Below are 1,153,433 nucleotides of genomic sequence, written 5' to 3'. Positions count from 1 at the left end.
CTTTTCAATTAGAGCGAAATAGGTTCTTTGGGCGCCATCTAGTGACTATAATGAGAAAAGCAGCTAGAAGAGTGTTTTAAGAGCTTTACTACAAATTAGTTTGAAACTTATTCAGGAAATATAAATTTATCTGAATAAATAAGGTGTATTTGGAGACGTCAGGGACTTTTGCTTCTCAATTTTTGTTTAATCTCCAGCATCTAGAATGACATCTGGCATTATTACAGAAACGTGTGAATTTTCTGAAACAAAGTGAATAAAATGGAGACAAAAAATAGAGCCCTTCAGAACTATGTCTTTTTATATATATGTACTACATCTACCTATATTTTTAAAAGGATAGTGCAACTTTTGAAAACCATTTTAAAATAGCAAAATTGGAATTCTTTATACTAAAGGATTGCCCGTCCCGTGGATTCTTAAAAATAGCGTTAGGAGTTACTTGCAGAGTTTAAAAATGAGTATCAGAAAACCTAGGATATCTAATCTCTAAAGTTGGTTTTATTTGTTGTTAACTACTCATTTATTTATTTTGCACATTTGCAGAGAAAGAGGGAAGGCTGTTAACAGTATGCTCATCTAATAGCTACGTGCACAATTTAAGCATTAATTTATGTGATCTTTTTTTTTTAAGGCAATTAGATGAATAAAAACAAACTGATGCTCAGAGGTTTAGTTTATATAGTCATAAAAACCACCCAAGCTTTCTGGCTTGAAAGCCCCTAATACTTTGGCAGATGTTTGTGTGTGTGTGTGTGTGTGTGTGTGTGTGTGTGTGTGTGGCTTTTCCACAGCCTAACATTGTCCATCTCATTCACCTTCGCAAGGCTCCTTTGTCTAAGCTTGTCATTTTGGTACCACTGCCTGGGACCAAGGGATTGGTAAATGCAACCCACTTACGACCAACAAGACAGAAAAGAGAGGTCTTTTAGCAAATTTTTGTAACCTGGTTAAAAAGGAATTTAAGGAAGAAACATTCCTTTTCTGCCTCTCAACATTGTTCTGTGAAAATGTGATGCCTGGAGCGACTGCAGCCGTTTTGTGACCATGAGGGGATTGAGCTCACACATCGAGGATGCCAGAGTAAAAAGGTGGGGAGATGAGCATTTATGCCATTATTGAGCCACCAAATTAACCAACCAGAGGTTGCCCTACCTTGAACTTCTTGTTATATGGGTAATAAACTCCCTCACTTAAAAAGCTATTTAGAAATGGTTTTTCTGTTATTTGCAGAGAAAAATGTCATAACTAAAACATGTAAGTGGAGCATAAAAAATAAGTAATCTGAAATATTTTGTTGACAAACTACTGGAAAAGGTAATGTGAAAACAGGTTTTTTTTTTTTTTAAGAATAAGAGGTGTAATTCTGCATTTTTTAAAGTCAACAAATGGCATATGGGTAAAAGGTGAAACAATATGAATTTGGTGAACTTTAAATTGAGATGAGAAGGAGCTGGATTTCATAGAAAGAACAATAAAAACAACACGAAAACTGAAACTGCTTACTACTTTGTTGGTGCCACTATCTAGTAGTTAAACCAGTTAGAAACTAAGCTGTAATGAAGTTCTCAAATGCTCTATCACGCAAATGGAAAAACAGGTAAGTCAGACCCTGACATACAAAGTCTATGTTGTAATAAGCTTGCTGGCTCCTTAGAAGAGATGGAAGTGGCGCTCTCATATTTTTATACACTGGTACAAGCTTTAATCTAAATTTACATCGCTTTTCCTGCCTTCAGGTAGGTCAGTTCCTGTCAAAGGTGAGTTTTACACACTGAGTTGCAAATTCCAATTACAGCATGTATTCCGCCATAAGATGGATGAATCTTCTTTTCAGCTCTCTACCATGTCCTCTGGAAACCAAATCAAGATAAGTAAAAACAACGCAGCTTCAAATTGAAATGGAAATTAAAAATGAAAAAAATTTTTTTAATTGAAATAAAAAGTGAAAATAAGACATTTTCAAAGTTAATTGGGTTGTTGATTTTACTAAATATAAAGTTATTTGAATTAAATCTATATACCAAGACATGGAAGTTTTAGCTATTTGCATGGTATTCTTTCTCAACAAGAAGAACACACACACACAAGAACAAAACAGAAATGGACACAGTAAAGGTGCATTTAGGCTGCTGTGTCCGCTCTGGGATCAAACAGCTCGTTTTAGGGTACAACTCTGATCACTATCATTTTCTGTAAAATGATTTCTTTTTTTGATACACGATTTTTAAAAATGACCACTTTATTGTTCTCCTCGCCTTTCTTTAGAAGTAGTAGCTGGTGACAAGGAGGAATTGATGCCCTCATCACCTAAGCACCTGACCACTGGAGCCATCTTGTTTCTCATCCAATCAACTCTCAGCAAACTGAGGTTTTTCATGCCTTGGGCTTCTGAATGAATGGCCCACAATTTGGTATAACCCTGCAGGACAAGCTCTGCCAATCTTCTACCATTTCATCCAAGTTACCAAATAACTATTTCTGCCACTATTTCACCATTAATAATGCAGTACATTTCAAGTCTGAAAGGATTTATGCGATGACAACCATCTTTATATCACGGCTTAGAGACGGTCACAGAATCTTCTTCTTAAACACGCATTGTCAAAGTGGCAGGATAAAGTGCACGGTGTTGTCTCATTAGCCTTCTATATACCTCTTTTTGGAAACTCTGGTGGCATAGTGGTGAAGTGCTACCACTGCTAACCAAAATGTTGGCAGTTCGAATCCACCAGCTGCTCCTTGGAAACTCTATGGGGCAGTTCTGCTCTGACCTATAGGGTCTCTATGGGTTGGAATCAACTCAACGGCAATGGGTTTGGTTTGGGTTATACCTCTTTTTACCTGTTTACAATTGCCATAAATATTAGCAACAAATAAAATATCTATTATTATACCTGTACAACACTCCTGTGGGTATGTGTATTATTATTTCTATTCTACAGGTGGAGAAACTAAGGCCTGAGTGGAAGAATTACTTATCTGAGCTCATAGCTACCATATAGCAGAGCCCAGATTTGAACTCAGGCAGACTGAGCATTATAATCTTATCCTGGCAAGTAAACAAACAGCCTTGATTTCTTTGTTCAGGTGAGACAATATTTATTTTAATTAGCTTGTTAAAATTTTAATCAGCTAATTTAATTAACTTATTTCGGAAAGATCCTTCATATATTGTTGGTGGAAACGTAAAATGGCAGAGTCGCTCTTGAAAACGTTTTGACGGTTTCTTATAAAACTCAACCCCCAATTTCTATATGAGCCAGCAATTGCACTCTTGATTCCAGAGAATCAAAAACTTACATTTACACAAAAACCTGTTCATGAATGCTCAGAGCAGCTTTATTTGAAATAGCCACAAACTGGAAACCATCCAGATGGCCTTCAACAGGTGAATGGCTAAACAAACGGTGGAACATCCTTTATGATGACCCCGTGTGTGTCAGGGCAGAACTGTGCTCCATAGGGTTTTCGATGGGTGATTTTTCAGAAATGGATCACCAGGCCTTTCTTCCAAGGTGCCTTGGGGGGACTCAAACCTCCAATCTTCCCATTAGCAGCTGAGCTCATTAATCTTTTGGACCACCCAGGGACACATCAATAAAAATGAATGGACTGTTGATCTATGCAACCACTTGGATGAAATTCAAACAAATCATGCTGAGTGGAAAAAGCTGATCCCAAAAGGTTACATACTGATATTACTTATGTAACATTTTTGAAATGACAAAATTATAAAAATGGAGAACAGATTAATGATTGCTAGTGGTATGAACAAGAGGAACGGGAAGGCGGTAGACGTGGTTGTCAAAGGGCAGCACCAGCAACCCTGTGGTGATGGAGCTGTCCTGCGTCATCACTGTGGGGCGATATACACAAACCTACACGTGTGATACAATTGCATAGAAGTAAATACATGCACATGAGCACCAGTGAACTGGGGGAATCTGAATAGGATTGTTGGATTGTATCAGGGTCAATATTCTGCCTGTGATATTGTATGAGAGTTTTGTAAGATGTTATTTTGCGGAGAAAACTGGGCAAATGGCACCAAAAATTAAAAATAAAAAAGCCCACTGCCATTGAGTTAATTCTGACTCACAGCTACCCCGTAGGGTCTGTTGTTGTTGTTTTTAGGTATGGCTGAGTTAGTTCTGACTCATAGTGACCTTATGCACAACAAAAGGAAATACTGTGGGGTCCTGCACCATCGTGATTGTCGTTATGCATGAACCCACTGTTGCAGCCATTGTCTTTGCAGCCACTCTTTTTCGTTGACACTCTACTTTACCAAGCATGATGTCCTTCTTCAGGGACTGGTCCCTCCTGATAACACGTCCAAAGTATGTGAGACAAAGTCTCGCCATCCTCAGTTCTAAGGAGCATTCTGGCTATACTTCTTCCAAGACGGATTTGTTCACTCTTTTGCTAGTCCATGGTATATTCGATATTCTTCGCCAGGACCATAATTCAAAGGTGTCAATTCACCTTCGGTCTTCCTTTTTCATTGTCCAGCTCTCGCGTGCAGCTGAGGTGAAACCAGGCTGTAAACTCCTAAGGAAGCAGACCGCCACATTTTTCTCCCATGGAGCTGCCGGTGGTTTTGAACCGCCAAAGTTTCTATCAGTAGTCCATCACTTTAACCACTGTGCCACCGGGGATCCTGGGCAAAAGGCACACCAATCTCTACGTCATTTCTTACATCTGTATGTGAATCCTCTATTATCTCAAAATAAAAAGATGATTTAAAAATTATTGTAGAAGATCTTATCAACCTGGCTAATCATAGTTAGCATTATTTTTTATATACCCAAGAAAAGTGTACCCAAAAATTCTATTCATATTTTTATCCACAAAGAAAAATTAAAAAAAAAAAAAGATTTCATTCAGCAAATAGAGCAACCAGCCCTCCGTTGGCGCACTGCTTTTCCCTACTAACAAGTGACTCAGGAACACAGGGTCTTTGTGTTCCGGGGACATGCATTATACAGTGTTTTCCTGAAGCGTGAAAAGAAGTCCCTTGACGGTACAGCTTTCCTCTTACATTAATTCAAATCTGAGCCTGGGCGTGCAGGTCTGCTTTTCCTTTTCTTTGTGTGGCTCTTGTCAAAGACATTGGTTTTCAAAATAAGTCCCTAATTGTCAAAGCCTACTGATTTAAAAAAATATATTTAATTAAAGTCATCTATTTTTCCTTAAAAAAAAAAAATGGCATAATAACATCTCCCACCTTTGATTTGAACAGGATGAAGGGGAAGCATCCTTAAAAAAGAGAAAGAAAAATAGATTTGAAACTCTGATTTCTTCAAAGGCAGGATCAATGACTCAAGGCTGAAGGTACACGGCTTCTGGTTTGGGCTGTCGTTGTCTTTATTCACTCTCTAAATTCCTTCACCTTCTGCTCCCTGGCCATTTTTCTTCAACCTGTCCTAGCCGTCATTGGTGTTGATTTAATACATACAAAGAGCAGTTTACTTTTATGGTTACCATGGAGATACTGCTTATTTAAAAAAAAAACCTTTTTTCTGAAAAGAGTGATCACATTCACCCAGCCCTGTAAGAAAGTTTTCTACCTTCTGAACTTAGATATTTAGCAAAGAGCTGTTGTTGTTCTTAGGTGCCATTGAGTCAGTTATGACTCACAGTGACCCCATGTACAACAGAATAAAACAGTCTGGTCCTGTGCCATCCTCACAATCATTGCTATGTTTGAGCCCATTGCTGCAGCCACGGTGTCAATCCATCTCATTAAGGGTCTTCCTCTTTTTCGCTGACCGTCCACTTTACCAAGCATGATGTCCTTCTCCGGGGACTAGGTCCCTCCTGATAACATGTCTAAAGTACGTGAGATGTAGTCTCACCATCCTAGGTTCTAACGAGCATTCTGGCTGTACTTCTTCCGAGACAGACTTGTTCATTCTTCTGGCAGTCCATGGTATATTCAGTATTCTTCACCAACATCATAATTCAAAGGTGTCAATTATTAACACCTGACATTGACTGTTCGCTCCTGTGAGCTTGCACATTTTCACAGATACACATCCCCAAAGTTGTCACCACATCTTCTGGCCATAGTTCGTTCATTAGTTAAGTGCCACTGAGCCGACTCAGACTCATAGCGACCCCATGTGGCACAGTAGAACTGGCTGTAGGGTTTTCTAGGCTGTAATCTTCACAGGGGAAACCCTGGTTGCGTAGTGGTTAAGAGCTACAGCTGCTAACCAAAAGGTCGGCAGTTCAAATCCACCAGGCACTCCTTGGAAACTCTATGGGGGCAGTTCTGCTCTGTCCTATAGGGTCGCTATGAGTCAGAATCGACTTGATGGCACTGGGTTTGGTTTTCAGTTAATCTTCACAGGAGCAGATTGACTGGGCTTTCTCCTGCGGAGTCGCTGGGTGGGTTTGAATAGCCAACCTTTTTGTTAGCTGCCAAACTCTTTAACCATTATACCACCAGGGCTCCTCTGGCCACAGGAAACTAAAAATAAAAAATAAAACAGCTAATAATCACTCCCCTCACTACCCCACACCCTCCTACCCTATGTAAAAATCTGCAGCAATTATTCACATTTCAGGGCTCACATCTCCATTCAAATTTATGGCTAGATAGACATTGTAAATTTATTAAGTGCCATGGCACTCACAGTTGTATGATCTAGTTGGAAAATTTCTTCCGTGGTGTCTTGTACTGTATGTTGTGTCATGTATATTAACAACACCACTTCAGCTAGACTATGAGCTAATCAAAGACAACTTCACCCTCCCCCCTTCCTTTCTTCTTCCTTGCTCCACTAACTCAGGGCTGGACAGAAAAGCACTCAATTGACAAATGTTTATGAAGCACCTACTGTGAGCCTAGCACGATTCTAGGAGCTGGAGATACAGGGGTGAATAAGACAAGTCCCTGGATTTAATCGTATTTGGATAAAAGTGCAGGAGCCCTGGTGGCACAGTGGTTAAGCGCTCGGCTGCTAACGGGAAGGTCGGCAGTTTGAACCCTTCAACCACTCTGAGGTAGAAAGGTGCGGCACTCTGCCTGCAGTTAATGAGGCAAGGTTAGGTTATGTTAAAGAGGATTAGGTGGGATGCAACACCCTTACTCAGGTCACAGGAAGGAGAGTTTCCTTGTGGTGTGGCCTGCATCACCTCTTATCTTACAAGAGATAAAAGGAGAGAGAAGCAAGAGACAGAGGGACCTCACCACCAAGAAAGAAGAGATAGGAGTGAAATGCGTCCTTTGGACCCTGGAGTCCCTGCCCTGAAAAGCTCCTAGACCCAGGGAAAGACTGATGCCCAGACACATGGAGATTTCCGAGGAACGCCAGGCCCACCAAGCAAAGAACATGGGAGATACATACACCCACTCAAAGTAATCTTGAAAATCAATATTCCAAGGTACATCAGAAATATTATAACTGATAGCCAAGAAAATGAATGGTTGGAAAATATACTCACTGTTGATGAAATGAAAATAATAGAGTAACCTGAAAAAAATGAAAGCAAGTGTATTTAGGATTTTAATAAGATTTTGCAGAGAGATCAAAGAATAACAATTCTAAAGACATAAAGATCATGAAAAACAAAAGCAGTAGCATACGAGTAAGACTAAAACCTTATTTAGTAAAAACCTTAAAAATACAATTGAAGAGAAAATTTTAAAATATTAAAAAATTATTAGAAAAATTTTAAAATATTAGAGAGAATATACTGAGGATATACATAGAATCCAGTAGGAGGTAAGAAATTAAAGATATATATATATATATATATATATGAAATAGCAGTTAAGAGACATGGATAAGCTATAAAGAATCCCCAGAATCTGTTTAGTAGTTTTACAAAACAAGAAATACTAGGCAATATTTAAAGGCCTTTTGGTTGAGAATTATTCAGAACTGAAAAGAATAAAAATTTCATATTGAAATACCACATTTAATGCACCACAGGTTGTGTTTAAAATTAGATGTATTGTTTATTCCAGTGAGAAGATCCCCCAAATCAGCCTTTTGTCTGTTCTGAAAATATAAACTCCGAAGGAAGTGGACGAAATGGTGAATTGTCTGCTTAAAGAATTTAGTTTATTACTTTAGTCATACACACTTAAATTATATATTACCTAAATAAAGCAATAGAGAAATATTTCTTTTTTTTTCCAGTCACATTTTTAAAAAGTTATTCAAGCTCTTCAGATGCATCTTAAACATCGGAGCTATTTTCAAGTCATCTGACGCATTTTTTTAGAGCAGAGCAGCATGATTTCTTTCTAAGTTGTTGGAGACACAGCACTTTGTGATTTCACATGGGACGCTGACAGCAGAGGTTACCATTCACATACATTCCCAAAAAACATCCATTGCCGACCAGTTGATTTTGACTCATAGTGACCTTACAGGACAGAGTAGAACTGCCCCACAGGGTTTCCAAGGCTGTAATCCTTACAGAAGCAGACTGCCACATCTTTCTTCCACTCACATGCACTGTTGTTGTTGTTAGGTACCGTTGAGTCAGTTCTGACTCATAGCTACCCTATGCACAACAGAACAAACTAGTGCCTGGTCCTGCGCCATCCTCACAATCGCTGTTATGCTTGAGCCCATTGTTGTAGCCACTGTGCCAATCCATCTCATTGAGGGTCTTCCTCTTTTTTACTGACCCTCTACTTTACCAAGCATGATGTCCTTCTCTAGGGACTGATTCCTCCTGATAACATGTCCAAAGTATGAAGTCTTACCATCCTTGCTTCTAAGGAGCGTTCTGGTTGTACTTCTTCCAAGACAGATTTGTTCGTTCTTTTGTCAGTCTATAGTATATTGAATATTCTTCACCAACACCATAATTCAAAGGCATCAATTCTTCTTCGGTCTTCCTTATTTGGTCCAGCTTTCACATGCATATAAGGTGACTGAAAACACCATGGCTTGGGTCAGGCGCACCTTAGTCTTCAAGGTGATGTCTTTGCTTTTCAACACTTTAAAGAAGTCCTTTGTAGCAGGTTTGTCCAATGCAATGCATCTTTTGATTCTTGACTGCTGCTTCTATGGGTGTTGATTGTGGATCTAAGTAAAATGAAATCCTTCATAACTTCAATCTTTTCTCTGTTTATCATGATGTTGCTCATTGGTCCAGTTGTGAGGATTTTTCTTTTCTTTATGTTGAGGTGTAGTCCATGCTGAAGGCTGTGTCTTTGATCTTCATCAGTAAGTGCTTCAAGTCCTCTTCACTTTCAGCAAGCAAGGTTGTATCGTCGACATATCACGGGTTGTTAATGAGTCTTCCTCCAATCCTGATGCCTGGTTCTTCTTCATATAGTCCATCTCCTTGGATTATTTGCTCAGCGTACAGGTTGACTAGGTATGGTGAAAGGATAAAGTCGAATGCCTTAGCATAGTCAATAAAACGCAGTTAAACATCTTTCTGATATTCTCTGCTTTCAGCCAGGATTCATCTGACATCAGCAATGATATCCCCGGTTCCACGTCCTCTTCTAAATCCAGCTTGAATTTCTGGCAGTTCCCTGTTGATATACTGCTGCAGCCGCTTTTGAATGATCTTCAGCAAAATGTTGCTTTTGTGCTATATTAATGATATTGTTTGATAATTTCTTAATTCAGTTGGATCATCTTTCTTAGGAAGAGGCATAAATATGGATCTCTTCCAGTAGGTTGGCCAGACTTCCAAATTTCTTGGCATAGACGAGTGAGCACTTCCAGCACAGCATACATTTGTTGCAACATCTTAATTGGTATTCTGTCAATTCCTGGAGCTTTGTTTTTCCCCAATGCTTTCAGTGCCACTTAGACTTCTTCCTTCAGTACCATCGGTTCCTGATCATATGCTACCTCCTGAAATGGTTCAACTTGACCAATTCTTTTTGTTATAGTGACCCTGCGTATTCCTTCCATCTTCTTTTGATGCTTCCTGCATCGTTTACTATTTTCTCCATAGAATCCTTCAGTATTGCAACTCGAGGCTTGAATTTTTTCTTTAGTTCTTTCAGCTTGAGAAATGCTGAGTGTGTTCTTCCTTTTTGGTTTTCTATCTCCAGCTCTTTGCACATGTCATCGTAATACTTTGTCTTCTTGAGCTGCCCTTTGAAATCTTCTGTTCAGCTCTTTTACTTCATTTTTTTCCTTTTGCTTTAGCTACTCGACATTCAGGAGCAAGTTTCAGAGTCTCGTCTGACATCCATTTAGATCTTTTCTTTCTCTCCTGCCTTTTCAAACACCTCTTGTTTTCTTCATATGATGTCCTTGATGTCATTCTACAACTCATCTGGTCTTCGGTCATTAGGGTCAGAAGTGTCACATCTATTCTTGAGATGGTCTCTAAATTCTGGCGGGATATACTTAAGGTCTTTGGCTTTCATGGGCTTGTTCTAATTTTCTTCAGTTTCAGCTCAAACTTGCATATGAGTGACTGATGGTCTGATCCGAAGTCAGCCCCTGGCCTTGTTCTGACTGATGATGTTGAACTTTTCCATTGTCTTCACAGATGTAGTCGCTTTGATTCCTGTGTATTCTGTCTGGAGAGGTCCATATGTATAGTCGCCATTTATGTTGTGAAAAAAGGTATTTGCAGTGAAGAAGTCCTTCCTCTGGTTTATATTCCTAATCCTCCTAAAGTAATAACCATTATTGCTTTTTTAAAAGTCTTGTTTTTAATGGCCTCCCACTTGCAAATGTGGTGTCAAACTCAGAATTATTAAAATTATTAACTTTTATTGCTTTCTTTTATACTGATTTTAACAGATAATCTTTTTTTTTAATTTTTATTGTGCTTTAAGTGAAAGTTTACAAGTCAAGTCGGACTCTTATACAAAAATTTATAAACACCTTGCTGTATACTCCTAATTGCTCTCCCCCTAATGAGACAGCACACTCCTTCCCTCCACTCTCTCTTTTCGTGTCCTTTTGGCCAGCTTAACAGATAACCTTTGTAAACACCAAAACTAGCATTAATTGTAGAAAAAGGGATTGTACTATGTTTCCAGCTAACATTTTTATCCTAAACAGTATTTTAGGGCTTATAAAAGTGCCCTAAAACAAAAGACTTTGTAAGGAGTCAAATACATGTGGTTATTTTCTTTTCTAGGAATTTTTTTTTTTTCAGGGGGTGGACAAACAAAAACTTCACCATGTATTTAGTTTGTGGCACAGTGGTTAGAAACTTGGCTGCTAACCAAAGCATCAGCAGTTCGAAGCCACCAGCCACTTCTTGGAAACCCTGTGGGGCAGTTCTAGTCTGTCCATAGGGTGGTTTTGAGTCAGAATCCAAGGCAATGGGTTTAGTTTTAGTTTATACAGGATTTTTATTAGCCTATAAAAATCAGGTGTTTGTGCTGGGCATGTATCAGTGAACAAGACAGATAATGGCCCTAAACTCCTGGAGCCCACATTCTAGCGTGGTGATGCAGAGAGTAAGCAGAGAAGTAAGAAAATACAAGGGATTGATGAATGTGTATTGATAGAGAGGAGCCATGGTGGCATAGTCGTTAATAGCTCAGCTGCTAACCAAAAGGTTGGCAGTTCAAATCCACCAGCCGCTCTTTGGGAACCCTACGGGGCAGTTCTGCTCTGTTGCTGTGAGTTGGAATCAACTTGATGGCAGTGGGCTTATATTGATACTGCATATTATATAGACTTTTTATATAGAAAACTAAAAATAGTTTCAAGAAATTGGATCAAGTTTATAAAAGGCTCAGGGGTTTTTCAAGGAATCGGAGTTAAGGATCTGTGGAATCAGGCTGTGCTTAAGTCTCATTACAAACCGAGCCAGGTCGAGAATTCCCATACTCTGATGCCAAATCCAGTCATTTTCCTTTATGCCATTCACCTTCTCATTTTTAAAATTATTGACCTCACATTTAAAAAACAACAAAATTGTATGATACAGAAAGACATTACAAATCTAGAAGCAGTAAAAAGGAGAAGAAAATTATAGACTATGAAGAGTGAAGAAAAACCTTTGATTTACAAATAGGCAGAGAAATATAATTACCGAGACATACACGAGTCTTCGCTGTGTTTAGAATGTCCATGCCATTTCAAACCTGCCCAGTGGGGATACGGGTTCTTTCTTTCCTATTTTCTCTCTCTTTCTTTCTTTTTCCTCTCTCTTTTGCCCCAACCTTCCCTCCTTCCTTCCCTCTCTCCTTTCTTTCTTTATTTTTTAAATTTCTATATTAATCGCTATGAGTCGGAATCTACTCAACGGCAGTGGGTTATATTAATATTCTATGTGAATGTTTACATATTTCTAAAATAGGCATGTACTGCTTACACAAACTGGAAAAAACTCATATTATTTTTAATTGGTACTGTTAAATTGAAGTCACTTAATATTTCAAAATGTTTTCCTATTTCCTTTGAAGTGATTAAAGTAATATTTTTAAACCTCAAATCTGAACTTTCTTAAAAATATATTCTAATGGAGATGCTGCTTTGTCAATTTTGTTTGTGTCAATCAGCACACAACAATACAAGAAATAACTATAGTGAATATAATTTAAAAATACTGATTTTAAATGGTCTGGTGGCTCTCTGATAGAAAGATAGTTTGCCTACCTGCAAATGGGGTGGTAAGTTTCTTAAGGTGATAAAGTATATTCTGTTACTTTTAATTGAATGAAACCCAAGCCCTTAACCACCAGCTGCTACCTTAAAAAAAAAAACTACCTTACGGTATATTTTATATTATCAGGTTGATTTCAGTATGTCAAATTACTAATATTATGAGATAGTCCCTGGGTCCTAGAAAAAGATACTTGCTCCTTCACCAGCTCCTTTGATATAGAAAATGTATATCATCCTCCTAACATCATTGCCTTCAAGTACCTAAAAGAAGGCTATTTGAAAATGTGGCCAGATCATGGGTTCAGAATCATGGCAGATATAAAACTTTGCTTTATTTCCTTGTGCTTACATTTTCCTGTTTCAGATAACAGAGTTCCATTCTTTACGGCGTCAGAGTGTTTTTTGTTTGGGCTTTGGGCGTTTTTTTTTTTTTTTTTTTTTCCCTGACATACCTGACTCATTAAGTTCTTAATTTTTCCTTTAGAGTCAAATCGAATTAGGTTCTAGAACTGTCATTTCTGTCCCCTACTTCTTGCCTCTGAGATGATGCTGTGTATCAGATCCTTTCACTCTAATTTCATTTATCACCGTGTCTTGCGAGCTTTCACGTATTTACACATAATTGAATTATTAAGGTCATTTGAAAATATCTCATAATACTTCTGGTAAAATTTCATTTTGTCATCAAATGCAATTTTTGTAAGTATAATAAAATCAGGAGGGTAAGATAGGAGCTTGCTAAGTTTTCTTCCAGCTCTAATATTATATAATTCAGTGAAATCATCTTTTTAGTTCTTTGAAAAAGTTTTTTTCATTACTGGAACATTGGACTGCATTAGCACCAAACAACTGCTAACCAAAAAAACCAAACCTGTTGCCATCAAGTAGATTCTGACTCATAGCGACCCTATAGGACAGAGTAGAACTGCCCCATAGGGTTCCCAAGGAGGAGCTGGTGGATTCGAACTGCCAACATTCTGGTTGGCAGCCATAACTCTTAACCACTGCGAAACAATGATAGGTATTCTGAATTGCTTTTGTGAAGTATAAGCCAGCCACCATCCAAGTATACCAGTAAGGATACATCCTAAAGAGACTTTATGGAAAATTGTCTGAAGAACAGCTTGGGTCATGCCAAGTGTTGAAAGCATTTCTCTAGTACACACAACACACTCACGTCTTTTGTGTGCTGCCTGGAGCAGGCCCAAGCAGCTGCTGGGTGGGGGGGATAAGACAGCTGAAGTTGCCTTTCTGTCTTACAAAACAGCTGGTGGTGGAAGGAGACGTGTTGTCAATGGTGCAGGTGAGAGACGCACTTCATCCTGACAGGTTTCTCCTGCACACAGTGGCAGCAGCACCAAATACGTCCCACTTGAACTTCATGAAAAAGATGAATACGGAAAGAAAATCCATGCAGCTTGGGGCAGGACTAGGGCGAGCCAAGTGAGGTGCCTAGGATGAAAAATGAAAGGTGGCGCTCGCTGTCAGAGGCTGACCCTGTATTTGAACAATCTTTAGAGTGAGCACCACCTTAAATTTTGTGCCCTGAGTGCCTCACTTGCCTCAACCTACACTGCCGACTGTGTTCTCCAATTTTTAGCCTCCCCGTATTATAAGCCACCTGTGAACAGGTATAAATCAGGTGACAGGAAAATCCCATCAAGGTAGCAAGTGTAGTTTTCTCGCATTTGAAGTAGCTGGGAGATATTAGATACGGGGCTTAGACAAGAATAAAGCTGAGAGTTCTATCAGGTCTCTTGTAGGTTAACTCACTTAGGCATGTTTTTAAAATGTATTTTATGTACACACAAGCCCACCCCCATGAAAAAAGAGAAATGTTTACCTTGATCGAATGTTATATTCTGCCCTTTCATTCCTTTTTGTCCTGGATTTATATCCTCATCTGATTCCAACTAGGCTGCTTCTTTTTTTATGTCTCTGACTTCATCACTAACCAAAAGGAATCCTTGCCAGGGCTTCAAAGCAGTTCTGGGTTCAACGCCCTGCCGAGAATTTGCATATCTAACAAGCTCCCAGGTGATTCGAATGCCCCTGGTTAGGACCAGTTCTGAGAACCACTAGTAGAGCAGTGGTTCTCAAAATTTATTGTACGTAAGAATCACCTGGGGATCTTGTTAAAATGCAGATTCTGATTCAGTGTATCTGGGATGGAAATGCAAATTCTCAGCAGGGCCTCAAACTGAAGCAAACAGGTTCAAAGCCCTGATTCTTGCTCTCCAGGAGCAATTCCTCAGTGAGGCTTGAAGTAAGGTGTGTCTGACTGCAGCTACCTGTGCTGAGTTACAGGAAGCTTAACGAAGTTCTTCCTGCTTCCAGCTGTCTTAACAGCATGGTTGCCCCAGCAACTTAGTCTTCTGAAATGAAGTCTACTTTTGTGCAGTCCTCCAGGTCTCTGATAGGCCCCTCCCTGAGAATGTCAGACCCTGTTCTGGATTTCAGCAGAACAACTTCCAGGTTTGTTGTAACCTGGGCAACTCCCCCACCTCACAGGAATAATTGTGCTTCCTGTTTCTCCCTGTGGTGTTCTGTGGAAAGGCCTTGCTACCTGTTCCAGAGTCAGGTTCTAATATTGAACCGTTTTATATTCATTATGTTGCTGTTGTTTTTGTTAGGTGTCACCAAGTCAGTTCTGACTCATAGTGACCCTATGCACAACAGAATGAAACACCGTCCGGTCCTGGGCCATGCTCACAATCGCTGTTATGCTTTAGCCCATTGTTGCAGCCACTGTGTTAATCCATCTTGTCGAGGGTCTTCCTCTTTCTGTTGACCCTGTACTTTCCCAAGCATGATGTTCTTCTCCAGGGAAGAATGGGAATTCCAGAACACTTAATCATGCTCATGATCCCACGTAACAACATGTCCAAAGTATGAGAGACGCAGTTTTGCCATCCTTGCTTCTAAGGAGCACTCTGTACTTCTTCCAAGACAGATTCGTTCGTTCTTTTGGCAGTCCATGGTATTTTCAATATTCTTCACCAACACCACAATTCAAAGCTATCAATTCTTCTTCGGTCTTCCTTATTCACTATCCAGCTTTCACATGCATATGATGCAGTTGAAAACACCGGCACCTTAGTCCTCAAAGTGACATCTTTGCTTTTCAATACTTCAAAGAGATCTTTTAGAGCAGATTTGCCCAATGCAATGTGTCTTTCAATTTCTTGACTGCTGCTTCCGTCGATGTTGATTGTGGATCCAAGTAAAACGAAATGGATCCTGGCTGAACACAGAGAAAACCTGTGTTTTATTGACTACACAAAGGCATTCGACTGTGTAGATCATAGCAAATTATGGATAACATTTTGAAGAATGGGAATTCCAGAACACTTAATCGTGCTCATGAGAAACCTGTACACAGATCAAGAGGCAGTTGTTTGGATGGAACAAGGGACTACTGCGTGGTTTAAAGTCAGGAAAGGTGTGCATCAGGGTTGTATTCTTTCACCATACCTATTCAATCTGTATTCTGAGCAAATAATACGAGAAGCTAGACTATATAAAGAAGAAAGGGGCATCAGGACTGGAGGAAGACTCATTAACAACCTGCGTTATGCTGATGACACAACCTTGCTTGCTGAAAGTGAAGAGGACTTGAAGCACTTACTGATGATCAAAGACCACAGCCTTCAGTATGGATTACACCTCAACATAAAGAAAACGAAAATCCTCACAACTGGACCGATAAGCAACATCATTATCATGTAGGCTTCCCGTATTACACACACCTTTCCCTGGTCTAAATTCTATAAGAAATGCGTGGAGTAGTCACAGAAACACAAAACAAGGGAATTCTGTTAACTACGCTTCTAACATGGGATTCTAGAGTCACGTTTAATGCCTGTGGAGCCAAACTAGCCCCCAACTTACAAATTAATTATCCATTCATGAGGACAAACGCTCACCTCTCTTTTCCCCTAAATACACTTGCTCTTCCTGCCTGACTCAGAAGCCCCAGGACTGGGTCATAGCCTCAAATGTACAAGACAGTCCAAAAAACCAAAAATAAATAAATTAAATTAAAAAAACCTCACTACCACCGAGTGCATTCTGACTCATAGTCAACCCTATAGCACAGAGTAGAACTGCCTCATAGGGTTTCCACGTCTGTCATCTTTATAGAAACAGACTGCCATATTCTTCTCCACGTGGGGCAGCTAGTGGGTCCGAACCGCTGATTCTTTGATTACACTGAGCCACCCGGGCTCCTTACAGACAGTCCAGTCACAATATCTACAAGATTGAAGGCCAGAGGTAAAAGAGAAGAGGGCGGAATTGCGGGAAGTTGGGAGACCAGGCCCTCTCCGCGCAGAGGTTCCTCAGCAGAATAAGGAGGCCTGTTCCTAGGTGCAAAATAGAAAAGCCACGAAGGCTTCGCATTGCGTCTGTGTGTGCGTGTATGTGTGTCTGTGTGCCGACTGTCCCACTCGGAAGGGGGCTTTGTGTATGCAAAACCATTGCTTATTACAGAATTTGAATGCGTCGCAGAAATCTCTTAATAAAGCCAATTAAAAATGAAAATTTGGGGCCAGAAAGAACATTTTGGGGTTTGATCTAGAAGCTCATTCTGGAGGTAAGCTAAGTGTAAGCCAGCAGTCCTCCGAGGGAGAGAAAGCAGCAGAACTTCAAATTCTAGGAGAAACAAAATGCTAAAAATAACCTCGCCGCAGTAAGCCTACCAAAAAAAAAAAAAAAAAGCCTACCAGGCGGGTTTAACAGCAGTGGCTGGGTTAGCAGGGACTCAGGCTTTCAGGGGAGATCCGTGAGGAAGTATCTTCTCCCACAATTAATGGCCTTAGCATTTCAAGCAGGAAATACTTCAGGGGAAACAGAAGGAGCGCTGAGGTGGTCCTGAGACCGAATGAAGGGGTGATTCCGCCGTATCTGCACCCTCCCACGTGAATTCTTAGATACACTCATCTAAACCACATGGAATCCTGAACTATGAAAGCAAATACCGTAAAAAACATCATAGAAAGCCCCATAACATTCATCTATTTTGGAAAGTAAAATGCAGAAACTGAGGTGTCTTGAACTCAGTGTTCTAAATATAAACTTCAAAAAGATCAGCCCTTCACTTTGATATTTCCCAGTAACTAGATTTTTGGTATCATTTACAAAAACACTAGATCGTGTACAAAATTGAATGAACCAGGACCCAGAGTGTAATTTCAGACGGTAAAAAAAAAAAAAAAAAAAAAAAATTTTTTTTTTTTTTTAATAGCAATAGAACAAGATCCTATCAGTCAATGCTTAGATCAGCCAGGATTAAAAAATCTATAAGTTTAGGGCTATGTCTGGATACATTATTTAATAAAAATTACCTTTGACAAGGAATCAGAAAGAAAAATAGAAAATTGTGAAGAATTAGTTTTATAGTGTCATATTTCTTTGTAAAACAAACAAAAAACTTAGTTGTTTTCACAGAATTTCTTGAAAAAAAAAACTGAAAAGTGATTTAATCCTTGTGGAGTAATGGGAGTGGTAGGGAGCCACCTAGTGGAAGTCACTTGTAATTGGCTGTGGTTAGAAAACAAAACGCTGTGTTCTAGAATGAAATATTTATAGCTGAAAAATGATTTCTTTTAGAACTCCAACCTTCCAAGAATAAACAACATATTTATGTGGCAAAAGTGGTGAACAAAAATGCACCTGTCCTGGAGAGTAATAATAATGATGTTGTTGTTATTAGGTGCCCTTGAGTCGGTCCCGACTCATCGCAACTCAGAGCAGAACGAAACACTGCCCGGTTCTGCGCAGTCCTCACAATCCTTGCTATGTTTGAGCCGATTGCTGCAGCCAGTGTGTCAGTGCATCTCACTGAGGATCTTCCTGCTTTTCGCTGACCCTCTACCATGCATGATGGCCTTCTCCATCATAGTCATAATGATAGTAATAATAACTTATTCTGTGCTTCTTGTGTGTCCTGCAGTGGGCTGTGGGTTTTGTCTACATAACTTACTGTATCTCTACAACCGCCATGATGGGGAAATTCTGGGGAAAACAAACCGAACCAAACCCATTGCCTTTCAGTCAATTCCAACTCATAGAAACCCTATCCAACAGAGTAGAATTGCCCAGTAGGGTTTCCAACGCTGTACTCTTTAGGGAAGCAGACTGCCACATCTTTCTCCACCAGAGTGGTTGGTGGGTTGAACAGTCAACCTTTTGGTTAGCAGCTGAGCACATAACCACTGTGCCACCAGGGCTCCTTCTGGGGGATATAGACTAATTCTGTTTCTACCCAAGGCTACAAAGGTTTAGTAAGTGGTGCGGCCGGAATTTGAAAGCCAGGTCTAACACCAGAGCCTTAGTAACTACTACACTTTTTTTTTTTTTTAACGCCTACTATATAATATATATTAAAAAATATATATAATATATATTATATAATATTATATGCCATGCACCATGGAAAGTACGTTCTATTGTTATCTAATTGTGACATTTTTATAATATAAGATTACTATATTGTGGTGTAGTGATTAAGAGCTTGGCTGCTAGTGAAAAAGTGGGTGGTTCAAATCCACCAGCCACTCCTTGGAAGTCCTGTGGGGCAGCTCTACTCTGTCCTATAGGGTCGCTGTGAGTCAGAACTGACTCAGTGGCACCTAACGACAACAACCTATTATATAAATGAAGAGATTCAGAAAGTTTATCCCACATTCCCTGCAGTCACTTAGTAACTGACAAAGCTGTGGGAACTTGTTTTATTGCCATAGTTGCAGTTACTTCAGCCACTAGCTGGCACAGCCACCAACCACTTCCAAAGTATGAGAAATATGTTGTAGTGGACTTCTGACTCGGGCCAATGCCAGGGCTTTCTTTATTCCTCCATCACTGTTGGAAAGGAGCATCTCAGTCATACCTGGCTTTGTAGCTGCAGATCCCCATGAAGACAGTGCAAGCATTTCTTCCTCGGCCTCACCTACATGACTCACACCTCAATGTCATCACGCCAAGCTGGAGCTAGCAGGAAGCTTTTTGGGGCACCAAATTTTATTATCCTCTTTCCTGTATCTGCAGGCTCCGAATGGTTACCATTAGCATCCTTATTTGCCTCTCGCTTCCTGTCTCTGGGAAACGGTGGATGTTTGTGATTGTTCAGTGCGGTCGAGTCAGTTTAGACTCATAAAGACCCCATGTGACAGAGTAGAATGGCCCCCTAGGGTTTTCTAGGGTCTAATCTTTGTGGGAGCAGATCACCAGGAATAAGGTATTTTGTTCTCTGGATATTATAGTTTGAGCATGACAAATTTTTCTTTTTTTTAGTTGTACTGTAGATGAAGGTTTACGAACAAACTAGTTTCTCATCAAACAGTACACACATTGTTCTATGACATTGGTTAACAACCCCACGACATGTCAACGCTCTCCCTTCTCAACTCTGGGTTCCCTATTACCAGCTTTCCTGTTCCCTCCTACCTTCCAGTCCCTGCCCCAGGGTTGGTGCACCCCTTTAGTCTTGTTTTGTTCCGTAGGCCTGTTCAATCTTTGGCTGAAGGGTGAACCTCAGGAGTGGCCTCATTACTGAGCTGAAAGGGTGTCCGGGGGCCATACTCTCAGAGTTTCTCCAGTCTCTGTCAAGCCAGCAAGTCTGGTCTTTCTTTTTGAGTTACAATTTTGTTCTACATTTTTCTCCATCTCTGCCTGGGACCCTCTGTTGTGATCCCTGGGGCATGGCAAATTTTAAGTATCACAAACTTAAGACTTTCCTCCTAAAAACAAGCAACACTTATGCCTCATGGCCACTCTGTCTAGCCCAGAGTTTGAATGATCATCGACTAGCACACAACATGGAATGACATGGAACGACACACAACAAAAACGTTTTATCATTAGCAAGTCAAACACACATGTCAACTCCTGGAGAATGCTCTACCAGTGTGTTATATTAGGGTCAAGGAATATGTAATAACTCATTCTGAGTTCTCCTGGTGGCAAAGAATCAGGACTGGCCTCTTTATTCTATTCAACTTGCTCTGGGCATAGGTCTTTAGACCTGGATTCTTAGAACACCCCTCATTAACTACCCTCCACCTGTAGGTCAGCTGAGAGCATCTCTCCAGGACCCTCTACCTCATTATTTCCTTCTTTTTCTTCATGCTGCCCAAGCTCCTCCCCAGCCCCTTTCCCTGTTTCCCAGAGTTGCATCTTCCGATTCTCCCTGGGCAGGGCAGGACTCATGGGAGCTCCATCTAGAGAACTATTTGTTATCCTTGCCTCTGTGGGTTGGTGTCAATGTCCCAGGGTAGGGTACACCCTCTTCATACAAGCAATCCTTCCTTCCAGTTGTACTTTATAAATTGGTTAAAATCCTCCCTAATCCAACACCACATACCGTGTCCTCGTTATAGCCATCTTATGACTTCATACAACGCACACATTCCAAAGAAAGACCTCATGGTTGGTCTGGAGGTTCTGGCTCTGCACCGATTTTCTGTCTCAGGATATTATGCCAAAGGCACACAATAGCCAAAGGGGAAATCCACATTGAGTTTTTCTTTCAGGTTACTTTGACGGGAAGTGAGGGCCATTTTTGCCTCCTTGTAACCAAAACGGAGAAGGGCAGCTGAGGCTCCTTCTCAAACATCAAGAAATGAGAGTAAGAAGAGTCATTGATTTTAAGGCCTAGGATTTATCTACTCCCTTAGCTCTATTGTCTTTTCAGTTCTGGGGGTAGAGTTTCTAGCAAGTTCTACTAAATCACTTTGATAGGTGGCCCCCTAGGAATATTTAGTCCTAGATGTTTTGTTCCTTGATTGAAACACACCTTTGAGAAAACAGGTCCCAAGATTCTTCCCTTGTTTGGAAAGCTCAGCTTTCTGGTCCACATGGAAGACACTTTGAAGTCGCACCTAGACTGAACCATCACCTTAGACAGGTTGTTTAGATGGAGGCTATCTGGTTCTATTTTGATTCTAAGCTTTGGTGATTTCTATCAACTTTTGCGGGGTCACCGCTATAGGTTTGCCTCTGAATATCCTATTCATAGGTAGATAATGGAAGGGTAAAGGGGGGGGCGGGGCTGGGGTAGTTCTCACTGCTTCCCTGGCTTTGAATCACACGGCCTATTCATTGTGCAGTAAATTAGCATACCTCCTATTTTTCTAGATTTCTTTTCTACCACCATGATACATAGTCTGAAAAGTAAATATATTGCCAATGATAAAAAACAAAAAAATTCCAAACTATAGTCCCTTGAATCATTAAGTTCTCTTAGAGCCAATTTTCTAGAATGCGTCCATAAAGGTCAGAGTTCTGAAACCCCATTCAGTGCTACTTTTCTTTTGTCCGGTCCTTGTCCCTTCTTATGGCAAAAAGAACAAACACCTTCTCCTAGTCTGCAGCATTTCATTTTGCCTTTCCTTCGACCTTCCACACCATCCAGCAGGGGCAAGTCAACCACCTCCTGGTTTCCCTTCTGGGTTCTCACTGATGGAGACCAGTCACTACAGGACCTGCCCTGGGAGCCTGCAATTGACAAGCAATTCAAAGCTTAGAAGAGATAGAATGTGATGCTGCTCAATATCACTACCCCAGTCAGACATTCGTAGTCTGAGCTGATGTCCACGGCACTGCCCACAACCTCACGAGTCCGCAGCCTCCCCCAGAAATTCCTGACTTAACACAGTTCAGGGTTCTCCCAGCATTCAAGACCAATAGGCCTAAGCTGTGAGGCCTTGTATCTTGCCTTTCATAGATTTAAATGAAAGCCACCTTCCACCACCTTCCAGCATAGCTCTCTGTCTATTTGTACTCACATCTCAGCCTGTCAGACCACTGGCCTCAGAGGAAATAGCCTGTGCCAATTCATGGCTAGTCTCAAGGGAGGAATCTGGAGAAGTCAGCAAGTTGAGCTGATAATAATGAGCAAGGTCTACTAACTCAGTCCTGCGGCCCATAGGGTTTTCTTTCTCTGGAATGTAGCACTTTTTGTCCTACAATAAGAGTATCGATAGCTAAAGCTTATAGTGTTTACCTGTTCCTGATCCTGCTGTAAGTTTTTCATATACATTGACTCAATCCTCTTAGCTCCAGCACTAAGGAGGGATGTGTGAAGGGGAGAAATTACAATTTCATAATTTCATCCATGTATCACTTGAAGTGTAGTCCAATTTTTTTTTTCCCCTTTCTTTCTAATTTTGTATCAAATGATGCAGGCTGCCATACTGTTCTCTATTGTTTATCTTCCTTGGCATCTCTAAAGGACGACTCATGTTCCAACTGGCCCTAGTCCTGACTGTGGATGAATGTGGACTCAGCTGCAGCTCTGGCTGCCACCACCGTGTCCCTCCCCCTTGGAGGGTGCCCCGTGTGCCTTTGCCATTCAGGGCGTTCGTGTGACCACCCGTTCCACAGCACACTCAGTTATGCTTGGCCAGTATCTTAGAAAAACCATTACTTCTGATCAATGGGATGATATATTTAGTTATAGCAGAGCAGTATCAAAAATAAATAAATAAATGAAAAGCTCAGTAGTCCCAGATAGTAACTCTCTTATATGTTACTCCAATATATATCTCCTATATTTCATTACTAAAAATAAAAAAGCAAGGAAAATTAAAAAATGGTCTGCCTCTTTTCCCACCCTTGAGTGATGTATCAATTTCCTTAGAACTCCTCCTTAAAGCTTTTCTTTCAATTCAAATAAATCTGTGACCATATACTGCAGGAAGTCATCTGTCCTGCACAGCCAGCAGTCTGGATGTCATTTTAGGCTCAGCTGGGATCCTCCATTCACAGAAGTATTTGCCTGAGCTCCAGGTAAGGCTTGTTCCAGCAGCTCAACCATGTTAATGTGACTTGGCTTCCTCTTCATCCCAAGATGTCACTGATGACTTGACGGCTACCTGTGGCCATATTCACAACTAGCAGTAAGACAGAATTCCTCTGTGGAGTTCTGGTAAAGACAAATAAGTTATTTCCCTCAAACCCCCAACACACATTTTCTTGTATCTCCATATAGACAAACGGACCACACGCCTATCTTTATGCAATCAGTTTTCACTAGTAGATGGTATATATTGATTAGCTTAAACTAATCAGGGCCCACCTCTAGAGATTGGGTTGGAGTCAGTTTTCACCAAGCACAGAGGCTGATCAACCCAAAACCCATTGCCATGAAGTCAATTCCGACTCATAGTGACCCTATAGGACAGAGTAGAACCGCCCCACAGGGATTCCAAGGAATGATTGGTGGATTTGAACTGCTGACCTTTTGATTAGCAGCCACAGCTCTTAACCACTGTGCCACCAGGGCTCCATCAAGGAAGGTACTTTTTCTGAGAGGAAGGAGGGTTGGATTCAACATACTATCCTATAATTACTACATGTTCATCATAACTTACTGATGAAGATCAAAGACCACAGCCTTCAGTATGGATTATGCCTCAACATAAAGAAGACAAAAGTCCTCACAACTGGACCAATAAGCAAACTTATGATCAATGGATAAAAGACTGAAGTTGTCAAGGATTTTATTTTACTTGAATCCACAATCAACACCCATGGAGCAGCAGTCAAGAAATCAAAAGTCGCATTGCATTGGGAAAATCAGCCATGAAAGACCTCTTTAAAGTGTTGAAAAGCAAAGATGTCACCTTGAAGACTAAGTTGTGACTGACCCAGCCACCTCATATGCATGGGACAGCTGGCCAGAATAAGGAGGACCAAAAAAGAATTGATGTCTTTGAATCATGGTGCTGGTGAAGAATATCGAATATACCATGGACTGCCAAAAGAACAAATAAATCTGTCTTGGAAAAAGTATAACCAGAATGCTCCTTAGAAGCAAGGATGGTGAGACTATGTCTCACATACTTTGGACATGTTATCAGGAGGGATCAGTCCCTAGAGAAGGGCATCATGTTTGGTAAAGTAGAGGGTCAGCGGAAAAGAGGAAGACCCTCAATGAGAAGGATTGACACAGTGGCTGCAACAATGGGCTCAAGTATAACAACGATTGTGAGAATGGCGCAGGACTGGGCGGTGTTTCATTCTGTTTTACATAAGGTTGATATGAGTCAGAACCCACCCGACAGCACCTAACAGCAACCATCACAAATCAAATTCCACCAATACTCAAGGAAACCTGTGAAATGTAATTTATCCATTTTTACCAGTTCCTGTTTCCAATGCACTTTGCTCATTTTCCACGCTCTTTGCGTTGGCATGGACAGATACCTGAGGCCTTAAATGCCCTTTGTGGAACACTTCCCAGCTATCTTCTTGCGTGATTTGCTGGATCCCGAGCTAAGTTTTGGTTTGAGCTAAGTGAATTTCCATGTTTTCATATTTGAATTTCACAACAAGCCTGTGCAGCTGATTCCATCAACTTCATCTTTGCAGATGAGGGAACATGCATTAACTAATTTGCTCAATGTTACACAACTCACCAGCGAAGGACCCAGGATTTAAACTGAGGCTGTCTCTAAAACCTGTAGTCTTGTGAGTGCGTGATTTTGTGACATTTGTGCCATGCCATCTACAGTCTGCTTAATGAGCTGAGGCTTAACGAACCTGCTAGGTACAGCAGAATGGACTGTTTCAGTTATATTCAGAAAAAGCAAGAGAATAAGGAAGTTATAAACTCTTGGTGCTAATGATTCAGCGTTAAGAAATGATAAAGAGAAAGTAGAGCTCTTTTACTCCCACTCTCTTATGTCAAGAAGAACACTCTTTGACCGGTAGTGCAGCTCAGATGCTGGCAATAGGAAGAGACGTGATGGGTGAAGACATTACCGAAGAGCACCCAGCTACTTACATGAGTCCAGGTTCTGTTGCTTAAAACCCACACTGCTGCTGAGTTGGTTCTGACTCATAGTGACCCCATGGGGTTTCCGAGGCTGTAAATCTCTACGGAAGCAGAGCTCCTGGTGATTTGAATCGCTGGCCTTTGGGTTAGCAGTCGCTTTAACTACTGTGCCACCAGGGCTGTATTGCCTAGACAAATTAAATATCCAGAACAGAGAGAACCCATGGCTGACTCAGACTGCTGAAGCAATGACAACGATCTATGACAATGGAACTACTCTTGAAGACTAAGGATTGGGAAAGGTAGTTGAAAAAAAATGCAGTTTCAAAAACAAACAAAAATTAAACAAATAAACTAGAGATTCTTCACACCAAAGATGGAGGAACCTGCTGTTGATTATGCCCAAGCTTCTAAGTAGCCTACTCAAAGCATAATGTATTAGGTTTAGAAAAGGAAGTAGGCTGTCCAGGTAAAACTAGCAGATTGACCATAGATGTTTAGTTTTCTTTCTTTCTTAAGACTAAACAATCATAATAAAGGATTTTAAAATGCATAAACCGAAGGGCATATAGTAGCAGATGAGAGGGGCACACAGTATTTTCGAAGCTAAAAATTAAATGCGTCATGGTTACTGACCTTTACAGAAAGTGAAACCTTAGCCTGCAACGGAGTAAAGCAAGAAAGTCAACAAGAAGTAAATCTGTCCACCAAAGGCTAAGGAAAAAGAGGCACTGGGTACTTCTCAAGGAATGGAGGAAGGAAGAAAGGAAAGAAGGAAGGAAGGAAAGCAGAAAGGAAGGAGCTGCAAATTCATCTCACTAATAAGTAATAATATAAAAATCTTGGATAAAGCATCGAGCCCTGGAGGCGCAGTGGTTAAGAGCTCAGCTGCTAACCAAAAAGTCAGCAGGTTGAATCCACCAGTCGCTCCTTGGAAACCCTATAGAGCAGTTCTACTCTGTCCTACAGGGTCGCTATGACTTGAAATTGACTAGACAGCATCATTTTTTTTCTTTTTTGGTTAAATAAAATATTACAAACTGGAATCCACCAGCTCAGTAAAGAAAAATATATTTTGTCCAAAAGTTTATTATAGAAGTGCAAGTGTTTTAATATTAGAAAATTTCTTAATTCTCCATATTATTATATCAAAGGACAAAAATACCATACATATCTCCATTGCCACTGAAAAGTCATTTTTATAAAATCTTACATCTATTCCTGATAAAAACAGATAGTGAAATATGGATAAATATGAATAATATGAATAGATATAAACAGATAATATTGATCTTTACTTAGAAGCTATCACCACTCTTAAAGGGGAAGCATCCAGTCAGGTATGTCTTCAATCACAATCACTTAACATTGTCCTCAAAACACACCCATGTAATTAGAAAAGTAAAGAAGTTAGAGGTATAAATATTGGAAAGTAGAGGAAATACTACCACTATTTACTGATAACATAACTGAGTTCTTAGATAGCCCAAGAGATTTACTGGCTTCGAGGGCTTAGGACCATAGCCTTGTAGGATAACTTGGTCAATTGGCACAATATAGTTCATAAAGATAATGTTCTATATCCTAGTTTGGTGAATAGCATCTGGGGTCTTAAAAGCTAGTGAGTGGCTTTCTAAGATACCACTCTTGGTCTCTACTCATCTGGAGCAAAAGAGAAAGAATGAAACCAAAGACTCAGACAGGAAACTAGTCTACAGGACTAATAATCTACATAAAAAACAGCCTCACCTACTGTTACGGATTGAATTGCATTTCCCAAAGATGTGTACCAACTGGGCTAGGCCACGATTCCCAGTACTGTGTGATTGTCTGCCATTTTGTGATCTGATATGATTATTGTAAATCCTAACCTCTATGATGTTAATGAGGCAGGATTAGTGGTGGTTACATTAATGAGGCAAGACTCAAACTACAGGATTAGGTTGTATGTTGAGTCAATCTCTTTTGAGATATAAAAGAAACAATCGAACAGAGAGGAAAGGGACCTCAGGCTACCAAGAAAGAAGTGCCAGGAGCATAGTGTTTCCTTTGGATCCCGGGTCTCTGCACTGAGAAACTCCTAGACCAGGGGAAGATTGACGACAAGGACCTTCCCCCAGAATTGACAGAGAAAGCCTTTCCCTGGAGCCAGCACCCTGAATTCAGATTTCTAACCTCCTAGGCTGTGAGAGCATAAATTTCTGCTTGTTAAAGCCATCCACGTGTGGTATTTCTGTTACAGCAGCACTAGATAACTAAGACACATACCTTGAGATCAGGAGAACTAGATGGTGCCCAGCTAACACTACTGACCTTTCCAACCAGGGACACAACAGATGGTCCTGGATAGGATGGGAGAAAAATGTAAAACAAAACTCAAATTCCTGAAAAAACACCAGATTTACTGGACTGGTAGAGACTAGAGGAACCCCTGAGACTACCGCCCTCAGATATCCTTTAAATTTAGAACTCAAACCACTCCTGGACCACATTTCAGCCAAATGATAAAGATCAAAGACTACAGCTTCAGTATGGATTATGCCTCAACATAAAGAAAACAAAAATCCTCACAACTGGACCAATGAGCAACATCAAGATAAATAGAAAAAAAGATTGAAGTTGTCAAGGATTTCATGTTACTTGGATCCACAATCAACTCCCATGGAAGCAGCAGTCAAGAAATCAAACAATGTATTGCATTGGGCAAATCTGCTGCAAAAGGCCTCTTTAGAGTGTTGGAAAGCAAAGATGTCGTTTTAAGGACTAAGGTGCACCTGACCCAAGCCACAGTCTTTTCAATCACCTCATTTGCATGTGGAAGTTGAAGAGTGAAAGTGGAAGAACAGAGAATTGATACATTTAGATTATAGTTTGGTGAAAATATTGAACATACCATGGGCTTCCAGAAGAATGAACAAATCTGTCTTGGAAGAAGTACAGCCAGAATTTTCCTTAGAAGCCAGGATGAGGCTTTGTCTGGCTTGTTTGGGGCAAGTTATCAGGAAGGGTGAGTCCCTGGAGAAGGATCAGTGAAAGGGGAAGACCCTCACTGAGATGGATTGACAGTGTCTGCTGTAATGAGCTCAAATATACCTATTTTGAGGCTGGCACAGGACCAAGCAATGTTTCATTTTGTTATACACACTGTAGATATGAGTCAGAAATGACTCAATGGCACCTAACAATAACAATACGGACACATAGGGATATAAACCAAAAACAAACTGGCTGCCTTACAGTTGATTTTGATTCATGGTGACCCCATGTGAGTCAGAGTAGAACTGGACTCCAGAGGATTTTCAGTGGATGATTTTTGGGAAGTAGATTGGCAGGCCTTTCTTCTGAGGCATCTCTGGGTGGACTCGAACCTCCAATCTTTTGGCTAGCAGCTATACACTGAACCATTTGTGGCACCAGGAGCTCCTTCAGGAAAATAACACCCAAGCTCATTGCCAAGGAGTCGATTCCAACTCACGACGACCCTGTAGGACACAGTAGAACTGCTCTATAGGGTTTCCAAGGCTGTAATCTTTGTGGAAGCAGATTGCCACATCTTTCTCCCATAGAGTGGCTGGTGGACTTGAACCACCAACTTTTTGGTTCGTAGCCGAGCACTTAACCACTGTGTATGAATTATGGGATCAAAACCTGCCTATCCTTTGCCCTCCTGAGTCACCTTGACCAAGCCCTATATACTGCCTTTGCTCTTAGAACACTTCTCTGAAAGGTCACTTTTCCCAAGGTTGCCTCTTGGGAAAGAAAAAGCAACCTAAAGGAAATGAGTACTTCATGCAGGCATAGAATCAACACATACAATTGAATAATCAGATTGAAACTCATTGCTACGGGCTGCATTCAATACCAGCACGTAAGTACAGCCTTTCATATTTTATCACTTTTTCTCCCCCTTCAAGAGCTGTGTATGCTTCAAGTTCATCTTCTGTATAATCAATCAATTCTCAGGAAAACTGGCTGTCAAACCTACAGCTTGAAGAAATAAAAAGAGAAGAATATCAATAAGCTTCCTGCTGTTTTGTCCTTTATAAATGGTCAGATTTATGCCTCAAATGCTTCTTACCTATTTTTTCTGAAGCTAAGCAGGTGGCCTCCAGAGGAGAAGAAAGCCCACGAACCATTCACTTGAAAGATGTTGGCATTTACCTCCTGGACTAGTTAATTAGCTTTTGGGGTTTTCTTATTTGAATTAAAGACCAATTAGAACAGAGAGGAATAATTACATTCAATGGCATTATATTTCTGATTTTATTCTTGCTTAAGTCTTGCTTCATGTGGTTGGCTTCAAGTCTGACAGTCAGAAAGCAGGACCCACAGTTGAGATGATAGAGTGACTATGAGAAGTATAATTACTTCATAATTGGGTTTTTATATTCACTACTAATTATCATGTACCAGGATGGTTACAGTTCAAAAGTAATAAAAATAATGTCCATAGCTACAAACTTTTCAGTTAAATGGGTATATAAATTTCTAATGATGGCAGTTCTGAGGTGTTTCCAGCCACAATGAAGTTAGTGGTAATTAAAATAATTTTGCATTGCAGTCCAACAATTGCCTTTGGAATCTGTTGTATAAACCCATAATCCCCTTGATTTTTGCCACAGTCATGGTCTAAGTAAAAGCTTCTCTTTGACTTAGAAAACATGCTTTGAAACCAAGAAATTTAGTATCCTTGAGAGATCAAAATTTTGAGGCTTCAGAAAGCATATGGTTTGGGTCAACACCTAATCTGAAAATAAATGGAATTCTTTTGAATTTTCAAGTTTGAGAAGACTGAAAACGTGAACTCCATGAAGTGACTAATTTCCCTCTAAATTGAATTCAAGAAGGTGGGGGATGCTGTGACTGGTTTATGTTCACCCTCAGGCAGAGGCACTCCTTGCCTTCACCCTCAGGCAGAGGCACTCCTTACCTTCACCCTCAGGTAGAGGTACTCCTTACCTAAATCTGATCCTTCCATGGCAGCTGGTTGCTTTTGTGGATGAACCATTCAAAAAGTTATGAAATATGCATAACCATACATTGAGAGAGCTCAATACAGCGTCATCTTTAAAGGCTTTCGAAAACCAGATATACCTTTCACAAATATTCATATTTACTAAGAAAAGCTATAATACTCTAAAAAGGTAGGTTCTGAGTAGGAAGAACAATGAAACCCATATGACTACTTCTCTGAAGTCCTCACTCAGGTCTTCCATTTGCTTAAAACCTATCTCACCTTGAATAAATAGTTTCATGTTCCAAGACTGAATATATCTTTACGCGTAACAGGAGATAACAGTGCTTAAGTACAGGAGTAAACCTGGGGGAGAGCGGATGGTTCAGAAGAAGGCTGCTGTGTGTGAACGTGAACGCAAGCTGAAGGTTTCATTACTGGGCCCCTATGACGCAGAAGCAAGTGGTCACTTTCTGTCCTCAGTGTAAGTCTTAATCATTCATATTTTAGTTCCGCCACCTTGTGCTTAGGTGGCTGTCGTTACTTTTCTTTTTAACTTTACATCTAGGCCAAGATGCTTGGTTTTCACAGTTGATTTGAATGTTAACAACAATGACTCCTCTCTGCAGGGGTTGACAAACTACAGCTCAAGGGGCCTATCTGGCCTGAAACTATTTTATAGTTTTAAAGGATTGCAAACAAACAGACAAATAAGTAAAATAAAATAAAGCCCCAAGGGATGTGCAGTTTCCACACTAATTATACAGCCATGCTATTACCTTCCAAAATGTTATGCCTTTTAAATGAGAAATCATAGTTAAAAGAATCTGGCCCAGTTTATAGTGTGTAGGCTCTCAAAAGAGGTTAGTAGACTCTGATTCTGAGATCAGACTGGAATTCATAGACTTAACACCATGTTGGACCACATAATAATAATATACTGTTGACACGGTAAGAAATTCTTTTTTTTAATTTTGTTACTCTTTATGCTTCTCCTTATATCTTTATATCCTTTCTATTGACTGATTTTTTAGACTTGCCAAATTTTATGACTTACAGGTGAGTATCTTTGTTCGATACTAATAACATCTTTACCGTAAAAATGTTATTATTAAATGAGCTAGCTAAAAAAAAAAAAAATTTTTTTCTTTTTTATTATCAGGCATGGAAACCCTGGTGGCATAGTGGTTAAGTGCTACGGCTGCTAACCAAAGGGTCGGCAGTTCGAATCCACCAGGCACTCCTTGGAAACTCTATGGGGCAATTCTACTCTGTCCTATAGGGTCGCTAGGAATTAAAATCAACTCAATGGCACTGGATTTTGTTCTTGATTATCAGGCACATTGCTTTTAACTAAGAAACAACTTTATGAAGGTCAATCATTAAATGGACAGACACACTGATGAATATTTTTGCAAATATAATGTGTTGCAGGGTTACTGTCTTTGTTGTTGTTGGGTGCCATTGAGTCAGTTCTGACTCATAGTGACCCTATAGGACAGAGTAGAACTGTCCCATAGGGTTTCCAAGGAGCAGCTGGTGGAATTGAACCGCTGACCTTTTGGTTAGCAGCGGAGCTCTTAATCACTACACCACCAGGGCTCTTTAGTGTCTTTAGGAGGAGCTTTTTTTATTTCCAGATTAAAAAAAAATATGGCTTTATTTGAGAGCATGTCCAGTGCACTGTAGCAGTGATTACTAGTGGCTTCCCAATATCTATTCTCTTTTTCTCTAGTAACAGAATCTTTATTTACGTGTTGACATGTTACTGTCTAGGAAAAGACTATAGTTCCATATTTCCCTTGCAGCTAGATATGGCTGTATGATTAAGTTCTAATCAATAAGATGTTTGCAGAAATGTGTGGGGATGCCTGGGTAATCTCCTACAAGAGAATGGCCGCCCCCTTCTTTCTTTCTTCCATCTCACTGCCTGGAATGCAGAAAAGGATAGCTGGAGCTCTGGCAGCCATATGGGATCATGAGGATGAATGTAGCACCCTAGTGAAGAGAGATCAGAAAACTGCAAGGAGCCTATAGGCTTCTGAGGCTTCGAAGAGTTTTCATATACCCTGTCGTACCTTCCTCTAAACTTACTTTATAAGAGATGGAAGTAAACTTATATCTTGCTTTTAATTGCTATTTTTTTCCAGCCATAGATGGTAGAATCTAGTTTTATGTAGTATAGATATAAAAAAAAAATTTGGCTTATTCATTAAAAAAAAATTTTTTTTAATATGCATTTATAAAAAAAGGGAGCATATTGATTCTCTAGCAAGGATTATGAAATATGATTTAAATTCTCATTTCAAAATGATCTTCAAACATATCATGCATAATACTAATAAAATTGTAATACTTTAAAAATGAAATTGTGTGTACGCATATGTATGCGTGCATACACGTGCACACACACACACACACACACACGTCCCTGGGTGGTGTAGATGGTTTGTGCTTGATTACTAACTTAAAGGTTGGCAGTTCAAACCCACCCCGCAGGCCACAGAAGAAAGGCCTGGCCATCTCCTTCCCAAAAGCTTATAGCCAAGAAAATCCTACGGAGTTGTTCTGTGACACATGGGGTTGCCACGAATCGGAATCAATTTGACTGCACTGGGCTTTTTTTTTGGTTATACACACACACACCTTTACATATATATTAACTAAGATGACTTGGATACCAGAAACGTCTCTAGACCATTGTACTGAACAACTTGAGGCTTCAGTGATGTGTCAGGTGTTGGTAGAATTCATCAGCCAACCTGTGAAGCAAAACTAAACATCATTCGAGCACATTTTTTTGCACAAACCAACTTTATCACCTGGAGAGATGAGAAATTCTGCCAAAAATGTGTGGATTATGTTATTTTGAAAGAAAAGTTATGTTTTCATTTCAAATGTCTCTTGTTTCTTAATCTACAACAGTCCTTGGCAGAATGGTACTGATTCGGTAACTGCTATCAGAGAATGAAAGTGCCTTTAACGATCCCAGAATACATCTTCTACGAGTTATATAACTTGTGTCTCTGCAAATAAAACGCCTTCACTGATCGTGTTGTAATATTAAATATTTGTCATCTGTGAGCTTTCATAATCTGGTTGGGTAGAAAGATGTCAGACCCTGTATGTGAGATAAGGAAAAAATACACTTGTAGAATAATGCCCAGCAAGGACAAATTATTTAAAAAAAATTTTTTTGTAAGGACCAGTAGATGCGAGGACGAAATGCTAATTACTTGTAAAAATATTAAAATAACCAACTTCCCTACACTTAACTGCAAGTATAAGCATTAGTCTCATAAAATAGTAAGCAACTCTTCTTTAAATATAAGGAAGCTGAAGCTCAGAAAATTTGAAAGTCACATTAAGAAGATGCCAGAAGTGGAATTGGAATCTGTATTTTTTCATTTCCAAGCTAACGCTCTCTTGGATGTGCCGTGAGGGTTTTTAGAAACGGTGAATTATTGATGGGTGGCATGCTGCTGTTGACTCTTCTGAGCAAGAGATTTAAAATTCAATTCTAACTTGTACAGACGCTTTGGAATTAGTTGTTGGCACCTGTCAATTTCCTTGCTCTGTCCTCTACCTGAGGAGATGCTGCCTAACCCTCTGTCATTGCTGTTCCCATCACGCTCTGCCCCGACTGGGTCCCAGTGGTCACTCTTCAGAGTAAACTCATAATCCTTCGACAGCCCAGAGGTTGAAAATGATATGGGGTCAAATCACTGTCAGGGAAAGAGGAACCCTGAAGTTTTAATGATCTAGCTGGTTTCGGTATTTTAAATTCCCTGGTTCATTAGTAAAAACCTTGTATTGCTGCTACTATCCTAAAGCCTATAAATATTGGAAAAGATCAAACGCTTCTCAGAAATATCAATATTATCTACTAAGTAAATTATTTACAGACTAATCTATGAGATGAAGCCACAGAATACGGAAAGAGAGAGAAGCTACAGAATAAAAAGCAGCCACAGTGGAAGTATTTTGGCACGTTGGATAGGGGCATGCTCAGAGGAAAATAGTTAGTAGGTGATTTTATAAAAAGGAATGATGACCTGGACAATTCCTGGGTGTCTTGTTTCTAGTAGTAAAACTTTCTAGAATAAAGTCACATGGTACGTGGGTATCTAACGGGAGATTGCAGCCAGAGGGGAGCTGATTACACGTATGAGAGTGATCGTCCGGAAAAGACACGCTAACGAGGTTGGGCAGAAGGCCAGGCTTTGGTTCTCCCTTTACAGCATCCCCCCATCTTACCACACACACACAATTCTTGACTCTGGTTTCGCTGTCACTATTTCTGTGTCTCTAAGAAATATGTTTTCTCTCTTCAATGCGAATGAGAACTATATTAGCCTTCTTGTTATCAGGTGGCCAATGCTGTAAGAGGCTTTGTGGGTTATTGATTAGTGAAAGAGGAAGATCAAACAAGCCAACAGACTGATACCTGGGAAGTCTGCCAGGATCTGACTCCATGGAGTGGCATACAAACAAAAGCTGGTAGGAGTTCACAGGTGAACAGGGTACGGGAGCAACAATTTGACATAAACGAGGTCAATGGGTAGAGAAATTGAAAGGACTGCTCCAACAGGAAGAGGAGTTTTACCATTATGTGTTTATCAGGCAATCAGGAAGGGCTGTACCATAGACATAATGTAATCCACGGGTGTTACGAGTGAGGTCTTTGTGTGCTCACGTCAGTCTCGGGAAGACATCGTGGGCAGACTGTGAGAGGGGGAATATGAGCCAAGTTTTATGACAGAGTTCCAGAGAGGGGAATTTGCTAATGCCTTCTGGGAAGAGTTGAAGGGGTCAGAATGAATAGTGTTCCTTAAGGGAGAACTCAGAAAGGAACTGAGTGACAACTCCACTACCCTGGTCTACAGAAATTACTGGCAGCTTTTGACCTCAGGATACCAGAGGAAGCAAAACTTAGAGCTGGGAGAGCAAGGTCAGGAGTAAGACTCAGAGCATTTAGAAGAAAACTGGCCAAAGACAGGCAGGAAGTCTGGAGAGCTGAAAGAATGAATATCACTGTGCTGAGAACAGGGCACATGGAGAAAAGCCTGGCCCCAACTGGGAGCAATAGGGCATCTGAACATTTGAGAGCGGAGGGAATTTTGTTCTTCTGGGTCATTTACGTAAGGAATGTTTTTACGTGCTTAGATTCCTGCAGTTAAAACATCTTCACCTGTGGAATGGCAACAATCCATGGTAATACTTCTTTAGAGATTGCCTGCGTGGGGTCTGAATTCGGTAAAGCACGGGCTTCCCAGCACCATAACTCAGAGTTATGGGTGACATCAACGCAGTAGTTAGTATCATGAAGTATGAATAACTCTCGGTCTACAAACTCAGGTATATAAGGAATATAATATTTTTTCTTTTCTATAGCTTGCCTTGATTGATTTCAATTGCCACTTGTGTCTGGCTGGCAGGAGATGAAAAAGAAACAAATGTCAAATTATAACCTCAGTCCTGCACATGGATTTTTAGATTTGGTGAAATCCACGTGAGATTGTCCACTACAGATTAGTAAGTAAGCGCAAGGAAGCCAGTGCTTACCTTGCTTGATGGGTCATTTGCCTCTGTCAGGGATTGTAAATTTGAAAGGAGGCTTTGATTCTGTAGGGAGGTAGTGTGGGGTTGGGAGAGAGACAGATGTCAGCCATACCTAGAAGGAGAATCTCTGATGTGGTGAAAAAATGTGAAATTGTTCACTACAGGTATCTGGTAAGCAAGGTAAGCACTGTGCTTACCTTGCCTACAGGATAATCTGCCCTTGTTCACAAATCTGTGATATACGCAATACTTAGGTGGGTGGGGGCTACGAGAATCTGTGGTCCTTGGTCATCTCACCCCATCCTTGGTTACCTACACTGTCATTAGCTACCCTGTCTCATCCTTGATTATGTTGCCCATGCAGGATCTTCAGGGTCTCAGTCCCCTGCTGTTTCTGGACCACTCCCGGGGCAGGGCATCTTTACCAAGGATGTCTTTTATTATTTTTAATAATAATAAAAGAAAAATAATAAAAGACATCCCTGGTAAAGATGTCTATAGCTGCCTAAATGAGTACGTAAAGATCCCTCTCTCAATCACTTTACCTTCAGTTGACATTCAATAAACGGCCCCAGGCCCGTTCGGTCCGAGTAGCCACCAGATTCTTATATCTCATCCTTTTTTCTTGTCCACTCTAGACTCTTCTGGATTTTCCAGACAACTGCTAACTCTTTTAAAAGTCCTAGGGGGCAAATAGCAGGGTCTCCTGAATGGTTTATGCTCCAGGTACAAGGAAGCCTAAAGGCAGCTAACAGCTAAATGGAGGAGAGGTGGGAATATAAGGAGAAAGAGAGTAAATTTATCCTGTAAAATATCATTTAGCTGCATGTTTATTTTTTACATATCGCACAGCCCAATAAGAAGCCTGATTTATGTTGGCCTAAGTTATCGTGATTATGTAAACATCACCAGGCCAACAGCTTAATGACTTCCTTCTCTCGCAGATGCCAACGCTAAATATACTTTTAAACACCCCGTTTGAGTAAGTGGTTGTTACTGACCACATTAGCATTGCTTTAAAACTGTTATACACTGAACTAAGTAGCTTGAAATTTAAAAGAGAAGGAAGGATAAACTTGTTCTAGAGTTCCTTCAGGGTTTACTGTTTTTCATTCAACTTGGGGACCAATAGGGTGATAGATTTAACGTATCAATACTTGACTGGGTGACTTGATATATGAGGATTTTTTTTTTCCTCTGTGAACTAGCAAGTTTGTATTTTTAAGGGGAAAAAATTGAATGTAGATTGCCCATTCTTGCTCACCTAGAATCCATCAAAATGGGACATTATTTATCTTCCTGATCACCTTTAAACTATTTCTTGGAGTATTCTTGTTTATGAAAGCTCCACTCTATTTAAGAGCCTCACACCTTTTGAAAATGTGAAATCTTAGATATGCAAAGAGACATGTTCAAAATATAATGATAAAAATTTAAAAATAATTTATAGAGCCATCAATAGAAGAGACAAATAAAATATGATATCCAAATATTTGAATATTGTACAGCAGTTAGCAAAATTAACTAAAGCTATATATCATCAAGGAAACCCTGGTGGCATGGTGGTTAAAAGCTATAGTTGCTGAACAAAAGGTCAGCAGTTCGAATTCACCAGGCACTCCTTGGAAATTCTATGGGGCAGTTCTATTCTGTCCTATAGGGTCGCTATGAGTCAGAATTGACTTGACAACAATTTTTTTTTTTTAATATGATGATCAATTTGAACCTCAGTGAAAACATAATACATCTCAGATGGCAGAAGGAGAATATGACTCAAGAGACACTGACGAAGAGACTAGTTACAAGGGTGTGGTCAAGACCAGGGGAAGTGACAAGGAATATTGAGACACCCAGTGACATGAAGAAGCAAAGGGAAGAAATGGAATTACTGGAGCCTGGAGAGAGCTGGAGTCTTGGAAGAGGAAGGCACCCAAGAGGCGATTTAGTCATACAGGGACCCAGCCACTCCCAGAAAGGGAGGAAGTGGCGAAGAAATAATTCAGCTTGTACCTCACATACCCCAACTCAACTGGAAGCCAGCTGGCAAGGGAGCCTGGGTGCTATTCGTGGGACTACCTTTATAGGCAAGGAATGGTTTTGGGTAAGGGGGCAAAGAGAGAATAACCAGCACACAATATATAATTTACAGCTTTATTATTTATTTATAATAAATATGTTAAACCCACCCACCAATATATTATATATATATAATACATATGTATATATTTTTGTTTTGGGGGGTTATATATATAATATATATATTATATATTTATCATTTATTGTCTGTCTCCCACAGCTAGAATTTAGGTTCCAAGAGGCTAAGATCTTTTGTTTTGTTCACTGATGTATTCCCAAGTGCCTTGAAAACTGCCTGGTATAAAAGAGATAACCAATGAATAATTGTTAAATAAATGATGTGCTACTAATCAATGAATATGATCAATGTTATTCTTTGAACCAGAGATGTAAAAAGGTACAAACACTTCCTCTGAAACTAGAATATAGTCATTTTTATAATTAAAGAGATTTTTCTGGTTTGAATCAATTAATTTTTAACTTTTCAGTCAGATACAGTACAAATAGAATTAATTTTAAGATTTCGTCCGATTAAGAGCTCAGCTGCTAAACAAAAGGTCAGCAGTTTGAATCCACCAGCTGGTCCTTGGAAACTATGGGGCAGTTCCACACTCTAAGGTTTCCATAGGTCGGAATCAACTCGATGGTAGTAGGTTACGGGTTATGGTTATTTTACCTAAATCTTACAATTACAAATACGTGTATAATTTAGCTTCCCACGTATTTAGAGCCTGTTTCCTGGGACACAACCATTTATAATGAATAGTCATTGGAAGAAGCTTCTGCCAATGATTCCAGTGGTCACAGTGACTGAACCCCCAAGTGGTTCTCTGCCTTCTCTGAAAACATGTAAAGGATAGTACTGCAGGAAAACACATCAAAATCATTCTCCCATATTTTGAGGTCAGATAGCAATATCCCTTCAGTCCACTGGCCAGTCCTCAGGTCTCTTCCTTTCTTAGCTAGTCAACAGGCATCCATGGTAATTTTCGAAATTCTGAGGAAAGTGGACCCACCAAAATTTATTTTAGGGTATGTTTCCAAAACAAGTCTCCTATGAAAGGCTTCTCTTATGAATTTCCATCCCAAGAATAAATGAGGTCCAAACACTTTATAATCTGACCTTTATGGTTACTATAAGGTACCTTGGTGGCACAGTGGTTAAAGTGCTCAGCTGCTAACTGAAATGTTGATGGTTCGAATCCATGAGACACCCCTAGGGAGAGAAAGATGTGGCAGTCTGCTCCCATAAAGATTACAGCTTTGGAAACCCTGTGGGGTAGTTCTATGGGTCAAAATCAATGCCATGGCAAAAGACAGGAAAGAGAGAAAAGACCAAAATGGATGATGGAAGAGACTCTGAAACTTGCTCTTAATGTCGAGCAGCTAAAGCAAAAGGAAGAAATGATGAAGTCAAAAAGCTGAACAGAAGATTCCAAAGGGCAGCTCGAGATGACAAAGTAAAGTATTATAATGACTTGTGCAAAGATGTGGGGATAGAAAACAAAAAGGGAAGAACACAGTCGGCATTTCTCAAGCTGAAAGAAATGAATAAAAAATACAAGCCACGAGTTGCAATATTGAAAGACTGTACAGGGAAAATATTAAATGATGCAGGAAGCATCAAAAGAAGAAGGACAGGATACACAGAGTGACTATACCAAAAAGAATTGGTCGATGTTCAGCCACTTCAGGAGGTGGCATACGATCAGGAACCAATGGTACTGAAGGAAGAAGTCCAAGCTGCACTGAAGGCATTGGCAAAAAACAAGTCTCCAGGAATTGACGGAATATCAGCTGAGATGTTTCAACAAATAGGTACAGTGCTGGAAGTGCTCACTCGTCTGTGCCAAGAAATTTGGAAGACAGCTACCTGTCTGTTTATGCCTATTCCCAAGAAAGGTGATCTAACCGAATGTGGAAATTATTCAACAATATCATTAATATTTTCACACACAAGTAAAATTTTGCTGAAGATCATTCAAAAGCAGCTGCAGCAGTGTATCAACAGGGAACTGCCAGAAATTCAAGCTGGATTCAGAAGAGGACGCAGAACCAGGGATCTCATAGCTGATGTCAGATGGATCCTGGTTGAAAGTAGAGAATACCAGAAAGATGTTTACCTATGTTTTATTGACTGCAAAGGTAGTCAACTGTGCGGATCATAACAAATTATGGATAACATTGCAAAAAATAGGAATTCCAGAACACTTAAATGTGCTTACGAGGAATCTGTACATAGGTCAAGAGGCAGTTGTTCGAATAGAACAAGTGGATACTGCGTGGCTTAAAGTCAGGAAAGTGTGCGTCAGGATTGTATTCTTTTACCATACATATTTAATCTGTACACTGAGTAAATGATCTGAGAAACTGGACTATATGAAGAAGGACAGGGCATCAAGATTGGAGGAAGACTCATTAACAACCTGTGTTATACAGATGACACCACCTTGCTTGCTAAAAGTAAAGAGGACTTGAAACACTGATGAAGATCAAAGACCACAGCCTTCAGTATGGGTTACACCTCAACTTAAAGAAAACGAAACTCCTCACAACTGGACCAATAAGCAACATCATGGTAAACTGAGAAAAGATTGAAGTTGTCAAGGATTTCATTTTACTTGGATCCACAATCAACACCCATGGAAGCAGCAGTCAAGAAATCAAAAGATGCATTGCATTGGGTAAATCTGCTGCAAAAGACCTCTTTAAAGTATTGAAGAGCAAAGATGTCACCTTGAAGACTGAGGTGCACCTGACCCAAGCCATGATGTTTTCAGCTGCCTCCTAGGCATGCGAAAGCTGGACAGTGAATAAGGAAGACCGAAGAATTGACACCTTTGAATTGTGGTGTTGGTGAAGAATATCAAATATATCATGGACTGCCAAAGAACGAGCAAATCAGTCTTGTAAGAAGTACAGCCAGAATGCTCCTTAGAAGCAAGGATGGCAAGACTACGTCTCACATATTTTGGACATGTTATCAGGAGGGATTAGTCCCTGAAGGACATCATGCTTGGTAAAGTAGAGGGCCCGCAGAAAAGAGGAAGACCCTCAACTAGATGGACTGACACAGTGGTTGCAACAATGGGCTTAAGCATAATGATTGTGAGGGTGGTGCAGGACAGTGCAATGTTTCATTCCGTTGTACATAGGGTGCTGTGAGTCAGAACCAACTTGACGATACCTAATAACACGTACTTATTGCACCTGGAAGAAAACGTTGAATATGTGATTCCATGCTGAATAATTTTCATTTGATAGCATTTATATTTTTATATGTTTGTAGTATTAAAGAAACACTCATTTAAGTAAATTACATAAATCATTTGCATGTTATATTCTCTTTAAAGAATTAGTTTCTTTTTAAAAAAATCACAAAATACATCTTGTAGAAAGTCCATATAATAAGTAAAAATATTTTAACAGAAAATGTGATTTTAATAGAAAATTTCTCCTGTTCTTCTTCTCGCTCCTCATCTCAATCCATGAAACTTTTTCCAATCTGTTATTCCTGTCTGGTGCCCAGGGAAACAGCTGTCAAATTAATTGTTCACTGTAGAAAATTTTATGAATTCTTTTTACATTGTCCATTTGACATTCCCTAATAAAATAAACATGGCAGAAATTTCCAATCAATTTGAAAAAGTTTATTTGACAATTACAAACTTTGTAATTTATAAGGTTAACAGTCATCTCTGGAATTGGGATTCAGTCTTGTCTCCTTCCTAATGTAAATGACAACAGAATGACATTTTCCCATTTGTTTTGCAGTAAGTGTGAGTATATTTTAAAATATAAATGATACCCTTATATTACTATCACTGTTAATTTATTTCAAAGAAACAAGCACTGCCGTTTTATATGTAATAAACAGGGACCCCCAAAACTCGAGCAAATCTCACAGAAATGCATGTAAAAAGCAGACACAGCAGGAACCCAGGGCTTCCTTGCTCCCTTCACAAGCCTGCATCACAAGCTGACAGCAATGAAGTGGAAGTTATCATTGGAGAATTCAGGTAACTTCAGTGTAAATAACTTTGCTCCCATTCTGTCAGTTGTAATTAAATGCTGCTTGTTATTCACAGAGTAAAATCTCTCTGCTATTGAACTCTTTTCCCACGGAGATAAGAGACAAAGAAGGAAAGCCTAAATTCACATTTTGTCACAAATAGCTTCTGCTGTAATTAAACCCTTGGGCTTATATTTCAGAGTTTCCCATAGGTGATATAGATGTTAAAAGAAAAGAAAATGAGCAGAATAATGTTTTTATCACTATTGAAACTTGACGTGACCTGCCATAGTTTTGTCAGGTATTAGAGCACCTCTTGTTTCTGGTGGACGTGTAAGCCATCTCATGAGGAAAGGCACTCAACCATAGCCTGTTGTACTTGTTCACTCAGCAAACATGTCCTGAGCACTAATTATGTGCCAGGCACTGTTCTAGGCACTGGGGTGCAGCAGAGAACAAACCATGCCTAGTCTTAGCCCTCACGGAGCTTATCTTAACCACACTGTCACTGGGGCTCCATCAAATACCCTTATTTTATGACCCTTATTTTACGACCCCTATTTTATGAAAATATGCTCAAGAAAGAGCACTTAGTCATAAAAAGAGGAATAACAAATCTGCACTGAAATCCTGTTTTCGTCCATCGAATTGCCAAAAATCCACAAGTTTGAGAACATGTTCTTTTGGTCAGGTTGTGACAAAAGTGACCCTCTCACATATTGCTTGTGGAAATGCAAAATGGTATGATCTTCACGGAAAGGAAACTAACTGTATCTACTAGACCCAGTAGCCCTGCTCTGAAAACCTATTCCACAAGCATAACTGCAAATGGATGAATTGAGGTGTTGAAAAGCAAAGATGTCACTCAGAGGACTAGGGTGTGCCTGACCCAAGCCATGGTGTTTTCAATCATCTCATATGCATGCAAAAGCTGGACAATGAATATGGAAGACTGAGGAAGAATTGACATCTTTGAATTATGAAATTGTTGAAGAATATTGACTGTATCATGGGCTGCCATAAGATGAACAAATGTCTTGGAAGAAGTACAGCCAGAATGCTCCTTAGAAGCAAGGATGGTGAGACTTCATCACACATACTTTGGACATGTTATCAGGAGGGATTAGTCCCTGGAGAAGGACATCATGCTTGGTAGAGGGTCAGCAAAAAAGAGGAAGACCCTCAAGAAGATAGATTAGCACAGTGGCTACAACAATGGGCTTAAGCATAACAAGGATTGTGAGGATGGTGCAAGGACCAGGTGGTGTTTCATTCTGTTGTACACAGGATCACTATGAATCAGAACCGACTCGACACACCTAACAAAGACAACAACAACAATAAGGTTATTAAGAACCCTGGTGGTGCAGTGATTGAAACACTGGGCTTCTATCTAAAAGGTCAGAGGTTTGAACCCACTAACTGCTCCATGGGAGAAAGATGTGGCAATCTGCTTCTGTGAAGATTTACAGCCTTGGAAACCCTACGGGTCAGGCCTACTCTGTCCTATAGGGTTGCTATGAGTCAGAATCGACTCGATGGCACTGGGTTTTGTTTTTTTTTTAAGATTATTAACTGTGACATTGTTTTTAATAGGAAAAGATTGGAACAATATCCAATTGTTTATTAGTAGAGCACTAGTTACACTATGGCATATCCACACAATGGAATGTTACATAGCTATAAGGAAGAATGAGGAGGACCTCTGGTGACTGGTACGGGCGTCCAGGATAGATTGCCAAGTGAAAAGAGTAAGGTGCTGATCAGCATAGATAGTGTAAGAGGGAGGACAGGCCTATGTATTTGTATTTGACAGTGTTTACATAAAGAATCACAGAAGGACTAGCAGGAAACTAACTCTTACCTAGAATGGGCAAGGAAAAAATGAGGGGCAGTGGCAGGGGTGGAGACAAGACTTCTCTGTGTGCCTTATTGTTAGAATTATGAATGATGTAAATGTAACTATTAAAAATTATTTGTAGAAAAAAAACACTGCCTTAAAAGAATAGGCCTGGGAATATTAGCTATGTATATACACTTCATATTTATTTTTCATGTTCATTTTTATTCAGATAAGATCAAAGTTACATATGCACTACATAGAAAACCAAAAAAAAAAAAAAAAAAATCAATTCCAACTCATAGTGACCCTATAGGACAGAGTAGAGCTGCGCCATAGGGTTTCCAAGGAGTACCTGGTGAATTCGAACAGCCAGCCTTTTGGTTAGCAGCTGTAGCTCTTATAAAACCCAAAAACCAAACCCAGTGCCATCAAGTCGATTCTGACTCATAGTGACCCTATAGCACAGAATAGAACTGCCCCACTGAGTTTCCAAGGAGTGCCTGGCGGATTCGAACTGCTGACCCTTCGGTTAGCAGCCGTAGTATTTAACCACTACGCCACCAGGGTTTCCATAGCTCTTATATATATATTTAAATGTCACAACATCTGAGTGTGCAAAGAAGAGAGGTTGACATAGTGGGAAAATTTTCAGAACCAGAGAGAGATCTGGGTTCAAACTATAGCTTTTTCATAAAATTAGGGATTTGACTTTGATTTCTTTCATTCTTTATTTTCCACTTTTATAAAATGAGGCTAATAACATCAGCCTTCTAAGGTTCATGTAAGGGTCAGATAAAGAAAGTATTTAAGATTCCTAGTATATCATCTAGCTCTTCACTCACAAGACCAACAGAAGCAGAGTTTGGAATGGGACCCCGGGCACCCTGCTTTCTAGAAGCTATATGTGCAGCGCACACACACATAGGCTGTGACAATCCTGACATCAGGAATAGCCATTTTCTTCCCTTCTGGTCACCCTACAACTTTTTGAGATTTAGCCAAGGCCTTACTTCCTCCATAAAGACCTCTTTCCTATGGATTCTATTTCATTTATGGTTAGTGGGACAAATGGTTTGTTACTACCAACCTAAAGGTTGGTGGTTCAAACCCACCTAACAGCACTATGGATGAAAGGCTTGGCAATCTGCTTCCATAGCTATTGTAGCCAAGAAAACCCTATGGAGCAGTTCTACTCTGTAACACATGAGGTTGCTATGGGTCAGAATCAACTCTATGGCAATGGATATTTTTTACTACAAACTTCAGAACTTTTGGAGCCCTGGTGGTGCAGTGGTTAAGAGGTTGGCTGCCATCATGGATTGAATTGTGTCTCCCAAAAAATGTGTGTCAACTTGGCTAGGCCATGATTCCCGTATTGTGTGATTGTCCATCATTCTGTCATCTGGTATGATTTTCCTATGTGTTGTAAATTGTACCTCTATGATGTTAATGTTTTTTTTAATGATGTTAATGAGACAAGACTCAATCTATTAAGATTAGGTTGCATCCTGAGTCAATCTCTTTTGAGATATAAAACACAGAAGTAAGCAGAGAGACATGGGGACCTGCTACCACCAGGAAAGCAGACCTGGGAGCAGAGAAGCTGGGTCCCTGTGCTGGGGAGCTCCTAGACAAGGGAAAGATTGATGACAAGGACCTTCCCCCACAGCTGACAGAGAGAGAAAGCCTTTCCCTGGAGCTGGCATCCTGAATTCAGACTTCTAGCCTTCTAGACTGTGAGAGGATAAAATTCTCTTTGTTAAAGCCATCCACTTGTGGTATGTCTGTTATGGCAGCACTAGATGACTAAGACAGCTGCTAGCCAAAAAGTTGGCAGCTGGAGTCCACCAGCTGCTTCTCGGAAACCCTACAGGCAGTTCTACTCTATCCTATAGGATTGGAATCCACTCAATGGCAAAAGGTTTCTTTTTTTGGTTTTAAAACTTTTATGTTTTATACATTACTTTTTATTTTCTAAGAACCACAAAGTTCTTTTTATTTTTCCCCACATTCTGAAACCAAAACTAAGCATGTAATAAATGCTCGATACATTTCATTTTTCTATTTTGCTTCTAATAGTGATAAAAAAAAAAAATAGTGATAGAATCCCTAAATATTAAATAGCGAAGCCTAATGTTGGAAACCCTGGTGGCGTAGTGGTTAAGTGTTACGGCTGCTAACCATAGAGGTCAGCAGTTCAAATCCACTAGGTGCTCCTTGGAAACTCTATGAGGCAGTTCTACTTTGCCGTATAAGTCGGAATCGACTTGACGGCAGTGGGTGGAGTGGTTACCGTTAGCCTAGAAAAAAAAAAAGCCTAGAGTACCAATTATTTCATTTTTTGTTTTGTAGACCTTTCAACTAATGTCCTTTTGTAATCTGCTAAATGTAATTAAGTTTCTTTATATATAAGTCTCGCAATTATTAAGATGATTTTTAACAACAAAAAAGTAATGTGCTCAGGACTTAGTAAAATGCTCATATTTTGAACACAATGTCACTTGAATATTTTCCATTCTGATGTTTTCTAATATACCAGAATCCAGGTAACATTACTACCAAAACGGAGATTTAATTACGAAATGGCAATCTTTCACCACTTTTCATTTGATGGCTTTATAACATGCATCTGTTATGTTTTAGCACTTGTCATTCTAATTCACCTGAAGAAATACTCAGTCATCTTTCTGCAACTAGGATATAGTTAAAACTATGAGTCAGAGGGTTGGGTGGACCCTTTTTGGCTACGAAGTTTTTACATTGTTCTCGGTCTCACTGTTGCATTTTTGTTTGTTTTTTGATTGGCAATTCATTACTATTGTAATTTCTTCTTTCCTACACTGGCAAAATTGGATCTTTGCTGTTGTTCCTGATAACATTAAATTATACTGCCTAAGAAAATTTAAAATATAAAATGAATACTAATTTTGTATAGAAATTAATATATTTATTTTTGCCTGACTGATGGAGCCCAAGATCAAGGTGGCAGCTGGCAGATGGCTGTGTGACCCAGACTTACAGCTACTCCACCAAAAAAAGAAACAAACGAAAAACACACTTTGTGGTTGAGCCGATTCTGACTCATGGTAACTCTATAGGACAGAGCAGAAATTCCCAGAGAGTTTCCACGGAGTGCCTGCTGGAACCGAACTGCTGACCTTTTGGTTAGCAGCAGAGCTCTTAACCACTGCACCACCAGGGATCCTAGTGTTTTGTTCTGTTGTACATAGGGTTGCTATGAGTCAGAACCAACCTGAGGGTACCTAACAACAACAACAACAACAAGTAGTAACACTTATTTTGGGGTTAAAAATACCAAGATCCCTTCTTGTGTTTTCAGTGGCGAGGAAAATGATATTGGCGTATGAGAATTTTTTTTCCTGAATCTGGTGCTTCACAGTATTCAGTTTTCTGTGAACCAAAGCAGAAATATAGTCGATCAAATGTAAAGACATTGGGATCCATAAGGTGATGTATCTGTCTATATACATAGCGCAGCGGGAGCCCTGGTGGTTGAGAGCTATGGCTGCTAACCAAAAGTTGGCAGTTCGAATCCACCAGGCGCTCCTTGGAAACCCTATGGGGCAGTTCTACTCTGTTCTATAGGGTCCCTATGAGTCAGAACGACTGGACAGCAGCAGGTTTGGGTTTTGGTTTTATGTATATAGTACTGACTCACTGAAATTGTTTTCTGTAGATTCAATAGTATAATAACAGAACAAAAATCATGAAATTTCACTACACAAATAATTAAATAGGGCTTAAACCTATTGAATGAATTAATATTCCTTCCAGTTAGAAGGATCACTGTTCTTCTTTCTTTTCAATCAAAAAAATTTCATAGAAAGTTTTGATCAAAGTAGAATGGGCATGTTTTTTCATGTATAATTTGAATACGAAATTTGCCACAAATAATTTTATTGCAGTAATATTATATCTGTCTCCCTAAATCCAAGTCAATGTTATTTCTAGGAGCAGTCTGAACTTGAATGCTTCCTAAAGTATACATATTGTGCAATTATTAGGAATCTGGAATTTAAGACTATTTTGAATTTAGTTTTCTTTTTTTAATTGTAAAGGTTTTCAAAAGAAGTGGTGGATGTGAAGTAAAGGAATAAGCAATCATTAGGCTTATCAAGGTGCTTCCAAAGGAATATTTATACTCACAAATAAATGAGTGGATTGCAAGTTAGTACAAGACTTAATCAGTTATACCCACTCTGTGCTCAGCGTACTTCTAGCCTGGGAGACATTACGGCCTACAGGTCAAGCAATGCCCTTGCTTTCATGGAACTTACTTTTTTATTGGTAGTAGGTGATCAGGTACTTATTTATAGGTAAATAAATAACTAGTCAATTAGTATAAGATCCAGTTGAATGTGATAGGATGGAGAGTGATAGACTCATTGCCCTGGGATGGGTGCCTAGAGACCATTTCTCTGAAAAGGAGATATTTAAACTGAGATCTAAGTGATAGGAAGGAGCCAGCCGTATGATGCTTTGGGAGGAGAGTGTGCTGACAGAGGAAATTCTAAGGTTCAAGGACCAAAGGAAGGCAGGAGTGGCTGAGGTCTGATAAAAAATGACATGAGCTGAGGTTGGATTCCTGAGCAGAGGTCAGATGATACAGAGCTGGGAAGCCAGGGAGAGGAAAGGATCTGATTTTAAGTGTAATAGAAGGTCACTGGAGAGTATGAATCATAGAACTGAAGTGATCGGATACACATTTTGAAAAGATAACACTGGCTGCTTGTTGGAAGATGGATTTAGGAGTTAGGGGCAAATGAAGGGAGGACAGTTAGGAGGTTACCACGGTTGTCCAGGCAACTGATGGGTGGTTTGGGCTGGGATGGTCATTGTGGAGGTAGAAAGGACTGGTTGGGTCAGAGTGTGTTTTAGAAGTAGAGACCACAGCTTTTACTGTCAGATTGTAACAGTGGTGAGGAAGAGAAAACCAAACAAAACCCACTGCCATGGAGTTGATTCTAACTCATGTGTGTCGGAGTAGAACTCTGCTCCATAGGGTTTTCAATAGTTTGATCTCATGGAAGTAGGCCTTTCTTCCTCGGTGCTGCTGGGTGGACTTTGAACTGCCAACCTCTTGGTTAGTAGCCTGGTGCAAACTGTTTGCACCACCCAGAGACCTTGAGAAAGAGAAAGGGACTGTAAATTTTTGGGTTCAGTACCTTGGTAAAGTTGGGAAGGTTTAAGAAGGAGCAGGCTTCGGGGAAACCCAAAAGTTCAGTAGTATGTGTGTGTTGCTTTTCGAGATCTCAAACAGGCAGCTGGAAATACGAGCCTGAACTTCTGGAGTGCATCAGGGCTGGTGACACGAAGCTGGAAGTCATCAGTCATCAGTATAGAGTCAGTATTTATAGCCTGGGGATTGGGTGAGCTCAGCCAGAGAGAACGTGTAAAGAAGAGAACATGTCTTGTCTCACCAGGGAACAGTCGCCTGGCATCGTCATTGTGGACAGGACTCAGCGTAGGGCTTGATGTATTTTTTCAAAATAAACGGTACTTGTGGGGGCTTGGGTGAACAATAAGTCAGATCTAGGTAGGAGAGTGTATTGTGCTTGGTGGTCTCCTCCCAGGCCCTCAGTGAGTTGTAGACAAACAGCCACATTAAAAAACAGACAGCCTAGGATACTTCTCTTTTCCTCTTCTATACATATGTTTTTATTCCAGACTCTCTCAGTACCCCGAGAACGCAGGTCTGAGAGCTTTCCCGCTGCTTCCTGTGCCCACCACTCATACGACATTTCACAAGACCTTCGAGGAAATGAAATTCAGACCTCCGAAGTTAAAAAATACTGGATCCTCTTAATATCATCCAGCCCAGCTCAGCTTCTTGCCTTCTTGAAGAGGATAATCAGAGGCAGAAATAAAATGGAGTTAGTTATAATGATCCACTAAATTGGGGACAAAATAAAAGATCTATAACTCAGGTAAATGTCAGAAAAAAAAAAAAATCAGAATGTAGTCTTGACATCCAGAAGTGGCTCCAGCAAAAGATATTTTTTATGACTACAAATCGAACAACTTCATTCATTCATTCACTAATATGTTCATTCATTAATTCATTCAACAAACATGTGAGGCTCAACTATGTTTCAAACACTGTCTTGGCAGCCAAGGTAGCATGGGAACATGACAAAGCCTGCCAATCAGATGCTTTTACCTGGGACATTGAATCTGGAGCAAACGAAGGTGCTGGCTTCTTGTTCAAACGGTTTCTCTTCCTTACTCTTCTTAATTATTTGATACCATCCTGATTCTTATTCAGTTTCCAAATCTTGCCGCTGACTCCATGAGTCTTTTCTATACTTCTTATAAGTGCTTTTCTCCTTCACAGAGCCAGAGCGAATTTCTGTCATTTGCAAAGAAGACCCTCGGTTGCTATATGTTGTGATTGGAGAACTACAAAGGGTTAAATCAGATTTTCAAAGACTAAAAGGTTGGCAGTTCAAATCCACCAGGTGCTCCTTGGAAACTCTATGGGGCAGTTCCGCTCTATCCTAGAGGGTTGCTCTGAGTCAGAATTGACTCGACGGCAATGAGTTTGGTTGGCTGGTTTTGGTTTCTAAAAGTATATACAACTCTGATGAATAGTAAAGAATTACTGTCCAAGGTCACCTTTCAGCCAAATAATAGACTGGCTTATAACACCCGTGATTAACATTCTCCCTTTCTTTTCTTAAACAATCAACTACATGAGACCAAACGGTCAACATTTACCCAAAAGCATCGATGAGAAGGCAAGGAGGGGAAGGGAAGCTAGATTAACAGAAACAGAACAAACAGAAGGGAAATAATCAGAATGCAAACACATCGTGAAAATTGTAACCAATGTCACGGAACAATTTGTATAAAAATTGTTAAATGGGAACCTAATTTGCTGTGTAAATGTTCACCTAAAACACAATCAAATATTCGTTAAAAAAAAAAGAATTATTGTCCAAGTCTTAGGTGTCTTGTTGAACAAAGGCTCATTCCCTTCATGCACCTTTTACTGATTCAAGAAGAGGTAGACGGCGAACTGCTTACTCGCCAGGTATTTCTTAGGTTAGTTCTCATTTACTAAATCCTAGAATAGCAAACTACCTCTTGCTGTCCATCTGGTCACAGTTGAAGGATGGGACTTTGGGCTGAGGGATGGGGGACAAGTAGAACTAATTGCCAGCTCAAGCAAATTAAATTAGATGCAAAGTCTACGTGCTATTAATAGAAACTCTCCCCAGAACCTTGCGGTTTTGGAGCTAAGTGCCAAAGAGGATAAAACATAGAACCGACCCAATCATATCCAATTTGATGACCAAGAAATGAAAACGCTCGGGGGAATCTTCCACAAGCTGAGCGTTTTTCTAAGTTTTCTTTCTTTGTCAGGTCTTCAGGGTAGTCTTGGGTTTTAAATGCCAGAAGTGGCAGCAAGTCATTCTAAAGACAGCGGAAATGGAAGCATGATGAAGCCCGAGCACCCGGTTTTCTCGTTAGCCTTCTGGCTGGAAAAGATAAAGAAAACCAGGAAAAAATAGGACAGTATCTTTTTTTCTGGCAGCCCTAGGCACCTTAGTCTTTCTGCTCTTAAAAGAAATGCCTCCAGAAAACATTTTTTTTAGGAGGCAAAGAGAACTGTACTTTGAAACTTTCCCTGGAAGTTAGAAATGAGATCTGCTTTGCAGCTTGTCTTGGATGTTAGAAACAACTCCAAGCACCGCACACATTGTGGCCAATGAAAGTCTGACGCTGATGGATCATTTCATAGCTTTTAACACCCTATTACAACTGCAATCAAATTTGAAACATCAGGCAACTCTCAGGGGATTCAGTAAAGTTAATATCATCTCCATTTTGCAGATGAAGACACTGTGGCTCAGAAAAATCTACTTGCCCCAGGTCACGTATCTGGATTTCTGGAGCCCAGATCAGACGCTGAGTCTTCACGGTCATTACAATTGCACAACAGAGTTTTTGTCTGCTTTATCTGAGATACAGTATTTGGATGAGGTATAACAATAACTCCAGAAGAGAACAAATGCAGCATTGTCAACAGGGCCCACACCATAATCCCGGCATTTGAGGTCTATGACAAATACTCGTGGCCTGATACTTAATTGAGCACAAGGTTATTTACTTTTCCTCGCTGGCTGTCTTTTTCACAGGCAATTGTTTCATGACATTTCCCAGGAGTCCACACAATCTCTACCCTTTGAACCGAGCTCCTAGCAGCAATAGCCATCTTTATTTACATAAGCAGTGATCCTGCTGAGCCAAAGCAAGACCCTGTAGCCCATCAGAGATTAAATCCTGTTTCTGGCCTGAACAGCCACCTGGGTTAATTACGGTGCATGGCGTGGAGTCATGATAAAATGGGATGTCACAGTGCTGGTAGGCCCCCAAATAATTCCTCAAAGGCCTGTTGTTTGGAGATGATTATAGGCAGATTGAAAATTATAGAAAGAGCCATTTGGGGAAGGCCAGCATCTTTACCTGGTTTCCATTGTTCTTATGTTTTCAAGAACTCTCTAAGTTTGTTTCTTAAGGGAGATACGATTTTGGAAGTGATTAACTGAAATTGAAAAATAGATTTTTACGTTATTTTGAATTACGCATTATAGATTAATAAACATCAATCAAAAATATGAATAGACTCTAAGTACGTCACACTGTGACGGGTCTTGACTGACCAAGAGAAGAATACATGGGGTGAAAAATTTAAAGAAAACTGGTAGGAGAGATGCTACAGCTACTACTGTAATAACAATAACAATAGCAAATGTTCGAGATGAACTACAGCATTTAATCCCTAAAACAACCTATGAGGCTGTGCTATTATTACTTTCATTTTATACTTGAGAGAACTAAGTCCCAGATAATTTCAGTAAATTGTCCAAGGTTATGCACTTTGTAAATAGCTGAGCAGAGATTCAAACCCAGTCAGCTGGACTCCGTCAGCTGTGCACTTGATCCTTTTTGCTTTTCACTAGATTAAAAAGTGTATCAGTGAAGGCATACTCCATTTAGTGGGTGAAAAAAAGCCAGCCAGTTGTTATCGAATCATCCAGATTCATGGTGACCCCATGTGTGTCAGGGTAGAACTGTGCTCCACAGGGTTTCCAAAGGCTGATTTTTTGGAAGAAGATCACCAGGGTTTTCTTCTGAGGGACCTCTGGGGGGACTCAAGCCGCCAACCTTTTGGTTAGCAGCTGAGCTCATTAACCCTTTGCATGACCCAGGGACTCCATCACTAGGTAAGAGGGATCAATTTTAACAAGCCATTTTTTTTATTTAAGATAATGTAATCCAAAAGGTTTGTAGGTAATTTTCGCACCGCCATGTGCTGGTGCACAGAAAATAATCACATACTCTAATCTCAGAAGGCTTGAATTTCATTTTCTAAATCTTCACTTAGGTGGGTGGACAAGGGCAAGTCACAAGTTGTTGTTGTGTAAAATAAATATAGTATTTAACCATCATCATTCCCCAATTTCTCATAAGGCAGTGTAAGAGCATATTTTTCAAACTATGAAATATCATACCATCCTTTTAAAATTAACATTTAAATATTACTGTTAAGGAAAACATGGCTCAAGGACAGGAATGTGAGAAGCAACATGGCTGAATAAGAGAAGCATATTCTTAAAGTCATTTCTTTTCAAAGATTCCAACTTGCCTCTTGACAATGTTGTCTTCTCACTGTAAGATTTACAAGAGTTATTTACATTAGAAATGGCATTCATTGAACCATTTGTTATCTGTGCCCCAGAGTCAACGAAAAAAAAATAAAAACAACTGAGGAGGTTACAAGTGTTTAGTGTCTTATCAGTGATATCTTTAAATAATGGAGCCCAATTGCAATGTGGAGGTGGCCCACGTCGCTGAGAAAATGACCTGCTGTATTTCCTGGTTAATATTTACATATTTAATAAAGGGGCGGGAGGTTTGAGGTAAAAGCAGAAAAGGTGAGAAAGATACAGAAGTAATTTTATAGAAATCAGAAGTAGAGAGCCTAGAAAAAGGGCTGATGAGCCAGATAGAAAAGGTGTTCCATGTTGCTGAGAAACAGAGAAGAAACCCTGCTGGTGCAGTGGTTAAAGTGCTCAGCTGCTAACCGAAAGGTCAGTGCTTCAAACCCACCACCCGCTCTGCGGGAGAAAGACCTGGCAGTCTGCTTCCATAAAGATTTATAGCCTTGGAAACCTTATGGGGCTGGCAGTTCTACTCTGTCCTGTAGGAGCGTGATGAGTCAGAATCTGCTCGATGGCAGTGGATTTGGTTTGGTTTTTGGAGGAACAGAGAAGGGGGCAGATTGGGTGGCAGGACCAGGAAAGCAGGAGGGCAAAGTTGACATATAAATTTGAAAACTAAAACGGAAATTGCGTGGTTAGTAAAGACCCCAGAAGTGATGTAGTGTCATAAATAACACGAGTGGAGCTTCTAGCCTCCCCATAAAACAGAGTGGTTATTGAGCTGGGGGAAAATGTCAGCTTTGACATTTGAGATTAGGGGGGTGGAGGCGTGCATAGAGTGTTGAGGGAAGAAAATATGATGACTCAGTGACTTTTTGGTTGGCACTGTAAAACTCCAAAAATGTTTTCTGCATGTGAGGTACTTACAGCCCATTTTCCTTCCTCCCACTTTATCCTAAAATATACTTTCTCTCAGCTTCAAAAAGCACATGGACACACACATGTATATGTATGTATGTAAACACAGGCTCATCTAAGGTTTCCCTGGACTCATTTGATTGCATCTTCACCTAGAGCTGTGCTTTGTACAGTAGAGGGTGTAAGCCCCATGAGAACAGAAACAGGTCGTCTCTCATTCACTGCTATTACGGGCGAACTGTGTCCTCAAAAAAGAAATATTGAAGTCCTAGCCCCCAGTGCCTATGAATGTGACTTTATCTGGAGATAGGCTGCTTACAGACATCATCAAGTTAAGATGAGGTCACCCTGGAGTAGGCTGGGTCCTAATCCAAGAGAGGTGTCCTTACAGGAGGAGTGTTTGGACACACGGCACCGTCACACAGGAAGGACGGCCATATAAAGGGGAAGGCAGAGACTAGAGGTACACTCCCACCAGCCAAGGGCTGCTGCAACACCTCCAGAGACTAGGAGAGAGGCATGACGTGGATTCTCCCCCATCAAAGACGTATGTTGTTGTACGTCACCCAGCTAGTGGTAATTTGTCACAGAGGCCCTCGGGAACGAGCAGAACTGCTCTGTGCCAGTGTCAGGGAAAGAGTCTTGTGAGAAGATGCTCTGTCAGCGTTGGCTGAGTGGGTGAATGCCACTCACTCTTGGCTTCTCAGCAAACCCTCTTGTTTTTTGAGGTGAAGAGCAAAATTTCAATTTTAGTACATGAAAGAGAGTATTTTGAACTGTAACCTTTAAAAAAAACCCAAAAAACCTATTGCCCCAGTGGACTCCAACTCACAGCGATCCTAGGGGCAGAGTAGAACTGCCTCACAGGGTTTCCAAGGAGTGGCTGGTGGATTCAAACTCCTCACCTTTTGGTTAGCAGCCGTAGCTCTTAACCGCTGTGCCACCAGGGCGCCAATAATCTTCTTAAAGACTAATGAAAAACAAATGCACATTTTAATTTAAGAAGGGAAAAATCTCAATAAGCAATACAACTCTTTACCCACGTAAATAGATGATGGTGTTATTATGATCTATAGGATACAACGTCAGAGCATTCAGTAACTGGAAAAACATATCTGTTCAGAATATGTAGGGGTTGATGGGTTAGTTTTGAAACAAAAATCTTTGTGAACTAAAGAATGACTGAATGCCACTGTCTTTTACAAATTCGCAAGACTCAAAGCTCAGTTAAATAAGGATACAAATGAAAAGCAAGTTTTAGAAACTAATATCGAAATGTCACTGATGTCAGTTCTATACTGGTGCAAGATATTAAAAGCTTTTCAAAACTGACATTTTCAATCAAAGTAATATTTTTAATAATAATTCCCCTGTGATCATGGCAATCACTTGTGTTATTTGAAATCTATTTTTTGATACATGTACATAGGTACAGCTCTACATGGGGGTGGTGTAGGCAGCACGTAGACGGTGTGATCTGAAGGTCACGCAAAGGTCTGTGTCCCCCAAATCCATCCACATAGTTAATAACCTGAAGCTGGATTTGTAGAGCACTCGACAGTGTTATTTCAATATATTATTTTGTTATTATTATTTGATCCCCACAGTAGGTTAGACACTTGTACTTATCTTTCGTCAATTCAGAGCTGCTTCTCCCTGGTTCCAAAGGCTTCAGTAGACTCTCTGCCACTTGGTTTCTCCCATGTGGAAACTGAGTCCCGAGCACCATGTGTGCCGGCCAATCCAGCCTGCAGGGTGCTGGCCAAGTCAAGTCTGGCAAATGCTCGGTGCCTCTCCCTCCTGTCTCTCCCTCGCCCTGCTCTTGTCCGGCTCCTCAACTTTGTTTTTGATGTTCAGGGCTCCTAGCTCGTCATATATAATACATTCACTTGTCTTTTTCAGGTCTTTGTGGTAAGAGGGACCACAGGAAGCATCTGATGACTCCGCCATCTTGGCCCCACTTCAACACTTATGTATCTTTTTTAATGGAAATTACTCACATATATTTTTATCAAGAGAAGTTATTTGTATTAAAAAGTGACACTTTGTCCTCAGGAAGTGGAAGAGTTTTCTAAAAGTTCTAATTTTCAGGTATTAGATATATTTTTTAAAACTAAGTTGTTTTAACTATCTTCTAGACTGTTGAACCCTTCCACCAAAGTCATATGATAGGGAGTAAAAAGGAGAGACCACTGTCTTAGTCGTCTAGTGCTGCTATAACAGAAATACCACAAGTGTATTGTTTTAACAACGAAAAATTTATCCTCTCACAGTCTGGGAGGCTAGAAGTTCAAATTCAGGGTGCTGGCTCCAGGTCAATGCTTTCTTTCTCTGTCAGCTCTGGGGGAAGGTCCTCATCATCAATCTTCTCCTGGACTAGATGTTTCTCAGTGCAGGGACTCTGGTCCAAAGGATGTGCTCTGCTCCCCCACTGCTTTCTTAGTGGTATGAGGTCCCCCTGTCTCTCTGTTCACTTCTGTCTTTTATGTCTCAAAAGAGATTGACTTAAGACAACCTAATATTGTAGATTGAGTCCTGCCTCATTACCAAAATTGCCTCTAATCCTGCCTCATTAACATCATAGAGGTAGGATTTACAACACATAGGAAAATCACATCAGATGACAAAATGGTGGACAATCACACAATACTGGGAATCATGGCCTAGCCAAGTTGACACATATTTCGGGGGGACCCAATTCAATCCATGATAACCACTACAAATATGCATTACTACCTTGTTCCTCAGCCCCCAACACACACAGACCTGGACACTGAAGATGAATATACTCTTTGGTGGAGAAAATCTCAAACTGGGACAAACCCAGAGCCCGTGTTCCTTTCCTCCCTTATGACTTCAAGTGGCCTGCCATGGGCTCTACACTGGAGGGCTGTGTTTACTGATCTGGACAGCAGTGGAAAGGACAACAGTCTGTGCTTGGAGGTGACTGAATTTTACAAATATATTCCATACTGGAGCATGTATCTGTATTCCAATATCAGAATACAAATTTCTGTTTCAGGAATCTATTGCTATTAATAAGTCATCCCAAAGCTCAAAGCACTAAAATCACAATAATCTTATTATCTTTGTGATTCTCTTGGGTTCAACCATGTGCTTGGCTGTGCTCAGCTGAGTGGTTCTTCCATTTCATATGATGTCACCTAGGGCTGCAGTTGTCAGGGTACTTGACTGTGCTGGAGTATAAGCTGGCTCACTCACATGGCTGGAGGCTGATACAGGTTCTCGACTGGGAGTTCATCTGAGGCTATCACCTGTGTGCCTTGGTTCCTCCACATGGTCCCTCCATGTGTTCTGGGATTTCTACAGCAAGGCAGCTGGGTTCCAAGAGGCAGAAAGTGGAAACTGACCATGCTCTTAAGATCTGGGCCCAGAAACTCAAGGATGTCATTTCTATCACATTCTACTGGTCAAAGCTAGGAACAAGCCAATCCATATTCAAATGAACAGGAAATAAGCTCTATATCTTGCTATAAGGAATGACAAATACATCCGAGGAACAGAGAAATTGCTAAGGACCATTTTTGGAAACTAGCTACCACAGTCTACCCTCTGGCCCCCAAACAGGCAAAATACCCTTATTCCTCCCTAAACCCTCAAAGCCTCATCCTAATATGACATAGCTCAAAGCTCAGGATGTTGTCATCTAAATCAGTTTCAGATATGGAGGTGGCTCCTCAGATGTAGTTCCTCAGGTGCAGAGACCGGTAAACTAAAAAGACAAACGATCTGTCTTCCATACCCTTAACTTACAATGATGACATGGGTTAGGATAACTGCCACCTCTAATTTACAATGATGACATGGGATAGGCTAACCACAATACATACTCCAGTTCAAAAACAGGAGAAGTAGAAGGCCCATAGAAGACATCAGTCCATAGCAATTCTGAAATCCAGCTGGGCACATGTTACCATTTTCTCCCACTCCAGGGGCAGAGAACGTTCCCTGATTAGGGATAGTTCTTCTTTGTGGGAATGATCTTCGTGGTTCTTGGATCTTCTCTGGTCCCTGGACCCTTCACTCTGCCTTCTGAATCATCCTTCCTTTTCCATAAGAAATGGCTTACATTTAGATATGAGTAGTTTTCTCAGCCTTCTTCTTACCCACGGAGTTTGGGGATCCAGAGGGCTTTTTAAATTTTGAGCGACCTCTGTTCCTTTTCTTCCAAGATAGCATAATTCTATTAAAAATATGGAATTTCTGTGTATCAAATTATAATCTACTTCATTATACAAAAAATGGCAGCTGCAAATTTCTTTCAGGTAAGCCCCTCTGGACCTTGGGCTGTGGGACACCTCAAAGACTCTTAGAAGCCCTTTTTGTGCGAGAACCATGCCATTACAATTCTTGGAAGCCTAGATTTTTAACAGAAAGAGTCTATGAGGCATGCCCGTATGATTCTTAACTCTATTGTCTAGCGAAGAAAGCCTACAAAGGACTCCACTAAATTTTTATTAAAATGAGGTCCCAACAAAGGGTCTTACAATCACATCCTCAAATGGATCTTTAGCCTGAGGCCATGTTTGACTTCTAGTGCCCTAGATGTGATCATTGCCTCCAGGTTGTAATTTGCTTTGAGTGTCTTTTGTGAGGTGTGAAGTTGGGGATGACAAAGAGTTCTATTTTCCACTAAGCTTGGGGTTGGCAATGTTTTCTCTATATTCTACCTGAAAGCTGAACAATTGTTTCTTAAGTTCGTCTTTTTTTTTTTATCCTACCATACACGGTTGAAAATTTTTTTTTGGAACTTTCAAAATACTGCCTGGAAATGTCCTTAGGCATATCTACAATTTTATCAAGTATGCTTTCCATCATCCATTTTATTGCAAGCAAGAAATGTTGCCAAAATTTCTGCTACTACATAACAGGGGCAATCTTTTCTCCAGGCTTCAATAACAATATCCTCACTCTTATGATCTTTTTAAGACCTCCAGTCCTATACTAGGAAACCCTGGTGGTGTAGTGGTTAAGTGCTACAGCAGCTAACCAAAAAGTTGGCAGTTGGTATCCACCAGGTGCTTCTTGGAAAATCTATGGGGGCAGTTCTACTCTGTCCTATAGGGTTGCTATGAGTAGGAATCCACACAATGGCAATGGGTTAGTTTTTTGTTGTTGTTGTCATTGTTCCTATACTAATACTAGTCCTAAAGCCAATACCACATGGTTTAGTGTTTTGTTATGGCAACACTCCACTTCCAGGTACCAGTTTTAACCTCAGTTATCATGGTACTACTAATAAAATTCAGGACATTTAGAGAAGAAAAAAATTAACCTTAAAAATATAGTGCCAAGAAAACCAAGATTCATAACTTTATTAATAGTTCTCCACAGTTATCTATATTAGAGTTTCTTTTAGCAACAACACACATATTGGCAATATAAACCATCTTATCTACTTCTTGGCTTTTACTTTACCTCAAATTCAGGGTTCTTTGTCTCTCACCTGGGTAGTTAAATAGCCGTCTCACTGGTCTCCGTATTTCCAGTGCATGACTACCTGTCTCCTCTTCTCACCATTCCTCCAATAACTTACAAGAAGTGCAATGAAATATATCAAGTATGATAGGCTGTAGGCTCTCGTAGATTGATTTAACAAAGCCCCTTCCCTTGAGGAATTCAATTCCATTGACAAGCGAGTTGTCCTTAAGTACAGATTGAATCACTTGATTCCCAACGGGAAAAGGAGCAGAAAAAAAGCATAGCAAAACAAAGCAGCAGCACAAAGAAAACCTAACAATTAAACTCAAAAAATAAGTCTTTGATTAAGTAGACATCATGATTGAAGTTGAATAGTCACCCTAAGTCTCTGATACAACATCATCAATCACTGGCATCACCACTATGGCCCATATTAATTGAGTACTTACTACACGCCTGCCATTACGCTGAACGCTGAGCAGTTTATCTGCATTTTCTCTTTTAATCCTCCTGTGAGTTCTATAAGATAGGTGTAATTTTTCCACCCATTAAAGAAAAGGAAGACATTTGAGGTTAAACAACTTGTCAAGGTCACACAGTTTGGAAACAGCAAAGCCAGGAGTTGAAATTGTCCCCAGTAGCTCATTTACTGTTCTCTAAAACTTACTCAGCAACTTAGCAGGAGAAGGACCTAGTGATCTGCTCCTATAAAGATTACAGCCTAGAAAACCCTATGGGGCAGTTCTGCTTTGTCACCTGGGGTCATTACGAGTCAAAATCTAGGCGATAGCATCCAACAACAACACCAGTGGTCGGCAAGTAAGTTTGGATAATAGTCCTGCAACTGGTCTTTGTTGTAGGCAAATGAATATTACCCTATCCCTGATAGCATTGTACTTCAGGTTAGATCTTGAAATGGTTTTTTTTTGATGATGAATGCAATGCCACTCCTCTTCAACTTGTCATTTCTGGCACAGTAGATCATATGATTATCTGATTCAAAATGGCCAGCACCAGTCCATTTCAGCTCACTAATGCCTAGGATATTGATGTTTATGCATTCCAACCTGATGGGCTTAACTTCCTGCACTGTATTAGACAATGTTCCGCAGCTATTTATATGAGTTTCACTGGTCACCTTTTTTCAGAAATAGATGGCCAGATCCTTCTTCCTGGTCTGTCTTAGTCTGGAAGCGCTACAGAACCCTGTCCACCATAGGCGACCCTGCTGGTATTTGAATACCGGTGGCATAGCTTCCAGCAACACACAAGCCACCACCGTAGGATGAACTGACAGAGTGGTTGGTGGGTATGGGGATTACATAATACTAATCTTCTCTTCTTTCTACAGCAGAAAGTAGATAATGTTTTATATAACACTAGTGGGCACATCTCACATTTTGTGATTCCTTGGAGACTGGAGGAAGACGCATATAAATGGCTGTAGTACAAAGTAAATATTATGTATTATGAGACTGAGAGTCACAATGAATTACTCTGGGAGATAAGAGAAGTGGAATGTGTCCATCTGGACAAAGTGGAAAAGTGTTATGGAGGAGGAAGCATTAGAAGATCTGATCTGTACGTGCAGAGATGAGCACGAGACAGGGCGTTCTAAACTTGAGGAAGAAAGCCATCAGTGTGTGAGAAGCAGCAAGGTGGTAATTTTTGCTGGCATGCATGTTGTATGAATGGGAGTCCTGGAAAATGAAGGGGAATAGTGTGGGGCGGAAAGCATCATAGGAGCTTCTGTTTGATAACATTGTACTGTGTAAAGAACAGTAAACCAGGCATCTGGACAAGTGCTCAAAAACCTAGAAATGTATTCCCCAAAAGGTTTTGAGTTTGGCAACATGTTTTCTATGTGTCGGCTGAAAGGTGTGTTGATCAAGGGACATATTCAAACACTCAAGAAAATTCAACCTGGAATTTGGGTAAACTACCACCAGGTGGTAGCAGATATGCTGATTTCGTGGTTCAGATGACCTGATTGAAGCTACAAACATACATTATGAAAGCCAGTTCAGAATTCTAAATTTAGTCTCTTTTTATGAGTGTGTAAGTTTGCTTGTATAGCACATAACCGCTTCACGGTCCATATTTGTGTAAAATGATTTACTTCAAACAACTCAGCAGCGCCCCTGCTTACAGAAAGAATACATGTTTCTTTGTCAGTATTTTATTCCTAGGAGTACAACGCACAGCAATATACTCTAATCTAGTGAGGAGGTGGGAACTTTCTATTCCAAATATCTTTTCACTTGAATTAGAACATGTAATATGTCTTTCCGGAAATATTGCGATTGAAGGGGTGAGGCTAAAATTCGTGTTAAGATTGAGAGATTGGGGAAAGACCCAAACTTGATTTATTCACACATGGTGGGTGGAGTTTAAAGGGTCTCAGACTTGGGCAGATCTCTTTCCAAGACACTGCTAAAGTTTTGTCTGTTTATCATCTAATTTCATACTCCCAACAACCATTTGAAATAAAAATTATTGTCCCCATTTAAATATAATGAGACTGAGGCTCGAAGAGCCTAAGCAATTATCTAATTTATTTACACAAATGAATAACAGATTTGGAATTTGAACCCAAATCAGGCTGCAAATTCAGTGCCCTTTCTTCTTGGTCTCAAGAGATGCCCTATCCACCTTCTTCAGGTCCTCATTGGTTTTTGCCCTCACCAAAGCAGGAGATGAGGCCATGACAATTTTTTTTTTTTCAGTTAATCTTTGAATTTCTCAACATTTTATCATGAAAAATTTCAAACATACAAAAAGTTGAAAGAATTTCTCAGTGTACCCTTCGTATATATTTGGCCTGGATTCTACAATTAGCATTTAGCCCTACTTGCTTTATCACATATCTATCCATCTAATTATTACCCCATTTTTATAAGCATTTCAGAAGAAATTGCAGACACTAGCATACTTCATCCCTAATCTTTTCAGCATGCATATCATGAATTGGATTTCAATATTGGTTCATAGATTTTTTTTTTTCATTTGAGGTAAACTTTACATACAATAAAAAGCACCAATGCTAAGTGTGTCATGCAATAGTTTCAGATAAACATTTGTGCAACCCCAGTGCCTAGAATATTTCCATCCCACCAGAAAGCTCTCTTACATCCCTTCCCAGTCAGTCTTCACCCCCTCCCCCTCCCAGGACACCATTTTTTAACCACAGATAATTAGCATTGCCTGTTCCAGAATTTCATGTCAATGGAATGATACAGTCTGACAGTGTATACTCTTTGGAGAAAGGCTTCTTCTGTCATTCAGCATGCTGTTTTTGAGAGTTATTAGTTATTCATATCGTTCTATGTATCAGTTTATTCTTTTTATTTTTGTTGATGGACATCTGAACTGTTTGGGGTTTTATCTATTACAGAATAAAGTAGCTGTAGATATTCTTGTACCAATTTTCGATTTCTCTTGGGTAAATACCTAGGAGTGTAATTAACCCATAAGGTAAGTATAGGTTTAATTTTTATGAGAAACTGTCAGAACTTTTCCAAAATAGTTATACCATTTTACATTCTCACTAACAATGTATAAGAGGTCTGGTAGCTCCACATCCTTGCCAACACTTGATGCTGTCAATTTTCTGATTTTGTCATTCTGGAGGGTTTGTATTGGGCTCCCACTGGGGAAGAGGGCCATGCACAGTTCAGCCTTAGCTGAACCCTCTGCTCCACTTGGGCCCACTTCCACTACAGCCTTACCCCACATTTTTTATCTCAATATGTATTTGATCTCCACGTTTCTCATTCATATTCAGTCAGTTTCCCCTTAAGAGTTTGTTTTTCCTAAATTTGTTAACTTCAACACATTCTGTTTCTGCTAACTAAGCTCTGATAATAGGAGCCCTGGTGGCACAGTGGAGCCCTAGTGGTGGAGTGGTTAAGAGCTTGGCTGCTAACCAACGAGTTGATTCCGACTCATAGAGACCCTGCAGAAAGGAGTAGAACTGCCGCATAGGGTTTCCAAGGAGCTGCTGGTTGATTTGAACTGCTAACCATTTGGTTAGCAGCCAAGCTCTGAACCACTGCGCCACCAAGGCTCCAGCCAAAAGGTAGGCAGTTGGAATCCACCAGCCACTCCTTGGAAACCCTACGGGGCAGCTCTACCCTGCCCTATAGGGTCACTGTGAGTCTGGAAATGCCTCCTTTTCAGTGCAATAGACTTTCCCTTCTGATCAATATGACACACTTAATTGTAATTGTTGTAGTGTTTCTTATTGATAGCAATCAGAAAAAAAAGGCTGGTTTATGCAAGCTCTTTGCAGCCCAAATTGGACCATATTTGAGTTAGGAATTCTGCCAGACATTTCAGAGGGCTTTTTAAGTTGTATGGGCAGGAACAGCTTTTAGGGGCATGAACTTCTTGTGCCTGCATAAAAGTCAAGACTGTTCTGTGGTGAAGTTGGGATTGGCTGTTCCTTGATTAGACGCGTTTGGTACAATGAGGATGACAAGTAAATGAAAGTATAAAAGGTGAAAAGCAGCAGAGCTGCTTCTTTCTTTCTTCTTTTGGGCAAGACTCCATTGAGCAGAAAAGCACAACCTGGTGATTGCCTACATTAAGCCTGGTATTTGTTAATCCCACCGTATCTTTCATTTGCTGTGAAGGACCGGGGTTCTTTGCTTCTGACTTGGCTGATACTTTCGAGAGGGGAAAATCTGCTGCAAGGCATAGTAAGAGGATATTACTGAAATATAATTTTACTTTTCTTAAAAGTCGCTGCCGATAACTTGAAATTTTTACCCTCTGCCAGTGATTAAAACAGTTTTAACTGATTCGAAAAGTGCATGTACCCTTGCTAGGATAAGGATTTTTAAATGACGTTTGGATTTAGCAATGCTAAAAGAAGGGCATAGCATAAATACATTTCTATTTTCATTTGGGGTCATTTCTCAATAATTAATGCACATTTCCACAATCATTTGAAGAGAGAAAAAAAAAAAAAAGAAAGAAAGAAAAACAAAAGCTTTCCAGTGTGAGGTCCTGCTTGAAGTTAGGAGAAAATCTTACTTGCAAAAGAAAAGAAAAAAAGATTAGTATACAAGGCAGAGAGGTCACAGAAAAATGCTTTGGATATTACAGTGGTCTCGTTTTTTAGGTGTGTGAACTTGGGTAAGATTTTTAAATTCTCTGAGCCTCATAAAGTGGTTGGCAAAAATTAAATAAGATAACAGTATACAAAGATTTTTTTTTCTGATTCTGCCAACAACCCGGTTAAGTACCCTCTCCCCCGATTTTACAGAAAAGTGAAGAACCTGATGTTAATTACTTACTCAAGAGGACACAGCTTATTATAAAGAAGCTGAAGTCACTGAAGCTGAGGGTATCATGAATCTGGTTTGAACACAGATGCACTGTTGTTAGGTGCTCTCAAGTCGGATCCAACAAATAGCAACCCTACGTACAGCAGAATGAAAGCTGCCCTGTCTCGCACCATCTTCACAATCATTGCTATGTTTGAGGCCGTTGTTGCAGCAACCGTGTCAAACCATCTTGTTGAGGGTCTTCCTCTTTTTCGCTGACCTTCTGTTTTAGCTGATGGAGGTAGCAGCAGGATCCCATCAGGAGAATAGATGACATAGGACTGTCTGCAGTGCCCTTATAAGTTCTCCCCCTGAGCTCTAGCACCACTTAATGTTTTCACTAGCTTATGTTTGGAAACCTTGGTGGTACAGTGGTTAAGTGCTATGGCTGCAAACCAAAAGGTCAGCAGTTTGAATCTACCAAGATGCTCCTTGGAAACAATATGGGGCAGTTCTACTCTGTCCTATATGGTCACTATGAGTCAGAATTGACTTGATGGCAACAGATTTGGTTTTTCGGTTTTTGGCGGTGCAGTGGTTAAGTGTTCGGCTGCTAACCAAAACATCGGCAGTTCAAATCCACCAGAGCTCCTTGGAAACCCTATAGGGCAGTTCTACTCTGTCCTATAGGGGTGTTATGAGTCAGAGTTGATGTGACGGCAATGGGTATGGTACACAGTGAATATTTTACAGGTTGTTATAGTGTTGTTTAGTATTGCTATAATGAATATTCAGATAATGTTAGAGTTTGGATAATCCACCAGTCGCTCCTTGGAAACCCAATGGGGCAGTTCTACTCTGCCCTATAGGGTCGCTATGAGTTAGAATTGACTTGATGGCAATGGTTATACACACACATACACACACACGCGTACACTTCCATCTCTGAATTTATACTTGGTTTGCTACTTACAGTATTGGAAATAGAGAGTGGTATTTAGTAATAAATTTCAAATTTATTCTGTTAATGTGGCTTTGGTGGAAACTGTGAATACAAGCCTACACAACCCAAAACAGTAATGAATGTAGTTAGCCATTTCATGCACCAGTGCCTACAGCTAAACATGTAGGAAGGAAAGTAAATGATAGTGCAACTTCCTGTCTACTGTGTCATTTCCAGTTGGGGAATGTAATTACGTTTAATTGAGTTGAAGCACATTGTTACAATCATACATGCCTCTCTTGATTATAAATAATAAATCAATGGTATTTTAAAATAGTGGAAAAATGCTTCCAATCTGAATGGAGTAAAAATTAAAACTGCAGTCAGTATATGTTTAGTCCAAATTCTAGACAGTTAGGAAGGATCTCTGGTATTGTTCAAAAGCACTTTTGACAATTGCTTCAAGTATTGTTGTGGTTGTTGTTATTAGGTGCAGTTCAGTCAGTTCCGACTCATAGCTACCCTATGTACAATAGAATGAAACACTACCTGGTCCTGTACGATCCTCACAAATCATTGTTAAGCTTGAGCTCATTGTTGCTGTCACTGTACCAATTCATCTTGTTGAGGGTCTCCCTTTTTTCACTGACCCTCTACTTTACCAAGCATGATGTCCTTCTCCAGGAACTGGCCCTTCCTGATAACATGTCCAAACTACATAAGATGAAGTCTTAACCATGCTTGCTTCTAAGGAGCATTCTGGCTGTACCTATTCCAAGACAGATTTGTTCATTCTTCTGGCAGTCCATGGTGTACACAATATTCTTCACCAAGCCCATAATTTAAAGGCATCAGTTCTTCTTTGGTCTTCCTTATTCATTGTCCAGCTTTCCTACACATATGAGGTGATTGAAAACACCATGGCTTGGGTCAGGTGTGCTTTAGTCCCCAAAGTGACATCTTTGCTTTTTAATCCTTTAAAGAGGTTTTTGCAGCAAATTTGCCCAATACAATGTGTCATTTGATTTCTTAACTGCTGCTTCCATGGGCGTTGATTGTGGATCCAAGTAAAATGAAATCCTTGACAATTTCAGTATTTTCTCCATTTATCATGTTGCTTCTTATTGGTTTAGTTGTGAGGATCTTTTTCTTTATGTTGAGGTATAATCCATGCTGAAGGCTGTGGTCTTCGATTTTCATCAGTAAGTGTTTCAGATCCTCTTCACTTTCAGCAAGCAAGGTTGTGTCATGTGCACATTGTAGATTGTTAATGAGTCTTTCTCTAGTCCTAGTGCTCTGTTCTTCATATAGTTCAGCTTCTTGGATTATTTGCTCAACATACAGATTGAGTAAGTACGGTAAAAGGGTACAACCCTGACACACACCTTTCCTGACTTTAAAACAAGCAGTATCCCCTTGTTCTGCTGGAATGATTAACTCTTGATCTACGTACAGGTTCCTCATGAGTACAATTAAGTGTTCTACAATTCCCATTCTTCAAAATGTTATCCATAATTTGTTATGATCCACACAGTCGAATGCCTTTGCATAGTCGCTAAAACACAGGTAAACACCTTTCTGGTATTCTCTGCTTTCAGTCAAGGTCCATCTGAAATCAGCAATGATAACCCTCCTTCCATGTCTTCTTCTGAAACCGGCTTCAATTCCTGACTGTTCCCTGTTGATGTGCCACTGCAACTGCTTTTGAATGATCTTCAGCAAAATTTTACTTGCTTATAATATTAATGATATTGTTGGATAATTTACATATTCTGTTGGACAACTTTTCTTTGGAATGGGCACAGTCAATTGGCCACGAAGCTGTCTCCCAAATTTCTTGACATAGATGAGTGAGTACCTTCAGTGCTGCATCTATTTTCAACAAATAGATCATCTCAGTTGATATTTAGTCAATTCCTGGAGGCTTATTTTTCACCATTACCTTTAGTGTAGCTTGGATTTCTTCCTTCAGTACTGTCCTTTCTTGATCATATGCTACCTCCTGAAATGGCTGAACATTGACCAATTCTTTTTGGTACCGTGTGACTCTATGTATTCTCTCCTTCTTCTTTTGATGCTTCCTGCATCGTTCAGAATTTTCCCTGTACAGTCTTTCAACATTGCAACTTCAGGCTTGAATTTTTTCTTCAATTCTTTCAGCTTGAGAAATGCTGAGTGTGTTCTTTCTTTTTGGTTTTCTAACTCTGAATCTTTGCACATTTTATTATAATATTTTACTTTGTCTTCTCGAGTCACCTTTTGAAATCTTCTGTTCAGCTCTTTTACTTTATCATTTCTTTCATTCACTTTATCTACTCCACATTCATGAGCGAGTTTCAGAGTCTGTCCTGAACTCCATTGCTAACTGAAAGATGGGCAGTTTGAACCCATCGGAAAGATGTCGCAGTCTGCTTCCATAAAGATTACAACCTTGGAAACTCTATGGCCCTACAGTGTCGCTATGAGTCAGGATCAACTGGACAGCAGTGGGTTTGATGTTTTTTTTGGCTTACTTGGAAGGGTACAGAATACACAATCAAGCACAAATGCTTAACTCTTGGGAAAGGTACTGAGAAGGAAGAGGACAGGATGTTATGAGAAAATAAAGAGGGGTGTATTTGAGACCGTGTGGTGAGGACAGTTTTTCTACTAAGGTAACATAGATTGATACGTTAAAAAAAAATCAGAGGGATCCAGCCATGAAAAAGTGGAAGGAAAGGATTTCCAGCAGAAGGAAGAATGTGGTAAAAGATCCTTAATTGAGACCTACCCTGTATTTCAGGACATGAGAGAAGGTCACTGTGTCTGAGACAGAGGGAGTGAGTATCCTTGGCAGCGTAGTATAAAGCAAGACTCCGTGGTATATAGCTTGGTTAAGAAGGCAGATACTAGGATAAAAAACTGCTGTTGTTAGGTACCATGGAGTTGGTTCCAACTCATAGTGACCCTGTGTACAACAGAGTGAAAAGCTGCTTGATCATGTACCACCCTCGGAATCGTTGCTATGTTTGAGCTCATTGTGGCGGCCACTGTGTCAATCCATCTTGTTGAGGGTTTCCCACTTTTTCGGTGACCCTGTACTTTACCAAACGTGATGTTCTTCTCCAGGGATCGATCCCTCCTGATTACATGTCCAAAGCACGTGACATGAAGTCTCGCCATCCTTGTTTCTAAGGAGCATTCTGGCTGTACCTCCTCCAAGATGAGTGAGTGAGTGAGTGAGTGAGTGAGTGAGTGAGTGAGTGAGTGAGTGAGTGAATGAGTAAATGGTTGGAGAGATAGGCAGAAACCACATTTGTACATCTTTCTATGTCATGTCCAGAGTTTTGGCTTCTATTCCAAGTGTCATTGTAATTTTAGAGGTCTTAATCAAAGGAGTGAAGTGATCCAATTTACATTTTAAAAAGACCACTCTGGTTGCTGTATGAAGAATGGATTGATGGCTGCATTGTCTGGAGACACAAAGAATAAGAGGCTATTCCAGAAGTTTGGGTAAAAAGAACTATAATTTGTAATTGTGTGGTGATAGTAGGTTCTGAACAAGAGGGCAGATTTGAGATATGTTTTGGAAGGAGAATTAAAGGGACTTAAAAAAAATTTTTTTTTTTTTTAATGGTGGGTAGTACATGGGAGTTGATAGGTAATACAGAGTGAGGCCTAAAGAATGACCCCAGATTTCTGACTTGAGGAATAGAGTGGATAGTAATTCTATTTAAAGTGTACACAAAACACTTGGACCAGTATTTGGCATATTTTAAATGCTCAGTAAGTATTAGCTTGAAAAGGTAGTTAATGGTAATGTGTCTTGAGAAACAAACCAATTCTGACAAATCTTGCTCTACCTGGCAAGGTAGTACAATGGCCTAGAGTCATGCTACTTAAAGTGAGGTCCGTGGACCAGCAGCATCAGCATCACCTGGTTGTTCATAAGAGATGCAGAATCTCAGGCCATTTCCTAGTTGTACTGAATTAGATTCTCTACTTTCACAAGATCTCCAGGTGATTCTTATGACATTCAGGTTTAAGAAGTACTGGTCTAGCCCAAGGATCAGAAACAATGATTCACCGGCCAAATCTGGTTCACTGCTTATTTTTGTAAATAAAGTTTTATTGGAACACAGGTATGACCATTCATTTACTTACTGTATATGGCTGCTTTTGCACTACAAAATAGTTGCTACAGAGACTATACGGCCTACAAAGGCTAAAATATTTACTATCTGGGTTTTTACAGAAAAAGTTTGCCAACCCCTGGTCTAGCGATAGCTTCTAGAGTAACATGGATTTTAATACTAGCTTTTTCACTTACTAGATGTATGATATTGAACATATTATGAAACTATTCTGTGCCTTAGTTTATTTTTAAAATGAGGATGGTAGTACATACCTTGTAAGATGGCTATTGTAAGGAGTAAATAATATAACTCAAGTAAATTGCCTGGTAAAGAAAACACTCAACAAATGCTATTTATTTCTATTTTTACCTGGTATACAATTTAACATACACAAAGGAGTGCTGTAATATTTAACGGCAAAGAGGTCTGAATGAAACCGGTGGTTGTCATAGTGGCAAGTGTTTCTTGGAGGATATTGGTGACTTAAATGTAGCTGACAATAACTGAACCCACAATCTTTTCAAGATACTCACAGGCATTTCAATGAGAGTCTACAGGGGCTCACACGGACATCAGTCATCTCTTCTCTGAAGGCTTTGTGGTTTTCGAGGGCACTCTATCAGTAATGATACCCATGGCTGATTTCATATATCAGTTGATTTTTAACAACTATCTCCAAATTTGGAAAGAACAACTTGTAAAGAAACATATTTTCTGAGATACAACTTTTGATGAATATCCTGTATTATAAATTACACGGGCTTCCTGAACTATACTCCAAATATCTCAATGAATGATGACATTTGGCAAATGAGTCTTAGATTTCCAAATGGTCTTTTAATCAGATAAATAAAAAGCTTATCTAAAAATTTTTCTGTTTCATTCTTTACAAATTGTTCAATAATGAATGTAAGTTGAAGATAGCGTTTTGTTCCAGAGGACAATAGTAGCAATAATGGATAAAGTGGGAGGGGGGAGATTTTGGACTACGGAAAAGAACATCTATAACTGCATTGTCTGACATGGTAGCCATTATTCACATGTGGCTATTTGGTGCTTGAATGTGCTTAGTGAGACTGAGGAACTTAATTTTTAAAATTTTACTTTTGGTGAATATATATACAGCAAAACATATACCAACTCAACAATTTCTACATGTACAGGTCAGTGACATTGATTACATTCGTCCAGTCGTGTCATCTTTCTCGATCATACACAGATAATTCTTTAATTAAAAGAACACAATGCTCAAGGCAGACACTTTTCTTTTTTTATTTTTATTATTTTTTTAATAATTTTTATTGAGCTTTAAGTGAACGTTTACAAATCAAGTCAGTCTGTCACATATAAGCTTATATACACCTTACTCCATACTCCCACTTACTCTCCCCCTAATGAGTCAGCCCTTCCAGTCTCCCCTTTCATGACAATTTTGCCAGCTTCCAACCCTCTCCACCCTCCTATCTCCCCTCCAGACAGGAGATGCCAACACAGTCTCAAGCGTCCACCTGATACAAGTAGCTCACTCTTCACCAGCACCTCTCTCCAACCCTTTGTCCTGTCCTTTCCATGTCTGATGAGTCAGACATTCTTTTCTAATTGAGCAAACTACTGTTTGATTTAAAGATGACTTTAAGAGATAGTTTCTGTCTAAGGTTTAAAGATTTCTTCAGGGCAATAGTGTTGGGGGGGGGTTCACCCTGCCTCAATCGCTCCAGAAAGTCTGGATTCCATAAGAATTTAAAGTTCTTTTCCTCATTTCCCCCTTTTTGATCAGGATTCTTCTATAGAATCTTTGATCAAAATGTTCAGGAATGGTAGCCAGGCACCATCCAGTTCTTCTGGTCTCATGGCAAAGGAGGCAGTTGTTCATGGAGGCAATTCGACTTCTATTCCAGTTCCTCCTCTGATTCCTGAGCTTCCTTTTTTGAGAAACTTAGTTTTTAATTTTATAGAATTGTAAGTATTTTAAATTTTAAAACAGCTACTCAGATATTGGAACACTTTTAAGAATGTTTGGAACAACTTTGGTATGGGAATCTATTTTTCAACTGTAAATTTTATGAAATCAAAATATAGATCAAATATCTCCCATAAAATGTTAGCTGCCCAAATTGAGACGGGCTGGAAGGTAGAACTACACACTGGATTTTGAAAGTTTAGTACAAAAGAAAAAAAAGTAAATATCTTACAATGCTTTTTTGTATTGATTTTCATCTTGGAATTACATTATTTTGGATATGTTAAGTTTAAATAAAATATATTAAAACTAATTTTTAAAAAAATTTTAATAACATGGTTAACAGAAATTTAAAATGAAGTATGTGAATTGTATTATATTTCTATTATACTGCACTTGTCTATAACAATTCAAAATGAGAGAAGAGCTCCAAAGGCAATGTTGGACATATTGAAACTATTTACTGGAAAGCTGAGCCAGCTGACTTTTCAGGTGCTTCTCAATTCTACCTCAATCGTCTCAATCCTATGTTCCATTCACTCAATCATTCATTCATTTATTCTTTAAGCCTGCATTTGTTGAACATCTACTATATGCCAGGCACTTTTCTAAGCTTTGGTTCCAGACATCAAGAAGGAAATGCAAACTATTTAAATGTAATTAATAAATATTACAATAGGTAGATGTATACTGTGGCATTGGGAATGCCAGAGAAGAAGCACCAAGTTCTTCTAGATGAGTTGTCATTTGAGATGGTACTTGTAGGATAGGTAGTTTTTTAGGTGAACAGTGGGGAAGAGATGATTCTAAAAGAAGAAAAGGAAATGTGAAAAGGCAGGAAGGGACCCGGAATGTTTGTGGAACCCCATGTTCTGTGTTGTAGGCACATAGACCAGAGAGGGGCAAGAGACAAAGCTGAATAGAGAGAAAGGAATCGCATCATGAAGAGCCTTAAACGCCGTTTAAAGGAGTTAAGGTTTCACTTTGTACGTAGTGAGGAGTCATTGACGATTCTAAACAGGATAATTTGATTATAAGGATTATATTTCAGAAAGACCATTTTCTTAGTTTCCTAGGATTGCCATACAAAATACCACAAACTAAGTGGCATCAAAGAATAGAAACTTGCCTCGCAGTTCTGAAGGCTAGAAATTAGAACTCAGAGCAACAGCAGGGCCATAATATCTCTTTCTGCTCTAGGAGATACCAGCTTCTGGTACCCCCAGGGGTTTCTTGGTGTTCTGTGGCCTTTAGATACATCGTCACATGGTATCTGTCATCTTCCTGTATGAATCGCTCTCCCTGTCTGTTCTCCCCTTTTATAAGACACCACTCACAAGGGATATTCAGGTATGTCTTAGTCATCTGGTGCTGCTACAGGAGAAACACCACAGGTGGATGGCTTTAACAAAGAGATATTTATTCTCTCACAGTCTAGGATGCTAGAAGTCCAAATTCAGGGCTTCAGCTCTGGGGGAAGGCTTTCTCTGTCAGCTCTGGAGGAAGGTCATTTTCATCAATCTTCCCTCTGGACTAGGAGATTCTCCACTCTGGAACCCTGGGTCCAAAGGACTCACTCTGCTCCCAGAATTGCCTTCTTGGTGGTATGAGGTCCCCCACTCTCTGCTCACTTTCCTTTCCTTTTGTCTCTTATGAGATAAAAGGTTGTGCAGGCCACACCCCAGGGAAACTCCCTTTACATTGGATCAGGGATATGCCTTGAGTAAGGGTGTTATATCCCTCCCTAATCCTCTTTAACATAATCTTAACTTGCCTCATTAACCACAGGTGGAGATTAGGATTTACAACACATACGGAAATTATATCAATCACAAAATGGAGGACAACCACACAATACTGGGAATCATGGCCTAACCAACTTGACACACGTTTTGGGGGACACAATTCAATCCTTGACAAGGTATAACCTGGTTAACATAGTAACATCATCAAAGAAGGATTTCCAAATAAGGTCACATTCAAAACTACAGGGGTTAGGACTTCAACATAGGTTTTTTTGAGGAACAAAATCGAATTCATAACAATCATTTGTTGATTCTGAGGAGAATAAACCAGAAACATTTCAAGCTAGAGAGTCAGGCAAACTATTGCACTGCTTCTGGCAAGAAATGATAAGAGCCCACAGAGGGGGTTGGATAACTACTAACCAAACAAGGGCCCAATGGATGAGCCCAGGTTCCATCTTGGAAAGTGGATATACGAAGACACCATTTACAGGGAAATACGAGGGTGGGAGAGATTAGGAGGAATGATAGTTCAGTTTTGGACATTTGAGCTTGAAATACCCGTGGAACATCCAGTTAGAAAACTCTGCCAGATGATTCTCTGTATATTATCCAGTCAGCCCAATAAATACGCAGGAGAAAACGCGTAACTTGGAAACATTTACCATCCAAAGAAGAAAATACATATTTCTTTTTATATTCGTTTTCATTTTAACTTGAAACAAATGGCTTTAAAAGCACAGTGTGTACCTGGTTTTGTAATCCAAGAAAATCAGGTGGAGATTTACTCTAATTAATGTTCTGTACAAGCTAGTGCAGAGGAAGTTATATCACAGGAAAGCATGGGCAGCACCCGAAATGTGCAATATTAAGGCAGGGGTTAAGTAGATGGCAACATGCACCTACTCTGAAACATTACCTAGATATTGAAAGCTGTATTTTGAAGATTATTTAACCAGGAAAAAATGATATGATGTTAAATGGAAAAAAAAAAAAACAAAACATATTACACTGCACAAATAGGACTATTCCAATTTTGCAAAAAGGTATGTACTTATTATAGAGAAAAACAGGCAAGAATCCTCTCTAGGGAGTAGGGTTACAGATAATTTGGGTCTTCTCCTTGATTTTGCTTTTATTAAATGTACTGCATGGAAAATGTATTACTTTTATCATCAGAAAATTATTTAAAAAGACAAAAGGTCCATTCCTAAAAACTGATTATGCAAATTTTCAAGCAGAAAAAAAGAATTTAAATATCTTTCTTTAATCCATGACTATGAATATTATTACTTAACTTCATTGGAGGATTTTTATGCTTTCTTTGACCCTCATGGTTTTATGATATATTAATTAAGATTGCATTTGGCTGAGAATGAAGAAACTAAAATTAAAACTGGTTCAAATAGAGAAAGTCTGATTTTTTTTTCATGTAAAGGTGTGTAGAGATAAGAGTCCAGTATTGGTACAACGGCTCATGGATGGATGTCTTCAAAGAGCCAATTTCTACTGCTTTGTCTTCATCATTCTTAGCATGTATATTTCATTCTCATAATCACAAAATGGCTGCTGTACCTCCAAGCTGGGTATTTGTTTTTCTGGGGTCACGTGGTCACCCCTAGCTGCAAGGGATTCTAGGAAGGAAGTATTTTAAGCTGGTTCGGTTGCCAGTTGTAAAATCAAGGTCCTAGTAGTATAGTATGAAAGGTGAGGAGAAAGAATGTTGTGTAGGCAACTGGCAGTGTTTATTATAAACAATACTCTTTATAGTAATAAAATAACAATGTGTATTTTTCTCATTAGGTAAAAGACTACATAGCCTTCAGTATGCATTACACCTGAACATGAAGAAAATGAAAATTCTCACAACTGGCCCAATAAACAAGATCGTGATTAATGCCGAAAAATTGAAGTTGTCAAGGATTTCAATCTACTTGGGTCAGCAATTAACATCCATGAAAGCAAGAGTCAAGAAATCAAATGACATATATTGCATTGGGCAAATCTGCTGCAAAAGACCTTATTAAAAATCTTAAAAAGCAAAGATATCACCTTGATGACTAAGTTTGCCTGACCCAAGCCCTGGTCCTTCAATCGCCTTACATGCATGAGAAAGCTGAACAACGGAAAAGGGAGGCCAGAGAAGAACTGACACATTCGAATTGTGGTTTCAGTAGAGAATACTGAAGACCACGGACTGCTTGAAGAACAAACCTGTCTTGGAGGAAGTACAGCCAGAACGCTCCTTAGAAGCAAGGATGGCGAGACTTCGTCTCACATACTTTGGACACATCAACAGGAGGTTTCAGTCCCTGGAGAAGGACATCATGCTTGGTAGTGTAGAGGGTCAGTGAAAAAGAGCAAGACCCTCAATGAGATGAACTGACACAGTGGCTGCAACAATGGGCTCAAACATAGCAACTATTGTGAGGATGGTGCAGGACTGGGCAGTGTTTCGTTCTGTTATACTCAGGGTTGCTATGAGTCAGAGCCAACTTGATGGCACTTAACAACAACAACAACAGTGTACACCTTGAAGAAGTTAGACCATGGGTGGTCTTAGCTTCTTGCTTTAGTAACAGAGGAGATTCATGCCCTCTTTGCTGAACATGTAAGAGATACTTACTTTTTTCACAGCTGCCAATGTAGAGTTCAAGGACTCCCTATAGCAAGACCAGGGACCGTAACGCTCCTTCTCATTTCCTGCTTAGGGTTTATCTATGGCTATTTCCTTAAGTTTCTGGGATTTCTCCCTCATCCAGATCGGGTCTGTTTCTGAAGGCCTTGTGTATATAGACATAAACAAACAGGGAGTAGTTACTGATGTTCATATCATGGGTCCAATCGAGGACCCTAGAGGATAAATGGTTTATCTAAAAAGAAGTATTCAACTCCACTGAATTTTAAAAAATTATATTATTGCACAACAGACAAAAATAACACTGAAATCCATTCAATGACCTCTTTATGGAGATGACTATTACATACTCTCACTTCCTGTCACTATTGTCTTGGAAGCACAAGAGTTTATGTCTTTTCCAAAATTAATATATGTATTATTAGGTATTAGGCTAATTATCAAAAATTAGGATGACTGTATAATTTATCATTCAAACTAGGAAAATGTTGAAAATGAAAAGCCCCCGATAATAATGACTCTGGGAAAACAGGTATAAACCTGGACATAGTAGTCACTCTTCAAGAATAGATACACATACTCACCTGGGTTAAGATATAAAGATTTAAAGTGTGGAGGAGAAGTTAGCCTTTTGCCATACTTCATTCCCCCTTTTGTACGATTAAACGTTTTGGGGCAGCATGTATGAATGAGCAGAATCACACAGTAGCAGACGCAGGCAACTCTTTTTGTCAATAATTTGCTAAATCGCTAGATTTACAAAGTTCAGGTTTGTAACCAATTCCTTCATCTCTGATGCGCTGATGTAACAGGAGGAGAAAGGAAGCAGAAGAAAAAAAATGATCTGTTTCAAGAATGATTTATGCCATGTAGGCTTCTCTGGAGACTGTAAGGCTCCATCTGAAAGACAGGGTGGAGTCCATCTGACCCCGTGACACATGTTATATACGGGCTGACCTTCTAAATGCTAAAATTGAAAGTTTGAGAAATGATTTTGAACCTTTTATTGATAATTATTTGCAAATGTTACTATCTGATACCCTAGCGTTCCTATATTACAGATGACACCAAAGATTCTTTAGAAGTGATTCGACTAAATAAAATTTTTTAGTCATTTAAACAGTTCAGATTTACATCAACTTCTGTAGTTATTGAAAAGTAAAAGTCTAAGAACGGAAAACAATTTCATATGTGTATATGCTTGTGGCTGCTAACCTCAAGACCTTGGAGCAGCTGGTGGACTCGAACTGCTGGCCTTTTGGTTGGCAGCCGAGCTCTTAAGCACTCTGCCACCATGGCTGCTCCGTAAAGATTACAGCCTTGGAAACCTCTGCGGTAGTCCTACTCGATCCTGCAGTGTTGCTATGAGTTGGAATCAACTTGACCGCATTGGACAATCTTTACGGAAGCAGACTGCCACACCTTTATCCGGAGGAGCTGCTGGCGAGTTGGTATCACTGGCCTTTCGGTTAGCAGCCGAGCCTTAACCACTCGCCACTGGGCTCCTCTTTGTTAATTGACTCTGTTATAAAGAGGTGGCAAAGGAAAGGAAAATGGAACAATCCATAAAATTATACACTTAAATTTATGCGGAGTACTCTTGGTCCTTGAATAGAACTGAAATCAGAAGCTTCTTAGCAGCTTTCATAGTTGCATGCAGCCAGTAATATATTGAGTAAATTTTATAATTTATTTTCACCAAAATATCCTGAACATTATGGCAAACATGTCTGTGAAAAATTGCTTTAATTTTAGAAAGAAATTTCGGGGGTGCTTGGATTAATGGGGGGAGGAAGACTATTCCTCATTCAACTTCGGTGCCATGCCATGAAGGCAGCTAGGCTCTAAAAAGCCTTATTGCATTAAAACCAAAATATGAACCCATTGCGGTAGAATGATTCTGACTCGTAGAGACCCTACAAGGAGCAGCTGGAGGATTCAAACCGCCAACCTTTTGGTTAGCAGCTGAGCTCTTAACCACTGCACCACCAGGGCTCCTTACTGCTGTTGGACTTCACAAAAACCTGAGAGGCAGCTTTACATATAAGAAACCTGAGAATTAAGGCATTTAAGTATTATCGCTCAGGACTGCAACCAAGTATTTTAAACCCAAGTATGTTGTTGTTGTTGTTAGATTGCTGTTGGTTTGGCTCCAATTCATGGCAACCTGATGTACAGCAGAAAGACATGTGGCCCAGTCCTGTGCCAAAAACCGAGGTATACAAGTGCTTAGAAAAACATCATATTCTCAGTTACACTAAAGTGTGCATAAATCATTTGTAGAATAAACATAATTCACCTTTTAAATGTCTTATGGGTGTATGCACTCCTAAACTCTGTAATGAACATCGGGCAGTCAAAAGGCTAGAATAATTTTCTCATTTTAATTCTAGAAATAAGAAGAGTATGGAGAGCTTTGAGAACACACTATTCCATCTAGTTAGATAATTAGGTTTCTAAGAAATTAGACGTTTCTAAACAATGCCTGTGAAGAATTAAACAGACTTAAATAACACAACCAGGCATGAAAACCAATTTTGTGCTGTTTCCGCTAATTCATTTCTGAAGGTGTACTGGAATGGAAACAGAGAGACACCTCATGTGGCAAGGACAGCAAGATGGACAGTTAGAGGTGCTTTATGGTGTGGCCATCCAGGAGGGCCAGCTGGGCAAAGGGCCAGGAGGGGCAAGAAAGGATGGATTCCTGGTTCTCAATCCGCATCTTGCCTTAATCAATTTTCTGACTTTGAATGAACACTGGGATCTAGACAGGCCCCCTTCCTTCCTCCCGATGATGTCTAACTCCCCAGATCCATCAAAGTCTAAAGTTCTAAGGAAGGAGCTTGCAAATTAAAATTATCACGAACTGCATTGCAAAGCCTTTTAGAGACAGAATGAGAGTAGTGATAATATTATAATAACCTCTGAGGTTCACCTGAGCTTTGAAAACACGTTATTCTACAGGTTGTTTCCAGGTTTGTTATTAGAAACTAACTAGTACCTTATTAAGCTGACTTGTGACTCTGCCCACCAGAGCAGTCGTAAATGTGTACAACCAAACCAAAAACCCAAACCCACTGCCGTCCAGTCGATTCTGACTCATGGTGACCCTGTAGGACAGAGCAGAACTGCCTCATAGGGTCTCCAAGGCTGTAATCTTCATGGAAGCAGACTGCCACATCCTTCCCTCTCGGAGCAGCTGGTGGGTTCAAACTGTGACCTTTCCGTCAGCAGCCACCACAAAACCCATTGCCATCAAGTCTATTCCTACTCATAGCGACCCTATACAACAGAGTAGAGCTGCCCCCTAGAGTTTCCGAGGAGTGCCTGGCCTGGGGGATTCGAACTGCTGACCTTTTGGTTAGCAGCTAAAGCACTTAACCACTAGGCCACCAGAGTTTTCAGCAGCCACCAGGGCTGGAACACATTCAATGTTTTCAAGCAGGTATTTGCATTTTTCATTCCTACCATTGGAATTCCTAACACTTTTCATTTCTAACTATGGAATTAAGTGGGGGTTCCCTCCCTGTGTTTATGAAGGAAGAAGCGGCGGAGACTTCAGAAAGTGCCCTGGCTTCCCCTTCTTGACCCTGAAGAAAGATCTTTCTGTCTTCTTTTCTGAGATGGGGGGTAGACTGGTCCAAGCTTTCTTGCTGTCCACCACATTTTCTGCCTCTCTGTCAAACCTGATGAAGATTCCAGAGGTCTTGTTCTAGGTCCTGCTCAGGCTGCATAGCTAGGTGGGAACCTCCCCTCTGAATGTGTTCAGCTCTCTGATCTTAGAGACTGTCACCGTGCTGTCAGTGTAACAAAACCGGAAAAGCTTCAATGGGAAGTGAAGGACTGTTTTGCCACTTCTCAGCTTTTATTTATTTATTTATTTTGGCAAATCACTTAGTCTCTCACAGACTCTGTTGGTGGTAATGGTGAGTATTCAAGAATTTCTTTGTTGTTGTTGTTGTTGGGTGCTGTGGAGCTGGTTCCGACTCATAGCGACCCTGTGCACAACAGAACGAAACACTGCCCGGTCCTGCGCCATCCTCAAAATTGTTGTTATGCTTGAGCTCATTGTTGCAGCCACTGTGTCAATCCACCTTGTTGAGGGTCTTCCTCTTTTCCGCTGACCCTGTACTCTGCCAGGCATGATGTCCTTCTCCAGGGATCCCTCCTGACAACATGTCCAAAGTATGTAAGACGCAGTCTCACCATCCTTGCTTCTAAGGAGCATTCTGGCTGCACTTCTTCCAAGACAGATTTGTTCGTTCTTTTGGCAGTCCATGGTGTATTCAATATTCTTCGCCAACTACACGATTCAAAGGCGTCAACTCTTCTTCGGTCTTCCTTATTCATTGTCCAGCTTTCACGTGCATATGATGTGATTGAAAATACCATGGCTTGGGTCGGGTGCACCTTAGTCTTCAAGGTGACATCTTTGTTCTTCAACACTTTAAAGAGGTCCTTTGCAGCAGATTTGCCCAATGCAATGCGTCTTTTGATTTCTTGACTGCTGCTTCCATGGGTGTTGATTGTGGATCCAAGTAAAATGAGATCCTTGACAACTTCAGTCTTTTCTCTGTTTATCATGATGTTGCTCATTGGTCCAGTTGTGAGAATTTTTGTTTTCTTTATGTTGAGGTGTAATCCACACTGAAGGCTGTGGTCTTTGATCTTCATTAGTAAGTGCTTCAAGACCTCTTCACTTTCAGCAAGCAAGGTTGTGTCATCTGCATAGCGCAGGTTATTAATGAGTCTTCCTTCAATCCTGATGCCCCGTTCTTCTTCATATAGTCCAGCTTCTCGGATTATTTGTTCAGCATACAGATTGAATAGGTATGATGAAAGAATACAATCCTGATGCACACCTTTCCTGACTTTAAACCAATCAGTATTCCCTTGTTCTGTCTTAGTCTGGAAGCTCAGCTGAAACCTGTCCTCCATGGGTGACCCTGCTGGTATCTGAATACTGGTGGCATAGCTTCCAGCATCACAGCAACACACAAGCCCCCACAGTACGACAAACTGACAGACACATGGGGGCAAGAATTTTTAGGGCTCCCTTATTATCGTCCTAAGTTATATATTAATCATTCTCACCTTTCCAGACATTTATTTTATCTATTTTCTTACCACTCTTCCCTGCCTGAGAACAGGTCAGGACTTCTTGCTATGCTTCTTAACACATTTTCATCCCAAATCATTTCTTTCTCTAATAAGAAGCATCTGTAATGGTAAAGGAAATAGTATAATGGCAGGTGGCACAACAGTAAGAGCGACAGCTGCTAACCAAAAGGTCAGCAATTTGAATCCACCAGCCGCTCCTTGAAACCTTATGGGGCAGTTCTACTCTGTCCTATAGAGTCACTATGAGTCAGAATCGACTCAATGGCAACTATTTTAGGGTGTTTTTGTTGTTGTTATACTGCCTAAGTGTATACATATGAGTAAATTTCTTAACCTTTCTTAGGCTCGTTTTCTTGAATGGTCAATGAGAATGCTATCTAAGAGTGTTGTTCAAGGTAGGAGATGAAATGTAATATTTAAAGCATCTAACACAGGCAAGACTCTGGGCTAATTTCTAACAAATACTGGCTCTGTCCTCTCTCTGGGGTGGGTCCAATATTCTGTGGCTGCATTATCTTCTTTTCATTTTCAGGCAGGGATTTTTTTTTTTTAGCTATCTAGTGCTACTATAAAGAAATATTACAAGCAGGTGGCTTTAACAAACAGAAATATATTTTCTCACAGTTTAGGAGGCTGGAAATCTGAATTGAGGGTGCTGGCTCTAGGGGAAGGCTTTCTCTCTCTGTCAGCTATGGCGGAAGGCCCTCGTTCCTTTGTTCTTTGGTGATCTTCATGTAGTGTGGTGTCTTAGTCATCTAGTGCTGCTATAACAGAAATACCACAAGTGGATGGCTTTAACAAAGAGAAATTTATTCTCTCACAGTCTAGTAGGTTACAAGTCCCAATTCAGGGTATCGGCTCCAGGGGAAGGCTTTCTCTCTCTGTAGGCTCTGGAGGAAGATTCCGTGTCATCAATCTTCCCCTGGTCGAGGAGCTCCTCAGGTACAGGGACCCCAGGTCCAAAGGACGCGCTCTGCTTCTGGTGCTGCTTTCCTGGTGGTATGAGGTCTCCAACTCTCTGCTTGCTTCCCTTTCCTTTTATCTCTTGAGAGACAAAAGGTGGTACAGGCCACACCCCAGGCAAACTCCCTTTATATTGGATCTGAGTAAGGGTGGTGTTACAATCCCACCCTAATCCTCTCAACATAAAATTACAACCACAGAGGACAACCACAGAATACTGGGAATCATGGCCTAACCAAGTTAATACACACGTTTTTGGGGGGACATAATTCAACCCATGACATGTGGCATCTATCTTCCCCCATCTCTTCCCTGTTGACATCAAGTCGATTCCAACTCATAGCAACTCTATAGGACAGAGTAGAAGCACCTCATAGGGTTTCCAAGGAGCGGCTGGTGGTTTCAAATTGCCAATCTTTGGTTAGCTGTGGAGCTCTTAGCTACTGTACCACCAGGGCTCCATTTACAACACATATTTTTGAGGGACACAATTAAATCCATAACAATGGGGAGCCCTGTTAAAATAGGCTGTTTTGAGTGTATGGTGGGTTATATTATGTTCTTTATAATGTAACTACTAAATATTATTGTTGTTAGGTGCCGTAGAGTCCATTCCGACTCAGTGACCCCATGTACAACAGAACAAAACACTGCCCGTTCCTGCGCCAGCCTCACAATCGTTGTTATCCTCGAGCCCATTGTTGCAGTCACTGTGTCAATTCATCTCTTTGAGGGTCTTCCTCTTTTTTGCTGACCCTCTACTTTACCAAGTATGATGTCCTTTTCCAGGGGCTGATCCCTCCTGATAACACGTCCAAAGTATGTGAGACGAAGTCTCACCATCCTTGCATCTAAGGAACATTCTGGTTGTACTTCCTCCAAGACAGGTTTGTTCGCTCTTTTGGCAGTCGGTGGTATATTCAATATTCTTCGCCAACACCATAATTCAAAGGCATCGATTCTTCTGTCTTCCTTATTCATCGCCCAGCTTTCACACGCTTACAAGGCAACCGAAGACGCTATGGCTTGGGTCAGGCACGCGTTAGTCTTCGAGGTGACATCTTTGCCTTTTAAGACTTTAAAGGGATCTTTTGCAGCAGATTTGCCCGATGCAATATGTCGTTTGATTTCTTTTCTGTTGCTTCCATGGGTGTTAATTGTGGACGCAAGTAAATCGAAATCGTTGACAACTTCAATCTTTTCTCTGTTTGTTTATCACGATGTTGCTTATTGCTACAGTTGTGAGGATTTTTGTTTTCTTTATGTTGAGGTGCAATCCATACTGAAGGCTGTGGTCTTTGATCTTCATTAGTAAGTGCTTCAAGCCCTCTTCCCTTTCAGCAAGCAAGGTTGTGTCATCTGCATAATGCAGGTTGTTGATGAGTCTTCCTCCAATCCTGATGCCCCGTTCTTCTTCATATAGTCCAGCTTCTCAGATTATTTGTTCAGCATACAGATTGAATAGGTATGATGAAAGGATATAATTCTGACGCACGCCTTTCCAGGCTTTAAACCACGCAGTATCCCTTTGTTCTGTTTGAAGCGCTGCCTCTTGCTCTATGTACAGGTTTCTCAACAGCACAATTATGTCTTAATATCATTAGGATATATAGTAAACAGTAACTTTCCTCCCCTCCAAAATTATTACAGTAGGATTTTAAATATTCTTAAATAACGTTAATAAATCCGTATGTATCCTGTGTACTGACCGGACTTGAGTGAAAAAATTTTTATTGATGTATTTGTAATGCAATTACGAGTTTTTATCATACGTGATAGAAAGAAACTCTTCACTTCATAAACTACTCAGTCGCCCTGTAATTTCACCCACATTTAAATGCTCATTTTGTTGGAATTAGCATGTGTTGTCATCTTGACTCCCACCGTGATGAGATGGAAAAAAGCTCTAGGGTCTGAATCATTTATCCAGAAGTGACAGTGAAATAAACCCACAGCTGAAATAGAATTAAGAAATTAAGTGCTTTAATTCCAACAAAAACAAAATGACAGATGGGTTTTAGAATCGCCATTGACAAGGCATAGATATAATGCCTGTGACCAGCACAGACATGGCATTTTCTTTGATTATTTTCTGGCTTTATAAGTAAGTGGGCGTGTGAAAAATGCCAATTTTTCTTGCTCTATTGAGGAGAAATAAAGAGATGACTGGACAGCTTCTTTCTGCTGATTCCTGGTTTCTGTAGAAAGAACCAAAAAGTGCCAACAGGCCTGGAAGACCCACGAAAGAGGGCACTCATTCAAAGTGTATAAACACAGAGTTTTGTTTTGTTCTGTTTTGGAGAGGAAAGAGCAGAGTCAACTGGTGGAGAAAATTTATCCAAACACCTCCGTTCCTGTAGGACTTTTCTTTATTCCGAAGGTTCCCCGTTTCCTAGGCTCCCTCTCCTTCTCACTTTTATTCATGTCTGCTCTCAAGATTTAATCTAAGAAACTCACTTCTTCTTAGGCATAAAGGACTGATACAGGATTGTTTTAATCCTTTGGGTAATGCAGTCATACCGTAATAGAGGACACAGACTGGGTCTGACTTGAGCCAAAGAAATGAGCTTCCCTAGCTGCTTGGATGCAAACCAGGCAGGTAAACCAAACATGCTACACCACATCCATAGATTTTTTTGAGGCACTCAAAATACATACTAAAAACCAAAAAAACCAAACCCAGTGCCGTCCGGTCAATTCCGACTCATAGAAACCCTATCTGAGAAAATACATACTAGACACTGAAAAACCAAGACATGAATGCAAGAAAGAATAAGAACATCTTTCTCATAAGGGGGGTAGAATCATAAAGAATCTTTAAAATTAAAGACATGGCTCTTCTCTTGACAATTCTCTAATGACTTTCAGGGCCAAAATAATTTATTGCTTGGTCTATGGGCACTTTACAGTTATGCCCTAGCCAATCTTTCCAACTTCATCCCTGCCGCTGATGGTATCCCTCCGTACCCTTCGTCCCACCCCCATCAACTAGTCACCATTTCTCCAGACTTCCTTCCTTGAGCCTTTGTGTGGCAGCTTCCTCTGGCTGCCTGGAATATCCTTTCTCCATTTCTGGTGAACTGTGACTCAGCCCTCAAGGCCAGCTCCAATGTCAACTCTGAAATTAACAGCTTCTGGGAACCTCTTCATCCCACCCCCAAATGGAATTTAGTTCTTCCCTCCTGTGTAGTCCCATAACCTTCGTTACGGCATGGGGCACATTGTATTAGTGCAAAGTATGTATGGTCATTGCAAGTGCCTTTGTATTACACGTTCTTGCATGTGTCCACCTCCTCTACTAGCTGGTGAGTTCTTTGTTTCTCCACCCCCACAGTCCAGGGCCTGGACTTTATCCATTAAAACAAACAAACAAACCCACTGCTGTCAAATCAACTTTTACTCATAGCGACCCTATAGGAGACAGTAGAATTGCCCCATAGGGTCTCCAAGGAGTGGCTGGTGGATTCAAACTGCCAGCCTTTTGGTTAGCAGCCTGAGCTCTTAAACACTGCACCACCAAGGCTCCAGCCTGGACCATAGAAGCCCTTAAAGAACAACACGGGGACAGTGGTGGTTCAGGGGTAGGATTCTCGCCTTCATGAGGGAGGCCCAATGCACTTCATATGCAGATACCACCCATCTATCAGTGGGGGCTGGTGTGTTGCTATGATGCCGAATACGTTTCAGTGAAGCTGCCAAACTGAGACAGGCTAGGAGCAGGGCCTGGTAATCTACTTCCAAAAATCAGCCCGTGAAAACTCTGTGGAGTACAGTGGTTCAGTCTGCAACATCATGAGGATGGCGCAGGATTGGGCAGCATTTTGTTTGATTTTTATGGGGTCCCCATGAGTCGGGAACTGACTCAACAGCAGTTAAAAAGGATGACAAAGTAACCATGCGCATAATTAAATATCCTCAACATTTATTAAAATCCTTACCAGTCAAGGGTACAAAAGTCTAAAGACTACATGTGCAAATAGAGTGGTCTCTGTTAAGCTGTAAAAGGAGAGAGAACTGTCACCTTTGCAGATGTTTGTTCCCTGAGTATTTCTTTATTTACTGATGAATCATTAAGGTGCTTTTAGCATATCAAAATTGAGTTTATGGAATTTGGCAGAGATAAATTCATTTCTTTCCTCCTATTCCCCACCCCAGTTCTTGTTTGTTTTATTTTGAAACCCCTTTTTAAAGACTATAGACATTTAAACACACAGTTTGCTGAATAACAGGTGTTACTTGGGTTTAGGTTCAGACACACAGCCGTGGAGAATTACTGGAGGTAAACAGTACAGAGGCATATGGGCACAAGGGAAGCATATATGTTAGCCTTAGAAGTCTGCATTTTATTAGTAGATGTTTAGATTCATACGTGTTGTAAAGTGACATAATTTAATGGTAGAAAATTAATATAATTTTGTCTCCCTAATTAGAATAACTTGGCAGAGGGTTGAATTAAACCATAAATTTGTTGCTGTCATTTCCAACTCAGCAACCCTACGAGACAGAGTAGAACTGCCCAATAGGGTCTCCAAGGAGCAGCTGGTGGATTTGAACTGCTGACCTTTTGATTAGCAGCCAAGCTTGTAACCTCTGTGCCACCCAGGCTCAAGGGCTGAATTGGGGAATACATAAAACAAAAGAAATGAGGATAAGATTGTTGGACCTTTGGACCTGGGATTCTTGCACTGAGAAGCTCCTATACCTGGGGAAGATTGATGACAAGGACCTTCCCCCAGAGCTGAAGGGGAGAGAGAGACTGCCTCTGGAGCTGGCACCCTGAATTCAGACTTCTAGCCTCTTAGACTGTGAGTTTTTCTCTTTGTTAAAGCTATCCACTGGTGGTATTTCTGTTACAGAACACTAGATAACCAAGACGGGTAGTAACTACACAGACTGGTATTACTAACATGGCCCACGGAGAAGAGAAATGGCTGAGTTATGGACATGCATTTTCTTTTCCAAAAGAAGCTACGCATCATTTTCTCGGTTTCTCAAGGTGTTAAAACTTCAGAAAGAGATAAATTGCCCGGAAACATTATACCTCTGCTCACATAAAATGTTTACGAAAATCTATCCAGCAGTGTTTCATGTCTCCCAGTGTGAGTATACCACAGAGAGTTCTTGGCCAATTGTAAGAAGCTGTGCCACATTTGCAATGAGGAGGGAGTGGTTTGTAGGGCAAGCAGAGTTACTTCCAAGAAAGAAAAGTCTGATCAACAGGTTCAGACACAGTCTTAGCCACACAAACGCCTAGATATGCTTGGTTATGACAGGTACAAAGAGTCATTCTAAGTCAGCAAAGTCTGCCAACGTCAGTGTAGGAAAGGCGGGGTCAGTTTTAACCATTGGCTATTATGGTTACAAAACACAACTCAGTCTTGTGTAGAATGCTAGCTTTTCCTCATGCTGATGTTACTCAAGTAACCTGAGAGAATATGGGATACCATTTCTTCCAGTAGCTCGGGTTCGGGTTTTCTGTAATAACAGGTTTCTACTACAACAACGAGGGTAACCACGTTTGCTGGCCAAAGCCTCCTTCACCACAAACTCTTATGAGCATAAAAGCTATAGACAGCAAAAGCAAGATATTTTAATCCACAGATCTATTATCTGGTCATAGTTTCTTTTGTCCTTCGTTCAGCTCTTATAAGTAAAAACATAGATATAGAGCCTCAATTTCTCTACTCCTTTCTCCTTCCTACCCTGCATGCACACACGTGCATGCAGACATGCACACACGCATACACATGCCCACACGCACACACATGCCCACACATGCCCACACATGCACACACACAGGCACATACAGACACGCAAATGCACACATATAAAGATGGAGGAAATAGTTCTCCCAGAAATACTTCTGATGACATATTAAAAAGGGAGTGTCTTTGTCTTTTAGGTAAACATATCTATTCTAGATAGTAGACTCTCCCCAGACAGGTTGAGACACAAAAACTCAGCCACCAACTGATTACAGTAGGCAAAATTAGGGCCCTGATTGTAGAGAGTTCACTGCTATCTTGGAGTTTGATTTTTTTTAACCTTAGATATGGTTTTATTATATAATTAATTTGGTAGAGTGACAAATTTTAATAAAGATTATACGGAAGCATTAGGTAGTCGTATAGTGAAATGCAGTCTAAGGTAATAGTAATTAGTAGCACGTGTTTCACATCTTTAGTGTGTACACGTCCACAAAGACAAAAGCTTGGCATGGGCTGTTATTAATTCCCAGGATGGTTCATATGTCTTACTTCATCCTTGTAAAAGCAAATCTTTGTAACCATGGAAATGCCCTGGTTCTCCATCCAAAGGGAAAGTGAGGAGATGGCTCAGCTAACTATAAAGAACAACCTTAGCTCATTGGTACTCTTCATTCCCTGTCATGCTCACTGTGACAACAATCAATGTTGCTAGGACAGCAGCCACTCCCAGGGCTTCCTGCTCACTTTGTGGCCCAGTGATTGAGTGTTTGGCTGCTAACCAAAAGTTTGGCAGTTTGAATCTACAAGCAGCTCCTTGGAAACCCTGTAGGGCAGTTCTACTCTGTCCTACAGGGTCGCTAAGAGACAGAATTGCCTCGATGGCAATGGGTTTGGTTTTTGGCAGCTTAAAATAGATGGTGTATTGGGCTTGTAATTGGATAAGTGGTCAGATGCCATATTGATATAGAACTGTCAATTTTGCAGAAATTATAAAACCAAAACAAGAAAAGAAACTAGTGGTTACCAAGTCTATGATCCTGTTTAAATACTCATTTATCTTCTGATACAACACACTTGTTGACAGGGAAACACTCTATCCTACATTTCAGGCCATGGGTGGTTTGGGTGGGGTTTTCTTTGTCCTCAGCTTCAGGCATGGGCTTAGATTAGTCTAAGCCAATCGGTATATCCCATACTTTTGGCAAGAGTGGTAGATTTAGAGATTCACTGGTAACAACATTTGGACAATGAGAGCAGCTCCAGTAGTTTTGTTTATCTCTTGGCAGAGAAAAGTTCAATTTTCTGTATTTGAGGCTGAAAAGTATAAATTCTGGAGCTGCATACTCCTTCTAGAAACCACGAGTGGAAAGCTTACCTAAGAACGAAGAAAATGCATAGAGGAGAGCCAAGGTAAGAGATGCAGAGAATCAGGCCTTGATGACTTCATTGAAGCCGCTGAATTAAGACCCATCTAAAGCCAGACCTATGGTTAAATAAATCAATAGATTCCTTCTGCGTTTAGGCCAGGTTGGCTGGGTTTTCAGGGACTTGTTGAACGCTGTCTAATACAACATTATCACCTCATTACTGAAGCACCAGCTTTTACGTCTAGCTTTTAGGTTGCAACCTCATTGGGAGGATGATGACAAGTAAAACAACAACCAGGAAGATACCAATTATGTCAAAGGCTGGGGTCTCATCTCTACTGATGTTCATCATAATTCAATAAAAAGAACAGGTTTCTTTTTCGCGAATTAGCAAGCATCTTATTGTTTAAGCAATAGAAGGTTAGGACTGCTATTTTTGCTTTCAGCAATCCGTAAAGCATGAAAATATATCCAGGTGGCTTGAATGGGGAGGAGAAGCCATAGAAAGATCTGGGTCTAAAATCTTAAGGATCGAGCAGGTGCTAGGAGAGGAAGTCTAGGCTGATCAATGGAGACCCCCTCTAGTGGCCATAAACAGGTACACTGATAAATCAAGATCGTATTTTCTCATCTGCACTCCTTAAGCATTTTGCAGCTGAAGTTGTCTCACTGTGTCCAAATAAGTTCAATTGAAGTTAGATGATGAAAAGATGGAAGCCTATGGGCACACGGTAGTCTTGTGTACTGGAGTGTAGTTTGGAAACTGATGGGCTTAACACAGCTCATTGTATACCAGAAAAGAGGTGGGTCAGCTCTTTACTGTGTAATATTCAATGGCACCATGAGAAATCTGCTAAAGGAAAAGTGACACCTCGTTAAGTCCCAGCAGCAGAGGCTGGGAGAGCCAGTGTCAGGTATGCAATGTTTTACCACATGAACACGAAGTTTACTTCAAAGATCCCCTTTGTACCTAGTAACCAAAATGCAGAGTGCAAGAATCATGTGAGCTTTTAATCCATGTTTGGACTCAAAGAACGTTCTAATATACCTACTACAAAAATGCAGCAATTTGACCTAGAGAGTGAAAAGCAATAATAAAGCTAATAATGAAAAACAGATAACGATGGATTTCAGTATTTTTCCCCTTGTCATATTTTGTGACAAAAAGAAAAATGTCATCTAAGAGTAGTCTGGTAGCCTTGGAAAACAGCAATTCATTATAATAATTTCAACTTTCAGAATAGAAATTGGGGTGGGATGAAAAAAATAAGAAGTGAATAGTAAAAATGTTTACACGAATTTATTTTACAGATGATCTTGAGTTTCTGAAAGTGGAATAAATATGTATCAATCAGAAACAAAAATAAATTTGAGGCAGGTTCAAGACAATCCAAGTGTAATGATTTTAAAGTTTCATTTGATGGAAATTGTTCAAAATGTATTTGGCTACATAGTGTGGTTCTGATACCGGGTCACAGACTCGGCCTTTTCGGGATCTGGGTGAATGGGTAGAAGACAAGCACATGTATAACCCGCAGAACCTTCAAAGAGTTTAATTCACATTCCTTACGGTCCTCCTGCATAGCTCAAAGGACGCACGCTTTGACAAAGATTGATTTAAATCACTCTAACTACCCTCTGCACAGCACCATTTCACAGCCTTCTCACAATCTAATGGCTTCCATCATCAAAGGTGTTATGGGGCAAGGTGTCAGCTTGCCAACTGTAACCTTTCCTTAGAAATATTTTCTCTTGGGTGTCTCCTTCTACCTGCTTATTGTGAGGTATTGGCAACTTATAACATTTAACATCTGCCCATAAAAACTGGGGCACCAGCGTTACTAGACAAGTTGTTACAAAGGATATTATTTAGATCTTCTCAACGCCAAGATCAAAAAATAGTAACATTGCAAAATTCTATATGTAGGTCATTGGAAATAGAGACAATATTAACCAAAGACATACATGTTATCTTTGGGAGCTTCTAATAGATAAGAAAGCTCAAGATTGCAAAAGCTGTAGTATCGCTTAATGAGAGAGAATAAATAAGGTAAGATCAGAACAAAAGCCACTGCTTAAATGAGAAGTCCAGATTAATCAAATGAAAAACTGAGAAGTAGAGGTTGTACCAAACTGCCCAAGTCACAGATATAAGAAATGGAGGAGTCAGGATCCCAACTCCAGAGATCTTTAACTACTGTTTCCTGGACCAGCAGTGCACAAACCACAATTGTGTGTTGACGTGACACTTTAACTCAAGGAATACAAAGTAGCATAGAAGAAGGAGTCTATTAGCAAAACTACTGACAAAAAAATTTAAATAATTAGATTTGAAGTTTCTGAAAAAACTTACAACATGGGTTTTCACTTCAGAATCATTCTCTGTTCTCAGTTAACGTCATACTCTCTTTAGAAGATTTTTCATGTTATTTAAATTCACACATCAAGAATGTACTCATTTGACATCATATTTTCTTCAGTACACCATTCATTCATTCAATGAATAGTTATGGAGTACCTTCAGTGTGGCCAGGCAGTGTACTGTGAATACATCATAAAACAAAACAGTAAGGACAATATCCTGGTCCTCATGGTGCTTACCTCCTAATGTGAAGAGACAGAAAATAAACACAGTGAATAGTATGGTATATAGGATAGCTAGAAGATGTTAAGTGCTATAAAGAATAGAGCAAGTTAAGTAAGGTTGAGTGGCCGGGGTAGGAGTTTCAATTTAAATAGAGTGGACAGTGTACGTGTCCCTGAGAAGGTGGCATTTGAGCAAAGACTTGAAAGAGTTAAGTAAAGGAGCCATATGGATATCTGAGGGAAGAGACAGAAGGTAGGAGAAATGGTCAGTGCAAAGCACCTGAAGTAGAAATGTGCCCAGTGTGTTCAAGGACGAGGGAGAAGTTCTGAGTGTCAGAGGCAGTGAAAAGGGGCACAATAGTAGTGAGGAAGGTCAGAGAAGTGTCAGATCACACAGCGTCTTGGAGGTCCTTGAAAGGACTTGAGTTTGAGATAAGCCACCAGAGGGTTTTTCACAGAAGACTGACATGACCTAACTTAGTGTTTTAACAGCATCACTCTGGCTGTATTGAAAAAAGATGGTAAAGCGGAAGAGGTGGAAGCAGGGATACCACTTATTGCAATAATCCTGGTGAGACTTGATGCTGAATTGGAGTGTGGCGCTAACACGCTGAGGTGGTGACAAGTGGTATGCTTCTAGATACATTTAGCAGGTAGAACAACAGGGATGCTGATGCATTAGATGAGGGTGGATATTTATTTCAGACCAATTTATTGAGGCACTTGCTTTTGTGCGTGTGTGTGTGTTGTCACAGTTGAATATCTGGCAGTGTTTCATTCTATTGTACACGGGGTCACTATGAGTTGGAGTTGGTGCCGACTCCGTGGCACCTAACAACAACAACAACAGTTGAGTGCTTAGGCTCTGAAAACAAACAAACCAACCAACAAACCAACCAACCAACCAACAAACAAACATACGAAAGGGCAGCCAAACAACAAAACAACTAATGTTCTTAGAGATGGGAGTGTGGATTCAGCTCCTCCTTGACCTGTCACTATCCCTGGCTTTCAGTCAATTTCCTGCATCATGGAAAAAGAGAGACGTGAAGCACAGCAGTTCCTCACAAGGAGGAAAAAAGCAGGTCTCCCTAGCCTCTGTAGTTGTTGCTAGGTGTCATCAAGTCAGTTTCAACACATAGCAACCCCATGTAACAAAGTATAACTTTCCCATAGTATTTTCTAGGCTGTAAACTTTATTTTTAATCTTTGTGGACTTTGAGGACTAAGGTACACCTGACCCAAGCCATGGTATTTTCAATTGCCTCATGTGCATGGGAAAGCTGGAGAATGAATAAGGAAGACCAGAAAAGAATTGATGCACTTGAATTATGGTGTTGGCAAAGAATATTGAACATACCACGGACTGCCAGAAGAAGGAACAAATCTGTCTTGGAAGAAATACAGCCAGAATGCTCCGTAGAAGTGAGAATGGTGAGACTTTGTCTCATGTACTTTGGACATGTTATAAGGAGGGACCAGTAGAGGGTCAGCAAAAGAAAAGAAGACCCTCAATAAGATGGACTGACACAGTGACTGCAACAGTGGGCTCAAACAGCAAGGATTGTGAGGATGGCACAGTGTTTTGTTCTGTTGTACACAGGGTCACAATGAGTCAGAACTCACTCCATAGCACCTAAGAACAAAAAACAACAATCTTTATGGGATCGGAAGCCAAGTCTTTTCTTCCGTGCAGCTGCTGGATGAGTTCAAACTGCCAACCTTCAGTTAGCAGGAGTCTTTTTGGCACAAGTTAAGTGCTTGGCTGTTAACCTCAATGTTGTTGGTTAAAACCCATCCCGGCACTCTGTGGAAGAAAGACCTGGTGACCTGCTTTGGTAAAGATTACAGCCAAGAAAATCCTATAGGGTAGCTCTACTCTGTCACTTGGGGTTGCTATGGGTCGGAATTGACTCAGTGGTGCCTAATGACAACTAGCCTCTGTGGTAATCGAAAACTGATTAAACTGAGTATAATCTAGAACAGCTATTTGAAAACAGATTATGAGCCAAATTCATCCACTCCAAGGTGCTGGAGATTGTTAAAGGTTATCAGGTAATGCTTTTCAAAAGTTGGGTTACTGCTGTATCTGATGAGAAAATGGCATACTCTGATACCTCTTCCAGCTCTGGGCAAAGTCAATCCCAAGGGCTAGTCTTCAAACCTGAAAAATGTTTTCAGGGAGACTCCATTATGGTTTTATTTAAGAACTGAATCTCCCAAGCCTAAAATTAAAAAGTAGCAACGATAAAACTAAAAGAAGACGTAAGCCTGAATATGTACTCATGAGCCATTTATTCTGAATGCATAACTTGATGGGTTTTGCCAAATGTATAGCTCTTCAGTGCTCCTTGGAAACTCTATGGGGCAGTTCTACTCTGCCTATAGGGTTGCTATGAGTCGGAATCGACTCGATGGCAGTGGGGTTTTTTTGGTTTATAGCTCTTCAACAAACCTACAGGCAACGATGCTCCATTTTATCCAGTGCTGCCAGGAAAGTGGTTCTTAGAGATGAATTTTCGAGATAACTGAAGCGTGCCCTTTTGCATCAAGGCTATTTTCTAAAATACAGGACATACCACACTGCTTTGCCAGTAAAGGATGCTGAATGAAATTGTCCCCTCCCTCCTCAGAGGATGACTCAGAACCATGAGAAGAAGGCTTTGTCCTTGGTGATGCTCTGGGGCACTATAGAGGTGTAAAAGGACTAAACGATTTCCCTAGACTAAACGGACCCAACATACTCTGTTTCTGTAGTTCTAGCAAACTTTTAGAATCATCTTGTTTTATTCCCTTAGTGTTTGCTTCTCTTCTACAGCCTTGTGCCTAACTTGTTGAGTTCTTCCACAGGGAGTCTTCTTTGAGAGCATCATCTCTTCTTCAGATTAAATATTTTGGCTGTATGATAACTGTTTGCTTTGTAATGATATCTGTCACTCAAAGGCATTTCGTTTGTTGTTGTTGTTTAATTCCAGATTTGACACTGGGTTCTAAATAGCTGAAGATGTGTGGATCCTGACATCTGTATTAGTCACGTTATTCCTTTACAGTGAGTCATTTAAAAAACAAACTTCTGTGCTATTTCAAGCTTATCATGTAGAAATTCAAGACAAAGAACAAAAGTATGCAATCTAGAGAGATAATGGGTTGGAATAATCCACAAACAAATAAATACAATCTGCCAAACAAACAGATACAATCTCATATTTCCACCAGGCTATTGGCACAGTGTAAAGCTACAGCAGTTCTCTACTTTCCCTACACCCTCCTATATGTTTTCCTTTTCTGAAAAATTTTGTTATTCTGAAGCTGTTATTGAATATATTCCATTATAGCAGGGAAGCTGAATATCCATGGAAAGTCATTACACATTGTGCACTTGACTAAACTAAAATGCTATAAAAGATTCAGAACTGATTAATCTCGCCATAAAATTAACTTTAAAAACAATTTGTTGTTGTTGTTAGGTGTGGTCGAGTTGGTTCTAACTCATAGTAACACTATGCACAATGGAAATACTGCCCGGTCCTGCACCATCCCCACAATTGTTATGATTGAGCTCATTGTTGCAGCCACTGCGCCAATTCTATCGTTGAGGGTCTTGCTCTTTTTTGCTGACCCGCTACTTTACCAAGCATGATGTCCTTCTCCAGGGACTGATCCCTCCTGATGACATGCCCAAAGTACGTGAGATGAAGTCCTTGCTTCTAAGGCACATTCTGATTGTGCTTCTTTCAAGACAGATTTGTTTGTTCTCTTGGCAAAAAAACAGTCCTTGGCTTATTCAATATTCTTCACCAAGACCACAATTCAAAGGCTTCATTTCTTCTTTGGTCTTCCTTATCCACTGTCCAGCTTTTCCATGCGTATGAGGTGATTGAAAACACCATGGCTTGGATCAGGAGCACCTAAGTCCTCAAGGTGACATCTTTGCTTTTTAACACTTTAAAGAGATCTTATTGTAGCAGATTTGCCTAATGCCATGTGACCTTTGATTTCTTGACTGTTGCTTCCATGGGTGTTGATTGTGGATGCAAATAAAATAAAATCCTTGACAACTTCAATCTTCTCTCCATTTATCATGATCTTGTGTATTGGTTCAGTTGTGAGGATTTTTGTTTTCTTTACGCATACTGAAGGCTGCAGTTTTTATAATTTATTTTTCTAGACAGTTTTTGGTTTTGTTTCTCTCTCACTTGCATAATTCTAGTGTGGAATCTGTTCTTTCAAGGAATATGGAGAGAAAAGCCACAGAGAGATATGAGTATCCTAATGCTAGAGACTCCCAGACTGCCTCCACAGTATAAAGCCTCAGTTAGGAGAAAGACTATGTTATGAAAAACAAATTTCATCCAAACTCTGAGCTATCAGCAACTCCCTGGAGTCAGCCTGGAAAATTATGTAACCGTGGGAGAGCTAATTCTTCTGTATTCCTAGTTGACCTTCTCTGAGGGTTTCACCCTTCTTGTATCCTATGTGTTTATCACCCCATCTGTCTTTTTCATTGCTTTCCCTCTTTTCAATCTTATTATATAATCAAATCTTCTAAATACGAACTGTGCCCTTATAAGTAATCTTTTTTTCCAAAAAGAACTGGAGTGCTACAAAGATTTCTTTGGGAGAAAGTTCTAATACTTATATTTATCAGTAATCTTTCCCAAGTTCCTGAGGACTAGATAACAGGCAGGTGGGAACTGAAGCAAAGTGCGTCATTTCCTTTATTTTCATCTCCTTTCATCAGTCTGCAGACGTACCCAGAAGAGGAAATGATTACACATCTTTAATTTTATATACTTTCCAAAAGGTACTCAAAAGTCACATTTCCTTAGATAAAGCTGCTTAAAACTTAGAAATAAAAAGGAAAAGCAAAGATATATTAGTACCAACTTTACCACTTGCCTATCTATGAAACCAGGTATCTGGCAAAACACCAGTTGAAAACATAACCAGTTGCCATCAAGTTGATTTCAACTCATGGAGACCCCATGTGCGTCGAGAGTAGACCTGTGTTCCATAGGGTTTTCGATGGCTGAATTTTCGGAAGTAGACCGTCAGGGCTTTCTTCTAAGGTCCGTTTGGGTGGGCTCAAGATGCCAACTTTTAGGTCAACAGCTGAGCGTGTTAACTATTTGCGGTATTCAGGGGCTCCAGGAGGGAACGCGGTAGAGAAATATGAAATGTATGAGAAAGGCTTCCGGGGAATCTGTGGTACTTCTGCTTTTATTTTTTTCTCATTGACTGATTTGACTATTTTATGTATTAGGGATATAAATAGACCCTTTTCTTATCATACATTTCAAATATTTTCTCCTGTTTGTATTTAATTTGTTTGGAAGTTTTTTTTTTTTTTTTTCCATTACAGAAGTTGTATATACTTTCACATTGTTAAAACTACCTATTTTTATTTTACATTTTCTGCTTTGGGTGTAGAGATTTGAAACAGTAACCCTTGGCCAATTTTACATAACTGCTGTCCTAAATACATTCTCCTCTTTCGTTTATGGACTTATTGTTTACATTTAGCTTTTAAATCCATCTGAATTTTAGTTTAGTACATAGGATGATACAGGCTTCTAAGCTGATTAAAAAAAAAAAAAGTTCATCAAACAGGCCAGCATCGTTTACCAAGTATTCCATTCCTTTCTTCCTGATTTGATGAGCCAACTTTCCCATATATCGAACAAGCACACACACAAACACAAACAAATGTTCTTAGAGAATGCTGTGTCCTCATGGTTTAAATTTTAGGATTAATCCTTGCAGAGTGACTCAGGAGGTGAAAAAGCTGTCGAAGGATAAATAACCTTTCTTTTAAAGTCAGGAAGTCTTTCTCTAATGTCATGTCATTGTTCTTGTGAATTTAAGCATTTGTTTATTAAAATTCTTATTGAATGCCAGTTATGACCAGGAACCAGGTGCTATAGATAACCGGATTATGAAGCTGAAGTTTCTACTTTCCAGGAGCTTATGGTCTAGTTGGAGATGCCCTGTATTTAGGCAGGCACCTCCAGAGCACAAGGGAAGGACTATACCATACAGCTATGCCTAAGTTACATTTGCAGCTGTTAGGGTTCCTGGAGGAAGAGATACTTGAGCTGTGTCTTAAAGGATGAAATAGAAAGTCAGAGGCATCAAGGCATTCCAGATCAAGAAAGTAGCAACTGGCAAAGCATGAATGTGAATCATCCCAGCCCACTGATAAAATGATAAGCTTGCTGTAACTCAAGTAAATGTGCCAGACAAGACCTTGTGCTTGGTAGGATCAATCTCGTGGCTGTACAGAGGAAGCATTAGAAGAGGGAGAAAGTGGAGATTATGGATTGAGGGTCATCTTAATAGTACAGGTGAGATATGCTGGGGTCTGAACTAAAATCAGAGCAATGGGGATGAAGGAGGGAGGTGAATACAAAACAGAAGTAGTTAGAAAGTAGACTCCCAGGTTTCTTGTTTCAGAAACAGGGTGGGTTGTGGCACTAGAGCCGAGAAATAAATTATAGAAGGCGCAGCAAGTTTGGAAGCTCATTTACTGCTGTGGATACTGAGTTCCAGTCACCTAAAGACCGTCCAACAAATAGCTGGCTACTGATACCTGGAGTACAAGAGACACCTCTCCGCTGAAGTTCAATATTTAGGAGTCATTGATCTACAAATGGAGAATCACAAAATCAAATGTCCATGGGGTGCGGTTGTCGGGCAGAGAAGGTAAATGAATGAAGTGGGTAATAAACAACGATGGAGACTGTGGTGACCTGAGGAAGGTACAGCTGGCACTCAGCTTCAATGGATTGTTGACGTGGGACGGCGGACCCAGTGTTTTTGAATTATTTAAGAGATACCAGAAACTTTGACTCGAATATGAACTGTCCTGATTTGTAACTAGTTCAAGATTTTAAAAAACACTTTGCGAGCCCAAACAAATTCATCTGCTGGCCACACCAAGCCAACGCGCCTCTATTGTAGATGGTGACACAAATTGTAAACCTGAATGAAATGCCTAGAAAAAATGTAGTTTGAACTGAAAATAGAAGAATCTTAGGATGGAACTCATAAAAACTTGAGACCGGAGAGCCTTGAACCAGATACTGCACAATATAACACAGTTACTTTTAGGAGTGGGAGAGTGACAACAACATTTTCTTTTGCACTGTGAAGACATGTCCCTTTATAAATTCATGAATGTTGCCGTTGCTGTTAGTTGCCATTGAGTTGATTCCAACTCATGGCAACCTAATGTGTGCAGAGTAGTTTTCAAGGCTGTGCCCTTGCAGAAGCAGGTCACCAGGCCTGTCTTCCAAGGTGCCTCTGGGTGGGTTTGAACCATCAACCTTTCAGTTAGTAGTTGAGTGCTTCACTGTTTGAGCCACCCAGGGACCCCAAATTCATGAATATCAGTTTCAAATAATTTCTTAGTTGTGGGAAACCCTACTACATTTCTTTCATCAACTCACACTCACTCCACCTAGCTATCATTTCAAATCTGCTCCTCTTTCTTTGTGCCTCTGACCCTCACCACCACCTCCATCCACCGCTTCCCTTAGCAGACGACCGTATCTCATGCTTTATATAGAAAATGGAAGGTGTCAGACAGCAATTTCTCAGAGCCCTGATACTAAACACATGACCCTGCCAGCTTCTGCCCTATCCCACTCACTAAGAATACAGGGAGGGACATTTTCTCCCTCCTTCTCACGCATCTCGGCCTCTCAGTGTCTTCTCTCTATTATAGATTCAGGCACTCCCTGTTAAACTTTACCTAGACCTTTAAGCAAGCTCAAACCTCTTTTGTTAACAAAAATTAAAAAAAAAACACTCCCGGCTCCACAAGTTCCTCCAGCTTATCCACCTTTCTTTCCTTTTGCAACCAAGCTTCTTCAAAGAATTGCATATCCACCCTGTCTCCAGTTTCATTCCTCCACTCACTCCTCAGACTATCTCATCTAGCTTTTCTTTTAAGACTCCACCAGACTCTTCTTGTCAAGGCCCCACATCACTCAGTCCACTGACCATTTTCAGTTCTCACCTTTCTTGTCCTCTTAGCAGCATCTGACCTTGTGGGCCACTCCCCTCTTTGTAACCCACAGCCTTCCCTGGCTTCTGAGATACCAAGCACTCCTGGGCTTCCTCCTACTCATCCTTTAGATGACATCTCAATCTTCACTTCCCCTGGGAACCTCACCCTACTGGCTCAAATCTCACTATTATTTGCTCTCAGAGGGACATTAAACTTGCCTTTGTAACATTTTTCACTGGGTAATTTTATATTTGTCTGTGTGCTTATTTGTCAGTGTCTTCTCTCCATGTGTAAGCTCCAGAAAGGCAAGACACTTAAAAAAAATTTTTTTTTTACTTTCTCATCATGATATGCATTGTACTTAGCCCAAGGCCTGGGTGCTCAATAACTGTCTGTTTAGTGGATGAATGACTACATAAGCGACAATGAAGGAATTTTACACCTACAGCTACCAAGAATAGAGGCTACCTCACTTGCCTAATGCATGAAGAAATAATTGGAAAACACGTTTGCTTCAACTGTTTCACATTTGAATCATTTTTTATTTTTATTAATTAAATGCACACCAAATACAGAGTTTCAATTTCAAGGATAAAAGTGCATAAATCTATTTCATTTTGGGGTCATTTTTACTTTTTACTTAACCCACACTTATTCTTTTTCAGGCACTCCTAAGCACAGTGACATAGAAATGAATAAGACCTTATTGCTACTCTTAAGGGCATTATTTACTCCCCCTTCTCTATATTAAAACAAATTGAAAACAAAATTTAAATGCTGTTATGGATTGAATGTGTCCCCTGAAAATATGTGCCAACTTAGCGAGACCATGATTTCCAGTATTGTGTGGTTGTCCTCTATTTTGTGAGCTGATGTAATTATCCTCCATTTTGTGATGTGCTGTAAATCTTAACTTCTATATGCTAATAAGGCAGGATCAAGGTGGAGCGTATGTCGTTGCTGCCTTATAAGAGAGTGTGACTCAAGTCATGCCCTTACTCAAGTCACACCCTTGCTTGCGTCACACCTTTTATCTTACAAGAGATAAAAGGAGAGAGAAGCAAGCAGAGACAGGGGACCTCACCACCACCAAGAAAGAAGAGCCTTTTGACCTGGGGTCCCTGTGCAGGGAACTTCTTAAACCCAGGAGACAAAGAGCTGTAATGCCAGGGATGGCACAAGATGGCAATAAGTGGCAGTAGAGAACTGACGGCAGCAGAACCAGCAGGAGACAGTAGACATGGCAGGCACAGTGAACAAGAGAGCTGAGTGCCTTTAGGCGGGAGGCTTGCTGGAGGAATAGGATGCTCCAGGCACTTGTTGGAAAGCTAGGTTTGCTGACCCACAGAGCTAGAGACCTGAGTGCTTTCATGCCAAGGCTTACTGGAGGAGTGGCGTACCTCTGGGCACTTATCAGTGGAGTTCAAGGGCAGTGGCTGGGCTGGGCAGAGGGGCTGAGGGCTGAGAGAGAGAGTGGTGTGCCTGTGGGCACAACTGAGAAGCTGTCCTGGCCGATGAACTGTATCCTGAGTCGTTTCTGATCCTGAATTGTAACTTCTTACGGCAAGACACATGGAGCTCTCCAAGGGACACCTGGCCAACAGATGCTGAAAGGAGACAAGGACCTTCCACCAGAGCCAACAGAGAGAGAAAGCCTTCCCCAAGAGCTGGCACCCTGAATTCAGACTTCCAGCTGCCTAATCTGTGAGAGAATAAATTTCTGTTTGTTAAAGCCTTCCACTTGTGGTATTTCTATTATAGCAGCCCTAGATAACTAAGACAAAAACCTATTTAGAAGAGTTGTTGTAAATGCAGAGAGAATAACTATAAGAACAATGAAGAACAAAAAAGAGGGAAGCTGTAAAAAGCTTATTGAAATTACGAAAAAATTTTTTCCTATCAAAAATATTTTTACATCATAAAACATGTAAATGTAAAGAGCCTATGTCTATATCTAGAGAGAGTGCAATGGATAGGTATGAGCAAACACATTCTGTATGAGAAATAGACCACACAGTATTCCTCATGATTATCAGCTACATTCACTCAACAAGCATTTATCGAGCACTTTCCATTAACCAGGTTAAGCTAGGCTAAGTCTTAATGGCCAACAGGATGTGGGGTTGAGCATAAGGGAGAGCAGGAGATCAAAGGGCATGAAGATTTCTAGATGTGTTAACCGGAGGAACAATGAACAGAAATTACTTTTGGAAGTTCTGAATTCAGACCTTCCATGAGTCCTGGTGGGGTAGTGGTTAAGAGCCTGGCTGTTAACCAAAACGTCAGCGGTTCAAATCCACCAGTCACTCTGCAGAGAAAGATGTGGCAGTTGTAAAGATTACTGACTTGGAAAGTCTATGGGGAAGTTCTACTCTGTCCTATAGGGTTGCTATGAGTCGGAATTGACGCTGAAATGCCTTATAAGTGGTTGAAAATAAGCCTGTGGTGAGAAGCGAAGAACTCTTGCTTGTAAATATCACTTTGGGAGCAACTGGCATTTAAGTCATGGCTGAAGGCAGGGGAGTAGTCAACAGAGTTGGATACCATGGAGAGGTCAAGTCAAATAGTCAACAAAAAGGGTCATTGGATTTTCTCATTAAATATGTCTTAAAAAGTAGCCTAGTAGACATATCTGGAGATTATAAAACAGAAGAGATTTTCTGGGAACTGAACGTGTCCAGTCAACTCAATCCATGCCAGACAGCCCTGTGTTCAAAGCCTAGCTTTGTCACTGTTGACATATGACATTGGCCAAATCACTTAACCTCTCAAAACCTTAGAGTTTCTCATCTGTAAAGCAGGGGTAACAACACACCTCTTCCAAAGTTTTAGGAAGGATGAAATAAGATGCTTAGTACAGTGTCTTTCACATAGTAAGTAACAGGTAGATGGTATTGACGATGATGAGAAGGACAAGATAACAACCACCCTCTGTTTATGACAGAGCCAGGACAAAAAGAAGGGAAAGAAGGAAGGAGACTGATTCAACATAGGGATGAGATTTTGAAAGACCAAGTTGTCTTGATGGACTGATATACTGCAGGAAGTAACGGTTCCCGCTATTGGAAGGACGGACGAGATGTTGAGGGCAGAGTTTGAAGCATGAGATGAGGAATGGATATTCTACCTCTGTGATTCTCTTAGTTGTGCCATGGAACAGGTAGGATAAGATGTAGTGGGGCGTACTTTTGGCAGGAGGGGGTTGAGAGCTTTAAAAGTTATAAGATTAGTAGAAACTTTGGTATATTATTTCATGACAAAACCCAATGTCTCCCAACTGGACCATGACCACTTCTGGCCACATGCAGCTGCTGTCATACTCAAACACATCTCCACACCAATTCTGCCCACTCATTAATTTTACGGGCAGCAGTCTCATTTCTTTTACTGTAATATCAAAGCTTTAAGAATATCCTCCTCAGAGAGCCCTGACTCATGGAAATAACAGTAATGTCCTCTTTTACTTTTTTTTCCTCTTTTAAGAAAAACTGGATTTTGAACACAATTTGGTGAGCATTACTCACTTAAGAAGATAATTCACTACAGAATTCTTTGAAATGGCAGCCCTATGTAAACATTTCATTTGACATTCAATTTTTGAAGTCCACATAAGATGAGGTACTTATTAATGTAGTAATTTCTGGAGAATATGTGCTTTTTCTTGTTTTTAGGGCAGGGGTGACAAGTGACTGGAGCCGTCCCTGCTTCTTCTTGTAGCAACTGGCACATACTCTTGAGATGACTGACTAGAATTAAAAGCACAAATTCTGGCCCTAAGTCTAAATGACATTCACAATCCTGTTCTCATCTCCACCAACTCCAACAAGAGCCAAGGGGTTCTAAGCATCAGGGCATGAGTCAGCGTGAAATGACTGTTCTGGGGAAAAAGCTGCAGGTAAACCTTCCTAGTTTCTTGATAAAGGAGCCCTGGTGGACAGTGGTTAAGTGCTCAGCTGCTAACTGAAAGGTTAGTAGTTCGAACCCACCAGCCGCTCCATAGGAGAAAGATGTGGCAGCCTGCTCCTGTAAAGATCACGGCCTTGGAAACCCTACGGGGTAGTTCTACTCTGTCCTATAGGGTCGCTATGAGTTGGAATCTACTTGGCAGCAATGAGTTTTGGAGTCTTTTGATGTAGGGATATGAAAAATTAGGAGAGGAATTGGATGCCTTGTGCAATAATTGGAGCCCTGGTGGCACAGCGGTTAAGGGCTCAGGCTGCTAACCAAAAGGTTGGCAGTTCGAATCTACCAGCTGCTCCTTGGAAACGCTACGGGCCAGCTCTACTCTATCCAATGGTCGCTATGAGTCAGAATAGAGTCGAAGGCAACGAGTTTGGTGCAAAAATTACTCAAAAGAGAAACCTTGAAGAAGCCTATTTTCCCTCACAGCATATAACACCTGAGCATATGAAATCTTCCTTATATTCACATCAGCTTTAGATTGCTCTGGGAAGAATATATTCACAAACTTCCTACTGACACCTGTTCTGTATCTGATTGTCTCTCAGGCTAATAGACTCAGAAAGTTGATTTGGGCTTCCCTCACATACATCCTGAGCACGGTGTTGACTATAGATCTCCAGGAACAATCCTCCAAGTGTCCTGAATGGGAAATAAAATCATTGTACTAGTAGGGACTTGTAGAGCTAGCTGAATCCCACTCACATCTTGAGTTGTAACTCTGAGAGGTGCACGCAGCTAACTCCTCATCTGTATAAGGCTGAAGCATAGGGATATGTCCCGTTTAACCTCACAGAGTAAATAAGGGACGTATGTTAGCACATTAGTAACTTGGCATTCCTGAATTTAATAGGAACAGTTCTAAGCACAGGTATGTGCCGTGTAACCTCCACTTTGGCAACGTCCCACCGCACATACGTTCGTGGTCCCATAACGTTATAATAGAGTTCAGAAATCCCTCCTGGGGAACAGGATGTATTGGACGCACTTTGCCAAGTCCTGTATATCCTATCTGTTGCTCTCTAGCTCTCTGGGTCCCACATCCGCCCGCCCTGGGACAGGAAGTGTGATTGAGCTCTAATCTGAATTTTGTCCAGAATTTTTCCATATCTGTAAACTTGGGGATTTCCTGAAGTCTCCAGGAATCTCTCTCGTGGGCACAAAGAGTCAACTGTATCTCCTAAAAGAAGACATGTCGGGCACATGGAGAGACTGTGAGTAAGGAATATAATTTCTCTTCTGACTTCAAGGCAGAGTCTTCAAGGCAATCTCTCATTTTTCCACTGTTGATTGGATATTTTATTAAAACATTGGTTTGAAGGATATCAACGTTATAAAAAGTTATCGTCTGTGTGATTCATCTTAACTGTTTCCGTACTGAGGGAATATCTAATATATTTTGCCATTTCAGTCAATAAAACTTAATCATTGTCTCTAGCGATGGCATCAACTGTCATTCTGAAAATCAATTCCTGACCAAAAAAAAAAAAAAAAGGTTTAGCATAAAATCATGGTTGAAACCACTCGATCAAGAATTATACACCATTTCATAATGCAAAAATGTAATGAATTTTTCCCATCAAAGACATTTCTCGTTTGATGTAAAATACTTCAGAGGCTCCCTGTTGCCTTCAGGCTAAAGCCCATAGTCTGCCTGTGGCCTATAAGACTCTTCACAGACTTCATTCCAGCCTTACCTTAGACGACCCACCCCACCTCACGCTTCTCCACGCTCCAGTCATACTGAACCACTTCCAGGTCCCAGACCTTCCAGGCCTTTGTTGATGTCCTCTCCGCCTGAGCTCTAAGCCCAATTCTGTTTTCAAGTGCCCTAATCTTCTGATCTTTACAACTCACCTCAGAAACATGCCCTCTAAAGGGTCCTCCTGAACTTCCCCGGTCTGGGCTAGGCGCCCATCCAGGTCCTTTCCCAAGCACCTGAGCTTCCACTCACACAGCATTTTAGACACTGTACCACAGTGGTCTACTTGTCAAGTTCCCTCATTCATTCATTCAAGCATTACGGGATAATTTATTGAACATCTGCTACATGACAGTCCCTGTTCTCAGGCGCTGAGGATATAAAAAAAAAAAAAGGCGCTGAGGATATAGCAAGGAACAAATCAGGGTCCTAGTCATCATGGAGCTTAGCTTCTGGTGGGCAAGAAGACAAAAACCCAGCAAACTATAAACCTGCAATAAGATGTCAGATAATCCCAAGCACCATGAAGAAAATAAAGTGGGATAAGGTAAACAGGTAACACGTCAGTGTTGATGGGGGAAAGTGGTTGTTATGTTTTGAGGGGTCATCCTGGGGGATCTTTTAATTATATGACAGTTTTGAGTTTTGTGGGTTTTTTTTTTTTTTTTTTAACAGATACAAAGGAAGCACAGAAGCAAGCAATACTGATAGCTAAGTGTCGTTGGGCTCTATGCGGCCAGAAGAGTCGATGCAAAGAGTGTGGCGTATCTGTGGCTTAACAAGGAGAACAGGGTGGCCGTAGACCACCTCCAGGGGTCTACCCCAGGTTCTCAGAACATCCTCCTACTCCATTCCGATGGGCCGGATATTGTTTTTCCCTCCGGATCTGTTTTCCAGCCTGCTCTGCGCCTGGGTGGCTGTCTTATGCAGACTATGTCAGGACGGTGGCCTTGGGGAGACTATCACAGGAGATCTTAGGGTGGGAGGAGAAGGATGGCAGGGTATGAATCCCCCAGCCTCCTCCCTGCCTGACGTCTGGCTGACATTGGCAGTGTTTTTCTAGGAAAGCCCTCTGCCCTGGCAAGCTGCCCTTTCTACATTACAGCTCTCTTCCCACTTCCAGTACGCACTCTCTTTCCTTATCCCTTAAGGCCACGCGAGCGATAAGGGATCTCCCCTATTGCTAGTCCAAGGCCCTGTTCTTTTTTTACATCCTTGCTCAGGCTCTGATAAATGGACCCTTTATTCGGCTCTTCAATCAGCTAGTTGAGTGTGTATCTATTTCCTGTTGGATTCCTGACTAAAACCCCCAGAATTCTGACCGAAACTCTTATTCCCATTTTGCAGACAACACTAAGCCTTTGAAAAACTCTACACGTTATAATAAAAACAGCAGGGGCTTAAAGCTAGATAGGTGTGGATTCGAATCCTGTGTAAGTAGGAGGGAATCATCTAAGTTCCTTTCTAGCTGTATGACTGACGTAACTCATTTCTAGCTGTCTGAGTTTGGGCAAGTTACCTAAATTCTCTAGGCTCAGTTTTCCCTCCTTTCAGCACCTGGGATTTTTGTATTGTAAGTAACAATGCATTGAAGGTAATCCTCATAGAACCAGGTAGAGTACATAACGACTAATAAAAATGCTATTTGCATGTCCCCAAAAGTTTCCCGTACCATAGTTTTTGGTAAAATCTTGGATATAGTTTGGCAATTCCTGGCTCAATATCACTGGCCTCTTCACAGGCTAATTTTTCTCACTTTTATTATTTTAAGGGCCTCTTTCTATACATTATTACCAAATAACTTTTTGGTAGGCTTTCTTCTGTTGTTTTAGTTTGTTTCATTTCTACAAATTGAGCTACGGAATTGGGCTATAACTTCCAGGGGCTACTTCTATTTTAAATTTCACAGAAGAAAACAAAGCTATGAAAACAGAATCTTTTTAGCTTTCTAATTTAATTTAAGTAGTCTTTTGGCAGGTTGGCCTAGTGTAGAATTTTTTTCATCAGAATGATTTTTGGTGATGCCTACAGCCATCATCCATTCTAAATCTCCCTTTTTGGTATCTTTTTCTTATTGGCATATTTGATGCTGGCTTATCATATACAGAGTAACAGGCTTGACTCAAAGCTATTTCTAAAAGCTTCTCAGAAGCTAGAGAACGACTTCTTTTCTGCATAGCATTTGTCATGAAATAACTGTTTCCACTTTGGGGATTTTCAGTCTTTATCAGGGATCGTTTATAAACCAATTGGCAATGGAAGTGGCATTGGAACGCTTTATTGAATCCGACATTTTGTACAACAATTCTGTTGATCAGAAAGTGTCAGCTGTAGGTGTATTACAGTTTTGTCACATTTAACATAACTGTCACTTGGAAATTTTATCACAGACTGGTGCACTGGGCCTGATCCTACAGGAAAGAAATCAATCGTTTATTTTTTGAAAAACATTTTAGGCTGTCAGACTGACAACTCAAAAAGAATGATTTGTTTCTATGTTTAAGGATTCAGAACCAAGGATTTTATAATTGGAAAAGAGGGTGGAAAGAGAGCTAATATTAATTGATTGCCCAAATGTGCCAGGCACTCTTCATACTTTATTTAAACTTCTCAAGCTTTCCTCAAGGCAGGAGTTACCTCAATTCCCTGAGGTTTAGAGAAGTTAAATATCTGTCCATAAGTCACTCAGGTTGGAAGTAATTGGATTTAAGTCTCCAGTCCAGTTCTCTCTGATCTCAAGGTCCAAGCTCACATCCCACATCTGACCACAAGTTCTATGTCATCGGTGCAGCAAGCCGTTAGAGAACAGCTTTTTTAAAAATTTCCAAAGAAACCTCATTTTACTTGATAATTTGGGAAATTAATTTTCTCTGCTCCTCAATGGTCTAAATTATTCTCTCTCAGTCCACAGTGGTCTGTTCTCAATGTAAGCCCCACGATCTTTTACCTAGATTGTTGCAGTAACATTTAATTTGTCTTCCTGAGCCTCCTTTTGTCTACTCCAATACGTTAACCATCTGACTATTTTAAACATGAAGATTTGCTCAGCAATCCCTACTCAAAACTCTTTTTACGGCTCCTCATCACCAACAGGACCAATTCAGAAGTCCTTGGTACTGTCCATGTTCAAGGCTTCCACAATCTAGCCCCTGTTTACACAGTTAGCAATTAAGTAATTTTGTGTGTCCTCTGCTCCATCCATATGACATTCTTTGAATCCCCCTGCTTGCACCATGCTCCTCCATACCTCCAAGGCTGGGTCTGCTTCCTTCATATCTGCCTCAACTCTCATCGGTTTGCCAAACTTTTCCTTATCTTTTAAGATGATGGTTAAAAGCCACCCTTTCAATGTAGCCTTCCTTATCCTTTCTGGATAATTTTGTTCCAAAGTTATACTTTTTTTTGGTAGGAATAATACTGTACTGAAGCTATTCCTTTGTATTTTACTTCCTCACAGATTTTTTTTTAAATTGTGTTTTAGGTGAAAGATTACATAGCAAATTAGTTTCTCATTAAACAGTTGATATACAAATTATTTTGTGAAATTGGTTGCCAACTCTGCAATATGTCAACGCTCTCCCCTTCTCCACCCAGGGTTCCTTGTTGCCATTCGTCCAGCTTTCCTATTCCTTCCTGCCTTCTCATCTTTGCTTTTGGGCTGGTGTGCCCATTTAGTCTCGTGTACATGACTGAACTATGATTCACGTTCCTCACACATGTTATTGTTTGCCCTACCAAAAAAAAAAAAAAAAAAAACCCCGTTGCGGTCACGTCCATTCAGACTCACAGCGACCCTATAGGACAGAGTGATACTGCCCCATAGAGTTTCCAGGACAGAGTGATACTGCCCCATAGACTTTCCAGGACAGAGTGATACTGCCCCATAGACTTTCCAGGACAGAGTGATACTGCCCCCTAGACTTTCCAGGACAGAGTGATACTGCCCCATAGAGTTTCCAGGACAGAGTGATACTGTCCCATAGAGTTTCCAAGGAGCAGCTAATAGATTCAAACTGACAACCTTCTGGTTAGTTGCTGAGCTCTTAACCACTGTACCACCAGGGCTCCAGAATCTAAGTAAGAAGTACATGTTAAGCTTCAGAGAGACCTAGAAATGGGATTTGATTTCTGGAGCATGGAGTAATTGAGGGACGGTCATAGACTAAGAAGAGGGGTACAAAAGATGGATTAATGAAGCCAGAGCAAAACATATAGCCTGCCGGGGCTCACAGCTGTGTGTTCATTTTCTTTCCAATATTAGAATATATGCTACACAAATCCCACTAATAATAATCAAGGGCATGACACTCAATCTCTTCTGTCACTGCTGTCACTAAATGGATTATTCATGAAGAAAAAGGTCAATGAGTTTTGAGAGCAACAGACATTTGAAATTGGCCGAACATCCCCAAATGTAAATTTCATGCAAACAATAGTGTCCCCATCCCTTTTTTTTTTTTTTTTTTTTACCAGTTAGATCCTTTGCAGTTGTGTTTCATGGTTTCTATTAACCCTCTGGCAAGTGATGTTGACAAGCCAAGTGATATAAACGGCAAAATGGAAATGAAAGAGTAGCAATGGGCAGAAGCACTAGATAAGCGCTAGACTGGATAATCAGATTTTTATAACTGAAAGATGATTACAATCACAATTAAAAGTCAGTCACTAATTCATTCATTCATTTCTTTACTCAACAGAAAATTGGATTACCTGCTTTTTTCTGAACACCTATAAAAATGGTGTGAGAACTAACACTTGATACCTTATTTCTTTCGTTATCATTGGGTTAATGGTATGCCAGCCACTTTTTATGCCTCTGGACCTCAGAGATAAGGCATTAACTTGGGGTCCTAACACATTTAATGTCAAAGTGGGTCCCTTTTGAAATGCGCGAGGCTCAGGTGAAGGGAGTAGGAGCCTCACTGTTGTATAGGTTGAGCATTCTATTACGTGATGCTTCCCTGGATGTGTTAGTTTTGTAAGCTTTTGCCTTTTTTCCCTTTATTTCTGTCAGATAAGGCTTGCAAGCATAATTACGGCTTTCCTGTGTGATAGCTAGGGAGCCCTGATGGGTTTGTTTTCATTTTTCTGTGTCATATTTGGAAAACCAGAGGTTCTCATGTAACCTAATGGAAAACCAAACTCGTTGCTGTCAAATTCCCACAATTAATTATTCATATTGCTCTCATTGGTATACTGTCACACCATAAACTGGTGACATCACAGTGCCATTCACCTCATTGGTGGCTTGTATTACCAGATTATATTTCTCAAAATCCATATTACCAACCAAAAATTTAAAATATTCAATTAGTAAGTGTGCATTCCAGTACTGAAACCACTTGCCATAAAAACTTCAATAAAATAAAAAATTCATATTCTCAGTCACTCTAACCACATTTTAAGTGTTCAATAGTCACATATGGGAGGTGGCTACCGCACTGAACAGCTCATATGTAGAACATTTATTTCCATCATTCCAGAAATATCCATCGAAAAGCTCTGCAAGTCTTCCAATTTTCCCTATATATACCTCCTAAGGTAAGCCTGCTCAAGCATTAATTTTTATCATACCACTTCCTTGCTCAGAAATGCCCCCATAGGTTTCTTACTGCCACCAGGACCAAAACCAAACCAAACCCACTGCTGTTGAATCGATTCTGACTCATAGTGACCCTACAGACAGAGTAGAACTGCCCCATAGAGTTTCCAAGGCTGTAAATCTTTACAGCAGCAGACTGACATCTTTCTACCATGGAGCAGCTGGTGGGTTCCAACCGCCGACCTTCTGCTTAGTAGCTTAGTGCTTTAACTACTGTGCCACCAGGACTCCTTCCCAGCAGGCCAGTACTTTTCAAAATTATTTGTGCACTTAAACTACCTGGGGATCTTGTGAAAATGCAGTTACTGATTTGATAGGTCTGGGTTGGTGCCTGAGATTTTGAAGTGCTCCTAAGCTTTCAGGTGATGTTGATGTTTCTCCTCCAACCGCTTACCACCTGGCATTCAGAGCTCTCCACACTTTCTTACCAGTCCCTCCTGATTTTCATCAGTTTCCAGGAAGGACCCTCCTTTGTGCCAGTGGCTAAGTTTCTTGACAGTTTCAACTGATGCCATTATTCAAGCATGTTCTCTTCTTCAAACCACAACCAAACCCATTGCCATCAAGTTGATTTTGACTCATAGCAACCCTGTAGGACAGAGTAGAACTGCCCCATAGGGTTTCCAAGGAGCAGCTGGTGGATTGGAACTGCTGACCTTTTGGTTAGCAGCCCAACTCTTATCCACTGTGCCACCAGAGCTCCAGTTTTCTTACCTTAGTTGAATTCCCTTATTTTCAGGGATGTCTCCAGGGGCACAAGCCTGCTCAATCAATCACCCTTATACAGATAGCTTTTAAATCTTAGTGGACATAGGGTCACCTCAGGAGCTAGATAACTTGCACTGCTCAGGGCCCACCCTAGGAGTTTCTGGCCTTTAGGTTTAAGATGGTGCCTAGGAATCTATTAGGAGACTTCAGGTAATTCTTAAAGTTGATATTTCCTTAACTACACTTTAAGAAATACTGTCTTGGGAACACAACAGAGAATCCCTGAGGGCACAGAAGAGCGGTGGGATGCAGACCCCAAATTCTCATAAAAAGACCAGACTTAACGGTCTGACTGAGACTAGAAGGACCCCGGTGGTCACGGCCCCCAGACCTTCTGTTGCCCCAGGACAGGAACCATTCCGGAAGCCAACTCTTCAGACATGGATTGGACTGGCCAATGGGTTGGAGGGGGATGCTGGTGAGGAGTGAGCTTCTTGGATCAGGTGGACACTTGAGACTATGTTGGCATCTCCTGCCTGGAGGGGAGATGAGAGGGTGGAGGGGGTTAGAAGCTGGTGAAATGGACACAAAAAAGAGAGTGGAGGGAGAGAATAATTGGGAGTATGTAGCAAGGTGTATATGGGTTTTTGTGCGAGAGACTGACTTGATTTGTAAACTTTCACTTAAAGCACAATAAAAATTATATAAAAAAAGATACTGTCTTACCACGTTTATAGGGTCAAAAATAACCACATGAGGGATGTGCTTCATAGTTTAATCATGTATATAAGACTAATGGGTACACCAGCCCAAAAGCTAAGAATAGAAGGCAGAAAGGGACATGAAAACAGGGACCTGGGGTAGAGAAGGGGAGAGTGTTGCCTTATCACAAAGTTGGCAACCAGTGTCACAAAACAATCTGTGTATTAACTGTTTAATGAAAAACTAATTTGCTATGTAAACTTTCACCTAAATCACAATAAAAATATATATATATATATACTGTCTTGCTATACTTCTGATCTATATCACTGATTTTGATACATGTAAAACTTATAGATAACCTTACACTGATATTCAACTACTTATAGTGTTTTTGGCTTATTGCAAAAAAAAAAAAAAAAGTATAGTCAGGAAATTTGTCTGAATTTGTGGATATTAACCCTAACTACATTTTTTTAATCCATTGAGGGAGATTTTTTTTTTTTAATTTCCATGCAAAGGCCCCACTGCCAGAGATTCTGACTTAGTTGGTCAAGTAAAAGGCATTGCTATTCTTTTAAAAACTCCCCTAGTGATACTAACATGCCGCCCAGTTTGAGAACGAGTGATTCTCAAACTTGAGTATGTATGAATCAGCATGACCTGGAGGACTTAGCAACACATGAATTTCTGGATCCCATTCCCAAATTCAGTAGGTCTGGAGTGGGCCCAAGAATCTGCGTTTTTCTAACAAGTTTGAAAACTTCTGGTCTAGGGGAAAGGGAAATGAAACTAAGGTATATCTCCTAAAAGCTTATTAGAAATGCAGAATCTTGGGCCCACCCCAGACCTACTGAATCAGAAACTGCATTGTATCAATATTTCCAGGGAATTTGAATGTTTGTTACATTTTGAGAAGCACTGTTGTGTGCCATTCAAAATAAAATTGTTCTTAAAAGGCTGATTGAATGAGTTAGTGAGGGAATGGATGAATAAAGGAATAAATGGATGAATAATGAAGTAGATTCCCCAATGATCTATCTCCCAGAAGGCAAAAAGTGGATCTCCCAAATCCAACAACTAAGAAGTTGTCATAGTAACCGGGAGGACAGTAGCTTGTCACCGCAGTGGCTAAAAGGAACCTGCCTGTCGGTTCTTGAACTCTTGAGCATTCTCTTCTCTGGCTCTAACCCAGAAGTTTCAGACTTTTCCTTCCCCTCCTCATCTCAACATTCTGTGGCTTCATTTTCAGTGCTCTGTTATTTGTGCCAAAATTTGAAATCGGAGGCAAGCTGGAGTCCAGAGAAACCCAACACGTGGGGAATTTAGTGATGAACCGGCTCTGGGCCAAAGTGGTAGCAGGTAAGTTTCAGAGTTTTCAGCTGAAGAAGAAAGAAAAGCTTTCAGAAAGCTTACAGCCAAGTTAAAACGTGCCACATGTAATTTTCTTTTGGCAGATATGCTGTAAAATAAGAGTAGACCAAAATCCCCAGGTAGCAGTAAGTGACCTATAAATGTCATTATTGATAGATTGTGTTTCTGGAAACCGTGTTCTAGACCTAAAGTGCTCACGTGAATCTCAGAAAGGAATTTAGAATCAAGCTTTGAAAGTTCCTTTTTTTTTGCTCTTTCTGCTGCTTATTTTAAGTTCCCTTTCAAAGGGTTGAACTTTTATTTTCCTTCCAGCCAAGAAGTCACAAACGGTTCTCTTCTAGAAGGACCCAAGTTTCCTTGGATAAGGCCATGTGCTCTCCTTTCTTCACGGAGCTATCTCACATCCACGTTGAATCACTTGATAGAAAGACTGATAGAATTCACATGGAGGTTTGCTTTTTTGAAGAAGAAGAGTTGATATTACATCTTAATAAACCGGGGATTGTGTGGAGAGGGGCAGTCCGATTTCAGGAAGCAATGTCGTTCAGCTGCTGCATCCTATTACATGGTTTCGGGAACATTCCTTTAATGTTCTCTTGCCTTCTCTTTCTCTTCTGGAAACTAGGATTAACAAAATTGTCCATCTGTCTTTCCCACACGTCTATCTGATTTAAATACATCCCCTAATGCAAAAAAAAAAAAAAAAAAAAAAAACTCCCATCTCATTAGCCATGTAACATACTTTCATTCAATTGCTATTTTATTTTACTTTTTTGCATGAGGTTATGGCATCAGTTTTCTTATTCTCAGTGGTCAGTTAAGGCAGATGAGATTTTTGCCTGCGATCAGCTAGTTACGCATGTTAGTAGCTTTAGAATAAAGGACAAAAATAACAGCCCTAGTTATCTCTTTGTTTGTGCACAATGAGAAATGTGCCTTACCCAAGCCCAGGCTGGAAAATCCACCTTCTCTCTCTCACACTCTCTGTTGATAAATTGCTGAATCACTGTGTGTGACAGCCAAGTTCAACTCTACTGGGCATGCCTCTCTGAGAATTGTCAGGGGCACCCAGTGTTCCTGCAGCTATTTCTAGATAACAGGAATAGAGAGAAGCTTGACAGCATACTCTCAACAGCTGTGTGTTCGTGTGTGTGTGTGTGTGCACGTGTGTGTGTATGTAAGTTTATTATTTCCTTTCCCTGTACCAAAGCTGGCAGAGACTCTCTCTCTAGGCTTACGCAAATTACAGGTTGTACAATTTGGGGAATAATGAAGGGAGCTTGAGAAATCATGCAGATTGACCCTAAATCATGGCATGGAAAAACAGAGACAGCCCTGGCCAGGGATCAGAGGGATGGGTGCCAGTTCACTCGCTCACTGAGTTATATTGGTAAGTCACTTCCGAAGGCTAGTGTGAGGAAAACATCTGACAACTAAGGTTTCCTTTCTCTCACATTTCAAGCAAGCCACAGGCTGCAGATTCACTCAACTTTCTTTTGTTCTTACTGGGAATAGTCACAACGTTCTGGTAATAATGCTTTATTGATTTCCAGTGCTATTACCTGGCAACCGTCTTTCTCTTCCCCAAATTAGAAACAAGTCCCTTTAATCCATCCTTGAGAAAGCCTTTTTTAACCTCTTAATTGTTACTCATTAGAACTAAGCATAATAACGTAATAAAAGGCTGATGAACACTCAACAAAATTGCCGATTATCTTATAGGCCAAGAGTGTTAGAGCTTCTAGAGGGAGGAACCAGCTTAGGCTCTGGAAATGGCCTGCTGTGATTTTGCCGAATACTAACAATGTGATACCGAGCATGTTCTACAAACTCTCTGAGGATCAGCTTCTTCAGCTGTAAACAAAATAATGATAGTATCTATGCTATAAGGTGATTGTGAGGATGAAATGATATAAAACACATAAAGCTTTTAACGTGGTACCTGGTATGCAGTAAGTCATCAGTGTTTGTGAATTTCAGCTGTAGTGCAGACTGTAAACTGTTCAATTTATTTACTTACATGAAAATATTGTCTGACACAATGTCTTAAAATGCATTACAGCTGGGTCTTAAAGTCTTTTGATTATGCAGGAAGTTATTTTTTAAATATATTTTGTTATAAGAGATTTTAAATGACACCCCTACTCAAGCCTACAATATTGGGCTTCATTTACTTTGTGTTTCTCACTGACTGATCTTTTCAAATTATCTGTTATAATCTTTAAACCTTCTCTGTTCCTTTAATAAAGAGTCAGACTTTCTCAAGCTTCCCATTCTTAGTCGGAAGTATGACTACTTTCTAAAACAACGAACTCAGAATAAGGTACGATTTTCAACAAGGGAACCTTTTCTCCTGCTACCCAAACCCACTGTCAATGCATCAATTCCGACTCATAGAGACCCCATAGGGTTTCCGAGGCTGCAAATCTCTAGCAAAGCAGGTTACCATGTCTTTCTCCCATGGAGTCACTTTGAACTGTCGACATTTCAGTTAACAGTTGATCGCTTTAACCACTGTGCCACCTGGGCTGCCTTTTCTCCTAGTAACTCAATGAATTTCAGAACTTATGTCTACAAAATGCATTTTTTTTAAAAAAGGAAGGTAATAGAGTGTTATAAGAAAACTTTCACAAGAAGGAGACAATTGAGTGATTTTCTGAATAATTTAGGAAGAAAATCCACTTCTGTTTAAGTTACATGAAGACTGTGAGTTTAAGTGTTTCTTAACTGCTTTGAATATCCACTTAACATATTGAAGTAAAAAAAATGCTTGGTGTTGGGGAAATTTTGCAGATATTAGCGTGACGAAATTGTGTGTGTTTACTACTTCCATTTACTTCAACTCTCCTTATGGGGTGCAAATCACAAGATATGACTAGTGAAGTACCTAGAAAATGTCATAAATCTCTTAAAATTTCTGGAGACCGTTGTAAACAGTAAGCTGATCATGTGTTGCTAAAACTGGTAGGTGTTATACCCTTGAAAATGATCACATTCATTACTGTTATCTGAACCTCAAAGCACATTCAGTGAGCTGGTATCTATATTCTGGGACTGAATGAAAATATATTACTCTCATCGTTACAGTAAAACTCAAGAACAATAGATGTAGACAAAATAATCAGGTTTTCAACTGTGGAATTTCAGAGCATTTGTTGAAATAAGAAACAATTTTTCGTACCTGTAATGGATTGAATTGTATCCCCCAAAAATATGCGTCAACTCGGTTAGGCTGTGTGGAGTTGTCCTCCATTTTGTAATTTTACCATGTGTTATAAATCATAATCTCTGCCTGCGGTTAAAAGGATTATTCAGGTCACCTCCTTGATCCAAAAGGGAGTTTCCCTGGGGTGTGGCCTGCACCACCTTTTATCTCTCAGGAGATAAAAGGAAAGGGAAGCAAGCAGAGAGTTGGGGGCCGCGTACCACCAAGAAAGCAGCACCAGGAACAGGGCACGTCCTTTAGACACGGGGTCCCTGTACCTGAGGAGCTCCTCGACCAGGGGAAGATTGATGACAAGGACTCCTCCTCCAGAGCCGACGGAGACGGAAAGCCTTCCCCTGGAGCCAACGCCCTGAATATGGACTTGTAACCTACTAGACTGTGAGAAAATAAATTTCTCTTTGTTAAAGCCATCCACTTGTGGTATTTCCATTATGACAGCACTAGATGACTAAGACAATACCCAGGAATTTTACTAAAATAAATCATCGTGTACCTGATTCAAGCTATAGCCACAAGGATACTCAGGATAGTGTGATGGTTATAAATAAAAACTGGAAAGAATGGAAATGTCCACAATAGGAAGCTACTGTGTCATAAAATATCACAGAAGAATGCCTAATGACATAACATTTTAAGGGGGAAATGTAGCTCATAAAACAGCATGGACAGTGTAAAACCATCCAAAGATATAGCTATTTCAATCAATGGAGTCGAACTGGTGACCTTTTGGTTAGCAGCTGTAGCTCTTAACCACTACGCTACCAGGGTTTCCAGATAAAAATATACACCTAGAAAAAAAAGATTGTAAGAATAAATCTGAAAATGTAATAAATTGTACTTAGGTGTTAAGATTGAGAATGACTTTTTAGTGCTTAGCTGCATTTAAAAAATTATCTAAATAACTTATACTGCTTTTTAAAATAAAGTTACTTCGTAGTTTCCCAGCTGGATAAGGAGACATCCAGATTGCAATCTAGATACATTTTTACTTTTGTCTCCCAATGTTCTTTGAACCTTTTTCAGCTGATGGAATTTTTACCAGCCTAGGACATCGCTGCTCACTTTTTTCATAATAGATGGCCTTGAAGTCATTTTAAATCACAGACACATTTCATTTTAGAAAATAGAACGTCCAATCACAAGTGTTTTAGTTTCCTGGTACTTCTGTTATACAAATATCACAAGCGGGTAGCATTAAAAAACAGAAATTTACATTTTCACACTTCTAGAGACTAAAAGTTCAAATTAGCATCTCAGCCATGTCGATACCTTCTTTGTCGGTATCCCAGGGCATTTCTTGGCACTCGGTCCTTGTCAGTAGCCCTGGGCATTCCTTGGTACCTGGTCCTTGGCTTGTAGACGACCCTCACATGGCACTGTCTTCCCCACTGTGTGTGTCTCTGTGTCTGTTCTGGTCCTTTTATAACTCAGAAAGATTTGCCCAACACTGGTATGACTTCATTAACCTAACAAAAGAAAATCTGTATTTCCCAACAGGATCACATCTACAGGTACAAGGACCAGGATTTTAACAAATATTTTGGGGGGAGGGGGTCACAATTCAATCCATAATGCCAGGTAATATTCAAAACTTGAACTCAGAATTAACTCCACCCCCTTTCTCCAGCTCAGACTGGCTTCAGGATGAATCAGCAGTGGGGAAATAGGTCTGGTCCTTCTGCTCTTTATCCTCTCCCTCATCCCCGTCTTCCCAACTTGCCAACTATTCTTTTCTATCCCTGTCACATAAGGAGCAGCAAAGGAACCTGCCCTGGCAGTTAAAGCTGATTCTTTTGTGAGAGATTTCATGGGCTTCTAGAGGTTTCCTACTAGACCCTTGCCTCCCATCCTTCCCTGGATACAGGCAGATATACCTAACTTCGAGCCAATCAATTGAAGTTGTTTCCCTGGGTATCCACTGGTAAACTTTTAGCCTTTTCCCACTGCCTGGAGACGTGAGGAGACCTATTGCATGAGACTCAAGAAAACCCTGTATCTGCTGTCTCTCCTGCATGGTCTGTCTCTAGTTCTCAGGACACCTGTCTTAGGCTGGGTTCTCTAGAGAAGCAAAGCCAATAAGGCATATAAATATATATATAGAGAGATTTATATCAAAGAAATAGCTCATGTGGTCATAGAGGCTGTAACGTCCCAAGTCCCTGGGTCAGGATAGAGTCTTCTTCTGATTTAAGCAGCCACAAAAGGCTGGTGAATCCAAGATCAGCAGGCCAGAGAGCAGGGCTTTGGCTCCCAGTCTGCAAAGATCTATGAATCCCAAGACCACAGGTAAGCTGCTAGCTCAAGTCCCAAGAACCAGAGGTCAGATGAGCAGGAGCCAGCTGCAGGAGCCACAGCAAGCAAGAACCCACAAGCCTTGCCAGAATGTCCATTTATATTCAGTGCAGGCCAAGGAAACCCTCTTTCAACTGATTGGCTACTCACAGCAAATCCCATCGTGGAAGTGATCACAACATCATACAACTGCCAAACTACATCCTAACTGCCAAACCACTGAGAATCATGGCCGAGCCAAGTTGACACGCAACCTTAACCATCACAAAACCCTTATCCCTCCCTTATACCAACAAACCCTGGGATTCAGGCAGACCCTAACCCGGCATCCCTACTCTGCTTTTCTACCAGAGTGGTTTTCTCTCGCCCTCTAGATTTCCTAAGCAGGATCCAATCTATGTTTTCCCAGGTATGAGTCAAGTAGTAGCTTTCTGTGCCTTCGACTGCAGAGAGTACCTTCCAGAGCATGTGATGGGGTAGCCTTGAAACCTCCTTCACCATGCTTTAGGTCAGAAGGTAGTAACTCCTCAACCTCTGCCCAGCTGTCTCCAAAATAATATCTTCCCCAATCTCTTCTCCACATCCTTTCTACTCTGTCCATTCTTTTATTCTTGGGAAGTGGGGGGTAGGAAAAGAATTTGAGAGTCAGGGAGCAAGTTCTCCTTCATTCTTATTGAAAATCCAGTATATGGAATCTATCTATCACATTGGCGCACTGTGGACCAGGCAAGAATAGTTCCATTCTAATTGATTCTAACATTAGGTGGATAAATGGTAGATAGTTGATGATAGATAGATATAGATAGATAGATAGATATAGATAGATAGACAGACAGACAGATGATATATGATAGACAGATAGTTGGATGGATGCATTGCTTAAGGAGTCTATCTGGCTGATTTCTGATTTACTCCAGTATAGTCAGAAAATGTGCTCTTTATGATTTCATTTTTTTTTAATTAGTTGAGGTTTGTTTTATGACCCAGAATATGGTCTATGTTAATTAGTGCTCCATGGGCATTTTAAGAGAATATGCATTCTGTTGTTTTAAGGTGGAGTGTTCCATTCGTGTCAACTAGAGCCTATTAGTTGATGATGGTGTCCAGTTTGTCTATATCTGTGTTAAATTTTTGCCTAGTTGTTCTATCAAATGCTGAGAGTGGGGTGCTGAAGTCTCCAACTATAATTACAGATTTGTCTATTTCTCATTTCAATTCTAACAGTTTATTCCATGTCCTCAAATTACTGATTCTTTCTGCTGTCCTCATCATGCTATCATTGACCCTATTTAGCAAAGTTTTTTTTCCCTTAAATTTCAGTTATTGTATTTTTCCATTCTATAATTTCTATTTGGTTCTCTTTTTTACAACTTTTACTTCTGTGTTGAGGTTTTCTATTTTCTAATTTGTTTCAATGAAATCTATAATTACTTGTTGAAGCAATTTTATGGTGGTGCTGTAATGTCTTTGTCAGATCAAACATCTGATTCCCCTTACTACTGGCCTCAGAGATGGAAAGCATCTCTCCTGGCATTTTCTTCAGTTCCATGATGTTGGCAGGATTTTCACTCTATCCTTGGTACCGCTGGGAGAGAGAGAAGCACCTACCTGGGCTGCCTTCTGCCACTGGGTGGAGGACCAGAAGCTTCCTGGAGCTGTAGGTTCTGGGTTACCTTCTGCCTCTAGATGGAGATCCAGGAGACACTGTACCTGGTGGTGTCACCAACATGAGTGGAGGGGTCTAGCTGCTAGCAGGCGCAGAACATGGGGGTGGCACACATATTTTAATTCCACTAATTGGGTACTTTTTCCTAGTTGATCAATCCTAGACTTATTTTTTTAGCGCTATTCTTCCTGGCTTGACCTAAGGGACAGTTTACTTATTAAGGTGATTTCTGTTGAGTCTAATCTCCACTCAGTATTGAATCTACTAGTTCATTAGTCTCACTTTGATGGTGTTTTACATAGACATCATCTCCCACCAACAATGTTGGCACTATAAGAAAAGATTATGGAAGAATGCAACTTTTGCTAAATATTAAACTGACAGATTAATATGAAAGGGAATATTATTTGCTTTGGACTTCTTACAAGAATAATAGACTTCCAAAACCAAACCAAATTCATTGCCATTGAGTCGAAGTCTGACCCTAGCAACCTTATTGGATGGAGCAGAATTGCCCCCATAGGGTTTCCAACGTTGTAAATCTTTATGGAGGCAGACTGCCACATCTTTCTCCTTTGGAATGGCTGGTGGGTTTAAACCACCAATCTTTTGGTTAGCAGGTGAGTGCTTAACCACTGCATCACTTAAGTGACTAGATTTTTTTTGTTAAGCTGAAAACCAGAAAAATAATTGTTCCAATGAAATAGCTCTACCAACATTTGAGAGGTGAACATGGTCCCTCAAAACAGTTTAGAAAAAATTTCCTGTTCTAGAAACTTAAACTTGACCAAAGGTCAAACGGTTTTTCAGTAAATATTAATACAACAAATATTGATAGATTGCCTGCCATTTTATAGGCGCTAATCTTCTTTTTTAAAAAAAATAGGTCTTCCTTTCAATGGAATGAGTTTTACTCTCGGTTCTATTTTACTCTGATTCACCCCTTCATCTTGTTCATTGGATAGAGTAAAAATAGACCCTGAATAGATTATGACATCTTAGTTTCTTTCCCAGCAGAAAATGGTGTCTAGTGACACAGCATTGGTGCCAAAGTGGCAGGTGGCTGGAAGTGCCCATGGAGGCTCACGACAGCTGGAAAGGCTAATAAATGCAGCCAAGCCAGTCCTCTCAAGATCCATGAATTAGGGAAGATGGAGGGTGTATTACAGCAAATATCTGGCACACCCAGTATCTGCACGCTGTCATTTCGTTACCACACCTTTGATTTCTTGAATTTTACCTGAAGCAAATGTTCTTTAATCTGAACTATCACTTATAAAACAGATAAGATTTTATTTTTGAAAAGCAGCATCCACACTTGCACGTAAGTGAAAGTTTTGAGGGCGGCTTTAAAACACCACACATTTCTTTTAACACTGGGGAACTGCTTCTCAATTGAAATACTGTTATCTTTAATGTATTAAATAGCCCAGATTCTTACATCTTATTGATATGGGCTTACTATAGGTGTTATATGGAGCCCTGGTGGTGCAGTGGTTAAGAGCACAGCTGTTAACCAAAAGGTCGGCAGTTTGAATCTACCAGCTACTCCTTGGAACCCTATAGGGCAGTTCTACTTTGTCCTATAGGGTTGCCAGGACTCAGAATTGACTCGATAGCCATGGGTTTATACAGTACTTATATTAAAAAACTGGTTAAATGGAGGAAAGCCACTGCCCAGTCAAGACAGAGAGCTGAAGCTTCCATGAATCTCTTGGACTACCGGGAGCTGAATGTTTCCAGAACACTAAAATGCTATCTCATTTTGTTCTCTTCTGGCTCATAAGTGAAGGCTGCCCTCTTCCTGGGCAGATTCAGGATCACTGTGGAATCAGGTGTTCACCAACTGCAACAACACCCTGAGCTCAGACCACGGTAGCCTCACCACAATTGCTAGTGTCCTGTCTCCAGCCGATTCTTCAGGCTCAGACTTCCAAAGGAAAGCTTGGTCCAATTGCTGCGTCTGTGTCTCTCATTTCTTTCTCACTGTCCCCAGATTCACCCGGTTGAGTTATATACCTATAGATTCCAACCACTATAGGGAGCCTGAGGCTGATCTCTATCTAGGTCTATCCTAAATAAGATAGGGATGTGATGTGGGTTGGGAATCAAGATAATCCATTATTGAGCTTGGACCTTAGAGTATAATGAATGAGTGGGATAAAGAGCACTCATCCTTTATAAGCATTTGCCTACATGGATTTCTTCTCTCTCTGCTCTCTCCTAAGATTAAGTAAGTCAGTGACCTCCCTATTGGGAGGTAATTCCATTCCAGAAAAATCACAGAGTGGGAGGATTAAACCAGCTGTTCATTGGCCTTAATTCTGATAGGCAAAATCTGGAAAACTTAGAGACCTACAGATGCCAGCAAGATGGTTAACAACTATGGTGAAACACAGAGTACATTGTGTCAGCCTAAAGAAACGGGCTGTTGCTACTGTGTTCAACTGTCCCTGCTTGCCTGTGACTGTGGGGGTTTCCAGGACACGGGGTTCTCAATACTAAAATTAGAAAAACGTCCTGGGAAAACTGGGAAGAGTTGGCCACCCTAGTTTGAACATCCTTCCTTCCTTCCTACCATTCTTCCTTATGCAAACATTTTTAAATATTGGCAATTAGTTCAAACTAAAAAAAAAAATCTGTGGATCAAAGCACATATATTCAGGCTAGTTTTGCCCCTGAGCCTCTGAGATTGTGACTTTTTCCTAAGGGATGAAAGTGTGGATGTAGGTGAAAAGAATCAAGTAGATGACCTTGGTCTCTTTCGTGTGAGTCTTAAACCAGAGTCAAGAATGAACCATGTAGTTCATTTACCCATCTTAGCTCACTAACACAAAGGTTCCACATGAGATTTAGAGCCCAAACCTAGTAAATTATAAACAGTGTCATTTTGTTGGTCCTTGTTATTGGTATGCAGGCAGTCCCCGAGTTATGAACATCTGACATGTGCACAACCTGTAGTTATGAACCAACCCCTGTAAAGCCTATCAGGAAAAACTGGGTGTTTGGCCCCAGCGGCTCCCATCATGGCCACACTTCTCCACATGCACAGGTGTCTTCTGAGAACCCACATGCCCAGGCCTCCAAGGTACCCCATTACCTAGCTCTGCCCCACCCTGTGCAGTCCAGGGCCATCGCAACATCCCTCTGGGCTTCTGTTTCTCCTACCTTACACTCGTGGGATTTCATCATTGCAGTGGTTCTTGGCTGGACGGCAGGGGGTTGGGGGGGCAATCGTAGATTCCTGACCTCTGTAGGTCCCTATAGTTTCCGAGTGTCCATGGAGAACTTACAGGCTTGGTTTTCCCAACCCTTGGTTCCAGGCTTGCTCTTAGCAAATCCTGAGTGGCACCTTCTCCTTTGTACCCTGAGGCAGGGGCCTCAGAGCTGCTACCTGGGGTTGACAGGTCTGTGAAGAGGTGATGGTGGAATGATCTCTCTGGCCCCAGCACCATTCTACCTATGCCTCAAACCCTCTCTGCCTCTGCTGAGCAGGGTTCGAAATCCAGCAGAGATGCACCAGGTGGTACAACGTAAATTTTTTAGTTCAGAGTCTACAATAAAGTGGTCTCAAAGATTTTACAGGGCAGAATCTTCTGAGTATTTTGGGTAACAATTTGCCCTGTAGGTATCTCTTCAAATGTGGAAAAGGTACATACAAAGGTTCGTAATAACAAATGGGCGCTACTTTGTGACAAATATCAAAACATTATTATTATTATTACTGTATTATTATACAGGTGTTTTAGTGTATCTTGAAGTGTTTCTTAATTTTTTTTTTTATGCACGGAAAGATACACTATATACTATATATTAAGACAAACATTTAACTAACTGACACTAGATACAAACCAGACACTAATTATTCTGACTTAGGTACAAATTCGATTTAAAGACAGACTTAGGAACACAACTTGTTCGTAACCCAGGGATTTCCTGTATACGCTCGTTGAAGGTCCCTCAAAGGTGTCTGATAACACAGGATTCAGAGACCCTGTTCATGGCCGGATTTTCAACACAGCTAATAGTCCAGTTAGCCCAGAGCTCTGCATGTTCCTCTGTCTTTCATGCTGACCTTGTCCTCTTTCTATTGTTCCTCTAGAACCTGTATTTCATCAAAAACAGATGCCTTTACGTTGCCAGCTTCTTCCCAGATCATCCCCTCTACCCGCTTGCCTTAAATAAGTTACCAGATACAAAAATTCTTGGAGCAGTGCCTAGAATGTAATAACGTCAAGGAATGTTATTATTACCACTCTAATCGTTATTGACTGAGACCTGGCTCTCTCCACAGGACACAGCCTTCTCGTGATCCTTTCAAGGGAAGGCTTCCCAGTTATCTGTAGTGCCGGTTCTGCTCACCAGGATGGGGACAAAAGGATTGCATTCCTCCTGTTAACCGCTGCCTTTGGTAGACCATTAGTTTTACATCCTCTTGGAGAAACTCATCCTGTTTTGAGATTCATACCAACAGTCTAAACCTAGTTTTACTTTTGTTGCCCATATCATGATCCCACTATCACTGAGGACTTTGGAGCTGCCTGGAAGTTTTCTCCACCCTGTTTTCTGTCATAATCCTGAATAGATTTCATGTCCATGTGAACAAGCCATTCATTCTAGCCTCCTGTTTCCTTCATCTCCTGCTTGACTGTGCCTTCTTATTCTCATCACTTGGTGGACTCTGAAATCCTAAGCTTTTATAACCACTCTCAGAACACAACCTTCTTTTCAAAAGGCACTTGAGCCTTTTCTCCTTTGGTAGCACCTCCTCTCTCAGCATTGTCTTTTGGAGAGAAAAATGAAGCTATCATGTGGAAACAGCCTTACCTTCCTGCCATTGTACCTTGAAACCTACATATCTATGTGTATTGCCACCTGGCTCAGTAAAAGCGGACCTACGGCCTCCTTGGAAACCCTGGTGGCGTAGTAATTAAGAGCTATGGCTTCTAACCAAAAGGTTGGCAGTTTCAATCCACCAGGAGCTCCTTGGAAACTCTATGGGGCAGTTCTACTCTGTCCTATAGGGTTGCTATGAGTCAGAATCGACTTGACGGCAATGGGTTTGGTTTGGTTTAGTTTTATGGCCTCCTTGCTCAAGGTTAACCCTACCACTTGTGCACTTAATCTAATGCCCTTCTGTCTTTCCATGGCAATCCCAAATCATCTATCTCTGTCTCTCATTCTAAGTTCTGGCTCCTTGCTGCTTGCCTGCTAACCCACACAAGTCTCTTCCATGTTGGTAAGAATGGGAGATGCTTCTTTGGACCCCAGCATCCTATCTCTGCTTTCATTCCTTCCCACCACAGCTTTTTAAGGGTCTGAATTCATTGTCTTATTTCTTTACCTCTTATTCCCTCTTAAACATTGGGTACTTGTTGGGCATTTTCCAAAATAGCTCTACCTAAACAACTCCTACTTAGCTTACCTAGCACACTTGATGCTAAGAGAATCATTTTATTTCTTCATATACCTGGCCTCAGCAGCATTTGGCTGATATTCTTTGTGTGTGTGTGTGCTTTAGATGAAGGTATACAGAGCAAATTAGTTTCTCATTAAACAATTAATACACATGTTGTTTCATGACATTTGGTTGCCAACCCCAGGACATGTCAACACTATCCCCTTTTTGACCTTGTGTTCTCCATTGCCAGCTTTCCTGTCCCTTCCTGCTTTCTCATCCTTGCCCTTGGACTGGTGTGCCCAGTTAGTCTCATTTTGTTTTATAGGCCCGCCTAATCTTTGTCTGAAGAGTGAATCTCAGGAGTGACTTCATTACTGAGCCAAAAGGGTGTCCAGGGGCCATATTCTCAGGGTTTCTCCAGTCTCTGTCAGACCAGTAAGTCTGGTCTTTTTTTGTGAGTTAGAATTTTGTTCTGTATTTTTCTCCAGCTCTGTCTGGGACCCTCTATTGTGATTCCTGTCAGAGCAGTCAGTGGTGGTAGCTGGGCACCATCTAGTTGTGCTGGACTCAGTTTGGTGGAGACTGTGGTAGTTGTTGTCCATTAGTCCTTTGGACTAATCTCACTTGTGCTTTTGGTTTTCTTCATTCTCCCTTGCTCCAGAGGGGGTGGACCAGTGGAGTATCTTAGATGGCCACTCACAAGCTTTTAAGACCCCAGATGCTACTCACCAAAGTAGAACGTAGAACATTTTCTTTATAAACTATGTTATGCCAGTCAAGCTAAGTGTCCCCCCAGAGGATGGTCCCCAGCTGTCACTGGCTGATACTCCTTAGTCACACTGTTTTCTTCATTGTTTTATGAAGCAAAGAAAGTTTCATTGTGTGTGTGTGTGTGTGTGTGTGTGTGTGTGTCTGCCCCATATTTCTAGTCATTTCTTAACCTTCCTCATTGCATCCTCCAAAGCTTTTCTCAGTTTTATACTTGACCTCCTCCTTGGTGTTCTCACTCATGTCCACAGCACAAGCTACCACTAATGTATTGATGACTTTCAAATTTATACCTGCATCTCTGACCTCGCTTCTGAGTTCCTGATTCATAAGTTCCCTATGAGAAATAGATACCTGAACATCCTAGAATCCTGAAAAGACAACATGTATAAACAGACCATGTCTTTCCTAACCTCTTGTTATATATTCCTTGTAATTGTTACCAGAACTATTAAGAGTTAGGGTGACCCACCCAGGTCATTGCCCTGAGTTCTATTTTGAATTTTATTCTATTTAAATTCATTTTTTCTGGCTAGATATCTGAGAATCCTCCTAGGATCTTCCTGTCCTTACTGCCCCACATCCAACTAGTACTGTGTTAGTTTGGATCTTCCAAGAAGCAGAAGCCAAGACAGGATAAGACTGCAAGAGGTTAGTGGAGGAAGTGCCTGAGAACAACGAAAGGAAGATGCTATGTATAGAATTATGTCCCCCTAAAATAAGTGTTGAATTCCTGGCCCCTGTACCTGTGGCTGTGATCCTGTTTGGAGATGGTGGTTTTCAAGGATTTCAAAGCTCAGATGCCATGGTCTCCCTCACAATCCACCACCATGTATCTCTTTCTGTTTCTGGATAGTTACCCTCTATTTTCCTCTTTGATTCAAAAACAAAACCTGTTTTTTTTTTTTTTTTTTTTAACCTATGTGGCGTAGTGGTTAAGAGCTATGGCTGCTAACCAAAAGGTTGGCAGTTTGAATCCACCAGGTGCTCCTTGGAAACTCTATGGGACAGTTCTAATCTGTCCTATAGGGTCGCTACGAGTTGAAATCGACTCCATGGCAACAGGTTTGGTTTTTTATAAACTTATGGTTTTGGACCCAGGTACACAAAAGCTGGTGAAGGGGAACAGAACATAAAAGCTCATTTTGGTCTATTTGAAAAGTTGTTGCTGGTAGCTGCTGGCACATCAGCCCCAACTCATGACGACCCATGCACAATGGAAAAAGACTCTGCCCAGTCCTGCACCATCTCCATGATCAGTTGTAGAACGAATCATTGAAGCAGGGAGGGAAAAAAAAATACTTTCCAATCTTTCAGAAATGAGAAACACAATGGAAATTAATATCACAAAAAAAAAATCCTGACTTGCATATATCATAAACAAACCAAACCCATTGCCATCGAGTTGATTCTGACTCCTAGAGACCCTATAGAACAGGTTAGAACTGCCACATAGGGTTTCCAAGACTGTAAGTCTTTATGGAAGCAGACTGCCACACCCTTCTCCAGCAGAGTAGCTGGTGGGTTCGAACTGCCAACCTTTTGGTTAGCAGCCAAGCGCTTTAACCACTGCACCACCAGGACTCAGGCATGTATCATACTATTTAAAAATTTGATTAGTTTGTTTTTCTGATGGAGACTGAGGAAGAGGGCAGGAACCCTATATCACCATGTTTGAATGCCCCAATCATACCCAGTCCAATGGCTTGCACACAGTAGGGCTCAGTAAGTTATAGTTTACCATCTCCTCATCTATTATTTTCCACACTGTGCATTGTTTTTAAAACACACAGAAAAACTGTCATTTTCTTTACATTCCTAAATAAATTTTATTCTGAATCAGATTACCTATCATCTTTGCTATTCGGAAATAATTATAATTAACTCTGAACCCCATTACAAAATACTATGTAGAGTAGCTATGTAAATATCAACAAAACAAAATAAAACCCATTCCCATTTAGTCGATTCTGACTCATGGCGACCCTACAGGGCAGAATAGAAACCGCCCCGTATGGTTTCCAAGGAGCGCCAGGTGGATTCGAACTGCCGACCTTTTGGTTAACAGCGGTAGTTCTTAATCACTACGCTAACAGGATTTCCAGCTGTGTAAATAGTTATGCTTAAAAGAAAAAGCAGAAGGCCGAGTGTTCATAAAGTAATTGAGCTAAAAATCATTGACGAGCAAAGCAGACTGAAAATTAAACACAGCTCCTTCCTTCTTTCCCTGTCATCAGTATTTGGTAGGCTAAACATTGAATTCCCTAGTGGGTAGTATCTACATTATTTTCCTTGTAGTCTTGTCACTACTGAAACCATGTATTAAAAAAAATTCTGCTTTTATATTTGTTATCTTTCTTCATAAAACCAAAATGAAAGCTCCATAAACAAAACAACCGCTTCTCTTTATCACCGCTCACTCAACACTCAAAGGTTGGAGGTTTGAACCCACCCAGCGGTGCCATGAAAGACAGGTCTGGTGATCTGCTTCCATAAAGATTACAGCCCAGAAAGCCTTATGGAGCAGTTCTATTCTGTAACATACGGGGTCACCATGAGTCGAAATCGATTCGATGGCAAACGGGTTTGGTTTTCTATAACTCACTCACAGGTAGCTTGTTTATAAAAACAAAGCAATTTATGAAATTTATATATTTTCTTAATTCACTACTTTGATGCTTACAGAGCAGATTACTAAAATATCTTAAAGTGTTGCAACCAGAAGGAAGCTCCAAAGATCACACTAAGTTTTCCAAGAATGAACCATAACTGACAGTGAATATTTAAATTGTGTTCACATAGAATTAGACATAATAATATATTCTATAGTATTGCTTGTCAGGTTGGGCGGGGAGGGGATGGGGAATGCCATCCTGCCTCTCTAATGTGAGAGTGTGTGTCCTTTAGGACTCATATATTAGGGCAGCTGTCTCTGTCACTGTCTCCCTTTCCCAAACAGATTAAGTCCCATTTCAAGAGTGTTAATCAGGGGTTGGTTCCCAGTTATTTTTTAAAAATAATTTTGTTTCTTATATTTTTTGAAAGAAAATTATACATTTCACCTTCTCTCCTTGCTGGCCTCTCATTTATAGATGTTGAAACAGAATGGAAATGAAATTTTCCATTGAGAAGTCCCAGAACTCAAAGTTAATCTAAATAAACTAACACACAGAAAGTGAAACGAACTAAGTTAAAGCACCTTATCTATGTGACTCGAAGGAGTCCTGGAACATCAGGCTTTTAATCTAGGAGATCTGGTTGTGCCTTTGGACAAACTCAGCTGTGCTGGCACATTAAACTTTATGTCTAGACATTGATGTCAACAAATCTAAAGGAAGGGCCTCCTCAGTGTAGAGACCAGTTAACAGAATGTAGAGATAGGGGACAGAGATGCAGAATCTGGTCAGCATATATATCCATCGGTCACACAACTGAGCCAAAGATGGCCTCTGTGAATTAATTCCAGGTTGTTCACGTCTTCATAACAAGCTGAGGCTCGTTAGCCCCAAAAGTCTGTTGGCACCAAATTCAAATTTTACGATCTAATTGCTTTAAAAATAGCTCAAATAAGCATATTTTTAGTTACTTAGAGCCTGCCTCATTTACAAATCCTGTGAAACTGTACCCAACACGTGATACCCATGTTGTTAGGTGCCGTAGAGTCAGTTCTGACCCATAGCTACCCTGTGTACAACAGAATGAAACACTGCCTGGTCCAGAGCCAACCTCACAACCTTTGTTACGCTTGAGTGCATGATGTCCATCTCCAGGACCGGTCCCTCCTGATAACGTGTCCAGAGTCAGTGAGATGAAGTCTCACCATTCTTGTTTCTAATGAGCATTCTGGCTATAGTTCTTCCAAGACAGACTTGTTTGTTTTTCTGGAACTCCATGGTATAGTCAACATTCTTCACCAACACCGTAATTCTTCTTCACTCTTCCTTATTCATTGTCTAGCTTTCACATGCATATGAGGCGAATGAAAATACCATGACTTAGGCCAGGTGCACCTTAGTCCTCAAAGTGACTACTTTAATTTTCAACACTTTAAACAGGTCTTTTGCAGCACATTTGCCCAGTGCAATGCGGCGTTTGATTTCTTAACTGCTGCATCCAAGGGCATTGATTGTAGATCCAAGTAAAATGAAATCCTTGACAACTTCAATCTTTTCTCCATTTATCATGATGCTGCTTATTGGTCCAGTTATGATGACATTTGTTTTCTTTATGTTGAGGTGTAATCCATACTGAAGGCTATGGTCTTTGATCTTCCTCAGTAAGTGCTTCAAATCCTCTTTCAGCATGCAAAGTTGTGTAATCTGCATATCACAGGTTGTTAACGAGTCTTCCTCCAATCCTGATGCCTCATTCTTCTTCATATAGTCTAGATTCTTGGATATTTGATCAGCATACAGATTGAGTACGTATGGTGAAAGGATACAACCCTGACACACATCTTTCCTGATTTTATACCACCCAGTGTCCCTTGTCTATGTACAGATGCCTCATGAGCACCATTAGGTGTTCTGGAATTCCCATTCTTCTCAATGTTATCCATAATTTGCTATGATCCACATAGCTGAATGCCTTTGCATAATCAATAAAATACAGGTAAACACATTTCTGGTATTCTCTGCTTTCAGCCAAGATCCACTGACATCGGCAAAGATATTCCTTGTTCCACATCCTCTTCTGGATCTGGCTTGAATTTCTGACAGTTCCCTGTCCATGTACTGCTGTATCTGTTTTTGATTTATATTTAGCAAAATTTTCCTTGTGTGTGGTATTAATGATATTGTTCAATAATTTCTGCATTCTTTTGGATCATCTTTCTTTAGGATGGGCACAAATATGAGATCTCTTCCAGTTGGTTGGCCAGGAAGCTGTCTGCAAATTTCTTGGCATAGATGAGTGAGTGCTTCCAGCGTTGCATACATTTGTTGAAACATCTCAGTTGGTATTCTGTCAGTTTCTGGAGCTTTGTTTTTCACCAATGCCTCCAGTGCCACTTGGATTTCTTCCTTTAGTTCTTGATCATATACTACCTACTGAAATGGTTGAATGTAGACAAATTCTTTTTGGTACAGTGACTCTATATATTCCTTCCTTCTTCTTTTGATGCTTCGTGTGTTGTTCAATATTTTGCCCATAGAATCTCCCAGTATTACAACTTGAGGCTTGAATTTTTTTCTTCAGTTCTTTCAGCTTGAGAAATGCTTAGTGTGTTCTTCCCTTTGGTTTTCTAACTCCAGGTCTTCACATATTTCATTATAATACTTTACTTTGTCTTCTTGAGACACCCTTTGAAATCTTCTGTTGAGCTCTTTTATTTCATCATTTCTTCCATTCACTTTAGCTACTTTACGTTCAAGAGTGAGTTTCAGAGTATCTTCTGTCATCCATTTTGGTCTTTTCTTCCTTTCCTGTCTTTTTAATGACCTTTTTCTTTCTTCAAGAATGATGTCCTTGATGTCATCCCACAACTCATTTGGTTTTGGTCATTAGTGTTTAAGAGATTCCCCACCTTGTTGCAGAGGGCCATCACTTAGACATACATAAGCTCTCCACTTCTCTCTGCTGAGAGTTCCCTTTCTCTCTTTCCCTTCTTGTGGTTCCCTGCTCTGCTTGCTCTGGAGACCTTCCTGCTATGGGGGTCACCCCCTGCATGTGAGTACTCAAAGTGTTGGCCCCACTAAATAGCTCATTGTGCAATATTACTATCTCTTGGTCATATTTTTTTCCTTGATTAGCTCCAAACTTCTTTGAACTCACTATACCATCTCTGTCATGGATTGAATTGTGTCTCCCAAAAATACATGTACCAATTCAGCTAGACCATGATTACCAGTATTGTGTGATTGTCCACCATTTTGTCATCTGATGTGATTTTCCTATGTGTTGTAATCCTACCTCTATGATGTTAATAGAATGGGACAGGCGGCAGTTATGTTAATGAGGCAGGACTCAGTCTACAAGACTGGATTTTGTCTTTAGCCAATCTCTTTTGAGTTATAAAAGAGAGAAGCGAGCAGAGAGACGGGGGACTCATACCACCAACAAAGCAGCACCAGAAGTATAGCACGTCCTTTGGACCCAAAGTTCCTGCAAGGAGAAGCTCCTAGTCCAGGGGAAGATTGATAACAAAGACCTTCCTCCACAGCTAACAGAGAGAGAAAGCCTTCCCCTGGAGCTGACACTCTGAGTTTGGACTTCTAGCCTACTAGTCTGTGAGAAAATAAACTTCTGTTTGTTAAAGCCACCCACTTGTGGTATTGCTACTACAGCATCACTAGATGATTAAGACAATCTCTGTACCAAAAATCAGGTAGTTTTGGCCAATGGTCTTTGAAGATAATGCTCCTTTTAAGCTTCATTTCAATGAATGCTCCCCAAGCCCTATGAAAGTTACACACACTAACCAAAGTTCACAAGACGCTAATGTATAAAATGTGATCCTGGAGAGATTGGGGAAAGCCTCCTAGAGGAGATGACACTTGAAGTGAATGGAAAAGAATAATTAAGAGTTACCAGTTGCAAGAAGAGAAAAAGAACAGAGGAGACATTCATCCCTTCATTTATTTAACAAATATTCGCTGAAAAAATACTATATGCCAGGCTCTGTTCTAGGCATTGGAGATACAGTGAACATAACAGGTAATAATCCCTGCCCTCACAGATAAACAACTATGCTATGTTGTATGTCAGATGCCAGTAAATACTGTGGAAAAAAGAAATGACATCAAGAAGGGGTAGAGCAAATACTAGTATAAAAAAAAGTTTAGGATAAAGGGTGTTATCTCACAGTCCACTGAATCTTTTCGAGTTTAGAATCTAGAGATAAATGGTGAGCCAGAACTCCAGGGCTTATTGTTGTTACAGATGTAAACAGAGATACAAACATAATGAGATTAGTTCTGCTGGAAGGGAAAGATGGAGGGACTGCCAGGAACATGCAGATCTCGTGTTACTTTTATCAAAAATCCAAGAAGCTGGACTATAAGAAGAAGTGCTCGGCATCAGGATTGGAGGAAGACTCATTGACAACCTGTGTTATACAGATGACACAATCTTGCTTGCTGAGAGTGAAGAGGACTTGAAGCACTTACTGATGAAGATCAAAGCCCAGGGCCTTCAGTAAGAATTATACCTCAACATAAAGAAAACGAAAATCCTCACAAGTGGACCAATAAGCAACATCATGATAAGTGGAGAAAAGATTGAAGTTGTCAAGGATTTCATTTTACTTAGATCCACAATCAATGCCCATGGAAACAGCAGTCAAGAAATCAAATGGCATATTGCATTGGCCAAATCTGCTGCGACTGACCTGTTTAAAGTGTTGAAAAGCAATGATGTCACTTTGAGGACTAAGGTGAGCCTAACTCAAGCCAGAGTATTTCCAATCGCCTCATATGCATTTGAAAGTTGGACAATGAATAAGGAAGACCAAAGAAGAACTGACCCATGTGAATTATGGAGTCAGTGAAGAATATTGACGATATCATGGTCTACCAGAACGAATAAATCTGTCCTGGAGAAAATACAACCAGTACACTCCTTAGAAACGACGATGGCGAGACTTACTTTGGCCATATTATCAGAAGGCACAAATCCCTGGAGAAAGACACCATGCATGGCAAAGTAGAGGGTCAACAAAAAAGACCCTAAATGAGATGGGTTGACACAGTGGATGCAACAATGGGTTCATCAAACATATCTACTCTTGTAAGAATGGCGCAGGGTCGAGCAAGGTTTTATTTTGTTATACGTGAGCTGGAACCTACTCAATGGCCCCTAACAACAACAACAGTAGCAAAGGTGATGTGGAGGCCAGGGGAGAGTGGTCTTCCCAGGAACACAAGGGGTTCAGGGCTTCACCTTATCTCTTGCCATGGGAAACACAGAGGCTAAAAACACCAAGAACGAGGTGCAGAGTTCGGAAGCAGCATGTCATGCTTATGCTCACATTCACGCACTTGAAATAAGTGGAGAAAGATGTGTAAGGCAAGATGGGGTGTGAGATATGCAAGCATCCAATCACAAGGGATACAGAGAGTATGGGACCTAATACAGCTATTGCTTAAATGAACTTGCCACAGCCAGCCTGCACTACCAGCTTCCCTGGATGAGGCCATCCCTCCCTCAGACCCTTAAAATCTCTACTCCAAGAAGGAGGGTGCAACAACCTTTTCTGTTTTTCCAGATGGTTAATTTAAATGCTGCCTGTCAAACTGCTCATGACAATATGTTTAAATCTGCTTCAGTGTTCCTTACTTTCCACTTAATTCCTTACATCGAGTGCCTCTGGAAAGACATTCAAAGATTGTTCCTAAATTTTTAGATCACAAAATCTCCAGAGAATATTAAAATTCCATTAATTTAGAAATTTAGAAAACAATCACTTCCCCCCCCCCATCTCAATTGGTTTCAGAGTTTAATAAAGGTCTAATTTAAAAAAAAAATTTTTTTCCTGCTCCACTGGTTGTAATTTTTATTTATTTTTTGACTATGGCACTTGAAATCATTATACTAACCAGTGTTCATGTTTACCTGGGAGAATACAGTAATCATTTGCGCAGATTGAATTAAACTTTATGGCTGTAAACTAATTAATTTGAATAGTGTCTTAGTTATCTAGTGCTCCTATAACAGAAATACCACGAATGGGTGGCTTTAACAAATAGAAATTTATTTTCTCACAATATAGGAGGCTAGTAGAAGTCTGAATTCAGGGTGCCAGCTCCAGGGGAAGTCTTTCTCTGTCAGTTCCAGAGGAAGATCTTGTCTCCTTGAGCTTCTGCTCCTGGGCTATCTTCACGTGTCTTGGCATCTCTCTTCCCCCACCTTTCTTCTGCTCGCTTGTTTAGTCTATTATATATCTCAAAAGAGACTGACTCAAGATACATCCTGCCTCATTGACATAACAGACAACCCATTCCCAAATGGGATTGTAACCACAAGTATAGAGGTTAGGATTTATAACACATTATTTTAGGGGAACATATGCAGTCCATAACAAATAGCTTGTCTTGACTCTGAGATAAGTGGTCTGGTTTTTGTGGGTTGATGTTAAAGGCTGACTGCTAGCTCTGGTCGAATTAAGCTGCACACTATGTACAAAACATGCTTAATAGATGTGATTATTACAACTTCAAGTCAGAAGCAGAAACCCTGATCCTAATTGACAAGGCGTATGGTCTACTGAATAGCTGGAATATTTCAGAATAGATACATCGGCATCATAAGCAAGCAAACTATGATATAAATCATAGAGGTGCCAGAGAGAGTAATAAAATAAACAAATAGCACGGACTTAAATTCTATCAGTAACCAGCTGTTCGACCCCGATAACATCGTTGCATACACTCACTAACTCAGATTTCTGTGTGACGTGGAAGTTAGAAGACTGATCTTTCAGAATGATTGTGAGGTTTAAATAATACTCTATCTGAACTATGTGCCTAACTACATTCCTTTGTTTATTGTTGATTTTTAATAATTATTAATTCCCTATAAGGGTAAAGTCCCTCAGGGAATGAGGGTGAAGGTTTAAGCAACTTGCCTATATCCAAGTCTAAAATAATAACAATAATAATAATAATAACAGAACAATATTTATTATAATTATCCATAAGGAACATTATAACTATGTAACACAGGTACTATGATTACTGCTACTTTTCAGAAAAGAAAACAAGGTATAGATCTGTTAAATAAACTGCCAAAGGGTAAAGGGCAGAGACAAGCCTGGAACCCAGGCAGTCTGGTTCAAGAGTACACAATTTTAACTCCTAATTTTAGCACTATTCTGAGTCAAAGAAGGGTGGGCGGAAAGTCTTGGTGAGCAATATTTCAGCTCCATTTGAATGTAAAGTGGCTTAGGGCCCCAAACCTGTTGCCGTCAATTTGACTCCGAAAACACAGACCCTATAGGACAGAGTAGAACTGCCCCACAGGGTTTCCAAAGACCAGCTGGTGGATTTGAACCGCCAACCTTTTGATTAGCAGCCATAGCTCTTAACCACTGAGCCACCAGGGCTCCAGCTTGGGACAGGCGTAGTATGGAATCTTCCAGCGCCACTCTGAATCTGACAAGGATGAGATGGAAAAATGTAACCAGTTTGAACACTTTCAGTGAGCACATGGTAATGGACAGAGTAAAACTTTAAAAAGACAAAGAAATGGAACTGAAGAATGCGGAAGACAGATGCAAGTGTGTTTAATGGACCTGGAGGGAAAATAAAAATTTTGGATTTGACCACTCTGCAAAGAAAAACAATTATAGACCCTGAGAAGAAAAAAATTAGCTCAAAATAACAATAACTAAGGCAAGTTAAGTATGGGGAGGGGTTGTTCCCAGAAACAAGAGACTGAACAGTGTTGGCATGCAGTTGGTATCCCATAAGTATTTACTGAAAAATTATTGGAACGTATCTGATGAAGAGAGTGTTGCATGAGCACACCCTGGAGCAGTTACAGGACTGGTGTAGTAGGCTAGGTTCACATTCAGCAAATATTTACTCAGTGCCCAACCCTGTGACCTCCACAGGAGGAGTATTTACCCTGCTCTGATTAAGGATAAACAGGAGCCCTAGTGGTGCAGTGGTTAAGAGCTATGGCTGCTAACCAAAAGGTTGGCAGTTCGAATCTACTAGCTTCTCTTTGGAAACCCTATGGGGCAGTTCTACTCTGTCCTGTAGGATTGCTATGAATCAGAATCCACTTGAAAGCAATGGGATTAAGGATAGGCTTGGCTATGTGGCTTGCTTGGGCCAATGGACTGTTGGTGATATGATGTCTTGTTGTTGTTGTTAGGTGTCACTGAGTTGTCCCATAGGGTTTCCTAGACTGTAATCTTTATGTGAGCAGATAGCCAGGTCTTTTCTCTCTCGGAGCCACTAGTGGGTTTGAACTACTGACCTTTTGGTTAGTAGTAGAACACTTAACCATTGGGCCACCAGGGCTCCTTGACATGATGTTAGCAGAGGCTTGAAATGTACTTGTGCAATTGGATGTAGTCTTTGCCCTTTTGCCATGAGAATAACATGCCTCAGGTAGCCAGCCCACGGGGAATGGGAGACTTAGAGAGTAGAATTAGGCCTATTCTGCAGTTTGGCACTAAGCACAGTCAAGCCCAGTCTAGATCATCCAAATTCCAGTCAACTTGCAGATATATGGAGACCTGGTGGTGCAGTGGTTAAGAACTTGGCCTCTAACCAAAAGGCTGGCAGTTCAAATCTACCAGCCGCTCCTTGGAAATCCTATGGGGCAGTTCTCCTCTATCCTATAGGGTCGCTATGAGATGGAATCGACTCCATAGCAATGCGTTTCGTTTTGGTATGGTTTACAGATAATGTGAGCAAGAAATAAATGCTTGTTGCCATAGGCCACCCAGTCTTGGGATGGTTTCTTACATGGCATTACTGAGGCAGTAGCTGATACTGATTTAGCTCAAAACTGGAACACAAAGCAGTGAATGTAAGAAATATTGTGCATTTGAATACAAATACAAGTGAATATAAGCTATATTTGTATTTAAAAAATTCAGTGTAGTAAATGGAAGAATGCAATGTTATTGTTTAAAAAAAAAAAAACAAAACACTAAGAGTAGATAGATAGCCTGGTAAGTCAAATTCATCAGAGAGTAAACTCAAGGGATAAGAAATAGGGAAAATCAAACAAAGACTATTCAGAAAATCTCAAGACCATCAGCAGTTGAGGGGTTAAGCTTGTAACAAAACCCTCTCAGAGTGGGGAAGGACATAGAAGTTCTACTCTGTCCATAGGGTAGCGATGAGTCGGAATCCACTTGATGGTCTGTATTTTTATCAGGTTTCTTTGTATGTGTGGGCCTCAGCTAGGGACCTAAATAATGGGAAAGTCCCTCAGGAAACAAGAATGAAGATTTAAGCAACTTGTCTACACCCAAGCCTAAAATAATAATAATAGGAATAACAAAATAATACCAAAAATAGTTATTATAAATATTTATGGGGAATTATGCTAAGAGAAGTATGTAAATTAGCTTACTAATCTCCATCACAACTCTGTAAGATGGATACTATTTATTGCTATTACTATTTGTCTAAGGGTAAAAGGCAAAGGGAAGACTGGAGCCCAGTCTAGTCCTAGGCTACAAAGTTTGAATGCCTAACTTTAGAAGTATCCTGAGCCAAAGAAGGGTGCATGTGAAGTGTTGCACTGAGCCATGTTTCAGCTCAATTTGAATGAAATATCTTTCACTCCCGCTCATCCTAGGTCAAAGGGGGTGGGGGCAGGACTCCATTAACTCTTTTAGTATTAAACCCCTGTAAGACTTTAAGATAATTTTAACCCTATTTAAGAAACTAAGTTTAGAAAAGAATGCAGGAATAAATGGGGACCACAAATCAAAGACATCAGAGATATTAAGAAATCAAAGTTCCATTATCATTGGTAAGTCCGGCTTCTTATAATCATTCTGTATTCAAAGTTACTAAAAAGGGACATTCATGAATATTATTCAATAACAAATCAATTCAATAAGTGTAAGATTCTGGCTATCTCCTCTGTAGCCCTAGTAGTGCAGTGGTTAAGAACTACGGCTGCTAACTAAAAGACCAGCAGTTGGAATTAACCAGCCGCTTCTTGGAAACCCTATGGGGGCAGTTCTACTCTGTCCATAGGGTAGCTATGAGTCGGAATCCTCTTGATGGTAACAGGTTTTAACAACCTACCCTACAGTCGATTTTGACTCATAGAGACCCTATAAGACAGAGTAGAACTGCCTCACAGGGTTTCCAAGGAGCGGCTGGTGGATTCGAACTGCCAACCTTTTGGTCAGCAGCCTGAGATCTTAGCCACTGTACCACCAGGTTGAAACAGATTAAGAGTGTTTGAGTTAGGTATAATTGATAAAATTTCACCCATTTCCTTTTAATTCACTACCCTGCAATCTTTTAAAATATCCATTGCATGGTTCTAGTTTCCAATGTCAAAGAAACGAGTTGTCTTTCAACATTCCCTGGGTAAACATGTGCCCCTTAAAACAGTTTAATTTAAAAAAAAAAAAAAAAAATCATAAAAGCTGCCGAGAAACAGAAAGGTCTGCCAGTTTTTACCCAAATGATCACTAAATGACTTTTATTGTTGTTGTTAATTTTAGGCTATTACACAACTAACGGCTTAGAGGTTATAACGATTCTAACAGATTCTGGAAATTCTCCTAGTTGATAATACTGAAACCATCCAATCTTTTGGAGAGTACTATAACTATAAGCTTAAGAATTTATAACACAACACAAATCATACGTATTCCAGCAAATACGACGAGAGTGTCTTGCATTTCAAGAGCAATTTGCTTTAGAACGGCCACCTGATTGATAGTTTTCTTAAAAAAAAAAAACAAAACCCACTGCTGTCGGGTCGATTCCGACTCATAGCATGTAGTTATCTTCTGTGAAGGATACCTATGAAAAGTGCAAAGCTTCAGTAAGACAGGTCCATGGCCCACTAACTGGCTTTTACAAAAGCACTAGGGATTTATTATGGTGATGTATTAAATTCTACCCCGTTTAAAACTTATTTAGCAAAGCTAAACGATTTCAAGAATTTAAATATTTCCCAAGTCTCAAGCTAAATTCCTTACTTGGTGCTTACATGGATTTTTTATGTGCTTCTAACTCACAGGGAGCCTTAGAAAAGAAATTTAGCTCATCCAGTTATGCTTTATCCATAACTTCAGTCATATTCATAATCGTTCAGTTCATTTATTTTGCTCACTGTAAGCATAAGAACCATGGCTTTCATTTTTTATTTTTATAGGTCTTCACTTCTCAAAATGTTTAGTTAATCTCATTTCCCCTTTTATATTTAAAGAGATTTAAGAAGTTACAAACACAAGTTGGTTGTTGTTATATTTCACAACTTACTAACAGTTCTTAGATGGAAAGTCGGGGATAGCTTTTAATCACAAATTAGAAAAAAAAAAGTTTGCTTTAACAGAGTGCCATTATTCCGAAGCAGCTGGTATTTTAAAGAGTAATAAAAATGGCTTTGATATGGGTGATAAAGACTTTTGAGATCTATGTATCCAAATAACAGATGTTATAATTGTAAAATAAAATTTAGGAAAAAAAAGAAAAAAAACACCTATGACCAGGCACATCACTCCATCTCACTGAAAATCTTTCCGCGAGTAAATTTTATAATGGACATAAACTAGAATATTTTTGGTCATTATATAGAAAAACTATATAAAGAACACATAAAACTATATAAAGAACACTATTCTCAATTCTTAGCAACTCAAAGTTTTAGCAACATTGTGGGACAATTGCTATCAACAGGAATCTAAAATGATATGCCACATCTTAGCAATCTTCAGATGTTATTTTTGAAAAACTTATTATTATTATTGTTTTTTGTTCTCAACTGTGCAAGGGATATTCCCAAAGTAAGGGACATCCCAAAGTAAGCACTGCGTAGGAACAGCTGAAGTCAAGTCTTGTTTAACTCTTACACAGGTTAAATGTGCAGAAAATAATAGAAGTTCTGGTTTTAACTTCTTGACACATCTGTTGAGCTTTAAATTCTAGTACAATATTTTTTTCAAAAAAAGGAAGAAATGCATTATTGAGCTACTGAGGTATGCAAAGAATCTATGATAAAAATATCAAAAGCAATAAGATAGACACTGTCTTTAAATGTATATTGATTAGTGTTTGAGAAGTAGAAGGAGGAAGGATAAGATGTGCACACAAATACCTACAATAGAAGACTGAGTAAAACAAATGCCTTTGAAGAAGTTCAAATTATAGCTGTCTTAAAAGGAAAGGAAGAGAGGGAGAGAGATTGACATTCATTGAGCATGCGTTTACTGGTAGTCTCCTAGTACCAGATGATGTACAAGACTGTACCAGGACCATAAAGATGAAGAAAACACAATGTCTACCCTTCAGGGGTTCAAGATCCAGAAGAAGAGATAAGATATAGACATCCTGGACTAGTTTGTGAATTCAGGAATGGCAAGGCCAGTATTTCATTTATCTTTGCATCCTGGATGACAAGTACATGTTCAATAGATGCTGAATCCATAATTCTAAGGAGTCAGTGATTTGCACACAAATTCTTATAATAAAATAAAACTAAATATCTTCCCCCTTTTTTTTTGTTTAATTCTCATGACAACTCTTCAAAATAGCTACTATCAAATGATGAAGCGGAGACTTGGAGAAGCGAAGTAAACTTCTCCAACACAAAACTACACAGCTAGTGTATCGCAGTGAGCATCCACAGTGTACGTATCTAATCACTTTGTGTGTGTGTGTTACTGTTTTCAATAATATACCCAAAAAAGCCAAACGCACTGCCGTCGAGTCGATTCCGACTCATAGCGACCCTATATAAGCTGTGAAAAACATACAGTTAAGTGCTGTAAAAGTCAAAGAAGGAACTATTTCAATGAGGAGAACCAGTGGGGGCAATAAAGTACAAGTGGTGTTAAGCTGGGCTTTGTAGGATGAAGGAAATTCTGAGAGATGGAAGTAGGATTTAGACTGGAGCTGCCCAGTGGCCACCAGCCATATGTGACAATTTAAATTTAATTAAAATCAAATAAAATTAAAAATTCAATTCCCCAGTTGCAGTAGTCATATGTCAAGGGCTCAATAACCATATGTGGTTTGTGGCCACCATATTGAATAGCACAGAACTGTAGCACACTTCCATTCTACAGAAAGTAGAATTAGAGAGCTCTGCTCAAGACAGAAGCAACTATGAACACTTGTGATGAGAAAACAGCAAAGGCACGAGGAAAGCAAAATTCAAGGTCTGTTCAGAGAAGACTAAAATTTGTTATTGAATGAATTGTGTCTTCAAAGAAGATATTTTGAAATTCTAATCCGTGTACCTGTGGATGTAACCTTGTTTGCAGAAACAGGGTCTTTGGGGGCAGATATTATCAATTAAGTCGTACTGGAGTAAGGTGGTTCTTAGTTTTAACCACTTCTGTGTGGTGTCTTATAAAGGGGAGAACAGACGCAGAAACAGAGCCACACACAGGGAAAGGCCATGTGAGAATCTGTCTACAAACCAAGAACACCAAGAAATGCTCAGGACTGCCATGAGCTGAAAGACACAAGGAAGGATCTTCCCCAAGAGCAGAGAAAGACAGAGAGAGAGAGAGACAGAAAAAGAGAATAACCCTGTCTACAAGCTAAATTCAGATTTCTAGCCTTTAGAGTTGAGACTTTGGTTAGCAGCCGTATCTGCACTGGGTACTGGGTAGAGTTGAGACAGTAGATTTCTGTTCTTTGAAAGCCACTCATTTTGTGGCATTTTGTTTTGGCACACCTAGGAAATTAAGAAAGAATGTCTAGCTTGGTGAAAGTTTAAAGTCCACATCAGTGCTTGCTGTTGTTTTTAGTTGCTGTCAAGTTGGTTCCAACTCATGGTGACCTTACGTATAACACAACAAAACATTGACCAGTCCTGTGTCATCTTTGTGATAACTGGTATGTTTCGGTCCATTTTGGGGGCTATTGTGTAGTGCCTTTCAACCTAGGGGGCTCATCTTTCAGCACTATATCAGACAATATTTTGTTGTAATTCATAAGATTTTTATTGGTTAATTTTCGAAAGTAGATTGCCAGACCTTTTTCCTAATCTGTCTTAGTCTGGAAACTCTGCTGAAGCCTGTCCACTATGGGTATTTGAAATACTGGTGGCATAGTTTCCAGCATCACAGTGCATGTAAGCTACCACGGTATGACAAACTGACAGATACCTGGATATCAGCGTATAGGACAGGAAAAGTAAGTGCCAGATATATTTTTGGTTGACCTTGAATGCCAAAAAAGACAATTTATGTTAATTTGGTAGGCAATGAGAAACACTAAAAATTGCTGGTTAAGGAAGTAAGATTATCAGACCTGTTCTTTAGAATAATTAATTAAGATCTGGTTCATAGAAATGACTAACACTGTGAGAGCTGGTGGTTGGGGAGATGGTTACTGAGCTAGGATAGGGTCATGTGAAATGGAGAAGCTGAAGAGGATGTGAAACATATGACATAAAACCTAAATGACTTGACATTATAAAGAGAAAGCGGACAAAAAAAAACCGTGAGTAACTGGAAGAATGGTGAAAGTATGGTCAGAAATACAGAAGTCAGGAGAATGATGTGGTTTGTTTGAACAGAAGGACATTCGATTTTGAACATATTGAAACCAAGGATATCTTAAGAATCATTTATTTGGCGATGCCCATGAAGCACTAGGGAAATTTTCTAAATCCTCTCCTCATTTTCACGGAAAAGCCAGCAGCTGGCCTGTGAGAATGAGAGATAATGAGATCGAAGAAGTCATTCCCTGCAGAGGAAACAATGTCCAAAAGGGCAAGAGTGGGGTTAAAAAAAAAAAAAAGTGCCAAATTCAAGAGGTACAGAGGCAGGTATAAAAGTTGAAGTAGAAGATGGAGGACTAGGTGGACGCTGCCACGGATCCCTCTTGCAACAAAGACTCGGAAAAACAAGGGAATCGATCACATACATAACAATCTACGAACTCTGAACAACAAGCACAGACTTAGAGACGGAAAACGAACAAATATGGGCAGACAGCGACCGTTTTCAGAACTAGGAGCCAGCGTACCAGGCATGTGACCTTCGGAGGCTGATCTGGGGCAGAGCCCAGGGGGGCAGACGGCACAGACGGGGGGCCCAGCCCTTCCCCCCCGAACCCATCCCGGGAGGAAGTCTAGCTGGTTGGCGCAGGTGGGTAGTGGCACAGGCGGAGGGAGAAGCACCCGGGAGCTAGTGACTGACATTGGAGTGGGGAGAACAGCGTCCCAGCTGGGGACCCGTCCCGCAGGGAGTTTGGCAGGAAGCGGGCGGGGCGCGAGCGGGGGGGAGGTCAGCTATATTTCCCTAAAGCGACCCCGGGGCGGGGCCCACACGTTCGTGCGGGAGGACGCCCACCCAGTCCGCACGTGCGGCGCAGCGAACCGGAGGGAGAAATCCCTGGAAGTGACTGGTCTCAGAGCAGGGAAAACAGCGTCCCAGACGGGGAGCCATTCCGCTGGGATCTGGGCGCGTGCGCGGGCGGGCGTGAGCGCGGGGTCCAATTATATTCCCCTGAATTGACCCAGGGGGCGGGCCCACCTGGTCGTGCGGCTGACGCCCACCCAGATCGCGCATGTGGCGCGGCGCACCGGACGTAGAAACCCCCGGAAGTGACTGGTCTCGGACCGGGGAAAGCAGCAAAGCAGCGTCCCAGCCGGCGAGCGGTCCCCCTGGGATTTGGGCGCACGCGCGGGCGGGGCGCGAGCACGGGGCCCAATTATATTCTCCTGAATAGACCCTGGGGGTGGGACCACCCGTTCGTGCGGGAGACGCCCACTCAGTGCATGCGAGCGGTGCCGCGCACCAGAGGGAGAAGTCCCCGGGAGGAAGTGACTGGTCTCCGAGCAGGGAAAGCAGTGTCCTAGCCGGGAAGCCGTCCCGCCCGGATTTTGGCAGACGGGGGCGGAGTGTGAATGCAGTGTTCAGCTCTATATTCTGTGGTGCTACACTTCCAGCTCTCTGATCCCTCCCCCACCCTCTCCAGGTGGCTCCATTAACATCCGAATACCCGGAGCCAGAGGGAGAATTCAGATAGGGATCTGACGGCATTTTTTTTTTAGCTGATTACCTGGAAAATCTAGTTTCCCAGTGATGGCTCGAAGACAGGAGTCCATATCAAACCACATAAAGAAACAGACCATGACAGCTTCTCCAACCCCCCAAACAAAAGAATCAAAATCCTTCCCAAATGAAGATACAATCCTGGAATTATCAGATACAGAATATAAAAAACTAATTTACAGAATGCTTAAAGATATCACAAATGAAATTAGGATAAATGCAGAAAAAGCCAAGGAACACACTGATAAAACTGTTGAAGAACTCAAAAAGATTATTCAAGAACATAGTGGAAAAATTAATAAGTTGCAAGAATCCATAGAGAGACAGCATGTAGAAATCCAAAAGATTAACAATAAAATTACAGAATTTGACAACACAATAGAAAGTCAGAGGAGCAGACTCGAGCAATTAGAATGTAGACTGGGACTACTGGAGGACCAGGGAATCAACACCAACATAGCTGAAAAAAAATCAGATAAAAGAATTAAAAAAAATGAAGAAACCCTAAGAATCATGTGGGACTCTATCAAGAAGGATAACTTGTGAGTGATTGGAGTCCCAGAACAGGGAGGGGGACAGAAAACACAGAGAAAATAGTTGAAGAACTCCTGACACAAAACTTCCCTGACATCATGAAAGATGAAAGGATATCTATCCAAGATGCTCATCGAACCCCATTTAAGATTGATCCAAAAAGAAAAACAGCAAGACATATTATCATCAAACTTGCCAAAACCAAAGACAAACAGAAAATTTTAAAAGCAGCCAGGGAGAAAAGAAAGGTATCCTTCAAGGGAGAATCAATAAGAATAAGTTCAGACTACTCAGCAGAAACGATGCAGGCAAGAAGGGAATGGGACGACATATACAGAGCACTGAAAGAGAAAAACTGCCAACCAAGTATCATATATACAGCAAAACTCTCTCTGAAATATGAAGGAGAAATTAAGATATTTACAGATAAACACAAGTTTAGAGAATTTGCAAAAACTAAACCAAGACTGCAAGAAGTGCTAAAGGAGATTGTTTGGCCTGATGACCAATAATATCAGGTACCAGCACAATACAAGGTCACAAAACAGAACGTCCTGATATCAACGCAACTCAAATAGAGAAAGCACAAAAACAAACAAATTAAGACTAATTCTAAAAAACAAATAAATAAACAAAATAATACACATAACAGGAAATCATGGAAATCAATAGATAAACGATCACAATAATCAAAAAGAGGGACTAAATATAGGAGGCATTGAACTGCCAGATGGAGAGGGATACAAGGCGATATAGAAGGATACAAGTTAGGTTTTTAATTAGAAAAATAGGGGTAGATAATAAGGTAACCACAAAAAGGAATATCAATTCCATAACTCAAGAAAAAAGCCAAGAAAAACGTAACGACTCAACAAACACAAAGTTAAACATTATGAAAATGAGGATCTCACAAGCTACTAAGAAAAACGCCTCTGCACAAAAAAGCATGTGGAAAAATGAGATGGCCAACAACACACATGAAAAGGCATCAAAATGACAGCACTAAAAACTTATTTATCTATAATTACGCTGAATGTAAATGGACTAAATGCACCAATAAAGACACAGAGAGTCACGGACTGGATAAAGAAACACGATCCATCTGTATGCTGCCTACAAGAGACACACCTTAGACTTAGAGACACAAAGAAACTAAAACTCAAAGGATGGAAAAAAATATATCAAGCAAACAATAAGCAAAAAAGAAGAGGAGTAGCAATATTAATTTCTGACAAAATAGACTTTAGACTTAAATCCGCCACAAAAGATAAAGAAGGACACTATATAATGATAAAAGGGACAATTGATCAGGAAGACATAACCATATTAAATATTTACGCACCGAATGACAGGGCTGCAAGATACATAAATCAAATTTTAACAGAATTGAAAAGTGAGATAGACACCTCCACATTTATACTAGGAGACTTCAACACACCACTTTCGGAGAAGGACAGGACATCCAGTAAGAAGCTCAATAGAGACACAGAAGACCTACTTACAACAATCAACCACCTTGACCTCATTGACTTATACAGAACTCTCCACCCAACTGCTGCAAAATATACTTTTTTTTCTAGTGCACATGGAACATTCTCTAGAATAGACCACATATTAGGGCATAAAACAAATCTTTCCAGAATCCAAAACATTGGAATATTACAAAGCATCTTCTCAGACCACAAGGCAATGAAGCTAGAAATCAATAACAGAAAAACTAGGGAAAAGAAATCAAATACTTGGAAAATGAACAATACCCTCCTGAAAAAAGACTGGGTTATAGAAGACATCAAGGAGGGAATAAGGAAATTCTTAGAAAGCAACGAGAATGAAAATACTTCCTATCAAAACCTCTGGGACACAGCAAAAGCAGTGCTCAGAGGCCAATTTATATCGACAAATGCACACATACAAAAAGAAGAAAGAACCAAAATCAGAGAACTGTCCCAACAACTTGAACAAATAGAAATTGAGCAACGAAAGAACCCATCAGGCACCAGATGAAAACAAATAATAAAAATTAGAGCTGAACTAAATGAATTAGAGAACAGAAAAACAATTGAAAGAATTAACAAAGCCAAAAGCTGGTTTTTTGAAAAAATTAACAAAATTGATAAACCATTGGCTAGACTGACTAAAGAAAAACAGGAAAGGAAACAAATAACCCGAATAAGAAACGAGAAGGACCACATCACAACAGAACCAAATGAAATTAAAAGAATCATTTCAGATTACTACATTAAATTGTACTCTAACAAATTTGAAAACCTAGAAGAAATGAATAAATTCTTGGAACAATACTACCTACCTAAACTAACACATTCAGAAGTAGAACAACTAAATAGACCCATAACAAAAAAAGAGATTGAAACGGTAATCAAAAAACTTCCAACAAAAAAAAGTCCTGGCCCAGGCGGCTACACTGCAGAGTTCTACCAAACCTTCAGAGAAGACTTAACACCATTACTATTGAAGGTATTTCAAAGCATAGAAAAAGACAGAATACTACCCAACTCATTCTATGAAGCTACCATCTCCCTGATACCAAAACCAGGTAACGACATTACAGAAAAAGAAAATTTTAGACCTATATCCCTCATGAACATTGATGCAAAAATCCTTAACAAAATTCTAGCCAATAGAATCCAACAACACATCAAAAAAATAATTCACCCTGATCAAGTGGGATTTATACCAGGTATGCAAGGCTGGTTTAATATCAGAAAAACCATTAATGTAATCCATCACATAAATAAAACAAAAGATAAAAACCACATGATCTTATCAATAGATGCAGAAAAGGCATTTGACAAAGTTCAACACCCATTTATGATAAAAACTCTTACCAAAATAGGAATAGAAGGAAAATTCCTCAACATAATAAAGGGCATCTATGCAAAGCCAACAGCCAATATCACTCTAAATGGAGAGAACCTGAAAGCATTTCCCTTGAGAACGGGAACCAGACAAGGATGCCCTTTATCACCGCTCTTATTCAACATCGTACTTGAAGTCCTAGCCAGGGCAATTAGGCTAGACAAAGAAATAAAGGGTATCCAGATTGGTAAGGAGGAAGTAAAGCTATCACTATTTGCAGATGACATGATCGTATACATGGAAAACCCTAAGGAATCCTCCAGAAAACTACTGAAACTAATAGAAGAGTTTGGAAGTGTCTCAGGATATAAAATAAACATACAAAAATCACTTGGATTCCTCTATATCAACAAAAAGAATACCGAAGAGGAAATAACCAAATCAATACCATTCACAGGAGCCCCCAAGAAGATAAAATACTTAGGAATAAATCTTACCAAGGATGTAAAAGACCTATACAAAGAAAACTATAAAACTCTGATACAAGAAATTGAAAAGGACATACTTAAGTGGAAGAACATACCCTGCTCATGGATAGGAAGACTTAACATAGTAAAAATGTCTATTCTACCAAAAGCCATCTATACATATAACGCACTTCCAATCCAAATACCAATGTCATACTTTAAGGGGATAGAGAAACAAATCACTAATTTCATATGGAAGGGAAAGAACCCCCGGATAAGCAAAACATTACTGAAAAAGAAGAAGAAAGTGGGAGGCCTCACTCTACCTGATTTCAGAACCTATTATATAGCTACAGTAGTCAAAACAGCCTGGTACTGGTACAACAACAGGCACATAGACCAACGGAACAGAATTGAGAACCCAGATATAAATCCATCCACGTATGAGCAGCTGATATTTGATAAAGGACCAGGGTCAGTCAATTGGGGAAATGATAGCCTTTTTAACAAATGGTGCTGGCATACCTAGATATCCATTTGCAAAAGAATGAAACAGGACCCATACCTCACACCATGCACAAAAACTAACTCCAAGTGGATCAAAGACCTAAACATAAAGGCTAAAACGATAAAGATCATGGAAGAAAAAATAGGATCAACCCTAGGAGCCCTAATACAGGGCATAAACAGAATACAAAACATTACCAAAAATGATGAAGAGAAACCAGATAACTGGGAGCTCCTAATAATCAAACACCTATGCTCATCTAAAGACTTCACCAAAAGAGTAAAAAGACCACCTACAGACTGGGAAAGAATATTCAGCTATGACATCTCCGACCAGCGCCTGATCTCTAAAATCTATATGATTCTGTCAAAACTCAACCACAAAAAGACAAACAACCCAATCAAGAAGTGGGCAAAGGATATGAACACACACTTCACTAAAGAAGATATTCAGGCAGCCAACAGATACATGAGAAAATGCTTTCGATCATTAGCCATTAGAGAAATGCAAATTAAAACTACGATGAGATTCCATCTCACACCAACTAGACTGGCATTAATCCAAAAAACACAAAATAATAAATGTTGGAGAGGCTGCGGAGAGATTGGAACTCTCATACACTGCTGGTGGGATTGTAAAATGGTACAACCACTTTGGAAATCCATCTGGCGTTATCTTAAACAGTTAGAAATAGAACTACCATACAATCCAGAAATCCCACTCCTCGGAATATACCCTAGAGATACAAGAGCCTTCACACAAACAGATATATGCACACCCATGTTTATTGCAGCTCTGTTTACAATAGCAAAAAGCTGGAAGCAACCAAGATGTCCGTCAACGGATGAATGGGTAAATAAATTGTGGTATAGTCACACAATGGAATACTACGCATCGATAAAGAACAGTGACGAATCTCTGAAACATTTCATAACATGGAGGAATCTGGAAGGCATTATGCTGAGCGAAATGAGTCAGTTGCAAAAGGACAAATATTGTATAAGACCACTATTATAAGATCTTGAGAAACAGAAATAATGGAGAAGAATACATACTTTTGTGGTTACAAAGCGGGGAGGGAGGGAGGGAGGGAGGGAGAGAGAGGGCTTTTTATTGATCAATCCGTAGATAAGAACTGCTTTGGGTGAAGGGAAAGACAATACTCAATACAAGGAAGGTCAGCCTAATTGGACTGGACTAAAAGCAAAGAGGTTTCCGGGATAAAATGAAAGCTTCAAAGGTCAGCGGAGCAGGGGCTGGGGTCTGGGGAACTTGGTTTGACGGGACTTCTAAGTCAATGGGCAAAATAATTCTATTATGAAAACATTCTGCACCCCACTTTGAATTGTGGCGCCTGGGGTCCTAAATGCCAACAAGCGGCCATCTAAGATACATCAATTGGTTTCAACCCACCTGGAGCAAAGGCAAAGGAAGAACACCAAGGTCACACGACAACTAAGAACCCAAGAGACAGAAAGGGCCACATGAACCAGAGACCTACATTATCCTGAGACCAGAAGAACTAGTTGGTGCCCGGCCACAATCGATGTCTGCCCTGTCAGGGAACACAACAGACAACTCCTGAGGGAGCAGGAGACCAGTGGGATACAGACCCCAAATTCTCATGAAAAGAACATACCTAATGGTATGATTGAGACTAGAGGAATCCCAGAGACAATGCTCCCCAGAACGTCTGATGACACAGGACAGGAACCATCCCCGAAGACAAATCATCAGGCATGAAAAGGACTGGTCAGTGGGGGGGAGAGAGATGCCGATGAAGAGAGAGCTAATTAAATCAGGTGGACACTGGAGAGTGTGTTGGCAACTCTTGACTGGAGGGGGGATGGGAAGATAGAGAGAGAGGGAAGATGGCAAAATTGGCACGAAACGAGAGACTGTAAGGGCTGACTCAATAGGGGGAGAGCAAGTGGGAGAAGGGAGTAAGATGTTTGTAAACCTACATGTGACAGACTGATTGGAATGGTAAATGTTCACTTGAAGCTTAATAAAAATTAATTAAAAAAAAAAAAAAGTTGAAGTAAAGAGCCAAGAGTTGGGGCTAAGATTGGAGAAATCTTACTTATCTCTCAAAGGTTTGGAGCATTGTACACTTCCTTTATAACCTTGTTGGTCTGAGGAGCCCTTGTGGCACAGTGGCTAAGAAGAGCTTGGCTTCTAACCAAAAGGCTGGCAGTTCGAATCTCCCAGCTGCTCCTTGGAAACCCTATGGGGCAGTTCTACTCTGTCCTATAGGGTCGCTATGACACTATGAGTTGGAATTGACTTGACGGCCACAGGTTTTGTCAGTCTGATGTCCTTTCTGAAGTAGGGATTAGGGAAGTCCCTAACAATATCAAGTGCATATTCTTTTCTGATGTTTTAAATGCTTATGATAATGGAACAATGCCCTTGGCAGCATGTATGAAGAATTATCAGAAATCCATATATGATTTTCATAAGTCCCACTATGGACTTTCATACATGATCCAAACTATTGATATATTTTAATAAAGCAGAAAGACTGCAGTACCGCCTATAAACTATAAATCCCATTGCGTCTAGTAACACAGAGAACTGTGGGGTTCTCTTCACCTTGCTAGCAGTAGATTCCAAGACCTCTGGAGTGATTCTCATTCACAGGGACTCTTCTGTTCACCTTTAGATTCCTTCTGTGTAGTTGGAAGTGGAGGGAAAGAACCAGTGATGTAATTTAAAAGAGAAAGCATAACCCACAGATGATAAGATAGAGTTCTATGTGTTTGTCCAACTTGGTGAGTGAAAACAGGAAGAGGCATAGATTCTATCTTTCAGGATATACTTCAGTCTTTGTCACAAACTACGACAAGGTGCTTTTGACAACCAGGCTTTCAGAGAAAAAAAGAAAAATTAAGATAAAAGAATTGGTACCAACTCAGAATTTTGAGGTTTTACAAAGTGGGTTCCTGGGCCCAAGGCAAGCTTCTACCAGACTGCACTCTGTACTACTGGACTTATAAATACTGAATTTGCTCAGTGATTCAGTTGTTTTAAAAGATTAAATGTTTGTAATTTACACACTCCCCAAACCCCCATAATTACAACTCATTGCTAGAGAATTTCTAATGAATTGATTCAAGGTCCTCCTGTGAGGTAACAGTTTGAATTCAAAGGGAAGGAAGCAGGTGCAAACAACAGGAGAGAGCCCAGCTGAGAAATCTGTAGAAGGATCAGGATCGAAATGTATATCTCCCAAATCTCAGTGGCAGTTTATAGTACTCAGAAAAAGTAGAGTGGACTTGACGGCAAGTGGAAGAGAATTAATATGAAGACGCTACCTTGATGATGTCAAGAAGGTAGTCATCAGCTCTAGCAATTAACTGCCACTGCCAATACTCACAAAAAGGTAAGATGTTTTGCTCACGCAGCTATGACTCAATAAAAGGTGATTCATTTTAGTGATTATGGTTATGTGACAGGCAAGCTCCAGATCAGCTAAGATAAAGTAAAAGTGAGTAATTGTCTCAGCAGCTGTGTTTCATATCTTCTACCACAAGTCTTTAGTTAATGTTGATAATATGCTGTTGTTGTTTGGTTCCATGGAGTTGATTCCGACTCATAGTGACCCTATAGGACAGAGTAGAACTTCCCCATAGGGTTTCCAAGGCTGTAATCTTTATGGAAGCAGACTGCCACATCCTTCCCCCGAGGAGCAGCTGTTGGGTTTGAAATGCTGACCTTTTTGGTTAGCAGCCCAGAGCTTTAACCACTGAGCTACCAGGGCTCCCTTGTTATTACTAATAGGCCTGGTTTTATAAAAGGCTCTTTTGTGTGTGGTTAAGAACAAGAACCCTGGGAGAAGACTGCCTGGGTTTGAATTCCTGCACATCTACTTACTAGCAGTGAAACCTTGGTCAAGTTACTTAATGATGCTACAGTTTTTGCAACTGTGAAGTAAGAATAATAAAAGCACTTAACTTACAGGACTGTTGTATCAAATTAGTTAATATATGTACAGCCCTTAGAATAGTGCCTATTACATGCTAAGAGTCACCGAAGTCTGACCTTATATTGTGATAACTCTGCCTTGTCTTATGCATAACTAGAAGCCAAAGTGTGGGCAACAAATGTAGGAGAAAACATTACAAGAGATGAAAGTTTGATAATTATCTAATAAACATCTTGTTGGTTGTTGTGAGCACCCATGGAGTCAGCCCCCGACTCGTGGTGACCCCATGTGTTACAGAGTAAAACCGTTCTGTAGGGCTTTCTTGGCTGTAATCTTGATGGAAGCAGATTGCCAGGCTATTTCTCCTGCGGAACCATTGGGTGGAGTTAGAACGCCAGCCTTTTGGTTAGCAGCCAATTGCAAAGCTCTTGCACCACCCAGACTCCTAATAAAAAACCCATCAGACATAATTTTTGTATAACATGAAGATTTCAAGAAAATTACCCTATATTGAAAGGAGCACCATAGCTAATCATTCAAATAATGTATTGAGACTATCAACTCCTTCCCTTAATTGCATATTCACTGAAAAGTTTTTCTTTATGTCTTTAAGATATTTAAATTTAAAATATCTGAATACTAAGAGTTAAGCTGAATTAGTTAGGAGCTGCTATGATATTATAAAGCCAGTCAGATGAAGTCTATAAAGGACTGTAGTGAATAAAGCAGCAGATAATATCCAAACAATTTTAATCAGCTGTGATAATTAGGAAAATATATGCTGGGTAATCAAAGTTCACAGAAAGCCCTAAAAGCTTGTTTTATTTAAGTCTCTATTGTCTCCAAGTTTTTAATTTAATTTTGGTTAGAGCCGCAAATGAAAAACAAAGCTACTCGTTGCTTCTCTGTTTTGTACTTTTCTTCCACATCCTTCATTAGTGAACACAGAAAAATGGCCAAAATCAGGAAATGAAGCAATGGTGGAGTGTGAGGTTCAAATGGTCTGTTACAATTGAATGATCTCTGAAATAATTTCAAGTCGGTTTCTGAGAACATGAACTGGGATCAAGGTTTCAGTTTGAGTCTCGGCTATGCCAATTATCAGCTGTTACATTTGCACAAGTTACTTAAATGCTTTAAGCCTCAATTTGCTCTCATGCCAAATAAAGATAAAAACAACAACAACAACAAAAAAACGTTGCTGTCAAGTCAATTCCAGCTCATAGCGACCCTATAGGACAGAGTAGAACTGCCCCATAGGGTTCCCAAGGAGTGAGCGGTGGATTCAAACTCCAAAATTTTGGTTAGCACCACGAGCTCTTAACCACTGTGCCACCAGGGCTGCAAAGATAATAGTAGTACATATTTACTTCACATGATTTTTTGTGAGAATTAAATTCGATAATTCATGAAAACATGTAGTACATTTCTTGGTATATAATAGTTGTTCAATAAATAGGGGCTGCTTTGATGATGATGAATGATGATGGTTATTGTTTCTGTTTCATTAACAATTTTGTCTTTTATCACTGAGGCAGCTTTCTCTATTGTAGAGGTTCTTCTGCTTCTAGAAGCACTCTTCTTCTCTCTCCTTTTTCAGGGTTCTTCTCAATCTGTCCATTTTAAGTAACTATTTCTTTATTCCTCCAGGATCTACCTGGTTTCTGTCCCATTTCTCACAGTGTAGTCTCTTCCAAGGAATCTAAAATTCTTTAGATCTTCAGATGTTTTCTTCTGACTGATGGTTCCAAGTTCTTGTCTCTGGCCCTGGCTTGTCTCCTGAGAGCCTGGTCTGATTGGCAAATGTCACAGAGGTGAAACTACCAGCCTGACATCACTGGACGTGGATTTGGGAGATGTGCCTGGAGCCTCCAACACAGAGCTGAGTTTTCCCTAATTCACATCACTCCAAGTGAAAATTCCTTACCTTTGCTCCAATCTTAGCAAATGGCACTATTATTTACCAAATTATTTAGCATTTTTGTTTCTTTCTATTCTTCTGGAGAAAGCAAATTAGAATGAAGTGGACTATCCAAAACACACAATAGTTCACTGATGGGAACCATCATAACTTTTAGCCTTTCTTTGTCCTAGAAACAATGGAGTCAGTCTTAATGTCATGTGAAATATTCCTCAACTGGTATTTTTCATTCTCCTGTGCCCTACCTACAGGTCCCTGAGTGGCACAATCGGTTTGTGCTTGACAACTAAGCTAAAGGTTGACAGTTCAAAGCTAGCCAACTACTGCCACAGAAGAAAGGCTTCACAATCTACTTCCATAAAGACAACAGCCTAGAAAGCCCCAGGAAGCAGTTCAACTCTGACATACATGGGGTTGCCATGAGTTGAATCGACTCAACAGAAATGGGTTTGGTTTTTGTTTTGTTTTTTTGGTGCCTTACCTGGGATTGACACAGTGGCTGCGACAATGGGCTCATGCCTAAAAACAATTATGAAGATGGTGCGTGATGAGACAGTGTTTTGTTCTGCTACGAGTAAGCACTGACTCAATGGCACCTAACAGCAACAACCTGGTGTTGCTGCCTCAGCCTGGAAGACTGTCTCTTCTACATTCTCATTTGTGGAAATTCTTCTTGAAGCCTGAACTCAAATGTTGAATCTTTTAGTAATCTCTCCTCACTCAACTCTCCAATTAGAAGGAATTCCTTCTTCCTTTGTACTCACTCTATGTATTTTAATAAAAATCCTGTAGTTGTTTCACTAATAGCATTAATAGCAAACCCAGATTCCTCAAGGCGATGAAGGAAGAACCCACTGGAGGACAAGATCGTGGATTTGATGGTTCTGAGGTCCATTCCATAGTCCTTGGCCTTCCTCTCGAAGGATTTTCCTGGGGTACAGAGAACAGCGTGAAGGCCTCAAAACAACACTTTCCTTTCACATTTTGGCCTAAGAATGAAGTTTTCACCTTATGCCTTAATTCCGGCAACGCAACCACGTAACAACCGGAACTTTAAAACGAGACATTCGAATAAGTGCAAGAGAAACAAGAAGGAAACAGACAGCAGAGCATTGGAGGTGATCAGATGGTGTGGCTCACTCCAGCTTAAAGGTTTGAGTTTATTAATAGAGCTGATCTTTCCAAAAAAGAAAAAAAATTCTTTGCCATCGAGCCAATTCCTAATCATAGTGACCCTATAGTGCAGAGTAGAACTGCCCCATATGGTTTCCAGGGAGCACCTGGTGGATATGAACTGCCAACCTTTTGGTTAGCAGCCGGAGCTCTTAAGCACTACGCTGCCTAGGTAGGTTTCTGATCTTTCAAATAGCATTTCTTTTTTTTGAATTTTTTTTTGTTATGGTAACTATATTCTTCACCAAATACAACATAAACTCCTTGTCTGAAGGGATGTTATTTTTTATTCCTCTCTAAACTGCCTGTACTGACTACCACTCTATTACATACACAGCGTACAATTTCACAATTTGTAAGCAGAGTTAATTCATGGATGCATGACAAAAGAACTTTGATTTCAAAGGTTAGTTTGAAAGGATTTTGACAGGCAACAAAATGGAAAAGGCATAATATGGAACTATCATTGTGTGGTGCCCTTCTGTATGTGAACTCTTGTGACTTTGTTTGACCCTAAATATCATATAATAAAGTGATTTCATTTTTCTTTCTATGTCTCTTCTGAAAAAAAAAAAAATTAGACCAAAGTGGACTATCCAAAACACACAATAGTTCCCTGATGGGAGCCATCATAACTTTCAGCCTTTCAGTGTCCTTCAGAAACACTCATCGAGGGCTGTGACTTTGTTTTCAGATCTTAAATTTTCAGGCAATTACTTCTGGAGAGTCTGGCCTTGGAATAATTTAGGATTGTGGAAGAAGTGTCAGTCTTTAGAACTTTATTTTGAAACTTCTGAAAGTTTTAATGACGCTTTTCTTTTTTCTTCCTTAGCTGTAGAGCTTGAAACTACTGGGCCAAAAGAGGAAGAGGATTTGTGGCAAGTACTGCAAGTAAACGAGAAACTGGCCAGACATGGATGGATGTGCTTAGCCCTGTTCAGACTTGCTACTCTTTGTGTAAATGCTCTCATTAGTCCACCAGACCCACCCATTTCCCTTCAGTAGAAATCAATGAATCATGTTGAATCATGAGTAGGCGATCATGATCTCTGCCTGGGTAAGCTCTACCTATTGCTTTTGCCTCTGATCACCTCTTCCTTGCCCCCTGCCTGTTTGCTATCGACCTCACGTCTCTGTCTATCGGGTATCTGGATGGGGAAAGAGGCCCAGGAGGAAATCTGAAATGAAGAGATATTTTGGAAATAATTGAGCTAGGATTCAGGAGACCAGTTTTTATCCTAGTCCTTGTTGTTGTTGTTAGCTGCCATCCAGTCGATTTTGATTCAGAACAACCCCGTGTGACAGAGTAGAGCTGCCCCCTAGGGTTTTCTCAGATGTCATCTTTACAGGAGCAGATCTCCAGGTCTTTCTCCTGCAGAGCTGCTAGGTGGGTTTGAACGTTCAACCTCTCAGTTAATAGCTAAGTGCTTAACCATCGTGCCACCAGGACTCCTTGGTCCTAGTCCTAGTTGCTTTTAACTAGCTGTTTGACCTTAAACAAATCTAATTATGTTTCTGGATATAATTTATAAAATTACTGAATTAGAATAAACAGTATTCATGAGTTTTATGGTTCTATGTAGGTAGCTTATTAGTATTATTTATTATTAGGAAATAGACTTTGTTGATACAGAATGTCCTCTCTAAGCACAGAAGTAAATGTGATAGTACGATGATGTCACTGTACAGTGCCAAGAGATGAACAAGATCAAAGGAGCTGACAGGACAAGAGAGAAAAAGAGGGAAGAAGATATAGTCCTGAGTACACTCGTGTTGAAAAGCAAAGATGTCACTTTGAGGACTAAGGAGTGCTTGACTCAAGCCATGATATTTTCAATTGCCTTGTATGCATGCAAAAGCTGGACAACGAATAAGGAAGACCAAAGAGGAATTGACGCCTTTGAATTATGGTGTTGGCAAAGAATATTCATTATACCATGGATGCCAGAAGAACGAACAAATCTGTCTTGAAATAAGTATAGCCAGAGTGCTTGCTCCTTGGAATTGAGGATGGCGAGACTTTGTTTCATGTATTTTGGACATGTTATCAGGAGAAACCAGCCCCTGAAAAGGACATCATGCTTGGTAAGGCAGAGGGTTAGCAAAAAAGAGGAAGACCCTCAACGAAATGGATTGATACAGTGGCTGCAACAACGTGCTCAAGTATAATAACGATTGTGAGGACGGCGCAGGACTGGGCAGTGTTTTATTCTGTTTCACACAGGGTCACTATGAGTCGGAGCTGACTCGACGGCACCTAAGAACAACAATACTGGTGGGTGACATCAATTCCCAGACTCTAGTCATAGAAGATTTACACAGTGCCAAGAAAATGATTTTAAGGGGCAGGATGAGCTAATAACTTCTAGGGTTGCTTAGTTATGGACAATGATTTCTATTTTATACTATATCTGCTCCATGAGTCTCTGGGTGTTGCAAAGCTGCTAACCAAAAGGTTGGAGGTTTGAATGCACCTGGAGGTACCCTGGAAGAAAGCATTTTACTCCATTCTGTATCTTTTGCTTCAATCTTTCTTTATGAGATTTTCTTTATACTGGGAAATAAAATAAAGTGAAGAAAGAGTATAAAATGACAATGATATTGATTGTCCAGAATCATTTTGAAATTCCAGTGTTTATTATTTTCATTATCATATGTATATTACTTGTACATATTGTATATCTTAGTTTGGTTTCTTCTACAGGCAGATGTTAAGACAAAGACGAGTGCAAGTAGTGTATTTGAGATGTGTAGGGGACACCAGCAGAGCAGTGGGACAATGAGACAGATAAGGGAAGGTAGTCAAAAAAAGTACATTAGTTCACTCAGTGGGTAACTGGAGTTAATCCCATAGAGAAACTCTGGGAAATGGTACCAAACACATGTGTTAACCCACCTGAGGCTCAGTGGGGCTGGATTTAGTGTTCCGGGCATGGGTGTTAATCTCCCAGCACCTCTGGACCACTGTGTAGGGAGTGGAGGAGAGAGTGGCCTTCCATGGCTGGGAGAGGAAAGCTTTGGGTTCGGAAATGTGAACAAAGGCAGATGGAAGTCAGCTGGCACACACAGAGGATTGGGGTGATATGGGCAGAGTACTGACAATGTCCAAATTAATACGTTACCTATTATTATAGGTAAATCAATTTTTGTAAAAAATGAAACATCTTTACCATAATGTAAAAAATTTAGGAAAAAAAAGTGAAAACGACATAACCCTCCGAAAAAAATAACTGCAAATTTGACCATTTGGTTGTAGTCATTGTTTCTTTAGGTCGACACCATTCCAGGTAAGTGTGTGTGTGTGTGTCTGTGTGCATGTGTGTGTGGATTTAGTGATATCTGTCTTATATTGTATCTTTCAGGAAAATCTACTTTCCTTTTGTCAGAGTCTTTATTTCAGGATGGCTATATACGCTTTTTTTTCTTATATATATACGCTTAGGAGCCCTGGTGGCTCGGTGGTTAAGAGCTCATCTGCTAACCAAAAGGTCAGTGGTTCGAGCTCACCAGCAGCTGCTCAGGAGAAACGTGGTAGAATGCTTCCGTAAAGATAACAGCCTTGGAAACCCTATGGGTTTGTTTTTTACTTTAACCAACCCAGCGCTGTCGAGTCGATTCTGGCTCATAGCGACCCTATAGGACAGAGTAGAACTGCCCCAATTTTTTACTTTATATATCTTTAAACTCGTTGTCATCAAGTCAATTCTAACTCATAGCCACCCTATACATCCTTGGAGCCCTTGTGGCAGGGTGGTTAAGAGCTTGGCTGATAACCAAAAGGTTGGCAGTTAGAATCCACCAGCCGCTTCTTGGAAACCCTATGGGGGTAGTTCTACTGTGCCCTTACAGGGCCGCTATGGGTCAGAATCGACTTGATGCCAATGTTTTTTTTTTTTTTTTTTTTTTGATACATCCTTGTGTTGCATTTTCTTTGTCCTATCTATCAGCTGTTCTGTGATTGCTTTAATTATTATTATTTTTCTCCTTCATATACATTTACTGAAACGACCTCAACACTTTCTTCTAGATTAGTATTTCAATTTTAAGTGATGTTTATTTTATACTTTACCTTATTTATTTATTTCTGTAATTATGTTTACATCACTTTTGTTTCCTTAAATCCAAAATTCCTATTTCCTCTATTTGTATTGTTCATTGCCTTAACTTTGAACTCCTGAATTCATGCTTTAAGTTATTCTCTAAGGTGAGATGATTGTGATAAATTTTTTTGTGCTTTCAAGTATGTTTTCTTCTACACAGGAATATGTAGCTTTTCTTTGAAAGCTACATTTCTTTCTTTCTTCCTCTTATCTACTCATACTTGAATAGTTGCATTCAGGCTTTTTTTTTTTTGCTGGTGCAATGTGGGTAGATTCTCGAGTCTTCCTACCATTGCTGAACCACATTTGCTTTGCCTTATGGCAGCTGGAATCCATCAGGCGCTCCTTGGAAACTCTATGGGGCAGTTCTACTCCGTCCTATAGGGTCGCTATGAGTCAGAATCGACTCGAGGGCACTGGGACTGGGTTTTACTAGCTACTGTTCGAGAAATGGTTTTTCTATTCATTTTCAGTAGACTGATAGAATGGCAAGCGAGAGATGAGAACTCACCACATGGCATGCAGCCATTTTAATACCATTGCTCTGTTCTTTCTTCTAGTGAGATTTTGTTAAATGTCCTTTGCAAGAATTCAGATCATCTAATTTACAGGTGAGTCACATTCTCTTTGGCCTAGACTTGATCTTAATACTATCTCTTCAAGTCAGTGTATTTTTCTCACTTTTCTAAGACAATAATAATTCAACTTTTGGGCTTCAGGATAGAAGAAAAAGCTAGCCTACCATTTTACTATCTTTTAAAACAAAAAACTCTTGGATATTGATGTTTTTCCAAACTACATTTTAAGATGGCAGATTACCCAAGAATCTAGTGTGCTAACTTATAATAAAATGAGATTATGGATCTGTGGGTTACATGCCATTGATGATGGGGTCAACAATTATGGATGATACAGTTCTTTTTTGGATTATTTTTTTAACCTTCATGACAGGGCAAAAGAGTTTGTTATGCTCCCAGTTTTAGACTTTGTTACCAAAACTTTTGCTTGTGTTTCTGGCATTCTGTTTTAGGGCTGTTAGAACTGACCTTTATTCAGTCAGTATTCAGCCCCATAAAAAAAAAAAAAATTTGTATATGTGTATATATATATATATATATATATATATATAGCTGTTAATGTTGAGACTATACAGAGTTAAAAAAAAAAAAATTTGGAGCCCTGGTGGTGCAGTGGTTAAGAGCTTGGCTGCTAACAAAAAAAGGTCGGCAGTTCAAATTCACCAGCTGCTCCTTGGAAACCTTATGGAGCAGTTCCACTCTGTCCTATACAGTCGCTATGAATCTGGATGACTAGACAGCAACGGGTTTGGGGTGTTCTTGGTTTCACAAGCTTGTGTGTCATCCTTGTGCAGGGGCCATGCCAGCCTTCTCTAGGTTGTCCCAATTGTAGTGTGTGTACTGCCGAAGCGAGCATTAAGCCCCATTTTTGAGTGGTACTAATAAATTAGATAACTATGATATTTTTAAAATGCTTAAAATACAAAGAACACTTCTGTACTGGAACAGATTAACCTATCTGGGTACTATTCTAATTTCCAATTAATGTATTTTATGATTCCAGATAGGTATACCGGGATCTAAAATATGGAACTTAAAACCAGGACAATTTAAGGACCCCTAAATGTATCAAATCTGAAAAGCATAAGCAAACTCAAGGCATCTGTATCAGCCAAAGTTCTGGCGGGAAATGGACGGCAGACGGAAAAAAAACTCACAGAATAGCGTTTAATAAAGTAACGAGGGAGGATGTAGAGAAATTAGAATCCTTGTATACTGCTGATGGCAGTGTAAAATGGTTCAGCTGCTACGAAAAACAGTTTGGGGTTCCTCAAAAAGTGAAATTTACCATAAAACAAACAAATAAACAAAAAAAACCGCTGCGGTCAAGTCGATTCTGACTCATAGCGACCCTACACGACAGAGTAGAACTGCCCCATAGAGTTTCCAAGGAGCGGCTGGCGGATTGGAACTGCCGACCTCTTGGTTAGCAGCCGTAGCACTTAACCACTACGCCACCAGGGTTTCCCATATGACCCAGCAATTCCACTTCTAGGCATATACCTGAAAGAATTGAAAACATGTACTCAAACAAATACATGTGCATGTGTGCACCTGCTCACAGCAGCACTAGTCACAATAACCCAGAATGGAAGCAACCCCAGATGAATGGATAAATAAAAATGTGGTACATACTTAAAAGGCATAATTTTCTGCATTTACATACACTTACAGAAGCCAGTCACGTATTGTCTGCAAAGCAAAATCGTTCTGCGCAAATTACACGTGTGTGGCAACCACAAGCAGACTTGGTCCTACTCTTTCATAGCTATCACTTATAGAGGACTACACCCAAGGAACTTTTCCAGGGCTTTTTTTTTATGTGGATTTACTCATATAATCCTTAGTGGTAGGTACTATCATCCTCCGCATTTTGCAGATGAAGAACTAAAGCTTGGAGAGGTTGACTCAGTCAAACCAAGTGAAAGAGCTGGGGTTCTAACTCAGGCATCTGGCTCCAGAGTGCTTGTCTTTAACTAGTATCCCCATACGAGGCCATGTATTAGCATACAGATGTTGTCAATTGCTAAATTTTGGAGTCTCATGAGTTTTTAGTGTCACTTTTATTATACTTGAGTAATAATTCCCCAAATGACAAAATAACTTGTTCTGAAAGAAACGACCTACTTCCCAAACCCTGCACAACATGTAAGAATCATAATCCAAGATGTTCTGTGTTGGAAGGGAATTTAGCCAACCCTCCTGGCTCGACTGGCCAGTTACGCGCCCCTCTAATCTCATTAGCATCTTGCTGATTCACTTACCAGATCAGAAGTAACTCACATTTTGTAAGCTTCCCAACCATCCTTCTGAAATACAGCAGAGCTCCTTAATTTAACCGTGGCTCTAGGAAGATATGATTCTAAAAGCAATGCCATCTGTAAGAACTCTTTCAAAGGAAAGAAAAAAAAAAAATCTAAATTTCTTCTTATGCAATAGAAAAAAGAATATGAAGCTTTAGTAAAAGATGTGGAGATTTCAGTAGCTTTTCCAAGTCAAAGCAGGAATTACAGTCTCAGAGAATTTGTCTCTTTTAGTTGAAGGTGAAATTGGGGAATACTTTTTCAGGTTTGTCTAAGAGTAATAAACACTTACGCTGTTAAAGTCAAACAAGGAGATTTATTGTAGGTTCCATAACAGTTTGGACTGGGGAAAACGTCTGATTTTACAGACAGAACAAGCGCTTCCAAAATGGCAGCTCTGTGGAGACCTTTCAAAGGGTGAGAACAAAGGACTTGAGCTGGACTGTTTTGATTGGACAAACTTAAGATTAATGCAAAGCAGTTTACTGGAAGTGGGCAAGGAAGGGGGAAGGTTACAGGACATTTCTCTCTTAGAAACAGCTTGCTCAAGTCCAATTTTTCTTGTCAGCAGTTGTCTAGGAGACCTAGATGAGAGTCAGCATCAAAGTCTTCTTTCTGAGACATCATTTCAGGAAGGGCCTTGACAGCTCCTGTGAAACAGTTTATATATATATACATATAAACAAACAAACAAATATACGTATATAAAGAAAGGCAAGATGGAGTAGGGGCCCAGACTCTAGAGCAGCCACATTACCCAACAAGTGCCTCAGTTTACTTGCTCTTACTCTCAGATTAGGTTAGTAAAATAAAACTACTCTGAACTTTACTGCATTCAAGAATATTTAATCGCAGCAATTTTATATCTAAAATAAGAATAATAATCCAAGAAAATTGACTGAAAACAATAAGCCAACAATTACAGATATGCCAATTTCTAAATACCAAAAAAAAAAACCCAAACCCAAACCCGTTGCTGTCTAGTCGATTCCGACTCATAACGACCCTACAGAACAGGGCAGAACTGCCCCATAGGGTTTCCAAGGCTGTGATCTTCATGGAAGCGGGCTGCCACATGTTTCTCCCTCGGAGTGGCTGGTGGGTTCGAACTGCTGACCTTTTGGTTAGCAGCTGAGCACTTAAAATGGAGTCATATTAGGATTGTTAGCTTATTTCAAGTTAAATTGGTATCATACAGTTTCTAAGACAGATTGGACTTAAAATTCAAAGATAATCAAGATTTCTCTTAATTGCTGCCCCTTTCCTCAATCTGCCAGAAATGAGATGACTATGGTATTTGGGGAAACTCTGGTGGCACAACGGTTAAGAGCTACAGCTGCTAACCAAAAGGTCGGCAGTTCAAATCTACCAGGTGCTCCTTGGAAACTCTACGAGGCAGTTCTACTCTGTCCTATACGGTTGCTATGAGGTGGGATCAACCTGATGGCAAGGGTTTGGTTTTTGGTTTTTGGTATATGTATGTGCATACAGGAAACCCTGGTGGCGTAGAGGTTAAGTGCCACGGCTGCTAACCAAAGGGTCAGCAGTTCGAATTGGCCAGGCGCTCCTTGGAAACTCTATGGGGCAGTTCTACTCTGTCCTATAGGGTTGCTATGAGTTGGAATTGACTCGACAGCACTGGGTTTGGTTTGGTTTTTGGATGTGCATATACATAAGTAGGTATGTATGTTTGTATCTCTACAGAAAAAGATCTCACATGTGACTACTTAATATTGATAAAAAAAAATTCTTTTTTTTTTTTTTTTAATCTGATTAGCCTCTGATTTGGGGTTAATATTCCTGTTTTCCTTTGGCTAGCCATTTTCAGCACAGATACAAATTAGCTAAATTTCTATGTGTTTTTAAAGAATGAGACCAAGGATAGTTATTGGGGAAATTCCAAAAGTTAACTTATAAAATTGCATTGGGCAGGTAAATCAGCCAAGGTTTTAATATATCTTTCTTACGTGGCACTGATTTCTTTAGCGAGTAAAATGACTCCACTTTTGAACTGTGATACTGTTATCTATTGTTCTGCTGCTGGGAAAGAAAAAAGAAATCACATGCTTTGGACCTGAATACCAAAAACAAATTTAGAATACTAAAATAAATCGTCCTGTTTTCTATCTAACAAAGCACTAGGTCTCCAAGCTGTATCCCATTCCCCTTTTTTAAAATAGAAAAAGAATATTCCACACGACCCTACGAATTTTTTTTTTTTTTTAATAACAATGACACTCCAATGACAGTTTTTACTGTGGTCATCTGTCAAATGATCAGACAAAATGGATGATGAATCCCGGATTATCTAATTTAATGAAATAATATATACGACAACAACGTGCTTAAACAATGCTGCGGGATTACCACCGGTTGTATCAGCAAATTCAAAATTATGTATCTTTTAAACAACTACAAACTTACAGACAAGTTGGAAGGAACAATACGATATCTTTTTTTTTTTTTCCTGAACCACTGGTAACCTGACCCCGTTAACTCCAGAACACTTCGGTGCATATTTCCTACAAGCAAAGACATTCTCTTACAACCGCAACGCGACCATCGGTATCAGAAAATTCAGACAGATACATCACTCCTATTTAATCCTCAGATGTCATTCAAATGTCACTCACTGTCCTATGAACGTACTCTATAACAGGAGGTTCCACATGCTGAATTTACAGATAAAGAAACTGAATAGCTCTATGCAAATGTAGTATTTTCACGTATAAATTTGTACATTAGCATGCATAGACTGGGGGTGCACAGGGAGCATTGAGTTGTCATGGCCCTTTAGTCTCTTTAGGCTGCAACAATCTGTCTCCCCAGTCTTTGACTACGGCGTCCTTGAGGCTTTTGAGATTTGAAGGCCAGCTACTTTGTAGCATTTCCTTAACCTGGGTTTGTCTGACATTTTCCTGTGATTAGATACGTGATACGCATCCTTGGCAGGATTATCACGAAAGCGATGTTGTGCTCTTTGCAGCCTGTCAGGGGGCATACAGTTTTGATTAGCTCCAACTCCAAAGGCATTCACTTTGATGGCTAAATTCAGGCGCTGTCTACAGGGCTTCTTCACTGTAAGATTGCTCTTCCCCTTGTAATTAATAAGTGTTTTGTGCGGTGGTACTTTGGAACCATGTAATTGTTCCATTCCTCATCAAACTGTCAATTTATTCATGTATTTGTTTATATCTGAAGGAACATGCAGTTTCTTCTGTTATTCGATAGGTCTAGAATCCATTCTTATCATTATTTATTTGGATCCCTGTATTGTCCCTGATTGGGTCATGCAGAGCCAGCCACCCCGTGAACACCCTCCTCTACCCCTTGAGGCTCTGGCACCCTGATCTGAGCCACTGGAACTCTTCCAGGCTGGCGCAGATGTCATCCTTGCTCTGCTTCACCTAATGGCTTTAGGACCAAATTGTTCAGGAAAGGAAGGGGAGGAAAAGAAAGAGGAGAGAGGCAAAGGAGGAAAGGAAAGAAAGAAAGGGGAGGGAGGGAAGGGGGAGGAAAAAGAATGGATAGGAAAGGAAAAAGAAGAGCCCAAATTACAGTTTTGCAATAAATTGTATTGCTTTGAAACTCTGTAACTTAAAAAATCAATTTTTCTCTTACATTTTCTCAATTTCATATAAGGAAACCATCAAGATATTCTTAGGTAATTCATATTTCTGATTGAGCATGTTGTTGTCGTGTGCCATCGAGTTAATTCCAACCCAAAGTGACCCTGTGCGACAAGAGTAGAACTGCCCACAGGGTTTCCTAGGCTGTAATTTTTATGGGAGCAGATCACCAGGTCTTTTCTTCTGTGGAGTCGCTGGGTGGGTTGGAATTGCCAACCTTTTGTAGCAGCCCGGCATTTAACCATTGTATTACACCACCAGGGCTCTTAATAAAAAAAAAAAAACAAATAGAGCCATCTTTGGAAATTAGTGCAATGCTGGGGGGGAAAAAAAAAGATACTGGGTTTGATTTTGTGATCTTTCAGGCTTTCTTATTATCCCAACCCAAGGTGATCAAGCAGTTTGAATATAGGGACCAATCTGCCCTGATTACATTTTCATGGGGATTTCTGCCAAATGACTAGTAAGAAAAATACGTCCAGTAACATGAGCAGTGAGAAAGCATACTTCGTGGGATGTTTTTAGGTCTCTGTGTGCACTGGTGGGTTTGAACAGCTGGCCTTTCAGTTAGCAGCTGAGCACTTAAACATTGCACCACCACATCTCCTTGTTAATTGAGCATAAACCAAAACCAAACCCATTGCTGTCAAGTTGATTCTGTCTCATAAGCACCCTGTAGGACAGGGTAGAACTGCCCCTTTTACAGGAACAGACTGATACCTCTTTCTCCCACAGGGCAGCTGGTGGGTTCGAACTGCCAACCTTTTGATTAGCAGCCGAGTGCTTAACCACTGTGTAACCAGGGCTCCCTAACTGAGCATACCCATACTCATACCCATTGCTGTCCAGTTGATTCCGACTCATTCCAACTTTGACCACTACTGAGCATAATGGTCAAAAATTGCTTTCAAAATTATTTTAAATAAATCTTCTCGATCTTCTCTCTAAGGGCACCTGCTGAGTCTGCAGCAGAAACACTGAGGGAGGATCTAGTCATGCTAAGAGGACTCATGACGGATTTCTGAAAGGCTTCTTTCAGAAGCTTTCCAAGTATGCAATTTAAAGTGTCTGTTCACTAAAGATAAAATAATAGCGCATAGAATAAATGAAAGTTCTTCTTCATTATGGGGGAGAAAACATTCCCTTTTATGGTAATAGAATTGCTATGGCAAAACTGACTTGGGAACTATATATTTTCTGTGGCTGAAGTGTCAGCTTTAACCCTGACCTGACCTCAGTGAGGTTTATGCTATTGAAGAAACGTGTCTACCTACTGTGAGAAAATGTCCAGGCAGGAAGGAACTCCACCCAGCAAACTCAGCATCCTCAAAGCTCCCACCACCCAGAATGATCTGCAGTGCCAACCTGGCATTTAAAACCCTCTACTGCTTGTGACATAGTTTCTACTGCTGTCTCGTATAAATTCTTATGCTCGTAAATATTTTATGTTTCTGCTTTGCATCATCAACTAGACTGTAAGCAATTTGATTATACAGACCATCCACTTAATTACTGTTTTGTTCTTGTTTTTCTGTGTAGCATCCAAAACAGTGGTAGGTGTGTAATTGCTCATAGAATGAATGAATGAACTCAAGTACTTGACATTAACCCCACTTTTAACATCTTTTTACTCTAAAAGACCATGGGTTTTGATGTTTCAAGAGAGAAAAAATTTCTTTCAGTGACTGCGTTTTCCCTTGTTAAGGATTCTGAAATTTAAATCCGTTTTTCTCTTACATTTTCCCAATTTTATGTAAACGAAACAACCATGAAATTCTTAGGCAATTCATACCTCTATTTGCACATACTAATCCGAAATTCCTGGAACCAATGAGACCAACAAACCCACTGCCATCGAGTCGTGGGAAATCTCCCTTTATTTGTAAAATCAAGGAAGGGTTTAAAAATCTAATATTCCTATTTTGCTCCTGCCAAAAATACTTCAGCTCCAGAAATTTTGCATCATTGATGGGAAAGAATTACCAAAGACTGAGGCAGATACGTATCTTCAGCAAACAAAGATCAGAATTCCATCCAGCCTCAGCTATACCAATTATCCCAGTTGAGAAGGGGTTTAACACATCTCAAGAGTATTATTATTGTTATTTAGATGACAAGCAGATCATTTCTTCAGGGCATGAATTAAACTACAGCATTTAGCTTCGACCAATGTCGTTTTGAGACTGTGTATTTTTCTTTCTGAAGACTAGCTCATCACACACATTTTGAAGATGCTAACGTTGTTAGGTGCTGTCGGGTCAATTCTGACTCACAGCGACTCTGCACAATAGAACAGAAGATGCTAATGACGAACAGTAAGTAGTAAGGGATACCTGACTTAGATACAGCCTGAGGAAGGAGAGTATTTTACAAGAAAACATTGAAAGTTTGCCAGCAATTATTGTGCCTCTTTCTTTTTCTTTCTCGTTCTTTCTTTTTTTTCTTCTCTTCCTCCCTCCCTCCCTTTCTTTCTTTCTTTTGGGTACTGCTTTTCTATCAGTGACCACTAATAACAGTATTGCGCCAAACATTTGCAGTTTTAATACATAAAGACAGAAAAAATTCCCCATCCTTTCTTTGCTGAAAGCCCTCCATTCCCTTTACTGTGGTCTACCTGACCTGGCATGATGTGACCCAACTCTCTCTCTGAGCTCATCTCTTACCACTCACTTTTCTTAACTGTGTTCCCATCCTACTGGCACTCTGCCTGCCCCTTGGGAGAGTCAAGCTAGTTCCTGCCTGTTGTTTAGCCTACTTTCATTACTCCCTCCACCTGGAACTGCTAATCACCCAAAAGGTGGCTTGGTGGGTATGAAGAAGGTGCACTCAGCCACCTGTTATTTTTCAACCTCAAATAAACGCACGCTGTAAGTAAACGGAGTGGGCTTTCTATACAAATATCTCTTCGTGACCGGTCCCTTCACTCTTCTTCCAAGCAGATTGCTGGCCCGATGTCGAGAGCCTGGAGGGCCATGTCTAACAGGTTTTCCCCTAGGTCTCCACACAGCTCCTTTTCATCTCACAGCGCTCAGATCAAATGCCACCTCTACAGGCAGGCATAATGTCATGGTTGTCTTTGCCAACCCGTTATTCTGTCCTTCTGATGTTTTATTTTCTCATAGCACTTATTAATAACTTACCTTCATCACTGGCTACTCCTCATTTCTATTCCCTCAGTAGAGTGTAAATACTACAAGAACAGGAATGTGTCTTGTTTCCTACCGTATCTGTAGCTCTTAGTACAGTGCCTGATACACAGTAGGCACTCAGAATTCATCTGCTGAAAGCATAAAACATGATTCTATGGCTTATCAAAGTTAGATACATGGCCCATGTCACTTCCTCATCCTGTTTCCCAGGTAGGGGGGATGGCTCCACCACTCACCGAATCCACCGCTCAAGCTGGTAACGTGTAAGTCACCTGAAGCCTAGGCTGCTGCTTCTCCCTCATTTTCTCCACATCCAGTCACCCTATGTGTGAGTCCTAAATATCTTCTCTTGTCATTCACAATGGGAACCACTCAAGTTCCAATCCCACCATGTCTCACCTAGCATGCAATCAATACATTTAGTTGAATTTGGAATGTCCCCTATTTTGGCTGTTAAAACAATTTTTTTCTTACTTTAAAATAGAGTTAAACTTTCTCATCTTTTTTCAATATTTCTTAAAGAGAAGTCATGCTGAAAAAATGTTAAAGGCAATTCTCCATGTTATATTCAGAATGTACAAATCTTTGGGTGATTAGATGCCAAGTATAACTTTTAATTCTTAAAAAAATATATATTTTACTCACCCCTAAAAGTCAAAAAGAAACCTGAGATTAACGTTCAGAGAACTTGATTCTTCCAAATAGCATCGAACCTAATTGCAAAAAAGTTAAAAATACAATTCAGCGTTTACGTTAATAGATTTGGAAACAGAAGTTTTTCAGTTTGGAATTACAATTTGTACTGACGAAAACGCTCTGCTGCTGTTGGGCTACAATGCAGTATTTTAAGAGTCATTATCAAGTATTTGTAAAACAACAGCTGGAAAGAGAAAATGATCTTTCATGGCAAAAGCAGACTAAATATTAAGGAGTACTGGAAGGCATCACAGTAGCGACATGGAGCAGAATGCATTGTGGGAAATTCACTTTGTTCAAAATGGTGTAATTAGGCCGTTTCATGGTGCTGCATATTACATATAGGCACTTGCGTATACATAGGATCAAGTCTGGTTCTTCCCCAAATTACTTGCTTTTATGGAAAGACAGAAATATTTTGAGACTTCCAGATATTTGTGGAATTATACCTTATGATTATTTTCACTCACTTGCTCCTCTGGCAGATCAAAAGGGATGTTGAAATATTCCTGACACAAAGTAAATATATAGAAAACACCGGACTAGCCAAAACACTATAAATTTACATGCAAAGGAGTTAGAAAAAAAATCCACTCTTGTTATTTCAATTGTTTCTGAAATGTACAAGGAAGGTTTATTATTTAAAGCATGAAATATCTAAAAAGGGTAATTTTTTTTATTATGGAGGAAAAACTCCAATATAAGAATTAAAAAAAAAAGTTACTGTTATTTGCAGCACTCAATTTTTGAAGCTGAGTTCATGTAAAAAGAAAGAAATACTACAATCTGCAAGTGAAGATTTGTTGTGCCCCTAGAATGGAATTGGACAAGCCTGAAAAGATTTCAAGTCCTAATGAGCACTGTGTGAATGCTAACGGGAAACCATGGGGAATGGCTGAGCTTGCCAGAATTGGATTTGGAAGCAGCAGGGGTAATATGTCCTGGCGGCCAGAGGCAGCTTGTTCTTTTAGAGTTTGAGGCTTGAACAAAAACAACAACAGAAACAAAGACTCACACACAACAACATCATACTTCAGAGTTAATACATTTTGCTATTTGGCCTTTCTTGAGCAACTGGCTTCCTTGATGTTCACCTGAGAACACAGTGTTCCTTAATACTTCCTTCTTAGTCCTCTGCCCGTTGGCCTCCTTCCCCTCCACTCCAATCATCCTGTTGCCAGGTCTGCTGCTCTTGAATCCCTCCTTGTTCATTCTCTTTCCTCATTCAACCCTGTTGACCACTATTTTGCTTCTGGGTTTGTTAACCAGTTGTCATTGAGTCAAGTCCTACTTATGGTGGCCTCACGTATGTCACAGTAAGACTGTGCTCCCTCAGGTTTTCAGTGGTTGATTTCTGGGAAGTAGACTACTAGGAGCCTTTCTTCTGAGGTTCCTCTTGGAGGACTTGAACCTCCAAACTTACAGTTAACAGCCAACCACGTTAACCATTTACATCCTGGGACTACCCTTGGTTTCTTAGACACCATATTTTTCCCTTTCTATCTTTGCCTTTCTGGGTATTCTCTCCTGTCTTCCTCAGCTAAGTCTTTTTAGTTTAGCCTTGCTTGACTCCAAGCCATCCAAGTTTCCCCCTCCCTACAAGAAGTTTGGAGCCTCTGCCCAACTCTATTTCTTAGGTCCTCGGCCTTGCATTCCAGCATTCACCATTAATAGCAATGACTGATTGAGTACTTACTGTTAGGCAGTTGTACAAAGTGCTTCATACAAATGATCTCATTTACACCTCACAAGAACCCAATAAGGTACATATTATCAACCCTAGAAAACTGAGGCTCAGAAAGGGTAAGTATCTTGCCAAATTTCTCATGGTTAATAATTATCTGTGCTGGAATTTGAATCCAATTTGGTCTGACTCTTAAACACCATACAATATTTACCCTTCTCCCCCCTCCCCCCTTATTATTAAGCATCCATATGAGAAGAATTACTCTGACCTTATGGTGTGACTTTTAAATTTCTTCCTCATTCATAAGACTTAGTTTTCATCTTATAATGCTCATCTACTTTATAACTCAATTATTCCACTTTTGATTGGTCCAGCCAAAGGAGACCAGGAAAAGTCAGGCAGGAGAAGGACAGGCAAAGTCTAGCCCTTCTTTGTACCTTCCAGGCATCTTGGTGAGCAGAGTCCTGTCCCATAATGACATGGACCATCTGGAGAGCCAATTATGGACTGATAGATAAAAAAAAAAAGTGGCTTACAAACCAACCTAATAAAGTGGACAGACTATCTACTATAAAACAGAATGGTCATACTGGGGAGAGGTTGGTCTTGGACTGTCAAGAGGAACCAGCTTCACTCTCAACACATTTTACCATTGGGCTTCTTGACAGAATCTGGCACCACGAATTTTGTTACCACCTCTTCTAACCTGACCTTTCTTAGCTTTCTCCTGACCTTGTTCGACTGTGTGTCAATAGCCAGATTTCTCCTCCACTGTGCTGCCTTGGTTTTGACCTTAGCCACATTACTGACCAGCATCCTCTCTCTGGTTTCCTTGACCACTGAACACTTGACTTTGACGTTCTTGTTCCATCCGCCACTGTCTACCTTCACAGGTTCCATGAGTTACAACCTGGCCTTCCCACAGGTAGTTTATCCACTCTTGTGAACATCAATCTCTCTGGGTCTCCCGCTTGCCCTGCCCTCTTACATCTTCTCTGCCAAATGGGCGACTGCTTTTAACCCTTAGTCTCTCTCAGTCTTTCTTCCAATCTGAGGTTAACAGGCCAAGCTGATCTCAGAAGGAGACAGGCCTCTTTCCATCAGCCCTTGAAATTTGTGTATTCGCCAGAAGTTTACCTTCTGCTCTTCTCCTTTACACAAAATCCCAAAGGAGAAGTGACTGTGTATATTTAAGGGAATGGACTGAGAGAGCTACAGGGCATCCGATGGCTGCCCTTTGTCCCAACAGTAAGATGCTGTGAGCTCAACAGGGTCATGGAATTGGCTGAGAGAGGCATAAAGGAAGGGCTTTTGTGAATGGTAAAGGAATGACAAAGCAGGGCATTGCATAGACAAGGCCATCTCATGAGTTGCCGGTGTCGAGGGATAATAACCTTGACCAGATAGATGGCTTTCTCTCAACAACTCAACTCCTTTATGGACTTAAGCTGCAGCTTCAAAGAGAAAAACAGAGAATTGTTGTTGTTAGGTGCTGTCATATCAGTTCCTACTCATAGAAACCCTATGTACAACAGAACAAAACTCTTCCTGCGCCATCCTCATAATCGTTGTTATGTTTGAGCCCATTGTTGCAGCCACTATGCCAATCCATATCATTTAAGGCCTTCCTCTTTTTCACTGACCTCTACATTACCAAGCATGATGTCTTTCTCCAGGGACTGGTCCCTCCTGATAACATGTCCGAAGTACACGAGATGAAGTCCTGCCATCCTCACTTCTAAGGAATATTCTGGCTGTACTTCTTCCAGGACAGGCTTGTTCATTCTTCTGGCAGTCCCTGGTATATTCAATCTTTTTTGCCAGCACCATAATTCCAAGGCGCCAATTCTTCTTTGGTCTTCCTTATTCAGTGTCCAGCTTTTGCATGTTTATGAGGTGACTGAAAACACGATGGCTTGGGTCAGGCACACCTTAGTCCTTAAAGTGGCATCTTGCTTTTTAACACTTGAAAGAGATCTTCTGCAGCAGATTTGCCTACTGTAATACGTCATTTGATTTCTTCACTGCTGCTTCCATGGGTGTTGACTGTGGATCCAAGTAAAATGAAATCCTTGGCAACTTCAATATTCTCTCGATTTATCATGATGTTATTCATTGGTCCAGCTGTAAGGATTTCTGCTTTTTTTATGTTGTGGTACAATTCATATTGATGGCTGTGGTTTTTGATCTTCATCAGCGCTTCAAGTCCTCTTCACTTCCAGCAAGCAAGGTTATGTCATCCACATTATTTCAGGTTGTTAATGAACCTCCTCCGATACTGAGGCCAAGTTCTTCATATAGTCCAGCTTCTCAGGTTATTTGCTCAGCATACAGATTGAATAAGGATGGTAAAAGGAGACAGCACATCTTTCTTGATTTTAAACCATGCGGTATCCCTTTGTTCTGTTTGAAGGACTGCTTCTTGGTTAATGTACAGGTTCCATCTGAGCACAATTAAATGTTCTGGAATTCCCATTTTTGCAACGTTATCCATAATTTGTTTTGATCCACAGGGTCAAATGCCTTTGTGTAGTCAATACAACACAGGGAAGCAACTTTCTGGTGTTCTCTGTTTTCAGCCAAGACCCATCTGACATCAACAATGATATTCCTCGTTCCTCGTCCTCTTCTGAATCCAGCTTGAATTTCTGGCAGTTCCTTGTCAATGTACTGCTGCAACCATTTTTGAATAATCTTCAGCATAATTTTACTTGCATGTGATGTTAATGATACTGTTCAATAATATCTGTACTCTGTTGGATTGCCTTTCTTTGGAATAGGCACATATGTGGATCTCTTCCAGTCGGTTGCCCAGGTAGCTGTCTCTTCAATTTCTTGGCATAGATGAGTGAATGCTTCCAGTGTTGAAACATCTCAATCAGTATTCCACCCATCCCTGGAGCCTTGTTTTTCACCAATGCCATCAGTGCAACTTGGACTTCTTCCTTCAGTACCATCGGTTCTTGATCTTTTGCTACCTCATGAAATGGTTGAATTTCAACCACTTCTTTTTGGTACTGTGACTCTATATTCCTTCCATCTTCTTTTGATGCTTCCTCTGTCGTTCAATTTTTGCCCATAGAATCCTTCAATATTGCAACTCAAGGCTTGAGTTTTTTTCTTCGGTTCTTTCAGCTTAAGAAATACCAAGGGTGTTCTTCCCTTTTGGTTTTCTAACTCTGGTTGTTGTACATGTCATTATAATAGTTTAATTTGTCTTCTCAATCCACCCTTTGAAACTAAACAAAGTGAATTTGAATTTCTGCCAGCTTAGTAGAAGAGAGCCTCAAAATAATTAATCGAGTTACAGCAAAATAGTCATATTTCTTGCCCAGAGGCCTGAGAGTCTCGCACACTCTTTTCGTGCTTTCTTATAGTCTCCTACTCCCTTTATATGCTATATAGTAGAATTACTACTATTACTACTGTTATTCCTGTTTCTCCGGATAGAACTCCAGCCGTCTTTGACTATTTCTTTCCTTTTCTCCACTTTATTCAGACACCACTGCTGACAATTCCTTCCTTCAAAATATTTTGTGTCTGTGCCCCTTGAGTTTATTACCACCACCATCTTCTTGGAATGTCTTGCTTAGAACAACAATGTCTCTCAGCAGATCTCCTTGCCCTTCTTGTCAGATCCTCTACATCATTCCCCGGAGGTAGAGCTTTTCAGTGCTCTCTCTTGCTTATTGCGATAAATGCAAACTTCTCGGCTTATTTCCTTCATAGGTTATATTCTGCTCAGCTAACCTTAATTTCTCCTATCCACTGAGCCTCAGTGAATCTCTTTTCTCCCTCTCCTCCACCCAAGTCCATCTCTTTCCAGTTTACTGTTTCTCATTCTTTTCTCCTTACCCCCACCTCAAATAAAAAGCAAGCCTGAAATACCTTCCCTTTTTCCCCCTGAATATTAAACTCCATCCTACTTTTAAAACCAGACAACCAAACCTATTGCCATCGAGTGGAATTCCAACTCGTCGCAAACCTATAGGACAGAGTAGAACTGCCCCAGAGTGTTTCCAAGGCTGTAATCTTGATGGCAGCATTCTGCCACATCTTTCTCCTAAGGAGCTGCTGGTGGGTTCAAGCCTCTGACCTTTTGGTTAGCAGCCAAGCACCTAACCACTACACTACCAGGGCTCCTTCTTAATCCATCTTCCTCTATGAATAAACTTCCCCAGTCTATTCTAGTTCAACAACAACGCCCTCCTCTGTGAAACCCTCTTACACTCTAAATTTCTCAATACTATTTACCTCTTAATTATTCTCCATTTGCAAAATGTTTTGTGCTAATTTGAGTGCCTTCAAGATCCCTCACACTGTTTTAGAGGCAGAGGTTATATTAGAAATATTTAACCATGTGTAGTTTTTTTTTTTTTTTTTTTTAGGCACTAAGTTGGAGCCCCGGTGGTGCAGTGGTTAAGAGCTATGGCTGCTAACCAAAAGGCTAGCAGTTTGAATCCACCAGCCGCTCCTTGGAAACCCTATGGGGCAGTTCTACTCTGTTATATAGGGTCTCTATGACTTGGAATCAACTCAACAGCAATGGGTTTAGTTTTTTTTGTTTTTAGGCACTAAATTTAACCAATCTGAACAGATGCTGGACCAGTCATCCGGGACTCTCTCTGTCTCTGTGTATGTGCTTGAATATCATCCTTGGTCAGGGGTATGCCATATATTTCCAAAACAATCCCACCTCAGCCCCAGTCACACCTTTCTAAGGCAAAAGGGGTAACTGTATTAGGGTTCTCTAGAACAACAGAACAATAACGTATGTTCTGGAGAGAGAGTGACAGATTGATTTTCAGGAACTGGCTCACACGGTTGTTGGGCCTGGGAAGTTCAAAATCTGTACATCAGGTGACAGAATGGCAGCTGCACAGTCTGGTGTGTGCGAACTGGTAGATCTGGCAGCAGGGGAACTAGAAGAATTCTGGGAAGACGTCTGTTTATAGTCTGGAAGCAAAAATCCTCTCTCAGGAAACTTCTGGAGTTGCTCTTAAGGCCTTCATGTGAATGGACGAGGCCCGCCCACATTATGGAGGCTAATCTGCTTTCCTTCAGGGCAACTGACTTCATCCTATGTAAATACTTCATAACAACATCTAGACTAGTGTTTGAGGAAACAACTGGGTACCAGAGTTTAGACAGTTTCACACATAAAATTAACCATCACAGTAACTACGATATCTAACATCGTACCTTTCGGTTCCAACTTAGGCTAGTCCAGTTATATACTGCTGTGTAACAAACTACTCCAAAACTCAGTGGCATAAAACAACCATAATTTTATTTTCCTCAGAGATTTTGTGGGTGGAGAATTCAGATAAGTCGTAGCAAAGATGGCCTATCTTTACTACACAACGCCTGAGGTGTCACCTGAAGTGATTCAAGGAGTTGGGGGTGACTAGAACTGGGTGCTGAGATCAGAGCCTTCTTTGTGTACAAGTCAGGTGACTAGGCTGGTCCGGTTAGGAGCTCGAAGGGCAACTCTCTGTCTTTCACTTGCCCTTCCCCCAGAGCCTTTGCAAGTAATCTGTGTGACAACTGGAGCATTTGTTCTCAGGGTGGCTGGCTTCTTATATGGTAGCTCGGAGCTCCAAGAGACAATATGCTAACAATGCGAATGCCATATAGCCCTTATGACCCAGGCTCAGAAGCTACAAAGTATCCCCTCTGTCATATTCTGTTGGACAAAATGGTAACATACCTTCTCAGCCTCAAGGAAAAGGACAATTGACCCCAATTTTTGATGGCGAGAATGCCAATGAATTTGCAGCTATGTTTCAAACTACCACCCAAGCTGTCAATCACTGCTGCACCCAATCCTCCTCCCTCTCCCTGGACTCCATCCATCTGAGGGCAGACAATCTGTCTACTGGAGGAAACCGTATCGCCAACGTTTCTACTGAAATCTCAGTTATTTCCACCCTGGGATCTTTGTACAGCTTGCCTTTTCTTATCTCCATGACTGACTTAATTTGGTCAGCATTATGTTTTCAAGGTTCACGTATATTGCGGCATGTATCACGACTTCTTTTCTCTTGGTGGTTGAGTAATATTCCTTTGTACGTACATAGCACATTTGGCTTATCCATTCATCTGCTGGTGAACACTTAGCTTGTTCCTACCTTTCGGCTATTGTGAAAAGTGTTGCAATGAACGTGGGGTTACAGGTTTCTATTTGTGTGCCTGCTTTCACTTCTCTTGGGTATACGCCTAAGATTGAGGCTGCTGAGTCATCTGGTAATTCTATGTTCAACTTTTTAAGGAATTGCCAAACTGCTTTCCATAGCAGCTGTATCATTTTACATTCCCCTCAGCAACGGATGAGGGTTCCAGTTTCTCTGCAACCTTGTTGACATCTGTTGTTTTCCTTTTTTTAAATTTTTTTATTTCATTTTATTATTGTCATTCTAACAGAAGTGAGGTGGTACCAGCAGTCCCTGGGTTATGAACATCCGACTTACAGACAACTTGTATTTGCCCTTTAATATAAATTTGTTCTCACATTGAAACGATTGAACCAGCCCCTACTTGGAACAAAGTCTTCATCACAGTCACCGTCACTTGCCGCACATGCAGCTTTCAGATCCCTGAAAAGGCTTCGGGCCTTTTCTTGCACTAAGGTAAGGCTAAATAAGAACCGTATGCACCTCTTACGACTCACCTACAAATCTGACTTAAAGATACAGTTGGGAACAGGAAAGGCTCTCCTTTGTAACCAGGGACTGACTGTATCTCCTAGTGCTTTTGATTTGCATCTTCATAATGGGCAGAAACCCTGGTGGCTTAGTGATTAAGTGCTATGGCTGCTAACCAAAAGGTTGGCAGTTCAAATCCACCAGGTGCTCTTTGGAAACTCTATGGGGCGGTTCTACTCTGTCCTATGGGGTCACTATGAGTCAGGATTGACTTGATGGCAATGGGCTTGATTTGGTTTTGGTAATGGCTAATGGGGGCACTGGTGGCACGGTGGTTAAGTGCACAGCTCCTAAATAAAAGGTCGGCAGTTTGAATCCACCAGCTGCTCCTTGAGAACCCTATGGGACAGCTCTACCCTGTTCTATAGGGTCACTATGAGTCAGAGTTGACTCGATGACAATGGGTTTGGTTTTCTTTTTTATTTTTTTAATGGCTAATGACATTGAGTATCTCTTCATGTGCTTGTTGGCCATTTTAATATCCCCTTTGGTGAAATGCCTGTTAAAGTCCTTTGCTCATTGTTTTTTGTTTTTTAGATTGGGCTGTTCTTTTTCTTAAACTGCAGAAGTTCTTAAAATTTATTTTGGATATGAGACCCTTATCAGATACATGGTCCTAGAAAATTTTCTCCCAGTCTGTAGGTTGTCGCTTCACTTTTTTGATAAAGTCCCAGCTATACATCCTTTAAGAAGCCCTGGTGGTGTGGTGGTTTAATCAATCGACTGCTAACCAAAAGGTTGGCAGTTCGAAACCACAAGCAGCTCCATGGGAGAAAGATGTAGCAGTCTGCTTTCATAGAGATTTACAGCCGCGGAAACTCTGTGGGTTGGTATCGACCCCATGGTAGTGAATTTGTTTATTTTTGGTTATATGCCTTTTGAGTATGTACAATTTAGCAAGCATTGCAGGTCCACTCTGCCACCTATCCCTCCACTTTCACCAGTGGAAGACGTTACTAAAACACAGTTTGCATCAAAGAAGTGGATGGTGGTGACTGATTTTAGAAAAGAATATACAAAAAAGACATTTTCAGTCCATGTGCAGCTGAGATCCCCCAGGTAGGCAGAGATTTTTCAAACATAGGATAGATGACGATTATCGAGACTAGTATCTCTGGGGTAGGCAATTCTTTAGGCTGACCTATTTTATTGAAAATGCCTTTCAAGAACATCACCTCTCTTTGGTCTTATTTTAAGCTCTGTAGGCAACTTCCTCATCCACAGTGAGACTACCCCTTGAACAAAAAGGTACCTGTTATTATTCTGGTATCAGACTGTTGTATATGCAAAAACTGGCATTCTAGTTGGTAAATGATTCTTTTGTCAGTTTACTTGGTGTGAGTCAGTTCCCCAGAGTCTGAACTCTAATTGAACTGTTGCGATCAAGTTTCTGGGTCTGCAAAACTGAAAATCAGACTTTGCTCTATGTTGACTCTGAAAATAGACCATCAACCTGAGAGGGGAGGCCCCAAGTACAGAGGCCAGCAGACACTTCTTGTTGATATATTTTTATCTGTACACACTTTGTCTTATGTGCCTTTGCCCCCACACTGCACACCACAGTGCAAAGCATGGAAAAGTTGAATACTTTCTTAATGTCTCATCTCAGAGAGTCAATGGAGTGTCCAAAAAGGCAATATTAAACGCACACAAAACCAGAAAACCACCATGGCATGAAAGAAGGCAATACAAATTTAGAACAACAACAATGACAAAACAGCACATTGAGTGGCAAAATCCTTAGCAGCTTCAAGAGTATACCTACTTATGGATTAGAAGACTTAACATTGTGAAAACATCAACATTTCTCAAAGTGATCTGTATATATCACGCAATCCCTATCGAAATCCCAATGACATTCTTTAATGAAATGGAAAAACTAATCTCCAAATTTATATGGAAAGGAAAGAGGCCCCAAATAGCTAAAGCAATATTGAAGAAGAACAAAGCAGGAGGCCTCTCACTTTCCAATCTCAAACCTTACCATACGGTCACAGTAATGAAAACAGCCTGGTACTGGTTCAACAACAGACACATAGATCAATGGAACAGAATTAAGAACCCAGAGCTAAATCCATCCGTCTACAGGTAGCTGATCTTCAACAAACGGTTGAAGTCCATTCAATGGGGAAGAAACAGTCTCTTTAACAAATGACAATAGCAAAACTGACATCCATTTGCAGAAAAATGAAATGGAATTCATGCCTCACACCATACACAAAAACTATTTCAAAATGGATCACAGACCTAAATTTTAAAGCTAAAACCATAAAGTACCTGGAAGATAACATAGTGATAAAACTAGGGACTTAGTTTTTGGCATAGACACTCTATCAAACACAACTAAAAATGCACAAACAATAGGAGATAAATTAGATACTGGGACCTCCTAAAAATTAAATACTTATTCTCATCAAAAGACTTTCCCAAAAGAGTAAGAAGAGAATCTACAGGCTGGGAAAAAAATGTTCAGCAACAACATATCTGATACGGGTCTAATCTCCAAACTATTTAGAAAACTTCAATGACTCCACAACAAAAAGACAAGCAATCCAATTGAAAAATGGGCAAAGGACATGAACAGATATGTTACTGGACATTCAGGCGGCCAACAAACACATGAAAAGATGCTCGTGATCCTTAGCCATCAAAGCTGTTGCTGTTAATAGTGACCCATGAGCCATTAAAAAAGGAAAAAACAAAACAAAAACACTGCTGTTGAGTTGATTCCAAATCATAGCAACCCCATAGGGTTGCCAAGGCTTAAATCTTTACAGAAGCAGGCTACCACATCTTTCTCCCACGGAGCCGCTGGTGGTTTCAAACTGCCAACTTTTTGGTTAGCAACCAGTTGTTTTAACCACTGTACCACCAGGGCTCCTTCATCAGCCATCAGAGAGACGCAAATCAAAACTACAATCATCTCACCCCTGAAAAAATGGCCCCAATCAAAAAAACCAGAAAAGAAATGCTGGTGAGGTTGTGGGGAGATTGGAACTCTTAGACATTGCCGGTGGGACTGTAAAATGGTACAACCACTATGGAAAATGATATGGCACTTCCTCCAAAAGCTAGAAACAGAAATGTCTTATGATCCAGCAATCCCACTCAAAGGTGTATATCCAAGAGACAGAATAGCAGTGACAGGAATAGACATGCACACCTATGTTCATGGCAGCATTATTCACAATAGCAAAAAAAAGATGGAATCGACCTAAGTGCCCATCATTGGATGAATGGAAATAAAAATGGTGGTACATACAGACAATGGGATATTACACAAGTATAAAGAATGAGGAGTCCACAAAACATCTTATAACATGGATGACTCTGGGGACATTATGCTGAGTGAAATAAGTCAATCACAAAAGGACGAGTATTGTACGGTCTCATTTTTATAAAAAGTCAGGAATAGGTACACACAGAGAAAGCAACATTCTTTGATGGTTACTAGGGATGGGAGGGGGAGGGAGGGGGTGACTTTCTAGATAGTATACACTTGTTATTTTGAGTGAGAGGAAAGGCAATACCAAACACGGGTGAAGTCTGCACAACTTTACCAAGGTCAACAAAGACACTAGGAAGTAACCAAGAATAAGGGACAATTTCAGTAGATGATACAATTTTTCAACAAAAGCAGTAACAGCCAAACAATATGTGTATGGTTGCATAGGTAGATATGTACTCATATATGTGTATGGCAAGTCATATGTGAGTGCATGCACATGAACGTATAGGTATATCTGTAGGCATATGTATATCCATGTTTGTGTGTGCTGCATATATATTCACATATATATAACAAAGCACATAGGGGGCAGAGTTTTGGAGGCTTCCTAGACATATCCAAATGGCTCGTGGGACTGGCTTACTGCGTTAAATGGCTTAGAACCGTAGTCTCACGGGACAACTCAGTCAACTGGCATAACTTAGTTCATAGAGGTAATGTTTCACACCCTAGTTTGATGAGTAGTGTCTGGGGTTTTAAAAGCTTCGGAGCAGCTGTCTAAGATAAACTATTGGTCTCTACTTGTCTGGAGCAAAAGACAATGTAGTAAATCAAATACTCAAAGAAGAAACTAGTCCAAAGGACTAGTATCCCACACAAACCATGGCCCCTTCTAGGCTGAGATCAGAAGAACTAGACAGTGCCTAGCTACCGCTATCAACCATTCTGACCAGGAACACCACAGAATGTCCCAGATGGAACGGAGAAAAGTGTAGAACCAAATTCAAATTCTTAAAAAAGGCCAAACTTACTGGACTGATAGAGACTAGAGGAACCCTGAAAATTATGGCCCTAAGATATCCTTTGAACTTGAAACTGAAGCTACTCCTGGAGGTCACTTTTCAGCCAAACAATACACTGGCTTAATATGCTCCATTAAACAATCAACTGTATGAGACCAAATGGTCGACATTTACCCAAAAGCAAAATTAGAAGGCAAAGAGGGGAAGGGGAGCTGGAGAAGCAGAAATGGCACAAACAGAACGGAAATAATCAGAATGTTGACACATTGTGAAAACTGTAACCAATGTCAGGAACAATTTGAATAAAAATCGTTAAATGGGAACCTAACCCAAGGTCGAGAAGGGACAGTGTTAACATGTTGTGGGGCTGATAACCAATGTCACAAGACAATACATGTACTAATTGTTTATTGAGAAACTAGTTTGTTCTGTAAACCTTCATCTTTAGACACTTTAGTATAATAATATAAATAAAAATTAATGGGAACCTAATTTGCTGTGTAAACTTTTCCCTAAAACACAAAAAAATATTTAATAATAATATATACCTACTGATGGCACTAGTTTTTTTTATGGAAACCCCTGTGACAGGGTGGTTACCAAAATGTCAGCAGTTCGAATCCACCAGGCGCTCCTTGGAAACTCTATGGAGCAGGTCTACTCTGTTCTATAGGATTGCTATGAGTCGGAATCAACTCAACGGCAACAGGTTTGGTTTTTCTGGGTTTAGTGAGTGTGTACTGTGTGGCAGGCACCGTGCATATCCCATTTCATTTAATTATCCCAACATCCTCTGAGCTGCATATTACAATAACTATTTTACAGTTGAGGAACACAAAGCTGAGAGAATTTAAATAATTTGCCCAGGGCACACAGATGGTTGCCCAGCAGAGCTGGGCTCAAACCTAAGACTTTTGACTGCAAGCTGATAACCTTAAAGACAGCTGAGATTTGCTATTTGGCTGTTAAGTGTTCAAACCAGAGGGAACAGTGTGAAGAGTTAAGCTATCAAAGTTTACATAAATCCAGTTTCAATTATTCTACTTCTAATTGCAAATAGCCATCTTTAAGTGTAGTCTAAGCAGCTTTAAACTTGCTTTGGGAATTATGAATGGAACCTCCAGAGGAAAATAACAACAACAAAAAAAAAAAAAAAAAACCAGAATGAATGCCTATAATAAAATTAACGACTAAGGATTTTTGTGTTTATTTAAGAACAGTTTTGAAAAACGATCTCTCATTCTGTTTTCTTTTCACTACATACCTCCTTTTACTGAGTAAGTTGTGGAGAACTTTCAAAATTTTTGACCATGTATGCCCAGAAATAAAATTTCTACTCTGACTCAGGATACAAATACATGTAAATATATATGTGTTGTGGTGTGTGTGTGAGAAATTAAAATCCCAAATCCTTACTCACTGAGCTATGAACACTGATATTTTCTCTTCTATTTCATTTTGTTAAAAGAGTTCCGGTCATAACCCACCATACTGATTTCGTGATCCACTAATGGGTCAAGACCCACTACAGGAAGAGCCCTGGGATGTGGAAGGAACGTCTGACCAAGGTCGAGAACCCTGATTCTTTGCTAGCCCCACCTTTGGCTGAATGTGAAAACTTTGCCTTCACCTGCAAGCCGAGGTGATGGAACTGGAATTAGATCATCTCTGAGGCCTCTTTCTGTTTCAGTCTATCATCAGAGATTTTCTACCTTCATGCAGGTAATTTCTCTCCATCAGGTAATCAAGAAAGGTAAGGCCTTGTTTTCCTTTATGCCGCACTGGCAGCCCCCACCCCCACTCACCTCCCAGCCCCCTACTCCTCTACCTCATCCATTCCCAAGAGGCTGAAGTACTGTCAGCTGCTCGGCCCAGGGGCCTGACTCCATCCACAGCTGTTATTTGAAGGTGGGTCCCAGCAACCAGGCTGGCTGAGGACGAAGGTCCTCAGAGCCCACCCTGAAGCAACCTAGCCTCGCAGGGTTAGTCAGTAAGGTCAGTATTCACATTCGCATGGATTCCAGTGACATCTGCAGTGTCTATAATGCCCGATCCCATCAGACTGCTAAGCCATAACAGATCTACTTTGAATTTAGGATATCCTACTTGTATTTGAAAATGAAAGCTCTGATTATATAAAAAAAAAAAATGAAAGCTCTGATTATATAAAAAAAATATACAGGGGCAAAATTCTAAATCTTCTAAAAAAAACCCTAAATCTTCTGAAAAGAGAAAACAAACTTTCAAGTTCATTTTAGTAAAACAGGGGATTAAAATGCAGTATATTTACGTGCGGAGATGTTTCTCTAACTCCAGTCCCAAGGTGATTGATTTTATGGTAGATTTCTTTTAAATCAGAAAGACAATTACCGGTATTGTGTGTATGCGCGCACTGAAATACGCATATACATACGTGCACAAAGTGCTATGAAAGCTGCTGTTAACACGTGAGGATTCCCAAATGGTGACGTCTGGATAGTAAAGCGAATTAAGGAGTTAATACTGACGACAGATAAATGCCGCCAGAGATTCCGTTCTTCTACCCACAGGCTTCTATGACAGGGCGCCTGTCTCAGGAGACAATCAGAAAACCCCAAGGCAGGAGCACCGTGCCCTTAACTTCTCCACTCCGGGGGAAAAAAAGACAATGCTTTGAGCAGGTTTCCATTCTAGCGTAGCTGCTGCACTGTGTAGCACTTTTTTTTTTTTTAAATAAACCTGGGAGAAGGGAGAAGTGAGCAGTGCAGGCTAATAGATAAACAGAAACCACAAAGGGTTATTAGTATAATTCTCTCTATGGACTAAAAATTAGAGAAAAGATGAGAGCCAACATTTTCAGCATAGGACAGGAGTGTGAGCTGTACTGAGGCAGCATTCAGTATTTTGCTTAAAAGATTCAGGTCCTATCCCCATGGATGATTAAATATTCAATAATGAAAATATTATTAATCAGCACGCACCAGGATTCTTTCTCTGAAACTTTAATTTTATAGCGCAGGCTGCTCCTTAAGAAATGCCTGAGTTAGTTCAATACATCCGGCAGGATTTGCCAGCCTGTACACGAATACGGGTTAAAATGTGAGGAAACTCGTATCAATCTATTGGAATAACAGAGAAGCCATCAAACCATGTTGCATACATTTATTGAGTTTTTTTCAGCTTTGATTATCTAGGGTAGGTACAAGCCTATGACCATGATTATGCCGAAACTCTGCTGTTACTCTAAAGCAGATACACAGTTGCTTGTCATGCCTTGGACACACACACACACACACACACGTCCACACACACAGGATTCTGCACACTCCCGCATGCAAACACTATGCTATCAGAGGAAATGTACATTCCTTTTATTAAAAACACAGTGAAGCACAATAGTCTGGATTTTGTGAAGCTACTACCGATACAGATAAACCTGAGAAAGCTCAAATGTCAAGTAACACTGTTTCCATACCGCTCATCCGATGCACTATTAATCACAGAGAAATCTAGTTTACTTTTCTATATTAAAATCACAGATAATATAAAAATAAACATTTTTGCAAAAGCACTAAAACATACTGTAATTCAAATTCACACATTTTGATATATGATCTATATTCCCCTTCATATTAAGTTTTGATGATGTGTATAATACACTGTACAAAAGAATAAAAAAAACTGTAACAGAATTCAGCAGCCAAATAATACATCGTTGTCACAATAAAACTTGGAATTAAAATTACTAAAATTATCAATAGCAGTGCTGAACTTGCTAGTAGTGTGTTACTTAAAAATCCCATCGCAAAGCAATGAAGATTATATACTATTTCACCTGAAGAGGAAACACAATACAAACATTTAAGCAGAACTGAGCAGCCACAGACCGGTTGCGCCAGCTGCCTTTCTATTCCTACCTCTTTAAAGCTTTTTTCTTAAATTCTGATGTATCTATAATGCCCACTCCACCAGACTTCCAAAACCTAATAGAACTCTTTTCAATTTAAGACAGGCCTTTTGCATCTGGAAATGGAAGCTCTGCCACACTGGGGACAAAATTTTAAACCCCCTGGGTTGGTGACAGAAGAATATAAACTTTTCTATAATATCACATAAAATGCAGACAATACGGACCCAGTCTGCCTAAGATACTTTGTTACTAATGATTTTGTGATGATCTGACACCTAATTGTGTCCTTACAGAAAGACCCCTAACCAAAAAGGTAAACATGCAAAAGGATTTCAAAGGAAAACTCATCACTTGTGTCACAAAAGATTTTCATACTTTAGATCAAAAAAAAAAAAAATCTAAGGACTTAAACATGTCAAGATACTGATTTTTAAAAGCATCATAATATACAACTCTCATTTTATCTCTGCATCATGTATCACGTGAAATACAACGTGACGCATTAACATTCTACATTTAATAAATATTAATTTACATCACTATGTTGGATCTCTCAAGAAAATTTTTCAATCTGTACAACTGAAGGACCGTGAGCTTCATCAATAAATACTATCAGGATAGTTACAATCCGACCAGGAAAGTTAAAGCCTCAAAAGATCTCAAGCTGGTATCACACCTTGAAGCGCTGTCACTGGCGTAATTACAGCTGCTGTAAGCGCTGGGCATCTCTTGTATCCACCTGCAGTCCAGTTCCTGTCTGAGGTGTCCAAGGAGACAGGAGATGATAGGTCATAGGTCCACACTGCAGCTGCTGACCTTGCAAGAATTTTCAGCCAAGGATTGGGACTGAAGAGTTCTGGATAATAACAGTGACAGATTTCACACATCTCAAGCTGTCTCCACTTTTCATGCTTTACCATAACCCCTAAAGCCCAGCAGATAGATGGCATCCAACCTTCTTAATCCATGCGGAGTGGTCTTGAAAGAGTCAAGAGTCCCACAGCTGAGTGGCAATGTCAATGGCAACTCTGAACCCTGACTCTCATGCCATATTTCGTCTTTTTAAAATCATTTCAGTGTAAACTCGAATTGATGTTCAAAGATGCTAATTTGTGAGCCATAGAACACCTTGGACTTTGCATTAAATATTTTTGTAGTGTGAAATTTAGTTAACTGATAAGCTCTAGAGTTTGAGCTGTTCTTTCATCCAAAGGTCAGCAGATTTTTGCCTTTACTATTAAAATACTTATTCATATCATTATATGGCATAAATCAGCATTTCAACCCAAAGATCCCCATTTCATCCTGACCCTCTGTATATTTTCGTCATTAGCACAGACTCTTTCCAGAGACCTCTTTTGGCTTGGAAGGAGCTGGCCAGATCATTCTTGTTTCTATTTGGTATGCATACGTATGTCATTGCTGTCCAGCATGGTGGATGCATGAAGCTAAAGAAGAAACACTTTGGAAAAAACATGCCAAGTAGCACAAGGACATTTCTAATCACTGTTCACCTCCTCACTGGATCCACACTCAGAGAGAAAGTTTTCTGGAAGCTGAAACAATGTATTAACACATACTCTAAACCAGGCTGAGCATCCTGAGACCTAAAAGGAAGAAAACGAAAGTTAAGTGTGAAGAAATACAGACGTGGATACCATTAGCCTTTGAATTCAAGGGTAGCACAGGCTCTGGAATTTCCATCTTGATCTTATCTCACCCAGCAGGATGTTTGACAGGGTCGGTGGAATAATGACATAGTTCAGACTTTGTCTTTCAGGATTTCACAACACACAGAGCTGTTCCATCTCAAGCAAGTGAGAACCTGGCTAACTTCTTTCCTCCAAAGGAGGAGGTGTAGCTGGACATCTCCAAGGTTTCCTCTCAATTTGGTTTCTGTTGGTTCTATGCATCAAGAATGAACATTTTAAAAAGAACTTCTGCTTAGGAAAGCTAAATACAGCTCTTCTTCATTGATCTTAGTGGCTGGAGATTGGGTAAACTGAGGCAGCGCTAGGCATTAAGTGAAGATCTCACAGCTATTCCATCCATTCAGGCATTGCAAGGACTGAAATCAAATCCTGGCTTTGCTGTCACTTTATTTCACGGGGCGTTAAGGTCCTTGCCTTAGCACATTGCCCCGTGCCACTTTCCTTACCAAGTGCTTTCAAACAACGTAGGGTGTAAGTTACCCCACCATCAGTTCCAGACACTGCCATTGGATAGCCTTCACAACTAAAAATTCCTTCCACACTGGAATTACTTGTTTGGGGCTGTAAATTACGTTTTGCCCTACCTCAGCATTCTGCATGATATAAAATTGGTTCATGTCAAGGGCTAGATGGGCAGCCATTCCATATTCATTGAAAATTGCAGTTAAAGTTGTTGAAGTATTTTACAGATTTTTTTTTTTCTCTTATTACTGCCTGGCAGAGAGAAAATACAAAAGAAAACACTGACCAAGAGTTAGTAGTTTTGATTAGTAGTTTCTTAATTTTCACTGTAAGCTTTCCTCAGGTACTCAGATTTAGTTCTTCATATTTTTCTTTACCACATAATATTTGTCTTTTTTTCTTCAAACATGAGATGTAAAATCCATTAAAGGATTATAGCTTTTCTTTCTCTCAGCATCACCTATACAAATTCAGCCTGTTTCTTCATCTTCTTCTTACATATTGCATTGAACGCTCTCAAACAGAGCAAAACAGAGACTTTTACATACTGATTTCAATTTAAACTAAAGTCCTCACTCTAGAATGTCTTTGCCCATCCCCAGTTGCCTCTTACAGGTTTGCGAACACGCTTGCAGGCTCTGCATTATGGATACTGTCAGCCACCTCCCCCTCTGATACTACTATCCTCCTGCTGAAAATCCTCTCAACTTGCTAACAGTCATTCCACTTCATTTCAACTCTGGCCTGTAACTTAGCTGCGATTTTTCAAACTGTTTTTACAGATGTGAGTGCCCTGGAACACAAATCAACTCCTAAGGACTGCACAGCGGTGGTACAAGTCAACGCTCTTTATCATAGGAAGTCTCAGAGGTCGTGCCGTTCACAAGGAAAGTACGTACACTCGGATTATTCTGAAGGCATTTTTCCCTGAAGATAATTGATGTGGGCTTCCACCATCAAACATTTAGGACCCAAAGTATCGTGAGCAGCTTTCCAGAAATAACTAGGAAGCAATCACCTTCCAGGCTGTTAAATTAATTAACACTGACCTTTGTATTCACTTCTCCAAAGCTCACCAGCTACTACCTATGTTTGTAAGACCCCCAAACAGACAGCCAGCTAGAGATCTTTCCATGGGATACTGAGTGAGCTGAGTTTAGTATTTTGCTATACTGTACTAAATATGGAGGCGACTGGCCTAGTAGCACAGTGGTTAACTGCTTGGCTGCAGTTAAGGCCTTGGCTGCCAACTGCTCTGCTGCTAACCAAAAGGTTGGAGGTTCGAAGCCACCAGCTGCTCTGTGGGAGAAAAATGTGGCAGTCTGCAGCAGTCTGCTTCTGTAATGCTTTACAGCCTGGGAAACCCTATGGAGGAGGTCCACTCTGCCCTATAGGATCGCTATGAGTTAGGATTCACTAGACGGCAATAGGTTTCGGTTATTTATTTATTTATTTGGTGTACTACATAGTTTTGAAAATGTAGAGTTCCGACCTGTTCCTAGCATGGGCTGTTAAAAAAAATAAATAAATAAAGGTTAGAGGAACCACAAACTCAAGTTTCAAGCACTCAGGTTGTTTTCTGAGAAATTATTAATATCAAAATTGCTCCAAGACTCCTGTGCACACACACTTTAAATGTTTATGTGGAGATCCAGAGAGAAGGTTGTAAGTTTTAAAGGAAGAAAAAAAGGTAAATGTTTAACTGGGGTAGTATAATTTACTACACATACTTCTAGTCAGAAAGAAGGGAGACTCTGAAAGGAAGCCCAAGCATGGACGTGGGCATTTCTCTACTTTTGTTGAACTTGTTTGGTCTGAATGTTCTCTAATCTCACTAGAAACTTAAAGGCGGGGGGGGGGGGGGGGGGGGGGACACTTGGCTCTATTTTAGCATCCTACCATGTAACAAAAGTGAGGTTATGGGGGGGCGCGGTTCTTTTGCCTTCACAAGCTTGTATCTCCATTCTGCTTGAACTCGGATAAAATATTGAGGGTCATGTCTTCACTCTTGGACTGCAAATTTGCCTCACTTCTTCTGGAAGCCTTCCTGGTTGCTCGGGAGAGTCTCCTTCTGAAAGTATCTCCGGCCAAGAAATAGAGAATAGGGTCCACACAGCTGTTCAGACTCGCCAGGCCTCTTGTCACCTGGTAAGTGGCATACACCTGGTCATTGAAAGCACACATTTCTGGGGTCTGAAAATCCAGCCGGGCCCTCAAGTTCATCGTTTTCATCACATGGAAAGGGATGTAAGACACAGCAAAAACCGTCAGTACAATAATCACCAGGTAAATTGATTTCCTCCTGAGAGGCGAGTTGTCCAGGTCATTGTAAATCAAAGCTTTCACAATTAATCCGTAACAGCCCAAAATCAGCACCAGCGGGACGCAGAACATGGCCACGGTCGTGCACATGCTGTAGATGAAATAACTTCTCAGGTAGTCGTCTGAGGTGGTGTCATAGCAGGTGGTTTTGTTTTTCCGGAGCCCGGTGCCCGAGTAGAAGAGGATGGGGGAGATGCCCACCACCACGGTGAGCCACACCAGCCCGCTGATGTAGACGGCGTTCTTCTTCTTGAGCCTGCCCAGCGACTTCAGCGGGTACACCACGCCGCTGTACCGGTGCGCGCTGATGCAGGTCAGGAACAAGATGCTGCCGTAAAGGTTGACGTGGAAGATGAACCTCTGCAGCTTGCACATGGCGTCCCCGAAGATCCAGTCCGTCTTATTGAAGTAGTAGAAGATCAGGGCGGGCAGAGTCAGCACGTAGAGAAAGTCCGCCAGCGCCAAGTTGAACATGTACACGGAGATGCCGCTCCAGGGCTTCATGTGGAAGACGAACATCCAGATGGCCACGCTGTTGCCCAGGAAGCCGATGATGAACACCAAGATGTAGACAGCCGGCAGGTAGTAGAACTGGAAGCCGGTCTTGGTCAGGGAACATCGGAACGAAGCGGCGGCGGCGGCGGCGGTGGAGACGGCCGTGCTGTTCCCCCACGTGCTGTTCCCCCAGGGCGAGCCCGGGCCGGCCAGGAAGGCGGCGTCCGTCCCGTTGGGGACAGCCGGCCACAGCACCTCGGTCATTCTCTCCTCCCCGACTTAGGCGGCGGCTCCCAGAGGCAAGCGGCGGCGAGAGGGCGGCGGCGGCGAGGGGCGCAGCGAGCATCGGAAAACCGGGCGGGCGGAAGGGAGCGGGCGCGGCGAGTCCTCCCCGAAAGGGCTGCGCGGGGGCTCGCCCAAGCTGGCTCCGGCCCCGCGCTCGCCGCGGGCCATGAAATCCGCCCGGGGCCGCGGCCGCGCCGGGCTGGCGGCCGGGCCAGCAACTTCCCCGCGCGGCTGGCAGCGCCGAGGTTACACAACAGGGCGCTCAGGGCACTGCTGCTGACAACTTTCCGACTGCGCCTTCCCGAAGGCCGGCGGATCCGCGCCGGAGAGCGCGCCCGGGGCGCAGCGAGGTCAAGCCAAACTCGCCCCGAGGCGCTCAGGCTTGGGAAGGGCGCGCCCCAGCCTCCTTCCCCCAGAGATCAACTTCGTGTGGGCATCGTCCTTTCCCTACCTTAGAAGCAGGCAGCTCGGCTTCGGGCCCCGCGCCCCTTTCTCCGCCCTCCCGCCTCCGCGCTCAGCCTCTAGGGGCCATCGGGGCGCGCGTGGCCGCAGACTCGTGCGCCTCTGGATCGCGTCCCATTCACTGTCTGTGCAGTTCGGGGCCTTTTCCCAGGCCGCCTCGGTCCGGAGTGCAGGGGGCGGGCAGGAGCGCTAGGCTCCCCGCGGGGGTGGGCGGAGTTTGGGCACCCGGGCGAGTCCGCGCTCCGCCGAGCTCCGAGGGGCGTGCCTCCGCCGGGCCCGCCTGGCAGCCCGCCCGCGCGCTCCGGGGCGCCGCCGGCAGTTGGGGCCGTCTTCGGGGGAGCCGATCTCCGCCTTGGCCGGGCGCGCTCAGCCGCTGCCCCGCCGCTGCTCGCGAGTCTGGTGAGGGCGAGGGGTGCGCGCGGTCTGGGCTGCCTGCCTGCGAGCGATTGGCCACCAGAGCTCCTTCGCTCTTCCGTCGGCTATCTCGGCAAAGTGAAGTTGCTGACATACAGGAAACCCTTAAGACAGCTCCGAGCCTTCTGCCTGAAGCCCCGAAGCCCACCGGTCCGCGCGACGGAAGTCTCCAGGGCCCTCAGAGTCTACACCAGGTGTTTGCAGGCTCCGAGCAGCCAGCAGTGCCCGGCCGGGAACGCCCTGGCATTGCAGAGCGCCTCGCATCGCCGGGGCGGAATTGCGGGCACATGCGGGAACCTTCTAGTTTCAGAGTTTTCCCAAGGGTGGCGGTTGGGGAATCCCTTTCTGCTCTTCCAGTCTGTTTTTTCTTTCTTTTTTTTCCCCCCCTTCTTATTCCAATATTGTTTTTTGTAATTAACCAGTTTTTTAACAGAGTGACATAATTAGCAACATCAATGTGCGCATTTCCAAAGGTGCTTTGTCAAAAGATTGTCAGTCAATACTGCACGTTGTTTCAGCGCAATTTAACTTAATAGATACCTACCACCTACAAGACAGGCTCTCCAGATCCTCCCGTCCAGTACTTTTAATTAAACAAAAGAGGTTGCAATGAAAATATAATTTCAAAATCGTTTTGGGAACACGTTGAAAAATAAATACGGTTCTGTGTAGACAGATATAAAAGACAACGATGGCCCCAAAGTGATTATGGCATGTTTTTTGGGATTTATTACCAATCCTTATTTCTTTCAGTTAAAGAGATTAGTCACAATTACCTCTAGAAAGAACCTTAAAAATATAGACTGGGGACTTCCTTAATTACTATACTTATTGAAATCCTTTTTTGATACCTTGAATGTATCAAATTTTTAAGCGGTTCACTTCAAAATTTGAGTAAGTTTAATTTGAAAATAAATGGTTAGTTGTTCTCGGACACAGTTAAATGAAACCACGCAGGAATGGAATCTACTTCCTGACAATAATTAACAATATATTTTCTGTGACTATTAACAAAGGAGTTCTCTTAGAGGAAAAAGAAATTCCGAAAAGATAATGTCTCTATAATGTATGCTATAAAGATTTTCCTGTGGTCCCAAATGTTATATGATGATGTCCCCTTAAAAAATACCCCAAGGAAAACCTTGAGCTTTGAAAACACAAAGGAAAATACCCTGGAAGATCCAGACAGATCCTTTAGAGGAACACAGAAAGGACCATATCCGTACACATGGCTTCCTGAGTACTCTGGTATTTTGTCTTCTGGCCAGTTGAACAGCTTGACAAGCTACCATACAATTAAATAACTCAGATAAAAGGCCTGAGTGTTGGTTGCTATCTTGAAAACAGTCTTAATTGGAATGAATACAGCAGGCCTCGGTTTTTTCATCTACTGATATAAGAGAGTTAGACTGGATTCCTTCTAGTCCCCAACTTCTCTGAGTCTCTAATTCAGAGCCCTCGCAGCAGGCAACATCTTCATGTTGGTTGATTAGGATGGCATTAGCTGGTATTACGAGAGAGAAAGAAGCAAAGAAAACCGTTAAGAGTTCCGTGAATACTCAACAGGAACCAACTCCTCTCTCCTTTGCATTTTTCATTTGCAACCTAAGCAGTAGGTAACCCCACTGAGCAGCCTGTGGCAAGTGCGTTGCCCCACAGTGTGGATGCTTTGAAATGTACACTTAGTCCAGATACCTTGAGCGCTTTCGGAAAACTGACACTTTACTAAGAATTTGGGGGTGGTAGTTGTGTCAAGTGCACCATAGACTTTTTTTTTAATGATGTAAAAAGGTAAACTTTGTAAATACTTTTGTCACATTCTGCACATTAAATAGATTTAACTACATCTCTATATTTTTTTAATGTATTTTTTCTATGTTTAAATTATGTTTCAAATCAAAATTGTGCCTTGTGGATATTACATGTATTTAAAAATCATATGTGGATTACTTTTCTATTTGGAAAACACTTAGACTAGGTTTAATGAGAAAAAAAAAACTTATTTAACACCCCAAAACATATCAGCATTTATTGATGTTTGAACACCAATCATAAGTGCCTTAAAACCAAACCCACCGAGTCAATTCCGACTCATAGCCATCCTACAGGGGAGAGTAGAACTGCCCCATAGAGTTTCCAAGGCTGTAATCTTTACAGAAGCAGCCTGCCGTATCCTTTTCCCAAGGAGTGGCTGGTAGGTTTGAACTACCAACCTTTCGGTTAGCAGCCAAGCACTTTACTACTGCACTACCAGAGCTCCTTGTAAGTGCCTTAAAGGTATGAAAAGAATATACTCCATATATTGAAGTGACTTGCCTCAACCATTCTGTGTTAATCTGTATTTGATTAATAATGTAAACTCCTGACTTGAAGGCGTTTACGGTTTAGTCGGAAAAGCAAAGGATGTACATAGCTAACAATAATACCAACATATAATAATATTCAACAATAATATACCTTTCCTATGCACTGTTCACAAGTAACAAAGATGATCTCCTTTAATTCTTAAAAATATTCTAGGATGGTAGTTGGCTATTGTATCCCCATCTTATGTGATGAAACTGAGGCACAGAGCAGTTAAGTAACTTGCCCATAGTAACACAGTAGAAACTGGAATTTAAACTAGATCATCTATGCCTAAAGCCCGTGTACTTAACCGTCACCCTGTGGTGAAATACAAACAGTGCAGGGCACGGATAGGCAGTCATCTTTTAGAGACTCGGACAGACTGAGCACAGAAAGGGTCATTCCTAGCAGCCTTCTATAAGAGAAATATTTGAGTCAGATTTTTAAGCTGCTATTGGTCAAAGAATATTTTAGAAGCTTCCCAAATATTCTACTTATCTTTTTCTAAAAATAGCCAACATTTAATATGCAATCAGAGGATAGACAATTCTGAGGAAGTCAGAGATCTTTGGCCTTCTCAAACTCATAAACAAAAAAGCTGCTTTTCTCATGTCTGTGCAGATTCTCATCACCATCTTCAGAAAAATCTCTTCTTTGCTCCTCCTTTAAAGTCACAGGAAATACAGCAATCACCGAAGATGGAAAGGTCATAGGGAAATAGTCTAATCGAGACCACAAACAGAAAAAAAATTCCGATAAACATAAAATATTCCAATTGTGAGGATTAAGAATTGTGTGTCAACTTGGCTGGGCCATGATTCTAGTGTTTATATGTGATCATTCCCATGATTAAATCTGCTGTGAGTAGCCAATCAGTTGAAAGGGCGTTTCCTTGGGGGTGTGGCCTGCATCCAAATATAAGTAGACATTATGGTTCTTTGTTCTTTCTGGATCCTGCGCTGCCTCCTGTTCGTCTGACCTCTGGTTCTTGGGACTTGAGCTATCAGCTTATCTTCGGGTCTTGGGATTTGGATCCTGTAGCTGCCTCCTGTTCGTCTGACCTCTAACTCTTGGAACTTGAGCTATCAGCTTATCTGTAGATCTTGAAATTCATCAATCTTCACAGCCTGAGAGCGGGAGCCCCACTCTCCGACCTGCCAATCTTGGGTTTGCCAGCCCCTGCAGCTACATGAATTGAGAGAAGCCTCTATCCTGATCCATGGACTTTGGACATTTCCACCTCTACAATCACGTAAGCCATTTCCTTGATATAAATCTCTTTCTATATATATATTTATATGCTTTACTGGTTTTTCCTCTCTAGAGAATCCAGCCTAAGACACCAACTTTAAAGTTGAGTTGAAGAAACATAAGATTTGATTAACTAAATCACCGGTTCCCATTGAGTCAATTTCAACTCATCGCAACTCCTAAATCTAACTCTGGTGGCAGCATGAAAGAAGAAAAAGCCAATGGGCAGGACAGCTGTTAGGAATTTTCAGATGAGAGAGAATGAGACCCTGATTTAGGAGATAAGGGAATCATTTGAGAGACTCTTTTAAGTTTATCAACTAAGATGTGACAACTTCTGAGATGCATCTGTTGAAAGTAAGGAGGCCCCTCCTTCCCCCAAGATGAAAATAGGAAAAGGAGGAAGTCTGAGGAATTCATAGCTGAGTCCTTCAATGAAGGAGAAGGAGAGAGGGCTAGGGTGGAGTGGAATTGGAGAGGGAGTGTACTGAGTAAGAATAAAAGGACTGTCCCATGATGTGGAGGGCCCAGCTGTTCTATAAATTAAGACACTTGTCATGGATCCAATCAGTAGGCTTCTGGAAATTTATTTCATTAAGAATCACAGCAGGGGTATAGGACACAGAATACAGGCAGCAGGGTTGACCCAAGGTTGGGGTGAGAAGAGGTGAGGAGAGCAGGGCAGGGCAGGGCAGAGGTAAGAGAGAAGGGAGAGGAAAAGAGGGGAGGAGAGGAAGAAGAGGGAAAGGGAGGAGGGGAAGAAAAGGGAACTGCAGGAGAGGAAACACTCAAGTGCGGAAAGAAGGGAAGGCAGGATATTTGCACGGTAAGGGGAGGGGGAGACCTTTGGAAATCTCAGTTCTTGATAAATCTCTGCACAGAGCTTTTCAGTCATCAACGTTTAAATCTCCATGTTTGTACGGAGATCTGGTAGGTGAGATGACAAAGGCTACACAGTCCTGTTCCTATTGAGTACTTGCCCCTTGGAAGGCAACAATAAGCCACCAGCTAAAGAGCCTTCTTTAGGTTTTCCATCTGTGCCGCCAAATCACTTGCAAGAGCCTGTAAAATCCCAGGCCACTTACGTTTGCTTCCATCCTTCAGAAAGTTTCTTGCTCCCAGAAGTTGAGTATCTAAAGGAACCACTTTTCTGTATTCCGTTTCTTAATATTTGGTTCACTTAGCCCTCTCTACATGAAGTCCTGGTCTTGGAATATTTTTAAAAGAATGTTTGCTAAATCCAGAATAAATCCTAGCACATGCGTTTAAACACTCCAGTCATGGCTTGTAGCCTCAGCCTTTCTCTAAGCATCCTTGCCTGATAAATATTCCTTTTCCTCCCTTGTCTCTGACCTCGCAGGCTTTCCAAAGACATGTCTTAGAACATTCGCTGATAACAGATTAGAAATTCTATATTGCATACCAGTTATCTTACAATTTCTCTATGCACTTAGCTTTTTAAAAAGACAGAGAGATAAATGCTCATAAAGCCTGTGGGTGCACAAATACTTCAGAGCTAGTTACTCAAATCTGAGGTCTGGTACCTTAATTGTGAACCCTTAGAGGGTTTCCATGGTACCACACAGGATGAGAATATGGCATTATTTGAGAGTTACTTTCCATCGTTATCATATTCATCATAAATAAATTATTAACTTTTGGTACATCTACATTTTGAGTACTTAACCTAAATTCCAAAGAGGCAAATGAAACTCAGGAGTAAAAATAAAGAAATAGCCCTGTTTTCTTATGTAAGTCACATCCTTCCATCAGTTCATTTCTGGGTGTTGATCTCAATTATGCCCCAAGTGTTCCACATTTTTCAAGATCAAATTTAATAGCTGTTGGTGTCACTCATGTTTCAGGTTTTGGAATCCAGCTCTGTAAAGAGTTGGTAACAGGTTTCCACCAGTAGTATCCAAAATGGAACCAACTTTAAAGAGGAGAACATTGTATCGTTTATTATAAATACTTCTGGTACTTTTTTAGTTTAGACTCTTGTCTAAAGGCTGGCTGAATGGGCTGATTACAGAGAATCTTCCTAAAACAAGCCAAATTTTAGACACTTCTGGAAAGAAATCTGGGTAGCCGAAGTGAGTACCCAATGAGTCAACCTACAAAGATGGAACACTCTTGCTTATTAAAAAAAAGAAAAAAAGTAAAATCAAATAAAAACCAATATAGAAGTGGTTATTTGTAGTTGGAAAAGAAACCAAATAGAGACTAGGTAATACTTCAGGCAAGAAAACAGTCAGTAGCTTCTTGATAAATTCTTGTGTTTTCAATAATAGGGTTTTGCTAAACCCCAGAGCCTTACATTAGCTCTGGTTTTCTTCATCTTTCAGCCTTTGTTCTAGACACCTGATACCACAGCTAGATATTTATCTTGGACACTACGTCATAATGATGATAACCACCGAGTAAGTAAAACACGATCTTCCTCATTGGCACCATCTTTGAGTCTCTTACTGAAGGCTTTCACAAACTCGAAGGTGCATACACATCACCTGGGGATCTTGCTAACATGCAGGTTCTGATCCAGTAGAGGCTGGGTACACTCCAAGACTCTGTTTCTAACAAGTATCCAGTTGATGTTCAAGCTGCTCACCCAGCCACTAAGCTCTCAGTAGCAAGGTTTTACCTGATCCTGCCTGACGAGGCTGTGCTGTGCAATTTAAAAATGTGGTAACTGTTCCTGTCCGAGGACTAAGTCATACATGTTCAGGAATCTGGAATTGTGATGCATGTACTTCACATGGATTAGCTCACAGCACACAGGTAAACACAGGCTTGGAGAGAAAGACAGAAATTGGTACAAAGGTCAGTTTGGGCCACTTACCAGCTGTAATAGATACACTTGGGTAATCACCACACCTGTCTTGTGCCGGTGTTATTATTTAATAACCCCTATATCAGAAGATTGCTGTGCGTGTATGCCCAGCACAGAGTATGTGCACAACTAATGATAGTGATCATTATTATGGTTATTATTATCATCATTGCTTGTAATTTTCTCTGAATGGATATGTCTTGATAAGGGGGCATTTGGATGTAAGACGCCAAATCCCTTGAAACCAGCTTGATCAAATAAAGTGACTCTTTATTTGCTTTTGGTATAACCTGACCCTATGAATGCCAGTACATTTCCATTAGTCCCTAAACTAGCCCAAGCCAAATTTGGCCTGCCCTGCATGTGCAGAAGGGCCAGCTGTGACCGCTAATTGACCTCAACAGAGGACGCAGCAATAGGAGGAACCAATCAGAAGGAAAGTCATCACACAGACCCTACTCCAAAGCAAGAGGTTCCAATAAGAACCAGTCACCCCCTGTTTCCTGGCCGCCTTCTAGAATGTTTCCTCCCAGGACACCTCAGTGGCCACCATCTTGCTGCCCAAATCGCATATAAGCTCTGCTTCCCCATAGCTCTGGGAGCCAGATCTGAGGAGCTTCCTCCCAGCTCCTTGCTCTGCGCATTGCAATAAAGTTACTTTCTCTTTCTCAAAGACCGGTGTCCAGATAATTGGCAAGTCTGAGCGTACCAGACATGGAACCACCTTCTAGGATTCAGTAACATTGGCAAGGTACAACAGTATGAGTGTCATAAGGAAGTAGGTATGGGAATTTGAAAATCAGAGATTTTATCTACTCTACTTCTCCAAAGACCCTTTCTTTATTCAACTGTTTGCTTTTCTCTCCTTCCTTCTCTTCCCCTCACTCCTTCCCCCACCCCACCCTCGCACCCCCCTCCCCATCTCTCTCACTGTTGATCAGTTTTTTCTCTTTTCGCATGGGCATAGCTTGACATGGGCACTCAATACCTGGCTTTATTTTCAATGATAAATTCCTGGGGAAAAAATCTGAATGACATGGTCCAGTTCACTTTGGCCTGAAGGAGTAGAGAATAGGCTGACCATTGGAGCCCTCACCCAGGGCTGAACAACAGACTCTAATGGGAGAGAAAAGAAGGGTGGGCTACTTCTCTTAGAAGGGGAAATGGGAGCAGGAAGGATGTGATCAAGCAATGAAATTGTTATCATCTCTGGGGTAGAAGGCAGTGTGGCCATGGGTGTGATTGGTGGGTGGGGAGGAGACAGGAGGAGAAGAAGGATTTCAGGAAAAGCAATTGTCACAAGCAAACCCACAGTCAGGGGGGTGGAGGATGGATGGTGCTTGCAGCCATACAGAGGCTGGTGGGGGAAACACTGCTCTGATAGTGATGAGAGCAGACCCTGGGAGCCGACTGCATTCTTCTGCCTGGCTTTGGTGGACGGTCTGGTGAGAATTTATGACCAACAGAGCAGCCAAGTATAGATGTCCAGGGAAAACGGAAGGACTGAGCAGAATGAATGAACTGAGAAGGAAGAAGGCAGAAAAATACTGTTGTCTCATCTATTTTGTCTGCAAGGGCATTAGGAGGCAACTGTGAAAAAAAGAAAGGAATTATTGCATTCTTGCTAGGATGATGGAAGGCTTCCTTTGATAAAAGATAAGTTATAAGGTTCTGCTTCGTTCATGGAGACCCGTTTCAGGGCATGTAATCACTATTGGGACCCTAATTATTAATTCATTTGGAACTCAATGGACATATTTACAGTAATTTGAGTCGCTGGAAATAAAGAGTTTGACGTGATCTTCAGAGCGGCAGAGAAATGGAATTTGATTTGGAGGATGAGTGGCTCAGAACAAAGTGGAAAGCAAGGCTGGAAAACCTTTGTGGTGATTGCATTAGCCAGCCATGGCTAGAGGATCTGTTCATTCTCCTTAGACGTGAAATCTTAGTTGTACGAGACATCGCCATTTCCTTTAGGAAGATACCATGAGAGAGTACCATCACCAATGAAAGTGGTAGGCTGGTAAGTGTTTGGATGAGAAAACATATGTGTGAAGGACAGCTGTGGCAAGGAGAGATGAGGTTAAATACTGATCAAATACTTTTCATTCAGAAACAAAGATAACTACCAGCACGCAGACACTCAGAAATGTACCAAAGATAGGCTTCACAAAATTATGGAATTAGTGTGAAGTTAGTAAGGAAAAGTGGTTTGGAATGGAGGATAAGGTTGTTGCTTTTGGTTAAAAAAAAAAATACTGTAAAGAATTGTGCTGGGGAGGAAGGTCACTTTATAGTATACACCCAAGAGCATGTTATAATCAACGAAAGGGGAAATGAAAAAAAGTAGGCTGGTAACATCTGCTCAGAATGAACACAGGAGAAGGATGTAGGACTCTAAAAGAGAGGAAAGATATAGAAGAGGCATTTTAAGTGCAGAGGGGAGAAACAAAGCAGTTGCAGCTCAGCTCTGGAAGGGAAAACGCACAGGGAAACAGACACAGTAGTGATCACGAACGAGAGGCACTTCCATAAAACAGATGGGACGCGAGAAAAGGAGGCCAAGTCTCCTTACCTCAGAAAAGACTATTTTATTTACAAGTACATAGAGGTAAGTATAAAGAAGGGAAGGGGGCTCATTTCCCTTTCCTCATGGAAGGAAAGACTGAGGAAAATGAATGTAAAATCTGAAGATTAAATAAACAAAAACAAAAACCCCAAACCCATTGCCATCAAGTCAATTCCGACTCATAGCAACCCTATAGGACAGAGTAAAACTGCCCCATAGGGTTTCCAAGGAGCGGCTGGTAGGTTCAAACTGCCGACCTTTTGGTTAGCAGCCAAATGCTTAACCACTGCACCACCAGGATTAAATATACAATATTAAATATTATATTAAATATATTAAGTATGAATAGACTATATGAGGAAATTGATATAAATTCTCAAAGAGGAGAGGCAAAAGGAAGAAAGGAAAGAAGAAAAAGGAGTCCACAGTAAAAGAAAACTTGCCCATCAAAGAAATCTTTAAGTCCTGATAAGCTTCTTACAGTTTATCAGTCTAGAAAAAGCAGAATTTAAAGTTACATATAATACGAATAACGTCAGGTCTCAGAAGGCTGATTACAGCCCCTTGAGATGACAAACGTGTATGTGAGTGTTTATGTTGTAAAGGAAGCAGGACAGAGGATGCAGGAAGGGGACCTGTCCTGGCTCTTCAGGACAGGAAGCTGGAGAAGGGCTATTGATTACCAGGTGGATGTTCTAAAACGTTGCTGGGAAAGATGTGGCCAGATGCCAAAGTGACAATGCCAAAGAAAGAAAGAAATGAATTCCTATCAGGCTTGGCCATTCCAGAAGTGAAGAGTGTGAGGACATTTTTAGAGGGAAGAAAAGTGTTCTTGTTTTAACAGCCTTAGCTGAATTCTTTCTGTAGACCGTCTGAGCAGACTTCGTTTTCTATACTTGCTGGCTTATGGTAGGCTATTTGAATGACAAATGTGATAAAATAAAGAGGTTAAACAATAATTTTTCAAACACAGTCATTTCTAATAAAAATGACTCAACTAATTACCCAGGAGCACAATTATTATGGGAGGAAATAAATACTGCAGATAAATCACACACACACACACACACACACACTCTCACTCACACACCACACACAAGCACACACACAAACAGAAAAAAACAGATGGAAAATTCTATACCCTGGGGTGGCCAATGTTAACATCTGCTCATCCAGAGACTTTTTCCCCTTTCAATTATATTCATATGAATATGTATATATATATACATACATGTATATATATATATATATTTTGAAACCTTGGTGGCGCAGTGGTTAAGAGGTATGGGTGCTAATCAAAAGGTCAGCAGTTCAAATCCACTAGGTGCTCCTTGGGAACCCTATGGGGTAGTTCTCTGTCCTATAGGGTCACTATGAGTTGGAACCGACTCGACCGTGACAGGTTTGGTTTTTTTTTAAATATACTTACATTTTAAATTGGGGTCATACCATATATGTTTACATATATACATAACATATATGTTAGTATATGTACATATCTTACCACTTTCTTAATGGTGTGTAATATTGCCACCATGCCAGTAATATTGTTGAAAAGGTAAAGGAAAGAAAACTGAACAGCTAGAATTGCTAAACAGGAACTGCTCCACAACGGCGAGGGCTTGATACCAAAACACAGAGAAGCACTATCTGTCTTAGTCATCTAGCGCTGCTTTAACAGAAATACCACAAGTGGATGGCTACAACAAAGAGAAATTTATTTTCTCGCAGTCTAGTGTATTACAAGTCCAAATTCAGGGCATCGGCTCCAGGGGAAGGCTTTCTCTCTCTGTAGGCTCTGGAGGAAGGTCCTTGTCCTCAATCTTCCTCTGGTCGAGGAGCTTCTCAGGCGCAGGGACCCCGTGTCCAAGGACACGCTCTGCTCCTGGTGCTGCTTTCTTGTTGGTATGAGGTCCCCCTGTCTCTCTGCTTGCTTCTCTCTTTTATATCTCAAAAGAGATTGGCTTCAGACACAACCTAATCTTGTAGACCTCATCAGTATAACTGCTGCTAATCCATTTTATGACATCATAGAGACAGGATTTACAACACATGGAGAAATCGCATCGGAAGATAGAACAGCAGACAGTAGTAATACAATCATACAAGGGAATCACGACCTAGTCAAGCTGACAGATATTTTGGGGACATAATTAAATCCATGCACAATAAATGCATGAAGGGAGCTGGTTTCCTTAAGAGATATCATGGTGCATCATTTAAGCTTAGATCAAGAATTTGAATCAGGCAAATCAAAATTTTCTCTCCAAGAACAGACAAGAATAAGGCTCTTACCTATTAAGTTACTGCAAAAAATAAAAGCATTAAGTCAAGGACAAAGACCATAAATCTAAAAAGGAATATAAGGCAAGTTAAATACAAAGAAATGTCAAAGGAAATCAATACTCACAAAAAGGACACTGCTGGATTTGATGACAAGGATATGAAAAAACATCAAAAAGCTACAGGAAACAAAACTAGGGCACAGAAGAGCCATCATGCAGAATGTTTTGTAGAAAACCAAGAACTTCTAATTAAAACCAATATAGGAAAACATGGCAGTTCTCCAAAAGAAGCATGTAAATATAAAGTCCCTCCCAGTAATAGGATGCCTTATAGAAAAAGATCTGGGAGCCAGATGGCTGAGATTATTGGATGAGAAGGCACAGGAAAGGAACTGGGAGATGTAAGCAAGATGGAGGCTTAAATAAAAATTCATTGGGTATTATTAAAAGGAAAAGAAAGAATTCCAAAGTCTTAATCACAGAGTTAAAATCCTGGGAAAGCAGAAATGCTGATGCCTCCATATGAGCAAAGGAGACAGAAGGATGTGCCAACTGGAAAAGCCACATTATAGAAAAGATGGGAAAACCACATCACAGAAAAGAGGAGGAAGAAGAAGTGGAAGGGGAACGAGAAATCTAAGAAATTGGTTTTCAAAGTCATGCAAATTGTTGGTTAGGGAAAAGTGGTAAATGCCTATGTAAGTAGAACTTTTAAAGGCCATATATAACAGTAGATATATAAAGATAAAATATTACATATAAAAAATAAACATCAAAACACAAATACTATTACCTTTGCTAAGCTCTGGATTATGAGTAAATGGAATCCATTAGGTCCATTGTATTGAAGATACAAGGGTCACTCCAATGCTTTCTCTATAATGGTTTCAAATTAAGAAGGCTAGACAGGGACTCACAGATTGGTTGGCTCTAGTTTATTCTTCTTGCAGACAAAGTCATCTAAAATGGGGCGACTGCCTCCAGTTCTAGCTAGTGTAAGCAACCCAGTGCTTCCAATAGGACACGTGCTCTTTCTTAACAATGAAATGTCAACATTACATTTGTATGTGTGTGGTAGGGGAGAGGAGAGGAGCTTTATAGCAGCTAAAGACATAGGGGCATCACAGTGTAAACCCCAGTGAAAATGGCTGGAGTTTCCTTGTATCCTTAATGGAGGGAGTGGGCCAATAATTACCTAGTCATTCTCCACTCTTACTCTAACCCTTTAAACTTTGCTTTTCCAAACTCAACAATGTGAACTCCCAGTATAGTTCATAACTCTTGTGTTTCTTCTCTGCGAATTTTTTTTTTTTTTAAATAGAGACAACTGACAAAATGTCTTAGTCATCTAGTGCTGCCATAACAGAAATACCACAAGTGGATGGGTTTAACAAGGAAAAATTTATTTTCTAACAGTCTAGTAGGCTAGAAGTCCAAATTCAGGGCGTCAGCTTCAGGGGAAGTCTTCTCTCTGTCAGCTCTGGAAGAAGGTCTTTGTCGTCAGTCTTCCCCTGGACTAGGAGCTTCTCTGCACTGGAACCTGGGGTCCAAAGGACAAGCTCTGTGCCCAGTGCTTTTTTCTTGGTGATATTGGATCCCAGCTCTCTGCTTGCTTCCCTTTCCTTTTATCTCTTGTAAGATAAAAGGTGGTGCAGGCTACACCCCAGGGAAACTCCCTTTACATGGGATCAGGGAGGTGACCTGCGAAAGAGTGTTACATCCCACCGTAGTCCTTCTAACCACTGGCAGAGATTATGATTTATAACACACGGGAAAATCACAAAATGGAGGACAACTACACGTGGCCTAACCAAGTTGACACATATTTTGGGGGGACACAATTCAATCCATTACACAAGATGAGGTATTTTCAAATTTGTAGATTTGGATTACTATCCAGGAATGAAAATAAAAAAGATACTATCTAAACCCTGGGACTCAAAAATATCACAGGCTGTAAAAAAGTAGACTAAATAGTAGATTTAAGCTGTAGCGCTCCCACTGTCTGACAATGGACGCTCAGCTTCCTTGTGCACAGTTTCTTCGTCTGTAAATTGGGAACATTACTTTCTGTATGTATCCATTTCTTGGGATATTTTGAGAATTAGATAATAGACTTGCACTCTGAGCTATCTGAAAAAGCCAATGCTACAAGAATTAAAGGGAGTGTTGTTTTCAAACCTTGTGCTTTGCAACAGAACAGTTTGGGTATTTGATCTTCTATACCCAGCCAATTATGTACTCTTTAAAGAGCATCTATTATAAAAGTCTTCCCTAGGAACTGTTTTCACTCTTTACTGCATCAATACTTAATAACATGGGACCTGGACTCTTACTTGATTGCGGGATACTTCTTTCGAAACACCACAACAAGGAAGTGGGTAATATGAGTCTGTTTGCAGCAAAATATTTTTCATTCTCTTTCTATTTCCTAAAATAGGACTTTCATCAAGTTTTGGGTTCTCAAAGGACTTGTATTTTCTCTCCTATTTCATTGACATTTTTCAAGGCTTTTTATAGCAGGCCCAAATCTCCCTTTCCAAGCTCTATCCTCCCATCAAGGCAATATCCTCTGTTCCCCATGCAGTCTGATGATTCTGGCCTCTGAACTTTTCTTCATGACATTCATCCTCCCAACACGGTCCTCCCTGCCTTTTCAATTTTATTCACCCTTCGATGCCCTTGAAAGACCGATGCAGTGAAAGACTCTCTCTCTTTTGATATGTGTATAAATATAAATTTATATATATATATATGGGAGCCCTGGTGGTGCAGTGGTTAAGAGCTATGGCTGCTAACCAAAAGGATTGCAGTTCTAATCTACTAGCCACTCCCTGGAAACTCTATGGGGCAATTCTAATTTCTCCTGTAGGGTGGCTGTGAGATGGAATCAACTTGAACGGGTTTGTTTTTTGTTTTTTTTTTAGTTACCCAAAGATGCCTCTGAAGAAAACCCTGGTGATCTAATTCCGAAAGGTCACAGCCTTGAAAACCCTATGGAGCAGAGTTGTACCCTGACACACGTGAAGTCACCATGAGTCAGAATTGACGTGACAACAAATGTTTATATGTGTGTGTGTGTGTGCGTGCATGCATGCACGTACATGTGTGTATAGGTTTATATGATATTTTGTATTCAAAGCTAATAATAAAATGTTTATTTGTAATTTATTTTAACTCCCTGTAATATTCAAGGGGAAACCCTGGTGTTGTAGTGGTTAAGTGGCACAGCTGCTAATCAAGAGGTCAGCAGTTCAAAGCTACCAGCCACTCCTTGGAAACCCAATGGGGCAGTTCTACTCTGTCCTATAGGGTCACTGTGAGTTGGAATCAACTCGACAGCAATGGGTTTTGTGATGTTAAAAGCTTTTATGAGATTGTTTTATTAAGCGCTCAAACTCTCTCCCCTCTCTCTTTGCCTGATGTGAAGCCCGCTGCTTTACAACCAACGCCCTGGGGGAACTACTAGGGTGAGGAAGAAGAAGAGAAAAATGATAGATTTAATACCTACTAGCTTGTATTACTTTGCATGCTAAAAGACAACTCTTGCAAATATTTTCTTCCCCAGCATCTTAGAGTAAAAATATGTTTCTAAGGGTGGAATTACTGTTTTTTGCATAGATTGTGTCTACTTTTTCCCTTAAAAAAATTATAGAATTTTTTTTTAAACTCTGTTCTGCAGTTGATGCCAATCATTAAAAAAAAAAAAAAGATGGAGTTTATGATGAGAACAAAGTAAAAATGGTATGTTTCTTGTACGTAACATCTTCATTTTGCTATGAGAAAACTGTTTAATTTGTTCAATATTTATTGAATATAGGTAATGTGTAAGTCATTATATATATATTTTGAACCTTCAATAATATACATTAATTTCATTAGCTACATGTCCATTACATAATTGATTCTTTATCAATTAAGTAAAAATTATTAATTTTATTTTTATTAAAATGTTAATGTTCATTTTAAAATGAAAATCGACTCTTCAACTATCTTCAAAAAAGTATCTAATGAAAGTAGAGAAGAACCCTAAGTAACAGTGTATGCGGAATAGTAGTATTTAAAACATACTCTGTAAGAGTTAATCATAACATAATTTCTGAGGATTTGCTTTAGTTATTGTGGGTATCTCTCTCCCTTTCTAATACACTGTTAAAATATAAATAAAGGATAAAAAATGCATCAGTCCACAAAGGATAAAGAGAATGCAGATGAGACATTAGGGAATGAGAGATTTAAATGAATTTTTGGGAGTAATGTTAATGAATTTAACAGAGAAAAGAAATCTATACTCCGAAGTGGAGAACTTCCCTAGGAAGTTGACAAATTTATCACTAAAAGGGTCACCATTTGAAACACCAAGTACTAACGGAAGGGGAGAAAGGGGGTTTGGTTAAAAACCTGTACAGGGTGGAGGAGGGGAAGCTTAGGTTTGGGACTCCGGGTCTCTTCTCTCGCTCTGCACTCTTCCCATACGCCCTCACTGCACCTCTCCTCAGTGCTCCTCTCCTTCCCATCAACCCCCAACTCTGAAACTCTGAACTAGGAGTCCTGAGGCTCAATGGAGGACTGTGGTGACATCAGGCCTGCTCCCGGGAAGATCAGTTAAGAAGCTGTACTATAAACTGGTGAGCTTCCCGCGATTTTGCAAGCAACTAGCAGGCAGGATCCCTCACACATCCAAGCCCCAGTCCAGGCAGATGATTCGTTGATGCCCCTCTAGTGATTCAAAAGTCCCTCCCTCCAACCCTACTCCTTACCCAAAATAAAGATTTGCTGGATACTAACATCCCTCAATTTAAAATTTAAATATACAGCCAAGGGTCTCTGATTGCTTGAGGAAGGCCTTCAGTCTGAAAGGAATGGACCAAAACAAACGAACATAAAAAGGAGCAAAGACAGTGAAGGAATCAAAAGAAAAATTTAAAAGAAAACTATAATATCTTCAGAGAGTTAAGAGGTATCTGTCCATAAAAAGGAATATAATACCATGAAAAGAATGATCTAACAAAAAAGATCTCTTGGATTAAGTCAGAGACATATCCCTAGATAGGAAAAAAAAGAGACAGAGTTACTAAATAGAAAAGAGAATTAATAGCTCAATCCAGGAGGTCCAGTATTCAAACGATAAGTGGTCAAGAAAGAGACAACAGGGAAAATGGAGAGGAGGAAATGAAACCGCACGTGTTCCCAGAAGAAAAGGGAATAATGAATGATAAGCACAAAGCATTAAAAAAAAAAATCAAGGCACATTCTTGTAAAAATTCAGAAAACAAGGTACAAAGGGGAGTTCCTAAGAGTTTTCGGAGGTGGGAAAAATGATACATGCAGAGAAATAAATTTAGAGTGTCACTAGCATCTTCAATACCCATCGCCATGGAGTCCAACCCAACAGGACAGAGTAGAACTGCCCCCATACAGTTTCCAAGGAACACCTGGTGGATTCGAACTGCTGACCTTTTGGTGGGCAGCCAAGCTCTTTACCACTGCACCACCAGGGCTCCTGTATTTTCAATAGCAGCACTAATTGCTAGAAGAAAGAGAAGCAGTTCCCTAAAATTCTGAGGGAGGATAATTTCCAACCTAAAATTCTCAGCCTAGCTAAACTATCATACAAGTATGAAGGGAGAATAAGGACATTTTCAGAAATGCAGCGTCTCAACAATCAACCTCCCTTGACCTTTTTCTTAGAAGGTACTGAAGGATGTATTTGAGCAAAATGAGATAGTAAAACAAGACCTAGGATGACATAGGTCCGAGAAAGACATGATCTAACACACGAAAATTGTAAATAAAGTCCCAGGATTACAGATCTGTACCAGATTCAGAAAGAAATCAGTCTAATTTAGAGTAGGAAAGATAAATGCATTCAGAAAACAATCCCTATGAAAAATACCAATGGAACTAATACGTTATGTGATGAGCCACTGTTTGGAAAAATCAGTAAGTATTTGACAAATGTGTTGAAGAAGTTAGGAAAAATAATTTGCCACAGGAGCAAAGAAAGTTTAGCAAATAAAAAGATAAGTCTGTTATTAACTATGGAAACCCCGGTGGCATAGTGGTTAAAAGCTGCAGCTGCTAAACAAAAGGTCGGCAGTTTGAATCCACCAGGCGCTCCTTGAAAAATCCTAAGAGTCAGAACGGACTGGACGGCAATGGGTTTGGTTTTTTTGGTTTTATTATTAATTACAAGGAGGACGTTTGTACAAGATAGGGTTGATAACACAGTGAGCAATAATTGTATATTTACAGAAAATCAACACTATAAGCGTCACTGAATATTGAGATAAATGCCCAAAGAAAAAGTTTAAAAAATGAAAGTTTTTTTTTTTCTTGGAGAGAAAGATTTTGGGTTCAATAAATTTGACCAAAGGATTGCTGTTTATTATTATTATTTTAAGCTTCTTACCACTACGAGTTTCTTGCGCCTGTTTGCATCTTAGTTACCTAGTACTGCCATAACAGAAATACCACAAGTGGGTGGCTTTAAAGAACAGACATTTATTTTGTCGCCGTCGAGGAGGCTAGAAGTCCGAATTCAGGGTACGTCTCTAGGGGGAGGTCTTTCCTGGTCTATTTCAGATTCTAGCAGCTGAGGACCATCCTAGGTGTTCCTGGGCTTGGGAATGTATCTGTCTCTGTCATTTACCTTCCTCTTCCCCCAGTGTGTGTCTTGTCCTCTATTCTGGTATTTTTATAACTCAAAGGTGCCACCCTATGCTGGCAACACTTCATTAACATAACAAAAGAAAAGGGGTTAGGATTTAAACACATATTTTTTGGAGGGGTGGGCAGGAGCGGGGAGATGCAATTCAATTCATAACATGTGGCTTTGGTAAAAAATAATAATAATAACAACAATAAAATATAATCAAGAGTACAGATTGCATTTTTAAAATCCAGTCTTTGGTGCCACTTTTAAAGCAACATAAGCACAGCGTGTCAAGGAAGTAATTTTATTTCTGATGATTCAATACTCAACAGAGATCCAGGGTCAGTCATTACGGATGTCAACTTTAGTTGTATAAATAGAAACTGTAAAAGAGACTGTAATTGATATGTAGCTAATCTAGGACGTAAGTAAAAAAACAAAATCCTGTTTTCTTTCCTTTGATAAGTGATTGAACTATTTTTATTTTCTCAGGTTGCAGGAAAGTTAATTAGTGAAATACGATTTTGAGTTAATGTAGCTAGAGAGAATCTAAATTAAATGAGGCTTACTTTTATATTTCTTGAGGAGGGAGTTACTTTTATTATTATGACAGTGCAGTGCTACTGATTCTTTATTGATTTCCCAAAACATAGTTTTTAAGATTGTGTCTACAACTGCCGAATATATTTCACTGATATGTGGCTGACTGCTATTTTAATCATATCCTACGGTTTTTTTTTAATTATTATTATTCGCCCATTTAATTCATGAAGAGTTTTATACTTTGTTGTATTTAGGTCAAATGGTAATTAAGTTTTACAGGCTATGTCTTTATGAATTCTTTGGTGATTTAGAGATTCTACACCTATCATTTGAAGTTTTTATTTATAATATGCAGACTCACATCAGAGGAAGAAAGAATAATGAAACTGCCCTCATAAATTCTAAGTGAAAAAGTGTTTAATTGCTAAACTTAGACGATGTCTCTTGGAACTGGCAAGTTAATGTATCAAGAGCGAAGCTGGTATCTGATAGTCTCTGGTATCTGATAGTCCTGCGGTTGCCGTTATAGAGGACAATATATTGTTTCTCTGTGTTTAATGAAAGCAGTTGAGATCTGTCAGCTAGAGATAGGAGTGGTGGAGAAAGAGAGAGAGAGAGAATCACTAAAGGATATGGAGGCAAAAACAAGGTAGCTTTAATTTTTCGAGGATATAAGATAATTCTGAGTTGATAGACAATTCCTAACTATTTTGGGTCTCATCCTTCCACCAGAGTAATTTACACCAATAAAAGCATACCCTTCTACCTTTACAAAGGAATTGGAACCATTAGAATGAAGCCAACCACTCTCAACTATGAATCCTTGACTAGCCATGGGTCTGTGCTGCCTGCCTCGTCTCTCTTTTCAAATGATGGCTCCGAGTAGTCACCAGCATTAATTGTTCATTTAGCTATTACTTTCAATCAATATGGAGTTATATTTTGACTGAAAAATATAGATTGCCACCTTATTAATATTTTATCGATAAGGCATAGTCTCAACAACTGGAAGACTTAGAAAACTTCTTATACTTTGGGGGGAAGGGATACATATTGCCGTATACTGACAAAACAAAACAAAAGCAAACCCATCGACATCTACTTGATTCTGACTCATGCTGACCCCACGTGTTACAGAGGAGAACTGCCCCGTAGGTTTTTCTTGGCTGTAATCTTTATGGAAACAGGTCACCAGGCATTTCTTCTGCCTCTAGGTGCATTTGTACCACCAGCCTTTAGGTTTGTAGCCCAGTGCAAACCACTTGTACCACCCAAGGACCTATTTGTGTGTCTTTATTGATAAGAGCCGTTAAATACATACTGCAAAGCAGTTACCACCCCTGAAAGTTAAATAAAAATGATCAGCCATCTATGAGTGACCCGTTTATATAACACTCACATTTACAATCAAACTTTTAAGAAAGAGATATTTATATCCTGGCAATTTCTACCACCCCAAAGGCCTACGGTTCCAACCCACCAGCTACGGGAGAGAGACGTGGCGGTCTGCTTCTGTAAAGATCACAGCTTCGGAAACCCTGTGGGGCAGTTCTACTCTGTCCTGTAGGGTCGCTGTGAGTCGGAATCGACTCAATGGCAATGGGTTTGGTTTTTCATTTTTTTTTATTCCTACTTAGAACAAACATCTCTTGAAGATAACAAAGAAATGATCCCTAACAAGACTGTGCCCTACAAAACCTGCAGCTACAGTCTGTGAATTCTCCTTCCTGTCACTTAGCTAACGCAGAGCATCACCACTGCTTTTACATCAAGCAATTTACTTCACCACAGTGACGTCACAGACACCGAAGCCTACATCAAGCTGCGGACTTTTAATTTTTTAATGCAACACTGGTTCTTTTCACAGGAGAAAAATGTTCTATGCTGCTGAGAAGTAGGAAAAAAAGAAAGAGGATGATCTTCTCTATTCACTCTGGGATTGAGAGTGATAACTAAGCAGTACCAAGAGCAATTCCTAAACAGATGTTTAATATCAGAAGAAAGGTAGGACCAGTTAATGCAGTATTTTATTCATAAGTTAAAAAAAAAAAGGTTTAGAGCTGAATACTTGGTGTGGACACTTGTGGTATGAGAAACCCACAGCAAAATCTGACAACAGGGCCCCCAACGAAATAGGACCGAAATTCCGCCCAAGTGAATTAATCACCGCCCTTTGGATTTCTCCTCCCAGCTCTCTCTCTAAGGATAATTTGGCCAACTCTAATATTTATTGCTTACGATCTTATCTTTTAAACACACAAGGTGTGACTGCTGAGCATGCCTTTGACTATGTTTACATAGTGAAGAACACGTTACCTGCCATACAATTGTACTGAACTTTGTCACTTCATGAGTCAGAATCGACTCAACAGCAATGGGTTCTATGGGTTGTCACTTAAAAAAAAAAAAAAAACACTAAAAATCCAAACCTAAAAGATGTATTCAATGGAGCACTTTCATTTGCAAATGGCAGAAAAATCCAACCCAATCTGGCTTAAGAAGAGGGAGTTTATTCACTCACCGAACTGGGAAGTAGAAGGAAGGGCTGGCTTGAGATACAGCTTGAGGTACTTGAGTTATCAAACATCATAAGCACCAGTTTTATTTTTTTTTTCTCTCTCTCTCTCTCTCTCCTCTGTTCTCTTCACGTCTTCCCTCTCTTCTCCTCTTTGCTCCCCTGACTCTCACATCTCCTCCACGCCTCCACCTGGCTTCACACACACAGGTTTTTCCCCTTGTGAGCAGTAGGCTCCTTGAAGTTTCATAGATGGCACATCCTTGACGATTCAGTCAGGTGGGAGAAACCGCCTGTCTCTTCCCAGCATTCCAGGCCAATGCTTGTTTTCACTTCTGATTGGATAATATAATCCATTGCCGAACTAGCCGCCATTGTAGATAGTAAAACGGGGTACACGGATCGGCTTAGGGCTAGACCACTTGTTCCACCCGCCTGCGTTCATCTATATTAGCTTCCTGGGACTGCTCTATCAAATTACCACACACTTCATGGCTTAAAACAACACACATTCATTCTCTTACAGTTCTGGGGGTCACAAGTGCAAAACCCATTTCACCAGGTCAAAGTCAAGATGTCAGCAGGGCCAGGCTCCCTTTGGAGGCTCCAGGGGAGGATCTGTTTCCTTGTCTTTCCCAGCATCTAGAGTGGCACGTCTTGGAGGCCTTGGCTCTTGACTCTTTCCGCCATCTTCAAATGCAGCACCATAGCAGCTGCTTCAGTCTTTATGTCCTCTAGTTAAATCTCTCTTGTATAAGGACTCTTGTGATTATGTTTAGGGTTCACCCACAATTCAGGATAATATTCCCATCTCAAAATCCTTAAGTACCTCTGCAATGTCCCTTTTGGCATATAAGGTGGTATTCACCAGTTCCAGGGAGTGTCATGAAATATCTTTGAGGGCCATCATTCAGCTTACCACGCCACCCCAATTTATAAACTGAGAGAAGGGGTGATGGAAACCCAGCAAAAATTGAGGCTGTATCCTGAAGAAGGAGAGATTGCATTTATGGAGGTGGGGAGGATAAATAACACTTCTCCGCTACGGATGTGTGTTAGAGACTGTTTTATTTTTTGTTTGTTTGCTTCTTTGTCATTTGTAATCATATTTTCAGAGCAAAGGCCTCACTGGTACTTTTAATTATAATTTACCTTCAGTGGCCAAATTATCAAGTGTCGTATAGAAGATATGAGTGCATAATAGAAAAACGGGGATTCAATTTTTACTTTAACTTTGCATGGGATAAAATGGTCTATTCTAAAGTGAGTTTGGCCAGTAGAAGTCTCTTAGAATTATAATATTAATAACTTTCTGTGGCTTGAAGATGGAAATGCGCCTTGTTGATGTCTAAAGAAAATGCATAGAGTCACTATGAGTGGGAATTGACTCAGCAGCACCCAACAACAAAAACAACAAAGGAAATGAAGCAAATAATTGGTTTTTTTAGTCAAGAAAAATAAAATAACTGTAAAATAAAAAACAATAAAATAACTGTGAGATAAGTGGTTCTCATGAGTGGGTTTACCACTCCAAAATATACATGAGAGACTAAACGAACATCAACTAGAACCTGTTATTAAATAGCAGATATTTTTATAAAATACTTTACACTGCCCAACTGCTATACTTTGTTTGTATGGAAAAACTTTTCTTAAATTGATTGCTTAGTGTGTCCCTTTTTTTGGTGATTGAATTAATTGCTTTCCCCTCATGCTTCATTCTCTCAGTGCAGTCAAATTATAATATTTTTTCCTGGCTTTCAAACTCTTGGAGGCAGATGGGACAGGTTTGTTTGGCTTGAGATGAAAACTACTGTTAAGCTGGAAACCCTGGTGACATAGTAGTTAAGTGCTACGGCTGCTAACCAAAAGGTCAGCAGTTCAAATCCACCAGACCCTCCTTGGAAACTCTATGAGGCAGTTCAACTCTATCCTATAGGGTCACTATGAGTTGGAATTCACTCTTTGGCAATGGGATTAACCCCTAAGCTTCCATGGTCTCTGACTGAGCAGCCTAAGCAATCAATTTAAATTATGAGGGAAGTAGAGCTGTGTTGTGGGTGAGCACTGGGAAAGCTGAATTTAAATCTTAACCTGCCTAGTATTAGCTGGGAGTCCATGATCAAACTATTGCACCTCCCTGACCCTCAGTCTCCTTCTCTAGACAATGGGGGGTAATTGTTACTATCCAGGTTTATTGCAAGGATTGACTGTGTAAAACACAGTGTATGGTGCCCAATATGGTGGGTATCTTTTTATTATTGCATTTGTTCTATCACTTAAACCTTGTTTAATGTGTTATTTTACTCAAGTGCCTTGAAGAAACAGCTAGGAGTTTTGTTCAGGGCAACTTAATAGTTACTCTGCATGCTGCCCTCAGGGAGCCTTCAATCTGGCAACGTACAGTTTCTAGCAGAAGAATGGAGTACTACACATCCATGAAGAGCTGTTTAATATTATCTAACACATATAATATACTTCTGAAATAAATTTGGCCACGATTTTAAATAGCTGAATATATCTGAAAGCATTAGATAGTAATTTTCAGTAACCGAGAAAACCTTAAACTTTTGAACATGATTGAAGAGTACTTTAGGTATAAAGCAAGAAACTAGACAATAAAGGCTATTTTAGGGAGTAATGAGGCAGATGATTTTAGCAAACTAGACCAGATGCTGAAACTGGTAATATTTTGAAGACTTCTGCATCCCTATGGCCCATATATTTGCATATTTTTATCAGTCTTAGGAAGCCCTGGCGGCTTAGTGGTTAAGAGCTATGGGTGCTAACCAAAAGGCTGGCAGTTCAAATCTACCAGGCACTCTTGGAAAGCCTATGGGGCAGCTCTACCCTGTTCTGTAGGGTTGCTAGGAGTCAGAATTGACTTGATGGCAATGGGTTTGGTTTTTGGTTTTTATCAGTCTTAAGTATCTTCAAGTATGATGAAGTTATGCAAAAACAGCCGCACAAAGAGTAGGTTTAAAAAGAAATGAAATTAGGGTTTCATTGTCATATTAACAATTGACTATGTCCGTTTATTGTGGTTTGGCGTATGTTGTTAATTCTGTAATTAAAATCAGATGTATTTAAATAGATTTAAAATATAAATTTCTAATATTCTTTTTTTTCCTTCTCCCTTCTCACTTTGTGGCTAGAAATAGAGGAAGAGTAAAACTCTTTATACTGGTAAACAGAATATTTCCAATTATCACAGAAGTATCAAAAAAAAAAATCTTTCTTTACACTAACATAGAGAATACAAAGCTTTAAGAGATTAATTTTAAAAAATTCATGTGGTCAATTTTTCAGGCTTTTATTTATTTATTTTGCATTTACTGAAAAGATTGTGAAGAGGCTAATTTTGGTTAACAGCTCTAATATACCAAAGTTACCTGAATTTAGAACCCAAGACTCACAATGAAGTAATACGGTATTCAGAGATCCATCTCTTGGAGTCCCAGGATAGTGCTTATTCTACTACTTCATAAAGTGCCCCAAGCCTTTAGTGAATAAAGATGTGCCTTTCTAAAGTAAGTAACACCTTTAATTTTAAAATAAAAATGAAAACAACTTGCTGGCATTTTCCCATAAAGAGTACAATGTCCCAAAATTACATAAAGAATAAAGAAGCCCAAGTTATTAGCCCCTGGGGAAAACTTAATGAAACCTACACAGGTTAACACCTATTTTAGAAATATAATTTTTTACTTAATGGTCTGTTTTTCCTAAGGCTGGTAATTATTTGAACAGTTTTTGAAAAAGAAACACTTTTATGGGAAAATGCTGAGATTTAGACAAAGAGATTTTTTGGGTTTTTTTTTATCAGCAGAAGTGAGAGAGATTTATATTATCCAAAAGAGAAGGAAAATAGGCAAGCAAAATCACCTGTCTCCCATAATCATGCCCTTCAAATTCTTATCAGCCACGGGGGAGGTTGGACATCAATCCGTAAGTTGAATTTTGTCTACTTAGTGGCATAAGGGTGAATCAGAACTCTTATTTAATTTTGGCCTATTAAGGTTTTTTTTGTTTGTTTGTTTTTTAAATGCTCAGCAACATTAAATCAATACAGTTAGGTATCGATTTTCCTAACCAAAACTGGAGGCATAAATTGTATGTCATGCCAAAATTCTTCCTCAAGATATCAATACTCTTCCTATAAGGCCGTCTGTGGTTAAATATTCTGATCATTGAGGAGGGAGAATAGAGCCAACCAAGAAGAGGGTGGGGCTAGGCATATCTAGTGGAAATTCTGAACTGCTCAACTAGATTTCTGTTATACTGTTAGTTCAGGAAATATGTCTTAGGACATGTTCATTATACCGTATAACACACAGCTGCTATCCTGAACACAAAGATGTATGAACACTGTAGGTTACCAGATGGCTATTCCAATATAGGAGGTCCTGGGTTCTGCAAATGGTTAACATACTTTGCTGCCAATCAAAAGGTTGATGGTTGAGGCGGGGGCCAAGATGGCGGACTAGGTGGGCGCTACCGCGGATCCCTCTTGCAACAAAGACTCGGAAAAACAAGGGAATCGATCACATACATAACAATCTACGAACTCTGAACAACAAGCACAGACTTAGAGACGGAAAACGAACAAATACGGGCAGACAGCGACTGTTTTCAGAACTAGGAGCCAGCGCACCAGGCAGGTGACCTTCGGAGCTCGATCTGGGGCAGAGCCCAGGGGGGCAGATGGCACAGAAAGGGGGCCCACCCTTTCCCCCCGAACCCATCCCGGGAGGAAGTCTAGCAGGTTGGCGCGGGCGGCGTAGGGGCGCAGTCGGAGGGAGAAGCACCCGGGAGGCAGTGACTGATCTGGGAGGGGGGAGAACAGCGTCCCAGCTGGGGTGCTGTACCACCCGGAGTTAGGCGAGAAGCCGACGGGGCGCGAGCGGGGGGGGGGTCAACTATATTTCCCTAAAGTGACCCCAGGGCGGGGCCCACACGTTCGTGCGGGAGGACGCACACCGAGTCTGCGCGTGTGGCACGGCACACCAGAGGGAGAAATCCCCGGAAGTGTCTGGTCTCAAAACAGGGAAAGCAGCATCCCAGACGGGGAGCCATTCCGCTGGGATCTGGGCGCGCGTGCGTGCGCGCGCGGGCGGGGCATGAGCGCGGGGTCCATTTTTATTACCCTGAATTGACCCAGGGGGCGGGACCACCTGGTTGTGCGAGTGACGCCCTCCCAGTTTGCGCGAGAGGTGTGGCACACCAGAAGGAGAAGTCCCCGGGAGGAAGTGATTGGTCCCAAAGTGCAGAAAGTAGCGTCCCAGATGGGGTGCCGTCCTGCCGGGGCTTGGGCACGTGCATGAGCGGGGCGTGAGCGCGGAGTCCATTTTTATTGCCCTGAATTGACCCAGGGGGCGGGCCCACCTGGCCGTGCAGGTGACGCCAAACCAGTTCGCGCGAGAGGTGTGGCGCTCCGGAAGGAGAAGTCCCCGGGAGGAAGTGACTGGTTCCGGAACGGGGAAAGCAGCGTCTCAACCCGGAAGTCATCCCGCTGGGATTTGGGCGCGCGCACAGGCGGGGCGTGACCGCGGGACCTAATTATAATCGCCTGAATAGACCCTGGGGGCGGGCCCACCCGTTCGTGCGGGAAACGCCCACCCAGTGCCCACCAGCGGTGCCGCGCACCGGAGGAAGTCCCCAGGAGGAAGTGACTGGTTTCCGAGCAAGGAAAGCAGTGTCCTAGCCAGGGACCCGTCCAGCCCGGATTTTGGCGAACGGGGGCGGAGCGTGAACGTGGTGTTCAGCTCTATATTCTGTGGTGCTACACTCCTAGCTCTCAGATCCCTTCCCCACCCTCCCCAGGCGACCCCATTAACATCCGAATACCCGGAGCCAGAGAGAGAATTCAGATAGGGATCTGACTGCATTTTTTTTTAGCTGACTACTTGGAAAATCTAGTTTCCCAGTGATGGCTCGGAGACAGCAGTCCATATCAAACCACATAAAGAAACAGACCATGACAGCTTCTCCAACCCCCCAAACAAAAGAATCAAAATCTTTCCCAAATGAAGATACAATCCTGGAATTATCAGATACAGAATATAAAAAACTAATTTACAGAATGCTTAAAGATATCACAAATGAAATTAGGATAAATGCAGAAAAAGCCAAGGAACACACTGATAAAACTGTTGAAGAACTCAAAAAGATTATTCAAGAACATAGTGGAAAAATTAACAAGTTGCAAGAATCCATAGAGAGTCAGCATGTAGAAATCCAAAAGATTAACAATAAAATTACAGAATTTGACAACGCAATAGAAAGTCAGAGGAGCAGACTCGAGCAATTAGAATGTAGACTGGGACTTCTGGAGGACCAGGGAAACAACACCAACATAGCTGAAAAAAAATCAGATAAAAGAATTAAAAAAAATGAAGAAACCCTAAGAATCATGTGGGACTCTATCAAGAAGGATAACTTGCGAGTGATTGGAGTCCCAGAACAGGGAGGGGGGACAGAAAACACAGAGAAAATAGTTGAAGAACTCCTGACACAAAACTTCCCTGACATCATGAAAGAAGAAAGGATATCTATCCAAGATGCTCATCGAACCCCATTTAAGACTGATCGAAAAAGAAAAACACCAAGACATATCATCATCAAACTTGCCAAAACCAAAGACAAACAGAAAATTTTAAAAGCAGCCAGGGAGAAAAGAAAGGTTTCCTTCAAGGGAGAATCAATAAGAATAAGTTCAGACTACTCAGCAGAAACCATGCAGGCAAGAAGGGAATGGGACGACATATACAGAGCACTAAACGAGAAAAACTGCCAACCAAGGATCATATATCCAGCAAAACTCTCTCTGAAATATGAAGGAGAAATTAAGATATTTACAGATAAACACAAGTTTAGAGAATTTGCAAAAACTAAACCAAGACTGCAAGAAATGCTAAAGGAGATTGTTTGGCCGGATGACCAATAATATCAGGTACCAGCACAATACAAGGTCACAAAACAGAACGTCCTGATATCAACGCAACTCAAACAGGGAAAGCACAAAAACAAACAAATTAAGACTAATTCTAAAAAATAAATAAATAAACAAAATAATACACACAACTGGAAATCAATAGATAAATGATCAAAATAATCAAAAAGAGGGACTAAATATAGGAGGAATTGAACTGCCAGATGGAGAGTGATACAAGGCGAAATAGAAGGATACAAGTTAGGTTTTTAATTAGAAAAATAGGGGTAAATAAAAAGGTAACCACAAAAAGGAATATCAATTCCATAACTCAAGAAAAAAGCCAAGAAAAATGTAACGACTCAATAAACACAAAGTTAAACATTATGAAAATGAGGATCTCACAAGCTACTAAGAAAAATGTCTCAGCACAAAAAAGCATGTGGAAAAATGAAATGGCCAACAACACACATGAAAAGGCATCAAAATGACAGCACTAAAAACTTACTTATCTATAATTACGCTGAATGTAAATGGACTAAAAGCACCAATAAAGAGACAGAGAGTCACGGACTGGATAAAAAAACACGATCCATCTATATGCTGCCTACAAGAGACACACCTTAGACTTAGAGACACAAAGAAACTAAAACTCAAAGGATGGAAAAAAATATATCAAGCAAACAATAAGCAAAAAAGAAGAGGAGTAGCAATATTAATTTCTGACAAAACAGACTGTAGACTTAAATCCGCCACAAAGGATAAAGAAGGACACTATATAATGATAAAAGGGACAATTGATCAGGAAGACATAACCATATTAAATATTTACGCACCTAATGACAGGGCTGCAAGATACATAAATCAAATTTTAACAGAATTGAAAAGTGAGATAGACACCTCCACATATATAGTAGGAGACTTCAACACACCACTTTCGGAGAAGGACAGGACATCCAGTAAGAAGCTCAATAGAGACATGGAAGACCTACTTACAACAATCAACCACCTTGACCTCATTGACTTATACAGAACTCTCCACCCAACTGCTGCAAAATATACTTTTTTTTCTAGCGCACATGGAACATTCTCTAGAATAGACCACATATTAGGGCATAAAACAAATCTTTCCAGAATCCAAAACATCAAAATATTACAAAGCATCTTCTCAGACCACAAGGCAATGAAGCTAGAAATCAATAACAGAAAAACTAGGGAAAAGAAATCAAATACTTGGAAAATGAACAATACCCTCCTGAAAAAAGACTGGGTTATAGAAGACATCAAGGAGGGAATAAGGAAATTCTTAGAAAGCAACGAGAATGAAAATACTTCCTATCAAAACCTCTGGGACACAGCAAAAGCAGTGCTCAGAGGCCAATTTATATCGATAAATGCACACATACAAAAAGAAGAAAGAGCCAAAATCAGAGAACTGTCCCGACAACTTGAACAAATAGAAAGTGAGCAACAAAAGAATCCATCAGGCACCCGAAGAAAACAAATAATAAAAATTAGAGCTGAACTAAATGAATTAGAGAACTGAAAAACAATTGAAAGAATTAACAAAGCCAAAAGCTGGTTCTTTGAAAAAATTAACAAAATTGATAAACCATTGGCTAGACTGACTAAAGAAAAACAGGAAAGGAAACAAATAACCCGAATAAGAAACGAGAAGGACCACATCACAACAGAACCAAATGAAATCAAAAGAATCATATCAGATTACTACATAAAATTGTACTCTAACAAATTTGAAAACCTAGAAGAAATGGATAAATTCTTGGAACAATACTACTTACCTAAACTAACACATTCAGAAGTAGAACAACTAAATAGACCCATAACAAAAAAAGAGATTGAAACGGTAATCAAAAAACTCCCAACAAAAAAAAGTCCTGGCCCAGATGGCTTCACTGCAGAGTTCTACCAAACCTTCAGAGAAGACTTAACACCATTACTATTGAAGGTATTTCAAAGTATAGAAAAAGACGGAATACTACCCAACTCATTCTATGAAGCTACCATCTCCCTGATACCAAAACCAGGTAAAGACATTACAAAAAAAGAAAATTTTAGACCTATATCCCTCATGAACATAGATGCAAAAATCCTCAACAAAATTCTAGCCAATAGAATCCAACAACACATCAAAAAAATAATTCACCCTGATCAAGTGGGATTTATACCAGGTATGCAAGGCTGGTTTAATATCAGAAAAACCATTAATGTAATCCATCACATAAATAAAACAAAAGACAAAAACCACATGATCTTATCAATTGATGCAGAAAAGGCATTTGACAAAGTCCAACACCCATTTATGATAAAAACTCTCACCAAAATAGGAATAGAAGGAAAATTCCTCAACATAATAAAGGGCATCTATGCAAAGCCAACAGCCAATATCACTCTAAATGGAGAGAACCTGAAAGCATTTCCCTTGAGAACGGGAACCAGACAAGGATGCCCTTTATCACCGCTCTTATTCAACATCGTACTTGAAGTCCTAGCCAGGGCAATTAGGCTAGACAAAGAAATAAAGGGTATCCAGATTGGTAAGGAGGAAGTAAAGCTATCACTATTTGCAGATGACATGATCGTATACATGGAAAACCCTAAGGAATCCTCCAGAAAACTACTGAAACTAATAGAAGAGTTTGGAAGAGTCTCAGGATATAAAATAAACATACAAAAATCACTTGGATTCCTCTACATCAACAAAAAGAACACCGAAGAGGAAATAACCAAATCAATACCATTCACAGTAGCCCCCAAGAAGATAAAATACTTAGGAATAAATCTTACCAAGGATGTAAAAGACCTATACAAAGAAAACTATAAAACTCTGCTACAAGAAATTCAAAAGGACACACTTAAATGGAAAAACATACCCTGCTCATGGATAGGAAGACTTAACATAGTAAAAATGTCTATTCTACCAAAAGCCATTTATACATACAACGCACTTCCAATCCAAATACCAATGTCATACTTTAAGGGAATAGAGAAACAAATCACTAATTTCATATGGAAAGGAAAGAACCCCCGGATAAGCAAAACATTACTGAAAAAGAAGAAGAAAGCGGGAGGCCTCACCCTACCTGATTTCAGAACCTATTATATAGCTACAGTAGTCAAAAGAGCCTGGTACTGGTACAACAACAGGCACATAGACCAATGGAACAGAATTGAGAATCCAGATATAAGTCCATCCACGTATGAGCAGCTGATATTTGACAAAGGACCAGTGTCAGTCAATTGGGGAAATAATAGTCTTTTTAACAAATGGTGCTGGCATACCTGGATATCCATTTGCAAAAGAATGAAACAGGTCCCATACCTCACACCATGCACAAAAACTAACTCCAAGTGGATCAAAGACCTAAACATAAAGACTAAAACGATAAAAATCATGGAAGAAAAAATAGGATCTACCCTAGGAGCCCTAATACAGGGCATAAACAGAATACAAAACATTACCAAAAATGATGAAGAGAAACCAGATAACCGGGAGCTCCTAAAAATCAAACACCTATGCTCATCTAAAGACTTCACCAAAAGAGTAAAAAGACCACCTACAGACTGGGAAAGAATATTCAGCTATGACATCTCAGACCAGCGCCTGATCTCTAAAATCTACATGATTCTGTCAAAACTCAACCACAAAAAGACAAACAACCCAATCAAGAAGTGGGCAAAGGAGATGAACACACATTTCACTAAGGAAGATATTCAGGCAGCCAACAGATACACGAGAAAATGCTCTCGATCATTAGCCATTAGAGAAATGCAAATTAAAACTATGATGAGATTCCATCTGACACCAACTAGACTGGCATTAATTCAAAAAACACAAAATAATAAATGTTGGAGAGGCTGCGGAGAGACTGGAACTCTCATACACTGCTGGTGGGATTGTAAAATGGTACAACCACTTTGGAAATCCATCTGGCGTTATCTTAAAGAGTTAGAAATAGAACTACCATACAACCCAGAAATCCCACTCCTCAGAATATACCCTAAAAATACAAGACCCTTCACACAAACAGATATATGCACACCCATGTTTATTGCAGCTCTGTTTACAATAGCAAAAAGCTGGAAGCAACCAAGATGTCCATCAACGGACGAATGGGTAAATAAATTGTGGTATATTCACACAATGGAATACTACGCATCGATAAAGAACAGTGACGAATCTCTGAAACATTTCATAACATGGAGGAATCTGGAAGGCATTATGCTGAGCGAAATGAGTCAGTTGCAAAAGGACAAATATTGTATAAGACCACTATTATAAGATCTTGAGAAATAGAAAAAACGGAAAAGAACACATACTTTTGTGGTTACAAAGGGGGGAGGGAGGGAGGGAGGGAGGGAGGGAGGGAGGGAGAGGGCTTTTTATTGATCAATCTGTAGATGGGAACTGCTTTAGGTGAAGGGAAAGACAACACTCAAAACAAGGAAGGTCAGCCTAATTGGACAGGATTAAAAGTAAAGAGGTTTCTGAGGTAAAACGAAAGCTTCAAAGGATAGCGAAGCAGGGGCTGGGGTCTGGGGAACTTGGTTTGAGAGGACTTCTAAATCAATGGGCAAAACAATTCTATTATGAAAACACTCTGCATCCCACTTTGAATTGTGGCACCTGGGGTCCTAAATGCCAACAAGCAGCCATCTAAAATACATTAATTGGTCTCAACCCATCGGGAGCAAAGGCAAAGGAAGAACACCAAGGTCACACGACAACTAAGAACCCAAGAGACAGAAAGGGCCACTTGAACCAGAGACCTACAATATCCTGAGACCAGAAGAACTAGTTGGTGCCCGGCCACAATCGATGTCTGCCCTGTCAGGGAACACAACAGACAACTCCTGAGGGAGCAGGAGACCAATGGGATGCAGACCCCAAATTCTCATTAAAAGACCACACCTAATGGTATGATTGCGACTAGAGGAATCCCAGAGACAATGCTCCCCAGAACTTCTGATGGCACAGGACAGGAACCATCCCCGAAGACAAATCATCAGGCATGAAAAGGACTGGTCAGTGGGGGGGAGAGAGATACTGATGAAGAGTGAGCTAATTAAATCAGGTGGACACGGGAGAGTGTGTTGGCAACTCTTGACTGGAGGGGGGATGGGAAGATAGAGAGAGAGGGAAGAAGGTAAAATTGGCATGAAACGAGAGACTGTAAGGGCTGACTCAATAGGGGGAGAGCAAGTGGGAGAAGGGAGTAAGATGTATGTAAACCTACATGTGACAGACTGATTGGAATGGTAAATGTTCACTTGAAGCTTAATAAAAATTTAAAAAAAAAAAAAAAGTCCATATGAAGGGAAATAAAAAATAAAATACATTTATATAGTTTAAAAAAAAAAAAAAAGGTTGATGGTTGAAGTCCACCCAAAGGCCTGGTGATCTACTTCCAAAAAACTCACCCACTGAAAACTGTATGGAGCACAATTCTACTCTGACATTCATAGGGTCACCATGAGTTAGAGTTGACTCGATGGCAACTGGTTACTGACCACTCCAATGTAAGGGAGCAGATTTAAGTACAATAAAATAAAACATATCTGAGAGTGCTTTGAAGATAACCATTTAATCTGAACACATTTTTATTGTTTGTACCAACAATTCTTCTATAACTTTGCTCTAATTGTTTTATTTTTTATTCGGTCATGCTCCAATATTTTTGACTATTTGCCTTGGGCTGAGTATGCAGGGATGAATAAGACAGATGAGGTCCTTGTCCCCGTAGAGAAAAATAAAAAATATATATAAACAAATAAATAAAATGATTCAAGTTGTCATAATCTCTACAAAGGAAATAATAAGAGTTAGAGTGCTTGGATGGAGAGTAGTTGAAGAAGACTCCTTTAGAAGGGATGGTCAGGAAAGAGCTCCAACGCTGTAGTGCCAGCATCCGAGCTGGGACTTTGCTGAGGGTGAGCATAAATGAAGAACTGGGGAAACTGTTCTCTTAACTAAGGGAATAAGAATGTCCTCAAATAGGAAACTTCTTGGCAAGGATAAAGAATTGCAAAGAGGCAAGTATATCTAGAAAGTTTGAGAATGAGCAAAAATGGCAGTAAATCCTAGAAGGGTATTCAGAATTCAAAACCTGAAGGGTCTTATAGACCTAGTTAAGGGGTTTGGATTTTATTACAAGAGCATTTATGATGGAGTTGTCGTGGTATATTTTCGGACAGTATTCTGCTTGGAGGTAGCAAATGGCAAATTTAAAATAAAATAAATGCTTCAGAAATTACCGTTCCAGAAGTAGTTGCAAAATGGAGTTGCTTGATCTAAATTTGTTTTATTTTTAAGAGCCTTAAAAATTAAATCGCTAAATAAACCTCAGAGCCCTGGTGGCTCAGTGTTTAAGAGCTGGCTGCTGACCAAAAAATCAGCAGTTCAAATCCCAAAGCCACTCTTTGGAAACCCTGTGGGGCAACTTGACTTGACGGCAATGGGTTTGGAAATAAGCCTCAGAGATAGTATTTGTAAGGACAATTCAGGAGATCTTTGGAATTCCTGGGGACACATTCTGGTACTTCTCCCAAAAGAAGAGGGTAGTTGGTGGAGGAGTGAAAGGGAGAAAGTTGATAATGCAAACAGTAGGGCATGTATTTCCCATGGTCCTCCACTTCCTTTCTATCCTTTTGCACATTTCACAATTAAGATTCTTTGGCTGAACTTGAGTCAGAGTTTGCAACACGATGGGCATTATATTTTAAAAGATTCTTGTGAATTTTATCAGTAATAAATAGGAACTTGTTAACAACTCAGGATATTCAAGTAATAGGCTCTATAACGCTCCCCAGAGTGCATGCTCCCAAACACACCCTCTCACACTTTTTCCACCATGGCATACTATACGTGGCTTCAGGAAGCTCTTAGTAACGTGCAGGCATACACCAGTCAGTTGCGCATCACTACACCAGGCGGGCAGTATTCCCTCTTTGGACAGGATGGCAGACATGGACAGCACTAGGATGCAGGTGTGGAGGGCAGGCAGGGAGGGAACTGGTCCAGAAAAATTTCAGAACAGGGAATGCAGAGTCAGCGGATAGAGATACATATTTTTTTTTCCTACAGGCATTAAGGAAACTATGGAGGAGAGAATATAGTTTCAGTTTCTTATTGAAATGTTAGTATGCTTTTTAAGAGTAATAATGTATCATAATGCCTTATCAGCTGGAGATATCAAAGTGGTTTTATATAGGCGTTCACGTTGGTTGGGGCATTTTTATCTAAACTAAGGAAGAGCAGAGAACGAAACCTTGTCTACATTTGAGGTACTAATTAGTTTCTGTTTCAGCTTGTTAGAAAATTATCCCAATGATGTGTTTTTCTTAGAAAATCACCTAATTTTCTTCTATGTTTAATTTCTTGAAGAGCAGTGAATATACTTGGACTAAGAGAGTATTTTCCACTTTCATAATTGCATTAAAAGGTAATATTTGAAAATAAGTTGAACATTGGAAGAAAAGTGCTCATTCTTTTGTATTAACAGGTGTCTAAAACAAACACGGAACTCCGGTGGCACAACGGTTAAGCAAGTGATGGAGTTATCAACATTTACATTAAAAGTAAATGATATCGGTAATTTTCTTTACTCCTTTGTTATTTTTCTATACTGTTTATCTATCACTTGTGATAAAAAGTTTCTTCACTTCTGGGAAAAACGACTAGCATTGTGTTCTTACCCCAATAGAGGAAACAAGTGATCCAATGAAGTTGTCTTCACCTGGTACTTGTACAGCCATAGGGGAGCCCTGGTGGTACAGTAGTTAAGAGCTCGGCTGCTAACCAAAATGTCGCCGGTTCGAATCCACCAGTTGCTCCTTGGAAACCCTATGGGGTAATTCTACTCTGTCCTATAGGGTTGCTACAGTCAGAATTGACTTGACAACAACGGAGTAGAGGTACATAAGTTTCGCCAGGGGCTAGGCAAGCACATGGATAATTTAAGAGAAATTAATCTCCAAATATTCAATTTCTATGTAAACCCTTGTTTTAAATTGGATCTGTCTACAAACATGCCTAAAGTCTGAGAGTTCTCCTTCCCCTTTTCTCCTTTTAGGATTATCTTTCTCCCATTTGAACTGACCTTCTTATAATTGCTTTTCCTACCCATAATGAATCTTACTAGAGTGTATTTTCCCAAGGAAGAAAAATCTCAGACACACCAAACAAAGGAATAGTTTAATATATTGGTGTTGGTGTTGAGAAAATGAATTATTCTAAAGTCTTGGTTAAAAAAAAAATTATTTTTGCTCTCAAAAAACTAGAAATAGAACTATCCAGCAATCCCACTCCTAGGTATATACCCTAAAAAACCAAAAAAAAAAACAACAAACCCGTTGCTGTCAAGTTGATTCTGACTCATATCAACCCTATAGGACAGAGTAGAACTACCCCATACAGTTTCCAAAGGAGTGCCTGGTGGATTTGAACTACCAACCTTCTGGTTAGCAGCTGTAGCTCTTAACCACTACATCACCAGGGTTTCCAGGTATATACCCTAAACAAACAAACAACAAAAAAAAAACAAACCTAGTGCCATTGAGTCGATTCCGACTCATAGCGACCCTATAGGACAGAGTAAAACTGCCCCGTAGAGTTTCCAAGGAGCACCTGGCAGATTCAAACTGCCGAACCTTTGGTTAGCAGCCGTAGCACTTAACCACTACCTAAAAATAATGACATGAACAGATATATGAACTCCTGTGTTCATTGCTGTTTTATTCACAATAGCAAGTAATTGGAAACAATTGAAGTGCTCATCAATGGATGAATGTATAAGTGTTATGGATTGAATTGTGTCCCCCCCCCAAAAATGTGTGTCAGCTTGGCTAGTCCATGATTCCCAGTATTGTGTGATTGTCCACCATTTTGTCATCTGATGTGATTTTCCTAAGTGTTGTAAATCCTACCTCTATGACGTTAATGAGGTGGGATTAGTGGCAGGTATGTTAATGAGGCAGGACTCAATCTACAAGATTAGATTGTGTCTTAAATCAATCTCTTCTGAGATATAAAAGAGGAAAGTGAGCCGAGAGACATGGGGATCTCACGCCACCAAGAAACAAGAACCAGGAGAATAGCGCATCCTCTGGACCCGGGGTCCCTGCACTGAGAAGCTCCTTAACTGGGAATGACTGATACAAGGACTTTCTCCCAGAGTGGACAGAGTGAGAAAGCCTTCCCCTGGAGCTGGCACCCTCAATTTGGACTTCTAGCTTCCTAGACTGTGAGGTAATAAATTTCTCTTTCCTAAAGCCTTACGGTGTTTCTGTTATAGAAGCACTAGATACCTAAGGCAATAAGCAAAATGTGGTACATACATACAATGGAATTCCATGCAACCCTATAGAACAATGATGAGTTCATGAAACATAACATGGATAGAACTGGAGGGCATAATGCTAAGTGCAATGAGTCAAGCATATAAGGACAAATATTGTATGACCCCTCCTTTATAAGAAGACAAGAGTAGATAAATATAGAAAGACAAGTGTTCATTGGTGATTACCAGGGAGAGGACGGGCAGGGGAAAGTACACTTTAGATTGTAGACTTGTTATTTTTGGTGATGGGAAAAGTGGCACTGTATGTGGGTGCAGTGAACGCAGCACAACCAAAGTAAATGATGTTGCTGACAAGTGCTGAGAAGTGTCTGTACTAAAGAACTGGACATACATAAGATGGCAACAACTCCAATAAAGACCAAAAAAACAAGTGCTTGAGCACACGTGGATGGGTATAGGCATACAGGTATATGGGCAGGTAAAAGAATGGATAAAAGTACCTATACCAAAACAAAAAACGACAACAAAGAAAAATGCCCGTTGCTGTTGCTTCTGACTCATAGTGACCCCATAGGACAGAGTAGAACTGTCCCATAGCATTTCCAAGGAGCGCCTGGTGGATTTGAACTGCCAGCCTTTTGGTTAGCAGCTGAACTCTTCACCACTACACCACCAGGGTTTCCAAAATATCTATTAAAAAAAGAAAAAAAAACCCATTGCTATTGATTCAATTTTGACTCATAGGGACCCTATAGGATAGAGTAGAACTTCCCCACAGAGTTTCCAAGGAGCATCTGCTGGATTTAAACTGCTGACCCTTTGGTTAGCAGCTGTAGCACTTAACCACTACACCCCCAGGGTTTCCAAAATATCTATAGGTATGTATAAATACAAATACGTGGATGTAGAAACATATATTCTTTGAAGATACAAATACAGATACTCCTCAGACATAACCAAACACCTTCCGAGACTGGTTATCTGGATTTGAAAGCTTAGGGCCATAGTCTCATGGGACAACACAGTCAATAGGTATAACATAGTTCACAAAAATCATGTTCTGCATTCTAGTGAAGTAAATAGTGTCTGGGGTTTTAAAAGCTTGCAAGCAGCCATCTACTTGCCAGGAGCAAAAGAGTAAGAAGGTAACCAAAAGGTCAGAGAAGAAATAAGTTTCCATAAGCCATGACCTCAACTACCGCGAGGCCAGAAGAACTAGATGGTACCCAGCTACCACCACTGACTCTTCTGACCAAGCCCACAACAAATGGTCCTGGATAGAATGGGAGAAAAAAAAAAGTAGAGAACTCAAATTCTTATTAAAAAAAAAAAAAGAAGAAAAGGCTAGACAAACTGCAACAGTAGAGAACAGAGAATGCCCTGAGACTATCGCCCTGAGACACTCTTTAAACGTAGAACTGAGCTTATCTGAGACCACCTTTCAGTGAAGTAGCAGAGTGGCACACAAAATAAAGGATATTACTGGTAAGATCTGTGCTTTACTTAAAAACTATCTGTATGAGACCAAAAGGTCAACACTTACTTAACAGCAAAGATGAGAAGATAACGGCCAGGGAAACCTAGAGTACTGGGAATGGAACAAACAGAACACAATAAAAGAGAATGTTGACGCATTGTGATAAACGTAACTAATGTCACTGAACAATCTGTGTGGAAATCGCCAAATGGGAATCTAGCTTGTTGTGTAAACTTTCAACAGAAATTCAATAAAATGTTATTTAAAAAAATCATTTTGCAATGGGAGTTGTTACTAATCATCTGTTTTCAACAAATTTGAAGAAGGATCCAAATAAAATGCCAGTTAATAGATCATTAGGCACGTTTATGATACGACACTTAGGCGATTTTGGCATATAATTCTGAAGGAGTTTCCAAAACTGAGGAGCACCTCTCTAAAAAACTCATGATTACATGTACTTAATTTATATAAATAAATTTCTCAGTCCTTGCTTCCCCCTCCAAAAAAAAATTGAAAAGGAACAATAGGAATGAAGTTGAAGCTGAATCTGTCTCATTTTAGCAGTAAGCAACTCACCTATCTTATTAGAATCATTTTTAGTAAAATTATACATTAAATATTACTCTATGTTGGATGATCAGTTATATAAATTTTACTGTTGTAAATGTAAATTCAGGCCCGTTTCAGAAGAGGATGTGGAACCAGGGATATCATTGCTAATGGCAGATGGATCCTCGCTGAAAGCAGAGAATACCAGAAGGATGTTTACCTGTGTTTTATTGATTATGCAAAGGCATTCGACTGTGTGGATCATAACAAACTATGGATAACACTGCGAAGAATGGGAATTCCAGAACACTTAATTGTGCTCATGAGGAACCTTTACATAGATCAAGAGGCAGTTGTTCGGACAGAACAAGGGGATACTGATTGGTTTAAAGTCAGGAAAGGTGTGCATCAGGGTTGTATTCTTTCACCATACCTATTTAATCTCTATGCTGAACAAATAATACGAGAAGCTGGACTATATGAAGAAGAACGGAGCATCAGAATTAGAAGAAGACTCATTAACAACCTGCATTATGCAGATGACACAACCTTCCTTGCTGAACGTGAAGAGGACTTGAAGCACTTACCAATGAAGATCAAAGACCACAGCCTTCAGTGTGGATACACCTCAACATAAAGAAAACAAAAATCCTCACAACTGGACCAATGAGCAACATCATGATAAACGGAGAAAAGATTGAAGTTGTCAAGGATTTCATTTTACTGGGATCCACAATCAACAGCCATGGAACCAGCAGTCAAGAAATCAAAAGATGCATTGCATTGGGCAAATCTGCTGCAAAGGACCTCTTCAAAGTGTTGAAGAGCAAAGATGTCACCTTGAAGACTAAGGTGCGCCTGACCCAACCCATGGTATTTTCAGTCGCATCATATGCATGTGAAAGCTGGACAATGAATAAGGAAGACTGAAGAAAAGTTGATGCCTTTGAATTGTGGTGTTGGCGAAGAATATTGAATATGCCGTGGACTGCCGAAAGAATGAACAAATCTGTCTTGGAAGCAGTGCGGCCAGAATGCTCCTTAGAGGCAAGGATGGCGAGACCGCGTCTTACATACTTTGGACATGTTGTCAGGAGGGATCAGTCCCTGGAGAAGGACATCATGCTTGGCAGAGTACAGGGTCAGTGGAAAAGAGGAAGACCCTCAACAAGGTGTATTGACACAGTGGCTGCAACAATGAGCTCAGGCATAACAACGATTGTAAGGACGGCGCAGGACCAGGCAGTGTTTCGTTCTGTTGTGCATAGGGTCGCTATGAGTTGGAACTGACTTGACAGCACCTAACAACAACAACAAATGTAACTCAATCTTAAAAATATTTTAAGACTGTGGTCACAAGAAACAGTTATAAAAACTCTAAATTTCAGTTTACATATATCTTTTTGATGTAGAAAAATATGCTAAGGTGATCAATAAGAGATTTGAAGCATAAGTATATATTATATAAAAGTAAAACTCTGCAGGGGATATGGAATGAAACAGAAATTCAAAGAGATAAAGAAATCATAAAGTTTTCAATTGTTAAATATGAACTTGTTCAGGCATCATTTAAAGGTATGATGATAGTCGCAAATTGCTAGGGAATTCAGGTCTTCGCTACATTTGAAATAGTAATGTAACAGTTGATTTTAAATATTTACAACATACTATGAGTCATGTCCTTTGCAAATACTTAAAATAATCGTAGATCATTTTGGAAGTCAACTTAAAACACAATTTTTCTTATTTCTCTTAGAGATTATGTTAGCAAACGTTTTTGAAAAGACAGTGATCTATTGAACAAAGACTATGAAACCTCCTTTAGAAAAACAGTGTTCTTGTAGAAACAATTTTCACTGGAAGACATGTTTCTGCAGACCTGGAAGCGAAAGCCAAAGTCCTCACAATGGCCTAGGAAGCCCCATGCCTGCCCCGCATGCTCCCCTCCCTGCTTTTCCTCCCTGAATCACTCCACCTCATTTATCCTGGGCTCCTTGTTATTCTTCAGACACAGTTGAGAAGGTCCTGCCTTCAATCTTTGGATTGCTTGCTCCCTCTCCCTGAAGCAGTCTTCCCTCAGATGTCTCTGTGTTTTGCTGTCACCTCCTTTGAGTCATTGTCACCTGCTATTGAGGTCTATCCTTAAAAGAAAAAAAATTTTTTCTTACATAAAATGGCAAACCTCCCACCACCAACCTCCCACCACCAACTCTCCTCCTTTCTCAATTTTTTTCCTATGGAATACGGTACTCCCAACACATGATGCATTTAGTTATTATATTCTTAGTCTCTACCTATTCTAGAATGCAAACCTCATGAAAGCAGAGATTTTTGTTCCTTTTGTTCACTGCTACATCTCCAGTGCCTGTAAAGTTGCCTACAATTTAGTAGGTAGTCAACAAAGTGTGTTGAATGGATGAATATACAACATGTTTCTAAGATCCATGCCCAGTACGCCAAATGCTTCTCTAAGAGGAAATGACAAAACCTCTGGTAAATTTATTATTTTTTTAAGTATCCTCTAGTCACTGTCTACAGGAATAATGGACTATCCAATGGGGACAATGGGTATCTAGGAAACCTGGGCAGCCCTGGTAGCACAGTGGTTAAGAGCTTGGCTGCTAACCAAAAGGTTGGCAGTTCAAATCCACCAGCCGTTCCTTGGAAACCCTATGGGGCAATTCTACTCTGTCCTATAGAGTCGGACTGGACTTCAGGGCAATTGGTTTGGTTTTATTTATCTATTTTTAGGAGACCTGGTTCCACAGTGGTTAAAGCGTGGGCGGTTTGAACTCACTAGCTTCCCTGCAGGGGAATGATACGGCAGTCTCATTCTGTAAAGATTTACAGCCTTGGAAATCCTATGGGGCAGTACTACTCTGTCCTATAGGGTCGAAATTGACTCAACGGTAATGGGTTCAGTGGGTACCCCCATTCATCTAAAAAATCAATGTAATCACAATTTTATTCAATTTGATAATCTACTTATGGAATGACATAAAAGAATAAAAGCCCAAGAATAGTAATATCTTTTGGAAGAGAAAGATGAATCTATGTCAATAAACCCTATATCAAATATCAAGGGTTATTACAAAGCTATAGTAATTAAAACAGTGTGGTACGGTGGTGTGATAGACAAATATAACAAGGAAATGTATAGTAATTAAAACAGTGTGGTATGGTGGTGTGATAGACAAATATAACAAGGAGAGCCTGGAATATAAGAAAGTTTGTAATAGGACAGAAGCAACATCACAGGTTAGTGGAGAGATGATGGATTATTCAATACATGGCTGTGTTTTTCAAATATTATTCAAAACGTATTCATACTTTGAAAAAAAATTCTACCCACACTCAAGGAAATTTTACAGGGTCTAAAGACCCAAGTATAAAAGCAACATAGAATATTTAGAAAAAATTAAAAATATTTATGACCTTGTGGTACAGAAGAGATTTAAATAGGACTCAAAAAAGCAGTAATAGAGAAGGAAATATTGATTATTAATTTGTCAAAGGTACCATAAATAAAAGATAAGCACAGAATGGAAAGTTATACTTGTTTGATATATAAAAAACCCAAAATTATTATTTATAATATATCAAGAGTTTATGTCAATCACTAAAATACAAACTCACAAATAAATCAATGGAAGACGTGTATAAAATTCAAAGACTAAGGTATCTAAGTGACCAATAAACAGATGAAGCAGTGCTTCATTCAAATTCATTAGACTGGCAAAAATTTACAAGTCTGACAACACCATTATGTTGGCAGAACAACACATTATGTTGGCAGAAGGATAATTCGGTCAATTTAGGGAAACTTGGAATTATATAATAAGTTAAAGACATTCAAATGATTTGATGTAGCAACTTCTGAGACTATATCTTGGATAACTCTTGCACAGGAACACAAGAAGCCATGACCAGGCATGCTCATTACAGCTGCTTAATACAAGTAACATAGTGCAACAACCTAAATGTCCACCAACAAGAGACTGGATGAATGGTGCTATATTTTCACCCGGGATACTATAAAGTAGTTAAATAAATGAATTAGATCCATATATGGCAAAGTGGTTAAATCAGCGAGGAAAACACGAGCCTCAGCATAGTAAGGACAGCATCGTACCATTTTTAAAAAGTCTAAAACACACTATTCAATGTGTATGTTGCTCACAGTTACATATGTATGTAATAAAGGTATTAAATATGGCTGAGAACTACTCGCCAATTTCTCCTGTTTCTAGAAGCCCATAATACCCCATGTACCAAAAAAAAAAAAAAACCAGTTCTTGCATTTGCATTTTCTGGGTAGTTTTTACCAAATTATAATAATTTGATCCAAAAGACAGAAACAGCTATCTTCTCCCTGGAAAATCCCCACTGTGTCATGAATTTAATTAACATCCATAGACTAATCCCCTTCCCCCACATCCATCTCCCCATGCCAGATTGCTCCTTTGGGTATCAGAGTGGCCAGTGCATTATAATAGTTTCCTAGACATTTTCACTTGGGTCCCTACCAAGAACCAAAAACTTAACATGTTACTGACTAGACTCATCTTCCTTCTCCATCCTTGCTCCTCGTTCCTGGTTCCTCTCTCAGAGAATAACACCTTGCTCTTCCTCAGTCCCCACACCCAGTCAACAAAGGACTCTCAGTCCCACTCCTCGAATGTCCATTGCACCCTTCCTTTTTTCTCCATTCCAAACGTGAAATCATGCCCAGGTCCCTTCATCTTTAGGCCGGATTATTGCCAGAGCCTCCTAACTACTCTGTCTAATCTCATCTATTCACCTCCAGGCAGCTAAAAAGCAAATCTAACATGAAAATTGCAAAATGTAATGCCTCTAATATGCAAATATGCCCCTTATATGTCCCTGGATTAAACTCTGACAATGGTTGCCAATTGTCTTTAGGATAAAGGTCAGACTGTAAAATATGGTGATGTTGTTGGTTGTCACCAAATTTTCTTCACTTGCTGGCAACCTTATGGATAACAGAACAAAATGTTACCTGTGCCATCTTCATGATACTTGATACGTTTGAGTCCATTCTTGTGGCTATCGTGTCAATCCATCTCATCGAAGATTTCCCTTGTTTTCGTTGACCCTCTGCTTTACCAAACATGGGGTCCTTTCCCAGCAATTGATCTTTCCTAATTTTTTTTTTTTTAATGATGTGTCCAAAGTAAACACATCGAAGTCTCATCATTCTTGTTTGTAGGGAATATTCTGGTTGTATTTCTTCTGAGACTGATTTGTTCATTCTTCTGGCAGTCCATGGTATATCCAATATCCTTCACCAACACCACAGATAAAACACATCAAATTTTTTTTTTTTTTTTTTTTTTTTTTGGTCTTCCTTGTTTACCATCCAGCTTTCATAAGCTTATGAGGCAATTACAAAGATCATGGCTTGGGTCAGGCACACCTTAGTCATCAAAGTGATGTTTTTGCTTTTTAAAACTGTAAAGAGGTCTTTTGCAACAGGTTTTCCCAATGAAATCTATTGTTTGATTTCTTGACTGCTGCTTCCATGGATGTTGATTGTTGATCCAAGTAGAATCACTGACAACTTCAATGTCTTGTCCACTTATCAAGATGTTGTTTATCAGTCCAGTGTGAAGATTTTCATTTCTTCAGGTTCAGGTGTAATCCATACTGAAAGCTGCGTGTTTGACTTCCATTAACAAGTGCTTCAAGTTGTCTTCATTGTCTTTTCTGCTGACAGAGTTCTTTGTGATATGGTTTGTCTCCTCCTCCCCTCCCACTTCTCATTATTTTTTCCTCTCTCACTCAGCACTCCAGCTGAAGTGAACTCCTTTAATTCCTTCATAAATCATGTTTCTCTGATCTCTGGGCCTTTATTCATTGTATCTTTATTTACCAATAACTGACTCTCTTCCACCTTTGTCTAAATAATTTCTGCTCATGCCTTAGAGCTCATCATGTATGTTCTTCCTCTAATTCCCGAGACTGAATCACATGCCTCGCCTTTGTACCGTTCTCAGGGCTGCCAAATCCAAAGCCTTGTTGTGTGCTGCATGCACAACCCCAGGGATCCCTATTCACTCCATGGTCTAAGTAAATGGTGTCTCTGGAGCTGTAGCATGTCTACCCCAGCACTAACCAGACGACACTGTAATGCAGTTGCCTGCTTACCTCTCTGTCTCACTCCCGTTTTGACTAAGTAGACAATGGACATCACTTCGAAGATCAGAAGCCAACACAGACACTCATACAGAATCTTCACCTCCGTCATGAGGCCAGACGAGCATACCCCATCCATTCTGTTTTATACACCAGGGTATCATCTTATGGAAAGAAGCAGAGAAGGGGAAGATTATCTGAGAAACTGAATATTTTTATTCAAGAGAGAATTGATAATTCCTTAAACGTATAAAAGTAAGCATCTGACCAATGAAATATGAGCAACATGGTAGGCATTTCCTTTTTGGTTCCTTGCTGATTCCTCTGCACCTAGGAGAACATCTCACATATAGTAGTTCCCAAAGGAAGATTTTGTTGAATGCGTGAGTGAGCAAAGTTGTCTTAGGATTACTGTAGAGAATTATACTTAAACTGGATTGAGGGCCACAGGAAGACTAGAATGGAGCTAGACATGCGTGCATGTTGTTGTTTTCATTCTGTTAGTGTCTTCTCCACGTGCATTATTGCATTAATACTATGAAGTTGCAACTCTTTAGTGTCAGCAAGCCTTGTAAGTTTCTTTAATCTATTCGGGGATAAGGCAGGGGAAAGAAGAAAAGAAATGAAATTCATGGGGTCTACGATCACAAAAACGAAAACAAAAAACCTCTATGGATTGCCTGGCTCTTTAACAAGTAACATCTCTACAGCCTTTTACAGACCCACAGAACTTCCACATACCTTATCTCCTTGGCTACTCACCAAGCAAGTTGGAGACTGAGCAGCCATTTCCTTCCCGTCAAGATAAGAGAATAACTTTACCCTAAATAGAGTTCCTTTTGAAAGTTTCTTTTACAACAGAAAGGTCATAAATTAAGTTACCCATCATAGGTTTTTTGTTATCTCTCAATTGCGTTTTATTTTCAAGGAAGTTTTCCGTGTGTACAGAAAAAAAAGAAAAAAGAACTTTTATGGAACCGGGTGGCTAAGTTGGAGGTTTCTTAAATTCTTTTCCACATAACTCCAGGATTCCACAAAAATGTGCAGTGGTTCATGGATCTAGTAGCCAAGAATGGTTACCTTGAAGCATTTTACTGACAGTTATGTTAGATTTCATATTTTCTATTCTCATCCAAAAGCAAAGAAAATATCGCCGAATTTAGTTTTTACCCCTTTTCCAGCTCCAGACTACATATTTAAATTTACCCTATATTGACGCATTTGTTGGCAAGTACAACTGAACCCACACCAAAAAGATAGCAGAAGAGCTGTTCTTAAGCATTTTTAAATTATGTCCCTTCAGACATTGGAAAACACCTGGGCTAGTTCTTCCTTTGCTAACTTTCATAATAGTGTCACTTACCTCTAACTAGGTTTTTTGTAATGTTCAGAACTGAAGAATGAATTTCTTTTAAGTGGAGTGCCCAGCACGTAACAGTTCAGTGATGGGTTACGTGTGTAAGGAAATAGGATCATACTTGTTATACCATAATTCAGTTCATATTCAATAGTATTCTATTTGGTTTGTTTGATCTTGGCACTGTTTGTGGAGAAAAATGAGGTAAATACATGTTGCCATGCCAGCTTAAACAATTCTATTGATATCTATCTGCTCCCTCTGGTGAAATGTTTCCTGTGGCTAGATGACAGAATGTCACAGTGTCGGTCTAGTTTTTATTGGCTTTTCAATTGTGCTACGCCAGACCCACTGGTGCCTTACGTCTGGAGTCCTTTCTCAAAGCACGAGCGGTAGCCCATCCATTCTTAATGAGACGGGGCAATGCAGCCATTTACTGACTGATGCAAGTAGATAGATGCGTTCTTCACTATGGCCTGCCACTGAGATAAATGAAAATGTTTATTTTTCCTAGCCTTCATTCAAAAATTGCATAATGTTGTTTCAGTTGACCTTTGTCTCTTTAATCCGTCTACTTCTATGATACATCTGAATGAGTTATTTCTAATGCTTTCACCTGGCTAAAACCCCACATGTTTTCACTGACAGAGATTTTTATGCCAAATCCAGTATCTGATCTTAAATTTCTATACAGTACACCTCCCTGAAAGGTGAATTTTGTCATCAACATAGTTAAGCTCAAATTAATTATCCCAGCTCAATGTCGTAACAGTTATTGGAAGTAGAATACAATTATTGATGGTAAGTTGACATCACATAACAGGTATCCCTGATGGCAGTTGAAGGAGTGACTAACCCTCCTCCAACTCAGAACTTGCCTTTAGTCTGGCTCTTCTCCCATCCCTCCTCCCAGTTTTCCTCCTCTAGTGTAAACACCTACAGAGAAGGAGATGATCCCAAGGTCCAGCCCCTGGTGTGGAGGATGAGAAGCTGCAGGGCCCATGGAGATTCCTCATGCCTCCAGCTCTGGTGAGCAGACTGGGAAAAGTGAAGGGAAAGACAGAAGAGAATGTCTTAGGACTCGTTGCCATCAGCTGCTCCCTATTCCCCCCAAATACCACACACATGGAAGGAGTGCATCTGTTGTTATTGATCACTGTCTGTTTTCCTGCTAGCTCCGACACTTTGTTGGGGAAGAAAGGACAGCTAGAGAGCTTCAGAGATAAACAATAAAGGAACTGGATTCTTTGCTTGTTTTCCATTCCTAAATCAGTTGCATTAAAAGGCAAAATTGTGCTGAGTGAAATAATGAGTTACAAAAGGACAAATTGTTTGATCCCACTTGTATGAAGTAGCTAGAATAGGCAAGTGTATAGAGATCAAAGTTCCTTACTAATTACTGAAGGTAAGCGGCAGGGAGGAGGAAGGGGCTCAATGCTTGTTGTTGTTGTTGTCAGGTGCCGTCGAGTCAGCTGCAACTCATAGCAACCCCGTGCACAACAGAGTGAAACACCGCCCGCTCCTGCACCTTCCTTACAATTGTTGTTATGCTTGAGCCCATTGTTGAAGCCACTGTGTCAATCCACCTCGTTGAGGGTCTTCCTCTTTTCCACTGACCCAGTACTCTGCCAAGCATGATGTCCTTCTCCAGGGACTGATCCCTCCTGACAACATGTCCACAGTATGTAAGATGCAGCCTCGCCATCCTTGCTTCTATTCTGGTTGCACTTCTTCCAAGACATTTCTTCATTCTTTTGGCAGCCCATGGTATATTCAACGCTTAGCTTCTCTTAAGGGTGATGGAAAACTTGGGCAATGGACAAGCGTGATAGGTGAACAACCTGATGAGTATAATTAACGTCGCTGAGCTGTACGTATGAGGATTGTTGGAATGGCACACGTTTTGCTACAAATACGTTTACTACATTAAAAATAAAACAAAACGAAAGGCAATATTTATTCAACTAATTTCATGGTGCAAAGCGTCAAATGTGTGCGGGTGAGTAACTTCCTCCAGTCACTCACTGTTGACTGGAAACCGTCCATCCCACAGCACAAGTGTCTTGGTTGTTAATGAGTTGGTATCTAATGTGGAAAAGGTCAAACTTAAAAAAATAAAATAAAACCAGAATCTCATTGTGAAGCCTCTGCTTAAAGACACACATTCACGAAGGATTTTTTTTGTATAGATAATTTGTACTCTGACGTATGCTCTTTGATAAGTCGGAATTGACTCGACAGCAGTGGGTTTTTTGGTTTTGTATGCTCTTTTAAAAGCGCCATGAATTTTCCTGAAATATTTTTCATGGATTAAACTCCAAAGCAAAACATTTCGGTTTTGGTTTTGTAAGTTAAATTGTAGTAAAATCAAATACACGATTGAATGGCTGAAAATTAATGTGTTAAAAAGTTCCTAACTGCTTAGACATCTGCAGATATGATTACTCCAGTAATTCCAAAAGCTCCAACAAATAAGAGAAAATATTAGAATAATTTCCTGCAGAATCTTTTGCCTTGTATCCTTCTTCCCATGAAGAAGAGACGTGAAAAGAAAATCCTCCAATGTTAGTTATCTCCAGATGACTGATTCTCGACATGTAACTCACCAGTTGCCCTTGAGTTGATTCCAACTCATGGCGACCCCATGTCTGTCAGAGTAGAGTTTTCAACGACTGGTTTTTTGGAAGTAGATTGACAGGTCTTTCTTCTGAGGCACCTCTGGGGTGGGGGGACTCAAACCTCTAACGTTTTGGTTAGCAGCTGAGTGCACTAACCGTTTGTACCACACAGGAACTCCATCCATCCTGTACCTACCCCTAAAAAATCTCATTCCCTCTTACGTTATCTTCAGAGAATAAGCATTCAGAATCTGGATGGTCTTTTCTACAAATCACTGTAACTGTTGATTAGGTTTTGATTCCAGCTGGTCACTGCAAAGTCATTGATTTATTCACTAAGCACACTCTGAATTACCTGCTGTCTAATTTGTTCCAGGAACTATGATGACAGACAAAGAGAACAGTCCTGTCCTTTAAGCCAATAGATAAGTCAGGAAGGCTGATGTATAAGCCGTAATTATATTGCCAGATAGACAAGGGGAGGGGGTGAGCAAATTAAACTGGACAAAGGATTGCATAAGCAAGTGGATTTATAACGAATATGCAAATTCTGACAATTACAAGTCTTACATTTTGGTTTGGAAAAAGGTTTTGAGGAGAGATAGATTTTGTATGAGTTAAAGTTGGAAAGGGAAGCAGGGACCAGATGCTATTTGGCCTTGAATACAAGAGAAGGAGTTGGCACTGGATCCTACAAATCAGTGTGTCTCAAAGAGGGCTCCACAAACCATCAGTGGTCCCTACTGAGTGATCAAGGTGTCTGCAGATGGTGGGGTTATTACAGAAGGTGAACTGATACACAATTTTATTCATATACCTTTCACGAATTTGGAATATAAAAGTAATTGTGATCTTTTAAAGAAAACATGTTTATTATAATAATTACATTCTTAAACAAGTGTGTATGTGTTACAGTGAATTAAAATAAAATCTCCTAAAACATCCAGGCAAGTTATGTGTATCAGTGAAGCAAGTTGCCTGTAATCTATTTTTCCGTGGCAGGGGGAAATAGGGATGGAAGCAAACTCTGAAGACCTGGAGGGCATACCCTTCCTCAAAAGGGATGATGCTAAGCAGGTCAGCTAATTGTTGCAACGTGGGAATTCAAGATTATAATATATAGTCTCACGTCATAATCCTGTACATTTTAATACAGAAATATATATTTGTTATATATATTATACTATGCACATATTTGATTACATTTTACTATATATACTTTTTTTTTTTTAAAGAAAACTCATAAATCTGGATTTCTAGGCAAGTTCTTTTCATGTACATGTTGGCTAATAATTCTAATTTAAAATGCTGTGTGGTATTGGTGAAGAATATTGACTATACCATAGGCTGCCAAAAGAACGAACAAATGTGTCTTGGAAGAAGTACAACCAGAATGCTCCTTAGAAGCAAGGATGGTGAGACTACATCTCACACACTTTGGACATGACATCAGGAGGGATCAGTCCCTGGAGAAGGACATCTTGCTTGGTAAAGTAGAGGGTCAGCGAAAAAGAGGAAGACCCTCAACTAGATGGATTGACACAGTGGCTACAACAATGGGCTCCAGCATAACAACGATTGTGAGGATGGTGCTGGAGCGGACAGTGTTTCGTTCTGTTCTACACAGGATCATTATGGGTTGAAACTGACTCAACGGCATCTAACAACGATAACAACAAAATTCTATGTGAGCCAAAACTATGCACACCAAAGATCACACATCTGTGAGCCAGGTTTGACCCCATCTCCACACGACATGGAATATATTCATTCATTTCTCTCTTTTAATACCTGGCTGGGCAAGGGATGCAGGAGCTAAACTATTTTCATGTCTCTTGCCTATTAGTGTTTGTATATTTTTAAAATGTTTTATATATTTATATTTTTTAAATATACATTTTATTACTACTGTTCTGTTTCATTATATCAAAATTCACAATAAACAGATCAATTGCTCAAAAGTGGTCTGTTGAAAAATGAAACAAGCAGGTAAAAGTAGACACGTGAGTCCTCCAATGCAAGTATGGAACATAAATACATCTGTGTGTTCTGGGAAAAATGAGTTGTCCAAAATTACATAATAAGAAAAAGTCAATGGCCTTTTTACTATTTTATACGACTTTCTAATGTTACATTCAGAGCCCTGGTGGCACAGTGGTTAACAGCTCGGCTGCTAACCAAAAGGTCAGCAGGTCGAATCCACCAGCCGCTCCTCAGAAACCCTGTAGGGCAGTTCTATTCTGTCCTATAGGGTCATTATGAGTCAGAATCGACTCAATGGTGACAGTTTTAATGTTACATTATCATCATTAACCAATATTTTCAGATCCTAAAAAGTGACTGGCACTATTCTAATCATCAGATAGTGCTGAAGTTAAAGCATAAAAAGTCCTTCCTAATGTCAAAATAACTATACTGGTCTGTGAGTGCTACAAATGGTTATCACACTCAGCTGCTAACCAAAAGGTTGGTGGTTCAAGTCCAAAGAGAAGTACCTTGGAAGAAAGGCCTGGTGATCTACTTCTGAAAAGTCAGCCACTGAAAACCCTGCAGAGCACGGTCCTACTCTGACATACATGGCGGAGCCATGAGTCACGATGAACTGAAGGCAGCTGGCATGGTAAGGTATTTATAAAGCTTTTGCTTATTAAAGAAAGGAAGACTGGAAAAGTTAACAGGTAAATAAATGTTGAGAAACATGCCTGTTCATTGGTATTTGATAACAATGACCTAATATAACAAAAGCCATTAATTGAATACCATGTACTCTACCAGATCTTTCAAATTTATGTATGACGTCTTGTTTGTAGAATAACTCTTTAAGGAAATTATTACTATTAAAATTTCTCACAAAATGAGAAAACCAAATTCAGTCCTTATTATGTGTTTAGTCAGTGGAAGTTCTTATAATTATTTCATATAATTGACGATGCTGTACAGAAAAGGCAAAGCCAGAATTCATCTCGGTTTTGTTGGGTTCTAAACCCATGCTCTTTCCATCTGATTATGCTACCCTTCTACACTACAGCACGTAGAACTTCACCAACAGCATAACGAACAGCGTGTAGGGTTAGTGAAACTGTTTTTAAAACAAATCAACTCTTAACAAGTTTTTTCAGAGTTTTCCCTTTCCTTTTTTCACCCCTACATTGTTTAAAAAATTGGAAATGTATTTTTTTAATTGCCCTTTAGAGCAAATTAGTTTCTCCTTCAACAATTAATACACATATTGTTTTGTGACAGTGGTTGCCAACCCCGCGACATGTCAATATGCTTTCTTTCTGAACCTCAGGTTCTACATTTTTAACCAAACAAGAAGCTTTAAACATTCTTAAATAAAGAGATGAAACAAGCCTGCAGTACTAATAAACTCTAGGAGAAAATATTTCCAAAATGTCAGGCTTAATATTGATTATATATGTCACCAGTGAAAAATTTCTTACCATCATTTCTCCTGGAAGTAACCTGTATATTTAAATGCATTCTTTATAAAAGGTCAAGTCCTACCAGCTAAAGAAAAATTCCCTAGAAATCAAACTTTTCCAGTGATGCCTTACAACTGAAAACAACCCCAGCAATTTCAAAAAATACATTTGAATCTAATTGTGTTGTTCTTTAAATAATACACCAATAAGTCATATCTTAGATGAATGACTTAATATGGCACCCAAACCAACAAGATTACCTTGACAAACGCATTCAGCTGCAAATAAGTAAATGTAACTGGAGATAATGAACTAAGGAGGAAGGAAAAAGAGAGGAGGCTGCAAGCAGAAGTATGGCAAAGGTAAGTGTAGTTACTCAGTGTTTTCATCAAGAGGCAAAGAAAAACGGTTAATATGTCAATCATTCCATTGTTTCACAGTCATTACAAGGGCTAATTAAAAAAAACCAAACTATTACCATCAAGTCAATTCGACTTATAGTGACCCTGTAGGACAGAGTAGAACTTCTCCACAAGGTTTCCATGGAGTAGCTGGTGGATTCGAACTGCCGACTTTTTGATTAGTAGTCGAGCTCTTAATCACGGCGCCACCAGGGCCCCACAAGGGCTAACACAGAGCAAAAAAAAAAAAATAATAATAATAATTTCAATTGCAATGAGATACAGAATTGCAATCCCTATCAGTCCACAGTATTCCTTCTAAAATAAACTCCTTCTATAGCCAGGGTGGAAACCCTGGTGGCGTAGTGGTTAAGTGCTATAGCTGCTAACCAAAGGGTTGGCAGTTCGAATGTGCCAGGTGCTCCTTGGAAACTCTATGGGGCAGTTCTACTCTGTTCTCTAGGGTCGCTATGAGTCGGAATCCACTTGATGGCACTGGGTTTGGTTTTGGGTTTACAGCCAGGGCAAGTAAGCAAACTGTACAAAGTTGATAAACTTGACTTACAAACCATTACCAGTTACATTCTTTAGTAAATTATAAAGCCATGAATCTCTCTAAACTCCAAACTCCTTCCCAAAAGAGAAACCCTTTCTCAATTTCCCATTTAAGGTAATAAAACCACTGTTCATTCTTCTGTCCGTATAACTTCTTGGTGGTGGTTTTTATGCTTTTTTATAGTGTTAAAAATTTTTTTCCAACTAGATTTAAATTAAATTACCAAAATAAATGTATTATATTAAAATGAACAGTGATCAATCGAATTTAATTAGTAAGAGGATTGGGAGACCCTGGTGGCATAGTGGTTAAGTGCTACGGCTGCTAACCAAGAGGTTGGCAGTTCAAATCCGCCAGGCGCTCCTTGGAAATTCTATCGGGCAGTTCTACTCTGTCCTATAGGGTCGCTATGAGTTGGAATCAACTCGACGGCAGTGGGTTTTATATATACATATAAAATCTTTTTCCTAAAAATTCCTAATAAAATATAAGACATCATTTCTATGCTATAGGCTGGTGAAACCTCAACCACACAGGGCAATTGGTTTGTTCAAGTTACCAGAATAAATGAATAAATAAAAATTATCTATCTATGAGAGAAGAAAAGATTGACTGTGATAAAAAGTCAACAATAAAATTCAGAATTCCTCGCTTGAGCTCTATATCCTCATTATTAAACCTTTTGCTGTCGAGCCAATTCCAACTCATAGTGACCCTATAGGACAGAGTAGAGCTACCCCATAGGGTTTCCAAGGAGCTGCTGGTGGATTTGAATTGTCGACCTTTTGGTTTTCAGCCAAACGTTTAACCGCTGTTCTGCCAGGGCTCCATATCCTCACCATTAACCCAATCCATTGCCATAGAGTCACTTCCAACTCATAGCGACCCTATGCCCCATAGAGTTTCCAAGGAATGCCTGTTGGATTTGAACTGCCGGCCTTTTGGTTAGCAGCCATAAATAGCCTTTAGCCACTATGCCACTCACCATTAGACCACATAAAAGGTGTTCAAAAAGTATGTCATCGACCCTGCAAAGAAATTTCCTGAATTTGGGGAGTATCATTGCTTCTTCAGGATGAAAAGTGTCAGCAAAAAAGCTAAATTACATGTGACACAAAGTTGGCAATTCTCTCTTTACAATTTTTCAGTCAGCGAGGTAGCCTGAAAACTATAAAGCAAAAATATGAAGAGATTTTTTTCCCAAATTAAAAGCAAGTGTTTTGAGACAGGAAATACTTGCATTTACTTCCTCTCTAATTAACAAGAGAAAAACAAAGACAACATTTGGGAAATGACCACATTAGTACAACACTGCCATCTAAATACAGCTATTCAACTGTTATCAAGATTCAGGGCAACACACTTTCAAATATTCACTTTGGCGTTACTCCTGAGTTGGAATTTCATGGTATTATTCTAAACGCATTTAATGATTAACTGAAGAGGCTCTGAGTAGATCCAGAATCATTGTGTCTAAGGATCTCCCAGGTTATCAATGCCTTTAGAGTGACCAGAATTGTCTAAGATCAGTTGTCTTTTTGTCTCCTTAGTCACCTAGTGCTGTTATAACAGAAATACCACAGGTGGATGGCTTTAACAAAGAGAAATTTATTTTCTCACAGTCTAATAGGCTAGAAGTCCAAATTCAGGGTGTCAGCTCCAGGGGAAGTCTTTCTCTCTCTGTCAGCTCTGCGGGGAGGTCCTTCTTGCCAATCTTTCCCTAGACTAGGAGCTTCTCCTCACAGGAACCCCAGATCCAAAAGACACGCTCTGCTCCTGGTGCTGCCTTCTTGGTGGATGAGGTCCCACTCTCTGCTTGCTTCCCTTTCATCTCTTGTAAGATAAAAGGTGGTATAGGCCACACTCTAGGGAAAATCCCTGTACATTGGATCAGGGATGTGACCTTAGTAAGGGTGTTACAATGTTACCCTAACTCACTTTAACCTAAAATTACAATCACAACATGGAAGACAACCACACAATACTGGGAATCATGGCCTAACCAAGTTGACACATATTTTGGGGGGACATGATTCAATCTATGACATCGCTGTATAGCTCACATGTGGCCGTTGGATGGGGGATGCAGTATGTTATGTAATCAATTATATTAGAACCTAAGACATAGGCATGGAACATTTGAATGTGCCTCTCTTTCAGGGGATAGTCTAATCAACTCCATTAGGGGAATCAAAGCTTATCCAGAGGAAAGTGATTCTTATAGAAATGTGGCAGTTGAAGGATTCACTATTTTAACATTTATGTATTAATTGTTGTTTATATGGCAGAATTGTGCTAGGCAAAGTACATACAAGACGTTGTTTCAGTTCCCCAATGGTTCACAATTCAGAGGGGAAGTTAAGATGTGTACACAAATAAATGAAATAACAGGCAGTAGAAATTGCAACCTGGACTCTTCCAGAAGAAAGTGTTCCGGAACTCACTTTGGACATATCATTTGCAGCTGGGACACTGGGACAGCTCCCTGTGGGAGTCAAAGCCAAAAAGGGAACGTGGCATTTTGTCAAATGGATCTGTAGGCGTAGCACTGCTGGATGAGGACATTGTGTAAACCAAAACATTAGCCGTGATAGGAACCTTACTAACATCACATAAGACTGTATGAAACAAGATCACCACCAAGTGGGGTTTTGAGACAATTCATGGAAATGGTATCAAAAGAAACAACAGTTGTTGTCACTGTTGTTAGGTGCATTGAGTCAGTTCTGACTCATAGCAACCCCATGTACAACAGGACAGAACACTGCCCGGTCCTGTGCCATCTTCAGAATTGTTGCTGTTTGAGAACATTGTTGTGGCCACTGTGTCAATCCATCTCATTGAGGGTCTTCCTTTTTTTTGATGACCCTTTACTTTATCAAGTATGATGTCCTTTTCCAGGGACAAGTTCCTCCTGATAACATGTCCAAAGTACAAGAGACAAAGTCTCTCCATCCTCTCTTTGAAGGAGTATTCTGGCTGTACTTCTTCCACGGCTGATTTGTTCATTCTTCTGGCACTCTATGGTGTATTCAATATTTTCACCAACGCCATAATTCAAAGGTATCAATTCTTCTTCGGTCTTCATTATTCACTGTCAAGTTTTCACATGCATATGAGGCAATCGAAAATACCATGGTCAGTAACTCTTTAGTCCTAAAAGTGACATTTTTGCTTTGTAATACTTTAAAGAGGTCTTTTGCAGCAGATTTGCTCAACAGAATGTTTGATTCCTTGACTGCTGCTTCCTTGGGCATTGATTGTAGATCCAAGTAAAATGAAACCCCTGACAATTTCAATATTTTCTTTGTTTATCATGATGTTACTTATTGGTCCAGTTGTGAGGATTTTGCCTTCTTTGATCCTCATCTGTAAGTAGTCTTTGATACTCATTAGTAAGTGTTTCAAGTCCTTTTTGCTTTCAGCAAAGTTGTGTCATCTGCATATCTCATATTGTTAGTAAGCCTTCCTCCAACCCTGATGCTGCATTCTTCGTATGGCCCAGCTTCTCGAATTATTTGCTCAGCATACAGATTGAATAAGTGAAAGGATACAACCCTGACACACAGCTTTCCTGATTTTAAACCATGCAATATCCCCTTGTTCTGTTAGAATGGCTGCCTATGGCCTACGTACAGGTTCCTCATGAGCACAATGAAGTGTTCTGGAATTCCCATTCTCTGCAATGTTATTCATAAATGCCATGATCCACACAGTTGGATGCCTTTGTGTAGTCAATAAAACACAGGTAAACATCTTCCTGGTATTCTCTCCTTTCAGCCAAGGTTCATCTGACATCAGCAATAGTATCTCTCCTTCCAAGTCTGCTTCTGAATCCAGCTTGCATTTCTGGCAGTTCCTGTTGATGCACTGCTGCAATCATTTTTGAATGATTTCAACAGTTTTACTTGCATGTGATATTAATGATGTTCTTTGATAATTTCTGCATTATGTTTGATAATTTCTTTGGAATGGGAATAAATATGGATCTCTCCCAGTCGGTTGGCCATGTAGCTTTCTTCCAAATTTCTTGGTATAGGCAAGCAAGCACTTCCAGCGTTGCATCTACTTTTGAAATATCTCCATTGGTATCCCATCAATTCCTGAAGCCTTGTTTTTTGCCAATGACTTCAGTGCAGCTTAGACTTCTTCCTTCAATAGCAACAGTTCTTGATCATATGCCACCTCCTGAAATGGTTGAACGTTGACCAATTCTTTTTGGTACCGTGATTTTGTGTCTTCCTTCCATCTTCTTTTGATGATTCCTGCATCATTCAATATTTTCCCCATAGAATCCTTCAATATTGCAACTCGAGGCTTGAATTTTTTCTTCAGTTCTTTGAGCTTGAGAAGTGCCAAGGGTATTCCTTTCTTTTGGTTTCTAACTCCAGGTATTTGCACATTTTACTATAGTACTTTAGTTTGTCTTCTGGAGCCGGCCTTTGAAATCTTCAGTTCAGCTCTTTTACTTCATCATTTCTTCCATTTGTTTTAGCTACTTGATGTCCAAGAGCAAGTTTCAGAGTCTCTTCTGACATCCATTTTGGTCTTTTCTTTCTTTCCTGTTTCTTTAATAACCTCTTGCTTTCTTCATGTATGATGTCCTTGATGTCATCCCACAACTCACCTGGTCTTCAATCATTAGTGTTCAGTGTGTCAAATCTATACTTGAGATGGTCTCTAGAGTCAGGTGGAATATACTCAAGGTAGTATTTTGGCTCTCGTGGACTTGTTTTAATTTGTTTCAGTTTCTGCTTGAACTTGAATATGAAAAATTGATGGTCTGTTCCACAGTCAGCCCCTGGCCTTGTTCTCACTGATGACACTGAGTGTCTTTTTCCACAGATGCAGTTGATTTGATTCCCGTGTATTCCATCTGGTGAGGTCCATGTGTATAGTTGCCGTTTATGTTGTTGAAAAAAAAAAAAACATTTGCAATGGATAAGTCATTGGCTTTGAAAATTCTATCATGCGATCTCTGGCATTGTTTCTATCACCAAGGTCATATTTTCCAATTTTCTACTTTGTTTCCACCTTTCGCATTCCAATCACCAATAATTATCAATGCATCTTGATTGCAGAAATTTGTAAAAATCTTCAATTTCTTCATCTTTGGCCTTAGTGGTTGGTACATACATTTTAATAATTGTAGTAACTGGTCTTTCTTGTAGGCATATGGATATTATCCTATAACTGACAGTGTTCCACTTCAGAATAGATCTTGAAATAACGCCATTCCTCTTCAATTTGTCATTCCTAGTATAGTAGACCATATGATTGTCCTATTTAAAATGGCCAATACCAGTCCATTTTAGCTCATTAATGTCTAGGATATCAATCTTTATGAGTTCATTTCATTTTTTACAACATCCAGTTTTCCTAGTTTCATACTTAGTACATTCCACCTTCTGATTACTAATGAATGTTTGCAGCTGTTTCTTCTCATTTTGAGTTGTGCTACATCAGCCAATGAAGATTCCCGAAAGCTTTACTCCATCTACATCATTAATGCCAGCTCCACTTTGAGGAGGCAGTTCTTCCTCAGTCGTATTTTGAGTGCCTTCCAACCTGAGGGGCTCACTTTATGACCCTAATTCAGACAGTGTTCTGCTGCTAGTCTTAAGGTTTTCCCTGGCCAATTTATTTAGAGGTGGATCTTCAGGTCCTTCTTCCTAGTCTGTCTCAGTCTGGAACCTCTGCCCAAAACCTCTCCCACATGGGTGACCCTACTGATATTTGAAACACCCCTGGCATAGCTTCCAGCATCACAGCAACTCACAAGCCACCACATTATGACAAAATGAGCAACGAACGGTAGAAAGAACTGAGAGGTTGGACTAATTAGTGAAGAGACAATCTGGAATTGAGAGGATGGATAGGGCCTAGTGAGATACCAAATGTAACATATCCAGCACACTGTCAGGGGTCACTGCCGCCTTGTAGACTGGCTAGGAGGGTGTATGCTCTTGTGGCCAGCCCCAGAGCATCATCTGCCCTGCTGAAGTGGTCTCGAGTCCATTCTCAAGAAGTCTGGAAACCAACTGGGTTTAAATTAAATTGTTACAATGAATTTATAATACGTGAACAGTGGTTAATGGGATTTAATAAGCAAGGGAATTGGAAAATATTATTTCCATTGTAGAAAATAATTCAGTCATTCATAAATAATGACTTTTTTGTACTGAATCAGTAAACTGTAAAATTCCTAAATTAGTTTGTTTTTGCTCTCTCTGCTACAGTAGTGTTGAGCATCGTGTCTCTTTTCGGCATGTCTTCCCAGGAAAATGCACAGGTCTGAGTAGTTTCTTGCTAAGAAGGTGAAAAAAAAAAAAAAAAAAGCCCCATAATCCACTGTATTTGCTTGGAAATTTGCAATCTCACCAAGTGCAATTTCAAGAGGACACCCTGAAACACCAAGCCAGTTTTTTTTTCTTATAATTTTTATTGTGCTTTAAGTGAAAGTTTACAAATCAAGTCAGTCTCTCACACAAAAACCCATATACACCTTGCTACACACTCCCAATTACTCTCCCCCTAATGAGACAGTCCGCTTTCTCCCTCCACTCTCTCTCTTCGTGTCCATTTCGCCAGCTTCTAACCCCCTCCACCTTCTCATCTCCCCGCCAGGCAGGAGATGCCAACATAGTCTCGAGGTTCCACCTGATCCAAGAAGCTCACTCCTCACCAGCATCCCTCTCCAACCCATTGTCCAGTCCAATACCAAGCCGGTTTTTAAGGAGCAACATGTGCGATGGTGCACATTTTCTCCCTGCATCAAGTCTCAGCCACTTACCAAGCCAACACCAAGCACCAAAAGTTGCCATTTTCCCATGTGGAAGCAACATGGGAAGATGTAAATGCAAAGAAATATGTATCACCAGGCTTTTCAGTTTGTTTTTATCTATTTGTTTTATTAGAGTTACTAAAAATTATATGAGAAAACTTTTGGGAAAAATTATTAAGCAAAACCCTTGCCTATTTCCTCTCCAGCTGTAGGAATGTTTTCTATACTGAATTATTCCATTTTAATGAGGTTATTTAGTCTTTATCTCATTAGTAAAGATGAATACTAGAAATATCATTTATGTTAAAATGATGCACTCACATTTAAACTACTTTCAAATCCCAGTGTGCAAAAATATAAATGTACTTTTTAATAATTTTGTAATTGTTAATTTCTTGTTCATTAATTATACTCATATCATGAGTTCCCTATGTAGCGCAAATGGTTTGTGCACAATTGCTAACCTAACGGTTGATGGTTCAAACCCACCCAGCGGTACTGTGGAAGAAAAGACCTGGAGATTTGATCCTGTTAAGATTACAGTTGAGAAAACCCTATGGAGCAGTTCTACTCTGTAACACATGGGGTCACCATGAGTCGGAATCAACTCAACAGCAACTAACACAATGACAACATACGTATCATATTGTGGTATCACCTGCTAAGGGCTTTTATTGACTACTGTCCTAGTGCTTTTACATGTACTACCACTAAGGCTTGAAACAACACTGCAGGCTAGCTATTTTCAACTCATTTTACAGGTGAGAAGACTAAATACAGAAAGAAGTAATTTGCTCAAGTTTATAACACTAGCATGAGGTAGAATTAAGATTTTGAGAGGTCTGTAGCTGTACAGTGCATGCTTTTTAAATATTATTTAAAAGGTATTAACAGAATTCTTAATATGTCCCAGTTTTAAGACCTTATATGGATTTCAGGAGTAGCTCTGGTGGTGTAATGGTTAAGAGCTCAGCTGCTAACCAAAAGGTCAGCAGTTCGAATCCACCAACCACTCCTTGGAAACTCTATGGGGCAGTTCTACTCTGTCCTATAGGGTCTCTATAGGTCAGAATCGACTCGACGGCAATGGGTTTATTTTTTTGGTGTTGTGGCATAGTGGTTAAGCTTTGGCTTCTAATCAAAAGATCAGCAGCTGCTCCATGGGAGAAAGATCTAGCAGTCTTCTTCCATAAAGATCACAGCCTTGGAGCCCTATGGGGCAGTTCTACTCCGTCCTATAGGGTCGCTAAGTCAGAATCGACTGGATGGCAATGGTTTGTTTTTTTTCTTCAATGTTGACTTTAATCCTCAAAAAAAATCTCTATTTGATCCATCATATTATGAAACTTGTTCCACAAAAGTGGGAACTGAGGCATAGAAACACTAAATAATCCACATTTACAGCTAGTAAGTAGTGGTATCTATCTGTAAAAATGTAGAACAGCATTTGTTTCCTGAATTAATTTAACTCAACACTATTACTAAGATGATGATGTGATCTTTAATACTTTGGGGTCCAAGTATTATCATGGCCTCCAATCCATAGATCTTCAATGGTTTTTTTTTTTTTTCAGTTTGTATTCTTTTCTGTATCTATTTTGAAAAATCCTTTTAAAGTCTATGGTTCACTGGAATAGACTCTAATAGAGAAATGTCCTAGTAGAGGTCAATTATTAAACTAGGACAGGATAAATATAGTGCAAGACTTGCCAACCGGCATGTGGTTTGTAATTCCACATTTTATAAACATCTATTCTCTATTCATTCTAAAAATATAAAAACACCTAAGCTTCACTCATTGTATTTGAGGAAATCAAATAGATAACTCAATGCAAAAATGCCTCGTTCTGTTCAAAAACAATGCATGTTTGTCAACCACATTGTTCTTGATTAGCCATGCCTTGTAAATCAGATGCATTGATTATTATCTCTCCCTCCCTCCCCTGCCCCCGCTGCAGCTCATTGAAAAGGGAAGAAAAAACATGCTTGGGTGCATTCGACTTTGTTCTTCTCAATAAAACTTTGAAGCTAGATGTTTTAAGCTAGACACTAGCACCATGCTGCTTTGTCCTTGCTTATTTTGAAAAATGTAAAATATAATAGCTGAGTAGATCCTGCAGAATGCAGTGATTGGCTGAGGGCTCACCAGAGGACACACACAGTTAAGCTTCCTTCTCTCTGCATGGTGTCCCCTCCACTACTATTAGTTTGACGAAGAAAATTCTTCTTTGTCTGTGCCCGAGAATGTGAGTGCCTTGCCTGTGCTTAGCCCTCTCAGAAACAATCAGGGAAGCCACCCAACTGGATATTCTATCTAGAGCGACTTTTATTTTTACGAGTCCAAAAAATATTTCTACTCTCCCAGCTTGTTCCTAATCTTCCCTTATACATAATATACATGATAAATTCTTCTTCAGATCAATTGATGTTACACTGCATTGTCAACTTTTGGCTAGCCTGAGAGAGAACCAGCTAAGCTTGTTTTGCTCCTGTATAAAGTTCAACCTTGCTGGGATTGTTACAAGAGCCGAAGCTAGCCGAAGTACCCAAGATGCTGAATTTCTACATATTGGTGATAAGAGACACTCAGGAATTTAGACTTGTGATAGAATCTTATACTTCATGGTGACTGACTCCTTCATGTCTCAGGGAGAAAAACTTAACCCCTGATAAGTGGACTGACTTCTCTAACACCAGCAATTATTGAGGAGCAATGGTGGGGCTGGAGTCAAGTTTTTTGACTAAGAGCGTCCTTTCCTCTTAGTTCCAGCTGCCTCTCATTCTCTGCATGATGTCACGAGGGAAGAATGCACAGAGCTGGCAGCCACCACTTTCTCATCCTTCCCCATGCACTGGGACAGTTCTTGGGGACCACTGGGAGAGTGAGACGTGGGCCATTCTGACTCCCAGTTCTTGAGTCATGCTAATATAGGCCTTTTCCATTTTGGGGGTGCTCTTTCCTCCATATTCAACACTTCGCAGTTATACTAGTGCATTGCCTTCCTCGGGTCAAGAACTGACTGAAATGCAAGTCAGGAGCCGGTTGGTATTTCTGTCTGTTTGTCCTTGCTCTAAGGTTTAGGCTACGTAGGGGTCATCCTGAATTTGAGCAGATTTTAGAGTGAAAAGTGAGAGTGGAGAATGCTTTTCCAGATGAATCTGTGTTTAATTAGGCAGTCAAGCCAATCTAATTCTGACATTTGACAGCTTAACTCTCTGATAGTGAGAGGCAATTTTTGAGGTAAAGATTTTATTAAAAATAAACACAAAGGAAAACTGAGACTTTTCAGATGATGGACAGCAGTACTCTGGCATCTATCCCATTAGCATTACAATTAGCATACAGTTACACCAACTTTATCACCTTATCTTTCCTCAGTACTAAGAAAACTGTGGCCTACTAGAAAGTTCCATGGATGACTTTTAAATAAAAGGAAGTTATACCCCAAAATACAATCTCTTTAAGCTCTACTAGAAAATTGCATAAGAAAAATGTTAAATATAAGGACAAGTTCTAAGCAAAAGAAAATCATATACATAATTTTATAATATTTATTTATTCGCTATTATGATGGCTTTAACATGCATTTAATTCTGTTTAGTACTTCGCCTTTTATATCAGAACTTCTGTAGTGAAATCTATGCTACGTATAGAAGGAAACCAATATTTATTAACACACTAGGAGATAATAAATAGAAATTGAAACAATGAGAAATTAACATGAGAATTGTACTCAATTTGTAAAAACAATTCTGGTTAGTATACTTTGAAATTGACATAGTTAAAAATTGATGGTTTCATCATAAAATCATTTACAGAATAGCTTGAGCCATAAAAAACTAGCACTCTTTAATCCAGTGATAACTTCCCCTTCAATATCCTCTAAAATATATATATATGAAAGTTTTTATTACGAGGTTCATAATAATATTTTTAAAAAACTGGAAATTGCTAAATACCTACCAATTTTGGAATCAGCTAATTATATTAAAGAAACTGTGGCATACTATATAGCCATTAAGAACATGACTGTAAAGACAAGGCTGTTGCTGCTGTTGTTAGGTGCTGTCAAGCTGGTTCCTGTTCTTAGGGACTCTACATAAAACAGAATGAAACACTGCAGGGTCCTGCATCACCCTCAAAATCCTTGCTACATTTGAGCCCATTGTTGCAGCCACTGCATCAATACATCTCAAAGGTCTTCCTCTTTTTCGCTGACCCTCTACTTTACCAAGCGTGATGTCCTTCTCCAGGGCCTGGTCCCTTCTGATAACATGTTCCAGATATGTAAGATGAAGCCTCATCTTCCTCCCTTCTAAGGAACATTCTGGCTATACTTCTTCCAAGACAGACTTTCTCATTCTTTTGGCAGGCCATGGTATATTCATTATCTGCCTAACAGCACAATTCGAAGGCATCAGTTCTTCTTCAGACTTCCTTATCATTGTCTCGGTATTGCACGCAGATGAGGTGATAAAAAATACCATGACTTGGGTCAGATGCACAGTTCTCAAGGTGACATCTTTGCTTTTTAAAACTTTAAAGAGGTCTTTTGCAGTGAATTTGCCCAATCCAATTTGTCGTTTGATATCTTGACTGCTGCTTCCATGGGTGTTGATTGTGGATACAAGTAAAATGAAATCCTTGACAACTTCAATCTTTTCTCTGTGTATCATGATGTTGCATATTGGTCCAGTTGTGAGGATTTTTGTTTTCTTTATGTGGAGGTGTAATCTATACTGAAGGCTGTGGTCTTTGATCTTCATCAGCAAGTGCTTCAAGTCCTCTTTGCTTTCAGCAAGCAAGGTTGTGTCATCTGCATATCACAGGTTGTTAGTGAGTCTTCCTCCAATCCCGATGCCCCATTCTTCTTCACATAGTCCAGCTTCTCAGATTTTTTGGTCAGTGTACCAACTGAATAAGTATGGTAAAATGATACAATCCTGACGCACACCTTTCCTGACTTTAAACCACGTAGCATGCCCTTGTTCTGTTTGAACAACTGCCTCTTGGTCTAAGCACAAGTTCCTCGTGTGCATGATTAAGCATTCTGGGATTCCTATTATTCCCAATGTTATCCATAATTTGTTATGAGCCAGGCAGTCCAATGCCTTTGCACCATCAATAAAACACAGGTAAACATCTCTCTGGTATTCTCTGCTTTCAGCCAAGATCCATCTGACATCAGTAATGATATCCTTTGTTCCACGTCCCCTTCTGAGTTTGGCTTGAATTTCTGGCAGTTCCTTGTTGAGGTACTGCTGCAACTGTTTTTTTAATTATCTTCAGCAAACTTTTACTTGTGTGTGACATTAACGATATTATTTGATAGTTTCTGTATTCTGCTGGATCACCTTTCTTTGAAATGGGCACAAATATGAATCTCTTCCAGTTTGTTGGCTAGGTAGCTGCCTTCCAAATTTCTTGACGTTCCCGTAGTTGCATCTATTTGTTGAAACATCTCAATTGGTATTCTGTCAATTCCAAGGTAGTAATATAAAAAAGTGTTTATGTTATAATATTATGTTAAAAAAAGAATACATAACTGCAGCAATGCTGTTGGTAGAAGTATTTTTATTCAAGCATGTGGAAAAAAACTGATGAAAACAGTTGATTCTATGGCCTTTTGCTGCTCTTGTTATGTGTTCTTTAGTTCAGTTGAAAAGATGATATCTCTGACATTATAAACAAGATGTAGGATATACAAGAAAAGTTTTCATTTCAAGAAAAAAGATATAAGAGATTTCTCTAAGAATAATAAATAGCTTCCAAAATAATGGAAGACAGAATGAATCCCAAAAAGAAGAAAAATAACATTAAGTAAAGTCATAAATTTTAAAAGTAAAATATAAACCATGGAACAAGTGATGCAAGAGTTTGATTTTTTCAGAATGCTACTGACGTTTTTATAGGTGGGAGATGGTAATATTTACATGGTTACTTATCTAACACCTGTATATTTAATTTGTGTGTGAAATTCATTTTTCTATGCCGAAGCCATTTCAGAAAAATACTTTGAACTAAACCAACTTTTAAATTCTTAGATTTCTATACCCACAGCATGTATTATCATATTTGTTGTTGTTGTTGTTAGGTGCCATCGAGTTGGTTCCAACTCACAGCAACCCTATCTACTACAGGATGAAACACCGACTAATCCTGCACCATCCTCACAATTGTTGTTATGCTTGAGCCCGTTGTTACAGCTACTGTGTCAACCCATCTTGTTGAAGGTCTTCCTCTTTTTCTCTGACCTTCTACTTTACCAAGCATGATGTCCTTCTTCAGGGACTGATTCCTCCTGATAACATGTCCAAAGTATGTAAGACGTAGTCTCATCATCCTTGCTTCTAAGGAGCATTCTGGTTGTACTTCTTCCAAGAAATATTTGTTCATTCTTTTGGCAGTCCATGGAATATTCAACATTCTTCACCAACACCACAATTCAAAGGCATCAATTCGTCTTCAGTCTTCCTAGTGCATTGTCCAACTTTCACATGCATATGATGCAACTGAAAACACCATGGCTTGGGTCAGTCGCACCTCACTCTTCAAGGTGACATCTTTGCTTTTCAATACTTCGAAGAGGTCTTTTGCAGCAGATTTGCCCAACGCAATGCGTCTTTTGATTTCTTGACTGCTACTTCCACAGGTGTTGATTGTGTATCCAAGTAAAATGAAATCCTTGACAACTTCAATCTTTTCTCCGTTTATCATGATGTTGCTTATTGGTCCAGTTGTGAGGATTTTTGTTTTCTTTATGTTGAGGCACAAACCATACTGAAAGCTGTGGTCTTTGATTTTCATCAGTAAGTGCTTCAAGTCCTCTTCACTTTCAGGAAGCAAGGTTGTGTCATCTGTAGAACGCAGGTTGTTAATGAGTCCTCCTTCAATCCTGATGCCCTGCTCTTCTTCATACAGCTTCATACAGCTTCTGGGATTATTTGCTCAGCATACAGATTGAATAGGTATGGTGAAAGGATACAACCCTGACTCACACCTTTCCTGACTTTAAACCATGGAGTATCCTCTCGTTCTGTTTGAACAACTGCCTCTTGATCTATGTACAGTTTCCTCATGAGCACAATTAAGTGTTCTGAAATTCCCATTCTAACATTTAGCCATCTTTAAACTATGATGAAATCATTATTTAGGACAAAACTTTAGAGAGTCTATTTAATAAATTAGCAATTCTAGTTCATGTGGGAACAAATATTTAGTTAATAATTTTAAAAAATAGTTACTGAAATAGTATTTATTGCAATTAAGATTTAGATAGATACAACTATGTACTTATGTCCACCATGTATAACAAATAAGGGTTAGTGTAACACATTGCATTTATACTTTAGGTAGGTTGCATTTAAGACTGATGGTAAATGCAATATAAAATTCTAAGTTAGACTTTTTATAAAATCACAGATGATTTTGCGGGGTCTGAGAAAACAAGACTTTGTGTATTACTTCTGGTGTAGATACTCAGGAAGAGGGCAAGATACCAGAGAAAAAATGGCCATAGGTTATGTCTAGTCACATGGAGCCTTAGACAAGTTCACAGAGATTTCCTGAGCCCCAGGAGCTGCAGAAGGATCTCTCCGCTCCCAGGAGTGACAGAGGAGAAATAAGGAAAGCAGCCAGCCTTGAGGGAAGCCATGATACCAAGAATAAATGACATCTTATTAGTAACATTTGAGGACTGATGGCTAACTCCCATATTAGATAATAGGTACCACTGAGGATGTTAATTTGGAGAGCTGTTTTAGGGAAAATACAGGGGACCCCAGATTGACTGACATTAAGTTTTGTCACCTTGTCAGCCACAACAAGTGTTTGCCAAGTGAAGAAAGAATGTTGATGACCTGCTTTGAGAAGTTAATTCAGCCTTTTTAGGGGGAAATTTCTGGCAGAGGCTCATAGGAAATGTGTAATACAACTTTGAAGAAAGATTGTAGTATCACTTTTAGACATTTATAATGACAAAGGATCAGCTTTTCAAAGCCAGCATTTAAGGAAAAAACTCTCCTTGCTAACAACAGAAAAAAGAAAAATTTAAAAACACCCAAAATTAGAAATAAATTCACCCAGAAAAGGAAACATAAGAGAAGACATGGAGCTGATAAGATAAAGTCTCACTTCTAACAATTCAATATTATAAAATCATTTTTAATATTTCACAGAAAATGTTATATCCAACATCATTCAACATTATCTTTGTTTTAAAGAAAGAGCCTACTTTTCTTCCTGCTAGCATATCCACTCCTAACCCCATAGCTTCGGTTCAAACATTTTACTGTCAAAAACAGAATAAGAGAGTCATAGAATTTCAAGATAGAATGGATGTTAGAAATATTCACCTCACTGGTTCCCATATTTGCCAGTGACGGAAATCACCTGGAGGTCCCGACAGATGCAGCGCTTCCAGGCCCCTCTCCTGGAGATTCTGATTTAGTGGGCCTGGAAGGAGTCTGGGAATTCGTATTTTAACGAGTACAAGTACCCCAGGTGATCCTTATCATTAGCAAATTTGGTGAAATATGGAAACTTTTAGCCCAGCTCCATTTCCTTAGAGAGGAAGAGAATGAATCCAAAGACCACATGACAGTGAGTCCCAGATAAGTGGCTCCCACTGCTCCAGGCTGTGATCTCTCTCTCATGTTTCCTAACTTCTCACTGGCTTTCCAACTATCATCTGAGTAGGAGCTCTAGATGGTACCAGTAAAGGTATCAGACACACTTGACAAAAATATGTAGGAAAAGTAGATGGATTGTTCATTGAAAACAATTTATATTAAATATAAATGCTTAAAAAAATTTTTTTTACATGACTATAATTAATTATATAATTGTGAAATTACTTAATTTTAAAAAAGGATATAAAAACTAATTGCTGTTGAGTTGATTCCAACTCACGGTGACCCCAAGTATTTCAGAGTAGAACTGTGCTCCATAGGGTTTTCAATGGCTGACTTTTCAGAAGTAGATTGTGAGGACTTTCTTCCAAGAACTCCTCTGGGTGGAATCAAACCTCCAACCTTTCAGATAGCAGCCGAGTGCATTAACTGTTTGTACCATCCCAGGACTCCTAAAATGGTATGTGTATATATACACATCGCATAAACCCATTGCTGTCCAGTTGATTCCAACTCATAGTGACCCTACAGGACAGGGTAGAACTGCCCTATAGAGTTTCCAAGGTTGTAATCTTTACAGGTGCAGACTGCCACATCTTCCTCCCACAGAGCAGCTGGTGGGTTTAAACAGCCGAACTTTCGGTACTTTAACCACCGTGCCACCACGACTCCTCTGTAAAGATTACAGCTTAGGAAACCCTGTGGGATAGCTCTACTCTGTCCTGTAGGGTCGCTGAGAGTTGGAATTGACTCGACAGCACACAACAACAACAACAACGTGACAAATCGGTCAGAAACCATTTCATTACAGCTAGGTTTACCCTACTGAGATAGATATCTCCATCTTCTATAGTTAAATGAAAATCAATTCATTACACAATGAACTAGGAGATAGAACAGAAGCACTATACACGTTATTAGGCCAATTAAATAGGATGTCCTATGAAACCATGACCCTAAACCTTCAAACCCTATGAGGTGTTTGGTTGCACATAGCAGCCTCAGCAGCTACTCTTTTTTTTTTTTTGTCATTGTTGTAAATGTATCTATCACACAAATTTTTTCAGTTCAGTTTTTTACAGATGTACACCTTATTTTAAGCAATTACAATAATCGGCTGTGCAATCCTACCCTTAATGTGATTTTGCCATCATTGTTAATCCCTCTTTTCCCCCTCCTTCACGCCCCTGGTAATCACTGATAAACTTTGGTCTCTCTCTCTGTTTGCGTTTTCTTGTATTTTTATGTAAATACAGTATTTGTCCTTTTGCAGCTGACTTACTTTGCTCTGCATAATGTCTCCAAGCTCCGTCCATTCTGTATCATGGATGACGACTTCAGTTTTACTACTGGTTGAATGGTATTCAGTTATGTGCCACATTTTGTTTATCCCTTCGCCTGTCGATGGGCATTTAGGTTGTTTCCACCATTTGGCTATAGTGAATAGTGCTGCAGTGAACACTGGTGTACAAGTCTCTTTTTGAGTCTCTGCTTTTAGGTCTTTTGGGTGTATTCCTAGGAGTGGAATTGCTGGATGATATACTAGTTCTATTTTTAATTTGGAGGGAAATTGCCATACTGTTTTCTACAACAGTTGTACCATTTTGCATTCCCACCAGCAATGGATTCCAAGTTCCCCACATCCTCACCAACATTTTCTCTTTTCTGTTTTTTTATCTTGGCCATCTTAGTGGGAGTCAAATGGTATCTCGTTGTGGTTTTGATTGCACCTCTCTGATGGCTAATGATGCTGAGCGTCTTTCATGTGTTTGGTGGTATTTTGAATGTCCTTTTTGGTGAAAGGTCTAGTCAAGCCCTTTGCCCATTTTATGATTGGGTTATTCGTCTTTTTGTTGTTAAGTGGTTGAAGTTTTATATATGTATTTTGGTTATTAGATTGTTGTCTGATATATGATTTCCAAAGATATTCTCCCAGTCGATAGCTTGTCTTTTCACTATTTTGGTAAAGTCTTGATGAACAAAATTTTTTAATTTTTATGAGGTCCAGTGTATTTATTTTGTTTTTTGCTTTTGTTGTAATATTAGATAATCCATTGTCGAATGCACATTTAGGTCCTTAACCCATTTCGAATTTGTTTTTGTGTATGGTGTGAGGCTTAGATCCTGTCTCATTTTTCTGCATGTGGAAATCCAATTTTCCCAGCACCATTTATTGAAGAGATACTTCCTTTCCCCATCAAATGTACTTAGCACTTTTGTCAAAAATCAGTTGACCATAAATTTGTAGGTTTATTTCTGGACTCTTAGTTCTATTCCATTGATCTATATGTCTATTGGCATACCAATACCAGGCTGTTTTGATTACTGTAGCTATAAATTATGTTTTAAAATCAGGAAGTGTGCGTCCTACTTCGTTCTTCTCTTTCAGCACTGTTTTAGCTATTCAGGGCCTCTTGCCATTCTGTATAAAGTTGAGGATTGGTTTTTTATATTTCTGTAAAGAGGGCTGTTGGAATTTTTATCAGGATTATGTTGAATCTATAAAGCACTTTGGTAAATGTTGATATCTTAACAACATTAAGTCTTCCGATCCATGAACATGGAATCTCTTTCCATGTATTTAAGTCTTCTTTAATTTCTTTCAGCAGTATTTGACAGTTTTCATTGTCTAAGTCCTTCACATTCCTGGTTAGATTTATTCCTAGGTATTTTATTCTCCTGGATTCCATTGGAAATGGATTTTTTTTCCTAATTTCCCTTTCAGATTTTTCGTTGCTTGTGTATGGAAACCCAAATGATTTTTATTGGTTGACTGTGTAGCCTGCAAATTTGCTAAATTCCTCCCTTAGAAATAAAAGGTATCCAGACTGGAAAAAAAGAGGTATAATTATCTCTATTCACAGATGATATGATCCTATATATAGAAAACCCCAAAGAGTCCACAAAAAAACTTCTAGTGCACTCTGAGATTTTCTATATATAGGATCATATCCTCCTAGGCTGGGGTTAACGAGAGTGTAAAAACATGTAGTGCACTACTGAGAGCATGATCTTAGCATCTCCTGATCACGGCACAAATGAGATGGCTCCACTCTCACATGACCTAATAGAGAGAAAGTTGAGAACATTGGTGTTCTTCCTGTTAGTAGCGTTCCTGAGAAACTAGTACACCTGAGTCTTTACACTTACAGATTTCCCAATCAGGCATCAAGGAGATAGTCAGTCTGCACTGAGATACAGTCTATAAGAAAGTCATGTACGGAGCCTTGTTCCTTTTGTCATACATTCATGTGGCATTTCAAGGTGTTTTTCCTCAAACTAGCAAGGTGACATGACTCTCTGTGAAAACTTATACCTTAAAAGCACCAGCTTTTGTTTTGAGCAGATGAAAAGAGTACAGAACATAAAGAAATAATAACTGACCACAAAAAAATGATAGCCAAAGCACTACTGAGAAGAGAAAAAAGTTTTCAAAGATGTTGTCACTAGGTTCTCCATGTTGGCTAATTGAATTGCTGCTCCCAGCAGCATCAGCTTTAAAATACTGCACAAAGCCAGTCAGATGCGTAGGACTCAAGAGATTGTTGAAGTATGTTGGCTAAATAGGACTGATCAGCTTTTCAAGGAATTACGATCCATATTTTGATAAATGATGCCCTTCAGTGATATTTTGGACTTTAAATTTCCTCATCAATTTTGATCAATACATCTATTACTCAAGAATTCATACACTGCTTAAGTAACAAGAACGAAGCCCAGCCTCTCCATCCTGACCTTCTTTTATTTAATTTCATTCTTTTCATTCTGACATTGGTTTAGGACAGACAAATAAAAATGAAGAGATGAGATACCACAGCTAGGCCTGAAGGCAATTCCAATTTTGGAAATCTGGATCAGCTATTTTAATTCATTAATTGGAGAGATTATTTTTACTCATGATTATGTCACTGGTATAAATTCGTCAGTTTTGGGAAAGTTTTAGAAGAAGTATTGAGTTGAAAATTTTATGTTGAAATTATTTCTCACTTATTTAAACTACTATCTTTACTTGCAAGGGACGTGAGTTCCCACTGATGGTACCTACATGTGAAAGCTTCTGGATCTCTGATATTGCACAGTTAACTGTTTGGCTGTGTTTACCATAAAAATTATTTACGGTGATAATAGTTTACAATTATTGAATATAAACTCACATGACTAACCTTTTACTTGCTAAGCCCTTTACTTATATTATTTCATTTAATAATCTTTACAAACTACTTTATGAGAAGGGTGTTATTATTATTGTCTCCATTTCAAAGATAAGAAGAGCTGATGTTTGGTAGTTTAAGTAAATTTCCCAAGGTCACAGAGTAAATAAACCTTAGTGTGCTAGACTTCTTGGTCTGTGTTCTTAATGGCTATGATAGACATATATACAGAAGGGCTACAGGAAATAGCATTTATCTCTGCTATTTCAGACCTCAGAATACACTACTATAGAAAAAAAAATTTTTTTTGGACAGTTTTATTTAGGATATGTCATTAATATCTTCATGCATTTTTTTTTCTCATAAATTTCTCCATGCCTTGACCTCTGCAGCAGGACAAGAGTCTTCCAGCAGCTTGGTAAATCACTGATCATTTATCCCATAATATAAACTGTTCTAACTAGTTTTTAATAAATGAAGTCTGGTAGTTCAACGCACGTCTCGAAATAATCTTATTAGCTTGAGTCATGCGTCAAATCTTAGAGTACACTCTAATTAAGCTACTTTTAGAACATACAAACACATCTTCGTTGTCATTGGAACTGCTGATTAGTGGCAAATCACTCTTTACATAATGAAACTTGGGTTTCTGTGCTGAGCTGAGAGAATTTGAAAGAAGCTCATGGAAATCTCAGCCCGCAGAAGTGCCTTAGTGCCTTTATTTCTACTAAATTCTACATTCATTTGTATATGAAAAAAAGCCTTTTATCTGTGGGTTTTATGAAGGAGCCAATTTCTAGCAAAAAGAGCATTAGATATTTGATAATTTTCCAATCTGCTAACTTTATTTTTCTGAGCTTATTCAAAATTTATTCCAAGCATCTGGAGAAACCTAGAGAATAACATGCACCAAACTCGATTTCAGTTCAACAGCTCAAGTCAGGACGAATAAAAAGAGGAGACGTATACGCGGCACATCCCCTGGTTGCCTAAAATCCCAATCTGCCAGGGACTGTTTTCCAAACTTTCTGATTGCTCATTCCATTTTTAAACAGATTTTAAGCATGCGCCCTTATTATATGTAGTCATCAAATTTATGTATAAATTTTAGACAAGCTGCATCCTATTGGTTTTGTATATTATAAAACAGACACAAATATCAAATTTAAAAAAGATGAGAGAAACCTATCTAAAATAATTATTTTAATTTTTAATCGTGCAAAAAAAAAGCCTTTTGGTTGTCAGTAAAAGTAATTTCTGGATGCGTAGGTTTCAAATGTTTTGTCAATCAAGTTGTCCACTTACTATTGTTGGCTGAAGTATCTAGACAATGCAGACACTTGGGATGAGCTTTATCATGAACAATGGGTGATCAAAATTCCTATTTCTATGGTCTTCTTGATAATCCTAACTTTTTCTGCTAACACCTTGACACCTATCATTAGGTCATCATTGTTACTTTACAATGTGGTTGACAAGGAACTTGTATAAGGAGGAGAAGAAATATTTGCTCTGCCATTTTCTTGTATTTTGCTTTTAATTTCATTATTGGTAATACCTTAGAACTACAGCTTCCTTGAAGGAAGCTTTTTAAGCCTCTTGTCTATTTTGTGAGAGGTAGTTTAATCTAAACTAGAAAATACAACCTGTAAGTTAATGTTACCAGGCACACAAACACCAATTCATTATCGCAGGCAGACAGAGAGCAGGTGGGAGCACCACTTTCCAACCTTGGCGTGGTGATCGCTACCTTCTGAAATAAGGAGCTAGTGAGGATATCGGGTCCCTCAGTATTCTACATGCTAGTAAACCCTAATTAACTTCTTGTCTTTAAAGAAAGCTGAGAACTGAGCTAAATTCCTCATATTTTCTTCCAGGACCCCAATAAGTCCCCAGTTCTAGATAACAGAGATCTCTTTCAATAACATGCACAGTGACCTAGGTCACCTGTAACACAAACTAACGTATATTTTCAGGAAATAGTACAATGTAACAGGAGGTGGTGATGCAGAAAATTTGGTACAACTGTGAATTCCATAGCAAGACCATCTGACTTTAGACCCTGGCTTCCCCACTTTAGACCCTGGCTTCCCCATCTTTAATATGGGATAATGGTTGTGGGGAGGTTTAAATGAGATATTCCATGTAAAGTGCTGAGCGTGACATATGGCAATGTTCACTTACTGATACTTGTAATATTATGACATATAAGCGACTCTTGATTTTCAAGGAGCCCTGGTGATGTAGTGGTTAATAGCTCAGCTGCTAACTGAAAGGTCGGCAGTTCGAATCTACCAGCTGCTTCCTTTACACGCTATGGGGTAGTCCTACTCTGCCCTACTGGGTCACTATGAGTTGGAATCGACTTGACAGCAATGGGTTTGGTTTTCAATGGATCTGATTTTCAAAGGTCAAATTTTGAGCAATACACCCTTGCATTCCTGCACACTGAGATTCCTAAATTATCATTTTATGTCATAATCAGATTTTTGTACCTGCTCAGACATATAACTATTTTAAGCTAATGTATTGTGTACAGCCAGTCAACCAACAGCTCTGTTTAATATGGTCATCAATTGCATACGGCTGTGGTTAAGCAACTGTTTAAATGTCTTATTACCAACTGACCTTACTATGTTATTAAAATCAGTGGATAAAATGAAAGAACTGGTACTATTGTCAAGTAGTACAATTCTCCTTAGATTACAATTTAGACCAACATAAAAAAAAAGTATGTCGAAACTGACAAATCTTTATAGCTAGTGTATAGGACCCTTTGGTATAGGTCTGTGTGTCCTTAATTTCCCTTTTTTATCATTTTTCTTATTTTATTTATTTATTTTTGGCTTAATTACTCTTCTTTATTTTTTTATTTATTATTGTACTTTAGATGAAGGTTTACAGAACAAACTAGCTTCTCATTAAACAAGTAGTACACATATTATCTTGCGACATTGGTTACCAACCCCACAACAAGGCAACAATCTCCCTTCTCGACCTTGGGTTCCCTATTACCAGCTCTCCTGTCCCCTCCTGCCTTCTAGTCCTTGCCTCTGGGCTGGTGTGCCTATTTATTTTATTTTATCATGCTAAATCTTATATTTGTAAGCCATGTTAAATTTCTCTTAAAGAGTTATAAATCATTGTATATACATGGCCTGTCTGGTAAGGCTCCTGGTGTTTGGCTAATGAGACCAGATTAGAAGATGTAACAGACTTTGCACGGTTATTTAGGATTAGGTCTCTTTCTTTGGCTTTAAATATACACATGTCAAGCATCTTTTAGGTTGTTTTCTTGGAGAAGAGCATATTTTGGGATTCAGCTGATGATTAACCTATGTACCGTTATGACAAAGGAAGAGCAAGATGACCTCTTTAAGTCCTTTATATACATCTGCAAATTCTTAGCCATTTATTATTTACACATATATAGAGAGAGTGTGTCACTGAGTACCAGGCACTGTTCTAGGCTCTGGAGATACAGCATTAAACAAATCACGCACAATCCCCAGCTCTCATGAAGTTTAAAATCGAGAGGAGCAGAGAGCCTATAAACAAAATGTTGCTGTTGTCGCTAGTTGCCATTGAGTAGACTCCAACTCATGGCAACTCCATGTGTGCAGAATAGAACTGCTCCTTAGGGTTTTCAAGGCCGTGACTTTGTGGAAGCAGATGGCCAGGCCTATCTTCTGAGGCACCTGTGGGTAGGTCTGAACTGCCAACTTTCCATTAGTAGTCAAGTGCTTAATGCCTTGCAGGAACCAGGGACTCCTCAGGAACAAAACAGGGAAGTAAAACATATGGTATGCTGGGTAGTGATGAGTGGCAGTGGGAAAAAATAAAGCAGTGAAGAGGAATAAGATGTGTCAGGATTGGGGGCTGTTATAATGATATAAATACAGGTACAAATGTGTTAAGTGTGCTTCATTTAAAATTGCTCACCCGGTGACAGTAAAGTATGGTGTGGGAACTCTCCCTTAAATAGAACAATAAATGTGATGGCTTTACTCTTCAGACAACTGCAGTGAATTATGAGGCTAACAATAGAAAACCCACAAAGCATTTGGGCATCCCCATTTATGTTTTACATTGAACGAACATTTGAGAATAAAATGAACATGTTTTATTTTTGTTTCTTCAATATTTTTAGAGTAAGGAAAAAAAAAAAAAAAAGATACTAGGGGTACGACTCCAGAATAGCAGATTAAAGACACTGAAAAGTCAATCAAATGTTAAAAAAAAATCCTTCAAATTAAAAAATTAAAAAGCCGATAAAACAAACAAACTAAAAAAAAAACCTGTTGCTGCCAAGTCGATTCCAACTCATAGTGACCCTAGAAGACAGAGTAGAACTGTACCGTAGGGTTTCCAGGGAGCGGCTGGTGGATTCCGGCTGCCGACCTTTTGCTTAGCAGCAGAGCTCTTAACCACTGCACCACCAGGGCCTCTAAAAAGCCAACAGAAGCAATAAAACTCACGTAACAGTTTTGTTAATACTTAGCAGATTTATAATATTGTAACTGGTGCACCAAAACGAAGTCGATTTCAGTATTTTGGTGTGTGTGTTATACGTGTGTGCAGACTGACAATATATCCAAGTGCCATTACCAAAGCAAAGGATTTCATCACACTATTACAATTATTCTAGTTCCTGTATTCAATTAAATTCAATAAATACATATTAACCCTTACCTACGTGTATCTGCTAGTCATTCATCTACAAGGATTTAGGTACTAGAATGCCTTTCCCTACACAACACCACTTGTCCTTATCCCACTCATTCTTCACGGTCCTTCACTTTCAGGCCTCCTTTCCGAAATCTTCTAAGTGAAGGTGATACCCTCCAGCTCCTCATGAGCTGAAGCTTTTGAAAGTGCTCTATTCTGAGCATCTGAAACAGTGACTGGCACAGAGCATGCGAATATTTATTGTACGGGTGAATAAACAAATGAATTAAAAACCCAACCACAGTCTACCCTCCCCTTGCAACATCATACGATGCATATTTTCATATTAAATGCCCTGGGAAGTCCTGTAGTAAGGGCATCCATTTAACTTTGCCTTTCCCAAGCTTATTTGCCCTCTACAGCCTTTCCTGTCTTAACTGACTAACAAAGATCTCTTTTTCAATGAAGCATGCTTCGGGAAATGGGAAAAATGGACGATGGGCTACAGTGCTGCTGTGATGCTGGAAGCTATGTCGCCAGTATTTCAAATACCAGCAGGGTCACCCATGGTGGACAGGTTTCAGCAGAGCTTCCAGACTGAGACAGACCAGGAAGAAGGACCTGCTGTCTACCTCAGGAAGAATTGGCCAGTGAAAACTTTGTGAATAGCAGCGAAACAGCGTCTGATGTATTAAGACTGGGCAGCGTTTCATTCTGTCGTACAAAGGGTCGCTATGAGCCGGGACCGGCTCGATGGCTCCTAACAACAACAACAAACATTTGTCTCTTTCTTTATGCACTTGATGCAAGAGTGGTGTAAGATAAGAAGAAAACACGCCTTTATCTGTGCTGGATTGGAAGTAAATTCCTGGTATGATAAATCACTGGTCATTGGGAGTGATTAAAAAAGGCCAAATAAGAATTGATTTGGAGTTACATAACCACGCAAGACAATCACTACAAACTCTCATTCAATTATGTCCAGAGTGTAAAGGCAGCAGGAATTAAGATGTCTCAAGATGCCCATGATTCATTGCTTCCAGCTTTTTAAGTAAAATTTCCTCGCTAAGTATTAAACCGAAAGTTTGAATTGCTCTATTCTACAATTCAAGAAAAAAGAAGTTAAAAAAAAAGAAAAGGAAAAGAAGTAGAAATAAGACAGAAGATTTGTCACAATTTTTAATGGCATCATTCCTATAGAGCAGGGTTGACGAATTTTCCAGTAAAGGGCCAGATAATAAATATTTCAGGCTTTGCGCACCATATGGTCTTTGTTGCAACTACTAAACTCTGCCATCGAAGCACGAAAGCAGACAACACATAAAATACCGACGTGACTGTGCTCTTAAAGAACGTTATCTGCAACAGAAAGCATCAGGCTAGATCCTGCTATAAAAGACGGCAGGCTCTCACGCTACAGTGCTAACCATATGTGATAGTGAGCGTGACCCCTAGGATGTGCGTATTCAAAACGTTCCTCAAAGTCAAATGTTTTCTTTCATTTGATCAACCTTAGTGTTTTAAATTTTCATTAGAGTCTTATTTTAGCCTGCTTCTTTGATTTAACACACTGTCACAGAGACTCTTCTTAAACAGAGTAACAGATTAACACACAATAACTTTCATTGATTCAGCGGTATCACGGAGATCATTAGTAGATAGCCTTTAGGTGATCTGGAAAAGAACCAAGTGCAGGAAGAGGTCAAAAGAAAAGAAACTGAGGGCTTGCCACCTTTAGACTTCATAGTCTCACAGCTTCCCTCAGGCTGTCCCTGGGCTTTCAGCTCAATTTGATTTGGGTTCAGTTCTATTTCTGTACCCAGAGATATGGAACGTTGCTCATGAAGTATGTTTGGGGGGAGGAGGCCAGAAGAAAGTAGGGATTGATACTACGTTTTGACACTTGGAGGCTTTTCTTGTTTGTCTCTTATATATACTCAGTGCCCAGAGCCATCCAGTCGTAGTGACCCTATAATAAGTCTCTTATATATGGAAGACACTTAAAAAATTCTTGGTGCATTGAATTATTTCCTCTCTACTTCTAAAGGGGTGAACATTGCTCCAAGTTATTTCCAAGCCTTTCCTCTCTCCATCTACTCCTCTTTTATTGCTTTGTTTTTTAGTCTTGCCGCGTTCTAATGATCAAAATGACAGAAGGGTAGGAAAGAGGGGAAAGAGGAAGGTGGTAGGACAAGGGATTAGGTTTGAGAGATGAGAGCAAGAAGTAAGATAATTATCATTCCTCATTTCTCAGCTTTCTTGAACATGTATCGAAACACATACATTAATACTCTCCCCTGACATGAAACATAATAATTTCAGTGTACAGAAATAAGCAACATATTTACACTGAAATATTTTAGCAAAGACTATCTTAAATTTTGAAAAATAATACTGTTTCGGATTTATTTAACTGGAAGAAAGGATAGGAGCACTCTGACATAAGGTTAGAGGGACTCTATTTTTTTTTTTAATCTTATGAAACGATATGAAACCCTGTCTATGCTTTACCACAAATAGTTTTCAGCTTCTCAACTTAAATTTCATCGTTATGCAACTGAATCTGTAAGTTTCTCTGTTAAAAGGTACTGTATTTTTGTGACCAAAGTAAACTAAATATAGATCCAGACCCTCATGAACCACGTATCTCAATTCGTTCACATTTCTGGCCTAAAATTCATGCCTTAGCAGTAAAAATTGATCTTGCCTGACAAGCACAAGCATATAGAGTACCAAAGAGATTGAATGATAAATTAAAATTCTGTTTTGCTCACTAATGGAGATGGAATATGCACTTCATGGCTATGTCTACACAAACTCAAATCAGTTTGCAAAATTAACAGTTGAAGTCAGTTAATAAAATTTCTCGTAAAAAAACATGATTTAAAAATGATCTAACTTTATGAAACATAGTCATCTATTTATAGATACTTGGAAAATGAATTTTCTTTTTTGCTCAGCATTGCATATAGAAAATGCATTACAGTCAACGAGAGTATTATTTATAATGTAAATGAAACATGAAAGGTTACCCTAGAATGCCAATGAAATATGATTCATGACTATCCCATTGTTCTTGGTTTCAAGTTTCTTTCTGATCTGTCATCAACTCTAAGTCGTAATACCTAGAACTAGGAACAATACAATTCAGCCCTGAAAATTAATAATAAGCCCAACTATTCATCATTAACTATAGATCGCTTTTCATTTGCGTGCACATGTTTCTGTTTTATTTTTAATATTTTTCTCCAGATTGAATTTTGGACTTCCCCTTCCCCATTCTTACACAGTGTAACACTTAGTAATGAGCTGAAAGGATCCAGGTACTATAACTACAATAACAGATCCAAGTTATTCTCTAATGCTCTTGACCTGGCTAACGTGATCTGAAGAAATGTGTTTTCACTTGTTGCAAACTGTTGCCCTGGTTGCTCAGATGGTAGTACAGGGGGAGTTTTAAGATGAGAGACTTCACCTTCTCTTTAATTAGCCAAGACTTTGTAAGTGGACAGAAGGGATATAACCAGGCCATCTTGCCATAACGGCACATGGGTTAATCATCAGATGAATCCTGAAAGATTCTCTTCTCCAAGAAAACAATCTAAAAGATGCTGGGTATGTGTATATTTAAATACAGAGACTTCATTCTGAATAACCACGTGAAATCTATTACCACTTCTAATCTGGTCTCATTAGCCAGACCTCAAAAGCCTTACCAGACAGGTCATGAACTTACTGCTCTAATGACTTGGTTGACCACTGTCCGCAAAGATGACATTGAAATCAGAAAGCATTTCTGTATCCTAACACCAGTAGTAAAGAAGGTACTCTTCTTCTACAGTGATCTGTCTGAATACATAACATGGCTTCACTAGCACCAGGCTCTGAGTTTTCCTGCTCTCATATCACTCACAAGTTCCTTGCATCACTCTGTTTGACCAACACTCACAATATTCTAAAGATTGTCACAAATCCTCCTTTATTCATGAGATTGCCCTACCCAGAAGTTTCTCAATCTTCCTGGATTATATATTGTAACACACACATTAATACTTGGAAAAAATCACGTATTTTTTTTCTGAATGTTTCACCAGTATAAATCTTATCTTTCCAGGTAATGGAGATTATTTTTTGATTCAAGTTTCTATTTTGAAATATATATGGGTTTTGAAGTAAATTATTTTAGTAGTCACAAAGTGATGTTTTAAACAGGCATTTTGAAGGAGAAAAGGGAAGAGGAAATGTTTGTTCTAATTCCTTGAAAAGTATTTGACATCAGGTAGACCCAGGCTTAATGATGGAATGGATGGAATATCAATATACTTAGAGTTGTACAAAGAGGCAAATGCTGAAGAATTCTCAAAACAACTTCCTGTCTCTGCAAGTGTTCAGGGGTTTTGTTTTTCTTCTTGTACTTCATATTTAATTTGTATTAAGTTCCAATCTTTGTTGCTTAACATAAATATTTTGAACATTATTTATATTGGTAACTTTGTAAAGAGAGACTTAATTTGAAGTTCAATCAAACCTCTAATTCTTACTTCCCCATTTCTGCTCCAAAACCCCACTGACTAAAATGATCAGCCATAATTTTTAACGGCACGGCCATCTTCGTTATGGTGAAAAACACTGGCAAAGGCACTGTTATCACAGATCCACCAATAGAGAGAGCAATCAATGGCCTGGCCTTAGCTTGACCTCTCAGGTTTCCGATTTGTAGATTCTGGGAACAAAGGCTTCCTGGGAATGCCTAAATTTAATAAGCATGCTCTTAAAGTTGTTTATAGTTAAGCCCTGGCTTACAAATATATCAATCTGCTTTACAAAGATTTGACCTCATAGGCATTGCCAGTCCTGTCATTCAGATGCAACATCTTTCCTGGAAGTAAGAATACACTTTTCTCCAGAGAGAAGAAATTGGTAAAATTGCCAGGCCAGTCATCCATCACCCTGTGCTTTAGGCATTTATGGGGCATTTGTATTCTTGGCACAAAAAATAAAATTGTACTTGACTGGCTTCTGTAATCTGCAAACATGAATAGTATGCCATTGAAGAGCTTGCCTTCAGAAGAGGGCTGGAGATTCCACTATAGAACTCAGTTCATCAATTTTCAAATATTTATTGAGAATCCATGCCATTCAAGGTTATGTCAGATGTGTTGAAGACGCAACGTTGAACAAAAGAACACCCATCCTTGCCTTTTCTAAACTTAAATTCTATTGTGATGGAGGGTGCACACTACACCTGATTAACAGCAGCTAGGCAAGCAAAGACGGCAGGACAGGGCACTGCTGGCAAGGGAAGAGTCAGTGCTCAGTAAGGTGGGAAAGACCTCAGTGTGTTTGAAACCAGACCAGTGTGTCATAAGCCTAGGAAACAATCAAAAGAGTATATTCTGTTTAGATTGTAGCAGGTGAACAAATGGGGGTGGTAGGCTGAGGAGAGGTTGGGACAGGCAAGTTGTCATAGAAGAATCCTCATTAAATAGTAAAACCTCATCAAACGAAGGATGACTAGAGGTTCACAGGGTAAGGGCAGGGATCCAGGTAGAAGATGCTGCTAAACCCAGGCAGAGTGTCATGAGACAGCAAGATGCATCTTGGGAAATGCAAGTTGATACATGGCTTGAGTGGAGGGTGGTGGCAAGCATAGCAGAATATGACGGTTAAGGTTCTAGGTCAACTTGGCTAGGCCATTACTCTCAGCGGTTTCCAGATATAATCATCCTCCATTTTATGATCTAATGTACACAGCCAATCAGTTGAAAGGGGAGTTTCCTTGGGGGTACGGCCTGCATCCAATATATATGAATGTTCTGGCAGAGCTGTATCCAGCCCATCATTCTTCAGCTCTGGTTCTTGGGACATAAGCCAGCAGCCTGTCATATGACCCAGGGGCTTATCTAGGGAAAATAGTACCTAGGGCAATTAGTGTTAAATTGCTGAATGATCTCTCACAGCTGGTGATAGAAATTGCAATGACCAATAGAAACTGTGCATTGGCACCCTCCTTCAAGTGGCGCCCAGGCCACACGCCCTATCTGCTACACCTTAGCTGTGCCTCTGCTCTGACCTGCAGATTTGGGGATTCGTCAGCTCCCGCAGATGTATGAGCCTGAAGTCTGCTGCTTGACCTGCCGATTTTGGGTTCATGTGAGTCAGGGAAAGCCTCCAGCCTGACACCTGACCCACAGATTTGGTACTTGCCAGCCTCTCTTTCTGTGTGTGTGTGTGTGTGTGTGTACACAAAAATGTCGGAACAGGGGATTGCTGGCAATATACATACACTTCAGTGGTTTTGCTCCTCTAGAGAACCCAGCCTAAGACATAGGGCAAGGTGGCAAAGAATGCGAGGCAGGCATATCAGTCAGGATTGCTACTTGCTGCAAATAGCAGAAACATAAACAACTATGGCTTAAATAATTATGAACCTATTTTTCTAAAAAGAAGTTTTGTAATAAGCAGTTTCTGACTTTGATCCAACAACTTAATTATATCACAGCTAAAGGTCAACCTCTTGGGTTACCCCTCATGGGACCAACATGTCTGCAGCAGTTCCAAGCATGTCATCCAGACCCCATGTCCAATGCAAGAAGCAAGGGGTTGGGTGGCACAGAAAAGAGCATCTTGGAGTGCTTCTTCCTTATCAGGGAGAAAAATTCATGCCCAGAAATTCTCTAGAAGACTTCCCTCTAGACCTGGGGAACATGCTCACCTAGATGAGGAATCAGTTTTCCTAAGGGAATAGAATCTGACAAATCAAGTTTTTCTTAGCAAGAAAGGAGAGGAAATACCTGTTAGAGTGGCAGTAGAAACTGGTGATACAGGGATTTAGATTTTTTGTGCTAACGAATAGACTTCCCTTTACAGACAGAGAGAGGGTCTCTGGCTGAAACATCAGCTTAGGATAACTTGATGATCGTTACATTTCTTATCCCCTTTAAAATATTTTTGCTGTCATATGTACAAGACTTGGTTTTTTCCCTACTTTTGCCCTCTTTCTTTCCCTGGGTTTTGTAGATGAGACAAGTATTGCCTTCATTTATTCATTTTCAACTTATATATTCAAATCCGATAAATGAAATCCACCAGGATTGTATTCTTTCCAAGCAGCTTTATCATACAGCTTCCTAACAGACTTTTCCTTTGTGCCACAAATGTGGAGACAAATGTCATTACTACTACTGTACTTATCAATATGTGAACAACGAATCATACATATTTATTTTTCTTTCAGGAGGAGTAAAAATGGTTCTGGTAGGAAGGAGAATGTGGAAAAATAGAAAGATTGATATCTTGCTTTTGTAAGCAAAATAACAAATGACCTAAATTTCTTACTCAACCAAAAAGATAGAAGAATAACAAGTTCACTGATGACGAAAAGCATTCCCCGCGCTTCATTAGCTTTGCTTTTTTTACGCTACATTAAATAAAGGAGTCTAAATAAATTCCTACCTGTTCAGAAAGATCCTTCAATTTTTGTTACAGCCAATTTAGTTTGGTGTTTACATCTTCTACCTTAATGAAGAAAAAAAGATGATAAATTTTTACTACAAAGAACCAGCTATAGTCGAATGTGTTATCATTTGTTATTTGTAGCAGTTCAGATAATATTTTTTGAAGTATAGACTACAGAGAAAAAGACACTATCCTTCATAGCTGACACCTATTATCTATGAGCAAACAAGTCTCTGAATAATGCTCATTGGGAAGTTCTAGCTTGTGGCAGAATCTACAAAAAAAAAAAAAAAAAAGGTTTTGTCATAGTGAGAGACCAGGGATTTGCCAGTTTAATTCCTTTACAATCTGGATCCTACCCAAGAGTTCTGGATTTGCCTTAGTGTCTCCTCCTCACTCAGCATCCACATGATGAGGGCTTTATAAACCTTTCTTGTATGAAGGACTTTTTCATCAGAACACTATATGGTTTCATCAAAACACTACATGGTGTTCATTTTACATCAGTGTTCACTTAGTGTATACGGTTATGAAAATACGGAATGATAAGCTAATGTATAACCTAACAATATTTTTTAACGTATTTGCTGATTTGGGGTTAAATGTAAAAGGTTGACCATGGGTGATTATCTCCTCCTCCTCCCAAACATGACAAAAAATGGCTTAAAGAATGAAAAATATTTTCATGGATTGAATTGTGTCCCCTCAAAATATCTATCAACTTGCTAGGTCATGATTCCCAGTGCTCTATGATTGTTGGCCACTTTGTCATCTGATGTGATTTTCCCACGTGTTGTAAAGCCTATCACTATGATGTTAATGAGATGGATTGTGGCAGTTATATTGATGAGATCTACAAGATTAAATAGCGTCTTCAGCCAATCTTTTTTTGAGATATGAAAGAGAGGAGCAAGCAGAGAGACATGGGGACCTCATACCACCAAGAAAGCAGCACTAGGAGAAGAGCTGGTCCTTTAGACCCAGGGTCCCTGCATCTGAGAAGCTTCTTGACCAGGGGAAGATTGAAGAAAAGGACCTTTCTCCAGAGCCAACAGAGAGAGAAAGCCTTCCCCTGGAGCTGACGTCCTGAATTTGGACTTTTAGCCTATTTCACTGTGAGGAGGAAACCCTGGTGGCACAGTGGCTAAGTGCTATGGCTGCTAACCAATGGATCGGCAGTTTGAATCCACCAGGTGCTCCTTGGAAACTCTACGGGGTGGTTCTACTCTGTCCTATGGGGTTACTTTGAGTCAGAATCGACTCCACGGCAATGGGTATTTTTTCGGTTTTACTGTGAGGAAATCAATTTCTCTTTGTTAAAGCCATTCACATGTGGTTTTCTGTTATAGCAGCACTAGATGGCTAAGACGAATATTTTAACTTAAGAGGACAAAGAGAATAGTAGAAGATAAAACATCAGAAAAGCTATTATAGTCATTTTTTTTCTAGAAAGTAGAATCCGATAGAGGGGGGATAATGGATATAGCAGAAACATTAGAAAAGCTCACTGACCACACAAAGGGGATTCTGATGGGAATTGAGCTTCTTCACCTCACGAATTCCCTGAAAGGCTCATCACAAGGGCAGCCGGTGGCATGGAGAACAGGAGCCACTCTTACTCCCTACTCCTTCACAAATGCGCACGGGGAGAAAAAAGGTTTAATCTCTGGAGAAGTTGATTCAGGTACCAGGGCACACCACGAAACGTGGAGATTCAGGTTGAAAATGGGGTGATCAAACTGGTCTAAACACTCTAAATGAAGTCGGCTCATTGAATCGTCCCCCTGCCCCCTACCACCCACAAACCAAAACCCACTGCCATCAAGTTGATTCCAACACATAGCAACCCTATAGGACACAGTAGAACTGCCTCCTAGGGTTTCCAAGGCTGTAATCTTTACGGAGGCAGACTGTCACATCTTTCTCCTGTGGAGGGGCTGGTGGGTTGGAACCACCAACCTTTCAGTTATCAGCTGAGCCCTTAACCACTGCAACACTAGGGCTCCTCTCCACCTCCCAGAGCTTCTAATAAGCATTTGGTGCTTCAATTGTGTATACAAATGTTCAGTGAAGGAATAACACACCTGAGAGAAAATACTCTCCCAGAATTGAATGTAAAGCAAACAAACAAACACTTAGAAAATAAAGACCCAGTTAGAACACACACCAAAACAGAAACCAAAAAAAACAAACCAGTTGACTTTGAGTCAATTCCGACTTACGGTAACCCCAGGTGTTACAGAGTAGAACTGAGCTCCACAAGGTTTTCTTGGCTGCCATCTTTAAGGTAGCCTATTAACAGGCCTTTCTTCCATGGGACCACTGGGTGAGTTAGAACCACCAACCTTTTGATTAGTAGCCAAGAGCAAGCCATTTGTGTCACCCACAGAAGTCTTTTTTTAAAACACATCCAGAAAAGAATAACGGGATTCTCTCTCCTTCTCTCTCTCTCAAAAAATAAAAACAAATTAATGTAAATTACACCCAAAAAAGAAAAAAAAATCTGTAGACATTAGAAAAATCTATAAGTAGACCAAAACAGGAAACAGTAGAAGATAAGAATGAATATAAATGAAAATTAAAGGATTAATTTAGGTGATCCAACATCTAATTAGTAGAAATTCCAGACAGAAGAAAAAAAAAAGACAAGAAATGATATGATCAAAGAAATAAAATAATTCCAAAACTGAAGGAGCCCTTGAGTGCCCAGCAAAATTAACTAGATAAAGTAGTCACACCAAGTAATATCACCATGAAGATTCAGATCACCTCCTGTTAAAGGGCAGATTATAAAAAAACTCATGAAATAAATATGAATCAAAATGATAAAATTGAAATCCAAAAGATTGTAGAAAAGTAGGACTAAAAATTCTGATGAAAAATTATTTTCAGCCTATAATTTTGTACCCAGCCGAGGTATCAATCGAAAGTGAGGATTGAATAAAGACATTTATGTTGTCCAGTAATTAAAAAAAAAAAAAAACTTACCTCCCACACACCCTCTCTTAGGTAGGGTGCTACCAAAGTATACGATTCAAGAAAGTGAGGTAGTAAAGCAGGAAAAATAGACAGAAAATTCAGGAAACTGTGTCTTCAGTACCAAAAAAATAAATAAAAATAAGCCCACTGCCGTTGAGTGCAATTCGTAATGACCCCATAGGTTTTCCAAAGCTGTAAACCTTTACAGATACAGATTGCCACATCTTTCTCCCACTCTAACAGAGCTGCTCCTGGTTTTCAACAGCCGACTTAAGGGTTGGTAGTCAAAAACATTAACCACTGCACCATCCCGGCTCTTCAGTAAAAAAAAAAAAAAAAAAACCTGTTGCCATCGCATTGATTCCAACTCATAGTGACCCTATAGGACAGAGTAGAGCTGCCCTATAGGGTTTCCAAGGAGTGAATGGAGGATTCGAACTGCTGACCTTTTGGTTAGCAGCTGAGCTCTTAACCACTGTGCCACCAGAGCTCCTTGGAAACCCTAAAAACAAACAAATAACCCATTGCTGTGGAGTCAATTCCAACTCTTAGTCAACCGTATTGAAACTGCCTTCTAGGGTTTCCAGTGAGCAGCTGGTGGATTCAAACTGGCAACATTTTGGTTAGCAGACGAGCGCTTAACCACTGTGCCACCAGGGCTCCATTTGGAAACCCTATGGGGTAGTTAAACTCTGTCCTATAGGGTTGCTATAGGACAGAGGAATCGCTATAGGAATTGAATCCACGACAACACGTTCAAAGGGTTAGTGGCTTCTTATACCTTCACCAAATTCCCTGTTTTGAGTACTACTGCTCTCCTATTTCCAGAAGTGTCTGGTGCTATCAATCCCTGAGATTGGTGGGAGGCAGTGGGTAGGATTCTGCAGTATAATAATGTTGCCATTCTGTAAGCTAAATTTTTAGTTCTATTAAAGACACTCTTGAGTCATCTCATTCTCAACTTCTAAAATTGTTGTGATCATCTTCAGTCTTTTTTGCTATGTTCTTAAAGTCTTCTTTAATTTATAAATAATTATAAATTAATGGAAGGTTGCAAAGAAATGTACAATGAAGTCCTGTGCAAACTTCCTCCAGCTTTCCCCACTGTCCACATCTTACGTGACTATAGTACAATATCAAAACTAAGAAATTGACATTGACTTAATCCACACAGTTCAGATTCCACCAGTTATACATGCACTTGTGTGTGTGTGTGTGTGTGTGTGTGAGTTTGTATCTCTATGTAATATATAGGCTTCATCATGTTTATATGCTTGTGTAATCACCACAGCAAACAAGATACTCAACTGGACCATCACCACAATACTCCCTCCCCTTAGCCCCTTATAACTACAACCATGCCCTCTCCCCCCATCCCTAAATCCTGGTCACAGCTAATTTGTTATCCACCTCCATAATTATATTATTTCATGAATGTTCTATAAATAGAATTATGTAGTGTATATTCTTTTGAGTTTTTTTTTTTTTTATATATACTTGGTCTAATTTCCTTGGGGGTCATTCAAGTTGTTGTGTGTATTAATAGTTTCTTTTTATTGCTGAGTAGTAGTCCCTAGACACTACCTATTTGTCAGTTTGCTGTACTATGGTGGCTTGCATGTTGCTATGATGCTGAAAACTATGGCACTGGTATTTCAAATTCCAGCAGAGTTATTCCTGGTGGACAGGTTTCAGTAGAGCTTCCAAACTAAGATAGACTTGAAAGAAAGGGCTAGTGATCTACTTCTGAAAATAAGCCAATGAAAACTTAACTAATCATAACAGAATGTTGTCTGATACGGTGTTGGAAGACGAGCCCTCTAGGTTGGACCAAAACTCAACTAAGCCCATTGCCGTTGAGCTGATTCCAACTCATAGCAACACTATGGGACAGAGTAGAACAGCCCCATAAGGTCTGGAATTGCTGACCTTTTGGTTAATAGCTGAACTCTTAACCACTGTGCCACCAGGGGTCTTCTGGGTTGGAATCCAAATACTCAGAGTCCGCAACAATGGACTCAACATACCAACAATCATGAAGATGATGCTGGACAGGGCAATGATTTATTCTGTTGTACATGGGGTTGCCATGAGTCATAGCTGACTTGATGGCAACTAACGACAACGACAGTAGGGTGTACCACAGTAACCATTCATCCACTGAAGAACATTTGGGTAGTTTCCAGTTTGGGGCTATTACCAATAAAGCAGCTGTGAAAATTTCTGTACATATTTCAGCATAAAAATAAGGCTTCATTTCTCTGGGGGTAAATGCCCAAGAGTGCAGTTCCTGGGTCAGATGGTAAGTCCATCTGCAGTTTTGAAGGAAGCTGCCAGAACTATTTTCCGGAATGGCTGTACCACTGCACATTCCCACCAGCACCGGATGAGCAATCCGTTTGCTCTGCATCCTCCCAGCATTTGGTAGAGCTGTCACGTTGTAGTTTGAATTTGCGTTTCTCCAATTGCTAATGACGCTGAATCTGTTTCCCTGTGTTTATTTACCATGTATTCTCTTTGGTAAAATGTACTTGCATGTCTTTTGGCTATTTCTAATTGGCTTACTTGTTTTTTGTTTTTTTTTTTAACGTTGAATGTTGAGAGTTCTTTATATATTCTAGATACAGGGTCTTTTTCGGAGAGGTGCCATACAAATATTTTCTCTCAGTCTATAATTTGTCTTTTCATCTTTTTAGCGGAGTCTTTGCAAGTGCATTTTTTTTTTTTAATTTGATGAGGTCCTATTTATCAATTTTTCCTTTTATGGGTGATGGTTTTAGTGTCAAGTCTAAGAACTCTTTGTCAGTCCTAGATTTCAGAGGTTTTTCTCCTATATTCTTTTCTAGAAATTTTAAAGTTTTATGTTTTACAATAAAGTCCATGATGAACTACTTTTGCTCCTTTGTCGAAAATTAATTGGGTATATTTTTGCCCATGCATTTCTGGGTTCTCTATTCTGTTTCATTGATCTATGTGTCTAACCCTTTGTCAGTACCATACTGTCATGATTATCTTCAAAAAAAAACTGTTTTTTATTGTTTTCATTTTTTTTTAGCAGGGATTCAGGAGATATTAGAAGTAAATACAAATGTTTGATCTTCCATCTTTCACTAAAGATTATCTGTGTGTTTTTAAAAAACATCTTTTTTAAATTTTTTTACTAGCCATGGTAAAAATTCTTAGTTTTATATATTTAAAAAAATTTATATTTCAGTTAACAGAAACTGCCTGGGATCTATATATATTTGAAAAATAACACACAGGTATATGACAAATGTTCAAATAGATACAAGGATATAATATCGCCAAATCAGAGAAGGAACAATAAATTCTGCCAAAGGTGAGGTAGGGGGTTCAAATGAATCAAAGAAAGTTAACCAGAAAAGGTGACAATTGAGCTGGATTTCCCTAAACCTTTTTTTTTTAGAGAGGGTATTCACAGTGGTATTAGCAGTCCACCCAGAAGACTAATTTCAAAATACAGTATCTAAGGACTTCCGCTTCTAGTCAAGACAGATTAAGAGAGATTGAATTCACACTCCTGCTGGAAATAATTTAAAAACTGGACAAAATGTATGAAACAATGGTATACGAGACACAGGACAGCAAGCAACAAAGGAAAGTGAGCTTTCAGAGTGGAGAAACAAACAAGTGAGCCCTATACTTGGCCCAGCCTACTGGTGACATAGTGGCATAGTGGTTAAGAGCTACAGCTGCTAACCAAGAGGTTGGCAGTTCAAATCAACCGGGCATTCCTTAGAAACTCTAAGGGACAGTTCTACTCTGTTCTGTAGGATCACTATCAGTCAGAATCAACTTGATGGCAAAAGGTTTGTTTGTTTTGTTTTGTTTTGTTTTTGGTTTTTACTACCTGGGGTGTAAGCAGTAATGGAGTGAAGATCCAGGCAGATGTGGGGTATGCCTAAACTAAGCAGATGGAACTGAATATCTAGGGAAGCCTAGAGAGCTACAGCTGACAAGGCAGAGTACCAGAGAAGAGCTGCAAGGAGAGAAAATTCCAAAGATCTGCCCAGGGTCCCCTCCAGGGTTTAAGAGAGTACTGATCAGTACATGCCTACGAGCAAGCTACGTCAGCTCGGGAAAGGAACCACGCAAAAGGATTAGCAGGAGCGGTGCCTCTATCCAGCAGCCAAAGTAGAAAACCTCATAAATGAGGAGGCATGGGCTAGAGCTATAAAGATATTTTGCCTCAATCTTGGGGAAATATTAACTTCAGTGCTGATCCTGCCCAATAAAGCTTAAAAGCAAGACTCAGAAGGAACAAATAACAACAACAACAAAAAAAAACACCAAACCCAGTGCTGTTGAGTCGATTCTGACTCATAGCTCGGGATGTTGGTTTTCCCACTATACAATGAGAAGGAGTTGGGAGCAAACGTATTAAAATGTTGAAGCATAAGGTAGCCAGAATTGTAATAACTACTGGAGAACTTAAGTATGCCAGCAGCTGACTTTTGGGTTAAACTAGCATAAATAATACCACTTGTAGAATGGGGAGTACTTAATTGTGGCTGGAGAAATAGCTCTCAGCTTCTGTACTAAGGACCCCTGGGGTTATTTAGAATTATTTCAGGAGTCCTGGGAGCCCTGGTGGTGCAGTGGTTAAGAGCTCAGCTGCTAACCAAAATATCAGCAGTTTGAATCCTCCAACTGCTCCTTGGAAACCCTATGGGAGTTCTACGCTGTCCCATATGTCGCTATGAGTTGGAACTGATTCGACAGCAAAGGGTTTGGTTTTGAGATACCTTCTGGGCCCTAATTAATACTGGACACAATGACATGGAACTAGTAGGTATTCAAGTAAGGCTCTTCCCCTCTTTTTTTCTACCTTTCCCTCCCATTAAGAAATAAAAAGATAAAGTGGGCAATTCTATCAGATCTAGTCCTTGCTCTTTACAAGACAGACATAGACACTAACCCATTGCTTTGAAACTAAGCGATATCCCAACATCTCCCACCACCACCACCCAGCCCTACTCTGTTGGAAATGGTGGCATTGAAGCTCAAAAAAATGTGGCTCCTGAGTTACTGAGATTTGCACAGATCATCCCTTGCTGTCCCATTGCCTGGGCTAGCTCTGCTGGTATCTGTGAAGGCTCTAACTCTGTAGCTGTCATCACTGCCTTGGTCTTTGTGCACCTATCGGCGTCGACTTTCTGCGGATCCCTTGGCACGGCTCACACCCTTGAATAAAGCTCCTCGGCAGCTACTCCCACAGCCGGTTAAAACTTGCCCAGGAAAGTAAATTAAATGCAAAGCAAATAAACCAACCACAATAGAATCTGGGCGATTCATTTATTATCAAAGAAAGTCTTAGTTAAACAATCGTTTTTCATTTTACATGTTAGTTAAGATTTGGGTAAAAGCTGTTTCCATTTTTCATTTTTGAGGCTTGATTTCTATTCATGATAATAATAAAAACTGCTGTTATTTTGAAGAACTTAGTAAATGAACAAAGTTGAAAAAATGGGGTTTAATTGATTAAAGCTAATTTTTTTTTTTTAAACCAATTTTAGGCAAGGACAAAAACCTTCTTCCTTTTTCCCAAATAATAGCACTAGAGCTGTAAGATCTTGATCAAGCCTGGATTAAGGGATTAGCCGGTGGACCCCTTGCTCAGGGAATCCTTCTATGAGGGCGAAGGACAGTCACTGTCACTAACTGGGGAAAAATATATTCATTTATAGAAAGCCTCTATGGGAGAATATAATATCAGAGTATATGGACTATGTTTTAAAGATACTTGGGATGGGACAAGTGAGATCCCAAAATGTGTTGCACGGTAAAAAGTAAAAGGAGAACATTTATTTTGCCCAGTGGATGGTGCAAGTTAGGAAACTGAACGGAATTTCACAATACAAAGGAAGAGACGCCGAGCCTCCCCACAGCTGTCTTTTCTTGCTTTCTTTTCCTATATGGCGCTCAGCCTCTTGCTTTCAAATATTGTTAAACAAATATTTAAAGAAAATCAATGTGAGGAGATGGTATAATATTTATCTGCTTGGTGCAAAATATTATTAAGCCCTCACATATCTTGGCCTCACACTGGACTTCAGGAACTCCAACCTTACACGTCCAGCCTAGTAGCCCTGAAGACAGAAAGACAGAGAAAGCCATATTTATACTACTAGCTCAGCAACTCAATGAATAATACAAAACCTCATTTTAGAATAAATAACACATATGGATATGTTGTGAAGAAAGAGTCCATATAATTTGTTGATGGCTTATACGTGAGATTAGAGAGAAAAGTGAGAAGTGAAAGGAAAGTCCAAACAGCAGAGAAAGGAAGACATCTTGTCCTCATTTAATGTTTCCAAACATGGCGACTACCATTTTATTGAAAGCCTTCTCTGCAGAAAAACATACATTTCTGGGACAAGGTCTCCTTCAGAAAGCTCCAGAGATACTAGTAAGATATTGTTGGAAGAAAATGAATTTGAGATAAGTTTTCCCAAAACACTTAATTTACATCAGCAGTTTAATGCCTACAAAACTTGAAGTAGCTTTGTTGTTGTTGTGTGTGTGCCGTCAAGTCAGTTTTGACTTATAGCAACCCAAACCCAACTGCACCATAGGGTTTCCTAAGCTGTAACCTTTTCAGGAGCAGATCACCATGGCTTTTCTCCTGAGGAAACTCTGGTGGGTTCAAACTGCCAACCTTTTGGTTAGCAGCCAAATGCTTAACCACTAAGCCACCATGGCTCCTGAAGCAGCTTTAGAAATTATCATTTATATGATTTCAGTAATGTGCAATCATAAGTAATGGTTTCACTAAAGGGATATCAACCTAAGAGAGTACAAATATAGAAAATAAAATTGATTTTTTACAGATTCAGTTAAAAATATGTGCTGTTGTTGTTGTTAGGTGCCATCAAGTCGGTTCCAACTCGTAGGGACTGTATGTACAACAGAATGAAATGTTGTCCAGCTCTGCACTGTCCTCACAATTGTTGCTATGTCTGAGGCCACTGTTGCAGCTACTGTGTCAATCCATCCTGTTGAGGGTCTTCTTTTTTGTTGACCCTCTACTTTACCAACCATGATGTAATACCTTCCAACCTGAGGGGCTCATCTTCCAGCACTGTATCAGGCAGTGTTTCACTGCTCTCCATAAGGTTTTCACTGGCCAATTTTTTTTTGGAAGTAGATTGCCAGGTCCTTCAGACAAAGTCTGTCTTAGCCTGAAAGCTCCACTGAAACCTGTCCACCATGGGTGACCCTGCTGGTATTTGAAATGCCAGTTGCATAGCTTCCAGCATCACAATAACATGCAAGGCACCACGGTATGACAAACTGACAGATAAGTGGTGGGAAAATATGTACAAATAAGGTAAAAACAAAATAGTTAAAAAAAAACTCTAAATTTAAAGTTGTTGAGAAATAAATCTGTATGCTGACTACACTCAATGCTCAAATGTATGTCTTAAAGGTTTGTTTTATTATATTTAGTTCTTTATGCACAGTGAGAACTGACCACGAATACCAAAAAAGGCAATATTTAGGTAGGACTCCGCAACCAGTTAGAAATTCTGATAACACCCAAGATAAATGAGAGATTTTGCTTTTTTTCAAAAAAATTTTTTAAAATAACTTGAAAACAATCCCAATGATGTTGAAGAGAACCAAAAACTAAAAGGAAAATAATAAATAGGGTCTTCATAGACGCCAAAAGAACATGCGTTGGGCAGTGTTAATAGAGAAAAGATGGTGGTCAGTTCAAGGTTAAGTTGCCAATTGTTCTTTCTCTTGCCAGGAAAGAGACATAAGTAGAGGTCATCAATATTGGCCTTCACCAGAAGAAGGGAGGGGCAGAACAGAAACCCAGGCATTGTGAGCAAAGAATACCTTCTTGGATATAAAAAGTTAATTTGCAGAAGCAAAATGATTAGCAAAACCCAGTTGAAGGTTTGTGGAAAAAGCTCAAGACTAAATCCAGAAAGTAGATTGGATGAATACTGAATTCCAAAGAGAAGAGAGCCAGGTGTCCATGTTTATTCTACCAAATTATTGCTGGAACCTAAATTTCAAGACAATTAGACAGCCCAGATTTAATAGATGCTAATATGTGTCTATGATTTGTTGGCCCAAGGGGTAAAAATTAAACAAGCAATACGTCAATCTAGGAAATGTTCAACTTTCATTGACCATTATGTGCTAAGCATGTTACGACCTTATCACATTAGGTTTTCAGTAACTGAATAGAATATTACTTTTATTTCACTGCCAAGGACACTGAAGCTCAGAGAATCCAAACATTTGAACAAGGAGTAAGTGCTTCATCTGGTACTGGAGTACCACGCTTTTTCCTCTAACACGGTGCTTCTTGCTACAACAGACAACAGACAAAAGACAATGGACAACAGACAACAGACAGTCAATATAGCTTATATTTTTTAGGACCAAAATGCTTTAAAAAATAAATCACATAAAGGCTGGTATGCATTTTTACCTTTCATTCTCTGTACCCTACTGTCTTCCTTTCCATAGTTCCAATTAATGTAGCAATTATAGAAAAATAAAAACAAACAAACAAAAAAACCTCAGATTCTAATTAGTGTCCTCTCCCTTCATATTTAGCTGGGTTTCACTACTACTTGGAAAATCCTTTATTGACTAATTTTTGTAGTCACAACAAATAGTTGCCCTATGTTTTCCCCCTTTCTCCTGATTCCTTTTCCCTAGCATTCTCAATAAGCAATGTCATGATAAATGGAGAAAAGATTGAAGTTGTCAAGGATTTCGTTTTATTCGGATCCACAATCAATACCCATGAAAGCAGCAGTCGAAAAACCAAAAGATGCATCACATTGGGCAAACCTGCTGCAAAAGATCTCTTTAAAGTTTTGAAAAGCAAAGATGTCACCTTGAGGACTACGGTGCACCTGACCCAAGCCTTAGTGTTTTCAATCTCTTCATATGCATGAGAAAGTTGAATGATGAATAAGGAAAACCAAAAAAGAACTGATGCCTTTGAACTGTGGTATTGGCAAAGAATATTGAATATACCATGGACTGCCAAAAAAGTGAACAAATCTGTCTTGGAAGAAGACAGGATGGCGAGACTTTTTCATCTCAAGTACTTTAGTCAAGTTATCAGGAGGGATCAATCAGTGGAGAAGGACATCATGCTTGGTAAAGTGGAGAGACTGTAAAAAAAAGGAAGACCCTCAACGAGATGGATTGACACAGTCGCTGCAACAATGGGCTCAAGCATAACAACGATTGTGAGGACGGCATAGAACCAGGCAGTGTTTTGTTCTGTCATACATAGGGTCGCTATGAGTCAGAACTGACTTGAGGGCACCTAGCAACAAAAACAGCATTCTCAGAGGTAATTTTTCTTCATTGTTGGATGAAAACATTGAGCCTGAAGGAAATTACTTACATTTGCCTTTTCTCTACTTCAAAACTTCTGTGTCATTAGCCTCCCCACTCTGTTCCTTCAAAACCTTTCCTAAGAGAAGCTCCCTATCCTCTTTGAGAATCCACCTTGTCCTCTCAAGGACTCATCTGGTTTCTGGAATAATCTCCTCACACTCACCCAAGACTCTCTGGATACCTCCTACCGCACACCCTGGCATGTTGCATCTTTCTTTCCCCCAGCACTCATAAATATGATCCTTCTCCCCAGTAACCTTACATTAAGGGCCTTTTTTCTGCCTTTCCCAGCGAATGTCCAAAGCATAGCTACAATTTTTCTTTCTACTCCCTCTCATCTGATTGCAATCTGCCTTCTGCCTCCGCTTTACTGAAAATGCCGGGTTGAATGTGATTGGGACCTTCCTAAACACCAACTCTAGCTGCCTTTTGAGGAGTCCTCTGATCTTCTGCAGTGAATGGATCAGTTGACCACAATGCCAGTTTTAAAACCCTCTTTTCTGGCATTTTGTGGTAGTGAATTCTCCTTTCCTTCTTGGGCCATGCCTCTGTATCTTGTCTTGATGTCCCATCCCCTAAGTGTAGTCTCTTCAGTGTTCTATTTCAACCTTCTTTGTGTTGAAATTCTTTCCTTCGTAATATCATTCACTCGCATGATATCAACTTACACCTTTAAAGTTTCTGAAATCCCAGTTCAATTTATCCTTTTAGATGTTGATATCCAGTAGGTTAGTTTATTTCATTTACTCACCCATGTATTGATTTATTCAAAGATATATTGGGTGCCCACTAATATTGAGTAATAATATCAATGAGCTCTGGTTTCAACTTTTAGCTCATTAAATAACTCACAGTAAAACACAGACTTATATCATAGATTAACAGAACCAATAGAACAAGAGTAAAATGATAGCATCAAAGTAATGAAAGAAGCAAGACATGTAGAATGAGCATACAAAATCTAGGATGAGGGAAATACTGAGCTTTCTAGTACACACAGTCAAAAAGTAAACACACTATAGTGTGTAATTATCTAATAAAAGACAAACACAAGATAAGTAGGATAAGCACATTTGAATTGAATGTATTCAAGAATAATATCCATACACCTACAAAGAAGACCAGTTAATACAACTGTTATTCCAATTTACCCACCAAACACTAATGCCAAAGATGAAGAAATTAAAGATTTTAACCAACTTCTGCAGTCTGAAATTGATCAAACATGGAATCCAGATGCACTGATAATTACTGGTGATTGGAATCCAAAAGTTGGAAACAAAAGAGAAGGATCAATAGCTGGAAAATATGGCCTTGGTGATAGAAACAATGCCAGAGATTACATCATAGAATTTTGTAAGACCAATGACTTCTTCATTGCAAATACCTTTTTTCACCAACATAAATGGCAACTACACATGTGAACCTCACCAGATGGAAAACACAGAAATCAAATCAACTGCATCTGTGGAAAGGTATGATGGAAAATCTCAATATAATCAGTCAGAACAAGGCTAAGGGCTGACTGTGGAACAGACCATCAATTCCTCATGTGCCATTTCAAGTTGAAGAAAATTAAAACAAGTCCACGAGAACCAAATATGACCTTGAGTATATCACACCTGAATTTGGAGACCATCTCAAGAATAGGTTTGATGTCTTGAACACTAATGACTGAAGATCAGGTGAGTTGTGGAATGACATCAGCGACATTATACATTAAGAAAGCAAAGGTCATTAAAAAGACAGGAAAGAAAGAAAAGACCAAATTGGATGTCAGAAGAGACTCTGAAACTTGCTCTTGAATGTAGAGTAGCTAAAGCGAATGGAAGAAATGATGAAGTAAAAGAGCTGAACAGAAGATTTAAAGGGTGGCTTGAGAAGACAAAGTAAACTATCATAATGAAATGTGCAAAGAACTGGAGTTAGAAAACCGAAAGGGATGAACATCCTTGGCAATTCTGAAGCTGAAAGAACTGAAGAAAAAAATCAAGCCTCAAGTTGCAATTTTGGAAAATTCTATGGACAAAAAAAATTGAATGACTCAGGAAGCATCAAAAGAAGATGGAAGGAATACAGAGTCACTGTACCAAAAATAATTAGTCAACGTTCAACCATTTCAGGAAGTAGCCTATGATGAAGTCAGAAGTCCAGAAGTCCAAGCTGTACTGAAGTCATTGGTGAAACAAGGCTCCAGGAATTGATGGAATACCAATTGAGATGTTTCAACAAACAGCTGCAGCACAGGAAGTGCTCACTGTCTATGCCCAGAAATTTGGAAGACAGCTATCTGGCCAACTGACTGGAAGAGATCCATATTTATCCTGTTCTAAAGAAAGGTGATCCAACAGAATGCAGAAATTATCAACCAATATCATTAATATCACAGGCAGGTAAAATTTTGCTGAAGACAACTCAAAAGCATTGGCAGCAGTACATCAGCAGGGAACTGCCAGAAATTCAAGCCAGATTCAGAAGAGGACATGGAACGAGGGATACCACCGCTGATGTCAGATTGACCTTGGCTGGAGGCAGAGAATACCGGAGACATGTTTTCCTGTGTTTTATTGATTATGCAAAGGCATTTGACTGTGTGGGTCATAAGAAATTATGAATAACATTGTGAAGAATGAGAATTCCAGAACACTTAGTTGTGCTCATGTGGAACCTGTACATAGGCCAAGAGGCCATTGTTCAAACAGAACAAGACGATGATGCATGGTTTAAAATCAAGAAAGATGTGTGTCAGGGTTGTATCCTTTTATCATACTTATTCAAACTGTATGCTGTGCAAATAATCCCAGAAGCTGGACTACATATGAAGAAGAAATTGGAGGAAGACTCATTAACAACCTGCGTTATGCAGATGACACAACCTTGCTTGCTGAAAGTGAAGAGGACTTGAAGCACTTACTGATGAAGATCAAAGACTATAGCCTTCAGTATGGATTACACCTCAACATAAAGAAAACAAAAATCCTCACGACTGGACCAATAAGCAACATCATGATAAATGGAGAAAAGATTGACGTTGTCAAGGATTTCATTATTCTTGGATCCACAATCAACACTCATGGAAGCAGCAGTCAAGAAATCAAAGTGTCACGTACTTTGGACATGTTACCAGGAAGGACCAGTCCGTGGAGAAGGACATCATTCTTGGTAAAGTGGAGGGTCAGCAAAAAAAAAAAAAAAAAGGATTGCCCTCAAAGAGATGGACTAACACAGTGGCTGCAACGATGGGCTCAAACATAGCTATGATTGTGAGGATGGTGCAGGACCAGGCAGTGTTTCATTCTGTTATACAGGGGGTCTCTATGATACGGAGCCAACTTGAGGGCACCTAACAACAACAACATTCTCCAAGAAGAATTTGTAGCATGAAAGACGTGTTTCATGTCATGATAAACAATTTAAGAAGTACACGTATTGACACACCAAACAGCAAATAATGTTTGTCTTAGAAAAAATAGGAAAATAGGTACGTCAGTAAGCCCACCAGGCAGATGTTTTCCTCTAAATACGTAACTTGTCAACAGGAAGTAACTGTCAGGTGTCACATGACTAGCCCTGTGTGGAATGCCTTTTGAGAATCGCTGGAAGACACTCTATGATTCTATGGCTGAAGTTTCAAAAAGTAATATTCCTTTTTGTGAACTTCACATTTTGCTCCTGAAGTAAAGGAGCAACTTCAGCTAAATTTCAGTAATCAATAGTTGTAAACACACGGGTCAAATTTTGCAAAAATTAGAATGGCTGCAATGGTAGGAAAATAAATGCATTCGCACAGACACCCATCCTTATAGAATTTCACTTGAGGCTCTGCAGGGCAAAGACCTGGCATCGCTGTGTATACCACCAGCTTAGGGCTGAAACCTGAACTTTGTGTTCTGGCTAGAAGAAATCACTTCAAGCTTTTACCCACAACCTCAACATACATCTGGGCTGCTGGCGGCACAGACGGGTGATTTAGTCCAATTCGTATCATTCCTTGAAGTCTTTTGTTACCAAATTATGTTTTGTCCGACAGTGAGTGCAGATTGCAAAGAGATTTCAAACCAAAGTGAAGCCCACACATCTGAGCCTTTTTGCCGGTTCCTCTGCATGCAAAAATTGAATTTTGCACTGTTTCACAGGAAAAGCAAGATTTGTCCCAGTGAGCTGCTCTTTCCTGCAATGACTACCACACTGAATAACTAATTTCTCAGGGGGCATCACTGTATCCTTCAAGTACAAACAGACTTTTTGAACACTTTGGTTCTCAGTAGGAGAGTCATCTATTTCTTCCATATTACTGGATTTGAGCCTCAACAAAACAAGAGATTATAGAGATGATGAAATTATTCATTGTTCTTTGTGAAAAGTACTACCCAAACACATTATGAGAAAAAAAAGAAAATATTAGGAAAGAAATAATTTTGCTTGTGGAAAAAAATTATAACTGAGCCCTGACTTATATTTCAACCTTCTGTTTAATACAGCTATAGCCTTAATATAACCGCATATGTTAAATAGCTGGCAGGAAAAAAAAAAAATTAGATTCGAATGCTTTCTTTAAATTTCAAAAGATTTTCTTTAAGAACTAATAAAACCAGTCTCTAAATTGATACATGGAAGCTTATTGAGGAGAACTTATACGAATGGCCTTGTCCACAGAAGTAGGTGCTGTCATTTCTTTTTAAAAGCTTTATAATATTGAAACAGTGAGCATGCAGAAACTCAGGACTGTTCAGCATCGCATATAGAGTAGGTAACCCAAGAACATTGTGGGGAGAATGTACATATCTTTTAAAAGATGATTTATATATAAATACATAATAATACTGCTAATTAACTAAAGTCTTTCGGGAGCCACAAGCAAAGTATTCTATCACAATTTTATTTAGTCTTCTTGATGACCCTGTGAAGTAGGTATTTTGTAAAAAATAAAAAAAAAAGAGGAATTACAGCACAGAAACAGAAACAAAACGCACAATTAATGCAATTTCTCCTTAATACTGAAGCTTGACTGTCCTTAGAGAAGGGCAGTTTCTTCATATTTCCAAGTCTTTTGAAAGGTAAGATTATTTCTCTTGCCCTATACCTGGGCACTCAGGGTAGAAAGGAAGGCTTGTTACAGATGGAAACCACTGGGAAGGATTTGAAAACCGAGAGAACCAACTGCAGCGCTGAGTTACTGGTAAGAGAGACAGGGCCACTCTTTCTCCAGACATGTAAAACTTCTAGGTCTGGCTGAAGCCATTCACATTAAGAACGACAAGAGGATTAGTGGATATTCCTTGCCAATCAAATCAAGATGTCAGCAGAAGCAGATGGGGAAACTGGACAGTTAATTAGCAGCATAATAATTAACATAAAACAATGTCGGGGGAAGAAAAAAAAAAACAAATTTATGGCGTATATATTAAGGCCATCAGGTTTTTTTGTTTGTTTTTTTTGTGGATATTAAGGCCATTAAAAAAATCACTAATAAGGGTCTAGAGATCTACATTGTGTGGCAAGATGCTTAACCACGTCCAATTATTTGTCAAATTTGCCAATTTCTTTCTAGAAATTACACAATCAGGTATACTAAATAAAAAATAGACTTGTTGAAATTAATATTCTAACCAACAATTATGTAGGGTGGTAGTTTTCAACAGGAGTCTATTTTATTCCCCAGGGGACATCTGGCAGTGTCTGGAAATATTTTTAGTCACCGTAACTGGAGTGTGCGTGGGAGGAGGGGGCTCTCCTGGAATCTAACTGGTAGAGACCCGGGTGCTGCTAAACATCCTACAGTGTACAAAACAACTCCCACAACAAAAAATATTGGGTCCAAAATGTTAACAGCACACAACTGAGAACCCCTGGGTTAGGATTAGGAAAGGAAGACTGGTTCCTCCTTCATTTTTACAAAAGTGAGATTTGATGGCTTTTCCCGGACAATATTTGGGATGGCTTTCACCCCGGCCCTTTCCAAACTCTTTGGCATCTCAACCTCTTAAATACACCAAAGGAGTAGGTAGGATTTATCTTGAGTGAGGTTCAATGTAGACAATAAAAAGCATTGGATTATTTTCTAATGGGACTCAGAAATCTGTTTTCATGCAAGTACTCCATTTTGTGTAACTACTTTTAAAGGATAGAGGGAGAGGATTTGCGGACTTAAGTTTTCCCAGAGAGAGATAAAGAGTTGAGTGTTCTGCACATAGTCCATGTCTTTGCTTGTAAAAATCAAGTGCACAGGTCAGACCACTTCAAAGGCACACGTCCATGAGTGAATGGCCTCTCAAACCCTCATCTCCCCATCTGTAAAACTTGGTAGATAGTTACTGTTTCAGGGGACTATTAGGAGCAATACATGCATATGAAAATTTAGCACAATGATTGGCATTAAATGCTCTTATATATGGTGTTGGTGATGATGATAGTGGTTGCCTCAGTCATCTAGTGCTGCTATAGCAGAAATATCACAAGTGGAGGGCTTTAACAAAAAGAAGTTTATTCTCTCACAGTTTAGGAGGCCAGAGGTCTGAATTCAGGGTGCCAGCTCCAGGGAACGGCTTTCTCTCCCTGTTGGTTCTGGGGGAAGGTCCTTGTCATCAATCTTCCCTGGTCGAGGAGCTTCTCACTGCAGGGACCCCGGGTCCAAAGGATGTGCTATTCTCCTGGCTCCTGTTTCTTGATGGTATGAGTTCCACCATGTCTCTCTGCTCACTTCCCTCTTTTATATCTCAAAAGAGATTGGCTTAAGACAAAACCTAATCTTGTACATTGAGTCCTAATCCCACCTCATTAACATCATATAGGTAGGATTTATAACACATACGAAAGTCACACCAGATGACAAAATAGTGGACCATCACACAGTACCAGGAATCATGGCCTAGCCAAGCTGGCAGGTATTTTGGAGGAACACAATTCAATCCATGACAGTGGTGATGGTGATGATGATGATGAAGCACTCTTTTAATGTTGATATGCCAACTTTATCAGAAACGAATGCTATTTTTTAATCAATTGATTTTCTGTATTGAGATGATTGTATGATTTTTTCCCTTTTTTTTGACTGTTGATGTTATCTTATATGAACGAAATTAAAAAAAAAATAGCATTAAATAATCTTATTCCTATAATAGACATTTTACTTTTCCAACATATTTCTGTGTTTAATTTACTAATATATTATTTTTCGTATCTGTATCTATATTTGTAAATGGCATTTGTCAGTTGTGTGTGTGTGTACGTGTGTGTTACACCCAACATGCTTATTTTTTTTTGTATTTCTCTTCCCAGCCTGAGTGCCCTTCCCAAATTATCCAGTGTTAAAAAACATCCTTCCAGGGCCAGTTCAAATTTAATTTCTCCAAATCATTCTTATCTTCCCAAGCCTGAGTTAATTACCTTTTTTAATATCCTGGTATTAGTTGTCTGTTGCTGTACAGCATATTAGCAAGAACTTTGTGCCTTAAAACAACACTCAATTATTAGTTCATCATTCTGTAGGGCAGAAATCCAGGCATGGCATGGCCAGCTTCTCTGCGCAGGATGTCAAAGGCTTAAATCAAAGTGTCAGCGGAAAAATCTGTTTGAGAACTTATTCAGGCTATTGGCGAAATTTGGTTCCTTGTGGTTGTTCAACTGAGATCCCTGTTTCCTTGATGGCTGTCATTCAAGGACCACTCTCAGCTTCTAGATGCTGCTTGTTTTCCTTGCCATACGGTCCCTTCCATCTTCAAAACCAGCAATGGCAAATTTCTCCCCTTTTAAGCCCCTACCACGCTTTGAATTTTTCTGAATCCCCAGCAGTACCCTAGGTTAGTGGTATAGAATACTCTGGAGCAGTGGAGGATCATTGTTCCACAGGGAAGCCAAAACTGTCTTCAACAATATGGCAGCCCACTTACAAACATATACATTCAACATACAGACTACTTTTTAACAAACAGACTTTACGGCATACATACCACTTACTTTTAGCTCAATCCAGCTTTAGACAATCAAGATAATCAAAAGTGAGAAAGAAATCATTAAAAATGGTTGGAGATAAAGTCAGAATACCGGATGATGTTAAGAACACCATAGGAATCCAAATATTTTCCAGTTAACACTGAATGACAGAGGTAGCCACCGTGAAATATTAGACATTCAGAAGAGCTTGTAAGAGATGGCAAGGCTGGTTCCATGAGGTGGTGAGAAAGGAGTCCATGAATTGCTGTACGCTGGCCTAAAAGTAAACAGTGTTCATATTTTCAGGGACCTTTTTGTGGGCCCGAGCCATGCCAAGCTATCTCAGGTCTCAGAGTCGGGCATGCTCTCTGTCTCCTCAGGACTTTTGCATATGTTCTCCCTTTTGTCTGGAAAACTCTGTCTGCCACAGGTCCCTAATTTATTATTCCTTATACTAGACAACGACTCGATAGGACTAATACTAGACAAGGTGGTGGTTCTCTGAGTTCCTCTTTACCTGACTGGTACATTCCTCTAACAACTGCTGCAAATGCTGGTTTTTATGGGCTCACAGATGACCATTGTCAGGAGAGTTGTTCTCAGCTAATGGGAGCTGCCTCCTTCTCTGGGTTATCCCACAAATAGTCACTGACTCAAACAAAGATACAATAGATCAGCCCCTTTACTTAAAGACTGACACCACCGTGTTGTGGTTTAGGCTTCAGACCCTCCCTTTGTGGATCAGTGTAAGGCTGGGTTTTACCTGAAACCACATCCTTGCTCTGTTCTTTCCCCTCCTTATCCTGTCTCACTTCCTCCCTGATAGGTTTTCTTAAGAGCACACCCTCAATCTAGCACTTAACTCCCTGCATCAGCCTCTGCTGCTGGGGAATCCGATCTAGACATTCATATTTTAGCTGAGATATCTTTAGGTCGTCTGTTAAATATTAAGTTTCTAAAAGGCAGGGACCTAACATTGTTCAACCCCATAGTCTCAGTAATTACCATGGTTCTTGGCACGTGTGTGCTTTCATATTTACTTGAGGTAAATATTATCCTTGGTATAAAAAGATTGATCAGCTACAATTTTTACTTATTACCGTTTTTATCCTCCTTCATCCTTTCCTTAAGTCTTTGTAACATAGCAATTTACATGGCATTAAGTTCTTTTGGGGGGCCCTAGTGGCACGATGGTTAAACATTTGGCTGCTAACGAAAAGGTTGGCAGTTCAAACCCACCAGCCGCTCTTTGGAAACCCTATGGGGCAGTTCTACTCTGTCCTATTGGGTCACTATGAGTTGGAATTGACTCGACAGCAACAGGTTTGGTTTTCGGGAGGCATTTTAAGTGCTTTTTTGAAGAACAAGCTGATAAATAGATAACATCAAAAATACCAATTTACCAATAATAAATCTGCATTGTACCTTTATTTAACCTCAATCATTACTCTCTAGAGATAGATAGTTGGCCACTTAAAACTTTTATTTACCTAGCTATTTCATTATAAATTGATAGAGGCTTGAAGGATATACTTCAAGAGAAAATCTTAAGCAAAGAAATTATTTAAAAATTCTTCCAGTTTTGTTAGTATTTACAACGTGCATAAGTTTTAACCCACCAATTCTATTTCTAGGAAATTTTGAAGATATACGCTTTCCAATGTTCATGAAAATGCATGTACAAATGAGTTCATTGCAGCACTGTCTAAATCATGGGAAGATCCCCAAGATATTTTTTCTACTGAAAGATGTAAGACGCAGAACATTGCAGTAGAAAATAGTAATTAAATTGTATAAAATAAGGATTCATAGATATATAATTGAATGCTTACACACACATACACACATGTGTTAAATGTATAGAGAAAGGTTTCAGTAAAAGACACACCGATTTATTAAAAGTAGTTATCTTTGATGAGGAGAGTGGAATTTTGGGAAAATTTTCTATTTTCCATGCTGGTGTATTGCTTGGAAACCCTGGCAGCATAGTGGTTAAAAACTACGGCTGCTACCCAAAAGGTCAGCAGTCCAAATTCACCAGGCGCTCCTTGGAAACTCTATAGGGCAGTTCTAGTCTGTCCTATAGGGTTGCAATGAATCGGAATCAACTCGATAGCAATGAGTTTGGTTTTTTGTTTTTTTATGTATCGCTTGAGCATTTTCTTACAAAGAGAAAATATTTCTATAATACCTGTTTTTCAAAAATAAAAAAACTTGGATAAGCTGTAAGAAAAAGTGAAAATAGAGGATAAAAGAAATTAACTGTCTTTATTGTCCCTTCAAAAATACTACCTATTCTAAAAGCCTTCTCCTTCCCCTAAATTCCTCTGCACTTGACTAGTATTGTTCTTATGGTACTTATTCAATCTGACAATATTTATTATAGTCCTACTGGGATCCTCTGTCCTTGAGTATGTATCATTATTATGGTACTTATCCAATTTGATAATATTTACTATAGCCCTACTGGGATTCAGTTATGAAAAAGACACCTCTATCCTCAAGAAACTCACGAAGAACAGAAAGAAAGAAATGAATTAACCATAAAGCAAGGATGGAATGACTAATGTATGGCAAACATGATCAAAGTGTTAGAGACTGTGGTAGGCAGAATTCTGATGATCCCCAAGGTTTTCCACTGGCTTGTCACTGGCGTTGACCAATAGGAAGCACAGGCAGGAAGTGAGAGACTGAAACTAAAGAGTATTTCTTTCCCATATCCTCTGCTTGGCCACTTGCTATTGAACGCATATTAAATGCCAGGCAGTCTCCAAAATGTATTACGTATTTTACCTCATTTATTCCTCATAAATCCTTTGAGGTAGAAATTATTATTATCTCTATTTTTAAAATAAGGATAGGCAAATTGTCCCGGGTCACAGAGAGTAAATGGTGGACCCAAAATTTTAACCCGGGCAATCTGACACCAGGGCCAGACACTAACCACTGTCGTATAGCATAGGCTCATCATCTAGATAACCTGAATCTATCACTTCAGGCAGGAAACATAGAGTATTACTCTTAAGTATACTCATTAAAGTGTCTTCCAAAAAAAAAAAAAAAAAGCAAATATCTCCATCATTAATGTCTGATTCTTTTCCACCCTTGAAAAATTTCTACACTTGTCACAGAAAGAGATGATATTATTAAGTATATATTAAAACCTTACACACTGCTGCAATACAATGTTAAAAAATAATTTTCAGAGTTGACTATAATCAAAGAGAGGATGAGGAGTCTATCAGCCTCTATTTCAAACATTCTTGAATGGGAGATATTTGTGTCCTAGCTTCTAACATAACAAAAAGTAGTGTATGATGAGAAATCTGAGTAAAACGTCTTATGATCCAACCGTCTAGAACCACATTAGTGATTAACCAAACAAATGCTGCCTTTTCTGATACATTACCATTATGACTTAACCAAAACCAAATGCGTTGCTGTTGAGTAGATTTCAGCTCATCATGTAGGACAGACTAGCACTGCCCCACAGGTTTTCCGAGGCTATATATCTTTGTGGAAGCAGACTGCCACATCTTTCTCCCATGGAACGGCTGGTGGGTTCATAAGACTGACCTTTTGGTTAGCAACCAAGAGCTTAACCACTATACCACCAGGGCTCCTTTCATTATGACTCAGGAAACTGATGATGTAGAAGTTGGCTCTCAGTGCAAGCTCTTCATCTTCAAGATTTATAGCTATTTTACCGCAAGGTTGCCTATAGTACTCTCCCACTCACTGAAGTTGTTTTATAATCTGTGTAATCATTGATGCTAATTTCTAAAATATTATGCTTTAATATTTGAAATTGTGATATGTCTTTGAAAAATGTATCCAAATTTTGTGGTTTGGATGTGTGTCAAAAACCCATTAAATTATCTATGAATGCCAAAAGTTTGAACACCTCTGCTATAGGCCAACTGATGGTAAAAAAAAAAAAAAAAGCATTTCTATAAGTAAGCTATAATTTGGTCATTGTCCAGAAGCTAGCTCTGATGATATTAAAAGTAACTTCTCTGACTTAAGAACTTATTATATGCCATCTAGCATGCTAGAAAATGGAAATAAAATGAGAAAGTAAGTATCACATCAGAAAATCCCCAGATTAGTGGGAGTTAGACAATTAAATGGATTATTAGAGTACAGAGTATGCTAGAATATACACATACACACACACACACATATCTACACTATATATATTTTATACATTTTCACTGAGTGAGAGTTAGCAAGCCATAGGATGAACATCTAACAACAACAAAAAACTAACACACTTGTGGTATCTTGAAGGAAATTGGGAGTTTGACAGGAAAAGAAGGAAGTTTCTGTTTTGTGCAAAGGAACAGTGTATGCACAACCACAGAGATGTATGGGAGAATACGGTGCTTCTGTGAAAGAGCAAGGAGTTCTGTATGACTGGCCTGTGGATTGTAAGTTCAGATGTGGTGACTGATATGAGTGGCCAGACTTGGGTCATAATGGGAAGGACTCTTGCATTAAGAAGCTTAGAGTTTATCCTGGAAGCACTTGGAAACACATGGGGACTATTAAGTAGCAAAATAATATAATCATGTATATGATTCCAAGGTACTCTTTTACTGACAGCTTGTAACTTGTGCACACCATTTCATGATAAAAATGCTCAACAAACTAGAAGTAGAAGGGAACTTCCTCAACCTGATAAAGGGTACCTAAGAAAAACCCACAGCAAACATTATACTTAATAGTGAAAGATTGAAAACATGTTCCCTAAGATCAGGAACAGGACCAAGATGTTCACTCTCACTACTTTATTCAATGTCATTCTGGAGGTTTTAGCCAGAGAAATTGTACAATAAAAAGAATTAAAAGGAACCTAGATTGGAAAAGAAGAAGTAAAATTATCTCTATTCGTAGATGAGACAATTGCTTATGTAGAAAATCCTACGCAATCAACAATAACAATAACAAAAAAAAACTATTAAATCTAATACAAGATTTCAGCAAGGCTGCAGTATACAGATTCATGTACAAAAATCACTTATATTACTATACTGTAGCAATGAATAATCCAAAAGTGAAATGAAGAAAACAATTGCATTTACAATAACATACATTAAAATAAATAGGAATAAATTTAACAAAAGAAGTAACAGATTTGTACACTGAAAACTATAAATACCATTGAAAGAAATTAAAAATCTAAATAAATGGAGAAATACTCTATGTTCATAGACCAGAAGATTTAATATTGTTAAGATGACAACACTCCCCAAGCTGGTTTATCAATTTAATGCAATCCTTAACCACTACACCTCCAGGGTTTCATTGAAATCCCGGCTGTCATTATTTCAGAAATTGACAAGCTGTCCCTAAAATTCATAGAGAAGTCCAAAAGATGCAGGATATCCAAAACGATCTTGAAAAAGAACCAAGTTGGAGGACTCACAGTTCCTGATTTCATAACTTACTACAAAGCTACGATAATCAAAACTATTTAGTACTAGCATTAGGATAGACACATAGATCAGTGGGATGGAGTTGAGACAAGAAATAAATACATATACTTATGGGCAACTTATTTTTCTTTTTTTTTTTACAAGGGCGCCAAAACAATTTAATGAGAGAAAGAATGGTCTTTTCAACTAATGGTGCTGGAACAACTGGATATCCACATGAAAAACAATGAAGCTGGATCCCTACCTCACACCATATACAAAAATTAACTCGAAATGGTTCAAAGATGTAAACGTAAGATCTGAATCTATAGAACTCACAGAAGAAACCATAAGAAGAAATCTTGGTGGCTTTGGACTAGGTCATGGTTCCTTAGACATGACACCTAAAGCATAAGCAACAAAAGAAAAAATAGATAAACTGGACATCATCATTTTTTTTTTAAATTGTGCTTCGAAGGACATTATCAAAAAGTGAAAAGACTACCCAAAGAATGGGAGAAAATATATGTGAAGCATATACCAAATAATGGTCTATAATCCAAAATATATAAAGAACTCTTACAAATCAGTAATTAAAAGACAAGCAACCCAATTTAAAAAATGGGCAAATGATTTAAATAGACATTTACCCAAAGAAGATATAAAAATGGCCAGTAAGCACATGAAAAGATGCTCACTATGATTAATCATTCGGAAAATGCAAATGAAAACCATAATGAGATATCACTTGTCACTCACTGTGGTGCACGTAACAAAACCAAAAAAAAAAGGGCAGACAACACTTAAGTGTTGATAAAGATGCAGAGAATTTGGAATTACCATACGTGGCTAATGGGAATGTAAAATGACGCAGCTGCTTTGGGAAACAGTCAAGGAGTTCCTCAAATAGTTAAACACAGAGTTACCTTATGACGCAGCAAGTCCACACCTAGGTATATATACAGGAGAATTAAAAACATATATTCACATAAAAGCTTGTACATGAATGCCCATAGGAGCATTATTCACGATATCCAAAAAGTAGGGACAATCCAAAAGCCTATAACTGATGAACTGATAAATGAATTGGGGTACATCTATACATAGAAATATTATTCAGCCATAAAAGGAATGTGGTACTAAAAAATGCTACAATAGGGATGAGCTCTGAAAATATTATGCTACGTGAAAGAAGCAGGACACACAAGGCCACAGATTACATGATCAGATTTATATAAAACATCCAGAATAGGAAAATCCCTAAAGATGGAAAGTAGATTATTGTTTGTTATGAACTAGGGGTGATGGGGAAATAAGAAGCAACTGCTAATCGATACGAGGTTTCTGAAATTAGATAGTGGTATTGTTGCCCCCACTACCCCACTGCTGTTGAGTCAATTCTGACTCATAGCGACCCTATAGGACAGAGTAGAACTGCCCCATAGAGTTTTCCAAGGAGCACCTAGCGGATTCGAACTGCGGACCTTTTGGTTAGCAGAGGTAGCACTTATCCACTATGCCACCAGGGTTTCCGGTGTTGTTGCATGACCTCATAAATATAGGAAAGCCATTGAATTATAAACTTTAAATGGGTGAATATCTATTAAATGGGTAATAGATTTCTCAATTAAAAAAATATACTATGTAAATTATATAGAAATAAAATGCATTTGTAAACGAGTGATTTGAAGTAGATATTGTTGAAAAATGAATGTATAGTAACTGATTAATAATAGAGATTATAGAAAAATATAATATACTAAGTATCATACACTTGGTATTACATGCCTTATATAAATGTTATATGCTCATTAGAAGCAAGGACTCAAGACTTTGTCTCACATACTTTGGACGTGTTATTGGGGGTGGGGTGGGGGCACCAGTCCCTGGAGAAGGACACCATGCTTGGTAAAGTAAAGGGCCAGCGAAAAAGAGGAAGATCCTCAACAAGATGGATTGACACAGGGGCTGCAACAACGGGCTCAAGCACAACAATGATTGTGAGGGTGGTGCAGGACCAGGCAGCATTTAGTTCTGTTGTACACAGGGTCACTATGAGTTGGAATCAACTGGATGGCACCTAACAACTGCAACAACAATAATTAAAAATTTAAACTAATCATAATAAATCAAGAAGTTCAGAAGGCTGAAAATAAAAAATTTTTTTGAGAATGGCAAGTCTTACAGACTTTTGAACCATTTTCCCTATCTAAAAAATGTTTTTCTGAGTAACTCAATGTAGAATTACTAAGATCTAAATACAGTCTTGCCAAACCCTTCCTACGGGTCATTCAGAAAGGACATCAGGTAGGTCCATTAGAAGCCCACATAAGAATAATGATTTAGCAGTGGTTTCAGATTAATAGGGAATTTTAGAAGAAATTAATCGACTTTGACTTTTAACAAAAGACTGTAATTATGCTAATCCATGAATTGTTCTCAGGCACATTTTGTACCTAATATTAACAAAAAGACTTCTGTCTCTCACTGCTCAGTTAGAATGCATATTTTAAAAGGATGATTATATTTCATTTTAATTTATTTAGCTAAAGACAGTGATCAATTTTGACTTCATTTGAGATGAATAAGACAGAAAAGGGAAGTTTGGTAAAGATGTTTTTAAAATATTTAATTCCTAAGCTCTTTAGTTTCTTATTTGGCAGAAATATACATATACATATACATATACATATACATATACATATACATATACATATACATATACATATACATATACATATACATATACATATACATATACATATACATATACATATACATATACATATACATATATATAATATGTATTTATATATTTTCCCAAATAAGAGCATATATATATATATATATATATAAACTCACTGTTGTTGATTGTGACTCATAGCAACCCTGTAGGACAGAGTAGAACTGGTCCATAGTGTTTCCAAGGCTGTAAATCTTTACAGGAGACCGCCACATCTTTCTCCCGAGGAGTGGCTGCTGGGTTTGAACCTCCAAAATTTTGGTCAACAGCCAAGTGCTTTAACCAGCGCACCACCAGAGCTCTGGAGATATATATATATATATATATATATATATATATATATACATATCTCCCATAGGTAAGCATTTGTCAAATGTATATCTATGTACACATATATGAATTGTCAGGTATGTATGTATTGGTATATAGTCAGGCAACTGACAACAGGTGAAAGTTATCTGTTAGCATATATTGCAAAGAAGAAAGAGAACAAAATTTTGACTATAAATTGCATGTTATAAGTTTTAAAAGACACATTTTTTTAGGCTGTAATGCTGTTAGTTAAGTCTGAGAATATTCCTGTACTGAAATTGTCAGTCAACTTGACTCAGAAAGTGAATATATATTCTAATTAATCCTAATACCCTTGGTGGTGAAAGCTGCCTTTTGTTGATGTTAAATAGTGCCGCAGTGCCGTTGATTACTTCTGTGTGGCCTTTCTAGCCATGGTCTTGTAACTCCCACTCAGGAGATTAGGCAGGACTGTGAAAAGGTCAGTTTTACCTTAAAAGAGAGCCAATTCCTGAGCAGACAGGAGGAGCCCTTCCTCCCCGCACCCTCCCCCCCCCCCCCCCCCCCCCCCCCCCCCCGCCACCAAGGAAGGAGAGACCAGCAGCAGAGAGATTCCGCAGCAGGAGACAGCCTGGTGGACTTCACGGCCCAAGGAGAGAGTAAGCCGAGGGCCTCAGGGCAGAGACTGAGGGCCAGGGAGAGGCGTGCCTGTGCGCACGGCTGGGGAGAGGCTACCTGATGGAAGGACTGCATTGTAAGCACCTATTTCTTGGCCTGATTTACAAGCATCTCCTAGCTTTTTTTTTCCTAGCTATTTTGAAGCTCCTAATATGGACATTTGCTCTTTCAGTTGGGGTGTTGTTTTCCCTAGGTGGAGTTCTCAAGAGTCCGGGATCACAATCATTTCACTGCTTAACAGACATCTTCCCCCAGTCTTCATACTTTCTGATAAAAATAAAATAAAAAGAAAGAAAGAATATAACAATGCTGCCATGAGAGGACTGCTGTTGTTAATTGCCATCCAGTCAGCTCCTATTCAAGGTGACCTTAGATCCTTGGTATGTTGGGGTCCATTGTTATGGTTAGTGTGTCAATCCTTCTCATTGAGGGTTTCCCTTATTTTCATTGGCCCTCCACCTTATCAAGCATGATGTCCTTTTCTAGCAGGTACTCTTTTCTGATAACGAGCCCAACATAACTGAGCTGAATTCCCACAATCTTTGCTTCAAAAAGAGGAAACCTATACCATAAACAAATATTATATATACACAGAATAATCTGAATGAGCAAGTACGTCCAACCGTCTCAGTTTTTCAAACAACTGAAGCCCAGGGAGGCACGCCCAAGTTCACACATGTCGTAGATGGAGCAATGAGAACAGTGCTCAAGCTCCAGGATCCCACCCCTTGCCCAATCCATTACACCTGGATCTAAGATGCACATCATTTCTGTAGCAATTCTCCTCTTGAGTTAGATGAGGGAAGCACCAGGAAGTTTCCCTCCTCTCTTTTTCTTGAAGGTATCTATGCTGTTTCATTCCATTTTAATAATATTGTTGGAGCCCTGGTGGCACGGTGGTTAAGCGCTTGGCTGCTAACCAAGAGGTCAGCAGATTGAATCCACCAGTTGCTCCTTGGAAACACCATGGGGCAGTTCTATTCTGCCCTATATGGTCACTATGAGTTGGGATCGACCTGAGGGCAATGAGAATACAAGCGACATTAACGTAACTCCAACGAAAGATATTTCTCTCACAGCCATAGCAACTCGCAAAATAAAAGTGTTCTTATCTCTCCAACAAACGATTCTAAGTTCTGGCAGTAGGGAGGCTTTATATTCTCCTACTTGCCGTCTCAACGTGGCCACAGTTTGACCTCTCCTGTTCTTACTTACCACCATGGCACATAGCTACTCTGTTTCTACATAAATATCAATTTCCCATCTTAAGAAAACCACTTAATATTTTAATACACTGATATGCCATAATTAACTTAGCAATTTCTAGAGATGGACATTGCAGTTGCTTAAATTTTCCCATTATTTTAGATAATGTTGCAGTGAATATCTCACTGAATTTTTTTTCTCCAAACTTTATTTTATTCCTTTAGTTTCACTACTCAGATATGAAATTGGTCTGGCAAAGAGCTGTTCTTGATTCTTGTTATCATATTATTCCCCAACAGGACTCTATCCATTAAAATGCTGCTAGAGTGAATGGACCAGGCAGTGTTTCGTTCTGTTGTACATAGGGTCACTATGAGTCAGAACCGACTCGACAGCACCTAACAAGACCAAGTAATATATAAGGATATCATCCATTGCATCCTACCTGCAATTTTTATTTTGAAACAATGATTGATAAAACTTTTTTTCAAATAACCCAAACGCTATTTCCCATTAACTTATTTTCTATTTTCTAAATTAAACCGACTCCTTTTCTCTATGCTTTTATGTATTTGTGGATTTAGTACCTCTTGAATACCAATGGCCTTCTTCCTTGCTCCATTAATCTTCATATTTATTTTACTATTAAGTTAGATTTTCTTTAAAATTTCATTTATTAATCATTTATGCATTGGAACAATTGCTAAATGCCTACTGCATATAACTGGCTCTGTGCTCAGCCCTGAGATTTTGCGACCGCTACCCTCAAAGAGGTCACAGTCTGCCTAGAGGAACAGTCAGATAAAGCAAATAGTAAAGTACAAAGGACAGAGGTCTGCAAAGGAGCTCCGTAGCTGCTTTTTATGTTGGCGTTTGCCAGTTGGAGCCACATTCATTCTATGAAAAGCCTTGACTCTGCAGCTCTGTTGCTTTTAGGGGTCCTGTATTTAAGCATAGCCTAAGCTACCCTATGAGTCAGAATTCCCCAAACCAATTGTATAAATGAGATTCCCTTAGAAAAGTGTTATGGGTTGAATTGTGTCCCCCATAAAGATTTGTTGAAGTCTTAACCTCTGGAACCTAGGAATGTGACTTTATTTGGAAATAGGATCTTTGCAGATGTAATTAGTAAAGTCAACATGAGGTCATACTGGAATAGGGTGGATCCTAATCCAAAGGTACTAGTGTATTTATAAGAAAAGAAACACAGAGCAAACACAGAAGGGAGATGGCTGTGAGAAGACAGAGGCATAAATTAGAGTTACGCTGCTGCAAGCCAAGGAATGCGAAGAATTGCTGGTAACCCCCAGGAAGCAGGAGAGAGATATGGGACAGACCCTCCCTCAGAGCACTCCAGAAGGAAATCAACCTTACTGACACCTCAGTTTTGGACTTGTAGCCTCCAGAACCGTGAAAGGATATATTTCTATTTTTTCAACCTACCCAATTTGTGCCACTGAAACAGCAGACCTAGGAAACCAATGGAGAAAGTATGAAAACATTAGGCCTTACAAACTATCAGCATAGCTCATCGTCTTATTCCACTTCTCCCAAGATGACTATTCACAGGCATATTCTTGTCTCTATGTAACACCAGCCATGCAAGACTAGGGCTATGTGCTGTATGTTAAATAGGTTGAAGATGTAAATATGGTCCTGTGACCAAGTGTGTTGAACACTGATATGCATTTTATACACTTTAGTTTTTAAGTCTTTTTGCCTTATATCTCATAGAAGTAATGGGTTGCACTCAACCACTTATACATTCTCCTTTTTCATAGGCCCATGAGAAATAAGAGCTTGGCTGCTAACCAAAAGGTCAGTAATTCGAATCCATTAGCTGCTCCTTGGAAACCCTGTGCGGGCAGTTCTACTCTGTCGTATAGGGTTGATATGGGTTGGAATCGACTCAGCTGCAATGGGTTTGGTTTGGTTTATGGAAACACAACCCGTTGAGAGCAGCTGACACCACGGCTGCGGAAACTGAGATTGAGTTAGGGAGAGGCTAGTTATACATGGCAACTGTATTTGTTTTCATTCATTTTTAGTGAGCAACGTAAAATGACTGCTAACTGGGAATGTGTTTACGACATCCTCAAGTATTTAGAAGATCTGGCTCACATCTGGGGTGGCAATACATAATATGAGAGGAAACAGTGGTTATTTCTTGAGGAGCATGTCCTAAATTAAAATTTCATTTTCTAAGCTTGGATAATGAGGCAAGTTCTTGGAAAGTGGAATGGAACAAAGATGGCTTAATTATTAAACATCAACACCAAGAGAAAAAAAATCAGCAAATGCAGTAACTACTATATTTGGTTTATTTTAAGAAATAAATAGGGTGCAATTTTTAATTCTTAAAAAAATATATTATTCCATAATTGGAAATTCACATCAGAAGTGTGATAATAGCTCCAAACTCATTATTTTATGGTACTTTAAATTTTTAGGATTAAGGATTTAGATATTTGCTTTATATATTGAAGGATTGGAGGAAGACTCATTAACAACTTGCGTTATGCAGATGACACAACCTTGCTTGCTGAAAGTGAAGATGACCTGAAGCACTTACTGATGAAGATCAAAGACTATAGCCTTCAGTATGGATTACACCTCAACATAAAGAAAACAAAAATCCTCACAACTGGACCAATAAGCAACATCAGGATAAACGGAGAAAAGATTGGAGTTGTTAAGGATTTCATTTAACTTGGATCTACAATCAACACCCATGGAAACAGCAGTCAAGAAATCAAACAACAAATTGCATTGGACAAATCTACCGCAAGAGACCTCTATAAAGTGTTAAAAAGCAAAAATGGCACTTTGAGGTCTAAAGTGTTCCTCACCCAAGCCACAGTGTTTTCAGGTGCCTCATAAGCATGCAGAAATTGGGCAATGGATAAGGAAGACTGAAGAAGAATTGATGCCTTTGAATTATGGTGTTGGCTAAGAATATTGAATATACCATGAACTGCCAGAAAAATGAACAAATCTGTCTTGGAAGACAAGTACAGCCAGAATGCTCCTTAGAAGCAAGGATGGCGAGATTTCATCTCAGGTACTTTGGACATGCTATCAGGAAGGAGCAGTTCCTGGAGAAGGACATCACACTTGGTAAAGTACAGGGTCAGCGAAAAAAAGGAAAACCCTCAAGGAGGTGGGTTGACAAAGTGGCTGCAACAATGGGCTCAAACACAGCAATGACTGTGAGGATGGCACAGGACCTGGCAGCGTTTTGTTCTGTTGAACATAGGGTTGTTAAGAGTCAGAACCAACTCAGTGGTGCCTAACAACAACAACATACTTTAAGTAGACGTCCCTGGGTGGCACAGTTCAGCGTTCAACTGCTAACCGAAATATTGGTGGTTTGAACCTACCCAGAGGTGCCTTGGAAGACAGGTCTGGTGATCTGCTTCTGAAAGGTCACAGAAATGTTGAAAACCCTACAGAGTTGTTCTACTCTGATACACTAGAGTTACCGTGAGTTGGAATCAACTCCACAGCAACATGTTTGAGGGTTTATTTTTTGGTGTTTTTTAAGTAGTCTCTGAGATGGGTATTCTTATAGGGAAATGGGTCAAGTATCTTTAATATTAAACTTCTGGTGGTGTCTTTAGAACAAAAACATGTAAGAATGCACATTAAAAAGGATGCTTTGGAAGGTATTTAGAGGAGATATTGCATAAGTGCACTGGAATATTATTTTTGAGCATTGTGAAATACAGAACGTGGTAAGGAATCAAGGCAAGAAGATGTTAGCACTACATATAAGGAGCCCTATTGCAGGCAAATGGGCTGGATTTAAACTAAACGTGTACCATTCCACGTATCCAGTCACAAAATACCTGCATCTATAAAGTCTTCCACTTTGTGAAAGGAATGCTCCGCTTTATTAAGTCCCACAAATGAAAATTCAGGTGATGTAAATGACCTGAAAACTTTAACTGCAGACCCCTTTTAGCTCTACCATTATGGAGACTTCAGAGGGCAAGTGCGTTGTGAGAATGTAATGAATACCAGGAGCAGAGATAATCAGCCCTGTCATTCTCGACCTTACTTAAAGAACAGTTTATACAGTAACTTGAGCAGCAAGAAATCTCTTCCAGCTGGAATAGTCACGCTGAGCTGATGTGTTTAATAATTGTTGGCTAAATATTTACAACAACGAGTTGCTTTTATTTTAAAGCTCAAAGTCAAGATACTTAGAAACTATGATGGGTTTATTTCCAGCAGTAACAAATGGACATTCCTGACATTAGGAAAAGATAACTATATATGGTATAGCATTTTTATTCACGTTGGTATCATCTTAGCTCACAGGTTTTGATGAGTGTGAAATAGTGAGTTCTTCTCTGCCAAAGTCTACCATAAATTCAGTGATTGCTTTCATTGTTAATTTGTTTAATACTTAAACTGCTATTGTTCTCTCTAATCTGTACTGGAGATGATAAAACATGAACTAATTACTCAGCATGTAAAAGCAGCATTGTGGGTTTTTATCATCTGGTATTTTAATCAGATTTCACAGGAACGTGATTTTGTTCTATTCAATGCTCAGAAAAATGTAGAACTATATTTAAAAATGATGCATTAACTTCTTGTAATAAGCTTTTACAAAAGAAGCACATTCTGAAGAGAATATTAAGAATAAATAGATTGAGTTATTTAAAGATAATCTACCACACGTAAGCTAGATAGCACTGTGTGTTTCAGCAGTTTATATACCCTGCGAGGGCAGGGTCCTGCTGCCCTTCTGGTCTCAACTTTAGGGTGCCTCACCTCATTCTCTACGCTTCATCCACACTTCCCTTCCTGGTCTTCCATCATGCTGTCCCTTCCACTCCCAGGAGCACTGTAGGTCCTGTGTTGTCTCCTTACAACATCCCCCTCTACTGCCTGTCCAGGTGACTGCCAACCACCCTTCCAAGGTTTTAAATTTTGTGTGTGTGCAAGAGCATAAAACAAAACATGTATGTAGAAAAGTGTACACAAGAAAAATGCACACTGTAATGATTACTGATTTCACTGTCTTAATGGTTTCTTTTGATGAACTCAAGTTCTTTATTTTAACGTGCTCCAATTTATCGATCTTTTCCTTCATAGGGAGTGTTTTTTGAGCCCTGTTTAATGATTTTTTTTTCCCCTATCCAAGTGGGGAAGTCATTCTCTTATATTGTTTTTTTAACACTTCATCATCTTGCCTTTCACAATTCACCTGGAATTGTTTTCTTTGTATTTGTATTTGTTATAAGGTAGAATCCAATATTCCAGGCACAGGCACGGGGAATAGGAAGCACAAAGACTCTGAGGTTTCAGGAATATTTGAGTTTGACACTGAGGATGAAACTGGAGCCAGTGAATTGAGGGGAGAGGTGGGGGACGTGAGGTTGCAAAGGCAGCCATTGGCTAGGTGCTAAAGAGCCTATAGATCTTGGTAAGCATGTCAAGGTTTATTCTAAATATATGGGAGCTACCAGAAAGTTAGGACATTGGGAACAGGAGAGAGAGTGAAACAAAAAGATCTTAAGTTTTTAAGAGTCACCTGGCTACTGTGAGAATAATTAACAGAGATGCAGAAGTAACCGCAAGCGGACCAGTGTTATGGTTTGAATTGTGTCCCCCAAAGATGTGTGTCAACTTGGCTAAATCATAATTCCCAGTATTGTGTGGTTGTCTGCCATTTTGTGATCTCATGTAATTATCCTATGTATTGTAAATCCAAACCTCTGTGAGGTTGATGGGAGCCCTGGTGGTGCAGTGGTTAAGAACTTGGCTGATAAACAAAAGGTCAGCAGTTCAAATCTGCCAGCCGCTCGTTGGAAACCCTATGGGGCAGTTCTGCTCTGTCCTATAGGATCATTATTAGTTGGAATTGACTTGATGGCAATGAGTATGATGTTAACAAGGCAGGAATAGAGGCAGTTATGTTAATGAGGCAGGACACAATCTATAGGATTAGGTTGTATCTTGAGTAAATCTCTTTTGAGATATAAAAGAGAAAATCGAGCAGAGAGGAGAGGGACCTTATTATCACCAAGAAAAAAGAGCCAGGAGCAGAGTGCATCCTTTGGACCAGGGGTCCCTGCGCTGAGAAGCTCCTAGACCAGGGAAAGATTGATGACAAGGACTATCCCCCAGAGCCAACAGAGAGAGAAATCCTTCCTCTTGAGCCAGAAGCCTGGTTTCAGACTTCCAGGCCCCTAAACCATGAAAGAATAAATTTCTGTTTGCCAAAACCATCCACTTGTGCTATTTCTCTTATAGCAGCATTAGATAACTAAGTCAATCAGCAAGGAGCCTTCTGCACTTTGCCAGATGAGAGATTACAGACACTTGAACTAAGATCTTAACGGTGGAAGTGGTGATAAGACTGGAGGTTAATTTTGAACGTAAAGCTAACAAGATTTTCTGACGAATTGGATATGGGTTTGAGAGAAACAAAGGTATCAAATATGCTTCCACGGTGATGATATTTACTGAGATAGGAAAAACATCAACTAAAATCACTGGCTCCATGAACCCCTTTCTGGCAGCTGTGGCGCAGGCCAATTTCGGGTCATGAATGTTTCTAGCACTAGTCTACAGCACCAATTTTGCAATCGATGATAAAATGTTACCTTATATTTGCGAATGCATTCCTAGTTAATATATAAGTTTATCAATGCCCATATCTTAAAATGATTATAACAAATAACGTTTATATATTTACCAAGCATTCTCAGAGCCACTCTTTCATTGAAGTAGGCAGAACCGCTAGTCTCCCTAATTTTCAGCTGAGGAAACTTAAATGTACAGGCATACTTCTTTTTATGGTACTTTGCTTGATTGCACTTCACGGATACTGTGTTTTTTACAAATTGAAGGCTTGTAGCAACCCTGCGTCGGGCAAGTCTATTGGCACCATTTTTCCAACTGCATGTGCTCACTTCACGTCTCTGTATCACATTTTGGTAATTCTCTCAATATTTCAAATGTTTTCATTATTATTATATCTGCTGTGGTGATCTGTCATCAGTGATCTTTGATGTTATTATTGTAATTGTTTTGGGGCACCATGAACCACACCCATATAAAATGGTGAACTTAATCGATAAACATTGTGTATGACTTCTCCAACAACTGGCCATTCCCGTCTCTCTCCCTCTCCTCAGGCCTCCCTATACCCCAAGACACGATAATATTGAAATTAGGCCAATTGATAACCCTACAATGGCCTGTATGTGTTCAAGTGAAAGGAAGAATTGCACGTCTTTCACTTTAAATCAAAAGCTAGAAATGATTAAGCTTAGTGAGGAAGGCATGTCAAAAGTTGAGATAGGTCAAAAGCTAGGCCTCTTGTACCAAACAGTTAGCCAAGTAGTGAATGCAAAGGAAAAGTTCTTGACGGAAATTGAAAGCGCTATTCCAGTGAACACACAAATAAGAAAGTGACACAGCCTAATTGCTGGTACGGAGAAGGTTTTAGTGGTCTGGACAGAAGATCAAACCAGCCACAACAGTCCCTTAAGCCAAAGCCTAATCCAGAGCAAGGCCCTAGTTCTCTCTAATTCTGTGAAGGCTGAGAAAGGTGAGGAAGCTACAGAAGAAAAGTTTGAAGCTAGCAGAGCTTGATTCATGAGGTTTAGGAAAAGAAGCCATCTCCGTAACATAAAAGTGCAAGATGAAGTGCTGACGGAGAAGCTGCAGCACGTTATCCAGAAGATTTAGCTAAGATAACTGACGAAGGTGGCTACACTAAACAACAAACTTTCAGTGTAGACGAAACAGCCGTATATTGGAAGAAGATGCCATCTAGGACTTTCGTACTTAGAGAGAAGTCAACGTCAAGCTTCAAAGCTTCAAAGGACAGGCTGGCTCTTTTATTATGGACTAATGCAGCTGGTGACTTTAAGTTGAAGCCAATGCTCACTTACCATTCCAAAAACCCTAGTGCCCTTAAGAATTATGCTAGATCTGCCATAGATAGTGATTCCTCTGACGGATCTGGGCAAAGTAAACTGAAAACCTTCTGGAAAGGGTTCACCATTCTAGATGCCATTAAGAGCATTTGTGATTCATGGGAGGAGGTCAAAATATCAACATTAACAGGAGTTTGGAAGAAGCTGATTCTAACCCTTATGGATGACTTTGAGGCGGTCAAGACTTCAGTGGAGGGAGTAACTGCAGATGTGGTGGAAACAACAAGAGAAGTAGAACTGGAGCTTGAGGATATTACTGAATTGCTGCAATCTCATGACAAACCTTTAATGGATGAGGAGTGGCTTCTTGTGTACAAGCAAGGAATGTGGTTTCTTGAGGTGGAATCTACTCCTGGTGAAGACGCTGTGAACACTGCTGAAATGACAATAAAGGATTTAGAATATTGCATAAACTTAGTTGATAAAGCAGTGGCAGGATTTGAGAGAACTGATTCCAATTTCGAAAGAAGTTCTACTGTGGGTAAAATGATGTCAAATAGCGTCATGGGCTACAGAGAAATCTTTTGTGAAAGGAGGAGTCAATCGATGTGGCAAACTTTATCGTTGTCTTATTTTAAGAAATTGCCACACCCACCCCAGCCTTCAGCAACCACCGCCCTGATCAGTCAGGAGCCATCAACATCGAGGCAAGACCGTCCATCAGCAAAAAGATTCAATGAAGGCTCAGATGATGGTTAACATTTTTTAGCAATAAAGTGTTTTTTTAATTAAAGTTTGCACATTTTTTTAGACGTAATGCTATTGCACATTTAATAGGCTACAGTATAATATAAACATAATTTTCATATGTGCTTGGAAACTAAAAAATTCGTGTGACTCGCTTTCTTGTGATATTTGATTTATTGTGGTGGTCCGAACCCACAATATCTCCGAGGTATGCCTATAATAATGTTTGTCAGTGAAGCTGAATCTTCAACTAAGTGTTACCAAAAACCAAAACCAAACCCAGTGCCACTGAGTCGATTCCGACTCATAGCGACCCTATAGGACAGAGTAGAACTGCCCCACAGAGTTCCCAAGGAGCACCTGGCGGATTCAAACTGCCGACCCTTTGGTCAGTAGCTGTAGCACTTAACCACTGCGCCACCGGGGTTTCCAACTAAGTGTTAGGCTTCTTGTTTCTTTTGTCTTGTGGAACCTCCATAATTGCAATATCAATGGCTGAGCACCAAACACACAAAATATTTGCTAATTGGGTGATTGACTGGGACATGCCTGCTGTATTTGGGGAGGAAAGAGTATTAACCCATTGGCTGATTTTCCCATGAAGACTCAGACCTGGAAATCTCTGTTTCTCCTACATAATGGTTGTAATCAGCTTTAATGAAGTTTACTTAGAAATACTTAACTTTTAAGTCTAAACCTGTTTTCAAGTTAAAGCGTACGGCCATACCCTGCAATTCTGCCATCTGATTTTTCTTACTCTGTTTCCTTGAACTCTCCTTAGTAAGTTAGTGTGGACTAGAGCATGAATGATGAAAAACGAAATGCTGTCTCTACCTGAACTTAAAAATCCAACAGAAAGAGCAACTCACCAGCAGCAATTAGTGTCGAGACCCAGGTGGTCAGGTGAGACGGATCATCAGCTGATTTAGTTTGTTTTTTTTTTTTAAGGACATGTTTAACTTTGAAATGGAGTCTTCAGAAATGTACCTAAAATGCATTATTTTCCCAGAGCTAATTTAATTTTCCACCTGGATGAATTTGACCACATTACCATCATTTTTACCATCATTTATCTAAAGAGAAAGAACAGGTACAATAAGTTCTAATGCAGTGGAGTGAACATCTCAAGACTGGGTGCTTAAAATAATTAACAAGACTTCATGGGCAAGCACTTAAAATATGAACATGTCGAAGTGTTCCTTTTAGAGTAATAATTGTAATATACTAACATTTGTATACTGCTTTATGATTTTTCACCTAGCACCTCTAAGATATTGTTCTGATTTGATTTTCACCACTGTCCTTAATAAATATCAAAAGTTTACATTCATTGAATGCTTGCGTAGCGAACCATGCTAAATGATTTTCATACATTATTAGCTTCAATTTTTCATAATTACCTGCAATTTAAGTGAATCAATTAAGGGTTTTGGTGATGAGCAAGAGAAATGGGCTTTGGGAAACTTAAGCAAAATAAAGAATATGTTGAAATTGAAAACTGGAAACAAGGCAATTTTGGGCCCTGTCTTTGAAATCAGTCAGCTCCAATATTTTTACAGGCTTTATGAGATTCTGACCACAGGTCAGTCTTAGGAAAGCCTGTTTGGTCTGACTCAGGTCTTGTATCCAACCCCTTCTGAGGTGTTTCTGTCTTCTTAAGATTAATTTTTCAGCTTTCTGGGTGGAACTAAAAGAAGATTTCTGTTTTCTAGCCAAGTTGGCCTTTACATAGATAAGACAGTATACCAGATATAAGTTAAGAGAAAAAATCAACAGCAAAGCAAGACTTAATGCTAATCCCAGGTTTCCAGACCCAGCAGAGAAAAAAGGAGAGGAACCCCAGGCCATACACAGATGGTAAAGAAGGGGTCAGATGGCTCCTGCAATTTGCAGATCCTCAAGGAGCTGGATCAATCTCGGCTAGCTGGTAAGAAACAGAACTTCTGATAGTGGGTCCAGCAGGTTTTATAGTAAGGGGACAGCTAGGCATGTCCAGTCACACCAGGCTCTCCTGGAGAGATGGCCATAGGGCCCTTTCTTGTCTCATTGTAAGAAGGAAATACGGATTCTAAGACATAACGAATATGAGGGAAGACCTTGGAAACCAAACCATTGCCGTCAAGTGGATTCCAACTCATAGCGACCCTATAGGACAGAGTAGAGTTTTCAAGGAGTGCCTGGCAGATTTGAACTGCTGACCCTTTGGTTAGCAGCCGTAGCACTAAACGACTACACCACCAGGGTTTCTGAAGACCTTGGGGAGATGGATAAAACCCTGGGGACAAAGAAAACTATAAGAACTGATACGTATTGGCGGAGCAGGGAGATGGTGAGCCTGCAGCCAGGGTTAGAGGGTAGCTGGCAGCAGCAGCAGCAGTAGCAGGGCAAGGGATAATCGAATTAAGTTCTGCTCTTTCCCTTGCCCATTGTGTTCCTTTGGGACAATCTTGCTTTTTGTCAGAAATCTATGGCAACAACAGTGGTACTGGTGTCTTCAGGAGAAATCTCAGAGCAGCATGGAAGTCTGGTTGGAGGTAGGAGCTGATAAAAATGCATGATACTTACAGGTTGAGCATTCACCCCTTTGTCCGCCTCTCTAAACCCTCAGGGTGGGTGGATTACTGTCTGCGATAATAGCCTTCTATGAATTCTGCTTTTTCCTGAGCATTTAGCAGTACCTGGTCAGATTATGGCAAACACGAGTGACTCATTAACTGGTTTTCTGTTGGCTGGGCTGTTTCTCCTTAGGAAATAGCTCCTTTTCTCTCTCGCAGCTCATTGGCTGACATAGACTAGAGCCTGGCCTTTCAGACTTTCCCTGAAATTCATTTCAGACAGAGTAGTTCATACCCTTTGGGTAACCTATACTCACAAGTTAAAATAGCTAGGAACCTGATAAGTACAACTATGCAGAAAAACTGGAAAACATACACACACTATCGAAGACAAACACCATTACTATTATCCAATCACTGACGATCCACACACAGATCTGCACTTAAATTGAACTGCTGCATTACATGGTTGCTGTTGTTGTGCTTAGGTGCCATTGAGTCAGTTCTGACTCACAGCCACCCTATGTACAACACAACGAAACAATGCCGAGTCCTACACCATCCTTATGACGGTTGTTAGGCTTGAGCCCATTGTTGCAGCCACTGTGTCAATCCATCTCTTTGAGAGTCTTCCTCTTTTTTGCTGACCCTCTACTTTGCCAAGCATGATGTCCTTCTCCAGGGACCGGTGCCTCCTGACAACATACCCAAAGTATGTCAGATGAAGTCTCGCTATCCTTGCCTCTAAGGAGCATTCTGGCTGTACTTCTTCCAAGACAGATTTGTTCGTTCTTCTGATGGTCCATGGTACATTCAAAAGATAGCTGTTACAAGTTAATGCTCACACCAATATGAAAGCCGTCAGCCCACAGTAAGTGCTCCACAGATATATTTTATCATGCTTTAGGTCAAAGTTTACCAAGCAAATTAGCTTCTCATTAAACAGTTAATACACAAATTGTTTTCCAATATTGCTTGCCAACACTGTAATGTGTCAACACTCTACCCTTCTCCAACCGGATTCCCTATTTCCATTTGTCCAATTTTCCTGTCCCTTCCTGCCTTCTCTTCTTTGCTTTTGGGCTGGTGTGCCCACTTAGTCTTGTATACACGACTGAACTATGAAGCACATTCTTCACGTGTTGTTGTCGGCCCTATAGACCTTTCTAATCTTTGGCTGAAGGGTAAACCTCAGGAGTGACTTCAGTACTGAGTTAAAAGGGTGTCTGGGGGCAGTGCTCCACAAATATTTGTCGAGTAAAGTCTCTTGCCAAAGCCTCTTTCCACTGCCTTGCTGAGCTTCTGTGATGTGTATCATTGATAGAAGCACTCTGTCCTGTCCTCATATGCTCTATGTCTACTTTATCTGTACCTGTTTTATCTCCATTGTTCCTAGTGATTAACTACCCAAAGTGTTTTTATGCAACATGGTTGTAAAGAGATCATAGCCACATTAGACTGAAACCAGATGTTGGTTTTAGAATTTTGAGCTATGATGGGAAGTAGCTAGCAACAAGGGGATGGTTTTTTTAAAAACTATCATTTGCCAAGTCTACACAATTTTCTAGTCACTGTTCCAATCAGTGAGCAAGAAAAGCATTGAGAACATGTATAAATTGGAATAAGTTTGCCATCAAGAGGTCTAAGCAATAAGATCTAAATACGAGGGATGACCCCTGAATGATCCACAAGATAGTGGTTATTATAGCTGGAGAAAGAATGGGGTTATCAAAGGGGAGATATGGTGAGCAATAGAATATCTTAAACACATAAGGCATAAGTAGAAATGATTGGCGTCTCAGATGGAGGGGGTCGCAATGACAGGGGCAAGGGGTGAGGACATGCTATGCTTCCATGCTGTTTTAGAAGCCTGAGGTAGTTAGAGAACACATTATTGTGATGTTCCAATACTGAAGATAATTATTCACAAAGAGATAATGAACTTGTGATGGAGACAGAAGTAGCCCAGGGAATGTTATAGCCATAGCTCTCACCGTAAGTAAAAAAATATGAATTTCATGTCTTCTTTCACCATCTTCTGCTGATAATTCTGAATCCATCCATTGAGTCAAGAAATACTCACTGAGTACCTACCATATGTCTGGCACCTTGAAAGATCCTGGATATATAATGGGGAGCCAGATGGGTCTAGCTCATTGCCTTATACCTCTGTACTGGCAAATCACATTCTGCAAAATGTTCAAGAAGTAGATGGATAAGCAAAAACACGCCACCACCAGCAGCTACAACAACAAAAGCATCTTCATCGGATCCTTCAGAGTAAGACAAGTATAGTAGCACTGGGCCTGGTATCAATATTCATTCATTTATTTATTCACAAACAACCATAAATGGGCCACCCAATCCATGCCAGAATTCTGTTAGCCACTAATGGTACAAAAATGACTAATAAGATCATAATGGATATTCATTTAATTAATTAACTAATTCCAAAAACCCATTGCTGTTGAGTCAATTCTGACTCATAGCAAACTTATAGGACAGACAGAGTAGAACCTCCCCCATACGGTTTCCAAGGAGGGGCTGGTGGATTCGAACTTCCAACCTATTGTTTAGCAGCCTAGCTCTTAACCACTGCACCACCAGGGCCCCAACTAACTAATTAGGCCCTGAGAATCTTAAATTAAATATAAATATTGAATCAGCTAAGTAATATTATCTTGGTTATCAAAAGTGTGATAAAATAAGTAGAAGCGATTGAGTAATGCGGATAAATCAAGGGCAGCATAACCTCAAAACATTTATTACCAGAAAGGAAGTAAAAATGTAAGACAAAAAGCTTCATAGTTGACAGGCAACAGACTTCAGTACAGAACTATTTTCAAGTGACAAAGTTTGATCAATGAATCCATACAGGAAGTTCCCTTATCAAGAGACAATTAAAAAGGAGCTTCCAATTAATTTCTGCATCCAGCTACAGAATGTAAGCCAAAAAGCAGAAACTGTAAACGTATTGGAAAGAGCAATTAGGTTGCTATCTGGAGGAGAGCAGGTGAGACGCTTCTGGAAAGCTGGTGACTCAGAGAACTAACAGATTATGCAACATGCACTATACCTTTTGTTCCCTGCTGCTGGGAGTGGGGTAGAAAGGCCTTCAAACAGTGAACTCACTGAAGTACACATTCCTCAGCCCTACATCTTTATGTTCGAGTCACCCAAGATGGCACGATTTAATTGCAAACTGTCTCATTTAGCCTGTTGATAGAATCACAGCAACCTCAAATACCCTAACACAAAATCCTACAGGGAACGGAGCAACTCTCCTAGGTCCCACCAATTTATTTTTGTATGTAAACTTAAGGCTGCTCCTTCTACTTGGCCAGTTTCACTTGGTCTGTTGGTTTCGTCCAGGTGACTCTGCTACAGATGAAACAGGGTCAGAACTGCTAAAGGCATAGAAATGACAGCCAACAGTAAGAAGGAGCCCAAAGAAAGACCACGCAGAAACCCACAGTAGACCAAGGCAACAGGACGATGCTAGATTGCAGGACTAACCGTTCACAGGGAGGGGCCTGAGTCACCAGTAAATGTCAACCTATGTCCAAATGTTCCGTGTTGACTAAGACTCAGGAGTGTGTAATAAACTAATTTAAACTAAAAAGACCCCTTTGTCATTTCAGGGAGGGGCCAAGCTTCACTCTGACAATAACTTGGTTGAAACTATCATTTCCTTACAAAGCTGGTATTAAGCTCTTGACTATAAGTGCCTCACCAAGTTCTCTGAGAGAAAGTTCACATCTCTAGAGAGCTGCAATGGCATTTGATGAAATCCACAGTGCTCAATTCTCAAAGATAATGTTCAACCTAGGAAAGAATTTTTAAAATGAATTTATCATTTTAATTTATTAATAAATAAGAGCAATAATATCAGATAGCTCTAATTTTTTTTTTTTTTTTACACTTAACACAGTGTGTCAAGCTCTATATTTATGTCCTTAAAGAGGTTATTTGATTTAATCATTAAACAACACTTAAGAAGTAGTGGTATTGTAACCCCCAAGGTGCTGATAGGGAAACTCATCTTTCACTAGCTTGCCAGAGGTACCGCTGTAGGCAAGCAGCAGAAGCGAATTTGAATTCCATCCATCTGACTTGAGGGAGTGTGGAAATCTTTGATTCGGGTAGGTTTTTTTTGTTTGTTTTTTTGGTCATTGTCTCTGGTGTGAGTGACTCTGAAAATACCATTTCCATTTCAAAAAGTTGAATGTACTCTTTTGTAAATCTACACCATTTCAGAAAATGTGTTTCTGTGATTTCAATGTGAGGTTGAATTTCTTGACAAAAAATGCTTAGGGAATCACAAAAACTACAACAGAGACGTTGATTCAGAATTTTTAAGACATGCTTTTTAACTACTAGAAATCAAGTCAATCAACAACGTGTGGTTTTATCAGTTTCGGGAATACTGTCGCCAAACCAATAAAATCCTATATAACTTTTTAAGTTGCTTCATTCAATAAAAATTGCTTTAAAATAAGCGTGCTAACTGCTGGAAAGGAGAGTCTAAATTAGAAGTGTGAATTGTAGAAAAATTAAAACTTTCAGATTATTTTCAAATGAATATAAAAGAATAATTATCAATATACATAGTTACTATGACTATTTTTAATTAGGTGTTTTGATGTTATGGTTTAAAAAAAGACTCAATGGATATCACAGATACAAATTAGTTTACAGGAAGAGATAGAGGCTGTGAAAAGTCTAACATCTCAGGCACACTGCAATCCACCTTCTCCTACCCCTTTGCATATTGCGGGGGATTAATTACTTTCACGTGTGGCATTTCTAGCCATGGTCTCGTAACTTCCACCCAGGTGACTGGGCAGGACTGTGTGATACCGTATTGTGGCCTACCAAGGGGATTGGTCAGTTTTACCTTAAAAGAGGGCTAATTCCAGAGCAGAGAGGAGAAGCCCACCACCACCAAGGAAGGTGAGACCAGCAGGACAGACCAAGCAGCGGAAGACAGTGCCGTGTGCTTCACAGCCCACAAGAGAGAAAGCTGAGTGCCTTTGGGCAGAGACTGAGGGCCAGGGAGAGCCGTCCCTGCGAGCACAGCTGGGGAGAGGCTGTCCTGATGGAAGAACTGTACCCTGAGTGTTCTTGGGCCTGAATTATAACTGTTACTTCCCTAATAAACCCCATAATTATGAGTACAGTCTGTGAGTTCTGTGTGGCCACTGCAATGGATTATGGAACCCAGTAGAAAGTGCTGTGGGAGGAATGGTTGGTGCTAAAATTGGTAGAGATGGTGAAGAGGGAAGAAATGTCTGACCTCCGCCTCATGGGAACCAGCCTTGGGCTGTTGGTCTTGATGCTCCTTTCCCCTTGTGAAGTTAGAGGAGGTCAGACACCACCCCCATGCCACATTTACACACACCGAAGTCTTCTGCAGAGCGACTGTGAGGACATGCCCAGCCCAGATCAAGTCATCAGATTCCTAATTAGAGGAAGCCGAGATGTACATGAGTTCTAACTCACAAAATACCCTCACCTCCATGAGTGACTGCTTTGATATTGGGCTTTTGAATGTCAGAGGGGGCAAGGTCAGAGAAAGGATCCAGAACTATCCCTGCATTATTTGTTTATTTGAATGCCAAGGAAAACTTTAACGAACGTAACAGCAGCCAATCGCGCACTGATGATTCAGGCTCCTGTTTAGTATGGTATTTTCAGAAAAATACAGTTACCTTAGCAACTACCATATCACATGGGACATGCCGTAGCATGCCGAACATCTCCAAGCCAAAAGTGTGTCCCTCTGGAAGAGATCATACCAGGAAATGGGAAAATAAATAAACCAAATGTCTTCCACACGACGAGGGATGTTACTTATCTCCCTGACAGGTAGAACATAATTTATATTTCAATCAGCTTTTCTTTGCTGTTTCCTATCAAAATGGCAATGCCTATATTGCATGGATGAAGAAAAAGAAAAAGATAAACTACATTACTTAAGTGTACAAATTAAATTTTTTAATTGAATCCACTTCTGAATGTTATATTGACTGATTTATAAACCTATAAAACTAAATAATCTTTTTTCCACTACAGGGAAACAGAGGTCTTTGAAAAGATGGTTAATTCCAGGGCTAGGGCAGGGAAAATACAAGATGTGCCTGGAACAACTTATCGCACTGGAAGGCAAAAAAACACTTGGGAATGTGTTAAAAGAGAAAAGAAGTCAGCTTGAAAAGGTCCCAGCTTGCCAAACATAGGAGAATTTGAGCATCAAAATAAATCATGAAAGCAATGAAGTAAAGCCTACTGAATAAATAGGAAACCATTAGTTCATAATATATAAATAAACGAATGAAAACAAATTGGAAGTTTGACAAGGAAAGTGAGGCTTACGCAGTTACAAAGTACCTCCCCACAAAATAACTTAGAAATTCTAAAGGGAAATGAGTAACTTTATGATGAAGAGGGCTGGCAGACAGCACCTTAATCAAGTGATCAAAGTGAACATCACTTGTAAAGGGAGAACTAAAACTCACTTGCCACCCTCAGCAGACAGCACCGTTTCAGTGATATTCACCAATGATGCATAACTTACTCTAACCATAAGAAAATATCAGACAAACACAGGTTAAGGAACATACCACAAAGTAATCGGCCTGTAATCTTAAAGAAAGTCCCTGAGTGGCACAAACGCTTAAGTGCTTGGCTGCTAACCAAAAGGCTGTGGGTTCAAATTCTCTCAGAGGTGAAGAAGGCCTGGAGATCTTCTGAAAAAATTAGCCATTGAAAACCCTGTGGAGCACAGCTCTACTCTGACACACATGGGGTCACCATGAGTCAGAATCAACTTGATGGCAACCATTTTTTGTTTTATTTTTTTTTTGGTTTAGTGAAATCTTAAAGAATGTGGTCATCCAAGTCAAAGAAAGACTGAGACTATGCCAGACTGAAGAGACTAAGGACAGCTAAACGCTACACATGATTTCAAACGGGATCTTTTTGTTATAATAGATGCTATTGGGATGATATGAATAGGGTCAAATGATTAAATGGTAATAACATATTCACGTTAATTTACTGTATTGTGGTTATATAGGAGAATCCGTGTTTGTAGGAAATACCCACAAACTGGGGCATCATGTTAGCATCCACTCAAGTGGTTCAGGGAAAGTTTTTTTGTACTTTATTTCTACCTTTTTATAAGTCTTTGGTTGTTTCCAAATAAAAAAAGATTATATGGTAGAAGGTGGCTGTAGATGGGCAACGCCTTTAAATGAGTGTTGTCAGAAAAATGTTCTCTGAGGAGGTGACATTTAAAGCTGAGAGCTGAAAAACAAGAGTCATTCAAAGAAGTGGCCAAAGAGTGCTCCAGGCAGAGGGAACGGCTGGTGCAGGAGACCTAGACACAAAAGAGTTTGGTGAGTTACAAGAACAGGAAAATAACCTGTCCCCTGAAGATGGGACCTACTAGATAAGGAGGGATGAGGGAAGATGTGGGTTAAGAGGCAGAGAGGATCTTGTGGGGGGCTTCCTCAGAGATCATTAAGAAGTTCGGAATTTTATCCTAGGCGCTCAGGAAAACCATTGGAGGATTTTAGCAAGGATGCCATATGAAGCCATTCACATTTTTTAAAACCCTCAAAGAGAAAGGGGACAAGAGTGAAAGCAAAGAAGTAAATTATGAGACTACTTGCACTAGGAGTAAAAGATGGGGGAAAGTCAGATATGTTTGGGAGGTAGACATGATAGGATTTATGGATAGATGGAATAAGGACGCTGAAAAGAGAAAAATAAAGAATACTAAGAGCAGCTGATGCTTATTTAGAGCTTACTTTTTATGTGTCAGGTAGAGTCTCTGGGTGACACAAACAGTTAACGCCCTCAGCTACTAAGAAAAAAACAGGTTGGAGGTTCAAGTTCACCCAGAGGCACCTCGGAAGAAAGGCCTGGCAATCTCCTTCTGAAAAATCAACCACTGAAAACCCTGTGGAGCAGTTCTACTCTGACACACACGGGGTTGCTGTGAGTCAGAATCAACTGGACAGCAATGGGAATGTGCCTGACAGCCTCTGATCACTTCATATAAATGTATTTACTCATTTAAAACTCATAACAATTCCATCAGACAAGTACTATTTTAGTCCCATTTCACAGATCAAGATACTGAGCCACGAAGAAGTTCAGTGACAAGACTAAAGTCATGCAAACAGTAGGTGGCAGAGCTGCTGTTTGAATCCATAAGCTGTATATTTAATCACACAGTATTTTTTCTTTCTAAACCAAGTTTTTAAGGTATAATTTACATGCAGTTTTATAATGCCCCACTTTTAAGTGTACATTTCAATGAGTTCTGACTAACGTATGAAGCTGTGTATCTAAAAGCTGTGTATCTACCACCCTTAAAAAAACAAAACAAAACAAAACAGTTGCCATCGAGTCGATTCTGACTTATAGCAACCCTATAGGGCAGAGCAGAACTACCCCATAGGGTTTCCAAGGAGTGGCTGGTGGATTTGAACTGCCAACCTTTTAGTTAGCAGCCGTAGCTCTTAACCACTGCACCACTGTCATAACCCTTTAATTTTCCTACCCCACCCCTGGGTCCCCTTAGCTCCAGGTAAACACTAATCTGCTGTCCATCACCATAGTTTAATTTTGCCTGATCTCCAATTTTATTTAAATGAAATCATATGGTATATACTCTTTTGTGTCTGACTTCTTTCACTTAGCGTAAATGTTTTTAAGTTTCCACCACGTTGTTACATGGATCAAGAGGTTGTTTCTTTCGATTATAGAATAGTATTCCATTATATTCATAAAACACAATTTTGTATCCATTCACTAGTTGATAGAGCATTTGGTTTTTTCCTGGCATTTGGCTACTTTGAATAAAGCTGCTAGAAACATTTGTATACAAGTCCTTTTATAAACACATTTTTCTTCATTTCTCTTGAATACATAGCTAGGAATGGAATTGCTGGGCAATATGATTCATTTCTCAAGAAACTGCTAAATAGTTTTCCAAAGTGGTTGTGTTATTTTACATTCAGATCCATAATGTATGAGAATTCCACTCCATCCCCATCCTTGCCAACATTTGGTATTGTCGGTTTAATTTTAGCCATTCTAGTGTAGTTGGCATTTTCATGATGACTAATAATGTTGAGAATTTTTTGTCATTTCTTTATTGGCCATTCACATTTCATCTTTTTACCTTTCCCTATTAAAAAATTATTTTATTTGTGTCTTCTTACTGTAAGTCTTTTGTCATGATATATATAGATAGATATAGATTTAGACATAGACATAGACACAGATACAGATACACACATAGATACAGATCTCATGAATGTTTTTTCCCCACCTGTGCCTTGTCTTTTCATTTTCTTAACGGTATCTTTTGAAGATCAAAAGTTTTTAATTTTGGTTCAATTCATTTCATTTTTTCAATTCATTTTTTTTCTCTTATAGATAGTGCTTTTTCATCCTAAAAAAAAATTTGTTTGCCTCATGATTTTGAACATGTTCTCCAATGCTTTCTTTCGGAAGTTTTAGAGTTTAGCTTTTTTATATTTAAGTCTATGATCAATTTCTGGTTAATTTCTTTGCACGGTGTGAAGTACTAATAGAGGTTTATATATTTTTCTATTGGATATCCAGTTGTTCAGGCACCATTTGTGAAAAGACTATGTTCTCTCCATTACATTGACATCTTTGTCAAAAATCAATTGCCCATATACATATGGGTTAATGTTTGGACTCTCTTCTGTTCCACTGATTATTATGTCTATCCTTATAGCACTTGCATACTGCCTTGTTTATTATAATTGTATAATAAATCTTGAAATCACATAGTCTAAGTTCTCAACCGTGTATTTCTTTTTTAAAAATAGACTTTTATTTAAAAAACAGAACAATTTTAGATTTACAGAAAAATGAGAAGACAATAAAGAGAGTTCTCACGTACCCTGTACCGAATTTCCCTATTATTAATATCTGATATTAGCATGGTACTTTGCCACAATTAATGAGGCAATATTGATACAGTATCTGTTCCTTTCGAGTCGATTTTGACTGATAGCAACCTTGTAGGGCAGAGTAGAACTGCCCCATAGAGTTTCCAAGGAGCAGCTGGTAGATTCGAATTGCTGACATTTTGGTTAACAGCCAAGCTCTTAACCACTGGGTCACCAGGGGTCCATTGATATATTATTATTAACTAGAGTCCATATTTTATTCAGATTTCCTTAGTTTGCACCTGATGCATTTTTCTGCTGAGGATCCCATTCAGTATGCCACATTACCTTTAATTGCCAAGCCTCTTTAGGTCCCTCTTGGTATGATAGTTCCTCAGAATTTCCTTGTTTTTGATGACCTTGACAATTTTGAGATAGGAGCCCTGGCAGTGCAGTGGTTAAAGACCTCGGTTGCTAACCAAAAGGTCAGCAGTTCAAGATCACCAGCCACTCCGTGGGGGGAAAAAACCTGGCAATCTGCCCTGGTCAAAATTATGGCCTAGGAAACTCTATGGGCCAATCCTGCCCTGTCCTATAGGGTTGCTATTAGTTGGAATCCACTCAATGGCACACAACAACAGTCAAATATTTTACAGGACACCCCTCTACTGGAATTTATCTGATTTTTTCTTATAATTAAACTGGAGTTATGGATTTGGGGGGGAAGATTACAGAATAAAGTGCCATTTTCATGAAATTTCTTAAGGCAAAATTAGTTTTTGGGCTTTCTAGATGCTTTATCTTTCTACAGAAAAACCCACTGGGCTTTTTATATTGAATTCCATCTAAGTGTTTAGCTTCAGCATTAGGTAGATTAGGGCACCTTTTACTGAGGTAGGAAAACCTGGGAGACAATTAGATGGGGATGTGGAATCAAAAATTCAATTTAAACCCAAAAAACCAAACCTACTGCCGCCGAGTTGATTCTGACTCATAGCGACCCTATAGGACAGAGTAGAACTGCCCCATAGAGTTTCCAAGAAGCACCTGGTGGATTTGAACTGCCAACTTCTTGGTTAGCAGCTGTAGCACTTAACCACTACGTCACCAGGGTTTCCAAACTCCATTTAGTGCATGTTAAATCGAACATCCAAGTGTTCTAACTGAGTCTCTGGCTGCCCTCCCTGCTCTCAGGACAAGAAGATCATTAGTTCTTGTTGTTAGAGACAGGGGCAACATGGGCGTAAATCAGTTAATTAATGAAAGAGTGCCTTACAGTCCTGGATGGCAACCTCAGAATCATCCATTTATCTATTAGTGATTTCTATGCTTCTTGACATGAAAAATTGTAAAAAGTACAGCTGTTTCCATGTGGCTCCATGAAGTCTCAGAAAACGGGAGACTCCTAAGAACCTATCACGTTTTAGGTATTCTGCTAGGTCTTTTACATACCATAGAAATATATTTCCAGACTTACAACGACCTGAAAAATGGCAATTCTTTTCCCCTCATTTGCAAAGCTGGAGACAGAGGTCTGAGAGAATAGGTAACTCCTCAAAGTCACACAGCAGAGAATGGTGATGCTGGGATTTAGATCGGGGATATTGTTGCCCAATAAAATATTGTATGGGACATCCTTACACTAAAGCATTATTCTTTGTTGACTTGAAATTCAAATCTAACCGGACATCCCGTATTTCATTAGCTAAATCTGGCAACCCCAGTTCAGGCCCACCTGGCCACACAGGCAGTGGTCCTTCTGCCCCACGGTATACACACAATACATTAGGGGATGTGTTGGAATCCAGAACACAGTTCCCCATATTCTGTGAGTCAATTAATTTATATACATAAAATATATGTATGATTTATATGTATGTATTTATATCTACATATAGATATGAAGGTGGCCCATACTCCGCACTTTGAAAAAAAAAACTATAATATAGGTATGAAAATGAGGAAGGAGTTATTATTTATTTGGGGGGAGACAGTTGCATGAGCCTTAAATACTGTTAACCTTTTGCTTCAATCAACCACCACCAGATTGGAACTTGTTCCAACCCAATAATTCCATTATATGTTTAAACTGTTTTGTAGCACTTAAAGATGCAGTCTAAATATCTAGAAAAAAAAAAAAAAAGACACAATGTCTGGTCGCATTTGATGCTCTCAACCTCTGATTAAAAATATCATACCAGTAAGACTACTGATGAGATCATTCCCTCTCTGGAGGCAGAGAAACCTTGTCAGTACACTGGAAGAAATAATTGGTATCCTTACTCGCAATCAACCCTCGGTGTAAATTTAAATTCTTAATCATAAGCTTCAAGGTTTTATGATAACGTCTTTTCTCCTTCTAGCCTTGTCTTTAGTGCTCTAACATGTCCTGTGCTCTATTTTAATACGTAAGTGTATTCTTATTTCCTTTATTAGGAGGTTCAGGTGCTTTTTAGTTTTGTAAATAGTAGAAACAATAAAAGCTCCTAAAAATTTAGATAAATATTTTTTATAAATGTGGCATAAGAATGAGACTTTCTAAGAAGATACCAAAAGAAAAATAAATAAACCAAGGAAAAGATTGATAAATTTACTACACAAAAATGTAGAACTTCAGCATAGTTAAAAACAAAAAACTCAAATTCAAATGTCAAATTGGGCAAAATATTTGTATCTAGATTGCCAATAGTTCCCAAACTATTCATTGACTAATTTATTCTTTAGTTGTCCATTTTTGAAAACACACACCATTGTCTGTGTTATTATTTTTGCCAACATATTAAAAAGTTTCTCTTCTTTTCATCATTTCTTATATTCCAATTATTCCCTTGGGGTTCACTTTTCTTCCTCTTGAGTACATCCTTTATTAACTATTTCAGTAAAGGTCATGGATGGTAAAGTCTCTTGGTCTTTCTATGTCTGCATATCATCCTCACTTGAATGATGGTTATCTGTGTAAAGAGTCCAAGATTCAGGCTAATTGTTCTTTAAAATGAATTCCATCTTTTCCCTCTAAGGTCTTTTAATGTTTTCTCTTCAGCTTTGATGTTCTGTAGCTTCATTATGATGGATCTAGATGTGGATATATATGTGTCTATCCTGCCCTTTTTTTTTTTTTTACTTAAATTAGAGGAAATGAAGAAAGTATGCTATTTTATATCTGTTATCTTAATGTACAAGTATTGAAACAATATGTGGAGGTCAGAATACAAACCAAAAACCAAACCCATTGTCCAGTTGACTCTGACTCATAGCCACCCTATAGGACAGAGTAGAACTGCCCCATAGTGTTTCTAAGGAATGATGGGTGAATTTGAACTGCTGACCTTTTGGTTAGCAGGCTGAGCTCTTAACCACAGTGCCACTAGGGTTCTAGAGGTTAGAATACATAGAACTAAAACGGACCCAAATTTGGAAGCCATGTCATTTTGAGTTGAGGGTCACAATTCTGTGACAGCAGCCACACGCAGAAATAGATATGGGGTAACCAGCCGATAGAAGAGAGGGAGTGGCATAGAAAACAATTTTTTAGTTCCCTGGCTTGGATTTCAGACTTTTAAGGGACTGCACTTTTAAGTGACTTTTCAGAGAGAAATTCCAGCCTGTAGTAGCAGCTCAGGCTGATGCTCAGTGGTCCAGGGAGCATCTGAAGGCTGTTTAAGAAGAGGGGACTCTCTGAGTCAGAAAGAGAACCCACAGCGAGTGACATGGAAGCTATGGCCCACTGAAAAGACTACAAGAAAGACAAGGCGGTCCCTAGGCTCTACGTCTTCCTCTCTACTTCTTCGATCAGGTGTCTGAGGGCCAGAGGTTAGACACTGATGGCGGGGGTCATGGTGGAAGACTTGGGCTGGTGTTATCCAGCTGTCTTTCATCAGAGGCAATGCTTACTTCCTTCATTCCTAGTGTTATAAGACTTATCCAAGATTTATCTTAAGTTAGAGGAAACTTTAGGGGAAGGTGTGCACTTTTAGTTAAGTTCCCGAGTGGTCAAGGAGGCAGAGGGATGAGGAGGGAGCCAGGACTAGAACGAGGCTCAGCATTCTGGGGAAGGTGGTGGTGGTGGTAGTTCCCACTGAGTCAGCTTTGACTCATGGTGCTCTGCTGTACAACAGGACAAAAGGTCCTGAGCCATGTTCATGAAAGTTGGTATGCTCAAGTTCATTGTTGATGCTACTATGTATTCTGAGTGCCTTCCAACCTAGGGGCTCATCTTCCAGCACTATGTCAGACAGTATTCTGTTGTGATCCATTAGGGTTTCATTGGCTAATTTTCAGAAGTAGATCATCAGGCTCTTCTTCCTAACCTCCTAGTCTGTCTTAGTCTGGAAACTCCACTAAAACCTGTCAACCAAGGGTGGCCCTGCTGGTATCTGAAATACCGGTGACATGGCTTCCAACATCTAGAAACACGCAAGCTACCATAATATGACAAACTGACAGACGGGTGGTGGTGGTGAAGGGTATTAGAGAAAGCTAAGGACTTTACACTGTACCAAAGTTTACCAAGACTAACTTGAGGAGGCAAGCATAATAGAATCTAAGAAGATATCCTTCTGAATGGGAAGGTACATAGATGAGCAAAATACCCCTCGTGGGGATGCAAAATTTCCTAGAGGGAGTTTGTAAGAGGTAATATTTTTGATAGACTCAACGAATGTGTTTTTCTCATCAGTGAAACCTACTTCTTTGACTTCTCACAGCTGTAATAATAAAAGCCAAGTCTCGCTGACTCCAGTCACAGAGTTGCTTTGTAAGCTATAGAGAGAAAGAAGGATGTTAACTAAGTTAAGTTTCCCCAAGATAAGAAGAAAGGATGTTTTGTAAGTTTTCCAGGATCTGGGGGCGGGGGGCGGGAATTAATTTGGAAAGGGTGGGGTAGGAGAGGAAGGAAGGAAGGAAAGAAAGGAAAAAAGGCAGAAATCAGACTCAAATGTCTGTTCCCCAGAAACACAGTCCAGGGATATTTGCAAAGCAGAGGTGCTTGTGTCCTCCTGGTCTTTGGAACTTTCAGAAGATGCCAGCTTCACTGTGCTCCAGACTGCAGCCAAGGAACAGAAGTTATTGTAGGTGTTCGGGCAGAGACAGAGGGTCTGAGTCAGGGTCCCAGTTTTCTATGGATGTGCGCAGCTTGCAGGAAATACTGAAGTTCTCCCTAACGCACAGCTCCCCGCTTCATGCAAGGTGAACTGAAAGGTCCAAGAAGACTGGTGAGAAGAAGTAGAATCCAGACAAGAAATTGGCAAGAGCTGGCCCTTGTGACTCAGTCAATGGCAGGGTCCATAAGCATTGATAATGGATGTCAGCTTCTCAGAAAACAGGGAGAAGTTACAATAGAGGTGGGTGTAGGAACGGGGCTAGAGACCAATGGAACAAGGCAGCTCGTAGACAGGCTAGCCTGGCACAGACCCTCCTCCTAGGCGTATCATCCCCCTTCTTCAGCCTGAAAACGTTGTGGGGAGAAAAAGGGGGTGGGGAAGACTCCTTAAGAATGTAGAAATTGCCCTATCTTTGAACTGGCATATTAACTTAAAAAGATCCCTTACACCATGCAAAATTTAGCTGTGTTTACTTGGCAGTGTTTAACCTCACCCGACCCACAAAAAAATCGCAGTGGCCAATGAGTGGAATTAAGCATTCAAGAGCAAAGGAAAGCCAGTTAGAGAAAATAGTGATATTCTTGCATATCTGATTGGAAGTGATTTTCTGCCTATAGGGTTTAAGATCTGGGTCTTTAAAATTTTTTTTAAAGAAATAAATTCTGTTCATTGGGAGTTATTTATAATAATAAAAGCACATATTCATTTGGAACATTTATAATTCAACCCAAAGAAAAATACTATTGAATGTCTCATCAATTTTAGAATGTACCTCTTCACATATTCATTTAGTGAACATATACTGTACGTGGAAACCCTGGTGGCGTAGTGGTTAAGTGCTGTGGCTGCTAGATAAAAGGTTGGCAGTTCGAATCCACCAGCCGCTCCTTGGAAACCCTATGGGGTAGTTCTGCTCTGTCCTATAAGGTTGCTATGAGTTAGAATCGACTTGACGGCAATGGGTTATACTATAAATACTAGCTTTTAACACTTTTTTTAACAATATTTGTGATAATTTTTCCCTGTCATTAAACAGTCTTACTATTCATTTCTTAACTCATTTTTAACCAATCCCCTGTTGTTCTTTAGATTACTTCTAAAATTTCCTATTCTAAAGAATACTCTGGTAGATATCCATTTGCATAAAAATTTGTGAGCATCTGGGTTGGGCTGGGTTTGTGAGCATCTTATAATTTCTAATCTAGATAAAATCCTAGAAATAAAACAACTGAGTTCTATTGCCAAACCTCCTGTTCATGTGCACATTTTTATAGCTTTTTATTCAAATGACCATATTCTCTCTAGCTGTACCCATTTATACATTTAAGGAGCCCTGGTGGCACAACAATTAAGCACTTGGTTGCGAATGGAAAGGTTGGCGGTTTGAACCCACCCAGCAGCTGTGTGGGACAAATACCTGGCGATCTGCTCCCGTAAAGATTACAGCCTAGAAAACGCTATAGGGCAGTTCTACCCGTCACATGGGGACACTATGAGTGGATAACCGGCGCAACAGCACCCAACAACAACCAGCAGTGTATGAGAATGTCCATTTCTCCCTCCTCTCAACAGTTTTTTTTTTTAAATCTTTGCCAAATATGGCACTTTTAAAAAATTTTCTTTGACAATGGAATGAAAATGAGGATTTCTCCTATGTCTGCAGGCAATCTTCTTATTTAAATGGCTTTCCTACCTTTCCATGGGTATTTAGCTCTTCCCTATTGACTTCTGAACCTTTCTTCTGTTTTAAGGATCTTTTGTCATGTATGTGGTGATTTTTCTCCCCAGCTTGACATCAACGTCTAATTTTGTTTTACAAGCCTTTTCCTCACTTTGGCAAATATTGTATATATATGTACATATATCTGGGAGCCCCTGGAGGCTCAGTGGTTAAGAGCTTGGCTGCTAACCAAAAGGTCGGCAGTTCGAATCCACCAGCCACTCGTTGGTAACTGTACGGGGCAGTTCTACTCTATCCTACAGGGTCACTATGAGTCGGAATCAACTCCATGGCAACGGGTTTTGGTATATATATTTAAAGATCAAATAATGAGATGGTCTAATCCCCAGAAAATTGTCCTTTGATTCTCGACTGTTGGTAAAACTTGGAGACTCTGCCCTTACTGGCAGGGAGTGATGACTGGAGTAAACGAAGGAAACAAGTTTAAACAAATACGTGCTTACTCAGACTCTGCTTAGCAGAAGCTGCTCTCAGCCCACACAATCTTCACACCCACTGTGGGGAATTTCAACCTGCTACAATGTCCTGTTCTCTGGGCCTTGAGAAAACACTAGTAAGTATAATAACAACTGACAGTGTGTGTCTACAGTTTTGTAGTTCTTTCCCAGGGAGAATCTCATTTAACCCCAGGAGCTTGTTAATGTCGTTCTTGTCTTACATATGGCGAAACAGGCTTAGTGACGTGGTCCACGACACTCAGGTAGGTAGTGAATGTGCAGGCCTGACTAGTGTGCCCACGCGGTTCTTGCCCCATTCTGAATCCCACACTCTCGTTTGACAGGACTGCTTTCCCAGCGCCAGAAGAGTTTTGAAATACGTTTCAGAAGGTTAATAAAAGTGGTGAGATGTAAAGCCATAATCTCCTGGTAATACGTGAAAAGTGAAACATGTGCATACATACCGAAGCCTAATCTTATAAATAAATGCTATAGGAGCCCTGGTGGTGCAGTGGTTAAGAACTCGGCTGCTAACCGAAAGGTTGGCAGTTCGAATCCAACAGCTGGCTCCCTTGGAAACCCTATAAAACCCAAACCAAACCCCTTTGCCATTCAGTCGATTCCAACTCAAAGCAACTCTATGGAAATCCTATGGGGCAGCTATAGGGTGGCTATGAGTCAGAAGGGACTTCACAGCAATGGGTTTTGGTTTGGGTTTTTGTCCTTGGAAAATGTAAGTGCCAGTGTGTGCTCACCCATGAGTTGGCAGGAGCTGGGGACATTAAGGGCAATAAAACAACAACAAAAAACCCCATGGAGCCAAGTATATGGTCATTAGCAACTCTCCTTATTCCTGACTGAGGGCGGTCTCTGAATCATCACGCTCCTCCCCTCCACCCAGCAGGCACACACTCGCTTCTCCTCCACCTCTAAATCTTTAGTTTTTCATCTAACACTTATTGTCATGTTACATACCATGTACTTATCAGCTACTTGTTTATCATCTATATTGATTTTGTTACTTGTTTATGGATGATAAACAAGAGCGGTGTTATCTTCACACAAAGAAGTCCCAGGAGAGTTGAGATTTGTCTGTTTTCATCATTACACTATTGCCAGTCCCTAAAAGAGTGTCTCTAGCACAGTGGGCACCAGATAAATACCTGTGCTAGAATTAATAGGTAAGAACTGAGCAACACTGGATTTTCAGGTAGACCCCAAGGGGCCTCCTAGCTTTTCCTAAACTCTGTATAAGGATATCTAAAACGCAGCTTCCCTTCACCTGCCTCTCTCACGCTCGGGCAACCCTAGAGCACATCAATATTTTTCCCAACTTGGAAATTTTCTTGAAAATTACTATTTCAATGATAATAAACCAGTGTGACTCTTATGTTACTCATTATTTAAAATTATGAAACGTAATTCTGTTTTGTGTTTATGTTTTAGTTATTCAGAAAGTACAAATTGGCTCTAGAACATAAAAGAATATTTTGAACAAACACAATAGAACTTATTCACCTGCATCATAAAGGATGGGGTTCCTTTTGTGTAACTGAGACCCCAAATGATGGTGACTTAGACACACCCATCTAGCATAGAGACACACTATGTCTCTCCTACACAAAGTCTGGAAGCAGGCAGTCTATCACTTGTATAGGATTCAGTTCCATCTATTTTTCAGGTACATGGATTCTATCTCAATTGTTCTACTATTTATGTGGCCTCTAGTTTCGCCTCATGGTCCCAAAAAACTGCTTTAGCTCCAGTTATTTCATCTGTACTGCATCCTGTAGGAAGAACAAAGGGACAAAGAAAAATGCATGATAATTGTCTACCAATGAAGATTTAAGGCTGTCACAAAGCACTTCTGCTTACATTCCATTGGCCAGAACCAAGTGACATGGCCTCACTTTGCCTGAAGGGAGACAGGGAAGTATAGCCTTGTGGTCCATGTGGTCATGTACCCAGCTAAAATTGGCTGCTGTTATTACCATGTAAGGAAACCCTGGAGGCACAGTGGTTAAGTGCTACAGCTGTTAACCAAAAGGTTGGCAGTTCGAATCCATCAGGCGCTCCTTGGAAACTCTGGGGCAGCTCTACTCTGTCCTGTAGGGTAGCTATGAGTCGGAGGCAGTGGGTTTGGTTTTGGTTTATTACCATGTAAACGGAAAGGACTTAAGAGGACAGCTAGCAGTCTCTACCAACGTATCCAAATGGGTGTTTTACTCTTCAGAATAATCATCTCATCAGGCTAAGTATTTATGCCAATAACGCCATCATTGCCCTATTTTTGAACTGCCTTCAGGGCCTACAACACATATTATACATATCCTCAGAGGTGTCAGATCTTAATTTTAAAGAGTAAATTTGATTTTTGAAACATCAAAAAGACATCTCAGATGAAGTTTTATGAACATGTGATAAAATTAGTAATGTCATTTGAGGCCAAGAAGTTAAATATGACTTCAATCCTGTAAGTCCAGTGTCTCTCTGAAAAGATGGCCTTATACATATTTCCCATGACTGGCTCACCATCACTATGCCCCGCCCCCCACCCCGCCATCAGGGTCAGTACTACCACTTAGTAAAGGCTGCAGACTTATGAGAATGGTAAATCTTACATATGACATTCTCTACTTTATACATAAAAAAAAGTACCTGAATAAATCCATTTAATGCCACTTAAACTTTCAGACATATATCTCTTTGTCTGAATTACTTGCTCTAACAGCACATGGTGTTGCCGTTGTTGTTGTTGTTAGGTGCTGCCAAGTTGGATCTGACTCATAGCGGCCCTATGTACAACCTAACGAAACACCGCCTGGTCCTGCGACACCCTATGTACAACAGAACGAAACACTGCCTGGTCCTGCGACACCCTCACATTCACGGTTATGCTTGAGCCCATGGTTGCAGCCAATGTCTCACCAAGGCCATATTTTCCAACTACCTACCCTTGTTCTTTGTTTCCAGTTTTCGCACTCCAACTGCCAGTAATTATTGATGTGTCTTGACTGCACGTTTGATCAATTTCAGACTGTAGAAGTTGGTAAAATGCTTCAATTTCTTCATCTTTGGTCTTAGAGGTTGGTGAATACATCTGAATAGTAGTCATATTAACTGGTCTCCCTTGCAGGCATATGGATATTATCCTATGACTGACTGCGTTGTACTTCAGGATAGATCTTGAAATGTTCTTTTTGACGATGAATGCAACTCCATTCCTCTTCATGCTGTCACTCCCAGCATAGTAGACCGTATGACTGTCTGATTCAAAATGGCCAATACCAGTCCCTTCAGCTAACTACTGCCTAGGATGTCGATGTTTATGCACTCCATTTCATTTTTGATGATTTCTAATTTTCCTAGATTCATAGTTTGTACATCCCATGTTCAAATTATTAATGGATATTTGCAGCTGTTTCTCCTCATTTCGAGTCATACTACATCAGCAAATGAAGGTCCTGAAAGCTTGACTCCATCCAGTCATTAAGGCTGACTCTCCTTTGAGGAGGCAGCTCTTCCCCAGTCATATTCTGAGTGCCTTCCAACCTGAGGGGCTCATCTTCCAGCACTATATCAGACGGTGTTTGGTTGCTATTCATAACATTTTCACTAGCCAATTTTTCAGAAGTAGGCTGCCAGGTTCTTCTTCTTAGTCTGTCTTAGTCTGTCAGCTCCGTTGAAACCTGTCCACCAATGGTGACACTGCTGGTACTTGAAATACCAGTGACAAAGCTTCCAGTATCACAGCACTGTGCAAGCCACCACAGTATGACACACTGACAGACGTGGTGGTAGCAGATGGTATATTATTAAAAATACGCATTACACTTGGTGTGCTTCTTTTCTAGAATGGAGGAGATTCTAATTGTCAAATTTACATAAATATGCCTCAAAATTAGGATCTCCAAGTAGAAAGCCTACTTATGTTAAAGCTCATTTAAAATGTCATGTCATATTGTATTTCCAGCATTTAGCTCAGTGTTACACCCTCTGGGCAAAAAGTTTTAATTACCATGTACTTCATTTAAAAAGATGGTTCAAAATAGCAGATTTCATTCTTCCCAAAATGTGAAATTAATAAAAATAACAAGTATTGGTTATATAGTGAATCATTTCTAAAATTTTATATCCAACTTCTTTGAATCCATCGAGTGTGCCAAACCAGGAAAAGAGTTCTTTTTGTAGTCTTTCAGAACTCCACTAAATATTGTGCACTCGGTAATCTTCCCCAGAAGGACGTGTTCCTCCTTAGTACCCTTGTAGCATCCCATTGTAGACTATTGTAATTGCCTATTGCTCTTTTTGGAGCCCTGGTGGTGCAGTGGTTAAGAGCACGGCTGCTAACCAAAAGGTCAGTGGTTCGACTCCACCAGCCACTCCTTGGAAGCTCTGTGGGGCAGTTCTACTCTGTCCTGTCAAGTCCTTATGAATTGAAATCGACCGGACAGCCATGGGTTTGGTTTTTTGTTGTTGTTATTGCTCTTTCAGCAGACTTAAAACTCCTCTGAGTTTGAAACTAGGACATATTCATTATTTATGTTTTCAACAATATGCTTGGCATTTAGCATGCCTTCAATAAATCTTGACTTGTTTTGGACTCTCCTGTCTTAATTTCCACAGGCATATGTATATGACCTTTTAGCCAAATTTCACTGGGATTTAGTGGGTGAATACTCACTGTGTGTTATCTTGGCAGCTGAATTTTCGAATGATATCATACCAAGGGATATGATGTTTATTGAGTAGGGAAAGAGGTGAGGAGAGAAAGAAAAATAAAGAAATGAGAGATTGTAGACTAACAGTACTCAGAAAGTTAATTTGAAGCACATTAACTAAATCTTAAAATCAATTTGTCAGAATCAAAATAAACCTTATTCTCTAGATGAGTAAGACAATGAAAAAGACAAGATAGGGTTAAGAACAAAAGAGGAACGGAATATGACTGAAGTACCTGAAAATAACAGAAAGCAAGAGCGGTGCTCTAGAAATTCTTTTAAATTACACCATGATAACACACCAAAGAAGAAATACATGATTTTTTTCAAGTGATACCAAAACCTCATTTGACCAAATTCAAAATGTTTTTTTCAAAAATATCTTTGGTAGAATAAACATTGATACTATTAAAATAATAATTATTGTATACATGCACAGATGAAACCAAACGTCAACATCACTAAGCTTAATGGTGAACCACTGATAGAAGCGTTGACATCAAGGGCACAAACAAGACAAGGACGCTCACTAGGACCTCCATCATGTACATCCATTATGTACACTGTTCTGGATATATTAGCGAAAGCAAATACTCAAGAGAAAGAAATGAGGTATGAACACTGAAGGGGGAAAGAAAAACTACTCATTTTTGTATATACAGTAATTGCATAGTTAGAATACAGCTAGAAGAAACTAGAGAAATCAATAAGTTAGATGATAAGAAAATTAATACAAAAGTTATTAGACTTCCTATATGCAGCAGTAAATAGATGGAAAATATAGTGAAAGGAAAGACCTGTTTAGACTTTCATCCAGGGTCAGCTTTTGTTGTTTGCAGCTAAAAGCTCTGACTAAAAGAGTTGTCAAAAAAGAGATGTGAGCAATAAAAATTCATGAATTAGGGGGAACCTAGGACTGGATCAGACTGGTGCTGCTACTCTGAAATCTACCTACCATTCAGAACAGGACTTCGGTGGCCCATGGTTACAAGGGGAAAAAAAAAAGGCTGGTTGCTGTCAAGTCGATTCCAACTCATGGCAACCCCATGTGTATTAGAGTGGAACTGTGCTCTATAGGGTTTTCCACGGGCTGATTTTGTGGAGGTATATCACCAGGCCTTTCCTCCCAGGTTCTTCTGAGTGGACTTGAACCTCCAACCTTTTGGTTAGCAGTCAAGCACTTAACCATTTTTGCCCCCGGGGATGATGAAAAAAAAAAAAGATAATTCAGTTATCACATGAAATAACCTATAAGGAAGCCACAGCCTCATTAGGTCCCCTATGTAACATTAGGGCACTGATTGGGAATGAAAGGACCCCCAATCATTGACATGGAAGATTTTAGATAAGTCACTGTACCCAGAATTCACAAAGTCCACTGAGAATGCTTTGCCTGCAGAAGCAATCTTTTCTTCACAATTTGCTGTAGAATTTGTTCCTGCCTTGCTTGAAGACCCTGTAATGAAGTCATCGGAGGCAGTTACCTTGTAATGGGAAACTAAGTCTCTTTAGGCCTTACTACCGCTGTCCTGAGACTGTCTCCGGACCTCTAAGTAGAATGACACTCTGCATGCCCCAGGGCACAATCACAATATTGTATCTTAAAAAAGAAAGCTCACTACAAAAAGATTTGCAAAGCTTTGATAATCTTTATTGGCAAAAATTTGGAGAAAATCTGAGAGAATGAAATTCAGAAGTGCTAGACCAAGGAGGAAGGTACATGATTTTTTATCAGGCTGAATTTATCAATATGGACGAATTCACTCGTGAGTCATCATGGCGGCTAGGGCAACAGTCACGTTCAGTTGACTGAAAACTGCATTTAGTGTTGATCCACACCAAATGAAGGTGATATGAGAGAAAAAAACTGATATAGAAAGGAAGAAGCCCAAAGTCTTAGACCATATGTGGCTCACTTACCTTACCCCCACCGAGGGTTTGACAGACATTTCCGTCTCCATGATAAATGCACTGGTGAGAAAAGCACCACAGTCCTAAGTGTAGTGACAGGTCTTTCCAGGTAGGGGGAGCTAGACAGAAACACAGCAGTGGGGATGAAGGACTCTTGTGAGGGGACAAGTAGGTGTGTGTAGTTGCTGTAACATGCAATACAGCCAAAGTGATCTCAGGATGATCTTATCTACGGAGATCATTGGTGTTGGCTAATTGATCACAGCGTTCTTAGGACCACCTAGATCCCATCTGGGCTATGTACTCTGGTGAGCAGAGGACTGACTTGATCCACAATAATAGGTCTTCTTAGCCCCTCAGAAGATGTCTGGATGGGACAAACGGTTTGTGCTTGTCTTAGTTATCTGGTGCTGCTGTAACAGAAACACCACAAGTGGACAGCTTTAACAAGCAAATTCATTCTCTCACAGTCTAGGAGGCTAAAAGTCCAAATTCAGGGCGCCAGCTCCAGGGGAAGGCTTTCTCTCTGTGTCTGCTCTGGGGGAAAGTCCTTGTCATCAAACTTCTCCTGGGCTAGGAGATTCTCAGCACAGGGACCTGAGTCCAAAGGATGTGCTTGCTCCCAGACCTTCTTTCTAGGTTGTTTGAGGTCTGTATCTCTCGGCTTGCTTCTCTCTCATTTTTATCACTTATAAGATAAAGGTGATGCAGGCCACACCCCAGGGAAACTCCCCTTACATCAAATCAGGGCTGTGATCTGAGTAAGGGTGTTACACCCCACCCTAATCCTCCTTAATGTAACATAATCTTGCTTCATTAGCCACAGGCAGAGATTAGGATTTATAATACGTGGGGAAATTACAGAGCAATCACAAAATGAAGGATAATCACATAATACTTGGAATCACAGCCTAGCCAAGTTGACACACACTTTGGAGGGACATTATTCAACCCATGACAGCGCTCAACTAAAAACCAAAGAGTTGGTGGCTCGAATGCATACAGAGGTGCCACAGAAGAAAGGTCTCGAGTTCTATTTTCATAAGATCACAGCCACTGCAAACCCTATAAAGCACAGTTCTACTCTGAAACACGTGGGATCACCATGAGTCAGAAGCAACTCGACAGTAACAGGTTTTGTTATAGACCCTCAGTTACTAGGCCTGAGAAAATTCTGACTCAAAGTTCTATGAATGAATGGAAGGCCTAGACACCTTGTAGGAAAAAAAAAGAAAAATAGCATTAATAATATATTCCATATTCTCGTCCCTTTACCTTTCTCAAAAGGACAGGTGGTCATTTGCTAAAGTAAGTGCATGTTGGAGAAAAGGAAACGCCCAAGCCTCTCAGGGATTCTTAGCTAATCCAAAATATAACCACCAATAAGACTGAGCCTTTGGAGGCTGGTTGATAAATGGAATTTCGGCTTGGGTCCATCTCATAATGAGCTTGATGTTGTTGTTAGGTGCCATCGAGTTGCTTTCGACTCATGTAGACCCTATGCACAACAGAACGAAGCACTGCCTGGTCTTCCATCATCCTCACAATTGTTGCTATGCTTGAGCCCATTGTTGCAGCCACTGTGTCAATCCATCGTGTTGAGGGTCTTCCTCTTTTTTGATGACCCTCTATTTTACCAAGCATGGTATCCTTCTCCAGGGACTGCTTCCTCCTGATAACAAGTCCAAAGTATGTGAGATGCAGTCTCGCCATCCTTGCTTCTAAGAAGCATTCTGGCTGTATTTCTTCCAGGACTTATTTGTTTGTTCTTTTGGTAGTCCAGGGTATATTCAATATTCTTTGCCAACACCACAATTCAAAGGCATCAATTCTTTGGTCTTACTTATTTATTGTCCAGCTTTCTCATGCATATGGGGCAATTGAAAATACCATGGCTTGGGTCAGGCACGCCTTAGTCCTCAGGGTGACATTTTTGTTTTTTAATACTTTAAAGAGGTCTTTTGAAGCAGATTTGCCCAATGCAATGTGCCTTTTGATTTCTTAAACGCTGCTTCCATGGATGTTGACTTGGATCCAAGTAAAATGAAACCCTTGACAACCTCAATCTTTTCTCCAATTGTCATGATGTTGCTTATTGGTCCAGTTGTGAGGATTTTTGTTTTCTTTATGTTGAAGTGTAATCTATACTGAAGGCTGTAGTCTTTGATCTTCATCAGTAAGTGTTTCAAGTCCTCTTCACTTTCAGCAAGCAAGGTTGTGTCATCTGCACAATGCAGGTTGGTAATGAGTCTTCCTCCAATCCTGAGGTCGATGTATTCATCCTGTAGTTATTTTCCAAGTGTAGAGCACATTAACAAAATAAATACACTCTGCAGAATCACTGTCAGCTTCATCTGGCTCCATGTGTATATGTTTACCTAATAGTCACAGCAATTCATGAGGTAGGTGCTGTCACTATTCCATGTAAGAGATAAGGAAGCAAAGAACAGGATAGATAAGTAATTTGTCCAAGTTCCCATGGCCTAGATTCTGGCAGAAATGGTGTTTGATTACAGGCGGTCACGTTTCAGAATTTGTGCTTTAGTCATTGCACTGTAATACCAAGCAGAGTATAAAGTCAGTTCTGCCGAGGAAAAACATACATATATACACACAAAATGTGTGTGTGTGTGTGTGTGTCTGATGTAACCACACATCCACGCATGTGCATACGTACATACATTTTAGGAAAACACACAAAAGGCAAATGACATTGGATACTTTTGAGAACAGTGACGGGGTCAAAGTAAGAGGAAGTCTTTTGGTTTCTATTTTATGTACATTTTTTATAATGTGAAGTCTCTGACCGTGTGCATATTTTACTCTTGCTTTCATGTGAACAGATTATCTGGGTCATAGAATTTGGGTTTCTGAGTCATTTTTATTTTCTTTATACTTCCTGTATCAAATAAACAAAAAATGATAAAAAAAAAAACAAAAAAAAAACTGAACACATCATATAACCTTATCTGGTATTAAACAATTTTAGAAAATATAAATAAATTTTATCTCCAAGAGAGAAAAAAATCTAATTAATGAGGACTCAATAAACAATTTTCCAACAGAAGACAAAGTATGTGCAAAGGGCCTGAATTAAGAGAGATAATTCTTTAAAGGGGAAGAAAAAGAACTTTCCAAAATGGATGCATAGGGATAGATCCAGAAGAAGAGAGATAATGATGAGCTTGGAGAGGAAGGCAAGTCCTTGTAGGACATTTTAAATATTTGGCTATTGTCCTAAAAGTAATGGGAAATCATTTAGAGTTTTAAGCATGGGAGAAACATGATCAGATCAATTTTTTTTTAAAGGATCACTGGGTCAACGGTGTGAATAATAGATTGGAAAGAGGCAAAAGTGATGCCAGAAGCTATTGACAAGTGAATTAGTGGAGCGCAGAGAAAGTAATGGTGAACTAGGCTGTGGGGGTGGCAGAAGGGGAAGAAACAAGTGGATGGATGACAGTGAGGGCAAGGTCAACGTGATCTGATAATTGACAAGATGCTGAGAGAAGGAAGCCACAAGACAGACTCCCGGTGTTTTGACTTGCACATTCCATGTGCATTGATGCCATTTAATGAATAAAAAGGAGGAAATTAAGGAAGAACACATAAGTTAAGCTTGGAATATGTTGAACCAAAGGTAGAAGTTAGAAATCTAAGTAAAGAGGCAAATGGATATGAAGCATTGAAGCTCAGAAAAGAGGTCTCTGTTGGGCCAAAAAGATCACCGTGGGAGTTAACAGGAATACCTAGGGAGAGAGTGACCCATGAACACAGGGCCTGTGAGAAAGACCAGCTCTTAGAAGGGACTCAGGAAATAATTGTTGAATCAGTGATTGAGGCAGCCAAGGAGACAAAGAAAGTGTTTTGTGAAGAAATAGAAGGGAAGTGAGATTCACATCATAAAAGAAAGGGGGAAAAAGTGGTCAATTCTGTTAAGTGTGGCCAAGAAGCAAAAAGTTGATATAAGGGATTTATTTTAAAAGAAGTCCAGGGTTTTCTCTAAGGTTAGTAGCTGTCTAATCAAATTTCTAATACCTCATACAAATATCATATTGTATAAGTAATAATACTGATTATGATATGACTGGGATAGTATAAGATGCAGAATCAAAAAGAAAAAAACTTCCATTTTGCCCAACATGCTCTGTTGGTAAATATAGACTAGTGCATGATTTTGGCCAACTTTCATTTATCTAAATAATTAAATCACACAATTTTCAAACAGCTCATTTAATTACATGATTTTAAACTGAACCTCAAAGGTAATGGATATAATTAAGAGACGGTAACATGGTTTCAGGTAGGTTCAACGTGATTTATAAATGTGTCAGACCAGAATCACGCAAGGTATCTCAGAAATACTGACTCATAAGACTGACTGGCTTTGTGGTATTTTCATGCTTAATTTAATCCTCCTAGTTTTTTTAGACTGCATGTTATTCAATCCTATGAGTCCATTGTTTCTCTGATAAAATGGCCTTATACACATTTCCCGTGACCAGCCCACCATCACCTTGCCTACTCTCCCTCCACCCCCCACCCCACTATCAGGATCAGTACTACCATTTAGTAAATGCTGCAAACGTATGAGGATGGTAATTCTCATATATGACATTTCTACTTTATGTATCGTAACTGAGGAAATCCATTCAACGCCACTTAAATTGTAACTTTCAGACATATATCTCTTTATCTGAATTACATGCTGTAATAGCAGATGGTATATTATTAAAAATATGCATTACACTTGGTGCTCTCTTCTAGAATGGAGAAAATTCTGTTTCCAAAATATATATAAATATACCTTAAAATTAGGATCTCAGAGTAGAAACCCTACTTAAAGCTCATTTAAAATGCCATGTGATATTGTGCTTACATTGATTAGTTAAATAGCATTCACTCCCTGGACATAAAGTTCTAATTACAGTGCACTTCATTAAAAGATAGTTCAAAATATCAAAGAACAAATCAGTCTTAGAATTAATACAACCAGAATGTTCGTTAGAAGCAAGGATGGCAGGACTTCAACTCCCTTATGCTTTGATCTCATCATCAGGAAAGATCAATCACTATAAAATGACATCATGGCTGGTAAAGTTGAGGATCAGTGAAAATGAAGGAAACCCTCAATGAGGTGAATTGACACACAGCCACAACGACGCACTCAAACATACCAATGATTATGAAGATGGTACAGGACGGGGCAACATTGTAATACACAAGGTCTCCATAAGTCAGAGCTGACTTGTCAGCAACTAACAACGACAAAGAGTTGGGCTGAGGAAATAAAAATCAGGCATACCAGGCAAAAGGAAAGACCACCTGATCAGAGAAGCATAAATAAAGGAAGAGATAACTCTATTTGACAAAAACAAAAGCATTTTGATTTTACGAAGGAATAACATATAGGACCGGAAGTGAAAACAACAGGGGTTGGATTACCAGGTATGGAGCTAGGAATCATAGAAGCCATGAAAAGAATCTTAGGACCTTAAGCTGGTGAAGAATGGGACTGTGTGACTATCTCGTTATCCAACATTTTGCATTTATAACAATAGTTAAAAAATCTACTATCCGACTATTTCTCACATTAATGATGTACATTTGGCAGTAACGAACATCAAGGTACAAAGGAAGAGTAATGCTGGCTGTGATGATTCAGGTTATGTGTCAGCTCGGCTGGGCCATGATTCTCTGTGGTTTCACAGTCATGTAATGATGTAATTTGGCAGTTATATAATGATGTAGTCATCCTCCATTTCTGTGATTGGATGTGTTTGTCCTCCATTTTCACATAATGCCAATTTTCACGTAACAACCTGGTCTTTGGAATTGCTAAGTGAGGAGTGTATGTAGAAAATTAGATCTCTGTGTTGAAAATGGATTTGAAGAGAATATGATTTAGAGTCAGAGAGATAAAAAAAGGAGACTGTAGTGGTGATTTAGGAGAATAGAAAAGCAAAACAAGAAAGATTAGATTTGTAGTGGACATTTATTATTTTTGTCTGCACAGCACCCCTTTCTCCACTTCTTATGATAAAAGAAACTTCTTCATTCGATGGATGGGTGTCCCTTCCACCACTGTGGCAAATGGGCCCACTCCATGGATCAAATCAGTTAGTTCCTACCACCCCCATTACTGTAACTGGGCCATGTGGTAGACACATAACAAAAGATAGGCCAATAAAAATCACTCCTAGAACTGGAGTTATGAAAGGAAGGACCCTTTTCTCTCTGTATGAAGCTGTGAGTCTGGAGTTTCCGTGGAGAACATGGCCACCACAGAGAAAGAAGTAGAAATCACAGGGCAATACAAGAGAGAGAGTGAGAAAGTTAAGAGAGATATCTAGGTGCATTACTTTTCTAATTTCCTAGTTACACAGCTGTATTTCTACAACTCCAAGTAAACAAGTCTGTATAGTTTCCCTTTTGCCTAAAGGAAATTGAAGTTGATTTCTGTCACCTGCAAGTCAAAGTATCATCATTAATATAAAACTTACGTAACATTTAGGAGCTAAAATACTAAGGACTTGAAAAGCAACTCCATGTGGGGAGTGAGAAAAATAGAGAAAGCAAAAATATTGCTAATGTTCTAATTAGTCACGGATGGAAAAGCTTACCATCAACTGAGCTAGAGTACCCCGGAGGATGAGCAGTTTGGGGGAAAGATGATGAGTTGACACCGCATGTTATGTTAAATGTGCCTATCAGATATTCTCAGGATGCTCAGATAAGTGAAGAAAAATGTCTGAACCTCAGGGTAAGCTCTGGCAAGTTACAGACTGGAGAATTATCACATAAAGATGAGAGATAAAATAGTTTGAAACAATGGGATTAGACAGGGGAAATGTGCAGAGTGAGTAAAGCAGTGGGTTGAGTATGACAATCTGGAAAGTGTCAATTATTAAAGGTCCAAAAGTGGAAGAGCAGGTTAAGCTGATAAAGAAAGAAGTGTCATAGAAATACAGAAGAAACAAGGAGGTGCAGTGTTATTGCAGCTTAATGGCAGAAAGTATCTTGGAAGAAGTTGTCAAGTCTTTTAAAAAGCTATAATGAGGTCTAAAATGATAGTCCTAAAATGTCTCTGTATTAGTTTTTTATTGCTACTATTAAAAATTATCACAAACATGTTGTTAGAGGCCATCGTGTCGGTTCAGACTCATAGCAACCCTAGGTACAACAGGACAAAACACTGCCCGGTCCTGCACCACCCTCAAAATCATTGTTATACTTGAGCCCATTGTTGCAGCCACTGGGTCAATCCATCTCGTTAAGGGTCTTCCTCTTTTTCACTGACCCTCTACTTTATCAAGCATGATGTCCTTCTCCAGGGACTGGTCTCTCCTGTTAACATGTCTAAAGTACGTGAGACAAGTCTCGTCATCCTCACTTCTAAGGAGCATCCTGGCTATACTTCTTCCAAGACAGATTTGTTTGTTCTTCTGGTAGTTCATGGTATATTCAATATTCTTTGCCAACACCATAATTCAAAGGCGTCAATTCTTCTTCAGTCTTTCTTATTCATTGTCCAGCTTTCACATCACAAACTTAGTGGCTTGAAACAACACCAATTTATTAGCTTTCAGTTTTGGACGTCAGGAGTCCAAAATGATTCTCATGGGACTAAAATCAAGACATTAGCCCAGCTGGTTCCTTTTGAAGGCTCCAGGGAAGAATCTGTTCTTTGTCATTTCCAGCTCCTAGGAGTGGCTTGTATTTCTTAGTTTCTGGCTGCATCACTCCATTCGGCTTCTGTCATCAGATGGCCTTCTCCTTTTTAACCCATCTGCCTTCCTTGTATAAGGAAGCATATCTTTGCACTGAGGGGTCACCTGGATAATCTAGGATAATCTCTCCACCTCAAAATCCTTAATTTAATCACATCTGCAAATCTCTTTGCCATGTAAGGTAACATATTCACAGGTTCTGAGAATTAGAACATGGCCATCTTTGGGAGGCCATAATTCAGCTTACCCCAGTCTTCACAACAATTGGGAGGCTATTGGTATTCTTGTAAAGAACTACAGTAATAGAACAGTGAGAAGAAAACCTAGTTTCCAATAGACTGAGTTACACATGTGGAGGGAGGAAGGTAGCTCCAACCAGTGCAGTTCTTTACAAGTTTTTATAAACAGAGGATGAAAGAGTTGTATCACAGTTAGGGGGGGACATAAATAAGGTTTCACTACCCAGTGCCGTTGAGTCGATTCTAGGAAAAACACCAACGGGGAAATTATTTGTATACCCTGGTGGCACAGTGGTTAAGAGCTCAGCTGCTAACCAAAAAGACTGGCAGTTTGAATCCACCTTGGAAACCCTACGGGGCAATTCTACTCTGTCCTATAGGGTCTATAGGGTTGCTGTGAGTGGAACTGACTCAACAGCAATTTTTGGTGGGCGGGGATTTATCTATATATAGCATTACTCTGGACACCGAATTTCTGGGTTTGAATCTTACTAGCTTTTTGTCCCAGGACAATTTGTATAACTTCTCTATGCTTCCTCTCTCCTTTCTGTAAAACGGGGATAAAAAAAAAAAGACCAAACCTGTTGCCATCAAGTCAATTCTGACTCATAGCAATCCAACAGGACAGAGTAGAGCTGTTTCATAGGGTTTCCAGGGAGCAGCTGATGGATTCGAACCACGCACCTTTTGATTAGCAGCCGAGCTCTTAACCACTGTGCTACCAGGGCTCCAAAAATGAGGATAATAATGGAGATTATTTATTGGAATTATTGTGAGAATTGAATGAGTTAATAGGGAGAAAGAACACAGAGCAGATGCCGGCACACGGTAAGCACTCGGTAAATGTTAGCTATCTTACAGCAAAGATAACTCATGTTAGAGTGTTTTTATAGTTACCAAAAACTCACTTGAAAATCTCTTCCTTCAAGATTGCTCAAGCGTATAGGTAGAGAAGGATGCCACAGCATTCCATCTATTCCTCAATAATGGAGAGAACTCCCCATGCCAAAAATACCGCAAGCAAGCTGACAGGACATTAAGCATTGATTTCTCTGGCTTTCCCTGTCTGTCTTCTTCCTCCTAAGTCATTTCTTTTCCTCTCAAATCCAGGCCTTCCAAAGCCCATTTTTATTGACTTGCTCTGATGTGGTTCTCTTCGACTCCTGGAAGTGCTACTTTTCAGGGTTACAGGTAGCATGATCTCACTATCTTGGGGCCCGCGTGCTCCACTCTGCAGCCAGCTGCTCTTGATGATGCCTGCCCAGGACTCTCTATTTCTGTAACAGATCTATGGTCAATTCCTATGAATGCTGGATGCACAGTCTATAGAATATGTAGCAATTTAAATTAATGAAGAATTATAAAATGCTATGATAATTTTTTTTTTTTTTTATCAGAAGATAAAAAGAATTCCAAAAATACAGCCACAATATATTTCCAACTATGAGGATACATGCAGGGATGTGTGTGTGCGTGTTTGCTGTGCTTAAAAACACACAGAAAAACTAGAAGGAAAAACACCAATACCTTAAAACTGTATATCTCTCGGTGGTATGATTTTACTTTCTTCTCTATACTTTCCCAAATATTTACACAGATCTTTTATTAATATATAAAAACAAAACAAAAATTCTATTCTAAAAAACAAAACAAAACTCTTTTCTATAGGCTTGAGGCACTTACTGATGAAGATCAAAGACCACAGTCTTCGGTATGGATTGCACCTCAACATAAAGAAAACAAAAATCCTTAAAACTGGACCAATAAGCAACATCATGATAAAAGGAGAAAAGATTGAAGTGTTAAGGATTTCATTTTACTTGGATCCACAATCAGTGCCCATGGAAGCAGCAGTCAAGAAATCAAACCTATTGCATTGGGCAAATCTGGTGCAAAAGATCTCCTTAAAGTGTTGAAAAGCAAAAATGTCACCTTGAAGACTAAGGTGCACCTGACCCAAGCCACGGTGTTTTCAATCACCCCATATGCATGCAAAAGCTGGACAATGAATAAGAAGACTGAACAAGAATTGATGCCTTTGAATTGTGGTGTTGACAAAGAATATTGAATATACCATGGACTGGCAGAAGAATGAACAAATCTGTCTTGGAAGAAGTACGACCAGAATGCTCCCTAGAAGCAAGGATGGCAAGACTGCGTCTCACATACTTTGGACGTTTTATCGGGAGGGATCAGTCCCTGGAGAAGGGCATCATGCTGGATAAAGTTCAGGTTTCACGAAAAAGATGAAGATCCTCAATGAGGTGGATTGACACAGTTGCTATAACAATGGGCTCAGGCATAACAATGATTGTGAGGATGGCGCAGGACTGGGCAGTGTTTTGTTCTGTTGTACACAGGATTGCTATGAGTTGGAACTGACGGGCAACTAACAACAACAACGTATGCCTACAAAAGCTGAACAATGAATAAGGTAGACCAAAGAAGAACTGATGCGTTTGAATTACAGCGTTGGCAAAGAATATTGACCATACCAAGGACTACCAGAAGAATGAACAAACCTGTGTTGGAAGAAGTACAGCCAGAGTGCTCCTTGGGAGCAAAGATGGTGAGGCTTCATCTAACGTACTTTGGACATGTTATCAGGAGGGACTAGTTCCTGGAGAAGGACACCATGAATAAGGTAGCAGCATCAGCGAAAAAGGGAAGACCCTCGACAAGAAGGATTGACACAGTGACTGCAACAATGGGCTCAAACATAGCAATGATTGTGAGCATGGCCCAGACTCGGCAGTGTTTCATTCTGTTGTACATGGGGTCACTATGAGTCGGAATCAACTCGACAGTACCTAACAACAACAACATTCTATAGGCTGGATATACAAAAAACTTTTACTGACATTCAAAATCTTCCGCCATTATATTGTTCCCAGGCAACTTTGCAGAAAACTTTAATGCTTTCAGAGCCCAGCTTCTTTGTTAAAACTCATCTTGAAAACTGTCAGAGGCAATCTCAATCCTAACCCAAAAACCCAGTGCTGTCGAGTTGATTCCGACTCATAGCGACCCTATGGGATCTCGATCCTGAGTCATTTAAAAAGAATTTTACCCATCTCTTATAGTCTTAGAGCCCTTGTGGCAGTGGCTAACAGTTTGGCTGCTAACCAAAAGTTTGGCAGTTCAAAGCCACCAGCCACTCCTTGGAAATCTTATGGGGCAGTTCAGCTAGGTCTTATAGGGTCATATGCGTCAGAACCAACTTGACAGCACTGAGTTTGGTTTTTCTTATAGTCTTGCTTAGTGTGGTTGCATTTTTTGGTCTTAATATTTGGTCATATAATAAATACTTGTGTGCCCACTACGTGCCCGGCTTTATTCCCTGGTGATAGATCAGGAACTAAATAGACATAAATCCCTTTCCTCATGGAACATTTCATGCACAGTATATATCTATCTCTTAATTACCATCTCATAATAGAGTATTTATCACTTAACTAAGGCTAGATATTGCGATATAGGGGAATGCCCATGATGATGCCACCATTTTTCACCCTCTACTTGAGCCTGTCATCTACTTCCCTGTAAATTCTAGTCCTGGGCATACCAAAGTTCTTTCCCAGGGATCTGATGACTCCAATCACCAACTAGGGAGCTAGCTTGGGAAGTGTCTTGTAGTTCTTACCACGTAATGTGATAGGTAATGTTAACTTTTACTAAGGAATGAATTATGTCTCCCAAAAAACAGGTTGAAATCCACATCCCTGGTACCTGTGAACATGACATTGTTTCAAAATCTTTGAAGATGTTAATCAGTTAAGTTGACCTGAAGTCATACCAAAGTTGAATGGGTCCCAATCCCATCTGAGTGAAGTGCTTATGAAAAGAAGAGACACAGATACAGAGACGGGTGATGGCTAGATGGACAACAACGCTATTAACGAAAATAAGAAATAAATACAGGACAAAATATTCAGGTTTGAGGTGTCTAAGTTATCTAGTGTTGCTGTAACAGAAGTACAAGTGGATGGTTTTAACAAACAGAAATTTGTATTCTCACAGTTTAGGAGGCTAGAAGTCCAAATTCAGCACCAGGGATGTGAATCTGAAAGTCAGTATATATATGTATACACACACACAAAAAAACTATGAACCTAAGTTCACCTATGAAGTAAGAAGGCCGAGAACTATTCCCTGAGTCAGAGAAACAGATACAGATGATAAAGAAAAGGAAGGACCAATTAAGGTGCTGCGGGAAAATAAATCAGCCAGTGAAATAGGAGGAAAAACAAATAATGACTCCAGTTTTCACTACGTCCCATTTTCACATATGTGCCTTTGAAATTAGTATTATACATAGTTTATATATTCAGAGCATAGCAGTAACTCTAAGTAATTTCTCTGAAGGTAGAAATTCCAAGGACAGAACTTTAGGGCATTATCTATACCAATCTACAATCAACAGGAAATAGCTCAAGTCCTTAAGGAGTCTGTTCTCTATAGCAGACACTTCTTTCCCTCTGGCAATCTTGTTTAAAGTACTAATTTGCTTAGTATAGACTTTGCAAAAGTAAACCGGAGCAGGCTGGCCCTCATTGGCACCAACTTTAAACATCTTGTACAATATTGACAGATATTTTCCCGCTGACTTTTGCTTGCCCACCTAAATTTCCCTTGTTTCCCATTTTTTTCTCACTGAGTGTCCCCGTTCTGCAATACGAATCTGTTTCTTTCACGTTTCAAGCCTTTAATTACTCCCCCAGACACCCTGTCCCAGTTTGGCAGTGCGAAGAAACAGACTTCAGGGAAAGGTTTTCTAGAATTAAACAAATAGATTACATCAGTGTTTTCCTGTTCTTTTAAGAATTAGGACAAAATTATGTCTTTGTCATGTTACTCCATGTGAGGCTGGGCCAAAGAGAAGGTTGGTAATTTTTCCTTGGGAAAATGTTAAGTGGCCCTTCGTCATCATTCACAGCTGATGATGGTAATTCTGGGGGAAACAAAAATGAAATCTTTTTGGCTCCACTGTTAAGACCTTCATTTTCTTTCTGACATTGTTCTTGTTTGCCATTACCAGATTAATGCTGCTACTGGAGAGGACCTCTGACCTGTCCTTTGTCAGGTTTCTCCTCAATCCCTCCAATTTCTAAGGCCGTTATTCCCATTTTGTTTTTAAACACAATCTGCCTTTTGATTAGCAATCATATTTTCCAAATCTGTCCCAAATTTTCCTTTTCAAAGCACACACAAAAATGATTTTCTTTAAAAAATGCATACATATAATTTAGGCTTCCGTTTACTTCCTCTTAACGACAAGGCTGTTACAAAAACACATTCTCCAGTTCCTAATGGGGCCAAAATTTGGAGGGGTACTGACATTACTGAACACTATTCTAAACTAGGGGCACATTATAGATTAAATACAAAGTCAAGACAAACTTGGTCAGACAAATGAGGAAAACAAAGCCAAAACTCTGACTCACTTTTCTTATATTCCAGTCCCTCTCAGTTCCCCAACTTGTCTTGTTTTATTTTTTCCCTACTTCTTTCCCTCAAGACTCTCAAGCTCTCAGCTTGGGCACAGAATAAAGAGCGGCCATCTCCCTCACCCATGAGGCAGGTCCAAGTCCTGAAGCACCGAAGAGTCTCAGGCTTTCTTAACATGATGAGGTGGTGGAGCCAGAAAGAAGCAAAGCCTGAGGCAGATGGATGTGGTCCCAAGTATCAGGGGAGGAAGGCACCTGGGGGATCATGTCATGCAGAAGGTGTACACTCTGATGTCTCCAGGGCCAAGAACGTGGCATAAAAGGGAAAGCCAAGCAAAAAACGAGTGTGGCTCACTGCAGACAACATGCCTTCTGCCAGCGGAGTCACTGCTACTCACCTTCAGCCAAACATTATCATTCCAAACCGTGGGATCAGTGATGGTGTTGCCAGAGTTCCTGATCATTATTTTTTATATAAGCCAGAAATAAGTTGTTACTTGTTTGTTTATTTTGCTATGTGTTTGAGTTAACCCAATTTTATGAGTCGGTTAATTTTTCTTTAACACCGTGATGCTTAGGAATTAGCAATCTGAAACCTCTTGTTTTACAAGAAAACAGCATCCCAGTGGTCCCCCAAGGGCACATGCTGATTGGCAGGGAGAGCTCAGATCAATAGATAAATCCCCTTCCTTCTTCCTCCTGAATATTCCCCAGCTGCTAAAAGCTCAGCTGCTAACCAGAAAGGTCAGCAGTTCAATCCACCAATCACTCTTTGAAAACCCTATAGGGCAGTTCTACTCTGTCCTATAGGGTCTCTGTGAGTCGGAACTGACTTGAAAGCAATGAGTTTGGCTTTGTGGGATTATGGGGTTCAGTTTGCTAGTTTATCATATTCATTCTGAAAAAGAAAATGTAGGAGGTAAAGGTAATAAATAGAATTTCTTACAAAGAGACAACAACAAAAGGAAGAATAATGTTTTCCCTCTCCACCCATTAATTTAATATGCTTTTTAGTTTCATTCTGTGCCTTTTCAGAAAAATTGAGAAGTTCTCTTGGATAAAAAATTAACCTCTTTGGAGAGCTTTCCATGTGACAATTTCCTTAGGACTTTAAAAAAGAAAAAAAAAAAAGATGTGTTTTATCTTTTAATCGTATTTAATTAAGAAATTGGAGAGTAAGGTAGGCAAGTAGTAAATAAAATGAGGCCCCAAGGCATAAGTAATGTTTAAACTTGCTTCACATAAAAATAAAAAAAGAATTAAAGAATAAGAAAATAGCGTGTGAGCTTAGTTCCTTAAACATCTTGTAAGGCCAGGGTTGGGATCTGGGACAATTTTAAATTTGTACACATATTATCTAAAAGTTCTTTCTTTTTTTTTTTTTATCATTTTTATTGTGCTTTAAGTGAAAGTTTACAAATTAAGTCAGTCTCTCACACAAAAACTTATATACACCTTGCTACATACTCCCAATTACTCTCCCCCTAATGAGACAGCCTGCTCTCTCCCTCCACTCTCTCTTTTTGTGTCCATTTCCTCAGCTTCTAACCCCCTCCACCCTCGCATCTCCCCTCCAGGCAGGAGATACCAACATAGTCTCAAGTGTCCACCTGATCCAAGAAGCTCACTCCTCACCAGCAACCTTCTCCAACCCATTGTCCAGTCCAATCCATGTCTGAAGAGTTGGCTTCAAGAATGGTTCCTGTTCTGGGCCAACAGAGGGCCTGGGGGCCATGACCACCAGGGTCCTTCTAGTCTCAGTCAGGCCATTAAGTCTGGTCTTTTTATGAGAATTTGGGGTCTGCATCTCACTGATTTCCTGCTTCCTCAGGGGTTCTCTGTTGTGTTTCCTTTCAGGGCAGTCATTGATTGTAGCCAGGCACCATCTAGTTCTTCTGATCTCAGGGTGATGTAGTCTCTGGTACATGTGGCCTTTTCTGTCTCTTGGGCTCATAACTACATTGTGTCCTTGGTGTTCTTCATTCTCCTTTGATCCAGGTGGGTTGAGACTCATTGATGCATCTTAGATGGCTGCTTGCTAGCGTTTAAGACCCCAGGCACCGCTTTTCAAAGTGGGATGCAGAATGTTTTCTTAATAGATTTTATTATGCCAATTGACTTAGATGTCCCCTGAAACCATGGTCCCCAAACCCCTGCCCCTGCTATGCTGGACTTCGAAGCATTCAGTTTATTCAGGAAACTTCTTTGCTTTTGGTTTTAAAAAGTTATTTCTGATACAAGGGCAAGAGCCCTGATCCCTGAGCTTCCCACCTCCACTGGAGACAGTAAAGGTACTTCCCCAGGCAAAGGAGGCAAACAAGACTAAGATGTTATTGTTAATGTGCATTTGAACACAGCTCCACTAGGAGCAGGGGAAGAAAGGCTTACTGCTTACAGCTCACTAGTGGCTAAATCTGCTGTGTTAGTGGGAGCAGACTGGCAGAAAAGTAGAGGGTCTTGACAGCCTACAACTAGCAAGTCCAGTGTTTTTCATTTCTTCCTTCCTTCTTTTCTTTATACACTTATCCAAAAAATATTTATCGAATGCAGCACAGCTCAAAACCTAGGGGAAACATGGCAATGAACAAGCCAAAGAAGGTCCTTGCCTTCATGGAGTTTATATTCCATTCAGGGGAGACAGATAATAAACAAGAAAAAAGAAATAAATGAGCACTGTAATTTTAGATAATGCTAAGTGCTAAAAGAAAATAAAGCCAAGCTCTATAATGGAGAGTGGTAAATGGGATGGTTGCTGTCGTTGTTAGCTGCTGTCACGTTGGCTCCTGACTCATGGCAACCCTGTGAGTGTGACGGTAAACCAAAAAAACCAAACCCATTGCTGTCGAGTCAATTCCGACTCATAGCGACCCTAAAGGACAGAGTAGAACTGCTCCATAGGGTTTCCAAGGAGCGGTTGGTGGATTTGAACTGCCCCCATTTTGGTTAGTAGCTGAGCTCTTAACCACTGTGCCACTAGGGCTCCAGTGTGATGGTAGAGGGGCTTTATCTTAGATATTTATATCAGAATGATTATGATCCAGAAGTTAAGGTTTGAGAAAAGAGAAAGAAAGGCATGTGTGTGCAAAGGCCCTGAGGTAGGAATGAGCTTGAAAAGTTCAAGGGACAGAAAGAGGGATCTATGAGGCTGGAAGGTACTGAGTAAGGGTCAGGAATAGGTCAGAGAGGCCACGGGGTCATATGTTCCACCACATGCTCTGCAGCCTGGAGCAGAAGGAAAATTCCAGAAAAAAGAGGTGTTTCTGAACTCTGATGTAATCATGCAATCAGTGTACTATTGTTGGACCTTTATGCTTTCTCCGTATGTTCCTTTGATCACAGCATCTCTGATTGTAATCTCCTGTGGAGTTTCCTGGGCAAACAAACAAAAGGACTCCCTAGGTGACACAAATTGTTAAGTGCTCAGCTACTAACCAAGGGGTTGGCAGTTCCGATCCACCCGGAAGCAACCTCAGAAGAGAGGCCTAGCAGTCTACTTCCAAGAGATCACAGCCATTATAAACTCAGTGGAGTACAGTTCTACTCTGAAACACGTGGCGTCACCATGCTTTAAAACTGGCTGATGGCACCTGTTTCTTTTTGTTTGTTTGCTTGTTTTGTTTGGGGGCAAAGAAAAGAGGTTGACAGACAGAATAAATGTTGGCCAAAGCTGAAAGAACGCCCAGATCTTGCTTGTAAAATATCATTCAGAGCCCACTGAAAACAACCAATGTGCTTCATCGGAACACAGACTTCAAGACCACGGGTGAGGCAGAAACAGCCCTCTCTGAAGGCGGCAAGCCCACCGTGGGCTGCCCGTGAGGCTCTGCACTGCCGCGATTGCCTGTTCATCTCACCTGCTGGCCTTTTGTTCTCTTTTCCTCTTTAATATAACCCTTTAGTATTTGCACACCTTGTTAGTAGGACTATAAATTGGTACAATCTGTTCATTTGCATCAAGAATGATAAAAATGTGCGTTTGCTCTGACCCCCAAATTTTACTCCCATGAATTTATGTTAAGGAAACAATCAGAGATGCCGTGATCAAAGGAACATACGGAGAAAGCATAAAGGTCCAACAATAGTGCGCTGGTGAGGCAAATTACTGCAGCTACTGGATAGCATGTTTGAGGGAAACACTTAAAGACAGCCAAAAATTTCACAACATATTTTTAAGTAAAAACAGAGGTTACAGAATAATAGAGCTTACAGGATGATTCTAATTTTTAAAGCACGTACATTTATATGCACATATTTTATTAACAATATGTATTTTCATATGTTAAAGTGTTAACAGAGGTTACCTCTCAATGGTGAGACTCAAGACTGTCCATTTTTCTTTCATATTGAGTCTCTCTCTTCTGAATCTTTTCTAATGCACATAATTTAGTTTTGTAATATTAAAAAAATTATTAAAATGAACTAATACCTTCGTTGAATGTACTGTGTCCAGAATGCTTACTTGTGACATCCTGGAGGCTAGTCTTGTAAACTGTCTAGAGAATAGTGGGAGTTCTGAAAGGTAATCCAGGTCTTTTCAATGGCCGTCTGTCACAAGGATAGTACGGACAAATATTTCCATGGCCCATGTCATAAGATCAAAAAAAAAAAGTCCAGGCTCCTTGTAATTTGAAACAGTCTATCCTATTTTTATACTTGTTCTTTTTCCCCCCCTTATTTATGGACCTTATTAATTTTAAAGTTTCTGTACATTTGGAGGAGGTATTCTCCTTATCCTGCTTGAATGCAAGCTCCATTGGACAGACAAAAGCCTAATTTGTTCATCCTGTATTTCCAGTGCCTTGAACACTGTTGGGCAAATACTAGGAAAGAGGTGTTTATTGAATAAATGAACCAAGGAATGAATCCAAGCCCTACTATTGGGGATCCAGAGAACAACATCCCATAAAGACATTGGTAAATTTGGGGGCATTCAGGTCAGTGCTGAGTATAAACTTCAGTGGTATGTTTAGAAGGACTGAGTTAAACTTTTCGCAAAGGTTCACTATCTTCTACATGGAGCTGAAAAGTGCCTTTTGCTCCAGGGGTATTTTTTTAGAAGCTACCAATTTCTCATCTGGATGGCTTCAGACAGTGGTTTCTTTTCCACAACAAGCAAAAAGATTAAGGCCTATGGGAAAAAAAATTGATATTCATATACTAGCATTGCTGCCAACGTACCCATGAAGACATAGAATGAAAGAGGGGTAAAAAAAAAAAAAAAAAAAAAAAACCTCAAAGAGAAAACAGAAGTAAAAGGAATGAGATTATAAAAATTTTAAACATTCTAAATATTTTTTTTCTAAGCTACTCATATTTGAGAATCATCACTACACGGAGCATGCTACAAGGACCCACAGTATTTCATAAAACCTAAGTCTACATCAACGATCTTGAAAACGATCATATCTTTTGACACAGTGATTCTACTTGAAGGATATAAATGAGGGAAAAATAATAAATACAGACAAATATTTATGTACAAAACTGAACCCCAAATTCAAAGAAGAAGTTTCATTTTGTACATGGATCTCAGGCAAATCGAGCTGAAAGTGCCCTTTAGGCCAACTCAGGGACTCTCTGAGAAGGGAAGTACCCAAGCTTGTTGACAAATAAAGCACCTGGTTCTTGGTATAAATCTTTTCCTGAAGTTCACAAAATGCCTTTGAGATTCATATCTGGAACCAGAAAATATCATGACAATACCTTTTATTCTTTTATTTTAATTTCATGCATAGTGTTCCTTGTTCCAAAAGCGTGTCTAACGCATCTTTCAGGGACTTAGGTCTTCTCGCTAACTTGGCATCTCAGAGGCTTTCAGCACAATGTTTACCATATCATAAGCATCCGGTAGCTACTGGCTCAATCAAACTGAGCCTTGTGGAGCTCAATCAGAAAGTTATAGTGTCACATCACCTATCTCCTCTGATTTTCATTTCTCTCCTCTACAAAATAATAGGGTTTAACTAATAATTTCTAGTCAGATGAGTGGTAACTATACTGGAGCCCTGGTGGCTCCGTGATTAAGAACTATGGCTGCTAATCAAAAGATCAGCAGTTCAAATCCACCAGGCACTCCTTGGAAACCTTATGGAGCAGTTCTCCTCTATCCTATAGGGTTACTACGAGTCGTGGCAGCAATGGGTTTGGTTTGGTAACTAAGTCCATGCAAGTTTGGAGAGAGATAGCAAAGGATGGCTCTTCATGAATGAGGTGAGATTTGAAGGAGAGTATGGTGGCACAGTGGTTAAGAGCTACAGATGCTAACCAAAAGGTCAGCAGTTCAAATCCACCAGCTGCTCCTTGGAAACTGTATAGGGAAGTTCTACTCTGTCCTATAAGGTCACTATGAGTAGGAATAGACTCAATGGCAATGGGTTAATGATGAATATAGTCAGAGAGGAACGGAGAGTATTGTAGGGAAACAATACAGTGCATGAAAAGAAAACAGGTAAGAATGTGCAAGGGTGTTTGATGGACAGTGGGTTGAGGAGAAGGATGTCAAGAAGCTATGGGAGATGTGACTGAAGAAATACACGATGAACTTGAAGGCAACAACATAAATAGTTTATACTTTCAAAGGATCAAGGAGTTACTGACAGTTTTTGAACAGAGGAGTAACATGATCAAAGTGGTATTTTATGGAGAAAAAAACTATTCTGGCAACATTAACTTATCCTCTTTAAACTAATTGACTGCTTTTGTAATCATAGACAGACTAACCCAATTTCATGTATGAATTATACAATACTAAGCTCCAAATCCATGCAATACCAAAAGAAAATAATTTAGAAGTAATTTTGTCATAAAAATTATTCCAATGCAGTTGTCACAACTAATAGCTGTCATTGCATTTATACACTATTGCTTGTCAGAATAAAAATTTAAAAAGGAAAACGGGGGCTGCAGAGAGCCACATTAAAATGAACTATAATCTACTGAAAAGGGAAGAGCAGATTTCAAAGTTAAGAAAGAAGAGAGGCAAGCTGTAACCGGCTGTCACATTAAAGTTTTCCAGGGAGGAAGTAAAGATTGGTGGCCTGCAATTTATCTAAGGCAGTAAAGAACTGAAGCTTTCAATGTACCAGGCTGTGTGGCTGGCATCTGGAAAAGACAGAGTGTTGTACTGGAAGTAACAGGAGCTTTGGACTCTGAGCCCTGTCTTTGCTACTGACTATCCTGGTGACAGAGCAAATACTCTCACCTTTTAATCTACAGCTTCCTCCTCAGTGAATGGGCGTAACACTGTGCAAGAGAGGTAGCATACATAGCAAATTACCCCACATGTATAGGCAGTATATCTGCAGGGAACTGCCAGAAGTTCAGGCTGGTTTCAGAAGAGGACGTGGAACCAGGGATATCATTGCTGATGTCAGACGGATCCTGGCTGAAAGCAGAGAATACCAGAAGGATGTTTACCTGTGTTTTATTGACTGTGCAAAGGCATTCAACTGTGTGAATCATAATAAACTATGGATAACACTGCAAAGAATGGGAATTCTGGAACACTTAATTGTGCTCATGAGGAACCTTTACATAGATCAGGAGGCAGTTGTTTGGACAGAACAAGGGGACACTGATTGGTTTAAAGTCAGGAAAGGTGTGCGTCAGGGTTGTATTCTTTCACCATACCTATTTAATCTCTATGCTGAACAAATAATCCAAGAAGCTGGACTACATGAAGAAGAATGGGGCATCAGGATTGGAGGAAGACTCATTAACAACCTGTGTTGTGCAGATGACACCACCTTGCTTGCTGAACGTGAAGAGGACTTGAAGCACTTACTAAGGAAGATCAAAGACCACAGCCTTCAGTATGGATTACACCCCAACATAAAGAAAACAGAACTCCGCACAACTGGACCAATGAGCAACATCATGATAAACGGAGAAAAGATTGCAGTTGTCAAGGATTTCATTTTACTTGGATCCACAATCAACAGCCATGAAGCAGCAGTCAAGAAATCAAAAGACGCATTGCATTGGGCAAATCTGCTGCAAAGGACCTCTTCAAAGTATTGAAGAGCAAAGATGTCACCCTGAAGACTAAGGTGCACCTGACCCAAGCCATGGTATTTTCAATCACATCATATGCATATGAAAGCTGGACAATGAATAAGGAAGACCGAAGAAGAGTTGATGCCTTTGAATTGTGGCGTTGGTGAAGAATATTGAATATACCATGGACTGCCAAAAGAACGAACAAATCTGTCTTGGAAGAAGTACAACCAGAGTGCTCCTTAGAGGCATGGATGGCGAGGCTGCGTCTTACATTCTTTGGACATGTTGTCAGGAGAGATCAGTCCCTGGAGAAGGACATCATGCTTGGCAGAGTACAGGGTCAGCGGAAAAGAGGAAGACCCTCAATGAGGTGGATTGACACAGTGGCTGCAACAATGAGCTCAAGCATAACAACGATTGTAAGAATGGCACAGCAGCGGGCAGTGTTTCGCTCTGTTGTGCAGAGGGTCGCTATGAGTCAGAACCGACTCGACGACACCTAACAAAAACAATAACATAGGTCTCCTTAACAGTACAGTTCACTCTCATTTCACCTTCTCTACTCTGGCCATCATTGCCCTTAGTTGTAAAGTTGTAGACAACACCACCAACCTCACAGTGTTGCTGTAAGGAAGGAAACTGCCAGATTGTTTTCTATTTTACATCCCAACGATCAGTGTATGGAGGGTTCCATGCTTTTCAAATCCTCCCCTAATACTTGTTTTTTGTTTTTGTTTTTTTTTAACAGTTATCCTAATGCTTGAGGAGTGGTATCTCATTGTGGTTTTGATGTGCTATGACTAATGATGTCAAGCATATTTTCCTGTGTTTTTTGGCCATTTGTGAGTCTTCTTTGGAGAAACAGTTATTCAGATGCTCTGCCCTTTTTTTTAATTAGGTTCTTCATCTTTTTTACTATTGATTTGTAGCAGCTATTTATATATTGTAAATATAAGTCATTTGTTGGATATATGATTTGTAAATATTACCTTCCACTCTGTGGTTTTTCTTTTCACTTTCTTGATCATATCTTTTGAAACACAAAAGTTCTAACTTTGCTGAAGTCCAATTTATCATTTCTTTTCAATTTTTTTTTTCCTTTAGTGCTTATGCTGTTGTATCTAAGAAATTACTGCTTAATGCAAGATCATGAAGACATTGTGACCCCAACACTCCCCAGCATGTTTTCTCCTCATACCACCAAGAAAGCAGTGCCAGGAGCTGAATGCGCCCTTTGGACCTGGGGTCCCTGCACCCGAGAAGCTCCTTGACCAGGGGAAGATTGAGGACAAGGACATTCCTCCATAGCTGACGGAGAGAGAAAGCCTTTCCCTGGAGCTGACATCCTGAATTCGGACTTTTAGCCTACTTTACTGTGAAGAAATAAATTTCCCTTTGTTAAAGCCATCCACTTGTGGTATTTCTGTTATAGCAGTACTAGATAACTAAGACAACGTGTCTAATCCTTACTCAGACTGCAACTGAACAAACGGCGAAACTGGAGGACACACAGAAAGAACATCCAGAAGGGGTGAAATGTTGAACATGTTGAGCTAGAAACAGCAAACCACTTTGGAAACATACTGGGACACACCAGAGTCTAAAGAAAGTGATCTTAGCCTACCTTAATATTATGAATACAAAGGAATTAATCTGTGATTCTCTCCTTAACATGAAGTAGGGATATGATTGTATTCCTACCAGCAGGAATAAATATGTTTTACCGATCCACAAAAAGAATTCAACCAAGATACCTCACCTAGAATATATTCTCAATTTCCCTTTAAGGCTTTGTAATGAAGACTATTTCCGCTTCTGTTCAGTTGAATAACACTAATAACCTACTTGTTGCCAAATCCAGAATAGCCGCATATCCTTTCATGAGTAGGAAATGGTAATTTAATGAGAAATATGAGATAAATGTCTTGGGAGATTGTCAATTGAGAAGGCTGTTGAAGTTCAATGCATAAAAAAATGAAGACTATTTAAAGATATTAACTTCCAGCCTTTCACAGTCTGAAGAACATTCATCTAAAAACCTCTTTTTTATAGATGAGGGGTATGGAGAGGCTGTTTTATACACGAGGGGTATGAAGGGACTGTTTAAGCCAAGGCTGTACCACCAGTTTGGGATAGAAGAAAGATTAGAACCCACTTTGACAAGGTGCTTATGATACAATTTCCTATTCTAAATTTTATGATCCTGTGTTATTCAAGGGTTTTAGGTGCCATACATATGTCTTGGCGTCCTGATGATACAGTGGGTAAGAGCTTGGCTGCTAACAGAAGGCTGGCAATTCGAATCCACCAGTCACTCATTGGAAAGCCTATACAGTAGTTCTACTCTGTAAGCAAAGGTGTGCATCAGGGTTGTATCCTTCCACCATATCTATGGAAACCCTGGTGGTGTAGTGGTTAAGTACTACAGCTGCTAACCAAAAGGTCGAAGTTCGAATCCGCCAGGAGTTCCTTGGAAAATCTACAGGGCAATTCTACTGTCCTATAGGGTCGTTATGAGTTGGAATCGACCCGATGGCAGTTGGTTTGGTTTTTTTTTTTTTATTCAATCTGTATGCTGAGCAAATCTCAGACACTGGATTATACGAAGAAGAATGTGGCATCAGGATTGGCAGAAGACCCATTAACAACCTGCGTTATGCAGATGACACAACGTTACTTGCTGAAAGTGAAGAGGACTTGAAGCACTTACGGACGAAGATCAAAGACTACAGCCTTCATTCAGTATGGATTGCACCTCAACATAAAGAAAACAAAATTCCTCATAACTGGACCAATAAGCAACATCATGATAAATGGAGAAAAGAATGAAGTTGTCAAGGATTTCATTTTACTTGGATCCACAGTCAACAGCCATGGAAGCAGTAGTCAAGAAATCAAAAGACGCATTGCATTGGGCAAATCTACAGCAAAGGACCTCTTAGAAGTGTTGAAAAGCAAAGACGTCACCTTGAAGACTAAGGTGCACCTGACCCAAGCCATGGTATTTTCAATCACATCATATGCATGAGAAAGCTGGACAACAAACGAGGAAGACCAAAGAAGAGTTGATGCCTTTGAATCGTGGTGTTGGTGAAGAATATTGAATATAGCATGGACTACCAAAAGAACAAACAAATCTGTTTTGGAAGAAGTACAACCACAATGCTCCTTAGAAGCAAGGATGGTGAGACTGCACCTTACATACTTCAGATATGTTGTCAGGAGGGATCAGTCCCTGGAGAAGGACATCATGCTTGGTAAAGTAAAGGGTCAGCAAAAAAGAGGAAGACCTTCGATGAGATGGAGTGACACAGTGGCTGCAACAATGGGCTCAAGCATAACGATTGTGAGAATGGCACAGAACCGGGCTGTGTTTCATTCGGTGGTACATAAGGTCACTATGATTCAGAAGCCACTCGATGGCACCTAACAACAACATAACAACAACTCTGTCCTATAGGGCCGCTATGAGTCAGAATCAACTCGATGACAATGGGTTTGGTTTTTTGGGGTGTATCCTTTTAATAATATCATAAGCTTTTCAGCAGAGGGGTTTTCTTTTCTGATTCTCCAGCATCCAGCAGGGTGTTTGACTCAAAAAGCATTTGTTAATTATCATATTTTAAAAGGCATTCACCTGAATTTTGATTCATCATTTTAGCTACCCATGAAAGTGCAGCCCACTGTTTCCTTGGAAATGAAACTTCTATATGCAAAAATCTCACTGTTCGCTTTTAGATTTTTCAGCTTTTGTACTCTCTTAGCTCATGATCCGATACCTATTTGTTGCTCTCTTTTTTATTTTCAGGGACATGATAAAGAATTCTGAAACTAATTCGAAATTTAATTTTTTTCTTTTATAAAATTAGCGTATATTACACAGAAATAAAAGTGGTATCTTTCGAAGAATTCTCAAATAACTTTCCTGGTCAAAGGAAAACACACAAGAAAATAAAATAATCAAAGAATTCAATCCAGTTCCGTAAGCACTGATCGCACCTTGTGTTTTACGCACTGAAGATACAACTGCAAATACGGTACAGGTTCTACCTTCAAGAAACTCAGATTAGAAGAGAATAAATAATAATTGATCAGTTAATTGTAGTTTTAAAGAAGTTATACTATTTCATATGTATTATTATTATGTACCAGTACTTTCATGTGTAGTAACACATTTAACCCTCAAAACAACCCAGTGAGGTAATCACTATGATACCTTCATATTACAAACGAGGAAACAGGCACAGAGAGGTTAGAAGACCTTCTCAAGTTATGTGGCTAGTTTTTGGCTGAGGTAGTACTTGAACCAGGCAATGAGGACACAGAGCCTTCATTCATATGCCTCACTGTACTTCCTCTCAACAATTGCTTGTTTTGTATGAGATGATTTATTTCTTTTTATAAATATATCACCAAAATTAGAAATTAAGATATCCTAGTATAAAAAAAAAAAAATTTTTTTTTTTTTTTTTTTTAGTGTTATAGATTGAATTGTGTCCCCCTAAAATATGTGTTGAAATCCTAGCCCTGTGGATGTAATCAAACCTAATGTAATGTAACCACCTTCAGTAATGCAATGTAATATAATCAGTCGGTTGAAGTCATACGGTAGGGTGCACCCAAAACCTAACTACTTCTGAGTTATACAAACAGCAGCTTGTACACAGAGACATTCGAGCATGTACTGGGGAAGACATGCATTTGAGGATTGCCAAGACTACCACCAGGGTTACCAACAAGGAAGGAATCGACACAGCCAAGACTCTGACTTCGTCCTTTAGCCTCCAGAACTGTGAGACAATACATTTCTGTTCTTTAAAACCACACACTTGTGGTATTTGTGTTATAGTCACACTAAACAGGAGCCCTGGTGGCACAGTGGTTAAGAGTTTGGCTGCTAACCAAAAGGTCAGCAGTTTGAAATCACCAGCCTCTCCTTGGAGTCAGAATCAACTCCAAGGAAATTGTTTTTTGTTTTTTTTTTTTTGGTTTAGCACTCAATAAAGCACTAAACAGCAAAGACATCTGCTTGTTTTGCACCGACAAGGTAAACCCATTTTGACCTTTTGAAGACTTGTCATGCAGAAGCTGTCTGATGATTGTAAACCATTTACAAATATACGACTACGCTGATTTGATAAAAATGTGTATTTAGAAGTACAAGCATCTGCTATAGCACAGACGTACACATTCTGAAAACCTTGCAATACGCTATGTTGCAAACTAAAAGTTAAAGAGCTTATGGAAAACAATTGGATTAGTGCAGGTCATTCAAAACCTATGCATTAACCAAAAAACCAACAAAATTCAAATCAATTCATCACGGTTTTTAGTGTTCAGATCATAATAAGGAAAGTAAGGTGGTAGTCATCAGCACAGGACTTTTCTTTATCCTAGAATCCAACCAGCAGGGATATAAGGAAGTCTGCTGAGTGTGGAGATACACATATCCCCATCAGAGGTCGTAGGTGGGGACGAGATGACACGGACTGATGGTTTTGTATCACTGTGTTGCTCCTTTTGCACCAGGGCTTACTGAGTTCAGCTGTGATGGTGTACTTTGCATTCAGCTGCTGTGACCGGCAGTGCAAATCATCAAGGTAGACACAGGGGCAAACCACATAAGAACCTCCTGGCCTTCCAAGTTATATTGACATCATCTCCCTATTTACCAATCCCATATGAACTGATTCACGTTACAGAGCAAGTGCTGGGGCAGAAGACACCTACTTGGAGTGGATTACAACGAAGGAGAACATCAATTGTTTTTCCACTAGAAGCGCTTTTTAGGTTCCTTCTTTTTTTTTTTCCCTGTTAAACATACCTAAATGCTGAAAGTGTGTATGTTACTCACAGCAAAATATTTTTAAAAATCCAGCCCAATTACACTGAGTAGTATATGGGGTCATTATATAGAAAATACGACTGCGCTCCAGGCAAAAGGGCCCAAGAGGTCCTTCACACATTTCTCCTTGTAACTTCAGCATGAGTGCAAGTTTTCTTCTTCTTTAATCTCCCCTGCGTTAATACAATGCTGAAAATAGTTGCGGTAACTATCACAGCTCTTCATTCTCAACAGCCAGGTTTTAGGACTGAGGGGTTAACTGAAAGTCCAGTGTCATTTAATAAAATAAAACAAAAATAAAGAGAAAATGGCACTTCCAAACATTTATCACAGAGAAAAGTTTTTGTCCAATTTACAAGAAATTGCAGCTGATTAAAACTCACTAATTCAACCCTGGTTGATGTTGCTATCCAGCTGTTATTTGAGAAGCTGATTAACTTTCTCCAAAGCCCCACAACCAGAGAGATGGCTTTGTTTTCTGTAAAGTTGTCCTAATTTGGTCCTAACAAGGAGGCTAGCTTTTCTTGCAGCGTTTTCCTTGGATCTCTGAAGGCCTTATTACTCCTCCCACTAAAAGTCCCTGCTTGCTCACCTCCTTCTCCAAAGACTGATTTTCATAGGAACAGAGTTAACTAAGGCTTTCCCTTAGGCACAGGGCTAGCGTCAAGCCCGAGAAGTGGGTTGTGGTATTTATTTTTGTCATCTTTCATCAAAGAAATGTTTTCAAAAGGCAGCGAAGCAGTGATACCAAGTTGTTCTCTGCTTCCATGAAAAGGTTGATGGAAATGAATTTTAACAATTTCAGCAACAGACGTTAGCTAGCACATGAATCTGGATTTATAGCAATCAGAGAGGCACATTCTCCTAGAAAGGTTTATGAGTAGCCCCTCCCTCCTTGGTCGAGCAAGACCTGAACACTCATTGTTGTTTTTGGTTTCCCCCGTTACAGCTGATAGCATCAAACATTTAAAACTGAGCGTGAAGGCAGCGCCAAGCAGCTTCAGGTTGAGCGATGTTATCAACGGTTACAAGAGTAACAGAGGACTCCAGGGCCTGGACCTGGTCTTGGCTTGTAAAATGCCTTTCAGTTCCATCTCTAATATGTTTTTATGTGGAAAGTCTCACTCCTTTACTAACCCTCAGGAATTGTTTTGGAAGGCAACAAAGGATTCTGAAACATTGAAGATCGGGTGATAAGATGGAGACAGGCAAAATTTTATTTGCCTTTAGAAAATCACTCTAGCGCTGTGCTTGTACACAGGTTAACAACAAACTCCAGGCACTCCAGACAGTTCCTAAGGACAGGTTGTGAGCATTTTAAATGCTAGGGAATTCTTTATCCCGCCTATTAAGCCTTGTCTTGGGATTTACACATCACTTGGCACGGCCTGTGCGGCAGAAGGAACGCTGGTGGCACAGTGGTTAACAGGCTGACTGCTAAGCCCAAAAGGTCAGCAGTTTGACTCCACCAGCCGCTCCTTGGAAACCCTATGGGGCAGTTCTACTCTGTCCTATAGGGTCCCTAGGAGTTGGAATCGACTGCACGGCAACAGGTTTGGTTTTGGTTTTATAATACAAATATGTATACTAGATATAGTAATTCCTGTACTATACTCTAAATATATATACTATACATAATAGTTTATGTAGTGTACTGTAGATATATATACTATACTGTTAAGAGCTCGGCTACTAACCAAAAGGTGGGCAGTTCAAATCCACCAGGTGCTCCTTGAAAACCCTATGGGGCAGTTCTACTCTGTTCTATAGGGTCGCTATGAGTCAGAACTGACTAGAGAGCAACAGGTTTGGTTTGGTTTTGGATTTCGCTGCAAAAAACAGGTTTTTTCCAGAGTGCAGAGCAAATGAAAGGAGGGAATTGAGGAGGCTGAGGGCTTTCTCAGGAGAGGCTGGCTATTTTTTTCCTGAGGGTCTGTACCTGGAAGCTACAAGAAATACAAATGCCTGGGAGAAAAAGAGAACACACATCCTTGTGCTCTCAGTGCGTTCCCCCAGGCTCCCCCACCGGCCCTATCTCAGCCAGGGACCCGACTTTTTGCATCTGGACCAACAACAGACAACTGCTAGAGTGCTAGTTATGGGGCAGCCACACAGAGCCCAGGTTCAAGAGGAAACTGTGGGAAGTCCTTCTTTAAAACCTAGCTGTGTTTAACACAGATATTCCTCAGAAAAATGATTATCAAGTAATGATTAAATATATGGAAACCCTGGTGGGTGGCGTAGTTGTTAAGGGCTATGGCTGCTAACCAAAAGGTCAGCAGTTGGAATCCACCAGCTGCTCCTTGGAAACTCTATGGAGTGGTTCTACTCTGTCCAATAGGGTCACTATGAGTTGGAATTGACTCGACAGCAACGGGTTGTTTGTTGTTGATCAAATATATCAATTCAAGAGTGGTGTTAAAATATTTAAGTTTATATAACATTTGAATAATACAGGAGTACCAGGAAGGACAATAAATGAAAGGCAGAAGATGATAAAAGCTACCTTTTCTTGGTGCAGTTCTGAACCGGTACAGGGCTTAACCCTGATGGTTATCATGTACGCACACTGGAGACTAAATAGAAAAGGAAATAAAATATTTTTTCAAAAGAATGCCTCATTTTTAAAAATGTTTTCATTTAAAAATATTGTCAATGCTAATATATTTAGAAAGCTCTTAAATTCCACCTAACTTCCTTCAGCTCTGATATGACTTCCTCCATTTGTTTCTTTCTTTTCTTTCCCTTTGGGCCTGGATAGGGAAATATGTGACTAAAATTATATTGCTATGTAAAATTATATTGCTATGTAAAAATACTGAAGTGAAAATAATATCTATCAAAAGTTAACTTTTTTTTTACTTAAGCCAGTTAACTCTGAGCAAAGCACTAAGGAAATTCATCTGTGTAATGACCAAAGGCATTAGCATATCTCAAATCCCTGAAGACTTCCTTGCCTCTTGTAGCAAGGTACATTAGTCCACTAATAGAATTTCCAGAAAGAAAGATGGAAAGGAAAATGCTGAGCCTGACATAGAGAGAAGAGCCTGTGTACATACATTAGCCTCATGAATCGTAATTGATTTGCGAGCCACACTGCCAGCTCCATCCTTGAGAGCCCATCATTAACACTCTGACTCCCTAGCCTTCCCCCCTCAAATTATCTTACAGGCTTTCCAAGTAGATGTTTTAACTTACTATTTCCTCAAGGATGAAAGGTTTTAACCAGGTTCAAGACAAACTAACTAAATGTCTCATTTTCTTGGCCGATTCCAGCAAAAGTTCAGTTCAGGATTTGTTTTATTTATAGTGTCTAGATCCCTGTGGACACAGACAATCCACTAATATTGAGTCCTTAAGAAGCTTGAGAGGAAAACAAAGAAAATAAAGACCTCTCCCTGACCTTAAAAAAAAAAGTAGTGACAAATTCCTTTCAAATGCCTTCAAGTTTTCATGAGTTTTCAAACAATCAAGTTCAGTAACGGTAGGCTAAAATTGATCAAACACACAAAAATGCAAAAACTGGTGATACATTGGTTTCATTTAGTTACCAAAATTGCTCCCCTCTCACCCCCACCCCTTCTTATTTCCTGTATTCTAGCTACACTGGAAACAAGAGCTATGAGCAGAAATGAGGTGCTTTCTTCTACATGAATAGAAAGCTGCTAGTTTTTCCTGAGCCCTGATCAAGTCCAGCAATAAAATAGGTTATGGTCTCCCAAATTTAAACCCTGAGATTTATGTGGTATTTCTCATTCCTCTTTCACACTTTGAGTCAGAATCGGCTCGACGGCAATGAGTTTTTCACACTTTCAGGAAGTCTGTATAAAAACATCACCTGTGATAATTGTTTAAATGTGTTTTCTTTACAGTCCTTTTTCCTGTGAGCAGATGATTGCATTGTCACTAAACAAAGAGTATACAGGCGAAAATGACGTTAATTATTAGGAAAAGAAAAGGTAGTAGGCAGAGGCTTCTACAGACTTCTTACTCATACCTTCTTCATATCCTACTGCTATTACAGAAACAGCTGGAAGAGAAGTCTGTTTAAAATGGCTTCTATTAGGATGAGAGCTTAGTATTTAATAATTCATTGAATTTAACATTTTTAGAGTTGAGCCATGGAGGAATTTTTTCACTGTTTCAGACACCGTCTTGTGCATGCTCGCCTTGTCCTTTAGACGAAGTCTGAGCTAAGATGTATTTTCATTGCCCCTGTTCTTCCTCCTGTAGAAGCTGTCGTTACTAGGTTCTCCCCTTATTCTGCCAGCTCAGGACTCGAACCAGGCTCAATTCTTTTTATATCCACTAGACCACCCCCTGTCCTGCATCACTTTGGTCACTTTTGCCAGCATTGCCATGTCCTTATACCCCTGTCTTTCTCTACACCTCACCTACCCAGCCCTAATCTTAAATCGATCCAATATATTGGCACCCAAGCTCTGCTGGAGAAACCAGGCCACCATACAGACAAACACAGCTCCTGATGTCTAGTCCCAACTACCTGCAACCCGCCTGGCCAACCATTTCTACGTCCGTAGTAAGTAGTCTCTCCCATGCCTCACCGCGGCAAGTCAAAACCATTGGCAATCTCCTTCTCTTGTTCCTCCCCACACCCGCACCCTGCTCCCTATACCTCAGCAGGCCTCTTCTCACAGGAAAATTCTACTTCACAGGGAAATTAAAGCCTTCCGGGAATTTTCCCTCCTGACTTCCAAGGCTCACGCATCCATCGTCCCTTCAGATGGTCTTTTTACTTGTCGAAGGTGTTTTGGTGGCACAGTGGTTAAGAGCTCAGCTGCTAACCAAAAGGTCGGCAGCTCAAATCCACCAGCTGCTCCTCGGAAACCCTGTGGGGCAGTTCTACTCCATCCTAAAGGGTTACTATGAGTCAGAATCGACTCGACAGCAATGTGTTCGGCTTTTTTGGTTAAGGCGTCTTAAGAGAATTTTCACAAGGACCTCCTCCCACTCATGTGTTCTCAGTATCTCCTTCTCCTGTACCTTCATCTTCTATCTACCTTCAACAGACTATTCTCTGGTTGCTGAATCTGTATCTCTGCTAAATTTGCCAATAACCTCCTAATACTGCCCCCAATAATGCTTTTTAACTGTATTAGTTGATACCTTTATGCTATTTGCTACAGTCGAACATCCCATTCTCCAATTCTCTCCTTTCTTTCCTCTGTGACCATGTTCTTCCACAGCCCTCCTCTTGTATTCCAGAACTTTCCTTCTAGTCTTCTTCCCTGATCCTCCTTTCTTACTCATCTCTCATTCATGTCTGTGTTTCTAGAGGGAGCTGAAGTGGTGAAGTCAGGATTCAAAGCCATACAGTAGAACTCCAGATCCCAGCTACACAGGCTCCATGTTCTGTAACAGCTAAACCAGCTGGCTTCAGAGTTACTCAAAAAAGGGTTCATACTCTGCTCTACCACTTGCTGGAGAGATGCTCCGGGGCAAGTTATCTAGCCTTACTGAGCACTGGTTTTCTCATGTATAGAATACAGATAATAATGCCTTCACATAGGGTTGGTGTGAGGAATAAGTCTGGTAATGCGAAGTGCTCAGCACCAGTGTCTGCAACAGCAGCTTTCCGATAAATGGCACCCATTATTATTTTATTGGTTTGATGTTTCCTCAAATATTTATCTTTGTTTTCAGAGTTATATAAGGTAGAAAGCCATTTAGGGCAGCATTATATTACAGCAGGAGAGAGACATTCTTTCCACAATCCAATTGAACCTATTTAACAATTACCTGAGCTATTGATTTTTAGCCTAATTGTTCCTTACGTTTACAAGAACTTCATCCTTTTGGAGGCACGCTGAATTGAACATCTCACCAGCACTGTTAGCCAGTGGTTCCTAACGGTCCCCCTCAACTTAACCTAGATTCTGGGTGGACTGACAAGATAATTTTGTCTTTAAGACTATCTTGGGACAACAAAGACAGAAATATTTGATGACCTATTAAGCGAGTCAGAACACTTCAGAGTCTGTTGACTAAAAGCTCCTGATGAAGTATAAATTTTTAGAAAGATAAAATCATGACTACAGTACAAACAGAGCCCTGGTGGTGCAGTGGTTAAGCATTTGGCTGTTAACAGAAAGATTGGCAGTTCGAATTCACCAGGCACTCCTTGGAAACCCCATGGAGAAGTTCTGTTCTGTCTTTTAGGGTCACCATGAGTTGAAATCGACTCAACGGCAATGGGTTTGGTTTGGGTGTTTTGGTCATACAAATATAAAATAAGCACATGTCAAAGATTTTATTTAACTCATTAATTATTTAATGAAAGAATAAGATGTTACAACTAGGTCAAAGGAGAAGCTTGAGCACACACATATATAGGCTATCAGGAATGTGGAAATGAATTTACAGATAGAGGCAAAACTGTCAATATCTACAGGGCAATGGTTAACTTAGTTCCACCATCCACAATTCATTCTCATTTCTATGGACAGGAATTATTTCTATTATTATCCATTTTCTACAACTTACAGAGTTGTAAAATAGTTTGAAGACAATGAAAGGGAGAGATAAACCTGACAGGTATGCTAGATGGACTACTCCAGTTTTTGTTTTTTTCCCCCATTTCAAAGTTTTTCACATTTTTCCTGACAGTTTAACTCTTAAAACTAGGAAGAGTCCACCTGTACATTTTTCTATGGCTTGATATGGTATGCAGACATACAGCAAAACTCAACCGATGGTAAGACAGATTTAGAATGTGATAACGAGTGTCAGAACAATACACAGTGGTCAAAGTCTGAATAAGTTATAGAACCCCTACTTTCTATTTCTAGAACCAGCACTTTGAACAACGTGCTTCCTCATTTCCTCACATGTAAAATGACCTGTGGGTTTTTTCTAGTCTTGGGTTTTAGAGTAGATGGTATGGCAGACATTACAGAAGCAGGAAAAATAAGATCAACCACTTCAGGATGGAATAGAATCATAGAACAATGACTGTTCTGACTTACATGTCCCCTTCATTTTTCCTCCCTCCCCACCCTCTGGGCCACATTATAACATCTGTTATAGGACTTCTCTGGGAAGGTAGGGAGTGGGCACCAGTGCAAGGTAGGACCTCTCTGGGAAGGCGGGATTGGGCGCCAGAGCAACATAGGACCTCTCTGGGAAGTAGAGGAGTGGGCGCCAGGGCAATGTAGGACCTCTCTAGGGAGTAGAGGAGTGGGCGCCAGTGCAATGTAGGACCCCCCTGAGGAGTAGAGGAGTGGGTGCCAGTGCAACATAGGACCTCTCTGGGAAGGTGGGGAGTGAGCACAGTGCAATATAGGGCCTCTCTGGAAAAGTGCGGAGTGGGCACAGTGCAATGTAGGACCTCTCTGTGAAGGTTGGGTGTTGGCACCAGTGCAATGTAGGACCTCTCTAGGGAGTAGAGGAGTGGGCACCAGTGCAATGTAGGACCTCTCTGGGAAGGTTGGGAGTGGGCACCAGTGCAATGTAGGACCTCTCTGGGAAGGTTGGGAGTGGGCACCAGTGCAATGTAGGACCTCTCTGGGGAGTAGAGGAGTGGGCACCAGTGCAATGTAGGACCTCTCTGGGAAGGTTGGGAGTGGGCACCAGTGCAATGTAGGACCTCTCTGGGAAGGTTGGGAGTGGGCACCAGTGCAATGTAGGACCTCTCTGGGAAGGTTGGGAGTGGGCACCAGTGCAATGTAGGACCTCTCTAGGGAGTAGAGGAGTGGGCACCAGTGCAATGTAGGACCTCTCTGGGAAGGTTGGGAGTGGGCACCAGTGCAATGTAGGACCTCTCTGGGGAGTAGAGGAGTGGGCACCAGTGCAATGTAGGACCTCTCTGGGAAGGTTGGGAGTGGGCACCAGTGCAATGTAGGACCTCTCTGGGGAGTAGAGGAGTGGGCACCAGTGCAATGTAGGACCTCTCTGGGAAGGTTGGGAGTGGGCACCAGCGCAATGTGGGACCTCTCTAGGGAGTAGAGGAGTGGGCACCAGTGCAATGTAGGACCTCTCTGGGAAGGTTGGGAGTGGGCACCAGTGCAATGTAGGACCTCTCTGTGAAGGTTGGGTGTTGGCACCAGTGCAATGTAGGACCTCTCTGTGAAGGTTGGGTGTTGGCACCAGTGCAATGTAGGACCTCTCTAGGGAGTAGAGGAGTGGGCACCAGTGCAATGTAGGACCTCTCTAGGGAGTAGAGGAGTGGGCACCAGTGCAATGTAGGACCTCTCTAGGGAGTAGAGGAGTGGGCACCAGTGCAATGTAGGACCTCTCTGGGAAGGTTGGGAGTGGGCACCAGTGCAATGTAGGACCTCTCTGGGGAGTAGAGGAGTGGGCACCAGTGCAATGTAGGACCTCTCTGGGAAGGTTGGGAGTGGGCACCAGTGCAATGTAGGACCTCTCTGGGGAGTAGAGGAGTGGGCACCAGTGCAATGTAGGACCTCTCTGGGAAGGTTGGGAGTGGGCACCAGCGCAATGTGGGACCTCTCTAGGGAGTAGAGGAGTGGGCACCAGTGCAATGTAGGACCTCTCTGGGAAGGTTGGGAGTGGGCACCAGTGCAATGTAGGACCTCTCTGTGAAGGTTGGGTGTTGGCACCAGTGCAATGTAGGACCTCTCTGTGAAGGTTGGGTGTTGGCACCAGTGCAATGTAGGACCTCTCTAGGGAGTAGAGGAGTGGGCACCAGTGCAATGTAGGACCTCTCTAGGGAGTAGAGGAGTGGGCACCAGTGCAATGTAGGACCTCTCTAGGGAGTAGAGGAGTGGGCACCAGTGCAATGTAGGACCTCTCTAGGGAGTAGAGGAGTGGGCACCAGTGCAATGTAGGACCTCTCTGGGAAGGTTGGGAGTGGGCACCAGTGCAATGTAGGACCTCTCTGGGGAGTAGAGGAGTGGGCACCAGTGCAATGTAGGACCTCTCTGGGAAGGTTGGGAGTGGGCACCAGTGCAATGTAGGACCTCTCTGGGAAGGTTGGGTGTTGGCACCAGTGCAATGTAGGACCTCTCTGTGAAGGTTGGGTGTTGGCACCAGTGCAATGTAGGACCTCTCTGGGGAGTAGAGGAGTGGGCACCAGTGCAATGTAGGACCTCTCTGGGGAGTAGAGGAGTGGGCACCAGTGCAATGTAGGACCTCTCTGGGAAGGTTGGGTGTTGGCACCAGTGCAATGTAGGACCTCTCTGGGGAGTAGAGGAGTGGGCACCAGTGCAATGTAGGACCTCTCTGGGAAGGTTGGGAGTGGGCACCAGTGCAATGTAGGACCTCTCTGGGAAGGTTGGGAGTGGGCACCAGTGCAATCTAGGACCTCTCTGGGGAGTAGAGGAGTGGGCACCAGCGCAATGTGGGACCTCTCTAGGGAGTAGAGGAGTGGGCACCAGTGCAATGTAGGACCTCTCTGGGAAGGTTGGGAGTGGGCACCAGTGCAATGTAGGACCTCTCTGGGGAGTAGAGGAGTGGGCACCAGTGCAATCTAGGACCTCTCTGGGGAGTAGAGGAGTGGGCACCAGCGCAATGTGGGACCTCTCTAGGGAGTAGAGGAGTGGGCACCAGTGCAATGGACCTCTCTAGGGAGTAGAGGAGTGGGCACCAGTGCAATGTAGGACCTCTCTAGGGAGTAGAGGAGTGGGCACCAGTGCAATGTAGGACCTCTCTGGGAAGGTTGGGAGTGGGCACCAGTGCAATGTAGGACCTCTCTGGGAAGGTTCGGAGTGGGCACCAGTGCAATGTAGGACCTCTCTGGGGAGTAGAGGAGTGGGCACCAGTGCAATGTAGGACCTCTCTGGGAAGGTTGGGAGTGGGCACCAGTGCAATGTGGGACCTCTCTGGGGAGTAGAGGAGTGGGCACCAGTGCAATGTGGGACCTCTCTGGGGAGTAGAGGAGTGGGCACCAGTGCAATGTGGGACCTCTCTGGGGAGTAGAGGAGTGGGCACCAGTGCAATGTAGGACCTCTCTGGGAAGGTTGGGAGTGGGCACCAGTGCAATGTAGGACCTCTCTGGGGAGTAGAGGAGTGGGCACCAGTGCAACGTGCACCAAGCCTGAGCCTGCTAGAGAATTGTTGCCTTAGCTCCAGAATGAGGTCACAATGGAATCCTGTCAGAGCCCCCTTTGCTGTGACCCTGATGCTGAGCATGGACTTAGGGCACATGCCCCACCCACACTTCGTCCAGCTGCAGCCCTGTGTGAACAAAGACGGTGAGGTCAGCTTTGGCACTTGGTTTAAATACGATAAAGCCTGAGCCTGGTGTCTTCCATGAAGATGGATTGCAGCCCTCAGCTCTGTGTTTACGAAGTCGTCAGCAATAAACACATACACCTTTTAGTCAAAGAAAACAACAGCCGCTTTCATCACAGGGAGAAAAGAAGAATCGATTTTTTTTTTTTAAACCATAAGTAATTTAGAAAATACTATATAAATATAACATGAGACCCCTCTCTGCTAGTCAATATCACCAGAGCAGATGAAAAGGATTTGTTTGTTTGTTTGTTTTGCCTTTATTGTACATGAAGGGATGCTCCTGGTCACTTGTAGGTATTGATGTAAACATCAGTTAACACGTCCGCTTTGCAGGATTTTGCAACTTCCACTTTAATAATAACATCGAAAAGAACGAAATAAAGATTTCCATGCTCTGAAGAGACCATTCTTTCTCAAATTACAAAGTTTCTATTTTATTTTTTATTTCACCATGTCTACATAGCAAAACAGCGATTACATGGAATCGTTTCATTTCCTTTTACAAATAACTTTCAATTCTACCCTGCTCCTTGACAGAAATAGCTAACCCCAGCTTCTTTTACAATCAGACCCATTAGGGGTGGCTTTTAACATAAAGTAAAGATTTCAAGTGCATCATTGGAGAAGACTTTCAAGGTAAAACACAAGAAAGAGCTTACCTCAGGGACCTGAACTTTGGTGAAGTTGAAGCTCATTTAAATATTTGTAAGCTAATCCTTCTACCTTTCAAACAAAAAAAAAAAGTCCTATCATTCCAACGCACTGGGTTATCACTGGCTTGAGAGCACCACCATTAGATTTGGTACTACCTGTAAGATAAATAAATGTCTATGCATTTAATGGATGTCAGAAATACTTGTAGATATATCCTTTCCCTAAGCGCACGCACACATACACACACACAAAGAAATTCAAAGAAAAAGAAACTTGCACATTTTTGCTTGATTTTTACAGCAAAAACATGTTCAGAAGGAGCTGTAGCTGCCACCAGTGAACAAAAGCGGAAGTACTTCGTTCTAGACCATCCAGTCGACGGATGCAAAACCTGTACCCAATTTCAGTTCCAAGATAACCCAGGCAATTTTGAGATTTTTCTCACCAATTCTTGCTGTTTGTAAAAACAGGTAATAATAGTGCGCCAGTCCTGCCGGGCACTGTGCCAAGTCTAACTTTACGTGCGGTATTTCTAACCCTTACAACAATTTTATGAGCCAGGTACATTCTTTGCAGTCCTTTTTCACAGACAAGGAAATGGAGGCTTGGAGAGGTTAAGAATTTGTCCAGAGTCACAGAGCAAATAAAGAGGCAGAAATGGGTCTCACCCCTCAGCTAACTCCAAAACCCATACACGGATATCCCATATCCACTGCCCTGACTTTGCCTTAGGGATCCATGGCAGGCATTCCCTTTCCTATGTTTTGTCTGAAGTGGCTTAAAATTCAGGAGCCAGGCGTGCTGAGATTCAGAAACACATATAACCAGAACCTGGAGACACCGCTTAGTCTCTGTAGCGATCCGTCCACAACTTTCCCATTTCTCCTTAGGGTTAAAACCTGCCCAGTACTTTGATTTCATTGTCTAGATTGTTTTCAAGCTTCACCCAATTCTCTTTAGCCTGAAAAATTCCAATAAAATTTGCCTGCAAACGCCCTTTTCTGGGTCCTCTTTGTGTTTTTCTCTTATTCCTCCAACTACATTAAATTTTTTAATAACACTGACCTCAGTGACTACTACTCACAGAAGATCCTTCTGTGATCCTTTTGGTCCAGTTCAGCAGGAACTCAATTATACCATGTGGCAATAAGGCTTCCGAGAATCTGTTAAGACATCGTTTTGTCAAAGTATGTTACACTCGTCGCTGAGGCAATATCTTAAGTACTTAAGGTTTTAGGTAACAGGGGAGAAAATAATCATTATCCCAAACCGAAAAAAGAAAAATGAAAGTTTTATCTCAGAAGAACTAAAAACTCTTTATTTTCTCTCTTCAGGCTGTTATTTCTTGGGGGAAAATAAAGGCAGCAGATCTTTACCTCCTAGAAGCTGTTCAGTTGTCAGCTTCTTCTTTTTTTTTTTTTTTGAAAGATATGTGTACTTTGTGTATTAAAACGCAAGAATAAGGGCTGAAGCTTTATCCTTAACTTCTTAATTATCCAAGCTTCTCCGCTGTTATCGGGTAACAGCCTTCAGAACAAGGACAGGACAAGGGCTTTCAGCACGTAGAAGGTGGGTCTTTGGAGGTATGATGGTTACTGTTATGTGTCAGCTGGGCTAGGCCATGAGTCTCGGTGGCTTGGCAGGCATTGGACTGATTGCTCTGCCGTAATGAACTATAACGTAATCACCTCCATGATGCGATCTGCTGTGATGAATAAGTCGAAAGACAAGCTTTCTTAGCGGTGCAGCCTGCCTCCAGTATATAAGTGAATGGCCCAGTGAGGCTCTCATTCCCTCTCCCCCATTCTTGCTCTCTCTCTACTCTGCGCTCTCCTTGTTGCCTTAACACCGGTTCCTAGGACATAAACCTGCGGAAGTTTTCAGCCTACCACCTGACCTGCAGATTTCGGGTTCTCCAGCCCCCATCATCCTGTGAGCCAGCACACGCCTCCAACCTGCTGCCTGACCTGCAGATTTTGGATTCTCCAGCTCCCACCACCCTGTGAGCCAGCAGACGCCTCCAACCTGCTGCCTGACCTGCAGAATTTGGACTCTCCAGCCCCCACCACCCTGTGAGCCAGCAGACGCCTCCAACCTGCCACCTGACCTGCAGAATTTGGACTCTCCAGCCCCCACCACCCTGTGAGCCAGCAGACGCCTCCAACCTGCTGCCTGACCTGCAGAATTTGGACTCTCCAGCCCCCACCACCCTGTGAGCCAGCAGACGCCTCCAACCTGCCACCTGACCTGCAAATTTTGGGTTCGTCAGCCCCTGCCACCCTATGAGCCAGCAGAAGCCTCCAACCTGCTACCTGACCTGCAGAATTTGGATTCTCCAGCCCCCACCACCGTGTGAGCCAGCAGACGCCTCCAACCTGCCGCCTGACCTGCAGAATTTGGACTCTCCAGCCCCCACCACCCTGTGAGCCAGCAGACGCCTCCAACCTGCCGCCTGACCTGCAGAATTTGGACTCCCCAGCCCCCACCACCCTGTGAGCCAGCAGACGCCTCCAACCTGCCGCCTGACCTGCAGATTTTGGGTTCGTCAGCCCCTGCCACCCTATGAGCCAGCAGAAGCCTCCAACCTGCTACCTGACCTGCAGATTTTGGATTCTCCAGCCCCCACCACCCTGTGAGCCAGCAGACGCCTCCAACCTGCCACCTGACCTGCAGAATTTGGACTCTCCAGCCCCCACCACCCTGTGAGCCAGCAGACACCTCCAACCTGCCGCCTGACCTGCAGATTTTGGGTTCGTCAGCCCCTGCCATCCTATGAGCCAGCAGAAGCCTCAACCTGCCTCCTGACCTGCAGATTTTGGGTTCGTCAGCCCCTGCCACCCTATGCGCCAGCAAAGGCCTCCAACCTACCACCTGACCTGCAGATTTTGGGTTCGTCAGCCCCTGCCACCCTATGAGCCAGCAGAAGCCTCCAACTTGCTACCTGACCTGCAGAATTTGGATTCTCCAGCCCCCACCACCCTGTGAGCCAGCAGACGCCTCCAACCTGCCGCCTGACCTGCAGATTTTGGGTTCGTCAGCCCCTGCCATCCTATGAGCCAGCAGAAGCCTCAACCTGCCTCCTGACCTGCAGATTTTGGGTTCGTCAGCCCCTGCCACCCTATGCGCCAGCAAAGGCCTCCAACCTACCACCTGACCTGCAGATTTTGGGTTCGTCAGCCCCTGCCACCCTATGAGCCAGCAGAAGCCTCCAACCTGCTACCTGACCTGCAGAATTTGGATTCTCCAGCCCCCACCACCCTGTGAGCCAGCAGACGCCTCCAACCTGCCACCTGACCTGCAGAATTTGGACTCTCCAGCCCCCACCACCCTGTGAGCCAGCAGACACCTCCAACCTGCCGCCTGACCTGCAGATTTTGGGTTCGTCAGCCCCTGCCACCCTATGAGCCAGCAGAAGCCTCCAACCTGCTACCTGACCTGCAGAATTTGGATTCTCCAGCCCCCACCACCCTGTGAGCCAGCAGACGCCTCCAACCTGCCGCCTGACCTGCAGAATTTGGACTCTCCAGCCCCCACCACCCTGTGAGCCAGCAGACGCCTCCAACCTGCTGCCTGACCTGCAGATTTTGGATTCTCCAGCCCCCACCACCCTGTGAGCCAGCAGAGGCCTCCAACCTGCCGCCTGACCTGCAGATTTTGGACTCTCCAGCCCCCACCACCCTGTGAGCCAGCAGACGCCTCCAACCTGCCGCCTGACCTGCAGATTTTGGACTCTCCAGCCCCCACCACCCTGTGAGCCAGCAGACGCCTCCAATCTGCCGCCTGACCTGCAGAATTTGGACTCTCCAGCCCCCACCACCCTGTGAGCCAGCAGACGCCTCCAACCTGCCACCTGACCTGCAGAATTTGGACTCTCCAGCCCCCACCACCCTGTGAGCCAGCAGACGCCTCCAACCTGCCGCCTGACCTGCAGATTTTGGACTCTCCAGCCCCCACCACCCTGTGAGCCAGCAGACGCCTCCAACCTGCCGCCTGACCTGCAGAATTTGGACTCTCCAGCCCCCACCACCCTGTGAGCCAGCAGACGCCTCCAACCTGCTGCCTGACCTGCAGAATTTGGACTCTCCAGCCCCCACCACCCTGTGAGCCAGGAGACGCCTCCAACCTGCCACCTGACCTGCAGAATTTGGACTCTCCAGCCCCCACCACCCTGTGAGCCAGCAGACGCCTCCAACCTGCCACCTGACCTGCAGATTTTGGATTTTCCAGCCCCCACCACCCTGTGAGCCAGCAGACGCCTCCAACCTGCCGCCTGACCTGCAGATTTTGGGTTCGTCAGCCCCTGCCATCCTATGAGCCAGCAGAAGCCTCAACCTGCCTCCTGACCTGCAGATTTTGGGTTCGTCAGCCCCTGCCACCCTATGCGCCAGGAAAAGCCTCCAACCTACCACCTGACCTGCAGATTTTGGGTTCGTCATCCCCTACAACCACATAAGCCAGCATAAGCCTCAACCTGCCGCCTGACCTGCAGAATTTGGATTCTCCAGCCCCCACCACCCTGTGAGCCAGCAGACGCCTCCAACCTGCCACCTGACCTGCAGATTTCGGGTTCGTCAGCCCCTGTCACCCTATGAGCCAACAGAAGCCTCCAACCTGCCACCTGACCTGCAGATTTTGGGTTCGTCATCCCCTGCAACCACATAAGCCAGCAGAAGTCTTCAGCCTACCACCTGACTCACAGATTTGGGAACTGCCAGCCCCCACAATTGTGTAAGCCATTTCGTTGAAGTAGTCTTATAAATAAACACACAGTTCACTGGTTTTCCTCCTCTGGAGAACCCAGACTAAGACAGGAGGCTTCCACAGCTCTATCAACTCTTTGTAAGATCGCATACATTTTTCGTATCAGAAGACTCTCTGGTTGGCACAAACCGTAAAGACTCAGCTGATAAACCAAAGGTTGGAGGCTCAATCCACATAAAGGTGCCACAGAGGAAAGGTCTGGTGATCTACATTAGAAAAATAAGTCATTGAAAACCCCTTGGAGCACAGTTCTACTCGGACACAAATGAGGTTGCCATGAGTTTGAATCAACTTGGTGGCAACTTCTTTTTATTTTTTAATATCAGAAGCTATATGGCTTCTGTTAAAACAACACACAAACGCACACACATCTCAGCGAGGTCGTTTGCTGTTCTTACTCTTCTGTTATTCAATAAGCATTGATCAAGGGCCCATTATTTTGTCACCTTCGGGGTTTCTTACTTCATCAGAAAGATAATCTCCTGCTCATTAAGTGGAAGAAAGTGAAACTGACTAAAAAGAAACTTCTAAATATAATGCATAAAGTTGCTTTTGAAGTATCAAGTCATTTAGGAGCCCGCGGAATTCAGTCGACCTAATGGGGAATGAGAAAAAAATCATTCCATTTCTCACACCCCAGGCTCCTGCCTGGACCCCAATAATAGTACAGCTAGTTTCCTGTCAGCGCTGCCTAAATAATTTATGGGGCCCGGTGCAAAATGTGCCTTTAAAAGGTACTAAAGTATCATAAAATAAAAATCATTTCTCTCTCTTGCTTTCTCACTATCCTGATGGGTTATATTTGCTATTTCATGTCATGTTCCCTTGGCACAGGATTTAAAAGGTGCTGGAGCACCCACCCACAACTAGGTAAGTATGTGAGATGCAGCACCCCAAATCCGCATGGTAATCACAGGTGGCCCCCAATTTCTAGATAGCCAGGAGGCCATTAGAAAAAGGGAACTAATAACTAATATGGATTTCTCCATAAACATCGTGCCCTTCAGGTAGGAGCCTGGACACACATTAGCACATGGAAAGTATCTTTCATTACTTACAATAAGAAGCAGATGGTATACAACAGATGAGAAGCCCCCCTGGCTCATAAACTGTGGGGGTGAGATTGGAAAACTTCCGTGCACACCCCACTTTAAGTCGTGAGAGGGACTTAACTGGGACAGTTATATAGCACGCCCATTCCCCTGGCTTCTGGAAATTGTCCCAGTGAATACAAAGGACTCTTTTACTTAAGCCCTTCACTTGGCATCATGATTGCAGCACACAGTAGGAGCCTACCTTCTGCTGGTCTTGCCCTGGCTACGTAGGTCCACTTAGGTGACTGTAAGGCTAATGTTACATGTATCCCACGAGCACCATAGCCGAAGAGACAGAGAAAAATCTCTCCCTAGGCTATGTTATATCCCCAGCCTATGTGACCCATTACATGGAGAATTTTCTCACCTAGTCACCCTAGCAGGGGTTGTTCAGACATCTTGGAGCCTCACCCAGAATTATATCTCCTTTATCCTGCTGACATTTAGACAAACCATTAGGCCTGGAGGAGGTGTGAGACGGTTTGTTCCTGAAGCCCAAAGATGCGATCAGGGGGAGGTATAGGGAAGACCACAGCCGCAAGGCTTGCCTGAAGGACTACCTCCTCACAGTACTTATTTGCTGGTCCATCAGCTTCTGGGTTGCTCCTTCCACCAACTGCAGGGCCTGTGCCACATTGCAATAAGTATTGTGCTCTGGCCACGGGCAGGAATGTTGAGCTAGGCATCTCCCCTTCCTACAGGGCTGTCATCTCAACCTACGATGAATGGTGACCTTCAAGAGGTACAACCACCATTATGGGACCTGCTTGGTACCTGGAATGGGATAAAGGAGAGACTCAAGCCCACTGAGTTGCCCAGGATTCTGCCCTTTTCCCACCCTAAGATGCTGTGAGGTGTTCACACATGCCCCTCACCCGTCCTGTGTTCTTGCTCAGGTCACCACCTGACTGACTACAGCACCAACTGGGATAAGGATGGAGAAGGGAAGAGCTGGTGATACCCAAGGTGCCAGGAACCATGGAAGTAGGCAGCCTGGGGGAGGCAGAGAGGTGGCAGTAGTCCAATGCATGTGAGGCAAGTTTGCAGGCCCCCAGTACATGTCCTATTGTTCAAAGCTAAAATGATTATGAAGAATTACATTACAGCCACAGGAGGCCCTTCTGAGCACACAGTGCTGGGCCCTGGGTGACTGCACAGGCCACATGCCCATGTAGCCAGCCCTACTCCTCCCCACCAACCTCCCATCCTATCAGTCTACTCTCATCTGTTACTACCCTTAGCAAGAAATTTATCATGCACCCTTCTTAATTTTTCCTTAACAGCCATTACTCTAAGATAAAGTAAAAACATCTGAACCTGGCATAAAAGAGGCTTCAAAATGTGGCCGCACCTGCAGCTCCAGCCTTATCTCTTCCCATGGTTTCCCTGTGTTTCCCACATCTCACATGCCCTCTGCTACAGCTACTCTGAACTTCTTGTCACTTCCTTGCCTTCGTCTTCCTGTCTCCCTCACCGGAAAAGACCACGGTCTGCTTTAACACTAGCTCCACTTCGAAGCTAATATTGAAGGTTACATCTACCTAATTTCCCCAGATAGTTGACCACACTCCTCTCCCCTATGGTCATACCCTGCTCCTTGCTCTCCTTTGTCCCAATGTCTTGGTGTAGCTTCTACAGCACGCTTCCAATGATGAAGCCCAGGAAACTCTCAGATGATACCAATTCAAATATTTGATCCTGAATTGAAGTCATATACACCCCAACATTGCTGATACCCCTTCCACATAAAGAGAGTTGGGTGCTGGGGCAGCAGGAGAAAGAGAACTCAACAGGTTGCCAATGGTTTTGACTTGCCATTGTGAGGGACGGGAGCAACTAACTACAATAACTGGTTGGCCAGGTGGGCTGGAGGCAGCTGTGACTGGGCATGTGGAGCGGTGCCTGTCTGCATGGCAGTGTAGTTTCTCCAGTGGGACTTGGGCATCTAAGATAATTGGATTGATTTAAAATTAGGGACAGGTAGGTGAGGTATAGAGAAGGACAAGGGGTACAAGGGAAATGATGATGTTGCAAAATTGACTAAAGTAGTGAAGGAGAAGGGGGTAGTCTAGCTAGATATGAAAATAATTGAGCCTGGTTGGTATCCTAAGCTGAACGTATAAAGGGAGAACCGAGTAATGGGGTCTTTAATAGAAGGAAGAATGGGCGGTAAAAAGAAGAAAACTTGAAGAAATTTGACTCATTCTGAAGTATTCGATTGAAGGTTTGTTTTGTTTTTTTAAATCTGAGAGACTAAAATTGGTTAAAAATTTAAGAGAGACCTCAATGTGAATCTTCCTGATCCATCAAAAGCTTTTCTATCTGCAATAATGGGCAACTATACTAGAAATTTTCACAGAAGCACAAATTCTCAAAGTTATCAGCTACAATAGTTAATATATACTAATAACTTTGTTTGAAAAATAAAAAAGTGGGGCTTTAAAAGGTATGAACTCAGTCTGCTGGTTCCCAATGAATTGATTTGGGGTTTTAACTAATTTGTGGTAGATTCACTCACAAGCCACAATCTAGGAAATTGAAATAAAAATAAGCAACTTGGCACGGTATAATTTGTATTTTTCACCAACTGCTGGAAGTTTGAGAATGTTACACATATCCACTGCCTTCGAGTCGATTCCAAATCATAGTAACCCTATAGGACAGAGTAGACCTGCCCCATAGGGTTTCCAAGGAGTGGCTGGTGTACTCAAACTGCCAACCTTTTGATTAGTAGCCGAGCTCTTCACCACTGCACCACCAGGGCTCCATGTTACACATCCTGTCCCATTGCCATCGAGTTGATTCAGACTCATAGTAACCCTATAGGACGGAGTAGAACTGCCCCATAGGGTTTCCAAGGAGGAGCTGGTGGATTCAAACTGCTGACCGTTTGGTTAGCAGCCATAGTTATCAACCAGTCCACCACCAGGACTTCAACAGGTTACACATAGTAGGCACTAAATAAGTATATCAACTCAAAGACTTTTAAAGCCAAGTGGTTAGTCAATCAATATTTTAGAAATACACTCTGCCACAGATAATGGAGTGGAGGGTAGGCAACTGAATTCAGGAGGAGTGTATGTATGCAGGGATGAGTATAGGAAGCTCTCAATAGTTTTCTGTATTTTTCCCTTAGTTTTAGTGGTTGTACCACTTTACATACCCACCAGCAGTGCATTGAGAGAGAGTCCCAGTTACTTATATCCTCACCATTATTTGGCATAGTCATTCTTTTTAATTTTGGCTAGCTTTCCAGGTGTTCAGTGGTATCTCATTGAGGTCTTGGTTTGCATTTCCTAATGTTAAATGATGGTGAGCATCTCTTTGTGTGTTTATTTATCCTCCATAAATCAAATCTTCTTGGTGAAGTGACTGTCCAACTCTTTCACCCATTTTTCAAGTTGAGTTGTTTATTTTTTATTACTAGGTCTTTAACTTTATGTATATGTTCTGGATACAAGTATTTTTTATCAGATATATACTTTGCATATATTTTTTTCCAGTCTGTGTCTTATCTTTTCATTCACTTAACAATATCTTTGGAAGAGCAGAAGTCCAATTTATCCTTTTTTTTTTTTAGGATTGTACTTTTGGTGTTGTATCTAAGAAATCTTTGCCTAACCTAAAGTCACAAAGGTACTCAACTAGAACTTTTATACATTTATGTTTTACATTTAGATTTAATATCCAGTTCTAGTTCAATTTTTTACATGGTATAATATGTAGACCAAATATATGTATATATGTACATATACATAAATATAGATATGAGCCCTGGTGGCACGGAGGCTAAGAGCTCAGATGCTAACCAAAACTTCGGCAGTTCAAATCCACTGGAACCGCTCCTTGGAAACCCTATGGGGCAGTTCTATTCTGCCCTTTAGGGGTGCAATAAGTCTGAATCAACTTGACAGCAACGGTATACATGGAGAGATATATAGATTAAAAAAAAAAAAAAATTTTTTTTTTTTTTTTTTTTTTAGGTAGCTAATTTTTGGACACCATTTGTTGAAAAAGACTATCATTTTCCATTGAAAATTTCCTTTAAATTTTTATTGAAAACCAGTGTCCACCCATATATGGGTTTATTTCTGGACTCTATTCTTTTCTTTTGCCTTTTTGGCTATCTTGACATCAATGTCACATCATCTTAACTACTATAATAATCACTTAATTGTTATTATAATTAGTCCTGAAACCACATAGTGTTAATTTTCCAACTTTGTCCATTTTTTTTTTCAAAGTTGTTCTAACCTTTCTAAGTCTTTTGCATTTCCGTATTAAATTTAGAATCAGTTTGTCAATTGCTACAAATAGGCCTACTGGTATTTTGATAGGGACTGCATTGACTATTGATCTATTTGGAAAGAATTGATATCTTAACAATAATGAGTCCAACCAGTGAACAAAGAATATCCTTCAATTTATTTAGGTTTTCCTCAATTTCTCTGAGCAACGATTTGTAGTTTTAATGCACAGATCTTTTATATCTTTCATCCAATTCATCCCTGAGTATTTTATATTTTTGATGCTACTGTAAATATTACTTTTTTAATTTTAATTTCCAATGAAACCACTGTTTACGTTAGGACATGTTACTCATTGTATTTCTCTAGGGCACTATGTTTAAGTCCGTACAAATTCAAAGTCACGGCCTGAATTTTCAAGTCATCTTATGGATACGTTCTTCTTTTCCACTTAATCCACTGAAGAAAATCCCCCTGAAAAAAGTACCTGATCTTTTGATGGATATAGAATAGAAGTTTGGGAAAGGTACTTAGTAAGAAACTGGATGAAGTTATTTATTCAATTGTGTGGACAGCTTTAAGGAGAACTTTTTATAAACTTCTGAGTCTGATGCATCGGACAGTAAAACTCTAGATACCGAGATTAAGAGAAAAGCAACCATCGAGATAAAGCTTCTTGGGATCTATAATGGATGTGTGTTTACCTACCTGTATTATATTTACTGTTGGGAGACCAGAGCACCATTTAGTAAGTTACTTTTTCCAGAGCACTGGATGGTGTTTGGTTCTCTGTGGGATTAATTTAGCTAAGACAGTTCATTGAATCAATGCATTCCCCCAGAGGAGCTTCTACTCACCCTCATTTTCCACTGAATTAAGGAGAGGCAGCATTCCCCTTATTTTTTGTGTATCTTGATCTACCATTGCTCCTTTGATAACTTAACAGCATTTAAATTACAAAACAAATTAAGAAAAAGACTGCCGACAGGCTTCAGCAGAAGCTGTAAAGCTGTTGGGTACAAGCTAAGGACGTGACTGGTTTCTAAAATCCCAAATGATCGTGGTTTTTTCCTAAGGTCCACTGAATCATACTCTGGCATATGGGCCTTGAAAAGGCAGTCTCCACCCAAATTTAGTAACTATTTTGAAGTCATGTGACCTGGATATCTGAATAGAGACATAGCCATTTTTTATTTGTGAATATTAGTAAGCGATTTGTCATATTCCTGTGCTTTATGGATTGGTAAGCACACCTGGAAGCGTTGGTGGTATACGAGGCAGTCACCTTACTAACCAAAACACTGCCCAGAATCAAACCTATAATTCTCATAATACATATGACCCTAGTTTAATTCTACATTTATGAATCAGCATAAGCACTAGACTCGAACTCCTTAGAGCTGGGTTTGGGTCCAGGTTTTGCCGTGACTAACAGTATGATGTTGGGCGGCCAGCATTACCTCTTCAAGCTTCTGCTTCCTCATTCATGAAATGTAAAGAGTGGTTCACATTATTAGTGAAGACTGTGTGGGGTCTAAATGCTTGCTGTTATTTTGAAGAGATGACCACTGTCTGTTCCACAAATAAGTATTATGATTTTCAGTGTTCTTGGTTGCAGGCATCAGGAAAACAAAACAAAACAAAAAAAACTTTGACTCATTTAAGAAAAAGGGAATTTGCTGATTAAGTGTGGGGGTCAGGAGAGTAAGCAGCGGCCAGAGGCTTTGACTTTGTCAACAAGAAAGACCAGGGAGCTATGAAGAGCCAGGTGGCAGGAAGGGCCCTTAACTGTGCCATCTTCCTTGCACCTAGGCAAGGAGAGAGAAGACCTGGCACATTGAGGATCCATTGTGGGAGGCTGGCACCAAGTCCCACCAAGGTCACACACAAATGGGGGCAAGAGATGGAGCAAGATGGAGCAAGTCGAATTACCCTTCCATCCACAAAACGGCAGATGACCACTGGGAAAATCTTGCTTTATTTAACGACCATTAAGTTCGATACCCTTGTAAGTGTTGACAAAACAATAAAGCGAACCATCTCCTGATATTCTTAATGTCTCTTGACAATCACATTTTAACAATAAGTTTTCTAGCTAAAACTCAAACTAGAAGTGGAAGTGGAAAGCTGCCGCTAACTTCTTCTAGACTTTAGTGATCTCATCTGTTAACTGTGAACAAAGCTGCTTTGTTTGTTAAAAGCTGGACTTGGAAACAGATAAATTTTGAGGATTCCTCACTGCTGTAAGCTCTATAGTTACGTATTAAAGACGTGATAGATATTTTTTCTATACCTTCTATCATGCTTCCCTGTTCTCTCTCTCTTTTTTTTTTTTTTGGACTTTAGATGAAGGTTTATAAAACAAACTAGCTTCTCATTAAACAGTACACATATTGTTTTATGACATTGGTTACCAACCCTATGACATGTCAGTGCTCTCCCTTCTTGATCCTGGGTTGCCTATTACCAGCTTTCCTGTCCTCTCCCGTCCTCCGGTCCCCGCCACCGGGCCGGTATGTCCCTTCAGTCTCGTTTTGTTTAATGGGCCTGTCCAACCCTCCGCTGAAGGGCGAACCTCAGGAGTGACTTCATTACTCAGCTAAAATGTTGTCTGGGGGCCATACTCTTGGGGCTTCTCCAGTCTCAGGCCAGTCAGTCTGGTCTTTTTTTGTGAGTTAGAATTTTGTTCTACATTTTTTTTTCCAGCTCTGTCCAGGACCCTCTATTGTTATCCCTGTCACAGCAGTCAGTGATGGTAGCCTGGCACCATCTAGTTGTAATGGACTCAGTCTGGTGGAGGCTGTGATAGTTGTGGTCCATGAGCCCTTTGGGCTAATCTTTCCCTTGTGTCTTTGGTTTTCTTCATTCTCCCTTGTTTCAGATGGGGTGAGACCAGTGGAGTATCTTAGATGGCCACTCACAGGCTTTTAAGACCTCAGATGCTATTCACTAAAGCAGAATGTAGAACATTTTCTTTATAAACTCTGTTATGCCAATTGCCCTGCTCTCTTTTTGGAGAGGTTAATTCTCCTAAAGGGGGAAAAAATACTGCTTATAATAAATTGATGGTTTTATTGAGTTTCATTGCCTCAATTTATAGATATTCTCTGATGATTAATTCTGTTACATATTTTTTTTTTCTAATAGACTTCCTGGAAAATACTGTTTACATTATACTAAAATGCTAGCAATCATATTTCATTATTCCTCATTGTAGACACATCTCTTTTACTCAGGTCTACTCTGAAGTAAGAATTTTTCGAATTTTTATTATTTGAAAATAGATACCCAAAACTTCTCTTAGAGATGAATCTGTATCTCAGATATCCCAAGAATTTCAAGTTCTTACTGAACTTGCTTTGTTTCTTATTTCATATTTAAGTATTTTGAAACCTTTATATACTGATTCTTTTTGCTCATTTTCCATTAATAACATATCTCTAAAGTCTTGATCATTATGTATGTAGCTTTTCTTTTCCATTCCCACTAGAAATTAATATAGATGAAGGATCATTCATTCAACAAATGTTTACTTAGCAGATACTATCATTACTGTTCCAGACATATAATAACAAACTCATTGCTGTCCAGGCAATTCCAACAAATGGTGATTGTCACGGATCGAATTGTGCCCCCCCAAAAATATGTATCAACTTGGTTAGGCCACGATTCCCAGTATTGTGTGGTTGTCCTCCATTTTGTGATTCTAATTTTACACTCAAGAGGATTAGTGTAGGATTGTAACACCACCCTTACTCAGGTCACCTCCCTCATCCAATGTAAAGGGAGTTTCCCTGGGGTGTGGCCTGCACCACCTTTTATCCCTCAAGGGATAAAAGGAAAGGGAGGTGGGGACCTCATACCACCAAGAAAGCAGCACCAGAAGCAGAGCACATCCTTTGGACACGGGGTCCCTGTGCCTGAGAAGCTCCTTGACCAGGGGAAGATTGAGGACAAGGACCTTCTTCCAGAGCCAACAGAGAAAGTCTTCCCCTAAAGCCAGCACCCTGAATTTGGGCTTGTAACCTACTAGACTGTGAGAAAATTAATTTCTCTTTGTTAAAGCCATCCACTTGTGGTATTTCTGTTATGGCAGCACTAGATGACCAAGTCAGTGACTCACATATGTTAGAGGAGAACTGTACTCCATAGGGTTTTCAATGGCAATAATCTTTTGCAGCACCACGAGGTAGAGTTGAACTGCCAATCTTTTGGTTAGTAGCCAAGCACAAATCGACTTCGACTCATAGTGACCCTATAGGATGGAGAACTGCCCCATAGGGTTTCCAGGGAGCAGCTGGTGGATTCGAACAGCCAACCTTTTGGTTAGCAGCAGAGCTCTTAGCCACTGTGCCACCAGGGCTCCGACTGACAACATCCAACATCTTCTCATTCTCTTTCACGAAAATAAAAGTCAGACAAGAAGTTCGGCAAAACTGTCAGATAAAACCTGGTAAAAGAGTAAAAGATGTTATAGCTACTTGGTGTGCTACCCACTTGCTGGCTCTTGCATAAGTACTGCCAGGTGGCGATGAGTGCATGCGCAGAGCAGAGCAGAGCAGCGGTGGCCCACCTAAAGTCTAATTGGACTTGGCTTACATGTGCTTGGAGGTGTAGTCACTCAGATATTTTTATTTGAAAGAACAAGCAGAGACCTGCATTCCAAAAAGGAAAAGAAAACAGGCCTTCCTGATCTAGGCACATTCACAAGAAGTTTAAATATATACTAATAGATTGTAGGTCCTTTTTCCAAGGAGTGTGCTTGAACAAGTTAGCTTAGAACAACGTGCTGAATGAGTTAACTGTGCTTCAAGAGACACAATATGAAAAACCCTAAACTGGTCCAACGATTTCTCTCTATGGGTGAGAAACTTCAGCCATGTGAAGTCAAGCAAAACACACAAGACCTTCCTCTCCATTGCTTATGCTATTTCCTTGACTTGGAGTCCACCAAAACCAAAACCAAACCCATTGTCATCCAGTCGATTCCGACTCATAGTGACCCTACAGGGCAGAGTAGAACTGCCCCATAGGGTTTCCAAGGAGCGCCTGGTGAATTTGAACTGCCAACCTTTTGTTAGTAGACATAGCTCTTAACCACTACTCCACCAGGGTTTCCGACTTGGAGTCTATACCCCTTCAATTCCAACTGGCAAACCTTATTTTATACTTTCTCGCTCGTATATTGACTCCCAGGAGCTTTTCTTTTTTCCTCAAACAAACGTCATCTCTGTCTCTCTGTCTCTGTCTCTCTCCTTGTCTCTGTCTGTCTGTCTCTCTAGAACAGCAGAGCACTTGAAATTTCACATATTCCCTCGTTTCATCCTGTATCCAAGGGCAGAACCCTCTTGATCTCACCTTGATGCAACTCTTGCTGCATCTGACAACAGCCCTGCACACTGTGGACACTAATTAAATCGTGACATCACCGAAGTTTACCCCAAAACATATGATCTCCACTAGGTCATTCATGTCAAAATAGCTTGTATTTCGCTTGATTTAATTAAAATGTTCTCTGCAATTTCTTTCACATTCTTGGGATTCCGTATATTCCTTCCCAGTTTTTCATATTACAATATTTTTTCTGCTTCCTTTGGTAATTTTTAATCCAATGCTCTTAAAAAGCATAGCTGTTTAAATTGGCTAATTTGACAGTAAAAGGGGAGGTGTTACAAGAAAAGTGGGAAAGTATCAACAGTACCTAATTTGTCCGAGTGCTTTGACTGAGGGGTTGCTGAAAGATCCAACAATCAACGTGCGAGATTGCACACAATTATGATAAATAAATCTGTCTCTCTGTATTTGCTAATGCATTCTCTCTTAATTCTCTGCTTTTTTTTCCATTTTTTTTCATAACCCCCTCAAACTCACACAGAATAGCATAGATCTCAAAATGTCACTTCCACTCTTGTTGCAGGCCCGTTTCTCCAGAAGCTAACACTGAAATGGAGTTTGGCAGACAGAGTTTTTGTTGGACGCCAACACCTTTGGAAAGGGAAGAGCAGGAAGCAGGATTGGACAGAGGGACAAGTCCCATGGCGAGCTCTAGGGTCTATATGGCCCCTTAAAGGTGATCCATGCTGGGGATGCCTGACATGCCTGGGCCTTTGTAATCCTGCCTCATTCAGTGTCTGCTGCCCAGAAAAAGCATGCACTTGGGGAAGCTGGCTCTCCGCAGATGAATCAAACCCTGAAGAAGCTGGCAACTGCAGGAAGAAAGTCTTCCTTGGAGGGTGATTCAGATGACACATCTCAATGTCCACCACGTAGCTCTTCATATAGTACCCTCTCCCCAAAATGGGAACAGAGATTATTTTTTAAGTTTTTGAGACTGAAAAACAGAGGCAAGCAGCAAAATTGTCATCAGCATTCCCCAATAGGCATTCAGGTAAGGAGCCCCACGACTCCCTTGTCAGACATAAACCCATTGCTGTTGAATCGGTTCCGATTCATAGCGACCCTATATGACAGAGTAGAACTGCCCCATAGGGTTTCCAAGGAACAGGTGGTGGATTTCAACTGCCAACCTTTTGTTTAGCAGCCAAGTTCTTAACCACGTGCCACCAGAGCCTGCAGGGCTAAGTAAGTAATTTGACCAAAGTCATCCAGCTCCCCAAACCCAGGTCCCCTTGACTTGGAAGCTCATGTTCTTTTCACTTTATGACATGCCTCTCCATTACAGAAATAAAATCCGCCATGAAAAAAGTTAAAAAATCCTGATAGCTGACCACACAAGGAGTCCTGGTAGCACAACGGATAAGCGCTCATCTGCTAACGGAAAGGTCTGTAGTTCGAACCTACCCAGAGATCTGGTGATCTGCTCCCATAAAGATTACAGCCTAGGAAACCCTACGGGGGAGCTCTACTCTGTCACATGGAGTCAAATAGAATCGATGGCACCTAACAACAACAATCACAGCCCGACGACAGTGCCGTCACATCTGTTAGCATGTTTTTTTTAAGGTTTTTTTTTTTTTTTGAATTTTTATTGTGCTTTAAGTGAGTTTACAAATCAAGTCAGTCCCTCACACAAAAACTTACACACACCTTGCTACATACTCCCAATTGCTCTCCACCTAATAAGACAGCCTGCTCCCTCCCTCCACTCTCTCTTTTCGTGTCCATTTTGCCAGCTTCTAACCCCCTCTATGTTAGCACATTTTATATACACACATTAACTGCACACAGACAGACAGAAGTCACTGCTAAATGACGTGCCTCTTCTTTGCCTAAACAGCCTATTCATGTTTCAAATTTTGTGGGATTTTTTTATTTCTCAGAGAGAAGATTTTATAGTCACAGTATCCAAAAAGCAAATATTTTCAGACAAACTAAAACCCTGGATTTGTAAATTGCCAAGAATGTGGCAAATTCACAAAACCCAGATGGCCAGTGTATTCACACCCCGTTGCTTTCCCGGTGGTGTAAAACTGAACACAACTCTTGGTGTTCTTGGACCTGAGCTAAACTTTCAGGATGCTTCGGTGACAGCTGGCCAAAAAGGCATAATCCGAACTACGTGCACATCAACTTGGACATTATGGGATGTTTCTCACTAATTGAATTTTAACATAGAAAAGCAATAATACTGAATGAGTTGAAACACAGACTTCTACTCACTGATACAATCGGACTTTATTTCTGTAGCCTACCGAAAGTGTTCAATGGCACACAAGAGTTTAAAAATAAAGAAAAAGGGGGGAAAATAAGTAGCCAAAGGAAAAAAAAAAAAAAGCTATAGTGCAGACAGTGGACATGCCATTTACACAACTGACATTTATAAAAGTGAGAGAATTGTCTTCAGCAAGGTTAACTAAAGATGTGAACTGTAATGTCTGCCATAACGGAGAACGCCATGACGGGAATTGCATGCACAAATTGAGTGTGATTGTTTTCACAAGTAGAATTCCAGGGACCAGGTGGGGACATGCTATACCTCACCCTGGAATCATATTTACAGTGAGCCTCATCATTTCTTCATTTTTGTGATTAAAATTAGTGTCAAAGTCCAAAGAGAGCCCAAAACACCACAAGGAGGCAAACAGAAAGGAAATGGAACCTTTTTGTTCAGAAGGAGCTCTCATCTGGGAGCAGTAACCAGGCTGCCTGGAAACAATCCTCCTGTTGAAGAAAAGTCCCCAAAGGGGCACTGATCTAATACATTTTTACCCTACTGAGAGCAATCTTATCTCTTCAGGCTACTCTAATTGTATTTTTGAATTAAAAAAAAAATACAATTCAAATAATGCTTCTTGTGTTATCATATATTTGGACTCTTTGCAGGGAGGGTGGATAAAGAAATCTTTCAAAAAGCTCTGAGAGCAGTTACAGAAGTCCACAATTTAGGAAAGGACACAGTTACCCTTCCATATAACTTTTTATACTTTATTTTCTCTCCCAAAGTACAGAAGTATAGATTTCCCTAATGCCTTGTTTCTTGCGCTACTTCCCAGATCTGTTCTCTTGGCTGTCACTCAACCCTCAATTTGTATGGTCAGCAACATTTGAATGAACTTCTGTGTCTCTCTCATCCTAATTCTAGTTTTCAGGCACTTCTGTCATTTTAACAAAATAAGTGGCTAGCAAAAGATGGATATTAGGGCTTTTGGGTTCTGTCTCTGAAACCACAGGAAACTGGAGATGCTGTCCAAACATTCAATTTTCAGTACTTCATACATGAATTTGGTCAATCTTTTGATTGTTTCCTCCACCATTTGCAGTCATCCCAAACTTTTTTTATCTCACGATTTCCTGAAAGAACCGATGCAACGTGGTAGCCCGTCTCCACACACACAAAGCTTTGAGTAAGTCTTACAAAAGCCTAGGCTCTAGAGAAGATTTTCAATGGTAGCTTTTATCTTAGCAGTTCTGCACATCAGAAACGATAAAAAAGAAATGACTGTCATCACCAAAGGGCTGTGTAAAGTTAGTTAGTTGAGCAAGCCCTTCAGAAACTCCCCATCTCACCCATTCTCTCTAACATCCTTGCTTTTTACTACTCCCAGGGTCCCTATACCTTGCTTGTGAAAACAATAATTTCCATTTACTTTTTCTTACCTTTCGTGTTGTCTTGGATTTAAGTTGTGAATAATTACTATTTGTATGATTTTGCAACATTTTGTTCTCTGTGTTATTTTCCAGGTAGTTAGAAGCTTTTTTAAATCATCATGCAAGTCCTATAACTATAAAAATACAGTGGACAGAGAGAGATGACTTAGGAAGACGATGTTATTCGTTCACAAAGCAGTTGCACCAGCATACTCAAGAGGCCTCACACCTGTTCTCCCTAGGCCAGTGGATATGAATGGAACCAACAAGTGAAAGTTGCAGGGATGTAGGCTTGGTCTAAGGAATGAAATTTCTAATAATTAGATCTGACAGACTTATTTTTATTATTATGAACTCTGTCTATGAGTTCCTAGACAGGCACTGGGTGGGAGGTATAATAATAGCCAAGGCAGAGAAGGATCTGATGGGAATCTAAGATTCCTCCCAATCCTGAGATTCTATGGTTTTCTAATTCATCATGGGAACGACGTACAGAATATTTGTGCGAATCATTTATAGAAGTCATGGGGGAAATGCAGAGAGCTGGGTTTTCTGGGTACTCAGTAGCACTTGGACTTCATATGCTGTTTTCCCAGCCCTGGCTCTGTCCTGGCATGAAGTATGGGGACTTAATGCCTCTGTGCTTGTTAGTCATTTGGAAATGATAAGGTAGGAACTCTGAGGTCACAGTCCCTGGAAGAGTGAGCCCAGGGGTCTAGTTTGGCTCTGACCCAAGTTCATTCTCAGCAAGGCATTCTACCTATGTGCATCTCATTTTCCTCACAGGTAAAACAAACAGGATTAGGAGAACCTGTGAGGGTATTCCTGCAATAACACGTTTAAGTCCCGGACACCCAAATAGCTCAGTACTGAAGTCACTACTGAGGTTCACCCTTCAGCCAAAGATTGCTGTTGTTGTTGTTAGGTGCCATCAAGTCGATTCCAACTCATAGCATCCCTACATACAACAGAACGAAACACTGCCCGGCCCTGCACCACCCTCACAACCGTTTTTATGTTTGAGCCCATTGTTGCAGTCACTGTGTCATCCTTGTCACGGAGAATCTTCCTTTTTTTGCTGACCCTCTACCAGGCATAATGTCCTTCTCCAGGGACTGGTCCCTCCAGATAACATGTCCAAAGTAAGCAAGACAAAGTTTCGCCATCCTTGCTTCTAAGGAGCATGCTGGCTGTACTTCTTCCAAGACAGATTTTTCTATTCTTTTGGCAGCCTATGGTGTATTCAATATTCTTCAGCAACATTATAATTCAAAGGGGTCAATTCTTCTTCATTGTTCCTTATTCATTGTCCAGCTTTCACATGTGTATGAGGCAATTGAAAACACCATGGCTTGGGTCAGGCACACCTTAGTCTTCAAGGTGACATCTTTGCTTTTTAACACTTTAAAGAGGTCTTTAAAGCCAAAGATTAGACAGGCCCATAAAACAAAATGAGACTAAATGAACACAACAGCCCAGGGGCAAGGACAAGAAGGCAGGAGGGGACAGGAAAGCTGGAAATGGGAAATCCAAGATTGAGCACGTCCTGGGGTTGGCAACCAGTGTCACAAAACAATATGTGTTTAACGAGAAACTAATTTGCTCTGTAAATCTTCATCTAAAGTACAATTTTAAAAAATGTAAGAATACATCTCAGGATGGTTGATTAAAAAGCCCTGAGTGAATATGATAAGCACTTGGACTTACAAGTCCCAAACTATTGTTCATTAGACAATTGTTCTCGTACAATAATAATGACAAGAGATATCTTTCCTATCTGGCCTGGGGAAATAGTTGAAGTGTCAGTAGGAAAACAGGGATAAAAAAAAAAAAGGTATTTCCAACAAAAGGTTGTTAACTTCTGTTTAAGGGTCGCTATCTCGTTGCTTCTACGAGCAGGAGACATTTTCAAACATTCAGGCCCTCAGCAACAATTTATTGAGCACCTACAAAGTTCCAGACACTGAGAATAAAACAGTAGATCACACACAAGAAAACACACATTCCTTTCCTGGAGGAGTTCACTGTCTGGGGGGGAAGAACAAACATGCAATAGGCAATAAGAAGCTAATCAGAAGCCACTGCAGCATTAAGATTCAAGACTAAGGAGAAGACAAGTGCTTGGAAAACGTAAATGCCTTGTTCTGGGCCCTCCAAATCAAAAGGCTGGCTGCTGAGGTTTTCTCCTCCCAGTCGCTAGGAGTAAGGATTCAGCACACTGAGTCATCAAGGCTTGAAAGTCAAGGGCAGTGATGCCTTCATTCTCATGGTGCTAAAAGAGCACAGTTAGCTGTCACAGCTTGTCATGGAAACAGGCTGCTGCTCAGCCAGGTTCATCCACTTTGAACGTGATAAGCCATGAAGAGGTTGACACCCAATGACTTCCCTCCGCTCCGTTCCAATCCAGCCAAGAGCCCCAGAGCCACCCAGCATGCGTGCTGTTTGAACAAGACATCCTTCTGCCCGTGACTGGTATTTGCTTTAGCTTTGAGTTTGGAGAATCAGATAAATAGACATCAGTTTTCGGTTTCCCCTTCCTGCTGTCTTCTCTTCCATTCCACTCTCCCAGCCAGGACATGGTCTCTGTTCTTTTTGTGCGTGAGTTAAAGAGGATTAGACAAACTTTGAAAGGCTCCCTTATTTGAAGATTTCAGCTGGGGACTGATGTTCTCTGCCCAGTGGAGGACGCTTGCACAATGAATTGCCTCGTTGTTTTCAGACTGCAGCGACTCAGCAGTAAGTGAGGATAGGATGTCTAGCTGGAAGACTGCAGTCCTTCAGAGGCCCCCTGATGGTGAGGCTGGTCCCAATGAACAGAGTCGGTTTGTAATCTCATTCAAAAAGGCTGTTACGAATGCAAAAACAAAGCAGGCATTTCACATGTGCAAAAGGTCACTCATAAAAAGCCCTCGTGAAATTCATATTAATTTAGATTTGATCATTTTCCGTTTAGGACACCAGTATTCTAAGCCAGTACCCTGAAATAAATTAGGAATTAGGAGACTTTTGGAGCCCTGGTGGCGTAGTGGTTAAGAGCTCAGTTGCTAATCAAAAGGTCGGCAGTTCAAACCCACCAGCCGCTTCTTGGAAACTCCGTGCGATAGTTCTACTTTGTTCTATAGGGTTGATATGAGTCGGAATCGACTCGTCAGCAATGGGTTTGGGTTTTTTTTGTTTTTTTTCAGGAGACTATTTAGAACCAATCCTATGCTGTATCTATCATGATATAGCCAAGGCAGTTCTGAACTGTCTGTACTGAGAGACGCATTTTTTTTTTACTGTATTTATACCAACGTTGTTTCAGGAGTTACTCTACGTGGCTGAACTATCAGTAAGAAGCCCACCCAGCAACAAGCCTCATTTCTATTTGTGGACAGCATAGCCCACTTAAAATTTTAGTTGACTTGCTAATAATTACGCTGAAATAAAAGCCCCCAGCAGTGCCAGAAGGACTGCCATCAGATCCATGAAAGAGCAGGGCTCGATAGACATCTCAGCTGAAGCTGACTGGCAGATACTCTTGGCACCGTGTTTGAGCAATGATAGCACAACTGGGGCTAAAGCAGCGCCTTCACAGGCCCCACGATTGCTCAAGCCAGGAAGCCAAACAGAAAGACAAACCCGATGTTTATCCAGGTTTTTCTCTGGCTATCCTCAGAGAAATGGCCTCTACGAATCTGGCCCACGTCAGCCCTTCTCTTTCTGAGTGTATTTAGATGGTGGCAGTAGGCACTTCCAACTCAGACCTTTTCATCGCGTAGAATACTGCCCAAGACTTCAAATCACTTACTTCGGATGTGTCATCAGGAGGGACCGATCACTGAAGAAGGACATCACATTTGGTGCAGTTGAGGTCCAGTGAGGGTGAGGGAAATCCTCAGTGAGATGGAGTGATGCAATGGCCATAACAATGGACTCAAACATGAAGATGGCGCAGAACTGGGCGACATTTTCTTCTGTTACACATGGGGGCGCCATTCGTTGGAGCCAACTTCATGGCAACATACAACAGTTCTGTATAGTCCATTGTCTCCTGGAAATTACCAGATAGGTGCCCTATAGACTCTTCATACTAAATATATCCTGAATTAAACTCCTCCTCTCTCACTCCGGACCTGCTCCCCTTTTTTGTGTGTCCCATATCCCCTTAAATGTCTACACCTGAGGGTTAAATGAGGAATCATCATTGACTCTTCCCTTTTCATCACCCCCATATCTAATCCATCACCAGGCCTTGTCGAGCTGACTTTTTTAATGTCTCCCAAATCTGTCTTTTTTTTTTTTTTTTCCCAGCCTCAGCCAGCAGCTGACATCTGAATTGCTGATTTCCCATATCCACTCAGGGTCCCGTACACTCTAATATATTTCCCAGCTAGACTGATCATTTTAATAAATATTTACTTAAAACCAACAAATGGCTTCCTGTGGTCCTTGAGATAAATCCCCAAATCCTAAGAACGTCCCTTAAAGCTCAGTGGGGGCTTTTCTCTACCCTTATTTTGGGCCATGAATACTCCTTAGCTGTGATAAGCTCAGCTGGTTTCTTTTAGAGTACAGTCTTTCTAGTCTAAAGGTCTCTCACATGCTGTTCTCTCTTTCTGTCCTTAATGTTCTTTCAGTTTCCAACTGAATCTCACTCCCCTTCCAAAAACTCTCTCATCCCATATATTTCCCCTGTCATACCAGTCATCATATTTTATTATAATAGGTCTTCAAACAACTGTTTCTTGCCAATATTCTGTAAACTCCACAAGGGCAGGTTCTAATTTACCACAATTTCCTCTAGCAACTGGAGATATAGTAAAGCCTTAATAAATATTATTTAGAGCATAAACTAATGGGCTTCTTATGCATTTTCATATGCATTTTTATGAAATGAGGAATGTAAATTATAAACAGCTTTTGGAGACCTTACAGAACTTTTCGATTAGGAAATAAAATGTGCCCTTGTTATTATTTATAGAAGGAAATAGTGGCATTTATGTGTTGGGTGGTATTTAAAGGAGAAAATAATAAGGTCATATTTCTATCATCCCCTCAACAGAGGAGCCATCTCTCTGTAAAACACTTATTTGCAGAAAGGAATAACTAAACGAAAATAAGTTATGGCAAGATAAAATTTGGAAATTTTATGTCAGGTTTTTTTTTTTTCTTTTCTCCAAATTATCCATGTTGCTTTGCATCTTCCCTCCACTGGATCTAGAGGAAGAAGAGAATGACCTAAGGAAGTAGCAGATGCCCTAGGAGAAAAGGCCAAAATATGGAGCTACAGAAGAGTACAACTCCTGAGCAGAGGCCAGAGAGGACCAGGTAGAGATGCTCCTTCCCTCTGCCTTGGTGGTGGGAAGGTTTTATTACAGTGGTAGAGTTCTCACCTTTCGTATGGGAGACCTTGTTTGATTCCTGACCAACATGGCTCATGTGCAGCTACCGCTTGCTGTCAGTGGAGGCCTGAGTGTTGCTGTGACACCAAACAGGTTTCAGCAAAGCTTCCAAGCTAAGATGGACTAAGAAGAAAGGCCTGAAGGTCTACTTCCCAAAAAAAAAAAAATCAGCCAACGAAAGCCCTGTGGATCACAACCGTACAATCTACAACTGATCGTGGTGATGGCACAGGACTGGACAGCATTTCTTTTCATTGCGTTTGGGGTCTTATGGAGTCAGGGAGCTGGTTCAATGGCAGCTAACAACAACAACCCTGGGGAGAAGAAAGAGTCAGCCCTTGAGAAGGAAACAGCTCTGAGTGGAAGGTTGAACCTTAACCATCTATGTTAAACTCTGAATTGACTGAACAATTTACCTGGAAGAGACTGTTTTAAGCTAGGAGAGACCGAGTTTCCTGCAAGTGTGAAGACTGGTTGTCATTACAGAGCAGAAATAAGGATTTGAGCAAGTTGGGTCCAGTTTTGGGGAAACCAAAGAGCATTACATTTCTGCTCACCCGAGCCACAATGTAGAAGTGTAAACCTCATGCAGAGTGAAATCAAATCCTTAGTCTTCCTCAACACAATATTAGTGTACTGTCTCTCTTCTGGCTGAGTTATCTGAGTATAACAGCTAGTTCTCAGCCACCTAATTGGCTTAAGAAAGAAAAGTTTCAGTTTCAGCTGTGAATCCTTAACTTTTCCAAATGTCATTTTACTTAAAATATTATTAAGAATGGTCTAGCATTGCAAGGAAGCCCAATGAAACCCCCAAACAAAAGGTTAGCAGTTTTTTTCCTTACTCTTGATATAAGACATCTTTGTTTCCTTTTTCTTCCTTTCAGCTGTACGTCCATCTTCCTTCACAACCCATCTCTCTCAGTCTCCACTTTTAGCTGTCCTTCGTTAGAGGAAGAGGAAGAGGAAGGAAGAGGTAAAAGAGGAGAAGGAGGATGTGAAGAGGGACATGAAGGAGGAGGAGAAGGAGGACGTGAGGAGGAAGAGAAGGAGGAAAAAGAGAACCTGAAGGAGAAGGAGAAGGAGAGGAGGAGGAGAAAGAGAAGAAGGAGGACACGAAGAAGGAGGAGAAGAAGAAAAATTAAAACTGAAAGAAATTGAAAGTTTCAATCCCTTGATATTCTCTTCTAAAGGCAAGTGAGCTTTAAAAACATTGACTGGGCATATAAAACAGGGGTTGGAAAAGGAAGAATTAAGATAAAACAGGAATGATGGTATATAAAATGTGACTTGAGAAAAAAAATTTTTCCTTGCCTACATAGAACTGGCTGATGTAATGTTCTTTGGTCAGTATTTGAAATAGGTGTAATTAGAGGTATTGGTAACAGAATAGTAGCAACATATTAGTATTGCATTTCTCTAGAAAACTAAACTCAGGGTAGAAAGTAAAACTCTTGAAATCGGCACTCTTGAGTAAAATTTCTCAACGGAGTCACTTTACCACCTACGTAGTAAAGGGAGTTCCCCTCTCCTCCCCACATGCTACATTTGCTAGAATTTCCAAAGGCCTCTGTAAACTCAGCATTGTGAGAAACTTTTCTTAGAGAATCAGTAAACAATACCACATTGACACGAATGCATTAGAAAAATTGAACGTAACTAAGATCTCCTAATAAAGATAAGCATCATTATTTAGCATCATTTTCATGGCTACATTGTGTTCCACTACATGGAAGTGCCAGAATTTGTTTAATCAATCCCTATTGGATATTTCTACTGTCGAAGCATTCAGAAACTCAAACTACACTTCCTTTAATTAAGTACCCTTGATGTATTAATTTTACAGGGGGCTAAAATATGTATTTTTCTCCAGGGACCTAACAATGAAATAATTTTCAAGGGAAAATACTACATGCCATCCGTTGGTGATAGGGCCTTTGTAATTTTAGAACATTCTTTAAAACAATGAAGAACTTTATTGGGAAAAAGTTTACTATAAAAGTTTTAACTTGGTTAAAAATAGATTTTTATGCTGAAATGGAAGAAGAAAAATTGTTTCTTTAGCATTTAAAATATACAGAGTTCATCTTTTATAACCTCATTCATACCTCCAAATTTCAACTTCTAGAGATAATTTTGGAGTCAATAAATAGTAAAATGCCAGTTTCCAAAGAAACGTGGAATACCCATCCAAAATGAAAAATTATCTGCTATCAAGTGTATTAAACACTGATCAACACATTACAGGTTGAGTTTAATTTTTAAAACTAATTTATCAAGTCTATCTTTTTTCTCTCAGCTAGTAGTCCAGTGCTTAACTGTTTGCACTATCCAGGGACTCCCCAAAATTTCTGGCCCACCCAAAGGTACCTCGGAAGACAGGTCTGGCTATCTGCTTCCGAAAGATCTCAGACAAGCCTACAGAGAGGTTCTACTCTGCACACATGGGGTCCTCATGCAACTAGCAACAACAACGACATCCTTTTCCTTACTGTCAGGTTTATGTAAAGCATGGGTACTAATCACCAACATATTATACCGATTTCATGCACATGACAACTATTCCAGCTTTTTTAAAGCATCAAGATACCTATCTCTTTGATCGCATCAGTCACTGGAGAAGCATAATGAAATTATCTTTAAATGTAGAATGATTACACTTAAAAGACAATGAAAGTACAATTACAATCAAATAGGTTAATTTTCGTAGAGAGAAGAAAAATTACAGAATTGCCTTAGAAGCAAAATTACAAAATTTCCTTTTCGTAGCCATTTTGGATAAAAACTATTCTGTATAGTTTTTTTTATATACTTTATTCACATTTATTTTAGAATCGACATCCTATGTAATTCATAGTCAAAACCAACCAAACCAAACCCGTTGCCACTGAGTGGATTCCGACTCATAGTGACCCTACAGGACAGAGTAGAACTGCCCCATAGGGTTTCCAAAGAGCGGCTGGTGGATTCGAACTGCCCACCTTTTGGCTAGCAACCGTAGCTCTTAACCACTACTCCTCCAGGGTTTCCATAAGCCATAGTAGCTGTGTATAAACAGTCTAATTGATGGTTGATTAACTTTCAGCCTAAAGTCTTAAAGCTGTAATATCATTATAAAAAACCCAGGGCCGTCGAGTCGATTCCGACTCATAGCAACTCTATAGGACAGAGTAGAACCGCCCCATAGAGTTTCCAAGGAGCACCTGGCGGATTCGAACTGCCAACCCTTTGGTTCACAGCTGTAGCACTTAACCACTATGCCACCAGGGTTTCCAATATCATTATATGTGATGGCAAATATAGTCCAGTTACCCGCACAGCATGTAGAACAGAATGTATACTCATGTTACCACAAGCAAAATTATGAGACTGTACATTCTTCGAGGACAGACATGCGACCTGCCCATACCTGAAGGCCTTCAGCATCTCACAGAGTATCATGTATACACTGTGCCTGTAGAAAATCATATGGGAAATATCAGAGGAAAACGTGGCTCTCTGGTTCCATCAGGCAGATTATAGCAGCAACTGTGCTGCAGATCCTTCAGGTATCAACCACCAAGCCTGCCTTGGGGAATCATATGAAGCTGATCCCCACTAAGAAGGACCAGAGAGGGTGGTCATCATAAATGAGGCTGGAGTATTGAGAGCAAAGATGTATCAAGTGAATTTCAAAGTTCTAAATTTTTAAATGCATCATGCCTTTACCTGGAAAAGTAGGGTAAGAGTTACGGTTCTCGGAAGTTTATACTTTCTGAAAATTAAATAATGGCAAAGAAAAGTAAGATTCTGCTGTTGATCTTCTCTCTTCTGATATATTCTTAAAGCAGGACTCTAGAGCTTTAGGCTCATCTGGGATAGAACAATGAGTCCCTCAGTCTCCACAGCTTCCACATAAAGCCAGATTGGGAAGGCTTACAAAAGACCAGCTTCTTTGGGAGGCTCTCAGAACCTCCACGTCTGGCAGGGCCAAGAAACACAGCGCGGCAGCTCATCTTGTGATATTTTGGCTTCTCCACTCCGACCACCAGCCAGAAACTGGGGTGGGAAAAAGAATTGACATCAGTAGAAACATTTCCAATTTTTAAAAAATATGAGGTCCTACTTAACCAAAAACATGGTGGTGAGGTGAAGGGTGAGAAATAAATGTTACAAATTATATCTTGATTTTGGCAGCAAAATCACATAACAGACTTTATGTCCCATGAGAGCAATAGCCATGTCTGCTACTACTCCTATTTTTCCTCTAAAACCTGGTAGAGGGCTTGTACACTTACTATGTGCTCAGTAAATATTTGTGGAAAGAACGATTGGATACCAAAAAGACTAAACTATTTGCAGTGTGGCTGAATGCTAGAGATAGTCAAAGCCAGGCCTTTATCCTATTTATTTTTCTTCAAGTGAAAAGCATTACACACTGAATTTAATCAAAATAAGAGGTTTACAACAACTATTATTAGCAAGCTGCATCATTCAGGCATGGTATATGCTTTCCAGACGTGCATAAGGAGAAGAAACAGAGAAGATCCCTCACCGGCCAGTGTTGGCGACCATGGAATCCTGGCCTGCATTTCTACCATACAACACCACCAGGAAGATTTTCCCTTTGGGTTCAGCTTAGAAACTTCACCGACAGGCGACATAATGAAAGAGGATGGAAAATGACGTAGGAAAGATCCTCTTAGATGTGGTTAAAGAGGACAAAGAGGTTGGAATTTGGAGCAAGAATTTCGCAGCTTCACCCATTTGTTTGTGGGCATTCGCCATTTTTTGAGTACACCTTGTGCAAGTAGAGACTGCAAAGATATGCAGACACCAACTCTCTCCTTAAATATCTTTTATTCTGGCAACCACTTTACCAGCTCTCTGTTTCTTACTGTAATTTCTTCTGTTCGAAATACAATTTATTTTACTAAAAATGTTAACATTTCATTATGGTGTATATTTCTGTATATTGTTATACAATTTAATGATGTTACAGTTACCCACATTATAATGCTTAACACTTATTTTATGAAACGCCTTCTTTTCTATCCTGACTTCTATTTCAATTACTATTTTTATGGTCAAGTATTTTAAAGAAGATTACAATTATCAGGACATTCTACTCCTAAATATCCCTAAATTAAAAAGAAAAAAAAAACAATATTCTTCTTTAAAAAAGAGATTCCTCCACCATTTTCAAAATAATTATCACTTTTAACATACTTAAGAAGCATTCCCAATCCATATTCAAATTTCCCCATTTGGCCTCAAATATTCTTTACAACCAGCTATGTTTTCAATTGCCTGCCTTGAAACCCCCACCACATTCACACCTGGCTTCTCATGGCACGTGGACACACACATACACACAGACAAAAATTCCTGTCAATCTTTAGTCCCTGTCTTTCTTCAGGTTATAAATATAGCGATACTACGAAGTCTGTGTCTTTCCTGTCGTCTTCTCCCAGCCTTCTTCCTCCCAAACCCACCACTTCCTGCTCAGCCTCCCCAGGACAGCCTAAAAAGATGCAGGTGGTCAGTCTTAGAATTAAAAACACATTTCTGAACACACTGTTCCAGGGAAGCACTTTTCTGCTCCCAGCCCAGTCTTAGGATTTGGATTGCTTTAACTATTACAACAGCCCTCAAAGAAGCACTTGTACAATTCGGAAGAAAACTTCCCTTGATTTTTGGCTGTATTTTTGTACTCCAGGAAGCACACAGGAAGGGCAAACAGCCCTCACTAGCATCTGGCACAGATAACCAGAAGCTGGGTGAGTGTCCCCAGAAAGCCCAGGCCTGCTTTCATTTCCAACCTTCTGTAATCCCTTCCCGCCTAATTCTAGTTTCTAGAGCACCCTGCAGATACATTTGGCTCATACAGAAAATTTCCAGCCATTAAGGGTATGTACATGAAAGGAGAACTGATGTCTTTGAATTATGGTGCTGGCGAAGAATAGTGAATATACCATGGACTGCCAAAAGAATGAACAAATCTGTCTAGGAAGAAGTAAAACCAGAATGCTCCTTAGAAGCACTAATGGTGAGACCATCTCACTTACTTTGGACATGTTATCAGGAGGGTCCAGTCCCTAAAGGAGGACATCATACTTGGTAAAGTAGAGGGTCAGCAAAAAAGAGGAAGACCCTCAGCAAGATGGATTGACGCAGTGGCCGCAACAATAGGCTCAAGTATGACAACGATTGTGAGGATGACACAGGATGGGGCAGTGTTTCCTTCTGTCGTACACAGGGTCGCTATGAGTTGGAACCGACCCAGCAGCAACAACACCACCAACATATGAAAGCTGAGTCACAGGCCCACACAAGGACACACAGGACACACACACACTTTCTAAGGCAGAGGCAAACCCTGGTTCTGAACTCCAGGACTTTGACTGACACTGGAGAACCAAAAATTAGATAGGCAGAGGCAAGCATTTTTTCATTTCCTTTTCGCATTTATCAGAGGATGTTTTGTGCAACAATTTCAGTCATAAACAGCCGCACTTACTTTTAAAATTACCTATTAGTAGCAGAGAGTGCTTAATTCACAGGACCCAACCTGCAATCCTTTTATCCTTCAGAATATAATGCTGGGTGATTTCTCCAGGAAACTGCCCCAATTACAGCTATCCCTTATTATGGGAGCTGGAGGGCTGACAGAGGTGAGGGGACAAGGAAGGGCAAAGACGAGGCAGAAGGGGTTCCAAAGCACAGCATAGAAAAGGTCACTGACTCAGTGCTCCCTGTGAGCCCAGTCGCTATGGAGACATGTTCCAAACAGTCTGTGTTTTCAAGTCACTAGGTTTTTCTAAACGTTTCCTGAAGCAATCCTGTTTTCAGACTTGCTTTTTCTGCCAGGTGTGTGCATTTTCACATCACTGTTAGCCACATTCTCCTAGGTAGTGTCTTATGTTGTCCTAGATGATGTTTAAGGAATTCCAACAATTAGGGCCACTCTACTCTCTAGAAGAGTCCCTGGATAAGCAAACGGTTAAAGCGTCCGGCTGCTAACTGAATGATCTGCAGTTGGAGTCCACCTAGAGATGCCATGGAAGAAAGACCTGGCCATCTACTTTCTGAGCGATCAGCCATTAAAAACCCTGTGGAGCACAGTTCTACTCTGACACATATGGGGTCGCCATGAGTCAGAATCAACTTGATGGCAACTGGTTTGGTTTTTGTTTGTTACCCTATAGGGTACGTTTGTGAAATTAGAAAGAGGAGTTCTTTCTGGGGAGAAGAATTTTTTTTTTAAAGTGGGACCTCTGGGCATATGCAGTCCTTCCCAAGATGTGACCAGACATCAGAAGCACCTTTATGCAAAGAAAAAAGGCTTCTCTTCCGCCCAATGGAAGCAACCATTCCAGGACAAAAGACACGGTGAGCAAAGTGTGAGCTGTGCTCCAGTCCCAATTCTCTCAGTAGCTGAGTGCTGTACATGGGCTGCATGACCTTACTTCCTGACTTAGCAGTCTTGCACCAAATTCCTAATGGATCAAATTCCTACTGGTGCTGGGCTTTTGTATAAACCTGGGTTTCAGTATGCAGTATAATTCTCTCTTGGTACTTTTGTCACACCTATAGCACTACGGGAAACGCTGGTGGTGTAGTGGTTAAGTGCTACAACTGCTAACCACAGGGTCAGCAGCTGGAGTCTGCCAGGCGCTCCTTGGAAACTCTGTGGGGCAGTTCTACTCTGTCCTATAGGGTCGCTATGAGTCGGAATCGACTCAACCATACTGGGTTTGGTTTTTCTTGTTTTTATAGCACTACCGAGGTCCCTAGGTGGTGCAAAGAGTTTGCACTACTACTGACCTAAAAGGAGGGCAGTTCAAACCCACCCAGCAAGTGCTATGGAAGGAAGGCCTGGCAATCTGCTTCTATACAGATTTCAGCCAAGAAAACCCTATGGGACAGTTTTACTCCTCACACACAGGGTCACCATGAGTCAGAAGTGACTCAACCACAAGGGGCTTCGCTTTTTGGTTTTATAGCCCTACTGTTTATGCCTGTATCAGCAATTAGGCTTCCAAACTATTCACCGGTGGGTTCTTAAAAGCTTGTGAGTGGCCATCTAAGACACATCTATTGGTACCATCCTACTTGGAGCAAAGGAGAATGAAGAAAACCAAAGACACAAGGAAAATACTAGCCCAAAGGACTAAAGGACCAAATGAACCAGAGACTCCACCAGCCTAAAATTAGGAGAACTAGATGGTGCCCGGCTACCACCAATCACCACTCTGATAGGGAACAGAGCAGAGGGTCCTAGGCAGGGCAGGAGAAAAAAACGTAAAACAGAATTCAAATTCATATAAAAAGACCAGACTTAATAGACTAAGAGAGACTGGAGGAACCCCCAAAACTATGGCCCCCAGACATTGTGTTAACCCAGAACTGAAACCATTCCCGAAGGCTACGCTTCAGACCAAGATTAGACAGGACTATAAAACAAAAAATAATAACGTGAGGAGTGTGCTTCTTAGTTTGATCAGATATACTAGACCAAATGGGCGGCTCCTGTTCAAAAGCAGGATGAGAAGGCAGAAAAGGACAGGAACTGGTCGAATGGACACAGGGAACCTGGGGTGAAAAGGGGGAAAGGATGGTCACATTGTGGGGATTGTAACCTATGTCACAAAACAATATGTGTATAAATTTTTGAATGAGAAATTAATTTGAGACATAAAAAGAAAAAAAATATTAAAAAAAAACAAAAACTATTCAAATCAAAAAAAAAAAAAAAGAAAAGAAAATGAGAGCACAGGCAAGTTACAAAGGAGGTAGGAAAGCATGCCCAGGTGGATGGGGATGGAAGCTCCATGGAGCCTTCAGGAAAAACGGGACAGTGTTCACTCTACTGGTCTGGCTGATGGCCATGAGAGAAAAGATGCACTGTACATACAATTCACCACATAACCAGAGCTCTTTGCAAGTATATGCATTTCCGAGATGAAAAGCAATAATGCAAATTGCACTGTTTGAGAATAAAGAGTGCCAGAAGCACTACACCCAACCAGCCTCACATTTACATGCAGACCCCACCTCCTTCAGGAAATGAAAACTCACCTTGCAGGTCACACATCCTCTACTGTAAAACTGTATTGTCAACTCCTGGTTAATATGCTAACTCGCTACAATTCTAAGCAATTAGAAAGCAGATATCCAAGTCTAACTGTCCGGTGGGTGGAGTCAGCATAAATCTTACTTGAAAACTCTTTTCTGATATATAATGGAGAAGATTGCATGGGATATATTTCTACTTCAGGGTACAAAATGATAGCTAACGTACTATCGTCATTCCACCATTGTGAAAAAATATATTTAAAACTTTTGGATGATGTCAAGACAAGAGAATAACTGCTATTTTTATTTTTAAAAAATCCTATCTTAACAACTGAAATAGCATCTCATCCCACACTTTGGGGAGGTTTTTAGAAAAATTTTAGAGAAAGGAAGTCATTTGACCACACTGGCTCCCAGAACAGCAACTAACCTCAAATCTTTGCTGATGTGGAAATAGAAGGCCCTGTGTTGTTAATCCATCTTCTTACCTCTTAAGTCTAGTGCCCCATGCAAATGCTAAGGGCAGAAATAGAAAGTTGTTAACTCAACAAAATTTAAATTTACTTCCGAAGAATGAGTCAAAGACTTCACTGTTTGAAGCCTGTGTTATTTGGACTTGTAAGCCCTAAATCCATTAAAACGTAATGTGCGTTTCTGTAATTTGGGCTAAAAGAGACGAAGAGTAACATGAAGAAACCCAAAACCCTTTCAAAGTCCCTGAGTACTGGGTAAGGCCTGCCCCTGCCTCTGATGACATTCTACACCACTCAGACAACTTATCGCATGGTGGTCAGTCCAAGGCGCTCTGGGCATTTAAGGATAAAATACAACCTATGACACACCTCGCCCCAGGATTCGAAAAAACTTGGACGCCTACAGGGATCAGACAGAAACATGAGTGAAGCAAGCTGAGGGTTTGCCTATTAAAAATGCAGAAATAGTTTTTGTTTCCCTGAAGAAACACAGCCTCCTATTTCTCTTGATACAGTTGCATTGGCATGGCATGGTATTTGGTGTTCCGCTATTGGTACAGATACCAGCAGCAGAGAAATATTTCCAATGCTAAAAAAAAAAAACAAAGCAAAACAACACCTGGCTGTGCAGGTCTGATAACAATTGGTACTGTTACTCAGCCCCAGTGTGAGGGAGGCGAATGGAGCGATGACATTTCCGGTGTCCTAGAAAGCTCACGCCCCATCTCGTGGGGGCAGCTGCTTCTCCACCCAGGCTATCGCTGTTGAAAGGCGACGTGTCAATGCATTGCCCCCATCTTCGGATTTTTAATTAGAAGTTGGAAACCCAGATGTTTAGGTAAACCCTCCCAATTCCAAAATAATCGCTTAACTTCTCTAAAGTTAGAGCAGCGTTTAAAGCGCTCCCAAGGGTTCGTGATTCTCTGACTTATAGCTTGCGGTTGTTTTTCAGCATTCAATGTCTCTGTCACGGCCTCGGGATGGACGTGCCCTATTTTGGCTTTGTGTGTCTGTTCTGGGTATGTGTGGCCTCGGGACGGACGTGCCCTATTTTGGCTTTGTGTGTCTGTTCTGTGTAGGAACTTACACTCCAGATCACTGGGTGAAGGAGTTCCTTAGTGTTTCTCCACTGGAACAAAAAATTTGTCTACGCTGGTAATAGTTGCTACCGGAATTCCTGGAAGACAGAAGAGCCACATTTAAGGAAGAGGACCACGCAGATTGGCAGACAGGACAGTCGCCTGTTAAAGACATGGCTCAGGCCCAGAACCCACTGGGTGAGTACGGCGTAATGAGTTTCTCTTAAGTGGTCTCTCTGCTCCTGGGTTTGTGAGTCTCTTAAAATGACTAGTCTGATATCCACTTAAGTGGATAAGGATTATTGGTCAGTTTACAATCCACCTAAGGGATTGTCTCAGGGGACGCCCCCCCTGCAGTTGACCTTCACCTGGATTGGTTAGGGAGCCTGCCTTGTAACTGACAGAGTGTACCCCACTTCCGAGGCCACCCTGTGCTCTGGGTTTCCAGTGTATACAATACTCCAGGCAAACATACACAGTTTGAGCTTTAGGCACAAATCCACTCCTGGCCTCCTACCCTCAATAGGTGGGCGAGACATCCTGGGTAACTCAAGATTTCCCTTAGCAGGAGGCCTAGATTCCAGAGAGATTGCTCCAAGCTCTCCTGGACTTCCATTTTTTTTTTTCTTTCAAGGGAGAAATTCCTCCAGACCCCACCTAATTACCTCAGCTGTGTTAGAGCAGAGAGAAATGAAACAGATCAAAGAGGAAACCTTACTTCCTTAAGGCTTAGCTGGGTCCAAGGTGCACAATGAACTCTTCCTGCCCTTTAGGCAACCCCTTTGGTCCCACGTGGCTTTCCAAGGACGATGACATCTCTGAAATACAATATTGTACAAATTACAATTTTGGAACCTCTGCCAACTTTTCTTACTCTCTCTCCCCCTCCTCCCCCTCCCCCTTCCCCTCTTCCCGCTCCCCTCCTCCCCCTCCCCCTCCTCTTTTCCTCTAATTCACTCCTTTATGCCGTAGCCCACATTTGCCCAGAAGAAAATGGTAAGAATTCAGATTTCACTTATTTATCTTAAGTAACACAGCAAGCTCCCGAGAGTAAACTAATAGTACCCACATTTTCCAGCATTATTTTTTTCTTCTCCTTTAGCCGGATACATGGCTTCTCTAGATTTTCAAACGAGTAGCAATTTTTTTGAAACTTCAAATCAAGAAACAAGATGAACAAAAAACAGGAAAGAAAGAAAAAAAAAATCCAAAGATTTTCTTTTTTTGATCTATCTTTAAATTTAACCCAATGCTTCACATTTGGAAGAGTTTTTAGATGAAAATTCATCTCGAAGTTTCAATCTCTTAACCTACAGCCATAACTGCTCTTCAGGCAACTCCAGTGTGACCTCTTTCTATAGAAAAGACCTATTGCTCATTCCCTTTAAGGAATAGTCTCCAAGGTTCAAAGTGAATTCTTAATCGTATAAGCTGATCTTGCGGAAAACAAACCAAATCTAACAAAGAAATACACCAAACCAGTAATTGGGCAAGTATTAGGCCTTTGATAAGTCTTTAAGATATCCTTGAAATATACAGCTGCTCTTTAGGATCACTATGAGTCGGAATCGGCTCGATGGCACTGGGTTTGTTCCTGGCTTTAGAAAGGAAGAGACAGACGACAGAGGCTGACCCACCGCGCTGTTTACGTGCATGTCCAGAGAGCCGGTCAGGTTGTCAGGAAACCACACTCAGCTCTGTTCTAAGCAAGAGGCGGGTATTCCTTCTGAGTGAGAACATCTATGCTGGAGACAGGAAAGGGCAGTTCAAGGATGCTGCCCCATCTGTTGTTGGGAAGGAAGGGCAGACAGGTATGACATAAGGCACTTAATGTTAGCTAGTCAGTTCTGTCCCTCCCATGACGTTGCTCCCACGTGTCCGAGTGAAAGAACCAGCTCAGTCCACAGGTGAGCCTGGAACACAGCACACGTAGATCGTCCTCTACCAGCTGAGAGATAGACCCACTTCCATGACAGACAGACAGGACGATGATTGAGCTTATCAGAAACTAGTCCAGCCATTGGTATGGACGGAGCAGGAGGCATCATGCCAGTGAAACGTTCTTGCACAACCCAGCCACTCAGGACGGATGACTTGTAAGTCTTGGAGCCAGGCACGATATGTGCTTAAGATACTTGGAGTTGAGACATGAAAACAAAGGATGTGGTCTCTCTGTGGCTCCCTGGTCTCAGAGATCTGTGTGGTTTCCATGATTATAAATTATGTTAAAAAAAGGTTGAGTTTTCGGTCCGGAGAAGTTATTCTGAGCAGCAGGGATCCAGTGACTAAATTGCCGTGCCAGAACGTCAGATAGTTGCTCTGGTTCTGTTCATTTTGTGGTTGTTATGGTTATTCTCCCCCCAGCTCTTGGCTTGGCTAAAATGAACTCAGGATGGAGGAGATCAAGGAAGTGGGTCTGGTCTGCCAGCTGTGTAGCTGTAAACGATTTGATGATGGCACAAATGAGCTCCGCAGCCTATTTGGGCAGTGCAAAGTCCCCTCTCTGGGGTGGGGCCGTGGGCCAGGGACTCACTCTGGTTCAGCTGATAAGGAAGTGGGCTTCCTGTTTCTCTCTGAGCCCAAGAAACTTAAAGTCAAATTTCAGCGGACATCAGAGAACCGTGAAGCATTCATCGCCAAGGTGATGGCGAAGGGCTTGCCGGTGAAAGCTGCTTTGGCTTCTGTCGTCTGGCTGTGGAGAAGAGGAGAGAGATCGTTGACCTCTACACTCTCCCCTGACACCGGACTAAACAACCCCTTGATATGATCAGAACTAAAGCACATGTTACTTGAGTCACCTAACCCAAGATTACCAAGTGACTATATTTTATACCACGACATTGCTTTCACAAGGCTATTACTTTGTTGTTGTTATTGTTAGCTGCCATCGAGTTTATTCCAATTCGTGGTGACCCCATGAGTTACAGAGTGGAACTGCTCCAAAGGGTCTTCTTGGCTGTCATTTTTACGGAAGCAGATCGCCAGGTCTTTTCTTCTGCTGTACTGCTGGATGGGTATTGAACTGCCGACCTTTAGGTTAGCGGTCAAGCACAAGCCATTTGCGCCATCTGTTGTTGTTATTAGGTGCCATCGAGTAGATTTTCAATTCGTAGTGACCCCATGTGACAGAGTAAAACTGCCCCATAAGGTTTTCTTGGCCGTAATCTTTACGGAAGCAGGTCTCCAGGTCCTTCACCCATGGAGCTGCTAAGTGGATTCAAACCACCAACCTTTCAGTTAGCAGTCGAGTGCTTAATTCTTGCGCCGCCAGAGACCTTAGATAATCAATAAATAGAATATATTTTTCTTGTAATGAACATGTGTCCTTCTTTTTCGGTTGCCCAGCATCTGAATCCCCCTCTTATGTCTGGGGAATTCCCTATCTTATCACTAGTGGTGGAAGACAGAGGCTTCCTCCGAAAAATTGCTTCCTTGGTGTCCCGAGAAGCAAGGGCATAGGCTTGTATCTTAGACTCTGCCAATCAGGTGCTTTCTTTCTGAATGTTGACTTGGCAACTGATGATGCAAAGACATGCCCACCAGGCTAGGATAAAGGCCAGTAAGTCTGCGGCAGAATGGGTACCCGTGTACAAGCCTCGGGGTCTGTGTGTACAAGAAGTGACATTGGTGTCCAACTAGTTCTGCTTGGCCTCGTTTTAGGCAGTGCAAATTTAGCTGTCTGTCCCTGGCTGCGCCCTCCAAGCCAGGCTATATGGCCCACTTTGGGAAAAATTATATTTCTGCTTCAATAAACCAAATTGATTTCCATTCCTTCCAACTAAAAACCCTGACTGATATCAACACCTGATGTCCTAGGCTTTCCCTTCCCTCCCTCTCCTCTGTTCTCCTCCCCTCCCTTCTCCTGCTTCTTCCCTCCTCCTCTCCTCTCTCCCTGCTGTGATCTCTCTCCTTCTGTTCCCTCCCCTCAGCTTCCTGCTCCTCTTTCTCCCTTTTTCTTCTTCCTCCCACTCCCTCTTAGCCTGCTTTCTCCTCTTCTTTTCTCTCTCTTTCTCTCTCATTATTTTGGCTCTTATCCACAAGGCATCATAAAAAAACCAAAACCTGTTGCCATCGAGTCGATTCCTTCTCATAGCGACCCTATAGGACAGAGTAGAACTGCCCCATAGGGTTTTCAAGGAGCACCTGGTAGATTCAAACTGCCGACCTTTTGGTTAGCAGCTGTAGTAGATCTTACCCACTACACCACCAGGGTTTCCACAAGGCATTATAGACAGTCCTATCTTGTCACTATGAGTTGGAATCAACTAGACAGCAAAGGGTTTGGTTTTGGGTTTTGGATCCGGTGAATGGCAGAGATGAAAAAACACCCTCTGCACTCTCCAGTTGATAAAACTGAGCCCTAAAATGTTTTGATAAAACTGTTCCACTCAAACAGGTAGAATTCAAGGTGACTGCTTAGCTGCTAACCAAAAGGTGGCAGTTTGAATCCACCAGCTGCGCCTTGGGAACCCTATGGGAAGTTCTACTCTGTCCCGTAGGGTCGCTATGAGTCAGAATTGACTCAACGGCCACAGGTGTTGTTGGATCTCCTAATCTAATGCTCTTAGCAGTGTGTCATCGTGTTATCTAAAGAGCACACCTGATGTGTTCCCTGGAGATGAAGAGGTTGTTGATTTAATTCCACAGATATAAGAGAATAAGAGGAAACCTTTAGTAAAACGAAGTTTACAAATACAGTGAGACCCAGAATTTGACGGGACCACCTTGTTTTCCCAAGTCTCACATGCTTTCCGCCTTTGAAAGGGGCAGTCTTACCACTCCTCTCTCTCTCTATTAGTAGAAATTATTTGAGTTTTCCTTCTCTGACAGGTTTCCTCCTTACATAGATTCTAGTTTTCACAGGTTTTACTATATTATATATTTCTGTATGTTTTCCATTGTCTTTGAGATAGATAATAGTAGAAAAAGGTGTATTTGTACCCAGTCCATGGGACTTGTGTGGTTATGTGGCCATGTGAAAAGTTTTGGTGTGGAGACCTGGGAAATCACCTCAGTTTGCCCATTAAATTAAGAGCATCTGTCATCAGTATTGGAGCCCTGGTGGCGCAGTGGTTAAGAGTTCGCCTGCTAACCAAAAGGTCAGCAGTACAAATCCTCCAGCCACTCCTTGGAAACCCTATGGGGCAGTTTTACTCTGTTTTATAGGGTCACTATGAGTCAGAATTGACTCAGAGGCTATGGGTTTGGGTTTTGTTTGTTTCTGTCATCAGTATTAGTTTTATGAACACGAAAAAAATCATTTGATAATTCGCGTAAACACAGTGCTCTTTCAAAAGGTGAATCTTGTCTTTCTCTAGCTTAAAATCATTCCACAGGTCCCCCTTGCACTTGGAATAAAATCCAGACTCTAAATAGGGTGATTTTATTTTTCGTATTCCACTCTGAGACACTTGTGAAATGAAAGAGGCATTGTTAGTTGTCATGGATTGAATTATGTCCCCCCCAAAAATGTGTACATCAACTTGGTTAGGCCATGATTCCCGGTATTGTGTGGCTGTCCTCCATTTTGTGATTGTAATTTTATGTTGAGAGGATTAGGGTGCGATTGTAACACCACCCTCACTCAGGTCAGCTGCCTGATCCAAGGTAAAGAGAGTTTCCCTGGGGTGTGGTCTGTACTACCTTTTATCTCTCAGGAGATAAAAAGGAAAGGGAAGCAAGGAGAGTTGGGGGCCCTCACACCACCAAGAGGGCAGCACCAGGAGCAGAGTGCCTCCTTTGGACACGGGGCCCCTGCACCTGAGAAGCTCTTCAACCAGGGGAAGATTGAGGACAAGGACCTTCTTCCAGAGCCAACTGAGAGAGAAAGCCTTCCCCTGGAGTAGAAGCCCTGAATTTGGGCTTGTAACCTACTAGACTATGAGAAAATAAATTTCTCTTTGTTAAAGCCATCCACTTGTGGTATTTCTGTTATATCAGCACTAGGTGATGAAGACATTAATGACAACAGGACCAAAACCAACAAACCCAATGCCATCAAGTCGGTTCCGACTCATAGCGACCCTATAGGACAGAGTAGAACTGCCCCATAGAGTTTCCAAGGAGCGGCTGGCAGATTCGAACTACCGAGGCTTTGGTTAGCAGCCGTAGCACTTAACCACTACGCCACCAGGGTTTCCGGCAACATGACAGCAGGCACAAACTGAGACTTGACCAGCAAACCAAGATGCATGGTCACACTATTCACACCACCTGTCCTTTTTCCCTCTGGCTTCATGTTGCTCCACTGTCCCCCTGCTGTTTGCTTCAGGCATGCCAGCCGTCCTTCTTTTCCTTGGATTTCCTAAACTTGTCTTCTGCTCAGAGCCATCAATGATCGTTGCCTAAATCTTTTCTGTCACTAAAAAAAAAAAAAAAATTGCCATCGAGTCGATTCTGACTCATAGTGACCCTATCAAACAGAGTAGAACTGTCCCATAGAGTTTCCAAGGAGTGTCTGGTGGATTCAAACTGCCAATCTGTTGGTTAGCAGCCAAACTCTTAACCACTACGCCACCAGGGTTTCTTTTCACTAGGGATTGCAAAATGGGATTTTTAAAGCCTACCATTTCTCCTTCTTCTACCGAGGAGAAGTCTTCCTCACCTATTACCTGGTTGCCTTAAAATTTGATCCTTATAGGAAAGGCAGGATAAATGCTGGAGTCTTTTACTATGCTCATCAATTTTCAGGGGAAGGAGTTGGTATTCTAGCACACTCCAAAAGTGATGCTTGAGTTTTTCATTTTTAGTTATTTATTTATAAAGGAGCCCTGATGGTAGAGTGGTTAAGTGCTTGGCTGCTAACCAAAAGGTCAGTGGTTTGAACCCACCAGCTGCTGAACAGAAGAAAGATGTGGCAGGGTGCTTCCATAAAGATTTACAGCCTCGGGAATTCTACCAGGCAGTACTATTGTGTCTTACAGGCTGTCTATGAGTTGGAATTGACTCGATGGCAATGGGTTTTTTGGTTTATGTTTAAACAACAGAAATTTATTGTCTCGCAAATCTGGAGGAAACCCTGGTGGTATGGTGGTTAAGCACTACAACGGCTAACCAAAAAGGTTGGCAGTTCAAATCCACCAGGCACTCCTTGGAAACTCTATGGGGCAGTTCTATTCTGTTCTATAGGGTTGCTATGAGTCGAAATGGACTCAACGGCAACAGGTTTGGTTTTTTTTTTTTTGCAAGTCTGGAATCTAGAAGTCCAAATTCATGGTGTCACCATATTCCTTCCTGAGCCTCTAGGGGAAGACCCTTTCTTATCTCTCCAGGCTTCTGGTAGCCCCAGGAGTCCCTCAGCTTACAGCTGTCGTATGGCCATCATCCCCCTGTGTCTGTGTCTCTTCTCCTTTTTTATATGGGCACCATTGAGTTTTTATTTTTAAATAGCATCATAAATTCACAGATTTTTAAATGGTTTATTTAATGTGTTCAATTCATTGTATTTGTTTTTCTTTGATTTTCCTTTTTTTTTTTTTTATGCTTAAGTTCTCCCAATTTGGATCAATGGCAGCTCCCTCAGGTTTGCCCCTATGTCTTTTGACACCGCCTCAGTTTTTTCTGATAGTTTCTTTGCTTTCTGCACAACAAGATGTTCCAAATTCATCTTCCATATGTCTTCCTCCAGATGTGGAATCAGCAGTTTTCCACGAATCCTTAGTTCCTCTTAACGGGAAATAGATTTCTTTTTTTTTTCCAAACCACAGTCAGGGCACCGGGAGTGTTTGTTATTTCTTGGTGTTCATTGCTTCTAGGTCATTTTAGCAGAAAGTCCAGAAATATGTACATTTTGGAAAAGAAACATCATTACCAAAGTCATCCTGCTATTTGTACCAATTCAAATGACAGGTTTCAAATTAAATTAAATATTTCAATTCAAATTAAAGCATTTGTACTTGAGTCCTTTGGTTTTATATTTATATCTCTTTCCCTCTGAAAATATCTTGGTTCATGAAAATATTTATGAATAAAATTTATCTGTTTTATTCTAATATATATACTAGAGTTTCCAAACAATAATTAAAACACTTCCAGCAACAGCAAGCCTACCGAATGCATTTTAAAATTTCTTTGTAGTTTTTTGTTTTTGTTTTTTTTCCTTAGTATGTACAGTCAAATACTATTGTTAAAAGCCACTTGAAAAAACATTCCCATGTCACTGTCACCTACTTGATACACAGTTAGGTTCACTTGTTTGGGTTTCTTCATTATTTTTAGAGATTGGTTTTGATTAAATTTTTTTAAGGACATAATATGTAAGCATGATTCCGAGATTGAAACCATACAATAAGGTACATTCAGAAACGTCTAGTGTCCATCCTTGCCCTATTTTCTCTGTTCTCTCCCTCTTGCTGACATAGGTAATATGTTTATTAGGCTTTGCTTTAATTGTGTAATACATGTGTATGTATGTGAATAAAACATAATATTTATATTTTTATATATGTATATTTCCCCTCACTTTGTTGTACATAAGATAGCACACTATCCATATTCCTGTCCAACTTGATTTTTTCAATTTTCGACTAACTATGTATCTTGGCTGTAGGTCCATGAAATATACCAAAAACCAAACCCGGTGCCATAAAGTCAATTCGACTCATAGTGACCCTATAGGACAGAGGAGAACTGCCCCAAAGAGTTTCCAAGGAGCACCTGGTGGATTCAAACTGCCGACCCTTTGGTTAGCAGCCGTAGCACTTAACCACTACGCCACCAGGGTTTCCCCACAGAAATATACAGCAGTATTATTGTCTATGGTCATGTTTCTTTTCTCAGTCATGTTCCCTTCTGCTCCTCTTCTAAACCTCCAAGCTGCCCAGTGACCCAGTGCAACACCTATACTCCCTTACTGGTACCAGTGGTCTTGGCTTGAGGTTGACAATCAAACTCACAAGGCAAAGTGGGCTTCACCCAGCCATAAGTTTATTCAGCTTTAAGATAGGACAGGAAAAAGCCAAGTTTGGATGACAACAGCACAGTGGCAGTCTCACGACTCCCATCACAACTTCTGATGTCCCAGTCATTATTATTTGGGACACAGGTGCGGTCATGAGAGGTAGGCTGAGTATATGTGGACAATTTCAACTCAGGGAAGACAACTCCACGGTTGCTTCACCACTTACACCTAGTGACTTATAAGCCTACTCTACCCTCTTTCAGGCATGGCTGAGTCATCTCCATTCTCATCAACTCAGGTTACCCATTTCTCCATCTCAATGATGAGGTGCTTGGTCCTTAGGTTCTCATTTATCTTGGATACAACACAGGTAAACCTTAAACAAGTCCTTGAGGGAAGGTGGGTTGACCAAAGGTCAAATCCTGAGTGTCTCTGAAACTGAAGGTCCCAGGACCAGCTGTTAAACACTTGCCATCCCAAACATCTATGGGAGGTAATACAGTGGAATATGATCTTGGGTACTTTATGGACTAGGTTCAGTGTGAAATATTCTACAAAAATTACTTCATTCAAACCCTCCCATGACAACTTTAAGGAGCCCTGATGGCGCAGTGGTTAAGCACTTGGCTGCTAACTGAAAGTTTAGCAGTATGAATCCACTAACCACCCCGCAGTAAGATGTGGCAGTCTGCACCCATAAAGATTACAGCCTTGAAAATCCTATGGGGCAGTCCTACTCTGTCCTACAGGGTTGCTATGAGTTGGAATCAACTCTACAGCAACAAGTTTTATGACAACCTTATAACGTAAGCACATTTTATCCCACTTTATAGATGAAGAAGAAAATTACTAGTATGAAATCTAATGGGCCCAAGTTCTAATCCTGATTGCCTGATTTACTTGTTATCTGCTCTTAAAAAAGATACTTAGCGACTGAGCTCCCATTTCCTCGTCTAATAATATCTACTTCCAGAGCACTATGCACAGTTGTGAAGCTTGGGTACAAAAGTGTGGGTCACAGCTAAAATCCAGCCTGCATTCCCCTCACCAAGCCATGTCCCCTGTGACTTTGTCTTTCCAGGTTCAGGAGCCTTTTCTAATTTGTACAAAAGAATTCTACATGTGAGTGGCAGCTATTCCTGTATAGTACAGAGTTTTTGTAAAAACTAAGACAGATAAATGTAGACTGCCTAATACATAGAAAGCATGTAATTTATGTCTGTTCTCTCCATTCCATTCAATCTCTCATTGACAGATTTTTCCTTCTGTAAATGGCCAGTAGCAAATTATATTTAGGATTACTCTGATCAGCTGGCTATGCTCCTTTAACAGAAATATTCAAATTAACAGCTCATTCCAGCAGTGGAACTTAAAGCCAAAACCAAACTCATTGACTTCAAGTCTATTCTGACTCATTGTGACCCTATATGACCAAGTAGAACTGCCCCATAGGGTTTCCAAGGAGCAGCTGGTGGATTCGAACTACCGACCTTTTGATTAGCAGCTGAGCTCTTAACCGCTGTGCCATCAGGGCTCTAGAACTTAAGCCACATGTTATTATCAGAGGAGAGGCCCAAACATTGATCCCCTATCTTAGACTACATTGTCTACTCTGCTTGTTTGCAAGGGCAGCCTTTCCTGAGGAAAGTGATACCTTTACTTAAATCTGAAAACTACTGTTTCAGCTTATTTCCAAACTTCAGACTATCACTTTATATATAAAAGATCAGCTCCACTGACTATCTGCCAAGATAACAACTTCCAAGTCCATCCGACTCTCATCATTCCACTTGACATAGTCAGCATTAGCACAATCCAGAGTATTAATGGTATCATGATTTCCTTTGACTACTTTGTATACTTCGCAGTGTTATCCATAGTTTGTTATGATCCACACAGTTGAATGCCTTCGCATAGTCAATAAAAGACAGGTAAACATCCTTCTGGTATTCTCTGCTTTCAACCAGGATCCATCTGACATCAGCAATGATATCCCTGGTTCCACGTCCTCTTCTGAAACCAGCCTGAAATTCTGGCAGTTCCCTGTCGATATACCGCTGCACCTGTTTTTCAATGATCTTCAGCAAAATGTTGCTTGCGTGTGATATTAATGATATTGTTCTATAATTTCCACATTCGGTTGGATCACCTTTCTTGGAAATAGGCATAAATATGGATCTCTTCCAGTCAGTTGGCCAGGAAGCTGTCTTCCATATTTCTTGGCATAGACAAGTGAGCACCTCCAGCGTTGCATCTGTTTGTTGAAACATCTCAATTGATATTCCATCAATTCCTGGAGCCTTGTTTTTTGCCAATGCCTTCAGAGCAGCTTGGACCTCTTCCTTCAGTACCATCGGTTCCTGATCATATGCCACCTCTTGAAATGGTTGAATATCAAGTAATTCTTTTTGGTATAATGACTCTGTGTGTTCCTTCCATCTTCTTTTGACGCTTCCTGCGTCGTTTAATATTTTCCCCATGGAATCCTTCACTATTGCAACTCGAGGCTTGAATTTTTTCCTCAGTTCTTTCAGCTTGAGAAACGCAGAGCGTGTTCTTCCCTTTTGGTTTTCCATCTCCAGCTCTTTGCTGCGAAGAATAGGAATTCCAGAACACTTAATTGTGCTCATGAGGAGCCTTTACGTAGATCAAGAGGCAGTTGTTCGGACAGAACAAGGGGACACAGATTGGTTTAAAGTCAGGAAAGGTGTGCGTCAGAGTTATATTCTTTCACCATACCTATTTAATCTGTATGCTGAACAAATAATCCAAGAAGCTGGACTATATGAAGAAGAACGGGCATCAGGATTGGAGGAAGACTCATTAACAACCTGTGTTATGCAGATGACACAACCTTGCTTGCTGAAAGTGAAGAGGACTTGAAGTACTTACTAAGGAAGATCAAAGACCACAGCCTTCAGTATGGATTACACCCCAACATAAAGAAAACCAAAATCCTCACAACTGGACCAATGAGCAACATCATGATAAATGGAGAAAAGATTGCAGTTGTCAAGGATTTCATTTTACTTGGATCCACAATCAACAGCCATGGAAGCAGCAGTCATGAAATCAAAAGACGCATTGCATTGGGCAAATCTGCTGCAAAGGACCTCTTCAAAGTGTTGAAGAGCAAAGATGTCACCCTGAAGACTAAGGTGCACCTGACCCAAGCCATGGTATTTTCAATCACATCATATGCATGTGAAAACTGGACAATGAATAAGGAAGACCGAAGAAGAGTTGACGCCTTTGAATTGTGGTGTTGGCAAAGAATATTGAATATACCATAGACTGTCAAAAGAACAAACAAATCTGTCTTGGAAGCAGTGCAGCCAGAATGCTCCTTAGAGGCAAGGATGGCAAGACTGCGTCTTACATATTTTGGACATGTTGTCAGGAGGGATCAGTCCCTGGAGAAGGACATCATGCTTGCCAGAGTACAGGGTCAGCAGAAAAGAGGAAGACTCTCAACAAGGTGGATTGACACAGTGGCTGCAACAATGAGCTCAAGCATAACAACGATTGTAAGGATGGTGCAGGACTGGGCAGTGTCTCATTCTGTTGTGCATAGGGTCACTATGAGTCGGAACCAACTCGATGGCACCTAACAACAACAACAACACTTTGTATACTATCTCAGTAGATTTCACAGACTCAAGCAAATTTTTGTACATGCTCTTAAATAAGTCTTTTACCTAAAGATTCACAGAAAAAATGAATCCGATACCATGACAAAGACCACACAGGCAATATCTTGTGTCCTTTTCAATTAAGTATGCATTGTGCCCTTTTTTTTTAAGGTCTGGGTATGTAGTCAGTACTCATTTTTACGGTCATAGGAACTAAGAACCTCTAACATAACAATAACCACTGTGCAAAATATATTTTCTTACCTTCTAAGCAACAGGGTGGACAACGAAGCCACAAAACACAAACTTGTTGTGTTGAGAGAAACCAAGCCTTTACAGTAATGGTAGAAGCAATTGGGAGGTCAAAGAACTTTTGTCATGGGGTAAGGCAGGGTGAAGTCAGGAGCAGATTTCCCTCAAGAGATCAAGGCAAGGGGGCGACAGTGGTTGTGTCAAAAGTTAACGGACTCCAAACCAGAAAAAATGACTTGAGAGGCTGCCCTCTGCCAGCTTCTGGGAATGCCTGTCCCTGGCTAAGAACCTCTCATTTGAGGTTCTCTCAAATCAGCCCACAAATCCACAAATGCTTTCTCATTCTTTTCTATCTCCTTTGCATCTAGTTCATGTGATAGCATCATTTCTCAGAAGAGGCTCTCCTTCCTTAGATAGGACACTTCCTTTGCAATTCCTCCCAAAGGATAAATTCAAACAGGATTTTACCAATATCAGACCTCAGTTCAACTCAATGTTACAGCAATTTAAGCTCTGGCTATGTAGGCCACTCAGGTGTGCGAGGGGTTGTGGCTGATGTCTGTGACATACGACAGAGTTCCTATCCTCTAGAAGTTTATAAACTTCCCAAACCATATTGGAAATACCTATCAGCCTTTCTGTCCTCCCACAACTAGACTGTGAGTAAACTTGAGTGAAGAAATGGGACTTCTTTAGTCCTCAAGATTGTGTAAATGTCTGATGTTAAGTATACATACAATGAATATTTAATTATTGGATGAATGGGTTAATTAAAGCAAGTCAAGGACATGGCTTAATTGGGGTAGGAAATATTTTAGGTGGAAACGAAAATAGTAGGAAAACAGAAATGGGATGAGGGGTGACGTAGATACATGGAATCTGAGCAATTGGTTCCAGTGACCAGGCTCAGAAGCAGTGGGAGAGGAGATTGGAGGACCAGGGCCCACGCCTTTGAAACAGGAAAAGGGAGTTCAAGTTAAATTTCATCTGCAAGAAAAAGGTTGAGAACTGAAGCCACTCCTTAAGTCCACCTTTCAGCCAAAGATTAGACAGGCCTATAGAACAAACAATAACACACATGAGGAATGTGCTTCAAGCAAGTAAATAAGACCAATTGGGCAACTCCTGCCCAAAAGCAAGAGAGGGGCAGGAAAATTGGACAAATGACCATGAAGAACCCAGGGTGGAAAGGGAAAGAGGGAGAGTGCTGACACATTGCAAGGATTGAAACCAATGTTACAAAACGAACTGTGTATAAATTTTTTTAATGAAAACCTAATTTGCACTGTAAATGTTCACCTAAAACACAATAAAAAAAAGAAGAAGATGGTGAAGGGTAAGACAGTACACAATACTGGGGAAGTCAGCACAGCATTACTAAGGCAAACTCATAGAAGCTTCTCATAGACACAACCAAACTCCCTGAGGGACTGAACTACTGGGCTGAGGGCTGGGGACCATGATCGGGGCGGGGGGGGGGGGTGGACATCTAGCTCAACTGGCATAACACAGTTTATAAAGAAAATGTTCTACATTACATGGTGAGTAGTGTCTGGGGTCTGAAAAGCTTGTAAGCAGGCATCTAAGACACTCCATTGGTCCCACCTCACCTGGAGCAAGGGAAAATGAAGAAAACCAAAGACATAAGGGAAAGATTAGTCCAAAGGACTATAGGACCACAACTACCACAGCCTCCACCAGACTGAGTCCAGCACAACTAGATGGTGCCTGGCTACCACCACAGACTACTCTGACAGAGATCACAATAGAGGGTTCTGGACAGAGCTGGAATAAAATGTAGAGCAAAATTCAAACTCACAGAAGACCAGACTTACTGGTCTGACAGAGACTGGAAAAACCCTGAGTATGGCCCCCAGATACCCTTTATCTCAGTACTGAAGTCCTTCCTGAGGTTCACCATTCAGCCAAATATTAGACAGGCCCATAAAACAAACAATAATACTCGTAGCTCAACCATGTATATGAGACTAAATAGGCACACCAGCCCAGTGGCAAGGATGTGACAAGACAGGAGGTGACAGGAAAGCTGGATGAATGGAAATGGGGAACCAAGGTTGAGAAGGAGAGAGTGTTGTTGCATCACGCAGTTGGCAATCAATGTCATAAAACAACATGTGTATTAATAGTTTAATGAGAAACTAATTTTCTCTGTAAACCTTCATCTAAAGCACAATAAAAAGAAGAAGGTTGGAGGTTTTACATTCCTAAGCAGGGATATGACACTAGATTAATCTTGCAGTGGTGTGCAGAATGGAGAAAAGGAAGGGTGTTTCCTTTTATATATAATATGGTTAATGTGCTTAGCTGCTAACCAAAAGGTCGCAGGTTTGAGTCCCCAGAGGTGCCTCAGAAGAAAGGTTTGGTGATCTACTTCCAAAAAAAAAAAAAGCCATTAAAAACCCTATGGAGTACAGCTCTGCTCTGATACACATGGAGTCACCACGAGTCAAAACTGACTCAATGGCAACTGGTTTCTGTGTTCTTAGGGATCTGCAGCAGAACATGAAACAACAGTATCAAAATGAAATAACAAAAGTCTGATGACCATAGAGTAATGAGATTGGCCACCCTACAACTGAATGTATTCTGGGTACAAAATTTCATGGCATCTCTTTGAGAACTTTGCTTCAGGCTCTAAATTACTGCTGAGAGTAGTAGTTGCTGCATCTTTGGTTAATAGCCAGGGCCTGAACCAGGCCAAACTATGGTATTTCTACCTCTGTTACTGAGCTGAAAAACTCAAAGACTCTAAGTGCAATTTGTTGAAATAATGAGAACGTAAAAGGAAACTGCTCAGAGTTAGATGTTAAAATCACAAAAGTCTATCTCTACAAATGTTCAGTCTATCAGGATCTATGATTTACCCAAAATAGTTGTTTTGTGTAGAATTTAGTTAAGGCAAGTTAGATTTTAATAGAATTAATAGATGTAAAGTAAGTTGGAATAGAGCAGTTTTTGGGCTTGGAGCCTGTAAGATATCCTTTCTTGTCTACCTATAAAAGAAGAGTTCTCCATTGAGCAGAGTGCCTAGGTAGTGCACCTAGCTAATGCACTGGGCTGCTAAACAAAAGTTTGCAGTTCGAGTCTACCCAGAGGTACCTCAGAAAAAAGGCCTGGTTATCAACTTCTGAAAAATCAGCCATTAAAAACCCAATGGAGCACACCTGAGGTTGCCATGATTGGAGTCGACTCACAGCAACAGGTTTTCTAAATGACCACAGCAGAGAATTTAGTCTGACCCATGACAAACCCTAGCCTCCAAAACACAGACAGAAGTCCAGTCTCTGGCTTCCATGTAGAACTTTAGGCATAAAAGAGAGAATGGAACTATATTTTAATAATGGCCAACCTGTATCAGATGCTGGCTACGTATTTACTTTATTAAGTCATTACACTAACCCTGTAGATTAGGGATAATTAATATAGCATTAGGAGCCCCATTTTAAAGATACGAAAACTGAGTCTTAGATAAATCACAGCCAATGTCACGCAGCTAGGTTCAGACTCAGAATTCTTTGACCACCGTGCAAAATTCTGGCCACTCAGATTATGTCCTACTGGCTGCCCTTTGATGGTGTTCAAATGGACGAAAAGTCTCAGATTTATAGGTTCAGAAATGTTGTTTTTTTCCAGCAAACCTGAAATAATCAAATGTGGAGAGACTGTTAGTTATTTCCATTTACTCTGGAATAATCAAGTGTGGGAAACTATATAAACTCAGATAAACATGTAAGAAACAGCTTTGGCAATCACGTCATCCTCTGGTTCTCAATTTCCAGATCTATAAAAGAAAGTAATTGAAATACTCTGAAAGTTACTTACCCTCTTTAAACATCTGTGGCCTTTAATTTATAAGCCAAAATTCTATTGCCTTAACTTACACTGATAAATAACTGCCAAGGAGTCAGAATGTTCAGTATAATCTTTTTCCACAGGGAAAGTCTACATTGACACTGGAAATCATTGACATTGGAAACTTTTCTATCAGAAGGTTGTAGTTAGAAAAAAGGAAGTTACATTATTTTAATGTAAAAACATCTCCAGGCTAAGATTGTAGCCTGTTATTCCCATCTTCATCAAAAGAATAAAAAATCCTGTTGCCCTCAAGTCGATTCCAAAGTCATAGTGACCCTATAGAAGAGTAGAATTGACCCATAGGGTTTCCAAGGAGCGGCTGGTGGATTCAAACCACCAACCTTTTGGTTAGCAGCCCTAACTCTTAACTGTCGAACCAAGAATAGACATGGAAAAAAAATCATGGTACTTAAACTGAGCCTAGGATTCTGTTCAAGACTCTGAGTTTTCACTCATTTTTCCTCTTCACTGCTTTCTACAATGCCATTATAATAAAATGCATCTATTCTCTTTTTACATGAAAGCTACATTTTCTTCCTTGAAATTGAAGAGATACTGTTATCTCATAATCAGTAATACATACACACACATCTAGCGGCCGCACTGCTTCTCCCAATGATGAATTTCATTTCGCTTCAGTAGCAAAAGCTGACATTTTCTTGTACCTCATTGGCAATTTTTCAGGTGGCACCCTGTCTGGAAACTACAGACCATATGTACTGACAGACAACAAGGAGGCTTTGTGTAAAGAATCAAACTTTTTTTCCCCCGCTGGCTGTAGAGAACTGCACAGGAAGTCTATCTGTCCTACATCATGTTTATGAAGTGACTAGTCACTGCAAAAACAAATGTATAATTGGCGTCATGTGTGTGGGTGATGTCTGGTGCCCACTTTGGTGCTAATCATGAGCAACACTGGAATCCAGCATCATGAATTTGGAAAACCATGGCCTTGACGCATAGCCTTTCCCACGTAAAGAAACATCTTAGATATCTGTCTTTTCTTCATGCAATCTGATTTTCCCAACGTTGCAGCACCCAGGTACTGGGTTTGCGTGTAGGCAGACTTATCTCAGTGCTAAAGTTTTGAAGCAAGCACTTTTAACAATGTTATCCAAATTAAGTTCTGAGTAACAGTAGCTTTGCGGGATGCTAAAAGTTATTTTTCAAAACTATATTCCAAGGTCTGAGAAGTTTGTCAGTGCTTGAGAACTTATTGCCTAATTTTGTAGAAAATAACATAGTAACGTAACCCATTGCCATGGAGTGGACTGTGATTCATAGACACCCTATAGGACAGAGTAGAATTGCCCACACGGTTTCCAAGGCTATAGTCTTTATGGAAGCAGACTGCCATGTCTTTGTACCTGACTGTTCTACTTAGGTACAAATTCAACGTAAATATGGACTTCGGAATAGAACTCGTTCTTAATCTGGGGGCTGCCTGTATTGTGTCAAATTATGTAATTTATACACACACATGTGCACACACACACACATACACACACACACGGGAGTGTACATGGACTCACAGTTTTCTTTCATATTTTTGCCCTAAGGCTTATCTAGGAAAATTTAATGAGATCCACTACCATTCACAATGGCCTCCTTTAACTGAGATTCATGTTACCATCTACCTAAGAACATTAAGGATTTCAGAAATCTGTATTCTGGTTTGATTATAAAAGTTATTGGGCCTCTATTCTTCGACAATTCATTTACTAACCTGTAACTCAATTTTCTTATCTATAAAATGAGGCTAAGTAATGCTTTCCTGTGTTTTTAATGATTAGCATAAGAATCAAAGGGGAAGAAAGAAAGTCCTGGAGATTTGCTTCCAAAAGGTCACAGCCATAAAACCCTGTGGAGCACAGTTCCACTCTGCACACATCTGGTCACCATAAGTTGGAACTGACTTGACAGCAACTGGTTTGGTTATAAGGATCAAAGGGAAATCCACGTGGAAGGGTGCTTGCGTCTTTGTTCATGCTTTCCACTTCTCCCTTCATTATGCTTACTTTTTTTAAACTGCTTTTTCTCCTGGTTAGAAATCACATTTTCCTGCTTCTTGTCATGTCTAATAATTTTTGATTGAATGTTGGACATTATGGTTGTTACATTGTTGAGTGTATAGATTTTCTTGTCTTCCTTTAAAGAGTGTTTTGGCAGGCAGTCAAGCTGCAGATCAATTTGATCCCTTTGAGTATTCGTCAGGGAAGATCTTAAATAGCTTTCACTACAGAGATAATTTAGCCCTACTGTACGCATGGCAAAAGGTCCTTGGGGGGCACAGTTTGTGCTTGACTACTAAAGGTTGGTGGTTCAAACCTACCCAGCAGTGCTGCAGAAGAAAGGCCTGGCAATCTGCAGCCATTGAGATTACAGCTTACAGTCAGTAAAAAAAAAAAAAAACCCTATGGAGCAGTTCTACTCTGTAACACATGGGTTGCTATGAGTCGGGATTGTCTTGACAGCAACAGGTTTAGATTTTTTTGGTACTAGGCATGACCCTCTGGAGGCTTAACTGAATGCCCCCAAGTGGCTACTGATAACTCTCTATGCTCAGTCAGAACTCAAATGGCACCCTGGCATTTGTGAGCTCTAAGAATTATTTTGCTTACAGCTCCCAGGTTGCTCTGTGATCTCACAGAGTTTTAGTCTCACCTGTATGGAGCTCTGGTAGCACACTGGTTAAAAGCTCAGCTGCTAACCAAAAGGTCAGGAGTTCAAATCCATCTGTAGCTCCTTGGAAATCCTATGGTGCAGTTCTACTCTGCTCTATAGGATCGCCATGAGTCGGAATCAACTCGATGGTGCTGGGTTTGGGTTTTGGGTGGTTTTGTACTTGACAAAGACTCAAGGTGATCATGATAAGATATCTGAAACTATTTTTTTGCACAGTTTCCTCCTTTCCATAACTCTGCCCTACAGTTTTCAGTCACCTCAGGCTCTCTGAATCCTAATCTCACTTGAGACCAAGGACTTTGTTTGGGTTTCCCTTCCTTGTACTCCTGGTACAGAAATGGCCTCTAGGCAAGAAGCTAGGGAGAGGGTAGGGATCAAATCATTTGTTTTCTTTTCCTCAGGGATCACAACCCTAGGTTGTCTGTTGCCTAAAGTCTAAGATAGCTGTTTTATATATTTCATCCAGTTTTCTAGTTATTTACAGCAGGAGGTTAAGTTTGTCATTCCGTCATAGACAGGAGTAGAAGTTTCTATAGGAAGGTGCTTTTTTTGACTGCTTTAAAGTGCTATATTATTTACATTTCCCCTTCTTTGGACTATTTTTCCCCTGAATTCTTAGAGCAACGCATGTCATAGCTGATGTCATTACGTGTCACAGAGAGAGAGAGATGCTTGGCATATTGTGAAAAATCGCTATATTTATTTTCTTCCCTTGGACTTTCAGGTTTGGGCATTTAGTATGTTTAGTCTACAGCGGTGCTTCCTGAAGTACAGCAGCCAAGATGATTTTGAGCAGCAGACACTTCCTTATTGCAAGAGTCACATGCTTATATTTACGTGAGTAATAAAAGCTAACGTCAAATTGCAATTTTTGTAGAGTTTATTGCCTAGAATGAGGCTGAGTAGAAAAAATGGATTTAGAAAATTAATAGCCATAAAAAAAACAAATAAAGCAAAATTTGTGACCATGGTATGTGGCTGACTGATTTAAGGGCTCCTCCTTACTCTCCGTTACAGAATAGAAGGACTAGAGGGTGTAAGTGAAAAAGTAAAACATGCAGACATTTTTGTATTTGACTCAACCCCTTCTTTTTGTTTTCTTTGGGAATCCTGTCCCTCAAAGATATATTAATGTTATCTTATTGCTCTTTTCTGGAGTTCCTCTGTATTTGATTTGGCTAATGGAAGATACTGGGGTATCTGGAAATCAGCAGTCTGATGTTGCCACCAATGTCTGCTTCAGTCAGGAGTACGTGGGTGAGAGGGAGTCTAATCCCACACATCTCTTCTTCATCCACACTTTTCCTTCCTCTTGAAAATTACACACTTGTTCTATTAAGAAAGCTTTTATTTAAAAATAAAACAAGATTTGTGAAGAATGCCTCAGATAAAGCTATTAAAATACAGAAGTATAAAATAAATGAAAACCTTTTTGGCAGGTGGAAGTAAACAGTTCCATTAAAAATCTGTATCTTTTCTTTACATTTGCCTGTGCTGTGATTGTGTTAAATTGCCAGGGCTCAGAAGGCAGACACTGCCATTGAGAACTGATCGGATGAACCACTTGTCAGGGAGTACAAGAACTGAGTGTGAATTCCAAATATGTTACTGAACAATGCTAAATTTTGTTTGTACAACTGCCTCCCAGCACTTTAAATCAGGGGCACAGGGTTGATTGCTTGGGGAATAATCAGTTGTCCCAAACTTTTCTTCTAAGCCTGGTAATTTTACTCATTAACACTGTGAATGTAGGTACTACAATGGCAGTGACAAAGGTGGAAAAGCTAAAGGGAAAGTTGACTATAAACATCACCAGTGGATCTATAACCCACCGTATCATTGCTTCCAAGAAACCAACGCAAGAAAGACGTAAGTTCCAAGAAGCTCTCTGTTTTCCTTTTTTCCCTCTATGTCTTCCTTCCATCCCCTTCGATTTACTGTTTCCTCAGAGCTTGGGGCTATGAACCTTTTAGCAAACGGTAGCTGTGAGAAAAAACATCTGGTCAAATCATTCTGTGACAGGGAAAAAAAAGCAGAATTCTGCCAGGTGTTTGCTTAATATCTCATAAGAAAAAATGAGCACTTAACTTTCTATAAAGGGCTGAAGGTTCGATATGAGAATTAAAACATCAAACATGGACCCCTCCTTCTAAATAAGAAAAATAACACGATGTGTAACTCAAAGTACAAAAAACAATTCTTATGAAGTGAGCTAAGTACCTGCTGGTATGTGTAGGCTCCTACAAGTTGAAAAGACCTGGAAGAGAGTACAAACTAGAGGTCACCTGAGAAGCCATAGTAGTAACTTCACTGTTTTTTCATCTTAAAAAAAAAAAATGGTGGGACCCTGCCCCCCACCCCGAAAAAATAAGAACCTTTTAGAATTGAGGTTGATGGTGGCCACCAGGTGGCAGCGATACCTCAGTAGGATTGCTGGAACAAGAAGGGCATGGTTTGCCCTGAGTTCTCCCCGTTTCCACTTCCAGATTCGTAAACATTACTTATCCATATTTATAACTATTGCTAGGGAGTTCATGAACTCCATTTATCACTTCACTCATTTTCATCTCTCCCTCCTAAGAGAAAAACGCAACCCCCATTTAACCAAGTTTACACAGTGGATAAGTCTTTGGCTGCTAACCAAAAGGTCGGCACCTCTAATCCACCAGCCACTCCGTGGGAACCCTATGGGGGCAGTTCCACTCTGTCCTATAGGGTCGCTATGAGTCGGAATCGACTCCACAGACCTTCTTCGAGCTTTAATTTTTTTCTCTCTCTCACTCCATTTTCAGCCTCTTCCCTTCTATTTGCATCTTCGCTTGTGTCTGACAACATGCCCAGAATATTCCTAGAATTCTAGACAGATAAACATTGAGATCAATCTTGGATGTTTCTCTTGGTTTTTCCATCTCGTCTCACATTTCCTCCCGTACCATTGGAAGGCTGTCTCTGAGAAGAGAAGGTGAACTATTAGCCAGTTCCCCGTTCCTGGCTCTGATAAGTCATGTCCTCTAACCCCACAGAAGCAGAAAAAGAAAGCAAAGCGATTGAACACAAATCTTTTGTGATTCTGTCTTTTTCACAGAGGTTTCTTCCTATTTGTCTTTAGGGATATAGTGCTTTGAGAATTCCTTCATCTTCTTCCCTCATTTTGTTTCTCCTGGTGGGGGTAAATGGAGTCCATACCTAAGAGTACTTCTTAAGCGATGTGTTACTGTCAACATCTACTTCAAACATAAACTGTCTCAGTTAAATCAAGAGTGTCTCTATAGGGAATCAAGAATACAATCACAGAAATTTACAACTGGAGGTTAATTTAGAAATGACTTCACTCTACATTTAAAGCCATTTTAGGGGAAGGATCCATGTATATCTTCACCAGAGTCTAGGGGTTGAGAAGGAGGGCTTTAGCAGGACTTTGAACACAGAGTCTGATAACAGGGCAGGGGAAATGACACAACTGTTGATTAGATTGTCTTCCCAACAGGGAATCTACACAAAACAGACATGCTGTTTTACGGAGGACAGGGCTATGTGCAATGGCAATAACTTCTGGGGAATCACTCAGGTGTTTTAAGTTTTATAGGTGGAGGCTGTATTATTGATTAGAGAGTCATTAGCTAAATGCTCGTCTATCTAAAAAGATCGTTCTTGGAGGGATTACATGAGTTTCCAAGGTTACACACATGTCTACTTATGGGAAGAAAACTCAAATTTTTAGAACACAGATTTCCCACCTATAATTTCCCCCAAATTATTAAATACTTCTCTTGGGGTCATACTGTGGAGAGGAATAAATAATGTTTGCAATTCATCTTGCATGACATGTGATACATACCAGGGGATCGATACATGTAACTTCCCTTTCCTGTATACCAAGTAAAGAACAGTTATAAACTGAGGCTTAGAGTAAGGCCCATCTGCATTCAAATCCTCCTTGCTCTACCTACTACCTTTATGTTTTTGACTTTTTAACTTTTTAAGTTTTCTTCTCTGTAAAGTGGGAATATAATACCACCTACCTTTTCTGGAGGGTTCTTTTTAGAACTTATTGGCCATGCCTGCCACACAATAAATGCTCAATGAGTTTATTAATTAAAATTATTATAAAGTATTTTGAAGTAAAATGGATGGAACATATTTAAACAACTGGAAAAGGAGAATTAAGCTGGGCATTAGAAACATAAACAACTGATTATTAAATGCTCTAGAATACATTATCTATATACTATTCTCTAGAAAATTTGAGAAATAAATAGAATAACTTTCTTTTTTGGCAAGAGGAATGTAATTTAAAAGGATTAGGTTATAAAGGCAGCTGGATTTCATAGAATTACTTCATGTGTGTTCAACAAATATTTTTACATTATATTTTAAAATTCAGTGAGTTCCAGTCAAGAACTTGATTTTTTTTTTATTGTAATAACTCAGAATAAGACATTTGTTTTCCCTGGGAAAAAAACTTTTTTTTTTCAAGGTCAGTTGCTAATTTGATTTCTTATTCTTTAGTACCAAGTAGAGATGTCTTGTAAGGATACAAGAAACATAACCCATGTTTGCATTAATAAGGAAAACATCCAATTAACACAGCAATGCCTGAGCAGGACTACTGAATATCCAATCTGTATTCAGATTGTAGCTTAAATACTTTGGTTGTAAAGATAAATATTTACCTTACCAAAAATCAAACCCTTTGCCTTTGAGTCGATTCCAACTCACAGGGACCCTATAGGTCAGAGCAGAACGTCCCCACAGGGCTTCCAAAGAGCAGCTGGTGGATCCAACTGCCAGCCTTTTGGTGAGCAGCCCAATGCTTAACCACTGAGCCACGGGGGTTCCAATTTCCTTACAGGGATGACAGTTTAAGCAATAAAAATTGATCTGGAGACAGAAGAAGTGGCCAGAGCATTCCACAAACTTATCCAGTCTTAAAAAAAAATTCACAGAATGTCACTTTTTCTATTTAGAAAGAAAACACTAAAATGGCCTCGAACCTTAAGATTAATATGTTTATGTGCCTCTGCAAACTAAATTTATCTTTCTTGGTGTTTTGTTCATGTTCAGAATTCAGTTATAATTGATTCATTTCCTTGTTATTTTACCTTCTAGAGTACTGAGAAATGAAATGTTGCCCTTAGCTGACTTTACTATGATGAATCACTGCAGGGATAAAAACTTACTGCAGTCATGGTACCTCAAACTATACTGTCATGAAACAAATTAGGGAGGTATTATTGAACAGATGCATGTAAATTACAGGAGTTGATAGATATGTCTGTGGCAATAACAACTCTGAGAAAAAAAAAAAGAATGAATGATTTGTCATTTCTTTGCTAAGCTCCTAATTATGTATACATTTTAGATAATGTATAAAATGTTAAACAAGAAACATGCCTGAACATGGTATACATATTCTATTTCATGAGGAAACTAATTTTTGTCTATGTATACGTGCTTTGATCTTTAACAATAAAAGCTACTAAAAGCATTAATCTATTCTAGCATTGCAAGAGTCTTATCTGCTATGGAGGAGACTGAAAAACTCTCAAATTCAGCACAGTGAAAATAAAAAAGCAAATCAAACATAGCTATCTTATTCATAAAAAAACATACTAGATATGGATAAGAAGTTGCTTGTAATGGTGGACATATTTTTGGCCTCACCAAAAATAAATAAAGGAAGTACAATTTTCAGAGACGTGTAAGTGAACAATAGCGTGGCATCACACATACATTGTCTCTTTCACATTATTATTCTTAGCTAGCGCGTCATTGTTTCCAGAACAAAAACGTAACAGCTCTCTGAAACCTCAACTGTCAGATCAGATTGTCCTGGCTATATTCCATTAGGCATTTTCTATATTGAAAAATTAACAGCCAATGTAGAAGCAGTATTAGAAAATAATCACACAAAAATAACTTTCTAAGTAGGGTTTTGACCCAAGTCATGGTATTTTCAATAGCCTCATATGCATGTGAAAGCTGGACGATGAATAAGACAGACCGAAGAACTGACGCCTTTGAATTGCGGTGTTGGCACCTAACAACAACAACAACTATGAGTAAGAGACATAGTTCTGGGAATAACACAGTTAATAAAACTAATGTTTCCACTCTTCTGAAGCTTTCCATTCTGGTCGGAGGAGAGCAATAAACAAAAAGTATATTATATGATTTTTTTTTTTTATGATAGGTGGTGGTTACCAAGTGTGAAGGAAAATAATACCAGGGACCTCAACAAAGTGTTGGGAGGAGGAGGGTCCTGTTTTACATTGTATAGTTGAGAAAGGCTTCTCTAATAAAGTGGCAGAGAACTGAGGGAACTTTGGGGGCAAACCCAGTGGCTGTATCCAAGGAAAAGAATTACAGGCAGGGAATACAGCGATTCCAAGGTCACTGAGACAGGAGCATGTCTGGTGTGTCCGAGAGTGGCAGGAGTCAGAGACAAGTGGGAACATGGCAGGACATGATATCCAAAAGGTAGCCAGGGGCAAGATCGTGGGGAATCTGGGTTTATAATCTCACAAGATGGTGATTTTCATCATCTGACCTCTATTTTAAAAGGGAGAATAATTAAGCCTCAAACGTTTTCTGTCCCCACAAGCTGCAATCAGTGCAGCTGAGGGTTCAGCTGTGGCGCCGGCCTTCGCACCTGTGCTACACCTGGGCAGATGCAGAGGGAAGTCCCACTGGGGCAGTACGCAGCTCTGAGGACCTGCATCCTCACCTGGTTGCAGAGAAAACTGGTTATCTCATTTCATATGCCTTTAGAAGTATTTCATGGCAGTTTTCAACACTTTTATCACTGGTGTGTTTCTTTGCATTCCAAAGAAGCCCAACCAAATGTGATCTTTCAGTGATACAGCTGGCATTTTTAGGCTACAGATAGGTTTTCATCAAAATAAATGGGATCATTTGACATTTTGGGGGTTGGATTTTGAGGAGGCAATCAACAATACGCAAAAATGCAGTCTTTGTTATGACAAAATGAATCAAATATTATTACCAGTAATTGTTTTTGGTTTTTTTTTGGTCCGTTCTTTATAAGGGTCTTTTGTTTCATTGATGTCAAAGGTCAGTGAGACACTGTTGAAATTATAACACAAACAATGACTTAGGGAAATGAAGAAAGTTTTTATTTTTAAATTATAGAAGGAATCTCTCAAAACGGAGTAAAGAGAGTTTTAAATCTATGTCTCTCCCTCGGAACAGTGAAATGAGATTTCTCCCAGGGTGGCAGGCAGTAAGATGTATGTCCATTGTCACACCATCCTAAACGTACTTGTACATGTGAAATTGACTAAAGAAGCAAAAGAGGAAATAATCTATCCAGTGCTCCTGGAAGCAAACACACAGGTAATTGAACTTATGAATCACACCTTTCCTCCACTTCTTCCAACGGTAAGATTTTATAAAGCATGAGTTTAGAACTAAAATGTAAGCGCAGTTACTATGCTAGATCAACTTTTAGCATAAATTCTCAGGCTCTTCTACTTAAACTTTATTTTTTAAGTTTTAATAAGGCATGGTACAATGGCACTGTGAAGGTAATTTGTTAGAGTCAAAGAAATCAGAGAACGCACTTGTCCTTTGCTACTTAACGGTTCTGTGATTCTGAATAAATTTCTAATTCTGACTGAGCCTCCGTTTCTCCTGCCAACTACAGGAACGTAATGTCTCTATTTTAGCCTTGTTACGGGGATTAATTGAGTTACATCCTACCATGTAATCATTTTTAAATATCAGTCTCTGTATCTAAGAGAGCCCTGATGGTGCAGTGGTTAAGAGCTTGGCTGCTAACCAAAATGTCAGCAGTTCGAATCCACTAGCTGCTCCTTAGAAACCTCTGGGGTAGTTCTGCTCTGTCCTATAGGGTCACTATGAGTCGGAACAGACTCGACAGCAACGGGTTTGGTTTGGGTTTTATCTACGTCTAAGAGTGACCCTCAATTAATGGTTAACATTCTCATATAAAGGTGTAGGAAAAAGCGCAAATCACCCAAATATAAATATTAAAATAAGAACAATTTTAGTTTAAACATTTTTTTTTCTATAGCTACTAAAAACCTTCCTTAAGTTTATTAACCTCAAAAAGGAAGCAACGCTAAACATTTTTTTTAACTTAGGTGAGATAACACAGTTTATAAATAATTATTGTAATTATTAAATGGTTGTTGTTGTTGTTAGGTGCCGTCAAGTCAGTTCTAACTCATAGTGATTGTACATACAACAGGCTGAAACTCTGCCCAGCCCTGCGCCATCCTCATGGTCGTTGTCATGTTTGAGGCCATTGCTGTAGACACTGTGTCAATCCTTCTCGTCAAGGGTCTTCATTTCTGCCGCCTTATACATTTTAAGCAGTCTGATGACTGCTGGGCTAGGCTAGCCAGTGGTGCTAACAGCTGGCACTTACTGAAGCTTGTGGTTTGCTTTAACCAGGCTAATTCTCCGTGAGGTAATTCAGAGAGGCAAGAGCTGCCAAAAATAGGGCCAAAGGGTATCAAAGCCCAGTGGGAAGGAGACATCCCAAGCAGTAGCCATGAGGCGTGGATTCAGGGTTCTTGTTCCTGTCGCTAGTGGGGAAGCTGCTATGTGTGTCTTCCTGCTGCAATGATACCAAGTTCTGGTTGAGCTCAATATAAGCTCTAAGCCTCATCTGTGAACAAGGTGGGAAAGGGGAACTTGGATCTTGAGAGATACACTTCAATCATTCTGGGGGAAAAAAAAAAATCCCTAGATATAATGGAGAAAATATAAGTAAATTAAACTAGATAATCAAAGCTTATGAGGGATGGGCATAAATACACGCATTTTAATATAAATTTTATTAACTTCTCAATTTCTACAAAACAGCCTGCTGGGATTTCATAAAAAAAAATTAATTTGGGGGAAAATTGCCATATTAACAATATTGAGTCTTTCAAACCTTGATTATGGAACTTCTATTTAGTTTTACTTTAATTCCTCTCAGCAATATTTTATAATACTTCGCATACAATTATTGTACTTCTATTGCATTTATTGCTAGTAGATGCCCTTTATCAGGATAAAGAAATTCCTCTATATTTCTATTTTATTGAGAGTTTTTATTACAAAAAAAGTGTTAGATTTTGTCAAACGTTTCATCTGCACATTTAAGAAAATTACGTCTTGTTTTCCTTCATTCTATTAACATATTACTGCATCAGCTCATTTTTGATGTTAATCCAACCTTGCATTTCTGGAATAAATCCCACTTGGCCATGGTATAGGACCCTATTTATATGTTCATATGTTGCTGATTCAGTGTGCTAATAATTTGTTAAGAAATGCTGTATCTGTGTTCATGAAGGACTTTGTTTTCTTTCCTGGCGATGTCTTTGGCTTTGGTATCAGCGTAATGCTGACCTCGTAGGATGCTTTGGGAAGTGTTTCCTCCCACTCCACTTTCTGAAAGAGTTTGTGAAGAACTGGTATCAAGTCTTCTTTAAGTATTTGATAAGATTCACAGAGAAGCTATAGGGCCTGGGCTTTTCCTTGGGAGAAAATTTTTAATGACTAATTCAACATCTTATACGTATGTTCAGATATTCTATTTTTTCTTACTATGGTTTTGGTAATTTGTGCCTTTTAAGAATTTTTTCATTCTATATAAATTGATTTGTTTTCAGAGAAGTTTTTCATAATATTGTCCTATAATCCTTTTTCACCACTGCTCCATCATCCTGTTGTACCTGGGTGGGTTACATGTTGCCATGATGCTGAAAAGCAGCCTGGTGGCACAATGGTTTAGTGCTCAACTGCTAACCAAAAGGTCTATGGTTTGAACCCAACCAGTGGCTACGTGAAAGAAAGATTTGGAAGATGGCTTCTGTAAATAAAATCCTATGGAGCAGTTCTACTCTAGACTGCCCCCGACAACAACATGATGCTAGAAGCTACGCCACCAGTATTTCAAATACCAGCAGGGTCACCCAGGGAAGACAGGTTTCAGGAGAACTTCCAGACTAAAACAGACTAGGAAGAAAGGCCTGGCAATCTACTTCTAAAAATCACAACAGAATATTTTTCCATATAGTGCTGGAATTAGAAGGCACTCAAAATGCAGTGGCTACAACAATGGACTTGAGCATACCAACCATTATGAAGATGGTGCGGGATTGGGCCATGTTTTATTCTGTCATACGTGGAGTCACCATGAGTCAGAGCCAACAAACAGCAACTGACAACAACGTAATCCTTTTAATTCCTCTAGAACCATTAACGTTTTGTCAATTTTGTTGATATCTTCCAAGGATCACCTTTTGGTTTTATTAAATCTCATAATGTTTTCCATAATACTGTTCTATAATCCTTTTTCACTACCTGTCTGCCACTTTGTTGTCCCTTGGTGGGTTACATGTTGCCATGATGCCGGAAAGGAACCTTTTTTCTGATTTCTTTTTCACAGATTTCTGCTCTAATCTTTATTAGTCTTTTCCTTCTGCTTGGTTTGGGTTTATTTTGCTATTGTTTTTTCTGATTTCTTAAGGTGGAAGCTTGTTACTTTTGCTGCCCTCAAGTTGGCCGCCAACTCATGGCAACCCCGTATGTTACAGAGCAGGGCTGCTCCACAGCGTTTTCTTGGCCATAATCCTCATGGAAGCAGTTTACCAGGGCTTCCTTCCACAGAGCTGCTGGGTGGGTTCGAACTGCCAGCCTTTAGGTTAGCAGTCAGTCACAAACCACTTGCACCACTCAGGCTCCTTGGTGGAAAGAAGCTTATGTTATTGATTGAACACCTTTCTTCTTTTATTTTTTTCTTTTGTTCTTTTCCAATTTGTCCTTATAGCAATGAAATAATAGTGCTACTACCATGTGTTTTATAACCCTAACTCAATTGATACAGATACAAATTATTTGGTATATTAAAAAAGAAAAAAATTTCTCTTGGTTTACTATGTATCGGACTTAATCCAGTTAAGAGTTCAATTGTGAAGAAAAAAGAACACAGTGAGAGAGTATAAAACAAACACTGTGAATATTTCAATGAAGATTATCTCTGAAAGAAGAAATGAAATATGGCATTTTATGGTATATTTGACACACAGCAACGACAACAACATGGTATTTTATTACATCCTTGGGACAAGAGGAAACCCTGGTGGGGTAGTGGTTAAGTGCTACGGCTGCTAAACCAAGGGTCAGCAGTTCGAATCCACCAGGTGCTCCTTGGAAACTCTACGGGGCAGTTCTACTCTGTTCCATAGGGTCGCTATGAGTCAGAATACATTCGACGGCACTGAGTTTGGTTTTTTTGGGGGACAAGAAATTCTAGCCTGCCCCTAGATAAGTTTTTGGCTTTGACTCATTCAAATTTCATATACAAGAACCTGAATTGGCAAAAATAACAGATGCCCTTAATTATTTTAACTAAAATTTTCATTAGAAGAAAAAAATATTATTTTGAAGTTTAGAAATAATACTTACGTGCCACAGGCCTCCAATGCATTACAACTATATGTAATGCCAAGCTCCCTAGAATTTTCTTCTGGTTTCTAAGCTAAATTATTTTCAGAAATTTATTTTCTCTTTGAGTTCTAAAAAATGATATTTCCTGCTCTTTGCTCTGAGACATTTTGCCGTAGGTCCACATTGTGTTATTTTTTTTTTTTAAATAATGACTGATTCTACAATAAATAAAGCTATCTCCAGACCTAGTATTTGTCAACAAATGAGATGTGTGGGTTAACTCATCTACTTGCATTCTGTTCTAAACTCCGTCTCAGAGGGACACCTGGGTATCATGCTAATGTGTATAGCTCTTCACATAATTTCTTTGTTCTTAGAAATTTGGAAACCCTAGTGGCATAGTGCTTAAGTGCTATGGCTGCTAACCAAAGGGACGGCACTTCGAATCTGCCAGGCGCTCCTTGGAAACTCTATGGGGCAGTTCTACTCTGTCCTATAGGGTTGCTATGAGTCGGAATCAACTCGACAGCACTGAGTTTGGTTTGGCTTTTTGGTTAGAAACTTACATTGAGTACAATTCTGCTAGACTGAAGTGTCATCTACTTCCATGTCACTGATGGTCCCATAACATATAAAGTGATTCATTCATTCATCAAAAATATCTATTATTAGCCAGACAGTACTCTACATCTGAAAACAACAGCAGTGAATTAAGGAAAGTCCCCTGCCCCTGTGGATCTTAAATTCTAGTACTGGGAAATTAAAATCATGAGGTAATTATTTAGGATCTCAGAAGATAATAAAAGCTGCAGAGGAAAATGACACAGAACGAGAGGGATAACTTGGCTTTCTATATGGGGTGGTGAGTGAAAGCCTTCCTGAAAGGTGACAGATGTATACAGATGTCAAGGGTACGAGCGAGCCATACATTTTATCTCTAGGAAGAGCACTCCAACCCCAGGCTATGGCAAGTACAAAGGGCTTGGTATGTTTACAGAATTTCAAGGAGACCAGTGCAGCTGGGACAGAATCAAGGCGATCAGTAAGAGAGATCTTAGAGATAATGCAGCAGAAAGTAGACCAATGCAATCCGTAATGAGTAAAAAATTTAAAAAATTTATACTTGCTGTTACATACCATTAGAGCTGTACTTGCTGCTACACTCAGAATCCCATTACAGAGAAAACATCTTAACTTCTAAGAACGGATATGCCAGGGCAGCCTTTAGACCAGCTCTCCCCAGCCCCTCCCACCATCATCACATTCTGACTAGTTGTTTTCTAGAAATTCAGTCTCCGAGAGGTAATGATAAAAGAGGAATATACAAGCAAATGAGATGGACTCCTGGGGCTGGGGTGGAAGCAGGATTATAATTTATTCCAAGAACATCATCCATGCAGCGCAGAGCTGGTTGCCCAGTTTTCTGGTCATTACAGTCGTTGCATTTACAAATGGGGCTAGGTATGAAGGAATTATTCCTTTCAACCTACTTTCTTGTAACTAGACTAACTTTTTCAGGCCAAATATCATGGGTAGCCCACCAAAAGTATGTTTCCATATAATGACTCAACACTGTAGTTAGTAAACATTTTATTTCTACTAGAATTTTGCCATTGGTGGAATGTCAGTGCGTGTGTGCATATGTGTGTGTGCCTGCGTGGGTATGCGCGTGTGCAGGTGTCTGTGTGTGTATATGCTGTATGTTTTCCTTTGTTCTCTTTTTCTCTTAGTATTTTAGTTGGATTTTGGAAAGGCAGTGCTGGGATCTAAGAGTAAGATACCTTTTACAAACAAGAGTAAATTCTAATTTTTGGAGTGGCAGGTTTCAAAAGTTTGGGGAAAAAAAAAAGGTATAATCGTATAACCTGAGCCTCTGGAAAAGGTGGCAATTTAAGCAGGTTGAGATCCACACAGAAATTAAAGATTTATTGACATAGGCTCAAATTCTCCACATTCCAGAAGAAAAGTTCATAGTGAGTCTGAAACGACTGCATAAGTAATTATGAGTTCAGACACTAAGTAAGCATATTGGGAAGAAGAAAGAACAGACGTATTACTCAGGATAAATATAGGAGATGACAGCAGACTTGTAAGATGGCCAGAAAAGGTTTAGGTTTCAAAACAAAATAACAACCAAAAAAGCATGTGAAGTACCTAAAAGAAATGACCAGGTATGTTCAGATAAAAACGAGAAAAGGCTCACTTGGGTGTGAGAACCTATAGTGGGAAGGGATAACAGAATACAATAAATGTTCAATCCTTTTTTTTTTTTTTTCTTTATGTCAAATAAAATCATCCTTAGACTAGAAACATGGGGAGAAAGAAACAGTAGGAAGAGGCAGCCACAAACCAAAATGGATGAAGACATCCTCAGATCTCCCCTATCAAGCTGTAATTAGTTCAGGTCTTCTGTCTCAGGCTCGTTATATCCCAGGGGCTGAGCAGATGAGATTGCTGAGCTGCTGCCAAGAACCACGAAACAAATCTAAGACACCAAACGAACAAACACAACACAGACAAATCTTACTCCAATTTTCAAAGCGGGGGGAAAAAAAAAGGAATAAGCCACAAACATGCTTGGTGGGTCTAAGAATGACTCACAGCAAAGTTTTAGAGTGAGCTATTTACTTAGCAAAGGAAATAGTCAATAGAACTGCCACAGATTTAGTAAAAACAAGTTATCCTGGATTATATGCTTCATTTTCTGAGCTACTAGACGAGCACTTCAGCAATGGGGGGGTGGGGGGGATGGGTGAGTGGGGGAGGGAGGGGAAGGGGGGGAGGGAGGGCGAGTGGGGGAGGGAGGGTAGCTTCTTGCCCAGATCAAGGATGTAAGAATGATGGCCTCATAAAATATAAGAGATTCGTCTAAAAAATAAAAATGTCACTTATGTACACGTTTTATTAAATCAACCAGATTACAGATGTAGACACTATATATAGATACATACATGATGGCATCTACTTCCAGAGAAAAAAGAGTACTTAGCATTGCAATCCTGTATTTAGCTACTTTTTAAAATTCTATTATCTTTCTGTAATTGTTAAAGAAAAAGCTCCCTAGCATTATTCTCTGCTGAGGCAGGTCCTCCCAGAATCTTTACGATAATACCAAGAGTACCTCTTCCTGTAAGATTTGAACCACCTCCGTCTGGCCTGAAACATAAAGCTATTTGTACTCACATCTTCTCTTGTTTCATTTTGGCAAATTACATATAATATGTAACTAAGGGATCATGAGAGAATTCAGTCAGATGGACAAAGTACAAAATAACTGCATGAAATCAATAGTGTTTTCTAAAGGAAAATGGCAACCATTTAGAAAATCAAGGATAATTCACAATAGCAACAAATAATGCAAAACTCTTAAGAACAAATGCGGGTAGGAATGTGAAAGGCTACATGACAAAGAAACCCTACTGAAGGCCTTAACGCAACCAGCGCGTGGATGACTGAGATACAGGCCACCATCTAGAAGACTTAACACTGTACTCATGCTAAGTATCTCCAGATTTACATACTAGATATTTTAATTCTCATCAGAAACTTCTTCGGTGCTTGACAGAAACAATTGTAAGATTTATCGGGAAGGAAGACAATGTAAAAATATCTAGAAAAAAAAACAGTGAAGAAATAATGATGGGAATCACTCTGCTGGTTATTCAATTTCATGTATTTTAAAAGTATAATAATGAAAACATGTATGTATAGGTGTCAGGATCAAAACAAACAAACAAACAAACAAATCCACTGCCATCGAGTCAATTCCAACTCATAGTGACCCTATAGCACAAGGTAGAACTGCCCCACAGAGTTTCCAAGGAGTGCCTCGTGGACTGGAACTGCAGGCTTTTGGTTAGTAACCGTAGCTCTTCATCCTCTATACCACCAGGGTATCAGAATAGGTAGGTGAATAAGACAAACAAAAGTTCATTAGAGCTTTTCTTTGCATGATAATAATCATTTTTGTCATCATCACTTCCATTTGTTGAGTGTCCGTTATGGGCCATTTACTATTCTCAGATCCTACAGGACAGAGTAGAACTGCCCCATATGGTTTCCAAGGAGTGCCTGGTGGATTTGAACTGCCAACCTCTTGGTTAGCAGCCGTAGCTCTTAACTGCTACACCACCAGGTTTCCTTACGTGTGTTACCTTGTTTAATTCTCATGATGACCCTAAATCATACACAGCTCTAACCTTGCTTTTCTGTGTGATTATTTAGCCCTACAGCATACTGTCTGTGTGAGTCTGACAAAGAAATGAAGGAAGGGCTGATGTTAAGGGGTTGAGGAATACAAGAGCTGGTCTGGGTTGTAGAGACAGAGAGCATTGTTTGAACTGGGGGAGCCATATACCTCCTTCACTTCAGCCCTGCCGGGCTATCACAGGATTTCTGGTGATTTGCACAGGAAAATGGGGACAGCCAGGGTTCTTCCTCAGCATTAGTTTGTTGCCCACCACCCAGTGACTCTCCTACAATGCTCAGAGAAGGGCAAAGACTGGTATCAGTGGGAGGTCTTGATACGCTGAGATAGTGCAGGGCTCTGGCTGTGTAAGCCATCTCAGTCTAAAAGCAAAGTCTGTAAGGTGTTAAGCAATTTGAGGAACAAGCTGACACCAGTTTTCAAAGACCTGTTCTAGGTAGGTGTCTTAATAAGCAAAAAAACCCAACAAGCCTATTGCTGTCGAGTCGATTCTGACTCATAGCGACCCCATAGGCAAAGTAGAATTAACTGTCCCATAGAGTTTCCAAGCAGTGCCTGGTGGATTTGAACTGCCGACCCTTTGGTTAGCAGCTGTAGCTTTTAACCTTAATTTTCAGGAAGACCAATGATGCGTGGTTGGGGAGTCACAAATATGGAATCCAAACACCTTTTCCTATTTTGACATCTGGTGATGAATTTGCTCCCTCCTGTCTTATAAAATGCATTAATTTGGGACCTGTCAATAGTCATCATTATAGCATCCATCCAGACTCAACACACTGCTGGAGTTCATGGACCAAGCATACCTTGACTGTGTCAGCATGTGGCTAGAGCAAGGACAGAAGGTTAGGGTCAAGACTCAGAGAAAAAAGCATCATATAGTTTATGAGTAGGGGATCTGGTTTCCCGTGAATTAATTGTTTTGGGGGGTTTTTTTCCCCCCTCACTTTCCCACTACTCCAGTTTCCAGTTGGTGCTATATTGATTCCAACTCATAGGTAGCCCACGTGTGTCAGAGGAGAACTGTGCTCCATAGGGTTCTCAGTGGCTGATTTTTTGAAATAGATCTCCAGGCCCTTCTTCCGAGGCACTTCTGGGTGGAGCCAAACCTGCAACTTTTGATTAGCAGTCGAGCACATGAACTATTTGTACCACCCAGGGACTCTACTATAGATGGTCAATGTGGCAAGAGAATCCAGGGGAGCAGTTCAGGATGGAACAACAACCAGGAAACCTCAACACACTCACTGAGATAAAGAAACACACATTTAGATATTTAAGGAAACACTGATGTCAGGGGGCTAGAAAACACAGCAATGCTTGGGATATATAAGTGTGTGTGTGTGTGTGTGTGCGCGCGTGTGTGTGCGCGTGTATTCCTTCTGGGAGGATATTCTTTCCAATATCATCTCATGGTAGCTGAACTGAGTGCGATTTACTTCTCTCTTTTTTTATCCAAATATTTCTCCTTTTGAATTTTTTTACATATGTGTATTACACACGTACATTTTGTTGTATAATAAAGATAAAACTTTAGAATGAAAAGCAGCGGTTTTTATAAAGTTGTATTAATAGGACTAACATATTTCGTACACTTCTAGAAGTCTTGAGGATGAAATATACTAGTAACAGCACCATTGCCTAAAACTAAGTCTCCAGAGAATGTCTGCAAGTCCTGTCAGGTGCACTGACGGGAATGTAATCTAAGCCCATCTGTAAATCCTGCCAGTATTCCTGAACGTGTTCAGTGCCGTGCCAAGAAGCAAACCTCAAGCTCACCTCTTTCATCCAGGAGCACACAGAAGTTCTCTCTTCTTCCAGCACTGGCCCAGACCTCCAAGGCTGCTCGGCCACAGGTACAGGCAGAACTTACATTGAGTCATGAAAAGCCTTCGATGGGCCTCGCCTAGGTTTGGCTCACCAGCCAACCGCCACCCTCACGTCATGACTCATAATCTGTCCTAGGGAGCGGCCTCCTGTTTGTCTTTGCCTGTGTTAAGAACCAGACCTCTCCCCTCACCTCTCCTTCCAGACCTAGCCCAGCGCTCCTGCTGAGGGCTTTGCTTTCTGGTAGAAGGCCAAAACAGGCATCAGCCTGCACCATCTGGACGTGTCTACCCAGCATATCAAGACCTCCCACTGACACCTGGGGAGTGCTTGGCAGACCCTGTCAGTTCTTCTCCTTAGCTCCCCAAGTACACCTTAGTCTCTGTGTTCCAAAACCAACGAAACCCACTTCCATCAAGTCAGTAGCGACCCCATAGGACTTCCAAGGCTGTAAATCTCTACGGAAGCAGATTGTCACCCCTTTCTTCTGTGGAGCTGCTGGTGGTTTTGAACCACCAACCTTTCCGTTGGCAGTTGGTTGCTTTAACCAGTGTGCTGGCAGATGTTGAAACATTCTCTCTCAAAAGCACAGCAAATGAGTTGCCGTACAGTCAGTTTCGACTCGTGGTGACCCCGTGTGTGTCAGAATAGAAATGAGCTCCACAGATTTTTCAATGGCTGGTTTTTGGCAGTAGGTTGCCAGGTGTTTCTTCCAAGGCACCTCTTGGTGGAATCAAACTGCCAACCTTTCGTTTAGCGGCCAAGTGCATTAATCATCTGCACCACTCAGGGACTCAAAAAGCATGGCAGTGCCACACAAAGACACGTGCACAAATGTTCATAGCAACATTATTCATAAAGGCCAAAAACTGGGCACAATCCAAGCGTCCATCAACTGATGAACGTATGTATATATAAACATAAGTGTCCATCAACTGATGAACGTATGTATATATAAACGTAAGTGTCCATCAACTGATGAACGTATGTATGTATATAAACACATTGCCGGGGGTGGATTAACCACTGTGCATCGGCTGCTTCGAGCAAGGTATTAATTGCATTTACTTGATCATCTGTGGTGAGCAATTTCACACGGGTTTCACCACATCGTTGCCCTGGTGGGGGACAGATGAAGTTGTGCACTGCAGACTGGTGGAATGGCAAATTGTGTCCTGCGTACCTTTTTTATTAGGTAATCTGGCCCTACCCACTGCCATGGAGTCAATTCCAACTTAAAGTGACCCTATAGGACACAGCAGAACAGCCCATAGGGTTTCCAAGGAGTGACTGGTGGATGCAAACTGCCAACATTTTGGTTAGCAACCCTGGCACTTAACCACTATACCAGCAGGGCTCCATTGTTGTTGTTGTGGTTAGATATCATTGTTTGAGCCAGTTTTTTGACTCATAGTAGCCCCATGTGACAGAGCAGAACTGCCCCACATGGTTGGCTAGGTTGTGAGTCGAAATTAACTCGATGGCAATGAGTTTGGTTTGGTTTAACTTTATAGGAGCATATTACCAAGGCTTTCTCTGGCAAAGCCACTGGGTGGGTTAGAACCACCAACTTTTGGATAACAACCAAGGACTTAACCGTTGCCTCTCTCTCTTTCTATATAAAGAAAAAAAATTTTTTTTTTTTTTTTTTATGTGGAAACCCTGGTGGCATAGTGGTTAAGAGCAACAGCTAACCAAAATTCAGCAGTTTGAATCCACCAGGTGCTCTTTGGAAACTCTACGGGGTAGTTCTACTCCATCCTATAGGTCACTATGAGTCAGAATCGACTCGACAGCAACGGGTTTGATTTTTGTGTTTATATATGTATAGTTCTAGTTCTACTCTGTCCTATAGGGTCGCTATGAGTTGGAATCAACTCGACGGCACTAGGTTTAACTGGGATATGTATATCACATACACACACACAACTGGTTAATATATCCATATAAAATATAGTGTAGTTCAATTCAGCATTAAAAAATATATAAAAAATACATACTACAACTTAGATGAACTCCAAAAGTATGATGCTAAGTGAAAGCCTGACACAAAAGACATATTGTATGTCTACATATTATATGATTCCATTTGTATGAATTGTCCAGAAGAGGAAAACCCATGGAGCTAGAAAGCAGGTCAGTTGTTGCCTGGGGCTGTAGTGGGAGGGAGGACCCACAGTAAGAAAGCATTAGGGAACTTTCTGGGTTGATGGAAATCATCAAAAGCTGGATTGTGGTGATGGTTACACAAGTCCATATATTTAATAAAATTATTGAACAGTACAATTACAATGTGTAAATTTTGTTACATGAATTACACCTCAATAAAGATGGAATGGAAACCCTGGTGGCGTAATGGTTACGAGCTATGGATGCTAACCGACAGGTTGGCGGTTCAAATCCACCAAGCACTCCTTGGAAATTTTATGGGGCAGTTCTACTCTGTCCTATAGGGTCGCTATGAGTTGCAATCGACTCGAGGGCAATGGTTTGGTTTGTTTTTTTTTTTTAAAGACAGAATAGGATCCCGTCCCCTATCCCAAAAGGCAGAGCATAATCCTCAGGTCACCAGTGGCTTGAAGATTAAGAAGGGGCAGCCTTGATGGGTTTTGTGGGTGGGATACTGGGAGCCAACATATGTTCACCCAGGAATTGTTAGCAACATCTGACAAGACCTTGGGAATAGCAAGTATAAATCTCAGTCCACAAACCCTTGTGTGCGAGAAATATCCCATCTCCTTTTTCTCCATAAACCATAAATCTCTATTTTCAGCCTTCATCCTCTCTGGCTGGCAAAGCAATTATCCTCAATACTTATTGGAATTCCTCTTCTTGCCCACCCTTTGCAGTCAGGTCATGGGTCCAAAACGGTGGTGGTGGTGGTATCCTCTGGTCCTTGGTCATCAGTTTTCCTGTTCCCAGGGTCCTTGTCTGCACATTCCCTTCAGACCAACCACATCCCACTGTCTCAGGGCCACCCTCAGGCACAGGAATCTCAGCTGAAGCCCAGCTTGCCTAGAGTTAAGGTTACAAATTAGTGGCATGGAGGCTACATGTGGCCTGCAGATGTGTTTTGTTTGGCCTACACAATGTTATAAAACATTTCAGCCAACTTGGAAAAGCCAGGAGAGTTCACCAAAAAATCAAAACTTCTGGCTTCTCTTGAAAATCAGAAGACCTAACAAGAGTGGGCTTTCTCTCCACGTGGCAACAGTCAGCGGGGTTGAGAAGGGGCTGCCCTGTTTATTGCCACAGGCCATCCAAACTCATTTATCTCCCAGACACTAAGGCAAGGTGTCAGGTGACATTTTTATAATTTATGCATGATGACTTTTCTTATATCAGACCCTTTCAGTGATTTCTATTGCCTGCCTTGCTCACCATAGCTGTTTGAGGTACCTGGGCTAGCTGCACCACTAAGAAAAAAAAATTTAATCTTAGAAAATTAATAGAGAGATACTCAGGTCTGACACGCATATACTCATTTAGTATATTGCAAGGCAGTCATGGCAAGGCAAAAAGGAAGACCTCACGACCCGCATTTAGAATCAGAGAACCAGAATTAACAATTACAATTGCAATGTCAATTCAATGGTTAGAGTCCAAATCTTTAGACTTCAGACTTTTACTTTTAACAGGAGGTTTCAGGAAGAAGGCTCCACCACGGCTCAAAGTCGGTGGAGGTCCCTCACAGGTAGGGTCTGAGATGGGCAGCGGTAGACAGAATCTCAATTCCATCTCTGCCTTCCCTCCGTGAGGGAGCAGAAATTTAGGGTTTATATGTGATTTTGTCACCTTGCCTCCACACAACAAAGTCCAGTGTGACCTCAGAGACTAGAACGTTATGTCTTTTCTCCAGAGTTAGAGAGTAGCTGAATGATGTATCTTTTCTTCAAGGTTAGAGATTAGGGAGGTTGTTTAGATTTATGTTATATTTTCTTGTGTCACAGCACACTGGGTCAAAGAGAGCTTAAAAAAATGAGCTTACAGGTTGTTTATGCTATTTACATACTTCGCATGCCTCTGTGTTTCCAAGTTCAGAAATTTCCTAAATAACTTGTGATGACTTATAGTTAATGTTAGAGAGTCTCACAAAGGTAGATATATTTCTAAGTTCATATTATGAGTGCTAATATGTATTTACTTTGAAAGCATAATAGTGACTTATACCACGTGGGATTTGAGAGCATTATAGAAACCTACAGAACACTAAGCCAGTCCCTTCCCCACCTCCCCGGGGCCACCCAGCAGACTGGACTTAGTCCTTATGCTTCCCTCTTCTCTGTGGTGGTTATAATCTCTTAGAAGTCAGGGAAAGATCTTTCTCCCTCTATTTTCTTTTTGTTTTCTCTTTTCTTCTAAGTCATTTTACTTTGACCAGAAAACCAGTAGCTGTTGAGTGGATTCCAACTCATGGCAACCCAATGTGTGTCAGAGGTGTGTGATGCTTAGAGTTTTCAACAGCTGATTTTTTCAGAAGCAGATCGCCAGGGCTTTCTTACAAGGTTCTTCTGGGTGGACTCAAATCTCCAATCTTTTGGTTAGCAACCTAGCTCGTTAACGTTTGCACCACCCAGCTCGTTAACGTTTGCACTACCCAGCAAGGGTTTAGTCTCTTTAAAAAAGAACCAGGAAATGACTTTTTCTCAGGCAGCATGTGCTTTTTGCCCTTCCACAGACCTCTTAAGATACTGGGAACCGATTTCTAAACTCTTATTTAAATGGAGGGAAAGGAGTGAAGGAATATTATGGTTAATATATTCAAAATATTAAGCAATGACAGTAACTGTGTTTTTAGGTATTTAATTATGCTGTTGTTGTATGCCGTCGAGTCAATTTTGACTCACAGCAACCCTATAGGACAGAGTAGAAGTGCCCTATAGGGTTTCCTAGGCTGTGATCCTTACAGGAGCAAATCACCAGATCTTTGCTCCTGCAGAGCCGCTGATGGGTTTGAACTGTTGACCTTTCAATTAGCAGCTAAGCGCTTCGTTGCTGTTGTTGTTAGGTGCAGTCAAGTCAGTTCCGACTCATAGCAACCCTATGCACAACAGGACGCAACACTGCCCAGTCCTGAGCCATCCTTACAATCGTTGTTATGCTTGAGCTCATTGTTACAGCCACTGTTGTCAAACCACCTTGTTGAGGGTCTTCCTCTTTTTTGCTGGCCCTGTACTATGCCAAGCATGATGTCCTTCTCCAGGGACTGATCCCTCCTAACAACATGTCCAAAGTATGTAAGATGCAGTCTCACCATCCTTGTTTCTAAGAAGTCACTCAAAATATGACTGGGGAAGAGCTACCTCCTCGAAGTAGCCAAATCAACCCACTGCCATCAAGTCAATTCCAACTTATAATGACTTCATAGGGTTTCAAAAGCTGTAAATCTCCATGGAAGCAGACTGCCACATCTTTCTCTCATAGCACCACTGGGAGTTTCAAACAGCCTACCTTTTGGTTGGCAGTAGATCAATTTAACCACAGTGCCACCACAGCTCCCTCAAAGTAGAGTCATCCTTAATGACATGAACGGAGTAAAGCTTTTGGGACCTTCATTTATTGATGTGGCACTACTCAAAATGAGAAGAAACAGCTGCAGACATCCATTAATAATCAGAACCTGGGATGTATGAAGTATGAATCTAGGAAAATCAGGAGTCATCAAAAATGAAATGGAACACATAAACATTGATATCCTAAGGCATTAGTGAGCTGAAATGGACTCATATTGGCCATTTTGAATCGGACAATCATACGGTCTACTATGCCAGAAACGACAAATTTTGAAGACGAATGGTGTCACATTCATCATCAAAATGAACATTTCAAAATCTATCCTGAAATACAATGCTGTCAGTGATAGGATAATATCCATACACCTACAAGAAAGACCAGCTAATATGACTATTATTTAAATATATGCACCAACCACTAATGCCAAAGATGAAGAAATTAAAGATTTTTACCAACTTCTGCTGTCTGAAATTGATAAAGCATGCAGTCAAGATGCATTGATAATTACTGGTGATTAGAATGCAAAAGTTGGAAACAAAGAGGAAGTATCAGGAGTTAGAAAATATGGCCTTGGTGATAGAAATGACGCCAGAGATCGCACGATAGAATTTTGTAAGAACAATGACTTATTCATTGCAAATATCTTTTTCAACAACATAAATGTTGACCATACACATGGACCTCACCAGATGGTATACACGGGAATCATATCGACTACATCTGCGGAAAGAGGTGATGGACAAGCTCAGTATCAGTCAAAACAAGGCCAGGGCTGACTGTGGAACAGACCATCATTTGCTCACATGCAAGTTCAAGGTGCAGATGAAGAAAATTAAAACAAGTCCATGAGAGCCAAAGTATGACCTTGAGTATATCCCACCTGAATTTAGAGACTATGTCAAGAGTAGATTTGACATATTGAACACTAATGACTGAAGACCAGACAAGTTGCAGGATGACATCGAGGACATCATAGGTGAAGAAAGCAAAAGGTCATTAAAAAGACAGAAAAGAAAGAAAAGACCAAAATGGATGTCAGAAGAAACGCTGAAAATTGCTCTTGATAATAGATTAGCTAAAGTGAATGGAAGAAATAATGACATAAAAAAGCTGAACAGAAGATTTCAAAGGTCAGCTTGAAAAGACAAAGTATTATAGTGAGTTGTGCCAAGATCTGGAGTTAGAAAACCAAAAGGGAAGAATACTGTCAGCATTGCTCAAGCTGAAGGAACTAAAGAAAACATTCAAGTCTTGAGTTGCAATATTGAAAGACTCTATGGGCAAAATACTGAACACTGCATGAAGCATCAAAAGAAGATGGAAGGAATACACAGAATCACTGTACCAAAAAGAATTGGTTGACATTCATCCATTTCAGGAAGTAGCCTATGATCAAGAACTGATGGTATTGAAGGAAGGAATCCAAGCTGCACTGAAGGCATTGGCAAAAAAAAAAAGCAAGGTTCCAGGAATTGATGGAATACCAAGTCGATGCAACTCTGGAAGCAATCTATGCCAAGATATTTGGAAGACGGCCTACCTGGCCAACTGACTGGAACAGATCCATATTTGTGCCCATTCCAAAGAAAAGTGGTCCAACAGAAAAAGAATATTATCAAACAACATCATTAATACCACATGCAAGTAAAAATTTGCTGAAGATCATTCAAAAACGGTTACAGTACATAGAAAGGGAACTGCCCGAAATTCAAGCCAGATTCAGAAGAGGATGTGGAATGAGTGATATCATTGCTGAAGTCAGATGGATCCTGGCTGAAAGCAGAGAACACCAGAAGGATGTTTACCTGTGCTTTATTGACTACGCAAAGGCATTCGGCTGTGTGGATCATAACAAATTATGGATGATACGGCAAAAAATAGGAATTCCAGAACACTTAATTATGCTCATGAGGAACCTGTATATAGACCAAGAGGCAGTCATTCAAGCAGAACAAGGAGGTACTGAGTAGCTTAAAATCAGTAAAGGTATGTGTCAGGGTTGTATCCTTTCACCATACTTCTTCAATGTGTATGCTGAGTAAGCAATCCGAGAAGCTGAAATTTATTCGTAAAGAAGATTACGGCATCAAGATTGGAGGAAAGGTCGTTAGCAACCTTCGATATGCACATGACACAACCTGGCTTGCTGAAAGTGAAGAGGACTGGAAGCAATTACTGATGATGATCAAAGACTACAGCCTTCAGTAGTGATTATACCTGAACGCAAAGAAAATAAAAATCCTCACAACGGGACCAGTAAACAACATCGTGATAAATGGAGAAAATACTGAAGCTATCAAGAATTTCATTTGATTTGGATCCACAATCAACACCCGTGGAAGCAGCAGTCAAGAAATCAAACAACACATTGCATTGGGCAAAACTGCTGCAAAAGGCCTCTTTAAAGTGTTCAAAAGCAAAGATGTCACTTTAAGGACTAAGGTGGGCCTGACCCAAGCCATGGGGTTTTCAATCACCTCATATGCTTGTGAAGCTGGACCATGAATGAGGAAGAACAAAGAAGAACTGGTGCCTTTGCATTACGGTGTTGGTGAAGAATATTGGGTATACCAGGGACTGCCAGAAGAACAAACAAATGTGTCTTGGAAGAAGCACAGCCAGAATGCTCCTTATAAGCAAAGATGGCGACACTTTGCCTCATGTACTTTGGATGTGTTATCAGGAGGGAGCAGTCCCTGGAGAGGGGTGTAATGCTTGGTTTTAAAGTAGAAGATCAGGAGAAAAGGAAGATCCTCAACAGGGTAGATTGACATAGTGGCTGCAGCAATGGGCTCAAACGTAGCAATGACTCTGGGGATGCTGTAGGACCAGGCAGTGTTTCATTCTGTTGTACATAGGGTCACTGTGAGTCAGAACTGACTCAAGAGCACCTAACAAAAACAACAACAAATGCCAGGACCTCACTCAAATAGGGAGGGGGTGTTTCAACTCAGACCTTGATCAGAAAATAACTCCTTCAACCAAAATAAGCTAAGTCATGTGGGAGAGCAAACCCAGCAGGTGGAGCAGAATGTGGCGAAGGTCAAAAACCCAACAGGGGAAAAGACTCCGCCCCATGAATGGGTAATCAAAGGGGGCCAAGAAAAGGAACTCCATTCCTGGGTTAGCACTAAAAAAGCAAGCAAATAAATAAATAAAAAGAAGCAGGCAATGGGTCAGCATTTAGCCAAGCACCAGAGGGGGCAGAGGGCTGCGTATAGACAAACTGTCCTGTACTTGAAGTGAACTTTGAACATTTATGATGGGAAGGCTGGGGGCTCTGTGTAAACAGTCAGAAAGGCCCAGAAACAAAGGAGCAGCATCCCAGTACAGAATGTCATCAGGCCACAGAAAAGGATTCCAATGGGCTGATACAACGCAGAACAAGGATTCCAGGCCAGAACCCAGTCAATCCACTTAGCCTCTGGATGGACTTATTGCCAGATCCTTGGGGAGGGGCAAGGAAGTTGTTATCTAAAGCTCGTTAAATGTTGTTAATAGCTCTTAACCCAATGTTTGGCTTCAGTGATTGTCAAGTCCTTTGGTTAATTTAACTGAAAAAAAAAAAAAATGCCATCTCCCCAGCTACCTGGAATGAATGACTTCTACCTACCATCAAAGTTAATGTCTAAGCCTTAAGTTAAACACAATCCCTCTAGAATCCTGTTTGGCAAGTCCTGGCTCTATTTGATTACACCCCAGTCATAAATACAGCTTCTGAGACTGGGTGCCAACCTTCACTAACCTCCCCCCCCAAAACCCCAAACCCATTGCCATCAAGTCGATTCCAACTCATAGCAACCCCATAGGACAGAACACAACTGCCCCATAGGGTTTCCACGGAGAGGCTGGTGAATTTGAACTGCCTACCTTTTGGTTAGCAGCTGAGCTCTCGACCATTGTGCCACTTTTCTGCACTTTACTAGTCAAACCTGGACAATAACTATGAGTCATTTAGATATTTTTCAACGATTATGCTCCAGCTGATATATCTGAACACATCTGAACACAAGCAAATAAAGATGACTTAAAAGCAAACAATTTTACAGTCCTGGGAGAGAAAAGAAACTGCGTCAAAGGCAAAACTTGGGGAAACCAGCAGGGGAAAAGGCATAACATGCCTTCAGGACTGGTACTCCCACAGGAATGTCAAATTTAGCAACTTTATGGGTTGTTAACAGTTGAAATACTTCTCCACTGGCTGCTAACAGTCCAAAGGTTTTAATGGTGTTAAGAAACAGCAATCATCAATCAATCATTCAAAATACCAGCATGTTCACTGAGATTCCCCGACATTTTTCCCGTTTGGGTATGGAGGCTCAGAGGTTGAGGGGAGTGGCCAGAAATAAATGAACTTTCTGGGCTACATGATGCGAGAATTACCACTTGAAAGGTGAATAATTCAGTTGAGATGATTTCGTAAAAGTTTTTTTTGGAAAAAATATGCCTAGTTTGAATATATTAATTGGTCAATTCCCTATACTCAGCCTCTTTCTAAACTGAACTCATCAAAACCATCTGTATGTCTAGACATGGCGGAAGATAAAGTATTCCCAACAGTATATTAAGTAATGAAAATGAACAAATTAGGAAATTTAAGGGATGGTTTAAGTTTGAAATGTACTTAAAGCCTACACTCTTAGTACTTCAAGGTGAATAATTTATTAAACTAGTAATCTCAAAAACTGTTGTATACCACCTGGAGGCATTATTTGCAAGATATACCTCAAACCTATCTAAAACAGCTCTAGTAAGTATACTGCAATTTTTTTTCTTCAGGAAGTACTAGATGAGATTATTGATTTTTTTTAATCAAAAATTGATTTTTTTTAATCTGGGAGCAATATATTTCCTATAAATACTACACACTCAGTAAATTGTCATCATGTGGGTAATATTTTACTTTTTGTATTATAAAAATGAATAGACTATGCTTCTTTGTTTGCATAAAACTTGTGCAGAAAATACAAAGTTCCCATATATCCCGCTTCCCCGCCACTGTGTTAACATCACCCATTAGTGTTGTACATTTATTACAACTGAATAGATACATATGGCTAACGGCTACCATATTGGATAGCACAACTGTACATTACATATATTATAAGACTATTTAACCAGGGATCTAAATTGCAGCAGAAGTCATTGATCAAATCGTTCTAATAATTTCTAACTTTGATTTGGCTCTGGCTAGCTAAACGATGCTTCTGCCTCAGCTGTGTTTTGGCCATCTCTTCCAATGATTTCTTCATTAAATTTATAGTCATTAGTTACTGGGAATCCTGCCAGGCACCTAAGGGGTGAGTTCACACAGCTGCCCTCATTCTCAGCTGTTTTCCTCACTGCCCTTCTGACCTCTCAGTGACTCCTTCACCATGAATCACAATGGTACTTAGCATCCCACCCAGATGTTGGTCGATACCAGGAGCTGGTACCCAGAGAATCTGAATTGGAGGGCAAGTGAGACAGGGGAGGGTAGAGGCAGAGTGGCATAGAGTTAATGAGTGAAGTGGCTGGGTTATTCTCATCTCAAGAGCCAGAGCCAGCACCTTACTTCTTTTGTGTGTCTAACCCTACAGAAAGCCAAGGGTCCAATTATTTGGCTCCAGTTAACATGTGGAACAAAGGCATATGTGAAAAAAATAAAAGGGAGAAACAAAAGAAAAAAAAGTGCAAAACTCAGTCAACAAGGCAGGAGAAGGGCTCAGATAAAGCGTTCCCCGGAAGCTCAATGTTCTGTATGTTACTAAAATGATCTCAAATCCCATAGGTATAAGGCACTATTGTGCTTTCAAAATACATACATACAAGCACTCATGACATGAACTAAGAAATAGAAATATGTCTATCTTTGTGAGGCTTTCTGACTTTAACTATAAGCCATTAGAAACCTGTAAGTCATGAGAAAGCTATTTAGAAAATTTCTGACCTTAGACACAGAAACTCAGGTAAATGGAAAAGCTTCAAACTGGAGGGATGCATGTCACATGTAAGAATGATGGGGCAACATGCATTCCCAGGAAGAAAAAGGTCAGGATGTAAAACCTTTGTTCATGGGAAGAATGTGTCAAGATGTAAACAATTTGTTCCCGAGCAAAATATGTTCAGAACTGTAATCATGTATAACTGTAATCATATATGACTGGATCATGTGTGACTAACACCGCTCGCTTAGGTGTAACTCACTCCCTCCTAGCCAAGTGGCTGACCTTTACATTTCAAAGGACTTCAAGCTGAATCAGATCTTATCTACAATCAATCATTAACTCCCTAACCTTCCTTTGTTCTCCATGTATATAGACCCCTCCCTCTGCTTGAACTGCAGAGTGCTTTGTATTTTTACTTAGTGCTGCCCAGCTTGAGTTATATTATTCCTCAATAAAACTCCCTTTCTTTCACTCCTAACGGACTAAAAGATTTTCTTCTTTGACACACAGAAGCATGTGGAGTATGTAAAGAATGTAAACAACCTTTAAACTGACTTTGACCTGATCGGCTGAGATAAAAAGACATAACATAGTTAATCTTTGTAAACTATCCTTGAGACATAAACCTAAACAATCTTCCTAATTTCTAACCTTGAAGAAAAATGTGACTTTGGCTAATCTCTAACCCTGGAGAAATGATATAACATATTAGTCTTTGACATCACACTGGCCCTTATTGTGTGAGGCCAAGGTGAGATTCCACATATAAATTCTGACTTTCTGCTCCCCACTGAGAGAAGGCAGAGGCAAACACCAAGAGCCTACTGAGACCCTGCCCACTGCCACTGACCAGAAAGTTCACGTTCTATTATGGGCTTCTAATCGTCGTTGTTGTTAACAGGTGCCATTGAGTTGTTCCAACTCATAGCTACCCGATGTAAAACAGAATGCAACATTGCCCGGTCCTGCACCATTCTCACAATTGTTGCTATGTTTAAGCCCACTGTGACAGCCACTTTGTCAATCCACCTTATTGAAGGTCTTCTCTTTTTTGCTGACCTTCTACTTTACCAAGCATGATGTCCTCCAGGGACTGGTCCTTCTTGATAACATGTCCAAAACAAGTAAGACACAGTCTCACCATCCTTGCCTCTAAGGAGCATTCTGGCTGTACTTCCTCCAAGACAGATTTGTTCATTCTTCCAGCAGTCTGTAGTATATTCAATATTCTGTGCCAATACCATAATTCAAAGGCATCAATTCTTTTTCTTTGGTCTGTCTTATTCATTGTCTAGTTTTCACATGCATACGAAGTGATTAAAAATACCACGGCTTGGTTCAGGCACACCTTTGTCCTCAAATCATCTTTACTTTTTAACACCTGAAAGAGGTCTTTTGCAGCAGATTTGCCCAATGCAATCCATCGTTTGATTTCTTGACTGCTATGTCCAAGGGCGTTGACTGTGGATACAAGTAAAATGAAATCCTTGACAACTTCAATAATTTGTGTTTATCACGATGTTGCCTATTGGTCCAGTTGTGAGGATTTTTGTTTTATGTTGAGGTGTAATTCATACTGAAGGCTGTAGTCTTTGATCTTCATCAGAAAATTCTTCCAATCCTCTTCACTTTCGGCAAGCAAAGTTGTGTCTTCTGCATATTGCAGTTTGCAAATGAGTCTTCCTCCAACCCTGATACCACGTTCTTCTTCATATAGTCCAGCTTCTCAGATTTTTTGCTCAGCATACAGATAGAATAAGTATGATGAAAGGACACAACCTTGACACACACCTTTCATGACTTTAAACCACACAGCATTCCCTTGTTATGTTCAAATGACTGCCTGTTGAGCTATGTATAGATTCCATGTGAGCACAATTAAGTGTTCTGGAATTCAAATTCTTCACACTGTTATCCATAATTTGCTATGATCCACACAGTCAAATGCCTTTGCATAGTCAAAAAAACACAGGTAAACATCTTTCTGGTATTCTCTTCTTTCAGCCAAGATCCATCTGACATCAGCAATGATATCCCTTGTTCCACATCCACTTCTGAATCCAACTCGAATTTCTGGCAGTTCCCTGTCGATGTACTCCTGTAATTACTTTTGAATTATCTTTGGCAAATTTTACTTGCACGTGATATGCATATTGTTTGACAATTTCCCCCTTCTGTTGAATCATCTTTCTTTGGAATGGGCAATGTATATGAATCTCTTTCAGTCAGTTTGCCAGGTAGCTCTCTGCCAAATTTCTTGGCATAGGCAAGTGAGCGCTTTCAGCATTGCATCCAATTGTTAAAACATCTCAATTGTTATTCCGTCAGTTCCTTGGGGCTTGTTTATCGCCAATGCCTTCAGTGCAGCTCAGACTTCTTCGCTCAGTACCGTCGGTTCTTGATCATATGCTACCACCTGAAATGGCTGAACATCAATCAATTCTTTTTGGCACAGTGATTGTGTCTATTTCTTTATGGTCAATCTTTTGCCCATAAAATCCTTTAATATTGTCACTCGAGGCTTGAATTTTTCTTCAGTTCTTTCAGCTTGAGAAATGCTGAGGACCGTGTTCTTCCTTTTTGGTTTTCTAACTGCAGGTCTTTGCACATTTCATTATAATATTTTACTTTGTCTTCTCCAGCCAGCCTTTGAAATCATCTGTTCAGCTCTTTCACTTCATCATTTCTTCCATTAGCTTTAGCTACTTTACATTCAAGAGCAAGTTCCAGAGTCTCTTCGGATATTCATTTTGGTCTTTTCTTTCTTTCCTGTCTTTTTAATGGCCTTTTCCTTTCTTCACATATGATGCCCTTGATGTCATGCCACAACTCGTCTGGTCTTCCATCATTAGTGTTCAATGTATCAAATCTATTCTTGGGATATTCTCTAAATTCACGTGGAATATACTTAAGGTGGTACTTTGGTTCTCATAGACTAGTTTTAATTTTCTTCAGTTTCAGCATGAACTAGCATATGAGCAATTGATGGTCTGTTCTGCATGTTGCCCTTGGCCTTGTTCTGACTGGGCATATCGAGCTGTTCCATAGTCTTTTCCACAGGTGTAGTCGATTTGATTCCAGTGTGTCTAACTTTACCACAGACGTAACACTTGACAGAGTCATGATGAGTCCCGCCATTTTGGAATGGGGGGGAGTGGTAAAACAGTGTAGGGAGAAGAGGCTGGCTTTTAATGAGCATCAGGTTAAATACTGGCAAATAAACATGCCCATTATTTTTAACAAGCAAAACATATGACAAGGTTTAAGCAGCATTTCATTTCCAAGGCAAAGAGATGTTGCTGAGGAGGCCATCTATGACTAATTCTTTGAACTACACTCTAGAAAACATCTTTAAATAAAGACAAATAATAGACATGATGACCAAAGGTGCAGCTTTCTCAGGTGGGCAGAAAATAATGTTTTATTTGCTGCTGTCAAAAGGTAAAGGTCAAACAATGACGAGACTCACTGCACACCTCTTGCCAGATACAGAAATGATTATCTTGTTTACTCCATCGGACGCGCTCCTGAATTCTAAATTGAGGAAGGCTGTGCATTAACTCACTCATTATAATTCTAAGACACGGTGTCATGATTGTTCATTCCTTCATTTATTCAACAAATGTGGGAATAATCATTTGTTGAGCATGTACCATGTAAGAGTTTTAAATCAGGATATATACATATATCTTATTTAGTTCTCAGAGTGATTCTATGACATAGGAAACTCGTACCTAGTGAAAATATTTAATTTGTCCAAAATCCCAAACTCTCCTAAATAGAAAAGTAATTCCAGGTTGGAGCTAGAATCATCTGACTCCAAGGACATTTGTTTTTTACTCTGCTGATTTATTCCTTTAAAGATATTCTTTTAACTGCAAAACATTTTATACATTCGGGAAAGAACGAATGGAGGACAGTTACACAGTCCTGGGAATCACGGCCTAACCAAGGTCACACATAACATTAACCATCACGGGCCAGAAACTAAAAGCATTTGTTTTAAAGTCAGGAACAACAGAAAGCTGTCCATCATCAGCACAGTTTTTTAATTTTGGTTTTGAGATACAACCCAAGACAATGACGTAATTGAAAGACCTGAGGCATAAGAGATAAAAACAGGAGGAAAATTTTTCATTTTGTAGTACATTTGATTGTATACTTGAAAAACACAAAAGGGTCAGGTGAAAAATTTATTAGAAGAAACCGAAATGTTCAATTAATTGGCTGCTTAGAAAACCAATATAGAAAGTACAATCACCCCCCTCCCCCCAAAAAAAAATCTGCTCCTTTTTTGTCAATTCCAACTCACAGCAACCCTAACCCATACTCCACCAGGGCTTCTTTCATCCTGTCCTTAGGCAAGTATTTTTATACCCATTTTGTGAATAGATAAAGCAAGGCTTATAGAGATTAAGAGATGGCCTGGTAGAGGTTATACAACTAACGCATGGTGATCTTCTGGCTCCAGATCCTTTACCACTAACATAACAAAATAGGTAAATGGTTTCCCTAGTCCCTTAACATTGCCCTCAAAATCTTCCCTTTCCCTGGGGCTCCCCTAGGAATGTCAGAGAGGAAAGAGCTTCACACTGGACACTTCCTTCCACATTTGCCGCAGAGTCAGGACTAGCTTTCTTCTCTAATTATTCATCTAAATTTTCTGGTCCCACGTCCTTCCAAAAAGCTCTGATATGGACAAGACATAACAAACTAATAAACACATGAACAAAGACATAATACGTCAGTCATGTTGAGGAGCAATTTTCATTTTAATTGGAGACACAATGACTGGACGTGGCGACCTAAAGATTCCGCTAGATAGGCAGCTGTCCTTACTGTCTCCTCAGAGAGCCTGGAGCCTGGTGGAGCAGTGGTTAAGAGCTCAACTGCTAACCAAAAGGTCAGCAGTTTGAACCCCCCAGCTGCTCCTTGGAAACCCTATGGGGCAGTTCTACTCTGTCCTTATAGGACACTATGAGTCCTATGAGGACACTTACAGGGTCACTACAAGTCAGAATTGACCCCACGGCAATATCCTAAATATAAATGATAACTACAGTTACTTTAACTCATTGTACTGATCAACTTACCTAACTCTGACCTTAGAGAAGTTCATCTTAAATTATGCAATAAATCTCAGTTTTAACTAACATTTTAAATATGCTTCCCAAGAGAAAATTGTATCATGCTTTTTCTGTAGCATAATTAACATCATGACGTATATCAGAACTGATACTAATGTCCGATGTTAGTAAAACCTGTTGCCCATCGAGTCGATTCCGACTCATAGTGACCCTACAGGACAGAGTCGAACTGCCCCATAGAGTTTCCAAGTTGCAGATGGCGGATTCACTGCTGACGTTTTGGTTAGCTGCCCTAGCTTTTAACCACGAGGCAAAAAATCTTTCGAAGTCCTATCATTAGAAAATAATGCACTGATGATATTAATGGATGTCCCCGTATTTATCATTGCCAGATTGTTTTGTTTTAAGGCCGTTTGTATTTTATATGGATTCTGTTTTTCATACAGTCCAATATGCTGTAGAAGTTGCAGATACTTATTAAAGAAATGAGAACCTACTGCAGTTTACACCGCCACCATTAGGTGGCAATAGTTGTCTCTTTAATTCACAGAGGAAGTTAAACATTTTTATTTCTTTTTTTTTTTTTTATTTCTGTCATATAGGAAATGCATGCTCCTGTTTTCATGACCAGCCCCCCAAAAAGAGAACCAAAGATAGTAAGTAGTTAATCCAAAATAGGACTGACTGGATTAAGATTTTTAGTATCCCCAAATCACTGAAAACATTATAGTACAGGTGATTCTCTCCCATTACATAAAACAAAACAAAATTTATATTTACATAGTTATGAAAACCGTTTCTTTCTTGATTTCCTGTTTGCAAAATTCTGTGTAAGTTATTTGAAACTAAGTCAATCTCAGTCTCTCTCTCTCTCTCTTTTGCTTGCTATTGCTCTCACACTTGCTGTCAGTCTCCCCTGTTTAATTATCTACTAACTTAAACCCTGGTGGCATAGTGGTTAAGTGCTATGGCTGCTAACCAAAGGGTCAGCAGTTCAAATTCACCAGGCGCTCCTTGGAAACTCTATGGGGCAGTTCTACTCTGTCCTATAGGGTCACTATGAGTCGGAATGGACTCAACAGCAATGGATTTGGTTTGGTTTTACAAGTTTGGTGTCGGCCTTTGTTCATGCCCAGAGCACATGCTCGGTCTGGCAACTGGGTAACCCTGCTCCAGCTCAGAGACACACACACCACATAAGGACAATCCAAGTTTATAATTCAGGTTTTACTAATCTTCAATCCTACAAGGGTTATAGGAGCCTGGGTGGCAGAACGGTTAAGTTCTTGGCTGCTAACCAAAAGGTCCCACCAGCCGCTCCTTGGAAACCCTATGGGGCAGTTCTACTTTGTCCTATAGGGTCGTTATGAGTCAAAATCGAATCCATGGTAATGGGTTTGGTTTTTTGGGTTTGGCAATGGTTAATACTACTTTTTCACCAAATAGTTTCTTTCTCAAACTTACACATACACACAAAACATGGTTTCTCACTATTCTTGAAAAGTTTTATAATAGCTGCAAATAAAAAATAAATCTATCATTTTCTTTTTGTTTTTGGAGTCCCTGGATGATGCCATGGTTAATGCACTCAGCTGCCAACCAAAAGGTTAACAGCTCGAGTCTACCTAGAGGTGCCTAAGAAGGAAGAATTGTGATCTACCACTTCCAAACAATTGGCCATTATAGACCCAATGGAGCACAGCTGTACTCTGACACATGGGGTTGCCATGACTAGGAATCAATTCGACAGCAACCAACAACAACCACAGTTAGAAAAAAAATTTAGATTGGTTGTGACCAAAATAGAAACCCAAGCATATCTATTATATTCAATATAGAACAATATTGTTAATGTTACTGATTAGTATTGTTAATAAAACTAATAATATAGATTGTTGTTTTTAGTTGATATTAGGTGCTGGTCCAGTTGGTTCCGACTCATAGTGACCCTAAGTACAACAAAATGAAACACTGCTCGGTCCTGTGCCATCCTCATAATTGTTATGCTTGAGCCCATTGTTGCAGCCACTGTGTCAATCCATCTTGTTGAGGGTCTTCCTCTTTTTCACTGACTCTGTGCTTTACCAAGCATGATGTCCTTCTCCAGGGACTGACCCCTCCTGACAACACATCCAAAGTTCATGAGACCAAGTCTCTCTAACCCCACTTCTAAGGAGGATTCTGGCTGTACTTCTTCCAAGACAATTTGTTCATTCTTTCGGCAGTCCATGGTATATTCAGCATTCTTTGCCAACACCACAATTCAAATGCATCAATTCTTCTTCGGTCTTCCTTATTCATTGTCCAGCTTTCACATGCAAACATAGATTATACCTCTATTATTAGTATTATTAGTGGTAACAGTAGCATAGTATTAGTACAATAGCATAGTATTAATGTAATATTAGTAGTAACATTATTTGATATAAAGAAAATGTATGATCTCAGAAAATCTATGATCTCAGACAGGGCCAGATTAACCAATAAGCAAGGTATGCAAAAAAAAAAAAAAAAATGCAAAAGATTACCCAAAAAGCAAGGTACCCACAGGCCTACTTGTGCTTACTTACTAATCTGTGGTGCACAATTTCACCTGGTTTTTTGTGGTGAAAACAGGTGAAATTGTGCACCACAGATTAGTAAGTAAGCACAAGTAGGCCCATGCATACCTTGCTTATTGGGTAATCCTTCCCTGATCAGACTCTGGTAGACACTTAAGAGCCTACTCTAGAAGGCAGAGACCATGTTCTTTTGCTCAATATTATGTTCTCTGTGGTTTGAATAATGCCTAGCACATAGGAGGCACTCAATAAACGTTTGTGCACAAGTTCAAGGAGAACTTCTAGTTTCAATAACTGGGGCTCCTAGTTTCGGTAACAGGCTTCTGTCTGTAAAATTTAGAGGATATACTCTGAACTCAAATGGAGCCAGGTTTGAATCCCTAGCTCTGAGACCAACTAGCTGAGAACGTTAAGCAATAAAAATTCATTAATTTTTTAACATTTTAACACTTATTCATAATTAACATTAACTGAGCATCAATTTACTCCTGGGGAGGGCTGGAGGAAATAATACGTGTGGTGCCCCTAACAGAGTGAGCGCTCACCTGGTAGTGATTGTTATCATTCGCTAATAATGACCATCATTTGTTCGTCTGAATCCTGATAGAATTTATGCAGACAACTAGCATAATTTTCTCCTGAAAAGCAACATTATTCTAGAGCCCTTTGGCATCATCTTATCCCCCGTGCAAATTCATAACACCCCTGAATTCGATTCTACAGATCCAGGTCTAAAGTCCTGTTTTTCTATCACGGAAAGCTGAAATTTCAGTTAGGGCCAGCAAGTGGGTAACAGCATTGGACACACCGGAATTTAGGTTGAGATTGTGTTTCAAAGCATCCACAGGTCAACTCAAAGCCACCCCCTTCTCCTCTCCTCCTCGTAATAACTGGTAAATAGTGTGGAAGGCAGGGTTCTAAGATGGCCCCCTAGATCCCCGCTGCTTGGTGTGTACACCCCACGTAATCCCCTGGCTTTGAGTGTAAATATAAAGGGATAGGCACTCCTTCGTTAAGCTATTGTCTTAGGCTGGGTTCTCCAGAGAAACAAAACCAGTGAAGCATAGGTATATGTATAGAGACAGAGAGAGAGACATATCAAGGAAATGGCTCACCCAGGTGCAGAGGCTGGAAACTGCCAAGTCTTTGGGTCAGGCTGGAAGCTTCTCCCAACTCACATGACTGTAGGGCTGATGAACTCAAGATTGGCAGGTCAAACAGCAGGCCTCTGACTCATAGGTTGCGGAAGCTGACAAAATCCCAAGATTGGCCGGTAAGCAGCTGGCTCAAGTCCCAAACTGGAGGTCAGATGGCTGGTGAGACACATGCAGGATCCAGAGTGAGCAAAAGCCCATGAGTTTTGCCACAAGGGCCACATATATTGGATACAGTCCACACCCCCAAAGCAACTCCCTTTCAACTGATTGGCTGTTCATAGCAGATCTCATCATGGAGGCGATTTACATCGTCATATGACTGCCAAACTGCATCACAACTGCCAAACCACTGACATGGCCAGCCAAGTTGACTCGCAACCTTAACCATCACAGTTATGTTAATATTAGATTCTATTGCAGCAGCCTGGAGGGAAAGAGTCAAAGCAGCAGCAGATTTTCTCCTGCTAGCCCTCAATAAACAAACCGCCATGTTGTGGAGAAGGCTGCCTGGCAGCAAATGGCAAGGAGCCTTTAGGGGTTGAGGGCTTCAGTCGCTGAATCACAAGGAATTGAATTCTTCCAACAACCAGCAATCTTGGAAGACCTCAAGCCTCAGATGAGATTGCAACTCCAGCTAACACCTTGATTTCCACCTGCTGAGACCAAGAGCAACGAGTCTGACTCACCTGTACCTGGATTCCTGAAAAACAGGAGCTGTTTCAAGTCACTAATTTTGTGGGAATGTGCTATGCAGCAACAGAAAACTAACACATGTCTGAGAAATTTCTAGGTTATTAAAACTTCTATCTAGATATTCAGAGTTATTATAGGCAATATCTGAGGATGTCTAAGCTGAGGCAAAATAAATATCATTAACATGTTGTAGAGAAATGAGTTTCTTTATGTGCTGTTTTGCCTTGGTTCTTTGGAAATTCCAGTTTGAGAGATTTCCCCTGAAGCCCTAGTTTCCTACTCCAGAGAGCTTGCTACTTTTGCCTCGGTTGATTGACATTTCCTGGGTATGCTGTAAACAACTTGGTTTGACACTTTTTATCTGATCCTGAGCTGCAGCGTTCCCTGTGATTGGTGTGTACCTTACAGGGATTGGTCAATATACTATGTAAATGAAGTGTCTGCGGCCTACCAAGAGGGGATTGGTCACTTCGTGACCCTGGTGGGAGGGCCATCGCTTGAAATTGACAGAGCTCTGTATATATGCAGCCAGAAAGAAGGGAAGAGAAGCTGCAGGAAGAAGTGTAAGGAAGAAAAGAGAAGAGAAAAGCAGAGAAAGAGAGAGGAGGCAAGAAATCTCCTAAGAGAACTGTAACATGTATCAAGGGCTGAACACTGAAGACATCAAGAGGCCCAGAAGCGGTTCATGGATAGAGCTGGAGGTGGCGGGCCCAGAGGGGGCCCTGCGGCAGAGTCCATGGTGAGAGATGGCAGGGCCGAGAAAAGCCGGTCCTTAGGGGCTGAGGGGAGCCTGTCCTCAGGGGGCTGAGGGGATCCTGTCCTCAGGGGGCTGAGGGGAGCCTGTCCTCAGATGGCCAAGAAGAGCCTGTTCTCAGGCAGCTGAGAGGAGCCCGTCCTCAGGAGGCTGAGGGGAGCTGAGGGAGGTGTCCTCTGCTGGAGAAGGGAGGCTTTGCCTCCATGCTTCCTGATTCTGATCCCGAGTTATAGCCTGTTGATCCTGACCCCAAAATGTACCCTGTTACTTCCTTAATAAACCACTAACTGTATGTATGGCTCCGGAGTTCTGTGAGACAGTACCGTGAACTGCCGAACCCAAACAGGGGAGGGAAGGTGCTGAGGGAAGGGGGAGTGGCGGCTGTCAGAGACGGAGCAGTGCGGCAGCCTTCGCCTCATGGGAACTGGCTTTGTGCTGATTCTTATATTTGAACGTGTGCAAAAGAAACAATTTTTAACTAACGCCAAATTGGGAAAAAACAAAACACAATCAATTAGAATTGAATGTGATCTGTATGTTTCCAGCTCAGAGCCACAGACGATGAAAGTCAATGTGTATTTTCCACTGAGAGGGTTGTCATGTGGCTAAAAATCACCCATCTCCCTGGGTGCAGAAGATGGACTTTGCAAGCTGAACATTCTGCTAGAATTTGGCTTCAAATGTAAACCAGTCTTCAGGGAAGAAATTATGGTCATCTGTGAAGCCTGGTATTTTGGTCTGTTTGATAATCATAATCCTAATTATAAAAGAATAAATCTGAATTCTCTGGAAGCCAAACCTCTTGGCTGGTATTACTGAAAGAGTTCATCCAGTTGCAATTTCAAATGAAGCAAAAATAGGATTTCATAAACAAAATGCACATTATATTTTCTTATCCACAGGATGCACTTCCCAACACTCACATAGAATAGTTGGCAAACTGGGAAATGTAATTTTTCTGTGCAGGTGTTTATCAGACAGTATGTAGCCTGAGGGCCAAGCATTTCTGCAAGGCAACAATATTTATATTCTTGTTATGATATTTCAGATGGCTTTTGTCATTACCCTCAAAATATGCCTGACAAACATGTGTTTTCAAAGTGAATATGTAATAATTTCATGATTTTAGTGTCTCACAATGCATTGTAACTTTTGCCTTATTTAATTAAATCAGGGAGGGGGGAGGAGAGAAAGGTCGTGATGGTGATTTTTCTCTGCTCCTTACTGCCCCTACACACCATTTTTCTGTTAAAAAATTTTTAAAGCAGCTTTATTGAAGTATAATCGATGTACAACAAAGTAGACATGTCTAAAGTATACAGTTTGATAAATTTTGGTATATATATCAAAAGTGGAAACCATCACCACAATAGTCAATAGACATATTTACTACCCCCACTTTAAGGGCTAAGGTGCACCTGCCTCAAGCTGTGGTGTTTTCAGTCACCTCATAGGCACGTGAAAGCTGAATGATGAATAAGGAAGACCAAAGAAGAACTGGTGCCTTTGAATTATGGTGTTGGCGAAGAATATTGAATATACCATGGACTGCCAGAAGAACAAACAAATCTGTCTTGGAAGAACACAGCCAGAATGTTCTTTAGAAGCAAGGATGGCGAGACTTCGTCTCACATACTTTGGACATGTTATCAGGAGGGACCAGTCCCTGGAGAAGGACATCATGCTTGGTACAGTAAAGGGTCAGCAGAAAAGAGGAAGACCCTCTATGAGGTGGATTGACACAGTGGCTGCAACAATGGGCTCAAGCATAACAACGATCATGAGGATGGTGTGTGACCCAGGAGTGTTTTGTTCTGTTGTACACAGGGTCACTACGAGTCAGAACCTACTCGATGGCACCTAACAACAATAACTACCCCCCAAATTTTCTGCATGCCCCATATAATTCTTCTCTGTTGTCCCTCCCTACAGCTCCTGGCTGAAGTAACCACTGATCTGCTTTCTTATGCTATAGCTTAGTTTGCATTTTCTTGAATTTTATATAAATGGACTAATACAATGTGTGCTCTTTTTTGCCTGGTTTATTTCACTCAACATGTTTGTTTTGAGATCCATTCCTGTTGTTTTGTGTACCAATAGTTCATTCCTTTTCATTGCTGAGTTATTCCATTGAATGAGTATACCACAGTTTATTCGTTCACCTGTTGATGAATTTGGGTTGTTTCCCCTCTTGGTTAGTACAAATAAAGTTGCCATGAACATTCATGTGCCTGTCTTTGTATGGACACACACTTTATTTTCTCTAGGGTAAATAAATGCTTAAAAGTGGAATGACTATTTAACTTTTTAAGAAATTGCCAAATCTTTCCAAAGTGATTGTACCATTTTATATTCTCACAAGCATGATAGGAGAGTCTATATTAGCTAGTTTTTTTGTTTGTTTTTGTTTTTTGCCATTTTAATCCTTTTTAAGTGTACAATTTAGTGACGTTAATTACATTCACCACGTGTACAACCATCACCATTACCTATTTTCAAAAGTTCTTCATCATTCCAAACAGAAACTCAAGCCAAAAAAAAAACAAACCCCTTGCAGTCGAGTAGATTCTTAATCATAGTAACCCATTAGGACAGACGAGAACTGCCCCATAGGGTTTCCAAGGAGTGGCTGCTTGATTCAAACTGCTGACCTTTATGGTTAGCAGCCAAGTTCTTAACTGCTGCATCACCAGGGCTCCAAACAGAAAACCCCAAACCCCTTAAACAATAACTCCCCGTCCCCATAACCACTAAAATTATTTTGTTTCTTTGCTTTTGTGTATCTTGGATATTTCATATAAGTTGAATCATATAGTATTTGTCCATTTCTGTCTGAATTATCTCACTTAACATAATATTTTCAAGGTTCATCCATATCCTAGGATTGGAACTTCATTTCTCTTTATGGCTGAGTCATATTCCACTGGATGTATACACCATGTCATGGTTACCGTTCATCTGTTGATGGTCATTTGGGTTGTTTCCTGCCATTTTGGGCAGTAGCTGCATTCTATAGTAAGAAGTTTTTTCCCTACAGATCTTCTATGACAGCTTCAAGCTCCCTCTAGTTTCTGCTACCACCACCAGCCCTTCCCCCTTCCAACCTGCTCTTGCTGGTGACTCCTTATTTCACTCACCTATGTTAGTTCCCTTAAATCTGTGAGTCTTTACAAATCATCCTTTTATTAAACTCTCCTCTGTTAAACCCTTGAGCGAGCTATCTCACAGCTAGAAATCCTTATCTAATCAGACTATACAACGCCTGTCATGATGGAGAGAGAGTGTGTTTCTCTTTCAGCTGTATAAATGGATCTAAGATAATTTTTTCAAAAAATTTAAATAGATAATACACACACTTGGTTCAAAAACAAACCCCAGTCTAAGATTTAAAAGCTAAAAAACGTTCTTTTCCTTCTAACCTGACCAGAACCTCCCTCCCTACCACGTAGAGATTCATAGAGTCTATAAATCTTTCCAGAGTTATGAATGTTCAAAAAAATGCAAATATAGATTTTGATTTTCATTTATTTTACACAAAAGGTATATTATACATACTGTTCTATCCCATATTTTATCACACAATCATTCCTAGAATTTTTTTTTTACAGGTACATATCACTTCATTGTAAAAATAATTTATTTAACCTCTTTCTATGATCAAAAATGTCACCATGAATGACTTTGAATCTATATCATTTAGCATATGCACAAGTATCTGTAGAATATATTTCCCAACGTGGAACTGCTGGGTGAAAGGTTAGCAACTTGCAACTTTGATAGATATTGCCCAATTGTCCTTCATGGAGGTTGTACTAATTACAGTGATGGGAAAATCGCACTGATTAAGGGTAGAGTTGCACAGCCAGTTAATGTCATTGGCATCAATAAGTTGGACACCTGTAAAAAGTTGAATTGGCAAAAGTTGTGCAAGAGATATCATTCCAACAATGACCCAAAACAGAGTAGCTGTTGAGACTGCTTATGACCAACCAAACAGCTCATGGAATTGATTCTTTGGTTTGGAGGTTTAGGGTCTTGGTTTTGTGGGACATCCCAGTTAATTGGCCTAATAATATGTTTAGTGCTTCTGTTCTACCTCCTAGTTTGTGGCATAGTGCCTGGGGTCTGAAAAGCTTGCAAATGGCTGTCCACAGCACACAGATTGGTCTCTATTCACCTGAAACAATAGAGAAAGAAGGAGAGTCAGGAATAAGAAGAGGATATGGAATGTGTGGCTAATTGCCTTCATGAACAACTGCCTCCTCTGCCATGAGACCAGAAGAACTGGACGGTTCCCGGCTACCATTCCTGAGTATTTCAATCAAAGATTCTGTAGCAGAATCCTGATAAAAAGGGAGAAAATACAGAACAGAATTTAAAATTCTCAGGGACTCTGGACCTTCTGGAGCCATGAAGGCTAGATGAACCCCCAAAACTACTGCCCTGAGATAATGCTTAAACCTTAAACCAAAAATATCCTCTGAAGCCTTCTTAAAATAAAACAATAAAGAAAAAAAAACAATAGTTTAGCTTAATTACTAAAGAACGCATGCCTCAAGCATTATGTTCTTTTAAGATCTATCTACATGGGATCAAACTGACAACAGGAACTTAAAAATTAAATAGGAACCTTAGGGGGCAGTGAGTTTATGTTTATGGGGGAGGAACAATTCAAAAAAGAAGGGTGAGAATGGTTGCACAACTCAAAGAGTGTAATCAATGTCACTGAATTGTACATGTAAAAAAAAAAGAAAAAGAAACTGTTAAATTAGTGTATGTTTTGCTGCGCGCATTCTCGACAACAAAAAATAAATTCTATATATTATATATGTATATAAAGCACTTTTATATATGTGTATATACATATACATACATACATATACATATATATACATACATATGCATATACAAATATATATATATATATATATTTATATATGGAAACCTTGGTGGCGTAGTGGCTAAGTCCTATGGCTGCTAACCAAGGGGTCAGCAGTTCAAATCCACCAGGTGCTCTTTGGAAACTCTATGGGGCAGCTCTACTCTGTCCTACAGGGCCGCTATGAGTCAGAATCCACTCGACAGCAATGGGTTTTATGTATCTGTATCTGTATCTGTATCTGTATCTGTATCTGTATCTGTATCTGTATCTGTATCTGTATCTGTATCTGTATCTGTATCTGTATCTGTATAAAAGCAAACCAAACCCACTGCCACTGAGTCGATTCCGACTCATAGCGACACTATAGGACAGAGTAGAACTGCCCCATAGAGTTTCTAAGCAGCGCCTGGCAGATTCGAACTGCCAACCTCTTGGTTAGCAGCCGAAGCACTTAACCACTACGCCACCAGGGTTTCCATGTATATGTATATATGTGTGTGTGTTTGTGTATATATGTATATATGTGTACATGTATGTATATGTACGTGTGCACGTACATATGTATACGCATGTGTGTATGTATGCATATGTATATGTATATGCATGTATATGTATAAAAAAAAAACCAAACCCACTGCCATCAATTGCGGCTCATAGCAGCCCTATAGGACAGAGGAGAACTGCCCCACAGAGTTTTCAAGGAGCGCCTGGTGGATCCCAACTGCCAACCTCTTGGTTAGCAGCCATAGCACTTAACCACGATGCCACCAGGGTTTCCATAAGTATGTATATATGTATATGTGTATGTATATGTGTGTGTATGTATACAGGTAGATGTACGTATAAGTATGTACATGTGTATATGTATGTGTTTGTGTATGTATGTATATGTGTATATGTATGCGTGTGTATATACATATATACACATATATAAAAGTGTGCTTTTTTCCCTACAGCCTTGCCAGTGGAGTATGTTGTCAAGCTACATTCTCCTATCACTCTCTCTGGCACCATCTCAAATTCCAGACAATGGGGTGGGGACTTTGCATGTAACTGTAGGTATCAAAAGTGTAAACACCGAAGATGAAAAGAAAAAAAAATGGTCTCAATAGGCTCAAAGCAGGCACAGAAAAGCACTTGTCTCATTTGTTTTCTGCTTAATATTGTATCTTTATTCTGTCACAATGCCTCCTTTTCTTACCCTCCAAAGACTGACACTCAGTAAAGCAGTGAGGCAGAATTTTTTTTAAGTACCTTTTTTTTCTTTTCTGATGAGTGCTCCAAGCTCAAAGCCACATAAACAAACTTATGAGTCTTTAGGGGGAAGCATTTAGCAGTTCCTTTCCTTGCCCTATATCCTCAAGAGGTGAGTCACGAAAAAATTCATTTTCTCTAGTTCAGAGCTGAAATACCTCCTCGTGTTGTCAGCGGTCCCACAAGAGTCACGGCAAGACGGGAATAGAGGAAGAACAATCTCCTACCTCTCCTGACGTGTGCTCTGGATAACCTCCTGGATGCGATGATGACATTGAGACTTACTAAATGGGTCTCTGTGCTGGCCATCATTATTAAACATTTTTTTTTTTTTAAATATAAGGCAGTGGCATGCTGGTAAATGTTTACAGCCTGCTGTCATTTGTAGAGTTTGCCAATTTCTATGGCATAAGTATTCCCTCTGTGGCTAGTTTTCAGCTACCGTGGCATCACTGAACACAGCACTAGAAAGGGATGGGCAGTAGTAGACCAGTCTATATATTTATATTATATAGTTTTTCTACCATACAGGTACAGTAAATGTACATAACCTCGTAGCATAAATAATAGTAAACTGTATTAAAATAATTAAGAAGTGGTCTGTTTTAAGGATTTATTACTTTTGTTTCTAACAATTCATTTAAGAAGGACCTGGCGATCTACTTGTTTGAAAAAAAAATTTTTTTTTTCCCAGGGAAAACCTTATGAGTAGTATAAAGAAAACAAAAATTTTCACAACTGGATCGATAAGCAACATCATGATGAACAGAGAAAAGTCTGAAGTCATCAAGGATTTCATTTTACTTTCATTTCACTCCACAATCAACAGCCATGGAAGAAGCAGTCAAGAAATCAAAGGACGTATTGCTTTGGGTAAATCTACTGCAAAAGACCTCTTTAAGGCGTTAAAAAGCAAAGACATCACTTTGAGGACTAAGTTGTGCCAGACCCAAGCCAAGGTATTTTCAATTGCCTCATATGCATGCGAAGCTGGACAATGAATAAGGAAGATCGAAGGATAATTGATGCATTTGAATTACAGTGTTGGCAAAGAACATTGAACACACCATCGACTGCCAGAAGAACAAACAAATCTGTCTCGGAGGAAGTATAGCCAGGATCCTTCTCAGAAGAGAGGACGGTGAGATTTTTGTCTATACTTTGGACATCTTTTCAGAAGGGATCAGTCCCTGGAGAAGGACATCATGCTTGGTAAAGTATGAGTCAGTAAAAAGAGGAAGACCTTCAATGAAATGGATTGCCACAGTGGCTGTAACAATGGGCTCAGACATGGCAACAGGTGTGAAAATGGCGCAGGACTCGGCAATGTTTCATCCTGTTGTGCACAGGGTCACTAAGAGTTTAAACCAGCTCGACAGCACCTAACAACAGCCTTTCTACATTACAGATACAATAGATACACATAACCTTAGGAGCATTAAAAAAAAGGTAATAGTAAATTGTGGTAAAATAATTAGGAAGTAATCTCTTTTAAGTATTTATTACCTTTGTTTCTAATATAATTTATTTAATTCTCTTTACATTCTATAATTTTATAGAATTAAAATTGAGTTGAATTAAAACCAAAAAACCAAACCCACTGCTGCTGAGTCGATTCCAACTCATAGGGACCCTATAGGACAGAGTAGAACTGCCCCATAGAGTTTCCAAGGAGCGCCTGGTAGATTTGAACTGCTGACCTTTTGGTTAGCAGCTGTCGCTCTTAACCACTATGCCACCAGGGTTTCTGAGTTGAACTAAGCTGAGCTTAATTACTGATCTAAAAAATTCCTGAAGATTTATCAGTTGGCGCTTGTGAACTAGTATAAACTGGCACCGGCATACTGCTCAAAGAGAAATGTTATAGTCACGGGGAGAAGTAAACCACTGAGAAAGGACTAGCTTCGCCACTTGTTTTTAGACCTTCGTAACTCACAACCAATACCACTCCTAAATGATAATACAGTTAACATTTATTGTCTACCACGTGCCGGAAATTTATAAGCGTTACCCCTAGAAAAATAACACCATCCTGCGCAAATTAGACATCTAGCTTTTGATTTTTAGAGTCTCATCTATCGTAAGAAGGATGGGTTAACTTCAAATTTACAAATGTTCACACCTTCCCTACTGCATGAAATAGATGTTCTAAGAGTTAGATTTATCCTTCGTGCTACAAGGGGGTACTTAAATAAATATTAACAATGTAAGTAATGATATTGCATTTGACTTTTATATGCTAGTCAAGTGCTCAATTCACTCTCTACAAAGAAAAGTATTAATTCACGGTGACAAGAAGTTAAATAGAATGAATATAGGAAACACTGTTCTGATGTTCTACAAGCTTATTACAAACATTTAACTGAGGCAAATCTATTACATTTCTCAATACGGTTCCAAAAACTTCTAAAAAGTATATTATCAAGTTAGACATAATATTCCCAACATGGAATCCCTGCTGGAATTGCAGACACAAGGAACTAACGTTTCCAGTTCCTTCCAGTGATTCCGTGACAGCGTCTCAAAATATAACAACTCATTGAAATTGGCTCCCAGGAGGAACAGCTGATAATAAACTAGGAAGAAGGAAGAAGTCTTTGGCACGCTTGTCAGTCACATCTATCACTGCATCATGCGGAGAAAGGTAATCAGTTCTGAATAGTATCTCTTTGGAAGAAAAAACAGCTTTTTATAATTGGACTTTTCCATAAATTTAACTTTTGAAAAATATCTTGATTCTTATTTTTCTGCAATCCTAACAGGACCCTTCTTGGATTATCTACCTTGTCATACAGTGCGGGGTATAGTTTTGTTTTGTTTTTTTCTAAAATTAATACTGAGGACTTTGCTGTTGTTGTTTTGCTTTTATGAGTCCACAAAAATGGAGCCATTAACACTTATTGGCAGTTAACCTTCACCGCACCAGTCTCAATGACCTCACGTTAACTCAGAAGCACCCACCTGTTTGACTGCACTAACAAAAGTCTCGTGAGTAAATTCAGAATTCTGGAGGAAGTTGTAGAGACAGATTTCCAGATTTATCCTCCCTTTTTTAAAAGTCTATCATGAAGTGTATTTTTAAAGATAATCTTTTCTAAACGAATTCCATTTATTCCTTCAGTGGGTTACAATTAAAGGGGGAAAAAAACCTAATTTTAGGAATGATTTATACATGAGGATTTTGGTAATGGTGGTTGTGATGATGTTGATAAAAAAATCCCAGGTTTACGCGAGTTTACTACTTTTTAAAAGCGAGTTGTTGCTCTTCTGGTGCTTGTTAGCAGGCCTGGAAGGCTGGAGGTTAGAAGAAAGACCCATGGGGAAGAGGGTGGTGCCTGTTGTTCTTCTACACCTTCACACAATGTCTTACCCAAAGCCTGAAATAGAGAGTAACTGGCAGGTAACTTTTACTGAGTCCTTACTCTATGCCCTGGTGGCACAGTGATTAAGAGCTACGGCTGCTAACCAAAAGGGCGGCAGCTCAAATCCACCAGCACTCCTTGGAAACCCTACGGGGCAGTTCTGTTCTGTCCTATAGGGTTGCTATGAGTCAGAACCGACTCCAAGGCAATAGGTACTCTGTGCCAGGCACTGCGCCAAGCACTTGACCTGCATAGCTTCACTTAAGCCTCAGACTGAGCCTCAGAGGTAGCCCGTTACCAACTTACTTCACAGGTGAGGAAACAGAAGCCCAGTCACAACTGTGGGTAGAGCTTTGTCTGACTCCAAGATCTCTGAGCTTGACCCTCAGCGCCTTATCATGAAGATCGGTATATATTCAGCGCACACCTGCAGACGGCATATGGAGCTCATGGCCTACCTTAAGCATTCCTCTTCAAAAAGCTCTCTTTCCAAGATACTTCCCTGCTCAGTCCATCGATTACAGTTATACTTAGGGTATCAACCCCCCCGCTGCAACAGTTAGACCTTCACCCCTTAGAGTGAATCACTTTAAGCTGACGGCTTCCTGCCTGCTGAAAGACAAGCGCTTTGAGGTACAAGTAGTTTTGATCTCAGGAAAAAGAAGATCTTAAGTGAGTGAAGAAAGGAATAAGTTTGGAGTAACGACAACTTTATGCAATTGTAGGCCCCATGCTGAAGAGTGAGCTAGCCAGTGGCATAGATACAGAGAAGAAAGTCAGAAGACATCAAAAGTATATTTACATTACTTTGTTAAATATGCCTAAGGCCCTTCTGGCTGCAACAGCTTTATATGACTTCTCAGCAATAGATTTCTAATATTTGACCTGGGCCTTGATGGACTGACAGGTTTTAAATAATTCTAATGCAATACACATACTATACATATATATATATATATATATATATATATATATATATACATACACACACTAAGCCAAAAACAATGTTGAAAATCATATTTTTAAACTGGTGATTCAAGAAATCCTTTAGGATTTTGCTCTACCCCAGAGTCGCCATTATAAAATCCACTACAAATGTTCTGGTTACCTAAGCCTTTTGGTTGTTTGGAGATATGGAAATCTACAGAGCAGGACAGTGGAGCCACCCAGCTACTGGTTTTTAGTGGGAGAGCACTGCTGTAAACTCAGGTCTGTGCTTATTGCAAGCCTTTCTCACAGAGATAAAGCCAGGTGGCTTCATGAGTGCTCTATTAGTTTCCTATTTTTGCCATAACTAATTAACACAAACTCTGTGACCTAAAACAATGCAAATTTATAACCCTGTAGTCCTATAAGCCAGAAATCTGACACGGGTCTCACTGGGCTAAAATCAAGGTGTCAGCAGAGTTGTGTCCCTTTCTGCAGGCTCTAGGGGAGGGTCTGGCTCCTTGCCTTTCCAGCCTCCAGAAGCTGGCTGAATTCCTTGGCTCACGTCCTCTCCCTTTTCTACATTGCATCTCTCTGCCCGTTTCTGATTGTCACATCTCCCTCTGACCACAGCTGGGAAAGGTTCTCCACTTTTAAGAACTCATGTGATTAGTTTGGATCCACCCTGATAACTTCCCCATCTTTTAAGGTACTTAACATTAATCTTATCTGCAAAAGTCCCTTTCTGCCTTATAAGGTAACGCAGTCACAGGTGCCCCTGATTAGGACATAGATGTCTTTGGGGCCAGTTATTCTGCCCTACCACAAATGACCTGCTGTTGTTGTTGTGTGCCATCGAGTTGATTCCAACTCATAGCGACCCCATGTGTCACACCAGAACTGCCCCGTGGGGTTTCTTAGGCTCTTATCTGTATGGGAGCAGACTGCCAGGTCTTTTCTCCTGGTGGGTAAACCACTGAACCCTTAACCACTGTGCCACCAAGGCTCCTACAGATGACCTAGCTGGGGATATTTTGGACTAGTACTGTACAGGTCATTCCATGTGGAAACCAGAAAGGTCACTATGGAGAGAGGCTGGCATGACCTCATCCCCTAGTGGTCCCAAGGTCAATCCTCCCGTTGCAACCTCAGTGACAGAAAGTTCAAGAACACTTCAAACCTGCCAATAAACTCAAGCTGGGAGCAAACTCTGTACCACTGGGAGAAATAAAATTGGGCAAACTGGTTTGGCTGCTTCAACATGAAAATTTTTCAGTATAGATTTTTAAAACATTCCTGATTTGGTGGGGGAGGATGTATTCAAACAACCCAAGAAAGTTATCAATTTAAATCAGAGAATCCCAGAACTGGAATGGAGACTCAACTTTACTGCCCAAAGCTGCCTTCCTCTCTGCAATGTTTCTGACCAATGAAATGGAACCATAACAGGGACTGGTAACAAACCACCCATTTGAATTTTGTACAACTCTAATTGTTTAAAGGTTCTTCCTACCACCGTGCTGAAATATGCCCATCTGTTATGTTCATACATGACTCTCAGTTCTGCCTTTTTGAACCACACAAGTGAAAATCTAATTCACCTTCCTACTTGAAAACTGTTTTTTAAGGGGTATATAGACCTATTGAATATACCATGGACACCAGAAAAACAAACAAATCCACCTTGGAGGAAGTACAGACAGAACCCTCTTTAGAAGTGAGGATGGCGAAACTTTGTCTTGCTTAATTTGGACGAGTCATCAGGAAAGACCAATTCCCAAAAATGGACATCATGTTTGGTAAAGTGGAGAGACAACAAAAACAAGAGAAATCTTCCATGAGATGAATTGACATAGTGGCTGCAACAATGGGCTCAAATACACCAAAGATTGGGAGGACGGCCCAGGACTGGGCAGTGTTTCGTTCTGTTACACATAAGGCCGCCACGAGTAGTAGCTGATTCCAGAGCAATAAACAACCACATGCCACCAAGTAGATCACTTAGAGTAGAGAAGCTGACCAAAGTTTTCCTATTTTACAATCTGAGTCAAGAAAACTAAAAAAGAATCCAGCTTATGTAATAAAGAATCATTCCTAAGAAAAATTAAAAGATGTATGACGTAACAGATTTAACTAAATTGCTTTTAATCCATGATATAGAATCCCTACTCAGGGATTACAAGGGAAGGAAAAAAAAAAAAAAGCCTCTTTCGCATCAACTTTCAGCCAGACATTTTAAACTTGAAATATATTTTCAAAACGCTAAAAACAAGCTCAACCGTTAATACTAAGGTTAGAAAAAATAATCTTTTGTTTTCTTTCCATGAACTATAATTTGAAATTATGGTATTTAACTATAAAATCATCTTAAAAACATTGTATATTTTCTCTCATAAGGTACAGTTTTACTCTATCAACAAAAAGAAAGGAATTGAGGTTGGAATTCTAAAGGCACAGAATAGCAGAGGGTCAGTGATTTTCGAGAAGCTGCTAACTAGGTGTTTCTGTGTTCAGAGGTATTGTTTTTGGTAATTAAGTAATAAGTTTTCTGGAATATATCTCATTTTCAGTCATGCTTTCCTTCATATATTTCCAAAAAAATTAAAGTCAACCTTAGTAGATATATAATAAAAGCCATGAAAATTTGTTTGAGAAATTGTTTAGCTATTTTCAGAATTAAAAAAGAAGAAACAGTGTTTCTGCTTCTTAAAGTTTGCTGGTTTATAAGCAAACAAGTAAACAAACCGAATCCATCAAAAGACCATTTATTAGCATTTCTTAAAAAATAACACTGAAAAGTACAGAAAGTTGGGGAGAGATTTTCAAATGAGAGGGTGATCTTAATCACAGAAGTGCCAACTTTTAGAAGTAATGAAAGGCAATATGTTCAGAAAGGGAGCATTTGACTGACAGGTGAGAGCCTGCACAAAAGCTTTGAGAGTTTGATCCCGGTGTCTTTTGTGAAGTTTTCTGAATTATAAAAATAGAGAACATACCATGTTGTTCTGAGGTATTTTTGCAACTAAACAGTTATTGGGCTCAAAAGTTTTCTTTTGCTGTTTTTGTTCAAAGTAATTGCTATTAAAATGTCATTTCAGGGTGGTGGTCTATGGGGTAATCTAAAATTGAAAGCCACTTAAAGGCAAATGAAATCATATTTGCCGTAAGACTGATTCTACCTGGACAAATCTATACTAGCTTAAATAATTCTAAATGGGAAATTGTTTAATTGGATGCTTTTAACCAGCTTTTTTTTTAACTTGTAATTTTTTTTAATATTTACTCTTGTGAGACATTTTTGGTTTAAGACATGCTCCCTGAGAAACAAATTCCAGGATGGAGGTTTGAGTGTCAGAGTTTATTAGGGACTGCTCTGAGGAATGCCTCTAATTGAGCAGAGGCACAAGGTGAACACTGGACAAGGGTGTTCTCAAATTGAGGCAAAGTGTCCACATCTTACCCTTCCACATTTCCCACTTTCACCAGCCACTAGATATGGACTTTGTCCAGGAGAAGGAACATTCCCCTGGGCAAAGCAGCCCCTCCCATGGATGGCATATCCTGCAAAGTCATGCAACTGTGAGAGACAAGGACCCAACACTCCCAACACCTGGGAAAATGAGCACCTACCTGCATTCCGAAGGCAGTGGGTACACTACAGTATTTATGACAATACTCAAGCCCAAAGAAAAATCTTCAGTATTAATGGCATCATGGCCATAATGTCAAGTGTACTCTTGATATTTTGACCATGACATCATTAATACTGAAATTTAGACCTGCAAAGAACACTTGCCACCATCCAGTTCAACTTTTCCACCAGATGATACCCAAAAAATCAAACACTGTCTTTCTTGTAAGGGCATTGGACTAATGGTCTTCAGCTGTAGTCTAACGCATATATCCACATACATCCCCATTTGGATGCCTAAATGGTGTATTAGAATCCAAAGCAAGCATTTGATTCCCCTGCATAAGTGAGCCCCCCTCCCAAGATTCCCATTGCAGTAGGTGGTACAGTCATTCTTCCAGGAGCTCAGGTTAAAATCACCTAATTCATTATTTTGTTCCTCTCTGCACATCCAACCCATGAGTACGTGATATAGGCTCTTCCTTCAATATAACTACCATCAGGCCACTCTCATCTCTCCCTTTGACTATTTTATCAGCCTGCCTCTGTTTCCCTCTTGCCTTGCAATCTGTTTTCCACATAGCAACCAGAGTGATTCTTTTAAAATTAAGGTAGGTCATATCACTCCTTTACTCAAAAATTTCCAAAGTCTTCACACCCCCTCACAGGCCCCCTTACTATATCTCTATCTTAATCACCTACCAACTTCTTCTCACTCTTTCTGCTCTGGTTGCTTTAGTCTTCTTCACAGACCCTGAACACACCCACCAAGCTCCCCCCTCCCCACTGGGCCTTTGCACTTTGTTTCCTCTCCCTGGAACTCTGCGGAGAGTTGGATATCTTCATGGATAGCTCCCTCACTTCCCTTAAGTCTCTGTTCAAATTTTGCCCTTCAGAGAACTTAGGCTCTCTCTCCTTTCCTGTCTTATTTAGTTCTTGGGTGATCTTTTCACACACTTGCTATCCTGTTCTGAAATTAAACATTGTTCTAATATGGCTGTCAATACTGATGACAGCTCACTCTGTCTAAAGTAATTACCTAGCACATACACACATAGCATGGCAAAAGGAGAGAAATCATTAAAGGCAATGGAGGGGAAAGTAAGTGTCGCAGCTTTGCTCCATAAAGGAATGTTCTAACAATTAATGCTGTCTATAAGGGCCTGGGAAAACCCTGGTAGTGTAGTGGTTAAGTGCTACGGCTGCTAACCAAGAGGTCGGCAGTTCAAATCCGCCAGGTGCTCCTTGGAAACTCTATCAGGCAGTTCTAGTCTGTCCTATAGGGTCACTATGAGTCAGAATTGACTCGATGGCAGTGGGTTTGGTTTTTTTTTTTTAATAAGGGCCTGGGGAGCCCTGGTGGTGCAGTGGCTAAGAGCTTGACTGCTAACCAAAAGTTTGGCACTTCAAATTCACCAGCTGCTCCTTGGAAACCATACGGGGCAGTTCTACTCTTTCCTATAGGGTCTCTATGAGTTGGAATTGACTTGATGGCAATGGGCTTTTTTTTTTTTTTTAATGGGTTTTATAAGGGGCTGGGTAACCCTGGTAGCACAGCGGTTAAGAGTACAGCAAGCTACGGCTGCTAACCAAAAGTCTGGCTGTTGGAATCCACCAGCTGCTCCTTGGAAACCCTATGGGGCAATTCTATTCTGTCCAATAGGGTTCCTATGAGTCAGAATTCACTCAATGGCCATGGGTTTTTGGTGGTATAAGGGACTGGGAGTCCCTGGGTAGTGTGAATGGTTAATGGTCCAAATGCACTTGGTTGCTAACCATATAGTTGGAGGTTCAAGTCCACCCAAGGATGTCCCAGAAGAAATGCTTGGTGATCTACTTCCTAAAAATCAGCCATTGAAAACCCTATGGAGCACTGCTCTACTCTGACACACATGGATTCTCCATGAGTCAGAACTGACTCAAGGGCAACTGGTACTGGAACTGACAAGAAGCTGCTGAGATGATAAATTTCCACCTTCCAGCAGCCATTCACCAGATGTCAGAGAACCTCCTGCTCCTGGTTATATTTATGACATCAGATTGAGGGTTGAACTAAATCTATTATATATCTGAGTTCACGTGCTTTTATTAGCATTTTAAAGGCCATTCTGTTCTACCGTTTCATGAATCCTTTAAATATTTTAATTCATGTTCAGGTGTGACTAGACAATCCATCTCACCATGCTCATGGTTTGCTGTTAAGATGACACTTCTTGTAAACAAGGCAAAAAACAGGTTTCTCTTGAAGCATTCATTATGCATATGAGCGCTTGATTAGAAATACGGCAACGGGAAATAAATAATCTCTTGAAAGTTCGTTACTGAATGGTGCTATCACGTTCCAAATAAGTGTGGTATGAATTTCACACTGGCTCATTAATCATTAGAAGACAACTCTCATCAGTGGAATTTGACTCTAACTCTACTTTAGGGCAATTGTACTTGATTGAAAATAGTAGTCAATTAAGAAAAAAGTACAAATGATTGGCAAAGAGGAAAAAAGAAAAACTTTAAACCTTAGAACAACTCCATTGATTGCTAAAAATTTAGTTGTTCAAAATTCTCAGATTGTTATAGCTGCCCTGAATTAATCCTATCCTATGCAGATTAAAACCAAACCCATTGCCATCGAGTGGATTTTTATGCAGATTAAAACCAAACCCATTGCCATCGAGTGAATTCCGACTCAAAGCCACGTGGTAGGACAGAGTAGAACTGCCCCATAAGGTTTCCAGGGAGCAACTGGTGGATTCGAACTGCCAACCTTTTGGTTAGCAGCCATGTCTCAAACCACTGCACCACCAGGCTCCTATGCAGATTAGAGAAGTAGTTTCTAAGTATAGTAAGGGCAGTATTCACTGTCTCCTTCATCCTTAGTAATACAACTCTGATTGAATGTGGAGCTACAATCCACTCAGGTAAAACTATATTCGTATTCAGTCAATACTGAAGCTAAATGACAAAGTTTTGGCCAATAGGATTTAACTAAAAGTATCTTGGGGAACTTCTGGGAAGAATACACATTAGGAAATGACTCAGTTGGGAGGCGTGATCTTCTGCCTTCTCGCTTCCTCATTCTGACTGCCTGAAAATCAGATGTGATGAATGGATGTTCAGATGCCATCTTGAAGGTAACCTAGAAGAGGGAGGCCAGCTAACTGTCAAATGGCCTGGGACACCCGTCTCTTTTATGTGAGAGGCAAACAGCTTTCAATCTTATTTAAGCCACTGTTGTTTTGAGTCCACACTTACTTCAAAATATGTAGCCAAATGGAATACTATAATACTCTGATAGATGATTAAGCCCAATGAAATTACTCTCTTGAGAGCAAAAGAGGAAAAAATACAATGAGTATTGCAGTCATTTGTCATAATTTCCTGCCCTGCATCCATTCATCTTGTCCTGTAACCATACCTCCATCCCTCCATCGCTGAAGGCTCGTTTGATGGGACTGTCAACCAAATTGTTTTGTTTCCTCCTGGGCAAGAGGAGGGCATATGAGCCAACTAAGATTGATGAGACTCTCTATACCCTAATCTTGAACTCTGAGTGACAAAAAGATGAAAAAAAATTGGAGCTGATTCTTTTAACATCATCCTGAAGAGAGCTGTTGTTTTTGTTAGGTGTGGTCAAGTTGGTGCCAACTCATAGTGACTCTATGTACAAGAGAATGAAACATTGCTTGGTCCTGCACCATCCTCACAATCGTTATGCTTGAGCCCATTGTTGCAGCCACTGTGTCAATCCATCTCATTGAGACTCCTCCTCTTTTTTGATGACCGTCTACCAAGCATGATGTCCTCCTCCAGGGACTGGTCCCTCTTGATAACACATCCAAGGCGTGTGAGACAAAATCTCGCCAACATCGATTCCAAGGAGCTCTCTGGCTGTACTTCTTCCAAGACAGATTTGTTAGTTCTTTTGGCAGTTCATGGTATATTCAATATTCTTCAACACCGTAATTCAAAGGCATCAATTCTTCTTCAGTCTTCCTTATTCATTGTCCAGCTTTCACATGCATATGAGGCGATTAAAAATATGGCTTGGGTCAGGAGCACCTTAGTCCTCAAAGTGACATCTTTGGTTTCAATGCCTTCAAGAGGTCTTTTGCAGCAGAGAGAGGTGCCCTTTATTTAGTTCTTGCCAATTAGAATGCCCTAGTTACTATACTTTCTTAACCCAGTGTTTATCTTCTTTGTAATGCTGTATTTTGAGCTGCACCATATTATGCTTTCAATATATATTTTTAATTTTTGCTTTAAGCGGGGATTTTCTTTGGCTTTTGCTTAAATTAACAGAGGTGTGTGTTGTTGTGTGCAGCCACAGTGCATCATTAACAGATTTAGAAGCCATTTCAAGTTGTACTTTACAAATGACCAAACTTGGTCCAACAGTGGGTCACTCAAACCCAGCGCAATTGGTATTGATCAGATCTGAAGATCATGTCCACTGCAGTTGTCACATGGACTTAGACTGTCCTGACCTTAGCTGACCTTGAGGGCTTTTGAGAATCTAGCATTCTGGGCCTGTGTAGGATCTTAGGTCAGTATTACTTACAACAGTTGGTTACTGTGTAGTTTTAATGAGATCAATGTAACGAAGACGGTCATTATGAGGGCAAGCCAGGTAGTGTCTCTCTGTCAGGACTCTAAATGTACCGTTAATCTAAGTAGCAATACAATGAATAATACCACTGGTCATGAGAAGTATTTGAAGCACACAAATTGATCCCCACTCCTGGAATAGCAACTCAAAGATCACATAAAAATGATGCTAACTTAGTAGGCTTTTGAACTCCTTTAATACAACCCAACTTAGAGACATGAAGCTGATTGACCTGTACCACAGCAGAGATGGGGCTAGAATATAAATCGCCGGACTGAAGGTTCTATGATGTTCCCACTTAGTGCGAGGGAAGAGCGTAAGTTCTGGAGTCAGGGGCCCGGGTTACAGTCCAGACTCTGTAATTTACTAGCTGTATGAAAAAAAAAAAAAAAATTTTTTTTTTTTTTTTAATGACTCAGCCTAAGTGGTATAACCTCTCTATCTCCATTTCCACTGGAGAAAGATATGGTAGTCTGTTTCGGTAAAGATTTCAGCCTCAGAAACCCTATGGAGCAGTTCTACTCTGTCCTATACGGTTGCTTTGAGTTGCAATCAACTTGACGGCAATGGGTAATTCTATTTTTACACTTTCCCATCTGCTAAATGGGAATGATTGAATGAGTTAATGCATGCAGTGAGCTTAGAATAATAGTGCCTTGTACACAGAAATGTTACAATATTATAAATGCTGGAAATAACTTAAAATTAACAATAATTATTTTAATAATTATATGGAAAGAATAATCATTATTCAGCAAGCTTAGTAGTAGCCAGGGCTGAAAAGGATCCATGGAATTTCTAGACCAATGGCCCCAATTGTAATGTTTTGCATCTTCTATTTCGCTGCTCGTCAAGGGAATATTCCTGATGTACAAATCTAATCATGCCACCCTCCTCCACAAAATGCCAATGGGTATTCTCTACCAATAAAATAAAATCTTAGCTCATTAAGGTGCCATAAGTTCTTCATAATTATGTCCCCACCCCCCTAAATAGCCTGGAACTGAATGACTTGTAGTGTACTAAACGAACACACTCTTACACACCCACATCTTTTGCACACACCATCTGCTTGAATATCCTCACGTATTAGTAATTATTTGACCTCCAAAGCAAGCCCTAGTCACCATGGAGGAGCAAGCCCAAATGTTGTCTCCTTTTGTAAAAATCTCCCTTGACAACTTACCGATTTATTTGCATAGGCCTTCCAATTGCATCTCAGCCATTCTCTCACAGGTTGTATTAGTTTCCCAGAATGGCTATAATAAACTATCACAAAAGCAAAAAAGTCTACTGGAGCTCATTGTCTTTAATGAATAAGTGATTAAATCAAGCTTATAAATTAAAGTTATACTCAATAGTGCTTTAATCTGATTTATACTTTTGGATTCTACTTACAATTGTTTGAATACAGTATTCACTCCTTAAAATATTTGAAAATCATACAATCTAAATATTGAAATAAAGGGAAATGAAAGAAAATATGACATTATCCTTTAGCCATCAATCTAGATTTGCAGTTCCAGAAAACCAAAGGATAGATTTTTTTTTATATGACCACAGAAAAGAGAAAAATACACACAAACTTAATTCTGGTTACTTCAGGAGTTGGGATTTGGAATGGAGAGGGAGAGCTTAACCCAGACCCAGTGCCATCGAGTCGATTCCGACTCATAGCGACCCTCTAGGACAGAGTAGAACTGCCCCATGGAGTTTCCAAGGAGCGCCTGGCGGATTCGATCTGCCGACCCTTTGGTTAGGAGAGCTTAGTAACTCAAAAAAGGTATATGAGGTTGCATTACTTTACTTGTTGAAATAAGCATTATTACTTTTCTAATTTAAAAAATGGAGAAGAAAAGACATAAGGGAAAAATGATAACTACATAACGGACGAAGAATTATTATCAGTTAGTCTACACTAAGCACAGTCTGACTGCAGAAGTGCGCTACTATGCAATGTGTTGCTGCCTCTAAGTTGTAACGTCAGATGTTTACAATAAACTGTGGTGTCAGTCAAATTGTTGCAAGTAACTGCTCTGTGAAAACAATTTCATGTATTTCTTGTTTGTTTATTCCCCACAAATTAATGCATAATTTAAGATCAAAATTTGCAAAGAAAAAAACACTTGCAAAAATCGAACATGATAGAAATGCTTAGATTTACCTCTTTAACCATGAAATATCAAGTGGTTAAAAAATAAATGAATTATTTTTAAAAATAATAAATCTCTTTTAACATCTCAGATCAAAGTGGAAATCAAAACTTTAATTTCAGAACACTTAGAAGGTGTCGTTAATTACTATGGGACACTGGCTAAAGCTGCACCCACAGGAAATTTCATTGTTTTTAATACTTACATAAATCAAGAAGAAAAATTCAAACTAAATGAACCAGTAGTAATTCAAGAAACTAGAAAAAAAATGACGAAGTCAACGTTAGGGACCAGAAGTAGAAGAATAACAAAAAACAATGACAGAAATAAATGAATTAAAAAATTGAAAGAAAGTGGAAGCCATAACTAAAGTAAATAACCAGTTAATTAAAAAAGTTAAACCTTTAGCCTAATCTAGAGAAGGGGAACAAAAGGACAAATATATAAACGAGAAATGAAGATGGGAAAATAACCAAAGATACAGAGAATATTAAGATAATCAAAATAGAGTTCTTGATTAAGCGCCACGAAAATAGATTTTAAACAAGGATGAAATGATTAATTTTTTAGGAAGATATACATTAGTAAAACTGGCCTATACAGTGGGAGAAAATCCAAAAAGTCTAATGACCATAGATGAAAATTGTCAAAGAGGTACTCTTTAAAAAAGTTCGTAAGTGATTTATGTAAGTAAGACTGTTTTCTTACACGCAACTTCCTGGAGCAGAAAGTCTGACTAGTTACTCCTCATGGGACAAGGCAGGGTGGGAACAGGAGCCCGCACGTTGAATTAGTGCAGCCCTGGTCTTTCTGGCTCAAGCCTTACCCCATGACACAGTGAGAATATCTGTATAGATATTAGCTTTTCTCTGAAGCTTTGCTCCATTTATTTAGAGAAATGTCTTCAGTTTATTTAATGGGAATGAATTTTGGCTGCCAGCTCAGTTAAGATTCTGTTTGCTCAATTTATTTTCTCTACCTGTGATTTCCAATCTTTTCTGTTTTCCCGAAATTTAACAAAATTTCTCATTCATAACTTTCTCCCCAATCCTAACATCCACAATTCTTTTTTCTCTTATAATCTTATTTTTATTTCATACATTTTAATTTTTTTAGCACGATCTTAGCAGACAGGAGGCAAATTCAGTATCATGGATTGAATTGTGTCCCCCAGAAATATGTGTCAACTTGGCTAGGCCATGATTCCCAGTATTGTAGAGCTGTCTTCCATTTTGTGATCTGATTATCTATTTTGCGATATGTTGTAAATTCTAGCCTCTTTGCCTGTGGTTATGGTCCCTTTGGGGAGTGAGCTGTACATTATATTAATGAGGCAGGATTACGTCATGTTAATGAGGATTAGGGTGGGATGCAAAACCATTACTCAGGTCACAGCCCTGATCCAATATAAGGAAAAGTTTCCTTGGGGTGTGGCTTACATCACCTTTTATCTTACAAGGGATAAAAGGAGAAAGAAGTGAGCAGAGAGACCTCAATACCACCAAGAAAGAAGAATAAAGAATGGAGTGTGCCCTTTGGACTTGGGGTACCTGTGCTAAGAACCTCCTACACCCAGTGGAAGATCGATGCCAAGACACATGGCGCACTCCAAGGGACGGTGGGCCCACAGATGTTGAAAGGGGACAAGGACTTTCCTCCAGAGCCAACAAAGAGAGAAAGCCTTCCCCTAGGACTGATGCCTTTTATCTGGACTTCTAGCCTCCTAAACTGTGAAGAATAAATTTCTGTTTTTTAAAGCCATCCACTTGTGGTATTTCTGTATACCACCACTAGATAACTAAGATACTCAGGAAGGATTTTATTTTTGTTTAGAAGATGTTGGGATGTAAGCATTAAAAGATAAGTTAGAGTATATGTTTTAGGGAAGAAATATAATTTCCTTTAAGCTTTTTACTATAATAAATAATATTTACACTTATAAATCTAGCAAAACAATAGCTTAAAACTGTAGCAACATAGTCATCATATTTATTTATTGTCCATATAATCAACATGAGTGTGCTTTAGTCTATTACATATCACTGGTAATAGTAAAGGTGGTTTTAAAATATAAAAGGTTACTTGGCCTAAATATGCACATTTATAGAAATGCAGGTGGCATATCGATGATCTGTGAAAAAGAAAGGCTACACTTTCTCATTCAAAAACTACATCTATTTCTTTCTAATTTTCTGCTAGTTAGAAATTATCATCTTTGCTTCCCATCCCTACTACCAGAAAAAAAAAAAAAAAAATCATTGGTCATGAGGGATTTTCAAAAATTGGATTCTGCTTATCTCCAGTCAGATACTCAACTAGGCAATCCATTCTTTTAAAACAAATCTAATATTCCCATATTTCAGATTAAATCAAGGTGCCATACCCATAATATTCCTTTATAAAGGAATTAGTTAAAATGTATTTTTTGTTGTTTCTAAACCTAGCTTTGGAAGTTCAGTGTCCTCCAAACTGAAGTATTATCAAACAAGTGTTAACAGAAAATCAATTTTTAAAATTTTTTCCAAGAATTATTTTGGAAGACATCATTTACTCTTTGAGACATGCAGTGGTATTTCTTGATAAATATTTTAAATATTTTAATTCTTTCAAAAACCAATTATAATACTCAAATGTCATGCAATTGTATATGTATAAAATGTATGCATATTAATCTCAGTGTCTATTACAAATAAATTCAAGTGGGTATGTTTTGAAAGACTAGATGAATATATTCTGCTATGTATTTAATAAATAAAAGAAAAATTTATTACATTGTTGACTTCCTGATAACACAACATCAAAGCAATTGCTTTCTTAATTTAATTGTGAAAGGTGATTTCAAACTTAAGCCCTGTTGGAAATGACACAATGAGCAGGCGTGTTGTTTGTTTGTTTTTTGTAATGTAAGTGGATTTTAATAAACTTAATTAGAAATAATTTGGTTAATTCAGTGGGAAAAATAAAACAAATTATCTAACATTCTCTGATCTTTCCTGTCTTGTCCCTCATACTGTCACCTGCAGATGTTTACCCTTGAATTTTTGACTCTCTTCTCTTGCCCAGTAGCATTACTTTGCCTCTGAATCTGACGACTGTCAACTCTAAGCTACCTTTTCATCATTGTATGAGTTTTGGTGGCAGTGATTGTGAGGGGAAAAGGATTTTGTTTAGTTCACTGCTCTTGGTACATGGTAAACCAAACCCACTGCCATCCAGTCGATTCCAACTTATAGCGACCCTGTAGGACAGAGTTAAACTACCCATAGGGTTTCCAAGGCTGTAAATCTTTACGGAAGCAGACTGCTGTATCTTTTTCTTGAACTGCCAACCTTTTGATTAGCAGCTGAGTGCTTTAACCATTGTGTCACCAGGGCTCCCTGGCACACGGTAGTCATTCAAAAATTTTTTGATAAATAATTGAATAAAAAGATAATGGGTGTAGTTAATAGGCTCTCTGGACATTTAGTAAGATGCATTTTACTTTTCCATGTATATGCATAAAAATAAAAGATAAAAACAGTTATTCTCAACTTGTGAGGAGCCCGTTCATGGCAGAATTCTTGCTACACTTTGTTCCTTAAGATATTATATTCCATCTATTGATAACACCTGGCATTTTCTTGACATGTTTCTTATTTTGCTGACTTTGTCACTGGCATAGAAAATATAATTCAGCATCCAGGTTTTGAATTGTGCAGAGAGTAAAAATATCCTGGGCCAAGACAGGCAATGGTAGTTTTTCTTTTATTTAGGGACAATGCAACCTGATGTAAAAATTCTGAGAAGAAATTGGAAATTAGAATTGAGTGATAGCCGAAATACTAAGAAACAGAGAAAATTGACAGCAAATAGAGGAAGGAAAAATGAGACAATCTAGGGGGAAATTAGAGAACATTGCAAAATTCACCTTGAGAGTAATGTGTCTGTTTTGGCATTGAAATTGAAAACAGGATGTAGAAACCCACAGAGACAATAGATGAAATGTTTCAGTGAACTCCTGACAACATCTCAGTTGACAAGTGGCTTCTCTTCAGGGAAAATGGGAACACAGAAGGAAAACATATCTCAGACAATCACTATACCCATAAATTATAGAGGTACAGTTGGGGGGGGGAAATAGAACTTTATTGGCAGAAGTGATTGTGTATCTCAACCAATTCCTTAAGATTTAGAAGAGAAAACCCAAATACAGAGCAGGCATGCAACTTACCCAAGTGACCTGCAATGACCTAAAACCAATGATATGGTTTTCCAGGTTTGTTTGATAGTTGACTCCCTTAAAAAGTGATTATTTAGACTTCCAGCTCGACGTATTTCACAACTGCCAATTTCTTACTCTCTGCTCTAGTTAACCAAACTTTAGTTAGGGTTATCTCCTCCCCACAGGACTCTAAAGCTTGACTTGCCCCCAAGTTTAAAGTACTAAGGTGCAGAACACCCCCGTCAAGAGCTAATTTTGACAACAAACAAAACATTTCCTGTTGAAGCAGCCTGATTTTGCTACCTGCCCTCCCCAACCTCTTGCCCTCCTCGTGAACAAAGTCCCTGCTAGTTCTGTTTATCTCTTACTATAAAAGGGGCCCTGGTGGCACAGTGGTTAAGAACTTGACTGGTAACCAAAAGGTTTGCAGTTCTAATCCACCAGCTGCTCCTTGAAAACCCTATGGGGCAGTTCTACTCTGCCCTATAGGGTCATCATGAGTTGGAATCGACTTCAAGGCAACCAGTTTTTCTCTTTTTTTTTGCATGTGGTCAGCAGTTCAAACCCACCAGCTGCTCCATGGAAGATGTGGGAGTCTGCTTCCATAAAGATTACAGCCTTGGAAACCCTACAGGGCAATCCTACTCTGTTACATAAGGTCACTATGAGTCAGAATCAACTGTGTAAGGTGTCGTTTTGAGCCTCTTGCAGTTCCTAAATTCAGAGTACTCTCCCTACTGCAACAGCCTTTGAAAGTAAAGTATCTTTTTATCTGAGTCCCAGTTTTATTTATTTATTTTAGAAGCTTCAGTTTAACACCAGGGAAAGTTGAAGGCAGCTATGGAAACTTGCCCAAGAAGGAAGGACAGATGCAGATGGATTTCTGATAACGGTGGTACAGTGGCATGGTTGCATGAACCCTCCCTCAGAAAGCAATTAAAATTTTTGGACCAATTTATTTTTAAAAAAAAAAAAAACAACAATTAAAAGGCACTGGAAAGTATCCACGTGCAAATAAAATCCAGGGAAAATTTTGTTCTTAAGAAACAGTGGCTGCAAAAGATAACCAATGCATATTTGTGGATACCTTGCCTGAGTATGCTCTCCAATACCACCTATAAAGCAGAGAAAAATTACTTCCTAACAAGCTCATGAATGCACAGAAAAAAAAACTCAGTGCTTGTGGAGCAGCTGAGAATTTATAAAGGAAATCCTGGAAGTAAAAGAACCGCAGAAGTGGTGAGACCCAAAATCTGCATATTAAATTCTACAGAAGGCCCTAACTGAACACTAAACCAAAATGTGCAAAGAAAGAGTCCTGAGTGTCTGGCAAATAAATCAGGGAAAGACCAATAATGAGTATAAGCTTGAAAAACATAGTCATCAGGGGAGTTTTGCATTAGCTTTTTTAACCGAGTTCATTCCCAAATGCAGGTGCCAATCAAACTGGAGAAAGCTGAAGCTTTACTAGTGTGAAACACCAGAGAAGTGCTTGCCGGAGGCAGTGAATCTAGAAATTTAGCGGGGGATGTCCAGAAGCAAGGGGACCATAATACCTGAGCCGACAAATGTGAGAATAAATTTTGCATGAATCTTTAGCTGATCACAATGCAGTCACTGCAGAGACCTGCAGGAGGCCAGGCCTGGAAAAGCAGCAACTAGAAGCTTTGAGAAAATGAGCAGAGATATCCGCCTCCACATTCCACAAGAAAAAGCAAGGTGAGTTTGAGTCCAGGAAAATAATCAACTACTACAATAAGAATCCAAAAATTTCCAGAGGAACAAAATAGAATCCATAGTTTCTACAATGTATTATCCACATTGTCCAGTTGTCAAACACGTATTACTAGACATGCAGAAAAAGAGAAAAGTGCAATCTGTAATTAGGAAGAAAAGGCAGTCAGTGGAAACTTCCTTCAAGTGGGCCAGATGATGGATCTGGCGAGCAAAGATACTTTACAGCAAATATTATAAATATGTTCAAAGAATAAAGAAAAAAAATTTCAAATAAATGATCTAAATGAATGAACATAAATGATACCTCAACAGAGAAATGGAAAATACTAAAAATGAAAATCCCAGAATATAAAAACATAGCTGAAAAATTCACCAGATGGAATCACTAGATAGAAGGAGGCCATAAGCTAGAAATAGATGGGAACTCCCTTAACCTGATAAAGGTATTTTAAAATGTAGTTATAATCTTCGTTAGTGGTAAAGATTGAGTGTTCCTCCCATAATCCAGAACAAGACAAGGATACTTTGCTCTCGCAACTTCTATTCAACGTTGTACATTAAGTTACCCCATTCAGCAAATCAAGAAAAAGAGATAAGGAGCGTACAGATTGGAAATGAAATAGAACTGTAAAAATGGCATGGGGGCAGCATCTGACCTCCTTTAACTTCACAAGGGGAAAGGAGAAATCAAGATCAGCAGACCATCTGGGGATGTGGTCTCAGGGAACATCTAGCTCAACTGGCATAACATAGTTTATAAAGACAATGTTCTACATTCTACTTCGAAGTGTAGTGTCTGGAGTCTTAAAAGCTTATGTGCAGCCATCTAAGATACTCCACTGGCCCACCCTGTCTGAAGCAAGAAAGTATGAAAAAAATCAAAGACACAAGGGAAAGCTTAGTCCAAAGGTCTAATAAACCACTACTACCACAGCCTCCACCAGATCAAGTCCAGCGCAACTAGATGGTGCTCGACTGTCACCACTGAGTGCTCTGACAGGGATCACGATAGAGGGTCCAGGACAGAGCTGGAGAAAAATGTAGAACAAAATTCTAACTCACAAAAAAAAAAAAAAAAGGCCAGACTTACTGGTCTGACAGAGACTGGAGGAACCCCAGGAGTATGGCCTCCGGACACCGTTTTAACTCAGTACTGAAGTCACTCCTGAAGTTCACCCTTCAGCCAAAGATTAGACAGGCCTATAAAACAAATAATAACACACGTAGGTAGCTCAACCAAGTATATGAGAGCGCACCAGCCCAGGGGCAAGAATGAGAAGGCAGGAGGGGACAGGAAAGCTGGATGAATGGAAATGGGGGAATCCAAGGTCAAGAAAGGTTGAGTGTTGACACTTGCAGCGTTAGCAGCCAATGTCACAAAACAATATGTGTATTAATTGTTTGAGAAACGAAATTTGCTCTGTAAGCCTTCCTCTAAAGCACATTAAAAAAAGAAAGAAAGAAAATTATGAGGGGAAACTGGACTTATTTATTCATTTGAAAGTAGAATTAGAAAAAAGACTCACAGCCCAAGGCCGAGTCCTACAAGGCGGAGGTCATGCATGTCTCTTCTCTCCGCCATTTTTCCCAATCTTGGCATCAACCACCGCACTCTCTGCTTCTCTGCTGAGTTGGACAGTCCATTGCAATGGCCACGCAGAACTCACAGAGCATACTCACAGTTATGGGGTTTACTAGGGAAGTAACAGTTTACAATTCAGGCTCAGGAAGGCTCAGGATACAGCTAGCTCTTCATCAGGACAGCCTATTCTCAGCCGTGCTGGTGGGCACGCCTCACCCTGCTCGGGCAAGTGTCGCAAAGCACTTAGCTCGGCCAAGAAGTCCCCAGAGGTACCCCACTCCGCCAGTAAGCCTGGGCCAGGAGGCGCTCACCTCTAGCTCCAAGGGGTCCGAAACCCTAGCTGCACCAAGTCCCTGAAGGCCCCTCTCTGTCAGCAAGCCGCCTGCTGGGAGGCCCTCAGCTCCCTCGCCGGAAGGCCGCAGCGCCATCTCCTGGTGGCCTCTCCTGCCGCCGTCTCTCTGCTTCAGCTTCTCGCTGTCTTCAGCTCTTCAGGGCTCTCTCTGTCTCTCCCCGTCTCTGTTTCTCTGTCTCTCTCTCTCAGGGATCCCAGAGTCCAAAGGACACATTCTGCTCCTGGCTGGTGGTGAGATCCTCTCTTTCTGCCTCTGGGATGGCTCATCTTGGGCCTAGCGGGATGGCAAAACTGACCAGTAGTCTTGGTGGGCCACAACCACCCTACCTGCATAGTCCTACCCAATCAGCTGGGTGGGAGTTACCGGCCGTGGCAAAAAAGGCCATACAAAACTATCCGTCACCACAAGAACTGTCTCTCTTTGCAGACGGTATGACTGTGCAGAATGAGAATACTAAGGAGTGCAAAAACCAAACAATAGAATATATGAATTTAGCAAAGTTATAGTATTCAAAAGGAGCCCTGTGGGTGCAGTGGTTAAGTGGTAGGCTGCTAACAGAAAGGTCAGTGGTTGGAACCCACTAGTCTCTTCACCGGAGGAAGACCTGGCGATCAGCTACCATAAAGATTACAGCCTAGGAAGCCCTGTGCTGCAGTTCTACTCTGTCCTGTAAGTTCACTAGGAATCAGAATTGACCCGACAGCAACGAGTTTGGTTTTGGTTTTTGGTTGTATAGTACTCAAGGTAAATATACAAAAACAATTATAATTCTATATACTAGCAAGAGTAATGAAAAATGAAATAAAATATATAATTCCTTTCTCAATAGCATTCAAAAACATAAAATAATTAAGAATAAATTTAAGAAACTATGTTGAGTACCTGTACATTAAAAAACTTTGAAATAATACTAAGAAAGTGAAAATGCAACCTAGAGAATGTAACAAAATATTTGGAAACCACATGTAGGATAAGGGTTTAATATCCAGGATATATTTAAAAAATAAAAAAAAAAAACAACTCCTACAATCTTTGCATATATTCATTTCTGTTTATATCCTTTGTTAATATCATTTATTAAAATTATAAATGATTTTTAAAAAGAGAATAATGATCCCAAATTCCACCACTCTAACATAGCTGTTAACATTTTGAATTTTCTTGCAATCATTTTTTTCCTGGGTATCTGTTTCTTATTTAGTCTTAATCAGTCTACATGCAATTTATAATACACCCTTCTCTTCTTTGTAAACTTGTCTTTGTAACCTTAATTTTAGTTGATACCTAGTAAGTCAAGAAGAGATGGCACCATGATTATTGCAAACGTTTCTTTCTTTTTGGATAATTACAGTGTCCCCAGTTTTTACTCGATTAAATAATACTAATAAAAAAAAAGCTGTATCTCTAGTGATTTCCCATATTTTGATTATTTCCTTAGAGGAAATCCTCAAAAGTAGAATTAATGTTTAAGAAATTAATATTATGTTTACGTTTTTTGAAAAAATACAATTTAATTACCATTCTTAATGGTTATCTTTTATAAATAATGGCTAAATTCACTTTCTTTACTGTTCTCTCAGCCATTGAGTGGTATCTTTTTGAGGGAGGAGGGGCTAACTTCATAGCTGATAAATGACATCTCAGGGTCATTACATTGTAGATTTGTTTCATTACTAACTGGGCTTATTTTTTTTCATATTATTTTACTGGATTGTCTTTTGAAAATTGTTTATGCTTTTCCCCTTATGTGCTTCCTATAGATCTCTCTGCTGCTAAGCAAACAAAGAAATACTTGCAGTCCCTTTTAAATGATCAAATGGAAAACTTTTAAAAACTTTCTTAATCATTTTTCTGGCAATTGCCTTTTGTTAATAGAAACCAGCTTTTTATAGATCTAGTTGTTGCTGTATGCTGTCGAGTCAATTCTGACTCATAGCGACCCTATAGGACTGAGTAGAACTGCCCCATAGGGTTTCCAAGGAGCGGCTGGTAGATTCGAACTGCTGACCTTTGGGTTAGCAGCCTGAGCTCTTAACCACGGCGCCACCAGGGCTCCATAGGTCTAGTTGCTAAATATACATTGAGCAAATACTAGGGACCAGGCACTTTACCTACTCTATCTCGTTTAATTATTTTTGTCAGTCTCGTAAGGTCGATACTACTATTCCTACCAGTTTAGAGGTGACTAAAAAATGGGTTATAGGGGATAAATTACCAAAAGTCATACAGCTGGTTAGTGGTGAAGGCAAAACTAGACCTGGCATATCACATGCCCAACCACTACACACCACCACTTACACAAAGTATTTCTAAAAACAGCCTGTCACATGGAAGCATCAGAGGATGGTCTGATTCCTACTGTCCTACATCTGAGCTTTAGCCTGTGACCAGAGAACCCAAAGAATGGTAGAAAGCGTGCTTCTCAACATGACCAAAGAGCTGGAATTAGAGGTATTTTCATTGTTATCCCTGTGAATCCACAAAGGGGAGTGTGATGAGGTAAGAGCAGGGCTAGATTAGAGCTCCAGCTCCTCCACTAAGTTATTTAAACTTTCATAGTTGCCATGTTCTATCTTTTAAAGAAAAAAAAAAAAAGGGCTTATAAAGCTTTGTTTGGATTGAATGAGATTACATATCTAAAAGAACAAGCAGAGTGTTTGGTACGTAAAAGCTATTCAATTCAAAATAAAAATCCTCACAACTGGACCAATAAGCAACATCGTGATAAATGGAGAAAAGACTGAAGTTGTCAAGAGTTTCATTTTACTTGAGTCCACAATCAATGCCCATGGAAACAGCAGTCAAGAAATCAAACAACACGTTGCACTGGGCAAATCTGCTGCAAAAGATTAAAGTTCTCAAAAGCAAAGATGTCGCTTTAAGGACTAAGGTGCCCCTGACCCAAGCCATGATATTTTCAATCGCCTCATATGCACGCGAACGCTGGATGATGAATAAGGAAGACCAAAGAAGAATTGACGCCTTTGAAAATGGTGTTGGTGAAGAATATTGAATAAACTATGGACTGCCAACCCAAAAAAACAATGAACAAATCTGTCTTGAAAGAAGTACAGCCAGAATGCTCCTTAGAAGCAAGGATAGGAGATTTTGTCTCACATACTTTGGACATGTTACTAGGGGCGGGGGTGGGAGAGAACTAGTCCCTGGAGAAGGGCATAATGTTTGATAAAGTAGAGGGTCAGCGCAAAAGAGGAAGACCCGCAAGGAGATGGACTGACACAACGGCTGCAACACAGGCTTAAGCACAGCAACAATTATGAGAGTGGCGCAGGGCCGGGCAATGCTTCATTCTGTGGTGCATAGGGTCTCTGTGAGTACGGCACCTAACGACAACAACAGGTATCCAAGAGATGGTTGCTATTTTTGTGTTTGGTTTCAAGACTTGATTTGAATGCCTGGTGTGTCAAATCCCTCCAGATGATCTGCTCGGGTTCTATCAGTCTTGAGAACCACTGAACTACTTAATTCTTGCCAAGACCTTAACTGAAATAAAATAATCTATTTTAAAACTTCTAACAAGTACTTATAGGTTGGAGACTTGCCAGTGGAGACTAAGTAACCCTTGGTGCATCTCTGGACAATTTCACATCCTCCAAAATCTCTGTACCTTGACTGTATTCATTGTGTAAATTCCTGAAATAGGCTTAAATAATTGATTGAAAAAAGAATAAAGAACCTCATACCGGTAACAAGATTAGATTCTGACTCCCAAAAGCCTAATTACCTTGTACAAAGTACTCGTCTGTATTCATTGTCTCCTGTCTCTTAAAACAATTAGCTACAGCCTTGCTTTTGGTTTCTGCTCTTTATCTATAGGTTCTGTCTTCAAAGAAGGTATGAATACTACATCATTGCTTTTTAATCTAACACTATCATAGACACAATCATGTGGCATCAATTCTTGGTCTTTGGAAGTAATTTGTTTTGTCAAGTCTTTTATGACCCTAGTTGCTCCTGGTTTCATGGCTTTGTTTAAGGAAGTTCTTATGGATTGAATTATATCCTCCAAAAAATGTGTGTATCAATTTGGCTGGGCCATGATTCTCGGTATTGTGTGATTTTCCTCTGTGTTGTAAATCCTGCCTCTGTGATGTTAATAAAGGAGGATTGGTGGCAGTTGTATTAGTGAGGCAGGACTCAATCTGCAAGATTGGATCCTGTCTTGAGGCAATCTCTTGAGATATAAAAGAAATGAGCAGAGAGACAGGGGGATCTCATACCACCAAGAAAGCAGTGTCAGGAGCAGAACATGTCCTTTGGACTTAGGGTCCCTCTGTGGAGAAGCTCCTAGACTGGGGGAAGATTTATGAGAAGGCCAAAAGAGAGAGAAAGCCTTCGCCTGGAGCTGACGCCCTGAATTTGGATTTTAGTCTACTTTACTATGAGGAAATAAACTTCTCCTTGTTAAAACCATCCCCTTGTGGTTTTTCTGTTACAGCAGCCCTAGACAGCACTAAGACAGAATTGTCCAATGACACACATTTCTATCCTGCCTTGTGTTTGCTCATGTTCTCTTGCCTTCTGCAGGTGGACTATAACCCATTTGGTCCTTCTCACATAACCGTAGCATTTTTCTTGATATAACTAAAGTTACTTTATTTGTTACTTTCAAGAGCAGAATAATTTCCAAAATATGCCAGAGTATATGAGTTAGAGTGCCTTCATCTACTTTCATTTATTCACCTAGAGTTGGTTGAAAGAATATTTGGGGCTGTAGAGATGAAATGTGCTAATTCGATATATTTAAGCTGACTATTTTTGAATAATGTAAATATTTTATTTTTTAATGCTTTGCAGTATTGATTATAGATAGTGTCTGGGCTTTAACACCTAATTAAAATGGAGGTGCTTACTCTTAATTACGAGGCTATTTGGTGTGTCCGTTACCACTACGATGGATAAATCATTTGGAAGACATAGTACTTAATAACCTTTAACAAGATCTCAACTGTAATCTGTCAAAATTATTCCCTGAAATATCATTCTTCCTTGTGCTTAGGCTGCACATTTATATAGCAATGAAATGTTAACGACTCCTCAGAGGTTTGGCTGGGTTTTATTATTTTTTTTAGAAGGAACAATTATTATTCTAAGAACACAAGATTTACATTGGCTGGTTTATCCAAGGACCTCAACATTAGAGACTTCTCTAGATATCTAGAGTGATCCAGAGAAGGCATTTTGGGAAGGCTTTTGAAATTTCTTATTTTCTAAAGAAACCACATTGATGCTGATAACATAAAAAATGATTGAAATGTTTCTTCCTTGACTCTACTGTGTATGGACTTGTAACTTCCCTGAATTTCCTCACTTATCTCACAAAACCTTCATTGCTGTTTTCTTGACCACGTTGTTGTTGTTGTTGTTAGGTGCCATGGAGTGGCTTCCAACTCATAGTGACCCTATGGGCAACAGAACAAAACACTGCCCAGTCCTGTGCCGTCCTCACAATCGTTGTTATGCTGGAGCCTGTTGTTGCAGCCACTGTGTCAGTCCACTCATTGAAGGTCTTCATCTTTTGCGCTGATGCTCTACTTTACCAAGTATGATGTCCTTTTCCAGGCACTGGTTCTTCCTGATAACATGCTGAAAGTATGCGAGACAAAGCCTCGCTTCTAGTGAGCATTCTGGCCATAGTATTATTAAATGTGATCTATTTTATCTGATTATAACCTTTTGCCCGTAATGATCTATTTACCTTGCACCAGAGTAGATAGAGGTAATCCTTGGACTTTCTTTATAAATGTACCAAGTTTAGCCTTTGTGTGCAGTCTTCATCAACATTAGGCTTTATCTTCCCTGCCTATTTTTGTTCTTGATTTTCTCCAACAAGATCTTTGCAAGAGCTGGAACTTCTGTTATTGGAACACTTTCCAAATCTCTATCTGTGCCTTCCACAGATGTCTAAGTCTCTACTTGCTACCATGCTACTATGGGCAAGGTTTTTAAATCTCACTGAGTTTTGGCAGAAAGAGTATAACTTCTCCAATTGGTGCTACTTGAAAAGAGACTATCTCACTTCTCAGAAGCTTCTTAATTTTTCAACTGACTTTTTAACTGCTTGACTATTTGGTGTTCACATATGTGTGTCTTACACATGGACTTAGAACAAGTATTTAGATTACTCAGATTTCTTTCCTTTCATGTGAGTTTCGAGATGTCTTTCAGATAGCTAGGCTACAAGTGACCTCCAGATAAATTCACTAAATCAAAATATGTATGAATAACCCAAAGCACGTTTGTTTTGGCCACTCAACAGATGTATAATGGACTTAGACTCAAAATTTGGTTTTAATGTCAAGACTGATGATACCACACACAAACCAAGATGTTATGAAAAGTTTTATTACTCATATAATGAGACTTTCTGGGGAGAGCAGGGAGGCTCCCAAGTAGGTCCAAAAGTGGCTTGAGATCAGAGAAAGGAGAGACTTCCTTGGGGTTTTTATGGTGGTTAGAGGGTGGGGCTGGGACAAATGTTTCTGTGCGTATTTTGAACTTCCCATAAGTACCAAAGGACTTTCCTGCTAGCTTTACTGGATGTAGGGCAGGAGAAGAGAGAAGAGTGAGGTTTAAAAGCAGTCAGGAGCCAAACATTTAAAAAAAAGATGGAGTCAGACTCTTTATTATAATATTATACTTGTTATGGATTGAATTGTATCCCCCCCAAAAATGTGTGTGGCTAGGCTGTGATTCCCAGTATTGTGTGGTTGTCCTCCATTTTGTGATCTGATGTGATTATCCTATGCGCTGTAAATCCTAACCTCTATGATGTTAATGGGATCCCTGGTGGTGCAGTGGTTAAGGGTTCGGCTATTAACCAAAAAGTTGGCAGTTTGAATCCATCAGACACTCCTTGGAAACTCTATGGGGGCAATTCTACTCTGTCCTATAGGGTCCCTATGAGTCAGAATCCACTCGGTGACAATGGTTTTTTTTTTTTTTTTTGTATGATGTTAATGAGTCAGGATTAGAGGCAGTTTTATTAATAAGGCAGGACTCAGTCTACAGGATAAGGTTGTATCCTGAGTCAATATCTTCTGAGATATAAAAAAGAGAAGCAAATAGAGAGAAGGGGGACCTCATTATCACCAAGAAGAGCCAGGAGCACATGCATCCTTTGGGCCCAGGGTCCCTGCCCTGAGAATCTCCTAGACCAGAGGGAGGTTGATGACAATGGCCTCCCCCAGAGCTGACAGAGAGAAAGCCTTCCCCTGGAGCTGGCACCCTGAGTTTGGACTTCTATCCTCCTAAACTATGAGAAAATAAGTTTCTGTTTGTTAAAGCCATCCACTTGTGGTATTTCTGTTACAGCAGCACTAGATAACGGAGACACTTGTATAAACACATACTAAACATTTGAATTATTTCTCAGACCTCTGCCTCAGAACTAAGAGCAGGAATATGGGTAAAACTCATAATCTTTACCCCAAAATTATACCAATTTCTAGAACTAAGGCTCTAAAAAGTTAACTCTTTTTATTTAACCTTCCATATTTTCCATATTGGTTGATTTCACCTACCAAATTAGATGTTAATAATTAATTCATATTTCCAATTTTAAACCAAGGGATATAAAACTAATTGTTAGTGCTTCTCATCAGCTTGAGTTGATTTAATTCTTTCAGGGCCAATGAAACATTATTTGTGTTAACATCTTTAGTCTTAACATGGAAAGGAGAGATGGTTTCCTCCTGGAAAATTTCTGAACTGTTAAAATCTCAATTACAAAGTGGCTAATATTTAATATTAGTCCCTGTTTTGTATGTGAGAAAACAGGCAAGGCATAGGAGTAGTGAGTAACTTGTTCAAGTTCACATAACTAGGAGAAGGCACAGGGCCAAAAACAGAGGAGATAAAGAGAGTAGATTGCTATCATTATGAATAATTAGAATTCTAACCTAGGAAAAGAAGAGTTCAAAGCTGTGTTTAAAACTTTGCAGAGTCACTTTAGTTGTCCAAATATACATTAATTAAATTAAGACTAGGGACAGTACTGTGGGGTAAACCCAAAAACTAAACCCAGTGCCATTGAGTCAATTCCGACTTATAGTGACCCCATAGGACAGAGTAGAACTGCCCCATAGAGTTTCCAAGGAGTGCCTGGTGGATTCAAGCTGCTGACCCTTTGGTTAGCAGCCATAGCACTTAACCACTGTGCCATCAGAGTTTCCACCGTGGAATAGTTGTTAGAAATAGTCTTCGCCGTACAACTCATTGTCCTCTACACAACATCCATGTGACAAAATCTCTCACTGGTTAGAGCTTGGCCTTCTTTGACAGACTGATGGTTTCTCCTTGCAGGTGAGTAACTCCACTTGGTTGATCTGTTCCCCTTCATCGCCTGGGAAGCAGTGTTAAATTCACCTGCCTGGTCATTGCAATTATATTCATCCTTGTGGTTGGAACATTTGACTTTTTTTTTTAAATCAAAGTCTACTTTTTCCCCCTTTAATGTCATTTTCTTTTTTGAATCACATGATTTTGGTAAAATAAATACAAAAATGAACCACACAAGTCCACCCAAGTTCAGTAAGTCCCATCATCCATCTGCTTCACAGTGATGGTGGCCTCCTAGGTGATAAATGTGAGAGCTAAGGAGATGAATCTCATGCCCCCCTCCATCAACAAATGCTATTTCATTCTTAGGTGTTCTAACATAGGAAGGGAATCACTATTTTTCACAAGACAGAGGAAAAGCAGAATTACTGGGTGATGGACTTCCTCAAGGGGGATATTGGCTTTGAGGCTGGTATTGACAAAGCCCTCGGTAATCCTGACCCTTTCTGCTTGAGTACTATTGCTGTATTGAAGAGATCCCTTACCTTCTGCTTTTTAAGCTGTCTTTCTCTTCGTGTGCTCCTGAACCTGAGTTGGTCCTTCATTGGTAACATGTGACTACGATCCAAAAACACAAAGCAAGATGGGCGGAACAGACAACTGCTTGAAATACCTATTTCAACATGTTGTTCTCTTCCCTAAAGGGCACAGCAGATTCTGTGAAAATACCAAACATTGGTGAGCTATTGATGAAAAACAAAATGATTGGTTCACTTATTTTCTCAATAAAAATCTGACTACTTCTACTAAAAGTCAAATTCCTGCTTGTTTCTTCATTATACCTGATGAAATACAATAGCTACTAATACTAACATTTCGACCACTTTAATATCTGCCACGGAGTGGCCCAGTGGTTAAGAGCTACTCCTGCCAAACAAAGGTTGGCAGTTTGAATCCACCAGTTGCTCCTTGGAAACCCTATAGGGCAGTTCTACTCTGTCCAGTAGAGTTGCTATAAGTCAGAAACAGCTTAACGGCACGTAACAACAACATCTGCCACACACTGTACTAAATACTTTATATGTATTTCACTTAATCCTCTGAGTAATCCTTTGAGGTGTTATTTCCATTATTATCTTATTTTCAGATACTGAAACGAAAGCACAGAATATTATCTATTATCTTCCCTCTCCCCACCCCCAGGTCATATACCCAATAAGTAGAAGAGCGAGACAGACTCTAAATTCCTAAATCTGAGGTCTTATCCACTTATTAAATGACATCTAATCTCAAACTATTCTTAACTACTCAACTATACTTTAAGTCATTCCCAAAGAATCAGGGCTATGATCTAAATTCAATTGCATTGCAGTATCATGTATGAACAATGTTCATTAAAATTGCCCATGTCATTTCTTCTTCCTTGCTCTGGAAAATTCCCAGTCACCCTTCAAGGCCACAAATCCCTTGTCAGAGAAGCCTACCCCTACAGACAGTGTGCACTGCCCTGTATTCTGTGCTTTCTAAGCACCTTGTGATAGAACTTAACTCTATAGTTACAAGACTTTGAGGAAGCTTAACTATTTGCCTCATGCAGGGACTCCTTCAAGAAGCCAGACTGTTCTATTTCTTTGATAACTTGTTGTTGTTAGATATTGTGGAGTCAGTTCTGACTCATAGCGACCATATATACAACAAGACAAAACACTACCCAGTCCTGTGCAGCCATCACAATCCTAGCTATGCTTGAGCCCATCATTGCAGCCACTGTGTCAATACACATACCAAAAACCAAACCCATAGCCATCTAGTCGATTCCGATTCATAGTGACCCTATAGGACAGAGTAGAACTGCCCCATAGGGTTTCCAAGGAGTAGCTAGTGGATTTGAACAGCCAGCTTTTGGTTGGCAGCCAAACTCTTAACCACTGTCTTAATCCATATAAAACCAAACCAAACCCATTGCCGTCGAGTTGATTCTGACTCATAGCGACCTTATAGGACAGAGTAGAACTGCCCCATAGAGTTTCCAAGGAGCTCCTGGTGGATTTGAACTTCTGACCTTTTGGTTAGCAGCTGTAGCACTTAACCACTACACCACCAGGGTTACCTCAATCCACATAAAAAAAAAAAAAACCTAAATATATTTTTCTTGAATAAATACACTTATATTCTTCAAAAAAAATAAAATGGCCATTCTGGGAAGAAATTCAGAGAAAGGACTAGATAGTGCATAATGCATATACTTTTGGGAGCAAAAGGAAGAATAAATTCAGATAATTCATGTATAATTAGAATAAATTATATCTCAAATAGATGGCAGGATATACATATTTCTTAACCTAGAGCAATACACCTCTGAAGAAAACATCCCCCACAAGAGCAGAATTCTCCAGAATGCCCTTTCCATTCTTTATAATATTTGAGCTCCTGCACAGTACTCTGCTCTTCATCGAGGTAAGGTCCCCTGTGTGGAAGCCTTCCCGGATCACATCAAACGCCAACACTGACATCTACTGGATATGTGTACTGCCCACAGCTAAAAAGAAAAAGTGCACAAGAACCAGATGGAAACAAACAACTACAACAAACAGCTGCCTGAAAACTGCCTCAAAACCCAAAGGACTCATATACCAAGAAAAGATGAACTTGAAAAATCTCAGGCATTTGTTTTATTAAGAATATAATTTTGGCAAATTTTTGGAAATAAACATGGCCATAAATTTATGAGTTACTAATTCTTGTATGTTACTGTCTTAGGCTGCCTTCTCTAGAGAAGCAAAACCGGTGCAGCGTGTAAGTAGATACACAGAGAGAGAGATTTATAGAAAGGAAATGGCTCACTCGGTTGTAGAGGCTGGAAAGTCCCAAGTCCGTGGGTCAGGCTGAAGGCTTCTCTTGACTCACATAGTCACAGGGGCTGGCGAATCCAAGACAGGAAGGTCAGATAGGAGGCCTCTGGCTCACAAGCTGTGGAGGCCGATGAATCCCAAGATGGGCAGGTAAGATGGCAGGTCCCCAAAACTGGAGGTCAGATGAACAGGAGCCAGCTGCAGGATCCAGAGCAAGCAAAAGCCAGAGAGCCTTCTCAGAAAGCTCACCTATATTGGACACAAGCCACACCCCCAAGGAAACTCCCTTTCAACTGATTGGCTGTTCACAGCAGATCTCATCAGGGAAGTGAACGCAGTATATCAGATCTCATTATAAAGGTGATTACATCGTTAAAAAGCCAAACTACATCATAACTACCAAACCACTGAGGATCATGGCCCAGCCAAGTTGACACACAACCTCAACTATCAAAAAAAAACCTGTTGCTGTCTGAGTCACTTCCGAATCATAGCAACCCTATAGGACAGAATACAACTGCCTGGTAGGGTTTCCAAGGAGCGGCTGGTGGATTCGAACAGCCAACCTTTTGGTTAATAGCCGAGCTGTTTAACCACTGCACCACCAGGGCTCCTTAACCGTCTCCAAACCAAACCCATTGCCGTCGAGTCAGTTCTGACTCATAGCAACCCTATAGGACAGAGTAGAACTGCCCCATAGAGTTTCCAAAGAGCGCCTGGTGGATTTGAACTTCCTACCTTTTGGTTAGCAGCGGTAGCTCTTAACCACTATGCCACCAGGGTTCCCTTAACCATCACAGTTAGCCTTAATAAATCTGAAACAAGTATTGTTGTTTTAAAGCAAAATAAGATATATCTCTGCAAGTAGGGAGTCAATTAACTTCCACCTCTCATTTGATGAATACTCTCTGTATCATAGAAAATGCTAAACCACTTCGAGACCTTAATTTTCATAGATGTGGGGAACACAGTCTGGCTAGGGGCTTGTGTTCTTCTGCCCATTCTCCTGAGCTTCCTTTCCGCTGGCTGGCTTGTAGCACTAATTAGGTGTTTGGGGAATAGTCAAACTGAAGAAGAACACACTTTCCTACATTTATTTGTAAATTTTAGGTATAATCAGACACAAAATGTTTATTTCTACATTTATTTTTCCAGTAAAAGAAAAAAGTCTGAGAATTAGGAAAACAATTTTTTTTTTTAAATAAAAACCGCATATTTGAACCTTTTATCTGTAAAAATTAACTCCTACTGTTCTCATAAAGGAAACCTGGTGGCATAGTGGTTAAGTGCTACGGCTGCTAACCAAAAGATCAGCAGTTCAAATCCACCATCACTCCTTGGAAACTCTATGGGGCAGTTCTACTCTGTCCTATAGGGTCGCTATGAGTCGAAATCGACTCGATGGCAACAGGTTTGGTTTTTTGGGTATGGTTCTCATAAGAGTCCTCCATATTAAGAGATTTTTTTTTCCTAAATTTAACTCATAATTTTTGCTACTTGGGGAAATAAGGTATTTATTTTGTCCCTTTTTGTTTTTTCATCTTTACATTGTGAAATGCGACAAGTATATAAAATACAAATATACAGATTAATAAATTCTAATAAAATTTGTACCACCAACAGATCAAGCCCTGGAACATTGCCAACATGCCTTAAAAAGGCTACTTAAAAAAAAAAAAAAACTGTCTACCCAACCCAACCACCCACTGCCGTCCAGTCGATTCCGACTCATAACGACCCTACAGGACAGGGTAGAACTTTGATATTCTTTAGATTTCCCTTAAGTATTATTGAATAGGAAAATTAATAACAGACCTTTTCTTTGATTTTAAGATTTTTCTTATCCATGAAACCCAATATTAACAGCCTGACCCAAACTGCAAAAGCCTGCCAGAAACTGCTCAATTGCAATGTAAATTTATCTTATCCTTCTAGAAAAGGATAGTCGTCAAACCATTGTCTCCTAATTTAAATCTCAAAAAACCTCATTGCCCTCAAGTGGATTCCAACTCACAGAGATCCTATAGGACAGAGCAGAATGGCCCCATAGGGTTCCCACAGGTGGGTGAAGGGCCAAATTATTAGGAACCAGGCCAGAAGTAACCTGACATCAGTTGATCTCAGTAAAGGAGACAGGCAGGGTTGGATCCATCAAGTTAAGATTAGCCAATGGTTCATCTATGTTTCTCCCCCCCTTTTCTTTATAAGCCCCATTATACCTAGATTCTTAAAGCCATTTGCTTTTTCTGGAATCAAAAATGGTCTATCTATACGCACATAGAATAACTGCTCAGAATAAACCTCATGTTCAAATTTCAGTGAGTTTTGGTTATTTTTAACAGTATACATCTCTAAACACTAAAGTTTTCCTGGGAGTTTAATTTCTTGTAAATGGGGTCACACTGCATGTTTTCTTTTATGTTTGGTCTTATTCAGTTGACCTGCTGTGAGTTTTGTCCTTGTGGTTGCACGTAGCCGTAATTTGTTCATTTTTACTGTTCAATATTATTCCATTTTATGAACATATAACCAATGTTTATCCAATTTATTGGTCTTGCTTCTAATGCTTCAGTGAACATTCATTTTTACGTCTGTCGGGGCATACTCAGGTATTTCTGTTGGACATAAACCTGATGGTGGATATGCTGGGTCATAGGTTATGTGGGTCTTTAATTTCAGTAAGAAACACCAAGCCAATTTATATAAAGTGATTGTACCGTTTGTACTCTAAACAGCAGCATGTAAGTCTTTCAGTTGCTCCATGTCCTTGTCAACACTTGATATGGGCAGGCTTTTTCATTTTAGCAGTTGGGGTGGGTGTGTGGTAGTATCTCATTTTGCTTTTAACTTTCATTTCTCTGATTACTAATGAGACTGTAACCTCTTTAAATATTTAATGTCCATTTGAATGTCCTCTTTTATGAGGTACATGTACAAGTGTCTTTGACATTTCCTAATGAGTTGTCAGTCTCTTTCTTACAAATTTCTACAAGTGCTTTATAAAATCTGTCCATATGCCCTTTGTTGGTTATTTATGCTGCAAACACCCTCTTCCACTCGATGGCTTGCCTTTTCAATCTTTTTTCTTGTTGTTGAGAATATATACAGCAAAACATACACCAATTCAACAGTGTCTACATGTACAGTTCAGTGACAATTATTACATTCCTCCATTTGTGTATCCATTCTCACCCTCCTTTTCTGAGTTGTTCCTCTCCCGTTAACATACATTTACTGCTCCCTAAGGTTTCTACAGGATGGCACAGTGGCTAAGAGTTTGGCTGCTAACCAAAAGGCCGACAGTTTGAATCCACCAGCTGCTCCTTGGAAACCTTATGGGACAGTTCTCCTCTGTCCTATAGGATGGCTATGAGCCAGAATCAACTTGAAGGCAAGAGATTTTAAGTTTCCTATCTGATCTTTCGAGTTACTGTTATCAACTTGATCCCATGTAGATAATTCTTAAAAGAGCATAATGCTCAAGGCAGATATTTTTTACTAGTTAAGCTAAACTATTGTTTGGTTTTAAGAAGACTTCAGGAGATATTTCTGGCTTAAAATTTAAAGATTATCTGAGGGCAATAGTTTCAGGGATTCATCCAAACTTCATGGTTCCAGGATGCCTGGTGTCCATGAGAATTTGAAATTCTGTTCTGCATTTTTCCCTTTTCAATCAGAATTCTTCTATGGAATCTTTGATCAAAATATTTAGTAATGGGTAGCTGGGCACCATCCATTCTGGTCTCAAGGCAAGGGAGTCACTTATATAAAAAGATAAGAAAAGGTAAATGTATAGAGAACAAAGTTTATTAGTGGTTACCAGGGATTGCAAGGAAGGGGGAAGTGGAAGGTTAACAGTGATGGAAATATCACGTTGATTAAGGGTAGGGTTGCACAGCCAATTATTGTAATTGCTGTCAATAAGTTGTACACATGTGAAAAGTTGAATTGGCAAAAGTTGTGTGATAGATATATTTACAACAACAATGACAAAAATAAGTAGCTGCTGAGACTGATAAGTACAACCAAAAACCTCGTGGGACTTGGCAATGGATTTTATCCCTATAGTAGCCATGACTATGGACCTTTCAGATCTCCTGTTGTGGGAAGTTTAATTGACTAACAGTCCCAGCAGTTGTCCTTCTGGACCCACCACCAAATTTGTACGAAGACTTCGCTTCTCATGGAGACTCCCACTCAGTGAATGAGCATGCAAGGCCCATTACAGCACGAAGTGGGACTTCTTTCGTGGTCCACGTTGGCTTGGAGATGTGTTCGATTGGCTGGAACCATGCTGGAGTTTGAAACTTTTCTGACCCTAGTCTCCTTCCTTCCCCCTTTCCTTCACAGGTATCAGACCTACAGGACAATCTGAAGGCTCTACTCATCTTCTCTTGGCCCCTCCCCAATAAGTCTCAAAACTGTTTAGTCCATCTTGGCATCTGCTTCCTAGATGCTCCTAAGTAATATAATACCTATACTCATAGTCCTGATTCAGACCATCATCATGTCTCATAAGCAATAGCTGATTTTCTACTTCCAGCTTTGCTTTCACAAATCCTCTGCCAATGGCAACCAGTGTGTTCCATTTGTCCGTAGCTTCCCTCTGAATGTATAAGCTCTTTATTGAGGCCCATAAGACTTCTATGATCCCATTCCAGCCTCCCCCAGTTTTTTAATTTGTCCCTCTGTATCTCATGTTTTATGCAATAATGACATCAAACTTGTTGCAGTTCTTGAACATAGAGAAGGAACCCTGGTGGAACAGTGGTTAAATGTGGGCCACTAGCCAAAAGGTTGGTGGTTCTAACCCACCAGCCACTCCCTGGGAGAAAGATATGGCAGTCTGCTCCCATAAAGATCTAAAAAAAAAAAAAAACCCAGTGCCGTCGATTTCAGCCTTGGGAACCCTATGGGGGAGATCTACTTTGTCCTACAGTGTCCCTGTGAGTCAGAATTGACTCGTTGGCAATGGGTTTGGTTTTTGAGCATAGATTGATTTGGATTAATCATTGTTCTCAATGTCTACCACAGTGTCTGATACAGGTTATACATTCTTATATGAGAAAGGACAGGAAAAAATGAAAGAAAAGGGGGAGGGAGGAAGGAAGGGACAGAGGAAGGAAATAAAGTAATATGAATTCAAATTCTTTTCTTCCACAGTCTCTTATGATGTTTAAACTTCGTTAACTATAGAATGAAAAGTTTTATCTCTTACTCAGGGGTTGTTAAATTTGCAGCGAACAGGTGGGAAAATTGTTTATAAGGGAATGGAGTGGCTTCCCAGGCCCCTTTAAATCATATCAAACAAAGTAATTGTTCAAAAGGACTCTGCTGGGAGCCGAAAGAGAGACTACAATAGTGCTGGGCACTCAGAGCCTTATGAGATACTATGCAGGGAACAGGGAGGAAGAAAAGGAAATCAACTAATTAAAACAAGATAAATCTGTTAGGAAGCATTTTCCGGTCATAGGTGTATATTCTGTACAAATCACTGTCCACTGCAATTCTTATAATTGTTCACAAGTAAATGGGTTCTATTCCTCCTGTGCTCTGCTGTTGATGATAATTAACACAGGCTGGAGCTGCCTGGGAGATGAAACAAAACCATAAATAAGAAACAGTTCAGCAGATGGTAGGAAATGGCATTAGCATGCCAGGCTACAGACTTCCAAGTTCAGACTTAGAAATATTTTAAAGAATGGAGAAAGATTGTAAAGGTATGTTCTCTCTTTTGGTACAGACTATAAGAAATTGATCATAAGGTTTACCATATATCCCAGAATATTCATTCCTACCTTCTCCTTTCCATAGGTAATGAGTTAGATAATCACATTTTTTTATATTCAAAAAGAGAGAGTAGTTTTAATAGAACGCATTCAAAACTACTCTACAGTGTAGTTCAACTGCTCTGTGGTTCAGAGTGGGGTGTTGGCTGGGAAACACCAGCTGAGTTCTCCATACTATTTTTTTAAAAGAAAGGAAAGCATTGAGATTCTGTCCACCTTTCTAAATACTCAGCGGTTGCCTTGTTTTCACAGCTTGAAAAGCAGAGTTTGATAGAACATCCCTGATCTGCATTTTCAGTCAGGGATAGGTGATAGATTCAATGAAAACCCAAGTGAACAGACATTCCAGCCACTCCTAGCAGCCCTATAGGACAGAGTAGAACTACCCCAAACGGTTTCCAAGGAGTGGCTGGTGGATTCCAACTGTTGACTTTCTGGTTAACAGTTCAGTTTTAAACCACTGTGACATCAGGGCTCCATTCCAAAAAAAAACAAACCTAACCCGTTGGGTGGACTCCGCCTCATGGTGACCCTATGGAACAGAGTAGAGCTGCCCCATACGGTTACCAGGGAGCGTCAGGTGCATTTGAACTGCCAACCTTTTGTTTAGCAGCTATAGCTCTTAACCACTGTGCCACCAGGGCTCCATTCAAGCAAGCCACAGTGCCTACTAAATATGAAATATGGTGCTAGGCACTGGTGCCACACAAAGGCGAATAAGAAAGCACCTGTCTCTGCGGAGGTCCAGATGTATAAACAACAAACCTGTAATAGCAAACAGCACAAAACTTAGTACTGAAATGGAGATAAAAGCAATCTGTTGTGAGAAAATAGAGATGGAAATAATTAATGTCACCTCCAGGGTGTCAGGAGGGAAGAGTAGAATGCTGCTGGATGCAACAGAGTTTAATCTGGCAGGAACGATGAGTCAGCACTCAACAGCATAAACTAAAAACAATTAAAAAATAAAAAACTAAACCTGTTCAACGTTGAGTCTATTCCAACTCATAGCGTCACTGAAGGACACAGTAGAACTGCCCCACAGGGCTTCCAAGGCTGTAATCTTTACGGAAGCTGACTGCCACATCTTTCTTCAAGGAGTGGCTTATGGGTTCGAACCAACAACCTTTCGGTTAGCAGCCGAGTGCTTAAACACTGCACCACTGGGACTCCTTATTCAATAGCATAGGTAGCTAGAAAGGGTATGTGCCAAGGTGATGGTGTGCCAGCTTTACTCCATTCAGACCCCTGCTCAGTTGTCACCAGTTCCCTGGTTAATCTAGTTACCCAGCCAGCACATCTGTGGAAAGTATGTCGAGTACATTTTCTTGGCTTTTTCAATAAAATCATAATGATCATAATTTAACCAGTCCTGCTAACTCAAGGTATCTTTTGGAATGGGGGTATGTGAGGAGATAAACACCTTAATAGACCAATAGTTGGATAAAATAACTTAAAATAGTGATATTTGCTATAAAGAAAATATAAACAGGGGTAATGTAATCACACAGAAATGAATTATAATTTTAGAGGTTATACTTAGGGGTTTTTATAAATATCCTATGAGTATCCTTCCCTAAGGAGTTCCTGGTGGCACAAACAGTTAAGTGCTTGACAACTAACCAAATGGTTGGAGGTTCGAACTCACCCATAGTTACCTCAGAAGAAAGGCCTGGCAATCTTCTTCATAAAGGTCACGGTTTGAAAACCCTATGGGGCTCAGTTCTACTCAGACACATATGGGGTCACCACAAGTTAAAACTGACTCGATAGCAACTTCTTTTGCTTGTTTCTTCTTCCTTAAAACAATACACATGTTTCACTGACTTAGTAAGATGCTTATACAACCTTTCAACTAACAGTGGCAGGTAAAGTCCATGCTTCATTAGATGTTTTAATACTCTGAATCTGGCAAATTGACTTACTGAAAGGCAAAAATGATCTAAGAAATAATTTAAATGAATTCAAAGTAAAACATTGAAGGAATCAGGTGAGAAGAATAATAAAAGTTTACTAAAAAAAAAAAAAAAAAACTATAATTTTTTAAAAACCAAGAAAATTAGTCTTCTGTAATCCTGCCACTAAAACCACTTTCCTATGTCATTAAATAATTTTGGGGGGGGGGAGGGGGATGGGGTAAAAAGTTTTTTGAATGGATAACTGTCCATAAAACTTTATTTAGTCATTCTCTAAATATTGAAATGTTGGTTGTTTCTAGGTTTTGCTATTAGGGACTATGCTGCAATGAACATACTTTTACATATTCATTTCAAAATTCACATTAATTTTTAATGATAAAGTGAGTTGGATAATGAGTTATCACATCATTGTATTTAAGAAGAGAGAGTAGTTCTCATTTGATCATATTCTAAATTACTTATGGCACAGTTAAGGTTGGAACTGTATGGTGCAGTGAATGAATTAAAATGGCCCTTCTAGCCACAGTCTTTGCAACTTTTACCAAATGACTGGGTGGGTGCTTGTGTCCCACCAAGGGGATAGGTGGGACCATGCAAATAAGGTGTACAGTTTTGTCATCCCAATAGGCTTAAAATGAGCCATCCCAGAAGGGGGAAGGGAAGGTTTCAACACCACCAAGAAAGAAGAGCCAGGAGTGGAGCACGTCCTTTGGACCTGAGATCACTGCACTGAGAACCTCCTAGATGCGGGAGACAGAAAGAGCTGTAACATGCAAGACAGAGAGAGAAGGCAGAGGCAGCAGAACCAGAACAAAGAAGGAGAGCTGTAACACCAGAGATGGCAAAAAGCAGCAGCAGGGAAACAGTGGCAGCAGAGGCAGCAGTACCAGGAGACTGGTGGGAGACTGTGCAGCAGGGTTTCCCAGCCTGCCGAGTGAGAAAGCTGAGCACCTTTGGGCAAGAGGCTTACTGGTGGATTTAACTGCAGAGTTAAAGGGCTTTGTAACACTTGCCCAAGTAGTGCAGAGGCCGAAGGGGCCAAGAGGCGGAGGGGCCAGAGAGAGGTATGCCTGAGAGGAGGCTGTCCTGATGGAAGAACTGTATCCTGAGTGTTCCTGAATCTGAATTGTAACCTGTTACTTCTCCAATAAACCTCTTAACTGTGAGCATGGTCTGAGAGTTCTGTGTGGCCACTGCAACAAATTATTAAACCCAGCAGAGAAGCAGAGAGTGCCATGAGAGGAATGGTTGGTGTCAGAATTGGTAACAAAGTTGGAGAGGAGATGTGTCTGACCTCCGTCTCATAGCAATCAGCCTTGGGATACTGACCTTGTTCTCCTTCCCCCTTGTGAAATTAGAGGAGGTCAGATGCCCCCACCATGCCATGGGAAGTAGAAAATACTAGATCAGAATGTATTTCAGATGAAATTTAAATATTGTAGATGTCTTGTTTTAATCATTGCACTGTGAAGGTCTTGCTATCCATCTTTGTATCTTAGAGCTTTGTATGGTGCCTGGCACATAGTTAGATTCTTAACTCATATTAAGCTGAGTCAGTGCCCATTTAAGCATCTAAAATAACATGTAATAAAAATGATATAGAAATATATTAATGTCACCCACATGTTACTTGCAACATTATTTTGGTAACTCTGTAATAAAAACACATTAAGAACCTTGTTTAATGGCACAGTTTCATGATGATTAATGCATCCATCCTATTACTCGATCTTGAACAGTTTAAATAAGAGGCAATTCAAACGGTTAAGCTGCATCTGAACTGTCACTTTCAACTTGACATGGATTAGGTGTGGTTTGTGATCGAATCACGTTGGAACAAGAACTATATTAAGAAATAAAATTTTTCAGAACAAGTCAAGAAGTACTTGGTTCTATTTTTGAAATGCTCACTGTGTGTGAAGTAATGAACAGGGTCTATTGTGGTATTAACTTACAGGAAGATAAAGTTTCACTACTCAACAGGAAGGGCAGAACTACAGATAATACAAATTGGTAGAGAGAGTGTCCATTGCTACTTTGCAATGACTAAGGACAAGGACTAAGACAAAAAGTTAAAGATTAAAAAAAAAAAAAAGAACATTGCCATTGAGTTGATCCCAACTCATTGCGACCCTATACGACAGAGTAGAACTGCCCCATAGAGTTTCCAAGGAGCACCTGGTGGATTCAAGCTGCTGACCTTTCGGTTAGCAGCTGTAGCTCTTAACCCCTATACCACCAGGGTTTCCGGTTAAAGATTAAGTGCGCTAATTTACAAAATGAATAATAATATAAGACCAATTACAGGTACCATGTTTATCAGTTGCTTACTATGTCTCAGGCACTGTTCTAAGCACTTTTTATTCATTAACCCAGTGGTTCCCAGGTTGCACCCATAGCAATGAAATCAGAATATCTGCAGGTAGGAACCAGGCACCAGTACTTTTTATTTATTTTTTTGGTGTTTTATATCTAAAATTGTGTTTTAGATGAAGGTGTACAGAGCAAATTAAGCAAAATCAAATCAGGGGCCGCCGAGTCGATTCCAACTCATAGTGACCCTATAGGACAGAGTAGAGCTGCCTCATACGGTCTCCAAGGAGCAGTTGGTGGATTAGAACTGTTGACCTTTTGGTCAACAGCTGAACTCTTAACCACTGTGCCACAGAACACATCAGTTTCTCATTAAACAAATAATACATGTATTGTTTTGTGACACTGGTTACCAACCACATGATGTGTCAACACCTTTCCCTTCTCAGCCTTGGGTTTCTCATTTCCATTCGTCCAGCTGTCCTGTCCGTTCCTGCCTTCTTGTCCTTGCCCCTGAGCAAGTGTGCCCGTTTAGTCTCGTATACATGGTCGAGCTACCTGTATTATTGTTTGTTTTATGGGCCTGTCTAATCTTTGGCTGAAGGGTGAACCTCAGGAGTGACTTCAGTACTCAGCTAAAAGGGTGTCCAGGGGCACCAGTACCGTTTAAAAGTTCCCATATGATCCCAATGTGCCAGAAACTGTGGGAAGCAGGGTGTCAGCTCACTTAATTGCCTCAACAACCCTGCAGGCTAGATATTTTTGTTACCATTTCTATTTTATTAAGGTGGAAAATGAGTCACCAGGAAGTGAAGTAACTTGCTGAGGTCTAAGAAGATGGTGAGACACGTACCCAGGTAGTTCGATTCCAAGGCCCCTGATCTTAACTACTGCAGCGCCTCTCCAGTGTTTGAATGCCATTTCTAATGAGTAGCTTTGAGTTTTATGAGTTTAAGGAGCTTTTTAAAGCACATTCAAAAATGATAACTTTAGGAGATAATAATCTATTCCTATAAATTAATAAACCAAAACCAAATCCATTCCCACTGAGTCGATTCCGACTCATAGTGACCCCATAGGACAGAGTAGAACTGCCCCATAAGGTTCCCAAGGACCAGCTGGTGGATTCAAACCTGGCCTTCTCCTGTAAACAAATCCTGTCTACATGGCCATTCTTGGTCTTAACTGTCCTCGTTCAAGCAATCTGCTTTCCATATAACGCGGAGGTAAACACCGAACTCTGCTACGGCGACTGTGCGTCCAGTGCCAAACGGATTGCCTGAACCAAGCTCTTGGCCCTGGAGAGTCTCCCAACGGATGTGGGACCCTATGGAGAACATGCTTTTCTCTGTGGCTGCTTGCTTATTCCCCACGAGCAAAACGGTGCCCGCTACAGTGAAATCACGTAGTGGGGTCACTGACGTCTCCAATCCAAAGATGAAGTCTAACTCCATCTCTGAGCACTTCTGTTCCAAGTTCAGGTATGCAATATGTCAGGCTCCACCAAGAGCTGCGTTCGAAAGTGGCAGTTAAATATACACAATTATCAGGTTATTCCTCATCTGTTGGACAGGAAATTGTGCCTTGTCATTGTGAAACCCAGTGAAGGAGAAAGGAACTGAGCACCCGTGATTAAGACATTTCTAAAAGACCCAGTTAGGTCACCAACTGTAACAGATTTCATCTTTCTGGGTATTATTCTACCACTGCTTCCCCCCCACCCCCGCCGCCTCCCCACCCCAAAATGGTAACTTTAATGGCAGGCTATTTTCCCCAACATTTAATTAGCAAAACATTACATGGACAAAGAAAAAGCTCATGTGACAAAAGGGGTGAGAACTATAGGTCTGGGTCTGTGAAGAGGCAGAAGGCATAAAGGAGCACAGTGCTGCCATCTTGGAACCCTGGTGGCACAGTGGTTAAGAGCCACGGCTGCTAACCAAAAGGTCAGCAGTTCAAATCCACCAGGCACTCCTTGGAAACCCTATGGGGCAGTTCTACTCTGTCCTTTAGGGTCGCTATGAGTTGGAATTAACTTGACCACAATGGGTTTGGGTTTGGTTTGGCTGCCACCTTGACTGCTGGGCCCCCCATGGGGCAGGTGTAGGACAGGCCAGCTGAGGTAAAGGGTGTCCAGTTAAGTGCAGACACTAGGGAAGTTTGGCAGTAGGGCCGGGAGAAAGGAGAGTTCTGTAGCCCCCAGGACATGCCTGGCTATAGCTCTGCTTTTCTCAGAGGATAAGGCCCCCTGAGAACGTGGAGTCTGACTCCTGAGGAGTCTGGAGGGGAACCTGTGGCCCAGTGTGCAGGGGCCCTGGGCACAGCCACAGTCTGAGGGTAACTTCAGATGCACCAGCCCACCCCAAGGGCCGCTGGTGTGCCCAGGCTCCCTTCTGGGGTGGCTGGGGTCAACCATTTCAAGGTCAAAGTGTAGAGACCAGGCCAAGGCTGGCAATGCCACAAGGGTCACTTTAAAATCATCCCAATGAAGCCCAGTTTTTTTTTTTTTTTTTTGACAGATCAAGAGGGTTTAAAACAAATCCTTTGACATTCGAATCTATACATTTTCACATTTTGACCCTCTTTATGTTGTCAGTACAGATTTTGAACATTTAAAATGGCTATGTTCTGGGCTTTCAAAAGTTCCCAATTCTTGAACAATATCCTAACGCAACATTTTCTCCAGAAAATACACTGGAGTACCTCAAATATTAAAGTGACTACTTCAGACTCTTTAGAGAATTGAATAATAAAGAGAAAAATAATAAGATCCTGTGGCTAAGGGGATTCTCCTACAGGTTTGACTAGTTCCTGCATGAGGGCAAAAAAAAAAAAAACCCAAAACAACCCAAACCCGTTGCCATTAAGTCCGACTCATAGCAACCCTACAGGATAAAGTAGAACTGCCCCATAGGGTTTCCAAGGTGCAGCTGGTAGATTCAAACCACGGACTTTTGGTTAGTAGCCTGAGCTCTTAACCACCGTGCTACCTGGGTGCCATAAAAATGTAGCTAATCTTCAAAAGTGTGCCTCAGAAAAATCAGGCTTGTTAGATCTTACTGACCTGTGGGGTCATTCCAAAGTGCAAACTCCATGAGTGCCAAAGGTCTATAACGGAATAACAGCTCTAGAAAATGATTTTGTTCCCCAAATGAGAAAGAATAAACTAATGGCTTCTAAGAGAAGCTCCCATCCTGTAGGCTGAGGACCCCTAGTGATCCCTGTAGGAATAACTGCCTTGTCCTTAAAGGGAATAGTGTCTCCCACACCACTTTTCAGGTGCCGTGTATATGACGTATATGCAGATATGATTAACAATATACACATTCATCTAAAGCACTGCAAAAATTACAGTGACTTTTTGCTATTGCATTTTTATTTCCAATTAAAAGATACCCAAAATCCTTTTTACTAACCGGAAAAAGCTACATGCTTTTGACGTTCATCAAAAAGTTTGTGAACCCCAGCTTTAGAGCATAATCTCCCGGGCAGCCACTCTGTTTTTGAGAACTGGAACCTAAAAACTGTTGATCCTACCAAGAACACCACAAATGTCCTATATAACTCAGCCAGTAATACAGTTGTATTAATTAAAAATAATGTGCTTATTTTTATGGCAGTAAGTTTTATGGGGGAGAAAAAGGCATCAACCTACAAAGAAGAATTTACAGTCTTTGGCCAAATATAAAGTAGCACAGTCAACACAGAGTAGCACTAGAAGACCAAGCGAGCAAACGTCTTCACAGTGGAACTCTGACCTTCAATGGCTGCCTGCAGAAATGGCAAAACGCAAAGCCTGTACCAGGCCTCACTTGAACCAAATTTTGGACTCACTATTTTACGAACTCACACGCACACATACACACCCACTCAAGAGTTATGCGGTGGCCTGGCCCACCCGTGCGTGAGCGTGTGGGTAAGCTATTTTATCCCTCTGAATCAAGTGCCGCCATCCATTTCATTGTTGAATTATTCTTAGAATGCCTGATTTCCAGTGATTGCCTCCTGGGGCAGTCAGGCCAATAAAATTTCTCTAGTAGAGAGGGAAGGTTTTTCTGAAAATACTGGCCTTAAATCCAAAAACCCAAACTCATTGCCGTCGAGTCGATTCTGACTCATAGTGACCCTACGGGACAGAGCAGAACTCCCCCTTAGGGTTACCAAGGAGGGGCTGGAGGATTTGAGCCACCAATCTTCTGGTTAGCAGCCTGATCTCTTAACGGCTGCACCACTAAACGAGAAAGAGAGTAAACACCTGCCCTGCAGTCAAAGTCAAAAGAGGACAACGGATTTTCGTATCAGCGCGTTCATAAAGACACACGTGAATATGTGAGACGCGCAAAATAACTTACTCTCCAATTGCAGATACACAAATATAATTAAGAAAGAGAAGTTTTATTAGGGCAATTTCACTTTATTTTTCCATACAGCAAAGTCGACTACTGCAGTAATAATAAAATAAGCATAAAACAAATTGCAGCCCAAGACAAAATACATAATTTTAAGCAACTACAAGCAGAAAGTAAGTTGTGATTACATAATAGTAAAACCAAGCACACCTGTCCTTTCAGCAGATGAAAGTGGTAGGGTTGCTGAGAAGTGCAACGTTGTGGCCCAGCTGGAGCGAGGCTGGATACCCGAGTTAATGAAACAAGTGCCCATTATCACATTTTCCTTTTTTGAGTGCTTCTGAGTTGAAAATTAAAACTGTGACATTTAAACTGTGTTTCACTTTTTTTACCTGCTGAAAAAACAGGATCATATAGCAATTAAAAAAAAAGAAAAATCACATAACAACTATAGCTACAGTGTGCTGTTTGGTTTGCCTGTTTATGGTTTAAATTTTGTGACAGTCAATCTTGGTTTTGAAGATTTTGTTTTGTGAACAAGAAACCACTGAAATTGTCAGAAACGGATCTGAATAATAGAGGTCCTTGGTATAGTTCTTTCTCTCTCTCTTTTTTTTTCTTTTTTGAAGTTTTAAACATGCAGTAGTTTTGAAAAATGTAAGGAATATTTGATCCATGATTCACCTTAATGGTTGAAGTACCTGCTATTTTTGGTAACGATCTTCAGGCAGATTTGGCCCAATGGAGTTTTTGTCAGTCATGAGATCTTGGAAGGATGGTGTATCTTTCCAGCTGAAAAAATCCTGGCAAACTACAAGCTGTCCACAAAAAGCAAAGCAACATGTTTGAACGGGTATGGAGTGCTAACTCTGTGCCGTTTTGCAAGCAATTTTGCTCAGTCTGTCATTTTATTAGCCTTAACAAAACTCCTTGTAATTATAGACGTTTTTATTCAAAATAAGATCTTACTATTATACAGGTTTCTCTCTTTTGACTATATACAGAAGTGCAAAAAGTCAACCTTCTCTCTAGACGTTCCAACATGCTAAATTGCAGCATAATCAACCCTCAAGAGTTTGCACACACGCTAGAATTCTCGTTACGTAAACTTTGAGTATTTGGATTATCAACAAAAAGTCCCTTGTTCTATTTATTGATTATGCAGCTTATTTATAACAAGGCCTGATATTCAGGGATTTCAAAAATATTAAACAATACTTTAACATTTGAAATGGATACAGTAGAAAATAAATTTTATTCTAATATCTAGGATCTAGATCTTCTTATAATAACTAATTACAAACAAAATAAATCATCAAAATATTACTCAATTGTCTGCCAGGATTGTTGCGATAGCAACAACTTAACTTCTTACTTAGCAATGATTATATATTTATAAGATATCCATATAAAAGATCTTTGTTCTTTTAATGAAAACTAGACAAGAACAATGACTGACATTCTTACACTATAATATTAAATCAGTAAAATATAAATCATTTAGTTAACAATAATACGAATATTCATATGACACTACATGGAATTCAAAACTGAGTTATGTTATGAAGGAAAAACTACTTTTTTTTGTCTTTTGAAAAATTCATCAGTAAAATCTAATAAAACAAGAGTCTATAAACTGAAATGGTATTCAATTGTTAATAGAAAATGAAAATCTAATAAATGTAGGAAATGAAAAACTACATTTTAACAAGAAAAATAAGTAATATTCTATAATGTAACTAACTACAATAATATGTGAAGTCACCATTACTTTCTTAACACGATTGAAATTACATTGGTATGGGTTCCAACCCGTAATGTAATCATCTAAGGCTTTAATAGATGTACAGTACAATCAGGAAAATCAACACATCAGTCTTATATTAAAAAGCATCTCTCTCAAGCATAAAAACTTGCAGTAAACTTGGAAGTATGGAAAGTTCTATAACTGAACCTCCGCCTCTCCCACTCTGCACTACCACTACCAGTGACCTGGCCCTACTTCAGCAATTTTTACAACTGCTGAACAGAGCAAAAATATCCTTTACTAGCTGCAACATCCAAACCACGAAAAGAGGAATTCCTTTGGATGAATCCATTCTTAAAAGCTGAGTGCACATCTATTTGTTTTTTTTGTTTTGTTTTTTTTTTGTGTGTTTTTTTTGTTTTTTAATTTTTAAAAGGCTTTCTAAGGCTAGAAGCAGTTAATCTGAACAAAACAAAAACAACAACAACAACAACAACAAAAATCACATATAAAATTTACCCAGGTACTTAACCCACCCAACGACTGGGTTCATTAAACGTTTCCCATTTTCAGATTTTGGTTTATCACGCGTCTGATAACAGTGCTGCTTTCTTCTTTGTTTAGAGTCACTATTTTGAACGTGACTGTGACAAAACGTTTTAGCAAATGTGAAACCATGTCTGGAAGGCATTTATAGTCTTGTGACTTTTGACAGAGGCCATAAATAGGAGCAAAATAATTTCCTCAAACATTTTTTTTTTGTTGTTCTCGTGTCTCAGAAATGGCATATCCCTTTTGAATTACATGTTATACAATATAGTATGCATAAATATTACACTACAATGCAGTAAAGTAATTTTATATATATATCTAGTCTATATCTCCAGTACGTGTGAGTTTATCTGTATCGAGAGTTTCTGTTGTGCTGTCTACTGTTACTGTAAAGTTAAATTGGCCATTTCTGAGACAGCTTTGGTTTCCAAAAAAAGAAAAGAAAAAAAAAAAGAAATGGTGCCCTTTGACTGATAAGTCCTAGCAAATAAGCAACGAAATGTGGCTCTGAAAACAGTTTAACACTGAAGAAATAATACTCTAATTTGATGTACAGTCTATGGCACTTCATGAGAATTCTTAACAACATGGTACTCAAAAGCCATGGTGTGCTTTAAAAGATACACAGTTGTGGTTTTGCTTGGCACATTCATATCTGTCAGAATCCTCCCTCACCACGCCTTACAATCTATGACATTAAAAATATTACTCTTACACAAAAATGACCAGGCATGCACGCTCTCCTCTATAATGGCGATTTTAAATACAAGGTGCACCTTTGTTATTTGTAAACCTTGAAAGAAATAAACTTATTTTTTAAAAAATTATATCTTGGTCTACAGACGTACCAATACATAATAGAATCATGGTTACACCATAGTCTGTCTTTTCAAGATGGCATGACTATATAGGAAATTAATTAGATATGCATATTTTAATGCATAACTCTGTGCTAGAAAAAGAAAGACGGTGTTGTTCTTTGAGACAGGAATTATCACCTCAGCACAAATATCAATTAAATGTACAAAGTGTCTAGGCAACAGTGTGCAGTGGATTTCCGTGTTGTCATTTCTTCTGGTTAACATGCAATATGTGGTTGTGAGTCTTGTGGCTGAGGGATTTTTTTGTGTGTTGCTTGACAGTATATACAATATGGCTAATGACGGTGTCCTTTACTCTAACCAAGCACACTGTCCTTTCCTCTGTAGTACGATCTGCAAGGGAAAGAAGAAAACAATCTTTGTTAAACCAAACAATATCTAAAAGCATGTTCCAATATATACTGACTGTGAAAATTTTCTTTTTCTTGGTTGAAACTGTGTGCTCAAGTGTACTTTCATCTATCTTCGTGTAAAAACAAAGAAAAGCAAAGGCAGAGGGATGTAAATATGTTTATCATCTATGTGAACGAAACGGCATACACACTTCGGTGACACTGTAGACATACCTGGCTCTAAAACTGCCCAACGTTAAGTTAAAACATAAAATACTACATTTGCAGAACCAAATGGCATGATACGGTAGAGCCCTTTTTTTAACACCACCACTGGATAAGAATTTAAACCTGCTTTACTTCTGTTCTCGGAAACCCTGGTGGCGTAGTGGTTAAGTGATACAGCTGCTAACCAAAGGGTCAGCAGTTCAAACTCACCAGGAGCTCCCTGGAAACTCTATGGGGCAGTTCTACCCTGTCCTATAGGGTCACTATGAGTCGGAATCGACGCGATGGCACTGGGTTTGGCTTTTTTTACTTCTGTTCTAAAGTTTTGTAAATTTCAAGAGCAATGATTTGGCAGGCAATATTAAAACCCATATAACAAAAAGTTCTATTAAACAGGATTCACTCTATCTGGGTACTCAATTAGCACAGTATTTGTTTAAAAAAAAAAGGACGAGTACTTTAAGTGACTGTTTTGCATAATTCAAAGTTTACAGAGTTTTTTCTTCCTAAAGCTGAAAAAAATGAAAAGCATTCCTTATGCTCTTGGTTAATTAAGGTTCATTAGGTTTTACAATGTAATCGTGGTTTAATAAGTTCCAGTTTCAACATGAACTTTGGTCTCATCAGGAAATCTTTACATACTTAAATGTATGCTTTAGAGTACAGCCTTGAGAATGAAAGAAATCACTGTCTTGCTGAACTCAAAAACCAGCTTAAATATTGCAACTCCTCAGGAAAACGCGCAGCCATTTTTTAAACAGACAGAATATCAAGAATCTATGCTTTAATACAGACAAACGTACTGTTTTGCTGATTACTGTGGTACTTAGGGTCATTTGTTAAGACTTTTCCAACCTGGATGGCCGCTAAGAAATAGAATACAGCTGTATATCTCTCTCTATATATACATAAAACCAAAAAAATATATATATATATACATCCTAAATATACCCAATATACTATAAAAGCTTAAAACACAATTTTTTAACAGGTCAAAAGGAGAACTCCTGAAGTACACACTACGAAGTAATATGCTTATTCTCAAAATATGGCCATTGATCAGAAAAACGAGCCTTTTGATCAGAACTACATTGAGAAAGCTTAAGAAATGGGCACAAATCAGTTTCAATGATATAATCAATGTTTGCAGCATGTTTTCGATAGTACGTCTCAGAGTATCATTTCTTTTTTAAAGGGCTCTCAGTTCTGGGTTTTTCCAGTTCTGCATCCATCCTGTTGTCCTACATGGACTCTGTCAGGCCCTTGTGTGGATTTTAATCACAGGGGCCTCTGAACTGGTTCTTTGTCTCCTGATTTGACACTCTGCCCCTTCGTCTACTAGGCCCTTAAAACTCATTAAAACCCATGGCCGTCGAGTCGACTTCAACTCATAGCAAGGCCCTCACTTCCCTATATAACAACAGCTTTTCTCCACTGTCCAAATTCACTCCTTTGCTGACCCTGTTGAGAACAGTTACTTCTTCATCTTTGCTCCAAAAGAAACGCTTAAACCTCTCTTATTTTAATATAATCCAGAACCCAACCCATAGTATCTTGAAATTATCCACACACCTGTCTATTCATCTTTATCTTGTTGACATGGTAACTAACACATGGGAGCACAAAAAAAAAAAATCTTTGCCAAATATGTTAATGAACAAATGAATGAATGAGAAGACACAATAAAGAATGGTCACTCCTCTTATTTATGAGATTTAGTTTAAATATCTTGGTTCTTTCTAAGTATAAAAATAAGTACCTAACACACTTTTGAGCACATATTATAACTTGAATGCGTGCATATTGAATACAACGCATTCTTTAAGGAAAAAAGATAGCCACCTTTGCAAGTATCTATGAAAACACTTCTGAAGGCAAAACACAAAAAGACTCAAACCATTTTGAGCAGTGGCAGCATTTGCAGAATTACGTAATCTTCTAAGCGACCATCTGAAGTACGGAACGTTCACTTGGATGTGTGTGTATATATGCGAGTGTGTCCATATACTTAATGTCAGACTCTTCACATTCCCATGATTCTATGTGGGTTGAGGTGTGTAATGAGGTATGTACCTATCCTCATCTAGCAAAAATGAATAAACAAAATAAAATGCATGATGATCTACACGAAGGGTCAGCAAACTACTTCCCATGGGCCAAATTCGACCTGCGATCTGTGTCTGTAAATGCAGCTTTATTGGAACCAAAAGCCCAATCGCGTACATATTGTTTCAGCTTGCTTTTACGCTGAAATGCCAGAGCTGAGTAGTTGCGATAACAACAATTACAGCAGAAACCGTACGGCCGACAGAGCCAAAAATATTTATTATCTGGCTCTTTCACAAAATGTTTGCCAACCTCTGATCTTCTATTTAGTTTTCAGTCACATTCTTTCTTCATGTCCGTGTTTATTTCCAATATGAAATAAAAACCAAATTAATTTTCTCTCAGCATTTTTTGCATTTATGTTATAAGAAAAACCCATTGCTGTCGAGTCAATTCCGACTCATAACGACCCTATAGGACAGAGTAGAACTGCCCCATAGGGTTTCCAAGGAGCGCCTGGTGGATTCGAACTGCCAACCTTTTGGTTAGCAGCCACTCTTAACCACTACACCACCAAGGTTTCTGATGTTAACGTATTTATGATAAATGTGGTAAAATTCCTCATAACCCACGTTAAGATAAAAGTTGGAACGGTATATAAATATTTTATCTAAAATTTGGGACATATTTTTCTTAAACGCATCACACAATTGTTATCTTTAAAAAACACTACCATGAATGGTAATATACAACTATATATCACATAATGAACTTACTGTTTAGTGATGGAAATTCTACATCTGGGTAACATACTTGTGGCTAGTCAGATGTTCGGCAGATATTATGGGTATCTAACAAATAAAAAATTATTTAATGAATGATCCATGCAAGCAAGCCAACAACTACAAGATGAAAACATGTGAACATTACTTTTTTTTTTTTTTAAGAAAAGTAAAACTCAGTTGTGAGATAGCAATCCTTATCTGGTCAACATAACGGTAAGTTAATGTAAACTTGAACGCCAAATAGTCACTATTTTTCTTTTTTTTGTTCTTTTAATTTTCATGTTAAGTACAATTCTCTACAGGTTACCAGTTTTTAGGAAGTAAGAGAAGTTAAACTACCAGAACTTCATGCAGAGCAGTAATTGGAAAAAGCCCTTTTTGTTGGCCTACACACACACACCTGTGCTTTCAGTTATTTAGGAACCCAAAAAGAAGAGTTCAACACGGCTTGCCTATTTTTGTGCAACCAATTTCTAATGTTTTTGGTTCAACGTATTGTGTCTAACTTTTTTCCCAATTAAAAAAAAACAAAAAACAGGTAAGTATTAAAAAGGAGTCGTTCGGAAGAACCATTGAAGAGCCTAAGTCACTTTTCAAAAACATTTGTGAATCCTGATTGCACATTTTATTGTATGGTAAAGGGCCAAGAGGATTAGAGAACTTGAAAGCTACTGCAATCAGAAATCCAGATGGAGGTGACGTATCTCAATAGTTCCAGAAACCAAGAATTTCAAATTTGTAGCCTGCTTCTCCTAAAACCCCCAAATTATGGCTGTTCACATCTGGGAGAAGCAGCACGACAGATGAAGGCTACCAGAGGACTGAACACACGGGGTTCTGGCGCTAGGGATCCAATTCCTGGTTGTGTAGCCTTGAGCAGAGCTCGTGACTGCTCTGTGTTTCAGCATTTTCACCTACAAAATGGCGTTCATCACATTTCAGCCAGGTTGATGGGAGACTAATGAAATCGGACACAGGAAAGCCTGTTTTTGTGTGTTAGCTTCAATTGAGACGTCCTAGACTAATGTAACATATTCCAGCGCACGCACTGGAATGTAAATTCATAGGTCTCTATTTTATTCCCATTTCTCAGCTGACATCTTTACACAAGTTTACAGCATTGGCAAATGGCACAAAAATGTGCTCCAAGCATAACGAAGCTTCTCATACCATTCTTCCTGCTGCCGCAGAGCAGGGTGCTGCACTCAACAGTGTAGAAGCATCAAGGATGGGGCTGTCGAAACATACCAAGGACCTTCAACACCAACCAATGCAGATGAAGGGCCAGCTATAAACTTCTGCGTGCATGCAGGCTGCATTTTGTGGCACCGGCTATGCCCAGCACTGCTAGTGTACTGTAGACATATACATATGTATGTATATGTAGATATAATATATGTATGTATATATATATCCATTCCCTTTTCCTTCTTCTGCTTATAAAACAGTATGAAGACCCAAGATTATGCATGAAATGGTCACAGCACAATGCAAGAAGTAAAGTGTCCCCTACAACCCAGATGGCCAAAGGCATGTTGAAATTTGCTTTGCTAGAGTTCTGCTTACACCAGCAATTCTGTAGTCAGACGTGGTACACGCAAGAGTTCAGCATCATTGATCGGCACCATAAATGGATGGCGTCGGATCCATTAAGAGATTTCTGCCATAGATGACCTACTCACACGCCACACGTGCACAATCCAGCATTCTTGTAAATGAGCCTGATGTTTTAGCATAAATCCAGGGCTGTTTTGACAAGCTTCCCAAAAACTAACGATTCTCTGCCAAGAAATGTTTAAAGCTTGTCTGAAGCTGTAAAATAAACGTATTTTGCGTACTGCTTTTCAAAGTTTCTAATGGCTGAGAGCTTAAAAGTCTTCATTAACAGTACACGGTGTTTGTAAAACAAGGGTAGCCTATTCCAGCCGTATCAATAACTACAAACTCACATAGCTTTTAACTGGGCCTCTCTTTCCAAGGGGCAAAATGTTCATTCCCCTGATACTGGCTCTTTGGAGATGCACTTGGCTATATTTAACCTTAACCTGAGTGTCATCTGAAATGAGGGTTGGCTCTCAATTTTGTCATACCTTCTTAGCCCTGTGGGACTTTGCTTTCAATAGAAGCCTATCTATATATTCAAGCCCAAACCTACTTGCACATACATTTGACTCTGACTCAGCCAGTATTTTCTGAAGCTTATTTTAAATAAAACACTAGTTGAATCAAAGTCAATCTTTAAATTTTAAACATTTTAAATAGTCACTCTTATACATCATGAAATTTAACTTTCTGACCCAGATTCTTTTAAAAGTGTTCCGCATACGTGGTACCTTATAAACTTTTATGGAACACAGAGTGACTATCAATTTACCATACTTAATTCCTTTTTCTCTTTCTCTTCATAAATCTGCAACGTTTATGCAGGGTAAGTTAAAGAAATAAGAGCGCTTAGGATTTTTTTTTTTTTCACTCAAAGCATTAAGAACCAAAGCTTTGAGATGCTGTACAAAAATACAAAAACTTAGTTTATTTTGAATATGCAACATGCTTATCAAACAAGCCACACTATTATGATACTGCACAAGGAACTCTATTTACAAGAGCGGTCATTTGTGGCATGCGTCATAAATTTAAATATTTTGCTTCTTATTAAGAATTTAGGTGAGAACTGAAAATTTTTTATACCAAATTATTTATTGATAATGCAAACCTTCACTCTGCCTACATTTTCGGTCGGTCAAAAGACCTGCGTGACTGGTGGAGACCTAATGAGAATTGCTTGTGTAAATGTCATTTTAGTAGCTTCAGAAATGGAGCTGCGACAACTTTGGAGCACTTATCAATGGCATAAAAGCATCCTGCTGCTCATCGTAGAAAGAATGTGTAGGCCAACAAGAGGTATCTTTGAAACCCCATGCTTATTAAAGCACCCTCCACAGCCCTCACGTACACACGGTTCCCACTGACCTCAATGGGCAATCCACGTGCGTAAGGGCTGTTGGATTGAGCCCTTTGAGAGTTGGTTTTTAAGAAACAAAGCTGTAAATGAGCAAACCTGGTTGGCTGTGGCTGTTGCAGCGAAGGGCACACTTGTGGCAGATGTTGCTGCTGCGGACACAGTGGCTGGCGTAGCGCCGTGCACCATGGGAACTTTCGGAGGGAAAATCATATAAGCAAACATACAGAAGAGTGTAGCAATATGGAAACCATGGCAACATGGAGGAGATAATTGGGCATGGTATATATCACAGCAATAAGCCATGTGACGGGACATCATCACCAGCGAGTGACATGCAATCACAGCGCAAAGCAGGACAACATTCCAAGAAGAGAAGGGGAGAGGGGTTGAAAGAGAAAAAGAAAAAAAAAAAAAAAAAGAGGGGGGGAAAAAAAGCTTGTTACCATCAAATCAAGAAAATCGACACAAACAGGCTTAATTTGCTAAGTCACAAACAAGAATTTCATATAATGTTCATAGTCAGACAGTCAAACATCTAAGTCAAAATACAGGTAATTACTTCATCTATATACAGTTATCTGAAAGCATATTTTCTTAGTTACTCTTATAAAAATATACGGTTTATTACTTTATGAGTTTTTTTTTTTTTTAAACACACCAGAACTCATAGTCCAATCAAAATCCACCAAAGGTGACAAAAGGAAAACGTTGCGTGTAAAGAAAACGTTTATGTGAGTCCGTGTCAATTAAATAGAAAATGGCATTTAATTGACAGGTGTTAGTAAAAGGGAAATGGACTTGCCCAATAGATACAAGTTAAACTTGGCAGTGGATTTTGAGGGGCTGTGAGGTGCACTGTAGGTTTAAGATAATCAAGAAACAAAGCTGGCACCTACCAACACTTGTAGCGGGTGTCATGCACAATATTGAGCCTGCCCATCATGCATTGCAACAGGAAGGTGGATTTGAAAAGGGAAAAGAATTAAAACATCCCATCACACGTGTCATTAGGAAATTCATTTGAACAAAGAAGAAAAATTGTTATTATGGGAACAGTGGCATGTACTGTCAGCACAATCAAATCATACAATAGCACGGTGATCAATTAGAACCAGTCTCCAGTGAAGAGTCAAAGCCAGTTGAACTGTGTGCTGGTACGCTTTGTTTCTCTTAACTGCTGCCTATCGATTAAAGCGTTTTGGGATAAAATCTTAAACCTTCTTGACCCTTTTTTAAAAATAATACTGTAAGTTGTTTTTAATCTGGTTACAAATCATCTGGCTGCTTTCTTCTTTCTTTTTCTCACGTATGAATATGTTAACTTTTTCTTTAAAGTGCGTGTTCAATAGTTAAGAGATATAATTATTAAAATGCTAAATAACTCAGTGCACAAAACTAACTTAACAACATGATAAAATCCAAACACTTGCTTTCATTGCCTTGGTTTTACTTCCCTGTCCATTGTAACTGCAACCCTACAGACATGGAGGGGGTCGTGATCATCCATATGGGAATTCTGGGGGAGGAAGGAGACCTAGCAATAATTTATATATTATACCTAAAAAGAAAGCAACACCTCTGCATTTCCTTAGTTTGGAATTTAAATATAGGAAAAAAAAATGTAGAGGAGATACACCATCTTACAAGACTCGAATTGATTTACTTGGAGGGTATCTGGGAAAGCAAGGCTGGTTTAGACCTACAGGACTTCTTGCAGTAGGAAATGTCCTACAAAATCTTGCAAAAATTTTTCTAATTAAACTGTAACAAAAACCCTGAGTGGGAGATAGCAAAGTCACATTGGTCACATCTATGAGCTGGTGGCAATGAAATTCACAATTTTTCGACCAGGATACATAACCACAAATATCTTACATATATAATAGTGCCTGTTTCCTTAGGCATATAAACATTGGAAAACCTAATTTTTTTTTTTTTAACCAAATACAGAACGTTTTCTCATATGCAGAACCACTGTGCTTTCTATGAGATTATTTTAGACTTTTAGGTTTTAAAATATCCCATGATTTTTTTTGTTTTTTCTATCTCAATCTTGGCACAGCCTATTTAAACACTAGCACCATCTGGGATCAACATTTGTTAGAGAAGTATCTGCCAATCGAGTCTTGTCAGATGTAGCCCTACAAAATATGCGGCCATTGAGAAACTCGGATCACCTAAATGGCATCCCCTTAACAGCTGCAATTAGTCTGGTACCGCCATCAGGCTGTGGGCTCGATGGTCGGTGGTTACGCTCAGTAATGGAGCTCGGGAAACACCCTCTCAGGTGGGGTAATGAGACGGACAGGTAGAGTTAAGGACACTTGAAGATCTATGTCGTTTGCTACTACTACTGAGTCAAAGACCTTGAGAAAGACAACAACAAAAACACACTAGTAACAACAAAGGAGTTAATTTGAGACAGTAGAGCAAGCAAAATGTAATATGCGGTGTGAGGTGTGATCGTGTGAAATCATTAGCCTTCTAATGAGAGGGTGGGGGGTTCAAGGAAGAGAGGATGAAAAGGTGAATGAAAAGAATGACACGGTATTCAAGGGACAGTAAAGTCAGTTGAACTGCTCTACAGCTTATATGTTTCTAATTTCTTATTTATTACGATGCTATCATTTGTCTATGGTATTTCATCCCATGCATAATTAAGTCTGCACATGCTGAAAATGAATTAACCTTACACTATCTCTCTAAAACCCTATCGCTGTTAGGATTTGAATTTTCGTTTGAGTTATCTTTCTCATTAACATTATAACCAATGCACACAGTTTTTGAGAGGGATTTGCGGCAAATAAACATAAGGCAGCAATGAAAATACTAGCCAGGGTGCCATAACTCACAAATACAAAGACATAATGCTGTAGGACCCACTTACCAGAAACAAAAGTCACTTTTGAAACGACCATGATATACAACTTTGCTCCAAATGGGTTGATTTACTAAGAACCATGCACAAATGGCCAATATAATTTTTTCCCACAATTTTTCAGCACAAGGCAAAATTTAAGTGAAATGTGTTTGTCGATTTCAAATTTCCCCTACAAGGACATGTGTATATCAGAATGGTGTATTTGGTTTAATTACATGAATTTTTAAATTTTGTCATCAATCTCTTGCATGAAGATGCAGGATACACAACTGGGATGGTGATTTACAAATGAAATGTGTGTATAATTAAAAATTACTTCAAGGAGAATGAAGAGGAGAGAAAAATAATTATAATGGACATTTAGTCGGGGATTGGAGTTTAGATATAATTTAGGCTTATTTAGGTTTACCTTAGGGTTGCTATGAGTGGGAATTGACAGCAACGGGTTTGGTTTTTTGGTTTTTATATGGTAGTAACTACAAAGCTGATTTAGGGTCTTTAAAAAATCTAATTTATATCAGTTTAGGACTACAAGTTCACAATCAACTGAATTTCTCCTAAAACTGATTTCAAAAAAGCAGTCAGTTCATATGATGTGTTCCTGTTTCTTTTCAATCTTTTGCATTCTATTCTATCACACTGTTGAATTTAAGAAATAAAAATAAATAAAACTTGCTGAGTGCTTACTATGTTCCAGGTATTATTTTTAAGCTCTTAAACCTATAAAAGTGCTTTGAGGGAATGTGCTATCAATGTTACGTTTAAAATTCACTTAAACATAACTCTATGAAACCACTACTACCTTCCTTTTTACAGATAAAAACAACAACAACAAAGGTTAGGGAGAATACAACTTGTAATAGAGATGGATTTGAAACTCAACTCTTTGAACTTTCATGAGTGACTGGGAGTTACTTACAGTGTTGTCACTGACTACCTTTGTATTGTCCCCTAGCTCCGTGCATAACAGAATTAAATTGTTGTGATCCATAGGGCTTTCACTGGCTGATTTTCAAATATAGATTGCCAGGCCTTTCTTCCTACCCAGTCTCAGTCTGGAAGCTCTGCAAAAACCTATTCAGCATCATAGCAACACACAAGCTTCCACCCACAGATGGGTTGTGGTTGCCCTAAAGCTGTATTGGTGGGGAATCAAACCTGGGTCTCCTGGGAAAGTGAGAATTCTGCCACTAAACCACCACTCCCCCACCCCCGCCTCCATCACTATGCTACGTCTCAAGTAAGCCTTCTCATTAATTTTACTAATTGAAAAAAAAAAAAAAAAGAGGTGACAGGATAATTGCTTGAAATCTTTATTTGCTTGCGCTCTTTCTGTAAAAACAACCTCCACTCCGCTGCCACCACCTAAGAAAATTTTCTGGCCTTTTGTCCCATATTTCTAACAGAGTTGTGATGCAAGCCAAAGAAGAAACAGTTTGAAGTAAACTTATTCTTAGGTCTTTTTAAATCCTAAGCCTACTGACTGAGGGTAATATGGTAGGCAGAAAGAAGAGAGGTGTGCTCCTGAGAATGACATGCAGGCAAAATGGGATGGAGAGTGGAAGACTCCCCAAGACTCTGAAGTGGTGGGCAGTCTGCAGGTTGCATGAGTAGATGGTTATGTGACTCCAGGGGTGCTCAGCCCTGAGCAAAGATGTTGGTACCCAAAGAAGCCCCAGAGTACCTGCCTTCAGTAGATACCTATAGGTGTGGTGAGGAGGGGGTCCCTGTACTGGGCAGTCCCAGTAATATCTGATGTTTCTATCCAACCCAGCAAGATTAGGGTTTAGAGTTGGACTTCCCTTGAATTCAAGAAAATGAATTGATATAAATAAATGTGTTAGTTCTTACACACCATAATTTCAGGGGTGAAATTCATACTGACAATGTAAGTAGGCCTTAGACTATGTATAATCTGTATGAATAATCAATTTAGTTTTGAAAGGTGGGGGTAAAAAAAGTAGTATATAGCTAAATTAAAAAAAAAATGTGAATTTAACCTAATACTTGCATTTATCTTTATGTAAGATAAAAAACCAAACAAACCCATTGCCATCGAGTTGATCTCGACTCATAGCAACCCTACAGGACAGAGTAGAACTGCCCCATAGGGTTTCCAAGGAGCGCCTGGTGGATTCGAACTGCCAAACTTTTGGTTAGCAGGTATAACTCTTAACCACTACGCTGCCAGGGTTTTCCGATATGAGATAGAGGGTGCAAAACATCACACACGGTGTTAGATGATCAGTAAGTTTTAGCAACATTCTCCCAAACTGCTTTGTAGGTCTTCATGAAAAGAGCTAACAGGGATTTCAAGACTGATGTGAGTTCAACTTCTAGCTGAACCACAGAGTCCTGTAAGTCCTCTCTCGCCCCAAACTACTCGTTAGTCAAATGGGAATATTCATACCAATCTTTTGGGGGTTGTCATGAGAAAAAAATGACAAAATGTATGTAAAGCCCCGAGTGCAGTATGGCACATATCAAACAAGAAAAGGTAGCTCTCTGGAACAAAATGTGTGAAGCAGCTTGCCCTAAGGCAATGGGGAATTGTGGGGTTTGGAAATGGAGAGGATGTATACTGTTTAAAGGATGTACACTTAGTTTTTATTTAAACTCCTAAACAAAATATTTCTGGAAACCAAACTTAGTTAGCCCTTGGTCCATGAGTTTGCAACCTCTAGTGTAAATATCGGCACACTATGTGACATACGATAAATGTTTGTTGATTGAATGAATGAAAGATAAATGGATAGATGTATAGATGCTACCTAAGTCCAATTCTGTTCTTAAAAGTTATGGAATATCATAATTTTTCTTAGCTGGCTAGCTCCCCACTGAACCCCAATCTTCTGTCAACAACCTAGTTAGTCTATATATGCAGGCACCTGCCCTAATAACCTGACCAACCATGGTTTACCATAAAGGCCCCTAACATGAATGAAATAGGCCTGCCTATCTATCCCTGAAGTTCAGGGTCCCTGGGTAGTGCAGACGATTAAGTGGTTGGCTGCTAAATAAAAAGTTGACGGTTTGAGTCCACCCAGAGGTGCTTCAGAAAAAGTTCTGGAAACCTACTTCCGAAAAGTCAGCCGTTGAAAACCCTATGGAACACAGTTCTACTCTGACACACATGGGGTCGCCATGAGTTGCTCCCTGACGTGATTACTAAAGAAAGCAACAGATGATAGAGCTCTAAAATCATAAACTGCAAAAAAACAAATGACTTTCATCTTCTTCCCCGTCCTAATGAGGCCTTGATAATACACCTTCCAAATTATTATAATATGGCCAGATGGGATGCTCTGATCTTATTACATATACTCTGATCTTCCGTATTATTTTCCTGCAGAATAATCCAGACTCCGGACAACCAACGTCCCTTTCTCCCAGGTATTATACATGAGATTACATATGAATTTGCGGCAGGATGAATTCCCTTTTATTCTACGAAGTTTTTTTTTAATTGAACTAGTTTTCCAAATTAAAAAAATTGGGAGATTTCACCTATAAACATCCAAATGTCTAGAATATCTGGGAAAAAATCAGAAGATCCAGCAACAGAAGACAGGGATACATGGCCAGCCCTGGACGGCGTCATTCCCACAGACTCTGCTGTAAACGGAGCCACAAAAGGTGTGGTATTCCGTTGGGGCCACGTGAGGCTGAGGCTGAACACCGACCGTCCCCCTTTACACTGGGTCTCTGCTCCCCACTGCCTCCCAGACCCCAGAGCACCCAATTTATCTCTCCCTTCTCATTTATGTTTCTTTCTTGCCTGGTCCTTGAGGCATCTGAGTTTATACTCCCTGCATCAGACTTCTTTCCTTTCTAGCTGGCTGACAAAGTGGTTTGGCAGATGTAAAGGTGGGCGGTCCGCTTCAATCTTTTAACGTTACTGGGTTGATTTTTGTGCACACAGGCACATATTATGTAATAATGAAAATACTTGTAATGAATCATGGAAGTCGTACCTACACTTCTGCTTATATGACTGAAAAAGGTCAACCTACAGCTTATACCCCTTAAACCTGGGTTACAAATAAAGGGCTTTATATTACGCCTGCAATAATTCCCTATGGTCATGATTACAAATATCGAGAACAGAGTAATAGTTCTGATGCAAAGTGAATCATAAATCAAAGAGGAAATGCGAACGTATCTTAAAATTTTCAGCCTATTTCCATGTTTTCCGACACATTTTATTTAAATTAATATGCTTAATTTCTAGAACAGAAGGATAAGCCTGACTCTGACTTATGAATGTGTTTATCATTTTTCCCTGCCTTGACTTTTACCTACCACCTTTTGCTTTGCCATAATCACAGACTAAAAGCCATTCTAGAGACAGCCCAGTGTCATAAATAAAGGGTCATAAATATCATGCAATTAATAGTTATGCTTATTTAGAAAAGCCCACAGTCATTTGAATATTGTTGGAGAAACTAATGCAAAATCCATTTGATAAGATGGATTATTTTAGGTTTCCTTAAATAACATATGGAGGAAGACAGGTATGATTTTGATTTTTTTTTTTAAATAGGGAAGCTGTCATTTCTAACAGTAATGTCTTATCCAGTGAAATCAACTGACAAGAATAATTTTTAATTTCTTCAAAGAGATTATGGTCGTCACTTGCAGTCCCCTGAAACTTGTCTGGTGATATGACTATAGAAAAATCAATGGATTGTTTGTTGAAGACACCGTATGAAAACAAAAACTTTATTTCTGGAAATCTCTGAAAAACTATAAATGTTTACCAAAAAAGTTATAGTATTATAAAACATAAAAGAAATGTGTACCTTTCCCTTCGAAGACAAAGAATTCACTAACAGATCAAAACGACTTGATGTTTTTTCCAATAGGGACAAACTGCAACTTGATATTATTTTATGAACGCAAGTATTTTACCTAGGGTTTTTTTTTTTACCTAGGTTATTCTGACTAGTGGGATACTTTTAGTTAATGAAATGTTCCTATATTTTTATATACAGATGGCCAATTTTGAAATACATCCTGTATAAAAAGTTGTATTTAGCAGTAAAAACTAATGTGAATATAATCTTTTGTTCATGATTCAAAAATAAGAAGTTATGGAAGTTGTGAATGTAATATGCACGTAATATATGGTACAGATTCTCAATATAGTATAATAGGGTGGCAGAAACTTAACTGTGGCATACACACCTAGTTGTTAACTTATTAATTGAATTTACAGAAATAAAATTAATTTATTAAATACATCCCTGAACCCATGGTATTTTTTTTATATATATTTTTTTTAAGCAGAAAATGGGTTTATCGTGTTTCTTCTTAGTTGAATTCCAGATTAAAAGGAGTTTAGTATGCATTTTGTCTGCAATGAAATCAGAGTGAGTATAAATAGTAAACTTCCAGGTAAGTAAATGACTGGTTTTTCTGTGTTTTGAAATTTTAAATCCTTGTGAATGGCTGTAGAGTGTTTTTACGTGACTAAATTGAAATCAAATGAAGCCATGAATTGGAAACTCAGTAATGAATGTAAACAGATCTGAGCACTCATGGCTATTTCAATATTAGCTTAGGAGTAATAAAATTTGAAGCGATGTACTGATTGGCACCAATCTGAGCATTTTTCAAGAGCTCTACAACCCATCATCACTTTTTTATTCTCCACCTTGAAAGCCAGAAGGCCGAAAAATAAAAATCGAAACTGAAAAGTGTCATTTCATTTACTTCAAATTAACTCTACACAATCATGAAGGCAAAGGGGTCTTACAGCAGGAAAGTATCATAAAATAGCTTGACAGACATGTAACAGTGTCGAGGAAAGAGGAAAAAAAAGAGAGAGAAGAGAACTATATTTCAATTCCAAATTACACACACAAAAGTAAATATATAAAACATCATTGAACTTTCAGTCCATGTCATTATACTAAAAATTCTTAGCTTTTAAGGAAAACCACAGGAGATCCTTCAGAAAACTTTTCCACTGCAACCACCTTACCTTACATCTTACTACGACTAAAAGTAATTTGGGGGCATGGCTTATCTGCGCTACCAGTAGAGTTCTATATGGATTGTCCAATTCGTTCATTAATAAACCCAAACTCCTTACCTGGTGGGAGAAATGCTGTATGTTGTTGTAACTGCATGTTGGCTAGAGCCTGTTGGTATTGGAAAATACCAGTGTTAAAGACTGCGGTGGCACCGTTGGTTTTTTCAAGAGCAGGCCTCTTTGGTAATGGGGGAAGTACAGCTTGAGGAATTCCCTGTTTAGTGAATGGGTATAAAAAACAAATACCAGTAAAAAGAGAAAAAGAAAAAAAGAAAAATCAGTTGAAGGCTACAATTGTTAGGAAGCATGAGCAAGCAAGCAGCAGACCACTTAACTACCCGAGGGGGTGGGGCAGGGAATCCAATAAACAAAACATCCAAGAAAAAAATAAGCAAGATAAAAGCTTTGAAAGAAGCATTATTTTTGTCTGAAACAAACCCCCACTAGTACAGAGCACATGTTAAAATGGGTTAAAGTGTTTTAAGTCCCATAATGCTTCAGGCTTTCTCTGAGAAGCCACTGATTTGGGAAAAGAAGAAAAGCGGCACTGCCCATGAGGATCGACAAGTCAAAGCAATGTTAATAGTTAATTGTACAGAGTGACTGAAACGGATAAAACTAAACTAAAAACTAACCCCATTCTGCTCCTCCCCCAAGATCTACCTAGACATGCAAATGTTCCCAAGCATGCAAGTTTTTTTTCTTATATACTGAACTATAAATATTAAATATAAATAATTCTATCACTAAAGCCATGCTAACCGAACAGGTACATAAATATAGAGTCAAAATTACACTTTTAATGCCCTCCAGGTATTTCATTAGAACATTCTACAATGTAGTTAAACTGAATGTGGGCTGCTGGGCTTTCGGAATCTTTCACTGTATGATATCCATCCATGTACTTATATTAAAGTCTTTCTACTGATTTTGTCAGGAAACCACACTCAGTTTTCCATTGTACTTTACAACTTTATAACAGAAAAAAGAATATATATTTTCAAATCGATTTTAAAAAAAACAAAAACAAAAAAAAACTTGTATCTACAATAAAGCTACATGCCAAGCTAAAAGGTGAAAGGTCATAGTACCAGGTCAAAGGTTGCCTCGAGGGGTCGCTTCAGTGATTTGACAGCCGACTGAGTCTTAATTAGCAGGCAGCGAGCACATGATGGCAATGGGCCAGTGGGGTTCAAGCGCATTAACATAAACAGCAAGCAGAGGTGCATCATGGGGGCAGCAGTGCATTTTGGGTAGGTGAGAAAAAACAAATAAAAAAACAAATCATCGGAATGCCATATACAACGAATAACAAGACTAAGCATGCACAATAGAGGCACTACTGAGTTGTTATTGGGAGGATAACTCCTCTTTGTAGTTAATTACAAACAAGATACTCTAACAGAAAAAAAAAAAAAGAGTGGCAGGAAGAGAGGAGAGAGTCTGCCTTCTGTATTTTTGCTCAAGTATCCAGAAACAAACACAGAAAAGACCTCTCTCAAACTGTTTGACTGTGCTTTGAAATACCACACAGTGATGTCTTTATGAATATTTTCATGATTAAGTCATGTATTCATGTAAAAAAAAAAAGGACAACATTAAAACAGCTAAGCAAAGAACAGAGAATAGACTCATTAAAATCAGCTATTTAGATCACATTAAAATTTACCTTAAGAATATAGCTCACAATCTGTTCTAAGTGATCCAGTTTCTAACTACTTGACCACTATTGTCTTTCTACGCTACTTTCTACACTATTGTCTACAACAGCATAGTCAAGCTTCTTTAGTTTTGCAATTCTGTTTATGCCACCATATTATCCAAGGCAATCTAGATGGCACAGAGCTCAACATCTTGTCGCTAATGCTAAAAACAATTTTGTTGAGAAATTCTCCTAAACAGTTCCAGATTACGTCATTGTTAAAAGCAAGATCTATGGAGAGAAGAGTCTTGATGTGCAAAAGGACACACCAAGGGACCACAATGGCTGATTAGATGGCACACGGAAATAAGAGGGCTGAAAACGGCAGTGTCGTTAAATTGAGAAGGAGACAGGTGGCTCTTTACGAAAAGCAGAAACTTCGGAAACCCTACATCCAGAATCAGACAGAGTAGGAAGAGTTAGGCCATGAGAACGAGCAATCTGAACCAGGTGAGAAGCTGCCCTCACTTCTGTGAACGGTAACTTCTTTACGCATTGTCTGGGATACCTGAACAAACATATCTTTAGCAAAAAGTAAAAAAAAAAAAAAAAAAAAAGTTAATAAACGAATAGCATGTAGTCAGATAAGAGTTGTTCACATTGCTTTCTGGGCTGCTAGCTAGAAGGAGAGAGCCAGTGCCTCCACTCACCATGGCAGCTGCGGTGGCCGCGGCCTGCGCTGCGGCAGCCTGGTTGACCTGGTATTGGGCAGCCTTGATCTTGGCTTGCAGGTGTGCGGGAGGGTGGAAGTATTTGCACTTTTCCCGAGAGCATCTCCCTTTGATGTAATCCATGCACACGGTGACGGTGTTGTCATTGGTGTCGATCATTGTGCTGTCGGCAGGATGGGCAAACCGACAATCATTTTCTCCTCTGTTACAATTGCCACGCTGGTACTCTCGACACACCTACGAGGTTAGGAAGTGCAGGAGGTTCAGTCGACACGGACACGGACAGACAGCTCCTCTCTGATGATTACAACTTACAGGGAAGAGCAGCATTAGAGGGCTACAGATGAAAGGAAAAGATAACTTGCAAACAAAGCACAAAATAACTTGAGCGATTCCTAGCTTAGTGCACAAATTATAACCCCATTTCAGTAAAATGCCCGCAAGAAAGAAAATGCATTTATGACGTTAATTATGGGGAAGCATCTATCTAGAAGTATGCTGATATGCCCAAGGAAAAAACAGTAACTTTACAGTGAAGAAACCTGGTAGGCACCACTGTAACCAAGTAATCGAAGTGAACATCAGTTGTCACGAGCTGTAATGAAACATCCTGATATGACCCACTGACAAAAACAGACATCACTTCGGTGGTATCACTCCTGAAAATCCATGACCTGAATTTAATCCTGAGGAAACGGCAGACAAACCTAGACAAAAACATTTACACAGTAACTGATCAGCACTCTTCCCAAGTGTCAAGGTCATGAAAGACAAAGACGGGGACACTGTCACAGACTGGAGAAGACTAAATGCATTGTGGATCTTGGAGCCAGTGAGAGGATATCGACGAAATTGAACTAATGTCTGCAGGTGAGTTAACAGCAGGGTTATCAATGCTAAATTTCCGGTTTTGTAAATGATACCGTAACCCAAAATAAAATGTTAACATGTAGGAAAGCTGGGCGAAGGATAGTCAGGAACTCTTGGTTCTGTTTTTGCAAGTTTTTTGAAAGTTGGAAATTACTTCCAAATGAAAGTTATTAAACATAAAATGTTGTAGCTTTTTACTAAAATGTTTCCAGGAGCTCTGTTTTGGTCATTAAAGATTTACTTGGTAGCTATGTGAAACAGATGAAAAAAAGACTGGTTTTTCTTACAGTATGTCTAGTTTACATCTATTAATTTGCCACGGGGACCCTCGGGATAAGGTGAACGTGGGTTCTTTCTCGTTCATCTACTCAATTTAATCTGACTCTTAAACTATGAAGTTTATCATTGTGCCTGCTGACAGGAGGCAGCTCCCAGCACTCTCTGTCTTGGAGAGTTTTGCCTTTTTACCACAAGAGGGCCACCTAAAACATAGAATCTTCTCTTAATAATGCTGTTTTCCTACTTCATACTTGAAGGAAACTTTCTATTTTTCAAGTATCTTTTCACAAACTGGGCAAGTGAAGACACCGAGCACTTTATTCTAGAGAGTTAGGCAAGAAACGGAAATGAAAGCCATTACAATTTAAAAGGCAAAGGTTATTGGATATGTGAAATAAAAATGACCACATTTAAATCTAGGTTGTTTTTTTCCCTGATTTTCAAATCCTATGGGGCGGTTCTACTCTGTCCTATAGGGTCGCTATGAGTCGGAGTCGACTCGACGGCACTGGGTTCTGGGTTTATTATTGAGGAGGAAACCCTGGTGGTGTAGTGGTTAAGTGCTATGGTTGCTAACCAAAGGGTCAGCAGTTCGAATCTGCCAGGTGCTCCTTGGAAACTATGGGGCAGTTCTACTCTGTCCTATATACAGGGTCACTCGAAGGCACTGGGTTTGTTTGTTTTTTTGGTTTATTATTGAGGTTAAGTGCTTCCTAAGGACGCTGTAATTTATACATGCTACACCTTAAATGACAGATTGCCCTATTTGGAAACTTAAAGCTAGCTAAAGCCCTCATCTGGCTACATACGTAGCAATGGGCCAACTCCATCCATCACGCATTCAATTTCTTTAATTAAAAAAAAAAAACAAAACTGAGTAACTACTAAGTGCCAGATATTCTGAGACACTAAGAATACAAAGATGACCAAGGTAGTGATTCTTTATTACTGCATTTATCTTGTTGAACATAATACAAGTTAATCCAGAGTTTATATTTTGAAAACCCAGCTGTCATCCATCACAAGTGTCCCACCCCCACCCCCCCATCCCCTGCCACTGGTTGGGCATCAGAATCAGGCATGGAACCTTCCAGAACATGGGTTCCCAGGCCCAAACCAAATTTACTAAATCAGACCCACCAACACAGACAGGGAGAGAGACACGCCTGAGTTAAACAAGAATAACACCTTTTTATGTACATATGTATATGTGCATGTGAGCACGCATGCGCTAAATTTATACTATGACATAAAATGACTACTTTTTTGTAACCCTTTCGTTACCTTTGGCATAAACAGTACGCCAGCCTCTTTTTATGGCTCTGGTCCTCAGTGGGAAACCTTGATGGTGTAGTGGTTAAGTGCTACGGCTGCTAACCAAAGGGTCAGCAGTTCGAATCTGCCAGGCGCTCCTTGGAAACTCTGTAGGGGCAGTTCTACTCTGTTCTATAAGGTCGCTATGAGTCGGAATTGACTCAGCGGCACTGGGTTTGGTTTTTGGTTTGGACCTCAGTGGCAAGGCATTATTCTGGTTCTCACGTATATAGTGCCAAGGTGGGTCCCTTTTGAAATGTGTGAAGCTCAGCAAACCAGAGTTGGGGCCTCACTGTTGTATAGGTTGAGCATTTTATTAGGTAATGCTTCCTGGATGCATTAGTTTTGTCAACTTTTGCCTTTTTTTCCTTTATTTCTGTGAGATAAGGCTTGTAAGCATAATTATGGCTTTCCTGTGTAATAGTTAGGGAGGCCTGATGGGTTTCTTTTGGTTTTTCTGTGTCATATTCGGAAAACCAGAGGTTTCCCATGTAACCCAATGGAAAGGTGCCTGTAATAAATTCTCTCTCTAGTTCCCACTGGCATACTGTCATGCCACAGGCTGGTGGTGCCGCAGGGCCACTTGCCTCATTGGTGGACAGTATTACCAGATCATATTTCTCAAAATCCATGTCACCAACCAAAACTGTAAACACTTTCGGTAAGCATGCACTCCAATACTGAAAACACATGCCATCAAAAAAAAAAAAAAAAGTAGTAACGAAAGGATTTTAAGCAAACATACGTCAGTGCAGCCTCATCCAACAGTAACTTACACAAGGTTTATATGGCCCTGCTGCTCTCAGCTTTTCAGAAAATAGCGATCATGCTTTCTCGAATCTTCTCCCAAAGGAACTAGCAGCAGGTGAACCAACATTGTTATTTTAGTTTACCATCCTCTTGGTCACATGGGCAAGAAAGAAGATCTAAAGCTAGACTGTCTACTTGTCGGTTCTTGGGCAACGATTAAACTCACAGCTTGCTCTTTTCCAAAAAATAATTATGTCGGTGATGACTCCATAAATTTGAGCTTCATCCTCCCAAAATATAACCAGCGTGCTGGGGTAGATTTTAACTTTTTATTTCTCTATCTCAATATTCTTTTTATTTTCAGCAATGTGACTTTAAATTCAGGTTGCATAAGACAAGTTCATTATAAGACACTTTCTCATTCCTCTCATCTCTCTCCACTCGCTGTGTGTCTGTGTGTGTGTGTGTGTGTGTGTGTGTGTGTGTGTTTGCACAGGTTAAGGGCATTCAGTTTATCACAACTTTATGCTATTTATGTGCTACAAATGGTTAATGTGTTTGGCTACTAACTGAAAAGCTGGAGGTTTGAATCCACACCAGGGGTGTCTTAGAAGAAAGGTATGGGGGTCTACTTTGAAAAAACCAGGCACTGAAAACCCTATGGAATATAGTTCTACTCGGACACACATGGGGTCTTTGTGAGCTGGAGTTGACCAGATGGCAACTGTTGCTGATTATTCTGTCATGGGATGTATTCAAGGGGAGTTCTAAAAATGTCTAAGCCAAGTTTATAACTAAGAATTGGGGAAGAGCTTGTCCCCAAGTCAGCCTTTTCTGAGGTTTCAAAAAGTTTAACCAACTCCTTTTGCATGATATTTGGTTTTGCCTGTTTAATGTTTTAATTTTAGCTTTTTTTCCCCCTGCCTAGTATTGCTTCTGACTTAAGATATGGTACCAAAAGAAATACGCTGAAATCACCATTCTCACACTATTCTTAGAGTTGAAAGATAAAGAAGAAGCAGAAAACCTCTCATGTAGACTTGTACCGATGACAGCTAGAGACCAGGAGGCTGGGAAAGTTTGGCAAGCATTAACTAGACGTGCATCTGAATTGTGGGGTACCCACTGCAGTCGGGTTGATTCCAACTCATAGTGACCCTATAGGACAGAGTAGAATTGTTGGGTACCTATCCCCAAAGCTTTGAAACATCAAAAAACAAAAATCTCAAAATAATTGCCTTACAGTCAATTCTGACTTATGGAGACCCCATGTGTTATAGAATAGAACTCTACTTCATAGGGTTTTCAAGGCTGTGACCTTTCAGAAACAGATGGCTAGGCATTTTGTGGGTAGGTTTGAACCACTGACCTTTTGTTTTAACACCTTGTACAACCCAGGGACTCCATTTTTGAAACACATTTTCCCCTAAAAAAAACAAACAAAAAACCCACTGCCGTCAAATCGATTCCAATTCAGCAACCCTATAGGACGGGGTAGAACTGCCCCATAGAGTTTCTAAGGAGCGGCTGTGGATTTGAACTGCTCACCCTTTGGTTAGCAGTCTAAGCTCTGAGCTCTTAACCACTGTACCAACAGGGCTCCAACCAATAAACTGGGTCAGTGCCTCTAGTGCTGAATATAGGTTTTGCCTGTGTCTCTGATAAACTCAAGAAACCTTTATCTGATCCCCAAAAGTAATCTTTTGGATGTAATTTTATATTACCAAATTATAATTGACAAATACAGCTTCAACAAATGTAATTTCATGATTCAGATCAGAAGGAAAAATTGTTTAAGAAAAAAAGTTTACTATATGAGAATCTGGAACACAAAGTAAAATCAAATTGCCTTTAGTTTGAAAATTCTAACATTACATTGTTATATTTTTCTATTTCATCCAGTCTTCTGCATTAATGCATTTTCAGATAGCTCTAATTGTAGTATAGCTACTAGGTAATGACCTTCGGCCCAACACTGAAGGGTAAGTATTTTCTCATTTTGCTAAACAGAGCCCAGAATGATCACTTCTGATGGCGGCATTAAATTTCATCAAATAGATGTGCATAATATAGTTAACTCTTTCAGAGGGCATCTAGGTTATTCCCAATATTCCCATATTAAACAAATCTAAAGAATAGATTTGTGCCTACTATAAGCTTTGTTAATCATTTTTCTAAGGATAAATGTGCAGAAATTATATTACTGGGTCAACAAATAGAAGTACTTCTATAGCTTTAATCTAGGTTTTCAAATCTAGATTAAAATAATTCCATCTACTTATCTAAACACATAATAGGTTTCAATCAAGAAGAATATGTTTGTTGTGTCCTCTATCATTGCTAAGGCAGGATTTTTTGTGTAAATCAGGTAAGTTTTATAAACTTCTTAAAAATGGACCATAGGTAAGGTTTACATTCAAAATCATCATTCCAATGAAGATGCTCACTGGAAACATTTAAGTACTTAGTTCCATTTTCAGACAAACACCTACAAGATAATTACAAACTTTAAATAATCAAAAAACTTCCCAAAGAAATTTGAATTAATTGTATACGCTTTTTTTTTTTTTTTAACCAAATAGCTGTGGTATAGTGGGAAGAGGATAGAGTTTGGGGTCAGAAAATATAGGTTCTTGTTCCTTCCACTGACTACCTATGGAATCTTGGGCAATTCTCTTATTATCTTGGAGATGTAGTTTTGTCCTCTACGAAATGAAGACATCGTTAACACCTACTTAATAGAGTCATGAAAACTGAATAAGATTATGCACGGATTGCTTACAATATATGTCTAGTTTACATCAACAGCTGCTGTTTGATCTCTATTTCTTTATAAACACGTCTTTCAAAATACAGACAGTCCCCGGGTTATGAACACCTGACATACATACAACCTGTAGTTAATGACCCACCGTTCAACTTAAAGACAGACTTAGGAAAGGAACTCATTTGTAACTAGGGGACTGCCTGTAGTCAAAAAAAATAATTGCTTTTATAAAGAGTATTACATTCAGCAATGTTCTGCAAGTCAAGACATTGAGATTCTAGAGAACTTAGCATCAATGTTTAAACTTACTCAAAATTGAAGAGCCATTAGCATGTTCTTTAAGGAGAGATTCCTTTGAAGCAGTATGTTTTGTCTTCATCATATTTGTAAAATTAACTAAGTTGTCTTTGGAGAATAACATTCAAAAACAGGAACAGAGAGCTAATTTTAACAGGGAACAGGAACCCAGTCCATTTCAATAACGACAGTGTTAAGAAACTTATTCTATGACATATACTTATATGTTGCTCAACAATAAACACTATCAACTTTATTTTTCATTAAGTTAGAGCTAATATAATACTTTAAAAAACAAATGCTGGATACTCAATGGTTTTATTAAAGTGTTCACAGCATTGCCGGCCATGAATATATATATAATCTACTGCAAAGATATTATCTGTACTTTCAATTTAAAAAGGATTAAAATCTCTGCATTTAAAAAATTTTTGTGATTAGGGAAAAATGATCTCAGGAAATTGATTATATTATTCCTGAAATAAACATCTGATGATAGTTTCAGTCTGTTATTCCCTAACTTCAGAACTGCAACCCATCTGAACTTCATTTTTCGCACCTGAAAAATGAAGAAAATGATATTTATTTTAGCTACCTCGTAGGATATGTTAAGATCAAATGGGACTAATCTATGTGAGTTTTCCTTGAAATCTAGAGGCCAAACCCATCATTTAGGCCAGAAAAACCCAGGCATATGTCTATGTGTGATTGACTAAGAACATATTACTTGAATTCATGCAACAAAAAAAAAAAAAAAGAAAGTCAAATGGAAAGTATAGGAATTCCTGACAAAGGAAAACTTCCCATTAAATCTACTTCCAGGTACTCATTTTATTAATTTCTCTGACAAACCAACAGGACAAGAATATACAAGTAACTCTGAAACAACCTTAGCAATGTGACAAAATGCTCAAATTTACAGTTACTTTTATCACCCTTCCTAAATAACTGCAAAGACAGGGGGACATTTTAGCTTTTATTTAGAGGAAGAAATTAGTGGAAGAACAGCGGAAAGGGAATAGCCAAGCCAAGACTGGCGTTTACCTTATTTTTAACAATTCACAACTTTATCATTTCTAAAACAAAACTCAAATTAATCACAGAAATTAAGAATTATATTTTTAACCAAATCCATGGCTGTCAATGCAATTCTGACTCACAGAGACCCTAAAGAACAGAGTAAAACTGCCCCATAGGGTCTCCAAGGAGCACCTGATGGATCTGAACTGCTGACCTTTTGGTTAGCAGCCAAATGCTTCACCACGGCACCACCACGGCTCCTATAGTAAACTAACTGTTTTAAATGAAGATATTACTATATTTTTAAGAGGTGTTCTAAAGCCTTAAAATATTTATTTAAAGATTTTTTTTTAACTATATAGATTTGTGTGCACACTTGAAAACATTTTTCACTTTCTAGAGAAATTTAAATCGAAAAAAAAAAGTGACCAGACATCCTCCTACAAAAACATAAAATTAAAATAATCCTATCAGTAAGCCCTTCCTGTATCGAGAGCATCTGTTTTTCTAATATTTTGAAAGTCTTTCATATTCAGTAAATCATGCCAAATCCATTAAACTCCTACAAAAATCCCAATCTAGGCCTGCCTTTTGCTGACTCTAATCCTTATCTATCCTCAGATGCTCTTTTTTTGTGGAGTCAATAAAATATCATCTTTTTTTCTGCCTATACGAAGAGTCACTAGACTCTTCTGAGTCATTAAGCAATATAAGCATTTTTTTTTTTTTTTTTAGCCTGAATTAAAAACTTGTGTCATGGTTACTTTAGTACTATAGAATAAAACTTTCAGCACAGGATGAATTTATTTTATAAATATCACCCGTGAATACTGTGCTCCTCAAAATAATTGTCTAGATGAAACCAAACGGCAAACATTTACCCTAGAACAAAACAAAGGTGAGAAGGCATGGGGATACAGGGAAGCTAGACTAACAGAAACAGAACCACCAAAACGGACATAATGAGAATGTAACCATTGTCAGTGAACAATACGTATGGAAATCGTTAAATGAGAACCTAATTGCCTGTGTAAAATTTCACCCCAAAACACAATAAAACATTAAAAAAAAAAAAGGAAGAATTTATTTTAAAGCAAGCCAACTCCAACTGAAAATATCTGCAGCCAAGCTGTTTGCCCAGCTTGTTTGGAACAGTTTTTCTTACCTAGACTGTTGATGTAAAAATGATGACGTTAACCACATGCCAACCTAATGTCTTTATCGGCATCTGAAATATGCAGCTGCTGGTTTGTATTTTGTTTGATTAATGTTGCTATGTGATATAAATTACCTTGATAATCATTGCTGTTTACCTCAAATATTTCACTAAGCTGTGCATAGCGTTCTCAGCACCTTACCTCTATGGAGAATGTTAAGTGTCAGAGGAGTGAGATTTTTCCTTCAGAGCTACAAATAACTGTCTTTGAAGTAAATGATGGAAAGCTGAGACTTAAATGGCGAACAAGTTACTGGGCATCAATTATGAGCTTGGCACTATTCTGTTGTGGACCTTTTTCTGTGGTTGAGAAGACAGCACTGAAAAGGTTTCAAAGGTAGTCTTTACAACGTCTTTAAGTTGAAAAGTGTTCAATAATTTTCCAATGGACATTGCTGACTAAAGCAGAAAATGCATGAATTCCTGTACTCTTTCTGTAGCATACATGACTACTGTGTGTCTTAAAAATAACTCAGTGGTTTCTCTAATTGCCAACTCCTTATAATGAAGCAAGGATAAACCCAGTGCTGTCGAGTCGATTCCGACTCCTAGTGACCCTACAGGACAGAGTAGAACTGCCCCGTAGAGTTTCCAAGGAGGGCCTGGCGGATTTGAACTGCCAACCCTATGGCTGGCAGCTGTAGTACTTAACTACTACGCCACCAGGGTTTCCACTGAAGCAAGGATAGGACTAAAAATCATAGCCTTTTCCAGTACCTATACATTTTAGTGGAAACCCTGGTGGCATAGTGGTTAAGTGTTACAGCTGCTAACCAAAGGGTCGGCAGTTTGAATCCGCCAGGCGCTCCTTGGAAACTCTATGGGGCAGTTCTACTCTGTCCTATAGGGTTGCTAGGAGTCGGAATTGACTCAATGGCACTGGGTTTGGTTTGGTTTTTTGGTTATACATTCTAGTAACTTCTTAAAATAATCACTGAAAATAAATTGGTGTTTGGAAATTACAGAAAGGGACCCCCAAGTCATAAAAAGAAATTTCAAAAGTTACATTCCAGGGATTGATATTTAAGATATTTACTCTTCTGTAAAGAAAACCATGAAGCCTAGATTTTAGAGTTCAGAAATTATGTGACTACAAGTCTTTTAAAAGATGCCCAACAAAATCAGCTATCATAAATACTGACATAAAATGTGTGAGTATGCCTATGTTTAATTCAATCTTTCAGTAGCTTGCAGCTGGTATCAAAAGCAAGAAAAGGATCTAAATGACCCTAGAATGTTCTAATTAGCGGTGATTTTAGGAATGTTGAGGTATAAATCCTCTAAATTTGTGGACGAGGAACATAATGACCAGAGAGCACGTGAAGCCGGACCGAAGCTCACTTACCTACTTAGCCACACGGTTGGGACTATTCCTTTGATTCCCGTTTTCCAATGAAATATTTCTATAGTATCATATCGGATGCTGTAAATATCTGTCCGTTTTTCTAAGCAATTATATAAGAACCAGAAAGCTGATAATCCATAGCACTTTTAATTTCTTTATTGCTTAGCTTAAGTTGTAGCAAAAAGAGAGAAAAAAGTAGCAAGAGGATTTGTCTAATATTTTACCTGAATTGGAAAAATGTCACATCAGTAGGAAGTAAAAATTTTAAAATGTGCTGCAAGGTTTGATGAAGAAAAAAAATAGAGTATAGACTTAAACTCAAAATAACTAAACATGTGGCCAACCAGTAAATAAATGTGTGCATTTATTGCCATGTCTTTCAGACTTCAACATGTAGTGCAATTAACCCATGAAAGCCCATTGCCGTCCAGCTGATTCCAACTCATAGTGAGACTACAGGACAGAGTAGAACTGCCCCAGAGGGTTTCCAAGGAGAGACTGATGGATTCAAACTGCCGACCTTTTGGTTAGCAGCTGAGCTCTTACCCACTGTGCCACCAGGGCTCTGTAGTGCAATTAACATGAGAAAAATAACCTGAAGATAAAACCCATTGCTGTTGAGTCAGATTCGGACTCACAGCAACCCTACAGGACAGAGTAAAACTACCCCATAGGGTTTCCAAGGCTGTAAATCTTTACAGAAGCTCCCTCTGAGTGGCTGGTGGGTTTGAACTGCTGACCATTTGGTTAGCAGCCAAGCGCTTAAACACTGCATCACCAGGGCTCCTTAAAAACCTGAAGACAGGAATGTATAAAATCACAAGCGAGAGCAGAAAGACATGTCTCTTAGCTTCATACTGCAAATATCCTAACAGGTTGTAACTGGGACATCGGATCAGGTCCCATTAAAGAGAATAAGACAGGAAGCTACACTGCTATCTGGCGTTTAGATAAGTGGATTCAGGTCAAAGGGAAATAACGGTCCATGCAACAGTAGCCAGTTCTTGTGAAAATGAAAACCAGAGAGCAAAAGAAAACAGGCAAGAGATGTGAAGTAGCTCCTCACAAAAAGAAAAACAAAACTGAAAGGGCTTCGTTTCAATTAAACGCTATACGAAGGATAACCAAATTACAGACAACCTGAAATTTCTGGAAGATTACAGAGGCTCTGACCACATAGCTCAGACTTTTGAAGTCTCCATTCTCTCAGCTTTTTGAATATCATCCCCTATTAATAATTAATTCATTAAAGTCCATCTCAGATTGTCTACTTAGTTCCCATTAATCAGTTGACATTTATGCATTAAAAACCGAGGGTTTACTCCGGAAAGGTCGGGGACTGGGGGTGGGGACAGTGGCAGAAACTGCCTCACATGTTGAGCGTCCAATACATTTAAAATATTTAAAATTTCTTCCAAATTTGTCTGCAAACAGCCATTAGCCATTCAGGAGTAAGCACAGTAACAAACCACCCAAAGGTCAAGGTGGACCTCGATCACACAGCTGAGCCCTCCATCCACAGAGGGCTTGCCTCAGTGGTGCGTTTCACTGACTTCCATTGAAACATTACGGTGACTGCACTCACAGGCAGGTCTCAATGTCCTTCTAAGTTCTATTTATGGTACCAAATGGGAGCCCTGGTGGCGCAGTGGTTAAAGAGGTCGGCGGTTTGAACCCACCAGCTACTCTGCGGGAGAAAGATGTGGCAGTCTGCTTCTGTAAAGATTTACAGCCTTGGAGACCTTATGGGGCCGTTCTACTCTGTCCTATAGGGTCACTATGATTTGAAATTGACTCAGTGGCAGTGGGTGTGTTTTTGGTTTTTTGCAAACATTCAATGAAAGGTCAGAAATAAGCCTCAAAGACAAAAACCTCTAAAAATACACGGGAGCCAAACTGTACCACCTCCTCTTTGTGTCACCACTTGCTGGAGAGTGTTTAAAAACTGAGTTCTGAGTTTATACCCTACAGGATCATCCCACCTACATGATCTTGAACAAGTGACTTCACACTTCTCCACCTAAATGTATTTCCCTTTAAAATGGAGCACCTTCCACATGAGACTGTTGTCAGGGTTAAATAAGTAATGCAGGTAAAAAGCTGGCACCGTGTCCGGTGTGCACTAAACACTCAGCAGGTATTAGCTGGGATAGTACCATCAAAAAGGTGGTCGCAGTCATAAACATGCTGAAATGTGAGGTCCTTTGTAAGGCACGCCAATAGAACTTCATAAGAAGTTGATATTTATTCACTAAATTCCTGCTAAACTAATAAGTCACTGGAGCCAATTATGTTCACACAACAGCCTTATTTTGCCGTTTTCTCAGTAATTAATACATGCAAAACTTCTCAGCACTCAGTATTGCCACATCCTAACCAGGGAGAAGAGTAAAAGGTCATTTTATTCATTAGCTGAACACCAACGTCAGCCTTCACGGCTTCCATGTACTGTAACGTTGCCCATTTTTCCCACGTCGACAGTTTACCAAGTCCGTTAATTCACAGGCATGCTGGAACTCTTAGCCGCCATTTCAAACTAAGACTTACAATGTTCATTTTTTTTTCATGTAGCAACAGGAAGGCGCATGTATCTAATTATCCTTGACTCTAGGACTTAGAGCACTGTGGGATTTCCTATTTTTAAAATTTTTATAAGAGCATTACTTCACAAACAAAACAGCCTTGCTATTTTAACCAAAATATTACAGAGGCTTATGAGGAAACTTGCAATAATAAATCTGAAAATGCTTTATAGATAGTAACTAAATCATCTTTGTAACATCTTTATGAGACCAAGGGTTAGCGGACTGATAGAACTTTCTGTTCATGAGAGCAAAAACAACTATAAACATTTAAGAAGCCAGACCTGCTGGTGCAGTGGTTAAGAACTCGAATCTGCCAGCTGCTCCCCAGAAACCCTGTGGGGCAGTTCTACCTCGTCCCATAGGATCGCTCTGAGTCAGGTTCGACCCTACAGCAAAAGGTTTGGGTTTTTTTTTTTTACTATGTGCCAGACACTTCTAATTCTTTGAGGTAGGTGACACTATTATCACTGTTTTAAAGAAGAGGAAACTGAGGCACAGTCAAGTAACAGGTGGTCTGACTCCAGAATCCAAGCACTTATCACTGTCCTACAAATGCACGCCTTGACTTTTATAAACATTAAGAAAAAGAGAAAAAAGTGTTGCCACTGAGTCCATTTTGACACATGATTACTGCAGTGTGTAGGGCAGAACTACATTCCACAGGATTTCCAATGGCTGTGATCTTCTTCTGAGGTACCTCTGTGTGGACGTGAACCTCCCACCTTTTGGTTAGTAGCTGGGCACTTAACTGTTTGTGCCAACTAAGGCTCCTTTTATAAATATTACATTAGACAAATTTAATAATAAAATAAATATAAATATTACATTAGACAAATTTAGTACACAAATATTCTAGGAAAACGCTCCAAACATCAGACCAAAATCTCTGCTTTGAATTTTTTTTAACCTTTTTAGGCCATGGCAAGAGCAAGCGAATATAGTCAGTGGATTAGAAAGGAGTCCAGGAAGAAACCAACCCGTCATTTCCTACCTCGAGTCTGTCCGTGCGCATTAATTTCTGAGCAGCAGCTGCAGCAGCTGCAGGCACGGGTACCCCGGGATTCCCTGTAACCAGCATCGGTGCAGTGGGCAAGATCTCTGCTGGAACCAGGCTGGGGGAGACAGGTCCCAGGTAAGGATTAAAGGCTGCTGATGCATTGGTGGCTAAGCTTGGTGCAACTGAAAACATTGGCTGAAAAATAAAATAAGAGCAATAATTAATAGGCAGGCCTCACTCAAACCTGACCTCCTACATTATCCATCTATCAACCATCTATACATCCATCTATCCGCAATCCATCCTTTCCCCCCTCCCTTTGATTCTGAGTTTATTTACTCTCACTTAAGGTAAGTATGTTTCACTAAATAAGCATTCATCGAATAAACACTTTTTAAAAATACATTAAAATATATATTTTTATATTTTAAAAATATATCCAGTAAACCCCCCACTGGAGTTTTGAATCTTGGGGTCTATAATGCTGGCAATGTCTTTTTCTATGCAGAACCTTCTTCTGGTTACCTAATCTCCATATTTTCCTGATGAAATCCTGCAAACTTGTTTAAGAAATACATTTCATAATTGCTTGGTCAGATGTACTTGAAAGAGTTGTTTACAACTGTTAATAGGTTGCAAGTGTCCTATTACCTAGAATAAATAAAGCAGAGCTCCCAGCAGACAACAGTTTCACAGTTAACGTAAACCGCAAATACATCTCACGGGATGTGTGAGAGCTGATGATGACACTTTTGCTTCTGCACATGTAAGACGCAGCGTTTGGCAAGCTCACTGAAAGCTAGTTTTCCAGAGGCAATTTTAAACGTTCCATTGGCCTATCACACATTTGTGATCTATTCAAGAACGAATTCACCTTACTGGGGAGAAACCAGTCAGAAATGTGGAATCTGGAACTGAAGACACTTCTAAAGAAATGTTACATGGTAGTTCAAGGAAATACATATAGCAGCATCTAGTGAACCGCCGCAGGATAGAACTCCTGCCAAAAATGCTTTAAAGATGATATGGGGATCGTCTCTCTTTGTTAATAAGTAATTTTGCTCCCATGCCACCGGTATGATGAATACCAGCAGGGTCATCCACGGTGGACGGGTTTCAGCACAGCTTCCAGATAAGACAAACTAGGAAAAGGGCGTGCAGACCTACTTCTGAAAAAATTGGCCCGTGAAAACCTTATGAATAGTAGTGGAATGCTCACTGTCTGATAACAGTGTTGGAAGATGAGTCCCTCAGGTTGGAAGGCACTCAAAATACAACTGGGGAAGAGCTGCCTCCTCAAAGTACAACTGACCTTAGGGGGTTGAAAGAGTAAAGCTTTTGGGAACTTCATTTGCTGATGTGGCACAACTCAAAATGAGAAGAAACAGCTGCGAACATTTTTTAAATAATCAGAATGTGGAATGTACAAAGTATGAATCAAGAAAAACTGGGAGCTGTCCAAAAATGAAATGGAATGCTTAAAGATCAATATCCTAGGCACCAGTGAGCTAAAACGGATGGGCATCTGCCATCTTGAATTGGACAGTCATATGGTCTACCATGCTGGAAATGACAAATTGAAGAGGAGCAGTATCAAACCCATCATCAAAAAGTACATTTTAAGATCTACCCCGAAATACAAATCTGTCGGTGATAGGAAATATCCATATGCCTACAAGGAAGACCAATTAATATGATTATTATTCAAATTTATGCGATAACCACTAATGCCGAAGATAAAGAAATTGAAGATTTCTACCAATTTCTAGAGTCTGAAATTGATCAAACATGCAACCAAGATACATTGACAATTACTGGTATTGGAATGGAAAACTTGGCAACAAAGAAGAAGAATCAGTTAGAAAATATGGCCTTGGTGATAGAAATGATGCAGGAGATCCCACATAGAATTTTGCAAGACCAATGACTTATTCATTGAAAGTATCTTTTTTCAACAACATAAACAGCAACATGGATCTCACCAGATGAAATACACAGGAATCAAATCAACTATATTTGTGGAAAGAGACAATGGATAAGCTCATCGGTCAGAACAAGGCTAGGGAGGACTGCAGAACAGACCATCAACTGCTCATACGCAAGTTCAAATTGAAGCTGAAGAAAATTAAAACAAGTCCACAAGAGCCAAAGTACAACCTTGAGTATAACTCACCTGAATTTATTGAGTCAATTCCTACTCACAGGACAGAGTAGAACTGCCCCATAGGGTTTCCAAGGAGCAGCTGCTGGATTCAAACTGCTGACCTTCCCGCTAGCAGCCGAGCTCTTAACCACTGTATTACCAGGGCTTAACTGTGCTTACTTACTAATGTGTACTGTACAATTTCACTTGGTTTTCACCATGCCCACCTTACTATAAGCCAGTGCATACTGTGCTTACTGGTTAATCCACCTTGAGTAAAGGAGCTAAACGGAAGATGTCAAAGGGCAGCTCAAGAAAACAAAGTAAAATATTATAATGAAACATGCAAGACCTGGAGTTAGAAAACCAAAAGAGAAGAACATGCTTTGAATTTCTCAAACTGAAAGAACTGAAGAAAAATTCAAGCAATATTAAAGAGGTATATGGGCAAAAAAACTGAATGACATAGGAAGCATCAAAAGAAAATGGAAGGAATACAAGAGTTGTTGTATCAAAAAGGATTTTTTTTTTCTATAATTTTAGGAGGTAGCATATAATAAAGAACTGATGGTATTAGGATATCCAAGCTTCACCGAAGGCACTGGAAAAAACGAGGCTCCCGGGATTGATGGGATACCAATTGAGACGTTTCGACAAAGGAATGCTGCATTGAAAGCACTCACTCATTAAGAAGTTTTGGAAGGCATCAACCCAGCCCACTGACTGGAAGAGGTCCACGTTTGTGTCCGTTCCAAAGAAATGTGATCCAACAGAATGAAGAAATTATTGAACAATGTCACGAATACCCCACACAAGCAAAATTTTGCTGAAGATCATTCAAAAACGGTTGGTTGCAGCAGTACATCAACAGGAAACTGCCAGAAATTCAAGCTGGATTCATAAGAGGACATGGAATGAGAGATATCACTGCTGATGGTGGATGGATCTCAGCTGAAAGCACTGAACACCAGAAATATGTTTACTTGTGTTTTATTGGCTATGCAAAGGCATTGGACTGTGTGGATCATAACAAATTATGGATAACATTGCAAAGAATGGGAATTCCAGAACACTTAATTGTGCTCATGAGGAACCTGTACCTAGATCACGAGACTGTTGTTTGGACAGAAAAAGGGGATACTGGGTGGTTTAAAATCAGGAAAGGTGTGCTGAGGGTTGTATCCTTTCACCATACTTATATAGTCTGTATGCTGAACAAACAATTCAAGAAGCTGGACTATATGAAGAAGAATGTGGCATCAAGACTGGAGGCAGAGTCATTAACAACCTGCAATATACAGATGACACAACCGTGCTTGCTGAAAGTGAAGAGGACTTGAAGCACTAACTGATGAAGATCAAAGACCACAGCCTTCAGTATGAATTACACCTCAACATAAAGAAAAAAATCCTCACACCTGGACCAATAAGCAACATCATGATAAATACAGAAGTTATAGAAGTTCTCAAGGATTTCATTTTTATTTAGAGGGTCAGTGAAAAAGAGGAAGACCCTCAATGAGATGGACTGACACAGTGGCTACAATGATAGGCTCAAATACAGCAACAATTGTGAGGATGGCACAGGACCGGGTAGTCTTTGTTCTTTTGTACACATGGTCACTGACTCAGAAGCAACTGGAGGGCACCTAACAACAACAAGGACAATTTTGTTCCCAGAAATTTGTGAAACATATTTATTCTTTAGCAGCATTAATTTACCTGAATTCTAACAGTTCGCCTTCAGTTTTTAAAGTATCCCATAGCATGACAACTTTCCTCTTTAACAATGCATCATTTCAAATTTCACAGTTCTCAATTCCTGAAGTTTAATGTTCTGTGTCATAATTATATTTGTCTTCAAAACACCTAAACTCACAGACAAATGGACCTTGTTCTTTAAGATAACGTTGAATAATCTATTTTCTTTTCCCAACAATAAAGAAGAATAGAATCATAGACTCTTTTTAGACTAGAAGGGACATTAGAATTTAGCTAGTTCTTCCCTCTGATGGGAATGAAAAGGTTGATGATCCCAGAGTCTGTGTAGTATGGAAAAGAACTCTGGAGTAAAGCTTTATACTACATAAGATGGCTATCACAACAATAATTATTATAGCACAAATGAATCATATAAAAAAATATATACATATATATAAATATATATCCTTTATTCAGTCTGGCCCTGACCCAATACAATGAAATTCAATTATTCCCCTTTTCTAGGACCGTGGTTCTCAACTGGGGGACCATTTGCTTCTTTGGGGACATTTGGCAATATCTGGAGACATGCCTTGGCTGTCACTGCTGGGGAGTGCTATTGGCACATAGTGAGAGGGACACTGCTAAGCATTCTACAATGCGCAGGACAGCCCCTCTCCCTCCAAAGAAAGAATCATCCAGTCCACAACGTCAATAACAGCAAGGCTGAGAAACCCTGGCCTACAGGGTGCACTTCTCCTGTGACCTCACAAATATTCTTAGGGCAAAACCTTTGTACTAACATACAAATATTTACTAAGAAGAAAGTGATAGATTATTTAATACGCAGTTTGATTCACTGGGGAGAAGAAGGACTACATCATAAATGACACTGATATGCTAAAACTAACGATACCTCTGAATAAACTGAGTTGATTGCCACGGTTAGCTGCTCTGCAGGTCCATGGTTCCTGCCTGACGAAGTGGCCTGAAGTGAAATCTCTGATCCTTGGCCCCATCCCTGCCCAGAGCAGCTGACCAAGAACAACAGGAAGACACTCATACATTCTAGGTATTAGCAATCCATAGCCTGTCAGGAGCCAGAGTCCAGGGCAAGCTCTGTTCACCAACAGTTTTGAGCAGCAGCTGATCGAATGTTGCTCCACTGGCCACCGGCTGCAAGGCAGCAGCAGGAGCAGGACGCAGGGGGACCTGTGCAGTGAGATTATGCTGAGCTTGAATTTCTACTGAGGGATACAAAGGTAAAACTTACACAATCAAAATGTGACAATCAAAAATGTCTCCTCCAGACATTGCCAAATGTCCCCTGGGAAACAAAATCTTCCCAGCTGAGAACCACTGCACAAGGATAAGGGAATACTTGAATTTCATTTTATTGGGTCAGGGCCAGGCTGGAAAAAGAATGTATCTGTTTTTTAAAACATGTTTCTTTTGTGCTATAATAATTATTGTTACAATAAACATAGTCACACATATACATAATCTCATTCAGTATATGACATCCTAGTCAGATCAGCACTCTAATTTCTATTAAAAATGTAGAAATAAGAAATTTAGCATAGAGGACTAAAAGAGGAGCTTAGGATTTGGAGGACAGAGCCAGTAAATATCACTCCTCTTTGCATTATATCGCTATGAATTAACATGTATTTCCGGATAGCGCATTTTTCATGGGCACCTTTAAAGTTTACTACAGAAAGTGACTGAGATGTTTATATGTCACTGCACACAACCTACTATAATTACCCAGAAAAAAGCAGAGGTCAAATTTACAACCTTATTTGGAATGAACAAAAACAGTCTTATTTCAGTAAAACAAGATCAGTGGCCAGTAAAATTCACTTTTGTTAAATTTCACGGACAAAAATACACTGATAATCTACAAATGCATATAATGCGGACAAATTACATTTGAAGAATTTCATTATATAAAAATATGGACCTCATTAACTGGCGACAGCCTTCCCTCAGGATTCGTTATCCTACAGAATCATCTCATGAATTGATTTTCTGACTGAATTCAGCAGAGAAAATGAAAATCCGAAGAATTTCAGGACACTGTCCCCAAGTAGCCGCTTTAAAAAATGTAAAACATCATCACTTGTTCCCTCTCAAGATAAGAAGAGCTATTTTCCGACCAGGCAGACAATTGATAACGATAGCTCTATACTTTGAAACTTGATTCTAAAAGCTATCCAAAAGAAAAAAAAAAAAGGGTAACATTCCTGTGTGTTTCTTTTGAATATTTGTAAATTTGTTACATTGCTTTTTCTCAAAGAGTACCATGTTGGAGAAAGGTCCCCCCTGGCCCAGAGTGCCCTAATTGGATTATGAAAGCACTTGAAGTGCTTCACAGCCAGCTCTCCACTCCAAAAGCCTTCCTGCATAAGAATTCGAAGAATCTCAAAGACGGGTATTAATGCGATGGTATGATTGAGTTGCATCCTATTTTCTCTGCAGTATCCAAGAGATAACATATAAACATATAATTGATGTATCTGCTACTAACTACATCCTGGTGATAATGATTTACAGACACCTTTGTTCCTGTAAGGCCTAAGGAAGGTTGGGTTATGATGGCTTTCGCCAGTGCACCCTCTGCAGAGAAAAACAAATTGCAAACTTATTAATTCTGGTGCTGTTTAGGGGCTAATCACTGTTTCATGAAGGTAATGAGGCTTCCTTATAAACGAAAATGTTATTCCATACCACATTAGGACCCTACTTCACTGTGTGCCAACATGATTATTCCCAGTAATTCCCTCCACTGACTCTGTGCTAGGCATTGTGTAAAGTGCTTCACCTGTGTTACAGTACTGGATCCTCCTAACAGTAGAGTACAAACTCCATGAGGACAGGTTTTTGGCTTTGGGGAGTGGGGAGATTTGTTTAGTTCACTACTGAATCCCCGGCACCTTGAACAATGCCTGCCACATAGCAGGTACTCAATAACTATTTGTTAAACGGATGCTGGAGGAAATAAATGAACAAATGAGTGAATGAATGACAGCCTTGTCAGGTGGGTATTAACTACATTTTGCAGCTAAGGAAACAGGTTCAGGGAGATTATGTACCTATAGTCAAAAAACGAGTGAATGGAAGACAGAGGGTTTAGACACAGTTGTGTCTGATGCCAAGACCTTCTGAATCCAGTGGTCTTCAGTGTCTGCTATCAGAGTTACCTGCAGAACTCATATACTATTGAGGCCCCAGGCCACACCTCAACTTATCAGAACCTCTGGGGAAGGATATGCAGGTAGCATTTTTGAAAGCTTACAGATGACTCCAGTGCCATACATGACATGACTTCCTCATATTTCGAAACAGAAATAGGTTCAGCTTTCTGATTCTGCGTGAGGTCTCCCAAAAGAGGTGTTTCCCTATGACCCTCTTCTTTGCACCTCATCTTTGCTCCACACTGACTATTATTCCCATCCAGCCCACCTGCTTAATTAATCCCTAACCATGCTTCAAGAATCAACTTTGCCTCTAAAGTTTCCCCTCATCCACCCATACCTCAACTCAGAAGAGTCAGACTTTTTCTACCCTCTCTTTCCATAGTGACTCTCATCACTCCAACACAGCATTCATCACCACGAGTGTTTGCCTGGGAGTCCCTGAGGAGTGCAAACATGAATAAGCTCAGCTGCTAACTGAAAGGTTGGCTGTTTCAGTCCACCCAGAGTTGCCCCAGAAAAAGGCCTGGTGATCTACTTCCAAAAATCCGAAATTGAAAATCCTACTCTGACACACATGGGGTCGTCAGGAGTCATCACTGACTCCAAGGCCATTGGTTTTTGGTGTTTCCCTCAATAGCTCTTCTACTCTAAGGAGACTTCAGGCTCCCAGAGGGCATGCTTTTCTGCCTTATGCTCTGTTCATCTACATTTATCCCGCAACTGGCATCCATCAACATACTCTACAAATGTTTGCTTAACGAATACGTGGGTGGATTTGGTAGCTTTTGTCTCTGCTGCAAAAACAAACTAGCAAAAGAATTAAATATTTTGTAGAATAGGTTTTCGAAGGTTAAAAAAAGAGAAAATTAGTTGTTATTCCCTCTCTTTACCTCAAAACTTAACATTTCAAATAAGCATACATTTGCTAGTATGCTCATTTGAAAAGTTTGGTTTCTTTTGGGGTATTTTTTGTTTTGCAATGTTCACACTAATCTTCCTAAGCTTCGATAATTTATTATGTTGTAATGTTGCAAATATCATAGCCATTGCCAGGGTCAGCTCTGACTCATAGATGCAGTTTTACTTATCAAAATGCTCTGTGAAACAGGTTGCCAATTTTAATAAAATGGAGGGAATATACAAAAATAATATACAGTTAGTATCTGTTGGGATGTATGGAATGTAAATTTTAAATGTAAGATTTTTTAGATTGATTGTGTGTGCGTTGTGTGTGCTTGCAAAGGTCAAACTTGCAAGTAGTAAAAAATAACGTGTTAAAAAATTTAATAGCACACAATCAAGGTATGTGAAACCACGTTTCTAGTTAGATACAACTCTTCAAGAGAGTTTTCAGCAGCAAAAACTGTTTTGGATATAAACATAGAACCCAAGGTTAACAACGGGAGTTATCAACAAATTTGTATTACACAGTCTTTTTTTGTTTTTTTCCCTAAGAAGATAGCATATGACTGGAATGAACTTTAATACAGTTATCCTTTCTGCGTCTAGACTGACTCACTGACTGAACCAATCGAATGACTACCTGCTTTACTCTCAGCTTTACTTCATCCTTCCATCAAGTTTTGCTACAACAGCAAACATTTCAATAAAGAAGATGCACTTAAACCTCCTAGTTAAAATGTATAGACCCAACACGGCACCGTTCTCAAATTCAGGGCCCGTTCGTTCTCAGGCTGCTTGAGGAAGTGCAGACGCCTTGATGGAAACAGGCAGTAAGAACCACAGGGTGGATGAAACACAATGAGGGCAACTGACGTGGAAACATTTTACCAGAAACACTCTGGGTGAAGTAGCCTTATCTCAACCACTAGCTGGGTATGCTGGAGAGTAAAGCACTAGAAAACAATTTAAGAATTCTAGGTGTTCTGGAAATGTGACAAATGATGACTTTAAAGCATTCTGTATCTGACTATCAACAAATGCTAAAACGTGTGCGGACAGCAAAGCTGAGGGGACAGAAAACTCTGAAGTTTTCGCTAAAACCTGTAACTTTTTAACCTTTCTATGGGCTGGGATCCCTAGGCTGGAAACCCTGGTGGTGTAGTGGTTAAGTGCTACAGCTCCTAACCAAAGGGTCGGCAGTTCAAATCCGCCAGGCACTCCTTGGAAACTCTATGGGGCAGTTCTACTCTGTCTATAGGGTTGCTATGAGTCAGAATCGACTCGACGGCACTCAGTTTTTGGGTTTATCTGTAGGCTATCAAATTCATGAAATGCACGCAGAATTCCACATTAGTTTTAGACTTCAAGGCAGGTGGCTAGGTTTAAGTACCTGAGGACAGGCGCTATCAGGACTTGCGGATGGCCAAAGCTGACCGAAGAAGAACTGATGCCTTTAAGTTATGGTGTTGGGGAAGAACACTGAATGTACCACGGACTGCCAGAAGGACAAACAAATCTGTCTTGGAAGAAGTACAGCCAGAATTCTCCTCAGAAGTGAGGATGGCGAGACTTTGTCTCACGTATGTTGGGCACGTTATCAGGAGGGATCAGGCCCTGGAGAAGGGCATCATGCTTGGTAAGGTACAAGGTCAGCAAAAAAGAGGAAGCCCCTCAACAAGACGGACTGACGCAGTGGCTGCAACAATGGGCTGAAGCATAACAACAATCCTGAGGATGGTGCAGGACTGAGCAGTGTTTTGTTCTGTTGTACATGGGGTAGCTATGAGTCGGAACCAACTCAAGGGCACCTAACAATGACAACAATAAGACTGACCTTTGGGAGCACGGGGAATGGGCCCTGTGGTCAATATAAGTGGAATCTAGAGCTCATATCCGGTTCCTCACAACCAATGCCTACACTGAGCCCTTGGGAGCACTGAAGAGAGCCTGGAATCAATAAAATTTCTGAAAGAGACATTTCTGGGATGCCCTAAAGAAAAATATCAGGTGACTCCATGTTGACAGCTGCAAGATACAGCCTCTCTGGTTAACTAGGTAGGTACTGTGTTGAACTCTTTAGTAATTTCTCAACAGATTACCTTTGCACCAGACAGTACATTTCAAAACAATTTTATGAGATAATACTTAGGAAAACAGCCAGAGGATTTTTTTTTTTTATTTAGACAAACACCATAGGTCTTTCATTTGCCTTCAAAGATAATATGATAAAGACAGGGAAAAAAATGATCGTTTGAAAAAATCGTTTTATTCTTTAGAAACAAGTGTAGAATTAATGTCAATTGTTCAATAATTTATTATGCTAATTTTAGGAAGAGGACATGATAATAAATTTAATTACTTATTTTAAGCTACTTATTTTCTCATCGGGAAACCCTGGTGGTATAGTGGTTAAGTACTACGGCTGCTAACCAACAGATCGGCAGCTCAAACCTGCCAGGCGCTCCTTGGAAACTCTACGGGGCAGTTCTAGTCTGTTCTATAGGGTCGTTATGAGTTGGAATCAACTCGATGGCAGGAGGTTTGGTTTGGTTTATTTTCTCATCATATAAAATGGCTATATTATGTGTATGTTGTAAGGCAGTTAGGATCTTGCATAGATAATATATTTTAAACTTCACACTGTATGTTGAGAAAGACAAAAGAATTTAAATGAATCAACCAAGGACCAGATTTGATTGGTGGGGTGTCTCCAATTAGTGGGTTTCCAGAGCATAGATGCTGGGATTTGAATGGCCTGAGTTAAAAACCTGGCCCTGCTATTTACTAGCTGTGTAACTTAGGCAAATTACTTAACCTTTCTGAACCTTTGAGTCTTCACTTCTAAAGTTGGGAGTTATTATCTATTTCATAGGAAGGTTGTGAGGATTCAAGACATAAAAAGTGCTGTGTGCACTAAGTCTTCCTAAAGCATTGTTATCTGTCCCCAAAACGCTAAGTCTTCTTTCTGATTCTTTATTCAGTGCATTTCATTACAACCTAACAAAGTCTATGAAAACAGAAAACTCCCTTATGAATCCTCGCATTCCCCAAGTCTGCACAGGGACATGTTCTGGATATCTTAAGCCTGAAGCTGGGTGGCACAATAACTGTTTCATGATGCCAACGGTACCTTCTTTAAGCCCTTGGCTGCCTTTGCTAATAGCAAGCTAGAACTTCCCCACTTTATGTCCCCTTTCTCTGTTCCAGTCTCTATAGTTGGGCTTGTGCTCTGAGACCTGATAATGACTGCTTTGGACTCTGGGGCAGGTAAACTGCCATGAACCTCTGCCTGTTTTTTCGAGGGTCAGGAAACTCCTTCCTTCATTTGCTTTCTTTTCTCATTAAGCGTTTATTGAGCTCTGCTACCTGTCAGGCACAGTATTACCAAAAAAAAAAACAAAAACCCAAACCCGCTGCATCGAGTTGATTCCAACTCATAGCTACCCTATAGGACAGAGGAGAACTGCCCCAAAGAGTTTCCAAGGGGCAGCTGGTGGTTTCGAACTAACGAAATTTTGGTTAGGCGGCCAAGCTCTTCACCACTTAGCCACCAGGACTCAGTACAGTATCAGATGCCTCCAAATTTGCTCAGACCTTGCTAGCCCCTTCTCCCCTTCCAGCTCCTCCAGCTACTGTTTGGGACTCTTTTTCAAACTGGATGTCTCTCCTAGAACTAAGATGCCGTCACCTATCTGACTTAAGTCCTGTCACTCCTCAGATATTCCTGACACGGGATTTGCTCACAGCATCACCTCTTTCGACATCACCACTACGGGGCTGGATCCAGCCATGCCTATGCCTTCAGACACTGTTTTCTGTACTAGTGGCCATTCTCTTTGAGTGGAAACCCTTTTCCATATTAGTCACCTAGCTGCCTCAGCCCTGTTATAATCCCTATTCGTAGGTCCAGCATTAAGGTTCCAGTAAGCAACTGGTCATAACCATTCCATTTATTTCTGAATCTACACGCCATTATCCTCATCAAAACGGGGCTGACTACAAAAACAATGAAAAAGCCTCACGTGGGATTTCAAAGTCAAATTTCCTGGAAATTAAACCCCTCTCTGCCATCATTAAAATCCCAAACACTTTAAAATGGAATGATTAAAATAATTTCTATACTTACTATACAACGTCACTCAGAAGACAGTGTATTTTTAGACTATGATCTCAAGGTGGCTTTAACAGAAGGATAATTCCACATTTGGCCACATGATCATCAAGTCTGAGTGTGCTCATAACCAATAAAAAGATGCCTTCTCTAAGCACAGAATTTTCTAACAGAAACACCAGAAAATGTGTGGACTTGCCCAGTGGCTTCATCCGTCTGTGATTTAATGATTTTCATAAACAACAAATATTTGTTAGGAGTATTTCAAAGATGTGCTCATAAGTGTTGTTTCTAGTTTGCCCCAAGATTGCGCAGATGATGACCCTGGAACACGAGGCTCAAGGACTAGCTTGGGAAATGAACCAAGACTTTACAGTGAGGAGCTCACTGCCCTGAGGAGAGCTGTTCTCTTCAATCCAGGAACCACACCTGCAGATACCAGAGGTGCTCTCGGCCACAGTGAGGGCACAGAGTGGCAGTAAGCCTGCTTTAAATGTTTAAGTAGAACAAAGTGGCTTGCATCTTATATCAACTAAGGTAGTAGCCACCCCAACGATTTTTCAGATCTTTGAAGCTGTATGTGAGGGCCACATGGTAAAAAAAACCTCTTGTACTGTATCTTATTTTAGATAAGAATGACTAAAACTAAGTATTTTTTGTTTTTAGCCAAATGGAAATAATCACGCTATCCAAATACCATCCAAATACAGAAGAGTGAAAGTAGATGTCACAGAGATAAATTTAAGATGTTGTATTTTTAAATGAGTCCCTAATAATGGAAAAAAAAAAAAAAAAGATAAGTTCAAAACAGACACAGAACTGATTTTAACAGTCTCTCACCTCGACTCTATAGTACTGATAACTGGTATCACTGCTGATGTAACATGGAGATCCCCCACCTTGAAATGCAATCCCCCCCTCTTTTCTGGAATGATTGTTGCATTAAGTTCTAAGAGAGAATACTAATTACATTGAGTTCAGGTATTTGTGTATTAGGAAAGGAAATCAGTTAGTATACAGGCCAAGGAAAATGCAGGCCTTTACATTCCTATGGTCCCATAACACTGTGTATAAGTTAGTGACAAAAATCACTGACAAATATTCTGATCCTTGCAAATGTCAACATACGTTTAAATATGGAATTACTATATCACAATTAATATCAAAAAGGCTTTTGCAATCTAAAAGTAATTATGATATTAATCTCTTACATCTTTATAAATCTGATTAAAGATTAATAATAAAGATTAATATAATTTGATTAAAGATTAACATAATTTAATCAATCAATATAATTTATGTTAAAGTCATTTTTTACGCACATATCAAAAAAATCCAAAGGCATACTCACAACTCAGAATCGAGAGTTACCCCCAGACACTGCTCAGCAAGATTACCTGTCTCTGACCACCCACAGTTTATCAAATTTAGCTCTTTTTTTTTTTTTTAAGCCCTGGGGGTTTCTGCCTGTCCTGCTCTCCTTCAATGAGACTTTCAAGCCCACGATGATACTGATTCACCGTCAGAATTTTCCTAGTATTGACTAAAAAAAAAAAAAATTTCAATTCAAGTTTGGAAAGAATAACAAAGGCTCTTTTCCAAGAAGGAGAAGCACAACAAGATTCTCTTCAAGGACAGAGGAAAGGGAGAAATTTTCTCAAAACTAAAGTCTACATATACCAATTTAAAAAATCACTATCACCTTTACCAAACCAAACCCATTGCCGTTGAGTCAATTCTGACTCCTAGTGACCCTGTAGGACAGAGCAGAACTGCCCCACTGGGTTTCTAAGGAGCAGCTGGGGGATTCAAACTGCCAGCCTTTTGGTTAGCAGCCTTAGCTCTTAACCACTGGACCACCAGGGCGCCATCATCTTTAAAATGTAGGCAGAAAAGCACATTAACAATACTGATGGACTTGATAACCATCTTAACAAAGGCAGTTTTAACATCTGCAAGTTGTAGGATTTAACTGGATGAGAATTTTCAGGCAGGGGGAAGTTGCTACGATGTAAATTTCCACACGCTTTAGCCAGAAGATGAGTTACTTCACAGTGTGAAAATTGTTCCAGGGTTTTGATGCTTAATTCTGCTGGAAAATGCTAGGCAACCGATATTGCTACCTGTGTTCACTCGATCCAGGGCAATCATCACTTTCACGTGAAGCTGAGCACACAGAATTACAAACTTAATAAGGACTGAAAACACGCTCACCACAGGTTGTAGTGGGGCACCGGGCATCATGGCATTGGCTAGTTGCATTTGCTGGGCCAACATGGCCATGTTCTTCTGCTGAATCAAGTTATTGCGCCCATTTATTTCCAATTGTGTTTTTAAGTGTGGGGGTGGATGGAGATATTTGCAGTTCTCCCTGGAGCAACGACCCTAGAACACAAAACCAGCAAACATCATCTTAAAAAAAAACATACAATCAGCAAATCTTAAAAAAATAACAGTAACACACACTTACCTACCACTTGAATCTACCTCAGGATTTTCACACAATACACTGCTCGTAACATTTTATCATACCTTTAGAACGAGTGATGACTTCACCCAAATTCATTGTGACCATAATAAGGTATTCATGTATACATGTTTAAAAGCTTAGAGCAGTTCATTCATTTTACCCATCTTCGGCACTCATGTTTCTAGACTGAAGTTTAAAAAATCTATGAATTTTCAGAGTAATAGTAAATCACAGAATATTAAAGAATATTAGACTCACTGCCATATTATCTTTATGGGTAACTTTAACAAACCCCAAAGAACCATGAAGTTTTTACCATCTATTTTTACTTGTACTGAGTTCTTAAGAAATAAACTTAGAGGACTCACGGCACGTAGTATTTCAAGTAAAGCACTTTCACAACTATCTCATAACAAATAAAAGCACAACTAAGCTTCATAAGCCCACGTATTAGGAAATTTACAGTTTCAAACAATAAAAATACCACACGTTCCCAATGGGCACAGAGATTACTCAGTGTAAAGAAGCTTTGATGAAAAAGGTATCCTTTAACCTTTCAAAGACATTTCAGGTTTCCATTTCCCAAGAAATAGAAAACAAGAAATAGATATATTTTCTCTCTTAAAAATCTACAGTGTAAAACGGAGATACAAACTAAGTTATAAAGTAAGAAATCTGAATACACCCACTCCTCACTTAATGACATGGTTAGAGTCCAAAGATCAAGTCGTTATGCAAAATCGGCGCTATGCGAGAGTTGAGCCATGCCAGTCTTCAGTGCCCATATCCCCTCTGGTCACTCACCGCCCACTGGGTGCCCGCAGCACGCCTAGGGATGTGTGTGGCACAACCAGCCCCCCTTCCCCACCATGCCTTCACCACCACTGCCGGGGCTGGAGGGGGAGGTGGTGGTGGTTGGGTGCTGCCGTGCCTGCTGCCATCTGCTCTGAGTGGGGACCCCACTAATACTCTGTCCCGTCTCGGTCCTGCAGCTCCTGGTGGCCCCTTCCCTCTCCCTCCTTCCTGTCTATCCCCACTGACCTCCTCGGCACCTTCAGGCCCTCACTTGGCATCCCCCTGCCTGCCTGCCTTCAACCTTGCATCCTCCCACCTTGTCCCGCACCCTCTGTGGCAGGACTGAGACATTATGGACAAACAGGAGAAGGCATCCTGCAACCAACTGGCCACTGCTCCGTGCATGGCCTGGCAGTTGCCAGAGCCTCCAGTATATTGTTCAGGGCAGCCCACAGAGGGCCCAGGCCCGGACCATCTAAAGGCACTGCTTGAGAATTTTTCCAAAGTTGTCATAAACACAAAATGTCAGATAATGAGACAGTAAGTGAGCAGTGTTATGTCTTCCTTTTGAGATAATTCTTTTAATCAGGAATATGTATTAAAGTCTGCAATATGCAATTTTGTATGAGGGACGGTACCCATAATATTTTAATATACGGCCAAGTCATGTTGACAGTAACAGATCACGTCAGTTATTACCTTAACAAGTTCTTTCACTGACACATCTAATGAGAACGGTTTGTAAGGCTAAATGAAATATTTAATTGAAGTCATCATCCGCCTTCTTGAGATTTCTTTGATTTTCCTAAGAAAAATCAATTTTGTGTAATTTGACCTTATACTGTAAATTGACTCAGAAAACTACTGCTTATGAGTGTGATAAAATCTGACAGAATTCTAACGGGAACAAGCTGTCTCAGCTGCGCTCTCCTGGAGAAATTGCAGTGTTTGCTGTACAAAAAACAACTGGTCTCTTAAGAGAAATTTTGGTTCTCAATGTCCCCAAGTCGTATTTCACAAGACTGAGTTTATTTAAGTGCGGATAAGTGAGGTTACAATCCCTAGGTGGTATAAATGGCTAACCCACTCTGTTAATAACCAAAAGTTTGGAGGTTCGAGTTCACCCAGAGGTGCCTCAAAAGAAAGGCCTAGCAATATACTTCTGAAAAAATCAGCCATTGCAAACCCTGGGGAGCACAGTTCTACTCTAACACACATGGGGTCACCATGAGTCAGATCAGACTAGAGAGCAACTGGGACTGGTAAGTGAGGTTATATTCGACCTGAGTATTTTGCCAATTCACTCAGGTCGGTTTCTATAGCTCTATAAATAGCAGAGACAACCCCGAGCCTCTAATCAGACCTTGCCAACACTAACACTGATCTTCTTAAGCACTTCAGCCAGTGCCTCCCTTGAACATGAGCCACAATGTCCCTCCAATCTCGGAACACAGCCTATATCTAATTAATGAAAAAGAGGGCTCGCGTGTGTTCGTGTGACACATTCTGTATCAGTGGATCTAAAGCAGTTCAGCAGAACATCATACCTTTGGTTTTCAGGCTGTACTTCCTACATCCACTCATGAAAAACGCTGTCCTATCACATGCCTTATATCTGTTACATTTCTGTTTCATTTGATTCAATCGCTTTGGATCCTCATTTTCAAAAAGCTGTGTTCCTAAAAATCAACAGGGGATACCTTTTTTTTTCTTAAGTATACAGACTACCAACCCTCTTCCCAGAGTGTCTATGACAATCAGTCTGGAGAGCCTAGGGGTCTCTAGTTTAACAAACATTCCAGGTGATTCTGATGTGACGGGAAACACTGAAAAACACAACTCTGCACAGCCACATGCATTTTTCACTGACATGCATGGGAAAAAACATAACCTGTCTCTGCAAGTGATGTTAGATAAACTTAGCTTCTTAGCGAGTTTAAAAGTTGTCTTATGCTGAGTGTGCTACTGAATAATTGCGGTACGACAAATAAAAAGGTCAAGAATAATTTAGATGAAACACACTTTGTCTAAAGCCCAGGAGAAAACCACAAGCAACACACCCGCCTTTGCAGAAAAAAAAAAAAAAAAAGAGGGAAAGTAAATAACCAGCTTGATCTCTGAATCCCCAGAACCAAGCCTGGTCCCTGGCCCAAAGGTGCCAATCAGTAAGCATTTTCAGAATGAATGAATAAACACTTCTTACTAAATGCTTACGGATCAATTCTACCCCAGTTCTGCTCAGGACACAAGGAAGATAACAGAATAAAAACTAAGTCTAACGCCAAACCTTGGTTCTGAGTTGTACTAACCAAATGATGCTTTTATTCAAATGGCAGTGACTGGAAAGCATAATAAAGCTTGCCACAATAAAATAAAAGGAGAAATGCAAGAGGAAGAGTTTTGTAAGTTTCAACTGAAAGGAAAGAAGATGTGTGTTGATATCCACTGTATTTGGCAACCTGAAGTTTCTACATACTACTATGTTCTGAAAATCTAAAATCAGAAAGTTGATAGGTATCTAGAGTTAAGTATACAGGTTTACGTCTAGGAGCAACCACTCCAAACCACCTAGAGATTTCGCTTCCAGGTAAATTAAATTGGGCTGCCAGGATTCACAAACAAATATAAAAGAAGGTTTTATTCAGCTTTGATAGCTACATGTAGTTCCACCTATGGCCACAACTGTACTATTTCATGAAACATTGCTCGGTTTAAATAGCAACTTTGTTACTTACAGTGTGAGCCCTGGAAATGAATTAACTATTCTGAGTGGCTACACTGTATCTGTAGCATAGTAACAATCGCATCTGTCTCATTGGGGATGTATGGGGATTAAGCAAAATCCTGGGCCAACCTCACACATGGCACCTGGTATAGTAGGGAAGTCAGTAAATGTTAATATTTTCTTTTCTATTAAGTTCTCAAGCTCATAAGTGACGGTTGCTGAATTTAGCACTTGCATATATTAAATGTACTAAAAATAATGCAGGTAAAGAAACCCAGGTGACAACGTGTATCAGTCATCAGTAATATAATACAAGCTTGACTTGTAATCATTGCTCTGTTATCTGCCACATCCACTTAGGGAAACACCATTTTAATGCATTTCTTACGGTGTTACGTTGCTGATCTTTGCTTCTGTAGATTGCTCTGGAAGATTACCCAAGGAGCTGTCCAGCGGACGCCCGACACCGTATGGAGCCTATACTACAGATACCGCAGACTCCATTCAAGCAGGCTGTGTAATCTCTGTTAACATGGATTCTAAAGACATCACTGTAATGCGTACACTGTATTTTTTAATGGAACGCAGGGAGTTCAGTAAAGTACTGGACCCAACTAAGTCAATTTTTTTCTAAACCTTTAAATTACAAGTAGCCTGTCCAAAAGAGACCACTATTTTGCCTGTAGTCTTAATAGCCTATATGAGACCAATAATAGTCATTTGAGAGATCAATTAATCAATTCCTCTGTTTCTGAAGTTAACTGTGAGTTTGTTTTTAAAAAAAATTTATTGTGCTTTGAGTTTAACTGTGAATTTGAGGATTTTTCTCAAAAGTCCTTAAATTTGCCACAAAGCTTGTGATTATAAAAAGGGAAGATAAATGTTCAGATAAACTGTTCGATACTCAAGTGCCTGGTTACATTTTTAAACATTACAATTCAATAAAGTGTATTTTTACATTATTATAGAGTATGTGCCTAACAGTGCTGCTGTCGCTAGGTGTCACAGAGTTGACTTTGATTCATAGCGACCCCATGTGACAGGGTAGAACTGCTCCACAGGATTTTCTTGGTTGTATAATCTTTATGGAAGCAGATCACCAGGTTCTTTCTCTCCTGGAGCCACTGGATGAGTTTGAACCTCCAACCTTTTGGTTAGCAGCTGAGTGCTTAACCATTGTGCCACCAGGGCTCCTAGCATATATAGCATATATAGTATACATATATAAAACCAGGGGCATGTGATGTATATAGGTAAGATATAAATTGAAAATATGATGGAAGTCAGGTAATTAACAGCAAACCAAAATAAGGGTAAAACTGAATGAAACTAGGAATGGCAATTGAGAGAAAAAATGATGTCTTAGGGATTTTTTTTTTTAACTTAACAGCTAGCTAACAATCAAAAATAAAACAATATCTTACTTTGAAACTGGCCAAACTTGCTTAATAAAATAAACTCTATCTGAAAACAGGGCAAACTAATTTTCCATTTTTTCATTCTACTTCCTCTACCTTAAAATAAAAACAATGTTATGATTTTTGAAGCCAGGCTCTAAAGAGTCCTGTTATTAAGCTGCCAAACGGTAACTATGTGGTAGGGTTAAAACTACTGAATCATAATTGGGTAGACTCTGGAAAGAAAGAGGCAGTGACACGATTACAGGGGTACCAGCTTGTATTCATAGGTCTTCACCCACTTTTAAAATATTGGTTTTCTGCTAAGAATGTCCAAGCTAGAACCATTGATTTCAATTATTGCAACAAAACCAACATTTCCTCTGGGACAGCTGAGATACGCAAATGTTTCTGAAGCACTTTCTGGAGATATAAGTTGCTCAGATATGGGGCAGAAATTCTGGCAAGGGAATTTGGTGGGTTCCTATTGAAAATGCTTAAAGACTTTTTTTTCAGCTAAGATGATACAAATATCTCAGAAATATTTTGTCAAAAAGGAAATATTGGCAGTCATGACATATCATTTCAAACATTCAAAAAAATTTTTATAACTCTGCCATGCTTCTTAGCTAGCAATGGTAACTTACAGGTGAATACATACATACATACTAGTATATAACATATATCTATATATATATACGCACACACACACATATATATATGGAGCCCTGGTGACAGTGTTTAAGTGTTAGCTGCTAACCAAAAGGTCAGCAGTTTGAATCTACTGCTGCTCCTTAGAAACCCTATGGGGCAGTTCTGCTCTGTCCTATAGGGTCACTATGAGACAGAAGGAACTCGACAGCAATGGGTTTGGTCTCTTTCTTCTACCAGCGAGAGAAAAGCAGCAGAAATTTATTAATGTTTTTTCACTGAAACAGTCCCAGTTTCTTTCAATTACTTTTACCACAGAGATAAAATACGTTCTCAGATGAAATACACTGTGAGTTTAGATTTTTCCCTTTCCTGAGTCTATAAAGAGTTCATATTCACAGACACACACTTTGGCTTAACAATTATTGAGATTGCCAATAAAAGAAAAAGTAACACACACACACACACACACACGCATGTATGCACACACGCACAACACCCATTAAGTTTAAGTTTGTAGCTTTACTACGGTCTGAAAGAATTAAAAGAATGTAACCGATGCCGTTACGGACATTAAACATTTTTCGGCCAAAGTCTAATCTGATCTAAAACAAGAGATGTTAGTCCAGACTTCTCTAGCATGTACAGAGCCCTCTCCAGCACCCAAGAGCTGCTCTAGGCGCCATTTTGTACAACATTCCGAAATCTGATGATGAAGGTTCCCAAAATACCCTGAATGCTGACACAATACCAACGCGCTCTAACTGAAACATGGGGATCCTATGACTTTTTCCCCCCAGAGAACTCAGGAGCTTGAATTGCACAACTCTCATTCATCATCTTGAAAATGGCAATAAGTGAAACTTTACACATCTAGATGAACATCATGTAATCCATGAGAGTTAAATTAGCTGCCGCTGAGGAGGTGGAGACAGGAAAAAAGGCAACAAATCACACACACATTCCTGCTACAAAAATACCGCTTCTTTCTCCAACCACTTCTGTCGGCGAGAGATCAGGTATACATTCAACTGTGACTGTAACAGCCATATCAGCCACACGGTTTTAGCCGACAGTCATCTGAGGAAACCTTAGCCTCCACAGAGGGCCCGCACTGATCTCCTATTTAGAGCTGCTTCTGATAGGATGCCACAAGAGGAGACATCCTCACCTCTTCCTTATACCCAGGGCCTCTTCTATCCCACAGAATCCTACAAAGAAGTGTATAGCCATCACCAGGTTCACTGCCACGAAGGCTTTACCTGGACACCTATTGTCTACCTCTATTCCTCACTCTTTCTGGACTCAAAAGATGGGTCTGGCTGGCATATTTGAGTCAAACCACAGTGTCCACGACCTTGTGAAAGCCTAGTGACATTTGGTAGGTGCCAGCATCATGAACCAGTCCAACATTTGTTGGCTGCTCTTTTATAGTATCATAAAATGGAAAATGCGAGATCACTATGCTTCTATTATTTTTTCAATTGCATCATTATTTTTTTCAGTATAGCCACAGTCAGACTTCTAAACGGTTTGTAGTCCAGACACTTGGGAAGTTTTCTGGCATCCAAATCAGACCCTCTTCAATCCCAGCTAATAATTAAAAGCTCTAACATTTACATAATAAAATTTAGTGCTCTATTTGTAGTGCAGGCCTTTCAATTGAGAAATACGAAATGTTTTACAAATCATCACCAGGCCATTATTAGGAGGATTACAGCATGGCTGTCTCTTTTGTATCTCCAGGACTTTCCAGATAGTACAAGGGAGTTAAACTTCCTAAGTTGAAAGCATATAATTTTTTTTTTTCCTTTACAATCTTTCAGAAGACTTGTTTTAGCAACTCTTTACAGGCCTGTGGCAGTCCCTCATGCCTTTATAAAGCACTAAATCTTGATTAAAAACCGTACGGCAGAGTTTTACTTTATAATGAGAGGAATGAGAAAACTTACACAGAGCTTCCTATGTTCCAGGATCTGTTTTAAGTACCTTATAGATATCAATTTGCTTAATTCTCTCATCGTGACTGGGCAGGAGTTTCTGTAACATTTTACAGAAAAGGTGACTGAAGTAGAGGCAGGATAAGTGACCTGTCCAAGGACACACACCTGAGTCCAGGCCGTCTAACTACAGAGCTGACACTCTTAAACCATTACGCTAGAGGTACGCATTCCTGCTGGGTGTACCTCACAGGGTTCTCTTTAAGTGTGTTTGTTTTTCTAAACATTGGCTGCTCACACTAGAAACCGATGCCTCTAACCAGTCAGAGTTCAGAACCAAATGGATGCCTCAACCCCTTTGAGATTTTCAACGGAAAAGATGTTTCACAACAGAAGCAACTAATTTTGGAATGATGAATCCAGTTATTTCTGAAGTGTAAGGGAAGAAATTAGATAATATTTCAGTTTATCTGTCATTCGTTTTTTTTTCCTCACATGGACCTGTATTACAGGTTCAGCAATAGAAAAGACAATATGAACACCAAACAAGTTAAAATTTTACTTCACATTATTCTAATGAGGTAAGGGATTCCTGGATTACCTGTGGATTCCACCAACTCAACCTCTATGATTTGGGTATATCACAAATAATGCAAAGCTGATTTTATATTATATGTGTACATATTAAAAAGCTATGATTCAGTCATATAGTGAGAACGGTAGGTTTTAAGGAACAAGTCTTCTAACTCAGCAATGTAAAATAAACTGAAGAAAATTAGAGAGGGAAAATGCTTTGGCGAAGTCGGTTTGAGAATAACATCATTACCTTGTATTTACATGAACCTTTCGATGTATTAGTACCTGCTTTTTTTGTGTGTGTGTGCTCACTGCCGTAGAGCGATTCTGACTCATAGCGACCCTACAGGACAGAGCAGAACTGCCCCATAGGGTTTCCAAGGAGCGGCTGGTGAATTCGAACTGCTGACCTTTTGGTTTGCAGCTGAGTTCCTAACCACCACCAGGGCTCCACAGAGACCCTTCATATGCCTATAAATACAGAAAAGTAAATCCTATTTTTACTTGTCTAAAATGATAATGTTTATTTTCTAGTCATGGTAAACTTTATGATATTATTTAATATGTTTCTAAAGTCCCATGTCAATATTTCCTTTGAAAATCTTCCATCGAAATCTCCTAGGTGGGATGGCATAAGTCATAATTAGTGCTTAAGTCATTTCCCAAACTGTAAAAGGTCCTGAGCATTTTGGCTGCTAGTAACATGCAGAAATCACCACGTCACACTGCTACCCGATCTTTTCCAGACGTCATACATCTATAGGAAGGGCTCTTAGTTTCTCATTCACATTCCTGGGTAAGCATGTGGGATTCCCTAACTGAAAATAAATGTCACTTTCTGACCTCACACATTCTGCCTCAAGTCCAGCCACTAAAGGCTACTGCCTCCTACACATGACAATGACAGAGCGGAAAGCAAAGGTGAGGTGACAAAGTTCCTCAGCACTGCTGACCACGTGGCCAGTGTCTCCTTCAGACGGAGCAACTTTGTACTTGAACAAAATGTGCTCAATAACAGGGCTCTGTCCCTGTGGGGAAAGCTCTCTTCTCCTCCCCCCAACCATTTGCTAAAATTGTACACAGCCACCAGTTCACTCTCTGACTCCAGGCTGCTGTGAAGAGAAAGGCAATTGGCTCCTAAGCCCAGAACATGTCGCTATTGGGTGCTGACTGCAGCAGCCTAAGCACTAAGGGCGAAAAAAAAATCTCTTGAAGCAAAAACAGCCATATCACAGCACAGGTTATCTGAGCCTGTCTGCCCCTCCACACCCACCCTCACCCCATGGGACTTCTGCTGGCTTTCTAGGGCAGTTCCCCAAATATCCAAAAAGATAACATGAAACAAACATTACCTAAATGTTATCCTTGGGAATAGAACAGAAACATCTCAGAATGTAGAAAGAATTAATATACATGTCTAGTATCCTTGAACAGTCTTTGAGGAAAGGCTCTACATCAGCCATAAACAAACAGAACCAGACACCTATAAACCATGGAACTTTCACAAAGCACCTGTAAGTTGAGTGTCTCAGGCAGAAGGGTGCTGGGCCACGCCTTCCGCAAAGACACGTGAGAAAGCTTAGTCATCACGAGGCAGTACCCTCTAAATGGCAGTCAGAAGCTATACAATGTAAACTGAAGCGCTTATTGAAGATGAAAAGTTTGGAGACGTTGTGCCTCGCAGGAACGTCAGCCGTGGCAACACTGATTTTTAATAAGCAGGAATGTGAACGTGAGAGGGAGAAGCACAGACGGCTGTCACATGATGTTTTTCTCTTGCTCTCGTATCAACAACATTTAGGCTGAAAGCCCAGATCTGCTAAATACCCAGCTGGGGTGTGCTGAGTGAGTAAAGCATGAAATCTGTGATTTTTACACTTTCTAGCTCTGGCTAAAGCAGGTGGCTGTTATCTTCTTTAGCACTTTGTCCATTCCTCGCGCCTAACACTGGTCAGACAGCACTGTGGTGCATGGCTTAGGTGTCTGGTCATACACCCCTGGTGGACTGTGACTGTCTCCAGAGGAGGTCCCTGCCTCGAACTTCTCGTACCCACAGCCTAAGCCAGGCCGAGTGAGCCCAGGAAATGCTTGCCAAGTGCATGAGTCCTGGCTATATTTCAGAAGTTTTCTTTTTTGGTCCAATAAAGTAGTTCTCAAACATCCCTTCTGCATCTTCTCCAGGACCTCCATTAACTCATACACTGTAGCCCCATTTTTGTCTTCATTCAAATGTATTTCCTTTCTCCCCTAGTCTCTTCCCCATTTGCTCCTTTTTCAAATAACATTTTCCTACTGTTACCCAACCACAATTTTACCACTCTTTTCCCACCCAGGTAAAAATTATGGTCACTTGTTGGCTTCATCCATGTCCTTAGTGTATAACTGTCTCAAATACATAAAACCAAAAAAACCAAACCCGTTGCCGCTGAGTCAATTCCAACTCAGAGCAACAATACAGGACGGTGTAAAACTGCCCCACAGGGTTTCCAAGGAGTGGCTGGTGGATTTGAACTGTCGACCTTTAGGTTAGCAGCCAAGCTCTTAACCACTACGCCACCAGTCTTAGAGATATACACATAGAACAGTCCCAGGACTTGACATATAAAAGAGGTGATATGGCCCCAGCTCAATGATTAAGATCACATGAATTAGAAAGTTGGGTGTTCAAATCTCAACTGTGGTATTTGTCAGCAGTGAAACCTTGGGTTAATCATTCAACTTCACTGAACTACAAGAGCCTTGTTATGGTCTGGTCCTCAGTACATGGAATTATGTGACCTGTCTCAGCCTCCAAGCATGTCCTCCACATCCCTGAGGTCCTTCGACCCCTGCTTCCTGTCACTCAGGCCCACTTCGCTAGACTTCTTGAAAGCACCCTTTTCTCCTCTTCCTTCGATCTCCCCTTTGTCAGAATGCTTCTCTAGCTCACCATTAAGGTAGAATTTCTTTTAATGAACTAACTGACACGAAGCCTCTAGTGGCTGAGGATTGTAAATATACAGTCCAATGGGAAGAACACATATCCAGGAGCCATAGAGACCTGGGTTCAAGCTAGCGCTCACACCCACTAAGTGTGTCACCTCAAGCAGGTACTCAGCCTCCCACTCCAAACCATATTTTCATTTGTGACATTGTGCCCCAATAACCGTAACCCTGGGGGTAGATGTGAGAGATTGTCGGTGCCCAAAGAATCACCATCTAATGTTCATTTTTCCTACCGTTAACACTGGTAGGAAAAATGAACAGGTATCTTAAAACAGGTAATAAAAAGATAAATCAGTTTTTTGAGACGTGACCCTTTTCAAATGTTACTTTCTACAGAACTTTTGTCTTTGTTTTTTTCTCCTTCCCTCCTTTTCCTACCTTGCCAGGTGGCAGGGGAACTCAAGTAGTAAATTCAGACATCGATCAAAGCACCTATCAAACTGTAGTACAGGTAATTTCTACACATCTGTCTAGATTAAGAACTTGTTAAAGACAGGATTAAGCTTATCCTTACAACTTAGGCATTTTTAGTAAAAGTTTGTAGAATGAATAGGCACTGTAAGGCCTAAGCTGTTGGCCTCAATCATGGCTGTACATTATAAATAAAAAGTTCCTATACCTGGCTTCCACCCCCAGAAATTCCTATGTTCCAGGCATAAGTATATTTTAAAAGCTTCCCAGACAATTTTAATGACTGCTACTCTGAGGGCCTCCTGCTAGGCTACACAGAACAATACACAGGGTCATTTTCAGTTATACATCAATCCAACATTTTCCATGGTTATTCTTTAAACCCAGTTTTCGACAATAGCTTCACTATAGCTGCTAATGTTATCTGTCAGTATAACTGATACTTCTCTTTCTAGATTATCCATGTTCTTTGCAGATCCTTTCACATACAGTGGGATAAAGGGGCCCTCAAGGACTCGGGGTTACAAAAAAAGAACTACTTTCCTTTGTTATCTTGGGCATATCACCCAAAGACAATGTCTCAACAAGTACAGCCAGAATGCTCCTTAGAAGCAAGGATGGTGAAACTCCATCTCATGTACTGTGGACATGTTATCAGCAGGGACCAGTCTCTGGAGAAGGACATCATGCTTGGTAAAGTAGAGGGTCAGTGAACAGAGGAAGACTCTCAATGAAATGGATTGACACAGTGTCTGTAATGATGGGTTCGAGTACAGCAACAATTGTGAGGATGGTGCAGGACCAGGCTTTGTTTTGTTCTGTTGTACATAGGGTCACTATGAGTCGGAACCGACTCAACGGCACCTAACAGTAACAACAAACATCTCATGGGAAGCAAAATAACTCATGGGAAAAAGAAGGTTGAATCCTTGTCACAAATGTACCTATGAAAGGCCTTAAGTGTTCTTTTTTTTAATATATACTTAACACAAATGGTACACTAAAGAAAGAGTATATCAATGACATTTTCAGCATTTGAAATCAGTAATAATGAATGCGATACAATTTAGTTTTGTTCTCACTCCTTGAGGGCTAGAGATTTTAGGCAGTTCCAATGTTAACTTGACAATGTTGATTTTACAACTCTCTTAAAAGTTGTCTATGCTCGAGTTAAATTTTTCATAGCTTCAGAAAATGTTTATAAAAGTAAACTGGCATATTATAAATTTTCAAGTAAGGAGAGAGGAGGTTTCGGCAGGATTACTGACATTTGTTTTGGAAGACGATTACAATTGGTAGAATCCTGTGTCTACTGGTGACCTCCTCAGTCTCCTGTTGGAGGAGGGAGGGCGGTAATTACAATGTCTGTCATTAACTCTCTCGAGAAAATCTATCATTTACCCATGAGACAAACCCATGAGGTGATTCTTATTAGCCTCATACTACAAAGAGGAAACAGAGGTTTCCAGAGGTTAAATACCCCATGTAAGATCACACCCCTGTGAAGTGACGAAGCCGGAAAGTACCAGGAATGCAGGAGTCAGCATGTATCCAACTAAGGAAGCAGTCAAGATAAGGGTGACCTAATAATCTAGGAACCGAGGGCAACTTCAATTTGTTGTTGTTCATTTTCAGTTACAACAAATGATTTCACTACCACTCGGGGATAGAAAATGAAAATAGATGATATGGGCTGCTCCAATTGGAAATCATCAAAAATTAAAACAGGAAGTTTCTTTTGTGTATCTTGTAATAATACCAGAGCCGACAGACTCTATGGAACTGTTCTAGGAGAGACAGGTTTATATCTAGATCGCACACACGCACAGAAAAGAGAAAGCAGAATAGAACAATTAATTCCTTGTCTCCTAATCTAGCCTACCAAAGTAAGCCAGAGGAAAGAGAATAAATGAACGAAGAAAAAAAACCAGAAAAATGTAGACGTGGTCTTGTCTTCAATCTTAATTAATGTCTTCTAGAATAACTCATTTCTCTATTTATTTGCCAAGTATTTGGTGAGATCCCAGTCTGTTCAGTGCTCTAGGGCTGTAGAGATACAAAACAAATCAGACACACATCCTGGGAAGGGGGATATGGTATGCAAATAAATAACTAGAGTATAAGGAGAGAAGGCAAAAAAGTTTCTAAGAGACATTCGACTGAAGAATTAGTATAATTTGGAAGAAAAAGGAAATACTTCCATTTAGAAGAATCACAAATAGCTTCAAGGAAGGGGCGGGGTTTATATATGAGGAGTTAGAAAAGATATTCCAGGTAAAGGAGATTGCACGAATTAAGGCATCAACGACAAGTAATATACTGGTAACAGAGCAGTGGGAAATAGGAAGAGTAGGCTGAGGCTAGTTTGGGGACGTTTGAAAAACTGGGTTAAAGATCATCTATTGCCTTCTGGAGACCAGGCGAGGCACTGAACGGGGTGGGGGATGCCATGAGCAAAGCTGCAGTTTGTGAAAATTCGTCAGGCAAGAGAGAGTAAGAGGGCCTATGGGGCAGTTCTACCCTGTCCTGTAGGGTCAGTATGAGTCGGAACTGACACGATGATAAAGGGTATATACAGTATAAACCACATTATTTCTGACTTCTAAAGAAGCCTAGAAAAGTGCTTTTTCAAAATCTAGTCGAGTGTCAAAGTTGTGTTTGTTGATTAATTGCTGAATTAATAAGCTTCATATTTTCTAATTTCTTACAACTTAATAGCAAATTTCCAGCTTCATCAGTAATCTGTCACTCTAGGTTTCACTGTTTGCTTCACAAGATAAAAATTGGACTCCAGGCTACTATCACATCAGAAAAGAAAAAATAGTAACTCTAAATCTGGATTACTCAGATTGGAAAATGTTACTTAGATGTGTCAGTAGGGTAGGTAGCTTGGAAAAAATTCTGAAGCATTGCTCAAGAGATCTACCAGTATGATGAAACTGAAAATGGCCATTTTATTCCTGCAGTAATAATTCTTGTTAGAGTATGCCCCTGATATTTTTTACCAATTTCATACAAGCCAAGAGCAAAGAAAAATAAAAGTTCATGCTGAGACTGCTAATTGCAATGTATGTTTTCTGTACGTGACATGTTCAGTAAAAAATTTAAAAATAACAATTTCACTGCCCACCCTAAGAGAATCCTATGCTACCATGAAATGAAGCATCGAAGGCCCTTTTGTTAAACTACAAGGACTTGCACTAGATGGCTGTATTAAGCACACTAAAATGGGGGGAAAAAATAGTAGATAGGCTTACCTTTGAATAAGCGTTTTAAAACAGTTTTGGTGTATCCTAGTTACACGGTTAAGTTTCAAAATATCCAAAGTAACACTATGCCTCTCATCATGCAGCTATTTTTGGCTCTTTGCAATACTATGCTTCCTGTTTGTTTTATTGTTCGCTCTTAACTCCTATGTTAAAATAATTACAAATTCCATTGAAAAAGCTGTGGTTCCCAGTTTACCTCTCTTTTATGCTGTAGCTCGGGCAACTGTTTTTCTTCCTTACTTCCTTTCTATCTTAAATTGTAGTCCAAAAGGAACCATTTAGTATCACAGTTTGTTTTTAATATTAATCTCAGGAAGAGACGAAAGTTGGCTGATAATCAAGTGGGCTGAGGATACAAACAAAAATAATTCCTTCTAAAGCCAGTATTATAAAGTAGATTATATAAATTGCCAGGGTTCTGCTAAACCACCGTGGCTTGTAGAGGGTGGGGAAGGTGGGGTGAGTTGGTGAAAACATATAACAAGCAACAGAAAAAGATTTATAACATGTTAGTCAACAGGGTTATTTTAGGGAAAGATTAAGCCAGAGTACCATGAATGGATAAAGAAATGCCCTGAACAGATTCAGGTAAAAGTTTACAAATTATTAATACCCTCAGACTATATTATCAATCATTTGACAGGAAGCAACTCCTGGAATGCCAATATTTTTCTCTCTCAAGCTTTCCAAAATTGGGAAAGCTTTCAGATTAGATCACCCATTTTAACAACATATCATGTAAGATTTTACAGGCTTAACAGCACTGTCTTATTATTTTTTCTCTTCGTATCATCTTGCCAGCTCAGTACTTATTGTGGGTATACTTTCTGTCATTCATCCTTTTGTTTCATTTCTGAAGATGTATTTAAAAACATGTTATATTTTCATGTGTTTTCCTTTAATGTATGTCCATGGGTTTTCTATTTGCTAATTCACCATACACCATTTCTTAAACTCCACTCGTCATTAATAAAACACTTTGCTCCTACAATGTACAGACAGTTCATTAAAATAAACACATAATCACCAAACTTTCTTTTTGAGAATATTAATCTACTGCTCTCTTATCTGATGGACCTACCCAAAAAAACAGAACAAAGGTGGGGTTGTGTGGTGTGGGGAGGAGGGGAGCAGGCCATAAAGCAGAGCAGAGGGTACATTTCCAGAAAAGGGTAGTCTACAATTTGTGTGACATGTTCTGTGATACATGGGTCGACAAAGCGCAGGGAAAAGACAGCCTGGGAGTAAATCACTTTCAGAAGCATTTTCAATTAACCTGTATTAACTACATTATGCCAATGAGAAAATTAAGGCTCAGAGAGGTTAAGTTAAGATCACAGAAGTAATAACAGAAGATTAGGTCTCAAGTCCAGGTCTGAAGCTAAGTCTAAGGATTGGGTTCTCTATAAAACAGCCAGCTTCCCAGGAAACCGCAAAGCCAGAAACCCTAAGTAAAACCATACAGGTGGGGACACTCAGGCTGTTTAACAGATAGTGGCTAAACCAGTCTGGGTGGTACGTCAGCTTTGTTCAGGGGAGTTATGTTCAAAGAGTTAAGATCAGAGTTAACTGAGAGTAACTTAAATGCCAGGTTAAGAACACTAAAAAATAAGGAAAGATAATCCATTCGTTGAATGGCTTTGCTCAGGTCTCCTTGAATTTTAGGAAGATATCCCCACAGTGAAAAAGGCCCAAGTCATGAGGATATAGAGAGATGATTTGGACATTAAATGCAAGAGAAACGACTGTTCCTCTGAGTTACATAAAAAAAAATAGTATCTAAAAATTCAAGACAAAACAGTTTCCTAAACTGTTCAGTGGGTTAGCACACATATTTCCGCCATAAACTTTACTATACACCAAACTGATAGAGCAGAAAAAATAGACTTAAAGGATAATCAGGGTTATCCTTGGATAAACCTTACAACAGTTGGCCTGTTTCTCAGCAAAACAAAAGTCTAAAGTAGTTTACATTATGCTATAAAGAGATGAAAACCTACCTAGTTGTTCTGCCTACTGACCTTGAAGGAATAAAATGTCTGCTTTGAAATCTTACGTTTGTAAAAACAAAAACACACCTCACAAAATAAAAGCTAGTTATCCGTACTTTTGTGTTACAAATCATGACCCTGACATTCAAGCACAAGAAAATTAACTACAGACGATGAGGGAAGAACACTACCATTTCTGGCCTATGCCCTTCCAGACACAACACGGGACAAACTACTCTCTGAAGTCTCCCCACAAGAAACTAGTCTCTATCTTACATTTTCCCTGTTGATTTTCTTCATGTTGTTGTTGTTAGGTGCCGTCAAGTTGGTTCCAAGTCATAGCGACCCTATGTACAACAGAATGAAACACCCTGATCCTGTACCATCCTCACAATAATTGCTCTGTTTGAGCCCATCGTTGCAGCCACTGTGTCAGTCCACCTTGCTGAGGGTCTTCCTCTTTTTCACTGACCCTCTACTTTAGCAAGCATGATGTCCTTTTCCAGGGACTGGTCCCTTTTGGCAGCCCATGGTATTCAATATTATTTGCCAACACCATAATTGAAAGGCATCAATTCTTCTTTGGTCTTCCTTATTCATTTTCTTCATAGCACTTGCCATAACCTGCAATTCTGTTGTTTATTTATGCTTTTACTTATTTACTGACTGACTACTCCATGAGGGATGATAGACCTGTGAAGGCACGGCCCTTGTCTCCCCTAGCTCAGAGTGTGCTATGAGTGTTGAATATGTGAATATGCTATGGAGTGAAGAATAACCAAAACCAAACCCACTGCTGCCAAGTCAAATCCGACTTATAGCAACCCTATAGGACAGAGCAGAACTGCCCCATAGGGTCTCCAAAGATCAGCCAGTGGATTGGAACTGCCGACCTTTTGGTCAGCAGTCATAGCTCTTAACCACTATGCCATCAGAGCTCCAATAAAAGAATATATCTCAAGTAATCTGCCCAACAGTTCTACAATGTGGGTACTGTTACATCCGCTTGCTGACGACGGAGCAGATCCAGTGAAATTAAAGCATTTGTATAAGGTCATAGAACAATTCAAGTGACAGAGACTCAGCTGCCAGATTCACATGTACTGTATAAACAAATTTGGAAGGCTATATTTAGAACCAAGACAAATCAAACTGAAATTCAAAAAGCCAGTGGTGTTTAACAATGCAGGAATTAAGAAAACTATCTGTAGAAGACTCTTTAATTGTACATAAATGCAGTCAGACAGACTTCTTACAGCTAAATGTATGCTACGGAGGTAGTCAAAAGAAGTCTGAACTTCACACTAATGGACTGTGCCATGTTTGCAAATCATGAAGTTGTCTACGCTGCTTTGTGTGAAAAACTTAGTTTGGCCCCAAAGTAGGTAAAGTGCCTGCCACTACACCAAGATAGGAGCAGGTCTCCGTGGTCCTCACCTTGGGTGAAGTTGTAAAGAAAATCCATCTGATAATCTTGGCTTTTAAAACTGTAGGTTTGTCCTGGGAAACCATGGAGGAGTGAACTGAATGTCGTACTGAACTGGTTATTCTCAACTGCCAGAAACACTCTATACATTAGACACCATTTTTCAGTAGGGTTCTTAGAAAAATTATTTAAAGTAACTGCAGAGTTCCCACTAAAAATGATAATATCTATGGGGACTCTCAGAAATAACCCTTTCGAGAAAACAATTTCTACACAGAACGGGTGAACTACATAATATTCAAATTCACTACGCCAACTACCGCACACGTATAAGAAACGGAAACATATATCAAGATTTTTGCTAACGCCCTATTTCTTGCTCTTATCTATCAATAAATAATATACCCTGGGTGTCTGTTAGCTTATCAGGAGTTCCTGGGTGACACAAGCAGTTAAGCGCTGGACTACTAACTGAAAGGTTGGCAGTTCAAACCCAAGAGGCACCTCAGAAGTAAGGCCAGGCGATCTGCTTTCCAAAGATCACAGCCTTGAGAACCCTGTGGGGTGTAGCTCTAACTACTTTACACACTTGGAGTTGTGATGAGTCGAAATTGACTTGATAGCAACTAACAACAGCAATTAGCTCATGTAAAGAAGTGCAAAATGCAATTGGAATAGGTAAAAAGAGTTAGATATAGAAGACATCAGGGGAAGCTATAAAGCTGGGCCACAACATCCAAAGGATATTCCTTCAGACCTGAGAGTACTCATATTCTACCCTACTATTCATTCTCTGGAAGCCCTGGTGGTACAGTGGTTAAGAGCTACAGCTACTGACCAAAAGGTCAGCAGTTCAAATCACCAGCCACTCCTTGGAAAACCTGTGGGGCAGTTCACTCTGTCCTATAGGTCACTATGAGTTGGGATTGACTCAGTGGCAATGGGTTTGGTTTGTTTTTTTGGTATTCATTCTCTGGAGCCCTGGTGGCACACTGGTTAAGAGCTAGGGCTGGTGATCAAAAGGTCAGCAGTTTAAGTTCACCACCTGCTCCTTGGAAACCCTATGGGGCAGCTCTACTCTGTCCTATAAAGTTTGCTATGAATTGGAATCGACTTGATGGCAAGAAGTTTTTTTTTTTTTTTTAATTTATTCTCTTGAGAAGGTAAACCAGTGCCTTTCTCACCTACTGGTTCACTACGGCTCCAGTGACCGCAAGCTCTGTGGCACCATTTTGTGAGAGGTTCAAGTCTCAGGAAAAGAAAGGACTGTAGTCATTAGTGCCACTAAAAGTACTCTGGAACCCAGGATCAGTTCTGACTGCCGAAAAATCTTCTCACGTAGATTCCAGCCTACATAACACATCGAAAAGCCATCCAACTGTTACGGGAAACAAACACAATTGAGTCCCTTCTATACATGCTCTGGAGTCCCCAGTTGGCATCCGCGATTAAGTTCTCAGCTCTAACGGAAAAGTTGGTGGTTCGAATCCACCAAAAGGTTTCTCAGAAGAAAGGCCTGACCATTTACTACTTTATTTATATTTATCTATTTTTATAGATACATCAATTGTATTTCCTTTAATTTTATTATGCTTTAGGTAAAAATTTACAGCGCAAATTAGTTTCTCATTCAAAAATTTACACACAGATTGTTTTGTGACACTGGCTGCGATCCCCACAATGTGACAGCGCTCTCCCCTTTTTCACCCCAGGTTCCCCATGACCATTCATCCAGTTTTCCTGTCCCTTCCTGCCTTCTCCTCTTTGGTTTAGGGCAGGTGTTGCCCATTTGGTCTGGTGTACTTAACTAAGAAGCATGTTCCTCAAGTGTGTTACCGTTTGTTTTATAAGCCTGTCTAATCTTTGGCTGAAAGGTGGATATAGGGAACGGCTTCAGTTCTGAGTTAGCAGGGTGTCCGGGGGCCAAAGTCTTGGGGGTTCCTCCTGTCTCTGTCAGACCAGTGAGTCTGGTCTTTGTGAATTTGGATTTCGTTCTACGTGTTCCTCCCACTCTATCTGGGACCCTTTACTGTGATCCTTGTCAGAGCTGTTGTTGGCGGTAGCTGGACACTATCTAGTTCTTTTGGTTCATGCTGGTGAAGGCTGTGGTTTATGTGGTCCATTAGTCCTCAGGACTAATATTTTCCCTGTGTCTTTGGTTTTCTTCCTTCTCCTTTGCTCCGGACAGGATGGGACCAATAGTATATCTTAGCTGCTCACAAGCTTTTAAGACCCCAGATGCTACTCACCAAAGTAGATGTAGAACACTTTCTTCATGACAATGTTATGTCAATTGACCTAGATGTCCCCTGAAACTATGGTCTGCAGCCCTCAGCCCCAGCAACTCGGTCTCTCAAGGTGTCTGGATGTATCTAGGAGGCTTCTATGGCTCTGCCTTGGTCAAGTTGTGCTGAATTCTCCTATTTTGTGTGTTATCTTTCCCGCCACCACAGTTAACAGCTGTTTCCTATCTAGTTTGTGATTTACCCTCCACACCTGGCGAGCTACTTCTGAAAGGTCACGGCCATTGAAAAGCCTACAGAGTGCAGTTCTATTTTGACACACGTGGGGTCACCATGAATTGGAACCAACTCGACAGTAACTGGTTTGGTTTTTACACCCAGTCTATTAGAAATACAGCATCTCTGATTTCAAGTAGCTCTATGGAGAAGACAGGAACAAGCGAAGAAGGGATGGAAGGCAGGAAAGACAGAAGACAGGGAGACAGGCCAGTGCGAGTGGAGAGGACAGAGATGGTTATGTTAAGGATGCCTTATCATGACATCTAGCAAAAGTTCCTGGACTCCTTTTAGGAGGTACATTGAAGAGGTAAGATAGCAATGCTCTCAAAACTTAGAATCTAAGGAAACAAACCGTATATTGCATTGAAATGCTGGAAAATTTTAACAGGCCATCTGCACAGTCATGTTTCCTGATAAAAACAACAAAGGCAGGTTTTGGATTTTCTACTCCGATGAATTTTCAGCAACACTTCTGCATCTTATATCAAGCTTCCTTGACATTACTGTGAAAAGTGGGAATAGCTAACTTTCAGGAGGCTGTGATAGTATTGGCAGAGTACAGGGATACTCTGCAAGGCTGCTCTTGTCATAGATATTCCTTTGTCATGTGACTCTTTCCCAGCCTGAGATTATGGCTTACCCAATTAAGGTTATTACATAATTTTGCCAAGCAGGACAGAAATAGAAAGGGGTAGTTGAGAAGGAATGTTTAAGGAGACGTATGTTATTCAGACATTAAAGATTAACACTTTGGATGTTCCATACTTCTTGTTACTGCTTAACAACAGCAGAAATTCCAAGTAGTTGTTTATTCAAAGAGGCAGAGGCAGGGCAAGTATGTCGATTTTCAAAAGCATTCCATTCATTTTTTGAGTTTTGAAATAGTGCGTGAAATGTAAATATGTACAAAAGAGTCAATTTGTTCAGCTTCTGTCCCCCATTAACATCACTCCAATGGGTTTCATGTCAATATCAAATCTAAATTTCTCTCTGAAAGAGGCCCTGAAATTTTTAATAGCAGCATTAAATAGCATTAAGAAGTAAAATAAATATTAAGATAGATATAATATTACTTATGCAGAAGCTTATATTTTAAAAGAGCATTAAGGTTCACCTTCAGGTACCTCTTCCCAAGATTTCTATTTCTATTGCACTCTATATAAAGAGGGACCCTGGCAGTGCAGTGGTTAAGTGCTACAGCTGCTAACCAAAAGGTCCGCAGTTCCGATCCACCAGCAGCTCCTTCGAAACCCTATGCGGCAGTTCTACTCTGTCATACAGGGTCGCTATGAGTCGGATCTGACTCGAGGGCACATAACAACAACAATGTAAACAGGAGTCCTGATGGGGTACCGGTTAAGAGCTTGGCTGCTAGCCAAAAGGTCAGCAGATCGAATCCACCAGCCGCTCCTTCGAAACTCTATGGGGCAGTTCTACTCTGTCCTACTGGGTCGCTACGAGTAGGAATCAACGTGACGGCAGAGGGTTTTGTTAACAGGTTTTATGTAGAGAGAGTCCAGGTGGCTCAGTGATTAAAGTGCTCGGCTACTAACCAGAAGGTCAGTAGTTCAAACTCACCAGCCACTCTGAGGGAGAAAAGATGTGGCAGTCTGCTTCCGTAAAGACTACTGCCTTGAAAACCCTTTGGGGTAGTTACACTTTGTCCTTTGGGTCACCCTGAGTCACAATCAATTCAACAGCAATGGGTTTTATGTAAAGAGAAAAAGGGTCTTTATGCCACTGCTTGCTATTCCTGTACCTCAACTATCTCTCCATAAGAAAAAGCAGACTTTTTTTTTAAACACAAAATGACAGGACCTACCACTGCTCCCGACTTTGTAACCCCTACTCAGTAAAAGAAACCTTAAAACCGTTTGCAATTTATTGATATGACTGAAGCTGAGACATCACCAATACTTTATTACCAATTCCTTACAAACTAAGCCTTTCCCACCGAAAGAGAACAGGAAAGCACTCATCAGAATTTTGAAAATGTGCTTCTCTGTGAGTTCTGTGAGGTGAAGGATGGGAGAGGAGAGACACACAGACCCAGCATGCCTGGGGCAACTGCATGCTACTTCTCACTGTTTCCAATCAGGATGTCAGCACTTTGACGATCAATTTTGCTTTTTCATCTCTCATGTACATTCTGTTTTTTATCTTGAGTCATGCCAAAATATTTTGTATACGAAGTGCCACCGCAGTTATGCCTGGCACACATTTGCAGAACGCTGCACAAACCAGACCAAGTCAGGCAGGGGCTAAGTGCACAAAAAATAAGGAAGCATGGGGAATTAAGCCCCTAAACACTGTGTTTTCCTCCTGAATGCTGACGGGAGCCCTAAGAAGCCTTACTATATTCCCCGCATGATTTTCAGGAAAGTCAAAAGAAACAAGTATCAGAATGCAAATGGCAAGGTCAAAAGGAGGAAGGTTAATAGGTATAAGGAGCTGTGAGAAGAAATGAAAACATAGGAAGGTCATGGTTTTGAAGGGTAGTACCAGAAATCTCTGAATAGAAGCTCAAGTACTTACGCAATACAGCTGCTCCTTTCTAAGGGGGCTTCATATTTCAAACTCGGGAAATTGTTATCCACTTTATGAGAGATTTTAATTTCCCTAAAAGAGATTACCTTTATGTGCAATATTATGCCAGAAAGTTCCTTTAAAACTGATCAAGGAGACATTGCCTAATGGCGAGGATTCCAATAGCAGAAAGATACATTCGGGTTCAAATCCCAGTTCTGCCAGTTACTAGATCTGTAACCTTATGTATTATCATTTAATCCTCTGGGCCTCAGTTTCCTCATCAAGAAAATGGGACTAACCGCACTAACTACCTGGTAGGGTGTTTCATGAGGATTTGAATGAAAATTTGTGTAAAGCCTTTGGCCCAGTAGAGTGTACCTGTTGTCCTTAAGTATATATGATTTTTTTAGATGAAAGTTTTCCAATCTCTCCCTCATGCCAGTGTTCTTCGAAGGCCTCAGTGCTTTGCTCTGATTAACTGGGCTTCTCCGGAAAGCACTAGCTTATTGTCACTTCACAGACTGCAGGTCAAGGGCATACCTGCCTCTGCCCTGTGATCCTCTAGACCTACATCCAGTTTCTGTACCCAGCAACAGTGTCCCTGTTACTCACCGAGCTTCTCAATTATAAGAGAAGAGTTATAGCAGCTTCTTTTCAAAAGCCTGACCTCAGCCTAAGTCACCAGAGGACTACTGTCCATTTGCATGTGTGTGTATATGTGTGTGTTTGTGTGGGTGTGTATAAAGAGAGATGCATATGCATACATACAATATACACGCACACATACACAACAAAGACATAATGCAATTGTTGGCCAACCAGGGGCCCTCTCTAGCTGAGTCATGAAGCCCCCACACTCACTACTCGGAACCCAGGATTTAAATTTCCTCCCAAATCACATTACAATCAATTACACGTCGTGAATCTCTGGGTTTATTCCCACACATTCAAAACCGGAACTATAAACTACAAAAATGGAAATGGTCTAGTGAAATCCCGTTGGCCCATAAAACAACGTTCAAAATCTATGGCTCAGATAATGGAATACTGCACAAGGAGCTGGAGACCACTAAGACTCCATTTTCACTTTCCTCACTCATTTATGGAATGGTCTTGGTAAGCCAATTTACCAAATACATACGTATATATTTTATATACATACGTATGTATATGTACACACACACACATATACATGTCATGATTGCTCAGGAAACATCCATGGATTACTGCTACCACTACCCACTGCCGTCACATCAACTCTGACTCATAGTGACCTTATAAGACAGAGCAGAACTGCCCCATAGGGTTTCCAAGGAATGACCGGTGGATTTGAACTGCTGACCCTTTTGGTTAGCAGCTGAGTTCTTACCCATTGGGCCATATATGGATTAAAAGGGTACAATGGCACTTTACCTAAAAAAGTTCAAATCATTTAGCCATAAATACTCTTTGTGACTTCTGATGAAAGGAACAAAGCCAAGTGTTAACCAAAAACTCAATGGGAACAATTTTAAGGGATAAAGATGATATATGAGAAAGGAACCCTTTTATAGAAAATCTGCAACAGTCAGCAATAATTAAAATGGGTGACTAAACAAATTTTAGTTCACGACTATATAAAGTCAAGGTTTTAGAAGGAGGAAATACCCAGTTTCATTTACTCCTTTCACATTCTAATTTTTAGAAAACAAATTTAATTTTAATACTACAAGTCTTCAATCAAGACCATTTTCTTATTCCCAAGGATCTGCTTTGTTAGCTTTCGTTTAATAACAGCTTTACATTCAACACCAACTGCAATGCCATCTTGTGCTTGGTGCAGGGTTATGCTACTGCAGTGATATAAAAATAGCAAAGGCAAAAAAAAAAAAAATACACAGCAGCCTGGAATAGATCAAAAACTGAAGCTTTTGGATAAAGCTCTCCGAAATAATTATGAAAGAGACAACACCTGATTCTTTGCTGTAAAATAGTTCTTATTTGGTTATATAATATGGAAATCACCTTAGGGATTCATATTTCTTTCCGTCTAGAACTATAGACTATTAAAGTTACATTGGGTCCCAGAACAGTTCAAAATCCAGGCTGCATTGACCTGCTGTGTCTGTTTACTTTGTCTATTTTCGTAACACTGCAGTAGCTGAAGCCAACTTACCAAATACCTGCTCCAACATTCCGCACTACACTGATTCAGGAGATCAAAATTATGAGAAGCAAGCTGCGAACTATGTTTGTTTCTAACAAATCAATCTATACTATCAAAGTCAGGGCCACGAAGAACTAAGAACCCCAGATATACCGCTTTAAATGTCTGAAGTGTAGTCCAAATGATTTTAATTTTTTTTTTCAAACTCTGCTCATTTCTGTCAGGTAAAAGACATGCCTATTTTACCTGTGCGAAGTAACACAAGTTGCTATTCTCGGTGTGCAAGTCTGAACGGAATGTGCCAATCCTGGGCAGGTTTCTTGACACTCTAGAGGCTAGGAAAGATCTAGTACCTCTCCAGCAACCTACTACGCAAACATACTACACCTAAAATATTTAGTAAAATAAGTCCTTGACCGTGAACTCATTCATGCCAAAGAACAATGACAAATGTAACATTTACTTTGTAACAGGGTTTTCAACTGGTTCTTCTCAGTTCAGCCATGGCCAAGGAGGCATCACCACAAGAATAGGCTAGAATTTTTAAAATTTGGGTAACTCAGAGCCACAGCCGGAACAGGAAAAATTATGGGTCAAAGCCCTGCTAGCAACTTAATCTCCATATTAGAAAATAAGGACACTGTATTTTTTTTTTTTTTTTTGTATACGTTGCATAGCAACCAAATCTCTTGTGATCGGATTCTGTGCAGAGTGGAAAACAGCAGTGCCCAGCTCAAAGAATGGCAGCCAACCATGCTCCTTTGAATGTTTGTCACTCTTTTCAGTCCTGGCAATAATCCAATCTCATGCATCAGGCTCCTGAAAGGGCCCTCTACACCTCTCCCCATTCCAGGGCTACGCTCTGTAATTTTTCCCATTCCATTATGATTCCAGATCACTCAAATTTTAGAAACTCTGGTCTCTTCTGGTTGCCTTTCATTGGCCATGACTGAACCAGTTAGAACCGGTTCGAAACCCTGCTTTTTAAAGCATTCCTAAAAATTCAATGTACCCAAGAAAAATAGGCTTGAGTACTGACAGAATGGAAATTGCCAATTAAAAGTTGTTGCCATAGAAACGGGTTTGAACATGTTCTATGAAAAATCTGAACAGGTTATGCTTTCTCTTCAGTCATTTACATTTGAACGTAAAATCTGAAAAATACAATTACAGGGAACGGTGTAGCTCCCCAAGGGAGCATCAAATGCATTCTCTTGTTTCAAAAAAAAAAAACAAAAGTTCCTTTTCTCAGCCAAAAAATGAACACATACTTTGTTTTCTTGAATTTTTCAAAGACTATTTGACTAATATATCAGTTCAGTGTATGGTATGGGTTTTTCTTCCCCCCTCTAGAACTGAGCTTTTCTTTTTCAAAGCACTCTACTAGATTTATATTTTCTAAAAGTCTTCAAACACTGTGCTCTTTGAAAAAAATAACTTTAAAAATATCTCTTGAACTCCTCTAGGGGAAGGTCATTACAAAGGATCCTTTGACTTTTTAAACATTCTAAATACCACATGTTAAAAAGTATTTCAAGTACATCATTGAATGTTCCTGCCTGTTGACTCAGGGGATTAATATGGATTCAACTCCAGCCAGATGACCACTGCCAGCCACAGGATATAAAATCACAAACTACTCTATCACTTTTACTGCTGTTTTACCAACATAGGCCATGACAAGAATTCTAGACACAGTGCTCTTAGTCTTCAGGTGGTAACCCAGGACATAAACATTAATGTTCTATAGAAATTCTCTCATGCAGTTCCCAGACTGGACTCATTTTAATATCACTCTAAAAAGCAAGTGACATATTTGAAATTTGTTTTTTGAAAGAATCAATCTATTATGATGTGATTTATTTCATTACATACAAAATGAAGTCATCCTATGACATGAAAATTATGAATTATTTACTCTCTCATCAGTTGAGAGTAGAACCACCCATCTTGCAGAAAAGGTACTGAACAGAATATTGAATTAATACATTAATAGTATACACAATTGATTATCCAGAAACAGCATGATTTGGTATAAGTGAAATCCATAACAATTCTAATTGTTATGAATTCTGTATGTTATGAATTTTATATGTTTTGAATATTTTTTAGATAAAAGAGAAGAGGTTGTTAGGAAAGACATGGGTAATTTTTTTTTTTTTTAAGTCACAGATCACTGGAATTAAAGTATTACAGAGTATGTGAGAGCATAAATCCTCTAAATTTCCCTTTCTTCCCTGCCCATTTTCCTCACCCTCAAACAGGATTAAGGGAACGTCTTATTTACTAAAGGGCCCTGGTACTGCAGTGGTTCAAGAGCTCGATTGCTAACCAAAAGGTCAGCAGTTTGAATCCACCAGCCGCTACTTGGAAACCCCATGGGGCAGTTCTACTCTGTCCTATAGGGTTCTATGAGTTGGAATCGACTAGATGGCAATGGGTTTTATTTACTAAAGGCAGTAATGGCTCTTGAAAGATTTAACCTAATAACAGCCTATATACAACAAGAAGAACTGTACTTGTCTTTTTCTTAAAGTATATTTCTAAAAAAAATCACACAAATCCTTAAAAAAAAACAAACTTAAGGTATTTGTCTTTCAAATTGCAACAAAGATGCATAACAACAGAGCAGGAATAGCAAACAGCACTTCAAAACTAAGTGCTGCTACCATATACAGTGTTTCCTTTCTGAGGTTTCCGCTAGAGATGTTCAACCTCTCTTGCGTAACATAAAACAATACATAAACAATTCTGAAAATTATACCATAGATGTTGGATCTTCTTTTCAGGCTTAAAGAGTTAACTCTCTAAGTAAGCTCCAGGAGAACATGCCCATGAAAGAATTAAATCTGCAAGAAAATGCTTAGGTAAACAACTGCTCACCCCATTGCCACAGCCTAACTAATGGCACCAAATTTGGAATTATGAACTGACAGGGTAGTTCTACAGAGTGAGGCGGTGCCAAAGCAACACAAAAGAATGCCTGTTTTAGCAGGAAAAACATGTCTTCTGCCAATTTAGATCTCAAAGTTTTAAAATCAAAGGTTGGAAAACGAACATCATAGAAAACGTGCACCTGCCAAGGAACGTTGAAAACAACCTGCCCCGGTGCTCCTCTCTGTGGGTCTCCAAGCAGCGCCGCGCAGGGCTGCCCACAAAGGGGGTTAAACGATGTGACCACAACCTACTTGTTGTCTAGTTTCTGTTTCTCAGACATGGTTGCTCGTACAGTATTGTCACTAAACGCACATCAGAAGTTTAATGGCTTTCAAATTGACAATGAACCGTGATTTTTTTTAAAAGACAGTACATTTTAAAAATCAATTTGAATGTAGTTTTGATTTCTTTTCAAACTCTGTACCATTCATTTTCAATTTTTTTCTGCATCTCTCTAGCCAGGCCAGTACTCAGGTGTAACACTCTTTGAGGTGAAGAATTATTTTATGCATGAACAAGGCTTTTAAAAAGTTTTAATATCCTGATATATGGATAAAAAAGAGAATTAGTAATTTTGCCTTCATTCATCTCAAATCCCCTTTATATGTAAAGGGCATCGAAACCAAAACACCAAACCCATTGCCGTCGACTTGATTCCAACTCCTAGCGACCCTATAGGACACAGTAGAACTACCCCATAGAGTTTCCAAGGAGCGCCTGGTGGATTTGAACTGCTGACCTTTTGGTTAGCAGGCATAGCCCTTAACCACTATGGCACCAGGGTTTCCATAATGGGCATCAGGCAGGTCTATGTTAATCTAAGCAATAATAGCTAAGTATAATTATTGGTAGCATCCTACCTCCACCTAACCCTCCCACCCCAAATGGCAACTTTTCTTAAAAATAAAACATTATATTCTGTTGTATACTAAGCATATGGACTCTGTAATACTTCAAATATAAATTAAAGTTTATATTTTGATAAGTAACATGAAAAATCACTTTGTTACCCAAGTAACTAACACAGGTCAAAACATCAAATTTTTAACTAACATAAATAAGGCATACGAGCCAAAACTCTACTAAACCAAATGGATTTATTAAGGTGTAGGAACCTACTGCCATTGAGTCAATTCTTACTCATAGCAACCTTATAGGACTGAGTAGAACTACCCCATAGGGTTTCGAAGACTGTAATCTTTATGGCAGCAGACCACCACATCTTTCTCCCGCAGAGCAGCTGGCGGGTTCAAACTGTCAACCTTTCACTTAGTAGCCAGGTGCTTTAACCACTGTGCCACCAGGGAGCCCAATATAGAGCTGCTCAATGTCCATTACATATAAAGGGAATTTGAGGAGAATGAAGGCGAAGTCGCTAATACTCTTAGTCACAGACAAAATGGCGGCAACAGAGTTTTCAAGGTAAAAGAACTCTGCAATGTTTCATAATACGTCTATGCTCTGAAAAGCACTCATCTCTAGCCCTCGGCATCAATGTAATGCACCACTTCCCAGAAGGATCCCTCCAAAAACAACTCAAGCACGATCATTTGAGAATTGGTCCCATGGCAGCTGCTCCATAGGGACAGCAAACCATTGCTGAACTTGTGACAATGTCTCCTTACTAATATAATAAATTCCCTACTCAGGAAACAGTGATTCTCTATGCCCAAAGTTTTCAGACTTTTGTTATCTTCAGAATAGTCTGTCCCTGGAGAGTACATATAAAAGGTTCCCAAGCCGTAGCGTGTCACGGCACAGACACCTCCGAACGTGATGTCTCTCCCCAGAAAAATGCACATGTCTTTATTTACACTCTGCCTTTGCAAACCCTCTGTAGACTCCTTATGGGCTCTGTGTACTCTAGAAGAATCCTTGATTTAAGGTGGAATTCCAAGTTCTACCCACTGCAGTCATTGTTAGAGATGACAGAAATTGAGTAGAGCATCCAAAGCCAAGGCAGTGTACATAAAGCCATTCTCCTCGATAAGTCTGGTAGTCTTCCCATGGAGGATGGAAGGATTTTAGAGGAATTTTGCTGGAAACTTGTGACAAAACAAAACCCTGATACTAGCATACAGCAGAGCCCTGTGTCTTGGGCCCGTCCAGTCCAGAGTTGGGACCCCCCCACCCAGGTCTTCCTTTCTCCTGGCTGTGAGGCTGGAGAAAGACTGCCCCACTATCTGCCAGGTGCGAAACACTCCCTGAAAGATACGTTACTAGGAAACTCAGTAGCATGGGGAAACACCTTGATAAGTAAGCAGTGACAGAGTAGTAGTCCAGGACTAGGGATGTTAAAGCAAAGAGTGCGCTGAAGCTGGAGAAAATGTTAAGGATAACCAAAATTTATAAAGGCAAGAAAAAGGAGGGCAGAGCCTCTGCTAGGGCAAACGATGCAATAAGAAGAAATGAGGGAAAAGCAGCACACCTACCCAAGTCCTAGTTATATTTTGCCACTGAGGACAAATATCTTCAAACTGCAGAAATACTGCAGCACGTAAAGCCCTCTGCATAATAAATGGCCTAGGATACATATCCAGCAGCCATTCATGGACTTGAGAAGAACTATGAAAACGAAAAAGAGCCTCTAGAAAAAACCCATCCTCCTTATTTATTTTCAATTTTCAAAGTTTTATTTTCTCTTTTAGACTTCAAACTATTCAAAGCTTTAGGGAAGGGGCGGGAAACTCTACGTTTCCTTCTCTCTCTGGTTCCTCTTTCAAACATACTGTGTGTGTGATTTCTCTAGCTTCTGGCTCGGTTTAAAAACTTTATCTGACCTAATGCAGCCCAGGAAAGGGCTAGGACTTGTAATGTAGCTCTTAAAGTTACATTTTACGTTATGGTTTTTGGAAAGCAGTACGTTTCCTTCGCCCTAACGTATCACTGCCTGAGTGACATTCAGCTTACTACTGCTTAAGACAAACAGGGTAAGAAGGGTCAGCTACTTTTCCATTTGGCTCTTTATATTGCCAGGTGGGTTTAAAATCAAACTGTTTCATACTTCTATTTGCTTACTTGGTTAAACATTACCACCTCTGCTTACTAAACAAGTCTAAATATACCTTCCTTGGAGTAACTAAGGAGTACTTTATGACTACTTAGTTACAAAAGGTTGTTTCTAAATTAATTGACAAAGATACCAAAAACCTAGTATGTCCCTAGCCTCAAAAGGTTATGATCCCAGCACTGAAGCAGGTTAGGATGTCAAGAGAGCAGCTGAAAAACAAAGTAATAAGTCAATCGAACAATTACTTGACATCAAATAATTCAATCCATCAAACCCTTGCATTGAGATAATCATTTTGAAACTGAACTAAGTTAGGCACGTTAGAGAATCACACATGAGTCTTTTTTCACTTTACTAAGTTACAAAGCTAAACTCGATAATGTTTCAATCAGAGATAAAAATAGCATTTTCATAAAAACATGCAAAAACTAATATGTGAATGGAAAGAAGTATTTGCATATTCAATGGAGACCAATATTCACAGAAATATGAATGTGGAAAAGTAAAAATAAAATTACAATTTGCTAACTATGGAATATGCTAGATCATCTCCCAAATGAATTTTCCCCTTAAGTGATTTTCCAGTAAACAACACAGAATGCATTTCCCTATTTTCCAATAATATTTCAGTAAGTGACCCTCTTATGTTGTTTTAAAACTAAAAATTTCAAATCATGAATAGGAATTTTTCTTAAGAAAAGTGTGCGTCATTTGTTTTCATTTTTATTTCCTACCAAGTTAAGGACACAGTCTAGTTCAATACATCCTGGGCCTTTTCCACCTCTCGCCTAAAGTCTATCAGCATGGTCCTAGCTAGGAGATCTCAAAGTTTCTGCTGCTCCCACTTGCACCCATATTCACACACATGTCCCCCAAACCCGGAAGTGTTTATCTTTCAATTCAGGCTTTTCTGCAAATAACTTTCCAAGTGGGCAGAATTTAGAGCTGCTTTTTTTTTTTTTTTTTTTTTATGTGAAGTAGAACTCGCTATAATAAAAAACATTCATTATAAAATCCCAGATTAAGAAAAGACGCATGGTTTTGTCATTCGGATTTATCTAAAAATAAAAAAGTAGTTTCTAAAAGCGGAGTGGGTTTATCACTCCTCCCTCCACCCCAGCTTTATTTACTGTGTACTTCTCAAATACTACGGCATAAGAACTTGCAATTAATGAAAACGAAATCAAATAACTTGGAATCGGCTTGTTGTATATTTTGATTATTCAAGGGTTCTGCCTGCGTAAGCCAAAGGAAAACGTATTAATATTCAGTGGGAAAAAAATAGTAACTCGATACTCAGAGAAATATGTAGTGGAATACACACAGCTGAAATGCATACTAATCATAAAAGATTAAAAAAATAAAACCACCACAAGAACATGGATAAAAGCTATATTAAAATACAACATGTAAAAATATAACAGCTTCCATATAAAGGACTTAATATAATGTATTCAACTCTCTGAAATCTTGCTTACTCAGACTCCCAACATTCTGGATACATTTAGCCAAAGTTTTGGGAATGGGGAGGATGAGGCAAAAGCTGTGAAGTCTTTCTCAGTACCTCTTTAAAGGCTTATGCCTAGGAAGCAACCATCTGAAAGTACCTGCACCCACCCTCTTGTTTTCCTGTTCATACCCCTTCTCTTTCTTTCCATTCTCTACGGCTCAGTGTAAATGGACCAGGGGATAAACTTCAAGTTTGGAGGCAAGGACACAGCCAAGTTTGAGCAACGTGGAAGACCAAGACAGGGTCAAATTCTCAAATCACGCCACTTTCTCTCTCTAATCCTTCAGGCACTGAGTTTTGGGCATTCAAGAACCAATATGCACTACAACGGTTAATGTTGGATTTTATGGGAATTTCCTATTTTTATTGTGTATGATGCGTCTTTTAAACTTCAAGTCTGTACCAGCAGGAGACTTCCAACCACAGAGAACATAGTGAGCGATGAATAGAGGAGAAAGGTTTATTGATCACAAGGTTGTACAACCCCAGATACACCACAGAGCAATGGTACAGAAATCTGCATACCTGGACATCTTTAAGAAAACACCTTCGTGGTTTAGAACTACTGCTTACTCATCTAGGTTAGAAGTAGAAGTCTTGGGGTTCTAAGCTCTGTTTTACTTTTAGAAATTATACCTATTTAGAAGTTCAAGTGCCTTATAATACAAGCAGCCTATTATCCACAGTCCATCCAAAGGAAATTGGTGCCCTTTTCTATTCCGATGGTGCAGAGGTAGGGAAGCAAAACCCATCTTTTGATTCAGTGTTCATCTGACCCTCCCCCCCCCAAAAAAGACAAAGTCCAAAATAAACAAGTAAAGCAAGCAAATAAAAAACATACTACGACCTCATGGTTCCTTAGCCCTTATTCATAGCTATTATTAAATGTCATTTAGAAAATCTGTGTTCCAGTTAATTTAATGAAGACAATTCCGAGCAATTGGGGAGTGTCCCAGGAAAAGGAACCTGCATCTTGCCAAAAACATAAAGTGCAATCAAAACAATAGTTTGAAAGAAAAAGCTGGAATGATTTTAATATTTAAACCTCCAAGAAAAGCAGCTTCTACTGCAGGAGAAAACGCTGTAACTGCCCACCATCAGTGATCACCAGCTGGCAGAATGACACGTTCTGATAAATTTTTTTCAGAAATAACCACATTGACAGTCATCAGAGAGCTGAAGGTATAGGAATTCCTGCCCCAGTGTAAGATTATGTCAATTTACAGATCTCAACAGAAAAACTCAAGGTTAATTATTGGAAATGTCAGGGGTGGCATCTGACATAGCACATCTCTGTATTTAAATGCCACTGTTTCTAACCTAGTTTTAAGTTATTCGGTACATGTGAAACATACAGGATAATCATAAATCAAACTATTTTGATAATGAGTGTTCAGCCTACTATAAACACACATTTCAAAAATTCCTAGTCCGATGGAGATGTATATAATACACCAGGTATGATGGCTTGAAATTAGGTGAATTGCACAAACTTTGAAGTATTTCAAAAAAGGAAATCTTTCTGAGGGAAAATTTAAAAAAGCAATGATATAAGCACATTTAAAAATATTTTTATAAAAAGCTATCTAACGATTACAGGCACTATTACATATATATGAGGTAGCAATAAATTATAAAACACCTAAATAAATTCAGAGAGGAAACAGCATTAAAAATATATTTGCATTGATATTATACCTATTTCATAGTACTAAAATATGTGTTTAGCTATCCTAAAGCAAAAATTTAAAACTGATAAAGATTACAGCAATGAGTGCATTGCTACGTCTCATTTGGATAGCGAGAACACAGCTGAAATATTCCGAATATTCTGTCCTTGTGCTATCATTTAACAGCTGTGAATTTTATCAAACAATAAACTACTGTGATAGTTCTGGTCCTGGGTGAAATTTAAGGCACTGCAGTGGTTAAAAAACTCAGCTGCTAACCAAAAGATCTGCGGTTCGAGTCCACCAGCCGCTCCTTGGAAACCCCATGGGGCAGTTCTACTCTCTCCTATAGGGTCGCTGTGAGTCAGAAGAGACTCAACAGCAATGAGTTTGGTTTTTATTTGGTTTTTGGTAGGAGATAATTTACTCAATGTGGAAGAATTCTAAACCAGTAGCTGCCAAATGTTCTGAATCCTAAGTGTGACTTCCAAATACACTGATGTGTGTCACAATATCGATTTCAACCCCATTAATAATTTGTCTCTGTTAAAATACTGACAACTAACATTTACTACACTTATACAGTGTGAGTTAGGCACCATACTCGTGCTTCATATGTAGTCACTCATTAAGGTTTTACGAGCCTTCTCAGTAAAAAAAAAAAAAGGCACTATTATTTTCCCAAAACAACAGACGATGAAACCGAAACATGGTGAGGTTGAGCAATTCGCCAACAGTCCTAGGTCTGAGAAGTGGAGGTGTCAGGGTTTGAACTCCTTAACTTGGGCTCTGGAACCACTCTACTGCCCCCTATACTGCCTCTCCTATACTGTCTACAGGTTCAGGTCTGTGCAGGCCGTATAGACGGAGCATAGTAGGTACTTTCAAATCAACCCAGACTCAGCCCAGGTAAGAGAAAGGACTAGGCCAAGCTAGTGAAAAAAGCATCATATCTGTGCATAATTCTCAGTAAACTATCATATCAAAGATGAACGCTCACCTGTGCAGAAAAACTGTCATTAACAGCTTCTTACCCCAATGAGACCCTTCAACTACCTATAACAGGCTCACTGTTAGGACTGCCCTGTCTTCACTACCATGGTTTTTGAGGGCTATATTTAAGTCACAGGAAGCTGGCATGTGACTCACCAACCACAACCCTTCCCCCCCTGTATCACATTGTGAATTTAGGGGAAGAAAGAGGAAAAAGGAAGATAAAGGAAAAGAGGAAGTGAGGAAGAGGAACACAACGCTGGGGAGCCTAGCCAGCAAAGGATGGCAAACAGAAGCGGTATGCGGACCCCAAGGAGCAGCAGCAGAAGCATGGTTCCCCAAGAAGAGATACAGTGCTGCCCTCCTAGACCAGCTGCCAGGCCACGCATGTGACACAAACGGCAAGATCCTTCTACATTCTTTACAGCCAGCACTTACTCCTAAAAACACGCTCTTAGCCAACAAAATGTTACTTTAGATTCCTCTGGCTCTGACTCTCCTCTGGGCTAGATCTAATACATGACTGTCTACATAACAACCTGACAAGTGGAAATTTTCCAGCAACGATTAGTCAGCAAGTTTTATCCACCATAAACATCTCGTTCTACTTCTAAAATGGCTTCATATTTCAGATCTGAACCACCAATAACAACACCACTTTCAATGAATCTCTAACTTAAGAGGCCCTAACTATAGGGGCAGACTATATCATTGTACGAGGAAAGAATAATAGAGATAAAAAATTAAAGGGCAGCTTAATTTATATTGATTTATATTCCTTCAAGACAAGATGTCAGAATATTTTACTAAGATGTTTGAGTAAATAGATACTTGTGATATCTTAAAAAAAAAAACTCTAAAGGAAAAAAAAACCTAAAATTTTAACTTTAAATATTTAAATCATTAATTTTAACGGTTTCTGAAATTAAAAAAAACTTATTTTGTAAAACATAATTTCACATTCTATTTCAAGCTACTTATTTAGGAATATATTAGCCTGTCTTTAGCTAGAATAATAGCATGAACAAGGAGCCTGAGTGAATTTTGAGCAGTGCTCTGTCATGATAAAAAAATATACATATATATAAAATTCTCCAGCAAACAAAGGATTACTGTCTAACCAGGGCTTTTCTGAAGTCTAAAGAGAAACAAATGTGGCTAACTTTTTATGTCAAGTATTTATTCTTGTTCCAACTATGGAGCCCTCGTGGTGCAGTGGTTCAGAGCTACGGCTGCTAACCAAAAGGTTGGCAGTTCAAATCCACCAGCCGCTCCTTGGAAACCTTTTGGAGCAGTTCTACTCTGTCCTAGAGGGTGGCTATGCGTTGGAATCGACTCAACGGCAACGGGTTTTGGGGTTTTTTTTTAAAGAGAAATAAATATGGCTAACTTTTTAATGTCAAGTATTTCTTACCCTTGTTCAGCCACATAAGAGTATTAATTAGTTAGAAAAAAACCCTTTCAAAATCTTGGGGAAGAAAATATATGGAAATTTAAGTACTAGGTGCCTATTATTATTTTTATGAATTCATAACCCAGGATGTTGTATTTTATTCATAATTCAATGGCAATTGGTGATGTTTATGTCAACTAACCAATAATCTACGGATTGCAATGCACATATAATTTCAATGGAAGTAATCTCACACTTCATTGTGAGAACAGCTATAAACAAGTTGCCAAGAGAAGCCACATGGCATCAAAGCTTTCCTTTTAAATCTTTACTCACTGCAAAATACAATTATTCTCAAAAAGAGCTCATTATCTCAACTCCTTATAACATACATGTTTTATATCTTCTCTGCCATATTAAAATATAAGAATAATATACTACTTCCAGAAAATAACAATGAAATCAACTCTTCTTTGCACAAGGGAAAAACAATGGCTCCCACTTAACAAATTCTGTTTTGACCTATGAGAATGAGAAGGATCTGTGTGGGCAGTGGGCAGGAGACGATGGGCAGGGCAGTTTCTATCTGTCCTGTTAACAGTTCCCTCATCTACTTTTCCAATTTGTTTGCATGTTCAGATGAACAATTTATTCTTGCTTGGTAAATTTCATCTAGATGACTCCACAAGTAACATCAATTTCACATTGCTAACAATCACATCCTGCCCCCTTGCTGTCTGTCTGCTTCCTCTGACTCCAAGTTGACACCCGGGGTTGCGTGGCCGTGGCATACAAAGGAAAGGCCAGGCACATCTGTCAGTTCTATGGGTTTAAGCGACTACAATGTTGCTACTTAATGATTTATAATAGAGCTGGGGAATGACTGCTTGCAGCGCTTCTAGGAGACGCTGGTGGCTGACACCAATTACAGAAACTGGTACACATGTTTTCCAGCCAAAGATACCTCACAGTGTTTTCACCAAGTCTTTTTATGTGTCCACCATCCCAAAAATCCATCCATCCTTCCCTGTCTTCTACATCCACCCCTCCCCCCCCCCAAAAAAAACCCATGTCTTTCATTGGGCTTTTAACAATTGGATAAAATGCAAATAAGAAATCACTATTCATTATAATATAAATGTAAAATACACTTAAAATTTTATAGGTTTTTTTCTATAGATAAGTTATCCCCCCTCCTCATTCATAATTAAATTTAAATGTTTATAAACAAGAAAAGATAAAGGGGGAGCCTTATTTTGTTTTAAAATGTCTCTATGTAAAAGATGCACATTAAAGCCTTTGCACTAAGAAATGGTATGACACTTAGGATTTCCTTTAAAATACTCCAGCCTGCCACCAAAAAGTGGGTGGGTAGAAGCAACAAGATTAACAAATACAGAAAACTGTTGACACTGAATTACGGGTATATTATACTATCCTCTCCACTTCTGTTAGGAAATCTTCATTTAAAAAAAAAAAGTATTTAAAAAAATATGAACATTGAGAAGTTTCATATGAAATCACCACTTTCCCTAAATCAACCTAATCACTTAAAATAAGAGAATTAAATACAAACTACTTTTAATGTATTTTCTCTTTAGAATCAAAGCTTTAATTATTTTAAGCAAATATATTATACATCCTCGATTTTATTGTAGAATTTTGGAAATTGTATCATATTGTCTAGTATTCTGCAGACTATTATTTCACTGTTAATTAAGGGCAAATAAATGAGATGGTACCCAGAGAAAAATCTGTCTTAACAATTCACCATCCCAAATAACTGACATTAGTAAGCAATTAATTTGATGTTCCTCATTTTCATAATGAATAGTAAAATAACGAAGGATGACTATGACATTCAAAAGCTTGCTCACCTTCCTAATTGGCTGTGATATTTGTTTTTTCATTATGCTTACATACTTAAATTTCAGTCTGGCACCTGTTACAATCTATCACTCCAAGGCATCAGATCACCACATTTCCAAAATTTAACAGTAAACTGAAAGATTCCCTCATTAATCTTCCAACATGGACCACTTAAAAGTGAAGCATTAGAGCCTAATTCAGTTAAATTTCCCATAGCATCTACGTTCAAACGGAAACGTATCTGCCAGCTTACTCGGTGCTGAGGAGATAATACTGCAGAGCCCATCAAGGTGACTCACACAGCGAATAAGGAAAACGGATTGAACTGGAATAAAATTAAGTGCTCTAAAAATCAACTGGTAAAAATTACACATGATGAAAGATGTGTACTTTTTCTAAAAACCATGGCTTGACACCAGAGACCTATTAGTCTTTAAAAGACCAGAATAAGATATTTCTGATGGTAATTAAACTCAAGGTTAGTAAGCTGTTTCTCAGTATTCAAATAGCAACAAACTCTCTATGACTACAAGCCTAGTAAATAGATTTTTAACTCCACTGTATTCCTTGATGGAAACCCTGGTGGCATAGTGGTTAAGAGCTATGGCTGCTAACCATAGAGGTCAGCAGTTCAAATCTACCAGGCGCTCCTTGGAAACCTTATGGGGCAGTTCTACTCTGTCCTATGGGGTCACCATGAGTTGGAATTGACTTGACGGCAACTTCGATGGCAACGGCTGGCGTCGCTGTGATTAAGTGCTTGGCTGTTAACCGAACGTCGGTGGTTCAAACCCCCCAGGCTGCTCTGCAGGACAAAGATGTGGCAGTCTGTTTCCACTAAGATTTACAGCCTTGGAAACTCTATGGGGCAGTTCTCCTTTGTCCTATAGGGTCGCTGAGTCAAAATCGACTCCACAGCAATGGGTTTGGGTGTTTGTTGAGACTAGCTTTTTTTTTTTTTTAATTTTGCACTTACTAAACTGTGGAAGCTTACAGCTGAAATAGAATTTAGAAACAATTTAAGTCAACCACCCTCCTTTTGTAGGTGAAGTAAAGGCTCCTGGACTGTCAGAGTCTTGCCGTCTCTCCGAGGCTGTAGCAAATTTAGCACACTTTTACATGTTTGTCATGTAAAAGACAGGCTGCCTTGTTTAAGCTTTGAAAGATTCCTTTATATCTTGTAATCACAAAATTTCTATCGTGAGCACATGCAAGCGCACACACACACATATGCACACGCCCCTTCCCCTTTTGAGTTAACAGGGTATCTGTAAGGAGAAAAATCCCTCGAAAGGATCTTGGAATTCCCAAAGAAAACACTGAGTAAACCCTCAGCCTTTGAAAAGGTATTTTAGCACAACTGCACAATTAAGATAATGTAGATCTGTTCATACCGACACCAGGACTATCAGTTGTTCCCAAACTGCTCTTGAGACACAAAGTAAAAGCAAGAAATTCTCAAATCTGTTTTCAGCAGTTACCAAAAAAAAAAAAAAGAACTGCTTAACATCACCAACTCAGTTTCCAGTACATCATTTTACCAACTTCAGTGAGTTGAAATTAACTCGACAGGAGGCCTGGTTCCACAGTGGTTAAGAGCTTAGCTGCTACCCAAAATGTTGGGAGTTCGAATCCACCGGCTGCTCGGAAATCCCATGGGGGCAGTTCTACTCTGTCCTATAGGGCCGCTATGAGTCTGAATCAACCAGATGGCAATGGATTTTATATCTGTTAGGGAAGGTAAACTGAACTTAAAAACTGAATAATTTTAACCCAATCTGAGGTATCAAAATTTAGAAAATTAAAAGGTCTTATGCCTTTAGAACGAAATAATGACGATAATAAGACACGAGTTGTGGAACACAGCAAATACTCAACCATTTTGACTCGTCGTCTGCTGGGACCCAGAGAGAAAAGTTAAGTCATGTGATAACTTTTAATCAGTGACATAAGGAACTACCAAACTATAAAATGTTTGTGCTACATATGCAGTTTATATTCGAAATTCACAAGCTGCTAAACAATCCAGATTTTTGATTACTCTTTAGGAAATTTCTCTCAATATTTGTTTTCTAAGTGTTAAGTTCACTGAAGGTATGACAAGAGTCTATTTCAAAGCTCTAGCATAGCTAAGGAGCCCCGGTAGCACAAGGATTAAGAGCTAGGGCTGCTAACCAAAAGGTCAGCAGTTCGAATCCACCAGGTGCTCCTTGGAAACCCTATGGAGCAGTTCTACTCTGTCCTATAGGGTCGCTATGAGTCAGAATCAACTTGATGGCAACAGGTTTGGCTTTTTGGTTTTAGCACAGTTAAATGCTTCCTAAATAAGCCATATGCAAGCACCCTAAATTTGCTGATGTAAAGATTTAGTGACGGGCATCACCTGGAGACTCTCCCAAAGGAGACGTCAGTTGTCAGTTATAAGACTGAGCTCAGTGTAATGGCTGACAGCCCAGCACGCAGGCATAACCATCCATTTCCATGGAGTATTTTGAAGCATATTTGTAAAAAAGTCCCCACATGGACTGCCCAGGGTCTTCAGTTAAAACTTCAAAGGTGTTTACAGCCAGAAAAAGGGAGCACAAATCACCAAGTAACAAACTGGATTCCTTCTCAAGGTTTTAATAACAGTTTTACTCTCCGCCCTTTTGCAATCTCTCATCGTATCTTTTCTTTTCAGGCTTTGTCAAGATTTGACATTACTGGCTTAAAATATTTTATGGCATGCTAAATCATGTTAATAGCGCTGGGTTTGGAAAATAATCTGAAGTTATTAATTTATTCTAAAAAACAATGGTTTAGAGATTATTTAGATTTTACTTCTAAATCAAATGTGCTCGCTAAAAGGCCAGTTGGAGGCATAAAGAAGTAAAGCAGTTACAGCTTCTGTTTTGCAATTCACAGGACCTATCTGATTAGTATACCATCTGGGATGGCAGGAGTTTCAAATTCCACACCGACTCTGATTGGAGCAGGCAGGTAATGAATTTATCCTTCCTGACCTACGCCATCCCGCACAAATGCTAGACATGGAAAAGCACAGAGTGTTTCACTAGGTGTCACAAAGGGTACATTGTCTCCTTGTAGATGATCCTTTGATAAGATAACAAAAACACAAAGTTATTGTCAGTCACACTGTAGCTACATTGTGTACAGATGTCTCCTGTCTTAAGGAATTTTAAATATAAACAATGTCCAAAAATAACCAGTTGCTGTCCAGTTGACAGGGAACTGCTAAACAAGGACGATATTGTATCGTATTAACATCATCAACTCAGTCTCTGTGTATTGCTAAAGGAGTCCTGGTGGAGCAGTAGTTAAGTGCTCAGCAGCTAACTATACAAGTCGGTGGTTCAAATCCATCAGTGGCTCCATGGCAGAAAGATGTGGCTGTTGGCTTCTGTAAAAATTACAGCCTTGGAAACCCTATGGGGGAGCTCTACTCTGTCCTCCAACAGGGCAGCTTTGAGTCGTAATCAACGTGACCCAGCAGGTATATATTACATAGCTTAAATGACCAACTACGAAAACGTCAGAACTCTGTTTCAGGAGTTGTACGTGAAGAATAAGGACATCTTGAATTTATAACATGTTTTGGGAATGTAAAAATTTTACAGAAAATGTTTTTGCTGGAATATAGCTACTGTATCAATACAAGTTATATTTCCTGGGGCCATCAGCTGTGTCATAGATGAGTATTACTCTTAATCCTGGTTCAGAAAGAGTATGAAAATGTAGGAAATGTGAGAGAATCTGATGGAGACCATCATCTACGAAATGGCAGGAAGCAACCTATTTTTCACCATTCTAAAGTACCTGGGGTACAGTGTAGATGTTTGCTGAATAAATCGAAGAGTTGTAGCCTTTAGGCTTAATCTCTGGTTCCAGTATTAGCCAACTGTATGACCTATATTCACACATTTCATTCTTACCTTTCTTCAACTCTAAAATAGGGTTATCAATATCTGTCTCAGTGGACTGTTTCATGGAATTAATGAATTCATATGTGAAAGCACCTAGCTTAGCACTGCAATGCCTGGCATACAGTTAATGTTCAATAAATGCTTACTGAAAAGAAGTGATGGCTAGAAATAGTTTGGAGCAACCAGTTAACATACTTGGCTGCTGACCAAAAGGCTGGCGATTCAAGTCCACGGAGAGGGAGCTCAGAAGAAAGGCTTGGCAATCTACTTCTGAAAAATCAGCCATTGAAAACCCTACGGAGCATAGCTGTACCCTGACACACATGGGGTCACCATGAGCCAGAACTAGTTTGGATACAGTTTAACACTGGGCTAAGCCAGAAATTTGTTCCCTTGAGTTTATCCCTTTATCCACCACCTTCATTCTCTTCTTCTTTGAAACTCATTATTCTTCCATGAATTTAACCAGAAGAAATCTAATACTTTTAATCACTTAATGGTCATAGCATGTAAAAACAAACAAACCTATTGACGTCAAGTCTATTCTGACTCATAGTGACCCTATAGGACAGAGTAGAACTGCCCTATAGGATTTCCAAGGAGTGGCTGGTGGATTCAAACTGCTGACCTTTTGGTTATCAGCTGTAGCATTTAACCACTGCACCACCAGGGCTCCCTGGGACATCATTACCATGACACAGTTTGCCCTAGTTCCTTGCGGCTCAGTCTATAAACTTAATGCTAAATTGTTAACAATATTTTAAAGATCAGGCTCTTGATGTGCAAGGTCTGTATGAATTCTGATATCAACACAGGTTTCTATCCCTTAAAGCTATTTTCAGGTATTAGTATTAACACATTTCAAAAGGGGGGAAAAAAAGAAAAATACTAAATTTAATGATGAAGAAAAAAAATCTAAAGCAAATGAATAGTTCCAATATTGTAAAGTAGACTGAAAACTAATACTCTTTCACCCTATTTCCACAGATTTAATCCTAAATCCATTGTTTCGTAAAATACATAGAACTTCTTATGTAATGTCACCTGTTTTATTTGATATACATTCTGAAATTCAGTTTCCTGTTCTCTACTTTTATTTTTAAAAGTCTGGCAACTTCACATATATATTAATTTACAGAATTCCATAGATATTTCAGATCTGTCCATTCTACAAAACAGTCCCCAAATTTGAACATTTGGCAAAGTACCAAGCATAACAGATATAAATATTTGAGAAATGAATAAATGCAATTATAGGCCATGGGAAGATTAGCCGAACCACTTTTTTTTTCTAACTGTAGGGTTCTCAAGCCTGGGCAAGTTTGCCCACCAGGGGATATTTTGCAACATCTAGAAATACGCTTGGTTGTCACAACTGGGGGGGAGGCGGCTGCTGCTGACATCTGGTGGGTAGAGTCCAGGGATGCTGTTAAGGGTCCCAACAACAAATACAAGAGCCTTGGACCACAAATATCCATTGAGTCCAAAAGGCTGACAGTGCTAAGGGTGACAAACTCTGGTCTACATGGAAGTCAATCTGATAACACTACGACCTTCAGAAATCAAATTAATGTACTTTTTGAGGGCATTAACCTTATAGTAAGTTATTCTATCTGATTGGCTGAGTCTAAAACAAATGTAATGGGATATTGAAACTAATGCATCAAAGCTAACTATTTTTGAATCTCTATCTTTAACATCGGCACAAGCACCCCCTCTCCCAGTGCTGTCCCAGACAAGGTTCTGGCAGGCTGGTGATCCTGCCAGGGGACTGGCACGGCAGTGAGCACAGAGAACTGAAACGTGAGCAACGGGGGCTTTGTCAGAGCTGTTGCGATCTGAAGTCAATCAGGCTTAACTGGTCCAGTAAACAAAAACATTGCATCAATTATCAAATCTCTAGAATCGCTGTCATGTTTTCATTGATTAATTCCTTCTCGTTTACTCAACAGAAAGGGCTTTGCAGCAAGGAATAAAACGCTTTAAATGACACCCAGTGTCCTGCAAAGCCAGGTGTCTAATTATGGCAACTCCTCTTTTCTTCTTCTTTTATTTTTAAGGCAGCAAGATTAGCTGCTGAGACGACGGATTCCTTGCGGTGACCTGAGATGTGAGCAATACAGTTTTTTTTTTTTTTTTTTTTAGATGTCAGGTATGTTAGGAGAAAATGTCTGAAAGAAAATAAAACTATTTCTTGGGTAAGAGAAACTGGTGTCAATAATTAGGCTAATTTACTAAATGTACAATAATTCCCTCAATCGGCCTTTGAATCACTTCTAAGATGTGAGTTACTTCCCATTCAAGCAATACTTCATCTCCCAAATTAAAAATACTAAACTCTAGCTTTTTCCCCATCCTTATTTTTTAGAGTATGATGATTAAAACACAATTTTGGCATCCATCGCTATCCCCCCTGAATCATTCAATGGTTTTCCATCGCTTTCTAAGTAATGTTTGAACTCTTCAGTGGAACTGGCAAAGTCCCGTGTCATCTGGGCCTTGGCCCCCAGCCCTGTGTCTTGCCCTTTCTCACAACTGCCCCTCAGCAATTTTCGCACCAGTCACACCAAAGTACAGGCAGTTCCTGGAACTGACTATACTTTTTCACACTTCTCTGAATTGAAAAATACCGGTGCCTCGGTTTCAAGTATGCCTTCTCTTTTTATCTGTCAAGTTTACTCCTACTTGCTCTCCAAACCATGACCCAGGCATGAGCAGGAACTGTTCAGGAAGCTGCCCCATCTCCCTCTCATCTGTTTCCTCAGTACCCTGTAGCTCTGCATCAGTGATAATATCCCACTGCATTCTTTCACGAGCTTCTCTGTCTACTATGTTAGACTGGATTCTTTTTAGGGTAAGAAGGCTCAACTGTGTACAGCCTGGGCCTCCGGCAAGGCCTGGAATAAGACAGACAATAAATGTCGGTGTCTGAAAGGATCAATCAGGAGCTGAAGGAAGGATGATACTTTCACAGATCAGTGTACATGTATTTCCTTCCCCACTTACAATGGTAACATTTTATACCTCTTCTTATTGTCCAGTCATCCTGGGTTATTCATCCATATCTCCTCTAGTCAGGCTTTCTACTCTCCGAAACCTTCAAGGCTCAGCTTCAAGATCCGGCACACATAAAACAAACAAACTCGTTCCCGATGAGTTGATTCTGACTCATAGCGATCCTACAGGACAGAGAACTGCCCCATAGGGTCTCCAAGGAGCGGATTCAAACTGCCAACCTTTTGGTTAGCAGCCAAGCTCTTAACGACTGCACCACCAGGATGTTTAATAAATATTTGATGGATGAATGGATCAAGAAATAAATCTTCCAAAATTATTGAGTATAATCAATCTAAGGACAGCAAGATTTTGGTAAAGTTGACTAACAAAATGAGTGAATACTCACAATGTATTTTCTAAAATGGTTCAGAAAAAAAATGTGTACAAATACATACACAAATAAACGCACGTGCAAATGTCATAGTGAAATGTGGCAACAGCTAACAGCTGGTGAATCTACTTGGATGGTGTACGGGTTTTCGTTATATTAGTATTATGATTTTTACTGGGTTTGACATTTTTTCAAAATAAATTGTTGGAGGCAAAATGCCAGCAGTTACAGCAAATATGGGGGTTTTCAGAAGGGCAAACAGAATGCTATGGGAACCCCAAGGAGCAGCACAGGTGAGACACCCCTAATTAGGTACGACGAAAAGAGGAAGTTAATTAGGGGAGACTTCAGAGAAAGGATGGCTCCTCCAATGAGTCCTGAAGAATAGACAGGGACAGAGAGAAGGAAGAGGATTCCAGCATAAGTGAACCACCTAAATAGCACTGGCATAGGTAAGGAGGGATTTGTTTTACCGGAGTCTTTCATCTAAAAATATTAAAATTTGTATCGCTATTAGAGAGGAGCCCTGGTAGCACAGTGGTTAAGAGCTTGCCTGCTAACCAAAAGGTCGGCAGTTCAAATCCACCAGCCACCCCTTGCAAACCCTATCGGGCGGTTCTCCTCTGTCCTGTAGGGTCACTATCAGTTGGAATTAACTCAACAGCAACAGGTTTATTACCAGAGATAATTGTTGAATGAGTGTTAGATTTTCAGCTGGTATCAGTCATCTTGACCATCAGGGCTTGGGATGAGGGTGTGGGGTTTGTGTTATGGTTGGTACAGCAAAGGAGCTGCTTTTGGTTTAAATAAACACGAAGGAGATACTGGGGAAGGAAAGTCTTTAAAAGAGCAAGCCGAGGGCCTATTCAGGAAGTGTTAGAGTGAAGATACTAACAAAAACAGGACCAGGATATTGGAAACCAGAGATAACTAAAAACTGGGAAATCATCAGGGCTCTGGCCAAAGTACCTGGTTACCATGACAAAGCCAAAAGGATCTACTGAAGACTTGACAAGCAGGTATCCTGGGAGAGGCTGAACAAAGAGGAAAAAGCCCAGTATTTTCTAAAGGCAATAAGGTTGTAATTTTTTAAATCTCTCCTGGGAATAGGTTTCTGAGTATTTTTCTGCTTTGAGTTTTATGGTATGAGGCTAGTCTGACTGTAGACGAAGCAAAAGTAGGCATTATAAAACAGGGATGATTTATTTCATGTCTGGACCCTCTCCTCTTCTCCTGGCTTGTTAAATCATCATGAATCATGGAGGAGCTTGCTGTTTGAATAGAACAGGCTTGGAGCACTGAGGCTTAGATATCCACTAACACCAGTGATACAGAGACAGACCAACTCCTTATCTTTCTCCTCACTCCTCCCTCAAAACCCAGGATGAAAGTCTTGGGATTCTGTAATGCTGATCCACCCAGGGGTGTGCTGGAGCCGGCACCCACTGGCCCCCAAGAACTGATATCTCTTGCCAACTTCAGGTTCACTGGTATCACATTGAGAGTTTGCGGTCAGCCATGATGAGAGTATTTAGACCACAGACATTAGAAAACGTGACCAAATAGGGTGTTTATGTGTTTTGCCTTTTTTGTTTTTCCCTCAGGGAGCTGGTTGTTAAAACATTTACCAGCACACCACTCGGTCCATCTCATCTAGACAAAAAGCAGTTGCCGTTGAGTCAATTCCAACTCGTGGCAGCCCCGTGTGTGTGAGAGGAGAGCTGTGCACCCTAGGGTTTTCAATGCTGAACTTTCAGAAATGGATTGCCAGGCCTTTCTTTCCAGGTGCCCCCGAGTGGACTTGAACCTCCAACCTTTAGTTTAGCAGCCGAGCGCCTCAACCATTTGTACCATCCAGGCACTGCAGTGAGGGTTAACTGTGAAGCAACTGAGAACCTCATGACAAATAATAACTTTAAAAAAAGTGACAGTAATATTTTAAATGAAAAATACATAAGAAATGAGATTACTTTTTGAAATTTCATTCAGCAATCTGTTCATACACAAATCAGCTGAGATTCTCCTCATAAATCAAATGATTTATAAATTGCAATATAATTTTTCCTGCTCAAGTGACTGGGTCAAAAATATATAGTTTTTGCTCATGTCAGCCACGGAAGGAGCAAAATCAGTTTCTTGCTTATACATGTAGCTGAAGCCAAACGACAGAACAGGTGGGCAAACTTCAATTGGGCTGTTCTACAGAGTAAAAGTTTTGATCTCCAGGATATTAGTCTTTGTTCACGTTCAATAAATCCATTTTTTAAAAGAGTCAAGTTGTTTTCTTTTCAAGGGAAGTTAATCAAATACAAGATATTTGTTAATGTGCTTTCAAGCTATGGTATCTCTGTAAAGCATGACTATTTATTACTTTAAAAACCAGAGGATACTCTCAGTAATTCAGAGACTCTCACATGTGGACTGCTCAGTTCCTTCCACGGAAAGGACAACTAAGCTAGCGCTGTCTTATTTGCTAACCAGAAAAGAAGCTAAGTGTGTTTTATCAGTATGAATAAAAGGGAAAAAACAGAAAAAAAAAAATTGCTTAGATCCTAAATTTCTCATTCTCTTTAAGAGCAAAGGAAATAGGCTTATTCAAGATGAAAGCTAAGTGAACCTAGATATGTAAAGGTGAATAATACATATATATACCTTTTTCAAATATCCTAATGAGTCATTTAAATTCCAAAAGGTAATTTTCAAGTCTACCCTTCCCTTCTTTAATTGTTTGTCTTTTTATTTTGGTAACTCAGGGCTATACAACTCTTAAGAAGTCAGTTATTTAACATTGCTATTACTATCTTATCAATGCATTTATATTTAAATATGAATAAGTGAGAAGTACCTTTAATAAATCAGTAATCAAAGATAATGACATATTTATTAGTGCTTCTCACTGTGTCTCAGCTTCTCACAACTTCTCAAGTGTTCTCTGCTCCACGAACCCCAGTGTTTTCATCTCAATAAAAGGGATCTCTTTGTATCCTCTGCCACCACCCATGTCCTGATGTGATGGGCAGCAATGGCATGGGCCAACTTCATTTCTAAGTCTTTGCACCTCACTGTTCTGATCATTTTATGCTATTTCACTGAAGCTTATATTCCCGATTAGTAGCTTTGCTCATTCATCTGTCAGTCTACAAGCAGGGTCCCATGTGAACAGTAAGGAGCCCTAGCAGCACAACCATTAAGCACTCGGCTGCTAACTGAAAGGTTGGTGGTTCAAACCTCTAAGCTGCTTTGCAGGAGAAAAGACCTGGTGGTCTGCCCCTGTAATAATCACAGCCTAGGAAACCCTATGGGGCAGTACACTCCGTCCTATAGGGTCACTATAAGTCGGAATCAACTTGAGAGCACACAACGACCACCACATGTGAGTAGTAAGAGTCCCCAGGTGGCACTAACAGTTACACACTCAACTACTAACCCAGAGGTTGGTGCTTCAAATCCACCCAGGGGGCCTCAGAGGAAAGACCTGGAAATCTACTTCCAAAAATCCAGCCATTGAAAACTCTATGGAGCGTAGTTCTACTCTGACTCACATGGGGTCGCTATGAATCACAGTTGACTTTATGGCAACTAGTATGTGAGTAGTAACTTAACAGCAAGAATAAAACCAAAAAACCCAAACGTGTTGCTGTCGAATCTACTCTGACTCATAACGACCCTAGAGAAGAGAGCAGAACTGCCCCATAGGGTTTCCAAGGAGTGGCTGATGGATTCAAACTACCGACCTTTTGGTTAGCAGCCACACTTAACCACTGCACCATCAGGGCACCATCAGAGCAAGAACAGGGTGGAAAAATGAAAGAGCTCATCATCTGAATTTCAATTCTCTTGATATTATTGTCTCCATATCTTTCTTCTGTCCCACCTGGGGTATTTTTCATTTTAAAGGGCCACCCTGCCCTCCAAAACACACGTTCTTCCCAAACCCCAATAATTACTGCTATTACTACAACAAAAAAAGTATTGACCATTTCTTCTCATACATGCCTGACATGCCTCCACCTACAACACTCTCGCTCAAGGATGGGAACTGCGTAGCAACAAATAGCATGGGAAAATTACTGCTGTTTATGTGTGTGTAGCACATTATTATTTTCTATAATCCTCACACCCATCGTTTGACACCAACAAGGCAAATGCTCTCCCCCGTTTTAGAGGTAAGGAAACCAGCTCTGAGATGTGAAATGCCTCTGGCCAAGGACCATGTATTCTTTAGTAGCAAAGGTCTTGACTACAAACATGGGCTTCTGAAAACTGAACCTGGGCCCTTTCCTTTGTGCCACGACAAAGAATGGTAGATAATAATATTGCTAGCCACAGCTACCATTCCTCAGGTCCTCTATGGGCAAAGCACTGCCCTGGGCAACCTCCAATCACATTCTCCCAGCACCCCTAGGGTGTGAACAAGACACGTTTTGTAATTCAGGACTGCACACAATGTCTGTTTCACAAATGATGAAAGTGATGCAGAAAGGTCATATCAATAGTAAATGGTGAATACGGGATTTAGAACCAGGTCTTCTCATTCCCAAACAGCCTCCCTACCGTAAGACCTGCTGCCTCTGTGATCATAAGCATGGTAATATCACAGGCTTAATGTACGACTGCTTTAAAACATATCTGGGGAACTGTAAGAGTATACACACACACATTCAATACATACATACGTTTACATGCATACACACGCCTTTGGAAGAGAGAGCAAAAGTCATTGCATTTTTATAACCTTAAGAAAAAGAAAATCATTAATAAAGTTAAATTTCTCAAGGGTATACCTACATTATTTTATCCCATACCATTAATTTCAATTTGCCAGGTGATATACACTTCAGGACATATGCCCTGTCAGATTGTTCCACTTATCCTAAACAAGATATAATGAATAGTTGACCTTCTTACCCCTAGGAGTTACAGAGAAAGGAGAGGAAGATATGTCTAATACCAAAACCAGAACACATTTTAAGGGTATACGTTGTTAGAGAGACCTGTAATACCAAGTAGTTTCTTGACCTCTAAGTACATTCTAGGATACAATTGCTTCTTTTAAGGAAAATATACTAGCCAAGATATTTTACAAAGGGGCAGGAGGTTTAACTCACAATAACCTAGTGGTATGATTTCTTTTTTTATTATTGGTAGCACACAAAACCTTGAAGGACGCTAAGTCAACTCAATCTCAGACGAGAACATTCTTTGGGCAGTCTTTGTATTTATAAATTGTGTTGAGATGTCAGTTTCTATTCTTTTAAGACCATAAAAATGGCATCTCAGCATAAAACACAGGTCAGAGAGAGCGTCGAATTTTAATGAATCAGGAACCAGTTTCATACAATTGTGGAAACTCACTTTTGCCGCAAGATTATCATCAGACCATGCATGGCGTTCTGTTGGGCTAGGTTACAAAGTATATAATTCAAATGAAAGCAGAAAGTCTTTTCACTTCACACTATTTTGGAGTGCATGCTTCTGGCCTGGAGAAGCAAAGTATGGTAAAAACCAAGCCAGAGGAAACTGCGTTTATCTTACAAAAAAAAAAAAGGCAGGTTCTTCCCCATTCTAGTAAGCTGTAAAGAAATATTGGTCATACCTATTACTGCCGTTTATAATCTCACTTGGCGTAACAGGTGCTGTGCACCAAAGGGACAAGATCCTACGTGACACACTTGCATTCTGGGATGGCTCTAGTCAACCAATGGCAAAAAATGCATGCTATCTTGTGTGGCTTCTCTGCTCTGTGATTTTGATGAAATCCACTAGAGTGCTGAAATTTGCTAGAAACAGATTCAATAATTCTTGGGGGAAAAAGGTCATATTTGGTAGATAACTTGCATAATAAGTTGATTTTGAAATGTTTATGCTTTGAATACTGTAGGCAGTATATTAGCCTAAATTGTGGACTAGATTTAATAACATAGTTTAGCCTGGCAGCATCACACCCTTTGTATGCTGAAGACTGCATTTTTCTAATTGAATGCTCATTTGAGTGCAGTGTGAAAGAAAATGAAAGCTGGGAAACAATGCTTAATTCTATAATCTTATAAAACTTAAGTGTTTTTAAACTTCATGATGGTTTAAATAACAGGCAAACCCGTTGAACCCATTGCCATCGAGTTGATTTCCATTCATAGCAACACACAGGACAGAACTGCCCCAGAGGGTTTCCAAGGCTGTAATCTTTATGGAAGCAGACTGCCACATCCTCCTCTGGAGGAGCAGCTGGTGGGTTTGAACCACTGACCTTTCAGTTAGCAGCCAAGCACTTAACCACTTCACCACCCGGGCTCCTAAATAATGTGTACTTGCTTTATGCTAAAAAGCTGAAATGTGAATTTAGTCTCAATTTTGAAAATTACTAAATGCAGAGTAGTAAAGCAAAGTTTAACATGTTTTCTTCATTTTATTCAATCAATGTCAAATTATATTCACGCTCTGGTTGATATTTTCATCCCAAATTTAAGTATTTATGTTCTTAATCACATAATCCTTGGGCTGTAAATTTGTAAAGCAAAATTCTACTGGACACAGACACTGCTCCCTGGCATTTGTATACGCTACGGTATTTAACTCTCGAAGCAACACTATAAGGTAGGTACTGTCGTGACCAGTTGCACCAGGGTAGTATGAAGTCAAGCTGGTGTCTGTCCTCAGGAAGCCATGGTATCTCAGTCATTTAAGCAGGGATTGGATCTTATTCATTTTCATTTAATTTATATTTTCATTTAATTGTCTGGTCATGCCTTTGCTCAGTAAAGGTACTGAGTGCCCAAATAATTGCCAGGCTCTGGAGGTATAGCAAAAGGAGCCCTGGTAGTGCAGGGCTTAAAGCACCTGGCTGCTAAACAAAAGGTCAGTTGTTCGAATCCACCAGCCTCCCGTCCATAAAGATTACAGCCTTGGAAACCCTACGGGGCAGTTCTGTTCTGTTCTGTCTTATGATGTCGCTATGAGTCAGAATCAACTCCACAGTACTGGGTTTGGTTTGGTCTTGAAGGTATAATAATGACAATGTAGAATTTCTGCCTCCCAGGAGTTCCCAAGTCTGGTGAGGGGAGCGGACTTTTGAAGAAATAATTAAAGTCCAGTGAGAAAATTGCTGAAATGATCAATAAAAATTTCCACAAGAGAAAAGACTGGGGGAGAATCATTTAAACTCTCTGAATCTCTACTTTCTCATCTCTAAAATGGGCATGAATAACAAGTATTTATTTTTGGACAGAAGTAATCATTCTAAAACTACGATTACACATGGGATGACTTGGTATGAATGCCTCTCACACAGCACACATGTACCTGTTTTACTCACTATCAACAAAGGGCTTTGAGACCACCATTTTTTTCCATATGGTAAAAAAAAAAAAGTAAAACAGTGAAATAACTGGGAAATAAAACCGCACTTTAAGAGATGTGCGTTATAATTTTAAAGGATGAAGAGACCCCGGGTATAGAATTAATCTGTGGATAGCTTCTGCAGTCCTTTCATTAATCTGTATGACCCTTAGACTCAAGCACAAAATATTTTAATAGCAAAGCACTCACTTCTAGGCAACGCAGCCATAAAAAGCAGGAAGCATTTAATCCATTTATCATTAAAGTCTGGTATAGTATAGACTGAGAAGAACCCATGAATAAAACTATTGTTCAGTCCTCAACCAGCTGCCTGACTGTCCTTAATACTTTTATCAACAATTTCATCTATTATCTACATATTTCTCCCTGAACAAATCCATATCTATATAGCAACAAAATTAACTATTCCACTCGAACTGAGGGCCAGAATTCTTTCTTTAAAAGGTTCCTACTATTCATTCCACCCCCCAAAAACCAAACCCACTGCCGCTGAGTCAATTCTGACTCATGGTGACCCTATAGGACAGAGTAGAACTGCCCCATAGGGTTTCCAAGGAGCGCCCAGTAGATCCAAACTGCCAACCTTTTGATTAACAGCTGTAGCTCTTAACCACTACACCACCAGAGTTTCTGTTCCAGGCAGGCAAAATCTATATTCACCCTGATTTCTCTCATCGTCCCTAACAACTCATTAATCTGTGTAACACAGACCAGATGCTCTTAGCCCTAGGAGTGGTATGGTGGGTGGGCTTCGGAGATGTCATGAATACCTGGATTTGCCTGCCAGATGTTGGCATTTACGTGCTGATGTAAAATCTTCTAGAAAGTGTTTCATGGTCTATCAGATTCTCAAAATGGCTAATAAGCCAAAAACAATTACAATCTAATGGGGTAAACTCTTCTTTAGTAATTAATATGTCTGAGATGGTAAGGGCTCAATAAATAGTTGTGGAATTAATTAATGCCTTACACTTGAATTCACCCAGTGACATCCACCCCTTCCCTATTCCAAGCCCCCAATGAAAAACAGTAATATAAAAGAGAAACCAAAATATGCAATGGCCGGGCCAGTTTCTATGCACTATTTCTTCTGCCTGAAGACCCTGAAAGACTACCTTTTCCAGGCTCTGTTATAATTAAGTTGGTGCCATGTGACTAATTCTGGTTAAGAGAGCCTGAGCATAAATAGGGTTTAACTTGCAAAAAACGACGAATGGAAACCAACGTTCTCCCTCCATCTCTGTGGCCAGAGTCGGTCATCTCAGGAGTCAGATGGGCTGGGGAGGGGCGGGGGGAGATGGAGAAAGCTTAGCACTCTGAGTGCTTGAGTGAAGGAGTGTATCATTGCCTTTACAAGAGCAGGAAATCAACCTTCGTTGGGGTAAGCCACTGAGACTGGGGCGTCGTTTGCTATCTGATCACAGACTATCGTGAGATCCTAACACTAAAGACAGAAAAAAATTACATCACACATAGTTTAAATCTGTCTATGCTTTAGTTTTTTTTTTTTTTAAGATGGTTACTACAAGTATTATTTCTAAATTTCTGTAAAGTATTTGTTACAAATTAGATTTAAATAAGCTTATTTAATACCAAACAACATAATCTAAAAAGTTTATACCCAGGCACCTCCCTAACAAATAAGAATGTATATGTTAAAAAAATTCTAGCTTAATGTCCAAAAAAAAAAACCCGCTACTTCTACAGTCACTCAAGCAATATTAAGTGAGCATTTCCACGGTGGTGTCAGCCACTGCAGATACAGACCCAATGGTCACAGGCCCTGCAGCACCCCAGGGAGGAAATCAGTAAATGAGTACAACAGAAGCCGGTGTGATGGAGGCATCTCCCACAGCCTGGGAAGAGAAGCCGAGGGAGGCTCCCCAGAGGCACTATCTCTGGCATTGCATCTACAAGGAAGGGTAGTCATTAATTAAGAGAACAAGGGTGGAGAGGTTTTATGAGAAGAGGGCACAGTGTGAAGGCAGGAATGTGAGACAGCAAGACGTGTGTAAAAACTCCAGGGAGGCTGAAGAAGAGAGTCCACACTAAAGAGTGTTTCAAGGTGGCCCTAGAGAAGGGGGCCAGGGCAAAACTGCATTCTAATTTCCAGCTCTAAAGTAGAGAGGGAGCCCTGGTGGTGCAGTGGATTAAGAGCTACAGCTGCCAGCCAAAAGGTTCGTGGTTCGAATCCACCAGTGGCTCCTTGGAAACTCTATGGAGCAGTTCTACCCTGTCCTATAGGGTCGCGATGAGTTGGAATCGACTCAGTGGCAACAGGTTTTTGGTTTAACATGGATAGAGCATCTTTCAATGTCTTCTTGGGAGCTTTCAGAAGAAAATTAGATGTTTGTACAACTGCACAAGCATCAAGGTCAATCAGTGTTTTAAATGATTTGGTACAATAATAAAAACATGAAAAATGTAGTGGCCATATTTTACCCATAATAGATGCACTGTCTTGCTCTTTCATTTTTCTTTCTTCATTTATTTTGAGGAGAAATAAAATCAAGTATTTTAAAGAGGAAAGCAATCAATTGGCTAACATTACAGACTTTCTAAGTTTTACATAATTTAGGAATTAAAATTATAATTTTATATATATCATGTCTAAAACCATGAAAACTGTAGACATTTCAAACACTTCATTTCTACAAAACCCTACTTTTTAAAATATGGATCACTGATCATTTCTGTAAAAAGTAAAGAAAGTGGACTCGTAGAGACCAAGAATGTATTCAGTGCAGTGCTAGATATTTATAAAGTACCTCTGAATCTCCCAAATGTCATTCTGAAAGTATAATAACTGCTAAGATTTCATGAGGAATTATCTTGTGTTAGACATTGTTTGCACGCTTTAGGTGCTTCATATCATTTAAATTTCTCAAAACTTCTTTCAGAGAGGTGTTATAAGTAACCCAATGTTTACAGACGAGACAAACGCAGTTTACAGTAACTTATATCTGACCTAAGCCATGGTGTTTTCAATCGCCTCATATGCATGTGAAAGCTGGACAACGAATCAGAAGACCGAAGAAGAAGAGCTGACAGCTTTGAATTATGGTGTTGGCAAAGAATACTGAATATACCGTGGATTGCGAAAAGAACAAACAAATCTGTCTTGGAAGAAGTACAGCCAGAATGCTTCTTAGAAGTGAGGATGGCAAGACTTTTCTCGCATACTTTGGATATGTTATCAGAAGGGACCAGTCCCTGGAGAAGGACGTTATGCTTGGTAAAGCAGAAGGTGAGCGAAAAAGAGGAAGACCCCCAACGAGGTGGACTGACGCTGTGGCTGCAACAATGGGCTCAAGCAATGAGGATGGCGTAGGACAGGGCAGCGTTTCATTCTGTGGGAGCGACTTGACAGCACCTAACGGCACATATCTGATCCCGTGTCTAGCGATTGCTGAAGCCAGAATTAAACAGCAGCAGGTGGCTTTCAACCCATTACCCTGGCTCCTCTCACAACGCAGAAGTGTTTTTACAGAAAAGGTATGTTCAGATAAAAAAAAAAAAATCAAGATTTGAGAACTATGACTCCGCTGTGACATTACACTTTGAGTAAAACTTGAACAAACTTTCAAACTAGGAAAAATAATCAGCAACCGTAAAACAAATAAATTGTAACATTATCTCCTCTATGTTTTCCACATGAGAAGCAAAGATAATTTCTTTAGTTTTTAACGTGTGTTCAGAATTAATTTTGTTATTAAAAAAAATCCAAAAAATATAATTTAATTCTTCTAATCAAGGGAGTGTGTGGATCTGACAAAAGTTGAAAAGGAAACAGTCTCATCCTATTCGGCGAACGTAAACAGTGGTATAAACCACAGCACTTAACAACCATTTACTTTGTGAATTTTTGTGTCTTCATACTTATTTTCTGTTTCGGTCAAACTTCTGCACTGTCTACAATGACTTGTGGTTAAAAATTTTTATCTGGTTTTGTAAGTATCTACTTCTGAGTTCAAAGTTAAGTTTCCTTATGATGTAACTTTCTTAAGCAGAAAAAAGAAAACAAAAAGAGTCTGCTATCATAACCTGTCCCTTTCATTTGAAAACTGACGATTTGTTTTGGAAAGGGATTTGAAGTTCACCTAGGTAGCTACTTAGCCTTTAGCTTTGTGTTATGACGGACAGGCAGAGCTGCTAAACCCCTCCCCTGAGAGCGCTGGCTTTGGGGTCACTGGCTGCATTAGGAAGCACACGGAGAAGGGGGATCTAAGCAGTGTGCACAAAGACATGTTCCCTCTCCTCACAGAAGTCACAATCCAGACGGGACTCTAAGGCAAGCAAAGAAATCAAACGAAAGGGTCTTAAAAGCAATACAAAAAGCGTGTGGACACACGACAGCAAACCACCCAGACGAGGAGGATGAGGATGGTGATGGACTTGAACGTGCAAAGGAGGTTGCACTGGGAGACTAATCTCACTGGCTGAGCATCTTCTTTACTTCTGTCCCGTAAGGAAGTGTTTGGCTCATCTTCCTTTCCAAGGCCAACCTCTCCATCACTTTTGGTTATTCCTTCCCAATATCTCTGGGCTATAGCTCCATCCAACATTCTCTACATTAAGGATTCTTCATTGTTTTCCTCTCCACCCACTCCTGTGCTAGATAAAGCATGCTTCCACCGTTTTATAGTGGAACGACACTCTTCCCTTCTTTGTCCAATTCTCTAGCTCATGCCGTTTTCCTCTTCTCCTTTTCATTACTGAGTTTCTTTAAAGGGTTGCCTGAACTTGTCCAATCCTGTAAATCCTCCAATTTACCTGACTCATCTTTTTGGAATCTGGTTTACAAGCCGGTTGTCACCATTAACTACTTCCTTCCTGAACGTTTTCTCTCTTGTCCTTCTTGATAACGCGCCATCCTGCTTTTTCTCAGTTGCTTTCTTTGGTTTTTCTCCTCTCTGATGGCTGAGTATACAGAGATGTACTAAGATCTGTCCCCACGTGGGGACTTTCCTGCTGTAACAGCACTAACAGTTATATGTAAATGACTTTCAGATATTTTTCTATAAATTCAACCATCTCAGTGTGAACCAGTTATTGGCTCACTTTTTATTCTCCCTAAAAAGAAAGAGAACACACCAAGTCTAAAATCTGTATTTCACATACTAGCAAATGACATTGCTCCATCCCTAATTATGCAAACTATAAACTTCAAGGTCATTTTCAGCTAACTCTCCTACATACCCAGTACCCAGTGCCGTCGAGTCTAATTCTGACTCATATCCTACATAGGAGTTGAGAAATGAGTGATAAAACAGTAGCATAGTGCAAAACATTTACTAACTCCACTGTTGGAATATTAAAAAAAAAAATTTTTAAGCATCCCCTCAATTTTCTTGAAATATCTTTGAGTGGGTTACGTCATTTTTTATTGTTCAAAATGGACTATGATGAAAAATAGAAACTAAATAATTTCCTATTATTAGGATGACTAATAGATTAGTCAGAAATGATATTCCACTTTCCTAGTTCAGTGACTTCCTCTAGGCTTTGCAGAAGGAATAAAAACTTTCTACAGTGAAGCTCAGATAAAATTCCAGCTAGCATTTTGGTAAAAGTTGTTGATTCAGAAGTTTTGGTTTCCGTTATTTTTCTTTTTCCTTTTTTTCAAAATAGGTTATAGATAGAATATTACATTTTGCTATTCATTTACAAAATAATAAGAAAAAAGTTTCTGTTCACTTTAGAAAGCCAAGGATGTTTGCATTTTTTTTTTCAGTGTTGCTTAGGGATTTCTTTCAAAATATGAAACAAGACACTAGATAGCACACACCAAACGTTAGCTCTATAAATTGTTACCAAAGTAAATACCTGCAACAGTTAGAAATAATTACGTAGTAACCTCTGAAGAATTATTATTCCAGTATTTGCAAATGCCTGCAGAGTATGGTCACATACACATTCTATTTAGCACAAGGGAGACAGTCCTGAGGAATGAGCCCCACAGGAGGTCATAATAGCCAGTACTTAGGACGCTTTCCTGTCAGCAAAGGCTTTTCTGTTTTCTTTAAATTCCCACCTCTGTTTCTTTCTGCAAGCATTCTTTCTGTTCCCAGGCTGCAGCGAGGATTACTGCGCCCCTCATAATGTCTTAAGACTTCCAACAATACCTAATTTCATAGTGACATTTACCCTGTTTTCTCAACCTTTTTCAACGTCCCATGATGGTCCCAAGCCCCATGACTTTTTCTACAGCAAAGACACCCAGAACGCGCTGGGTGTTGGTGCTGTTGCTGCTGCTGGCTGAATGTGTAAAAATGCGTAGTGCTCAGTGTTCTTCAGTAACAATTACCATCAAAACCAAATAAAAATAGGGGTAGAAAGCACACTAAATTCTTTTAAAACCACTCTAATTTTCTTAATCTGCTTCTATTTATTTTATTTAGAATGTGATTACATGGACCAAAGTTTATTTTTAGAATTGTACCAGCTGCCTTTTTGCTTGTGGTTTAGAGATCTTTTGCTTATCTACTGATTCCCAAAAGATCTCTAAATACAGGGTAATCTAACCTACATAAACAAGATCTTATAACCTAGAAAGTTCTGATCCTATTGTCACAACCGCCTGCTAACACAAAAGAAAACAATGAGCATCGCCGGAGTAATTTCAATAAGTGCTTGGTAGTAGTTTAACATAAATACTGGTTCCTAATAATGATAAACAGGAAGAATTTATTACCTACGAAGTTTATCTTTTTATTCATTCACTCTCATTAATTTTAACTGTCTTAGTCATCTAATGCTGCTATAACAGAAATACCACAAGTAGAGGCTTTAACAAAGAGAAATTCATTCTCTCACAGTCCTGTAGCCTAAAAGTCCAAATTCAGGACATTAGCTCCAGGAGAAGGCTTTCTCTCTCTGTCAGTCCTTCTCATCAACCTTTCTCTGAACTAGGAACTTCTCCGTGCAGGAGCCCCGGGTCCAAAGGACATGCTCTGCTCCCAGTGCTTTCTTGGTGGTATGAGGTCCCCCACTCTCTGCTTGCTTCCCTTTCCTTTTATGTCTTGAAAAACAAATGGTGGTACAGGCCACACCCCAGGGAAACTCCCTTTACACTGGATCAGGGATGTGACCTTAGTAAGGGTGTTACAATCCCACCCTAATCCTCTTTAACATAAAATTACAATCACAAAATGGAGGACAACCACAGGATACTGGGAATCATGGCCTAACCAAGTTGACACACATTTTGGGGGGACAAAATTCAATCCATGACACTGATTCACATACTCATTAATTCGATAAATATACACTGGCTTATCCAGATATTTGAGGAACAAATACAGTATGTTGATAGAGTACATCCTATATTCTCTAGTGTTTGTTAAAAATACATTTCCTCTCAAAGGGGCAGATGTTTCCTTGTTTTCTGTACCTTATCTTTCCTCCTTTCTATCTTCTGCAGTATGAGTGAAATTCTTCCGGGGAATGCCTATCGGTCTCGAAATTTTAGACTAAATTCTAAATGTGATCTTGATTATTAAAATATATGATTTACTATGGAAGGGAAAAAAAGCTTGTACTCTTTTCTCCCACTAGTGTTCTAAATGGATTAAAATTTATACTGATTATAAAAAAAAAAAATTATAATGTCAATTTTAATGTTCATGAGAGCAACACAGGAGTCTCTAGGCAGCACAAACAGTGAAGCATTGTCAGCTACTAACTGAAAGGTTCTCAGTTCGAATCCACCCAGAGGCACCTGCCTCAGAAGAAAGGCCTGGCAATCTACCTCCAAAAGACCAGCCACTGAAAATCCTATGGAGCAAAGTTCTACGCTGACACACGTGCGGTCACCGTCAGTTGGAGTCAACTCAACAGCACTCAACAACAACAATAATCTGGCCACAGAGCCCTTGTTTTTAACCTCAAAGCTGCACTAGTATAAACCAAAAAAAAAAAAAAAAACCACCGCCACTGAGTCGATTCTGACTCATAGAGACCCTGTAGGACAGAGCAGACCTACCCCATAGTTTCCAAGGAGCGCCTGGTGGATTCAAATTGCCCATCTCTTGATTAGCAGCCGTAGTGTGTACCACTGTGCCACGCAGGGCACTGGTACACACATGTGCAACTCAGACACAGTGCAAGAGTTAGTAGTGTCTGCAAACTATGTCTGATCTTAGCTGAATGTGTGTGTGCATAATACATGTATGTGCATATACACGTGTACGTATAGATATGCACATACATACACACATGTATATATATCTATATCTAGATATACACAAACACTCACACATATGCATACACAGTGGTTTAATTACACTGCTGTTCCTCTAAATTAAAAAAAAAAGTGATTTTTAGTATTAGTTTGGCTGATTCATTTAGTAAAAAAAATTTTTTAATTGGAAGTTTTTTTTTTTTTAATTCCTACATCAAAGGCCAATAGCCCTATAGGAAAACAAGTGTGCTGGTGATTACCAACCACTACTCACTTTAATTATTGACAGTTCTGTTCTTAGTGTTGACACTTCTATTCCTGATGACAAAATTCTCCTCAAGGAGGGACCGTACTCGTTTTATTTTCACTGCTGCCTCTTATGTTTTTAAAAAGCTAGAACAAAACAGATTAAACTGCCCAGGACACATCTGGTTGAAGGTTGGGTGGAGGGTGGGGGGTGGGAGGGAGGTACTCGATGATTAAGTTATTTCATATGTGTAAAAAAAAAAAAAAAGATTAACTTTTGTTAGTTAAATCATATTGCTTCTGAAATATCCCTAACTGATGACAGAATTAAAATTCACATGGTGAACTGCCAAAATAAACTAAATGCAGGAAACATGAAAAGAAAGGGGTGTTCCCAAGATAAATGGAGGCAGGCTCCGCTTCCATATCTCAAATAGTATGCTGTGGTTCTTGTTCTCAGTTGCCTTCCACTCAGTTCCAACTCATGGTGACCCCATGTGGGCAGAGTAAAACTGCTTCATGGGGTTTTCAAGGTTGTGATCCTTCAGAAGCAGGTAGCCTGGCCTGTCTTCCAAGGCGCCTCTGGGTGGGTCTGAACTGCCAAACTTTCTAGACCCAGATATGCTTCATGCATATATAGCCATGAAAGCAAATGATTAAAGAGAATCACAGAGAGTTAATATCACGCAAGTCTTGTTCTAGTGCAAATCTTTTACCATAAAAGCAAAAGTGGTACGTGCGTGCATTTCTGTCTGTGTGTCTGTGAGCGCATACTGAGAGAGAGGGGCAAGAGAGAGAGCGCAACAGCGAGAGAGCGTCAGTTTATAGGCTATTTGAAAATAACAAAAGCAGGAACCCTACTTTCTACAAAATAAGGTGCATGTTTTCGTGATAAATTTTCCTTGTGAAGACTCAATTTTATGCTTACCTTTACATGCAAGTGCGTTTCTAGAGCAAAGTTGATAAAATGTGCATAATTGCTCAGCACTTGATTTAAGAGTGTTCTTGCAATACTCTGTTAAGTTCCATACTGTCTTAGTCATGCAGAAGTACTGCTACACTATAGGGTCTTTTTTCCGATTAAGAAGACACAAATGTTCCTGGAAACACCTGGTTTGATGCTCCCCCTAGGTTGAGACTTTCTAAATAGCCTTCCTTCAGGTGCTGGATAAAAACAAAAAAAACCAAACCCACTGCTGTCGAGTCGATTCTCGGACTCAATAATTCAGGTCCCAAATACAAGGTGTTGATGTGTCTGCCCTAAAATATACATGCTAAATACCTGGAAATACCTGGAATAACTTTCAGGACTATCTCAAATGACCTTTTCTGGCAACTTAGAAACTATCAACCTGAGTTTTTTGTTTTCAGACTAAACATAGTTAATCTTATTGTTCTTTTCCTGTATGTTTTATGTTTTTAATACAGACTGAAAAAAAAATTTATTTTTTATTGATTATAAAAATGTTTTTACCTTTTATTTCTGGGATACATCAAGAGAGTAGTAACTTTCATAGTTTAAAAAAAGTCACAGTTTTACCAATTATCCCCCATAAATATTTTCAGTTCTTGGCATTTTACTCTGATCTCCCAAATCACTCATATAAATGGCTCCATTACGTGTCCATATATCATAAATTTAAAACCGTATTTCAAAAACTTCTTTATATAAGGGTATCTAATCAATGACAGAGTCTGTTTCCGTAAAGACTGACAGCTTTGGAAACCCTATGAGGCAGTTCTACTGTATCCTACAGGGTCACTATGACTCAGAATCAACAGCACTAGGTTTGGTTTGGCTAATTAATGTCATATTTAAGAATGCATTTTCCTTTAAGTCTCTGGCACTAAAATTGACTTGACGATATCAGAAATATTATTTTTAACCATATGAGGAACCAACATAAATGGATTCCAATAGCTTTCAGTTCCTCAAATATGCCATCTGTTTAAAAAGTTTTATAAACAATGTTGGAATAGTTTATTCCTACATTGATCAAACAGGGAACACTGATGGTTTCAGTTCTTCCAGTCCCTACGGCCGTCCTCAGGAACCTCAGCTGTACACTCAGCTCCATGGCCCACCTCCCCAATATGCCCCACCCTTTACCTCCTTCCTGTACTTGACAGAGTCCCAGGCCATCCTGTGCTTGCTGTATTAGAGCCTTGGTTTCTCATCCCTGTGGTGGCCATGGAACCTTTAAATGGGTTCTTCTGTACCAATTCTGGCACTTACACTCTTTTCCTTAATTATCAAACATGCACTGAGTATCCACCATTTGCCAGACACTGTGCTAGACACTGAAAATAAAGAGCGAGAATAAATACCCCAGACCCCGAGGAGTTCAGATCTAGTGAGAGGCCAGACACTGAAGAAGCAAAAATTCAAAAAGTTCCTTCTGTAGCTCCAAGGCTGACTTCTGACACTCAACACAGCCCAGGCCAACCATCTCTCTCCAGGACTTGAGCCCCAGCGACGAGTCTGGGTTCTGCTTCAAAAGATAAGAATGCAGAAATGATAATGCTACCATGTGCTTAACCAGGACTATTCCCATGGCCTGATGACCTTGATGTCAGTCACTGACATCAGCCCAGAGTTAAGAGAAGTAAAACCACCATCCTCAACAGTATAGCCATTCCATTTCAGGCCAGCCCTGATCTCTGATGTCTTTGGCCACCTTCTCCACTGCCCTGCCTCGAGGATAAATGGCTCAGACAGGGAAAGCACGTACACTCCTGGAGAAGGGAGGATCATCTAATCACGAAGGTCCTACCCATCTATAAAACTCTACAGGTTTATGATTTTTACTAGCCCTGCATTCCAGTTCTGTGAACGTACTGTATTTTTTTAAAGAAACATTTACATCTCTATCAACTCTTAAGTGGTCCACATTCATCACAGCTCAACTGCCTATCACTTAATGCTCATACTAATACAAGGTCAACCAGAATGCTCCTTAGAAGCAAGGAGGGCTGGACTTCTCATATACTTTGGATGTGTTTATCAGGAGGGATCAGTCCCTGGAGAAGGACATCATGCTTGGCAATGTTGAGGGTCAGCAAAAGACAGGAAGACCCTCAACAAGATAGACTGACACAGTGGCTGCAAGAACGGGCTCAAGCATAACAACGATCGTGAGGATGGTGCGGGACCGGGCAGTGTTTCCTTCTGTTTACATGGGGTCACTATGAGTTGGAACCTAATGATGGTAACAACAACCATATAAAGACCCTCTTAAATAACCTCCCCAATGTCACACTTTTTGCAAGGGATGGAATGGGAATTCCTATGCTGGAAGCTTCTCTTTGAGAGCTTTCCCTAAACCGCTAAACTCTGCTACTTCTCCCTTCTGCCTGCCCGGCACCCTAGTTTACTCATCATAAAGTATGGTTAGGGTTGAGAGGCAGTGTTATAGGCCAGAAAAAGCATGAGATTTTGCCTTTGTGTTTCCCGCTTTTGCTGTGTTTAATATGTGTGTGTGTGTGTGTGTATGTCAGTGTTTGTTTTTTAACGTGTGTTCACGTTCCTATTTCACTCAGTTTTCCAGTCAGGCCGATTAGGGTGAATCCTGATTCAATCATTTCCTAGCTGTGCAACCTTGGGAAAATTACATAATAATCCCAACAATTTATTGGCTGTTTTCAGTATGCTAGCCACTGTGCTAAGTGCTTGGCATACATTCTCATTAAATTAAATTAAATCTTCATAAAAACCCTGACAAGGAGATAATATGATTTATATTTTAGAGAGGGTGGGACTAAGGCTAAGAGAGGCAAATAAGAAAACTTTCCAAGGTCAAGGAGTCAGAGCGAAGCCACTGGAGAGGAGGGTGAAGCAGAAGTACCTAGGTGGTGTGATGCTAGGAATGGGGTTAGGACTTCCTTTGAGAACTAGCACTCACTGCCCAGGGCTACATCTAATAAGGACAACAATGAGTAGACTCTGGGCCATACTTCCCGGGTTGCCATCCTTATTTCCTGCTGTGAGACCCAGGGCATGTTATTCAATTTCTCTCAGCCTCGCTTTCCTCATCTGTAATGTTGAAATAAAAATACTACCTACCTCAAGGTGTTTTTGTGAAGATTAAATGAGATAATGTTGGCAAGCAGACTGCAGAGAGCCGACAATCAATAGATGTGTGTAACTCACTAAAGAAACCATTCTAATTCTGAATAATTCTGACTCAGCAACTTTTATTCCCATATAGCAAAATAAATAATGAACAGGAATATCTTATTTTTGAAGTGTAAAAATCCCCTAAAGTGTCAAAAATGTCAGTATCTGGGCTCACCCCTTGATCTGTCTTTCCTTTACTTGCTCCAACCGAGGGCAGAGTGTTCTGTTATTTTTTTAATACTTTTTTTAAATACTCTACTGAGGTGGGGTAACGAATTTATTGTAGCTATTACAAACCATTGGAGCCCTGGCGGCGCAGTGGCTAAGAGCTCAGCTGCTAACCAAAAGGTCAACAGTTTGAATCCATCAGATGCTCCTTGGAAACCCTCTGGGGCAGTTCTACTCTATCCTGTACGGTGACTGTGAGTCAGAATCGACATGAAGGCAATGGGTCTGGCTACCATAAAAGGAGTATATCACAAAAGGCTTCCATCTGACATTTCTGAATATCTATTGTAAATACGCTGCTCACCACCCACCAGCATGGCCAGCTCTAGTGCTCTTTACTGAGGCCACTGATGAACAGCTGAGAATAGGAAAAGACAAGAAAGAGGAAATGGTGAACATTGAGAGGCAGGAGTTCTATGCATTGAGCGATGGCAGAACCACTCTTAGGGATGACCGTGATTAGGATCAGGGTCTTGTTTGGAGAGTTAGTGCTCACCTCTAAGAATTTCAGTGAATAATCACTTCAATTTTTTTCTGAAATATCAGTACTATAAATTATAGCTCTAAATGTACTGCAAATATTTTCCAAATTGATCTTCCTAAAAAGAGAAATCAGCGTTTACATCCCCAGTTTTGCATACATTTTTCTCTTACGTCCATCTTTCTTGGGCATTGAGTCTCCCCACTGAATACCATACAAGGGGACTGGATCGCAGTTAAAGCCCCAGGGAATCACTTTACGTCAGCTGGGGTGAAGTCCCATAAATGATGGCAGCTCCAGTAAAGGCAGGCAGAACTTGGATACTGATGCAATCATTCTAAACATTTAGCTAATAAATCTATCACATCATTTCACAGAAATGTAATTGTGTTAGCACAAAAAAAATCACTAATTCCTTCCATAATGTGAATGATATCACTAATAAACATGTATCTCTCAATATGCAACCTGAGAAATTTGTCAGTTTGGGGAAGTATCCCAAAATTCAGTAAAATACAATTAAGGTTTTTTGCTTGGAAACAGAAAATGGACTGCCAATATTTGCACACAGCCCTGATCCCTTCCAGTTGTGACAATTTAAATTTTCAGAAAAGTGTCCAATTTACAGGATCATAAAGTAAAATTTTTTTTTTTTTTTAAAGTAAAAGGCAAGCCAAATGTCCTATATTCCAAGGCTTGCTGGTTTTTAAAAACTAGGAACCAAGCAAGCAGAAACATGTTCATGGTTCTTCCATTGCACTTCTCAAAATCTGAATGTAATGGAAGACACTCTAACCAAGACAGCAAGAAATTCTAAATGCCTTAATCAGATTTCACTGTACAAGTGAGCCTATTTCATACTGAAGAAAATCTCTTCACACCACCAGGGTTTCCTTCAACTCCTAGAACCTATTCATTGCTTTGCAGACATTGGCAAGATGGCCCCTCAAAATAACACAACTTCAGTAAAGACCGCTGCAGAGAGGGAAGTCCACTGGATTAGACTTGGATTCTAGTCTTGGCTCAGGGCTTAGGGAATTATGAACCAAGGGTGCTCTGTTTCCTTATCAGTAAAAGAATCATTCTTTATTCAGTAGATTTTTCTACCCAGTTAGTTGCTAAGGTCTTTATGGCATCATTATTTAATATCATGTACCAGTTTTCTAAGTCCCATTAAAAAGTAACCACTAAACTCTAAATATTGTACTGTGCCCCACTTCTGTGAAGAGTTCTTTGTTCATAATATAATGGCAATGGAACGAAATCCTATGCTTTATGGAAAAATATTCTTTAAATTTGAAAGTAATTTCTTAAGTGTCCATAATAAGCTGAATCCAACACTCTACTCTGGCTTGTAATTAAATCATTTTAAAATTATATATTCCTTTGCATTTTTCAGAGTCCTAGGGAAATGTAAAACAGAACACTCTCTAGGACGACTTGAGAACAATGCAAACTCCTATCTTGAGACTATGCCACATGTTTTTTGAAACTGTAAACTCGTTATAAATATTAAGAATCAAAGCATTACATTTTCTCCTTCTGGTGTTATATATGGAAGCAATTATCCATATTAAAGAGCCAGAAAGACATCAATACATTCTATTAGTAACACTTTTGAGTTCTACCCAGTGCCCAGTGCCGATGAGTCGATTCCGACTCCATAGAGTTTTGAGGTCTAGAGGGTATGAAATTTGGGTATTTTCAAATGCAAATAAAATACTTTATTGAGTATCTTTTAGTTTCAAAAAATAAGCACGCTAAATAAACACTACCAAAGATAGACCTTATTAATGTTATGTACAGCTAGTAGTAAATATTTTTCTTTTTCACTTTAAAAAACTGTTATACTGATAATTAAAGAGTCTGAATATGACATTAAGCTAATAGGCTTGATTGCTACTTTAGAGAATCAATTAAAGGATTATTAAGTCAATATTGAGAAGCAAAAAAAAAAAAAAAAAGCAACCAAAGGGGAGAAAAGACATGAATTCATAGTAATGCCACCTATAATCTATTAGACAAGGTGTCTTAATATCACCTCACATTAATGCCTACGAATGGAGGCAAGGTAAAAAATAAAGGGTTATAAATAGTAGCTGCCACAAAGCTATAACTCTGAAGAGATGATCTGAGCTGCTCACTCTGAGATGCTGCTGGTCTTTCATCTCGTGTCCATCTGTTTCTTACTGTCTCTTTCTCTCTCACACACACACACCCACGTACTTTAAAAGTGTCCCTCATCCAGTTTATTTATATCCATATGAAGTGATTTTTGCCAAACTCAGATGCAGGACAGAGGGAATAATGCCTTAATAACTAAAAATAGAGCCCGAAAAGAAAAGAGGCCTCTACACTGACAATGCTGTTGTTGTCAGGTGCTGTCAAGTCCGTTTTGACTCACAGTGACCCCACGTACAACAGAAGGAAACACTGCTCGTCCAGTGCCATCCTCGTAATATTTGTTATGCTTGAGCCCACTGCTGCAGCCACTGTGTCAGTCCAACTGGTTGAGGGTCTTCCTCTTTTTCACTCACCCTTTTTTTACCAAGCATGATGCCGTTCTCCAGGGACTGGTCCTTCCTGATAACATGTCCAAAGTACATGAGACGAAGTCTCACCATCCTCTCTTCTAAGGAGCATTCTGGCTTCTAAGACAGATTTGTTTGTTCTACATTTACAATGCTACGCAGTATTTCTGACAAAGGACAATGATATATCCTAGCACTACCAAGGTCTGAAGCTGATCCTCTTATTCCTTTGAAATTAATTACGGATTTGAGAATTCCGGTTTGAAGAACTGGAGCATATATTTATTTAATGTTTGGGTTATAAAAATTAATGAGAGGTAAATAAAAAACATATTCATTTGGTAAATAAATTATTTCTATTTTGTTTTTAACTTTTAATTCTCAACCAGATAAACCTGATACACAACGAAGATTGTGAAAGGAAAAAAAGTACTTCATAGATTACAACTCAAAGAAAGGATTAAAAGATTTTTAAAAATCTGTTTCAATGGCAAAGTTTAATACAAACAGAATAGGAATGTGAACGTCACACAAAACTCCTAAAACAGGCATTTTTAATAAGAAGTTCCCCAATCTAAGACTCATATATTGGCCCCATCATCAAATACAAAGTTTCCAACGGTACTCTTTAACTGTTGGTTTACATTAAACCCATGACTTTAGTTTTTTTTTTTTTTTAGCTTCTAGAATAGCTTCCTAGAGAAATCAGAATCTTACCTTTAGGTATCTTCTGAAGAGGTTTCTTGGCGCTTTGAAAACTCCTGAGGTCTATGTCAAACAGCCATTCTCTTCCTCCCAGGGTCTTAGGGGCTTGGAGAAATTCCAACACCTGCTGCTACCACTGAGTGGGGAAGCTAAGGAAAGCTTCAGGGTTTGACAGCAGGATTACTGAGCCAGAGCCAAAGCTTGGGAAGCCTTAACAATTGAAAGCAAGTGTAGAGGGCAACGTAGTACCCAGCATAGGGCTCAATTGTAGCAGCAGGGGGAGGAATACTTCCCGCCCTCACAAGGGTTTAGAGGCAGCCATCACGGAACCCAAGGTTCTGCCAATGGACAGGGCTGAGGAGGTGGAAACATGACCACACAGCACAAGACCCTGGGAGAAGGGGAACGACTAGCAGAGCTCAGGTAGCGCTTGAAAAGAATCACCAAAAATCTCCACCAGAACACGAGAAGCAATGGAGAAATGCAACAACATACACGGAGACAGGCCATTCTAGCGTCCCACAAGAAAGCCAAAAACACAGATTGGGGTGCGGGTGGGGGGTATGGATATCTAGCTCTAGAAAGAAAAGTAAGGAACACATATTATAGCATGTCTACTGTATTTGAGGTTAAAAATCTAATAAGTGACATAAAAAAAAAAACATAAGACTACTAAATTCTGTCATTCTAACATTTATACCAAGATGGGGAAACTTACACGTCGTAAAGCACAGAGTGCTGCTCCACAAGGCAGAGATTAAAAGGCAAGGTTGTCAGTTAGTGCAGGAGAAAATGAGAAGACAGGGGAGAGGCTAAACTCAGCGGATTTGTAAACTGAGAAACAAAGTTGTTTTTATTAAGTACAACGCACGTTATATATCCAATACATTAGGTTCTGTTATGGTCAGATGAAGAAGACTGAAGGAATTCAATGAGCTAAGAAAAGGGAATACGGGGGAAAAAGGTGAGTGGACAAAGATTGTTCAAAGATGAGAAGAGGGAAAGATGAGAGAAAGAAAACAAAAAAAAGAAGAGACAAGGAAGAAAAGGAAAGAGGGATTAATTTGGTAAATTTTGATGCATTGTCAAATAAACCACTTGTTGCCTAACTTTCTCCTGGATCATAAACAATAATTTCCTTGGAAAGACTAACCACTTGATAACCACTATTCACAGCTCTTCCTCTGCTCGGGAGCCTTCAGGAACTTTGTCTTAAGGAGCCCACTGAAGAGACAGACCCTAAGACAAGTCCGCCTTGAGGAGGTGAGTGAAATCAAGCCGGAGACTAAGTATGAACTTTGACAGGACCATGCTAACCCTTAACGTGTGTCATATGACAATCAAATATATCAAATCCAAACGAAAATGATCAGGCTCATTTAGAAACTCTCACTTCTCCCAAGACCAGAAGTAAATCAAACATGCACAGTATTTTATATTTGCTTCAGAACGAGATGAGAAAAAACTCTACTGCCTGATAGCAACATGCGTATGTGTGTGTGTTTAGTTTCTGTTGTTGCTGTTGTTTAGTTTGTTACAACTGACTGTCATGAATGAGATTGATAACCTAGGTGCAGAAATACAAACTACCATTGATTTTTTAAAAACAAAAACGAAACAACGTGGAAGTGAAGATAAGGACGTAAATAAATGTTGCCAATCTGAATGATAGAGAGTTCATTTACTTTTAAAACTGCTCAGGTTGTATGCTATGCCAGCACCATTTTCATTGGAAATAGAAAATGTGTGCTAGCTCTTTTTAAAATAAACATTGTATTGTTACTGAAGTATCTTACTAAAGTGGTAATATCAGATAATCTAAACTAGTGTTTCTCTGTTGTAAAACTCCAGGAGAGACCATTATTAAAAAATTTGCTTACAACTGTATCTCTGGTACCTACAGTCTGGCAACACAGTAGGTGTTCAATAAATACTTGTTGGATGAATGGTGGTGCCAAAAATGTGAAAAGGCACTCCTCAAGAAATGAGGGGGGTTATAGGCAAATACATTTGTTAAGGATTAAAAAAAAAAAGGGTATCTTCCTTCATGTCTTGTCAGAGCCTTCATTATGTAAGCTCCCAAACTAAACTGTCTACCTTTTTCTTGGAATACCTATTAATTACAGAATAACTATTCCAGAAAAAATTGGACTATACCTTAATAGAAAACATGAAATTCTTATTTCTTCCAATTTTTAAAAAGGAAAGGCACAGGTAAACTATTAATCGTACATTTCTGTGGCTGATACAAATTATAAGACAGAGCATGTATGCATGTGCATATACATAAATTTATATAAATATACACACACCTGCAAATATCAAAACACGTTTGTGCCATAGCAGAAGTTGTCAAAAATGGCCTCTGCTTTGGAAAAAGACAATTTTAGAGCACAAAAAGATCTTTGAGACAGCTCATTCAAATTTCTCATTTTACCAATAAAGGGACTTGATTAAGGAAGCTATAATTATTGGCACATAAATATAGCTTTTTTTTTTTTTTTTTTTTTTATTGCTAAAGTCAAAGATCCACCCTGTGCAACTACCTGGCTAATGTAACCAACACCTCACTAATCTGCTTTCATAATTATATTGAACTGAAAAGAATATTCCTGCTCTCCAGGAATGATTTCTTAATTGAACATTCTATAATCTACCATCATGAAAAAAAGAGGCGTTCATTCCCAATATGAACTAAAACAAATACTTCCTTTCACAGGCTAGTCTTTTCTTTTAATCACTGTGAGTCATGTGAAAAACAAGAGTAGAGATTAAGTAATGACCAAGAAATTGCAAGGAAAACCATGCTCCATATTATGAAGATTCTAACAAACTTCATGAACAGTGTCTTCAAGCGCTGAAGTAGACACGGACTTCATTTACATCTACAGGACCGCAGATCAGGTCACGAATGTTAAAACTATGACTCCTTTCCAAAAGAAAGTTTCTGATGTTCGGGATATCAGAGACCATTTATCCCATGGACACTTCCTCTTTCTCAGCCCTTGAGAGAGCATGTCTACCCAAGAGATATTTTAGTAAACTGGCTCCCCAATGCCTTATTCACTCACCAACATCCATTAGCCAACTCCATGCTTTATCTTCAATAGATAAGATACGGCTTCTTCTCGCCATGGTGCCATGAAAAGGATCCAGAAGGCTCCCCTTAAACAACATTTCCTGAGTGACTGCTGCAGCACCAAGAGTAAAAGAGTTGCCAGAGCAGCCACTTTCCTTCCCAGCAATATTAGCAGCGGCAGTAGCAGCAGCAGAAGCTGGAGCAGATCACTGAGACCCACCTCCTTGCAGGATGCTAGCCAAAGCATTCTCGTTGACTCTACACCTCGGCAGAGTTTGCCCGTATGTTTGCACCTTTTTCACAGAGTGTCAAAACAGGTATATTCCGGGGATCATGCTTAAAATCTGCTTTCCAAACAAGGTGACAAATATACTGTTACTATGAAATCCTAAGTTTCTCGCTGCATGCCAGACACGTTCTTACAAGTTTACATTGTTAGGCGGAAGCCCTGATGAATTCTTTTTAAAAAATGTTTCCCCTCCTTACTCCCAATAAGCAAATGGATCGTCCTGAAATTTCCTGTTAATGAAAGAAAGGATGTTACCATAAAAAATATATGCCATCATGCAATTTTGGTCATTTCTTTCATAACATTCTTTCTATCTGCCTTCCTGGCACACAATCGCTTTTGCAAACGCTAATGTTTCCCTAATCTTTACAACACTCTCAACAGATGGAGAAATACCAGGTCTCGTGATCTTTATTTTACAGAAGGGGCAACGGTTCCTTTGCTTCCGTATTTCATTTCCATGTTGATGTTACCGACGGGCTGCTTTTCTTTTCAGGGAGTTCAATTTAACGGGTGGCTAGAATACAGCTGGACACCAGAGTGAAGCACGTGATACCATTAATAAAGCATCAACTTGACTTATGTAATTTATGCAGAGCTAAAAGCCTATAGACATAAAAAGCATCTAGAGAACTTTTTCAATTTAAATACCTCAGCAAAGGATAAGGGAGAAACGGATTATTGTTCTCCTAATCACTTGACTACTTGTTGCCCTCGAGTCAATTCTGACTCCTGGTGGTGCAGTGGTTAAGAGCTCGGCTGCTAACCAAAACGTTAGCATTTTGAATCCATTACCAGCTGCTCCTTGGAAACCCTATGAAGCAGTTCTACTCTGTCCTACAGGGTCATGCGTTTGGGTTTTTCAGTAAACTACTTAATTATTAGAGAAAAATTATAAACACCAAGCATGTAAGTAGAGTATAACAATTCCTTGTTAGTGAAAATGAAAACTCTGTTTACACAGATTCTGAGTATATTTCTGGTGTGAATACTTCAGAGCATTCCCTTCATCAAAGTAATAATAGTAACATGGCTAACACACACTCCAAACTCAAACCTGATGCAGTCAAGTCGATTCCAATTCACAGAGACCCTCAGGGACAGAGTAGAATTGCCACATAGTTTCCAAGGAGCACCTGGTGGATTTGAACTGCTAACCTTTTGCTTAGCAGCCACAGTTCTTAACCACTACACCACCAGGGTTTCCTATATATACTGAATATTAAAAAAAAAAAAAAACACCAAGCCCTCTTCTCAGTGCTTTCCACGTGACATCCCACTTAATCTTCAAAAGAACCTTATAGATTAGGTATTATTACTGCTCCCATTTTGAAGATGAGGAAACTGGGGCTCAATCAGGTTACATAACTTGTTCAAGGTTATACGGCTAGCGAGGGATTTGAATTCAGGCTAAACACTCCTGAGATGGACCTCTTCACCTTTTTGTTAAAACTGCAGCATGAAGTTTAGCTGCCTGTTTATGCATCACAAATTTGCTTTTAACAAGACAGACAAAACTAGAAACTGTTCACAGAAAACTCAGATTGAATCGTGGCTAACAGGGTCCTTATTGTGTGCCATAAAATTCCCTAAGTGCTTCACATGTATTAACTTATTTAAGAATTCACAACAACCCCGTCAGGTACATATGCTCCTATTTTAAGGGCCACATCTGAGGAATCTAAGGCGTGAAGTATTAAGTTAGTTGCCCAGGTCATACAGCTAATAAATAAAAACCTACCCATTGCCATTCAGTCGATTCCAACTCACAGCAACCCTATTGGAAAGAGTAGAACTGCCCCACTGGGTTTCCAAGGAGCGGCTGGTGGGTTTGAACTGCCGACCTTTTGGTTAGCAGCCATAGTTCTTAACCACTGTACCACCAGGGCTATAAATAGCAAAGCTAAAATTTGGATACAGGAAAGCTACCCTCTATTGCTCTTGAAAGCTGATGGGACTGTGACAGCTCTCTTCCCCATGCGCCTTCCCCTGCCAAGGATGGTGGAGGACAGAGACAGGGAATGAGAAATTCCAGGTCTGGCCAGAACCCTGGTGGGGGGAGGATCTGATGTCACTGTCTACTTTTCAAAAATGTAATAGGTATAAAATATATGAAGCTTATATAATACACAAATCCACATGCATTTTTCTTAATAATGTTTACTAACTTAAGGAATTAAATGTTTTATAGATTCGCAGATATTAAAAAGTCAAGGTCAAATTCAGTTGCCATTTTTTTTTTTGGTTGTTGTTTTCCAAGTGTATCCTATCTTCAGGGGCAATCACGGGGCAGTACTATTGCCGCCACTGATAACGTCCATCATTCTGGGTTTGGGGGATTACCATTTGCTGCCATCATGTTTGTATTTCATGTCCATGGTTGTGCAAGTAAATTTAATTATGTGCAGGGCTTAGACAAAAATTGTGGGCTCAGAGGAAAGCTTCAGAAATCCAAGAATCACTGAGATACATGGGCTTAAATCAACCTTGGACCAAGGTACCTGCTTGAATATTCAGTGGCTAAAGACAATCTTTCTTGAATTAGCTCCTGAGAACACAAAGCTATCCGGGTAATCTCAGAGGGCTTGAACCAAGCAAATAGGACCCAAGGAAAAATCCCGAAGCCAATCTACCTCTTCAATTTGGCAGCAAGCTTAACTCCCTGGACAAATTTTGCCTCTCTTCAGCCTTTCTGGATCCAATCTAATAAAAATTAGCACAAGAAACCATGAAAACTTCACAGAGAAAATATGGTTATAGGAGAAGGCTCCTGTCCTCTGTCAGAGCTGAGGCACAAGCCATAAGAAATGCAGCCATTTGGTGGCATTTAATAACAAGAAGAATTGATTTAGGTGCCCACGTGGCAGAGCTGGAGCTGATGGGTCATTCTGTCTACCTACTCTCAATTATTTTTAAAATCAGAAGTTTCTCTGGAAAGAAAATGTCTTAAATTCTTTACCCAAATTCTAGACAACCACCCTCCTTTTTTTGCAGAATTCCTCGGGAAGCGGTGGTATACACTGTACCCATATACATCTGATTTACTCTTTGGCTGACAGTAAGATTTAAATTTGTCTCCGTCTCCAACTGTAACACTGAATTAACACAAAAATTATTCAAAAGTTCTAAAAAGCACATTCTGACATCTTCTGGGTGAGAAAAACAAAGTAACCCCACAGGCTTTTATATAACATGGAGCACAGCAGATGACTTTTATGACCTTGGCCTTACCAAGTGATAGACTACAAAGAATCATGACTCATTTATGCAGTCACCAAATATTTCTGTATATTATTTTACTGCTCAGCTTACCCACTGCGGTTACAATTCTTATTTCTGGCTGATGTTAATGACGCTGCTATTAAACAAAGGCAGAAGCATCTCAGTTTCTGATCATTTTAACAGACTTTTTTTTTTTTTTTTTACTTTTAGAACGATATTAATAGAGAAATTAGAACTGGAGATGAATAAGGTAACAGCTTCTTACTCATCAACACGCACTGGGTCTACTTCCTGCCATTTAATTCCCTGACATCTGGCTTTATCTGGAAAGAAACGGAAGCATCAACTCTAGGACATACTTCGGCCAGAACAGGTGGGGTTGCAAGGAGCCCCCCAGTTTCTCTTGGAATCCAGACAATATACCCCTATGAGTTAATCAATCTTTAATTAATGCTGACCCAGCCAGATACGAACCGGTGACCTGAAAGTGAGAAGCTCCAGCCCCGCATTACAAATTCCTGAGTCATTTTGTCCTCACAGCTTTAGGCTTTAAATAAACCTAAACGCTGGTAGAAGAAAATCTACAAGTGACTCAGGATGACTTCGTGTTTCCAAACCAGGAAAAGGAAAAACTTTCAGCGTCTGAGATAACATTTGTTTTCTGTAGTTTGGAAAATAAACATTTCCTATGCAGTTAGGTTGAGGAGACAGGGAGGGGTAAGGGTTTGGGGAAGGAGTGTGTGCATCTGTGTGGGAAAGCAGGGGGGAAACAGGGAGGGAGAGTGGCAGATACAGAGGGACAGAGATTTTCTAGTGGTATCTGGTTTTTGTACAAATTGGTTTTTTTGAGCTGGAGTTAGACTTTACCTCGGCATATTGTGTGCATGTGAGCTAAGAAAATATTGCAGTCTATCATTAAATCAACAGGAAAGATTTACCTGACTACATGGTGTATTTCTATGAATTCAGTGATAAAGAGAATCTATCCCATATAATTACACAGAGTGACAGAAAATCTTGGGTCTCTAAATTAGATTAACTTGATATTTCTATTTGTACAAAAGCCATTTTCTGCATCTAAATGCTAAAGCCTACTTTTTCCCCTAAGAGGAGAACAAGCAGATTTGTACACACGCCATACTTACATAAACCTAGACGTAGCTACTTCATTTAAAATACATTTTATGTATTTTATTGTTCACTGGATTTATTAAGGGATGACCGAGAGGAGTATTAGTTTTATATCTGTCCAACACGAATACCTACGTAACCTACACATACCCAACATTTTGAATTACCAAGTCAACAATGAGGGTTTTTACTCCAACAGTCCTTCTTTCTGTAGTCTTCCTATATGTTAGCTGGAGGTACATCATATAAGCCTGTGTCCCATACTTGGGAACCGGATTATAAATTGAGGGGACAAAACGCCACCTCCATGTCAAGCATATGCTTATGTCTATTAGTTAAGTTAATCCTCACTACACAATTTTGAGGCAGGTATATTATTATCCCCACTGGACAGAAGAAAACACTCAGAGAGGTTGGATAATATGTGAAGTAAAATATTTTTCATGAATGTCCTTAAATACCTTGGATAGAAACTAGAGATAAATGGAATTGCACCATCTCACACACACACACACAGACACACACACACACACACCCTGTAATGTTTACTTTGTTTTTTTGATACTGGAATTATTTACAAATGTGTGTATGATATATAGAGTTACAATTTACACTTTCAAGAATTGATAGAAAGAGTTAAGATAATCAGAGATTGTGACTCCTTCAGTTGCCAGATGAAGTAAATTCATCTTAAGTAAAGAGTATTTCAAACCAAATAACATATATTCCGAGACCTCCAGGCTCTTTGTATACTTGCCAATACTTGAAAATAGCAGAACTTAAAGCTTGTTTTAAAAGAAATGCATTTTCGTTTTTCACATTTTGACAGTGCTGTCTGACCTAAGCCAAGTGAGCTCAGCTACAGAGTAAACTCACACTTTTATTTTTACGAGCTTTTCTCAAACCCTAATGGAAAGAGTCTCCATTTTTGTTTTTGTTTATTTTTAATACAAACTTTACCATTGGATGTTAAATGCTACCAGTAGTATTGCTTTAGCTCTCAAATGAGCTCATACCTGTCTTTTAGTATTGGCACTTCCAGTTCTAAATTCCTGTTTAAAATACCTCTTCCCTACCCCCCACTTATTTTTTTTCCTTCCAGAAATGACTAATCTTCCTGTTATTCTACCCTGTCAGTTTTTCCCCTGGTATTCTTTTCATGTTGCATAACGTTTACCTTTCACCATCTCCTTTTGGAATTTTACTACTGTTTCTTTGGGGCTAGCCTTCCACTTTCAACAGGTTAAAACAGTCAATATTTATTTATTAGCAATTTTTGTCAACTTTTGTGCTATTCAGATTACAGTATTTCCTCAAGTGGAAAATACTTTTCTTTCAACTGGCATAGTATAAATATCCACTTGTTGATCATCAAAGTTAATTTCAGACTAATCCTTAGAGTTACCGGATATCACAATTTAAAATGCTTAACTTTTTGTATGCCTTCAAATTTCCTGATAAGGTGCTCCAACCAACCAAACATAATACCACTCTTTTTAAAGGCCTCTTTTTTTCTTCCCAGCAGTTCTCCATAACACCATAAACCACGTTTGCACAGACTTATAACCAGCATTAAAGTTTTTACATTTTTCGGATTTTCCATTGTTAAAAATGCTTTTAATTAACGCCACGATTTTTCCTTCTACTCTAATTACAAATAATTATTAACAGATATGTCACACTATGTGGACATAAATAAAAGACCTGAGTTTGTAGACAAAACGTCTGAAAAGATATTCAAAATTTCCATGTTTCTTAACAGGGTTTTTCAGGGTTAAATAATATACAACGTATAATAGCACGTGTCATACATAATGCGACAACAATATAAGTCATAAGCCCAGATTTAGAAAGTCCATTTTTTGGCAAATTCAACATTATATCGTATTTATTATCTCAGACTCCTAGGACCCCTTAGAGAAAAGGGTCTCATTAGTCTCATTTACACTAGCTATCCATACAGATACATTTCGCAAAGCTTTAGAAACAGCACATTTTCTACTATCTAAAAACACCAAAAAAGTCCTGACAAAACACCAATTATAAGAGATAAAGACATTGCTAAAGTTTTACCCTCCCTTCTTGAAAACCGAAGCCAAATTAAGTCCCAATGTTTGCTTATATTAATATAGCACTGGGTCTTGTTATTTGCCTATAGTCTAGGGGGATCCCCATTACTCTCTCTTCTTATTAAAAACAGAAACCTTCTTTGTCACATACAGCACCCTGAATGGAATCATCGACATTTTCTTTGGGCCAACTTGGCTTTCAAATCCCTTTATTGTCACTTTTTTAGACACTAAACCCAGGGACACTCTCAAAACCAAGCCAAACCCATTGCCATCGAGTTGATTCCGACTCATTGCGACCCACTAGGACGGACCCTATAAAATATGGTTAGTTGAAATCTACATTATGCATTTGTATATGGGACACCAAACATTATTTTATGCAAAACCAGATGCTCGGTTTTTTTTATGATGTTCTATTATGAACAGAAAATAAACACATACTATATATTTTATGAAAAAAGTGATGCTTACACAGGCCTACAGCTCCAGCAAGGAGGACAGTGCCTGCTAAAACACAGATGGTCAATACGAATCTTCTGAGTAAATAAACTCAATCAGACCCATTCAAAGAAATAAAAACCCCAACGCCATTCTGTCGGTTCCAACTCATAGCAACCCTACAGTGCAGAGTAGAACTGCCCCATAGGGTTTTCAAAGAGAAGCTGGTGGATTCAAACTGCTGCCCTTTTGGTTGGCAGCCGTAGCTCTTGCCCACTGCATCACCAGGGCTCCAATCATATAGAAGTATATCTATGGCAAACTAAAAAAGAAAAGGGGACTTTTGGTGTCATGTGAAATAAAGTTATCACAAGGCATTAATCCAAAAAGACTAGAAGAGAAAATGCAAAGAACTACCCCCAAGGAAAAGTTTTATAAAAATTTACTAGAATATATTTGAATATATCTCTAACTTTACCTAGATCTAATATTAGAGGTTCATGTCTGATTCTTGAAATTGATTAAAAAACAGGCATTTCCCCAACTTCCTGATATAAATTGTACTTTAGAGTTGCCAATTAGTTACTAAAGGATGGTCCTTCTCACAGAAGAATTCCAGGTAATAAATACAGCTGAATGATATAATTAAAAGTCAGTATTTGCAACTCCTGAAAAAAAAAAAATGGATATATGAAATTATCAACAATGGGGTCAGACCACTGGGAAAGTCTAATGGAGAATTTTATAGGGGTTGGCTCATGATGGCAATACCTAAACTCACTGATTGATCTGAGCATCACCAAAAGTGAGGACAACAGAAGTTATGTCATCCTAATGTGATCCAACAGGAAATATAGGAAGTACTCTCTCCAAATAATAGTAATAAATACCGTTAAAATTGCACTTAACTCTAGCCCTAATTTCCAGTTTACAGAAAATAAGGATGAGGGAGGAACAAGTTAAATGATGCCATAGAGAAGCAATCAGCTAAATTTAGAATCTAAATACAAAAAAAGTTTGCAAAACTCCTACGTGATGTTCTGAGAGCTTCAAACAGTGTGGAAAGAAAATATCTGGAAATAAAATTCTATATGGCTACTCTATATGGTAAAAGGCTCAAAGAAAGGAGAGACTACCTTTTAACCAAGGAACGCTAGTGGCACAACAGTGTTAGGCTGCTAACCAAAAGGCTGGCTGTTCAAACCCACCCAGCTGCTCTAAGAAAGACCTGGCAGTCTGCTTTCATAAAGAGTACAGCCAAGAAAACCCTATGGGCAGTTCTACTCTGTCACATGGGGTCATTATGAGTCAGAATTGAGGACAACAACCACCTTGTAACCAGTGAGTGCTGATAAGTGTTTAACAAGTAGCTCTCTGGGAGAGGGGAGGACCCTGGGTTGTAGCATCTGTCCATTTCTGTGGTGTAAATACTCCCAAGATGGCTGAATTCAAGCTTCCAGTATGGGGTCACTGCACACAGAGGTGGTATGAGGCACGATGTGAGCCAGCTCCAGCACTCCACTGCTTGCAGCCATCAAGCTATCCAGGTAGAAAGCCGAATTAACAGGCTAATTAATTAAGCAGGAGGATAACAAGTAAATCAAAGAAAAGGTGCAACAGCTGTCTCTGTTGTTTTTTTTTTTTTACAGGACTCCATATACAAGTAACAATCAATTTAAGTTTGAAATTAATGAACTCCTAAGGAATATAATGTAATCTGTGAAAGGCAATGAAGATGAGCAAGGAATTCATAGATGTCCCTCAATGAAACATACATTTTCTACAAATGACACAGCTGACATTAAAAAAGTATTCTTAATATGGGATTAACGAACCGTGGTTACTACGTGATTGCCTGCTAAACTATTCCTCCCTCAGGGAGCACACAGGAGGATTAAATTCTAAGGAGAGGGTCCGTAAGGAGAAGCACAGTCGAAGGACAGTATTTCATTTGGATCAGCAGTGAGCAAAGCAACTCAAAAACAGAAGGAGCAGGGGCTATCTTTGTAAAACCAGGGCTTTAAAAAACAAAACTAAACTAAACTAAACCCATTGCCTTAGAGTGGATTCCGACTCATAGTGACGCTAAAGGACAGAGTAGAACTGAGCCATAGAGTTCCATGGAGTGCCTGGTGGATTCAAACTGCCGACCATTTGGTTAGCAGCCGTAGCTCTCAACCACTACACCACTGGGATTTCCGTGCTTTAAAAAAGTACCTGTCCTATCAAAGGTGTTGGATGAATATTGATTAGAAAGGAGAAGGGCATAAAGCTAATCACAGAACTAAAAACCAAACCAACCCAACCCACTGCCGTCGAGTCAATTCTGACTCATAGTGACCCTATAGGACAGAGTAGAGCTGCCCCATAGAGTTTCCATGGAGCACCTGGCGGATTCGAACTGCCGACCTCTTGGTTAACAGCCATAGCACTTAACCACTACACCACCAGGGTTTCTGATAATCACAGAACTAGATTCGTTTTATAGATATAGATATGTAGATTAATAGATATGTATCTCTATAGTTTTATATATGTAATTTGTGTTCAATGGATATGGACACAGATAGCTGTTCAAGGTATTAGTACTAACATATATATACTGTTGCTTTAAAAAGTTCCCTTAGGTTACTCATTTAACAATACTGTTCAATGAATAAGCATACTTAGATGAATTTTATGTGTGTAGATATATATACATGGGGTTAGATTTATTAATATTAATATATTAATACCATTTCTTTATAAAGTCCCTTTATCATTTAACAATAGCATTTAATGATTAAGTATATATAAATTTAAAATAAAATAGATTTTTTAATCTTAAAATGAAATAAAAATAGATTTATTTTTCACCTGGAATGGAAATACGATGCTAAGCAGAAACAATCCATGACTAGCAAGGCAAAAAAAAGACAAACTCTACAACGAGCACATATTTTTTTGGAGGCTTAGCATCCTGAAATCAGCAAGTCTTTGGTCTTTGTTGAGTCTATGGCTGATCTGTTAGAGAATCTAGCCTGTCTCTCAAGAACTGTGATCTCTGACTTGACAGAATCCTGGCTTAAATGAACTCCAAAGAGCAAATGCAACTCATTACCACGGCCTTATACTTAAAAAGGAGCCCTGATGGCACAGTGGTTAAGGCAATCAGCTGCCACCCCAAAAGTCGGCAGTTTGAACCCACCAGCCACGCTACGGGAGAAAGATGTGGCAGGCTCCTTCCGTAAAGATTGCAGCCTTGCAAACCCTATGGGGCAGCTCTACTCTGTCCTATAGGGTCGCTAAGAGTCGGAATCGACTGCCCAGCACATAAAACAACATATTTATTAAATTCACATGCAAAATAAATGCCTTGTTAGAGGCTGTCTGTTTCTTTTTCATGCTCCCCTTGCCTCAGTAGTTAAGACGCAGGCATCTGTTATTGGGCCAATTTAAGTATTGATTTCTACTCTTATAAACAGCAGAAAATTTTCACTTTTTACAATCCACTGCCTTGGGAGAGAAAAATTCACAGAATGAGTGATTAAAAAGTGAAAAAAAAAATCAATAAACAACACTCTTGCCTGGTACATAAAATAACTCGAACAACCAATTTTGTTACTTAACTAAATGATTTTTTTTTCAGCTCACACTATTATCAGGCTTAGATGAGAAAATACTTTTTTTTTGTCTTTGTGAAATTACAATTAGTTAAGAAATAAAAATTGAAGTCAAATAATTTTGTTCTTTTTACAACACTAGTTTTCATTTCCTTGACGTGGCCTTTCAGGAAGGTGGCTACATTCAGTTTTAAAGAGACGCATAGCCTGGTTTAATTGTAACGACTATAATTAGTTTAATTATAGGTTCTTAAAATCTTGGGAATGGGGGCAAAGAAAGTTCTAGCATGCATCAGGAGCTAGTTTTTCTGCTGATATTCCATACTTCAACCCATTTAAAATTCAGTACAAGTAAAGGAATATTTAGGAGTCTCTGGGTGGTGGAAACGGTTATGGCACTTGGCTGCCAACGGAAAGGTTGGAGGTTCAAGTCCACCCAGATGTTCCTTGAAAGAAAGGCCTGGATCAATTCCAAAAAATTCAGCCACGGAAAACCCTATGAAGCACGGTTCCACTCTGACACACATAGGGTCACCACGAGTTGGGGTCGACAGCAACTGTTGTTCGGTAAAATAGTATTTGCTAGAAGCCTACCAAGTACTGGGCGGTTCGCGAGGCATCGGAGATTCGTAGATGACTAAGGCCTAGCCCTGGCTTTAAAGAGCTTCCAGATAAGAAGCAGGGAATGAAAAACCTAAGTACAATGGTTTACACTAGAGGCATGGCACAGTTGGAATGTGCCTCTCCCAGCACTGCGTTTTTATACAATAGGTGATATAGATGTCTTCAGTATGTTTTCTTACTTCTATACAATACTAGTACCACCTAGATTATTAGAATCATGTCTAAAGCAAAAATAAATAGGCTCTGGGTTAGGAATTAGAGACTGTTTTAGGAGATAACAGTTATGTCCAGGTTTTTTTTTTTTTTTTAAGCTCCAAATTTAAAAATAAATAAATAAAAATAGTACTCTCTTCCAGGGAGTTTTAAAGCAGATTAGACTAATTTTTTTTTTTTTTTTAAATCAACATGCCACTCTGTGCTATACAAAGAGGGAGCAAGGCTTGAAATACAGAAATGCAGGGTTACTGACATGAGATCCTTTAAAACTATAATGAAGAATGACACACCAGGCTCCATCTGGACTCTCTCAAGCATTTGAACTATTTCCCAACTTGCAATATCAGGAAATTGGACTAGTCTTACAATGACCAACAGACCAAATATATGCAGCATGAAGGTCTTCTCAACTACTTTCATCCCTTTCGAGCACTGTACGAACAAGAGGCTCACTGTTCAAGACAACAGTAAGTACTGATTCACACCAAGGGGAGATCGTCTGTAGAGTCCACGTGATTAGTAATCTAAGATTATTACCAAGGCCCCATCTTCCCTGAAAATGCACCATTTGCAGAGAAACACGATAAATATAAAATAATGGAGCAGCACAACTTACTCCCTAAGTAGATGACATTTACAAATTGTGAAGCTGCTTGACGGGGACCAATAAGTCTCAATGCGTAACGTATTTTAGTGCTCAAGTGGAGATTGTAGCTTTTCTTACCAGCCTCGAAATTACTTCCCTCTAAATTTTTTTTTTTTTTAAAACCCTGGTGGTAGTGGTTAAGTGCTACGACTGCTAACCAAAAGGTCAGCAGTCTGAATCCACCAGATGCCCCTTGGAAACTCTATGGGGCAGTTCTACTTTGTCTTACAGGGTCACTAAGAGTCGGAATTGACTTGACAACAATGGGTTTGGTTTGGTTGGAGCCCTTAAAGGAGCCCTGATGACACAGTGGTTAGTGTTTGGCTGCTAACCAAAAAGTCAGCAGTTCAAATCTAACAGGCGCTCCTTGCAAACCCTATGGGGCAATTCTACTCTGTCCTATAGGGTCACTGTGAGTCAGGATTGATTCCACAGCAACAGGTTTTAGGTTTTTGGGTTTTTAACCCTTAATGAGCCTGAAGTACTAAATTTTTCATCCCTCCTGATAATCCTCTTTGAAGAGTGTCAACACAGGTTTTTCCTCAATCAAAATACTTAATTCCTAAAAAAAAAAAAAGTTTTTTTTTTTTTTTTTAGTATTATTGGCACCAACACATAATGGAGACCATTTTTTACTTTCTAGAATTTCTCAGTCCCCATTAAAGTATCTCGTACCCTACAGCTTCTGAAATAATTGTTGGAGGGGAAAAAATGATTTTGTTAACAAGTGGCAGGGCCCAGACGTTAACACTTTTGGGAAGTCTGGGCCCTCTTTTCTATTTTAGGTTGCAAGTATGCAACACTACACAGCTTTCACAGTTGGAAAACAAAACTTAATTTTTTTTTTCCCTAAAACTAGAGTGTGGGGAAATTTACGTGTGACATGAATACAGATTTTTCTACAAATATGTATTTTTGTTACTGTTATTAGTTCTATAATAAAAACAGCAATAATTAGAGCTGCAGTCAGGTTAATACAATGTTTCTCTCCCAACAAACAGCAACGCTCATCAACATTCTTCTCAATATTCTCAGTAGATTCACAGGGGGAAAAAAAAAAAACCAACGCTGGTAATGTTCCTGTCTTGGTAGTATCCTTTCCTCCATGTACTCCTTGAAGGGTAAATATTATTCTGCATGAGAGCCTGTACTTTTTCAAAAAGGCACTCTTATGGACAGGGAGTTAATTCTGTTACCAAAATAACTGTGTATTAACTCACTGCACCAACCCATTTATCATTCTCCTCTGAGACCCGGGCTGTGTATATACAGCCATCGTATCAGGAAGCCTGACCAGGTTCCCATGCACTGCCTGCACAAGATAACATACAAAACATGGCATGGGTCCAAATAAAGCCCTGTTCCAGAAGTTGACATCAACAGAACATTAAATCGTTCATTACAGTGCCAGAGCAATTTACTTGGATGAGTCTGACCATAAATGAAGGGTACTGGATTCCTTGGGTAAATGCTTTGTCAACAGTAATATGTTGCTGTCCAACAAATGTCCCATGGCATGGAAAAACAAACAAAAAAAATTATCTAAAGGTGAATTTAAAAGCACATAAAATCTGCTTATAATGATTGTTCACAGTCAGGAAGAAACATTGCTTTCAATTCACTAAACACTTAAGGAGTGCCAAGGATATTCCAAACACCATGCTAGAAAATGTGAAGAACGCAGAGGTGATGACGCTAAGCTTCCCCTCTTTAGGAGTTTATAAACTAGCAGTAAAAGGAAGCATGCGCCAATTAACTAGAAAATCAGGTTTCATGTGATTTATGCTATGAAACATAAAATGGTAAGAAAATGCAGAGAAGAAAAGATTCATTTAATAAAGGATGTCCCATTTGATGATCACTGTTTAATGGCTCAGCTGCTAATCAAAAGGTCAGCTGTTCAAATCCACCAGCTGCTCCTTGGAAACCCTACAGGGCAGTCCTACTCTGTTCTATAGGGTTGCTATGAGTTGGAATCCACTCGATGGCAATGGGTTTGGTTTTGGTTTGGTTTAATAAGGGTATCTTCTGACTAAGGGTACAGGGATAGAACTACATTCATGTGTCAACTGCAACCACAGGTTGGCTACAGATACATGAGTTTGGTAAAAATCAACAAAAGTGTTCCTTGAGAATTAATTGGCTATATGGAATTTAAAATAGGATGTTGCAATTTTGTTATTTTAAATCATATCCTATAAATCCTTCATATTAGTAAATTTTATAACATATATGTATATATTTATGTTTTCTTTGACAGAGCCATCGGTAATCAGAAAACCATCAGGTCAACCTTCAATGCCACCATAACCAAAGCATCAGAGTAATCAAGAAAGTTACTCACTTGGGCTCAACCTTCATAAAAAAAAAAACCTTCATAGTGGTTGTTATTTCTCAGGTGTGTCAGTAATGCCACTTTCACAAAATGAAGACACCATATTCCAGTTTGTGCAATGACTTTTTGATTAGCCATATTTAAACTGTCCCAGTAGCCTCCAAGTCTTGTGAACATGAACCCCAACCTCATGGCTCCTCAGCTGTATGGCACTGCATGGCACGGCACTGTTTCTCAAGAATCTTTAACTGTGTGATCCCAAGGGTCTACGGATCTCTGGAGTCCCATGTTGAAAGTGATAAAGGTAAAAAAATAAAAGGGGGGGGGGCGCATTCTTGATCAAACAGAACCCTTGAAGGCTGCATGAACAATCTTTTCAAATGTAAAGAATAAACAAATCTTACATGGAGGGCAAAAACAAAAACAAGTCAGCTTTCTCATGGAACTAAACCTAGCACCTGAAGTTTTCATTCCCGAGTGTTTTATAAAGCTTTAATGGCCGATGGTGTGTGGCTGGGTACTCAGTGACTGTCCTCAGTGACGACTGTCCTCAGTGACTGTCCTCCACAGCAGTTAATGGCCGAGGGTGTGTGACTGGGTCCTCAGTGAGTTAATGGCCGAGGGTGTGTGGCTGGGTCCTCAGTGACGGTCCTCAGTGACAGTCCTCAGTGACTGACGGTCCTCAGTGACTGTCCTCAGTGACGATTTTCCTCCACCGGGGTTACTCTGGGGAAACTTGAGCTAACTGGAACCACAGCTGAATCTTCATTTCCTTTCAAGTTACTTCAAAAATATTAAAGGGCACTTTCAAAAGTGCAAATAAAGATAAGCTTACCAAACCCAAACCAAACTCACTGCCGTCAAGTCGATTTCTGACTCATAGCGGCCCTATAGGACAGAGTAGAACTGCCCCATAGAGTTTCCAAGGAGCACCTGGCAGATTCGAACTGCCAGCCTCTTGGTTAGCAGCCGTAGCACTTAGCCACTACACCACCAGGGTTTCCAAGATAAGCTTAGCAGGTTATATTATAATTTTTAAAAATATTTATTGGATACTAAAGAATCATAATGATCAGAAACCAGTCAGAATATTATCATTAGGTTCTCATCATGTCAACAAATAAGAGTTCTAGGGACTACCTAATGTGACTGAATAACGATTTTTGTTAGGAATTCTACATTTTATGTACTTTGTTTTCTCCAAATAGCTCTAATATCTTCTCTCTGAATTTCTAATTGATTCTTATTTGTAGCAGTGAAGTTTAAAAAAACAAACATGATAAGGAATCTATGAGAGCTGGCTGCAGTCTGTGAACAACTGTAGAATGTCTTTTTTTTTTTTTTAAACCTGTATTGATTTTATTTCTATTCTCCAAATTGACATAACAAGTCATGGATTAGAAACAAGATTTGCAGCATGGCCTTTCAAAGATCTATGCAGTAATGACAGGGCCAGCGCTTTGAATGCATCAAGCCCACATTAAGGGCTATGTCGCTGGGTGAATGGCTGGACAATGCATCTTTTCAAAGTACCTAGAATAGAATCAGTAAACCCACCACAAATGATTTTTCATCGATCAAGTCCTATTTTAATCCAAATGCAATTTAGAACCATGCAGTGAAATAAATCTGTAGTAATTTTAGAAACCTAAACCGTTTTATTTTTATATTTATGATGATGCGGTTTTATATGTGTGACTGGAACACACACACACACACAGAGTTCAAGGAACGGAATTTCAAAGTCCTGCCTGGATGGCTAAATTAAAACCAGGAATGGTGTTACATAACTTCTTCTTGAATTTCAAGACAACACTCATTAAATAATTGGAAATATATTGAATCCTTTCAAATATCCTTTTAAGGAGTTTTGTCTTAAGATAAACACATTTTAGCGACCAAATTGCTTTCAGGACGCTTCTAACTGGAGAGTTCTTATTTCTTCCAACTGCGAGCTGTTTTTCTCTAAAACAGTTACTAAGAAAAATATTTTCCAGCTAGTTGTGAGAATGACTTCCTTAGAAACCTTTCCTTTGTACTATTAAACAGTCTGGAAAATTGCTTGCTTGACTCGTTCACGCTGTCAAAACATACTACAGACTAAGACTGACCATCAAAAACCAAAAACCAAACCCGTTGCCATCGAGTCAATTCCGACTCATAGCGACCCTTTAGGACAGAGCAGGACTGCCCCATAGAGTTTCCAAGGAGCGCCTGGTGGATTTGAACTGCTGGCTTTTTGGTTAGCAGACATAAGTCTTAACCACTGCACCACCAGGGTTTCCAAGATTGACCACTGGTTCTCCATATATCATGCAATTTATACGTGAAGTTATGTAGCAACAGCATCTGGAGTTTTAGGGCCACAACCATGAGTTGATAGTTTATAAACCCATACAGACAGAGGCTAGTCTACTCATGTGCCATACCTGGTGACTACCACTTCTGATGCGACCCACAAATGAACCAAAGAACATTCTTAATTTATAATAGAGTCTTTATCATTTTTTTAAAACTTCATTGCTACAAATAAAAATTAATTAGAAATTCAAAGAGAAGATATAAAAGTTATTTGGAGAAAATAAAATACATACAGGATTCTTAACAAAAATAAGTTATTCGGTCATATTAGGTGGTCCCTAGAACTCTACTTTTATTTGTTGGTATGTATTATGATGGAAAATAGAGTCTTTTAAAAGTAACACTTATTCCTGTACCACATGGCTAGTTTAGAATCATAAACAGCCAGGGCAGATACAGCAAGATGGAAGACATGTAATACATTGAAACCTGCTAATCTATAATTACAGCCCTGGTGGCACAGTGGTTAAGAGCTTGGCTGCTAACCAAAAGGTCAGCAGTTCGATTCTACCAGCCACTCCCTGGAAACTCTATGGAGCACCTCTACTCTATCCTGTAGGGCCACTATGAGTCAGAGTCGGCTTGGCAGTAACTTTTTTTTTTAAATATATAATCAATGTATATCAAGTACCATTTTAGAGAACAGAAGCCATAGGAAATGGTATTTAGAGATTAAAAAAAATTATTTATGAATAGGAAACCTAATTGGAACATGAATGGCACAGAGTTATTCCACCTTCTAACTATGAATAAGAAATGACTAGGTCAGTGAGAAGATTTAATATATATAGTTCTAAAATGTATCTGCAGTACAAGTAAGAAAGCAAAGCCAGCTCTATGTAACAGTCTGAAGATTTTTAGTTGGCTTTATCCCTAAAAGAAAAATACAACTTCTACATAGACTGAGAAGACCTGGCAAAAATACCATGCTCCCTGACCCACTCTCAGCATTATGTAGTAGCTGGTAACCAGGAGCACATCAAAATCACCTATGAAGCTTTTTTAAAAATATATTTGACCATGACTCTTGATTTGGAGATCCTGGTGGGATAGTGGTTAAGCGCTACGGCTCCTAACCAAAGGGTCAGCAGTTCAAATCCGCCAGGTGCTCCTTAGAAACTCTATGGGGCAGTTCTACTCTGTCCTATATTGTCGCTATGAGTCGGAACCGACTCGACGGCACTGGGTTTGTTTTTTTGGTTTAATTGAGTAGATCTAGTCGGGGGGCACACCATGGAAGAATAAGCAGACTTTTTCAAGTCTCTTCGGCTTTGCACAGGAAGCCTGGGAAAAAGTACCTGAGATGCTGCTGTCCGGCACACAGTGGACATACCGTGCCAGGTGCTGACTCACACGGAGTTAGAGTGGATCCTGCTGTTAAGATGGCTGACCGCTAGACGAGGGAAAGGTTTGGGCCTAATAGGTATTTGTAGCAAAGTGGTCCAATTGGCCCCATCTCTTACACACTCTACTTTCAATGCTGAGATCTCACATCTCTACTGAGAGGTCAGAACCGAGTTTTTTAAGGCCAGGGTTTTAATAGGCTTTTCCAAGAAGCTAGTCAGAATTGTTTAGCTCACTCCAGCTTTGCATCGTTCTTCAAAAATCATCTGCTGGCTAAATAAACCAGAGGCTGTGAAAGGCTGTAGACCAAAAAGCCCTTGAACTTATTAACATAGAGTGGTCCTCCTTTTAAGACATCATGAAATACCAGATGTTGAAAAAAGCAAACATAAACCTTGGGGCCAAAGTGTGACAAGAAAGAGTTAATTATATTTAATTGTAGTAAATATCACAGGGTAAGTAGCTCCCCTTCACTGACACAGAAGTTTATTTTCATTATCAGATAGTATTTCAATACTTTTTTCCTTGTCAACTATCTCCATGAGAAGCTTGGGGGCGGGGGGAGGCGGTGAGCAAACCAATGAGCACTGACTGTTGATATTATCCGTAGAAACTTGTCTGCTGAAAAATGTTTCTTTAACTTTGGTTTGGCTCCCACCTTGGAGCTGATGGGAAATAAAAACTTTTCCATGGATTAGCGCCAACGGAGCCACTAAAACAAAAGTTAACATTCATTAGACGACTCTGCCACCATGATCTCATCCTGAAGGTAATTTTTTTTTTTTACATAAAGTGTGAATTGTTCCAAGTTTGAAAAATCCAAGCTATTAATGTCAAAGAAAAGAAGTAAATATCAGCCTCTTCTTAAAGGTTATTTACATGGAGAAATGAAAAAATATGTAAAATTAAGAGACAAAAAACAAAGCAGGAATAGGTTAAAAAAAAAAAAACTCATTTGATTCCTAACTTGCTCATTTAGCTTCGTTTTCTACCTTTGCAACACCAAAAAATATGAGCGCCCACGGAAATATAAACATCTTTCTTGTCATTTTTACTTATATGCAATAATAGGTAGTTTCAATACGAAACCCTGTTTTAAGAAAAGTGAATTTTTCTCAGTAAAACAGAAGCATCCAAAGGTGCTACCTCTTTTGGTTTTTAAAAGGAATCTGGAAAGAATCTCCAGGTTTTACATATTTGCTGACTATTTAACGGACCACTTAATTCCAGGAAGGCCTGACTGCATGATTTTTGGAATCTGCCAAATAGCTGAAAACAATGTTTATGTTCCCTGCTCTCAGAGGTCCTCTGTGCTTTCTCCTAATTGTTCCACAATATGTTAAAAGACTAAAAGAGCCAATCAATGAAACAGGCTACGAGTATCTCCTTTGAACACATACTTAACCGTCCTTCAGCATCAAGCAATACAATTAACTTATTGCCACACACTTACAGCAAGACACAGCCTAACAGAAGCAGCAATAATCAATAGCCTTAACAAGAAGGCAGTGGCGTGGCTCAGTAAGTCAAAGAGTAAATGCAGGTCTCACTCAAGGATAGAATTATAACTACCACAATAACATGCATACACACTGCAAAGGAAAACCCAGAACAGGGCAAGGGAAACAATTAAGCTGTGTTATTCCTGAAGAACCAAGGAGTTCCAGAGAACTGGCTCTTTTTTTCCCCCATTTGCTGGAAATACTCTTCTATTTCTAACCAAAGTCAAAAGTTTCAAACTTGCACATTAAGGGAACTCTTTTCAATATTCTGGAGCAAAACAAGACCATGTCAGTCAGCAAGAATTGGACCCCTATCAATTGACAGTGGTTGTGAAAGAAAGAAAAAAGTGAGGACGTGATAAAGAGAATACCATGGACTTGGATGTCTCATGACATCATTAAGGAAAAGTGGTAGATTTTACAAAGGAAGTAAGCTGACAAGGGTGTAACAGGAAAAAATGAGGGATAGGGCAAATCACGAAACAATAGACTTTATATCTAACTTAATTTGTGCAGGTACTATGCTGAATAAACATGAGTTTTATTTTTGAAAAAAGTCTTAGGTGGATATTTTAGGAAGAAATTTACATAAATAATATAACAACTGAAATATCAAATGTGAATTATTTACTACAGACCTGTATAAAGCTAAAGCAGTATTAGTTTTAAATGCAATTAAATTTGGAACAGATGGTTACAACCACTTTTCCATCCGTGGGTTGATGAAGTGGATTTTCACAGGCAGACAATCACAGACATACAGGATTATTCTATTAATACTGCCCTGATTAGCTGGTAGTCAAGTGGTACCCATGTTATGAGGCTAAGAGGTATTTTCTCATGATAAGAGGTAGGTAAATAAAATAGTATCTGATAACACACCTTTATACACATTCCAGCTAAAAGACAGTTTTAATTTTTTTTTTTTTTAATCAAATCAGGCATAGATACCTGTGGCACAACAGGCAAAATGACAAGTGACATTTATTCTGACCTAAGGTAGAGCTTCTCTCACAGGGGAAAGACAACTTAAACAGCCTTCTAGCACACAGACACAAACAATAATACTAATGGTTACGATTTATGGAATATTTACACTGAACCAGATACTTCGTGAAAGTGATTTGTATCATGTAACTTATCTCACTGAGTTCTTACAAACCTTCAAGTAGGTGATCATTAGAAGTGTTTTACAGATGAGGAAACTGAGGCTCGGGAGGTAAAGTGACTGGTACAAAGCCACTAAGAAGTGACAGCGATGGAATCAATCTCACATTTATTGTTCAGGCTCTTAGCAGGTCTTGACTCTTTGCTATAATTTTTTTTTTTTTAATATACATATCCTCGCATATAGCTTTCTGCAATTATTCTCAAGATCCTAAACCCTCCCCTCCAAAAAAACAAAATCTGATACCATTGAGTCAATTCCAACTCATAACATCCCAATGTGACAGGGTAGAACTGTTCCATAGGGTTTTCTTGGCTGTAATCTTTATGAAAGCAGATCACCAGGCCTTCTTTCTGCAGTGCCACTGGGTGGGTTCGAACCACCAACCTTCAGGTTAGTAGTTGAGGGCAAATCATTTGTGCCACCCAGGGGCCTCTCAAGATCCTACTTTGATTAAAATTCCAAAGGTGGCATTAGGAATTATACAAGAATCACCAGTGGGCACAGTCTCATTAGTCTTGGCACCAATGTTTATTTACTATAAAGTAATCTTCATTGTAAATTTCTTTACAAAAAGAAAGCACACAGGTCAATCTGGATACTTTGAATACATCAAAAACAACAAAAAGTAAAGCTAAAACAAAGGCAAATGTATGAAGAAAACGCGCCAGGGATGAAATTCAAGAACCAGGGACACAGTCTGTTGTCCTTGTGATCAACTTGGTTCTGGACACAAAATAAGTCAGACTTAAAGTTTGAATTTTTATATCAAAGACAACTGATTTTGTTAAAATATTTCTAACCAGCAATTTGACTAAATCGATGCACTCAAGAAAACGGCCAAAATGTGTCTGAGTTTCTAATCATTTTCAGGAAAGGAGTCTTGTAATACCTTATCCATCATTAGCACTTGATCTTAAAGGTTCCCCTTTCTTTTTCTGACCAAGCTGCCATGCACACAAACGAATCCCAATGACATATTTCCCCACAGAACTTTTAAAATCATACAACAAAAGCTAATATTAAAGATACATCTCTTAAGAATCCAGGATTACAATTTAAATTAAATTTTTTCCAAATACGAAGTAAGTCCAAGAATTTCATATTCTCAAACCCATGTCTGTCTGAGTACAAACAGGCTCTTTTTTGCCATATCATGAAGAAAATGCAATCAGTGATGCTGATGTTCACGGAGTTATTTTTACCTCAAATTATATATAATACAAAAGTCTTAATAAAAAGTATGATGGGAGTTATTTTTAAATACATCATTAAGATTCAGGTATTCATGTGAATATTTTTTCTACTTACCGGACTTATATATTTCAGAATTACTAATAATGTAAGAAAATATTACAGATGTACAAAGAATTAAAAACCATTAAAATTTTACCCCTAGCTTGGGTGGCAAAAAATGGTTGAGCACTAGACTTGCTGAAAGTTTGGCAGTTCGAACCCAGCCTGAGGTGCCTTGGAAGACAGGTCTGGCAATCTGCTTCAGAAAGGTCACAGCCTTGAAAACCCTACGGAGAAGTTCTACTCTGCACACATGGGGTCTCCGTGAGTCAGAAACAACAACGATGTAGAAAATTACCATTAATACATGTGGGGAATATAATATCAATCATTGTCAAAGAGGCAGTAGGTTAATGGTTTCACCTGGAATTCAACTTCATAAAGCACAATGTACAAAGACTAACAGAAGGTTTTAAGCACGTATTTTTTGTTTTCGGAGTTATTATAAATGCGCAGTAAAACTTACAAGATGAAGAAATCTCAGCCTGTTACAGAATGTCTCACGGCTCTATGCATTAGAAAAATATCAAACTATACTACTTCCTTGAATAAGAAATGATATTCTATTCTAAGTACCAAAAAAAAAAAAAAAAAAAAACCCATAAGGATAGCTATGAAATGAAAACCTCCTTATCTAGTGCCCTTTATTTCACTTCCACGCTTCGTCTTGGAATCCTGAAATACATTTTTTTTTCCCCTAGAACAGTGTATTATTCTGGCTTGCTATCCCTTTCCTTGTCTGCAGCATGACTTTTAAAATCCTTCTTGACCTGAGGTTTAGACTCTCTACATTGTCAGACTCCTCATTAATAATTTAGGGTAAAGCCATCTTATATGAGAAAACCTTATTAGTAATTATTGCAGGGATGCTTTTCTGAATTAAGAAAAAAGCCTGAGTTGGACAGCATGTTTTAAAAAAGTATAAAAGCAAACCAAACCCACTGCCATCGTGTCGATTCTGACTCACAGCGACCTTCCAGGACAGAGTTTAACAGCCCCATAGGGTTTCCAAGGCTGTAAATCTTTAGGGAAGCTGGCTGTCACATCTCTCTCCCTCAGAGCGGCTGGTGGGTTCTAACCACCATCCTCTTGGTTAGCAGCCGAGCCCTTTAACCACTATACCACCAGGCTCTTTCAAAATAAATTTTAAAAGCATAACTGTAATAAATTCAGGCAACTGCCGTGACTCAACAAATACTTGACTAAGTATGTCCAGCACTCTAACGTGTATAAAAAATACGCTGCATTTTTGTACGCGTAAGATCACTTCATAACGTTGCTAGTGTAAAGTTTAAACTGACAATACAAGGCTCTAAGGGAAGACACACTCTGCTTGAGTCCAGCTACTTCCTGACTGTGTAACCTCGGATAGGTTATGTCATCATTCTGAGCCTCATCATTTTATGTAATCAATGATAATCAAATCAGGGAGTAAAATTAACCATTTCTACATGTGTGACCTAAAAATCAATCAGAATCAGGTTTATCTTGCTGGTTTATGGACTATGATGGCGGATCAGATATAAACCTATAACCATGTAAACACAAGCGCTAAAGCCCATTCTCACTAATACAAACAGGCAATTTCTCTTGCAGCACAAAAAACCATAGCTGAAACTTACCAGCTCTTCTCAGATTCACTGTGTAAGTTTCCCATTTTTTTCTAACAAACTCTCAGAAACATATGAGGACATTTAAGGCTTATTTGTGTTTTCCACGGAAACCCTGGTGGCATAGTGGTTAAGGGCTATGGCTGCTAACCAGAAGGTCGGCAGTTTGAATCCACCAGGCACTCCTTGGAAACTTTATAGGGCAGTTCTACCCTGTCCGATAGGGTCCCTATGAGTTGGAATGCACTCAACAGCAACAGGTTGGATGTTTTCCACTAGCAAATCTGTTCTACCGGGATATTTTAAAATTAAAGAACAGAGGAGTAAAAACATCTGATCATTCTATGATCAATTGAATCTTCACCGTACTTTTCAGAAATTAAAAAGCGCGTATTAACTGCTTATCAACCAACATCAAAAAACTCAGTGACTCTGTGTTTTTCACCCTTGCATCAGGATTGCTGGTTGATTCTAACTCAGAGCAACCCTACAGAACAGACTAGGACTGTCCCATAGGGTTTCCAAGGAGTGGCTGGCGGATTCGAACTGTCGACCTTTTGGTTTGCAGCCAAGCTCTTACCCTCTGCACCACCGGGGCTCCTGCCGATACATAGCAGGTAGTACATGGTGAAATGGGGAGGAAGAAAGGATTATTTTATTTTAACTGAGATGCAGTGGTGGTATATACTTTTGTCCACTATTTCTTCATATTCTTAAGTAAACCTCCAGTATACAAATATGCGTTTCTGGTGAAAATCTCTCCTCTAGCATTATTCATCCTTGTCAAATACAGACGCCAAGAGCAGCTAAGATTCTAAAAACAAAAATCAGTTTACATTTATCACTATGCATATTAAACCCATTCTACTCTATGTTACATGTTAAGCTACTAGGTGTTAATCACATTTGAAAGGCTCTGGAGGGGTATTTAAATAGATCCAATCACATAAACACGTGCAGTGCAGATACTTTGTCTTTAACTTAGACAATGACTCTTCAACTCCTCTGCGCTGGAGTTTTTTTTGTTTTGTTAAATATATTGGGTTTTCTTAAATGGACATTTGTTTTTGTCTATGATTTATTACTCTGCCCTGATTCATGAAAGGCAATGCTGAGCAGAAAAAGTTTGTACTAATGAAAAAAATTGAATAAATAAAAGCACAACAATGATCGTTTCTCATGGCTAGATTTAGATTTCATTAGTCTCCACTTATCCATGAAGAGACATGAGATAACATGAAGAAAGACAGTTCATTCAGAACACAGATCTTTCTTAACGGGATTCTTTCTATAAATAATGAATTCTTCAGTTATTTCTCCCTTCATGGTTCATTTCTCGGTTGCCTCCCTTAAAGAAAAACTGTGCTATGAAAAGCAAAGTCGCCTACCAAAGAGGAATCTTATTTTAGGCATGATAAATTTGGCTTTGTTTTTCTTTAAACCCCCCCCCTTTTTTTTTTTAATTTGGCTCATTTGGTGAGTCAATATTGTTTAGTAACAAAAGCTTCCCGGGATTAGGCGATATCACTAGACTCACTTTCAGTCTACGAACAATTTTAGAATATTAGATGAGCAAAGATATCGGGAAGCAAATTACCATCTGAACGCAGTAACACGGCAAAGAATGAATTACAAATGCAATTTATCCATCAAAGGCAGATCCTAAACACTGATTATGTCCCTGCTTGTGCAGAAAATTGAAAATGATAGAAAAGCTCCCCAGCTTTTCTAACTTTAATTTTCCATGTTTTACTTTGTGTAATTTACTGTCAACTATTAACGGCAGATGCTTCTTGCCTTATTTGCGCACAGCCTGGGCTTAAGGATACATGATTCTGAAATCCAGAAGCCTACATGCTAAGTCTGAATTTTATGCAGAGAGATAAATTCCAACTTAAGAGACCTGGAGTATATGGAGACTTGAGACGGCGGGGCCTGGGATTTCAATAAAGAGTAAGTCTCAACATAACATAAATGGAAATTGAAATATAAGTCTTGTTAAATAAACCCAGATAGCTACAGATGAATGCTACTGGGCATTAAGACTTGGCTCTGTGGTTAACATGTATGCAGTTCTCAATGGTGAAATGATGATCCTGGGACAATTTCCCCAGCCTGGTGACTTGTGGCTATGGAACGCTTTTACTGGGAATCCCCTCTAGTTCTTCTCTTCCCACTTGTGGTCTCACAATTAGTAGTGCGGAGAGGGAAGGGAACCAGCAGAGCCATTCCTTAACCCCTTCATCAAGTTCCCCTTCATTGAGAAGGATCCCCCTCACTCTTACCACCACCACCAAACATACTGGTCACCCTGGTAGCAGCTAGCCTCTTGAGGACTGTCTTTTTTTTATTATTTATTTTTAATCTGCATCCCCAAAGTTTGACAACACAAGTGCTTGAGACACATTCCCCAAGGTGTGAAATCTCCAACACCTATTATATCCTCCCTGACTATATTCTGTGGTAAAATAGCCAGAAAACAAAAATTTCTGAGTCTGATATTTTCTCTACCCCTATTTCTCCCATTGCTACTAGTAATTAGGAAGCCACATCCAAACAATAACCACACTCTTGAAAACTTTGGAAAGAGAATTGGGGGAAGCTGTTAGTTGATACGAAGTTACATAGTGGATGAGGCTCAGGAGCCACAAGCTGTACCGTCCAGAGGGAGTCCTTAAAAAGAATAAAGGCAGTCACCTAGAAGACACAGTGACCAGTACATCTTCCCTCCATGGGGCTGCCCTCATAGGATGTCTTAGACTGCAGCTCCTTCCCCACGCCCTCTTTTCAGTCCCCCTTGATGAGCCCTGGCCTTGTAGAAAGCCAGCTCCAGGGACTCGGAGTGGTCCAACCATCCCCCAGTAACCCCAGAGAGCTGGGGAAAGCTCTCCTGCAACAGCCCGCAGGAAGTGCCCCAGGAGTTTGGAAATGACCACCTACCCTGGAGGGGTAGAGAACCCTGGGCACTGGCAGACAACTCAGGTTAACCTGGGCAGGAGAAGGGAGGAAGGTCTGCCATTATGAACAGATGTGTTTCAGAAGTGGTCTCCTCTCAACTCCCCCCATACACAGGTATTTTTCTGGGAGATTTACTTGATTCTAAATGTTGTTGGGTTTTTGTGTTGAAGAGGGTATTGCTAACTCTCCTATTCTACCAGTGACTGCCACCTGTCTCCCCCATATCCATTCTCTCCCTCTACCTTGCCTCCCAGAGACCTGAGTTTAAGCAGGTCAACAGTTAAAACACTACACTTCCCAGCTACCCTTGCTGCCAGTGTCAGCCAATGAGAGGCCAGGAAAAATCACTGGGTGGAGCTTGGAGGACCTTTGTTTAAAGGAGCCCTGGTGGCACAGTGGTTAAGAGCTATGGCTGCTAACCAAGAGGTTGGCAGTTTGAATCCACCAGCTGCTCCTTGGAAACGCTATGGGGCAGTTCTACTCTGTCCTATGGGGTTGCTATGAGTCAGAATTCACTTGATGGCAATGGGTTTGGTTTTGGTTTGACCATCCTGAGATGTGATACTCTTCTGCCCTAGCGTCTTCCTGCTTGCTACAGTGTAGATTTTGATGGCTGGCGCTGCAGCGGCCATCTTGTAATTTTGAGATCATCCTAAAGGTGGGAGCCTTGTGTTCCTCAGGAACTGAGGCTAAAGGCCCGTGTTCTACTGACTGCGCAGTCACCATTCAGCCTGAACAATCACCAAATACAAACCCATAATTTATTTAAGCCACTTGTTTGTGGGAGCAGGGAGGAGGGGGGGCTGTCTGTGTTACTCAATGCTAAATGTAACTCCTTACAGACAAAATTCTTAATCACTCCTGTGTAATTCTAGAGAGAAGTGTAAGAAGGGATCAGAACTAAAAGTTCTGAAAGCTGGGCAGTTGGAAAGCTGGAAAAAACACAGAGATAACAAGATAACAAAGGAAGAAGAATGAGGGTCAGAGATAGCCAAGGCCCAAAGGAGACAGCCTTCCAATCAAATTATAAGGCATAAGAAGCTACATAGTTTAAGAATTACCAGTGTTTTTCAAAATACAAGTCATTATAGAATAAGAAAGTTTCGTCCCTAACAAAATGTCAGACTTTATGTCAAAGTGAAAATCTTTCAAAACATGCCGCAACATCTAAATAATGCTGTCAGTACATGTGCATGTGATTATATTTATATAAGAAATACAGTATTAGGCAAAAAATCTGTAGTTGGTTCGTGTAGTAGAAATGAATGTTAGAGTAAGAAGTCCTTACTAGAACTGCTCACTGATAGTAAAATCCACAAAAAACTGCTACTCTAATAATGTATCATATGTTAAATAACTTAAGTATTTCTATCAAGCCTTTCGCCTTGCTTTTACTGATGTTTCTTCATATTAATGCCAAATAATGCCACATCAAAGGCCATCAATTTAGTTACCCACTTCCACTGACTCTTGAATTTTGGCCTAACTATTAACGTGGAAAACTGCTCCACTATCTAAAAGCAAAGAATGTGTTTCTGCTGAAGTTAAAAAAAAAAAAAAAATTTACTCAATAGGGTCTCTTTGTAAGAAAATAAGAAGCTTTGTCTACGTCTGTGGGAAGGCAGAGAGATTGCTCAGCATGAGAGGTAATGGGTTAGCAAGGTTGATAGTTAAAATCCTCTACTTATCCTTGGCAAGGAAAATGACAGGATAAGCTTCCCAATCTAGGTCCCTAGATGTCTGTACTGGGTTTGAGAAACATCCAGTTCTCACCTCCTATGTGAACTGGGTATATGTCACACATTTTCTGAACAGAAGATTGACCTCACACTACATGGACTCTATTAAGTCAATAACAGCCTCGTGCGTGGACTTGTTTCCAGGTACCAGAATTTTCTGTAATTTTAAACGTCTGGGTGACAAACTTTGGACTCAATTGTAAGTGCCACATTGCTTTACATTTAGATGGCTTTTAGCTTGTCAGGCTCACAAACTGAAACAAGGTTTAATGAGAAAAAGAAAAGTAGAAGCAATGTACCAAGATGGTACAAATGGACACAAACTAACCATGCCCTAGAATTAGTGCCCTAGGTGGCTTGATTCAAAACGTGCTTTGAAATTTGTCAAATAGTTTAAAACTCTTCACTCATTTTAAAAGCAGTTGTCTAAAGACTTTCTACCTGTAAGAATACAAACAGGTATGTGGATGTAGTTATTAGCACTACGGAAGCAGCTGCAGAGATTGAGGATTTCATTAAAGAAAAAGGCTCATGTCAGAGTTGATGACGTACTCTTTACAAAGTTACAGAGTTTCAGCTTAGGGAACAGAATTTGAACTTTTACATGAAACATTCTGCTCCACCAGCGGTGTCTTATCTTGTAAGGCAGTAGAGGAAAACAAGGAAGTTGTACATCCCTGTGTCACCCTGTCACTGAAATATCCATTGAGTATGTGCCTATCGGGCTAAATGTATATATGATATAATAATCTGTCAAAGTTTTAATATTAAATGGGAGATGCCTTTAGCCAAAAATAACAAAAATGGGTGAAATTATTCCAATTAGAAGCATATTAGATTGAAGTTCTATTTCAAAATTGGATATTTAGTCTGAATCTGGCAGATACTGTTTTTATAAGGATCATCACTTAAACTGGCTTAAAAGATATCATGAAAAGACTACGTCGGGAGCTGTGAAAGAGCAGCAACGACGACGGAGGATCTTCGAAAATTTAACCAGAAATACCTTTGGGACCAGTTCATAACGTCCACTTATGCCAACCAATCTCCATGTGGCCACCTGGAAACTGCATTTGCCTTGTTGACTTTTTCAGTTGCTGATTTACCTAGACATGAATTGTGTGCCTTCTAATACCGGATTTTCTGTACTTCATATATTCTGCCAGCTCTTCAGAGGCCCTTTAAAAGTGTTCACTCATTGTCCTTGACTCCATAGCACTCTGCAGGGGAATCTGATCTCTGCCCCAGTGTGTCCATGATAAATTTAATCAGCTGCACTATCTATATACGTGAACTTACAGAAGAGTGAAATGAAAGTTTTGCTACCTTAAATAAAATTGCCTAATTTGATAAGGGAAGAGTTACTGAAGTTTTCCAAGGTAAGAGTTCTGCTAGGTTTTTTTTAAAATAGACAGCAAGCATAAAGATGATATTCCCCACAACAGATACTTGGAAAAAATGAATAGATATTTGACAAAGAAGAATTCAACAGACAGAATTCTGCTGACCATACTGGGAAAGTTTATCTTTCCAGAATGTAAATAACTTGGCATTCAATTAAAATGTGTCCTGTAGGCTTTCTTCACATTGACTATCGAAATTTTGGTTGCCAGTTCGTAACTGAAGAAAATAGGCAACTTGTCATTCATTATTCTTTGAATCATTGCAACGGTGGCTTGCAAGGCTGCCTTTTTTCTCTTTTTCATCTTGTATGCCCTTTACAAGCCATACTGGGGGCAGGGAGGTGGCTGTCTTCAAGCATAACATAATGCACCTTCCTTTTCCAGTGTTTCTAAAGCGGCTAAGACACCAAAATCTATTTCAAAATCTATTGTTTGAAAACAATTCAGTAAGACTGCAAACATAAAAGCAAAACTAAATGACAAAAACGGAGTCCTTAAGATACTGTCTAGTTTATCCAGTACAGCACATTATTATCTCCTTTACTCTCATTGTCAGCATTCTAAACCCTGATATATTTAATACAGTCACCTAATCCCCTCATTATCACCTATTCCCATCCTATTTAGAAACACATTTATTATGATGTAGAACTCTGTTTCCATACAGCAAATGTAATCTAGCTATTTAAGCCTTAGAAGCACCAATATGAAACAAAAATACCACCAGCTAATTTTCTTCCTACTAGCTTTGGTAATATGTCCAGTGATTTCTTTGACAGGCATGCAAACTTCCTTGAGCCGACTGACTTCTGTATTTAATGAAATGGATTCTGCTCTTCTAACTCGAAGTCAGCTCTACGCGTAAGTCACCTGGGAGCCCGGCCAAAGTGTGAAACAGCACAGCTGAAGGGTACAGCCATTTCACAGGGTCCTTTTGGAGACTATTTGGTTTGCTTTCCTAACTTTCTAAAAATAGTAGATTACACAGGCTACCTCCATCTCATGGTTCAAGAACTCAGAAAAGGCTGGGCTACAGAATGAAAGTAATACATAGAAAACACTTTACTAAAGAAGTCACAGGATATTACTAGTTTTCAAAATTCCTTCCGTTTACTCTTCGAGACAATACCAATGACCTAGTGGTTACCAGTACGGAAACCCCATAATGCTCCCAAATTTCAGAACTTCGGGCAGGAGCCACAGAGTTACTTTAATTGCTTTAAATTATGTTTTTGATCTATGTCAGCCACAAAATTAAACACAGGAATAAGTGCTATCTGAAAGGCAGGCTCCTAAATACTGGATTAAGAATCAGAATGTGTCGGTTGTAAATATATTTAAGAAGCATGGTTTTTGAAATGGGGATACTTAATTGCATATTCAAATTTATTTTTAATTAATTCTTAATATAGTTATTCTGCTAACATTTAAGGAGGTACTTTCCTCATTAGAAGCCCCAACGTAAAATTGTGTGTATTTTTTCTTCTCCTCTTTTTCAAATCCAAAATATTTACCAACTTTTAGATACTATAAATTAAACTGTGTTTTCTCTGAGAAAAACAATCGGGAAAAACAAAGTTTGCATTGATTAACTGCTATCACGACTTCAGTTTACCAATAAATTTAAAATCTTAAAATTAAACGTAATTTTTTAAGAAGTCCTTGATGTAGCAGTTGAATCTTGCTAACCACACAGCATGTCATTAGGCGATGCTGCTGTGTTACTCAAAGGGAGACTGTTCTGTGGCCAGAAGCGAGCAGCAACTAGAAAAATATTTTGAGATGGAAAAATAGCAACTGAATATGAATGTTTCACGGTGTTTCCAAATGCTGTGGAGGCAGGTCTTGGGTGAAACCACTCAATGTCACAGCCAAATTCAACGTCCTTCCTTCATTTTGCAGCTACGAGTGCACCATCAACTGTATGGAGGATTAAAAAATTGGATTTACCAGTAATTGGGTCAAAACAGGGTTACTTATGGACACAGCTGGTTACTGACCAGTGTAATTAGCCCTCTGCCCTTCCATTTATGGGTGCCAGTCTCTAATGACACCTGAATACAGTCAGCTGGAATTTAGGAACACACATTCCCAAAGGCACAACCACTGACGCCCTTCATCAATGCCTTTCAAAGGAAATAAGAGAAAGGCCCATTGGTAGTCGATAGCTTTTGCTTATTGATCTTTAGAACTACGATATTAAAACAATACAGCAGGTGAAGAAAAGTTTTGTTGTTGTTAATACCTCTCTTTTACCCTACTCTGAAGACGATATCCTTAGAGTCTTGGGCAAAAACTTTAGCAAAGTGAGCAATCCAAACTGGACCAAGAAGCAATTAAGTAAAACAGTTACCTCATAAGTAACTCGTTGTTATGATAGCATTATTTTCTTTTCCCTTATTTTTTGCAAAAAACAAGCTGGATCTATGAGACTTTTACTTTTTAACATATGTAGAAGTGATCCCCTCCTTAAAGGTTCAAAGAGTTCATCAAACAGAGGCATTAGTACTCCAAGGCAATTCAGTTAAACCAGGTAGGTGAAAAGTACTCGGATAACAATCGCATTTTGAGCCTTGATCTCGCATGCCAAAATAAAGACACGTACACTATCTTTCAAAAGACCAATTTTCAAGCTTGATACCTGAATCAGGAACCCAATGACATTTTTGAATGTCAAGAAATACTAAAGTGAATCTTTTAGCCTTATGGTGCCACAGAAGCAAACTTTTAACACTGCTAGCTGAAACCGTTACAAAAAAAGAAAAAAAAAAAAAACGACCCAGGATCTAACAAAATAAACTAAGCTATTCCGTATTGGAATATTTGAAGATAAATAACCCAGTTAATCACAGTACTTCAGAGTTTCCACTTATTTATAAAAATCACCTTCAACAAAGTTTGTACCTCAGATAAGGCACTGTAACAGAAGCTCAGAACCTACTTCTAGTTATATTTTCCACCAAATGCAGTGTTCTGGCCTTAAGATGCTCATAAAATAAAATCTAAAATGTCAAAATATCAAGTGTTAAAAATCTATTCAACTTTAGCCAACTTAAAACACGCTATTCTTTTACCACAGTACAGCACCTTCACAAGAAACCAAGCTATACCATCTTCATTCAGCTATTACCATGGCCTTGTATATATCCAAATGCTAAACACACACAGGTATCTACATTTTCTATTCCTACAGGAGTGCACTACCACTTTCTGCTCTAGAAAAAAAAAAAAATACGGAGTTAAATGACTGACACAGAGTTATTCGTAACAAAGTTGGGCCAGGCTCGTTTCTATTGTTTATGGGTAAACTCTCCCACCCCAGCATCATCAATGAGAACACACCAAGTAACTCAACTATTAACAAAGCAAGACATAATTCCAATCTAAGTGGACAGTCTGTCCATATTCCATTTATTCAATTATCGTGTATCCTTAAAAGAATATAATATTTACTCACTTTCAATGAATCAAAGCAGGCGATTACGCGTCCATTTTCAACTTGGCAGCTTTTCGATGGATGTGCAAATTTACATTCCGTGTCTGGCCGCGAGCAAGTCCCCCTTTGGAATTCTCTACAGACTTCCAGTGTTAGCCATTTAGTGTCCCGTATAGGTGTGACACTAACAGCCATGTTTAGATTTTACAGGTAGTTAAAATTTTTCAGTGAAACCAACAAACCCGACCCCGCCCCCCCCCAAAAAAAGTCACAACAACTAAAAAAAAAGGCTGAACTGATAAAACTGAAAAATGATGATGAAAATGTCCCCTCCAAAAGACTCTTCCCCCACTCCCTGCTTTAAAAGTACATGGAAAATTGTGTTGTCAATATCAAGGAAAAGATCTCCCACTAGAAATTCACAGCATGGAACTGTTATTCGAAAGAGGTTTGGTTTTTTTTAGAGAAATACTAGGATCGTAAGTAGATGGAGGTTTAAAAGTAGGGCTCGAATCAGCCTTGTGCTCTCAGTAACCCCTTCCCAGTGCCAATTTGGAGCCCAGAATGCAAGCATGAAAACGTGGCAGACCCTTTGACACCGAATTTCTAAGCTGCTTTCAGCAAAGTTGTCGGAAAGGGCAATCTCCTCACAGCTGGATTTGCAATGGAGTTTGGTGGTGCAATCGGTATTGATTAGTTTGGCAAAGACAGATGCAGCAGTTTAGAGCAAAATCGAGAAAATGATTTGTTTTTTTTGTTTTGTTTTGTTTTTTCCTCCTTGATTTCCTGGCAGAAGATATCTTACTTTTTCCAGCAAACTTTTCTTTTAAAACTAAAGCAGCCTAGGGCAATGCCAGATACTTAGAGCTTTTCTCTTGATTATAAGTAGAAATGGGGGTGTCTGGGCTAGAGGTGGAGGGTGGAGGTGCTGTCGTCACAGTCTAGCTGGCAGCAAGCAAGGCAAAAGCAGAGACTGCTCTAGAAGCGGTTCCAAGCAGCAGAGACGTCAGGAAAGGCACTTCTTAGTACCAACCTGTAGAAAAAAGAGATAGGTTAAGATTTACTAAGTAGCACTTCACCATGTCCTACAGTTATCACAACCTAACCATGTGGTACCGGACTAAGTCATATTCAAGCCAGCCTCTCTCTCCCGCACACACATACACATACAAAATACTTACAGTGAGGCATATTGTAGCCAGCCATCGTAGATTTATTAAAAAAAGGGCCCGTTTCCCCTTGTGAAGCAATGCATGATAGAGAGATAACCAATCGCAGATAGTGTTGCAGCAATATTCTGGGCAGAAAGCCAATAGTGTGGGTCGTCTTATGAAAGGTCGCGCCTGTCAGACGTTCATTACTATGCTATAAGCACAGAAAATGTCCATCAGATGTGACTTATTCCACTGCAAGACGACGAGCATGTGGGTTTTGAATTTACCCAACATGCAGTGAGTGGACTAAACCATGTTAGTTTCAAAACAGCTTCCAAGACAAGTCCAAGCACTTGAAGCTCATTCCCCGGGGGCAATAAAAAGCCAGGTTTAAAAATCGCAGCTGACTTCCAAGCTGCCTTGCCTCGGGCTCTGTGCAGGGACAGGCACTGAACAGCCTGCTCCTGCTGTCCTGACACGTGAATAAAAAAGGAAAGGGGTGTTTACAAATGGTACATTCTCCTGACGTGTATCCAATTCACTTCCTTCCCCTAGCCCAAGTCCTGCCCCTCCACTGAAAACAGCACTTATACTGTAAGACCATCCCATTCAGCCGGCAGACACTTTGTCAATATATCACAGGCAAGCGAGATAGCAACAAAAGCATCCTTTATTCCAACATTTTTTAAGCAGAAGCTGAGGTCATGTGGGGAAAATAAGAAGTGCAGTGTTGTCAGCGTGTCCAGCAAAGCCCAAGTCAACCTCAGGGGAGAAGCATGAAATATTAAGTGAGCAATTTGATTTGGGCAGCGTGATGCACTTCAGAGGTACAATTCCAACCCAGTCAGGCGGCGCTGGGGCCTGGGGGGCTCCCCTCCTGCCTGACGATCTGTTAACCAGGCACCACTGCTCCTCACACAGCCTGCAGTTTCGCCTTTAACAACTTACTTCTCTTTCAGTCAGGATGAAGCATGTTCAGAAAATGCTCAACGAGTTACAGAAACATACAATGTTTCTGCAAAATACACATTTTTATATACATTTTGTATATACGTATACAAAATGTATATAAATGTATACGTATATACAAAATGTATATAAACATTTTGAACGTTGCCCAGAAAAGAAACATGGCTTTAAAAAAATCTAAACGTTTCATATCCCAAAAAGGCAATGGTATAATCAATAGTTTTTGAGTACATTAATTCAAGGGCCAAAAATGCTCTTTTGGCATACGGTAAATTCATAATTCGGGTATCAGAAATACATATACAGTATCTAGTAGATTTAAGCAGCCCTGGTGGAACAGTGGTTTAAGCCTTTGGCTGCTAACCAAAAGGTAGGCAGTTTGAATCCACCAGTCCCTGGAAACCCTATGGAGTGGTTCTACCCTGTACTACAGTATCGCTATGAATTGGAATCGACTCAATGGCAATGGGGTTTTTTTTAGATTTAAAAACTTTTATTTTAGGATTAATACTCTCTCCACACTAATTTCTTTAAAAAACCTAACAGATTTGGAAAAATATTGTAGTAAGACTACAACCTTCGAGAGATAGTCAAAGGACAAACTCACCCCAATATTCAAGAAATATTTTTGTTTTCAAAAAAGTTCTCAGGCCCTAACTCCTGACTTAAAAAAAACAGGTCACAAACTCTAAGCTAAGTCTACCTTTCTGAACTCTTCCTCTGCACTCAGAATTTCTCAACTACTTCATCCTTTAAGCGTAGACTACACGCATGGTCAACTATCTCTTTATTCCTTCTCTCCAGAATCTTCAAACGCCTTGCCTGCAACCATTCGCTACGACATCACTTCTTCCACGAAGTTCATTCCAGCTCTATCCACCCATATATTAAACACCGCCTCTTCTGAATCACCTCTGCACCTCATGCCCAAACACTCATTTATTTCCTTATACCTCTGACCCACTAGACTCTATGTTCCCAAGAACAACACAATCTTAACTCACCTCCGTAACCCCAGTGCCTAGCACAGCGCTAAAAAACAGATGAAGTTCCATATAAATTGTTAAATTATCAATTACTGCATCTGGATTGCGATTATCTCAAGGACACAAGAATACACGCACACAAACACACACAAACACACGTACATCACATGCACGCGAACACACACACACAGAGATCACTGTGACTGTCAACGAGGAGTGACTTTACAAACCACTGTTCCAGTGTCACTCCCTAGGAGTTCTGGTGGCCCTGGACAGCTCCTTTCTCTCATTCCACACAGCAGCTATTCTAAAATTTCACCTCCCTTTTTCCAGCCCTTCCCCACCCATGCTGCGGCCGCTATCAACACTGACCATGTTCTGTGGTGAAGATACAGCACAGTCAAAATAGTGGCTCTTAGGCGTGAATGCTCTCTCTCACCTTCCCGCTACAAGTCTTGAAAATATCTTTCTGTACCTTTTTCCTCAGCCTCCCAGCAGTTGTCCTTCCTTCTGCCAGTAGTTTAGCCTCCGCCTCAACTCCTTCTCATCTCTTCAAGACCTTTGTCCTGGAGCCCTGGTGGTGTGGTGGTTAAAAGCTTGGCTGCTTACCAAAAGGTCAGCAGTTCAAATCCACCAGCCACTCCTCAGAAATCCTATGGGGCAGTTCTACTCTGTTCTATAAGCACGCTATGAGTCAGAATCAAGTCAACAGCAACCGGTTTGTTTGTTTTTGTTTTCTTCTCTAGGTATGCAGGACTTGTATTCCCAGCAGTTTTTTTCTCTTAGCTCCCACACGTGCTGAAGTAGCTCCCAAACAGACGGGTGGCATGGCAGGAGGATGGGACTCTCTCTCTCCTCCTCTTCCTCCATCGTTCCCAGTCCAATATCCAAAGAGCCCCCACACTTGCATTTCTGTTCTTCCTCTCCCATCCACCTTTAAGTCTCTATCAGTCTGACTTCCACAGCCATCTCTTTTCTTTCGTGCTCTGCAAATACTGTCAATGCGCTCATAAAAGTCAAATCCAAAGAGTTTTCAGTCCTTGTCTTGACTTAACCTCAGACTTACAACTTCCTCTTTCTTGAGCCTTTCCCCTTGTCATGCACCAATACTTTTTGTCCTTTTGGCTACTTTCTATCCTCCACCTGTAGTATCCTACTGGACCGTGGTTAGCTGGCATTCTTGGCATGTGTTGTGTGCTCATGGGAATTGTTACATGCTAACCATTTGTTTGGTTTGACATATACCTCACCCTTTCAACCTGGAAAATCCCTTCTCCCTCTTTAAATTGTTGGGCTAACTCTGCTAGACATTACCCCATCCTCAGAAGGTCCTCAATATTCTGTATCTCTTTTGTATCTCTGCGTGCTATGTGTTTGGCCCTATGAATTCCCAGAAAACAAGAAGCATCACCGATGTTCTATTATTTCCCCGTTTCTGGAACACAAGAGATGTTCTAAAAATGTTTGGTAAATGAATAAATATTATTGATACTAATAGACATAAACAGGCATTTTAGGATGTGTTCCCAGCCCCGACAAAATATTTAATCACGACCTCGAGGTTCAAACATATGAGGAGCAAGGAAAATGCCATCATTAGAAATAATCAGCATGGCTTGGTGGTTATGTCTGAATGCAATGACCAAATGAACTTCTAGAGTTGATCCTTTATTGTTCCTTTCTACTGGACTACAGGCTTAGTCCCACTTGAGTACGAAATATACTTTAATAACTAAAATGCCTGTAAATAGGATGTTCTAGTTATCTCTATTTTCTATAGCAGAGAAATTACTTTGACTTCCAGAAGTGTTACTAAAAGAATTTACAGACATATATTTTGTAAGTAGTACATACTATTTAGTTGTAAAAGATATGGACAAGGATAGTATCCAAATACTTATAATGAGTCCAGCATGCGCACTGAGTAATCAGAATGGACACCAACCTTTACTCGTTGGTAGTCTAGCCTCACCTGCTGGCGTGTGTGTCAGCCCTCGATATACGGCACTGTGTGAACCAAACTTATATCGTACCCTGAAAATTGACTTTGACTAAATTGCTTAATTATATCAGACTATTGCCTTGCATTCTTTCCCTTTATTCGAAACAAGAAATTTCAGGAAAGGTAAGGAATCTCTGTGCAGGGTTTTAGTAAACTAAGACTTTATAAGATTGATAGGGTTTGGATCAATAGTGACATCCCCAAACATTCCTTCAACTGGTCTTTGTTCTATAAAGACAATGCTTAAAAGGGCATGAAGAATGTCCAAACTCTAAGAACTCTTGTAAATATATTTTGTTATTTGTAAAAATATTGTTTATAAATAATTATTAAAGGAAATATTTCTACTTTTAAAGATTTTTACTCACAGGTAAATTGCTTCTGAGATGAATCTCTGGTCTACATTTCAACATATAATAAAAAAATTATGATATAACTCTTCTTAGAATGGAAGGGAGTTGTCGGGAAGATTCAACTGTATTGCAGGGTTTAAACTTCGCTGTACTACAGGCTTCGTCCCACCCAAGTACGAAATATACTTTAATAACGAAAATGCTTGCAAATGGAGTGTTAAAACCTGCATAAGCCCTCTTTAACCCCCTGACCAAATTCTAGAAACAATTTAAAGTATAAAGTTTTTCATATTACATGACATTTACAAACAAGCATATTCTACCACAATGATCAAGAACCAATTTTTCCTTGAGTGACAGAAATCACGTGCGTTTTCTAATCAAAGACATGATAGGGGAAATAGAAAGGAAAAGAAGACATGAAAGAATAAATGAAAGTGAAGGATCGTGAATGACATAAAAAAATAGTGGGAGAAATTACTAAAAGTTATCTTTATTGTCACTGACATATACTGAATGAATGACACTGGATAGCTTCACATAAATTTATATTTATGGGTCACATACATGCTGCAATAGAAGATAAATAGATGCTTACGTGGTAGGAGAATGAAATTCTATCCTGGATAACCGGATGACATCCAGGAGCAAGGTTAAATTTCCTAATCACGTCTGTTTACTAATCATCTCTGTTCTTCTAAAACAAACATAGGCAGGTTGATACGATTACATCCCACAGTAGTTCACTGGAATTTTGGGGACTTTTTTCATAAGCTTATGACTTTGAAATAGGGTAAACACTAAGGAAGTTAGCTGAGTAATTATTTAGAATTTTTTAATCATGATTTGTGTTAACTAACTACAAGAGTTTTAATCTAACTAAACCAGACAGCTGACTTCACAGTGTATGTTCAGAGGTGCTAAGAAGGGGCCCCTTGCCCAAAACCATAACTTCTCCCACTGGCCCACTGGTATCAACAAATCCTTAATTAGAAATCCATTACTTTAACAAATTAAGTTTGCTCGAAGAACAATTTGGTAAAGCTTGTCCCAAACATTAGCAGAGATTCCAGTATGTAAATAAGCGCTTCTGAAGGCTGTGTTGACATTTCTCCACTCACCAAGATACTAGATAGAGTGCCAAAACTGTTACTTATTATATTGGAAAACCTGGGGTCTGAATGGGTTAATGCAGCCTTCAGCAGTATCCAACTCCATATAGGAAAAAAGCTGAGATCAGTGTTTCTCAGCGAGGGGTCAGCACAGACCTCTAGTACCACAGTGATTTTAGGTGACACACAAACAACATAATCTTAGGAGATGCATTAGAATCCTATAACTAGCTCAACAACCCTGTGTTTACAATGATATGATAGCTTAGGAAGAGGCTGATGTTAATAAAAAATAATTTAAAAATAAGACTAAATATATTGGCAAAATCATGAAGGGATATGCAAGCCACTGACGTTTTGAAGACACTGCTGAGAAAATGAACTTTGAATTATGCATCCCACGGACACTGCCAATGAGGCCTGCTGGACTGACATCTCTCTCTGTTCAGTGTTATGGGTGACAAGCTTCTGCCAAGAAAAGGAAGGTTGTGTGTACTACCTCATATAAGTAATATAAGGTCTGGCAAAGTACCCTTTTTAAATTATGATACATTCATGTGTTTGGCTCCATAATCATCATCTGGTCTGATGTTTGAGGGACAATGAAGAAGCATTGGCTGGGTGATGCTCTATTGCTAAAGATAAGAACTCCAGAAGCAACTAACTCAACTGCACTCAAATTAGAAAACGATCACTGTCCCTTAAGTATTTATTTTACAACAAAATAAAATACAAAGCCTCTACAGAGATAATTAGAAAGTGAATTTTGAATTGATCCCTCTACCAGGCGACATATAAAATAAGAGGTTTTAAGAGCACTAGAAGACAAATATCACATGGATCGCTGAACTTGGTATGCTGGGTCACTAGCTTTGTATATTCACCCAGGCCCTAATAGGGAGTCATCATCCTAGAAAGAAAGGCTTTTCCAGCCCACTGTCAAAAAACCCAACCTCTCATTCTTCCCAGTACCAGACCACACTGGCCAGACCCTTATTCTGCTTTATTTTTCTCCAGAGTACTAGTTAGTATTTGGCATAATTTTATGTACTTATATATGAACAAGCAAGTCTTAAAGGAAATATAACCAGAATATTCCTTAGAGATGGGGAAAGACTTTGACTATTACTTTGGACACGTCTTCAGGAAAGACCAATTGCTATAAAAGAATACAATGGCTGTTAGAGAGTCAGCAAAAGCAAGGGAAACCCTCCATGAGATGGACTAACAGCCACAACAAGGGATTCACGCATACCAATGATCATGACGATGGTGAAGGACAGGACAACGTTTCGTCCAGTTATACATGAGGTCACCATGAGTCAGCATTGACTCGATGGCAACTGAGAACAACCCATCTGTTTATTAAATGCCTTTGCCGTAAGAAAGTAAGGTCCGTTTAACAGTAGGGAGTTATCAAACTAGTCCTCTACTAAATTCTCAGCACCTGAACAGATACTGGCCCAGAGAAGGCAAATGATATTTGTTGAATGACTGAATATTTTATTTGTATATCTGAACACCAGTTTGCAAATATTTTGTACAAATTGTAATACCTGGCCTACAGGTACCCAGTTTAATACACTGGAGGTGTCACTATTATACCTGAGTAAACCAGGGTCTAACTCCATTCATTGGAAAGAGAGCATGAGGCCACAGAGTTAAAATAGAGCCATATTTAAATACTGCCTTGATTGTGAACCAGCGAAGATCTTTTACCCACAGAATAATTCAAAAGAGTTCTGTGTGACTTTGCAAATTTTAAAACATTTAAATAATTATCTCTGAATTTCTGACAGAACCAGTCTTCATTTCTGGCAAAAGAAGGGGACATTTGCATTTTTTCTGATGATTATTCGAACAGGCAGTGTTTTCACGTTCCCCTCTGTTCTAAAAGGAAATATAATGAGATAAAATAGCCCACTACTTTGTCACTCTTCAGGAGAAAAAACTAACCCTATATATTAAACAAAGAACTTATCTCGTTAGGCCTCAGTCATTTCTGATCTGTTCCTTTCATTTAATACTTAAAACAGTAAACAGGAAATCAGAACACAGGCTAAAGGTAGCAGTGTAGTTACATGCTCAAGGGCTAAACAGTATGTCTAATCTCACGACCCTGGTGATTTTCAGGAAGAAAAGCCCATTGATCCAACAGGTATCAATCAACGTGAATCTAGCGTGAGAAAACTGAGAGCGCCAAATGGAATGCGGTACACCGTGATATCGTTATTCCCAAAGTGATGCCCTAATTGTGAGCTTTGACTGCCTCCTGCATGAGTTAAAAATATTTTATTCAGCATAGCAGCCTTAGTTTTCATTTTTTAACCTCTAACTTCTAAACAAGCTCATCCAGCTTCTTACTGAATTGATGGAGCCTCTTCCTTAAACCATGTCTAAAAATGATTTTCATTGCTTGAGAAATGGTAGCAAATTCATCAGTGCATCTGATGTCAATCATGACGTTATTGACCAATCAAATATAAGTATGAAGTTGATCAATGAGAGACCTGAGATGTTGTTCACATAGCACCCTGTTGTTGTTATTTGCTGTAAAGTCAATTCTGACTCATGGCGACCCCACGGATGCAGAGTAGAAAACTGCACTCCGTAGGATTTTTCACAGCCTTGATCTACTCTGCATCCATGGGGTCGCCATGAGTTGGAATCAACTCGATGGCATCGGGTTTGGTTTGGTTTTTGGTGACCTTTCAGAAGCAGATTGCCAGGCCTTAGTTCTGGGGCACCTCTGCGGAGGTTTTAATCGCCAACTTTTTGGTTAGTAGTCTAGTGCTTAACCATCTGCATCACCCAAAGGCTCGACATCAGTGAAACGTGCTGCGTGTGTACCTCTTTGCTCCACTCTTCCAACTTCCCTTCCATGGCAGATACCATTCACACAATCAGTGGTTCTAAGATCTTATCCATAATTAATCTCTGTTTCCCATTTTAGTAGACGCAATCGAGGTAAATTACAACAAGTCAAGAAATGGCGAATACAAAAATAAATATAGCCGAAATATAAAGCATATCTCTAATACAATCAGGATTTATAGTTGCTACACTTTACAAAATTTCTAAAAATTTAATGTACTAATTGCCCTTAATACTACCAACTATATCTGAGCACAAAAGCTTGATCCTAACGGATAGATCTGAATTTCCAAACATCCGATTTAAAACCCACTATAATAATCTCACCGAGGGGAATGTAATGGTCTTATTTCTACTGCAGATTACTCAAAATATATGGCTTAATAATTATTAATCAGTATGAGAAAAGTATGGAAAAGTCTATGTTTAGAATTAAATATAAAGCTCTAAAATAATGATTCTTCCGAATATAGTGAATGAAACCAATTATGAATATACTATGGAATTACCTGGAGCCCTGGTGGTGCAGTAGTTAAGAGCTATGGCTGCTAACCAAAAGGTCAGCCGTTTGAATCCACCAGCCGCTCCCTGGAAACCCTGTGGGGCAGCTCTACTGTGTCCTATAGCGTTGTTACATGTCGGGATCGACTCAACGGCAACAGGTCTATGGAATTACTTGAATGCATCCTAATTGAATGAATTAGTGGACTTCTCATGACACAATACTCTATTCTAATCTGTCACCTTTTTCATAATCACTGAGTCCCTATCATTTCTTATTCCACATGTTACAAATACTCAAACTACACAGATGCTACACAGTTTAACATCACACTTCCATGGGTGTTTATATTTATATATTTGACCTTAAAATTTTCTTGTTAACCAATAGTCTCAGAGTCTTAATAACATACTAATATTTTTATTTTAGTCAACTGAAATTATTCCTAATAACAATAGTAAAATCTCCAGTTAATTTGACTTTAAAAAATTACAAATTCACATAACTGTGCATATACAAAAAAAAATTATGTCCACTTATAGTGTATTAGACCCAATTGTTTTTTTCTGGGTTAAGTGAGGAAGATACATTAGGAAACAAAGCTGTGTTGACCAATCATGTTTTCACTTCAATGTAACTTAGGTATGCTTTGGGGAAATGCCATGTAGCTCACATCAACAGGTCTGAGACATATATTACTATTACTAAAACTACCATACCATAGCCAGACCTACAGACTGTATATTGCAGAAGGCTGAAGTTTCAAAATTTCTCTTAAGGTTTAACTTCCTAGAAAAAAAAAAAAAAATTGATCCTACAGCCTCAGAAAGTTTGAAAACTCAGGAGGTTAAGTGGCTAAAGGATAATTTGTCTCCATGATATCTAAACAATCCTACTCACACATCTGTACATAAACCATTCACCACGTTTCTGTATCTCTGGATTTCTAACACACTTATATGAAATCTTGTTACCCTTGCATCAAATGGCTATAGGTCTGTAATCTCTGTATCTTCCATGCACAAGGACACTGTGCAGACACACGTGAGCAAGACATGTCCTCAGGAAGCTTGCTTTCAGAAAGAGATGTAAAACAAAACAACCTACCATGCAGTGTGATAAGGGCTGTGAATAAAATATAAAGGTTCAGGAACAAAATTCAAGCTTGAAATATTGTTTCCTTAAATTCCGAGCCCTTCTTCTCTCCCTATACTGAGACTTACACGTCTCCAGTTACTACGATAACCTAAATTACTTTAAGTCAAAGAATGAACAATTTACACCCTAGACCATGGTTCTACTTTTTGTCTGTGTGTGTGTAAGTATGTGTACTGAGATGCGTGGTTACAAATTATAATTATTACCTATACATAGATATTGCTCAAAATAACCAGAGAGTCAGTAAACTATCAGTATAAACGATGAAAAGAATGCCTAGAAAGCAATTTATATGAGTGATATACATTAATGCCCCAATCATGACATCTCATTTTTTGTTTGTTTGGTTTTAGAGATGGATAAATAAATGCATCCCTGGTGTACTAAATTTAAACCACACAGAAGTGTTTTATTAAAATTTCTACAGGATTCCTTCCCCCTCCACTGTCTAATCATACCCTCTCCCACCCCAGAAGTAATGGGTGTTATAAGTAATGTGTGTCTAGTCATTTTCTATGCACACACATGCACCCATTGTGCACACACACACACACACACAACTTGTCTGCTTTACAAATGTAACATAATCAAGCACACTGATTTTTTTTTCTATAACATAAATATATTGGTGATCTTTCTAAGCCAACAGAAACAGATGGCCATAATTACTTTTTAATAACTGTATACCACCCCACTCTATGTCCATGTCTTTACTGTGGGTGCCTAGGTTTTTGTCAATTTTTTATTATTTTAAGCAATGCCACAATTGTCTGTACAAAACAAGCTTTGAGTGCTATTAATAATATAAACTTCTAGATGATGAAACGTACACATACATTAATTTTAAACAAGCACAAACTTCATTAAAGAAAAAACTTACACTAATATGTACTTCCACCAAGAAGGAATAGCATGTTTTTCTCTACTTGTTGAAGCTATGCTGTACCTTGAAAACATACTATCCCTAAATATGGACGGTAAATTTCTACGGGGGGAATGGGTAAAAAGTATCATATAATGTCATTTTCCTATATATAGAACAGAAAGCCTTATTGTACTTTTCAAAACATTTTCAATTGTTAGCCTTTATATGGCAGCTAATCATTGAGAACATCTGTAAAATGATTTTTCAACTCTTAATCCAAAATAAAGCATCTCGCCGCTCTAACAATCATGGCAATATTTGTATTTTGTAATTATCTGCCGAAAAACAAGAGCTAGGAATCTGAATAAGCGTCTGGGCTGACAGAGTATCAAAATGGACAATACACAGCATCTTATTAATAAAAACAAAATGTGTAGTTAACAGTGTCTGCAAAGCATGTCATATTTGGAACACCTCTGACAGCAAGCACTATGTCATATGATTAAGGGAATGCTTTTTTTACACTTTAGTCCTACAAATGTCAGAAAATATCCTGATTACCCCCCCACCACCTTTTTTTAGACACTAATTGACTAAAGGAAATGGTTTCTGACAACTGCTATAAATAATGCAAGGCGTTATCAAGTTGGGGGAGGCAAAATAGAAACTCTCGCGAATTCATGTAGATCCCAAACACATTTTCCCACAAGGTAATTTCCCTTGAGGCTGGGGCTCCTCTTATGGCCATTTCTGACCCTGGTGTAGGACACCCTTCTCCTCAAGCAGCGTGCTCTTCCAATTCTAACAGCCTAGATAGGCTTAGACTCTTGCACAATTTGGCCAGTGAGTACATATCCTGTTAGAAAATAAAGCCATTCTTCCCTCACTTTCCCCCACCTCAAACTCTCTTGGTTATTAAATAACAGTTCAAGGAGGAAAGAAGTACTTGAAATTGGATTGTCAAAAGACTGAAATGGCTGGTTGACAGAACATGGGTATTTCTAACACTTTTTTTTTCCCCTTCTCATTTTGACAATGCGATTTTACCATGCTGTTAGAACATAAATAAAGTCACACTTCTCAGGAGATGAGATCAAGGATTTTATTCTTAGGATTTTGTACTTTCCAAAAGAGTATGCATATTGAGCAAGCTAACATGGCAGCTTGAGGTCTGTTGCTTTTGCTAAATAGAAAAGAGCATCACTTCCTTTCTTCTGTTAATGGCCCGTACCATTCTGGGCATCCTGGAAAAGCTGTAACCCACGAGGAAGTAAGAAGGGCAGAACCACACCCTTCTAAGGAGACAGTGATTAAAGCTCTGTGTCTCTCCATCACACCATATGCACTCAGAAAGCAACCACAAGCTTGCTCCAGCAAATCGCAGGCAATGGTAGCTAATAAACTCCTATAACCGCCAACAGTTTATTAACAGCCTCAGTGTGTGTTCTGGGATACTGATGCTCCAGAAAGATCCCTGGGCTACCTGCATCAGTCACCAAGGTGATTGGTAAACATATATATTTCTGGGACCCACCCTACACCTAATGTCACCACTAGCCACTGCCGTTGAGTAGATTCCGATGAGGCTACCACTATTGGTAACTAAACCAAAAACCAAACCCATTGCCATCGAGTAGATTCTGACTCATAGCGGCCCTACAGACACAGTAGGGCTGCTCTATAGGGTTTCCAGGGAGTGGCTGGTAGATTCCGACTGCCGATCTTTTGGTTAGCAGTGGAGCGCTTAACTACTGTGCCACCAGGGCTCCCTGATGAGGATAAAAAAAAAATAGAGCCCATGAATCTACATTTTTAGCAAAACGCCCCAGGTTATTGTCAGTTCCATTAAATTTTGGCAATGACAGTCAACTAGACCTAAAAAATTACTCCCACCAAAGACTGTTTACTGTGTTTCTACCCATGAATTTTCTAAAAGTCCCAGGATATCTTCCCTGAAATGATGGCTTATTTGAAGATTTGTTAATGTGCCCTTTGCTTGTATTCTATCACCTACTTTTAGTAAGCCAGTAAATCCGTAACATGCAATGGAAAAGTTCTATTATCCATTATTAGTAACATTACTTTAAATCTGGCACCATGCATGCCCCTCCACATAATTCTAAGATACTAGTCACCTTATGGAAACCCTGGTGGTCTAGCGGTTAAGCGCTACGGCAGCTAACCAAAAGGTTGGCAGTTCAGCTCCTCGGAAACTCTATGAGGCAGTTCTCCTCTGTCCTATAGACTCACTAGGAGTCGGAATCGACTCGACTGCAATGGGTTTGGTTTTTGGTTTAGTTACCATACACTACTCACCACATCTCAAACCACTTATGTTTTAGTTCTGTCCAAAGTTTACTCCAAGTTAGCATACAAAAGCTAATTAACTTTTTTAATTCCCCATACAACTGAAGTTATATACACTGTATAGGTTAAAAGAGCAATCACATAGAAATCTTGAAACATCCCACATCTTCCTTTCTTTTAAGTTATCAAACCAAACCAAGACTAAGCCTGTTGCCCTCGAATCGATTTCAACTCATAGGGACCCTATAGGACACAGGAGAACTGCCCCATAGGGGCACCTGGCGGATCTGAACTGCCAACCTTTTGATTAGCAGCTGAGATCATAACCACTGTGTCACGAGGGCTCCTCTTGATAGCTTTAAAAAAAAAAAAAAAAAAACCAAACCCGTTGCCGTGGAGTTGATTCTGACTCATGGCGACCCTATAGGACTGAGCAGAGCTGCCGCATAGGGTTTCCAAGGAGCAGTTGGTGGATTTGAACTGCTGACCTTCTGCTTAGCAGTCATACACTCTTTAACCATTATGCCACTAGGGCTCCTCTGATAGCTTAAAATCGGGGTTCTAAATATTCAACAGCTGATTGAAAGATAAGTTGTTGAAGAAGAGATCTTTGAGCATGATTTTATTTTTAGTTTTCTGCCCTATGAGCAAAAAGAGTCTAGGTTTTCTTCAGTAATTTCATCAGAGTTGCTTAAAAATGCATCAGCAGATGACGTCCACATCTGTAAGATGGAACGCTGCTCTGTAAGCACAGAACTGAATATATGCTAAGCGAGTATGTGTAAAGTAAGGCTGACCTGTATCGATCACTGAAACGGCATTTAGAAAACAGTAAATCCAAAACCAAACCCACTGCCCTCAAGTTGATTCCAACTCACGGCAACCCTACAGGACAGAGCAGAACTGCTCCATAGAGTTTCCAAGGAGCGCCTGGTGGATCTGAACTGCCGACCTTTTGGTTGGCAGCCATAGCACTTAACCGCTAGGCCACCCGTGTTTCCAGGAAACAGTAAAGGAGGTGGAAAAACTTCTGAAGCACTTCTAAACCATGCAGAATCAGGTTTTTTTGACAGCTGTGTAAACTACAGGAAAAATAGAAAGCACTGAGGGTTTGAAATGATATAAATGATTTTTTTTTCCTTTACACGTGCCAAACCTGTGCTCTATTATTACCTTATGGAACAGAGAAATGGTAAACACTAAGTTGCTTTATATTTACGAAAACTCAAAATCTAAAGAGTTAAAAAATTTACAATCCTGGTTCCACTGTCCTAAAATATCTCCTTGGACAAAATTTTTTAAGTGTTGTTCCTTTAATTATGGGTTTTTTTTTTTAATTTTTAATTTCTTCTCTACTATCCTGCGGGGGGGGAATTGTTTTCCTTAAAGAAATATAAATATACTTAACACATACGGTAACCTTACTAAATGAATAAACATTCATTAACAATAAATAATACACAGATCAAATAATATACATGCATTGGTTATGGTAACTGTGAACTGACTGCTCACTATATGTAGTCTCGACAGGAGGAAAGCATGGGCTCAGCTTTGGGGAATTTACTGCTTACTCTACAATACAAAACTAACAGTCAAATAACTGTAGCATAAAACAGAAAGTAAGAAATACACAGCAGAGATAGCAAGAAAGCTTGGTGAGTTAAAGGAGAGACAGGTCATGGGTGGTTTCAAGAAGAGTAAGACGTCAAAGATGGGCTTGGAAGGATAAGTTTCATTTGATTGGGCAGAGACAAAAAGGACAGAAAGGAAGGACATTCCAGACTACAGGAATACAGAGAGGAAAGGCAGGGATATGAGAAAGCACTGAAAAGGGTACAGAGAGAAATGGTCTGCACAGAGCACCCATGTGCAATAAGGATGGCAGAAGAAGCTGGAACACTGGCCTGGAACCAGATCAGTCAGCAAGGGCCTTGAAGCCCAGGCTAAAGAATTCAGCCTTCATCGTTAAGTAATTGGAACGCATCCATTCCAAGGCTTCACTCAAGGGCAGACTCAGAAAACGCAACTAAACACCCTACGGACTAAGAGTAAGGCTATGTATGTCTGGGATATGAAGAGATCTTATTAAATAAACTCGGGATTTTGCTACTTCCTAAAGCTTTTCCTTTTAGTTGCCGGAAAGCTGAGAGATAAACTTCGTGCTTAATTACATGTCAAGTACTGGTTTTATCTTTTTCTTCTAATTGATTTGTTATACCTCTTCTTTACATTCCTATTTTATGCACACTTTCATAAGCCAACTCAAATCTGTTTTTGACAGGTTATACATCACAAATAAATAAAAATTAATGTGTCTTGCTATCACGTAAAGCTATACTAGTAACATGTTCACTTCAGATGAGAAAAGAGAATTCTGAATTCACCTATCAAGGAAAGATCATTCCTCTATAAATACTTCAATAAAAGATAGCCTCGTAGCATTAAGACACCCAGATAACTGCAGTTGACAATCACTCTAAAATCAGCAATGGATGAGTTCAGCCTTCTGTCTTGTTGGCTAGCTGTCCAGCTGGACATTCCCTGTGAATCAGGACTCCCGTCAGGATGCCAGAAGAACCTTCTGAAGCTTCCAAGGCTGCAGGTATTTCCAGCTGTTTCATCCCTGGGCTGTCACAGCATTCGGCTTAATATTGGATGGCAAACTGGAGCCTCCTGTACTAGGCTGACCTTTTAAGCTCACAATATTTTGCTCCACTCAAAACTGAGCTTTTCCCTTCTGCATTAAATTGTGATGCTATTCTCCTCGCTTCATTGTAAAACAGCAATTCTAGGCCAAAAATGGCATTTTCCTTTACAGGAATATAAAATATTTTTTCACCGACATATAGAAATCCTAACACTGGTCCAAGACCAAACCAAACCCATCGGGGTCGAGTCGATTCCGACTCATAACGACCCCATGGGACTGAGTAGAACTGCCCCATTGGGTTTCCAAGGATCGGCTCTGGTGGATTCTAACTGCCGACCTTTCGTTTAGCAGCCTGAGCTCTTAACCACTGTGCCACCAGGGCTGCCCTAACTTTAGAAGAAATGTTTAAATATTGACCGACATTTATAATTACATTTTTGAATTACTAAAAAGATCAATATTCTGGCAACAAGAAATATAATAAAAGGTCATTATTTCTGCAATGGTTAATTTGAAATTTGAGTGATGTCTAAATTTTATAATTGCGCTTACTGTTTGATTATGTTTACCATTACAGATGCTAAACCTAGTACAGTTATCTAGGATATAAAAGAACCTGGGTAGATATCTAAGTGAATGTCGCAGAATCTGGACATTTAATATTATCCTTTATTTATCATAGAATTGTCAAACAGAAACATAGGTGCTTCACATTCTTGACAAAACGTTAGTGTATTGGCAGAGAGTGAAATCTGTTAAAAAAAAATTTACACACACACACATATTCCTCACAATTCTGGTCACATAAAAGGAATATAATTTTTAAAGCCATTACGGCCATTAACAAAGGGAAAACTGTTGCTATGCGAAAGGTTAAAATTCATCCCCACCAAAAGAAAAGAGCAATGGAAACCAATTCACTAAGGCACAGACTAAGGTTCCGAATAACAGTGTCTATCAACTGTTTGGTCTCAAGCCTTAGCAACCTCAGTGACTAGTAGCCTTATATTTAAATTTGCACAGGTGTATTACATTATCTTTTCTGGTTTGTTTCTGCTTAGGGTCTGTGGCACACTATATTTTTACAAGTCCATATTTTTAATCAATGCCGAGGAACATACCCTGACACTAAATACAATAACTCAGAGTAAAGTTATAAACTAACTCACTAATTGGTGAATGGATCGTCTGGACTTCACACATTTCGTTCTATTCCACGTTCACCTATGATTTACGCACTGCTTTTTTTTTCATAAGCAGCACTTACGGAACATACACACGCCAGAGTTATAACACACAAATATTGACAAATCCACACACAAGTACCTGCTCTAATTACTCTGCTAGGGATCTGAGGGGAGGCGAGGAAACGTCATCATAAATCTCCAAGGCAATGTAGAGCTATGCCCTTTTGGGCAACACGTTTGATTATTTTACTCTTGGCAACAGGTTTATCCTTTTTTGAGAAAAGACACCAAACGAATTGCCCTAACACCTTCAACAATGTAGCTGAATAGATTACAGTAGCATCTGCAAGACACGCTGGGGCTCAAGACACTTCTTAAAATGTGCCATTTAACAAGCCGTCCAACAGCGCAATTGGCAGAGGGCTATGTCATTCCGAAGCGACATCAGAAACTTCACAGGTGGGAATTATTTTGAGTCTAAAAGTAGATTTTGCTGATGCTGGTGAGTGCTGAGGCAGAGGGTATTAGGTGTGAGCAGAACGAACACTTCTCAAACCACACCGACAGCTTAGGCCATTTGATACACACCTCCTCCCAAAGCCAGTGAACTTCACAGTCTGCTCCTTAGTCCCTGATGGATGAGGGTCACAATGCTTCAAAAAGCCTTTCACATCTTACCTCCTTCCTTCTTCCCAGGACGAATTTAGGTTAGGCCTCCAATCTGCATTACTCAGAATGTCTGTGTAATTAATTAGTACCATACGGATCAAAACAAACAAGCAAACAGCAAAACTGCTGGCTTGAGATACCAGCATTCATGATACCTACCCATGTGACCCTTCTGCAAACTACCTGACTATAACTTTTTTCAAGCCTCCATTTTCTCAATCTTACCTACGAACAGAGACAGGGCAACGTATCAGTCTCCTGTCCCCGCGTAAGCACTGTCTGTGTGCGGTCACATATGCAAAAGAGTAAGTGCCTACCAGGTATGCGGCTATTTTTACAATCACGATTGCTACTGGTCTGATCTTTCATTTGTTGTTGTTTCATGTATGTCTGGCCTTTTTCTCCTGGTCATAAACTTCAGAAAAGCATAAGCCAGACCCTTAATTCCTTTTAAAAGTGTCAATCAAATATGAGAGTGAACCTTTTTAACACAGTGGGCATTAAATGAATGTTTATGACTAAAAAAAGGAGTAATGGTTAGTAAAATAAAATTCTATGTTTTTTCACCTAGATAAATAAACAGGTCCTGTGAACGAGAACACACACTTCCCAGCTGAGTGGGCTGTGACAGGATATGCACAGTGGCTCTCTGGCCACTGGAAAGTTGGGAAGCTCGTGTATAAAATGCGGCTTTATCTCCTGCACACAAAGAAAAGCTGGAGGAAAAGAGCATCGTACGCACATCTACAGCCCTTTTCATTAAAGTTAACTACAGCTCACCTCTCCCGTATGGATTTTTCTTTTCTGCTAACATAAAAGCTGCAGGCTCTACAACTTGATTGTCAATACCCAGTGTTTTAATCTGCTCCTAATCAGAGAGTTAGCACGAAGAAGCTTTAGATGAGCTGTGTGTCTCCTCCACCTTTCAGCAGACATAAACCCATCTCTTCTCTTAGCCTAGGGTGGTATTATGGTTAGGTCAGGCTCATTTATTAAACATTTATCTGGAAAACAAGTGGTTTCAAAACTGAGTCACGTAACTTCATTAAACTGTGAGTTGATTTTTGTCCTTCCCTCGGTATACAAGCATCTAAAGACTGAATGTGTCCCACTGCATGGTTTTAGACAAATTCCACACTCTGCCCACAAGCAGCCTATTCTTGGCTCCTCTGTGCCCACTGTTGTTTTTCCCATATATTATTTGTGAATATTTCTATCACTAGACTGGAAGCTACTTTGAGAACAGGGCACATGTTACTCACCTCTTTATCTTCCAAAGGATATAGAATGATAGGGAGCTAGCACACAGGACTGTACTCACTAGATATTTGCTAAATAAGACTTCTTTCCTTTGAGCCAAAAGCAATGCCGGATGATTCTTCCATTTTCCTTCTCTAAACAATATACACTTTTATTTGGTCTGTGTTCCAAATTGCTCTATGAAGAAAGGAGTCTGTTAGCAAAGCCACATGTCTCCAACAGAACAAGTCTTCAATTAATAGCTTATCTTTTAAAGTCATAAGCTACGCCACGGGGACAGCTGCAGAGACTGGTGTGTGAAAGGAGGCCTGGTTGTACAGTGGTTAAGCACTTGGATGCTAACCGAGACGCTGGTACAAACCCACCAGCCACTCCGTGGGAGAAAGATGTGTCAATATGCTTCAGTAAAAATTACAGCCTTAGAAACCCTATGGGGCAGTTCTATGCTATCCTATGGGGTCCCTATAGGGTCGCCATGAGTAGAAATCGACGTGATAGCAACCGGTTTGGTTTTGGGGTTTGGTTTGGTGAAACCAAATAATGATGAATGTGAAAGCAATAAATATAATCACACGAGGAAAATATATGAATTTAGAACACACTGTGGCATTAACCCTATCATTTCTTGACGGTTTTATGGCATCACAGTATTGATTAGAAAGTACATGAAAATACATGATCTGGAATTTCACAGCGTGATGTGTCTTTTGAGGAGATTCCAAACGTCTCTACCTGTTGCCCAATGCAATGCTATCACCCATCAACACAAAGCAAGCCCTCACCATATCTGCCAAGACAGGAGACCTTGATTTCTTTTTTTGTTTTTGGTCCAAGAAAGATTACAAACACTTGTCACATGATATGCTATCTGTAATCCAACGTCAAAGCAAAAAAACCCAAAATTTGGTTGACAACCTTTTAAATTAAATTTATGCCTTTTTGACTTATGTCAGTGGCTGTATGTGTGAAGTTTTAGAACTAACATACCAAAAATGTGCCCCACTTGTTCCCAGCAGAAACGTATAGAGGGAAAAAGGGATGTTCTTTTTGAAGTAAGAGGTCTGGCTTCCTTTCAGTTCCTCTGGATACAAGACAGCTGTGTGAATTTTGACAAGTACGTTAATTTTTCTCAGTCTCAGCTTCCTCATCTCTACCAAGAGAATAATGGGTCCCGCCTGAAAGGCCTGTCCATTAATTGCTGGGCACCATTACCAAGTTCTTTGTTTTCACCCAGCCTTTTTCCGAAAAGAACATGAGCTGGTGGTACCTCACATAGAGAAGATGCTCAAATATGGTAGCTAGTCTCAGTGCTTCCTCCTTCTTCATACTATTTTTCCTCCAAGTTCTAAAAAGAGGGCTTAATTCTCAGGCCTATCTCAGGCAGCACCTCCTCCACACAGCACGCTGGGGCCATTCAGTTCCACAAAGACTTCCCTCTTTGGATTTCCTTCCTTCTTTGAACTTCCTCCTTTGGTACTCAATTGTATAGTACTTCGTATTGTTAACTCTTCATGTCTTTCTCCCCAATTCAATTCTATGTCAAAGAAGGATAAAAACTATTTAACTCTTCTTTGAATCCCCCTCTCGTGATCCACCACAATCCCTTGAGTCCTAATAGGCACTCAAAAAATGTTTAATTGATGACTTAGCAGAACACAAAGGATGAATGGATCTCTCTACAGCCTGATTATCAACACGGTCAAGTATCTTTTCAGGTGAGAAGACCACCACACTTAGTAAACTTTAATCCGCTCTGAGAAACGGACAAAACAGCCTTCTTCTGAAATTAATTGCACCCAATACAATATTGACTTTTAAAATCCCTGTCCTCAAAACCGTATTTCTCTGAGGTAGTCATTTCCCATATGCAATTTCCAGCAAATGTTGTCCCCGGGAAGCCATTAAGAAAGCATTATTATATTTCAACAGTCTCCATGATAGCTGTGCACAGTTCAGATCATTTTTTGGAAAGGTCATGCAGTACCTCAGAGAGATTTCACACTTGGGTCACAGATTTTCCTGTATTCCCGTTGCTCACTTGTGCTGTGTCTATCAGAGCTCCTAAAGCCTTCTGGATGGAGTATTTAAGACCATACACCTTATCTGAATGCCAACTAAACGGACAATTCTGCCTTCCCTGAAATGTTACAGCAGCGAAGTTCAAATAACGACTCAAAATAATTTGGGGTAAATTTGCATAGTCCAAATTAGCCCAAAGATGGAATGATAGAGACGGCAAAGAACAATTTCTAATTTTAATACTGTGTAATCTTACTTACAGTGAGCATGTTCTAAGCATTATCTTAATCACAGAGCAAAAGAGATTTTCACTTTGTCTAAGGCAATAAAAAAAAAAAGACTCAGATAAGAAGGAAAAAACATGTACTAAGTGTGACTTTCACATAAACACACAAAAAAAGGCAAAACCAAACTTTGCTAACATTTATTTTCTTTGGCTCTATGTAAATATGCTGTATTTGAAAATTTATATAAACTGTAATTTTTGTTTTATTTTCCACAGATACAGACAATCTAAATAAGTGGGAAATATTTAGAAACAGAATTTTTTTTCTTAAACATCGTCTCGATTTCATAGGAATATATATATACACACACACATATATATACACACACACACACCACCATCTACCATTGCTCTGACATTTTCCGCTTAAACTATGTTAAGTCATTTATTTGTAAAGGCATTTAAGGGCCGGAAAGTAAAAGGCCTGTGGGTACTCCAATAAAGCTTTCTATTCTATCTGAGATATAATTATCCTCACAGTTGCAGATTAACTGTTAACGAAACACAACTGGTTATATATTCCCATATGGAAATCATTTTGTTTATCAGAGTGACTAATTATGAAGGATTCTTATTTCCAGGAAAAAGAACACCCCGGTTATACTGATACCCTCCCTAAAATAGAAAGGTCTGAGAAGCACAAATGTCAGCCACATTGAGCACATTGCAAACCCGTTCTATCATGTATCAATCTGCTACCTTGTTTATCACCGAGGATAGGTTACACAGCAGCTCTGCGTGGAATTTAATAAGGAACCAGAATTGCCTGGCTTACACTGAGACTTCTCCTGGCATATAATAATATATTCCTAAAGGTGAAACTATGTTTACTTTAGAATTACCAATTTCGGGTAAAGAATCTGGTGACCTTCTATAGCTCATCAGATCATGTGCTTTAAAAAGGGCCTGACACAGAAATGAAATGTTTGAAGAATTTATATGTATCCCCTATTTAATCAAGTCATAACCACTGATAAAACAAAATTTCAAGTGTTTTTCTCTGATTTTTTAGAATATAGTTCTTTTTACTAACGGAGCTGACAAATAGCAATGTGATGGACAGGGATAACATAAAATCTTAAAGTTTTACAAGAGGAATTTTTGATGAAAAGGTTTAAACTATTTTTACCATATTTTTTAAATCATTTTTAACACTTCTGTCGCTTTTAGCCTCCACATCTTATCAGTTGCTACATCCTATGGACCCTCAGCCTGTAACATTTCCCCCGGCATGCATGTCCTCCTTTTCATCCCCCTATCATTACCCTGGAGCCCTGGTGGAGCAGTGGTTAAGAGCTCGGCTGCTAACCAAAATGTAGGCAGTTCAAATCCACCAGCTGCTCCTAGAAAACCCTATGGGGCAGTTCTACTCTGTCCTATAGGGTGCCTACGAGTCAAAATCCACTCGATGGCAACCAGTTTGGTTTGTCTTTGGACCATTACCCCTCACGTAGTCCCTCATCTCCAGGTCTGCATAACCACAAGTCTCATGGATACCACCAGTCTCTACTGCTTCAAGTTTGTGTTCTATTCTTCCCGTTGAAAAACGCTACTCAGATACAACTCCTACAAAGTTACTTTTGTAACTAAATGCATTCCTATGTTCCCTGTCATGTATCATGCTTACTACCTGTTTCTCAGCTTGGTATTCAATGACATACAAAGAATACCACCAATCTCCCCTTCCACCTGATTTCTCATTTCTTTCTACTCTATTAACTGGCATACTTCCATGCCTTTTCTCTTTCTAGCCTATTCTCTTACATTCTACTCATTCTTCTAGAGTCTTCTCAAATGCTTTCAAATATGTGACTCTTCTGGAATATTCCAAGAGCTTATACTCACAATCTCCTATCAGCACCCAACACAAGTATATTTTTTAAATCTGTTTTTATTCCTCTGCCTTAGAGCATGGGCTCTAGAGCCGAAACTATCTTGGTTCAACTCCTTGTTCCGCTACTTACAAATAAGTAACCTTGGGAAGTTGACTTAACTTCTCTGTGCCTCAGTTTCTCCATCTGTGAAATGGGGATATTAATGGTACCCATCTCATAGGGCTGTTCTGAGGAACAAATGAATTAATTCATAAGCCTAGCCTGGCACATAGGAAGTATTCAAAAATGTTATTAATCATTACCATAGTTATTATCCTCTTCAGTTTTCTTCATATATCACTGGAGGCAGGACATAAATTGGTTACAAACATGGATATTGAAATAAAGACAAAAACAAGCCTCACAGCTCTGCAAATGATAAAAAGTATTCTCCAGGGCAGCCTGCTTAACCTTTCAGATAAAGGTCATAATGGCTGTTCTACAGCCTTAGAAAGATTAAACAAGATACTTTACAAGGAAGTGTATGGCAAGTGGTAAATTCAAGTACTATAATAATTATTATTTATCTGTTTATAATTTCACTAATCAGAGCTGGTATGGTAGAATAAAATCTATACATTATGGGGCCTGTCTGTGACCCTTCTCCCCCCAAAAAAGGTTATTACTCCTTTTAAGAAATAGACAAAAATGCAATAAACATATAAAGATAAAAATGATAATGCTGATATCAGTTCTGACACTGAAAAAGCAGTTCCATTTTCCAAAACCTGTTCTCACTCAGTGAAGCCTGTTTCTGTTGTTCTACCCCCAACACTGGATTTTCAAGACACAGTTAGATACAGTGTTTGTAGGAACTGACGTTCTGTCTGGCTCATCACTTGGCTTTTTGAAACTAAGATTTAGCAAACAGAAAAATCAATGAGTGGGCCACTGGGTGGGGAAAGCAAGCAGCAACAGCTTTTTCTACCAGCTTTTCCCCCACTGCAGTCCTCTGCCCACCCATGCTTTATGCCCTCACCTAACCTATAGGGTCTCTGCGAGTCGGGATCGACTCCATGGCAATGAGCTGGTTTTTTTTTGTTTGTTTTTTTTTAACCTGCCTAACCCCCTGCTTTCCTTCTACTAGGATAACAGTTATCTGTCCCCAAGGAGTGTAAGATATCATGGTAAAGACAATTCGGTAATCAGGCAAGACAGAAACAAAATGCTAATGTTTCCTATCCTTAACAATGCTGATACACATAAATATATATATATATATCTGCATACATGTGTTGTTGTTTGGTGCCATCGAGTCAATTTAAACTCATAGTGATCCTATGTGCAAGGGAATGAAACCGTGCTGGATCCCACGCCAGCCTCACAATCTCGTCTGTCAATTTGTCATACTGTGGTGGCTTGCGTGTTGCTGTGATGCTGGAAGCTATGCAAGTGGTATTTTTAAGTATCAGCAGGGTCATCCATAGTGGACAGGTTTCAGCAGAGCTTCCAGACTAAGGCAGACTAGGAAGGAGGACCTGATGACCTATTTCTTAATAAACTGGCCAGTGAAAACCTCATGAATATTAGTTATTTATATATATATACACATTTTTATACACACACACACACATGCTGAGAATATGATTGTAATCTTTGGATACAGTGTGAATGATCTATGAGTTATTTTATTTTATTTTTATCGTGCTTTAAGTCAAAGTTTACAAATCGTCAGTCTCTCACACAAAAACATATACACCTTGCTACATACTGCCAGTTGCTCTCCCCCAATGCAACAGCCTGCTCCCTCCCTCCCTCCACTCTCTTTTTTAGTGTCCATTTTGCCAGCTTCTAACCCCCTCTCCAACGGCACCGGGTTTTTTGGGGTTTTAACCCCCTCTACTCTCTCATCTCCCCTCCAGGCAGGAGATCCCAACATAGTCTCAAGACTCCACCTGATCCAAAAAGCTCACTCCTCACCAGCATCCCTCTCCAACCCACTGATCTGTGAGTTTTAATACTAAATCAAATTCAGAAAATATCTTTGATAATGTTATAAATATAAATTGTTTAATGCTTGAGTCTGGCATTCTCGCTAGTTAACATAGTACACGTTTATAACGTGTGTGGACCATTAGGCTGTAAGGTCTTTCACTGTTTATATTTCGTCACATTCCCACTGCATAAAGAACTTTATTATTTCCGTGTATTTTAGAATTTTCTGGAAGAGCCTATTCAACTACAATCATTGCAGACAGAGGCGAATGTGCAGGGATTTTAAGTGCAGAAATTATAGGTAATGTTACCACACCTTCCGTAGCTAAATTCTTAGAATAGGTGATTTTTTTTTTTTTTTGCAAACCCACAAAATTGTGTTCACAATTGTAAACTAATGCCCAAAACTATCAGCCACACCTTCTATTTTTATTTGTTCACTTTTCCCTTATTCAAAATCACATTAAATTGAATACTCCGTTTCTGATTCAAATCTCTTTCCTAATACGTACTTCTCCCACTGCTGTTCATTAAGCGTATACATTTCTTTTCCCAAAACGAGATCGTTTTGCATATTTTAGTATTATTTCCAGCTGCTTAACGTTACTATATATTTTTGGCAAACAACCAAACTGTCAGTCTACTTTCAACTTAACATGCTCTAGGGATAGCTGCCACTGCTCACGTGAGTTACCCACTTTAGTTTCCTAATACATTTTTTAAGTGTTTCATGATTTCAAAAGCTGATATTTTATAGGATTCAAGAGGAAAATGTATGGCAAAGATCTAACAATATTCCAGTATAGGATATTTGGAAAGCCCTATCTTTCTACTAGATAAATGAAAATGGGGTCTGAGAAAATGAAATCTATGAATTGTGGGGCCTCCTCTGCTCCCCCTTCCCCAGTCTATTACTCCTTTTAAGAAATAGAGATAAATGCAATAAAAGCAATACTAAAACTGTATAAATAAAATATGGCAACAATGTTGTTTTAAAACATAACCAAAAATCCTGTGTCTGGATACCACATATAACCCTATGAAAAATAGGGCACGTCACTGAAGAGACCTAATTCATGCTGATTTAAGAGAATCCCATCTTGGGATGTTTGAAAACTAAAGAATGCCTCAGTTTTCCATCACTTGTGCATGTTAGGGCTTTCCCTTTATTACCTGTGTGGTCAGGACCACACAAAGCCTTGCCTCTCCCTAGTCTGAACTTCCCTAGCAGGTTACCCAGCCATTGCTTATGGATGTCACTTTTTACCTCACAGGAATTCCTGCAACTCATAATTCTCCTACCAAACTGCCATCTCTTTTAGGACAAGATAGATCTTAAACGTGGTAGCTCTCACTGAGCCTAGCATGGTATTTTTGACGCAATATGTATTCACCTATAAATCAACTTTACATGATAAAATAATAGCTCATATCAGTGATGTAATGTTTATCTCACATTAAGTTGTACCAATAATCTAGACTCTCGTTAGCTCTTTGAAACAATTGCATTCTTAGTTAAACAGATTCCAAACTGTTTTAAAGATGAAAACGTAGAAAAGTATCACTGTCAAATGTCAATTTTAAAAATCCTTCGGGGAAAAAAAGACCGGACTTGCTGGCTTGACAGAGACTGGAGAAACCCTGACAGTATGGCCCCCAGACATCCTTTCAGCTCAGTAATGAAGTCGCTCCCGAAGTTCACCCATCAGCCAAAGATTAGCCCATAAAACAAAATGACACTAAAGGGGCACCCCAGTCCTGGGGCAAGGACTAGAAGGCAGGAGGGGACAGGAAAGCTGGTAACAGGAAACCCAAGGTTGAGAAGGGAGAGTGTTGACATGTCATGAGGTTGTTAAGCAATGTCATAAAACAGTATGTGTACTAACTGTTTAATGAGAAACTAGTTTGTTCTGTAAACTTTCATCTAAAGTACATCTAAAAAAAAAAAAGAACTGCTGTGGAAAAAAATCCTTTGGAAGAAGAAATCTCTTTATTTTCTGAATTTAGCTAAAAACGAACTGGACTAGAGTTAGTATCTGCACGGACCTCAGCAGTGATCTTTGGATAATATCGTATTTTCTACAGTTCTAAAATAATTATTTAATGGTACGATGTTATATAACATCTGAACGATTTGAATTGACATCATCTTGGGAAAAGTTATACATCCATCACACTTCATATTAGGGTGCATTTTGTGTATAGTTTTTTTTTTTTTTTTTTTACCAACTATTAGTCACCCCTTTTGGTACAGAAACAATACATCTCTCAGTTTCTTAAAAATGATGTCAAAAGAAACCATTTTTCTTGTGATACACACACACTACAGGAAGCATGATGCTATTGCAGAAACAATGGCTTCACCTTTTTAAAATAATTGATCTCAGTGGAAATGTAATTTTCTACTCTATCCAACATGGCTAGATTTCATCTTGAGATTAATATATCCAGGACTGATTTAACATAGATTTAACATAGATTAATCATAGATACCCAGGGTAAGATCTCAAAGAAAAATGGGAAAAATTCCAAATACATAATGCCTAATACTCTAACATAAATCGTTCAACAATTCTTCATTTTTATGGATATCATAGACACATGTGACAAGGTGGCCTCTTTGAAAACATGAATAATTACCTAAAAGAGATATATGGGAACTTCTACAAAACTAATAACATGCAGGCAACTGTGCTCATGTATTTTCTAATTTTCTTTCTTCAAGGATATAGCTGTCATGCTTATACAAATGTACGCTTTTATACTATGAAAAAGACTACATAACAACCAAGTTCTCTATCTCAAATTTAAAGATACAAAAGATGTGTAGAGATATTGAATGCTATATGTTAATAACTCTTCACGAATCCTGTGCTTTGCAATCAATAATTCTCCAACCATTAGTGAATGAGCACAATGACTCATCAGGTGCGTTAATGGGGACAGCTCTTCCCCTCCACCTAAACATGTGCGTTGGCACTAACGGAGGTTTTGTCTCATGTGGAGGGAAACAGATTTAACATGGCACAGGGTGAAGAGGTAACTCTTCTTGAAGCTCTGTATAGAATCAACGCCCCCCAACACATACACACAATATCCATTCTGTCTTATACTTTTGGCATCCTTCAAAGAAATCAAAGTCAGCATACTTTATATGGACAGAAAAGAACTGCATTTTTTTGGCTTCACACTGTGTGTGGCAAAATATACCTCGGTTATGAAAATATCTGAAAGGAATGTTTCCAGGGCCATGTCATTGTGCTTTGTTTACTAGCCAGACGCTTTCTCAAGAATGTACTCAAATTATAAAGACAATGTCGTCGCTTACAGAAATGCTTCAAAGCCAATTAAATTACCACAGAAACATATTTTTACCTTTGCAAACATTCTAAACCAAGCTCTGTTCCCTGGAGGAGAAAATCTTTCGTCCTCGTGAATTTATTAACCTTTTGTTAATGTCTGGTCAGGAGTTTGTTTGGATGTCTTTGGTAGTTGTTATTTTTTTAAGGAAGGAAAGTCATAGCAAAGGAAAACATAGATTAAGCACTTGAAGGTAATTGCTATTTACTGAAAGCTCTATTTTAAAATAAATTTTAGTGACTCGTTTATGTTTGGTAACTTCAGGACAATGATAACTATGGTGTCTCTAAAATGTTTCCAAGTAGCAATCATACTCTATTCTGGCCTTTGAGAGGTGTTAAGACTCATCCCCTAATTATAAGCCTTTTCTCTGTTATTACTACCTCACCATTAAATCTCTAAACTAAATAGTAGTTTTGAGGAAATAAAAATAGACGTTAGGTGGTGCATCTTCTGGAATTTTGGTTACAATGGATAAGAAAGGCAGGAGACTTCTACGCATGAGAAACTTCTTCAGCTTGTAAAAAACAAAAGTCCCTCTGACTACGTTTTAACCAGCAAGCTCTAAGCCCGTAACCTAAAATTTACTTATGCTCTCAGAGAGCTGTTTTCTGCTTTATTCTAGATCACTGTCCAACAGAAATACAATACAAGCTGCAGTTGTTATTTTAAGTTTACTAGCAGCCACATTTAAAAAAGTAAAAAGAAATCAACCTTAATATATTCTTCTGAACCCAATATATCAAAAATATTCTCACTGCAACACATAATTAATATAAAATATATTAATCAGGTGTTTCACACTCTTTCCTTTATACCAACTTATCAAAACCCAGCGTGTATTCTACCTTTGGAGCAAATTTTAGTACAGACTAGCCACATTTCAAGCCCTCAACAGCCACACGTGGATAGTAGCCACTACGTGAGACAGCACAGTCTAGATTTACAAAAATACAATTCTTTTTGGCCTAAAAAAATCTCGAGACATCTTCCTGCATAACATCGTCTATGGCCAGTATTACTGTTGGAATTTTATTTTCAGCAAAGTAGTGAATACATTTCACTTCCTCCACTCCCCTGACCCCTCTTATCTACTGTCCACCCTGACATCCTTCCTTAGAGGACAATTCTTACACTATTCTTTTCAGCTTCTTCTAAGCAAAACCTGAGGAGTTACCTAATCCGCGCATCTTCTATCTCCCAACACAAAGTCAGAAGGTGCAGCAAGGCTATTCTGTTTCCATAAATAGATGTATCAAATACAGGCCTAACGTACGGTGACAGTGATAAATAAAACAGCAGTTTTTTGTTTTTTGTTTTTTTTGCTTGCCATGAAGATAGGAAATTTTATATCATAAATCAACACACCATTCCTCCGTAAGAAATACGATTTTGTGCTTTTTTCCCCCCAGGAGAAACCTTGGAATATTCTGTTCTTGTTCCGGAACAGAACCCTGTGTTTCATTTCAGCGGAATTCTATACCCAGAGGAAGAACAGAATGTGGGAATCTAAATTTGATGAATTCGACTTGGAGTCTAAGTTCTCCCTCGAATGTGGAAACACAAACACAAGCAGTAACATCCCGAAGTATATTACACTTGGGTTTCTCTCTTGGCATAACCGGAGAACACCACACTCCATGCGTTTACTACACACAAACTGTCCTCGGCTGTATGCGAAAAAAATTAAACCAGGCACATGGGAGACTTCTCTGAAGTAACTTAGAAAGAATAAAACCTGATTATTATGTCTTAAGTGACACTGTAATTATAGACGGGTGAACAGGTTTTCTGGTCCTGACCCAACCTGTTCTTTAAAACACAAAAGCCAACTTTTGTAGTTCTCCGTGAGGAAAGCCCCTATTAAACAAATAAAACTACAAACTATGTCTACATTTTGAAAGAAAGCCTAACAACACAACACAGGAATCCAGAAAAAGGAAAAAAAAAAATTAACCTCCATGCAAAGACCCAAAACAACTGAAAACTGGAGCATGGTAAGGGTGCTAAAAACTACATTTGAGCCATACTTGTCACCAACTTTAAGTAAGCCAAGATACAAGTGACAGCAGTGTGCTCTCTCAGGCTACAAAATAACTTATCCTGTGTTTCTGGCTGTAAATCTACCTCTAAGACAGTCGAAGCACCTAACTAAATAGTCTTAGAAGGAATTTTACAGTCGTTGAACTTTCATTTTAACTTGTGTCGGTGATAATATTTTATCTCAGCAGTCGCGGAGGCGAAACGCCAACGCTCTTAAGAACCCACACAGCGAGATAACACGAAGTGGCATCATTTCTGCCGGTATAGGATAGTTAGGTACGAAATACCCTCTGTGTGTCCACGGACACTGAGTTCAAACCCAGGAGGGAGGAACGGCGTGTCCACTGGTGTAGTATTTCAAAGCCCATTGCAGAGGGCCTGCAAATCCAAAGGTATTAATTATGACTTCTCTCTCAATGTATTCATTTGTTTCAGAAATTCCCCAGACTATGGCAGAGTTTATCATCCATTTGCTGACGCCTGTGCCTGTACCAGTGGGCTCCCAAAGTACAGGCAATGACAATAACCTTCCTGGCCGCTTCTTGCTCAGTTTTAACCGCAGGGAAGCAGACTCCACGAAAAGCGACCACAGAACCCCAGCAGCCACATACTCTCCCAGCCCCAGAACCACCGAAGGACACGGTCACTCTCCAGCAACACCCCCGTAGTTGCAAAGTGCTGTGCGTCGGGAAAGAAAAGCTTCACCATATACCTGCTGGCGTTACAGTCTCCGGAACCAAAGTATTCTCACATGACACAATACTACCAATAACAGATTCCGCCTCCGTTTAAAAAAAAAAAAGTGGGGGGGGGGGGAGGGAAGGAGGCGGCTACCTATTTTTCCTGCTTTTGTCTAAAAACCAGAACCCAAGTACTAACTACTTTTCATTCTTTGCACGACAGAAATGCAATCCACCAACGGCGGCTCCACCCGGCGAGCTTCCATACTTACTTTTCTTACAGTTTTTGAGTGACGCACTAGACAACGACGCACAAAAAAGCGGCCCTCTTATGCAAGGCGTTTTCCGCCCTTGCAAACTTGGCAAAAGGCAAACTGGACTGGAATACAGCACTCTCCATATAAGGCAGCCCAGCTAAACATGTCATGCGTAATTTATGGGCAGCAGGCAGAGAATTAACCTCTCGGTGCAACATCTTTGGCCCATCTGAAAGCCGGGCTGGGTGGCAGCCTCAGGGATGCCGGGTCTCCGGAGGAACCGCGCCTCCCAGCTCGGGGACTCGCATCTTCCCGACAAAGGTCACCAAGTTGTAAGGACACGTCCACGCACCTGTTTCTCTGATGCCCCCCCTCTTTCTTTCTAGGCTGCGCTCTGACAGGGTCCGCAGAGCCCCGGGAAAGGCAGCTCGGAGCGGGGCTGCGGCTGCCACCTTCGGCTTCCCCTTTGCGCCCGAGATGGTGCGCGATCTGAAACCTCAGCTGTGGGGAGCCTGCGCCCGCGGCCGGGTCCGAGCAGCAGCGGGTGCACGCCCCCTCTCACTTCCTCCTCCAGCCACGCACAGCCCGGCCGGAGCCCAACAATGCAGAGCAGCAGCCGCCGCGCGGCGGGGAGGAAACGGGGAAAATGGAAACTTACCTCTCACATGGTTTTGTGTGTGTGTATTTTTTTTTTTTTTTTTTTAGAGGAGGCAGCCCGACCGGAGACTGAGTGCCCAAGGCATTGTGGGAGTCCTGATGCCGAGAGGCCCGAGACTGCAAACTGAACTTGTCAGCGGCCTGTCACGGGAGCATGGCGCGCGCCACAACGCGCGCGGCTGCAGCCAGGAGACTGGGGCGCGGAACCCGGGAGCCGGCGCTCGCCCCGCTCGGGTTTCCGCTGCCTGCGCGCCCCTCCCCCGGCCCGGCCCCACCAGGAAGCCCGGGGCGTGCTCGGCGAGCTCGAGGATGCGCGCGGCGCCGGGGCGCGCCCGCCACTCCCCGCCGCCCGCCCGCGCGCGCGCGCGCCCCCGAGCCGCGCTGCAGCCCTGCGCCCCGCCACGCCGCCCCGGAGCCTGCAGCCCGCGCCCGCCAAGTGCATCCCCTCCACCTCGCGTTGGTATCTTCCATCTTCCACGTTCAGTGTGATAGCCGCGGAGCTGGAGTGCAAACGGGGCGCGCTCCTGCGGCTGGCCGGGGCTTCAGACTCGCTGGGCAGACACGGAGAATCTTCCCCCCGACCCCACCCCCAAGAAGCCCTTGGATGGGGCTTTGTACGAAATCCCGCAAAGTTAGGATGAAGGTTAGAATCAGATTAGGACAGAACCCTGGGCATTTGATGGGGCTGCCGCCTTGAAATGCAGCACCCGGTTTTTGAACCTGGGTGCAGAACGGGCGGGAAAAAAAAAAAAAAATCTGCAAGACTGCAAATGTGTGTGTCTTTCTCAAGTAACAGGCTGTCCACGGTTTTGGAATTCCTTAGTAAAACCGATTGTCACACAAGCACAAACACTCACATACCAGCTTTCCCTCTCGTTTGTAAATCATATTGGGAACTTGAAATCCCTTTTATCCCCAACCCTCCATTATATGATTTATAGGAAGAAAAGTCCCCTCTTTAAAAATAAAGTAACATTTTGTAAAATACTGGAATATTCCAAGGCAAACAAACCGTATTATTGCTGGACCAAAAGGAACCACAGTCTCAAAATTGTAATTCACTGGGTGTTAATAGAAGTTACTTAACTTCACTTTGACTGGAAAGAATCCTGGGACTTTTGAGATGTGATAAAGTTTTGGAGATTTGGGGGCATGACTTCCTTTGAATTTAAGGAATTTTGATCATTTTTCCAAGAACGATCCTAATTAAAAACACTTGTTCTGAGTTTTGGACACAGTTTGGGACAAAATATTGGATATGGTGCAACATTCTTCCGACAGGTTTGTCGTTAGGGTGTGTTAAAGAGGGTGAGGCCTACTTAAGGGGAAAAAGGAAAAACATCGTGAAAGCTGCTAAAGTACAAAAATACTTCCAGAAGCTCTAATAACAGACTTGAGTTATTGACCCTTGGCTAGATTCACAGAACAGTTGAGTTAATATTGTGCACAGCCCTCGCCAGAAAAGATAAATAAACTAAAAGGTGCCACTTCTTGGTGTTAATCATTAAAAAGCACCCAAGTGTCCTACACAGTTGAACCAAATTAAAAGGACGTGGCCACTTTGTAGAGAACAGGGATGGGCACTTCCTGCCAGTTAGTTACTGCCCCCAAGCTCTGGGAATTTTCTTTTTTCTTTTTCAACATTCACTTAACAACTACATTGAGTGCCTTCCACACTGCTGATACAAAAATGTGTAAAACACGTGCACTCGAGTGATGAAACCTCTACGAGGGAAGAGACAAATTAATCAATTTCCTCAGTCTGAGGGAAAAGGGCTAAAATGGGGGCGGTAAGACCATGAGAACCATGAGAGGGTTAGGGAAGGCTTCCTGGAGGAGGTACATTTAACTGGTGCCTCAAAAGGTATGTAGAAGTTAGCGAAGTGAAAAGGGTGTTGAGTCCAGGCTGAGTGTAGAATGAAGAACATGGCTCGTATGAGAGACTTGCCAGTCTTTCTCTGAGAAGGGACAGAGGGTAAACGTAAGAGGAGCGCAGATGAGGGCGAAAGTAGGTCTGTGTTATTCCAAGAAGTCTCACCTTTATTGTACTGAGCTTCGTTTTACACAGCAAGAGCCAGACGTAGAGATGGGACTTGTATTTAAGAAAGATCCCACGGCAGCAGCTTGGAGGCTGAATGAGTGTGGGGTGCTGGCTGATGGAAGGGTGAATGGGTGTGGACAGACTGGAAAAATTACTCACGCAGAGAATGAGGAAGGGAGGAGCCTTGGGAGACTCCCAAGTTCCTAGCTTCATCTACTGAATTGTCAGCTACTTGCCTTTTAATGTCTTCGGTTTGCCTTCCACTCTCTTATGACCACGGAGACCTCCCTTCTGAATTTGGGCCACCTTTGCATCTGCTGGCAGGCTGGTGCCCTAGCTGGCTTCTGTGTCCCTCTCCACAGAATGCCCAATGAACTGCCAAAGGCAAATCCTGGTTGTGGGAATTTATTTTCAATTGTTCTCAGACGATTGAAAATAGACTTCCAAGTTAGAGCTTTGGTGTTCTTTTTTCCTGTGGGTGAGCAAATTTGCTGTTTGGAGAAATATAATGAAAAACAGGACTTTGAACCTGTGTCTGGTACAAGAGAAGGAATTATTTTTCCACACCAGGGCTAGAAGAGAGGGAAACTTCTGGAACAAAAGCAAAATTGAAACTGAGACAAATTTTCTGCTCCAGCGAACAGAACACAGAGAAATACAAGAAAGATCCTTGAGCATGAGACACGGTAGAATAAACATCCTAGTAAATGAGAAAGATGAGAAAAACTTATTTTACATTAAAAAAAAAAAGGACAAATAAGAAAACTCTCAATAAAAACAATGGCCCATCCAGAAATCAAAAATGAGTTAAAATAAATTGTGATATAAAACTTCTCTGCTACTGATTTAGCCTAATAGGTTATCACGTGAATGATGATGTTGAAAATTTTGAAGCACCGTAACAAATGCCAGAGCCTATGCTAAAAATATGGAATCATGTGGCCAGCTTTCAGCTACCAGCAGCATTCTAACCACATTTCATATTGTGGAAATTATTTAAAAAACATTATAGTAATAAAAATAAATAGTTCCCCATTTAGAAGAGCACTGATATTCCCTCAGTGCCAAGACAGCTTTAGATTCTCTCTTTCTTCTATAGGGTTATAGTCCACAGGTTCCTGAGTGAATACACCCATAAGTATAAAGAGAAGGTCATTTGTGGGTGGAGAGGGAAATTACAGAAAACAATTTCAGATGAAATAAAACTACATTTTCAGATAGATAGAGGAAAGAATGTCCCTTGTGAGCGCCTGAAATACTTCGGCCCATTAGCACCTTAATTATACCACGGAACCCTAACAGAAATACAGCTAAGCAATACGGTTTTTGGAGATCATATCAGTTATCTGGTTTACCAATAATACAGGTAAAAGAAATGGCAGCATTTATCTTTTTCGATCAAATGGGAGTCTTTAAGGCACCCGTGTAAGTATGTCTATGTGCGTGAATTATATCTTTCTTGTCCAGTATACCACATTCGCTGAGCCTTGATGGTGCAGTGGTTAAGAGCTATGGTTGCTGACCAAAAGGTCAGATGTTCCAATCCACCAGCCGTTCCTTGGAAACCCTATGGGGCAGTTCTTCTGTGTCCTATAGGGTCGCTATGAGTCAGAATCTACTCGACGGCAACAGGGTTTATACTACATTCACAGCTCAACAAGCTCTCCCATTCCCTTTGCAACAGAGTCCATTCTGACTCATAGCGACCCTACAGGCAAGAGTAGAACTGCCCAATAAGGTTTCCAAGGAGCAGCTGGTGAATTCCAACTGTTGACCTCTTGGTTAGCAGCTGAACTCTTAACCACTGCACCACAGGGGTCCCGAATTTTAGCCGTGAGTGGAAAATTAGAGGCCATCTGGCCTTATTCCCTTATCAGACCAGACGAGAATATTGCGTAAATGGCTACGCACCATGGCAGAGCAAAAGTGGCATTAATGTCTCCGGACTCTCTTGGGCCATTTATTTTCATTGTTTTCCTTAAAGACAACGGGTACAAGAAGCTCTAACATGGGCACAAGGTTTTCCCAAGGTTTATGTGATGAGAGGCCATTTTAGATTTCTAGGTGCATGGGTCTTCCTTCCTCTAGTATTTCCTTTTTTTCCTTCCTTTCTCCATTGCATTTTTCTATCCTTCCTTCCTTCTTACCATACAAAAAACACTACTCACACTGACTGTATTCCTTTCACAAATGTTTATTGAGCTTCAACCCTGACTAAGCCCTGTTCTAGGTACTGTGGTTATAGAAATAAATAACACAGGCAAGCACCTTCCTTCAAGGAGTTTGTATTTCGGAGCGGGGGGGCAGGGGGAGTGGGAAAGGCAGTAAACAAGTTAAAAAAAAAGATATGGAAAAAGATAAATGTATCAGATAATTTCAGAGGGTGATCAGTGCTATGAACTAAAATTAAGCAGGTCCAAAGGGATGAAGAGGAGAAGCTGTGTTTTAAACCAGATGGTCAAAGACAGAGGCAGTCATGAGGTCCAAGGATTGAGTATATTCTGGGCCTGGGATTCAGTGGTGACTAAAAAACTAACGGTGTAGTTGCTTACGGTCCAGGGAGAGAAATCATCAATCTTAATCAAATAATTACATTTCAAAACACAAAGCTACAATCACGATGCTTTTGGTCAGCAGGAACCATTGAAGCGTTTGGTTGTACTGGGGAAGGGAGGGCAGCCGAGCAGAGAGGCAAGAAGAAGGGACTGGCCCATGATCCAGATTTGCTTTTCACAGAGAAAACTAGATTACTTTGGACTGCTGTGTGCAGCTTGATGGTCTAATCTCAGAACAGAATGCATAGAGTGAGCCGCTATTTTTCAAATTTGCATTCTAGTTGGAAATGAGAGCCTGTCAGAAGAAGGGGCCCTGGCAAGGAGGGCGAGGGGCAGCAAATGGCAGAAGGTTCGGCAACAGAAAAAGATTATGTTTAAACCCTTAGGAGTGGAATACAGCAAACATGAATTTTAATTCTTGAGCTGGCGAGAATCTGTAAGATGACAACCTCTATTCTCCACATGTGTGTGGGGGTGTGCAGGTGTGACTCATTTCTAACTTAAAATCAACACTATATAGAAAATTCAAAATTACTAAAGACAGAAAGAATATTTTCTATAACTATCAACAGTGATTCCAGTTCTCAGAGATAATCACACTGAATATTACAGTTTTTTCTCTTCCAGGTGTTTCTTAATGCATCTTTTCTTATATAGTTGATATCATAACCCCCCCAAAAAAGCCCATTGCCATTGAGTCGATTCTGACATATATGCAATTTTTTTCACTTAAAAGAGAATATAACCTTACAAAACAAATGACATTCCCCCCGTCATTCATTATAATCTTCATTTTACAAGGTTCACAACATGGGTGGTTCAGCATTAACATTCTCATCTTCCTCGCAGGAGAACAGACAAACAAACAAAAAACCCAAACCCGTTACTACTGAGTCCATTCTGACTCACAGCAACCCTAGGGTTTCCAAGGAGCGGCTGGTGGATTCGCACTGCAAACCTTTTGGTTAGCAGCCAAACGCTTAAACCACCACCTGGACTCTGTGCAGGGGACCCAGGTTCAATTCCCAGCCAGTGCACCTCATGACCAGCCACCACGCATCTGTCACTGGAGGCTTACATTTGCTACCATGCTGAACAGGTTTCAGCAGACCTTCCAGACTAAGGTAGACTAGGAAGAAAAGTCTGGTGATCCACTTCTGAAAATCAGGCAATGAAAACCCTATGACTAACAAGGGTAACCAACCAAACCCAGTGCCATCGAGTTGATTGTGACTCCTAGCGACCCTACAGGACAGAGCAGAACTGCCCCATAGAGTTTCCAAGGAGCGCCTGGCGGATTCGAACTGCCGACCCTTTGGTTAGCAGCCCGTAACACTTAACCACTACGCCACCAGGGTTTCCGGATAACAAGGGTATGATCCACAATTGATCGTGGGGATGGCACAGGACCTGGCAGCATTTCCTTCCGTTGTGCATGGGGGATGCCATGAGCCAGGGACCGACTTGACGGCAGCTAACAACAATGACAACCGAGGCTGGAGAGTTGATACTTGACCAAAGCTTCAATGTCAGTAATGGGGCAAGTTTCCTGTGCTACGGTTCAGGAAGCTGACAGCTTATACCCAACAATATAGATGGGAAATATATTTTTGATCACTCTACCTGGGCTATACACACATCTATACTGTGGACTGTCATTTAAGCAAAAGGGAAAAGACACAATAGTGGTATTTTAATAAATAAAGCAGGTACAAAAATAAATATCAAACAGGCAGCCAGATGGTAAAATTGGACATATTATCAATGTATATTTATAATGTATATTTATACCTAGGGGCCCTGGTGGTGCAGTAGTTAAGAGCTTGGCTGCTAACCAAAAGGTCGGCAGTTCAAATCCACCAGTGGCTCCTTGGAAGCCCTATGGGGCAGTTCTACTCTGTCCTATAGGGTCTCTGTGAGTTAGAATCCACTCACTGGCAACAGGTTTATTTATACCTAATGTTAGGAAGGGCTTTCTGCCAGCTCATAAAATGATGTGTTGTGGCTGAACAGCCCCGGAATTCCTCTGTAATATTTCTAAACTAGTATCTACTAAGTCTTATAGTATAGATGGTATACTGTAACTATTCTATGTACTGTAATTCAAACATTTTTACATGGTAATCCTTTTCCGTAAGGGAAAAAAAGTATCTGAAAAAAATATGGCAATAGCTATATTTATTCCAAAAGCCAAAATAATTTTTGAAAATGACAATAAACCCAAAAACAAACCCACTGCCATCAAGCTGATTCCGATTCATAGCGACCCGAAAGGACAGAGTAGAGCTTCCCCCATGGGGTTTCCAAGGCTGTAAATCTTTGTGGAACCAGGCTGCCACATCGTTCTCCCGCAGAGCCGCTGGTGGTTTCAAATCCCCTACCTCTCAGTTAGCAGTCGAGCACTTTAATCACTGCGCCACTAGGGCTCCTTGGAAATGCCATTAGCAGAGTTTATTTTTTCCCCTTAAATGCCTGCTGTATCTACGTATTCATTTCATTCTTGAGATTCCTTTCTTTGGCTTCTCGGATATTCTGCCGCCCTCTTGCTTTTCATTGCATTGTGTGTGTTCTCTCTATGGATCTTTTGTTGCCGTCTCCTATTGCTTCTTACCTCTTCTCTGGGTTTTCTGACATTACCTCAAAGGATGTCCTAAAGAGACTTTTGAAAAAGAACAACTTCTGTCAAGTGAATAGAGGGTGGGAGCTTTACAGGCACATCTTTTTCTCTTCTTTCCTCTTTGTCTTGTCCAACAATGTGGAAACTGGGCAGTACAGCCCTAAATTAAGTCTGATATCTCAACTCAAGCATCGGTACACTGGCTATTGCTCCTTAGTTCGCTTAACAAATACTTACTGAGCACTCACCATGGGCCAAATTGCTATATATGGACTAAACCAAACCCAAACCAAATCCGTGGCCATCACATCAATTCCAACTCATAGTGACCCTATAGGACACAGTAGAACTGCCCCATAGGGTTTTCAAGGCCGAAATCTTTCATGGAAGCAGACTGCCACATCTTTCTTCCTTGGAGTGGCTAGTGGGCTCGAAGTTTAGCTGTGTGCTACCAGCCAAACTTGGACTAAAACTTGGACTAGGGATACAGAAATCACTCAGTAGATCTTCTCGAACGTGCTCATAGACTTGTCTTGATATGGGGGCAGGCATAGAGAGAAAAACTGGAAAAGTGTGCAGCAAATGAAACAACTCAGTTAAATTCCAGAACCCTTGAGTGCTTACCATATGCCAATAGGTAGCAAGGGAGGATAGGGCTGGGCAAAGCTTTGCCCCTCATGGACTCCCAACCAGTTGGCAAATGGTAAAAACAACTACCTGGCATACAAATAACTGTCCCAGCAACGTGAGGAGAATGTTCTCCTGGTTTTTCATACTGCCCTTACGAAGAAATCATTAAATATCAGATGCTGTTCTTAGATCCTCAGGTCCCCAGGTGACAAGCTGCCTCAAGCTGCCCTCAGGGAATCCAAGGCTGACCTCAGAGCCCAGGCTGCCCTTACAGAACCCTCTCCATCCCTGTCCTTGGCCTTTAATAACAAATCCGCAACTAGATAATAGAAGATTATCTGCTTAAAGTAATTCACACTGAAGTGAGAATGAGGCTTAGTCTTCCAAGAGTGTTTGCTTTGACAAAAGATAGTTTGTTAACCCAAATGAACTGCTAACTAGCAGAGCTTGAAGAGCAAAACTCTGGAAGGACCCCTCCTCCTCACCTCCCCAGGCTCCCCATCCCCACTTCCTTCCCTTCATTTCCTCTCCTGAAATAAAGGAAGAAGGGATCCTGGGGAATTCAGAGCGTTAGAAACTCTAATTACACACATCTCTCTGAACCCTCACAAGAGGCACATGGGCTGGTAATTATGGACCCATGCTAGAACTGAGGAGACTGACATTACGGCAGTGTGGTTCTCAACTTTGACTGTACTTGGGATGGTCAGTCAGCAACGCAGCCCAGTTAAATCAGAATTGGAGGGCAGAATCCAGACATCAGCATTTTTTTTTTAAAGCTCCTTAGATGATTCCAGTGTGCCACCAAGTTTGAGTACCACTGAACTAGAGTTTAAGAGATGAAATTACCCAGAATCAGCTTTTCAGTGGCAATCCATCAGCCTGTTCCATTTCTCCCTTTAGAAAATAATGTTTGTTTGGCTCAATAGAAACAGTGTTCTCTGCAGGAAACTTCCATCACCAATAGGGAGAGGTTTGGGTAAGCTGGTGGCCACATGTATCTAGGAATGTGTGAGCCAGGAGTAGCTATAGGGAGGTAAGACGGTGGCGCCAGAGTACATTTTGTCACAGTTGGAAACGTATCTCTTAGGAAGCTGAAATATGCTTCACCTTATATCAGGTAAGCGTTAGTGATCCACGGGCTTAAAAATAGACATGCCCACACAGGAGACTATCCTACATATTCTATAACGCATAGGTTACTGCTTGCTTAAAATTGTGTTTCCATCTCTTGCTAAGAAATTGTGATATATAATATATATATTTTATATGTAATAAATATATATATATATTTAAAACCCAAAAACCAAGCCTGTTGCCATCCAGTTGATTCCGACTAACTGCGACCCTATAGGACAGAGCAGAACTGCCCCATAGGGTTTCCAAGGAGCACCTGGTGGATTTGAACTGCTGACCTTTTGGTTAGCAGCCATAGCACTTAACCACTAAGCCAGCAGGATTTCCTACACACACACACACACACACACACACATCAGAATGAATAAATGTCAAAAAAAAAAAAATCTTCTGCAAATTTTTGTACATTAAAAAAAAAAATCATGAACACAAATAAATTAACAGGACATATCTCACTTGACTCTCTCTTGAAGGTCATGTTAGAAGTCTTCATTTGTGGCCTTTTATGAATGTGCCATCAGTCCCAGTGACCCTCTTGGCCCCACCTGGCTGGATCAGAGTGCCATGTTTCTGCAATGAGCTTAGCAATGAGTAACTGCCGACAGGGCCTGGTCTCGTCTAGCCTTCCCTGTAAGGAATGCCTTTTAGACAATGTTGAGCATTCTATGCCCCTTGCCAAGTTTTTGGCTGTAAGTCACCTGCTCACCAGTAACTGCTGCATTTTCACTCTGAGTCTTTTTACCCTCAACTGTCCACTCCGACCCACCAAGAGTCATTGAGCACCTGGCTAAGTCTGGCCTTTCCTAGAATCTGAGGCTGTTGGGCAAGCAAAACTAGACCCTAAGCCTCATAAAATGCAGAGCCTATCAGAGACAACAGATACTTTAAAGTAAAAAATATAAGTGTGCAAAGTGAGGTGAAGGAGAAGGAATGTGTAACACATGGATCTAAACCTGTTGGGTCAACGGACAGACAATCTTCCTTATTTCTGTGGTCTCCCCTTCTCCTCACGGAGTTCAGATTTCTGGAATTACAGCCGTGGGAGAACCATCAGGGTATTTATTCTACCTGTCTACACTCCCTGAATTCCTCCTCATTTCCAAGGACAGAACTCTATTGCTGGTGGCATGAGATAAAGACTTTATGTCTGTTAAGTGGTAGGGTGTTCGCCACCCAACCCTCAAGTTCAAGGCTCAAAGAAGCCTGTGATTGATCAGTACTACCATGCCCTTGCTGTGTTCTTTGTTGTTTACTTCCATTCACTTCCCTGATTTGCTCATGGGCCTGTGCTGTCTGCAGACAAGGCCAACTTGAATCTCACACTTTCAAAGACTATGGCATGCCAGCTTGGAGTTCACATATGAAAATAAAATGGAAATCCAACTGCATTATCTTTTGTTTTGTCAAAGCTAAAAGTTCTTTTTGATCTTGTTTTCCAGGATGTGAAAATTGTTTTTTTTTTAATGTTCCTAGATTTGAAAATAATGTAATATGTGCTTTAATAGAGATGTATTGATTCCATTCAAAGTACAAGTGTACCAATGTGTATCCATGATTATTCTAGCCCAGCAATACAGCAGTAATCTGTAACTCCCTCCTACATACTCACGCCCAGACACAGTGTAACTTCCTTCTGCAGCTTCAAGACTCCCACGCTCCTACAAAAGCAGTTCCCTGCTTGTCATTTCGTCTTTATGATTAAGTAAAGTCAGCCATATAAAAGAGGCTGGCCACTGTGGACTTCCTCCCCCATGAAGTTGTACTTCATTTTAGTCATACTAAAAAAAAAAAAAAAAAAAAACATACTAAAGATAGTCTAAATTACGGGCTTAGCCAGAGCAGTTTTTCCCTTTGTGAAGCCTTTGAAGTATATTCATTCTTACAAAGTTCCAATAGATCTGTCTCGAGAGAAGTTTTCAACGGTTTGTCACAGTCCCTAAATGCTGAGAACTCTAAGTGGGCATCAGGAGATGTTAACTTTTCCAGATAAACTTCAATTTGTAGAAAAGGGCATGTTTGACACCACTATGCAATTCATAAACCCAGTGCTGTCGAGTCAATTCTAGCTTGTGGTGACCCTATAGAACAGAGTAGAACTGCCCCATAGAGTTTCCAAGGAGTGCCTGCCGGATTCCAACTGCCAACCCTTTGGTTAGCAGATATAGCACTTAACCACCACGCCAACAGGATTTCCATACAATTCATGCAAAACACCAAAAATCAAACCTGTGGAGTTGATTCTGACTCATACCGACCCTATCAGACAGAGCAGAACTGCTCCTTAGTGTTTCTAAGGAGCAGCTGGTGGATTCGAACTGCTAACCCTTTGGTTAGCAACTAAGCTTTTTAACCACTGCGCCACCACAGCTCCTCAATTCATACAAGGCAGCCCAAATTAATTACTAGGAAGAAAATGTGCATGGAGGATATATGGCATGGGTTGAGATGGTCTTACCATGATGGGAGAAGAGGTCAACTAAAGTCTATGACTAATTGCTGTGGAATTAAAGAGAAAGCATGTCTACTTCGGGATTATTGTCAACAGGTATCCATATGCCAAGTATGACGCATGGGTCAGTTTCTATTGGCAAGAGTTAAGAGTGCTGCAACCTTGCCCTTCTGCCTTTGTTGTTGCTGCTCCCAGCAACAAGGCTTACCCACCCTCTCAGTCCCCCATTAGGTGCAATGACTTGGATACGCTCCACGCATTGGGGAAGAATCAGGTCAGGAGAAAGACACGTTATTTCAAAAGCTGCTGTTCTGCGCATTGCCTTGGCCACAGTGGGCTCCTGTGAAGTAAAGACAGAGTTTGGAGTCTGTAATTAGACATGTGATCTTGGATAATCTCCCCAAGTCTCAGGTACCTGATGGAGTTGTGATGATCAATGACTTCATGAGAATTAATCTAATGCATGTCAGATCTTTGATAAACGGTAGCTGTTGTTATTATTTAAAATAGATAGTCATGATGAATTAAATAATCTGGAAACTTAAAAGAAAATAAGCCCATGTTAAAAATTTTAGATCTCTCAAAAAGGTGAGCATTAAAAACAAATTGCAATGTTAAGACATTTACAGCTATTTTCTACATGATAGTATAGCTAAGGAGCCCTGGTGGCACAGTGGTTAAGAGCTCAGCTGCTTACCAAAAGGCCTGTGGTTCGAATCCACCAGCAGCTCCTTGGAAACTCTATGGGGCAGCTCTGCTCTGACGTATCAGGTTGCTTTGGGTCAGAATCAACTCAGCGGCAAAAGGTTTGGTTTTGGTTTGGTTAGTAGAGTTAAAGAGACAGAACCCCTTACAGTTTTTTGATTGGGCAGGTGGGATGTAATTAAAAGGCAACCCAAGATATATTGTTGAACGATAAACGACCACTTCAGAAACATCACTTTTCATTGGCTAGTACACTGTTTTCTTTTTTCCAACTTTCCCCACCCGCTTAACAAAAAATAAAACCTAGGAGAAAGCCAAGCCATGCAAAGCAAAAGACATCTACCACTTTAAAGAAGGGTATGTAATGTGGAGTTCGAGGAAACCACTTCCTTTGGAGCCATGTGTGAAAATTCTTTTTTGTACCCAGTCAGAGCTGTTTGTTGTCACAGGAGTAACACAAGTCAAGAGATAGTTTCAACAAGCTTCTGTTTTTCAGCTCTTATTCCTACCTCCCTGAAAAACAAACAAACAAAAAAGTATCTACTAACTCCATAAGAACAAATGCAGAACTCTAAGAGGAGAAAATAATATCTTGCTAAGTATGACTGAGTAACAAACACTGGGGCCACAGGAATGATGACACCACCAAAGAAAGAAGAACATTTACACTTTTGAAAGTGATGGTCACCAACCAGAGGAGCAAAGCCAAATAAGGCAGGAGGAGAGGCCGCCTGGCCCTGGAGAAGGCATCCCTAGCATCCACTTCTGGAGGGCGATCAGAAGTCCAGAGTTAACTAAACAAAGAGTCAGTCTCCAAGATCTCAGGCTCTTTTTATTGTCCTTTCCTGAATCTAGTTTACGTCAATGGATGTGTACTACTCTTACTGCAGAAAATCAGATCCCTTTGCACTTTAAATAGCTTTGCTTCTTTGTTAATCTGCTCACCTACTAGCCAGCAGCAAGTCACGGGGTGACTTGACATTCCCCAGGTGTTCTTTACCACTCAGACATTACAGATACTCGTAGGTTCATTCTCTCACTCTCATGCGCTTAGAAGCCACACACCATAATGCACTCTGAAATTATCCCATAACATTGGTGAGGTATCATGCCCCCATAGTTACACAAAAGGATGGAATTTGTCATTTAAATAGCACATAAATCATTGTATCTGTCTGCACTCCCCAATACCATAGTACAATGGTTTTCCATTAAGGGCTTGTCCGGAGCACTCACAAGCCAGCTTCTGGCACCTACACCACCACATCGGGCTGCCTTGAAGATAATCAGGATTGTGTTCTTCCCCACCCATTCCCATCCTTTTCTCTGCCTTCTAGCACATTCTCAGTCTAAGGCCAGCTAGTATTTTCTTCACTGTCAGTTCTTAACCCAAATTCAAAATAGAAGAATCCACAGAAGTTGTCATTAACTTCTTCAAGTATAAAGGGAAGACCATTTGTTCTTGTGGTCTCTGTCTAATGGGTATTAGTTCTACTCACTCAGCGGAGCCCTGGTGGCCCAGTGGTTAAAAAAGCATGTGTCCTTTCAGTTAGCTGTTCTATATTCCCTCCCCAGATTACACCCCCCCACCAAAAAAAAAGTTGTGTCCAAATAAGCCTGAGATTTAAAAAGTAATAGTTTGGGTCATTTAGATCTCTTGGGATGATAAAAATAACTCAGAAAAAGTTTGTAACTACTGAGCAAAATGGAAGGAAAAGCTACTGCTACGAATAGGAAGAGCAGGCTGATGTCGTGAGGGATTCCACAGTCATTGGTACTGAGATTTGGAAAGAATAAACAAGAGAACATCTGCGGTCTCCGGAGTCTAGAAAACAGCCACTTCTGGAGTCTTTCTGCCTCAAATCCACGAGACTAGGATGAATGATGACTCCGTTACCTGACACTAGTGTTCATATTTTCCAGTGGTCATGATTAGGGTCACTTTTTTCATAGCAACTTTGCTGAAATTCTTAAAATGATGAATTTAAATAACACTTGAGCCATTTTCGCTTTTACCAGACCTGCAGCTAGGATGGAAACGAAAAGGCTAGAATATGTATTTAACCTCTGAAAGTAAAACTTGGATTATCTGAAATTCATCTAAATATAAAAACTTACCTCCTACAAAAACTTCTGCCCTATGTCGTAACTCCTGCTTCTCTTCAAACGATAGTTTTTCCTGGCCTGTGTTAAATGTATGTAATGTGTTATTCATCACTCCCTTTTCCCTAAACACTTACAAATGTTTTCTCACAATGTACAGCTCCTTTCCTTGGCCGGTAACCTACTTCACCTGTCCCATTCTCAACCCCGGCTCCGTGGCTTCGTCCCCCACCACCTACTTTCTGCTTCTCAAATGTGCCAAGTTCATTCCTGCCCCAGCACTTTCTAGACCACCCTTTCTAGAGTGTTCTGCATAGCACTCGCCACCTTCTCATATTCCGGAATTAGCTTAAATATAACCCCTTCAGAGAGGCCACCTTGAAGGTCATCTAGGTAAAGAACTCTCCCTCTTCTTCTGAATTTTCTTCCTGAGAAATACCATGAAGGCACTACTCCTCTTACCCCTGCCACTTAGCATCACCTGAAACTCCCTTTATAAAAATCCATTTGTTTACTCATCTCTCCCCACTAGTCTGAAAGCTCCTTCAAGGTAGGAACTTGGTGTGGTCCATCACTGCTCCCCCGGCACCTACAGCAGTGCCACACAGGCCTTGATATATGAATACATGAGGAATAAACTCTCTCTAAAATGGAAACAGAGGCTTCTTGCAAGAGTTAAAACCCTATTTTCACATGACCTACTTCCTGATAAGTGTCACAAAGTCCAGGCCTAGAAATATCTCTTATGCCAAAATCATAGAATGAAAGGAAAATGGTTCAATATTAAACTCACATAATACATATATATATATTGTTTTTTTTCTTTTTTTAGGACAGTTTCTGAAAATTCATTATCCCAGTGTGTCTCCACTGAATGTAATACTCTTGACGGTTCAACTTTAAAGTTGCCTCCACCAGGGGACCTGGTGCCATGACTGCACTCAGAAGTACCACTTTCATGTGACCCCTTATATTTTTCATTTTGTGACTGAATATCCATTACTTTTAATATTGCCCCTGCTACGTTGCAACTTTTCTGAGGCAGGGGCTGTACCATAAAAAAAAAAAAAAAAAAAAATCTGTAAATTCTTAACTGTATTGAAACTATAGCTTTGCCTACCTTGCTTTTCATTAAATAAGTAGTAAACCCATAAAACTCAAACCCGTTGTCGGACAGTCATTCCAACTCACAGTGACCCTATTGGACAGAGTAGAACTGTCCCATAGGGTTTCTAAGGAGTAGCTGGTGGATTTGAACTGTTGACCTTTATGGTTAGCTGCCGAGCTCTTAACCACTGTGACACCAGGGCTCCAAATAAGTAGTAGAAGCAGTATAATGACAAGATGAAGAACTAAGAACCAGATTAGAGACAGACACACCAGGATCAGTTTTTCGAACTTTATCAGGCTGTCTAGCTCTCTGAACCCCTGCGCTCTTTTTTATTGTAATTAAATCTGCAAAATGGGAAAAATGATACTTATCTTACAAGGTTGGTGAAGTTATTAGGTTAGCCAATGATATGAAACACCTGACATACGATGGCAGTAAAAAAAGTACAACAGGTAATATAAAGTTATCATCATCATCATCATTTAGGGCCCAGTAATCTCAAGAATCAGGTTGTATGTTTACAACATTGAACACGATATTTTGGGAAGTACAAGGAAAGCAGTTTTTCTTGAATACCTTCTTAATCCACATTAACACCCAGAATAGGACCAGGAAATAAAAAAACTAGGGGATACTAAAAAAAAAAAAAAAAAATTTTAGTATCCCCTTATTTCCCTGATGGTGTAATGGTTAAGAGCTATGGATGCTAACCAAAAGGTCGGCAGTTTGAATTCACCGGGTGCTCCTTGGAAATCCTATGGGGCAGTTCCAGTCCATCCTGTAGCAGCTGTTTCTTGGAAACCATATGGGGGAGTTCTACTCTGTCCTATAGGGTCATTATGAGTTGGAATCGACTCCACAGCAACAAGTTTCTTTTTTTTTTTTTAATTGCAAAATAATATGTGAGCTATATACACATACACGAGGTCATCTCAGGCAGAAGGTTAATGAGGAAAGGATTCTGGAGGGAGATGGCTCTTCTATCCATGCTTGAGGAAAGCAATGAATCCTGACTGGCAGAGAGGGGTGGGCACACATTTTTCTTGGTGGTGGGGCAGAGGCAGAACAAGTGCAAAGGCAGTGGGAGAAGCAACGCTGAGAGATTGTCCCCCTGGATTTTTAAGAGGCTATTGGCAGCCACTGGGACCTTGTCTCTTTTTAACTCAATGGGGATGAGCCACACAGAAAAAAGAGAACTTCTCTGGTTTGTTTGTTGTCTCCAAGGCCCACGTTTTTGTTTCAGTTCCGTTGACTCAATGTTAACGGCAGCGTCCCCAACTGGAAATTTTATGGTGGTTTAGAGTGCAGCCATAGCCGTGACTTCCTCAAGAGGATCTTGGGAGATGGGTTTTTATCATGGTTATTTGTCTTTGAGGATCAGAGGTGTTGAAGCTTTTCATCTCATCATCATTTCCTGGGCACCTACCATGTTCCATGCCTTGTTCTAGATACTGAGGACATAGCAGTGAACACAACAGACCAAGTTCCTGTCTGCATGGAACTTACATTCTAATAGGAGGGATGGACAATAAGTAAGTAAATAAGCAAAATTACAAAGTTTATGTAGTAATATGTGCTATCAAGAAAATTAAAGTAGAGAATGACTGGGTTGAAGATGCCACAATTAAATATGTCATTGGCCACAGAAGATTCTCTTTGGAGGGATATATGAGCAAAGACCTGAATAAAGTAAGGGATTGTGTCACATACAGGAAGGTGAGTGGGCGGAGTATGCCAGGTAGAGAGAGGGAAGAGCAGAGCCTAAAGCAGGAATGAGCTAGAATGCTGTGTGGGCAAAATGAGGATGGAGCCAGAGCAAAGTGAATCAAAGTGGAGAGGGAGGATACGGAGGAGGAGATGTGGGCAGAGACAAGTCATCTAAGTCATACTGAGGAATTTGGATTTTATCCTAATTACATTGGGATGCCATTGAGAAAGCTAGAGCAGGGGAGTCACATGATATGATTTCTATTTTAAAAGGTCATGCTAGCAGGGATATACTGTATAAAAAAAAGATGTTTTAGGAGGACACTACAGCCAGAACAGAGATGACAGTGTCTTACAGTGGAATGGGTGAGCCTGGTCAGTGTTGGGATGTATTTGGGAAATAGAACTGACAGGCTTGCTGATAGGTTGCATATAGGGGACAGTCAAGAATGCTTTTCGCTGGGGAAACTGGGTATAAGATTGTGCTATTTACTGACCAAAGAAGATTGGAGATGGAGCTGGGAGAAGGGAAATGAAGAACTTTACTTCAGACGTATTGAGTTTGAGAGGCCTGTTAGCATCTGAGTGGTGATGTTGAATGATCACTTGGATGTAAGAGCCCAGAGGTTGGCAGAAAGTTAAGAAGGCTTGGGTTTTTAATGGAACATTACAGGACTAGATGGCTAAACAGGGAAGAGAAGTAACTTATCCCAGATCCAAAGTCAGTACTCGATGGAATGAAACTTTAAAATGAGCCTTTTGATACCAACCCACTTTATCTTCCTACCACAAATATTAGTGCCCATTTATAGTTGTGAGTACTGGAAGAATATCTGGGAGTACTAGGGCTAGGAATATTCCAGAATCACTTATATAAAAGGACAGAGTTCCCCGCCCCCCCACACTGTTTATGGACTCCACAAATCCATGGTTGTTTCTTTCATTATCTGACCTTTCTAATTTTTTTCTTTCAATATGATAATACATGTCCCTTTAACTTAAAAACAAAAACAAACAAATCCTCTGCAATGATAAATTCATAAGCTTGATTGAGTACCAGCATGACAACAGATATCTACTCTCATTTCAGAAATCGTTACTTTTTATAATACACAAAGGATAACTTGGCTTTGGAATAAACATAGATTGAATAGAATGGGCATACAAAGGTAAAATTTCAGCCAATAACTAAGTAGCCCTTTTGGAATTGATTTGTGTAATAGTACTGGCTAAGGTAATAGCACTTGCTCTCCATAGATTTGAGGAAAAAAAGAAAAGATCAAAAGTAAATTTCCAAAAATACGATTAAAACAATAACAATATAAAGGGAAAACCCCCTAAAACTGAAAAAGAACTGAAACAAATGAGCCTAATTATATTTCAAATGAGCACTGTGATCATCTTGAATGGAAGGAAACAGAGAGAGAGGAAAAGAGGGAGGGAGTCAGGGAAGAAGACAGGGATGAGGAAGGGAGAGGATGTAAGAATTCATCCAAGTGACTTACGAAACAGTATTTGGTGAGATATGGGGGTGGGGGTCGCTATGAGTCGGAATCGACTCGAGGGCAGTGGTGGGTCGGGGTGGGGGGAAGAAGTGCAAACAACACCAAACTCGTTTTCAAGAGGTTTGTTTATTGTAGACGTTTGGGTAAAGCACTGTCCAAGCTATTTTATATGTATTATTGTATTGTTATTGTATTGAGGGGTGCTCTGGTGGTGCGGCGGTTAAGAGCTCAGCGGCTGACCCAAAGGTGGGCAGTTTGAATCCACTGGCCTCTCCTTGGAAACTCTATGGGGCAGCTCTACTCTGTTCTATAGGGTCACTAGGAGTCAGAATCGACACGATGGCAATGGGTTTGGTTATACGATTGAGCAAATGAGTAAATACGCTGATGTTGTTAGGGTCGCCGTGGCTCATACTGTGAAAGAAGAGGAATTTAAATATGGAATAGGGAAAGGGAGAAAGAACCTTGTGGGCCTGGGTTGGAATTGGGTGAGCAGGAACGTTCCAGCAGCACTGAGTTCGCCTGTCTCCCAGATCCTGGTGCCTCGTACGGTTCTTCTCTGAAAGGGAGCAGAAACTCCTCAGAGAAACAGAGGATTCCAGGGGCAGGGCAGGGTAGATACAAGACCAGACGGAAACATCTTGTTTTGACAGAAAGTAAGGAGGAGTTCACAAAATGATGTGGCATGTCACAAAAACACAGAGGACAGCTTGAAGGGGCTCCACTGGCCAAATTTGGACAATGCAATCACCGAAATAATTAAAGCAGTTATGAATTATAAATGATTGTAAAAGGCAGAAGTTCATGAGTCCATATCAATAACAAATAGATAAGTTAATTAATAATTAACTCAAGGGGGGAGAGGATAACTCTTTTGCCTACAGTAAAAGAACTATAAACGTAGAAGGAGTAAATGGGGTTTATGGATGGGTAAATGTGGAGGAGTCTGAAAACCACTGTTTTGTAGCCCTTATGGAAAAGATTGTAGATCAGACAAGAACACCAACGCATGCTGAACCCAAAGAGAAAATTTTGATAAGGTGCTAACACCTTAACTGGGCAGTGGAATGAGTTAGCATAAGCAATTTGGGACATGTGGACATCAGGTATCTCTACAACCGATAGCCTGATAAGGACACACATTATCTATGTGATATTCTAGCAGAAAATGGATAGCCACAAGCTAGCCGTAAGGAAATATCAGACAAACACAAAATAAGGAACTTTCTGTTAAACATAAAGATTTAGCGAATGGTCTGTATTCTTTAAAATTGACAATTTCATAGAAGGCAAAGAAGCATTCCAGATTAAAGAAGGCTAATGAGGCAAGACAACTAAATGTGATATTTGACTCTAGACTAGATCTTTTACTGGAGGGAAAAATGCAATGAAGGATCTTATTAGATAAACAGCGAAGGTGAAATAGAGACAAATATTAAAGTATTTTATTAGATAAAAGTATTATGTCGGTGCACATTTATGAAGTAGACAACTGTACTGTGCTTACATAAGAGACTATCTCTATTCTTAGGAATATTCTTAAGAAATACACACTTAAATAAAGGACCATAGTGTTTGTCACGTTCTCATATGGTTCAGAAAAAATAATATGATAACGCAAATATGATAAAATATTAAGAACAGGCAAATCTGGGTAAGGGCATGTTGTGGTTGTTAGGTGCTTCTGAGTGGATTCCGACTCATAGCAGCCCATGTGATGGCCCCATAAGGTTTTGTAGGCCATAATCTTCAAGCAAGCGGGTCACCAGGCCTTTCTCCTGGGGAGCCACTGGGGGGGTTCAAACCGCAAACCTTTCGGTTAGCAGTCCGGCACTCAACCATTGCGCCACCAGGACTCCTTGGGAAGGGCATACTGGTGTTCTTGACATTATTTTTACAACTTTTTTAAACTTGAGATTATTTCCAGATGAAATATTTTTGAAGTAAATAAATCCTAACTAGGGTTTCTGGTGAGCATTAAAAAAAAAGACATTGCCATTGAATATATGATTTAATTTTACTCAGACCAAATCAAACCCACTGTTGTGGAGTCAATTCCTACTCATAGTGACCCTATAGGACAGAGCAGAACTGCCCCATAGGGTTTCCCAGGCTGTTGACCTCTATGGAAGCAGACTGCCACCTCTTTCTCAGTAGAGGAGCTGCTGGTGGGTTTGAACCCCCAACCTTTTGGTTAGCAGGCTCAGAAGACACCGTGATTGCATGTAGAAAGTATTTGTCTTTCTTCTAATTCAGATTTATTCCCCATCACATGAAAGGTATGAAAGTACCCTGCTTTAAGTTTTTTTTCTTATGCAATGAGAAAATGAATTAAAATGGACTTAAAGAAAAAAATGCTAATTTTATTTTTTTTTCAGAATCAGAGCAAGCTGTGATGATTGTATTCAAGATCATACTACTATTTATATTTGTTTCCAAAGTGAGAAGAATTTTGAAAATGTGATAACTACTACATATTAAAAAACTAAATGTTTAGTATAAAATATCTGTAAAGCATAATAATAATGAGTTGGAAAATTTTCTACTAATTTGAGGAGCAACATCAATAGGCTAGCTTCGTTCTCATCTACTTTCCATGGTTCTAATATTAACTATTTTAATGCTATTAAAAAATGGATTTAACAGTACAAATCCAGTATTTTCCTCAATGATACTAGAATTAACAAAACCTTAGATGAAAAAATGAAAATCCGCATTTTCTACATATTATGGAGTGACCGAACCACGAAGTTGGAAGAAATTTTGAAAACATCAAATCTAAGTACCTAATTTCAGTTCATGTAATAGAAAATGTCAATAATGCCTGGAAGTGTTGCAGATAAAACATCAATTCTCAAACAACAAACCATTTACATTTTAAAGATTAAAAGATAGCAAAGTGTGTTTTCATTTTCTACAGTGCAGATGTGTAAATTAGATTGCTAACCAGAAGATGGGAGATTTGAGTTCACTGAGAGACATCTTAGAACGAAGTCCTAGCGATCTACTTCTGAAAAGTCAGCCGTTGATAGACACCCCCTGGAGCACAGCGCTACTGTGATGCTCATGGAATCACCATGAGTTGTAATCAACTTGAGGGCAACTGTATTTTTTATTCATATAATAAATATGCATATGCCAACATGTGGCACTTATTTGAAAGTCAGCTCCATTAAAAACAAATAGATTATAGATGTGTGAGGACACGGATTTGCTATTAAAGGCTAGAAGATCCACATTACCTAGATTAAGAAGATTTCTTATTTTAAAATTACAAATATGCCATCTTTCTTAGTTTGCACCCAAAACCATAAGCTTTCTTTCGGGCAATAAACTTCCTTCTCCTTATTCTTGCAAATGAAAAAAAAAAAAGTCCAAAAGATGGAAAACAAAACAAATGAAATGTTTCAAAAGTGTTTTGGGAAATTCAGTCTTTTATGTAAAAAATAAACAGTATTGTTGTTTCCAAGTGAGAATGTTATTTGAAAAATAATTTATTTTTGAGAGTGGGATAGACCCCTTTATGAGCAGGTCCTTCTCTACAGATGGGCAGCTTTGGGAAGGTCACTGCACGAAGAAGGAAGGAGACACCCGCTTAATTAGCAAAATCAACCCTGGCTGTCAACCATCTGACAGATGACCCAGCTACATCACCTGCATGTCACAAAGGCAACCATACTTTGAAACCTATATTCAGACAGAGATAAAATGTCATGATGCTAGACAACAGTCACAGAGTTTCAACTTTTATTAGATCCAATAACTTCTATCTTAGATAATTGTGTCCCATGAATGTAATCTAAATTAAACATAGCAAAACCTTGTCTATAGTTCAAACGTCAAAATACGTTTTGCAGAAATGAATTATTGAGAATAGCTAATTTCTCTTTGAAAACTTGGATTTGGGGGCTAGCGCTATACGTTTTCTACAATGGAAATAAGTGAAATAAAAAGGATTATGCCATGTTCCCTGCTATTCTGCTAATAATGACAAGAACACTCCTGCAAGAATCCGCGTGTCTCAAGGCAACTCAGACAGAACAGGTACTCTTGTTGTTAAATAGAAATTTTTCAAAGACAGAAAAATAAATAAATAAACCAGCTAAATTTATTGCCCACAATCTAGAGCTAGTCTGTTCATTATTAATTAACAGCTGAGATTAACAATTCTCAACAAAAATGACAACAACAACAACTCTATCTTTCCAGTAACATAGCATTTTCTCTGTGGTTTGGCTTTTTCTTTCGCCATTCTGAATTATAAGGTCATCATTTTAGATCGTAATTTCCTCGGGCTATGTTTTCTCTTCCTTGTTATCAGTTATTCAGCGTAATTCCACGCTACCTATATCACATCTGTAGCACTTATTAGTCCAGGCTATCAAAAAATCTCATACTTAAAATTTTAGATATTTAAAAATATTTTCAACTTAAAAAAAAGAGGAGACATTAAAAGTGATATTATTGCAAATAACACGACCAAGTTCAGTTGGAGGTAGTTTCACTGAATTAGTGTGCAATACAAAAGATGAAGACGCACAGTTTTAATGGATTTCTCACAATTATCAACTTAATTTTAAAATTTTAACAAAATGTCAAATGAATCAACGGTTAATTTTCTGAATTTATAACACCAACATTCTACTTCCCTTTTCCCTAAAATCAAAAGGCGGCAACTATTGTTATAGCACACTGCATAAAAAATAGTTAAACAATAACACCTAGGTATCTAGTAACATAATAGAACCAGCCTGACACCAGTTACTGGTCACCAGAATGATAAAAGTTAAATTCATTATTTGATGGAATCATGCAGACTTTTTTTTGGAAACGATGAAATTATTCTGATTAGGAGAAAGCAAGTTAAGCAAGCATTCAAACACATTAATTGGGGTCTTTAGAGTACCAAATCTCTCGGAGCAAATGTGTGATGCATGTCACCTTCTCAAAATGGATAAATTATAAAAATACTCAAACTATCCAAATATCCATATATCTCACTGCAGAGTAGTTCCACTTACTGCATTTTTCTTTTTTAAGCTGTGTTAAATTATAGATTATAACGTCTGTAATGTTTTTAACAGAAGTATAAAGAAGCTTACTGCTTTTAAAAGGAAGATTTAAAAGTTGCGATATTGTGGACACAGTTTCATTACAAACAGTTGATTTGTGTATCACCCTAGATTGGCACCAACAAGAAGAAAAGTGGCTGCTGGATCGAGATTATTTTAGAATTTCACCAAGGCCAGCTTCAGCTTAGTTCGATCTCCAATTACGAATCCAAGGACATGGTCTTACTTTGTTTTAGGGCTTGCTCCATTTTTAAACATTTACCAAGGCAAATTAACCTCATTAAGAAAACCATGAATTTCTAAATTATATCTACTTATTTTTCTTAGATTTTCAAATCATACTATTTACCTACAAATTAATTTTCCCAGAAGTTTTAAATATCATCATACTTGAATGATATGGAAACAAAAACTGAAACGCCACATTTTAAAAGATACAGTATCTGTTCATTGTAGTTCAGGGCAAGTACAATGAGTTTTATCAGGAAAATGCCCAGCTAATAATAAGCAAAACAAAAATATGGATCTATGCGGGAGGATTTATAAATATCATGAATAAATTGGAGGTGGGGGAAGAAAAAAAGTTCTTAAAGTTATTAACCAAAAGTTCTTTCAGCTCTAAATTGTGTGCAAAATTATCCAAAATAAGTAAATTAATTAAGAATACTTAAATAAAGAGAAAGAATGTTTTCTTTTGCAGGTAAAATAGTGATCAATGAGAACTTAAAAACAATTTCCAGCTTTTTGAAAGCTTGTGTGTAAAGTTAAAACGTTGTAAGTTCATTAAACTTTTTCATTTCACGTATAGACTACTAACTTGAGAGAATTACCAGGTTTCTCAAATTTACTTTTAATTTGGCCAGGATTTTCTCTATGTTGTTATATAAATAAAAATCCAGCTAGAAAATGAAAAATAGCAAAAATAACACTTTCTTCTTACCTCTAGGTCTTTTGCACAGTTGCTTGTTAAGCTGCTTAAATAGTTGAGCTAAAATACCAGCAGAGTCCGGCTCTCTCCTCTAGTCACCTTTTTTTTTTTTCCTCTGTAGAAGAGGAAGTTGTGAAACACCAGAGTTATATGCTTTCTAAATTCTACAGAGAATGGAAAATTATTCACAAAACTTAAACAGTTAGAATCCGGGTAACAGGTTCTAATTTTCTGTGTATAGTATATGGTTAACGCATGTGCATATTTTATGTGCAAGCAAATTTTAGAAAAGCTAAGTTATTGAAACCTGTATTTGATTAAGTAGAGCTCATTTACGTAAGGAACCATCTCCTGTGTGGCTAAACGGTAATCATAGAAAAACAGAAAAAGCTACTCTATGCGAAAGAGGCTGTTGTAAGTCTCATTACTTTCACGACTTTGGAGCATGATCTAAATGCTAATCTGACTGCAGACATCTTGTAAAAAGCACAAGCAAAAAAAAAAAAAAAACGAAAGAAACTTCAGCAACTGGGCATTTTCCTGGAATCTGGTAGTGGTTTTTTACCTACGGGTCTTAAACTTCCTTTCTCATGAATAGTTGTCTGTTACATGTAGATAAAGTTTTACAAAACTGAAACCTAACTTATCCACGAGCTCTGGTCTCTCACAACTTCAACCACAAGTACAAAAACAGCGCAGCACACTGTGCCCTGCTGAATGGGTCACCGGCTAGCTTTCCGTCAGGTTGTAGTACTAAATGGAAATCTTTCCAGGAGAACAGGGAACATGGTTCAGACAGAACCTAACAAGAGTTGACAAAGCAAACACTGTTGCCATCTTCAAAAAAAAGCAATACTCATATATAGGCTTCTCCTAGGTTACTGGATAAGAGAAGCAAACGGAAAGCTTCAATTTGTGTGCGACAGTTCCTCTCACCCTCCTTTGTTCGTTGGAGAAGAGGAAGGAGGTGAATTACAAGAATAACTTAGTAATTATGCAAACCTCTACACATTGCAAGAACCAGTTTTGAGACTTTAGAAACTGTCATGTTCTCAGGGTATCACACTCTTTGCTTTTTATTAGACCATATTTTCAAAGGGGCAATAAAAAGTAAAAAAAAAAAAAAAAAGGCTGCCTTCAATTGATTCTGACTCATGGTGACACCATGTGTGTCCAGAGAAGTACTGCGCTCCATTGGGTTTTCAGAAGTAGACCACCAGGCTTTTCTCCTAAGGAGCCTCTGGTTGGACTCGAACCTCCAACCGTTCAGTAAGCAGCAGTTCACATTACCATTTGCACCACCCAGGGACTCCAAATAATAAGAAAGGGATGATTAAAAATGAAAACATTTTCCATTTCACCTGAACTTATACTGAATGTGAATTTGTAGGAACGAAAAGCAGAGACAATCATAACTAAGAAGGCTGCTCCCCCCAATGACAACAACAGCACAAACACCAGAGTGTCATCAATACCAAATTTGATTTGATTGCATGAGATATCTGTAGGAAAATCATTGAAGAAAAGTTATCAATGTAATTAAGGATAAGTTAGCCTCTTCGTATTTAGATAACTTTTAAACTATTGTATTTGAAGATCATTATAAAATACTAGGCCCAAGAGGCCCTGCAAGCACAGTCTTCAGTGTTGGTGGAAAATGTGAAAGTGCTAATTTGAGTGGCGCGTGCACATCTCTGTTTCTGTAACTTGTGAGCAAACGTCCATGCTTGTAAACATGCTCAAGGTTCCTCCACCTTAAAAAAAAGAAAAAAATTCCCCTAACTGTCCTGCCCTATCACTTTCCTTTCCTTCACATCTGAACTTCCTGAGAAAGTTGTCAACACTGGCCTCCTTCAAGTCCTCATCTGGTTCTCACACTTCGTCCTTCTGCATTCTGGTTTCTGCCCTCCCCCTTTTATCAAGACTACTCTTGCCAAAGTCACCAAGTGACCTCCTTGTCAGCAAACCCAAAGGACACTTTAAAGCCCTCTTCCTTGACCACTTTGTAGTTATGGCACTGTTGAGCGCTTTCTCCTCCTGGAAGGGCACTCTGTACTTGACTTCTTGACTTTGCCCTCTCTGGGTTTTCCTCCTGATTATACAGCAACTCCTTTGACATTTTATAGGGTTCTTTAACTGTGTTCATAAATTCAGTGTTGTTGACACTTCTTAGGATTCTCTTCTGGGCCTGTTCTTCTTATCACCCAGTCTCCTCAATTTACTTCCATGGTTTCAATTGGCAAATAAATACTGATAACTCCCAAATCCTGGTCTCTGGCCCAGATACCTCTCTAGAGAGGTTCTGACCAGTGCGAAAAGTTATCAGGTTCTTTTGTGGTCTAGAGAAGAGAATCTGGCCTAGAGGCCCTACGATGAACCAGAATTAATTTTTCAACAGCTGTCTAACCTGGACAGTTCAGGCATTATTTTTGAGCTCCGTTTCCTCATCTGTAAAATGAGGCCTTAAACGACCACCTCAGAGAGTTAGTGAGAGACTATTGTCTTAAAATTAAAAATATATATGTATAAAATTAGGAATACTTAGTGTGTGTATAGTATAAAAAAATGCGGATAAAGCAAAATGCACTCTGATTTCCTCTAATGAGATTCTTCTCCCCGGAGGTAACCACTGCTCTCAGTTTAGTGTGTATCTTTCCAGGCCTACTTCCTCTGTGACTGTATATATACATACATGGCATATATGGAATTAAATAATTTTGTGGGTTTTTAAAATATAAATAACATCACACAGTGTGGTTTTCACTGAAACTTTGTTAACTTAGAATATAGCTTGACGATCTCCTCAAGTCATTCTTTTGAACATTTAAATACATATATCTAATTTCCCCCATTACTTTTTTACAATTAAAAACAAAAATATGGCCATTCAATATTATAAATGTCCCCTTGAAATGTATGTACAAGTCTTTCTCTAAGGTTGGTGCAGGACAGTGGGCTTCTTGGACAGAAAATATACACATTTAAAATGTTAATTGTCACTGCCAAATAGCCTGGTCAAAAAGAGTTTACCGGTTTTAACTTTCAACATTTCCCTGTTTTTCCACACTGTGGCCAAAAAAAAGCCAGCATTGGATAAAATCTAACCTTGAAACATTTGCTAATCTGATGAGCAAGAAAATGGTGTTGATATTTTAAAATTGCATTTCCCTGATTATTATGGAGATTGAACATATTTTAAGGTTTTCATTGCCCTTTTGTTCATTCATTCTAGGCATTTGTTTATTAAATAATTTTCAACTTATTGATTTTTAATATATTACTATCATTCTTCTTTCTGATACTCCAGTCACCTCATCGTCCATTTTAGGCCCTTGCAGGTTGGCTCCTGTAATCTTTTGATATGAACCCAGTATTCTTTGATAATTTCCTTGTTTTCAGGCACAACAAAATGGTCTCAGCTCATTTTGGATATTTCCTGTCCCAGACCTGAAATAAGCCATTTCTCTAAAGAATCCCTGTTCGTTCTAGTGGGTCGGAGTTTTTAAAGGCTACAATCTAGGCCTCAGTGGTGCTCATGGCTACCAGGTTATCATTGATTTTAGGCCTTTCTTTCTTTTGGTTAGCTAGAAAAAAATGAATTCATGTGGACATTACCAGGTGAAGTTTGAAATTACAGGGTTTTTAAGAAACTTAACATCTTTTATTTTGTATTTGTATCCTTTTCTCATTCCCTTAAAATCTTGATTTTTAATGACATTACCACAATTCCTTCTTTGCTTTATTTTACTATTGTTGCTTGTATTAGGTGCCTTCGAGTTGGCTCGGATTCATAGTGACCTGGTGCAGAACAGAGCGAAACACCGCCCGGTCCTGTGCCATACTCACAATTGTTGTTATGTTTGAGCCCATTGTTACAGCCACTGTGTCAATCCATCTTGCTGAGGGTTTCCCTCTTTTTCGCTAACCCTCTATCTTATCAAGCATGATGTCCTTTTCTAGCGATTTGCCCTTCCTGATGACATGTCCATAGTTAGTGGATCAGTAGTTGGAAATTCTACTATAGATGTAATAATTTAATAATTTCAAGATTATAATACCAATATCACTAACAATAATACCATAGAATACAGTTTTCTATTTTTATTTCATTCTTTTTGCAGTTGGGAGGATGTTCACCAGATATGTACATTAGAATATAGAGTCATATACTGTATTCTTGTATAAATCTTTTCTGTGGGTTGTGATGCCACTAACTTGATATATAATTTGTTTCATTTGTTTTCAACTTTTAGGGATACCTATTTCTTTTTCCTTTAAAATTTAATGTTTTAATTTTAAACCTTGGAGTTTGTGTTGGTTAAGGATGTGTGTCAACCAGGCTGGGCCATGATTCTCACTGGTTTGGCAGTTGTGATGTAGTTTGGTAGTTGTATGATGATGTGATTGCTTCCATGATGAGATTCGGTATAATGTGATCAGCTCCATGATGAGATCAGCTGTGAACAGCCAATCAGTTGAAAGTGTCCTTGGGGTTGTGCCCTGCATCAAATACAATTGGACTTTTTTGGCAAGGCTCCCTGGCTCTGGATCATACAGCTAGCTCCTGTTCATCTGGCCCCCAATTCTTGGGACTTGAGCTAGCACCTTACCTACTGTCTTGCCTGCCGATCTTGGGATTCGTTGGTCTTCACAGACAGTGAGCTAGAGCCCTGTCTGACCTACTGATCTTGGGTTCACCAGCCCCTGCATCTACCTGAATCAGGAGAAACCTCCAGACTGACCCACAGGCTTGGAACATTCCAGCCTCTATAACCATGTGAGCCATTTCCTTGACATAAATTTCTTTATATAAATATTTATATGCTTTACTAGTTTTGCTTCTTGAGAGAACTCAGCCTAAGACAGAGCTAGAGGAAAAAATTAAACGTCATTTAAGACAGCAATTAGCCAAACATGAATATAGCATATTGCACATACCAAATGACTAGGATCTTAACAAATAAATGGCAAAAAGAAAAAAAAGAAAGTGAGGAGGGAGGTGCTGTTATAGAATAAAGTAAACATAAGAGACGTAATTACCATACTGTATGAACCTTATTTGGACTCATAGTGTTCCAAATCAACTGTAATAAAACATCTTTGAGACAACCATGGGAATTGGAATACAGATTGAGTAATTAGATGGTACTAAGAAATTAATTTTAATTTTGTTAGGTGTGATAATGGCATAGCAAGAGTGACATTTTTCAAAATGTCCTTTTCAGTTAGAGATACACGCTGAAATATTTATGGATGAAATGACATGATGTCTGAGATTTGCTTTAAAATACTCAGGAATAAAAGGGGGAGAGGGCGTAGAGGAAGATGAAACAAGATGGTCAAAATTTTGGCGTTTCTGAAGTTGGCAACGGGTACTTGAAATTTATTTTACTATTATCTTCATTTTTTTGAATGTTTGAAACTATCCATTAATAAAAGGTTTATAAATATTTTCTGGATATTAATATGTGTGGTTGCTCAAAAATACTTGTTGAATGGAATTGACATTAATTTAGCTTTTTGTGTTTATTTTATTACCCAAGATGATATTCTCTTCTTTGGAGTACTTGCTGAACTTACGTGAGAGAAAGATGTGGCAGTCTGCTTCTGTAAAGATTACAGCATTGGAAACCCTGTGGGGTAGTTCTACTCTGTCTATAGGGTCTCTATGTGTTTGAATTGACTCAAGGGCAGCAGATTTGTTTGGGTTTTTGTTGAACTTGTAGTCACGTGGAGCTTTCTGATCATACTCAAATGAGCTAATAACCTTATATAGGAGGTAATGTTATTATACACAATTTATAGATTAAGAAAAAACTGAGGCACAGACAGGTTAGAAACAGTTCAACTTAATTTGATTATAAATAGTAGAAACCAATTTGAGCCAGATTAAGCAATATAGAACTTTATTATAAGACTGCAGGGATATCTCATAATCTTTGATTTTATCACCTGTCGTCTTCATTTTCACTTCTTAAAAGACCTCCTTTTGCTTCCTTTTAGTTCATATAACTGCTAGGCTGTCCACTGTGCTAAAGATGTTTGCCCAAAGTTACATACGTGGTAATTGGCAAGGCTGACACTAGACCTGCACTTCTAAAATTATTCTTTCCTACCCCACCACACTTACTCAGGGGATAGAACATGTTTTCAACATCCTCAAATCTACAAAGGATTGTATAACTAAACAAATGAACAAAACCCCTCTGGGATTTGTCAAACCAAAAAACGCAACACTTTGCCCCAGAGACCATTCTGACTCATAGTGACCAGGTAAGACAGAGTAGAACTGCCCCCACAGCTGTAACCTTTAGGCAAGCAGATTGCCACATTTTTCTCCAGTGGAGCAGCTGGTGAGTTGGAATATCCCACCTTTCTGTGAGCAGTCGGAGTGGTTAACTACTGCGCTGCTGAAGTTTGTTAGGCGTGCTTGCTATTTAGAGAAACCATGTTGGCTATTTTCTAACTGGAGCCAAATCATCTTTTAATAGCTCACTTTTGAATTGGCAGGAATTACTCAACCTTAGCAATTTAAAATATCTCAACTGGATTTCTAAATTTTAAATAAGGACATTTACCCACCGGAAGCATTTATTTCATTTTCCGTTTTTTCTCAAAGAGTATGGACAGTGATTCTTCAAAATCACATCAGGAAATTCTTTCAGAGACCTGCAGAGTAGACCCTTTGGGACTTGGAAATTTGGTTTAAAACACCTTGGAATGCCCAGACTCTCTCTTCACCTACTGTGGATCTCAAGTTCTTTTCTATAATAATTTTACTATCATTTTTCAACTTGGACGTTGTTCTTTACAGAAAAAGAAAAATTAGAATGTTGTAGAGTAGCTCCACCTTCCCTCTGTGATTTTCTAATAATGAGGATGATAATAATAACAACGATTGTCTTGGTCATCTTGTGCTGCTATAACAGAAGTACCGCAGGTGGATGGCTTTAACAAAGAGAAGTTTATTCTCTCACAGTCCAGCAGGCTAGAAGTTCAAATTCAGGGTGTGGGCTCCAAGGGAAGGCTTTCTCTCTCTGCCGGCATTCTCATCAAACTTCCCCCTGTCCCGGACTAGGATAGGAGCTTCTCGACGAAAGGATCCTGGGTCCAAAGGATGCTCCCAGCGCTGCTTTCTTGGTGGAATGAGGTCTCCCAGTCTCTGCTTGCTTCCCTTTCCTTTTATCTCTTGTAAGATAAAAGGTGGTGCAAGCCAGGCCCCAGAGAAACTCCCTTTACATTGGCTCAGGGACGTGACCTTAGTAAGGGTGTTAAAATCCTACCCTACTCCTCTTAAATGTGAAATTATAATTACAAAATGGAGGACAACCACACAATACTGAGAATCAATCATAGCCTAACCAAGTTGGCACATATTTTGGGAGACAGTTCAGTCCATGACAACGATAATAATAAAAATCCATCATTCCTAAGCATTAGCCCTATATTACTCTAGATATATTATTTTTATAAAAATTGTGTTATTGTAAACAAGACTTTCTTTTTTTTAAGTGATGCTGTGGACTCTATGGGAAACCCTGGTGGCATAGTGGTTAAGTACTACGGCTGCTAACCAAGATGTTGGCGGTTTGAATCCGCCAGGCACTCCTTGGAAACTCTATCGGGCAGTTCTACTCTGTCCTATAGTGTAGCTATGAGTTGGAATCAAATCCACAGCAGTGGGTTTGGTTTTGGGTGAACTCTATGATTTTTTCTAAACCTTGGCTAATAATACACTTAATATCCCTGACAGTATTATTAAGATATGTGGTCAATCCTGTCTATATAATTTTGTACAAGGTTATCTTGGTATTGCAATCTTAGATATTTTTCCTCAAAAATATTTTGAAATATTGTTTTATAAAATAATGTTACCATTTTATCTCAAGGTTTTTATTGCCTCCTTGTCACCCAAAAACCCTTCCTTTTATGTTTGGCCTTAAATGCTAATTTTTGAGAAATAAAAATGTTTTCAAAGCAAGCCAATAAGTAATTGGGTGCCCTGCTTGTGGCAGAAGCTATCAAGATGTTTGGAATCCCCTTTTGCTACCAGATTTGGTTTATGCTCCTGCTCTGTAATCTTTAATAGGATAACCTTTTGTTTATCTTTCTTAGTCCACTGAGTCATGGATGAATTCCACTGAGACTCAAATGCTTTGTCATGGCTGAATTCTTAGGTTCATAGCTTCCTATATGGCTGAAAATAATTGTGTGAGTGTGAGAGAGAGAGAGAGTGTGTGTGTGTTTGTTATCCACTCTGTTTTAATCATTAATTCTCACCCAAGGTAGAGTCTCACATTGGCAAATTCTATTTACAAGTCTTATCCCAAAATATATGTCATTTGGTATGAAAACTTTCAGTTTATTTTATTTACCACTACGTATTTTTTTTACTCAATATCATCAGTCAGGATACGGCCAGGGGCTGACTGTGGAAGAGACCATCAATTGCTCATACGCAAGTTCAAGCTGAAACTGAAGAAAATCAGAGGAAGTCCACGAGAGCCAGAATATGAGCTTGAGTATATCCCACTTGAATTTAGAGACCATCTGAAGAATAGATTTGATGCATTGAACACTAGTGACTAAAGACCAGATGAGTTGTGGAATGACATTAAGGACATCATACATGAAGAAAGCAAGAGGTCATTGAAAAGACAAGAAAGAAAGAAAAGACCAAGATGGATGTCAGAGGAAACTCTGAAACTTGCTCTTGAGCATTGAGCAGCTAAAGCAAAAGGAAGAATTGATGAAGTAAAAGAACTGAACAGAAGCTTTCAAAGGGCTTCTCGAGAAGACAAAGTAAAGTATTATAATGACAAGTGCAAAGAGCTGGAGATGGAAAACGAAAAGGGAAGAACACGCTTGGCGTTTCTCAAGCTAAGAGAACTAAAGAAAAAATTCAAGCCTCGAGTTGCATTAGTGAAGGATTCCAAAGGGAAAATACTAAACGATGCCAGAAGCATCAAAAGAAGATGGAAGGAATACACAGAGGCATTATACAAAAAAGAATTAGTTGATGTTCAATCATTTCAAGAGGTGGCATGTGATCAGCAACCGATGGTACTGAAGGAAGAAGTCCAAGCTACTCTGAAGGCATTGGTGAAAAACAAGGCTGCAGGAATTGATGGAATATCAATTGAGATGTTTCAACAAACAGATTCAGTGCTGGAGGTGCTCACTCGTCTATGCCAAGAAATATGGAAGACAGCTTCCCGGCCAACTGACTGGAACAGATCCATATTTAACCCCAAGAAAGGTGATCCAACCGAATGTGGAAATTATAGAACAATATCATTAATATCACACACAAGCAAAATTTTGCTGAAGATCATTGAAAAATGGCTGCAGCAGTATATCGACAGGGAACTGCCAGAAATTCAGGCTGGTTTCAGAGGAGGACATGGAACCAGGGATATCATTGCTGATGTCAGATGGATCCTGGCTGAAAGCAGAGAATACCAGAAGGCTGTTTACCTGTGTTTTATTGACTATGCAAAGACATTTGACTGTGTGGATTACAACAGACTATGGGTAACATTGTGAAGAACGGGAATTTCAGAACACTTAATTGTGCTCATGAGGAACCTTTTCATAGATCAAGAGGCAGTTGTTCAGACAGAATAAGGGGATACTGATTGGTTTAAAGTCAGGAAAGGTGTGTGTCAGGGTTGTATTCTTTCACCATACCTATTTAATCTGTATGCTGAACAAATAATATGAGAAGCTGGACTTTATGAAGAATAACAGGGCATAAGGATTGGAGGAAGACTCATTAACAACCTGCGTTATGTAGATAACACAGCCTTGCTTGCTGAAAATGAAGCACTTACTAATGAAGATCAAAGGCCACAGCCTTCAGTATGGTTTGCACCTCAACATAAAGAAAACAAAAATCCTCACAACTGGACCAATGAGCAACATCATGATAAATGGAGAAAAGATTGAAGTTGTCAAGGATTTCCTTTTACTTGTATCCACAATCAATAGCCATGGAAGCAGCAGTCAAGAAATCAAAAGATGCATCACATTGGGCAAATCTGCTGCAAAGGACCTCTTCAAAGTGTTGAAGAGCAAAGATGTCACCCTGAAGACTAAGGTGCGCCTGACCCAAGCCATGGTATTTTCAATCACATCATATGCATGTGAAAGCTGGACAATGAATAAGCAAGACCGAAGAAGAATTGACGCCTTTGAATTGTGGTGTTGGCGAAGAATATTAACTATATCATGGACTGCCAAAAGAACTAACAAATCTGTCTTGGTAGAGGTGCCGCCAGAATGCTCCTTAGAAGCAAGGATGGCAAGACTGCATCTTACATACTTTGGACATGTTGTCAGGAGGGAGCAGTCCCTGGAGAAAGACATCATGCTTGGCAGAGTACAGAGTCAGCGGAAAAGAGGAAGACCCTCAACGAGGTGGATTGACACAGTGGCTGCAACAATGAGCTCAAGCATAATAACGATTTTGAGGGTGGTGCAGGACCAGGCAGTGTTTCATTCTGTTGTGCATAGGTCGCTATGAGTTGGAACTGACTCGATGGCACCTAACAACAACAACACTCTTAGGCATGGTTAGAATGACATGTAAGAACATAGTCTACATACTAATTTCTGAGACAAATATCCCTCTTGTTTTAATTTAGAAAGTTATTGGCCTTATCCGCTAAAATAAAAAAGACAATTCTAAGCACTGACAGAGGCACCTTGAGGAGCTGAAACTCTTCCTGCACTGGGGTATGAATGTAAACTGGTTTAGCCACTTTGGAAGACAATCTAGCCCTATTTAATCTACCCAACAAACCCCGAAATAATCTATATCCCCGAAATTTCAATTTTAAGTGTATGTTTATAAAACACATGAACAAGAATGTGTACAGCAGACTTCTTCATAATAGTCCCAAAGTGGATACAGGCAAATGTCTATCAGTGGTAGAATGGATAAATAAATTGCGGTACATCACACAATGGAATAGCATACATTATTGAGAGCAAATGAACTTCGGCCACAAATAAAATAAATGGATATCACAAACATAATATTGAGTGAAAGAGGTCAGACACAAGATTACTTACTGTGTGAGTCCACTTATATAAAGTTTTAATACAGGTAAACTAAATCTATGGCATTAGAAGTAAGGATAATGATTACCTTTGAGTGAGGAACCCCAGTGGCTCAGTGGTTAAACGACTTGGCTGCTAGCCAAAAGGTTGACGGTTCAAACTCGAAAAAGACATGCCAGTCTGCTTCCGTTAAGAGCACTGCCTTGGAAATCCTATGGGGCAGTTCTATCCTGTTTTATCGGTAGGGATGGACTACCCAGAAAGCGAGGTATGCATGGACTCAACTTGCGCTCACTTGGTGATCTATAGTGCACAATTTCATCAGTTTTTCACTGCATCTTCACCATGTGAAGTCGTTTACTACAGATTGGCAAGTGGGCACGATTGGGCCCAGGTGTGCTTTGCTTTCTGGTTAATCTGCTTCCGCCTGTGAGGTCACTAAGAGTCTTAAGGGACTCGACGGCAACGGGTTTTTGAGTGAGTGTGGTTGGAGTGGCACATAAAGGGAAGCTTCTGGAATTCCATTTCCTAATCTGAGGGCTGGTCACAGGGATGTTTGCTTGTGAAAATTTATGAAAAATTTAGTTATGAGTTATGCACATTTCAGTGTACCTGTTATATTTCAATTAAAAGTTTGCAAGGGAAGTAGCGGTCATCTCTTCTAGGATTTTGCTTTGCTTTTTTTTTCACTTCCCTCCTTTTTTTCTTCTCTTTTTGTTTTACACATTTTAAGCCAGAAATAAATCTGAAGATTATTAATAATGCTTAAAAAATTTTTTTTTCCCTTTCTTTCTTCTCTTTTTCATTTCTTTTTTTGTTTTACACATTTTAAGCCTGAAATAAATCTGAAGGTATTAATAATGCTTATTTGTGCACGGAGCCCTGGTGGCACAGTGTTTAAGCATTCAGCTGCTAACTAAAAGGTTGGCAGTTCGAATCCACCAGCTGCTTCTTGGAAAACCTATGGGGCAGTTCTACTCTGTCCTATAGGGTCGCTATGAGCTGGAATCGACTCTACAGCAATGGATTTTTATTTGTCCTGTTGTTTTCTCCATCCAATCCTTCCTTCAAATACGTGTAATTCGTAACTGAGCATCTTCGGAGCGTCAGGCACTGTACTATGTGCAAGGACAAACCAGGCATAGAAACCACATGCAGATCCTGCCTGTGAGTGTTCTTATTCTAGAAGTGAAGCCAGAGAGTGAAGGAGCAAAATGGCGTGACAAGTACCATGACGGCAAAATGCCCTTGAAAGCAAATGTTGTCTAAGGACTATACAGTCTGTGGATCGTAAAAAGTCTCACTCCAGACCTTCTGTTAGCCTAAGACAGGAACCATTCCCAAAGCCAACTCTTCAGACAGGGATTGGACTGGAGAATGGGATAGAAAATGATACTGGTGAAGAGTGAGCTTCTTGGATCAAGTAGACGCTTGAGATTATATTGGCATCTCCTGTCTGGAGGGGAGAGGAGAGGGCAGAGGGCATCAGAAGCTGGCCGAACGGACATGAAAGGAGAGAGCGGAGGGAAGGAGCAGGCTGTCTCATTAAGGGGGAGAGCAATTAGGGGTATAGAATTATATAGCAAGGTGTATATAAATTTTTGTTTCAGAGACTGACTTGATTTGTAAACTTTCACTTAAAGCACAATTAAAAAAAAAAAAGTCTCACTGAGGAAAGACACTTGAATAAATGGTAGGTGTCAGCCAGCTGAGGAAGTCTAGTGGGGTCATGAACTTATGAACTGAATCCTGTGAGGTAAGTGGTCCAGAAGCAGGGGGAAGATGAGATGGGAAGGCCTGGAGTCAAAAGATCTAGAAACTGCAAGCATTTGAAAGGCTGGAGCGGAAGGAGGAAGGAGAGTGGTTGCACTGGCAGGCGACAGATCTTGGAAGGATTTATGGCAAAATATTTTCCAGTTATTACTATTTTATGCAATAGTAATGATACTGCAGGCAAAGAAGGGCTTGGTCCAGCCATAAATTGGATTGTAATGGTATTCAGGAAAAACTCTGTCAATAAATATTTCAGTTCCTTCGATGTGGCAAGCAGCACACACTTGTAGGAAAAGATATGTTTAAGCATGTATTGGGAGTTTTATATCAAGTATGAACATTACATCATATTTTGCATTAAAATAATTTACGAGTAATACATACAACAGAATATCTTGTTTTAAACAATAATTGGGCACTCTTTTATAACGAAAGACATTTTGATAAAGAAAATCAATAATGTAGTGATTGGTGCATTTTGCATTTAGGACTTTCAAACTACCCTTCCAAACACATTTCAAAAATCACATATTCTGGAAAAATATCACGTATTTTTTGTTATTCACCTCCACACTTATCATTGTCATTCTTAGCTTCTCAGTTACCTTCATTTTTTGCTGTTATTAATTTATCGCTTAAAAGCAAGGAGCATCTGTTTTATATCGCTGAAAACAGATATCAATTAAAATAAATTAAATGTATTCATGCTTTTAACTACTATTTTGTTCCCAGGGCATATTTACATGGTCACTTTAAAACTACTGAAGTAGTAATACTTCAATTGCTCTCTGCATAGCTCAGTGGTGAGAGAAGGACTTCTGGCTCACTGATTTTATTTTTAACTTATTAAAGAAATGGCTTTAAAATTTTAACATATCAGTTCTCTGTTTTGCTTTGGCATGCTCAGAGAATTGAAAAGTACAGTACTGTCTGATCTTTCTGAAATATCTGAGCCTCAGTTTCCTTAGCTGTAAAAGGGATGAAAATAGCACCTTCATTGTCAGGGTTAATTGGATATCATAGGTAAAAGGCGGAGCAGACGAAGTTTCTTGAGAAGCATGGTGCTAATCCTTTCCAAACTTAACCTGAGAACACACAATTGAACAAAGAATTTCTTCTAATTTGTGAATTAATTTATTTTAAAGTATTACTATAGTTTACCAGATGAAATTATATTCAGTCCCACACTTAAAAATTATTGCATTTATTAAGAAAATGATTAAAATAAGTGAGAATATAGACAATTTGGGGAGAGCAATTCATTCATTAACCCATTTAATATTTTTAAGTATTTACTATAAGTAAGGAGCTATGTGAGGGGCTAGAAACAAAAAAAGAGCAAATGGACTCTCCAGGTTATTCTCTCCTGATCCATCTCACGCTTCCCTGAAGTGATCCCTACAAATGACATCACCAGGATCCCTTGACGTCTTCCTTCTGGTCAGTTTTGGCCACTGGAGGCATCAGAACAAGATGGGAGAAGACGCAGTTTGGGATAGCCGCAACTCCTCCTTGGCTGTTCCTCTTCCTCAGCTATAGCTCTGCCTACATTTCAGGCCTAGGGGTGGTGATGGTATCCCATGGCTGCCCATCTCTGGGTGCCTTCCAATACATTTTTGACTTCCCTAACCATGCCCATACCTCTAAATTACCTTTTCATTAAATTACCTGAAATCGATCCTTTAAAATGCATTGCCTCAAGCAGACCTTACTCTCGATGTCTACATTAGTCCTGTCATGCAATCAAATTACCCATGATAATCTGAAAGTGATATATTAGAAAGTGTCCAGTTTTAGAGGAAACACAAAGAATGAACATTTTAAAAGATGTCCTGGGCTGGGGAATCGAAGATCACGGCTGAGAGAGAGTGGTAACTGAACTGAGGCTGAAGGATGAGTACAACTTCATGGGCGTTTGGGAAGGTGAGGGCAAGGTGAAAAAGGCAGGAACTCAGATAATAGTACCGTATTCATGGAGCTGCTTGTGGTGTGCTAGTTGGGAGGCATAAGCTGTGCAGTTTCAGAAAAAAGGTGCTGAAGGAGAAAATAGATGAAGTGAGAGAGGTAGGAGGCACCAGAAGATGGAAGACATTGGAAAGAATGGTGTCTTGAGTTACGACTCCTGAAGAAGTAAATAGTTACTTTTAATGTGGGCAATCTGCTCTTTTGGATATCTGTTCCTTTTCCCATCCGTTAGTGATTCTTCTTCTGGTAACATGTTTCTTAATTTTTCTCTGAGGAACAGCCCCTTCCCCGGCATCAGCCAAGGAGTTGGTTTTCCTCATGCACCAACCCCAGGTGTAAGCCTGTGACCAATATCTGGCAAATCCTTTTCTTTTGCTACAGTGATTGGTTCAAAGATGTGCACGTGACTCAAACCAGCCAAGAAGACTTTTTTTTTTTTTCTGTAAATACTTAGCTCTTCTTGTACTGGAATTGGTTAGCTGTAAGACTTATGTAAGCCTGAAACTCGTAGGGAACCCCATGATGAGAGAACCAGCAAAAGATTGAAGCCAACACAGAGAACAACAGATCTGAGAGAGCAAGAGGAAGAAAGAGAGTCTTAATGACATTATCGGAGCCCCCGACCCTATGCCTGAACACCTATCTCTGTTCTCCCATTTACTGAACCAGTAAATTCTTTCTTTTTCCTAAAACTAGCTTGAATTAGATTTCTGTCACTTCCTCTGAGGAGGAGGCACATTTTATTTGAAGGGTAGCCCACCCACTGCCATCAAGTTGATTTTGACTCATAGGGGCCCTATGGGACAGAATAGAACTGTCCACGGGTTTTCTAAGGAACGGCTGCTAGATCCAAACTGCTGACCTTTTGGTTAGTAGAGGTCAACCCTCAGTTGCACTATCCACGTTTCAAGTGCTCGGTAGCACTGGGCAGCAGCGCCCTAACTGTACATCCGAGCTTATAGGGCGAGCAGATAGAAGTCCAGTTGAAATTGAGTGTGCAGTCAAGTTTCAGGCCCTTAAAATGAGAGTGATTTAAGATTTTTGGACAGGGAAATGATGTAAGCAAAGCGATGCTTCAAGGAAAACAATCTGGCAGCTATAGCATCTTAAAGTCTTTCCTTACATCCTAGTCAAATCAATGATGGCTTTCTTTACAATCCTCTTACGTGGGTCATAAGCACGTATGTCATGTTCTCTAGGGACAAAAATACCTATTGGTTTAGAGTAAGGTAGTCAGAGAAATAATCTGGTGTTGGGTAACATCTGCTCAAGACCTTGTCCGTGCAGTCTTTTCCTCCTGATGAAACTTGGAACATGATGTTAAGTGACCTTGGCTTTCTGGTTCCTGCTTCTAGTTCATCAGGTACAGTGGAATGATGGAGTCAAATGTAAGATGCATAAATGATTTTTAAAAAATTCTAATATATGCATGGATCAAAAGATCAATTCTAATTTGAGACCTGCTCAAATAAGAAAACAATAAGGGTCTTAGAATTGAGAAAATATGCTGTATACTGTCAACTCTAAAAGGAGAGAAACAAGCTTTACTTTGTTTGCCCCATCCCAATTCCTTGTCCATAGTAGGTTCTCAAGACTTTTTTTTTTTTTTTACTGTGCTTTAAATGAAAGTTTACAGAACAAATTAGTTTCTCATTAAGCAATTAATATACACATTGTTTTGTGACATTGAGTGCCAACCGTGTGAACCGTTAACACTCACCCCTTCTTGACTTCGGGTTCCCCATTTCCATTCGTCCAGCTTTATTGTCCCCTCCTGCCTTCTTGTCCTTGCCCCTGGTCTGGTGTGCCCACTTAGTCTTGTATACATGGTTGAACTATGTACATTATTGTTTGTTTTATGGGTCTGTCTAATCTTTGGTTGAAGGGCGAACCTCAGGAGTGACTTCAATACTGAGTTAAAAGGTGTCTGGGGGCCGTACTCTTGGGATTTCTTCAATCTCTGTCAGATCAGTAAATTTGGTGTTTTTTTTTTTTTTTTTGAGTTTGAATTTTGTTCTACATTCTTCTCCAGCTCTGTCCGGGACCCTCTGTTGTGATCCCTAAGACAAGATATTTTTAATGAAGCACAGATAATAGCCTTCCTAGCCTTCTTGGATAAGTAACAAAAAATAAAGTAGGACACTAAAAAAATAGTTATCAATTTTAAATCTAACTTATTTGAATAACTTCTTGATTAAATTTTTTCTTACCAACACTCCATTTTTCTTCTATTTTTTTCACAATTGTAAAATAATTTAAAGATATAATACTTTTTGTTCCTGGAAGTTCGTTACAATTTTAATCAAATGGTTTATGAATTCTGAGAGTCGTCCTTTCCTGAAAAATGAATTACAGTCACAGAAAACATTTCTTTGTTAAAAAACGCCCTTTATTGTAAAAGCATTTTAAATTCCTGAGCAGAAGCATTTTATATGGTGAGTGAGATATTTTCTGTTTCCTTCAACTGGGTGAAGGCTATGTTTGTTATTTCTGTGGTGAAACAAAGAAAGGATATGTTCTCTGTCAAAATCACACAACTGCACAACAGAGGAATGTGTTCCAAAACGGGGGTCAGGTCAGGAAAAAGTCCTCAGTGGGAAGTTGCTGGGGACTGACCACACCTAAACCTGGAGAAGGCAACACAGCAGCCTTTGGTGGTGGCCACAGCTTATCATGGCCTCGTGGGATATTGCGGAGCCCTGGTGGCACAGTGGTTATGTGTTCGGCTACTAACCAAAAGGTCGGTATTTCAAATTCACCAGCGACCCCTTGGAAACCCTATGAGGCAGTTCTACTCTGTCCTATGTTGTTGTTGTTTTTAGGTGCCTTCAAGTGGGTTCTGACTCATAGCAACCCTATAGGAGTAGAAATGCTCCATAGGGTTTCCAAAGAGCAGTTGGTGGATTTGAACTGCAGACCTTTTGGTTAGCAGCCGAGCTTTTAACCACTATGCCACTAGGGCTCCACTCTGCCCTATAGGGTGGCTATGAGTGGGAATTGGCTTGAGGCAACGGGTTTGGCTTTTTTTCTTTGGATGGGTGTGGCTGCTTTAATAACAAGACTTCCAGGGAGCGATGGTGCTGGTCAGTGTTGAAAGCTCTCATAACATGATACAGCAGCTTCGTGTATTTGATTTTTGTTTGTTTAGAGTCATGATGGCATTGCATATTTGGATCTGACGTGGGATTTCACAGTTTGTGGGACTACAAGCAAAAAAAAGGAAGGTAGTATTTCTTAGGGGAGATTTAATTTACTTCTTCTGGAGGCAGACGTCTTTGTCAATAGAGTTAACTATTTTTGACATTTTAAGACAATTCCAAGAGTGGATGGCAAGTATGGGCACCCATGTGGCCACTACAGACCGTGCCCTTCGTGGTCATGTTGAGTAGCTTTAGGATGTGCTATTTTGTTATAAAACATTGAGAAATTGAGCCTTAATGCATTCTGTTCTTTCCAAATGCCAATTATTAGCAGTTATACAGCTTCTAAGAAGGCTTCAAATGAAGTTGCTTATATTTCACAGTGACTGAAAATTCACAAAAATATGAAAGCGCAAGTTGCTGGCACACACCAGAGAAACTAAGGCCCTATTCTGTGTCCCCAACTAAATCAGTGGTTCTCAAGGTTTTTAGAGTATCGGAACACGGTCCACTTTGCTTCTGGGAAATGTTTTGTTTTTGTATATCTCTCTGTACATTTCGGTGAGTCGGGGGTATAAAGCCATATGTGGTCATTATAAAAATTTGGAAAATAGACTGACTTGATGTGTAAACTTTCACTTAAAGCACAATAAATAGAAAAAATTTGGAAAATATAACAACACTATAGGGCAATAAAGATCACTATTACAATCAGCTTGGGAAAATTACTATTTGGTTTAATGTACCTCCTTCCATACTCTTTTATATGTGTTTATATGGATTATTTAAAAAAAGATATTACATAAACACATAGCAGAATCCTGTATAACACCCTTTATATTTTTAGTACTCATGAAATGAGAAAACACATGATGACAAAGTTACTATAAATTCTGCAGTGCAAACGTTGTTAATCGCCCCATCATCTACATGCATTTGAAAATAGTAGCACACATTCTTACATAATGTGTATATCCAGGCAACTGCAATACCCATGGATGCATGATTTGAAGACCTTTTGTAAAAACCATGACCCACAAATTTAGAACCACGGATTGAAATCTTTTAATAGCAAGCCAAGCTTGTGTGGCTGTGTTGATCATTTTACGTGCAAAGCAACTTCAACTACCGTAGCTTCTGCTGTTATCAATGGACACACAGGAATACTTGCTATGAACCCTGCTATTCCGCAACTTGTATGAGACGGCTTGGGAATTAGTAATTACATGACCTCAGGAATTAAGTGTTACTGGTTCTTATCCTAAGGGTAAACAAGATGTCTCAATGCTTTCTTTTCACAGAGCCTGAGAAGGCCTCTAAAAAGAGACGGAGTCTGGAGGAGACCTTTAAGGAAAGAGCTATAGTTTTCAAGGAAGTTAGCTGAGCAAATGAAATTCTCAGGGTGATATATAGCCAAACTCTAAAAGAAAAATCTAGTGAGTATTTTGTGGTAATGAGACCAAAATTCACAAAGGAATTCATGTCGGAAGGAGCAGCAGTAGTATTTAAAAAATGATCGGTTTCTTTTTAATTTGGAAATAAAATTTTAATAAAGATAAGTTCAGAAAATAATATGACTAACACCTGTGTACCCATAATCAGAATAATTAAAAAAAATGTTTAGGTACCCCTTTGTTAGGTATTTTCTTCTTTATAGAGTCCATTAACAACAAAACCATGAAGTACAAGAGATAACTGGGGAAAGTTCCAGGGATATTATACAAGAGATTGCAGAGCAAGGAGCGCCTTTGGGAGAAAAAACTAATATGTAATGGAAATGACGCACATGCTCAAGAAACTTTTTAAAGAAATGACTCACTGGAATGACTTACATTGGGGAGACTCATCAGAGAGGTGAGGCTAACCATGGCATGATTTAACATGTTCCAAGGAATTCCGTCTCAGCAGTCATTTGATTATAACACTTTAACCGATTAACTTAAGAAATACAGACAGACTTGAAGTTTTATTAGTATGTGATCCAAAAGTTTATTTGTATATAACTTGTTTGAATTCACTCTCCCAGAGTTACAAGATTAAACTTTGTTAGCTTTCCGGACTGGTTCGGAAAGCCTATATATAACACATAAAGTAGCAGCCAAAGTTACCAAGCTCCTTTATGTCCCTCATATGTCACACATGGTAAGCACTGTGCTAATTTTGTTAGTGGTAATAATGGCTTGGTAGTTCTACTAAAAAAAAAAAAAAAAAACTGCTTAGTTCTTTATGGATTGTAACAAATGACCACAAATGTAGCAGCTTAAAACAATACAAATTTTATCATCTCACAATTTCTATGGGCCAGGAGTCTTGTACAGCACGATCGCATTCTCTGATGAGGGTCTTAAACTGCTGAAATCCAGATGTTGGCCAGGGGTTGCTATCTCAGCTGAGCCTTGGGGTCTTCTTCTAAACTCATTCAAGCTGTGGGCAGAATTCAGTTCTCTGTGGCTGTAGGACCGAGGTCCTCATTTTCTTGCTTACTGTTGACCAAGAATGGCTCTCAGCTCTAAAGACGTGCCTTGCCATGTGGCCCCTTCTATCTTCCAGCCAGCGGTGTAGGACTTCTCACGTGTCAAATCGTCTTCACATGTTAAATCTTTGACTTCCTTGTCTCTGATTTAAAGGGTTTAGGTAATCAGGTTCAGAGCCACCCAAATTATCTCTCTATTTTGAGGACAACTGATTTAGGATCTTAATTACATTTGCAAAATTCTTTAGATTAGTGCCTAGGTTAGTGTTTGATTGAATAACTAGGAGAGATTGTGTACACCAGGGACCATGAATTGAGGGTGACCATCTTAGATTTCTGTCTACCATAAACCCTATTCGTTAGTGATACCTACTGATGCAATAAAGTTGGAATGACAGGGTGTATGGGATTTGTGGTGAGGAATATAGACAACAAACTGGGCAAAATACTAAAGAGTTGCTGAAGCTGAATGATGACTATTTGGAGACTTATTTTGCTATTCTTTCTGCTTCTATAATGTTTGAAAATGCCTACTAAAAATGTAAATAAATAACTAGCCTCTCAGCCTTAATTCTGAGACCTAAACTTTTATTTCATTAAATTGTAATGTTGAATCTGAACTCATATCCTGAGTCCTTTCTTTCTTCTGGGTCTCTTGTTCAATCATTCCTCAGCCTTTTAGAGCCACGAGAGAAATGGGAATGGATACTCTCAAGGCATCTTGGGATGGCCAGGCTGGTAGAGCTTAGTGCGTGCTGAAGGACTGAACCATTTGCCAAGCTGAAGGTGAAGGTGAGGAGTGTGTTTGAGACAGAGATCTCTACCCAAAAAGACAACTGTGATCAGATGATCCCTGATGATGGTGCAGTTGTTATTGTTGTGTGCCATCAAGTGGATTCCAATTTATACCAATCCAATAAGACAGAGCAGAACTGCCCCATAGGGTTTCCTAGGCTGTGATCTTTACTGGAGCAGATTATCGGGTCTTTTTTCATACATGTGGTGGCGTAGTGGTTAAGAGTTCAGTTGCTAACCAAAAGGTCAGCAGTTTGAATCCACCAGGTGCTCCCTGGAAACCCTATGGGGCAGTTCTACTCTGTCCTATAGGGTCACTATGGGTTGGAATTGACTTGACAGCAACAGGTTTTTTTTTTTATATATACATACTTATTCATATGTGCGTGAAAAAAGAGAGTAGAAGCAAAACTGTCAAAATGTTAACAATGAAGATTATATAGGTGTTATTGTGCTATTCTTTCAATTTTTTTTATTGTGCTATTCTTTCAATTTTTCTATAGGTGTAAAAACTTTGAATATAAGGAAAAAGTCACACAACCTTTTTTATTTTAGTTTCTGCATCTGTAAATGATGGGATTTGGAGTAAAACATCTCTATGTTCTTAATTACTCATTAATTATATGTAAACTGGAAAAAAATGACAATAGTCAAATTATTCAAAAATTCAATAAGGCAGACTAGAAAGATAACAAATTGATGATGGGATGGACAGTTAATTGAAAACAATTTTGTAAATAGAACATTGTTCTTTGCCTGGTACATAATTAGTTTTGGTTTATGTTTGTTGATAAAATTACACTGATACACTTTGGTATTCTTTGATATATATATAAGGAAACCTGTTTATTTCATATCTGTAGCATAGTTTTTAGACTCATAGACATTTATCATTGTGAAACCCTGTCAAAATATTGCAGTCTCCAAAAATTATAAACAATTTATACCTATGAAATTTATTCAAGTATTAAAACAAATTATTTTCTACTCTTAGTTCTTCAGGAAGTAATTTTTAATTTTTTTAATCAACAGACTTAACCCCTTAGTTCTTTAAAATGTAGTGAAGAGGAGAAATGAACAGTTCTCAATTGGTGATCATTGATTTAAAAAAAAAAAAATCTTTTGTAAAATTACATTTGCTACTAGGTAGCAAGGCTGAGGAAACCCTGGTAGCGTAGCGGTTAAGTGCTGCGGCTGCTAACCAAAGGGTTGGCAGTTCGAAACCGCCAGGTGCTCCTTGGAAACTATGCAGCAGTTCTACTCTGTCCTACAGGGTCGCTATGAGTCGGAATCGACTTGACGGCACTGGGTTTGGTTTGTTTGGTTTTAGGAAGGCTGAAGGATAGAAACATTTTAAAGTATACTCTAAATGTGAGAATTTCTTCTGTTTTTAAAAACAAAAAAAAAATTTTTTTTTTTCTTCTAAAAACTGGTCGACCTGGAGCCTGAATAACGTTTCCTGAATTGTGGATGAATCATATTCTTTCTCCATGGTGATATCAAATATTATCTTGGAAAGGTGACAAGGAGGAAAATTCTCCTCCACTTAGAGAGAGAACTTAGAGCAAAAAAAAAAAAAAATTTTTTTTTCTTAAATGACTCCTTTCCTGTGTTATAAGTATGGATCTATTGGTTTTATAAATAAATAATTTCAATATCCTGTCTTTCCTTCATTGATTTATTTGTACAGATGTATTTTATTAAAAATTATCATGTCCCTAAACCTATCATAATTTTCTGTTTAAAATTGTGTTAAAAGAGAGAGAAAAAGAAACACAATTATCTACGGTTCATATTTTTGCTCTCTATTTTACTGCATAAAAGTAATTAGTTAAGAATAGAAGCAAAATTAACACAATAAGATTTGATATCTCCTGGTAGAAGTTTGGGCACTGCCTCAGTACTGAAATATTTGTCCAGAATTTTTTTTTTTTTAATAAGAAACGATAGATGCTATTCTCAGAATGTAGAAGATATTTACATTTTCCTCCCATTTAAACTCACAGATTCTTGACAACTAATCAGAGCGTAACTAGTATGCTCTCATACTGATTCCAGGTTATCTTGTAACCCAAGAACATCAGTATCTATAGACTTCAGTTGGCCGTTTTTGTCTTCATTCTGCTAATACTTAGTTTGCCCCCTCCTTGAAAATGTCCACACTCATGGATACATTAATTTTGAAAATTTTGGTCATATCAGTCCATTTTAAGACAATTCTTATAAATCACTAATGTGAATTTATTGGAAGTTGAAGTAAATGAGTTCTGCTCTGTCATGTACTAAATGTCTCCTTCTCGTCTCACTGTGTGAAGACGGCTGCGTTTGGACCAGATGTAATTTGTTTCCCCCATATCACTTAGCACATTATTTATCGTTTGACATCTATAAATGCTAGTCAATAAATATTTACTGAATGAGTGATTTCAATGCGTGAGCTGCTTTTCCAACTTAATTGGTGTGTAAGGCTGAGGGATAAAGCTTCCAGGTAATAACATGAATGTTGTTGACATGAACGTGAACTTTAGCACTGAAGACATTTAAGGACTTGAAGTTGTGACAAGGAGGTCTTCGAATTGTTTAGTAGCTTTCCTGGGTTTGGCATCATTTCTCTCTTAATTTTCCTAATGCTTAATTTATTACAAATTTCAGAACTGGAAAAACTTAGTAGTTGTTGTACTAAAGCGTTATCCCTTGTTCACAATAACAGATATGTTGAGCATTGCTTAACTAAACAACAAGGGAGAAACATGAATTCTGCCCTCTGTCTACTCAAATGCCAGATTCACATCTTTGTCTGATTTACTTGTGTCTGTTTTCTTTTAACTTGGCCAAGAAAACCGTAAAGTCTTTGACTGTACTACAAAAGACCAGAAATGTTACTGAATCCAGTGGAAAAACCGTCCATTACAATAGTTGTTTTTGAAAGAAATGTTCTCACAAGGAAATCCTATAACTAATTAGAAGGGTGACGGCGAAGTGGTGGTGCTTATGGGCGTAGTATTTTGTCGTTGTTTTTGTTAGGTGCCGTGGAGTCCGTGGAAACCCTGGTGGCGTAGTGGTTAAGTGCTGCAGCTGCTAACCAAGAGGTCGGCAGTTCGAATCCGCCAGGCGCTCCTTGGAAACTCTATCGGGCAGTTCTACTCTGTCCTATATGTTCACTATGAGTTGGAATCGACTTGATGACAGTGGGTTTGGTTTTTAGTTTGGTGGAGTCGATTTTCAACTAAATGGAACCACGTGTTGGAGTAGAACTGCCCCGTAGGGTTTTCTAGGGTGTGATTTTTACCAGAGAAGATTGACTGGTCTTTCTCCCTCAGAGCAGGTGTGTGGGTTTGAACTGCTAACCTCTTGGTTACACTACACGACATTACTATTAAGTTATGAATGTCCTTGAATAAAGGTTTACATCAAAATAAAAAGTCTTTCGGGCATCCTGCTTCTAGGGCCCATAGCATTTCTTGATTCTGCACCAGAAAATAAAATTTTCCAGTTAAATTTTATTATAAAGATATGACTAATGATATAAATAAAACACTGATAAAATATCTTAGTACCATTTGCATCCCGTAAAACTTGTGAATTTTTTTCATTGAAATGGAGCACAATTATTAAGTTATGTGGTCATAATGATTATATTAAGACCAATTTTTCAAGAAATGTTATCTATTCCTCATATTCTAGGGTAAAATATGATAATTTCTGTGCAGCCAAGTCAGCAGCTACATCCTCTTTCTGATTTGGAATAAATAGTAATTGCCTAACTTCACAGTTATATTTAAAATGAGGTTTCAGGAATTTTTCATATGGAAGCTCTGTTACAGCATCTTGAGTTGCACCGAAAACTTACTGATAAACATAACATCTACAATAGGGAGCAAAAGTCAACCACCTGGGGAAAATACCTTGCCTTGACTAGCTTAAAAATCTATTTGATGTCACGATTTTATTTGCATTGATATTAAAATTCATTCTCCTGGCAGCCTGTAACTTCAAGGACCACCACTTAACTTAAAGTTCGGACTAAGAAAGGATAGGATCCAAATCTGTCTTCTCATGTATCTCTACCTACTTCTCCATCTAGGGTACAAATGTGTTTCATCCAAAAGTGGCTTCATAGATGCAGTCAAAATCGACATCAAATATATGCTATATTATTCTGAGAACAGAGAAAAGAAACAACCTAGGAGAAAATAATCATTTATTCAGACACATTTTTTATTTTGTACAAATGTGAGCACAGTGGTGAGGGGAGCTAGTGTTTTATAACGACAAGTGAAATCACAAGCATCCGAGGAAGACAGGCTTGTAAAGCAGGAGAGTCTGCTTCTGGCCACGAGGGACTAATACGGTCTAGACTTCACCTTCATTGTTTCAGGAATAACTTTGTGGAAAAGAATCACGATGAACCCACTTCCCTGAATGTGGACAATGATCTAGTCCCCGCCTTTCCATTTCTCAGTCATTTCTGACACCAGCCACACGTGCTGTGTATACTCTTCCTCTCTGACCCGAGCCACTGGAGACAGGGAAGATTTTACACGGTTAAAGGGACATCATCCTTTAGATTGCCGAATAGGTAGGTGCCGGGCACAAGTCTGAGAGCCTACACGACACCCTCGCTTTCACCTGTTGGCTCCCCCTTCTCCTTTGGGTTTGATAATTCACTGAAATGACTCACAGAGAATCTGTACTTATGGTTATAGATTTATTATAGTAAAAGGACACAAATCCTCCTACCTCATTTAATGCATAACAATTTCACTTGGACTGGATCATAGACCTAAACATAAAAAATAAAACTATAAAATTTCTTGAAAAAAAGGACATAATATTTAGAGACTTTGGGTTACACAAAGATTGCTTAAATAGTATACAAAACACACAGATCATAAAATAAATTGATCAAATATACTTTATTAAAATAAAAAAAATCATATTTGGAAGACACAGCTTAAAAAATGAAAATGTAAACCATATCCTGGGAAAGATATTTGCAAAATATGTATTGACAAGGGGCTTTTATCCAGAACATATAAAGAACTTTTACAACTTAATAAAATAATCCAATGGAAGCTGGAAGAATATTTGAAGAGATATTCTCAAAGGAAGATAGGCAAATAAAAAAGATGTTGAACATCAGTAGTCATCAGGAAAATGAAAATTAAAACCACAAAACTCAGTAAACAAAACACTTAAAGTAAGTTTTATTATAGGAAAACTACATCTAAAAAAAAAAAGCTGAGAAAAAAGAAAAACTCTATGTAACATCCTAGTTGAAAGCAGAATATTTTATTGGAAGTCCATAGACCTTCAAATATGGGCTTCAGGCTATCTGTCAGCCAACTGAATTCACACACACACACACACACACACACACAAACAGAAGAGTTTAAGAGCACCTTCTGGGAGACTGGCTCCTCTCCCCTATTGTAAACATATTCTCAAAGATGTTCATTATCTTAAACGTGTTAAAAAAACATTGATTTAAATCATCTATCAGGGCACTGGCTTTCAAGAAAGGTTGAACATTTGCCTTGGTTTAATTAACACGATTTAATTTTACAGGATTTTTAAAATTCTTCTACTCTACATTTTAAACTCCTTCCCAATCTTCAATAATTACCAATATGTAATTTTTTGGTGTTGGTGAAAAAAATATTGAATATACCATGGACTGCCAGAAGAATAAACAAATTTGTCTCAGAAGAAGCACAGCCAGAAATCTCCTTAGAAGCAAGGACAATAGGATTTCGTCTGGCATACTTTGGACATGTCATCAGGAGAGACCATATCCTGGAGAAGGACATCATTCCTGGTAAAGTAGAGGGTCAGCAAAAATGAGGAAGACCCGCTACAAGATGGATTGATACGTAGCAAAAATTGCGTGGATGGCGCAGGACAGGGCAATGTTTTGCTCTGTTGTACACAGGATGGCTGAGTTGGAACTGGCTTGGCAGACCTAACAACATCAACGACAAGAAATTTTTTATAATAAAAAATTTGTGTCCCCTTTTACTGGTAAGAATTTACATAAACTCCCAATAGTTCAAACATATAATCTTGCAGAATAGCTTGAGTTATAAGAGAACATAAAAAATACCCAAAAGTATAAGGAGCTAAGTTCTGAGACTGGACCTTGGTATAGAGACAAGGAAGGAGATGAAGTTAGGGCTAAGTTATGATTGAAATAAACCCCTATAAGGGCCAGGTAACTGAAGTATTCTGTTGGCAGATCCCTGAGAATGCACAACCAAACCAAAAAATCCCACTGCCATCCAGTTGATTCCAACTCATAGCGACTCTATAGGACAGAGTAGAACTGTGCCATAGAGTTCCCAAGGAGCGTCTGGTGGATTTGAACGACCAGCCTCTTGGTTAGCAGCCATAGCACTTAACCACTACGCCACCAGGGTTTCCTAGAATTTGCAACCAAAAAAAAAAAAAAAAAACCGAAACCAAACCCGTTGCCATCAAGTCCTTTCCGACTCATGGCAACCCTATAGGACAGAGTAGAACCGCCCCATAGACTTTCCAAGGAGCGCCTGGTGGGTTCGAACTGAAGACCTTTTGGTTAGGAGCCCTAGCACTTAATCACTACGCCACCAGGGTTTCCAAATTCACAACAGGCAGGTATAAATTTTTATTATTGACTTTAATTATTGGGCAAATTTTGTTTGGCCTGATATTGAAGGTAAAAAAAAAAAAGTTGAGGGTATGTAACAGCCTAGAATTGAGAAAAATGTATACACCACACATGACTAAAGGTGTTTACTGGAGCTAGAGACATATAAGTGGCAAGAATAAGGGCAGAGAGTTGGATAGAGGAGAGCTAGGGCTCATATTTTATTTATTGTAATTTTTAACCGGCCTTTGGGAGAGTCGTCCTGGTATATGTATGGTAATGATGCACTTCTGCCCTGGTTTCTGCCAGCAACCAGCCATGCCAATTTAAAACCACAGAGCCTTATTTGTTTCATTTATAAAAAAGTTGGCGTTGGGACCAGATTATTTCTAAAATCTTTGTTAGTGCTACCTTTTTTTTTTTTTTTGGAATTTTTGTACAATTTATAAGCTATTTTCACAAACCAATCCTCGGGTTTCAAAACTTTCAAAACACTATAATATTTAAGGATGAAAGAAATAAGAGTTGCCTACTTATCCTTATTTATCTCTTTGAACTCTTCATCTAAAATCATAATATCCTTCCACTGAGTTCCCTGGAATTCATCTCACTGTATGAAAATGAAGTATAAATAATCTAATATGGCACCCAACCATCAGTAAAAATCACCTAGCATTTAGAAGTAAATTAATCGCTTACTTTTCTGGTGGTATTACTATAAATAAATACCGATGGTAAAATGTGCATCTTGTCCAAAGCTTAAGATACACAGCCTGCTCCAATTTCACTGCACTTTGCTATTCACATGTCTCTAATTTCTTCCTATCCTTTTTTTTTCTTTGCACACACGCAGACTGGGCTCCAGGAAAACTAGGCTAGACTGGAGCACATTGCCTGTGTCCTCTCCCTACCTCCCACCCACTTGCAGTTTTTTAGGGTTTCTTCCCCAAACGTACATGTACGGAATGATCCATTTTGTCCATTTTCTCTCTTAGAGGAATCCTGTGATCCTATTGCCGTTGAGTCGATTCCAACTCATAGCGACCGTATGGGACAGAGTAGAGCTGTCCCGTAAGGTTTTCAAAGAGTGGCTGGTGGATTCCAACCGCCAATCTTTTGGTTAGCAGCCAAGCTCTTAACCACTGTGCCACCCAGGCTCCATCTTAGAGGAAAACACCTATAAACTTAGTAATTCTACGATGGCAGTGACTTAATGTGTGACTCACCAGAGGCATTTACTTGTAAAAAGATGCAATGCCTGCCCCTACTCCATCCCGCCCATACACACAAATGAATTCCTAGTGATGGAATTAAGGCAGTGAATGGTAGATTCTGTTCAAATCATTCCATGCTGTGGCCTCTTAACTTACCTAGGTTCAATCACAATACAAATTCCTTGAGGATTATATTTGTCAATCATGGACCACTAAAGGGGTGTATTTTCTCATCACCGAGTATATTTTCCTGGCTCATGAAAATTTTCAATTTTAAGCTTTAAAAATATCGCCCTCTTGTTTTTATTGTGGAGTGTTCAAATAAAAACCTAAGTAACGTATTGCAAAAGAAGCAATTAAGCCATTGCATAATGAACCCTGAACTAAATCAAAATCACAGAATGAAATGAGAGCTATGATGTCAGGCCCCGTCACAATAAAAGGATTTAAAAATTTTCAGTGTGACGATGCTGGGTAATTACTCTTACTGTGCAATCGGAAAAATGTCTGATTATATTCACTTATAGGAAACTTTGCACCAGTCATTCTTTAGATGTTAATCGAGCACCTAGTATGTTTCTAGACTTGTGGGAGGGTGGATGGTTAGCAGGTGGTGTTCTGCATGATATATCAGGCACACATACGAGTGCCTAGGATGTGCTCTGGATGGTCCCCTAATTTAGGGCTCTGGGATGGTGTGTAAATAGTGAATGGTACTTTACATACGAAAACATGTTTTGCATAGAATATTCTCTAAATTCTCCCCCCCGTAAGTGTTTGTAGTACTTATTCTTATACATCAAAGTATTTTGATTCAAAGCAAAGAAATACTCCCCCCTCCATCCAAGATATTAGATCCATAATCATAGAATCAAAGGTTGCTAGAACTGAAAGAGATCTCAGAAGTTTAGTGCAGCGTTGTTCAAACATGCTTGCAAGAGGCCAGGCGGCTGCGATGTGTGGTGGGGTGGTGGTGGCAATGGTGAGGGCAGATTGGCTGAGCAGGTGGAACCAGAGCAATGGAATGCCTTTTGTGGGGAGGGTACTGTCCGCTTCACACTTAGCCTGGATTTGCCAGTCACACATGACATGGGTGCTGTAGGTATTTGAGTTTACAAAGCCAGCGTGGAGCCACTAAGGGAGGAGGCTCGTTTGCTGATGTGTCTCTGTGGACACCACATTCTTCCCTGGCGGAAAAGGAGCCATCAGGTTAAGTAATCGCCACTTTAACTTACTAGTATCCTATGCTATTTCCTAAAAATGAGCTTCATTCTGTGTGTTTGGAGAGACTCTTATTAATGGATATTTGTGAAATTATTTTTATTTTAGTTACACTCTTTGTGATAGCTGACATTATGGCTCTATGACTTGGAAAGCTAGTCCATATCACTTGCCTTAGACTTCTCAGAAATGTAACACTGAATCCTTCATAATACTGAGAAAAAAATAAATATAAACATGACAAAACTCGTCTTATTAAATTTGGCATGAATGAGAGGCGGAGAGAGAGATGGGCTTTCAAATATTATTTTGCCTGATGCACTAATACAGTAGGCAGTAGACAGGAGGCCATTTCAATGAAAATTAATTAAAATAAAAAAATCATTTTTTTAGTAGCAATAGCTACATTTAAAAATGCTCATATAGCCATATGTGGCTAGCCGGTACTATGTTAGACAGCTGAGATATAAAAAAAAAAAAAATTCCCATCATTACAGAAGTTCTATTGGACAACACCCCAGTAGAGAGACATGGTAAAGTGAAGAAAATCGCTTTGTCATCTGTAGGCATGAAATCTTACTTTCCTTCTGTCATTTGCCATAGTAAAGAAACTGTTACTCTGTGAGAAGAAAATCTAGTAGTGCGTTTGTTTTCCTTCTGACATGTCTTTCAACTGTCATGTCCTCCCATCCACCTTACACTTGGATTGTCACATCCTTCCTCTTCAATCTATATGTTAAACAGAGAGATGCCAGCCATTTTCATCTGTCTTCCTCTTCCCTGCTAAATAAAGCAGCTTTTCCAACTACCACTACTCTTGACTATAAATAGTCAGCCTGTGACTAGAAAAGATTGGATTATACAATCTTCAGGAAGCAGCTTTCTGCCTTCAATGGGTTTCTAGTAAATATCCTCACCCCAAAATACTTTCCAAGAGTCTGGTTGCACTGCCTGAAATTCTAGCATGTTCCTGAAACTTTTTCATTTTGCTAAAGTCCATTACGGAAATGCAAATTCCTGGCTGCTGTGTATCAGTCTGGTTTCCACACGTAAATGCTTTTAAGTTTACAGAACCTGGAAGGAAAAGAGCTCTGGAAACTAGGGAAGACAGACTTTGTGAGGGGGAGTTTCCATGAAAGTGTCGGGATGCTTCTGAAAATGGAGACTTCCTCACAGTGAAAGAAGAGAGCAGGAACGTGAAGGTACTGTTTTCTCTGAGACGTGCACTGTGGGATGGGACAAACCTGGCTTCAACCTGGATCTATAATTTTCTCTTTTGTGCCCTTGGACACGTGTCTTACTTAATCTCTATGAAGTTTCCTTTTATGTCCTTAAAATGGGTCAAAAAGTCACTTCTTATCAGGAATACAAGGAAGGGGTACAGAAACCTTACCTTTGTATCAAGCACACACTGGGGAAAGATAAAAGGGGGCTGTTATTGGGAGTTCCTGCTGCCTCGTTGTCACTTCGCAAGTTTATAAACTCTCGGTTTCAAAATAAAAATGATGAACATATTCAGTGCCCTTTCTTTTCTAAGTACTTGAGGATCAGTGGGATAGAGCCAGGGTCTGGCCCGGAGCGGGAATCGTTATGCAGAAGTATTGGAAAAGGTTGCACAGCATTGTCAGTTAATGTCACTGAATTGTACGTACAAAAAAAGTCAAAATAGCAATTGTTTTGTTTTATATGTGTGTGTGTATTTACCCCAATAAAAAATGACAAAAAAAATTTTTTTAAATGGCATGCAATTAAAGATAATTTTTATGAAGAAAAGCTAGGATCAAGGTAGGCTACAGGGCTTAGCAGAGCATTTTGGGGTTTTTTGTTTTTCTTGTGACCTAAGAGATTCCCTCAAGGACTGGAACAGAGAGAAAGAGTTATTCCTCCCTGCCTTTCAGTTTCTTACACCTGCCTCCTTTTAATTGACCTAATTTTCTTTTCAATTACAACCAGAAAAGAAGTGCATACTGGGTATCCCCTTTGTGTCTATAAAACAGGCATACTCTTCCCCTTAGGTTGGTGTTTTTTTTTTTTTCCAGTCTAGAGAGGAAGAAAGATTTTAACAAGAAATTTACAAGAAAACATGACATGAACCATGATATGCAGAAGTGGAGGGGGCAATTGGAGTACAGGGATGTCTGGTCAGAAAAAATAAACTTCTCTGTAGCAGCTAGTAGAACATCCACACTGAGCTGATTATCTTTCCACGTAGCCAAGTCTCCTAAAACATTGGTTAATGTATTGAGATACTTTTGCTATGTTTTTAAACATAACCTCCCTAGAACCAAATTTAAGTGTTTAAGTTACAACTATACCAGAATATTAAAGTAATATTCCTCTTAATCAGAGTTCACAATCCAATCACCTTAACCATTTGTAGTCGATACGAGGAACACAATACCTCCGAATTACTCTAAAACTGCTACAAAGTTGTTTTTAAGATCATCATTCACTTTTGACTTTTACTTTACATGCAATTGTAGCAACCTTTGTTTAACTTGTTTATTGTTTGTTTTGATGTTACATGAAGGCTGAGAAGTGGTAGCAAATGAGGGATCCGACAAAAATCAGGCACTTGGAAAATAGAAATAGCCACAGCAGATCCAGGAAGGAATCAGAATTTGGAAAAAGAGTGTTAAGAAATTTTTTTTAGTAATACCATTGTTTCAAAAGCTAAGAAACATGGAATGCATTTTAGAAGGTTTCCTTCAAAGTGATTGAAATGGAAAAACGCATCTGAAGTGATAAAAAAATGATAAGCATCCGTTATTTGGAATTTTCACATATGCGGAGTACCACTTTTCTTGGTGATGACTGATAAATGAGGTGCCGTAAAATCTTTAGACATAGCTATTTATGTCTTCAAATATTTGCCTCTGATTTCTAGATCCTTGAAACAAAGCTTTTCTAAACTTTTCTCTCCAAACTCTTTTGCCAGTATCAGGTAAAAAGTCTACTCTTTGGGAAAGATTTTAAGAAAAAGGATGATCCTGCCTTATGTTAAGTTCATGTAAGGAAAAATAGAAACTGAATTTAACTGGTCTGGACTCATTTAAACTAAATTATTAAAAATTTTATGTGTTTAAAGAATGACATGTGATTTACATCTGATTTACCTTATATTGGAGAGAGTGATCTGAGAGTATTTACGAGCCAAGAAGTAAGGAACTAAAATCCTATGAAAAATCCTACTGAGATTAGAATTTTTTACCAAACACAATTCTAAGGACTGACCCTCCAGAATAATTACAAACGTTTCCATTTCTCAAGTAACAGCTAATTTCCAAAAGTACTGAAATTAAAAAAAAAAAAAAACAACGTTTATGTGTTTAATGTAGAAGTAATAGTAAACAGCGCCATTGAAGCTGAAACTAAGGTAATTAACCCTTCCCCTAAAAAAAAAAAAAAAAAAAAAAAACCCATTGCCGTCAAATCAGTTACAACCCATAGCGACACTACAGGACAGACAGGACTACCCCATAGGGTTTCCAAGGAGTTAGTGGTAGATATGAACTGCCAACCTTTTGGTTAACAGCCTGGTGCATCATTGCTCTTACCCACTGTGCCACCAGGGCTCCAAAATTAAGGTAGAGCTCTTTCATTAGAAAACAAAGCTCGGATTTAAACTAGAATGTTAATGAATAGCTCTTTCCTACTCCACCCTAATTCTGGGCCCTGGTTTCATCTGCATTATTTCAACAGCCTACTAAGAAATAGGTCTAACATTTCTTTCTTCCATTTCATCTAATTCTTTTTGTGAGATTAATCTTTCTAGATTTGTGCTGCCCTGTATCATTCGCACACCAAGAAATCTTCAAAGGTCCTCATTTTCAGTTGTGTTAAGGACAAACCCATCAGGCTCGCCTTCAAAGTATTCTACCCAAGTGGTTTTTCAAATGCATTCTTGTGACTCCTATTGATCCAAAGAGGTGCTTCAGAGTTCCATGACGTTTTAGTTCAAATGTCATGAATGCCTAGACTGCAGCAGTCAGCTGTTAACTTGGGGCTCAAAGGTGTAGGTGTCGTGAGACCAGAACATTCTAGGAGTAATTGCTCTAAATTTGAATTTCCCCTAATTTTTCTTCTAATTTTTACCTTGAAAAAATTTACATAGTAGAGTTCTACATACAATTTTTTTTTTTGGAAATTTTGATCTACTGAAAGAGTTTGCAAAAAGTTGTTCTGCATCATTCCTGCAGCTTTCTCTCTTACCACTCTCCTATGCAAAGTCTTTTTCAAGTAAAATGGAACCATTTTCTACAAAGCAGGCACCAATCTTCCTGTATGTACTGCCATGCTGGACCCTCTACCAATTTCCTCCTCTTGGTTAAGTTCTTCATGGCCCCACATTAAATCTGTCCAGGGCTATTAAAGCCTTCACTGATCCAGCAGCCCAACCATGTCTTTCTTTGTATCATTTTTGCAGCATCACTGGATTTTTTCCCTGTGTTTCCTCCACACTAGGTTGATTTTATCTTGAAGGCAGGAACTGTGTCTTACTTTGCATTTATTTAACTACCAAATTTGTAAAGAAAGGAATTGAACACCAAGTTTTCTGAAAGTGAAAATAATCAACACAAGATAAATTCTAAAATGCGATTCTTTAGGAGCTCTGCCTTTTCAAGAGCCCTTGTCCAATGACAAATGCTCTCTAATTAGTAAAGCATGCAAAGTACGATAATTTCGTAGGACATATGTAAGATCATCAATAACTTAGAGCTATTTGATAGTATGGGAAAATATGATTAGTGATAAAAAGATAATGAAAACAAAAATAATTTATTGAGTGCTAAAAAAAAATAAAAAGAAAAGCCAAACCTGTTGCTGTCCAGTCAATTCCAACTCACGGCAACCCTACAGGACAGAGTAGAACTGTGAATCTTTACCGAAGCAGACTGCCATACCTTTCTCCTGTGGAGTGAGCTGCTGATGGGTTTAAACTACAACTTTTTGGTTGGAAGTTGAGTGCTTTAACCACTGTGCCACCCACCCAGTGCCCAGTGCCGTCAAGCTGATTCTGACTTATAGCGACCCTACAGGACAGAGTAGAACTGCCCCATAGAGTTTCCAAGGAGTGCCTGGCAGATTAGTACTGCTGACCCTTGGGTTAGCAGCCATAGCACTTAACCACTACACCACCAGGGTTTCCATTGTGCCACCAGGGATCCTTTATTAATTGCTTAAAAAAAAAAAAGAAAAAAGACCAAACCCATTGCCATTAAGTCAATTCCAACTCATAGTGACCTTGTAGGACGGAGTAGAACTGCCCCATAGCGTTTCCAAGGAGCGGCTGGTGGATTTGAACTGCTGATCTTTTGGTTAGCAAGCAGCCAAACCTTAACCACTGCGTCACCAGGGCACCTTATTGTGTGTGTTTACCACATGCTAAATCTAGTGATATATGTTCTCATCTCATTCTAACAATCCTCCAAAGTGGGCATCACCTCATGTTTATAGTAGAGACAGTTGATGCTCCAAGAGGTCATTTGCTCAAGGTTTTACAGTGAGAGTAGGTGGGAGAGTCCTGATTCAATCCTGGGTCTGTGAGGCCTAACAGTCAATGTTCTTTCCTGTTCATCTCACTATCACTCAGTATGGAGATAAGGAAAATAACAACAGCATGTATGTGAATTCTTCCTGCAAGAAGCTCTAAATGTTATTATTGAATGTATCAGGTTTGAGTCGTTTTTCGTGTCTGTTACAAAATTCTTGCCTGAGGGTTTTGAGGGCTTCAGGATGAAACACCCACTTGGACTGAAAGCTGTCTTCCTCAGTTATGGATCGTCTCCACTCTTCCTGCCTGGGATGAAGAGCTTCCGCCGGAACAAGTGACAAGTTGAAAAGTGGAAATGTTAATATCTTTAGTTATAGATGTGAACTTAGAATCTGCGCTGCCAATAGTAGTATACTAAAGAAGAGAAAAAAAAAGGGGGGGCATATGGCAAATGTTATTCAAATACAGACTTGTGAGCAACCATGATTACTCAGTTGCCAGTTGAGTAGTGCTTAAAGCTAAATAATCAGAGACAGACTTCCTATCATAGCAGGATGGATTAGAGGTATTGATCAAGATGCTTTTGAAATATACGATGGTTTCAGACTTCCAGCTTGTGTCCCGGCTTGCCTCTCAGCTCAAAAGAGTGACAATGACACGGATGTCCTTGAAAGAGCTATTGCTTCTTCATTAACATAACCAGACATTCACGGTTCTGTATGCCTTCTTTTTTCCCTTCTCTTCCTGGGAGGCAGGGTCCCTTGGTGGCACAAATGGCAAAGGACTGGACTATTAGCTGAAAGGCTGGCAGTTCAAAATCACCCAGAGGCACCTCGGAAGACAGGCCTGGTAATCTGCTTCCTCAAGGCCACAGCCTTGAAAGCCCCATGAAGCAGTTCTACTTTAACACACACGGTAGACAACTAACAACCACCACCTGGTTGGCAGACTCCCTGCTTTTAGCCTCTGCTTTAAGCCCTTCAACTCTTGGTAAAAACTAGGTGCCTCATCTCTCAGTACTTAGCAAGTCAAAATTTATTTTTTGGGGGGGCGGGGTAACCTGAATGTTTGCCTCGGTGGTTCCTAAGCTTAGTGTCTTTCATAATATTTACTTCCCCCATTTCTTCCTTAATTGTGACCCCCATAGAGTTGGAATTCCTAAATGTTAAGTAAATATACTGCAAGTAAAATAACAGGAGCTGCAATTTATTAATCTCTAGGTAGCTTGAAAGTAGCTCACGTGATCATCACCTTGAGACAACCTCAAGGGTACCACTCTGAAGAAAAGGGCTTGAACAAATAGCAATGCCCCTTGGGAGTGGTGCCTGGGGAAAGGGGAGCTGAGGTGCAATTGTTAATCAGCCCCAGTGTTGATCTCTCAGTTCCAATTACTCGGCATGTCATAAACTGTTCACAAAACCAAACACCACAGCGTTCTGTCTCTCTGCCTCTGTCCCTCCCTGTCCCCCCACGCCTCGTCCTTCATACCGGTTTTCCTGACCTCATTCCCTCTCCCTCATTGATTGATCTGAAGGATCGTGAGAGCATTTCCCCAAAGCCAGAGTGAGCAGGGACGCTTTAGACTCTGATACTGTCAAGACGATATTTTTTAATGCACAAACAATAAACTCTGTAAATAGGAGATAATTGTGATGGCTACTCACTTACTAGATTTCATCTAGAGTTAAGAAATGAAAGGCAACTTAAACCTATTTAAACCTAGCCATCACTTTGTTTCAACATGGAAAAAAACTCTCATTGTGTATCAAGCACTTGGCTCAGCATTTTCCATAGAAGTTGTTATATAATCTTCAAAATCAGTACGTCTCAGGTACTGTTGGTATTTTCCCTATTTAACAGGCTAGGGAAATGAAACCTGTCTCAGGTCACACAGCTAGTAAGTTTTCAGACTCAGGACTTGAAACCAAAAACAAAAAAACCAAACCCATTGCCATTGAGTTGATTTCAACTCATAGTGACCCTATAGGACAGAGTAGAACTGCCCCGTAAGATTTCCAAGGAGTGGCTGGTGTATTGAAACTGCTGACCTTTTGGTCAGCAGACTACCTCTTAACCACTGTGCCGCCAGAGCTCCTAAACCCATTGCTGTCGAGTTGGTTCCAACTCATAGTGACCCTACAGAACAGAGTAGAACTGCCCCAAAAGGTTTCCAAGGAGTGGCTGGTAGATTTGAACTGTTGACCTTTTGGTTAGCAGCCAAATGCTTAACCACTGTGCCACCATGACTACTAATTAATATATATATATGTGTGCTCTTCATCGCTATAGTGTTAGAGCTTTTAGATTATGAATTGATTTGAAACTATGTTTTGATATCACCGTTCCTGTCCAAACCACCTCTCTTAAAGCTATTATGTAATACACTGAATGATAGGAAAAATGCAGAATGGTCAAATTTCACCAAATCTGGGTCAACGAGAGAGCCAGTTCCAATAATAAACTCTACTTGTTTTATATTTCACTATATTATAATAAAAATGTTTTTTTTCTCCTTATAGAGAACTTTTCATGTAGCCCAATTAAAAAAAAAAAAAGAGACAATATGAGTAGTAAGATGGTCTACTGCACTACAGACCAATTACACTGTTGAACTCTTTCTTCAGAATTGTTCCCACAATTAGAAAAGCAAGATTTGCTTTCAGGAGGGAAAATAATCTCTTGAACCTTAATGAAACCCTATCTAGTAAGAACATCTCCTAACGCACATGGGCATGATATTTTTATATTCAATACACTGCTGATCTTTGGGCTCAATTTTTGAGCTGCCGTATTACGGGGGATTTATTTATTTAATATATTTTTATGGAGTGTATCCTGAGGAAAAGGGTCTCTGGCATTAAAAAGATGGCGTTGTCTTAGTGTCAGATCTAGCCAGGCTTGCTCAGGAAAACAGAGACTTGCGTTTCAAGATTAAATCATCTATTCCTGTGGAACAAGAATGTCAGGAATATCTCCACCACCTCCAGTGGAGGGACAGCTGAGCATCTTCAGACCACACCAAATAACGCCTTTAACCCAGGTCACCATGTCCCACCTGACTTCAGCCAACACCACTGTCTGAAAACTCCCTTCCTGCTCTGTTCCCCACCCTCTAGACTGAACAGCTACATGTTTATACCACTCAAGTTTAAATTTGCACCTCTCCTTATGGCACTGTCATGAGGACTATTGGCTACTTTGAGGGAGCCCAGCTAATTTGGGGATCAGTTCATTTAGCCACAGTTCCAACTGGCCTTACCAGTTGGAGATCCCAGTGTGTCTTAGGCTGAACCCATTTAATTATGACACTTATTTGCTAGAGCTAGAATGAAACTTCAAGCTCATTTGTTGTGTTATTTTATCAGTAGATCTGCTTCCTCAAATAGTATTTTAAAAACAAATCAGCAAAAAAAAAAGCAAAACAAGAAAATAACAACAAAAACCCAATTTAAATACAAATGAAGGTACAGTTGAAATAAGGCTACAGAAACAAGATCCAAGAATCCTTTCCATCTACCCCAATACACACCTACTCAAGGTGTTTAGATCACAACCCTAACATTCCCAATCTACACCAACTAATCCTGAGTCACAGGTACCCTGTCCAAAATCACCCAGCTCGTAATTCTGAGACCTCAAACTCAAACCCAGCATTCTTAGTCCACAGTCCTATGCTCTTTTCTTTTGGAGAAAAGGTTTACAATCCCAAAGGAGAGAAAGGATGCTGTGGTAGAAATTGCTGTTTGCTTACATGATACTCATTATCCTTTCTCCCTTCCTATCAGAACAAAACATTTTTGTGTGGAGGCCAACAAGCTTAGCTAAAAAACTACACCTTTTAGTCCTTCCTGGAGACAGTGTTTGCCAATGACATGTAACTGGAGGTTGTTGGGTGCAGCTTTTTAAATGAGCGAACAGATTTAGCTGGTATGTGGCCCTTGGTCCTTTCCTGTCCTACTTGCCTTGTCTGGAATTTGGAGCTCATGTCTGAAACTAGAACAGACATCTTGTGATCGCAAATGTCAAAGGGTTCAGAAAGCTCTAAGTTGTAACATTCTTGAGGCAGTGAACCAGCACCAGAACTATTTTGATTTCTTGTTACATTGAATAAAAGAACATTTTTTTCCCCTAAGCCTCAGCCATGTATGCAAACTAAATTCCTAATTGATACAGACAAGGACACAGATAACCGCAATGCAGATGTTGAAATCTGAACAAGGCTGAAAACTTCGAGCCTGTGCCTACGGAAGCAAGTCAGAAGGAACAGGGTTGACATAAGCCAAACATAATGAGCACATCAAATATTATCAGAGGGTATTAGGAAGGGACACTGAAAGGCCTGAACAGCTGCCACGAATTAAACAAAAAGAACGTAAATGGCTTTACGAAGAAAGAAGGGTGGATATTTTGAAGAAGGAAACTTCTTAGCCTCAAGGTTAGGAGAGTCACTGGGATGAGTGACAGTGAAAGCTGTGGGACTTTTTTCTCTGAACCTTTCTGAGAAGTGAAAGGACAGGAGGAAGGCAGGGACAAATTAGCTGACCTCATTACCATTCTACACTGTGTGTGTCCCCTCCTGACAACTCTGAAGAACCTTATCTTGACTGGTTTGTCAGTGAAAGACCTCCTCAACCCAGTGTTTCTGCACAAAGGTTTACCTCTGAGTAAGCCCTGGTCATATGTGATCACAAATGTCCATCTAGTTGCAAGAGCTACACCAAGAACCACTTTTAGACAATATATTTTAGGGGACAGGAGTAGAAAGAGACCAAGGAAAGGAGGGAGGGAGGGGAGAGAAAGAACGAGACTTCTTTTAAAAACAAATGAATGCTGATTTTAAAAAAAAAAAAAAACAGCATTTGCTGTTGAGTGGATTCAGACACATGGTGACCCCAGTTGTGTCAGAGTAGAACTTCGCTATGGCACAGTTTTCAATGGCTAGTTTTTCAGAAGGAGATCACCGGTTTTTGCTTCCAAGACAGCTCTGGGTGGACTCAAACTTCCAACCTTTCCATTAGTTGCCAAGTGAGTTAACCATTTGTCTTACCCAGGGACTCTGAATGCTGATTAGCATGGTCATTTGAACACCTCACTTACCCAGAGCTGTGAGGTGTGTGCGTCTCTGTTTTTTCACACGTGTTCAACATACCTGCCACTCAGCTGGCTTTAGGATTTGATCACAGGGGAAACAGGTTGGGTGGGAACTGGTGGGAGCCTATTACCAATACACTGAATACTAATGGATCTTATCCCAGGATCATGTTTGTTATGCTCTTAATGTTTGCCGATTTTGTTTTTTACAGTCTAAACAGTACCTTGAAAATGTAGAAGATAATTGAAGAGGCATGTGTAACGTTTCATAATTCAACATGAAAATACCAAACCAACCAAACAAACATAACCTAACATTAACATGACTATTAGAGATACAAATAAACACTACCTACAAGTTAAATTACCTACAAGTTAAAAGTCGTCTTCACAAGGATCAAAGTAGCTTGGAGGAGACGCATAGGAGATAAAACCAAGAGCTGTTTCAGGCACACGGGAGCTGTCTGAATAGACTCATTAATGCTGCAAATCCGCAGTTAGAAGAGCTTTGATAGTAAAATAGTCATTTAAAAAAAAAAAAAAACCCAAACCCGGTGCTGTCGATTCGATTCTGACTCATAGTCATAGAAAGTAAAAAAAAAAAAAAATTACCGTTTATATTTAGCATTTCTCTTGTCACACGCGGGGAAATAACTCTTTGTACAACAGAATTTATAAACATGGTGGGTTTAATTTACGGTGACCGAGTTAACAGAGCCAGACACCAGCACAAGAACGAAAACAACCCCATTAAGTCTTCTCCGATCTGTTCTTCACTCTCTTCTCCTAAACTATACCTTTTTGTGACTCTGGTGATTTGGCAACCATAAAACCCAGTAAATCCATTGCCATCAATTCAATTCTGACTCATGGCGATCCTATAGGACAGAGAAAAAAAAAAAAAAAATTGCCGACCATTCGGTCAGCAGCCGAGCTCTTAGCCACTACTTTTCCGAAGGGGAAGAAAACGGGGCATGAGCTGTTTGATCACTGTTTAACCATGGAACAATTTTTTCTATTTTTGCACCATAGGAAAATTATATGCTAGACAAAAGTTATATTTTTCCATATTCACTAAAATAAAGGACAACAATCAAAAACTGATTTTTGTTTGATAGTTCTATGTCTTTTTTTTTTTTTTAAACTTGCCAATATCCTGGAAACTAAAAATATATTGGCTTTAGAAAATATAAAACTGCAAATAATTTGAGAAGTTTCATATAAGATTTGAGAGTATCCTCTAGGTTCTACACAAAAGACTAATTTCTGAATTTTTTTAAAGTTTGTTTTGGTGTTGTTAAGAATATACACAGCAAAACATACATCAATCCAACAGTTCCTACATGTACAGTTTAGAGACACTGATTACATTCTTTGAGTTGTGCAGCCATTCTCACCCTCCTTTTCTGAGTTGTTCCTCCCTCATTAACATAAACTCACGGCTCCCTAAGGTTCCCATCTAATCTTTCTAGTTGCTGTTATCAATTTGATCCCATATTGATAGTTCTTAAAAGAGCACAATGTTCAAGGCAGATCTTTCTTACTAGTTAAGCTAAACTATTGTTTAGTTTTAAGATGACTTCAGGGGATATTTTTGGTTTAAGTTTTAAAGATTATCTCAGGGCAATAGTTTCAGGGGTTCATTCACCATCCTTGGCTCCAGAAAACCTGGAGTCCATGAGAATCTGAAAACCTGATCTGCATTTTCTCCTTTGTGATCAGGATTCTTCCATGGAATCTTTGATCAAAATATCCAGTAGTGGTAGCCGGGCACCATCAAGTTCTTCTGGTGTCATGGCAAAGGAGGCAGTTGTTCATGGAGGAAATCAGCCTCACATTACACACAAAAAATAGCCTCCTCTTATTCCTGACTCTCCTTCTTCCTCTGTTACTCCAGGTGAACAGAGACCAGTTGTTTTGTCTTGGATGGCCACTTGCAGGCTTTTAAGACCTTAGGCACTACGCAATGAACTTGGAGGTAGAACAGATAACTAAACGCGTTATTTAGAGCAATTAACTGGGATGCCCCCTGAAACTAAGACCCTAAACCTCTAAATCAAGGAGCTAAACCGCATGAACTGTTTGGTTGTACCCAAGCAGCCTCAGCAGCTACATTTTATTGTTTTTTTTGTCATTGTTGTGAGTATATCTATCATGCAACTTTTGTCAATTCAACTTCTCACAGGTGTACAACTTATTGACAGCAACTACAATTATCGGCTGTGCCACCCTACCATTAATCAATGTGGTTTTCCCATCACTGTTAATCCCTCTCTTCTCCCTCCCTCCCACACCTGGTAAGCACTAATAAACTTTGGTCTCTGTAATTTCTGAATATTTATTTAGCTTTCTGAAACAGTAGTAATTAAAAGTACGGCAAACACAAGTCTAGGTCTTCCAAATCTTTTCAGAACTTAAAGACTTAAAGGCCAAGAGTGGGGTTTGGTTCTGGCTGTATAAAGATCGATATTTTGTAACCTCTCTCCTCAAGAAGTCCACGGGTTAGAGATGCTATAAGCTAACACACTTGTGAGCAAGAGTTATCGTAGGAGGGAATAACAGTGACCGGCTCTGCCAGGGTGTGCTGGGAATGGCTTCACCGAGGTGGCATCTTCAATGCTGGTGCTCAAAGGACGGGTGGGTGCTTGCCAGGTGCAGAAGACGAGGGGAAGGCATTTGACTGGCATGTTTTGGAAACAGCAAAAAAAAAAAAAAAGAACTAAACGTAGGGTGCAGTATGCGTATTAGAGAGGGAGTCTGAGTTTATATGTTAAACAACTTCTTAGACCAAGTAGCAGAGGTTAACATCTGTCCCATGGAGCACTGGGGAGCCAGCGGAGATTTTTAAGACACAGAACCTCGTGATCTGATTTATCCAAAATAGGACAGATTATAGATCCTCCCAAACTTCCTGTTGTTAGTTGCTGTCGGGTCGATTCTGACTCACTGCAGACCCGTGTGTGTAGAGTCGAACTGCTCCATAGGGGTTTTAAGGCTTTGGCCCTTTGAAAACAGATCACCAGGCCCTTCCTCCCAGCTACCTCAGCGTGGGTTTGAACTGTCAGCCTTTCAGTGAGTAGTTGACCGCTTCACTGTTTACACCACCCAGAGAGTCCCTCTCCCAAACTAGCTCTCTTTTATTCCAATTTTGATTAAGGGAGCCTTCATTATTCCAATCACTCAGTCCTTGAAATTTAGGCATATATGTCCACACCTCCCTCCCCTCTACCCAAAAACCCACTGCCGTCGAGTTGATTCCAACTCACAGCGACCTTATAGGACAGAGTAGAACTGCCCTGTGCGGTTTCCAAGGAGCGCCTGGTGGATTTGAACTGCTGACCTCTTGGTAAGCAGCCATAGCACTTAACCACTACGTCACCAGGGTTTCCTCCTTCCCCTCACAGTCCTTACATTTTTGGTACCAAATCATCCATTTTACTTTAAATTATTTCTTGCAACTTCCTATCCCCCAGGTCCAAGTTCAAACCTCACGTAATCACCTTTTCTCCTGGACTTTTGAAGCACATTGTGCACTGAGATCCTAGCCTCCAGAGTCCCTCCTTTTACTAATCTATTCTCCACAGTGTTGGGGTTATGGAATAGCTGCAAAGAATAAAGCAATATGCCTGACATTTCTTCCAGTTCCTTTCAGTATGACAAGGCTTTTCTTTTCGTTTTTATTTATTAAACCTTTGTTGACCATCTAACAGATTCCTGGGTGGCACGAATGGTTTGTACTCCACTACCAATCCAAAGGTTGGTGGTTGAAATCCACCCAGCAGGAGGCCTGCCAATCTGCTTCCGTAAAGATTGCAGCCAAGAAAACCCTAGGGAGCAGTTTTACTCTGCAACACTCGGGGTCTCTATGACTTGGAAATGACTCATGGCAATGGATTCTTGAGCATCTCCTTTCTCAGAAGTACTGTCTTGAAGCTTTGTTGTGTTATCTCATTTTACATTGACCCCAAGAAAATCATTCTTGGTTAATACTAAATCATGGCTTAGCTACATGTACAAATTTTGCCAGCATCTCCTTCTCCTGAATCCCCTGCCTCAACCTTAAATTGGTAGTTTTGTCCCTGAACACACAGGATAGGTTAAATATTTCAAGTCACCTGTATAACCATGGGGTAGTTCATCACTGTACCATGTCAGAGAAAATAGGATCTGTATGCCCTGGAGCCCTGGTGGTGCAGCGGTAAAAAGCTTGGCTACTAATCAAATGGTCAACAGTTTGAATCCACCAGTCGCTCCTTGGAAACCTTATGGGGTATTCTACTGTGTCCTATGGGGTCTCTGTGAGTCAGAATCGACTCAAGAGCGATGGGTTTTATTCCCTGGGTGGTACCAATGGTTAATGCGTTCAGGTGCTAACTGAAAGGTTGGAGGTTTGAGTCCCCCCAGAGGTGTCTTAGAAGAAAAGCCTGGTGATCTACTTCCAGAAAACCGGCCATCGAAAACCCTATGGAGCACAGTTCTACGCTGACACACACCGAGTCTCCATGAGTCAAAGTCAAAACACATGGGGTCACATGAGTTGGAGTCCACTCAATGGCAACTGTGTCTTTTTTTTTTTTTTTTTACGCAAAATAACACACTGAGTTAGCTCCTTCCAAACGCTGGAGTAGCGGAATCTGAACGTAGAAGCCCCTGAATTCTGTGACTAACTGCTAAGCTACAGGACACATTTGGAATGGCTTCAGGACGGTGTCCATTTTTATACTCGGAGGGTGAAATTAATGTCATTGCTGTAGAGCATGGTTTACACTCTACTTCATTTATCCTTTTTAATTACAAACTCACGCGATGTCTGTTCTTTGCTATAATTAATTTGTTATTGTTTTGCCTGTGTGTGTATTCTGTAATGCCAGAGAAGCCCAGAAGCACAAAGTGTTATGAAATAAATTATAATCACCAAATGTTAGAGTGGAAGTGACCTAAGTGCATATCTACACCGAGGCCGTTGGTCCTGAAAAGTTAAGAACCTTCCTCAAGGATCTTTAGTTTGGTGGAGGCCTACTTAGGACTAATTTCTGGACTTTGTCTACCATTCCCATATGTGTGTGGCATTTATTTAAATGATATTTTTATCCATTCTTTCTGTGTTTTTTCCTTCCTCCTACCTCATTTCAAGCAGGTAGGCAGAGCAAAAAGCAGATGAGCCTGATGTCAAGAACCTCTTTGGGATTTATCAAGTTCAAGGCAGAAGCTTTAAAATGGTGGTAGGTGGCCTAAATTGGCTCAACACTGTATGTATTTAAACTGCATCTTTTAAATAAACATTTACAATTTGGGAAAATTCACATAAAATTTAAGATTTATGGTTTCTGTTAAGGACACAGGAGACCACAGAAAACATAATCAACAATCCGCTAGTCATAAACCCGTTGCCATTGAGTCAATTCCAACTCATGGAGACCCTATGGGTTACAGAGTAGTACTGCTCCATAGGGTTTTCTTGGCTGTGAAACACCAAGCTTTGGGTTGATAGCTGAGAACAAACCATTCGTGCCAACCAAGGACCTAGCTGGTCATAAGTGTCCTCGTTTAAAAAAGAAGGTGCTTGCCTTGTTTATTATCTTTCTCTGTCTTGGTATCAGGCCCTCTTTCTCAGACATGACATCTGCCTGGCCCAAGTGCAGAAGACAAGGAGGAGATGTGTGCTTTAGGGAAACACTAGCAAATGGATAAGAAAATGGTTTATTTTTTAGAAGAGGAGAAATCTGAGGGCTCCCTTGTGATTTTGAAGGGACAGACAAAGTCTAAAAGGCTAAAAGAAGCCCTGGTGGTGTTGTGGTCAAGAGCTTGGCTGCTACCCAAAAGGTTGGCAATTCAAATTCACCAGCTGCTCCTTGGAAACACTATGGGGCTATTCTGTTCTGTCCTATAGGGTCTCTATGAGTCAGAATGGGTTTTTGGTAGGCTAAAAGGCTACCCGTTACTGCCTAGACAGTGCATTTGATTTCTATTTCCTCTGGGGCCCTGGAGGGAGGGAGGAAAGAGGGGGTTGTTATTAAGGTACCTGGGTTTGGATTTCCTTGTACCCCAAAGGGAAAGGGTCTCGGAGCCAGAATTAATTTTTTTAAATTATGATAATAAAAGAATATGCAATTTTGTAAACACTTATAAATGAGTTTTTAGATTCATACCAGTTAAATGTAACCAGCTAGGTGACACACATGGGGTTGCCATGAGTAGAAATTGGCTCCATGGCAACTGGTATTTTATGTGTAATGTTACTAATTTTCTTGGTGGGGTTAGAACAACTGATTGATTTCCTCTTAATTTGTGTTCCTTCATCCTTTTAAGACTCTATGTCATCAGATACATTGAGAGATTCAACGAAGAGTGAGGAGAGAACAGAGAGGAAATGCATGGTCTTCCATACAGAAATTCAAAGCCATAAATTTAGTTGGGGAATTTCATAGGTAGAAAGCCAGGGAAAGAAAAAATAAATTTCATGGACAACTGAGATTGAGATACAAGTCCTAGCATGACAAGAAATAAGGAGAGAGTGGAGAGGAAGAGTTTTTAACATTCCAGGAGTTGGAGACACCTGGAAAAATCACATTCTAGAGCTGGAAAGCATATAAAAGAGAAGTCTAGCCAAGTCACAAAACCAATAAACCAACCATCTCCTTCCCCAAATAATTTAAGGGTGTTCACCTTAGGTTTATCCTCTAAAATGGGGAAGAAGGCAGGGTCAAGATTTTCTCTCAGGTTCAGCGAAGCCAGATTTTGTTGTTCTGACTGTGAAGCAACCCTGCTTCCCTATAGAGCACCGAGCTGTATGTAAATTCATCCATTGCCTAAACCTATTCTGCAAACATGTAAGAGCTCAGTATCTGGGATCACAGAGCCCATCTTCTTCACAACATTGTGTTGTATAACTTTTATGAAAATGTGTCCCGGGGACCTATTTGCATAATATTTGCATTGTCATGGCTTTGGACTGCCCGTGAGGCAGCCAGCAAAGGGCTTGGTCTGAGGAGGAAATACGGAGTGGTTAGTTAATTGGGGGGATTTTTGCAGTGTTGTGACCTAAAGGGTGGCTGATGGGAAGAGAAGAGCCCCCCCAAAAAAGAGAGGCCATAGTAAATCCAAATAAGACAGAAAATGAGTATTTGTGTTCCTTAAAAACCACTTTTTCCACTTTAAAACTATTTTGGGACTAGCGCCTCAACTATAGAAATTATTCTTACAAGGAACAAAGTTCTCCGAAAGAAAAAAATAATGCTAAATATATATCTTAGAACAGGGTTTCATCTTTGAATTTAAATTCTAAGATATTTGTTATGCAGACGGTATCAGAAAGCAATTTCTGGAAAAAAGTTTAGAATGGTGTAGCTTTCCTTCTTAAAAAACAACAAATTGATTTACACAGCTGTCATGTGCCCTTGGATATTACCTAGATATTACATGTACACATAAAACCACACAAATATGTAATAACATAATGTGATAGTCAGCACAGGGAGTCCTGTTTTAAGGGGAACGAATGTGTGCATTATCTCAGCATTAGCAAAAAGACTTCGTCGCTGGCACTAATTTGTAAAGCTCTGGCAAAGTGTCATTTACGAAAGTTTTCTCCATTTGCCTCCAAGTCCATACACCTATCTCTCATTCAAGGCTTGAGAGTTTTGCAATATGTGTAAATCTTTATACTGCAAAGGGTTAAGTCATCATCGAATGAACTTTTCTTTAAAAAGAGCACTAACTCACTTTGGGAATCAAACCATTTTGTATTAGAAGTGGGCTTTAGTTAATGTTAATACACCAAAATATGCTTTCAGGAATCCAGAATTCATGAAGTAAACAGCACACTTTTATTATCCTGACAGCAGCCTCTTACATAAATGATCGCCCATCAACATTTTGGAAAAGAAGACGTGAACGATTACAAAGGTATAATTACCTTACTTCGAAACTCTCCTTGCAAAAATCTGAGATTCTCATCAGAGAGTATCAACCTTGAATACTGTATTTCAACTCAAAGCCAAATTTCAAAATGCTTCTTATCATTGTATGTGATACATTTTGCAACAATGTATTTAGATCTTTGTGTTACTTAATTGCTGTTTGTTGCTCTAAGTAATTGTTGGCTAAACAAGAGTTTCAGCTTCTCTAAAATATAGAGACTAGCATGGTAACTACAATATTTTTGAAATAACTTAAAATCTTCCTAGATGATATTTCACAACTCCTTCAGTTACGGCTGGCAAATATGATTTCTTTGGCTATTCTATTTTCACATTTCGGTTAGTGCCAGCAAATGAAATTATATTCCTTCCCTTTTATGGTTTTCTGCAAGACCGTGGCTTGTAGAGAAGGCACTTGTGAGATTTCTGACATTAAAGTTAATGTTTAACAGCTTATATTTCTAGATCTTGCAGGTTGGATATATGCACATTTTGAGTCTTTGCCACAGTTTTTTGGTAGTTGAAATTGTAAAGGACCATGCTTTCTTTGTATTTAATTATTTTTGTAATTTCCAAAATTGGGTGACTCCTTTAAACCTACAGAAAAGTTTTTCTGAAAAGGAGAGCAGGGGGTATTGATTGATATAAAAAGGAAAGTTCAAGCAGTTGCCTCCCCCTTTTTTTCTGCTTTAAATAATTCAGAAGCCAAAAAATGAAAGTAGTTACTTTGCCAAAATGCAAGGCATTTTAGGATCAGATGAAGAAAGAAACAAGTACCAACATGGAATAAGCAAACTGCTTAGAAAAAGTGCAAAGGGGAGGTTTTTTGTTAGAGGACTTGATAGTTTGCCATTAAAAATGGCTACTGTTCCATTAAGTCTGTTTGACTAATGCCAGAGAGTCTTTATCAGCAAAATAAGAGATGCATGCTGGGCTTCAGACATATTTCTACAGATTTCTTTAAAAAGTCTGAGCAATGTTTAAGACAGAAGTGAGGAGGAGAAGCCATGGTTTGAAAGGATCCTCTGGTAGGCTCTATCACCGCTTTGACCTCGCCTCCACCCCCCCCAGCTACGTGCACCCCGTGAAGGTAATTCGTAAAGGATGTCTTCATCTCCAGAATGCCAACAAAAGCTCTGGCTACCTTTCTTCTATGTTTTAATCTGATGGTGCTGCATTATACAGATATTACTAAAAACTGTGAAAATTTGATGTAGGTAGAAAAGTCAAAAAGAAGACACTAGCAAGAATGTACATTTTAATTATTTTTAAATTATTTTAATTATCTTTCCTACGATAAGGTTGCAACTACTCAAGTACTCCTCAAAACTAATATCCTATAATATAATATCCTATATATATATAATATCCTATAGAATATATAGTCTATATATAATTTTTTTATATAATATAGAATATCCTATATATATAATATCCTATAAAAAAATAGAATGCCTTAATATCCTATAGAATGTCTTTTTTGAGCCACCAAAAACATATCTATCCTAAAAAATTTTTAAACTATTGAAATCCTGGAAAACGTGCCCTTTCCTTTGTCATCCTGTATATTATAAGGTAAAGGGATATTTGCATTCATTGTTCCTTACTGAAATGACTGTTCTATCAAAACTAATAATGCTGCGGTAATGGACTTAAAAACACTAAACCAAACCCACTGTCATCAAGCTGTTTCCGACTCACAGCAATCCTACTGGACAGAGTAGAACTGCCCCACAGGGTTTTCAAGGCTGAAGTCTTCAGGGAAGCAGACTGCCACGTTTTTCTCCAGTGGAGCGGCTGGTGGGTTGGAACCACTGACTTTTCTGTTAGCAGCCCAGTGCTTTACTCACTGCGCCACCAGAGCTCCTAAGAAAAAGTTAAACAGGTTTTTCCCCCCACATGTTTTGTGTCTATGCATGCTTGTGTCTTTGGATTGGGTTGGAATTATTTAATTAGTCTTCTTGGGTTATTGACCAACCGAGTTTATAGTCCTTATAGGTCTTCTTAATAAATACTGGAACTTAATAAATATTTAATGGTGATCATTATAGTGAAATAAGAAAATAACCAGAATATAATTCTTTATAATCAATGGCTATAATTAACCATGACACTTTATACATTTATTTAACTTCCGATTTTTTTTTGACATAATTGATAGAGTATAACTGAAAAAAAGCCAAAAACAAAAAAACCTTAGTAAATCTTTTAAAGCATATTCTTCCTTGCCCTCAAAAACACAGTACTGACATGATTTTATGCTTCACTTTTAGAGACCACATTAACCAAATTTTAAGAACTCATATATTAAGCCCATTGCCGTCCAGTTGACTCCAGCTCGTAGTGACCCTACCGGACAGGGTAGAACTGCCCCATAGGGTTTCCAAGGAGTGCCTGGTGGATTCGAACTGCTGACCTTTTGGTTAGCAGCTCTAGCTTTTAACCACTATGCCACCAGGGTTTCTGAATTCATATATTAAGTGTGAATAAAGAATAGATAGAGCCATTTAGATATGACACAACAAAATAATGACCCTCTAAAATCTGGAATTTTTTTCTTTCAGCAATTATATAAACCCTTATCCATGGACCGTATGTATATTTTTGTAAGGTAAAACCATTTGCTGTTGATTTAATTCTGACTCATGGCAACCCCATGTGTGTCAGAGTTGAACTGTGCTCCATAGGGTTTTCAGTAGCTGGTTTCTTGGAAATAGATCTCCAGTCCTTTCTTCTGAGGTGCCTCTTTGTGGACTCCAACTTCCAACCTTTCATTAGCAGCCGAACATTTGCACCAGCCAGCAACTCCTTGTATAAGGTATAAAGTAGGAGCCAGTAAATCTGTTCTTGAAAAATACTTTCTATATCATAGGAATATAAAGACAATGCAATCATTCATATTTTTCAGTTGTTTCAACAAATACTTATAGAAAACGACTGCCTTCATAATGATAACAAAAATTGTATGTCCTCGAACACTTTAATGGTAACAACAAATAACATGAACTTATAAAACCATTCCTGAGTCACTGTTTCTGAATTTCTGATATTTCAATTCATTTTTTTTGTTGCCAAATCCACAGCTGGGTAGACTCTACGCTTTTCCAAACTACTAGGTAATCAATTATGAGGTTGAACATGCATCCTAACCATGCATTTTCCCATTAGTCCTATTTTTCAAGCACTGGTAATTTAAATAGATATTTGTATTGTGGTTCTTTTCCTATGGGGAAATTGTAACAAACAAACAAGAAATGGGGCTAGCTACGTGATGAAATATTATGCAATCATTAAAAACTATGCATTTAAATTATTTTCCAATGATAAGGGAAACAGTGTATGATACAACTTCAAGTGAAATAAAGCATAAGGACCCAATTAGGCTCTTGCACATGGTAACACACACACACACATGCACACACACATACATACACACAGAGTGAGAGCAGGACCAACGGCAATATTTGAGAATATTAACAGTCTGGCGCCCCGCCGCCCCCGCCGAGTTACAAGATTTTGGAGGACTTTTCCTTTTTTAAAAAAATCAATGTAGATATTTTTAGTATTTTATCTACAATGAGCATATTTATTTTTATGATCAGGAAAAAATTAGAAGTATTTAAATAGGTTCGAAGGCACTGGTTTTTTTTTTTTTTTTAAATAAACATAACACTAAGTCATAGAATATGATCAGGCTTCTGCAATTTCACCCTGCTTAAACTTTGTGTTCAGATAGATTGTCTATTCTCCAGAGAACTTTAGAATCTAGCTTAGGTATGTATTTTGCAAAGCAGCAATGAGAAAAAAGACATTCTTACCCAGTAAAAGCTTAGAAGCATTACAAAGAGGAAGAGACCAGTGGAACAGGAAACAAAAGAAAAAGTTAAGACGAAGTACTGCTGAGAAGAAAAAGAGAGAGTTGATAACAAGTACTAAAAACATTTTCTCCTTGTCTTGGCTTATAACGTGAACTCAAAGAGGTAGGATGAAATGATATTTCTGGAACAGGTGCCCTACGGTGGGAGTTTCTGCCTGAGTATTTTAGTTTTGTTATATCATTTGATTCTCAAACATGGGTATGGTTATTCTTTTGTAAATTAGAAATGATTTATCTCACTCTGATATGTTACCCAGAGAAGCCAAGTAACAAGTATTGAAAGCTCGTAGCCTTTCAGCATATTCGGACTCATAGCAACCCTATGGGACAGAGAAATGCCCCCTAGAGTTTCCAAGGAAAGGCTGCTGGATTAGAACTGTCGACCTTGTGGTTAGCAGCCAAGTTCTTAACCACTGTGCCATACATCATGGGCACCCAATAAATGTGATTTCCTGTTTCCTTGAGTACTAGCTCTTGGCTACATATTACTTATTGCTTTATCTAAGCTGCTTATTGTCTGGAAACCCTGGTGGCATAGTGGTTAAGTGCTATGGCTGCGAACCAAAGGGTCGGCAGTTCGAATCTGCCAGGCGCTCCTTGGAAACTCTATGGGGCAGTCCTACTGTGTTCTATAGGGTCGCTATGAGTCAGAATCAACTTGACGGCACTGGGTTTTTTTGGGTACTCATTGTCCAGGACTTTTATTGATTGCTCACCCATAGCAGGTGGCAAGATATCTCCTAGATCCCTAGATACTTGTCATGATTTTGTCTAATTTGCTCCATGAACTTTAGTTTTCTGTTTCTGAAATATAGGGAACAAATATCATCAAGTCATAATCAAGCTTGTCCTTGTGGTGTGTAGAATCTCAATAGTCTACAGAAGGATCCCAAAAGATTTTTGAGTTTCAGATGCAAACAGGGCGAATCACGTTCATATCCTTTTAGTTTGATGTCTTAGTCATCTAGTGCTGTTATAACAGAAATACCACAATTGGATGGCTTTAACGAACAGAAATTTATTCTGTCACAGTCTAGTAGGTTACAAGTCTAAATTCAGGGCATCAGCTCCAGAGGAAGGCATCCTCTCTGTTGGCTCTTTGTCATCCATCTTCCCTTGGTCATGGAGCATCTCAGCACAGGAACCTCAGATCCAAAGGATGCACTCTGCTTCCGGCACTGCTTTCTTGGTCATATGAGGTCTCCAATTCTCTGCTTGCTTCCCTTTCCTTTTATCTCTTGAGAGATAAAAGGTGGTGCAGGCCCCACCCCAGGGAAACTCCCTTTACATTGGATCAGGGATGTGACCTGGTAAGGGTGTTACAATCCCACCCTAATCCTTTTAACATAAAATTACAATTACAAAATGGAGGACCACCACAGAATATTGGGAACCATGGCCTAACCAAGTTGATACACACATTTTTTTTGGGGGGGGGGACATAATTCAATCCATGACATTTGACTAGACTGCATTTCTTATCATCATCCTCTTTCAATGGTGTCCTCAGAAACATAAGCATTGCTTGGAAACTTGCTCGCTATTCTCAGGCCTCACCCCAAAAATCCTGAATCAGAAACTCTGTAGATGGAGTCTGGCAAGCTACATTTTAGCGCATAATCCAAGAATGCTTGCTAAATTTTGAAAACCTTTGCTATAAACGTTGCTATTATTAGGTGCAGTCGAGTTGATTCCGCCTCGTAGCGACCCCATGGGACAGAGTAGAACTGACCCACAGGGTTTTCTCGGCTGTAATTTTTACAGAAGCAGGTCACCATGTTTTTTCTCCCGAGGAGCCACTGGATGGGTTTGAACAGCCAAACGCTTAACTGTTTGTGCCACAAGGGGTCCTCTGTTATAAATAGTTAGGGGCAAACCAATGCTAGCTTTCAGCTTTCTTGACAAAAACCCCATAATTTCTCTGCTCCACTTTCCTGTCTGAAGTCAACATCAATTTACAGCGTTGTGTTACACCATCCCTTTCCTCATGGCATCTTCAGAAACCCTGTGATATCTCAGGTTAGTGTCTGCAGGAGAGTTTCTTTTTGCAACCGTCCCTCACAAAATGACATGCAAAACACGTCTTTATCTTCTCCAAATCCCTCCCCTGCTTACCACATCCTTAAGCCTTCCAGGGAAGTGAGAGAGCTCTTAATGTCAGTTTTTTTTTTTTTTTTTTTTTTTTTAAGCAGTAACAATTTAATCTTCTCTTGTCTTTGGTCAAGAAGCTGTGACTTATTTTATAGACAAAAAAAAAAAAAAAGCAAAACACAAACAAAATAAGAAATGCAACAAGAACAATCAAAGCGAACAAACAAAATCTCCAAAACCAGAGAATTTAAACAATCCATAAATGCTTAAGATGATGGAAGGATATGCCTATGTTACACAGCAATTTCCTGGTTTATGGACCAGAGTTTTGACTCCTCTTCTATTTAGAACATCAACACAAGTATGCTTCAATTTCTAACATGATTCATCAATGTGAAATAAACACAAATATGCTGGTAGAACAATAGAAAATAAAGAGAAAACTAAATTTTCTTTAGATTTATATCCATAAATGTTATTTTGTTTCACATGTTTTGGTTCCTTTTCACACAATCTTTTTTTTTTTTTTCCAAATCAGGAATACTGCCAGCATTACTGAAAAAGTCCTGTCTGCTTCTTCCAGGTGTATATAGGTAGTCAGAAACCAAACAGTTATAAGTGAGACAATTTTCACATTATCTTGTAAAGTTAAAAATTTTAACTTTACAAGATGCTGTGCTGATGCTAGCTAAAATGTGGCGAGTGGTCACTTACCCCACGCAATGTGCTAAGCCCTTTTGATGGGTTTTCTCATTTACCTAAGCATGGATATTTCTTCTAAGGCTACTTCTGAACCTCAATTCTTTTATCAGAAAATGTGGGGAGATTTAGGAACATTTCAGAAAGGCTCTTTTATAAAGTAACAAAAAACTAAATGCAAAGACAGCGAATGCAATACAGATACTGCAATAGAGAGAGCCTCTTTGCAAACAGCTCTTTATGCTCCGTCTCGCGCCACATTAGCCCACAGGAAAGCCAATCTTATCCCTCCAGAGCTGTGAAAAGATATCTAGGAATGTGGTTTACATTATCCGTGGTGCATATTTCGCTTTATTCTGGCCTCAAGAATAGAATCTATGGAGGCTTCTGACCAACATGGCACCATAGACAGAGGCACCAAGCCGTCCCTCCACAGCAAAGACTGAAAAAACTAAGCAAAACAGAGACAAACGTCAATCCTGGAACCCAAAGTGTTAAATGAAGAGATAAAGAACTCAGCCAAGCACCGAATGGAATAAGAAACTGAAAGAGAAGAAAGAGCGAGGAGAGAGACGTGTGGAGGTCCCCTATCAACTAATGCGGCACGGATTCACCATCTTGGACTCCTGTTGGAGATAGGTGGACAGGGAGTATGGGAAAGCAGCTTTACAGAGCTCCCAGCAGGAGACAGAGCACCCGGTAACCAGCCATAAACACTTTACCACTCCTCATCCTCTCCCTGCTGCTCTACCTCTGTGCTTCCTGGCTGGCAGCAGTGATTTGGCCAGCTGGGAAGTGCAGTGCCTGTGCTGCTTGGATTCACCCTCCCCACATGGGAGATCAGTGGACAGAAGTACAGGAAAGCAGCTTCACAAAGTTCCCAGCAGGAGTCAGAACACCCAGTAACCAGCAATATATGCTTTCCTAACCCCCACTCTTCTTCCTCCCCCCTCAGCCTCCTCTGCTCCCTGCTAGCCGCAGTTTCTTGGCCAGGAGGCAACTGCTTCAGCCCCAGGCAGCTTGGATTCACCACACCCACACTGGCCCGCTCCCTGAGTGCCATTTTTCTGTTGCTGATATTGTTTTTTTCTGTTTCTTTTAGTTTCTTCCGTGCCTCCCACCACCTCCCTCTCAATCTCTCAGATACCTGGCTCCCTGTGCCATCTTTGCTTCTTCTTGAAATGCTGTGAAGCGCCACTTGACCAGGGAACCACTCGCTCAGCCTGTGACACCACGCTGGTGGGGTCCACAGAGCTTTTTTTTTTTTTTTTTTTTGCTTTGTTTCATTTTATTTGTCTGTTTTTCTTTTTTCAGGTTGGGAGCCCCTTCTAGCTGTGCTATGCTGCATGGCTTAGGAGCCATTTCCCAGTCTGCGCAGCAGTGTTGGTGGGATACCTAGGGGCATTTATTTTTCTTTCTTTCTTCTTTTTTTCTTTCTGTCTTTCTTCATTTCTTAGTTTTTGTCTCTCTATACTTAACTTCTTTTCCCATCTCCTGAATGCCTGGTGCTGTGTGGCATCTATACCCTCTCTAGCCAGGCTGTACTGTGCAGCCAGGGAGTCACTTCTCCAGTCTTCACAGCTGCACTGGTGAAACCCCTGGGGGCTTTTCTATCTTTCTTTTTTTTAATTTTTTTTTAATCTGATTATTTTTTTTCCTTTCTGCATTTCTCCATTTCTTGGTTTCTCAACTCTTCACTCCAGTGGCAATCTCCCTTAGTACTCTCTCTCTCTTTTTTTTTCCTCCTGTTTCTATCTCCTATCTCTCCTCTTTCCCATACCCATATTAGCTTCACACATCACAACCTCCCCCCTCTTTCCTGCCTACCTGCACTGTGTGCTAAACCTCACACCCCTGAGCAGCACAGGTATGGCCTACTGGAACCTGCCCAGCACTGATTCCTGGCCTGCTCTGTTGGCCCTAGTATGTGCCACAAACAATCCATCCCAGCCCCTCGCGTTCAGATGGACCTGCCCTGCTGCACCATAGCTGAGCTACTGGCCCTGCCCATTGGACAAGGGTGTGAAAAGCATGGTGACCACAGATAAGCAAACAACAAAGAATGCACAGTCCACCTCCTCAGACATAACCCAGTAAAACAAAAAACAGGACAAAACAAACAGATCTACAGTCAATAAACAAAGAAAATAACTGCTGAATGTCCCAAAGACACCAAACCCAAAGACACACACACTATCAAAACATAAAAAAAAAAAAAAAAAAGGACAGGGTGATTCCAGTAGGCATCCAAAGTAAAACACCAGGTGACTTTCTAGTAGAATAAAAGGCAGTAGAACTACCTGATAGGGAATTCAAATTTCTAATACTCAGGGCTATCCAAGATTTGAAGCAAAAAAGCAGGAGAAAAGTAGACAAATTCATGGAAAATACAGAAAAAGAAATAGAAGAATTCAGAAAGATTATACAGGAAGAAAATGCCAAAATAAATGCACAACTAGAAGTCACACAAAAACAACAATTAGAAATCCATAAACTAAATAACAAGCCTGTGAGCAGCCATCTAAGATACTCCACTGGTCTCACTTCTTTGGGAGCAAGGAAGAATGAAGAAAACTAATGATACAAGGGAAAGATTAGTCCAGAGGACTAATGGACCATATCTACCATGGCCTCCACCAGACTGAGTTCAGTACAACTAGAGGATGCCTGGCTACTACCACTGACTTCTCTGATAGGGATCACAATAGAGGGTCCTGGACAGAGCTGGAGAAAAATATAGAAAAAAATTTTAACTCAAAAAGAAAGATCAGACTTGCTAGCCTGACAGAGAATGGAGAAACCTTGAGCTTATGGCCCCTGGACACCCTTTCGGCTCAGTAATGAGGTCACTCCTGAGATTTACCCTTCAGCCAAAGTTTGGATGGGCCCATAGTACAAAACAAGACTAAAGGGGCACACCAACAAAGGTGCCAGGACTGGAAGCAGGAGAGGACAGGAAAGCTGGTAATAGGCAACCCAAGATTGAGAAGGGAGAGTGTCGACATGTTGTGGGGTTTTTAACCAATGTCCTAAAACAATATGTGTACTAACGGTTTAATAAGAACAAACCTTCATCTAAAGTACAATAAAAAAATAAAATAAAAAACAAAGAATAGACTCTATGATCTGCTTGGTGTGAGAAATAAAATATTTTTGTATCACTGCTAGTTTACACAGTGACTTCAACCACACAGCCAATGTTCTTCTGAATGATTGATTATAAAAGTAAAAGAGCACCGAACAGTATTTTTTAGGTATATTATCTTATTATCCTTTGTATCTCACTACTTACTTCTTGGCACATTATAGACAATAATACTTGCTGAAATCACATGTGAGTGATCATTAATATGCATTGACTTGATTAATAATTTGAGTAGTTTAGAGGAAAGTCTCAAACTGGATGAAGAATCTGAAGCAGGGTATGACTCATCTTCGTAGATTAGCTAGTAGGAGTTTCAAAACTGAACAAAAAAAATAACCCTATTAGGAATAGCATCCGAGTCAGAAACTCAGTTATAGAAGCCCTTGAGTTTTAATAAAGTATGCCTTGTGCCCATTAAGTTTCAGCACTTCTCGTACTATCATCCAGTTTCACATACCAGGTTCAGTTAGCGATATGTCAGGATGTGAAATGAACAGCCTGTCATACAGAGTCCACAGAAATTACTTCTCTTCTACATTAGTAGCCTTGTGTTTTCTTTTAATAGAGGTAGTGGTCGCACCTTTGTGTTGCATCAATGCTCTAAGGCAATTTAATAAACTGTTAGATAGATGGCGATTGAATACACAAATCATTTCATTTATTTGATTTCTGTTTCATACAACTGATTTACATAAAAAATCTTCTCCAAGCATGGTCATAATTTATTTATGCAATTTTATGTTAGATCTAGATTTTTTTTTTCTTTTGAGTGTTTTTTTTCTACTTAGAGTAAACACTTCCATTTTGGAACATTCTCAGATGCCTCTGAGTCATATGAATTCTTGTGGAGAGTAATTTTCTCATAATTCATTTTGAAAATAGCTCAGAAAAAAAGCAACAGGATTAAAGAATCGGTCTCTCATTGCAGTTCTGTAGCTTAAAATTAGTCAAAATGAAACTGTGCAAGTGGTTAGTGTAGACTGAGCTTAGATGCGTTTCTCAACTAAGTTTCTTATTTTAGGCAAATGTACTGCAGTTAGTAATTTCTCTACTAATTCAACAAAGAATCAGAAAAAAGAGAAAGGGCTGTTTTAAAAAGTGTTCCCCAAGATTGACAAGTTAGACGACTAAATGCAATCACCCCATGTACAGAATTTTAAGTGTTTTTCTTACCTTCATATTTTTCATGTATTCATCCCAGACTCCCTCCCTGTATTCAAATTCATACTTAACTTCCTTTAAATCTATTTTCTAGACAATCACCTCTTCCAAGATAATTGCCTCCGTCAAGCTCATAACTTGTTCGGAAGCACTTGTATTTAAATACTACTCTATTTTGTATTTTCTTATACTCTACTTTAAAAAAGTCACTGGTTAAAAACAATACCAACAACAAAATTAATGGCAAAAAGTTTTCGCCATTCTCCATTACCTACCAAGTTAGATACAAACTCCTCAATCAGAGTCTCATGCATTTCTACAATATGTTGTTGTTGTTGTTAGGTCCCATTGAGTTGGTTCTGACTCATAGCTACCCTATGCACAACAGAACAAAGCACTGCCCAGTCCTTTGCCATCCTCACAGTTTTTGTTATTCCTGAGCCCATTGTTGCAGCTGCTGTGTCAATCCATCTCATTGAGGGTCTTCCTCTTTTTCGCTGACCCTCTACTTTACCAAGCATGATGTCTTTCTCCAGGGACTGATTCCTCCTGACAACATGTTCAAAGTATGTGAGATGCAGTCTAGCCATTCTTGCTTCCAAGTAGCATTCTTGTTGTCCTTCTTCCAAGATGGCTCCATGGGTCTCCTCGATTACTTTATCTCCTTCTATTTCTTAGCATAAATCACAACTCACTCTTTGGCCCAACTGGGGTCTTTCCAAATATAACTTTGAGATGTGTTCAACCTTTTTTGTATATGTTTCTCCCTTTCAGGTTCCTTTCCCCGTCAGAATTTTTATTATCAAATATCTGTTGGCTGCCATTATGTTTCTGGTCCTAAGCTAGTACCTAGGGAGGTATGAGTGAACAGTGATGAAAAATTGTCCTTCTGCTCATAGAGATGATAACACAAACAAACACACCCACTGACATTGAGTTCAATATAAAACTATAAGTTCACGATCAGCACTTAGAAGAAAAGATCTGGGGAGCCACGAGAGCAAAATGGAGAGATCCAATTTAAATTTGGGGGTCTCTCGGTAAAGCTTGTAACAGCTGAAGTATGAGCAGGATTAGTCAAGCAAAAGTTAGGTGAAAAGCAGTTCAGTCAGAAGGAATAGCATTTTTAAATTACTGAAGAACTTCCTGAAAATATAAGTGTGTCTGGAACATAGCATTAGAGGAAATTGCACCTAGATAGAATAACATAACCAGACAGCAAAAGTGAATGTACTCGTTTACTTCTTCTAAACTGTGTTTTTAACATTTTTAGGTAATTGGCTATCCTTTGTTTATAGATTTTGAACCTGGTTTATCTTCCTTACCAGATTATAAACTCTTTGAAGGCAACAGCTATTTATTAATTCATACTTGTGTCCACTGAAGTATTTAGCCCAAGCACTTTTAGCATATTGAACAGTAGGAAGTGACTACAAGGCTGGCTTCATGAGTGCATGACCTATGCAATCACATAGAATTCCACACTTACAAGGGTCCACCGTTGGTTTATGGGTCTTACTGTCGCCATCTTGAATTTCTTAATACTTTTTAAAGAAAGGGCCCAGCATTTTCATTTTACAACAGGCCCCATAAATTTTGCTGAATGAATGAATGATCCAAGGGCCAAAGGGATCTGATGGGAATGGCTCTACAGGACATTTTTCTTCTAGGGTCTACTTCACTCCTGGAACACTATATGATTCTTATTTGTTATGTGATGGGTGACTAAGAAAAGGGCAAAGTTGTCTTTTAAGGAGGGTCCTTAGTCCTCAAGTGTACTATTTCTTAAATACTAAATTGAACTTCATATTAACTCAGTCACTGTGATTCATTCAATTATTCCAAGACCCCTTTCAACTGAAGCATGTTCTCTCACAATCGTCACTGTTTGAATTTACACCCCCTACATCTACACCCCCAAACTGCCAAAAGAATGAACAAATCTGTCTTGGAGGAAGTACAGCCAGAATGCTCCTTAGAAGCAAAGATGGCGAGACTATGTCTCATATACTTTGGACATGTTATCAGGAGAGATTAGTCCCTGGAGAAGCACATCATGCTCGGCAAAGTAGAAGGTCAGTAAAAAAGAGGAAGACCCTCAACAACATGGATTGACACAGTGGCTGCAGCAATGGGCTCAAGCATAACAATAATTGCGAGGATGGCACAGAACTGGGTAGTGTTTTGTTCTGTTGTACATAGGGTTGCTATGAATTGGAATTGACTTGATGGCACCTAACAACAACAACAACAACAAACTAGGAGATACATATGTGAGAGTTCCAGGTGTTGTTTACTAGACCATTCATCTCTTTCCATTTTGTGAATCTTTGGCCACCTGCTGTATACCACAATGTGAATGAGAGACAGCAGTATGGAGAAACGTAAGTCATTCAGGTCCCTGCAGCTGAGTCTAACGAAATTTGCCAAAAAAAAGCAGAAGTAGCAAAGATCTTTAGTTACGAAGAATTAGCCACATGTGTGCCCAATAGTGAGTGAATAAGCTGAAAGCCTTGTGGCTGAAGAACTAGTTTAGTTTTTAGTCAAGTTCAGAGCAGTAGTATTTGCAAACACCTGAAATAAATATTGAGTTATTGATTGAGTTTCTCTTTGCAGAGTTAAGGAGCTCCTCTGAGAATTTGGAAGGGTTTTTAGCGCATCTGCGATAAACTACAATAAACACTCTCTTACTAAGCTTTGATATGACAGGCTGAGCTATCACTATCTGTTTGGTCAATGATCCAGGGATTATGGCCTCCCTAAGTGTAGTTGACAACTTAAACTAAGTTAGCTCGAGAGAAGTTTTTACGGTTACTTGTAGCAATGAGGCACAAAAAGGTTCCTATAGAGTAAATAGAACTTAAGCAACATACCTCTCAATTCATTGCCTGTTGACCCAATGTACAGATTCAGAGTTGATTTCATTGAAGGCTTTTGCCCAGTGGGCAACCTTTTGCATGTATTGAGTTTGGGCTTGGGTTGTCACTGTCTCTCTCTGCTAAACAAACAGTGGCAGAGAACCTTTTTCATTATTAACAACTGCTGTAGTTTATCATCTTTTTATGGTCGCTAAGAACTGATTGTAAAATTAGTGACTAAAAATATTGTTTTGAAAGAAAGTAAACTTTAATCCAATGCAACCAAGCAGGACTGAGTAAATCTAGTATTAAATCTACTTGGCAATTTTTAGAGATACGGAGTTATCTACTTACTTTGTCATGGTGGGATATAGTGAACATATATTATTTATGAACAAAATATCATCTCCCAACCTTGTTCTGAACCCCTCAGGCAGAATTCCCCCTTGGTGGTTGATGTTGTCTGTCAAATTGTCTGGGCCATGATTCTCAGTGGTTTGGTGGTTACAATATTCTTTGGCAGCTATGTAATGTATTAATCACCTCCATTACGAGATCTGCTATGAGAAGCCCATCAGTTGAATGGGAGCTTCCTTGCGAATGTGGCCTGTATCTAATATATGTGGACTTTCTGGCAAAGCCTGCTGGCTTTTCCTCATTCTGGATCCTACATCCGACTTGTTGTCTGACCCCCGTGGTTCTTGGGACTTGAGCTAGCAGCTTACCTGCCAATCTTGGGAATGACCCATCAGCCTACAACCTGTGAGCCAGAGGCCTGCCACCTGACCTGCTGATCTTGGGTTTGTCAGCTTCTGCAGCCTGTGAGCCAGATGACAGCTTTCTGGCATCTGACCTGCCAGTCTTGGGTTTGCCAGCCCCTGCAGCTACATGAGTTAGGAGAAGTCTTGAGCCTGACCCATGGACTTGGGACCTTCCAGCTCCTACAACTGCCTGAGCCATTTCCTTGATATAAATCTCTCTCTCTTTCTCTCTCTCTATATGAGCTTCACTGGCTTTGCTTTTCTAGAGAACCCAGTCTAAGATAGTGGTCTACTTGCACATTGTGCATTCTTTGTTTTTTGCACTGCTTAACCTTCTGTATATATTTCTTTTTACCATTTTGTCCCTTTCTCTCTAGCTGAAAACTCCTCAAGGGTACGGACTACCCATTCTTGATCTCTTTATACACAGTTCCTGGCAAATAATAAATAAATGTTTATTAAAGAATAATGAAAGAATGAGTGAATTATTCTGTAGTTACCTTTATGTCCTTAGCCTTAACACTTAGATAACCATCAAGGGTATTAAAAGAAGTCTGAACTGATAGGAAGTTTCTACTATGACCAGAAGTTTTAAGCACATTTGAAAATGTGCCTGTGTGGGATTGTAAAGGGAGAGCTGGGAAACAGAGAGTTTTCCATGTTTTTCACCTAGAAGCCAGAGGCCAGGATATCTAACTCTAAGGACAGAGGGAGATAGAAATGAGGAGAGAGCAACGGGTGTAAGGGCTGATACTTGCCTGCTTTGAACTCTCTCTGCTCATAGTGAACCACATCCTCACCCTTGTGGGGAGTTGCTCGATGAAGTGCTTGCCTTTTGCTGTAACGTCGGAAAGGAGGCACTTGTTTTTAACAACTGCCCTCAAAATATAGGCATTAGAAGGCAGATGAGGAAACACAATTAGAGCTCCTACCAGATGTTTCTTTGTCATATGATAGATACACCTGATTTAATAAAAGGAATTAGGAAGGATTCAAATTTATAAAATTCTGTGGGGCACAGTGCCAATACATTCATTTACAGAGAGATAAATATTTCACAGGTCTGTATATAAGGCATCTGGTGAAGAATGTTTTCTATAAACAAAATCAATCTAGATTGGGCTCTGCTACTCTCCTACAGAACCAGTATCAGTTCTTTAAAAAAGTACACATACCCACACACACGTATACACACACACACGCACACACACTTAGGAGTCCCTGAGTGGCACAACAGTTAAGCGCTCAACTACTAGTCAAAAGACTGGCGGTTCAAAACCGCTCAGGGGCTCCTTGGAAGACAGGCCTAGCGATCTGCCAGTTCTACTCTGCTCCCATGGGGTTGCCATGGTTGGAATCAACCTGACAGCAATGTGCCTGGTTTTTGGCTGGTGTATGGTCTTTTGTAGTCTTTGTTGGGTGAGGGTATAATATTTGGGGTGGTTGCAGCCAATTTGTAATTAAGTAGAACATATAAGCCTGAGGGCAATGCTGAGGAATTAGAAAGATGGACTGTACCTAGGTTAATGACAAAATTCTTCTAGATACATGAGGTAATAAATCCTCCTTCGATTTATACTCTTTTGAGAAGAATCCTCTGTTACTTTTACTGAAAACATGCTAAAGAATATACCCCCCATTTCTGAAAACTCATGGCTTCTACTGAGTGTGGGACCATGGGCTAATACCTGAAGATGATATTTAACTCGGGCATTTATTAAGCTCTACTATTTGATACATAGGATATTAGATGAAGACCAAGTTAGAATTAGTCCATTATTCTAAAATCTACATTTTTGGAAATAATTAAATGTTTAAGGTTATATAGTCAGTCACCAGCTTCAATGACTATGGTCTTACCTCTAGAACATCCCTGATGTTTTGAAAACTTCTCTCTTTTTTGTTTGTTTTTACCCAATTGATTACTATTAAACGATATGAAATGTTTTGATCCATCATCATTGTGATGGTTAGTTTTATGCGTCAGCTTGGCTGAGCTATGGTGCCCAGAGGTTTGGTAGAACACTAGTCTAGATGTTGCTGTGAAGATATTTACATGTGATTAACATTTGCAATCAGTGAGTTGCAGTAAAGCAGATTACCCTCCATAATGAGGGGTGCAGGAGGGGTCATCCAGTCAGTTGAAGGCCTTAAGAGCCCGAATTGAATATTTTACTGAAGGAAAGATTCTGCCTCAAGACTGTAAGATAGATATCCTGCCAAAGGCCTAGAGATTTGGACTCAAGACTACCAGAGTTTCCAGCCTGCCACTTAGCCTACAGATTTTGGACTTAGCAGTTCCCACAATCATATGAGCCAATTCCTTAAAATCAATCTCTCTCTCTCTTTTGTTTGTCCTTGCTCTCTGGAGAACTCTGGACTTTAGAAAAACTCTGCATACTGTTGCAAACATCCCCTTTGTAGAGGATGTGTGTGGTCTTGTTCAGACTCTCTGCATCCTGATTACTATTACTATATTGGGACAACAAAGTCATTGTAGAATGAGGGCTGAAAAATTAACCAACATGATGTAGGTTTTGGGGAACTTCACACACTATCAAGCATTTTATTAGGCCCTATATATATATATATATATATATATATATATATTTTATATATAGCTAAAGCAGTAGATTGTCATATATCAATGATATTTTCAGACTATTGCCATGAGAGTCAACAAAAAGACTACTGTCTAGAGCATTTGGAAAAAAGATCTCAGAATATCAAAATTAAAAAGAATGTTATAGACTGCCAATTTCTTTATTGTTGCTTTAATTTCTTTCTTCAACATCCTTACAGGTAGGTCTAACCAGTGAGTCCCCTATTCAGTGTCATTACGCACTGGTATGTAAGCGACAATTTTTGTGACTTCTAAATGAACACGGGTTAAATGAATAAACATTGAAAAATCCTCTTATTTATCTGACATTCCAAACAATGTTTCATTGCGATCTGCTAGTATTTTCCGGTATTTCTCATAGTGAATTTCTATGGAGGGTATATTAAACAGAAACCTATGTCAGAGCAGCTGAAGTAAAAAAAGAACAAAACACTGAGTTAAATGCTGTTGTCTCTACTGCAGATTGATTCCACCAGTGGCCGTGGACTCACATTCTCAGACCTTGCTGTGCCACAAAATGTCCCAGACCAGAAGGCTGGGTTGTGTGCCTGGCCTTTGGCTCCAGGTGAGTAGTAGCTTACCAGCAGCACATGAAATGAGAGGAGGAGTGATTTCCCACCATGGGCCCCGTTACCAGAAAAGTATGGCAGAGAGTCTGAACAATGCAACACACATCCTCCACATGGGGGTGTCTACAGCAGTATGCAGAGTTCTCTGAAGTAATTTGACTGGGAACTTTTTTTTACTCAGAACAGCTGTTACCATTTCTTGGGGGGGGGGGAGTTTGACTTAACACTTTGGGAAAACATTCTTTAGAATATGAGAAACGTTTTAGTATGTATTAACTCCCTAGATCCTCCTAACAACCCTGCTGTATATGTTGGCCAGGTATCCAGATTCAGGAAGGTTTAGAGACTTGAGAAAAGTCACACAGACTTAATGGAACAAAAGGGGATCAGTTTTTAAAGTTTTCTCTAATTCTGATAATACCTCATATAAGACTCTACACACAGCATCAATGCCACTTGAGGGCTTGGTCACTGTGGTATTTTATAACCTATTGGTACAATGGAACTCTGGTACCTAGCCACTTAGATTAGAATTCCAGCTGTTCTCTTTGCTGGCAGTGTGTGGTTGGACAAACTACTTTACCTCTCTGTGTCTCCACTTTCCACTCTGTGTCTAAGTTTCTTCATTTGGGAAGTAGTGTGAATAACAATGCTTTGTGATTAATGAAGGTAATTAATGCAAATTGCTTAATTCAGTGACTAGCCATACCAAAAACCCCTTTGCCTTCAAGTCTATTCCACTCATAGCGACCCTGCAGGACAGAGTAGAACTGACCCATAGAGTCTCAAGGACTATAATCTTTACGGAAGCAGACTGACACATCTTCCTCCTGTGAACACAGTGACTAAACTAAAAAAAAAAAAAAAAAACCCAAATCCGTTGCCACTGAGTGGGTTCTGACTCATAGCGACCCTACAGGACAGAGTAGAATTGCCCCATAGGGTTTTCATGGACTATCTGGTGGATTTGAACTGCCAACTTTTTGGTTAGCAGCCGTAGCACTTAACCACTAAGTGACCAGGGCTTCCCCATGGTTTATAAAAAAAATAATTACTCAGTAAGTGTTAGCTATTATTTTTAGGGACAGTTATCACACTTAGGTCATGGTTGAACATTCCAGAAAGTTTCATATTGATTGTATGTATAGATATCTTAACACATGCTTTTAAATACAAAGTCGTTCCTGCAAATGCATTTTTCCCCTAATCTATATCTTCTTGTATATCTTGGACAACAACAACAAGAGACACAAATGGAAATTAATTTACCCTAACTTAAAGCAGATGTCACTAAAATGCTCTGCTAACGCAATTTCACCCATAAGCAGCTAACGCATCAATTATGGAAAGGGAGAAACATCCAAGGCCAGATGTTTGGAATGTCTTTGGAAATTATACCCTTCCTTAACCATGGCCAGTTGAGTTACTGTGTGCTGATAACTGAAATAACTTTTCCTTAATTGCACATCATTGTAATTTCAAAGACGGCTCTCGGCCTTTGAATAGTCACAGATGTGCTTCTGCTCAAAGTGAGGCAAATGCCAGCGCAGGACCCAATCAGATGCAGAACATGCAGGCAAAATTATTCTGGATTTTTCCGTCAGAGAGGGGATTCAAACACATCTCCTTTTCCAGTCTTACTTCCTACCTTGGTGCAGTTGACAAATTTCAAAACACTCACAGCCATCCCACATGGGGACTTATTCCAAGTCAGAAAGGAGCAGATACAGATTATGGTTCACAGCCCATTGCTGAAAATAGGATATTGTGGCTTAAAGAAATATTTAGACATTACTTAAGCTTACTATTATGGGATTGAAATAAAGGTCTAAATGTTTTGACTGGAACTGCACTCATGTTTCTGAAGTTTTAAAGCAAGCCAGCAGCTTGCAGAACAAACATCGCTCTGAAGGGGAGAATGGGGACACACGCACATCCCTAGAGCCCCACCCCAAGTGCATACACACACACACTCACATACACACACATACACATAATTAGGCCCAAATAATAGCATAATTTATATGATTGCAATTTCCTAATCTTACTTCTTTCAATATCTAAATGGTACTGCTTAGGACATTTAATATGGGTAACCTCCTTCTGAATATTCAGAACTCTGGGCATCTCTGAGAGTTTGTATTATGAACCTGCCTGTTAAGTTGTCTTGAATGTACATTACAATCACACACCACCCCACATTCTGACTGACTTCATCGCTGGACCATAATCATAAAAATTGCCCTAAAACTATTCTACTCTTAAGTATGATTACTCTTGAGTTTTAGGTGGGCCTGTACAAAGAAATCCAAAGCTTCTACTCTCTCTGAAATGAGGGAGTTTGGCAGTAAATGGAGACAGCATCTGTTTCTGACAGTGGGGGTAAGAGATGACTTGGGACCATAGCTCAAAGCTGAATGCTTCAAGCATGACATGCCTTTGAAGTTCTGATTCAGCCCAAATTCATGTGAAATCAATAATGATTTTTATTCAAGTCTTTAAGTACAGTTAATTCTCTGGGGAGTAGTTATTTGGTGATTTTTCGCACTTGCTGGCACACTCCTACATATGAGAATACTCATATCCCACTTGAGAGGTATGGAGAAGGCCTATCTTTCTAGTCAATTGTTGCATCTCTTTGTACAAAGTGGGAAAGAGTTGACTTCGCGGAAAGTCTTTCATGACTATAAAGTAGAATCAGATGCAGGACCCAACTTTTAAACAATTTTCCTGCAAATGTTCTTAGGCTGTCAGCAGAGGATCAAGTTGCCACCCTGCCCTGACAACGAAAATCTTCAGGGAGTGCTCGTCACATGTCTCAAAGAAAAAATGGAAGCAGGAGGGCAGGAGGGGGACATCGCTATCTAACGTATAGAATAATGCCCTCACCCATTTCAAAGACTTGAGAGTCAAAATAGATTGAGTCTTTACTAAGTGGAATAAATGGGATATGATTGGACCTATATAGGGACCTCTTTTCTCTTTTACATGGGGGTTGAATTGGTCTGTGTCTGATAAAGCTTGTATACTTCTGTGCTTTGGAAGAATAAATAAAGGAAGGAGAAGGAAAGGAGAGGGAGTAAGGACAAAAGAGAAGCAAGAAGGTTTGGCTTAGTGTACCTTAAACTAAATGTGTAAGCAGAGCTGTGACAGTCCTCATTGTTAGGTTCATCAATATAGCTACCGAGGACTGCGAACCATATATCTTTATTCCTACAAACCAGCACAAAGTAGGTTTATTGTAGAATATGTTCTGTTTTATATCTTTTTTCCAGGATGTTGAAATGCGGGAGCAAGTGATTGGATGGGGTTTTAAGTTTTATTTAGGAGAAGGAATTCTAATACAATGCTAGTCAAAATTTAATTCTCACCGTAATTCAGCTGTGTAGAGAAAAGACACTCTACCCCTGGGGACTGGGAAAAGAATTTAGTACATACTCAATCCAATTTAAAAGTTAACCTTTTAGATGACTTATGTAATTTTCTTTCTTTTTTTTAAGGCAATCAATACTCAGTTTCACTGGCAAAAGAGAAAGGTTAGTTTGAGCCATCTTCTTCTCCCTTGCTTTTCTTCCTAAGTGGTAACTGAGTATACTGGGTGAGGGGAGCATTGCTATCCTTGGCCACAGCCTCCCCTGCCTGCCCTGGCCTCTGGGACATGTCCTCTTTCTACCAGGCTGATGCTTATCCACTTGGCATTCTCATTTACGGCTGGGGTGGAATGGTTCATGCGTGGATCTTTCTGATAGTTTGGTAAGGGTCTAGTAGAAATATCTGGGTGACCCAGCCTCACCGCAGTACCTGATGGTACTATAGACTGCTCTGACTCTTCTGTTGTCCCTCTGGTAGTCTAATCTATAGCTCTCTCCATAGAACCACCTTGTCGCTTCCAAAGCCACCCTGTCTGTCAAATTCCATACCAGATTCTCAACCATTTCCACATTCTCTTCATGCTATATAGAAGCCAAAGGTGACGATGAAAGCTAAATGTCAGGGCCTCCTTCTTCCTGACAGGATCACTGCAACCTGTGCTATACGGACGTATGGATGGTCAAGGCTCAAGGCTTGGGACATCTCTGATTGTCTTGCTCTCTAGTCAATCAGTATCTTCTCTTCTCTTTCCACTTCCTCTTCTCCCTATCACCCCCTGTGAGCTTTCCCTCTGTTTCAATTCTATCTTCCTCTCAAATATTAATGGAGAACAGGGTTATTTTCTCTGAACTGCAGAAAACTCTGACTAACCCTCCAGACTTGGTTTGAAATGGAAACCAGTAGGGAAAACCAGGTGAAAAAAAATTTTAGGAGGCTCTTTTTCAAGACAATGCCCTGGCTTGCAAGGCACTTTTCTTACTGCTTAATCTTATTTGCATATCAGAAGCAGAATATCTCTTTCCTCTTTTCATTCCCAGTGTAGTAAATGGTTTCCTTTTGTAATAAATTCTAATCTTCCTTCAGCAGATGGATACTTTAGGTCCATTAGTGCCAAGCTCATGAGTTCATGTATTTAGAAAAGCAAAAGTGGAAAACACATTAATGTTTCCAAGAGGTCAGATGCTGTATCCAGACTTCCCTCTTCCAGCTTTGACCCAGAGAGAGGCAGTATATGTGATAAGTAATGGTGATACCAAGGGTAGTAATTTCTTGCCCTATTTATCTTCTTGATATCCCAGACCAACATGTGGCAACCCAGTGCATTTAAAAGAGCAGTGTGGCATGGTCAGAACTTCTAGAGTCACCTCACAGCTTCTTTCATTTCCCACGTAGTATGGATATTGGGTTGAGAACACAGGCTATTGGTGATTTGCAAAGTAGGAGGCTCAATATAGGATACGGAGGAAGTGCCTGGGTCTACACTCAGTAAGAGCTGAGTGGAAACTGAATTAAGATGTTTCATTGCAGCCAAAAAAATGCACCATGATTGCAGCAGCTACAAACTTTGCCCCTGGAGGTGAGCGTGACACCTGACTTACAGGCAGTCAAGGACTGGGCACAAGAGATCCGTGAATGTAGGCAAGGCCCAGCATTAAGCCAGGGATTGAATTTCCTTGTCAAGACACCAGGTCACACAAACCACATACTCTTCCTTCCATACTCTTGCACATCACCTTAGAGAGAGAAGCTGGGGTAGACATTAGTTGGAGAAGAAACTGAGCATTGTGTTTTTCCAAGAGAATACTTAGCATTAATTGAAGTGATTGTTTTTGCAAACAGCCATATTAGACTATGGCTTAAAAGAGACTGGCCATTTACTTACCATATTCCACTTGACTTATCAGATGGAGATTTGGAAAGAACCCCAAACCTAAAAAAGGGCCTCATCCTTTTTTTCCCCCGGAATGTCAATGTGACAGGTACACTCCATGAGCCATCATATGACCTTGAAAATTTAAGCCACACATTAAAGATAGTAAAGCAAAAACAATACAAACAACACAGAAGCTTGGGGCTGTGATACATGGAACCACCATAACAACGCTGAATGTTCCAATTTGAACTTCCTTTACATGAGAGAATAAAATTCCCAAAACGTAGCCCACTATGGTCAGATCTCTGTTACTAGTAGTCAAACTCAATTCTTATCTGATACAATTGGCTCCTTCTCTCTCTTTGGATTTTTCCTGTTAAGAATTTATAGTTTCCACCTAGAATATGTTACGGACTCCGGGCAAAGTTAATTTTCTCAGAGATGCAAAAGAACACATTAGAAATGTTCAAAACATTACAGGAGCAATAGTGTATGACTAAAAGTCAAAGTTAATTGTCTTGGGTTTTTTTTTTGTGTGTGAGAACTTATGTCTAAATGGCATAGTGAGAGATTGTGTGTGTTTGCTTAAAGGCATGTACTTCTGTTCTCATGGTACGATAAAATGGGAAGAAATAGCAACAACTGGGAGGAGATGGTGGTGACATGATGGGTGTAGAAATAGAACAGCTGGAGGTCATTTCTGAAAAGTGCTTAGGTAGTGGCTCCCTGATCAAGGGAGCAAAACATGAACTCATGACTCTATGAAGTCTGAATACATTGGAACCGGAATTGGTCAATGTTTGGGGAGGGATGGGCTCCCGAGATCCCAGCATATAAACTGTCCAAGCAGATGGACTCTGCCCATGCTTGACCTCCAGGAGGCAATGACCCAGGACAGGGCCCTCTTCTCATGAAACTTCAGGGGGCACCCTTCACGCAGAAGGACATACAATAAGGGGTCTACCTGGGACAGACGGCTATTTTGAGACGCCACTGAAAATCTCTACACCTGGAATCTGGAGCTGTAAATTTCAATTTATTCTTTTAACAGAGTATATAATAGTTTCTCTGATACCAAATATCACTTCCATATTATTTTAAAAGAACTTTCTTTGTCATATTATCTCCATTTTTTCTAAACTAATAGCACATTCTAAAATTTAAGAAGTGTTGTATTTTAAAGCACAAATGTCCCTGGAAGGCCGCTGGTGGAGTGGTTATAGTCTTAAATATAGTCTTAGGGGACATAAATCTTGTTTGAGGAAAGAGGAATTAGATGATAGTATGGGAAATATATTGAAGAATGGAAAGGTAATTTTAGAATCTAAGACGTGGCAGGGGAGGGTAGGCCAATTTGGAAGCACTAAAGTCTTGTTTAGCAGAGGTATTTGTGTAAACTTCTAAAAACTTCTCACTTTGTTTTTTTTTATCTTGAGTTTTATCTATGGTAACTATATGTCCTACCTTGCATGTGACCATCCCAGTTGAAACCAGTTATCCTGGGGTAATTATTTTGCTCTCAAAATTGTCCCAGAATAGATGATAAAATTTATGGAAAATATTATAGGGTCACTATAAGTTAGATCGACTCAATGGCAACAGGTTTTTTTTTTTAATCTTTATTATTGTCCCATTTCTTTCCAATATCTTCATTTATTTTCCTTCAGAGAAAAGTAGTGGAAACACTGATTTTCAGAGATCAAGGTGACTCCATAATTCCTTTCGCTTGGAGGGCTACCTGTCTTACTCTTCTGTCTTTGCCTTTTCTGAAAAGTTAGTGCAGTTGTGGGGGGTGGGACAAGGTCCTTTCTTGGGACAAGGTTCTCCTATTTACTGAGTGGTTGGGAACCTCAGAATTGATAAAGGATACCACTAAAAGAGTCTTCTCTGCCTTTTACCTGCCCCAGGGAGGTGGATGCGGTGGTACTTGAGGTGTTTTTGAAAGCCCAAGGGTAGTGATGTTTGCCCAAGAGGGGTAAAGTACAACGACGGTGTGAACCATCACCACGGCACACGCGTGTTTCAGAGGATGTGTAGCCAATGCAAGGTGTCTTAGGTTAGGTTTCTCCAAAAGTAGACCTAAGGGATATGAACGCAAGTAGTTCATTTGAGCAATGATCTCAGAAAGCCAATAGGGTAGTGGGAAGTGGTGAAGCTAGAAGAAGGAAGGAAGCCAATGAAGACCTCACTATTAAGAAGGCCATCTCTGTGGGTATAGAGTCACAGTCATGCTGGGGACCTCTGGGAGGCCACGTGTCATCTCAAGTAAGGTGTGAGGAAGCTGGGATATTTATCTACCAACTTACAACAGCCAGTAGTTGAGGATTTCTCCCACGAAGCATAAACTCCACAGAAATCTGGCTGACCAGTGTACGAGCAGAATACCCTCCTATAACCATGGAAAGTTTTCAAGCAAAGAGTCACAGGTACTAGAAGTTGGAATCCCATGGTTCTACACAAATGAGAAGGCCAGAGGAATGATAACCTTTGTCAAAGTATGTGGATAAAGCATTGATAATGTCTGAGCATAGGGGATGGGAAATTAACAGCATAGGAAATATAATTTCAATGATGTCAGGGTGATTAATCCACACCCAGTGATAGTCTCTGCAAAATTCTTTACCTTTCATTAATGTTGAAAACAATATTATAATCTTTTAGTCACCAGTTAAATGAGGAAATTTATTAATTGGATGTAACTAAAATTTTCAAAGCGTAAGTCCTTGATTTCAGACATGACTGGATCCAGTATTTCTGATTATGCCATCATGATTTTCTGTCCCTTTGGTCTGCTTTTCTACATTTTGGCTTCATACTTAGGTAGGTCATTTTCATTGGCAGCAAAACTGACTACTAATTAGATCCAACCAGTTTAGCAACCCCAGTAGAAACAAAGCACCTATTTTCCAAAATGTCCAAGGAAGCTCTCACTGTACTAAACTGGATCACTTGTACATCCTTCAACCAGTTGTTGTGGCCTGAGGAATGGCATGTGATGATTGACGGAACCGAGGTCTTATACCCATCCCTGGAACTATGCGAGCTGGGTAAATCCTGCCTGAACCACATAGCCTGAGGTGTGGGCAGAGTGTCCTTAGAAAAACATCAGTTTCCTGTTATTTTAAGAAGGGAGAATGGATAGCAGCAGAGAGATTAAACACAAACACACACACACACCTGAATGCCAGAAATCCACCTGTACGCATTGGTGTTTTATCCTTTTAGCTTTGGTCCCTGAAAAAAATGCAAGCCTCCCTAGGATTTAATAACTTGTTACTAGCCGATTGACAACTTTGTTTGTGGCTTAGCAAAGAGCTAATTGTGTGATGCTGAGCAATTCATTCAATATAATGTTAAAATTAGATGCTTCCTTTTTTGGCAGTTCATCTAAAACCTCAAAACTGAAAATACCAAGTACCAAGTAATTCCATATTCTAATAGGAGATTCTAGACCATGTAAGTAGAATTTATAAATGAGGGGGTTCCAAAACCATTTTTGGTTCCTCTGTAGCCCATCAACACCCTGCAGAATTCATAAGAAAAGGAAGTTCATCAGTGAAAATTTCTTCAGAGAACTTAAGGTTCTGGTTATTCCCCTACTCCTCGTGGGGGAGGGGAGGTAGGACTTTCACTCAAAGTGAGTGAGGCCGGCTTCTAAAAGGCCTTGGCAGAGCTTAGCATGCACTCCTTCGGTTGGGTGAAAACAAGGAAGAGTGCTTGACTTTCACCTGAAAAGGTCTAAAAATGAGACAGCGGAGCTTCCTGTGATGCCAAGTAAAGAGACAGACTCAGAGGGGAAGACACACACTTGGTTGTCCTCCCTATACGGTATAGGGTTAAGACTGTGGTGGCCTCTGAATCTCTACTGCTTGAGTTAAAATCTTACCTTCAGCACTCATTAACCGATCATGGTTATCTCGCTAATTTTCCTGTGGCTTCATTTTCTTATATAAAAAATGGAAATAACGCAAATGAGTTTGTTGTGAGCATAAAATGAGCTAAAAATGTGTGACGTGTTTGGGACAGGAATGGGCACATAGTATGTGCTAGTTTTTATCATTATTCTCGACTAAGGAATGCTAAGGCTAAGGTAGGCATTTCCATGGCCCAAGACAAGGAAGCTGGATTTGAGTTCTCTGAAAAGGGACCCTGATTAAGAAAGCCACAGAGGGGCATGGTTACATCAGGAGGGTCTCTGCGGGACTCCTCGAAGTAGGGGCTGAGGAAGGCCAGAGAGAGAGATAGCTAGAGGAGATGGCGTGTGGTATTTTTTTGAGTCTTTATCTGGAAGATCTCTGGTCATGACAGTTGTCTTGGAAAAGCCCCCAGAGGTACCCCATGGGAGATAAAGCCAACATTTCAGGATCTTTATGGACAACTAAAAGAGAACAAATGATATGAGTTCTCTTTCTTTCTTTCTTTCTCCATCCTTCTTCTATACCACAGAAGAAAGAAGCAGCTTTGTGAATATGGGAGAAGTATAAAATTCAGGAAGAATAATAAAATAAACCCAAGCAAAGGTGGCCCTTTCCCTAAAGCTGGTTTAGTCAGGATTTATCTATGAATTAGGTAAGAGAGTGAAGCTATTAATTAGATAAAAGAGTGAAGTTGTATTAAACTGGACTAGGTTTTTAAAGGGGCACTGGTAGCGCAGTGGTTAAGCGCTTGGCTGCTAAGCAAAAGGCTGACATTGCGAATCCACCAGCAGCTCCTTGGAAACCCTATGGGGCAGTTCTGTTCTGTGCTAAAGGGTCGCTATGAGTCAGATTCGACTTGATGGCAACGGTTTTTTAGGCTTTTAAATGCCTGAAAAGTCAGATTATTCATTAATACCTGATAATGGCTATAAAAGCAATATTTTCAGCTCAAGATTCATCCCAGGGGCAGGGAAGGATATTTGATTAAACAAATCCAAAGTGGCAGCAATGAGAAGGCATGGGTATGTTTTCTAGGTGTCCAACTTTTCAATAATTTGGCTGCACACTTAACTTCTTTTGTTATTACAAAATGATAAGGCTGTTGAATCTCCTATGATCCAAGTCTCCTATGCGGCTCAGATCTTTTTGTTACATTCAGTGATTCATTTTCATTTAATGTGAATGGGATTCAGATGCTTTTACGAAAGCAGTTTCTGAAAAATAAACAAATTAAAACACTTCAAAAGAAAGGCACAGAGAAAAGGAACACTAATGAGGAGGAACTATCAAAGAACTAGAAGTCTCAAAGTTTCCAAATTTCGCACTTTGCTTAGGCCCAGCACTGTTGCCAGGATTAGCCATCTTATGAAAAAGGCCTCACGGGACTAAAAAGAGTAAAATTCCAGTGATTCCTGATGTGACAAGGAAGTCACCAGTGCTCCAAATATCCTTGAAAGCCTTGAACTCATTTTAATGAATATAAGTTAAATTATAAACAGCATACACACACCTTGATTTGACTAGGATGAATCTAAAGCCTCTGCCCATAGAAACAAAATCTTTGGTTTCCAGTGGACTATAGCTGAACATCCATGCTTCGAAAAGTTGCTCTAGTGTTCTGAAAGATGAGCAGAGGATTTCATCTCTACCCTCAGGCTACTCATCCTAGTAGCTCTTCTGTAAAGATAATTATCTCTTTCCTGTACCACAGAGGTTCTTATGCTTGGGGAAATTGCTATTTCAATTTTAAAGTTCTGCCATGCACTAATCTGAGGATTAAAGACTTTCCTTCCAGTGTGTCAAAGTCTTAGGCTTCTGAGGGGGAGAAACCAATGGAAATGTACACTCTAAATTCCCAGTTGAAAAGCACCTGCTGGCATGAAGGCATTTTACATTTAAATGGTGCCAACGATATGTAATTTGCAGCCTGCATGTATAGAAATGCTCCCTTGTAGTCCTGCCCAAATCAAGAGCCGGGGTTATTAAGAATTCTTTGTACCCTTTTCACATAAATCTAGTGCTTCTTATACAAACGTTTTTTCTCATGTCGAAGTGATTCATAAAGGCTGTAAGCCCACGGGTGTAATAGGACACCTCTCAATTATGCATCTCAAGGGTGAGTAATTTCACAAGCTGAGGGAAAGAGATAAACGCATTAAAATGCTCTTGCAAAACAAATTGAGAGAGAGAGAGAGAGAAAGGGCTGAAAAAAGGGAGTGAATTTTAAAATTGAAGATCTACCTCATTGTGCAGAAAAGAATATTCGACTTGCCTTGGCAAAGCTGGTAAATTCATAATTCTGCACAAAATCCTCAGTAACGGTACTGCCAAAAGCCTTCCTACAATATGCGTGTACCTGTGAATGTTCACCTTTGTCTCTGCTAACTGCAAAGTGTGAGAACTGTGTAAGAACAACATTTCATAGTGAATCGTGGGTCAGAGGGTGTGCGAAGGGATTATCTCATTATGTGGTTTCATTAAAGATTGGTTCTATTTAAAGGCAGAGTGGTTGGCCAGCTCTGAAGTTGTCAACCTCGTCTGTAGCAGCTATATATTGAGTGCTTACTGTGTGCAAAGGCACATGGTGCCTACGGCCTAAGTTGGGTGCTCCTAAGAACCAGGACTTACATAAGAAAAGGTAAATAACCATAAAAACAACATCATTGGTCCTAGGTGAGAAATCCTAAAGGTGTGCAGAGATAGACACCAACAGAGTGACTAAAGACAACTTCGTGGATGATTGGGCAAACTGAACCTTAAAAGGTAGCCATTCGATAAGCAGAGGTGGAGACATGATGTCCTGGAAAGTTCTCTCATGTTGGAGAAATGGAATCACTGAAACAAAGGTTGAAATATTTACGTATGTTTGGAGAGGATTTATATTATTCGGTTTAACCATATGAAGTGCTATTTTGTAAGGAAGATTTAGTCAAATAGCAGCCATTTCATAATAATCCAATCTGGTATAGTAGAAGTCAAAGACGAAAATTCTAATAGGAGTCAGATGATGAAAGAATTGAGAATGTCATGGCCAGGTGCTTGGAGGCAGGCCTTTCTTTAACCCTCATCGACAACACTTCATAGCATCTAAAATCCAAATAATTATGAATCGTAGAACCTTCTAAGGAAGAGGCCTTAGAAAAAAAACTTAAAGTTCCAGCCCCTAAATGACCCTTCTTCATCTGCTTTCATTGCCCCAGTGATAACAAACGTACGGTTAGTTGTGCTAATTCTGAGTCAACTCTCATAGTTTATGTATGTAAGTATGTACGTATGGATATATTTGTTTAGAACCAAAGATGGGTGCTATAGGAAAGATTAAAACTTCCAATCATTCCTTCAACCATTTGAAGACATCAGAATAAATAGTTCCTTTCCTTTTGCTCTTACTCTTTTGAAATAACTTCAAGTCCCTCACCATCCTAGTTGCTTTCCTTTAGACATGCTCCAATTTGTGAACGTTCCTCTGAAAAGTCAACACTCGATGCAACACAATACGCTATCTGCATGTTATATGGCAATTTCCTCTCTCCTTCTGGACATATATTCTGATAAATACATAATAATGGAACTTTTTTTTTTTGTCATTTGACCTACACAGGGGAATCATATTGAGTTTATTATTAGTTAAATCCTTAGCAAATTTCCTACCCAAGCTGTTAAACTACGAGCAACATAATTTGTAGTTGAGCAAATTGTCTTGAGTACCCACGTTTAGGGACTTTCATGAAATTCTTGTTAAATTACTTCTGGATACAGTCAGCTTCTTGTTTCAAACTGTTGGGATCCGTATTCTCTCATCTGTAAGTTTGATCGGCATGCAGCAAAGGTCCTTACAACTGTCTTTAATAAAATTGTTGAATACAGCAGGACTCTGAAGTACACCTAATTCAGATTAACTATGTAGAAAATAATAGTTATAAAATTCACCTAACCTTGTTATAATTGAACCAGTATTTCTCAGTGTCTTTTTTTTTTTTTATCATGAGAATGCCATGATACATTTGTCAGATATCTTGATGAAATAATGGAAGCTTATGCTCAGTGTTCTCTAGTTCATAAGCTCTCTCTTGATATTATCATCACAATCTTTGTTTAACGGGTTGTTTCCAGATTTCCCTTGTAAAGTAAAATTGAATGTAAGGGATGACCTGCTGTTATTCAGTAGGACTCTTTCAAATCAATTATCCCTCTGCTCCAACGTAAATGGCATATTAACACCGGGGTCAGCACACTTTCCATGTAAAGGGCCAGATAATAAATATTTCAGACTTTGAGGACTGTACAATCTCTGTTGTTACTGCTCACCTCTGCCATCATAGCAAAGGCAGTCATGGACCTTACTTAAACAAGCAGGCATGGCTATTGTCATAGATTGAATTGTGTCCCCCCAAAATGTGTCAGCTTGGTTAGGACATGATTCTCACTATTGTGTGGTTGACCTCCATTTTGTGATTGTAATGTTATGTTAAAGAGGGTTAGGGTGGGATTGTAGCACCCTTATTAAGGTCACATCCTGATCCAATGTAAAGGGAGTTTCCCTGGGGTGCGGCCTGTATCACCTTTTATCTTAAAATCTTACAAGAGATAAAAGGAAAGGGAAGTGAAGGGTAGGAGGAAGAGGGAAGGACCTCATATCACCAAGAAAATAGTGCCAAGAGAAGAGCAAGTCCTTTGGAACCAGGTTCTCTGAGCTGAGAAGCTCCTAGTCCAGGGTAAGATTGATGACAAGGACCTTTCTTCAGAACCTGCAGAGAAAGAAAGCCTTTTTTCTGAGTTGATGCCCCGAATTTGGCCTTGTAGCCTACTAGACTATGAGAGAATACATTTCTCTTTGTTAAAACCATCCACTTGTGGTATTTCTGTTACAGCAGCACCAGATGACTAAGACATTTGTATTCCAATAAAACTTTATTTATGAAAGCAGGGAGTAGGCTGGGTTTGTCCCATGTGCAGTAGTTAGCTGACCCCTGTTATTAACATATTAATATTAATGTGTCATCAATGATCATACCTGTAACATCTGAGAGTAAGGAGAAGGGGCTCTACAAGAATGCGAACTATAGATGGGAAAACCCAGGGAGAGAATTTGAAGATTTAAAACTTTCTCTGAGGAGGGCAAGTGGTTATTCCATTTCAAGAAGTCACCGTGGACAGCTGAGGGCCTTTAAGGAGGGGAAGGTGGGATAGTAACGTGCTTTAAGAGAGTATGGCTGGCAAAAAAATGCAAATTTCACCAATTTTGCACTTTTGTTGAGTTTTGGTTTCAGCATTGATATTACCCAAGGAACATTCTCTATTCTCTAGAGCCTTGACATAAAAAAAAAAAAAGTGGTACAACATTCAGACACCCTCACCCTGGAGTCTAGCTTGGCTGGTGACAGCTAGAAGGGCTTGGACAAACGTATGTAAAATAGCATTTAAATGTGGAGAACTGTGTGCTCGGTAAACCTTGACCTATGCTCTGAAAAAGTACAATTAGGAATATAAAAATAAGCAAATGAAACTTCCTCCTGGAGGAGCAGTTTAGCCCATCATGTGAACTGAAACAGGAACTGAAAGACTTTTTTTGGGAAGGACAATATAGTTCTGTACACTTGCGTGGCGTTCGTATACCATATTTCTTCAATTATAAAATATCACAGATTGTAAGATGCATAATTTAATAACACTTTTTTTCCAGAAAAGAAACCAAAACAAACTAAACAAAAACTCTACCATATTAAATGTCTCCGTCAATTGTCAAATACACCCTGGCTTTAGAAACTCAAAGAGTGAAAAAATTGCATCAGGGGGTGGAAACATTTTATATTCCTAACTCCTCCAACTGTCATACACACCTTGGCTTTAGGGGTAAAAGAAACAAGAAAGAGACTCTTACTTATTCTTCAGGGACAATGCAGCATAAATAAAGTTCATTTGTTTGTCTCAACTTGTCTATCCTGAAATGAGATGTGGTTTTATATCTAGATTGTTTTAAAATGGATGTGATATTCTTAAATATGACACCAAAAGAGAGAAGGCCCTATACCACCAAGGAAGACGAGCCAGGAGCCAGTGAGTCCTTTGGACCTGGGATCCCTGTGCTGGGAGGCTCCTGGGACCAGGGAAGGGAGAGAGAGAAAGTGAGGGTTGTAATCCTGAAGAGGTGAGAAGTGGTAGCAGGAAAGACCCAGCAGATGAGGCCCGGCAGGAGAGACCTGGCCACAGGCGATGGCGTGGTGGGCTTCCTGGCCCACGGAGAAAACTGACTGCCTTTGGGCAGAGGCCTAGGCCCAGGGCAAGGTGTGCCTGCAAGCATGGCTGGGAAAAGGCTGTCTCGATGGACGAACTGTATCCTTGAGCGTCCCTGAGCCTGAACTGTAGCCTGTTACTTCCCTAATAAACCCCATCACCATGAGTATTGTCTGTGAGTTCTCTGTGGCCACTGCAACGAGTTACCGAACCCAGCAGAGAAGTAGAGAGTATGTTATGGGAGGGACAGTTAGTGTCAGAGCTAGTAAGGCGGCAGAGAGGTGGAGAGAGGAGGCATGGCTGAACCACGCCTCATAGGAATCAGCCTGGGCTGTTGATACTGATTCTTCCCCCTCTTTGTGAAGTAAGAGGAGGTCAGATGCAGCTGCTACGACATTTTTACTAGATATTTGTATGCTAGTGTTCACTGCAGCACTATTCACAATAGCCAAAATGTAGAAACATCCTAAGTACCCATAGACAGAATGGATACACAAAATGTAGTCTATATATACAATGGAATATTATTCAGTCGTAAAGAGAAATGAAATTCTCATACATACCTACATGGATGAGCCTTGAAAATATTATGCATAGTGAAATAAGCCAGACAGACAAACATCATATGACACTTCTTACCTGAAATGTCTAGAACACGCAAATGCATAGAGGCAAAGTTTGTTAGTGGAGCCCTGGTGGCCTAGTGGTTGGGAGCTCAGCTGCTAACCAAAGTGTCGGCAGTTCAAATCCACCAGCCATTCCTTGGAAACCCTATGGGGCAGTTCTACTTTGTTCTGCAGGGTAGCTATGAGTCAGAACTGACTTGAGGGCACGTAGCACACGCAGGGGCTGAGGGGAGGGGGACATGGGGAGTTATTGCTGAAGGGATACAGCATTTGTTTTGGGGCTGATGAAAGGTTTTTGGAACTAGGTAGTGGTGTTGGCTGCACAACATAGTGAATACAATCAGTGTTACTGAATTGTCTGCTTAAAAATGGATAAAAAGGAAATTTTTTTTGTTACATGTATTTACCACAATAAAATAAAATAAATGTATATAACACTATTGAAAAAATTTTAAATGAGTTCCATATTTTAGAACAGTTTTAGGTTTATGAAGTTATTGCAAAGGTTAATTTTGATTCATTCTTGATCCGTTCTTGATACATCATTATTATTTGAAGTCCACATGTTACTCACATTTCCTCAGGTTTTCCCTAATCTTTTTCTGTTCCAGGATCCCATTCAGGACAGCACACTGGATTTGCTAGTCACAGGTCTTTAGCCTCCTCTTGGTTTGATAGTGTCGTAGACTCTCCATGTTTTTGATGACCTGGACAGTTCTCAGGATTATTGATCAGGTAGTTTCTAGAATGTCCCTCAGTTGTGATTTGTCTGATGTGTGGCATCCTGAGATCTCTTGACCCCCAAATGCTCTTTAAAAAATTTTTGTATACGTTAAAGTTTATTCTTAATGGTATAAAATGTTTTGTACCTGACAAATACTTTTTGTGTTTACCACTACAGTATCATGTGGAATAATTTCACTGTCCTAAAAATCCCCCTATGCTTTGCTTATTCAACCAGTTTCCCAATCCACTGAACCCCTAAAAACCATGAAGCTGTTTACTATTATTTTTTGCTACAATATCAGATTGTTTTTAGGTACGGTTGAGTTGATTCCGACTCATAGCGACCCCATGTACAACAGAACAAAACACTGCCCAGTCCTTTGCCAGCCTCACAACCGTTGCTATGTTTGAGCTCTTTGTTGCAGCCACTGTGTCAATCCATCTCATTGAAGGTCTTCCTCTTTTTCACTGACCCTTTACCTTACCAAGCATGATGTCCTTCTCCAGGGACTGGTCTCTCCTGGTAACATGTCCAAAGTACATGAGACGAAGTCTTGCCATCCTCATTTATAAGGAGGTTTCTGGCTTTACTTCTTCCACGACAGACTTGTTAGTTCTTCTAGCAGTCCTTGGTATATTCAATATTCTTTGTCAACACCATAATTCAGAAGCTTCAATCCTTCTTCAGTTTTCCTTATCCATTGTCTAGCTTTCACACGCATATGAAACGATTGAAAACACCATGGCTCAGGTCAGGTGCACCTTAGTCCTCACTATCAGTTAGTTGTAATCATAATATGTAGCCTTCTCAGACTGGCCTCTTGCACTAAGTACTATACATTTAAGGTTTCTCCATGTCTTTTCATAGCTCATTTCTTTTTATCGCTGAATAATATTCTATTGTATGATGTACCTCAGTTTATTTATCAAATCACCTGTTGAAGGACATCTTGGTTGCTTTTAGTTTTTGGTGACCATGAATAAAGCTGTTATAAACATTCGTGTGCATGTTTTTTTTGGACATAGTTTTTCAGATCAGTTTGGTAAATACATGTTTTGGTAGTTTTATACTCTTCTCTTGATTTATGACTTTTTTTCCCCCCAGCAGTTTTACCACTATGGTTATGCCCTGTGATGACTGTGTTACTATTTTGGGAGAATCTGGAGTGGTTGGTGAACCAGACTCTCACTTTGACTTTTTCCACTGAAAATTTTATGCCCGAATTATCTTTAGCCTCCATCTGGTGTTTGATGGAAATGACTTTATCTCAAAGATGAATTCAACCCCCTTGGCCATTTGAATCACAGTGATTCCATGTGTGCAGATGTTATGGGTTGAATTGTGTCTCCCCAAAATGTGTGTCAACCTGACTAGGCCGTGATTCCCAGTATTGTGTGGTTGTTCACCATTTTGTCATTTGATGTGATTTGCCGATGTGTTGTATATCCTACTTCCGTGAATTAATGAGTCAGAATTAGAGGCAGTTACATGAATGAGGCTGGACTCAATCTACAAGATTAGGTCGTACCTTGAGTCAATCTCTTTTGAGATATAAAAGAAAGAATCGGCAGAGGGAAGGGACCTCACTACCACTAAGAAACAAGAGCCGGAGCAGAGTGTGTCCTTTGGACCCAGAGTCCTTGCATTGAGAAGATCCTAGACTAGGGGAAGATTGATGACAAAGACCTTTCCCCAGGTTTGACAGAGAGAGAAAGCCTTCCCTTGAAGCTGATACCCTGAATTGGGCTTCTAGCCTCCTAAACTGTGAGAGAATAAATTTCTGTTTATTAAAGCCGTCCACTTGTGATATTTCCGTCATAGCGGCTTTAGGTAACTAAGACTGCTCCTGAGCATTTTCAATGCTGTGACCTTTTGGAAGCAGGTCACCAGGCCTATTTTTCTAGGTACTTCTGGGTGTGTTCGAACCACCAACCTTTCAGCTAGTAGTCGAACACTTAACCATCTGCACTACCTAGGGACCTATCAACTCAAAGGCAATTAACAGCAACAAGGAGCCCTTTGATAAAAAGGAAGGTGAATCACGATACAGGAAGAGTCAGTATAGTTTTATTATGAGCGTGTCACTGGAAGAGTTAATACGTCTGCACTGCAGAGAAAAGAAGACCCTGATCCCGGAGAATTTACTGAGTGAGAGGAGCAGGGAAATCCCTCTGGGATCCTATACAAGTTCCCAGAATTCTGAAGGTTGGCATCCAGTACAGCCTGTTCTTTGAGCCAGTTTTTCTGTGGAAAAGAATATTTTTTACGATACTTTAAGTTTGAAGGATCAGAACATATTTGTACGCTGTATACACAACAACACCTTTCAAATTTACTTAAAAATTTAGACAAGAGGGTAACTTTTTTTGGGGGTGGGTGGGAACGGAGAGAGTTTCTTTTAAGGCAATTTAAAATGCGTGGTCAACAGTTAAGTATAGATGTTCTCCAAATTGAACACTCATTCCAAAACCAAACCAAACCCATTGCTGGCGAGCCAATTCCGACTCATAGCTACCCTATAGGACAGAGTAGAACTGTCCCATAGGGTTTCCAAGAAAGGGCTGGAAGATTCTAACTGCTGGCCTTTTGGTTAGCAGCTGAACTCTTAACCACTGCACCACCATGGCTCTGAACACTTAATAGAGACTGGGAGATTTGGTTGTAAATATTTCTGCAATCTTGATAAAGTGAATTCTGTTTTAGCTGTGTTAGGAGTGGCAATAAATCTCCCTACAACGAGAATATAGCGTGGTTTGTCTATTTTGTAAAGTGAATATACACAGACTGGATTTTCTGAAGGTGAGATTTACTTATACATCTTTCTCTGAGAACTTGGAAATATTGACTCGTTTTGTGAACACTATAGGTTACAGACCAGCCCATTTCCTGGCCTTCGTACTCCTCTGGTTCTAAAATACTCCTAGTTGTTTTAGAGTCCAAGGTATTTGCCTGAAATATGTAATAAAAACAAACACACAAACAAATATATGAGTTAAAGAATATTTCTAGATTGGTGAGAGAATTAATGTTTTTTTAAAAGAAGAATTATGAACTGTTGGTGTGGACAGTAGGAATTATATTACTTAAATGGCTTTAATTGTGTGAGATTTTGAGTAACGTCTCCTTTCAAGGAACAGGTACCTATTTAAATTTTTAACAAGCATTTCCCACTCTGCCTTTGATTTCCTTGAATGCCCTCATCCAACAATATATGCTTTGCAAGCTTTCTTTTTATTGCTGGGGTTGCAAAAACTGTCATGAATTAAATATACTCTTGATGGAGTTTAGCTAATCTATAAGCCAAGATCATGTAATACAAGTTAACCTTGACTTTCTATGACAGTCGACATAAAATTTGCTTTTGTTTTCACTCCAGACCTTTTTGATAACCACTGTCGACATGGCTTCTCACCGCAAACCCTTTCCTATGATCTGAGTGAGGAGGTTCTAAGGCTCATTGTATATGTCAGGTCTTCTACTTATGTAAGAATAAGAGCTAATGTTGATGCCTTGCTTAAAAGACAAAACCGGATGCTCTAATGCAAAAGTATGACACCAGGTCAAAGTGTCTTCAGAAACTCCACTTCTCAGAACAAGCACCCTTGCAAACATTCTTCCCAGAGAATGCTGTAGTGGAAAGATCCCGGGTTTTAGGCTGCACAGAACCTGGGTTGATTTCCAGGCTCCCACCTATGTATTAAGGGCATTTTGGTAAGTCATTGAATGTTCCCTTATCTCATTGGTTCATTTTAAAGAGGGCTTGAGAATGTCTAACTCACAGATGGTTGTATGTAACAACAGAATTGCCAAATAGGAAGCATTCAACACAGTGCCCGGCAAGTAAAACCCAAGAAACCAAACCTGTTGCCGTTGCTTCGATTCCAACTCACAGTGCCCCTAAAGGACAGAGTAGAGCTGCTCTATAGGGTTCCCACAGAGCCGCTGATGGATTCAAACTGCCGACCTTTTAGTTAGCTGCCAAGCTCCTAACCACTGCACCACCAGGGCTCCCTAGCAAGTAAAAGAACCTCAGATTCTAGAAAATCCGCTCACTGACCAGATTTTCATCCCTGGGTTGTAGCTTAACCCCGAGTTTCACAGAATTTTTCACCACTGTGAGTTCCCAAACTACTGAAATAGAAGATAGGCCAGAGCAGAGCTAAGGCCGACAGCCTACATGGGGGTGGGGAGGTAAAGATATAAAGAGGGTTTAGCTATCTGTGTATAGATAGGCCTTAACAGAGCTTTCAAAAAATAAAAAATAAATAAATGTCAGCATATTGGCAGCAGTCATGGACAATTCTAAGAATAAATACTGGGTTTTTGCTATTTCATATATTCACATTATATGCAAAAACTACAGAATTTGAAGACAGAAGACATGGATTTGTGTCCCAGCTCCTCCTCTTACTGCTAGTTCTTATACAAATACCATCACCTACGTGGGCCTCAGTTTTCTCCTCTGTATGTAAATGGCACCTTCAGCGGGTTACTAGGAGAGTTAAATGCATTGATGTATATAAATCAAAGTACAAAGCCCTATACAATTGGTAACTGTCATTTCTTAGTCTGGATGAACTAGCCCGGTACTGTAGACCAGAGGAGATAGAAGAATTAAGACAGACTGATTTTATTAAAAAATTCTACCTAATCTCCAAGGGGACAATTCTCAATGAAGTAAACAGATATTATCAATGTATAAAAACAGTTGACGTAGATCATATGAAAATCCTCATAGACGCTTACATACAGACAGACAGTATTTATTTTGAGAAACTAAGTCAGTCCCCTTGGACTTCTCAGCAATTAAAAGTAGATTGTTTCAAGAAACGCCAGTGACCTGAAGATTTTATTACACAAGTTTAGACCTAGTAAGAATTTACATAATTATATAATAAATTAATATATGTACATATTTCATATATATGTGTACGTACACATATTTCAATAATGTAATACATTTAAAATGTAATAAAATTTTAAACTTTTTGGGAGGTTGAATAAAATGAGAATTCTTTTTTTAAGGTTATCCAATCAACCTCCTAATACGGGCATGAACTTCAGGGACTTGGTCCCTGAACCACGATTCCTCAAAATCAAGCAGGCAGTACCCACGACTTCACAGCATGATTTAGCCATAGGAAATGCGGTGCAAAAAAGGCTTCACACAGCACAACACAGACAACAAACTGCAATTAATGCAATAGTGTGGGAGAGACAGTACAGACACGCATTTAACAGTCCAGAGAAACTCCTTAACTTTAAAATTATGCCTGGAAACCAGAACACATAAAAACTGTTCATGGACTCCAAATGAAGAATAATGACAGAAATTAATTATGACTGGAGAAAGAATAAAATACCACTTATTCAAAAAGCGAGGACTAAGAATCCCAAGGAACAGACAGGCCACACATTCAGGGTGTGTTTAATGAGATTTCCAGAAAGCATTCAATTTTAAAAAATTGGTAGCATGTTTTGGTGACATTTGCAGAAGAACCCTGTACTGTTTTCTTTTTTAATCTGACTGGCATTTTAATTTTTGCCATGTCAAAGAGACTCTTAAGTGTTTTTTAAATGCTCTTTAAAAATTTTTCCTTTACTTGGCTCTTAATGTCGACCCAGTCAACCCAAAGAACAATGGGTTGATTAAAATATAATACCATCCTCTATATTTTGGATCTGGTACATTTTACCAAATGCTTTTATGATTCATATATATGATTTCTTGACATCAACATTTATCATCTAGATTTTCATGCATACGCTGCCGTTTAAATCTTATGTCATATTGCAATATATTTGCGTATTGTTTTAATAACATGAGGAAGAAATAAGACAGGTGATTTACTATAACCAAATTTTCTCATTTTGCATGAAGAGTAATTTTATGGAGGCCAATTTTTTCCGGCAATTTGTTCTTCTAAATAGATACAACATTCTTGAAGCATGAGCCTAAGCATTGCTTTTTAAAAATAGTTCAAGCCTGTTAAAAAGGAATTATTATTTTTACAACCACCCCAAGCAGAATTTCGTATTATAGCTCAGTTATTTTCCAATAACCATGTAAACCCAAACCTGTTACCCGTTGCCTTTGAGTCGATTCCAACTCATAGCAACCCTACAGGACAGAGTAGAACTACCCCATAGGGTTTCCAGGGAGTGCCTGATGGATTCGAACTGCTGACCTTTTGATTAGCAGCTGAACTCTTGACCACTGCACCACCAGGGCTCCAGGAATAACCATATAACTCATTTAAAAGAAGAGAAGAAAATGGCTGTGAGACTAGCATCTTAAGAAAAATTAATTGAATTAAGAGATTTGATAAATCAATTAATGAATTGGTGGATATTTTGCTGTGCATATTCTCAAGAACAACAAAATAAATAAAATTTAGAAGGAAAAAAAGTTCTTGCTGCAGTGTTATGTTTACGTAACCCGGATGTCAGCTTTCCTTTCAGAATTAAATAAGACTTGTATAAGCTCCTATTCCATATCACGTGGAGGCCTTTCCTAAGACATCTGCAAATTCCTCATGGCTTATATCTGATGGCATTTTTTGAGTTTCTGCCACAATAAATTTTGACTTTGTCATGGATTGAATTATGGCCCTCCAAAATGTGTGTCAACTTGGCTAGACATGATTCCCAGTATTGTCTGGTTTTCCACCATTTTGTCATCAGATGTGGTTTTCCTATGTATTGTAAACCCTACCTCTATGGTGTTAATGAGATGGAATTAGTGGCAGTCATGTTAATGAGGCAGGACTCTATCCATAAGATTGAATTGTGTCTTGAGCCATTCTCTTTTGCGATATAAAAGAGAGAAGTTAGCAGAGAGACATGGGGACCTCAGACCACCAAAAAAGCAGCACTGGGAGCAGAGTACATCCTTTGGACCCAGGATCCCTGTACTGAGAAGCTCCTTGACCAGGGAAAGATTGATGACAAACACCTTCCCCCAGAGCCAACAGAGAGAGAAAGCCTTTCTCTGGAGCTGGCACCTGAATTTGGACTTCTAGCCTCCTAGACTGTGAGAGAATAAGCTTTTGTTTGTTGAAGCCATCCACTTGTGGTATTTCTATTACAGCAGCACTAGATGACTAACACAGACTTCATGCACACCTCCAAAAAAAAAAATTGAATTAACATATTAGCTAAGAACATGAAAAATGAAGAACGTGAGTCAGTGAAAGACCTTTAAGTAATTACTATTACTTCCTCTTCTATGTTCTCAGAGCATTATCTGGACACAGCACTTCAGAATTTCGGTACATCATACTCAAATTGTTTGCATGCATATCAGTTTCCCTGGTAGAACGCCATGCTCACAAAGATAAAGACTGTCTTAGTCATCTAGTGCTGCTATAACAGAAATACCACAAGTGGATGGCTTTAACAAAGAGAAATTTATTTTCTCACGGTCTAGTAGGCTCGAAGTCCAAATTCAGGGTGTTGGCTCCAGGCGAAGGCTTTCTCTCTCTGTCAGCTCTGGAGGACGATCCTCGTCCTCAATCTTTCCCTGGTCAAGGAGCTTCTCCGGCACTGGGACCCTGTGTCCAACAGATGCACTCTGCTCCTGGTGCTGCTTTCTTGGTGGCGCGAGGTCCCCAACTCCCTGCTTGCTTCACTTTCCTTTTATCTCTTGTGAGATAAAAGGTGGTGCAGGCCCCACCCCAGGGAAACTCCCTTTATCTTGGATCAGGAAGGTGACCTGAATAAGGGTGGTGTTACAATCCCACCTAATTCCCTGAACATAAAATTACAATCACAAAATGGAGGAGAACCACACCATACTGGGAATCATGGCCTAACCAAGTTGACACATATTATTGGGGGGACAAAATTCAATCCATGACAGAGACCATTTTATTCTTTTTTATATTTCCAGTGTACTCAACATGTTGAATGAACGAATAACTACTCTACATATGAATGATATAAACATGATTTTGGCAGAGATTTCAAAAACTTTATGGTCTTGACTCACAGTAAGAAATACATTTCCCACTTGGGTGATATACATATATTTCACACATACGTACATGTATCCAAAACAAAAGAATCATAAAATAATGCTTACCTTACTTCATGTACCTCCTTCTGGTATTTTCTAATCTCTTTAATTTAAAAAAAAAAAAAAAGGCTCCTCAATGAGCTAAATGGATTTTATAAAGTACAAATGACTCAGAACCTACCATTTAGAAAACTCTAATTTGTGGAATAGAAAAGTGTAAGAGCCAGCTCATCACTGAATTAGCTTAGGTACACAAAGCTACCAGGAAATAGGTGTATAGATGCTGGCACAAAAGGTGCTAAAAATACAGACAGTAAAGAAGAGATTCTTGAATGTAAACTTCTAGAGATGGCTTCAGAGAAATAATTGCACTCCACTTGAAAGTTAACATTTTTAGAATTTGCATATTTAGAGAGAAGAGAAACATCCCAAGGTCTAGCAGATAAGATTAAGAGCAAGCAAAGGCAGGGGAGTGAAAGGCTGTAACGTGAGGTCATGTGACGGGAAATATAAAGTACTGGGCTGAGGACTTTATTAGGATGTTGAACAATACTATCTATCTGTCTATCTATCATCTATCTGTCTGTCTATTTATCTATCATCTGTCTGTTGTCTATCGATCTATCTATCCATCCCTCATCTATCTATCATCTATCTTGCCATCTATTTATCTATGTAGCTTTCTATCAGTCTACCTGTCTATCTACCTGTGTAATGAAAGATCAGAGTAGCATCAGCAAACACATATCCCATTGGTCAAAAATGAATGTGGTCAGGGAAAACCACTAGTCCATTAAAGCGCCATGAGAAACAGGTGATAAAGGTCAAGTTAGTTCGGAATCACAGTCCCTGGGTGGTGTGACGGTTAACGCACTCAGCAGCTAACCTAAAGTTTGGTGGGTCAAGTCCACCCAGAGGCACCTCTGAAGAAAGGCCCAGTGGTCTACTTCTGAAAAATCAGCCACTGAAAACCCTGTGGAGCACTGTTCTTACTCTGTCACATGTGGGGGTCTGTGAGTCAGAATCCACTGGATGGCAGATAGTTTATCTTGGAAAGCTGAAAAAGAAAGGTGTTCGGTTGCATAGAGAGCCAAAGCAACGTAGGAATTAGCCCTTTGTGTCTTGAGCCTGACCAAACTGGAGGAATATTGGCAGCAGTGACAGGAACAGGAAAGATGGTCTGCTTGAATCAGTTGTTTGAGCTGTTTTCAAGGCATCACTACTTTTGGGGATTTCAAATACCCAAATTCAACTTTTTACATTGAAATGCCTAATGGTTATTCATGGCTAAAGGTTTGTAGTCTCTTTTACAATTGGTATGTTCACTTCTAGTAAGACATGACAATAGGAATTGGCGTATCATTTTTAAGTCTTGAATTATTTTCACTTGCATAATTGGAATTTGGCTGACTTCAGTATCTAAGTAGTTTATTAGCATCCTGGAAATTAGCTGAATCAGATTACTCTTGGTCAAAACCAAACCCATTGCCATCAAGTCAATTCGGACTGATAGCATCCCTAAAGGACAGAGTAGAACTGTCCTATAGGGTTTCCAAGGCTGTAATCTTTATGGAAGCAGAGTGCTACATCTTTATCCTCTGAAGCAGCTGGTGGGTTCCAACCACTGAGCTTTCAGTTAGCAGCCAAGCACTTTAATACTGCAGCTCCAGGGCTCCTTTTACTCTTGGCATGGCCCTTGAAAATACATGGCTTAAAGTTGTTGAGATTCAGCATACAATGCTAGTTGCAAAAAAGTAACCAAAAACATGAGCAACCAAAATCTAAAACAAAACTAACAAAAAATCGAAAAGCATCAACAACAACATCAACACAAATTCCCAAGAAACCAACTGTATCAAGGAAATATTTTGAACACTACACAACACTTGGAGCCCAGGTGGCACAGTGGTTTAGAGCTTATCTGCTAACTAATATGTTGGCAGTTCGAATCCACCAGCAACTCCCTGGAAACCCTATGGGGCAGTTCTACTCTGTCCTATAGGGTCCCTATGAGTCAGAATGACAAAACTTGGGCCCGAGCATGATTTTCAAAAGCTATTAGTTTTCAAAAATTCTTTCCAAGGCTGTTCTCATCTCCTATTGCTTTTATGCCTTTTCCCTCTCCTCAAGTCACCGAATTAAGAAAGTACAGCAGTTGCCTCTGTCATATGTATATTTTTGGCAAAAACTAAGTCCAAGTGACACAGAAAAGTAACATGAGTTTTGTTTTATTAAAACAAACAAACAAAAAACCCCAGATCAATCCTCTTTTGGCCTCAGAGTATTAGTTGAGTGGTATTTTCATGACAAGTCATATTATTTGGGATCGATTCATCTGAAAAAGATCATAAATTTTATAAAAAACATCTATTATTGATTCATTTTAACACCATGATTTGATGTGAAACCGAAATCCCCATTGTGCCAATTCCCCTCCTCCCCGCCCCCCTCGTGAAAAGTCATCCAAGATGAAGGTAGAAATCAATGAAATAAAGTATTCACACCTAGGGGATTATTCTGAGTCATCGCGTATATGGCAGCCTTACACATCAGAGAGGTATTTTTTGTCTACAACTTTAGATTTGTTCAGATGTTTATGGCATAATGCTTTATAATTACAAAGCACCTCTCTTGATAAAGTCTGTTTCATCTGTTCTTATAGTTTCTTTGGGGTTGGTCCAAAGTTACATCACTCTGTTTATGAGGTGAAGTGTGATGCCCCAGCAAGTTCCTACAAAATCCATTCTGGGTGAGGATAGGAGACCATAGGCTAACCAGGCTGAGCAGATGACGGTGCCTGAGAAAAGCTCTCCTGTTGATGATATGCAGACCTGGGGGAAATAATTTTTCCGGATACCACTGCATAGTGCTGCAACAGGTTCGATAACACAGGCCTGAAGGAATCAGTGTTTCAAAATATCTCAGGTGACGCCCTGTTAAGGAAAAGACATTTTCCAAGTCTTTACTGTCCCTAACTTGTGTTAAAATATTTCCTGAACATTGTTGTTTTCACTAATTGCTGTCCGGTTGGCTCTGACTCAAAGCAACGTTATGTGTAGCAGAACAAAACATTGCATAGTCCTGTGCAATCCTCACAATTGTTGGTATGTTTGAGTCCATTGTTACAGTGATTGTGTCAATCCATCTAATGAAGCGTTTCCCTCATTTTCACTGACTCTCTACTTTACAAACATGATGTCCTTTTCTAATGATTGGTCTTTCCTGTTGGCATGTCGAAATAGTAAGCAAGATGAAGTCTTGCCATCCTTGTTTCTCAGGAACATTTTGGCTGTACTTCATCCACGACAGCTTTGTTCATTCTACTGATAGTCCGTGGTATATTCAATATTCTTTGCAAACACCACAATTCAAATGCTTTGACTCTTCTTCGATCTTCCTTTTCATTGTGCAGCTTTCACATACATTTTTAACCATAAGTACTGATAATGACTACCTTTAAAAACAAAAAAAGGTGAAATACCAGCCATAAGTGACTGAAATATTGCTAGAACACTTTACTAACAAGAGGCAAAACAAAATTGGAATTCAGAACGTGTTATTAGTTTGGTGCTGCCTTTTGGAGACAATATCTCATGGCTCAGTAATGAACACCTAAAAGATTATTCTTCCCAGATGACAAGACATTTTGTAAGAAACTAGTTATTCAGAATCTAGTCATTTTCTCTGTTAGTTCTTTGCAGTGGGTTTAAACGATAGAAAGAGAGAAGGTAGTGTCAAGCACCACAGATTTCAAGCCCATACAATCACTGACGTGGTTTAACTTTGGATGAGAGTCTGAAAAATGGAATTTGAATCATGACAAGCAGAATAATTCTGAGGCGTTTGAAATGTGACATTGCTGCTGATTGCTGAGAGTATAATTATTATAAAGAGTCAACAGCAAGTCTGCACTAAAATATGAGCTAGATGATCTTCTCTTCTTAGTAGTGCAAGAAAGTGCATAATTGAAAATTAATTTTGCTAAGATTCTTTGAGAAAATATGCAAATGAAGCAATGACAACCCTGAGAAACTGTACAATGGCAGGACATATCCCAGAAGGCCTCTTTCAGGTACTTAGCAATTTGGGAAGTAAAGCATATGAAAGCAGTCGAGTCAGGCAGGATTTGGGAAATCCAGCCGTGGTGGACTCAGCAGTCACCAGACTCGAACGCAGCCAACATCACCAGATCTACATGAAATTGTGAAGGAGATAGATTTGTGCTTTGTCACCAACTGACCAAACATTTTTCCCTTTCACATGTGGTGCATGTGAGGGGTGGGTAGGATTGGGTAGCTTGCAAGGAGGAGAAGGCTAAAGGCTGCCTTCTCAAACTCCTTTAAAATTTTCTGCTTTAGAGATTTTCTTATTCACTACCATGTAAGTGTCCGTTTTGTGTGCGTCATCCCAGAAGGCCGCCATTAGCTCACCTTGTTTTTCCCAAGAATTTTCACTGTTCTTGTCTACTGAATGCTCCCCTCCACATTTCTCATCTGAGACTAATCTGATAAGTTCCTGGGCACTGAGAAAGCCTTACAAAGCCTTCTTCTTGGCCTAGCTGGAAGATCCCCATCTAAGTATCTTTCCAAGCTTTAGATTTATCATCATTAATATACAGCCAATATACCAATGTCACAGAATTATGTTAAGAATCCACTGGGATTATTTATATAAACTTGCTGGTATCCTGGAGCTTGGCACAGAGTTGGGTCTTGGGTGCCCTTCATCTTCCACACCATGCTACTTAGGAGGCAATTCTGTATAATCTGAAAAGATGGTGTGTACTAGTTCTGAAACATTGTTCCTTCTTGTTTTTCAAATCCCAGTCCGTCTGAAGTAAACACCACATTCTCTTTGGTCATGGGTGTGCTCGCTATAAAAAGAGATCCTCGAAGTTGAGCCGTTTCAAAGTCTAGTGGGTGCATCTCATGTGCAGATTGAAAAAGCCACACAGGTGGCTCTGATACGCCTAGGGGATAGCTTCTATCCTGCAACCTTTAACTTTTACGGAGGCGCTTTTTGTTTAAAGCCTTTCTGGGGATAGATACGAGTGGAGTTGGTTTGACAGCAGAGAGAGGGTCTGAGGAGGACCTGGAATGCCTTCTGCTTTAACTGCTCGGTTACCCCATTAGCAGCATCCAAGAAGCATAAAGTCATTTTCGAGGTCCAATGCCCTGAAGATAATATATGTGTATGTATATACGTATTTGAAATCTACCTGTTCATTCCTCTTAGGAAGAAGACAGAAGCCTCCACAAGAAGGGAAGAGCTCAACAGTCGAGTTTCCAGTAACCTGCAGGAAATTCTCCAGCTTTTATAAACGTTGACACAGCAAAAGCTGGCTACTTCAAATGACGACATGTATTACAGTTTCTGGATTTTCCTAGGAAAAATCGAGCCTTCACTTTTTGAAAAACAGCACTCTATAGCTACAAAAAACTTAAAAAAAAAAATATTCTTTTCATATTTACATCAGTTCAGAGTCAAATATGCTTTAATAAAATTTCATTAAAATAAGATAGACATAGACTACGAAAAAATATTATTCAGAAAACAAAGTGCTGTACAAAGAGTTTGAGATGTTAAAAAACACAGCTTTCTTCAATTTTTTTCCCCCCACAGGCATTGTTGGGTATTATGAAGGAATACTCTGCTATATTACAATTTATACTTTTTATTTTGGAGAAAAAGCTTAAATATTTCTACACCTACAGGGTTTTAATACATATAATTGATTAGTAAAATTTAGAACATGTGCTAGCTTTGGGAACTAAAATGTTACAGTCATTAATAATACTGTCTGCCTTGAGGATAAAGTTGGGGGTCATATAATTGCACAATTTAACAGATGACATTTTAGACTTATATATCTTAGTTTGTTTTTAATAAGTTTTAATTAATTGGCTACTTATTTTGTGATTTAATGTTATTTATATTTACTAATAAGGAGCCTGGGAAACCCTATGGAGCATTCTACTCTCTAACATGTGATTGTCGCCATGAGTTAAAGTCAACGCCAGGACAGCTAACAACAATAAAATATTTACTAATATTTTTCCAAGGTATTTTTTTTTTTTTTTTTGGTCATAAATACATACTTTGCACTTCTTAGGTGCTTGTTACAGCCTCAGAGAGAGCTGGGAGACTAGGCCAGCAGCCAATATTGCTGTGTTTGTGTCAGAAAAATGGCGTCTGCAACTCAACTAGAGAGACTGTGTCCAAGCTCCCACACCCATAAAAGTTGCCATAATAACACTCATTCCCCTTTTATTTTGCAGACATCATGGAGATAAATAAGATAGTTAAATGAGCCTGAATATATGGGAACACATATACAAACCTGAGACAAGACTACTCTCATTGTGATGATGATGATGATGAACACTGGGCATATTCAAAACTTGAATAATTAATACAAAGGATGCCGGACCATTTTTTATAGTGCATGCATGGAGACACTTGCGGGGAGGGAAGGACTCACGAGCTGGGCAGTTGAGAAAGTTGAAGAGCCCTAACCCTGCCAGAGGCACTGTAGGATGTGGTGACTTACAACCCTCTTGTCTGGCGACTCAGGTGTGTGGATCACAGATTTGTGTCTCTCCCACTAGCCTGTGCTGAGTAAGCTTCCCCTGTGACTTAGAACCAGCCATGTTCCTGCTCACTTCTGACAGTAACAAAAGCCAGCCTTGTGGTGGGACTAGCAACTTTTCTCTTTCTGATCCCAGAAAATGTCCACCATGTCAGGAGTTGATCTGCTTTCGGTAGGTCACAGTCTTGAAAACCCTTTGGAGCAGTTCTACTCTGCACACATGGGGTCACCATGAGTTGCAATCAACTCAACAGCAAATAAAAACAACAACAACATCTGGAGTAGAATATTGAAATGGCTCCTGTAAGTGGTTAAGATCTTGGTTGCTAACTAAAAGGTCAGCAGTTCAAATCCACCAGCTGCCTCTTCAAAACTCTATAAGACAGTTCTACTCTATCCTGTAAGGTCACTATAAGTTGGAATTGACCCAACGGCAATGGATTTGTTTTTTTTTTTTTAGGAGTCCTTGAGTGGAGCAAATTGTTAAAAGCTCAGCTACTAATTGAGAGGTTGGCTGTTCAAATTTACCCAGAGTCTCCTTAGAAGAAAGATCTACTTCCACACAGTCAGCCATTGAAAACTCTATGGAGCATAGTCCTTCTCTGACACACAGAGGGGTCACCAAAACCTGGAGTTGGCTCAAAAGCAACTGGGGGCCACGGTGGTGGTTGTGGTGGTACTACTTTTGTGGCACAGGGCTAAAATGTGCAACCTTGGGCTTCGTTATCAGTCAGGTGCCAGATGAGAAAAGCTGTGGGTAGCCCTTCAAACAAGGCTTTGAGCGTTTTCTGCAGCACAGAGAGCAGTCAGGCTTTCTGCTCCTTGAACACATTAAAAGTTGGACAAGTGCTCCTTTGAATCTAAAATTGCTATTTTAGAGCAAAAGTGTTAGAGCACCTCTGTTACCTTTCCCAGCTATCTCAGGTCCACTGTCACTTCCACCAGGAACTCTTGCTAAGGTCCCCATCTTGACCAGGTTTCTCCCCCATTATCCTTCTGTACCTCTGCACCTGTGTCTTCTAACGCTCCTCTCAGTTGCAGTTTTTCCATTTACCTGTAGGATTATTTGATTAGTGTCTGCCTTGGCCTACCTGTTGCCTTCAAGTTGATTCTGACTCATAGTGACCCTATAGGACAGAGCAGAACTGCCCCATAGGGTTTCCAAGCTGAAATCTTTGCGAAAGCGGAGTGTTACATCTTCTTCCTGTGGGTTCGAACCACTAACCTTTCAGTTAGCAGCTGAGTGCTTAACCACGGTGCCACCAGAGACTCATCTGCCTTGCCCATTGGACAGTAACTTATAATGATGCAGGGACCATTATTAGGGCTGCTGATTTAGCAAAAATTAATTAAGTAAAATTAAAAAATAAAGGACATCTAGTTAAATTTGAATTTCTAATAAACATAGAAGAGTTTTAATGTATTATGTTGGTTATTTAAATTTTTAATTTAACTGGGCATCCTGTAGTATACTTGAGGACTTTTTTTTTGGTCACAGTTTTACCTTTGGTGACCAAATTATTTTCTGCTTTGAATTTTTTTGCTACCGTGTATTTTCAGCAATGGAAGGCATGCTGAATCAGTGTGTCTGAATTTCTGGTAGGTATTATGGGTAATATGTGGGACATCTATGTCCCTATTGTCTCTGGGGGTGTGTTTGGTGGAACCATAGATGTGTACAATGAATGACACCTAAAAATGAGGTATTGAAGTGAACATGGAATCATTGCGAGTAATGCAACTTCCAAATAACACACGGGAACTAGGAAATATGAGCTTATCTCCCACTTAAAAAAAAAAAAAAAGAGACTAAAGTTTTGCAAAATTGTATCTTTAGGATGCACCACCTAATACAACACCCTGTAAATGTAGTAATTTGCAGCACACATCCATTTCTTCGGTTTCAAACAGTTTTCCAGGCCCTAGCCTTGCTATAGCATGCACTCTTAAGTGGGAAAGCTGTTTCCCAGGAACCCCAGAGGCATAAAATGTAGGTGGGAGCTCTATGACCAATGGGTCACCGAAGTGTTAACGTGTGTTGTAGAATGATAAAACGTTATCTCCAATGAACATGTAGTTTGTCCCCTTACTGTCCTTGATTTATATTGTATTAGCCATTTCATTTGCTTGACTTATTCCATTAAAAATTAATACTATGAAACTCCTCTTAAAGTATAATTTAAGATATTGCTGTTGTTAGGTGCTGTCAAGCCTGTTCCAACTCATAGTGACCCTCTGTACAACAGAATGAAACACTGCCCAGTCCTACGTCATAGTCGTAGCTATGTTTGACCACATTATTGCAGCCACTATTCAATCCATCTCACTAAGGGTCTTCCTCTTTTTTTTAATGACCCTCTAATTTACCAAGCATGATGTCCTTCTCCAGGGACCGGTCCCTCCTGATAACATGTCCAAAGTATGTGAGGTAAAGTGTTGCCACCCTTGTTCCTAAGGAGGATTCTGGCTGTACTGCTTCCGAGACAGATTTGTTCATTCTCCTGGCAGTCCAAGGTGTATTCAGTATTCTTCGCCAACACCGTAATTCAAAGGCATCAATTCTTCTTCATTCTTCCTTACTCAGTGTCCAGCTTTCTCATGCATATGAGGCAATTGAAAATAGCATGCTTAGGTCAGGTGTACCTTAGTCCCCAAAGTGACATCTTATTTTTAACACTTTAAAGAGGTCTTTTGCAGCAGATCTGCCCAATGCAATGTGTTGTTTGATTTCTTGACTGCTGCTTCCATGGGTATTGATTGTGGATACAAGTAAAATGAAATCCTTGACAACTTCAATATTTTCTCTATTTATCATGATGTTGCTTATTGGTCCAGTTGTGAGGATTTTTTGTTTTCTTTATGTTAAGGTGTAAGCCATACTGAAGGCCATAGTTTTTCATTTTCCTCAGTAAGTGCTTCAAATCCTCCTCACTTTCAGCAAGCGAGATTGTTTCATCTACATATTACAGGTTGTTAATGAATCTTCTTCTAATCCTAATGGTGCATTCTTCTTCGTATAATCCAGTTTCTCCGATTATTTGCTCAGCATACAGACTGAAGAAGCATGGTGAAAGGATACAACCCTGACACACACCTTTCGTGACTTTGAACCACGCTGTGTCCCCTGTTCTATTTGAACAGCTGTCTCTTGGTCTATGTACAGGTTCTGCATGAGCACAATTAGGTGTTCTGAAATTCCCATTCATCCAAGGTTATCCATAAGTTGTTATGATCCACACAGTTGAATGTCTTAGCATAATCAATAAGAGACAACTAAACACCTTTCTAGTATTCTCTGCTTTCAGCCAAGACCCATCTGACATCAGCAATGATATCCCTCATTCCAAGTCCTCTTCTGAATCTGGATTGAATTTCTGGCAGTTCCCTGTCGATGTACTGCTGCAACTGTTTTGGAATTACCTTCAGCAGAATTGTACTTGGATGTGGTATCAATGATATTGCTCAATACTTTCTGCATTCCCTTGGATCACCTTTCTTTGGAATGAGTAAAAATATGGATATCTTTCAATCGGTTCACCAGGTAGCTATTTTCCAAATTTCTTGGCATAGGCTAGTCAGCACTTCCAGCATTGGATCCATTTGTTGAAATATATCAGTTGGTATCCCGTCAATCCCTGGAGCCCTGTTTTTCACCAATGCCTTCAGTGTAGCTTGGGCTTCTTCCTTCAGTACCATTGGTTCTTGATCGTATACTATCTCCTAGAATGGTTGAACATCGACAAATTCATTTTGGTACAGTGACTCTGTGTATTCTTTATGTCTTCTTTTTATGGTTCTTGTGTTGTTCCATTTTTTGCCCTTTGAATCCTTTTAGTGCTTGAATTTAAAATACTACTGCTGTATATAAGCATACTTTTACTTCACTGTTTTCTTAGAAAGAGGTGAAGAAATCTAATGGTACTCTCCTTATAACAATAATTTAGAAGACCACTTTGTAGTAGATTAAAGATGAACTACAAATTTATTTGCTATTCCCTCCACAGGAGGTGGAGTCTAATTCCCCTCCCCTTGAATTTGGGCTAGCTTTAATGAAATGTTTCCTTCTTTTCTACATATTTCAAAAAAGCATGGAAGATTAGAGTTTTTTTTGTTTGTTTGTTTCTTCAGTGTTTGGTAGAACTTGTGGGAGAAGCCGTATCTGGACTTGTTCTACTTTTGTTTTTGAATTTTCATGAGTGATTCAAATGCTTTAATGGTTATGGTATTATGGTGTTTGATCTTTGTTTTTGATTCGGTTTCCAGGAATTTGACCAATTTATGCATTTTTAAATTATTGGCATGAAGATTGTTCATAATATCCTTATATTATCTTTTAAAATCTCTGCATCCAAAAGTCTGCCTTGTGTTCCCTTTGTTGATTCTTTAAACCCTTCTGCTTTTCTCCTCACTACCTGCTTGCCTTCCCACTTCTCCTTTTTCTGTATCAACCTTGCTATGGTTTTCTCAAAGAAACAGTAATTCATTTTTGGCTATATTGATCCTTTCTGTGCATTTGTTTTCTATTTAGTTTTCACCATTTCTTCTTCTGTTCATAAGGATGAGGAATATAATGGATATTAGGTGGTTAACTGGCAGTGCGTCCCACACCCACTTGGAAGCTACATTCGCGTTTCCAGGACGGCTAAAGTAAAGCACAATTTTCATAAAAGCACAATTTCAAAGGTGAAATTCTATATATTAACACTTTTAAAATTACATATATTATGTATTTAACACGCCCATTATATGTTTTTGGAGCTCTGGTGGCACAGTGGTTAAGAGTTCAGTTGCTCTCCAAAATGTCAGCAGTTCAAATCCACCAACGGTCTCCAAAACATCAGACAATTTTATTCTATCATACAGGGTTGCTCCACGGTCGCTATGAGTTGGAATCTACTTGACAACAGTGGGTTTGATATATATATATGAATAACATATACGTATATGAATGTTATTATATAACTGGAGCCCTGGTGGTCCAGTGGTTAAGGGCTTGGCATAACCAAAATATCGGCAGTTCAAATCCACCATCTGCTCCTTGGAAACCCTATGGGGCAGTTCTACTCTGTCCTATTGGGTCAGTCAATGGCAATGGGTGTTGTATATTTAAGATAGAGAAAGCGGGTCTAAAACATTTGCAATCGTGCATGGTTGTCATTAGGGAGAAGGTGATTTTGGGAAAGAGCCAACAACCACAGGCAAACAGTGCAATCCCTTTAGCACTGGGAAAGTGTCACATTTACTGTGCACAGATAGCCACACAGAGCAGAAGACTCACCAGAGCTGCCCCGCTGGAAGGAAAAGTTTTCTTGGCCATTGAGTGCCCAGGATATCTGTTCTGTGGTATAACCTATTTTGGGTGAAAATGACAAAAAAGGACTTTGAGAATGTGAACCTGGATCTATTTAGTTACTTGTGTTCTTACTGACAAAACAGATGCATGTACCAACTGATCTGGGGTACAAAGGCAAACTCTAAGTCAGATGTACCAGAATATTAGACAACGAAGGCATGTTGCATTTTTACTATTTCCCTCCATGTATCTTCTCCACTTGGATATGAATATGAGGATGGTCCAGCATGTTCCTAAGCAAATACAATGTTTCAGATGAAAGCTCATTCTCTGGGTCTGGCTGTCACTGGTAGGTCCAGGTTCTTGGCCTTTCTGAAGTCCCAACGTCTTGGATAGTATAATACCATTTCATTTCAGACACAGAGCATCTCTAGGGAGAATTGACTTTCATAAAAAGCACATTCAAGGAGTTTGCAGGGACAGTAAATTGTCGCCTAGTTTCTAAAGCATAAAGATATTCTTATACTCAGGCAATCCCCAGGTTCCGATCATCCCACGTGTGTACAATCCGTTGATACGAATCAACTCCCATAGAGTCTGTTATATCAAAAATTTGAGGTACGTACAATGGTTCGTAATTACAAATGGGTGCTACTTTGCAACGTGCATCAAAATATGATTCTTATTATTACTGTATTATTATGTTAAAGATGTTTTAGTGTATCTGGAAGTGTTTCTCTAGTGTTTTTCATGCACCAAAAGGTACAGTATATACTATATACTAAGAAACATTTGACTAAATGACATTAGATAAGAACTGTACCTAATTGTTCCAATTGAGGTACAAATTCCACTTAAATACAGATTTGGGAATGGAACTCATTAGTGATCTGGGGACTGCCTAGTCTGGAAATAGCTTAAAAAAAATTGCTGTTGCAACACTTCAGAAAGTTCTTAAACTCAGAAAACTAGTAAACAGCTTTGTTTTTAATTTTCCCAGATGCGCTCCTTTTGACAATGAGTTTACTGAAACTAATTACCTTCTAAATGAAAAGTCCTTAAATGTTAAAACTGGTTTTGCTGTTGTTAATTTTTGTTTTGGAAAGCAGAGTGTCTGATTGGAGAATAAGATAATATATTTTGAAAGGCTAGATGGTTCTCATTATTTTGCTGAGTCAATTACCAATGTTGTATTCACTCCTTCTTACGTTCTTTTCCTTTTAATGCACTGATTTTTTTTCCTAGTAGATAATATACGAAAGTTTTACTAAAAGAAAGTTGATGATGTAAAAAGTGATAATCAAATGTGATTTAAAAAAGGAGGGGAGAGGAATCTTGATAAAAGTTGGAGAAAATGGGTGTGGTGTGTGGAAAGAGGAATGGGAGTGACATTTAGTCTTTCTGTCCAAGTTCAAGTATGAAAATACTCTGTTCCTATAAATTTCATTTAGAAGTAATTGTAAATATGTCTGGAAGCCGGGGCCCATACAATTAAAAAAAAAAAAAAAACCACACACACACAAAATAAATGAATACCACCAGATATTTTTAAAAGATTAAGATTTCTGTTGGGAAGTGACTTTACTTTTCCGCTTAAATGACTTTGTTGTTGGTGCCCTGGAGTCAGAATCGGACTGTTGTAATCCACGAGGTTTTCACTGGCTAATTTTTTGAAAGACGGTCACCAGGACTCTCTTCCTAATCTGTCTTAGTCTAGAAGCTCCACCTGTTCAGCGTCATTAAAAAAATAGCAACAAATAAACTTCCACTGAGACAGCAGCGGCGGCTGCGCTTGAGGTGTGTCGGCTAGGAATCGATCCCCCGTCTCCAGGACGGAAGGGCAGGATTCTACCGCTGAACCACCAGGGCCCTTGAAAGGACTTTACATGGCTTGAAAGATCCCATGTGACTGGGTCTCCGCTCCTGCATCATCTACAGAGGTTTAGGCTCCTCAGCCCTGCTGGCCTTTGCAGGTTCCCTGTAGGAGTCCTGCTCCCTCATAATACACGGCGTGGAATCGCCTCTGTCTGGAATGGGTTCCATCAAATCTTCACCAGATTAGTTTCTGTTCCTCTTTTACATCTCAGCTCAGTTCTCATTTTCCAGAGGAAGTGTTTCCTGAGGGCTGTAGACATGTCCCTACTAATAGCTCTGTGAATTCTTTACCAAACTTATGACAGTTGTGACACTTTGTGCCTGCCCTCTTACTCGATTGTAAACTCCATGAAAGCAGTGTCATGTCACTCATATTCCTTAGGTGATTGGTCTGAGCCAAGCGCTGCGAGGTACACACATTCTTTCATTTAATTCGCCTAAGTCTATAAGGTAGTCCTGATGGTTGTTGCCCTTATTTTATAGAGAAGGAGTATATGATATGGAGACATAAAGTTAATATGGACAATGTACACACAGAAATGTGGGGAAGCCAGGATTTGAATCCATGTGTTTTGACTCTAGGTCCTATTTCCTTAAAGCATCGCATTATAACGGATATAACACTTGTTAAATAAGACACAAACACACAAAAAATAAAGTGCTTGGTTAATAAAACAAAATGCTATGGTTTACATATACTACAACTTACTTTCAAGAAATTTAGATGGTAGTGTTTCATTCTATAATTTTGTTTCACCTTTTTTAAAGAGGCATATACTTTAGAATTTACTGTAGAGACTTGCTTTAGAGATATTAGTATGGACACCAGTTATTTTTATACCAGTAAAAGTATCAGGAGACATTAGGTTAAAGAATATGAAATTGTATTTTTGAAGTAAAAATCGTTGAATATCACCAATTTTATATAGTTCATCCCAATACAAACCTTTCTGTTGTTAGCAGAAATCCAGATAACTTTTCCCTTTTAAGTTCAATTTATACATGAGGCTGCACTGGACCACCTACAAAGGTGAAAGAAGATGACATGATTTATGTCAACGAGAAAGTTATTGGCAAATTAAAATACAAAGAAAAGCCATCTGGAGAAATTTCACAGATACAGCATCTGAAAGGAAACCACTCCCCTTTGCTACATTGAGACAATTATGTTACATTGCCATTGGAACTATTGCACGCCCAAAACATTGGCGCTTCACTCTTCTACAGCATCTCTGAAGAACTTTTACCAGAGGCTGTTTAGAACTTGATCTCACTTACTTACCTGTATGTATTGTCCAATGATGGAAAATAGTGAGAAAATAAAAAAAAACAAACACACACACACAAAACTGCTGCCACCACCACCAACAAAAGTCACTAGGAGCCATGGTGACACAATGGTTACGGACTCAGCTGCTAACCTGAAGACTGGAGGTTTGAACCCACCACCCAGCCTCTCCAAGGGAGACATATCTGGCAATCTGCTTCGGTGATCAGCTTCCGTAAAGATGATAGGCAAGGAGACTATGTGTGGCAGGTCTACTGCATCACGTGGGGTCACTAAGAGTCAGAATCCACTTGAAGGCACCCAACAACAGCAACCATTACAATAAAAAAACATACAAAGTAAACAGTCACTTTTGTATTTCTAAACAATCAGACTATCCCACTCAAAGATCCAGCATTTGCAAATGTCAGCAGTACATTTCTAGAGAAGTATAAAACAAAACAAAAGACCAAGATGTTCGTCTATATTACGCCAACAGTCTACCTAACTTCAAACATTAAGTTTTCTTTCATGGCTTACACTAGAGTCTTTGTTGAAGTAGTTTCAACTCAAAACCAAACTGAAGATAAATGGAGGATATTTCCATGATCGTTGTTTTCTTTGAAATTTCTGCTGGTTTCAAAGTTTTCATAGCCTTGCCTTTCTTGAGAACCTGAATTCTAATACTGTTACTTGGGCAGAACCTGTCATACTGAATTACTGGAACCTGAAAACTACTTGGTCATTTGGTAGATCATTATTATTTTCTCTGTCTTGGGGAATACTATAAGGTTTTATCCTCCTCAGGAAGATACAGATCTAGAGACTAAAGCACCTGACAGCTCCTTTGCTTTCAAATAATTGAAATGACCAGAGCTGGTAGCTATAGGTTTACAAGCCCTTTCTCATCCTACTGCTCTTTTGGAAATCCTTTGCCTTTCAAGAACCGTCTCCTCTGTGTGTCTGAGTCTTGTCTTCTGCCTGCCTCTCTTCTTTGCCTCTCTAAGGACACATGTGATAGCACTTAGGATGACTCATACACATAAAGCAGAATTTTCTCTGTATCTCAAGATCCTTAATTTAATCTCGTCTGCAAAGACTCTTTTCTCAAGTAACGCAATGTGCACAAGTTCTTGGGGTTTTATGTACCTTTCTTTTGAGTGTGGAAAGCGTTTCTCAGTCTACCACGTTCTGTCTTTTGGCCTCAAAAGATTCACATCTATCCACCTGGAAAATATATTAAACCCATATGAGCATCCACAAAAATCTCAACTTGTTACAGCATCAACTAAAGTCCAAAATCTCATCTAAATCACATAAGCTCAAAAGTCCCGCATCTTATTATCTAAATCAAGCATGTATGGATGAGATGCTGGGTTTGATCCATCCTGAAACAAAATGCTTCTCCAACTCTGGACCTGTGAAATGAGAAAATAACTCATCTCCTTCCAAAGTCCAACGGTGGAACAGGCATAAGGAAAAAATGTGGACCAACAAAATACGTCTGTTGGCCAGATTAAAGCCTTGGGTGGTTTGGTTACAGACCTCCGCTGGAGGGGGTTGGCAGAGCTCCTCTAAGGATAGATTAGTAGTTTTATTCCTCCCCCAATCTCCCCGTGGGGGACATTACTGGGCCTTTTGTTGGCTAAGGATAAGCTCCAAGCCTAGTCTGGTGGAGAGATTTCCAGGAATATGGTTGAGGGGAGGAGATGCTTTGAATAACAAGTATCTCATCCAAATAAAAAGGAAAGGGCTTGAATTCCTGGATATGATGGGAAGAATTCAAAGGGCAGAGAATTTCCCAGCAGTTGTTTGATGGCTGGGAAGTAGGGAACTATGAGCAGACACAATAGACATGGACTAGAAAACTTAGAAAGACCAAAGTTTGTTATTCAATTTTAAGGTTTTTTTTTTTTTTTTTTTTTTTTGCTTCAGATATTCTCTGACCCTTCGTTGCACTCAACAGCCTTATGAAAGATATAGAATGGTGAAGGCCAATGCTTGTGGTGAAGCATGGACAAAGGACAGTAATTAGAAGACAAGAGAGAACAGGTGATTCATAATTGAGCCAGTAGCAGCAATGTGTATTGAGAGTCAAGAGATGAATATCAACAGTCCAAATCCACTCAGGATCCTTAGAAATTTAAAGGACTAGGAACCGTCCCCGACAGCACTGGGTTAGGAACCGTGGTGGCACAAAGAGTTAAGCTACAAACTGAAAGGTTGGCGGTTCAAACCCACCCAGGTGCTCTTTGGGAGAAAGACTCATAGAGGCTCTATTTATAATAGAAGGAAACACTGCTCTGTCCTGCTCCATCCTTGCAAACGTTGCTATGTTTGAGTCCATTGTTGCAGTCATGATGTCAATCCATCTTGCTCAGGGTCTTCCTCTTTTTTGTTGACCCTCTACTTTCCAAGTCTGATACCCTTTTCCAGAGACTGGTCCTTCCTGATAACATGTTCAAAGTACATAAGATAAAGTCTCACCATCCTCCCTTCTATGGGGCATTCTGGCTGTACTTCTTCCAAGACAGATTTGTTCGTTCTTCTGGCAGTCCATGGTATATTCAATATTCTTCACCAACACCTAAATTCAAAGGCATAAATTCTTCTTCAGTCTTCCTTATTCATTGCCCAGCTTCTTATACTCCACATAATAATTTTAAGATTAATCTATTTTGTTGCACATATTAATAGCTTGTTGCTTTTTATTATTAAGCAGTATTCTGTTATATGTCTATATCCCAATCCATTAATTCATTTACCTGTTGATGGGCATTTGAGGTGTTTCCAGTTTGGGTCTTTTATTAAAAAAAGCTGCGTAAATATTTGGGTACAAGTCTTTGTATGGACACATACTTTCACTTTCCTGGGTAAATACAGAGGAGTGAAATAGTGGGTCCTATTAGCTTTTTAAAAATCTGCTAACTCATTTTGAAAATGGCTGTACCATTGTGCATTCCCGTCAGCAGTTGAGAAGAGTCCTGGTTGGACTATAACCTCACTGATACTTAGGTATGATTGGTCCCTAAAATGTTAGCCATTCTAGTGGGTGTGTAGTAGCATCTCATTGTGATTTTAATTTGCATTTCCTTGATGAATAATGATGCTGAGCATCTTTTCATGTGTTTATTTGCCATGTATATATTTTCTTTGGTGAAGTGTCTGTTCAATTTTTTTTTCCCCCATTTGGGTTGTTTGTCTTCTTACTATTACGTTGTAATTGTTCTTTATACGTCCTAGATATAAATTCTTTTCCAAATCTTATAGAATATTTTAATGAGGTCCAATTTCTTCAATTTTTAAATTATCAGTGTGTTTGCTTTGTGTTAGAGAAAATATTTGCTAATCCTAAGACCACTAGAGTTTACTGTATATTTCTCCTTGGGATTTGATGGGTTTTGCCCTTACATTTAAGTCTATGATCCATTTTGCATTGATTTGTATGTGGTATAAAGTAAAAGTTGAGATTCCTGTTTTTATTTTTTCATATGGAAACCCTATTTTTCCAGAATAGTTTATTGAAAAGAGTATCCCTTTCCCCAGTGAATTCTCTTAGCACATTTGTCAAAAACCAAATGACCATGTAGGTATGATTCACTTTCTGATCTCTATTTTGTTTTATTGATCTATGTATCTACCTTTCTGCCAATTGCACAACTTTTGCTTAATTCACCCAGAGAATATGCTTCAAGGTTTCTACAGTGCTCTTTTGACATGTCTCCACCATTCTTTGAGAACTTCTTTAGTTTTTGGCACAAAATGATATTCTAAGCATATCTTGTACTTGCCATGACTCAGACCTAAAATCAGCCCTTTTCCCAAGAAGCACAATTTCCTTTCAGTAGGGAATGATATCTAGAAGCCAATATCTGAGTGTTAGATGTGTTCATTACTGATAGTGTGTTGATGCTCCCAGACTTCTTGGATGACAGAGGTAGGGAATATATGCATGTATATGCGCACACATACACACAAATACATACTTGTAATATACATACACACACTTAAATCTATATTCATGTATCTCTCTACATACTGGAAACCCTGGTTTTGTAGTGGTTAAGTGCTACGGCTGCTAACCAAAAGGTCGGCAGTACGAATCCTCCAGGCGCTCCCTGGAAACTCTATGGGGCAGTTCTACTTTGTCCTCTAGGGTTGCTATGAGTCGGAATCAACTTGACAGCAGTGGGCAGTGGGTACTCTACACACTAAAAATCATTATTTCACATTGATAACCACCAATTCCGATTCAACATTTATTCTTAGTTTTTCCTTTCTATATTTCCTCTGTGACAATGAGAAAGCTGGTTCCTATTTTCCTAAGTATATTTACTTATTCGATTAGTCACCCTTTATGTAATCAGTCTCCCATCACTGCTGCATCCCCATCCACTGTCTAAGTACGCTTGTCACTCTGCTAGACCAGGTGTGTGACTGTCCCCTGGGCAGAACTCTCTTTCACATTCTCATACTTTCTTCTGGGTTGACCTATGGCAGGGTGCTCTCCTCATCCTGGTGGACTCAGGCAACCCACACCAGAACACCCCTCTGCAGGAGTTCAGCCCCCTCCTTGTGAAGATACCTACTGTCATTAGCTACATCTATTGACCTCAGGATTGAATTGGTTTGGAAGCAAGGGAAGATAAGCCAAGGAGGAAGACAAAAGAAAGAGGAAGTGCAGTTTGAAATAAAAAAGTAATTATATTTGTCTCTATCCTCAGTATAAAGTAACAGCGCAATAATACTGTTAATATAATAGGAAATAGGATCCTCAGGACCCTGTAGGCCTCAGACACATATCAATTACAGATCAATAACACATTGATCATTTATAATATTATTTATATTGTACCTTTTACTTAAATTGCACCTTTCCCATAAGGAATTCGATGCTCTCGTAATTGTCATTTCACCACTCCTCTCCCTCTCCTCTGGGGGAATGGTAAGTGTTTACTAATTCCTGTCTGTAATTATGTTTTCTAAACTCTAAATCAAGATTCGCAGTTAAGGAAATTTAGCAGAAGTGATGTCTGATTTAAGGTTGGTCTCCCCCTCCAACCCTCCGGAAATCCTCAGCAAAAGTCAGCCTTTTGAAAGGTTTTGCTGAATGAAGAATGATTTCTACCATTGCTTGGTGGTACGTGGACATAAAGAAAGGGTAGTAGCTAAAGAGGTCACAGTAGGTGAGCTAGAACTGATAACTGAACAGGTAGCAGTCATTTCTGTACAGATTAACCCGTGAACGGAGTCAGAAGAAGAAAATACCTGAGCTCAGAAACGATCTAGGAATGACAGGGTTAACATGTTTCACGTTTAGTGTCTTTGCTTATTACGCTGTTTATATATAAGTTCTAAAAAACATTCTAAGTTCCAGGACTGAGCAAATTAAAGCAGGAAAACATTTTTGAGATTTTTAAATTATATAAGATTTCATTTTTGCCATTTTCAGATTAATGGTTTGATGAGCACAAGGAAAAGCGCCATTGAATTGTTTTAACAATTTTCAGAAGTCCTGGGGAGTAATTTAACTTATTTTGGCCTCTGGAACCTGACTTGCAGTTTGCAAACAAAGCCATAAAATTTTAAAACCCAAAGCTGTAGAATTCCCAGTGAAGACCACTATGTATGTAAATTCAGGCCTCAAGTGCAAATAGAGATATTAGATGCCAATTATCACACTCCATGGGTACTTCAATGCTCAAAAATAGTCATGTCCCATTTCAACTAAAATTCCCAAACCTGAAGTCCATCTAAATTTCGCAGAGGCAGACTACATGGACCATAAATTTTTTCTTTAGAAGTAACTTTGGAAAAATAAACCGTTTATTTTTAATAAAGGTGTGTCTATTCAAGACTCAGAAGCAACACAGACTCTTTTTTTGCATATTCATTCATTTATTTGGTTTTACAAATGACGTGATCATGCCCATTAATTCTACAATTTTCAGATAAACTTTTACTTTATATAATTATAAAATTTCTATTTCAATTCTCTCATGAGAGTTTAACCAACAGTGCAGACAGTTCATGGTGTTGTCACCCAGTGATATGAGAAACTACAGAAAGAAGGGGATCTACCAGAAACAAAAAAATGTTGGGAGGATATTATGAGACTTCAAATCTAACTGAAATTCTTCAGGTTTGATTACTAAAATTCATCAATCCAAAAAAAGTTTTGACTATGCATTACGAACAAAATGTAGGTCATGTGGCATAAAAGCAAAACTTTGGTAGGTGCCTATCACTTGCCTGTTTGGTGGTGCAGTGATTAAGAGCTCGGCTGCCAACCAAAAGGTCAGCAGTTCAAATCCACCGGGCTCTCCTTGGAAACTACGGGGCAGTTCTACTCTGTCCTATGGGGTTGCTGTGGGTTGGAATTGACTCTATGGCAGTTGGCTTTTATCATGTACTACCTGCTCAATTCTTTTATATATATCACCTCATCGTTTACCCTCTCTGAACCAAAAAGAGGAAAATAATCTCCCACTGAAAGAATTTTTTTAAAATGTTAAATGTCTTAACACATGGTAGGTGCCCCAAACATCCTTTCCTCTCTTCCCTTTTCATTTACTCATAAAAGCAGAAAAGTAGACTTTAGGTTATTCCTTTGGCAGGTGAGCAAACCAAGGCTCAGAGAGCTTAGATCCCATGCTGATGGTCACGCGGGTAGGAGAACACAAAACAGATGAAAACCCCAGCCCCCTCATACCCGATTAAATTCTTCTTCCTTTATATACTGCTATTATAAACAGACTAATTACTCTTTAATTATTAAAAAATGGAAATGAATTCTACTTTAATTACATAAGGACACACAATATATAAAATTTAGAACAGTTGCAAATCCAACAAGAAAATAATACAATTCTGCCACTTAAAACCATATGCTGGTGGTATATGGTACATACATTTATGTTACATAAATTCAACTGTTTGTGCTCAGAGAGAAAGAGAAATAATTTAAATACTGTGGGTGCACCTGCCAGTCAGAGCACAGATAGTATATGACCTCGGAGTGAGCATGAGAGCTGAAGCTGCCATCACCTGAGTTATCTCAGTTCCTGCAGGCCTCTTAAACCATGAGCTTATTTACAGTGGGTCATCATAGTCAGAGACAGGCTGGTCCTAATAAAAGACATTGTACATATTTATTATATATAGAAGTATGTATATACACGTATATTTGTGTGTATATGTATATACATGTATGTGTATTTATATACAGATATATAAATACACATATGTACATACATACACACATGTGTGTGCGTATGTATATGCATATATATTCGTTTATCCATTTGCCAGATATTGACTATACACAACGCACTGGGCTCGGGTGTTTTGTAATGTCTCATCTATGAACCCCTGAGTGAAATTCTGGTAGCACTTACTCTTCTTTTAGAGTGTTGCATACCGTCAATGATTCTGACTTTTTTTTTTTCAGGCATTTATTTACACTTTTATTTTTAAAGTGCACACAGGCTGTAACCTTAAAAATTTAGCCCCAAACATTTAGAAACAGCTTTGAGATACATGGTCTCATCGGTGTCTGGAGCCAGTCCTGAGACAGAGGCGGAGCACGTGTTGCTCTCTGAAATTTCATATAGGGGACGAGCAGTTAACAAAGAGTACACCCAAGCAGGTGTAACAGGGGTGCTGGACAGAGGGCATTCCGAAGGGGATGCGCTGAAGTAAAAATAGAAGTCTATACAAAAGTCATTTACTTTAACATCGGAAACAAGGATCAAGTGTCCATTCCAACAGCTTTACCAGGCGAGGTCACCCAGTAAGTTATGCACACGCTCGGGGACTTGGAGGTTAATGCAGGGCGCTTCCTTTAATCATCAGGGCGAAGGTGGCACTTCCCACCACCAGACTCTGCCTGTGCCTCCCGTAGGGCTCCTCACCCGGGAATGTTGGGGCAGCTGCAGTGGAACCCGGGACATTACAGGGAGTCACGTTTACTGAAGTGGCGGTTCCTGTAGAGGGAGCCTGAGGTCCTGCCTGCTCAGTAAAAATATATTTTTTGATCCCACAGGACAGAGCAGAACTTCCCCATAGGATTTCTTAGGCTATAGCCTTTACAGGGAGCCCTAGTGGCGCAGTGGTTAAGCACTTGGGTGCTAACTGAAAGGTCCGTGGCTCAAACCAACCAGCTGCTCAATAGAAGATTGCCAGTTCTTTTCTGCCACTGAGTGGCTGGTGGATTCGAACCTCTGACCTTTCGGTTAGCAACCAAGTGCTTCCCATTGTACCACCAGAGCTCTTTTCTCTTATAGTAGAGACATCTGTATGTTCCCTGTAGTGGATTGTGGTTTCTTAGGGGCAGGTACTATGACTCATTCTTAGGGACTACTGAAATTAGAGCAATGTCTTGCACATAATAAAATCACAGATAACAATTAGTGATTGGATGAAGCATGGCTATGGGAATAGAGGACTGTCCCAGTTACATAGTGCTGCTGTAACAGAAATACCACAAGTGTACGTCTTTAACAAACCGAAGTTTGTTCTCTCACAGTTTAGGAGGCTAGAAGTCTGAATTCAGGGTGCCAGCTCCAGGGGAAGTCTTTCTCTCTTGGCTGGGGGGGCAGGAGGTTCTTGCTATTGACCTTCGCCTGGTCTAGGAGCTTCTCAGCACCAGGTCCAGGGACCCACTCTACTACCAGTTCTTCTTTCTTGATGGTATGAGGTCCCCTCTCCTCTCTGCTTGCTTCTCCCTTTTATATCGCAAAAGAAATTGACTCAAGATACAACCTAATCCAGTCTCATTAACATAAATGTCTCTAATCCTGCTTCATTACCATCACAGAAGTTAGGGGTTACAGCACACAGAAAATCACATCAGATGACAACATGGTGGACAACCACACAATATTGGGAATCATGGTTTAGACAAGTTGACACGTATTTTTTGGGACATAATTCAATCCATAAAAAGGACTCTGATATAGATTTTATCCATCTACAAGAAGTTCCTTGGCACTACCGTCAAAGAGAGAATTTCTTGCTGAATGGCTTTCCTTATATTGCTTTTGAGAGACCATGTACAGTAATGGATAATTACAATCAATATTCATGATATGGCTAACGTGTATCACAATTTTAAAAAGCTTTTCTTTTATCACAAATTTTTTTAAATATTCATTTGTGATTCAATATTAACATTTTATGACTTCTGAAATATTTTTAGTTTCCCTATAAAACTTTTTAAAATTCTCATCTTACTTTTTGAATAATTTGCAATAGGCCTGTGGAGGTTGGGAAGCGTTGGGTCCATCCAGTCATCCTGGCCATTCTATGCCGGTGTTGATGTCAATGTATGTCTAAATGATGATTTTCTCTGTTCAGACACATTTGAATTCATTCCACCTTCATTCCATCCACCCCACTAAAAATTGTTTCTATTACTTTCTTCCCAACTAATGCACCATACCATTTTTGGCTATTTAAATGATCCCTAATCATATTCTGCTCAGTAAAGTAAAGGGTCAGCGAAAAAGAGAAAGAGCCTCATCGAGATGGATTGACACAGTGGCTGTAACAATGGGCTCAAACATAGCAACGATTGTGAGGATGGCGCAGGACAGGTCAGTGTTTCGTTCTGTTGTACGTGGGGTCGCTATGAGTCTGAATCGACTCGATGGCACCTAACAACACCACCACCAATCATATTCTTGTAGAAAAATATTGTCTCTTCTTGTCTTTCCGTTCTTGAAGTATTTCATCCGCACTTCCTAGATATAAATTAGTCTGTGCTAATGTTTCTCATTTAATTTACCTTGAATTGCTACTTTTGACTCTTGAATCATTGTAAAATTAGGCTAAATCTATATTGCTTTAATATTTGGATATCAAGATCTTATTACCTAATTTTATGTAATATTCTAGCCAGCATAAGAAAACACACTGTTATTTCTAAAAAGTGTCTTTAAGCATACAGATTTCAAAGCCAAATTTCTGAATAGACTCTTTCAGTCTCTGTTAGTTACTAGAAAAGTAGATTTTCTTTTTCTCCAGAAAAAGTTCTCCCCCTTTTGTGAAATCCTCTGTATTATATAGATTATGGGTGGAAGTCATATATTAATATTCCCTTTTGTCCTAAAAGCCCAGCCATTTTGAATTACACATTTATTTTGAATTTTATTTAAAAAAAAAAAAAACCTTATTAGCAGACTTTGTTCCTTACATTTTCATTCAACTGCTATCACAGATAGGTACAATCACACGTCATGTTCCGTGCGCAAAGCACTGAGCTGAGAATTCTAGATGATTCCAAGGTGAATAGCTCACAGTTAGAGCCCTCCAGCTGTGCATCCAGTGTGGAAGACAGCCTGATTGTGAAGTGTTCTAATTCATATCAGAAAAAGATGTTGTTGTGATGGAGATATAAGATATGTTAGAAATATACAGGAGTACAAAGAGACAGCGATTAATATTCTCTGGGAAGCCCAGAGTGGCTTCATGGAACAGATGGTATTCTTTATCAAGTGGGGTCAACACGAATACCTATCCCTTAGGATCTGTGTTAGGAAAATGAAGCAATGCTTACAGAGCACATAGGGAGAACTGCATGAATGCGTATTTATATCTATACCTGTGTAACCGAGTTAGAATGAATCAGAAAGTTTTACTAATAAACCTTGAGAGTACAGTCCCAATTATGACAGACAATTCCTTCACAGAGACGTACTCAAAACTGATACACCAAAGAAACCTGTTGCCGTCGAGTCAATCCAACTCATAGGGACCTTTTAAGAATCGGATATTATTCTACTTTATTCTAAAGTAAAAGTGTCTTTTCCCTTCTATTTCATTATTTCTGGAGAAAATACCATTCTCAATTCTTCTTCCAGAAACCCTGAAGTGAAAAAGTTCTTAATCTGCTCTTAAAGCTATTTTCTTAAATAAAAAGTTCTGTTTTCATTGCCTGGATTCCAGACTACACTATAATAAAAACAATGAACTTTATTAGATGCTGTGAATAAATAGCTTCCTTTAAAAGTAAAAGATCTCAGTGGACTCTTTGGGCTGTAACCACTTTTGGAATGTTCTGCTGGATTCCATTAAATTATTCTAATTTATGACTGAAAATGTCATGGTTACTTCATTATGAAGTGAATTCATTTAAACACAGACTAGCTTCTGATTCTCTTTGAGATTTACATTGTATCCAAAGATGGTATAAAATAGGTTCATTCCCTCGGAATAAAATGATAAGAATGATTGCTCTTGGCCTCTCTACGACTCTTTCAGCTAACGTAATGGAGTTGACCTTTTGAAATGATGACTAAAAAGCTCACCGTCCTAAAGCTAGAGAAGGAATGAGTTTATTGCAAAATATTTAGATAGGATTTCACCAGAAGTTGAGAAAAACCAGAGGGGAGAGAGAGAGAGAAAAAAAAAAGAAACCTGCTTGTTTGTGAAAATCATATGTCAGGTCTACGTGTTTATGAAAAGAATATGGGGTGAGGCATAGAGCCCTATGCATTGTAGATGTGTTAAAACGTTTGAGAGGCAAAAGAAGAGTGGACTCAGGGTGAGTTTATTTACTTATTTTAATAAATGCTAAATATCTGTAATTCCTTGTTATTGAGAAATAACGATCAGAGTTAGTGAAGAACTCATCTGTGCCACATTGTGCTAAAATTCAATTACCATGTTATATTCTAGCACCAAAGTTTCCCCAAAGTCTGTGTAAAAGACGTGTAAACATAGGAAAGTTTATAATATAATAGGTAAAAGTATATATTGTAGAGTCAGACAAACCTGGGCTTGAACACTGGCTTTCCAACCTAGTGGGCAAGTAACATGAACTTCATTTTCTGTCTCTCTCATATTAAAATAGTATTGGGAACCACCTTATGAGTTGTTGAGAGGATTTGCAGATGGCAGAAGGAAACCTGGTGGTGCAATGGTTAGCTTGGCTGTTAACCGAAAGGTCAGTGGTTTGAATCCACCAGTGGCTCCGTGGGAGAAAAGACCTGGTGATCTGCTCCCATAAAGATTACAGCCTGGGAAACTCTGTGGGGCAGTTCTACTCTGTCCTATAGGGTCATTATAAGTGGGGATCGAGTTGTCAGCACACAAGAGCACACGCAAAGGTCTGTTTCTATACACATTGTAGACATAATCAGTGTTATCTCTATTACTGTTATCTCCATTACCAGAAACCCTAGTGGCATGGTGGTTAAGAGCTATGGCTGGTAACCAAAAGGTCGACAGTTCAAATCCACCAGGTGCTCCTTGGAAACTCTATGGAGGCAGTTCTACTGTGTCCTATAGTGTTGCTATGAGTTGAAGTTGATGGCAGTGGGTTTGTTTTTTGGTTTTTATCTCCATTACCCCTGGCCCTATTAATACAGAGAACATCCTGTGTTGTGGGTTGTCATTATGTATTGATCAATATGACTGAGAATAAACTTGAAAATTTTGCTCTTCTGATTACTCTATGAAAAGTGGGTTGGGAAGAAAACCTGAAAATCATGACTTTATAGAATTGCACATTATCCCCATTTTAACCAGCTCCACAATCTTCCCCTGACCATGTGTATTTGACTATTTATGACTCCTACAACAATCTTAGCTTTCTGTAAATGTTCTTTTTTCTGAAGATGTGACTGTATTCTCCCAGGTTTCCCTGATAGATGCCAGCATGGTCCAGTCTGCCATCTTGTCACTAATTGGTTACTCAAGGAATGTCCTGTTTCCTTGTTTATAATCCAGCTGTGTTGTCATCCCAGTTGCCTACTGAGCCCATATGAAGAATAACTGCATGCAAATGCAGCCTATTTTAGACTAAATTCATTGTTCTTTCTCTTATCACCCCTCCTTTGCTTTGTATCCTTCCTTCCTTATTTCTCTTTTATTTTTTTATTTCTCTTATTGTTCATGGCTCAACCATACATCCAGTGCCACCGTGCCTCCAGGCATCTGATTAGACATCTTGGAGGCATCCTTGAAGCCCCATTTTTCTTTCTTACCATGTCAATTTCAATTTTCTGTACTGATCGACATACAGTGTCTCCTCTGGCATTACCGTTTATACAACATGACCAACCACAGGACAAGATAATTCCTACTTCCTTCCTTCTCTGAGCAAGCTATGATTTATGAGTCCAGGTAAAGTGTCATTTTTTTTTTCCACGAGAACCTATTTCTTGGGCAGGCATTTTGACATTGTAGAATCTGCCCTCTTTCTAATGTCACTGCTCACCTGTACATGATTTGCATTCCTTGGAAGAATCAATGGAAGGAGGTTGGGCTCTGTGTCAGGAGCTCTAGGTTCTCTTCCTAGCTCATTAGCTTACTAGTTTCCTTTTCTATAAAATGGGGTTAAAGTAATGCCAAGAACTTGTTCATATGATTAAATGAAATAATGTACTGAAAAAAACTAGTTACTTTTATTGTAGTTTTTCAGTTTGAATTTGCTATGGCCTAAACAAAAAACGGTACCCAGATTGTTCAAAAATTGCTTGTTTATTGATTAATTTGGACTGCAAACTTAAAAAGACACTATAGCTTCATAGGTGAAAACTATATTTAATGATTCTGATGAAAAATACATGAAGTCACATTTAGGATTGTAATGTATGTATTTTTAGTTATAAATAACTTCCACCACTCATTTTTCTGTTTGTCATACTGTGGTGGTTTGTGTGTTGCTGAGATGCTGGAAGTTTTGACTCTTGTATTTCAAACACCAAAAGGGTTACCCTCGGTGGACAGGTTTTAGCAGAGCTTCCAGGCTAAGGAAGAAGGACCTGGCAATCTACTTCTGAAAAAATTGGCCAGTAAAAACCTTATGAGTTCTTGGACATAATACAGCCAGGGTGCTCCTTGGAAGAGAGAATGGTGAGACCTTGTTTCAAGTACTTTGGGCATATTATCAGAAGGGACCAGTCCCTAGAGAAGGATATCATGCTTGGTAAAGTAAAGGGTCAGCAAAAAAGAGGAAGACCCTCAATGAGATGGATTGACACAGTGGCTGCAATAATGGGCTCAAACACAGCGATGATTGTGAAGATGGCACAGAACCAGGCAGTGTTTCATTCTATTGTACGTATGAGTTGGAACCAACTCAACAGCACCTAACAACAACAATTTAGACAATGTATGTTCTGATAGAATGCATTGTATTTACTGTGAAAAGAAGTCAAAAGTAAATCTAAGAGAACAGACAATAAACGAGATCTTGGTATGCAGTTCAGCCATACAAGTTGTTTTTATAATCTCTCTGCTTTTCTTGCCTCCAGACAGTCCCTACTTTAATCTTTTCAGTGCTTAACTCAGAAATCAATCTTCTAAAACACCACTCCTATCATGTCACTTTCCAACTTAAGGACATGTAGGGTGTCACCATGGCCTACTGAATCAAGACCCTAATTCTCTGTCTAAAATTCAAGGTTCTTTGTAATCTGGTCCCAATTTACCTACCCAAAGTCATCACCTGTTATTTGACAAGGTGTGATCAATAAAATGTATCTGTCGTACCAATCCACCAGTTTGTGACCTAAAATTTGAATATTATCTATGCCTCTAGCACTATTAAAGTCCTTCTTCCTTTGTGAGAACTTCCCCAGCTGTTAGAACCCATGTTATTATACCTGAATTAAACATCAAATTGAAATACATTTGTTGTTACCTAGAAAGTGTCAAGCTCTGTGATGAAACCTTTGAAGAATATTAAGCTGAATTAGACACAATCTTCTCTTGCTGTCTATTACTAAGTTTAGCCAGGCAGGCCTGTAGAAATTGCTATGAAAATGGAGGGAGGAGAAGGTATTCAGAGAATGTTTTCCAGGCTTGGGTGACACTTAAATTGAGCTTGGAATCAGGGCTGACTTAACCCAATAGGAGCAGTAGACATAGTGCCTGGGACTCACAATACTTTGGTGCCCCCGAAAAATGCATTAATTTTAATTTATTCTAAAATCAGAAAAAAGAAATACAATAATAATGAATATATAATAATCCAACCTGGATTATATATTTGGAAACCCTGGTGCTAACCAAAGGGTTGGCAGTTCAAATCCACCAGGTGCTCCTTGGAAACTCTATGTGGCAATTCTACTCTGTTGTATAGGGTTGCTATGAGTTAGAATTGACGGCAACGGGTTTGGGATTTTTTTTGGGGGGGGGGATTATATTTGTCTTTATTCCAATATGATCATAAAATACCATCTAAAATTTTTTTTATGGAGGAAGGAGCCCCGCTAAGGCAAAGTTCCCAGGGCCCACAAAAGTCATACTGTGATCTTGCCTGGAAGAATGGTAATAGGTAGAAATAGAGGAAATATGTGAGCGAAGGCCCTGTTGTGGGAAAATACAGGGTGTGTTTGGGAACTTCCTGGAGAATGATAGTTTTCATGAAACATGACAATGATGGTAAAAAGAGGTGGAGCAAAGGTGAAATGGAGGGTGGAATAGACCCACAGCATGGAGGCATTATTACTGCCAATGTTAAAGAGACTTGGACTTATTGATGTTTACATTAAGGGCTGTTGAACAGGGGATTGATACCATAACAGTTTTCTATACTCAATACAGGGCCCTGGTGGTACAGTGGTTAAGAGCTGTGGCTGCTAACCAAAAGGTCGGCAGCTTGAATTCACCGGCTGCGCCTTGGAAACGCTATGGGGTAGTTCTGCTCTGTCCTGTAGAGTTGCTATGAGTTGGAATTGACTTGACCGAAATGGCTATACTTAATGCATTCAATAAATATTTACTAACCACCTACTCTGTGCTAGAGATTGTATTAGGTACTGGGGATACGGAAGTAGAAAAGGAAGACCCTGTCCTTAATTTTAAGGAGCTGACTTTTAGTCGGTGCAGCAGACAATAATCACAAAAACTATGAAAGTATGAACTATGAATAGTCCAAGCAGAGGGAGGAGTGCGTTCCAAAAGCTGGCTAGTTTATAGGTCAGAACTAAAGCCAGCATGACTGGAATGAGTGAGTAAGGGATTGAGCGGCATAGGATCAGGTTGGGGAGGAAGTTTATATTTTTGCATTTTATTCCATAACATCTTGTATCTTTATCTGTGTTAAATTTTTTTTATTTATTACTCATTTTTAATTCAAACAAGCTATTTCTATTTTATTTATCCTTGTATAGCATTTTTAATTCCTTCTGGAACAGGGTGGTGTGCTTATAAGTCTCTTGTATCCTTCCCAGCATCCATCAGTGAGTTGAAACCATGGAAGATATTTAAGAAACATTTGTATCATCAAATATCATATGAAACGCCAGTGAAATGGGCCAAGAATTCAGTTTGGCCTCAAGTAAAGTCATTTGTCATTTAGTTTACATAGTCCTGTGACTGTCTGAAATAGAATAAGAGGTATCACATAGCTATTTTAAATAATGTTGGCCGTGTTCTTTGATAAATTTGTGAGTACTGTTCCAAGAGCACATCACAGTCCATGACTCAATTTGGAATTTTATTCATTTCGTGGTAGACCAAGACAACTTCTACCTAGAAGAAACATGAGAGTGTTTTTGAAAGTTCTGGTTTATCTGTATTTTTCCCCTAGGGTTCCTAAATAAATTGTAACCTCTTAGACGAATGTAAATCTAATTTAAAAGGAAGGTTCTCCTAGTTGACGTGAGCTTTGGAAGCTTCAAGTACTTGTGTTCATTCTCAACATCAATGTTTATTTCAGGCAGAGTTAGAAATATGACGCAATATTATTTAAGTGTAAAGTAAGGAGGCAACAACCTGCCGGGTAGATTCTGGTGAATTCTGTACCTTATAACATCTCTAGGTAAAACAGTTAACTGAGGAAGACCAACCATTGGTCTTCCAATCATTGGTTTTACTTGCTACTGTCTTTTTTTTTTTTTGTAATTGGAATCTTAGATTTTATTTCAATTTTTGTGAATGGAATTCATCTGAACCCACTTGTTAATGAAAGCTTGCTTACGGGGAGCTTATGTTTATGATAGGCTTGGTTCCTGTGAGTGGCGACTAAATGTTGGTAATATTGCACTTGGGTAACACTTAATCTTCAAAGGACTAGACAAACAGGAATTAATCCTTCAATTATGAAGTCTGTCCTCTAATTAAAACTGATACCTCCCATTTTCCAGGACAGCAAAGTAAGTCAAAGAGGCTTAATCCTCTGATTTTGTGTACATTTATTCATTTTCTAGAGAAACATTGAGATGTGGTTTAGAAGAATGGAGATTTTAAAGTACAAATAGACTTAGGACTCTTGAGGGTAGAGTGATTTATTATGAATTACTTTCCTTTTATCCTTAAGTATACATCAAATAATTACTCCTGCTCTGAAATCCAAAGAATGTTTATATTAGATATTCATTCATAATTAAGTTTTGAATACCTAGTTTTGGGGTTTTGTTATGTAAATATTTATAGCCCATTCAGTTTAGCTCAGTCTTTTTTTTTTTTTATCATATATAGCACACTGAAACAGAATTACTATGTACTAACGTAGAACTCAACTCTGTATGGGGAACCACTTCTCTAATTTTTTTCTACTCAGGACTTCTGTAGGACACTCTGGTCAGGGAATTTAGATTAAAATGTATAATTTCGTGTAATCTGGTAATGTATATATATGCCTAGAGATGCCATGGGGAAGGGCTCCAGATTTTTAACAATAAAAGTATGATTGGCTGAGAATCACCGAGCCGTGTATTTTAGGGAGAACAACATAGAGTTTGCGTATGATGTGCTTATATTGACAAAGTAAACTCCAGAGTCTAAAAGGTAGGATCCGATATCAATCCCCGATTCCTCCTCACTGAAGATGAAGAGACCACCTGGAGACAATCTCAAGCGGTATTAATGGTAGAATGATCCCAGCAGAGTGAACTCCTCTCCTTTGGGCCCTCAGTATTCTTTTTATCACCCCTGTTGTTTTGTGCTGAGAAGGCGTACTGATGCTTCCCCACTCTGATTACTAATCATGATGCTTAGTGTTATCTTGCTGAATGATTCTGCAAATGTCACTAATTTTTTTTAACGTTTTTATTCTGAAACAATACAAAAATAAAAATTGTAATAAATTAAAACGATATTTTTTTCTGAGCCAATTGAGAGTAAGCGATGACATAATATCTCATGACCTCTGACTTCTTTTGTGTAGAACAAAGACATCCACCTACATAACCAAAATACAACCATCAAAGTCAGAAAATTAAAATGGATACATTACCACGGTCTAATCCTCAGATTCCATTCAAGTTTTGCCAATAGTCTCAGTAAGGTTCTTTGTAACAACAGGATGCAATCTAGAACCACGCATGGCACGTTAGTTGTCATGTTCTTTAAACTTCTTTGGTCTGGAGCATTTCTTTGACCTCTCCTTGACTTTTACTACCATGACATTGTTGAATATTAAAAAAAAAAAAAAAAAATACAGACCAGTTATTTGGTAGAATGTTCCTCAGATGATAGGTTTGTGTCATGTTTCTATGGAATTGGATTTAAGTTTTTATTTTTTTTACTTAGATCAGGAATATCACAAAAGATTCTTCATTCTTCTCCTTGCATCCTGTTGGATGAGACATGGGCTTTATTTTTTCTCTACTGTTGCTGCTAACTTTGCTCCCTGTATTAAGCTGTCATCTGCCAGATTTCTTCTCATAAAATTCCTTTTTTTTTTCCTTTGCAGCTACCAAGTATTTTGCTGTAGTAGAAGTACTTTGAGATTATGTAAATATGTAATTTCTAATCAAAATGTCAATTTATTCACGTCGGTGTGGATTCATTGACTCCTGTTTTATTCGGTGGTTTGCAATCCAATATTCTGACTTACCGTGTTGTTAAACTTGTTCCAGGTTTGGTAAATGGGACCCCTTTGAAGGTGGCTTTATGTCCCTTTGACAATTCTCCATCATTTTCTGAGGATTTCCTTTTTTTCTGTCACGACAAGAACTTTCTGGTTTATCATATAATTTCCCTGCCCCAGCCTGGGACTGAACCATCTCTTCAAGGAGTTCTGCTTCCTTTAAGTGAATAATGGTATTTAGAAATCAAGATCTGAGTACTCATTGTTATTGGGGATTGCAGATCCTAACCTCAGTGGAGCGATCTAGGGAATAAATATATTTCTATTTCTATCTCTATATCCATTTCATAGATACATGTATATACATATGTACATTTACAGCTATACTAATATTTTACATCAATATCTCATCTTCATAGTTAACACCACAGACTTTGTTCTAGTTTTCTCCATATAATCTGGTAATATATACTATCTGAACATAATTTCTTTGTATGTGATCCCTATGTAATCCCTTTGTCCAACACTGGGAAACTAGGCTCCCATTATCCTCAATATGTCTTATTTGGTCAGTTCTGTGTAGGCAGTTTCCCAGTGCCATGCCCAATCTCCATGACTCCTCAGTCACCTTGGATTCTAACATGCTGTGTGGGGCCATTGTTGTCATGGACCCTTCTCTACCCAGATACTTTGCTCACCCCATTCAGGATCCAACACTTCTCACCAAGCTGCTACTACCATCTGTAAGCAAGTAGTCTCCTCAAACTGCTTGGCCTCTGACCCCCTATCAGGAGTGTCCCTCAAAGACATACCCTCTCCATCCTACTGGGGCTTTGACAATTTATATTAAGTAGTCCGCCTTCCCTGGAAACCCTGGTGGTGTAGTGGTTAAGTGCTACAGCTGCTGACCCAAAGTTTGGCAGTTCGAATCCGCCAGGCGCTCCTTGGAAACTCTATGGGGCAGTTCTAGTCTGTCCTGCAGGGTCACTATGAGTCAGAATGTTTGGTTTTTTTTTTGGTTAGTCCCCCTTCCCATCGGGACATGTTCCTTACCCTGCTTGGACCCTAATGCCACCTAATGGGATGCCCCCTTACCCACTGTGGGGAATCACTGCTCATTCTCTTAAGACTATATCACCCTAAGCTGGGCTGCCTTCCTCCCTAAAGCCAACCCATTGTGGACATCCTTCTCATCCCAACCAGGTCCAGTTGCCAACTCCCACCTACATGGATCCCTCCTTAATCCTCTTGGTCTTGCCTGTTCCCCATGCCTATCTTGCTTAGCTCTACCTTTCAGGTGAATTGTTCAGGGAGGAAAAGGAAGACTGGAAAGAAGGGCCTGTTTGTCACTGCAGTCTGCCTGTTTTGTGTCTGCCATCATTCTGATGACTCATCTAATGCATCAGGATTCTCTAGAATGGAGGTCACCTTTGTGATGCTCATGTGGGGAGATTTCTGCAAAATTTTTTTGAATAGAAAAATTGTTTCCTGCTTAGAATTGCGTTCAAAGCAGATCTTTAATTTTCACAGCGTGATGATATTCCCCATGAAATCTTATTAAATATCAACCTAGTCGTAATATATTGGATTGCTACTATCTCACTACATCATACACCACAATTGTATATGTTTAAAAAAATATATTCAAAAGAGAAACATATTCATGAAAAATCTATGTATTTCTATGTGCAGAATCTGTGTATATATTTTGTATTTTGTTTCAAATGGCAATCTGCTCTTCTCCTTGCCTGAAACGCTTTTAACTGGACACATCCATATCTGGCCCCTTCAAATAATTCAGGTATATGTTGCTAAAATGTCACTGCTCCAGGAAGGTCTTTCGTGGCCACCCAAAATACTACCTCCCTTTCTGTCACTTCATACCCTTGTCCTTCCTGTCACCTATCACTTGTATTATATTTTTATGACATATGCATGATAAACATTCGTCATACACACTCAACAGATATTTGTTGAGTGGCTGAAATTCATCAAAGCATTGAAAAAACTATAAATGTCAATAGTTAATATATGCAAAATAGAAAAATATTAATTTTAATAATTTAGGTATATTTCAATAGCTGAAGATGGACCAAGAAACTGGGGATGACATTAACTATAAATAGTATGAGTTTGGAATGTGAGGATACTAGTTATATACTTTATTAATAGATGTGATAATACCAAGAAAAAGTTACAGAGAATAAAATCTATATGCATACATATGTATATATATTCATATGTATGTATTACATACGTTAACTATTTAATCCTTAATAAGCATATTCAGTAATTACTCCTTGAAGCTTATCTCAAATATTTCATCATTTCTCCTTCTCAAGTGAATTATATAATTTTAAACTGAGGTGGGTATGAACACATACTTCAGCAGGTAAGCCAAGATCAACTTGGGCTAATGTGACAGAAACCCCATTTCAAAGAGTTTAAGCGAAAATCGATTTTATCTACTCATGTATTCCATCAGGAATGGACTTCATACATGGCTGGAGCCAGGGCCTTGAATGAAGTCATTAGGTCTCTGTCACAGACCATCTTTCTAATGTCTAGCTCCTCGTGTCTTTTTGCTTTTCTCTTAATGGACTTATTCACAGGCAGATTCTCTCTACATGGTTTTGAAGACTGTAGCTTTTGACAGAAGATGTAGCAAGGTCACATTGCAAAAGGCATGCATGTAGGGATGGGAGGAGTTAATGTAGACAACCTGCCACAGCCACCTGGCAGCCTGGTGTAAGCCTTGGCTTACACGTTCTCATAATTAGGATTTTCAGAGCAAAGAAGGAATGCATTTCCCCTGATAGTTCCCACAAAGTCATTGAGAGGGCTCTGATTGTTGGTTTGGGTCACATGTCTATCTCAGAATCAATCATTATAGCCATGAGAATAGTCACTCTTTTGGAATGTTCAAATCTTCTTTTACCCCTGAAACTGAGGGGAGGATCAGCTGTATATAAATCATATAGACTGAGAACAAAGGGAGAGAAAGCCCCAAAAGGTGCTGCCAGACAATGATAAATATGTACAATATCAGTAGAACTGAGGAGTTAGGATAAGTTGAGATAGGAACACTGGACATACTAAATCTTTTGTTGTACTTCTTTTATTTGCCGCTTATACAGCCTAATATGGAAATATAATTGGTGAGACCACTTCATATTTCAACCTGAGCCTGGTTTTGAGCTTTGGTTCCAAAACGTAGAAGGTGTGTGATTTGAGTAAAACAGAGAAAATCCTGCACTCATCAAAGGCTCTGTTTTTCTTCTACTGCCTGTGTGTGTGGTGTGTTCGTGCATGTATATTTGTGTGTTGACCACATCATGAACACAATTAACCTAGTTCTTTTTTTTTTTTTTTTGACAGATGGAACTTCAAGATACACATAATCCTGCATTTTAGGGGCAGGATTTCATGGAGTCCATAAGAGGGTAATTGGAGAAATACTTAAATCTCATCTAAAGCCACTGACAAAGGAGCAGTGAAGAACGTGGAAGGAAAATAAACAAGGACAATAACAAGATCCAAAAAAAAAAAAAAAATACAAGATCGAAACCCATTGCCGACAAGTTGATTCAGACTCATAGGAACCCTAATAACAAGACAGGAGTTTGAAAAAAGATTGTTTTGAAAATCAAAGGATTATGAGATAGCTTTGCAAAAAGTATATATTTATAGAAACCCTGCTGGTATAGTTGTTAAGTGCTACGTCTGCTAACCAAAGGGTCGGCAGTTTGAATCCACCAGGTGCTCCTTGGAAACTCTATGGGGCAGTTCTACTCTGTTCTATAGGGTTGCTATGAGTCAGAATCGACTCCACGGCCCTGGGTTTGGTTTGGTTGATACATATATACACACACACACACACACACAAAATCAAACGTGTTGTGTTCAGTGAGATATCACACAATAATACAAACTTGTCAGTAAAATTATACCGAGAAAAAACAATGTACTTTGTCTGAGCTAAGAATTAAGACATGTTTACAATTGTAAACTAAATTTGGTTAAATATTAGGTTATATTTTTTAACATTTTTACAATTTTAGTTTCCTTTAAAAAATTTTTTTGTTGGGCTTTAGGTGAAAGTTTATAGCTCAGGTTAGTTTCCTTGTTCAAAAATTTATACACGTATTATCTTTTGACATTTGTTGCAATCCCCACAGTGTGACAGCATGCTCCCCCTTTCCACCCTGGGTTCCCTATGTCCATTTGTTCAGTTCCTGTCCCTTTCTGCCTTCCAGTCTTGGTCCTGGGCAGAGGTTGCTCTTTGATCTGTTATATTTGATTGAACTAAGAAGCACGTTCCTCACATGTGTTGTGGTTTGTTTCATAGGCCTGTCTAATCTTTATCTGAAAAGTGGGCTTCGGGACTGGTTTCAGTTCTGTTTTAGACAAGACTGTAGTCTTGGGGGGTTCTGCTGATCTCTGTCAGACCATTAAGTCTGATCTTTTTTTGTGAATTTGAATTTTGTTCCACATTTTTCTCAGTTTCGTTTTTCAAGATAAAATTTCAACGAAAATTTTTTTAAAAGCAATTGTGTTTCAGTTTAATGGTGATTCATTTTAAGCCCCTTTTCCCACCATATTAAAGATATTAATTATCCCCTGATGAGGAAGTAAACTAATATTTAGCCACCCAGATTAGTAAAAAATGATTTATTTGATAATGTTTTTCATTGTCAAGTTAATGGAGGATACATTTGTAAGTAATCAGGGCTTGCAAGCATCGGGTAAATAAGCTTTAATATAGTAAGATCAGGGTATTAGTTTACATGACATAGTAAACATTAAGATAATGGGAAATATAAATTTCTCTTGGGGAAGAATGGATTCAAAGTAAATTCTGTATTTTATTTTAGATACAGGAGAGTACTAAATACAGCTTAGAAAGGAAAACCCTACTCTCTTACTACTCTACTCCCTTCCTTCCTTCCTTCCTTCCTTCCTTCCTTCCTTCCTTCCTTCCTTCCTTCCTTCCTTCCTTCCTTCCTTCCTTCCTTCCTTCCTCCCTCCCTCCCTCCCTCCCTCCCTCCCTCCCTCCCTCCCTCCCTCCCTCCCTCCCTTCCTTCCTTCCATCTTTTCACCTATCCAAACAACCAGCAATTCTCTACCATTTTGCTGAGGAAAAACACAGTGCTATGAGACAGAGTCCCACCTGGGTGGAAGAGGTAAGTCAGTGCTATTTAATACTTGAGATGTGAAATGTGCAAGACAGCAGAGGGCATTGATGATGATTGGTTATGAGGTTGTTGATTCAGGCAAGAAGGAAAAGAGAGGATGGGGGCCTCAGAAGGGGCAGGAGACTAAAAATGGGGGCTGTGGAAGTACAAGAAGAAACAGAAAACCACAGGTAGTCCCTGACTTACGTACGACATGTTCTAGTTATGAAGAACTGCACTTAGGACCATCTTTTTTTTTGCACATCTTACCATTATGACTCAACTGCAATGGGTTTGGTTTTTTTTTTTGGCTTTTATCATTTGTAACATGTACTACATAAATGTTGCAGTACATAATTTGCTGACGTAATCATATCTGTAACATTATAGGTAATGTTGCTAACTGCCAAAGACAAATAAAGATACTACTAATGAAAAGCAACAATAATGAAAACTAAAAAAATTAGATATTCAGCTTATGTTAGAACTGACTTCCCATGGAGTCATTGGAAGGGAACTTCATCGTAAATGAGGAACTACCTGTAACTTCATATAGGAGCTATAGACAGTAAACTCTCAGCAGGTATCTGTGTGGCTAATACTCTATCAAGGTCTGAAGAGTGAGGTTCCCTTGTGATACAAGAGGACAAGCTAGCTTGATCAGAACTTCAAGACTCAATCTCTCCTCTCCCACTACCACCACCCAACTCTGTACGTTCTGGCAAAATCACTCACACCCCTTCAATGAATAAGTCTTTAAATTTTCATCTGGCCTAAGTATGGAGGTACCCTCTGTACCTAACATTGAAATAGTAGCAAAGTGAGTAGACAGGGTGCCCATCCCTCCTCCCTAGTAGTGGCAGCTGCACCCTCATATTAAATGACCAGGTGGAGAGCCTCTCCGTCATAGCTGGAGAAGCAATGAGGTGGGCTCTCTGATTTTTCTTCCCCCAAGTGTAGCTAAGACACTCTGTGGCACAGTAATGTGGAGGGGGAGAGAGAGGAAACAGAAAGTAAGAGAGAGCCAGAGGAATGGCCCTCCAGTGAATACATGACTCAGGGAAAAATGACTCATGTGGGTGGAAGAATGTCTACTGCAGTGTTGAGAACTTGCCAAGTCACTATTCCCAAACATAGGTAAACACTCCCATCTGTACGAGTAAACTATATCAGAACAAAATCCAACATACTTAAAATTGCAAGTTATAGATCTTTCCGACAGTTGAACCACATGGCAGAACACAAATAATACTTTTACTTGTTTATTTTTGTTGATTTTGGTTCTAGCTCTTTATCATGTGAATATGAAAGGATTACAGCTTTAGCACTCAGGCAAGTAGTTACAGACAAACAAATTGTTTGTTGTGAGGTCCAATAAATGCCACTGGGGGTATACTGTCACCTAAAGAACTATTGGCGGTGGGGGAGGTCTGCTCTTCAGTGGTGGAACAAGACTATCACACAGTTTGGACTTGGTAGGGTAAAACCTGAGGTGGTTTTGTTTCGTTTTTCCAGTCACTACATTCAACCGTGAACTGTAAAATTTCTCTGTTCTCTATTTTGACAGTATCTTAGACATATTTCAAAACTTTGTAGGTATTTGTCTAATGATAAAATGATCTATATAATTTATGAAAGCCCCAGTGCTGCTAATTTTTAAAAGTCCCATAATTCCTAAATTCATTGCCACAGCAAGATTATGGCTCTTTAGAGCTCCTGGGTTGTTTTAATATTATCTTGAGCACTCCATAAAAACATATTGGTCTTATGGGAGAGTATTCAAAAAGATGTTCTCCAAAAGAAGCCTTTACAGGCAGACTTTAACGTCAATTGAAATTCAAGGAATGTTTTATTATGAGATGTGGCACCCTGTATTAAACAAATGTGAGCCAGATCCATTTCCTTGCCTAAGGATAAGATTCTCTTTTATCCTTGGGGATAAAACAAAGAGGATGGAGTACGTGATTTCAAATGGGTTTTAAACAACAGAATTTGTCTTCTTTTCCTCTCCCCTCCTTCCCCTCCTTTTTCCTGTCTTTTTTCTCTCCTTAGAAACTTTTTTCTCATTCCCTTGCTCTCTTTCCCATTCTTGCTCTTACTCTCATTCTCTGAAAGCTTACAAGAAAGCTCAATATACAAAACACATACAGTACAAGTGGAGAAGCTGTAGTTGAAACAGGTCCCAGATTCAGGGTCAACCTATCGAGTTTTCACTTAACTTCTTGTTGTGTTGGTGTCTGTGGCTCTTGCATGGAACCTCAAGAGCTGAATTGAAGGTAATCTGAAGCAATTTCCTGTATTTCTAGATTATTTTCTGTGTCCCATCAGTTCAGAATTCAAAATTTTATCAATCAGATGTGCTATGAGTCAGTTATGGTACTCTATTGCCATATTTTATGGTGGCAGCCCATATCATAATGTCCACTTTCTCTTAGAAATTCCTTCCTGTACTGGGCCACGATAATTGTGTTAGCACTCTAAGGCTCTGCAATGCTTGTAGTTATCAACTGAATGAGAGGAAACAAATGTCCTAAGAAAAGCTGATCAGGATGTGAATGGTGTCCTTTAGAATTGTGCGGTGCCCAGCCTAAACACTTACATACACAGTACCATGGTTTAATGATACATTATACATTAAATGAGATTTGACTTTATATTAGCGTTAAATAAAAATGTCAAATCCACGTAAAATTGTATCTTTAGTATAATCCCAAATACATAATTTACAGATTTTAGGTATAGATATAGTATTCATTTAGAAAGATTATAGAGATGTACATCAAAGATGTCCTTTGGAGGACTAAGGTGCACTGACCCAAGCCATGGTATTTTCAATCACCTTATATACATGCAAAAGCTGGACAATAAATAAGGAAGACAGAAGAATTGATGCATTTGAATTATGATGTTGGTGAAAAATACTGAATATACCATGGACTGGCAGAAGAACAAAAAATCCACCTTGGAAGAAGTACAGATGGAATGCTCCTTAGAAGTGAGATGGCCAGACTTTGTATCATGTACTATGGACATGTTGTCAGGAGGGACCAGTCCCTGGAAAAGGACATCATGCTTGGTAACATGGAGGATCACCAAAAAAAGAGGAAGACCCTGATCAAGATGGATTGACACAGTGGCTGCAACAATGGGCTCAAACATAGCAGCGTTTTGTTGTATTGTATGTGGGGTCTCTATGAGTCAGAACTGACTTGACAGAATCTAAAAACAACAACAACATATCAAATTTTAATAAATTATTTCTGGGTTTTGGAATTACATGTGTTTTAAAAAAATTTTTGATATTTTCCATTTTTTTTTTCTTTAACGAACACACGTTGTTGCTAGAAAAAAAGATAACTGTAATTTTAATGCTCCTATCTATGGTCTGCTAAAATAAACATAAAACACTGGGTTTACAAAACACAAAATCCCTATGGTATCCCACACTTAGCACTCTCAAGTATCACCTTCATGGTACCTCTCAGCTGTGCTTCAAATTAACACCCGATTATTAGCGTCTCTTGTATTACTCAATAATATTTGAGTGACTCTCTTCAGTTATGGATTTCAAAACTGAACACTGTCTTCTAATAAGCATCTGACAAGTTTTAAATACACTAAGAAGTAACCGTGTTAACTCTAGTCAATAATTCTGGTTTCACAATCCCCTAAGCTATATAGAAGATGGAGTTCTCAGGGTTGTCCAAATCAATAATAGGCTTTGATTTTTCCAGACTACAAACGGCTTTAACCTCTAGGTGTACTGATTTTCCCGTTTCCAAAGTGATAATCTGTAAGCCTGCTAAATGACTTCTGGGAATATGGCAAAGATTAGTATAATTTAGACTAATAGAAAATATCAAAGCTAACCCTGGTGCAAACAGGTAAACCAATCCAGAAAGTGCTTTAGCATCTTTACAGAAAGGGGCATGGTAAAGGGGGCTAGGAACACTCAGCATGAAAAAACAGAAAATTCCATTATGGGTTAAAAACTAAGTTACCGCGTACACTGAATACATGTATGTAATCCATTCAGGGCATCATAATTTCCCAGTGAGTTTCAAAGGAGGGCTACGGGTAACCTTATATATGAGAAATCAAATTGTGTGGTAGCGTATCACTCCTTCCTGTATGTGCTTTTTATGATTCCTGAAAGGTCCATGGTCTGGGGTCAACCAACCAATTAGACCATAATACTAACAAGGCAATGATCACAGCTTGGGTCCACACTCAAGCACCACATGAGTATCGAAGTATTTTTCTTTCTTGATTCCTATGACTAAGCAAGAATAATTTACAAAAGGGAGGTAAAAATCCTTGATTTCATTAGGACTGCCACGGTTATAATTTAGTGTTTTCTGCTTCCAGCCCACATCAACACAGTTTTCTTAGTAGAAGTGTGCTAAGTCTGCATAAACTGTTAAAATTGATTATTCATTCACTTTCCAAGTCATACTTACCAAATGACCCTTTCTTCTACCATTGCCTGATCTGTAGCTTGGGTTATGTATCACATGCTTAATATCACTCCATGCCACTGGAGAACCTGTTTAAACAAATCACAAAACTATGACACAGGACAGAGCATTGAGGCAAAAACATTTGTAGCTTCTTCTATTTAGTCATTTAAAGTCATGGCAGTATTTGTAAATGCAAGCATACTACAGGTTGTTTGAAGTGTTTATGTCACACAAATCTTTCCAATAAGAGCCCAGAAATTCCAGTCTTCACCCTGACGTGGCAACTGCAAACGGAATTCGTTGCTTTCCCTATTTTGGCAGCTGGTCTAGAATTGAGGATTTGCATTTTGGGTGTTTTTCCCTCAGCAAGGCCAATAATTTCTGATAACATTCCTTCCAGCTCTGTCAAGTTGGGTTAAGTTTTCAAAATATTAAAATGTTTTTTGTTCACTTAAAATGTCCAGAGCAGGTCTCAAACTTTTTGTATAAATGTGGAACAAGCAGGTATTACATGATGGAATGGCCATTGTCTTTTGGTGGTTCAGCGGTAGAAGCACTCAGCTGCTAACCGAAAGGTCGGTGGCTGTTCAAAACCACCAGCCACTCTGGGAGAAAGATGTGGCAGTCTGCCTCCATAAAGATTTATAGCCTTGGAAATCCTTTGGGGCAGTTCTACTCTGTCCTATAGGGTCGCTATGGGTAGGAATCAACTGGAGGGCAGTGGATTCTTAGCTTGGGTACCCTGGTGGAGGGGTGGGCAGAGTGTGAATCAAAAGTTATGGACCAATGCTTTTTGATGGCAGTGGGGTGACTGTGTACAAGGGCAGTGAGAGTGAAGGAAAAAGCGAGGCATGAAAAGGGGGGAAATGAATCCAGCTGTCTGTGGTTTCACAAAAAATGCAGTCAGTTGATTAGTCATGTGGGATACTTCTGGACAAGCCTTGTGAAATCACTGTACATGAGAACAATCTATTGGGTGAAGACAGGGATGAGGTAGAAATGTGAATAACTTCTCTGATGGTTCCACTATTTCTTACTGGTCGAAGGCCACCCCAGGGGCCTTAACTCCTCTACACTCCTGGGTTGTATTACCTAGTTCTTCCACCCAGCCAGGGAGAAGCCACAGCCTCCACAGCTCCCATTTGGTCAGTGGTCTCTGCTCACCGGCTGGGGACTTCTGAATCTGTAGTGGTAATGGGCAATAGTTGGCCTTGTCATCCCAGGAATTGCGAGTCGTCTAGGGCTGTGCAGGTCAGGAATCAAGGCAGGTAGTTGAGGTCTAGAAAGTAGAGGTCAGAGGAGCATATTGGAGAGCATAAAAACTGAATTTTTTCATCACCTATGGTTATTATGATCTCTGGAAAGGATCACTGATTTTTACAGTTGGTTTGATCTTTAAAGGTCTTCTATTCCAAAAATGACTTCAAAAATATGAGATTATTTTACTTTCAGTTCAAATGGAGTAAAAGGGACTAGATTTATCTTGTCACATGAAACACAACAACAACAACAACAAAAAAGATAAAAATATATGAAACAACACTTTTCAAGACATTGGACATGGGCTAATGAAGGCTAGAGGTCTATGAAAAACAAGGAATAAGCAAGGTGAGTCATATTGTTGTCTTCCACTGACTTTCTTGAGAGAGTTTCTAGGCTAAGAAGGAGGAATCTAACAGGAGCTCAGTAGACTTCCTGCACTGAGGAGATGGAGCTGAGAGTGTGGGTAGTCTGAGGCAGTTAGAGTTTGCAGGACTGAGGACCAGACAGGAAAGAGCAGCACAAAGAAAAAACTCCAGAAATCTGGAAAAGATACTCCTTGAGTATTCAGCTGAATACAGACTAGCACATATATACAAGAAGTTCAAAGAACACCAAGTACAAGGAAAAAGAAGAAAACTGTCTACTCTTGTAAAGTCATAGTCAAATTGTTCAAGGTCAGTGATAAGGAAGAAAAAAAATCTTAAAAGCAACAAGAGAAAAACACATTACATTCAGAGAAACAAAGTTAAGGATGACAACAGATTTCTTGTCAAAAACAATGCAAGGGAGAACACAGTAGGGTGACATCTTCAAATATATCTTTAAATAACAAAACAGGGTCAAACTAAAAATTTATACCCAGAAGGCATCTTTCAAAAAAGGAAGGTTAAATAAAGACTTTATTCAACAAATACAAGATGAAATAATTCAACACAAGGAGACCAGCACTGTAAGAAATATTAAAAATGGTCCTTCAAATGGTCATCAAAAGGTGAATGGATTAGTAATTTGTGGTATGTTCATGATGTTCCTGGGTGGTGGAAATGGTTAACATGCTTGGATGCTAATTGAAAGGTCGGTGGTTCAGTCCACCAAGATACACTTTGGTGGAAAGGCCTAGCGATCTACTTCTGAAAAACCAGCCATTGAAAACCCCATGCAGCACAGTTCTACTCTGACACGTGGGGTTGCCATGAATTGGAATCAACTCAAGGGCAACTGGCATATCCATATAAAAGAATACTACACTCCAACAAAAAGGAATGAAATATTGATACATAACACAAAATAGATGAACCTCAAAGTAATTATGATGAGTGGTACAATCCAGACAAGAAAGAGTACTATATGATTCCAGTTACGTAAAATTCTAGAACGTGGAACTAATATATCATGAGAAAAAGCAAGTGAGGGGTTGCCTGGAGATAGGAAAGGGGCAGAGGAAGTTGGGTGGGAGTGATTACAAAGGAACCCAATGAGAGAGATGGATACATTCATTATCTCGATTATGATGATGGCTCGCGCTGTGTACATATGTCAAAACTTATCGAATTGTACTTTTGAAGAACGTGAAGGCAATTTTATTGTTAGAACAAAAGAAGAAACTGAGGAACAAAGTTCTCACAGGGAGTTGGAGGCAGAGCTGGTAACAGTCATGATATTTCTTGTTTCAAATTAATTTATTTCCTTCACTTAAAAAAATACCTTTACTTTTAAGAATTACCATAGCTTATTAGATCTTTTGTAATGCATGCATGTAATCTATAATGCTTTAGGATCCATGTGGAGAAAATATGGAAGTTGCCAAGGGTTTCATTTTATTTGGATCCACAACCAATGAAGCAGCAGTCAAGAAATCAAATGACATGTTGCATTGGGCAAATCTGCTGTGAAAGACCTCTCTAAAGTGTTAAAAATCAAAGATGCCACTTTGATCCAAGCCGTGATAGTTTTAATTGCCTCATATGCATGCAAAATCTGGACAATGAATAAGGAAGACCAAGGAAGAACTGATGCAATTGAATTGTGGTGTTGGCAAGGAATAGTGACTGTACCACGGGCTGCCAGAAGAACTAACATATCTGTCTTGGAAGAAGCAAGGATGCTGAGACTTCATCTCATACGCTCTGGACATATTATCAGGAAGGTCTGGTCTCGGGAAAAGGACATTGTGCTTGGTAAAGTAGGGGATCAGCAAAAAAGAGGAAGACCCTCAGTGAGATGTATTGACACAATGGCTGCAACAATGGGCTCAAGCATGGCAATGATTGTGAGGAAGGCACAGGACTGGGCAGTGTTTCGTTCTGTTGTACACAGGGTCACTGTGAGTTGGAACCAACTCGACAGTAGCTAACAACAGCAGAGCACTTTAAACTCCTGTCCTACTTCTTCCAAAATGAAAGAAGCACAGCTGCATTTATCACTTATGTGGCCTTTGAAACACTTGGCACCCAGATGCCGTAGGGGCCTCCAGAGCTGGTTACATTGCTGCCTATTGTGAACTCCTTAACGATAAGGTCTGGGGAGTGAAAGTTCATAAAATGATGCATTTACAGTAAACCTCACTTCGCCTAGTGTCCGCAGTTTCTCAAGCTTCTGGCTGCATGAGAATCATCTGTTCAACGCAGATGATTAAGTTTGGGATTGGCCAAAGAATTCACATTTCTACCAAGGTCCCTGGTGATTCTGGATCAGAGGTCACACTTTGAGAATGACTACACTAAATGCCCTAGACTGAAATAAAAGAAATCACTCTTGAGACTTGACTCAGTGACTCTTGAGGTTCAAGTTCAAGGATTCCTTTAGGTTCGGGTTTAACTATGCTCAGAGAGCAGAGAGCAATCTAGCATCTGAGCAAGCCCAGTGGGAAGTCACCCGCCAGATGCTCACAACTTCCTTCCCTTTCCTTAAAACTGTCCAACTCAGTGCAAACCTGTCTCCCTTCCCATTTCTTAAAATCATTCAACTTAATGCAAACCTGTCTCATAGGCATAGAAGTTGCAATTCTGTTTGCTTTTCAATTAAAAAAATGTTTAATGATGGTCAAAGCCAGCTCCGTTTACTCTTGAATCCTCACAGAACTGAAGCAGGTCACTGTTCGTTTATAAATTCGGTAAAGAAGTTTTAAATGTCTACTCTGTGTTACACCCTGTGTTAACACTGAGGATTCAGTGGTGAACAAGTCAGGCATGATGGGAAACTTGGCACTATACCAATAATAATTCAAATATTTAAGCACAATTGTGATAGGTATACAGAAGAAGAGCTATAAATATTATCGATGATCAACACAAGTATAATATTGATCTTTTTGAAGCAAATTTACATATTTCTACTATTTGGAAACAGGTGTGTGCATCCATTTTTTTTCTTTATTTAAATAATAGTTTATTGTATTTTTGGTGCAAGTATACACAGCAAACACACTCCCATTCAACAATTTCCACACATATTGTTCAGTGACATCAGTTACTTTCTTCACATTGTGTCAACATTCTCATCATTTCTGTTCTAGTTGCTCCATTCTCATAAACTTGGTTTCATTGCCTCCAATCTTTGCATCTATGCCATAGAGCAACTGTTGACCATTTGTTCTCATATAGATAATTTTTTTAGAACAGCACAGTACTCAGGGATGACATTCTTTGTTTTTTGAGCTAGCCTACTATTTAGTTAAACAGGGATAGTTTCAGTTCAAGGTTTAAAAAGTATCTCAGGGCAATAGTGTTAGGAATTCCTCCTGCCTCAATGGGTCCAGTAAATGCGGATTTTTTGACAATTTAAAGTTCTTTTCCACGTTTTTCTCCCTTTCTATTTTAACCCTGATCAGAACATTTGGTAGGAGTAGCTGGACACCCTCTGGTTCTTCTGGGCTCAAGGAAGAGATGGTGTGGTTCATGGAGAGAATTAGTCATGTAGACCAGTTCCTTCTCTGATTCTTGAGTTTCCTTCATTCCTTTTTTCTCCAAACAAGTAGAGACCAATAGTTGTATCTTAGATGGCCACTCATAAGCTTTTAAGGCCCCAGACATGACTCTCCAAACTAGGATGTAGAACATTAAACCTTATGAACCAAATTATGCCAATGGACTGTGTTGTCCCACAAGACTATGATCTTAAGTCTTCAAACCAAGAAAACTAATCACGTGAGGTGATTGATTATGTCTAGAGGTATGAACATCTCTAATCCATATTTGTTTTTTTGGTTGTTGTTGTTATGAAATTATGTATAGCACATCCACTGCCATTGAGTGGATTCTGACTCCTAGTGACACTATAGGACAGAGTATAACTGCCCCATAGGGTTTCCAAGGAGTGGCTGGTGGATTTGAACTGCCCACCTTTTGGTTAGCAGCTAAGCTCCTAACTGCTGTACCGCTAGAGCTCCAAAGATAGTATTTACCAGTGCATCTTTTGTGTGTGTGTGTGTGTGTGTGTGTACAACTTATTGACACTGGTTATATTACTCAAGCTGTGCTTACTTCACCCACATTGGTGCTACCTTTCCCATCACCATACACAAGAAGTGATGACCATCTAGAGAATGATTGTCTCCTCTTTTATCCCCCTACCCCTGGTAACTACCAATGAACATTGATCTCTGTATATACTCTTGTCATTTTATAAAAGTGAGAACATACAACGTTTGTCTCTCGTAACTGACTTATATTGCTCAGCATAATGTCTTCAAAGTTCATCCATGTTGCAAGATGTTTCAGGAGCTCAGTTTTCTTTATGGCTGTGTAGCATTCCATTGTATGTATGTACTACATTTTCTTCACCCATTCATCTGTTGATGGCCATTTAGGTTGTTTCCATCTTTTTGCTATTGTGAATAGTGTTGCAATGAGCATTGTCGTTACTGTTAGATGCCATTGAGTTGGCTCCAACTTATAGTGACCCCACGCACAACAAAACGACACACTGCTGGCTGCTGTGCCATTCTCACAGTCGTTGTTATGTTTGAACCCATTGTTGCAGCCACCATGTCAGTCCGTTGAGGGTCTTCCTCTTTTTTGTTGACCCTCTACTTTACCAGGCATGATGTTTTTCTCCAGGAACTGATCCCTCCTGATAACACGTCCAAAGTATGTGGGACGAAGTCTCGCTATCCTTGCTTCTTAGGAGCACTCTGGTTGTACTTCTTCCAAGACAGATACATTCATTCTTCTGGTAGTCCATGGTATATTCAGTATTCTTCCCTAACACAGCAATTCAAAGGCATCATTTCTTTTTCTGCCTTACTTATTCATTGTTCAGCTTTCACATGCATATGAGGTGATTGAAAACACCATGGCTTGGGTCAGGGACACTTTTGTCCTCAAAGTGACATCTTCGCTTTTTAACACTTGGAAGAGATCTTTTGCTGCAGATCTGCCCAATGCAATGCAGCGTTTGATTTCTTGATTGCATGGGCATTGATTGTGGATCCAAGTAAAATGAAATCCTTGACAATATCAGTCTTTTCTTCATTTATCACGATGTAGCTTATTGGTCCAGTTGTGAGGATTTTTGTTTTACCTATATTGAGGTGGAATCCATACTGAAGACTGTGGTCTTTGATCTTCATTAGTAACTGCAACAAACATAGGTGAGTATATGTCTGTTTGCATCTCTTCTATTAAATCCTTAGGGTATATACCTAGAGGTGGAATTGCTGAATCATAAGGTAGTTCTATTTCTAGTTTTTTGAGGAGTTGCTATACTGTTTTCCATAGTGGTTGCAACATTTTATGTTCCCACCAGCAGTAGGTAAAGGCTTGCAATTTCCCTACGTCCTTGTTTTCTGATTTTTTTTTTTCTGTCAATGCCATTTTAGCATGGGTGAGATGGTATCTCATTGCAGTTTTGATTTGCTTGTCTCTAATGGCTTTTTTTTTTTAATGGCTAACAACAGAACATTTTTTCATGTGTCTGCTGGCTGCTTGAATATCTTCTTTGGTGAAGTGTTTGTTCATTGTTCTTTGCCCATTTGTTTAATTGTGTTATTTGTCTTTTTGCTGTTGAGTCAGAAGTTTTATGTATACTTTGGATATCAGACCCTTAATGGATATGTCATTGTCAAAGATTTTTTTCCCAGTCTGTATGTTACCTTTTTACTTGTTTGCTAAAATCTCTTGTTAAGCATAATTACTTAATTTTTATGAGGTCCCAGTTACCTAAATTGTCTTTTGCTCTTTGTGCATTTGTAGTTGTGTTGGATTTGTAGTTGTTTTTGCTTGTTTATTCAATTTTAATAACAATTTCTGACGTAATTTTTGCAAGACAATTCTGACTCTAGCACCTTGTTTCTCATTTAAGTTTTCACTGCTTTTGATATTATCTCTGAATTTGTGTCTCCTCTTTCTCTTATAAATTTAATTTCTACCTTTTTTAGCTTTCCCTCTGTAGACAATCATGATGTGAGTTTATTCAATATTTTTCTCCTTTTCTGATTTCACCCCAACTACAATATACTTCTCATTTAATTTATTATGTTACCTATGGCAAAGAGTAAGATTTTTCCAAACTTGATTAAATTCGTGCCTCCTTCTTAAGACATGTGCTTCATATAAGACCTTGAAGTGGCCGTTCAGCAAATGTATTTTCTCTGTCTCCTGAATAGCCTTTTCTTTATCCCTTTAGCCACAGTAAGCTTGTGACATTTGTGACTAATACATCTCAAAACTTTCTTGAAACTCGAAATTTATGCATGCCACAATGCTTGCACAGGCTCCTGGCTTTCACCTAAATGACATTTCCAGAAAGAATAACATGCTTCCTCTGCCTGTCATCTTCCAACGTTTTCAACGTTCATTAAAATGTTTTCCTACACTGCAATTTTCACCCTTAAAAGAAGCTTTAAATCTCTTTGGAAGGGTTACTCTCCAAGCATTGATGAACTGCACTGAAAGGCAGATGGTGAGCAATTGGCTAAGTTGGTGTTCCTCCTCTTTTTTCTCTACGTCCTGGTGCATATAGAAATTTAGTCAGAAAGCTGAGAGGATCAAAATCTCAGGGCCCACAGCTGTGACAAAACTCTGGCTGAGAAGCCCAAGACTAGGCTAATTACCAGCTAAACAACTCTCCAACTCACTCAGTGTACTTGAGATTCAAATTTGTGATGTAGCAAAATTTCAAATAACTCCAAGTTATGAAATGCCAGGGTTGCTTGGGAATTCTTAATTCAATTTCTCAGCATTCTCAAAATATTTATTCAAGAAGTCACAAGCTTGCGGCTAGTGATATTCCAACTCTAGGTGAATACTGAGGCTATACATTTGTTTCTTAATTGTGCCAGGCACTATGAAATCACAGGCCTGAAGATCCTATTACATTATTTACTTTTTGTTCGTTATTTCTCTGGTAGATATCTCAGCACACGAGATCCACATCCCTTTTTTTTAATCCACTATGGACTAAATATTTGCCTAAAAAAAAAAAAAACAGTGCCTACTTTTTGGTAAGTAAGATAGATTTTATTCATTTATGCATTTAGAGAGCCCACACATAGTTGGGGAGAAAGAGATACAAGCGGACAACTACAAATGTGAAGAGTGCCGTATCATAGAGAAGCAAAGAAAAGCATTCCCAAGCTCTGTTCCTTTGCTATCCAAGAAGGGCACACCAAGATTGCCTCTTCCTTATACTCCTACCATAATGAAGCTCAGTCCAGAACCTCTTCCCATTAATTTTCTTCTGATTTTGAACATGATCCATGACATAATATCACTCACATGTCCAGAGCTTGAGAACACCATCCAGCATGTGGTGCTTCAGACCACTGCACCGTTCACTGCAAAGATCTGTCTCCTATCTGTTCTACGTTAAGTTATTATGGTTCCTATCAGAACATCCAAGTGAATGTAAATTAAATGTATAAACTTACATGTGAAAACTGGACAATGGATAAGAAAGACTGAAGAAGAATTGATGCCTTTGAACTATGGTGTTAGTGAAGAATGTTGAATATGCCACAGACTGCCAGAAGAATGAACACATCTGTCTTGGAAGAAGTATAGCCAGAATGTTCCTTAGAAGGGAGGATGGCAAAACTTTGTCTTACCTACTTTGGACATGTTATCAGGAGGAACCAGTCCCTGGAGAAGGACATCATGGCTGGTAAAATAGAGGGTCAGCAAAAAAGAGGAAGACCCTCAATGAGATGGATTGACACAGTGGCTGCAACAATGGGCTCAAACGTAGGAGCAATTGTGAGGGTGGCACAGGACTGGGTAGTGTTTCGTTCTGCTGTACGTAGGGTTGCTGTGAGTTGGAACCAACTTGATGGCACTAACAATAACAACAACGGGGCAGGAGTCAGACAGATGGTGATACACAAATGACTTAAATTTGAGAACCCGTTGCCATTGAGTTGATTCTGACTCACGACCCTACACGAAAGAATAGAACTGCCCCACAGGGTTTCCAAGCAGCAGCTGGTGGATTTGAACCACTGACCTTCTGTTTAGCAGCCATAGCTCTTAACCACTGTGCTTCAGAGCTCCTAAATTTGGGAAGCTCTGTTCTAGTTGCTATTGGTCTGTCTCTGCGTCTATCCTTCCCTGTTATAAGCATCCACTCAGGAGAGATTATAATTAGGACCCACCCTACTCCAGTATGACTTCATTAATTTAACTGATATCATCTGCAAAGAAAACCCTATTTTTCCAAACGAGGTCACATTCATTTTTGAGATGGGTTTAGAATCTATATATCTCTTTGGGGGACACAATTGAATCCACAATTATAAGCACTAGGAACATCTGTCAATTAAATTTATATTCTCTTCTCCAACCAGATAGAGTGCAGGCAAGGCTCTGTTCACAGTGCTGTGGTAGGCACCCCATAAATATTTGGCAATGATTATAAAAATAATGAAGATTAAGTTATTTTAATTATAAGTGAACTTAAAATCTGAGATTTTGGGATAAAAGTAAATTGTGATACTTTCCTCTATTCTCTTCTTTTTCTTAGAGTATTTCATAAGCACGGTTTGCCTATTCAGAATAAGAATACACATTATTTTCAAAAGGGGTGCATTTTTTTAATCTCCTGAGTCTTGTTGATTTGGAATAAATGTGTCCTTAAGATTCTAATTTAATATTCTCAGAAAACCTTGCCATTATGGAAGTCACTTTCATATGTTCCTGTAAGAGTCAGGGGAGAGATTTGAATTTCTACTTGATTTTTTTTGCTTCTATTCAATTTCCTACCCAAGATGTCAAATTCATCTCTCACCTGTGACTTTCCTGAGGAGGATTGTATAGCTCCACCGGCAGACTGCAGGCACTGTATTGATAATTGTCTGTATTTTTATAGCAACAAGCTGCTGTATCAACAAAAGGTGGTACATATCGAGCCATTTGTGTTTTTGCAATTATGATTTAATTTTTCTTAGGAGCAGTATTTAGCTTTCCTTTTGTGTGTATTTAGCTGTCCATGATCTGGGGCCTTGTTATTGCCTTTGAATTGTCAGGTGTAACACTACTGTGTTTTTGTTTTTTTTTTCTTCTATGAAACAGAAATCATTTATTTTAAAAGGTACAATGACTATAAAAGGAAATGACATTCTATGAAAGGTTTTGGTAAAATGAAGTGCTAAATGTCATGTTTCTAAAAGCAGAGGAGAAAATTTACATTAATTTCTAACTATATTTTATCAGCAAATTAAAATACAAAGAGCGCCTAAAATAAAGTAAGTCTACAAATGAATCAAAATTGCTCTTTAAAACACCCCTCTTTGTCAGATGATCAAAATACCTAGTTGGTCCTTTGTATAAAATATCACCTGTTCTATGTAGCCTTCCTGATAGGCTGCAAGTGAAATTGGAAAGGTGCCTCTGCCATGTTCTTTTCATGTCTACTTCAGTCACGTCTCTTCATTTTGCATTTCACGTTGTTGTTAGGTGCGGCCGAGTCAGCCCTGACTCCTAGAGACCCTATGTACAACAGAACGAAACACTGTCCAGTCCTGGGCCATCCTCACAACCGTTGCTATGAGTTTCATTTGCCATGAGTTGCATTTCATAGTTTCTCATAGCCTCTCTTTTCATAATCAGCTCCTTTTCGGTCTAGGTGTATAGATCTTTCTGGCAGTTTTTGAAGGACATCTACACATTATAACGATGGCTATGAGGATGGCCCAGGGCTGGGCATGTTTTGTTCCTTCGTACATAGGGTCACTAGGAGTTGGAACTGACTCGAGGGTACCTAACAACAGTGACAGTATACACATTGTCATATTAGATTGAAAAATGCTCTTACAGTGTATAACCACCCTTTCTAGTCCCCCCTTCTCCATCACAGTCCACAAAAGCAAAGAGAAGACAAATATTGATAAAAAATGACACCAATAACTCATCGATAGAAGCAGAGCAATAATGAAATTGTAAATAATTTTTATTTATGTTTTCATTTTAGAGCCTGTCTGACTAAACTAGCATGCATGCCAAGGATAAACTGTTTTATCTGATCATTTCCATTGCTAATTAATAAACCCTGTGGAATTTAAAAGCAATACAGTAGACTATTAATTGAAAATTGAGCCCCACCACTGACTTTATATATGGCCAGGAGCAAGTCAACGGTCAGGTTTCCACAGGAAGTTTTTAAGGAAACATAATAAAGCATCTAGGGTTTTAAGAGAGCAAAGGCCATAATGCCTCCAGCAGGTTTTTTTTTTTTTAATTTATGTTAAAAGGACATATAATTGATATGCAAAGGTAAATACAATGCCTTATTTAAGACTACTACATAGTCAGTGACATTGCTTAACTAAAAAATCAAAAACCAAACTCCTTGCCCTCAAGTCAATTTCAACTCGTTGCGACTCTGTAGGACAGAGTAGAACTGCCCCATAGGGTTTGCAAGGAGAGGCTGGTGGATTTGAACTGGCAACCTTTTGGTTAGCAGGTGTAGTTCTTAACCACTGCACCGCCAGAGCCTTTGCTTAATTAAAGCCGTTTAATTAGAATTTGAGTTTTGCCTTGAAAATGAGCATCGTTTTCTTCCTGTGTGACTAAGACTGTATGTTTTTACTACATTCTTTCAGTATCTCTTTAACAGTTATCACATGGTAGTGGAACAAAGAACAAAGCTTTCACATCTCCATTCAGTTACTGAGGAGAAAAGGTTAATAAACACATCAAAATGCAGTTCTTTGAGACATTTATCTTACTGTTGTCAGCACAACATAAAATATTTAATGATTTTTGCAACAAGAGCTATAATTGGCATTACCTTCTCAAACTAAGCCACCAAGTGCCAGATATGCCACTTCAGTTGGATTGCATAGGATTTAAGTTTAAATATACCAGGTAATACTATAAAAGCTATAATCTTATATGTAAGTTAAAATCATGGAAGAAACATACATAGAACTTTTACTTATAAAACTTTAGTAATGGTTTATATTTTTTAATATTTTTTCTCCTACAGTTCTTTTACGTACTTGAATAAAACCAAAAAAAAACAAACCCAGTGCCGTTGAGTCTGACCCTATTGGACAGAGTAGAACTGCCCCGTAGAGTTTCCAAGGAGCACCTGGTGGATTCGAACTGCCAACCTTTTGGTTAGCAGCCTTAGCACTTAACCACTATGCCACCAGTGTTTCCAATGTACTTGAATAGTTGATCTTATAGTGTATGTTTCATGGTCACTCATTTTGTAATGAGTTGAGTTTTGAGATGCCGCTGTGTGTGCACGCCTATTTTTCTTCCTACTGTCTTTCCTCACTACATTAGCAGGGACAAATTTTGCTTCCTTTGGATCGTCTCTCTTCTAAATTCTAGATGTAGACTTTTTTCTCTTTTAGAGTGAATTTATCTGGTGCTAAAAGACAGCTTGGTGTTTGGAACCTGCCAACCAGTGCTCGGCAGGAGAAAGATGTGGCAGTCTGCTTCTGTAAAGATTTATAGTCTTGGAAACCTGTTGGGGGCAGTTCTACTGTGTCCTATAGGGTTGCTATGAGTGGGAATTGATTTGATGGCAATGAGTTTTTTATATGATTATTATATAAACATAAGAGAAGTCACAAGCTAAAACATACAAATATAAACAATCCATTTGTGGACAGGCTAATTATATCGTCCAAATAAAAAGAAAATTTCTCCATATTTGGGTTTGTCCATTGGCAAATAAGTGTCAGAGGTTGGCTGACATATAATTAATTCCCTTGGGATTGCTATTTAAGGAAAACAAAACAAAAATGCTCACATTTAACTGATTTTTTAATATACTTCTCTCAGGGCACATAAGTAATGAAAGCAATTTAACCCACAGAGACAAATCTGTGCCTCTGCCCCAACTTCTTCTTCCTGTTTGATTAGACAAAAAACAACTAAGCAGCATTTTTTTTAACATAAACTTGCCAGTATTTCTAAAATGTTACAGAAGGAAATTTCCAGTAGAGTTGTTATGAAAAAAAACCCCAATTTGTAACAGCACAGTCCCAACATAATAAAAAAGGCAGACCAAGAAGAAAAATTAAAAATATAAATACTGGCTAAGAAAACCTACCAGCTCTAATGGAATAGCGTGGATCAGACGAACCTCCCCATTAAAGGCTACTGTAAAATCGGGGTTAAGAAAATGTAGCTTATTGAGACATTAGAGAGCAACTACGGCAACCAGGTTTGGAGGCACAGTTCTGAAAGAGAAGACAAACACACTGAGGGAAGCTGCACTTTCTTAGCTCCTTTTTCCATTTGAAGCATTTGTCATTTCATAGTATGGAACACAGAGTCTCAGCAGAAATAACTAGCCAGGATTTTGGGCAGGCTTGTGGTAAGGAGATTAAAAATTAAATGGCTACTGGGCCCCAAAGAACCACAATCCCGGAGAAAATGGATTTGCAGAGAAATGAGGCCAACTTTCTTGTCCTTGAGGTATTTGTCAAATTTTAAACTGAAGAGCATGAAAAACAGAGAAAACAAGAAGAAAGCAGAGAAAGGAAACTTTTAGCAGTCCCACAACACTGAGAAACATGTATCGGAAATCAGGGACTGCCAAGGAAGAGAGGCTGTGGTAGCATTGTAAGTTTCCAGAAGTAAGTGCAAACTGAAGACAACAGTAAAGCTCTCGCAAAACCTGAAATCCAGTCTCAAACTATCTCGATATCTGATTAGACTAAGGGAGTTTGCCCTTATTCTAGTTGATGGTAACAATAAATTAAATTTTTTGAGGAAGATAATATCATCCATAACTCCTTCCCTTGGTAGTTTTTAAAATGTAGTGTTTCGCATTTGGTTAAAACAAAAATACCAAGTATACAAGGGAATAGGACCAACTTACCAAAAATTCAGAGATAAAAATAGTTACTAGAAACATACCAACAGGTGATCTAGGTATTGGAGTGAAAAACAGAGACTTTAAAATAACTATGATTAATATGCTCAAGAAAACAAATGACAAGATGGAAAAGTATAGAAATATCTATAAAAGAATGGAAATTCTAGAGCTGAAAGGGTAACTAGAATTCAGTTCTCACTGGACAAATTTAACAACAGATCAGATACAAGAAAAGAGAAGTTTAGTGAACTGGAAGATAGGTCAGTAGAAAATAAGCAGACCGAAGTATGGAGAGAGAAGAAAAAGATGGAGAAATACAGAAAAGATTACAAGAGGCATAAAACCAAACTAAAAGCCAAACTGATTGCTTACCAGGAGATTACAACACATAGCTACCTTATAGGGACAGAGAAGAATGGCCCCACAGGATTTCCAAGGAGTGGCTGGTGGATTCAAACTCCCGACTTTTTGGGTAGCAGCCATATCATTTAACCATTGTGCCACAAGGGCTCCATAACAGAGACATAAGGATTTAAGATCTGTCTTGAGGTGAATGCAGGAGAGGAAAGAAAGGGTGGAGTTGAAGCAATAGTTGGAGAGATACTGGCAAAACATTTTTCAAAGTTGTGTTTTCAACCTAGCAGTAAAAGGGACTCTTATTTCTACATCATTTAGTGATATATTTCTCTAATTCATCTCTACTGATCCTATGGACCCTCACCTTAGGAACTTGACAAAAACACAAAAAAATTCTAGTGCTGGGCAATTTGAATGATTATCAAGTCACATCTGTTTTTCCAATCAGCTTGAAAACATCTAGTTTATTTCTCCTTTTCCAGAATGAGCTCCTTTCCCCTTTGTAATCTTACTTTGGAAATCCAGAGGTGATTCTTGTTTCTTGATGGGCTTGGAATTCTAATTTTTGGGACCATTTCTCTGCTGCAATCAGGTTCGTCATTCTTTCAAGAATTCTTCAAATATATATCAACCAACCCAATATACAAACCCTGATATTCTGAGATCCACAGTGATTACTAAACTTGTATCTTTGCTTTCAGATCATAGTTTCATTTATATAACGTTGATAAGGATTCAGGGAATAATTATTTTACATTTTGGGAGACAGAACTATAATTTTTTAAAGTGAAAAACATTGTTAAACACTGATACAGTGACCCATAATCCAGGCCTCTTTTTAAGTCAAATTAAAAATACAATAACAAAGAATAATTTTTATTTTCTTTGGATGTATATTTTTCTCATTTCTCACTGAGGTAGACTTTCATCTAAATAAGAATGGGCAAGAGAATTACAATGACTAATTTGAGGAACAAAGGATTGGTAAAAAAGCAAAGAAAAAAAAAGAGGAAATGATTCCCAAAATTATGGAAGAAAAAGAGAAAATAGAAGAAGAGGTAGAAGAAAATAGAAGAAGAAGGAAGCTGTTCAACAGAAATATAATGGCATTCAAGATCAGAGGGAAAGGGTCAGATTTATGCATTCAAATTCAACAAACATTTTTGAGCCCCTATTATGGGCCTGACAGTGTAGTGGGCTCTGAACAAAATGGAAAAGGCTTCTGCTTTCAGGGAACTTATATTCCTGTTATAGTATATTGGTTAAGATTAGGTTAGCTGTATTAAAACTTATGGAAAAAGATAAAAACATTTTTATGCAATATAAAATAAAACTGAATGTGACCCAGTTTTGGTATTGTTATTCCATAATGACCACATCCATTCTCCATCTATATTTTTCCTTTACCGTCATGCAGTAAATGACTTTTATAATCAAGGACAACTCATTGTTCAAACCAGTTGCTGAGGCACCAGTCTTCACTTTCATTTTTAGATAACAAGAAGTGGGAAGGGGAAAAAAGAAAGCAAAAACAGATTATTTCCCTTTAAGGAAATTTTCTGGAAGTCCCTTATAGCTTATAAGTTCCACTTATAACTCATTGGCCAGAACTTCGTCATATGAAAACCTGTAGCTGCAAGGAAGCCTGGGAAACAAAGTATTTTAGTCAGGCATATTATTAATCTTAATAATATTAGGTTGTTCCCAAGGCAGAAGGGAGGAAATGGATATAACATAGAGAAGCTTTGCTTGATCATAGATAGGAACGTGTGAACACAGTTATTCTAGTAAAATACTACTCAATAACATACCGGTGGAATTATAATTACCTTGTGTAGCCTTCGAATCCACCAGGTGCTCCTTGGAAACCCTATGGGGCAGTTCTACTCTGTCCTACGGGGTCGCTATGAGTCTGGGTTGTGTAGTCTTTGCTTACTATTTTATGACTCTTTGCCTCTTATATTCTTCAGATCATATGTTTATAATGACGAGAAGTATAAAGAGACTCAGGCTGAGAGAGTCTGTTTACTCTTAGCTGGTTCTATCTACGATTGTCAATCTCAATCAACTTTTATTACTGCTCTATCCCTTAAGAATATATATTTTATTAGACTTTATATTTTAGAGAGTTTTGGGTTCGCAAATTATGCAGAAAATAGAGACTTCCATATATCCTCTTTCCCACTGCACGTTCTCTTGCTATTAATTCCAGTAGACCAATACTGATACAGTATTATTAGCTAAAGTTCATGGTTTACTTTGGGATTCACTCTTTTGTACATTTGTAAGGGTTTTGACAAAAGAATAATGTCATATGTCCACCATTAAAGTATCATAGTTCAGTTTAGAATCACTTCACTGACCTAAAAATGTCTCACGCTCCACCTATTCATCCCCTCTCCCTGTCATTCTGAATTCCTGGTAATCACTGATTCTTTCCCTGTCTTTATACTTTCATAGCATCCCACATATTTTCATAAGTTGTATTTAATTTTCATTTAGTTCATTAAAAATTTTTTTCTCTTGAAACTTCTTTGGCCTATCGAGTTATTTAGAAGTATGTTTTTTAATCTCTAAATATTTCGGGATTTTCTAGCTATCTTTCTGTTATTGATTTCTAGTTTAATTCCATTGGATAATTTATATGGTTCTATTTTCTCTCTTCTCTTGGCATATCAATTATACTTATATAAAAAAATCTTAGTGATTGCTCTAGAATTTGCAATATACATCTACAACCAGTTTAAGTCTGCTTTTTATGTAACATTATGCCACTACTCATGGGTAAGAAAATATTTCTTCTTCACTTTTGAAAGGTAGTTTTGGTGGGTATAGAATTCTAGATTGATTTTTTTTTTTTTTTCTCAGCACTTTAAATATTTACTTCACTTTTGCTTGCATGGTGTCTGAAAAAGTCCAATGTAATTTTTATAGGTATTCTTTTCCTCCGGGTTCTTTCAAGATCTTCTGCTTGTCTTTGATTTCTTTGCACTTTGAGTATGATACACTTGTATGTCGTTTTTTTTTGTATTTATCCTTCTTAGTGTCCTCTGAGCTTCCTGGATCTGTGATTTTTCTGTCTGTCAACAATTTTGGAAAATTATCTGCCATTTTTACTTCAAATATTTCTCTTGTTCCTTTCTGTCTTTCTTCTCCTTCTAGTACGGTGTTCCTGTTACGCTTCTGTTACACCTTTCATAATAGCCCCATATTTTTTGGATATTCTGTTTGGATTTTTGCAGTCTTTTTTCACATTGCTTTTCAGTTTTCAAAGTTTCTTTTGACATATATTCAAGGACAATGATTATTTCCTTGGGAATATCCAGTCTACTGATGATTTCATCAAAGGCGTTCTTTATTTTTGTCACAGTATTTTGGATGTATAACATTTCCTTTGATTCTTAGATTTTCCATCTCCCTGCTAATATTACCCACCTGTTCTTGCATGTTGTCCACTTTTTCCTTTAGAGTCTTTAGCATATTAATCACCAAACCAAACTCGTTGCTGTCGAGTTGATTCCTACTCACAGTGACCCTACAGGACAGAGTAGAACTGCCCCATAGGGTTTCCAAGGAGTGCCTGGTGGATTTGAACTGCTGACCTTTTGGTTAGCAGCCATAGGTCTTAACTACTACGCTACCAGGATTTCCATATTAATCACAGTTATTTTAAATTCCTGGTACGATAAATAACAAAATCTCTGCCGTATCTGAGTCTGGTTCTAATGCTTGCCCTGTCTCTTTAGACAATGTTGTTTTGCCTTTCAGTATGCCCTATGACTTTTTTAAATGAAAGTATCAGGTAAAAGGAAGTGAATTTCTTTCAGCTGCCGACTACTGTAAACCTCTGTTGATGTGGTAGTAATGTGTGGGGAAATGGAATGTGTTCTACAATCCTATCATTAGGACTTCCCCTTTTTGTGAGCCTGTGCCTCTGAGTTGTGATTTTCACAAGTGTTTCTTAGCTTTTTTTTTTTTTTTCTACCACTTAGATGAAACAAAAAGGCTGAGGGGGTTATAGTTGGTATTCCCCTTCTAAAGGAGACTAGAAGAGGTTGGAATTGGGTATTTCCCTTCCTTCTTGTTAATTAAGAGCTTATAAAACCCATGTTGGTTAGGCTCTGGTGAAGTAGTTTCCCTTGAGGGCAGGCCCTTGTTAACAAGGACTGAGCACTACTTCCAAATGGTTACACTTTCTCTTCCCCTACAAGGGGATTTTTCTCCAAGCTTCACAGTGGTGGGGTTCCTGAAGGTGAATCTCAGGAAAGTTTGGGGGTCCTCCTAAGGCTGAACCTCCAGGGGTTTTTAATCCCTCAAACTAGTCCATGATAATTCTCCAGCAATTAGTCAATTATCCTTTAAGTATTCTTATCCAATGCTGGGGAAACCCTGGTGGTGTAATGGTTAAGTGCTATAGCTGCTAACCAAGAGGTTGGCAGTTTGAATCTGCCAGGCGCTCCTTGGAAACTCTATGGGACAGTTCTACTCTGTCCTGTAGGGTAGCTATGAATCAGAATCGACTCGACAGCAGTGGGTTTGTTTGTTTGTTTTTGGTATCCAATGCTGGATTCAGCACCAAAAATGGTTTCTGCTCCTGTAGGTGGTGATTCACTGTACAAGTCTCTCTCTCCAGCTTTTAGGGCAGCAGTTTGTCCTGTGGCCTCGAATTTCCAACAGATTTTAAAAGAGTTGTTGAGTGTTCAGTTTTCTTTTTCTTGTTGAGGGGGAATGGAAGTGATGAGTTTTAAGGTCTTTACATGATGGCCTGGAAAATGGAAGTTAAGCATACATTTTCCACAGGGCTGGGAAAATTAGCTAAACCTTAAACTTGATTCATTTTCAGAAATATCTGCAGATGTCTATGAAAATTTAAGACTAATGAGAGCTGCCTAATAATATTATTAGGAAATTTATACATAAAAATAATAAATGTATGTTCTAAATAGTCTAAGATTCAGAGAGTTAGCATGAGTCACTGCCAACCCAACCCTATTCTCAGTACTCATGTTAGGGACTTATCTAAGTAAGTTCCAGAAGCACCTTAAAGTTCCAATCCCATTGCCATTCTCTCTTGTGGCTAACTGGGAAGAGAAGGGCGGAGTTTCTCTTTTACGTGATAATTTTGTAAAGTTAAAATCTGTTAAAGTTTTAATAAAGAGAAGTGGATTGCTTCCCAGGTCCCTCTTTCTCCCTTCTCCACACTATATGAAAATAAGTTAATGGCTTTCTCCTTCTTTGAATCAACCATTCAATTTCCCCTGGTTAATAGCCTCACACTTTGTAACATGCTTTCCCATATAATATCTCATTTTATTTTAGAACAGCCCCAGAAAGTAGACAATTTGCAGTTGTTATCCCTGTTTGAGGAGCTCTGGCGGCACAATGGTTAAGAGCTTGGTTGCTAACCAAAAGGTTGGCAGTTGGAATCCACCAGCTGCTCCTTGGAAACTCTGTGAGACAGTTCTACTTTGTCCTATAGGGTCGCTATGAGTCAGAATTGACTCGATGGCAATGGATTTGGTTTTGGTTGGAGGGGTTAATGAGCTGGAACTGACTCAATGGCAATAGGTTTTGGAGGGGTTAAAGGAATTGCTTAAGTCACTAGGCCTGTAAATAACAAATTTGGGACTATTATTGACTTAAAATGTTTTTTTTTTCATTATCATTATTACCCTTCTTACTTACTCATAAATGTTAACCTCTCTTTTAGTTAAAATAATTTTCTTATGATGCTGTCACCAATATAAGGGAAAAAGAAAATTCTTCTTTGCTGCTTCCGATCTCCCCACTTTTCTTTACACTTGGACACACTCTCACACTGTTTCCTCTCCTTCCCCTCAGAGCAATTTGTTTTGCAGCTATCCCCCAATTAATGCCCATTCTTCACGCATTAGTATAAAGGGCAGGAATGAAATATGAAAACTTGCTTTGTAATTGCGGATTCACTCCTGCTGTGAGGTTCAATGAAAGGGACACAATTTCAATTAAGCAATGACCCATGAGTGCCACTGAAAGCCTTAGGAGTGCAACTGTCCCTCTCCATGATTTTCCCAGCCCTCATTGACTGTCTGCAGAATTTCCATGTTTCATGGTTTCCTCTCAGGAGGAAATGTCCGCGTGTTGACATGTGTGTGATGGAAGAGCAGCATGTGAGGCCCGGTTTTGTGTTTATCCAAGCCCACTTGCTTCAATGGCTGGGACAGGAGTAGGATGAGGACCAGCAAGAAGCCCCACATTTTCGGTGCTGTGTCAAAGCTGGGCTGTTCCTGGCCCTGTGATGATACGAAAATGGCTCCCTTGTTACTGGGCAAGCCCAGCTCACATATGGATTAGCCCTTTGAACACCAAGTCCATTTCTTTGCACTTATTCTCAGTACTTGTAAACCAGACCCTGCGTAGAGCAGAGATATTACTGTCTCAGCAGAGTAGACAAACTTAGACAAGCCTAAGAGAGGAGAGGCCACAAAGCTCATGAGAGTCATGTCTACTTCAACAGGCCAATCAGGAGAAGCTTGATCATTTTTTTCCTGTCTTTCAACTCACAGACTTCAGTTTTCAACAAATTGGCAAGCACAAATCCTCACTCTACAGACACCCAAGGCACTTGGAATTAATCTCCACGTATTTACCCGCTGGAATTAATTTGGAGAAACAATATATTCTATGGCTATTTCTTAGATATTTTAATACCTTTCCCCCAAGGTTATAAAGTATGCATTTTTAGAACTCTAGTGGTTCGAAAGGTGAAGAAAATGCTATACTAATAATAATATGTTACATTTGCATTGCTATTTAAATTTGTTCATGTATTGTGGCTAAGGTTTTATGTAAGAAGTGTTTCAGTCTCCTGTATGTTCAACAATATTGGAGTAAAATACAGAAAGTTATATGAAAAAAAGTTTTATTATCACCGTATCACTTTTTCTTTCTCTGCATTACCGACCTTGATGTTTAAGAAACAGAAAATGTGGAAGCTGCACTGCTCCTTTGTATTATTCTTTTGGAAAAAAGGATCCAGAATTCTGAAGCAAGAATACTCAGGAGGAGTTTGTTTTTAAACATTAATATCGTTAGAAATATACGGCAGAACTTTAAAAAAAGTATAAAGAAGATTGCATGAGGTCATTGACTTGAAAGAAATACAGGAAATGAGAATATATAATGAACTGAACCTTTTCCAATCCCTATACTCACAGCCTGATAGTGCAGAAGAAAACACAGACCACACTTCTCTTTGCAAACAGGTGATTTTTATGACTCCCTATAGGACTAAGCCCAGACTCCTTACTGCACCTTCCAAACCCTGATGGTTAACCACCTCATTCCCACTGTGAAGTTTCAGACACACCATATTACTGAAATGTCTTGAATAGTTTTAAGCTGTGCTCCATTCTTCATGAATTCTCTTGGCCTGCAATGATCTCCCCTATCTCTAACTGTTGGCATCTACCCATTTCCTAAAGCACAGTTTGATTGTAAGCTCTATTTTCCCTGGTTCTGCCCTAAATGCACTGCTGCCTCCTGGATCGGGTACTTCTTGTACCACCTACGTCACATCCTCTCAGCCTACCTTTTCACTCCAGGCATTGCCATGGCAACCAGTTACCCACAGGTAAGACCTGACAATTCCTCACTTCAGCTGCAATACATATGGGGAGAATTGGAGCCAGTGGATAAAATATTCCTCTATAATGAGTGCCTTCGTGGACAATTCTGAGGCACGCTGCACACCATAGCCAGTAGGTCCCAGCAGAATTGACTTCTCGTTGCCCACGTTGGATCAGCTCACTAACACAGCTTCGAATTGGCTTTCCCTCCTTCCCTGTTGCACTTTTTCCAGACAACCCCGCTTCTGGGATCACGTAATGAAATAACCCAGCTGCACAAAAACCTTGGACTAAGGTTTTGCTTTGGATGGAATGAGACATACTGTTTAGCATCATGTTTAGCATCATGTTTAAGTCTCAACCTGGCAAACTCTGCTTTAAAAAACACGTTGGTTATTTGGGTCCATGTGTGAATCTTCTGAAAATGCAACATTTTGTGAAACCTCAGTGATATTGTTGCTATAGCTGCCTTAACTAAGGGGGATGTTCAGTGCCCAGGTCTTCTTATATATTTGTAGGACACAGGGCAATAAAACCAAAACAATACAAAGCAAAAAAAAAAAAAAAAAAGGCAAGCCCTTGCACTATGTGTCTAAATATTTTAAAAGCAATAAATCACCTAATTCACTGTTAAATAAAAGATATTTCCTGTTTCTTCCTTGACAAATATTCCTTCATATCGGCCTAGAAGGACAATATGAAGTTAGAATTGTGGCGTTTTTTTTGGAGTTCTGTTGTCATCCATAGGGTTTTCATTGGCTAGTTTTTGAGTAGAGTGACAGGCCTTCTTTCTTTGTCTTAGTCTGGAAGCTCTGCTGAAACCTGTCCAGCATGGGTGATTCTGCTGGTATTTGAAATACCATGTGGGATAGCTTCAAGCATCATAGCTACACACAAGCCACCCAGCAGAGCAAATTGACAGATGGGTGGTGGTAGCCTGATTAAGAGCTCTCTAATAATTTTCAGCATATCTGATGTGAAGTGATTGTAACTCACATTTTCCATACTGTAACCGGCATAGCAACTACCCAACTAGACTAGGTTAAATACAGTTATTACCTTGTATTTCTTACTCCAACCTAATTAACTAAAAAAGATCTAAATTCAAGGTGAAAAATACAGAGAATGCAAAGGAAAATTTACCAGTAATTCATCACGGTTGTTTACAATGCAATTATACACAAATATCGTCATCAAAAGGGAAACAAAAATTTTAAACTCTTGGTAAATTTGCTTAGAAAGGTGCCAGATACTGTGTGAGTGTAAGTTTTAAGATACAAGTTGTTAAATCATTCTTGTTTAGACAAATTCAGTCTATCTGTATATATATCTCATGTTTTCTCCAAGGAAAAGCTGCTGTCAAGTCGATTCCAACTCAGAGACCCTACAGGACAGAGTAGAACTGCCCCATAGGGTTTCCAAGGAGTGGCTGGTGGATTTGAGCTGCCGATCTTTTGGTTAGCAGCTGAACTCTTAACCACTGTGCCATCAGGGCTCCTTCTCCAAGGAAGGACTAGACAAAAACTATTTACGGAATGACTTGGGATAGGATAGTTTAGCAGAGTTAGGGCTATTCGGCTTAGAAGCTTTAACTAGTATAAAAACAGAAGTTACAAAATTGTTCCACAGTTTTTCTAATGTCAGTCTTGATGAAGACCATGCTGTTAACATGATGTAAACAACAGCAACAACAAAAGAATAAGAACATAGCTCCAATTACCCTCTCCCTTCTTATCTATACAAGTCTTACTGAACAAGCTAAAAATGTGAATTCGTGCAAAGAATTTTTTAAAAGCTAAACAATTCAATGAAAGGTTTACCTGAAATAAGAAGCTAAGTACAATTTCATAAAGCGCCAATAAAGATCTGATAATATTAGTCATCCTGCAATTTGAAAGCGAAGTTGAAGGGAAATCAGACCGACTCTGTCGCTGCATAAATTATCCCCCTGGGAGGGAGGGAGGGAAGCACTTGGAGAATGGGAAATGTGAGATTCGTGACTCTTCGTGGCTAATGGTTGAGTCTAGAGTGAACAGCAGTCATGATTTTGCAATAACAGCTTCTCACGAAACCCAGGTAGATTTCAATTCAAAAATGATGATTTTATTGTATTCAAAATGGTTTGTTTTTTGGAAGATACAGTTTATTGAAGGGGTGGAATTTGTCACAAAAGCACCGTTTTAAGCAAATAGTTAGGACTTAGTGAGTTTCTGACATCAGGAATTAATATGAAACTATAAAGTCCCTAATTGAATATAAAGGGAAGAAGAAAATGTAAAGCTACCAAAACCCAAAAACCTGGTGCTGTTGAGTCAGTTTTGACTCATAGTGACCCTATAGGACCGAGTAGAACTGCCTGCCCCATAGGGTTTCCAAGGAGCGCCTGGTGGACTCGAATTGTTGACCTTTCAGTTAGCAGCCTGAGCTCTTAACCACTGTACCACCAGGGCTCCATGTAGAACTAAATCACCTTCAAATCAAAGAAAAGATGCAAGGGTGCTCCTAGAGACATCTCAACCCCCTAACTCTTGCTTTTCTGCCATGCATGTTTGAGTATGAAAGATTGGAAATGAAAATAAAGGATTAATTAGTTAGGACCTAATCAATGGTCTATAGAAATACTGAGAAATGAAATAATAAATTACCCATAACTACCACCCCAAAGGAGCCCTGGTAGCACAGTGGTTAGGAGCTCAGGCTGCTGGCCAGAGGGTCGGCAGTTCGAATCTATCAGCTGCTCCTTGGAAACCCTATGGGGCAGTTCTACTCTGTCCTGTAAGGTTGCTATGAGTCAGAACCAATTCAACAGGCTTTGACTTTATCTTTCAAAACTGTTCTAAAGCTTCAAGAGAGAAGAAAAGTTTCCACATACTATTAAAGCTGAAATTTCATGGGCACAAAATTATCATGAAGATAATACGTATAAAAGTACATTGTACAAGAAGAACTCATAGGATATCATTATAAAATCTAATTTTTGACCCTCACCATTCCTTTAAATCAGATTAGTGAGGGTTTTCTTTTCTCTTGCCTTAAATGAAAAAGTGTGGTGGGCACCATTATTTTCTGACCATTCCTCTTAAGTTGTAGACTTTTAAAACAGCCAGTATTCTGTATTGATCAAAACTTTGAAGTTGATTTAAATTAAATCTTGTCCTTTGTATTCCAGTTGAAGTTTCCTTTGGGGTGACTACTTGCAGAGGAAGATGGAGGAGGACGCTGGATCCTCTTTCTTTCTTATTCACCTCTGTCCCACTTGCTAGCTCATTTCTGACACCAGCAGATCAAATTTGAAGGGTGGGAATTGGGAGAAGAAGAGTTAATGATGATAAAAGAAGTTAGGCAGAGGGGGAAGTTCATATTTCACAGATATCTGCATGTTTCCTAGGCATTTTTGCTGTTGTTGTTGTTAGATGCCTTCCAGTTGGTACCAAGTCACAACAATCCCAGGTACAACAGAACAAAATACTGCCCTGTCTTGCACCATTCTCACAGTCATTGCTGTGTTTGAGCCCATTGTTGCAGCCACTGTGTCAATCCCTTTTCTTGAGGGTCTTCCTCTTTTTCACTCTCTACCAAAATTTTTTTTTTTTTTTACCAAGCATGATGTCCTTCTCCAGGAACTGACCCCTCCTGCTAACATGTCCAAAGTACGAAGTCTCGACATCCTTGCTTCTAAGGACTATTCTGGCTGTACTTCTTCCAAGAGAGATTAGTGCAATGCATCAAATCTATTCTTGACATGGTCTCTAAATTCAGGTGGGATATACTCAAGGTTGAACCTTGACTCTGGTGCACTTGTTTTAATTTTCTTCAGCTTCAACTTGCATATGAGCAATCAATGATCTGATCCACAGTCAGCCCCTGGCCTTGTTCTGACCGATGATATTGAGTTTATTTTCTCTTTCCAAGGATGTAATCAATTTGATTCCTGTGTATTCCATCCGGTGAGGTCCACGTGTTAGTTACAGTTTATGTTGTTGAAAAAAGACATTTGCAATCAATAAGTTGTTGGTCTTGCAAAAGTCTACCCTGAGATCTCTGATATTATTTCTATCACCAAGGCCAAATTTTCCAACTACTGATCTTTCTTTATTTCCAGTTTTCACATTCCAATCGCCAGTAGTTATCAATGCATCTGGATTGCATGTTTGATCAGTTTTAGACTGGAGAAGTTGTCATTCCCAGATTAGTAGACCACATGATTTCTGATTCAAAATGGCCAAACACCAGTCCACTTCAGCTTGCCAATGCCTAGGATATCGATCTTTCTGTGTTCCATTTCATTTTTGATGACTTCCAATTTTCCTAGATTCGTACTTCTTACATTCCATCTTCTAATATCACAACAGCAAATGAAGATCCCCAAAGCTTGACTCCTCCCACTTCACTAAGGTCGACTCTACTTTGGGGAGACATCTCTTCCCCAGTCGTATTTTGAGTGCCTTCCAATCATCTTCCAGCACTGTCTCAGACAATGTTCCCTTACTATTCATAAGGTTTTCACTGGCCAATTTTTTAGAAGCAGATCACCAGGTCCTTCTTCCTAGTCTGTCTTGTCTTGAAGCTTAGCTGAAACCTGTCCACCATGGGTGACCCTGCTAGTATTTGAAATACGGATGGCATAGCTTCCAGCATCACAGCAACACACAAGCCACTAGAGTATGACAGACAGACAAGTGGTGGTCCTAGGCATTACAGATATTTAAAGCTAATTTTTTCACTTGCTGGGTATTTTTGTAGATTCTCGAAGATTCCTCTATTGGATCTTGTTTCTGAAACTCCTGTGACATGGGCTCTTTCTTTGGCAGGCATATTCACATTTCACAGAATTTGCTCCTGGCTATGGAAACCCTGGTGGAGTAGTGGTTAAGTAGTATGACTGCTGCTAACCAAAAAGTCAGCAGCTCAAATCCACCAGGCGCTCCTTGGACACTCTATGGGGGCAGTTCTACTCTGTCCTGTACGGTTGCTATGAGTTGGAATCAACTCGATGGCAATGGGTTTGGCTTTGGTTTGGTATACTCTATGCCCTTTCTAATTGATGCTCCTCACTCTGAAAGGCAATACTCCTTGGGTGGCTTCCACTTAAAATAATCCCAGGCCCACATTTCTACTTAGGATGCATATCTGGTCTCCAGGATTAACCCAGATCTGATCAACTTTCAAAAAGGAAAGATGTAATTTCCCAGATCCAGCCTTCTGTTGCCAGAGATCACTTGAGCTAGTTCAGGCAGGCATGAGTTACAAACTTCAGGGGATATAAACTAAACTTTCTAAAGGGCCCCTTTGAAGCCTCTCTCCCTGTACTTAAGGTGACGATAAGATAACTTCCCCAATTTCCCTCCCTGTGGGGTTAGGACTCTCAGCATCCTGGTAATGGTCTTCAACATTTCTTCTCACAAAATTTTTTTTTTTTTTTTTTTTTAGTTCCAACTCTGCACCATCTAAATTCATGAAAAGGGTGCAGAGCTTCGAAAGTATTGTAGCCAGTTTAGGAATATTTTCTTTGTAAATTCTGCATGAGGTATAAAAACTACTTTGGAATGCAGGGACGTCTAGCACGTTTTATTTTATCTTGGTTCCTTTCCCAAAACTTCAATTTTAACATCCTTTTTGACTCTGAAAAACTTTTCAAAGTAATTTCACTTACAAATAGTAATGTAAGCATTAAAGATTTTTATCCCAGATAGAATGCAGCAACACATTGAGTTATATTGCATTTGATCTCAAGAATGCAAGGATGGCTCGTATTTGGAAATTATTAATTCTCTTCGTTACGTCCCATTAAAGGCTGCAACTGAAAAGGCATTTATTTGATAGAATTCAGTCTTCTTCTCGGTGGAAAATTTTAATTAGCAAAGATGCATATTTTCTTAAAGTGATAAAAATATTATTTCAAACAAATATGGAATCATCTTTAAATGTAAAACACTGGTAGCATTCCCATGAATATTAGCAATAAATTTGTCATTGCTCTGGTCAAAACTCTACTATAGGACAAATTATAGAACCAGAAAAAACGATAAGGCATATTTTTTTTTTGGACTGTCTATCTCAAATATTTTAAAGCTGTTGACTATCCCTAAATTAAAATAAATGTAGTGCTGTCTCATAAAAAACACAATTAGTTCTTTTAAAAAAAAAACTTTGACAAGTTGATACTAACTTTCATAGGGAAATATAAACATGAGTATAGCTAGGAAAATTAGGAAAAAGATGAGTAATAAGCTAGAACTAGTTAATTCTTATTAAACACGAAAATTCTTTATAAAAATTGCGAGTATTATGGTTGATTTTTCCCATATCCATTCCATCTTTAGATTCTTAATCTAAGCCAGCAATGGTGGCTCCACTATCTTTGCCTAGGATTCGTTCAGGGAAAGGGAAGTGTTAGTCAACTGGGGCCAGTGACACGGAAAAAGAGTCTTGATGTGGCTTCTGGGAAAGTCAGTCTCACTCGTCTTCTTCAGGTTATGCAGCAAGTTGGACTCTTGAAACTGGTGCAGTCACCTGGCTTCCAGCCTGAGGATGAAGCCAACAGTTAGCATGTCTAAACAGGGAGATGGGAAGAATTGGGTCCCTGGTGACATGATTTAGTGAAGTGCTGCACAAACCAATCTCAGGGCCCTGTGGACTCTGGAGTACCGTTGTATGATAACATGAATTTTTTGTTCCTGGTAAAGTCAGCTTGATTCTGGCTTTTTTTTTTTTTTTTCCTTGCAGCCAGAACATCCTGCTAAAATAAATCTACCAGTAACATAAGATGGATACGACACATGCAGAGGCAGGGACAGGATAGGAGCAGGATGAAATTGTCCATTTCAAAGAAATGTGGAAAATACAGATACTCAATTAACAGTATCAGGACAGCTGCCTAACCTTTTGGAAATCTAATGCTGGATCTCTACCTCTTTCTTTTTACTGAAATAAATTTTTGGTGACTCGATTATGTAAAATGAAAATAAAATTGAACTCTAAATAAAAATATTAGGAAAACTCCCATATACTGCAGTTGGGAATGCAAAATGGTAGAGCTGCTTTGGGAAATTTTTGGCAGTTTATTTTATTAAAAAGCTAAACATGTACTGTCAGTATACCATTCTACACCTAGATAATTTACTGTAGAGAAATAAAAACCTACACCCATGCACAGGCTTATAAGGTGCATGTTTATAGGAGCTTTATTCATAGCTCTGAACTGGAAACAATCTACATATTAATAATAGATGTATGAAAAAACAAAGAAAACCCTGGTGGCATAGTGGTTAAGAGCTAGGGCTGGTAACCAAAAGGTTGGCAGTTCGAATCCACCAGGCTCGCCTTGGAACTCTATGGGGCCGTCCTACTCTGTCCTGGAGGGTTGCCATTAGTTGGGAATTGGCTCAACAGCAACGGGTTAGGTTTTTCTTTTGAAAAACAAAGGTGGTATATTCATACGATGGAATAGTACTCAGCAACAAAAAAGAATGAACTATGAGCATATGCCACAACATGGATGAATCTCAAGACTGTTATGCTGATGGAAAGAGACCAGACTCAAAAGAATATAAACTATGAGATTGATTCTAGATATAAAAATTCCAGAAAATGCAAATTGATGTATAGTGATAAGAAGAAGAGCAGTGGTTTCCCGGTATGGGTGCAGAGGGAGGAACTGACTACAAAGGGCACAGGAATCTTTACGGAGTGATGGAAATGTTCCGAATTTTGGTGGTGGTAGTGGTTTCATGGGTCAAAACTCATTAAATTGCACAATTACAATGGATGCAGATTTTTGTTTGTAAAATATCCCAATGGAGTTAATTTTAAAAAATCATCTCAGGATCTTTAAAACACACTAAATGAGAACTTGGCTTAATATTTTTATAATCTTTAGGTGGGGTACACCCAACATCCATAAGGAAAATAAATAGACTACATGCAAAAAATTACAGAAAAAATATCATAAATGAAGCCAAAATACATTACGGATGAGAAAAATTTTGCAACACTATACACACATAAACGGGAGTCCCTGGGTGTCACAAAACTTTCAACTACCACTCAAAAGTTTGGCTGTTTGAGCCCACCGAGAGGTACCCTGGAAGAAAGGCCTGGCTTTCTGCCTCTGAAAGGTCACAGCTTTGAAAACCCTATGGAAGGCAGCTCAACACGCGGGGTCACTATGAGTCAGAATTGAGACAATGGCAACTGGTAAACACACAGAGGGCTAATTTCTCTTTAATATTTAAAAAAATCACTTCAAACAATAAGAAAAATGTTAATATAGGACAGAACAGCAGTTGACAGTAACAAAATCTCGAATGGCTTATAACCTAAAAACCGTCGAGTCAATTCCGACTCATAGCGACCCCATAGGACAAAATAGAACTGCCCCACATGGTTTCCAAGGAGCAGCTGTTGGATTTGAACTTCTGACCTTTTGGTTAGCAGCTGAGCTCTTAACCACTGTGCCATTGGCTTACAGACATACGAAAATATGTTTTATATCCCTTGACACTAAATAGAAATTTAAGTACCAATGGATTGTTTTTATTAATCAGCAGAGATCAACAATTTTGAACTAATTCCGTATTGACTATTTGAGTGTGGACTGGGCACTTCCACATGTTCTTCACCGGTGCCATCTTGGTACAGTGCTTTGGAGAGCAATTGATGATATATCTCAAAACCAAAGACTCACACTATTTGCCATCCCAATTACCCTTCTCCTTCTCAGAACTTAGCCAATACTTAAAATTGAATACACAGAACGGCACTTGCACTAATATTTATTGTAGTATTGATTGCAAAGCAAGAAAATAAAAACAGACAAAATACACATCAATAGAGAACTATTTAAGCAAATTATAGGATATTCATGTTTCATTCCATGATAAAAACACTTCATTTAAAAACAATGAGGTAGCTCTATTTTTGCTGATATAAACACTCTGTATGGTTAATCCCTCTGCTGCTAACTGAAAGTTTGGTGGTTCAAGCCACCAGTTGCTCTGCGGGAGAAAGATGTGGCAGTCTGCTTCTGTGAAGATTTACAGCCTTGGAAACCCTAAGGGGCAGATCTACTCTCTCCAATTGACTCCACAGCAACATCGTTGTTGATAGGTACCATTGAATCTGTTCCAACTCATAGTGTACAACGGAACAAAACACTGTTAGGTCCTGCACCATCCTCACAATCTTTGTTATGCTTGAGCCCATTGTTGCAGCTATCTCACTGAGGGTCTTCCTCTTTTTTGATGACCCTCTACTTTACCAGGAAACATGATGTCCGTCTCCAGGGACTGGACCCAACTGATAATATGTCCAAAATACGTGAGACAAAGTCTTGCCATCTTCGCTTCTAAGGAGTGTTCTGGCTGTACTTCTTCCAAGACAGATTTGTTCATTCTTCTGGCAGTTCATGGTATATTCAATACTCTTCACCAACACCGTAATTCAATGGTGTCAATTCTTCTTCAGTCTCGCTTATTCATTGTCCAGCTTTCACATGTGTATGAGGTGATGGAAAATACCATGGCTTGGATCAGGTGCACCTTAGTCCTCACAGTGACATCTTTGCTTTTTAACACTTTAAAGCGGTCTTTTGCAGCAGATTTGTCCAGTAAAATACATCATCTGATTTCTTGACTGCCGCTTCCATGAACGTTGATTGTGGATTAAAGTAAAATGAAATCTTTGACAACTTCAATTTTGGGTTAAAAAAAAAGTTTTAATTCCATTTTGTTTTCTTTGAGCCCCATGGTATAGGAGAAATACATTTATTTGCTCACATTGATACAAGAAACATTATGAGCATGGAGTACAGATAGGAAGTAAATAGCGTTCCCTTGAAAATTACAGTACTGTGACCATTGAATCCTAGGATTGGGATTAATTTAAAAGATCTTAATGAAAATTTTGTTAATGAAAAGGACATGCATACTAGTTTATTTAATTAATTAGCTAATTATTAATAGCTTAACAAATACAAACTAAATCAAACAAAAAGGGATGAGGGATGCTTTGGATATCAGTTATGAGCTCATTCTTATCAAGTTACTGATGGAATCAGAACAAGAATATCAGGTCTACTGTTAACAGATGTGTGAATCTGGGAAGATTCCAAGTCTTTGGGTTGTGAGTGGCTTCATCTGTAGAGCTATATGGATATCCTTGCTGTGGGGTGTGATATTCTAGGTTCTTTGAATTAATGAAGTACAGGATGGTATGGACCTAAGAGTCAACATCAGAAGAAAATATTACACTAAAGGATGACATAATTGCTGCTATCAGACTTATAATCCTATAAAGAGATATAAAGAAAAAGAAAAAAAATTATGTTAAACACAAGTCATGATGTTAGGGTTATAGTCAACATTTTCTGGTTTTCCAAACTGGGCCAATCAGAAGGGCTATGAGTAGAAGAGTTGAATCAACAACCCAGGCTTCTACCATAACTCAACTGATAGACTCCAACACCAAAATACTCAGTTTCTACCAACTTGCCATCCTACTCCTCGCACCTGGCTCAGAGGAGATACTCATCTGGTACACTGATTGAATAAACAACAAAATACACCCACTTCCCTACAGCTTACTGGTATTGAAATCTTCTTTGAAGGTGAAAATATATGATTTAAAAATTGTTAAGACATACGATAAAATATACTGAGATTTGTAATAGATCTAGTACAAATATAAATGACATATGATCCCTGCTTCTGAGAATATGGGAAGAGCACAAGATGTCAGAACGATAGACTAGGTGGTGCCATGGGCAGGGGAGAGGGACAGGCACAGAAAGGGGAAGATATTAGTGTTCATAACAAACAAAAACCAAACTCATTGCCACGGAATCAATTCCAACTCATAGTGACCCTACAGACAGAGAAGAACTGCTCCATAGGGTTTCCAAGGCTGTAATCTTTAAGGAAGCAGAGTGCAACATCTTTCTCCCGCAGAGCAGCTGGTGGGTTTGAACTGTCAACTTTTAGCTTAGCATCCGAGCACTTTAACCACTGCACCACCAGGGCTTCCATTAGTGTTCATAGTAATGTGATTATATTTCCAACATTTTCTTCCAATATAGCCTTGAAAATAAGTTTTAAAAAAATGATAAAGCATACTCTAAACATAAGGTAAATATAAATAGATACATATACACAAAGATCATCAAAACTATTCATTGAGTCACTGACCAATCAAATCAGACGCTGTCCACCATGCCATGTTGTTGTTGTTGTTGTTGTTAGGTGCTGTTGAGTCGGTTCAGGCTCATAGCGACCCTATTCACAACAGAATGAAACACTGCCCAGTCCTGAGACATCCTTACAATCATTGTTATGCTTGAGCTCATTGTTGCAGCCACTGTGTCAATCCACCTTGTTGAGGGTCTTCCTCTTTTCTGCTGACCCTGAACTCTGCCAAGCATGATGTCCTTCTCCAGGGGCTGATCCCTCCTGACAACACAACCAAAGTATGTAAGATGCAGTCTCGCCATCCTTGCTTCTAAGGAGCATTCTGGTAGTACTTTTTCCATGACAGATCTGTTCGTTCTTTTGGCAGTCCATGGTATATTCAATATTCTTCGCCAACACCACAATTCAAAGGCGTCGATTCTTCTTTGGTCTTCCTTATTCATTGTCCAGCTTTCACATGCATATGATGTGATTGAAAATACCATGGCTTGGGTCAGGGGCACCTTAGTCTTCAAGGTGACATCTTTGATCTTCAACACTTTAAAGAGGTCCTTTGCAGCAGATTTGCCCAATGCAATGCGTCTTTTGATTAATGGCTGTTGATTGTGGATCCAAGTAAAATGACATCCTTGACAACTTCAATCTTTTCTCCTTTTATCATGATGTTGCTCATTGGTCCAGTTGTGAGGATTTTTGTTTTCCTTATGTTGAGGTGTAATCCATACTGAAGGCGGTGGTCTTTGACCTTCATTAGTAAGTGCTTCAAGTCCTCTTCACTTTCAGCAAGCAAGGTTGTGTCATCTGCCTAATGCAGGTTGTATAGTGGTGTGTATTTGCCAAATAAACACTCATGCATTTGGGATGCTCCAGTTAACGACTAGATGGTCCTTGATAGAATACTGATCAATGGAAAGATTACTCCTATAAAATGCACTTCCATCTTCTACCGGTCTTGTATGAAAAGGTCATCCTGTTCTCTAGAGACCTTTTCCCTGCCAGGTGAATAAGAAGTAGATGCCATGAACAACCGAGAATGAAAGCACTTAGGAATTTATCTGTATATTATTAGCCACTCATTCAATATGTATGAACTAAAAATGCATTTTGAAGTAATACAAATGAAAATAATGGGGCCCCGAAATGTGGAGTTTGCTTAAGAATTTGAAGGGTCAGTTATCATAGCTTGATGTTAAAATCAATCTAATGGAATTATATTTTTTGGAAGCCAATAGTAACAGGCTGTAAGTTTTTTTTTTTTTTTTTTTAAGTAAAATTAAAAATTTGCAAAGTCTAACCAACTAATGTGCCTTTGAAGTTGAGGGGTGGGGGTGAAGATGTCAGTCTTTCTGTTTCCTGAAGTACTGTTAGCCGGGTAGCACTGACACCTGTGTGTACCAAGGCCTACAAAAGTTGAAGTCCCATTAGACTTTCCTCAGGATCGCAGAGACTGCTCATCCAGACGGCTGTTACCAAACCCTAGGAGGTTACAAGGCAAGCACTCTTACAGCAGGCCTAAATGCTGCTTGAACTCTTGGTCAGATCCCACAGAGCATTTGATGCTAATTGTTAACGAGAACAATAGGAAAGAAAGCAACAAAATGAGAGAAACAAGATGTTGTCCCACAATGGGGCTTCTTTCTCTGTTTATTGTAGTTTTGTTCTAGAAAATTAGCTTACTTAATTTGGAATGGCTCGCTTGCCAACATTATGCCCTATCCTCCAAAGGCTTGTCTTAAACTTGTTCTTAAATACGTAATGCCTGGGGTTGGAAGGAAGGCTGAGTAAAGAACATGTTGTCTTGGCTTGGTATTTGCCTTACTGCTTTATATAGGCAATTTGATACCCAGAGTTAAGCCTTGGAAAACCCTTACTTTAACACATGTTAAGCTTTGCCTTTAACTCAAATGTAAGATGAAAAGCTCAGCCAATGAAATCGCCACCTTTGGCAGTCCGGTATGTGTGAGAGTTTGTGTGTCTGAGAATGCCCGTCTTAGGCTGGTTTTTACAGACATTATAAATCATGACTGCAGTAGTAAATTAACAAAAATAATTTAGTAGTTAGAGTACAGAATTTGTACGGTACGTACAACATTCACACAGAATTAAAGAAAAACACAGGATGTTCGCGTAGTTGAACAATTTGGGTGACATTTCAGACTACGTGCCCTTCTACTTTATGTGGTTTAATTTCCCATGCTAGATGCTAACCGAAATTAATCTTTTTTTCCTCCTATAAGCATTTTCTTGTACCTCTAGCATTTATAATCTGACTTGCAATGTTGTTATTTATTTATACGTCATTCTCAGCCCTGGAGAGTAAACTGCTTAAACCAATTTCAACAGTGCCATAGATCACATAGAGAGAACTCAGTAACAAGTTTTAAGTTGAATACCTTTGTACGAGGCAGCTCACTGAAAATAGATTACTCACAATTGAGAAATTTTACATAACAGAAAGAAGTCCACTTAAAATCATGGTCAATAACAAAAACGTTCACAGGAATAATCAGAGATTTACATGTGCATTCTCTGCCCCCAGTCCTGCTTGAGGTTCTTAAAAAAAAGGCGAGAAAATATAAAATGCGTACTATAGTTTGTTTCTTTCAGATGCCAATAAAGAAAACAAATAACAAAGTGTTGGAGAAAACCGAGAGGTGATAGAAGTATTACACTAGGCTGAGGTAAGGTCTGTGAGATTAACTCCCTGTGGCCATATGAACTGGCAAGACAGGCTCCTCAGACGGGATGATATTTGAATTGTCCTGAGGTGAGTCCAGAGTGATGAGAAAGATTTTGCCAAATAAGCAGGGAATAAGAGCATTTCGGAAAACCTGGTGGTGTAGTGATTAAGTGCTATGGCTGCTAACAGAAAGGTTGGCCGTTCGAATCCACCAGGCGCTCCTTGGAAACTCTATGGGGCGATTCTACTCTGTCCTCTAGGTTCGCTGAGTTGGAATCGACTTGATGACAATGGGTTTGGTTTTTTGGTTTTAAGGGCATTTCAGGAGCCTTGGGGGCACAATGGTTAAGAGCATGGCTGCTAACCAAAAGGTTGGCAGTTCGAATCCACCAGCCACCCCTTGGAATATTCCTGAATATTTGGTCTGAGAATATTGTTCTCAGACCAAGTATGACAGTTGTGCTTGCAGAAAGAGAAAGCAACAATCAGTTGAATCGTACCAGTATCATTAGTTTTTTTTTTAAGCAAAAATGAGAACAATATATATATTTTTCTCTTTGTAAGAGTAAATATTTCCAAATAGTACTACTAACATTTCTGTAAATGGAAGGTTTTAGTTTTCATAAGGACACACCCCTAAGTATCTACTTTTTCCAACAAAATGGTGCCAAGAATGAAATTCTTAGGAAGGGTGGTTCCTGTTTATGAGTTGCCCGTATTCTCTTCACAGATACTGAAAAACAGCCTCCCGGCTTCTAAAAAAATTTATCACCTGATCGGGATTTCTGACCTTAGACTCTTCAAATACTCCATTCCAATGGTGTTGTAAATCTGCCAAAAGTCTGTGATAGTTAATCAGCCTTGACACATTTTTATTTATAGTTTTTTTTCCAAGATTATTTTGTGCACAGTCTACATTTTATTCTATATAACGATGTGGTAAAGAGAAAGAAAGTCCTTATATCTATCTTACCATTCCACAGATGGTGAAAATTGAGGCATACCACAGATAAAATACAGGAATAACACTACCAGTTAGAATTAATTTGGAAAGCCTGGTGGCGTAGTGGTTAAGTGCTATGGCTGCTAACCAAAAGGTTGGCAGTTCAGATCCACCAGGCGCTCCTTGGAAACTCTATGGGGCGGTTCTACTCTGTACCATAGGGTCGCTATGAGTCAGAATTGATTCGACAGCAATGAGTTTATCAAGCTAATGTATCTTAGAGTGGGGAATTAGAACCAGTAATGTAGTCTCTGTGAAAAATTGTGTATGGTCCTAAAATGGTGACTACACAAAAACAGTAGATTTTCTTCTTTTGGCACGGACTAAATTTTGATTCATATCAACACACTAGCCTGGATAGTCCTGCTGATGAGACTGTTTGCTTGGCTCTTTTCATTAGGATTTCAAAGCAGAATTGACGAAAAATACCTCCAAGTTAAGTCTTGGTTATTCCTGCCACAAATCTTCTCCTTTGCCATAACTTTCCCCATTTGATTTCTTCCTTCCCAGTCTCTTCAGTTATTTCAGCCAGAAAATCGAGGTGTAACCTTAAATTCATTTCCTTTCCTCAAAACCATTCATGAAATATATCAAAGTACTGAAATCTCTGTTTCCAGAATATCTCCCAAATGCATGTACTCCGCCCTAGCTCCGTCAGTACAGCCCAGCCCAGGCCACCCTTGCCCTGCTTATAATCTTGCAGTAGCTCTTTGGTTGTGATGCTTTGTAGACTGAAATCTACAACCCATTCTCTACACTGCAGTGATATTTAAAAATGCAAACCAGAGCATATTACTACTCTACATAAAACCCAGAGTTCTTAAAATAAAATCCAAACTCCACTTAAGAGAGGTCTCCAACATTTATTTTACTGTTCTCCTTTTTTCTACTAGTGACCTTCTTTCGGTTCTTCTAACCTTCCAACCTTGTAAATATTATTGCTCAATTTGATAATGTCCATAAAAGGGTTTAGGTCAAATTAAAGAAAATACCTTTCCATGTATGTCATACAAGCTAAAAATTCAAATTTTAAAGATGTGTTTATGCACACTGATTCAGATGGATTGATCATGGGTTATTGAAGGGACGTTAGGGCTTTAGGGACAATATCTCCAGTTATTGTATCAGCATAATAACCCAAAACAATCCTAAACTTAGTGGCATAAAACAACAACCATTTACTATGCTCATCATTTCTTTGGGTCAGGAATTTTAAAAGGGTTCAGTGGAGATGACTTGGCTTTGCTCTAGAATGTCTAGTTTCTCAGCTAGAAAGACTTGAAGACTGGAATAATCTGAAGGCTCATTTACTCACATATTTGGTGTGTTGATGCCAGCTGTCAGCAGGAACCTCAGCTGGGCCTCTATGTGGCTGCTTGGGCTTCCTCACAGTATGGTGGCTGCATGCCAAGAGTGAGTGAGCATCCTAAGAGAAACAGTCAGAAGTCACATAGCATTGTCTCCATTCTAGTCACAAGTCTTCCCAGATTCCAGGGAAATAAGCAGAGACCTCACCTATCAATGGGAGGACTGTCAGATTCATGTGGTAAGAATAGTATATGGTATGGAAGATGTTGTTGCGATCATCTTTTGAAAGTACAATTTTCCACACATATCTGACCTTGAAGAATGGGACGATGAAAAGCAACAGAGAATCGGTTGCAAACGACAATGTCAATGTCAAAGATTGAAAATTGGGATAAAGGATCATTGGTCACTATTTTTGCTATTGGATTTTTCGCATTAGCTAGTTTAAAAGTCATGCTACTATTCAAAAAACTAAAATTATTTATCTCAATAGAGTAGGGTGATTGGATTAATTTCAATAATGTCATTTAAAGTATAATTGATTATAGCGTTTACCAGATAATGGTTGTGACAGCTTAAGGCAAACAAACAAAAGACTGCAAACCCCCATATAAAATATCAAAAAAAAAAAAAAAGAGGTAGGAAATCAATAGGAGAATATTTTAGAACTTGCGAAACTTGGCAATGCTTTACTTCTCTAGACTATATTGTACTTTGATTTTTAATCATGCTGAGACAGAATTTTCAGGATGTCAAGCCACAAAGACCAGCCAAAGCATTTTTCATACACGCCATACTCTTTATCAAAGGCAATGCCCCAAGTGTTTAGATATATTTCTCCCAATGCTTTCAAACTGTCCTGAACTGGCCTTGCTTGGGGATTAGAAGCTTATAATAGAGAATAATTTACATCCTCCAAGAGTTATGTATATTGAACTTTAGATAATTAATGGATTAAGCATTAAGAAAATATATTATGATGATATATAACAATTTTGGAAAGAGAAAAAACGGAAGATTAAATTTATTGGCAAGCATGTACAAAATGAACTTATACATGTATACATGTTCAAGGTGCACATGCTCTCAAGTGACATAATTGAAGAATGATTTTAACACAATGTGAGTTGTACAACACATGAAACTTCATCACCCTAGAAAACTGCTTGACGTGAGAAATTCAGGTTTGTAATACTTGAAGTGTTCATTTTGAACATATCCACTTTAAATGTAAGTTGGATACTCACAATTCAATCTGGAAAATCTTGGTAATTTTGGGTATTGCAATTCAAAAATTAAAACCTCTACTTAAAATACGTAATGCAGAGTTTATACCTTTTTAGTATTTCTGCTCTGAATGATTCTCTTTATTTTATTAGCTACTTAGCAAAAGCCTATTCATCCCTCAAGGTCCCCTCAAACATTTCCCCTTCTTTGTTTCCCTAACACTAAGCTCTTTAACAACACTCATCATATTTCACTCTATTTACTTGGGTAACCCGTTTCCTCGTGCCTCACTAGCCGTGGGTACAAATGGCGTCACATGAATGGTAATGACCAAAATTGCTTTAGGTTTTGCTCCTGCCTGCTCAAGCAATAACTCAGCACCCCAGGAACTGGTCGTCAATTATTCCCAATAGCAGTCAGAGTTGTTCCACAAGGTCTTACAAGCTGATTCCAGAAATGACATCCACTGTCTTCCACCAGACTGACACTGTGTACTGCTGTGTCCACTGGGGGTGTGCCATCTCCCCTTGGGCAGCATGGTCTCTTCTACTGCTCTGATGCAGCTACTCTAGAAAATAGACTGAGTATCTATGGTACCAGGGGAGTGATATACTATGCAGACATGGGGAGAATTCTCATTTCCCCCATCGTGTTTTATGCCTTGTCACTTGGCACATGGATGGATCTGTGTCTGTTCCCATGTCTCAAAAGTTTTTCATGAAAATATTCTGGCAGCCCTTTTCTCCGTGGGATTCAGACTCCAGTCCATGGGGGCAGGGTTCTCTCTTCCTTCCCTCGTCTCCCCACTCATGGCAAGCAACCCGCTCTGAATTCTTCTGTTCTGCTAAAACAAGGAGACAAACGTTTGCCCTCATAGAGTGGCTCTTTCCAGCCACCTTCCACCCACGTCAGCCCTCCAACCAGCTCAGAGACATGGCGAGACGTGATTAAATCTCATCTGTGTTGAAGGTACAGGGTCTGCAACACTGCTTCATACATTTCCAGCCTCAGAAGATTGCAAGCCTTTGAGGACAGGAACCAAAACTTTTCCTTCTCTGCATTGAATCAGAAGCAGAGAATCGATCTAAATCAACTCTTACACTGATTCTTTAATTTTAAAGATAAGAAACTCTGATGTCTGTCAAGAACTATGAAGATTTTAACTCGCTTTCAAGCTGGAACGTTAAGCTGCCATGGTATTATGGAAGCTGGCAGAAGTCACAAGACTCCTAGGTCAGAAACCAAGTACTCCATTTCACATGACACAAGAACTTTGAGGTTCATATTGAACGTCGATCCCTGGTCCCACAGGGGCCATATGTTATGTTATGAGAGAAACACCAACATTTGGAAACCCAAATATTTTATAATGGGTTGCAAGGACCTGCATGACTTTTGCCCAGAGGAAAACATTACCTCTGCTGTACTGGAGAGTAAACAAGTTTACCCTCTGTTTTGCGACGGAGAGATGCTATCTCTAACTTCAAAGGCTGTTTTCTCACAAAATTCCTAGAAAAGATAATCTCTACCAGGCTCAACAAAAGCCATCTGTCTCTCTGTTCGCGATAGGTCCGAAGAATCGCCTTGCAGAAAAATCAAGAACCAAAGTCAGTTTCTTCTGTCAGTAAATATCAGGATCAGAACTCAGGCCACTGGGCACACGATCCGGTGATTTCTCCAAGTGAAACAGCAAGAGAAATGGGGTAGTATGGTATTAGTTCAGTTTCATGGATTAACACTGCTAAAGACAAGTAAATACTCTCCAAAACGTATTTTAAAAGTTCTATCACTAGGTCCCTGGGTGGCAAAAACACCTTGCACTTGAGGACTCACTTAAAGGTTGGCAGTTTGAACCCACCCAAAGGTGCTGCAGAAGAAAGGCTCAGTGACCTGCTTCCATAAATATTACAGCCAAGAAAACCCTATGGAGCAGTTCTATTGTGTAATACACAGGTTTACCGTGAGTTGGACTCCACTTCGGGTCAATGGTTTTGCTTTTTTTTTTTAGTCACTGTGGTAATCCTCATCTCATAATAAATATTGTAATATTAATTTTAAATTCCAGTCCCTTTTTAAAACTTTTAGAAGGTTGATGCTGTGTTGTTGTTGTTGTATGGTGTTGAGTTGATTCCACCTCATAGAGTAGAATTATCCTATAGAGTTTCATAGCCTGTATTTTTTTTTTTTTTTTAATCTTTACGGGAGCAGATTGCCAGGTCTTTTCTCTTGTGAACCCCTGCCCTTTCAGTTAACAGCTGAGTGCTTAACAACTGTGCCACCAGGGGTCCTTTAAAGGGTTGATATACTGACAGAATTTAAAACAAAAAACTAAGGAGTTAACAGCAAAGACAAATATTGCCTTACCCCTACTTGTGTAAAGTAAGCTAGGAATAAAAATGACCTGGCTTTAAATCATCAAATCAGTGTCCACTAGACTTATAGACCTTGTTCGGAGATTTTCACATGTAGACTGTGATATTTCTGAGTCCTGGGACCTGAGAACCTCAGGTCTATTTTTCTGCAACCATATTTTAGGAAGAAACTGTCAGAACAAAACACAAACTCATTAATTGAGGAGGTCATATTTTATAAAGTGTCTGGGGAAAAAAAAGGCACGCACCAAAGTTAAGTTAAACAGCATATATTATTGTGAACAGCACACTCTTTTTGGGAGAGTTGTTCAGATTGTTCAGAAGCCCTGGTGGTGCAGTGGTTAATCACTCAGCTGCCAGCCGAAAGATCGTTGGTTCAAACCACCAGTCACTCTGTGGGAGAAAGATGTGGCAGTCTGCTTCTGTGAAGATTTACAGGCTTGGAAACCTTATGGGGCAGTTCTACTCTGTCCAGGGAGCCTGGTATGGGTCGGAATTGACTCTATGGCAATGGGTTTGGTTTTTTATTCAGATTGCTATTGGGTGTGGCCTCAGTATTTTATTGTATGAGGATTAAAAAAAAAAAATTTGACCTGGTTGTCAAGAGTCCCTGGTTGTTAACTCATACGTCCCAATGCAAGGAACCATGTTGTGAAGGCTCAGCCTACAACTGTATCCTCTTCATTAGACTGTATTCTCCCAGCTACTTTCCATTGTCAACCTCTGTATGGAATCCAAAAAACGAATAAGAAAGTAAATACAGTCAGTGGATGCCTGCGGGTATACTGGAAAAACCATGGGCTGAGAATAAAGAGTTTTGGGATCAATTCTTTCTTCACCCTTTTGTCCAATGAAGAATGATCCTGGACAGATAAATAAAGGGACAAAAACAAGACATTTAGCCACTTTTCCTATATAAACTATACCTAATTTTAACCAAAAAGTTGATGAAGGTTGAAGGTTAAGAGTTGAAGGTCATTGTAAATGACACCACCACATGCAGTTAGAAAATCTGGACTGTAGGATGCTCTACAGAATGGAAAACTCGCTTTGTTTTCACCAAGTCATGTGCAGAGAGAAAGGGAGGAAAGGAGAGGAGAGAAGAAAGAAATTAAAAGACGTATTAGCTAACTGCAACGTATGGTCCTTACTTGGTCACAAAAAGACAAACTAAACATTTGAGTCAATTGGGAAGTCTGATAGAACATACAAATCTTTGTTATTTTTAAGGTATAATTACGGTATTGTAGTTAGTTTTAAAAGAGTATTTTTTAGATATGCAAACTGAAATGTTTGCATATAAATGATGTGATTTCTGGGATTTACTTCAAAACAATACAACTCGACATTAACTGCCCTACTAATTACAAATACTTCAGGCTGCCTTCTGCTTTTTCTCTCCACTGACTCTGGAGGCAATAAAGAAGGGAACCCAAGTCCTTTCATGCCCATGAACAACTACTCATGATTTCCCTTCTGGATTTATTGTGCCTTCTCCTACGTTTAGTGGTATTTAGCTTGGAAGCCTTTTCAGCATAGGTGGAACAAAACTCAGCATTAACAAAAACATATCAAACTCGAAACCAGTGGTCTGTAAATGAAGTTTTTCAGTATTGTACAGAAAATTATCAGCAATGATATTAAAGTAAACAAAACAGTGTGATTTTGTTGTTGAGATATTGTGAAATTTATTGTGTGGCTGACAGTTTCCTGCCTAGATTTTTGAAAATAAATTTATGTGATTGGAGGATATAATTCAGACATCATTACTTTTTCTGATCATTATTACATTATTACATACTTATGCCAAAATAATCAGCCTGTATACCCCCCAAAAAACCCCAACCCTGTTGCCATTGATTTGATTCCAACTCGTAGTGATCCTTTAGGAAGGAGTAGAACTGCCCCCATGGGGTTTCCAAGGAGTGGCTGCTGGGTTTGAACTGCCAACCTTTTGGTGAGCAGCTGAGCTCTTAACCACTATGCCACCAGGGCTCCAAAATAGAAGAAAATGAACGTACCCCCCCCCAAAAAAAAAAAATAGAGGTAACAAAAATTCTGCCACAGGGAAGTTATAGACCCCCATCTCTGGGCAATCCTGTTGAGAGTAACTCATGAGAGTTAGCAGAACAAAAACAAATTTTTATTTTGCTCCTTGGGTGGCCCAAATGGTTTGCATTTGGCTACTAACCAAAAGGTTAGCAGTTCAAATCCTCCCAACAGTGCTGCAAAAGAAAGGCCTGGTGACCTACTTCCATAAGATTACAGCCATTGAAAGAGGTACGGTTTTACCCTGACACACACGGGGTGCCATGAGTAGGACTCACTGTAATGGCAATGGGATTAGTCAGTTCAGCATTGTTTTTAAGTTGTTATTCCTATCATGCGGTGGCCTTACTTGGCCGAATTATTGATCCTTAAGGAACGTAGTAAGTCAGAGAATCAAAAGGTTATTAGCACTAAGAGGAAAAAAAAAAAAAAAAAAAAGAATCTGAACATTAAAGAAGAATTAAAATGATTACCTCCATCTTTTTTTGGTTTAAAAATTAACTTTACTCTCTTTTACAGAAAACATGGAGGTAGTCATTTTGGAAGATCCAAGTTAGGCTTAAATTGAGGTAGTGATTTATTTTTTACTTTGAGTTAGGAGAAAGTCTAAGGGGTAGTATGATCTTCTCCATAAGAGGAGACCAAAAGTTTGTGGACTGTGTTCGTGTTTCTTAGTGCCCTATGTATTGGGCATTTTAGTCAGGCCAGTGTTGAAATATTAACAACAGGATAATGCTTGTTATTGCTGGCTTCTGCTCACCCTGGAGAAATCAGGAGTGATTGTTCACCTCAAACGGAGGATTTCCTCTCATAAACGGGCCAGGAGAAAACAATCATTCATTTTGATTGCTTTCTTTGGTGATGTGAACATGGAAAACTTTCTACCCACGGTGAACAATAGACAGAATATAAATCCATATTTTGCATGGATTCTAAGTGTCCCCCAGTGCTATATTTAAGTTAATTTGGGGACTGATCACAACAGCAGTGACTAAGGGCCCGGTGCTGAGTGTACCCAACAAACAGTTGCTGAAATCATATGCACACACATCAGGGAGCCATATAATTTACCATCCAAACTAGGAAGCTTGAGAATGAAAGTGGCTCTGTTCATAATTAGGCTGGGACTGACCCAAGCAAACCCTGGCATATGGCCATTTTTATATACAGCAAACTCCTTGCTGTTGAGTCGATTCCGACTCACACGATCCTACAGAACAGAGCAGAACTGCCGCATAGGGTTTCCAAGGAATGGCTGGTGGATTCGAACTGCTGACCTTCTGGTTAGCAGCTAAGCTCTTAACCACTGTGCACCAGGGCTCCTTATACACAGTAGTTATCCTAAGTGCATCTATCAAATGTTGAGAGGAATATGTTGTCTAACTTTATCCATCTTAGTGTATTCCTTGAGAAAGAAAATTAAAGTTAAACTCACTCCAAGTCAGTATCTTACCCTCTTTGATTTGACTAAAGAATATTTTCTTTACACTGAAAGTTATACTTCAAGGAACAATAAAATCAGATTTTTTTGAGGGGGGAGGCTATGCCTTACCAAATAAAATCTTGTTAACTGAAGTGATCATTACAGGTAGTGAGAGATTGGTCAGCTAGGCTTAAAAAACCAGGCTACTAGACAAAAACAGTTTACTACTGAATTGATTTCTCCCTTTCTAAATTGTTTTTTTGCATCTATTGTTAGTGCTGTGCAGTTTAACACTTGTTTTATTTGTTGCCCTGAAGTTGATTCCAGCTCAAGGCAACCCCACGTGTGCAAAGCAGAAATGCTCCATAGAGTTTTCTAGGCTGTGGCCTTTCAGAAGCAGATTGCCAGGCCTTACTTCTGAGGTGCCTCTGGGTGGGTTCGAATTGCCAGCCTTTCAGCTAGTAGTTGAGCACTTAACTATTTGTGCCACCGGGAGGTATCAAGTCCAATGTACTGATTTTTCAGTTGGGCAGAATTGTAGAATGTAGTCTGGATGGAGAGCCGGGTCCCTGAACCTAAAGTAATTCTCCCCCCATGGGCGGCTGCTTCTCCCACAGAGTTCCATCCTCAGATGTCAGAGTCTGCAGCTCCTGGCACTTTAACTCTCCCCTCGGCACAGCGGGACTGGCTGCCTCTAGTCTGTGCCACACCAATATGCAGAGCTCGGGTCCTGGTTAAAAAAAGAAAAATGAGAAAAATTAGTGAAACTATGCATTTTACCGAAGATTCCATAGGGGAGACACATGAGAAGTGTGACATTGAACATTCCCAGGAAACAAATTAGGACTCTTCAGTTAGACATGTCTTCTGGTAGATGTTTCTGGAGCTCACCAGTTATCAAGATCTCCTCTCTTTCTGAGCACATGGAAACCCTCACTTCCCATTTCCCTTGGGCGGGTTGGGATCATATGACTTAGTCACGAGGGTGTGGCCAGAAGTGGTGTGTGTTATTTGGGGGCTGAAAAATTTTATTGCAGGTGTGGCCCTTCACTCTCTCTTTTCCATGTACAGCGATCATGAGAAAACGTTAGGTTTGAAGGTAGACACAGAAGACGGAAGTGGTGTGAACTACTGAGTTGTCATGGAAAGGGCAATTGCCCTGAAAAGCGGTGCAGACTGATAGGGCAATTTGTGGTAAAGAAACCATTCATTACGGAGCTAAAACAGTGAAAACACTGAGAGATGAGAGATGGTGCTACCTCAGACTAATTTAACGTCTCCCGCCTAGGACCTGTCTCCTTTCTATATCCTTCTCTCTGCCTCAGTGCCACCTGGGATCCTGTTTTCTCTTCTTCCTTTGCATTGGCTCAGGATTCTTCCAGACATCTCCTCTAGTAATTCACATTTCTCCTTCCTTTATCAGGGAGAGCAATTCATCTCTAACCTAGCCATCTCCAAATTTGTACACACAAAGCCAACACTGTCTCACTACAACAAAAGGGACCTTCAGTTCACTGGGCACAGCCTCCTTTAGACTAGAATATCTGTGTGTGTATGTGTGTGTGTGTACACATACATGTGCATGCAAACAACATAGCATTCCGTAATTATTCTATGAATTATTTTGTGAACATCTTTTCCTGAATCAGATTGCAAGTCTCTGGAGAATGAGGGGCCCTTAACTGAAAGTCCATGGATGAGCTTCCAGTTCTATGGACCCCTTGAAATTATAGCCATTTCTTTTTGTGCTTGTGTAGATCTCTGGTTTTCACCAGATTTTGAAAGGGGTCCTTGACTTAAAAAAAAAAGTTTACGAGCCATTGGTGTAAGAACAGCTGAAGCTGGAAAAGAAGGGAGGATTTCCAGTGGTCCTGAGTCCGACCCTGACCCTCAAGACTTCTAGAAATTCTTCTCACTGCCCCAGATTTAGCAAGACCGGAAGAATTGATTACTTACTGTAGGTAATTAACAAGAGTCTGAGGTATATAAATCAGAATACAACTTATTCATTTGCATCAAAACTATATCTTTTAAGAAGACAGGATAATTTCCAAACAGAGCATTGTTTTACTTTCTTGTCTCTCTATTTAAGCAAATTACAGAAGTCAAATCATTTACCTATTTCTTCCTGACAAAGAAATCAGTATTCAAAACAGATACTGCTGTCAGATTGACTATGGTCCAGTTGGCATGGAAGCTATACTGACTCTTGGACATTGCTGGGATGGGCAAAGTGAACACCTATTCCTCTCCCCACTGCTATTCCCCTTCCTTTCCCCCTTCTTTTCCTCTACTTCTGCAGCTGGCCAATGCTTATTCTAGAAAATACAGTGTATAGTTTACTGTCAGGCCTTGAAAATCCTGGATAAAGATAATCTCTCCTCATATCTGATATGCTGATTTATAATTTAATGACCAGATGATCATAGTATTTCCAAGATATGTGTAAAGTCTCAATATAGTGCTCCTTTTAAATAGCCTGTGACTAGACACAGAGAATAGGTAAATTCATGGATCGTTTTTCCATTATAAGTTTCTCAGCCCCGGAGGATGGTAAAAAAAAAAAAAAAAAAGGATTATTAAAACAGAACCAAACAAAAAACATTTCCTGCTTTGCAATAGATAAGTTTACTATTTTAAAATATTTATAAATATTAGAAAAATGAATTTCAGAATATATTTATATTTGGATTAAATAAACTTGGTACTCAGAGAAACAGTCATTGTTTTAGATGACACAACTTACAACGATATAGTGTTAGTTTGCTGCTCAAACTAATATGCCTTTGAATTACCTGGGGCTCTTTTTCTTGTTCACAGGCAGATTGTCATTTAGCGAATTTGGGTGGAGCCTGAGGGCCTGTATTTCTCACAATCTCCCAGGTAATGCTGGTGCTGATGGTTGAGGGGCCACACTCTGAGTAGCAATGATGTGTAAACAAAGACGATGCCACCAACCTAGAATATGTATAATTTGGGGTGCAGTATTTATCTGTGGAAGGAGCCTGGGCGAAGCTAGTGGTTTGAGATCGACTATTAACTGAAAGGGCACCAGTTGGAACCCACCCAGCAACTCTCCAGAAGGTCTGCTTCAGTCAAAATTGCAGCTAAAGAAACCTATGGAGTAGCTCTACTCTGTAACACATGGGGTTGCAATGAGTCGGGGCCTACTTGACACCAGACACCACCACACACCTGCCACCACGTTTTTCTGTGGTTTAACAATACTTTAATAACTATCTAATATCCATCTTTATACACCCTGTAAACCTGATGCCATTCAGTTGATTCCGACTCATACAGACCCTATAGGACAGAGTAGAACTGCCCCATCGGGTTTCCAAGGAGCAGGTGGTGGATTTGAACTGCTGACCTTTTGGTTAGCAGCTGAGCTCTCAACCACTGTACCACCAGGGCCCCTCCTTACACTCAGTAAAATACTATTCTCACTCTACAGCTGTGTTCTATCTATTTGACATATGAACATGAGGGTAATAACTTTATTTCTTAAAAAATAGATATGTATAATATTTTCCAACAGAGAGCGGAAAGGAAGGAACATGCCAGGGCCATTCATCTTGCCAAGGTCTCAGGGCCGATTGAGTTATGCCTTTGTTGTTTCCCAGGGCCACGTTACACCCGGGCAAGGGGACATTTGCTCAGGCATTTTTAAGGTTACACACTGTGGGACGAAGTGAGAAAAATGGGGAGGAGAAGCAGCCATGCCTTAGAAGTCTGCCAAATATCTTGGCACCAAAGGAAACTGTTTGCTTTCTTTTGTGGTGCTTATCCAACCTGGCTTCCTTCCATTTTTATTTGGAATTCATCTTCTTTAGCTCTGGCCTTTGACAGCATGTGACCTTAGACACACAGAAATAGCTGGGTCTGTTGCTATTCTGAAATAATAGTCACTTAATTTTGGTAAATGTGCTGAAGAGCTTGTATCTTCTTAAATGAAATTGAGATTGTATGAAGTACTATGGACACCTCTAATAGGAGTCTATCTCAAGGGCCTTTCGATTGCCATAATTGAGAGATTCTGCCTTTCATAGAACCTTGGTTAAGTGCTTAACCACTAGCCGGAAGGTTTGTGGTTTGAACCCACCCAGAGGTGCCTCAGAAGACAGGCCTAGGAATCTGCTTCTGAAAGGTCACAGCCTTGAAAACCCTATGGGGCAGTTCTACTCATGAACAGAGGGGGTGGCTGTGAGTCAGAATTGTGACTTAATGAGATGGCAACTAACAACAACAAAAAAAAAATGGAGAAAATAGTAACAATAATTTGTAGAGTGGTTGATGACAAGAGCTGGTTGGTTTTAGAATTTCTTCCATCTCCCTTTCCAAATCCTCGGGCAACAGGTGATTCACTTCTGGATTTTATTACTGAAACTCTTAATCAGCTGAATAAAGCATTTTGAACATGGGTATAGTGTTAGCCTTCATTTACCAGTATTTGTACCTATTAATTCACTAGATATTAATAAAAGCAGAAAAGCTCTCTCTTAGTTTGTATTTAAATTTCTAGATTTTCAATTCTTTGTGACTTGGGCATTTGCTATGACAAGGGGAGAAAGAGAAGCTTTATCGAGACCTCTTCCCGATCCCTGAGTGTCTATGACTGATGTGGGCTTTATCTGAAGACCCCTCAAGTCTGAGCGCTAATGGCATTAGACTCCAGAATAGAGTTTTCTGAAGCACAGCAGTGCCCATATGGCAACTGTACAAAGGGGGCTCGGGAAGGAGAAGGATAGCAACCGTTTTGGGGTAAGCAGAGCTCACGGGGGCGGAACTCTGCCCTTTGCTCTCTTTTACTCATGGAGTGCAGGGAATGGGACCAGTTAAATTGTTTTTCTTTCTTTTTTTTTTTTTGCAAAATTGTTGTGCCTGACTTTTTCTACCACTAGATCTGGTATGAATGGCTTTCTTATCTGAAAGCTGCTTAACCTTGAGCCAGAAGTTAGTCTTGACTTTGGGGTAGAGGTAGCAAAGCAGAAGAAGTGTGGGTCAGCTTGGATCCATGTGATTCCAGCAGACAGTGTCCAATGCAGCTGGTCTTAAGGCATCTTGCTGGTACCCCAAAAAGGGTCTCCACCGGAGCAGCAGGAATGATCCATCCCAAAAGTCTGTGATGTGGCCCATCCATTGGGGAGCAGATGAGGGGAAGAAGCTGGCAGGATCAAACATATCAGAGTGAAGCCATGATTTCTCCTGGCCTCAGTCTCCCGTTTATCATATGGGGGAGGGAGGATCTGCATTAACATCTTCACAGGACTGTTAAAGTCTCTAACGAATGCTCTGCAGATGTGAGATGTTAACCTAGGATAATTGTGAGATGCTCAAAAAGATCGTAACACGCAGTAAGTTTCTACCTTTGCTTTTTTTTTTTTTCTTTCCTCTGCACAGAGAAATCGATTTCTGGGTGATGATGAACCATTAAAATTGAACTGGCTCATGGAGACCCTAGGGTGATCGAATTGCACTGGCCAAATATACTAGCCACATGGGGCTATTGAGCACTTACTATGTGACTAGCCAGAGTTGAGATGTTTCGTAAGTGTAAAATACACACTGGGTTTATCAGCCCTAGTGTGGGGGGAAAAAAGAATGTAAAATATTTCTTCAATAATTTTTATAATAATTATACACTGAAATTATGATTTTTTGATATATTGGTTTAAATCTGTATATTAAAACACATTTAAAAATATTTTTGCTTGTTAAATTTTACGTTTTTAAATGAAAAAAAAATTTTTTTTTTTTTAAATGAAGCTAGTGAAAAATTTAAAATTATATTTGTGGCTCACAATGTATTTCCATTGGACAGCGATTGTGTAGAACTTCAAATAGAGGAAGGTGAGCTTAGGGCTTCTCCACTACTGTCTGGATGGGAAAAATCCTAGCCCCTCTTTATTCATGAAACTAGGGGGAAAAAAAAAACCAAACCGCTGCTGTTGAGTCAATTCCGACTCATAGTGACCCTACAGGGCAGAGTAGAACTGCCCAATAGGGCTTCCGAGGAGCGCCTGGTGGATTCAAACTGCCACACATCTCAAACTCAGGAACGTGGCTGGGTACGGGTGGGCCCGGCAGGTAGGCAGCTGGGCAGCTGAGTGGCTGCCACGTCTGCCTCCCCAGAGACTGAACATTCCTGCCTGTGGCTGTGCTCATGGTGAGTTTTCCTGTTTTTTTTTTTTCTTACTCCTGAGCAAATGACTATGAGTGAGTGTGTCTGATTTTAACAGGCAAAATTCTTGGCTCTGGTCAAAGAAAAAAATTCTACATAATTTCTTAACCTATAAAAAGGGGAGGAGACTAGATTACCTGGAAGGTTCCTTCAAGACTTAAAGGGTTGTCTTTGTTTTCTAACCGCTGACTCCAGGAAGGTGAAAAACTAGAACAGGTGGCACTGACTTAGGTTTTAAATCACGAGAAGGCAGAGCGGGGGGAGGCCAACTAGCTCCCGAATATCTGCATAAGCTTAACAAGCTCAAATTGTACACTTGCTAAATTCAAGAGCTGTAAATATTTGGCAACCATGTAGTTAGCTTTCTTTGTCTTCCACTTTTGACAGCATATCCACAGAGTCTTAGCGGTACGCCATGTCCCCTTTTTATTGCTAAAGTTATCAGTCACCTACATGAAAAGATAATGAAAGGATTTCTTTGTATGCTTTTAAACAGGTCGCCAACAACCAACCACATGGGCCATAAATCAAAGGTTCCGAGTTAGCTGTACTTTTCTTGTGACTTATGAACCCCACCCACATGTGGCAAATAGCTGAATTGAAACTTATTTTCCTATATGAAGTTCAAAGTTAATTCTGTTTATTTAAAAAAACTCCCCATCACAAAATAATTTTGGAAATGTTCATTTTTCAAGAGTGAAATCATACGCACATGAGATTTTAAAGATTTGTCTAATGTAAAATAATAGCGATTTAAAGAACAACTCTAGCCTATGGGAGAGAACAATTTTTATCTCAACTTCGGAGGACAATAGTTTGGGTCAACGTAATTACCGAATTTGAGTTTTATGTTGACCTGACTGAATATATGAACACATTTTTAATCTTTTTGGGGTTTTGGAGAATATTATTTTGTACGCATACATCATTCCCTTGGTGCTGAAAATTATTATAATACAACCTAAAATCTTTTAGAGTCCTTTGTTCAGTTTCTAGTAAATGTCCTGTGGCAGAAGAATATAAAAGAAAATAGAGACTCAGTAAAATAAATATCCTGGCAGTCTGTCTTCCTTGGATCCCCCCTAACTTCACGGTTTTGTGCCATGTTAATTTGAGCACACATTTGTAATTTTTAAGCTCTTGCCTTAATAATGAATGGCAGGTCATTTTGGTATCAGATCATTAAACATAGAATGAGAAAAGCAAAGGTAAAAAAGATTTTGGATAAGTTTTAACACTTTGAACTTATTTTAAATATCAGCCTGACATTTTATACTCTAGTGTCTGGCCTCAAACACATTTTGAACCAGATGGCAAAAGAGCACAATAAATTACAATGAATTCTTAGTGAAAACACCCCAAATATAATAGGATAGAGTTGTTTAACCAGTTTACCACATATTTGAATTCTCTTCTATGGTTAAAAAAAAAATAAAATAAAATCATTTGGTAGTTTTAAAAAAATGCATCGTGGTAATAATTTATTCTTTAAATTTTTAAAAGAAATAAATGATCTCCCAAATGTTAAAACACATTTAATACTATTAAATCATTGAATAATTTGGGAATAAAAGACCTGTTGCTATTGAGTCAATTCCAACTCATAGCAACTCCAAAGGACAGAGTGGAACTGCCCCATATGGTTTCCAAGGAGCGCCTGGTGGATTCGAACTGCTGACCTTTGGTTAGCAGCCATAGCTCTTAACCACTAGGCCACCAGGGTTTCCAGTTTGGGAACAGGCTTCACTTTTCTCTACGGGGAGTTTGGTTTCAGCAGACTGCTGATTATTCATGTTTATATTATCATTCTGTATTTTTAATAATCCACTTCGGCATTTATTTCTTCGCTTATTTAAAAGTATAGGATCATTTCATTTCCACAGTATTTTTCTTTCTTTTTTTTTTTGTCTCCCTTAAAAGCAGCAGCAAATTTTGATTCTAAAAGAGATCCACTGCTAAGTGGATACGATTTAATTTAAAATTAAAAGCAGAATTTTTAGAGAGAATGAGCACCCAAGTAATAACTTATTCAGAAAGGAGCGTTTGTATTCGAAAATGGTTACGAATGAGAATGGAAACACTGGGGGGGAGGGGGAGGACCCAGCATATTTTAAGAATGAGTTGCCATTTCCTTTCATTTCGTAAGGATTTAGTCATTCCATGGCATTGTCTTTAAAAGGTCAAGTTAAATTTCTTCACGTGTGGTGGTCTGCCCTCTCCTGGGCCAGAGTAATATACAAAAGATCCGTTTGACTTCTAAAAGGAAATTCAATTCTAAAAGAAAGAAGTATCTTGTGAGCTAGCCTAATGTTAAAATCTTAATATATATTCATACGTGGGATAACTTCCCCAGATTGTAGTCCCTTTTCAAACATTTGAGGAGGTCTTAAAAACCAAAAACCAAACCCACTGCCGTCGAGTCGATTCCGACTCATAGCAACCCTATAGGACAGGGTAGAACTGCCCTATAGAGTTTCCAAGGAGCGCCTGGTGGATTCAAACTGTCAACCTTTTGGTTAGCAGCCGTATTTCTTAACCACTAGGCCACCAGTTCTTAAAAAAAAATTTTTTTTTTTTTGTTCTTAGGTGTGGTTAATTTATTAATTTTCTCCTGATCTCCCTTTACCCCCTTCTATCTATTGTGAAGTAAACACTGCTTAGCACTTGACATTCTCCCAGACCTCCCTGTAAAATATTTTAGATATACCTCATAGACAACGGACAGAATTCCTCTCTTTGTTCACATGCTTTTCCATTAAAATTTTCTTTATGACACAAATAATATGAATTTTTTAAGGAATAAAATTAGAGAATAGAAATAAACAAGCCATTAAAAATTACTTGTAATCCCACTACACTGGTATTTTACTATTAACATTTGGGAGACTAATCCTCCAGACATTTTGATGTATTTTTAATACCATAAATGTAATATATTAACCTGAAGAGGTTTTTAATTTTACTAAAATGGGATACAGAATCCGTACCTTTTGGAACCTTTTCTAAAAAAAAAACTGAATATATGAAGAAAATCTTTGCTTTGGGCATCTTTTAAATTTGATATTGCTATTTAGTCACTATGGAGCCCTGCGTTTCTTTTGCTCAATAAAATAGTAACCTCCTTAGGGACAATGGCTATCCTGAATTCCTTTGAACTTATGCTGTTAAGCACAGAATTATGCACAGAAAATATGATTTCGATACTTTGGAACAATCACATATATATTTGAATCATGAGTGGCCTTTGAAAAGTGTGTCCCAAAGGAGAAAAGGAAACGATTTAGAATCTATTCCGTCAACATATAAATGAGAGCCAACCAAGAAAAATGGAACTAAGCAGAAGATAGCATTAGAACTTGTTCAGCTGTAACCATCCTTAGAAAAAGTGATGTTGCACATACAATATCATTGTACAGACATGAGAAAGTCAGTATTTGAGATTAAATAGGTGACTTCAAACAAATCTTATTACTGTGCCTTCTTTATAACTCTTCTATGGTTCCTCTTTCCATCTTCACGATTTTGAAGTGTGTAGTAGATATATTCCAGCATAGTTTCTCTGCCCATCAGCCTTCTTACTGTAGGAGTTAAAAAACAAGCAAACAAAAAACAAACCCATTGCCTTTGAGTCGATTCCAACTCATAACGACCCTATAGGACAGAGTAGAACTGCTCCATAAGTTTTCCATGGAGAAGCTGGTGGATTGAAACTGCTGACCTTTTGGTTAGCAGCCAAGCTCTACTTACTGGTATAAAAAGTTAGATCCCCAAATGTAAGACTTAGATATATTAAAATTCTATTTATTCCCAAGGAATTGTCATGGGTAGTTTAATAATTTGGTGAGACAAATTCACTAGTCTTTTAGAGATCTAGGCGGCAGAGTTTCTGCAAACTTCAAAAGGTGACTTCCAAGGTCACACTGTGGGCTTCTCTGTTTCAGCCAGAGCTAAGGGTCAGGAGCTGGGAGGAGGAACATGAAGGGAGAGAGGAAGGGGCATCGCGACTGGGTTTTAAATGCCTGGACGTGGAATTGGCGTACATCATTTTCAGTCACATTCCATTGACCAAAACTCAATCACTTTTCCACACTTAACTGTAAATGGACTGGGAAATGTAGTCCAACTGTGTACCCAGAAGAAAATGTAGATTTTGGCGAGCTAATAGCAGTCTTTGTTTTACCTTTCCAGGAATGAGATGTTCCCTCCTATTATGTGAGTAATGTATAGCCCCTGTCATGGATCAAATTGTGTCTCCCAAAAATGTATGTCAACTTGGTTAGGCCATGATTCCCAATATTGTGTGGCTGTTCTCCATTTTGTGATTTGATGTGATTATCCTATGTGTTATAAGCCCCAATCTCTGCTTGTGGTTAATGAGGCAAGATTAAAATGAAGCAAGATTAGATTGTGTTAAAGAATATTAGGGTGGGATGTAACACCCTTACTCAGGTCACAGCCCTGATCTAAGGGAGCTTCCCTGGGGTTGGCCTGCATCAACTTTTGTCTTACAAGAGATAAAAGGAGAGAGAAGCAAGCAGAGAGAGAGGAACCTCATGCCACCAAGAAAGAAGCAATGGGAGCAGAGTGCATCCTCCGGACCCAGGGTCCCTGTGCAGAGAAACTCCTAGGCCAAGGGAAGATTGATGATAAGGACTCTACCCCAGAACCAATAGAAATGTAGAGCCTTCCCTGGGAGCTGACACCTTGAATTCATACTTCTAGTCTCCCAGATTTTGAGAGAATAAATTTCTGTTCGTTAAAGCCGTCCCCTTGTGGTATATCTGTTACAGCAGCACCAGATGACTAAGACAGCACTCTTCCATTCACCCCCATTGACTTATCAGTGGTCAATATTTGGCATGTCACAAGCTGGGGCAATCAGAATTTCTCTCCAAGGAATTAGAAAAAGAAACTCAGAGATAAGTTCTGTGTAATTGGAACTCTCCTGTTAAACTCAGAACGTTCAGAGGCAGGAGGGAATGGGCATGAAGCAAAGGAATGATGAACACAAGAGGACAAGAAACAAAGATTGCCTTCCTGCTAGTTTACAATTGCTGATACCAGTGCAATCCAAACGTCTAATTGGTTACTCTGACTGCTTCATGAGATGCACGTATATCTTTTTAATTAATTCCTCTTTTTTGATTAAGGGAACTCAAGTTGATTTCTGTTACTTTTTTATATTGTACTCTTAAAATTGGTGAATTTTATTATTTATTCACTATACCTCGATAAGCTGATTCAAAAAAAATCCAATGATTATCGATTTCTGTTACTTTTAATCAGTTTTTCCTAGTATGTTGGTGAAAAAGTTTCCACTGGATGAGAAAGAGTTAGACAGGCTCGTTATTAATTCTGTTCTCCCTTGTGTTAAGTGTCTGTTTCTCAGCAAGTTATAAGTTACTGGAGTTTTCCCTGGGAAATGTGAATAATTATTATTATTTTTTTCGGCGTCCTTGCAGTTTTGTACCATCAAACCCAATAAAGCACAGCATATGGTACATGTCAGACATACAGTATATGCTCTGGAAATGATAGTTCGGATGGGAATAACGAGGGCTGTCTTAGTCATCTAGTGCTGCTATAACAGAAATACCACAAGTGGATGGCTTCAACAAACAGAAGTTTATTCTCTCACAGTCTAGGGGGCCAGAAGTCTGAATTCAGGGTGCCAGCTCCAGAGGAAGTCCTTCTGTCTCTATCGGCTCTGGAGGGAGGTCCTTATCATCAGTCTTCCCCTGGACTAGGAGCTTCTCAGTGCAGAGACCCCGGGTCTAAAGGACGTGCACTCCTGGCTCTACTTTCTTGGTGGTATGATGTACCCATGTCCCTCTGCTCTAGTCTCTCTTTTGTATCTCAAAGGAGATTGATTTAAGACACAACCTAATCTTGTAGATTGAGACCTGCCTCATTAACATAACTGCTGCTAATCCCACCTCATTTACTTCATAGAGGTAGGATTTATAAAACATTGGAAGGTCACATCAGATGGCAAAATGGTGGGAAATCACACAATACTGGGAATCATGGATGAGTTGACACCCAGTTTTTGGGAGGACACAATCCAATCCATAACAGAGGTGTTGTTGATATTTACAGAGTGTCAAATGATGCTTACTTTTTTGGGCTGTTCTGTGGTTGTAGCAGTGGCCCACAGCTGTCCAGAAGGTTGTGTTTTCTCAGGCTTCTAGGTGAGACCCAAGCCAAGTGAAGTGTGGTGTTTCTAATTAAGGAAACTGAACTTTTGTGCCAACTTCTGCAAACCGTCTATAGCTAAAGGTCAGCTAAAGACAAGGAAAGATTTTAGAAAAGCTTGTCCTAAATCAAACGGTGCCAATTCTATAAGGAGAAAAGTATTTTTGTCATTTTCCTAGAATTTTCTTCAGCCAACATTGTTTTAAATTCAGTTTCCAGAAAATGATTATTTCCATAAATCAACATTGTTACAGTCTGTGTTTTGAAACTATGACTGTCTTGTAAGAAAGGTAAAAATGGCCGGTCCAATTTACACCATTTTAACCTGACTTCACCTAATGAACTCACTGAATTACCCTCCATGGCAGCTACAATTGAAGCGTACTTAATCTAATTCCACTTAATCAAGTCACTGAATTAACTACCATTCTTCATTCCCACTATATCACATGTGGATAGGGGCCCACATAATGCTACATGATAATACTCACACACGCTTCTTCCTCCAGTTGTATGCTTACCATGACCAAGAGCTAGTTGTATAATTCACAAACCTGTTTTTCCAAGTTATACTTGGAGAAAATACATACTGTAATTAAACAGTAGGTAAAATAATAAGGACCCCTGGTGGTACAGTAGTTAAGTGCTCGGCTGCTAGCCAAAAGATCGGCTGTTCGAACCCACCAGCTGCTTTGAGGGAGAAAGATGTGGCAGTCTGCTTCCATAGAGATTACAGTCTTGGAAACCCTAGGAGGACAACTCTACTTTGTCCTTATAGGGCTGCAATAAAACAGTAAGATATGGATTAAAATGATAGTTTTTGCTTCTGTGAATCTGAATACTTAACAAAGACTTGATAACGATGAATTGTGAAAAATAAATGCTTTTGAAAGGGGAGCAATAAATGATTGGAAAGAGACTGAAAACTCTGGAAGAGTTTAGCACCCAGAGTGCCAAAAACACATACACATTAAAGTCAACCAGACAGTAAAATGCCTATAGTGCCTTATGGGTGTGATTCTTGAAACAGGATGACTGAATTCTAAGCAACCAGGTGATGTCCAAAGTAAAGCTCTTGATGTGGGTGAAAATGTTCAATGATTGGGCATTCGTATATATTTTAAGTTTAAAAAGTCTAAAAGCTATGTTTTTAATGATTTCTACCTGTAACTTTTTTGCTTAAAAGTCTAAATTGTGTGTCCCAATCATGTTGAATGAGGGGGGAATTATTTTCCAAGTACTTGAAGCTTTGTGAACCTGATTCTTTCAGTTCACAGAATATTCACTGATAATACTTGGGGTCTTGAGGAAATTGTGTTAATCCTTTCTTTCTAGTTTAGATAAACCATGGCATTGAAGGAAGCGCTACCATTTGCCCCGGAAATGATGTGTTATTTAAATATCAGAGAAATAGAGTATAGTTGCGTAAAGGCACCATTACTGGGGATTCTACAATTTCACATAAACAACTCACTGCCATTGAGTGGATTCCAACTCACAGCGACCCTGTAAGACAGACTAGAACTGCCCAAGGAGGGCCTGGTGGATTCAAACTGCCGACCTTTTGGTTAGCAGCTGTAGCTCTTAGCCACTATGCCACCAGGATTTCCACAATTACACATAGTCATCAGTAAAAGCAGCAGACATGAGAAATGAGGGGAATAGCCATGGATATCCTGAACATACACACTTATAAGTTCAAGGGAAAAAATAAAAGTAACCCTGAACCTGAGAAAAAAGTAAGTGATGATAAAATGCCAATTAATAGTACCCAAAAAAGTAGAAAAAAACCACTTTTTTTAAAGTTCAAAGGCTTTTCCAATGTTGATACAAAACCCAGAAGCAAAATATCTGTTTTGTTAAGATGCTTTCCTTGACAAAAAAAAAAGTCAAAAGAACACACAAAAGATTTGGAAACTCATGTCACAAGCAATGAACTAAAATACAAATCTATATGAAAATGAGCAAAGAGTATGAATGCAAATATGAACGTAAAATTCCCAGAAAAACAGCTAACAATTGTCTTCAAACATATTTAAGGACTTAGAGTAGGAGAGATTGCAAATTAACCCAATATTTATACATATATATATATATATTATCCCTATCAGATTAACAGAGACCCAAAGTGTGATAACACATTCTTGTTAGGGTGAAGAGAACTAGGTAGTTTCATGGTGGGAAACCAACATAGTACAACCTCTAGGGAAAGGTATTTGGCAATATCCATCAAAGTGACAAATATATATAACCATTTGTCCCTATGATTCCCCTGTGTTCACTAATATACTCCCTTAAAATGCTTTTGTAGCATTGTTTATAAAAATAGGAAACAGAAACTACATGCTTACAAATATGATAATACGTGTATATAACTGAATACCATGTGACCCTATAAAAAGTGACTTCCATGTCCCTCAATATGGTAGACCAGATAGCCAGGAAAATCCTTCAACTCTAAAGCAATTAAACATGAGGAATTAACAACAACGAAAAACCAAAACAAAGCAAAATAAAATAAAACTCAGGTACTTGGCTATGTATGCAGTAAGCTAATGTACAAATTCAGAAAGGTAAGCAGGTACTAAAGCTCGTGGTTGCCTAAAGAACTTCCTATTCGTTAATGAACAGGAGTTTCAGCGTTAAGAGCCATGTAGGATAGGGGAAAAGTCCAGATTCATATATTGAGGAGAGTTGAATCATAGACACCCCCCATAAAAATGGGTCCCAAAGGGCTACGCTTTAAGAAAAATATTATCAGATTGTGAGCTGAAGAACCTTGCAAACAGACAACATGCTCAAGCTGACCGAGGGTTCTGGATCTAAGAGTAAAATATCTCCTCTTAGAAAATGGGACCACAAGTTATCACTCTGGTGTGTGATACAAATTTAAACTTCCACTGGGATCTGTAATACCATAAACAAATAATGTATCTTAATGGTTCTGGGTTGATATTGTACCTGGCAATGGGAAGGGGGAAAAAAAAAGAAGGGAGGATCTTGTCTCTCACTTACGTTATGACTAAGGTGGATTTATTTCAGGAATGGAAAACTGGTTTGCCGTCACATCGTTAACTTTTGAATAAGAAAAACAACGTGATCTTCTCATTAATCAACTCAGTGCAGGAAAGCCTTCAGTAATATTTGAAGTCAATTCATGTTAAAATGCTTAGCAAGCTAGAAACAGGAGAGAATTTTAAAATCTGATTTGGGATACCTGCTCAAACTTATGGAAATTTTAAATTTGATGATGAAATATTAAAAGTATTTACTTTAACATCAGGAACACAGAAAGCATGTCCCCTTGGTCATTTATATTCAACGTATACCTACATGTTCAACTGAGTGCAAGAGAAGTAAAGGCTGGGCCTTGTTTATAAAGTAAGAAAAAAAAAACTGTCATTATTTTCAAGTAATATGATTGTCAACACAGAAAATGAATATCATCTACAAATAAATCATTCAAATGAACGAAAGAGTTCAAAAAGATCACTTTAGAAAGAGTCAGTATGCAAATGCCAGCTGACTTCCTGAACACTGGCAAGTGCTTAATTTTTTCAAAAGATAGAATTTAAAATATTTTTAAAAATGAGATAACTCATAAATAAATCTAACAAAAAATGTGAGAAAATTTTATGGAGAAATTCAGCACTTTTTTGGAAATAAACATTACGGAAAACTTAAATGAATACATAGATCTATCATGTTCATGGATGGCTGACTTAATGCTGAAAGGGTATCAATTTATTTATGGAAGTACAAAAGCCCAAGGGTAGCTGAAATATACTTTAAGAAGAATAAACTGGTTGGCCTTATCTTAATCTGTATCAAGATTTTGTTTTAGTTTCTTTATTTTTTAAGTAATTAAAATTAAAACAGACAAGAGATAGAAATATGAATACCAGAATAGAAAACTCCAAAACAGACCCACACAGTTATGGATCCTTGATATACGACAAAGTACATAGCCTATCACATGGTAGGATAGTCTATCATTGAGGATAGGATAAGCTTCTCAATAAGTTGTTTTATGCTCTCTTCTGTGGGTGTATCTCATTAACATATATTTCTAAGAAGCAAAAACACTAAAGACTAATAAACCTATTAAAAGATGCTTGACCTCATTTCTAATAATGGAAAAGAAAATTGAGATGCAATTTGACACTCACCAGATTGGCGAAAACTTAAAAAGGGCTGTGAAAATATAGAAAAGTGGTGGCAGCAGTGTAAATCCGTAAAAGCATTTTGGAAAACAATTAGTATTATCTACTTTTTTTTTTTTTTTTTTTTAGTAAAGTAAAGTAGTTGGTACTCATACTCCATGACCCAACAATTCCACTGTTAGATACATTTTGTAGAGAAACTCTAGCACATAGGCAACAAGAGACGTTTACAAGAAAGTTAATAGCATGGTTATCTATAATAATAAGAAATTAGAAACAATTCCAATTCCATACAACTGGAGCATGGATCATCTTACAGTGAACTGCTCTGTAATGGTGGAAATTAATGAACTTCCATTACACGTATTAACTTGGATAAATGACACACGATCTGAAAAAGTGTATTGGTAGAAAAATATATACAATATAATTTCTTATTTCAATAATGCTCAGACATATGTCATATAACAACAAGTAGTAGTATACATATGTGGCAGAACTTTAAAGAAAAGCAAGAGAGTGTTAAGTATAAAACAAATTTATTTTTGAACTCTGGAGAATTATACACAGGGAGCTTCGATTTTATTGGTAATATTCTTGGAAACTCTATAGGGCAGTTCTACCCTGTCCTATAGGGTCACTCTGAGTCGGAAACGACTTGACAGCAGTGGGTTGGTTGGTTGGTTGGTATTCTACCTTAAGCTGTAAGGTAGCTGCATGGGTAGTCATTTATTATTTTTCCATATACCTTGTATATGCATTTTATATACACTTCTGTATGAATGACATAATCCCTAGTTTAATAAGAATTGATGGGAAAGGAAAAAATAAAGAACGAGGTGACCCTTTGTATATCAAAATGGAATAATTTTTTACATTATTGTTAAATGGATTAAAAAAAAAGAAGGCACAAAAATATGTGTAGGATGGTATGATTTGTATAAATAATAGGGCAAAATCAGAATAAATGCACATTTTGCTTATTCATGTGTTGAATATTTTTGGGAAGTTACACAGGGAACTGATAACTAGATTGATACCCAGAGGAACTAAATGTTCATAAAATGTCCTTTTGCAGCTTAAATCCTTATTTTTCAAGCAAATGCACTATAATTACTATAACAGCTGTGATTAAAATCTTAATAATGGAGTATAATATCTCACCCAAATTTCCTGATCACATTGGATCCTACAATAAAACCCAAGGGTGCTAAGTCCACTGATGGGGAAAGAAGAATCTCTTCAGCAAATGTGCTGGGAAAATTGGATTTCCACGTGCAGAAAAATGAAACAGGATCCATGCCTCACACCATACAGGAAAACGAATCCAAAATGAATTAAGGACCTAAATGTGCAAACTAAAACCATAAAGTTCTTAGAAGAAAAAGCAAGGGTAATACTGTTAGGCCTAGCTTTTAACAATGGAGTACCTAACTTAATAACAAAAGCACAAATAGCAAAAGACAAAATAAATAAATGGAACTTCATAAAAAGTAAAAAATTTGTTCATCAAAATATTTTACAAAACAGTGAAAAGACAAGCTACTGACTGGGAAAATATCTCAGAAACCATATATCCAACCAAACTCTAATAACCAAAATATATATAAAACTTTGGCAGCTTAACACCAAAAAGAAAAAGAACCCAACCAAAAAATGAGCAAAGGACTTGAATAGACATTTCACAAAGAGGACATTCAAATGGCCACCAAACGTATGAAAAGATGCTCAGCATCATTAGCCATCAGAGACATGCAAATCAAAACCACAATGAGCTACTATTCCACTTGCACTAGGATGGCTAAGATTGGAAAAACAAACGAACAAAAATCAGAAAACAAAAAATGTTGGAGAGGATGTGGGGAAGTTGGGACCCTTACCCTTTGCTGGTTGGAATGCAGAATGGTAAAACCGATGTGGAAAACAGTGTGGCTCTTTTTCAAAAAACTAAAAAAAGAACTACCATATGACCCAGCAATTCCACACCTAGGTATATACCCGAAAAAGAGCAGAGACTTAAACAGAGACATCTACGCCAGAGTTCACTGCCGCACATATCACAATAGCCAAAAGATGATTAACAAGCTAAATGGCCATCAACAGCGGATAAACCAAATATGGTACCTACATACAATGGAATACTACTGCAGCTAGCCGGAGAAATGAAGCCTTGCTACATCCTACAATAAGGATGGAGCTGGAAGACATTATGGTAAGTGGAATAAGTCAATCACTAAAGGACAAATGTTATATGACCTTACTTATATAAAGAAAAGAAAAGACAAATGTATAGAGAAGAAAGTTTATTAGTGCTAAGAGTCGGAATCGACTCGAAGGCAATGGGCGACGGGTTACCAGGAGTAGGAAGAAGGGGGATATGGGGGGTTAACGGCAATGCAAATATCTATCACTTTGGTTAAGGGTTGGGTTGCACAGTTGATTATTGTAATTGCTGCCAATAAGTCATACACCCGTAAAAAGTTGAATTGACAAAATTTGTGTGATAGATATATTTATAACAATGACAAAAATAAGAAAGAGTAGCTGCTAAGGCTGATTATGTACAACCAAAAACCTCAAGGGATTTGGTTCCTTGGTTTGGAGGTTTAGGATCATGATTTCATGGAACATCCCAGTTAACTGGCCTAATAACATGTTTAGTGCCTCTGTTCTACCTCCTAGGTTAAAAGCTTGCAAGCAGCCATCCAAGGCACAGCAATTGGTGTCTATTAACCTGAAGCAACAGAGGAAGGAGAGTCAGGAATAAGAGGAGGATACGGAATGTGAGGCTAAATGCCCCCATGAACAACTGCCTCCTTCGCCACAAGACCTGAAGAACTGAATGGTGCCTGGCTACTGTTACTGAACATTTTGATCAAAGATTCCATTGAAGAATCCTGATCAAAAGAGGAAAATTATAGAACAGCACTTCAAATTCTTAGATGGGGCAGTTCTACTCTATGACCTATAGGGTCGCTATGAGTCAGAATCTACTTGACGGCACTGGGTTATGGACTCCAGACTTCCTGGAGCTGTGAAGGTTGGATGAATCCCTGAAACTATTGCCCTGAGATAATCTTTAACCCTTAAACCGAAAATATCCCTGAAGTCTTCTTAAAACCAAACAGTAGTTTAGCTTAACTAATAAAAAATGTCTGCCATGAGCATTATACTCTTTTAAGAACTATATGGGATCAAAGCGACAACAGCCACTTGAAAGGTTAGTTGGGAATCTTAGGGAGCAGCAAATTTATGTTAATAGAGAAGGAAACTCAGAGAAGGAGAGTGAGAATCGTTATACAACTTGAAGGATGTAATCAGTGCCACTAACTGGTACATTTAGAAACTGTTGAATCGTTGTATGTTTTGCTGTGTATATTAACAACAACAACAAAATAAATAAAATAATTTTTAAAAAAAGAAAAACAAATGATGGGAAAGAAGAAGAACCTGAGTCATAGTCTATTAATAAAGGATTAGGGCCTTCGATCCCTGGTCTTCTCACCTAGGGGACATGGTGTGAGGAGGAAAAGGTGTGTTCTCCTGCTGCCACAAAGGGAGGAAAATAAGGGAATGAATTCTGTCATTATTGTTTTTTACAAATTGCAAATAAAGAGCAGGAAATAGCAGAACTGGACAGAATCCAGTTAACATCAAGCCAGAAAATCATACCAAATGTCCAATTTCACAGACATTCTTGTTAACAACACTTACGCCAGCCACATACATTGGTTTCCACAGAGACCAACCAAAAATTTTAAGTTACTGGCTTTGTAATCTGACTTTCTAACAAAAACTAGCTTATTATATCCCTTCAAAGTTCAAGGCTGAACAACACAGAATAGTGGAAGCAAAGGACCAACGTTGTGAGCTAAAGTGAATGCTTTTATTTATGACATGGTTTGATCAATTTTGGGGGAATCATACTATATAGTACCTTCCACGGTTCTGGAATGTTTCTTCAATTAACAATTGTGCTAAATTTAATAAATGTATCATTGAGTTGTCTAAAATTGAAAAATCTTTTCAGCGAAATGATTATTTTGTCAATTAACACTTAAATGAATACTTTTTTAGTGCTTTTAGATAGGACAGAGCCAAATTATTCCGGCTTTGCTTGTCCTTCAACTTGCCATATTGTCATAAGGTTGGTTACTTTAAAATTCCTGAGGTGCTGTCTAAAAAGGATCCAGGTGCTGAAGTTAATCCTGATGCGTGTACAAGTTAACATGTGTGTGTCTACCATATGTAAAAGCACACTACCAAGTGGTAGGAAGACACAGATGGGGAAAAAATATATATATGTATGTATATACATTGTGCTTTGTAATAGATTTGTCTGTTTTCATGAGAGGGCCCCGTGACACTGTGATAGGTGGTGTAAGAAAAAAAGAATCAGACAAATCGTCTGGTGTCGCGTGTGTGCAGCATTTTGGATTTGTAGAGGAATCTGATATTATTTGGAGCTACCTAAATTCCACAAGGGTTTAGGGTGGAAGGAACATTTTACTTGAGTCTTAGAGGTTGAGTATGATTTTTACAAGATGGAGAAGAACAGGGAAGGGACTTCCAAAAAGAGGGAATGCTAGGAGCTAGCTAAGATTGGTAGTATGAATGTAAATTACATATTTGGAAAACAAAGAAGGCTGTGTTTTAGATTAAACAGCCACTTTTAAGACCCCAGATAAACAAGATGAGGTCAGACTGCAAAGGTCTATGAAAGCAATGCTAAGACATTTACAGTGTTGCTGTTATTCTTTGTTATTTTTATTATCATTTTGTTCATGAGAACCATTAAGTATTTTTGAAAATTGTTACTTAAATGGGACACGTAGTCTCTGTAAAAGAAGAAATAGTTGGCCAGAGTAGATTGACAAACGTGTATATATATGTATATGTGTGTATGTATATATATAACCCAGTGCCGTCGAGTGGATTCCAACTCACAGCGACCCTATAGGACAGAGTAGAACTGCCCCTTAGAGTTTCCAAGGAGCACCTGGTGGATTCGAACTGCCGACCCTTTGGTTAGCAGCTGTAGCACTTAACCACTACGCCACCAGGGTTTCCCCATGTGTGTGTGTATATATATATATATACGGAAATCCTAGTGGCATGGCTTAGTGGTTAAGAGCTACAGCTGCTAACTGAAAGATCGGTTTGAATCCACCAGCCACTCCTTGGAAACTCTATGTGGGCAGTTCTACTTAGTCCTATCGGGTGGCTATGAGTCGGAATCGACTGGACGGCAATGGGTTTTGCTTATATATAAAAAGGCAAAAAAAAGTATTGTGGTATGACTGGTAAGAAATATATAGGATTTAATAAATGGGTATGCGAAATCATACCCGTGTTTCTTTCTTGTGTATATTATTAGTATATTTATTAATAGTATATATAGTATATAAATAGTATATTAACAACAAAACAAAACAAAAAAAACTTGTTGCCATAGTGTCAATTCCAACTCATGGCGACCCTACAGGACAGAGTAGAACTGTCCCATAGGGTTTCCAAGAAGCGACTGGTGGATTCGAACTGCTGACTTTTTGGTAGGCAGCCTGTGTTCTTAACCACCGTGCCACTGGGGCTCTAAATAGTATATAGATGTTGATTTTTCTGTAGATACTAAGAAAATGAAGAAGTATGGAGGGAATATGTCTGAAGAGATCAAGTAGGGAATTGAATTTATTAGAAAGATGCTCTAGAGGGTAGTCATCATGGCCCTTGGCCAGTAATACTGGTCACTAGACATAAAATACAAAGGCTTTGGACATAGAAATAGTATTTAGGCAGAGCAGAGAAAGGTTGCATAAGGTAATAATACTGTAAGGCGAAACAGGAACACTTTTAAGGGTCACATGGCCTATGTAATGATGGCAGCATGATCTGGGAGCAAGGGATCTAGTACCAAGTTACAGTCCAATAGACAGCCCTCTGGCTGAGCTTCTCCACTGTGACACTGCCTGAAAGAAGATTTAGACGGCCGAAGAACCAATGAAACTATCCAGTTGCCTTGTGGAAACAGGAGCAGCCCAGGACATTTCAAACGATCCAATAATCTTGATGGAGCACACATAATGTATTGAGCCTGGTTCTGGGTTTTACACATTAGAATCAAGTTTTTACATTGATGTGTAGTCAAGAAGGACAAAGTTTTATATCTTGCAAGAACATGTGGTCCTATCTAACCACAAGACTCTGATGTTTCCATACCTTATGGTATAACCATGGGAAAACATACATTTATTTTCATGAGTTAACCCCAAAAATCAGCTGTAAGATAAATTGTAATTTAAAGATAATTAGATTTTTTGGGGGGAGGGTATTTGGAAACAGGAGAAACATTGTAAAATACCCCAAAGTAAACAAACCCAGTTGGGGAGTAAATTAGTTTTGATGTACTACAGATTTTATGTGACTAGAGATTCTGGGTTGAAACCAACTGAACTTTTTGAACCCTAAAACAATTTTTGTTCTTTTTATTTTCGTTTGTCTAATATTTATTTCACTGCTTTTTATTGCTATCGTCAACTTCCTCAAGCCTTTAAAAAGTTGCCTTATCGTATCTTTCATGGTTATTAGACTTTCAAATGGAGAATTCAAATGTACATAGCAGAAGATGTCTTGCTCATCTTCAGACTATGTTGCAATAACCTCATTTTATGATGAACGTAATGAAAATTATTCTCATAACTGGAAAGCCTTGGTTGTTATTGCCTGTCATTTTTTCCTGATCCTAAGATGACATCCCAGTGTGACCACACAATCCCTAATCCAGGGTGATTTACAAAGTCCTTAATCAACCAGTTAGGAGAATAAACTGAGCGGAGGAAGGGCCAGGCAGGATGTGTGAAATTCTACTGGCGAAAGCTTGGGGTTGTTGCCTTAGATATCACACATCGCATGAGCAATACCAACAAAACTCTCAGTTGTCTTTTCCTTGCTTGCTCATCAAATCCAGACTTTTAAGCCAAATTTCTCAAAGAAATGTTACAATTCAGCCATATTGTGCTTTTTGTGATTATCCAAAGTGGAGAAAAGAGCATCCCTGACGTTTTCAATTACAGCCTGGTGACACTCCTTAGATTGAAGTGCATCTTTGACTGATCACTGGCTGTAAAGCAATGTTTTTAATTTTTTTTTTGGTCAGTGTTGTTATTGGGAGGTTATGATTCCCTTCAGAAAATGATGAGACAGGCATTTTTTCCAGATAAATCCATGAATATACATACATTCACAATAATATATAATTTCGGAAGGTACACACCCCCCTCAAACTGTATTCATGTATGCCAAATTTATAACCTGAAGGTAAAAGCTTGAAATCTTTCTTGCCAAGCTTACCCTCAACACCCAGGCATTTGCTGTCTGTCCTGATCTTCTCTCCCACTATTCCGTCAGATGGAGCTTCTGCCGCAATGAATATGATTTCCTCGCGGTCACATTGACAACTCGGATCATTATCTACCTCCATTCTACTGCTGCCATCCTCACCTGGAACCTGGGTAACTTTGGTTTGTTTCTCTCCTTATACACCCAGTTTTACCAAATCGAAGTTTTAAATAAGTTCTATTTTCCCAAGACAAATTTCTGCCTGATTTCAACCCTTCATAAATTCTTCCTTACCTTGCAATTTTACTTTGTGCCATAGTACACATTGGTGCTGCTGATGCAGTGAGTTTTCAAGCACAGGACACTTCCCTGGGTGTGTGATTGGACAGTCTCAAGAAAATCGTGAACTCGATAGCACAGGGTCAGAGTTTATATTTAGATTGTTTTTCAATAAGAAACTACCCCATGGAAAAAGGTGCTGTTGGGGATGCTACTGGCTTTACTATGAGGTAACTTACAGAGGACCCACTGTGTAAATATCCTGTCAGAAGTAGCCACGTGTCACCCGAGCAATTCATTTGTTTTATCTTATGTTTACTTGGAAACCCTGGTGGTGTAGTGATTAAGCGCTACGGCTGCTAACCAAAAGGTCAGCAGTTCGAATCTGCCAGGCGCTCCTTGGAAACTCTATGGGCAGTTCTACTCTGTCCTATAGGGTCGCTATGAGTCAGAATCGACTCAACGCCAGTGGGTTAGGTTTGGTTTTTTATGTTTACTTGAATCTCATAATTAATTTTCATCTTCTCTTGGTTTGCTAGAAAGCTTAGAATCGAATTTGTGGATTTTTAGCAACTGTAGAGGACTTCATGGCATGTTATCATCTTGTTTTGCCATTTTTCTTTTATGTGTATTTCCTCACAATATATATCTTCCTATAATATATTAATTAAAAAAAACTATATACATATCCTTCCTGAAAAAGACCAGAAAACAAACAATAAGCAAAAGGTATTCTTTGCAGCCTTCACTGTGTTGAAGCAGTGCTTGAGGAGGGAGAACAGTTACCAAAGGCCTGGTAAGGAAGACCGGAAAGGGGAAAGAAGGGAGACTAATGCAAAAAAAAAAAAAAAATGCGTAGGTTGGGGTATTAGGTTCACTAATTTCAAAAGGACTAATTTTCCTTTATGAATTATAGTAATTTGGGATAAAATAGGCATGGTCCATCCCAAGCACTTCTCATTCCCCTTTCCTGGTTTATTTGTCTCTGTAGGACTTCTACCTGGCACATCTTTGTGCTTTGCTCATTGCTGGTATTCTTCCACTGGAACTTCCGCTCCATAAGGGCAAGGATTAGTTTTGTCCTAAAGAGTGCTGAGCCCAACTTACACACTACATAAATATTTATTAAATGACCAGCTAATAATAAAAAAATCACAGCAACATCATATAGATACAGTGTGGAACTACTCTCATGGAACTGGAAACTTAGGTCTTTGTTCTAGGTTTATTTGTTCCAAAGCCAGCTTTGTGGATTTGACTCCATTACAATGTGTTCCAACTTTATTTCCTTCATTTATTTCCCTCAAGATTGGATTGGATGATCTATAAGATGTGATTCAATGTCAGTCACTCAAATTCTATTAATAAAGAGTATTTTAAAAATGTTATTACTCAAATGGAGAATCCCTCGTGGCACAGTAGTTAAAGAGCTCTGCTGCTAACCAAGGAAGGTCGGCGGTTCAAACCCACCAGCTGCTCCTCGGGAGAAAGATATGCAATTCTGCTTTCATAAGACTTACAGCCTTGGAAACCCAATAGGGCAGTTCCACTTTGTCCTGTAGGGGTGCTATGGGTTGGAATGGACTCTAAAGCAGTGGGTGTTTGGGTTATTAGTCAAATATTAGAATTCATGAGATGGTTACTCCAGGAAAAAAATTTCGTGCTTTCTTTTTGTTACCTTTCTGCAAAGGTCTTTATTTTGGATCAAAGATACTTCTTTCATATTTTAAAGACTACAAAGTTTTATAGGGTCACTATGAGTGGGAATTGACTCAAGAGTGGTGAGTATACATGCAGACCTACGAACTTAAATTGGTAAGGAAGCCCTTAATATCTTTTTTCTGTGACAGTTTTGAATAAATAGTTGTTCTTTATTTGAAAGATTTAAGCAATATCCCTAGGTAGAAGGAGAGTTTTTTAGGTTATGAAGTCAAGTGAAGTAGACATGGGCCAATTATTTGATGATTTTATGAGTGAGGACTGCTGTTCTCTAAAGATAGGATACAAACAATTTACATTTGCAATTTCTTTTCATTACTGGCAGAATTTTGCCCATTTACCTACATCGTCATGTATCTTTAGTTCATTTTCCCTGCGGCTTTGCACAGTAAGGGTCTGGTTTTTTATTCCTTTTTATACATGCTTATCAAAAGCTTCATCTTTTTTAGCTCATTTTCATAGCAGGAAGTAAATTATTCCTTTTCAGAGAAACCAGGAATGTATGAGGTAGATCGTATTTACTTTCTGAAAACTCCTGCAGCCTAGTCATTTACATTAAAATTCTTCCTCGTTTACTTCATGTTGAGCTCCAGCGGGACTCAAAGTAAACAGTCTAGTGGGAAAAACAGACACACACACATCAATAATTAATAGGTAAAGTGATGTGGTGGCAGTGAGTACAATGTGGAACAAGGAAGAAAGGGTGACAAATACTGGTATTTGCTCAGATAAGGGAGTGTGGGAGAAAAGGAGAACTTGGTCACAGAAGAACTTCAGAGCATGAGAGATAATACTGTGTCGGGCTAAAAAAAAAAAAAAAAAGTCTAGGAATGCATATTATACCCAGAATGTAAAGGGCATTGCTTGCCATGTTGAGTTGTGTCTAATTTTTCTTTTGGATAACGGGAACATTCAGTGGTTCTCTAGTAACTAAAGGTCAGTAAATTTATCCCACCCACAGCCTGTCAGTCGGTGAATACTGAAGACTATGTACATATTTCAGAAGTGTTTAATGTAGTGAAATGATCCAAGATTTTGGAGGAAAGAGACATATATTTTTAAACTTCCAATATAAAAAAAATAAAAACAAGGAAACAACTGTCATGGGAAACTCATGTCATCATTCCACAGATTCATTAAACACAACAGAATGCAATGAAGAGCCGGTTTCTCTTCATGCTCAGACCCCAGTCTCTCCTCTCACAGATGATTCTTAGCAGATTTTTATGATTCCTTCCAAGCATTTTATATCTATAAAATCATATGCAACTTATTGAATGGTAATATTAGGGGTTCTGTGGACCCATTCTCTAGAAAAACAAGCAAAACTGGTGACAATTATAAATAAACAACCATTTAAAGTCTCTGGAAATTGTCCTGAAGCCATATAGCAAATGAAGAAACATTTGTGTAAGAAAACTACTAAAACTTTCTAAGACCAGTGTGAGTTTGTATGAGCCCTGACCTACTCACTCTTTTCCTTCCTACTCAACTCAGATTGATGGAAACTTCACTTCTGATGGGTGTGGCCAAGAGTATGGGTCTCCCTTTTACCTCAGCTCTCCATCAGCGCATAACATGACTGGAAACTGAGGGGAGGGGCAAGCATTTCTCATCCCCTTACACTTTGAATTGAAGAAGCTAAATTTCTGATGAATTCATTTGAGAGATGAAGGGCTCCCATTCTCCACCCAGGCCCTACCCATAGTATGGAGGCTCTTTCCCAGGCATAGCATGCCAGGAATCCTGGGAACCTGGCTGCCTTCCCCCAGCTTGCTTGTAAGGCAAAGGTTCCATGCTGACAGAGCCAAGTTAAGAAGATCAAAATTTGCTGCTCCACCCAGCACACTCAGTAATGACTCAGATTTTTCCCAGAAGAAGAGTCTCTAACTTATCTAGTAGTCTTATAACAGAAATACCAGAAGTGGGTAGCTTTAATGAACAGAAACGTATTTTCTCACTGTTTAGGAGGCTAGAAGTCCTAATTCAAGGAGCTGGCTCTGCAGGAAGGTTTTCTCTGTCAGTTCTTGGGGAAGATCCTTGTCTTATTTCAGTTTCTTTTCCTCTCTTCATGTGTTGTGGGGTCTATGACCCCCCATCTCTGCTTGCTTCTGTGCCTAATCTGCTCATTTTATATCTCAAAGGTGATTGGCTTAAGGCACACCATACACTGATATGGCCTCATTAACATAACAAAGAAAACCCAATTCCCAAATGGATTATATCCCATTTACTTTTGAATAGAATCAGAAATAAAAACTAAAAAGGAAAATAAAACAATAGGATTAAAATTCTACAAAGTATGTTCTCTGATCAAAATTGAGTGATATTGGAAATTAATAACTGAAACAAATTTCTGAAATTCACAAATACTTGGAAACTAAGCAACATGATCCTAAATAACCAGTGAGTCAAAGAGGAAATTACAAGGACATAAAATATTCTTTAAGATGAGTGAATATGCAGACTGAATACACTGAAACTTACGGGATCCAGCTAATGCAGTGCTTAGAGGGAAATGCATAGCTCTAATGGCTGCGAACCAAAAGGTCGGCAGTTTGAATCCGCCAGATGCTCCTTGGAAACTCTACGGGGCAGTTCTACTTTGCCCTATAGGGTCGCTATGAGTCAGAATCAACTCAACGGCACTGGGTTTGGTTTTTTTTTTTTTTTTAATCCTCAAAAGAGGAGAGATCTCAGATCAGCAACCTATCTGCCCATCTTAAGACACGGAAAAAAAGAAGAGCAAACTAAACTCAAAGCCAACATAAGGAAGGAAATAATGATTAAAGAATAAATTAATACATCAGAGAATAAAAAAAGCAATAGAGGAAGCCAGCAATAGTAAAAGTAGGTCCTTCAAAAAGATTAAAAAAAAAAAAATTTTTTTTAGATAGACTGACCAAGAAGAAAAGAAAGAAAATTCAAATTACTAAAACCAGAAATGAATGAGGGGACATTAATACCAACCTTACATAAGTAAAAAGAATTATAAGGGAGTATTATAAACAAAGGTATGCAAAGAAATTAGATTAACTTAGATCCAATAGACAAATTTTTAGGAAGACACAAACTACCAAAACTGACTTAAGAAGTAGAAAATTTTAACAGAACAATAACAAGTAAAGTGATTAACTTAGTAATAATAATAAACATTTTTTTTCTTTCCACAAAGAGAAGCCCAGGGCCAGCTGGCTTCACTGGTAAATTTGATCAAAATTTAAAGAAGAATGAATATCTTTTTTTCCTAAACTTTCCAGAAACATTGGAGGGAGTACTTCTCAATTCAACTATAAGGCAAGTATTACCCCAATACCAATATCAAGAAACCATCACAAGTAAAGAAAACTACAGACTGATACTTCTCATGAATATATAACAAAAAAAAATAGTGCCATTGAGCTAACCTGTTGCCATTGAGTCGATTCCCACTCATAGCAGCCCTACAGGACAGAGTAGAACTGCCCTATAGGGTTTCCAAGGAGAAGCTGGTGGATTCAAACTGCTGACCTTTTTGGTTAGGAGCTGAGCTCTTAACCAGAGCTCACTGTCAACAAAATGCTAGCAGATCAAAACAATAAGTGGAATTTATCCCAAGAAAGTAAGGTTGGTTTAACATCTGAATATCAATTAATGAAATTTATCACATTAAAATAATAAAATACAAAAACCACATGATCATCTCAATAAACACAGAAAAAGCATTTGACAAAATCCAATACCCCTTCACGATACAAACACTCAGCAAACTATGAGTAACAGGGAACTTCAGCAGTCTGGTTCTACGAAAATCCCACAGCTAACACCATAATACTTAATATACATATTTTCCCCTTATGACCAGAAAAAAGATAAGGATATCTACTCTTGCCACTTCTATTCACCATTGCATTGGAGGTTCTAGCAAGAATGTTCATGCAAGAAAAGAAAATAAAAGGTATTCAAATTGGAAATGAAGAAGTAAAACTACTTCTATTTGTAAAAAAAAAAGTAGATGACATGATCTCATATATACATACCTTATTTTTATTCAAATAACACATGCCTTCTATGTTTGCCAACCTCTCCATCCCTTCACTTCGAGGTATTTTCATAAGGGCACTATATTAGCACAGCATGCTTATGAAAATACCTCATAGAGGAGAGGGAGCAGTTGGCAAACAAATAAAAACCCAGTGCCATCGAGTCGATTCTGACTCATAGCAACCCTATAGAAGGCAAATGGTATTTGTATAAAAGCACGGTAGTCCTAAGGAAAACACACACGCACACACAAAGTGTTGCAGATAATAAAAAAGTTTAGCAAAGTTGCTGGATACAAGGTTTATAAGCAAAATTAATTGTTTTATTACACACTTGCAACGAACAATTCTGAAAATGAAATTAAGAAAACAAAAGCATCAGAAATAATAAAATACTTAGGAAAAAGTTTAACAAAAGACGTGCAAAACACATACTCTGGAGACTTAAAACACATTGCTGAAAGAAATTGAAGCCCTAAATAAATGGGAAAACATAATACAAAGCTTCAGCAATCAAGACAGTATCTTACTGGTGTAAGGATAGATATATAGATCAATGAAATTAATATTGAGTGTCCAGAAATAACCCACACACATAGGGTTAATTCATCTTTGACAAAGGTGCCAAGATAATTCAGTGGGGAAAGAATAATAGTTTTTTCAACACACAGTACTGAGACAATTGGATAGCCACGCACAAAATAATGAAATTGGACCCTATCTCACACCATAAAAAAAAAATTAACTCAAAATGGAGCAAAGACTTAAATGTAAGAACTAGAACTATACAACCCTAAAAAGAAAACATGAGCATAAATTTTCATGATCTTGGGTTAGGGAATGCTTTTTCAGTAATGACACCAAAAGCGCAAACAACAAAAGAAAAAATAGTCTGGCCATCATGAAAATTAAAACCTTTGTGCTGCAAAGGAAGCTGTCAAGAAACTGAAAATACAACCCGTAGACCAGGAGAAAATATTTACAAATCATATATCTGCTAAGGTGCTTGTATCTACAATATGCAAAAAAGCCCCGCTAAACACAATAATAAAAAGACTAATACCTCAATTAAAAAAAAAATAAGCATACGATCTGAATAGACATTTCTACAAAGAAAATATACAAATGGTCAACTTATTAGCCACTGTGGAAATGCAGATACAAACTACAGTGAGGTACCCCTTCAAGCCCGCTAGGATGGCTATAAAAAAAGACATAATCACAAATGTTGGCAAGGATATGGAGAAACCGGAACCCCAATACACTGAGAAAGTCGGAATGTGAAATGGTACAGCTACTTTGAAAAGCAGTCTCGCAGTTATTTAAATGTTTAGACATAAAGTTAGCATATGACCCAGAAGTTCTACACCAAGGGATGTACGCAAGAGAAACGAAAACATACGTCCATACAAAAACTCGTGCAAAAATTCTCATAGCAGCATTATTCACAATAGCCAAAAAGTGGAAACAACTCAAATGCCCCTCAACTCATGAACAGATACATAAAACATGATAGGTCCATACAATAGAATATCGTTCAGCAATAAAAAAATGAAGTCCTAATTCATGCTACACCATTACTGAACCTTTAAAACATTATGCTAAGTGAAAGAAGCCAGTCACAAAGTATCACAATATTGTGTGATTCTATTTCTATGAAATGGCCAGAATAGGCAAATCTACAGAGACAGAAAGTAGTTTTATGTTCACCTAGAGCCACTGGACCACATGCGTCTGTCAGTTTGTCATATTGTGGAGGCTTGCGTGTTGCTGTGATGCTGGAAGCTATGCCACCAGTATTCAAATACCAGCAGGGTCACCCATGGCAGACAGGTTTCAGCTTGAGCTTCCAGAGTGAGACAGACTAGGAAGAAGGACTTGGTCTACTTCTGAAAAAAACTAGACAGTAAAAACCTTTACGAATGGCAGCGGAATACAGTATCTAATATAGTGCCGGAAGGTGAGCCCCTCGGTTGGAAGGCCTGTCACTTTAAGGACTAAGGTGCCCCTGACCTAAGTCATGGTATTTTCAATCGCCTCATATGCATGTGAAAGCTGGACACTGAATAAGGAAGACTGAAAAAGAATTGACGCCTTTGAATTATGTGTTGGCGAAGAATATTGAATATACCATGGACTGCCAGAAGCAGGAACAGATCTGTCTTGGAAGAAGACAACCAGAATGCTCCTTAGAAGCAAGGGTAGCGAGACTTCATCTCACATACTTTGGACATGTTTTCAGAAGGGACCATCCCTGAAGGAGGACATCATGCTTGGTAGAGAAGAGGGTCAGCGAAAAAGAGGAAAACCCTCAACAAGGTAGATTGACACAATGGCTTCAACAGTGGGCTCGGGGATAACAAGGATTGTGAGGATGGTGCGGGACCAGGCAGTGTTTCGTTCTGTTGTACACGGGGTCGCTATGAGTCAGAACTGACTCCATGACACCTGACAACAATAACAGAGCTGTCGGGGAAGAGAGGAGTTGGAGAGGCGATGACAACTAAGGAGTACAGAGTTTCTTTTTGTGGTAATGAAAAGGTTCTAAAACTAATTGAGGTGATGGCTTCACAACTCTGTGAATGCGTTAAAAACCATTGAATTGTATCTTTTAAGTTGGTTAATTCTGTGGTAAGCGACATCACAATGAAGCTATAAAACAATCATATGCAAATGACACTTTCCTGTGCACGATGTTAAATATCTTTTTTTTCACTGAACAACGCATGTTAGTTATCTTCCCAAATCCATTTATATATTTATATATAACCGTCTCATCCATTATATACTTTTTTGGGTTTTTTATCCATTATATAGATGTATCACGATTACTTCGACTCATCTTCCACTGATTTGTAGTATGTTTAGGCTGTGTTTCAAAGCCTTTGTGAGTATAAATTTCCCTGTTTTGAAGTCTTTGTATGTATTTCTGTCTTTATGCACACCTGATAAAATATTAATAATAGAAAATCCTAAAAGTCAAGTTTTTTGACTTTTCCCAAATATTGCCAAGCTTTTCCTAAATGTTTCCAAGGTGCTTTCCAAAAAATATTGCCCCAATTTAAACTACCATGAGTATAAGAATACCTATCATAAAACATTTTGATATCTGCAATCTGAGCAAAATGTACATTGGGGCCTTTAAATTGCTTTAATTATAATTTAAATTGAGCATTTTTCATAGGTTGCCTATCTTCAATAGTATTTCTGCAAACTCCCTGTTTCGACCAATTTTTATTTGCTGTTGGTTTTATGTATTGATTTTATTTGCTGTTGGTTTTATGTATTGATTTATGAAAACTTTTTATTTATTACTAACTCTTTCCATACTTACATACTTTGGACATGTTATCAGGAGGGATCAGTCCCTGGAGAAGGGCATCATGCTTGGCAAAGTACAAGGTCAGTGGAAAGGAGGAAGATCCTCAACAAGGTGGATTGACACAGTGGCTGCAACAATGAGCTCAAGCATAGCAATGATTGTGAGGATGGTGCAGGACCGGGCAGTGTTTCGTTCTGTTGTGCATAGGGTCTCTATGAGTCGGAACTGATTCAATGACACCTAACAAAAACAACAACAACTCTTTCCACCTGTTGTATATGGAATTTAGCAAACACGTGCCCTCTCAGGGCTAGAGGTTCTTCTATGCTAGTCACCTCTGCTCACTCTGTTTCCAGTACTGGAGCTAGTTCAAGTCATCCTTGCTGAAGCCTGAACAACCTGAAGAGATCAGCTTGTGGCTAAACTTCTATTGTGACTAGATCACAGAGGTTCCTCAAGTTGCCAGGGAAGGAGGCAATTTTGCCACATGGTCACGATCACCCACAACAAATTCTCTTTGTGCCATCAGTACTATAGTTCTTTAAATGCATTCATATCATCATTTCTGTAGTGAGCAAGATGGCCACCAGAATGGTTGGTTTGAAACGGACTTTTCTCTTGGTGTCTTCTGACACGTAGATCTGGAATCAACAATCCTCTTCAACTGGGGTTTGTTGCTGAGGAAACGAGCAGGTCCTGTTAATTCCCACAGATGTTGTGGTCCCTCTCACAGATTTCATTACTCTTCATGGCTAGTCTTTAGTCAAAGCCATCCTGGTCTAACTCAACAGGCTCTAAAAACTGGACGTACTGCAGATTTTATGAACCCAATTTCCTTAAAAGTTTATTTAAAAAACATTTAGCCGGAATTGGTTTCTGTCACATCAAAGTTAGAAAGATGATTGACACAGAAACTTTTTTCATTCTGCTCAATATGCTAGACTTTATTAAAGGCAACAGGCTTTGTCTTTCAATAGGATGTTGATTCTCTCAGACACTCTCAATTTGCCTCAGAGATTGAAATATTTTAGTTATAATATCGCTGTATCCCATCAAGCCGAATGACCTAAGATGCCATTTCCCTTTTGATGTCCAGTTAATATCTGGCCTAACTGGACAAAATTTTTTTTTTAAGTAGATTCAGTCTACAGCACGCCAAAAGTAACATAGATTGGTTACAACAGCCATAACAGATACAACCTGGTCTATCGCAATGCTCTTCTGCAATTTGATTAGCCTCTCTGGACACCAGTTTTTAAATTTTTTATTGTGACAAACAAGGAGATCGAATACAATATTATATGTAAAGAACATGGTAGTGTGCCACTCATTTAATTACAAAAAAAAAAAAAAACTTTGCTGTTGAATCGATTCCAACTCATAGTAACCCTATAGGACAGAGTAGAACTGCTCTATATGGTTTCCAAGAAGCATCTGGTGGATTCGAACTGCTGACCTTTTGGTTAGCAGCCAAACACTTCACACCACTAGGGCCCCATTTAATAGGTGTTGAAATAAAATAAATTTTCACAAAATTATTATTAGGATATGATTATTTATACTATTCAATATCAAGTGTTATTTTGAAGAAGATCAAAGTTTTTTAAAACAACTGACCATCTGTTTCAATGTTTATTGTTCATAGCTAGGGTGCTATGAAGGATAAGCGTAAAGCCATAATATTCTCCAGTTCATATCAAAATTGGAGTACGCACTGGTTGTGTATATAAAAATGACTCTTTCACTCTTTAAATGCATTTCTGTTTTGGAGAGAAAGAACTATGAGGCAAAGGACCACCTAGTGAGCCAAAAGAGCTCAAGTTCTTAATTTATTGTACCACAGCTTGTCTTAATTCGTAAAAGGCACCTCTCTATTGACCTGGAAGGGAAGCCAGAGCTAAGCCCATGATGCAGATCTTAAACATATGCAATTATTAATACCAGATTTGTATTCTGAGGCTTGTATAACTCAAGTTCCAAACAGGAAAAACCTAAACCTCTCTAAGCATTTAAAAGAAAGGGAATTTAATACTGGGAAGTGATTACATTGGTGATGGAATAGCTAAGAAGTCAAGTAGCTTATATGGAGGAAACCCAGAGGTAGACAACAGAAGGACGTTACTATCACCCCTAGGCATCTGGGCCAAAGAAAGGATGTGTTATGGAATTCTAGGCACCGAAGCCATTGGAAAAAGCTAGAACTGCATCAGGCCTGTCTGGTGTGAACTAGAGCCACAGGGAGATACATCCATGGCTGGAGACACCACCCAAGGCAGAGAAAGAGGGCAAGAATTACCTTGACATCTCCTTCAACCTTCAATCTCCTGCCAGGGTCTTCTATTGGCTGAACCCAATCAGAAATTGAAAGCATATGTCCATAAAAGCCCTGTGAGTGAAAGAAACCAGACCAGAAAGAATGTATTCTACACAATTTTACATAAAAAAAAATTCTATAGCTACAGAGAATAGATCAGGGACATAAAACAATGTGGAGAGGGAGAATTTGAGAAGAGAAAGGAGGGATTAAAAATGGGCACAAGGAACTTTTTAGGGTTGGTAGGCATGTTCATTATCTTGATTGTGGTGATGGTGTATATATTTGTTAAAACTGGTGTATATATTTGTTAAAACCCACCAACTTATACACTTAAATATGTAGAGTTTATTGTATTTCAATTATATCTCAATAAAGCTGTAAGATAACTGAGTAAATAACATATCTCCTTATCCACAGTGTTTTACACTTAAAAAATTTTTTTGACAATATATCTCAGACACCTTTTTATATCCATACATAGAAACATTCTTTAAAAATAAGCACACATTCCTTAGTAATCTATTGGATAGATATATCATAATTTATTCAAATAATCTCCTTTCATATCTACTGGAGTTATTCTGATCTTTTGGTATAATTAACACTCCGGTGATGAACAAACTAAGATATAAATTATTTAATATGTGTGCAAGAATATTATAGGACAAACTCCCAGAAGTGGATTTATGAGAACAAAGGTTATATACATGTATATTTTTGATTGATATTTTTCAAATCAACCTCCATAAGGTTTGGACCAGTTTATATTCCAATATCTTTTATTTCTCCATTAATCATATTGTACTTCAGTTTCTCTCTTTCCTAAATGAAGCTCTCTCCACACTTCCTTTGCTTCCCTTCAGACCAGAGCACATACATCTAAGCATGCACAGCTCTGCACAACCTGAAGTCAGCTAACACTTCCGTTTTCCTCAAAGCTGTCCTACTGCCCCACACATTTTACTTTCAACCTGTATCAATATTCCTGTGGCTACCACGTATGCCACCATCTCACACTCTTTTGTCTCTGAACATGCATTTCCCTTCATGGGGATCCCTCCCCAACTTTTTTCTCTGACTAGAAAAATCCAACCCTTCCTTTCAGAGCCAATTTGTTGTGGCTTAAGTGGTATCTGGCTAGTCTTTCCTGAAGTTGCCTCTCAAACTGTCCCTTCGAATAATCACAAAGAAACTGAAAAAGAGGAAAACATCACCTCTGAAAAATATAAATCTTGGAGGTAATTCTTTTCACGAAAAGATTCATGAAGCTGAATTTAGAATCACTATTCTTGGACAATAAAAGCTCTCTGCTCATTGTATCAGCAAAACCATCTTGCCCTTCAGAGACTTAACCATCAGAAAACCACAGGTAAAAGACAGTGAGGGAGAGCACACAGTGGCCACAGGAAGCTTCCTCATAGACATGAATGCTAAGGATTGTGGTTTTGCATTTACAGAGTACTGTATAGAGTGTCAGGAAACTGAGAGGTAGAAGACAAAATTTATGGGCATTTAGTTGCAATCTGTGTATACTTATTAGACTCTGGATCTATTGTCTAGCTGCAATTCTGAAAAGTTGTTTCTAGCATCAGTTAAGTACAAAGTATTTATAACCAAGGGGGAACTCACCTCTGTTTTTTGACAAGTGCTGGGACTTGATAAGTTTCTGCTACCTAATAAGTAAGGAGAAAAACAAATGAACAAATACCCAACATTCTTATTAAAGAGGAAAAAAAAAAAAAAAAACTATAAACAATGAAACAAAAAAACCCATAGACATTCAGAAGAAAAAAAGTAAAAGTTACCAATCAAGCTTGTTTACTGTATCTTGGGGGATAGCTAGGTCAATTTTCATAGTCCGTAAAGACAATGTTCTACATCCTACTTTGGTGAGTAACAGATGGGGTTTTAGAAGCTTGTGAGTGGTCATCTAAGATACCTGAGTCTGATAGGGACCAGTGAAACTCCCAAGACTAAGGCTCTTAGACAACCATTCAAACCTAGAACTAAACACACTCCTGGAGATCACCTTTCAGCCAAACAATAGCTAGGCCTATAAAGTGAACTATAACACCTTGAGAAATGTGGTCCTCAGAACAATTAACCACCCTAGACCAAAAGGGCAGCATTTGCCCAAAAACAGAGTTCGGAAGGCAGGAGGGACAGGAAAGAGGGGCAAATGGAAACTGGGGAACCCAGGGAGGAAGGAGGTAGAGTGCCGTCCTATTGAGGGGATTGCAAGCAATGTCACAAAACAAAATGTGTATATAAAGTGTTGAATGGGAAACTAATTTGCTCTGTAACCTTTCACTCAAACCACTATAAAATGTTTAAAAAAATTATTTACTATAGGTATCGGAACACAGTTTAGAAAGTTACTTTATCATCTTATTAGGAGAGAAGAAGGCATAAGTGCTTTAAAAGAAAAAAGACCAGACCATATCAAGACAAAAAGGGAAAAAACTCTTTCAAGGAAGTTAAAACTTTATAGTAGAATTAAAATTTGTGTTCTTGACAGTACAGAAGAGAACTGACATAGCAAAAACAACAAAAACCAGTTACGGGTTGAAAACCTGAAAAGAGAACAGGGAAAAAAAAAATCAAAATATATTTAGAAGAAAATTTTCAGGAGATTAAAAATGTTGGAGTCTTTTCTGTTGAAAAGGAATCTATATGCTGACAGAAATTCATTAAGGAAGCAATGAAAAGCTATAGCTAGACATAGTTTAGCAAACATTTCAATTGCATAGGTACAAAGAAAAAAAAAAAAAAACACACATCTTATCAGGAATTTGCCCTACCCTACGGATGACCTTTTTTAACTTTTTGCAAGTTTCACTTCCAGGAAGGGGGGGGAGGAAGAACAGTAAGACAAGAAGCCTTCTACAAACTTTTGAGAGAAAAAAACTAGGATCGCAAAATTTTATACCCAGTTAGGTGTTCACTTATAGGTGACAGCAACAACAAAAATTAATTATAGATAATTTGTGACCAAAAAATGAAATGAAAATAAATATGCATTTTGATTTCATTATTATATAACATTATTCTAAATATCTTGCCCGATACCATGAAAAGGATTTTTTTTCCATTTAAAAAAGAATTATAATTAATAGAAAGGAGTAAGAAAAAGCATTATTTTTAACACATTATGGCTACATGGAAACCCTGGTTAAGTGCTACCACTGCTAACCAAAAGTTCGGCAGTTTGAATCCACCAGGCTTATACCTATTAAGCTAAACAGAATGAAAAAATTCTTAGAATTAAAAAAAAAATTATTACCTAAAGTGGAAAACTAAAGAAAATATTAAAAAAAATATATAAAGAAAAATAGGAATTACTCTATAAAAATGGACCCTACCTATACGAAATAGGAAGGATGGGAGGAAGAAATTAGAAACACACAGAGAGAAAGAATTAGAGAAACAGAGAAAGACAAAAAGAAAAAGAAAAACAGCACTTTTCTGGCAGATATAAGACTTAAATAAGTGGAAAGATAAATCATATTATCGAATGATACAACTGACAGCTAAATATTTGAAAGATGTCAGATGGAATAAAGATTTATCCGTAAAAAATAACTATAATGCGGTAATCCAGGAAATACGTAATTTTAAATGATTTCAGGAACAGGGATGGCTTCTTAAATGGTAAAGCAATTGTAAAATTCCTTTTTTTTTATTGTGCTTTAAGTGAAAGTTTACAATTCAAGTCAGTTTCTCATACAAAAACTTATCCACACATTGTCATGTGACCCTAGCAGCTCTCCCTACAATGTGACAGCACACTTCTCCTCTCCACCCTGTATTTCCTGTGTCCATTCAGCCAGCCCCTGTCCCCCTCTGTCTTCTCATCTTGCCTCCAGACAGGAGCTGGCCACATAGCCTCATTTGTCTGCTTGAGCTAAGAAGCACACTCCTCACCAGTATCATTTTATGTTTTATAGTCCAGTCTAATCTTTGTCTGAAAAGTTGGCTTCGGGAATGGTTTTAGTTTTGGGCTAACAGAGAGTTTTGGGACAATGAAAAGAAAAAAAAAATTGATTGAATAGCAAATACTGGAAAGGAAAAAAAAATTATTATTAATAAATTAAGAACCCTAACAAATAGCAAAAATATTAGCATTCTAGTATTAAAAGGAGCAGAGGGCCTATAGAGAATATGTTTCAATATTTACAGAAGAAAAACTGTATAACGGCAGATAAAAGTATAAGAAAAGATGTTTCTGCCTGTCTAGTTATTACAAAAGGAGCCCTGGTGGTGCAGTGATAAAAGTGCTCGACTGCTAACCGGAAGATCTGAAGTAAATCATCAGGTTTGAACCCACCAGTGCTCTGTGGGAGAAAGATGTAGCAGTCTGCTTCTGTGACGATTTACAGCCTTGGAAACCCTATGGGGGCAGCTCTACTCGGTCCTGCAAGGTTCCTATTAGTTGGAATCAACTTGACGTAAAGCATAGTTACTACATATATTATTCTCAAAACATCCTGTTGAGTGCATACATTAGTATAAGTTTCCCTTAAGACAATTTGGTAGCCTATTAACATCCTTAAAAATTCCAATCCTCGTTGTTGTTAGTTGCTGTCTAGTCAGTTCTAACCCATGGCGACCCCGTGATGTGTACAGAGTAGAACTGCTCCTTAGGGCCTTTAAGGCTGTGACCTTTAGCGAGCAGATTGCCAGACCTGTTTCCTGAGACACCTCTGGGTGGGCTTGAACCTCCAACTGTTAGGTTAACAGTCCAGTGCTTAACCATTTGTGCCACGCTATTCTAGCTTTAAGAATTACCGATACTGGATATAATTCAGAAATGGCTGCCACAACTGGCCAACGGGCGGCCCCAGAAGCTCAGTGTACAGGAGTTCACCTGTTGCCCTTGAGTTCACTCTGACTCATGACGACACCAGGGTGTCAGAGTAGAACGGTGCTCGTTAGGGTTTTCTGAGAAAAGATAAATCATCGGGCTTTTCTTCTGAGGAAGCTCTGGGTGAACTTGAACCTCCACCCTTTCTTTTAGTAGCTGAGTGTGTTAACCATTTACATCACTCAGAGACGCCAAGAGTTAGGACACTTATTTCTCCTGCTTTCTCATTCCCACATTGCCACTCTTTGGCTGATTTCCCCCGTAGAAGTCCACAGTGCCTATTAGGCTAACTTTTTCAGGTTCTGATAACAATACTCCCCTGCTTGCTGACCACAGGCCTAGGGCTGGGAAAGGCTCCCTGCTTTTGCTTGTTGGTTTCTGTTAGCTCTGCCCATACCTTTGCAAATAATCCCTTCAAAAGAGTCCTCTGGAAACGCTGGAGGCGTAGTGGTTAAGTGTTACGGCTGCTAACCAAAAGGCTGGCAGTTTGAATCTACCAGGCGTTCCCTGGAAACTCTATGGGGAAGTTCTACTTAGTCCTATAAGGTCACTCTGAGTTGGAATCAACTCAATGGCCCCCGGGTTTGTTTTTTTTTTTTTTTTTAAGATTCCTCTATAATGTCACTTGAACATGCTGTCTACTGCTGATCTCCTTCCTGATACACCCATAAAATATTATATTTTCCGTATCACTTGAAAAATCAGAAGATCTTGCAACCACTAGGGAATGAGTTCCTAATTCCATTGTATTTTTACTTCTCTTTTTGCTTATCAGTACAGCCTAGCCCTATAGTCAAATCAGGGAGAGGAACCTGGTCTGTTTTATTCAACATGGCATACATGCACTGAGTTTCTTTTTTTATATATTGCCTGTTGGTAGATGGAGGAATGAGTGCCCATGTTTAGAAGGGTGATGGCAACCCAAATTCTTGGTTTCCTGGCTAATACTGCTTTCTTATATCACGACCCCAGGCCAACACTGACATTTCTTCTTATTTCACAAATTCAAGTATTAAGGACAATTATTTTTATAGCATCAAACGCTTCTTCCAGCTCAAAATTAAAATAGTTTAGGGAATATATGTAAAATAGTTTAGGAAATATATGTAAAGGTAGTTATACCTTATACTTAAAAATGGTTACTTATAGTTTAGTGACTATAGTTTGTGTGCTTATTTGATTCTTGGGATATTTATCATATTTACAAAGAAATAGTGTTATAGTGGTTCCCTGGTGCTGCTGTGGTTAAGAGCTTGGGTGCTAACCAAAAGGTCAGCTGTTCAAATCCACCAGCTGCTCTTTGGAAACTCTTTGGGGCAGTTCTACTCTGTCCCACAGGGTAGCTTTGAACCAGAATGGACTTGACAGCAATGGCTTTTTTTTTTTTTTTTTTTAGTATTATAGCAAAAATTTCCATAAGTAATATTGCTGATATGGAATAGATATATATCATTTAGTAACTCATCAGGACTTAAGAGATATTCTAATTTTTATCTAAGTTATATTTAGAATGATTAGTTTCAATAACAATTGCATACACTGAGGTACGTGTATATAATAAAAATACAAAGCATATGTTGAAACTGGGTTTAATAAAGAAGAAAAACTCTTTGAAAGAAAATCAGCAATATTTAAAAGAATAATGGTATTATTTTTTATGTTAAAGAAAGTATACTTAGATTGCAGAAGTCAGAGGCCTTTTCCCTTAATTTTATTTTTCAGTACTTTCTGGAATAACAGGTATTATTTTCATACCCAGTAAGTTATGTCTTTGAAGGCTCCAGGAGCAGTTCTACTCTGCACACATGGGATCGCCATGAGTTGCAATAGGCCCTATGGGGACCAACAACAACAATAACATTGTCTTAAAAGAAAATTAAAGAAATTAAAGTGGTCATGCTTAACTTCTTAGAGAAAACAATGATAAAAATTGAATATAAAAAAAAACAAAAACTAACAATTTAAAGGCACTGAAAATAATCCAAAAGAAGTCAGAGCCCACAGAAGTGTTTATTTTTGAAAATCTGAAACTGGGGGTATAAGAATTGTGAGAATGTGGGTTTCTGGCCTGAGGAGAACCCCCCTCCCCATAGCCCAAAGTCTCATATCCATGGCAACAGAAAATAGCGGTAGAAAACTTCAGCCTTCCTAGTTCAAGGTACCAGAGATTAGAAACCAGGGCTGATCATGCAGCCATGAATTTAAAAGAGGTAATTATGGCAGCAAGAGAACAGCAGAAGAAATAAGATCCAAAATCTGAGTGTTAGCTCAGCCCAAAACACTTGCTGGAAGCTAAACTATACATTCAAGGGGCACATCTCTGGGGCCTCGGTGAAAATGCAGACAGGTGATAGAAGTGCAAGGGGCAAGACTGGCGAGTCTGAGTTTGCCATTTTATTTTATTTTTTTAAACTAAGCCAAGTCCACAGCAGTGAACAGATTGAACAGCAGAAAGCTGAGAAAAAATATCAGTAGATACATGCCCTGTACAATATGAACTTCGCAGCTTGAGTCCAGGCAAGTTAACTGTCTGTTGTTGTGTGCTGTCGAATCAATTCAGACTCACAGCAACCCTATCGGACAGAGTAGAACTGCCCCATAAGGTTTCCAAGGCTGTGATCTTTACGAAAGCAGCCTGCCACATCTTTCTCTTGCGGAGCAGCTGGTGGGTTTGAACCACCCATCTTTTGGTTAGCAGCTGAGGGCTTAACAACTGTACCTCCAGGACTCCTTAGTTAACTGCCTTGTAGAACATGAAACCACAAACCGTCATAAGAACACAACACAATCCACAGTTACTACAATATATTTCCCATTTTTCAACCCCAAATTATTAAATGTTCTAAGAAACAGGAAAGTGTGACCCGTACCCAGGAAAAAAGGCACTCATTAAAATATGATATTGAGTAGACCCAGATGCTGAATTTAAAAAGACATCAAAGCAGCTAACATAAATATTTTCAAAGAATGAAAAGCAAGTATTTCCTAAGTATTGAAGGAACATATGGTATCAGTAAATGAACAGTAAGGAAATGCAACAACAACATGGAAACTATAAAAAAGGAAAATGTTAGAGCTGAAATGTAAAATACTTTACATTAAATACTTATATTTAAGAAGACATCCAATCAGTTATCTAGATTTTCACCTTAAGTCACTAAAAGAAACGAACAAATTAAGCCCAAAGTAAGCAGAAAGAAAGAATATTGAGAGCAGAATGGAAATGAGAAAAAAATAGATAAAAATCAGTAATATGAAAAAACCTATTTTTTTTAACAATAAAATTGGTAAATATCTATCTGTGCAAATTAAGGATAAAAAGGAAAAAGAGAGAGAAAGAAAGGGCTATTAGATTAGCCCTTCATATAACAAAGAAATTGAAATTATAATTAAAACCATCCTATAAAGAAATTTCCAGACTCAGATGGTTTCGTTGGTGAATTCTATCAAACATTTAAGGAAGCTAGAATACCAATCTTACATAAATTCTACCAGAAAATAAAATAAGTGAGAAAAATTCTTAACTCATTTTATAAGACATTAAATAACTCTGATAACAGAATCAAGCCAAGACAGTATATGAAAGTAAATTATATGCCAATATCCCTCATAAATATAAATGTAAAAATCCTTAACAAAATATCAGCCAGTTGAAGCCAGCCGTATATGAAAAAACCTGTTACCTGTTGCCATTGAGTCGATTCTGATTCATAGCGACCCTTGTAATCAAGTTTGGTTTATCACAAGAATGCAAGGTTGGTCCAACATTTGAAAATCAGTCAATGTAATTTACCATATTAACAGAATACATTGGAAAAAACCCTATGATCATTTCAATAGATATAAAAATTATTTGAAAAATTCAACTATTTTTATGATAAAAAAAACTCAGCAAATTTTGAGAAGGAAACTTTCTCAAACTGATTAAAGCCCTCCCTCAGACTAATTCAAGTTATCTATGAGAAACCCATTATTGACATTATATTTAATGGTAAAGGACAATGCTTCCCCCAAAGGTGAGAAATCCAGCAAGGGTGCCCACCCTCACTACTTCTTTTCAACATGGTGCTGGTAATAGCTGTTACAACATGGTAAGAAAACTAATAAAATACATGAAGTTTGGAAGGGATAAAATAAAACTCTTCCTATTTGGAGAAAATATAGTTGTTTACATAGAAAATTCCAAGGATATTACAAAACAATTACTAGAACTAACAAGTGAATTTTGTACCATAGAATACAGGGCATTATGGATTGGATTTTGTACTATAAATACTGAGCTCTACATGTTAATGAGGCAGGATTAGTTTATGTTAATGAGGATTAGGTTATGTTTATGTTAATGAGGGAGGATTAGGGTGATGCATCACCCTCACTCAAGTAACCATTCTTGCTTGAGTCACACCTTTTATATTAAAAAAAAAAAAAAAAAAGGAGGTAAAAGGAGAGACAAGCAATCAGATAAAAGGACCTCCTGCAGAATCAATGCGGAAAGCCTTCCCTAGCGCTGGCATCCTGAACTCAGACTTCTAGCCTTCTGAACTGTCGGAAGGAACATATCTGTCTTGGAAGAAGTACAATCAGAATGCTCCTTAGAAGCAAGGATGGCGAGACTGCATCTTACATATTTTCGACATGTTGTCAGGAGGGATTGATCCCTGGAGAAGGACATCATGCTTGGTAAAGCAGAGGGTCAGTGAAAAAGAGGAAGACCCTCAGCAAGGTGGACTGACGCAGTGGCTGCAACAATGGTCTTGAGCATAACAAGGACTGTAAGGAAGGTGCAGGACTGGGCAGTGTTTCACTCTGTGGTACCTATAGGGCTGCTATGAGTCGGAAGCGACACAATGGTACCTAACAACAATGAAGCTATCGGAAAATAAATTTCTGTTTGTTAAAGCCACCCACTTGTATTTCTGTTATAGCAGCACTAGATAACTAAGACGCATTGTTAAGACTTTTAAAAACCAATTAATTCTCATTTTCTAGCAGTAACCAGCTGGAAAATAAAATTTTGAAAATCCATCACTAAAAAAACAAATAATCCAATATTTAGGAATAAAGCTAACAAAAGATGTCTAAGAACCCTATGCTGAAAACTACAAATATTGCCGAGAGAAATTGAAAAACAGTTAAATATGTAAAAACATACACTGTGTTTATTGATTGGAACACTTGATATTGTTAACATGTCAATTCTTCCCAAATTGTCTATAGATTCGATGAAATCCTAATATTGATCCCACCATGCTTTTTGGAAGAAATTGGCAATCTGATTTTAAAATGTGTAAGCTAATCAAGTAACCTAGGCTAGCCAAAGCAATTAAACAACAAACAATTACGTTGCAAGACCTACATCACCTAATTTCAAGATTTCCTTTAATCATTGTTCTAGTGACTAAAATATATATCCTTGGCTCTTCGCTGTCTACTTAGAGTCAATATTTTACCGCTTCAAGGAAAATATTTGAACACTGCAAATGCGTAGACTTATCACTTTCTTGATCCTTCATGCTATAGCTTCATGTGTGTTACATATACATATATATGTGTGAGTGTGTAATGTCTACATAGTATGTATGTTATTAACCTCACCACATAATGGAGATTTACTTTGTTAAACATGTTTTCCATAAATGAAAGGAAAGTAGTTTTTTAAATATATACCAACTTCTCACTTATGGACATGGTTAGGTTCCAAAGACCAGGTCGTTATGAGAAAATCAAAGTTATGTGAGTGAGGTCCACGCTCGTCTTCAGTGCTGGTGTCTCCCAGTCTCCCACTGTCCACTGGGCGCCCCAGGCATGTCTTGGGATGCAGGGAGCACAGTGGGCCCCCCTTCCGCACCATGCCTTTCCCATCACTGCAGAGCCCAGAGTGTTGTGGGTGGTGGCTGTCAGGGGTTGCTCTCCGTCTCCGGAGCAGCAGGGGCCCACCATCACCTGGCTGCACCCCAGGACTCTGAGCTGACCCCGTGCCTCCTTTCTTCATCTTCCTACTCTGCCTGCCCTGGAGAAGGGCCTTGATGACAGGTGGCTCCCTCGCTTGCAGGCAGGTAAGGCCTGGCCACCTGGGCCCGGCAGAGGCTGTGGAGATGGCAGAGTGACCTCTTTGGAAGAAGAGACTTCCCAGTTACCTGCTCGACTCATGCAGCCTCAGTTGTTGACTTCAAGTCTGTTGACCTAAAGTCTCTAAGCTTTAACATACAAAAATCAAAATTATTCAGTCTGAAGAAGAGAAAGAAAACAATGTTGATAAAAATGAACAGTTTCAGGAAAATATCAAAAGGGCTAAGGTATACGTAATTTTTTTTTTAAATATGTAATTTAAGCCACTCAGGCTAAATTTCTATCAGACTTTTTTATTTTATTTTATTTTTATCGTGTCTATAGTTGTCAGGGAAACGCTGGTGGCATAGTGGTGAAGTGCTACGGCTGCTAACCAAAAGGTCGGCAGTTCGAATCCACCAGGCACTCCTTAGAAACGCTACTGGGCAGTGGGTTTGGTTTTGGTTTTCTATAGTTGTTATGGGGGGGTTCTGGTGGTGCAGTGGTTAAGTGTTTGGCTTCTAGCCAAAAGATTGGCAGTTGAAATCCACCATCCGATCCTTGGAAACTCTATGGGGCAGTTCTACTTTGCCTATAGGGTTGCTATGAGTCAGAATCTACTAGGTGGAAACGGGTATAATTATCCACGAGAGGGTTGATATAATAGGAGCTATTTTACCGTTCCTGGAAGCAGAACCCTTTGCTCCATTTTTGACATATGCTTATTCATTCAGTTATTCAACAAATATTGCTTAAACTACCATGGTGAGTCAGGTTTTTTTTTACATCTGGAGATAAAGGGATGAATAAGACAAATTCCCCTATACTAATGAATTAGTGAAAAAGACAAAAAACAAATGAGAACACAAGCGAACCAATTAAGTGTGCATGAAAATAAGTTTTATAGAAAAAGCAAAAGAGGGTAAAGGAGAGTATTTCACATGGGGTAATCAAAAAAGTCCTGTAGGAGAGACTGAAATTTGACCTGAAACCTGAAGAGGAAGAGTAGGAACAACTGTGGAATTATGTCCCATATAGAAGGGACAGGGAGAGTCGTGGCCTGAGGCAAGCCCTTGAGAAAGTTGGCCAGTTTATCTAAGAAGAAGCTTTTCAGGTTAGATTTGCCCGCTTTAGTAAATAAAAATAGAGGATGTCAAGTTCAATTTGAAGAGGTAGTCGTAAGCCATATTATTTAGTTTATTTTAACGTCAGTGGAAACCACTGGAGGATTTTAAGCAGAATTGACATAATCTGTTTTTGTTCTTCTTTTTTTAAGTTAAGTACGATTGAATGACAGAATTCAGGAAAAAACTAAATCACCATAAAGTAAAACCTAGATGATTTCATGGTGCTTGTTCTTGAACTCGTCTTTGAGGGAAGTGGGAAGGAAGGAATGCAGATGATGGGTTTAGACAACAGAAACTCATCCTGGCTTGAGTCAAGAGGTAGGCGTAGTGTAGTCTAAGAAAGGCCTTGAAAGATAGCCAAGTTACATGTTTATTTCAGTAGGCATTTGGGAGAAAAGATAAAAATATTGCGATAGATAAGACCCAGACCAAGTCTGTGAAAGTGGAAGTGGAAATAAAAACATCAAGATATCAGCATCCCACAATGTAGCAGACTAGAAATTCCAAAACACTGATTTGGTAAAAGCTCAGGGGCTGGATGGTGGGGATAAAGGTCAATATGATTTGTTATATTTCAGGTGCTAGTAGAAAATTAATGTGAATTCCATAGTGGAAAGTTAGAGATGAAAGTTTGAAGCTCAGAAGAAATTCTGGCTGGTTATGGAGCTTTAGTTATTGTTATGGGTTGAATGGGTGTCCCTGGGTGGTGGAAACAGTATACACTCGACCCACCCAGAAGTGTCACAGAAGAAAGCCTGGTGATCTGCATCTGTAAAGGTTACTGCCAAGAAAGCCCTACGTAGTTCTGTTCTACTCGGTAACATATGAAGTCACTATGAGTTGGAACCAACTCCCGCAACATGTTTGGTTTTTTGTTTGTTTTATGGGTTGAACAGTGTCACCTGGTGAGATATATGGGAGTCCTAATCCCTAGGAGGAGCCCTGGTGGTACAGTGGTTAAGAGCTACTAACCAAAAGGTCGGCAGTTTGAATCCACCAGCTGCTCCTTGGAAACCCTATGGGACAGTTCTGTTCTGTCCCATAGGGTTGCTATGAGTCGGAACCGACTTGATGGCAACAAGTTTTTAACTTATTTTCGTTGTTGTTGTTAATCCCTCGTACCTGTGAATGTGAACTTATTTGGAAATAGTCTTTGAAAATGTAATTCGATACAACTGGTGTCCTTTAAAAACAGAAGAGACACAGCCAAACAGATGCAGAAGGAAGATCGCTTTGTGACGAAGGAGGCAGAGATTGGAGTTTTGCAGACATGAGCCAAGGAACTCCTGGTTCTACTAGAAGCTGAAAGAGACAAAGAAGGACCTTCCCCTAGAGCCTTCAGAGAAAGCACAGGCCTGCCGACACCCAGAATTTGAATTTCTAGGCTCCAGAATTCTAAGAAAATAATTTATTGTTGTTTAAAACCATATAATCTGTTATAATTTATTATGGCAGGCAATAAACCAAACCAAGCCCACTGCCATTGAGTCGATTCCAACTTCTAGCGACCCTATAGGACAGAGTAGAACTGCCCCATAGGGCTTTCAAAGAGCACCTAGTGGATTTGAACTGCTGGCATTTTGGTTAGCAGTGGGATGCTTAACCACTGCACCACCAGGGCTCCATGGCCGGCCATAGGAAACTAATAGTTATTAAACCTACAAAAGGAGGTTTGATCTCCAAGAGACTGTTGCAGCAAAGACGATGGTCTGACCACTAAGCCCTGGATATGTAAGGAGAGAATAAGAAGCTAGTAAAAATTATACATAAGAAACAGTCAGAAAAGGTGGAGAAGACACAGACTTCCAACAGAGAGAATGTAATGAAGGCATTACGTTCACATTCGTCATTATACTCCCTGTGCCGTGTGTTTGGTAGGCTGCTTGATATTTTTTGAAAAGGTCAGAGGAGCTGTCAATTACAACAGGCTGTGTTGTAAATTATTCATTGAATGAAAATTAAGCTACCACAATTTCTAATTTGTCAGAGTTAAGAATTTTATTAAAAATTTAAGGGAGTTTTCAAATTATCAACAATTCTTATTTGAAACTCTGTGAATTTCAGGAAATCATAGTTTATAGTATGTATTCTATGTAAATAGACCATTCAGAGATTCTCCCATGAAAGTATAAACCTCTCACCTAGATCCTACATTCTTCAGGTCCTAAAACTCCAAAATAAGGTATAGAATAGCAGTAGAATCATACACCTGCCTTATAAATTAATAAAAACTCTCAATATAAATGTAACAGCCTCAGCCGAATTTGTCATTTAAGAATTATGCTTGGGAAAACAAGACCTAAAGTGTAACAATAGGAGAATTCTGGCTTGCTAAAAGAATTAATTTAAGCAATACCGTTCTTGTTTCTTTTTGATTTCTATATTCCAGAAGGCTTATGAAATAATCCTAACATCACTTTGAGGCTTTGTCTCAATCCTGGGCAGAACTCATTTACCAGGCTCACTCTTATTACAGTTTATATCAGTGGCTCTCAATGGGGGTAATTTCTCCCCCTGTGGGACAGTTGGCACGGTGTGGAGACATTTTTGTTCGTCACCAGTTGAAAAGGCAAGGTAGGGGAAGGTGGCGCTACTGGCTTCTAGTGGTTAGAAGCCAGGGATGTTGCTAAACATTCTATAGTGCACAGCACAGCCCCTCACAACAAATAATTATCTGGCTCAGAACGTCAATAACGCCAGTGGTGAAAAACCCTGTGTATCAATGCCTGTGGTTTCAGGGGCAATCATAAAACAGATTTGGATCAAAAGTCACTTTCACGAGGATTGAAATTTCTCACCTGTTGAGGCACTTTAGTATCAGAACTCTAATTAACTACATGGATCTACAGAGCAGGCCACCTTACTTTCGTACATACTCTATTCCTGAAAATATGCCTGAAGCTTGAACATGCTTTGCACGTTTGATCTTGAGACTCTGTTCCCAAAGAGCTAAAAAGAGTAACAACAAATCTCTAATTACAGCTTCCTTGTTAGAGGCAGGCCTGGTATGTTCCTGGCATTTTATACATGTTCTTTAATTTCCCTTTCTTCATTTTAGTGGGTTTCTTCCACCAAAGAAGAGTTGGTCAGACAGCTTACGACCAGTGAGTGTTCACCTCAGGCTACAAGTTTGTTACTGTTGGTATGCTTACTGATTTCCATCTTTGCATCAATTTTAAATGCATGATACCTGTGTTTTTTATCATCATTATCAACACTCTTATTTTTCCATGATTTTTGAACTTATTTACCAACAAAAACTTAAAAAAAAAAAAAAAACTTATCTGAAGTTTTAATGTGTAAATAAAATGTAAGACACAGAGCCATGTACCCCCTACTCTCCATGTCTTAGCCCTTTCCCTCACCTTCCCAAACAGGCAACTGCTATTGCAAAGCTTCTGAGGCTAGAAAAAGGATGTTTGAAAAACATTGGGATACTATACTGAAATAATCACATAAATATTTTTGTGTTGATCAAGACATTGCTGCTGCCAGAACTGAATATTTGCCTGGCAGTACGTTATAAGCTAGGTGACAGATCAAATGCTCCTTCATGGGCAGATGTATGAAAATCCAATTTTGCTTAGAAGGTCCTTAATATCAACACAGAAAACCTGGTGGTGTAGAGGTTAAACACTACGGCTGCTAACCAAAAGGTTGGCAGTTCGAATTCACCAGGTGCTCCTTGGAAACTCTGGGGGCATTTCTACTCTGTCCTATAGGGTTGCTATGAGTCAGAATTTACTTGGCGGCAATCTGTAATATCAACATATATGGCATTATGGGTTGTTCAAAACTTGATTACGTGTTGATGGGAATGACTGGTTTCTCTTGGCCTTGACTAACCTTTCCTGAACTTGCCTCCTTGATTTATTGTCCTACTAACTTTCCTGAACTTAATCCTTGCTCTTGTCAACCCACCCTTACCACTCTCTCTGTGGATCCCATCAGACCCCTCCTATTTAGCTAGACTTCATAGAGAAAAAATGATATTGAGATCATCTGAGCAAGGGTGAGGTCTAAGTCTCATGGTAATACTAAGAAAATTATTATTTTTAAGTAAAAAAATATATGGCTTTTCCATCCATACATACAATGCACTTCCGATTCAAATTCCAATGACATTTTTTAATGTGATGGAGAAACAAATCACCAACTTCATATGGAAGAGAAAAAAGCCCCGGACAAGTAAAGCATTACTGAAAAAGAAGAAGAAAGTGGGAGGCCTCACTCTACCTGATTTTAGAACCTGTTATACAGCCACAGTAGTCAAAACAGCCTGGTACTGGTACAACAACAGGCACATAGACCAATGGAACAGAATTGAGAACCCAGATATAAATCCATCCACATATGAGCAGCTGATATTTGACAAAGGCCCAGTGTCAGTTAATTGGGGAAAAGATAGTCTTTTTAACAAATGGTGCTGGCATAACTGGATATCCATTTGCAAAAAAATGAAACAGGACCCATACCTCACACCATGCACAAAAACTAACTCCAAGTGGATCAAAGACCTAAACATAAAGACTAAAACGATGAAGATCATGAAAGAAAAAATAGGGACAACCCTAGGAGCCCTAATACAAGGCATAAACAGAATACAAAACATTACCAAAAATGATGAAGAGAAACCAGATAACTGGGAGCTCCTAAAAATCAAACACCTATGCTCATCTAAAGACTTCACCAAAAGAGTAAAAAGACCACCTACAGACTGGGAAAGAATTTTCAGCTATGACATCTCCGACCAGCGCCTGATCTCTAAAATCTATATGATTCTGTTAAAACTCAACCACAAAAAGACAAACAACCCAATCAAGAAGTGGGCAAAGGATATGAACACACACTTCACTAAAGAAGATATTCAGGCAGCTAACAGATACATGAGAAAATGCTCTCAATCATTAGCCGTTAGAGAAATGCAAATTAAAACTACGATGAGATTCCATCTCACACCAACAAGGCTGGCATTAATCCAAAAACACAAAATAATAAATGTTGGAGAGGCTGCAGAGAGATTGGAACTCTTATACACTGCTGGTGGGAATGTAAAATGGTACAACCACTTTGGAAATCGATCTGGTGTTTTCTTAAAAAGTTAGAAATAGAACTACGATACAACCCAAAAATCCCACTCCTCGGAATATATCCTAGAGAAATAAGAGCCTTTACACGAACAGATATATGCACACCCATGTTTATTGCAGCTCTGTTTACAATAGCAAAAAGCTGGAAGCAACCAAGGTGTCCATCAACGGATGAATGGTTAAATAAATTGTGGTATATTCACACAATGGAATACTACGCATCGATAAAGAACAGTGACGAATCCGTGAAACATTTCATAACATGGAGGAAACTGGAAAGCATTATGCTGAGTGAAATTAGTCAGAGGCAAAAGGACAAATATTATATAAGACCACTATTGTAAGATCTTGAGAAATAGTATAAACTGAGAAGAACACATACTTTTGTGGTTACGAGGGGGGGAGGGAGGGTTGGAGAGGGTTATTTACTGATTAGTTAGTAGATAAGAACTACTTTAGGTGAAGGGAAGGACAATACTCAATACACAGAAGGTCAGCTCAACTGGACTGGACCAAAAGCAAAGAAGTCTCTGGGATAAACTGAATGCTTCAAAGGTCAGCGGAGCAAGGGCAGGGGTTTGAGGACTATGGCTTAAGGGGACTTCTAAGTCAATTGGCAAAATAAATCTATTATGAAAACATTCTGCATCCCACTTTGAAATGTGGCATCTGGGGTCTTAAATGCTAACAAGCGGCCATCTAAGATGCATCCATTGGTCTCAACCCACCTGGATCAAAGGAGAATGCAGAACACCAAGGTCACACGATAACTAAGAGCCCAAGAGACAGAAAGGGCCACATGAACCAGGGACTTACATCATCCTGAGACCAGAAGAACTAGATGGTGCCCAGCCACAACTGATGACTGCCCTGACAGGGAGCACAACAGAGAACCCCTGAGGGAGCAGGAGATCAGTGGGATGCAGACCCCAAATTCTCATAAAAAGACCATACTTAATGGTCTGACTGAGACTAGAGGAATCCCGGCGGTCATGGTCCCCAAACCTTCTGTTGGCCCAGGACAGGAACCATTCCCGAAGACAACTCATCAGACATGGAAGGGACTGGACAATGGGTTGGAGAGACGTGCTGACGAAGAGTGAGCTACTTGTATCAGGTGGACACTTGAGACTGTGTTGGCATCTCCTGTCTGGAGGGGAGATAGGAGGGTAGAGAGGGTTAGAAACTGGCAAAATTGTCACAAAAGGAGAGACTGGAAGGAGGGAGCGGGCTGACTCATTAGGGGGAGAGTAAGTGGGAGTATGGAGTAAGGTGTATATAAGCTTATATGTGACAGACTGACTTGATTTGTAAACGTTCACTTAAAGCTCAATAAAAATTATTAAAAAAAAATATATATATATGGCTTTTATTTTTGTCTATCAATAGAATCTTCCAAAGTAAAAATCTAGAAACTAAGATTATTTACCAACTTAAGTAAAATAATACACACAATTAAAAGAAAGCAATATTCACTACTAATGAAAGAAAAGTTAAGTCCACTTTTCACCTTTATGTTAAACTTATTTTCAGACAAGGACTTTAAAAAAGAAGCACCTGAAACCAAAACTCGTTGCCATCGTCGAATCGATTCCAACTCATAGTGACCCTATAGGACAGGGTAGAACTGCCCCATAGGGTTTCCATGGAGCGGCCTGGTGGACTTGAACTACCACCAGCCTTTTGGTTAGCAACTGAGCTTTTAACCACTGTGCCACCAGGGTTCCAAAAGAAGCACAGTCATCCATAATCTATTGCTGTCTTATTGCTCTGCCCTCTTCTCTGCAAATTTAAAACCTACTTCTCATATGTCAACCCTAACATGAAAGGGTAGCAGATAGTCAGGACTGAAATATCTAATACCAAGATTTGCTCGTTTGGCAAATATGTCGTGAACAGTTATGTATATCGCAATATACGCAATATCAAATAAGACGAACTGTAAGATTCCTATATCCGTTCAATGTACTTCCGTGCCTACTTTGGATTAAGCACTGTTATAGATATGTGGGCTATAGCAATACAAAGTCTCTGCCTTCATGGATTTATGTTATAATGATGGATGTGATATCATTCATATGAATGAGGAGCTTCTAAGAAAACTCATGAGAAAACAGATATTCCAAAGACAACCAAAAATAAGAAGCTGTCCTCCTCCAGTATGCTCTCTCAGCTCATTGTCCTTATGTCTATCATGACTTAACCAATTGCAATTATCTGTTTATTTTCCACTTCCTTCATTAGAACAGTAATTTTCAGACTTTATTTTTTTATTCTTAAATAAGTGGAACCCTTTATTTTAATGAAATAGTGTGTGTGTCAGTTCTTCATCTGAAACAGATAAAAGTAAATCTGTTTAACTGAATCGAGACGAAAGGTCCTATGTCACCACCATCCCCTGGCCAACTAAGATGATCCTCAGGCCACCACTAAGCACTCTATGGGGCATACATGGAAGACCGCTATTAGTTCTGTGGGCAAAGAACACACCTTACCGTAGGTAGCAAAGTGCCTTTGAACTCAAAAGCTTGCAGAATGAATACGTGGCACTTAGAAGAGAGCTTATTTATGTGTTGAAGTTGTCTAGAAGATTTCATAGGAGATGTGTGACTCAAGCTGCCATTTAGGGGACAAGTAGGCTTTAGTTGGATAGAAACAAGCAGAGTGAAGTTGTCTTGAAAAGTAGCATATGTTGAGAAATGGGCAGTGGAGCACAAGGTGTATGGGGAGGGACCAAAGGAGGTCACTAGGGCAGGAGAAGAGGGTGCAGGTTGGGAAGTAGTATGTTGATACTCTGTAGGTACTGAACCATTGAAGGTTGGGTACTAGAAAGGAGGAAATCGAAATGCCCACGGAGGAAACAACTTGCCTAAGGTTACTTACTCGGGCCCCAAATCTGTTCTGTCTCACCGCGACTATTTAAATACATTTTGTAAACTGTAAAGCACTGTGCATGCTTTACTCAAGAACCTTAGGTCATTTTAGAATTCTCTGCACTTCATAGTTAGACCAGGTCTGCTTGGAGTCACTGAGCTATCATGGTTCCATCTAATTCAAAGATTTTATGATTTTTAAGCTTAAAGGTGAGTAATCATTGCTGTACATGTATTTATTCCTAGTTAAATTAAAAATAATGGCTCATCCCATTGTTCCTTGTTTGACCAGTCATAGTCAAATAATCAAACTTAATTTCTCTTTTAAAAATAGAATTGCATTAAAAACGTTTGATAGCACTTCCATTCCCTTTGAGATGCCATAACTCATGAGCAAAATGGACTTCGAGAAGCACTTAGGAAGGAATACTACAGCAATATAAATAGTATACATGTTCTCCTAGGAAAGCAGTTAGGTCTAAAACTCGTACAAATCATGGTTTATAGTGGTTGCTTTAGAACGAAAGATGAGTGTATGACTGTACATATATTTTTATGGCTTCATAAAGCTAAGCACTGCTTAAACGTATAAAGGGGTCATTATGTCAACTAAATGACTTTTCTTCCCTAGAGTAGCTTTCAAATACCTGAGCTGAGCAAACACTTACTAGCTGATCCTCATCCTGAATTTAGAGAGACAGTCCTGATAGAGGTATTTCATAGTGCTTGATCAATAATAATTAAAACAACAAACAAAGCATCCTCTCCTTTTTCTTTTGGGTACTACCATTTGAGCTTCAGATAATTTTAAAAATTACAATGTCATAATCACAGACTGAGGAATTTTCCAGGCAGGAGTGAGGAATTGTCCGCTTGTTAATGAATCCAATTGATCTGCTCCCTGCTGATTTGAAGTGATTTCTGCCCTTAAAAATGATCTAAGACACATTTCAGAGATAGCATCTATTAAGGGGTTAACAAAAATGATCACTATCTTGGAAGGTCTTTACTGACTCTCATTCCAAAGAACTTGGCAGATTTACTCAGAGCTTCTGAGCCCTGTTTAGCTCCACTCAGCTTAGCAAATATTTGCCAGTTCGTCTGCTACTGCTGAACATGTAGCGCGTGTTGGAATTGCAGCAGAGATAACAAAATGAATATATCTTAGTCTATTTCCTCAAAGAGTTTTCTATCAAGACAGGAAGAAAGACATACATAATAGCTAGCCAGAATCCAGGCCCAAAGTCAGGTATAAACAAACTGATCTGGAGAAGTCAAAGAGAAAACCAAGAGGTAAGGCGATCGAGGAAGGACTCATGAAGCTGACTGCATTTGAAAAAATTGTATTTCTCGGGCAAGCGAAGTTGATTCCAACTCATAGCGACCCTATAGGACAAAGTAGAACTGCCCCATAGGGTATCCGAGGCTGTCATATTTATGGAAGCAGACTGCCACTTCTTTATCTTTCTGAGGGGCTGGTGGTTTCGAACCACCGACTCTTCGGTGAGTGCAGCGGAGCACTTAACCACTCTGTCACCAGGGCTCCTATTTCTCAGGTAGAAAGGGACTAAAGCTGGATCACAGAACGAGGAAAGAATAAGAGCAAAAACCTTGAGTCTTCAGGCCCTTCCTCAATTCCGCCTCATCTCATGAACTTCTCTGGAAAAATGACTCATAAATGGCTGAGGACTTCCTCTTCTGCCCTGTGGTCTGCAGCTAGCTGTGTATAGTAGCAAGGCAATAGCTTGTCGGGTCAGGCTGCATAGTCTAAGTTCCATCTCTGCTACATGATGTCAAACGTATTTCTGAACCTCGGCTGATTCATCTGTGTGATAGGAATCATACACAACCTAAAGGACAATTGAGGGAAATTAATTAACTTAAAAAACTCCATAGAGAGCTGAGCAAACCGTCACTTAGAAAATGCTAGTTACCACATAGTCACCCTGCAAAAACGAAGATGACTTTCAGTTCCTTCACAGCTTTCTCCCTAGACTCGACTCCTATGCCTCTTTCATTTCTAATTTTTATTGCTCCAGACAGGACCTTGAATTTTAGTAGAAGAAAGATCTTGACAATCTTGTCAGACTGGGTGTATGTCCCTCCACTTTCTCACTGTGTCTGGCTCGCAAACTAAACAGTAGGGTAGAGGCCATTTTATAATTGTTTCCCATTTAAATATAAGAAAGCTGTCCTTTGATTTTAATAATAGCTCGATTTATTAATAAGTCTGTTTTTCATATGACAGCAAATTTAATCACCCAAGTGATTAAAAAGCTCAGTTTTGCACAAGTATAAGATGATGATAAATGTTCCCATCTTGTTGCTTGGATACACTGGCATTACTATTCTTGAGGTAATAAAAAAATGAAAGTTTTAAGTTCTTTTTTCTCCCACAGTAAGAGTTGTCTCTAATGGATAATTTTACTTTCTATTATTTAATGTGAAGTATATTCAATGTTATTCTTATTATATATTAAAGTTACTAACATATATATCTTGACCACCAGGATGTACTGCTCAAACCTATTAAATAGACCAGACATCTCGTCAGACACAATCTCCTCATTTCTTACTTTCACATTTCTTGAAGATTATCTTGAAGGATATTAATATATAGTTAAAATTTTCTACAGTTAAATAAATTTAGGAAACATTGGAAAAGAATATTCAAAAAGGCAAATTTAATGATTTACTTATGGCTGGGCTTCTTGGGGCCCTGGTAGTGCAGTGGTTAGGGGGCTTGGCTGCTCACCGGAATGCTGGCAGTTTGAATCCACCAGTTGCTCCTTGGAAACCATATAGGATAGTTCTACTTTGCCCTATATGGTCACTATGAGTCAGAATTGACTTGATGGCAAAAGAGTTTGGTTTTTCTTTTTTGGACTTCTCAGACATCTTCTGTAAAAATGTGTATCTTTTCTTTCCAAGCAGAAGATACAGAATTTCTCAAACTTAATTGGTCACCCCACCATTTTTTAAAAATTGAATTGTCTCAGGACTGACAAAACACCCTCTGGGACACATAGCACAATTAGGGACCGGGAATGGATATGGGTGACGTACACTGCCGAAACCAGAAACCATCTTTATGTTTCTGGGTTTTTTCCCAGAAGAGGCAGGAAAGACAAATGCTGGCTTTTCTTTCTTTAATAAAAATGTTGGTGTTCTTGGGTTGATCCTTGGAAAATCTTGAGATGGTTAGGATGGTGATGTTGTGACTAGCATTTAACAAGTACCTGCTGAGCACCAAAGGCTTTGTCTTATTAAGGAAGGGCAATAGAATGGTGGAAAAGAGCAGTACCAAGGATTGGGAAAGCTTTGTTTATTCAGTTGAATCCAGAGGAATTAATTCTCTTTACCATTGCACAAAATACATTTAATGATTTGAGAGCAGATTTCTCAAACTTGAAAAAAAAGATACAAAAAGATATAATTGCAAAAATTAGAAGATACAACTTAAAATAATTTTGAATATAACAAAATTATTAAGTGCCTATAAATCAAACAAGAGATATGCAAGAATTATTCACAGGAGAATATAAAGTGAAGAATATAAATACAAAATGAAAGATTTTAAAGGAAACCAAAATAAATGGGCAAATATCGAATGTTATAGGGTAGAGAGGCAATATTACAAAAAATGTCAATTTTTCAAAATTGCCCTTAAGATCTATGCAATGCCAATTAAAATCCCATCAAGGATATTTTTGAAACTTGACAATGAAATTATTATGAAAGAATAAACGGCCAAGTTGCCAAGATGCTTTAAAAGAAGAAAAATGATAAATGATAGCTTACTGTACCAGATGTAAGTACTTATAATGAAGCTATAGTAATTAAGAGAATACAATATGCAGTGATAGACAAGACAATCAACAGAGCTTAGAAAAGATCCAAGCATAAATGGAAGTCTGAAATATGAAAATTATGGCAGTCAGTTAATTTAAAGAAAATAAAAAAAAAAAAAATTTTTTTTTTTAAAGAAGAGGGATTATTTAAAAAATGGAGCTGAAAACAGTTATCCAAGTGGAGGGGAAAAATGTATCAGATTTATGGTGTGCGACATAACTGAAAATCAATAGGAAAAAATGTAATATTAATGAAAGAAATTAGAGAGTAAAATCCTTCTGATCTTGGATAGTGCAGACTTTATTAAACGAGACACAAAAAATGCTCACAGGGAAAAAAAAGCTGATAAATTACATTAATATTAACAAATGTTAATCAAAAGATATCTTAAAGAAGTGAAAAAACAAGGTAAAACTAGAAGATATTTGTAAAATAGATAATCTGAAGAAGATTGACATATATATATATATCCCATTGCCATCTAGTAGATTCTGACTCACAGAGACCCTATAGGACAGAGTAAAACTGCCCCATAGGTTTTCCAAGGAGAGGCTGGTGGATTTGAACTGTTGACTTTTTGGTTAGCAGCTGAGCTCTTAACCACTGCGTCACCAGGTCTCTCTGTCTAAATATATATACATATATATACCCAATGTATATACGATATGTGATTGACAAAAATTAAGAAGTCTGAAAATGCTTAGAGTTGAAGAGGATGAAGATCAATATAATTTTTTACACATTGCTGGTTGGAGTGTACATTGATGTGACTTTTTTGGAAAACAACTCAGCATTTTCTATAAAATTCAACATTTACATACCCTATGACTCACCATTTCTGCTTATATTTTATGGCCTAGAGAAACTCTTGTACATATGTGCCTTTGGGTACTAGTACAAGAATATTGATAGCAGTACTCTCTGACACAGGAAAACATCTTATCTGGAAACAGCCTAAATGTTCTTCATGAGGGAATGAGCAAATAAATTGTGCTTAATTCACCCAATAGAATATTATATAGCAGTGAAAATTAATGAACTACAGCTAAGTAAAACAACAAAGAGAAGCCTTATGACCCTAAGATTGAGTGAAAAAACACAAGTCCTAGGGACTAAAAACACTGTACATGAGAAAATACATAATGCATTCTTTAGGCGTGGATATATTTTTTTTTTTTTATATGGGATATAACTAACATTTATGAAGCAAAAAAAAAAAAAACGAGAACACAAAATTCTCAAGAAAGTGTTTAGCTCTGGCAGGAAGATGAGTAGGTAAACATGGCTTTCCATTAGAACAGGAGGACAAAGGTGAGTATAAGCATTTGGTGATACTGCAGCTTCTGGTAATACTGAAGTTCCTGGGTTCAGATTTCATTTTCCAAAATATGAATAAATAAACAAATAAATACCTTTTTAAAAGGGCTATCAATGGACCATTTATATTATTGTGTCAAGAACCCAGAGATGATTAGCTCAGTTTTGCACACCTGATTTCCACACAAAAATAAAAAACATGATCACAGTTCTTACGTCGTGAAGGCCCCACAGAGGTCTTTATCAGAGTGGAAGTCTTCTGACTTGTAGAAAACTCTGGTTCCTAGAGGTTGTAGAGAATTTCTGCTCTGCTTCTGTCATGTAGAAACCCGGGAGGTCTTTGGGAATCCCCAGTGCAGTTCTCACATCACACATCTTCCTTGCTACTTGTGGAAATAGAATTCTTCGAAGTGGCACCACTAGGCCTCCTGGAATGCCAAATGGGGATTCTATGAGTGTCACTAAAGTTTCTTCTTTTTAGGAAACCTTGTTTTTACAACTGTCACTCTGCTTTGCAATCTGTAGATTTCTAAATCACACTTCATTTTTAGGTGACCGGTGGTAGTGGGATTGCCTCTGGCAAAGATAAAGTCCAAACGGTTCCTTCTTCTGGCTCGGTGGTCTTACTATTTTGTCCCTTTGAATGAATTTCAAGATATTGGGAGATCCCTTCTTGTCTCTTTACCATTAATTCAAAGGGCACAATTGAAGGATAAGAAGAGCGCTGAACTATTGAAGTTACCTGTGAAAACAGAAAAGAGACGAGTTCTGTCATTGGCCATGCTGAAATCTGTGACTTGCCCCAGCCAGTTTAGGACTTCAGTCATCTGAAACAGTAGCCATGGCTGAAAAGGAAACTAAATTGTGGTTTGCATGAGTCATCTATGCTGAATCACAACTGGTTTCCAGTCAGACTCTAGTGGCGTTTCTGGCCCCTTCGGAATGCATTAAAATGCTGCTTTTTCTGACAGTGTGTATGCTCCCTTTCCTATACACCCCCTTTCCTCTGGGCAGTTTCCAATCTCTGTAGGTTAGTATTTTAATAGCTACCTTCCTCAGTGAGGAAGCCACTTAAGCTACAATTCATTTGGATTGGTAAAAATAGATCTTTCTGGGGACTACAATCTCCGAGTCAATTGAAGGAAACATTCGATCAGCAGAAGGATGAAGAGAAAACATCACGGCTAAAGAAGGAAAACAAAGAATCTTATTTGATTGGGAGGTAGTTTATGGTCTGGCTTTTGCAATGTCTCTGGGAACTTTAAAATCAAAGTAAAAAGCCAACTCTTGATTTCATTGTATAGTTATGATCTTAACATCTTCTCAGCCCCAAGAATGTCATTAACATGGTTCCCAAAGCCAACTCTTCAGACAAATATTAGACAGATCTATAAGACAGAAAATGATACTGGTAAGGAGTGTGATTCTTTGCCCAAGTAGACAATGAGACTATGTGGACGGCTTCTGTCTGGAGGCAAGATGAGAAGGCAGAGGGGGACAGGAGCTGGTTGAATGGACATGGGAAATACGGGATGGAGGGGAGGAGTATGCTGTCACACTGTAGGGAGAGCAACTAGGGTCATATAACAATGTGCGTATAAGTTTTTGTATGCGAAAGTGATTTGAATTTTAAACTTTCACTTAAAGCACAATTTAAAAAAAAAAGACACCTAACATGGGGAAGATGAGATGTGATGGGTACTGCCTCAGAACATTCAGTTTGACGAGGGACAAGGCCTTTCGCATTCATTAATTCATTCTATCTTCCATTGATTACTAGGTATCTTCTTTGTATAGGTAGTAGTGGAAAACGCCGAGGGTGATCATACAAACCTGTCTGAAGCTTAGTCCCTTTCTTCAGAGAGCTTACGTCTGAAGTGATTGATTTTCCTGCTATAAAGATAATTGAGATTTTAATCTGTCACTAAACCACAGAAAAATATTTTTCTAATATTTTCAACATATTATTGAAGACGGACTATCGAGGTCTTCTGTGAAATAAATTTAGGTATTTCTTTTTTCTTTAGGACTTTTACCCTGTGCTTAAAATTTGCATCTATAAATCAAATACCCAAACTGAACCAAACTCACTGCGGTAGAGTCGATTCTGCCTCAGAGCGACCCTAGAGGACAGAGTAGAACTGCTTTATCTTTCAGAAGATTACTAAAGATGAAATCTAGACTACTTTCATGAATCAACATTGCCGAAATACGTTTTTTAATATTTCTCATTTATCCCAGGCTGTTTTGGACTGTGAAGTACCTTCAAGGCCATGAAAACCACTCAGATTGAAATAGTGCTCCTGGAGGGCAGGAGGGAGGGAGGGACTCAAGCAGAGCCTGTTGTGTGATTCCAAAGTTTATCTCAAAGAAGGTCACATCTTTGGAAGTGCCTCAAAGAGTTTGTGTAGATCAAACAATGACATTTCATTGTGAAGACATTCGTATTTGTCATCTGTTTATTACTGATCTGTTTCTTTACAAATCTCTTGAAATTCTTTGAGAACCTTATTGCTACTGATGATTGTGTCTAAAAGACTCTGAAGAAAATAAAAATACAAAACATTTATCCAGGTTAGAAACTACGGCACTCAGATCTCTCTAGACAGGCTTGGGCTTCCTTTTGTAATGAATTTAAGAGATTTCTCAGAGTACTTTTTATTAAAAGAGACATAGCTAAAAGACCAGTTATAAATACCGCAAATGAAAATCCTGAGACCATAGATGATAATTCTCTTACCAGTAAGAACCAATTTTGTTAAAATGTTAAATGGGAAAAATGAAAAGTGTAAATCACAAAGATTAAGGAATAGGACTTTAGCAATATCTCTATGGCTTCCCATTTTGTTGAGTTGTCTTTACATTTATCCTTCTATATTGCATTCAGATTTGGAGTTCAACATAAACGCGATTGAAGAAATAAAAGGAGGAAAGTACAAAAACAGCATAAAACAAACAACAACAAAAAACCCTAAGAGGAAACTAAATACACAGAAAATTATGTATTTATTGAAATATCCATTTATTGAGTGTTTCGTGTTCAAGGTACTACGTGTATCAGTCTATGGGGAAATAAACATGAGGGACTAAAAATCACCCTCCCAGCTTATAATTCTGCTGAGAGGTAAGAGACATAAACACATAGCTATAGACACTAAAGGATACTAAATAGGTTGTAATACTTCCTAAAACTCAGATATTAGTCCTTCCAATATACTTTCTCAAACAACTACATTTTCCTCTTTTATAGGGCTTATAACAACTTTTACTTATTTACTGACTTGTGTAATTTTTTCGTTTGTTTGTTTAATGTCTATTATACCTATGAGGGAGGATCCCTGGTGGTACAGTGGTTAGGCACTCAGCTGACAACCAAAAGGTAGGTGGTTTGAACTCAGCAACAGCTCTGAGGGGGTAAGGCCTGGCCATCTGCTTCCACAAAAATAAACCCATTGACACCAAGTCAATTTGTGAAAGCAGACTGCTGCATCTTTCTCCTGTGGAGTGGCTGGTGGGTTCAAACTGCGAACCTTTCAGTTAGATGCTGAACACTTAACCATCATACCACCAGGGCTCATCCTGTAAAGACTGTTGTTGTTGTTGTTAGGTGCCGTCGAGTCAGTTCCGACTCATAGCGACCCTATGCACAACAGAACGAAACACTGCCCGGTCCTGAGCCATCCTTACAATCGTTGTTATGCTTGAGCTCATTGTTGCAGCCACCTTGTCAATCCATCTCACTGAGAGTCGTCCTCTTTTTCACTGACCCGCTACCAAGCATGATGTTCTTCTTCAGGGACCGATCCCTCCTGACAACATGTCCAAAGTATGTGAGGTGTAGTCTCACCATCCTTGCTTCTAGGGAACATTTTGGTTGTACTTCTTCCAAGACAGTTTTGTTTGTTCTTTTGGCAGTCCATGGTATAGCCAATATTCTTCACCAACATCATAATTCAAAGGCATCAATTCTTCTTCGGTCTTCCTTGTTCATTGTCCGGCTTTCATATGCATATGATGCAATTGAAAATACCATGACTTGGGTCAGGCCCACCTTAGTCTTCAAGGTGACATCTTTGCTCTTCAACACTTTAAGTGGTCCTTTACAGCAGATTTCCCAAAGCAATGCGTCTTTTGATTTCTTGACTGCTGCTTCCATGGTTCTTGATTGTTGATCCAAGTAAAATGAAATCCTTGACAACTTCAACCTTTTCTCCGTTTATCATGATGTTGCTCATTGGTCCAGTTGTGAGTATTTTTGTTTTCTTTATGTTGAGGTGTAATCCATACTGAAGGCTGTGGTTCGTTGACCTTCATTAGTAAGTGCTTCAAGTCCTCTTCACTTTCAGCAAGCAAGGTTGGGTCATCTGCATAACACAGGTTGCTAATGAGTCTTCCTCCAATCCTGATACCCCGTTCTTCTTCATATAATCCAGCTTCTCGTATTATTTGCTCAGCATACAGATTGAATAGGTATGGTGAAAGAGTACAACCCTGATGTACACCTTTCCTCACTTTAAACCAATCAGCATCCCCTTGTTCTGTCTGAACAACTGCCTCTTGATCTATGTAAAAGTTCCTCATGAGCACAATTAAGTGTTCTGGAATTCCCTTTCTTCACAATGTTATCCATAATTTGTTATGATCCACACAGTTGAATGCCTTTGCATAGTCAATAAAACACAGGTAAACATCCTTCTGGTATTCTCTGCTTTCAGCCAGGATCCATCTGACATCAGCAATGATATCCCTGGTTCCATGTCCTCTTCTGAAACAAGCCTGAATTTCTAGCAGTTCCCTGTTGATGTACTGCTGCACCCGTTTTTCAATGATCTTCAGCAAAATTTTACTTGTGTGTGATATTAATGATATTGTTCTATAATTTCCACACTCAGTTGGGCCACCTTTCTTGAGAATAGGCATAAATATGGATCTCTTCCAGTCAGTTGGCCAGGAAGCTGTCTTCCATATTTCTTGGCATAGACGAGTGAACACCTCCAGCGCTGCATCTGTTTGTTGAAACATCTCAGTTGATATTCCATCAATTCCTGGAGCCTTGTTTTTCCCCAATGCCTTCAGAGCAGCTTGGATGTCTTCTTTCAGTACCATCAGTTCCTGATCATGTGCCACCCCTTGAAATGTTTGAATATCAACTAATTCTTTTTGGTATAATGACTCCGCGTATTCCTTCCATCTTCTTTTGATGCTTCCTGCATCGTTTAATATTTTCCCCATGGAATCCTTCACTATTGCAACTCGAGGCTTGAATTTTTTCTTCAGTTCTTTCAGCTTGAGAAACGCCGAGCGTGTTCTTCCCTTTTGGTTTTTCATCTCCAGCTCTTTGCACATGTTATTTTAATACCTTACTTTGTCTTCTCGAGACTCCCTTTGAAATGTTCTGTTCAGTTCTTTTACTTCATTAATTCTTCCTTTTGCTTTAGCTGCTCGATGTTCGAGAGCAAGTTTCAGAATCTCCTCTGACATCCATCTTGGTCTTTTCTTTCTTTCCTGTCTTTTCAATGACCTCTTGCTTTCTTCATGGATGATGTCCTTGATGTCATTCCACAACTCGTCTGGTCTTCAGTCACTCATGTTCAATGCATCAAATCTATTCTTCAGATGGTCTTTAAATTCAGGTGGGATATACTCGAGGTCATATTTTAGCTCTCGTAGACTAGCTCTGATTTTCTTCAGTTTCAGCTTGAACTTGCGTATGAGCAATTGATGGTCTGTTCCACAGTCAGCCCCTGGTCTTGTTCTGACTGATGATATTGAGCTTTTCCATTGTCTCTTTCCACAGATGTAGTCAATTTGATTTCTGTGTGTTCCATCTGGCAAGGTCCATGTGTATAGTTGCTGTTTATGTTGGTGAAAGAAGGTATTTGCAATGAAGAAGTCATAGGTCTTGTAAAACCCTATCATTCGATCTCTGGCATTGTTTCTATCACCAAGGCCATAGTTTCCAACTACTGATCCCTCTTCTTTGCTTCCAACTTTCACATTCCAATCACCAGTAATTATCAATGCGTCTTGATTGCATGTTTGATCAATTTCAGACTGTAGCAGCTGATAAAAATCTTCTTTTTCTTTATTTTTGGCTCTGGTGGTTGGTGCGTAAATTTGAATAATAGTTTTATTAACTAGTCTTCCTTGTAGGCGTATGGATATTATCCTATCACTGACAGCATTGTACTTCAGGATAGATCTTGAAATGTTCTTTTTGATGATGAATGGGACATCATTCCTCTTCAAGTTGTCATTCCCAGCATAGTAGACTGTATGATTGTCTGATTCAAAATGGCCAATACCAATCCTTTTCAGCTCACTAATGCCTATGATATTCCTGTTTATGTATTCCATTTCATTTTTGAGGATTTCCAATTTTACTAGACTCACACTTCGTACATTCCAGGCTCTGATTATTAATGGATGTTTGCAGCTGTGTCTTCTCATTTTGAGTCATGCCACATCACCCAATGAAGGTCCTAAAAGCTTAACTCCATCCACGTCATTAAGGTTGACTCTACTTTGAGGAGGCAGTTCTTTCCCAGTCATCTTTTGAGTGCCTTCCAACTTGGGGGGCTCATCTTCCAGCACTATATCAATGTTCCACTGCTATTCATAAGGTTTTCACTGGCCAATGCTTTTCAGAAGTAGACTGCTGGGTCCTTCTTCCCAGTCTGTCTTTGTCTAGAAGCTTGGCTGAAACCTGTCCTCCATGGGTGATCCTGCTGGTATCTGAATACCGGTGGCATAACTTCCAGCATCACAGCAACATGCAAGCCCCCACAGTATGACAAACTGAAAGACACGTATGTAAAGATTACAGCCTTGGAAACCCTATGGGGCCATTCTACTCTGTCCTATAGGGTCACTATGAGTTGGAGTCGACTCAGTGGCACACACAACAGCAATACCTATTAGACTGTGAGCTTCGTGAGGATAGGAATCATTGCTATTTTGCTGGCTCATATTTTCTCAGCATCTAGCTTAATATCTAACACATAAAAGCACCCCATAAATATTTTTATATGAATAGCCAAATAATGATTGCTAGGGGAATGATAAGTATACATTTATTTGAAGAAACACTAATACTAAACTAATAGTAGCAAGTATAATCATGCTGATGATGTTCATATCGAAATATTTGGTGAAAAAATAAACAATGACCCCAAATTATACAATAAAACATGATCTCCAATATGTAAAAAGATTGTTATAAAGAGGAAATGTATGCAATGTTTCCTAAGCTTTTCTTTGCTTGGCAAACTATAAACAGATTTCATTCTCTTCTTTCCAATTCTCTTCTATTTTTTTCAAGTTTTCCAAAATAATCCAATTTTCCATTGAAAATATGAAATACAAAAAGGTGCGATTCAATGAAGTTGACAATAGGTCTATCACAGAGTTCTAGTGAGGTTTTAATGAGATCAAAAGAGGATTAAAGAAGATTATGGCTGAGAAGATTAGGATCAGTCCGTTAACTCTGGCCTCCAGGGAAATGCTTGAGACTGGTCCTCACTCCTAGTGGTGCCAGGATCCTCAGTATTAGCGGCTAAGATTGCAAGAAAAAAAAAAAAAAAGTTTTGAGTACTACTTTGTCCATCTAATTAGTAAATTCTAATTTATAAGAAAAAAAATTAGACTTAATTCTTAGGCCACTTAAGTTTGATTTATTTCACAGTCAATATATTAATTCTTCATACAACATATAATTTCATAGTAGTAAAAGGTAGTTCAAATAATAGAATGACTATTCCTATACTCTCATACCCCATATCCTTGTTATCCTGAGAAATACTCAGAATTGTTTTAGTTATAATCTTGCAACAACCCAGAAAAAAATTGTATGTGTGCTCATATTCTAGGAAATGTAATCAGACTTATTGAGGAAAAATTAATTAGAACAATTAGTGCTTTCTTTTCCCACTGCCATTTTATCATGCCAGTTTGCAGATATACCACAAAGTTGAGAGAATTTTACAATAAACGCCCATATACCTACACTTAGATTTGCCATTAACATTTTATTTTATTTGCTTTATCACTATTGATCTATCTAGCCATTCTTCTAAAATCTAGCAACCATCAAGTCTTATTTTTGATGCATTTCAAATGGCTTAAGCCATTGCTGTCGAATTGATTCCTACTCATAACGACCCTACAGGACAGAGGAGAGATGCTGCATAAGATTTCTAAGGAGTGGCTGATGGATTCCAATTGCTGATCTTTTGGTTAGCAGCTGTAGCTCTTAACCACCGCGCCACCAGGGCTCCTTCAAATGACATACTTACTTCTAAATAGTTCAGCATGCATTATTAATCAGAGTTCAATGTTTGCCCATAAAATTTTCTGTTCAAGTAAAATTTATACTACAATGAAATGGACAAATTATAAGTGTGTATTTATTTAGATTTGATAAATAAACACACTTCTGTGACTCAAACTCCTATTAAGATCTATAACATCACTGTTACCCCCCCAAATTTCCCCCATGTCCCTTCTTAGTCAATTCCCGCCTCCATATCCGGATGCAACACTGTTCTGATTTTTTTTATACCACGGATTAGTTTCGCCTGCTCTAGAATTTTATATAAATGGAGCCGTACAGTATGCACTCTTGAGTTAGGCTTCCTTCACTTAGCATAATGGTTTTCAGATGTATCCATATTTTTGGGTGTATCAGCAGTTTATTCTCTTTCATTGCCCAGTAGTATTCCATTGTACGAATACACCAGTATGTTAATTTGTTATCTTGGGCTATTTTCAGTTTTTGGATATTATGAAAAAAGCTGGTAAGGTCATGCTTGAGCAAATATTTTTCTGAATATATGTTTTTATTTCTCTTGAGTAAATATCTACCAGGGGAATTGTTGGATTCTAGGGTAGGTCTATTTTTAATTTTACAAGAAACTGCTGAAATGCTTTCCAAAGTGGTTGTGTTTTATTCTCCCATGAAAATGTCTGAGAATTCCAGTTCTACATCCTCACCAATATTTCATTTCAGTCTTCTTGCTTTTGGTCATTCTAGTGGATGTCTAGTGGTATCTCTTCACAAACTCTACTTTTTCTATAGGTTTCCTTCAATGTATGGTGAAATAAGAGAGATTATTTTAGAATAATTATGGTCTATTTACCATAATACAAAGATCCCTAAGTAGTTAGACGGCTACAAAAGAAGCAAAGTAAGAGAAAGTAAAATGTAGAAAATGTCGGTATGCTCAAGCTGACGTTTTGAAGGAATCCAAGGATGGACCAAGGGGAATATTTTAGGGAAACGTTGATGTAAACTTCATAGATAGGTGCCATCGTGGGCTCCTCACCAACGAAGGGTACAGAAGGATGCTTAGAACGTGGAGAGCTAGAATCACAATTCTGAGCCAAGTCCTGTGTTGGAGGGTGGTGGTGGGAGACAGAAAGTCTGTGACATCAGGACACCAGTGAACATTCTGAAGAGAGAATAAGCTATTCTATCTATAAATTGAAAAAAAAAAAAATTAAACCAGTTGTCATGTAGTTGATTCCGTCTCATGGCAACCCCATGTGTGCACAGTGGAAATGCTCCATAAGGTTTTCAAAATTGTAAACTTAAGGAAGAAGATGACCAGGCCTTTCTTCAGGGGAACCTCTGGCTGGGTTTGAGCTGCCAACTTTTCTGTTGGTACTGTATTTTTAAGCAAATAATGGAAGCCTCCTATGTTTGTTTGCCAATCACAGCCTCCCTCCATGAGGTATTTTCATAAATACACTATGCTAATTTTTTTACAGCAACATATGAAAAAAAGTCAGCATAGCAGTGCTCATAAAAATACCTTGCGGTGGAGGGAGCAGTTGGCAAACAAATGTAGAACATGCATGTTATTTGCACAAAAATATGGTAGTCCAGTGCTTAATCCTTTATGCCACCCAAACCAAAAACCAAACCCATTGCCATGGAGTTGATCCTGACACACAGCAACCTTTTAGGACAGAGTAGACCTGCCCCATGGGTTTCCAAGGCTGTAATCTTCATGATAGCAGACTGCCACATCTTTCTCTCGAGGAGCAGCTGGTGGGTTAAAACAGCATCTGCTGTAGTAGACAGCATTCTAGCACTTAACCACCAGGCTACCCGGGCTCCTTTTACGCCACCAGGAGCTCTAAATTAATTAATTAATGCTTCTAAAAGACCATAATATTCTGGTGGTTTGTTATTTTTTCTCCCCCAAAGACAGACATCCTTATGAGAACTCTTTAAGTGGCCCAGTGAATGGCTGGGTGGAACCCCTTCGTGAGAGCTGCTGTAATGATGACTTTTAATACAGAGTAGACTCCGATGGTTTCATTTTCAAGCAAGAGACATTGAGGCAAGTGCAGTAAGGCAAGCATCAGGGAGAAGCTGCATGAAGAGAGAATAGATCCCATAGGAAAAGCTTTCTTGTTTTGAAAGCTTCCAAAGAGACAACATAGATCAGAGAACTGCTTTTTCCAACCCAACAGCTTAAATCCTTCCAGCCCCCACCTATTGTCCCCTGGAAAGATTTTGTCAGAGAAGAGCAAAACCAAACAAAAACGGCACCGGTGAATGTTTGGGGCTGTGGAGCAGGGATCTTTGGGGTCCACATGATTCAACTCTAACGTTGGAAATGTGCTTCAGTAAAGAGGGTTCGCAAGGAAGGTGTCCTTACAGGAAAAATGCCTCCTATCACTGGGACTCTCAACCTCTGGGTGTAGGCAGACCTTTTATATCAACTAATTACCAAAAATCCTTGAAGGGGCTTGGCCACTTAACTTAACTGTTGTGGGGTTCTGGTGTCCCTTTGATGTCTGTTCTTGGCATGTCACTTGGTAATTTACAGAAGATAAAAACATTCACTGCACTAAAAGGCTATTCTTAATAGCTTAAAGCTTCATAGCTAGTTCATGACAAAGGCCTTTCTATATATACTTTCTTTCTCCTCTAGAGTAAATATGCAATCATCCTGTGTAAATAATAAGAAAAAAATGACACCGACAGAACGGAAGCCACAGAGCTTTATATCTGAAGACGTGTGAGTCAGAATGCGGTGAAATCAAATGCCCCAGAGAACAGGAAGAGATGTTTTGCTAGAATAAATTTAATTTCTTACCCCCAGTAACCCTTTATAAAATTTAAAAAATACCAGGCTTCTTTTCCATAGTCCCTTGTTTTATAGGTAGCCTAGGTGTTATTTATACTCCTGAGAGACCCCCTTCCCTTGACTTTCTACTATTAGCTGCAGGCAAGGTTATCATCAGAAAGGGAACTTCAGTGTTCCGCCCAGTTGCAGAAGAAATGGGAGGCAATGGTGGAAAGTTATTAGGGATCCAAGAGAGGTTTAAAGCGTGGTCACAGCCTTTAAGGGGTTTAGAGTGGAGTTGAGCCTAAACCAATATTGGTGGAACCTCAAGGAAGGGGAAGAAGGCTGACTGAGTAAGAGAAAGTGGCAAGCGATAAGGCATAGGATTTAAGTATAATAGTTCAACAATGTAGTGAGGCCTGTGGATAGACCCAGAGGATGGTTCAAACCCCCGAACTTGTTGTTGTCAAGTTAATTCAGACTCCTCGCAACCCTATAGGGCAGAGTAGAACTGCCCCATTGTGTTTTCCAGGCTGTTATCTTTACGGGAGCAGATTGCCAGACCTTTTCTCCCTCAGATCCACATGTGGGTTCAAACCACTGATCTTACGGTTAGCAGCCAAGTGTTTTCACCACCGTGTTACCAGGACTGAGAGGATGGTCATACCCAAGGAATTAATGAAACTTACAATAAGCCTTAGAAAATAGCAGGGGTAGGGGAATGGAAGGAAGAAGAGAGAGAGATGGAGAGAGAAGAAATCATGGTAGAGGCTGTGTAGAAAGGAGAGGGTAACTACAATAACCTTTGGCTACAGTGTTTCCGGCTGCTCCTGTGTACTCCAAGAAATTAAATATTAAGACAGGTGCAGAATATTCGTTTCTAGAGATTATCAGGTAGTTTATTAACTAGGATATTCACTTTGCTCTTTGTACTACCTGCCACAACAAAATTTTACAACCTTTGAATAATGAGGCAATGTTTATTTCTGAAAGACATTGGCCCCTCTGAGGAAGTTATGTGGACTATCATCCCTTGTTAAACGCATGTTTGAAATGTTTGATCTCATGTTTTTAAAATGTGGAAAGTAACACCAGTAAAGCCTACCCTTGGTATAGAAACATTTTTTTTTTCCTCCTAAAAGGATATTCCATTATGGGATTCACAAACGTAACAGATTTATGTTTATTTTTACCTGAAATGATTGTGTGGATATCCTGAAAGTTGTCTTCTGAGCTCCCTGATTCTATTTTCACCTCAAAAAGTAGCTTTCCTTATAAATTCTTGAAAAAGGAGGAGAGGGAGGAAGTGAATGGAGGAGAAGAAAAAGAATTAAACAACTGTTTCAGGACATGTCTGAGTCATTCCTTGAAATTTTTGTTTTTGGTATTCTGTGCATTCTCCACGAAATCAGTCTTCTCTTAGATTAACTATGAATATTTACAAGGTAATTATAATGTTACCAACCTTTTGCATTTTCCTTCTGTTTCTTTTGTTTAGGTAGTAATGAAGAATTTAAGAAAAGAAGTCTACTATTTTTCAAAAGTTCAATTTTAATTTCTGGCAATGTTAGCACATGAGCAGAAAAGAATACATGAAACGTACTGAAAAGGAGAGTACAGGTTAGAGGAAGGAGCTTATCTTGTAGAAACTTTTTCTCTCTCCTTTGCTTGCTAAGTCCAAGTTCTGTTCCAAACACATACCTAATCCAGTAACTGAGATGGTCTAACTGGGCTTCAGAAACCCCGGTGGTGTAGTGGTTAAGTGCCACAGCTGCTAATCAAAAGGTCGGCAGCTCAAATCCACCAGCCGCTCCTTGGAAACTCTATGGGGCAGTTCTATTCTGTCCTACAGAGTTGCTATGAGTTGGAATCGACTCAATGGCACCAGGTTTTGGTTTTAACTGGTTTTCAGTTTCTTAATCTGAAAAATGGGGATTCTTATACCGTACAGTCTCTATACTTTCCTTTAATGCTAGTATTTTATTTTCAAAAACCATCTGAATTATTATAGAATATGACTACGAAGTCAGAGGATGAAATCCCACAAAGTCCTAGGTACATGGCTATTGTAAAGTCAGTTGTGGTCGTCAACACAAGTCCATTCTTTGGTTGAGAGATCAGGGAAAAGGATTTTTCTTTCCCAAGATTTGTATGTGAGGAAGGCTGACCCCTGTAAAGGGTTTCCTGAGAATGGAACTGGCACCAAGTCAGCAAAGCTCAAAAATGAAAAAGTCCTGTGATCTTTGGATAAAGTTTCATTTACATCTATCCTTGAACTGCTCAGTTCTTAAGTCAATCAATTTTTTAAATTTATTTATTTTTCTCTTTTGTGCCATATTCCTCTTGGATAGGACTTTTTGTTGTTTACAACCCATAGTATCCTCATACACCCTTATATAGTACTGCCATTAGACATAGACAACCAAACTGACTCCTGAGCACAGGATGGGGAATCTCCGAGTGTCAAGAAGTCATGCCCATCCAGGGCCCTCACCCCTTTCTGGATTACTTTCCAGGGCCCTAGGCCCTGGAATTTCTTGTCTAAATAACTGCAAGCCTGCTTTCAGACCCTGCACAGACATCTTTCCCAAGTCGGTCCCCCACTGGTGTACATCCCCCTAGACATGGTAGGAGGTTGCCAAGGGTGCTTAGTGAAGGGACACTTAGGGAGGTTGGATGTGCAGAGTGGAGTGTCTGCATGCATGTAAGATGCCTCACGTGATGGTAGGAGGATCGTGCTGAATAATTAGGAAGAGAAGGAAGTGAGCTGTGAGTACCTGTCAGTGTTTCTGCTATATTCATTCTTCCAAAATTTTTTCTTGTTGTTCCTTTAGGTGCCATCAAATTGGTTCCGACTCATAGCAACCCTGTGTACGACAAAATGAAACAAACACTGTCTGGTCCTGTGCCATCCTCACAATTGTTGCCCATTGTTGCAACCACTGTGTCAATCCATCTCACTGAGGGTTTTCCTCTTTTTCACTGACCCTCTACTTTACCAAGCATGATGTCCTTCTCCAGGGACTGATCCCTGCTGACAACATGTCCAAAGTATGTGACATGTAGTCTCGCCACCCTTTCTTCTAAGGAACATTCTGGTTGTACTTCTTCCAAGACAGATTTGTTCGTTCTTTTGGCAGTCCATGGTGTATTCAATATTCTTCACCAATACCGTAATTCAAAGGCATCAATTCTTCTTAGATCTGCCTTATTCATTGTCCAGCTTTCGAATGCATATGAGGTGATTGAAGACACCATGGCTTGGGTCAGGTACACCTTAGTCTTCAAGGTGACATCTTTGCTTTTTAACACTTTAAAGAGACCTCTTGCAGCCCATTTGCCTAATGCAATGCGTCTTTTGATTTCTTGACTTCTGCTTCCATGGGTGTTGATTGTGGATTCAAGTCAAATGAAATCCTTGACAACATCAATCTTTTCTCTGTTTATCATGATGCTGCATATTGGTCCAGTTGTGAAGATTTTGTTTTCTTTATGTTGAGGTGTAATCCATACTGAAGGCTGTGGTCTTTGATCTTCATCAGTAAGTGCTTCCAGTCCTCTTTGATTTCAGCAAGCCAAGTTGCATCACCTATACAACGCAGGTTGTTAATGAGTCTTCCTCCAATCCTGATGCCCCATTCTCCTTCACATAACCCAGATTCTGGGATTATTTGCTCAGCAAAAATTTGCTGAGCAAACATTTTTCTTAGATCAATCGAAATTTATTTTCTGATTGCCATTCAGTAATGATGAATGCTTGGTGGAGAAAGCCATAAAATATCTAGACCATGCAAATATAGGTTTCGGATTTTTCTAACCCAGCTAGTTCCTCAATGCTGCTTGCCAACCTTCCTTCCTCACACCCTGGCCTTAATTTATTCCAACAGACGTACATTTTTAAACACCCTGTACCTTCTTGGTAGATGACCCAAATAGAGAGCTTTTGATGTGATTTCCTTTCTCACCAAACTTAGCATATCCTGCTTATTCCTTTTTTCTCTGTCAGAATTTAGAATCATCCTTAAATCACTGATGTCATATAGATACGTTTGATTTCTACCACTAACATTTATTAACTGTGTGACTTTTATTGGTTACTTAATTTCTGAATGTCAATTTCCTCCTGTATTTGATAGAGTCAATGATAGCAACTACCACATGATCGATAGAGAATTTAAAGGAGAATACATTAAGGTTGTTCGCACAATGCTTGACACATCCACAATCCTTAATAATTGTTGGCTTACAGCTACAGTGCAAAAAAATCTTGAGGAAAACCTCTGCCTATATGCTCTGAGTCAGTACCACCATTTGACCTGAGCAAATAGAGCCCTGCCAGGAAACAATGCCTAACGAGTGCCTTCTTCAAAATTTTCTAAGTCTTCTTCTTGGGCCTGGGACCAACTGAGGTTGATGGTGCCATCTGAGTGAGACTCCAAGGTCCAGACCTGGTCCTGCCTGGATCCTGATTGTCAGTAGCACTACCCTCAAAATTTTCTAAATTTTTCTCTAATATCTTGAACTGGCCAGCTTATAGTAAAGTCTAAGTAAGGTGCCCCAACCCTGGGCCAGCTCCTCATTTCTCTCCTTCTGGACATTTCCTGGCCGCCTACCCCACATACAGAGTTGACTAGATACCTTAAGGAACTCTGGGACTCATGCCTATAGGATCTTGTGGTCAGACCTCAGTTCCAGGAGGCTGCCATAACGGGCAGATCCCTCCCAAATCAAATGTCCAACTTTAGACAAATTACGAACCAAAGGGAATGGGATTACTACCACAAATGGCTTAAAACCCCGATAAACCCACTGCCGGCGAGCCGATTCAGCATTTGGGGATGGGGAGGAACCTAGCCTTCTCCCTTCCACCCTACACACACTTTTTAGAAAAATCAAGATTCTGTTAGCATTGAAAGAAGGGGAAATGGCTATTCGGTACATAGTAAAGATAGTCTGTCACATTTAGCAAGAAAAAAATGAACCCAAGAAAAAGTTACGCAATACAAGAAAAAACCCTGAGCACAGACGCTGATAAAATATACTGGCAAACTCAGTCATTTGCGGTAACGAATCTACTTTGTTGGCGTTTGTCTTACAAAAATGAATGAATGAATAAATAAATAATTGAATTACTTCGTAATGGAATAACAAAGGGTTTATTAACTGGTAGTCACAGAGTGGTGTTTAGGAGAAGCTAGCATATCTCCCGATGTGCTTCACTCTACAAGCCCTGGCTGCTTTGTCCAGCATCAAACAGTTGATTGGAAATGCTGAGACTCAAACTGTGTTTTCTGAAGTTAAGTCAGTTCAGCCTTATGAACAACCACCGTCGTTTGCGCACCAGGAGCAGAGAATAAAAAGAGAGCTAAAAGGACCCTACTGGTTTGGAAGTGGAGGCTCTGGATGGGCAGGAGAGGAGGTGGGGGGAAGGGAATTCCTAAAAATTGTCAACTCTTTTCACCCGAAAGAGCGAAATACTAAGCTATGGTGAGAATGGGGAGTCCAAAGTGTGAATCTTTGGGATAAATGCAGCGGCTGATTTTGCAGTGCTCTGCAGGTCGTTTCTATATATCAGAGAGAGTAAACATTGCTCGATTCAGGAATACCTGCTATGCAAAGTCTTTGCTTTGAAATCAATATCTAAATACATTTTGAGCTCACTTTACTTTCTCCTGGTCTTTTGCATCTCTTACAATTCAAGGTCAGCAATTAAATTCTAGAAGGAAGTAAAAGTTGGATGGAGACCTTGGAAGGCAATTTCATAAAGGATTCAGAAGAATCATGTAGGCAAACATATTGCACCACAGAGGCACAGTAGAAACTGAAGCTGTTTTCCTAATTGGCCTGTAGAGCTCTCATAGGACCTGGAAGAACCTACTGGAAATGGAGATAAAATACAATTCGTTCTATTATGGCTTCGGTGAAAGCATACTTGATAAGGTGGTACTAGTTACAGGAGTGACAAAATGTCTTTTTTTTAATGTAAAACAAACTAAAATTAGGCTGAACAGCAACCTAACTCTTAGAATGTAAATGCTTAGTCATGTTGAAAATAATTCCTGTTGGAAGAGAGAAATGTATAAAGATCCCCATGTCTGACTCTTTGGAAGAAATTGGATGATAAAATGATGCAATTAATTGATATCTTGGGCAATGAAAGGATAATTTAAAATATCTTGATGGGGCTAAATTTTCTATGAACCCAGATTTAAAGGAAATTAAAAAAAGAACTGTTTGATGAATTGAGCAACATATTATGAATGTATATGATACTTAAAACCAAACCCGCTGCCATCGAGCTGTTTCTGAAACATAACGATCCTACAGTACAGAGTAGAACTGCCCCATAGGTTTTCCTACGAGTGGCTGGTGGATTTGAACTGCCTCCTTTTTGGTTAGCAGCTGAGCTCTTAACCACTGTACCACCAGGGCTCCATATGATACTTAAATGGAAAAAGGAAAAGTGAGAAAACAAAGCAGATGAGTAAATTGTAAGTGAAAATGTTAATTACCTAGAATAAAATAGTATAGGTGCATTTGAGACAATGTATTTTTGTCTAATTTTAAAGATTTATAATAATAGTTAAGATGTAGTAATTATAGTTTGCAGTTAAAAATCTTTCTTCAGTATATACTCAATATATGCTATGGAAGAAACACATTTATTTAAACGTTTCTGCTCAGGTTGGGTAGAGAGAGGCCTCTTCTTTCAGACAAGAGTAATTGCTTATACATATGGGTTTGGTTCAGGTAATATTTGTAAAACATATCCTAAGGTAGACATAATATTAGAATTTTAAGTTAAGTGCTATGATACACTTTTATACAGGGTAAAAAAAAAAAAAAATTAAAAAAGAAAATACTGCCAAAATTGTTTTCCTTGAATGTCACCAGGTAGAAAACTGAATAAATTTACAAGTTTGTTCTTTGTGGAAGAAAAATAAAAAATTTTATTAGAAGAAAAAAAGAAGAACGAATATAACCAACTGAACAATTTCTCTGAAATTATTTCAAAAAAACTCACTATTGAAACAATTACATAGGAAGTTCCATTTCCAAGTATATAATGAGTTAGATTCTCAAATATTCTCTGTTAATGATAAAGACCAAAATGCAAGACAAATTAAGATTAAAAATCTCAAATGCATGGAAGAACTTGTAATAAAGTCAGGAATACTCAAACCAAAATCCATTTGAAGACAGAACCATTGACAGCAAAAAACACACGGCTTTTGAAGAACTGGAAAAGTTGAACTTTATTTTCCATAACCTTTGGGCATTGGACAAGTCCCTGGGTGGCTTAAATGGTTGAACCATCATCTACCAACCGAAAAGCTGATAATTTGAGCCCACCAAGAGTCACCTCGTAAGAAAGACCTAGAGATCTAATTCCAAAAGATCACAGTCATTGAAAATCCTATGGAAAAGTTCTCCTCTGAAACACATGTAGTTGACCTGAGTCAGAGCTGACTCAAGAGCAAGTAATTTGGTTTTTGGGGCACTGGGGGCTGAAAACAAAGCCTTGGGCACATTCATGTTTGGGAGTTGAAAAAAGAGGTATCAAACAATTACTCGCCCTTCTAACTTCAAGACAAAAAAAAAAGATTTTTTTAAATTGTATTTATTTTGTTGTTGAGAATATACACAGCAAAACATACATTAGTTTGTTTCCACCCAAATTCAGTGACATTGATTACATCCTTCGAGTTGTGTAACTATTTTTACCCTCCTTTTCTGAGTTGTTCCTCCTCCATTAACATAAACTCACTACTCCCTGAGGTTCCTATCTAGTCTTTCGAGTTGCTATTGTCATTTGCATCCCATATAGATAGCTCTAAAAGAGCTGAATGTTCAAGGCAGACCTTAAGCTAAATTATTGTTTGGTTTTAAGAAGACTTCAGGGGATATTTTTGATTTAAGGTTTAAAGTTTATCTCCAGGCAGAAGTTTCGAGGGTTCATCCAGGCTCAATGGTTCCAGAAAATCTGGAGTTCATGAGTATTTGAGATTCTGTTCTGCATTTTCCCCTTTTGGATCAGGATTCCTCTATAGCATTCTTGATCAAAATATTCAGTAATAGTAGCCGGGCACCAACCCGTTCTTTTGGTCTCACAGCAGTTGTTTATGGAGACAATTAGCCACACATTTCATTTCCTCCTCCTATTCCCGACTCTCCTTTCTTATCTGTCGCTTCAGGTGAATAGAGACCAACTGGTTTGCCTTAGATAGCTGCTTGCAAGCTTTTAAGAACCCAAGTACTACACGATGAACTAGGAGGTAAAATAGAAGCACTAAACACATTATTAGGCCAGTAAACTGGGATGTGCCATGAAACTATAATCCTAAACCTCCAAAATAAGGAACCAAATCTTCTCAGGTGTGTGCTTACACAGAAGAAGCCTCAAGAGCTGCCTTTTTTTTTTTTGGGCATCGATTGTCTTGAACCTGGCTCTGAAAGAAGGAGAAAAAAAGCCCCTGAAACATTATAACCACAGGCCTAACCTTACATTAATTTGGAATTAGAAATCACATTTCTTACGTGGGCTGAACAAATTCAAGTCGAGAATTTAATTTTAGGTGGCCTCAAACTAGTTAGGCAGCCAGGCAACCTCTAGATGCTAAGTGAAATCCCCTCTGGAAGAATCTACCTTTATCTCAGTCCTCAAAGAATTTCCAAAAAATAATGACCCAGAGAAATTAAAAATTTGGAACAAGTCATCATAAAGTAAAACTGGAAGACAGCAAACGTGAAAATACTCTATTTGTGGGAATTATCAGAACACAGAATATAAAATTAAAACATTTATAATAATTGAATAAATAAATATTATCTTGAAACAATCTTCAAGGAATAAGATATTATAAAAATAAAACAGGGTTATGGTCTGGGTCAGATGAAATAAGGACACTTAACCTTTTTCTAGCGAATACCAACTGTGACACTAGGCCAGAATGCATGGTCAACTATTTGAAAGTATATCCCAACTTGGAAGCAATGCAGCTGTAAACCCACAGCTGAATACTGCAGCACAGACAGAGAAAACTCTGTCTTGAGGACCAGAAACAGGAACAGCTAATGTTGAGAGGGAAAGAAGAATGTCCTCTTTTTTTTCCCCCCCTTTCTTGGTTCTATTGTGCTCCATCTCTTAGGCAATTATTTTTCAGGGAAAGAGTCAGCAGTTATGAAAAGTCACCAGAGCTAAAACACTAAGGGAAGGGAATCTTCCTCTCCATTGAGTGTAGCTGCACTTTCGAGAGGGTGAGGCATATCCAGTTGCTTTTTATCTTTCTCTTTTCTCATTCCACTTGGGCCAAAACATGGGTCCCGTGAAGGAAGTGCACGCCAGAGCCGTTACATCGTGGTTTCACCAGAGATCCACATTTCTGGCCAGGGAACCAAAAAATGGAGCTCCAAGATATCAAAGTACTGGGGGGATAATGCAAAGAGTGGAGCTCAGAAAAGTGACCCAATAAAGTCATTTAGGAATTTCAAGGCTTACCCTAAAGCTGTACATGCATGCTTCTAATCCTTATGAGCATACTAAAAATTCTGAGGACGGAACTAAAAAATAACCTAGGTCCATGACTGACCAGTGTGTGCCACACGCCCAGGAGAGAACAAAGGGCTCAACAAACTGAACTAACATTGGAACCATAGCCTACAGGAGGTGGATTGGACTTGTGGCCTGAACCTACTAAAACAAATAAGTCAACATCCTGCATAGAACTGTACCAGAACCCAAAGTCTCTTAAAGTAATACACCAAATGTCTAAAAGTACTTGAGTGCTTGCCATATAAAGAAGCAAAACATTTCAACTCATGTGGGGAAAGATAACCCACAGAGGACAACACTGAAATGACCCAGAAGTTGGAATTATTTGACAAATACTTTAAAGTACCTCTTGTACAAGTGCTTCCACAAACAACCATGGACATTCTCCCAACAAATGTTAAAATTAAAAAGTCTCAGATAAGAAACAGAACATATAAAAGTGAACCAAACTGAAATTTTAGAATGGGAAAAAAATCATACCTTCCTTACCCTCATCAAATAAAATACCCCTTAGTAAATAGAGATGATAGAGGAGTCAGTGAACTTGAAGATAAGTCAATAAAAATTTTCCAATTTGAACAACAGAAAAAATATTCCAAAAAATTTATAGTCTCAAGGGCCAGTGGGATAATACCAGAAGTCTCAATATCCATGTCATTGGAGCCATAGAAAGATAGGAAAAGCAGGGTAGTGACAAAAAATATTTAAATAATTAATGGCGGAAAGCTTCCCAAATTTGCTTAAACTCAACAAACCCAAAGAAATCCATGCCCAGATACATCATAATCACAGTGCTGAAAACTAAAGATGAAGAGAAAACATCAAAAGGAGCCAAAGAGAAATGACCCATTAACGGTAGAGGAACAATGATTCAGGTAACTGAGAATTTTCATCAGAAAACACAGAACACAGGAGGAAATGACACATTTTTAAAGTGCTGGAAGAAAAAACTGCTAATCCAGAATTCTATACACTTCAGTAAAAAAACAAATCAATCAGTTGACAGTTTGATTCTGACTCACGGTAATTCCATATGTGCCAAAGTAGAACTGTGTTCCCTAGGGTTTTTCAGTGGCTGAGTTTTTAGAAGTAGATTGCCAAGCTTTTCTTCCAAGGTGCCTCTGAATAGATTCAAAGTGCCTAACTTTTGGTTGGTTTGCACCACCCAGGGACACCGAAAATATAATGATACAGGTAGCTTAAAAGTAAAAAAAAAAAAGATACCACACAAACACTAAACAAAAGAATGGTTATTTTAATATAGCAAAGTAGACTTCAGAGCAAAGAAAATTACAAAGAATAAAGGTGGACATTAAAAAAAGAAAAATGAAAAACGGTTCAGTTTACTAAGAAGATATAACAATTCTCAGTGTATATGAACCAAAAACAAATCTTTGAAATATACAAAACAAAAATCTATCAAAAATGTACAGCACTGAAAAGAAAAATAGACATATCTACCATTATTGACGGAAGCCTTAATGTTCTTCTCTAAGTAACAGATAAAACTAGTTGACACAGAGTCAGCAAGAATATAGGGGAATAAAACAAATCATCAAACAACTTGATCTACTTGAAATTTATAGAACTCCACCCAACAACAGTAGAATACACATTGTTTTCAATCACACATGGACTATTCACCAAGATAGATAATATTCTGGATTATTGTGTTGCTGTGGGCTGTCAAGTCGATTCTGACTCGTAGCAACCCTAGGACTGCCCCCACACAGTTTCCTAGGGTGCAATCTTTATGGAAGCAGACTGCCACGTCTATCTTCTATGGAGCAGCTGGTGGGTTTGAACTGCTGACCTTTCAGTTAGCAGCCAAACACTTAACCACTGCACTGCTAGGGATCCTTAGGTAATAGTGTATATATTATTAAATAAGTATTAATTGCAATCATACAAAATATGTTCTCTGACCATAACAGAATTACACTGGAAATCAGTAACAAAAAGACAGGGACAAATTCTGCAAATATTTGGAAATTAAAGCTCATGATTCAAAATAATCTATGAGTCAAAGAGAATGTCTCAAGGGACATTAGAAACTATTTTGAACTGAATGAAAATGAAAAGATAACATAACAAACTCTGGCAATTAAAGTAGTGCTTAAAGAGGAATTCACAACATTAAATGCTAATGTTAGAAAAGAGAAAATGTCTCAATCATCTAAACTTCCAGTTTAAGAAACTAGAAAATGAATCCAAATCAAACAGAAGGAAATGATAAAAATAAGAACAGAAATAAAAGAAATTACAAACAAAACACAAAAGAATTCAGAAAAAATAAAACTCTGGTTCTCTGAGATCACTTAAATTCACAAACTTCTAGAAAGACTAACAGATAAAAAGAGAGGCTGTCAATTACCAATATCACGAATGAAAGACGGGATTTGATTATAAAACCCAAGGATATTAAAAGGATAGTAAGAAAACTATCCAAGATAAAAGAGATAACCCGACTATTAAAGAAATTGCATTTATACTTAAAAACCTTTCGAAAAAAAGAAAAATCTCCAGAACAAAGAGGCAAGATAAAGATCAAAACATTTAACAATCCAAAAGAAGGTATAAAACTCTCAGTATTCAAAGTCCGCACTTCTGGGCTGCTTGTAAACTTATTTCCCTGCTCCTCCATGTGTCAAATCTCCTGACATAGTTCATACGCACAGTCTCAAATATCCGTCTTTCCATTCTATCTTCAGCCAATGTTGATAAAGCATTTGTTCTTACTATTCCATCAAATTGCTCATGTTAATTTCAGTGATTAACTCCACATTTCAAAATCCAAAGGCCAAATACATGAGCTCATCTTACTTGACTTGGTAGCAGCAAGTGAAAATTGCTTCCACCTTCTTGAAACATTTTCCTCATATGTCTTTTGGGACACCTCACTTGGATGGTTTTCCTTCTACTTCTCTGACTGCTCCTTCTCAGTCTCTTTGTTGGTTGATTTTCATCTCCCCGACTTCTTTACATGGGACAGTCCCAGGACTCTATCCATGAAACTCTTCTCCCCTTCATCCATATTCATTCCCTTAATGATCTCATCCAATCCCATGGCTTTCAATGTCTTCTAGATAGGAATGAAGTCCAAATTTTTATCTCTAGACTAGACCTCTTTTCTGAAATCCAGAGTCATGTATCTAACTGCTCCCAGCCTCCTGCACCCGCATATCTAATAAACATCTCAAAATTAACATACTCAAAACTCAGCTCCTAATAACCATCACCCCTGCCTATTACTAAGCCACCTTTTCATCTCAGTTTGTGGCAACTTCATTCTTAAAATTGCTCAAGCTAAAATTCTTGGAGACACTTTCAGTACTTCCCCCCCATCCCCACCCCCCAACTTTTATATCCACTGACAATGGATTTAGAAGCTCACCATCTTTTACTACCGAGAGCACTACTACTGTGGGAGAAGCCTCTACCACACATCACCTGAATTAGTGCAGTAGTTTCCTTACTCCCTTGCTTGTTTTTGTTTTGGCACCTCTAGTCTATCCTCACACAGCAGCCAGAGTGATCCTTAGAAAAACATATGGTCACAGTTTGTCCCTTCTCTGTCCAGTGGAATTTTACTGAAATAAAAATTTCAGTTTTTACAGTGATCTGCAATGTTCTACACAATCTCCTTGGACCATTGCTTTGCTGAACCCAGTTTTTATCGCTCTTCTCCTTGGTCCCTCCTATCTCGTCACCCTAGGCTTCTTGGTGTTTTTTGAATGTGCCATTATTTTCTCACCTTAGCACATCTACATTTGCTTTTCCCTCTACGTGGGAGTCTCTTCTCCAATGTATCTCCATGGTCTACTCTCTTCTCGTAATTAAAAATTTACCCAGTTGTAAAACCTCAATGAGACCTTCCCTAACTATCTTATTAAAATTCTAAATCCACCCCTACCATGCTAAGGCCTCCATAACTCGCTATCTTCCTCTTCTGCTTTATTATTTTTCCATAGTAGTTATTACCTTCTAAGGTATTACAGAAATGTACTAACTTATTTTATTCATTTTGTTCACAGATGTATCCACCACACATATAATGCCTGTGTTACACAGAAGGTAATCTTTAAATATCTGCTGAATGAATGGATGATATATTCTGGTACAAAAAGAATCTATAGAAAATTGCAAAAATATGATAGACAGTTTAGCAAGTTTATTGGATTACATATCAGTTGGTGAAAACCAATTTGCTTTCTCTACTCCAGTAATAAACGGTCAAGAAATTGAGTATTTTTTAAAAATGTATGTGCAATATCATCACTTGTCTGTCAGTTTGTTGTGCCATAGTGACTTGTGTGTTGCTGTGATGCTGGAAACATCACCACCGCCAAGGTGGACAGGTTTCAGCGGAGCTCCCAGACTAAGACAGGGTAGGAAGAAGGACCTGGTGATTTACTTCTAAAAAAATTGGGCAGTGAAAATCTTAAGGATTGTGCGGACTGAGCTCAAAGAAAGTAATGATTGTGTGGGTGGCACGGAACTGGGCAGTGTTTCATTCTGTTGTGCGTGGGGTTGCTCTGAGTTGGAACCAACTCAATGGCACCCAACAACAACAACAATGTATTTACAATGACATCAAAATACAATATACGTAGGATTAAGTCTAACAAAAGATGTACCAAACCTTTATGATGAAAATCATTCAAGCTTAGCGAAACAACGTAAAGGAGATCTAAATAAATATGATTGTGACTGCTTGAATTTGTTGATCAATTTGAGGAGAATTGATATCTTCATCATGAGGGGTCTTCAAAGAGATTGGCATTCCATAGGACAGTTGAATGTACATATAACGTATGGTCTGGAAATTCTACTCCTGCAGTAAATGTATAGGGATAAGGACAAATTACAGAAAATAACCAAAATGGCCATCAACAGTAGAATGGAAAACGCATTATAGAATGGTCTTAAAATGGAATACTGTTGAGCAGGCAAAGTGAATGAAGGACAGCTACATGCAACACCATGAACAAATCTGCCCCAAACCTCATATTGAATGAAGTAAGCAATACGGGAAATCTTAGAGAGTAGGAGTTTATTATATCCATAAGAGCCAAAAATAGGAGAGCTATATTCATAAAAGGAGCCCTAGTGGTATAGCGGTTAAGAGCTCAGCTGCTAACCAAAGGTCGGCAGTTCAAATCCAGTAGCCACTCACTGAAAACCCAGTGGGGCCATTCAACTCTGTCCTATAGGGTTGCTATGAGTCAGAATCGACTCAATGGGACCTAATAACAATATAAGATATGTAACATTCATAAGTGGTAAAATTATTTAAAACAAACAAACAAAAAATTGGGATGATTATTATACAGGCCAGTATGATGAAAACCTCTGGGAGAAGGGCAGAAAAGTGATGCAATTGGGGAGGGGCACACAGGAGACTTCTAAAGAACTGACAATTCTCTAGCTCTTAACCACCCAAAATAACAAAAAAAGACCAAACCCCTTACCATCGTGTCGATTCTGACTCATAACCACAGCAGCGGATATAATATTATACAATATGCAGATAATTTATTAAAATTCATTCAGCCAAAATATACAGTTGTACCCTCTTTGGTAAAACAAATGGAAAATTGCAGAGTGAAGTAAATCACTTCTGATGAAATCGCCAAACTGAACGACTCTGCTTGTCAAAAGCACTGCATTCTGACACAGGATATTGGGTTACAATTTGTCTCACCCTAAAGCTTTCCGCTTCTGTATTCTTGACGCTTCAAAACACCAAATATAGTCATAACACGGTGTTTTGTTTAAGCATGTGCAATGGACTGGGTGCCATTGTAACGTAGTACTGTGTAGTGGTTTCCAAAACTGCTAGAGGTTGAGGACGTAATTTTATAGTATGCATACGGTCCTACCAAGAACTGTCTATTTCACAGGTTTATATAATATTAGAAAGCCCTCCTTCAAGCCTCCAAAGTCTCTGTATGGGTTTACAGGTTGGGTTTATAGGTTAGAAGCGAATTATAGTTTGGTACAGAAGTCAAGAGTCTGCTTCCAGTGTGCTGGCACTTCATTTTAGGAAACATTATTCAGGAATACAATGGCGGGTTTTCAAAGCCAGTAATGCCAGCCCATTATTGCTGTTTTTGTACAGTTTGGTAGACATCAAGCATGTATTTAGGGCTATGCTGTGAAGAAATAAATCCCTGTCCCATTGATTAAAACATGAGTTTTAGTAAGCGGCGAGTCGAGAAAGTTCGTAGAAACAAATCATAATTTCACTTATTTTATTTCCTTCCACGTTATCTTTTACAGAAGACTTTTTAACCAGCTAGTTTTCACACCGCAGCACTTTCTTCATTCGCAAGATCCCTAATACTCTGCTCTATCCTTTAAGACCGGAAAAGGAACTTTCAGCTTCCCTCCCTAGATTAACAGGTAACATTCACAGAGGTTTCTGTGCAAAAGATTATGGAAGCAGGTCTGCTCTTCTGAAGATTTGCTTCTCTTGCTACGCCTTATAAAAATATTTTCTTTGTGAAAGATTAGTCCAAAGGACTAATGGACCACAACTACCACGGCCTCCACCAGACTGAGTCCAGTAGAACTAGCTAGTGCCTGGCTACCACCACTGACTGCTCTGACAGGGATCACAATAGAGCATCCTGGACAGAGCTGGAGAAAAATATAAAACAAAATTCTAACTCACAAAAAAAGACCAGACTTACTGGCCTGACAGAGGCTTCAAAAATCCTGAGAGTATGGCCCCTGGACGCCCTTTCAGCTCAGTAATGAAGTCATTCCCAAGGTTCACAGCCAAAGATTAGACAGGCCCATGAAACAAAACGAGACTAAAGGGGCACATCAGCCCAGGGGCAAGGACTAGAAGACAGGAGGGGACAGGAAAGCTGGTACTAGGGAACCCAAGGTCGAGAAGGGAGAGTGTTGACATGTCGTGGGGTTGTTAAACAATGTCGTAAAACAATATGTGTACTAACAGTTTAATGAGAAACTGGTTTGTTCTGTAAACTGTCATCTAAAGTACAATTAAAAAAGATAAATTAAAATCCTTGCTAGTTTGTATTTACTTATAAATAGGCACATTTATCTCAAAATTTAAATTAATCTGTATTTTGCATAACAAGGTAGAAAGTGGACTTTTACTTTGACACTGGCTTTTAGGGTGAGTGAATTCTAGCCCCTTTCTGTGTAAGTGATGAAAATATTTCAGGGTGATTTTGCAGAAAAATGCAAGTAGCAGTGTTTTCACCACGTAGTACAGTAGTTACAGTGTTTACTAAAAATTGTGCTCTGTACATTTAATTCAACTTGGCAGAAACTGCTATTCCTTCTATGGAGGATATTAATACCATGCATAGAAATTTACATAGGAAAATAAGCTCATAGACCTACTGGAGCTAGAGGTTAAAACATACAACCTAAACTGGACCAAATGTTCTGTAAATATTCTATGGGAATTGAAAATATTTAGAGCATAGCTTTAATGATTCCTTCACAGACACCCACAGTGGCTAAGCAGTTGGCTGCTAACCAAAAGGTCAGCAGTTGGAATCCACCAGCCACTGTTGGAAACCCAGTGGAGCAGTTCTCCTCTGTCCTATGGGGTCGCTATGAGTTGGAATTGACTCGATGGCAATGGTTTGGTATACAGATGCACATATACATATGAAAGTGTACGCACATGTAATTTTCTCTTTATTTCCTTCTTCCAAATCGTTCACCTCGACCTGAATTGAGTTGAGCTGAGATGAAATCAGCCTGACTCTGAGAGAAATTAGCTTTGATTTGAAACTGTTAAGACATGAAGGTTGTTATTGTTGTTAAGTGCCCTTGAGAAGTTTCCGACTCATAATGACCCTATGTACAACAGAGCGAAACACTGCTGGGTCCTGCACCATCCTCACAATCATTGCTATGTTTGAGCCCATTGTTGCAGCTACTGTGCTAATCCATCTTGTTTAGGGTCTTCCTCTTTTTTACAGATTCTCTACTTTACCAACCATGATGTCCTTCTCCAGGGACTGGTCCTTTCTGATAACATGTCCAAAGTACACGAGACAAAGTCTTACCATCCTTGCTTCTAAGGAGCATATTGGTTTTACTTCTTCCAAGGCAGATATGTCCGTTCTTCTGTCAGTCCATGGTATATTTAATATTCTTTGCCAACACCAGGATTCAAAAGCATCAATTTTGCTTCTGTCTTTCTTATTCATTGTCCAGCTTTCACATGCATATGAGGCAATCCAAAATAACATGGCTTGGGTCAGGCATACCTCGTTCCTCCAAGTGACATATTTCTTTTTTAACACTTGAAAGAGGTATTTTGTAGCAGATTTGCCCAATGCAATATGTTGTTTGATTTCTGGACTCTGCTTCCATGGATGCTGATTGTAGATACAAGTAAAATGAAATCCTTGACAACGTCAATCTTTTTTCCATTTATCATGATGTTGCTTATTGGTCCAGTTGTAACGATTTTCATTTTCTTTATGTTGAGGTGTAATCCATACTGAAGTTTTTGATCTTCATCAGTAAGTGCTTCAAGTCCTCTTTGCTTTCAACAAGCAAGGTTATGTCATCTGTGTATTGCAGGTTCTTAATGAATCTTCCTCCAATTCTGATGCCCCTTTCTTCTTCATATAGTCCAGCTTCTTGGATTATTTGCTCAGTATACAGATTAAATAAGTATGCTGAAAGGATACAACACCGAATCACACCTTTCTGGATTTAAACCACACAGTACCCTCTTGGTCTGTTCAAACAACTGACTCTTGGTCTATGTACAGTTTCCTCATGAGCACAATTAAGTGTTCTGGAATTCCCATTCTTCACAATGTTATCCATAACTTATTATAGTCCACACTATCAAATGTCTTTGCATAGTTAATAAAACACAAGTAAACATCTTTCCAGTATTTTCTGCTTTCAGCTAAGATCCATCTGACATCAGCAATGATATCCCCATTCCACATCCTCTTCTGAATCCAGCTTCAATTTTTGGCAATTTCCTCTTGATGGACTGCTGCAATTCCTTTTGAATTATTTTCCACAGAATTTTACTTGCATATGATATTAATGATACTATTCAATAATTTTCACACTCTGTTGCATCGCCTTACTTTGGAATGGGCACAAATATGGATCTCTTTCAGTTGGTTGGCCAAATATCTGTCTTCCAAATTTCTTGGCATAGACGAGTAAGCACTTCTAGTACTGCATCTGTTTGTTGAAACATCTCAATTGATATTCTGTCAATTCCTGAAGCCTTGTTTTTCACCAACGCCTTTAGTGCAGCTCTCTTTAACTCTTCCACTCTATGTAGAAAAAGCCCAATTTCTACTCCTCAGCAGTGGCATGTCTAGGGTATTGCACTGACCCTGGGTGCTTGGTGCTACTGAGCAGTTCCTATTAACCCGTTTTGACCCAACATCCTTCCCCATGCATGGTAATGTAATAATTAAAAGATTAATAGGCTTGACTTGTATTTTTGAGCTGATGTTACGGTTGTTTTTTTTGGGCTTTCTTTGCAGATGTTATCAGTTAATTCAATGAAGTCATACTGGAGTAGGGTCGGTCCTAATCCTAGTCTCTTCTGCGTGGACACTTATAAAAGGGAAGGATAGACACGAGGAGTGGCCCACGGCACTTATAACAGAGCTGCCCAAACTTAAGTCATTTGAGCATCATCGTCTATCTGACTTTTGCCATGCTGTTGTTCCTGTTGTTAGGTGCTGTTGAATCAGTTCCAACTCTTAATGACCCTATGTACAACAGGATGAAACATTACCCAGTTCTGTGCCATCCTCACAATCGTTGCTGTGTTTCAGCCCATTATGCAAACACTGCGTCAGTCCATCTCGTTGAGGGTCTTCCTATTTTTTGCTGACCCTCTACTTTACCAACCATGACGTATTTCTCCAGGGGCTGGTCCCTCCTGATAACACGTCCAAAGTATGTGAGACCAAGTCTCACCATCCTCGCTTCTAAGGAGCATTCTGGCTGTATTTCTTCTGAGACAGATTTGTGTGTTCTTTTCGCAGTTCATGGTGTATTCAATATTCTTCACCAACACCATAATTCAAATATATCAAATCTTCTTAGGTCTTCCTTATTCATTGGCCTGCACATGAAGCAATTGAAAACACCATGGCTTGGGTCAGGCACACCTTAGTCTTCAAGATGATGCCTTTGCTTTTTAACACTTCAAAGAGGTCTTTTACAGCATGTTTGCCTAATGCAAATCTGGTAAAATTATCTAAAAAAGGAGTGTCAGATGTTTCAAGAGGGGTGCAATTCCAGTGCTTGCCATAGGTGCCATTTTCTGTAGGTATGTACCCGGTTAATAGAAACTGCTCAGTGGTGCCACAGGCTCAGGGCTGTGCAATAACTGCCAAACCTGCAGTGCCCTAGTTATACCTCTGCATAGCAAACCCCGTTATCAGGCTATGAGCAATACTCACTTAGCATAAACTGTTGGTTGGCTAATGTAATAACACTATTGCCCTTTCCCACCTTCCTCTACAGGGGTCGAAAAGGCCAGTTCATTTTTTCCCAGACTTTCTTACCACTGGTAATGGCCATGTGACTCAGCTCTGGCTAATGAAATTTAAAAGGGAGTTTTCCGAAAGATTTCTGGGACTGGCCAATGATATTTTATAGACAGTTTGATGAAGAGATTTCTGGGAAAGTCTTTGCTTTCTTATTAAAGAGGTAAGAATAAGAGGAGATATTGCTAATACCATTCTTTACTTCATCTTCCTGTTTTACTTCTGGATGTGATGACTCGAGCCTCAGCAGTTCTTTTGAGACCATAGGTAAGGAGCATGAGAATGAAAAGATAACACATTAAAACAAAACAAAACAAAAAAGCCTGGAACAAAATTGTAGGATAATCGGAAACTTTGAATAACCACTGAGGTGCTGAGCCAAGTTTCAGACTCGTTAAGTTAAAAAGCAAAAATTCCTTATAATTAAATAAATCAAACCAGTTGCCATTGACTGAATTCCAAATCATGGTGACCCCATCTGTGTCAGAACAGAACAGTGCTCCATAGGGTTTTCAATGGTTGTGATCTTTTGGAAGCATATTGCCAAGCTTTTCTTCTGAGACACCTCTACGTGGATTCAAACCACTAACCTTTCAGCTAGCACCTGAGCACTTCACTATTTGTGCCACTCAGGGAATCCCTGATGATTTAGCCCCCTATTATTCAAGTTTTTCATTATTGCAGCCAAAAGCATACCTCATGGGTACATCACTTACCCAGATAATCAAGACGCTCGAAGAATCAAAAGGTATGTGATTGGAATTACGCTCTATTTTGCACTGATTTCTTCCAAAAAACAGCAACAACATCCTGATTGGAAAGGCCACACTGGATGTCCATTCCACAGTGGAATCCTGCCTAGTTATCAAACACCTGAACCCCTGATGTCATTACTTCTCAAATTTTCAGTTTCTTTCGGATGCCCAGTTTCTTTAAAACCATACTCTGAATCTCTTATTATTGCGGTATAGTTTGAGAAAGCACTCAAATACTTCTCCATTTAGGCCCCTTTGGGTCTATTGGAGAGCTCTGGTGGTGCAGTGGTTAAGAGCTCAGCTACTAACCAAAAGGTCGCTAGTTCAAATCTACCAGCTGCTCCTTGGAAACCCTACGGGACTGTTCTACCGTGTCCTCTATGGTCACTATGAGTCAGAATCAACTGGATGGCAACGTGTTCAGTTTTTTGGTTTTCGGGTCCATTGGGGAGCTCTGTTGGTAGACTGCTAGGTGAGCAGCAGCAAAAATCTCCAAAGGTCAACCTATTTCAAACATGATTATCATCCCAGCAGTAACGGAATTTCCTTTTACGGGGTATATGGCTGTAATTCTAGTTTTGAAATGATTTGCTGTCTGGTTAAATTAATAGTTTCCCACAGACTTTTGGTCTCTAAGAGTTTTGGGATTGGGATTGTAGGGGAGGCAGGTAGGGATGAAAGAGCAAGAACATTTAAACGTCCTTTCCTCCTCCTGTTGTAATCCAGTTACTACTTTATTTACTGCTGATAATTCTGGTGTGTGCCAGACACCCTTTATACCCACTTTTCTGGCTTTCTATGACTACAGCCAACCCAGAATAAGTTGGACTTCAGGCTAAGTTTCTTTTTTCTTTAGAGGAAATCTGGTATCTCAAAATACAGATAGGTATCTACCTGTAAGTATTGGTATTGCATCAGCATTTGAAATCTTTCTTATAACATGACTCTTACTAAGAACTTAGATTTCTGTGTTTGTGATGAGACCATGTGCTCTGCTGAGCTGTTTTATAGAATGTATTCATAAAGGCTGTCCTCAGATTTCATGATTTATAACCTGAACAGTTGAGAAGCTGAGGAATCTTAAGAAAAATTTATGTTAAATTTCCTGTTTTGCTTCTCTGAAGATGCATTGATTTTATAGAATGAGGGGCTTAATTAATCCTTTTTTTCTACTTGCTTTACATTTCATAGCAGGAAATTGAAGGAGTTGGGGGCTTAAAGAGAAATTACATGGCAGTTGTGAAAGCTGGAAAAATCTCTGGATAAATAGTGTGTTTTGATCAGTCTAGACTACTTTAAGGAACCTCATTCACTTAAACTAAAAATCACATTGTGGCATAAAAATGATGACAAATACTTCCCAGGAAAGCCAAAAATGGGTATTTATTATGGGCTTATTCTTCTCATAAGCCACTGGTTGTAAACAGGAGGAATGTACTAAAGAGCCTCAATCTAATCTTTTTTTGTTTGTTTAACATCCGTTTCCAGTTCTATTAAATTTGTCATATTGAATAATTGGAGATAAATAGAAAAATACAATTTCTTATGTAAAGAAATACATACAAAGGTGCACATTTTCCAAATGATGAATAATAATAGAGCTAAGACCAGCGGACTACATACATTCAAGCATCATGTGAGAAGAAAGCGCTTCGGTGCCACGTAAGGCAGTCTCTGGCTAGCTTTGGCACCTGAACAAGAGTCATATTTTAGGGGTAAAATTTGTTTTCAACGACAAATCAAATGTCTTGTGCACAGATAGAGTTTTATTTAACACCAGGGGCATGACTTTTTCGACTTACATTTCCTGGAAAATGAATACATATTTTGCAACCCATCTATGAATAATCAAATACCTTCTCATAAATGGCAGACTTCAGAATGTTCAGAATTTCAACCAGGATAAACAGGTATATATTTGGATGTCTATCTAGGTTTATGTGTACCCACACTACATTCTATAAACCAACTCACAAAAAAGGTTTCTGAAACCCTCTCCTGCCTCCCACTCCCCGTATTTCGTGAAGGTGGGGGAAGCAAATATCTTCATAAAAACATTCTAGTTAAGTGTTTCTGGGTTGAAACCATCTACCACAGGCTCTTTTAGAAAGTGGGGCATATAGTCTCTAAAGATTCTTCCCAAATACGTAGCATTCTGTTGGAAGAAGAAGAAGTGTTCTTATTTTATCAGAGGGATTCTAGATATTTCTTGCTAGGGGAAAGGTATTCTAGTTAGTGTTTCTGCGTTGAGACCATCTACCACAGGCTACTTTAGAAAGTAGAGAATACAACCTCTAAAGTTTCTCCCCAAATAAACAGCATTCTGTTGGACGGAGAAGGAAAATGTGTGTTATTTTATCAAAGGGATTCTAGATATTTCTCGCTAGGGGAAAGAGTTAAAGAAGATTTTGATGATCGTGAACCATGATGAGAAAGAATACTTGATGTTCTAACAAAGGCAGAAGTAGAGGGAAAACCAAGAACGTGTGTGCGTGTGTGTGCGTGTGTGTGTGGTGTGGTGGTCAGCCTCAAGGAGTCTGACTTCTGGATATCTATGCCTCCAGTTTCATTCAGCATCTTATTTTTTGATTCCATCAGGAATAAACAGCTACACCGTTTGCTGGGTGAAAATGTTCAAACAGAAAACTTTACCACAACTACCCCCAACCAGACACATACACAACTCCAGTGAACAAAGAGAAGATTCATCAGGATTTCTTTCTTGGATGCAGGAGGTGTAGCAGGTCTGCAGAGGGCCACTGAGGTGACCCTGGCATCTTCCAATTACAGACTCTATCTATAAGGTTCACTGGCTTCTCAGAAACTGAGTGAGATGGAAGCTACCATAGATAATCAGAACTAAACACTCGATAGACATTTAAATTCTATTTATTATTTAAAGATTATACAAAAGTAATCGTAATTTATAAGTTGCTTAATATCTAGAAATTTAGATAAATATCTGTAACACTTACTATTTCTTTGGGTTTTGATTTGCCAGGCTGACTTTTTGGGCTTTGTTTTCCTGTTAGGTAATTCACCTACAATTTGGTATCAATCAGTAGGTGACTTATGGTGCCTGGGCAGATCTTCCTTCTCTGAACAGAGTGTAAACCATGCAAAAAAAATTCTAAATGAATGATTAGAGGCTATTTTCTATTCAAGCACACAATTGTACAAAAAGCAAGGAGAGGTTTTTTTTTCCTGAAAAAAGCACAGTGTGGTTGCTTTTTTCTATGCATTTGACTTGTATAAATCATCATTACTATAAAATTATTTCAAATCAATTCATCAATTTTAAAGTGTTTATTAATCTCTGCATCATACAATGATATCTTAAAAATGGTAGTGAATTGTAAATTGTGTTTGTACTATTGCCGAATGGTGGCTCTACTGTAGGGGTTACACAGAGATACCAGCTCAGCTTTGCTAGCATGAGCCTTGAACTTTGCAAGTTTGTTTTCTGCAAGACTTTCAGAAATGCATTGATTGCATAGTATGTGACCACCCTGTAATTAGATGATCATTGTGAAACATTCAGACAAACAAAACACAGAAAGAAGAAAGTGAGAATCATCCTCGAGCTAACCACTAAGACGTTCAATCATGGCATTAAAAAAAATATTAGTACTAAAATAGTTAAGCCAAATATTGAACTGTGTTTGTATGATGTTGCGAAATTATAGTAAGATTAGAAGAAATACTGACATCACTCACTTAAATATCAGCGCTCCATAACTGCTAAATATTTGAATTTATTCTCTCCTCCCTCCCTACTGTTACATTTGAAGGGAAACCAGTTCCCTGGGTGCTTCCAGTTACCTAGGAATCCTCCACCACCTCCTCATTCTACTAAATACCAAGTCCCTTGGCCTCTACTTCCACTTACAAGTCTCCAACATTCTCCCCTGTCCACACACTTGCCTAATCTACCATCATCTTGCACCTGGACTAATGCAAAAGCCTCATGGTTAGTCTCCTAGCTTCCTCTTCTGCCCCCTCAAAAATTGCCTCTTCACTTAACAGACGTTTTGTAGAAATTTATGTGAACACTCACCCATCATTAAATGATTATTTACTGAGCTCCTACTTTGAACCAACACTTTCTAGGCACTGCAGACACCAAAAACCCAAAACCCACTGCCATTGAGTTGATTCCGACTCATAGCAACCCTACAGGACAGAGTAGAGCTGCACCATAGAGTTTCCAAGGAGCATCTGGCAGATTCAAACTGCCGACCTCTTGGTTAGCAGCAGTAGCACTTAACCACTATGACATCAGGGTTTCCACTGCAGACACCCAAAAAATCCAAAAACCCAGTGCCGTCGAGTCAATTTCGATTCACAGAGACCCTACAGGACAGAGTAGAACTGCCCCAGCCGTGCACAAATCAATGTTCCTCTTCTCATGTAGCAGCCTGCAGGTCCCAGAATGCTCCCAAGCTTTGTCATGCCTCCAGAGCTTTTGCTCAGGTCATTCTTTCTGCTCAGAATGCCTTTTTCCTCAGTTCTTTGATGGGCTGACTAGCACCAATCCTTCAAGATTTAGCACAATGGTCACCTCTTTAAGGAAGACTTCTCTGAATCCCCCTCTTACCCCACCAGGTGGGTGAAGTACACACCTTTCTGCTTTCAGTGTTTTCTAGGCATTCTTCTCTCTCAGCACTTCCACCGTATTGTCATAGTTAATTAGCTTTCTGTCTTTCTGCATCAGACTGAACTCCTCCCAAGAAGGGGCTCTGTCTCCACTCTCATTTATCATATATCATGACCTAACTATCATTTAGGTCAAAAACAAAATATTGCTGAGAAAAACGCCCAACAAGTTTAAATTCAGCATCATACAACTGTGGAGCAGCAGATTAAAACAACAACAACAACAAATCTAATGAAGAGTCTCATGCTTAGAAAGTCAATATGGGCTTTTCCGTCTACACGCCTGAAAGGGCTTTAGAACCTGGTTGGTTGCGAATGACCCTAATGAAGACAGGAACCACATAAGAGGGAAGAGTTTGTGAAGATCGAAAATAAACACAACCAATATCAAATCCATTTTTAACTGTCCATCTGTGTACTATACTCTGCAAATTACTAAACTCTTCAAGACTTGTTCTTCTCTAATTTCTATCCCAATAATTGATATCTGGGTCATAAAACATCTAGGTGGTTTTCCTCAGGCAGACGAAGATGCTGGTGTGGCGCTAATGTGGAGTTACAGCCATGCCATATGAGTTTTTATTTATTTTAATTATTGGTAATTTTCTGACTCTTCTTCTTGAAGTTTGGATATATCATTTAGGCCTATTCCTCTCCATTGCTCCTATTTATTCCAGCCTAGGAGTTTGGTAGGGTGTGTTAGGCAGTGGTTTAAAGTCAAGTATAATTAGTCTGGTCTTTCAGAGGATATGTTTTTGTGACATTCTGTCTGGAGAAAGAACATTGAATCCACATGTGTTGTTGCTCTTGTTGCCACTGACATCCAGCAGTCAACATCTGCTCCGTTTTGAGTTTTTTTTTTTCTTTCTTATTTGTTTTAATGTGGCTTTCCTATTTTTCTAAACTTATCCCAGAATCCAAGGCTGTAGAAATTCTCAACTTTTCTCCAGGGCTTTATTTTATATAATTGATGGGCCAGCGAATGATTATAATTACTTTCCTTTGTGATATGAAGGGTGATAATGCTGATTTATATTCTCTCAAACTTTTCTAAAGATGAGTTGATTGTTCAAAATTAAAATGTTTTTAAGATTGGATTTTATGCTTTTCTAATTAAAAGGGTATGTTGAAAAATAATTGGAAAAAGCTGGCTTAATCTATCAGAACAACAATATATTCTTCATCTTGGCTGAGGGTGAATTGGCTTGATTTTGCAAAGGCCAGGGGACTCATTTCGTCAGTGCTGAATTCACTCACCTTCTTAATTCTGGTTTAGAATATATAAATAATAGTTTGTATGGAGTGAAGGTTGGGGCCCTAACGACATCCCTTTGAGTTTTAATAGGAAGAAATAAAGACACATATTAAGACTTGGCTTGGAGTGACTCAAAGATTCAATAGTGATCACCTTTCTTAATGAAATGGGCCCACTCTTGGAAAAAAATAAAAATAAAGAAGATGAGAAATTCTAGCCAGTTGGAGTTTCAACTATAACAGAATGAGACTTCTCTGTTTAACCTTAATCCATGTGTACTTCTTGAATATCATCCAATTTAATTTTACAACTGGAAAGTACCAAGATCACCCTGAAAAAACAGTTGGCAATTTTGTCTTTAAAAAAAAAAACATTAAATAAATATTTATTCCTCAGGAGAAAAGCTCAAAGCATCGACGTCCACACCCAAAAATTAGCCAATCTGTTCCAAATGCCAAAGATGAATTAAAATTAGAAAAGAAAAATACAATTTTAATCCACAATTTGACAGGTATATGAAATACTATGGCCGAATTTCAGTTGTCAAATGCTTTACTCCTTTGGTTTTAAATATTTAATGGATTGTAATTACAATGTTTGATTATAAAACTTTTAAAATAATTCCTCTTAGTGTTTTCATTCCCTATCCCCTATGACTAATGACTGACAGAACATATTTTCCCGGAAATACTATTTGAAGCTGATATTCGGCTTCTTTACTTCAAAAATTAGCGTAAATATTGCTCACCATTCATACTTCCTTCTTATCGTCTTCCACGAAGATCACTTTAGCTGAGAAGGTACAAAAGGGAATATACATTGGTATGTAGACTGTTCATACTTCAAGTTCACGTGTGATCTTCAAAACGTTTTAATGCTAATATCCCTAGAGATCATTCTCTGCATACTTCTATAATTTCTGGTGCCACATTCCAGAATTTTCTTCTATGAGGCTGAATGGTACATGCAACATGATGTGATTGATTATTGATCTACTAACACATGATCCATGATCATAAGACCTAGTGTGTATTGATCGATTGTTGCAATTTATACATTTTACATTTGAGGGAAAGATAAGTGATAGAGAAATATGCTTTGATGATAAACATGAGAGCTTTTCTCAGAAAATTAAAAGTAGAACCCTAGCCAATGATTTGTTTGTAAAATACCTTGTTGTATGACGTCAGCTCCGTAACTACCACAGAGATGTGAAAGTTATTCCCTATGCTTCCTAACAATGAACGACCCCTCACTACCTGTGAGGTTGATTATCTTTCTATAAGGATTGAATGGCAAGAACTGTCACCAAAGGTTGGTTTCATTTTACTCATTTATCTTGCCCATGCAGAGGTGGCAGGGAGAAAGCTTTGAACTGTAGCAAATAGCTAGTAAGTTGTTGTTAGTTGTTGAGCCAATTTTGACTCCTGATGACCCCGTGTGTGGAGAGTAGAACTGCTTCATAGGGCTTTCAGGGCTGTGACCTTTAGGAATCAGATCACCAGGACTGTCTTCTGAGGCGTCTTAGAGTGAACTCAAACCACCAACATTTTGGCTAGTAGTCGAGTGCTTAACTCTTTGTGTCACCCAGGGACAGCTAGCAAGTTAGGCATTAAAAATCAAAACCTGCCAGATGATACCAATTGCAATGACAGCAATGATGATCTTAATGGTGCAGAACCAATGGGGTCCTGATCTACCAAGCGCTCTTTGCTGGTGGTGCAGTGACTAAGAGCTCGGCTGCTAACCAAAAGGAAATTGTATGGGGCAGTTCTACTCTGTCCTATAGGGCGCTATGAGTCAGAATCCACTCGACAGCAATGGTCTTTTTTTTTTTTTTTTCTTGTGTATACTAGAGTCCTGGTGGCACAGTGGTTAAGAGCTTGGCTGCTAACCAAAGGGTCGGCAGTCTGAATCCACCAGCCACTTCTTGGAAACCCTATGGGGCAGTCCTACTCTGTCCTGTAGGGTCACTATGAGTTGGAATTCACTCCACAGCAACGGGTTGGGTTCCTTTTTGGTCTTGTATATGTTTCGCTTTACCAGACAAATTCTCACCAACAAACCCAGGTTGGCTACTCCAATTTATGATTACCTGCTTCCTAGCTGGAAACCCCGGTGGCATAGTGGTTAAGTGCTACAGCAGCTAACCAAAGGGTCAGCAGTTTGAATTTGCCAGGCTCTCCTTGGAAACTCTATGGGGCAGTTCTACTCTGTCCTATAGGGTCGCTATGAGTCGAAACCGACTTGATGGCACTGGGTTTGGTTTGGTTTGGTTTAGTTCCTAGCTGGTGACAGAAATGTCATACCCCTCAAACTGAATTTTTCAAATTTTTTCCCTTTCCAGATCAGAACATGAATGATGAAAATTAAGGAAAAAAAAAAAAATCACCTTGGGCTTTTTCTTGTATGTCTGTACAAAGCTGCTTTCAACCTTATGAGTGTTTCTTCCAGTTGGGGTCTGATTGCCAAGGCCACAAGACTTAGCCACCCAATCCCTCCTTTGATGTTTCTATTTTTAGGTTAGAGGATATCACATCAAGAAGGAAGCTTAAGATCCCTTTGTCCAACTTCCTTGTTTGTAAGATGATGAAACAGGACCAGAGAGGTGAAGTGATCTGGTCAAGGGACAACTAAGAAGCAGTCGGGTTTGATTTAGACTTTGGCGGGGGGGAGGGGTCATTCTTTATTATCTATTCATTGGGTTATATAGCTTCTCCCATTCTTTAGCATTTTAACTGTTTATTATGTAGATGTTGTTGAAAAGTGGCAGGTTTTTTTCCTTCTAACTGGGTCGTTTAATACGGTTTGCTCTGGATGTCTGTGAGGTTCGTATTGTTCATGACCTTGGCTCTCACTAATTTGTGGCCCCTTCTGTTCCTGGATGAGGATGGAGTGCAGAATTGCCCATTACTCTTGATGTGTACAAAAGGAAGAAATGACGGGACTCTATTTTTGTTTGTCTCCCAGCAGCCAGGACATATAGGCATATATAAAGCCCTGGTGGAACAGAGGTTAAGAGCCATGGTGATCTACGGCTGCTAACCAAGAGGATGGCAGTTCGAATCCACAAGCTGCTCCTTAGAAACCCTATGGGGCAGTTCTACTCTGTTGCTATGAGTCGAAATTGACTCAGTGCGATGAACTTGGTTTATATATATATAGTGTCTGACTGATAACAAGGTTACACGGCTTGGGTACATAGTCAGACACTCTTAGCCTGGTACTCACAATCCACTTGGGGGCAAGGGATGCAAAAGTGCAGGGAATTTTGTCTTGATGCAGGTAGCAGAGAGGACAATAATTTCAGAGACAACAATGGTGGCATTGCCAATGGCGGGCAATATCCAGGGTGGGCAGGGCCAGCATTAGGTGTCCCGTGGCTGTGGCCTTCACGGCAATCTCAATGGCTCCCGAAGAGTCACCTCAGTTGTGTTCTCTGATGCTTAGCCTTTCTCGGCTCCTGCCTGCTTTCTGAGCCTAGAATTCCAGGCTTTTTGGAAATCCTGTGAGTACCCCAAAACCTTTTTAAGAAATCCCTTTTGAACTTCATTCATCCAGAGTTAGTTTTGGTTGTTTCCAATGTAAAACATTGATAGTTTCATGGTTTGAATAGAGAAAGTGGGTTCAGCTCTCTGGGTCTAGGAAATAACTAATAATTATGTTTGTTTTGGCATAGAGTTCACAAGCAGGGGGATGGATCCAGGGCCAGCTCATTTCCTCAACTGCCAATAAGTCCTGGCTTTTCATTCTAGCCTCTCTAGAATTTTCCCTACACAACCAGCAAAATATTACAGGTACAATATATTTCCATATCTCACATTTTTTTCAGGTGGTAGGCTTAGGTTTTCCTTCCTTAATAAATTTTCCACAGGTCTTGTTACAAAACTTTATGCATGTAAAGATTCAAAGACAGTTACCAAATTTTTGTTATATTAATGGAAGTCCCCCCCCCCCCCACTGTTGTTCTTTCTAAATGGCCACAATACTGGGCAGAAGTCTGCAGAAGACAGACCCAAATCCTCATTCTTTTTCCCAACAGATTTGTTACCTTAGTAAACCACTTCACCTTTCTGGACCTCAGTTCTTCATATGTAAAATGTAAGAATGGCATTGTAAGAGAAAAAACGCCAAAGAAGTTACTCAGAGTCTAATTTGACAAGAAAATGATGGAGCATGATAGAATGTTTCCTGTTCTATTTAACCCCCCAAAATAAGCATCATTATTCATCCTTCAATAAAACATAAAGGTAAATAAAATTAAAAAGAAGAAAAAGAAAACAACAAACAAACCTTGTTTTCTTTTAATAGAAGCTCACGAAATACATAGCAACTTGGCTTTAATTTTCTAGAGCTTTACATAATCGCTTAATTAATCTTAATTGTTACCTGGAGAAATCAAATATACACAATTCCAAGTTTTTAAAGAATCTCATTCATTAAAGTAAAGGCAGGAGCCAGGTATAGGTACAGTAATATTTTTACGAAGCACCAGACTTGTAATTTTCCAACATCTGTAGGGAGTTAAGAAACAACCACTAGGATCATTTCACTTAACTCCAAAGCCAGCAATACATGAGTAATCTTAGTGTTTTATGGGTCCTACAAAATCATCAAATAGGATTTCAAAAGTGTTTGCAGTAAGAACCACACCTTTTTTTTTTTTCTGGGCATGGAAAAACCATGTAAAACAGACTCTCTGTGAAGCCAGCATTGTGAGTAAGAGACACAGTTTATTTTTAGAGCCTGGGTTGCCATTAGCACAAAACTGGACACTTTTCGGTCTGACACAAACACACAGAAAACACCTTCCTAATCATTTATAGACCAAGATCTCTGCCTCCACCCGACATAGAATATAAAATATAAAGGCTCTAATAATAGGGGCACACTTAATAAACACGTTGATGGGTGCTTTCTCTTTCTACACAATTCATTTGCCCTCAGCGGTATCTCATTAATGGGGTCTTAAACCATCAGGAATAAATAGATGTGCTCCGCTGTGACTTCAACAGGGGGCAATGGAGGACACTGCTCTATTCAGCTATTGAAGTTTATGTTGGACAGTTTTCCTACCTATTCAATGTCTCCTTAGTGAGAATGATCCGTGGACTTCCAGCTGCCGGTCCCTCCCTCCGTGGCCTACATGCTGCCACATGAGGCCTTCCCTTGTTGGAAGCAGACACTGCACTAATGAAGAACTGCTGGCAGAGAGCTGTGATTAGGAAATTGAAGCTTGAGAGTATTAGCGAGAGGCTGCTTAGTTCTTTGTTACCCTGGAGTATTTTTAGAAGGCATGAGGTACTTTTTGCTTCTAATTAAAACCAGGAGACACATTGAATGAAGGCCAGCCTTACACGTAATAAAGTGGGTATATAGTTGGATAGGCTTTTTCCCTAGAAGCTCCTTCCCTTATATCTGAACTTTTCGACCTTTTTTTTTTTAATAGAGGAAAACCACTTTCATTAAACCTTTCAAATGAAGGACTAGAACAGACAGGCCCTTGGGAGAGGTAGCACATTGATTTAAATTCTTGTTAAGGCGTATGTGACTGACACCAGGATATTATCTGATGTATTTCTTCATATAAGGATATTAAGAAATAAACATAAAGACACCAAGATTGTAAAATAAAAAAATCTTGGGAGTTAAGCAGAAAGCATAAAAAGTCCACAAAAAGATGGGACATTCAAGTATTTAGAAGGGAGTTGGCCTGAGACTTAACCACTGTATTTACAGAGGCAGAGAGGACTCCTTGGTCATTCCTGGCTTGATATCCAAAGAATACATCTAGTAAATATTGGCAATAGAAATTCCAGGAGAACTTTTGTTTATTGTCTGTCTTTACCTCTGGTATGTGTACTCCTTGACAGTAGGGTATATTATTTTATTCACCACTGAATCCCCAGCACCAGAAAAGTAACTAGTGCATGGTAAGACTCAATACATGTTTGTGAAAGGAAAGAAGGAAGGAAGGGAGGGAGGAAGGAGGGAAGGAAGGAGGGAAGAAAGGAGGGAATGAGGGAAGGAGGGAGGGAGGGAGGGAAGGAGGGAAAGAAGTTAGGAGAGGAGGAAGGAGGGAAGAAAGAAAGGAAAGGAAGGGAGGAATGAGCAGAGTCCCATTGGGTCCGCCCAAACAAACAAACAAAAAAACCCATAACCCATTGCTGTCAATTTGATTCTGACTCACAGCATCCCTTTAGGACAGAGTAGATCTGCCCCACAGAGTTTCCAAGGAGCACCTGGTGGATTCAAACTGCTGACCTTTTGGTTAGCAGCCATAGCTTTTAACAACTACACCACCAGGGTGTCCATTGGGTCTACCCAGTGGCAGGAAATCTGGGACATGTGATTTTCAGTAGTCTAGTAAACTGCCTTGAAGAGGTCTGTCTGTAGTGTGCGGAAATGGATTCACAATACCCCAAGGGAGTATGACAAAAAGAAAGCTGAACCAACATCCCCTTGGCTGACAGAGTTTGTCTCTCTATGTTTACTCTCCCCAAAGCTCCCTCTGACTTCCAAGCAGGGCTGAATCACCCAATAAGTGCACAATTTCACCCGCCCCCCACCACGTCAAGGGTGTGGTGTAACCCACATGAAGTTGTGCACCACAGATTAGCAAGTAAATACAATTAAGCTCGTGTGTACCTTGCTCGATGCAAGCAGGTGCATACTGTGCTTACTGGCTAATCCACCCCTTTTTCCAAGTTACATGCCACTGCTTAGTTCTCCCTCTTGGGACACCGAGATGTGTCTGTATACTTCATTATGCTGCCTTTGACATGTATGTGGCTCCTGGTCCTACTTTTGTTCCTATAATTCACCACAGGGTGGGCAACTGGCATTTAGGCACCAAGTCTGCAAAAAATCTGTACTGGGTACCACGTATCTCAGGCTGGGCAGCAAACATTCATTCCCAAGGATGTCTCCACTCTGGCCACTGCCTGATCCTGCCAAGGTCTGTGTTCACCAAACCAGAAAACCAAACCTAGTGCCGTTGAGTTGATTCCGACTCATAGCAACCCTATAGGGCAGAGTAGAGCTGCCCCATAGGGTTTCCAAGGAGCCGCTGGTGGATTCGAACAGCTGACCTTTTGGTTAGCAGCCGAGCTCTTAACCATTGTGCCACCGTGTTCACAGTGCAGTCTAAAACTGAGATGAGATTGAGTCTTCAAAGGAAGGAACTGAAGGGTTCACCTGTGAGGAGGTAGCCACAGCAGAGAAGAAGGGAAGTGGAAAGAATAGAAGGGAATCCAGTGGGATCTGGGAGCAGGGAAAAAGGGGAGGGGAATGAAAAAGCTTTCTGTACTTTAAAGTCTAGCCCTGGATTTTTCCTGTCCCGAATGCTGACTGTACCAGCCTGTAAAACAGTCTGAGAGATGCACAGCTGTGCAAACGAAGCAAATTGCAAACCAGTTTTAGTGATTTCTCAATGAAGGGATTATCCTCTAATTCTCTGTGAACCTCCTATTTTGCAAGCCCAATGAGAAAATAGTTTGTTCTAGAAACGGTCATTATTGCCTGTCCCACCATCAGTTATTTGTAGGGGAAGGTGCCCTTGCCTTGAAGTCCCTGCTGAGCGGGCACAACTATACTCACTTGCCTTATCCGTAAAATATGGTTGAAATAAAGTCAGCCTCACAAGTCGTTATTGGGATTAAATAGATCACGTCTAACGTGTTGAGGAGAGTGTCCGCCACATAGCACACATTCAGTAAACGTTAGCAATGGTATTGACAGTGATGGTAGGAGATGCCAGCGTTGATGGTTCTGATGATATTAACACATCATTGGCCATGGCTGATTTGACAAGTGCTCTTATCCAAAAGCAGCCAGTCCTGACTCTGCACATTGATTTATGACTTCTGTGACTGAGTTCAAAAGATGATATTAACCAGTCAGAGTCTTCGCTCAGAGAGCCAATTGACTGTGGCTGATACAGGTGGTGGGGTGGGGTGGTCATTGTATGGCAATGTGAAGGTTAAAATGAAGAGGCAAAAGTAATTGAAAGATGGGTGACTGAATAAGAGACATTGTAACAAATACTTTATGAAGAAGAGACACTTGGAGAGAGAGTGAAAGAAAGAGAGACCAGAGTGCCCAGCACTGTGCTTGGTTTTTAATTCTACTGTTTTTTTAATTCTATTAATTTTTCCAATGTCTACTATATTCCAACCCTCACACCCTGCTTTTAGTTTTAAATCCATTCAAGTTTGAGTGTTCTTTATGTTACTTGAGCCCAAAGAATCCTGATTAGATTTTAAAAATATTTTTATATCACAATTAATGGTTCTACAAAAACGAGCCAGAAAACATCTGGCTGCAAGACTTCTTTTCAATGGTGGTTTATATATTTTAGAATAGACCAATTATTACAAACCCTGATTAAAAGATTCAACTGTTTATAAACTTTGGGATTTGTGTGGAATAGAAATTAGATAATCCTTCCTATCCATTCTTATCATGTAGTCCATTATAAAGAGATTGCTGGATGTCAGTGACCTGAAGCAATGACTGAAGTGGTAGAAGAAAGTGTCAAGAAGTGCAAACTCAAATACCTACAGGGGCTGTTAGTGTATAGACTGGGTGTAATATAATTGAGAGGTGGTAGAATCCCCTGTGTCCCCGATCCCTTCCCAAGAAGGAAATTTCTCCCCAGAGCAGTCTTCTGTTGATTGATGAAAATATGTTCCCGATAAAAAGCTGAAAATCTAAATTTTTAAAATTTGTAATCTTTTGAACTTTAAGTGTTGGAAACTAATTTGCTTATTTTAAGATCTGACCCAAAGAAAATGTGTGTACAGCCCAAAATTTATCTGAGGCTTCCAGTTTGTGCCCTTCAATATCATAAGACCACCATCCATCCATTTGTTTGTCATAGTGTGGTAGCTTGTGTGTTACTATGAGATTGAAAACTAGGCCAGTGGTATTTCACATACCAGTAGGGTCACCTTGCATGGACAAGTTTCAGAAAGCAGCGTTAGCATTGGAGGAAAACTCATTAACAACCTGTGATATGCAGATGACACAGCCTTGCTTGCCAGAAATGAAGACGACTGGAAACACTTACTGATGAAGGTAAGAGATCCCATAATCAGGTTAAACATGAAAGCAATGAAAATCCTCACAACTGGACCCATAAATATCAGCATGATAAATGGAGAAAAAATTGAAGTTTCCAGATTCATTCCACTTGAATGAACAATCAATGTCCATGGAAGCAACAGTCAAGAAATCAAATGACATATTTCAACGGAAAAATTTGTGACGAAAGACCTCTTTAAAGTTTTAAAAAACAAAGTCACTCTGATGACTAAGGCGCATCTGACCCAAGCTACGGAAGCCCTGGTGGCTCAGTGGTTAAGTGCTATGGCTGCTAACCAAGAGGTCGGCAGTTCAGATCCACCAGGCGCTCCTTGGAAACTCTATGGAGCAGTTCTCCTCTGCCCTATAGGGTCACTATGAGTCAGAATTGACTCGATGGCAATGGGTTTGGTTTGGTTTATGGTCTGTTTAGTTGCCTCATATGCATGCAAAAATTGGATAGCGAAAAAGAAAGACAGAAGAGGAATTGCTGCATTTGAGCTGTGGTGTTGGTGAAAAATATTGGATATATCGCGAGCTGCCAGAAAAACAAAAAATCAATCTCAGAAGAAATACAACCAGAATGCTCCTTAGGAGCAAGTTTGGCGAGACTTCAGCTTGCTTACATTGGCACATCATCAGGAAAAACCAGTCACTGGAAAAGTACATGATGTTTGGTAAAGAACAAGCAGTGAAAATGAGGGAAACCTTCAGTGAGATGGACTGACACGACAGCGGCAGCAAGGGGCTCAGACATACCAGGGATCACGGAGATGACACAGGACCAAGCACAGTTTTATTCTATTATACGTGAGGTCGCCCTGAATGGAAGCTGACTCTATGCAAAACAACAACAGTGTAATAGGATGGGAAACACACTCTAGTGAAGAACGGAATGTCTCACAGTGCACCACGTTTCCTAAGTCCACAGCAGACTGTGTGGCTGTATCGTGGGAAGACAAGTAGAAGGAGACTTTGAAATGAAGAATGCATATCAACATTTGTCCAAAGGATTCAAGAAAGAATTAACATTATTATGACCAAATTATGGATGCTGGTGATGAATAATGCATGTGCACACTTGCATGTTGTTTTGTAACTGGCTTCTCAGTCATATACGTTTCAGCAACAATATCTAGGAAATTACAGTACAATGGTAATATCCAAAACTTTTTTTTCTGTTCCTAACAAATTAGTATTAAATCTTTGGCTTTTAGAGTTTTAGAGTCACACACTCTGTGACTATAGTAAGACAGTACTTTAAGTGATGTGCACACGTATTTTAAATTCTCTGGAATAATAGTCCCCCCAGCCCCCCACAGGCTTACCTAATTAATTGAGATATAATAGGCATTTTCACTGAAGTAAAAAATGTCCTTTAAAGAGAAACCTGACATTATACAAGGGATGACTTCAAGATTAGAATTCAGTAATCATTCTTCTGTGTATCTATCTGCTGCAATTGTCCTTTTACTTTTAAGAGGCTCTATTCTCTATGAAATGTAAATATTTTATCTTTCTGTCTTTTGCTCTAAATTCTGCAAGTTTGAGACAAAGGAGAGTGTTTTTAATGGAGAGAGTATTTTCCTTCCACATCCTTTCTTGTGTCTGGCCCTGGAGACAAAAACATGAACTAGACTCAGTTACTGCTATTTAAGAGCTCCATATCTAATATGAAAAAATACTCACATCTTTTTCAGCCCTAAAATACAAACAGCTTGGAATTATCACCCTGTCCTAAGAATAGGAAAAGACTGAACAAGGTGATTATTAATAACTTTTCTTGGACCCAACAGAAAACTGAGATTATAGGGCAAATTGTCACTGAAATCTGGGGAGACGGGCGGCACTAGGCAGGATAATGGCCCCCAAAGGTGTCCACATCTTAACCTCTGGAAGCTACGGATATGTCGCATTGCAAGACATAGGGGAATTAAGGTAGCAGATGAAATTATGGCTGATAATTAGATGATCTTAAAATAGAGAGATTACCCTGCATCATCAGATGAGCCCACTGCAATTACAACGGTGCTTAAAAGCAGGAGAGGGAAAGAGAAAAGAACCATGGAAATGACAGTACGGAAAGTACTCAGGCTGCCATTACTGATCAAGGAATGCAGTGGCCTCGAGAAGGTGGGAAAAACAAGAAATGGAATTTTCCCAGGAATATTCAGAGGGAACATAGCCCTGCCAATTTGCTGACTTGAGCCCAGTGAGAATCATTTCAGAGTTTTGACTTCCAGAACTGTAAGATAGTAAATTTGCGCTGTTTCAAGCCACCAAATTTGTGGTAATTCGTTGCAGCAGCAATAGGAAACGAGTACACAGGAGAATCCGTAGAGTCACAACTGAGCAGTTTGCCTGCAACACACTGTGCAACAGAGATAGCATAATCCCTAAACCCTACCTGGTGGGGAGACTAAAATGGTGATTTTCACAAATTGGTGGAGGGTGAACTTGGGTTACCTAAAGAGTGAGAAACACTTTCCATGGGTTTTACCTGTAGGATGCCCACCAATCTCTCATGGTGAATAGCCAAGATCCCCTAGTGGCTCTGGCAGGATGAAGGAAGACTTACCCATGAGAAAAAAAGGCCTGTTCTCCAGAGGGAAACATTTTACCTGAGCCTTATTGCCGCCAGGGAAGGGAACTCCTTCCACTCGACTCTCCTCTGGAGCCCTGGTAGCACAGTGGTTATCATTTTGGCTGCTAACTAAAAGGTTGGCAGTTTGAATCCACCAACTGCTCCTTGGAAACCCTATGGGGCAGCTCTACTCTGTCCTAAAGGGTCACTCTGAGTTGGAATTGACTTGACAGCAATGGGTTTTTATGTGTCTAACCCCCTCTAGTTTTCTTGTCTCACTTGAGCAGGGGAGAGAATAAAAGTGTACCACTGGGAGAAAAACAAAAAACCCTTGTGAGAGTCACAGCCCAGAGTCACAGACCAAGTAGAGGACTGAGATTTAATCATAAGATTATAGGGTACTTTCCCTGCCCCAAAACTTACCACCAAACCAACCGGGCTCCAATATAATAACAGTGGAGTACAGCTGAAAGCACTTCAAGATGCAAACTGTCTGTGAAAGAGGAGACAAAAACGAAGACAAGACAAAAACGTGGAGCCTTGGCGGTGCAGTGGTTAAGAGTTTGGTTGTTAACCAAAAGACTGGCAGTTCGAATCCACTAGTCGCTCCTTGGAAACCCTATGTGGCAGTTCTACTCTGTCCTATAGGGTCGCTATGAGTTGAAATCTACTTAACTGCAGTGGGTTTGGGTTTTTTTTTTTTTGGTTATGGGCAATGTAAAGTCTCTAGGACCTACAGCTAAATTCTAGTTGTATTGACATAAATCCTGACAGTAAAGACCTATTTACCTGAGTTCTAATAATCCAATACTACACGTCTGGCTTTCAACAAAAAAATTATAGGGCACACGGGAGAGCATGAAAAACAAACAAAAAAACAGTTTGAAGAGACAACACAATTGTCAGAACTAGACTTACATATGACACAGATGTTAGAATTATCAGACAGGACGTTTAAGATAACAATGATTAATATGTTAAGAGCTCTAATGGAATAGTATGGTAGATAGCACGCAAGAACAGATGTGTGATGTAAACAGGGAGATGGAGACTCCAAGAAAGAATCAAAAGAATGTGCTAGAAAGCAAAAACGGTGTAACACAAATGAAGAATGACTTTGGTAGGTCCATGAGTAATCACAACATAGCCTAGATAGTTGCCAATAGAAGCATGGGCATATAACAATGGAAGGAGCAAACTGCTGGGAAGAGGGGAGGGTGGGAAAAATTCAGAAGTAGATAAAAGAAGTCTTTTATTGAAGTGTTGTTTGAGTTGTCATATTAGTGTAGTGTGTTAATACATTTCTTCCCTGAAACTTTTTTTTACCCCCCCCCCTTTTTTTTTTAAACCCATTTGCTTAAGGTGGGGAACGTGGGGAAGGTGTCACCGTGGAACTGGGAAACAGTAAAGTCATCTTCTTGGCTGATGTGTTTTAAAAGTCAAGGTTTAGGCACGGAACAAAAGCATTTGGAAAACACTTGCACTGTCATTTTATTTTTTTCCTTCTCATTCGATAGGATCCAAAATTGCCTCTCTGCTTTGCACGAAGGAAGAGTTGTGAGGGTCTGAGAATTCCCTCTTAGGCTGGGAGATTATGTTGTTCCCAGAAGCTCTTGAGGAGGTTGGCTGAAGTCAGGGTATGGCTCCAGGTAATGGCTCTTAATTTCTGCCTTTGTATACGTTAAAACATCTGTCCTTTGGCAATTGACTTGCCGATTCAGTGGCATCCAAGCTGGCTGTAAACTGACTTCAATAACAAATACATGCATAATTTTTGAATACTTGATACAAAATCTTCCTTAGATTTGAAATCTATTTCCACCATCACAAGCCTTGCAATTTTCCCAAGCCTCCATGACACACAAGCTGTCAACAAGAGATGGCTTTGCAGACTACCTAGAAAGAGAGATTCAGAATAGCCCCATTGAGTTTCCTGTAGCCTCAGAATGACATGGGAGCACATCCAAAATTTCCAACGGCTTCCGAAAAAAGAATTCTAAGCAGGTACAGAGGATCAACAGAGTCAATGAGGCTTGATTGTAAGGTCCCCCACCGGAGATCAGATACAACCTGGAAGAGTGGCTGGAATTGATGCCTAGGATCAATGTGAAACAAGGATCAAGTAAAGGATACCAGTGGAGATGGATGCCAAGGATCACGGACCACTGAGACCAAAAGATGACATCAGATAAGGTCACGGGTCAGTGATGACCAAGAACCAGACGCTTCCACTAATGCCTTCATGCTATCTACGTAAGCCTTTCAGAACTGAAATACAGTCTTGGTGAGTAGGTAGAAGGGATAACTTTGAATAGACTGAGAGAATTTGAAATGCCTGGGCTTACCCTATATTACTAAAATTAAATTTTCATTATAATTAGTATTTGGGTTTGGAAGACATTCAGGGCATGAAACAGAAAATTGTTACTCTATTTTTTTCCCCGACGTTTGAGTGAAATTTGAACCTTCTACGTGTAAAAGGTAGTTTTAACAGGTAGGACCACTATATACATACAGTTGCCTGGGAATTGAACTAAACAACTCTCAACGGTGGCATTGGCATTATAATTACGTTACTAATAGGGATATGACTTTAAAAAATACTTCACAATGCATCTTCTCTGTTTGGAATTTTTCTGACGTATAACCAGGGAAAGAGAAAGGCAAAACCTCCTCAGGAAAAAAAAAAAAGAATATGATGTATGGTAGATATGATATTACGGATTCGAAAAAAGAAACGAAAGAAAACTTTTTGTTTCCAGGTTTAAGAGGGAGAGAGCAACAAAGGAAGAAAGGCAAGAGACCATTCTCTCCTTGCTCTTCTTTTCCCCTTTGTCTAGGGTCTACCTCAAAGAGGAATTAGTACAGAAACCCAAGCAGGTTGAAAGGAAAGCCAACAGCAGAGCGTCTGCTCCATAGAGTATCTGATACGCCACGAAGAACATGGAGTATCGGCCGCAGAAGCATAGTGGGCAGCAGCTTGTTGGAGCTGGAGCTTCTCTGTCCTGTGCTGTAAATGGGCAGTAGGTGTGCCAGGAGATATTGTTTTCTTTAGAATTTAGGGCAGGGGGCGGGTCCTGGCACACCTGGACCTGCAGGGGCATATAGCCTTCAGTCATTAGCAACCTCTTCTGGGCTTCTCTAAAGGCACTGGAATAAAGAGGGATCTGGTGGCACCCCTGAAGTCCTGCTGAAGGTGCGTACGATGTGTGGCCTGGTGAGTTTACACCACCAACCTTTGGGTTAGCAGCCTACCCCCTTAAACCACTACACCACCAGGACTCCAATGAGTTAGTGACAGCCAGCAATTACTACTTTACGGCAATGAGCTAGGGCACCAAGGAGGCCGTCTTCCACCTGGGTAACTATGTCAGCAGCTGCTAAGAATACCACCGTGAACAGCTAGCCTGTCTAGCTGCCGAAGAACTCTGTGCTGTACCTGCCCAAGGAGCAGGACATGAAGCCCAAAGTACGTGAGAGCGGGGAGCAGTGTGGGGAGCTTGCCTGAGTTGTGATGCAGCTCCAGGTGATGACTCTTAATTTCTACCTTTATATATTAAAACAGCTGCCCTTTTGCAATTGTCTTGCCCTTTCAGGGGCATCCAAGCTGGCTGTAAACTGACTGCAATAACAAGGCATGTGTATTATTTTTGAAACCTTTGATATAAAACTTCCATTGAATTGGAAGTCCACTTCCACTATCACAAGACATTTCAAAATTAGATCTTCCAATTAAAGAAAAGGGACAGTTGTTAGAGTCTTTAAATAGTCAATTGTGTTAAATACCTGAAAGTTTGTAAAAATGTTTCACCACTTTCATGCAGGAGTAAAATGTTGTTAAAGTAACCGCCAAGAATTTGAAGTCTAGAGCAGGAATCCCTGTAGCCATTTCCAACATAAAACTTGATGTTAATGAGTTATGTTATCAGAAGTTAATCATTAAAATATTCAAAATATTTTTTAGAAGTTTCATAAAAATTAATATTTGAGATCCTCCCTAACATTTTTCTTACAATTATGCATAATAAAAATATAATTAATGTTTATACAAATCTCCATATAGAGTGATGTAGTGGTTAAGAGCTGCAGCTGCTAACCAAAACGTTGGTAGTTTGAATCCACCAGGCACTCCTTGGAAATCTTATGAGGGCACTTCTATGCTGTCCTGTAGGTCACTATAAGTCGGAATTGACTTGAGAGCAGTGGGTTTTTAAAGGCTCTTCAGTTTCAGTTTACCCCAGTGTTGTTTTTAATATGTAACTTGATGTGAAAAATTGGAGGATGTATTGTTTAGTCCAGTGGTACCTGAACCAGCAGCAGCAGCATCAACGGAAACCTGTTATTTCTGCAAATCTTTGGAACCCAGCCCAGGCCTATTAAACCACAAACTCTGGGGAAGGGCCCAGAAATGTTTCAGCAAGCCTTCCGGGGAACTCTGATGCAGCTAAAATCTGAGCAATAGAAAGTTTCTGCAAAAGGAGGGCCCAGTATAGGTCCCTTGCATCAACATAGACTCTCTTGTGGTGTAAAGGGATCTACGTATTTGTGTGTGTGTGTGTGTGTGTGTGCGTGCGTGCTTCCCAGAAGGAAGGGAATTTTGAAGAAGGCTGCTGAGAACCAACATGGCTGGAATGGCCCTGCCGTAATGAGGTATAAATGCCCAAGGCAACATCCTAAATCAGGGTGATTGGGTATTAGGGGTAGGGAAGAGACAAGGTTGAGACTCAAGAGTTTGCGGCATCAGAAAAAACCAAGGCCGGGCTAAGGCAGCAACATGGCAGGCCAACCAGCCCGTTTTGCAAAGGCTCAGAGCACGAGGTGGGCACTAGGAGCTTCCTGCTGAATGAACACGCTTCCGTGAGCAGAAGGAGAAGAGAAACAACACTGACACAGTGTTGAAGCTTGCGGCGTCTGAGTATTTACATTAAATGAGATTGTTTCCAACTGCTTAATTTCAAAAAGTAATCCCCACATCCTCTCCCTATCCAATCTTTAACCAGGTGATTTAGGGCTCATGAGGAAGTTAGAGATAAATTTAAAAAGGAGAGAAAAGCTAAATAATTTTGCAAATCTTTGTATGGTGGGCCTATTTCAACTCAACTACGTAAAGCTAGATGGTACAAATGGTTAACACGCTCAGCTGTTAACTGAAGGATTGGCAGATCAAATCCACCCAGAGGTACCTTGGAGGAAAGACCTCCTGACCTACTTCCCCAAAAATCAGCCACTGAAAACCCTGTGGAGCACAATTCTAATTTGACACACATGGGATGGCCGTGAGTTGGAATCGACTTCATAGCAACCTTTTTTTTTTTTTTTTTCCAATAAATCTACTTAGCCCATTTCATCATTTGGTTATTTAGAAAGTATTTCAGAATAGAATACCATGATTCCAGATTTCCTTTGTCAAATAGCCTTTAAGATGTGAAGGTTGGTGAGGATATTACGGAAACAGTAACTTTTCAAGCAGCTAGAGATGTTGCAGTGATAAAAGTTAACCACTTGAGGGCAATGAAAGAACATTTCTTGCCCATATATTGCCGCTGATTTAAATACAACCTCCAAAATAAAACACACCTCCAAAATGATTTTTTTTATACTTTTACCTTTGTTTAGAGTTTATTATCAATACTCCCTCCCTTTTTTAGTTTACATTCTAGAGAGTATCTTTCATGTAAATACCCAACAAAAATGTCATGTAAATAGAATAACAAAAAAAAAAAATTTTTTTAACACACACATTATTTTTTTGGTTTCTTTTATCTGCTCTCTTTTGCTGTGGCTTATAACTGGTATAATTCTGAGGCATTGCTCAATTGAGCCATTACTCCAATTTCTTCATCTCAAATAATCTTTCAGATTCATGTAAGTGTGTTCCCGTGTCCATGCACACGTGTGTGTGTGTGTGTGTGTGTGTGTGTGTTCACTCAGGAAAGTTTGGGTAAATAAACAGAAAACCTTTGGGCACATTTATAAAGTACCTTTATTCTTTCCCATCACTGTCCTGCAAATCCACTATGTCAACTTCTTCATCACCAGCTTGGGTAAAATCTTTGGGAAGTCCCCAAATTTGCAGATGTAAAAAGAAAAGAAAAAAAGAAGTTGTCTAATTACTTTTGTAAGAGCCCTGGTGGCGTAGGGGTTAAAGCACTTGGTTGCTTTAAAGGTTGGTGGTTCTGACCCACCAGCTGCTCCATGGGCGACAGATGTGGCAGTCTGCTTCCGTAAAGATTTACAGCCTTGGAAACCCTAGGGAGCAGTCCTACTCTGTCCTATAGGGTCACTATGAGTTGGAATTGACTCGACAAATGGGTTCGATTTGGTTTAGTTACTTCTGTTAAGATGCAGCTCTGTATAATAGTTAAAATTTCAAACTTCATCTAAAGTTAAACTCCTCCCTCCAATTGTCTGTGGTCTGCTAGAAGCCTGCAGTAGAGAGAAGTAGCCAGTGGTCACACATTTGATGGTCTGTTTCTCTCCAGAGTTTCTAATCTTCCAATCTTCTCATCTTCACTAAGCTGCCTCTGATTTCTTGAGGACTGAAAAGCCAGAGAGGGAGGACAGGTTAGGGGCACGAAATATTCTCCTTTCCTTGACATCTCTGTAATCTGACAACGGTTTTTGTAGGCTGTGGAAAAAGTTTAAGTCTACCTATTTACCTTGTGGAAACCCTGGTGGCGTAGTGGTTAAGTGCCACAGCTGCTAACCAAGAGGTCGGCAGTTCGAATCGGCCAGGCGCTTCTTGGAAACTCTATCTGGCAGTTCTACTCTGTCCTATAGGGTCACTATGAGTCTGAGTCGACTCGCTGGCAGTGTTTTTTTTTTTTTTTAGTTTACCTTGTGGCCACTTTTGCGGGTTTTTGTGAGCTGTGTGACTTCACGCCTAGGTCCAGGGCTAGCTTCATGGGTATGTGTTCTATGTAAACACACAGGACCTAGGGCACCATGCTTGGTTCAATGTTTTGCTGTCGTGGTCTTAAAATTCCTGAACAAGTGATCTGCATTTTCATTTTGGACTGGGCCCCGCAAATTATGTAGCTGGTCCTGAAGGAGCCCCTTTAGTGCCTGTCCCTCAGCTGCCTCAGCTGGCAATTTATAACCTCCTCTCAACTCTCTTAGCTTCTGTCTACTCAAGCCAATGAACATCCCTACCTGGGTACTTTATTTCCAGAAAAACCAGCACATTTTGAGAGTTTGGCTGTGGTAAACTTGGATGCCAGTGCTACAAGCAATCTCAGACAGCCTCTCGCTGGAGATCTTTCCTCAGGCATGAGTCAGACAACTCTATTTTGTTCCTAAGCACCAGGAGACCCATCCTGGCTCCCCGTGTACTACTAAAGCTCCTCTCATCGGGCTTGAGTGAAGGAGAACAGTAAGTACTCCTAGAGATAACTGTCAACAAATAATTCCTTCCTCTAACTCCCTGACCTCTTTGACCTCAACTTTTTTATACTCCAAAGGTAGGTGAGTAGCTAAGGGTCAAAAATTCAATTATTAGCACTTCTGTGCAAACGGCTGCTAACCAAAAGGTTGGCAGTTCAAATCCACCAGCCACTCCTTGGAAACCCTATGGAACAGTTCTACTCTGTCCTGTAGGGTAGCTATGAGTCAGAATCAACTCGATGGCAACAGGTTTGGTTTTTATAAGAGGACAGAATGAAGGAGGAGGAGGAGGGAATAAAATTAACCTGACTCCTATTAAAAATTTGAAATTTTGACAATCGGGGATAGCTTATTTAAAAACAAAGGGAATAGGCCTTCAAATAAGGGACTTTCTGAGCTGGCATCTTAGAGCTAGAGCAGTGGTTCTCACGCAAGGCGATTTTGGCTCTCTCCCACCCCCCATTGGACACTTACCAATATCTGGAGACACTTTTGCTGCCACGACTGGGGGAGGGGGATGCTACTGGCATCTACTGGGTGGCGGACAGGGATGCCACTAAAATATCCTACAATGGCCAGGACAGTCTCTCAAAAAAAGAATTACCTGGTTGTAGGTGTCAACAGTGCTGAGGTTGAGAAACACTGAGGTAGAGTTTCCTCCAGGCTTTAGCGGCTAATGGCCCAGCTAGTGCCAGACTGTTATTTGTTACCCTATATCAATTCCCTCCTTATTTCACTTGGCAATAGAACATCCTGGGTTTTAGTTGAGTCTCTGGCTACCAAGGAGCCCTGGTGGTGCAATGGTTAAGAACTATGCTGCTAACTGAAACGTATCTTTAAACTAAAAAAATCCCATTGCTGTTGAGTAGACTCCAATTTGCAGCAACCCTATAGGACAGAGTAGAACTGCCCCACAGGGTTTCCACGGAGCACCTGGTGGGTTTGAACTGCCATCCTTTTGGTTAGCAGCCGTAGCTCATAACCACTGCTCCACCAGGGTTTCCAAAGGGGAGTAGTAGAGTTGAAATAAAATGTAGTTAATTTCTACATATAGTTTAAAAAAAAAAAAATCTCATTGCACAAGCAAGAATATTGAAAGCTAAGACTTACTAGTTCAAGAGCCAGAGTTATGAGAAATAAAGGCTATTTAAGGAGCAAATTTCTAAAACACAAAGTCTGCCAAAGTCCAAGATTAACAATCCCTAGAGGAAAAATGCATGATGATATAAGGGTAGTTTTTTCACAAAAGAGGAAAACTTCAATCTGTGGCCAGGAGGGGGAGCATTACAGCTTACAGGACTGGACCTTAGCGACTTGAGTGTGTCTCAGAATTGTGGCTCAGCTTCCCACCCCACTGCCGTTGATCCCAGAACTCTGCATAATAAGTAAAGCCGAGCAGGATTCTTGCCATTATGTCATAGTCACTCACCAGCCTCATGAAAACACCTACCGCTTCAGACTTATATAGACAGTCTGGTAGACGGTTGAATAAAAATATGAAAACACATGTGTAAGCAAAGTTCAGTTATGAAGTTTCCAAATGCAAAGACAAATACAGAGAACAGCTATATTCGACAATTTTACTAAACGTTAAAAGTTTACCTAGTTTTCACTGCACTAAAAATTAATTGTAAGTAATTCCGCTACACACCCTTACTCTATACCATTTTATTCCTTTCTGAAAAACGGACAGCCTTTGCCTTAGCGTAGACGTGAATCCTAAGGCAAAAGTACAAAGACAAGAAAGTGAGCCTGGGGTCAGGGAGTGGCCTGGGCCTGGGGCTAGGGCTGGGGCTCAAGCTGGTCAAAAGCTAAGGTTGAGGCTAGGGCTGGGACTGGCCTAGACCTGGGACACAGTCTGAGCCTGGGCTTTGCTTTATGTCCAGGTTTGGGCTGGGTCTATGCTGGAGATAGGGCTGGGCCTGTGGCTATGTGTAGGGTTAGATCTGGGCCTGGGCTAAGGCTGAGACTTGAGCTCCACCAGGGACTAAAGCTGGAGCAAGGCCTGGACTGGGTGTTGGGGTTGAGCCTGGGGCCTGGATGTGGGACTGAAGCCATAAGGTTCTGTGTATCCCAAGAAGTCAGGGCTTTTGCTGATGAGCTGCAGAGGTCTTACTTCTGAACAACTCAGCACGTATCAGAAGTCATATCTAGATGCACTCTGATAAGGCCCCTGAAATTTCGGTGCCTGAGAAAGTCTCAATAGCACAGCCATTGACCCCTTTCAGACCTAACCCTGCCTTATGATCAGAAATCTTGGTATCTGAGTGAAAAGAAAAGTTTATCAAGAAAAGAGCAAACAAAAATGTAGCGTTAGTTATAGCAGAGAGTCTTAATAATTAGTGTGCAGTTAGAAGACATTTAGGTTTTTAGTTATTTTCACATTCTATACATTTTAGATGAATAATTCATATTTTAACCAACATGTTGGCTTTGGTTGTTATTGTCTTTGGAATTGAATGACTATTGTGACTTTCCCTGGGTAGTGCAAATGGTTAAGTGCTCAGCTACTAACCAAAAGGTTGGCCATTTGAATCCTCTGAGATGTACCGTGCAAGAAGGTCCTGGTGATCTACTTCTGAAAGATTACAGCCTTGAAAACCCTATGTAGCTACAGTTCTACTCTGACGCATCTGGGGCCACCATGAGTCAGAATTGACTCGACAGCACCTGGTTTAAGATATTATAAAAATGGATGCTATGTGACAGTTATCCCTCTTGGAAACAGTGTAACATTCCTTGAAAACAACTCTTTCCGTTCCAACTCTGCCTTTAACTCGACTTTTAACATATTGGTTACTTCTTAGGACCTCGCTTTTTGATATAATACCATTGCCTCATGAAGCTGTTGTGGGCAATACATCAGCTAGTAAAAGCAATAAACAGAATAGGCAAGCTATACTCCTCAAATATTCATTTCTTCCATAGGTCAAGGTACCATCATTCCCCAGGACTTAACATCGGAACTGTTTTCTCAGAGAACAGAAACTACTTTTAGCAACTCGGCTTCTTGAGTTGAGTGAGAAGTCTATGAATAACATAGAAGTCTAAGTGACTACCCTAATTTGTATTCATTTTGCCTCATCTGATTTGATCTTGGTAAGGAAAAGTAACTATTAATGAGTTCTATCATGTGTCTGGAACTAGTTACTTATTTTCCCACTTAATTTTCACGATGACTTCCAAACTTGCCCGTGGCTATTGGAGGTGTACTTGACTGAGCCAGCGTTTGAAAGTAACTCCTATGCCTTTATCATAGGAAGCTGTTCTGACCTCATCCTCTTCTCCGACTGCTGGGTTGCTGACATATGGGACAATGGTTTTCCCCTGACTCATAATCAGGAGCCTGCCTTCTAGGTCTGACACTTCCGAGACTCCTTTGGCCCTAATCTTTCTTCCCCTACGGTGACTTGGCTTCTTCAGCCACTTGTGTGATTCAGTGCTAGCTATTCTCCCAACATGATGCCCAAAGCTAGAGTTTTTAATCAATGGGAAACATTGCTTTAGTTTGGGCTTATGTAATTATGTAGAAATTAAGATACATGGCATAAAAATTAAAAAAGAAAAATCTAGTTACTCTTGATTTTCACAAGAAGGATTTGTGTGTGTACACATTTGTGTACGAGAGAAAGAGAAATAGAGAAACATGGAGAGAGGGAGAAATTTCAAATTCTGGGCCAATTTCTTATCTCTGTCTACCGTATGAGCTCCTGAGTGTCACAATTGGTTACGTGCTCAACAACTACTCAAAGAGTTGGCAGTTTGAATCCACCCAGAGGTGCCTTGGAAGACAGGCCAGGCTACCTGCTTCCGGTTTTCAAAGCCTTGAAAACCCTGTGGAGCAGTTCTACTCTGCACACGTGGGGTCACCATGAGTCGGAATTGACTTGACAGCAACTAACAACGACATCTAGCATATACGCTGCTGCCATCTCCAGTCTGTTTTTAAAGAATGCAAACTAATTTTGATTTTGAGGTAAGGTATTTTCAAGGAAGGAAAACCTATTGTTAAAAAAGGCATATCATTCAAATTTCATCTGTGTTTGACTTTGAATAGCATCTCCTGTGTCATCATTTCATCCAGCAGAACAGATGGTCGACGTGTGTTCATAGATCCACGTTTCAGAATGCTTTTATCAATGTCATTCATCATCTTTAATCCCGTCAATCAAGGACCATTTTAATTATCAGGCTTCTAAGGTATGTATAGAAACGACTTGTTTTGTTGCTCTGAGTAAACATGTCTAGGAAATTAAAAACCACTAGTCATGATCTTGAAGAGCTAATGTCGCAGAGAAAATCAGGAAGAAATGTTTCATCGACAAGAGAATATTACGCAGGGCCGTTATCTTTGGTAAAAGACAAATATTAAGCGCAACACAGAGAGCCTTATCAGCGTTACTCCTTATTATTGTATTTAGCACGGCTGACATAGTGGCATGGTTGTCCCCGGCAATCGCCGTCTCTGGGACTGTGCCCCTTCCGCCAGAAGTCATCAACACCTTGACCTCTGGAATCGGCACTAAGAAGGAAGTGGGCACTCTATATTCTTTTCCTATATTTCATGAAATGCACCTTTTGAGCAGTAATACTTTAAAATGTCTGGACTGACAAACAGCCATTAAAAACAGAGTCCTAAAGAATTATGAGAAAGAAAAATGACTAGAAAAATGTGATAAATATTATAGCAGTAAAGAGGAAATTCTCAGTCGGAGCTGGCTTTATATACAACAAATTGCCTAAATACTTACTAGAAATTCTGTGGCACTGAGAAAATCAAATTAAAATTTAACTAGTACCTAATATCTCATACCACATTTGTTCACCATTCAGATTACAGTTTTGGACTCTAATAAATGCAGATAGCTCTGCTTGGAAGGTGATGCTGCACAGTGTCCTGAACAACGTTGCTTAATTGATGCTAAATTTCCCTTCACCAGAGCCAGAAGCTCACTGCTTCCCAAACAATGGTTCCCCCTCTCCCCTTCTCTCCCACCCCTGGTAATCACTAATAAACCTTTGTCTCTCTGTATTGGCCTTTCCTATCATTTCATGTGCGGTCATACAATATTTTTCCTTTCACGATTCACTTATTTCACTCAGCATCATGTCCTCGAGGTTCGTCCAAGTTGTAGCATGTATCAGGACTTCATTTCTCTTTTTGGCTGAGTAGTCTTCCATTGCATGTACCATATTTTGTTTTTCCATTCATCCATTGATGAGTGTTTGGGTTGTTTCCACCTTTAGGCTATTGTGGATACTGCTGTAATGAACACTGGTGTATATATGTCTGTTCATGTTGCTGTTTTTAAAATATCTATATGTATAGAAGCCCTGGTGGTGCAGTGGTTAAGAGTTCGGCTGCTAACCAAAAGGTGAGCAGTTGGAATCCACCAGCTACTCCGTGGAAACCCTCTGAGGCAGAATTGACCTCACGGCAACGGGTTGGTTATTTTTTGTTTTTTGTGTATATTTGGAATTGCTGGGTCATATGGTAGCTCTGTTTTTAGTTTTTTAAGGACCTGACACACTGTTTTCCACAATGCTGTTATCATTTTGCATTCCTATCAGGAATGGATAAGGGTTCCAATTTCTCCACATTCTCATCAACATTTATTTTCCATGGTTGGTTTTTTTGTTTGTTTTTAATCTTAGCCATCCCAGTGAGAGTGAAGTGTTTTGTTTGTTTGTTTCCTTTTATTATGGTTTTGATTTGCATCTTTCTGATGACTAAAGATGTTGAGCATCTTTTCATGTATTTGTCAGCCGTTTGAATATCCTTCTTGGTGAAATGTCTACGTAAGTCCATTGTCTATTCTTTGATTGGGTTACTTGTTTTTTTTTTGTTGTTGTTGTTAAGCTGTTTAAGTCTTATGTATATTTTGGATATTAAACCTTTATTGGATATATGATCCCTGAAGATTTTTTTCCCAGTCTATAGGTTGCCTTTTTACTGTTTTGATAGTGTCTTTTGATGAACACAAGTCTTTAATTTTTATGAGGTCTCAGTTATCTATTTGTCTTCTCTTGCCTGTACATTCATAGTTGTGCTTGATAAGGTATCATTAAAAAAAAAAATTAAGTCCCATGGCTTCACCCCTATATTTTCTTCCAAGAACTTTATGGTTTTAGATTTGACATTTGGGTCTTGATGCATTTTGAATTAGTTTTGTGTATTTTGTGAGGTATGGACCTTGCTTCACTTTTCTGTACGGGAAAATCCAATTGTGGCAACACCGTTTGTTGAAGAGACTGTTCCTTCCCCCACTGAATGACTTAGCACCCTTATGGAAAGTCAGGTGACCGTAGACGTATGGATTTATTTCTGGGTTCTCAATTCTATTCCATCCGTCTATGTGTCTATCATTAAACCAGCATCAAGCTGTTTTGATTACTGTAGCTGTGTATCATGTTTTGAAGCTGGAAAGTGTGAGAACTATTTTATTTATTTATTTATTTTAATTGCTTTGGTTATTTGGGATCTCTTACCTTTTCATGTAAAGTCAAGGACTAGTTTTTCCATTTCTGTAAGAAAAAATGCTATTGGAATTTTGATGAGGATTGCATTGAGTCTACGGATCATTTTGGTAGTATTGACATTTTGACTATTTTTAAGTCTTCTAATCCATGAACAAAGAATGTCTTTCCATCTGTTTAGATCTTTAATCTCTTTCAGTAGTAGTGTTTTATAATTTTCATTTTATACGTCTGTCATATCCCTGGCTAAATTTATTCCTAATTATTTTACTGTCTTAGATGCTATTGCAAAGGAAAATTATTTTCTTCATCTCCTTTTCAGATTTCTCATTACTGGTATACAGAAACCTAACTGATTTTGGGGTATTGACCTTGTATCCTGTAACTTTGCTAAATTTCTACATTAGCTCTAGATCTTTTTAGTGAATCTTTGGGGTTTTCTATATACAGGGTCCTGTCATCTGTGAATAGAGACAGTTTTACCTCTTCCTTTCTGATTTGGATATCTTTTATTTCTTTTTCTTGCCTTATTGCTCTGGCTAGTTCTTCCAATACAATATTAAATAGGAGTGGTGAGAACAACCATCCTTTTCTTTGTCCCATTTTCAAGGGAAAGATCTCAGTCTTTCTCCATTGAATATAATGTTGGCTGTTGGTTTTTCATAAATGTTCTTAATGATATTGAGGAACTTTCCTTTTACTCCTCTAGTTGAGAGTTTTGATCAAGAAAGGATGTTAGATTTTTATCAAATACCTTTACTGGACCAGTTGAGATGATCATGTGTCTTTTTTCTTTGTTCTATTAATGTGGTGTATTACATTGATTGATTTTCTCATGTCGAACCATCCTTGCATTCCTGAATAAGTCCCTCTAGATCAAGCTGTATAATTCTTTTAATATACTGTTAGATTCTGTTTGCTTGTATTTTGTTGAAAAATTTGAAATCCATATTTGTAAAAGATATTGGTCTGTAGTATTTTCTTTTTTTTTCTTGTGGTGTCTTTGTCTGGCTTTGGTATCAAGGTAATGCTGGATTCATAGAAAGAAGGAGTATTCCTTCCTCTTCTACTTTGTGATAGAATTTGAACAGGATTGGTGTCAATTCTTCTCTAAATATTTGGTAGAACTCCCCAGTGAAACCGTCTGGTCCAGGGCTTTTTGGAGGGTAGGGGGATTATTATTATTGCTCATTCAATCTCTTCATTTGTTATGTATCTGTTGATATTTTCTACATCCTCTTGAGTCGGTTTAGATAGGTGATATGCTTAAGATAATTTCTGGATTGTGAAAATCTACATCAGGACCCAACAATGTTTGGTATTTCTGAGAAATTTTGAGTAATACATACTAGCACTGTAAGTGACTCATGTTTCCTAATAAAGTAATTTCAGTCCTATTTTCAAGATGTACAGTCATTGATATAATGACTATTTAGTGACTTGGCAAAATGAATGATCGCATGTTTTTTCAGTATATTCCAATGACCTGATTGCAACAGCTCAGTAATTCTGATCCCCTTTCCCTTCACCCCCTCTACATAATCAAATTGCTGTCTAATTTATAAGCTACCTTTCTTTCTCTTCCCAAGATGATCAGATTACTTTGTATTTCTATTTGATAATATGAGGTTATAAAAATTATTTGTTGTTTTATTTTACTCATTTTTATTTCAAGATATGTTTTTTGTCAGTTACAATGTACTTTAAGCCCAGATATGCCTTTTAAGTATCATTGTATTAGCTTTATCTTTGTTATTCTGAGAAAGCTCAGTATATACCCTTCATAAATATGAAAAAGCAGAGACAAAAAGATCAGCGATAGAATCCACTGGGATAGACAAACTATTGAATATAGACATGGGGTTTAGGAAGAGAAAGAAATAGCATCTATGTCCCTAAGAGAATGTTCAGAAAGTTCAGATTTTGTTGATACAGAGCTCAGTTGGGGCTCATGGATCCACCTCCATATAAGGACGCACAGTGCAGCGTGGGAAACCCTGTGTATGCAGCCCAGGAATCAGTTCGAGCTCAGAGATAATACATACAACAATGGATGACAATGATATTGCCTGAGGAAACAAGAGATTGAGAAGAAAATGAAGCTGAGAACACCCATGTTTAAGAGGTAGATGCAATAAAAGTACGAAGGCTGGAATAGCAGTGATAGAAAAAGGGCAGGACGAAGTATGTAAAATTCATAGTTTAGTAATTTTTATTTTCTGTCTGTGCCTAAAAACCAGACCAAACCAGCTGCTGTGAAGTCAATCCTGACGAATGACCATCCCAAGTGTGGCAGAGTGGAGCTGTGCTCCATAGGGTTTTCGATGGCTGATTTTTAAGAAGTAGGTAGCCAGGTCTTTCTTCTGAGGTGCCTCTGGGTGGCCTGGAACCACCAACCTTTCAGTTAGCAGCAAGTGCTTTAACCTTTTGCACCTCTCAGGGACTCAATAAACCTTTTGGGTAAAATCCTAGTTTGAAAATTCTTGAATGGTTCAGTGTATCCTGCATTGCAAGTTGAACACAGCATTACACACGTGTAGAATCTCTGCTGCCAGAGAGACGCTACCGATATCACCTAAAAAATGTGTGCTTAGACAGGAACTGCTCCCTTGTTGGTTTACCTGTGGGTGCCTACGTTCCAGGCACATAAGGCATAGGCCTTTGTACCTCAGCATCTCCCATGTCATGCTGCTCCCTCAGCACGGCTAGCATCACCTCCAAATCGCTCCCTCATCTTCTGAGACAAAATTCTGACTCCTCTTCCATATGCTTTCATCAACCTGGGCACATCTCTATTTTTGCCCTTACCACTTTCTGTATGTCTGTTTACATATCTGTTTTCTCTACAGGACCATGAACTAATTGAAGACAGGAAATATTTGTTATTCATAGCTTAACCCACAGCAACGTGTCTGGCAAACACTGGGCATTCAATGAATACTCGTTGAGAAAGTAGATTTGTTATAGAAGTGCAAGCTGCTGCATAATTTCACCTATTTACAAAATATGATTTTTTATTGAGCTTTCCAGTGCAGTTAGAACCCGAGTCACAGCTCAGAAGTTTATCACCAGGCTCATCAGTCACTGGTAGATTGACACAGTGAGCCTTACTTGTTAAATGTACTCATTATGCATCTCTTTCCCACTATATAGAAAGTTTCTATACTTATAACAAGACTCTCCAGATCCACTAACCTAGGAATACAAATGGAGTCATAGAATACTAAGTTTTTTTTTTTGCTTGCTTATGTACCACCTGGAGCCCTGGTGGTACAGTGGTTAAGAGCTCAGCTGCTAACCAAAAGATTGGCAGTTCGAATCCACCAGCCACTCCTTGGAAACCCTATGGGGCAACTCTATCCTATAGGGTAGCTGTTAGTTGGCACCGACTCAGTGGCATTGGGTTTGGTCTTTTTTCATGCTCACCTGTGCAAAAAAAAAAAAAAAAAATGTATGTCTAAAATACTGCCCAACTATGTATTTATGTGAGGCCACTAGTCTGGGCCTCATTTATGCTCATGAGCATGCTTGTGTTTCCTTTTCCTCTGCTGTTCCAGATTCTTTTCCACGGCATCTTCCTGGGAGTCCTGAACACAGGTGTTCTGAGTAACCACTTTGCTCCCAATGGGTACTTCCACTTTGATAAGGAATCACAAGTTCTTATGGATACGACTACTATCGCCTCTGGGTATTCTACCACTTAGGTTTCAAAACTGTCTGAAGTTCTGAAATCAAGTGTGGTAGTATCTTTCTCCTTCATTTTTTTCTTGCACTATGTTGGGGTTGAGGGAGGGGTGCTGCTCACAAAGCTGTGTTGCTTGTTCCCCAGAGTTATATACAGCTTTTCATGAAACAGCTCTTTTGTAATTAACTGACATCCATTCTGTTCTACTGAACTAAGACCTGAATCCGTGGGGTTTGGGTCCGAAGAAAAATCCAAGCGCCCACATCGTACCACATTCTGAATTGCCCAGCCCCTCTGTCTAAAGCCTTGTCCCGGGCAAGAGCTGCTTGAATTTTCCCATGTGGCTGTATTTTCTCCTGTGATGAACTTGACCCTTGAAGAGCCTCCCAGCCCCGTCCACGTAAACCTCATGCTGCTCTTCACCAAGCAAAGTTATTATCCCGGCTGTGGACACGACGGACCCTGAAACCGGGGCCCCAGTTTACCAAATATGCATATAAGCCTTGTACGACACGCCAATTTTCTAACACACCAAACTATTTATTAAAAAAATAGTGCTGTTACTTAATGTTAATTCGTTGAAAACCACAGGAAGTGTTCACAATGTAAATGCAACATGAGAGGTCAGCTGTTTTTGCAGCCACTATCAAGGATGAGTCCCCTCCTTCTTTCCCCTAGGAGCATGATTGAAAAGTTTACCACAAATTACCTCAAATACAGGCTTTTTAAATATGCACTACAATATAATTTTAACTTAGTACACTTTGGATCAAAAGCTCCAAGGTTAGCATCAATTGAATAAATTTCACAGTCTGCATTCTTAAAAGTTAAATTTTAAATAAGGGAATCTACATTTTTAGGAGGAAAAAAAAAGTTTAAAAATCCCTCCTCCCTGTTACAGTGTTTATCCATTGAAAATGATGTGCCGTGAATAGTTTATAAGCAGCTTTCTTGTTAATGTCCTAGAGGATTAAAATTTTGGATGACCACTTGGGCTTCAGTTCGCTGGACATTGTCATGGAGAGTTCATGTTTCTCTGGAGTCAGCTAGACCTAGGTTGCAATCTCAGTTCTGACCTTCTTTTTGGAGGCTCCATAAATAAATATCTGAAAACCTATTTCCTAACCATTCCCAAAGCCAACTCTTCAGACAGGGATTGGACTGGACTCTGGGATAGAGAATGATGCTGGTGAAGAGTGAGCTTCTTGGATCAAGCAGACACATGTGACTATGTGGGTGGCTCCTGTTTGGAGGGAAGATGAGAAGGCAGAGGGGGACAGAGGTTGGCTGAATGGACACAGAAATACAGGGTGGAGAGGAGTGTGCTGTCACTTTAGGGGGAGAGCATAGGAGCATATAGCGGGGTGTATGTATATTTTTGTATGAGAGACTGACTTGATTTGTAAACTTTCACTCAAAGCACAATAAAAATTTAAAAAGAAAACTGTTTCTTCCTCGTACTTTAGAGATAATATAACCAGTACTGCAAGGCTCTTGTGTGACCTCATGAGTTGCTATATACAAAGCTAGTAATTTTGTACAGCCTATTCCTTTTTTTTTTTTTTTTTCTTTATGTGAAACACACACATACACACACACCGGTATAGTATATATTACAAGTATTGATTCCCATAGATTTAAATGTAACATGATAAGGATGTACAATTTGCTATGCTTAGGAATCAGGTCAAATCAATATTTTTACAACTAAAGTGAGTAAGTTCGATTATATACTACAGTACAGAACATGAGCAAATTTTGCATTTCAGTACAGTGTTAATTTCAATAGGAAATTACCAAAGAGTCAACTTCCCGTCAAATTTTGTATTTGAATACTGCGTCAATTTCAATGGAAAATTTCCAAAGAGTCAGCCTCCTAATTAGATACTGTCATCATTATTAGCGTTTAGATGAAATATGACTGTGATTCACTGATGCCTCCCTAGAATATACTCACAGGACTCTGTGTCATATAAGTATATATTACATCGCTAAAGAATCAAGCTTCCTGTAAACATTGTAAGCATTGTCATTATTTAGAGAAACTTATATTCTAATATATTACATATTCTCTAGTTTATTTTGTCTTGTAAAACATTATGCAAGGATCCCATACCATATGAATAAGTTCAAGATTAAAAAAGAATCTAACGTCCTGTATGTGTAAACCAAACGTGAGTCTGACTTAACAGCCTATTCTAAAACTCCTTCTCACATCATCATTTCGCTAGAACTGTGTTACAAGATGAGGCTAAGATAAAATTGTGTGCTGAACTGTAAAACAAACATCCTTAGACATGACCCCAAAATGGTGCAAAACTATTCAACTCCCACACAGCTGTGGTTTACTACATGTTGGTTGGTTCAGAGCATGGTGGTTAGGAGCGTAGGTTTGGAACTAGCAGAGAAGGACTTTAAGCATTCAATATAACAACTATATTTAAAGTTATGAGAAAACTAAGAGGGGTAGGGCAATGGCAGTTAACACACACACACACACACACGCGCATATATACACTCCATTATATAAAATAATATTACATATTAAAATAGTACTAACAGAAAATAGCTTGATTATGTATGCTCAAAACAAACAATGAGTTCAAATTTGTCCTATAAGATATTTACTCATAATAAATAATCATTTAAAGAGCACCTTATTAGGTGCTAAGGAGCCCTGGTGACACAGTGGTTAAAGTGATCGACTGCTAACTGAAAGGTCGGCAGTTCAAAACCACCAGTGGCTCCATGGGAAAAACATGTGGCAGTCTGCTTCTGTACAGATTCACAGCCTCAGAAACCCTGTGGGGCTGTTATGAGTTGGAATCGCCTTGGTAGCGGTGGGGTTTTGAGTTTTACTAGGTACTATGAGAGAAAAAAAAAAAGATGGCTTTTTAACGTAGAGACTTGAAGTTCATTTTAACATAAGAACTATAACTACCAGATGAAAACTTATGCATTAAAAAACAAACAAAAAACAGTATTTTAAAGTAGTCCGAAGTTCCAGAAACGGCAAGTTTTACTTTCAGATTTTAGGAGGGGTGGATATAAGGGAAGGCTTTACGAAGTGACAGGTGAGATAGATACACATCAAAAGATGTTTGGAATGTGTGTACGTGGGCATTAATGCATAGAGGGGAGCAGCCAGCTGAGTGAAGGCTAGAGTGAAGAAAGTTCTGGATATACCGAAAACAAAGTCTCTCTCTTTGACAGGAAGGTGTGATTGTGACAACAGAGATGGGAGATAAATTAAGAAGAATGGGTGGGTCCAGACTGCAGTAGGCTTTCCGTGCTAGATCTGATAGTTAAGACTTCCTTCTTAAAGCACTAGAGACCCAATTAAAAGACAAGACCAAAATCCCGCTGTTATTTTCTTTAAAAATCACAAACCCAGAGAGGATTTCTCTTCTTTAGCGTTTGTGATTCTTATGTCACCTAGGACAGAAAACAAATGCGGTAGCTCTTATACTAGACATATGAACTATGTCTCGTCTGTGCAGAATTAACCCATGACAGATGTGGGCAAGAAAAGAATTAATATGTTATGAAATTACTTATGTTTTTGGTTGCAAGGTATATACAAGTCTACAGTTTGATGAAATCTTTCACTGCACTGTTAGAAAGGGGTCACCTCTGCCACCCCTCGGGGTGGGGGGAGGTGCAAATTATAATTCATCTTCACAAATTAAAAATTCTTCATGAAATACAAATTAAAATTAAGTTACCTTTTGTTAAATTTGCAGGAACAGCCAGATGCTTCTTTGCTAAATCGTTTTCTGTGTCCTCTTTTTTTTTTTTTCTTCTCCTGAGTAAGTTCCAGACATTCTGTTTTCAGCCCATTACAAGGCAGTTATAGGGTCACATTGGGTTTCTTTTTAATGGTGACAATAAAAGGCAAGTTACGAAAAGAATATTTTAAAGCCTTCTTCCAAGAAAGGAAACAAATCCTTTGTGAGTAATATGGTTTTATCATATTTCAGTTACTTGCATTCTGGAAGCATTAGCTGGGAATATCTGGGATATTTATAGTCCCAGAATGTAATACCACCAGAGTATCTCAGCACAGGAGGAAAAAAAAAAAAGGAGGGACAAAGGAATATTATGTCTCTGCCCTCATAAGGCTTATTTTATCCTAACTTTACTCACGCCTGTGACTAATGACATCAAGGAAAGTAACATACACGTTTGACTATGGACACGTTACACATAAATAAATGAATTGTTACGTAATATTCATTTAGCCTTAAAAGGCTAAAGCAACACCCAACCTTTGTTTTGTTTTGTTTTGTTTTAACCCTAAATTTGTTTTGTGCCTAACTAACCCTCCTGGGAGAATCTACCTTGTTATGCACATAAATATTCCTTGTATTTTGCAATTTCATAAAGCGCATTTTGTCGAGACCATTCCCTTCAATGATCTCATATAATGTTCTATGAAAACAAGCTCACGTCAGATATGAGTCATTCTCTCTCAGATAAAGTTGTCCTTGTAAGTTACAGCAGTGCTTAAAAAAAGGAGTGTGAGAAGAGAAAAACTGTCTTTCCTTGGAAAAGGGAAAATTAACCCAACAAATTCTGGTACTACCATTTAAACTCTTCTTATTTTCTGGTTTTATGATATTAATGTATTTTAAAGTTGGTTATTTAACCAAGAGCGGTAAGGATAATGAACTTTAATATATTTCCAGTAAGTAGTGATCAAATTGTGATAATAAAATGCCAGATGGCACCATCATTGTAAAATCAGCATACTCACATTTTGTCTTGTTTGCGTCTTGTGATAGAATCTTTTGTGTTCTATAAATCTGGTGTTTTTGCAACTATTCTTGGCATCTCTGGTTAGGACTTTTTGTCTTTTTTTTTTTAATGTGGCTTCAAATCTGCTGTTATTGAGTCAGTTCTTACTCATGAGGACCCCACATGTGCAGAGCAGAACTGCTCCATAGAGTTTTCAAAGCTATGACCTTTCAGAAGCGGATCACCTGGCCTTTCTCCCAAGGCACCTCTGGATGGGTTAGAACCACCAAAGTTTAGGTTAGTAGTTGAGCACTTAACCGTATGGGCCACCCATGGACTCCATCCAGGATTTTGATAAAGTTGTTTAGGCCTAAATTCACTGAGAGTCAAGCTCAAATATTTCTCTCCCTTTGTTGAGTTAACTCTTTAGGTTTTATTTAATACAATTCTTTCCACTATAAACTATACAACAAGGAAGGCTTGATAAATTACAAACTGAACCTAATTCGTGATCAATATAAAGAAACATTATATAGACATCATTGAACTAGTTCTATTTCTTTCTGGCTCATTGTAATGCTTTAAATTCACCCAATAGCAAAACTCTAACCACAGTATTTAATAGCGTATGTCTCATTTTCTCTTTCAGTTTCTCATAACATTTCAAGATCATATGAACAGGAAGAACACAGAGAATACTGACGACACTTTTTTTTTTTAACAGACTGATCAATGATTAAATGCAGACAACTTGCTGATTTTTCTATCTTCTTCTCCTTTTATATTAGCTGAGAAGGTCTTATAAAACCTAGGATTTTGGACTTATATGCCTAAACATTAAACATTGCTAGTCTAACTCCTTTTGTTATCGGGTGGGAGCCCCAAGTTCTTACTTGGCAAGACTCTTATTAGCCAATAAACAAGAGAGCCAAGTAGGAGAACAAGAAAGGCATCTTTATTTCATTGTACAAGGAAATGAAGTCAGTTGGTGCTTACTGCTGCCAAGGCTGCTCACCTAGGGCAGGCAGGCAGGTTACTTTTAAGAGGGTTTACAAGTAGAGAGTTCATACAAGTTACATCAGCAAGTCTTAATCACACTACACAAGCACAATGGGGTTTACATACAACCTCCAAGCAAAAGCAGGACTCAAATGCAAAGCTGGGGGGATGGGGGGAGCCCAGCAAAGGAAACAATTCAAAGAACACAGCACTGTGGGGGTTCTGCTTCACTCCTCATGAATGACCAATGTCCATTTTGAAGTACAGCCCAGCTCAGAATTATTTGGAGAGGGGTCTTTCATTGTGGCTACTGACCTCTTATTGGTTTCTAACTGTCTATTTACTAAATATTAAAAGAAAAAAAGTGGCTTTTATGCCCCATTTATGTTAATGTCTCCCTAAAAGATTCTTTTTTTCCCTCAGATTGTCTTTATACCTCAGGGCCCAGTTGATGTGTCTTTATGAGTCTTTGTGAGTCCAGCTCCAGCTGGGTCACATTCTCTATGCTCGAGGACAGGGAATAATGATTACAATATTATTTTTTAAATCATTCCCTCTTGTTGATTGGAAATTGGAAATAACACATCGACGGTCAATACCTGGACTTGATCGAGTTCCTAGATGGTGGCCATTGCAGGCTCTTTAAATTCACGGAGCTGGTTTTCCGCTGAATACCATTTGGTTCTTCACCACAATATTAAGTAAGAGTGATATTTTTAGTTGCACTGTCAGAGTGTGCAGACTCAAGGTACATCAACGTTTTAGACCAAGGCCTTTTGCCTTTTAGGTGGGTAAGACAATAGAAGATGAGTTTTATTATGCCTGATACTATCAGGATGCAGACTAAGAATATTACTATCCCTTACAGTAAAAAAAAAAAAAAACCTAACCCATGTACTTCTTCCTGATGGAAACCAGCCAAATAAATCTGGTGTCTGTAAGGATGTTACAGTGTGTAACCATGTAGCTTGCTGTCTAATTCTATGTATATCCTGTTCTACTTCTTCTGTGTTACTTATTTAAATGCAACAAGAGGAATTTGCTACAGCACAGACTATACTTTCTTGGGCTAATAAAAAATCTTAAGACTATTTTGTTATCTCATGTTACCTCAGCTAATGAGGCCAGAGATTACTGTTCTGTCTTTATCTCATTAGCAACTTTGTCTGTTATCTGTCCCATAATGATTGATAAATTTCTTAACGATTTCTTCAATTCAGCTATACCATAACTAGGAATTAAAACTACCAACCATACCCTTAGTGTTGAGCCAATAGGTTACCTTTTGACTCTTGTTTTATAATGTGTAACAGTTTAGTATTACCTTTTCAGTATTTACTAGTATCATCACTACGAATATCTAAAGGTTAGCTTAAAATTCTCAAAGTGCATAGCCTATGCATTCACCAGGAATCTAAACAAGAGATTGCCCATGTAAACTGTCAGTTGGAAAGGGATCGTTTAGTATCAGTATGGTTGGATCCACATAAAGTTTGTCTAGAGGAAACAGAAAGTATAGAAAAATTCACATGTGACAATCAGATTTTCATTAGAGACTATATGATTAACAAGATTAAGGGTCTTCAGTTAATCTGTTTAAAACATACTAAGTATTCTTCTCAAGGCCAAGCTGTCCTTCTTTGGTCTAACTCAAGAATTACAATATCTAAACCCATTAGTTAAACAATTTAGGAGAAAGGAAAATGGTTTCTTGTATCTAAAAAGTAGGACCTTAAAACTCAGCCTCATGTAGCTAATTTCTGTTCCACATGGAAGACACAACACCAATGAAAGCTCATTTTCCAAAGTAGTCACTGAAATTCCAAGTTATTTCTAGTATACTCAGTTTATAGTGTTTTTAAATATGAACCCCAGACCAGTGTCTCAGTAGTGGGGCGGGGGGGCGGGGGGGAATCCAGGCTCGTTTACCAAAGATGTTAAGCTCTAAGTTTCAAACTTTGCTTTTCTTCTTTCTGAACTTAGTTCATTCTGATGGCTAGAGACCTAGTCTCTCATTTTAGACCTTAAATATACTAGTTCCTCCAAATGGAAAGTAAAGTTTTTACTGACATTTTAATTTTAACATTGTGATTCTTTATTAAGAAACTATAGCATCAAACAGGTAGGGGACTACCACATGTCCCTGTGAATTTGGCCAAACGGGACACTATTTTCCAGGTTTTCTTTGAGCCACAAAAAGAAACCTAAGGAGGAAGGCTGGGGGTTTAGACAGTGTTTCGCTTAGACCAACGTGTACCTTCATTGTGCCAGCGTTCTCTTATGGGTGGCAGGCAGCCTAGTGCTCCCGCCTGTCTTGCGACCACCTTATCCTGTCATGGAAGTCTTTAATGCTCTTGATGAGTGCTGGCGACCACCCTAATGGTTTCTACTGGTGGACCCGTGCTTGAATTTTTGCTGCTTATGGTGACTCAGAGTTCTTTGAAAATAGAACGATCTCTTCAATGTTTCAAACGCCCAAATCCAGACTTAAACTTTGGTTCACCAAGGATCACCAGATATCACTCTTAAAAGAAAAGATCAAGGAAAAATCTAAGAAAGATTCTACTTGATCAAACAACCGGTTTTTCAAACAAACATGCTGAACAAAACTTCAGAAAACATGAGAAAAAGAACAAAAAGAATAAGCAAAGGCTCGTTTTCCGAGAGTACTCACCTAGTGGGTGTCAAAGGGACATGGAGTGTGAATGCTTGGGTCCAGAAGACAGGACCTCTCTTTTTGCTGGCTTCTGTTCCGCAGTCCATGTCTCCTCAAGGTTGACTAGATTCATGGTTTTAGAACCCCTGCAACAGCTAACTCTCATAGGGTGAAAACACCACAAAGTTTAGGAAAGCAAAAAGGAAGGTTTTATTTGTCATATATTCAAAAAGGCAAATGTGAGAAGCAGACAAGCATGCAGCCAGAACCATGTCTTTTCTAAGTCTCTGTTCCCAGTTGTTAAGGATGCATCTCAGCAGGCCGCATTTCGGGATCCCTTGAACATTCTCCATTCTCTAGATACATGCACACACTCACACAACCTGATTTGGTGCACCAACTTGACAGGTACCTGAGACTTCTGTGCCCTCAGAGGTCAGTTCCTCCAGCTCCTTGGGACTCTTCTAAGGCCTAGGAATTACCGTTACTTACTAAATAACCTCAGATTCCTAATGCCTTCAATGGTCAATTCCTCCTGTTCTTGGGACTCTTCTAAGGCCTTGCCTAAGCCCTTACCAAACAACACAGGTGCATTTCATGTCTCTCACAGAGCCATTGTTTGGGTCCCAGGGGCATGGGCATCAGCTTCCAGGGCTGTTCCAAGGTCTCTAGGAGAAATCTCCTGGTGGTGCCAGACATCGGGGCTGTTCTGTTTTCTGACCCCCCTCAGGAACCAAACAGATGGCTAGTATCTAGCTAGAAATGTTACTGGGTGGGAATCCCAGGTTCTTACTTGGCTTGTATTGGCTAATAAATGAGAGAGAGAGGTGGGAGAACAAAATGGCATCTTTATTTCATTTTACAAGGAAATGGAGTCAGTCGATGCTTACTGCTGCCAAGACTGCTCGCCAAAGGTGGGCAGGTAGGTTACTTTTAAAAGGGTTTACGAGTAGGGAGTTCATACAAGTTACATCAGCAACAGTCTTAATCACACTACACGGGTGCAATGGGGTTTACATATAACCTCCAAGCAAAAGGAGGATTCAAATGCAAAGGAAACAATTCTGCAATACAACACTGTAGGGGAGGAAGCCAGGTAAAGAACACAGCACTGTGGGGGTTCTATCTCACTTTCAATGTTTACGTGAAGAAAGGGGTAAATTCTTCTCATCCCCTTCTTTTCACATACTCTGGGTATATATCTTTGAATCAGAGACAACTTCATGGTCCTCTCTGATTTACGTTTATGAGCTAAATCAGACTCGAACTGGCTCCCAGAGGCACGTGCAAAGCAGCCTGTTTCACCAGCACCAACTTTTGTCAGAATGAAATCATTAGCCAAGGGGTTCATCTTCTAAGGGTTGTCAGGAACTTGAATTGATGTCTCAGGTTACTTATCAGCATCTCCCTGAAGTGATCTCCCATAAGGAAATAGAAGACAGGGTTGATGGCACTGTTCAGGAAAGCCAAAGGTCGGGTGATAATGTATAAGACATTGATGATGTGCTTAGAGCACTGGGACCCATTCCAGCTTTCCAGACGGGAGGCAATCCTCACATTCCTCATGATGTGGTAGGGAGTGAAAAGCACTGAGAAGATGATCACCGCCATGATGACTAAGTTGAGAGGCCTTTCCAGAGGCAGTGTGGTAGCCCGCTCCCTGCTCCTCTGCTTTAGGAAGACAGCAATCTTGAAATAAAAGAAGCACATCACGGAAAGAGGAATGAGGAACCCCATGAATGTCAGACACAAGCTGAAAATGATGCTGTATTCGGGGTTCCCAGAACTGGCATAGTCTTCACACCTGGTGCTATTGTCAGTTTTATAAGGGTTTATAAAGATAAGTATGGGCAGTAGCTCTAGGGTTACCAAAACCCAGATGGCCAAGGAGATTAAAATGGCAAACTCCTTCTTTTGCAGAAGGTGTTGCCTGAAAGGATGCTTCATGAGCAGGTATCGGTCGATGCTGATGAAAGTGAGGAAGAGGATGCTGGTGTAGAGGTTGGCATGCAGAAGGTATCGGTTACATATGCAGAGTATTTGCCCATACACCCAGTCTTCACTGGCGTAATTTCTTATCAGCATTGGAAGGGTGCACAAAAAAGCCAAGTCAGAAATAGAGAGGTTAAAGAGATAGACGTTGCTGCTACTCCAGTTCTTCAGGCAGAATATGTAGCCAAAAACCACAGTAGTGTTTCCAAGCATTCCCACAAGGAACTCGGCCGCATAAAAAACGGAAAGGTAGTACTTTTCCAGGGCAGTCTTTGCTGTCAGCCAGTTATCGCAAGTTGCATTCCATGCCTAAAGAAGAGAAAAGACAGTGATGATACACTAGACCGTGACTAAGGACAAACTGTTTACTGTTACTGGACATAACAATAACAAATACACTTGGATATTGAATTGTGGAGAGTAGGTTAAATTAGTGAGGTATACATATCCATACATATAAATATATGTATATGCCACTAATTAATTAGTTCAACAAATATTTATTGAGTACCTTTGAACTATGTGTTAGGCACTGGGGATATGTTGTTACATTGTTGTTGCTAGGTGTCATCGAATTGGTTCCAAGTCATAGAAACCCTGTGTACAACAGAATGAAACACTGTGCCAGATCCTACAGTGCTTCAGCCCATTGTTGCAGCCACTCTGTGAATCCATCTTCTTCAGGGCCTTCCTCTTTTTTGATTACCTTCTACTTTACCAAGCATGAAGTCCTCCAGGGAGTGGTCTCCTCCATAACATGTCCAAAGTATGTGAGATGAGGTCTCGTCATTCTTCCTTCTAAAGAAAGGTTGTACTTCTTCCAAGACAGATTTGTTCATTCTTCTGGCAGTCCATGATACATTCAATATTCTTTGCCAACACCATAATTCCAGTGCATCAATTCTTCTTTGGTCTTCTTTATTCATTGTCCAGCTTTTGCACTCATGTGAGACAACTGAAAACACCATGGCTTGAGTGAGGCACACCTTAGTCCGTAAAGTGGCATCTTTGCTTTTTATCCCTTTAAAGAAGACTTTTGCAGCAGATTTGCCCAATGCAATGCAATGCATCTTTTGATTTCTTGACTGCTGCTTCCATAAACATTGATTGTGGATCCAAGTAAAATGAAATCATTGACAACTTCAATATTTTCTCTCTTTATCATGATGTTGCTTATTGGTCCAGTTGTGAGGACTTCTGTCTTCTTTATTTTAAGGTGTAATTCACACAGAAAACTGTAGTCTTTGATCTTCATCTATAAGTGCTTAAGTCCTCTTCACTTTCAGCAAGGAACCTTGTGTCATCTGCATATCACAGGTTGTTAATGAGTCTTCCTCTATCTTGATGCTGCATTCTTCTTCATAGAGCCCAGCTTCTCAGATTATTTGTTCAACATACAAATTGGGTATGTATGGTGAAGGGATACCACCCTGATGCACACCTTACCTGACTTTAAACCAGGAAGTTTGTTCTGTTCAAAAGACTGCCCCTTGGTCTATGTACAGGTTCTGCATGAGCACAATTAAGTGTTCTGAAATTCCTATTTGTCGCAATGTTATCCATAATCTGTTATGATCCATACAGTTGAATGCCTTTGCATACTCAATAAAATACAGGTAAACATCTTTCTTGTAATCTCTGCTTTCAGCCCTGATCCATCTGACATCAGCAATGATAGCAACGATATTCCTTATTCCACATTCTCTCCTGAATCCGGCTTGAATTTCTGCCTGATCCTTGTCAACGTACTGCTGCAACTGCTTTTGAATGATCTTTAGCAAAATTTTACTTGTGTGTGATATTAATGATATTGTTCAATAATTTCCACATTCTTTCGGATCACCTGTCTTTGGAGTGGGCACATATATAGATCTCTTCCAGTTGGTTGGCCAGGTAGCTGTCTTCCAAATTCCTTGGCAAAGATGAGTGAGCACCTCCAGTGCAGCATCCTATTGTTGAAACATCTCAATTTGTATTCCATCAATTCCTGGAGCCTTGTTTTTCGCCAGTGCCTTCAGTGTAGCTTGGACTCCTTCCTTCAGTACCATCAGTTCTTGATCACATGCTACCTCCTGAAATGGATGAACGGCAACCAATTATTTTTGGTGCAGTGGCTCTGTGTATTCATTCCACCTTCTTTTGATGCTTCCTGCGTTGTTCAATATTTGTCCCATGGAATCCATCAATGTTGCAATACAAGGCTTGAATTTTCTCTTCAGTTCTTTCAGCTTGAGGAAAGCCAAGCATGTTCTTTCCTTTTGGTTTTCTAACTCCAGGTCTTTGCACCTTTCATTATAGTACTTTACTTTGTCTTCTCGAGTGGCCCTTTGAAATCTTCTGTTCAGCTCTTTTACTTCATCATTTCTTCCTTTTGCTTCAGCTACTGTACACTCAAAAGCAAGTTTCAGAGTCTCTTCTGACGTACATTTTGATCTTTTGTTTCTTTCCTGTCTTTTTAATGGTCTCTTGCTTTCTTCCTGTATGATGTACTTGATATCATTCCTCAACTCGTCTGGTCTTTGATCATTAGTGTTCAATGTGTCAAATCTATTCCTGAAATGGTCTCTAAATTCAGATGGGATACACTCAAGGACGTATTTTGGCTCTCATGAACTTGCTCTAATTTTCTTTAGTTTCACCTTGAACTCACGTATGAGCAGTTGGTGGTCTGTTCTGTAGTTGGTCCCTGGCCTTGTTCTGACTGATGACATTGAGCTTTTCCATCATCTCTTTCCATAGATGTAGTCAATTGATTCCTGTGTATTCCATCTGGTAAGGTCCACTTGTATAGTCACTGTTTATGTTGGTGAAAAAAATGTGTTTGTAATGAAGAAGTCATTAAAACATAGTCTTGCAAAATTCTATCATTTGATTTCCAGCATTGTGTCTATCACTGAGGCTATATTTTCCAATTACTGCTTCTTCTTCTTTGTTTCCAACTTTCACATTCCAATCACTGGTAATTTTGAATGCATCTTGACTGCTTGTTTGATCAATTTTGGACTGCAGAAGTTGGTAAAATCTTCAGTTTCCTCAACTTTGGCATTAGCAGTTGGTGCATAAATTTGAATAATAGTTGTATTGACTGGTCTTCCTTGTACCCATAGAGATATTATTATCCTGTCACTGGCAGCATTGTACTTCAGGATAGATATTGCAATGTTCTTTTTAATGATGAATGCAACACCATTCCTTTTCAAGTTGTCATTCCTGGCATATGATTGTCCAATTCAAAATGGCCAATACCAGTTCATTTTAGCTCATTAATGTCTAGGATATTGATGTTTATGTGTGCCATTTCATTTTTGAGGACTTCCAATTTTCCTAGATTCATACTTCTTATATTCTACATTCCAATTATTGATGGATGTTTGCAGATGTTTCTTCTTATTTTGAGTTATGCCACATCAGCAAATGAAGGTCCCGGAAACTTGACTCCATCCATGTCATTAAGGTTGACCCTGCTTTGAGGAGGCAGCTCTTCCCCAAACATACTTTGACTGCCTTCTAATCTGAGAGGCCCGTCTTCCGGCACTATATCAGACAATGATCTGCTGCCGTTCATAAGGTTTTAATTGGTTCATTTTTTCAGAAGTAGACCACCAGGTCTTCTTCCTAGTCTGTCTTAGCCTGGAAGCGCCACTGAAACCTGTCCACCATGAGTAATCCTGCTGGTATTTGCTTCCAGCATCACAGCAACATGCAAGCCACCAGAGTAACACAAACTGACAGATGTGTGGGGCCTGAGGATATAGAAGTGAATTCTTTGACATTAGGCACTGTGTTTTATTCACTGATGAAATAGCTGTGAATAAAACAAAGAGCCTAATGTTGACGAATTTATACTGTCTTGGGCAGAATCAGGAGATAAATACATGTCGTATAATTATAAGTGCTATGAATAAAAACAAGAAAGGGTAAAGAAACTAGCTTCTATTTTGTCAAAGAATTATATCTTCCAAGAATAGTGCTTATTTTATTAAACTTGTAAAACACAACCCCAGTTTTAAAACATGATATTTTAGATTTAAAATACGAAGTTGAAAATCTTAGTAATAATAACAGTGGTCACTGTTTATGGAAAGTTTATAATGTACCAGGCACTGTGCTCCTAAATTTCCAAGAATTACCATTTAATACTAACAATGACATAATGAGGTAAGGACTGTTATTGTTTTCCTTTTACATAAGAAGACACTGAGGTTTGGAAAGTTAAATATCTTGCCAAGGTCAAAAAAAAAAGGTCAAGCAGCTTGTAAAGAGCCTTCATCATCGCACCCTCCAAATTTGTGCCATGAAAAGAGGCAACTTGATACATTCAACCCTCAAGTGTCTTGCTAATCTACCTCTTTCTCTCTTGTACTGATGCCAGATTATTTGTGGTTGAATAGGGCATTTCAGGAACTTGAATTATCTGAAAAATGTATGGGCTCACCGTTGTTAAATATTAAATCCTACTTGTTTCTAATGAGGAAAATGCAAGGTTGATAGTAAAATTTTCTAAAAATCTCCTTGTGAAACAGGCTTCTGGGTGTTAGATGCAAACAAATAATTCTTTCAGTATAGTATTTTGGTAAATCAGAAAAAATAAGAATAACTGCACCCAAATATTTTTTCTAGGACACATACAGTATCTGAAAAACCCATGTCCACCATTGCCAAATTCAAGCAGTTTATTTCAGTCAGAAACAACTGATATTTTGATAGTGTTTTAGTTATGCAATTGTATATGTGATATGTTCAATATTCTGACTTATTTTTAATTGCTTACTTTAAAACACCCCAAATTTCTCTAAGCCTCTCCTCAAGTCTTTCCATGGCAATATGTCTAAATCTTGCTGTAGAATAAACTGATTGGGAACGTCTCCATTCAGAGAGTGGACACGTGGACAAGGCTGAAGAAAATCTCAAAACTGAGAAGACTGGTTTCACTCTATCTCTGAGCTCACCTGATTCTACTGGGGGTCTGTCTTTGAAGCTGCCATCAATTTGCTATGTTTCTAAATTCCCTATCTTTATCAGTCTTCTGGGACCTCTTTCACCTATTCTTCCTGACTCATCACTAGCAGACGGTTTTATCCCTTAGTTCACTGAGGAAATGGAGATCATTCCTTGGGTCTCCACTTTCTGGTTCCTCCCTTTGTACCTGCCTTCTCCTCCTTCCTTCCTGTACACCAGAGAATGCCTATTTCTCTGGACTCACACTGAATCCAATCTGTCTTAGTTTTCTAGTGTTGTTATAACAGAAATACTGCAAGTGGATGGCTTTAACAAAGAGAAATTTATTTTCTCTCAGTCTGTGTCTCATTAAGTAGTAACACATTCTTCCCAGGTACACACCCCAGAAAACAAAGCAATATCTTTGACGTCATTTATAATTCACCTCCAGTAACTGATAAACTACTAAATCTCGTTGTATACTGCCTAGAAATTTCTCAAGCCTGTCACTATTGTATCTCCGTCATTGCCGTGATAGTCCAGGCTACCATCTTCTCTATTTGGATGATGCCATATCCTTCTAGGGTCTCCTCACATCTCTGGCTCTCATGCAGTCTATCTTTGGCACTATAGCCAAAAGATCTTGAAAAACTACAACAAAACTCTGACTATATTACTCACCTTTTTCAAATCCTTTAATGGCTTCCCACAGTTCAAGGAATAAAGCCCAAAGTCCCTAATGGAGACTCCAAGTTCTGCATGATTTGGTCCTTATATACAACTTCTCCCTCACCTAACATCACTCTCCTCCTTGCACATCTGTCTTTCTTCCTGTTTTTTTGACGTGCAGAGAACCTTCCTAACATGCAGTTCCCTCTGCCCACATCCCTTTTCACCACCCTTTTCCCCCTCTGCTTCCTCTCCATCACTTGCCTTGTCTATATCTGCAGACCCTTCAGACCTCTATTTAAGTGTGGGTTTCCCAAGGTAGACTCTCTGACCTGCCAGTCTGCCATGTTATGCCTTCATTCCATACTGAACTTCTTCTTAGCATTTATTGCAACATTGTCTTACTCATTGTTTATCTTCTGCACCTGGCATAGTGGCCAGCATATAAAAGGTACTGTATAAATGGCTGTTGAATGAACAGATGAATATAAACACTTAAATGTTTACAAAGCATTTTTATAAATATTTTCTCCAAGGTAAGAGAAGCAGTTAGTCCATCAGTCTAAGTCCATTGCTGTATTTCCCTATAAAAGCTGATACTGTTTATACTATGATACCAAAACCAAACCCAAACCCAGTGCCATCAAGTTGATTCTGACTCATATATTATGATAGACATTCAAAATTGGCAACGGTAGTAGAGATAGCTTTAGAAACAGGTTTGTATTGGGTAAAATTTGCTATCTATATTTTAGAATCAATTTCAAAGGGAAGTAAGGAGTTTAATGAATTTAATCTGAAATTAATGCACATAAAATAAAATGTAGAAGGACACGCACCAAAATGTTAATAGTTTTATCCCTAGTGGTGAGATTCGAGGTAAGTTTTATTGTGCCCTTCTCCTTTCAGTTTAACCTCAATTTTCCATATTTTTTCCTAAAATGAGCATTATGAGTATTATGGCAATATTAAAAAATTTAAAGTCCTAGAAATTCTATGAAAAAAAGGCCAACTGATATTTTTTACAGTTCTACAACTTCTGGAAACACTTGTTTTTTTCCTTCTATGATATACCAGTTTCTTTGTTTTCCTTCTTTCTGGCTTTGCAGACTTTTTCATGGCCTAATGCTTTTGGGGAAACCCTGGTGGCTTAGTGGTTAAGTGCTACGGCTGCTAACCAAGATGTCAGCAGGTCGAATGCACCAGGCACTCCCTGGAGACTCTATGGGGCCACTATGAGTTGCAATCAACTCGACGGCAGTGGGTTTTGGGTTTTAATCCTACTGGGTCCAAGCTTTAAATGCTGGTGTTTCTCAGGGCTCAGTTTTGGGCCTTTCTGTTATTTTGGGGGTACTCAGAAAGCTGGTACACACACTCAAATTAAAATTAAGCTGTTAGAAAGTTTCTTTCACTCATTTGTTTCATTTCTGAATTTCTCCTTTTTTTTTTTTAATCATAGTCCTGATCTTTCTGCCTGATCAGAACTTAAAAGTATTTAATGTGGTTTATTGTAGCAGAAAGGTTTGCCTGCCATGGAAGGAAAATCAAGCCATGAAGACATGTGTAACTAGAAGGCTGATTATCAATGACAACTACTCAGGCAAGTTAGGGGTCATCTAGAAAAAAAATAAAAAAGCCGTGGGAAATTCTGCTTTTGAGTAGTCAAAGGGTGTTGAGTGTTGAGGGAGGTGGTGGAGGGAAAAAAATACCAGGTTGCATTTAGGACAAATGAATGACTAAAGAGTTACCTTTGCTTCTCACAAAGTAGTTGTTTCATTCTTAAAAAAAAAAAAAAAAAACCCTTTAAAAATGTATATACAAAGTATATGTTAATTGTGTAACAATCAGAAAAAGCAAGTACTCAAAAAGAAGAAATAAAAACTGTAAAATCAACCACATTTAATATTTGGATACCCTCCTAGATTTTAATATATTTGTTTAAATTTATTTTTACAACAATGAGATTAGGCCCTTTATGATGTTTTATAATTTACTGCTCTGATAAATTGACCTCACTCTCAGAATAATTTTTCCAAGTCCATAATGTTTATAAATGATGGTTTTATAGAGGCAGGCTGTCTAATTTAACCTCACCAGGACCCACTATTTTGAGGGTGTTAGAGTTCAAATTGAATGGTGTTTTTGTTGAGTATTTTGTTACTATGATCACACAGTCTAAAAACTGATAAAGTAAGCTGATCCTTTTCTTTAGGCAGAACTCACAACCAAATGGGAAAACTCCTTTATGAAACTCTAAGATTCCCTCTTCCCTTTTCTGGCAGTTCTTAATTTAGAAAACTGAAATAGTGATATGATATGTAGGGTACAGTTGGTTCGGAAGGATATTTTTAACAGATTCTCTAAGATATTGGCAATTAAAGTGAAATCTTTAGTTCTCTGTTCAAAAAGATATTTAAACCTCTTAGAATTATTGAACTAGAAACTATATCCAATTTTGTCACGTAAGCATATTAGTAATTCTCATTTTTAATTTAGAATAGTGTTTTCTTTAGTTTTATTCAGCATCTTAAAAATTTATGCTTTTGAAATTTTAAATAATTTTAAGAAATGTATTTGATAGATTCTTAGCTATGAAAACTGTTTTTCCTCCTAATTACCATAATTACACAAAGAATATTCACAACATTTTTAGATTTAATTGCTATCTTTAGGCAAATTCACACAGTAGTCTGAGGATTTTTTTTAACTGTTTTTTTTCTTTACTGAGCAATTTGAATGAAAACATATATCCACACTGAAAATATAAAATATTTTAATATCCATAACTTCATTTTTTCTATATTCCATAAATTACAATAGAACTCAAGGAATTAAAGTGATAGAATGGTATCAAATTGGATATATTAATTTCTTTAAGGGTACTTCACAAATTCTCAATAAGTTTTGAAAGGCAGCCTAACAATGGTTTCTGAAATCTTTTCATTTTCTTTTGAATTATATTCTTAAATATTGTCATTTTTGCCAACATAAATGCTAAATTTAATTTTTAGAATGCTTAAAAAGTCCCCTCTACTACATTGTTTCCCAACTGTGAAAATACTTATATTTTCCCAACTGTGAAAATATTAACACACGATAGCAGATTGCTTCATATCATTTAAGCTTCCAATTCTTTTTTCCAAAATTGTTCTTTTTATTTGAATAAATCCAATAACTGTTTGGCTGAATTCCAACTTATCAAGACATTAACAAGTAAAATAAACTTTTTTAATAAAGTAAAATTAGGATTTGGCAATAAGACAAGTCATTTAATTTGGCAAAAATAAATGCAGAGGTCAACAGAATAGCTTATTTTAGTTCCTTTTGCTGTTTTGAATCTACTATGAAAGCCTGTTTAAACATTACTTAAAACCTAAATTGATCGCAGGACATTTTTAAAAGAACTCCCAACAAGAATATTTTATAAATACCTGGACGACATGAATTGCATTATAGCTTCCCATTCTGCTGGAAGGCCCTGGTCCCTTGCCAGAAACTCAGCAAGCAGCTTGGTGTAGCTTCTGACCCAGTGCGGTGCAGCTGGACGGGGTTCCTGCAATCTGATTTGCATTTCACCCATCCCACATTAAGAATTCAGAAGTCTAAGAATAATTTATTCAGCCCAACCTCCAAGTCAGATGTACAAATAGGGGGGCGTCCTGTGATGTGCCAACACAAATTACTCATTTCCCAGGAAATGCGTTTGGCAGACAGATTTTTGAAAAGACTACAGCTGAAATTATTTTCTTCACTATCAAAACAACAGAAAAGCCTTCCTCGTTTTCACTTATATTTGCATGTTTAAAAGAAAATGTAAGCACTGTTTTATGTTGGTTATACATCTGCTTCTCCTTCTATATTGTTTAAATTCACAATTTGGGCCTTCTAATAATTAGACAGCTGTTATCAACACGTTTCCAGTGGGGTGTAAAACTGACCACCACAAATTTTCACAAGAGGAAGACTCTTTAACAGCCTGTGTTATGCAGTTCACGCAACCTTGCTTGCTGAAAGCCTAGAGGACTTGAAGCACTTACTGATGAAGATCAAAGACTACAGCCTTCAGTATGGATTACACCTCAACATAAAGAAAACAAAAATCATTACAACTGGACCAATAAGCGACATCATGATAAACAGAGAAAATACATTGAAAATGATGAAATCAAGGATTTCATTTTGCTTGGATTCATGATCAGCGCCCATGGAAGCAGCAGTCAGGACATCAAACAATGTATTTCATTGGACAAATCTGCTGCAATAGACCTCTCTAAAGTGTTCGAAAGCAAAGATGTCACTTTGAGGACTAAACCATGCCTGACTTAAGCCATGGTATTTTCATAAAAGCTGGACAATGAATAAGGAGGGAAAATGGGTGCATTTGAGTTATGGTGTTGGTGAAGAATATCGAATATACCACAGACAGCCAGGGAGAATGAACGAATCTGACTTGGAAGAAGTACAGCCAGAATGCTCCTTGCTCCTTAGAACCAAGGGTGAGGAGGCTTCATCTCGTGTACTTTGGACACGTTGTCAGGAGGGATCAGTCCCTGGAGAAGGACATTGTGATTGGTAAAGTAAAGGGTCAGCAAAAGAGAGGAAAGCCCCCAATGTGATGGATGGAGGTAGTGGGACAATGGGCTCAAAAATAGCAACAACTGTGAGGATGGCGCAGGGCTGGGCAGTGTTTCGTTAAGTTGTACCTAGGGTCTCTACGAGTTGGAACCAACTCAATGGCACCTAACAGCGACGCAAAACTAAAATTTTGGAGGAAAACCTGAATACGTGTTCTGTGTGCTAAGCCAAAGTTTCAGGCCTTTCTTATTTCATTTTCTGTCATGAAAACCAACAGACATAAAAAAAAAAAAGCGTCAGATGGCTGAGGATTAGGGAGCGAGTTGATGTCTAAGATAACCTGGATAGATGGCAATTCACACATCCCAATCAGGGCTCTGAGTGGCCCCTGGAAGCATGTCAACACCATTTCAGACAGGAAAGTACACCTGGCTTTTCCTGCAGGTTTTATTAGATTTATATTCAAGCAAACACTCGGTTCTGCCTGAGGTGAAACAGGGATTATGCCAAAAAAGTCCCTAATTGTGCAGGTAGGAGTCCCATGTGAATGGCATAAAAGTTTAACGTTTAGTTAGCTGTGACAGGCAGTGGCCAAAAAAAAAAAAAAAAAACCCCTTTTACAGCCAAATATTTCCCCTTTGCCCAATACCTGATAGCCTAACACTACAGAAACTTAAAAACATATAAATTACATCTATACATTTATATAAAATTCTTTGCCATCCAGTTGATTCCAACTCAGAGCGACCCTCTAGGACAGAATTGAATTGCCCCATAGGGTTTCCAAGGAGTGGCTGGTGGATTTGAACTGCTGACCTTTTGGTTAGCAGCCTAAGCTCTTAACCAGTACCCCACCAGGGCTCCATATATTTATACATGCATATATGCATATCTACACTCATATATGTATGTATACTTAGAAACACATACCAAAAAAAAAAAAAAAAAACCCCAGCGCTGTCGAGTTGATTCCGACTCATAGCGACCCTGCAGGACAGAGTAGAACTGCCCCATAGAGTTTCCAAGGAGCGCCTGGCGGATTCAAATGGCCAACCTTTTGGTTAGCAGCCATAGCACTTAGCCACTATGCCACCAGGGTTTCCTAGAAGCACATACATGCATGAAATATGTATGTATAAATATTATATATATATATATACATAAAAATGTATAAATATTAGTGTAGGATACATATGCTTATTCATATGAAATAATGTCTCTATGATTTGCTGAGTGCTTATAAAAATTTTTTTTTTTTACGATATGCTTAGTATTGTACTATGCATTTTTATACATTGAACTTCATCACAATCCTCTGAGGTTGTTTTTTTTTTTCAAATTTTCTCATTTTACATGAAAAAACTGAGGCCCAGAGAGGGTAATTAACTCCTCCAAGGTCACAGAACTAATCAGGAAAAGGCTCAGAGTTTACAAATACGTTCTTGATTCCAAAAGCACGTGCCCTGGTTCTTGGCTGTGTCTACAACCCTTTTGGTTTACACAAGACATTGAAGAAAAGTCTAAGAATTCATGGGGCTTCTTTTCAGAAATGCAGCTCTTTTCTATTTTCAGAAAGAAGAAAGCCTAAATAATAATACTAATGATTTTGTTTGTGATTTAAAAATGGCAAGAAACAAAGCATTTGAATAATCAGCGCCAGGCTTATTCATTTTAAACGGAAACGAACGTGGACCCACAACCTCACTCACAAAAGACACGTCTGCCCCCCACAGGTTTCTGCCGCCATTTTGACGGAAGACAAGCCTGAAGTTTCCTCTTTATGGGGTGCTGGTAATTGCCCAGAGCTTCCCCTTTCTTCTTCCCACATCCTGACTACCATCGCATGCTGGACTTCTAAACCAAAAGTGGTTGGTGCTTCTCCTTTTTCTCAGTACCAGTAACCTACGTCCTGCAGCTCTCACTCTGCAGCCAGCCCTGGGCATGCATCGATCCCTTTAATCCTCATAAAATTTCATGCAGTGCAGACTATGAATAGCCCTAATTTTCAGATGAAGAAACTGAGGCCAAACAAAATAAATGACCCACCCTCTCACAAGTTTGTAAATGACCAGGCTGTAATTTGACGCCTTGTCTGTTTGACTCCGGAGCTTAAGTTTTCAACCACAATTCTGCCTCTTTCATGTTAAAGAGAAACTCTTAGGTTGAAACATATAAAATGGTTAAGAGGGGGCAATTTTTACTTTAAATAGGGCAATTTCAGGTGATTTAACCTAATAAATATAAGTTAAAAACTAATACTAATTTTAATTACTGTCTGTCACCTTTATTGGTTATTAGAAATTAGTCAAATCTCCAATGAAATAGAAGAGAAAATTTTAGATAGGAAACCAAACACTCCGGTAACAAATAGCTAAAGTGTTTGCGGGAGGGCTGTGCTAGGGATGTCTGTGGGGGTTTAAAAGATGAATTTGTTTTAACGGCACAAAACTTCTGTTTGGAGAAAAAACTGGTCTAAGCATTACAGTAATGGTCAAGAAATCATAAGCAGAGAAAGAGGAAGATAATTAATGTAAGAAAGGATTTCCCCTCAAACCCTTAGAGGTAATAATGAAATAATAATAAAGACCCCAAGGAGGATGAAACAAATCCAGAAGGTTAGTGAGGAAAATGCTTAGGTATGTCTGTCCTGGGTGGATATACCCAAAGCTGCGAGGTTACTCCCTCCTCGGAGAATGGTTTTTATGTAGGAAGTATGTTAAGAGAACAACAAAAAGGAAAACATAGTTGTGTTTAGTTGTGGTTTGTCTCTAAACTCTTCCAGATTCTAGAAACCAAACAGACTGTCTTTACTTTATGAAGGAAATTTACCAAGGAAAGCAGTCTATTCAAAATTGGCATCCAAGGTGAGACAAAGCAGCCTTTTCTCTCTTTATAGAAAATCTTTTTCTTTTTTCATTTAAGAGTTACACGGTAACACAAGGGTTTTATCATGGAGTTGCTTTTACTTTTTCCTTATAACACAATTGAGAAAAATGTGTCCTATTTATTGGTACTGAGCGTAACTCAAAAGAGAGCTGTTTTTCTGCCAAATTAAAATATGTTACTTGTTGAAAGTATCTGACTATGGCTGAAAGATTGTGAATTCTTTGAACTATTAGTAGTTAATCTAGACACAGCAAAACTCACCATTATCCTTCCGCATATGCTCAAATTCCAACAGCTAAATGATTTTTTAATGATATGTGGCATGTCTTAAAAAAAAAGAAAAAACCATCACCATCGAGTCAATTCTGACTCACAGCAACCCTATAGGACGGAGTAGAACTGCCCCACAGGGTTTCCAAGGAGCAGCTGGTGGATTTGAACTGTCAACCTTTTGGCTAGCAGCCGTAGCTCTTAACCAGTGTGCCACCAGAGCTTCATGGTAAGCTTTAATCACAGGTATTTCCTCTACAAAAAAAATGGTGTCCTCTTTCTCTGATATGAAATCAAGGTTTATGAATTTCAAACATCTGTGTGAAATAGAGACAATTTTCATTCTTAGCAATCACTGCTCAAGGCACAGCCTTTTGAGTAAGAGAGAGAGACAGAGAGGCAGAGAGACAGAGAGAGAGCTTGCCTGAAATAGTGAAATAATTTACTCATTTGCCAATTGCCTCTTTAACTATTAGGTATTTTCCAGTCACATGTACTGTATTTTGTACAAATTTGCTTGATTCTTGAAATATTTCGTATTATTTATGAAAACAAAAAACAGCTAGTTCATTGTTTTGATGTCCATTTAAGCACTTTCACTTGGCTACTGATTAACCACGTTCATCTTCACCCCTTGCTTGCTCTCACATATTGTTTACCCCTGGGATAAAGAGCCAGAAGTCAGTCTAAATGCTTATCACTGAACATTGTAATAACTGAATTGAGAGGCTTTCAAAATTCCCTGGAGTATAAGGAATATGTTCATTAAGAAAGCTGAGTGCTCTATGATGGTGTTATGAATTAAATTAAGGAAATTACCTTAACTTACTTTCCCCGTTACTGAAATATTTAGTGGTGTGAGTGTCTTGTATTATCTTTATCTCTATCACATACACATTAATACAACAGTTAAATTTAAAGGTATGATTTATGCTGAGTTATGACATTGCAAAGTGAATAAAGTTTGACTTCACTGTTGGATCAATATTGTAATACAGTGAATGAAGGCTTTTCAGGTTGCAACTGTCCTGACAATTACAATTAAGCAATATAAAGTGTTAAGAAAATCTTTCTAAAGCTGCTTTTAAAATATCTTCCCCACCTGACATGTATTATTTATGTGTCTGTAAGCAGTGCTTTTTTTCATTTTATCCTTACTTTAAATCCTAGAGCCACTTGTATTAGTCCAAAGAACATGCCCCACTCACCTTTGTTTATTGCCGGTCAGAATTCCTAGTAAGGGCTGTCGGATGGAAGAAGCGCTTAGAAATGACTGTGTAGAGCTCCTTCATCCCCAAGGCAAAGATGTCAGGCTCAGAGTCGCTGGGGACAACAAGGAGGAGGAAGGTTGATCTTGAGGACAATGAGGAATAGTCTGTGTACAAGGGCCATGCGAGCGGCATGTCGTGACAGGGAAGTGTGGAGGAAGACTAGACTAGAACCTAACAGTCTCTATTTCAGTTAGCAAAAAAAAGAAAAGACAGAAAGACAAATAATAGCAAGTTGAGAGACAAGAGGCAGCAATTTGGCCCTTCACCATGCATTCATCTGCTAGAGAAGGATTTAACAAGCTTAGAGCTAGCCAGGAAGCTCAAACCAGCCAAGGACCACAAAACACAATAGCATATGTCCAAGAGCCATTCATTATGGACCAAACTGTGACCCCTCATAGGCAGTGGCCCTGCTGTGAAATGCACCAGCTGCATCAATTTGTTTTGGCACTGATAGGGCCTGTAATTCCCAACTCCAAGCAAACTTTTTAAGCAAAAATTATCCTTTCCGTTTATTCTACCATTCTGCCCTTCCTCAACCAACGTCTTTTTAAAGACCTGTGTATTTTTTTTTTTTATACATACATTGGAAACAAGAAATTGTGAAATGATAGTTCATAGCTGAGGTTAGAACCCAGGGAAAAGGAAAATGAATTACCTTTTCCCATAATGCTAGATTCTTGAATGTTTAGTATCAAGCACCGTGGAGAGGAGGAAAGAAGCAGAGCTTAGAAAAGTCATTCACGAAGACAAGTGGAACATTTCATATTTTCTCTCCTAATTTCTATTCCATTTTCTTAACTCAGAAGCTAGTATTCCATTATCTCACTCACATCCTGCCTTCTTTGAAATAATTAATTCACCAGCATGTACTGCTGAACAACTATGGTGAAGGTAATATGGCAAAAAAAAAAGAATAAACAGGCGTAAAACCTGACCTCAAGGAACCTGGTACCTTTTCACACTCAAGTCTCTAAAATTCTCAAATAAGTCTCATCCCACATGAAACTTCTCTTTCGTGCTTTCCATCTCACATCCCCCACACGTCTGTCAGTTTGTCACACTGTGGGGGCTTGTGTGTTGCTGTGGTGCTGGAGGCTATGCCACTGGTATTCAAATGCCAGCAGGGCCACCCAGGGCAGACAGGTTTCAGCAGAGTTTCCAGACTAAGATAGCCTAGGAAGAAGGACCCGGCAGTCTACTTCTGAAAAGAATTAGCCAGTGAAAACCTTCTGAACAGCAGCAGAACATTGATATAGTGCCAGAATACAAGCCCGTCAGGTTGGAAGGCACTCAAAATACACAGTGGCTGCAACAAATGGGCTCAAAAATAGCAATGATTGTGAGGATGGTGCAGGACTGGGCAGTGTTTTGTTCTGTTGTGCATAGGGTCGTTATGAGTTGCAGTCGGCTCCACAGCACCTAACAACGACAACATATTACATCAGCTAGTCTAGTGCAGTGGTTAAGAACTCAGCTGTTAACCGAAAGGTCAGCAGTTTGAATCCACCAATTTCTCCTTGGAAACTCTATGGGGCAGTTCAACTCTGTTCTGTAGGGTCACTGTGAGTCAGATTCGACTGGATGGCAATGGGCTTGGCTAGTCTACAGTATGACATTTGTTATTGTCTGAATTCTGAGAAGATTGAATTTCTATAGTATCCTATTTAATATGTAGCTTGTCCATAATCCCTAACTAACAATACTTCCTTTTTTGGTTGATATGCTAAATCAAATTTAATTTAATCTGTGATGTTGAAAAATTTACATCATTACCTGAGCCTAAATTTACTCACATCTAAAGCAAATATTTGGGCTGAGTTATGGATGGAAAATTAGAGGCATAAGGGCTGCCTCTCTCCACGTTTAAGTTCGTGGTCAATGTGCTTTATAATCATCCTATTGTTCTCTGCTGCCCAAACTTATTGTTGCCCAATAGTTTTTGTCACATTGTTCTAGGAAGCTGTTACCAGTGAGCAATCTCACTTTGCTATATCTTGGCTAGAAGATAGGATAGGAGTGCTCATTTACACCTAAATTGTCTGGTTCTATTATATTGTACTTGCTTTTAAAGATGCAGTACCATCTAAGAATTTGTTTTTTCTGGTCTTTTCTGTCCTTTCATGTATTCTTATTATCCTGGGCTACCAGAAAATTCCTGGCTGTGAGTTCAACTCTACTTCATATCATCAGCTAGATTCATTTACTCTGGTTTAATGGTTTTATTATATTTGAAACTTTTTGGTATAAGCTGCTTCAAATCTTTTTTTTTTTTTTGCAACAAGTCAGTGTCTAAGTAATACGTGAATTAATGTTACAGCAATTGTGATCAGTATAAAAAACAGCGGTTGTGATCAGTATAGCCTTTATAATCTTATTCAAGAGTTATAGAGTACCAATTTAAACTTAAAAGAATAGAGATCATTAGTGTGGTGGTTGATTTAGATTCTAACATGTAGTGCCTGAAATTATCACCATTTATTATTGTAATATATGTACCTGTAATTAATGCAAGGACGTTGTCCTCTCTCAGTCATTACACAATCCTGTTTTTAAATAGCAGGAAGAATCGTGTATACAGAACAAAGAGCAAGAATCAGTTTCCAAATATTTTTCCTTAGAGAAATGAAAACCTAGCTTATAAACTGTGTATGGGGAGGATAGGGGAGAAGTATGTAGGAAAGAGAACCATATTACATAGTATATGCTTTGTGAACTCAGGAAGAGAATGGTGAGGAAAAATAAATTAGAGAAATGGGGGAAAATCCTCTTAGAATCCAGGACACCCAAATGAGGTGTTGACATAGGAGAATATTTTGAAGTATAGCAATGAGCATGCCAAGGTCAAAGAACAAAATTAATAGGAAGAACAAGTACTTTACAGATAGAAAGAAAAATAAAGCCATTGCCATCAAGTCCAACTCGTAGTGACCCTGTAGGACAGAGTAGAACTGCCCCATGGAGTTTCCAAGGAGCACTGCTGACGGTTTGGTTAGCTCTGTACCACCAGTAAATTCATTGCTGATTATAGTAATTAACACATTTCAAGGAATCTAGATTACCTTTCACTTAACTAGGTCCGTTCTTATTAATTTTAATTAAGAGAGACTGCTGCCGCCATTAACCCTTACAGGGGACCATTTTCATTTACAAAGATGAAAAGGATTTTTCCAGAAACTATATGCTTTTCGTTAATTCTGGTTTTGATACCACACCCTTAAAAAGTTGGTAATAATCTTTGCCAATCATAATTTTTAAAGTTTACTTATAGATTTTCTGCAGTCATCAAAGTTCTTAAAATTTATGACTAGAAGTTTGTTATTTTCGAATGCTGGGGAAGTAAAAATTATATTTTCCTAGGAAGAAAGTCGGGGATATAACTCCTACTGTCAGGTTGAGAAGTAAAAAAAGAAACAGAAGAGTCAGTTGTGTAACATGAATGTGGAAGTAAGAGAATATCACGTGTATGGAAAAGAGGTTACTGTGAGCCAACAAAGCAGTCTCCACCGCAGTCGGGGCACTAAGGCCGCTAATATGAATACAAAAACAAAAAACTAAACCCATTGTGGTTGAATTGATTCTAACTCCTAGCGATCCTGTAGGACAGAGTAGAACTGGCCCAAGGAGCAACTGGTAGATTCAAACTGCAGGCCTTTTGGTTAGCAGCCAAGCTCTTACAGCCACTACATCACCAGGGTTCCGATGATATGAATAGTGTAATGAAAACGTGTTTGAATTTATGTGAGAGTATTTGAATTTCACATTCTCTGGTTCAGACATCATATATGTATATATTTGACTCTTTTTTTGTGTGGTAAAATATGTATTACAAAACTTTTGCCATTTTAACCACTTTTAAGTGTGCAGTTCAATGACATTAATTACATTCACCGTGTTATGTGACCATCACCACTCTCAATATTCATGTTTTTCATTCCCCTAAACAGAAACTCAGTACCTGTTAAGTAACCACTCCTAATTTCCCCTTTTCTCCAGTCCCTGGTAACCACTGATAAAATTTGTCTCTACACATTTGTTTGCCTTTGGCAAACAAATATAGAAGGCACACGTTATTTGCATAAAAATACAGTATTTTCTTCTATATTCAAAAGCAATATTGATCCGGAGTTTTCTCTTTTGAGTAATGTCTGTCTGGCTTTGATAACAGAGTAATACTAGTCTCATAGAATGGGTTAGGTAGTTTTCCCTCCTGTATTTTTTTTAAATTAAATATTTTGTTTAAGTAATTGTAGAGTCATGTGAAGTCGAAAGAAATACAACAGAGTAGTTCCATGCGTTCTTTATTCAGTTCCCTCAGTGGTAAAATCTTGCAAAAGCATAGTACAATATCACAATCAGACTATGGACACTGACACAGTAAAATACAGAACATTTCCATCACCACAAGGTCCTTCATATCAGCCTTTTATAGCTTCATACACTTCCACCCCCTTTTCAATCCTTTACAGTTATTAATCTGCTCTTTTTTTATATATAATTTTCTCATTAAAAAAAAATTACACAAGTGGAATTGTACAGTATATAACTGCCCCATAGGGTTTCCAAGGAGCACCTGGTGGATTTGAACTGCCAATCTTTTGGTTAGCAGCCATAGCTCTTAATCACTACATCACCAAGATTTCCATATGTAACATATAGTAGGTAATTGGCTTCTCTCTCTCTCTCTCTCTCTCAGCTTAATTCTCTGGAGATTCATTCAGGTTGTTGAGTGTATCAATAATTCATTCCTTTTTATTGTTGAGTAGTCTCCTATGTTGTGGATGTATCACAGTTTGTTTGACCATTATAGGAAATTTAGGTTGTTTGAAGATTCAGCCAAGTTGTTGAGTGCATCAATAATCCAGGCTCTTTTATTACTGAGTAAGTATTTCACGCCATGGGTGTACAACAATTTATTTAACCATTCACCCATTGTAGGAAATTTAGGTCATTTCCAGTTTTAGGTTATTAGGAATCAATACGCTATGAGCATTCATAATATAGGTTTTCTTTTGAACTTAAGTTTTTATTTCTCTGGGATAAATGTCCAGGAGCAAAACTGATGGGTTGCATGGTAGCGCATGTTTAAAGATACTGCCAAAATTTTTTCAGAGTGGCTGCACCATTTTACATTTCCACCAGCAATATATGAGTGATCCAAGTTTCTCTGCATCCTACCCAGAATTTGGTGTTTCCACTATTTTTTATCTTAGCCATTCTGGTAGGTGTGCAGTGATCTCATTGTGGATTCAGTCTGCTTTTCCCTAATGGTTAATGATATTGAACATCTTTTCATGTGCTTATTCATCTGTTTAATCACTTTGGTGAAAGGTCTGTCCATGCTTTTGCCCATCTTTCACAATCAAAGTGTTTGGTTTTTTTTTTACTATAGAGCTTTCAGAGCACGTTATATATTGTAGATACTAGTGCTTCATCAGATATGTGACTTGCAAATGTTTTCTCCCAGTCTGGGACAGGAGTGCTTTGTTCCTGCTGCCCTTGTGGCCCCCACTGTCATAATGGTAGGGGTTACCTCCTTACCACTGAGTGGTGGGGCTGTCCCTAACTCTCCACCAGCCCTTCTCTGACCCTTCTCTAGTGGAGAGTGGGAGGGGCCCATGCTTATTGCCCAGTTGGGGGTGAAAGTCGGCTCCCTACGCTGTCTTTTCTGTAATCTTCAAGTATTCAAATAACTCTTCCCCCAGCAGTATGTGTTAATCATAACCAATACTGATCCACAAGCCCTTGTTGTTGCTAATTGCCATTGAGTTGGTTCCTATTCATGGTGACCCCAAGTGTGCAGACTAGAATTGCTCCGTAGGGTTTTCAAGGCTGTGACCTTAAAGAGGTAGGTTGACATGCCTGTCTTCTAAGGTGCCTCTGGGTGGGTTCGAACCATCAACCTTTCAACTAGTAGTCAAGCACTTAGCCATTTGCACCACCCAGTGGCTTCTCTATGCTGTCTTTTCTAACAACACATTGAGGTGAGGGATGGCTGGGGTACCTTGTTACAGGTTGACAATAGTGGAAGTCTAAGCTTTCACTTGGCTTTTGCTGGTGTGGGTGAGCCACAGTTTTTTCTGTGTTGTTTGAATGAAATAGAATGGTTGTTGTGAAAAGTTTTCTATCTTGCTGGACTGTTCCTTTCATGCCCCTTTGGCTAGAGAAAACAGTGTTTTGTTGGGGCTATATTTTTCTGTGCCTGTTGGTGTTTCCAGATTCCAGCTTTGTTAGGTCCAAGTCTGGGAAATATGAGGTAAACAGATAGCTCAGGAATGTCATCCCCTTATTATTTTTTGGGTCTAATGGTTGCTAGCTTGTCTCGCCTTCCTTCCTGTTATGCTTGTTTTATATGCAACACCCAGGGATTTTAGCTCTGATTAACAAGTGGAATAGAAAACAGAATGCCCACTCCATCCTCCTGGAAGCAGAAGTTTCCTAACACTGGAATTTAAGTGAAACAACTTAAACTAATAAATAATTTTTCATTAAAATAACAAGAATAAGTCACATTATTACTTTTTATGTCCCTGTAGAGGGTTGCTATGAGTCAGAATCGACTTGATGGCAATGGGCTTGGTTTTTTGGGTTTGGTACTTTTATATTACAGTTATTTGTATTAGTTAATTCAGTCTTAGACATAATAGACTGCTGCCTCAGTTGGTCTCACTAGATGTTTTTATGCAAAAGTTTGAAGGAATAAAAGTGATAATAGAAATGGATTTTAAATGACTTGAAGAAAAGTTAATGCTCAAATTCAGTAATTTTTTAGCTTGATGTTATCTTTGCCACAATATTATCTTTTTAATCTGTCTAAAAAGTACTTTTAAAAAGTTTCAAAAATGTGTCAGGCATAACAGGAACATTTTCTGAACATGAGAAAGTTAAAATATATTAACCTTTTTTTGTTTTGTTTTGTCTTTAATTATCCACTTTATTATTGCCATCATAATTTGAATGGGAACTAGAAATGTGAGCTCTTAAAGATATTGTTAAGATGAAATGAGAATAGTGGTTTTATTTTAAATAATGACCTTATTGTGTCACTAAAACAATGTAGTTCCTTTTATATGATGAAATAATTTTGAATTTCTTTCATTGTCTGAATGTCTTTCATATATTGAAGGAATTTTCTAACCAAAAATGTATATTTATACTGTAAATGTATGTTAATTAAAGCAAAAAAAAATAAAGAAAAGAAAAGAAAAAAGAATTTATGCATTACTGTCTGAAGATTATTTTGTGCCCACAAGTTGTATTAACGAATTAAGAACAATGTTAAACTATCCTATGTTGATGTAGATAAAATTTGACTAATTATATTATGACGAAAGTAAGAGAAAACCAGTGGCTATTTAGAATGCTAATATTCAGAATAACGTGAAGTAACATAGAACAAAGCCCTGGTGATCTGCTTCTGAAAGGTCACGGCCATGAAAACCCTACGGAAGGTAGCTGTACTCCGAGACACATGGGGTCGCCGTGAGCTAGGACTGACACTGCAGCAACCGGTTTTCTTTTTAATGTGAAACAAAGAGTAATTTCTCCTGAGGTTCAGAAAACATTTCCACCTAAAGAGATGCCTTACGTTCAACCTACCTGCGCACATCAAGAGATACTTCCGTAAGAAGCCAGTGGTGGGCTGGATCCTGCTCATACCAGCTCATAAGAACCTATTGTTAAATTTTCAGAAATTTGGTTAAGATCAAGGTAGTAGCTTGAAATTGACACAGTGGTCGTATTTACACCATGGGAATTGGCAAACGTTTAAACTGAGCACTCTTTCCTTTTCACAGAGGGCTGATTGTTAAACATTCACCAGCATACCACTGCACAAAGCCTTTTACTTCCCATCGTTGGTAACCCTGGTGGCACAATGGTTAATCATTGCTAGCCAAATGTCGGTGGTTCGAACCAAATGTCCGTGGTTCGAACCCACTAGGAGCTACGTGGGAGAAAACACCTGCTATCTGCTCCCATAAAGACTAAAAAAAAAAAATTCCTAGGAAACCCTATGGAGCACTTCTACCTTGTCCTGTAGGGGCACTATGAGTTGGAATCCACTTGACAGCACAGAACAACAACATATATTTATATGTCCCTGGGTGACACCGTTTGCACTTGACTGGGTTTTGTTTTTTTACTAACCTTAAGATTGGGGGTTTGAACCCACTTTTTTTTTTTTAGTGGTGTTAGTGGTAACTTGGAAGAAAAGGTCTGGAGATCTGCTTCTGTTAAATTTACAATCAAGAAAACCCTATGGAGTACCTCTACTCTGTAACACATGAGGTTGCCAGGAGTCAGAATCGACTAGACAGTAACAAACAACAACACTCACATATGTAAACATAAATTTAAAAATATATATACTTATAAATGTTTATATATAAGTAATATTGTTATATATACTTAAATATATATATAATATATATAAATACATATTTCCCCCCCAAAAAAGATTGCTTGATTGTTTTTCCCATCACTGTCAACCACTGTGCATTGAAAACTACCCCTTCTATAAGGTTGCTATGAGTCCAAATCGACTTGATGGCAATGGGTTTGGTTTGGTTTCGGAAGATACTGTCCTTATGCGTTAAGCAACAGGAGAGTTACTCAGAGAAGTCCTCTGCTTGATCATGAGAGTATTTAATTTGAGAAAAACACAATATTGTTCATTTTCTCCTTCATCTTTGCCTCAGTTTGCCCTTGGAGTCCTGAACCAGATATATCTTGAAAATGATTAGTAATTAAACACATATTTATGAAAATGTTCTCTCCCTCCAGAAAATTACAAACAAATTATAGTGATATAAAACACTGTTCCAAATTCTGTTCCAAGAATGTCTAGAAGTCCTTCCTTTCTTGCAGGTATTTGCTTACAAGAAAGGAATAAGGAATCTGAATGGCTTGTTCGTGGATGGCGCTGATAGGCAGGGGTCCTGTGGGTTGACAGCTGTGGACATCAGGAGGAGCTACAGAAGGTTCAGTCATCTGCAAACAGAACCATGCCCCCTTCTCCTCCCTGTAATATCCCAGCCTGCCATACTCTCTGATTTTTCTTCATGACTTCACTTTTGAGACAGAGGAAATAATATTCCTTAACCGTACCTAGCTCTTTAAATTGGAGGACAGGCCTGCTTCTAACCACTCAACTGCAGTAAATTTATTTCAAAATTTCTTAAAACAGACTTAAATGGCCTAAGTAGGCCTGAAGGGAGTGGAATAAACTACATGGAATAAACTTTGGATGTCGATGTATTTTGTTCCTGGTCTCCTCCAGGCATTTACAGGTTAAATGTTGAATAATAAAGTATAGGCACAGTGAGAAAACAAGATTATAATTAGGCCCATCCAGTTGGAACTGATGATTCTGTTTCGGTGTCTCATGGTTGTCTTTTATAAACTAAATGATCAATGATTTGAAATTGCCTAGTCCGTTTGAATCATAGAATTGAAAAGAGAATTATTTATGTCATCATATAATAAATTGCCACTCAATCCTCGGAGGGAAAGTTGTTATGCACATCTAGATTTGCACCTGTCTTAGCTGAGTTTAAAGTTATGTTTTCTGTTACATGCAATCATAACAGCAAATTGAATAGTCATTTATATGGCCGTGTTCTCAGATTTCTACAAGTTCATTGTGTCTCATTTCAAGCTTTGCAAGCATCACAAAGAGAAACAAATGAAATATAAAATGGATTTTCTCAATAGCTTTGGTAATAAATGCTTCTTAACTCCCACGTAGGGTTGACAAAATAAATTAGAAAAAAGATGCTGCCTTGTTGTGCCTCCAAAGTATTCCTCTAAGAGGGAAAAATGCCCCTCACAAAGCTTTCTCTGTCCCTGCATGTTCAACGAACTACAGCGAGTTTGAGGAGTTGGGGATGATCACGGAAGAGGCGGGACCACGAGAGGCAGTGACATACAACCTGCTTCACTGGGCGTGGCTTAGGCAACGTTGCAGGATAGAAGAAACCCTTCTAGCCAGGGCTCTTCGGAGACACCGGTTCGAGGTCTCCACCTAGATGGGGAATAGGGCAAGGGACCTCCCAGAGGAGAAGGAAAAACTGGAGAAATTTAAAATATCCATTATGTGTCTGGTGACGTTACTCAGGAGCAACAGGCGCAGCCTCTGGGCCAGAGAGCCTTAGAGGGCAGCTAAACTTTGAGGTATTTTACAGACGCACGTTTTGCCTTACCTATGGTTATCAGACATCGGGAGTAGCTTCACAGGGAAATAAAGGAGGTAGGCTTTAAATGGCAATAAATAAGTTTATTTAGACTGTATTTAAATCAACTGGATGTATGAGAATTTGAGTTTGGCAACAGCAGGCTTTGGGGTAATGCTCTTAACCTATTGTGAAGAAGTAAACAGCAAGGGGGCCTTGTAAGGACAATATAGGGGGCATCTCTGGTTCATTTATATAACGGGAATCTATCCTGGCATACTCCTGGAGAGGCAGAATGATGGAGGCCTCATCAGGGCCAAGAGATATGAGTGTTCTATCTTGAAGACTTGATGGAGCCCTGGTGGTGTAGTGGTTAAGAGCGTGGCTGCTAACCAAAAGGCCGACAGTTCAAATCCACCAGCTGCTCCTTGGAAACTCTATGGAGCAGTTCTCCTCTGTCCTACAGGGTCGTTATGAGTTGGAAGCAACTTGAAGGCACCTAATGACAATCACAACATCTTGAAGAGTCAGTAGTCTTCATCTGAAGGGCAAAATTAAGCCCATCCTTAATTCCAAGATCCTGGATTAGAGCAATTCTAGATAGCTCAGGTTAGTCATGTGATGACAGATGGTAAGAGCATGGATCACATGCTTACCCTATCAGTGAATTTTTCATACAAATGATATTATATCATATTTAGCAGTAAAACAGAGGGACTTTCAGGCCTACAATAAATCAGCAAGATAACCTGACTAACCTTACCCTAAAATAATGTCTTCATGTCTATGCACAGCAGCCCTTACATGGTTCCCAAGCACAGAAGTCAAACCTTATGTGCGGCGGGCCCCACGGGCATAGTGCTTTTCAAATTCTGGATTAGAGTTAATTATACTAAACCAAACAAAATTAACTAGCATGTTTCTTTTTGGAATTCTATATTTCCTCTGAGAATTAAAAATCCCTGAAATACAATGTTTACACGCTAAAAATTGCAACTCTTGATAAGGTCCATGATAAAGACCCATTGTTGTTCTTGAGTGACCCAGTAGGGCACAGTAGAACTGCCCTGTAGGGTTCCCAGGGTTGTAATCTTTATGGAAACAGAATGCCATATCTTTCTTCCGCTGAGTGGCTGGTGGGTTGGAACCACCAACCATTTGGTTAGCAGCAGAGCACTTAACCATTATGCCACCAGGGCTCTTTAAAGATCCATTAAGGGCTATAATTTAGGGTGAGCAACACTGCATTGTTGCTGGTAGACTATCCTTGTGAGTATTCCCATATTACTATTATTGATCAATAGTTGGAATTTTGCATGAAGATATCAAAGATCTTTTATTCACTTCCATTTTCATGTTCTATATTTTTTCACAAAGTTTATTTTCTCGTGTTTCATAGTTGCTATGTCTCCACATTCCATGAGAGTCAGTTTTCCGATCCCTTATATCTTTAAATTCCCACAGCTCACAAGTCTATGATGTCCTCTTGCCAAGACCATGAACTCTGAGGTCCTCATTACTCTCGAATTTTAGTTCCAAGCAAGACAAGCAGCATAATGGCTTGTCTAAATTCCTGAGCCATAGACGTATATTGTAGACAATTTCTACTTGACTGGAAAAATCTTTCAAAATGTGTGATTTGACAAAACACATTAACCTTTCTATAATAAATTAGAGCATATTATCTACCATTTTCCTTACATAAAAAGGTTCTGCCTTCCGTAAATATTCAACAACTAATAAATAAATTATATGTTTAAAATATCTTTGCTATGATGAAGTACTATGCCAGTTGGCCTGAGGGACAGACAAATAAATCAAAGCCCCAGTCTTTAAAATAATAATAATAATAACGTTCTTATAATTATCACTTACAACCCAGGAGCCCCAGGGCAACCAGACTGAGAATGTAGTCTGAACGGCAGGCTTCACCTCGTCCATCTTTCCTCAGAAACAAACTGACATATGGAATGCTAATGATGACGAGACTTAGAAACACGTGAACTGTTAGGTAACTCTTGATTCCTTAGCACACTGCACTTTATACCCCCTGATGACTTTTATGGAAACCCTGGTGGTGTAGTGGTAAGCCCTATGGCTGCTAATCATAAGAGTCAGCAGTCCGAATTTACCAGGCACTCTTTGGAAACTCTGTGGGGCAGTTCTACTCTATCCTATAGGGTCACTACGAGTCAGAATTGACTCGACGGCAATGGGTTTGGTTTTTTGGTTTTGACATCTTTTATTTTATTAAACTTTTATATGACATTATGTTACAAGTGTTTGCAGATGAGGAGAAGCAAAGATGTCTGCTTAGTGATGCATTTTCTTGGGTTTGGAAGAAGGGTTAGATTAAGTAACTCGTAATTTCCCCGTCCATGAAATAACCATGGCCCTTCATGCCAATCCAACTCTGAAATAAAGAAGGTACACATTTGAGTTCAAAATACATGATTGTGGTATAAACTCTGCAATATCATCAGCAAATTTGATAAAATAGATCCCCTGTGATTTTTATCGACCATACGTAGTAATGATAGTATTAGGGTCCTTTGGGGATTACAGAATACAGAAAACACCAACTGGACAGATGCTTTCACCTGTAATATTCTAGCCAGGGCATATCTGGTTACGTTGAAGAGAAAGCCACTCAAGTTAGCTCAAGAAAAGAGAGGTATATTATAAGGATTCCATCACAAATAAGAAAACAAATACAAACCTGGAATTTAAAAAGTCAGCAACAGATGAATGGAGGCTAGCCTTTTCACCTAGCAAGCTAGCTATCTACCTGTCTAATCTCTTTGGATTTCTCCATTTGCTCATTGGTTTCCAACGGTCATTTTAGCCACTCAGACTGCATCATCTCTCAGTACAGCTTTCTTAGCCTAACGACCCAATTCCCCGTTTTTACATGAGCAGTCTAACTGTCCCAGCTCGTCTTTTTCAGTTAGATCTATGGGTTTTGAGCAGGAGTGGATTAACCAGTAAACACAGTATGCACCGGCTTGCATTGAGCAAGGTGCTTATGGGCTTAATTGTACTTACTTGCTAATCTGTGGTGGGCAATTTCACATTGGTTTCACCACATCGGAAACCCTGGTGACGTAGTGGTTAAATGCTAAGGCTGCTAACCAAAGGGTCGGCAGTTCGAATCCGCCAGGCGCTCCTTGGAAACTCTATAGGGCAGTTCTACTCTATCCTATAGGGTCACTATGAGCCGGAATCGACTTGACGGGACTGGGTTTGTTTTTTTTGTTTGTTTGTTTGTTTCACCACATATTTGATGTGGTGGGGGACAGGTAAAATTGTGCACTCCAGATTGGTGGGAAGGCTCCATTAGGCCCCTGTGTACCTTGCTTGGTGGCCTGGTGGCACTGTGGTTAAGAGTTACAGCTGCCAACAAAAAGGTTGGCAGCTCGAATCCACTAGCCGCTCCTTGGAAACCCTCCGGGGCAGTTCTCCTCTGTCCTATAGGGTTGCTATGAGTTGAAATTGACTCCACAGCAATGGGTTTGGTTTTTCCGGTACCTTGCTTATTGGGTAATCTGGCCCTTGTTTTGAATAAGGAATGGCAAGCGTGTTCCAGCACATGGTACGTATGGATTATGGTTCCTCTTTGAAAGGGTTATTGATGGAGCAGGCAGTGAAAGACACCTAGTGTAAACAGGCATCTTAATTACAATATACCTAAAACTAGAATTACCTTTTCTTTCTCCACATCCTTCTTTAACCCATGTCTTCACAAGACCCATCCTTCTTCCTGTCATATCTCCTTTGCATCACCATTCATGTGGTTATCTAATCTGAAAGGAGAGGAGACATGATTGAGTTCTTTTCCTTATCTCCCTCATATCCAATCAGTTATTGACTGTTGATGGTTCACTGATTTTAGGAATTAAGCTCCAGTCACTTGTTGCAAATTTGTTCATGTTATTTCAGTTTCAAAAGACAAGTGTAAATTTAATGTAGTTAAAACTTAAAGGAGTAGAATAACTTACTCAAAGTGACCTGGATAGTAGTAGAAGACTGAACTGGGTTTTTAATCTACGTATTTGCCTCCAGAACTCACACTTATAGCTAATAAAGCCTGTTCGATATCTCTAGATCTACTTTTTAAGTGTTTCTTCGGTCTTTGCCCTAAATTCCATTGCAAATACTAACGACTTAATGTGTGCCATCGAGTCGATTCCGACTCATAGTGACCCTATAGGACAGAGTAGAACTGCCCCAGAAGGTTTCCAAGGCTGTAAATCTTTACAGAAGCAGACTGCCACATCTTTCTCCCTTGACACAACTGGTAGGTTTGAATCATTGACCTTTCTGTTAGCAGCCAAGCTCTTTAACCACTGTGCCACTAGGGCACCTTACTAACACCTTAAGTCAAGCTTTATCACATGTTTTTATATCACTGCAGTAGTCCATGGACACCCTGGTGGCATAGTGGAAATCCTGGTGGTGTAGTGGTTAACAGCTTGGCTGTTAACCAACGGGTCAGCAGTTCGAATTCACCAGGTGCTTCTTGGAAACCCTACGGGGCAGTTCTACTCTGTCCTGTAGGGTAGCTATGAGTTGGAATTGACTTGACAGCAACGGGTTTGGTCTTTATTTTTTTGGTTTGCAGTAGTCCTAACTTAACAAAATAGAGTATTTGTAATCAGGAGAGTCAGGGAAACCCAGAGTTGCTGTAGTTATTATACTCCTAATGCTATCCTTTCAATGGACAAGTTATGGATTAATTGCTGCCTTACTCAGCTGTAAAGAAGCCAGCTGGATAATGATAAATGAATGAATTCTCACCTCTTACATCAGTATCATTTCCTTCTTCATTCATTTTTCCAGCCAGGCTTTCTTACCATTCTTAGTACCCAAGATGCATAAAAAAAAAAGATGCATAGCTTGGTTCAATGCCTTAGTCTCTGCTTTATGGAGTGTTGTAAGTTAACGTTTAAATACATCTAACCAACGCTTAAGCAAACTTATAAGTACTGCTACCTAGAAATAAAATATAGATAAATGTGGTCAATTTGTTAATCTCTCTTATAGTTTAAAGAAAGTTTGTGGATATGGGCAGAGAATTGTTTCTATTCTTTATTTCTACAATTTTACTTTTGTTATTTCGATCATTTTTTTTCTTATTCATGGGTTCTATTTCAGGTTCGATTAATCATTGTAATATCTTCCTTGATCTCTAGAATAGAATGGACTTCACTCTCTATAAATATTTGTTCACAATAATTGTGTGCCTTCAGCCTCAATGTGTGTATTTGTATATATGAGTGTGTGGGTAGAAAAGGGTATAAATGACTTACTAGATGTGGGCTCCTGTTAACTTAACTTGAATAATAAGAATATAATTGTTGCATCTTTGTTTTCATGACGTTGATGGCCAAAGCTATGATTTATTTGATGTTGATTCTTGGTCAGATTCATACAGAAATCTATAAACCATTTTACAATGCCCCACTTTTTGATTCATTTTTCAGCAATACAGACACAGTTTGAGCTGCAAATAGAAACCACTTTCCATTCAGCTTTATAGGTCCTTGATTTATGACCCCTACTTTTTTTACTACTTACTATTTATTCTCTAAAGGAAATTCAATTGCTTTATTGGTTACTATTTTGTACCACGCTTTTAACCTTGCTTCCCTTCAGCTAATTCAAAATTTAGCCTTTCCCCAGTACTTTGCATAATTCTATTGGGGCATGCAGTATAGTAAGTTGATCATTTTCACTGTTAAAGTTCTACAGCACCTCTCATCGTGGGGACACAGAGTAGAGCCCAATAAGTGTTACCTGAATCAGATGGAAGCCCTGTTAATTCATTGGCTCTTGCGTTTCTTTTCCTTTTCATATTTTAAAAAATATTGTCCTGTGTCCTATGTCACAGAACAAATGTGGACATTAAGCTGCACTTGACTGTATATTTATTTATTTATCTTGTGGTTAGTGAATCATTATAAGGTCAGGACACCTGTATCCACCATGTAGGGCAAGAAAAAAAAAAATATATATATATGTAACTTTTCCAGCCACCCCAGAACACTTTCTCTGCCCTAACACAATCACAGCACTTACCCTATCTCTATCCTTATATTAAAGCAATTCATTTCCTTAATTATTTTGTAGTATCTCAGCAAGGGTGTATCATTATACACCAGAATTTCATTTTTTCTGTGTTTTAGCTTGATGTACCTTCTACTCTACAGGTTAAGCCTCCATTTTTTTCTCCTTATATTTTTTCTCTTTTAGAACCTGCAAAGCTTACCCCAAATCTGGATAAGGCTGATTGCAAATGCATGGTGCAGTTTAATATGTTTCATGATAAAGTCTTTAGATGACATTAGGTTCAATAGAAGCCACAGAGTGCCTGTCTGACCCTTTTTCTTCTGTCTTTTTGAAAAGCTTTTTATAGCCAATACCTCATCCCATCTATCTGTTGGGATAAAACGATAGTAAGTTGATTCTCTCATTTTGATTTAACTTTTTTTTTTTTTTGCTGAAATAATTTTGCAAAGAGATACTACCTCTCATTTACTATTTGGCTGTACAGTGGTACAGTTCATACAGGAAATTGAAGAAAATCACCTGCATCTTTTCTTTCATTTGCACAATTTTCAAATAATGGATTGGTTTGCTATTATTCTCAGAAGGTGATACATTATTATTTTTCATGTTGAACTCATAGATTTGTAATGTAGTCCTACTGCATTTATCAGTGCGAGGTCATTGGTGACAATCCTGAGTAGTTTGGAGGACTGGTGGGTAAAATGCAGATTTCAGTGGATACAAGAGAGAATAAATGGAGACAACAAGTATAAACATCACTTTTACGAATTTACTTTAAAGGGGAGCAGAGAATTGTGGTGGTAGCTGGAGGACAGTGAGATGTTGTGCAAGGCTTTGTTTTATTTGGGAGAAATGAAAGAATGTTTAAACATTGAAGAAAATAATCCAAAACAGAGGGAAAGTTTTATAAAGCAGAATTTTAAAACAATGAGCTTGGTTAAGCAAAAGGAAATCAGTTCTGTATAAGGATCACAACAGAAGGCAGAGTGCTTGGGAATAGATGCTGGCTAAAAAAAAAAAAAAAAAAAAAAAAGAACACTGCCCTCAAGTCAATTCTGACTTATAGCAACCCTATAGGACAGGGTAGAATCACCCCACAGGATTTCCAAGGAGCAGCTGGTGGATTTGAATTCCCGATCTTTTAGTTAGCAGCCAAGCTCTAAACCACTGCATGACCAGGGCCTCTAGATGTTGGAAGGTGTTTATAATTACATATTGGTAGATGAGGTAGTGAGAAATGTTTGGAAGTTCCCTTTTGTGCTTCTGTATTTTCATAGAACTAGACTGTTAATGGAAAGTGAAGATAAGCATGTGCTAGACGTCTGAGGAATGAGGAGAAGGTATGAAATAGCTGTTTAGGTGCATGAGCATGACAGTGGAATAGGGAAATATGTGGGATTTTTGGGTGCTTTTAAGGGTCCACTTGTTGTTATTTGCCATGGATGTGAGAATAAGCATCATAAAAAACTTGTTGCCCTGTGGAGTCGATTCTGACTCATAGCAACCGTATAGGACAGAGTAGGACTGCCCCACAGGGTTTTCAAGGAGCAGCAGGTGGATTTAAACTGTTGACCTTTTGGTTAGCAGCCGAACTCTTAACCACTGCACCACCAGGGCTCCACCAGAAATCTACAAATGACAGCAACAAAAAGAGTGTGAGCAAGTTCCTGGGGAGTACAAATGGTTAAGTGCTCAGCTACCAAAGGGTTGGCAGTCAGAACCTACCTGGAGGTGTCTCTAAAGAGTCCTGGAAATCTGCTTTCAAAAGGTCACAACCATGAAAATCCTATGGAGTGCAGTTCTACTCTGCAACACTTGGGTCACCATGAGTCAGAACTGACTCAGTGGCAACTGGTTTGGTTTTGGTTTTTGGTGGGTGATTCAGCTTGGAAGTAGGAACTGGAGTCACCATAAGTCAGAGTTGATTCCAGAGCAATTGTTTGTTTTTGTTTTGATTTTGGTTTTCAGATAAAAGGGAGGGAGTCTGGCCTGAAAGAGGTAGTGAAAAGCCACTAGGATAAGTCTCCATTTTCAGCCTCAATGGTGCAAGGATGCTCTGACAGAAAGAACAACAGGAAAATCAGACCTTGAGGAGAGATTTAAGCAAGAAAATAAGGAAACTTATAAAGTAGGGTTTGAGGTGAAACAGATATTTCTATTGACAACCATGATTTCTAAAGGGAACAGTGGAAAGGCTCAGGAAGACGGTGGGAGATAGAATCAGATAAGGGAGTGTACCAAGCCTTATAGAGAGACCAATCCCTGGAGAAGAACATCATGCTTGGTGAAGTAGAGGATCAACGAAAAAGAGGAAGACCCTCAAAAAGATGGATTGACACAGTGGCTGTAACAATGGACTCAAGCGTAACAACAATCGCGAGGATGGCGCAGGACCAGGCAGTGTTTCACTCTGTTGTACATGGGGTCGCTATGAGTCGGAATTGACTCGATGGCAATGGGTTTTTGAGGAGATGAGAGTCCAGGATATGGAGTAGCATTGGGAGTCCTGAGTTTCTCGTGTTGATAGACATAAACTCGGTGAATAATGCAATTGATGTTAACCAGTAGAAGGTAAGTAAGGTTTAGGGGTATCTAGACTCTATGTCTAAGGGGAATATAATGGAAGTGAGAAAAGACCAGTGGAACTGGAACCCAGAGAGAAACAAAGGAAAAATACATTAGGATTCCAATTGCAGCAAGATCGTGTAAGCCAGGTCAAAGAAAAAGATCTTATTTATATAACAAGGGCAAAGGGAACAGTGGAAATGCTTTAAGTAAGAGTGACAGAACCATATTTTGAATGGATCTTTTTCAACACACATATGCCCATGCCTTCCTTTTTTTTCCTTTTTCACTTTCTGATTTTGATTTTCTCGTACTTGAACTAATGGAAAAATTTCATACATAAGATTCTTATTTCTAACTCAAATTGTCCTTAGAATGGCTGAGTGTTAAGAAACTTAGAGCACTTCTTTTTATCAAAACATTCCCATACTCAGAAACTTTTAGCAGTTGCCTATTCTATTGGCAATCAAGTCCAAATCCCTTAACTTTCAGTTAAAGGAGCCCAACCAATACATCCTACTCTACATTTCTTGACTTTTATGTTTCTCTTTTGCACACTTGGTCTCACACACTTAGATGGTACATTTTCTTTTTCTTTCTGTAACACATTACATCCCCCCATCACCTTCTGTCAAAATCCTACCAATTCTTCCAGTTCCAAGTCAAATCCTACTTACTTTGCAATACTAGCTGGAAATAATATACCAGTGATTTCTCATACATATGTTTGTACACCTAATAAAACCATATCAAATATAATCATAACATAGTAACTCCTGAAAGTTTACATATTCTCATAATGATTTTCATCCAATCTCTGTGTTTTAATTCTCCACCTAACCACTGACTTTTAAGACAGCTGATGTCTCAAACTCCTAAGCGTCCCTGGGTTTCTATAACCTGAATCAGTTTGCTTCTCACAGACATTTGCTTCTACAGCTTTCTTAAATATTTCTGTCTTCCAAAATCTTGTAGACCTCTATTGTCTCATTTTTTAAATCTTTTCTTGAGAGTTGATATGAGGGAATTTTTTCATTCCCAATAGAGTGGTATTTCTGGAGGAAACAGAGACGTGCATATTTGTCCGATGATCTATGTTTGAGTAGAAACTATCACAGATTCTCAGGGAAAGTGTATCACCTCTTCTAAATCCTGTGTTGAATAAAAAGGAGTTTGTTAAATTTACTTTTAGGCCACATTTGATGTTTATTTTCATCCTATTTTAATTCTCCAGCTATGAATAAATGAGAAACTTCAAACTGAAATGATATTCTCTTTCCTTGCATCTCATAGTGATCTTTATCATTACTTTTAGTCTATAATTTGAAGAAGACATGGCATTTCAGAAAGGTAAAATGCCTACATCAAAGCTAAGCATTCAGAGAAATAAAGAATAATACAAATGGGTTTATTATGCATTGATTAATCCTATAAAATATTTGGAGCCCTGGTGCTGCAGTGGTGAAAAGCTCTGCTGCTAACCAAAAATTCCGCAGTTCAAATTCACCAGCCGCTCCTTGGAAACCCTATGGGGCAGTTCTACTCTGTCCTATAGGGTCATTATGAGTAGGAATTGACTTGAGGGCAATTGGTTTGATTCCTATAAAATATTTAAATAAAATTCATTTAAAACTCTAGAAGACACATGCCTAAAACCAAAAGATGCACACATGTTATGTAGCAGACAAGTATAAAATTTTGTGGTTATGCAATAACCCAATATAGGAAATGAATTTGTGGGAACTAACAAGAAATAGATTGAATCATACCATTATTTTGTATACTGTTTATAAAGATGGTGCAAATAGTAAAATTATAACCTTACAATTTGATTGAAACCATATTTTAGTTTTAAATACCACAGAATCAACTACACAGCAAGATAACTAAAGTAAAAGAAATAAAAATATAATAATGAGTTTGTTTAGCACGCTACCTTCAGATTCTGTAGTCTGAAATTGATCAAGCTTGCAATCAAGATGCATCAATAATTTCTGGTGATTGGAAAGTGGAAGCTGGAAACAAAAAGATTGATAGTTGGAAAATATGGCCTTGGTGAATAGAAAGGATGCTGGCGATTGCATGATAGAATTTTGAAAGACCAATGACTTCTTCATTGAAAATATCTTTTTTCAACAACATAAACAGCGAAGTGAACATTGACGGATGGAATACACAGGAATCAAATCGACTACATCTGTGGAAAGAGATAATGGAAAAGCTCAACATCATCAGTCAGAACAAGGCAGGGGTCCGACTGCGGAACAGACCATAAATTGCTCATATGCAAGTTCAAGTTGAAACTGAAGAAAATCAGAACAAGTCCAAGAGAGCCAAAGTACAACCTTGAGTATATCCCACCTGAGTTTAGAGACCACCTGAAGAATAGATTAGATATGTTGAACGCTAATGACAAAAGGCCAGACAAGTTGTAGAATGACATCAAGGACATCATACATGAAGAAAGCAAGAGCTCATTAAAAAGACAGGAAAGAAAGAAAAGACCAAAATGGATGTCAGAAGAGACTCTGAAACTTGCTCTTCAATATAGAGTATTGTGGTGGATTAATTATTTTTATGTGGCCTTCATAGCCATGGTCTTGTAACTTCCACCCAGGTGATTGTGTGATAGCGTAATTGTGGCCTACTGTGGGGACTGGTCAGTTTTGCCTTAGAAAAGAGTCAATTCCAGAGCAGAGAGGAGGATCCTACCACCAACATGAAAGAACAGCCAGAAGTGGAGAGCGCATCCTTTGGACCTGGAATCCCTGTGCTGAGGAGCTCCTGGGATTAGGAAACAGACAGCAAGCAGTGGCAGGAGAGACCCGACATCAAGAAACAGTGGTGTGAACTTCTTGGCCCACGGGGAGAGAAAGTTGAGTGTCTTTGGGCAGAGACTGAGGGCCCAGGAGAGGCCTGCCTGCCGTCACAGCTGGGAAGAGACTATCCTGATGGAAGAACTGTATCTTGAGTGTTCCTGAGCCTGAATTATAGCTATTACTTACCCAATAAAGCCCATAATTGTGAGTATGTTCTGTGTGGCAATTGCAATGAATTACTGAACCCAGCAGAGAGTGCTATGGGAGGGACAGTTGGTGTCAGAATTGATAAAGATGGTGGAGAGAGGAGGCATGTCTGACCTCCGCCTCGTAGAAATCAGGCTTGGGCAGTTGGTTTGGGTTTTCTTTCCCCTTTGTGGGGTTGGAAGAGGTCAGATAGCTCCCCCAAACCATTTTTACAAGTAGCTAAGCAAACGGAAGAAATGATGAAGCCAAAGAGCTGAACAGAAGCTTTCAAAGGGCAACTTGAGAAGAGAAAATAAAGTATCATAATAGCATATGCAAAGACCCGGAGTTAGAAAACCAAAAGGGAAGAAGATGCTTGGCGTTTCTCAAGCTGGAGAAACTGAAGAGAAAATTCAAGCTTCAAGTTGCAATAGTGAAGGATTCTATGGGCAAAATACTGAATGATGCAGGAAGCATCAAAGGAAAATGGAGGAATACACAATCACTGAATCCGAAAGAACTGGCTGACATCCAACCATTTCAGGAGGTAGCATATGATCAAAAATCAGTGATACCGAAGGAAGAAGTCCAAACTGCACTGAAGACCTTGAGGAAGAACAAGATCCAGGAATTGATGGAATATCAATTGAGATGTTTCAACAAAACAATGCAGCGCTGGAGGTGCTGACTCATCTATGCCAAGAAATTTGGAAGACAGCTGCCTGGCTAACTGTTTGGAGAGAGCCATGTTTATGCCTATTCCAAAGAAAGCGATGACTCAATGTGGAAATTATTGATCAATATCATTAATATCACACGCAAGTAAAATTTTGTGGAGATCATTCAAAAGTGGCTACAGCAGTATATAGACAGGGAACTGCCAGAAATTCAAGCCAGATTCAGAAGAGGATGTGGAACCAGGGATATAATTGCTGATGTCAGATGGATCCTGGCTGAAAAAGCAGAGAATACCAGAAAGATGTTTACCTCTGTTTTATTGACTATGCAAAAGCATTCGATTGTGTGGATGACAACAAATTAAGGATAATATTGAGAAGAATGGGAATTTCAGAACACTTAATTGTGCTCGTGAGGAACCTGTACATAGATCAAGAAGCAGTTGTTTGAATAAAACAAGGCGATAGGGCATGGTTTAAAGTCAGGAAAGGTGTATGGCCATATTTATTCAATCGGTATGCTGAGCAAATAACCTGAGGAGCTGGACTATATGAAGAACAGGGCATCAAGATTAGAGGAAGACACCTGAACAACCTGCGTTATGCAGATGACACAACCTTTCTTGCTGAAAGTGAAAAGAACTTGAAGTACTTCCTGATGAAGATCAAAGACTACGGCCTTCAGTGTGAATTACACCTCAACATAAAGAAAACAAAAATCCTCACAACTGGACCAATAACCGACATCATGATAAATGGAGAAAAGATTGAAGTTGTCAAGAATTTCCTTTTATTTGGATCCATAATCAACACTTTTGGAAGCAGCAGTCAAGAGATCAAAGGATGCATTGCATTGAGCAAATTTGCTGCAAAAGACCTCCTTAAAGTGCTAAAAGCAAAGATGCCACCTTGAAAACTAAGGTGCACCTGACTCAAGCCATGGTGTTTTCAATCACCTCATACGCATGGGAAAGCTGGACAATGAATAAGGAAGGCTGAAGAAGAATTGATGCCTTTGAGTTGCGGTGTTGGTGAAGAATATTGATTATACCATGGACTTCCAGAAGAATGAACAAATCTGTCTTGGAAGAAGTACAGCCAGAATGCTCCTTAGAAGTGAGGATGACGAAACTTCCTCTCACATACTTTGGACATGTTATCAGAAGGGACAAGTGCCTGGAGAAGGACATCATGCTTGGCAGAGGGTCAGTGAAAAAGAGGAAGACCCTTAAGGAGATGGACTGACACAGTGACTGCAAGGATGGGCTCAAGCAGAGCAACAATTATAGGGATGGCGCAGGACTGGGCAGCATTTGGTTCCATTGTGAGTAGGGTCGCTGTGAGTCACAAACAACTGAATGGCACCTAACAACAAACAACAACAACCACTTTCAGAATACCTCAGCTCATGCGAACGACAGAGTAAGAGTTTAATCTGTTTACCTTATAAACTGAATGAACTGACAGGAAAATACCTTGATGGTGATAAAGTAAAATTATTTTCTTTTCATTCACAGAAACCATTAATTAACATTATTTATATTAGAGCAAGGAAAGCTATCGTTTATGTTTTTCTACTAGGTAAAATGATAAATCCTAGAGTTGCCATGACATTTGGAAAAAGGTGCAAGATACATAAAAATTATCGATATTACATTACAATGCATGACATGTCCATGATACTACGCGATATGTTCAGTGGGTTGTCCCTTACTAGAAATGCAGAACCGAGGTGCTATGCAAAATCGTAGTGAACACAGTGCATCCACATAGTGTTTCCATCACCCCCTGGGCACGCATCTTTGATATATTGCCTCAGATGTTTATATATATATATATCACATTTTCATTGAATGAAACTTCATTTTTAGCATAACCCAGAAGAAAAAAAAAATTCATTTTATTTAAAAAAATGAGCCTTTTTTACGAAGATGGCACCGAAAACTAAGAAGGAAGCCTCTGCGCCTCCCAAAACTGAAGCCAAAGCAAAGGCAGCGCTGAAAGGCGTCCATAGCCACAAAAAAAAGAAGATCTGCATTTCACCGGCCTTCCAGCGGCCCAAGACACTGAGGCTGCGAAGGCAGCCCAAATATCCTCGGAAGAGTGCCCCCAGGAGAAACAAGCTGGACCACTATGCCACCATCAAGTTCCCTCTGACCACTGAGTCAGCCATGAAGAAGATAGAAGATAACAACACACTTGTGTTCATTGTGGACATCAAGGCCAACAAGCACCAGATCAAACAGGCTGTGAAGAAGCTCTATGACATTGATGTGGCCAAGGTCAACGCCTTGATTAGACCCGATGGAGAGAAGAAGGCATATGTTCGACTGGCTCCTGACTATGATGCTTTGGATGTTGCCAACAAAATTGGGATCATATCAACTGAGTCCAGCTGGCTAATTCTAAATATAAGTTTTTTCACCACACACACACACAAAAAATGAAACATTATTATGTTCCCAGGTTTTATGGCCAGCCTGAGCATTCTCAGTTCACCATCAATAAAGTTAGAATCACGCTGTGTGAAATAATGCGAAGAGCATTGGCTCTGGGGTTTGCAAACCTTGGATTCAGTCTAGTCTACCCTAAAATGTGTTTTTCTTCCACCCTTAACAACTCTATGGGGCAGTTCTACTCTGTCCTACAGGGTCACTATGAGTTGGAATCGACTCGAGGGCAGTGGATTTTTTTAACAACTTTTGTTTCTTCATCTGTGAAATAAGGTTGCCAGGAGAGTCAAATCAGATAGTGTATGGCCTAGAAGATTCTTGTGTCCTGTAAAATACTATTATGTCTCTGTGTGGTGCAAACAGTTAATGTACTCAGCTGCTAACTGAAAGTTTGATGGTTTGAATCCACCCAGAAGTGCATCAGAAGAAAGGCCTGGCAACCTGTTTCTGAAAACTCAGCCATTAAAAACCTTATGGAGCACAGTTCTACTCTGACACACGTGGGGTCTACAAGAGTCAGAGCTGATTGAACAGCAAATAGCGTATATTATTTATTGTTCTTATTACTGAAGTCTAACTGTGTTTTCTCAAATAATATTACGATCAAAACTAAAAAAAAAAACAAAAAAACTCTTGCTGTGGAGTCGATTCCAACTCATAGAGACTCTATAGGACAGAGTAGAACTTCCCACAGGGTTTCCAAGGAGGGATTGGTGGATTTGAACTGCCGACATGTTGACGAGCAGCTGTAGCTCTTAAACACTGCACTACCAGGGCTCCATACTATGATTACAGCATTATGAAAAAATTTCTTAAAACTGAAAATACTATGATTAGAGTATTATTAAACCTGATGGAAAATTTAGAATAAAGGTGGCTTCTCGGGGTGTGAGGCTGGGAATTATTGGAAAGGTTAATGAGGGAATATTTTGAGGGTGATAGTAATCAGGAGGAACCAGTTCCTGGAGAAGGACATCATGCTTGGTAAAGTAGATGGTCAGCAAAAAAGAGGAAGACCCTCCAGAAGATGGATTGACACAGTGGCTACAACAATGGGCTCAAGCGTAACAACGATCATGCAGATGGAGTAGGACTGGGCAGTGTTTCATTCTCTTATACACAGGGTCACTATGAGTCAGAACCAACTCGACAGCATCCAACAACAATAACCTCTGAATATACTAGGAAGACTTTGAATAATGTGCTTATCTGCCACAACAAAACCATAAGCTTTTGGAGGGAATTTTACGAGGAATCCCAGATGTTGCTTACCCTGCTTGTACTCTTTAAAGAGATCCTGCTCTCCCCCAGGCCTTCCTGAGCAAAAAAGAAGTCATTATTCTAAACAATGCTCAGGGGTGGTCAACTGATGGGTTTGACCTATGGTTTACAAGGCCTGGTTTGAAACCCTGGTGGCTTAGTGGTTAAGAGCTATGGCTGCTAACCAAAAGGTTGGCAGTTCAAATTTACCAGGTGCTCCTTGGAAACTCTATGGAGCAGTTCTAGTCTGTGCTATAGGGTCACTATGAGTCAGAATCGACTCCACGGCAACAGGTTTGTTTTTGTTCGTTTGTTTGGAAAAGTCAACTGAGACAATCAGATTTCTCCTTGGAAAGTTTTCAATCTGCAAAACTGAGACAACAGCAAGAGCAAAAGCAAAGAATAGATCAAGATTTTCCATGAAGTAAATGGTATTGCTGGGTTATTTGTTCAATATGAAATCAGAAGTTCAGAGCCAGGTAGAGAAACCACCCCTAAGAGAGAAGAGCCGGGACTCCCGATGGTTGTTGCTGTCGTTAATGCTGTCCGGCTGGCTCCGACACGTGGCACCTCATAGACAACAGAGCAAAATGCTGTCTGGCCTTGTGCCATCCTCTTGATCGCCTGCATGCTCAAGCCGCTGCTGCCTTTCAATTTCCAAAAAAAAAACCAAACCCATTGATATTGAGTCAATTCTGACTGATAGTGACCCTAAGGAATGAGTAGAATTGCCCCATAGGGTTTCCAAGGCTGTAATCTTTATGCAAGTAGACTTCCACATCTTTTTTTCCCAGAAAAGCAGTGACTGGGTTCCAACTGCCCACCTTTCAGTTAGCAGCCAGCACTTAACCACTGCCACCAGGGCTCCTTCCTTTCGGCTCAGGGAGCTCATCTTCTGGCACCATACTGAGCCTTATTCTGTTGTGATAACCATAGGGTTTTCATCGGTTAGTTTTCAGAAGTAGGTGGCCAGACCTTTCTTCCTACTCTATATTTGAAATACTAGTGGCATAGCTTTCAGCATCATAGCAACATTCAAGACAACACCACAGAGCTACAAACTGACACACGTTTTCTGTCCTTGGTTTTATTCTGAATTTCAATAATCCCTCCCCCTACTCTTTCTCCACTACCCGTTCCATTATTTAGCTGGCTTGAAGAGTTTCTTTTACTTGAAATCAGAAGTGCCTTAACTAAACAGAAGGAACAAAAGTGGATTAATCATTGTGTACTTAAAGAGCCTGACGCACAAAAACAAATTAAAAATTTGCCTAATAAATACATAAATTATAAAATAGAACATCTGTAATTGATTAAAATTCCAATATGGAAATAATTCTCCATTTCATATATGTTTTTAAAACAATAAATGCATGAAGAATGATTAGCTTAGGTTCATATCTTAGAAGTAAATTACAGCTAGGTCAAAAAGATAAACACTTGAGATAGTTTGTTAATTCAGCGTTTATAAAATGACTCTAAAAACTGTAGTCTCCACATCTGAATATATTGCCATTCTGCAACATAGATAGCTTTGTTAGTTTTAATTTATAAAAAATAAGTATTTTCATCAAATAAATTATGTCAGTGCTATATAAATTCTATGAAATGAAACAAGGATATACCTACGACTTTTCTCCATTCTTCTTGGACAGTATCTTTGTATGCTTTTGTTGTTGTTTGTTGCAGGTGAGATGATCCTGACTCATAACGACCCCATTTTTGTAGAGTAGAACTGTTTCATAGGGTTTTCAAGGCTGTGACCTTTCGGAAGCAGATCGCCAAGCCTATCTCCTGAGGTGCTTCTGGGTGGGTTCGAACCACCAGCCTTTCAGCTAGTAGTCAAGTGCCTGCCCATTTGCACTACCCAGGGGTTCCATGTCTTTGTATACCAAAAACAAAAAAACAAACCCACTGTCGTCTAGTGGATCCCAACACATAGCAACCCTATAGGACTGAGTAGAACTGCCCCATAGAGTTTCCAAGGAGTACCTGGTGGATTCAAACTGCTGACCTTTTGGTTAGCAGCCATAGCATTTCACCACTATGCCACCAGGGTTTCCTCTTTGTATACAGAATACTACATTATCTTTTTATATACATACTGTGCATACTATATTACTATATACATATAAAAACCCTGGTGGCATAGTGGTTAAGTGCTACGGCTGCTAACCAAAGGGTCAGCAGTTCGAATCCACCAGGTGCTCCTTGTAAACTCTATGGGGCAGTTCTACTCTGCCCTATAGGGTCGCTATGAGTCGGAATCGGCTCGACGGCACTGGGTTTATATAAACTATATTATGTATACAATACAAAACCTTGTATACATTGGCTTTTAAAATACAAAGTTAGTCTCCTAAATTGTGTACTTTCAAAGCTCATTTTCACAAGGGATTCAATATATTCTTATGTGAAAAACAGTGGGCACATGCTTCTTACAAAAATCAATATATTGTTTTGAAGAGTTTTAACAGAGATTTGTTTGAATATAACCACATTTGGCTTACTCTTTTATAAACTTATCAGCACATTTTTAATTTAGTTTTTAATTTCAAACCACTCTGATAGGCATCATGGTGGAATACAGAAATGAAAAATAACTGAACCACTACTAAAAACAAAAGAGGACAAAATTAGGTAAATACTGTTACAAATAAATAAGTAAAGTGCTTATTAGAGAGAAAAAAGAACATGTTTTTTGAGCTAAGCCTTGGAAGATGAAAAGAATCAAGTTCAGTGAAGTAATATGAAATTGACCCATGTCCTGGTATGATTTGAAAAAAAAAAAAAATTTTTTTTTAAATATATTTAATTTTCTCAACTTTTGTCATTTGTTTCGAAAAATGTGGTTGTGGGTTGAACAGAGACAGACTTTGGAGACAAACAAAATGGATCTTAAATGTTAAATGATCAAATTAAGGAGAAAAACAAGCACAAAAACAAACAAAAATAAACACTGCTCTGGCCTCAGCTTAGTGAAGGATATAAGTGAACTAGGAAAAAACAGCAAATTCCAAACTTTATATTTTTGCCAAATCATATTAATTGCATTAAATATATATCCTAAAGTTTCCTTGACTCTAATATACTAGCTTTTGTACATTGAACAGCAGATTAACTTGCAATGAACATGGTGAGAGAAAAGCACATAGAAAGACAGTGAAAAAACAGGCGCAGACTACAGGGCCGTGGAAAGATAAAATTTCTCATACCTCATGTAATAAGTGCTGAACTGGCTCCACTCCAACCCTGAGGTTGTCTTATAAGGCTGGGCTGGGTCATCTCAAAGTCTGATAAGAAATTAATTTTTTTTTTAAATCTGTATGAAGTATCTAGAAAGTTTAGGATTTGAACCATCAATCTTGACCTTGTGTAATAGATTGAATTGTGCCCCCCCAGCCCCCCGCCTCATTATGTTGAAGTCCTAAACTCATGTACTGTGTGAAGTTAACTTGAGTTCATACCCAAATAGGGCAGATCCTTACCCAACCTGAGTGGTGTCCTAACGGAGGAGGAGAGACACAGAAAGAGAGAGAGGGACAATGGCCATGTGAAGATGCAGCTGCAAGCCAAGAAATGCCTGGCTGTCAGAAGCCGAGAGACAAGAAAATATCTTCCCATAGAGCCTTTGAAGAGAACATAGCCCTGCTGATACCCTGAATTTGGATTAGTGGCTTGCAGAACTCTGGGATGATAAATTTCTGTTGTTTGAAGTCACCTACTTTTTGTTACAACAGTCCCAGGAAGTTGATATACCTTGTTCTTACCAGGCTCTCTCCCTGTATTTCTTAAAGTGTGGCTTTCTTAGTTATGGAGAGATGCCAGATGATCTTAGAGGGGGCACCCTGACGTCTCTCACAGACTGAGAAAGATATTCACTCCCTTTTCAATCCCTTTCAGTCCCTTAGAATAAATCAAGAAAAAAACCCTTATTTTGATTTTTTACATTTTTTACTATTTTCTAACGCTTGGTAATTACAACTATTTTTTTTTTTTAAAGAGTATATGGCCTCAGGCTTAGAGCCTTGACAGGCAAGAATATTAAGAAAGCATCTATTAATATTCTTTTTTCAAACATTTGTGGCAGGTGATACTGGTTCTGTGTTTATGATAGTAATACGAAGTTTCCTTTTTAAGAATAAATTTATCTAATTTTAAAATTGTCAGGTAATAAAAAATATTAAGAAAAATACAGTCTAGATGGCATATAAACCTGTTGCCATCAAGTCAATTCCAACTGTAGCTACCCTATAGGACAGAGAAGAACGGCCCCATAGGGTTTCCAAGGAGCTGCCGGTGGATTCGAATTGCTGACCTTTTTTGGTCAGTAGCCAAGCTCTTAACTATTGTACCACCAGGGCTCCTATAAGTGGCTGATAACATAAGATGAAATCATGAGACCATTAGGCAAATTAGTGAAGTGTTGAGACGTTGCTCGGAGTTGAGGGAGACTCTCCGAGGATACATTTAACTGGAAAGTTGATCGAGGATACATTTAACTGGAAAGTTGACCGGAAGCCTCTAGAACAGAAATGACTGGCTCCCTCTCCATATCCCTTCAATTCTGTTTGTGAAAAGGGGTTCTGAGGTGAGTTAGGCAATTGTGCCTGTGACGGATGGCTTCAGGAAGGGAAAGCCAGCTGTCGCTTTTAAGCTTGTGTACCCTGACAGCAGGGAAAGAGCTGTTTGCTTTCTCTTTGATTGGTGTTTATGTGGTAATAAAATATGGCACCTTCTTGTGTTTGTGTTTGAGCTGTAGGTCACTTGAATCTTTTCTACAAAGTTGTTCAAGTTGGGTTTTTCCCCCCATTATTGAAAAGGAAGAGGGGGCAGAGGCATCTTAAAAGTTCAATGTGTTGTTCCCCAAGTATTCTGGGGTTTTGATTTTGATTTGGCTAAGTTTGATTGTGAATGAATATATGGGGCCATAATACTCTTTAAGATTTTGTTTTAATTCCCTTTATATAAAAAATATACTTTTTTTATTAAAGTCATAACTTCAATATTAATTAGAAGTATACCCCCTATTATAAGCCCAGCAATAAAACATAAAAAAAAGAAAAGAAAAACTGTTGCCATTGAGTCAATTCCAACTCATAGCGGCCCAATAGGACAGAGTAGAACTGCCCCATAGGGTTTCCAAGGAGCGCCTGGTAGATTCGAACTGCCAACAACCACTACACCACCAGGATTTCCATAAACATATATACAAATAAGAAAAATTAATTGTAGCTAATGATGTATTTTATAATAAAATTCCTGTTTAAGAATTTTTAGTTATAATCATTTAATGAAAAATTATAAACATTTTTATAACAGACCCATGCTTATGCCATACTCACATGATAAGATCAAATTAAATAATGCAGAAAGGTGACTTCAATATAAGAATTGAATAGTTACCAAACTACCTAATTTCATTGGCTCCTAAAGATAAGAAATGCTGTCTTTGAAATTTTTTGAATTCTGCTTTTTTAGTCATCTTAACAAATTTGTGGATCTTGAACTATTTGCTAATAAAGACTTGGAACACATCATTCTTATTGGTAAATGTCCTTAGTAATACCCTGATTAAAATAAAAGAATGCCTGTTTGAAGCCCAATAGATACGTGTTTTTATTTGCCAGCTATTTCATTCTGTCCAGAATGATTCCAACTGATTAATCCAAATACTCTGAGCCGTATTTTCCTTTCGAGGATCTTATTCTGAAACTGATCAGCAGCCCTACTGGTTTTTGAACAATTACTCTTATTAGGGTTCAGTCTGTTCGTTACATAACCAAACCCATTACCATGGAGTCATTCTGATCCAGAGTGATCTTTAGCAAGCATTTCCTGGAGGTTGTCAGTTTTATTTCACAAACATTATTGCAGTCTTGTTTTAGACAGTGCTTACCTGACAGTCTCCTAAATCCGTTTGCTTCCTTTGAAATGCTTACAGGGTAAGCATTTTTATATTATCAATAAATAATACAGAAAAATCAATTTTGCCTTTCTTTTGCAGTGTGATGCCTTCTGCTTATAGTAAAACCAAAAAAACCAAACCCAGTGCCATTGAGTCGATTCTGACTCATAGTGACCCTATAGGACGGAGTAGAACTGCCCCATAGAGTTTCCAAGGAGTGCCTGGTGGATTTGAACTGCCGACCTCTTGGTTAACAGCCGTAGCACTTAACCACTACACCACCAGGGTTTCCCTGCTTACAGTAGCTCCATTTAAAGAAAGGGGATATTATATTTTTAAATAAATATGGAATGCTGGGAGGATTTTGAGAAAGGTTTCTCAAATTTGAACACTCAAGGACTATCAAAAATACCCTTGAGTACTATAAAGATTCTTGGACTACATATTGAGAAACTTTCTTTCTAAAAATTCAAAGCCTCTGCTCTAGGATTTGGCCGCAATGACCAATAAAACAAGGGCCACAGAAGCTTTGAATACTGGCCATGCCCTGGTATAATGTGGTCATCCAAATTACCCAGAATTTGGATGTATGTTCACATTGTCACAACTATGAAAAAAAAAAAATTCTTGAAAACTATCCTGGAGGACCATGAGCCCTTAGGATTCAATGTTTGGATCTCAATTTGAAATTTTACATTTTATATTTTACAGCCAAGGAAGCTAAGTCCAAAGAGACTCCAGGAACTTGTCCAGGATCATCAATGAATTACAGGCAGAAGTCTTGGTAGGAAAATAGTGTGTGTGTGTGTGTGTGTGTTGTGCATGCCTGCATACCACATAGTTTGTCCCCACTTGGCTTTTCTTTGCTTTTGACCTTGAAACAATATAAGGAAGCTTATTTAAAGGCTATGCTCATACTGAATCCTGGGACACGACTTGGGAAAATGGCACTGTAATTACTCAGAATGTTTGTGTTTACTCTTTCCCTTATTTATTTCACTTAAGAATCCATTCATTCAATCAAACATGGAAATCTAAAAAAAAAAAAAATTTGTCTCACCAAAACAAAGCAAGACAAAGTACCCTAATTCATTGAAAATTGTATGATGTAAAAGAGAAAATGAAACATGTGGACTGAAGAATAGAAAAACTAAATCAAGTATAATACTGGCTAATAATATTACAGCTTAGCAATAACCTGTTTTAAGTTCTTAAAATCTAAGAACTTAAATACGTTGGAAATATTGAGCTATTAGTTATCAAAGTCGCTAAGAGGTGGTTATCACGGAACATATTTTTTCATCTCTAAGCCCGGGTGTTTAAAGACTAGGCAAACCAAAGAATGAGGACAAGATCAGCAACGGAGTAAAGATCTAGTTGGCAGCATTTCCATCAGAGCAATTTCCAGTTACAACAAGGCACATGAATTGCTTGCCTTGTCCTTCTCCCACTGAGGTTAAGAAAGCACAGATGATTTTTATAAGAAATCAAAAAAGAAATGCTTTCAAAATCTCATCATGGGATACTTGAATACATGCAAAATCGTCCTCAGCCAGATTGTTCCAGGCAACCTTTTTTTTGGACAATTGCTTCCAAGTTCTATGTTCCATAAAGTTTATAAAAACAAAAAGATCTTGAAAGTCATGAAAGCTGAGCATCTATCATAGTATTTTTCATTCTTAGCAATAATTTTAGGAATTAAAGGAAGTACCTTTCTTACATTTTCTCAAGAATGTTGGCTGTGAGGTATTTATTTCCAGCTTCGAATGTTTTTGCTTGTTTGCTCAGTCTAAAGCAGACATAGGCAGTTTTCTAAACCAATTCCAAGGTGATATTAAAACAAGATTTTATAGTAAATTGGATATATTTATGCCAGTATGTAAGATGCCCATTTGGCTTTGCTATTTTAGGGTCGCTATGAGTCGAAATTGACTCCACCGCAAGGAGTTTGGTTTGTTTGTTTGCTTTTTAATTTTTTTTTATTTTTATTTCAGCCTATGTTGAGCAACAGTTTTCAGGTGACCACATGGGGGCAGACTAAGAACAAATTGAATGAAACTCATCTTCAATCTGTAGGCTCCTTCTCTGGTGAAAATTTACATTCAAACTGAATGGATCTGGTTTTATTTTTTTCTTTTAACTGATTTTCTTTTCTCCTGTATGTGAAAATAATTTCACCATTTCTTCATGCAGCTTTGGAAATTTTATTGAGCACTAAAAATCTAAACCCATTTGATCATATTCATTTTCTTTCTTATTTTGTTCAGCGAGACAGAACAGTAATTTGAAGCCATACATTACGCTGGAGAACTAAATTGTCCTAGTCTTCTTTATCCTCATTTATTAATTTCTCTTGTAACCTTTTGTTTACTTACAAAAAAAATTAGAGTGATTTATTTGTTTTCATATCACTTATACACATCAGTATTTTAACAATAAATACTTGGGTACTCTTGCTTTTCTTATTGAGGCCTCATGCTTTGATTGAAACTTTCAAACATCTCTCCACATTTACTTGAAGATCATTCAGTTCACTGAGGAAATATTTTCTAAAAAGAGTTTTTGAAAAAATCTGCCTTGGAAGAAGTAAACCAGAATGCTCTTTGAAGCAAGGGTGGCGAGACTGCATCTTACATACTTTGGACATGTTGTCAGGAGGGATCAGTCCCTGGAGAAGGACATCATGCTTGGCAGAGTACAGGGTCAGCGGAAAAGAGGAAGACCCTCAACGAGGTGGACTGACACAGTGGCTGCAACAATGAGCTCAAGCATAACGATTGTAAGGATGACTCAGGACCGGGCAGTGTTTTGTTCTGTTGTGCATAGGGTCGCTATGAGTCAGAACCGACTCGACGGCACCTAACAACAACAACAACAACAAACCATAGGAAAACACTCATGGGCACAGGAAGGAATAAATTCACATTTGCATTCATCGGTAATAATTAATTCTTTGTGTGTGTGTAATAAGAGAATGTTCAAAACTGCTTTACTAAAGATAAATCAACCTTTTAATTTATGATAAATAAATGAGATTCAGACAATGTATTAATCCATAAATCAACAACCTGTTCCTATAAACTCCATTCCAACTCACGGTGACTCCGTGGGTGTCAGAGCAGAACTCTGTTCCACTGGGTTTTTCAGTGAAGGATTTTTCAAAAAGAGATCTCCAAACCTTTTTTCAGAGGCATCTCTGGGTGGACTCAAACCTCCAACTACCAGTTAGCAGCTGAGAGAGTTGACCATTTGCACAAGCCAGAGACTTCACATTAATTCATATTATTTCTAAATTCATCTATTCTCAGAAATGCAAGTGATTGAACACCCTTCACACTTAAATATTGAAATGTGTTTCATTTAAATTGTTATAGCTGAAGTGTGAAGTTTCCCAGTCGCTTAGCCTCTGTCTCCAATTCCAAATTACTGGTTGCGTGCTAGCCCAGGTAGTAAAGAAATAAAACAAAACAAAACAAAAACCTGTTGATGTCTCCTATATTCCAGGTAGTCACAATTTAACCTCATTGTCAATTTTTTGTTCAAGATCAAAGAAAATATATGTATATTTAAATTTTGTATTTGAATGTATAAAAGAAAGGTTTAAAAGTCATGTAAGTGTGATCTACCTCTAAATAAACATAATTCATCCTAATCTAGGGATATAGGGATATAAGAGCAGACAAGGAGCCCTGGTGGTGCAATGGTTAAGCACTAGGCTGCTAACTGAAAGATTGATAGTTCAAACCCACCAGCGATTCCTCCAGAGAAAAGACCTGGAGATCTGCTCCCCTAAAGATTATACCCTAAACCCTGTAGGGTAGTTCTACTCTGTCATATAGGGTTGCTATAAGTTGGAATCAACTTGATGGCACACAACAACAACAAGGAGCAGATTGTTGTTGTTGTTGTTGTTGTTCGGTGCCATCAAGTCAGTTCCAAGTCATAGATAGCCACCCTGTGTACAAAACAACAGAACACTGCCCAGTCCTGCACCATTCTCACAATCGTTGCTATGATTGAACCCATTGTTGCAGCCACTGTGTGTGTCAGTCAGTCTTGTTGAGGGTCTTCCTCTTTTTCATTGATCGTCTACTTTACCAAGCATGATGTCCTCCTCCAGGAACTGTTTCCTCCTAATAACATGTCCAAAGTATGTGAAATGAATGCCATCCTCGCTTCTAAGGAGTATTCTGGCTGTACTTCTTCCAAGACAGATTTGTTTGTTCTTCAGGCAGTCCCTGGTATAATCAGTATTCTTCAGATACCAAAAGTTGAACTCTTCATAGATGAAAGGTCAAACCACTTGTAATCCTGTTGAAATGCTCACTCCCACAGACACCCAACAGGTCAGGGTTTGAAAAAAGACGAAATGCCTTTTCTAAACTATAAGTCTTTTAACAGGTATATTATTTTAAAACCCAAGACAAAGCTGACAAATTCGAATCATTGCATAGGATCAGCCACTTTTTATGGAAAGGATTTAAATCATCAGGGAGGGTATTCTGGGGACTCTGCCAGGATCAGGAGAATATAGCTTTTAGCTTTAGCAGCTTAAAGTTGAAAACAGCATGAGATTCCTATTTGGATGACATGAACTGAAACTGGCATGCCTGATTCATACAGAAGTAGATGGAACATGTCTCATTAGTAGGAAAGACAGCAGGATGTCTGGGACACATCACTGGTGTAATAGTAGGACTCATTCAAGTGTGAGCCACCTCAAGATGACTTTGTGGAGGTTGAGACCTCTTGAGAGTCTGAGGCCTCTGCTTGGAAGAGAAGAGTCACATCACACCATCAAGAGACAAAATGGAGGACGTTTGTTTAATAAACAGTTGGCTGGTCAGGGTTTACCTGGGAGAAAGAACTCTCACTCTTGCACATTCTCCAAAAGGAGTCAACGAGGTGTTCACTGAGAGAAAACAGCATTAGAATGAAACAGTCAGCCTTCTTACACACCCACTGTGTCTCCTTCAAAGCCTTAAAAGTAGTAAAATGGAGATTTTTTTTTTTTTTTTTTAAGAAACTGACAGAGGAGTGAGAAGTCCACCCTTAGCCTCCTCTTAGAATTTTACAGTCTTTTTGTATGAGGCTTAAGTTCTAAGTGGTGTTAAGCAATTTCAACTCCTGGTGACTCCATGTTTGTCAGAGTATAACTGCACTTCACAGGATTTTCAATGGCTGATTTTCGGAAGTAGATCATATTCTTCCGCTGTGCCTCTGGGGGGACTCCAACCCAATATCTCAGTTAGCAAAGAGTGTGGTAACCGTTTGCACCACCCAGGGACTATGCTCTCCAAAAAAAGGTTTTTTTTATTTCATTTTATTATAACACCCTACCATCCAGCCGATCCAACTCACAGCAACCCTATAGGACAGAGTAGAACTTCCCCATAGAGTTTCCAAGTAGTGGCTGGTAGATTCGAACTGCTGACCTTTTGGTTAGCAGCCAAGCTCCTATCCACCCTATTATAATATGGCCTAGGGAAATGTAGCACTGAGAATTTTAGAAAAACCATTAGAAATAATTCCAGTGCTAATCAGTCTTTTCTTGACATCAAGAGAAAGACGTCATGAACATCCATCCTAGCAGGGTAGTCCTATTTAGAAAAACACCCACCAAGACTTAACCCCACTTTAAACAGTAACACAAAATGAACTTTCAAAAAGCATGCCAAAACATGAAGAAGTTGTAAACACTACACCTGTTGCCGTCAAGTCGATTCGGATTCATAGCGTCCCTACAGAGGTAAAAATAAGTTATGGGGCGCAATCAACAGGATTTGGTAATTTCTTGGTATTTATTCACAACCAGCTGCCCTGGGCTATGATGTTCTGAGGCCACCAGCCACCACTGTGTGGCTTTCCTCCCTGAGTCATTTTGATTGGTTGCTGGGCAGGTTCTCCTCAGGACCAGGCCACAGAGCTCAGAACTCCAAAGAAAGCCAAATCCTTTCTTCTGGCCTCTGGCTGCTGTGCCTCATGTCCCCTCTGGAGTTGGGTGAGCCTCTAAATACCTGAGATCCTTCTTGATACACTAAGTAACATTCCCACCCCTCCCTGGTAAGGGCCAGCCTAAGCCTAGTCAATCAGAAGAATGCTTACTAGAATTTGCAGTGGTCCTTTTCCAGAGTGCCAAATGTTCTTCACTGTGTTTAGGTGCATCCGTGAACAATATGTTGTGAATAGAAGTGCTGGTTGATTTTTATCCTAAACAACCATAATTAACTCTTGAGCATCTACATGGTAAACTAGCCACAATAGAGCTGTGGATCTTTGACAGCAGTCCCAGGAACCTGAGGTAAGGACACGTGGCTGTTGTCACCTAGGTAGTTAACTGCTTTCATACTTACCTGTTATTTCTACGGAGTACCTGAGTCATATACATTGTTAATGCACTCGGCTGCTAATCAAAAGGTTGGAGGTTTGAGTCTGTCCATAGGCCCTCAAAAGAAAGGTCTGGCAATCTACTCCTGAAAAATCAGCCATTGAAAACCCTATGGAGCACAGTTCTACTGTGACATACATAGGGTTACTGTGTGCTGCCAGCAACTGTTTAGGCTTGGTTTTCTTTGAGTGGAATTTCCCCTCTCTCTTCCCCTGAAGAAGAGAAGAGTAGCCTCCAATATTGGAAAATAATTGATAGCACAGATTATGGAGCTGACCTATCTGGGTTTGATTTCCAGCTCGACCACTTACTAGGCATATGACCTTGTTGTTGTTAGGTGCAGTTGAGTCAGTTCTGACTCATAGCGAGGCTATGTACAACAGAACGAAACACTGCCCTGTCCTGTGCCATCCTTACAATTGCTGTTATGCTCGAGCCCATCCTTGCAGCCAGTGTGTCAATCCATCTTGTTGAGGGTCTTCCTCTTTTTCACTGACCCTCTACTTTACCAAGCATGATGTCCTTCTCCAGAGACTGATCCCCCCTGATAACATGTCGAAAGTACGTGAGACTTAGTCTCACCATCCTTGCTTCTAAGGAGCATTTTGGTTGTACTTTTTCTAAGACAGATTTGTTCATTCTTTTAGCAGTCCATGGTATATTCGATATTCTTTGCCAGCACTTTTTTTTTTTTTTTTTTGCCAGCACCATAATTCAAAGGCATCAATTCTCCTTTGGTCCTCCTTACTTGTTGTCCAGCTTTCACATGCACACAAGGCAATTGAAAACACCATGGCTTGGGTCAGGCACACCTTAGTCTTCAAGGTGACATCTTTGCTTTTCAACACTTTAAAGAGGTCTTTTGCAGCAGATTTGCCCAATGCAATGCATCTATTGATTTCTTGACTGTTGCTTCCACAGGTGTTGATTGTGGATCCAGGTAAAATGAAATTTTGACAACTTCAATCTTTTCTGCATTTATCATGATGTTGCTTATTGGTCCAGATGTGAGGATTTTTGTTTTGTTATGTTGAGGTGTAATCCATACCGAAGGTTGTGGTCTTTGATCTTCATCATTAAGTGCTTCAAGTCCTCTTCACTTTCAGCAAGCAAGGTTGTGTGATCAGCATAACGCAGGTTGTTAATGAGTCTTCCTCCAATCGTAATGACCTGTTGTTCTTTATAGAGTTCAGCATCTCATATTATTTGCTCAGCATACATATTGAATATGTATTGGTGAAAGGACACAACCCTGACACACACCTTTCCTGACTTTAAACCATGCAGTATCCCCTTGTTATGTTCAAATAACTGCCTTTTGATCTTTGTACAGATTCCTCATGAGCACAATTAAGTGTTCTGGAATTTCCATTCTTCTCATGTTATCCATAATTTGTTATGATCCACACAGTCAAATGCCTTTGCATAAAAAAAAAAAAAAAGTCAATAAAAAACAAGTAAACATCTTTCTGGTGTTGTTCGCTTTCAGCCAGTGTCCATCTGACATCAGCAGTGATATCCCTGGTTCCACATTCTCTTCTGAATCCAGCTTGAACTGCTGGCAGTTCCCTGTCTACGTACTGCTGCAGTTGCTTTTAAATGATCTGCAACAAAATTTTAGTTCTGTGTTATATTAAAGATATTGTTCAATAATTTCCACATTTGGTTGAGTCATCTTTCTTTGGAACAGGCATAAATATGGATCTCTTCCAGTCTGTTGGCCAGGTAGCCATCTTCCAAGTTTCTTGGCATAGACGAGTGAGCACTTCCAGCACTACATCCATATGTTGAAACATCTCAATTGATATTCTGTCAATTCCTGGAGCCTTGTTTTTCTCCAAAGCCTTCAGTGTAGCCTGGACATCTTCCTTCAATAACATCAGTTCCTCATCATATGCTACCTCCTGAAATGGTTGAACCTCGACCAATTCTGTTTGGTATAAAAATAAAAATTATTTTTAGTGACTGTGTATTTCTTCCATTTTCTTTGGATGCTTCCTGCATTTTTTAATATATTCCCCGTAGAATCCTTCAGTATTGTAACTAGAGGCTTGAATTTTTTCTTCAGTTCTTTCAGCTTGAGAAATGCTGAGCATGTTCTTCCCTTTTGATTTTCTATTCCAGGTCTTTGCACATGTCATTATAACACTTTTCTTTGCCTTCTCAATTTGCCCTTTGAAATCTTCTGTTTTGCTCTTTTACTTCATCATTTCTTTCTTTTGCTTTAGCTACTCAGCGTTCAAGGGCAAGTTTCAGAATCTCTTCTAACATCCAGTTTGATTTTTTCTTTCTTTCCTGTCTTTTTAATGACCTCTTGCTTCATTCATGTATAGCGTCCTTGATGTCATTCCACAACTGGTCTGGTCTTCAGTCATTAGTGTTCAATGCATCAAATCTATTCTTGAGATGGTCTCTAAATACTCAAGGTCATACTTTGGCTCTCATGAACTTACTCTAATTTTCTTTCGTTTCAGCTTGAACTTGCATTTGAACAATTGATGATCTGTTCTGCAGTCAGCCCCTAGCCTTGTTCTGACTAACGACATTGAGGTTTTTCATCGTCCCTTTCCTCAGATGCACTCGGTTTGATTCCTTTGTGTTCCATCTGGCAAGGTTCACATGTATAGTCACTGTTTCTGTTGGTGAAAAAAGGTATTTGCAATAAAGACGTTGTTGGTATTGCAAAATTCTATCACATGATCTCTGGCATTGTTTTTATCGCCAAGGCCATATTTTCGAGCTACCGATTCTTCCTCTTTGTTTCTAGCTTTCGTATTCCAATCACCAGTAATTATCAATGCATTCTGATTGCATGTTCAATCAATTTCAGGTTGCAGAAATTGGTAAAAATCTTCAATTTCTTCATCTCTGGTGTTAGTGGTTGGCTTGTAAATTTGAATAATAGCCTTATTAATTGGTCTTCTTTGTAGGTGTATGAATATTATCCTATCACTGACAGTGTTATACTTCAGGATAGTTCTTGAAATGTTCTTTTTGGTGATGAATGCAATGCCATTGTTCTTCAAGTCATCATTCCTGGCATAGTAGACCATATGACTGTCCAATTCAAAATGACCAATACTAGTCCCTTTCAGCTCATTAATGACTACAGTATCTATCTTTATGCATTCCATTTCATTTTTGATGATTTTCAATTTTCCTAGATTCATACTTCGTACATTCCATGTTCCTATTATTAATAGATGTTTGCAGCTGTTTCTTCTCATCTTGAGTCATGCCACATCAGCAAATGAAGGTCCCAAAAGCTTGACTCCATACACATCATTAAGGTGGACTCTACTTTGAGGAGGCAGCTCTTTCCCAGCTGTCTTTTGAGTGCCTTCCAACCTGGGGGCTCATTTTCCTGCACTCTATCAGACAATGTTCTGCTGCCATTCATAAGGTTTTCACTGGCTGAATCTTTTCGGAAGTAAACTACTGGGTCCTTCTTCCTAGTCTGGCTTAGTCTGGAAGCTTAGCTGAAATCTGTCTGCCACGGGTGACCCTGCTGGTATTTGAATACCGGTGGCATAGCTTCCAGCATCACGGCAACACGCAAGCCCCCACAGTATGACAAACTGACAGACGCGTGGGGGAAAAAAGTTCCCTAGGTGATAATAATATGACACCACTTCCTCTATGTCAGGGAAAAATGGGTTGATGTCATCATTATGATTGAAGGCTCAGGAGAGGGAAAGGAAGGGAAGAGGAAGGCACAGAAAGTATCTGGCATGAGCCACACAGATTTTTAGTAGGCCGTGTGGCACTTTTCCAAACCTTGCCTTTGGCATTGCCAGAACTGGCCACTCTCTGGGTCCTCTTGAAATTCCTTTACCTTTACGCCTTCCTCTGAGACACTCCCCTAGCTTTCCTGCTGCTTCTTGGTCTGTAAGACCACTGTAGCAACAGCGAACCCCACACTCTGCTTTCATCTAGCATCACTGTAGTCAGTTCACCACACTGTGACCATAGGGGTCGAATCATGCACCAACTTAGAATCTTACATGGCTTCCTAGTCTCTCAGGGCAGCATTCACGGTATTTGACTCAGCAGTCCACACTCCTCAGGGTTTCACTTCTCCAGCCCAGCTCCTCTTCTATTCTACTCTCCAGTGATGATGTCGATGCATGAAATCAATTTTGTAGGTTCTTTTTCCTTTGCTGCCAGGCTGTACAAAGCATTGCTTCTACTGCCCAGAATGCCTTCCCACAACAGCCCTTCTCAATGTAAACTCTCGTTTGTTCCTCAAAATTCAAGGCAAGTGTCAAGTCTCCTGTGAAGATTTCCCTTGGCAACATGCCTCCTGCACTCTCTTCAGCCTCAACAACAAAATTCTTATCTGCAATTAAAAGTGAAAGTTGTTGACATATTTACCTCTCTCTGTCACAAGATGGGTTTTATTTCAAAACATTCTTTGTTTGGGATCACATGAGGTGGCTTCTGAGAAAGAATATCTCTGGCTTCTGGTACCTGAGATTTTGTTCTTTAAAAGAACTCTCTCATTTGATTCTTAATCATATTGAATTTGAGGAAAATTGAGATCAGTAGTCACTGAAGTGTTGTCCTTGGACCAGCATTAATAGCATCACCCGGGAATTTAGAAATGCAAACTTTTGGGCCCCACCCCAGGCCTAATGGGTCAGAGACCCTGGATTGGAGTCAGGGATACACACATAACAGTTCTCTGGGTGATTCTGATGCTGAAGGTTGAGAACTCCCTATCTGTCTCATCTGCATTTCAACACCAATACTTGACAGAATATTTTGATTTATAAAAGCTTTTTTTTTTAAGGGAAACTAGAACTGAAATTAGGGGTAATATTTGGGTAGAAACTAGCAAGAAAATGCCAAAGAAACCACAAAAACTGGCAGAGTAAGATTGACAAAACCCTGTTACGTCCAAAGAATGTTTATTTAACTCTTTGTTATGGAAGATACCTACTAAAATTCCCTAAACATGGTCTGAAATATTTCCTTTTTAGAAGAAGTAAGCAGTTATCAGACTGGCTGACTCCTATTTTTCTTTAGCAACACAGGCTAAATATCTATAAACCCACTCAATTCCGACTCATAGTGACCCTATCTATGCCTCTTCCAAAATGTTAGGATCTACAAGTACCCTAAGGGAGTAAACTACGGCACAGCTTGAGGAGTTTCCTGCATAAAGCTCCTGCTGCTTCTTTTTTATCTTGCAAGAGCAACTTTGCTTGTTTGCTCTTCTGAAATAGATGAGAGAACTTAAGTACTGGCTTCCTTTGGATGGGGGCCATGTAACCAAAGTTTACTATGGCTGACCATGAGGGCTCCATTTTATATGCTTACTCCAACTTTTGACGGTATTACAACAATTTAGTCAGTATTTCATAATCTATTCTTTAATTGTAACCAATTTAAGAAACAAGTCTTAGGGAAATTTCTAACTTAATAAATGATATGTTTGTTAACAATATTTTTGTTTGTTTTTTCGTTTGAATTGTTTGCTCAGTTTTCTTGCTTGCCAAATGAAGGGACTGGGGAGAAAACAGAGATTATCTAACAGATTTGTTTTTCTGTGTGTCTAGTCACAGCCTAATCTGAACAAGAATAGATATAACGATGTGTTAATTCTCTCTTTGTTTTCCTTTCTATCTTGTAAAGAATCGCTGAGGTGTATAAATGATAAGGAGCCCTGGTGGTACAGTGGTTAAGAGCTCAGCTACTAACCAAAAATTCAGCAGTTGGAATCCACCAGGCACTCCTTAGAAACCCTATGGGTTGGTTCTACTCTGTCCTATAGGGTTGCTATGAGTTGGAATAGGCTCGACAGCAATGGGTTAGTTGCCTATCTGGTTTTTTCTTTTTTGGTAAATGATGAAGACACTAATCTGAATGAATAAAGGAACATGATAAGTTCAGAGAGTGATGGGTATTATGAAAAATAAAATAGGTGGAATTAAACTTGGCCTGTTTGAAGAACAGGAAGCAGGTCAGGCACTATGCAGGGCAGATGGATGCGATTTTAATAGGGTGAGGATGAAAGACTTCAGCGAGAAGGAAACATTTGAGAAGAGGACTATCTGACGGAGAGGCATTGAAAGCAAAGAGATGGAATGTGGAAAGTCCCTGAAGCTTGAGTTTGAGGATCACCAAAGAGCCCAGAGTAGTTGAAGTACAGAAGTCAGGAAAACGTGAGGGGAAATTAAAGAGAAATAGTAGCCTAGATTATGTGTAAGACATAGAAGGCCATTAGGAACTTTGTTCACGATCTGCATGAGGTGAGAAGCCTTTTGGGAATTTTAAGTGGACTGCCACGATCTGACTTTCATTTTAAAAATATCATCCAGTCTGATGTGCTAAGAACAATCTCGAAGGGAGCAGGGTAAACTCAGAAAGACCAATCATGATGCCATATGGCAACAATGAAAGTGAAAACGGATTCTGTACAGTACCAGAGTATTAGCAGTGGAGGTGTTCAGAAATGGCTGAATCCCCCCAATGACTGGAAGATAGAATAAAGAGAATTTGATGGGTAACAGAGAAGTTTGGCTTTAAGGTTCTTTCAGCCTGAGAGCAGGAGGAATTATGGAGTTACTGTTTACTGAAATGAGAAAGTCTGTGAGTGACGGTTGCTTAGTGGAAGAAGTTTAAGTCTGAGATGTCTACTTACATTCACATGGAGTTGTCAAGCAGGAAGTTGCATATATACTAATCTGGAGTTGAGGAGGTCCAGACTGGAGACATGAGTGTAAGATTTTTATCATACAAGCCATTAGAAGCCAAGAGACTGGAAGGCATCATCACAGAAGAGAGTGTGGATAGAGAAGAGGCCTGAGTCCTGAGAGCTGGGGCACTCCACTCAAAAGAAATCAGGGAACAGAGATGGAAGCAGCAAATGAGACTGAGAATTAGAGGCCCAAGGGGTAGGAGGGAATCCAGTAGAGCGTGGTGATTTGGAGTGAAGTGAAGAAAGTTTTTCAAGGAAAAGGGGTGAATGACTAAGTCAAATGCTGCTTCTAGGTCCAGTAACATGAGACTGGACCCTTGGATTTCACAGCGTGGAAGTCGTTGTTAAACTGAACAAGAACAACTTGATAGTTCCTGTAGAAAGATTGATCAGAATGGACAGATGAGAGAGTGCAATGAGAGGAAGCAGAGATAACAAGTATAGACAACTCTTTCCAAGAGTATTGCTGTAAAAGAAAATAGAGAAATAGGGAAGAAGCTGGAAAGAAAAATGAAGTTGAAAACGTTTTTGTTTATGTTTTTAAAAATAGAAAAGCATGATATTTGTGTGTTAATGGAATGGTCAAATAGAGAGGGAGAAATTGATGACACAGGAGAAAAAGGGAGAACTCCTGGAATCACGCCCTTGAGAAGACAAAAGGGGACGGAACCAAGGGGACACAGAGAAGGAAACAACCCTGACACTGGAACACAGGAACATAGTTCGTCTATGAGAACAGGTGGTATGAGGATATTCATGTTTGGACCAATGTAGGGCAAGAACTTGTGTAAGTTTTCTTCAGGCGTTCCTATTTTCTCCATGAAATAGGGAGCAATTCTCTCAGCTATGATAAAGGATGGTGGAGGAGATGTTGGGGATTTGAGTAGGTTAAGGAGGGCAGGAGATTCAACTGAATGGAAAAACGTAGTACGATTTCATTAAGGACACACTTGAGGTTGGCAGTCTTGAATTAAAGTGAGAAACTTCAGCATGCGTTTTTGTTTTGTTTTCTTTTTCTTAAACCATGTTCTGGTGCTCAACGATAAGCGAAGAGTTAGCGAGGAGATGGATTTATTCAGGATTGGGGTTTTGACAAACAAGCAGACAGAGAGTCAAGAGAGGGGAGGATGTTACAAGAAAGAGATTACACTGACCACAGAGCATATTTTGGTTAAAGAAGTGAAGAAATTTTGGGGATTGCAACTAATGTCACAAAACACTATGTGTATAAATTTTGAACTGAGAAATTAACTTGAGCTGTAAACTTTCACCTAAGCACAATTTAAAAAAAAATAGGGGCGTGGCTGTAGGGCCTGGTTTACAATGGTGGATTCTCAGCTGTGACAACAAAAGCACAAACAGCAAAAGAGAAAATAGGCCAGTGAGACCTCATGAAAATTAAATACTTCTGTTCGTCAAAAGATTTTATCAAAAAAGTAAAAATACAACCTACAGATTGGGAGAAAACATTTGGGAGCCATATATCTGATAGGGGTCTAATATCCAAAACATATTAAAAAAAAAAATTCTACAATTTAACAGCAAAAAGAGAAACTGCCTGATCAAAAAATGGACAAAGGACTTGAACGGAATTTCAACCAAGAGGATATTTAAATGACCAAAAAGCCCATGAAAGGAAGCTCAACATCATTAACCATTAAACTCACTACTAAAAAAAGTCATTAACCATTAAAAATAAAAAATTTGTTAGAGAGATGCAAATCAAAACCACAATGAGATAGCACTTCACTCCCTCTAGAATGGCTAAGATTAAAACAAACAAACAAAAATGAGTAATAACAAATGCTGGCAGGGATGTGGAGAAACTGGAACTCTGATCCATTGCTGGTGGGAAGGTAAAATGGTACAGCTGCTGTAGAAAACAGTTTGATGGTTTCTCAAAAAATTAAATGAAGAACTACCATACCAGCAATTCCTCTTCTAGGTATATACCCAAGAGACTGGAAACCAGCTACACAAACAGACACATGAACACTAATATTCATTTGGGCACTATTCATAATAGCCAAAAGGTGGAAACAATCTAGATGTCCATCAACAGATGAATGGATAAACACAATATTGTATATATGTACAATGAAATGCCACTCACCCATAAAGAGAAACGAAGTCCTGATACATGCTGTAATGTTGGTGAACCTTGAAAACATCATGCTAAGTGAAATAAGTCAGTGACAAAAGGATAAATATCATATGATTTTACTTATGCTAAATAACAAGAATAGGCAAATGTATAGAAACCAGTATTTATTAGTGACTACTTTTTTTTTTACCAGGGATGGAAACCAAAGCAAAAAACCAAACCCATTGCCATTGAGTCGATCCCAACTCAGCAACACTACAGGACAGAGTAGAACTGCCCTATAGGGTTTCCAAGAAGCAGCTGGTAGATTTGAACCGCTGACCTTTTGATTAACAGCCTGTAGCACACCGTAGCTCTTAAACACTGGGCCACCGGGAGACCATCGTTCAAGAACCAGGGAGTTTCTGTTTACGACGACAGGAAATTTGGCAACAATTATGGGTGATGGTTGCACAACATGATTCATGTAATTGGTACCACTAAATCATAAGCCTAAAAAATGTTGAATTTCAAATGTTGTGTTTTATATATTTTTACCATAATAAAAATTAATTAATTAATTCCTAAATTAAAAAAAAAAGTGAAGAACTTACATGAGAGGAGTAAGGAAAAGAGAAATGTTAGCATAGTGAATGTATTTGAAGTACCAGTATATTCCCAATATTATGGAAATTGGGGACCAAGTGGGAGTGAGCTGGAGTGTTTGATATTGAGATGGTCGGCAGGCACAGTTATTGGTTGTACAGAAATTGGCTATAGGACAGATTTGGCCCCAGGCTGTGGTTTGATGACACCTGACAAGGTTGTAGAGGGAATGGCCTGTGAGGAACAGTAACTAAGGCAAACCCCTAATTCACCTCCAGGTCTTGTGGTAGAAGGAAAAATAAGGGAAGCAGAGCCCTCTAGTAAGTATCAGGTTTCACCTGGAAGTTGAAGGAAATGTAGAGTTAAAAGTCCAGGAAAATTTTTTTCCAATTTTTTGCTACTATAAATAAAGCTAAAATGATCATGCTTGTACCAGCCTTTGTGTGGACTGACCTTTTCATTTCTTTTTGAGACTATACCTGAAAGTGGAATTGCTACATCTCTGGAGGTTCTCCCTCTAACAAAAAGGGGGGTCATTCTGTTTTGAAATTGCATCACTGTTACTCAATTTTAGTAAAAATTACACTATTCTAAAAACTTTATCACCCTTACCAAGGTTCAAACTTTTGAAAAGTTCATTTCACAGACCTCAGTAAAGTGACTCTCTGGCCCGCGCCTAGGTGCTTGATGCCCCCACGCCTTTAAATGTTGAACAGAGTATTTGTTTCATGGGAAAATATCATAGGTGATATTTGAGTGCCCACCTTTCTGGGCAAGAAGATGTTTGTGTGTCTTGTCGAATCCAGGTTAGTGTCATTGCCCCTAGCCTCGAAAAGGAACCAGGTGAAACAACAACAAGTACCAGCCCTGGATGGATTCAAGAGTTTATTTCAAAGCAACCAACTCACTTTTTTTTTTTTTATAATTTGTACATGGAACAAAGATGATCCATTGGGGCTATCTATTAAATTTACCTATCTATTTATTACCTTTAATACTAATATCCAGGTCTCCTTACTTATTTACTCAGGAAGTAATTCTCCCACAATTATTTTTAAAAATCTACTGCTACAGATTTTTTTGCATGTTCTGTTAGTTGCCTGAAACCCTGGTGGTATAGGTGGTTAAGAACTCTGCTGCTAACCAAAAGGTTGGCAGTTCGAATCCATCAGCCACTCCTTGGAAATCCAATGGGGCAATTCTATTCTGTCCTGTAGGGTTGCTATGAGTCAGAATCTACTTGATGGCAACGGGTTAGTTGCTTATCTGGTATTTTCTTCTTTTTTAGTGTAAGAAAATCCAAGTAGCCCAACTACAAATTCTCCCTTTTTCAGAATTCCTTATAGCTAGTGCTGGCCATGTGACATACTCCTAGAAAGTGAGCTGTAAGGATAAGTCTGTTGGCTGGAGTTTCTGAGATTGCTACCGTTTTCTGATAAAGTGGAATGGCCTCCCATGTAACCCCATCTTTTGCCAAACTTTATTTCTGCCTACGCAGATTGTTCAGGTGGTTCCCAGATGTACAATAATTTTATTATGAGCTTAAAGACAAAAAAATATATACTAAGAAAGATGGAGAACAAAGAGAAGGAATCTTGGTTCCTGATGGCTAAGTGGAGCCCCTACACACCTGAAGATTGCCTCTGGTTCTGTTTCTTCATATTATACAGGTCATTGAGCCCTGGTGGTACAGTGGTTAGGAGCTCTGCTGTACACTGATTAAGACCTTGACGTTACCCAGGCAGGCAATATTTGCTTATATTTATCCTCCTACAATTGCAAATAGTAGTCAACACACAAGAGTGGGTATATAAGAAAATAAGATTAAAAATATAAGAGGAAAAAAATCTAATAGAAATAGCAGATAGACAATGAGGAAAATTGAATGAAATCCCTCAAAGTACAAAGTAGCAAAGTGGCTATTTACAATAAGAATTATTATGTATATGTGGACTGTAAGTATATACCATTTCCAAGAAAGACCCATTTCTAATATCTGAATCTTCTGATATTTTCATATTAACTTTATTTTTAAAACATATCATTGATAAATATTTTGCTATAGATTTTCACTTAGCCAACTGATATATTGACTTATCATCCTGGAGCTAATTTTCAATTCCAGAAATCCAAATGCGCCATGGAATCCCGCCTCAGCATGATTATGAGTCACCTGAACTCCAGCGTTGCGAAGTCGGGTGACATACATGAGACCATCATCTCTTAAGACATCGTATTGACAGGTGATGACGTAGGTCCGGGGTAAATCACGCAATTTGTTGTCATCAGCCAACAGGGGGGCTGCCCTCACATCTAAGAACCCTGGATATTTGTTTGATAGCTCAGAACTACCATAAATTGGATTTTTGTAAACATGTCCTTTTTTAAACCTCTCGGGGAGCAAAGAACTCCAGTTAACAAATTGTAATAGATGACTTGATTCCAGAGGGATATGTTGGTTTGAAAGCATGGCTCTTTCAAGTGATCTGTCTGTAGTAAAATAGTCACTCCAGAGCCTGACCATGGATGATTTGGGCAGAACTGGAAAATGTGCGTTTTCCTGATAAGATGGTAAATCTACATCGAGGGGCTGAAGGGCAGGATAAATTAAACACTGGACCTTGAGCTTGATCTTGACATCTGGGTCATCTAAGAGCTGAAAAATAATCAAGATAACTTATGCAAATTATGTTCATATTAAAACTATAAAATAATTATAACAAGATAGTCTCTATATAAATTAATAATCTCAAAGCTTTTCAGTGATAAATGAAGTACACCATCTCAGCAGACTTTCAAATACTCATAATGGGCTTCTAGAACTGAAACCCATTGCTGTTGAGATTCTGACTCATGGCAACCCCGTGGTTACAGAGTAGAACAGAGCTCCATAAGGTTCACTTGGCTGCGGACTTTACCCAGCAGACTAGCAGGCCTTTCTTCCCCAAGAGCAAACCCTTTGCTCCACCTAAGGACCTTTTCTGTAATGAGATGTTTCTTAATTAAAAGATACTTTTAATTTAAAGAAAATCATCTTTCCTGTTTTCCTCATGGGTAATGCAAAAGAATCTAATCAATAATTAAAAAGTTAACATTCCCCGTACTACCAAGAATGACAACCAGAAGAACTTCATAAACTTGACTTTCATATTATTCTCTTTGTTCACATAAGAATTTGCTTAAATATCCTAGTATACCAACAAGCTAGGAGCCCAGGTGGCTCAAACCGTTAAGCACTCAGCCACTAACCCAAGGTTGCTTTGGACCCACCCAGAGGCTCTGTGGGAGAAAGACCTGGCGATCTTGCCTAAATATTATAGCCAAGAAAATCCCATGGGGCAGTGCTACTCTTAGGTGGGGTAGCTATGAGTCAAAAACGACTCAATGGCACCTAACAACAATGACATACCAATAAGTTTTGATATGAAGAGGAAAAAAAAAACCAAACCCACTGTCTTCGAGTCGATTCAGACTCATAACGACCCTAGAGGACAGAGTAGAACTGCCGCATACGGTTTCCAAGGAGCGCCTGGTGGACTTGAACTGCCGACCTTTTGGTTAGCAGCCCTAGCTTCAGGGTTTCCCCATGAAGAGGGGTTGTTATGAGTTGGATTCGACTCAGTGGCAACAGGGTTATACATATATGTGATTGAGGAGCTGTGAATAAACGTGGGTTTTCAAATGTGGCCAACCAATGAAGAGGAAGGATCAATCAATAAGAACTTCTGCTGACTCTGAGCCAAAGCGAAATGTGATCTTTGGTGATTTGGGCAGGCTCTCTGAGCAAAACATTCTATTAGCATCACCCTTAGCTATATCAGGCCGAATTTGCTAATATTTATAAAGATCAGTGGCCTTCAAAGAGGGTACGCAAACACCAGAATAGGCAAGAAAAATATAAGTTGGAACAAAACATTATAAAAGATGTTTTAATTTGTGAAAACATATCTTTAAAATACAAAGCTTGTATGTGTTTTCAAAATCCATATTATATCGTAAAACAAACACAAAAGTTATACATGCAGACGTTTTACATATGAATGCAGGTACTACTGGATAGGCTTCAAATGCTTTCAATAACTTGAAATTAGCATAAATTGGATTGTTATAAACATGACTTTTTGACATTTTCGGCATTTCTTCTCAATATTCTCTGATATTTCCAAAAGTAATTACTAATATTTATATTTTAATAATGCATTAAATATGTTTATAAGTAGAGTACTTTTTAAAAAATGATGGATGTCATACCTGTTGCGTTACGGCTGCGGCTAAATTTCCCCCTGCGCTGTCTCCGGAGATGCCAATTCTCTCAGGATTCACGCCATATTCTGCAAGAACTGTTCTGCGTAAGAACCACCGTAAGGCATTATATACGTCTTCAAACTGAATCGGGAAGTGATACTTAGGTGCCAGTCTGTAGCTGTGGAGAGAAAACATGGCTTTCCTTTACGTTACTTGTTTCATTTTCTTACTTTTTATGAAAGCATACTACACATGGATGGCCATGGGTCAGAATACTCTTCAGCAACTGTTTTTTTCTTTTTGTTTTTATGTTATACATTCCAGAAACATACATATCATAAGCATACCGCACTATTAATTTTCAAACTGAACACAGCTGTGTAGCCAGCACCCAGATAATGAAACAGAACATTACCAACACCCCAGAAATCTCTCTTACAGTCTCTTCTTGTTACTCTTCCCAAACCTGGAAGTATCCACTAACGGTATAAGTTAATTTTGCCTATTTTTGCCCATGAAATAAATTGAATCATATGGCCTGTACTCCTTGTGTCTGGTTTTGTATGCTCAACATTATGCCTTTGAGACTCATGCATACATTCAGTATGTAGCTCTATTCCTGTATTTATTCTATTGTCTGAATATACCACAACTCATTTATCCCTTAAAATGATGGTGGGCGTCTGGGCTGTTGGCAATCTTGGGTTTTCACACAGGGTGCTGCTATGAACATTCTGGTCTGTGTTGTGATAAAAATATGTATTTCTGGTGATATATACCTATGAATGCTATTGCTGGTCACAGAGCTATGCATATATGTTTCACTTTAGCTAACATCATTGAAGAGTTTTACAAAATTGTTGTACCAATGTGTTCTTGAACCAGCCCTATATAAAAGTTCCTGTTGCTCCCTATCGTCACTGACACTTGGCATTTTATGTCTTTTTCATTTTAGCTCTAATATTGGGCATATGTAGGTATTTCCTTGTGGCCTTCGTTTACATTTTCCTAATGTAAATGAACTTTTCCTGTGTTTATTAGCCATTTGAATATGCCTTTTATAATTTTCTTTTCCTGTATTTCAACAAATTAGTAGTTGATTATATTTTGTAGATAACAGTATAGACAGGTAGAGAAATACATATAGATTCATATATCCATATGTATTATGCATTTTAACTCATGTATTTATATATTTTTATATAACCACTTCATTGAGATACATACTATACAATTCTCTCATTTAAAATGTACAATTCAATGGTCTTTAGCATATTAAGAGAGTTGTGTAATCATAACCACAATCAATTTGAGAATGTTTTTATATAAAAGGAAACCCTGTACCTACTAATAGCCACTCTCCATTTCCTCCTGCTCCTCACCCCCAGATCTAGGCTAATCTACTTTCTGTCTCTATCCAAAGATAAAAAGACCCTTTGCCATCAAGTCGATTCCGACTCATAGCAACCGTATAGGACAGAGTAGAACTGTCCCATAGGGTTTCCAAAGAGCGCCTGGTGGATTCCAACTGCCAACCTTTTGGTTAGCAGCTGTAACTCTTAACCACTGTGCCACCAGGGTTTTCAGGCTCTGTCTCTATAGATTTTATCATTATGGATATTTCACATAAATAGAATCATACAATATTGTGACTGGCTTCTGCCGATTAGCATAATAATTTCAAGGTTTATTCATGTCCCAGCATTTCTTTTTATTGACAAATAATATTCAATTGTATGAATATACTGTAGTTTATGCAGCCATTTATTACTTGATGGACATTTTGGTTGTTTCCTCTTTTTGGGTTTTATGAATAATGTTGTTACGAACATTCACGTACCAGCTTTTGTAGGGACATATGTTTTCATTTCTCTTGAATGTATACCTAGGAGTGAAATTGCTGGGTTATATGTAACAACTGTATGTTTAACTTTCTGAGGAGCTACCAAACTGTTTTCCAACATAAGTGCACCATTTTTACATTCCCACCATCAGTAGGGTAGCTTCCAAATTCTCCATGTCCTCACCAACACATGTTATTTTTGAATTATAGTTACCCTAGTGGGTATGAAGTAGTATCTCATTGTGATTTTGATTTGCATTTGGCTAATGATATTCAGGAAACCCTGGTGGTGTAGTGGTTAAGAGCTACGGCTGCTAACCAAAAGATTGGCAGTTGGAACCTACCTGGCACTCCTCAGAAACTTTATGGGGCAGTCCTACTCTGTTGTATAGGGTTGCTATCAGTCGAAATTGATTCGACGGCAATGGGTTAATATATTGAGCATTTTTTTGTGTGTACTTATTGGCCTTCTTAATGCCAGTATAGTCATAATTACCAATTTTTACAATTAGAGTTAAATAATTTATCTTTGATTTAAATACGTAAGAATATATTCAAAGACAAGGTATGTGCTTGCATAAAAATTTAAGAATATGTTTTATTTTTAAGTACATGTTATTTATTAGCTGTTTCAATGAATCAACACAGGTTTATGTCTTTCAATGTCATTTGACTTGTCATCTTTAAAAAATAAAGTTCATTTGCAAATCTTAGGATAAGCTTAGATTTTCTAATAACTTTTCAAAATGTCATTCTATCTAATTACTATATTTATTAGTGAACACTCACAGGCAAATTTTGAGTGTGACTATGTTTTAACTTTATAGTTATACTTTAACTTGACAAATGATTATGACAATGAGTACTTCTTAACTTTTCCTGCATCATCTGAAGTTTAAATAGGTGCATGTAGCTTTGAATTGGTCCACCTAGCAACCCCATCCTATTTTTTAATCTTTCCCTAAGAGTGCTTTTCGAACGCTGATTGCTGATCTAACACGACTTGACACTAATTCATTGATTTTGTGGGTTTCTTTAATCTGATAATAAATGTTAATGTTCTAGACTCATCAAGTGGCAGACCCCAAGGCTAAGTTCGGTTCAGAAATGTTATCATGTAATCTTTATAATGACTCAGAGGTAAGAATTATTTATGATGCACTTTTATACATTGCCTTCTGACTCCAGGGCAGCTATTCATAAAGACAATGCAAATTAAGGATTGGGAGGAAATCCAGTAAATGTAATTATGCCCATGGGTGATACAGTTGAAGTTTACGTGAAAACTCTTCACTCTCAGCTCTTCATTCCTGCCTGACCAACACACACACGGAGGCTTTTTGTCTTTGTTTTCTCTGACTCTAAGCAAGGTAGGTCTTTCTTTACTTTCTGTCACCTACTTTGTCTCATCTAGGAATCATTTATTTTTGAGATAATTGTACATTCACCAAGAAGCTGAGGGCATCGTGACATGTCAGGTCTATAAACAAACCAACAGCACTCTTACTTGGTTGATATGACAACAGCATCAAGTCTGTCTGCTGTCCATCTTGACAGCATGTCGTAACTAGATAATGCTGAAATAAAAGGAATGAAAGCAGGATGTTAGTGAGAATGAACAAATGAAAAGAAGGATGTTTTCTCCACTGAAATTCTACTGTACTTGTTTTATGTTCCTGCAGTTCTCCACTTGCGCCACATTAAAATGCTCAGGAAACATATTCAGAACACTGGACGCATCCATGAGAAACCACCATCCACAATTCAGCGAAATGTGAGTTTCTAATTGCCCTTTGTTTCCTTTCTTTCTCCTCATTGGCTTTTCTAAACTAGTTTTGCTCTCAACAAGACTAGCCCCAACTCCCTTAATGGAAGAAATATTGACTTGGCTCTGTGTTAGGTGATAAGGATCTAAAGATGAAAGGGCATGCCCCCGACTTGACCATCGTATGGTCAGATAAATGCACAAGAAGATATAGAAGGAACTGTGATAACAGAGAAGAACCAACTAAGTCTGCATGAGGATAATAGAAAAAAGCTTCTGAAAGTAATTGGGATAAAATTACGCCTCAAAAAAAAAAAATTTTTTTTTTTAATATACAGAAAACACGAAGCTGGGATTTCTCATTTACTGCTCACATCTGCACTGTTATTCTAAAAGTGTATCTGGCTCAGGCTTGTCTTTGCCCCTTTTTCTCTTGTCTGGGAGGAAGACTTGAGGCTCTTCTCATCCATTTCCAAACTTCTTATCCATACCTGATCTTTTACCCATGCTCTGAATCTCCTTCCTTTATTCCTTTGGTATATTCCTCCATCAGTCAGCACTCCCAGCCCATCTATTTCTCTAACACATTTCTGTTTATTTCCTCCATTTCCTTCAGTCTTCCAAGCAGTTCATGTCCCTCAAAAAATAAAATAAAATGCTCTTACTTAACTGTCCTTTCGATCTATGTCAATCTATTATCCTTTTGCCTAATCCTTCCAAAACTAAATCCCTTTAAGGACAGCAATCAATCTTTCCACATTCTTCACTCTCACTTTTTGCCTGATGCAATGTGTTTCTATGTGAATATTCCCTTGAATTGCTCCTCAACAACATCAACATAAAAGATTCAACTTCAAAGAGACGTGCTTCCATCCTTATCTTACCTAACATTTCTATATCATTTAGTACTTCTTATTGCTTCGTCTCTCTTGAGACTCACCTTCTTTGGCTTTCTTTTCAGTTTGTTATCTCTTTGATCATTTCTTCTCAGCACTTTGCTGGTAGCTTAGTCCTCCACCCAAATCTTATGTCCATGTTGCCCAGGGATCTACCCTCACCCTCTCAGTTATCCTAGTGCAAATAAGACAATCATTTTAGAACCCACTAATCTCTCCCTGTCTGCTAACTTCCCATAACAATTGACATATTTTGTTTAATTTCAAGCTTGTAACATTTCTTGTCCAGACTAATTCATTCTTACTCTCTGGCTTCAGAGTTCTTAATTTAAATCCCAATTCAATGTGGTGTTCAGTGTTCTTAATTTAAATTCCAATTCAATGTCCACAGAGCCCTGGTGGCACAGTGGTTAAGAACTTGGTTGCTATCTAGGATACTCCACTGGTCTCACCCCTTCAGGAACAAGGAAGAATGAAGAAAACTAAAGATACAAGGGAAAGATTAGTCCAAAGGACTAGTGGACCACATCTACCACGGCCTCCACCAGACTGAGTCCAGTACAACTAGATGGTGCCTGGCCACCACTGACTGCTCTGAAGGGATCACAATAAAGGGTTCTGGACAGAGCTGGAGAAAAATGTAGAACAAAATTCTAACTTAAGAAGAAGACCAGGCTTGCTGGCCTGGCATAGACTGAAGAAACCCTGAGAGTATGGCCCCCGGATACTCATTCAGCTCAGTAATGAGGTCACTCCTGAGGTTCATCCTTCAGCCAAAGATTGAACAGGCCAATGGAACAAAACAAGACTAAAGGGGTTCACCAGCCCTGGGGCAGGGACTGGAAGGCAGGAGGGAACAGGAAAGCTGGTAATAGGGAACCCAGGGTTGAGGAGGGAGAGTGCTGACATGTCATGGGGTTGCTAACCAATGTCATAGAACAACGTGTATACTAGCTGTTTGATAAGAAACTAGTTTGTTCTGTAAACCTTCAACTAAAGTACAATTAAAAAAAAAAGAACTGGGCTGCTAACCAAAAGGTCAAGAGTTCAAATCTACCAGCCACTCCTTGGAGACCCTGTAAGGCAGTTCTACTCTGTCCTATATGGTCGCTTTGAGTCAGAATTGACTCAATGGCAATGGGTCAATCTCTACATTCTCAATATTCCATTCATGTGAAATAAAGAAATGAATATTAAGGAATCTGGGAATCAGGAGGATTAGGAGATTTTCTCAGAGTCAAACAATTGGAGCAGTTATCACAATCCTTCCACTTCTAAATACATTCCTCTTTCTACTCTGAGACTATACTTCAAGAAATTTGCAACCTGCATGCTTGATCTTGATTACCCTGGCCATGAGTCAGAATTGACTTTATAGCAGTTTTTTTTTTTTTTTTTAATATTTCCTACATTTATCAGTTTATAACACACTGCATGATTTATGTATTTGTCAGTGGATTAGCAGTGGACCATTAGAAGGTAAACTCCAAGAAGGAAAGGATTTTTATCTTTTCAAAGATATAGCCAAAGTTCCTAGAACATTGCCTGGCACCTAGTAGATCTGTCAGTAAATGCATTAACACATCAAGGAGTCCTGTGATATGAAATGGAGAGAAACAGAAAATAGTAAGCTATGTGCTCTTAGGCTGATTGCAAAAAACAGGCAAACTTTAGTCGTCTCAACTCTACCAAGGCTGATAAGAGAAGCACGTATGGAAGAGGGTGATTTGAACCTTCTAAGCAGAGTAAAACTTTGCCAGAAGAACAAGCCAAGAGAAAGAGATTGCAGTGTCCCAGCAGAAGGTCATTGTATAATGACTAAGGACTTCAGAATTTCCTGTAGAATTTTTGCAAACTATCACAGTGACAAAGAGCCTTCAAAGCAGTCACTTACCAGCACTCCCCGCACACCAACCACCACCGTGAATGTAAAACAAACCCCTCCTTAGTGCTGCGGACTTCCTCTTCGGCACATACACACGGACAGGGATGTTGTTGAAAGTCGTCTCGCTCACAGTGACATTTTCGTCTGAGGTTGGTGGGACTTCAGCAAAGCTTAAGGTGAACATCAGGAAATCCATATAATGGCCAGTTCCTAGAAGCTCAAGAAATGTAGCCTAAAAACGAAATTCAAATGTCAAATTTCAAAAAGACTATGCCATAAAAGTACAGATTCACTTCTAATAAACACCAATCAACTAATCTCTCACAAGTGAACCTGCTTCAGTCTTTTTAGAAGAAACGGCATTGGGGTCATTTTAGCCTCTTGTGGTTGCAACAAGGAGAACGAACACCCCTGTTGTCTGTAAGTGTCAGGTTCTCTACTAAAGCATTAAGGTCACACAAATAAACAAGCAAAATATTTTTTTCAAGATTCTGAGACTTACGTGGGGAAGACAACAAGTCAACAGTTAGAAAACAAGGTAGATGCTGCGATAGAGTGCTTGCCAAGTTACTTTGGGAGCACAGGGTGAGTAATTACAAAAGCTCCCGAACCAAAAACCAAACCCAAACCCACTGCCATCGAGTTGATTCTGACTCATGGCGACCCTACAGGACAGAGTAGAACTGCCCCATAGAGTTTCCAAGGAGCGCCCGGTGGATTTGAACTGCCAACTTCTTGGCTAGCAGCCATAGCACTTAACCACCGCGCCACCAGGGTTTCCACAAAAGCTCCCAGGGAGTAGCAAATAAAAAGGAGTTTTCAAGCAGGAAGTACAGTTTAATGGGTCTTGGAAGTAAGATCTCTTCTGAAGAATTTGACTAACCAACAAAAGAAGGAGCTATCTTTCCTAGCAGAGCCCGTGCTTTAGCTTGGAGGCGGGGAGGGTCCTGTTGATACAGCTCAGTCTGACTATGTGCAAGTAGGGTCTGGGAGGCAGGATTGGGAGTGAAAGGAATGGGTGGGAGCAAAAGGAAGGGCCAGTCTACTTGACTGCGTCCTGTCCTTTCACGCTACAAGTCAGTGTTCTAAGCATTTGGTATGTTCTAATCTCGAATTAATCTCTATCCTTGTAGTGGCTCACCTACCTATGAGGTATGCAGTATAACCACATCCAATTCAGAAATGAGAAAAATAATTGCAGGAACAAGCTAGTAACAAGACCGCAAATCTAGCCATTTTAGTCTTGATTTAATGTTCATAGCATAATCTTTCAATAAATCTAGATACTCAAAGATGGCCAGTCATTTGAGGGAAGTTAGCTAAACTCATCAGGAAAAAAAGCATAAAGCAAGAGAATAAGTGACCACAAGTAAAATCCAGATAATTCAGGAAAGAGAAAAATATTAACATAATTTTAAATATCTGTATTCTTTGAGAGCTCTGAAGATATATTACATTCATAAATCATGGACAGGCTGCAATAAAAGGCAACCAGAAAAAAAGAAAAACTGACAATAAAAGATTAGATACATGATTTCTTAAATACATTTTTAAAAGTAAGTAATAGCAGGACCCAAAGGAAAATAAAATGAAGGACCTCTCTCAAATTGTAGATCAAAAAGAGAAACTATGTGAAAAAAAAAAAAAGGCTCCCTTCTTTAAAGCCTTAAACTTTAAAAGACAGAACTAAATTAAACTTACAACCATTGTCACAAAGTGCTGTATGCTAATACCTCTAGCCTTTACAAATTAAATTGCAACACTTGCCCCATTAGTCCTAAATGTCTCATATGATTTCTTGAATTTGGCAATATTCTGCAGCTGGGACTTCTGCACTTGTTACTGTCTCTAACTGGAAAGCTTTTTCTTCAGCGCTTAAGGTGGCTGGTTCCTTTTCAACCTTCTGGTCTCCAGGCAGATGTTTTTTCTTCAGAAAGGCTTTCTCATGAGAACATGAGTAGCCTCGCTCCTGCCTTCTGCCCACACTACTCTCTTCATTCTGTTTCTCTGCAAGGCACTTTCCACATTCTGAAATAATGCAAGCATTTGCTTCTGCTTTGTTCTATTTCTCTGTCACTAGAATGTAAGTTCCACAGAAACAGAGTCCTTGTTCACCTAATAGAATTTGACAGAGAGTTGAATTGTTGAATAAATGAGAAATGAAAGAGGGATCTGGGAATCACATAATCTGTCTGATTTAAGTTCTAGAAAGTGATAATAGAAAAATGGAGGGGATGATACAATCAAAGAAGTAATATAAAAACATTCCCAAAGCACCTGATAGAGCCACACCTTATTTCAAGTCAACACTAGAGCTTCTCTGGTAGGCAGCCCAGTTGCTATGACACCCAGCACCCACCCTTCCATTTCTGCATATCCAGCTGTTCATGGCTAATCCTGGGCATGTGCTGATCAGCCCACCAACACAGCATTTCCTTCTAGGCTCTGAATCTAAGACACCGTAAAGTCTGTAGCCTACAGAGTGCTACGCAATCAAATGATCTTGATTTATTTATGACTTTAAATACCAAGCAAGATCTAAGACAAGACTGTCAAACACCTCCCACTTTCATGACATGAGTACCAACCCACTGCCCTGGAGTCAGTTCCGACTCATAGTGACCCAACAGGTTTTCCAAGGCTGTAAATCTCTACGGCAGCAATCTGCCATATCTTTTTCCTGCAGAGCCGCTGGTAGTTTCGAACCACTGAACTTCCAGTTAGCAGTCCATCACTTTAACCACTGCACCACAAGAGCTCCTCCTCATGACATGAATGACACCTGAAAAAAGCCGTTTTTAGTCAAACCTACTCAAATGCCTCCTTGCTTGTTCTTCTCGGTATTTTTTAACATGATTCTGATTTATAAAATAAAAAGCGAAAGGGGAGAAATAAACAAGCAAAGTTTTAACAGTAAAAAAGACAAAGACTGCAGCACTCGTTTTTAAGAGGTAAATAGATTAATAGCACAAAATAACCGAGGAACAGAATTCTGGAGAACTTAGCTCTCCGTCTCACGTGGTTACATACGCACATCTGAATCAATAAAATTCCACACTTACCAAATGTGCTGCAGTTCTTATTTGGGTGTCCAACCACATCACTTTCCATGGCTCCTCAAAATTATCTGGGAGAGGTGTATAAACGTAATATGCTACAAGGACCCCCACAATCAGAAGGTACAGGGATTTCCTTCCCATGCCTTGGTGCCTCCGTGCTGCCTTCTTTGGAAACGCAAAGAGAACTGGATATGCTGGAACAGTGTACCTGAATAGCCAATGTGTTCAGCTCCAGCTTACCTTTTGAATACACAGTCTCTTACTTAGTTTTAGGATTAGCATTCGAGCTAAAATTTCATTGGCTGTTCAAAGAAATCCACGCTGAGTGAAAATTCAAAGTTCAATGAGTAACATGACACTTAATCAACTTCTGTACTCTTGATTTTATTCCAGTAAACAAGCATATATTGAGCAATAACTGAGTAAAGAATACTTTAATTGTAAGAGAATTGTCAAGAGAAAATATACAGGATGTGTAATCCTTGTTCTAACTTATCCTAGCTCACCAAAAAAAAAAAAAAAAAATCTGTTGCCATCAAGTAGATTCCAACTCATGGTAGAACTGCCCTGTAGGGTTTCCAAGGAGCCACTGGTGGATTTGAACTGCTGACCTCTTGGTTAGCAGCCAAGTTCTTAACCACTGCACCACCAGGCCCCTGTCCTAGAATAAAACAAATGGACATAATTTTAAAATGTTGACAGTATAGGAAACAAGGTAGCCATGGTCTCTGCCCTTACAGACTTTACATTATCAGGCAGAATATGAGGCATATTAGCAATGAAGTCCAATCATTTTTTGACAGGGGAGTTAAAATAATGATAACAGTCATGACAGAACGATGTGTGGAATGCAGCCTCTATGTGGTTATGGATCACCTGAACACCAGCATTCCAAAGTCAGGTGATGTATGTGAGCCTGCCATTGCTTAAGACATTATATTGACACAGATGACACAGGTCAGGGGGGTAAACCATGCAACTTTCTGCCATCAGCCAACAAGGGTGAAGCTCTCACATCAAGGAACCCTGGATATTTTGTAGCTAGTTCAGATCTACTGAGAGTTGGATTCTTATAAATATGACCTTTCTTAAACATCTCAGGGAGCAATGAACTCCAATTAGCAAATCTGAACAGCTGGACTTGATTCTAGAAGTATATACTGGTTGGAAAACATGGCTTTCTCAAGTGATCTGTCTATAGTAAAACATTCCATCCAGGATCTTTTTTTCCTTTTTTTAAAATCTTTCTTTTCTTTATCCTGCACACTTAGTACTGTGTGTCACCTCACCTCCCTTCCCACCAGTCCCCAGGTCCACCCCACTTTCACTCACTGGCCCCCAACACACCACCAATTTTATTCTTTCTGTCTTTCTTTTTCCTCTTTCTTCCTTTTCTTTCTCCCTCCTACCTAGCCCCATATGCCACCTCCCTCCCTTCCCGCTAGACACTGCCACACTGCTGCATCTAGAGAGTCACCAATGCACAGGCCCACCACTACTCTGTGTCTGCCCTGGCAACACTGCTGGCCCCCAACAGGCTGCCATGTTGTTTCTCTTTCTCTCTTTTTTTTTCTTTCTTTCTTTTCTTTCTCCTTCCCAGCTATCCCTGAACATCTCCTCGCCTCCCTTCATACCAGCCCCTGGGTCAGCCATGCCCCCATTCACCAGGCTCTACCATGCTGGCATTCTTTTCCTTTTTCTTTTTTGCTCTTTATTCCTTTTCTTTCTCCCTCCCACCTAATCCTATACACCGCCTCCCCCCTTGCCTCCAGCTCCTGTCATGCTGCTGCAGCTAGAGCATCCCTGGCACTCAGGCCCACACAACCCCTACCCACTTCACATGACCAGCTGCTGAACGGTGGTAAGTGCACCTGTAGCACTCCACATCTGACACCTGACCATCTGTTGAGGGGCTGTGAATCCACACTGCAGGACAAACAACAAAAGGCAGACAGTGCCCACCCAGTCCATCTTCAGCCACCTCACCAAACCAGTGTATAGCACAGAAAACTTGCCCTGTCTGCTGCTTCCCTGCTCATCAGACAAGGTGGTGAGAACTCTTGTGCCCACAGACAAGCAAGCAGCAAAGCATACCTGGCTTTCCCACCCTGATAAAATAAAACAAAACAAAAAAGCAGGATGAAACAAACTTACAATCAATAAATAAAGAAAACAATACCTTAATATCTCAGAGACAGCAGACAATATCAAAAAATACAAAAAAGGCAAGATAAAATGACTCCAGCAAGTGAACAAAATAAAGAATCAGATTACCTTCTGGCAGTGAAACTACATGCTATGGAATTCAAAAGACTGATGTTTAGAGCTCTTCAAGAGATTAGGAAAGAGATCAAGGAAAATACAGACAACACCAAGATAAAAATAGACAAAATCAAGGAAAACACAGACAAAGCAATAGAAGAATTCAGGAAAATAATACAAGAACAAAATGTCAAACTAAATAAACAATTAGCAATCAAACAAAAACAGCAACTAGAAATCCAAAAGATAAAAAACAAAATTTCGTAAATTTAAACCCGACAAAGGTTTTAGGAGCAAATTTGAGACAATGGAAGACAGGATCAGAAAGATTGAAGACAAATACTTGGATACCCCTTTGTTTGAAGAAAAATCAGAGAAAAGAATGAAGAAAACCTAAGAATTATGTGGGACACAATCAAAGAAAAAGTTTCTGTGTGTTCAGAGTTTCAGAACCAGGTGAGAAAATGGAAAACACAAAGAAGATTGTTAAAGATTTGCTGGCAGAAAACTTCCCAAACATCATAAAATGTAAAAAGCTGACCGTACAAAAAGCCCAAAGAATTGCATATAGAATAGACTCCAAAAGAAAGTCACCAAGACATATCTAATCAAACTTGCCAAAACCAAAGACAAAGAAAGAATCCTGAGAGCTGCTGAAGAAAAACAAAAGGTCACTTACAAATAGGAAACAATAAGACTAAACTCTGATTACTTGTCAGAAACCATGCAGGCAAGAAGGCAATGGGATGACATATAAAACCTTGAGCTGAAAAAAAAAAACAAAAAACAGCCAACCAAGAATAATACATCCTGCAAAACTCTCTCTCCAATACTATGGGGAAATCAGGACAGATACCAACCAAGGGAAGAAACTCTCAAAAACAAAACAAAGCTAAGAAACTTAAAACAAGGATGTTGACCTGTAAATGACAATAACATCAAAACAATAAAAGGGGGAATAAATGGTGTAGGTACAGAAATTTCAAATGGAAAAGTCCAGGCAATGTCAAGTAATAAAAGACTGGTTCATACTTTGGAAGATAAGGGTAAACGTCAAGGTAAACACAAAGAAAGTAAACAAACCTTCTCATCAACATAAAAAAAAAATAAAAACATAAAGACACAGTAAACACAAAGTCTATAATAATGAAAGAAAAGAAAATCCAAAAACGAAAGGAACTCAGCATAGGAAAGTAAGAGGAACAAGAAAATGTTACCACCACAAAAAAAAAAAAACAATAATGTGACAGCAATAAATTCATACCTATTGATAATCACGCTGAATGTAATGGCTTAAATGCACCTGTAAAGAGACAGAGTGGCACAAAGAATGAAAAAAAACCTGACCCATCAATATGTTGTCTACAAGAGACACACCTTAGACACAAAGGCACAAATACATTAAAAATCAAAAGATGGAAAAAATACGTAAAGCAAACAGTAACCAAAAAAAAAAGCAGCAGTGGCCATACTAATCTCAGATAAAACAGACTTTAAGGTAAAATCTCCATAAAGACAAGGAAGAACATTATGTAATGATTAAGAGCACAATCCAATGAGAAGACGTAACCCTAATAAATACCTATGCACCCAAGGACAGGGCTCAAAATACATAAAACAAACTCTAACAGCACTGAAAAGAGAAATAGACTGTTCTACAATAATAGTAGGAGACTTCAGGATACCCCTCTTGCTAAAGGACAGAACATCTAGAAAGAAACTTAACAAAGATACAGAAGATCTAAAGGCCAAAATCAAACAACTTGACCATATATATACATACATGTGTATATATATATGTGTGTGTGTGCGTGTGTATATATACATATATGTGTGTATATATATACATATATATATAGAACAGTGCACTCAAAAGCAGCAAAATATTCTTTTCCAAGGCACATGGAACATTCTCCAGATTAGACCACATTTTAAGCCAAAAAGCAACCCCCAATAAAATCCAAAACATCAAAATAATACAAAGCATTCTCTCTGATCACAACTCCATAAAAGTAGAAATCAATAACAGGAGGATCAAGAAAAAAAAAATCAAATTCGAGGAAACTTACCAACACCTTGTTTAAAAACAACTTATTGTGATAGAAGAAATCAAAGATGAAGTCAAAAAATCCCTAGAATCAAATGAAAATCAAAGCACATCATAACAAAACGTTTGGGACACAACAAAGGCGGTGCTCAGAGGCCAATTTATAGCAATAAATGCATGCATCAGAAAAGAAGGCCAGGCCAGAGTTAAAACATTAGCGCTACAACTCAAACTAATAGAGAACAGCAAAAGAAGTCCACAGGCACCAGAAGAAAGGAAACAATAAACACTGGAGCAGAAGTAAGAGAAATAGAGAACAGAAAAACAATAAAAAGAATCAACAAAACTAAAAGTTGGTTCTTGGAAAAGGTTAACAAAATCAACAAACCGTTGGCCAAACTGACAAAAGAAAAACAGAAGAGGAAGGAAATCACTGAAATAAGAAATGAGATGGGGGACATAAAAAAGACCCAACTGAAATAAAAAGGATCAAAGCAAATTACTGTGAAAAACTGTACTCCAACAAAATTTCAGAACCTAGACTAAATGGACAAATTTCTAGAAACACGCTACCTACCTAAACTAACGCAAACTGAGAGAAAATCTGAACAGGCCCATAACAAGAAAAGTAATCGAAGACGTAATAAAAAGAAGCTCCCTCCATCTCCACCAAAGAAGCCCTGGCCCTAATGGCTTCACTGGAGAATTCCAACTAACATTCAGAGAAGAAATCACCAAGTACTACTCAAACTGTTTGGGAACATAGAAAAGGAAGAAATACTACCTATTTCATTCTATGAAGCCAACATACCCTGATACCAAAGGCAGGAAAAGACACCAAGAAAAAAAGAAAATTACAGACCAATATCCCCACAAGTCTCTCGGCTTCTCATACTGTGATGGCCTGTTACTGTTGTTAGGTGCCATCAAGTCAGTTCTGGCTCATAGTGACCCCTATGTACAACAGAACAAAGCGTGGCTCTGTCCTGCCCCACCCTACATTATGCATGAGTTCATGGTTGCAGCCTGTGTCAATCTATCTCGTTGGGGGTCTTCCTCTGTTTTGTTGATCCTCTGCTAAGCATGATGTCCTTCTCCAGGGACTGGTCCTTCCTGCTAACATGTCCAAAATATGTGAAACACAGCTTTGCCATCTTTGCTTCTAAGGAGCATTCTGGCTGTACTTCCTCCAAGACACATTTGTTCTTCTGGCAGTCGTGGTATATTCAATATTCTTCACCAACACCGTAATTCAGAGGTGTCAATTCTTCAGTCTTTATTCATTGTCCACCTTTTGCATGCATATGAGGCAACTGAAAATACCATGGCCTTGGTCAAGTGCACCTTAGTCCTTAAAGTGACTTTTTTTTTTTTACCACTTTAAAGAGGTCCTTTTGTACAGATTTACCCAATGCGATGCTTCCATTAATTTCTTGACCATTGCTTCCATGGGTGGTGATTGTGGATCCAAGTAAAATGAAATCCTTGACAATTTCAAACTTTTCTCCTGCTTACATGATGTTGCTTATTGGTCCAGTTGTGAGGATTTTTATTTCCTTTATGTTGAGGTGTAACCCATACTGAAGACTATAGTCTTTGGTTTTCATCAATAAGTGCTTCAAGTCTTCTTCACTTTGAGCAAGGCAGGTGGTGCTGTCTGCATCTAGTAGGTTTTTAATGAGTGTTCCTCCAATCCTGATGCTGCATTCGTCTTCATATAACCCAGGTTCTCGAATTATTTGTTCAGCATACAGATTGAATATGTACGGTAAAAGGATAAAACCCTGACACATAACTTTGCTGACTTTACACCACACAGTATCCCCTTGTTCTGCTTGGATGACTGCCTTTTGGTCTAGGTACAGGTTCTGCATGAGCACAATTAAGTGTCTGGCATTCTTATTCTTCACATTATTATGGATAATTTTTTATGATCCACACAGTTGAATACATTTGCATAGTCAATAAAACACAGGTAAACATCCTTCTGGTATTCTCTGCTTTCAGCCAGAATCCATCTGACATCAGCAATGATATCTGTCATTCTACATTCTCTTCTGAATTGGCCTTGAATTTCTGGAAGTTTCCTTTTGATGTACTGCTGCAACTGCTTTTGAATGATCTTCAGCAATTTTTCGTTTTGCAAGTGATATTAATGACGTTTATCCATAATTTCTGCATTTTGTTGAATCACCTTTCTTTGGAACGGGCACAAATATAGATCTCTTACAGTTGGTTCGTAAGGTAGCTGTCTTCCAAATTTCTTGGCATAGACAGGTGAGTGCTTTCATCGCAGCCTCCGTTTGTTGAAACATCTCAATTGGTATTCCATCATTTCCTGGAGCCTTGTTCAAGAATGCTTTTGGTGCAGCTTGAACTTCTTCCTTCAGTACAATTAGTTTTTAATCATATGCTACCTCTTGATATTGTTTGAACATCAACCAATTCTTTTTGGCACACTGACTCTGTGTATTCCTTCCATCTTCTTTTGATGCTTCTTTGTCGATTAATATTTTACTAGTAGAATCCACTATTGCAACTCGAGACTTGAATTTTCTCTTCAGTTCCTTTAGCTTGAGAAATGCCAAGCGTGTTCTTCTCTTTTGGTTTTCTAACTCCAGGTCTTTGCACATTTCATTATAATACTTTGTTTTGTGTTTTTGAGCCACCTTTTGGAATCTTCTGTTCCGCGCTTTTACTTCATCATTTCTTCCATTTGCTTTAGCTACTCTATATTCAAGAGCAAGTTTCAGAGTATCTTCTGACATCCATTTAGGTCTTTTCTTTCTCTTTAATGACCTCTTGCTTTCTTCATGTATGATGTCATTCCACAACTCGTCTGGTCTTCAGTCATTACTGTTTAATGAGACAAATCTGGTTTTTTTTTTATTAACTTTTATTGAGCTTCAAGTGAACGTTTACAAATCAAGTCAGTCTGTCACATATAAGTTTATATACATCTTACTCCGTACTCCCACTTGCTCTCCCCCAATGAGTCAGCCCTTCCAGTCTCTCCTTTCATGACAATTTTGCCAGCTTCCAACTCTCTCTATCCTCCCATCCCCCCTCCAGACAGGAGATGCCAACACAGTCTCAAGTGTCCACCTGATATAATTAGCTCACTCTTCATCAGCATCTCTCTCCTACCCACTGTCCAGTCCATTTCATGTCTGATGAGTTGTCTTCGGGGATGGTTCCTGTCCTGGGCCAACAGAAGGTTTGGGGACCATGACCGCCGGGATTCCTCTAGTCTCAGTCAGACCATTAAGTCTGGTCTTTTTATGAGAATTTGGGGTCTGCATCCCACTGATCTCCTGCTCCCTCAGGGGTTCTCTGTTGTGCTCCCTGTCAGGGCAGTCATCGATTGTGGCCGGGCACCAACTAGTTCTTCTGGTCTCAGAATGTGTAGGTCTCTGGGTCATGTGGCCCTTTCTGTCTCTTGGGCTCTTAGTTGTCGTGTGACCTTGGTGTTCTTCATTCTCCTTTGCTCCAGGTGGGTTGAGACCAATTGATGCATCTTAGATGGCCACTCGTTAGCATTCAAGACCCCAGACGCCACATTTCAAAGTGGGATGCAGAATGTTTTCAGAATAGAATTATTTTGCCAATTGACTTAGAAGTCCCCTTAAACCATGGTCCCCAAACCCCTGCCCTTTCTCCGCTGACCTTTGAAGCATTCATTTTATCCCGGAAACTTCTTTGCTTTTGGTCCAGTCCAATTGAGCTGACCTTCCATGTATTGAGTGTTGTCCTTCCCTTCACCTAAAGCAGTTCTTACCTACTAATTAATCAGTAAAAAACCCTCTCCCTGGCTCCCTCCCTCCCCTCCTCGTAACCACAAAAGTATGTGTTCTTCTCAGTTTATACTATTTCTCAAGATCTTATAATAGTGGTCTTATACAATATTTGTCCTTTTGCCTCTGACTGATTTCGCTCAGCATAATGCCTTCCAGTTTCCTCCATGTTATGAAATGTTTCACAGATTTGTCACTGTTCTTTATCGATGCGTAGTATTCCATTGTGTGAATATACCACAATTTAATTACCCATTCATCCGTTGATGGACACCTTGGTTGCTTCCAGCTTTTTGCTATTGTAAACAGAGCTGCAATAAACATGGGTATGCATATATCTGTTTGTGTGAAGGCTCTTGTTTCTCTAGGGTATATTCCGAGGAGTGGGATTTCTGGGTTGTATGATAGTTCTATTTCTAACTGTTTAAGATAATGCCAGATAGATTTCCAAAGTGGTTGTACCATTTTACATTCCTATCAGCAACGTATAAGAGTTCCAATCTCTCCGCAGCCTCTCCAACATTTGTTATTTTGTGTTTTTTGGATTAATGCCAGCCTTGTTGGAGTGAGATGGAATCTCATCCTAGTTTTAATTTGCATTTCTCGAGAGCATTTTCTCATGTATCTGTTAGCTGCCTGAATGTCTTCTTTAGTGAAGTGTGTGTTCATGTCCTTTGCCCACTTCTTGATTGGGTTGTTTGTCTTTTTGTGGTTGAGTTTTGACAGAATCATGTAGATTTTAGAGATCAGGCGCTGGTCGGAGATGTCATAGCTGAAAATTCTTTCCCAGTCTGTAGGTGGTCTTTTTACTCTTTTGGTGAAGTCTTTAGATGAGCATAGGTGTTTGATTTTTAGGAGCTCCCAGTTATCTGGTTTCTCTTCATCATTTTTGGTGATGTTTTGTATTCTGTTTATGCCTTGTATTAGGGCTCCTAATGTTGTCCCTATTTTTTCTTCCATGATCTTTATCATTTTAGTCTTCATGTTTAGGTCTTTGATCCACTTGGAGTTAGTTTTTGTGCTTGGTGTGAGGTATGGGTCCTGTTTCAATTTTTTGCAAATGGATATCCAGTTATGCCAGCACCATTTGTTAAAAAGACTATCTTTTCCCCAATTAACTGACACTGGGCCTTTGTCAAATATCAGCTGCTCATACGTGGATGGATTTATATCTAGGTTCTCAATTCTGTTCCACTGGTCTATGTGCCTGTTGTTGTACCAATACCAGGCTGTTTTGACTACTGTGGCTGTATAATAGGTTCTGAAGTCAGGTAGAGTGAGGCCTCCCACTTTCTTCTTCTTTTTCAGTAATGCTTTGCTTATCCGGGGCTTCTTTCCCTTCCATATGAAGTTGGTGATTTGTTTCTCTATCCCCTTAAAATATGACATTGGAATTTGGATCGGAAGTGCGTTATATGTATAGATGGCTTTTGGTAGAATAGACATTTTTACTATGTTAAGTCTTCCTATCCATGAGCAGGGTATGTTTTTCCACTTAAGTATGTCCTTTTGAATTTCTTGTAGTAGAGCTTTGTAGTTTTCTTTGTATAGGTCTTTTACATCCTTGGTAAGATTTATTCCTAAGTATTTTATCTTCTTGGGGGCTACTGTGAATGGTATTGATTTGGTTATTTCCTCTTCGATGTTCTTTTTGTTGATGTAGAGGAATCCAAGTGATTTTTGTATGTTTATCTCATAACCTGAGACTCTGCCAAACTCTTCTATTAGTTGCAGTAGTTTTCTGGAGGATTCCTTAGGGTTTTCTGTGTATAAGATCATGTCATCTGCAAATAGAGATAATTTTACTTCCTCCTTGCCAATCTGTATGCCCTTTATTTCTTTGTCTAGCCTAATTGCTCTGACTAGGACTTCTAGCACAATGTTGAATAATAGCGGTGATAAAGGGCATCCTTGTCTGGTTCCTGTTCTCAAGGGAAATGCTTTCAGGTTCTCTCCATTTAGAGTGATGTTGGCTGTTGGCTTTGCATAGATGCCCTTTATTATGTTGAGGAATTTTCCTTCAATTCCTATTTTGGTGAGAGTTTTTACCATAAATCGGTGTTGGACTTTGTCAAATGCCTTTTCTGCATCAATTGATAAGATCATGTGGTTTTTGTCTTTTGTTTTATTTATGTGGTGGATTACATTAATGGTTTTTCTAATATTAAACCAGCCTTGCATAAAAAATAAATCCCACTTGGTCGTGGTGAATTATTTTTTTGATATGTTGTTGAATTCTATTGGCTAGAATTTTGTTGAGGATTTTTGCATCTATGTTCATGAGGGATATAGGTCTATAATTTTCTTTTTTTGTAATGTCTTTACCTGGTTTTGGTATCAGGGAGATGGTGGCTTCATAGAATAAGTTGGGTAGTATTCCATCATTTTCTATGCTTTGAAATACCTTTAGTAGTAGTGGTGTTAGCTCTTCTCTGAAAGTTTTGTAGAACTCTGCAGTGAAGCTGTCCGGGCCAGGGCTTTTTTTTGTTGGGAGTTTTTTGATTACCGTTTCAATCTCTTTTTTTGTTATGGGTCTATTTAGTTGTTCTACTTCTGAATGTGTTAGTTTAGGTAGGTAGTGTTTTTCCAGGAATTCATCCATTTCTTCTAGGTTTGCAAATTTGTTAGAGTACAATTTTTCGTAATAATCTGATATGATTCTTTTAATTTCAGTTGGGTCTGTTGTGATGTGGCCCTTCTCGTTTCTTATTCGGGTTATTTGTTTCCTTTCCTATATTTCTTTAGTCAGTCTAGCCAATGGTTTATCAATTTTGTTAATTTTTTCAAAGAACCAGCTTTTGGCTTTGTTAATTATTTCAATTGTTTTTCTGTTCTCTAATTCATTTTTTTTTTAATTCATTTAGTTCAGCTCTAATTTTTATTATTTGTTTTCTTCTGGTGCCTGATGGATTCTTTTGTTGCTCACTTTATATTTGTTCAAGTTGTAGGGACGGTTCTCTGATTTTGGCTCACTCTTCTTTTTGTATGTGTGCATTTATCGATATAAATTGGCCTCTGAGCACTGCTTTTGCTGTGTCCCAGAGGTTTTGATAGGAAGTATTTTCATTCTCATTGCATTCTATGAATTTCCTTATTCCCTCCTTGATGTCTTCTATAACCCAGTCTTTTTTCAGGAGGGTATTGTTCATTTTCCAAGTATTTGATTTCTTTTCCCTAGTTTTTCTGTTATTGATTTCTAGTTTTATTGCCTTGTGGTCTGAGAAGATGCTTTGTAATATTTCGATGTTTTGGATTCTGCAAAGGTTTGTTTTATGACCTAATATGTGGTCTATTCTAGAGAATGTTCCATGTGCGCTAGAAAAAAAAAGTGTACTTTGAAGCAGTTGGGTGGAGAGTTCTGTATAAGTCAATGAGGTCAAGTTGGTTGATTGTTGTAAGTAGGTCTTCCGTGTCTCTATTGAGCTTCTTACTGGATGTCCTGTCCTTCTCCGAAAGTGGTGTGTTGAAGTCTCCTACTATAAATGTGGAGGTGTCTATCTCACTTTTCAGTTCTGTTAATATTTGATTTATGTATCTTGCAGCCCTGTCATTGGGTGCATAAATATTTAATACGGTTATGTCTTCCTGATCAATTGTCCCTTTTATCATTATATAGTGTCCTTCTTTATCCTTTGTGGTGGATTTAAGTCTAAAGTCTATTTTGTCAGAGATTAATATTGCTACTCCTCTTCTTTTTTGCTTATTGTTTGCTTGATATATTTTTTCCATCCTTTGAGTTTTAGTTTGTTTGTGTCTCTAAGTCTAAGGTGTGTCTCTTGTAGGCAGCATATAGACGGATCGTGTTTCTTTAACCAGTCCGAGACTCTCTGTCTCTTTATTGGTGCATTTAGTCCATTTACATTCAGCATAATTATAGATAAATAAGTGTTTAGTGTTGTCATTTTGATGCCTTTTTATGTGTGGTGTTGACAATTTCATTTTTCCACTTAGTTTTTTGTGCTGAGAAATTTTTCTTAGTAAATTGTGCGATCCTCATTTTCATAGTGTTTGACTTTATGTTTGTTGAGTTGTTACGTTTTCTGGCTTTTATCTTGAGTTATGGAGTTGTTATACCTCTTTGTGGTTACCTTAATATTTACCCCTATTTTTCTAAGTAAAAACCTAACTTGTATCGTTCTATATCACCTTGTATCCCTCTCCATATGGCAGTTCTATGCCACCTGTATTTAGTCCCTCTTTTTGATTATTGTGATCTTTTACCTATTGACTTCAATGAGTCCCTGTTATGAGCATTTTTTTTTAATTAATCTTAATTTGTTTTTGTGATTTCCCTATTTGAGTTGATATCAGGATGTTCTGTTTTGTGACCTTGTGTTGTGCTGGTATCTGATATTATTCGTTTTCTGAGCAAACAATATCCTTTAGTATTTCTTGTAGCTTTGGTTTGGTTTTTGCAAATTCTCTAAACTTGTGTTTATCTGTAAATATCTTAATTTCACCTTCATATTTCAGAGAGAGTTTTGCTGGATATATGATCCTTGGCTGGCAGTTTTTCTCCTTCAGTGCTCTGTATATGTCATCCCATTGCCTTCTTGCCTGCATGGTTTCTGCTGAGTAGTCTGAACTTATTCTTATTTATTTTCCCTTGAAGGCTACCTTTCTTTTCTCCCTGGCTGCTTTTAAAATTTTCTCTTTATCTTTGGTTTTGGCAAGTTTGATGATAATATGACTTGGTGTTTTTCTTTTTGGATCAATCTTAAATGGGGTTCGATGAGCATCTTGGATAGATATCCTTTCGTCTTTCATGATGTCAGGGAAGTTTTCTGTCAGCAGATCTTCAACTATTTTCTCTGTGTTTTCTTTCCTCCCTCCCTGTTCTGGGACTCCAATCACACGCAAGTTAACCTTCTTGATAGAGTCCCACATGATTCTTAGGGTTTCTTCATTTTTTTTAAATTCTTTTATCTGACTTTTTTTCAGCTATGTTGGTGTTAATTCCCTGGTCCTCCAGATGTCCCAGTCTGCATTCTAATTGCTCGAGTCTGCTCCTCTGACTTCCTATTGCGTTGTCTAATTCTGTAATTTTATTGTTAATCTTTTGGATTTCTACATGCTGTCTCTCTATGAATTCTTGTAACTTATTAATTTTTCCACTATGTTCTTGAATAATCTTTTTGAGTTCTTCAACTGTTTTATCAGTGTGTTCCTTGGCTTTTTCTGCGGTTTGCCTTATTTCGTTTCTGATGTCTTGAAGCATTCTGTAAATTAGTTTTCTATATTCTGTATCTGATAATTCCAGGATTGTATCTTCATTTGGGAAAGATTTTGATTCTTTTGTTTGGGGGGTTGTAGAAGCTGTCATGGTCTGCTTCTTTATGTGGTTTGATATTGACTGCTGTCTCCGAGCCATCATGGTTTATTCTATAATTGCTCACTGAGTCTTATCTTGTTTTGTTTTCTTTCAATATACGTGGATGGGCTACTAGATTGTGCTGTCTTGTTTGTTGTAGCCCTTGACTTACTTATGACCTATTACCAGCTGGTTTGGGCTGTTGCCAGATATATATGCTGGAGTATATTCACTATTCTTGAGTAGAATCTGATTTTGGGTCATCAAGTGTGTGCTGCACCCTAACACCTATCCACCTCGAGAAGTAGTGGTGATAGTTGTGTGCAGCAGATTCTATT

General features: G+C 39.5%; 5 protein-coding genes, 2 long non-coding RNA genes and 1 other non-coding gene across 47 annotated transcripts; 2 read left to right on the top strand and 6 right to left on the bottom strand.

The window, feature by feature from the left end:
• Positions 1-163,110: 163,110 nt before the first annotated feature.
• On the bottom strand, positions 163,111-163,217 carry LOC111752316 (U6 spliceosomal RNA). The gene has a single exon (XR_002787279.2). It is a non-coding gene; the product is annotated as a U6 spliceosomal RNA (small nuclear RNA).
• A 22,725-nt stretch (positions 163,218-185,942) lies between these two features.
• Positions 185,943-525,458, bottom strand: P2RY1 (purinergic receptor P2Y1). 21 transcript variants are annotated; one of them, XR_002787253.2, is made up of 8 exons: positions 476,279-482,485; positions 419,985-420,084; positions 319,193-319,285; positions 280,298-280,360; positions 242,549-242,646; positions 240,264-240,415; positions 236,071-236,236; positions 185,944-190,276 (listed from the first exon to the last, which is right to left on the bottom strand). XR_002787253.2 is itself a non-coding variant. In XM_064275626.1 (5 exons), exon 5 carries the CDS (start codon positions 388,560-388,562, stop codon positions 387,525-387,527), a length of 1,038 nt encoding a protein of 345 aa, XP_064131696.1. In that variant the 5' UTR covers positions 388,563-412,695; positions 419,985-420,084; positions 476,279-476,476; positions 515,302-515,473; positions 517,601-525,458; the 3' UTR covers positions 383,022-387,524. The 21 variants fall into 21 exon arrangements, 7 of the variants coding, with proteins under 7 accessions (XP_064131692.1, XP_064131696.1, XP_064131697.1 ...); XR_010319165.1 differs by lacking the exons at positions 419,985-420,084; positions 476,279-482,485 and adding an exon at positions 320,466-324,648 and having other exon boundaries at positions 185,943-190,276; XR_002787258.2 differs by lacking the exon at positions 319,193-319,285 and having other exon boundaries at positions 236,071-236,231.
• A 6,547-nt stretch (positions 525,459-532,005) lies between these two features.
• On the bottom strand, positions 532,006-745,008 carry MBNL1 (muscleblind like splicing regulator 1). 20 transcript variants are annotated; one of them, XM_064275620.1, is made up of 12 exons: positions 744,878-744,963; positions 653,744-653,837; positions 650,685-651,249; positions 580,515-580,685; positions 566,237-566,437; positions 552,782-553,039; positions 551,521-551,574; positions 550,490-550,643; positions 542,408-542,443; positions 541,608-541,702; positions 538,541-538,615; positions 532,006-535,491 (listed from the first exon to the last, which is right to left on the bottom strand). In XM_064275620.1, the coding sequence occupies exons 4-11, from the start codon at positions 580,581-580,583 to the stop codon at positions 538,559-538,561; spliced, it is 924 nt and encodes a 307-aa protein (XP_064131690.1). In that variant the 5' UTR covers positions 580,584-580,685; positions 650,685-651,249; positions 653,744-653,837; positions 744,878-744,963; the 3' UTR covers positions 532,006-535,491; positions 538,541-538,558. The 20 variants fall into 20 exon arrangements, 19 of the variants coding, with proteins under 19 accessions (XP_064131690.1, XP_023411155.1, XP_023411154.1 ...); XM_023555387.2 differs by lacking the exon at positions 744,878-744,963 and adding an exon at positions 720,001-720,205; XM_023555386.2 differs by lacking the exon at positions 744,878-744,963 and adding an exon at positions 651,544-651,608 and having other exon boundaries at positions 653,744-655,269.
• A 30,182-nt stretch (positions 745,009-775,190) lies between these two features.
• On the top strand, positions 775,191-842,224 carry LOC111752297 (uncharacterized). The gene is made up of 3 exons (XR_002787259.2): positions 775,191-776,337; positions 811,317-811,419; positions 841,425-842,224. It is a non-coding gene; the product is annotated as an uncharacterized LOC111752297 (long non-coding RNA).
• Positions 842,225-1,041,520: 199,296 nt separating this feature from the next.
• Positions 1,041,521-1,060,699, bottom strand: LOC135228579 (uncharacterized). Its single transcript, XR_010319157.1, has 2 exons — positions 1,056,832-1,060,699; positions 1,041,521-1,042,100 (listed from the first exon to the last, which is right to left on the bottom strand). It is a non-coding gene; the product is annotated as an uncharacterized LOC135228579 (long non-coding RNA).
• A 258-nt stretch (positions 1,060,700-1,060,957) lies between these two features.
• SUCNR1 (succinate receptor 1) lies at positions 1,060,958-1,072,673 on the bottom strand. The gene is made up of 2 exons (XM_010595955.3): positions 1,072,529-1,072,673; positions 1,060,958-1,063,799 (listed from the first exon to the last, which is right to left on the bottom strand). Exons 1-2 carry the CDS (start codon positions 1,072,559-1,072,561, stop codon positions 1,062,846-1,062,848), a joined length of 987 nt encoding a protein of 328 aa, XP_010594257.1. The 5' UTR covers positions 1,072,562-1,072,673; the 3' UTR covers positions 1,060,958-1,062,845.
• A 29,808-nt stretch (positions 1,072,674-1,102,481) lies between these two features.
• On the top strand, positions 1,102,482-1,103,049 carry LOC100670544 (large ribosomal subunit protein uL23-like). Its single transcript, XM_064275200.1, has one exon. The coding sequence runs from the start codon at positions 1,102,519-1,102,521 to the stop codon at positions 1,103,032-1,103,034; it is 516 nt and encodes a 171-aa protein (XP_064131270.1). The 5' UTR covers positions 1,102,482-1,102,518; the 3' UTR covers positions 1,103,035-1,103,049.
• Positions 1,103,050-1,128,047: 24,998 nt separating this feature from the next.
• On the bottom strand, positions 1,128,048-1,139,835 carry AADAC (arylacetamide deacetylase). Its single transcript, XM_003416149.2, has 5 exons — positions 1,139,685-1,139,835; positions 1,136,632-1,136,854; positions 1,133,584-1,133,653; positions 1,130,240-1,130,411; positions 1,128,048-1,128,644 (listed from the first exon to the last, which is right to left on the bottom strand). The coding sequence occupies exons 1-5, from the start codon at positions 1,139,820-1,139,822 to the stop codon at positions 1,128,048-1,128,050; spliced, it is 1,200 nt and encodes a 399-aa protein (XP_003416197.1). The 5' UTR covers positions 1,139,823-1,139,835.
• Positions 1,139,836-1,153,433: the final 13,598 nt, after the last annotated feature.

Source organism: Loxodonta africana, chromosome 23 (assembly GCF_030014295.1).
Source record: "Loxodonta africana isolate mLoxAfr1 chromosome 23, mLoxAfr1.hap2, whole genome shotgun sequence".
Lineage (NCBI taxonomy): Eukaryota > Metazoa > Chordata > Mammalia > Proboscidea > Elephantidae > Loxodonta > Loxodonta africana.
This window is presented reverse-complemented; position numbering and strand designations above follow the sequence as displayed.

What these genes read in the sequence shown, in the direction of transcription:
- P2RY1 (XM_064275622.1), bottom strand. Translation starts at nt 193,924, where the DNA reads ATGACCGAGGTGCTGTGGCCGGCTGTCCCCAACGGGACGGACGCCGCC.
- MBNL1 (XM_023555373.2), bottom strand. Translation starts at nt 687,338, where the DNA reads ATGGCTGTTAGTGTCACACCTATACGGGACACTAAATGGCTAACACTG. An exon ending in CGGCCACCGCAGCTGCCATG is followed by an intron (nt 551,575 to 552,781) that starts GTGAGTGGAGGC and finishes CTGCTAATTAAG; the next exon opens with ACTCAGTCGGCTGTCAAATC. An exon ending in CAACAGCCACAGCCAACCAG is followed by an intron (nt 538,616 to 541,607) that starts GTTTGCTCATTT and finishes TTTATTTGTTAG; the next exon opens with ATACCCATAATATCTGCCGA.
- SUCNR1 (XM_010595955.3), bottom strand. Translation starts at nt 1,072,561, where the DNA reads ATGGGAAGCTATAATGCAATTCATGTCGTCCAG. An exon ending in ATGCAATTCATGTCGTCCAG is followed by an intron (nt 1,063,800 to 1,072,528) that starts GTATTTATAAAA and finishes TCTCTTCTTTAG; the next exon opens with GCATGGAATGCAACTTGCGA.
- LOC100670544 (XM_064275200.1), top strand. Translation starts at nt 1,102,519, where the DNA reads ATGGCACCGAAAACTAAGAAGGAAGCCTCTGCGCCTCCCAAAACTGAA.
- AADAC (XM_003416149.2), bottom strand. Translation starts at nt 1,139,822, where the DNA reads ATGGGAAGGAAATCCCTGTACCTTCTGATTGTGGGGGTCCTTGTAGCA. An exon ending in GCTGTTGTCATATCAACCAA is followed by an intron (nt 1,130,412 to 1,133,583) that starts GTAAGAGTGCTG and finishes TTCTCTCCACAG; the next exon opens with CTACAGACTGGCACCTAAGT. An exon ending in CCGCAGCCGTAACGCAACAG is followed by an intron (nt 1,128,645 to 1,130,239) that starts GTATGACATCCA and finishes ATTATTTTTCAG; the next exon opens with CTCTTAGATGACCCAGATGT.